This window comes from Myxocyprinus asiaticus, chromosome 13, assembly GCF_019703515.2.
Source record: "Myxocyprinus asiaticus isolate MX2 ecotype Aquarium Trade chromosome 13, UBuf_Myxa_2, whole genome shotgun sequence".
Lineage (NCBI taxonomy): Eukaryota > Metazoa > Chordata > Actinopteri > Cypriniformes > Catostomidae > Myxocyprinus > Myxocyprinus asiaticus.
The window spans coordinates 32,150,863-33,304,295 of NC_059356.1; the positions used below are offsets into that span (position 1 = coordinate 32,150,863).

Sequence of the window (1,153,433 nt, forward strand, 5' to 3'; positions counted from 1 at the left end):
AAGTGTGGTGTACAGTGTGTGTTAAAAATCAGTTCACGTATTGCAGGTTTTTTCTTGTTTTATTGGATGTGCCTCCTGGCTGCTCAGAACGTAAATCACTATCGCCAAGGCTAATATCGGTGTTGACACTGCTAATTGATTGATCCCTTTGTGAGCTGCACCTAAAGCAGGGGTGATGGGTTGGCCATCATCAAACCCTATCCAGAAATCAAGTGACTGACAGGCAGGAGAAAGCTGCCCTCTGGCCTCTTAGCTCCCATCACTCCTGTGACCTTCTAATCGCTATCATCATCTACTGCATTACACTGACGCAGTCAACCATGACAAAGCTGCTGTGGGTAGTGGATCATGGGTTTTAAAGCCATAAGAGGGGTGATTTCTCTAAAGAACACATTGCCAGAACTTGGGCCAAGATGCACACAAGTAAACCTGGTCCTGACCTGCTTTCATTCGGGTTTCTCAAAGGTGTGATTGGGTTGTTTGTTCGCATTTTAAATGGAGCATGTTTGTCTGTTGTGTGCTTATTGAACAGACACCGTAGCTTTTTGTTCTCACGTGGGGTTTCTTCACGAAATGTAATGTTATTGCTGTGACTTTGCTGTTGTAGAACAGTTTTCAAATCTTTTCAATCAAGAGTTTCAGAACAAATTTTTATTTTTAAGGAATGTTCCATGTTCAATACAAGTTTGTAGCCTAATGTTGATTACCCCAAAAAATATTTCCGATTTTTTTCCAGATTACAGGGCTTTACCTGTGTTACGTCTTCATGGCAACGAAGTGGTAATATTACACATATCTTTACACAGATAAGGTTAGTAAGCAATTTTATCACACTAATATCACGTGAACATGTATAATTGTTTACGTCTTGTGACAATGGCTGAGTTCGGAATGGCATACTACCCATATTACTCTTACTACTTCTGCCATATCTGTTCATGGCAGAAATAATAAGAGTAGTTTTGTTCTTCTGAACTCTGCATATACTTTTGAAACAGTGTGTATTTTAATGTTTATGGACTGGCCCAATTCACTTACCTATTTACTGCAATCATGATTATTATTTTTTCATAAGCAAAGGAGAAGTCGAACATTGCTGATTTAGATATAAGGGACAACACATTTGTTAAATCTTAGATTTTATTTCATAATACTAAATTACTTTGAAATGGATAAACTTGTAGACAAAGTTCACAGCTAATGAACCATGTAAGGGAACAGGTTTTAATTAAAACACTTTTTTTCTGAAAATTGACATTTATTCACTTCATAATTTACATTTACTGCCATTTGTGTCAACTCCGTCAGACACACTAAAAAGAATGCTATTTTAATTTGATCCATCCAACAAAAATGTAAAGTCTTTAATTACCTAATAATGGTGTTCAGTTAAGTGAGTTAAGTTTCTGTTTTCACACTATTCACACTATCCCTACCTGACCCTGCACTCTGACCCCAGCTTAGCTGGGATATGTGAAAAAAAAAGAATTTCACTGTATATGTGCAAATGTTTAATGTGTGATAAATAAAAAATTATAATTAAAATTATAAATTATATTATAATTATAAAATTATAATTATTCTGAAAATTCTGATGTTGACAATTTAATATTTTTCCATCTTAACTATGTGTTGTACACTGGAGCTGTTTTGTTTTCTCAGTTGAAGCTGCCTCTATAACCTAAACTAAAATGCCAAAATTCTTCTACAATTCTCAACAGAAATTATCACAATGGGATAACAGTGTTGATATGTTGAAGCTGAGACCACAGAGACTTGAACTATTATTGTTTAAAAATTGATATATAATAATGATAATAATAATAATAATAATATATATATATATATATATATATATATATATATATATATATATATATATATATATATATATATATAAATTAAAGTTACCATGTGTCCTGCTGTTGCATCCACCATGAGCAGGAAGTGGGAAAGAAGTACAGAATTATAAAAAAAAAAAAGAATGTGACGGAGTTGGTGCAAAGTGAGGACACAACATTGATAGGCAGTTTTTTTTTTAATGGAAAATATCATTTAAAGTTTACTTTGTGTTGTTTGATATCTTACAGATCCCTACCTTCCGTTTGATATTTATATTTATGAATTGATTGAATTTAACTTGTATTGAGCCTGGAACATTTCTTTAATGCTGATATTAGACAGTCTTGAACTTCTTGCAATATATTGAACAGATAGTCAGGTGGCAGACCAGCTGAGTGCTGAACGTTCATGTTTTACCAACATGAAACTTCTGACGATGAATATTAATTTTGCTTTTGTAGTGAAAGGCCCTTTAAGGTTCACCACAGAGCTGATCTTCTCACATTATACCTCTGGCGAAAACATTTATAATAGGTTCTAATGATCAAAATGCAACACTCCAATACCTAAGAGGATGAAATTAGTGCTTAAAACTTAAAATTAAATTAACATTTCAGAGCAATGTATGTTTAAGTTTATGTGTCCTCTGCATAATTATTACAGCTATAATTTGTACAATATTATCCTAAACACTGAATGTTTATTGTGCTGTCTATCTCTTTGCTAAAATGGTTTCCAGCAATTAAGCAATGTAACCTGTCTAGGGTAACTGGTAACTTACAATGGCTGAATTCCAATTCTTACTCTGGGCTCCAAAACCAAAGCATGCATGACATGTGTTCAACGTCATGTACTTGTCAGACAAAATAACAAGAGTTTGTCAGCCACCCAAAGCATTAGCTTTGCTTTAAGGACATGTTGTTCTTTTGGAAATCACAATATTAATGCATTAGTATATCAGTCTACAGATGATCACATGACTATGCTAATGATTTCCAAATTAATACATAAAATAAATTGCAAATGCACAAATTAGTGTAGCCTAGTCTGATTTGAAAATGACCTTAAACTTAATCTATAAATAATTTGTGTTGTTCTGTTCTAATGCTTATGAGATATGCATTTTGAATTAGCAATACAAAATTAAACGGTAATTCACAAATGCACATAAACCTAAAAACTGGCAGGAAATACTTTACCACCACATCATGAACCAAATCAAATTCAACTTCAAAAGAATATCTTATTTTGACAAGAAAGCTACTTTTCCAAATCAATAAATCATTTCAAAAGTTATATAACTAGAGCTTTGCGGTGCATTTTTTCTCTCTTAAACTTTTCACTTGCCAAAAAGCTCCTTGCTGCCACCTGCTGTTAAAAGCCATTGTGGACACCATCGCATACCAAATATAAAGGCTGAGTGCCACTTGATTGTTAATGAACTGAATTGGATATAGCTTTATTGATGAATTGTTTGACTAGTATATATATAAAGCACATTTCTACCGCATGAAGTGTCAGCGAACAGCGAACAGCGTCGCTTGCTGATATGGTCATATGGATACATAAATATCATGCTCATAATAAATGAAAATCAAATATCAAAGCCTAAATATCAAAGCCTAACAAAAATTATGCATGAGTTACAGCACATCTTACCATTTAGGCAAAGCACCCTGCAAAGAGAGGGAGAGAAGGAGGCAAGGGGGAGGGGGGTATACTGTGGGCGAGGAATTGTACTTGAACTGGATCCACAGCACAGTCAGACAGGTTGATAGATGAGCAGGTAGCCAGGCTTGATGTAGAGCATGGAAGACATCTCTTCAGGAAAAGGGGAGTGATGTGTAGGTAAGAAATAGATGAGGTGTGTCCCTCCCGGGCCTGAATGCATAAATAAGTTTTGATGAGGAAAGGAAAAAGGAAGGCAATACCTGTCACAATCACAATCACCTTAATTCACATTAGAAAAATCAGAATAGGTTATATTCAGTCTTTCAAGATCCATTTGAAATTGACATATGAAGACAAAAAGGAATTTTTGGCGCAAACTTTTGCACCACAATCACCTTTTTGAGTGATATTTGCATCAAGGTGAAAACATAAAATGTAAATATGGAACATACACTGTAAAAATCATTTTCATAATTAGTACACTGCCTGGCCAAAAAAGAAGTTGTATACACTAATATTTCCTTGGCCCGCCTTTAGCTTTGATTATGGCACGTATTCGTCGTGGCATTGTTTCGACAACCTTATGCAATGTCACAACATTTATTTCCATCCAGAGTTACATACATTTTAGGCTGAGATCTTGTATTGATGACGGAAGAGTCGAACCACTCCGTAAAGTCTTCTCCAGCACATCCCAAAGACTTTCAATGGGGTTGAGGTCAGGACTCTTTGGTGTCCAATTCATGGGTGAAAATGATTTCTTTTTGCTCCCTGAAGCACTCTTTCACAGTTTGAGCCCGATGAATCTTGGCATTGTCGTCCTGGAATATGCCCGTGCTGTCAGGGAAGAAAAAATCCATTGATGGGATAACCTGGTCATTCAGTACATTCAGGTAGTCAGCTCATTGTCATTTTATTGCTGCATAACATTGCTGAGCCTAGACTTGACCAATTGAAGCAACCCCAGATCATAACACTGCCTCCAGAGGCTTGTACAGTGGGCACTGCATGATGGGTGCATTGCTTCATGCACTTCCCTTCTTACCCTGACGCACCCATCGCTTTGGAATAGGGTAAATCTGGACTCATCAGACCACATTACCTTTTCCATTGCTCCATAGTTCAAACTTTATGCTCCCTAGCAAACTGAAGTATTTTTTTTCCAATTAGCCTTTATAACAAGTAGTTTTCTTGCGGCCACACAGCTGTTTGGTCCCAATCCTGTAAGTTCTCGTCGCACTGTGCGTGTGGAAATGGTCTTACTTTCTTTATTAAACATAGCCGTGAGTTTTACTGTAAATTTTTTACGATGTGACTTCACCAATCGTTTTAGTATTTTTTTTCGACCACAGTTCACCACTATCCTTCCAGGTTTTAATAATGCGTTGGACAGTTCTTAACCCAGTTACAGTGATTTCAGTAATCTCCTTAGTTGTTTTCTTTGCTTGATGCAGGCCAGTAATTTGCCCCATCTGAAACACAGTAAAATCTTTTCCACGACCACGGGATACGTCTTCCATCATGGTTGTTTAAGAAATGAGAAGCTACGCACTGCATCAGTTAGGGTTCAAATAATTGTTTCCAGCCGAAACATATTAATCACTGCAATAATGATCCAATCATAGGCTCTTAAGTATCTGCTTATTTAAATTCAAACAGTGACTTTTTTTCTTGGTCAGGCAGTGTATTTTTATCTTGTTTTCCATTATGAATATTTAAGTATTGTTCAAACAAGATACATTAACTTGATAAGCAAAATAACATGACAAGAAAGAAAGAAAATACAGAAACTGAAATATGGTAGAGGCTATGAAAATACAAACATGGCATTATATACATCACCTTAATACATGCTTAGATCATTTACTACATTTTATGCATTTAAGTACTTGCTTAAATCACTCAAATCATTGTATGCATTTTTAATTAGGCTTTAAGGACATGTATACAGTTTAAACAATAACATTCTCATTACACATATTTTCACATATAACACGTATTACACTTATTCACTAAACTGTAAAACACTTTGGGCTATAAATCATTAAATACAATGTGATTAATACTAAATTTACATACCCAGTCCTTGCATGTGCACTAAAACGTGGTCAAACACCACACATGCAGTCCATATGCTTTCTTCAAAAATTATCTAAAACAAACACTCAATTTTAGCATTAGACTCTTCTGAACACATATTTAATACAATTTATAAGCATTTACCCAAAGAATTCTCAAACAATGAACAAAACCTGGAGCTCTCTTGCACAACATATGTTCTCACATCTCTAACCAACACACCTGCACAACATGTGGAGTGCCGGAAAGCAGATGTCACAAAACTCCAGATCTTAAAGGGGCCACGTCCAATTTGTCTAGAGTTAAATGTCATGAAATTTCTCCACTTGGTTACATTTAGGTAAAAAAAAAAAAAAAAAAAAAAAAAATCTTTTGGCCAATTTAAACTGAATTCACAAGAAAAACAAGTATATTTTGTTCTTATCCCAATGTTTTTGTCTTTCTTGTTTTAAGCATAATCCCCACACAATTTTGATTGATTTTTCTGAAAACAACTTAATATGTGATATATGAAAACTGACCTTTTTTCTGTGTGATGGCCTGAATATTTGAGACAAGGAAACATCCTGGTTACTTTCGTAACCTCCGTTCCCTGATGGAAGGAAGGAAATGTTGAGTTGTGTCGATGTAGTGACACTAGGGGTCGCCCTTGGGAGCCCCAAACACCTTTTTTTTTTTTTTTTGGGGATTTTTCCCCTTTTTCTACCAATTTGGAATGCCCAATTCCCGATGCGCTCTAAGTCCTCGTGGTCGCATAGTGATTCGCCTCAGTCCGGGTGGCGGAGGACGAATCCCAGTTGCCTCCGCGTCTGAGACAGTCAACCCGCGCATCTTATCACGTGGCTTGTTGAGCGCATTGCCACGGAGACATAGCGCATGTGGAGGCTTCACGCCATCCACCGCGGCAACCACGCTCAATTCACCATGCGCCCCACCGAGAACAAACCACATTATAGCGACCACGAGGAGGTTACCCCATGTGACTCTACCCTCCCTAGCAACTGGGCCAGTTTGGTTGCTTAGGAGACCTGGCTGGAGTCACTCAGCACACCCTGGGATTCGAACTAGCGAACTAGCGAACTCCAGGGGTGGTAGCCAGCGTATTTTACCACTGAGCTACCCAGGCCCCTAACACCTCTGATCTTTGAGAAAAGGCCAATGGGAATTTGCGAGTTGAATTTGCATGCCACTCCCCTGGACATATGGGTATAAAAGGAGTTGGCTTGCAACCACTCATTCAGGTTTTGTGCTGAGGAGCTGAGACGAGGTCCCGGCCATTTCAGCGGGTAGTTCAGTGTTGTGGCAGGAGGGACACAACGTCTCATTCCCTCCATCAGGGAACGGAGGTTACGAAATTAACTCACTCACTCGACGTTGTGTCGATGTAGTGACACTAGGGGTCCCTATACAAAATGCCACAACTAGCTGAACTGTGTTATGTGGTGCGAGATGGGCAGATCATTTTGTGCCTCGTAGCCAGCACACCCAGCCATCATGTACCCTCCCCAAATGCTCTCTCGAGCGTCGTACAGACCCCTGCACCTCGGGGACAAGTCAACTGCCCAAAAAATGGGGACCGGCTGCCCCAGCCGCGGCCTCTTCTCTTTCTTCTCCCCAAAAGGAAAAATCGTTCAGCTGGGGGCCATATAGCGTCCGCGTCGGGGGGTCCGAGAACCAAGTCTGGGTGGGCCAGGGTGGGTCACTCCCAAGGGAAAGAGACCGCGGAGACCACACCCTGTCCGAGGAGGAGGAAATTGTGTGGAAATACGTCACATGGTCTTACCGAGACTTGTCGGCAGTGTCTCATGTGGAGAAATCCCCGTGGTAGGTCCCACCCGGGGGGGAGGAGCTCTACAAACACGGTGACCGGAGGCAGAGGGGCCTCTGCCCAAGGAAGACACGGGTTCACCAATGGGGGAAGATACATCACACGGGGTTACATATGGGAAACCAGCGCATGTGGAGCACCTACCCCAGTACAGGGACAAGTTAGCACACGTATTGGGCCAGCAACGAGTTTCTCCGCAAACTCACCTGCCGCAGGGCTAAGGAGGAAGGACATCCAGGATCCACGACTTCATGAACACGACTGGGGGTAAAAAGCACACGTCTTTGCCTCCGGGAGGGGAAAGGCACTATACACAAGCGGTACACCTGGCCAACTGTCCCGCAACTTACCTGCTCATACCTGACAACACACGGGACAAGACTGGCTCAACCCGGAGATTGTAGAACCTTGCAAAGATATTGGGTGTTGCCCAGCCCGCTGCTCTGCAGATGTCTGCTAAAGAGGTGCCATTGGTCAGAGCCCAGGAGGCCACCACACTCCTAGTAGAGTGTGCTCGTAGCCCCAAGGGGGGAGGCACGTCCTGGGTGTGATATGCCAAAGCGATGGCGTCAATGACCCAGTGGGTGATCCTCTGTTTGGAGACAGCGCTCCCTTTCCGCTGTCCTCCAAAGAAGACAAAGAGCTGCTCAGAGCGTCTAAAGCTCTGCGTGTGATCCAAATAGATGCGCAAAGCACACACCGGACACAGCAACGACAAGGCTGGGTCTGCCTCCTCCTGGGGCAGTGCTTGCAGGTTCACCACCTGATCCTGAAACGTGGTCGTGGGAACCTTGGGCACATAGCCCGGTCAGGGTCTCAGTACCACGTGAGTATCCCGGACCGAACTCCAGGCACGTGTTGCCGAGAGAGAACGGTTCCCCTACCCTCTTGATGGAAGTGAGCGCAGTCAGGAGGGCAGTCTTCAAGGAGAGTGCTTTTAGCTCAACTGACTCCAGGGGCTCAAATGGAGCTCCCCGTAGGCCCTGAAGGACCATGGAGAGGTCCCATGAGGGGACGAGATGCGGTCTGGGAGGATTCAGCCTCCTCGCTCCTCTAAGGAACCTGATGACCAGGTCGTGCTTCCCAAGATACTTACCGTCAACTGCATCTTGGTGCGCCACTATAGCGGCCATGTACACCTTCAAGGTGGAGGGGGACAGCCACCCCTCCAGCCTCTCCTGCAGGAAGTAAAGGACCCAACTGCTCATCTCTGGGGGGTCTTTGCGTCGGGAAGAACACCACTTAGTGAACAGATGGCACTTCAAGGCATACAGGCGCCTAGTAGAGGGAGCCCTAGCCTGAGTGATCATGTCTACCACCATGGGCGGTAGGCCACTTAGGTCTTCTGCGTCCCATCCAAGGGCCAGACGTGGAGATTCCAGAGGTCTGATTGCAGGTGTCAGCTGGTCAGCCCTTGAAAGCAAACCACAGGAAGGGCCTGTGTCGAGGTAAAACCGAGATGTGGAAGTACGCGTCCTTCAGGTCTACCACTGCGAACCAATCTTGATGCCGGATGCTCACAAAAATGCATTTTTTGCATCAGCATCTTGAACAGGAGTCCGTGCAAGGTCCGGTTCAGTGCTCACAAGTCCAAGATTGGTCTTGATCCGCTCTGCGGCAGGATGTGCTGAATAGCCTCTGTCTGCTTCTTAACCATCGAGAACTGCTGGGCAAAGTCCTCGACTGTGTCGCCGAATAGGCCAACCTGGCAGATGGGGGCGTCAAGGAATCGTACTTTGTCAGCCTCCTTCATCTTGACCAGGTTGAGCCAAAGGTGGTGCTCCTGGACCACCAGGGTGGACATCGCCTGCCCGAGAGACCGCGCCATGACATCCGTCACCCGGAGTGCGAGATCGGTTGCCGAGCACAGCTCCTGCATCAATCCCAGGTCAGAACTACCCTCTTGCAGTTCTCTCAGTGCCTTGGCTTGGTGCACTTGCAGGAGAGCCATGGCATGCGGCCTGTCCAGCGGCACCTTAGGCCTTAGTCGCCAGTGATGACGTAAGCCTACAGGCCCTGGACGGGAGTCTCAGATGGTTCCTCCAGGTGGCGGTGTTTTGCGGGCACAAGTGCACCGCAACCGCCTTATCTACCTGGGCAATCGCCGCGTACCCCCTGGCAGCCCCACCGTCGAGGATAGTGAGAGCGGAGGAGCCCATAAATCGGGTCCGGGCAGTGAAAGGTGTCTGCCACGATCTCGTGAGCTCATCATGCACCTCCGGGAAGAAAGGAACCGGGGCAGGGTGGGGCGGGGCCGTGAGCAGCGCTCTGAGCCCAGGAACCAATCGTCGAGCCGCGAGGGTTCAGGGGGGAGTGGAGGGTTCCACTTCAGCCCGACGCTCGCAGCCACCCAGGCAAGCATGGCCGCCAGCTCCACGTCAGCCTGCAACTGGGCGACCGCACCCGAGGGTGGGAGCCCAGTCGAGTCCTCGGCATCAGACTGGAAGAGCCCACTCTCTGATGCTGCGATCGAGAGCTCATTCTCTTCACGAGCCCCGTATGAGAACGCGAACTCACCATGAGGCGAGCCGGCGATCTCATCCCAGAACTCAACTGGGGCACACGAGCGTACTGGGGAATGGGAGGTCCGTGGGGGGTTTCTCGGCAGAGAAGCTCCCACTGAGGTCCCCAAATCAGCCCCAGTGCTAACCGCTGTGGCCTCATACCCGTAGGTAGAAGGACCGAGGCAGGGAGCCACTGGGGTGGCTTTCCCTCTGACGAAGGAAAGCCGCGACTGCAACGTTGCCATGGTCATGTTCTTGCAATGAGGAGCACGTGAATGCAGCGCCCAAGCACATGAGACAGTGATCGTGGCCGTCAGAAGCGGAAAGATAGCGACTGCAACCAAGAATTATACACAGACAGAAAGGCATCTTTAAAAAGATGCGCTGTCTGTGCCACTTTTTTATTAGGAAAATATACTCTTTTATTAGGAAGAATATACTCTTTTAGCTGCTGAAGCACCCAGGGGCGTTCTTTGCACACCACCGGTGCAAGAGGTGGAGAAATCACTGTAATGCGCCGTAAATCCAACAGCTTTCGAGGTGAATGGATCGGCGGAGGAATTCAGTTCACTGAAACACAACCGCTCAGCTCCGAAGAAAAAATCTGAATGAGTGGTTGCAAGCCAGCTCCTTTTATACCCGTATGTCCGGGAGAGTGGCATGCAAATTCCACTCGCCAATTCCCATTGGCCTTTTCTCAAAGTTCAGAGATGTTTGGGGCTCCCAAGGGCGACCCCTAGTGTCACTACATTGACACAACGTCGAGTGAGTGACAGATAGGGAACTGTTCATTCATATGGTATCACACTCTCACTATGATATCTAATATTTATGCCTTTCTGTTGTATGGTTGCCCACAGAATGATGTGACATTGACAATGACAACACAGCAGAAACTGAGAGGCAATCGCCATGCCAAAGGTAACATCCATTCACCCACTCTAATTAAATGCCATTGTCATGTCAGCAGGGATTCAGTCTGCATCACACACATGACATGTTCAACTCTCACTGTGAAAGGCTGCAGAAAACTCTGCAGAGAAAGAAAGGAGAAAAATATGAATAATCTGCATAACCTAAAATAGACTTTCACCTATTTTGTAATTGATGATTGATAATTTTTCCTTAAAGAACAACTTTTCATCTAAGACAGAGACAAAATGTTTGGCATTTAGGCTCCAATGCATGGCTAAATAACAATCTTATTTTTTCTTTTTTGAATCAGTTCTAGATTTTACACAGTGCTCATTTCTCAATGTTTAAACAAAAAACAAAAAAAGTCACAGTCAAACAGAGGAACATTATGAAATAACTTGCGATAATTAAGCAATAATCCTGATATTCAGTACAACAGCATGATTTTGAGTGTAATATTGCTTTTATTCAGAAGTTCTATAAACAAGAAGGTAAGTAACTTATATTTTAGAATAATAAGAACAATATGGCCTGTTGTTTTCTTTAATATTGCTTTGCCAATGAAAATAGTTCCAAAAGAAGCCAAATCAGGATCAATTATTGCATGTCAAACAGTAGGGCAACACACAAAATGACAGCCTATCTAGAATGCCACGAATGAATACAATTGAAGTGAAACAAGCAGTGGAACATTGCAATGTTGTTATATGAAACATCAGTACTCTTGGAATGCCGCTTGTCCAATCAGATTAGAGGAACAGAATTAACTGTTTTATAACATGCTGTATATTGCCAGACACTATTTAGCCTGAGACAGAGCACTTGCATTAAAATAAATGGGAGAAATTGAAATGCCCAAAATGACAGATGTAGAAAAGGAAGACCCACCTTACAAGTAAAAGATCTAATCACCTATTAGATACAGACATCGCCTTCCAGTAAGTTTGGAAACGTGCATGCGCATTAGCTGGACCAGCCTAAAAAATAGCATTTTTAAAATGATTTAAGATAAAGAAACACAATTTATGAGACCATTGTTGTCAGATTGTACTGCTGATTTCAGATATGTTCTTTGATCATAATCTTGACCCACCATTCTGGAGATTTTGGTCTTTCTCCATTCAAGTACTGTAGGTAGGAGCTGTACTTTCATGCCACTAGTATCCATAGAAAATAGCTGCCTGGGAGCGTTCCCAAAACTGACTTGCCCTGAAAGTTACTTTGATATTGCTCAGCATTTAGAGGATGGCAATCAACAAGATAGGGGTGCCTTGTTAGAAAATATTAGTGTTATATATTAACAAAACGTTCTTTTAAGCTAAACATTTAATACAATTCATAATACAGATAATAAAATATTTTAATAAAACTTAACTTTGTTTTTCCCTGTAAATTTCAAGGCAAGGAGAACTTCAACAAGGGGAAAATGTTAACTAAGTGGGAGCAGTCAGTGGAAACAGTCTTATCTCATGAATTTCTGAACACTTTTGACGAGTGTGGGCGTAATGCTCCTGAAGCAGTATCACATATGCATGCCTCAAACGGCGGAGGAGGTAAGGTCTCGACCTTTATTTGAAGAGAATGCGAAAACTGTTGTGCTGCAATTAAGTTCTCAACAGGCTGTTGCTTCCCCTACTAAATGTCAATTAACCAAAGTTCAGAGGAAATCAGAGAATGCAGGGAATTTCTAGAAGGTGATAGCTGGAGGTCAAACATTTTTACTGAACAGAGCTCACTACTATATGCTGTCTTAGCGGTGATATATACACTACCGGTCAAAAGTTTTGAAACACTCATTCTTTATTATATATATATATATATATATATATATATATATATATATATATATATATATATATATATATATATATATTTATTTTTTTTTTTCTTCACATTTTAAAATAATAGTAAAGTCATCAAAACTATGGAATAACATAAATGGAACTATGGGATTTATGTTGTGACATCCAAAATCCAAAATAAATAAAAACTGTGTTATATTTTAGCATCTTCATATATACACTACCGGTCAAAAGTTTTGAAACACATGACTGAAATGTTTCTCACGATCTTAAAAATCTTTTGATCTGAAGGCGTATGCTTAAATGTTTGAAATTAGTTTTGTAGACAAAAATATAATTGTGCCACCATATTAATTTATTTCATTATAAAACTAAAATTTAATACAAAAAAAAAAAAAAGTTTTGGAAATTGATGACTTAAAGAAAAGCAGCCAATAAGTGCCCAACATAGATGGGAACTCTTTCAATACTGTTTAAAAAGTATCCCAGGGTGATACCTCAAGAAGTTGATTGAGAAAATGTGAAGAGTACATGTCTGCCAATTCTAGGCAACGGGTGACTACTTTGAAGATGCTAAAATATAACACAGTTTTGATTTATTTTGGATTTTGTTTAGTCACAACATAATTCCCATAGATCCATTTATGATATTCCATAGTTTTGATGACTTTACAATTATATATATATATATATATATATATAAAATTCTTCCAACAATTGTTTACAGACAGATTGTTTCACTCTTAACTGACTATATCACAATTCCAGTCGGTCAGAAGTTTACATACACTAAGTTAACTGTGCCTTTAAGCAGCTTGGAAAATTCCAGAAAATGATGTCAAACCTTTAGGCAATTAACCAATTAGCTTCTGGTAGGTTAATTGGCTAATTGGAGTCAATTGGAGGTGTACCTGTGGATGTATTTTAAGGCCTACCTTCAGACTCAGTGTCTCTTTGCTTGACATCATGAAAAAATCAAAGAAATCAGCCACAACCTCAGAAAAAAGAAATTGTGGACCTCCACATGTCTGAAGGTACCAAGTTTATCTGTACAAACAATAGTACGCAAGTATAAACACCATGGGACCACGCAACCATCATACCGCTCAGGAAGGAGACGCATTCTGTCGCCTAGAGATGAACGTAGTTTGGTACGAAAAGTGCAAATCAATCCCAGAACAACAGCAAAGGACCTTGTGAAGATGCTGGAGGAAACAGGTAGACAAGTATCTATATCCACAGTAAAACAAGTCCTATATCGACATAACCTGAAAGGCTTCTCAACAAGGAAGAAGCCATTGCTCCAAAACCGCCATAAAAAAGTCAGACTACAGTTTGCAAGTGCACATGGGGACAAAGATCTTACTTTTTGGAGAAATGTCCTCTGGTCTAATGAAACAAAAATTTAACTGTTTGGCCATAACGACCATCGTTGGATGGTCATGTTTAGAGGATAAAGAGTGAGGCTTGCAAGCCGAATAACACCATCCCAACCGTGAAACATGGGGGTGGCAGCATCATGTTGTGGGGGTGCTTTGCTGCAGGATGGACTGGTGCACTTCACAAAATAGATGGTATCATGAGGAAGGAAATTTATGTGGATATATTGAAGCAACATCTCAAGACATCAGCCAGGAAGTTAAAGCTTGGTCGCAAATGAGTCTTCCAAATGGACAATGTCCCCAAGCATACCTCCAAAGTTGTGGCAAAATAGCTTAAGGACAACAGGTCAAGGTATTGGAGTGGCCATCACAAAGCCCTGACCTCAATCCGATAGAAAATGTGTGGGCAGAACTGAAAAGGCATGTGTGAGCAAGGAGGTCTACAATCCTGACTCAGTTACACCAGTTCTGTCTGGGGGAATGGGCCAAAATTCCAGAAACTTATTGTGAGAAGCTTGTGGAAGGCTACCCAAAAAGTTTGACCAAAGTTAAACAATTTAAAGGCAATGTTACCAGATACTAACAAAGTGTATTCTAAACTTCTGACCCACTGGGAATGTTATGAAAGAAATAAAAGCTGAAATAAATAATTCTCTCTACTACATTTTACATTCCTTAAGTAGTGATCCTAACTGACCTAAGACAGAGAAAGTTTTCTATGATTAAATGTTAGGAATTGTGAAAAACTGAGTTTAAATGTATTTGGCTAAGGTGTATGTAAACGTATGACTTCAACTGTATATGCATTACTGTAAAATGAGGAGTTGTTTTTTGGTGGCCTTGGTATAGGGCAGTCAGCTATATAGTATTTCTGGACACAGCTATCAGGACAGGGGCATTCGGAGGATTGCACATGTCCTGGAGAATGAGCCCTAATTTCACACCAACGATTGACATTGCCAGATCAAAAGAGGCAGTAGGGTATTCATATTCTGGCTTTCCTGGAATGTTTTGTCAATACAACCTGGACACTTTCTAGTAGTTTTTAGTTCCCTTTCAAGGAAACATCGACATTGTGTAATGACGTAATTGGTCAATAGTCTCACATGGTCTGAAGCCATACAATCACACCAGTTTATTGGCTGATGGCGCTTAAGTGATGCCCATAGGGAGCCATATCACGGGTCCTATGTAGCTGAGCACTTGGCGCCATCTCGCCAGATTTTCTTATTTCAGTGCACAAATTTGTCAAAGCCCGTGTTAGTTACTAGCAACTCACGCCGAAGGGAGGACTATGTTTTCCCTTTTGAGTGACAAAACGTGATGACGTTGTTAGAAATGAGCAGTTTGTGTGTGGATTAAACAGCTTTGTTAAACAGGCCTGATGGCTCTGTCAAACCATGAAAGTCTCTGAAAGGAGCCGTATGAGCCTTGAGGATCCGGATCTTGCCATAAGAAGAAGGACTGAGGATGGGCACCAAACTTTTCCTTGTGTTTCTCTCTCCCTATGGATGGATGTACCGTTCTCGCCATCGAGACATGCCCCTTTATCTGGCGTGCGGCCTTGTTCGGCACCGTTACTCTTCACGCAGGCCGTTTTCCATTGGAAAAGGTAGGCACTTGTTTAAATATACCTAATTTCTTCTATTTTGTCACCCTAGAGAGTTTGCAGAAATGGAACGAGTCACGGGGTGTGGCCCCGGCCTCTCTTTCTTTCTCTCCCATTTTTGGAGTGCTGTTGCATGGCGGGCGAGCTCCTGCGTGATTGGTGCTCAGACTCGAGGACTTAAGAGGCTCAAAAAAGAGATGTTTTCTCTAATACAATATTGTGAACCGATGCACGTTATGCTTCGTTGGCATTACTATTCTCCCTGGGTCCCAGGAGATGGCGAGGCTGTGAAACTCAAATGGTTGTGCGGCCATCTTTTCTTTGACGGTTGAAGAGTCGCAAATGCTGTCTCTGTCCCTGTTCAATGGCAGCACGTACTTTGCACTCCTCGCTCCTTTTAAGATGTGTTAGTTCTGGACTCACTGATTTTGCAGTCTTTACATTGTTAAGGAGTTGTGTTTTGAGTTCTCCAAGGTCACATCCTTGCTTCTCCTCGTGCGAGTCCGCCGTTTGATACGTATTGGACACATTTGAGATTTGTCATGTATGGATGATTGACTAGGTCATAAGAAAGCACTGGGTCATGTTTTTCATATGGAGGCAAATTGGTATCAAAATGATGCTATGGAGGCCAATTGGTATCAAACTTTGCCTATTAAAGGTTGGTTATGGCTCAGTTTCCCCCGTGACTTACGCTGGGGAGCGAGTAAAAAAAAAAAAGAAAACCTCTCATTCTGAATCTAGCCTCTGTTAATTTCTTTCCCATATTCATATATTCTTCCCCGTTCTAATGCAAGGGAAGATGGATTATGTGGTGTTTTCTGCTTTAATTACATTCAGAGTGACCCATTCTTTATATTTGCCTGATCGAAATCGGACTCTGTCCCCATGGCCAATGGTCTCGGAACAAGCATTACGGAATTCAATATATAATAAGTACAAGTGTTCACGAATCACACTCTCATAAATGTCACATGTTGTTCCCCCCATAATAAATGCTGGGGCCATTGTGGCAAACCTACTTGCTCTCAATTCCTCCCATGTTCACAAATTTTTCCCCATTCTAATACTAGAGAAGATGGTTTGTCTGACATCCTCTGCTGTTGATACATTCAGAGTGACCCCTTGTTATACTGACCCGATCGAATTTGGCCTTATCCCCAGAACCATGGATCTCAGGACAGGCATAATGAAATTCTATGTATAATAAGCTCATGTGTTTACAAATCACACTTTCATAAATGTCACATGCTGTCCCCCCCCCCCCATAATAAGGCTGGGGCCATTGTGGCAAACCTGCTTGCTCTCAGTTCCCTCCATGTTTGAACATTCTTCCCTGTTCTATGCTAGGGAAGATGGTTCATCTGGCATACTCTGCTTTAAATACATTAAGAGGGACCTCTTTTTTTAATATTTGCCTTATTGAATTTGGCCTTTATCCCCATGACCAAGGGTTTCGATACAGGCATAACATAATTCGATGTATAGTAAGCACAAGTGCTCTTCCCCAATGTTCATACACTCTTTCCCTTTCAAAACACCAAGAAAGAGATTTTTTTCTGTAAACTTTCCTGCTGTAAGCGCACTCCAGGATGACAGTCATTATGTCTAAATATAATAAAGCAAACATTGTTAAACCCCATTCAATCAGTCACAATGATGGAGGCGCAAGGCCTTCCCACCACTATGTCACTGATTGCAGTGCAACCGCCAAGAGGTAAGCCAAGAGCACCATCTAGTGGTTACTCTTTGTGCTGCAACAGAGAATCATGCATTAATTCCTCTGTCTGCCCGTGTGACAGCTTAACAGCAGTTACAAGATGTTCTGAATTGGGAAATCTGAACAAGAGAGAATACATTTTTTTACAGCATAATGTCACAAGTGCAGCCTGGGGGACTAGTTTGTGTCAATAGATTTGAATGATGCTTATTTCCACATTTAAATTAGGCCAAGGCACAGGCTTTTCTCATGTTCACTTTTAAAGGCATAGCAAACCAATTTTGTGCCCTTATTTAAGGACGTGCGTTAGCACCTCACAAGATGCATGGATGCATCACTGATGCCCTTTTGGCCTCAGAGCGTACGCATTTTGTATTATCTCAATGATTGGTTGGTGTTAGCTCACTCAGAGAGTTTGGCTGCCCAACACTGTGATGTTGTTCTCAGTCATTTGAACAATCTAGGGCTGCAGCTTTTGTTGCAGAGGCAACAGACACGCATTCTGTTATTTTGCCTGTGTCTAGCGATGATCAGAGTGGGACACTTTCTCCCTGCAAGAACATTTCACAGGCTTTTGGGGCTTTTGGTCACGGCATCTGCTGTCATTCCCCTGGACATGTTGCATGTGAGACCTTTTCAGTGTTGGATGAACTCCGTAAAGGGACTTTTTCGTCCCATCAGAGTGACGTGTGGGTGCTACCAAGATCTGTTACCATAGAAATGGAACTGCTTTCTGTGGATGGGAGTTCCATTGGGACAGGTGTGTTGCCGCAAGGTGATAACAACAGATGCCTCCTCTATGGGTTGAGTCGCTGTGTACGAGAACCATCCTGTTCAAGGAGTATGGATGGGCCAGTGGCTGAATTGGCACATAATTTCCTCTCTTGCTCCCGGCACTGCTAGGCATCGATGCACTGGTGCATCAGTGGCCGACAGTGCATCTTTACGCATTTCCACTGATCAACCTGCTGCACTCGGTTTTGCAGAGGGTTCGGGAGGATCATGTTCAGCTTCTGTTAGTGGCGCCATATTGGCCATCTCAAGTATAGTTTTCAACTCTGGTCTCTCTCCTCAGCTCAACTCACTTTTATTGTCACTACACCATTACACAAGTGAAATGATGTGTGAAAAGCTTATGTGCTTGGTCCAGACATTGCAGCCATACATGTAAATACAATAAGTATAAGTACACTCAACAGAAAAACAATGTAGATAATATCAATATGACAATGTACAGAATAACAATATAACAATGTGCACAATAACAATATAACAGTGTACAGAATAACAATATACAGAATGACAATTAGCAATATACAGAATAACAATATAACAGTATTCAGAATAACAATATAACACTATACAGAATAACAATACACAGATGTTTACACAGTTTGCATGTTATACAATACACATTACACAATATACAAACTGAATACTTAGAGGCAATTGCACTGTATTGAATTAAGTACAGGATACATAGTATACAGAACGTGCAGTGATGTGTGGCTTATAAACTCAGCAAAAAATGAAACGTCCCTTTTTCAGGACACTGGATTTTAAAGATAATTTTGTAAAAATCCAAATAACTTTACAGATCTTTATTGTAAAGTGTTTAAACAATGTTTTCCATGCTTGTTCAATGAACCATAAACAATTAATGAACATGCACTTGTAGAACGGTCATTAAGACACTAACAGCTTACAGACGGTAGGCAATTAAGGTCACAGTTATAAAAACTTAGGACACTAAAGAGACCTTTCTACTGACTCTGAAAAACACCAAAAGAAGGATACCCAGGGTCCCTGCTCATCTGCGTGAACATGCCTTAGGCATGCTGCATGGAGGCATGAGGACTGCAGATGTGGCCAGGGCAATAAAAATGTCCGTACTGTGAGACGCCTAAGACAGCACTACAGGGAGACAGGAAGGACAGCTGATCGTCCTCACAGTGGCAGACCACGTGTAACAACACCTGCACAGGATCGGTACATCTGAATATCACATCTGCGGAACAGGTACAGGATGGCAACAACAACTGCCCGAGTTACACCAGGAACGCACAATCCCTCCATCAGTGCTCAGACTGTCCGCAATAGGCTGAGAGAGGCTGGACTGAGGGCTTGTAGGCCTGTTGTAAGGCAGGTCCTTACCAGACATCACTGGCAACAATGTCTCACCAAGTTTTGTCTCACCAGGGGTGATGGTCGGACTTGCGTTTACACCGAGGCTTGTACTCTGGAGCGGGATCGATTTGGAGGTGGAGGGTCCGTCACGGTCTGGGGCGATGTGTCACAGCATCATCGGACTGAGCTTGTTGTCATTGCAGGCAATCTCAACGCTGTGCATTGCAAGGAAGACATCCTCCTCCCTCATGTGGTACCCTTTCTGCATGCTCATCCTGATATGATCCTCCAGCATGACAGTGCCACCAGCCATACTGCACATTCTGTGCATGATTTCCTGCAAGACAGAAATGTCAATGCCATGGCCAGCAAAGAGCCTGGATCTCAATCCCATTGGGCACGTCTGGGACCTGTTGGATCGAAGGGTGAGGGCTAGGGCCATTCCCCCCAGAAATGTCCATTGTTGGAAGAGTGGGGTAACATCTCACGGCAAGAACTGGCAAATCTGGTGCAGTCCATGAGGAGGAGATGCACTGCAGTACGTAATGTAGCTGGTGGTCACACCAGATACTGACTGTTACTTTTGATTTTGACCCTCTTTTTGTTCAGGGACACATTATTCAATTTCTGTTAGTCACATGTCTGTGAAACTTGTTCAGTTTGTCTTAGAATCTTTTTATGTTCATACAAATATTTACACATGTTAAGTTTGCTGAAAATAAAAGCAGTTGAAAGTGAAAGGACGTTTCTTTTTTTGCTGAGTTTACTATTGTGTTGCCATTCATTCTTAGATGTGTGTGAAGGGGTAGATATTAATAATAATAGATGTGATATATATACATATTGAGTCCAGTGAAATCCAGTGAATTTAGCATTAAGATCCTAGGGTATGGTATTGTTAGCAGTTCAGTAGTCTGAAGGCCTGAGGGAAAAAGCTGTCCCGCAGCCTGCTGGTGCAGGCTCTGTTGCTGTGGTACCTTCTGCCAGATGGTAGCAGTGAAAGCAGTCCGTGGCTTGGATGACTGGAATCTCTGAGGATCTTCTGTGCTTTCCTTACACATCGCCTGGTATAGATGTCCTGGAGGGAGGGAAGCTCATGTCCAATGATGTGCTGGGATGTTCGTACTACCCTCTGCAGTGCTTTGCAGTTGGGAGCAGTACTGTTCCCGTACCAGAGGGTGATGCAGCCAGTCAGAATGCTCTCCACAGTGCACGTGTAGAACGATCTGAGGATGTTGTGACTCATCCCAAACTTCCTCAGTTGTCTCAGGAAGAAGAGCTGCTGGAGTGCCTTCTTCACTACAACCTCTGTGTGGACGGACCATGTAAAGTCCTCAGAGATGTGAACTCCGAGGAATTTGAAGCTGCAGACCCTCTCCACCGGTGCTACGTTGATAGTGATGGGGCTGTTTTCTTTGTCTAGTCTTGTGTAGTCCATCATAAGCTTCTTGGTCTTGTTGACGTTGAGTGAGAGGTTGTTCTCCTGGCACCAGTGTGTTAGGGAACACACTTTCTCTCTGTAGGCCGTCTCATCATCTGTGATCAGGCCTACCACTGTCGTGTCGTCTGCAAACTTGAAGATGATGTTGGAGCTGTGTGTGGCTACACAATCGTGGGTGTAGAGAGAGCCTAGGAGTAGGCTGAGAACACAGCCCTGCAGTGCTCCAGTGTTGAGAGTCAGTTGAGTAGAGATGTTGCTGCCCATTCTGACCACCTGGCATCTGCCTGACAGGAAGTCCAGGATCCAGCTGCACAGCGAGCTGTTCAAACCCAAAGCCTGGAGCTTAACGTCAAGCTTGGAGGTCAATATGGTGCTGAATGCTGAACTGTATTCCACAAACAGCATTCTCACATATGTGTTCCTTTTGTCCAGGTGGGAGAGAGCAGTATGTTGAGCAGCAATGGCATCATCAGTGGAGCGGTTGCCACGGTAAGCAAATTGTAGTGGATCCAGAGAGGCAGGCAGCAAAGAGCAAATGTGATATCTGATTAGTCTCTCAAAGCATTTGCTGATTATGGGAGTCAGAGCAACAGGACACCAGTCATTTAAGCAGGTGATTTTAGTTTGCTTTGGTACAGGCACAATGGTGGATGTTTTGAAGCATGTAGGAACTGTAGACAGGGAGAGGGAGAGGTTGAAAATGTCAGTGAAAACACCCACTAGTTGGCCCACGCATGTTCTGAGGATGCTACCCGGGATGCTGTCCAGACCCGTGGCCTTGCTAATGTTCACCCGTTTGAGAGATCTGGTTACATCTGCTACAAAGACAGTAAGTTAACAAACCTCTGCTGTGTCGGCCGCTGGAGCTCTCTCTGCGAGGGCAGTGTTGTTCACCTCAAAGCGATCATAGAAGGTGTTAAGATCATCCGGAACAGAGACGGTGGTGTTTTTTGTGAGTGTCTATCTTTTTTAAGTCTGTGATGTTATTGATTCCCTGCCACAAGCTTCTAGTGTCACTGGTGTTAAACTGTAACTGCACTTTGTCCCTGTACTGATGTTTTGCTGCTCTGATGGTTTTATGGAGGGAATAACTGGCTTGTTTTTGCTCCTCCTCGTTCCTGGAATTAAAAGCGCAGGTCCGCGCATTTAGTGCCACATAGACATCGCCGTTTATCCACAGTTTTCTGTTGCACCACATCTTCTATGCACTTCCTGATGAAACACGTTACAGAATCTACGTAGACCTCAGTGACGTCATCAGAGGCGAACTGGAACATCTCCCAGTCCACATGATCAAAACAGTACTGTAGCATAGAATCCAGTTGGTCTGACTAGCACTGGATCGTTCTGAGGGTGGGTGCTTCCTGTTTCAGTTTCTGCCTGTAAGTGGGCAGAAGCAAAATGGAAGAGTGGTCCAATTTGCCAAATGTTGGGTGGAGGAGGGATTTGTAACCATTTCGGAAGGGAGAGTAACTGTGGTCCAAAACCCATTCTCCTCGTGTGTTGCACACAGCATGCTGAAAATATCTTGGTGTTATTGTCCTTAAGTTGGCTTTGTTGAAATCCACTGCAACAATAAATGTGGTCTCAGGGTGTGCAGTTTCCTGTCTACTAATAATCCTATACAGTTCCTTGAGTGCCTGGTCTGTTTTGGCTTGTGGGGGAATGAACACAACAGTAATAATAACAGATGTGAATTCCCTCGGTAGCCAGAATGGTCAACACAGTAGCGTGAGGTATTCCATATCAGGGGAGAAAGGGCAGATAATGCAGCAGTCCCATGTCTCTCGTTGGAAAGAGATTTGTGCCCTTAGCTCGCTGCTGGAGAGAATGGCTTGGGAGATTCCTTGGGAGACTCAGGCGAGGGGCAGCATTTGGCACACCTGGCCCGAGTTATGGAAATTGTGGGTTTGGCCCTCAACGGGGCCCTCTTTTGAATGATGGTTTATCCCTGCTGTGGTTGATACCATCTTAAATGCTAGAACTCCATCAACAAGAAGGTTATATACATTTAAATGGTGTATTTTCACCTCTTGGTGCGCAGTGCAGAGTGAGGATCCAGTCATCTGTCCAGTTGGTTCAGTGCTGGATTTTTTGCAAGAGCGTTTTGGGGCCGGGGTTACCCCAGCAACGCTTAAAGATTACGTGGCTGCTATAGCAGCTGAGCATGCATGGTGAATGGAGTTTCTATTGGAAGACATTCTCTTGTCTCTCGTTTTATGCACTGAGCACGCAGGCTTAGACCTTTTCATCCCATCCGTGTCCCTTTATGAGATTTATCTGTACTTTCGGCTGCTCCATTCGTGCCTTTAACATCAGTATTTGATACATTTCTGACTCTAAAAATGGCCCTGTTATTAGTATTAGCATCGTTTAAGATGCCCTGTTGATCAATCCCTTGTGCATGTATTTTGCACTTGGTTATCTAAGGTCATGCTGAGACCTCGTTTAGGCTATTTGCCTAAAGTCATCGCTACATCTTTTCGGTCGCAGATTATTAATATGCAGTCCTTTTCTCCTCCACAATTTGAGTCGGAGGAGCATAAGAGGCTTCATATTCTATGCCCAGTACGGGCTCTGCAGGTTTATGTTGACTGTACTAACCAATGGCATAAGTCAGAGCAGTAGGTTGTGTGCTTTGGTGGCCACAAAAGGGGTGTTTCAGTGTCCAAGCAGAGACTGTCTCATTGGATCGTGGATGCAATCTAGAGTGCTTACGAGGCACGTGGTTTGCCTTTTCCTCTGGGTATTCAAGTCCATTCTACGAGGAGTATGGCATCCTCATGGGCATTGGCTAGAGTGCGTCCTTGGAAGACATTTGCATGGCGGCAGGATGGTCCTCTCTGCATACTTTTGTTAGATTTTATAATTTGGACAAGAGTTTGTCTCCTGCTTCCCAAGTTCTATCTGTTGGATCAGGAGTACGTTTTTGAGATTTCTATTTCTTTAGCTTGCTTGTGTGCCTCTGTAAGCTTGCCACACAGGCTTAGAGAGTTGGCAGTTACTGTTTGCATGGTGTGATGGAATTTTGTCCCAATTGCATCATTACGCAACGTCAGCGTTTCCTTGAAACGTTGCGTAGTTAGCCATATTGTCTAGTTGCTGCATAGGCTCGTGCCTTTTAAAGAAAATCTGGTGAGATGGTGCCAAGTGCTCGCCTACATAGAGCCTGTGACGTGGCTCCCTATGGTCGTCACTTAAGCGCCATCAGCCAGTAAATTGGCGTAATTGTATACATATGTGGCAGGGCGGAGGGCGGAGGGCGGAGGGCGGGGCCGGGTCGTGATTCCTAATCAGGCTGATTAGCCCGAGTGGGATAAAGGCCGACTGGAGACGGCAGTGCGACAGAGAGAGTTACGGACAGCTGTCTGACACCTGTGTGTTTGTGTCTTTTGGGTTCAGTTTATAATTAAACTATTATTTATATTATCAAGCCGGTTATCGCCTCCTCCTTTCCATTGATATGTTACAACATGCTTCAGACCACATGAGACCACTGACGTAGTCCTAATTGCATCATTATGCAATGTCTTGTTCCCTCTCAGGGAACCAAGGTTACGTTCGCAACCATGACGTTTTTTATATAATGTGTTTTCCAACCATTTTTTTCAAATTTTTACAGTGATAGTTCACACAAAAGGTCTGGAAATTCTGTCAGCATTTATTCACTCTCATATTGTTCCAAAACAGTATGTCTTTCCAGCATGCAACACAAAAGGAGATGTTAGGCAGAATGTTAACCCTTAGTCACCATTCACTTTCATTGCATTTTCTTTCCATACAATGAAACTGAATGGTGACTGAGGCTAACATTCTGCCTTTGTGTTCCACAGAAAGTCATATGTGTTTGGAACAACATGAAGATGAGTAAATGATGACAGAATTTTCATTTTCAATCCCTTTAACCCATAGACTACTATAATGGATATCATTGAGTATTTATCGTTAAAATTAGGAAAGTCACTTTTAAACAAAAAACAGTCAATACTTTGGGTGAAAAAAGAGCACATAAGTTCTGCTCCAAGTGTCATATGCACAAAGAATAAACCAGTTCTACATGTTATACAATATTTAGTTTTCTTTCTTCCATGGAACACAAAATGAGATCCTTTAGTCTTTGCCACCACCATCTTTTTTTTTTTTTTCATGCAATTAAAGTGAATGGTGACTGAAACTAACATTCTGCCTTAATTTTCCTTCTATGTTTTGCAGAAAAAAGGAAGTCATGAGAGTGAGTAAATGATGACAGACTTTTCATTTCAGGGTAAACTATCCCTTTAGGTCACAAATTAGGTTTTATAGGTTTAACAAAGCAAAATCAAACCGGTTTGAAAATCACTAATTTAGATGCAAGCACAATTTTTAAAGTTATAATACTGTAAAAAAAATAAAATAAAAAAATGTAACAAAGATGTCAAATTGCAAGTGTTCCTCAGTTGTCATGGTAAAATGTTCCTCTCTGTGATGAGATAAGGGCACAATTACATGTCTCAGTGAGTGATGGTGCTTCCAGCTTAAGTGCTTGGTAAACTTGTGAGCAGTTGCAAGTTCAACCCACAATGGGGTCAAGCCCTGCTACACTAGACAATTTGATGCATTCAGATAACAAGTCTCCAGTTTACTTGTTTGTTCAAGTAAAAACACAGAACCACAGAAATACTGTCTGTTGTTCCCTGCCACCAAACTAAATCCATTACCTCTTACAACAGCAGTAATAAGGCCTCTTATCAGGATTATAGCCATTAGCCCTTGACAAGGAAGGCTTTTATGGCAATTAACTTGGAAATAATTGACCATACTATAATTGGTTTCATTTTCACAAAGAAGAGGGGAAGTCCCCAGACAATGTTTTGCCATCAATGCTTTTAAGATCAAGAGTAAAAAAATGTCAATTAGCATGCGTCTACTACATACCATCATCGACTAAAACCATTTCCTTGGGCTTATTCTGCACCACCTACTCAACTGTTTCATTTAGTAGAAACATTTTGAATTGATCTGCCTTTGTTGCCAGGCAACCTCCTTGGACATTTTGTTTTAGTTATGTTCATGAGCTATTAAAGCATACGAACCAAATCTCAAAGCATGCTATTTTTAACCTGTCTTTCCACTTGAGCTTATGTGGCGTGTGATTAAGTGTATTGTTAATAACCAGCTACGGCCAAGCTCTCTATCCTCTACCCAACGTGAAGGACTGGTAAGTGAAGGGTGTGATTAGGCCAGGGGTTATTTGAATCTCACAATCCCTGGATTAAAATGTAAATTTTATTCAGAAAGTCTGCAGTGCAGATAGAGCATTTGGATATGTCAAAGGCGTTGGACCAAAGCAAACGCCACATATTCGCAAAGCAAATATTCTGTGTTTACTTTAAATACAGATTCTGTTCTGCGGCATATGTTTTTAAGGTCAGTGTGAAATAAGCACTCAATAGAATTCTTCTGTTGCTGTTTCATTACAAGCCACTGGAACAAGCATTGTGCGACTGAGGTGTTGCCGCAAATATCTAAAATGACTCTGAAATTATGAAGTAAACAAAACAGGCTTTCATCTGCAGCCCGTACAGACTGAATATTAGAAAGCCTTTAAACCACAACCAGTAACCTTGTGTGTTAGACGTCTTTGTTAATCTCAATTCCCAAGCCAAGCAGTGTGTGAAGAGGCATGAGGTATTAAAGAGTGAAATTGAATAACAGCCTCTGCATTTTTAAACAAATTTGAAATGCAGGACTGTGTTGAAAGTGCCCTCAGCATCTGCCATCCAGAACTAATTGGCAACACATTCAAGGGTCCCTTGAGGGGGATTTACCTTGCCGTTAATTGGAGAGAAGTTGGATTGATCACTAGTTCCTCTGTATAAAGGCTCTCCCATGTTGCTGTCATTCCTTATCATGTGGTAGATTGTTCAGAAGGAGATGAGTTGGACACAGGTGGGAATGTAATTGGATTTCTTCTTTGCAACTGCAGAACTTTGCAGCTGACAAGGAACCTTTTGTCTATGGCCTGCAGCTATGGTGTCAGAATCTTGAGTTTCTTATGGTGGACATTGCTCATTGTCACACTGTCCAGGCCTGTGTTCTTTGATACTCAGACTCCTCTGTTACAACTTTGCCCACACTTTGCTCTGTAAATGTACCAACCCTTGCATGGGATTCATACAGTGCACTATATTCAGAGTGCCAGAGGCATGTTGAGATGTCACTGCCTGGGCATACTTTTACATAAGTAATTAGTTACTATAATAATACTGTGAATGTTTGTCTTGTTATTTGTATCTTAATCGTGCATTTGTTTTCTTTTCAGCAAAGACATAATGTACATGTATATGCATATGTGCATGTCATGATTTGATCGTCACTAGACTTATTGTGTATCATGAATACGTTTGCAGTGTTTTTAATAGTTTTTCTATGTAAGCATGCACTAGACGAACGTATTTGACCATTGCAATGCTTCTTGTGCAGGAGTGCCACATTTGTAAGACACCATGTCAAGTTAAAATAATTTCAACTTTTAAAAAAGCATCTTGGGACTTTTGCATTCTTGTCCATTTGTTGCACTGTGTCTAGCTTTTTATAGTACAAGAATGTTCTTTCTGATCAGCCCCTAAGAACATTTTTAACCCAGTATTTTCTTATTTTTATTTTCTAATAACAAATTTGTATTGATTTATGCAGCAAATCACACAGACAGAAGAGAAAATCCAACCTCAAACCACATGAAATCAAAACGTTTTTTTTTTCCTCCCCGAGCAATAATCCCTCCACCCCACCCGACACAAACAAGCACTCTAGTGATTGGGAGTCAACTGACAAAGACACACAATATACAATAAAACAGGAAATATTTAGACATAGAAATAAAACATTTTTTTTTTAAATTAAAAAATAATAATTAAAAAAAAACTCTAATCCCTCTCCACTTCCCCTCCCCAAGAACCCTCCAAAAAGGCTAGATAACCGCCCCACTTCCAAAATATCCATGTTATCTAGCCTTCTGTACACCATCTCTTCAAATGCCGCCACCCTACCCAGCTCAACGCACCACTCCGCTACATCCCCTCAAAACACACAATCTGGGGCAAAACGAAAACCGTGTGTTGACCACTTTGCATACGAACCTCTGTACTTTCAACCAAAACTCTTGTATCCTAACACATCCCCAGAAAACATGGGATGTGTCCCCATCTTCCAATTGACATCTCCAGCTAGTGGGTGTGTCTTTAAGACCAAGCCTATACATTCTAGAAAGGGTCCAATAAAATCAATGCAAAATCTTAAATTGTACAAGGCACACCCTTGCATCTCTAGATGCAGACTTGATGTTTTTTAAAATCCCAGCCCACACCCCATCCTCCAACACCAAATTAAAATCTTTCTCCCATAATCTCTTAATAGAAGTTAAAGCTCCATCCCCCAAACTCTGAATTAGCAAAGTGTAATACACTGATGCATCATGTCCTTTACCAAAAGCAGCAAGCACCTCTCCCAAAGTATCTGCCGCTCTAGGGGGGTGTACGCTACTCCCAAAAATAGTACTGAGAAGGTGGCGCAACTGTAAATACTTAAAAAACTGAGATCTGGGAATCCCAAAATGTTGAGTCAAATTATCAAAGGATCTCAACACTCCGTTCTCATATAGATCACCGAGTGTAGCAACCCCCCTGACAATCCACTCTGAGCAGCAGAAGGGGGACTTATCAATACATAATTTTGGGTTCAACCATATGCTCGAAGCAGCATTCAAATAAATGTCAGAATTAAACACTCTGGACACTTTTGTCCATACCGAGTTCAAATGCGAGATGACTGGGTGTAACTTAATTTCACCGGTTAATTTGATAGACAGGCCCTGCAATGGCGAAATAGGGGCAAGAACATCTTGTTCAATACAAAACCAAGGAGGGGCCCTTTCATGTGGAAGCAACCAATGAGCCAAATGTCAGAGACCGAAAGCATAATAATAAAACAAAATCTTGGGTAGGCCTAGTCCACCTTTGTCAATCGGCCTATGTAATTTGTTGAAGTGCAATCTGGGACGCTTACCATTCCAAATGATGGACTTCACTATACTTTCAAATTGCTTAAAATAAGAGAGGGGGACATCTATAGGGAGTGACTGTAGCAGGTAGTTGAATTTTGGAATACAATTCATTTTAATTACATTTACCTTCCCAATCATCGATAACTGTAGTGAAGCCCACCTGTCCACATCGCTTGAAAATCTTTTTATTAGAGGGTCAAAATTAACTCTAACTAAGTCAGACAAATTTGGTGGAAATAAAATACCTAAATATTTAATGCCCTGTTTGGGCCACTGGAAAATGCCCGACTGGAAAGCCACTACTGGATAGTATGCTTCGGATTTAGACCAATTGACTTTGTATCCTGAGAACTTGGAGAAGGAATTAATAATTCTGTGGAGACAAGGCATGGATCTAGAAGGGTCGGAGACAAATAATAAAATATCATCTGCATAAAGCAAAAGCTTATGCGCCACACCTCCCACAATCACCCCTGGAAAATCATCCTCTTTTCTTATCATGGCTAATAATGGTTCCAGGGCAAGACAGAACAATAATGGGGAAAGAGGGCAACCCTGCCTGGTGCCCCTATTCAGAGTAAAATAATCTGAAATTAATCTGTTTGTTTGTACTGCTGTTACAGGGTGTCTATAAAGTAACTTAATCCAACCAATAAATGTACTCCCGAACCCATACATTTCCAAAATCTTAAAAAGATAATCCATTCAACCATAACAAATGCCTTTTCAGCGTTGAGTGAGATGGCAGCGACCGGAGTCTGATCATTCACCACTGACCACATGATATTGATGAAACGCCTAATATTATCAGAAGAGCTACGGCCCCGAATAAACCCCACCTGATCTATATGTATAAGAGATGTCATAACTTTACTTAATCGGTTAGCCAGAATTTTTGACTAAATTTTTACATCTAACTGGATCAGGGAAATTGGGCAGTAACTTTTACACTCACTTGGATCTTTGTATTTTTTAAGAATCAGACTGATCCAGGCTTGTGTCATGGTTGGGGGAAGCTTTCCATTCTTTAATGCTTCTGTATAAACTTCTAGCAAAAGTGGAGCCAATTCTGTTGCACAAGATCTAAAAAATTCAGCGGCAAATCCATCTGGCCCCGGGCTTTGCCTGTAGGCAGGGACTTAATTACCTCGTCAAGCTCCTTCAAGGTTTTCTCAGAATCAAGAGAGTTTTTTTGCTTTGTCGTCAGTTTAGGGAGTTCTAATGGATCCACAAATTTTCCAATATCTTCATCAGTAGATGAAGACATGGAACTATAGAGATCAAAATAGAACTCCCTAAAATCATTATTAATATCACTGGTCGAGGTAAATATTTCACCGGCAGAAGATTTTATTGATATCTAGCTAAAAGCTTCCCTGCTTTGTCCCCCGACTCAAAGTATGACTGTCTTGCCCTGAACAACCAAAACTCCACTTTCCGTGACAAAATAGCATTATATCTGTATTTCAATCGGGTCAATTCTCTGAGGCCATCAGACGACATACGACATTTCAGCTCTGCTTCTGCCCTTTTAATATTCCCTTCCAATTCCACAAGTTCTTGTGCTTTGGATTTTATGAGGAATGAGGTATACTGTATGATCCGACCCCTAAGAACTGCCTTAAGTGCCTCCAAAGCCACGCCCATAGAGGATACTGAGGACCAGTTGGTCTCCATATAAACATTGATTTCAGCTTTTAACATTTGTTGGAAATCAGGATTTTGCAAAAGGGATACATTAAAGCGCCAACTATATGATTTCTTTTTCTCCGTATGTGGCAACATCTCTAAACTCACCAGGGCATGATCCGAGACTAAGATGTTTCCAATTGAATAATCGACTACAGATGAAATGAGGGACTTAGATATATAAAAAAAATCTATTCTAGAATAGATTTTATGAACTGATGAAAAAAATGTATAATCCCTACCAGATGGATTCAAAAGTCGGCAGATATCTGCAAGACCAAGATTTTTACACATCCTGTGAAGTGTCACTGTTGCTCTAGGGGGCTTACACACTTTTGCTTCACTATGATCAAGAACTGAGTCCAGCAAAAGATTAAAGTCTCCTCCCAATATTATATCTTAAGGGGTGCCAACAGTTTGCAACATCCCTTCAAGATCTATAAAAAAAAGCCCTGGTCATCAGCATTAGGTGCATAAATATTAGCCAAAATCAGCCTTTGTCCCTGATTTTCAACTAAAACAATAATGACTCTTCCTAATTTATCCTTAATCTGTTTGAGATATTTGAATTGTAGATGTTTATTTATCAATATAATAACTCCCTTGCTCTTACTTGAGCCAGCACTAAAACAAAACATATCCACCCCATATCTTCCCAAATTTTTCAGCTTCCTGTGGGGAAAGATGTGTTTCTTGAAGAAACACTATATCATATTTCTTACGCTTAAGAAAAGTAATAACCTTTCCTCTTTTTATGGGGTGCCCCAACCCATTCACATTCCATGTGGAGAGAGATAATCCATTCATATTAACGACTGACATCTTGATATAATAGAAAGAAAAAAAATGTGTGTCAAAAACAAGATTATACAGACCACAATCCCCATTAGTGCAACATTCAAACACGGACCTCCCCCCGAACCAAACCAAAAAAAAAAAAAAAGAAGAAAACGTGCGCATTAACCCCGCGCACGAAAGCGCCAACCGGCGTCAATCCCTCCAAACTAAAAAGGTCCATGCACGCCTGCAAGAGCCCCCGCGACAACTTTGCCATCAGATCGCTCAATTTTGCCTCACAAATTTGTAAGGCAAAATTACATAACAGAAAATACTTTGTAAAACAAACCTCTGCCAATAGGCATCATAAACACACGTAACGTATAGATTCATTCACAAAACTGACTCAAAGATGTGTTCTTCCACAGAACAAAATTCCAGCCACTATAAACCGTTCAGTATCCTTGAACAGTCAAACAGATGAACGGTGAACCGGTTGCTTATGAATGCAACAGATAATGTCCCGCAGAAAAACTCCACAAATCAAACCCCAGCCAACAGGAGGCATAAGAACAAAGAACATGCAGGTTCATCCACAAAACTGTCCCAAAGTTTGTGTTACTCCACAAAGCAAACTCCAGTCGCTAGGCGGAACCATCATAAACAGCAGCAAAACAGGAATCCTCGGGATCCTCGGGTTCCTCGGGTGATCAAGAGTCAAGTTCACTCAGAGGGCACATGAAAAGAATACACCATGACTTACTCAGACCACCAACTGTAAAACAGACATCCTTTGTGTGGGCATGTAAACATTTTGCGGTCATACATAGTGTCTAATCTCAATCTGGCCGGGAACTTCAGTGCAGAAGCGATCTTCCATCAATGCAAAAGATTCTTTAAGGAAAAGTGTTATTCCACCAAACAGACTCCAGCCACCAGGCAGAGTCAACGCAAAAAGAAACAAAAATGACACCCAACTTCCTCCAACAGTAGAGTCAAAGAACAGCGAGTCGATCTACTTACATGAGAAAAACACCAATGGTTTACTCACTCATAGATTGTATAAAAGACAGTGATTGTTTCGGACACGTGAATACTTTGCGACCGTCCTTTGTCTCTATTCTCAGTCTCTTAAACATCAGTGCAAAAACGATATTTCTTTGATGCAAGAGTTTCTTACACTCCTTGAATAGCTCGCGTTTCTCTCTTGTCGAATTCGCAAAGTCCGGGAACAAGAAAATACTGTGATTCTTCCCTGTTCCTCGCCTAGCGCAACGCAAGATCTTTATCGGATGATCTCAGAAATTTGACCAAAATCGATCGGTAAATCTACCCGCTGGAACTCTGTGAGCTCGCTCGATTTCCAGCCCACGGCCCGTTATGTCGAGCAGACTCGGGAAGAGTTCATCCAAGAATTTCACTATATCTCTGCCCTCCTCATGCTCAGGAATTCCAACAATTCTGACGTTATTTCTGTGATTTCGACTCTCAAGATCTTCATTTTTTCCAAGAACACGTTCCAAATCAACTTTGGTCATGGGTGGATTAGTGGGTAATTCCCTCTCCAAATACTCAAGACAGTCGATTCGTCTCTCAACATCCGTCAATCTTGTGACTTACTCAGAGAATTTTGTTTCCATCGCCGTAATTGATCGACGTATAACAGCGAGATCCTCCAAGTCAGCAAGAATCCTCGTCACCATCACCAACATGTTGGACAGTTGAAGCTGGATCTCCTCTCTCGTCGCACCAACCAATCGAGTCCCCGGTCTGTAGGCCTGACGGGGCTTTCATCCTGAGCACGTAAGTGTCTTTTAATGTCTCCAGAGCCCGAGGATTTTGACTTCTTTGCCATATTTTACCTCAAAGAGCAAATGTGTAACTGACTGTATCGAATTTCACCAGGTTATCACATAAAAATAATTAAAAATTTAGCAAAGTGCACAGAGCTCGTTGCTCACACGTCTGCTCCCTGCATGGCATCACGTGACCTCCTATTTTTATTTTTATTAAATGAGGTCTTATATGAATATTTGTAGTAAAATTTTCTTTTAAAGTAACTTTTTGTTTGTGTGATATTGGGCTTACAGTGGTGTGGATGCAGCATCATTCAAAATCAATAGTTTTCAGTTACAGATGCCATTGTAGATATTCACTATTCACAGTCAGCCATGATTAATTTAACCCAAGAGTGAAAATGTCCAATAACAAGAGACTAAGCGAGTAGTATTCAGCTGTTCATGTGACTCTAAAATGGCAGCCCCCATGAGGGTGCCGCTCCCCCATGTAGAATAAAACAGCTTTTATAAGGTTACTGATATGACTAGAGTCCTCATCTCATGTGAGTGATAGAGATTTTATACATATGTTTCAAAATTACAATTCATTTTTTTATGAGTAAAACATTTTTACTTTTTTAATGGGGAAACAATTACTGAGTGCACCTAATAAGGCATGTTACAAGATTTTACACATAGGGCTGTAACCATACATTGAGAGTGTTCTCCCTAATTTTTAGATGAGTGGTCAATCAATATACATTTTTCAGTGGCAGATTCTAAAACCCTGTGATGGACAGCCCACCTGTCAAGGGTGTGTCCTTGTCTTTCGCCCAAGACAGCTGGACTAGGCTCCAGCACTCCCCACGACCCTGCATACGACAAGAGGTTATAGAAGATAGATGGATGGATGGAGATTCTTAAAATCTTAATATTGAATATGTGGTTACATCCTTGTTTACACACCAGAATAAAATACATACAATGAACATTTGTACACTTTCCAAAGCATATCCAACCCACAAATGAGGGAAATTGTGTTTAATAATTTATATATATATATATTACTTTTATATAGTGCTGTTTTAGGCACTCAAAAAAGTAATAACACCTCCTCCAGCAGCAACCATAGTTTCCCCAGGCTCAACCCTGCTAAGCTACAGTGGGTAACCAGGCGAGAGCTACAGGGCGATATAGCCTACTATGTTTGTGTAAGTGATCAGACCTTTGTTTGACACATAGATGTCATTAATTTTTCACATTTTGAAGTCAAATCAAATGGGACATGATAACATTTCAGTGATACCCCACTGATCTTTGTTGAGGATAAACCCAAATATGACATCACTGTGGACTTCATAGACATTGCCTAGGTTAGGATGAGATCCCAAAGAGGCACTATACAATTTCAGAAGTGCTGCTCAGAATCCAGACTTAGTAGCAGTTAGCCTTGCTTGGTTGATTCATATAAAAAGCCTGTAGTCTGGTACATCATAGAGATGCTATTGTATTCAGACAGAGATTCAATATATTTTCAAAAAAGAGTCAATTTTACCCTGCTTCATCCATCCACCTCAGACTTTCTGAAGTGTATCTCAATACAATGATCCCACTAGACATAAGAGACGGTACTTAATTTATTGCCAATTTAATATTCACAGTAATTTACTGATATGTTTAATTTATTTTTCCAAATGTCAAGTCAAGATAAGCCTTTCTAGGATGAAAACAAATTTGGATGTGGATTGACTCTCAGTCTCAGACAATAGCTTCTTATGCCAGTAGACAGGAAAGACAATTAATATCACAGGCTCAGTTTGATACCTTCCATGCTAAATCTGGTAGGGAAAAAAGGCTGTATATCCCTGTCAGACATTTTAAGCATTCATCAGATATTGTACTTGAATTGTAAAAAATCATAAATTACTTAAAATTGAAGTGTGTAAAAAACTGAATTAAGAAAAATAATGACTGTTTTCAAACAGGTTTTCCAAACAGTTCCCCATCTGTCATTGGTTGGATAAATAGATAGTCCCACCACAAACTCATGCCATTGGTTGGGGCAATGTTGCTGTGGAGTTGCTGATTGGAATGCTGTAATGGATTTTGTTTTTAAATTGAGCTGATGGTTAAATGTGCACTCAGTAAGTTTTTGCTAATTAAAAAAAAATGTTCCTCATAAAGACATGAAAAGCAATTTTTAAAAGTATGCAGAAAATGATGCACACTCATATTAGATGAAGACTCCAGTCATGTCAGTACCTCAATAAAAGCTGTTTAATTTTACATGAAGCGGGATGCCCCCTCATGGTCGCTGCCATGTTGACAACACATGACAAAACCTGTGTCATACGACTGACCAAGATACTACCACTAATAATGACAATAAATTTGACAATATGTTTACTTTATACAGAGAAACGGCACGACATCAAGTGCGAGCACACAGCGGTCACAGCCGCCAGAGAGCTCACAAGTTGTGGCTAACCTGTCACAGTCCAGTTCACAACAAAGCATGGAAATTTGTTTGGATTGAATCTAAGATTGAAAAACACAAACTAAAAGTAACAAAACAGAAGATTAACAAACATCTTCAGTGTGAAGCGGCAGCAGTTAGTACACAAATTTTGTGCATCCATAACTATAGGTGTCAGTAGAGAGTCCAAAGTAACTGGTACTATTGGGATGAGTAGGAGCCAGCTAAAAACTTTAAATGCTGTTGGGTTCTTAGAGTACGTGGCATTGCAGGTAAGCAAGTAACTAGAAGGATACAGATTTTACAATTCCAGTCTACCATTGGTGCTCCAGGGAGGTCTATACCTGCAATTGTCCTACTGTAAATCAATTTGGATACAAGTGACAGCTAAATGACAGATTTCACAATAGACCTTTTTCACACTCAAGGTTTTGGAACACGGAAGTAAATGATTGCAGGGTAAACTTCAACATCGGTGAATGTGAGAGAATGGGAGACCACAGCAAATATTATTTTCACTTTCCCATTTGCTCCAAGAGCAAAATAAAAAGTCCATTATTACATTTGAATGACTATCCAGAAAAAAAAAAAAAAAATAAATAGAGAGTTGTGGATTAAGACAGTCAGATGGGAGAAGATGCCAAATTTACTGTCACTCTCTCAGCAACTGTCATCGAAACCCCCTCGCAGCTGTGGTAATTCAGTTTTTAAAACTAATTCCAGGGTAATATAACACAAAGCATAATGTTATAAACTTACATTCAATATTTAAAAAAAAATATCATATAAAAAGGTTTGCTAGATTTACGCTGCTACACAAGGCAGAAACTTATCATCACAGTCTGTGAAAAAGGTCTATTGCTTACTTATCATCTCAAAACTACCCTACCTAACCAAGATACCATATTTAACACTTCGAATTACACAGTTTAAAATGTTACTGCATATTACAACTGTGATTTGGAAGTGTGAGTTTCACAACACACCAACGCAATATTGGCAGGAGCATAAAAAGTCAGCTTTCTAATCTATGTGTACTCGCGGGCTCTGTTAGCACGCTAAACGTCTCCCCAGGGCCCATCACCTTTTAGGTCTGCACATGCAGGATGGCAGAGCTTATTTATGAGAGCCAGTGTCTCCAAACATAATCACTGGAGGGCTGCTCCTGCTATTGGACGACAGAGGTAAAGAGGCCATTCCCATGCATGCTCTTGTGCATCCTAGCAGCCAGTTGATTGATGACTATAGATTTAATTTTCCTCACCGGATGTATCTGGAACATTTCAATTCTGTCTGAAACTGCCGGAGAGTTCCTAAATTTCAAGTCGATATCTTGAAGTAAAGCAATTTAGAATAGTGGTCACCTCTTGTTCAGCTCTTTAAAGTCAATGAGAATAACTCAACTGCAATGGCCAACTGAATGTTTTCTGACAGGTTGTTGATAGTTTAGTAAGATAAACACACACACACACACACACACACACACACACACACACAAAAAGAAAAAAAAGAAAAAAAAAAGGGCTGTCGATAATTTAAAAACAGGTCTTAAGAGGGGTTTGAAATGAAGTGTCCACAAAATGAACATGTGTGGTGGTGTTGTTTGGTCAGGTTTTTTTTATTGTTTTAATGCTCAAACGTTAAGACCTGGTTGCTAGAAATACCTTAAATTAAGAAAATCCTTAGTACATTGTTAGGGAATTATTACTAGAGATGGACCGGCGTATAGGCCAAACATCGATTAAAACACATAAAATCAGAATTTCATCAAAACATACAGTAAGACACCGTTTCCACCTGGTATTAAGATGCGTCTCGGGTGATCCGATCACATGACACATCACTGTTTACACCTGGCCACTTAGATGCGTATCCTGTGACCACTTTTGATCAGATTTGGAGGGGAAGGACTGTTTCATGACGACATCAATCACTATGTCAGTGCGTTACTGCATGATAATAAACCGCAACAAAGTCAGAAAAGACAAAGAAAGTGCGAAAACAAAACAGTGCGCTATTTCTCCTAGACGCAACTGATATTTAATCTAAGCACAAAATCAACATTTCGAGCAGAATTGTCAATTATTTTAGCCTATATTAACCTGAGCTGCAGATGTTTGTGCTTGTGTCCCTGCATGTTGATATCAGACACACTGAAGAAGATACGTGAAGTTTTCATGCTTGTTGTGTATATATCCCTCTTTTTTTTTTTTTCGAACAGATGGTTATTTCCTTTTAAAACTGCTCGTAATCGGCAAAGTTTAAACTCTTGTTTCAGTGCAGCGGTTGATTGACAGTTGAGGGGTGGTGCTACACTGCTGCTGGGACTCATACAGGATGGATTAACATTTACACCTCAAATGTGATGTGTTCTCATGTGTTTTTGACCACATTTGTATGTGTTTTTTGTGATCCGATCACAAAACATTTTAGACCCCGTTTAGACCTGTATTTAGCGCTGACCACATGTGATCCAATCCATTTGTATCTTAATACCAGGTGAAAACGGGGTCTAAGTAATCCAAAAATAATCAGATTAGATTACCTAAAAAGTGTAATCTAAAAGATTATGTTACTGATTACAATTTTAGTTGTGTAATTTGTAATCAGTACCATATTACATTGCACAAGTAGCCTAATCTATCCAACACTGGGCATGTAAAAGAGTGGTCTTTTTCATCTATAAAACTGGGTAGTTCTCACTTTCATCTTCATCCTCATTCTTTTTCTCTTTTTTCTTTTCTCTTCTTCTTCAGGTAATTAAGGATTCAGCTACAATACTGTTAGACACTGGCAAGCCCTTGCATGGGTGAATGGTACCATTTGTGGCATTTATTTTAAATGTCTTTATTTTTGGTTTCATTTATTTTTAAAATCATTTTATTAATTTAGATTTTTTTTTTTTTTTTTTTTTTTGGGGGGGGGGGGGGAATCTGTCATAGGACGTTGTATGAGTGCATATGTTTCAATTAGGCTGCAGTCTTGTGGATTAGTCAGATGGTTCTTCCTCCTGTGTTTGGAAAAAGCTTTTCACCCTTGTGTAACGTTAAATCTGTAGGAAATTAGAAATATGCATAACTGTAGTGAATAAAAAAAGAGGCAAGAGAAGGGATTAAGATCCTGTTTATTTGTCTGCGGGTTATGGTGCTGGTTTTGAGGTTACCTAAACACATTTTCATAGTTCAAACCTGTCTGACTCTGTTGTGTTGTATTATCCAGTGTTTGGCTTCTGAGTGAAGCCCTTTCATTCCACATAAACTGTTGTGATTTGTCTTTGGTTCTCATTGCAGCCTGCTGTTTATAGTGCACACTTACTGAGTAGGAGTCAAGCCGAATGATGCAAAGGATTTTAGAAGGTTTATTTTTAAAACACTACTACTGAGTCAAGAGAGTCTTCCTGAGTTCTGACACATACATGCTGGTCATCCTTTAACCGACAATAGAAATGTCTCTTTATCATTAACTGCTTTTGAAACCTTTGAATCCTCTGGCAATGTGTTTAAGTGGAAATGTTTTTGTACAGAGTGAACTAGAAAATCTCACTTTGAAGCATCAGGTTAATGCTTCATCCTTTCAGGTGAATGGCTTTATTCTTTGCAGACCTATGATTACACAGTTGGGTTTAAGTCAAGGTAAAAGGTCCAGTGATTTTCAGGTTTTGATAGAAAGATGAACTTAAAAACTCTCTCTCTCTCTCTCTCACTCTCTCTCTGTGTGTGTGTGTGTGTGTGTGTGTGTGTGTGCATGCGTGCTTGCATATTCAAGCTATAAGCACTGTTGTGGAAGACAAGAGGAATATTTCAATGAATAGTTCACCCAGAAATTAAAATTGTGTCATAATTTTTTTTTTCAACATCATGTCTTTCGAAACCTGTCACTTTTGTGGAACGCAGTGTTATTAGCAGAATGTCTAAGATGCTTTTATCCATACAAGTGGATGTTGACCATAGCAGACAAGCAACATTTTCAGTGAATAGCAAACTTCATTTAAGTCTGTTCCTCACACATACAGTATCTATCATCTGGTTCAAAAAATTTTGAATATAGCAAATGGGTTGTATGGACTACTTTTGTGATTATTATATGGTGCTTTAATATCCTTTTTGGAGCTTCACAGTCCCTGGGCCACATTCAATGTTTGGAAGAGAGCAGCTTGGACAGTCTAGTAAACTTCTTCGTTGGTGTTCTACAGAAGAGAGAAAGTCATATGATTTTTGGAATGAGTAAATAAGGACAGAGTTGTCCTTTTTGGGTGAACTATTCATTTAACGTACCGCTCTGAGTACTCATAAAGCTGTGCAAGTCTCTAGAGAGGACATGAGCTACAGGAAAGAAAAGGATGTTTTGGTCCTGTCAACAGATATTTACAAGCGAAAAAGCAGTGCGACTACTTGGCCCAAAGATGGCCTTATGTCAGGCAAAGGTCTGCTGCTGGCTGCTGACAAGATGTAGGTCAGGCCAGTTCAAAATAGCTGTTAGGCCAGAGCCAGGGGAATGGCAATGACCTCATAAATGGAAACTCCATGTGGCAGTGTATCTCTTTCTTGTTTTTCTCTCTAAGATCCTCCTTTAACCTCTCCTTGGGCTCAGACAACTCGTTCAGGTCTTTTTGCCATGATCCCATCCCAGTCATTAATGCGATTCCCTTTGACACTCTTACGAGATGTGACACTGGTACTGTAGGACTAAGGGCTGAGGGGAGAAAGGGACTGTTTCAGATTCAGTGTGAATTCCCAAGACAAACCACCAATAGGTTAGCTCGCCTCCTGTGGTTTGTGTAATGCCACACAGATGGACTTGTAGGCAAGCAAGTTTAAAGTTCAGCAAGGCACTTCAGTGAGCAGATGGATTGATTAAGCGTCTTGTACCGGAAATCGGCTCAAAGTTATTCAGTTCTGTCTGTAGGAGGAAATGTTATCGGTGTGTATTTATTTGATATATTTATTTATTTTTAATTGTTGCAAAAAGCAGCATTGTTCATATATGGACTTAAAGGAATAGTTCACCCAAAATTAAAAATTCTGTTATAATTTACTCACCCAAAAGGAAAAATGTGGGCCTCAGTCACCATTCACTCTCAGTGCATATTTTTTATATATAATGAAAGTGAATGGTGACCAAGAAACTGTTCACACTGAACATGCATTTGCATCCATTTGTGCTGTTATTCAATTATTTTTCTATGTAAACACAGACTTGATGTCTCTGACTGTTGTGTTGCATCTCTTGCAGGAGTGTTCAGTTTTTTTGGATGCCAAGTTAAAAAGAACTTAATTTTTTAAAACATGCCTCTCAAGACACCTTTTTTCATTCTGTTCGTTGCACCTAGCTTTTTTTTAATCTCCTTTTGTGTTCTATGGAAAAATGAAAGTCATGCTATACCTAAGCACAATGGTAAATTATGACTATGTATTGGGGAAGGAAACATTGTGTATTATTGATTGGTCATTTTAAGTGAAAACATTTAGCATTGACAGTTGCATGTTCTGCATAGCAATGTCTCCTTGAATTTGAATTCAGAATAAATTAGAAAGGGGAATTGCACAGAATCCATGATGTTGCTTTCCATTTGCATCTGAAGTGCAATCCTCTCTGTGTTATGCAGATAGACAATCTTTGCAATCTACATAATGGGTTTTTTGCACGGTCATTGAAGGACCACACAAAAGAAACATTTCTGTCATGAATAAGATGCCCTCTTTCTCTCGTAGCTAGACTGACGGCTGAATGTTTGTCAGTGTTGAGTCAGACGCCTGTAGTCACAAACCGGAATTTGGATGTTGAGAGACATATGCAATCACCTAACCAGTGACCTGATCAGCCTACAATACTATTATGGGTAGTTGCTGAGCAGTTTGAACCACACACAGGCAAGCAGCAGTCCAGCAGCATTTTACATTTCCTCTGCACAAAGAAAATTGGGTTACATTAAGTGCTACAGTGCAGTAAGTCAAAATTGACTGTAGAACAATCCGTATGCCTTTCATTGAACAGATACTGCCATCCAGTGGAAACGGGCTGAATTCTTGTATAGCCTTTAGTCATTTAATGTACATTTCATTCAAGGTGTGTGCACAACATCTCTATGCTGTCCTTTTATTTCTGTCTGAAACAGGCTCTACCTCCATTAAATACAATGGAACTGAGCTTTGAGCCGTAGAAACATCTAATGTTGGAAGAGCACAAACACATCTATGCCCAGAGCTCCACATCTCTATCTTCCATCCTATCTCATCCCAAACTGCACAAGACACCAATGTCTAGGCCTCGGCTGCTTGAAGTGATGGAAACACTTCAGGTTTCCCACAGATATTCCAGTAGATATTTATAATCCTCACCTCTCTTCTCGCAAATGAGTTCCCTCTCTGTACTACATCTGCATTAGGCCTCTACACTCAATAGAAAATAGATTTTAAAAAAAAGCCTCAAGCCTCACATAATGTATTGCAGTGGCTCCAAATAGTATTTGGACACTTTTGGACACTTAAGTTGTAATTAAAATTTAATTGTGTCAGATTCAAAATATCAAACCAATGGGCTTTAAAGAGGGCTGTAGGGTTTATGGTGGTACGTTGTCATGGCAACAAAGTTGTAAAATTGGTTATAACTGTACACAGAAAAGGTTAGTGAGTGATTTTATAACACTAAAATCATGTTATTAAATTATATATGTTATTAAAAATCATGTTATTGTAGCTATAAATGATGCAAGAACTTTCTCAGAACTTTACTTTCCTTAGTCATTTTTCCAATTACCTTTAACCAGCTGATCCAAAGGCCATTTTTAGTGGATGTATCAGTTCCCTTCAAGTTCATTCAGATGTGCTGGCAGAGTCACCACAGTTCATCACATTAACTCTGTACTATTTGTCTTAATTTGAGCAGTATGTCTATTGTTTTATCATTTGAAGCCTGACTAACTTCCTTTTGTTATATTAAATACTTGTTAGTGCTGTATTTCTTTTTAATTAAACACCACTTGATTTGATAATTTGATCTATAATGCACATTAGACATTTGTACATTTTTAAGTTTGGCTTAAGTGTCCAAAGATTTTTTAAACTATTTATTGTTTACATAAGGGGTTTATAGATCATGATTTGTTTAAGTGGTCTCACTTTATTTTCTCGTGGGAGAGACACATTGGCATAGTTGCATGGGAACAATGAATAGGGTTTATAAAACAAGGTTAGATATGAAATCTAGTGATATTACTTTGTTTACTAGCAGACAAGTAATTGCATATTTGGGGGTTGAAAATGCACAAACAAATTCTGGAATAATGTGGCCTTGCCAGGGCCATTAAGATGGCAGCATTGTTAGCTTTCGCAGTGAAATATAGATGTGTAGACGAGCGCCTGGGGGAGAAAGTAGTACAGGATCTGGAGAACACATTTTCACTTTGCCTGCTGGATTGAATGCTATTAATTTCATGCCTTGGATGGCTGAGCTGAGGTCCTTTTTTGGTAAAAAACAAAAACAAAAAAAAACGTATGTAATATTCTTGTTTTTATTGGCTTTTCTTCATCTTTGATATGGTTAAAATGTCATGATCTATTTTTTTTTGCCTTATTGTCATCTTTTGTCTGAATGCCACATTCAGATACCAATACAAGGCAGATGTGATTGTTACAGTGAGTGTTTTCTTTGGAATGTAAATAGACCTTTGAAATTATGCAGCGTTACTCTGTTTCCCATATTATGTTATTACATTTACATTACATTTATGCATTTGGCAGACGCTTTTATCCAAAGCGACTTACAGTGCCCTTATTACAGGGACAATCCCCCTGGAGCAACCTGGAGTTAAGTGCCTTGCTCAAGGACACAATGGTGGTGGCTGTGGGGATCGAATCAACAACCTTCTGCTTTACCAGTTCAGTGCTTTAGTCCACTACACCACCACCACTCCTATTGTTAAACATAATCTGTAACATATTGGGATTTTCTCGGTTGTTTGTATCCTTGGAAAACTGTTAAAAGGCCTCTTTCGCAATTGTGTTCTCAGCCATTAGTGAATGTCAGTGCGACAAAAGGCGCAACCTCCAGAGATTTATTTTACTTGGTTTTGTGTGGTGTGAGAGGTGGGCAGCAGGAGATGGACTGAGCCAGAAGGCAAAGCTGGCGTCAGGTTCCTGCTGTCTTTTCCAGCTGCCTGCAAAAGCCTCATCAGCGACATCACTTTTCCAGAGCTACCGCACCAGCTCAATCATGCTCTCATCAGTATTCTGCCCATAAGAGGATTTCTCTCTTTCTCTCTTCTTTCTTCTCTCTCTCTCGACAAAGATCCATTTCCTGCTCGAGTCATCTAAACTCAACCCCTTCCACTCACTCCAATCTGACTGCCGTTTGCCTTTGATGCCAATAATTTGTTTTATATGGTCAAAAAGTGTCATGTTTGTGAAAATTGACAAAGGATGTGAGCGAGAGTGTGATAAAGACTTGTTCTACTGAGGATGAATGGAGTGTGCCTCCACTATGCCACATGATACTTTATTATTCTTATCGGGGTCCCACAGGCACACCTGATAAGTCTGACGCTCTAAAGGGCAGAGGGATCTTCTGGGGCCCACTAGCTTGTACCTTTGTGGTTAATTGTGTCCATCGAGGACCAATGTCCAATCTGTCCATTGCAATTTAAGTATTTACTGAGTCCAAGTCAGCAAGGCAATTTGGTCTCTCGAGTTGCATTGGCCATGGTAGTCGGGGGTCATTGCGTATCAGTTGCATGTTGGACAGAGAGTGTGGTTTTGTGGCAATGGCTTGGTAATGCAGAATGAATAGAGGAGAGTGACCTTGATCATGGTGAATAAGAGCACGTTGACTTCAGGAGAAAGAAACAAATAAACATGCTGGTGTAAACGTCTTGCGACAAAAGAGGTCACTCACCTTATTGATCATGCCCCTGGAGGAGTAAATGTATGCAAGTTGTTTTTTCATGGTCAAAGCATTTTGAGAAATTTACAGTAGCAAAATACTCAGGGTGTATGTTCCATGACAGCACACCACGGGTATGCTTGTTAAATGTAGGAAAAGTATACATGATGTGTTCTGAATATATCCTGCACTGGGAACTTGAAGGAGCTTCTGAAATTTTAGATTTTGAGATGTTGAGCGCATTTACGTGTATGATCTTTCATTGATTATTTCTAATAAACAGACAATTTGTAAGGTCACGTAAACACTTTAAAAAGGAATATTCCGCATTCAGTCCAATTTATCTCAATCAACAGCATTTGTGGCATAATGTTGATTACCTGGGAGTAATCAACATTATTTTTTATCAGGGAAAAGTCATAAACACTTTAAGCAAAAACCAGTCGGCACATGTATATTTTTGTGCCCATTAACCCGATTTCGCATTGCATGAAAAAAAACCTTTACTGTCGTTCTGGTGCCTTATCCAATGTGAACAAGTGTTGTGTGCATGTATGTGATTTCAAATATCATTTAAATATGTTTTATTTATGTTGTCGGTAGTTTTTCAGCGTATTGGTATGCATGTAAATGCACTCATTAATTTTACTGTGCAAAGGCAAAATACATTATCTACACATTTGTCAAAACTGATATATGAAAAATCTCTTAGGATTTATGACAGGTCTCATAGACTATGATCTGTCTTGTGAAAGACAGTTTTTGCTTAACTATGCACAGATTTCTCTGTTTCAGTGTTTCAGTGTTTTGCTTTTTTTTAGGGCTGCATTGATTAGAGGTTTTGTGGTAAGATAATATTTATTATACTGTGCAGAATACAAAATGGGGGAAACAAACCATAAAATAAGTCTTAAATTATGTCTTTTACTTGGTGCAATTTTCCTCTATTACTGTCATCTTTAAGGATAAACGTATGATAATATGAGCTCTTTTGAAAAGTTAATGCAAGGAAGCATAGCATACAAAATATGCATTGCATTTATTTCACTTTGTCTTTCAGGCTCCTTGGGACTCATCTTGCTCAATTGCCAATCAAGAGCAGTTGTCTGTCATCTTGTCTGGAGAGAAAAGCTGATCCCCGCTCGTGGAATTGTTCTGTCACTGGATGGATTGACTCATTCTTCAATGTGCAGGGACCACTAACAACTACTTGTCTCCCTTTGATTATATCTTAGCCTACAGATTATTGAGTTACAGACTCCAGGTACTGACCTTGGCCAAGTATTATTGTTGCTGTGCCTCTTTCTGCTGGTATTCCAAGACATACCCTACAGTACATAAAGATTTTGCTTGATTTCTAAATGTGACAGGCATGTTTACTTGAGCTTACCTGAGTGGAATGGAATGCAGGTAGTGATGTCAAAGGTACTGGTACTTCGGTACCAAGTCGATACTAAAATCCAAAAGAAGTCACGGCACCAGTGTTTCTGCAGTACCTGAAGTGCCGAGAACTGACTTATTTGGAGCAGTGTCTGACACGACTGCTTTCAAATGCTCACACGCTTATTTGAGCGTGTGCTCTTGCCTACTCCTTTTACACTGAAATGGGCAATTAATCAAATTCAAATTGTGATATGTTCTAGTGTGATTATTAAACTGCTAAAGGCTGCAATCTTAGTCTGTATGAGCTGCGTGTTTACATGAATGTGGGTGAATGTGCTTTTATAAAATGACCTCAACAGCACTGACATCCATTAAAGCCAGCAATGGTCAATAAAAAGTTACATTTTTTATTAATAATTACCAGAATAAAAGATTATTCAGCCAAGCAATAAAGTTCATTATCCTAACTGTAGACTGTTTGCAGTTGCCAAGCAATATAGAAAGACATTAATATAGAACAGTAGCGGATCCTGGCATATAGGCGATATAGGCAGCCGTCTAGGGCAGCAACTCTCTGTGGGGTGGCACAACAAGGTACCTGATCGGCCGCCCCCACACAGATCTCGCAAGATCGCGATGGGAGAAAGATGCCTCGAGTTGTTCCTGATAGGCTACTCAGCCTTAAAGGCTCTATATGGTTAAGATTATGGATGATTATAATGCATTCTTACATTCCCTTTTTACTCTAAATCTCCACTTTCACTTTCAGATGTAAAAGTTAAACTAAGCAGGCATAAAATGTAACTATCCCTTTAATATATTTTGTGTGTTAAAGCATAGCTCTGTATTAAAAAGTTGTCAGCATCATAAAAGCCATAAATTTGATGTTTGTTTGTTTTTTTGGAGGGGGGAGGAGTGCATTAAGGGGGGCTCCACGTTGGATCTCGCCTAAGGCACCAAGTAAGCCAGTGATATAGAATGTGCGGCCATAGGTGTGCATTTAAAATCCTTTTATACAACAGCCTCGAACACAGCTCATCCAATCAATGTATAATCAGACCTATCCATTTCATAATAAATTATAAAATCTAATGTGATGTTCCATAATAGCAGTCCAGCAAGGACACACACACACACACACACACACTCACACACACAAAACATATTCACTTCACTCCTGCTATGAAATTTGACATATTTTTTTTTTTGTGTGTTTTCTATATATTTGTGCACTGAAAACCTCCTGCATTAGTCACTCTTCTCACAGATTTCTGTGAACTAACTGGCAGATGGTAGCTTTGTGACAGGGGTATTGTCTCTGACATTATGTTAAGGGGGTTGCTCTTGATCGAGTAAACTAGTCGAAGGCTTGCGGAAGAGCTCAGCTGTGCGCACTGAAGGATTCATTTTGTCTGGGTGAAAAATCTGAGTTTATCTCGTATTTTTTGGTCAGCATATCTAGACCCCAGCCAATGGCATTGTGCTTGTCACATGACTGACATACCCGGTGTGACAGCCTGGAGCTAGGTGAAGGCACACTATTTCTACTCTCAATTCATACTGGCATTCTCCATTTTCTCAGCATAAAAGCCAGACAACGCAGGTGGATATTCATTTGATGTGTCCCTGGTGGAGAAAAGAGAAAGATACGCTCTTGTATGTGAATGTCTAATGCTGTCATTGAGCTTGGGGAGAACTAAAATGGATTTTGAGTAGCTCACAGTGATGGGAAATGCACTGTACTGCAGTGGGGTTGCATCTTCCCTTCTTTGGAATTGCATCAGTTAAGTCTGAACCCTTGCGGAATGAATGTGCTCAGGTCATGCTCTTGGTCATAGTCTTCACATGTAAATGTGTCAGAGCACAATCCAACAGGCTGCGTGACTGACTCTTGTCTGAAATTACTTTCACCTGCTGCTCTTTCTGAATGAGAAATCCATTACAAAAGAAGAAATATGTTTGCAAAACTCCAAAGGCTATGCAAATAAAAATACAGTTAGTCTCCTAGGCGACTAAGCAAAGTTTTCACCATCTTAAAGACGTAAGCCTTTGACTTTCAAGGGATTTCCTTTTTCAGTGCAAAGCATCTTCTTCACCCAGTCTTATTTTGGCCGAATGATTCAGCCAATAATATTTTTAGTTTATTGCCTGTTTTGTTGTTGTTGTTTATAGTTGCTTTTTAAATTGTGTCAGTAACCATGGAAACGTGCAATTAAATGAGGGTAGGAAACAACAGCCAGGCCTGTATACACTGTGAGCCAGTGTAGCCTGCATGTGTGTTCAGTGGATGGAATCCTTTCACGCTCCATCTCACCCAGTAATGCGCTTTATGAATTTTGAAGCAAACATTTAGCACCACATTTTTTCCCCTTTTCTATTTGCCCTTCTTTTTCACTGCAAACGTACAGCACAGCATGTTTCTGATGACAAAGGTTATTATGTGGCTGCCTTGGCACTATTAAAGAGAAAAGTCATATAAATGAGAGTGGATCAGAGGGGAGCCCGTTAAATATTTCATAAAGGTTGTTTATCATGGTGTATGTATTACAGACTATTCATAATTTAAGAAAGTAATATTGTGTCCTCCTACTTTGCTATTACTAACTCTCCTATTTTTAATGGCATGAGGGCGGGGCGACTGTGTGCCAAATTACTATGCCGTGCATTTGACATGGTTCCACATGTCTCTGGTCTCCTCCTGATTTCCTGTCTCTCTAGCCCCTAATCTACCCTCAGGGTTCTGGTTGAACTTAGGTGACTAGGGATGTGTGCCCACCACACAAAAAATGGTTCTGGGCCGGAAAACAAATCAACTTTACACCCTAAAACTCACTGGACTCTAAGAAGGTACATGTTAAATTATATACAGATATCATATTTTTGAACTGATTGCTTTGAATTTTATTCATTATATACTTCTGACTGTTGTGTAACGGGCTCTTAGGTCCCGCCTAGTAGGGGATACTACAACGTTACCCTGGAAGACCTAGAAGTGACAGGATCTTAGTCCCCACCCCCGGTGCTTTGAGTCTCAGTATACACAGTAAGTGTGTATATGTTTTAGATTACCTATTGTATAATATACTACAGGAATAAGAAGTGTGGGCTTCAGGCAAATAAGTGTCAACACGGTGGCTTCCTGAAGAATAAAAGTGATGCAAAGTAATAACTTAAGCTCACGTTCCCACCCCCCTAAACCTAATAGTGTAAGTGAGACGCACCTACTCCAAGGTAAGTTCCACAAATAATTATCAACTGTATTACTTTTAACAATTAATAATTTATTTTCTCTTTTTTAGGAAACTGGGAATTCTTCTGAAAAGGTTTTTTTTTACAATTAAATGAAATAATGAAATAAAATAATAAAACAAATAACAGGTTCTCTGAATTTGTCTTACAACCTTTATGAGCCTTCAAGGCTTAACAGTTTCAAACACTTTATATAACACTATTCAGATATACATTCTTTAAAATGAATTTCAATATCTGGACATGTAAATTAACTCACTAGTAACACTGGATGTTATTAAACAAACTCTGAATCAAATCAAAGACTCAAGTAGTACAATTCAAATGATTCACTTCAAATAACTCTGATGACTCTTAACTTCATTCAAATGACTCTTTTGAATCAACTTTATGATTCAGTTTCCATTTGACTCAGATTCACATCAAATAGTTCAAAATCACAGTTCAGGTTCACAATTCAGATAATAACTCAGTTCAGTTCATTCTAACTCAGTAAAATGTTCATATAGGTGTGTGTAAAGAACATTTGTACCAGATTGCAGCAACGATGACTTTGATACGTCGACTTTGCGATGACTTGTGACGACTTGCGATGACTTGCGATGACTTATGATTTATGATGACTTGTAACTTGTGGTGACTTGTAACAGTGAAATAAAACATCTGAGACAGCACAATGAGGAGATGTCGTCTGGTTGACAGGGTAATAAACACAAAAAAAAAAACACCAGAGAATCTTCAGCGTGTCTCGGGAAAAATCTGGAACTTTCTGGAACAAAATGGCGCGGCTCAGTCACAGCACGCACGCAGCCCACTTGAATAGGGTCGATCCACAAAAACAAGAAAAACAATTGTCAGACTCTTCTGAATGCCAAAAATACTCAGAAAAAGGGAAAAAATCACTCCGTGCAAAACTAACTCTTGTTCTAGCTTACTTACAAGTGCACTAAAGCAATTCGCGGGAAAACAACGTATCACAATCTATGACACGGTTCATAGATGACTCCAAAAACGTAGTATGATTCTACAAAAATTTAAATTCAGTATTACGCCAGAAACAACCATGTTCTGAATGAAACTCACAGCTTTAGCAACTCCCTTTTGTGCTCTCGGCCTGACTCTAACACCGTTCTCCGTTCAGTGGCGCAATCAACCGAACTTCTGCTTCAACTACGTCTTCAGTTTCACACGATCACGTCGATGTACACTGAACTCACAAAACTTAAACTGACTGTGTGCCTCTGTCATCCTTTACATTTTCAGCAGAGAAAATGTCTACTTCTTACACAGCGATCATGGTGTGTCTCTCTTCTCGCACAGCGAGCGCAGCGTGACAGTCTTCTCCAATGTCCAAGGCGCGACTGACTTCTACTTCTTCTCTCTTGTGCACAATGTAGACAGCACCACCCACCAAAATAAAAGTCCCTTAGAGAAAAATATATCACCGTTACAGTTGCATCAAAGCAACTTGTTTTATCATAAAATGTTTAAATATGTTCACAAAAATCGTAAGACTCATAAATAAATTCAGTGGAAACGCTGGCTAGTTCTGATAGAGTTTCGCAGTTCCCCCAACTAAGGACGGATTAAGAACTGAGAGGCCCATGGGCCGGTACACCATGGAGGCCCCCCATGACATGTCATGTGACTACGTTCACTTTTATGTGCTACAGGACGCTTGCCAGATTTGGTTGGATTTTTCAAATTGGCAAAAGAAAAGTTTGGAGCAATGTTTTACACGGCCAGTTATATGTACTTTTTAATTATGAACCGATCCAAAATCATGTGTTATTAATAGGGATGTGCATGGTATTCAAATACCAAAATCACTATTCAGTTATTCTGCACATGTTTAGAGGACTTCAACCTGATCTGAGTCCGATGGTACCTGAAAAACCAACAGGTTTTGGGCCAGGTTCTGGACAGTTTTTCCAAGTAGGCTATAGGGCGAGTTATAGGCTGTTCACACGTGCATCGAGGCCATGTAAACACACACTAGACGGATGTCTTTGATCATTGTGCCACAACTCACTGTTAAGTTTAAAATAACTTTAATATTTATAAACACATCTCAAGACACCTGCGTTCTGTTTTACAATTCGTTGTGCAGGACCGTCACATTTTTTTAGACACTGCTAACTTAAAAATAATTTCAATATTTATTAACACATCTCGAGACACCTGTGTTCTTTTTCACCATTTGTTGCGCTGCATCAAACTTTTTAAGCGCAGGTGTCACAAATCAACATTCTGATGAAGTTCAGGTTGCAAAGAGGACTTCATGTGACTGTTACACATGATTCCAGATTGTTTTTCACCCGGTAAAGTTTCAGTGCTTGATAAACAGTGATCCAATGTTTTTTCCCCCTTTTACTCTGGTGTGCAGACAATAATTACACAAGTTACATGCTGAATCATTTTAAAATCAAAGCATCCCGAAGAAGTCCTATAATCTGTAGTGTTCGCTGCCTCATGGAAAGTGAAACAGCCCGGGCAGACTTACACATTTTCCACTGATTAAAAATAGGTCTACTACGTTGCAGGCAGTGACAGAGATAATTTTTTTTCATTTTATCATTTAAAGATCTATGTATTGTGCTATTTAGGTTCATAACTCACCGTGCACTTTATTCCCTGCTATCCGAGATTGTGTTTGACGCATCCATGGCAATAAACTTTCTTTATTCCCGAGTCCTGACAAATAACAGAATAACTGTTCGTGAACTCTTGCGGTTAACCAAATATTACAAACGGTTGCCGTGCACGTAGTTAGGGTATTAAGGCACCTTTCTCTTTATCATTAAACATTAAATGCATGCACGCCTTAAACATTTTAAAGTCATCTATACTGTTGCATGAATTCTGTCGCTTATATGTATTTAAACCATCAGCTTTGTACGCAGCCAGGGTAAACTGCACCTTACCTTTGTGTTTGGAAACGTTCGAGTACGCGCTCAGGGAATCGTCTCACAGGTGCAGCGCATTTATTTGAAGGACTACAGAGAACAGCGTCTGATTTACAAAATGTTTCCAAACACAAAGGTGCAGTTTACCCTGGCTGTGTACAAAGCTGATGGTTTAAATACATATAAGCGACAAAATTCGTCTATGCTTGTGCTGCTGTAGTCCAGCACACATTCGGCCGAACAAATGGTATTTCACATAAGGCTGACATTTACATGGATTTATAATAGGTATCTCAGAATAAATAAATAATTGATTTAGAGCTCGGGCCCTTTGCGTTTAGAGGCCCCTGGGCAACGGCCCAATGGGCCCAGTAGTTAATCCATCGCTGCCCCTAACCAAGCCAGACTATCGCACTGTGAATTCGGCAACAGTAGGTTGAAAGCTCTGCTGCTGAAATCGGTCTTTGCTTACCAAAATTCAAATTAATGCCCCTCAGTGGCCTAAGCAAGAAGTGTTTTTGAACGTGTGGGCATGGGGAGCTTCAGATTCCAGGTGAAATGTCCACAGAGTGGCACCAAAAGCCAGTTATATATTTTAGTTGTAAATTATGTAATACAGTAAATAGGAATGCATAATTTATTAAAACTACCATCTAGCCCAAATCACAACCCTCTGGCTCCAGCATCATTTTGGTGGAATAGGGGTATCTAAGGCACAGTTCACAGTCGGGGTCTGTCAGTAATTCAGCAGTATGCACTTGATTTCAGGGTACATTAACTTTCGGAAGCTACATGTCGATTTCCTGTGTGATCAAGTTGGCTCCGGCTCCAGCATCAGCATCAATTTGGTGAAATAGGGGTATCTAAGGCACAGTTCACAGTTTCAATTGACTTTCCTTCCCAAAACAAGTTATCCGAGCTGGGCACAGCCATTCTATTAAATATAATAAACTATATGGAATGAAAATGGGTGGATGAAAATGAATCTTCAGGGCAGACCGGATGACATGATGAGGACAGTGCTGCAATTGTTGTGCTTTTGCAGGAGCCTGCAGTACTTCTAAATTATTTGCTGCCAACCAGGGCCATGGGAAGATGATCTGAAAAGTGGATGAGGGACACAATTATAAAACTTACCAGCTTGGTTCATGAATATTAATCAGGCAGCATCATGTATTTAATATTCAAACGGCCCTCAAGTCCTACCTGATTTGCTGAGATGAGATGATGGTAAAGTGACACTAGCTATAGTAGGATTGCCGACATCATTTGTGTGCTGCCAACACAACCCTTTAAATTGTTGTTTTATGTGGCCAACTACAATTTATTTTCCTTCAGATATGGCTTCTTGGTTTGGCATTGTAATAAGGCAATGAGAAAGGTCACCTGTGACTGAAACGTTCACCATTCTCCAGCAAAAGCACACATTTCTCGCATATAGTGGTTGATGTGTTTTTTTTTTCCTCAATAATAATGTGCAGGCTTTATATTTTCTCTATTTTTCTTTCATACTGCCACCAAGCAAAATAACACTCTAAAAATATAATTACTACAAACTTGGAATGTTAGAACAGTAAGAATAGTTGCTATGTCCCTGTTACCAACACATCATCTTTCTCTTTTTCTCCTGCTCTTGTATTCTTGGCTGCTGCTTGTACAGACCTTAAGACAGTCATTCGCTTGCATTGAAGACAGACACAAAGACCATTCTCTTTATCAGCCTCCATTCCTGTATTGCAGGAGATTCTTCTGCATGCTCTAACGAGCCCCCAGCACCTACAACATGGCAGCTTAGAGGTCAATGAGTCTTTCATACATCAATATTATTTTGAACATTCCGTCCTGATGCCCAAGGCATTTTATTCACAAATGGAAGAAATATGAATGCTGCTAGAGATAATCAGTGTGAAACTCAAGATTGTGAAGGAGATGGCTGGAATTGTTTTATTGATTTGGCTGTAAAGGTATGAGCAGTACTGGACTGGGTGTTGGCACGTTGATGGATGATGCTCCGTGGCTCCACTCTGGAATAAAGAACATTTTGCTGTTTCACAGAAATGTGGTGGAAGGCAGAACCAAATTGGAATGACAGATCTAAGTGTGTCTGACAGTGTTCTTTGCACAGGCATTGTCCTAAAAAGACAAACCACTGATCAGCAAATCCATCGAATACCCACCTAGTGCAAGGGGAAAGCCCACATGCATTCCAATCATAAAATGCAGCATCAAAGCACTGGCCACATTCATTTTGCCTGGTAAGACAAATTCAACAAATTTTGTTGGTCCTGGAGCTAAATTCCTGTCAAAGAAACAGCCCTATCCATATCCTTTCCTTTAACCCTTCCTTTAACCATAATCTAGCCTTTGCCCTAAATTTACCGGGGATAGTTCACCTAAAAACGAAAATTTTGTTAGCATTTGCTTACATTTTGTTCCAGACCCATATGACTTTCTTTCTTCTGTGGAACACAAAAGGACATGTGAGGCTGTAAATCTGAATGGCTGATAGTAATATTGTTCCAGGTCCAACAAGGATGTTGATCCTGGAACACATGCTACCCAGCAGAATCCCTGAAGTACTCCTGTTTTCAGTATTGCCAATCTGTGTAATAACAAAATGACATGGCTGCGAACGCAGCGGCTACAAAGTGACTATGCCATGCCTCTGTCACGCCACTTCTCACCTCATTAATTTAAATCATAAAGTATCAGTTCAATTACATAAGCATTCATCTGCCACAGACTGCAATCCTAATTCATGCCAGAGCTCGGCTGAACCAGGATCTGTTGATGAGTCATACAGTTTTGAACTTGTTAGTTTATCATGGATTAGTTGCAAGATGGAATTTCACTCTCACAGGCAGAGAAGTCAATTCCGTTACCCATCTCCCTCAATTAGGTGCTGAGGTAGGGTGCAGTTCTGGGTGATGAGGCCCTGACCATCTCTCCTGGGCAAAGCAACTGTTAAATGCTTTAAAATTTTTCTAAGTAAATAAGTTGATGAAACGGCACTGGCAGAATTGAGGAGGACAGCGGAGTAATAAATGAAAGTAATAAACAGAATCTGATGAGATTATCCTAAGATAATAGTCTAGAAGGCTGTCACAATTGAATTGCTGTTCATATTTGAATATATATTGAGTTTCTACATGCATGCTAATCTCTCTATCGACTTTTTCGTTGCTCAGTAGAAAGCCACATCCCCTGAACTTTTCCGACAAACACGTTATAGTCACCATCAGGCTATTTGGCGATCAAGCAGTGTCTCTTATTTAAAGAGGGAGGAGGTAATTATGAGAATGCCGGTTAAATAATTTGTGCAGATTTAAACAGGCGCTCAGACAATGAAGAGATGAGGCAGGCCCCCTGCCAGGAGCTGTGGAGAGAGAAAAATCCTCTTAGCTCATTCTTGGATATACTGTATGTGACCAACGATCACCTTGAATGCTTTGCCTTGTCATCGTTCAACACGTCAACACTACAATTATTACTTAAATGATTTGGAGGCCCACGCACAAAGGTAAAGCTGTTACGTGTAATAGGAGCAAATTAAACAGATGAAATGAAATCGAAATGTCTCGTTTCAGTTCTCCCTGGCATTGTGCACTCCCCTCGTTTAATCCGGCCTTATCGCGAAAGCATGAAGAACAGCATATTCAATAATGGCAATTTATAGAGACTGCCGCTGCCTCTGCTACCTATGGCCCAGATTTTATCAGCTTATCGTTAGAGTTGTCCTTGATGCATTCCTGGGCTCTTACAGTATGTTTGCAGCCAAATTGCCTGCGTTTCATCCATGAAATACTAAACATATAATAACCATGTGCTAGAATCTTGGGACAGAAAAAACCAGAGAAAAAACTAGAGCACTTGAAAAGGAACTAAAGGAATGAATCTATACCACACATATGACTCCAACACTATTTGTGTTCATAAAAATGGGAACTGAATAATCCCATTAGTGATCAGGTTGGAAAAAAAGAGGCGCTGTGAAAACAAATGGCATGGTGCCAATTTTAATTTGAGTAAAAGTATAGGGGTGCAGGGGGGGAGACCTGAATGAATGGTAACCTATTACCGTTATTGTGTTGGAGTCTCATAAATAACCATAAATGTTGCCAGGGAGGAATGTCTAATCCACTGTACAGAAGCGCTTGGCTTGTCTGTCCATCTCCCTGATGCTCTCTTTAGCCTCTGTCCTCCTCCTGTCCCCTTGCTCACATTTGCACCTAAAGTGGGATGTTGGATGTCAACAAGGTGGCCCTACAAGGTGGCCTATTTTGTAATGTCTTGGGTATTTAATGCATGAGGTAATAGCATCACGGCTTGAGGAACGGCACCAAAAAAAAAAAAAAAAAAAAGTGGGGCCCTGAGGTGTACAGCCTTGTACTGTAGATAGAAGGATATGAAAATCCCATTCGCAACCCATTTTACTACAGTAATATGACATGTTTCCAGTGAAACAGGATATTTGAAGAGAAAAACAATGTAGGACGGGACTTGATTGTATCCACCGAGAAATGATTGGATTGTGAAAAGTGGGCATTCCAAATCAGAATGGTGAGTTTACTGAATAGCTATTTAGCTACTGGTTAACAATAGCCTAAGTGACGTTTCAGAGGAAGAGCAAGTTATTACAGTGTAATAAGTGCAATTTACAGTGTAAAAATAGAGATTTGCAATTTTCACAGTAAATTGGTAATTACTGTATGTCCTAAGAACCAGTGAGTGTCCAAAAACACAGAAGTAAAAGATGGCAATAGGTGTTTTCCAGTTTTTATCTGGAATAATACGACCAGGAACATGTATTAGGAAAATAAATATGGTGAATTTTAATTTCATGTTGACAAGTTTGCCATTAATTTTAATTTCAGTGAAGAACCATTTCACTGGAGGTATAAAAAGTGATCATGCACCATTTTAAGAAATGCAAATGCTAAATGGTCAAATTCCCCAAATGTGATGTGTTTTGCTTGAAGGATGACTATCAGGCAATAAACATCCCAAAGCTATTAGTTTATCATTTTGCAGTTACGTGGGGGAACATTTTCAAATTACACTGGCGAATTAGGAATGATACAAAATGATAAAAATGACAACCTTAATTTGCACGGCATGCATTAAAACACCCTAATAAACATTGTGTGCCGCTAAGAAATTGGAATGTCAGGGCAGGATGGAATACATATTAAACATCATGTCTCACGGCACTTGAGAGCAGCGGGGATGTAGTTACACAGAGGTCACCGATGACAAGTCCTTTAGTCTCCCTGCCTGATGCAGCTCTGTGGGGGCTGCTGCTAACCCAATTTATGTAGACTGTCACCGAGATTTTGCAGCGTTGACTCCTATCACACTGATCTACACTAGCCTCCCACTGCTCGTGAGAAAAAAGGGAGATATTTCCTTGTCATAGGTTTGTCAGGTGTCACAGTTGTCAAGGACCTTGCAGTTGACTAATACCTTTCGAGATCTCGACCTCATGCCAGGGATGGGGTAAGTCCATGAGAGGCCTCATGTTAAACTTATCAGCAGTGACTGCTAAGAGGCATGAGATGGACTACTGTGATTGCATTTCAGATCAAAGGCAGGACACAGTTAGAGTGTTAAATACAACAGGGTTAAGGATGGAATAATTAATGTGCTATTCAATGGCAATATCTGTCAGATTTATAAGAGCATAAAGATGATAGAAAAAACCAAAATATGCCTGTATAGGTGGATTTTATTATTATTATTATTCTATTGATTACTGTTTTGCACAAAATACTGTAAAATATTATAATGAAGACATTATAAATACAGTATGGATCTTTTGAGAGAAAAATTGGATGAATATTGAGAATTATTTAGGTTTTCATTTCATGCATGACCCTTAATACAAATAGGTGGCTATGCCATAAAATAACTTTAAGACTGAACACATTCCTCGACATGTGCCACTTACTAGACATACTTTCGGTTCACAGAAGCACCAGGATTCAAAAATGTTCCCGTGCATCACTTTCGAGTTGTTTACACCAAACCCCGGAGCCAAAGTCAGGCTCAATGGTGTGAACTTGAGAAGAATCACAAGGATGAGTGCGGCACAGGATCTGGACAGGCGCGTGGAGTGACAGATGCAGTCATTTACATGGCACCACGTGGATACGGTCCACTGACTAGCACTCGCGCGGTCTCCGTTGCCCGTTCTGACTCTCTCTCCGTGCGCGCAATCGGTTTACCTCCACCAAGAAAACAGGAGGCACTTTTCCTTCGCTTTTTCGCTGCCCCGACCACAATGAAATCTTGGCAGCTAATTGCAGTCGTCGGAGATGCCCTTCAGGTAAGACACATGAGCGGTGGGTAGAAAGGAAAATGAGCGCGTGTTTAACGCGAGGAGGAATTTGAACGCGAATTCGTGGGATGTTTTCCGTGCGCCGCCGTTAAATCTTCAGCCCGACACGTTTTTTCTTCTCTTTCGACTCTCGCTTGAGCCTTATTGCAACATCAAAGGTTAGTGGTGACATCTCAACAGCTTGGCTTGTATTTGCATATTGATGCACGCCTGAGGTTTGTGGCGTTGAGGGATATTTCTCAGGGACTTAAGAGAGAGAGACAGGTGCTTTCTGCATGGCATGTGTTTGGGTATAGGCATGCTCTGAGATCGCCTGAGTGAAGGAATGGTCCATATCTCATGCAGTCTCTTTAATACTAAAATGACGATACACTGACAGATTTCAAGCTAAATAAATCACCTTCGTGATGATTATTAATCACAAAGTTATGCGCGCATGAATTTACCTGGATGATTAAGCAATTAAGCTGCTGATGCTTAGATCAATGTGGTTTATCAAAACTATAAATGTAACAGCAGCGACTTTGATCTTGATCATTTAGTTGCTGGCACATCTGCAGCTGGAAAGTTGGTCTCAGTTTATTGTGCATTTTCTCACACTGAGATCAATAAAGGCAGCTGTCTCTGACAGTGAGATTCAGATTGCTGTGCTTTGTCTGATATAATATCACCTTTGTAAAGAAGACAGTGCATTGAAGGACACACACACACACACACACACACACACACACACACACACACACACACACACAAAGATATTTCGTAAAAATAAACAACAATACGGCAAACAAAGAATAGCACCTTTCAGTCTCAGGTTTTCATTTGGAGATGGACTGGTGGCTGCTTTGTCAGTGCCTTATGGTTTGGGTCTGTGTGAATAGAGTGTTCTTTCATAGATGTGGGACAAGGCGCTTAGTCACAAACTGACTGCTTTTGCCACTGTAGCTACTTTAATAAATATATACTTCATTTCGAGAATTTGAAGTTATGGAGAGTGTGTTGTATATGTAATGTGTGTCAGTGTAATAGGTTTGTGCGTACCGAATATGGGTGTTTGGTTCAATTTGTTTTACTTTTTTTATTTTGTATAATATAGAGTGAATACAGGAAAAGTGGGACACTTAGGTGTAACTATACAGTATATCATTGTCTGTATTAAAGGAATAGTTCAACTGTTCACCCAAACATAAAAAAAAAAAATAAAAAAAAATATCTCTTCATCATTTACTCACCATCATGGCATCCCAGATGTGTATGACTTTCTTTCTACTGCTGAATACAAACTATGATTTTTAGAAGAATATCTCAGCTCTGTAGGTCCATACAGTACAAGAGAATGGGTACTAACATTTTGAAGCTCCAAAAGCAAATAAAGGCAGCATAAAATATTCCATACAAATCCAGTTGTAAAATCCATGTCTTCAGAAGCGATATGATGAGTGTGGGTGAGAAACAGATAAATATTTAAGCCCTTTTTTACTATAAATCTCCACGTTCACTTTCACATTCTTTGTGCATATCACCACCTACTGGGTAGGGAGGAGAATTTATATAAAAAAAGGACTTATATATTGTCCTTTCTCACAAACACCTATCGTATCGCTTCTGAAGACAGATTTAACCACTGGAGTCGTGTAGCTTTTATGCTGCCTTTTTATGCTTCAAAATTTTGGTCACCGTTCATTTGCATTGTGAGGACCTACAGAGCTGAGATATGTTTAAAAAAATCATGATTTGTATACTGCAGAAGCTAGTCACACATCTGGGATGGTATGAGGGTTAGAAATGAAGAGAGAATTTTGTATTTTATGTGAACTATTCCTTTAAGTCCAGCATTAAGTTAATCTATAACTATAATGAAATGACACTGTAATTTACCTGTATTACTACCCACCCTAGACGTGACCAGCAGGGCTGGATATAGGGGGGTGCTGGGGTGGGCTTTGCCCATTCAGTAACAGTGAATGCCATTTCTACCCTCCCCCAAAAGTGCAAGTGAAGCACTTGCCGTCATGGGGCTAACCATAAACATAACGCAAGTGCGCTGAAGACACTCCTCTATCGTAGGTTATTGCCCCCCTAATGTTACGTTTCTAGAGCCGGGCCTGGTGCCCAGTAAGACTATACTGATAGTATGTCAGTTTTGCCATCATTAAAGTTATTTCAGCTGTAGCTTCTTTTAGGGATTGTTCACCCAAAAATGAAAATACTGTCATTGTTTTTTCCACCCTCATGTTGTTCCAAACTTGTATTACTTTCTTTCTTTCATGGAACACAAAACATCTGCTTTTGTGTTCCATGAGAGAAAGTAAATCATACAGTTTGGAACAATTTGACATTAAATAAATGATTAGACAGAATTTTTTAGTTTCAGGGTGAACTATCCCTTTAACTCAGTAGAATAAGTTATGATGGAGTGTGTGATCTACACAGGTATTTGTAGAAATATAGACCCTGTGTTCTGTTTTATGAGAGAGATTGTAACTTCCGATTTAATCAGGCTCTGGTTTATTTGACAGACTGGAGAAGGGGTCTTAACCTTATGTTAACAGACAAGAACACTTGTAATACGTCACCTGAGTGGAGTACCCAGGTCTCCTAATGGAAGGCACCTAATACCACTGTCACAAAACCATGGTTAATGGGCTATCCCATTTATAACTTATTACACATGGGTCTACTGTATATTGGTCATCTGTTTTGGCACCCACATGGCAGTAAGAGTGAATGCCATTTTATATATCCAGAATTCTCCGTGGTTTATTCAAAACAGCTACCTTTGACTGTTAACACAAAACCCTGTTATAGATGGCTATTTCCAGTTCTTAAATCAATAAACAGCATTTATTGTGACAGAGGGGCATTTCATGCTTAACTAACAATAGTGTAATAAGGTAATTAAGAATCTGCTATTTTCATATTGTTAGCAATATAGGCACAAGAGCACCAGAACCTACAATTCTGACTAGTAATTATAATGCTTGATGGCCAACTGCAATAAAGCATTGCTCCCTGCACCCTGCTTAGTATATGGCAGAAGACCAATTTTCATCCCGAAGTTAATAGTTAAAAATGTGGTTTCTCACTGAGGAATATAATGTACAAACTAAACAATAACAGCTGAGCCTGTAGATGGTCCTACACAGTGCCGATGGGGTTTTTTTACAACAAATGGAGACTGAATCACTATGGCTATGACACAGTGCCAACAAATGGAAGAAAATGTGCCAAGATCCATGGCACTACAATATGTCAAAACGCTCTGTATAGTTTCTCCATGCCTCAGATGATTTATGGTGTTATTTTCTACACCAGATGAATTTGGCACTAATAGATGAACTTCTAAATGCTTTCATGAGAAACGTCTGAAGCTAACACACAATGTTTTGAAAGAAAAAAAAAAGGTACTGATAGGAGGACAGTATTGCTGAAACAATTAGTCGACTTTATCGACAACGTCGACAATAAAAAATTGTCGCCAAATTTTTTGTTGTCGAGTAGTCGTTTGATCTCATTTAACATAACATGAGATCACATTAAGCTGTAAGGATGATGCGCGAGAGCAGCACTGCAAATCGCACCTGACTGGGGAGAGGAAGAAAACACAGCTCACAGTCCAGATGCACTCTAAACTTTCACAGCTTCAGATGATGTAGATTGCAAAGTATGAGGGAATTATACAAAAATAAAGTAAATACAGAAGCACTCTTGTTGTGGAATAAGCGGAGTTGGAGCTCTTTAAAGGAAACACCCTGGCAATACATCTTTAATGCAGTTATATTTACTGCATTATAGCTTTATTAAAGTAAAAATAATATGGAAGCAGATCACGTAAATAACTACAAAACTGGCATTTCTCTGTGTGGTCAGCGCCTCTTCTATAAGTTGCGTGAAGTGTCCCGATCTAAGGGGTAGAGATTGAAACTGCAACCGACTGAGGCACGCTCTGTCACGGGGACGCTCATCCCTCGAGTGCGTGCTTAATGCAGCTAGATTATAACGTGATGGCTCGTGACTTACTGTATCATAATATATGTCACTGTGCATTTCTTATTGTGAAGAAAATTGGCAATACGCAGCTTTATTAATAAGAGAGAGTTTGTTTTTTTTGTGAGTTAAAGATGGACTGAAGTGAACAGAAAGGTGAGATAGGGTAGTCTTTGCCCCATTATACACTGCAGCAAAATACATTTTTGATTTGTTTTGGCTTGTTTTCCAATATAAATATCCAAAACTCCTTTAAAACAGTGTGCATTCTCTTTAGCAGTTAGGCTATACTGTAGAAGAAAAAAATTGTTATCTGAGAATGTTGAATATAATATTAAAAATACAAATATATTAAAATATCTAAAAATCCTTTAAAAAAAGATGCATTCACCTGAGAAGCAGCATATAAGATATTTAGACTTGCTTTTAGAGAATAGATCTTGAATATAAGTATATTTTGTCTTTACTGCACTCGCAGAAGTATAACCAAGTGAAAAATACACTTATATACAAAATACACTTATATTTAAGATACATTCTCTTAAAGTAAGTCTAAATATCTTATATGTTGCTTCTCAAGTAAATGTATCTTGTTTTAAAGATTTTTAAAAAAACACTTGATAACAATAGGATTTTTTGCAGGGAATTTCTTTACTGAATTAAACTGAATTAAAAAGTATTTTCCGTTTAATTCAGTGAATGACATTTAGAGGTATTTTTAAAAAATGGTTTTGTCCTCCTTATTGTTAGTAAGCACATTTAATACAACCTTGTAAGTTGGGGCACAAGCTGAATAATCAGTTAAGAGCTAATGATTAATCGTTGCAATAATCGCCGTATAGTCGAATAATCGCTCTAATAATTGTTAGATTAATCTATTATCAAAATAATCGTTAGTTGCAGCCCTAGACGACAGGTATTCCTAGCTCAATGTTTTATGTGATTTTGATTATTTAAAAAAAAAAAAATAATTATAATATAAAAGAATAAATGATGGATAACTCAATGCTAAATTAAAATGAACTCTAAGTGCTTTGTTATTTATGAAGCAATGCCAAAATATTTGATTAGACTTTTAGAAAGATAGACTCTACCTAATAATTTCAGAAAGTTTTCAAATAGCTCTGCAGCCAAAAGAACACATCTAGAGGAAGAACATTTCAGAGTGGGGCAAATTATAAAGCATGATTAACTGCTGTCAGTCAAATGCTCATTTTGCTGGCCAATCAGGACCCTTGCCACTTTTGGCCTTGACGGTATGAAATCATGATGGAGTTCATGACTGCTGTTTAGGAGACTGTGCATTTCTGAAATGGAGTATGACTCTGTTTTATTCCTAAAGCTTCATTTTACTCTGCTATCTGACCTGACTCTTTACCTGGCAATTGTTACTTGCATATTTCAATTTCTCCTTTCACTTTTTATACTTTTACCAGGTAGTTATATTATAGGGTATAATCCTGCAGTATAGCAACAGCAATTCTTTAGATGGCATATACGTGTTTGGTAATATTATGAATGTAGATCAAAGTAATAAGCCACGAGAGGCCATACATTTTAGTGGGTTTACAACAGGTAAGAGTGTTGGACAATGTGAAGAGGAGCAGAGAGCCCCTTGTAAATTTACCATAATGTATGGAATCAAGTGGGTTAGTGGGTTATTGCTTAAAATGTAAGCAAAATTTGGTGTATTTTATCATATTGTTAAATGATGGCACCAACAATATGACAAAATACACCAATGTTCACAACATTTATTTTTAACAAAAATTAGAATAAACAATGCTTCTGTCAGGTAATCAAGTTCATTTTTCTAACTCTAGGCTGTTTCATGCGAATTTATTAATAGTGAGTAACAGTGCCCACTCACTTTTTCAGCCATCTTGGTTCTTGTGAAGTATTTTTCCCATTCATTTTTTTCCATACAGATTTCATTTTAAACCTCAAAATGTTAATTGTTTACTTCTCAAAGATTCGTTTGGTTATGATTTCTATTAACCATTTAAGGAAATACATACAGGTACAATGGGGATCAAGCTTAACTATCCCACTTTACCCATCTTCATCCTATATTATAAAATTTGAAACATTTACAATCTACCTTAATTAAACATGAAAATGCCACTAGATAGAGGTAACACAAGACTGCCCTGAAAAATGTAATGACATTAGACAAAACGATACCAGTGAATGCTTTAGCAGCCATAAAATACTAAAAACTAAAATAAAAACTAACTAATCTGAAACAAGAAATCACTTGAGAAAACAAACTAAACAAAAACTAATAGACGAAGTGTGAAAACTAATGAAAACTAAACTAAATTGAAATAAGTTGAATATCAAATATATATATAAATAAAAAATCCAGAACTATAATAGTCCTGAGTCAGTCAAATTTGATGCAGATTACCCATTAATGTTACGTAATTCTGTGCGTAAGTGGGTAATGGTGCTCATTTAAATCATTGACTCAATGTTTGGAACACTAGTCATTTGAATTTATAGGTTGTGTCATGGTGTTAAAATGAAATGGGCCATGGAGATATAGGTGTAACATTGTTGTCTAGGAGTGGAAGAGGAAGAGAAGAGACGCAGGAGTGGAATCTTTAAATCCTTTAGTTATAAATCGCTGGAGTAGAACAAACGCTAAACATTACAAACTAGCTAAACAACGTAACACTTCAAGGACTGACAAATGACTGAACAAAACTAGAGGGTATTTATACACAAAACTAATGAGGGAATGGAAGGCAGGTGAGGATGACAATGAACAGATGGAAGTGATTAGGGCAGTGAATTCTGGGAAACATAGTGCAGGGGAAAACTTCAAAATAAGAGTCCTTGAAGAAAATGAGGGAGACAGACTGTGACATCCCCCCCGGCCACAGGGCAGGGAATGGGTCAGGAGGCCTGGGAGGTGGCCACAGGGCAGGGAATGGGTCAGGAGGCGGAACCGCTGGAGGAGGAGACTCTGGGGAAGCGAGCAGAGCCACGGAAGAGTCTGAGGTTGGAGCTGAGGAAGGCAGAGCTGTGGAAGGCTCTGGGGGCGGAGACATGGAAGGCTCGAGGGACAGAGCCATGGAATGCGGCGTTATGAGAGGATCGAGGGAAGAGTCCGCATAAGGCTCGGGGCTGAGAGCCGCGGAAGAGAATACAGGCAGAGATTGGGGGTCGACCTCCATGGACGCGAGCATGGGCAGAGACTGGGGAACGACCTCTGTGGTCGCGAGCATGGGAGGAGGAGTCCTTTTCCGTCTCTTCCGGCCAGCAGGAGCATGGTTACAGGGACGGTCAAGGCTACAGGCACTGGCTCGTTAATCGTGGCAGGCATGGGCACTGGCTCGTTAACCATGGCAGGCATGGGCACTGGCTCGTTAACCGTGGCAGGCATGGGCACAGGTTGTGGCCTAGGGTTCCCACCATAATTCACAGCATATGGGGGAAATGCAACTTCGGAGGTCACTACCGCTGACCGCGGCAGGGAAACGACCACCGGAACCCGGAGAGGATGAGCCCCTCCCCCCCAAAAAAAATTATTTAGGGGAATTGAATGGAGAGGAGTTAATGGAGAAGTCAACTCCTGTATTAAACGTGATGTGAGTGAAGGGTTATGTATATTCAGGGTGGTTAGGATGTAATTCGCCAAGGGAAGATCTTCAGCCTCCGGAAGTGCTGTGGGTCTGTGGAAGTTTAATCCCATCCCATTCCATAAATGGGCTTGAGATATATGTCCGGAATTGATGTCAAAGCAGCGAGGTGAAGGAACTTGGTTGTGTATTCCAAGAGGGGAAGATCCTGCTTGAACAGCTCCAAGAATAAAATACTGTTGGCTCCATGCTCAGTGATGTGTACATTGAGGTGAGGCTTTGTAGGAGAGGAGGATTAGTGGGATTGCTGGAGTAGAGGAAGACGTTAGGAGGAACAGGTAAGTATCTGTATTTTTTGTTGGTCAGTCCTTCTGTAACGTTGTTGTCTAGGAGTGGAAGAGAAAGAGGAAACGCAGGAGTGGAATCTTTAAATCCTTTAATTATAGTCGCTGGAGTGGAACAAACACTAAACATTACAAACTAGCTAAATAACTTAACCCTTCATAAACTCAACATTTCATAAACTCTGCACAATACTTCATAAACTCATTGTAACACTTCAAGGACTGACAAATGACTGAACAAAACTAGAGGGTATTTATACACAGAAAACTAATGAGGAAATGTAAAGCAGGTGAGGATGACGATGAACAGATGGAAGTGATTGGGGCAGTGAAATCTGGGAAACGTAGTGCAGGGGAAAACTTCAAAATAAGAGTCCTTGAAGAAAATGAGGGCGACAGACTGTGACATTAGGCAATATTATATGAAACAATAACAGGTTATAAAGGGGAAAGGACAGGGGTTAATCTGTCAGAGGGCTGAACTCATACATGAAAATTATTAATTTTTTATTGATCACATTGTAATTTTTATATAATTTTGTTTCATTTTTATTCTTTAAAGTTCCATTTATTTCCAGAGAGACCATGGCTGATACAATAAGTTTTACATTGTCAATGATGATTGTCATTGACTTCTACAGAAAATTGTTGAACCTTCTCTGTTCAACCTTAAAAAAAGGCTGTCTCAGAAAGCAGTCCATGTTCACAGAATCTGGTCATTTTCAGCTGTATATGATGATGGTTTAAAAGCACAGATGTGATGAATTTCATTAATGTGTTGTACCAACCAAGAGGCCTAGTGCTAGGTGATAAGCAAGTGATTTATTGTGTAATCCCAGGGGGCTAACTGTAAGTGCTCTGTAAGTTTGTTGTCCAGTGTAATCAATACCGCTGCTTGTAGATGGTCTCTGAATGAAGAAGACTGGCAGAATAACTTTTTAAAAGCCACAGAGAGGGAATTGCTGATTGGATAGGGATGGGTGTAGTCATGAAGATCTACTTGTTGTCCAACAGCATAGGATATATATATATTTGTAGTATTTTTATTCATCCCATTTAAAGCAATGTTGTTACATCCATACACATTCACACAGACGTCTTTGGCCGTTACTCACATCCCTCACACTGTTTTTTGAGTGTCGTATCATGAGCGTTGCATTTTTAAGATGTGTTTTTTTATGCAAGAATGTGTCATATGAAACACCTCCTAAAAACACTTTGATTTGAGTCAGGTGAACAAAATAAAACAGTCGATTAGCTGACTAGTTGTTCGGGCTACCCACTGACTAGTTGAATTTGAAAATATGCAGTTTTGTACATCCCTAGCACAGTTTATTAGAATGTATTGGCATGTGTGAAGGCCCTCATGACAACGGATTTCAGGATAATCTAATTTTAATCCCAACTCTGTTTGCATTGATAAACACACGTTCACAAATCTTAATTGGCCGTGGATTGTGGCGCTAAGCCATTAGTGTTTAGCACCTGCATCATCCTCTTTAGAAAGCACCCCTAGCACATTGTATCTCAGTTTTAGATATCACACTGGCACGGTTATTTGGGTTGACATTTTTAACGCAATTGCAACTACATTTACAGAGGGCAATGGTGTTCTGCCAAACCTTTAAGAGAGGATATGGGGATGAAAATGTGGTGACACCTTTCAAAGGTGCTTGTTTTAATTAGTGTTAAACGAAATCCTAGATCGCCAATCAAAACAATTATTTAATTAGAGCAGTACCTAACAGGGCTTCAGACTGTGACTAAAATGGTTGCAAATGCAACCAAAAATAATTGATTGCGACAATAATTTAAAATCTAGTCGCCACTGGCAGTGGTCGGGTTGTGTGCGTTCATATGCGGTTTCGTCAGATATCATCTTTTGAGTTAATGAATATATTTTAGAACACACAGAACCAGTGTGTCTCGTGCCACTTTTCACCCATTCTGTTTCTGACAAGCTCGCTGCACCACACGCAACAACAAACCCAGCGCCAGAGAGTCATGAACAAATGACTCTTTTGAACCGGATCTTTTTCATGAATCACTGAAAACAACTGAGGGTTTGAACTCAGGAGCTCAGGTTAGCAGTTTGAATCAGATTCACTTTCTCAGCGAATCATCCATCAGTGAGCTCACAACTGGGAGTGCAGACATTTCAAAATAAGAGTCTCATGTGTATTTTGGGCTTCTTTATAATTAAAAGTCCCATATTGTGTACCACTTTTTTTCTTCTGGTAATAATTGATTGGGATTGGAGTAGCACAATAAACTGCATCTGGGATTTTATTCAGTTTGCACTCTTGTAGTCTCTGTGTCTGGGCCATCCAGTAACACTAAAGAAAGACTAAGGCAATATTTCAAAACAATTAAAATTATATATATATATATATATATATATATATATATATATATATATATATATATATATATATATATATATAAAATCAAGCTTTTTTAGGACAATTGAGGAACTTGTACACAGCTATTACACAAGGTGCAAACATTCATTGATGCTCAAGAAGACACACTACTAATGTAATTATTTGTAATGTAGATTCTGAAGAGCAGTACTAAATAAAAAAAAAAATATATGTATAAATATGAAAAGGGTGTGAACATTTATGAGACAAAACGGAATGCAAACTTATCTTCTCAACTATATATACTGTTTATTAAACCTTTGATGAATGGGTTATCCTCTGACTTCCTTTTCTTTGGCTTTCTATCTTGTTTCTGAACAGCAATCTAAATTGAGCAATTCTGTGATTTAGCTACTAAAAACAGCCATTTGACTCATTAATGTTTCAGTTTAGGAGCCAAAGGCCAAAGTCTGGAGCCCTGCCTAAGTGAAGTACACCCGGAATGAGTCATCAATAATGCTTTCATCACTGGTACAATGAAAGGGTTTGTAAATATGTTTGACGTGTCACAGTGTATAGATCAGAATTGTGGTTTTATAGGTCAATAGCTCTGAAGTGCTTAAGTGAAGAATAACATGCTGTCACATTGACCTTCAGTTTGCTACATGTACGTCATTAGCTGACGGGCATTCGTGGCATGCCTAACATCGTCTTTAATTTGTGTTTGTTTGTTTGTTTGTATATGATTTAATTGGCCACATGCGTCCATTTAGGATTTTGTATTTGAGAGAGGGATACTATGTCAGTCTTTGTGGACATCAAGAGCTCATATACTGTAGCTGAATGTTGGTGTATGTCCTCAGGTGTTCTGGGGTGGGGGCCTGCTGGTGATGATAACAGCGATAATTCAAAGTGATTTCGCACAGCATGGTTTTGTCAGACCAGTCACCCACACCCTGTGGCTCTGCTACACGCTCATGTGTCTTAAATCCGCCAGAGGCTTTACCGTGGTGTGGTACACCAGGCTTTACTCATAGGTCAGATGAGTCATTGTTTTTTTATTTTTTTATTCCCTTTTCTCCTCAGTTTGTCATGTCCAATTCCCACTGCTTACTAGGTCCTTGTGGTGGCGCGGTTACTCACCTCAATCCATGTGGCGGAGGACAAGTCTCAGTTGCCTCTGTTACTGAGATAGTCAGCCTGCACATTTTGTCACGTGGTTCGCTGTGTATGACACCGCGGAGACTCATAGCATGTGGAGGCTTATGCTATTCTCCACGATCCATGCACAACTTACCACGTGCCCCATTGAGAGCAAGAACCACTAATCGCGACCAAGAGGAGGTTACCCCATGTGACTCTACCCTCCCTAGCAACCGGGCCAATTTGGTTGCTTAGGACACCTGGCTGGAATCACATGTCATTGTTTTTACATTATTTTTGTTTACACAGTAACTGGATCTGAGAGGTTTTTTTATGGATGATAACTAATGCTACTCTATATTTTTAGCATTTTGAGCATATTCAATAAATATATCAATGTTTATGTATTTTATCTGAAATGTCTTAAAAGGGTGATTTATTTTTTCAATCAGAGAAGCCATCATTTAAACTGAACAGCCATTGTTGCTCAACTGATTAAAGTGTTTAATATAAGAACTAGAACACAACATCTGTGAACATTTCACTCCGAAAATTCACTTCACTCTGAATTTGTAATACTTCCATATGTATCTCTATATTGATTTATTAGTGTCTAACATTTAAATTAGACATTGTTTGGAATAACTGAACACATTCTAAAATTTTAGGCTATTAATAGGGATGCACTGAAACTTTTTCTATAACAACACATTTCAGTATAAAATAAAGTAGACAGACAAGAATTACATAAAAAAAATGTGTAGACTATTAAAAAACCTTTATTGTTAACTACACTACTGTATAATGCAGAAGCAAAATTTACAGTAATTTCATTCTTTTGGCACTTTTTTTTTTTTTACATTGTATGTGGACCTGGAATGAGGAATGTATTCTTTAGTGGATTTCTTTTGTATTCAATAAAATAATTATATAATTACAATAATACAATTTCAGTCGTAATTTCAGAACTTTAAAAACCTCTGGCTTTTATTTTGGTGCTTTTAAATCTTCTGGTTTTATTTTAGCGAAACACTCCAGGAAGCAGTGCATCATCATGAGCACATCACGAGCCACGTGTGCTATGTATGTGTGTGTGTGTGTGTGTGTGTGTCAACAACAGAGCAGCGCCATTCACTGAAGTGCACTGCACATGCAGACTGTATATTTACTTATTAAACACATTTTTTGTGATTTACAAACCTATTGTTTTGCTTTTATGCTTCTTTAATGTCATATTGGAGCTTGACAGTAATGACCATGACACACAATAATACATTATCAGAGCACTGGAAAACACTCTTTATTAATGTGCTAATGATCAAGAGAGCAATCACTTCACTTCTCAGGATGTGAACTTTAATGTGCAACATAAACAATGCTTTTTCTCCATATGAGCGTTTTTAAGTAACGGTTTCTGTTCAATTTTTCAGCTAAGATTTTCTGCCTTTTTTCTTTTTCGGAAGAAAACCGAAAATAGCATTTTCTGCAATTTTCAGGCAAACATTTTTGGTGGCTGAAATTTCGGTGCATCCCTACTATCTACAGGATCTATCTGTCTGTCTGTCCATCCTTTCTGAGTAATTACGCTAACATATCATTTAATTAGAAATTTGAATTGATTAATTACAGAAATAAATAGAATCTGTTGCCTTTTGGAATATTATCTGCTTTTTAATTAAAACATCTCTGTCTTAATGCTCTCATGCTTGTACATTGTGAGGCAAGAAAGGATTGCAAGAAAGGAAACATTAGTCTTCCCCAGTAATACGTTATTAAATGTGGGCTGTTTAATCTTGTAAAAGTGGCACTATCTTCTCAGGATTTCCACATGTTTGTGTCTTTTTGCCCATAATGTCTTCATTCCAATGCAGGGGTGGGGATTGGAGGTTGGGAGGTGACAGAAAAAAAAATGCCTGTTTTCTTCAGTCGTTTAGCAGACTAGCACAAGAAATAAGTCAAGTTTATTTTCTAATATAGATTCTGTGTAAAGCTGCATTTTCCAGAGTGCAAAACAAACAAATTAATATTGGAATGAGAGCTTGAATATATAGTTGGCCTATGAATCCAAATCGTGCCTTTGGTTTTTCTCCGCTTGCAGCTTCATAAATGGTCGTAAAACATAGACATGCCTTTGTTTGCTATGTCAAAATAGAGATGAAAATGTTCCTTCACATTAAAACAAAATCAAACAATTGCTTTCACATATTCTCTTAATGACATTAGTTTCTTATCAGCATGCATTGTGCAATACGTCATTTGAAATCACATTTCCCCTGCGAGTTGGGATTTGGCACTGCACCAAATGAGGGATTGGCCATGCTGGTAAACGGTGTTAAGATTCTGTCCTGACCTTTGATTAAACCTCTCCTGCGGACTCTGCCGATGTTGCTGTCAGGCAGACGTTCGCAGGATTCACAGGATTATGAGATATTATGCAAATGCTATTCCTTAAGACAACATATATTTTCTGTTTAAAAAAACACTATAGAGACCGGAATAGGTTGACATTGTTGCTGCCGTGATTGACATTGTCTAGGGAGGAGACATTGTCTTGAGATCTTGGTGAAGACTTTGTTTCTCATTGCAATTGGTTCATCATATGGGATTTTCACAGTTGACATTGTTAACATAGGGCCAGTCTTGACCCTGGGTAAATATAATCCTGGGTTGTCTTGTTCCATGTTTCGCACTGTGGGTTAGTAAGTAATCCTGGGTAGTCAGGTTTCGAGATTCCACACTCTGAGTGTTCCACTCTCGGACACTAAACAGCATGAACGTTTATGTTAAAGGAATATTCCGAGTTCAATACAAGTTAAGCTCAGTTGACAGCATTTGTGGCATAATATTGAGTACCACCAAAAGTTATTTTGACTTACCCCTCCTTTTCCTTACAAAAAGCAAAAATCGAGGTTACAGTGAGGCACTTACAATGGAAGTGAATGGGGAAAATATTTTAACATTAAAATACTCACTGTTTCAAAAGTATAGCCACAAGACGTAAACAATATGTGTGTAAACATGATTTTAGTGTGATAACATCACTTACTAACCTTTTCTGTGTAAAGTTATAGCCAATTTTACAACTTCCTTGCCATGACGATGCAATGTCAACAAAGCCTAAAACGACTGTAAAAATGACAAACAACTTTATAGCTGAAATAATACACAATTTTTTACAGAAGAACTAATGCAAGTGCTTTTATAAAATTATAAGCCTCACATTTCTGCCTTTAAACCCTCCAAAAATTGGCCGCATTCACTTCCATTTTAATTGCCTCACTGTAACCTCAATTTTTGCTTTTTGCTCAATTTTTGCCTAGAAAAGGATGGACAAGTCGAAATTACTTTTTGTGGTAATACACATAATGCCACAAATTCGATTGAGCTTAACTTGTATTGAACCCAAAATATTACTTTAATGTACAAAGCACACAAATATTTAATGGGGCAAGCACTGAGGCAGTTAATGATTGGTTGTCAGTTGCTAAACATCTCATTGCCACATTCACCTCATTATTTAGAAACTTTTATTGTTATTTTTCTGTTTCATAAATTTGACAACACAATTTGGGGTTGATCCCGCAAAAGCGGTTCTAACCCTGCAAACCCTTGTGTTGACCCCCTTTTAAAATGACTGTACGAGTGTGAAACATTGCTTAACATAGGGTTAAAAGTGAGCTGTTCTGGGATTTAAAAATATGTCAACCCAGGGTTAAGCATAGTGTGAAAAGTCTTAAAGGTATAGTTTCTGTCATTCACTCATGTTGTTCCAAACTCACATGACTTTCTTCTTCCATGGAACACAGAAAGACACGTCAGACAGATTGTTAGCTTTAGTCAACATTTACTCGTTAATTAATTTTTCCTCATACAATGAAAGTGAATGGTGACTGAGACTAACATTCTGCCTAACATCTCTAAAGACCCTAACGGACAACCACAGCAGTTCAGATATCTGGGAGCACTTTGAGAAGTAGCTGTTGATGTTCCCAGTGTTATCCATCAAAGTTAGAGCTTTTCAGCTGTGTTGGTACTTGCAGATCACAAATGATAACAGGATGATATTAACTCTAATGTCTAAAATGTGCTCAGCCATTTCTCCATGAAGCCTTACATCTCAGGTCCCACTAGACATCATCCCATCTGTTGAAAATGTGCTCTCTGGATTATTATCATGCGGTTTGACATGAATCAGGTTTTCCTCTGGTGCTTCTGCTCTCTCATCAGTCACATGTTCACTGCAAAAAGTAGCCTAATTTTCTAGATCAGTATTTTGTCGTGTTTACAGGTAAAACATATAAACAAAATTAGATAAATTTACCTGACAAGCAAAATTGCATAAGATATTAAGACTTGTTTTCAGAGAATATATATTTGAATTAAGCTTATTTTTCTTATCCCTTTGGCAAATAGCTTTTTTTAAAAAAAAAATGAATGAGAAGTTGTAATATTACATGAAAAGTTCAGTTTTGATGTTATGTGTGAACAGAGTCATAAGATTAATGGTCTGAGCACATACGAGGTCAGGATGCAACGCAAAACAGAGATGATTCAGTTACTCTGGAGTCCAAAAACTTCATTAAATTGGACAGATAGTGAAATTATTCCATCTAGTCAAGTGATATAAAAAATGGGTGGTGCGGACAGTTTTCGCTGTTGTGCACTGTCTCGTTTATATCCGCATCTCCCGCTGAACGCATTTAGATGCTCTCTACAAAATGAAGCCTCCCTCCAGTCCGGCCAGGCCCAGGACAGAAGGTTCAGTTGTTGCCCCTTATCAGCGGCCCTGGGTGCGCAGCCAATGGAAATAAAATCTGGACCATGAAGAAATAAAGATGACGAACAAGCGCTCAAAGTGAAGAAAACATTTAATTCCACTCACCTCCAACTCATGTCACAGTCTTCATCTTTCTACTGAAGACTGCCCAAAGGCACTTAACCTGTTTCTTTTCAGACTCGAAACAGAGTAGCAGCAACATCAATGGCAGTGATCCACTACATCCATGTTTGTTTACATCTGTCATTAGGGCTGGGTATTGATACAGATTTCTCGATTCAATTAAATTCTGATTCACAAAATGTGATTACAATTTCAAATCGTTGCCAGTTCATATGGGTATATTTCAGATATAATGTCCCTTTTGCTTATATATGAAATAAATTACCTCCCAGCTAATGCTGTTAATTATACAGGGTACCTTCTGTCTAGGTACATTATGAAAATATACAGTTTGCTAATTATATTTTATTAGTTTTTCATCATTTTGATCACATTTTGGCTTTTTAAAAATGATCAGATCTATGATATCAATCATTAAATGAGATATTATATTACATGTATTATTTTTGTGACATTTTTATTGTTTAATTGCATAAGTTTTACTATTTACAAGTATTTACATTGATTTGTCGAACACTTGCTAAAACCGGTACTGTCTCTTTAAGAAAACCAGCATTTCTGTAAAGCGCATCTGTAAATGAGCACGTATTAACAAGAGTGGACTTGAATGGCTTTACATAATCTCTGCTATGTGTGATTAGAATTAAATGTTTATTTTGTTTTGTTTTTGATGAACAACTGACTGTAGAGAACAGAAAGGGTATTAAAAGAGACAGTATTCAATGACAAATGGGCCACCTAGTTCTCATCTTTGGACTCACATTAGTACATGAGTGAAATCTAAACATTTACCAGCCAGTTGCCAAAAATATACATTTTAGTCACATAGCGCAAATATTGGTTGCAAATGCGAGAGATTTCCTCTCATTGCAGTGGAGGGTTGCACATTGAGTAAAATGCAACTAAATGGGTTTCCATCCAGACATTTTTTAAATGCATTTCTAAATATTTGACTAAAGAAAATGCGAATCGTTGCGTGTTTCCATCCACTACATTATTTTATGCATGTCGTAGCAGGTGAATGACCTCCTTGCTTCGGGGAGAGTTGTATTTGCGGTGTTGAACAGAGGCGGTTCTAGGGTCAGTAAATATTTGGGGCATAGCCTAGACCACTGTGGATATGTGTGGCCATCCTTTTATGAAATATCAAAAAAGTAATACACTTTATAATAAAAGCTTAAATGTTACATCGGTGAGGTGTCATTTATATAATAAATCTTTAAATATTACTGAAACTGAAAATGTCCTACCAACTTTTGCCTCATATAAGCTGCTCAAATATCAGAAATTGCGTGATTTTAAAATTATTTACTTTTAAAACACGAAAAACAAAACAAAACAAAAAACATGTCCCATTCACCTTTCGGTATTTAAATGCACGTTGTGTACAGTTGTGCAAATCAAGTGTTTCCATTCAGGTTTTCTTAAGTGCATTTAAAATTTGCATAAAAATAGTTGGATGGAAATCTAGCAAGTGACCTCAGTCATTATTCACTTTCATTGTATGGAAAATATGCAATATGCACCATTGAATTGTGACTGGGGCTAACATTCCGCCTAACATTGTCTTTTGTGTTCCATGGAATAAATACAGTCATATGGAACATCATGAGGGTGAGTAAATTAGATAATAATTTTAATTTTGTTAATTCAAGATATGTTCTCTAAAAACAAGTCTTACTATCTAACAACTTATGCTTTCCAATTAAGGATGATTAGATATTTTATTGGAAAACAAGACAAAAATACTGATGAAGAAAAATGACTTTTTGTAGTATTCTGTAATATTTTTTTCATTAAGATTTGTTCTTCTCCTTGACATTGTGCCTGAAATCTTACGTGTACCTCAAACCCTGTGTGTCTCAGTGGCTGGATGGCAAACATTTGAGATGAGATTCTTTTTCATCAGAGGTTTTCTGATGTATTCTAAATCTGCTTTTTTGGCTTCATCCTCGTTCACTTCGAGCTGTGGAGGTTGCTCCTAATTCTCTTTCGGTTTAGCGTGCATAGTGAGGTTTTGATGTTTATTTTGCTATGGGCGACAAGAGCCTATGCCAGGTGGAATTGGCAGTGTATCAGCCAGAATGAATGTTATGCAACCTGTGACAACTCAGAGGACTGTGTTGGTGTGAAATATCAATATGCACAATACAATAGCACATAAAACACCACATGGCAATGTAAACAGAAGCAAACTGTGTCTGGGAGATAGTGAAGATAATCCCAACATAGGATCTATGGATGAAAATAGGATTCACCAAAGTGACAGTGAAAAACAGCATGGCCATCTCTTCAGATCAAAAGAGCCCATGTGACACACAAAGCTAGACCTGTCTGTTTATGTCAAACTGGTGGTACTGGCTGTTCTTTTGGCACCAGGATGGCTATATTTCAGGTTTTATGGTATATTTGAGCCACTTGGCCTCGGTTTATGCTATATGGTCTTTTCTGGAACAGTATATGAGGAAAAATCCTTAGGAAAAGAATTTGATGTGGATTATTAAGGAATAATTCACCCAAAAATGTAAATTGTCATCATTTACTTACTAATACTTTATTTATGTCTTGCGAAACCTGTATGACTTTCTTACTTAAGTAAAACAAAAAAATTAGTGGTTTCCAATTTATTTATTTATTTTTACAGTACATTCAGTATACTTACAGTGTACTTACCCAAGAAAGTACAGTAATATTAGGTAACTATGCATTTAATATGGGTTAAGGTCTGGGTTGGGGTTAAGTTTAGTACCTAGTGATTACTGTAGTTGTTGTAATTATATAGTACATAAATGTAGAACAGTACTGTAAAATATAGTGCTACCAAATAGTGCTATTTATAGAAGAATGTCCAAGCTGCTCTTTTCCATACAATGAAAGTGAATGTCAACCAAGTCTATCAAGCAAGATTTTCAGTCAGTAACACAAAAGCTATCATGTGGATTACTTTTATATAGGCTTGCCAGCCCTTGGTCCCCATTTTCTTTCACTGAATGGAAGAGAGCAGCTCAGACTTTTTGCTAAACTTTTACTTTGGTGTTCCACAGAAGAAAGAAAGTCATATGGGTTTGGAATGACATGAGGGTGAGTAAATAATGACATCATTTTCATATTTGGGTGAACTATCCTTTTAATGCCCCAATGATTGCATTTTTTATTATGTTACTGAATATCATAACAAGAGACTTCTAATCCTCACCGAAATCATTCCTGCCCTTTTCAGAGTGAAGTTTCAGATGAAACTTTATATCTCTAACATACAGCACATGAGGCTTCATAACAGCCCGCCGAGACACAGGCACTCATTTTCTCTCAGGTGAGCCTTTAATTGCATCTTTCTTACTTGTTGACATCTTTCCTATCATGGTGCGCTGTTCTCCTATGTGACTAGGCTCGCACTTACTCAATAAGTGGAACAGTGGCAGCTGTCATTGCATGCCTTATTATTACTGAAAAAATACTTTCTAGTCCTTAAAGATCCACAAACTATCGATCGCGCTTCGATTTAGCAAACATCACAGCTGCTAGACATTCTCTTCCAGCCATATTGACAGACCATTGGCCCCAGCTTTGGGAATCCACTTCCAGGGGCAGAAAACAGCTCTTAATTACCCTCCATAAACTGTCTGGCTGCTGCAAAGCAAAAATCAATTCTTGCTCCAGGATGATTTTGGGTATAATGGCGACCATCATCAACAGACTTCTGTCACGTTGATGTGTTACAGGGGAAGCTCAGGCTGTATGTACCCTAATCCGGGAACAACCCGCTGGGAGGAGCTCTGCTACTGTATTGGTTCCTCTTGTCGCAGCATCCACCAAGTTCCTAAATTGAGATTAATAATATCATCTACGGCTCCAGTTTACAGACAGCTATTTCCGCCCCTCCCAACCTTCAAAGTCCAGCACACTTCCATTCGAAGTGTGGCACAGGGAATATTAATATTCTTTACAGACGGCATGCATACACAAGAATCATCAGTTTTACAGACTTGTTTGAATACATTGACTCTTTGACATTCAAACCCGAGATATCCTCCCCCACCAGCTCGGAATGAGCGGACAGCATGTGTGCGAGAGTGTGCGTGGGCAAAGTGTCATGGCTGCGTGCTGCCAAGAACAGCTCCCCACATTGTTAACAGTGTTTTGTGTCTGCAGACGTCTGCCTGGCTGTGGATTACATTAAGCTCAGGGCACAGCCATGAAGGACAGTGGTAGAACTTCCATAAAATACAACAACAAATTCATTAGGATTGTCTATTTAGAAAAACTTTTCTGGCATTTTTTGTCTTTTTGTAAAGAAAAGTAGTCTTTTACTGTTTTACAGTGTACAGTGCAGAATAGCACATACATTAAAGGAATGGTTTAGTAAAAAGGAAAATTCTGTCATAAATGGAACACAAAAGGTAGCTATTTTCCATGTGACAGTTCATGGTGAACATTGGCTGTTAAGCTCTAAAAAGCACCATTAAACCATCATAAAAGTTGTTCATATGACTAATAGATCCTGAATAAAATATAATATAATATAACATAATAAGGCTGGGTATTGATACAGATTTCCCGATTCAATTCAATTCTGATTCACAAGTTCTCAATTTGATTTCAATTAGATTCAGTATCGATTCATATGGGTTTATTTCAGTTGAAATGTCCCTTTTGCTTACATATAAAAGAAATTATCTCCCAGCTAATGCTGTTAATTATACAGGGGACTTTTTATTGAACTACACAATTACTGGTGAGTGAAATGTAAACATTTACCAGCCAGTTGCCAGATATATTCTCTTTAGTTGCATAGCGAAATTTGGTTGCAAATGTGAGTGATCTCATTGTGGTAGAGCAGAAGGTTGCGCATTAAGTGAAAGATCAAACTTGGGATTTAAGATTCGATATCGAGATTGTTCAAATGAAGAACAATATTTTTAACCACCCCTGTAATCAGCCTGTTCTCATTCCCTAAGCATCAAATTTTGACACTTGTGCAGAAGCCATCCGCTTCTGCATGATGATGCCAAAGGTGCCCCCTGGCGTCCCCTCATTGACACGTTGAGAAACCCCATTGTTTTCAGCAAGAAAACTTTGTTGTCGGTTATCAATTTTGAATATTATTTTGTGTGCTTAACATCAATGTTTTATAACACTTATAAATATATTAGTGTGATATCACATTACACAATCATATATAATATTTAGATCCCCTAACCCAACCCCATTTCTAAACCTAACCGATAATCAACAGTATAAAACATGAAAGAAACACTTTGATATTCATAATTTAATATACATTACATTATTTATAGATATTTCTAAACACCCAGCCACACATTTATGCGTAAACCTAACCAGTTCTCAACAATAGAAAAGACGTAACAAGCAGATCACGATCATTTATTTAAAAAAAAAATGCACTATAATAATATTCCAAACCATATGATAGCATTGTGTGAGTAGCAGAGTGAAACTGAAGGTTTTAATTGGTAAAAATATTCCCCCTCCATGAAGGCATCCTGATCCTGTGTCATCCTGATTCTACCGGCCAGTCTCATTCAAAAATACATGTACAGTACATCCGAACTGGAAGTCATTGTAATCGGTCACAGGACACGTGAGAGCCAATGGCATAATCGCTGAGTCTCAAACCTGTGTCATTATGCTTGAGGTGGCAATTTTTTAATGTGTTAGAATGAAACTTGTGCAAGATGTGTTACAGTGGACTTCGGGTGACCGTGATCGATGACTAAAAACGTACATTTAGGTTTGTTCTTCACATAAAGTGATTGTAAGACTCGGAATACACCCGGAATGAAACGGGTCACTTCAGAAGTGTAGGATCTGTACAGACAGATTAAATAGAAAGATAAACAACAGATTAAATATTAACCATTGTGAATGTTGCTGATTTCAAATGAAATTAAAATCATACCCCCAGCATATATCACGATGACAAAATTGTACCCCAACGTATAATTAAACAATGCTAAAATTGTAATGCCCATCGCGTCAGTCAGCTGACGTCAAAGGTTTATCACTGAATAGAACGCACTTGCCGGATGCATCGGAAACTGATGCCAGAGGGCGCTTTTGGCATCTGTAGATCGACGTGCTGGGCTCTTGCACAAGTGTCAGTCTTTGACACCTTGGGAGTGAGAACGTGTTGCAATAATATAATATAATATAATATAATATAATATAATATAATATAATATAATAGTTCAGGTTGGCAGGGTTCCAAATATAACAGTATGGGCTAAATCTAAATTGGACTGAGACTAAAGTTCACCAAAAAGAGACATATCTGAGGTATTTAGAAATATTTTGATATTTGAAATATAATTTTTAATATCTTTCATACATTTTTAAAGCCTTGAAAATATCATATATCCCTATTTCATTATATGATTCCAATTTACATATGAATAAATGACTCCTTAAGGTGAATGAAGCACACATACACCTTAACAACAAATATCACAATTTGTATGACAATTAATCCTGAAAGACCTACACTATATGGCCAAAAGTTTGTGGACACCATATGTGCTTGATGAACATTTGATTTCAAAACCTTAGGCATCAATTTCCCCCTTTGCTGTAATAACAGCTTCTACTCTTTGGGAAGGCTTTCCACTATACTGTATGTAGTAACATGGCTGCAGTGATTTGCTCTCATTCAGACACAAGGCTATCAGTGAGGTCAGGAACTGATGTTGGTCGATGGGCCCTGACTTACAGTTGCTGTTCCAGTTCACCCCAAAAGTGATCAGTGGGGTTCAGGTCTGGGCTTTGTGCAGGCCAGTCAGTTTCTTCCACACCAGACGCAGTAAACCATTTCTTTATGGACCTCACTTTGTTCACAGGGGCATTGTCATGCTGGAACAGAAAAGGGCTATCCCCAAACAGTTGCCACAAATTTGGAAGCACACAAAGTCCAAGCCATTACATAAAGAAACATTACGATTTTTCTTTACTGGATTTAATGGAGTAACCAAATTTGTTAATTAGAAGAGGGTGTCCACAAACTTTTGGCCATATAGTGTATAACAGACAATCATCATAATCACAATTATTTGTTTGACAGTTAATTGTCAGCTAAATTACATGTCTAAATATTAGAGCTGTGGAATGGAAAAAATAACAGCATACAGGTTTAGAATGACACGAGGGTAAGTAAATAATGACTGAATTTTTAATAACATTCTCATGAATTTTTAATGACTGTTCCTTTAATAACAACCTGAGCCAATCCGAAGCATTCTCTCAATTTCTGGTCTAGATTTTGGGCTGATCATGAGCCAGATTCAGTGCTGCAGCTCAGTTTCACTGTTCATTTTTTAAAGGCTCCTTTTCAGTCTGCTCATTGAAATATATCAACACAGGAGTCTCAAACACAGGAGTCTTACTTTCATAGAGCCATTCGTCAGCGTGGCATTTAACAGTGGAAGTCAAATCAGCTTCATAGACAGAAAAATCCTTAAAATTCTTGGAACATGAGAAACAATTAAATCTTGAGATTTGTGGAGAATAAAAGCTTTGCTCAACACCGCATCAGTGGCTTGGCCTATTTCATCCGTGATTCATTCTGCCTCTTTTTCATTTGTTTAACTTCCAAGGACTTTTGAAATAACATTGCCAGTTTGAATAGCACAGTTTTTCCAGATAATTATAATCCAAATTAGCCTCTACACAATGTGGCAGTAGTTTCCTAAAAAATTGGTGGCTGTGCTAAATCTAGTTTGCCACAATTAAAGGTAAAAAATGACAGGCATTAATGAATATATTAAGCTTCTCTATTCTGGTGACTTATTTCATTGTTTAGTTACACTAAGTAATTCAGCACACTATGTCAGAGTAGGCCAAATGTGATGGATTTATAAATCAGGATACTACACTAAGCACAAGAGACCAAAACAGAACAGCCAGTTTTGATTTGTATTAGTTTAATATATATATATATATATATATATATATATATATATATATATATATATATATATATATATATATATATATTTATTTTTTTTTTTTTTAAGATTGAATGTTGATTTTACTGTATGTATTCAGTTACTCTAAAGGGATAATTTGACAAAAAAAAAAAAAAAATAATAATAATAATAAAAAAAATAATCATCATTTACTCACCCTAATGTCATTCCAAACCTGTATGTCTTTCTTTCCTCTATGTAACATAAAAGGCTAATTTTTAAGAATATCCTGTCCACTCTTATCCATGTAATAAAAGTCAATGAGGAGAAGCACACCATGAAAGGGGTCCATATGACTAAAAGTTCAAGTCTTGTGAAGTCATAAGATAGCTTTGTATGAGGAACTGACCAAACAGTCTTCATCCACTTTTATATACAAAAGAGAGACCAGGATATCAACTTTTGTGTTCTACAGAAGAGAGAAAGTCATATGGGTTTGAAAAGGCATGAGGACAGAAAATTCATTTTAAGGTGAACTATCCCTTTAAGCTCACATGTACTCATTTAAATTCTAGCTCTATACAAGTTTTTAAAAGAAACCATTTGCTGCTGACTGGCTTGCTGATGGCGATAGCAGCAGTGGTGTATCTGTTGACTAATTGGAGAGGCTGTCCTCACAGTATTCTCTGCAGAGCCTGTTGTTTTGCTCCTTTGGTGTGACAAATAGTGAGGAGGATGCAAGGCCTGGATGCTGTTCTGACCTATGACATCTCATTTGTTTCTGATAAATGGCCATTTTCTGGAGGTGCATGGTTCACTTGAGAGGCAATTGCCAGGTATGAGTCGCCTTCTTCAGCGACATAAAAAAAAAAAAAGACTTGGCCAGAAATTGTTGCATTGCTGGTTGCTCTTGCAACGCTATGTCATGCAGCTCTTGGTGTAATAATTAGATCTAGTCATTATTGCAGCAACATTGATATATGTTATGCACAGTTAGTTTTAAAGAAAAGCCTGCGAAATATTGTTAACAGAGTAACTAGTTTCATCATCATTAGCTTTCATATGTTTAAAGGGATATTCCGGGTTCAATACAAGTTAAGCTCAATTGACAGCATTTGTGGCATAATGTTGATTACCACAAAAATAAATGTAGACTCATCTTTAAATGATGAGGCACTTACATTGAAAGTGAATGTGGCCAATTTTTGGAGGGTTTAAAAGCAGAAATGTGAAGCTTATAATTTTATAAAAGCACATACAATAATTCTTTTGTTAAAACTTGTGTATTATTTGAGCTGTATAGTTGTTTAAATAGTTTTTTTTTTTACAGTCATTTTGGGTTTTAGGGTTTGTTGACATTACATCATCTTGGCAATGAAGTTGGCTTCCATTGGCTTCCACTTCCATTGTAAGTGCCTCACTGTAACCCAGATTTTTTTTTTTTTTTTTTTAAGAAAAGGAGGGGCAAGTCAAATTATTATTATATATATATATATATATATATATATATATATATATATATATATATATATATATATATATATATATATTTTTTTTGTTTTTTTTTTTTTTTTTGTGGTAATAAATATTATGCAACAAATGCTGTCGACCGAGCTTAACTTATACTGAACCTGGAATGTTCCTTTAAAGGAGTTTTTTCCTGACCTACTTATGTTAATCATCAATACCAAATTTTAATTGTATTTATTTATTTATTTATTTTGGTGCAAATCATTCATAAAGCAAATCTTACGTAAACTGTCGCATTATCATAGTGGTTTTTGCAAGCAGTTTAGACAGAAAGAGGTTGTTCTCATGTTTTCAAAATCATTTTGACACATATTCACAATTATTTTTTTAAGCTATTCACAGCCTTAATATTTTAAGTATTTGGCATGGATTTTGTTGTTACTGCATTCTCACACGCCATTTTCACACGATTTTGTTCATAACCAAATTTGTGTAGTTATTACATTTTGCCTTTGCATTGCAGTAGCGGTTTGTATTTCATAGGTTTAACAAAGCAAAATCGAAAGACATAGTCAACTGTTGTCTCTATTTTATGCCACTGTGAATATTAAGTCTTCAGACTTACAGATGTCTCATGGTACAGAGCTGGAATTGCATGCAAATAATGAGGCAAATAACTCTTGGATCATGTTTAAAAAACAAGATTGTATTAAAATCTACATTTGCCTCCTTAAACATGGCAGAGGCATTGGTGCTGTTTATGTAAATGTTGTTGCTCATATAAAGGAGGCCATCCGTTCTGTGCTGTGTTGTGGGGCTGAGTATGTATCTGTGCAGATAAGGGTGCTTTGGGACGATTGAGGGAGAGAAACTGCTTGTTGGAAGATAAACAGGGCTAATTAGAATATGCATTTGTTCAGTAATTCTGTCCATAATTTAGATATTTTAATCTTTGAACATGCCAGCTATTTAGAAAGTCAGCTGTTGCTTCGTGTGTTGATCTGAAACATACTGTTTAAATGCGGCTTTTCAGACATGCTGGCAACATACCAACACTTTTTTTGGATCAGCACACTTCTCCACTGACAACAACAACCACCACCACTCAGCATTTGCAGCTAATTATATTGGGTGTATGTACACTACCGTTCAAAAGTTTAGGGTCACTTACTCATTCTTTCTTTTTTTATTATTTATTTTTTTCACATTTTAGAATAATAGTAAAGTCATCAAAACTATGGAATAATAGAAATGGGAATATGGGAATTATGATGTGACTATAAAAACTCCAAAATAAATCAAAACTATGTTATATTTTAGCATCTTCAAAGTGGCCACACTTTGCCTAGATTTTGCAGAAATATACTCTTGACATTTTCTCAACTAACTTCTTGTGGTTTCACCCTGGGATGCTTTTTAAACAGTATTGAAGGAGTTCCCATCTATATGCTGGGCACTTAGTGGTTGCTTTTCTTAATTATTCGGTCCAAGTCATCCATTTAAAAAAAAATATATATATATTTTTATAAAATGTTAGTTTTGTAATTAAATAAATTAATATGGTGGCACAATTATATTTTTATCTACAAAACTAATTTCAAACATTTAAGCATATGCCTTCAGATCAAAATATTTTTAAGATCATGTGAAACATTTCAGGCAAGTGACCCCAAACTTTTGAACGGTAGTGTACATTTGGTCACTTCATGCATTTTTACTGATCGCATAGCTATTCAGTCATAAAAAGATCAAGTGTAAGTGCCCTCCAAGATGTGGTTTAAGATGCATACATGATATAAATGTATATCAGGTGGTTCAGGCCACATACGTAAACCGTACTCAACGAGCTGCACAATTAATTGCAGTTGCAATAAAATTGTGATTTGAGCATGTACAATTTCTAAACCGCAGCAAGCTTCAATTTTATTATTATAATTTTTTTTTAATTCAGTAAACAGTGTCAGCATATGGAAGTTTAGGACCCCACAATCCACATGTGAGCAAACAATCATGGATGAGACACATACACTAGATGGAGTAACCACAAAACTCAAACATTAATTGCCCAGTGGCGATTTCTCAGGGCCAGCAAAGCCTTCTCTGCTGGCCTAACTGCCAAATAAATAAATATTTTTCATCCTTTCATTCTCAATCACCTTTTTGCCTATGTATTTTTAATCGCTTTCCACTCTTAATTAATCTATAAACATACAGAGAAAAACAAAAATTTATCCAGTCAGAATTTATTCCTTGATGCTTACAAGCGAAGTGTGACAATTGTTTCACAAATCAAATGCCCGAAGCAGCGCGTGAGTCTGAGCTCCACCCCGTCAGGCCTTCAAAATTTCCTCAGAATCCCTCAACAGTGCAAATGAATGAGCAACTAAAGTCAGATTGTCAGATTCATCAGCCAATCAGATTGATTTATTTGTTCTTGGTGGGTGTGATCTTTAAGATATGTCCCAGTGGAGGCCTTCTAGCTGGCCTTGAGTGACGCAATCACGCTTTAAGTGATGTATGTAATTCAAGAGCGAAAAGTGTGAGATACTGCTGAGGAATAGGCTGTCATCACTGCCTCATCACCACTGAGAAAGAGATCCTTATGGATTTAAAAACGCGAGATGTTCTGCATGACCGTGTGATTGATTAATTAAACAGGAAAGGAGGACTGATTTTCACTTCAAGTAAACTGGTAAGTGCTTTTTGCATTGTTATAGTAACATCAGGAGTTTTCTAAGTGTAAATTAGGTTGCTTGAGCATTCACTGTCAGATCAAGTTTTGAAAAGTAGTGCTGCGTTCCATTCAACTCGGAAAGTCGGATTTTATAACTTCCTACAAGGAAAAGTGCAATGGAATGCACCTTGAAGTCAGAATTACAACTTGTAGGCTCGTGCAGAAATTCTCAACTCCGATTTCGCCGAGATGCAGGGGCATGATGTCACACAAACATGTCGACACTCAGGGAGATATACAAAGTAAGTGATAAACATTCACTTTATTAAGTAATATCGATAAATGAGTTAATTTCCACGTTACATGATATTAAAGCTTGTTTAACAAACGCTTGCAGAAACAGGTGTATAAAACATTATAATCTCTTTTGATAATCGTACACCTGAAGCAAAAATGCTAGCACTGCAGCATTGTTTATTAGTTGGGTTGCTAGGACCCAACCCATTAGCTTAGCAGGAGTTTGACTCTCATTAGAGCAACATCAGTTGCTTGCAATTCAAATAAATGGCATTCCATTCCCCGATATTCTGAAGATGACGTTTAAGGAAACAAAACTGCAACGCTCCCATTAGCTTAGCAGGGGTTTGACTCTCCTTAAACGTCATCTTCAGAATATCGGGGAATGGAATGCCATTTATGGTCGGAGATATCAAGTAGGAATATCCCACATCCAACTTGCATGGAACGCTGCATAACCGTGTACCCTGACAAAACTAAATTTATTGCAAGCAACATTTAAATCGCAAATATTATTAGATAGATTTATCAGGTATTATAGACCTCCTTGGTAGATTCATATGAAAAATTATGCTTTTTGAATGTCTGTTCAGGAGATGTTCATTTCACAAAACAGTCATGCTGCGGTTAAAATTAGGCTTGCTTGAGCATTAAGTGTCTTTCAAGTTCTGGCTTTCGTGCGTGGACATGTTTTTAAAATGTCAATTAGTATTACTAGTTAGCTGCAGCATAATGTATGATGCCCAAAGGTGTCTTATTCATTGTGAAACTGTTTTCTTAATGGCATGAATCACACTGAAGGCCTAGACTTTAAATGCATGGCCCGCCACTGTAATTGCCATATGGGGCATTAGACAGAACCTCAACTGCAAAATTTCGCTGACTAATATTAGCGTCACAGAATTGTACTCTGTTAAATGTGCATATAGTGCGAAAATAATTTAAATGGCCATGTGTAAATGGAAAGTGCATACCCATTTGGAAAGCAATTCAATTGATCAAGACGCATGAAGTAACTAAATGTAAATGGGCCTTAGAAACAAGCACCCATTGTCCAATAATTGGAGGCAATCCACTTTGTTTGAGGGGTCTTGTTCTATGCCATGTTTAGCTATGATTGCATGGCAATAAATTCAAGCAGGCGTTATATCGCAGGAATACAGCGGCTCCCTGGTGCTATCATTCCCCTAATCTAGAGAACAAACTCCTGCTCGACTCTTTAAGTCGACAGCACTTCAGGCAAACTCCTGAATAGCACTTCCGCTTCGCTGAGAGATAAAGGCACTGATAGGAGACATGCAGTACAGTGCAGCCATTGTGTTAGATCAAGATGTGCCTTCTAAGCTGATGGGTGCTGTGAATTCTGATTCCACCTCTCTGCTGTCTCAGGACGAGATATTTAGATGGCCTACAGAGAGACAGCAGTGACTAAATTAATATGAAAATGAGCTCAGGGAAAGACAGCTCAGCTGTCTTTTAAGTGTCTAGTGGTGAATGGGGCTGTAACTGCCTAGTTTTTAACCATGAGAAGAACATGAAGCAATAAGTTTTACATTAACAATATTGAGGGGTTAGTTTACCCAAAAATAACAATTCTGTCAGTTATGCTCCCTAGAGTTGTTCTAAACCTGTATTTTTGTTTTCTTCTGTGGATCACAAAAAGGCAGAACTTTAGGGACTGACATTCCATCATTGTATGGAAAACATATGCAATGAAAGTGAATGGTGACTGAAGTGGTCAGTCTGTTTGACTGTCTGTCTGTCTGTCCAATGAAAGATGGAGGGAAACATTAGGGAAACCTGTTTGAAAATGATAATTATTTTTGCAGTTATGTTTGGTGAGGCACGTGGCAAAGAAATTAAACACTGCTTTTAAAGGAATGTTCCAGGTTTAATACAAGTTAAGCACAATAAACAGCATTTGTGGCATAATGTTGATTACCACAAAAAAATAAGTTTGTCATTAATATATAATAATTTCATAAATATAAATTTTGGTGAATAAATGATGAACTATCTCTTTAAGCATGCTTTATTTTAAAATGTACTAGAACATTATTCTGTACTGAATTAACCATACTGTTCACATCTCTATGCTAGTTGAAAATCTAGGCAACTCTCTTAATAATGGCATTGCTCTTATTTAATGTAAATTATATGCAAATACAGATACAGCAAATCTATTTTAAGGTTTTGTTTCTATACCCATCACATATCTTTTAACATATGACTCTCCATGCATGTGAAGGAGACATCAGAGAAGAGCCCCCATCCTTTCCATTTGCTCTTCTTAATGCAATAAGTGTTAGGCATCGTATTGAGTTTTTGGCATGTACAGCTTACTCTGGTTATCCACTGTAATAGCAAGGGTTTGTGGCAGGCTAAGCACTCTAGATGCTTTTCATAAATATGCTGCTTGCTGTTTAAACTGCAGCTCTGGGTTGCTTTGCCTCTCATTACTGCTAACGTTTTAAATGGGGTTTAGGAGGAAATTCTGTCTGCTTAACCCCAACAAAATTATGAACACTTTAAGACGTCAGGGAGAAAAAATGGTCCTTGGGAAATGGCAAGCAATTAAAAGTATATTAGCCGTTCAAGGCCAAAAATAATTAAAGCTCTCACACCATTGTGTTTTAGAAAATAGCTGAGGGCAGCAATCACAAGAGGTGCAAACAGTCAAAAATCACAGCATAACATGAAATGTTCTGCAGTGCCCCTACTACAGTACAGCTGAAAATAAGCAGCCATCAAAGCTTCCTTTTGATTTGATTCTTCTCATTTTCTGCGTAATGACATTTTTTCCACTGCGCTTCACGCAAGCGTATCACATTACAGAATTTAGAAATGAGATTGGATCTGCGTATTTAATCACACCAATGCAATTAGTTGGTAGGAACAGAACGAACGGAATTGGAACACGTCAAAATGCTCCCCCCGTTGCTGGATATATGAATCCAGGCGCTCAAAAGCATTAAGAGTCCCAGGAAACAAAATTTGGGCTGTAATATTGCAGGCTGTTGTAGGGCAGAGCGATATTGTTGAAAATTATACCCTACGTTTTTTGTTAGCCTTTTGATGATATTTTATATATGTCTCGATATTCATATATTTGCTCTGAAATGGCTTCAATGAGTGATTTCAAATCAAAGTTTAACCTGTTAACCAGCACGTCACCTTTTGAGAAAAATAAAAAATAAAAAATAAAAGAAATGACAAACCATTACTACAGTGGTTGCAGTTAATGAAGCCTTTGGACTACAGTGATAATTGTTGTCCATTTTGAGAGGAGGAGTTTATTGTCTAATATTCAGTATTAAATTAAGTCATAAAGAAGACAAATAGTTAGAAAAGTAAAACAACTAAAACAGTAAAGAATCAGTTTTAAATAACCAATGTTTTCCACTCTGTTTTGAACACAGAATGATATTTAATTATTTTCATTTAAATGCACCAGTATAACAATAAATGGTAATAAACAGCAATATTTACATACATATATTTATGATTTTTTTAGTAGGCTTGTGTTAGTGGAGAGAAGACAGGAAATGACAGGGGAGAAGAGTGGGAATGGGATTGGAAATGACCTCACAAGCCAGGACTTGAACTGGGGTCACCCGTGATGCATTAGCACCACATGTCATGAGTGCAGCCCACTAGGCTATGGCTATGAATGTATATTTGACTATTTTAATACATTAAAGTACATGACTGTATTTTAATGTATTAACATACATATTGTATGTAACAATATACAATTTTAATACATTAAAAATGCAATGCAAGGGCTTCCGCAAGCATTTTTAAGTGATTGACTGCATGATTCATTTGCACCGAGTTTTGAATTGATTCACTTAAACGGACAATTTGAACTGATGGAAATGAATCATACTTACAAACTCTTATGCTGTTAAAGTTGAAATCAGAGACTCTATTAGAACATCTTTGTCTTAATGCCCACTTGCTAGACAAGTAAGGATTGCAAATGTTAATGGTTAATTGTATATTGGCAACAAAATGATCACAAATATATTGTGAATTTTCAATATATCACCCAGCCCCAGTGGAATGAACCTAAAAAGGACGTCTATCCAAAGGACAAAATATCAACAAGAACAATAAGACATAATAGTAAAATTAACGTGTCTTTCTGGCTATTGTACAGTCGAATAAATATGATCTGATAAATAGCGGTACTGATGGTTTGATTGCAGGAATGTGCTGCAGTGCTCTACTGTACACAGGTTTAAACCCTGTAAACACACACACATATACATCACCGTGCTAGACAAATCTCTTTGGGCTTGATATGCTCAAAGGCAGTTCTTTCCACTTTAACAGGATTTGCATAGATGAGACGAGTGCCCACCAAGCACCACAGAAACATTATATGCCCCCCCCCCCCCCCAAACCCTAAATGAACAAATGAACAATTGTATTTTCATAAATTAGCATAAACCAAGATTAATAAAGAGTTAAGTTCATTATAAGTTAGGCTCAAGTCTCTGTCCTGCTTTGTGTGGTTTTCAAATGACTGGTGTTGAGAACATGATAAAAGAGTGATATTTTCCAATGTGGCTTGTGGTATAAGCTTTTAATTGATATAAACAGATACAGAGCAGGTTTATCAGTCTCTAATGTCTGAACCTTTTCAAACCACAATGCTTTAATAAGCATTTGTCCATGAAGTACAGTGTCAGTTGCTCATGGGCAAACGAGTACCAAATTGTGTTCAATTACACTCTTAATCCTAAAAGTGGGGTCTCTGAATTTTTGATTATAATTATAATTTTTCATGGAATGATAAATGACAGAATTACGAATCTTTGAAAGTTTGATAAATGTGGCTGATTGCACCGATTAGCTCAATCACAACTTAGCCATTTTTCAAACATATGTAGCGGTTTGCAGGTGCCGTGCAAACACAAAGCACTAGTAGGATGAGTTCCAGATTATTTTTTTGATATGATACTAAAATTAGGCCCCACTGAGCCCAATTTTCTTTCTCTTTTTCTCTCTGTAATCATCAAAGTTTCATGCTGGCAGAGTAAAAAAGAATTAAGCTTCTTGTATAACATTCTGATGAACTTGAAGATGATTTTAATATTAGAGGATTTTTCAATGTTCAGAGGAATAGAATTGATTCATTAATGAGGTATTATTTAAATGTTTCTATTTTAAGCAACACAAAGCAAGTGTTTAGTATCCAGACAATCAGGGACATTCAAATGTGATTGAGGTTTCTCCACTGTGCAGGATCAGAAAGATGAGTAGCTCAAAAGATGTAAATATATGCACAAAATGAGAGCAGTGGTCATTTAGAGGATTCCCGATGCACCCTGCATTTTCCAGCTAACTTTACCACTGCAGACTCAACTTAAATAACCCTGAATGAAAGGACACAGCGCATGCTTTTGCCCCAGAGCGGAACACTTCACGTGGGTAGGATGTCTCGCTTGGCCCAAGAACACAGAAATTACAATGGCTGCAACTTTCAACAACAATGTGAGGGGAAAGAATTTTCACATTTGTATTATAGCCAAAATACAGAGTATGTAATCTGAACAATAGTTTAATGGAACAATTTGCTGTCATTTCATAAAGTTGGGGAGACATGCATCAATATTTTTTGACTTACGGTTTATCTGTGGTGGTCTTGGCTTACTTGGCACATGAGATAAAATATGATCAAAGAATTGTTTAAGATCATAATCTGTATATACATTTTAGAATTCAGTACATAAGAGTTCTGTTGACCTGTTTCAGTGACGTCACTTTTTCTGCGCCGCTGCCATATTTGTGACCTGCAGCGGGAGGAAGTAATGGCGGTTGATGAAAAACACCCATGAAACGACATCAAGAAAGACATCAGAACTTGCTTTTGATCCATGCCAGTCCCAGGAAAAGTGTAAATGTCATGTTTTAAAAAAAAATGTTTTATTATTAAATGTGTTACATACAGCCTGATCTTATGAAATTTACATGAACATGACCAGATTTTTGCTATTCAAAATGTACGTGCTGTATAACACGTTTGGCTGCAGTTTTCCAGTGAAATGTCCAGCTGGGGTCGCCAAAAGCGAGTAAAATGGTGTTGTATTCAGACAAGGTTTTAAGGTGAATTTTAGATGGATGTTTTTAAAACATACCTCCCTAACCTAAAACTTTTGCCTGAACCTAACCAATAGTGTTTCAAAATATAAATGAGATGTTTAAAAAAGACATCCTTACCAAATCAATGCCTAAACTTAACCATTAGTGTTTTAAAATATAAATGAGATGTTAAAAAGACATCCTTACCTAATCAATGCCTAAATAGTGTTTTAAAATGCAGAAGCGAAATGAAAAAGCACCGCGCAAGTTGTTCATGTTGGAATAAATGTACATATGTAGAAGGGTCCGTAATACAAGCATTAAAATGTATCGTTTTTCAAAAGATGCATTAGAGTAAAAGTGTGTCGATATCATAAAATAGGTTCTGAGTAACAGAGCGAAAAATACGTAGTTCTAAAGTCATAATCAGCCATTTAAGTCATGATTTGAGTGAAAGTGATTAAAACACACAGTTGTTGTAGCACCTTTAGTGTTCATTTCTCCTGGAAACTGCAGGGAATTGTACCTGGAGACAGGTATAACAAGTTTAGCAAAAATGTATATGAGTCACGTTTTAACTATGAGACCAGGTTGGCTACATAACATGACATACATTTATACAGTCTGGGTGAACATATAAATTTAACATTGTCCTTTGTGCATATCCTGTTTAATTGTATCCAACTCAATTATATTGTTAATATAACTGGCACGTTTACTGATACTGTAACTGACCTGTCTGAATAAATAAGCAAAAAGGTTTTTTTTTGTTTTTTTTTTCTGCTCTCTCCCTTCATTGCTGCTTGACTGGTAAAATGAAGTCATGTCACTTGAAAGATATAACTTTAATGGGAAAAAAATTAATTTTGGCTCTGGTAAGTAAATAACAATATCATTGTATGCATACTGTACTTTTTCAAGATTTCTTAATAGAATAAAAAAATTGGCCGGCTTTTGTTGCATCCCCGAATTTTCAGCACACTGAAAGTTTTGTTGAGTTTTGGTCACAAATATGGCGGCGTGGTCATACAGTGACGTCACATGAAACAGGCCAATATTAGAATTATTATGTTGTGTTAGCTCAGTGGTATAATTTTTGTTTAGGGTGCAAGTGGACCTAGGTTCAAATCTCGAGGGGGATTTCGAATAACAGTTTTAAGTGAATCCTTTGGGTGAGATGAGTTATTTTGGATAGAGCATTTTAGACAAACAGTTGTTAAAAATGTAAATCATAATACTTGCAACTTAATTTTCTTAAACAAATAGTTCACCCAAAAAAGAAAATTCTGTCCTCATTTACTTACCCTTATGTTTTTCCAAACCTGTATGACTTAAGGAACACACAAGGGGATGTTTTGTAGAATGTTATCCTCAGTCACCATTCACTTTCTTTGTGTAAAAAAGATGCATATAAAGTGAATGGTGACTGAGGCTAACAATATCTCCATTTGTCTTCCATGGAGGAAAGAAATTCATAGGTTTGAAACAACATGAGTGGGAGTTACTATCCGTTTAATTATTATGATGAAACAAATGATTATTTAGTTTTTGGGAAGTTTCACTCAAAATCCACTTGGCTCAAAAAATTCCTTTTCTGTCATGTATGGTGTTTATGATGAAGTGTATAGGCACTGTGCGAGATTCCCAGTCCATCTCTGAGGCTGTTAGCCATGCTGTCTCCACAGGAGTGTGATGACTATGCTAGGGAAAGGCTAACCTTTGCAAGTTCATTGCTGCTCTGTAGAGAAGTCAAAGAACTGACAACTTGCATAGAGGGAGGGTGTGTTAATGTATGCTTGTGTATGCGAGTGTATGTTTTTGAAAGGGGCGTTTTCACATTTTCTTTAATCCAATAATTTTGGGCACACATTGACAGCACACTGATTCCAACCAATACATTATTCAATTAAGCCACAAATGGTAAAGTAGGTCAGACGAGGAAAACAAACAGCCACAAAGCAAAAAAATGATGCTGAGTAGATTCCAATTGAGATTTCAGATATGTGGGGGCAAATAAATTTGTTTTTCTAATTTATTATGATTTTTATTATGAATTATATTATCATCATTTGTTTCTCATAATTATTTTATTAATAACTTGAGTGAAACATTGAATTGAGAAATGTACATGAATTAAAGATTTGTTTTAGTATTTGTTATGTCCCCCTTTTTTGTTTTAAAGAAAACATGCATTTATACTGCACGGCATGGACTGCACCAGTTTGTACAAAACTGATGATCAATGTTATCCCAGTATAATTTGACAATGTTCCAAAGAGCATCTTATGTACTTTGATAGAAGCATGGAAATCTGACCTTTGGTGCACTTGAGTTAACATGGCCAATGTCACAAATGTACTCATTGAATAAGTATCCAAGAAAAAGTGCAGAATCTTAAATATACATTAATTGTATTAGTACGTCATAATGCATCTTTGTTAAAATTTTTACAAATCAATAAACCTCCGGGCCCTATTTTAAGAGCACTAGCGTTAAACACAGCGCTATGCCATAAGTCATAAGCGTAAAGTCAGCTGGCATGGCCATGACATTTTGGTATTTTCGTGCAAGCATGCGCTAAGTCTAGGCACATGTAGGTTTGGTGAAATCATATCCGCAAATGGGTTGGATTAAGTGCAATTTAATTCTGAGTTTTTTTCCAGTTATTATTCCACCGTCTGCATCCTATAATATAGTTCATTCCCTCAAGCATCAGCGATATAAACCAAGACAGCACATTCATAAGAAGTTGATAGTATAAATGGACTGTATGCAGTGAATTAGAAGAATTGAAAATGATGCTCTTTTGTGCATTAACTACGTCCTTGATGATTGTCAGGCATATTTCTATGACAGTGACACGCTCCTTTTATACTCATGGAAAATGTGATTCTCCTCAGAATTTGGATTTAGGCTCCATTAAATTACAGAGAATGTACTGTAAGTATTATTAATCATTATCTACAAACACACAAATCATGGCTAGTATTAACAGTGATTGTATCGGCACACACTTCACTTCTACCGGTCGATTTTGATAAATTAATTTATTGAAACATGATAAAAATAAACCAAAAATATTTCTAAATTGAAATTACAATTCAAACGAAATGAAAATATAATCAAAATAACGAAGTGGTCAAACAATCATAGCCTACAATTCCAAACATTTTACTCTCTCCAACTTCTTCCACTGGTCCATTTTGCAGTGACTTAAAAATCACTCTACGACAACAGGTGGAAAAATACCTTTTAGACAAATTAGACCATAAATACAATTGTAAATTTAAACATAATAATAATAATTGAAAATAAACCATGACCGATAGATAGTTTAACACAAATCTCATACATGCTTTTTTTTTTTTTCATAAAAGACTAATATAAAACTCTGAAAATATAGTGGAACATCAAATTATGTCCCTGACAATCAGAGTTTGGACATGAACTTTATTACCACCTGCTGGTGGAATCTCCAAACTGCAATTGCAGGAACTGAGTTTAAACTTTGCGCTAAGTTAAGACGTGGTTTTCAACATATTAGCGCAACAACCTATTTCTCAGGAAAAAAGTAAATTGCGCTTTGCGCCATTTATTTCCCATACAATACACCCACAATTTGTGTGCATACACCCACAATAGCGCTAACACTCCCACCCACGCCCACTTGCACTTTGCACTGGCACGAATTGTGATTAGAATTAGCAGTCTCATGGAAATTGGATAAGATCGTTGTGAGTAGCACTACGCTTTGCGAACTCACGAAAACAGAGACCTCCATGTTTAAATGAGATTTTGAATCCCAGATTTTAAATGTGAACTTTTGGATCCATATTACATACATTAAGGCTACATTAACTTTTATGCATTAATGAACCTTTTTTAACCACGATGGACACATTTTTTCCAGAATATGAGACATTAGTCAGAGACAGGGCATTGTGAGGCATGTATTAGTGTGACACTGTGAGTTCTTTCAGAGGATCTTTATGGTAATTCACTGCTTTTGTGGAAGCCTTTTGTGTGTGTCAGTGAGTCCTCTGTGCTCTCCGTGCCCACTGCACGACTACAGGTTGCTTCTGTGTTTCCAGAAACACAGAAGGTAGGTACCTGAACCACAGCCAGCTTTGACTCCTCTGCCGGCTCATCAGACATCTCCACCATCTGCTGAAGGGGATGTACAAATTGGACGTTGGCAGAAACATAAAGGGGTAACCAACCTGACCCAAAGATCAATCTGAAATACTTTTTTGAATTTTGGCTTATGCAGCCCTAGCCACTGCACTGAGGGCTGGATGGTGCCACAATAACAACAGCTTCACTAATATTTTAAATTTGTATTACTCTGCAATTGCCATTCAATTTATTCTTCAAACACTGAGAATAATTGTCACCAATGCTTTCAATATCCATGGATTCTTATTCAAAAACAGTTCCATTAAAGAAATAAAAAAATATATAATAATAAAAAATACCTGAACCAAAAGATTTTCTTGACTTTTGGTTCGTTAATCAGCTTGGATGCCTGTATTTTTCAATGAGAATTGGCGAGTGGAATTTGCATGCCACTCCCCCAGACATACGGGTATAAAAGGAGCTGGGATGCAACCACTCATTCAGATTTTCTCTTCGGAGCCAAGCTGTTCAACAGACCACTCCATCCCCCGGTTGAGGGCCGGGAGGAGAATATTTTGTCGCCGCATGCTCAGGAGGCTGCAGCACCCAAAAGCCTAACAAAATAATGGTTCCCTCATCTCCTGGGTCACATATCCGGTGCGCACAGCCGTCGTCACGACCACCGTCCACCATCCCATTTTGGCAGGTATGGCACTCCAGTGGCAGACCCCCCGCCCCGTGCGCCCAACTGTGGCACAAACACGCCCACACGGGATTGGTTCCAGTGGACTACGGGGATGAGATTCCTCCTCGGCCAATCTTATGGTGGATGGCAGGAGCCAGGTAAGTGCTTTGATGTCCCTGGACTCAGCACGGCAACAGGGCTTGAGTCCACTTGACGTGGCACCTCGAGCTCCGTCCCGCCGCGAGGCCCCACCCGCCAGTACGTCCGACGTGATCATTCCCTTGGTCCCCCTCTCCTGGAGTTTGGGCACATGGCTCGCGCTTTCCAACCCGTCGCGATGGCTGACCTGGACCGTCCGACTCGGCTACACGATTCAGTTCACCAGGCGCCCACCCAGGTTCAGCGGCGTCCGCTTCACCTCGGTGAAGGGCGAGAACGCCGCTACCTTGCATGCAGAAATCGCTACCCTTCTGCGCAAGGGCACGATAGAGCCTGTCCCTCCAGCTGAGATGAAGAAAGGGTTCTACAGCCCTTACTTCATCGTACCAAAGAAGGCGGTGGGTTGCGACCAATCCTGGACCTGCGAGTACTGAACTGGGCTTTGCACAGACTCCCGTCCAAGATGCTGACGCAAAAACGCACTCTAACGAGCATTCGGCATCAAGATTGGTTCACGGCGGTAGACCTGAAGGACACATACTGCCACGTCTTGGTCTTACCTCGACACAGACCCTTCCTGTGGTTTGCCTTGGAAGGCCAGGTGTACCAGTACAAGGTCCTCCCTTTCAGCCTGTCCTTGTCCCCTCGCGTCTTCACGAAGGTTGCAGAGGCAGCCCTTGCCCCGCTAAGGGAAGTGGACGTCCACATCCTCAACTATCTCGACGACAGGCTAATCCTAGCTCACTCTCGAGAGTTGATGTGTGCACACAGGGACCTCGTGCTCCGGCACCTCAGCCGACTGGGGCTTCAGATCAACTGGGAAAAGAGCAAGCTCTCCCCAGTTCAGAGCATCTCTTTTCTCGGTTTAGAGTTGGATTCAGTCTCGATGACAGCGCGCCTCACGAACGAGAGCGCGCAGTCGGTGCTGAATTGTCTGAAGGCGTTCAGACGGAGGACAGCGGTTCCACTGAAACTTTTTCAGAGGCTCCTGGGGCATATGGCATCCTCAGCAGCAGCCACACCGCTCGGGTTGATGCATATGAGACCGCTTCAGCATTTGCTTCAGATTTGAGCCCCTCGTTGGGCATGGCACCGTGGGACACATCGCGTGACCATCACGCCGATCTGTCGCCGCCTCTTCAGCCCTTGGACTGACCTTGCATTTCTAGGGGCAGGGGTTCCCCTAGAGCAGGTCTCCAGGTGCGTCATGGTTACAACAGACGCCTCCAAGATGGGCTGGGGCACCAGATGCAATGGTCACACAGCCGCCGGCTCCTGGACTGCCCCGCGGCTGCATTGGAACAACTCAGACTGGCCCAGTATGTGCGCTAATGAGCCCCTGTACTGAGGTAGGTGCTCCACATGTGCTGGTTCCCCGAAGGCGACCCCATGTGATATTTTCTGCAAAATCGTTTTCCTGTCGGCAAACTGCGTCTTCCTTGGGCAGAGGCCCCTCTGCCCCCGGTTGCCATACTCTGTAGAAACTCCTCCCCCTTCGAGTAGGACCTATCATGGGACCTCTCCACATGACATTCTTCTGACAAGACTCGGTAAGACCATGTGATGTATTCCACTCAAAATACCCCCCCCCCCCTTTTTGGGCGGGGTGTGGTCTCCACGGTGTCTTTCCCGGTGACACCCCCCGACGCAGACACTTATGGCTCCCAGTCAGTTAACAAATTCCACTCTTTTTGGGGAGAAAAGAGAGGGAAAGAGGCCTTGGCTGGGTTAGCCTGTCCCTATAGTTGGGCAATCGACTTGTTCCTGATGGACTGTTCGATGCTCATAAGTTGGGGGAGGTTACGTGATGGCCTGTTGTGCTGGCTACGAGGCACACAGCGGTCTGCCCGTCACACACCACCAGTTCACATAACACAGTTCAGATAGTTGTGGCGTTTGTATAGGGACCCCTAGTGTCACTACATCGACACAACGTCGAGTGAGTGACAGATAGAGAACATCCTGGTTACTTTCATAACCTCCGTTCCCTGATGGAGAGAACGAGACATTGTGTCCCTCTTGCCACAACGCTGAACTACCCGCTGAAATGGCCGGGACCTGGTCTCGGCTCCTCAGCACAAAACCTGAATGAGTGGATGCATACCAGCTCCTTTTATACCCGCATGTCCGGGGGAGTGGCAAATACCACTCGCCAATTCTCATTGGCCTTTTTTCAAAAAAGCAAAGGTGTTTGGGGCTCCCAAGAGTGACCCCTAGTGTCACTACATCGACACAACGTCTCGTTCCCTCCATCAGGGAATGGAGGTTATGAAAGTAACCAGGACGTTTTCTTTAGAATCAAAGCACATACTTATCATGTACAACTAAAAACAGAGAAGACTCATTTTTTGGGCAACAGGAAGTGGTGTTATTCTGAAAATGTACTGTGATAAACCATTTAGACTGGTTTCATGAAAAAAAAAAAAAATTCAGAAGGAAATGAACTGGTAATTAATCGGTTACCAACATTAAAAAATAACGTTTTCACTCCGGAACAATTAAAAGGGACTTCATTCCCCATTCCGGTTACATTCTGCAAAAACATTCATTCGTTTTCGGCTTTTATTTTCATTCCTTGGAATGTTTTCAGTCCCTGCTTTCTATTGTATTGACCTTGTGGGTTGCATACAAAAAAAAAAAAAAAAAAACTTGTGTATCTAGTTTTGCAAACAAGGTACTATTTTAAGCCGCTTCTTATTCATGTATCAGTCAAAATGAATCAAATGACTCATTTGCTCACTGAATCAGTTGGGGTTGTTCTTGATGTACTCACTGAACCGCATTGTGCTTCCTTAAAAGCACTCAAAGAATTGGTCATGGAATGTTAGGAGGTGTTAGGTAGAATTTTCAGGCTCAGTAGCTGTTTCCATCGTTCCACGTATTTTATGGGCATTTTGGGATATTGCATAAAAACTGCTGAATGGAAACACCAAGATGCGAATAAAATCTCCAAAATGCACATAAAAAAATTTATACGCTTGCTTGAGGTGGATAATTTTTTTATTTGATAAGAAGAAATGCGCATAAACTACGATGGAAACACATTTACTGAATAAACTCCTATTGAATTTATTAGGAATAAAAATGCGCATCAAAAAATTTATGTGACTGAATAACTCATTCATAACTGGACTAACCAGCAGACCAATCATCGCATCTGAAATGTTGCTCTGGTCATCCTGAAATAACGGTGTCCTGAAAATCCAAAGCCTGTAAAGAGTTTGCAGAGCAAATAAGTCAAATACAAACTTGAACTGAGCCAAAGAACAAGTTTATTGACACTTTTGATAAATATCTTATTAAATATAATATAGATCCGCACGGTAAAGTCAAAAGGATGGATAAACGCACACACATAGTGCTCCCAGAACTGTGTGACCTGCTGTCACTCCCAAACATGAAACAAGATATTCACAGTGTTTTGTCTGTGTGCTCTAAACCACAAGTATTTTATTAATAAAACACTCACAGTGGCTACAATTTCTCCGGAAGTGACGATTTCGTTCTTTTGAACACCTATGGATGGAAATACGCCATTATTCGCCCATTGTTTTTGCGATAATATTGTTTTTCGCATAAATTAAATTCACAATTTGGATGGAAATATAGCTAGTATTTGCTTGCATTGTATGAAAAAATAACATGCAATTAAAGTGAATGGTGACTGAGGTTAATATTCTGCTGAATTTCTCCTTTAGTATTTCACACTAAAGGAATGGTGGTGGTGTAGTGGACTAAAGCACTGAACTAGTAAGCAGAAGGTTGTTGGTTCAATCCCCACAGCCACCACCATTGTGTCCTTGAGCAAGGCACTTAACTCCAGGTTGTTCTAGGGGGATTGTCCCTGTAATAAGGCCACTGTAAGTTGCTTTGGATAAAAGCAAATGCATAAATGTAAATGAAGTCATACAGGTTTGGAATATCATGAGGGTCAGTAAATGATGGCACAATTTTAGTTTTTTGGTAACTATCCTGAGGAACAAGGAACCATTAAATTCCCTACACTTCCAGTAACTAATCCTGAAATAATTTTGTAGGCATTAGTATAGTAGACAGAAGAATGCTGATGTTCTTACTATTACTATGACTGTTGCTTCCACCATTTACCATTGTTTAATAGTCATTAGAGCTCCCGCTTGTCTTCTGCTTGTCCCGTTTCTGTGACTTTTATTTGTTCTGCCTTGGTTATCTTTTTTAATCTCCCCTGTCACTTTTATCCCTGTGGAGAAGTGAGCAGGTTTCTAGATAAAGGCATGTTTCGTTTTTCAGACGAAGAGGGCGAAAATAACCCGTCTGCATTGTGATGCATATCACAGATGCATTTGAGGCGTGATTTGTGTTCAAATGCAGTCGTGTGCTTATTGCTTGTGGCTCAAAATGCATTATTTAGTTCTTCAAAACTCACGCCGTCTGGGTGTTCATGTTCAAACCGACATTTAAAACCTTCCTCAGAGTTTGTAGCCGTTGGTTGCTTTACAAAGCGAACTTAAAGTGATGCTATATTGATTAGTTTAAGGAAAATATAAAAATGATTGAGGATTAGGTGCGTTATGTCAAATTTGAATTGTTGTTGAATTCCAGATTCTGATGGTTTGACAATACAGTATATTCAAAGGTGTTGATTAAACCACTGATGCATGGTGTCCACTACAGATTTTTAAAAGCTATTTTTAAAGGGATAGTTCACCCAAAAGTTCTGTAGTAATTTACTCACCCTCATGTTGTTCTAAACCTGTATGACTTTCTTTCTTCCATGGAACACAATATATTTTAATGAAGATCTCCCTCAATTCAGTTAACAATTCAGGGTGTGATGTTACATTTAAACCACCATGGGAAATGTATTTATGAATAACAAATGAACAAAAATTAAACATGGCGACGAAAGTTTTAAAGTACTGAGAAAATCTGGAATGTTTACTTCTGTCCTCTATTGTACTGAAAAGAGAGGAATGATTATATTCTTGTTCTGAAGCAAAAAGAAGCATGAAGATTGAAGATATTATATTTTTTCTCTTTGTTTGAATAATCCTTGTATAAGAGGGTTCATTTTCTATAACTGCATGGGTATGAAATAGTTTTCTAGGCCACATTTAAAGTATATATAATTTTGCCAAATTATTTCAAAGAGCCATGCAGCCTATTACTGCCTAGACTAATACTATAGCAAAGAAAAAGACAGCCACAAACAATTTCTGCAGTATTTATTCTGAAATAATAATAATTCCTTACATTTATATAGTGCTTTTCTAGGCACTCAAAGTGCTTACATAGTATAGGGGGAATCTCCTCAACCACCACCAGTGTGCAGCATCCACCTGGATGATGCAACAGCAGCCATAGCGTGCCAGAACGCCCACCACACACTAGCTATTGGTGGAGAAGAGAGTAGAGTGATGTAGCCAGTTCAGGGATGGAGATTGGGGCCATGATAGATAAGGGCCAATGGGGGGAATTTGGTCAGGACACTGGGGTTATACCCCTACTCTTTACAAGAAGTGCCCTGGGATGAATTGAAAATTATTTGTAATATCTATGGAAAGCAAGAATTTAAAGGAATGCAGTTAGGTGTTGCCATGATTTCTCGCAAAATTTAGATATTAAGCAAAATAACTGTCTATGATATTCCCTTAACTGGCTCCCACCCCCTGTCATCAAACACACCGTTCTGCTAGTCTTGACCATAACCTGACATTCTTGAAAACAAAAACCGGCAGCTTGCTTCTCATTCATCCTGTCCTTCTCCCTGATGAACTACAGTCTTCTTTGTTAATGACAGCAGTGCACTCTGGGTTGGAGACTTTAATGTGTCATTTTGATGATAAAGGTGGTTAAACAATCATCTGTTATTTCATTTGATGGAAAGCCGATGAGCAAACACTGGGCGTTTTCTCATTATGTGATATGAATTGACTGAGAGCCGAGAGGAGGTGTGGATCAGCCGAGGGGAGTGAGTGCTTACTTTGTTATCACTGCCATCTCCTGGTCCATAGTGATCACTTTTAGACTGAGCTCTCTTCTTTGTCCTCTGTAAGACTGAGCAGGAGAGAAAGAAAGCAAAGAAGGTATGAGTAGTGATATTCAACATATCCTTGAAAGCAGTAAAAATGTAGAACTGCCTGTTAAAGCGGATGTGTGTTTTTTATTAGCCTTACAATTCTTTCTTGTATTCCAGCTTAATGTGCATAAGTCAACCATTAGTAAGACATTTGTAGGTTGATTTTATCTAAGTGTAAATTTGTGGCCCTGTGGTGGTGCTACGTAAAACATTCCTCTGTTTGTTTGAATGGCCTGTCCAGCCCGACCCATTAACATTGACTCGACCAGTGTCTTAAGTTTGGGCCGGTAGTATCTGTTAGTACAACCAATGAAAGACAGGTGTTTCTTTTGGAATCTGTTTGAAAACCGTGATTGTTGTTGTAATTCTGTTTGGTGATGCTAGTGGCACAGATTTTACACACTTTTAAATAGCTTTTAAATAGTCTTTGAGTAATTTGAGTAAATTTGAGTAATTCAGTGTTCAGGGTTACACTATCGGATAATGAGGCTGCACTGTCAAAAAAAAGTACCATGTTATTGCCTTTGTCATTATTATTATTATTATTATTTTATTTTTATTTTTTTACCATGGGTAATACTGTAATTTTATTGGACTTATAATATAGTAATACTGTGGTGTTCTTTGAAGTACCTTGTAAACATAACATGTAAATACCATGGTACATGATTATGGTAATCATTCAGTATCAAAGTATCACAATATTACAATCTGGTACCATCATTGTACCATGCTACCACCACAGCACTTTTTGTGAAGGTGATTTAATGATATACATTACATACTTGACCTTTGACATTTGTCATTTTCTGAGTGGGCCTTGATTAATGATAGTATGTTCAGACAATCAGTTAACCCAAACATTTACATTTTCACTGAAAACAATAAAATAAAAATGATTTATTAGGTCAATTCTACATTTGTACTCAAAAAAATTTATGCTCTAACTTGTAAGTAAATAGTATTTATGATTGTTATCTTTATGATGCGTTATCATGTATCAGTTCTAAAGTGGAAAACCTTGTCATATTTATTCGCTAATTTGAGTAAATTTCACAGGTAAATAAAATAAGTACATTTTACTTGAGTTTTCAAAGCTGGTGTTCCCAGCATGCACCGGCTTCCATGGTTTCACCATTTGTTGACATCATTTTTATTATTGATTGGTTTTGTTTCATTGAGTAACTTCTTGTTTTGTGAAGTCTGAAGTTCATTTTCTACTCAAAATTACTTTTAAAAAATAAAATAAAATCTGTTGTTACCATCACCGTGTTTTGTGCACCACGTGTTGAGGTCTGCATGCGCAGCTCTGAATCATGTTTCAACTGCATGTAATGAAAGCAAGGTGATGTGTTCTAATAGACTTAATAGTGTTCAGTAGGCTTCACTGTGGAAGACTTCCATGTACCATGTGGCACATGACTAAGTAGATTGAAAAAGCATTGAAACATTTAAGATAAGCACATCTTAATTCAGTGCTACATTACTGCTTGAGTAAGATTTACTTCAAGCAGAGTACTGCAAAGTAAACTTTTATTGAGAATTATAAATTAAGCCACCAAGAATTGTGTGTAGCCTTTACTTGAAAATATGGTCTGTTAAATTTACTTGCAGTACCTGCATGGAAATTGTTTCTAATGTTTTTTTTAAGTAAACCCCACTCAGACACTTTTATCCTAAGCTACAGGAAAACAGCACTGACAGGTTCATATTTAAAGCAAAATCTGCATAGATGCAAAGAAGTTTTTCTTTGCTGCACAGAGTTCCATAATCCAATTATTTGGGCTGGAATTGTGTGGAGAGATTTGTGGTCCAATGAGTGTTAGCTGAGCACAAACAAAACAGCTCTGTTGTAGTCATCAGCGCTGTATCTTTAAAACACTTCACTCCATCTGTTGTCAACAAGTTGATTAATTAAAAGGAAAACATTCTGTTTTATGAAATTAGTCAACAATTCATTCCCATGTTATCCATATGCATTTTAGCCTCTGTTGCGAAACCCACCCCGGCTAAGGAGTTATTGACACTCACCATTTGGGCGCACAATGTCAGCTCTCCTCCAACCACATGTTTGATTTCAATGTTGGAATTGTGGGAATGAAGAGCATCAAAGCTGTCCTCTCCTGTATTTGCATAGTGTTTAAGCTGGTTCGAATTGCAAAGACAGCAGTAAATCGCAGTGAAATTACTGCTTGCTGACTTGAAGTGGAAAGAATGTCAGGATGTTAATGCCGTGGTTTGTAATGCAGCGACAGTTGATATTCCAGCACGCTCAAGTAGGTTACACACGTTAACAGCCAAGCTCTTTGTGCCTGAGCTGTTTGCAATAACATTGCTAACAAACATGTGCTCATTAGTAGTGTTTGGGTCAGAGAGGACCACATTGGATTTCAGCACAAGGGGAAAAAAAGAAAAAAGTTTCTAAAAATCTCTTCTGCTGCAAAAGCTGGGTGTGGGGATTGATCACGATGGTTGACTAGTCATCCAAGAACTGACCAGTCGATTAGTAACATTCTCTTTCATATAATGCTTTTTTAATTTTTATCCAAATATACAACACGTTCTCACTTCCAAGGCATCAAAGACTGACGCTTGTGCAAGAGCCCAGCGTGTCAATCTACAGACGCCAAAAGCACCCTCTGGCGTCAGTTTCTGACGCATCCGGCAAGTGCGTTCTTTTCAGCGTGAAACCTTTGACATCAACTGACTGACGCGATGGGCATTACAATTTTAGCATCGTTTAATGATACACTGGGGTACAATTTTGTCATCGTGATATATGCTGGGGGTATGATTTTAATTTCATTTGAAATCAGCAACATTTATTCACAATGGTTAATATTTCATCTGTTGTTTATCTTTCTATTTAATCTGTCTGTACACATCCTGCACTTCTGAAGTGACCCGTTTCATACCGGGTGTATTCCGAGTCTTACAATCACTTTATGTGAAGAACAAACCTAAATGTACGTTTTTAGTCATTGATCACGGTCCACCGTAACACATCTTGCACAAGTTTTGTTATAACACATTAAAAAGTTGCCGCCTCAAGTGTAATGACATCGGTTTGAGACTCAGCGATTATGCCATTGGCTCTTGCATGTCTTGAGACCCATTGTGACAAGCTCAAGTTTTTACCATTGGCTCTCACGTGTCTTGAGACCCATTGTGATGTGCTCAAGTTTTTACCATTGGCTCTCATGTGTCTTGTGACCTTTTGTTGTATACATTTTTTTGAATGAGATGTACCGGTAGAATCAGGATGACAGTTCCTTCACGAAGGGGGTATATTTTCACCGATTAAAACCTTCAGTTTCACTCTGCTATGCACACAATGCCATCGTATTTGGAATATCATTATAGTGCATTTTTTAAAATAAATGATCGTGACTAATTTTTCTGCTTGTTACGTCTTTTCTATTGTTGAGAACTGGTTAGGTTTAGGCATAAATATTTGGTTGGGCACTTAAAAATATCTAGAAATAGTGTAATGTATATCAAAGTGTCTCTTTCATGTTTTATATTGTTGATTATCGGTTAGGTTTAGAAATGGGGTTGGGTTAGGGGATCTAAATATTATATATGATTGTGTAATGTAATATCACACTTTTATATTTATAAGTATTATAAAACATTGAGGTTAAGCACACAAAATAATATTAAAAGTCTGATAACTGACAACAAAGTTTTCTCATTGAAAACAATGGGGTTTCTCCCCATATATCCTAAATATATCCTTTGTGTTCCATGAAAGAAAGTAAGTCATACAGGTTGGGAACAAAATGAGGGTGAGTAAATTATGACAGAATTGCCATTTTTAGGTAAAAAAACACATTCAGACATACATCTTTAACAATTTTGTTATAGGGACTGGCACTGTTTTTGGAGCAACCACTCCCACTGCATTTTTTTAGACAATGTGTTATGTTAAAAGTAGTTCAAGTCTCTGCCTCTGTATTCTGTTCCATTCTGTTGCGCTCAGTCTAGCTGTTTTCAATGCAAGAATGGCTGTTATATAAACAAGTTCTAATAAATGCGTCCAATCAGGATCAGGTGAACCCAAAACCAACCTAATTACACAGGGCTTTCTTAAGATCAGTTTGTCGACTAGCCGTTGTCTAGCCAATTTTGAAAATGTGTAATTTTGCACATCCCTACTAAGGAATTATAAATCATTCATGTGTTTTCTTAATTTATCTGTTTATTGGTGTGCTTAAAAATGCCACCAGAAACTCTGTAGGAAAAAAACAAAAAACACGCCAGCCTTTCGCCAGCGTGAGACAGATATTCCGTTTCACTAATGCCCACCTGCCTCTTTTTCAGGAACCAAAAGCTCAGCGTAGCAGCTGCTTAAATAAGGACGTCAGCACAGTGAGTAAAAGATGGATGCTGTACCTTTGTGTGTTCATTTCCTTTAATCTCTGCAGCTTGCCGTTGTGGATTAAACACCAGGAGGACTGGAAGTGCTTGATAGACTGTAGACCTCCCAAAGCCTGACAGGGAAGAGTGTTTGGCAGAACATTTTGAAATCTTGCCCAAAGCGCAACTGTAGCTGGGAAATAGATTTTGTTGTTGTTGTTGTTGTTGTTGTATAAGAATGGAAATAATGTCTGTCAGGCATTACATCTCATGTTTTAACAACAACAGAATTGCTTTCAAGCCACCTTTTAATATAGCCAGATCCAGACTGAATTCTACATTCTATATTTGTGTTATAAATAAAAAATTCTGTAAAATTTTACAGTAAAAACTGGCAGCTAGAAAAGAAAGAAAAATTGCAGTTGCAACCTTTTTAGCATTCCTGGAAGACATTTTAGTCAACTATATTTTAAGTTTTTTAACCTTAAAAGGATAGTTATCCAAAAAAAAAAAAAAAAAAAAAGGTTTTCATTTACCTACTGTACCTTCATGTTGTTCCAAAACTGATTTTCTGTCTTTCATAGAACACAAAAGGTTATTGTCCATACAATGAAAGTGAATGGTGACTGAAGCTGTCAGTCCCTATCACTCTGCCAAACATCTCCTTTTGTGTTCAGAAGAATTTTTTACAGTATGTTACACTAACATTACATGTTTGGTCTCGTTAAATCTAATATATATTTTCACACTAATGGCAAATTACAGATAACCAATTAACTAGTTTTTATTGTAGCATTTTTACTGTCTTTTTCTGTTAAAATTGCTAGATTTTTTCTGTGAACCTCTGCTATGGATTTTCATTTTTGGTGGTGGTGGTGTTAAATTGCGTTACTATCTCCAAGGCAATAAAGCAGTGAGCGCTCTTGAATCTTGACAGGATTTGCTTGGAAGGGATGAGGGGATGTAAATTGAGAGGTCGTTTCTGGTGCAGAAAATCTTTTGCTCAGCCAAGATGGAGTAAAAATGTGATGGAGAGCTGCAAGTCTCCAAGCTCAGCTCCAGTTCAAAAGTGATGTGAAGACATGCCAATATTGACTGAATGTTGACTATTTAACATTTTAGTCCACTGAGGTTTAAGTTAAGCTGATAACAAAACTGATCGAAGGAGTGAAAAATTGAAAAGTGTGTTGTTATGCTGCATTCTCTTTTATTTACTCCTAGTCAGTGGCCATCTGTGACTGACTTTGGACTATGGAGGAACCAGACTATCAGGGCAAGAAAAATTCCTGATCGTGAATGAACATTGATGGATCAGGCATACGTACATATTGCTTATGCTTAAAGGGATAGTTCACCCAAAAATTGTCATCATTTACTCACCCTAATGACCAAAGTATACTTCGGTTAAATATGAACACTAGGAGACTGCATACAGGATAAGTGCCACAAGGTGGCAACACTCAGTGTTGAGCCGATGCTTTAACGAAGAAGCGCTAGATAACATGTAATCGGCATTAAACATCAAGAGATGAAGGTAGAAATAACAACAGTGAATGCTGCACATTGAGAGCGCATGTGTGAGGAGGTCAGGAGATATACCAGCATTTGTATAATTAGGAAAATAAAGACATCTTTATGGGTCTAAACTAAAGAGAAATAGTCCAGTATCTCATAGAATTCGTAGTGCACATACGCCAACCGCTTGTGTGTTTGCGCATAGTCAAATGAAGTATAATTTAAAAGGCTAGCGTTCGACTGTATGCAGATGCTAGATGTCCGTGTCAAAACCAAAGTATACTCTGGGCTTAATGCCGTTCAAAACCTGTATGACTTCTGTGGAACACAAAAGAAGTTATTTAGCAGAATGTCTTCCATACAATGAAAGTAAATGGTGACCGTGGCTTTAAAGAAGGCAAGATTTGTAATGAATAACGATGAAAATTTAGTTATATTCCTCACACAAGGCTGTCATATAGCTTCAGAAGGCTTGGAAAATAGTGCACAAGTTGTATGGACTACTTTTATGGTGTCTCTTTGTCTTTTTTTGAGCTTGACAGCTACATTCCCCATCTATTTTCATTGCAATGAAAACTGCAGCTTGGACATTCTGACATCTCCTTTTATATTCCATAGAAGAAAGCAAATTATATGGGTTTCTAACAACATGAGAGTGAGAAAATGCTCATAGCAATTTCATTTTTGGGTGAACTGTCCCTTTAAACATCAGTGTCCTTGCGTATGCGTATTCCAGTGTCAAGGACAAACAGATTCCTCTTCTAAGCGACATGAATGTCGGCAGTTGCATTGACAGTGCTTGTCAGATATAGTCTCTTTGTGCCATTGTTTCCGAGGTCCTTCCCAACATGGTTTTATAAATGTTGAGACATTTAGGTGGCCTTTGTAATTAATTAACGATGCAATTAATGCTCATACAAAGGTAATTAAATGAGAAAGGCTAATTTTGACACTCAGGTTATGCTTTATGTTACTAAAGATAAGCTCCATTTTTTTGTGTCTATATTGAGGGGACGTTGCCAGCAATGCGATTCAATCCCTCAATAGCACCCTCAAAGTGAGCATTTCTACAACCATAGATGTTTTTACATACATACAAACACAAAATATAAAATGTTCCAAACTGCATAGCTTTAAAGACCCGAGGCATGTTGGCATTATGGGAGCACACCTCGCCTCTGACAGATTCATCCTGTTGCTGGTTGAGAGGCACCAGGGGGAACTGCATGAAAAGTGATTATGCTGATGTGGCTTGGAGCTTCATATTTCATATCCTGCAGATCAATAAGACACGAGGCAATATGTTTCTCTGAAAATGTGGCCTTGGAGCCCGCATGGGGGCTGCTGACCATACTGACCTACAAACACAGCTGGATCAGAACACGAGGACCTGAGTGAATGTGATATGCCTGATACCACTGAGCAATTTGTGCCATTTGTAATTTTTAGTTTCATACTTGGTATTATTTTCCTTTTTTGTGTTTGGACACCCTTTTAAAATACTTTCATGTAGTTCAGGTTTAAAAGGATTTAGTTGTTGACCTCCAACACTGGTATTCATTACAGTAATCAATAGCGAGAGGATAAGCAAGTCACTTACACTTGGTGTTGAATGCTGGCGGAATATCACTTACAAGGTTTAGGGTTTCAAAACACCGCCGTCTCCTCTGTTGTAGCAGTTTGTGATCTTTACATAGAGTGGGTTGCACTAAAGGGTGTCATTGCTACTGTGCCATGCACTTGACTTGCATGGTTTGTTCTGGAAAAACCTAATGGAGATTTCTGTTATATCCTATGGTGTTTTTTTATTTTTTTTTTATTTTTTTACTGCAAAATAAAAGAGATAGATAGTAGGTAGGTAGGAAGATAGACAGACAGACGGTAGACAGACAGACAGACAGACAGATAGATGGTAGGTAGAAAGATATATAGACAGACAGACAGACAGACAGATAGTCTTTAAACAAGCCTTTGCAAGCACCACAAACTTTAAAAAATTATGTTACCTCTGATGGGGTTGCACGCAGCTCTTAAACAGCCATTACAGACATACTCACTCGGTGAGAAGGCAGATAGGCAAATAATGTTCGGAAGTTCTTCACAACAGGTGGATTAAGTGCTTCAGAAGGAGATGAAAGAGGCACATTTGAAGTGTCAGCTAGACATCAGAGCAGACCTGGAGAATTGTTAAACTGCCTTTATTTTACCAAGAGCCCCTCTCTCTCTTTTTCTTTCTCACTCTGTGGGGGGGAAAAGGAGAGAGGGAGAATCTATCAGGAGAAGCAGTTGATCAGCAGAGTGTGTTAGAGAGCAGAGGAAGTGTTGGAAGAAAGAGAGGGAGAGCGACGCTGTTGTCTTTGAAGTCGAGAGCTCGACTTCAAGGTGGTACGCAGTGAATCCTGATGGTGTCAGTGCCACTCTGGGTGAAGGAAATCAGGGCAGCCCAGTTATTTATTTACAGTCTTTTTTGCATTTCTATAGCTGCTTCTCTACAGATGCCAAAAGGGATTATGCTAATGGAGCAGTCCATTAGAATAGAGGAAGTCCTGGTAGTTATATGAGAAAAAATAGTAAGAGAGAGGCATTTTTTTAACAGCCTGCACATCAGCAGAGTTCAGCTTGACTATCAGCATGTCTCTTCATAGCTCCATACACCATCAGATGGCACTATAGGATACATTTGAAAGCAGCTCCTGCAGTTCTCTGCGTAAGGACTGAGAGAGAGTCAGCACGCTAGAAAAACCATCAAGAACCGATGAATGATAAAACCCATAAACGCTCTGCAAAACAGAAAAATATGTTCACTCTATTCATGTGCTTTTTGATCCAGCGAGGTCTTGCCTCGTGGATTACAGTCTCTCTTTAGGAAACACCTGTATTTTCCCCCTTTAAGAATCACTGGTATGGTTGCAGATACAGGATGAAACAGTTTTTATCTTGTCAATTTAATTTATTTTATGATCTGTTTTAATATTTTATTTAATATATATATATATATATATATATATATATATATATATATATATATATATATATATATATAAAGAGGGATTGTAAAAATGGCATTTTATTATTTAGCCGTTTAAATTATAAATATCTTGCAGATTCTTCAAGGGCGTTGCAAACACAGTATATATATTAACTTGAACTATGCTTCGGCACAAGAGTGTGATTGCAAGTATGATAATGCTTTTATACAACAGTTCTGTGAACACAAAGTTAATATCTAGTAACTTAAACTTTAGACACAATATGGCCAGTGATTTTGAAAAAAAATTTCTCTGCTAAAGATTAGAGGACCAGAACTATCTTTTGTACAATTAGCAATCATCACCTGTTAATTAAAGGCTATATATCGCAGTTACAGCTAATTGGCTTAGAATAAAATATGTTCAGAGAGATATTATCTCAATAATATTATGTAGAGGGTTGCGTGACTTTTTATGAGACCCTGTCAGGCTGAACATGCCCTCGCTTAAATAAAACACACTTTTGTTTTAAAGAGAATTGCCCTACTCTGTTGTTGCTTTTAGCCTGCACTATCCTTCCTTTACACCCACAAATACACATTTAGGCCATAAATCCACTCCCTGTATACATAATGCAGGAGCCGCAACTCTGCACAAGAGGCCTGTGAGAGGAGCTCTCATCTAAGGCAGGTCCAATCCCAACAGCAGACATGCACACTCTTCAATTCACTCTCCCCTAAAAGTGAGACGTAATCTGGAGGTAGAGAGACAAATTCACATCACATACAAACCTCTGGAATGATCATACCTTTCACACCAGTTATTTCTTGGAAATGAAAATCTTCCAGAGTGTGTCTGTGGTAGTTTTGTCCTTTCCTTCACCGAGTATCAGTTCTTTGCTATTTAGTAGTTTTACTAAAATCAGGGGTGCCCCACCACTTTTTAGACATTTCTAGGACATTGATTATTACATGTTGAGAGCTTTATTTTGCTTGCACAAGTGAAAAATTGTAGCTGGCCATTTTGCCAACCACAGTTGCATTGGCCGTCAACAGTGTTGGTTGAGCTAGTAATCCATTACAAATTACTTTTTGAATTACTTGTCTAAAACTGTAATTGGATTACTGACTTTACTGATTACTTCATAGAAAAAGTAACCACATAACTAATTTCTTTTAAGTTAATTTCTAAAAACACTTTTAACTGGAAAGTTGTTTTTTTTCTCTGAACATATTCAAAATAATGTCTATATTTTATCTATGTTCATTGTCCCACGCAAGTCATACATTCAGCACCACACATTCTTCCCTCACAATGACTCATAAGGGGGCACACACCTTCCGGCTATCACAGAAACCCAAACAGACTTACATATGAACATAATACATGTTTTACATGTATTATACATAATATTATTTTAGAAATATGTGTAAGCCAAGTAATGTACTTCAAATTAACTTAATTGATCACAACTTTTATTTGTATAACACTACTTTTTGCAGTAAAAATTAATTTGATTACAGTCATTACTTTGTAATTAGATTACACCCAACACTGGCCGTCGATGCATTGATCAAATGTGCAATTGGTAAGCAGTAACCCTAATTTGTCTATCACCCGCTTAACTGCTTTTTGGCAAATCACCTACTTAATATTCATGAACCAGGCTGATAAGGTTTATAATGTGCGCTCCTTACTTTTTACGTTGTTTCTACGCCCCTGCTCAAAATGATTCATGATTTACAGTAAGTGTTTAATGATTTTGAAAACATTAACGATTTGTCATGCTCTATTAGGTCCTTTTGTTGTAGAAAGCTGAATGAATTTAAATGCAGAATATTGATGCCACCATTCATAATACGTAAATTGGTCCGCTAATATTTCCATTACGTTTATTGCTGAGATCCCCTGCGTAATTAGAACCCATTATTCTGCCAAGCTGTTTAGTTGCTGTTTTGTTCCTCACAATGCACATTTAATTCAGGACCTCTTTGTGAATTTGTGTGTTTTGCCATGAATCCTTCAGATTAATATTGCATGGTGAGCTGCACTGCCATCTCCAGGCTACATTCATTATGAACCACACCAAAATGTTTCACTCAACCCCAAATTATTCATTTCAAAGATAATAAACCTAATCTCATCGCATTCTGTCTGTGAAATTATGTATTGATTTACTTTAAACGCCTGCATTCAGCCCTAGTCTGTAAAATTCGCTCATTTTCCATGCATGTTGACTGGGGCCAGTACTAGATGATCCGAGCCAGACCCTGTGCTAATAGAGGAATCAAACAGAATACAGCCATATTTGATAAGGTTTTATGCAAACACAAGTCCTGGTTGTACTTGTACAAAGCAAAGGGGAAAAGGAAGCACGTACAACAACCCTTTCCTCCTTTGTTCTCTCTTCTGTTTTCATTTGGGTAATAAGAGAAGAGAAATGGTGGTAAAATGTCAGAAATATCATGAGGAATAGAAGATCTGAAGCATTGCTTAATGAAAACCTTTGGCCAGTGGCGTGTGAGGCAGCAAGAGCTGCTGGTTTGGTCGGGCTCCAAGCGGTAATTTCTCACCAGGCACACTAGGCATTCCATTACGCCCGGTCACCACACGGCACACACACTGCAATACTGTAGGAGAGTGAAAATAAAGATAGTGAAGCACCCATAACAACACTCTCCTTACTGTCTATTGTTGTCTGGAGGCACAAAGAACATAAAGATTAATGTGTGGGATCTACGTGGCTGAGATAGTCAGGAGCAAAAGGACCCCCTGAGCCGAGCAGGGACCATCAATAGAGATCAAGATCATTGGAATGACCACTAGGAACAGGGAGCCAATTAACCTTGGCCTCAGCACCACCTCATAGAGCTTGTTCATGTTTTCCTTTGAACCACCTCAAACCCCTTTTGAAAATGCCTGAAATGTGGCAATTCCCCATGATAGCATAATTCCATTAAGGGTTTGAATTAATCGATTTGTCACAGGCCTCCAATTTCATTAACACGACACAATGCCTACATTTCTGGTCTTGGCAGTATACAATCCTTTTAGTGCTCTGCTTGTTACCTAGCTTAATACTGAGGGTTAGGGTTCACACGTGGCCAACAATCACTCCAGCTCTGGTAGTTGTGCTGTCATTTAAGTGCCACCACACGTTTCTTCTTAAAGTAACCACTTTTTCAATTACTCTGCCATCAGCTAGCTGTGTTGCAGATAATGGCGGGGTCTATAGCCTAGGCTACCAACTAAATGTCACCTAAACAGAGCTGGTGTGTTATCTGCAGTTAAACTACCCTGCCAAAACACAGACACTCCTGAAATACAATGTAGCTTGGGACGATAGTGGAGATTTTTTTCCTTCCCCTGGGTTTTGCACCGTGAAGTTGGTCTGCAAATGTGGAGTGTGACTCTAAGCATCAGTGATTACAGTCATTTATAAAACATGCAATCACTGTTTTCATTTTAGCAATGATACTGCTGATACAACGCATGCAGAGGGCTGCTTATTGTGGCAGCCCTCAAAAGTGCAAATGATGCAATCCATTTAGCTTCTTTTCAGGTGGAAAAATCCCCAAGGATACGACTGCCAAACCGAGCATTCATCCTCACTCACTCCATGAAGGAGTTGTTTTGTTGCGTGAACACGTGTGGAGTAAATGCTCAGTTTGTTGTTTATAAACAGAAAACAGCTTCTTCAACAAAACGAAAAAAAAAAACCAAACAAAAAAAAAAATCTTTGTTAAGAGATAAAGATAAAACAATCTTGAAATTGTTTAAAAAAAAATCATCTTAAATAACAAAACAAAAAACAGTAAGTAAATGCTCAATTTGTTTAAAAAAAAAAACATTCAACAACATAAAAAAACTGTAGGCAAATGCTTAGTTTGTGGTAAAAATAAATTAATCTAAAAATAAAAATAAAAAAGTAATTAAATGCTTAGTTTGGAATTTAGAAAAAAATTCAACAAAACAAAAAACAGTACGTAGATGTTGTTTAAAAAAGAAAACATCTTTAAAAAAAATGTAAATGCTGTTGTTTTAAAAAAAGAAAACATTCAACAACAAAACAAAACACAGAGTGTTTACTTTTACTTAAAGACAACATTAACAAAAACATCAAGCAAAGAAAAAAGGCAACAACAACAAAAACTTTTATTGTCTTACACTCTTCTGCAATGCAAGCCTGGGGAAAAGGTCTTTCGTTTTTTGCTTACTGCTTACCAACATTTCCCTCGGGATATTAGTGAACTTCACATAATTACTTCTTACATGCATGCACTTGATACACTAAATCAAAATTCGCACAACTTCCATCTCAATGCGTGCCGTTAAATCTTTATAAAAAGGGTAATCTCCAAATAATGTCAGCCACAAGTCCATGTATAAATGATATGCAACATCACTCTCCATTGCATCAGCAAGAATGCAGTGTTGTGATGAACAGCTTAATCCATGCTGCTGTGGCCTGTTTCTTCACACCCATTATTTTATTCCTCTGCAAATGAGCATGGACAGGAAGGTAATGAATTCTCCCCTCCAGTGAAATGGAAGGATTTTCTATTTGCCAGACACTTCCTTCCCCTTTAACTCTTTCATCTGACAGAGAGTGGACTTTCGGCGGTGGGTGGAGGGGGCGAGCGGCTGACTGATGGTGGGCCACAGCAGACAATCAGCAAAGAGCGAGAACCATCTGTCTTGACCGAGATGAGACAGCCCGCCAGCTGCAGTGTAAAACATAGCCCATATAAGCAGTGGTCCAAGCCCTAAAATTGGAATCGAGGTGCACTTTTGAAAACTGTATTGCATTGCATCAGGCAATAAGCCAAAATCAATATACCCCCAGTGCTGGAATTGGGCTCAAGCGACAATCACCAGGGCCACTGTCGGAGAGACATTTTCAGACAATGCTTTTTTCACGATTTGCAATCAGTTCAGCGAGAATGGCAATGGGTGGTCAAAACCGAGCTGGTACTCAAAGCATTTTTCAATCTTGTTTGGCATTCAGCTTCAGTCAACGACCAACAAGCCCCATCTGAACGGCTACAAGTTGACTTACAACTCAACCCCATTTATAGTCTACGGCTCCAAACCGAGTCCCTACCTTCCGTCTCAAGGTGCTACTTGTGGAGGACTGTATACAGTATATGGGCTATACAATAGTAATTAAGATCATGCGATGGCGGAATTGCTGTCAGTATAAAGGAATGGGCCTTATGTACATTGGGGGTGATGCTGTGCACCTAAGCTCCATCAGTGGCATAGATGAGAATGGAGCATTAGTTTTCCAGCAGTATAGCGGCTCCGGGGCCCCTCAGTGGGTTTCTCCGCCTCTGCTTTTATTCCGCCTGGCAACTCATTCCACTACCTGCAGTCTCATGGGAAGTCAGCCAGCAGTGGGGTCCACCTGGGATTTTGATGCGCATTATTTTTTATTCCTTCTGCAATTCTTCCCATATAAATACGGTTTAAAACAATTTGTTTTTATGAATCATTCCTCTGTGTGTATGCATGTAGCCTGGCTGAGGCTAAACCAAATAAATTAGATATTTTTACTGAGAATATAGTAAATGGTAAAAGAATGTGTGATTGCCTGGTGGATACAGTGAGAGGCTGGACCCTCTTCAGGGAGCCAGTTGAGATAAGTAAAGGATGTATCTGTGCATGCAGTAGAAACAGGATGGATAAAACATGTTTCTGGTAACTTGTGGATTCACCAATTCATGGGGCTGACCAGAGGTTTATTTACCTAAGCACTTTTTAGGATTGTGCAAAAATTTTAAATGTATATACTGTGTGTGTGTGTGTGTGTGTGTGTGTGTGTGTGTGTGTATATATATATATATATATATATATATATATACATATACAAATATATACATATTTATTTTTTGACAGTGACACATTGGGCTTTGGTGCTCATGTAAAGGATGCAAGTTCAAGTTTGACTCGTTTCCAGATCGTGTAACCCCTGTTCTATTCCTCTCACTCTCAAATGCCTCTTTATAATAGATGTAATAACCACTTATATATATATATATATATATATATATATATATATATATATATATATATATATATAAGAGGTTATTACAAGTATCAGGTACTTTATATATTTAGTACAATTTAATGATAAGACTTTCACAGAAAAAAAAAATAAACAAAAAAACAAACAAAAAAAAAACCCACTAATTTTACACAGATTTTACTTTTTACTTTAATTTTACACAGATTTTACCCTTGACCAATAAGAGTTTTTAATGGCCGATACCAATACCTGGAGAGCAGGGTGTCTGATGGCTGATATAATGCTGAAAAAAAATAAATACCTAATGCAAATTAATGATAACAAAATCTCGCTCAAAATTCACAAAACAAAATATTTTTAACCATTGTCAGGCTGTTGGCAGATTTTGGAATTGACATATGGGGAAACCAGCACTTCAGTTTATCTGTCATGCGGACATCTCAAAATGGTCACATAGCAGCCAATGAATCAGTCTGTACTTGTTAGCACAACATTGAGGGTTCAATTAAAAATGCTGTTATTATTTGACAGATGCACACAGGATGACTTTTTTTGAATAGTAGGCCAATATAATGTGTTGTACTGCTAAAGTTTAATCTGTCTCCCTCCATGCATGATCTTGCATTGAATGACCAAATATCTCCTTTATTCCGCTGCTGCATAGTGTGACATGTCCATCAGTATCGCTCTGGTTGTGTGTCTGTGTTTGTTAGTTTGACAGGGTTTCAGAAACTTGAAATTGCTCAACCTCATACCCCCACGGTACATAGTTCCCCTTCTGTCACTTACTCGATGTTGTGTTGATGTAGTGACACTAGGGGTCGCTCTTGAGAGCCCCGAGCACCTCAGATCTTTGAGAAAAGGCCAATGAGAATTGGCGAGTGGAATTTGCATGCCACTCTCCCGGACATATGGGTATAAAAGGAGCTGGCTCGCAACCACTCATTCAGATTTTTCTTCGGAGCCGAGCGGTTGTACTATCAGCGAGCTGAATACTACTGCTGTTCCATTCACCTCTTAAGAAGCGTATGCTGTTGAATATATACGGCACATTTCCAGCGGCTTTCTCTCATTCTGCATGACGAGTGCAGATTTCGCCCCTGGGCGCTTCGACAGCACTAAAAGAGTGTATATTCCTGTTAAAAAGTATATTTTCTCTATTAGAGCACACACATTGACGTTGAACGTCTTTTTAAAGATGTGTCTTTATAAAGATGCCTTTCCGTCTTTGTGTGATTTCTGGATGCGGTCGCTATCTCTCCGCTTCCAACTGCCACGGGCGCTACCTCACGTGTCCGGGCAGCGATCACACTGAGGCAGCGTTCGTGGATGGTTCATATTCTCATTGCGAGAATATGATCATGGCAACGTTGCAGTCGCGGCTTTCCTTCTTCCGGGGGAAAGAAACTCTAGCCGCCCCCCGCACCTCGCCTTTTACCACCAGGTACGAGGCCGGCCCGGCTGGTGCTGGAGGCGATTTGAGGGCTTCAGTGGGTGCGGCTCCGCCGGGTAAATCCCCGCGGACCTCCCATTCCCCAGCATGCTCTTTTGCCCCCGGCGAGTTCCGAGAGGAGACCAGCTTGCCCCAGGGCCAGCTTATTGTCCCTTTCGGAGCTCTGGAGCGGGATGAGTGCTCGATTGCTGCATCGGAGAGCATACTGGTGATGTCAGACGCCGAGGACTCAACTGGGCTGCCACCTTTGGGTCGGCCCGCCCAGTCTGAGTCTGACAGCGAGATGACCGCCATGCTTGCCCGGGCCGCTGCGTGTGTACGGTTGGAGTGGAACCTTCCACCCTCCCCTGAGCCCTCGCGGCTAGATGATTGGTTCCTGGGTTCGGGGCGTTGCTCGCAGCCACGCCCCCCCGGTCCCTTTCTTCCTGGAAGTGCACGACGAGCTGACGAGGTTGTGGAAGGCACCTTTTTCTGCCCGAAACCGACCTCCCAGCTCGTCCGCTCTCACTACCCTCGATGGTGGGGCGGCCCATGGGTATACGGAGGTCCCTCAGGTGGATAAGGCAGTTGTGGTGCACCTGTGCCCGCAAAGCGCAGCCACCTGGCGGGATCACCGGCACTCCATTCCAAGGCCTGTAGGACAACGTCGTCTCTGATGGCCAAAGCCTACAGCGCCGCTGGTCAGGCCGCCTCTGCCCTGCATGCCATGGCCCTCCTGCAAGTACACCAGGCCAAGGCACTAAAGAAACTGCACGTGGGTAGTCCTGATCCCGATGTGATGCAGGAGCTGCGCTCGGCGACCGACCTCGCCCTCCGGGCGACAAAGGTCACGGCATGAGCACTCGGACAGGCGATGTCCACCCTCGTGGTCAAGGAACGGCAACGTTGGCTGAATCTGGTCGAGATGAGGGACGCGAACAAGGTTCGCTTTCTCAACGCCCCCATCTCCCAGATCGGCCTATTCAGCGATACCGTCGAGGACTTCGCCCAGCAGTTCTCGGTGGTGAGGAAGCAGATGGAGGCTATACAACACATCTTTCCCCAACGCGGCTCAAGATCCCGTATCCCGTCTGCTCGCCGAGGGCATCCCCCTGCGACGGCGAAAGCCCAGGCGGCTCCGCCTCAGCCCGAGCCCAGTTCTCGGCCCCAGCATAGAGCCCCCCGCAGGAAGCTGACACCCCCTGGCTCACGGGCCGGCACGAGGACACGGAAGGCTCCTAAGCACCCCTGAGACGGACGACCCAGGGAGCAAGATGTCTGCTGCAAACCCAGAGCTAGTATCCAGACCACTCCATCCCCTGGTGGAGGGCCGAGAGGTAAATCCTTGGTTTCCTTTTTTTTTATGTTTGCCGAACCCTGAACGGGCTGCGGTATCCACATTCTCAGAAGAGCAGTTTCCTCACTCCCTGGGTCACATAGCCAGTGGTATGACCTAAGTGGCCTACCACCAGCAGTGGTAGACACGATCACTCAGGCCAGAGCTCCCTCCATGAGGCAGCTTTATACCCTGAAGTGGCGTTGGTTTGCGAATTGGTGTTCTTCCCGAGCTGAAGACCCTCAGAGATGCGCAGTCGGGTCAGTGCTTTCCTTTCTGCAGGAGAGGCTGGTGGACGGCTGTCCCCCTCCACCTTGAAGGTGTATGTGGTCGCCATAGTGGCACACCACGATACAGTGGACGGTAAGTCCTTAGGGAAGTACGACCTGATCATCAGGTTCCTGAGAGGCGCTGAATCCTCCTAGGCCACACTTGTTCCCCTCATGGGATCTCTCTGTGGTCCTCCTGGGCCTTCGTGGAGCCCTCTTTGAGCCGCTAGAGTCAGTCGAGTTGAAAGCCCTCTCCTTGAAGACGGCCCTCCTGATTGCGCTCACCTCCATCAAGAGGGTCAGGGACCTGCAAGCGTCCTGTGTCAGCGATACCTGCCTGGAGTTCGGTCCGGGTGACTTTCAGGTAATCCTGAGACCCCGGCCCGGCTATGTGCCCAAGGTTCCCACAACCCCCTTCAGGGATCAGGTGGTGAACCTGCAAGCGCTGCCTCAGGAGGAGGCAGACCCAGCCCTGTCGTTGCTGTGTCCGGTGCGTACTTTGCGCATCTACTTGGATCGCACGAAGAGCTTTAGATGCTCTGAGCAGCTCTTTGTCTGCTTTGGCAATGATCTAACAATGAACAATACTTTTTAAGAATGTATTAATCATTGTTAATGGTAATTTTTACATACTAATACATTTGTAACATTTTATGCTAACATTAATGCATTATAAACTAACAATAAACAATTGTAGGCTGCATGTATAAATTAACATTAACCAGATTATTAAATGCTGTAAAAAGTATTGTTCCTTGTTACTTCATGATACCTAATGCATTTACTAATATTAATATATATAGTATCAAGTACTTGATCTCATCCATGTGTATAGTACATTGGCCCTCTTGTTGAGCCCTCTGTGCTCTGTGAACAGTTAACATACATTGTAATTTTGCTTGCAGTCAGATGTACTCAGATGTCAGATGACTTTAAAGGGATAGTTTACCCAAAAATAAAAATTCTGCCAATATTTACTCTTGTTGTAAAGAGCACTCATGTTGTTCCAATCTCATATGACTTTCTTCTGTGGAACACAAAAGAGATGTTTAGTAGAATTTTAGCCTCAGTCACCATTCACTTTCATTGCATCTTTTCTAAGAGGGAGTGCTAGCAAAACTGTGCAGGCTGTGTTGAATGAAGGAAACAGCAGTAAAGAGGAATTACAAAGTGTGTAGGCATATGTGACCCATTTCACTTCAATTGTTTGAGTGCTTTGGGCCATGAGGGGGCAGCAGGGAGCTGTGCTGACTGTCTCCTCCTGAACGTGATGTCGTTAATTAGTTTTTTCTCCTTTATTTCTGCTCTTAGACTGGTCATTTGGGAATGCCATTTTCTTCATCACAGTATCATGAAGATCAGCAATTATGCTGAAGCATTGAAATCTTTTTTTGGGCAACTTTTTTTTTCTTCTTACTCTTGTTAATTTTTTATAAAAGCTTATTCCCCTTGAAGTGAACTTGTTATAGATGCTCCAGTTGCTGTGGTAAGACAGCAGATTATTAAAAGATGCATTATTGAAGAATACCAGCATTTCTAGTGTGCAAGCATCTTTTTAAATTTTCATTTTTAAGGGCAATGCGTTTAACCATAGTCTCTTTTCCTGTCTGTACAGTTTTTAGGATGATTGGAGCTTTCAAGCTTGTTTTACACTGTATTATGGTTGTACAAAATATTTTTACCTTTACAGTTCCATCTGCATATTTCCGTCACCCCAGCCCTGGATCGCAGCCAACTGAATACATTATTGATTTATTATTAATAAATTTGGGTTGATGTATTGATTGCAACTTTGGATGCCAGCCAGATTAACAATATGTTTTACAACCCGGGTAGCAACAGAAATTAGATCATACTGGCATGATTAATGAAGTAAATTCGCTTAAGGATACAGCGTAAAACAGGTTGGATTTCTGTTTGAATGCCGCATTCAATGATTCTGTTTAAATATGCACAGATTCCACACCAAAGGGAGTTCTACTTATTGTTGTCCATTTGCATAATTTTGGTACATCTCTTATATAGTTGGATGAACATTCCTTTTTGTTTATTAGTGCAAAGTGAAGCAGTTTTATGAGGTGGGTTTGTTTGAGAGTGTTTGTCCTGGTGTGCTTTGGTGGAGATTACAGCTGTTGTATATTTACCGCTAAATGACTCTATGCAAATCAAATATGAGTTTTAAAAAAGACACTTTAAACTACAAGCCAAACCATTTATGGATTTTAGGGACACCATTTGCAAATGAATATTGCAACCTACTGGTTTACAAGCCTTTGTGAATAGAGGGGGCTGTTTTTTTGGTGTATTTGAAGTACATACACTGCAAAGCCAGATTTACACTGAGCCTGTAGGAAAACAACTGTGAAAGAATAAATGTGGAAAACACAAGTGAAATCAAATCAAATTTGCACAACATTAATGCACCCTATAGACTGTGGCTTGTTCCTCTGTTAACAAAATATTACATCATGTTCCATATCAGAGTTTTAAAATGACTTGCCTTTGACCTCCAGAGTTCCTCAGAAACACTAAGATTAAATCAGTGTGCACTGAAACTGGCTGGAGGTAGAACTGATGTCCTCAACATATACTTCAAGCAAAACTGCTGCATACAGTTTTTTGGACAGCGAGAGAAGGAGCCATTGGGAATGAAAGGAGTAAATTTAGAGCCGGCTGTTGAATTTTCCCACTAGAAAAAATTCAAAAAATGTAAATAAGCAATCTATTTTTTGCTATCTTAGCAGCCTTTGTTGAGTCTGGTGATGTTAGGTTAAGGCAGACATACTGAGAATTCTCAGGAGGAAAAGCACAGATGTCATTAAGCGTAGCAAAAGCAATTTATTAATAATTAGCCTCTCATGTCTAATATTCGTGTTTATGTCCACAGCTGCCGAGTGAATAAGCTTGTGTATAGCTGTTTTGGCTATTTCTTATCAGTAGTGGCATACCTTCCAACATTGGATTGTGAAAAATAGGGAGAGGGGAATAGTGTGCTGTATTTTTTTCATTTACTTTATTTTAATTATTTATTTATTTTTCCTTCACCTGTAGGCTACTTCTTCTCTTTATGACTCAGTGGTTGCATTCATACATTGTTGGATCTGTGTAATTTTGCACATCTTATTGACCATTTACGTTGAACCTTCTGTTGTCAATAAAAAACTTTTTTTAGCACAATGTGCACAGTTTTAGCACAATGTGTGGACTTTTCAAATGGTCCCTTACCACATCCTCCACACAGTATTAGCACAAGGTGTTGACTTTTTAGATGACTCACCATATGAAAAATTTCCAACTTGTATCAATGTTACATTAACGATCTGGAACGACTTTGACTTGACGCCATCTGACCAGACTACAGGACAAATCGCGTCCCGTAGGCTATTGATTTGATTTGGGACGCATCATTTCATAACCTATTTAAAAATGAGACAATCCCGTATATTATGGGATAGGTGGCAACGCTACCTGGACGTCTAATACATTCTCATAAACAAAGTGTGGATGCAGAAAAAGAGTTTATCGGGAGAAATTGTAGATTGGGTGTACAGCGGGAGAAGGGGTGGATAAATGGAAAAACTTGGGAGTGTTGGCAGGTATGTAGTGGTCGAAGGCAAAGGGTTTCTAATCCTACACAATATTTACTTAAGGAGGTGAAATAAAAGCATGCACACTGCTGTAGCTTTCCGTAACAAAATATTTACTCACAATTAACGAAAAAAAAAATACTTGAAAACCAAAAATATGCATTATCCATTATGACTGTCAATAGATTTTGAAATTAAAGGAATGTTCCGGGTTCAATAAAGTTCAATTGACAGCATTTGTGGCATAATGTTGATTACCACAAAAAATAATTTTGATTTATCCCTTCTTTAAAAAAAAATAAAAAAAATATCTGGGTTACAGTGAGGCTCTAACAATGGAAGTGAATGGGGCCAATCTGCGAATGTAAAAATCCTGTTATAAAAGTATAGCCACAAGATGTAAACAATGTGTGTTAACATGATTTTAGTGTGATAAAAATTCTAACCTTTTCTGTTTAAAGTTATAATGAAATTTACAACCTCCTTGCCATGATGACAAAACCAGTTGTTAAATTTGGATTTTGGAGGTGGGGGACATTTAAATGAGGCAATGTTGCATAAATAATATATTTTTTTAAATAATAAAATTTTAATAAAATACAAGGGTGTCTAAATATGAATTTATTAAAAGGCCTGTATGGTATTTAATTCATAGAAGAAGATTTTTCTTTCAGATTAAAATATTTTACTGGGATTCTGTTTTACTAATATAATGATTTGTCTGTCATCATTTATGTATGTCATTATTCAACTATACATTTTATAAAAATCAGATGACAGCTGGAACAAGTTACCTTCTTCTTGCCCTAGATTGGGGGTCATTTTATAGAACATGCTAAACTTATCTAATTATGTTACAATTTAAAAGTAAATGCACATCTTTCTTAACGGGGGAAACAAACACCTTATACACAACAACTTTTTACTCAAATTGTTATTCTGATAATATAATTTGTAAATGAAAACATTTGCTTTAAATTATAGCCTGAAAGAGTTTAAAATGGCGTGAAGAAGCATTTTCACTACTGAATCCCACATTGCTAATTTTTTATAAAAAAAAATTCCAAAGGAAAAAACACACAACATTAAAATAAATGCTGAATCAACCAAAATGGAGTTCACATAAATATACAAATAACAGTGAAACTGCATATATAAGATCTCAGAAATGTTTGAGCAGTTGATTCCATATTATGCGATTTCTATGAACCAGAGCTCGGAACAAAGTGCAATACTGAAGTGGAATGTGTGTCTGTATGTGGGAGCACGCGGTCTTGGGGCGCTCTAATATATGCTGCCTCTACTAGCGTCCGCAACTGACTGGAGTGAAACATAATGAACGCAATGAAATATTTTTGAACAGTACACTTGCTAAATTGAGACGGAATTTGTCAAATGGATCCAACAAAAACCGCATTGGAGAACAATGAAAGGAATGGATTGACAAACAAGCCCAGTTTAACCCCTGGACGTAATGTCGTAAACCCTAAAACGACCAATAAAATGATGATGTCAAAAACTTAGCTCAAAATAATGAACAAGTTTTAGCAGAAAAAAAATTAAAGTGCTTTTATAAAATTATAAGCTTCACATATCTGCCTTTAAATCCTCAACAAAATTGGCCCCATTCACTTCCATTGTAAGTGCCTCACTGTAATCAAATTTTTTAAATTTTTTTTAAGAAAATGAGGGTCGAGTCGAAATACTTTTTTAGAGGTAATCAACTTTATGCCACAGATGATGTTGACTGAACTTAACCCAGAATATAGCTTTAACATGAGGAGGAACTTCTGTTTCTTGGGCAAGCAGAGACAGTTATCAGTGAAAACAGTAATGTCAAAATGGCCAAATATTGGGTCTGACCGATACATCGAGATACAGTATGTTACTTTGGAGCAGATACGACTCTTATGATGCTATTTTTAATATTCACCTTTATACATATTAATTTAAGAGACAAAGGGTTGTATTTTCAGCTGAAGCATATTTAATTACTTTAATTTTTGTTTTGACTACCAGTGTTTTATCGATCCAACTCATCAGCAAAAAAAATATCTTAGGGTTCGATATTGATGTTTTCACAGTGGAAGAAGAATTATACACAATATTATCATTCACCGATAATGAATGCGTCATTAGTTTTTTCTCTTCCCATAACATTTGCTTCCTTTGAAGATTAGACTGGTAATTATTCTATCATCATGACAAATGAAAAATATCCTCCAATCTTCCTTCAATTCAGTTAATCTGTGCTTTATTTTCTTGCCTGGGTATTTGTAAGCATGAGCAGTACCCAACCATGCAGTAAATTCATTGATGTTCTTCTCTAGTGTACGACTGAACATTATGTACTGTAAATGTTCATTTTTTAATAATTCAAGCTGGGAGTCATTTGCATAGAGGAACTGGATAGGAGGCCATTTTTTGAGGGAGGCAGGTGGAGGGGTTGAGGGATATGTCACCTAAATGCGTGACCTTTGCAGTTCAACCTGAATTCCTTGCTGCTCTTGGGGTTTGGGGGTCCATGTAGAGAGTATCACAAATCAAACAAGATCTCGTTCTACAGTCTGGACAAACACGGTCTAGTTCGCCGGTAGAAAGCTAGTGGTCCGTTTTGGCAACAGAGCTAAATGTTGCTAATTTCCCGTTTTGGACAGGAGACATTGTTTTTACAAGGTGTTTTCAGTTGTTGTAATGAGAGAGTTTTGTTTTAAAATGCTGAGCATATAGCTTTAATTTAGACCAAATTTGGCAGAATAAAAGAGCAAAGACTGCCTTTTTCACTTTTCCTTGAATGTCATACAAAGGCATTTGTCAACTACTTTTATCTTTAGAAGAAAAATTCGATCACCCCATTCAACAACATTAAATTTAAACTCACCGTTATCAAACCTAATAAATGGGAATTTACTGAGAAGGTAAATTCAGTTAGATGTCCTCCGGCATGACCCAGGGCTCTGACAGGTAAGGCCAGTGTTAATGTGAGCTATTTTAAAGGAATAGTTAACCCAACACTACAAACTCTGTCATTATTTACTTTTCTCATTCTCAATGTTGATTCCAACCTGTATGCAGTAAACTTTTTCAGCTTGAGCTTATGAAAATTACGTGACCATGGCATCAGTTTTGCAAAATGAAATTACACGTTTCTTTGCAGTTTTCCAGTGAAATGTCCAGCGAGGGGCGCCAAAAGCGAGTGGTGTTATAATTGGACGAGGTTTCTAAGGTAAATGTTAGACTGAGGTTTTATGAGTAAAATGTACCTCCCTAACCTAAAACTTTAATCTAAATCTAACCAATAGTGTCCTAAAAGCAAATGAGAGGTGAACAAAACAGACATCTTTACCCTAAACCAACACATAAACCAGACCAATAGTGCTCTAAAAGCAAATGCAACATGAAAAGCAAATTTTCTGAAGCAACCATGTCATTTCGTGATACTTCTGTGACACTTTTGTCTTACATCAACTTGCATGCTTGGCTTTCAAATGATGCTTTATAGCAAAAGTGTTTCGATATCATAACATAGCAGTATGTGAGTAATAGAGCGAAAAATAATTGTTTATAAAGTCATAAATCAGCCACTGTAGTAGTGATTTGTGTGAAATTAATAAAACGCACAACTGTTGTAGCGCCTCTGGTGTTAATTTCACCAGCAAATTGTGGCAAAACGTAGAATGCGGCACTCAGTTTGCAAAACTGTAGCTATATTAACGTTCATTCTATGAGACTACATTTTTTATTTTTTTTGTGTTGCCTTTTTGAATCTCAACACTCAGGATTATAACTGTCATTGTTTGGAAACTAAATGCATGAAGATTAGTCAAAAATTCTGCTGTTCTGTTCCCTAGAACAAAATAACAGCATACTGGTTTGGAACAACTTGGGGCTGAGCAAAAAATAAATAAATAAATAAATAAAATAAAAATGTTCCACAGTGAAGCTAATTTTTATATTCTGATATAATGTTAGCAACTACAAGAGCAACAATATTTCTAGTATAAGCTTTACATAAACAATTAGCAAATAACATCACTTTTTTCCAAAATAGTTTCGACTGATGTTTTCTGAGACTGGTCTCACCTGTTTAAAATTTGGTATTAAGACAAATATATTGCCCTTCAATATTTAGCACAAACTCTCATTTAAACGTACAAATTGCTGCAGAGGAATCCAATTGATTGCAGTCTTGACAAAATTGCCCTCCCTCTTGACTGTCACTGATTGTCATTGTGTCACATTATGAAGCAGGAAGGCTATTAGTAACCCTATAGCAACTGTCATTAGAGCCAAGTATTATCTTCCTTGTTATTGCAAACATGCACCTTAATTTCGCAGTTAAGTTGCCATACAATCACAAAGCTAGTTTAGTTTCTTTTCAAATTTTGAATCATGGTACTCCAATTAATTATTTATTATACTTTGGGACACACTATAGCAGGCAAAAATGTGACATGCATACAAAAAGTAAATTAATAAATAACGAACACAAAAAGCTACAAGCTGCATTACAGTGATTTTACCTCGGGTAGGGGGTGTTCTTAGGCACAATGCAAAGCTTTTATAAAATGTTAGCAACAGCAATATGATAAAAGACATCAGTGTTCAATAAACAGTTACATTTAATATTAGTAATAATAAGAAATCAGAACAATGTTTCCGCCAAGGAATCTAGTTCGTCAACCTATAGTGGCAGTGCACACCAAACACGTTTTTACGATTATCTGCACTGGTTTTCTGTGTAAACATTCGCTAGACAATCGCAAAATGTCTTGCTGTTTTTCACCTTCTCACGCAGGAGCACCTAGTTAAAAAGAACTTTTAAAACAATGCCTCGAGACACCAGCATTCTGTTCTATACATCATAACCCGGGGGCGTGGTTTAGCGTGGGGGAAAGCGAAGCCTTGTTTTCCATATTTACTCATACATTCCTATGAGGAAAAAGGGAAGAAATATCGCACTTCAAACAATGGCAAAAAACCCGAAACTGATTTTTTATTGCCCGCCAACTGACAGAATTGAAGCCTAAAGAAGAGCACTGTGGCTGCAGTCGACCATATGCTGGATATGTGCTTTAATGTATTTGGGAAACATCTGAGTGGATTCAAGACTAAATAGATTATCATATCATAACAACAGCGGTTCCAGCAGAGACATAATGATGAGTTAACACTAGAAAACAAGACAAGATACATGAGAAAATTTGACATGAGTGGAGCTGGAGCACTGCTTATTGGTTTTCATGCTTTAATCAATCAAACATTTCTAAGGGGATGTATTTCTGTTCTGTTCTTAGTTCTGTTTGGCGAAGTGGTCAGTAAATGGGGTTTCTGGTAAAGTTGCTGTGAAATGTGAAATTTTAGCTATTTTATGTGTACAGTCATTTTATTAATCATCAATCATATTACGCGGTATAATTTTTTTTTTTTAAGTAGAGCCCGACTGATATGGGATTTTTGAGACCGATACCGATTTTAGAGGGGGAAATTTCACCGATTACCGATATGGTGGCCGATATAGTTAATTTTTGAGCTGGAATGAAAACAGACCTATTCTATGTGGATTGTTCACCGATTTTGCACCAATATGACTATGCAAAGGTACTCAGAAGGCTGCTTTCTTAAATATTTTTATCAAAGAATATTTGACATTATTATTATACATTGTCAACAAATTCTAGAAATGAACACTGAGAAAATAAAGAATAAATACAAATACAATAAAAAGCTTAAAAAACATCAGTACTGTATGTTCAGTATCAGTCAGTTGCTGAACATTTAAATAAAGAATAAACGAAAATATAATAAATAGCTTAAAAAACATCAGTACTGTATGTTCAGTATCAGTCAATTGCTGACCATTTAAATAAATAATAAATAAAAATACAATAAATAGCTAAATAAACATCAGTACTGTTTAGTATGTCAATTGCTGACAATTTAAAGAAAAAAATACAATAAATATCTAAATAGAAATCAGTACTGTATGTTCAGTATCAGTCAGTTGCTGACCATTTAAATAAAGAATAAATAAAAACACAATAAATAGCTTAAAAAACATCAGTACTGTATATCCAGTATCAGTCAATTGCTGACCATTTAAATAAATAATAAATAAAAAATACAATAAATAGTTAAATAAACATCAGTACTGTTTAGTATAAGTCAGTTGCTGACCATTTAAATAAAGAATAAATAAAAATACAATAAATAGCTAAATAAAAATCAGTACTGTATTTTTAGTATCAGTCAACTGCTGACCATTAAAATAAAGAATAAATCCAAATAAAATAAATAGCTAAATAAACATCAGTACTGTATGTTTAGTATCAGTCAAATGCTGACCATTAAAATAAAGAATAAATAAAAATAAATAGCAAAATTAACATCAGTACTGTTTAATGTCAGTCAAATGCTGACTATTTTAATACTGCCAGTCAATAAGGGTCAGGTTGTAAAAGAAGCATTTACACCTGCCGAGACAAGAGAAAAACAGCGGCAACAGTGTTACACCATATTCTGCTATACAAGTTCAGGGGAAACTTTTAAATATTACATTTTGTAAATGCAACGACTGGAATTGTTTGGTTGAAAGGGGTACCAAACTGTGAATCCTAAACAAAACAGTTTAGTGAATACATGTTTACACATTAGCTTCCACTCATCTGACAAGCACTGAAAGTAGCTACGTGGTTAGCTAGTTAGTTATAAGCTCATTGTCACGGAGAGTAAAAGATGGATGTTGTTTATTTACTTTGCAGCATTGCGTCTCTCCAACTAGGTAATGACGTAATGTGAAATCAACACTCAGTAGACACAATCCACCACCGCACTGTTGTCTGCCGAGCTGCAAAAAGATTCTCTGATGTTTACCTTTCAGTCTGCTACATTACTGACTGCACTGACAAACTATAGCTGGCTAACACAGTAAACAGATGTGATAAACAGGAGTGACATGGTTGTCAGGGACAGGGTTAATGTTATATTAGTTATATTGAAAAGGGAAAATGATGGGGTCATTGTTTATTAATTTTCCAGTTTGTATTTAACAAACTAGTTAGCAACTTACAGAGAAGACACCTCTTAACACCGCATCGCTTAACTCCGCCCTGTCTGCAGAGCCACCGTCAGCTCAGCTCTGTAAACAATGGAGTCAGAGCGTGCTCTGCTGGACAAACTACGTTATGACACCAATTCTAAAGCATTGTTTTCTACATTATATGTTCTGAAAAAAAGTTTTCATATCTGCACATATCGGTAAACATATACGCCGATACCGATATATCGGTGAAAGGCTAATATCGGTCGGGCACTTGAATGACAAATTGAATGCCAATTGAATGACAAAATATTAACGTAACAGTCATAAACGTAAACTTCGGTCTTGGGGTGGCCTGGTGCTGCTAAGAAACTACTTTATGGCTCAACAGCTTGCAGCCACAGTGCTCTTCTTTAGGCTTCTATTTCTGTCATTTGGCAGGCAATAAAAAAAAATCAGTTTTGTTTTTTTTTGGCATTGTTAGAAGTGCAAAAATAATCTCCAGATACACATGTAACCTTGGTTCTCTGAGATGAATGGAATGAGACATTGCTGTATGCACTATGGGAAGTGTCGTTCACACAACCTTATTGAAATGCGATGGCTTCAAGATGGCGCCGAGTATGGCTGCTGCACTGCAAGCTCCGACCCAATATTGCAGTTTTTTGTTTGTTTTGTCTACAATTCTTGTGTTTTTCGTCTTGGATGTCGTCTGCCTTATTGTCTAAGACAAACACTTTTGGACATTGGTTCTTCAATAGCACACCAAAAACTGGACTTTAAATTCCTCAATTCCGACCCACTGTTTTAAAACATGACAGCGGAGCCCTTTGTCTGGGCTGCCCGGCCGCGAAAGCATAGCCGGAAAAGGGGAATGAGAGCCGGCGTTCTCGTCAGACTAAGACGTCATGCAAACAAGCCAGTTATGCCCTCCGCAAAACTATCAGAGCAGCCAAACGCCAGTACAGGGACAAGATTGAAGGACAGTTCAGCACCGACTCTAGAAGCATGTGGCGGGGAATCAATATCATCACGGACTTCAAAGGGAATAAAAACTCCGCCGTGAACACCGCTGCCTCTCTCCAATAATTTTGATGCTTGTTTCGAGGGAAATAACACCGCCCTCGTGGAGAGAGCTCTCACGGCTGAAGCTACAGAGGTTAGTTCACTCTCCGTCTCTTTAGCGGACGTAACCCGATCCTTCTGACGGGTGAATATCCGTAAAGCCACAGAACCAGACGGCATTCCGGGCTGCGTCATCAGAGCATGCACGAACCAACTGGCTGGTGTTTTTACAGACATTTTCAACCTTTCCCCTCTCCTTGTCTGTGCTCCCCACATGCTTTAAAACGTCTGCCAATGTGCCTGTACCAAAGCAACTCAAAATCACTTGCTTAAATGACTGGCGTCCTGTTGCTCTGACCCTCATCATCAGCAAATGCTTTGAGAGGCTAATCAGAGATTACATCTGCTCTGTGCTGCCTGCCTCACTGGACTCACTGCAGTTTGCTTACCGCAACAACCGCTCCACTGATGATACCATTGCATCTACACTACACACTGCTCTCTCCCACCTGGAAAAAAGGAACACATATGTGAGAATGCTGTTTGTAGACTACAGCTCAGCATTCAACACCATAGTGCCCTACAAGCTTGATGTGAAATTCCTGGCTTAAACAGCTCGCTGTGCAGCTGGATCCTGGACTTCCTGTCAGTCAGACGCCAGGTGGTTAGAATGGGCAGCAACCTGTCCTCATCACTGACTGTGTGGCAACACATAGGTCCAATGCCATCATTAAGTTTTCTGATGATACGATGGTAGGTGGTAGGTCTGATCACTGACAATGATGAAACTCTGACACGCACAACCTCTCCCTCAACGTCAGTAAGACCAAGGAGCTTGTGGTGGACTTCAGGAGAAAAGAGAGAGAACAGCCCCATCACCATCAATGGAGCAACAGTGGAGAGAGTAAGCAGCTTCAAGTTCCTCGGTGTCCACATCACTGAGGAACTCACATGGTCCGTCCACACTGAGGCCGTTGTGAAGAAGGCTCACCAGCACCTCTTCTCCCTGAGACGGCTGAGGAAGTTTGGAATGAACCACCACATCCTCACACGGTTCTACACCAGCACTGTAGAGAGCATCCTGACTGGCTGCATCACTGCCTGGTATGGAAACCTCAACCCCAAAGCCCTGCAAAGTGTGGTGCGAACTGCCAGACACATCATCGGAGGTGAGCTTCCCTCCCTCCAGGAAATCTATACCAGGCGGTGTGTGAAAAAAGCTCGGAGGATCATCAGAGACTCCAGCCACCTGAGCCATGGGCTGCTCTCACTGCTACCATCAGGCAGGTGGTATTGCAGCATCAGGACCCACACCAGCCAACTTCATGACAGCTTCTTCCCCCAAGCAATCAGACCTTTGAACTCTTGATCGTTCATGATACATATAACAGCACTGCAATTTATTAGCCTCAGACTGGACTCACATTTTATGCTTCTCTTAATAACACACTGGCAGCTGACTATCAACCGACAGCTGAATGTCAACACAACACTTCATATTTATTTCCACTGATTATGGGGGGGGGGGGGTACTGTGTATTTTTATTGTATACAGTCTTCTTATTTTGTGTAAACTGTATATTATATATTATTAGGTGTATATTGTGTTGTGTAACGAGATGTGTAAACTGTGTTATGTGTAAATCATATGTATATTATAATTGTCATACTGCTATGTTGCTATGTGCGGCCAGCTTTCGTAATGTCTCGTTCCCTTCATCTCAGGGAACCGAGGTTACATGTGTAACAGGAGACATTCCCTTTCTATTCAGTTCACTTGACATTGCTGTAAGCACCATGGGGAACGATATCCCATCGCGCCACACTATGTGACATTACACTCCCAGAGTTATAACTCTAAATAGATATATTCATAAGGAGTCACATGCCACAGGCCAACGAGTTATAAGTAATATTAAAGTGTATATGAATAGTCCCACGTGGCGGATGCCAGATGGAAACTAATGTAGTCTGGAATCTATATGAACCATATAGATATACACAGTATGGATTATTAACCCTCTCACAAAAAGGTTGGGAAAGTGGTTTTATTTCTTATGGGAGTGCTTATGATTTCAAAAGAAGCAGTTCAACAGCATATAATTAGGTGGTTGTGTTGATTATAGTCGGTAGCTCACCCGTAATAGGTTTAATGTTGGCTTAGACAGATCTGGACCAAAGTCCAGGCATGAGCTGTCAGTCGACAGCGCCTGCATGTCACGCACCTGTTTAAATGAGGCCAAAGCCTATAGGAGTGAAGTCTTTAAGGAAAGCACCCGCAGCTCAAAAGATTCCAGTTGCTCGAACAGGGAGTCTGTGAGTGCCTTCAGCACCAGATTCAAGTCCCAAGTTGGCACCATAGTAGGGTGAAGGGGGTTCAAATGCCTCACTCCCCTAAGGAACTTTATGACTAGATTATGTTTGCCTGTCGAAAAGCCAGCCTCCAGGGTGTGGTATGCTGAGATAGTCGCTACATAAATCTTGAGCATTGCCAGGGTAAGACCAGCGTCCATCCGCTCTTGAAGGAATGTCAAAATCTCAGCTATGCGGCAATTCACTGGGTCTTTACCACGTGAAGAGCACCAGTTTGCAAACACGCGCCATTTACAGTAAGTGCAAAGAGGCGTCTCGTGGATGGTGCTGTAGTCTGTAAAATGGTACTCATCACCGACATAGCCAATTCTGGCTCATCCAATGTGCTCCATTCAGGGGCCACATGTAGGTCCCATAGCTCTGGGGATGCCAAATTGTGCCTTGTGCTTGAGAGAGAAGGTCTCTCCTCAGCGGTATTTCCCATGGAGGGCAGTCTAGTATTTCTTCCATCTCCGGAAACCAAGACTGATTGGGCCATTACGGCGCAATTAACAGGACTGTTTCCATGTCCTCTCTGACTTTGCTGATGACAGAATGAAGGAGGCACACCAGGGGAAAGGCATTTGTGAGCCAGCACGTCCTCGTCCAACGGGGCTTGGGACATGGAGTACCAGAGGAGACAGTGGGCGTTCTCCATGGAGGTGAATAGGTCGACTTCTGCTTTGCCGAATATTTCTCAAATCCTCATTGCTGTCTGAAGATGAAGTCTCCATTCCCCTGGTAATAACAGGTCCGCTCCAAAATTCAGATGGCCCAGGACATGTGTCACACACAATGAGAAGAGATGACGACCGCTACATTGGAGGAAGCGTTGTGTCATGCTCATTAATTGTGGTGATCGGAGTCCACCCTGGTGATTTATGTACACCACTACTGTTGTGTTGTCCAAACAAATCAGAACGTGGTGATTCACAATGTCCGAATGAAAAGCTCACAAAGCTAGAAAGACAGCCAATAGTTCTAAGCGGTTGATGTGCCATGCCCGTTTCAGTAGGGAGTCGCCACGATGCGCATGTGCCTGAGGTTCCAGGCACGATGTGGAATGTGCCGCTTGAGCCAGTACTGGAGAGGTCTCATGTGTAACAGACCTAATGGTTTGACGGCGGATGCCATTGCCATAAAACCCAGCATTCTCTGAAATGACTTCCGTGGCAATGTTTTTCCCAGTTTGAACTGAGACAGACACAGAAGAATGGTCCGTACACACTCGTTTGTGAGGTGCGCGTGCATGCTCAAGGAGTCAAGACGAACCCCTAAAAAGGAGATTTGCTGACTGGGGAAAAGTGTGCTTATCAACCAGGTGACATTCAGACCCAGATTTTTCAGATGGCAGACGTAGCATCTCTGACCTGAGTATGCGAAAAGTAGGGTGCACACCAGGTCTTTGTGAGTTCCGCATGGACCTCAGGGAAGAATGGTGTGCTCCTCCGGACCGCGGTCTGTTGATGACGGCCGATTTGCAAAAACCATTCATCCAGTTGAGACTTTTCTGGCTCTTCTGGAGGGGACCACTCAAGACCAAGCTCTTCAACCACCCTTGTGAGGATGCGAAGAAGCTTCTTGTCCATTGTGTGTGCACGTTCTTCACCCTCGCTGGGGGAAGGAGTGGCAAAACCCTCCGTGAACCACTCGCCTGAAGCTGCGAGTGATGCAGCATCATCCCCATCATCAGAGCCGCAAAACGTAATGAGGGTGCGTGCTCCAATAGAGGGACAGAGCTCATCACGCACATATTGCATAGGCGAGGACGTTGGATCAGAAGTTCGGGGGACTCGCAGGGCTTGCACCAGCACAAGAGCCTCTTCTAATTCTTCCAGCTCAACCTCACTGCCCTGCCATGCCTCTTCATGTGGTCCCTCGAGACATAAAAGACACAGAGGAGGCGGGTGGGAGGGCACAATAGGCCAGATCTTTCCTCAGAATGAGGTTGATCCTAGAACGCAATGTCCGGAGATTCATGCTCTTGCAGTGAGGGCAGTCTGTCTCTATGAGAGCTGCTTGTGTGTGGGCACATCCCAGGCAGTGAACACAGCTCTCATGCTCATCAGGCGGCAGGATGTGCCGTTCACATAGGAAACACTTTAAAAAGACACGTATCATGCAAGCGGCTCTTTAGTTAACATATATATAAGGAAACAGCCTCTCGGCGCAGGCGCTGAGCACAGGCAACGAGTCATCCTGTTCGTGTCTTGCTGAAAAGTTCCATCAACTGTAAGTGTATATAGACGGCGAAGCAGAAGGGTTCCAAGACGAAGATGAAGTTCGCAGTCTTGAAGGAAGAAAATTCTGAAGAAATGGTGACTGAGCACCCGCTTATATAGGCCTACGGTGCGCCTAAAGGGGCGGGGCTTAGACATACTCAGAAGATTGCCGTGATTGTATAAGTGTTTCAACAAGGTCATGTGAAGGACACTCTGCATGTTGCTTACCGCAATTTCGAGTGAACTGAATCGAAAGGGGTCAACACAACAGCTTTTGATGTTTTTCATTGTTAAAATTACAATGTTTGAGTAACTATTTTAACAGCGCTTTGCTTTCCCCTCGAGTGGGCAGGGTCTCCTTGCCGACTGTATCTATCAGTTACTGTAGTGACTAGCTTTTTTGTGAACGGCTCGTAACTGTAGTCCATTTGCGGTTGCCAATCAACATAGCAACTTGATGCATAAATATTGAATGTGCGGTCACAGGTGTGTGTTTATTGGAATTTTACAACGGCTTTTAATGTGACACATCCAATTGGAAGTTAGAGTTGGTGAAGTCTGTTTTATAATAAGAACATGAACACACACCACAGTAAAATATTGCACAGTGCCACAACTGTACAATAATGCAACAGTTTTTTATTCTTAGATGCCCGGATTTGGATTTTATTCAGGGGTAGGGTAAAATATCAGCTATTAGCACAAATGTGCAAAATCTTTACACATCATTTTCCCACTTGTTTTGATGCACCAGATGGCACTCAATAAACACTGAAGCATTTCTTGTAGACTTGCTTCATTGTACCGCACTCAACTCATTGGGCATAACCGACAGCCTCAGATGAGAAAATGACTACATGCTTGTTGTGTTTTTGCCTTTTCTCTCTCCTCAGCACATATAGCAAGCAATAGAAGTGTGTAGCGCCTTCACTATTTAATCCAACTCCTCACTGAGAACATTACCTTTTTATGTCCCAGTGTTAAACTGTATAAAGTACCCCTCAGGCTACATCCGATCACACTCAACATGATAAGAGCTAACGGAGTGTATCAATTGCTCATGAGTTCCCATTCTCCACAAAATAAGGAGAGGCAGTGGGATGTGGATTCTGAAGCCAGCAGCACTTTCACAAATGAAGGCTCAGTCCCCGCGCCTCTAATCAATTACCTGATATTTTCTCCTCTTTACGGTATCTCGCTCGCCATTTAGCTCGCTAACAGACAGGTTTGCAGCAAAGCCTATTGTGGTGGAGGATTCTATAACTCTCTCCTCAGTGTGCTAATGGAGGAGAAGGAAGAGGCAGGTGGCTAGGACAGAGGGTAGCATGCTGACCAAGCAATGCCACTGCTGCCCGGGTGCTGCCTGCCATGAATTGCAATTATGCGTTAGTTGGTGATAGTAAGCGTGTGCTTCATAAAATGTGAGTTTTCTTTTTTTCTTTTTATAAAAACAGAGAGAGATTTTCTTATGGCCATAAATGGCCACATTAATATTGACAGAAATTGCGTAATTATTTAAAGTCTAATTAATCATTAGACTACAATGTGGGGAAAAAAAATCATTATGAATATTTTAATAGTAATTATTATTACTATTATTATTATTATTATTATTATTATTATTATTATTATTTACAATAGCTTAAGGTGCTAGCATACTGTATCCTACAAGTATGAATGACTGAATGACTGTTAAATAAAAAGTTGAATAATTTATGCAAACAACACATTAAAATGTTAAGTTAAATTACCCATTGCTTTCTAAAGAATGCACAGTGGTGTAATGGTGTTATTGGTTGGTATTCTTACATGATCACACAGGAAATTCATGTGTTAGTTCTGAATGTTTTTTCACTTAAATTCAAACCTAATATGTCAAATTCTAGACTAGTGAAATTACGCTGTTTTGGTCTCTGTACTGGTATGGTTAGGGTAATGTTTAGGGTCTGGGTTTGGATTAGGTATATTAAGTATATTAATGTAATTATAACTCAGGTTTCCGAAAATCAGTAGCGCTGTGCCTGACACATCACGACCATTCAAAGTATGAGTTGTAAGACATTTAAAAAAGCATTGACTGATTTTAGCTGAAAAAAACATTCAACCTCCTGTTGCCGTCTGGCTATTCTTCAAAAACCAACCAAATGGTGCCATTTACATTAAAGAACCAATAATGAATCAAGCAGAAAAGTGTGAATATTGGAAAAAGATATTGCTCAAACCAATTATTGGCTTATCTTTAATCTTTCTCTCTCTTTCCATTTTCTATCTCTCTTACTCATTCTTAAACTCACTTTTTTGGCACTATATCTTAAAAAGCATCATTATGATTCTAGCCCTAACCGTGCTTTTATCTAAACTGAATGCTTATATATTTGTGTCATATCAACGGTGCTTCTCACATGTTATTTGGCACCAAAGTCGAACCATAAATTGGCCACTAATCCAGCAAAAGGACTGGCGGGAACAGTTTGGTCAGCCAGATGACCCTCTCAGCCAGGGATGTCGCTCTCATCAGTCGTGAAATTGTACCTACATCCTGCTCTGTTAATGGGAATTGATCGGTGTTTGCCTGGAAAAGATCGAGAGCTAGCCTCACCTGTTCTCTGATCTTATCGGCCATAAAATGAAAAAATCCACTCATCCCAGAATTAAATGCAGCATCACTTTTTTTTTTCCTGCCTTGTCCTCTGAAATTAAACTCAAGAATTTGCGCTCTGAAGTTCTTTTTAAGTTATCTGAACTTAGAAGGCAACGACAAAATGAGGAATGTCTTTTGTAAATTGCAAATCTGTGAAAGGAGAATGTTTAACATTTTTGAGAAAACAGTATTTCATTTAAACACTTTAAAAAAAACAAATAATATTGTGTTGTTCCTCTAAAGGATTTATTTCCTTCTATGCCATTTTCTGGGTTACTATAGGTTCTTCAAAGGGATACGGTTCAGCTTAAAGGGATAGTTCAACCAAAAATGAAAATTCTCTAATTTACTGGTCCCTATTTTTTTTCAAATACGCATGACTTCTTCTGTGAAACACAAAATCATGTGTAAGGTAGCCTCAGTAACCATTCACTTTTATTGTATGGAAAAAGATGCAGTTAAAGTGAATGGTTACTGAAGTGACTGACTTTTTGTTTGAACTATACCTATTATATGCAGAGACAACAAGAAGTAGACCATTTTTAGGTTAATTTCCCTGTTAAGTGTAAACACGGTTTTTCCTGCCATCCTGATTCCTTAAACCAATACCGCAAGTTTGGGGCAGGGCTTTCTGTCTGTCAGACCAATGGCATACAGAGACAGTGTTTGGGAAACCTGTTTGAAAGCGGTCGTTACTTTTGCTATTCAGTTTGGTGACACTATTGGTGCAGAAATTTCACACTTTTACACAGCTATAAATGGCCTTCTTTTGGGCTACAAATATGCCTTTAGGAGGGTGGCCTAGTAGGTTTATCTCTCCAGAAGCTCTTGCATTAAGAAGGTTCAGTCATGCTTGCTTGCTGTTCTGCACTTTTCCCCCTGGAAATGCCCACTCTCTTCCTCTCAACATTTGTTACTGAGCTGACCACATTCTCTTTGCTTCATCCACTGCTATAAACCAGTGGTGTAGTCAGAAAAGAAGTCTTTGGGTGTGCCAAGAGAAAACTGGGTGTGCAAGAACTAAAGCACTATTAAGTGAAATATAATAAAATGACCATTAACAACCATTGCTTCAATTTTTTTTTTTTGGATATAATTGTTTTTAAGCTCTGAGTAGTTTAAATGACTGAAAAAAAAAATCAAAAAAAAAAATCAATGGAGTAAGTTGCCCTGTTAATACTGTATATATATATATAAAAATATGAGGCTTAATAATGTAAAAAAAAATAATAATAATAATTAAAAAAAAAGCTTTTGAAATATTCATCATTATTTTCCAAAATATGTGAAAGACACAAATATTAATTAAGGTACAATTTGCACAGTACAGAAAAAATAATAATAATAATAATAAAAAAAAATTATATATATATATATATATATATATATATATATATATATATATATAAAAATACACCTGGTTTTATTTACATTAATTTGTTTAAAAATGTAATTGTCGAACAGAAATAAATCAGTAATGCATTGTGTTGAACAAAAGAATGCAAAACTGTAACTTTTTAAACATTCTTTGTATTTATGGAGTACAGTGAGGTTTGGTTCATAATAATAAGAAAAAATAATGCTGTTGTTACTTTAATTATTAAGCAAATATAAATAAAGGATAATACCATGTCTGTCATGAGGCAAACAGTAAAGCGTGAAAACACCCTGCCATTTCATTTAGGTGTGCATGCTTACATTTTGGGTGGCCGTTGCACACCCTGGCACACCCATGGCTACTCCATTGCTATAAACTAGGCTTTTGGAGAAAATAGAAGACATATTAGTATGTATGAAGTGTGTAAATGAAGACATGGTGGCGCGTGCATATTGCAGACGTAAGGGAGTTTTGAGGGATTTCTCCATGCTCCAGTCCACTTCAGCCGCATATTTGTAGCCTCATCAATAAATTATATATTAATGCTTCCTCCTATGCTTATCTGGGGCCAGAAGCCACACGCTCAATCCAGAGGTGCTAGAAAGCACTCTGGAGGTTGGACATGCATGAAAACAAGCGAAAATTGAATCTCCAAGTTTTACAAGCTTTGATTCTTTCCCTCAAGTGATGTCACAATCATGCTGTTGTGTTTATCAGGGAAGCGAATAACATAACAATGGCTAGATATGATTACATGTTCTGTTTGTTTGAAGTGGAAAGACTGAAATAAGTATATTAATAGTTTGAAATGCTTTACAAGTTTAATGCTTTATTCCTTTCCACTTTCTTGTCTTAAAGGAATAGTCCACCCAAAAATGAACATTCTGTCAGAATTTACAGCTGATATTCAGTACAGCGCAATTTTTTTTTTGAAGTGTTGAAATTTTTTCAGGTTCAGGTTATTAGGTTTTGTGTTTCTCAGCAAAACTTAACTTATGACGCATGAGTCGCATTAACTACTTTTATGATACAATACTTTTGGTTCCTTTTTTCAACTTTAAAGTCCATATAAACTGCCATTGTATTGAAAAGACCAAACCGATTATTCATTAAATATTTTCCATTTGTGTTCCATAAAAAAAAGATAGTCATATTGGTTTGGAATGACATGACAGGGTGTAAATTTTAACATTTTAAATTTAAATTTTGGGTAAAATGTCTGTTTAATCTGTTTGGACAAGCGGCATTCCAAGAAGTACAACACTGGGGCGCTTCAATGTTTATATCTCTCTCTGCTTGTGTGTTCGTTGCATTCCAGACAGGCTGTCAGTCTGTGTTGTTTGGCAACATGCAGTAGCTGATCCTGCTTTGGCTTTGTTTGAAACTATATTCATTAGTGGAGCAAAAATAGACAAAATAACTGTACATATTGTATTTAAAGTGCTAGTTATTTGATGTTCACTGCTTGTTTATAGAACTGTTATTTGAAAACAATACTATACTCACAATCATGCAGTTGTACTGAGCCATTGCTGTCTGATAATCAGTATTCATTGATTGATGTTTTGAAGTGAAATTCTGATATTCATTTTCTGTTTCATAACACCCAAAAAATGAAAATTCTCTCATCATGTACTCACTCTCATGCCAGCCAGATGTGTGTGTGAATTTATTTCTTCTGCTGAACACAAACAAAGATTTTTAGAAGAATATTTCAGCTCTGTAGGTCCATACAATGCAAGTGAATGGGTGCCAAAATTTTGAAGCTCCAAAATCCACGTAAGGGCAACATAAAAGTACTCCAGACGAACTTTGGTGGTTAAATCCATATCTTCTGAAATTATATGATAGGTGTGGGTGAGAAACAGATCCATTTTTAAGTAAATTTTCCTTCACTTTCACATCCTCCTTCTTCTGTTTTTGGTGATTCACATTCTTCATGCATATCACCCCCTACTGGGCAGGGAAAATAATTTATGACAAAAAAATTAAAAGTACATGGATTTAACCACTGGAGTCTTATGGATTACTTTTATGCTGCTTTTATATGGATTTTGGAGCTTCAGAATTTTTGTACCCATTCACTTGCATTGAATGGACCTACAGAGCCGAAATATTCTTCTAAAAATCTTCATGTGTTCACAGAAGAAAGAAAATCATACACATCTGGGATGCGAGGAGGGTGAGTAAATCATGAGAAAATTTTCATTTTTGGGTGAACTATCCCTTTAAAGGGGCATTCAGTAGTTCTCTAGTAAGCATTAGCATTACTCTGCTTCGTGTACTTTAAGTACTGATGTTACAGTGGTGTCAGATGCTGTACTGCCATCTTTCGACGTGGATAAGCATGATGTCAATGCTGCCTCTGCCAGCTTTGGAATATCATTTGCATCTGGAAAATGTCGGTGTTTGAGGTAATTTCTTAAGTTATTTATTACTACTACTATAATATAATATAATTGCTTTGCCTAAAAACAAACATCAGAAATCAAGTGAACATGCTTCTAGTGTAAGGATAGATTATTATTGTCCCTTATATCAGTAATCTTTGGAGACTGTCAACATTTCATGTTATTTCTAAAGACAGTATTACCTTTATTGGACAACTGCTTAGCGTAAAATAAACCTCAATTATCTAGCGATACAGAATGTTATGGTAAAGGAAAGATTAGAATTGTTTTTGATGACCAAATTTTGCATGTCCATGAATACTGTATTTGAAGAACTCGTTTTATTTCCAAGCAACCAATGTCATGGTTTACACAAAATCCACAACAATCGCTGGACCAAGCTACTTTGCACTAAACTAATGAAGACATAGATGCCTTACCATTACTGATGTTTACTCTAAACATGTTTTTCTCTGACAATGTTTTTTTTTTTGCCTTTGCTGGTCTTTCTGTCTTCTTGCTTGAAGCAAGTTGCTTCAGACCTTTTTTGCTTCTCCGACAGTACAGCTACTGGATCTCCCGTTGTCTCCGCTGCTAAAGCACGATAAATAAGTATGTTCCATTGTGTTCTGTCACCATGACAAATTCCTTGTGTGTGTAAGCATACTTGCCAATAAAGCTCATTCTGATTCTTTTCGCTCTTCGTGTCACCAAACAACAATGTTCTAAGCAAAACCAAGTGTACTGTATCTATCTACACAGGCGGTAGCCAATGAACACGAGGATTCTCTTCTTCGACGTTTAGTGAAACACCGTGGGTCATGTGATTTCAACATGGTGAAACACATTGAAGGAGGTGACCTGCACCATGTAGAATACAACACGTTTTATAGAAAACTATTATGAGTACAGTCTTCCTCTCATGTGAGTGTACACCATTCAGATCACTCTTCACAAAAACAAAATTCATTCGTTAATGTGTAAAACTTTTTAAATTGGCTCCAAACTACTGAATACACCTTTAATTAGGCTATTCTAGATCACATTACATTATCATTCTGACCATATAAAGAAATTATCTGTCATATACAATTTCAACAATCTTTTAGTTTTAGAAGGAAATTAAATTGATAAAAACAAGCAAGGTGTTGATGTTTATATGCAAGCAGCTTTAACCTTATCAGAAATATCCATATTTAAAGACATTCTATCCAAAGGGCTTTCACATTTAAGTATACAATCTTTGGTATATGTAACTGAAAGATATATTAATGTGGCAGTTTAATTAGGCAGACCCACAGAGATATTGATTATTCACTAGCCTGGGGTAAAGTTTTCCTTCTCTTCGTAGTCATTTATCGATTTCTCTGTGGGGGAAGATTGACAGTCACTGTGCCTGAATATCAAGTGCCCCGCCATACTGAAGGCTGACAGTTTTAGATTCTCCACAGGCTGACAAGCACTCTCTCCATCACCAACCCAAAATATTTCTTTATATCTCCCTTCCCCTGCGTGTAATTGATAAACTCACAGTGCAGCTTTGTTCTCCTTATTGAAATAATGTATTGCATGTAGTAAAATGTATTCATGGATGTAATACTTAAGAATGGAGGTTAAGGTAATTTCAAAAGGACCAGGAATGTACAGTAGATCCAGACTTTACAAAAGGGTTTTGTTCCCCTGGGATCTGAGATTGTTTGTTTTTGCTTTGAAATTGAAAATAGCATATTCATGCCTTTATTTGTTTTGTTCTAAAAAGTAATGATGGTTTTGCCTCAAATGCATAGACACGCGTTCCAAATCTGCATGCCAGGGATAAGAAAAAGATTTCTGTGATAAGGATTATAGATTTTGACATGCAAACAAACTGTTCTCATGAATATGGAAAATTGAAGGCACGCCACCTCCACCTCAAGCAACACATTCATGCCAAGCTTAAATATCAATGCTTTGTGTTTTGCTCCAAGTTGTTAAGGCGGAAAAAAAGAAAGAAAAGGGGGGAAAAGAAATTGATGAATGATTTTAATGCTACTGCATGAGGTGCAAATTATAGCGAAGCTATGCCTCAAAAAGCATATCAGAGACTCATTATGTTTCTGCGATTCTGTATATGCAGGGCTTCTAATTTATTTTTCATTTTAAAACAACCACACAGCCTCAGCGGTTGCCATTAGGCTATTAGCTTCATCTCATTAGTTGTGTAAAAGTTGGGCATTTTCTTTCATTTCTGCTGCTCCTCAACAGCTTTTTAAAATGCATTGGTTTCTGAGGTTGGATCGCAGTTTATGCTAAGACTGTCACTGTGAAACCTAACACCACTAAAAAATATTGTTTGAATGCGTCCAGCAGATGCAAAAGAGCCATGAAAGATTTTTAAAAATTGCTTCAATGCAGTTGTTACATTTTTTTCATTTATGTTTTATACATTTGATTTGGCACATTTTGACATTTTCATCCAAAGCGACTCAGTGCATTCAAGGTGTACATTTTATCAGTACATACTGTATATTCCCTGGGAATCAAACCCATGACCTTGCCTTTGCTAGTGCTGTATAATTAAAGGAACACCATAGTTTTTTTTTATACAAATCCATTCATTCTTACCTGACACTATGAAGATACTGTAGAGATCAAGAGAAGAGCTCATTTGCATTGCAAAAACATCTGTATAACTGCTCAGCTATAGGTATAACAAAAATGCAAGCATTTCTTCCTAATATTTAAATTGCAAGTATCTTCCTCTGAAAGATATACAATTAAAGTTTACAAATTAAGTATTTGTTGTAGATGTTGAGAGGAATGTCCAAGCTGCTCTTTTCCACGGAAGACGTAGAGACCACCAAACTCTATAAAAAGAAAAACTCGTGCTCTTTATTCCAAATCTTCTGAAGCCATTTGATAGTGTTGTGTGATGAACAGACCTACATTTTGTTAGTTCACTGAAATCTTCTCTGCCGTAGCTCTACTAATAAGCAAAACTAATAAAACTCCAACGTTTGAACTGAAATTTTAGTTATTTTATATAGTGAAACGTAATATTTGAGTAGGCTTTCTGAATAAGTATGTAGTTATATTTGAAGCTTGACAACTTATAAATCAGCTAAACTAATAAAACATTGTGAGTAATGAAAAATATTCTAGCTACTATGGGATCTGTTAAATTCTGTGTAATTCAGACTTAATAAAATGCCCTATAATGTCTAGAAGGCCTTGTATAACATAATATAATGTTTTAACACATTTTATGCACTGTGTCAGAGTAGCGTTGGTTAAAATGAATAGTTTACTTATCCTGGCTTTTGTCCCAGTTGCTCTTCAAGAAATCAGGAACACTTTCTTTAGTGCTGTACTGTCTTAGGTTTCATTGTGTATTTCATAACAACATGGCCAGGGGCGCAGGCAGTGACTGGGGAACGGTCTCCGGGGGCACGGGCAGCGACTGGGGAACAGACGACAGATGAGGCTTCAGGCGCTGGCTCTAGCTCGTTGACCATGGCAGGCGTGGGCTCGTTGACCGTGGCAGGCATGGGCGCTGACAGCGGCATGGGATTACTGCCATACCCCACAGTGGAAGGGAATAATGTGAGCCACAACGCATAGTCCATGAACTCAAAGAAAAATCACATCTGCCTCCTGGCAGACATCATTTCACTGGCTCATCAAGTCTGAACCAGTAGCAGTGCTTGAGTTCAACATCTCCCCAATAGAGAGTGGTGGTGGCATAGTGGACTAAAGCACTAAACAGGTACGCAGAAGGTTGTTGGTTCAGTCCCCCCAGCCACCACCATTGTGTCCTTGAGTAAGGCACTTAACTCCAGGTTGCTCCAGGGGGATTGTCCCTGTAATAAGGGCACTGTAAGTTGCTTTGGATAAAAGTGTCTGCCAAATGCATAAATGTAAATGTAGAGAACTTGGGCAAGACTGCAGAACTGCTTGTATATTGCTTGATGGTCCCCTCTCCATGTTTGAGATCAAACAGTCAAAAAAACCCTGGATCCATAATGTCAGTCAGTTGTTCTGTAACATTTGCAGGTACAAGGTGAGAGAAGGAGGATCTATGTGCAGGCTTTTAATAAAGAACTCAGAGAAATAAACATAAAAAAAAAAAATAATTAAAACCCACTCAATAATGTGACAAACCATTACATCCATGAAGGAAAACAACTGACAAAGACAGAGAACACAAGGGCAATATATAGACAAGAACTAACAAGGATAACAAGACACAGCTGGGATCAATCAAGGGGAACACAGAGAACAGAAACACAACAAAAACCAAAACCAATATTCAAACCAAAAGTCTTAATTAGGGATAATGTCCCAAGTGTTACAGCACCATTGTCCACATTAGAACTTTTGTGATCTTGACTTTACAGGCTGTGACAAGAAAAAAATAATGTTTTGGTACAAGTTAAGTTTTTTCTAACTTCTTTTCCAACTTCCCGTTGAGGTACAACGGGGCCAGAGGCCCCCTAGGGTAAGACACCATTTTTATTTTATTTTATTCCAAAATACTAAATGGCAACAAACACCACAGCAGCACTTTCATTTGTCGCTATGCAATGCAAAATTTTCTGGATCCATAATGTCATCACATGCAATAAAAAAAGGTTGATTTTGAAGTAATTTAATTTAACATAAGTTTCATTTCAATGTTATAGATTTATGTAGCTAATGAGAGTCCCCAAAATTATCATATGAAACAAAAGACTTGTTTTATTGTTTTGTTTACAGCTGTAGATATATAGCTTAAAATACAGTTGAACGGTTGTAACATTGTTGCTCCAAAGTTTACAATGCTTGGATAATAAAAGCAGAAAAAGGGAGAATTTGTTTTAGTATACATGAGATGTTATGAAATGCCAACAATTATTGATATTATCTCAATAATTCAATGTTACTTAAATGTTAGAAAGAAGTAGGCCTATTTGCATCCGGAGAGAAATGTTGCCCTATCACTATTGCCCCTGTTTGTACACTGTATAGACCTTTATTTGAATCACTTTTAATCAAACCAACTTTTTAAATAATTTATTTTTGCACAAGTTGTGTTGACCATTCAATATTTGGATATATCTAAACATTTCCACCTTGCACTTTTCAACAAACTAAATTTTCAGATTCTTACAAATAGCAATATTTTGATTATTGATTATTCTATGACTGATTCACATGGTTTGTCAATTAACTATTAATTCTGTGGAGGATCTCATTCCATCCTTGCCTGTTTTCTATGTCTTTGACACGTGTCTGAATGCCAGTGGCCTCTAAAATTAAACAATTCCCCCTTTTTTACATTGATATAATAACCAGTGTTAGGTATTATTCATTGGGACCAACAACAACTTCAGTTTTATACCTCCACCTTCTCACATATGCATTTACTATGACATCTTGCAATTTTCTCATTTTCCATTTCATCCTCTGAAAATCAATAATATAGTTGGTGTCAACAAGGTTAACACCCTGAAATCACTCCCATTAAAATGTCTGCTGATAATTCAACACTTTATGTTCACATTTTACCTCTGTGACATTGATGCTAAGGGATTCATAAATATTTTATACTGTACATAAATCAGTCAAATGTTATAGGTTTCTTGTGCACATATTTCCAATGCTAACTGGTGTTTTGAACCTACTTTTATAGTGTTTACCCTGAGGTCTCTTAATATCAGACTGAAGGGTTAGTTGAACTAAAACACAATTTTCTCTTTTGTGCTGTAAAACATTAATGACACCGTTTTATACGGCAAAAACTTCAACAACTAAGATCATTTTTTTAAAATATGAATATAAAGAAACGGATGCTGAATTGTATGCCTTTGAGCAACATTCATCTGGAAAGGGGAAGGTCAGAGAAACATAACTTCAGTCTTTGACACAAGTATTAAAGGCTTTATGGTTTCTTTTGATGGCTTGCTCGATTTCCGTGACTGCTAGCTCTTTAGTCGTAAACGGATCCGAAAGGTCAAGCTAACAAGCGTGAAATGTAAAGTCAGATTCGGGGGAGGAGTTGATGTTACAAACTACTTATTTTCAAAAACTAATAGCTGGTGGGTTTCCTCAGTGACTAGTTGCGTCTTATAGGGATAGTTCTCCTAAAAATGAAAATTCTGTCTAAAGCTAATTAAAACAAAAATATCAAATCTTTTTTTTTTTTTTTTTTTTTATCTAGATAAACTACTTAACCTTACTAATTGACTAATTTGCTGTTGGATGACTAGTCGTCTAGTTGACTGTAGTAACCCATCCCTAGTCTCAACTCGAGTCCAGCATCAGACAAATGGCGATGACTGATGTATCAAATCAGATGTAATGTTTCTGTAGCTGCCCTGTTTCAGCACACTCCAAACATGCCTCAGACTGCTTTTCCGGCCAAGCTTCGGCAGTGTCCCATGCCATTCTGATCCTGTAGAGTCTGTGCCACATGGTTAGTGGCTTGCACTCTTAGCCTCGGGCTGTGCTGTAATTGGCAGCTGTCTGCCATGTCAGTGTGTCCAGTGGTTTAGTAATGGAGCTACTGATGGACACTTTGAGTAAAGATCAAAGGTGAATCACGCTGTCACTGGGCAGTCAGCTCGTTCACTGGAGGTCTGGTGCCCTGCCAGCACTGCGGCTTTGTATTAAGCTTGATTACGCAAACCCAGAGTTTTCAGCTTTAGAATATTTCATGAGGTCTACATCAGTGTTTCTCAAATGGTGGGTCAGTGCAAAATGGTTGGTAAGTCTGTTAAGGTTGTGTAGCAAACAGCAGGTAAATAGCAAATTAATTAGGGTCATCAATTTCTAAAAGGTTCTACCATGTCTTTTTCTACTACTGGACATGTACAATGATAGTACCATGGTATTCTTAGAAGTACCTTGTAGTACCATGTTAATACCATGATACATGAATTTCAGTACCATGGTAGAGTACATATTAAATTACCATAGCATTACAATCTGATACCATCACTACACCATATTACTGCCCAGTGTTGGGTAATAATGGATACAATTTTATTTGGATTATGTAATAAGATTGTAATTTATGTAATCATTTTTACTTTTTATGGATTACATATGGGGTGTTGATACTAATGTTTAATGAAAGGAGTGCAAATTGGCACTTAATGCACTTAATGCACTGGAATATTCCAGATTCAATACAAGTTGACAACTGACACCATTTGTGGCATAATGGTGATTACCACAACAAAATAATTTAGATTCATCCATCCTTTTCTAAAAAAAAAAAAAAGCAAGGTTAGAATGAGGTGCTTACAATGGAAGTGAATGGGGACGATTTTTGGAGGGATTAAAGGCGGAAATATGCAGCTTATATTTTTAAAAAAGCACATTAATTTCATGTGGGGGACCGATGTGTTTTGTCGTCATGGCAACAAAGTTGTAAAATCGGATATAACTTTGAACAGAAAAGGTTAGTGAGCGATTTTATTACACTAAATCAGCAGTCGGCAACCTGTCGGCGACCTGTCATGCGCATGTATGTGATTTTCCGAAGTTTGAGTCCACTTGTGAAAATGTTTCTATTTTGCATTTTTCTATTTTAATATTTTATTTTTCATTACAGATGATATTATCAGTATAACAAACATTTTTGCAAAACCCACATGTGAAAAATCTTGCATGCAAATTTTCACAGAGCATCTCGTGACAGTGCTTTAATGAAAGAAAACCTGTCCTTTTGTACAAAATGAGTTAAACAGTTAATGTCACAAATTTGCTTATTTGACTACTAATCACGAAATTGTGTGGAATCTTAAATTTTTCTCATACTTTGTCATACATTTTTCAAAATCACACAGAGGGGTAATCACTAGTATACAAGCAACAGCGAGAGAGGAGCAGTCTATTTTATTTATATGAAGTTTTTCACACCTGCATTCCAATCTACATCTTGATGTAATCCTTCCTCCTGATCACGCAGCGTGTTTTCATCAGCAGAATGGGAGGCTAAACACTATTAAAGTGTGACGAGACTCACGCTGTGTGTGCAAGCAATTCACGCATCATAAGTCGATCAACTATTTAGCCCTTTTCGGTAAATCGCACCTGCAAAATCCTAAAACTTTATTTCCAGGTTTAATTTATATTTTGAAAAGACTATTTTTGAACCTCACAATGTGAGTTTGTTTTCTCTTTTAATCATTTAATTGTGTGACCATGATTTAAAGAGGGTGTACCTGTATGCTGGGTTGGAAATCTCAAAGATTAATAGTGGTGTTTTCCTTATTACATGATGTGTTGTTCTGAAAGCAAAAAGAAACAAATTTAGGCTGTCATCCGCGCAGCCTGGCCAAAGCAAAGCGGGCGTGTTTTCTCGTGTGATTAACCGAAAGTGAAGCGCTGTCGGCTTGTGATGCGCAAATGGCTTGCACGCGCTGCACGAGTCTGTTAGGTATACTGCAGACTCGGCACATTTTAACATTCAGCTCATGAAAACACGCTGCGTGATCATGAGGAAGGATTACATCAAGATGTAGATTGGAATGCAGGTGCGGAATTTCATATGAATAAAATAGTCTACTCCTCTCTCGCCCTTGCTGGCGTTCCAGTGATTACGCCTCCATGTGCCAATGCTGGCACGTGCCATAGGTTGCTGACCCCTGCACTAAATCATGTTAAAACACATATTGTGTACATCTTGTGGCTATAATTTTGAAACATTGAGTAATATAACGTTCACGGATGGGCCCCATTTACTTCCATTGTCAGTGTCTCACTGTAACCCAGAATGTAGCTTTTTTTTTTTTTTGGGAAAAAAAAAAGAAAAAGAAAAAACAGGAGGGACAAGTCAATTAATTATTATTATTATTATTATTTTTTTATATATATATTTATTTGGTAATCAACATTATGCCACAAATGCTGTCCATAGAGTTTAACTTGTACTGAGCCTGGAAGACTCCTTTTAAATTGGATTAAAAAGATAAAAATTAAAAAATAAAATAAACATGCAGTAACTAATTCAAAAGTAATCAGATTAGATTAGATGACCTAATAAGTGTATTACTTTAGTTACTCAAAGCAATTCTTACTTATTATAATTTTAGTTGTTTAACTACAGTACCAGATTACATTTCAGAAGTAACTCACCCAACACTGATACCACCAAAGTACTTTTTTGTAAGGGTAAATTCATCTGTTACTTGATAATATGGCTAATACTTAGCCAGTATTTAGCCCAGTGTTTGTTCCTTGTGTTAGACTGGTAAATCACACCTATGCTGTTGTTTTGTATTTAGATTGCAGTTCATATGGGCCTACGCAGGTCAAGATGATCTTTATAAATTTCAATACTAGCACTGTGTTGGGTTGCCTCCTGATGTCCAGTGTAAAATCTGGCTACTGAAACAAAACCAGTTGAGAGCCGCTGGTCTACATCTACAGCATATTATCAAGCCTGTTCTCCATTCGGGCTCCCCAACCCCAGAAATTACATCAGTGCTCTGCATAAGTCACATTCAGGAGTTACACCACAGTGCTTGCCTAACTTTATAAGCTGCATTCCAGCGTAATGAATCGAGTATTTTCTTTTTTCCACAGTTCCATTTGACCGCTCCAACTAGTAATGGCATCCTGCCTTGGACTGTCATAACCAGCCACTTTTGATGTATTCTGGTACCATCTAAGCATGACAAACACTCAACATGAGCTTAAGGACGGCACAGTGACCTTTGCAAACCAGCCAATGTCTCCACCATTGTAATTACTCAAGAAAAAGCGAATATGTTCATATCGATTCTGCCCATCTCGGTGCAAATGCTTCTTCTTTTTTTTTTTTTTTTGCTGCATGCTTGGATTATCCAGCAGAATGTTATTATAATGTCTATTATCTATCCCATATAACCATCATCACTGCCATTATAGAAAAAAAAAAGAACAAGGGAATGGGAAACACACACACACACACACACATTAAGCTTCCTTCAATTCCACACACTCGGCTGCAGTTATTTAGTCATTTCCTTGGCAGAATTTACATTACGTTAGAGTGCACAGCAGTCAGCTGAACTGTCAAGCCTGCCATGGAATCTCATGTTGTCACTCTGTCATTGTCAGAGCAGGCAGGATTTTCTCCCAGTGGATAGGCAAGTCTCTGTCTAAACCCTTACAATGCACTCTTACAGGCAGCTCACCGGCTCCCATCTGCATCTCTCTACATAATAGATGTTGGCCACCTGTACTGCTAGTTTCAATTTCTTCGGTCTGAAGAGCCAGAGATATTCCAAAATAAGCCAACACAAAGTCTATCCCGGCGGCCATTATTGTATATACAGCATTGCCGCATGTATTGCCTGAGAGCTGGTTTTGACAGACTGTCAGTCTTTGTGCCTTAAGATTCCTAGAAAAGTTTTGTGTTTGTGGGCTGTGCTGACTTTCTGAAGTGAAATCAGTTCAAGTCCCTCTCAGTCGGAGACATGGCCGTGCGGGATCGGATACCGGCTTGGGTCATTTCCTGACCCACACACCCCCTTGCTTCTTGCTATTGTTTCCTGTGTCATCTTCGGCTCTCCTGTCCATTAAATCAGCAGTTCTCAATTGTTTTTGCTTCAGGACCATGATTTAATGTTGGGCATCAACTGGCAACCCAACAATACCACATTATTAATATTAAATTTTTTGAAGATAAGTGCATGTCACACAACCTCTCCATGTTAGCATCTGCCTACTTTGGCTGTCTTCTTCCAAGTGACAGATCAATATGTGTCAAAATACTGTTCAATTGGTTGCACAGCCTTTGACATCAACAAAAAAAGATGTTGGATTTGTTTTCACTTCTTTTTTTACAAGTTGATAGACCTATTTATTTTACTATCCTATTCATGATTGTATAGTTGGTTAAATTTTATTATTTGAATTTAGCATTGTCTTTCCCTGTTCATCAGACCTGCGACTTGTGACCCACCAGTTGAGATCCGCTGTGAGCAAATATTTGGCCTGCTGCATTGCAATTCTGTAGAGGGTTATACTTTATTGTTTACATAATTTCCCCATCAGAAGAAACAGATTGAAATATTTGCTGAGTATGTGTCTTAAAAATTTGGAAAACTTTCAACTCTGTTGCAGAGTCAAGGATTTCCTTCACAGTGTTTCAGATGTTCCTCACTGTCTGAGGGAGCCACTTAGCAGCTGAGCCATGTGCCGAGACTCCATTTTACTTTTCAAGTCTTTGAAAGTCAAAGTGAAGAGACAACTGCTCACTGTTTGAAGGTGTGGGATGCGAACGGGCTCTGGCTGCCTCCCCACACTTCTGATCAAGCCACTCGGACTGTATGAGCTATTTCCACACACATCTGTTTGGGAGAAACAGTTTCTCGCACAAACAAAACATCTCGAGCACAATTCTCCATTGTTTTAGTGGAGTAGCCTACCTCTGTTACTTCAGCTTCAGATATTTGTGCTTGTCACCTTGATTGTCCTTACATGTTGATATTAGACAGACACACTGAGGAAGAGCCGTGAAGTTCTTGTCCTTGGGTATGTAATTGCTTTTTCAAGTTGTCCGATCGGACGGTAATTTCCTTTTAAGTCTGCACGTAAGTTTAAACTTTTGTTCGGCTGGCCGCAGGTGATTGACAGGTGAGAGGTGGTGCTTCACTGCCATCCGGGACGCATCAGGACAGCACTTAAATGTGATGTGGCCACATGCTTTTTTGACTACCTCTGTATGTGTTTTTTGTGATCCAATCAAAAAACTTTTTGCACCCTGTTTACAATTATAGTGCTGACCATTTGCAATCACACTTAAAGGGATAGTTCACCCAAAAATGAAAATAATCTTATCATTTACTCATGCCATTCCAGATGTGTATGACTTTCTTTACAGTTCTTCTCTTTAGGAAAAAAAAACAGACCAAAAATATTTATTATTCATCTTGCACTCCACAGATAATTTAATTCTTTTAAATTAAATGCTGTCTAGAATGAGTAGGTGTTTTGCATTAATATCACTTGCAACGGACGAGCAAGTAGAAAATTGTCTCGGTTATGTTCATAACGTTGGTTCCCTGAGAGGAGCAAGACGCTGCGTATTATTGCTATGGGACACCATACGAGTGTCACATGGTCTGAAGCCCATATACAATCACGCCAATCTATTGGCTGATGGCGCTTAAGTGACGCCCCCTAGGGAGCTACGTCACGGGCTCCATAAAAGCACTCGCTTTCACGCCATCGAGTCAGATTTTCTGCAAAAGTCAAAAGAGTATGGCCAGCTACGCAGCGTCTCATTCCCCTCAGGGAACCAAGCTTACATAAGTAAACAGAGATGTTCCCTTTCATGGATCTCGAGCTGCATATGAACGCTAATGGAAAGAAATACATTCACGCCATGCGAACAGTAGCTGCCAATTGTCTAAGCCCATGTGGCAAGCATACAGCGGTGCACAAACAGTCAGAACCTGGGAAGCCCTCGTCCAGATAATAAAATCTAACAAATGACCCTGCCACCTTACAAATGTCCTCCAAGGACGCACTTCTAGTCAAAGCCCATGAGAATGCCATGTTCCTCGTAGAATGGGCTTGAATACCCGAAGGCGAAGGTAAACTGTATGCTTCGTAAGCACTTGAAATTGCATCAATAAGCCAGTAACTACGTTTCCATCCAGGGAGTTTTTGCGAGTCAAAATAAAGCTGATGGAAATGAAAATTATCGCTAAAATTTCACAAGTGTCGACATAATATTTTGCCATTTAACTCTAGTGCATAAACTCTATGTCGATACTACAGATGTCGCGAAAATCTGGTTTGGAAACACTTTTTGTCGAGAAAATTGGCATTAACGCAAAAATGTAGTGTCACATGACAGAATTTGCCCCAAGCCTGTGTTAATCATGATGACAGTATACATCCTTGAAAGCCAATTTATTGTACATGATTATGGATTGATCTTAACGACATACCTGCACAGATCCAATGCTGCAAACATGACATTTCCAGGAGTGCCAACACAAATATCTCGTATCATGCACATGGACAAGTGCATGGAGAACAAATTAATGGCCATTGTTTGTGATTAATTTAATCACATCCGTTTATTAATTAAAGTTGCTTTTCCACACCATTCAAAATAATAGATGGCAGTCATGGAATTAGACCAAAATACAAAATAGCATATCATTTCTGAGCACAAAGATGTTTTAAATTAAAAATAAATACACAATACTAGGAGAAACGCTTCAGTACCAATTAACAGCCCAATTCTATTAAATTATTGCTTCGTTTACTTTTGAAAAAATGCCAGCACATTTCCCTGTATTAAATTAAATAAATTACCAAGCGAAAAAAACATAAAAAAAAAAAAAAATTAATTACCAAACGAATAGACCTATATACAGTGCATCTGGAAAGTATTCAACATGCATCATTTTTTCCACATTTTGTTATGTTGCAGCCTTATTCCAAAATGGATTAAATTCATTATTTTCCTCAAAATTCTACAAACAATATCCCATAATGACAACGTGAAAAAAGTTTGTTTGAAATCTTTGCAAATTTATTAAAAATAAAAACGAAAAAAAAAAAAAAATCACATGTACATAAGTATTCACAGCCTTTGCTCAATACTTTGTTGAAGCACCTTTGGCACCAATTACAGCCTCAAGTCTTTTTGAGTATGATGCTACAAGCTTGGCACACCTATTTTTGGGCAGTTTCTCCCATTCTTCTTTGCAGGACCTCTCAAGCTCCATCAGGTTGGATAGGGAGCGTCGGTGCACATCCATTTTCAGATCTCTCCAGAGATGTTCAATCGGGTTCAAGTCTGGGCTCTGGCCGGGCCACTCAAGGACATTCACATAGTTGTCCCGGAGCCACTCCTTTGTTTTCTTGGCTGTGTGCTTAGGGTCGTTGTCCTGTTGGAAAATGAACCTTCACCCCAGTCTGAGGTCCAGAGCGCTGTGAAGCAGGTTTTCATCAAGGATGTCTCTGTACATTGCTGCATTCATCTTTCCCTCGATCCTGACTAGTCTCCCAGTTCCTGCCGCTGAAAAACATCCCCACAGCATGATGCTGCCACCACCATGCTTCACTGTAGGGATGGTATTGGCCAGGTGATGAGTTGTGCCTGGTTTCCTCCAGACATGACGCTTGCCATTCAGGCCAAAGAGTTCAATCTTTGTTTCTCATGGTCTGAGAGTCCTTCAGGTGCCTTTTGGCAAACTCCAGGCGGGCTGTCATGTGCCTTTTACTGAGGAGTGGCTTCTGTCTGGCCACTCTACCTTACAGGCCTGATTGGTGGAGTGCTGCAGAGATGGTTGTTCTTCTGGAAGTTTCTCCTCTCTCCACAGAGAAATGCTGGAGCTCTGTCAGAGTGACCATCGGGTTCTTGGTCACCTCCCTGACTATGGCTCTTCTCCCCCGATCGCTCAGTTTGGCTAGGCGGCCAGCTCTAGGAAGAGTCCTGGTGGTTCCAAATTTCTTCCATTTATGGATGATGGAGGCCACTGTGCTCATTGGGACCTTCAATGCTGCAGAAATTTTTCTGTATCCTTCCCCAGATCTGTGCCTCGATACAGTCCTGTCTCGGAGGTCTACAGACAATTCCTTGGACTTCATGGCTTGGTTTGTGCTCTGACATGCACTGTTAACTGTGGGACCTTATATAGACAGGTGTGTGCCTTTCCAAATCATGTCCAACCAACTGAATTTACCACAGGTGGACTCCAATCAAGTTGTAGAAACATCTCAAGGATGATCAGTGGTAACAGGATGCACCTGAGCTCAATTTTGAGTGTCATGGCAAAGACTGTGAATACTTATGAACATTTGATTTTTTTCGTTTTTTTTTTTTTTAATAAATTTGCAAAGATTTCAAACAAACTTCTTTCACGTTGTCATTATGGGGTATTGTTTGTAGAATTTTGAGGAAAATAATGAATTTAATCCATTTTGGAATAAGGCTGTAACATAACAAAATGTGGAAAAAGTGAAGCGCTGTGAATACTTTCCAGATGCACAGTACTTACGTTTTCTTTACACAAACTTAAATTAACCTTACCCTGTTCCGTAAGCGAAAAAAGTCGGCTGAATGACATTTTCAGAATGTTCTACACTTTTTTTCCAAGACTATAAACTATCAGAACTTGTCCAATGAGTTCACTTTCAGAAAACGAGCTTTTGAACATTTTAAAACATTTAAATATTTTAAATCTGACCCTCATTGCCTTGGATCGCATTTGCTGAGCTTCTTCAGAAAATGTAAATTGCATTATGACATTAAATTAATTTTAGATGACAATCAAGTTCAGTTGGTCGTTAAAAGTTGCTGGACAAATATGCGGGACATAATGCAGTTGTGATGGCAATGCTTTAGATTAGATGATTGTTCAAAATAGCCTAGTGAATATCAGGAAAGTATCATAAACACTGATGTTACACTGCATCAATTTTTCTTTAATAGCTGTGCACACAGCATATACACATTGATGGATGGTCCTTATACTAAGACTGAAAGTTCCCCCACTACTTGTTGCAGGTTGCCAGCTTGAACAGGGCCATGACGATTCGCATCAGGATCAATATTAGAGTCCTATCAGAAGGGCAACTGTTCCCTTTTGATTGCAATTCCTCATCTTCTGATTGCTTTTATTTGTGAAAATAAAATGACAGCAAACTGGCTAATTTCAATTAATTATCTCAATACTCTCCCCATTTTACCAAAACATCGGAGGAAAAAAATTAGGGACATCTGGGAGGCGAATTAGCGATAAACACACATTTCTGAATGGAAACGGCTTCAGGGCAGATTTCTTTTGCGCTAAACCAAAACTTATGCAACAAAGTGTTTTTTTTTAGGCATGACGTCATCAGGCACACCATTATTATCGATAAAAGGCCATTTGAATGGAAACAGGCAGAAGACGGCAAATTTTGCAAAAACATTTTTACGCATTTTCACTTTGTCGATAACAAAATAGCGTGAAAAGTGGATGGAAGCTAGGCTAATGAGAGTTTTTGCTTGGACACCGAAACACCTCTGTTGCAGCCACCAAATCACAAAACAACTGTTCTGACTTATGCCACTGGCTAGTACGGTCAACATAAACTCGCAGCACCCAAACTGGGCAAAGCATATGTAACCTTTCATGCTCCTCCAACTCAAATGGGGGAGGAGAGAAAGCCTGAAAATTAATGGTCTGTGAGTGAAATGACGTAGAAATAACCTTGGGCAAATAGCCCAAACGAGGTCTGTGGCAGGGCGGAGGGCTAATTAGGCTGATTAAGCCCAAGATGGATAAAGGCGACTGGAGACGGCAGTGCGAGAGAGAGAGAGTTACGAGCAGCTGCCCAACACCTGTGTGTGTGTCTTTTGTTTCAGTTCTTGATTAAACTATTATCTATATTATCAAGCCGGTTCTTGCCTCCTCCTTTTCCATTGAACTGTGTTACACTGGTGCCGAAATCCAGGAAGGAGGAGGGATGCGCCGTAGAGTCCTCGCCACTACCATCCACCCCAATGGAGCAGCCGCGGCCATCCGCCGGGGGACGGAGGAGCCCAGCCGCCTGAGAGCGGAGGAACGGCCGCCGACCACGAGGGGAGGAGGGGCTCCTAACCGACCACCTGGAGCGGTCAGGGCTGCTGCCAGGGGTGGAGGAGACCCCTACCAGCCACTGAAATGTGTGATATAACCATGCTCTATCATTCGAATTACCCATTTCTAAATGTTTTGCAACTGCTGCCAAACCGCTAGACAGGCAGACAGAGGAATTAATGCATGGCTCTCTCCTGTAGTGCAAAGTGTAACCACTCGATGGCTCTTGGCTTACTTTTGCTGACTGTTCTACAATCAGCGGCACAGCGGAAGGAGACCCCTGTGCCTTCCATACTGCGGCCAATTGAATGAGAGTAAATAATAATTTGCCTGTATTATATCCAGACATGTATAAAAAAGCCCTGAAGTGTCAAAAGGCAGGGATGCTCTATGAAATAAAACAGCTTCCCTGGCATGTTGAACAGGGAAGAATGTAGGAAGAATTCCCTATATTATATCTAGGCATGCATAAAAATCGCTCTGAAGTGTGTACACAGCATGGACGCTCATGGAATAAAACATCTTCCCTGGCATTTTGAGTGGGGAAGAGTGTGTGAACATGGGGGATATTGGGAACAATCGAGAGAAAGTACAAGCGGAGGCCGTAGAACTGGAATAAGTGGGTATAAAGCCTCGTGGTTAGACATTGTGAGCCTCGACGAAGCACCGTTGTCCTCGTCGGTCACTTGTAAAGTTTGGAAAAAAACACTGAAATTATTCTGAAATTTGCGCTCTGTCAATGATGTCCTTACGTGTTTGCCACTTAAAAGGGAGAAAAATAATCCTGGCTTCGACGTGAGTCACTAGAAACAAACACGGGCTTAGACAATTAGTGCACTGAAGAACAGAAAGACTCAATGGCACAAAAACAAGTGCCTTTATGGAGTCCGTGACGTAGCTCCCTAGGGGGCGTCGCTTAAGCTCCATCAGCCAATAAATTGGCATGTTTGTATAAGGGCTTCAGACCACGTGACAATCAGACGGTGTCACATAGCGATCATGTGCAGCTCGAGTTCCACGAAAGGGAAAATGTGAATGGTTGTGACATAACAAGCCTATTGGCTTTTTTATTTTTTATTTTTTTTTAAAGGGACGAGCCCTTTGGTATGCTCAGCCCAAACTTCTTTGGAAACATTCTGGAAATACGTCAACACATAAAAGAAAACAGCACTCGTCAAGTGATTTCACTGGGTCTTTAAAGACAAAGTTTGAACAAGTATAACAAGTATAAAGGTTTAACAGGGATAAAAAATATAGACCTAGTTTTTTCTTCTCTGAAAGACACAAGGTGAATCAACTTCAGTTCACTTTGATTTCCTATTGTTCTTTCAGCATACATCCAGGGAGAGAAAGCAAGATATGAGATTACCTTGATCCTGACCATGATGGATCATGAAATATGTATTTATTTATTTATTTATTTTCCGTGCATTAGGATGCAACTTCTGCGTATGACAGCTTTGAGGCCCTCGATGATCAGACTCCAGCTCTTAACAGGGTGGAGTTTCCTTCCCTCAAATATAAAACAGACTCAATCCCCAACATGCCCAACTCCTGATAGGATTAAACATGTCAAAGATCTGCCAATAAACCTGTCAAAGAACAAAGGGAGAGGTCTGCAACATTCTCCTCCGCCTCAATGAAATAAAAGGTGCTGACGTTACCTTCTTAAATTGAGACAAAGTTTTTTCAGCATATGCATCGTAATGGGTGTGGAAAGGCAGCCAAATCCAATTCTAAGAGGGGCAAGCTAATTAGAAATCCTAGTCTAATTATGTTTCCTTTTATAGGTAGAGGTTTTGAAATAACACCACCATTAAAATGCAAGGAATATAATAAAGTAGATGGAAAAGATGATGGAAAGGAAGGACAAAAAACAGGTTTAGAAGAAACAGATTTTTTGGGTTGATTCTTTCAGTCTTTCCTTTTAATCTAGTATTAATTACAAGAAATCTCAAAAGTATAATATCCTCTTTTGTTTTTATTATATACAGTAAAGTACACCCCTCCACCCAAAGGAACAGTACAATAAACCAATCCAAAACAGCTATAATTTAAAACTTAATTGTAATGATAATTTTATTAGTACTTTAAATTAAAAAATAGTTTATATATATTTTAGTCAATTCTGAAGAGTTTCAGACACATTGAAAATGAAGTAGGAGTTTTAGTTGACAGTGTTAAAAAGCTTGTATAAAAGAATATGGGCAATTTCCATGTTTGGTGATAAAATATGAAATGTCTCAAAAACTCTACCCACAAAAACACATACAAATTAGTACAATGGACTAGGATAAAATGAAAGTTATCAGAGTTCTGTGATAAACTTGTAAAATGACAACCTTATGTACTCTATGTTGCCGTATGACACTATAATTTCTATATTACCCTATGCAGCTGTTGTTCACACAAGTTTTCACATATAACACGTATTATACTTTTTCACTAAACTGGAAAACATTTTGGGCAACAAATCATTAAATAAGATTATGATTAATAATAAATTTAAATACCCAGTCTTTGCATGTATGCCAAAATGTGGTCAAACTCCACACATGCAATCCATATGCATCCTTCAATAAAAATCCCCAACAAACACTCAAATTTAGCTAATGACTCTTGTGAACACATATTTAATGCAATTTATGAGCATTTTGTATGAAATTTGATATTTACCCAAAGAATTATCAACCGATGAACAAAACCGGGAGCTCTCTTGAACAATGTCTGTTCTCACGTTTCTAACAGGAGAGAAAGCCGGAAAGCAGGTGTTGCAAAACTCCGGTCTTAAAGGGGCCACGTCCAATTTATGACTAGAGTTAAATTACATGAAATTTCTCCACTTGGCTACACATGCATGCTTGAAAAAACACTGCACAGCATGTTTTCAGAGCTAGGGAAGAGGCGCATAGATTTAAGATCACTGTTACTTTAAACTTTAAAAGAAAAGCTTATCTTTAGTATTTCACTTTTAGAATAGTGTCTCTGGCTTGCTTAAAAGTAATTCTACTTATACAAATGTATTCTTGCAATTTCTGTGTAGTGTGCGGTTAGACAGTGATGATTACATAAACAGTCTCATTAATAATGCAAGATACCCACTAGCAGAGAGGAAATATCTACAGAAATCTGCATTTGAAACGGTATTGTTCCACGAGATTAATATTGCCTGAGTGTTTTCAGAATTTATTTGGCATAATCAGATTGAAGTTGCAAGAAGTGCACACCACGCACATATTTCCGAGTATCGCTAATGATGAATGATGTATCCAAATGGATTCAAACGGAATTTTCATCTTTCTTGGAATGTTAATGTTCACACATTCTGGCAGTTAATCTTCTTTTACATGGTTTTTAATCATTTAAAGACATATATTGAAATCTGTAATTTGATTATATATTATTGCACAGAGTGAATTGGTTCTATGCTATGACATTAAAGAACTGCAATATCTCCTTATGCCTGTGTTAATGAAACAATGAACACAGAACAATAGCTCTGCTTTAACGCCCTCTAGATTGTAATACATCAAATATAGTGAATAAAAGCCTGTGGCACTGAAAACAAGAGACCCTTACCTTATTATCCATATCACAGAACGAAGACCTTCTACCTATATAGAAATATCTATTTACGCCTCTTGTCGATAACATGCTGAGAAATCATATCATTCTGGCTATAATAATTCATCCCATACTTAAGCGGAATTCTGACAGTTATGCAGAGGGTCTTTGATGTTTGACATCATAATATATTTGTCGTCATTTCGTATGTTTCCCCTGTGTGAATTGATGAATGTAAGGAACCGGATGCAGTGTACGGTAATCCCTCATGCGGTGCAGGAAGCATGCAAGCTTGTGGTCTTTTCTCTAATGTTTGAAGCTTCAGAACTGCAGTGGGCCTCTATCTCCGGCCCCGTTCTAATTTTTAAGCATCTCTGTGATCCATCTGTCTCTGTCTGTTACCACACGTACCTATTCGTCTCTGGGGTTTTGTATCCTCCATGCTTAGAATAAACAGAATCTCCCTCTGAAACCCATTAGATTATCCTCCTCTCTACCTTTATTTAGGTTTATATTAATTAACACACTCTCTGTCAGGGTTGTGGACTAACCTGCTTTTCCTATGTAGCACGACTTCTCCATAGGCCGATGCCTTTGAAGAGCTACTTCCCGATCAGACCAAACTCCCAAAGTAAATCGAACTAATAGAGAGTGTAAAGCAGACACTTATTTCTGCATTCTGTCATGGAGTGGGACTTTAAGCAGGAAGGCTAAACTGCAGGAGAGTTGCAATCCAATTATGGCCACCAGCATGTATTCTAAGGGACAGGCTTCTCTTTTTCATTAACTGAACGCAGACAACAGCTACATCATGTATCCGGATGCTGGGGGAATGGCTTCGAATTGCCATGAATAGGAAACATTTCAAAAGTAAGTTGATGCCTTGAGAGTTATCATGATTTTTTTATCTAGTGTTATTTATATCATAAAAACCCTTTTAGGGTTTTGTAATTAAATGTAATATACTGTATAACTCAGTGGTGCATTTTAAGTCTAGGCCTTCTGTGCGATTTATGCCATTAAGAAAACACCATTTCACAATGAATAAGACACCCTATGGACATCATATATTACGTCGCAGCCAACTAATATCACCAATTGTCATTTTAAAAACACATCCATGCACGAAAGCCAAAAGCTCAAACGATGCTGAATGCTCAAGCCAGCCTAATTTTAACTGCAGCATGATTGTTTTGTGAAATACATTATTAAAGAAGAGTTGGATATGTCTCCCGAACTGACATTTAAAAACTATAATTATAATTTTAATCTACCAAGGAGTTATGTAATACCTGGAAAAAGCTATCTAATAATATTTGTGATTTAAATGTACAAATTCTGATGTTTCTATATCAATGCAAAAAGCACTTACCATTTACTTGAAGTGAAAAGCAGCCCTCCTTTCTTGTTTAATAAATTAAACAATCACACAATCATGCAGAACATCTCAGGTTTTTAAAACAATAAGGATCTCTTTCTCAACGGCGATAGCGGCAATAATAACAGCCAACCAGAGTATGTGAGCAGAGTGGAGCGGTAACAATTTCCCCTCAAAACATTCTTTAATCACTCCACTCCAGCTCCACTCCGGGTTGTCCATTTCCCACTCCTCGCTCGCTCCACGCTCCTGGATTAGAGACACCCCACTCTGTGTTCACTCCATGGCAAAATTAGTGCCCTACCTCTACCTCTGCACTGTAAAGTTATTTCAGTATGCTTTTAAATATCACATCACCCTCCATGCAGAAGATGTATTAAATGAAAATAAATACACAATACTAGGAGAAAAGCTACTGTGTTCTTTATTGGAACACTAACATAAAATTATTTTTATAGTTTACTTTTGAAACATGTCTACAACATTCTCTGGATTTAATAAATTAAATAAATTACTAGATGAAAAAAACATTAAATGAAAAATATAAATTACCCCCCCCCCCCCCCAAAAAAAGACCAGAACGAAACCAAAAAAAAAAAAGAAAATTAAAAAAAAAAAAAAATGTATTATTGCCTAATTATTGCCTATTATTTTATATTATTGCACTTCTTTTAATTAACCTTGTCCTATAATTTTGTGAACTAAAAAATTACATTCTCAGAATGTTCTACACTTTTTTGTAATCAAAACTAGATAAGACTTTCAAAACTATATGTCTAATGCAGAGTTCACTTTTAGAACTACTAGTTTTGGATTTTTTCAAGATTTTAAACCTACCTCTCTCTGTTTGTGTTTGCTGGGCTTCTTCATTTGCAAATGTATAATGTATAAATTAGCCTACAGCACTAAAATAAATTTAGATGGCAATTGATCAAAGTCAAACTACACAATATTAACATATTGATTAGTTCAGTTGGTGTTTTAGGTTGTTAAAAGTTCTGTTTAATGCGGGACGTAATAGCCTTCAGTTACAGTGCATCCGGAATGTATTCACAGCGCTTCACTTTTTCCACATTTTGTTATGTTACAGCCTTATTCCAAAATGGATTAAATTAATTATTTTCCTCAAAATTCTACAAACAATACCCCATAATGACAACGTGAAAGAAGTTTGTTTGAAATCTTTGCGAATTTATTAAAAATAAAAAACGGAAAAAAAAAAAATCACATGTTCATAAGTATTCACAGCCTTTGCTCAATACTTTGTTGAAGCACCTTTGGCACCAATTACAGCCTCAAGTCTTTTTGAGTATGATGCTACAAGCTTGGCACACCTATTTTTGGGCAGTTTCTCCCATTCTTCTTTGCAGAACCTCTCAAGCTCCATCAGGTTGGATGGGGAGTGTCAGTGCACAGCCATTTTCAGATCTCTCAATTGGGTTCAAGTCTGGGCTCTGGTTGGGCTACTCAAGGACATTCACAGAGTTGTCCCGGAGCCACTCCTTTTTATCTTGGCTGTGTGCTTAGGGTCGTTGTCCTGTTGGAAGATGAACCTTCGCCCCAGTCTGAGGTCCAGAGCGCTCTGGAGCAGGTTCAAATCAAAATCAAATCAAATCACTTTTATTGTTTTCATCAAGGTTTTCATCAAGGATGTCTCTGTACATTGTTGCATTCATTTTCCCTCAATCCTGACTAGTCTCCCAGTTACTGCTGCTGAAAAACATCCCCACAGCATGATGCTGCCACCACCATGCTTCACTGTAGGGATGGTATTGGCCAGGTGATGAGCGGTGCCTGGTGTCCTCCAGACATGATGCTTGCCATTCAGACCAAAGAGTTCAATCTTTGTTTCTCATGGTCTGAAAGTCCTTCAGTGCCTTTTGGCAAACTCCAGGCAGGATGTCATGTGCCTTTTACTGAGGAGTGGCTTCAGTCTGGCCACTCTAACATACAGGCCTGATTGGTGGAGTGCTGCAGAGATGGTTGTTCTTCTGGAAGGTTCTCCTCTCTCAACAGAGAAATGCTGGAGCTCTGTCAGAGTGACCATCGGGTTCTTGGTCACCTCCCTGACTAAGGCTCTTCTCCCCCGATCGCTCAGTTTGGCCGGGCGGCCAGCTCTAGGAAGAGTCCTAGTGGTTCCAAACTTCTTCCATTTATGGATGATGGAGGCCACTGTGCTCATTGGGACCTTCAATGCTGCAGAAATTTTTCTGTATCCTTCCCCAGATCTGTGCCTCGATACAATCCTGTCTCGGAGGTCTACAGACAATTCCTTGGACTTCATGGCTTGGTTTGTGCTCTGACATGCACTGTTAACTGTGGGACCTTATATAGACAGGTGTGTGCCTTTCCAATCATGTCCAATCAACTGAATTTACCACAGGTGGACTCCAATCAAGTTGTAGAAACATCTCAAGGATGATCAGTGGAAGCAGGATGCACCTGAGCTCAAATTTGAGTGTCATGGCAAAGGCTGTGACTACTTATGTACATGATTTTTTTTTTTCTTCGTTTTTTATTTTTAATAAATTTGCAAAGATTTCAAACAAACTTCTTTCACGTTGTCATTGTGTGGTATTGTTTGTAGAATTTTGAGGAAAATAATGAATTTAATCCATTTTGGAATAAGGCTGTAACATAACAAAATGTGGAAAAAGTGAAGCGCTGTGAATACTTTCCGGATGCACTGTAAGATTGTGATGCATTAGAATAGAATGATTATATGATTATTCAAAATATATAATAGGGGAGAGAGAGATATATATGTATTACTGACCTTTAGATTTTCTCAACACATGTGAACGGATTATCGTTGTGCTTTCTGGACACATTTTTTAGGATTTCACAATGAAACTTTGATCGTGGCAATCACCTCCCCACTCGTGTTCTCCATCGCCATCCTGTCATTAATTTTCACTATACACCAGCTGATGTAGGAATAAAGAGATGAGACATGAGCATTTAGTTAACTCAAGCTTTACCCCAAGCTTACCTCAATAATATGGAGCGTGAACAGAATACAGAGAGTGAAAGCGAAAGTAACGTTTGTGTGGGAAATTGAATATTAACAAGTGCCACTAGATTTTAAATTTGTATTTATTTTTTTATCACATTCTTTATGGTTATATCTGAAATTCCATCTTTCCTTCATGCCAGTAGTGTTTAACACTGCATAACATGTGGTGAATTATTGCATTAAGGGCCATTAACAGGTGTTGTGCTCATGATGGAGCATTAGTGGAGCACTCTTGAAGTGAGAGAAAACAACGATGCTCCGATTTTTTAAAAACCCGCTCCTCGCTCCATGCAAAATCATGCCGCTCCGCTTCTACTCCGCTCTGCTCACATACTCTGCAGTCGACTCTGTCAGCTTGATCTTGCGCTCTTTGTTTTCGAATTACATACATCACTCAGTGCTTGGTTGCGTCAGTCAAGGCCAGTTAGAAGGGACATATCCTATGCGATGTGAAACAGGCGTCACGCTTTGCTTGTAAGCATCGAGGAATAAATTATGATTGGATAAACTTTTTGTTTTTTGCTATTCATTTGTAGATGAATTAGGATTGGAAAGTGATTAAAAACAAATATGCTAGTAGGTGAAAGAGAATGAAAGGATGAAACATATTTTTTATTAGGCATGTTAGGCCAGCAGAGAAGGCTTTGCTGGCCCTGAGAATTCACCGCTGGTATAACCAGGGGCGTAGATTCCAGGGGGGATGGGAGGGAGGTAACCCCCCAAAAATCAAAACAAGCAAGTACAACTCCACCCCCCCCCCCCCACCACACACACACACACACACACACACAATGTTCAAGCCAAATCTACACCCTTGGTTATAACTATATTTTTCTGACAGACAGATTAATGGATGGATGCATAGATGGAAAGATTGGTTTAGCTGTCATTTTAAGGTGGTTTAACAAACATTACTAAACTCTCCAATTTATGATATCCGAGTTGCAGCTCAAAAAATTTAGAAAAGCACTATATAAATGGTCATAAAAATATTCCATACTATTAGTGTGTATTCTGAATCTTCTGATGCCATGTAATTGCTTTGTGTGAGGAACAGATCCAATTTTAAGTGTTTTAGCAACAATCAGCACCCCCAAACTTCTTATAGGGATGCACCGATACTGACGTTTTTAAACGGATCAGGTATCGGTCCGACAAGCCGATCCAAATCCGATACTGTGTGTTAGTCATGTTTGTTACTTTCAAGCTCAGAAATTGACATAAAAGAACCATTAAAACACAATTAAAGTAGTTCATATGACTCATGCATTTTATTCAAAGCCACTTGAAGACGTGCGATAGCTCTGTGAATCACAAAAGGCTGTGTTTTATAAGTAAATATATAAAATGCACACACAGCTCCAGCGTGTTATTGAATGCCGCTGCTCTGTTTACACACACCTGCACGCCTATTTTTAGCCTTCACAGCGGTGCGCAACATTTGAGCGCTACTCAAGAACAGCATCTCAGATGTAGATGCTCAATAGTTCGGTTCACTTATAATAAGCATTTAGAATGGCACCGGAGGTGCATTTTTACCAGAATTTGAATAAGAAGTGAATTAAACTACTGTGAACTTTCCTACAAACAGACACATACAGGACTTCCTGGAGAGTTCAGAATGTCAAAATAAAAGCATGAGGGTTTAAAAGTTAAAGGTGTCATGGAGGCAGAGATATGAACTCAGTAGCAGGGTTTATTTAACAGATGATTGAAACAGTGATGTAAACATTGTGAGTAAATCCAGTTGAGCAGAGTGGCAAACAGCAGGTGAGTAATATCCAGACAGAGTATAGACACGATGAGCAAATAACTCACAACATTCTTATGATACTTGCAGGCAATAATGAAGACACAGGTATATTTGACATAGTAGAAAGGTCTGGAGTCTCAGAGATACTATCGATGAGAAACGTCATGGTTACTTGTGTAACCTCCGTTCCCTGATGGAAGGAATGAGATGTTGTGTCGATGTAGTGACACTAGGGGTCACTCTTGGAGCCCGAGACACCTTTGGTCTTTTATAAAAGGCCAATGAAAATTGCCGAGTGGTATTTGCATGCCACTCCCCCAGACATACGGGTATAAAAGGAGCTGGTATGCAACCACTCATTCAGGTTTTATGCTGAGGAGCTGAGACAAGGTCCGGCCATTTCAGCGGTTAGTTCAGCGTTGTGGCAGGAGGGACACAAAGTCTCGTTCCCTCCGTCAGGGAATGGAGGTTACACAAGTAACCATGACGTTCCCTATCACTCACTCACTCGATGTTGTGTCGATGTAGTGACACTAGGGGTCCCTATACAAAACGCCACAACTTGCTGAACTGTGTTACGTGAACTGGCGGTGTGTGGCGGGCAGACCACTGTGTGCCTTGTAGCCAGCACACCAGGTCGACACGTAACCTCCCCCAACATTCTCGTTCTCTGCAGTGCACCAGTGCAGAGGAGGGAGAAGCCGCTGAAATGCGCCATCAGATCCAGCAGAGGTGAATGAACAGTAGAAATTCAGCTCAGTGAGCATGACCGTTCAGCTCCGAAGAGAAAATCTGAATGAGTGGTTGCATACCAGCTCCTTTTATACCCGTATATCTGGGGGAGTGGCATGCAAATACCACTCGCCAATTTTCATTGGCCTTTTATCAAAGACCAGAAGTGTCTCGGGCTCCCAAGAGTGACCCCTAGTGTCACTACATCAACACAACGTTGAGTGAGTGACAGATAGGGAACAGACAAAGGGTTTGTGTGAAAGCGGGTATATATGCAGTCCTTGATTAGCCACTAATGATATGCAGGTGCGTGTAATTAGAAGTGAGTAATTAGAGAGTGAGTGCTGTGACGGCAGTGAGGAAGAAAGAGAGAGAGAGACCGGTGGATCCATGACAAAAGGTGCACGATTGAGATATATTACTATATATTACTGTTATAATATATTATTATTATTATCATTTGTTTACAAATTATAATAATATTTAAGTTGAATGGGATCCAAAAAATAACTGTGAATGAAAAGTGAGCTGATATCTTACATCTAAATTTAACAAAAAAGAGATCTGAATCCTTTAAAGTCCAGACACAAGTTGAAATTTTTTGCAAAAAAATCTTTTATACTTATACTGGAATTACTGTTAATTTTGCTGCTACATTATCCAGTATACTAGTTAACAATAAATTTTTTCTTATTAAGCTATACATTTATTTTGAAATAATGTGTAGTTAGAGGTTTGTGTTTCTTTACATATTAAAGAGTACTCCCAATTATTTCCACACAATAATCTAAAGATATTCTAAACTTATTATGCAAAAAAACAACACTGGTATCGGATCGGTATCGGCCAATACTGAGATTTCCAATATCGGATCGGAAGAGATATCAGTGCATCCCTAACTTCTTAACTGTCACATCCAGGTCTGCGGCACATTTAAACATTAAAAATGTACATTGGCGGCCAAAAGTTTGGAATAATGTACAGATTTTGCTGTTTCGGAAGGAAAATGGTACTTTAATTCACCAAAGTGGCATTCAACTGATCACAAAGTATAGTCAGGACATTACTGATGTAAAAAACAGCACGATCACTGTCTTTCGTGTCTGGGCACTGCTCATGCAGAGACAGCGTTCGTGGATGGTTATGTTCTCATTGCGAGGACATGTCCATGGCAATGATGCGGTCACAGCTCGCCTCCGTAAGAAAGCAAGCCACCCCAGAGGCTTCCCGCCTCGGTCCTTTTACCCTCGGGTATGAGGCCATGGCGGCTAGCACTTGGGACGATTTGGGGACCCCAATGGGACCGCCTCTGCCGGGTTTCCCCCCGCGGACCTCCCATTCCCCAGCATGCTCGTCTGCCCCGATCGGGCTTCCGGATGAGTCCGCTGGCTCGTCTCACAGCGAGTTCGACCTCTTATTCGGAGGCAGCGAAAGTGATGAGCTCTCGAGCGCAGCATCGGAGAGCGGACTCGTCCAGTCGGAAGCCTCAGCTGGGCTCCTTCCTTCGGGGACGATTGCCCAGTCACAGGCTGACGCGGAGATGACGACATGCTTTCCCGGGCAGCCACGAGCGTCGGCTAGAGTGGAACCCTCTGCTCTTCCCTGAACCCTCGTGGCTCGATGATTGGTTCCTGGGCTTGCGGCGCTGCTCAAAGCCACGCCACGCCCCCGTTCCTTTTTTCCCAGAAGTGCATGAAGAGCTGACAATGTCGTGGGAGGCATTTTTTACTGCCCGGTCCTCACTACCCTCGATGGTGGGGCAGCCAAGGGCTATTCGGAAATCCCCCGGTGGATAAAGGCGCTCGCGGTGCACCTATGCCCGCAGAGCGCCGCCACCTGGCGTGGGTGCCCAAAGCCCCCGTCCAAGGCCTGTAGGTTTATGTCGTCTCTGACGGCCAAGGCCTACGGTGCCGCTGGAAAAGCCGCCTCCGCCCTGCACACCATGGCTCTCCTGCAAGTCCGCCAAGGCGCTAAAGGAACTGCCCGAGGGTAGTTCCGCCCCGGGATTGATGCAGGAATTGCGTTCGTCGACCGACCTCGCTCTCTGAGCGACGGAGGTCACGGCGCGGTCTCTTGGGCGGACGATGGCCACACTAGTGGTCCAGGAGCGCCACCTTTGTCTCAACCTGGTTGAGATGGGCGAGGCCGACAAGACACGGTTCCTTGCTGCCTCCATTTCCCAGGCGGGCCTATTCGGCAACACCGTCGAGGACTTTGCCCTGCAGTTCTTGGCGGTGAAGCAGCAGACGGAGGCAATCCGGCACATCCTGCCCTGGCGCGGCTCAAGATCCCGCACCCCGTCTGCTCGTCGCCAAGGGCGTCCCCCTGCGGTGACTGCACCGGCTCTGCCGCAGCCCTCCCCTTCAGCCCGGCCCCAGCGTGGAGCCCATCGCAGGAAGCAGACACCACCCGTGAACCCGTGAAAGGCTTCAAAGCGCCCTTGAGACAGGCGACCCAGGGACGACAAAACCAGCTGCTCTGGAGCTGGTAAGCAGATCTCTCTATCTTTTTGTTACCTTCTGCATTTAATTGCGCTGCATGCCCAAGTGGCTGCAGTACTCAAGAGTTCAGCAAGAGCGGTTTCCTTGTTCCCTGGGTCACGTATCCGGTGTGCACGGCCGTCATCACAACCATGGTCCACCACTCTATTTGGCAGGTTTGGCGCTCCAGCGGCGGTCTCCCGCACCTGAGCGCTCAGCTGTGGCACAAATCCACCCCCGATGTGACAGTCTCCACGGGTCACGAGGATAGGCCTCTTCCTCCCCCGTCCCAGGCTGTTCCGGGGGTGGTCACAAGGAGCCAGGTAAGTGCTTCGATGTCCTTAGACTCAGCACGGCCACAACATGGTGTGGCACCTCGAGCTCCTCCCCGCCGCGAGGCCCCACCTGCCGGTATGTCCGATGATGTTGTCCCTTTGGTCCCCCTTGCGTGGAACTTGGACGCGTGGCTTGCGTTTCCAATCCGTTGCGATGGCTGGTCCGGAATGTCTGACTCAGCTACACGATTCACTTCGCCAGGCGTCCACCCAGGTTCAGCAAGGTCCACTTCACCTTGGTGAAGGACAAAAACGCTGCTACCTTGCGCATGGAGATCACTACCCTCCTACGGAAGGGCGTGATAGAACCTGTCCCTCCAGCTGAGATGAAGAAGGGGTTTTACAGCCCTTACTTCATCATACCGAAAAAAGGCGGTGGGTTGCGGCCAATCTTGGACTTGTGAGTACTGAACTAGGCTTTACACAGACTCCCTTTCAAGATGCTGACACAAAAACGCATTCTGGCGATCGTCCGGCATCAAGATTGGTTTGCGGCGGTAGACCTGAAGGATGCATACTTCCACATCTCAGTCCTTCCTCGACACAGACCCTTCCTGTGGTTTGCGTTCGAGAGTCAGGTGTATCAGTACAAAGTCCTCCCTTTCGACCTGTCCCTGTCTCCTCGCGTCTTTACGAAGGTCACAGAGGCTGCCCTTGCCCCGTTAAGGGAGGTGGGCATTCGCATTCTCAACTATCTCGACGACTGGCTAATCCTAGCTCATTCTTGAGACATGTTGTGCGCACACAGGGACCTGGTGCTCTCATACCTCAGCCGACTAGGGCTTCGGGTCAACTGGGAAAAGAGCAAGCTCCTCCCGGTTCAGAGCATCTCTTTTCTCTGTTTGGAGTTGGACTCAGTCTCCTTGACGGCGCGCCTTACGAACGAGTGTGCCTGTTTGAAGGCGTTCAAACAGAAAACAGCGGTTCCACTGAAACTTTTTCAGAGGTTCCTGGGGCATATGGCATCCTCGGCGGTGGCCACCCCACTCGGGTTGATGCATATGAGGCCGCTTCAGCACTGGCTCCAGACTCGAGTCCCGAGATGGGCATGGCGCCACGGGACACATCGCGTGGTCATCACGCCGGTCTATCACCATCTTTTCAGCCCTTGGACCGACCACTCGTTTCTACGGGCAGGCGTTCCTCTAGAACTGGTCTCCAGGCACGTCGTGGTCACAACAGACACCTCCAAAATGGGCTGGGGCGCTTTTTGCAATGGGCACGCAGCCGCCAGCCTCTGGATGGGTCCGCGACAGCATTGGCACATCAACTGCCTCGAGTTGTTGGCAATTCTGCTCGCCCTGCGGAGGTTTCGGCCGTTGATCCAGGGCAAGCACATGTTGGTTCAGACAGACAACACGACAATGGTAGCATATGTCATCCGCCAAGGCAGTCTGCACTCTCGTTGTATGTCACAACTCGCCCGCCGTCTCCTCCTCTGGAGTCAGCAGCACTTCAAGTCGCTGCAAGCCACTCACATCCCGGGCAACATCAACACTACAGCGGACGCGCTGTCATGACAGGTTACCCTTAGGGGAGAGTGGAGACTCCACCCTCAGGTGGTCCAGCTGATTTGGAGTCGATTCGACAGGCACAGGTGCGCCTGTTCCCCACTGCCCGCTCTGGTTACTCTCATGTGATCCTGAGACCCCGACCGGGCTATGTGCCCAAGGTTCCCACCACCCCTTTTTAGGGACCAGGTGGTGAACCTGCAAGCATTTCCCCAGGAGGAGGCAGACCCAGCCCTGTCGTCGCTGTGTCCGGTGTGTGCTTTACGCATCTATTTGGATCGCACGCAGAGCTTTAGGATCTCTGAGCAGCTCTTTGTCTGCTTTGGTGCACAGCAGAAAGGAAGCACTGTCTCCAAGCAGAGGATCGCCCACTGGCTCATTGACGCCATAACTATGGCATATCTCGCCCAGGACATGCTGCCCCCCGTAGGGCTACGAGCCCATTCTACCAGGGGTGTAGCGGCTCCCTGGGCCCTGGACAGGGGTGCCTCTCTAATAGACATTTGCAGAGCAGCGGGCTGAGCAACAACCAACACCTGTGCAAGGTTCTACAACCTCCGGGTGGAACCGGTTTTGTCCCAGGTAGTGGCACGCAACACAAGCGGATAAGCCTGGGATAGCCGGCCGGGTGTATCGCTTGTAACAATTAAAAAATATAGATCCCCTTTCATAGAATACATATGCAGATGCAATACATGTTTACAAGACTAGTTACCCATTATTTGGAATTGGTTTATAAGCTTACGTTGTGTTAGTGCTTCTGCTTTCTAAGCGCATCTGTAACATTTTGAAAGACTAAGGCAATGATGTATTTGCAAAATAATAAAACCCACAGAAAGTCAAATTTACTATTACATTAATATATTACCTACAAATGTGACCTGGTCCATCATTTTGGGTCATTTTGACCCCAAAATGCATTTTGAATGAACGAGAAAAGTCTCAATAACAGATTAAGAAAAAAATATATAATTCACATATACAAATTAATGCACAAATGTAATATTATATTTAACATGTTGGCAATATACTCCTCTCGAATTTATTGTTCTAGTCAAATAATGAACTACAGGCATTAGATGAGGTAAATGTCACGCATTAGATGACAAGCCGACTCCCCGTGGTTGAAACACAGATTTGCCATGCAGATTAAACATTTTAGTAATGTATACTGTATCTTTTAAAATCTCTGATATTTTCCATTTTGTGCTACTTGTAATAATGTACATACAATGATACACCCATGGGCCGCGAGTGTTGCTCATTGATGCTACTCGAACTTGAGGCAAAAACAGTGATTGGTGGTCATGGCAAAGACTGTCAAAATAACATTTATTTTGTGAATTTCAAGATTTAAAAAAAAATTAAAATAAAATTAAAATCTCATTTTGTTGGAGCAGTTCACAAATGTATCTTGTTTGGCTCAATTTGATTTCATAAATTTTTTAAATTACATACATTCATTACACTGCAAAAAATATTTTTATCAAGATATATTACTTGATTTCATTTACACAATATATTTACACAGTATAATATAATGTTGTGTTTTCAGAGTAATTTATCAAAATTCTACAAGGTTTATGCTTAAAACAACACTCCCGCCTCAGCACAGATAACATAAATATGCTTACTTTTTTGCATCACAACCTACCCTGACTTGATATAGAGTATGAACCTGATTTGACATATATTTTACATTTTTCAGTTATATTAAAAACTGTTTTGATTTATTGCAAAAAAAAAAAAAAAAAAAAAAAAAAATATATATATATATATATATATATTTTTTTTTTTTTTTTTTTTACTTTTTTAAACTTGTTTTATGATTATCTTATGTTTATGTTTCATGTGATTAAGAAAGTGTTCTAAAGAAACAAAAAAATAAAGTTAAGGAACTTGTTATAACTAAAAAACAATTCTGTGTGTTTATCAGACATGAACCAAACCTAAAATTAAAGGTTTAGAAGATAAGCACCATAATACCGTGATACAGAGGTATTTTTTGTGATGGTTTTCATACTGTGAAAATTTCATACTGTTACATCTCTAGTGTAGGGGTAGGGTTAGGTGTAAAAAAAAAAAAAAAAAAAATCACATCCAGATATGACAAATATAAAGTCGAATTCAATTAAATACTTTATTGCCATACCAACGTAGTTGTCTGGAATTTTTCTTGGTGAGCTCATAATGAAGATAATAGGGTATATATAATTATAGACAGACATTATATCAGCAACATTGATAACAACAATACTGTAGCTGCAAGAGCATCAGCATAAGTGCAACATAAGGACCAGCATCAGCATAAAGGATCAAGATACTAAGAAGTACTACTCAATACAGCACAAAATCTTACGGTCCATCATTGTAAATTGTTAGATGCGAATGTATGAGGAATTAAGTATGTGAATAACATTACAGTTAGTACTATCAAGGAAATGTGGAATGGATCAAGAACATAAAAAACCTTTGCAGAAACAACTCTGTGTGAGTTTTGTACATTTGTGTGCATGTTTTATTAGTTTGTTTGTTTTTGACTTACTATTGACTTACTACTGTCACGTGTTCAAATCTCATTCACTTTCACACATTCAAAAACTATAGTGACAATACATGCAAGAACCAATTTTTTTATCTGCCTTTTCTCTTTAAGCCTTCTTTAAACTTTCACGTGGCACCGCAGCTCGTCCTGCGCTCAGCTCTTAACTTTTTGAGGCGTTGTCTTTTTGGCTCTCAACCTTTTGAGGTGGATTTCCATTTACAGGTATAAATCATTGCAATTATCAGTTTTATTAAAAATACAGTAACTATCCAGTGTAAAAATGTCTCAGTTGAGATATAAAACCTTCTAAAATTGAAATGCAGATGAATGGAGGATTCAGTTTGGAGGATGCAAATTTTTTCCTATTTTTTTTTAAATGAGAGTATGACCAAACAAATTTTGAGAAACACTGGGATAGGGGATCAAAAATATGACTATGATAGTATAATGTAACTTAACTTATAAGTATAATGAAACATATTGCCATTAAACGCACGATAAATCCAAAGATTTTCTGTGATGGAATCCTTCAAACTGAGGAGAGAATGGCATGACAATGACGTTTTGATGATGCAGCCAAAAAGTCGCTACAGTGATGTCTCGGTCATGAGACTGCCCTGCTCAACAATAAGGATTTTTTTTCCTGCTGATTATGGCTTAATTCACAACAACAATGTTCAATGAATTAAGTAAATCTCTTTTTCTTTTATGTTTGCATAGTAACAACGCAACACTGGCCCGATAGGGAAAATGGCAGTTCTGTCAACTGGCCCAAAACTTTTTCACACCGGCATCCTTATTGCTAAACCCTGAATTAAACAATTGTGTTTTTTGAGGGGCCTGGGTAGCTCAGTGGTAAAAGACGCTGGCTACCACCCCTGGAGTTCGCTAGATCGCTAGTTCGAATCCCAGGGCGTGCTGAGTGACTCCAGCCAGGCTTCCTAAGCAACCAAATTGGCCCGGTTGCTAGGGAGGGTAGAGTCACATGGGGTAACCTCCTCATGGTTGCTATTATGTGGTTCATTCTCGGTGGGGCGCATGGTGAGTTGAGTGTGGATGCTGCGGTGGATGGCGTGAAGCCTCCACATGCGCTATGTCTCCGTGGCAACGCGCTCAACAAGCCACATGATAAGATGTGTGGGTTGGTGGTCTCAGACGTGGAGGCAACTGGGATTTGTCCTCCGCCACCCGGATTGAGGTGAATCATTACGCGATTATGAGGACTTAAAAGCACATTGGGAATTGGGCATTTCAAATTAGGGAGAAAAAACAAAAAATGTGTTTTTTGAGCAAATTTCCTGAATTAATTTACTCCAAAACTGAACTCTCATCAATTACTGTCATATCCTCTGTCTATTGTGAAATCATCAGGATTTATTTGTGTGGCTGCAAGTGCTGGAATATTCTCATGTGGTCCCTTTCAGACAGAATGGACGTAAAATCATTATATTTTGTTTTCTGCACCTTACTAGTGGTAATTCACTATAGGTCAGATTTAACAACCGTTTTGGGCACTGTAAAATGCTTAAATGCCAACCTCACACAAGCTGTTATTTTTGTTGTCAAGAATATATCATTTGGGATCTTTGAGTGCCCCCAAGAAAGCAGATGTACATGCACAAAAATATGGTTATACTCCAAAATCTGTTGTTACCATGATTCGTACATATTTATTTCTGTCAATCTGACAGAAACATCAATAGCAAAGTCTTGTCCTGACTTCACAGTTTATGTTTAGCCTTGGAAGTTTTATTAAACTTAGAGAAAGACCAGCTTAAAGAGATTTTATGAGCAAGACATTTGATAAAATTGATTCAGTATTTTTTCCCCTCATTAAATAAGTTTTACCCTTTTTTTAATTAAATGATGACTCCAGTCATATCAGTAGCCTAACATAGCCTGTTTTATTTTACATCGAGTGATTTGTTGCCTCATGGGTGCGAACATCACATGACCAGTCGAATACGACTCACTTATTTGTTAAGCATTTTTTTTCCCCCTTCATATTAATTTAGTAAATGTAATCTACACCCCAATTACCTGTTGCAGTTTCATTGAAAAGCTGCTGTATCTGAAGAAAACTTTGGATTTCCAGAAGCCTCCACAGAATAAATTTGGAGTTGGAGAAGGTCAATCTCTTTTTCTTCCAGACATTTCCACCCACTTTAGCCAAACTCACAATTACCTGTAACCTTGCTATAGAGAGGCGTATAATGTGGTTTGGACAGAGGGGAGAGCCTCTTTTGGGTGGCCGTGGGGAGGAGGTGAAATTTGTGCACCTCGATGGCCTCTGGATGGAAAGGGCAGAGAGAATGATGTCATTAGGCAGCTCTGCTGGTCACCATTCGCCGAAAAGGGGTGACTGATCAAGGTGTCATTCCCTTTTCATTTAACATTAAAGCCATTTACATTTTATAAGGGAGAAGTTTCTCTGGCCATTAAAAATTAATCACAAGGAAGTTGTGTGGGAATATTGATCTACCGCTCTTCTAAGAGAATGTGCAATCGCTGCAGACACCTCTCAAAAATATTACCCTCAATTCTTCATACCTGCATGTTTCAGTGGCTGGAGTTTCTGGGGTTTGTACTGGCTGTTCGCTGGAATGGGGGAAGGTGCTACAACAAGCATAAAACCCTGAAGAAGTGTGTATTTGATTCTGACTTTAATCCATAGGAATCAGTCATTGCCATTATTATTGCTCTCTGTTAAGGGATGTTCACAAACCATGAGTGCTTACGTCTGTTGGCAACATATGTCATTTGTGACCATTTGTGGGACCATTTGTAACACATCTCTGTTTTTTTTTTGTTTGTTTTTTTTTTCAACATATTATGCCATGATCGCCACACTTTTGATATGCCTCTCGAGACCTAGCTGTTTTTGAATACAAGAACTGTCCTGTGTCAGCTTCTTGAAAAGAGCTTATTCCTGAAACACTTAATATAAATAATCATTATAGTATGTTTCATATTTATTTAAAAAAAACATCATAACATTTCAATTGAGTTTAAAGTACATCATGCAGATAAATTAAACATAGACACTATATCCTTCTTGTTTGACTTTGTGGGGTGGGGATTATTTTTTATTAGTGCAATTCTTCAGCTGCATATCAGGAATGCTTGAACTGATTTTTTTTATTTTCATTAATGTCATGCAGACCTATTGATTTACTGATTTTTTTGCATCTATTCCTCCAGACAAATGCAAGTTAAGGGTCTTTTTTCCCACTGTAGTAAACCATGGCGTAATCCCAGTTGATCAAGACACAATGCCTCCAGCCCCAATACATCTGCTCTGGCCCTTTCCAAATCTAATGCTGCTAAGTGTAAATCCCATTTGTGATGAATCATTTGAACCAGAGAAGAAGCACCTTGTGGCAAACAAAACTTTTTCACATTTATTAATGCTCTGCAAACCAAGGTTATTATAGTTTAGGATTTTTTGTTTGAAGCCTTTATATATATACTGTATATACTGTACAGTATATAAATTTTATATATATATATATATATATATATATATATATATATATATATATATATATATATATATATAAAAGCCACAGTGTCTCGCACCCACTGAGAAATTTGGTGGAGGATCGGTGATGATCTGGGCGTCTAAAATTGGGCAGATTCGTCTTTGTGAAGGATGAATGAATCAAGCCACGTACAAGGTTATCCTGGAAGAAAACTTTCTTCTGACAGTGTTCCCCAACTCTGAGGATTGTTTTTCAAGACCCTGTCATGGCCAGCCCAATCTCCAGACCTGAACCCCATTGAAAACCTCTGGAATGTGATCAAGAGGAAGATGGATGGCCACAAGCCATCAAACAAATCCGAGCTTCTTGAATTTTTGTGACAGGAGTGGCATAAATTCACCCAACAGCAATATGAAAGACTGGTAGAGATCATGCCAAGATGTATGAAAGCTGTGATTGAAAATGAGGGTTATTCCACCAAATATTGATTTCTGAACTCTTCCTAAGTTAAAACATTAGTATTGTGTTGTTTTAAAATTAATATGAACAGCTGTCATTTTCTGCAAATAAATGCTCTAAATGACAATATTTCTATTTGGAATTTGGGAGAAATGTTGACAGTACTTTATAGAATGAAACAAAAATGTTCATTTGGTCAAACACATACCTATAAATAGTAAGTCCAGAGAAACTGATCATTTTGAAGTGGTCTCTTAATTTTTCCAGAGTTCTCTCTCTCTCTCTCTCTCTCTCTCTCTCTCTCTCTCTCTCTCTCTCTCTATATATATATATATATTTAGACAATATATACAGTATATATTATTATTATTATTATTTTTGTGAGAACACATTCTATTTTCATGACAGAGCAAAGAGCAAGAGGGCGTGGGTGGGAGCGTTAGTTCTACCTGTGTTTGTATGCACGCAAACTGTGGGTGAACTTTGTTAATGAAGTGCTGCAAAGCGCAATTTGCTATTTTACTTAGAAATAGGTCGTTGTGTTCTTTGATACAGGTCTTTTTTTAGTGCAAAGTCCAAAATTGGTATTTGCATTTGGTGGATAATAAAGTTCTTGTCCAAACTCTGAAAATATTATGGAACATCAAATTACAGACAATCACTGTCATAGCCGTACAACAAATATTTATGAGATTTGTGTTAAACTATCTAGTAGTCATGATTTATTTTTATTTTTTTCATTATTTTTATTACGTTTAGATTTACAATCATATTTAGGATTGTAGAGCCGAGGAGGGTGGGGGCCGGGCTGGAATGACGCACGCCCCATCAGGCTGATTGGGGACCGGGCGTGCGTCATTCCAGCCCGGCCCCGCCCTCCTCAGCTCTACAAGGATCTAATGTGTTTTGGTATTTTTCCACCTGCTGTTGTAGTGATTTTTATAGTCAATGCCAGGGGCGCAGTAACCCACTGGGGTCTGAGGGTGTTTTGGGCCCTGGAGAAGTTTTGACATGCCTTGACATTTGTGCTTTTGTCAGTTGTTTAAAAACATATTAATGGCTAAAGTCTGATAACACTGTATTCAGCACAAACGGGGCTACAATAATACGTGAACAACATGTATGTACATGTTTGTATTTTTGAGAAAATAACGTTTATGCGTGGTTTTTGAAAAAACTAAAATTGTAAGTCACTGAAATAAGGCCATATATCACATACTAAACATTTGTTCACAAGACTTTTGAGAACTAGATCTTGTAGCCTAGAGTTTTTGCTACAAAATGATCACTCATTCATACAAAACAATATAGTCATTTAACTTTTGTAAGACACTTTTAGTGTTAGAAAAGCCATATGCGTGGAGGCATGGATGATCATGAATACTGATGTGATTCATACCTGAGGAGACAAAGACCCCTCCCCTGAGAGAGAATGAATGTGAGGAGAATTAATGATTGAATGTATTATCTGAATATACATTTTCTTTACATAAAGACTTTACTTAAAAACTTTAGACCTACACTACGATTTAAAAGTGTATAGATCTGTAAGATTTTCTAATGTTTTTAAAAGAAGTCTCTTCTGCTCACCAAGGCTGCATTTATTTGATCTAAATACAGCAAAAACAGTGATATTGTGAAATATTTTTACAATTTAAAATAACTGTTTTCTATTTGAATATATTGTCAAATACAATTTATTCCTGTGATCAAAGCTGAATTTTCAGCATCATTACTTCTGTCTTCAGTTTCACATGATCCTTCAGAAATCATTCTAATATGCTGATTTTCTAATATGGGCATATTTACAGCACATTTTACACATTTACACCTGAACAGATATTTGCAAGCACAAGCTTCGTTGATGATAATGAGGCAGCATAAACACTAGTTAAAATATAATCTAAACATTCATATTATTTTTATATCATATTACATATCATATTTATATCATACAGCATACAATGTAAATACCTGCTTTAGCCGAAACAGCATTTAAATGTAACTAAAACTTGCCTATTGGGACATATTTCAAATGTCAATACTCTGAATACTGGCTGGCAAGTCTGGAAATAGTCCGGCTAGTAAAATATTTCCATGTTTATATAAAATAGCATGTCAACTAATGTAACTAAAACTAAATGACTTACTCATCCGGAATTGTATCCTCGGCTGGATCAAATCACTCTTCAAAATGTAAACATTTATCGTCGGATTCCCACTTTTCTTCTGAGGAAAATGTGAACTCTTCCTCACTATCCAGGACCATCTGTAGAGCTTCCTCACCTGTGTTGCGTGCCATCTTCCAAACACGCAGGAAAGAGAATGAATCTGATGATGAACGATGTTTTTTAAGGCACTGTTGGGGGCGTTTACCGTTTGCATTGATCGCCTCAGCACATTACTGTATGAATAGCGCGCTCTGTTGGTGGGTGTGATCACATTAGCGATAATGAGCTGAGCCAGGAGAAACTGTACATCACTTTGTTTCATACAGATTACACTGCAGGAGAATAATTGTTTTAGATTTGAATTGTTTTATTTAAAAATAGACATTTTAAGCTTTCTTTAGACATATGTTTCATGTTTGTGTGATAAGTATTCGCGGAGTTTCACTTCATTTTTGTGACGTGTTTCAGAAAGATGCTCGCAGAGACAGAGACGGCTGAAAGCGCACCCTGTTTATTTTCTTTATTTTACAAAATTACAAGCATTTGTTGTTATTGTGAGTGTACACAAATAAAAGTAGATCCTTTATAGTTTCTAATGATGCCTTACACTTATCTGTATGCCCAAAAATGACGGAGTATTTTAAGTTGTTTCCGCTGTAACACACGGGCTTACACGGGCTGAAGCCCACAACTCCCATGGGGTCCAGGAAGTGGTGTCCGCCATCCCATTTTCCAGCCCATTAGCGCGCTGAACACAAGAATTCTCCAAACCCACCTGCGCCTAGACTTAGCAGATGCTTGCACAAAAATACCAAAACTTCATGGCTATGCCCATTGACTTTGATTTAGGGCATTGACTTTGATTTAGGGCATAGTGCTGCGCTTAGCGCTCTTAAAACTGGACCCATTATTATTTGTGCAATTTGTCCTTTCAATATAGGTTCATTTTTATTAGTTTTAGCTCTGTGATTGTTATTTTTAGTGAAGTTTTATTTTTTCAGTGTTCTTTAGATTGTTTAGTTTTAGTTTTCAGTATATTTGGTTTTATTTTGCTTTTGTTGTAGGACTTTAATGCTGTCAAATTCAGTGTATTACCTGATAGTAAACTGTGTTTGACACCATTACATTTTGTTTATTAAAAAATAAAGTTTAATTTGTGGTCATTTTGAAAATCTATTTTAATTTAGTTTCAGTTTTTTTCAATGATAGTTTTTATTTCAGTTAAAGAAATTGTTTTCATCGAGTTTAGTTTTAGTTTCTATTAACATTAACAACACTGCTGCAAACTAGAACGTCACGAATCAGACGTTCTTATGCATCATTTTTAGTCCAAAATATTTTGACAAGGTAATTGCTAGGTTGTAGCAGATGGAGGTGGAGGGTGGCTTGGCTGGGGGATTGATTGCATGTCACAGGCTCCTGATTTAAACTTTAATGGTGTATCAATTCAGCCCAGTATTTCTGCATATGTTCCATACAGTTATAGAGCTGTCCTGCCCACAATGCTCATGCTGAGCCTAACTGACAAACCCTTTAGCCTACGCAAGGCTAAGAGTGGGTCTGAGCATGTGCATTATTATCTGATAATGAGCTCCTCTTGCTTTAGAAGGCTTATTCATTTCCTCTAAAACAGATTTTTACCTTGTCTTCTAAGTATGGCTAGGTGATACTATGGCTAAAACAATTATATCTCCATATTATTTCTTAGCCTTATGACGATATTTGATTTATATCTTAGTATATACAATATGTACTTGCTCTTATATGGCTTGATTTTTTTTCAGTCAGAGAAATAATTTCTCCCAAACAACCTTGGTTGCAAAGTAATGATTAAAGCAGGCAAAAAAAAAAAAAAAAAAAAAGTGTCTTGTTGAAAATAATCAAGCTATTTTTTCCACACAAGGAAGAATGCTATTTAATAATTTTTATTTATTTGCACCAATATAACAACTACATATAGCAATAAATAGCAATATTCACCTACTTATATTTTTACTAGCACATTTTAATACATTAAAAATGCCACATAAGATGTGATGGCGCAAACAAATCATTGAATCAGAGTTTTGAATCAGTTATTGAAAACTGATTAAACCTTAACATAATTAGCATTTTTGCTACTGGAGTTTATATCAGAGATGCTATTAAAACATCTGTCTTATTGCACTTATATTTACAAGGCCATATCTTCTATATTGAGATTCAGTATGTTGACCAACCCTAGTACGTTTAAGTCATAACACCCGCTTGTTTTTGTTCTTCTGGCAAGTAAGATGAAGAACAAACTATTATCTTGTTTTATTTTTTTGCTTATAAACTTCTTTGAAACTCACTGAAACGTCATCAACCGATTATCACTAACAAGATAATACTCTCCGAAATGCATTGTCCACCCAAGCAAATGAGTTTTATGATTGACATATTCTCTCTCTCCAAATTAATTATCCATCCCACATGGTGCACTTTTGAACCAGCTAGCAAAAAGAAGTGGGGAATTTTTGCCTGTGAGCTCGCCTCTATTAGCCAAGCAAAGCATTGCTTTATGAGGCCATTAAACGAGTGCACGCAATCCAAAATACTCATTAGAACTTAACCTTCTAAGTCCTGAAGTAGCATTTTTATTATCCACACCAAGAAAATAGTTCCCAGTCAGCAGTCCACCCTTTTCCAATTCCTACCCCCTCACCCACTCCAATCTCTTTTATGAGCTCATACAGTCAATAAAGAATTGAAAAAGAGGGCCTAATCCTGCGGTGAACATAATTTGTGTCAGAAATGTCTACTGTCATACAATGGCATATTGACTTCTTAAATAAAAAACAGGATGGAATATATTGGGAGGGAGCAGGGGTGACAGCAAATCACAAGGCACTCTTTTTATGGAATATTAAGTTCAGTATTATTGAGCATGCACAAGCATCAATAGGGCGGCAATTTCCGATTCTTAATTAGGGTCACACGCACATGCAATCTACCATCATGTTAGCTTTATGCCGCTTCAGGAGTTCTCGTACTCTGCAGGAATTTTATGATGGAAACATTAAAGAAAGCAAGGTGTGGAGATGAAATTGTCATTACAAAAATGAGGATGGATGGATGGATGGATGTGGCGAGGCGGGTTTTTATGGAGACACTCTTTATAGGTGACTGAACACTGTTGAATGATAGGACTACAGCGAATGGGCCACACAACAACCGGCCCTGCCCATGGTGCATGATGAAGAGTACACTGTAAAACATTTCTGTAATTTTAATGGTAAAAGGCTGTAAAATGCTACAGAAAAATAGTTCTTTGATTAACGAATATTAACTGTAAAATATACAGAAGTTTTTTACAATAAAATTTTGTAAAAATTATATATATTTTTTTAGATATAAAAAGTATGATTTTCCTGTATAATTAATGGTAAAAATTCACATTGTATAACAAGAGAGTACATGTACTTTTTACAGTAAATTATTGTTAAAATTACAGTAAAAAACAATAATCAGGCATTCCCACAATTCCCTGCATGACCCATCATATATCATTATATTTTATGGGAATAGTTATGTTTCATCTTATTTTTAATATCAGTTACGTACATTGGGGTGTTCTGTTTTATATTTAATGAAATTGAGTTAATGTTTACTGCATTATTTAAATTTCACATGTGTTACCCTGATGGTGTTTAGTGTTTGTGTGAGTCCAACTGTTTATTGGTCATTGCTCCTGGAAGAGCCACTATTGGTGAACTTCATGTCATCTTGTGCTTTTCTGTAATTTTTGCAATGATTAACAATACCTTATAAAGTAATAAGCCGATTTTTACAGTATCAGAAGGTTAATATCAAATGTATGCATTTTTTTACTGTAAATGTAACAGATTTTTTATTTTATTTTATTTTTCAGTGCCAGAGTGGTCATGTAAATTACAACAGAGTTGTTCTGTAAACTTGTTGACATTTTTACTGTTTTTTACATAATTATTCTGGCAACCAAAATACATCAAGATATTTTTCAGCCTTTTCACAATATTCAATATTAATTTCGATTTGTATACACTTTGAAATGGCTGAAAAGGGTGATTTGTTTTAATTAAGACAGCCATCATTTCAACTAAAGAGCCATTTTAGCCAGAAATGTATGTAAAAATGTTTAATGTAGGGCGTGCAGTCAACCCCTTCAAACCCTTCACAGAAGGGGAGACATAAACTCAGACGGAAACTTTATTCAAATTATGAAATGTTCTTCCCCCCTTTTATTTAACAATGTTTGTGCTTAAAATAAATAAATGCATTAAAAATATAAATATTAAACTTCGAAAACAACTTAAATGCAATGTAGGCTATAAATATCTTTGCAGTTTTCCTGTTTGACGGAGTGTATGCGGTCCGTGACAGCCAATCAAAACTGCTCATTATTGCGCTGCAACTCTACCTTACTGTGTCCCCCCTCACAGGAGATTTTGAAGGTTTCTGTATTTCATTTGTATTAGCTGACTGACAGAAAATCTGACCAAAATGTTTTATTATTTTAACCTTGGGGGATGGGCGAAAGCAATCTACACCTTCAGAGCTCAGAGGAGAAGGTGTTACGCTTTGAACGCAAGTCAGGAAGTTTTCCCATCCTGCAGCCGTTTTTCCGTCGCGACCTGCGGCTACGATGAACAGTGAGACATGTCTAGCTACAGGCAGAGCACACAGTCTTAAATTTGTGGTTGATTTACAGCAAAGAATCCAATGACATTATTTTCTTCAAATGAACAGACTAATTGACAACTTTCCTGCGCTGTGTGCAATTGTAATTTATTGCCATGTCAAAAGAAACTTTGTTCTCATTATTCATCCGTTGAGTGCAGCTTCCAAAAAGAAAGTGTGACTGAAAATTGGCCTATGTTCAGGGCAATTTTCAGTCATACTTTCTTTACGAACAGCCTGTCTACACCAGATGCATGCGGTGATTTACTTCGCGTCAAAAGCAAAAAGATCCTGTTGCAATCAATGTTGCTGTCAACACTGAAGGGTCTGTTGTGGCATCATGACGACTGTAAATAGATGCTCCATTTTGCACTGCACGCTCTGGCGCTATTCCTGACAACAATACAAATAAACAGTTTAGAATGTTCGCTTTCACAAGAACATTATAGACAGCAGCATGCCGTGCGGCGCGTCGGGGACTGTGGTGTAATAATACGGGGTTTATTTGTGTGTGTGGAGGGGGGGGGGGGGATTGATAAGGATTGAAAGGGTACCCAGTTTATGCACTGCACACTACTGATTATATTATATATATATATATATATATATATATATATATTACATTATATAAAACAATATATACTGTATATACACTGGCGGACAAAAGTTTGGAATAATGTGGAGATTTAGCTGTTTCGGAAGGAAATTGGTACTTTAATTCACCAAAGTGGCATTCAGCTGATCACAAAGTATAGTCAGGACATTACTGATGTAAAAAACAGCACCATCACTATTTGAAAAAAGTCATTTTTGATCAAATCTAGACAGGCCCCATTTCCAGCAGCCATCACTCCAACACCTTATCCTTGAGTATTCATGCTAAATTGCTTATTTGGTACTAGAAAATCACTTGCCATTATATCAAACACTGCTGAAAGCTATTTGGTTTGTTAAATGAAGCCTAACATTGTCTTTGTGTTTGTTTTTGAGTTGCCACAGTATGCAGTAGACTGTCTTAAGGTCAATATTAGGTCAAAAATGTCAAAAAAGAAACAGCTTGCTCTAGAAACCTGTCAGTCAGTCATTGTTTTGAGGAATGAAGGCTATACAATGCTTGAAATTGTCAAAAAACTGAAGATTTCATACAAAGGTGTACACTACAGTCTTCAAAGACAAAGGACAACTGGCTCTAACAAGGACAGAAAGAGATGTGGAAGGCCAGATGTACAACTAAACAAGAGGATAAGTACATCAGAGTCTATAATTTGAGAAATAGACGCCTCACATGACCTCAGCTGACAGCTTCATTGAATTCTACCCACTCAACACCAGTTTAATGTACAACAGTAAAGAGAAGACTCAGGGTGCAGGCCTTATGGGAAGAATTGCAAAGAAAAAGCCACTTTTGAAACAGAAAAACAAAAATAAAAGGTTAAAGTGGACAAAGAAACACAGACATTGGACAACAGATAATTGGAAAAGAGTGTTATGGATCTTAACCCCATTGAGCTTTTGTGGGATCAGCTAGAATGTAAGGTGCATGAGAAGTGCCCCACAAGACAGCCACATCTATGGCTAGTGCTACAGGAAGCGTGGGGTGAAATGTCACCTTAGTATCTGGACAGCAGTAATGCCAAGGATCTGCAAAGCTGTCATTGCTGCGCATGGAGGATTTTTTGATGAGAACTCTGAAGTAGTTTAAGAAGTTCTGAATTGTTTTTTTTCAAATTGTAATAGTAATTTTTCATGTTATTAATGTCCTGACTATACATTGTGATCAGTTGAATGCCACTTTGGTGAATAAAAGTACCAATTTCTTTCCATAAGAGCAAAATCTGTACATTATTCCAAACTTTTGGCCAGCAGTGTATACTGTATATACACCAATCAGCCACAACATTAAAACCACCTGCCTAATATCATGTAGGTCCCCCTCGTGCCACCAAAATAGTATCAACCCGCATCATGCTATTCTTCTCACCACAATTTTACAGAGTGGTTATCTGAGTTACTGTAGACTTTGTCATTTCAAACCAGTCTGGCCATTCTCTGTTGAAGGCATTTCCATCCGCAGCTTACTGGATGTTCTTTATTTTTGGCACCATTCTGAGTAAGTTCTAGAGACTATTGTGTGTGAAAATCCCAGGAGATCAGCAGTTACAGAAATACTCAAACCAGCTTGATTTCTTGATTTCTGCGATTATCTAATCAGCCAATAGTGTGGCAGCAGTACAGTACATAAAATCATGCATATACGGGTCAGGAGCTTCAGTTAATGTTCACATCAACCATCAGAATGTGGAAAAAAATGTGATCTCAGTGATTTGGACCGTGGCATGATTGTTGCTGCCAGATGGGCTGGTTTGAGTATTTCTGTAACTGCTGATCTCCTGGGATTTTCACGCACAACAGTCTCTAGAATTTACTCAGAATGGTGCCAAAAACATCCAGTGAGTGGCAGTTCTATCAGGAAGACTCGCAGACTTGAGTACAATTTAAGATTACATTTCTCTGATGAATATAAAAAAACAGAATGTAATGTCTCTCTTTGGCGTAAGCCCCATCTGGCGGTCCGAAGAAGTTGTACATGGAACCGTCATATCCTGCTGGAGATAGGAGGTAGGGGATGAGGAGCCTACCCCAAAAGAGAGAAAATAAAATACTACCCCCAAAAGAGAAGATCCAATCAGGTACAAACCAGGTCTCATGTTTGGAGTTCATTCTAGAGAAGAGAAAAAAGAAAATGTGAACACTAGAATTGACAGTTGTATAAAATACGCAATATCCCTGGCATGGTTGTGCTATACCTTTGCAATAGGATAAGTGTGCTTGCAATGACTTATGGCTTTTATGATAGAGGGGGCATTTTTTGTTTTTTCCTTGTCAAGTTTGATTTTTCCCTTGTCCTTGAGTTCGATTTTGGGCAGTCCGTCGAGGAGCCCGTGGTTGTACAGAATCTTTGCCAAAGATGAACAATGTGATATGATGCCCTACGGTAGGCCAGCGTTGTTGTGCAGTATTTTTTTTTAAAGATAAATATCATTTGAATGCATTGTTTAGAATATCTTTGCCGAAAGATGAACAATGTAGCGTAGAGCCATACGATAATGGCAACATTGCGTGCAATACCCTTCGTTGAAAGAAAACAACATTTGATTATGAACACTCTGACAAGGGCTGGCGTTGTTTGAAATATCTTTGCCGAAAGATGAACAACGTAGCGTAGAGCCATACAATAATGTCGACATTGCATGCAATACCCTTCATTGAAAGACAACAAAATTTGATTGTGAACCCTCCGAAGAGGGCGGACATTGTTTGATGGTCATCTTTGCTGAAAGATGAACAACGTAGTGTAAAGTCATACAATAATGGCGACGCTGAATGCAATACCCTTTGTTGAAAGATATCCCATGAGGCTCGAGCCCTCAAACGAGGGCGGCCGTTGTTTGATGGTTATCTTTGCCAAAAGGTGAACAACATGCATAAAGCCATACGATAATGGCGACGTTGTCGTGCAATACCCTTTGTTGAAAGATATCCCATGTTGATTATGAGCCCTCTGACAAGGGCGAGCTAGGCTTGTGCAGTACCTATGCAAAGGAAAACCATGCTTGGGATTGTGGAAGCCCTGGTGAGGAGGGTGGATATGGTTATGCGGTGTCCTTGCAGGACAATAGACTTGCTTGAATTTGATAATAGTGTAGGAAAAGATGTGGATGAGCAGTGAGAGTCCCTGACCACCACCAGATAGGTATGAAAACTTATGGCTGATGGAGAGTTGAGCATGTGTGATGATATGAGGGTTGGGTCGAATATATTTATGGTAGGAAGAAGAAGACCAGCGGCCGAGCATCTGATTGTGGGTTCTGATAGTCCTTGATGAGCAGCCGTTGTGGCTGCACCAATTCTGAATGAGTGCCCCGAGACTAGCGGAGGGGATCTCAATATTTTAGGGGTCAGATGCGGATTGTGAACTTGTTTGCAGATATATGCAGTGGAGGTGTCGAGGCAGGAGGAGCTGGAGATTATAGATATTGTTATGCTACAACCGTACCCCTCGTGGTCTGTTTTGGAGTGTTTGAGAAAAAAGGGTGAAATGAGCGTGGACTGGGCGAGTCCTTTCTGCGTGAGTTTTAGTGGAATCTAAAGGGGAGAAGTGCATGGCTTAGTCCGGTAGAGGTTAGAAAGGTGTGGGCAGCGGACGAGAAGTATGCTGGTGGAGGGACATAGTAGATGGAACTCCTGAAATGAGAATTGAAGTTACAAAAAACAGGAATGTGCTCAGCTGAGAGAATGGGGTTCTGTTAGTGCTCTGCCATGTCAAATATCTCAATAGGGGCGAAGGGCCTGGAGGAGGACATGTCTTTGATGATCACGATCGCAGTGGTGGTGTCGCAAAAAACAATTATATGTTTGCGTGCCCAGGGGGGACCCCATAATATGCTGGCGACAAATATGGGGTGAAATTCGAAGATGCGGATGAAGGGGAGTTGGCGCGAGTGAAAAATTTGTCTCATTTCCCTGCGAATCATGTTCCTATACAGTAGCCTCAAGACCTTCAGGGGGTGCGTGTCCAAGAAAAAGGACATGCTGTCTGAGGTTTCGAGGTTTTGTTATGGAAAAGGGAAAATCAGTTCTGGTGATTAGCAACAGGGACCAAATTGAGGTCTGATCGGCAGTGGTCATCAATAGGTACGTTGTCAGAGTGTTATCGATGAAATGGCTAGTGTGAGGAGGCGAGAGATGGAGCAGCCTAGATGAATGATGCACATGGTGAAATGAGGTGACCCAAAGGGACAGGAGATTGAATATAGAAACCGAAACTGCACGGGAGGGAGGAAATGTGAACTAATAATCTGTCTAATTAATAGAGGCGGGGAAGCTTGCATCTGGGGGAAATAGAGCATGATGCCGGAAATTGAGAAACATAGAAGGGCTATGGTTTTTCCACTGGAGAGGGAATGCCCAGGGAATGCCCAGTTTGTGAGAAAATTTTTTAAACATCCAGGTGGAGCTGAGAGTGGCACGGGAATAGTGGAGCAGAGAATAGGAGTGGGTGCGTATGGGCGGGAGCTTAAAATATTGGAATGATCCAGCATTCAGACAGAGATTTAAATGTGCAGACTACTACTACAGTCATTTGTGAGCCAGACAGTGAAGTACAATTTGGTACATGATGCCAAAATGAGCAGCGGGGTAAATGGGTATGACTATTGTAAGTGTCTTGATGTTTGATTTGGAGAGGAGGGCACCGGGCCCAGCCTTGAATGGGGTTGAAGTATGTGGATGCAAAAGATGTGATGATTGAAGCTTAAGCTCCTGATAAAGCCCATAAAACCAGCAGCACGACACATGGTCCATGACATGAAAAGCTTCAGTCGACTGAATATTCAGTATCTGCTTCGCAAGAATGCTAATCCGGCACGGTTTTATCCAAGTCTGAATGAATCTTACTTACCTGCTGCCAAATGTAAGCTGCCCTGACCGCAAATATATTTACAATGAATGGAGCGAAAAGCAAAAACATTGGTAAATTTAAAAATCAATAAATGCGTTTAGGCAATCATGGTTGTAGGAATAAAGTAGAAAGCATTAATAGGGAGCTTATGACTTACCAGCAGGAACAGAAAACTAACAGTAGTGAATAAGAAAATTAGCTTTTGAAATTTCAGCAAAATGCATTATGCTGGTAATGAAATTATCTGATGAAATAAGGAATATAATGGCGGAACTTACCGCTAGGTTTCAGAGGTGCACAACAACAGTAGTGCTTCCTTATCTGAATGGAGTGATGAGACCCCATACAATGAGCACTGTGCATCATGACATGCATGAATAATAGATCTTGATTCCCCGATAGGGGTACAGTCCAGCATGCAACACGGTGAATGAATATGCATTGTGAACCTTAACTGAGTTACCGTCATAGCGTGATCGACTGCCGTTAACTATGAGAGCCGAATGCTCTATTGAAATGAAATATTGACTCTTGATTTTGATATTGATGCAGATGAGGGTTATGATGAACAGACATCATAGGCAACAGAAAGCCTAGACCCATAAACCATCCTCTGAATGCATTTGATGGATATGATTGAGAACTTATTTCTGATGGGAATCAGCTGCTGCCTTGAGGTGATTATTTTGACGGACTTGGCAAGGAGCCCGCTCTTTCCGCACTGGGTCGTGCATTACGATTGCGGTAGATGCAGTGGCTCGACTGAGGAAGGTCTCCTACGTGACTGAGATATGAATGGAGATCCGGTTTTGCTGATCGTTTACACCACGTAGGTTTGATGCGGGGCAGAAAGTTGAGATGAAGCGGCTGCATCATTGGGGAGGGAAGGTGGGCTTCCCGAGATGTTATGTGAACTGGTTCACCTGTGGCCTGGAGAGATTGGAGTTGACGGAGATGCCGTTAACATGTCTATTATCATTCCAAGAGGGCCGCGATCCCACTGACAATCCGTAAATTGCAGATGCATGTTGCGGCGAGGAGCTGCTGATCCTGGATAAAAGGTAAGGAGCAGTGACTAATACATGTCCTGAGCTGGATGTTAACCGTCGGGGAGCGAATCGGACTCAGCGTCAGATGTATAGAATGATGTTGCCGTGTTGGCACAGTGAAACAGCAATGGATTGTGAGCAGGCTTATAAAGCGATGGCTGACGCATGATTGGCTAGGAGTAACCTAGCTAATGGTGCGATGATGTATAGCTGTGAGTCTTCCCACTAGAACTACTCTGTGCTTACATTTCTGTGGATGGAAATGCCTTGTTGATGAGATGCAGGTTGGCGCTGTTTTGGCGGCACGAGGGGGACTTACACATTATTAGGCAGGTGGTTTTAATGTTGTGGCTGATCGGTGTATATGTAACAATAATTTGGATTCACAAAAATCAATCATATCCACTGGTATGCTGATTTTACTACTGAAGTTTACGTGAGATAAATTACAACATTAAAACATCTTTCTCTTAACATTATCATCACTTTAATGCACATTACAATTTACAATATTGCTTTTTATATAATTGTATGTCGGCAGCAAAATAATCTCACATGTCTAGCATATTGGTTACTGTATAGCCTATCCCACAACCCTAGTGTGAACCCAGCAGGTTTTTTTCTGGCGTACAAGCCAGGAGAGGTCTATAGCAGTTAAAACTGCAAACAACATACTGTGTGATCTGCTAAGCCTTCACTCTTGCTTGTCAGTGGCAAGGTAAATTGCAAGTGTAGAGATCAGTGCTGATGTTGCCGACAGTGACCCCTGACTTTTTAACTCCTGTACTGTGGGTGTAAGGAAGATTCTGGGAGCTATTCAGTATATATCAGCACTCTAACAACAATGCCAGGCATGGAGTGAGAGTTTTGCATGGCCTTCCAAATTCAAGCTTTTGTGTGTGTCTCTCGCGTCCAGATAAAGACTTTTGCAGCCTTGTCAGAAAGTGCTTTTTTAATACTCACTACAACCCACTACAACCCACAACACTTGTTCTTTATGACATCATCTGCCAGCACCACACATGTTCTTTGTGACATCATCTGCCAGCTCAAATGTAGTGGAAACTAAACCGATCCTCCTCAGAAAGTACACAGTGTCAGCAGATATTCCTGTAATTAACTGCAGTCCTTTTGTAATGCATTTTATGACACAAAAAAAGTGAAACCCATATCGATGATTTGACTATGCATGGCAAGCTTTTGCGCTATTCACTCACTGCTCTGCCAGATTTAATTGTCATTATCAGTACTTTTGTCTTTTTTTTTTTTTCAGTTAAAATGTCAAAACATGCTTAAAATGCTATTGTACATTTACTTGAAAAGCAACTTTTCAAGATAAGAAAACCTGTTTTCAGAGAAAATGTCTCGAATTATAGGAATAGTTCACCCAATAATGCAATTTTATCATATCATATTGTTCCAAACCAGTATAACTTTCCTTCTGTACAACACAAAAGATGTTAGGTAGAATGTTAGCCTCAGTCACCATTCATTTTCATTGTACGGAGGCTGTCATACCTCTGAACTTCTTATTTTGTGTTCCACAGAAGAAAAAAAGCCATATGGGTTTAGAACAACATGAGGGTGATTAAATGATGACATAATTTTTATTTTAGGGTGAACTATCCCTTAAGTTTACTTGTCAGCTTTACTTAATCCATTTGTGTTGGTACAACATTAATTATTTTTGTTTTTGGTTAATTGAAACTGGGCAGAGGTTTATAGTTCCCAGCATGCTTTGCATGGGAGTTGACAGGAAAAGTAAATGTTAAAATTAATAGTGTTATTTATGGGTTGTTCAAGATAAATATAAAGGGGGAGTCTTAATAATGTTTTATTATGTTGAGATTTAAAATAATTTCTGTTTTGTTGTAGTTTTTGGGGTTACCATAATGGTGAAGAGTGCCTTGGTTGAAGAACAATACATTTTGAATATTCTATTTTTGCTTTATCCATTGAACAATTGCTTTGCTAACCAGAGCATATTTTTAGCCTGCTAACATTTCCTGTCACTAACTAGCATATCACTAAAAGCTTCACTTGAGGTATTTTGATATGTTAAATTTTGCTGGGTTTACTTGATTCAGTTGTCACGTCCCTCTACTATAATTTTTAAAGCAGGAATTACATGGCAATTTTAATTTAGGAAAACTCATTTCAAACATGTAAAACCACTGTCAATGATCAAATCAAGTTCAGCGAAAGTGTTATTTTTTTAGTGTATTTCTTCATCTGAATAAGATTCCAAAATGCGATCAATACAATCAATATTAATCTCTAATTTTAAATAGGCAATACGAGCCTCCAGTTCTGCATTAGACAGCAGGCATGTTTTACAAGAATTCTCTCAGTACAGCCCTCATGGATTTGAATGTGTAATAGTGTGCATTGCGTGGTATCTTGAGGTGCATGCGTGGGTCCTGAACGCTGCAGCAGCTGAAATGCCTGCCCAGGGTGGAGAGATTAAAGAGCCCACATTCCTGCTCTGGCAGCTTTGCTGCGGGAAGCAGAAGTGCGACTATTGTTCTGCAGTTAATTGAGCCCCTACGGCCCGGGGAAGAGCTGCAGCCCCCACTGCAGGAGACAAGCTCTGGTTGGTCGGCCAAATGGCAGCATGGACGATCCGGACACTTAAGAGCAGTGTGGGGTGGTGAGAGGTGGAGACAATGTTGCTCTAGAGGGAGGATGTCTTCACTATGAATTTCGGTTTCATCCGCAGTTGCGGCAAATGCTGGCATGAAGCTAAAGGTGGTGGCGTAATCCTCACTTTAGTGCTGCTCACACTGCTTACTGTGTGTGAGAAGACTACAGGCCTGCAGTTTTGCATGGGATACAGTGTGGTTCAAAAGTCCACATTGGAAATTTGGGATTTAAAGTATATTTTAAATCAGGAAATAAAGAAATTTTTAGAATTTTGAAACATTTTATACAAAAAAGTATTTAAGATTCTGCACAATTTCTAGGTCACTAATCAAATGTAAGCAAATTTGTGACATTAACATGTTAACTCCTTAAATCTGACAGGTCAGATTTTCTTGCTTCCACTGAGGCTCACAAGATGCTCTTTAGAACATATTTAAAATCATGCTGGAATAACATGGATAATCATGTTTAGCACAAACTTGTGGAATCCATGCCAGCTTGAATGCATGCTGTCATTAAAGCAAAAGGAAGGCATAACAAATTTAAATTCTGAAATTCATTTAAAATATTTGCTCAAAGTGTGATGCTGAGAGTATTTCTTGTAATGACAAACACTGTATTAAATTAGAAAAATGGAGAATAGAAGCATTTTCACAACAACTGAACTGTTGAATCCAACTTTATAGTTGTGAATTGTGTCAACTGTTTGACTGAAATTGCTCCTTGGGCCTTCATCCATGCCACTGAATAAATAATGCTGCTTTTTACATAAGGTGAATTTGTATTTTTCTATTTGCTTCTCTGATATAGAACTCTGGTGGAAGACAATTGTAACACTTGGGACATTCTCCCTAGTGGCCACTAGAGGTCGCTAGAAGAATAAAGACTTTTAGTTTGAAGGTTGGTTTTGGTTTTTGTTGTGTTTCTGTTCTCTGTGTTCCCCTTAAATGATCCCAGTTGTGTCTTGTTAACCTAGTTAGTTCTTCTGTTTATATTGCCCTCATGTTCTCTCTGTCTTTGTCAGTTGTTTACCTTTCATGGATGTAACGGTTTGTTCTGTTGTTGTGTTTTGAGTTCTTTTTTGTTTATTTCTCTGAGTTTAAATTAAAAAGCCTGCACATAGATCCTCCTTCTCTTGCCTCTTTCTTGCAAAGGTTACAGAACAACTGACCAGACTATGGATCTAGCGGCTTGGCAATTGTTGTCTCTCAGACAAGGAGGTGATACCATCAAGCAATATACAGAGCAGTTCTGCTATATAGTTCTGCAAAGACTGCTATTGGTTCAGACTTAATGAGCTTCTGAAATCCTGTCTGCCAAGTGGCAGATGTGAACTTGCCTTGGTCTTATTCACTGACTATGCTTTGAGGCTCACATTCTCCCCTTACACTGTGGAGTATGGCAGAAATCCTGTGCCGCTGCCAGTGCCCACGCCTGCCACGGTCAGTGAGCCAGCACCCATGCCTGCCATGGTCAACGAGCCAGTACGCGCATGAAGCCTCAACCATCCCAGAGCTAGAGCTAGCGCCTGAAGCCTCGGCTGTCCTAGTGCCAGCGACCTTGGCCATGGAGACCTTCTCACAGCAGTGCTCACGGCCATCCAGAAAAGGAGGAGGAAAAGGGCCCCTGCTCTCTAGTCGCAGCCTGCACTTACGGCCATGTAGGCCGTTCCCCTGTCGCAGCTTGCACTCATGGCCACAGAGGCCATTCCCCTGTCACTGCCAGTGCTCATGGCCACGGAGGCTGTTCCCCTGTCACTGCCAGTGCCCATGGCCATGGAGGTCGCTTCCCTGTCGCTGCCTCTGCTCCTGGCCATGGAGGCTGTTCCCCAGTCACTGCCAGTGCTCCTGGCCATGGAGGCTGTTCCCCAGTCACTGCCAGCACTCCCAGCCATGGAGACCGTTCCCCAGTCGCTGCCAGCTCTCCTGGCCATAGAGGCCATTCCGCAGTGGCTGCCAGCCCTCCCGGCCAAGGAGGCCATTCACCAGTCGCTACCAGTGCTCCCGACCACTGAGTCTGTCGACAAGCCTGTTCTGTTCCCCGATCCTGTCCGGTTCCCCAAACCTGTCTGATTTCCTGAGCCTGTCCGTTACCCTGAGGCTGTCCACGAGCCTGTCCAGTTCCCTGAGGCTGTCCATGAGCCTATCCAGTTCCCCGAGGCTGTCCACGAGCCTGTCCAGTTCCCTGTACTCATTGAGCCTTTCCATTTCCCAGAGGCAGTCGACGAGTTCGTCCTGTCCCCGGTGACTTTCAAGCCTGTTCGGTCCCCTGTGACCATTGACGATCCTGTCCAGTCCCCAGCACCCGTCGACCAGTCTGTTGCTCAATCCAGTGGTCAGCACCTGTCAGACACAAGCAACCAGTATGATCCCTGTCCAGCGGCCGTTCCCCAGTCGCTGCCATCTCTCCCGGCCACAGAGGCCGTTCCCCAGTCGTTGCCAGCTCTCCCGGCCACAGAGGCCATTCCCCAGTCGCTGCCAGCTCTCCCGGCCACAGAGGCCATTCCTCAGTCACTGCCAGCCCTCACGGCCACGGAGGCCATTTCCGAATTGCTGCCAGTGCTCTTGACCACTGAGTCTGTCGACGAGCCTGTTCTGTTCCCTGTGGTTGTCAACGAGCCTTTTCAGTTCCCCGAAGCTGTCGACGAGCCTTTCCAGTTCCCCGAAGCTGTCGACGAGCCTGTCCAATTCCCAGAGGCTGTTGACAAACCTGTCCAGTTCCCAACAGCCATCGGCCAGTCTGTTGCTCAATCCAGTGGTCAGTACCTGTAAGACACAAGCTACCAGTCTGTTCAGTGTCCAGCGGCCACCCACTTCCAGTATGATCCCTGTCCAGTGGCCGTCGTCCAATCAGCTGACCCCTGTCCAGCGACCGCCGCCAGTCTGCTGATCTCTGACCAGCGACTCCGCCCTCTGAGTTTCCACCTCCTGCAGCTGTGCCTCCTGCTGCTCTGCCTCCTGCAGCTCCACCCTCTGAGTCTCCGCCCCTGAGCTTCTCCCTCCTGCAGCTCCTCCACGTAAACCCTTGCCTCCTGTGGCTCCATCTCTGGAGCCTCCGCCTCCTGTGACACCGCTCCCTGAGCCCTTACCTCCTGTAGCTCCATCTCTGGAGCCTCTGCCTCCTGCGGCTCCACGCCTTGAGTCCCCGTTTAATTTTATATGTTATGGAGCGTCAGGAGCCGCTCCTTAGATGGGGGATTCTGTAACACTTGGGATATTATCCCTAGCGGCCACTAGAGTTCGCTAGAAGAATAAAGACTTTTAGTTTGAAGGTTGGTTTCGGTTTTTGTTGTGTCTTTGTTCTCTGTGTTCCCCTTGATTGATCCCAGCTGTGTCTTGTTAACCTTGTTAGTTCTTGTATATATATTGCCCTTGTGTTCTCTCTATCTTTGTCAGTTGTTAACCTCTCTTGGATGTAATAGTTTGCTCTGTTGTTATGTTTCGAGTTCTTTTATGTTTATTTCTCTGAGTTTTAATTAAAAAACTGCACATAGATCCTCCTCTTGCCTCTTTCCTGAAAACGTTACAACAATATGATAATTATGTTTTCTGACATAAGATTCCATTGAGAACGGTTAATGTCAGCAGCATGCAAACTAGTAGCAATCATTTTATGTGCAAAGGAGCTCCCGTACCAAATTAGTAATATTATCTATTTGGATGGACTCTGAGGGCTTTGAAGGCCACTTAATTAGTCTTCTTAATAGTGACTGGATATTTGACCTTTAAGAGTAAATTGAGTCTTTTACGGTGGTTTCTCTTAAGTGGGATTTTTAGGAGTAAAAAAGACGAGAGGGGCAGATGGAGAACCAAATGTGTCTCGATTTTCCTCTTGAAGCATGACAGTGGGCTTCAATGGCTGGATTTGAGACTCTGCAAAGTTCCTTCCATTGAAGATGAGGCTTAGCCATGTAACCTGACAACCAAGGCATGCATCAACCACATTGCTTATCACAGTGTGTACATATGAGTGTGTATGCTTGTGCTCAGTAAACTCATGGAAGGAAATGCATCACAAAATGTTAATGTTCTTTTTCTCCAATCCATTCCAATGCTGTGCAAATTGCTCCATAAGTCACGGCCTGTGCTCAATGGCTGGGATTGAAATGGAGGCACCAATCTCCGAAGCTTGCCTGTCCTTATGTTTGACTGTGGCTCACAGTAACTCGGCAGAATTACTGAGTGACGCTGATGCCATGTGACTGCCAGTGCAATTCATTGCTTAGCCTAAAAAGCTTTGGATGCACTTAAGAGGTTCCTATGGACATAATGAATAAATGAGTGCTATGAAATTACTCCTTCCGGGAAAGCACTTACTTTCTGTGTTGGTAAGTGATCACATATATGGGTGCTTTGGACACCTCTGTAAACATATATTTCTCCCAGCTTTGACCAAACCCCCAACTAATCATTATTTCTATTTCCTCTCTTAATCAAGAGTGCTTCTCCAGAATGATCCCTCGCCATCTTATATACATAAATAAATGGAGAAGGAGAGCATAGGAGTGGTTAGAATTTCTTAGATAGCACACTCAAATCCAGTGCTTGTTTACTACCATAACTCTATTAGAAATGATCTTCGAAAGTCAGAAAATTATACATAGCCTCCAAATGCATCTTAAAGGAATAGTTCACCCAAAAATAACAATTCTGTAATTATTTACTTACACCCATGTTGTTCCAAACCTGTATGAATATCTTTCAATTATGGAACACAAAGGAGTATATACCGAAATACACCAATGTGCTGAAATCTAAGTTGTTCACTGAAAGTCTTGATATCTATCTTAGCTCTCCATGGCACATTCATCAGAGAATGGTCTTTTGTGTTTGGTGCTTTTCTGTCCCTTTTAAACCTTGAAAGTTCTAGTCCCCACTCGTTGTAATTGAAGGGACTTGATCAACTGGTACTTTCTTTTTGTTCCACTAAAGAAAGAATACAGGTTGGATTGATATGAGTTTGAGTAAATAATGGCAGAATTAAATTTTTTGGGTGAACTTTTCCTTAGTTCAAATTCTCTCATCTCTCACCCTCATGCCATTCCAGATGTGTATGACTTTCTTTATTCTGCAGAACAAAAATTAAGATTTTTAAAATAATATTTCAGCTCTGTAGGTCCATAGAATGCAAGTGAATGGTGACCAAAATTTTGAAGCTCCAAAAAGGACATGAAGGCAGCATAAAAGTAATTCATACTCCAGCAGTTAAATCTATATCTTCAGAAGCAATATGATAAGTGTGGGTGAGAAACAGATCAGTTTTTAAATATTTGTATCCAATAAATGCTCCTCCCTTCCCAGTAGGTGGATGCACAAAGAATGTGAATTGCCAAAAACAAAAGAAGAAGGATGGAAAAGTGAAAGTGGAGATTTATAGTAAAAAAAAGGACTTAAATACAGATCTGTTTCTCACACACACCTGTCATATCGATTCTGAAGTTATGGATTAAAAACCTGGAGTCATATGGACTAATTTTATGCTGCCTTTATGTGCTTTTTTAACTTCAAAGTTCTGGCCACCATTCACTTGCATTGTGAGGACCAACAGAGCTGAGATATTCTTCTAAAAACCTTTGTTTGTGTTCAACAGAAGAAAGTCATACACATCTGGTAAGGGGCAGACTGGGAAGAGAAACCGGCCCGGGGGGGTGGGGGTGGGGGTATCGATATCTGCATATCATGCCGCTGTTTTGCGGCCCTCTTCAGCCAGTCACGGCACATTCAGCATAAAGCGGCAGCCGTTTCAGCTTATCACTGCCCATTCGGCCCCGTTTCGCGGCCGGCCCACCAGGAAAAGTCCCGGTTCTCCCTATGGCCAGTCCACCCCTGCATCTGGAATGGCATGAGGATGAGTAAATAATGAAATAATTTTCATTTTTGGGTGAACTACCCCTTTAAGCCATGATAGAAGAAAATATTTAATTCAAAAAAATTTCTAGAAGCTAGAATTATGCATTTATTATGTAAAAGGTAAAAAATCTCTTTAAAACACGGCTTTCCTGAATTTCTGTTTTTGTCTCTACCCTGCGATATCCATACAGTCTACAGTATACAGTATACATGAGGGTGTAGGAAGGAATTGAAAAGTAATGTCGAAATTTCTAAGTTAGTTGTGTTGATATGTCTCTGCATATATAGTTTTATTTTTCATTTTATTGTCAAGTAAATTTGATTTGTATAGCGCTTTTCACAACACACATTGTTTCAAAGCAGCTTTACAGAAAATTATGCAGTATGTGATGTCTTAAAACCTTCATATTGTGTGGTTTAAATGAAAGATGTGATTGAAAATCATGCCTTAAAAATTATTGTCTTTAGGCCCCCAGTGAGCAAGCCACAGGGGACTATATATTGTATATAATGAAGGTTCCACTAAAGATGTGATTTAAAGGAAATGCAGATATTCGCCTGTGTGTTTTCTCCCCAGCTATAGCCACGTCATCTAGCTGCAGACCCCTCTTCGTTGCTGTGTGCTGTAAACTTCTTTCTGATATCCCTGAAAGTGCAGCCTGTACCGTAGACCTAAAGGTGTGAAGGCCCCGCCAGTCTAGATATTGTAATATTGATGAGAAGTCTTAAAAGGCTTAGATCTGGCTGCCTCTTCCCCTCCACTCTCTCTGATAAGCTTAGTGTTGTGAAAGTACCAGATTCAGTAGGGTTACTGCAGCATTGGGAATTTCTGCTGGGTCAGCTCTCCATTCCTTCTCCCTCCCTTTTTTCTTATTATTCCTCAGAGCAGCGCATATATTAACGGTACCCCCCCCCCCCTCTCTTTCTTTTTCACTCAAACATTTTAGATATGTATATGTCGATGCTTAGCATTACATTGCATTTTTTTAGCATTACCTTTGATCTAACATCAAGGGCACTGATTGAAATAAAGTGCTGTTTTTTCATTGTAAAGAGAACTGCAGGCCACTTTTTTTGGTTCTTTTCTTTATTATAGCATCTGTGGATCTCTGTACTGTATGTTGTTATTAACGTTTAATCCCTTACTGCGGGAAGTCATGATTCTATCACTCAAGCGGTTCCTGCTAAGTGTTAACACTAGGGATACACTGATCATGATTTTTCATGGCCGACTCCGATTGCCGATTTTTTACAAGCAAATGGGCCAATTCCGTTACCGATTGCCGATTTTTTTCTTTGTTTAAGCAACAGACAAGAAAGGATGAAAGATGTTTATTTGCTCTTTTACTGGCCAGACTGGCCTTAGATGTAAAAAAATGTCTGTAGCTATGTGAAATTAGAGGCAATAACTGCATATTAAGCACTAGTGGTGCACCGATCAGGAAGTTTGAGGCCGATACGATCTCCTATTTTTTTAACACTAAGATCGGCCGATACCTATTTTTTAAAAAGTGCCCTTTGCCACACTTTTGCAAGTTATATGCTGCAGTTATGTTTATGCCCCACACAGTAAAATTACAGTAACACTTTACAAAAAGTTTCAATTTGTTAACATTAACAACTGTAGTTAACATGAACTAATGAACTTAATGTTAGTTACAACATATACTAATACATTTTTAAAATCAAAATTTTTATTTATTACATTAATGCACTATGAACTAACATGAACTAACAATGAACAACTGTATTTTATTAACTAACATTGATTAATAAATGATGTAAAAATATATTGTTCATTGTTTGTTCATGATACCTAATGCATTAACTATTGTTAAATAAATTAAACCTTTTTATTAAGTTTTACCAAAATTACATTAAAATTACATTAATTGTGAATTGCTAACATTTATTTGTATTGATGTTGTCAATATCAAATGATCATTTTACTGGCAACTAGTAAAAACCATGAGAGCATCACACACTGCAGAGATACATTCAAAAATAAGAAAAATAGATCAATTACAAGCTCTAAAACTGCTCCAGTGAGAAATTATTCATATCTATGATATATTTACTGTCTTTGGCGTCTTGTTGTAACACAAATCACGAATTAAGTAAATACGTGAAGACGCAGTGCCTTTATTGAAGTTTAAACAGTTACATCTGTGATTAGTGGTATTGTGACTAATATTAATCTGATTTAAATTGGGATCCTCACAGAATAGCACTGAGATGAGTGACTGATGATGAGATATTGAGAGCACCTGGAGAGTGCGCATGTTTGATTGACACGAGAGTGCTCATGTTGAAGAGAGTGAAGCTATAAGTGATCGTGATCGCTCAAACAGTCTCTATAGCTCAACACAATGTCTGATTGTCATGACTCACGTCACGTATCATGTATTTGCATGTTTATTTGTTGTTTAGTTCGTTTTTAGACCAATTAGCAGCCTCTTTATCCTCTTCCTGCTCACTGTGCAGCAAATATTAATATTCATACATGTGTAATTCTTACACATTTTTAAAACCAAACCGGCATATTCATCTGAATTACAGCATGTCTGAAAGTTTAAATTCATGAATGTTTAGAATTGCCAACAACTCACCCTCCAAAGGCCACTCTGTCATGCATCAAGGGCTGAGCAAGCGCTCATTCAGTAGAGGAGCAGTGTATGTGTGATTCCCTGCGCTGCAGAAAAGATTGGCCCTAAATCTAGGCACAATCGGCCGATCGCCGATCATAGATTTAAGACGAATATCGGCCAATTCCGATTGGTGGCCGATCGATCAGTGCACTCCTAGTTAACACTTTCTACTCTGAAAAAAAATATCCTTAAAAGTGTACTTCATGTGGTAACTTCTAAATTAACATGTTTTATTCAAGTCGACAATATTATTATTTAGCATTACTGAATCAACCTGAATACATTACACCAATAAAAGTAATTTTAAGTGTTAGACCATGTAGAAAGAGCTAAAAGTGACAATTCCAGGTTACCACTTTTTACAGTGCATGAAGTCAGTATATATAACACATTTTAAAGCTGTTCTTTAATGCATTGCATTCATAATGCCTCATAATAAACCTTATAATATTTTTTTATGATATTGTCAATAATGGTAAACAACCGTTTTAATACATTTTATGTAATACATTGTATATAATGTATGTACACCAACCAATGCATTGTTTTAACGTTATATAGTATAAGTAAAGATTTTGTGTAGTCAGTCAGTCATTAACGCAATATGAACCCCACCAGGGTGATCAGGACATGTCTTGTTTTATCCTGAAGGGGTTTATTTTGCAATAATGACCAGCTGACAGAACACTATCCTGCTTATTACATTGCTACTTATAATTTTTTTTTTTACTTTAAATATTTATTTGAGTTTAAATATTTGTTTTATCTCTGCAAAGGTATATGAGAGACATGAAACGTCATGGTTACTGGTGTAACCTCCGTTCCCTGATGGAGGGAACGAGACGTTGGTGTCGATGTAGTGACACTAGGGGTCACTCTTGGGAGCCCGAGACACCTCTGGTCTTTGATAAAAGGCCAATGAAAATTGGCGAGTGGTATTTGCATGCCACTCCCCCGAACATACGGGTATAAAAGGAGCTGGTATGCAACCACTCATTCAGGTTTTACGCTGAGGAGCCGATATAAGGTCCGGCCATTTCAGCGGGTAGTTCAGCGTTGTGGCAGGAGGGACCAACGTCTCGTTCCCTCCATCAGGGAACGGAGGTTACACCAGTAACCATGACGTTCCCTATCTGTCACTCACTCGACGTTGGTGTCGATGTAGTGACACTAGGGGTCCCTATACAAAACGCCACAAGGCTGAACTGTGTTACGTGAACTGGCGGTGTGTGGTGGGCAGACTTGCTGTGTGCCTCATAGCCAGCACACCAGGTCGACACGTAACCTCCCCCAACACAGTTATGAGTGTCGAACGGCCCTTTTTGGGGACAAGTCGACTACCCAGAGATAGAGACAGGCTTAACCCAGTCATGGCCTCTTTCCCCTTCTCTTTTTCCACTCCCTAAAAAAAAAAGGGGGATTATCCGACTGGGCCGCCAGGTCTAGTCGGGGGGTGTCCCTCCCAAGGGGAGGACACCGCGGAGACCACACCTCGCCCCAAGAGAGGGGGGATATTTAAGTGGAAGAATACATCACATGGTCTTTCCAACCATGTGGAGAGCCTTCAAGGTAGATCCTACCCAATGGGGGAGGAGTTACTACAACATGGAGACTGAGGGGCTCTGCCCAAGGAAGACGCAGTTTGCCAGTAGGGAAACGAACTAGCGGAAGATATAGATCGCATGGGGTTAGCCTTACAGGGAACCGCCACATGCGGAGCACCTACCCCAGAACCGGGCTCTTAGTTAGCGCGTGTACTGGGCCGGCAGCGAGTCTCTCCGAAAACTCGACTGCCACAGGGCTCGGAGGAAGTCAACCAGGGAACAACCTTTGTGAACACTACTGGGAATTAACAGCGCACGTCTTCAGCTCAAAGGAGGTGGAAGGCGCTATGTGCAAGCGATACACCCAGCCGGCTATCCCGGGCTTATCCGCTTGTGTTGCGTGCCACTACCTGGGACGAAACCGGTTCCACCCGGAGGTTGTAGAACCTTGCAAAGGTGTTGGGTGTTGCCCAGCCCGCTGCTCTGCAATGTCTGTTAGAGAGGCACCTCTGGCCAGGGCCCAAGAAGCCGCTACACCACGAGTAGAATGGGCTCGTAGCCCTACCGGGGCGGCATGTTTTGGGCGAGACATGCCATAGTTATGGCGTCAATGAGCCAGTGGGCGATCCTCTGCTTGGAGACAGCGCTTCCTTTCCGCTGTGCACCGAAGCAGACAAAGAGCTGCTCAGAGAGTCTAAAGCTCTGCGTGCGATCCAAATAGATGCGCAAAGCGCGCACCGGACACAGCAACGCCAGGGCTGGGTCTGCCTCCTCCTGGAGCAGCGCTTGCAGGTTCACCACCTGGTCTCTAAAAGGAGTGGTGGGAACCTTGGGCACATAGCCCGGTCGGGGGTCTCAGGATCACATGAGAATAGCCCGGACCGAACTCCAGGCACGTTTCGCTGACAGAGAACGCTTGCAGGTCACCTACCCTCTTGATGGAAGTGAGCGCAGTCAGGAGGGCAGTCTTCAAGGAGAGTGCCTTAAGCCCGGCTGACTGCAAAACTCAAAGGGGGCTCTCTGTAGACCCTGAAAAACTACAGAGATCCGATGAGGGAACAAGGCGTGGCCTGGAGGGATTCAGCCTCCTGGCGCCTCTTAGGAACCTGATGATCAGATTATGCTTCCCTAAGGACTCACCGTCGACTGCGTCATGGTGTGCTGCTATGGCAGCAATGTACACCTTCAAGGTGGAAGGGGACAGCCTCCCTTCCAACCTCTCTTGCAGGAAGGAAAGCACTGATCTGACTGCGCACCTCTGGGGGTCTTCCTGATGGGAAGAACACCACTTAGCGAACAGACACCACTTAAAGGCATACAGGCGCCTCGTAGAGGGAGCCCTAGCCTGAGTGAATGTGTCTACCACCGCAGGTGGAAGACAGCTTAGGTCTTCCGCGTCCCGTCCAGGGGCCAGACATGGAGATTCCAGAGGTCTGGGCGCGGGTGCCGGATGGTGCCCCTTCCCTGAGAAAGAAGGGCCTTTCTCAGGGGAATTTGCCCGGGGGAAGCTGTCACGAGGAGCGTGAGGTCCGAGCACCACGTCTGGGCGGGCCAGTGGGGTGCTTACCAGGACGACCTTCTCCTCGTCCTCCCTGACCTTGCACAGGGTCTGTGCGAGCAGGCTCACTGGGGAAAAACGCATATTTGCGAATGCCAGGGGACCAGCTGTGCCAGCGCGTCTATGCCGAGGAAGGCCTCGGTGAGGGCGTACCAGAGCAGGCAGTGGGAGGATTCTTGGGAGGCGAACAGGTGCACCTGTGCCTGACTGAATCGACTCCAAATCAGCTGGACCACCTGAAGGTGGAGTCTCCACTCTCCCTTGAGGGTAACCTGTTGTTACGGCGCGTCCGCCGAAGTGTTGAGGTTGCCCGGGATGTGAGTGGCTTGCAGCGACTTGGTGCTGCTAACTCCGTTGGAGGAGACGGCGGGCGAGTTATGACATACAGTAGCATATGTCAACCGCCAAGGCGGTCTGCGCTCCCGCTGCCGTGCTGTCTGTCCGAACTAGCACGTGCTTGCCCTGGATCAACGGCCGGAACCTCCGCAGGGCGAGCAGAATTGCCAGTAACTCGAGGCAGTTGATGTGCCAACGCAGCTGCGGACCCGTCTAGAGGCCGGCAGCTGCGTGCCCGTTGCCAACAGCGCCCCAGCCCATTTTGGAGGCGTCTGTCGTGACCACGACGCGCCTGGAGACCAGTTCTAGCGGAACACCTGCTCGTGGAAACGAGAGGTCGGTCCAAGGGCTGAAAAGACGGTGACAGACCGACGTAATGGCCACGCGGTGTGTCCCGTGGCGCCATGCCCGTCTCGGGACTCGAGTCTGGAGCCAGTGCTGAAGCGGCCTCATATGCATCAACCCGAGCGGGGTGGCCACCGCCGAGGACGCCATATGCCCCAGGAGCCTCTGAAAATGTTTCAGTGGAACCGCTGTTTTCTGTTTGAACGCCTTCAAACAGGCCAGCACCGACTGGGCGCGCTCGTTCATAAGGTGCGCCGTCAAGGAGACTGAGTCCAACTCCAAACCGAGAAAAGAGATGCTCTGAACCGGGAGGAGCTTGCTCTTCTCCCAGCTGACCCGAAGCCCTAGTCGGCTGAGGTGTGAGAGCACCAGCTCCTTGTGACCACCCCCGGAACAGCCTGGGACGGGGGAGGAAGAGGCCTGTCCTCATGACCCGTGGAGACTGTCACATCGGGGGCGGATTTGTGCCACAGCTGGGCGCTCAGGGCGGGAGACCGCCGCTGGAGCGCCAACCTGCCAAATGGAGTGGTGGACGGTGGTCGTGATGCCAGCCGTACACACCGAATATGTGACCCAGGGAACAAGGAAACCACTCTTGCGGAGCTCTTGAGTACTGCAGCCACTTGGGCATGCAGCGCAATTAAATGCAAAAGGTAACAAAAAGAAGATCTGCTTACCAGCTCCAGAGCAGCGGGTTTCGTTGTCCCTGGGTCGCCCGTCTCAGGGGTGCTTCGAAGACCTCCGTGGGTTCTTCGGTGCCGGCTGTGAGACGGGTGGCGTCGGCTTCCTGCGGTGGGCTCCACGCCGGGGCCGGGCCGGAGGGGCGGGCTGCGGCGGAGCCGGTGCAGTCACCGCAGGGGGACGCCCTCGGCGATGAGTAGATGGGGGGATCTTGAGCCACGCCGGGGCAGGACAAGCCGGCTAACATCCATCTACTGCTCTACCATCGAGAACTGCTGGGCAAAGTCCTCGACAGTGTCGCCGAATAGGCCCGCCTGGAAAATGGGGGCAGCAAGGAATCGTGTCCTGTCGGCCTCACCCATCTCGACCAGGTTGAGCCAAAGGTGGCGCTCCTGGACCACTAGTGTGGCCATCGTCCGCCCGGGAGACCGCGCCGTGACCTCCGTCGCTCGGAGAGCGAGGTCGGTCGCCGAGCGCAGTTCCTGCATCAATCCCGGGGCGGAACTACCCTCGTGCAGTTCCTTTAGCGCCTTGGCGGACTTGCAGGAGAGCCATGGCGTGCAGGGCTGAGGCGGCTTGTCCAGCAGCGCCGTAGGCTTTGACCGTCAGAGACGACGTAAACCTACAGGCCTTGGACGGGGGCTTTGGGCACCCACGCCAGGTGGCGGCGTTCTGCGGGCATAGGTGCACCGCGAGCGCCTTTATCCACCGGGGGATTGCCGAATAACCCTTGGCCGCCCCACCATCGAGGGTAGTGAGAGCGGGGAAGCTGAAAAGATCGGGACCGGGCAGTAAAAGGTGCCTCCCGCGATCTTGTCAGCTCTTCATGCACTTCCGGGAAGAAAGGAACGGGGCGGGGCGTGGCTTTGAGCGGCGCCGCGAGCCCAGGAACCAATCACAGAGCCGCGAGGGTTCAGGGAAGAGCGGTGAAATCCGCTCTAACCGACGCTCGCGGCTGTCCGGGAAAGCATGTCGTCATCTCCGCGTCAGCCTGTGACTGGGCGATCGACCCCGAAGGGAGGAGCCCAGCCGAGGCTTCCGACTGGACGAGCCCGCTCTCCGATGCTGCGCTCGAGAGCTCATCACTTTCGCGGGCTCCAAATAAGAGGTCGAACTCGCCGTGAGACGAGCCGGCGGACTCACCCGGAAGCCCGATCGGGGCAGACGAGCGTGCTGGGGAATGGGAGGTCCGCGGGGGGATACCCGGCGGAGGCGGTCCCATTGGGGTCCCCAAATCGCCCCCAGTGCTAGCCGCGTTGGCCTCAAACCCGTGGGTAAAAGGACCGAGGCGGGAGCCTCTGGGGTGGCTCGCTTCCTTACGAAGGCGAGCCGCGACCGCAACGTTGCCATGGACACATTCTCGCAATGAGAATGTGACCATCCACGAACGCTGTCTCCGCGTGAGCAGTGCCCAGACACGAAAGACAGTGATCGTGACCGTTAGAAGGCGAGAGATAACGAGCACAACCAGGAATAACACACAATCGGAAAAGCATCTTTAAAAAGACGCGTCTTTAAAAAGACGTTCCGTGTGTGCGCTCTTTTAGAGAAATATATACTCTTTTAGAGGGGAAAAATGCTCTTTCAGAAAATATACTCTCTAGTTTTTCTGCCGAAGCGCCCAGGGGCGTTCTCTGCAGTGCACCAGTGCAGAGGAGGGAGAAGCCGCTGAAATGCGCCGTCAGATCCAGCAGGTGAATGAACAGTAGTATTCAGCTCAATGAGCATGACCGTTCGGCTCCGAAGAGAAAATCTGAATGAGTGGTTGCATACCAGCTCCTTTTATACCCGTATGTTCGGGGGAGTGGCATGCAAATACCACTCGCCAATTTTCATTGGCCTTTTATCAAAGACCAGAGGTGTCTCGGGCTCCCAAGAGTGACCCCTAGTGTCACTACATCGACACCAACGTCGAGTGAGTGACAGATAGGGAACTAGAACAGCTATATACTGTAGTAAATCGTTTGAACAGGTACTAGTAAGTGGTAATAATACCACAAAATACTACAATTGATCAATCAGAATCAAGTAGTAACACTTTACACATTTGCTTTGAACATTTTTATTGTAATAGTTAGAAATTAAAATATTAAATAGAATCAACAAAACCACATAACATTATTTCAGATGTAAAAGAGTTATCAGCTAAAACCTGTTTACATTAAAATGAACATTGATCATAGAGAAAACATTCAAAAATGAACAAAGTAACAGCTCTTCTAAAGGCAAGGCACTGGCACTGAAAATTATTAACCATTACGCACCATCTCTGTGTTTTCATGTGCGTCTTCCCGAGAACGTTGATGGGGGAGAATACCCCACCCCCCGGGAGTTCGGGGGCACCCCCGCTGCATGGCGTTATTATGGCCCTGGTCTTCTGTGTCAGCTTAATAAAGTAATTCTGCTTGGCCGTGTTCTGCCACTTGTACTCTGCCGAGCGCTACTTATTGACATTTTTTCATTCTGATTTTTTTTCCCTGCATGGCTAAGACCAGTAGAGCTCATTGAGGGACTGAGTAAGCCCTGCTCTGCCTCACTCTTTCTTTCCTTACCTCTCCATCTCGCAATGCTGTGCCACAACAACTCAGTATTACTCTCCATCTCTGTCTATCTCTCTCAAGCCCTCGACGTAAGTCAACAAGCAAGCGAGAGAGAGACAGAGAGAGACAGAGAAAGAGAGAGAGAGAGAGAGAGAGAGAGAGAGAGAGAGAGAGAGAATAGTATATTCCTAGTGAAAATAGGGGAAGCAGACCATTAGAGGTAAAGGATAAGCAAGCCCTTCGAGAGCCCTTTGTCCTTTCATACAGAAGTGGGCTGTTTGTGCTGCTATTGTTAGTTTTCCCCTTGATTTCATCTGGAAAGTATCATTATCGAACAAGAGCCTCTTCAGTGCTGTTTAAGGCCATCTCCATGCAGTATTCTTTGGCTTTGGTGGAATTGTGTGTGCCTGAGAAGCTTTGAAAAGGGAACTTGGAACAATTTACACCCTGCTTGCCATCAGGCTCTATTCAACACATAAGCTCTGTTCCTGCCTCATTGCTTACTGCCTTTGTAGGCAGCTGCCTTATTAGGGAACACCTTTACTGTCATGGAGCCACATAAGTGACTGAGTGTGAATGTTTTACTAGGCTGCTGACCCAGTTGGACTACTCGCTCAGATTTTTTGTAGCCCTGCCAACATTTTCACTGGCCCAAACACATTTATTTTTTTTGAAATATTTAGTATTTTTTTATGTTTGCAAAATAAATAAATAAATAAATAAATAAAATAGTAATTTTGCTTTTAAACTGTTAAGTTCTCTTTTACAACCAACAATAATTATGTTCTTTTTGCTGGAAAATTATGGCATATGATACATTAATGTTTGGTTTAAAGTAAAGTTCCAACCCATTTTAACTGATGCTACTAAGACTATCACAAGTTATCCTTGCAATTTTAACAAAATCTAGATTATGTTATCTTGGTGACAAGTTAAAAAACTGCATTTTTCATGCACAACAATACAATGAAGACCAACAATGTAAGAAATCCATGTTGACATTGGATTTTAAATCAGTGGATTATTCCCTGCTTTTAATGCCAAAATGTAACCAGTCATGAGCACAAAACTTTTGCCCATTGGATAAGCTGGTAAGAACACCAGTAAAGGTGTTACATGCATAGCGAAATCAGGGTAATGAGCAAAAATCTATGTGTGCTGATCAGTTTATGCTTAAACCAGTTAAGACCATTTCACAACAAAAGAGAAACAATTAAGGCATTTACATGATCTTCCATGTCATCGGATTATTAAGCATAGTTAGTTTAAGAATTTGCATGTAAACGCTTTCAGTGCTTAAAACATTACAGAAAACCTAATGTTTATGTTCAATGTACAAATGTACAAATCAGCAAATGTAAGATTTATGTCTCTTTTGACAATGTAGCACTGGCCAACAGGGCAAGTGACAGTTCTGTCTCTTACACTGGTTATCCTTATTGTTAAAAAAAAATAATAATTCACAAAGCTCATCGCAATGCATTCAGGGATTGCCTACTCCGCAAAGGATGCATGCAGTGTTGCCTTAGAGTCTGGCTGAAACAGCGTAATGAAGATGCATACCCTTTGGAACATGATGCCTTAAACTGTACCTCAATAGGCAACTTATTAGGTTTTGGAACAATGCAATAGAATTTAGTTTGTATAATAATATATGACATTATAACATAAAAAAAAGCAAAAAACAATGTTCAGCACTTGTCAATCCATGTTAAAAATAACAGGAGAAAAAGATGGTTTGAATTTCAGATTTCAGCACAGGAACCTTGTATAAAAATGTATGCCAGCGGTCTGAATCTAGAAGCATGCAGTGTGCTGTCTGCCCCTGAGCTATTGAGAAGCTTCTCCTAATGACCTGCTAGAGGCAGTTGGCTGAAAGGAAAGGGCTACCAAAACAAGTGAGCCATCATTAAGGTCAGTGTCGCTAAAGAATACAATTCCTGCCTTACAAGATGGTTCATCGGTGCCCTGTTTTATTTTATTTTATTTTATTTTTTCATTGGAGAAAGACATTTATTTGCCTAAAACTTTCTCATGACCATAATTTGAACACGTAATAAAAAAATAAAAAAAATTCTGGTGCAGCTGTTGTCCCTAGATTTTCTTTTACAATTGATAAAAAACAAAAACAAATATGAAATATGAACTTCCTCCTAAAAGGCAAACCATTTTCCGATCATGAGTGTTTTCCTACAAATCAGCGAATGGATGTTACCGCAAGTCTTACTACTCATTTGATACGAAAATATTTCAATGTGACAAAGTTAATGCATCCATTTTTTTCCCTCTTATCATATCAAATCAAAGCCATTTCCCTGGCCTTTTTTCCCTCTATCTGCAGGTCATAATTCTCTTTAGGGTTTTTCTGCAGCCATGTCCAGTTACTAAATGATGAAAATCATATTGGGCCTCACTCAGTGGCCTGACTAATGGGAGATGTGCACTTTTAAAAACAGCTAAATGGTTTAGGTTGTGAGGAGAGTGAAACTGTTAATATCATTACATTTGAAGAGAGTGTTTGTAACACAGATTCTGTTTCTTAAATGAACACTCGACCAGTGCATTATGGACGTATCGACGGCAGGAATTCATGAGGGAAAGATTAGTGGTATATCCAGGAAACCTCTCAGTGTAACCAGACCCTAATCTCTTAATTGTGTAGTTCTCTTTCATACACTCAACAAGCATTAACAAAATTAGAAATGTGTTTTTTCCCCACAATTTTATTTATTTATTTATTTATTTTTTTTTTGTCGGCCGAGTAAACTGTGCATCAAGGCATGTAGAAATGCTCTCCTCAATTCAATTCAACCTCTATACCATTCTCATTATTTGTCAAAAAAGGAAAAATATTGTTGTCTCCTGTTTCTAGCATGGAAACGATATCTTGCCTGTCTTTATTCCCTGCTCTCACCACATTTTGCATGGTTCCATGTTGCAAACCTCAAATTTGACAGATCTCATTTTGTCGCCCCTCAGCCTGCTCTAGATGATTGACTTGTAATTACAGAAGGGAGGTGCTACATTTGGTGTGTAATGTGTTACTCTAATTTGTATGTCTCTGTTGACAGATTCCAGGACAACCAATGAGTTGTGAAACAGACCAGCTCAGGGTAAGTGATGCCTCTGTGTCTTTGGCTCTGTATGTGTCTGTGTGTGTGTATCTGTTTTTGTGCAGTTGTTAATGTGAGTTCACATGTTTTAACAGTGTATTGTGATATCGCACACTCAATTAACCAGTCCACAGAGCACACTGTAATCAAGCTGAGAGATTCAGTCATGTAAAGACTAATTATTTTGTCACAATGATTTTAGTTGTTTTTTTTTTTTTTTTTTTTGTGAAAATGTCATGTTCACTTAAGCATTCTCAGACAGAGATGAGGGTGATGTTAAATCAATGGGCAAAAAGTAAAGTAAAAATTTCAATTTTACTCTCATACAAAAAACAGTTATTCTCTCATACTCTGCTGTGTCCATATTAAAAATACAACAAAGCTTACCTTGCTTTCTCATTAAACTTTAATAGCGGCTCTCAAAACCTCCTGCTCACTCACTGTCCTGAAAAGCCAGGCAAGCAAAGGTGTCAGCTTCACTTCATGATGAAAACCCTCCCAAAGATCTTCATCTTCTTCAAACACATGATATCTGTGCGTAGATGAACATGTGTCCTGATGCCTCTACCTTGAGCTGTTTATACAACACACAGAGTGTATATACAGCAATGTAGAATAGAGATCGACCGATATTGGTTTTTAATGACAGATACAATACTGATTATTTTTTAGTTTAAATGTCCAAAAACCGATCTGCATAACTGATTTTTAATTGTAGAACAACTTAATCATTTATCACTAAAACTACCGGTAATTTTATACACAAAGTAATATTGTGTCTATAAAGAATGAATTGAACTATTTTAAGTTGCAATATACACTTTTGCAAAGCCCCTTACTTAATTAATATTTAAGATTTAAAGTCTTTGTGTCTTACTTTATCAGTACTAAAGAACCAAAAACCGATTAAGTGGAAAAGTGAAAATATTGGTTAAAAATATCGGTCAAACCGATTATCGGTCTCTCTCTCTACTGTATCATGGGCAAGTGTAGTCTATGCAGGAATGAAGTTGCAGTCCCCGCTCAGTGCTTTAATTTATCATGGTTTGTTGAGGGATTTTAAGTCTGATAGGGCTTATATGATTAATGCACAGATGTTCATGCTCATACACAGCCATTACTCTAATTTTGGTGGCAAATCTTTGTTTGTTTATTTGTTTCTTTAATGATCTGAATTCTTCTGAATTCCATTCAAATTAGAGCAGGGAGAAAATGGGGACAAAACGGATTATGATCAAAAATATAATTTTCTTTGAGTTTCCAGAGGGCAGTGCTAATTTGATCTTAGAAATCTGAAAACCACTTTCTTGTTTTTGTTACCATCTCATTTCCTCTTGTTAGTGACTCACTCATCAGTCTGAGGACAGCTGTTTCCTAAGTGCTTTTGGGAAGCTTGCCCTTCATTTATATTTATTTGAGATGAGCGAGGATGATGTACTGTATATCCGGTTTTGTCAATTAGCATTTCCTGCAGAAGAACTGGGATTTTTAGTATTGAGTATTAAATATTCTTAAAAAGAGGGTTCTAGCCCTGACAAAGGAATTGGTGCACTATTCTTTAAAGGGATATTTCACCCAAAAATAAAAATTCTGTCATTATTAACCCATATGACTGTCTGTCTTCCGTGAAACACAAAAGATACATTTGTAAAATAATAATAATTATTATTATTTACATTTATATAGCACTTTTCTAGGCACTCAAAGTGCTTTTACTTAGTATGGGGGATTCTCCTCAACCACCACCAGTGTGCAGCATCCACATGGATGATGCGACGGCAGCCATAGTGCGCCAGTACGCTCACCACACGCCAGCTATTAGTGGAGAGGAGAGAGTAGAGTGTTACAGCCAATTAATGGATGGGGATTATTAGGAGGCAATGATTGAGAAGGGCCTATGGGGGAAATTTGGCCAGGACACCTGGGTTACACCCCTAGTCTTTACGAGAAGTGTCCTGGGATTTTTAATGACCACAGACAGTCAGGACCTCTGTTTAACGTCTCATCCGAAAGACGATGCTTTTTTACAGTATAGTGTCCCCATCACTATACTGGGGCATTAGGACCCACACAGACCACAAGGTGAGCACCCCCTGCTGGCCTCCCTAATACATAAAAAAAAGCCTTCACAAGGTTTATCCGCCATAATGAAAGTGAATATTGACTTGAAAAAGGACAAAAACACCAAAACATCACAGTAAAAGTAATCGATAAAACTCTATTTTACAAATGTTTTGAAGCGATACAATCAATTTGTGCAATGAACAGAATGAAATTTAAGTCATTATTCACTCTCAGATTAAACATATTTATAAAGTAAATTGCATCAAATATGGCAGTTATGTCAATAACATCAAACCTCATTGGTTCACATTGTTTCTAGTGAACAAATGTCATGCGCATCATTAGTATTATTTTTATTTTTTTATTAATGTTTTTTTTTGGGGGGGGGGGGGGGTGTGAATAACAGATTTTAAAATGGTTTTTAAAATTAATTTTTTATGTTCCACGGAAGAAAGAAAGTCATAGAGGTTTGGAGCGACATTAAGGTGAGTAAATATTTTTTCAGTGAATTAATCCTTAAAAGACAGTGGTGGGTAACTCCATGGCAGATAACTCTGTCACTCTTTCTGGCCACTTTGGCGGATGCCGTTTTTTTCAGGGTTTTTCCTGCATTGAAAATTCTGTGAATGTCGGGCGACTCGGAACTGCTGCCTATATATATATTAATGCAGTGACACTAACTGGTAACTTGCCTTGATTAATAATAAATCTGTTAGGGTGAATCTATTAGATTTTAATTTTATTACAACTGTGAAAGTTGTAGTAAAATGTTTCTAAATGTGTTTAGGCTATTAGCTTTTTCATAACAAATACAACTACTTTTTTTTTTTTTTTTTTACACTAACATTAACCTAACCAGGTTCTTTCATAATGGCCTTGTCATTGCAAATGTCACTGTTAAACAATGGTAGAACAATGGTAAACTTTCATAGACATTTTCAATTTGATGGGGTTGAAACTTCCGTGAACTATGGAAAAATGATTGACAAATTTTCCTCCTGTTCTATCCTACTCTTGTTCTAACTGGCATTTGCCTTTTGATATTTTATAGGTTACTTAAACCATTAAGCATGTGTCCTGCTGAACTCACATAATTCTTGTTTAAATAAAATGTCCAAACAAATGCATGCATTTACAGTTACAGTTACCTTTATCACTCTTTGTGAGGTGGGAGATTTTGGCTAGTGAAAATGTTGAGTGGCTAGTGACCTTGGAAAAGTACTAGCCACAGTGCCTGGTGAGCCAAAAAGTTAATTTCAAACCCTGGTCCTATTGCAACAGGAATTTTGTGCTCATCCCATTGTTTTTATGTAGCCAATATCTTTAGCAGTAGCCTTTAGTTTGACATGTTAGTCAAAAGTAGGTAGTATTAGTGTGATTGACATTTTCGTTCTAAAGATCATTTGATTGGACAAAATGCTTGAGTGCACTATGAGCGGTCAGTATTTTGGTCTGTTTTTCCCAGAAGAGAAAAATTGTTAAAGATTTTAAAATCTGCTAAAAGTGAATAATGTCAGAGTTTAGGACTACACTCGCATATAGATGGCTTCAAAGCTAACAGACATGGAATTAAAGCCTCAAAAGTCCAAGTTTTGATTTCACTGGGTTTGTTTTAGCTACTATTTTAGACTTTTTAATTAGGTTAAAGGGTGCATTCAGACTGTGGAGACAGCAGCAGTATTGGACTGCTCCATGTAAATGGTCATGTCTGTAAGCAGCACTCAGTTTCATTGACCATTAGACCTTTCTTGCCCTGAAGTAAAAACATTTAACCAAATTGTAGGTTGAAGTATGTTTCTTTCGCAAGAGTCTTCACAAACAATGGACACAACATTATGCCATTTATCCTTGTTTAATAATATTGCACCATGTCAAAAATAATTTAGTGTATTGCACATAGTATTGATTGGATGTCTTTGTACTAAGCCTTTCATTCTGAATTGGGAAGACTCCCTTTTTACATTTTGCAAGTAAAGGCCTTTTCACACCAAATGCGAAACTTCGACCTGATTTCTCGCCGCGATTAATTTTTTTATGGAAACAATGGATTCCTAATGAGCTCTTCACACCTGGAATGAATGTTCCTGCTGAATTGTGTGCCGACAAAGAAAAGCTTTTTTTACAGTGAGTGTGTCGAATATTTTTTTCTTCGCCCGACCAATAAAATTTGAGCTGTGAATCATGTGTCAGGAGCTGCTGCAGTTCCCAAAACCAGCAGAACAGGTGGAGCTAAAGCACAGAAAGCTGTTTTGACCACCGACATTAAATGCTGAAGCAGTGAAGACGTGTGTTTCATTTGCATCAAATGCCTTAAAAATGGAAACCGTTTTTTTCTCTTAAGGGTTCTGTTAATGTAACGGTGGCCAGCTGGTACGTGCTTTGCAGTGTGTGTAAACCTCACTCCCCTGGCCTCGTTAGTGCCTGCCTCCCATGCCAGAGACGCCGGTTTGAATCCTGCTCAGAGCGGGTCGAGCAGGACCGGTAACAGTGGTGCCGTGACCCGGACGGGAGTGAGGTTTAGGGGGGTGAGTGTAATGGTGGCCAGCTGGTACGTGCTGTGCAGTGTGTGTAAACCTCACTCCCCTGGCCTCAAGAGGTGCACTAGCGACTGACGCTAGAGGCTGTAACCTTTTAGCCTCCTCGTTAGCGCCCACCTCCCATGCCGGAGACACTGATTAGAATCCCGATCAGAGCAGTTTGAGCTGGACCGGTAACATTAACATGTAAATGTTATTGCTGCATCTCTGCCTTGCATACTCTTTAAAAAGCTCTCTGATCTTACATGGATTGTCTTCATATATTGCTGTATTTTTTCCTTTGCATTTAATCTCTAATATAACATATATCACAGCATATTTGCCTTTGTATCAACATTTTAAATAAACAACTGTACAGATCTTAAGTGTTTTTATTTGCCAAATATTAACAAATTTAATGCTGTGACTTGCAGTGCAAAATGCCTTTGTATACCAAAACGTGGTATTGTCTCCTCAAAATCATTAATTCTGTGCAATTGTTAATAGTCGTTAACAGCTGTATTTGGCAATTATTTGTATCTAATAATGGGTCAGACTGAAGATGTTTTGAGTGAGGTGTTGTATTTCTTGCATTGTATAGATTCTTTGGCCATTTTACTACAGTCATGTTTAATTAGTAAAATGTTCTGAGCAAATTTAGATACACATGCAATAACATACAATCAATATAGCTCAAATTGATAACATCTTTTACACAGGGGCGGGTTTACGATTTCTGAGGCCCCAAGAATCCGACCAAGCTGGGGCCCCATTTCGAAAATGTTTGCTTAAAAAAATCATAATTTAAAATTCATCCCATCAACCATTTTAGCCAAGTACATTCAAAATGTTTAATGAAATAAAAATCTTGTTAAAGATAATTAATGCATGTTTTCCCGTTTTTCCACAATACAGTGATAAAAAAAATAAACAAATATTTACCTACATACAGGTGCATCTCAATAAATTAGAATGTCGTGGAAAAGTTCATTTATTTCAGAAATTCAACTCAAATTGTGAAACTCGTGTATTAAATAAATTCAATGCACACAGACTGAAGTAGTTTAAGTCTTTGGTTCTTTTAATTGTGATGATTTTGGCTCACATTTAACAAAAACCCACCAATTCACTATCTCAAAAAATTAGAATATGATGACATGCCAATCAGCTAATCAACTCAAAACACCTGCAGTGGTTTCCTGAGCCTTCAAAATGGTCTCTCAGTTTGGTTCAATAGGCTACACAATCATGGGGAAGACTGCTGATCTGACAGTTGTCCAGAAGACAATCATTGACACCCTTCACAAGGAGGGTAAGCCACAAACATTCATTGCCAAAGAAGCTGGCTGTTCACAGAGTGTTGTATCCAAGCATGTTAACAGAAAGTTGAGTGGAAGGAAAAAGTGTGGAAGAAAAAGATGCACAACCAACCGAGAGAACCACAGCCTTATGAGAATTGTCAAGCAAAATCGATTCAAGAATTTGGGTGAACTTCACAAGGAATGGACTGAGGCTGGGGTCAAGGCATCAAGAGCCACCACACACAGACGTGTCAAGGAATTTGGCTACAGTTGTTGTATTCCTCTTGTTAAGCCACTCCTGAACCACAGACAATGTCAGAGGTGTCTTACCTGGGCTAAGGAGAAGAAGAACTGGACTGTTGCCCAGTGGTCCAAAGTCCTCTTTTCAGATGAGAGCAAGTTTTGTATTTCATTTGGAAACCAAGGTCCTAGAGTCTGGAGGAAGGGTGGAGAAACTCATAGCCCAAGTTGCTTGAAGTCCAGTGTTAAGTTTCCACAGTCTGTGATGATTTGGGGTGCAATGTCATCTGCTGGTGTTGGTCCATTGTGTTTTTTGAAAACCAAAGTCACTGCACCCGTTTACCAAGAAATTTTGGAGCACTTCATGCTTCCTTCTGCTGACCAGCTTTTTAAAGATGCTGATTTCATTTTCCAGCAGGATTTGGCACCTGCCCACACTGCCAAAAGCACCAAAAGTTGGTTAAATGACCATGGTGTTGGTGTGCTTGACTGGCCAGCAAACTCACCAGACCTGAACCCCATAGAGAATCTATGGGGTATTGTCAAGAGGAAAATGAGAAACAAGAGACCAAAAAATGCAGATGAGCTGAAGGCCACTGTCAAAGAAACCTGGGCTTCCATACCACCTCAGCAGTGCCACAAACTGATCACCTCCATGCCACGCCGAATTGAGGCAGTAATTAAAGCAAAAGGAGCCCCTACCAAGTATTGAGTACATATACAGTAAATGAACATACTTTCCAGAAGGCCAACAATTCACTAAAAATGTTTTTTTTATTGGTCTTTTGATGTATTCTAATTTTTTGAGAGAGTGAATTGGTGGGTTTTTGTTAAATGTGAGCCAAAATCATCACAATTAAAAGAACCAAAGACTTAAACTACTTCAGTCTGTGTGCACTGAATTTATTTAATACACGAGTTTCACAATTTGAGTTAAATTACTGAAATAAATGAACTTTTCCACGACATTCTAATTTATTGAGATGCACCTGTATATTTTTACAAAATTATTATTATTTGTGTGTGTGTGTGTGTGTGTGTGTGCAACACCTACTACTTCACCCAGTAACATTTTGGAATTCAGTTGTTATTTATTAATATTATAACCCAAAATTATTTATTGTTGTCCAGTTTGTCATTATAATATGATACAGTATTATTATTACTTTGAGGATTTGTTGTACACAATAGTAATATATTCCTGTCTTATTTACTTTACATTCACCTGGATTTTATATTCTGATGCTTAGGCTGTATTTTATGTAAGCATCGTAGGCAACATTCGTATTGTAACAATAAACATACAAGGCACGGCAGCCCCTCAGCACACTAGAGCAGAAGGGGAAAAAAAACATTGCCTTTTATCAAGCGCTGAAACTTTGCTTGTTGCAGAACAATCTGGAATAATGTTAAACATTGTAACAGTACCCTCTTTGCAACCTGAACTTGTTCAGAACGTTAAATCTTTGTGACACCTGCGCTAAAACAGTGCAACAACTGATACAGAACGCAGGTGTCCCGGGATGCATTGTTGAAACCTGATGCTCTTATTAACTTGACACAGTGTCTAAAAATGTTCCAGTCCTCCGTGAGACACTGAAGAAACAGCGAGACGCGGTGCAGCATGTATGAACGTTCATCCAGTGCGTGTTTACACAGGAAAACAATGGAAAAACAGAGCAGACGCAGGCAAAAACTCGTTCGGTGTGAACGGCCCCTAACTCATCCGTTCACGCGTATCTGTGAGTGAGAGCGTGTGCTCGAAACAAGTTCTGATGGCCTATATATATTCCCCAGCGGCTTCTAACGTGAACCACTCTAAGAGTGCTGACAACAGCGTATTTGTGCATGTACCCAGAACATCATGTCACCCCTCAAGCATTTTTTTGCAGAACTTTCCTATGTTTTGGGCCCCACGCAATTGCGTGGTGTGCATGGTGGTTAAAACCGCTACTGCTGTTACAACAGTCATTATATGTGTGCATTACGCAGCGAATAAAATTTTTTTACTTAACATTGGCAGTGGCATATAATCACACTTATTTCAAATAATAACATTTTAACCATTAATATGATTTTTTACACTAGATTTTTTTGTAATCACCCCTCAGACTGTGTACACTTGATAATACTACCAGTCAACTCGTTGAGCAACTCCACAACAAACTCTTCATTACTTCTGCAGCTTGTAGAGAAATCAGTTTTCTTTTATGTATCTGCTTGTCAAGTACCTTTTCTTGAAAAGGCTTTAAGAGCACAAGCAGAGGCAAATTCCTCTTTATAAAATGCATAGTTCCAACTTTAAATTCTGATTGGAGCCACATTCTAAGCCGTTATAAAATGCCAATAAATGCACACCTGAGATTGCGTATTCTGTTTTAATGTGCCAAGTTGATACATAGATTGGCTACTGTAAACAGCTTGCAGTTAATGATCCATATCACTAATGAACTTTAATGAACCATACTACTTGGCAGAAGAATTGTTTATTCCAAGTATAATTGTTAATACGTTTAACTATTTATGGAACATTGGTGTCTTTTATCATATTGCAGTTTCCACCATTTTTTTAAAGCAATATGCCACTCAAGGCTGTACTTTTCAGTGATTTTACCACGGTAAAGGGGATTTTAGACACTACGCCTAAAGAACACCCCTCAACCATTGTAAAATTGCTGTTACGCACAGGCTCTCGGCTTTTTGCTTTAATAAGATGCTATAAGTGCTTTTGTACATGTTATATGTGTGCTATATGTGTGACTGGGTCTGTGCCCATCCTTTGGCTCAATAATTTTTTTTTTTTTATGTGATTCAAATCCACTTCTTGAGGGCAATTTAATATTAAAATTTCCCTCCGAATTTAATTTCCCTCATACATATACTGGCAAATATCATTACGTTTGTACCTCAGACACATAAAAAAAGTTCTATTTTGCCTGCTGTTGATCTGAAATATCCTTTTACAATATGTTATTTTCTCTGTTACTCTCAAGTTTCTCTGATACCTGTGTTTGATTAAAAATCTCTTCCCCCATCTGAACAGTAGTAATGAGTTTTAGTATCATATGTGCTCATTGAGTTATGACTGTGGTTTAGCTGCAGCAGGCAGGGCTGCTTGTCTTGCTGCATCTCTGAATGTCTCTCCATAGCAGTAGCGTGGTAGAGTCAGCAGATGGCTGTATAAATTGCTGTAAGAAGGCAGCCAGTGCGTCAGAGCCAGAGCAACCCGAGCGGGAAGGCCTTGGCCCCAGTGCACGCTGCTTTTATTTCCAACACATTCACTTCGGATAAGGAGGAGGAGAAGAGGGGAAAAAAGCACCCATGCTGCAGAGTCAGGTGCAAGCTCCACGTTTAGAAGAGGATTGTGCTTTCTACCTCCTTTTCATCCTGTTGTGCCATTTTTAATCTTAGTTTGCTAAGTTTGCTGATTTTTTTTATTTTTCTCCTTTTTCTACCTTTTTTTATTTACTTGGATCTCACTCAGCTGAGGTTGCTGTATTTTCTGGGAGGAAGTTGAAGCTTTCCGGTTAGATGTGTGCCCTCTTACCTTCCCTCAGGACGAAAGATAAGTCTTTTGATGTCCCACTGATGTCTTCCCCTACGTGTCAACTTCTAGAGGACCGTGTCTGAGGATTTGAGCTGCATTTTGTAGAATAAAAAGTCCTTTTTTGGGCCAGTTCTGCTTTGGATCGTCCTACCATCTGTCCATGTTGCAGTGTGCATTAACGTAAAGCATACCTTTCTTGAGAAGTGTGCGAGCGTGTTCTCGTGAAACCTACACCATTACCCCACCACTTCCTCTCTCTCTCTCTCTCTATTACTCTCTCCATCTCTCTCTCTCTTTTTTCTCTGGCACTTTGAGTGCACAGTTTATACTGGACTTTCTTGGTGCACGGATCTTCTCATTAAATAGATACATCAGGAATTGGTGCCTAAGCAGGGGTTGTCAGTGAAAGGGTGAGGAGGACCAAGTGGAGAAAGGAAAGAAAGAGCAAAAAAAAAAAAAAAAAGGAGAAACGACCAAGAACAAGACTGCTAGAAGCATTTCAAATCTTGTGAAGTAGCTTCTTTTTCCACCAAGTGTCAGTTTTAATAAGCTCTATTATAGTGACATAATAAATTATACAAAAGAACTGTGAGCCTGAGAGAGACGAAACAAGAAGGATTCAGCCTGGTTTCCATAGCTGAGCTCAAGAAGTTAAAAGAAGCTAACTAAGGAAGCGTTTTCTCACTATCGGAGAGCCCCTGACTCCTCGCTCAAGATGATGATGTATTTGTGGGTACGTAACAACCATCTCAGCTGATTGTGGTGCACTCGTTGGTGTTCATGTGCTTCCATGTGTGCATATGTACTGTACAAAACTGCTGTAATTACATGTGTTTGTCATTATTGATGTTTATGTGTTTTCCCGTTTGATTTGTCTAAGCTTGTCTGTGTCATTCCTCGCTTGTACAGTAGCAGGTTTCAGGAGAGTTTTTAGGATTTGTGAAGGATCTGTGATGCACACATCTAGTGGACAGAATTTGTCTTTTTCAATTAAAATAACAAGATGGATGGATTCTGGCCACAAGATGACTGATTCTGGCCACAAGTAATCAATCATTTTTAATCAGTCCAAAGGAGAGATGTAAAAAAAAAAAAAGAAAAATAACATGTCCTAACCGATTGCCTTCTACATTGGTTTACATGCCACCAACCAAACATTTGTTTAGAGCTAAAGCAAAGGTACAGTTGTGTTTGTGTATGGGTTCGTAATCAGTCTTTTAAAGCTTTATCCCTCACTTTTCTCATCTTTGGCGAGACTACTCTTTCTTTGGAGTGTCAGAAGCGGTGCATGACACGTTGATTCATAACTGCAGGGTTAAAGCACTGGAAGTAATATTAGAGAGCTGTAAGCGAGTGTGTCTTGGCCTGCTCATTATCTGTCTCTTCACCTGCCATTATCACTCAAAATCAGTCTTTGCTGAGGAGATTTTGCTGCACTTAATTGCCCATGGAATACATTTAAAGCACCCTGATGGCTTCTTCACTGTAAGGGTTTATCAGGAAATTAATCTCATTTTAACCAATCTTAATCTGATGGGCAGTTCAAGTGAAAATAGAAATAAGGAACCAGATTTATCCTTTACATAATGTGTCAGATGAAAGGTCCTTTCTTTTTCACTAAAGATAAAGGCTATCAAGATTTTTTTTTTCATATGCTATTCTTGTTAACAGGTGCACCCGAAGTACAAAGAACCTAAAATAACGGAGGCAAGGCAATAATAATGATAATAATAATAATAATAATAATAATAATGCTTTCAGCAACCATATAGATTCACATTCACAGGAGAACAATACTTTGCAAGCTGTGGAAGGAATTTCGTTATTTTTTCATAAGGACAGAGGTAACCCTGTATTATTACTAATTAATAGTTTACTTATGCTTACAGTAGAAACATGTTTTTAAACTTTGATCAGAAGTCAAAAGAACTCAAATTCAAAAGACTTACTAATCACACTAAACAATCTCCAGTTACTTACTTATGCAGCTACACAGCAAACTAAAATTCTATATTAAGAAAATGAATATTGAATGTTTAATTGGAACATGGATGGTCTTGAAGGAATATGCTTCGACTGAAAAATTCAAGGATGAAATTTCCCAGGAGATGCAGAAATTACTGTGTAGTATGAAAGTGTACAGTTCTTGCTAAATATTTAATTTGCATAATTTAAGGTGCCTTATGACTTGAAATTCACTTCTCTGCTGGTTTATTTGAGGAATCAAGATCTTCTGAAACAAACAACTTATCTAACATTGTCATATTTAAATCAATGAATGCATACACTTCTACATCAGAGACTCAGTAATACACAAAGTTCTCTTTTAATTTACATACATCTCTAAAAAGACTTTCAGAAGAGGACAAAATAATATTAACAAAATAATGTCCAGAGGCCTAATATTACAATAAATGGATATTACACATAATGCATTCTGGGTAAAGCTATGAGCGTGATGTTTTGTTCTTTTAAGATGCCTCTGGTAACCAAACAGACTGTGCCATGTGAGAGTCCAGTTCAGGCTCTGTATGTCTGCCCATTCAGTATTACTTTAGTCATAGATCTTATGGATGTAAAAATGGAATTAATTGTGTGGGTACTTCTTCTGCCACAGGGTTTTCATCTTAACACCGTTTAATGGAGCAGCTGAACATTGTGCCACGTCCATGTACTTGGTTATACATACATGTACTTAGATTATAATAGCTTTGTTTTTTTGTTTTTGTTTTGTCTCTTTAATTACTTTTCCCTAATTTTTAATGCATTAACCAGAATTTCACTATATATTTCAGTATACTGGGCTTGTCCCCAGCCTAAACATTTAAACTTGGCCTAAATAATTCAAAAGTGGGGAAGATCAGGGAAATTTTAAAGATGTGTTCTGCATTTTCTAAAGATTTGAAATATAATCAAACGTGGCTCTAATGGAAGAATTGCTCATAAATAGGTCACGTCAAATGAATTTAAAAATAATAATAATAATAATAATAATAAAAATAATAGAAAGGAAAAAATGGTTCACTGTTATATTCTACTACCAATTAAAGCCCATAGAGATGGGCTGTAGTCTAGATGAGCATTGAATCACAGAGCTGCAGTGCTGTCCAGGCTGATGTTATTGCCTTTCTTACTATTTACTCCCACTGCTGCTGGAAAAACTGCTGTGGAGGCACTTCTAGCCCCTTGTCAGTGTTGTCTTTCAATAGATGCTATGAAAGCAGTTTATTTAATTGATTGATAAAGGCTGCACTCCATGATAACCAATAGGGGAGCCATAGGGCTATGTGGTGTGTATGAGGGACGATTGCGTAGATTTGGCTTGAACATTGGGGGGGTTGCAGTGTGAAGCATTTACATGTTTCCATTGATCATGGTATAAATATTGGGGGGGGGGGGGGGGTTGTACTTGCTTGTTTTGATTGGAATCTATGCCCCTGACGAGGGACATTTAGCGAGTTAACTTTGTGACAACAATACACAGCAAAGTCATCTAGCAAGTCAGTCCACTGTCAGACATCTTTGTAATGGCTATTTCCAGTCATGCCAGTGCTGCTCCTATCTTCTTGAATGGGGGAACACCGAAATCTCAAAAACAGTTGGTCAAGATTACGATCAAAGAACATATTTCAAATCAGCAATAAAATTTGATAATACTGGAATCATAAATTGTCCTTCTTTACCTTATATTTCTCTAAAACGCTCAATTTTCCCGACTTGTATAGCTAATGCACATTATCGAGTTGATTAACAGGCAATGTCTGTATCTAAAAGGTGATTGGCTCTTTTACCTGTAAGGTGGGACTTCCTTTCTAAATCTGTTGACCATTGGGTTCTAGAGCTTCTTGGTTGGGCGTTCCAATTTCTCCTGTTCATTTAAATGGAAGTGGCCCATCTCTGCTAAATATTCTCTGTACACGATCACCACACAAACTTGTCACTAGTGAGTCCAGAATCTCAACTAAATATGTTCTAAGTTCTCTTGTCATTTGTGTAAAAAATGTGTCACACATTAACAATTCAAACGGTCGTATTCACTGTATTCGATATCATCGAATATCATCGAGGGTGCATTAACTGTAATGCTTAGCGTGAATGTTGTGATTGAAAGCTTAAGCCTACATTGTGTAGAATAACAGCCTACAGCAAACATTTATTAACAATTTATTTTCATAATTGCTATTTTCAAAATTCATATTTTCATAACAGTTTTTGTTAATTTTGTTAATTATTGTGTAGGTCCCCCTCGTGCCAGGAAAAACAGTGCCAACCCACATCTCAGAATAGCACTCTGAGATGCTCTTCTTCTCACCACAATTGTACAGGGTGGTTATCTGAGTTACCTTAGACTTTGTCAGTGCAAACCAGTCTGGCCATTCTCTGTTGACCTCTCTCATCAACAAGGCATTTCCATCCACAGAACGGCCGCTCACTGGATGTTTTCTGTTTTTGGCACCATTCGGAGTAAATTCTAGAGACTGTTGTGAGTGAAAATCCTAGGAGATCAGCAGTTACAGAAATACTCAAACCAGCCCATCTGGCACCAACTATCATGCCACAGTCTAAATCACTGAGATCACATTTTTTCCCCATTCTGATGGTTGATGTGAACAATAACTGAAGCTCCTGACCCGTATCTGCATGATTTTATGCACTGCACTGCTGCCACATGGTTGGCTGATTAGATAATCGCATGGATGATTGTTGGTGCCAGATGGGCTGGTTTGAGTATTTCTGTAACTGCTGATCTCCTGGGATTTTCACACACAACAGTTTCTAGAATTTACTCTGAATGGTGCCATAAACTAAAAACATCCAGTGAGTGGCAGTTCTATGGACGGAAATGCCTTGTTGATGAGAGAGGTCAACAGAATAGCATCTCAGAATAGCATTCTGAGATGTGGGTTGGCGCTGTTTTGGCGGCACGAGGGGGACCTACACAATATTAGGCAGGTGGTTTTAATGTTGTGGCTGATCGGTGTGTGTGTGTGTATATATATATATATATATATATATATATATATATATATATATATTTTTTTTTTTTTTTTTTTTTTTACATAAAAGCAATACAAATATTTTTTTGTATTTCATTGTAATATAATGGTTTTGGCATTTGGAATGCCGTTCCATGAGCATATATACTGGTATATATCGTAAACTGTATATATATTAACCAGATACTCTCAGGAATTCATTAATCTAATGTCAGTGTAACATATTTATATATATATATGCTGGCATTAGTTGAATTAATTGCTGAGAGTATCTGGGTAACAGATAAAAATGAGGATTAAGAACATTTCATGTATTCGCAGAGAATATAATTTACATTAATGCAAGGCAATTCAGCATACACCATATGGTATTTATACACCTTCTAATTGCCTCTTTCTCCCTGACAGTAATGATGGGACCTGTGTAAGAACGCTCCACTGTCAGTTACTATCAAATATGCTCTTATTTAATTAGCTGTCTTGCAGTAGAGCGCAGCTTATATATCATAATTTTTATCTAATATACTCAATCCTGTATTATTTTATTTCATTGACTGTGCTGAAGTGCTTAACGTGTCTCTGGTTTCAGAGGGCCTGGCCATGTTGCTTTGAAAATGGAGAGCAATTGAACAGTATTAATGCTAATGCCATGGCCATTGCTGCAAAGATTTTAAAATTGTCTTTCTTTACAATGTATGACAAATCAATGCATAGCATTTTCATAATGAATGGCTTTGGCATTTAGAATGCCATTTCATGACCAGGCTTGGTTGCTGACCTGTGACAAGAAGTGGTGTTATATTTAATTATATTCTACTGAGCTACAGTACATTCACTGTAATGCCCCTGTTTGTGTGTGAGGGCATGGCAGCCCTGACTGGCCTTCCACTGTCCCTGCATGCACTAGGGAAGTGAACAGTGTCACAATAAGGCAACCTCATTCCAAACTCATTGTGTGCCTGAGGATATTGCCTTGAACACCAATGGCCATCTCTGAGGTTTACTTGGCATTGTTTGGTATTAAATTACAGGGACACGAGGATAGATTCAAATGACCTGCCGTGTCATTACCTGTTTATTCAGGACCACTGAAAGCACAGTTGTGTTGGTCATTATCTGCTGTCAGGTAATGACAGTTTGTGGCTCTTTTCATCGGTCTGTTTTGATGATTGATGGAGACAGGTGGCTGTTCTTTACAGATGGCAACATATCAAAGTGGCATCATTGTAATGACAGAGCAGACTATGACAGATATCAAACCAGGGACAGAATGCTTTAATGTTAGACAACTCAAAATCCAGAAGTTTTCTATTCCCAGTTGGTCATTGAAATCTTTCATCTGATTGCTCAATGCCAATGCTTTTTTTTTTCTCTCTCTCTCTCTGCTTTGTGATATGGGCATGACAGTTTTAATCTGATTCACAAAATTGAATATATACACAGTGCTTTTCAAAAGTCTGCATTGGACATCTGGGATTAAAAATCTTATTAAAACCTGGAAGGTTTTAGGATTTTGAAAAAAAGAATGCAACATGCTTAAAAAATATATTTAAGAGTCTGCACTTTTTTTTCTTTGATTTCTTTGCTTCCATTGAAGCTCACAAGATGCTCTGTGAAACATTGTCAAATCATGCTTAACATGGACATCAGGTTATGCAACTTGTGAAGTCCATGACAGCTTGAGTCCATGCTGCCAATAAAGCAAAAGGGGGATATATACCAAATACTTAGAAACTGTGAAATTTATGTTCATTTTTCAATGAATCTTTTCACTCAAATTGTTACGCTGATAATATAATTTGTTATGAGATACTGTTAATTTAGAAAAAAAGCAAAATTTTCACAAGTGGACTTTGGAATGACACTGTATATAAACCTCACCAGGATGAGACCATAAATGCAAAGAAAGAATAATACCAAATATAAAGATCACTTTTCCCGGTTCAATGACAATTTGAAAGATTTTCTGTTTTGTTAGATATACTGAAATCATTACCTTTCGAATGAAATTTCCTGCAAGAGAAAACAAAAAGCGGAAGCGCTTTCATAAACAGCCTTTATTACATAAGTATAAAAAGCATTGGGCCCATACACATATGGTCTAGAGCTTTGCAGTAGATTTTTATTGGAGGCCATAAAATACAATACACCATTGGAACATACCACAGAGAGAAAGAAAATCACTTTTGCGACTTACACTTTTTCACGCTCTCGGATAAAATGGCCAGGCCAGGAAAACACCTTTGTGATAACAATGGCGGCCGGGCAGCCTAATGCACTTTGAAGCCCCAGTAAAGGCCCGGATGAAACTGGAGATTATTGCCATTTTGATAGAGATCAATGAAACCTTTCTAATAATTCATTGTAGGAGAACCTCTGGGGATGTGGTATTTATCTACAAATATCAGCTCTGGCCAGACCAATTGCGGCATTCTGGTGCCCACACTAGTTCAGTTGACCTAGTTGATATCGAATGTTTCCTTCTTACTTGGAGCAGGGGAAAAAAGGAAGGAAGGAAGGAAGAAGTAAAGAAAGAAAAACCTGATTGAGCTAATGAGTGTTTGAACAACTGGGGACATGCGATTGCACTTAACGTTAAAACATTGATGTTAATAAAAAATTATGAAGATTTTCATTGGATAAATATGCATTTAACCAAATGAATTTTTTTAAATTATTATTATTATTTATTTCAACATGGCTTAAAGGAATAGTTCACCCCAAAATGAAAATTCTCTCCTCATTTATTCACCCTCATGCCATCCCAGTTGTGTATGACTTTCTTTCATCTGCTGAACTCAAATGAAGATTTTTAGATTAATTTCTCGGCTCTGTAGGTCCATACAATGCAAGTGAAAGGGTGCCAAAATTTGGAAGCTCCAAAAATCACATAAATCAGCATAAAAGTAATCCATAAGACTCCAGTGGTTAAATCAATATCTTCAGAAGCTATATGAAAGGTGTGGATGAGAAACAGATCAATTTCACATTCTTCTTCTTGTGTTTTTGGTTTTTCACATTCTTCATGCATATCGCCCCCTACTGGGTAGGGAGAAGAATTTCAAGCAAGAAAGGACTTAAATATTGATCTGTTTCTCACCCACACCTATCATATCACTTCTGAAAATATGGATGGAGTCATATGGATTACTTTTATGATGCCTATATGTGATTTTTGGAGCATCAAAATTTTGGCACCCATTCACTTGTATTGTATGGACAAACAGAGCTGAAATATTCTTCCAAAATTCATAAATTGTTTTCTACAGAAGAAAGAAAGTCATACACATCTGGAATGGCATGAGAGTGAGTAAATGATGAGAGAATTTTCATTTTTGGGTGAACTACCCCTTTAATGCCAATTTATACAACATTTATTTATTTTCCTGTGCAATATCTGATTGAATGAGCAGCTTTTCAAGAGTGCTGATAACCACATAGGATGCTTCACTGTTTGTATAACTTCGCTCACACGATTGATCCTGCTTTGGCTTCATTTAGAACTACTTTCATCAGCAGGGCAAAAATAAACTAAATATCTGGTCATATTGTGTCTAAAAGACTTTCTTATTTAAAACAAAAGCCTCAGTCACCATTCACTGTATCTTTTTGTCATGCAATCAATTAACATTTTGCCCACCATTCCCTTGTTTTACAGAAGAAAAGAAAGTAATTTGGGTTTGGAGCAACATGGGGGTGAGTGAATGTTGACATAATTTTCATTTTTGGGTGAACTGTCCCTTTAAGTATCTCATGAGCGCTGTCATGGGTTTGTGTTTTAATGGGTGTGCTCCTATATGACGAGGAGCTACATTGGCAATAAAGAGACAATTAAGGCAACAACTTGAAAAAATTAGTGTGTGTCTTTCATGATTTTTTCCCCCATCTTGAAGCGCACACTTTGTAGTTGTTAATTTAATTGCTGATATTCCCTGAATCCCTGAAGAATATAAAGGATTAATCATCCAGTTCATTTCGATGAGAGATATGGCCTTAAGTGAATTGCAGTTTTACCAATTTAACCCTGTCTGCCCCTGAATGTGACAAGATTAACATTTTCAATTAGCAATGCATAATTGCGGTGCACATTCAGTGGCCTGCCCACATCCTCAAAGGTAGAGGGGCCATTTCAATGGGCCACGCTTATAGATCTAACCCACCCCTGTCTCTTTAACTGCATCCTCAGCATTCTATCATCAGTGACGGCCAGGAGGTGTGTAATTTCAGAGTTTCACTCTGTAGCTGATTAGACTACGTTCACACAGTGACACTTGAATTGACCTGTTCATACAAAAGCGACTCAAATACTGTCTGTATGAATGTGAAACTGAAGCCCCTTTTCTGTCCTTGCGATAGCCGTGAATAACTGCTATATCCACAGTAACAATGATAACTAAAGTAACAATTTTCACAACATTACACAATTGACACTATCTTTTATATTAAACAAGTCCAATTAAGGTGTGAGTGCATTTTACTCTTATAAATATCAGTTGAACTCAGAGGTTTACATACACCTTAGCCAAATACATTTAAACTCAGTTTTTCACAATTTCTGACATTTAATCTCAGAAAACACTCCCAGTTTTAGGTCAGTTAGGATCACTACTTTATTTTAAGAATGTGAAATTTACATACACTTTGTTAGTATTTGGTAGCATTGCCTTTAAATTGTTTAACTTGGGTCAAATGTTTTGGGTAGCCTTCCACAAGCCTCTCACAATAAGTTGCTGGACTTTTGGCCCATTTCTCCAGACAGAACTGGTGTAATTGAGTCAGGTTTGTAGGCCTCCTTGCTCACACATGCATTTTCAGTTCTGCCCACAAATTTTCTATCGGATTGAGGTCAGGGCTTTGTGATGACCACTCCAATACCCTGACTTTGTTGTCCTTAAGCCATTTTGCCACAAATTTGGAGGTATGCTTGGGGTCATTGTCCATTTGGAAGACCCATTTGTGACCAAGCTTTAACTTCCTGGCTGATGTCATGAGATGTTGCTTCAATATATCCACATAATTTTCCTTCCTCATGATGCCTTCTATTCTGTGAATTGCACCAGTCCCTCCTGCAGAAAAGCACCCCCACAACATGATGCAGCCACCCCCATGCTTCACAGTTGGGATGGTGTTGTTCATCTTGCAAGCCTCACCCTTTTTTCCTCCAAACATAACGATGGTCATTATGGCCAAACATTTCAGTTTTTGTTTCATTAGACCAGAAGACATTTCTCCAGAAAGTAAGATCTTTGTCCCCATGTGTACTTGCAAACTGTAGTCTGGCTTTTTTATGGTGGTTTTGGAGCAGTGGTTCTTCCTTGCTGAGCAGCCTTTCAGGTTATGTTGATATATGACTTGTTTTACTGTGGATATAGATACTTGTCTACCTGTTTCCTCCAGCATATTCACAAGGTCCTTTGCTGTTGTTCTGGGATTGATTTGCACTTTTCGCACCAAACGACATTCATCTCTAGGAGACAGAATGCGTCTCCTTCCTGAGCAGTATGATGGCTGCATGGTCCCATGGTGTTTATACTTGCGTACTATTGTTTGTACAGATGAACGTGGTACCTTCGGGCATTTGGAAATTGCTCACAGGATGAACCAGACTTGTGGTGGTCCATAATGTTTTTCAGAGGTCTTGGCTGATTTCTTTTGATTTTCCCATCATGTCAAGCAAAGAGGCACTGAGTTTGAAGGTAGGCCTTAAAATACATCCACAGGTACACCTCCTATTCAGTACACCTCCTATCAGAAGCTAATTGGCTAATTGTCTAAAGGCTTGACATCATTTTATGGAATTTTCCAAGCTGCTTAAAGGCAAAGTTAACTTCTGACCCACTGGAATTGTGATTTAGTCAATTAAAGTGAAACAATCTGTCTGTAAACAGTTGTTGGAAAAATGACTCATGTCATGCACAAAGTAGATGTCCTAAATGATTTGCCAAAACTATAGTTTGCTAATATAAAATCTGTGGAGTTTTAATGACTTCAGTGTATGTAATCTTCTGACTTCAACTGTATCTTATACTCATATATACTGTAATCTTATATTAAAATTGTATTAATTAAAAAATTTAAGGGAGTCACTTTGGTCCCATTTGTGTGCAAACTTAACTGCATTTAGCATATTAGCAACAAACCTTAAAGGGATAGTTCACCCAAAAATGAAAATTATCTCATTGTTTAATCACCCTTATGTCATCCCAGATGTGTATGACTTTCTTTTTTCTGCAGAACACAAATTATAATTTTTAGAAGAATATTTCAGCTCTGTAGGTTTATACAATACAAGTGAATGGGTACCAAATTTTTGATGCTCAAAGAAGCACATATAGCCATCATAAAAGTAATCCATACAACTCCAATGTTTTAATCCAGATTTTTAGAAGTGAAATGATAGTTGTTGGTGAGAAACAGATCAATATTTAAGTCCTTTTTTGTTAGAAATTCTTCTCCCTGCCCAGTAGGGGTCAATATGCATTAAGACTGCGAATCACCAAAAACACAAGAAGAAGAATGTGAAAGTTAAAGTGGAGATTGACTGAGCAGGGATGAGAATTTATAGTAAAAAAAAAAAGACTTAAATATTGATCTTTTTCTTACCCATACCTATCATATCGCTTCATAAGACATTGATTTAACCACTGGAGACTTATGGATTACTTTTATGCAGATTTATGTAATTTTTGGAGCTTCAAACGTTTGGCACCCATTCACTTGCATTGAATGGTCCAAAAGAGCCAAGAAATTCCTCAAAAATCTTAATTTGAATTCAGCAGATTAAAGAAAGTCATACACATCTGTGATGACATATGGGTAAGTAAATGAAGAGAGAGTGTTCATTTTTGGGTGAACTATTCTTTTAAGATTTCTAGCATTCTTCAGTTAATAGAACTGGATTTAGAATGTTGGGAAACATAACAGCCTTAACGCACTGATCCAACAAAACCCAACAACCAGGGCTTAATTTGTTCCACAAAAAAAAAAAAAAAAAAAAAAAAAGAAGCTGAATCTAGATCTGGCACCTCCGGAATTGGATCTGGCAACTATTTTAGTGAATCATACACCTCTGAAAGAAATTTAAGCAATGACCTGTACATACAGTGGTGGCCAAAAATATTGGCACCCTTGGTAAATATGAGCAAAGAAGGTTGTGAAAAATATGTCTTTATTGTTTATCCTTTTGATTTTTCATTCAAAATATTCACAAACATCTATCATCTAATGGATATCAAACAATTGCAAACACAACACAAGTTTTATCAAAAAAACAAATATTTTTTCAAAGATATGTGTGGCACAATTATTGGTACCCCTAGAAATTCTTGTGAGTAAAATATATCTGAAGTATATTCCCATTCATATTTTAAATTTTGTAGTGCAGCTGGATGACTAGGAACATGAAATTGTTCAGCCATGGCTTCCTGTTTCAGAGGGGTATAAATATGAAGTAACACACAAGCCAAATTCCCTTAGTCATCTATCACAATGGGCAAGACCAAAGGATAAAGTAATGATGTGTGGCAAAAGGTTGTTGAGCTTCACAAAATGGAAATTGGCTATAAGAAAATAGCTAAAGCATTGAAAATACCCATTTTCAACATCCGGACAATAATTAAGAAGTTCCAATCAACTGGATATGTTAAGAATTGACCTAGAAGAGGACGCATGTCTATATTGTCTCCAAGCACGGTGAGGAGGATGGTTCGAGTGGCCAAAAATTCTCCAAGGATCACAGCTGGATAATTGCAAAAATTAGTTGAGTCTTGGGGTCAGAAAGTCTCCAAAACTACAATCAGACATCACCTACATCACAACAAGTTGTTTAAGAGAGTTTCAAGAAAAAAGCCTCTGCTCTCATCCAACAACAAATTCATGCATCTTCAGTTTGCCGGGTTCTATGGTCAGATAAAACAAAAATAGAACTTTTTTGGCAGCAAACACCAGAGATGGGTTTGGCACACACAGAGAGGTAGCCATATGGAAAAGTACCTCTTGGCCATGGTTAAATATGGTGGTGGATCTTTAACATTTTGGGGCTGTTTTTATACCAAAGGTCCTGGACATCTTGTTCAGATACATGGCATCAAGGTCTTATCAAATACCAACAGATAAAAAATCAAAACCTGACTGCCTCAGCCAGAAAGCTTAAAATGGGCCCTGGTTGGATCTTCCAGCAAGACAATGATCCAAAACACACATGAATATCAACACAAAAATGGTTCACTGACCACAAAATCAAGGTTCTGCCATGGCCATCCCAGTCTCCTGACCTGAACCCCATAGAAAACCTGTGGGGTGAACTGAAGAGGAGAGTCCACCATGTGGATCTCAGAATTTGAAGGATCTGGAGAGATTCTGTATGGAGGAATGGTCTCAGATCCCTTGCCATGTGTTCTCCAACCTCATTGTGCATTATAGGAGAAGACACAGAGCTGTTATCTTGGCAAAGGGAGGTTGCACAAAGTATTGAATAAAAGGGTGCCAGTAATTGTGCCACACATATATTTGACAAAAATATTAGTTTTTTGATAAAACTTGTGTTATGTTTGCAATTGTTTGACATCCATTAGATTATAGATTTTTGTGAATATTTTGAATGAAAGATCAAAAGGATAAACAATAAAGACATATTTTTCACAGCCTTCTTTGCTCATATTTACCAAGGGTGCCAATGTTTTTGGCCACCACTGTATATTTAAAAAAAATAAAATATACATTGCAAAAAAAAATAAATAATAATTAATTAAATAAATAAATAATAATAATAATAAAAATAATAATTACTGAGTACTTTTATCTTGTTTTCCAGTAAAAACATCTAAACATTCTTTAAACAAGATAATTTACCCGAGAAGCAGAAATTGTTTTCAGAAAAATCCAACAAAATTGTTTAACGTTTATGCTAATAAAAAGAAAAAACGACTGGCCAAAGGCAAATTAACATGTGATTAGCAAATAGCTTTTTCTTGTTTTTAAGCGTAAACCCCACCAAATTTTGTTAGATTTCTCTAAAAACAATATCTTCTATCTATATACTGTATATCTTATGCCATTCTGCTTTTCGAATAATTTTTTTCTTGTTTTAAGGATGTTTCAATGTTTTTACTGTAAAATAAGATAAAAATACAGATTTTTTTTTTTTTTTTTTGCAGTGTAGAAATTATATTGTTGTCAGTAAAAAATATTGAAACGAAAGAGATGTTTTGTTAATCGTGTGTAGTCTGTCACATCTTATCACTTATGCACACACGCAAGGTTGAGCTCCTCCTAGATGTGTATGACTTTCTTTCATCTGCTGAACACAAACAAAGCTTTTTAGAATAATTTCTCAGCTGTTTTGGTCCATAAAATGCAAGTGAATGGGTGCCAAAGTTTTAAAGCTCCAAAAATCACATAAGTCAGCATAAAAGTAATCCATAAGACTCCAGTGGTTACATTAATGTCTTCAGAAGCCATATGATAGGTATTGGTGAGAAACAGTTCAATATTTAAGTCTTTTTTTTTACTATAAATTCTCCTCCCTGTTCAGTCAAACTCCACTTTAACTTTAATTTTCACATTTTTCTTCTTGTGTTTTTGGTGATTCACATTCTTCGAGCATATTGCCCCCTACTGGGCAGGGAGAAAAATTTATGATTTAAAAAAAAAAACTTAAATATTGATCTGTTTCTCACCCAAACCTATCATATCATGTTTGAACACGTGGATTTAACCACTGGAATCATATGGATTACTTTTATGCTACCTTTATATGGATTTTAGAACTTTAGAAATTTTGGCACCCATTCACTTGCATTGTATGGACCTATAGAGCTGATATATTCTTCTAAAAATCATAATTTGTGTTCTGCAGAAGAAAGAAAGTCAAACACATCTGGATGCCAAGAGGGTGAGTAAATGATGAGAGAATTTTCATTTTTGGGCGAACTATCCCTTTAAGAATCTATCTGACCGATTTTTTAAAAATCGAAGTAATCTTTCTTGCATCACTTGCTTGCAGTGCCGATTGTATATTAAACACATGTCAATGTCCCAGATCCATCACCTGTCCTTGATCCAACACCTCAAAATTTACAAATATCCCACTTCCAACAACCTTTGGAAGGTGTGTGTTAGTGTTTGTTAGGGCAGTATGAGCTAGCTTTAAAACAGAACTTACAACAGTATTTGTATTAAACGTAGCCATATTGCTGAAAGCATAAATCCCTGCATCTTTGTGGGAGAAGAAATCTGTGGATTTGTGGATAAAGAAGAAAAAAACATGATCACTGTGAGCATGATGTAAAAATTATGGTTTCTCCTTTCTTTCTTAGGGGCGTTTGTGTTGATAAGACAGAGCAGGATCAACAGTCTCTCCTCTGTCTGGTTTTATGCTTTATGCAGTTATTATGCTTTTCTGCTGATACAAAACGGAACTCTTCAGACATCACCAGTAACATGGAAAAGTTGTTGACAGCATGGATGTTTCGGAGACTATCCATGCCTTCTGCTTTCAAATCCAGAGTTTGGCAGCATTTTGGCTTGTCCAGGGTTTCTTCATTAAAGTAATTATTATATTAATCTTGCCGTTGGTGCTTTACATACACTCAGTATGCGCTGCGAGCCATCACAGTCCCACTAGCGCGAGGGAAACGCTCTGCTGCATTCGCCAAAATAATGTGTAAATAATGTTAGAATGGTGTTAGATATTATGAAATAAACAGGCCTTGTTTGCTTCAGATATTCATAAAGATTCCTTAAATTATTAAGAGCCTGATGAAAGGAAAACAACATCTGTTTTGGAGTTGAAAACAAAAATTTTAAGGTGTTAATTAAGTAAAATAAAATATGGTGTTAATTAAGTTTAGTAAGATTTTATATAGCACCTTAAAGTAAACAAATGTCTGTGAAGAAACATATATTAATTTAATCACACCAGATTGTTGCGGGAGAAATAACTTGAGCGTTGAGGTCATAAATACTGCAGATGGACTCATGTGAGCCTTTAAGCAAAACCTTTTCTGGGCCCCACTGATGGAGGGGCCCCTGTGAATAAAGAGGCAGGGGAAGGCAGCGAGTTTTTATTTTAGAGATAGGTGACTGATTTCACACCTTGAGATTTCTGCCGTGTCCTGCACATGCTTGGATCTAGGCAGATAGCAGGGCAGCCACATATCAAACCCAGATTCACCACTTTCCTTCAAGGTGCTTACTATCTGATCGACTTGATAATAGAAATGCAGCTTTTTAAAGCTGACACTGTATTCATGGCTTGCCATCTGTGGGGCATTGGATGCCTGCACAGACAGATGCATTCTGGGTCTAATGTTTGAGATACTGTGGAAATTGAGAATACTTTGAATTAACATTTGTTTGCAGCCATGACAGGTGGTAAAAAAGTGCAGAAGTTGCCTACTCATATGTCAATTTGAAGTCTTATCGAATGAATTCATAAATGTTTAAAATAAAAGCCTAAAAGCAGCTCTGCAATCTATATGATACAATATACTGGGTGTCATTCACTCATAACTGCATGCAAGTGTTCTTACTTAAAGAAGCTGGCATGAGGAATAAAATTTTCCTTAATCTTTTGACATATAAGAAGTCATTGTACTATAAAAATATACTGTAAGTTTCAGAGCTCAAAACTTCCTCCTCACTGCAAAAAGAGCATTTGTTCTGCTAACACATATGGGAAGTGTACTTCTACATGACCTAGTTGAAACCTCTCTATAATAACGGCAATTTTATAATATTGACTATGGTCTTTGAACCCCACCCTTTTAGGCACAAAGCTGTCCACTATAAAAGCAGGCGCGCAAACACCATTCCTCAGAATTACGTGTTCGCGTCTTTTTACAGATGTCGTTCTGTAAGTGTTTTCTTATGCGAGGGACACATCCCGCCGTCAGATCAGCATGAGAACTGCATTCACTGTCTGGGCCATGGCCATGCAGAGACAGCTCTCATAGAGACAGACTGCCCTCACTGTGCGGGCATGAGTCTCAAGACGCTACACTCGTGAATCGCCCTCGTTCTGAGGGACGATTCAGCCTCAAGCGCCCTACAACCCACCTCTTCTGTGACACCTGAGGGATCACAGGAGGAGGCACGGTGGGGCCACGAGGTTGAGCAGGATGAATTTGAGGTGGACCTCGTGCCGGCACACATCCCGTGAGCCCCTCAGTCTCCATGTACTGCGTCTATGCTGATACAGTATGTACGTGATGAGCTTCGGCCCTCTGTAGGAGCACGCCGCCTCTTCACGTTCAGAGGTTCTGACATTGGGGATGATGATGTTATGTCTCTTGCTGCATCTGGTGAGTGGTCAGTGGATGATGCTGCTGCCCCTTCCCCCAACGAGGGCGAGGAGCGTGTACTGAGAAGGAGATGCTTTGCGTCCTTTCAAGGGCGGTCGAAGAGCTTGATCTCAAGTAATCTCCAGAGAAACCTGAAAAATCTCACCTTGATGAATGGTTTGTGCAGTCTGGACCCCGTCAAGCAACTACATTCCACAGATCTGCCCCACTCTTCCCGGAAGTTCATAACAAACTGACAAAATTCTGGCGCACGTCCTATTCAGCTCGCTCACACAGCGACTCTACTCTCCTCACTAAAATTGGACCACAGGGAAGACAAATTAATGCCCAACTACCCCTCTGAAAGAGGCAGTAGTGGCACATCTCTGCCCGGTGAGTAGCAGGGTGTGGAAATTAGTCATCATGTCGACTAATGTCCGTACTGGCTGGAAAGGCATACTCAGCGGCAGGCCAAACTGGTTCAGCACTCCACGCGATGACGGTGCTCCAAATTTTCCAAGCTAAGCTCCTCAAACAAATGGATGAGCAAGGCTATGATCCAGAGACGTTCAAAGAGCTCCGCACCGCTATGGACTTAGCGCTGTGAGCCACAAAATTCATGGCACAGGCCATTGGCAAGTCAATGAGCAACCTGGTGGTTTTGGATCGTCACATCTGGCTGACCCTCATGGAAATGCATGACTCGGGAAAAGCTGTTCTATTTAATGCTCCGTTGTCTCCAGCCGGCCTTTTTGGAGGCTCTGTGGATAGATTTGCTGAGCACTACATCACATCTCAGCAACACTCACAGGCTATGAGACATTGTATGCCAAAATGGAGCAGTACTTCATCACATCCAGCTTGCTCCCACTCTGTCTCAGGCCAGCGCCTGGCTAAAACCCCCATGCCTGCTGCCTTTGTGCTACCAAATATCGCCGCCGAGCCGCTGGTAAAGCCACGCAAGCCGTGACCCAAACAAAGGCAGCCGCCTCAGCGCAAGCCCCGTGCTGATTGGAAAACCCCCCCGTGCAGCAAAAGCGCTCCTGACACACAATACTGTTCCCCTCTTTGGGCCATTCTAGTTCAGAGATGCTTGAATCCCGTGCTCGCAACACACCCATTTAAAATGTTAACTCAGAAACAGATCTTATCGCACCTCCATCCTCAGGACTAATTTGCGTCAATAGATCTGACGGACGCACACTTCATGTACCAATTGCACCACATTACAGGCAGCTTTTTAGATTCGCGTTCGAGGGAACTGCGTATCAATTTAAAGTCTTTCAGTTCAGTCTGTCTCTGGCTCCCCGCACGTTCATGAAATGTACTGAAGCAGCACTCGCCCCATTGAAAATGAACAGTGTGCGTGTTTTGAATTACCTCAGCGATTGGTTATGACTAGCCAATCAGAGGCACTACTGAGCGAACACAGAGACTTGCTGCTTTGCCATATGGAAAATCTGGTCTAATGTCAACTGGGCAAAAGCACACTTTTCCCCAGCCAGTAAATCTCCTTTTTAGGTGTTCATGCGTGCACACCTCATGAATAAGCGTGTACAGACCATTTTTTGTTTCAGAACTGTTTCAGTTCCAACTGAAAAAACATTACCACTTAAGCAATTTCATTTTCATATGCATCACGGTGACTCGCCACTGTCTGGCTGCTTTAGCACCATGGACAGTGCCAGCCTTCTACCAACAGGGTGTTATGCTGGGTCAAGTTTTCAGAAGGAAAGTGCTGACCACAAATACATCCAACACAGGTTGGGGCGCGGTGTGTAATGGACGCCCGACTTTTGACAGTTGGACAGGTGCGAAAAGGCTGTGATATGTCAACCACCTAGAGCTACTGGCTGTCGTTCTAGCTTTGAGAGCTTTTAATTCTAATATTGTGAATCACCACATTCTGATATGTTCAGATAACACAACATTAGCACTGTATATATGTCACCATGACGCGCTGTCCCACGTATGGCTGGCGAAACGCAAGAATGCATTTCCCCCTGTGTGCCTCCTTCATTCTGTCATCAGCAAAGTCCGAGTAGACATGGAAACATTTCTGTTAATTGCGCCGAAATGGCCCAATCAGTCCTGGTTTCTGGAGAGGGAAGAAATACTGGACAGGCCTCCATCATAAATACCACTGAAGAAAGATCTTCTCTCTCAAACACAAGGCACGGTTTGGCATCCTCTGTCAGAGCTGCGAAGCTTACACGTGTGGCCTTTGAACGGAGCACAGCGGACGAGCCAGAATTGGCTCGGTCGGTTATGAACACCATATTACAGTCTAGAGCGCCATCCACGAGATGCCTTTACACACTGAAATGGAATATGTTCACTAATTGGTGCTTTTCACACGGCAAAGACCCAGTGAACTGTCCCATACCTGAAAGTTTTACATTTCTTAACAGCGATCGGATGCAGGGCTCACTCCGTCAATGCTGAAAGTTCTTGTGGCGATTATATCTGCATATCACGCACCTGAAACCGGCACCTCTATAGAAAAACATGATTTAATCATAATTCTTTGGGGGCGGGGCAGCTAAATACCTCTCCCCCGGCTACAGCACTGACTTGGAACCTAACTTGGTCCTAAAAGTGCTCGTGGGGCCTCCCTTCGAGCCTCTGGACTATGTTGAATTGTGTGTGCTTTCTCTTAAGACCACATCACTGCTGCCGTTGGCCTCAGTAATACGGGTTGGTGATTTGCAAGCACTGTCAGTTGACAGTTCATGTCTGGAGTTTGGTCCAGGCCTTTCAAAACCACTGTCAAACCCAGAAATGGCTATGTGCATAAAGTTATAGCCACACCCTTCAGAGCGCAGGTTATTCACCTTCAATACTTTTTCCCTCTATTTAATTCAGATGAGGAACAGTCCTTGCATTTGTTATGCCCTTTGCGAGTGCTACACACATACGTTGAGCACATACGCTAGTTCAGTCTGTCTGACCAACTCTTTGTGTGCTATGGACGACGCATGAAAGGAATGCCCGTCTCCAAGCAAAGACTTTCTCACTGGATCGTTGATACGGTCACCCTGACTTACGAGTCACAGGGTGCAAATTGCCCAATTGGTGTTAAAGTACACTCAACTAGAGGCGTGGCTTCTTCATGGGCATGGACGAACAGTGTGTCCTTACAAGACATATGTTTTGCAGTAGGATGGTCTTCTCAAAACACATTCACAAGGTTTTACAACCTATACATAACGTCTCTCAAAAACAAGTCCTCTCTGTCTAGAGCGCTTGCTATTTTATTGGTGAAATATACTGTATACTTATGCGTTTCTTTTTAAGTACGGGCTCCCTGTCACTTTACACAACCATCTGCATTTGGACCGTTGTTCTCCCAGAGTTACAGGCACTTCATTATAAATAAACTTCCTTTCTGACTGGGTTCGTGAAGGGGTTAATCCATACTATATGACCATAGTTCATATATATAATCTGAGTGTTCCCCTCCTGGCTGACCATGAGGGTCATTCACTTGCAGCATACACATGTTGGACACCATCACGCGAGACTGCGGCATCATGTTTCCTCTATGGGAAGGTTATGTCATCTAGTGTGGCGTGATGGGACTCTGTTCCCCATATGCGTTAGCAGAACGCAATGTCAAGTGTTCTGAGTCATAAGGGAACGTCTCGGTTACGTACGTAACCTCGGTTCCCTGAGACAAAGGGAACGAGACATTGCGAATGCTGGCCACACTACAAGACTCTTTACAATTTCTTTGAGGTGCAAGCAATGCGCTCTTTGTCCCTCAGTCACAAAATTCTGAGGATTGGTGTTTGCGTGCCTGCTTTTATAGCGGACAGCTTCGCGCCTAAAAGGGTGGGGCTCAAACATCATAGCCAATATTAGAATATTGGCATCATTGTAGAGAGGTTTCAACTAGGTCATGTAGAAGGACACTCCCCATATGCATTAGCAGAACGCAATGTCTCGTTCCCTTCGTCTCAGAGAACCGAGTTTAGGTACGTAAACAAGACGCTCTTTACTTCCTCCGCATTGTGAAGTCACACTGTGGTAGACATTTACATCTGACTGCCTCCACAACAACACATCAACGCCTACTTTACCTTATCACTCCTGTAGTCCTTCCCAGTCTTGGTGAGCAGTGAGATGACAAGAAGGGAGCAGGTCAGTCAAGAGCAGAGAGCCAATCAGAAGAGGGGCTTTTACTGTCAAGTCTTAAAGGAGAAGCAGCTCCAAAACTGAGCAATTCTGACAGGAGGTCAGAATGAGGGTGGAAAATCATCATGTTTTACAAATATTTGACTTTTTTTTTTTTTTTTAAAACATTACTAATATTATAAGTGAAACTCAAGGAACATATTAAAATAATAAAAAAATGCATGTAATTACCTCTTTAAGTACACCGAAGGTTCCCAAGCTAATTCCTGCTGGATTTACAAAAGGTGTATGCACATTCATCTGTTTTTACGTGTGTTGTAATGTTGATAAATCTGGAACATTCTAAATGAGGAAGTGTTTGCCAACAGTTTATAATTAGCATAATAACACCCAATTCATCTCCATATAAGGCCTTTCTGTACAACCTCACCAGAATAGCCATCTATCTCTCTCGGCAAACATATTCTTACACTCTTTAAAGATGTGCAGATTGAAATTCAGTTTGAAATAAATTGCATTATTGTGGCAGATGAGTAAAACATTGATTAGACAAAACAAAAAGTGTCTTAAGTAAACTCAATAAATATATATATTTTTTATTCTCATTTCATTGAAAAAGCCAACAGTTGACAGCAGTCTGTTTTGCATTGAGTTCCTCAATGTGTCCAGTTCTCACAGTACACATTCTTTCATTCTGTCTGCGCTATTTTTAATTGTTGCTCTATGTACATGTGCTTGCCTCAGATGGACATGTTTGGAGCATCTCACTGGTATTCAGCGTCATAAATGGTGCATTTTTTGGACGCTGTGTCAAATTAAAAGTAGTGGAAACTTTGAAAATTGCATCTTAACATTCTTGTATTCTGTTGGGCTTTGTCCACCTGTTGTGCTTCCTCCTAACTAAGCGAGAGATTCTCATCCTGTGGCTGCACTGCTATTGAGGTTTGTTGAGACGCAGTGCCACGGAATTTACGTATGCATCAGGGGCATGATTAATTGCATTAATTTTGTTTTAAACACATTATTTTTTATATACTTAACTGCACTAAATTAACACGTTAAATCGACAGCCTTAATATATACACATTGTATACCCACACAAGCACACACACACACACACACACACACACACACACACATGTTGGTGCAGCTATCATTATGAGGACTCTCCATAGACATAATGATTTTTATACTGTACAAACTATAGATTCTATCCCCTAACCCTAACCCTACCCCTAAACCTAACCCTCACAAAAAACTTTCTGCATTTTTACATTTTCAATAAAACATCATTTAGTATGTTTTTTAAGCGATTTGATTTATGGGGACACTAGAAATGTCCTCATAAACCACATTTATAGCATAATACCCTTGTAATTACCAGTTTGTAACCTAAAAAAAGTCCTCGTAAACCACTTAAACCTGCCCACACACACACACACACACACACACACACAAACACATCAGATAAGGGAGACACCCTAATTTTTTTGTGCTGCAGAGCATTAGGACCAGGATTGCCAACCACTGGCTTAGAAACCTGAAATAACCCATATTTTCCTTCAGACTGGGCACAAATAACAAACCTTTTTGTAAATCCAAGCTCCCATTTATCCTCATTATTTCTATTATCTAATTCAGACTTCTCCACATTGTAGAGCAAGGATTTGTCCAGCTGTAACAGAACAACATGAAACCAGGGATATCCTAAAAGAACTGAGACAAGAAAGGCAGTTTTGAGGTGATTCAGATTGGCTCTCCTTTCATGTGCATCCAAATTGGAGACAGTGTTTGCAGGGAGGGAAAAGAGGGAGCTCGCAGTGCTCATTAGGCCTTTCTGTCTCCTCAAGTTGACCATTCTCCAGCTCTGTAATGAGCTGGACATTATGCACGGTAGAAGGGGTGGGGGTGAGGGGGTTGCAGGTTAGTCGGTTGTGTGTCAGAGAAACATCACATCCAAATGCTTCATAATGAGAGCCAAATCCTGGCCCACGATGGCCTATCTGACAGCACAATATCAGTGAATGATGCCTTAATTATATGAATTGACTCATCTTAGTGTTTTTGTCGAGGTTCAAGAGACTATTTTTCGCTGCCCCATCCCCCTCCCTGTCAACCAGACATAATTTGCAAGTCATAACGTCTGCTAGCATCGTTCACGCAACTGCTGGGTGGCCCTGTGCAGTATGTCAGTGAGATGTAGTTTTAACCAAGCCATCAATTGCCTAAAGGATTAAATAGCTACAGGTTAAGGGTTGCACTGACTGGTCATTTAGTTCTGCCACTTATCAACAAGATGAGTTTGTGTTGCCTAGTTGTGGATCACAGTGGTAGGAAAATTCCTCTGTCCGCAAACTGCATTCCAGAGTAGCTGCATGAAGGTTTTGTATAGTAACCTGCAAAAAAAGGCAAACACATTTTGAATTATGCAAAAGTGACAGTAAAGTGAACCAGGAGTGCTTTGAGTTCACTTGTTGGAAGCAAACCGATCGGCGGCCTTCTAAGATGGTATGAGTTCCTTGGAGAGTTCAATTATAAGCCAAAATTCTTGCAAACTGCCCTGAATGAATCCAAATGTAAGTGATTGTAACATGGCTGTTTTTTACACAATTTATGAAAATACAAGCCACATGAATCTGGTAACTGCTGATGCTGCATGTCTCATGGGTGGTCATTATAAAAGGTAAACATTGACCTGCCAACTAGTCAATTAGTTTATGGAAGACTAGTCAACTAGTGAAAAAAATAGTAATCATTTAAGTTTGTCAACACAACCGCTGATTGTACACTGTGTATGGTGAATCATTTACCCAGGCTAAACATTGACCCGGCAACTAATCGAGTACTTTTCTGGACAGCTAGTCAACTAGTGAAAATTATTAGTTGTTCAAGTCTGTCAACACAACAGCTGATTGTGCAAGGGTTTTCTGGAAGGCTAATCGACTACTGAAAATGATTAGTCTTCCAAGTTCATCAACACAACCACTGATTGTGCATGGAGTATGGTGAGTCATTTCCATAAGGTAAACATTGACCCAACAACTAGTCGATTATTTTTCTGAACGGCTAGTCAACTAGTGAAAATTAGTAGTCTTTAAAGTCTGTCAACACAACTGCTGATTGTACACTGTGTATGGTGAGTCATTTACCTAGGGTAAATGTTGACCCGGCAACTAATCGAGTACTTTTCTGGACAACCTGTCAACTAGTGAAAATTATTAGTTGTTCAAGTCTGTCAACACAACCGCTGATTGTGCAAGGGTTTCCTGGGAGACTAATGGACTATTGAAAATTGTTTGTCATCCAAGTTTGTCAACACAACCACCAATTGTGGGTGGTGTATGGTGAGTCATTTACATAAGGTAAACATTGACCCAATAACTAGTCGACTATTTTTCTGGACGGCTAGCCGACTAGTGAAAATTAGTAGTCATTAAAGTCTGTCAACACAACCGCTGATTGTACACTGTGGATGGTGAGTCATTTACCTAGGGTAAACGTTGACTCAGCAACTAATCGAGTACTTTTCTGGACAACCTGTCAACTAGTGAAAATTATTAGTTGCTCAAGTCTGTCCTGCTGATTGTGCAAGGGTTTTCTGGAAGATTAATCGACTATTGAAAATTATTAGTCCAAGTTCGTTAACACAACCACTGATTGTGCATGGTGTATTATGAGTCATTAAACATTAAACATTGAGCCACCAACTAGTTAACTGTTTTCCTGGAAGACTAATCTACTAGTGAAAATTAGTAGTTGTTCAAGTTCTTTAACTCATCGCTGGTGCTGCACGGCTTGAGGTGAGTCATTAACATAATGTAAACATTGACTGGCAACTAGTCGACTTCTTTTCTGGACGACTAGTCAACTAGTGAAAATTGTTACTTATCCAAGTCATCCAGCCACTGTTTGTGTATGATTTATGGTGAGTAATTCACATAAGGTAAACACTGAATCGCCGATTAGTTGACTACTTTTCTGGACAACTAGTCGACTAGTAAAAATTATTAGTTGTTCAAGTCTGTCAACACTACCGCTGATTATGCATGATGTACAGGTGCATCTCAATAAATTAGAATGTCGTGGAAAAGTTCATTTATTTCAGTAATTCAACTCAAATTGTGAAACTCGTGTATTAAATAAATTCAGTGCACACAGACTGAAGTAGTTTAAGTCTTTGGTTCTTTTAATTGTGATGATTTTGGCTCACATTTAACAAAAACCCACCAATTCACTATCTCAAAAAATTAGAATACATCATAAGACCAATAAAAAAAAACATTTTTAATGAATTGTTGGCCTTCAGGAAAGTATGTTCATTTACTGTATATGTACTCAATACTTGGTAGGGGCTCCTATTGCTTTAATTACTGCCTCAATTCAGCGTGGCATGGAGGTGATCAGTTTGTGGCACTGCTGAGGTGGTATGGAAGCCCAGGTTTCTTTGACAGTGGCCTTCAGCTCATCTGCATTTTTTGGTCTCTTGTTTCTCATTTTCCTCTTGACAATACCCCATAGATTCTCTATGGGGTTCAGGTCTGGTGAGTTTGCTGGCCAGTCAAGCACACCAACGCCATGGTTATTTAACCAACTTTTGGTGCTTTTGGCAGTGTGGGCAGGTGCCAAATCCTGCTGGAAAATGAAATCAGCATCTTTAAAAAGCTGGTCAGCAGAAGGAAGCATGAAGTGCTCCAAAATTTCTTGGTAAACGGGTGCAGTGACTTTGGTTTTCAAAAAACACAATGGACCAACACCAGCAGATGACATTGCACCCCAAATCATCACAGACTGTGGAAACTTAACACTGGACTTCAAGCAACTTGGGCTATGAGCTTCTCCACCCTTCCTCTAGACTCTAGGACCTTGGTTTCGAAATGAAATACAAAACTTGCTCTCATCTGAAAAGAGGACTTTGGAACACTGGGCAACAGTCCAGTTCTTCTTCTCCTTAGCCCAGGTAAGACGCCACTGACGTTGTCTGTGGTTCAGGAGTGGCTTAACAAGAGGAATACGACAACTGTAGCCAAATTCCTTGACACGTCTGTGTGTGGTGGCTCTTGATGCCTTGACCCCAGCCTCAGTCCATTCCTTGTGAAGTTCACCCAAATTCTTGAATCGATTTTGCTTGACAATCCTCATAAGGCTGCGGTTCTCTCGGTTGGTTGTGCATCTTTTTCTTCCACACTTTTTCCTTCCACTCAACTTTCTGTTAACATGCTTGGATACAGCACTCTGTGAACAGCCAGCTTCTTTGGCAATGAATGTTTGTGGCTTACCCTCCTTGTGAAGGGTGTCAATGATTGTCTTCTGGACAACTGTCAGATCAGCAGTCTTCCCCATGATTGTGTAGCCTAGTGAACCAAACTGAGAGACCATTTTGAAGGCTCAGGAAACCTTTGCAGGTGTTTTGAGCTGATTAGCTGATTGGCATGTCACCATATTCTAATTTTTTGAGATAGTGAATTGGTGGGTTTTTGTTAAATGTGAGCCAAAATCATCACAATTAAAAGAACCAAAGACTTAAACTACTTCAGTCTGTGTGCACTGAACTTATTTAATACACGAGTTTCACAATTTGAGTTGAATTACTGAAATAAATGAACTTTTCCACGACATTCTAATTTATTGAGATGCACCTGTATAAGATAAACATTGAACCCCAAACTAGTTAACTACTTCCCTTTGCTAGACTATTTAAAGCTACACTATGTAAGATTTTTTTGTTAGAAATGAAAAAATAATTCATTAATGAACAGTACACCAACACTCCAAACCATGTATTTGCCTTACCCCGATTCACTACAGTAAGCCTATAATAATGATTTATATTTTATAGCTGTTGGGACAGATTTGGCAGGAAATTGCATACTTTCGTCATTCATTCATGCGTGTTTACGTCACTTCCGTAAATAAAGAAAAGAAGGTCAAGCTAGCTACTACAGCGTGTGTATATGTGCAGTGATAGGCGTGGTGGTAGTTTGAAGCTGACAGCTTGTAGCCACAACACATGAGCAACATTGACTATGGATCATTAAAAAAGGCAACCCTCTGGGGAATCACGTTTTCAAAATAAAGAAACCTCAAGAAAAAAGGGAAAAGAACCGAGCCCGTCATAAAACATGAATCAATATCGGCTTGGATTTTTCATAGGTGGTTACAAATCCGAGAAAGGATTTAAAACTGACCCAGAGATGGAGTTTTTCTCGCTCGACAGGTAAGATATTTTTTTTGACTGATAAAATTAAGAGAGAGGTTTGGACCATTTTATTGGACCGTCTCTTAGCGCGGTAGTTCGTTAGACTGTGTTAGTATTCAAATGGGGCATTTTATTATGGATTGTGGTACTGCAGTGCTTTCAGTTTCAATTTTTGAGGAAAGACAATGGGAATGTTTTTTACTTTATGCTGGTAACAATGGCAATCTTTAAACCAGTTACTACCTTGGTCTGTTTGCCTGCTAGCTAAGTTATAATTTCCACCGTTTGCACCATTTCCACAGTTTGACTTCATCTGATATGACTATTGTTATGTCTAATGTCATCGTTGCCTAACTTTTGTAAAGCTATTTATTTTAAAACCATTGTTTTCAACAAGTCAAAACAACAGCGGAAGATTTGCTACTTATATGCTTTTAAGACATATTTTTCGGATATCCGTTTCTTCCTTGTGTTATTTTTTTTTATTTTTTTTTTAAGGTAGGTTGCAAGTTTTGTTGTTGTTAGTGACATTCACTCTGATAGGTCGATCACCTGTAACCATGGTTACACCGGTGGCATTTGAACTATCAGATTCATCCGCGCAGAAGAGCAGAGCCTGTCAGCACAACCACTAATTGAACATGATTTATGGTGAGTCCTTTTAAAATGTAATCACTGACATGCCTAGTCAACAAATTTTCTGGACGACTAATTGACTGTTGAAAATGAGTAGTTGTACATTTACATCAACACAAAAACTGATTGTGCATAGTGTATGATGAGTCATAAGGTAAACATTAAGCCACCAACTAGTTAAATACTTTCCTGTATGACTAGTTGTCTAGTGAAAATCAGTAGTCTTCAAGTTCATCAAGACCCAATAGCTGGTGCTGCACGGCTTGAGGTGAATCATTTACAGAAGGTAAACATTGACCAGCTGACTAGTCAACTACTTTTCTGGATTATTAGTCAACAAGTAAAAATTAGCAGTTATACAAGCACAGGGGACTGTTTAGATAACAAGATTTAGCTAATATTGCTAATAGAATCCTTTAGAAATAGTTTAATATACTGCCTGGCTTTAAGTTGGACTAAACCGCCATTTCATCCAAGTTATGATACCCCCCACCACCTCCCCATGAGAAGAGTTTAGCTTGTGATCAATCAGGTAATGGCCAGGAGGTATATCCTTAAGTGAGGCAAGTACTGCGTGGATTAGAGTATGGATCACAGTCTGGTTGAGTTTCAGTGTAACACAGTTTTCATGATCACCACTGAGCCATGTTGAGATATGCTGATTGATTCTGATTGATGAAGACTTGTGTCTCTGGGACTGTGTGAAGCTGAAAGTGTGTTGTGGACAGGGTTGGGGAGTAACGAAATACATGTAATGGGATTATGTATTTAAAATACAAAATATAAGTAACTGTATTCCACTACAGTTACAATTTAAATAATTGGTATTTAGAATATAGTTACATTAAAAAAATATTTTGATTACTGAAGAGATTACTTTGCATTTTATTGTCATTTGTTTCATTTAATATTTAGTCCTTTCAGATGGAAAAATGTATACATATAAATGATGCGATCCAAAGTGCATTTGAACAGCGGTGAAACACTTTCTTATGATGTGTTACATTCATACGAGCAGACAGAGAAGTAAGTTTGAAGTAAGTTTGGAGCAGAAGAAATAGAAATAAACCTTTTGTAAATTGTCAGCTTTACACTAAGCTAAAATGTTATTTCTAGCCATTTTATATGCACGTTACCAGGCACGATCATATTTTTTTTTATCAAGAAAATTATGTTGGATCATAATTTATTAAGTAAGACCTTTGATATTAGGGCAAAAATCGTATTCTTGATAATAATTTTTGTATTGTTTTCCTGTAAAAATATCTAAAAATCCTTAAAACAAGATCAGTTTGATTTATCTTGTTTTAGAAACAACACTGCATAAGATATTTAGGTTTTTCAGAGAATGTATTTTTAACGTGTATTTTGTCTTACTGCACTGGCAGAGTTTTTATAGTCAAAACAAGTGAAAACATCTACCAGTGCTGAAGAAGTAATCCAAAGTATTTAGAATATGTTACTGACCTTGAGTAATCTAACGGAATATGTTACAAATTACATTCTGTAATCTGTAGTGAAATACATTTCAAAAGTAACCCTCCCAACCCTGGTTGTGGATGCATTAGCCTTTGCAGACACACTAATCATACACAATTAATAAATCATTGCTAGTTCAGTTAGTAATTAGAGAGGGTAGGGCTATGAAGGACTTGGAGCCATGAAGTAATTAATGGGCAAGAATTTTAATGAAGAAAAGGTATTCTATGAAATACACCAGCACTCACAGGTTAATTTGTGCCATTTAGTTATTAATACAATAAAAAAAATAATAAAATTAAATAAAAAAATAAAAAAAAAACAGCAGAAAAAAACCTAGTCAGTAGGGGTGGGAATCAGCAGGGACCTGGCGATACAGTTTTATATAGATATCTTTGTTGCAATTCAATAATATTGGATTTTTTTTTTATATTTTAAACTGCCATATATTGCAATCTTTTTTTTCATTTGCCATTCATCTTCATTGTACTTACAGTAGGTGCTTTGCACAGCAACTTCCTATTTTACTTGAACGTAGAGATATAGAAGTAGCTAAGAGCTACATACTTTGGGGTTTTCAAACTTTTTGATGCCACTGACCCCCAAATATAATGATCCCTTTTAAGAAAAGTAACAATATTATAAAGACAAAAACACTCTAATCTGAGATTGCTGCTGGTGCCTAGCTTGAGTCTGTGTTTGTAGCCTGCTAGCTTTTGTAGCATTGCTTATCTATCTGTTTTCAGCTTTTAATCTTTAATCTCTGCCATTTTGCAACACAAATAGTTTTTTTTTTCTGCATTATTCTCTTATCGTGATTAAACTGCGTGCATTTTATCGTGCACACCCGTTTTCTCCTCTGTGTTACACGGATTATTGCATCGATCTCTAAGCACTGCTTCTCAAGAACAACCATAACAACAAACAATTGTGTGAGGGATTCACATCGATCTCAAAACCTTGCTACTCGAGAACAACCAACAACAGTTGCGGTAATTCATGGCATCCGCTCATGTTATTGCTTCCTGCGTTACATGCCACATGTTTACAATAGCTTCTTCTGTCAGCATGTGATAAATGTAAGGAATTAGTCAGGGTGACAAAGAAGATTAATGAGTTAGAGACACATATCCGAACGCTAGTGGAGGTCAGTGAGAAAGAGAAGCCGGTAGGTACTGTTTTGGATGTGGGTAATACAGCGAGCAACACACACACTTTGGTTCCGGCTGTAGATCCCCTGCAGCAGGGCATTTGGGTGACGTCTCGGCGGCATACTTCCTCAGCAAAGCGACACCACTCTCCCGTTCCTTTTAGGATTTCCAATCAATTCTCCCCACTCAGTGATGCACCCACTGAGAATCATGTTGAAAGAGCCCTGGTTATAGGAGATTCTATTGTAAGAAACATGGAAATAGAGACTCCAGCCACTTTTGTTAAATGCATTTCGTGGGCTCGGGCGTCTGACATCAGATTAAATTTACAAGTGCTGGCTAATGCTAAACGTAGATTTTCTAAAATTGTTATTCATGTTGGCACTAACGATGTCTGGCTTCGCCAGTTGGAGATCACTAGAGATAATGTTAAAGAGGTGTGAACTTGCAAAATCGATGTCAGACACTGTAATATGCTCTGGCCCCCTCCCTTGCTTGTCGTGGTGACGAGGTTTATAGTAGATTAGTGTCACTGAATGTCTGGATGTCTGAGTTTTTGGGGTAGACCTGATGCGCTAAAGAGAGACCATCCCTCCAGGGAAGGTGCCGCTCCCCTCTCTAGTAATTTGGCTCATAAACTTAATAGTGATATTATTTGACTAACTGGGACCCAGGTCAGGAAGCAGACAGAATGGCTTAACCATCCGTTTGCAAGCTGCCTTGAGACATCACACAGGTCACATAAACTACAACACATATAACACAACATCATATAGTGACTGTGTCTGTTCCCCGAACTACCAAACACAAAACTCTCACTAAATTATTTAGAAAAAAATTTGATTGGTAAAACTTGAACAAAATTAATAAATTGAAGATAAACATCATATAAAGCTAGGGCTACTAAACATTAGATCTTTTTCAAACAAAGCACTGATTGTAAATGAAATTATTACAGATCATAGTTTGAATATGCTCTGTTTGACTGAAACCTGGATTAATGAATATATTAGTTTAAATTAATCTACTCCCCCATGTTATTGCTATAAACATGAACCTCGTCTGAAGGGTCAAGGAGGAGGTGTTGCTACAATTTACAGTGAAGTTTTTGGTGTTACACAGAGGACAGGATATAAGTTTATGTCTTTTGAACTAATAATGTTTAATGTGACACCATCAGATACTAATAAAAAATTGTCGTCTTTTGCCCTTGCTACAGTATATAGATCACCCTGGCCATATTCCAATTTCCTTGGTGAATTTGCACATTTTCTATCATATCTAGTATTTACTGTGGATAGAGCTTTAATTGTTGGTGACTTCAACATTCACATAGATAATGAAAATGACACATTGGGATTAGCATTTATCAATATTCTCAAATCTCTTAGAGTCAGACAAAATGTGACAGGACCAACTCATCGCCATAATCATATGCTAGATTTAATTCTGTCATATGGAGCTGATGTTGATACTATAGAAATCCTGCTGCAGAGCAATGATATCTCAGATCATTACCTCATCTCTTGTATGATGCGATCAGCTAATGTTACTCAATCTACACCATGCTATCGTTCAGGTAGAACTATTCTTTCGACCACTGAAAATAGCTTCTCTAATAATCTTCCAGATCTATATCATATACTCAGTAAGCTACAATGTATAGAAGAACTTGATGTAATAATAGAAAATTTAAATACAGTCTTCTCTAGCACTCTTGATAGTGTTTCCCACCTTTGATTAAAGCAAATTAAAGAAAAAAGCCCTGCACCATGGTAAAATGATCACACTCATGCTCTCAAGAGAGCAGCTCGGAAAATGAAGCACAAAATTAGAGGTATTTCGCAGTGCATGGAAGGATAGTAGCTACAGAAGGGCACTAAAAGATGCCAGGTCAACATATTTCTGCAAATTCATAGAAAATAATCACAACAATCCTAGGTGTTTATTCAGTACTGTGGCTAAATTGGTTAGGAAAAAAGCCTCAACTGAATAGCACAATAGTGATGACTTCATGAATTTCTTTACTGATAAAATTGAAATAATCAGAAATAAAATTGGAATTATGCAATCGTCTGTCACTGTACCTCAGTATCTCATAATTTTCCTCACAAGCAGCTTCAATCCTTCGCTGTCATAGGTCATGAAGAGCTAACAAAACTTATCGAAACCACAACATGTATGTTAGATCCAATACCAACTAAGCTCTTAAAAGAAGTATTCCCTGTCATCTCAGAACCTCTTCTTAATATTATTAACTCCTCACACTGCTCGGGATGCAGACACACTCACTGAGTTTAAGTCTAGACTGAAGACTCAACTATTTAGCCAGGCATACACCTAATTTATCCATCAACTCACAATTAGGTTGCTTTAGTTAGGTCTGCCGGAACCAGAAACATTTATCATGATCTATATCTCTGCAAAAAAACTGAATAGCATTTGCGCTGATATTATTCTATTTGCATCTGTAGTGCTTTACTGGTTGTTTAGATCAGTGTTACTATCAGAAATAATGAATTATTTCTTTAGTTATTAATTAATATTTAAATTAATTAATTGAATCTAACTCATTAAAACCTCATATGGGGCTCCAGTAAATGTAGTGTGCTACGTTTAGGAGCGGGTTTGGTTATTAGCAATAATTAATAATTATCGAAGATAATTATTAATTATTAAAATCAATAGAACATGGATGAGAATCAATGTTAGCTTTTTTAATCCTTTAAATCAACAATTATCAAAGATAATCGTTAATTGTTAACATCGACGAAACATTAATTAAAATTAACACTAGCTTATTGATCATTCAAATTCAACAGTCATCAAAGATAATTATCAATTATCAAAAATCAATAGAGTATTAATAAGGATTAACATTGACGGGGCACCACCCTGGAATCAGGGATTAATAACCAGATAGTGAAACAGTCTCAATATTAGATTGTTTTCTTAGGAAAATCGACATCCGAAGAATATCGATTTTCGGGAAAAAAACAATGAAGGAAGGTTTGAATGCAAGCACTGACATCCCGTCAGCATGACACAGTCATATGCAAAACAAAACAAAACACTTCTCTTTGTAATATAAACAAAGTTTATTTATGCAGTAATATCAATTAATAATTAATACAATACAGTCAATAAACTTCCGACTTACAACTACAAACTAAACAGTGATATGATTAGATATGGAAACTAAAATAATCCTATAACACATAAGGTGTGTGTGTGTAAGGAGGGACGCGCACAAAATGGCGGACGTGACTCTCGTGGAGAGTATGTCACGTGAGACTTCCGGTCAGGGAATATGACCGCGAATGGGGGCGGAGAGAAACCAGTCAATGGCATCTACCAGTTACCGCTTGTATTCGCTTGTACAATAGCTTAGGGACAAAGCTGGGCTTTAGCATTAAGCTATCTAGGAGCCAAAAATGTGTGCCAGAATGTTTGTGAGGGGTCGCGTGCGTGTGTGTGCTTAGTACGAGAGAGAGAGAAGTGACGGCCCTAAAGCCGATTTCGCGATCGTGGGAGAGAAAGCAGCTGTTAGTTCATCTCTCAGAGACGCAGTGGACGACTCATAAACAGTCCCGCGTTCTTTGACTCTTTAATGGATGAACTCAGTTTACCTGTCTCACCCGCGATGGTGAAATTGCACAACAGTCCAATTTGGTTGGACCACAATACAGCAAAAACAAATTTGTGATAATTAATACCCTGAGTATTAATAATGAGCAGACATGGCGGTCCATAAACTGTACAAGGAAAAACCTTGAAACACAAGAATTACACACTATAATATTCTATCTCTGCCCAGACGTAAACCTCTTACTTGAATCGCATGAGGACACAGGTAGAATGTGTTTTCCTCCGTTCTTTAACTCAGACCCGGATCGTTGAGGCTCAGGTGATGACGGGAGGCCGTTTCCTTGCTCTGTCGGCAGGCGGTACGGCTGTTGATTCTCGGCGGGCTGGCGGAGAACTCATAAATGTCGACTTGATTGAAGATGGAAGAGAAATCTTTAATCTCTTCACTTCTGCAGGCAAACGGATGAAAATGCGGATTGCTCAGCGGACTCCTTCAGATCCGTTAGAGTGTCCGGTTGAACACAGAGTAATCTCAACTCGTCCAGCGAGATGGAGATTGTATGGCCACAGTTTCAAGTCGGATGTTACTTCCTTGTGCCACGAGGTTGCACATAAGAGCAGCGATGAGCTGCGTCTACACACTGCAAAAAAGTTGCTGGAAGCAAATCCAGGAAGCATTTCAGAGGTATTTCAACTCCTGATGATGTCATGGTTTGAGGGACGTCTGTTGTGTGCCTCATCCAATAGGAGTTGAGAGTTCGATCCTTTAGTGAGCAAGGCTTCATGGGATTTGTAGTCTGTTTTGGACTCCCTTTGTTTGATTTTGGCACGATTTTTATCAGTAAGATTTATGACTTGGTGTGTGGGGGCTTGAGTTAGGTTTTTATGACTGTGTTAGGCCTGCCTTTGTCTTCTATCTGAATACATGAGGCCCAACACATCCCTGTCTCAACCTCAGAATTCCTATTCTGAGTTCACCAGAACCGGGCAGATCCAGCTACATTCCTGCTTGGTGTCGGACTCCACTGTTACTTATCTCTGAGTGATGATGACTAAATGCAGCCGGTGCCAGCCAGACATCACTTCAGTCTATTACGATGACTTCAGTGGATGAACTGATGCCAACTCTAACCATAAGACATGGGATACTTCATATGCCACTGTTTGAATCTTGGACTTAGGATAGACCTCACCAAAATGACCGGCCGGTTGAACTACGATGCACCTCACTCATCTCTACCTTGGTCTAATGATGGACTACACTCCTGAAATGGAATGCATAGACTAACAATGAATTGCCAACAAAAGCCTTCATCAGCCAACTAACAAAGGACAGTTCATCGATTTCAAAGACTTTAGTCATTAATATTACAGCTCATACAAAATCTTTGTTCAAACACTGGCCCTTAACACTTATTTAGTTTATTAATTTTAAACCATGACTTGCACTGCACATAAATAATTAATATTGGCATTATATTTATGCTGTTAGCCAGAGGGGAACTGGCCCCCACTGTGAGCCTGGTTTCTCCCAATTTTATTTTTCTCCATTAACCAAAATCTTATGGAGTTTTGTGTTCCTTGCCACACTCGCCTTCGGCTTGCTCACTGGGGTTTTAAATACAATTATTATTTAATCATTTATTTTTATACAAAATTTACAATCATATTTAATCAAACTACACAATGATGACTGTAAAACTATATAGATATTACAGTTTCATTTTTTGTTAATGCATGATTTTCTGTAAAGCTGCTTTGTAACGATGTGTGTTGTGAAGCGCTATACTATGTAAAATAAAAATGACTACTTGACCCAATTTTTTTTTGTGCAAATTTAAATCATTGACATTCATATTGTCATTGTCCTAAAGCCAAAATAAATGATTCAATATTATCTAGAAACATTTATTTAAGTTGATTGTGTATCTTTTTTCAACCCAGTATTCGACTAATGTCAGATAAACCTGAAGAAAAACATATTTAACTCAATTAAAATGTATTTGTATAGCACTTTTCACAATAAATATTGTTCAAAAGCATCTTTTCAGGGAATAATACCTTACATACCCCCTCGTGAGTTGTAAAGAGGATCTGTATGGACTTTCTTACAAATAAAACAAGTTATAGTTATAGTTAATTTTGAGGTTGCATTTTGGTTGAATAAAAGTGTTTGTTGAGGTAATGCTTGCTCACTGGGGTTCTAAATACAATTATTATTTAATTATTTATTTTTATACAAAATGTACAATCATATTTAATCAGACTACACAATGATGACTCTAATACTATATAAATATTACAGTTTCATTTTTTGGTAATGCATGATTTTCTGTAAAGCTGCTTTGAAACTATGTGTGTTGTGAAAAGAGCTATACAAATAAAAATGACTACATGACAAAATATATATATATATATATATATATATATATATATATATATATATATATATATATATATATATATATATATATATCTTTTTTTTTTTTTTTTGCAAATGTAAATAATTGACATTCATATTGCCTTGTCCTAAAGCCAAAATAATTGATTCAGTATTATCTAGAAACATTTATTTAAGTTGATTGTGTATCTTTTTTCAACCCAGTATTCGACTAATGTTAGATAAACCTGAAGAAATACAATTTAACTCAATAAAAATGTATTTGTATAGCACAACTCAACTAAAGAGGATCTGTACGGACTTTCTTACAAATAAAACAAGTTATAGTTATAGTTAATTTTGAGGTTGCATTGTGTTTGTTGAGGTAATGCTGCAGTACATTTTGACTGACTGGTGGCCAGTTTCTTTTTTGCCCAAAATATGAATGTGATCTATCAGCAATCTAATGTCAATTCTTGGCATTAGAATATCAATACAGTATAATGAGTTAAAATATTGCATTCCCCCATAGGCTTAAAGTTTCCAGACACTCCGACTGTTGCATGCACACACACAGACAGACATACACACATGCCATTTGCTAGGAAACCTTTGAAACAAAAGGGAGCATCATTAGCTCACTTGAAAGCCCAGCACAGATTAAATAGGCGAGCAGAAAGGGTGTTGTGTCAAATAGTCAAAATGGAAAAGGCAATACCCACGGGAAGTGTTGCTCCACCTCTCAGTCTATTGACGTGCAGAAAAAAGGGGTGGCACTAGGGAACAACAGAGAAAAGGCCGTATCTCAGTGCAGCCCTCTGCTAGGAGCCCGTTACATTACCAGTCCATTTATCTTAACAAAACACTATTCAAATGACTAGTCCTGATGGATTTGTGTGACTGAATATTCATCATAATGTCATCTGATCTTTTTTCATTCACACAAGTATTTTTTCACCACTAATTGCACCACCAATGGAGGACAAAAACATCATTTATATCTGCCTTATATCACTAAATACGTGCCTTTTCTGCAATTTAGTGGACATAAGTAGCCCGACTCTGGACTCTAGAATCTGCACACTTTTTTCACACATTTTATGTATAGATTGTGAGGGAAAATGTGGAATGCAGAATGGATTTAAATACAGAACATTTAACATTCTGCACTATTTCTGGGTCACTAATCAAATAAGCAAATTTGTGACTTTGACTGTTAAATAGAAGTGGCCCATCTCTGCTAAATAGTCTCTGGTATTAGTCTCTTATTGGTTGCTGAGAACATTTTCAAATTAGCCAAAATGTCTAAAAATAAAACAATAAAAATAAAACTGTAAGAAGCGGGGAAAATGTAAAACTTTCCGGTTGATGGGCATTCAAATTTGGTGGAATTCTGAGGGTGCAGATTCAGTTAATCAATAGATTTATGAATTTATGAAAATATTTTGATTGTCAAGACTTAGCAGCAGTTCCCTATCTGTCACTCACTCGACATTATGTCTATATAGTGACACTAGGGGTCACTCTTGGAAGCCCCAAACGTCTCTGCTTTTTGAAAAAAGGCCAATGGGAATTGGCGAGTGGAATTTGCATGCCGCTCCCCCGGACATACAGGTATAAAAGGAGCTGGTATGCAACCACTCATTCAGATTTTCTCTTCGGAGCCGAGCGGTTGTGTTCAGCGAGCTGAATTACTCGGCCGATCCATTCATCTCAAAAAGCTATTGGATTTATGGCGCATTACAGCGGCTTCTCCCCCTCTTGCACTGGTGAAGTGCAGAGAATGCCCCTGGACGCTTCAGCAGCTAAAAGATTATATTCTTCCTACTAAAAGAGTATATTTTCCCTTCTTAAAAGAGTGGCATTAACGGAGAGCATCTTTTTAAAGATGCCTCTCCGTTTGTGTGTATTTCCTGGTTGCGGTCGATACCTCTCCGCTTCCGATGGCCACGATCGCAGTCTTTGTGCTTGGCGCTGCCCACGTGGAGACAGCATTCGTGGACGGGTCATGTTCTCACTGCAAGAGCGTGACCATGGCAACGTTGCGGTCACGGTTTTTCCTTCATTAGAGGGAAAGATCACCCCAGCGGGTCCCCACCTCGGTCCTTCTACCTATGGGTCCCCAATGGGAGCCACTCCGCCGGGTAACTCCCCACGGACCTCCCATTCCCCAGTACGCTCATTTGTCCCATTGGGATGAGACCGCCGGCTCATCTCAGGGCGAGTTCGCGATCTCGTTTCAGCGCTCGCAAAGTGGATGAGCTCTCGATTGCAGCATCAGAGAGTGGGCTGTCCAGTCTGACGCTGAGGACTCGACTGGACTCCCACCTTCGGGTGTGGTCGCCCAGTCACAGCCTGACGTGCAGCTGGCAGCCATGCTTGCTGGGGCGGCTGCGTGTGTTGGGCTGGAGTGGAACCCTCCACCCCCCCTGAACCCTCCCAGCCTGACAATTGTTTCTTGGGCCCGGAGCGCCGCTCACGGCCACGCCCCGCCCCAGTCCCTTTCTTCCCGGAGGTGCATGAGGAGCTCACAAGATCATGGCGGGCACCTTTCACTGCCTGGACCCGGTCTCTGAGCTCCTCCGCTCTCACTACCCTTGATGGTGGGGCTGCCAGGGGGTACTCGGCGATTCCCCAGGTGGATAAGGTGGTTGTGGTGCACCTGTGCCCGCAAAGCGCCGCCACCTAGTGGGGCCACCTGAGACCCCCATCCAGCACCTGTAGGGTTATGTTGTCTCTGGCGACTGAGGCCTGCAGTGCTGCTGGACAAGCCGCCTCCACCCTGCATGCCATGGCTTTCCTGCAAGTGCACCAAGCCAAGGCGCTAAGAGAACTGCACGAGGGTAGTTCTGACCCGGGATTGATGCAGGAGCTGCGCTTGTCAACCCTGGTGGTCCAGGAGAAACACCTATGACTCAACCTGGTTGAGATGAGAGAGGCTGACTAGGCACGGTTCCTTGATGCCCCCATTTCCCAGATCAGCCTGTTCGGCGACACCGTCGAGGACTTTGCCCAGCAGTTCTTGGTGGTGAAGAAGCAGACGGAGGCTATACAGCACATCCTGCCCCGGCGTGGCTCAAGACCCCGCACCCTGTCTGCTCGTTGCCAAGGGCGTCCTCCTGCAGCAACAGCACCGGCTCTGCCACAGCCCGCCCCCGTGGCCTGGCCCCGGCGTGGAGCCCACCACAGGAAGCAGACACCACCTGTCTCATGGCCAGCCGCCAAGAACCCAAGGAAGGCTTTGAAGCGCCCCTGAGACAGGTGACCCAGGGACGAGGAGACCCGCTTCTATGGAGCTGGTGGACAGACCACTCCATCCCCCGGTGGAGGGCCAGGAGGAGAATCTTTTGTTTCATTTTTCGCCGCATGCCCAAGAGGCTACCCAAAACTTCAACAAAAGAGTGGTTTTCTTGTTACCTGGGTCACATGTCAGGTGCGCACAGCTGTCGTCACGACCACCGTCCACTGTCCCATTTTGGCAGGTTTCCAGCGGCAGACCCCCCACCCCTGTGCACCCAGCTTTGGCACAAACATGCCCACAATGGGTTGGTTCCGACGGACTGCAGGGACGATATTCCTCCTCCCCCCTCCTCGACCAATCTTATTGTGGGCGACAGGAGCCAGGTAAGTGCTTCGATGTCTCTGGACTCAGCACGGCCATGGGGTTCGAGCCCCCTCGACATGGTGCCTCAGGCTCCACCCCGCCGCGAGGCCCCACCCGCTGGTACGTCCGACGTGATTGTCCCCTTGGTCCCTCTCACCCGGAGTTTGGACGCGTGGTTCACGCTTTCCAACACATCGCGATGGCTGACCCAGACTGTCCGACTCGGCTATGCGATTCAGTTCGCCAGGCGCCCGCCCAGGTTCAGCGGCGTCCGCTTCATCTCGGTGAAGGGTGAGAACGCCACTACCTTGCGTGCGGAGATAGCTATCCTTCTACGGAAGGGTGCGATAGAGCCTGTCCCTCCAGCCGAGATGAAGAAGGGGTTTTACAGCCCCTACTTCATTGTACTGAAGAAAGGCGGTGGGTTGCGGCCAATTTTGGACCTGGGAGTACTGAATCGGGCATTGCACAGACTCCCGTTCAAGATGCTGATGCAAAAACGCATTTTAGCGAGAGTCTGGCATCAAGATTGGTTCACGGCGGTAGATCTGAAGAACGCGTACTTCTACGATTCGGTCTTACCTCGACACAGACCCTTTCTGCAGTTTGCTTTCGAGGGCCGGGCGAACCAGTACAAGGTCCTCCCCTTCAGCCTGTCCTTGTCCCCTCGCGTCTTCACGAAGATCGCAGAGGCAGCCCTTGCCCCGCTGGCGTCCGCATCCTCAATTATCTCGATGACTGGCTAATCCTAGCTCACTCTCGGGATGTGTTGTGCGCACACAGGGACCTGGTGCTCACGCACCTCAGCCGACTGGGGCTTCGGGTCAACTGGGAAAAGAGCAAGCTCTCCCCAGTTCAGAGCATCTCTTTTCTCGGCTTGGAGTTGGATTCAGTCTCGATGACAGCGCGCCTCACGAACGAGCGCACACAGTTGGTGCTGAACTGTCTGAAGGCATTCAGACAGAAGACAGCGGTTCCACTGAAACATTTTCAGAGGCTCCTGGGGCAAATGGCATCCTCAGTGGTGGCCACACCGTTCGGGTTGATGCATATGAGACCGCCTCAGCACTGGCTTCAGATTCGAGTCCTGAGATGGGCATGCGCCACGGGACACATCGCGTGGTCGTCACGCCGATCTGTCACCGCCTCTTCAGCTCTTGGACCGACCTTGCATTTCTATGGGCAGGGGTTCTGCTAGAGCAGGTCTCCAGGTGCATCGTGGTTACGATGGATGCCTCGGGCTGGGGTGCCGTATGCAATGGGCACACTGCCGCTGGATCCTGGACTCGACCACGGCTGCATTGGCACATCAAATGCCTTGAGTTGTTGGCAGTACTGCTCGCCCTGCGGAGGTTCCGGCCATTGATCCAGGGCAAGAACGTGTTGGTCCGGATGGACAACATGGCAACGGTAGTGTACATCAACAATCAAGGTGGTCTACGCTCCCGTTGCATGTCACAACTCGCCCGCCGTCTACTCCTCTGTACCACTTGCGCATAGCGCCTTTTCCCTCCCTTGGGGTGAAGACGAGCGCTTTTGACTCCCAGTCGTGTTCACAAGCTGTGATCCCTGGATGACTTTCCTCCTTAGCCCTGTGGCAGACGAGTTTGCAGAGAAACTCGCTGCTGGCCCAGTACGTGTGCTAATTAGGCCCTGTACTGGGGTAGGTGCTCCACATGTGCTGGTTCCCCGTAGGTGACCCCATGTGATATCTTCCGCTAAATCATTTCCCTGTTGGTAAACTGCATCTTCCTTGGGCAGAGGCCCCTCTGCCCCCGGTCACCATGTTTGTAGAAACTCCTCCCCCCTCGGCTAGGACCTACCATGCGACTTCTCCACATGACATACTTCCGACAAGACTCGGTAAGACCATGTGATGTATTTCCACTCAAAATACCCCCCCCCCCCTTCTCTGGGCGGGGTGTGGTCTCCGCGGTGTCTTCCCTTTGGGAGTGACACCCCCCCGACGTAGACATTTATGGCCCCCAGTCGGTCAACAAATTCCACTCTTTTTGGGGAGAAAAAAAGAGGAAAAGAGGCCACGGATGGGCTAGCCTGTCCCTATTTGTTGGGCAGTCGACTTGTTCCCAAAGTACCGTTTGACACTCATAAGAGCGTTGGGGGGGGGGAGAGTTACGTGACGTTGTCCCAGCTCCTCAGCACAAAACCTGAATGAGTGGTTGCATACTAGCTCCTTTTATACCCGTATGTCCGGGGGAGTGGCATGCAAATTCCACTCGCCAATTCCCATTGGCCTTTTTTCAAAAAGCAGAGGAGTTTGGGGCTCCCAAGAGTGACCCCTAGTGTCACTACATCGACACAACTTCTCATTCCCTCCATCAGGGAATGGAGGTTACGAAAGTAACCAGGACGTTTGGATCCAAAACGAACCATTCTTCCATCCCATTGATTGGTATTTTCTTAATTGTGAGTGTTTCTTGGAAGCTAATGATCTTTGGTTGTGTCCACACCGATGCTAGCAGTGGCATATGGGCAGGGTTGGGAGGGTTACTTTTGAAATGTATTCCACTACAGATTACAGAATACATGCTGTAAAATGTATTTTGTAACGTATTCCGTTAGATCACTTAAGGTCAGTAACGTATTCTAAATACTTTGGATTACTTTTAGATTTTTTCACTTGTTTTAACTATAATAACTCTGCCAGTACAGTAAGTAAAAATACATTCTCTGAAAAACCTAAATATCTAATGCAGTGTTGTTTCTAAAACAAGATCAATCAAATTTATTTTTTATATTTTTACAGGAAAACAATACAAAAATTATTATCAAGAATAAGATTTTTGCCCTAATATCAAAGGTCTTACTAGAAAAAAAAAAAAAATTATGATCCAATGTGAATTTTCTTCATAAAAAAAATAAAAAATATGATCGTGCCTGGTAACATGTGCATGTAAAATGGCTAGAAATAGCATTTTAGCTTAGCGTAAAGCTGACAATTTTATTTATATTTCTTCTGCTCCAAACTTACTTCTCTGTCTACTCGTATGAATGTAACATATCGTAAGAAAGTGTTTCACACCTGTTCAAATGCACTTTGGATCGCATCATTTATATGTATAAATGTTTTCCATCTGAAAGGACTAAATATTAAATGAAACAAATGACAATAAAATGCAAAGTAATCTCTTCAGTAATCAAAATACTTTTTGAATGTAACAGTATTCTAATTACCAATTATATAAATTGTAACTGTAGTGGAATACAGTTACTTATATTTTGTATTTTAAATTCGTAATCCTGTTACATGTATTCCGTTTCTCACCAACCCTTCATATGGGTGTGACGTGCAAAGCAGAAGAGCAGGAGGGGCACGCACACAGATAAGCAGCAGCTCTGCATTGTTATAGTGGGACCTAAAGAAACAGAATAACAAATACATAATGTGTGTTGTGCTGTAAATAATTTAGTAGGAAGCTGACAGCCGTCTTTAATAATACTTTTTTTTTTACTGACCCTAGAATATATAAAGTATAGCTTTAGCGAAGACCTGGACATTAAAGGGATCTGAAGAATAAAAGTTCACTTTGTGCAGCTGTATATGTGTTCAGTCATAACTTAAAAATCAAATGCACTGCAGCTTAAACTTTGATGCCAACATCTCTTTGGTTTTGACATTTTGGCACTCTTTGATCAATGAGTTTAGGAATAAACCAGTACTTGGAGTTTACAGTAAAACAAAGACTCTAATGGGCCTGTCCAATGCTGAAAGCATTGCATGTGTTAGGACCTTTGTCTTTTAAAAAGCAAATTTGTCGACTTTGAAAAAAATGACCAAAAATCACCAATAAGACTGTGTGACTATGAATATATAATCCATAGGAAATGGACAGGGGTATTAATCAGAATAATGGGAACAGTTGATAGACATAGAATATAACTTTGATCCATAAAGACGAGGTGACATTTTTACTCACCAGACTCGTAATTTATTAAAGAAATTTTAAATTGACATAATCCAGTCCATAATATGAATAACACTAAGTAAGTTATTATATCTAATGTCTAACCTTATATCATTTTCATTGCCACATATAATACATGAATTATTACTCAAAGGACAAAATATTACTTTGGAGTCACAGTGAGTCCTTAAGATGCATTTTGAATATTTCTATTCCTCTCCGTGGCTGATGGAAAACTCAGGAGAACAAGGTCATTTGACAGTTTTGCAAGGTCTTTCATCTGAATTGAGTGAACCTTTAAGCTAACTTGCAAACGGAACTTGTAAAATAAATATAACTCAACAAAATGTAAGGCACACAGTTTTGCTCGAAAATAATTTTTGTCAGCAATAAATACTGCATTTGGAGGCTTGCATGAGCAGATTCCAAACAAAAAGGGTGACAGATAAAGGCAATGGTAGTGTGCTGTTTAGTGGTGACATTATAGACCTGACTCAACAGTTGCAGACCATGCCAGTCACTTACAGTGCCTAAATAAACTTATGCGTTTGCTTTTGATTTTTATTTATTTATTTATTTATTTTCAGTTTAGGTTTTATCAGAATGTAAACCCAACATATAAAATAAACACAAAATTGAATATATATATCTATATCTATATCTATATCTATATATATATCATATATATATATATATATATATATATGTATGTATATACACTGTATATATAGTGCATTTCAGGAATGCCCTCTAACAAAGCTATATATTTAGACTTTGCATAAAATAAAATGGTTTTGAAAACCTGTAATAAAAAGCAAATTTCTTATTTCTAAACTTCATTCAGACTCTAACAGTATCCATGTTGTGTCATAATCTTGTTTTTTTTTTGTTTTTTTTTGTAGGCATGTTCTCATAATTAAAAACATTTCTGTTATATTTGCAATTATGAAACGTTTTAGTCATTGAAATAGACCCAGTCTCTTATTTTGAATGTCTGTGTAAATGCACAAAGGTATGTGTGGGCACAATTAAGATAAGGGTATTGCAAACTATGTCTATTTACTTGTTACCAGTTTCTTTTTGGAACTGAGGCAGTAGGTGAAGGCCAAAAGGAGAAAGAGAGGAAGTGATGGACGTGACAATATCTGTTAATTGCACTATGAATTACAGCAGTCCTCTTTTTAAGTTATAGGTCACCATGTGCACTTCTGATCTTGTCAGACACAGATACTCATTTCCATTAAGTGTGGCCCGCACACAAGACTGCGGTGAACAAAGGTTTAAATCCATTTAACTTCTCAGCGCTATTTTAGAAACAGCAATTTCAGCTCTGTCACAAGCCAAGCAGAATGACAGAAAACACTGCCTGTCTGAATTAAAGATAATGAAAGATCATTCTGCGGCTAAAAGCAAAAGACTGTGATGATCTCCATCATTCTGTTTTTTTTTTTTTTTAGGTCGTGAGAGAACATTGTGTTATTTGTAATTCCTCCATGTAGAATAGAACAATTAATGAATGAGGGTGGGGTGTTGGGGGTCTCAACTAAGACATGTTCTGCTACCTTTGGGCATTTATTTCCAAAGTTTGTGTTTAATCACACAATCTCAACCATGATGCTTGTGACAGGTAATTTCCGTAATGCTTCTGACAAAGATGGATTACACTGCGGCCTATTTGATCCTATGCTTTTGTGTGCAGGTGATAAGACCAGGTAAGGGATATCTTAGTATGAGGCTAGCTACCTAATAAGTCCCAGGATAATACAGTGTGCACATTGAGGGAGCAGTTGTGTGACGACAAGGGCAGTAGCCTCTCCTGCAAAATCAAAAAGAAAGAATGAAAAAAAAAAGATAGAAAGAAAACAATGAACAAGCAAGGGTCACGTTTATCGGTTAGAACAACTCTGGCATGATGCAGTGGCTGTGTGTGAAACCTTAAAAGTAGCTGCCTTTGCAGGCAGTATATGGAGGTAGTAAGGCATCAAGACACAGCCAAATCCAATGTTTGCGTAACATCTTGTCTACTAAGATGCTTAAATGTCTGGTCTTCATGTTGAGTTTTTGAAGGTAGCGGATGTGTCCTTTGCTGCCTATGGGATCCAGTGCATGTGATTCGGCAGATGGGCGCAAGAATAAAAATAGTTTTGGGGGTGTTTGAAAGAAGTAATTCATTTAAAAATGTTAATTTCCCCCTTTTTTTTTTTGTTTTTTTGTACGACTTATGGTTCCATTCAGGGATGGATTATGACTTGCAAAGGCCCCGGGGCCAATTATCTCCAAGGGCCCAAGGGCATATTTTTTAAATTTTTCTACACCGTTTTCATTGCTGATGGGATTTCGAGTGGGGGTATCGCCAAACTGGATCGTGCAACCTTAAAGCCCAGGGACCCCCGGGCAGTCAAGGGCCCCTGGGCACTGGCCCCATTGGCCCGGTCGGTATTCCATCCCTGGTTCCATTTCTAATGAGAAACAATCATTTGTAGTTTGTGGGTTGTCAAAACAATTAGTCGTCTAAAAGCTTAAGTTTGCAATTTCTAATTACTATGCAGAATTGCACAAATATTTATTGTTTGCATAAAGGTTTTTTGAAAAACTCCCCACATCTAACATTGGTTGGTCAAAAAGATACTGTAGTCCCACCACAAGCTCACGCCGTTGGCTGACATTTTTGCTATGTCAGGCTGGTTGAGTCGCTCGACAAACAGAGCAATGCTTTGAAAGCACCACAGTGTTTCTACAATCTACATATTTATAGTATAGTTATCTCTGCATATTAAGCTGGGATAGGAGAAAGTATTTTAATATGAAAAATTGCACACATCAGCTCTAAATATATACTTAGTTATGTCTAAAGCCCACTTGAATTTGTTCTGTATCATTAGGCATGACGTTATGGTGCCTTGGAAGCCAGTCTGAAACCAGTTTCTTTCGAAGGTACCTTCATACAGAAACGCTGTCTGTTGTCACTGACTAACTGGGCAGCATAGCAGCTGCCTTTGGTTTGGGACAATGTGTGACTATTTCCTCATATCTCAAACTCTAACAGGAAGTGCATGTGGTAGAAAAAGTGCAATTAATAAATTACAGGTGTAGTAACTACATTAGGATGCTGTTGGATGGCCAGCAGAATAGCCTTTAGAGCCATCTGATGGACTGGAATGATGTTTAGGTATTCGCTTTTCTAATTGGAATCAGCGATGGAACAGTTGAAATATTTATGATTTTCTGAGTCGTTTAACATTTATGGAGCTAAGGCAAAGCAATATGAGTCCCATTGTGGACCTCTTGTAGTGTTCTATCATCACTGTGGTGCATTTAATAATTGGTACTCATTTTCATTCCTGCCACCCTAGTAGTTCAGCAGCTGGGTAATTACTAAAAGCCAGCTTTAAGACTATGCATGTCAGAGCATCGTGTGTGAGTGTGTACATGTGTGCGTGTTCCTCAGCATGTTTGCCAAATAGTTTTACCCATTACTTCCCATTTATCTTTTCCCATTTTTCTCAAAACTACATTGCACAATTCACTTCTGTGTAACACACAACATTGTGTTACATCACATGAATACAGGAATTGCATCCCTCAAGAAAATACTGGCACTCAAGAAGTGAATTTGCGACAGAGGGCTGAAATCTGTGGTCAAGGACTGTCATAATAAGACAGTGACATGATGTCCAGATGTAATCTGCGGGCTACTAGTTAAACCTTTGCTCATTGTGCAAGGCTTTAAGGAAGCTCTTCTCCGAGTCAGACTTAAACTTATTTTAATGCAGCATGGGAAAAGGGGATGTTTTTTTTACATTGACATAATTAATCAGGAAGCAGCATGCTCCGTCAATTAACACCACAGGGAAAAGTAGAATTGGCCTCTTTTTGTGCGTTGTGGCAGATTTAAGGACCTTTGCAGAGAGTAAACAAATGGAGGGGCCTTTAATGAGCAGTGAGAGTTGGAAGAAAAAGCTGGAAAATATACATTTAGTAAACATACAGTACTGTATACAGTATATAAATATATGCAGTACAAACAGCAGTTATTTTAACTACAGTAGCAAGGTAATTGATGATCAGATTTCAGTAGTCGGTACCAATACCAGTGAAATTTCACAGTTTTCGATACCAATTTCGATACCACAGCAAAAATATGCTAATATGATAATGTGCTATTGAACACACATTAGTTTAGTTATTTTTAATTATTTAATAATTATTTTAATAATTATTATTTTCCAGAACTTAATGTTTTAAAATTTTATATAATTTTATCATCAAAATAGTGTCTTAATTCTTAAAATGTTTAACAATTGGAAATAGAACTTTTCAACATGTCATTGCATTTATTTTGCCAAACCTTTATTTAACATCAGTCTTGCTTGTGATATATTGCTTTATTATTATTATTATTATTACAGTGAATATTACATTTTACTATGTCGGACATCTAGCTTTTATTATAAATCCTACTTTTATTATGATGTGGGTTTTTTGCCGGAAGCCTCACTTTGCCGGATAAACAGTTCGCAACATGGCCCAGTCTGTAGGATTGGAACACACCTTGTGATCATTGAAGACTTTTAAGTCACGTCTGAAATCTCATCTCTTTACGCTGGCCTTTGAGTCTGACAAATGAAATGTAGGACACAGTTTTGGAGTGTTTGTATTTTAGATTACTGGTGTTTGTGTATGTGGTAATTTTGAAATGTTATGTTTTACATTTTATTACTTTGAAGCACTTTGGTCAACTTTGTTGTTTTAATTGTTAATAAATAAAGTTGAGTTGAGATTAAAGCGCAAATGCTGTGATTTAATTATATAAATATATAGTCTACATGTAATACGCATTTTACAGTCGGATTTATACACTACACAGCACATCCACGCTAAGAATGCAGCCTTTAGCAGTTTAATAAATCACACAATGACATGTCACAATTTTAATTTGATTAATTGTCCATTTCAGTGTAAAAGTTGTAACTAATAATGCCTGTGAGCATTTTAAAGCTGTTGTGTGTCAGTCATACTGCGCGCTGGTACCGGATAGAGTCGGTGCTCGGCACTACCGGTACTGCAGAAACACTGGTAAAGTTGCATATTTTTTATTTTAGTATCAACTTGGTACTGGAGTACCAGAACTTTTGACAACACTAATCGTACTGTAGAGTGTTGCGAATAGAAGTCAATAAGTGTTCTATAGGCTGTTTGGGTCGCCTTTCTTTTTGCTTTTTCTGCTATTGATTTTATATGTCTTTTAAGTAAGTATCACTATGCAAACATGCTTGGCATAAGACAAAATCAAGCAGAAATATATTTCAAACTAGATTGCTTCAGCCAGTGTATGATGTCTGTAATGCTTTGCATCAAAATTTCATTCTGTCAAATCTCATAAAACATCATGAAGCCATATTTTGCTGGTTTGTTTGCCTATACACGTGAAAAGTAACAGAGGAAACCGTACCATCTGCCCTCCTTTTACTAAGACTGACTGGCTTAGGAGTTCAGCGCAAACGTCAGACATTTCAATATAATTTGCCAGCTGCTGGGTTAGCTGCCGTTTGAATTACAGGTGCCATGGCGGCTTGGTTTGATCTGAGGGTGTATGAATGAGCAGGGCGTGTCTCCAAGCAGCAGCTGATGATTACAGGGAGTGGTCTCGGGAGACGAGTACTGCTGCGATTGTTCCCTACCTCATGCAGCCTCTTAAATGAAGGCGAGTCCCACCGGAGGGCCTTTGCTCTTTTACAATCTTCATAAGGAAGTGAAAGCTAATTAGTGATATGCTATTGACTTTTTTTTTTTTTTTTTTTTATATATTTATGCACACGGACCGGCATTGTTTTACATTGTGGAAAGAGATGCCATTGACTACATAACTAAATCACTTCAAAACAGTTCTCTTGTTTTTAAGGCTATACCCTTTAAAAAAAAAAAAAAAAAAAAAAAAAAAACGCAAATAAGAAAAAAGCAGAAGCTTTTGTTTATTTTGATCGAGTTTGTATTAAAGGTCTTTTTCTGTTTAAAAAATAATGAATGGTAATCATAAAATAATGAATAATAATCATGCAGTTTCACATGAAGTGAAGACTAGCCATATCAGAAGGCTTTATTTTACATAGAGCGAGTCGCCTCATGGTGGCCGTCATGTTGAGATCACATGACCAGCCAAATACTACTTGAAGGGGAGGTATTATCGGATGCATTTGCTTGCAGACTGGCATTGGTAACTAAAAATTACTGCTTTATTAGAGTGATGCTGCATCGACTGACAGAACAAAAAAATTACTGAATGCACCTTTAAAACTGCAGATTTTTTTATTTTTTAAATCCACTCACTAATAATTGAATGTCCACTTTAATGTACAAGCATGCAGATCCATGCAGCAACCCTTTTACATAATTTATCTTGTGGTTGGAAAGGTTTTTCATTACTGGTGTGAATCTTCCTTTATGCTGAGTTTCTTTAATAGGATTTTTTTGTGGTTTGCTCAGATCAAGACAGCGGCACGGGAATTTCTGAGTTCCACATATTAAGCTGTTAATTAATGGACTCCTGTCCACGCATCTCAGCCGGATCCCTGGTGGAGACGCTTGCACGTCAGCTCTGATGAATCGTGGATCCGTCAGCTCTGAGGCTTTTCCTGTTGGTCGGTGCTGAACCATTACTGCATGTGACAGCCCCTGGTCCTGTCAGAACGAATCGCCCCCCTCCTCACGGGCTCTGCAGCAAAGGAAAGTGACACGTTAATGGAAGCTAAAGCACTCTAATGGCAGTGCCTGGTGAAAGCATGGGAAAGTCATCCACAGCGTTTGCCCCAGATCTCTAAGACGTCGCTCCGAATCGCTGTCTGGGCATAAAGAGTGCCCACCCTCGCCCAGCCCTGTCCACAACCCTTCCCCTGTCCCTCTTTGTACAAATATCCTTGTCATCCACAGCTTTTCCACAATGTTTATTCCACTCTCTGTCATTCTCATTTTTTTTATTTAGACAGTACTGTATATCTGCTCTGGACCTTCGGGGTTTTGATTATGAGGCGAAGATCTAATTGGTAGAAAAACACTTCAGCATTACTTATGATTATAGCACCCACAAACATCTAATTAGCACTCTACCACTGGCCTCCATCTTTTCTGAGTGTTTGTCTTCTATTTAAAGGATATTCTGTTTCCATGGTTTTCATATATGGGAATGGTGGAAAAAAAGGAAGAAACTAGAAAAAAGAAGCAAAGGAACTGGTTATTTTTCATTGCGTTTCCACAGAGGTGATTAACGGTGAGATGGGATTATTTTTGTTGCCATTTAAAAAGACAGCAAAGTCTAAATGCGTTGAAATGAGCACAGATCAGCAGCTGCTGTCAAGCCAGAGCCAGGGATGGACAGCTAGCGTCTCTGCATCTTCTGCTCTAGGTAACCAGCTGTGTGGAGGTGCTAAGGATCGCTTGCCTCGTCCCACCCAGTAATCGACTGGCATGCCCCTAGCACAGACTGCAGTGGGGTAACAAATGACTTGCATTTCTGTTGCATCCAGACGTGCACACTCAAGTGCTATAATGAAAGGCAGTCTCAGCTGCCATGCAATCTGTCTGCACTCCTCATTGCCCCTGAAGTCCCCGATGAATTGGGCCCATTGTCTCTGCACTACTGTATTTTTGCCAGAGCCCTATCTGTTTCCATAATTACAGTCATGTAAACTGACTTTTCCAAATTGTGCAATGTGCAAAGTAAAAGAGTGTCAAGGAATCTCTGATTAGCCTCCAGGTGCTGATCATCATCGATGCAGCTGTCTGCATTTGGAAAAGTGTCACATATCGGGTGATAGTTTGAATTCCTGTGCAGACTGTGACTATGCAGACATGTCAGTCTGTCTTCTGCCACAGAGCCAGCGTGCCGTGGCTTTGTGCCCAGCCACAGTCCTGCTGGCTGCTATTTCCAGCCACAAATCTTGAAAATCTATCACTCCGATTCAGTTATGGCACTTTTTTATTTTATTTACCCATTGGAAATGATTGGGGAAGTTGCCTGTATTCTCCTGCACCTGGAAGAAACAAGCAATACTATTTACAATGAGTCTCACCCATCATAGTCCGAATGTCTGGCTGATCAGTCCCACTCAGCCCTGCAACATAATGGCTGATATTCTGTACAAAACCCATCACACTGTGGCTGAGGATGTTAGCCATCAAACTGACTTAGGATTTACATTATCCAAGCCAGGATGGTAATGAAAAATAACACTAACAATGACCAAACTGGCTCCCTGCAATCCACCTCCGTGTGACTTCATCAATCTTCCCTCCACGTTCGGCACCTGCTGCAGTCCTGTCAACTTCCTGACACGGGGTGGAGGCAGCCAGTCCTTCCTTATTAGGCTGTCAGCGATGGTGATGTTCACATCGGGTGCTCCGGCTGAAATACAGCCCGGGCCTGTAGCTCAGCACCCTGCAACTGAAATACTCTCAACCTGATCCTAAATGACAATGTGGCAAGCACTGCACAGCTCATTTACTCAGACACGTAGAGGGATCTAAACATGCCAAAAGTTGCGTTGCACCTCACGATGCTGCTGTTGTTTGCCGCAAACATCTGAAGGATGTATTTTTCATGTCATATTTGTGCATTCTATTCTAAACTCTCAACGGTTTATCTTCATTTTTTGTGTTTTGCCCTCCAAAAGGGACAACAAAAATGCAGGACAAACGTGCTAGCTCATTGTTTAGCAAGACACATCTCCATCTTTGACTTTGTTTCCCTGTTGTTGTGTGTTTGAGAGCTTGCTGTGTCATTAATAATTAAAATAACATAATGGAAACAACCAACCATGTTCCCCTTTAACAGCAGAGTCAATTTGTTGTGGTGGGAAGCGTTCTTGTTTTAGAAACAGAATTCATGGGGAGTGATTTGCATTGTTGTTTGTCATATCTAACTGATAACGCCACAACAGAATACTGAGCCTGTATCGCAAAGAGCAAAAAAAGTCAAACGAATTAGCCATTGACAACAACATTTTTTTCTTTTTTGTTTAATCCAGGTGCATATGTAGGCCTTTCTCATTAGCGCTGACATGTTCTGTGGCACACAATAACAGTTATTACACATAGCTCACTTCTTCTGTCAGTTACTGGAGCTATAAAAATGCCCATGAAATTAAATCTAAACAGTGAAGGCTTGAAATAACCGTGAACTATATTTTCAAGCTCTGAGTCTGAGATTAAATTTTCTTCTCACCTTAAATGCTTTCTTCCTTATTCTGGGGTTATTTCTATTATTGTTACACTATTATATAAAAAACATAGAAAGTGTAAAACATTCAACAGTGCTAATAATCTATGTTTAGCTCTAAGTAGAACAGGTCCAAATATTTATTTTCAAATGATTTTAAAGACAATATGAAATCAAAGTTGACCCTATTTACTTTTTTTTTTTTTTTAAATGTCTCTGGTCTTATTGTTCATGATTTATCCGTGTATGTTATTCTAAGGAAAATAACAACTGTTTTCATAATCTTTCATTCTCAACCTTTAAAATTACTTTTCTTTTTTGCTGATGTAATCCAGGCTGCGTAGGTGAAGAGAAATAATATCAGCCAATAATATGATAGCCCACTCTACGCAATTCAAACAAATCCCAATGGATAGAATCAAGTCCCGCTAATTATGCTGTTTCACTAGGAAATATGGCACATTACGGAAGTTGTTTATACAGTTTCATGTTGTTGTTGTTGTTGTTTTATGTCAAAAACAGTATCCCTAGACCAGAGGTAGAACAAACTGTTATCTAAGTCAGGGGTTTTCAAACTTTTTGATCCCAAGGACCCCTAAATATGATTATCATCTTGGGAGGGACGTCTTTCTCATAAAGGCAGCTATTTATTTTCTTAAAGACCCATTTTTACTGTGTAAGAAAAGTAACAAGTGTTATATGATAAAGACAAACAATGTTGTTTTCCAAAATTAAATAATTTACATTTATTTTGTCATTGCACTATATCTAAAACAAATTCTAAAAATATTATTGTTACAATTAAGCAGGTAAGGAGGAAGCTGGGACCGGCTTGACAAACACATAGACATTTAATGACACTTTTCAGTGTACAAAGAAACAAAAACACACACTGCTTTTCAGCCAGCTGCGTTAAATCATAAAAACACTCAGACACGTGGACAAGCTTCGTACATCTCTCTCCCGTCTGCCGCTGTCTCTTCTCCTTAAATACACTCGCCTCCCCTCGTTGGAACGCGAGGCCGGTGTGGCGCGCAGGTGGAAATCATTCCTTGCTTATCTTCCCAGCCTCGCTCTGCCCAGATGCCGCTCGACTCCGCCCTGCCCACCACAATTATGTTGAAAATATTTACTTTTTATTGTAAGTTGACTATGTATCATTGTTGTACACAGTATTAGAGAAATGCTACATGTATAAACCAAAAATATTTTAAACTCAACTCAAATTAAAGTATATAGCTATTTTCACAGAAACAACAACAACAAAAAAAACATTGTTCCAAAACAGCTTTACATGAAGTATATTTACAGACAACATTGATGAGGAGAAACTAACTCAGTTTCATAATTGCCAATATTTAGAAAGCAGAATGAAACAGTAATAATGTCAAATTCAATACGTTAACATGTTTACTTTTTTTCTGAAATTTTCCACTTTATCCCCTAACACTTCCTTGTGCCCCCCTTGGGGTCCCTGGACCCCAGTTTAAAAAATACCACTGATCTAAGAAACCGTGCAGTCTTTCAGCATGGCAAAGATCAGGGCTTTTGTTTATATTATTAATACTAATTTAATAGAATCAGAATGTTTGTTATGCTTTGAATTAATTTGACATTTGGCTGTACTCCAGTGTATCCAGTTGTGTTAGCCTATATCACATATATGTGGACATTATATTGACAGTCAGTCACTGAAGTAAAGCTTTAAAACCGTGTTGTTCCCTCCGCCCTCTCCGCACCCTCTCTCTCCTCCTCTCAGTCCATCACAGACAGACCAATAACACAATGTACACAAGAAATCTGAGAGTGAGGCATCACTGACAAACAAAGAGATAAACGAGGTTTCTCTCTCTCAATATGCAGTCCCTGCTTATTTATTCAGTAAAGCCGAAGACAACAGACACACTGCAAAGGGCAGCCATGCCTCATCACATGTCAAAGGCACAGTGACACACAGAGAAATAAACACTACTATCTATGATGAAACGCTGGGCGAATGCTCTTTTATTTCTTTATAAGCACCAAAAAGAGTGGGGAAAAAAAGGTGGACTGGTGCACGGTCCAGTTAATATTTTGTACTTGGAAACATCAAGATGAAGAAAAAAAACATAGGAATGCAGCAAGGAAAGGCCGAAGAGATGGAGAAGACACGTCTATGGGTGGGGAACAGTCTTGCCTTGAGGCTATGAGTGGGGTGGAGAAGTGAAGGGTAAAATGGAGCAAAGCAGTCTGCTGCCCTCTCCATAATACATGTATCCCTGCTCCAAAGAAGCCCGTTTTAATTACGGACCTTCATGCAACATAGAAAAGCATTGATTTTTATGACTCCGCTCTTCTAAAGTAACAAGGATATGAAATCTTGCAATGCATGTACGAGTCACCATGAGTTGTAATGCACTGGAAAGAGGGAGGAGAAAAAAGAAAGGTGAGATTAAAGAGAAAGAACATGAATAATTAAAATCCACCCCCCCCCCCCCCCCCACTGTATCTTTGCAGTTTGTGCTCAGACCATGGTCGGCTTGTCTGTTAAATTTCAGTTATATTTCACAGCTGTTAATGATTCCACAATAAATACCTTGCTGCTGACTGGGAGGTAAGGCCACGAGTGATTATAAGAGAAGCTCGATGAACAATAAAAGCAAACATTTGTGTGTGGTTTAGTAAATTATTTAGTGCCTGGCATTTGCCCTATACACGTAAATGTTCTTTTATGAGTCAGATAAGACAGAATTGCATGTGTCTCGTGCCCTTTCATGTCCCTCTTTCAGTGTTTTTTTTTTTTTTTTTTACCTTGGAGTGAGGCTTCCTCTTCACCATTAGTCACAAATATGGCTTATCCAAAATAATTCATCTCATTTTTGTTGCTATTTTAAAGGTGGTGTATATTTCTTTAGCCTCTAACAATACAACTAAATGCCGTATTGTTTGAGTGCTAAGAAACAGCACTTTAAATTAACTTTAAATGTTTTAATGTTTAATAGTGGTGTGGTAAATGTGTTATACATTTTGTAAAGGAATTATGTTGGAAAGGTTGTCCTTACAGCGCAATGCATTACGGCGTGATGCCATATGAAATAATTTTAATGCCACACAGAGGAGGTGGCAGTTTGTTTACATGCTGAGATGTATCTTCAATGTAATTTCTGTGCGCACGCGGATCCCATAATAATAAATTATCAGGACAATTCAGTTTCACGCAAGAGAAAAAATGCAGAGATCACCGACCCCCCCACCCAGTTAAAAAAGAATGTGTGATTTAGGCTTGGCCCCCGCCCCGCATCTCTTACCCCCTAGGAGATTCATACGCTGCTCAATGAAACAGACGGTGCGCGCGGACGCGTCTGACATCGAATGGAAAAACAGACCCGCGCGGCGCTCAACTTGAGTACGACCAGTCACCAACTCTCTTACCTCTGTCCCGCGGCTCCGTTTATTTAGAAGACCAGAGAGCGAGAGCACGAGCTGACTAGAGTTTCGTGTGTGTTTACAAGGGCTTCGCTCAAATTCTGACAGAAAAAAACAGACGCGCGTTGGTGTGTACATTCTCTTTACCCGGTTCTCCAGCCGCGTTTGCACACACTCCGCGGGGTGCTTCGAGGCATCATAACTGCAACCGGTCCGGCTAAAGCAGGGGAACACGCGGACGAAGCAAACACGATGCAGCATCCCTTGACGGGCGGAACGTGCGTCGCCCTGCCGAACGTCGTGGACATGTGTCCGCAGCTCTCCTGTGCCTTGACTTTCATGTACTTACAGCAGGTGAGTGAGTGCGCCACCGTCCCATTCTGAACCCGCGGAATCCATGGGCGAAATGTGTGTGTGTGTGTGTGTGTGTGTGTGTGTGTGTGTGTGCGTGTGCATGTTTATAGGATAGTAAAACCTGAGATCGCCTACATTGTTGGGACCAGCCAGTGCTATAGCCACGAGGGAAATGGCTTATTAAACATACTAAACGATGTTTTTTTGAAAATGTAAAAATGCAAAAAGGTTTCTGTGAAGGTTAGGTTTAGGGGTAAGGTTAGGGTAAGGGGACAGAAATTATCGTTAGATCTGTATACAATCCATAAAAGTCTATGGAAAGTGTGTGCGTGTGTGTGTGTGTGTGTGTGTGTGTGTGTGTGTGTGTGTGTGTGTGTGTGTGTGTTAGGGTGGTGTACCAGGACATTTCTTTTTAGGTTACAAACTGGTAATTACAAGGGTATTATGCTATAAATGTGGTTTATGGGGACATTTCTAGTGTCCCTATAATTGAAATCACTTAAAAAAACGTACTAAACGATGTTTTTTTGAAAATGTAAAAATGCAGAATGTTTTTTGTGAGGGTTAGGTTAGGTAGGGGTAGGGTTAGGGGATAGAATCTATAGTTCGTATATTATAAAAATCATGTCTATGGAGAGTCCTCATAAGGATAGCCGCACTGATATGTGTTTGTGTGTGTGTGTGTGTGTGTGTGTGTGTGTGTGTGTGTTGTGGGTGGGTGTGTGTTTGCTTGCATGGGTGTACGCCCGAGTGTAAGTGGAACACATGAAAGTAGACAGGTAAGAGAGGGATTTGTTTACTAGTGAGTGGCTGTTGTTGTGCAACCTTTGCGAATCATCTGTGATTATTTAAAATCAATTGAATTAAATAATCTGCCAATGTCATCTTTATCTTTTTTTTTTTTTTTTTAAGACTTAAAAGTAGTTTATTATAACCTCACATCCAAAGATTGTTTTAAAGAGTGTGAGCCGATTTTCCACTTTTCAGGAGACGTAAAATACTGCGTTTCACGTGCTTTCGCTGGGTGATAAATATTTCTGCTGACTCTTAGAACTTTGCTATATGATATTCTGGTGTGCTCAGCATATTGTGTGTGCATGTTGTCTACATGCTTGTTTATAATTGCAGTACACTTATTAAATCAAATAATCACTTATTAGATCATATTTAAATAACTTTTACAATTAACCTGGATCAAACTCCAAAATGTAAAAAAAAAAAGAGAGAAAAAAGAAGACTCATTAAATTGCTACTCTAAGGGGAAAAACATTAATAAAGAGTCATTAATGTTCTAGTTTAAAAAAATAAATAAAACATTAATTAAGAGCCATTAATGTGTTGGTCTGTACTCCTGGGCATCGTTTCAGCCCCTGATTATCTGATACACAATTGTCAACAGTGCTTTTCCAAACGGTGAATCAGCTCCTAGAGTGATGACAATTCAAGGGGATTTATCAAATCAAAAGTTAATCTATGGTATCGATCAGTTATCAGGTCCTATGTGCCAGTGCATGTCTCTCTCCAGACTCAACGTGACAGAGATCAGTGATCTCATTTAACTTTCATCTGTCGCACCGAGCCACCATTAACCTTCAGTGACACCTCTAACCTTTGTCTTATCCAATAGAAATTGCATTCCTTGTCACTTAAATTGCAAATACATCTAAGTGATAAATTTTTTTTTTCTAAAAAAGAGAAAGCTTTCATTGCTCTAATTAAGGCAGAATGTGCCAATCCTTCATTACTATATACAGCAAATACTACTATAAATTTATGATACTCAAGTAGTCACATTGCATAGCAAATGAGGATTTCTGTATTATTATTATTATTATTATTATTATTATCATTATCATTTTTTTATATATATTTTTGTGATGATTAATGTTGTTTATATATATATATATATATATATATATATATATATATATATATATATATAATGATTAATTTCATACAGGGGAAAAAATAATTTCAATTTTTTTCTCTATTTTCTTTCTTTACATCTGGATAACCCATTTTCTGCTTCATGAAAGAAAGTCATAAGGGTTTAAAACAACAATAGAGTGAGTAAATAACGACTGAATTCCATTATTGGGTGAACTATCCCTTTATCAATTGGCTGCATTATTTTCATCAATGTAAACTAATTACTCATATTTTATTAGACCATATCTTGGAGACAAATGACAGCTTAATGTGGAACTTGGTCATTTAATTATTTGCTTTTATTAGAAGTCTTTGCAATGGCTGCATATATAGTATACATTATCCCTTTGTAAATGCCTTACTTTACCAGCACATTTTAGCAATACTATATGTGTGTTTGTGTGTACCCTTAGGACTGGGGTGTTTTGTGCAGTACTTGTGTCAGTAGCAGGGCAGGTTTAAGCAGCTGCCAGTTAGACCTTACCTGACCCTTTAATTCTGGGGGCGTCTTGCACCTGCTCCTACCTCCCTCCTGCAACAGGACCCTGGCCTGACCTGGAGTGGGTGGTGTGGGAGGTGTGGTCACCTGGTCTTCACGGCTAAAATCAATCCGCTCTCTCCCTGGCCCAATGTCACATGGCTGTAGCTTTCTTTCAGCAGATATGTACATCCCCCATCTATCTATCTATCTCCTCCTCCTCCTCTCTCTCTCTCTCTCTCTCTCTCTCTCTCTCTCTCTCTCTCTCTCTCTCTCTCTCTCTCTCTCTCTCTGCTTCTCCCATCAGTGCTGACTATGTGTAACTGCTCCTCTCTCCTTCCTTTCCATTACATCTGCTCAGTGCTGTACATTTATTTAAGTACCCAGCGAACCCATACACCATCACGCCTCCTGGACACTTCTGCTTTTTGCCAGTTCTTTCTCAAAAGGCTTGTTCATCAAAGTAATAAAAATAAAAAGGGTGATACAGCATTGGTGATATTGTGTAGAAGGGTATTTTTGCATTGTACAATGCAACATTAAATTCACTCAATTTTAAGGTTGGTCTGTCCATTTGTATGATTTTGTAATTTATATTTTTATTGCATCATAGCATAATTTGAATTTATTTTACTATATGCCTCTAAAAAAGTTGACATGCTGTACTCCATCTAAAACTATTTTAAACAGCCTTTTCTAATTCTTTTCTAATTATACATGCAGTTTTTTAAATCTCATAATAACTGATAGACAACATGGAATACTGTATATGTTCTTAAAAAAACACATTGTCACAAAAAAATATAATTTGTTACAATAAATGACCATTTAAAAAGTAAAGGCACAAAAGGTGATGAAACATGGTGAAAAACATGAAATTGTGACCAGTTACAGGATAAGATACACTTTCCCTTATAGATTCAAATAAACTTTAATCTAAAATCATGATGTTGCTTTAAAAAAGTTAATGAAAACATGTGTCAGCTACTGTACCTGTTTAAAAGCAAAGCTTTTGTCAATCAAAAGAATGTTTCTTTTTTATGGGTTTTCTGGCCTTCATGTTGGTTAGATCCCCCCCCCCCCCAAAAAAAAGAGTAGTGTTCTGTTTTAAAAATTATATCTAGACATTCTGCCCAAATCAAATTATAGATTCTATAAATGACCATATATATTATACACTATACTGTGTTACAAAAAATATATATTTTTATCATTTAAAATCAATTGCAATTCCTTTCCCAGGTTAGCATGACTCCTTAAAGAGATCAATGCTGAATTTCAAAAGTAGCTTAAGTGTTTAAGGGCTCAGGTTTGAGAGTGAACTGTCCTCTAAACAGAGGAATATCTCTATTAGGGCAAATATACAGACAACGAGTTATGCATGTTCAAACAAAGACAGTGACTTTAATACTTATCCTTCATTTGAAAAGTGCCCACTGTAGACATGTAGAATCTGTTGTGTTTTAAATGCTTAAATCAAGATGCTTTAAAAGATACCAGAAAGTTTCATTTGTATTGTTCTCATGGCATTGAAATCTATATCCTTGGTTCTTTTGTGTAGTGCTTCATTTATTCTCTCCCGTTCCCATCTCGCAGCCCTCTGAAGTCGCTGAAATGAGAAATTTTTCATGTCATCAGGTCCTGATGAGTTTTCAAACCCTTCAGTAAGCATTGACAGGCAGGTAAAGGCCAGCACTATTGCGCTTGTCATGGGCTATAACTCGAAATGATCACATCCTTTTGTCTGCTCTGTTTGCATGCTCTTAGTGGAAGTTGGTTATTGCTTGAATGCAAACAAGAGGGTAGTGGATGTCCTAGGTCATGTGTGCGTGTGTGCACTGGTGCATGGCCCTCTGGGAGAGCTAGATAGAGTGAACGGGAGAGAAAGAATGGTAGAGAGAAAGAGAGAGAGAGAGAGATTGGCGAGGGATAGAGAGAGAAAAAGAGAGAGAGGTGATGTGTGTATGGAAATGGGGGCGGAGACCATCTGCCGGGCCTTGCTGGGCACATGTGCTCATGTTTGTGTGTTGAACAGTGATTAGGCTAGCACATTGATAATAATGTCTATTTGCTTTTGCAGCTGTTTAGCAATCCCCCTTTTTGCATGTCTGCATTGCAAAGGCAGCCATTGTTCTCTGTGAACATTTTACAGTTCACTCTAAGCATCTTTATAGTGGCTGTGGGTTTGTTTTATTTCAGAGGGACTACTTCATGTGATCGTGTTTTCAGGGGGTCATAATTACTGTAGTGCATTTGGCATTAGGGTTGAGCAATATGACTGTATATGCAAGATAGATAGATAGATAGACAGAGAGACAGACAGACAGACAGACAGACAAACAGGTAGGTAGGTAGGTAGATAGATAGATAGATAGATAGACAGATAGAAATTTTGCACTTTATTTTATACAGTGGTATATCTGGGGTGCAATTTATATATTCCATATACAAACAGTGCCGCAGATGGGCGATTTTGCTTCGACGCTTCACACTGCTCATTTTCTGTTCTAGACATGTTGTAACTGTAGGTTGTTGTAACGTGGTGTATTAATATAGAATTCAACAGATGTTCGGTAACACCATCACAGGTGTGCGTATATCAGCTATTTTACAATGGCTTCAAATGTGGCTTATCTGATCATATTTATAATTTATTATGATTTTGAGTCTTGTTTTTGTATCATATATAAACAGCTGTTTTTTTGTTTTGTTTTTTTACTGATGACAGATGTATCATTCATTTGTTATGAATATGAATTTTGTTGTAAATTTATAGTAACCACAAAATTAACCATGGTTCCTATATTACAACCATATTACTGTAGTAACACCATTGTTAAATGGATTAAAAGTATGGTTTCTGCCACAAAACATGGTTACTACAATATTACTATATTAATACAATGATGAAATCCACACACAAGTGATGCCGAGCCACGGGAACGAGTGCGATCGATAGATCCCGTTTCCGGATCAAACGCTTCTCTGCACTCCATGACATTCACTATGACCAAATCACTGTGATGAAATCAAGATTTATGTTCGTTTTTTTATCTATTATTTTAAGCAGTATCAAAAGGAACTATTAAGAGTGGAAACAGGAGATCGGATCGGAAAAAGAGTGGGACAAAAGGCAGAATCAAACCGAGGTCGCTAGGACAACAGTACACATTCACACATCATCTTAACACCCCACGCCACTGCAACGACACCTATTGTCTAGTTTGTCGTATATTCCTGTGGATTCACCAGACTATTGGGTTGAAAATAGCTGCACTGTGTGGCAGATGCTATTTACACCAGAGTGCAAATAGTCCCTCCATATTAAATTACTTATACTGTGGTATACAGTAAGATTTTGGTCAAATTCCCCCCCCTATTCACCATAAAACTGTTTGTGGCCAGCTCAACGGTGGTCATAACCGCATGAGGTCACTGTTTGGTGCTCATGCCACATTTAGAAGCTTCTATTTTCGATATCTGGAAATATCGACACACAATAACAGCCGCACCTGCATGTAAGACTGCAGACAGAAATGTGGAGAGAGACAGAAGAAAGAAAGAGAGACAGATGAAAGCGAGAGAGTAAAAGCATTGAGCACAGAAGCAGACGGAGGAGGGATTGAGCCAAAGCCCCGTAATGTGCTCGCGTTTCGTGTTTATCTTCTGGCTGCCTGAAAGTAATTATCCAGCTGCTGAGCGGCCGGGCTCGAACGATGTTTTATGAGCTTCTGTGTTTAACACATCCAAATGAACAAATGTCAGCTCCCATCGTGCTAGTTAACTTCGTCCAGCAGGGCCTTCACTCAGCTGTGACAGGCCTTGCTTAATGTGAGCGCTCACTGCTTATGGTCAGTCAACAGAGAGACCAGAGCCCGATGCGGGGAGGAGGTGGAGTTGGCATGTTGAGGGCTTGCAGTAGATTACGGCCACTGTAATTGCTCTGAAATAGAACTGCATCCCAGCCAGCAGGCAGCTCATTAGAAACAAACCCCAACATATCAAGTAAACCTCAAGGAGCCATGGAGGGGGAAAAAAAGGAAAAAAGGCAAAGAAAAGCAAGGAAAAAGACTGCCTTACCAGCCTCCACATCTTCAGCTGTGTCTGTTCAGGTCCTAATACAGTTGTTCAATTATTTGGATCGGCAGGAATAACTGGGGCAGTTGTTTTGGCGGGGATGGAGAGGGGTTGGTGGCGACCTTCTCGTTAATGTTAATCAATATTTAATCAGATGCACAAATGTGACGCAAAAAAACAATATCATGTGAATCAGTATTTTGCCACAAAAATTAGCTTTAGCATCACTTTCTTCAGCTGTTTAAGCAATCGCTGTGTCTAAGACTGTAAGGCAGTTACTGTACCTTGCTTCCTCGCTGCCCAGACAGTCAAAAGCTAAATAGGCAGCATTTTTGTATGATGGTACCTCCTAAGGAAACTAGTTTCAGACAGGCTTCTAAGGCACCATATAGTCATGTCTGATAATGTAAAACTAAGTCATGGGAGCTTTAGAGGTGACCTAGTGAATATTTAGTTACTACAATGCTTATTTCTCATTCATAAGTTGAAAAAGATGAAAAATAGACCTTATTTAGAATAGCACCATGTTTCATTTTTGATGGGAAGGAAAATGAGGCTTTGACTGGTAGAAGTACAGTCTGTTCAATAGGTTGCAGTGTTGTTTAAACTGATGTTGTCTGATGAAACTAAAAAAAAAAAAAAAAAAAACATTTCCAAAAAAAAAAAAAAAAGATAGAGCTTTATAAAGTGCATACCACTGAAGAGACTGTAAGTCAATCCCTCATAGAAATTAAATAGGGCGCTACTCTGATTAAGGTCTTTAGACAATAATGAAGTTATTTACTTATTTCAAAATTGTTCTATTCTTTCAACTAACTGCCAACATGCCTTTTTTACCTCCATATACTACTTGCTAAGACAGCATTTCAGCTTAATTTTACACTTGCTTATGTGCTGTTGTACTGAATATCAGCATGACTGTGATTCACCAGTAGAGCCCGACCGATATGGGATTTTTGAGACTATACAGATTTTAGAGGGGGAAAATTCACCGATATGGTGGCCAATATAGTTAATTTTTGAGCTGGAATCAAAACAGACCTTTTCTATATGGATTGTGCACTGATTTCGCACCAATATCACTATGCAAAGGTACTCAGAAGGCTGCTTTCTTAAATATTTTTATCAAAGAATATTTGACATTATACATTGTCAACCAATTCTAGAAATGAACACTGAGAAAATAAAGAATAAATCAAAATACAATAAATAGCTAAATAAACATCAGTACTGTATGTTCAGTATCAGTCAGTTGCTGACCATTTAAATAAATAATAAATACAAATAAAATAAATAGCTAAATAAAGATCAGTACTGTTTAGTATCAGTCAATTACTGACCATTTAAATAAAGAATAAATAAAAATAAAATAAATAGCTAAATAAACATCAGTAGTACTGTTTAGTTTCAGTCAAATGCTGACTATTTTAATACTGCCAGTCAGTTAGAGGCAGGTTGTAAAAAAAGAAGCATTTACATCTGCCGATTCAAGAGATAAACAGCAGCAGCGGTCTTACACCATATTCTGGTATACAAGTTCAGGGAAACTTTTAAATATTACATTTTGTAAATGCAATGACTGGAATTGTTTGGTTGAAGGGGGTACCAAACTGCGAATGTACAGTGTAAATATTCAGGACAGCAGAACAATTGTGAGTGTGATATTGCTTTTAAACAGTTTTATGAACAAGAACATTGCCAGTATTTTATTTTATTTATTTATTTATTTTCATAATTTACTCACCCAGCCACGTTGTTTCAAACCTGTATGATTTCTTTCATCTGTGGAGCGCAACCGGAGATGTTAAGCAGAATACTGTATTAGGATCTGATAGCCTCAGTCATCATTCACTTTCAGTTTATGGAAAAAAGGTGGAATGAAAGTGAATAGGGACCGAGGCTGTCAGTACCTAACATTTTGCCTTTTGTGTTTCACGGATGAAAGAAAGTCATACAGATATGGAACAATATGAGGGTGAGTGATGACTGGGTAAATTAATTTAAATTTTCGATTATTTTTATCGTGTGCCCAAGTGAGTCTCCAGAGGAATGCTGTCAGTGAAGGGCTCTCCTCTCACTCACTCACATCTGACTGAATGAACCCCCAAGCGGTGGGCTCACGCCGGCCTCCTCAGGCCCCTCCCTGGCAAAGGGCGCAAAGACAGCCTGTTCTGCTCATGCAGTAATTAGAGAGGGAGAAATTGCACCACTGCAGTGCTGCCCAAACTCAAGCACGCTGTACCGGCCCCCAGCTGAGCTGAGATCTCACAGTGTTTTGATCTCGCTTGCCTCTTGTGTTTGCATATTTCATTAATATCTGCAGGAAAACTGCTGATAAGATTTGGTTTTATTGAGGCTGCCTTTCTTGTTTGGATTTTATTTCATAAACCCCAGTCACGTGAGACACTCGAAGCCTGTGATGTGTTTTATTTGAGGTGACGGGAACGAGTGCAGAAGTTAATGTAAATGGAATAGATGGGGAGGAAAAGATAGTGTGTGGATATTAGTAATTTGAGCAGGGAGGTTGTAACATGGCAGCTTGGATTAATTAATGTCCTGCTTGAGGGGAGGGAGAAGTCAGGGAGGCAAGCACAGGCGAAACAGCTTTGAATTCTCTCCACTTACCTTAACGCTGCAGAGAAATATCAAGTACAAAATGAACAGGATGCTTAGCCTTTTTGTTGCATCTGTGCTGTGAAAAACGGCAATGGAAATATGTTTTTAAAGCACTCATAAAAGGAAAATGACTTTTTCATGTCATCATTCTAATGTTGTAACAAACCGGAATGAAATTTTGTCTTGAATGAAACATGAGAGAAGATATTAGGCAGAATATTAGCCTCAGTCACCATTCACTTACTTTGGATCTTTTTTCCATACAATGAAAGTGATTGGTGACTAAGGTTAACATGTTGCCTCTTTTGTGTTCCACGGCAGAAAGTAAGTAAAATGGGTTGGGAACGACATGAGGGTGAATAAATGATGACAGAATTCATTACTGGGTGAACTGCCCCTTTAAATTCATGTTACATGATATTTAACTGTAGGGTTTTGTACAATATTGTATTACAATGTCATATTGATGAAGAATTGTCTTTTATGCCGGTTTATTGGTGAGTTTGTCTTTTAATTTATATTACAGTAAATTTAGTTGGCCCTTTAGAGGTTTTGTGTTTTCACTATGAGCTTGCCTTAGTGCTGTTTTTTATTTTTATTTTTATTTTATTTTTTTCAGCTCTGTCAATTCATATGTAAACATTAGTATTCCATTTAAGAAGCACTTCTGGGATTGTTCAAGAGCAGAATGAGAGAAACACTGCAAAGTCGTTCATAGCATTGCATTGTTTTAGTAGAGTAAATAGTAATATTACAACTTTAAAGACCCCATGAAATGTCTTGACAAGTGATGCTTTCTTCCATGTTTTCTGTCCTGATGTGTTTCCTATTTAAACTGAAAGTTGGGGCAGGGCATTTTGAAGGACTTGTCACGTTTTTTTTATAAATCGCCAGTAGCTTTTAGTTAACGTTAAAGCCATTAGTTATGATTTACTGCATTTGGTATTAGGGGCAGGGTCATTCTCATTTTAAAGAACATTTGATTGGACAAAAATCTGTGTAGTGCAAGATTAGACTTCAATATTTTTGGTCCGGAAGAGAAAGACTGTAAATATTAAATTAAAATATCTGGTAAAATATCTGGTAGGTGTGTACATGGTATACATGATAAGCTGGTAGAAACTTGGACACCGGTACACATTTTGGATTATCATCTGTATCATGAAAAGAAATATGCACCTCATTCTCTTCTCGTCACATGTACGTGATACACATTCTTTTGGAGAAATGGAGAAGGAAGATGGAGCGGCTTCAGTTGAGACTAAGAGATTTGAAGAAACAGGGTTTTTCAGGTAGGATACTGACAATTTTTCAGCGGCCGCCCAAGCAAAAATTCGGGCTGCAGAAACAAATTTAATGACATTCATTTCGCGTTTAATTAAATGAGCTTCTCATCTGACACACGCAGCTGTGTTTTACGCGAGTCCTGGACGTTTGTGCTTTACAGACAGGAGAGCACGCTACTCAATCCAGTTTCTCTCTATCGTGGCACAAAGTTCAAAACTTGCGTGACCCGTTTAATTTTTTTTTTTTAAAGAGTTTTGAGTTTTTTACCTTAAATCGCTATGGAGGAAGTTAAACATCTCATCTTGGAAATTCTAACCAGTACTGATGAGGAAAACAACAAATGTGTCATGCGCCAATAATTATATCATCTGTTATGCAGTTATGAGTTTTTAAACTATGCATCATTATCAATAAAATTCAGTTCGAATGATGTTAGATATTAGGAAACAAACCGGACATGTTTGCTTTCAGATATTCAAATATTCTCTACAGTGATAACCAAATGAAGTGTGTGTGTGTGTGTGTGTGTGTGTGTGTGTGTGTGTGTATATATATATATATATATATATATATATATATATATATATATATATATATATATTATATATATATATCAGAAGAAGACAAGAAGATTAAGAAGATGACAAGTTTCAGAAGATAAGTTTCTTGAGGAAAGTTTATAATAAAAATAATAATGCTACATCAGACTGAAATGTGTCACAATGTGAAATTTAGCATTATGGTAAGGTTGATTTAAAACCAATTTGTTTGTTTTTTTGTTTGTTTTTTTACTCTGACTTTGTCAAGTTCCAAATAAAGAGATAATTATTTAAGAGGAAGTCGTTTTCATTTATAAAGTACTTAATTAAATAACTAGATTATTCAAAAATAGGTATTAAAATACAGTTATTTAATATATAAACCAATTTTTATTCATTATTATTTTTAAATTAACTATATTGTGATCTATATCGTTATCGTGATGTAAAATGATTCATATCGTGATATAAGATTTTGGTCATATCGCCCGCCCCTATGCTAAAGTTACAACATTTACGAGAACACTATCACATAGATGGCCAAAGCTAAATGACATGGACTAAAACCCACAAAAACTTTTATATCTTGGGATGTTTAAGTGGGAAATTAAGACAACACCTTTCACTCATAGTTCCTGTACTGTGACAGTCCATGGCCAGCGACAGCTAAATGCCAATGCAGGCATTTAAACAGTGCTGACAGTTGTGTCGTCAATCAAACGGCGCTCATGACAGTCATTTCACCAGGTGTCCATGGCAACTCATTTCCCTGTCTGTTATGGGATGAGTGGCCCGGCTTTAGGCAGTGGACAGGTTCATCCTCCACAAGGCCCACCCACAGAGCCCACCAATCAATATCAGCAGACATCATCGCAACAATAGTGAGGCCTTATCAACGTCCCCAGCAAGGGCCCTCAATTGGCTTCTCCATTTTGAACTTTTGGGCCTTTGATATTCAAACATAGTGTACTGAATAATTGAAGAATTGCCATCATTACGAGACTACTAAGCCTTTCCCCCTTGAGTACAGGAAGTGCTAGTCCATGCAGGGTATTGGTCACAATTGTTAGACTAATTCCACATAAAGTGACAGAGAATCAAGGACTAAGTCCACCCTATTAAGGGCAGAAAAACACAATTAGTTTCTCCTTTTGTGATCTTTCTGAAGATCTTTTGGTGACCTAATTATTTTATTTTGCATCTCTGTGGTGCACAACAGAAAACCTACTCAAAAAAGAGGGAAGGGAAGAGCAAAGGGAAAAAAAAGCGAGCGAGCACGCTCCCTCTATTCAACCTCATTATGTCTACTGGCATTTTAACTCCTTTTAATGATTAAGTGAGAAGAGAGGCAATGGGCTGCGTGTTGTCTTCTCACTTCTGACACATTGTCTCTGCACTCTGCTTTCCCCTTTGTTTCTTTACAAAATGTGCTTTGGTTGAGAAGGAGAGAACTCTTTAATGTTGGATTCCCAAATGCACTAAATCCTTTATTTTATCTGGGTCAAAACCGCCTCAAGAGCCTCATCAAAGGCTGAAAGGGTACGGAGGTTCTGCCTGAGACAAAGCCGAGGTGGAAGGCTTTAAATAATTTTGCCTTCCCATGTATTTTGTTTTATCCCTCTGCCTGAAATAGAAGCTGCAGTGTTCACGTTTTTGTTATTTGGGTGCGCCTCTGGACACTATTTCCTTCTTTCTTTCATCCTCCTATCATCCTCACACCGTGTAGTTGTGTGAGGCCAGCTAAATGAGGACAGTAGAGTCCATCTCAAGCTGGCGTGCTGTGAAACGTAGGGAGATCTAAAGAAACGGCCACCGCAGGAATCCTTGTTGCACTAGTCAAGCTTAATGTAGGGGCCAGGTGCATTCCAGATGATGCCAGGGCCCCTATAACCATACAGAGAAGACAAGGTCAGGTGACTCTGATGAAAAAAAAAAGGTGTGCGTTTGTGTCCGTGTCCCAAAGCTGCGTGAATAGGGCATTGTGCATGGCTATATCCACAAGATGTAGCGCTAGATGACAACAGCTGTGCCATTGTGTCCCCTGTTTGCACATAAGCCAGTGCAGTATAGGATTATATACGCTGCAGTAACTAAGGGGAAGGAGAATAATAGGCAGCCATGAAAGGATCCCTCATGGCTAACCACAGCAGCTGGACAGTAGGCTGGCAGCAACCTGGAAACAAGCATATGCATTTGATAAGTGGGCATGTTGACGTTTTTCCAGAGGATATACCAGTGGACGGCTTGGTAAATATTTAGTGGGATGACATTATTCTCAGCTTTTCACTGCATGCTCCAACAAGGAGGCACAGACCGTTTTTATTATCGACCATTGTGTCATGAAGTTGAAGGTTTTAAGCTTCAGTCTAAGTACGAGCCACATTTTTCTGCTCCATACAGAATATGTAGACTTTTTTTTCACTGCATTGTCTCCTCTGATTGTGAGGGGAAATCTGTAGAATTATGTGAAATGGATTTTAAAGGGGCTGTAAGCGATTTTTTTATTTTTATGGATTGGTTGGCAGAAACTGTTCCTTCTCCCTAAAAAAGATATCACTGAAATAAGTTTCCTGAGATATCTTACTGGTCTCTGTGGCAGCACTAGACAAAATGTGTCTGACCGTGGGCAGACTGTTTAGCCAATCAGAAGACTTTGAAATGCTCTCTGCCTGTTAACAATTTTGCGCATTCTCATAGTGTAAAAGTGAAAGTGGATAACTCAGGTTTAATGGCATATTCAGATTTATAATTCATATTCAGTTGCCAGTTGAGGGCACTATTTTGTTACTGGAGTTTTTGACAACCGTGAGAAGACGCACTGCTGCTCTTCTGCTCGGTGACTGTCTCAACGGTACAATGGTATCTTTGGAGGGTGTAGTTTTGGAAAGAGAGGGTGTGTCTAGATCTATGGCTCAGTCTGACGGAAGTTCCAGAACGGTTAACAACACTTACATCCCCTTTAAATGGGAAAATATGTTATATAGAGCAGAGAGCACTACACTTTTATTGGTAGCTGGCAGGGATGCATCACAATTGTCGACTAGGCAACTGCTCATCCAACAGTGAGGTTGACTAGTTTTAAAAATGTTTAATTCATATTATTTTGGAAACTTTTAGTGGCTGTGCTTTCATTAGCATACTAACAGAAAGCCTCAGCAAAGTTGTCTTAAAATGTCTCCTCTTTGAAACACAACCGCTACAGCCATACATCTTCAAACAGACGTCTTTGGTTGTTTCGCCATATCTGCCATTGTTTTTTGACCGTCTCACCACGATATGCAAAATGGTGTGCAAGTTAAAAATAATCCAACTTTTAATAACGCGTCTCGGGTCACCTGCATTCTGTTCCATTACAGTGCACTCCATTGCACTCCATTTGATCGCTAAAAATGCATTTTATGTAAACACCCTCTAAGAAGCACGTCAAATTGGGGTCAGGCGAAAGATGAAACTGACTTAATTATACAAGGAGTAACACCGTCTATACCTTAACACCATTTAATCGACTAGTCAATTAAAGTTTAGACAAGCGACCGATTTAGAAAATATGTAGTTGTGCACATATACTTAGTACCTGAAAACATAATCAAAATAGCCAAAATATTAACGAGCATGCAAGGGGCTTTGTGAACGTTAGGAGTTTTGTACGGTGAGACGTTTACTGCTTTGCTCACATTACGTAATCTTCTCAAGGACACAGTAACGGCTCTCCAGCCAAGATGTCAACACAATGCCACCTGGACCGCTCCTGCTGTTGTTCCCAGCTGCCTCCTGCAGCCATTGGACTGATCACTCCTGTAAACACTCTGCTACTGTAAATTGATCCCAGCGTGGGCTTATCAGAGGTAGCTAGCCGGCAGGTCCGCGATTTCGAAAAGCAGAAAACCGTATTAACATTTAACACATTCTCCCTGTCCGCCAGCAGATAGCAACAGCATGTCAAAACCCATCTTCCCGACATCATTGTGGTGAGGCCAGGGCAATGATCTGAGAATTGTTCGCTAACGTGGGGTCTGAATGATTCGCTGTCTCGTAAAATGTTTTGGGAGGGAGGAAAAAACCTTGTTGATGCTCATGAAATCTGGGAGGTGAATGTCAGGGAAAAGTAGTGGTGAAGAGGGGCAGTTAGAAAAAGGTTCACGGCTTTGTGTGGCCAAGAAGAAACAGGTGCAGGCAAGGGTGGGTGTCTAAAGCCCTGGATCACAATGTGGCATGCGCTACGCAATTCATATCCTTGGCTAAGAGCTAGGGCATCTGTATAAAGGCAGAAGGACAAGCTAAAAAATAAATAAACAAGAAGAGGAGCACTGCAGTCCCCTTAGATAGACTAATTTCCTATGAAAATAATGAATGCCTTGTATACAGTATGTGTAGAGAATGAAATTTTGATGAGAACCCAGTTAGGAAAGAGGTCATTAATCTGTTACATTTCCTTGTTTATCTATTTAGAGATACAGAGAAGGAGAATAAAGTGCCTCTCCTCGGGTTAGGTCATTTAACAAAGACTATTACATTCATCATTGGAAATAATAATTATCTGGCATTTACCCTCATGAAATTACTTGCATGGCGAGAAGAGAAAAGACGCAAGTTGCGAGCATGAGGCTCAGTTAAACTGAATACGTTTAAATGCTGGATCTGATAACAGTAAACAAATTGATTTTGGCTCAGTGGCTACTCATAGGGAACTTATCTGATGTGCATAATCCAAGCGTGAGTCTTAATTCGGCTCGCCTCTTTATGACAAGGGAGGGAACAAAATGTCTTGACAAGCGAGCCTTTTCACCTCCGTCAAAGTATGCAGATACTTTATGACGTTCGCTTGAGAAAGATTCATGACGACCTTGGGAGCGATTGCCATCAGCTCCTATACATGCAGGAAGTGAGTTTTAAAAGTTGATATTCCGCCATGAATTTGCATGATGAATCCTGGGTCATTAATATTCACATTTGATGAAGTGCCGGACTTAGTCGGGGAGACTTTTTAAAGATGCCAAAACATAACCCAGGAGAACCTTGTGTGGCTGGGGCTAAAAGAGCCAGCAGTGCTGCATACCAAGGCTGTAAATTATTTGTATCTCCTGAATGCAACACTGCACCTTCACCTCCATCCCTGTAGCCCCTCGGGCCATGCAGTGTGTGTGTGTGTGTGTGTGTCTGTATGAATAATTGTATAGGCTCTTGTGAAAGGAGGACTCTGTGATGGGCTTATGAATAGCTGTTACGAATCTTTGGTTATGAGAGTTATTAGGTTATTTGTTTACTTGCTCAATGCATGACCTTTTAAATGGGGATTCATGCAGTTGGTAATATACTAAAAGCAAATCTGTTCTGAGGGCTCTGAGGAGCCATGTAGCTTGTTGCTGTTACAAGGATGCAATTGATCTACAAATGCTCACTCAACAACACAGAACTTTATACTGTATGTCATTTATGAAAACAAAGGGTTCTCAAATAGGATTAAACTGTAGGCAATTGTAACTTTTTTACATTTTAACTCCCAGGTTAATACAAAGGTGCATGCCATCTTTTGATAAAAGAAACATATGAATGTACCAACATTAATAGTAGGCCTACTGTCAAAATATTTAATTTGAGAACAACTTTATCATAATATTTTAGGCAATCATTTTAGACAAGAAGTTACAATGTTCCTGGTTATGTTGTCAATAATGTATGTTTAAATCAAAAGTCATAGTGATACGTACTTTATAATTATTTGAAATCTTGGTAACACTTTACAATAAGGTTCAATTTGTTAACATTAGTAAATGCATTAGGTATTATGAACAAACAATTAACAATATATTTTTATAGCATTTATTAGTTCACCCAAAAATGGAAATTCTCTCATAGTTTTCTCACCCTCATGCCATCCCAGATGTGTATGACTTTCTTTCTTCTGCAGAACACAAACAAAGATTTTTAGAGGAATATTTCAGCTCTGTAGGTCCATACAATGCAAGTGAATAGGTGTCAAAATTTTGACGCTCCAAAAAGCACATAAAGGCAGCATAAATGTAATCCATACAACTCTAGTATTTTAGTCCATATTTTCAGAAGTGTTGATGATAGGTGTGGGTGAGAAACAGATAAATATTTATGTCCTTTTTTGCTTGAAATTTTTCTCCCTACCCAGTAGGGGGCAGTATGCATGAAGAATGTGAATCACCGAAACGTATGCGACTGACTTATGTGATTTTCAGAGCTTCAAAATTTTGTCACCCATTCACTTGCATTGTATGGACCAAAAGAGCTGAGAAATTCTTCTAAAAATCTTCATACACAAAGTCATACACATCTGGAATGGCATGAGGGTGAGTAAATGATGAGAGAATTTTCATTTTTGGGTGAAATTCCCTTTAATGTAGTTAATAAAAACACAATTGTTCATTGTTAGTTCTTGTTAGTTAATAGTGCATTAACTAATGTATATGAATACAACTTTTGTTTTAAAAAAAATGTGTTTGTATATGTTGAAATTAACATTAACTAAGGTTAATAAATGCTGTAAAAGTATTGTTCATTGTTAGTTAATGTTAACTAATGTTGTTAACTAATGTTAATTATTGTAACCTTATTGTAAAGTGTTACCAAATTTTTTTTTACTACATTTATGCATTTGGCAGACACTTTTATCCAAAGCAACTTACAGTGCCCTGATTACAGGGACAATCCCCCTGGAGCAACTTGGAGTTAAGTGCCTTGCTCAAGGACACAATGGTGGTGGCTGGGGGGATTGAACCAACAACCTTCCACTTACCAGTTCAGTGCTTTAGTCCTCTACACCACTGATATTACTAATATTGATCAGCTGGAAAGTCACAAACAGCCTATATATTTTACAGAATGTATATAGACATTTTACAGAATGTTTCATTTCTAACTTTCTAAATATTCTTTTAAAAGATTGAATCTTGTAATTCAGTCACATTTTTATGACTAGTGTTGCAATTGCAATGTGTCACAATTGAATGGCAGCTTCCAGCAACTAAGCCTAGCTTTTAACCAGTAAACTAGAGATAAAATAGAAGTTTAAATTAAAAGGCACTGAAACTTTAAATAAAAATACTGGAGATCCAAAAATCACAGTTAGAATAAAAAATAAAATAAAAATAATAATAATAATTTTTGAAAATCTGTGAAAGTTAAATGATTACACTTATTTTTTATGAGGCACAGAGAGAACTTTATTGAGCATATGTTGAATAAGTGTCACCACTCAAACTTGTATGGGATTGAAGAAATTTAGTGCATTGCAATTGCTCCCTGTTACAATTGCCTCCCCTGTTTTATGCATTGTGACAAAAATGACACACAGGAATATTAAAAAAGGAATGGCTTCGCTCTAAGCAAGCCACTGAATCTTTCTTGAAATATCGTAAGAGATTTTATAAATACTCAAAATTTTCCCACAGAAAGCCGAATGTTATGTCAACAGACTGCAGCCATCTTCCTGCAGTGTGGCGGTCCGTTTTAATGGTCATTGTTTGGTTGTGTGTGGAGCGGGCTGTTCTCTGTGCACTTGATTCATTAGTTAGTCTCTGGAGTGGGCTGACGGCAGGCAGGGGTGCTCCTCTGTCACCCTAATGGGATGGAAATTCACTTACATGTACAGATGGCTGCTGTGCCTGTGCACAGACATGTGAAGGCGCCAAAGGGAGGTTTTCAGCCTGCCCTGATCTGATTTGCTTTGATTGGAATTGCTTAAGGACAAACGTCATTGTGTGCACCTCTTGTTTACAGGCGCCGAAGATACGTGAACGTTATGCCTTTGAAATGTTTATGTAGGTGTAAGTGTATGGCCGTTATAGGCAAATTTAATGACCTCAGCAGTACAAACAGTGGAAGAGGTGATAAGTCAAGGTTATCACTCTTAGTATCTCTCAGATAATTTTAAAAGTGCAGTATGCTAGTAGGTACTGCAACTACTATGCTGTTAAAAAAGCTAGGAATCAACAACAAATGCACTGATATAGAAACATCAGCTGACACTTTTTAGCTCTGTTAATGCCAGTGTTAGGAGTAATGCAATTATAAAGTAATCTGTTACTGTAATCTAATTATTTATTCAAAAAAGTAATGTAATAGATTATGTTTTGAATTCTTGTAATGTGGAATGCATTTAAAATACGAATGAGAAGTTAGTCCAAAATCAGTTGAGAATTTTTATTACAAATAACGTCTTGGTTACTGTCGTAACCTCCGTTCCCTGATGGAGAGAACGAGATGTTGTGTCGATGTAGTGACACTAGGGGTCGATCTTGAGAGCCCGAGACACCTTCAGATCTTTGAGAAAAGGCCAATGAGAATTGGCGAGTAGAATTTGCATGCCACTCCCCCCGACATACGGGTATAAAAGGGAGGCTGGAATGTGGATTCATTCAGGTTTTTACACTGAGGAGCCGAGACAAGGTCCCGGCCAATACAGCGGTGTAGTTCAGCCTGTGGCAAGAGGGACACAACGTCTCGTTCCCTCCATCAGAGAACGGAGGTTACGACAGTAATCGAGACATTCCCCTCCTGTCACTCACTCGACGTTGTGTCGATGTAGTGACATTAGAGGTCCCTATATGAAACGCCACAATGGCTGAACTGTGTTAGGTGAACTGCCGATGCAGGTGTAGGCAAGTTACTGTGAGCATAGGAACAGATGCACTCGGACTGCACGTAGCCTCCCCAGACGCCCCAAAACGTCATGCAATTCCCAACAACCCTGAGGTGGGGAAGGAGATGTATCTATTATGAGAGCAGGCCACGCCAGCCGCAGCCTTTTCTCTCTAAGTTTTTCTCTCCACAGAAAATTAGATTCAGCTGGGGCCTTTAAATGCTCATAAAATGCGCCGTGGAAGGCGTTCTTTTGCGTTCCTATTCTTTCAGGGGGAAAAGACCCCATAGAGGCCACACCCTGCCCTGAAGGGGAGGGTAAAAAAGTGGTGAATATGTCATATGGGCCTAAGGCCACACATGGAAGAGGCGCGGCAGTAGGTCCTGCCCTTCGTAGGGGAGGAGCTCTACAAATGCAGCAACCGGGGCAGAGAGGGCTCTGCCAAGGGAGACGCGGGTCTACCGAAAAAGGGAGACTGTACCGCGGAAGATACATCACAGGAGGTTACTGGGGTAACCGAGACCTGTGGAGCACTTACCCCAGTACAGGGCACGTTAGCACACGTACTGGGTCCGACTACGAATTCCTCCACTGAATTCGTGAGACAGAGGGCTAGGAGGAAGCATCCAGGGTTCACAAGTCGTGAACACGCATGGGAGAGAAGAGCGCTATACACAAGCAGTACACCTGGCCAGCTGCCCCGTGTAACGAAACGTACCTGTACATACCTGAAAGAACATGGGACGAAACCGGCTCAACCCGGAGATTGTAAAATCTCGCGAAGGTATTGGGTGTTGCCCAGCCCGCTGCTCTACAGATATCTGCTAGAGAGGTGCCATTGGCCAGTGCCCACGAGGATGCCACCCTCCTTGTGGAGTGTGCTCGAACCCACAAGGGGGGCAGGCACGGACTGAGTATGGTAGGCCAAAGCGATGGCGTCCACGATCCAGTGGGCAAGCCTCTGTTTGGAGACAGCGTTCCCTTTCCGCTGTCCGCCGAAGCAGACAAAGAGCTGCTCAGAGCATCTAAAGATCTGCGTGCGATCCAAGTAGATGCTCAAGGCACGCACCGGACACAGCAACGATAAAGCTGGGTCTGCCTCCTCCGGGGGCAGCGCTTGCAGGCTCACCACCTGATCCCTAAAAGGGGTCGTGGGAACCTTAGGCACATAGCCAGTCGGGGTCTCAGGATCACGTGAGAGTCTTCCGGACCGAACTCTAGGCACTCTTCGCTGACAGAGAACGCTTGCAGGTCCCCGACCCTCTTAATGGAAGTGAGAGCGGTCAGGACGGTGGTCTTCAATGAGACAGCCTTTAACTCGACTGACTCTAGGGGCTCGAACGGGGCTCTCCGAAGGCCTAAAAGGACCATGGAGAGGTCCCATGAGGGAAAGAGGCATGGCCTAGGAGGGTTCAACCTCCTGGCGCCTCTCAGGAACCTGATGATCAGGTTGTGCTTACCGAGAGACTTAACTTCAACAGCGTCGTGGTGTGCTGCTATAGCAGCTACATAGACCTTGAGAATGGAGGGGGACAGCTGCCTGTCCAACTTCTCTTGCAGGAAGGAAAGCACTGACACGACTGCGCACCTCTGGGGGTCTTCGCTACGGGAAGAACACCACTTAGTGAAGATACGCCACTTCAGGGAATACAGCTGCCTTGTAGAAGGAGCTCTGGCCTGAGTGATTGTGTTAACCACTGCGGGCGGTAGACCAGTTAGGTCTTCCATGTCCCGTCCAGGGACCAGACATGGAAATTCCAGAGGTCTGGGCATGGGTGCCAGAGGGTGCCCCTTCCCTGAGAAAGAAGGTCCTTTGCCAGGGAGGTGCTGTCACGAGGGGTGTGAGGTCCGAGAACCAGGTCTTGGTGGGCCAATATAGAGCCACGAGAATGACCTGCTCCTTGTCCTCCCTGACCTTGCACAGAAGCTGTGCAAGTAGGCTCAATGGGGGAACGAGTATTTGCGCAGCCCCCGGGGGCCAGCTGTGTGCCAGCGCATCTGTACTCAGGGGAGCTCCCGTCAGGGCATACCAGAGCGGGCAGTGGGAGGATTCCCGGGAGGCGAACAGGTCTACCTGTGCCTTACCGAATTGACTCCAAATCAGCTGGACCACCTGGGGGTGGAGTGTCCACTCTCCCCTGAGCGTCACCTGCCATGACAGAGCATCTGCTGTGGCGTTGAGGTTGCCAGGGATATGAGTGGCCCGCAGCAACCTGAGTTGCCGCTGACTCCAGAGGAGGAGGAGACAGGCGAGTTGTGACATGCGAGGAGAGCGTAAACTGCCTTGGTGGTTTATATAAGCCACTGTTGTCGTGTTGTTCGTCCGGAGCAACACGTGCTTGCCCTGGATCAATGGCAATAGCCTCCGCAGGGCGAGATGTACTGCCAGCAACTCGAGGCAGTTGATGTGTCAACGCAGGCAAGGTCCTGTCCAGGAGCTAGCGGCTGCGTGCCCGTTGCACACGGCACCCCAGCCTGTCTTGGAGGCGTCCATCGTAACCACGATGCACCTGGACACTTGTTGTATGGGGACTCCAGCCCGCAGGAATGCAAGGTCTGTCCAAGGGCTGAAAAGGTGGTGGCAGGCGGGCGTGAGAGCCATGCGATGTGTGCCGCGGCGCCATGCGTACCTCGGGACTCGGGTCTGGAGCCAGTGCTGTAGCAGCCTCATATGCATCAACCCGAGCGGCGTGACCGCCGCTGAGGATGCCATATGCCCCAGGAGCCTCTGTAAGTACTTCAGTGGGACCGACATTTCCCGCCTGGATAAGTTCAGGCAGTTCAGCACCGACTGCGCGCACTCGCATGTGAGGCGCGCTATCATTGACACCGAGTCTAACTCCATGCTGAGAAAAGAAATGCTCTGAACCAGGGAGGGCTTGCTCTTTTCCCAGTTGACCCGAAGCCCTAAACGGCTGAGGTATGTGAGCACCAGGTCCCTGTGTGCACACAGTAACTCTCAAGAGTGCGCTATAATCAGCCAGTCATCGAGGTAATGGAGTATGCGAACGCCCACTTCCCTTAATGGGGCAAGGGCTGCCTCTGCGACCTTCATGAAGATGCAAGGGGACAGGGACAAGCCGAAGGGGAGGACCTTGTATTGATATGCCCGACCGTCGAACGCGAACCGTAGGAAGGGTCTGTGTTGAGGTAAAATCGAGACGTGAAAGTACGCGTCCTTCAGGTCTACCGCCGCGAACCAATCTTAATGCCGGATGCACGTCAAAATGTGCTTTTGCGTCAGCATCTTGAACGGGAGTCTGTGTAAGGCCCGGTTCAGAACTCGCAGGTCCAAGATTGGCCGTAACCCACCGCCCTTCTTGGGAACGATGAAGTAAGGGCTGTAAAACCCCTGTCTCACCTCGGCTGGAGGGACAGGCTCTATCGCACCCTTCTATAGGAGGACCGCGATCTCCGCCCGCAGGACGGCGGTGCTCTCGTTCTTCACTGACATGAGAAGAACGCCACGGAACTGGGGTGGGCGCCTGGTGAATTAAATTGCATAGCCGAGTCGGATGGTTCTGGCCAGCCAGCGTGATGGGTTGGAAAGCGATAGCCACGTGTCCAAACTCCGGGCAAGGGGCACTAACAGAAGGATCGCATCCAATGTTCCTGGTGGGGGGGAGGAGGGAGTGCCGCGTCGGGGAGCGGTGCTCTGACCCGAGACAGCCGCGCTGAGGGGACCCTCGAAGCACTTACCTTGCTCCACGTGCCCGGCATAAGGCGGGCCAGCGACTGAGGAGGAGGGGCTCTTGGGCCATCCTCGAGACTCGTCACCGCCGGCCGGCGCGTTCATGAGGACCAGGCTGCAGGCGCTCAGTGTCCGGTAGCTGTGGGGATGGCAACCGTGAGCTCTGGTGGTGTGACCCGAGGAGAGAGGAAACTGCTCTTTCACCCATACGGGGTGCGGTGAACAGAAAAGAAAAAGGGAACAAAACATTTTCCTCCCGGCCCTCCACCGGGGGATGGAGTGGTCTGGCTACCAGCTCCAGAGTTCCCGCATACGTCCCGATCCTTGGGTGTTCCATCTCAGGGGCACTTGGGAGCCCTCCTGGGGGTCTTCGCAGCCGGCCGAGAAGTGGGGGGTGTCCCTTTCCTGCAGGAGGCTCTACGCCAGGGCCGAGGGCTGGGCTCGGGCTGGGGTGGAGCCGGTTGAGCTTTTGTCATTGCAGGGGGATGCCCTTGGTGAAAAGACGGGGTGCACACTCTTGAGCCACGTCGGGGCAAGATGTGCTGAATGGACTTCATCTGTTGCTTCATCGCCAAGAACTGCTGGGCAAAGTCCTTGACAGTATCACCGAAGAGGCCAACCTGGGAGATGGGCGCGTTAAGGAACCGCACCTTGTCCGCGTCCCTCATCTCGACCAGGTTCAGCCACAGGTGACGCTCCTGGACCACAAGCGTGGACATCGTCTGCCCGAGTGCACACGCTTTGACCTTAGTCACACGGAGGGCGAGATCGGTCGCCGAGCGCAGCTCTTGTAGCACACCGGGATCAGAAGTACCCTCATGTAGCTCTTTCAAAGCCTTGGCCCGATGGACCTGTAAGAGTGCCAATGGCATGCAGGGTGGAGGCGGCCTGACCGGCAGCGCTCTAGGCTTTAGTTGCCAGAGACGACGTTGTCCTACAGGCTCGGGAAGGGAGTGCCGGGCGACTCCGCCAGGTGGTGGCGCTCAGCGGGCACTGGTGTGCCACGATCGCCTTATCCACCTGGGGTATCGCGGCATAACCCTCGGCAGCCCCACCGTCAAGGGTAGTGAGAGCGGATGAACTGAAGGATCAGGTTCGGGCAGCGAAAGGTGCCCTCCACGATTGCGTCAGCTCATCGTGCACTTCCGGGAAGAAGGGGACTGGAGGGGGGCGTGGCCACGAGTGCTCAGGGGTGGGTGGAGGGTTCTACTCAAGCCCAACACTCGCAGTGGCACAGGCAAGCATGGCGGTCAACTCCGTGTCGGCCTCAGACTGGGCTGCCACACCCGAAGGCGGCAGCCCGGTCGAGTCCTCGGCATCCGACATCACCAAGGCGCTCTCCGATGCAGCAATCGACATCTCATCCGGCTCACAAGCTCCGAAAGAGACATTAGGCTGGCACTGAGGCGAGCTGCCTGTCTCATCCCAGAACTGAACGGGCACAAACGAGCGTACCGGGGAGTGGGCGGTCCGTGGGGGTTTACCTGGCAGAACCGTACCCATTGAAGCCCCTGAATCGCCTTCAGCGTCAACCAGGGCGGCCACGTACCCGTAGGTAGAAGGACCAGTGGGGGGACAGCTGAAGTGGCTTTCCCTCGAAAAAGGAAAGCCGCGACCGCAACGTTGCCATGGTCATGTTCTCGCAATGAGAACATGAACCATCCACGAATGCTTCCTCAACGTGATTTTGGCCCAGGCACGTGAGGCAGTGATCGTGATGGAGAGGTAACGACCGCATCCAGGAATTGCACAGAGACGGAAGAACGCATAAAAAGACGCATCTTTAAAAAGACGTTCAACGTCACTGTGCCTGCTCTAATAGAGGAAATATACTCTTTAGAGAAAATAAACTCTTTTAAAGCGCTGTCGAAGCTCCCAGGGGCATAGTCTGCAGTGGAGTGCAGAGTGGAGAGAAAGCCGCTGGAATGCGCCGTATATCCAACAGCACACGCTTCTGAAGAGGTGAATGGATCAGTAGTAGTATTCAGCTCGCTGAAATACAACCGCTCGGTTCCGAAGCAAAAATCCGAAGGAATCCACATTCCAACCTCCCTGGCATGCAGATTCTACTTGCCAAATCTCATTGGCCTTTTCTCAAAGATCTGAAGGTGTCTCGGGCCCTCAAGATTGACCCCTAGTGTCACTACATCGACACAGCGTCAAGTGAGTGACAGAAGGGGAATCTTAAACAATTTATATAAAGATTTTTAGTTTTTTTGTTTTTTTTGTAATTTAACCTGGATTTTTTTGGCACGGCGTATAAAAAAAAAAAAAAAAAAAAAACAATAACAAAAACAAAAAACTACAAAATACTCATTCATATATATATTTGCAATTCTTTGATAACTTACAAATCATTGTAAGGGAGAAATACAGTATGTGGTGTTGAGTGTAAAACGTACATGTAGCCTACATGTACATCAATAGATGAGGAGGAAATGTAGAATTTTTTTATTTGTTAAGCAGAAAAACTAAAACTTTGCTGTGGAAAGTGTTTTCCATGAAAAATATGATTACAATTTTAGAGAAGTAATTAGTCATCTGCAGTGGATCCATTATTTTGAGCAACTTACCCAACACTAGTTAAAGCAAAATCAAATTTGCCAAATTATTTAATAAACGAGCATGCAAGGGATAGGGCATGTTTAGAACTTTGCGAATGACACACTTTCCAATACTGCAGAAATTTGCACTTTCAGCTGACTTCTGCAGCCCCAGATTCAGTATGGGGTTACTGGTAAAACAGCTAAAATTGGCCAATACCAATAAAGTCAGATATACAGTGTAGTGCATCTCAATTATCAGCTAATTTCATGTTTACTTCTGTGGTAGCCACACACAGAACGTTTCAAACATAAAGCTTTTTTCTTTGGGTTATAATACACCATCTCTGCAGTTGTGGATTGCTACTTTAAATGCTTACAAAAATTTTGTTTTTGGCAAGATCTTTGGCCATCGTTCTGTGGTTAGACTAATTACAGGTCTTGCAGTGGAAGCCCTCGCAGTGCTCTGAAAGTGTAACTGAGTGGAATCATTGCCATATTTGTATCCTCACTGCAGAGCCTCATTCTGTCAGAGGTGCTCCCACACATTTGGACATGCTACAGTAAGCTGGATATCTAAGGCAAAGAGGCCTGATACTGGAATCAAGTGACAAACACAAATGATTTCTGTATCTCCAGTTGCTCTATTGGCTGGTTTGATAACAAAGAGATGTGTATAACTGGCTCTCTCAAAGAGGATGAGATTATCAAAGGCCACTGTGGCTTCTCTCCTTTGTTTTGTGAATTAAACATGCTGACTTTGACAGACTCACTGGAAGAATATTACACTGGATTTGTTTCTGCCATGTAGTTTATGTTAATTTACCTGTTTGAAAGCATAATATAATTTCATAATGAGCTCAGATGTGAGCAGAAGAAAAAAAATCTTTTTCCTGTACAAAAAAAGTCCATTGGTCCTATGGAGCATTGAAATCATACTCTTTATAAGCCCTTTAATCCAATTACTATGACTGTCTTGCTCTAACACAAGCTGAAACCAGAGGTTGCAGCTCCCCAAAGGCATCTGATCTTAAATGTGAAGGCATGATAGGATATGGGCAGTATGCCTGCTAATTAGTGGGGACTTCCATCATTTGAACCCTCACAATATGCCACATGTCCAACCTCTGCCTTGGAGTTAAGAGTCAAATGCCTCTCGGATGAATTATTCTACATTTGCTATTTGCATTTTTAGGTTTGGGGTTTGATTCGCCATACTGTGAGCACTGAGTATCCCAGTTTCTATCTCACGAAAACATGCACACAGTAAAGTTCAACTTGTGAAGAGAATTGGGGAAAAATATCTGCTGGCAAAACTGTAAACAAGATTATTTTTATTTTGCCAACATTTTGGTAAATGAACAACAGGGATTAGAACAAACAAATGTAAGCATAAAAACAAATTACTAATGGTGGCTAGTTCTTGCCAGGAAAGTTAGAATCACGTGATGAGAAGAAGGGTGAGGGGAAGTCTTTCTTTTCTGAATAGGGCAGCTTAGACGAGCTTGAATGTCCATGTTGGTCTATGCTGGTTAGTGCTGGCCTAGCTTGAGGACTAGCATAGCCATGCTATTCACCAGTAAAACTTGATCAACCAAGGAAGTCTTGCTGGTTAAGCTAGCTAAAGGGATAGTTCACCCCAACTTTCCTTATTCTGTTGTTTAAAACCCATATGACTTTCTTTCTCCTGTGGAACACAAAATGAGATGTTAAAGGGGTCATGAATTGAGAAATCAAATTTTCCTTGAACTTTTGACATATAAGAGGTCGTAGTACTATAAAAACATACTGTAAATTTCAGAACTCAAAACGTATTCGTTAGTCCAAAAAAAGGCTTTATTGAAACCAATATTCCAAAACGACTTGTTTTCTACTTCCTCGTCTGTATTACGTAATATATTTGAATACATCAGCACAAGTCTGCCTCTGCATAAACAGGTCAACGCCTACTTCTTCATCATTGCCTCTTTGGCCCACCCACAGGTTCGCAGTTAGAGCAGTGATGAGACAAGAGTTGGCACGGAAGGAATAAACACAGGGATTATTGGAGCAACAAGAGGTTTGAGATGCCTGCAAAGTTTACAAAACATTGTGCAGTGCCAGATTGTGGAAAAACAGACTCTTTGCATTTGATTCCTAATGATCTTAACATAAGAAAAGAGTGGCTGACCTTTATATTTAATGAAGTCCTGGATCGTGTTAGTAAGTCAGTGTTTGTTTGTTTGCTTCATTTTACTGTGGATTCTTTTTCAAACAAGACACGGTTCGATGCAGACTTTGCAGAGAGACTTAAATTAAAAGATGATGCAGTGCCAACTATATTGGACCTGACAGTAATGTCGCAACAGACAAGTGTGAGTATCCGTGTTAATTGTATTGCTACATATGTTGCAGACTGTTAGATATGTATAGAGTATTTGAATGTTTTAACCAAAATTTCCAAGCTTAATATTAGAACTGTTCATGAGAAACTATTCGCTGGATTTATGTTTTTTAGTTTTCTTTTGATTTGATCCTAGTGATTTCAGTCGAACATGTGTATTAGTTTTAATGCATGCTTTGTGTATCTTGTCGCATCCAGCTTCCAATAATAATTCCGTAGCATGTTGTCATAGTTTTACTTGAATATTGCTTTAAGAGTGCCACAGATGCACCTATAGAGTATTGATTCATTGTAATGAACAACATATGCATTTGTCACTGAACTGAATATATGATGAACGATGAATATATGATGAATGACAGTGCAAGTTTTATCCTGTGTACATTTACATGTTGCACCATAAGTATATCTTTGACAGTTATACATGTGCTAGCAACAAGTATTTAAACTTTAGTTGGCACTGTCATGCGTTACAAAGCATTTGTAAAACACGGAAATGTTTCACCATTGGAAAATGCCCCAACTATGTAACAAGATAAACACCATTATGTCGCGTCTTTGTTTAAACGAGAATAAAAAGTAATACCTATTACACAAATAGACAAGGAATAAATATAAATTAGAGTAATTACTTACTTGGTGTTTATGGAGGGGGTTCATTTTCTTCAAATTCAGGATCAGACTCTGGCTCAAACATGTGTGGCTGAATTCCTCTGGTTGCCATTTTTAACCATCCAAACATTTTAAAATAATTCCACATGTGTAAAGGCGGGGGCATTGACACTTATTTCATATGCAAAGATGTCACCCAGTCATAGCAATGGGCATTTACATTGAAGTCTTAAAGGAGACACAACTCGAAAATGGAGCATTTTAATCAGAGGGCCAAAAACAGGATAGAAAATGGATAATTATTTCTAAATTATGACTATTTTTGATGAAAAAAAAAAAAAAAACTTACTAACATTATAAGTGGACCTCAGTGAACATTATAAAATAAAATAAAAATTAAATGCATGATACCTTGAAGTAGAATGTTAGCCTCGGTCACTATTCACTTTCATTGCATCCTTTTTTCCATACAACGAAAGTGAATGTTGACTGTGACAGACATTCTGCATACAATCTCCTTTTGTGTTCCATGAAAAAAGAAAGTTGGGTTTGAATCAACGTGAGGTGAGAAAAAGATGACGGAATTTGTATTTTTTGGTGAAATATCATTTTAAAAAGCCTCACGGGTACACCAGCACAACAGTATCCAAAACAAAAGATATACTGGTGACCAGCTATACCATTTTTCATCAGTGTTTTCCTATTTAAATGGTCCACAAATGTCACTCCATTACCATGGAAGAGCCTCAATACAATTTTGAAACTTGAGGTGATGCTGCTGACTCTATCGTTTCTTACCACGTGTACTCAAATAGCTGACGGCATCACAACACAATCGATTGCACTGCCATTGATCCCTGCATTTTTTACCAATCCTCATATGGCTTCCACTAAAATATATGTATAAAGACTGGGGCATTACAGAAGGAAGACAATCTAAAAGCATCCCGTTCTCTCACAAAGTCTTTTCTCTTCCCCCATGAGGCCTTTTTTATTGCACCGTTCACCCCCACCCCCCTTTCATTTCCTTTCTTTCTTTCACAACATAAGATGTGTGCATATAACGGCGGGGCTGTTCTCCAACAAGCAACTCAGCACCACTGCACTTAGAGCAATAATTGGAATTTTTATGGTTGAGAAAGCAAACACTTTTAATACAGGCAAAAGCCCTCATGCAGTCCAAGTGGAAGACAGTGGGAAATCAAAAAGATGGATCACCCTAATCTGTGTATTGACATCTCTCATGGCAGAACAAATGGTGCAGTTGAGCTATATTCGCCTGTATTGATCCTGGGGCTGCTTAACATTCATGCCCTTGCTCCTGGAGGTTGACCACAGGGCAGAGGGATTTGTACTCCAGTTCAGACTTTCCAGGGACTCACCAGTGCCACCACACCCCCACCTCATCCATAGCAGACTCGTCTCAAACAAGCTCACACATGCCAGTGGAGTAACTTATCATCAGGTAGTCTGAATTAAGACTCTATATATTACCAGTGTCCCTCTTGAAAATGCCATCCTAAACCAGCCTAAGATGGTCTGTTGGTCTTAGCTGGTTTAAAATTGTCATTCAGTCTGACCAGCTGAAAGTGCCCTAAATGCCTCTAAACCAGCCAACAGACATGAGAGACCAGCTAAGACCAGCAAACCTGCCTAGGCTGTTTTAAGCTGTTTTTTCAGAAGGGGTTCCAGCCAAGCTAACTCATTGTTTATTAAAGACTGACAAAGTGTAGACTTGGATAAAAAAAATCAATTAGAGAGGCAAGAACTATTTTAAAATGTCAAGGATTTTGTTAGAATGTTACTATTCATGAGTATAATCCTTTTGAAAATGGAAGCCTTGAGGTGGGCCTGCTTGCCAAATATAATCCGCCTCTTTCATTGTTAGAGCATCGTGAATATGTAACATTCAATCAGTATTGTACTCCTATGTCTCATCTTACATGATAATATGAGTAACAATGAGTAAGTCACACAGATGTATGAGGCAGAATGGTCTGGCTGGAAGCTATTGTAAACATAGTGACATTCTACAGCATGGATGCCCGGAGCTCTTAGACCTGATGAGTGCTTGCCTTGTTTCGTTCTTGTGGTCCCTTGTAAGGTCTCATAGGCAATTACTAATGACCATCCATCCTGCTGATGGGACAAAATGCAAATGCACTTTCCAAGGCTACCACCATGAACCCCTCTTATTATGAATTCCTGGATGTAGTATGTAGACTTGGAAATCAAGCCATGAGCTGTTTAGTAGTAAATGAAATAGCAGGGAGCCCATGTGATTGGCCGGATAATGGATCGCCTTGTTCAATGGAATGATCAGTCAAACCGGATCAATTGGAGTGCATTTGTTTACTTAATCACATGTTGGATTATAAACAAAAATACTATTTTGGTAATATTTTTAAAGTACTGTCTCGGAATCCTTTGTGAGTCATTTTGACCAATTCAACTCAAAAGAATGGGCTTTAAAGAGTTATTTGTTAGTGAATCAGATTGCACTGGTCTCACTGAGATTCAAGAATCGTTAATGGAACCGAACATCATGAAAATCATTGGGTTCACGAATAAGAACCAAATCTCGATTCCCAACCCTAGTGTCAAGTGGTCTAAAAACCTCTCTTTCTTGATTCAAAGAGTCTTGTGATAGGTTAACACTGCATTTTTGAGTCTCATATAGGCACGTGGTCATTTGTAGTACCGTGGCAGGGCTGTTTGATCTGCATTTGGCATGCCGCTGCACAAAGTTCTGCTAATCTGAGAAGTGGGTCATACAGCATACACCGCATTAATCAGGCTCCTGTTGTTGTTGACCTGAATGAGAAAATGCTTGGATCACCAAAAAGATTGTTATGGATTCGGCTGATCCTAATGAGTCTTTATTACCTCCGCTGTTAATGCCATGACTGTGTATTTCACCAATGCGACGTTATTCGTTTCCATCCCGAGGTTTCCTTCTCCTAGTTTTTTCCTGGAAACGGCATCTTTTTAATAAAGAATTTGTAGCGAATTTGTGTTCGGCCAGAGGCACTGATGGTTTCCACGGTTTTGTTTTTATGCTACTTTGAAGTGTAAGGTCAAACAGGGGTTCAGGCATCTCCAAAAGCTACTGTCCAATAAATAATTATAGCCAAATGGCACCTAGCATGCTATGTTAATAGTGGCTGAAATTGTTTTGGAAGGTCCTCATAAGTCCCCCTTATAGATTAAGTGCCTGCATTGGAAAAATAAAAGTACCCAGAAGAAAATGGGTGAAAGTAATCAGGTTTAATGGACTCAGAAGCTCACTAAGAATTAAATAACCATTGATTTGTTGGAATGTTCCGGTTATTACCAAACGCCACTACACACAGATCAGTGAGGCTGATGATATTGATGTTAGGTCCTTTTTTATTTGGTCTTTATTGTATTAACCCCCAGTGAATCTGATAGTTCTCAGAGCTCTCTCTTCAATGTATCAGTCCTACAGATTAGAGTTGGGCAGCTCCTTAACCTTTGCTAACTTTAAAGAAAAGCTTCCAATACTAAATAAGAATTATGGTAATGTCAAATTGGCATTGACTCCCATCCCCCAAAGTGCAAGCACATATTTATGGTAGCCAGCACTGCATATCTTATGGAGGTCATCAAGAAGTTCCTCTGAGGGAAAGCTTTATTTATTGAGGCCCCATGAAGCCTATGACCATGAAATAGCTTCTGCCGAAGGAAATTCTAGCAATGAGATTATAGATCAAGAGCACATAAACACTCCCTATGAACTAATTATATCAACAACCGAGACTTCATATTGGTGGTAATATCAACAAAACATGATCCCTTTAATCCATTTTTAAACCCTGGATCTCTCTGCATATTGAGGAGACAGCACTGGTGTGCCAGCAAAACAAATGCCTGAGTGCTTATCCTCCATATGCAAGAGCTAAACAATCACCTAAAGCAACAATGGAAGAACATTCAGAAATGTTTCAACACTTTGCTGTCAGATGTTTTTTTTTTTTTTTTTTTTTTTTGCTTCTTTTGTTTGAATGAGACTCACCAGCCCTCTGAAGTGTGAAGGTGTTGTACTCTTTGTGTTCTTTGCCGTTTTACCTCTGTAATGAACTATTTGCAAGCTTGTTATCCAAATTCAGACTGTTGCATTTAAGTCAATAGCAGACACTGAATCACAAAATCTTAGTTGAAGCAGGTGTGCAGTGGGGTTCAAAAGTCTGAGAAAACACTGAAAATTTGGGATTTAAACTAATTTAAACCTGGAAATAAACAAAGTTTTAGGATCTAGAAAAACAAAACAAAGAAATATTTAAGATTCTGCACTATTGGGGGCCTGGGTAGCTCAGCGAGTAAAGATGATGACTACCACCCCTGGAGTCGCGAGTTCAAATCCAAGGTGTGCTGAGTGACTCCAGCCAGGTCTCCTAAGCAACCAATTGGCTCAGTTGCTAGGGAGGGTAGAGTCACATGGGGTAACCTCCTCGAGGTCACTATAATGTGGTTTTCGCTCTACGTGGGGCACGTGGCGAGTTGTACATAGATGCCACAGAGAATAGTGTGAAGCCTCCACACACGCTACATCTCCGCGGTAATGCACTCAACAAGCCACGTGATAAGATGCACGGATTGACGGTCTCAGACGTGGAGGCAACTGAGATTTGTCCTCTGCCACCCAGATTGAGGCGAGTCACTATGCCACCACAGGGACTTAGAGTGCATTGGGAATTGGGCATTCCATATTGGGGAGCAAAAAAAAAAAAGATTCTGCACTATTTCTTGGTCACTCTTGAAATTTGTGACATTGGCAGTGTTAACATAATGCTCTACAAAAGGTCAGTTTTCCTTGCTTTCAGTGAAGTACACAAGATGTTCTTTGGAACATTCTCAATTCATGCTTGAATAACATGGATTGTCAGGTTTTGCACAAACTTGTGGAGTCCACGCTAGCTACTGTAGAGTGAATGCTGTCATTAAAGCAAAGGGGACATACCAAATGCTGTACTTAGAAATTCTGAAATTCATAGATATTTTTTTCATTCAATATTTCATTCAAATTGGTTTGCTGATAATATTATTTGGAATGAAAAAGAAAATTACTAAATTAGAAAAATGCAACATAGAAGCATTTTCACTGGTGATCTAGTGGACTAGACTTTTGGACCGCACTGTATGTCTAAAGTTTAAAGGCTTGCATGCACTACCCATTCTTAGCTTCTTAGCACTGCTCCGTTTAAGCTTAGTGAGAAAAGTTCTGTTACATCAACTAAGTCAGTTGATCTTGATCACTTTGACATATGTAGTGGCTAAACCACAGCATGTTAGCAATCTAACAGAGCTTTATTTTTATTGTATTTTTTTTAAAGAATCTGCACCACTCCTTTAACTCTCCAAAGGCAAAAAAGTGCATTACTGCTGAATACCCATATTTCCCTGCTATGTAGTTTGCCCAAAAACAGTATGGCAGTGAATTAATATGTCCGAATCCTCAGTATTTGTAAAACAAACATACTGATGACCTACTATTTCCGGCTAAATTTTGAAGTGTGCACCTACAAGACATTTCACCATCCCATAATCCCACTGGAGCTGAGGAGATATCAAGTTCAAACGCTGGATTGAAAAAAGGCAGAAACCACAATTCGGCTGTGAGAGAAAAATGTACCTAGAAAGTTGTTCCTTAAATTATGTTTGTTTAACAAAACCAGAATAAATTATTTTTGCGTTTTTTGTTGTTATGCCATATATTTGGGTCGGGGGGCAATGCCCATGTTCCCGGATGCAGTATGTCCGGAATCTGTTCATACTACTCACATGCATACTTAAAGAACGTACTGTTTTACCAGCAGAGGAGTGCATATGCAGCATGCAGTGCATACTCTGACAGCATGCGATTTCGGACACAGGGCTTGACGCTGTCCACACTTCCCTCAACTAAGAAATATACAACTCCCATCAAACAGAATGAAACATGCTTTAATCTCCAGCAACAGCTCATGCCAGCTATGCCACAAGCTATATTTAGCTTTCGAGGGGTTGTCTCCATGCCACTGTTGAAAAAGATCTCTTACCATAAGCAAATGTGTGATGTTTGTGCTTTGATATGACATCAGTGCTATGATATTTCTCCTCCGAGTGAACCCTTGGATGAAAATGAGGATGGATCCCTCAGATGAAATAGATGGAAAGCGAGGAACTAGATAGTGATCCCAGCCGTGATCCAAGAAGTTACTTTTCAGTGAGTGTGAGGCTCAAATCTTTGAGATCTCACATCATGTAAGGTGGACATGAACTCTCATCTACTGCTGCTAAGTCTAAAAGAGCTAAGAGCCTTGCAGCCCTTTACTGAGCATGGCAGAAAATCTTGTAGAAATCATATTTGAGGTCATGCGAATGAATTCAAATGAATACATCAACAAAAAATAATACGAAAATGAAAACTAGCAATGAAAAAATGTATTTCATATCATTTTGAATAATAGAATAAATTAATAAAAAGTGTGTGTTTACAAAATTTTAACTTAAAACTGAAGTGTGTAACTTTTTCTGTTTTAAAATACTTTCTCCTATTCCAAATTATACAGAGACAACTATAAGTAAGCCATTCGTAGGTAATATTTTTTTTTGAAAACTGTAAACACTGTGTTTCTTAAGCCCTATAAAATGTTCTCTGATAGTTTTGAGTGACTCTTCCAGCCTGGCACAATAACAGTGACTCATCCAATGGTGTGAGTTGGGGGCGTGACTGTCTGTAAGCTTGAGCAGCGGCAGACGTCAATATTTGTTTGAAAATATGGTTTATTTTTTCATTCCTTTCGGTGGCACCAGTGCTGCAGAAATTACATACTTCAGCCTTAAATGTGCACTGCAGTACAAATTAAACTAAATAGAATTACAGAAAAAAAATAAATAAATACTTACATTGTCATATTATCAATCAATGCTGGATCATCTTATTCACTGGATGACACCACAATGATTTTAAAATGGACTTTTCCAGGCCTAGACAAGTTAAGAAAATGAATTAACTATAATTTAATTTAAAAAAAAAAAAATTAAAAAAAAATAATATATATATATATATATATATATATATATATATATATATATATTTTTTTTTTTATTAAAAAATTAAATTATAGTTAATTCATATTCTTAACTTGTCTAGGCCTGGAAAAGTCCATTTTAAAATCATTGTGGTGTCATCCAGTGAATAAGATGATATATATATATATATATATATATATATATATATATATATATATATATATATATATATATATATATATATATATATAAAATTATTATTATTATTATTATTATTATTTTATTTTTATGAATACTTAGTTCTAAATGTGTTTTTGGAAAACTAACCCTGGTGGTCGGTGATTAGAGATTTTGTAGATGTGTTTGTTGTTGTGTAGTGAGAGCTATTTGTCTCTGTGTAGTTGACTCAGATTAGCAAAACTGGACCTGTGAGCTGGCCAGTGTTTGGCCACAGAGAGTAGGAGCAGGCGGTCAGGCAGTGTCAGGGACAGGGGGTAGTGGGGGCGGATGGGGACGTAAGCCCGGCAGGTCGGCACAGATGATAGGTCCAGATGGAGAGGTACTGGGCAGTGCCAGGGGCGGAGGAACCACGAGGAGGTACCGCTGCTCCACAGGCAGCACAGGGCCGCTCTTTCCGTTCACGCCAGCTTGCGCATTACCAGGCCCTTTGCTCTGAACTCAATTCAGCACCCGTATCACACATGGTCTTTACCAGATCTGTGAAGGACATACAACTAAGGACATTCGCTGAATGATAAAGAGTTGCATGCTCATAGGGGTACAACACAGGGAAATAAGTTTGCCAAGCCCTGAAAATAGACCTGTTTATATATAAAACATCTACTAATTACTGCTAATGGACCAATAATCGGGATCGAGCTTATTTTAGACTTACTTTAGACTACTGCATAATACACATTTGGTTTCTGCATTTTGGCTTTGTAGGGTATGGCTTTGTACTACTGTACTAAGGCATAACTCAGTAACTGCACTTTGTGAAACTAGAATTATGACTGAAATCAGGTCTCTTAGACTGTGATCTGTCCAGTGACAAATTATTTTGGCACATTTATGCTCAGATTCAGAGAAAATTGAGTTTGAAAATTGCAGTACTCGAAAATCAAGTCACTTTGAAGCCATTTTTCTTAGTTTGCAGTGTTGCCTTTTGCATTTGTGGGGCAGCATACATGTGTTACATACTGTATAAAGGCCAATGTTTATGAATAAGCAACTTTAGCTAAATAAATTCACAATGCTGTCAGTAATCAGAGACTCTTTGTTGATGTCTTTCAAAACAACAAGAAAGACATGATATCTATGACAGCAAGCATGTCTCTGCAGTCTTCAGGGAGAGGGTAGTTCTTTACCTGTGTTGTACAGTAGAGATCTCCACACCCCCCCCCCCCCCCCCCACCTCTCTTCAGGCAACTGTTCTTCCAGTGGTCCCTCTGTGGGCCGAACAGTTCTGGAGGGGATTCAAAGTTAGACAGATGGTTCCTCACAAACACCTCCTCCAGCACTTTCATCCCTCATCAAACTATTAATTCATCTGTGCGGATGAGTACATTCACATGGCGCCATCCGGATGAATATTAATGACATTTTTGATAAGTTCCAACATTCGCTTTCCCAGTAACTCGTTACATGGTTAGAGCTGATTAAAATGAATCATTTACATAATTAACATATGGTTCTAGCATTTGCTTTAATATGCTGATTATCCCAATACTTTTTTTGTATGAAGTCAGTGGAATTGAGACCATGGCAATTGTTTGAAGTGAAAATTGCGAACTCTACAGAGGACTCCAACTTACTAGCCCAAGGGCCTTAAATAAATGTCCTAGAACATGTATTGAATGCAGCAAAATATCGCACACAAAGCCTTTATTGTGGTCTGGTGCAATGCAGTATCTCCACAGAGTTTGGCTTGTCAATATAAATGAGAAACACTGATGAGAGCGCTGCCTCACCAAGACTTTGTCATTGTTGTTGACAGTAATTGCTATGCATGCTAGCACAGTTGCTGGTTTGAGAACTTGGTACTGTCTCGGCTGTAATCATCTCCAACTCCATGTGGAGTGCGATCCATAAGTGTCCTTTCAACTGTGACTTTGTTACTAGTATCGTCAGATTATCTTTATGCCAGTTTGTAGGGCAATACCTTGCTCCACTGTCAACGTAATTAAGAAGCGCAGTGGCAGAGATATTGCAAGCCTTTAGGTTCTAAGCAGAAGCTCGGTACTCTGCAAGAGTCTGACAAACATTTGCACAATGAAGGCAAGGCCAAACTTTTCACACTTGTGGAGTAATTGGGGAACACTTCACACCACATTCACAGACAGTGACAGCACTTCACACTGCACTGGAGAGCGTCTGCTGGGATTTCTTGCGGCAGGTCTTACAGATATCCCTCCCCTGCTGAAACTCTCAAACAGCCAAAGACCATTCTTACTCCTTCCCACAAGCCCTCACTGAAACATGCTGGTGTCATCGACCACACCGACTCCATGACATGCAGCTTCCTGAGACCATATCCCATGCTATGCACCACAGTGATTATTGAATGATTGTCATGAAGAGACATGGACATTTTGGTGTGGCATGCATGATGTATGATGCAGAAAAGCTGTGGATTCAAAGTGTATATTGTTTTGGCCTTTTTGCCACTTTTATTCATATGGACAATAGACCTTATATGTGCAAGCGCCATCTTTGGATGACACTGAATGACAATGAGACTGTGAGGGATAGACTATCAGTCTCTACAATGGGCTGTACTGCAGATTAAAGCGTTTTTGGATCGTTCCGTGGACATAACATTGATAAAATATCTGTCCAAGAACATTCAGTAGACAAAGAACTCCAGACAACTTGAGTTGTGGAAAATCAGATTTGATCTAGGAGATTTATACAGCTTTATACCGTTCATGCCATTGAAGAGATGGAAAGTCTATCCCTCACAGCTTCATTTTCATTCCAATTAAAAATCAAAGATGTTGGTAACGTGAATAAGGTCTATGGAGAAAGGACAGGAAATGATACATCAGCACAGTGTCACAAGGGAAATGTCACAAAAATAAAGGTTCTTCAATGGCTCTTGTGTCCAGCAAAGAACCTTCTTATCAAAAAAACATTTTTGGCTGTATATGGTTCTTCAGTTGCCTTTTTATGGTTATAAATGGAATCTTTATTTTTAAACGGATAGATTGTAAAAAAAGAAAAAAGAAAATTCTGTCATCATTTACACACCCTCATGTCATTACAAAACTGTATGACTTTCTTTCTCCCATCGAACACAAAACCTTGAAGATTGTTGTTGACATTTTCACAAGGAAAGGTTGTCAGTGTCTAACATTCTGCATCACTTCTCCTTTTGTGTTCCGTGGAAGAAAGAAAGTCACACAGGTTTGGAACGATATGAAGGTGGGTATATAATGTATTTAATGGTTTTTGGATGAACTATCCCTTTAAGATTGGAGGATAAATGTTGGTAATGTTTGTCTTCATTGTGTCTCCCAAGCTCTGATCAAAGTGAAGCTGCAATTTTCACTCCCTTTCCTCTTGACTTGTAGTCTTTAGGTGGTAAAATATGAAAGCAAAATTCTATTTTTCTCAACTAAAACTTTGGAAGACTTTGCATTTCCTGCCAAACGCAGAGGGATAAAATGACTACGACCCAGTTAGGAGTTAAGTGTTGCACAAACGTGTCTCCTCCATTAATCCTGCAGGCACTGCACTCTGCATCCTCTGCTCTGAGTTGTGAGCGATCTCGAGATACGACTGTGTACCTGTTGTCCTGTTCAATATGCAGCACAATGTTCCTCTACATTCTCCAGCAGGAGGTACTGAAAGAGCCATTTCTGTAAGGGAGCCAAAGTATCTATGTTTCACCATCTATTTTTCTTTTGACAGGCATTATTGCCTATAAAAACAGGATGATTATAATCAAATGCAGGGTGCAGCATTTTTATTGTTAGTGCATTATGCAACTGTTCTCTACAGATACGTCTAATGAGAGTCTATTGACCTTTTCTAGCTTTCAGTAAAAGTAGGCTAGCTAAGTACAAATATTGAGATTTAGGCACAGTACGGATAAAAGGGTTGGCACAGAAATGTCATTTTCACTCATTCTTTTTTCACCAGAGGACCAGCATCTTTCCATGCAGAATGAGTGCATTGCCAGTTAAAGTAGTTTATTCTTGGATCTTTTGTTTTTGAGTGATCAGGAATGCTCACAATGGATTAGCCCTGTTTGGAGCTGTTTTCTGGGGCAAGCCGCATATCTCCCTATGCACTATATTTTACAGACACTTTGATGAGAGAAGAAAAAAGGAAAGAGAGAGAGGAAGAGGAACAGAGTTGGCATAGATGAATACAGATCCTTACACAAGAAATATTATAGTGTGAGTGGGTAGGTTAATCCATTGAAAGGAAAGCGGGAGTTATAGTTGGTGAGGTGATACATAGCAATAAACATGAATTGATTTTTCTGGTCACCAGGACTGTTCTGTTATTCTATACTTACCCATGTCTTACCAAACCCATTTGACTGACTTTCTTCCCTTAGACATCAAAATACATAAAAATACATGTCTATACATTTTGTGATTTTAAATATTCTTCTGAAGCCATACAATAGCTTTGTATGTGGAACTGACCGAAATACATATAAAAAAAAATTAAAAAAAATTGGGGGGTAAACTATTCCTTTAAAACAGATTATTTCATCATAAATAGGCACTGAAGCATCACAAACGTCTGGTTTCTTTAAACAAGTCAATTAAGTATTTTATTTGAAAGTTTAGTGTTTCTTCTTCTAAACTGTAATCCCAAAACAAATGCAATTATTTGGCGTTGAACATTACCAGCAACGTTTTCTCAAAAGAAATATATGTTTCCTTTTCTTTTCTTTTTTTCTTTTTCTTTTTTTTTTTTGTGTGCCTAACCAATTGAAATCTCAGATGAACCATTTTAATTGAGTAAACATTTGTTTGTTGCCAAAGTGATGGATTGTTCTTGATACTCTCCCTCTTTTATATGCTTTCAAATTAGGCATGTTAACAGATGTTTGCTTGGCTTACACCTTGCCGTAGTTCAGCCTCAAAATTAGCATTTGTTTATCCAACCTTGATTAGGGCGGCTGCGCTCGCTGTTTTCCTGATTTCTGTGAATTGCTTGAGGAAGCGCACTTAAATATTGGCTAATATGAGATAATTTAATAACATAGAGGAGCTGTGTGAAAAACAAATTACCAGGCTACTAGTAGTTAAGCAGGGGAACATGTCCTGAATTTGTAAGGTGTCCTAATTTGCTGCATACATTTGGAGTTCTGTTGCACCGTGTATCATTAATCATGTTTAACTGGATGGAGAGTCCCGCAGACTAATCTGGAAAACTTGCAGCCTTCAAACCCCTGCGTACTGATGAAAGACTGTTAAAAAGAAACAATCAATATGGCTCGTCTCAGAAACTGAAAAGTTCATTATGGCCATTTCAGTGGCCCTATGCACCGCATGTCACTCCAGGTCAGTCTTAGAGGAAGTCTCAGCAACCCTCTACCTGAGCATGAGCTGATGTGGCCCGAGAAATATTTCTTGCCTTGAATGCAAGCGGTCATGGTTTTGAATCTTGCTGAACTGAGATTTTTTTTTTTTTTAAATAAACAAAATTGCATCTGTTAGTTTCACATTTAGTTACACTATATTTTGTGACCTCACAGGAATGGTTCTGCTGAAGAAATAAAGTCATACAGGTTTTAAACAACATGAGGGTCAGAAAATAATGGTGGAATTTTCACTTTTGGGTGAATTATCCCTTTGAGGGTGCTGGCAACTAACTTAATCATAGATTTTAGGGGAGCTGAGCTGGTGGCCCCCCTAAATGTGGTCTAGCAGTGCTTAAGTGTCACCCACTGAATATTCAACTTACAGTCGGTGCTCTCATTGTCTTGAACACATGGACACATCCGCCCTTCCCCCTGCTTCATTTTGTCACATCAATCTAACGCAATCTGTCCTCTGGGTCATGTCAGTCTTCATGTTCTCGTCCATATCAGCGAACGAGAGAGAGAGATGGAGGGCTGAACACCTCGGGATAGGCCTCCAGTGTTATGGCACATTGAGGGGAGACAGGCCCCAGCTGTCAGGTCTCAGTGGGCTTTTTGCATGGCCTGGTTAAGAGCCGGCTGCTCAGGAGAGAGAGAGAGGAGATGACTGCACAGCCCCACTGGTCCCAGGTGCAGGATGGAGGAAGAGAAGGAGGAGGAGAGAAAGAGAGAGAGAAAGAGGGCACACTGTAGAGTACAGATTTCTGTTGTACAGGTCTTTAGATCAACCCATCTCATCCTACCTCTTTGACTTGCAGGGTTCATGTCTCAACACCTCTCTCTCTCTCTCTCTCTCTCTCTCTCTCTCTCTCTCTCTCTCTCTCTTATGTACTCAGAGTGGAGGCTTGTATCTGTGAGTAGCTCTGCTCCTGCTGGGGCCTGGTGTAATTGTCCTGACAGGGTTATTGGAAATTGCACCATGTCAAGCAATGCCGGTACACATAGTGACATCTGCTCTATTGCTGACCAGAAATATCTGCTATTGCACAACATGCTTTTCACTGTTGCTTAGGTTTATAGTATATTTCTGTTTATGGGTGACTGTCTATTGAGGGTTTAAATATTTGCTCTGAAAATGGTTTGATTAGATTACCATTTTTTCTTATACGATGCATCATGAAATCTGAAATTTGGTCACAATGTGATTTGGTCATTTTGGTACAGTTTAAGATTACAAAAACATGCTGATGACAAAAACATCACCAGAAGGACTTTGAACTTGTCTACGCTGGAAGTAGATTGGGAATCTGGATTTGTGATTTTGTGTATTTTTACAACTGAATATAGGTTGAGAACTGACCTAAATTAAAATTGTTGAATGATTCAATTCCATTATCAGTACATCTAATTTTCATTATCAGATTATGATGCATCAATGCATTTTAAATAAGGCTGATGATATTGTAGTGTGATTAATTATACAGTATAAGAAAAAACACTTTTAAAATATAAACAATTAATCATGCAACCTTACCATATGTAAATTCCATAATAATGATTTTTCCAACCACCGGAGCAATTCAAGCAATTAACACCTCCACTTTTTTGTGACTCACAGTCAGCAGGGGGCAGTCAGCACTACTCCAGCTGTACATGCAAAGAATTGACAGCTTTTCAAAAGCAGAGTGCAGGGGTCTTGAGACACGGTTTTTGAAGTTTCAGACTACAATTAACTTGACACAGTGTTGTAAAAAATGTGCCATTTATGGCCAGAGAAGCTGAAAATCAGTGAAACACAATGCAACCACAGTGAGATGCTCAAAACATCCAACTGTACTTCCATCATGTACAGTACAGATTGACAAATTCAACTGCAAAATTTACTGCTGTGGACCTTATGAGTATGTTAAATATTATGGATATATATCTGTTTTTTATTGCCCCTGGCCCGCATTCATAGAGCTCTCTTCTAAATGTTCGATAATGCATGGGCCAGCTCAGTGACATGACAGAGCAGCAGTAAGTAATTCAGAGAATCAGGAGAGGAGCGCAAAGGAACATAGGAGAGAAGAGGGCAAGGGAGGTAGGAGGAGAATAGAGGAAGAAAAGAAGAGACACCTTGGGGTAATTGTGATGCTGTTGAAGATAAGGCACTTTACTGATTCTGAGAGCTCACAGAGAGATGAAAAGCCTCTTCAGGCCAAAAGTTGCTGTGAGAAAGTGGAGGTTTAACCTCTCTCCCTCTCCCTTTCACACTCCAAACAGTGACACAGAGTAGCAGAATCATCTGCTCAGCATTCCCCTTTTGTTAAAGACATTAATTGTGTACGATAGTGGCAACCGAGAGGGGTTTCCTCCTTCTTAACCTGTTGATACATCTCCCTTTTTGACCACAAACCATGAAAATGACATACCCAAACTTAAATGGTTGTCTTTTCTGAACCCTTTGGAGGATGGGCACAGTTGTGGTATCATTTGAAAGAAGATATTAATTCTGAAGATATTCAGAATTAATATAAGTTTAGAAAACAAAAAGTTAGAGAAGCTGAAGTATATAGCAATGGAAATGTTTTGTGCAGATTTTTTTTTTTACCATAAAAAAATAAGAAAATATATAAAAAAAGTTCCAGAGCAACCCAGAAATACAATGTACTCAAAGCCTTAAGTCTTAAGAAGGTATGTTTCATATTTGAGGATGATCTAACAAAAAAAGGGGGTTCCTGTGAGCTTTTTTCACTGACTAGGGACAAAACCTAACGGCCACTTGGAGTTTCCAAAGGGCCACTTGGTAACAAAATGATCTGAGGGCTAGAGAAAGCTATTATAGTTACTTTTACTTATACCACATCTAATAAATCATTCTTTTTTTTTCATTTTGATATATGATGCAATTTCATGATGTTAAAATCAGCAATCAGCCTCCTAAAAACGTCATGGTTACTGATGTAACCTCCATTCCCTGATGGAGGGAGCGAGACGTTGTGTCGATGTAGTGACACTAGGGGTCACTCTTGGGAGCCTGAGACATCTCTGGTCTTTGATAAAAGGCCAATGAAAATTGGCGAGTGGTATTTGCATGCCACTACCCTAGACATACGGGTATAAAAGAAGCTGGTATGCAACCACTCATTCAGGTTTTATGCTGAGGAGCCGATATAAGGTCCGGCCATTTCAGCGGGTAGTTCAGCGTTGTGGCAGGAGGGACACAACGTCTCGTTCCCTCCATCAGGGAACGGAGGTCACACCAGTAACCATGACGTTCCCTGTCTGTCACTCACTCGACGTTGTGTTGATGTAGTGACACTAGGGGTCCCTATATGAAACGACACAACTGGCTGAACTGTGTTATGTGAACTGGTGGTGTGTGGTGGGCTGACTGCTGTGTGCCTCATAGCCAGCACACCAGGTCGACACGTAACCTCCCCCAACATAGTTATGAGTGTCGAACGGCCCTTTTTGGGGACAAGTCAACTACCCAAAGATAGAGACAGGCTTAACCCAGTCGTGGCCACTTTTCCCCTTCTCTTTTTCCACTCCCTAAAAAAGAAGGGGGATTATCCAACTGGGCCGCCAGGTCTAGTCGGGGGGTGTCCCTCCCAAGGGGAAGACACCGCAGAGACCACACCTCGCCCAAAGGGAGTGGGGATATTTAAGTGGAAGAATACGTCACATGGTCTTTCCAACCATGTGGAGAGCCTTCAAGGTAGATCCTGCCCAATGGGGGGGGGTTACTACAAACATGGAGACTGGGGCAGAGGGGTTCTGCCCAAGGAAGATGCAGTTTGCCAGCAGGGAAACGAACTAGCGGAAGATATATATCGCATGGGGTTAGCCTTACAGGGAACCGCCACATGCGGAGCACCTACCCCAGAACAGGGCTCTTAGTTAGCGCGTGTACTGGGCCGGCAGCGAGTCTCTCCGAAAACTCGGCTGCCACAGGGCTCAGAGGAAGTCAACTAGGGAAAAAAGTTTGTGAACACTACTGGGAATTAATGGCGCACGTCTTCAGCTCCAAGGGAGGTGGAAGGCGCTATGTGCAAGCGATACACCCAGCCAGCTATCCCGGGCTTATCCGCTTGTGTTGCGTGCCACTACCTGGGACGAAACCGGTTCCGCCCGGAGGTTGTAGAACCTTGCACAGGTGTTGGGTGTTGCCCAGCCCGCTGCTCTGCAAATGTCTGTTAGAGAGGCACCCCTGGCCAGGGCCCAGGGAGCCACTACACCCCTGGTAGAATGGGATGGTAGCCCTACCGGGGGCAGCATGTCCTAGGCGACATATGCCATAGTTATGGCGTCAATGAGCCAGTGGATCCTCTGCTTGGAGACAGCGCTTCCTTTCCGCTGTGCACCAAAGCAGACAAAGAGCTCCTCAGAGATTCTAAAGCTCTGCGTGCGATCCAAATAGATGCGTAAAAAGCGCGCACCGGACACAGCGATGACAGGGCTGGGTCTGCCTCCTCCTGGAGCAGCGCTTGCAGGTTCACCACCTGGTCCCTAAAAGGAGTGGTGGGAACCTTGGGCACATAGCCCGGTCGGGGTCTCAGGATCACGTAAGAGTAACCTGGACCGAACTCCAGGCACATTTCGCTGACAGAGAACGCTTGCAGGTCACCTACCCTCTTGATGGAAGTGAGCGCAGTCAGGAGGGCAGTCTTCAAGGAGAGTGCCTTAAGCTCGGCTGAGTGCAAAGGCTCAATGGGGGCTCTCTGTAGACCCTGAAGAACTACAGAGGTCCGATGAGGGAACGAGGCGTGGTCTAGAGGGATTCAGCCTCCTGGCGCCTCTTAGAAACCTGATGATCAGGTCGTGCTTCCCTAAGGACTTACTGTCGACTGCGTCGTGGTGTGCTGCTATGGCGGCAACGTACACCTTCAAGGTGGAAGGGGACAGCCTCCCTTCCAACCTCTCTTGCAGGAAGGAAAGCACTGATCCGACTGCACATTTCTGGGGGTCTTCCCGTTGGGAAGAACACCACTTAGCGAACAGACGCCACTTAAAGGCATACAGGCGTCTTGTAGAGGGGGCCCTAGCCTGAGTGATCTTAGGTATTCCACGTCCCATCCAGGGGCCAGACATGGAGATTCCAGATGGTGCCCCATCCCTGAGAAAGAAGGTCCTTCCTCAGGGGATTCGCCAGGGGGGAGCTGTCACGAGGAGCGTGAGGTCTGAGCACCACGTCTGGGTGGGCCAGTAGGGTGCTACCAGGACGACCTGCTCCTTGTCTTCCCTGACCTTGCACAGGGTCTGTGCAAGCAGGCTCACTGGGGGAAACGCATATTTGCGCATGCCAGGGGGCCAGCTGTGTGCCAGCGCGTCTATGCCGAGGGGGGCCTCGGTCAGGGCGTACCAGAGCGGGCAGTGGGGAGGATTCTTGGGAGGCGAACAGGTGCATCTGTGCCTGTCGAATCGACTCCAAATCAGTTGGACCACCTGAGGATGGAGTCTCCACTCTCCCCTGACGGTAACCTGTCGTGACAGCGCGTCCGCTGTAGTGTTGAGGTTTACCGGGATGTGAGTGGCTTGCAGCGACTTGAAGTGCTGCTGACTCCAGAGGAGGAGACAGCGGGCGAGTTGTGACATACAACGAGAGCGCAAACCATCTTGGCGGTTGACATATGCTACCGTTGTCGTGTTGTCTGTATGAACTAACACGTGCTTGCCCTGGATCAACGGCCGAAACCTCCGCAGGGCGAGCAGAATTGCCAACAACTCGAGGCAGTTGATGTGCCAATGCAATCGCAGACCCGTCCAGAGGCTGGCGGCTGCGTGCCTGTTGCAAACAGCGCCCCAGCCTGTTTTGGAGGCGTCTGTCGTGACCACGACATGCCTGGAGACCAGTTCTAGAGGAACACCTGCCCGTAGAAACGAGAGGTCGATCCAAGGGCTGAAAAGACGGTGAGAGACCGGCGTGATGACCACGCGACGTGTCCCGTGGCACCATGCCCATCTCGGGACTCGAGTCTGGAGCCAGTGCTGAAGCGGCCTCATATGCATCAACCCGAGTGGGGTGGCCACCGCCGAGGATGCCATATGCCCCAGGAGCCTCTGAAAAAGTTTCAGTGGAACCGCTGTTTTCTGTTTGAATGCCTTCAAACAGGCCAGCACCAACTGGGCGCGCTCGTTCGTAAGGCGCGCCGTCAAGGAGACTGAGTCCAACTCCAAACCAAGAAAAGAGATGCTCTGAACCGGGAGGAGCTTGCTCTTTTCCTAGTTGACCCGAAGCCCTAGTCGGCTGAGGTGTGAGAGCACCAGGTCCCTGTGTGCACACAACATGTCTCGAGAATGAGCTAGGATTAGCCAGTTAGTTGAGAACGCGAATGCCCACCTCCCTTAACGGGGCAAGGGCAGCCTCTGCGACCTTCGTAAAGACGCGAGGAGACAGGGACAGGCCGAAAGGGAGGACTTTGTACTGATACGCCTGACTCTTGGACACAAACCACAGGAAGGGTCTGTTTTGAGGAAGGATCGAGATGTAGAAGTACGCATCCTTCAGGTCTACCGCCGCGAACCAATCTTGATGCCAGATGCTCACCAGAATGCGTTTTTGCATCAGCATCTTGAACGGGAGTCTGTGTAAAGCCTAGTTCAGAACTCACAGGTCCAAGATTGGCTGCAACCCACCGCCTTTTTTTGGTACGACAAAGTAGGGGTTGAAAAACCCCTTCTTCATCTCGGCTGGAGGAACAGGTTCTATCACGCCCTTCCGTAGGAGGGTAGCAATCTCCGCACAAGGTAGCAGCGTTTTCGTCCTTCACCAAGGTGAAGTGGACACCACTGAACCTGGGCGGACGCCCGGCGAAGTGAATCGTGCAGCCGAGTCGGACGGTCCGGACCAGCCCTCGTGACGGACTGGAAAGCGCAAGGCATGCATCCAAGTTCCACGCAAGGGGGACCAAAGGGACAATGTCATCGGACTTACCAGCAGGTAGGGCCTCGTGGCGGGGCGAAGCTCGAGTTGCCACACCACGTCGTGGCCGTGCTGAGTCTAAGGACATTAAAGCACTTACCTGGCTCCTTGTGACCACCCCCGGAACAGCCTGGGATGGGGGAGGAAGAGGCTTGTCCTCATGACCCGTGGAGACTGTCACATCTGGGCGCTCAGGGGCGGGAGACCGCCGCTGGAGCGCCAAACCTGCCAAATAGTGTGGTGGACGGTGGTCGTGATGATGGCCTCGCACCGGATACGTGACCCAGGGAACAAGGAAACCGCTCTTGCTGAGCTCTTGAGTACTGCAGCCACTTGGGCATGCAGCGCAATTAAATGCAAAAGGTAACAAAAAGATGGAGATCTGCTTACCAGCTCCAGAGCAGCGGGTTTCGTTGTCCTTGGGTCGCCCATCTCAAGGGCGCTTTGAAGGCTTTCACGGGTTCTGGGCGGCCGTTAGATGGGTGGCGTCTGCTTCCTGCGGTGGGTTCCACGCCGGGGCCGGGCCGAAGGGGCGGGGTGCGGCGGAGCCAGTGCAGTCACCGCAGGGGGACGCCCTTGGCGACGAGTAGATGGGTTGCGGGATCTTGAGCCGCACCGGGGCAGGATATGCTGGCTAGCATCCATCTACTGCTCTACCATTGAAAACTGCTGGGCAAAGTCCTCGACGGTGTCGCTGAATAGGCCCGCCTGTGAAATGGGGGCAGCAAGGAATCGTGTCTTGTCGGCCTCACCCATCTCGACCAGGTTGAGCCAAAGGTGGCGCTCCTGGACCACTAGTGTGGCCATCGTCCACCCGAGAGACCGCGCCGTGACCTCCGTCGCTCGGAGAGCGAGGTCGGTCGCCGAGCGCAGTTCCTGCATCAATCCCGGGGCAGAATTACCCTCGTGCAGTTCCTTTAGCGCCTTGGTGGACTTGCAGGAGAGCCATGGCGTGCAGGGCGGAGGTGGCTTGTCCAGCGGCACCGTAGGCCTTGGCCATCAGAGACGACATAAACCTACAGGCCTTGGACGGGGGCTTTGGGCACCCGCGCCAGGTGGCGGCACTCTGCGGGCATAGGTGCACTGCGACCGCCTTTATCCACCGGGGGATTGCCGAATAGCCCTTGGCCGCCCCACCATCGAGGGTAGAGAGGGCGGGGAAGCTGAAAAGATCTGGACCGGGCAGTAAAAAGTGCCTCCCATGACCTTGTCAGCTCTTCATGCACTTCCGGGAAGAAAGGAACGGGGGCGGGGCGTGGCTTTGAGCGGCGCCACGAGCCTAGGAACCAATCACCGAGGGAAGAGCAGTGAGTTCCACTCTAGCCGATGCTCGCGGCTGCCCGGGAAAGCATGTCGTCATCTCCGCATCAGCCTGTAACTGGGCAATCGACCCCGAAGGGAGGAGCCCAGCTTAGGCTTCCGACTGGACGAACCCGCTCTCCGATGCTGAGCTCGGGAGCTTATCACTTCCACGGGCTCCGAATAAGAGGTCGAACTCGCCGTAGACGAGCCGGCGAACTCATCGGGAAGACCAATCGGGGCAGGCGAGCGTGCTGGGGAATGGGAGGTCTGCGGGTGGATACCCAGCGGAGGCGGTCCCATTGGGGTCCCCAAATCGCCCCCAGTGCTAGCTGCGCTGGCCTCATACCCATGGGTAAAAGGACCGAGGCGGGAGCCTCTGGGGTGGCTTGCTTTCTTATGAAGGCGAGCCGCGACCGCAACGTTGCCATGGACATATTCTCGCAATGAGAACATGACCATCCACGAATGCTGTCTCCGCGTGAGCAGTGCCCAGACACGAAAGACAGTGATTGTGACCGTCAGAAGGCGAGATATAACGAGCGCAAGCAGGAATAACACACAATCGGAAAAGCATCTTTAAAAAGACGCGTCTTTAAAAAGACGTTCCGTGTGTGCCGCTCTTTTAGAGAAATATAGTCTTTTAGAGAAATATACTCTTTTATTTTTGCAGAAGCGCACAGGGGCATTCTCTGCAGTGCACTAGTGCAGAGGGGGGAGAAGCCGCTGAAATGCGCCATCAGATCCAGCAGAGGTGAATGAACAGTAGTATTCAGCTCAGTGAGCATGAGCGTTCGGCTCCAAAGAGAAAATCTGAATGAGTGGTTGCATACCAGCTCCTTTTATACCCGTATGTCCAGGGGAGTGGCATGCAAATACCACTCGCCAATTTTCATTGTCCTTTTATCAAAGACCAGAGGTGTCTCGGGCTCCCAAGAGTGACCCCTAGTGTCACTACATCAACACAACGTCGAGTGAGTGACAGATAGGGAACAATCTTTTGTCTCCATGCATACACAGACATTACACTGATGGCCGGTCATACAGACAGAAATCAGCCTCCAAAAACAATCTTTTGTCTCCATGCATACACTGACATTACACTGATGGCAGGCCAAACAGATTATGTCGATAGCATACTGTATTGCTGGTATCTTACAATGTTACTTATAATAGTTGTAAGTACTTATAATATAACAATACTATACTTTATTATAATATATACATATATATATACTATAATACTATACATTTTAGCATATAACATACAGTACTATCACATAGTTTTGTATTTTTCACTGTTGTAAACAAGAAAAAAATGAAACGTGTAGAAACCGAGTAAGAATTGACTCTTCAACGTCTACTGAATCAACACTCAATTCACTCTGTGAGGCATTCTCCACCTAACTGCTTCGAGTGAGCTCCTCTAGAACATCCTCAGAAAAAAACAGAAAAAGAAAACAACTTTTTTGGCCTATGAGGATCCATACAGAACAACAAATACAGCAACACTGCGGGATGCAGAAGCAACTTCCGCATTGAAAGACAGGTGCGTCACAAAATGCGTCACAGGATAGCTCGCTGGTAAATGGCGAAACCCCCATTGCAGAATAGAAATAAACTCAAGCCTACCAACGCAATATTTACATCATGCACATCGTTGGAATTGTCTTCTCATTGGCTAAACTTTCTGTCCATCAACAATTACCACAAGGCCAGTGGCTGGTGGTGTACAGAGAAAATGATAGGTTGCACCTTTCATGACATCACAAAATCCAACTGCACTGTTTGGCTATTATGAGTAAACAACCGCCCCATTTTTAAAAATAGATTTTGGAGCCAGGCTCATTATGTTTGTGAGACTCTAATGTATAAGATTATATACAGTTTTACAACATAAATGCTGCTCAGATTGCATAATCTTTTGGAGAACGATAACAAAGGGTAATTCTTTCAGGCGAAATCTCATGTAAACAATGGAGAATATATCAATATTTCTCGGATTTATCACTTTTATGGACAAAAACTTCTATTGGATGTTTTTCACTGGAGACTTGTCATGGATTATTTACCCAAGTATGCGGATTGGATTCATCTAGCGATCGCTTTTTCATAATAAAGGTTTGATTTTGCATGTTTTGATTTGTACTCCTGACACAAATAACTATAGTGCTGTTGTTGGAGCATTTCTATTGTGAAACAGAGACCAGATATCGATGTTGAACCCTTAGACCTGTCAAAACATGTATAATTTGTCAACATTAATAACATTTATGGATGGTAAATTGTATTGTAAATGTAAGCTGAGTGACGTCAAGCCCGTGGGAGGGTACAATGCGTATCAATGATTGGTGTTATAGATACTGAAATATTATTGTTGCACTGAGTGGCAGAGTAAGTGTTCAAGTGAGTGGAGTTATTTTCAACCTTATGAGTCATACTCATCTCACCAGAGATTGTCTCCCAGAGTGGGATTTCGGAATGAAAAATCTGAAAATAAGCGTTCGGCTCTATTGTGATACAAATGGTGTTCCACAGTCTCTGGGTCTATTGTAATCTAATAAGGGGCCACTGGCCCTATAGCACAACCGGCAGCCAAGCCATGATTTTGCTGGCCAAATTTGACCATATTTGTTGATCAGGCTCCTTAAACTATAAAAACAGCAAATGTGTTGTGTAAGCCACTGAGAAAGAGCAAAGGAAATGAGCTGTGTTGTTAAAAAGCAGTGCTTCCTAAAGCTAGGCAAGCTAATAGAGAGCCATGCTAATATGTTTCGCCACAAGTCCCCCTTGGCACTCTGGCAAGTAACAGCTTGAAAGGGGGGAGAGCCAATTAAATTCCCCTTCTATGAATATTGACCAGCTTGTTATCTGCGCTGAAACCCTGGAGTCAGAATTGCTAACCTCGGCAGCTTTCACAAAATGCTTTTCAACTGCCCAGAATTATGTGTGGAAAAATGCTGAGGATGGCAGGATCAAATGTGCGGTTTTAGTTATCAAGCTTAATACCTCCATTTATTCTGGAGACTGTGTGAGCTACGGTAGGTTTTTTTTTTCCCAGGTCAGTAAAATGGCCTGTGGACAACTGGTCACTCATTCAGTGAGGATCTGCCCTGCAAGGTGCTGTCACTCAGACAGTGTGAGATGCATTTTCCAGTGAGAGTCACACAGTTTGACATACAGTCTCCCATAAGGCCCTGTACTCGTCCCATAAAGCATTGCTCTCCACTAAGTAGAGAGCATATTCTTTTCCAAAATGGAAGCATGCCATAATCATGTGATGCAAGGCAACCGATGGTTGGAGATCACCCATTATTGTTTTTGTTTTTTTATGACCAAAACTGATACTGATTATTTTAATGTTGAAGTCTCCAATAACCAAAATGCATAACCATTTTTGTGCTTTTTGCTTTTTGACACAGTACTGAATTATTCATCATCAGCTTTTGAAGGTAAACAGTCGGCTTTTCGAGATTGTACATGTGGTATTTGGGGAGGTGGTTATATAAGATTTTTTAAAGCAAAAATATTCACCGACCCTTGGCAGGGAGGTTGACGATGTAATCCTATATTGCAATATTTTCTAAGCCAATTATCGATAAAATAGTTTTTACATATCGCCCAGCCCTAATATACACTTGTTAAAGGCTGTTCACTTAATACTATATATTATATTAAAAGTTGATGTGTAAATATCGGTTAAAAAATAAACTAATTATCAGTTTATCTTTAATTGATATGTAGTAGTTACTTAAAATGAACAATTGAAAAGCTTAAATTTTGAAACACTCGTTTTAGCGATACACCTTAAATGAGAACATTACATTTGCTATGGATATTGGTGTGAGACGAAGGTGTTTTGATGGTTTCAGTATGCCAAACAAGGCTGGGATGGTTTAGCGGATGTTGTTCCGATGTGCTGTTTTTCAGAAAGAAATATCTCAGCGGCTGGCAGCTGGTGTAAGTGCTTATACAGGCTTTAATTTAATTAAAGTGCTTCATAATTTAGGCAGAACAGAATGGACAGAAGGCTACATCTCAGAAAAGCTGAGGCACATCCCTTTTCAGTTTCCTAATGTCACCATTTTCCAAATAATGCAGTTATACTGTAGTTTGGATGAGAGCAAAATCAATGCTTTTTAAAATGAAAACGTATTAATGTGTACATGGCCTATGCACATTCTATATCTATAGTATGCAACCATGTTGCTATGTTTAAACAATCAACACTAATTGCATTTACTATTTAATAATTAGTTAATATACATAATAATAATAATAATAATAATAATAATAATAATAATAATACTCTCCTTGTCTCTCTTTTTCTTCTACGCTAGCTTCTATACCATCTGTATAATATATTATTCAGGCTTTAAGCAAAGTGTTACCAAGACCTCTGTAAGGTTAAAACACCTCAGTGTTTGTGAATGGTTGACCTGGTGTTCACATTTTCTGTCTAATTTCAGTCAAAGCAGCTTAAATGTGAATTTTCAGGCTTTTAAGCGTCAGAGGGTAATTTCTCTTCCATTCAGATTTAGTGTATTCTTAAAACAAGGTCCCACTCTCGCATGCTTCATTGAGTGAAAAGCTATTTGTAGAATTGCCGGAATGATTGAAGCTCTCCAAGCGTTTCTACAGCGCAAGCTGCAGAGAAGTGGATTTAAATGACTTCTTTCTGCATCCATCATCATCTTTTTTTTATTTTTTATTTAATGTACAATCTATGGCCAATTTCACCACCCGTCACTCGTCTTCAGATGCCTCTGTGTCCCGACTCTTATGGGCCGACCACGAAATGGAGCTGGGTTCAGCTGCCTTTTAATGTGTTAGATGAGATGGGTGAGATGTAAATGACTCCGGTGGGAATATGCTTGTTTATTTCACTCAAATAGGAGAACATGCTGAAGTAAATGAAACATGGCTGAGGGACATCAATCAGAGGAAAGGGCTGTTTATACAGTAATTACATACATGGATTAATGAAAGAATCTCTCTCTTTCTCTCTCTCTCTCTCTCTCTCTCTCTGTCTCTCTCTCTCTCTCTCTCTCTCTCTCTCTCTCTCTCTCTCTCTCTCTCTCTCTCTCTCTCTCTATCTCACTCTCTGTCTCTCACTTTTTTTGCCAGTGTAGTAAGTGTCAGGGTGTTTGATAAATAATATGTCCCTGCTAGTTGTGGTGCCTTGCTTAATTTTATTATTTTGATTATTTTTAAGAGCTTACCTATAATTATTGGTCTTCAATATGGAGAATTATTAAGCTACAGCCAACTGAATGTGTTAAAAAAAAAAAAAAAAAAAAGCTCAGACTGCCACAATGAAACTATTTATTTCACATTGTGCCACAATATGTGGTAAAATAGTGAGTCCACTTGTCAAAATGCATCTATTTTGCATTTTTATTTTATTATAAATTGTATTACCTGCATAACAATTTGAGTGAAATTTGTGTTGAAAGGAAATGTGACCTTTCGTACAAATAAATCAATATGGTCAACATTACAAATGTGCTTGTTTGATTAGTTACTTTGTAAATAGTGTGGAATCTGAAACATTGGTTTTATTTTGAATTAACACTTCTTTTCTTTTTCTTTTCTCCAAAATGCTAAAACTTCTAGGTTTACTTAAAGGTTTAAATTCAATTTTGAATCCCAAATTTTCAATGTGGACTCAGACATTGAACACCACAGTGTGACCCAGAATATAGGCAATACAGGCGACCGCCTGGGGCCCCGTCATGTCTGATGGGGCCCCGTGAACACGTGCAAAGCATATGAACAAGTCATAGAATTTAAAACGATGACTTTTAATTTGAAACTCTCTGCAGTCCAATGGTTTCCAGAGCGCTTACACACTGGATAACGTGCAACACGCATGGACCTGATTATTTAACATACAAATCACAATGATGGTGAAAACTAAAAACATCATATTATGTATCACAAAAAGACAAATAACTGAAAGTGACAACAAATAAATTAACAGCAGTGTATCTAAAATCGGCAAGAAGTAAAGCTAATCTTTGCTGGGAACTAGAGCGTTCACAGTATTATTAGGCAGGAAGGAATTCAGACACTGCCGATATAAAGATGCAAAAAAACTCACATAGAGTGAAAATATGAGCAATTAATCTGGAAAATAACCAAACCATCCTATCTGCAAAGATGTATATGCTTTTTCTTTACATTTGTTTACAAATATATATTTTGAGGTGTTGTGTTAATAGGCCCTATTTAAAATGTGTCATTTTATTTATAAATAATTATACATTGCTTTAGTTATTTTATTAATAAATACATTTTATTAATGTTTGCACACATTCTGGCCAACTTTTATTTTTTATTTATTTTTTTTATTTTTTTGCTCTAAATAAACATTTCAAGCATTTTCATCTGAATTTCAAGCATTATCAGCAATGTCCTATACAATTAAAACTGTCTAAAACTATTGTAACTTCAATGGGTAACACTTATGGCTGTATTTGTTAAAATTAGTTAACTACATTTGTTAACATGAACTAACAATGAACAATACTTAATTATCTTATTTAATGTTAATTTCTACATATACTAGTCCATTTTTAACATTAGTTAGTACAAGATGAACTAACATGAACAAACAATAAACAATTGTATGTTATAAACATAACGTCCTTGACATTAGCCAAAATAAATGCTGGAACATTGTATTATACGTTGTTAATGATACCTAATGCAAACTTTATTGTAAAATGTTTCCCAGTAATTATCATACTTGCAGTTTCCATGACCTCATTTTAATTGAGACACTAGTTTATTTGTACTTCTAGAAAAAATTGTTGAAAATAAGGCGATAAAATAGTGACTTGTCAAAGCACCTAAAATAAACATATTCCTATATGCATGCATGTTCATTTTAACCTAACACCTTCATGTTGGGAAAAAAGCTATTGGAACACATTATTTGTCATCTACCGCACTATATACAATATAGTGCTTCTTTTTAACTGGTTTCTATTAAAAAAAATCTGCTCATCACATTTGCAGTGGTTCTATGGATGTTTTAAAGTTCTGACAATTTTTACACGGGGTGGCCAGCCCTGCCCGGAACGAGTTTTGTCTCATAGTTTCTAGGCTAAGTTATCATTAGGCCATTCAGGCACAGTTTAAAAAATGAAGGGAGGAATTTGTGTGGAATTGTAATATAGTAAGTGGGCCTTTTGAAAAGTTGTTTGGTGCATATTCACAAGGAGAACAGAAAATGATATGAAAATGTATGCCGTACCCCACTATTACATCACTAAGTGGAAAAATGACAATCAGTATTCAGCTTACAAACCAGAGGAATGTCTCAGTCATCAGGAACATTAGAGCTCTTATTACAATCATAAACCAACAACGAAGGAAAATGTAAAAGAATGGCACAGGAGAGATGTTCCAGGGAAAAGGTAGCATCCCAAAAGAAGAAAACAAATGGCACCCTTCACTCCAGAGAAGGAATGGCTCTAGTTAAGATTGATTGCTTTAGTGTCTCAGCAGTGAGGTAAAGAAAAAAAATAAAAATACAGAGAGAGAGAGAGCGTGTTGGGAGGAGAACTGACCCTGTAAAGCTGCTGATTTCAGCAGTCTTGTTCAGGGGGCTGAAGTCTCATATATTGCCTTGGCTGGCTGTGATTTGTCTGGAACCCACTGTCGATTTGTGAGGACTGGCATGGGACATGCCACCTCTGAAAAATACCCAAAACAAAGAGCATTTCTTCATGACTGGCTAATTCTCACTGTTATTTCCCATGCTGCAGCACAAATGGCTGACTTTTTGCCTGGGAAACCCCAAGGCCTGCTTATGTCAGGGAACCGTTCCTTTAATGGTAGAGCAATGCTGACATATGAATGGTCCACGAGGACACATTTTAAAAGTGTGTCCTGAATGAGCCTTCTTTGAGTGGCACCACACTACATTTGTGGAGAGAAAATTGAGGCTGGAGTCACTCCTAGAAGCATTGATGTTGTTTTAGCAGAGCTCCTCTGAGACCCTCATGTTCTGTTGAGATTGACTTTATGGTTTGGGGCCCCGATGATAGTAAATTTGAAATTAACTTTTAGTTTCCCCTTTTTTAATTTATTTTAATATTTCCTTCTAACCTGATCAAAACTGATATACTGTACTATTGAAGACATATCCCTCTGTTTTACCGCAAAACAGGCATGCACTTTTTAGAAATGTGACTGGTATCCAATCTAGTAATACTGCTTCTGTTTGGCTTTAATATGACCCCAGCAAAAACACACTGTACACAATTACAGTGAAATAAATAAAGGGATAGTTCACCTAAAAATTAAAAAACCCCTTATGTTGTTCCAAACCTTATGGCTTTGTTTTTTTGTGATGAGCAGAATGACAGCCTCAGTCACCCTTCACCTTCATTGTAAGGGAAAAATATGCAAATAAAGTAAATGGTGAATGAGCCTAACATTCTGCCTAACGTCCTCTTTCTGTGTTTCACTGAAGAAAGAAAGTCATATAGGTTTGTAAAAACTTGAGGATGAGTGAATAATAACACAATTTTATTTTTGGGTGAACTGTCCCTTTAAAATAAACAACTGGCGCGACTGTATATTACCTCTACATTGTGTATTCTTGTCAGAGACTTAATGTTTTACATCTGGGGTCTCTGAAAGGCAAACATAATGTAAATGTTTTAATAAAGAATGGTTGAAGCATGTTATCAAGTTTCAAGTTTCATTTATAATCAGTTCTCATAAGATTAGGAAAAGTTGGGAAGCATGAACGACGATATAATACTTAAATGTTATTGTTAAAATCGTCTTGGTTACTGTCGTAACCTCCGTTCCCTGATGGAGGGAACGAGACGTTGTTTCGATATAGTGACACTAGGGTCACTCTTGGGAGCCCCAAACACCTCTGATCTTTGAGAATAGGCCAGTGAGAATTGGCGAGTGGAATTTGCATGCCACTCCCCCGGACATACGGGTATAAAAGGAGCTGGCTCGCAACACTCATTCAGATTTTGAGAAGGAAGAGACGCAACTAGTATGGGAGCAGGCCGCACCAGTCGCGGTCTTTTCTCTCTTTGTTTTTTCACTCCACAGAGTATTTAGATTCGTCTGGGGCCATCTAATGCTATTATTCGCACTGGGGAAGGAGTTCTTTTCCCTTCCTATTCTTTCAGGGGGAAAAGACACAGCGGAGACCACATCCTGCCTGAAGGGGAGGTTAATGTGGCAAATACGTCATGTGGGCTCACCAGCCGCACACGGAAGAGGCACGGTGGTAGATGGTAGGCACCGCAACTGCCTTGTCCACCTGAGGAATCTCCATATATCCCTCGGCCACCCCGCCATCGAGGGTAGTGAGAGCGGATGAACTGGGAAGTCGGGTTCGGACAGAAAAAGGTGCCCCCCACGACCTCATCAGTTCGTCATGCACCTCCGGGAAGAGGCCTTGAGTAGTGCCCCGAATCCAGGAACCAATCATCAAGCCGCGAGGGCTCAGGGATGGGTGGAGGGTTCCACTCAAGCCCGACACTTGCGGCAGCCCGGGCAAGCGTGGCGGTCAGCTACATGTCGGCCTCAGACTGGGCGGGCACACCCAAAGGTGGGAGCCCAGTCGAGTCCTCGGCATATGACATCACCAACGTGCTCCCCGATGCTGCTATCGAAACCTCATCCATCTCGTGAGCTCCAAAAGAGACATTAGGCTGGCACTGAGGCGAGCTGCCTGTCTCATCCCAGAACTGGACCAGTGCAAAGGAGCATGCTGGGGAATGGGCGGTCTGCGGGGGATTACCAGGCGGAGCCGTACCCATTGGAGCCCCCAAATCGCCTCCAGCGTCAACTGACCCAGCCTCGTACCCGTAGGTAGAAGGCCCGGTGCGGTGGGCGGCTGGAGTGGCTTTCCCCTGGAAGAAGGAAAGCCGCGACCGCAACGTTGCCATGGTCATGTTCTCGCAATGAGAACATGAACCATTCGCGAATGCTGCATCAACGTGATTATGGCCCAGGCACGTGAGGCAGCGATTGTGGCCGTCAGAGGTGGAGAGATATCGGCCGCACCCAGAAATTACACAAAGACGGAAAGGCATCTTTAAAAAGATGCTGTCCGTCAATGCGTGCTCTTTTAGAGGAAAATATACTCTTATTTCTCAGAATATATACTCTTTTAGAGGCTGTCGAAGCGCCCAGGGGTGTACTCTGCACTGATCGTGCAGAGGGAGAGAAAGCCGCTGAAATGCACCATATATCCAACAGCATACGCTTCTAAAGAGGTGAATGGACCAGCAGTGAAGTTCAGCTGTGTGAAAATCAACCGCTCGGCTTCGAAGAAAAAATCTGAATGAGTGGTTGTGAGCCAGCTCCTTTTATACCCGTATGTCCGGGGGAGAGGTATTCAAATTCCACTTGCCAATTCTCATTGGCCTTTTCTCAAAGATCAGAGGTGTTTGGGGCACCCAAGAGTGACCACTAGTGTCACTACATCGACACAACGTCGAGTGAGTGACAGATAGGGAAATAATTGTTAAGCTATTAATAGGTTAAAAACATTTAATAAAATTGGCGCTTCTCAGACCCTAAACGGAACAGAACATAATGGTTAAACCTGTTAATGACACTTCAAGCTCAATTTTGGAATCAACTTTGAAAGCACCAATTTTAGCATACTCTCCTGTTCTTTGTGCATTGAAAATCAACAGCATTATTGAATTGAGAACCTCTTACCTGTGGTTCTTCGGGCTCACCCTCTCTCCCGGCATGCCTCAGTCACACCACAGGACTGCAGTTGTGAATCAATACGATTCCTTAACCTGTCACACTCACAGCATTGTCACAATACCAGTTTTATGAGGGTGATTTAGGTGTGGGCATAGTCAATCAATCATGGCGAGGGGGCCGAGCTAAATGATAATTTGATGTGGTGAAGAATGGTGATGCAGGGAGATTGCCATGCCTGCTTCATACCTCAGCAGAAAGAAAGAGAACAAGAGAAAGAAAACAAGCTCAATTGAGACAAAGGTCAATTGTGCAGGGTCCTGTCGGTCCCTGACTTCATTCATTGGCCCACAGTAAAACAGGGATGTGCAAAACAACATATTTTCAAAATTCAAAATAGTTAGTAGGTTGCCAATCTTAAAGGGATAGTTCACCCAAAAATTTGAATTCTCTGATTATTTACTCACCCTCATGATATCCCAGGTGTGTATGAATTATTTTCTTCACATTTGAATGTCTTCTAAAGTGACACGATTGCTTCTGGTACGAAAAAGCTAAATATTTAAGTACTTTTTTAACTCTAAATCATGCTTCCGGTAAGGAGTGGTACATGCGTGTGAAGTAATCGCATTGACAGTTGACACGTGAGAACTGACACATGTGCTTCACAGCCGGAAGAGCAGCACTGTTTACAAGTGAGAAGGAGGAACGCTGCACAGTCTCTTGGTTGGTTTTGGTTTAGATCTGTTATTATCTGTTTCTTTACTCACAATAGTGCGTTTGTTTGCTTATCCTGGATGTCTCAACCAAGTGGAGAACGTGAGATTATGTCCGTATCATGGCAATGCAAATACATCACATGAGAGACTGCTTGGATTACACCCTCTCATGAAGCTTACCGGAAGCATTTGATCATAGTTCAAAAGTACTAAAATATTTATATTTTTTTGCACCAAAAGTGATCGTATCACTTTAGATTCAAATATTCATATCGCTTCTGAAGATATGCATTTAACCACTGGAGTCTTATGGATTACTTTTATGCCGCCTTCTTGTCTGTCTGTGACATGCCGACTGTCTGTGACATGAAGGCAGTTTGCTATTTTCCTGAGAAATAGGTCATTAAGACATTTGAGAACCACGTTTAATCTTGGCGCTAAGTCTAAAATCAGTTCCTGCATTTGCGGTTTGGGGATTCCACCGACAGACAATATCAAAAAGCTATCAATCACTTTTAATACTAGCCATGATTTCTGTGTCAATAGATCAATATGGTTAATAATAATAATAATAATAATAATATAATTATTTTGTATAGCACCATTCAAAGTCCCATGGTCTTAAAAGCGCAACGCTCATTGTGAGATGCTCAAAAAACAGCACAAGACCTGACATAATGGCCAAAAAATGTCCGTCTGTGTATGGCTTTAGTGGAGGTGCTATTATTGGTATAAATTGAAAGATGCAATTTTTCTGAGAGGGTTTTACTGAGTAAACTGTCTAAAGCACAGCAAAAAAAATTTTTTTACATGCAAAGAAAAACCTGTTATAGTCTAGTTGACCGTACTTAACGACTAGGCGGTTGTTCGACAATGACCCATCCCGACTTTAAAATCCAAACCCTTTGAAAGGGGCTGGTTTCTCCATGTCTGTTCTACAATGTAATAGATGTGGTGAGGAGCTTGAAGATTATCGGATTGTAAATACTCCTCAAAGCGGCAGGGTGGAGAAAGGCGGGTGTAGGCGCTCCCCGCTGCCTCAGCCCAGACAATGCAGTCAATTAAAATGAGATTGTGTGTGTGAGCGGAACGCACTGCAGCGAGTGAGTATGTTAGTAATGCAGTGGGGGAGAGTGTGTGAGCATTACGTGCGTAGCTCAGATCAGTAATGTGATATTTGGGGGATTCTTCATCATGGCAGGCAGGCCAACAGGTGAATGGCTTTAGCAGTTGGAGCAGGCTAAATTAAAGTGTCAGTTGGAAGAATTGTATTTTATTTTCTAATATATTTGGCTGTTAGCTGTGGAAATGTTTTTTAAGGGCGGATGCATACAAAAGGGATTGAAACCGTCGTCTCCGGTCTTATCGTTTAAAACAGTATTTCTCAAATTTATGGCAGAGAGCGTCCGTGCTGTCCCCATGACGCTTTAAGGGTTGCCAATGATTAATTAGGGGGAATCGGAGAGGCCATGCTTTTATTGAAGGTTTTAAAAACGTAACACTGTAATAAGAGGCATGAATGATTTTTATTTCCGCCATTTCCATTATGCAGGCAAGCTAGCACAGGAACCGTTCAGTTTTTTTCTTGCACAGCAGTCTCACACATTAAATGAAAAATTGCTTTCATCCTGCAGATATCAATAATATGATACCAGGTGTACTATAAAAGCTATTAGATTACATTAGTGGAAATTGTAGTACAAAAGCCATTCTAACCATTACACTTTAAAGACGGGGGAAACTCTTCCGCATTTCAGCTCGCATTAATACTTAAAGCAATTCCTTTATTGCCTATTTACCTTCAATTGCTGTTGACAGGAAGGGGGAAAAAAGAGAGAGACGGAGCTGAAAGAGAGGTGGAGAGATGGCACATGAGGGTCGTTAAGTACTGTATCATTTGCAAATAACATTAAATCCAGGGCTGACAGAGTTTTTCCATTTCTGTAATGGAGGGTATGAGAGCGCTGTATTGTTTTTATGCTGACCATGGCCAATTGTTTGGTAATGTTGAGCTGTCAGCCACGCTTCTTGACACCTTGACATCATCCGTGCGCTTTTAGCTGGGAAATGAGTCAGTGTGAAGTACGCAGGGGGGCTGGGCAAATGAGGGTGGGCACTCACTTAAAAAACAAGCCCATCATCTGCAAATTGGGAACCTACCGGGCACCAATCCAGTCATCCCATCCAGTCCCTCTTTCTTTGCTCCATCCACCCTGCCTGCCCACCCCCTGGTGCACCAACCCTCAAAAAAAAAAAAAAAAAAAAAAAAAACTCCGAGTGTCTTGCTCTGATAAGTAGGTTAAGCTCCTATCTGTTAATTAGGCTATTCCAGATGTGACAAATTTACCAGCCATGGGCATACAATATGCTAAACACCAGGGAATAAATGCGATGGAGAGGGACGCTTCCCATGTGCTTTCTGTCTGATAGGACAAGTCATTTCAAAGCTCCGAAACCAACACAAGTTGCTATTTTAATCATTGCTCTCCCTATCTGTTCCTACATAATAGTGCCTGCTCAAAATTAAAACATTAAAGGAAACTGAGATAATTGTCATTATCTGTAAAGTCGAAATCCTTGCCAGTTGCCCAAGCTGTCTGAATATGCAAATTAGATTATTATTCAATTATCACACTGTGAAGATGAGATGCATGCGCTTTGGTGTGCATGTGGGGTTGGGTGTCCTGCTGGAACATGCTGCCTCGTGGCAAGCGGAGTGGGTCCGTGTTCTGTGCATGTGTCAGTGTGTGTGTAATTTTTTCAGGCCCCAGTAGATGCTGCCAAAGTGCATAATTTGTAGAGCAGGGGATGGACTAAGCATATGCCAGTGTTCTTCACTCATTCATGATCTTTTCTTTCTTTCCCTCTTTTTAATGTGAATAGATTATCATTTAGAACCATCAGCTAAACACATTTTTAATTTCACTAGTAATACATTGTGGTGCATGTAACAGTGTGGAACAGAGCTATTCTTGTCCCCATATGTGATGTGAAAGATCACATATTATCAAAATCGACAGGTTGGTGGGTAATAATAAGGTTGGTTTCAGGTTCACCTGACCCTGAATGGACACCTTTTTTGGATGGCTTTTTCATACGTTCTTGCATTCAAAAATAGCTACACAGAGCACAGAATACAGTGGCCTTCAGACTGTTTTTGAAAAGTTGGACAATAGTCTTATAAAAGTAAACAACGCTTGGTAAACAACACAGCCCCTCTCCTCTGTTGTTGCATGCAATGGAACGCAACAGCCAAAAACTTGAAAGTGTTGGTATGATGCTTTAAAGGGAATTAATTTAAAGATGCAACTTTTCCAAGAGGGCCTGGCTGTGCTGTTTTTCAATTGTGTTTCTATGTAAACATGTGCTAGATGAACATCTTTGACCATTACGTCTTGTTGTTTTTTCCGGGCTTCATGCAGGAACGCATCTTTAGATGCTGTGTCATTAAAAATAAATTCAACTTTTAAAATAGTGTCTCGAGACACCTGCATTAGGTTTTATTCGTTGTGCTGCATCTAGATTGTTCTAGTGCAAAAAAACCTGTTTGGACTGAACAGCCCTTTAGTCTGTAAACTGTCTTACTGCTAAAGCATAGCACACTAATTAAAGCAGGGCTTTAAATAAAAACATTTAAAAAAATTTTTTAATCTAGTCAACATCATTAAATGACTAATATTTGGACGACTTCACGATTAATCAACCATTGTGAAGCACCCTAGTCCATGTTATTTTGTACATAATCTGCATTCCGCACAATGCTTCTTCCTGGAAAGAACTTTACATGCCCCCAGCCTGATGTAATGCTCCCAAGGGCCATCTCTCTCCCTGATACTTATGAATGAGGCGTCTTAATTGCAGATTTCACGTCTGTGTTGTTCATCAGCACACAGCAGGCTAGTATGCTGCAGAAGCATTACCATGTTGCCTGGCACATACGAAATGTCCTACAGCGTTAAATCTTGACTCCTTTCATTGGAAGCTCCACTGTGGACTGATAGAAGTGGGTTAACATGATTCCTTTGGTCATATTGCAGTTGCTTGAAAGAAGAAAGTCCCAGAGTGCCTCATATAATCTGTTTTCCCCCTCTCTCTGTCTCAATCATAAATCTCTTGCATCCTTTTCTTAATTAATGCATCACAGAAATACATGAATAAGCAAACCCCTTGTAATACGTATTCCCCTGCACAGTGCAGGTCTCGTTTAGTAGTGCTTTCCTTTTAGAAGGCAGTTGTTCAGAGGAACTGTACTGATCTTGGCTGTTAGAAGGTCTGGCCTATTATGGAGATGTGTGAATGGCCAGCAGGCATATCTTACTGCAATCCCAAAGTGTGTAATTTGCATTAGTCTCAGAACTTTGATATGAGACTTGCTAAGCAATGGCCCGAATGAATTTGAGTGAAATTGATAAGATTCAATTTATATATTTGAAATATTCTGGATTTTTTGGAGCATATTTTCAAAAGAGTTGTAGAGTGTAATGTAGGACAGCTGAAAATAATGATTAAAAACACATAAAACACAGTCATGGCACAGCTGTAGCGAATTTGCAGACATTTAAGCTGTGTTGCTATTTGGGGACACAGGCTCGAGACTAGCCTGCCCTGATCTCATTCTCTGTTGGTCTCACCAATAATCTTGTCTCTCTGTTCTGTAATATTTTACTAGAATTTGAAAATGAATTGGAAAAAAAATTTTGTTTAAGAAAATGTAAGTGGTGCATGCCCATGCAAAACCCACCACAATGCTATATAGAATGTTGTGGATGGTTCTCTGGGTTAAGGGTGTAGGTTTTGTGTGAAAGTTGGTAGGGACATATTACAAGGATAATATTCAAAATGTTGGTATTAAGAAAATGCGAGGAAGTCAGTCTGGTAATATAGGCAAAATAAAATTACTAGCCTACCTCACATAACAAGCCTCATTTCTTATATCTCTGCCCCACTGTATTAAAGATTAGCCTTTTTTTAATTTCTAAAGAATATACCAAATTAAAAAACTGACCAATAGGTCTGCACGGTTTGAAGGTAAAATGCGATAAACTTGGATAATGTGACAGCGATATGCAATGCACCCAAAATTAATGGGTCAAAGTCTAATTTTATCTCTTTCAAGAAGTTTTCAAGAAAATTATAACCAAAGGAATGAAGTGTGATCTGTAAAATGTATTATCCAGCATTAAACAAATGGAAATCTAAACAAAGGGCGGGGTAATTAACATTTTACATGTGCAAAATGACATCACAAAATTAACAAATTATGGGGACAATTGAGCATTGACATTTTTCCACACTTTCTGCTTTCCAATTCCCCTCACTTCCACATAATATTTTTTTCATATTGCTTATTTATATGTTCTTACATTTTTATCTGAAAAAGTAGGCCTCCTGAGCAAAGTAGGCTTTAGGCTTAGCCTACAACTGATGAATTTTTTTTAATCACAGATGCCTTATTTTATTGACAAAACATTCTTTTTCAAACTATCCCGATGTTCTTCTTCGGTGTGGAAAATAAAATATTTCTTGCGAGTTATACTAGCATCTTTAAATCCTGCAAATCCTCGTTCAAATTGAAGGTGTCTTCCTCAAGAGGGCACCGAAAAAGCAGAATCCTCCATTGGTCTGCTTGCAAAACTCAGGAAATTTTTGACTTTCTAGGATCAGCCGTATGATACCAATGGAAATCCGCTCGTGTAATATCCAGAAAATATTTGTAAAAAAATCTTACAAACAACTGTTTGGTGCATCCTGAACAGCACTGAGAAAAGTCACAGGTGCCATGTTACAAAACCATATTTGCACTGCTTCAGAAGAGGTAGAGTTGTTAAAATGAAAATAAAAACAAAGTATAAAATTAAAGTATTTTCTGTGTGGTAAAATTGCCCAAATGTTGGTCGGAACTTTTCTGATATTCTGAATTTCACTATCATCCCTACCTAAATTTACGCCTATGGCCTGGGCATTGCTATTTGGTTGCTAAGGTGTTATGAGTGGGTTTTTAGCATGTTGCTATGCAGTTGCCAGAGTGTTCAGAATGGTTGCTAGGTGGTTGTTTACAGGCCATAGTCTCCTTCAATGTAATTCTATAGCATTTAGTAAGTCTGGTCGCTTAGAAAAGTGACTGTACACCTCTCCTCAATAAGTTGCTCAATTTGTGGTATTATTCAAGTTGGTAGCGCAAACGGAAGTTTAGTACTTAAGAGTGGGGGGTTGTTCAATTCATAACCCTAAGTATAAGTGACAGTAATAGTGATGCTAGCAAGTACTGATAATAAAAAAAAAATATCATGATTAACTTATTTGAACACTTCATTATCATGGTTGATTGCATCGTTGTGAATTAGTTCACAAATAAACTAATGAATGCATACCTGTATAACACTGACACGCTTTAAGGGTAAAATATGAAAAGCTTTAGAGGACACAGCACAAAGGCAAAACTGTAACTCTATATACTCAATATTTGTTGAACTTTCATTTTGTTGGTAGGTTTGTTGGGATCAGCGGTGGAGCAGTCGGGTCAAGTGAATCTGTGAGTCACAGGGACTTGGCGAGTTTATTAATGTCTCTAGGCACAACCTCCTGACCCTGTCAAATCAAATCTTCTGTGTGCTGATCCACATCCTCAGAAAGAACAGCCTCAGATGATAGATTTTGAGTGAACGGCAACCCCTTCAAAATGACATGTACCAAAGTGCTCTCATTGCTCAAAAGCCAGTTAACCCCCATCGCCTCTTTGACACAAAAGTGAGAGACATGGAGTGCCATTGTATTTTTGTACACTTTCCACTATATAAAAACCATTTGTTTATAAAACACCATTAGCCCACATTCTCACGCTGTATCCTGGGGCAAAACAGCCCATGTCTTTTATTTCCATGTATCAGGTCCCTCAGAATTCAGCTCTTTTGGCCCCTGCATGGCTTTGAAGATAGTGGTTTGCTTTGTATTCAGCTGGGCTGTTTTTTTTTCTCTGCCTGTGATGAACCCTACTCAACAGTGTGTTAACTGAAATGGGAAGTGACAGATTCACTAAGGGGTAATCTTTCTTCCAAAGAAACAGATACTATCCCTTGCTTGCACATTACTGTATGGCCTGGCAGGTAAACCATGAGACCCCCAATAATATTTGACCAAAATAGGGTTCTATTTTATTAAGTAGTGAAGGTCAGTTGAGAATGTCTGTTGTGTGTGTTTTTGTAGGATTTTGCTGTGGGGAATGCCTGTGTACCCCTACAAATTTGTGCATTACTACAGATTGCATTACGGTCCTGCTGAGATGGATTGCTGCTCAAGTTGTTTTTATTCTGCAGCCTGAAATTACTACTCACTAGGGCTCGGCGACATATTGAATTTTTGTTATGTATCCACAATTTTTTTGCTAGCAATGTAAAATTAAGCAACATTGTGAATTTTGCATTGATTTTAATGCACTTTTTATTTGGCTAATAAAGGGTCAGTTCACCCAAAATTGTCTCACGATTTACTCACCTTTAAGCCATCCCAGATGTGTATGACTTTCCTTCTTCAGCAGAAGAAGGGCCCATTTCTGCTCTGTTTTGTCCATACAATGCAAGTAAACTGGTGCCATCAGGCTGTTGGCTATCTGACAGTCCAAAAGGCATATTTAGGCAGTATAAAAGTAATCCACACGACTCCAGTCGATCAGTTAATGTATTCTGAACCGATTCAATACATTTGTGTAAAAAATAGACAATTAAAATTTTAGAACTTTCCAAAATCGCTTCCTGCCAGCAATCGACTTATCACGGTACAGTTGCTTGTCATAAGCACAATGGCACATTCAAGCAAGAAGTCAGAAGCATGCGCTTTGTTTACAACAGAGGAATGAACGTCACGCGAGAGTTAGTTAATTTCAAACAACAATCCAGCACTGGCCGGAAGCAGCGATTTAAAGTTAAAAACTTTTGAATTATCAATTGTTTTCTTACACAAACCTATTGATTTGCTTCAGAAGACATTAATTGTTCAACTGGAGTCATGTGGATTACTTTTATGCGGCCTAAATATGCCTTTTGGACCGTCAAACAGTCAGCAGCCTGATGGCACCAGTTTACTTGCATTACATGGATAAACAGAGCTGAAATGGGCTTATAATATTCTTCACTTCGGTTCTGCTGAAGATGGACAGTCGTACACACCTGGGATGGCTTAAAGGTAAGTAAATCATGAGAGAATTTAAATGTTTTGGTGAACTGACCCTTAATGTTTCCTAAAGACTGCGTCATCAAATTAGTTTTGCGATCCTTCCTTCTTTCGCGATTACAGTAAGAGTGCGAGAGCGTTAAGATATATGTGTTCATGGCATCTCTGATTTAAACTTCAGTAGCATAATTGTCTTCAGAGTTGATAAGTTCAATTAATTTTCTTGAATTAGCTTAAAAATCGATTCAGAAGTGGGTCACCACTCTAAAATGTTCACGAAGCCCCTGTGTGGCATTATTCGTGCATTAAAATGTTTTAAAATGTTGGAACATATATTTAAATATACATATTTAGTTAAATATAATGTTATCATGGAAAATATAAATGAAAATATTTAAATATTTTCCATTGTGTTAATGTAGTGAAAATCAGTGTGGATTACATTTAATTATTTTTACTGGAGTTTTACTTTGTTTTACGTTGCACTAGTTCTGGATCTAATTGATAACAGTTGATGTTTATTTGGAGTTGTGGTTCTTCTGATTTAAAAAGAAAATCACCCATTTGAACTATTTAAAGGCAAATACATAAATATCAAGATATATATTGAATATTGTTACAAGGCTGAAAAATACAGAGATTTGTTTAGATATAATAGATGTTTTATTATATTATACAGTAGATGTTTTCTCTACTGTTAGATATATATATTTTCTCTGCCAAGAGATAATGGCCTTTAATCTGCCTGATGATTCTAAAGGCAATGCGAACAGGAAGTAAAAATTGAAACGTGTTATTTTAGTCTAAGGTGGTGTGAGAGGGTTATTTTGATGATGTAGGACTATATTGAGGTGTATTGTCTTCATCAGAGAGCATGTGTGCTGTGAGGTGTTAGGAGTCGGGGTGGGCGTAATGAAGAGGGGGAGGGGCCAGGCCATTAAATAAAGTGTTCATTGCTGGCTTTAATTAAATGGTTACTGTGATCTGAGTGGAGCAGGAGATTGGATTGTATGACATATCTCTAGCCTCCGCTGAGAGCTCGCATCAGCTGTGTCAAAGATATCAGGGACGGAGCATAAAGTCAATTACAGCTCCAACAGTGAACAGATAGTACAGGGGAAAAACACTCCCAAGTGCTGTCATTTGAGAGCATTTCACACACATTTATGACAAACTACCGCAGAGGGGGTTGGGAAGGAAGGCAGGTGGACGTGGCTCAGTTTGGACTCAGGTCTACAGTAGAGGTCGGGTGGGAGAAATAGATATTTCAAAGTATTACGGTATGTTACCTCATGATACTGTATACATTTTCAACACTTAGAATCTATATTGGTAGTTACCGTTTTCCACATTCATATTTTTGAGGAAAAAATAGACCAACCACCATTTAGAGCAAGTGTATTTTTTTGGGGGGGGGGGTGCAAAGCACTGATGTCCAATGAAGAGAAACAAGTGAGCAAAAGATCACAATATATCACAAAATAATATTGTGATATAGATATCATTATAATATTGTTTCACCATGTTGCAGGGTTGGCCTCAATGTGTTGAAAGGTGCCGCTCAGGAAACCCTTGTGATAGGGAGTGGAGATTAATCCTGGGAGGCAGATATTGTTTTCTTAGTGCTCGCCACTGTAGATTGAAAGGGTACTTCAGGTGCTTGAGGTCACAACTTCACCCTCAAATTATTTCAAAGAGGACTTTAGGAGCCCTTCACCATGGTGGATGCTGCTCCCGAGGCCCTCTCAAGTCTGAACTTGATGAGGCAGCGGGGAATTCACAATATGCTTGTTTAATCAGTGCAATTAAAATGGGTATGCTTTGGCATGGGATAGCGCTTAAGCTAAAGACCATGTCCTTTGAGAGTGGAGGAAATCCTGTTTGTGTGTGTCTGCCATTTTGTCTGAGTAAAATCAGGAGTCTGTTCAGACCAGTGGTCTGTTGAATTTTGCCTCACGGAGAATAATGTTAGATGTCGATTTCCTCTGGGAAAGCACTTAAAATGTATGAGCCGAGCTCTGGCTGTTGTTTATTTTGTTTGTCACTGAATTACTTGATATGGTTGTCACAAATATGAATGTCACAGAACCGGATAAACAGCTTTTCAAGATCAGATCGAAAATTGTGATTAAACTTCAAAAAGAAACCATATTTGATTACATTTTTTTCCAGATATTTTTCACCATAGATGAAAAATCGCAGGTCATACATCTATGTTTTGACAATATAATTGATTTTCTATTGATGTAGTACCCAGCTGGTCTTATCCTTAATTCTATCTCGGAATTTAATGACAGAAAATAAAAGCAACAGGATCTCCGTAAGCCCCCTGAGATGAAAAAGAGCCAATACGCCGAGAAGTGAAACCTCAGCCATCAACCAGAGCTGTCCATATTAAACAACATTTATGGATGCTCTCAAAGGTATAGTTCAGCCAAGAATGAGAATTCAGTCATTTTTTACTCATCCCCATGTTGTTCCATACCCTTATGAATTTTCTTTATTCCTTGGAACACAAAGAAGATATTAGGCATAAAAGCTTCAGTCACCATTCACTTTCATTAAAAAAATAATAATAATAATAATAAATAAATAAATGCAATGAAAATAAATGGTGACTGAGGCTGTCCTTTTGTGTTCCATGAAAGAAAAAACATCATGTGGGTTTGGAACAAAATGAGGGTGAGTAAATGATGGCAGTGGAAGTGGAAAAATATTGATTGGATTCGGGATCTGGACATGCTTGTACAGTAGCATTGTTTTCCAGAAGAAGCTAATTCCCAAGTCCCTGTCTGGCTTTTGCTTGTTATCAGGATATGCAGTGTACATAAAGGTGTATTTAACCTGCAGCCACTCCAGAGCTGAGCATTTGTAATATGATAGAAAGTTTTGGATGAGCTTCAAGCCAGGTTTGGATAAAGGCCTCTGTGTGTACCGCAGCTGAATGAGTCAATCATTTTCAATGGGCTCCCATTGCTTGCTTTTCTCTTTCGCACCCCCTTCCCCACGCAGAGCAGCGAGGATTCAGTGGAATGAATGTTTGTTGATTTCCCTCTGAAATCAAGAGGTAGATTAGTTTGAATTGGTGTGGAATGAGGTGAGGAGGCTAGGTGGCTAGCCTAAGCCCATTTCATATTTCCTGTGTGTGCGCACTGGAGGTGCGAGAGAGAGGCCAATGGTAATTGCCGTCTGTTTCTCTGGTGCAGTTATGCTACTGATACACATCCATGCTCCCATTATCCCACAGATCAGCCAAGCAGTTTGTGTTTGCATTCGGAGAGTATCAGATTCCAGATCTGGCTTAAGATGTTTGATGATAATGAATGTTATAACAAAGGGAATTGTGTCAGTGTTTGCAGGCCTGACTGAGTTGCTTAATTAGCTGATTCTAACGAGCCAGGATTGGCCTTTTGAATCAGAGATTTCACATGACTGTCCAATTGCCATGCCGAACTGACTGTTCAGAGCCCCCCTGCGGTGGCCGATTTGCACTTTTTCTGTGGAAGCTTTTGCCAGAATTTGAAATTACTGTGGCAAATTCAGCCATTAAAATGAGCAGCCCCGGTTTGGATTGAAAACCAATAGCACGCATCTTAAATTTCATCCCATTTAATGCACCTCTGCTACAGCAATACACATGCAGATGGACTTGGCCGTCTTTAAATGGTCTTTTGAATGTCATGAACCATGAGCATTGGGTTTTTATGACAGCATGTCAAGTTTTTGAGATTCCTGTGTTCTATTCCATTCAGTTGTGCACTGTGTGAATGCTCAATAAGAAATGCATCAGGGATTCAGATGAACCCAAAACCAGCTTCATTATTTAGGTATTCCTTAAGATTAGCGGAGTTGTTTTTCAGGCAACCCATGCCTAGTCGTTTTTGAAAAGCATTAGTTTTGCACATCCCTAAAATAATGACAACTTCAGAGTAAAAACCAACCTAATAATTAGTTGTTCAGGCAACCAGATGACTAGTCGTTTATGAAAATATGTAGTTTTGGCAACCTGGTCTCATAGTGAAAACGTGACTGTATATACATTTTTGCAAAACTTGTTACACGTGTCTCCAGGTACAATTTCCTGCAGTTTCCAGGTGAAATGAACACTAGAGGCGCTACAACAACTGTGTGTTTTATTCCCTTTCACTCAAATCATGACTTCAGTGGCTGATTATGACTTAATAAATACTTATTTTTCTCTCTATTACTCAGACCCTGCTATGTTATGATATTGATACTCTTTTATAATGCATCTTTTGAAAATGATTCTGCATTTTAAAACCCTATTGGTTAGGTTCAGGCATTGTTAAGGTAAGGATGTATTTTTTTTTACATCTCATTTATATTTTAAAACACTACTGGTTAGGTTCAGGCTAAAGTTTTAGGTTAGGAAGGTACGTTTTAATCATTAAAACATCAATCTAAAATTCACCTTAAAACCTTGTCTGAATACGACCCCCTTTCAATGGCTTTTGATGCCCCCTGCTGGACATTTCACTGGAAACCTTCAGCCAAACGTGTAATACAGCACGTAAATTTTGAATTGCAAAAATTTTGTCATGGTCACATAAATTTCATGTGACCAAGCTGAGATTTGGACATCCCTAAAATAAGGAGAACTTCAGAGTGATATTCATGAAGCACATGTCTCCAAAACATCCATCAATGTCTTCAAGCAAATTCCAAAATATGGCTGAATTTTAATCCACAGACATGACAGCCTTGACAGAGACCACATGGTGTGCGAGGGAGAGCAATAAGCCTTTCCCCTGCATCAGCTCTTCGCTCGCACCGACTGTAACACAAAACTACATTTAAAGCATCAGATTTTGTGCGGCCTATGTGTGGCTTCAATAATTGATGAGCTTGGCTGAGTGTGGAGGTTTGGAAACTCGCGCCGCTTTACTGCAACGCCAGAGAAAAAAAGAGAGGTGAAAGTGTTAGATATTCTCTCACACAGTGTAGGTTGTTATGCTGTACCACCCACACTTTAGAGCAAGTGAGCTGTGAAATGTATTCATTGTAACATGGAAAATGGAGGCAAGGAATTGCCTGTAATGTCTGACAGCAAGGGCAACCAGCCAACATCACCTGCATTATTTCACTTTTTTTTTCTTTTTTTTCTTGTTTTTTACTTTTTTTTTAAGTTGTTATTATAGGTTTGGAAAATAGGCAGCAATTTCATTATGACATAATTTGGGAAGAAATTGCCCACCACTGAGTGACCCCACCGCAGAGCATCAAATGGGAAGTCACCTCAAATAAACTTAATAGTGCATTAACTCAAAGCAGCATCACTGAGCCCCTGAGCGCTGCTCCTCATCCAGCGGTTTGCGTACTATGCCTGCCCTCCCCGCTACCCTCCTTTCCTCCCTCTTTTAGCTCCTCATTTGTCTTTTATCCTCTCTTCTCTCTCATGAAACTGTGAGACAGCTACTGTATATTTGTGCCTCAAGGCAAAGCGGCAAAAAAAAAAAAAAAAAAAGAGAAAAAGTCGATTGGCTCCAATGTATAGGAATGAGCCATGCGAACCAATGGAGTGTGCCGCTGGCCCCTCCCATCTGCATATCTCCACTTCTCCGCAGTTTGTGAGAAAGCAGCGTGATGAATAACACAGAGGGGACTTGTCTCTTTTATTAATTTCTCATCTCTCTCTCTCTCTCTCTCTCTCTCTCTCTCTCTCTCTTTCTTTCTCTCCCCTCCCCTCCTTTCCATTCCCTCGTTCTTCCACTGTGTGCATACTCCTTGTGCGTGGCTTTTTGTTTCTTGCCTTGCTGTTTGAAATGCTCCTTTGCTTTCAGTGTGAGAGTGCATGAGTGTTGCTTCATGGAGCTGTGCAGCCACTGTTAACACTGCCTGGTAGCTATTCTTCCACACAAGAGCTCTTGCATCACAAGGGGGTGAGTTGGTATCTATTAAAATCAATATAGTGCCATGGGACCCAGGGCTAAGCAGTGGATAGGGGTCTTTATAATGAAATGTTCATTCTGAGTATGCCTGCAACTAAGGCTGACCTACAAAGGAAAGGGAATTTCTGCCATGGACTCCAGTTGAGTGCGCCGGTGTGCGATATGTGTGTGTCTCTGTATTTGTGTGTGTGTGTGTGTGTGTGTGTGTGTTAATGCCAGAGAACGCCTGGGTCTTATAGTGCGATCAGTCAGCTACCAGAGCAGAGAGTTGCTTTGTTGCTAAACACCAGGCGTCCTTTTATCACAGCTAATGGGGATGTGTGAGAGAGACCTTGATTTTGCTGGGTGGAGTGGTGATGGCATGGAAATGCAAGCTAATGATGGGTAATTGAAATAGCAGGGAATTAGAGTTTGTTTTTGTTGCTATTTTCTCACTCTATCCCTCTCCAAACCTTTGTTTAGAATATTGATGACTCTCTCAGGCTGCTAAAATGATAATGATTGTAATGACAGTGTGCATTGGAAAGTACTTATGAGAGCAATAACAACAAACAGTTGGACTTAAAGCTGCACTATGTAAGATTTTTTTGGGTTAAAAATGAACAAATTGCCATTATTGATTAAGTACATAAACAATCAGTGTTCAAAACAATGTCCTTACCTTACTCTGATTCATTAGGGTAAGCCTATAAAAATAATATGTATTTTGAGCTGTCGGATCGGAGTTGTTGCGAAATCGCTGGCTTATGCCGTTCCTCTTTGCGTCATGATGTCATGTACGTAAACACAGGAAAGAAGTACCGGCTGGTACAGGACGCTGTTCAGTTCAGTCAGTCGCAATCATGCAGTTCAGGATGGCATCACTGCAGTCTGGATGGATGTTTATCTGTGATCCGTTTGGCAAAGTTGTTTTCCTGCTATAATGTTTGGAATTGCATACAGTATGAATTGAACATTACCAGTGTGTTTACCGATCGCGATCCGTTGTCAGGGGAAGTTACTGTGCATGCTTACTAATATGTATGACTTCTGAAATTGACTTCTTGAAGGCTACATATTATTTTCATGTTTAAAGCTACACTATGTAACTTGTTTTTGTTAAAAAATAACTAAATGTTATTAATGAGAGAGTACAACAAAAATCCATCTTCCAAACCATGTATTTACTTTGCCCAAATACACTTTGATAAACCTATAATAATGATATTATATTATAAATATTTTAGAGCTGTCGAGACAGATTTCGCTGGAAATTGCATACATACTTCATTTGCCTGTGCATGTTGACGTCATATCCATACACAGAGAAAATAAGATCCGGCTACATGTAGCATGTGTATGGTGTGGAAGTAGCTAAAGCTGAAAGTTTGTTGTCACAACGAATGAGAAAAATGTACTATGGATCATTCAAAACAGCAATCCTCCGGGGAATCACTTTGTAAAAACAAAGTAACCCTGAACAGAGTAGAGTCTACAAGCAAAAAGGGAAAGCGACAGAGTTCGTAATAAAACCCGAATCAACATCGGCTTGGCTTTTCAGAGGTGGCGACAACTCCGAGATCTGAAAGGATTTAAAAATGACCCAGAAATGGCTTTTTTCTTACTCATCAGGTAAGATATTTTATTGATATGGTTTATGTATAGTTGTGTAATCACACACACACGTCTGTGTGTGTGTAGTGAAATACAATAATTATACAGTAATCGGTGCAGAACTTTTCACTTGCTAGCACACATGTGTATTTTTATTTATAACGGCAATAATTTATATAAATATATCCTTTAGTCCTAGGCTTGCCAAGGACATGTGAGTCTTGAAATGATGTTGACCACTGGTTGGTAACAATGACAATCTATAAATTAGTTACTACCATGGTCTGTTTGGCCAGAATATCCTGCAGTTATAAAAACTTTACAACGTTTGACCTAATCAGACAAGCAATTGTTATGTCTAATGTTAACGAACATTGCCTAACTTTTGTAACGTAATTTATTCAAAACATCAATGTTTCCAATAAGTCAAAACAAAAGCATAAGATATGGCATTTGCCTGCTCAGATGACATGTTTTCAGATATCCGTCTTTTCCTTTCTTTCGTTATTTATTTGTCCATTCACTCTGATAGGATGTCCTGTATCCATCTGCACACTGGTGCCTTGAACCACATTCATCCACGCAGAGGAGCAAAGCCAAAGAACAACCAAAATAATGTCCTTCCGCAAGATGCATGCAGTTTTATTTTTTAACCACTAGAGGGCCAAAAGTTACATAGTGTAGCTTTAATAAAGTATATTTTATCCTCATTATTGCTCGTTTAATGTTTTTAGTTTACCGTGTTATTAGGCCTACAGATTCACTTACACTTAATCAGCTGCCATGTTCATTTTTTCATTTTCATTCAGTTTTAGTCTTTTGACGAAAATGTCCTTTAAAAATACTCATGTCATATTAATTAATTTTAGTCAGTTTTACTCTGACAAAAATGACAAATTTTAAGTCAACAAAAGTAATATCTTTTACTTGATGATGATGATGATGTGCAAAATGGATAAAAATTGTCACAGTCTGTAACAGGTCAAACTTTTATCAAATATTCAAATATAAAAAATAAAACAATTGTAGAAACATTTTCTAATGTAAACGTATCAAACATACAGTATAAATGTACATAGGCCTACTGTCCTTGTTGTGAAAAACTTGAGCTTTTGAAATAATAACATATTGACGGAAGTATTAAGCTACTTTTTAGAAGTTAGCCTGTATTCTGAATTCTTCATGCTTTTCATTTTCTGTGAAAGGATACATTGCATGTAGCGTGTTTCTTATGGAAACTGCTTATTCACAACACAAGTTACGCAATGAAAATTTTGTGCAGATGTAAGTTGTTCCATAAATGTTGTGGATATATTGATGAATCTCATGTATAAATAGAACGCGTTTGAATGAGGTATTTACCCGTTTTAAAGCGGTTCATTTTGCCCGTGTTAGCGTGTTCATCTCATGCAGTTTAAGCGGAGAAATGCCCAACACACTGGATTAATGGATTAGATGTGATTTTGTTGACGAGATTAATAATGTAAAAATTATTTAGTCTTACACTGAACTCAAATCAGCAGTATCACAAGTTTCACTTATTCACAAGTTTCTTAAATTGATAAGTATAATACAATACAAACATTAATAGTCGATAAAACACTTGAATAAACATATTAAAATATACTGGTAACAGGTGGTGATTGAGGATTGAGTCCCCTGTTCTCTGTGAAAAGTGCTTTGAGTGTAGTGTCAGAAAATTAATTCATTCAAAATATGTAAATAAGAGTGTTGTTTATCTTCATCAAAGCAAGTAATATTTCATTTTTAAATGTTTCATCATATAACATAATAATATCAACATGAAAATAGCAGGTTATGACTCCGGATCTTGATTTCTCCCAGTCATGATCACACAGGCGATGTCCAGGTAACCTCAAATCATGAGATTCATCCACCAGAGAAGTAGTGTCGAAACATGACAGACGTAAAGTGTTCTTCCGCAATTGCTTGCAATTTTACATTTCAAACACAGATTGCTTGGGAGACTGCTATAAAGGGGATACTTTTGAATTGCTGTTCACTACATTTTATTTAGCATGAGGAAACACATTTTGTATGAGCAGATAAAACTAACAATGACTACCACATGACTGAATTTTCATGTGAAACATCATGTGTGGGAGGGGTTTAGAGTGCACTGTGTTTAAGTAAATAAAAACAGGTTTTATATACATTTTTGGAACATTATTTAACAAAAGCACAGCACTGAAAAACACATTTAGAAAAAAAAAAGAATTATGAAAACCTGTAATTTTGATCCAAACTGCTCCAAACTGCATTTTGTGTGTGGTTTAATCTCCCACTTTGTAGTGTACATTGTATTCCCCCTATTGTCATAAACAAAGTTTGATCCTCTACATAAGCTGTCATGCTTTTTTTTTTTTTACCCTCATTACATTGTTTTCAGTTGCTTTGTTCAGTTGAAAACAATTTTGGAAGTGTTAACAATTGCAGGATAAAATGAAAGTGCGAGCAAGGGAGGTAGAGAGGGAGAGAGAGAATACCCCACATTTTTGTTTATGTAATTTAGTGAGTCATAACGTGGGTGCATGAGGCATTATGCAAGTTCTGCTTGAGCTTTGAAAAATTGGTTATCTCCACAGCACCTACAAGGCATACAGATGGATGCGCCTTGGTTGAGACGCGTCCTCAGCCCCGGCAGTGCGGGGAAAAGCCAGGGCGTCTCAAAGCGGGGAGCCCTTCTGGAGGAGGACAGGCATCTTTTTTCTCGAGCCATCAGAGCTTTGGATTGGTAAATCTTGTGGGCTTGACCGGATTGAGGAAGTGCAGAGTTACATGAGGGTGAATAATCACAGTGTGCAGGAGAGGGGATTTCACAGGCCCTGCATATGTCCCTGTGCCTACTGTTCACCCTGCCACTCATTAAATGCTGAATACATCATGCAGATTTCTGCCCATCCTCTCATTTCAAATGCAGCTCCTCTTGACAGAAATTAGAAAAGAGAATATATAATCAAAGTAATGCTGTTGTGGTTGTGTGGGTGTGTATGTGTCTTTCTGTTTCTAGTATTTATTTATTTTTTCATGTGATTAAAGCCACATTACAACCACAATATTATGATCAAATAAAAGGAACAGTTTAAATTTAAGAACAACATGAAATCATTGCAAGTTTTGGTAACACTTTCTATGAAGCCCATATTTATAATGCATTGTAAAGGCATTACACATGCATTATACTGCATTCATAATGTCTCATAATACACCTTATAATAAGTTATAACTTCTCATAAATAATTATAACTAGTTATAATACATTATAAGACTTCCCCTGTTCATAGTTATACTTAAGAGTATAATGCATTATAACACAAGCAACATCCAATTTTAACGCAGCAGAAGCTAATAAAGTTAATCTTATGAGTGCTGTCATGCAAAATCAGCATAGTTTAAACAGTCAAAAGGCTCTATGACATTTGACAGACTTTGCCTGCTTTAAGTAAAGTTTCAAAAGCAAAATCTGGGGGTGGGGCTCCAGTGTGAAGAATTTACATGTTTACAATGATCATGGTATAAATAAAGCAACCATAACATAAACAATATAATACATTACAAGTCAAACGTATACAATGGAAGTTATTTATAAAATAAGTCTCCAAATAATATTCACAAACATTAAAGTTTGTTGAATAGAGTCCAGTATAGAATCAGGTAGATGTTTTTTTTTTTTTTTGGGTGTGTTTACTCCCAAGAAGATTGGCTACGTGTGTGATCAACATACATATGAAAGAGAGTTTCTGATATATTTAGGGCCCAAGCACTGAAAGTGCAGAGGCCCTATTGTTTTTCTAAAGATTATTGTCATGATTCAGTGTTGTTTGCCGTGTGTTTCTCCCCTGTCATCTGTTCCTCTCGGACTACATTTCCCATAATTCCCTGCCCTCATCACTGCCAGCTGTCCTTGATTGTCCTCACCTGTGTTTCATTAACTCATTAGTCTTTGTGTATATAATGCCCTGATTTCTGTTCAGTCTTTGTCATTTGTTATGTGTTTTGACCTCTTGTGTATGACCAGTGCCCATCGTGTATGTTTTCTCTGTTCCTGTGTTTTCCCATCATGGATGTTTCTTTTGTTCCTGTGTTAACCCCATTATTCTGTACTTTGTTTATTTTATTAAATACTGTTTCGCCGCACCTAGATCCAGCTCTTGTGACTTCCTTCCAGACGTTACAGAACAACTGACCACAAAATGGATCTAGCGGCACCTTTCATTCAGCTGACCCGAGCGAAATTACCTGTCCCGGAATATTCCCGTCTGTTTAGTGTCCTTGCTAAATACACTGACTTTTCTGATTCAACCCTGAAGTCCATGTATAAAATCGGTCACATTGCTCACCAGTGGAAGGAGTTGCCAGTGACCGGAGATTACACATGGGAGGAATTTTATGTTACGCTGGTATTAGAGACATTCGCTTCAGCGGATCCTCCTCAATCAATCCCGATCCCGGCTTCTGAGGCAGCCACGCCTGAATCCTCTCCACGCTACATCACAGCCACGCCTGAGTCTGCTTCATGCCACATCACAGCCACGCCTGAGTCTGCTCCATGCCATGACACAGCCATGCCTGAGTCTGCTCCATGCCATTTCACAGCCACGCCTGAGTCTGCTCCATGCCATGTCACAGCCACGCCTAACCTGCTCCATGCCATGTCACAGCAACACCTCAGCCTGCTCCACTCCATGTCCCAGTCAAATTTGAGTCTGCTTCACGCTATGTTCCAGTCAAGTCTGAGTCTGTTCCACGTCATGTCCCAGTCAAGTCTGAGTTGGTTCCACACCATGTCATAACCTTGCCTTCCCTGCTTGAAGCCCTTCTCGGCCCTTGTCTCCAAGTTGAATTATCAACCACTGATGTCGGTGCGTAGGGTCACAAAGACCCTTCCTCACAGCTTGTCAGTACTCCTGCCTGCCACGGCCAACGAGCCCACGCCTGCCACGGCCAGCGAGCCAACACCCACGCCTGCCACGGCCAGCAAGCCAACGTCCACACCTGCCACAGCCAACGAGCCAATGCCCATGCCTGCCACGGCCAACAAGTCAACGGCCACGCCTGCCACGGCCAATGAGCTAGAGGCTTCGTCCATCCCAGAGCCAGCGTTGCCAGCCTCATATGTCCCAGAGCCAGCATTGCCAGCCTCATTCGTCCCAGAGCCCACGTTGCCTACGTCGGCCTCCCGGAGGAGGAGAAAGGCTTCTGTTTCCAAGTCTCTGCCCATGTACATGACCACAGAGGTCGTCTCCGAGTCTCTGCCCATGTTCACGACAACAGAGGTTGTCTCCGAGTCTCTGCCCATGTTCACGACAACAGAGGTTGTCTCCGAGTCTCTGCCCATGTACACAACCACAGAGGTTGTCTCCGAGTCTCTGGCCATGTACACGACCACGGAGTTCGTTTCCAAGTCTCTGCCCACGTACATGACCACGGAGGTCGTTTCTAAGTCTCTGCCCATGTACACGGCCACAGAGGTCGTTTCCGAGTCTCTGTCTACGTCCACGACCACAGAGGTCGTTCCCGAGTCTCAGTCCATGCCCACGACCACAGAGGTCGTACCTGAGTCTCTGTCTACACCCACGACCACAGAGGTCGTTCCCGAGTCTCTGTCCATGCCCACGACCACAGAGGTTGCTCCCGAGACTCTGCTCATGTTCACGACCACTGAGGTCATTTCCCAGTCATCCTGGACTCTTAGCCTCGAGCCTGCCATGGCTCCGCCTTCTACAGCTTCACCCCTCGAGCCTCCCATGGCTCTGCCTTCCATGGCTTCACCCCTCGAGCCTGCCACGGCTTCGCTCTCAGAGTCTTCCATGGTTCCAGTCTCTAGTCTGTGGCTGCCTCCCAGGCCTCCTGACCCTATCTCGACCCTGTGGTTGCCACCCAGACCTCCTGACCCTGTTTCAGCCCTGTGGTCACCAACCAGGCCTCCTGATCAATTCCATACCTTGAGGTGGTCTTCTGGGTCTCATGGCCGTCCACCTGATCTGCTCTGGTATCCTTGGTCTCCCGGCCATCCCCCTGATATACTCTGGTCTTCTGGGTCTCCTGGCTGTCTACCTGATATACTCTGGTCTCCTGGGTCTTCTGGCCATCCACCTGATCTGCTCTGGTCTTCTGAGTCTCCTGGCTGTCCACCTGATCTGCTCTTGTCTCCTTGGTCTCCTGGCTGTCCACCTGATCTGCTCTGGTCTCCTTGGTCTCCTGGCTGTCCGCCTGATCTGCTCTGGTCTTCTGGGTCTCCTGAGCCTTCCTTGGGCTTCAGGAGCTGCCCATTGGGGAAGTGGGGTTCTGTCATGATTCACTGTTGTTTGCCTTGTGTTTCTCCCGTCATCTGTTCCTCCTGGACTACATTACCCATAATTCCCTGCCCTCATCACTGCCAGCTGTCCTTGATTGTCCTCACCTGTGTTTCATTAACTCATGCTGTGGGTGGTGGGGTGGGCGTGCAGGGGGCCTCTGTAGCGCTACATTTTGACAAAAGTGGTGGGGTCAGTTTCTTCTGTGGTCACCAATCTTGCAACATATATTGATCTCATCAAGCCAGACGACTTTCAAAATTACTGTCAATAGCTCCGCCCAACAGGAAGTCAGCCAGTTTGGATTTAATTTTTTTTTAGTTGCAGGCCCTGAACTTTTGAATACTCCTCCTAGGGGATTCACGTGACTGGCACCAAACTTAGGCAATATTATGCCAAGACATTGAAGATGCTAAATTGCGAACGGATTTTTGATATTTTGAATGGTGTTGCCATTGCGAAGCAATACATTTATGCAGAAAAATGTGAAACAGAATGTGCCTTATTTTTTCTGTTTGCATTGTGTGATTTTGATGAAAATTCAGCTGTATGTTTGGTAATTGGGGCTCATCACATGGATGTGGCTATTATGGGTCACGGTCATAGTGCCACCAACTGGCAGCAGGAAGTATGGCACTTTAAACAGACTTTGAAATAGCCCTCTTATGTTTACATGAATTACTTCAAAATTCTTCAGAATAATGTCAAGACACTGTTGATGTAAAATTATCAAGGGACATTTGATATCTTAAATAGTGTTGCTATGGCAACTCATTAATTGTTATTATTCCTTTCTTCCTATATTTGGGTGTTTTTGAGGCACTCAGCATGCTTACAATTTCATGAAATTTTGCACACACATCAGAGATGTTGGCCATTAGGGCTGGGCAAAATTTCACGCATTGGCATGAAGGGGGGGCTCTGTAGCACCCCTTTAAAATGGGCATGTAAGACGGCCTCTGTAGCACCCCCATTTTCACCTACAGCCACCAAACTTGGTACATATATAGTTCTCATCTAGCCGGACAACTTTCATAATTTAGTTATTAGCTCCACCCAACATGAAGTCGAACATTTTAGATTATTTTAATATTGCAGTCTCTGAACTTTTAAATACTCCTAGGGGATTCATAGGTAAATTTAGACAACATTATGCCAATACATAGAAAATGCTAAATTGTGAACAGATTTTTCATGGCGAGGCATTAAATTAATGGCGAAAAACGGGTAACAGGAAGTGTCTCATATCTTCTGTGTGCAATGTGTGATTAGATCAAAATTGAATTGTATGTTTGGTCTTGGGGCTAATCACATGGATGTGATGATTTTGGGTCATAGTGCCACCACCTGGCAGCAGGAAGTGTGGCTCCTACAACAGACTTTAAAATAGTCCTTTTGTATTATCCCAAAATTGTATAGAATAATGTCAAATGTCAAATGCATGTGTCCACCTTGCATTGTTTTCCGAAAACCACCAAGTGGAAATGGACCCATTGTGCTTGGGCCTGTCATCGTTGCTTGCAGCTATATTTTAACCATGTAGCTTTACAAGCATTTTTTGTAATACCTCAAAATTTACAATGAATTGGTGTTGCTTTGTATTTTGTGCATGTGTAATGTATATAATTTCCTGCATGAGTTGTAATTATAACCACTTAAAAATATCTTATGAACGTTTATAAGAAGACATTGGTATTGTCACTTTACTTAAAGCATACCTATTACTGTATATATATCTGCAGATAAAACTAGATGTTGCTGGTGTTATAATGCATTACACTCTAACTATGAATAGGTAAGTATTATATCTGTGGTTACAATTATTTATGAGAAGTTATTACATAGTATAAGGTATATTATGAGACATTATTAATGCATTATAAATACGGGCTTCATAGAAAGGTTTACCCATGTTTCTTGTTTAATTCTGAATGATTCATCCTTGCACGTCATTCCAAATTAAAAATGTTTTGCTTGGTAATGTTTTTAACTCTGAAACGACTTTTTATTTTTTTCTACTGACTACACTTAGGCCTTGTGGGCTACTGGATAATGTTAACCAATAGACAAATAGGTACAGTATTTAGGGATTGAGTGCATTTACATGCACAATATTACACTGATTATGCCTAATAAGCTGACAACATGTAAGGTCATAAACAGCTTAAGCAAAAAAACGATTGGCACATGTAGATTTTTGCCCAATTACCTTGAATTAGCAATGCATGTAAACACCTTTATTGACATTCTTATCGACTTACTGTATTCAGTGTGCACAAGTGTTGAGCGCAAAAGCAGAGAATAACTAGATGATAATAACTAGTCTCATGTTTAACATGTATTTCTTGCATTTATCAGATTTGTGGAATAACCTGATTTGAATTAGTTCATTAGCCAACCATATGGATAAAATTATATTCCACCCAACATTTTTTCTTTTTGAAAGCATTGATTCACTCAGAAATACATCACATTACAGGAGTAAAATAGTTTGTGAACGGGGATTCACGTTGACTTTAATTCGACAGTAATTCATGAATGCGAATCCAAAAGCAACACCCTTTTTAAAGCAACAGAAGCTCCACAAAGCTGCTATAAATAAATAAAAAACATCCCTTGTTTTATATCTGATTATTACCCATGACTTAACAAAGATCCAGACTGTGCAAACTCTGTGTCTATCCACTGTTAAATATCCCTGGGCCACAGTGATTATATGTTTCATCGTTTGGAAAATGCATGGCCCTTAAGTGTGTGAATGAAGTATAGTGTTAGATTGTTCCCTCTTTTATTTCCCTGGGAAGCTGGCAAGGGGTTGTGCCGTACTCTGTTATCATCTGTGGGAGTTAAGTGCTGTGTGTTGAGCACAATTGAAACATGTTTACTGCGGTGTAACTGGTTATAGTCTTTGCTTGTCTTGTTTTGCCAGGGCCACACAGCACACATTACGCTAGTTGCTTATGTGATTGCTTGCGTTTCACTTGCAGGAGTGCAAGAAGGGTGTCAGGGAAACATCACACCGGGCAGATGTCGTTTTGTATCGGTTGTGGAATGGAAATAGAAACGTAGCATTCCACCGTGCGCCGGTGTGTCATACTTGTATTGAAATGATAATGGAGCATATGCCGATGTAACGGGGGCTCCGCTCTCAACCCCACAGGGAGTTGAAGGAGAATACCACGGTCGATAGTTCTGCGCCGACTAACAAAACAAAATAAAACAAAAAAAGACTCTTCTCTCCTGGCAATACATATAAATGCAACATCCTTAATACTGAGGGCTTTAAAAGAACCCATGGCCAGGCAAGGGAGTCATTACAGAAAACAGCCTCTGTTATGAAGTGAATGACTGTAAGTGAAGCATGCTGAGGGTGATAAAATTATCATTTTAATACACTGAACTATTGCTTTAGCTGAATGAGGCAAGTATTGCTTTGTAAATATTTCCATATCAATAGTATGGTGCAGCAACATAAGATAAACCCCAGATTGAACAAGGAGATAAAGCGACTGTTTCACAAGATTAAATAAAAAGTGATGCCAGCTTGGCAGCCACACTGTGTGTTGCATGGATTATTTATAATGGGTGCAAAAAAAAAAAAAAAAAAAAAAAAAATGCAAATCATACAATTACAAGCCGTAAAGCCAAGTATTAAAATAAGAGAGCAGAATTGAGGCCTTCAGCAGATGTGATGAAATTAAATAAATTCAAATCTAAAATTTGCATATTGACATAAAAAGGCCAGACCCAGTAGACTACACTATAATAAGAATACAATATTTTATTTCTAACCATCTTTTTTTGTATGTTTGTTTGTTTGTGTACTGTGTATTTAAAGGGTATCTGGGTTTGTATTCTGTGTTCTTAAAGCACAAGGAATTCATACCTGCATTGAATATTTGTTATCTACAGAGCCAGCTTTTATAATTTCTCATAGGGAGGAAATTACCTCATAAAGAGTCCTGGAATTTCTCTGGCATGGAACTGTGTGTTGTTTTTAGATCTCTGTGTTGTACAGAAGGCCTGCATAATCCATTTACTTCGAATTTGAAAGCACACAAATGACACCCAGCGCAGATGTCATGAACCCAGCATTTATACAAGAGAAATCTTTTAATAACTTGAATATCTAATCTTTTTAAAATGAGAAAGCATGTCTGTGCCTTGGTTTTATAGTGCAAAAGGACAAAACAGAAGGAAGCATTTAACAAATGCATTATTTTTGCACATAAACTAATTTCACTGCCCCAAGTGAAAATAAATAGAAATGCATAAATTGATGTATTTTTTGCTAATTTAACACTTGTTTATTAATTAAGCATAAATTAAAAAATGTCAAATGTCAAATGCACAAAATGTCAAATTTGACATTAGGGATATCAAACGATTAAAATATTCAATCGTGATTAATCGCATAATTTTTTTTTTGTCATTAATCACGATTAATCGCAATATCTTTATAAACATGAGTGGACAAAATATGCTTCATCCAGATGTATTTTTCAGTCATCCACACAAAACCTACCCCACAAACAGAGTTGAACAACAGTGAAAATGAACACAACTCCATTCAAATTATGTAAAAAATATGGTAGTTGTAAGTGTATTATGACAGGATTTATTCACTTCTTTTTATGGAGTTTTGACTGACATAATCTTTACAGGACCACAGTGGAATTAAATAGCTCTGGTCATGTGACTATTTGCACCACTCATACAAAAAATCTGCACTGTCATTTACAATTAACAACTCAAATTGTAAATGCAAAATACATCAAAAACTCCTTTTAGACCCTGGTCACAATTATAACCAGTGGGATTAAATGGGTTAATGACAGTGTAGATTACCTGCAGGGTTCCAGCAATGTCTCCAACTTCTGCATTGGCTAGTGCACTATCAAACAGAGACACTGTGACAGAACCTTGGAGACAGCAGCAAGGTTTCTGTTAGCCGGTAATCAGTACCGCCGCTTCCTATACGCATGTTACACAGTCTGCGTAGGGCACCAACTCTCTAGGGGGGCACCAGAACCTCCACCGGCTGCCTCACACTTTCACTTTGCGCTCGTACCACGCCTCACTACTTTCGCCTCACGCTCGCACCACGCCTCGCATTGCAAGGCTGGTGTTCAAATGGCAGCTGTCTTGCCGCTGCAGTCATGTTACAAATTTCTGAGCTCTATCTGTGCTTTGCGGGCATGTTCTACTGCTGTGCTACATTGATAAAATGCTTGGCGAAAGGTATCAGCATAATGTCTCCCACCATCTGATTTCCCGACGGTCAATGCATGTGGCATTAACGGCGTTTGCACGAAGTGACTCACTTCTCATGAACTACGATTTATTTAAAGGGTTATATTACGCGTTAACGGCGTAACATTTTTTTGTGGTGTTAAACAAATTTTACGTTAACGCGTTAACTTCGGCAGCACTAATGTATATATCTAATGTATACACACACATACATACATATAGTCATATGTACATTGAACAATGTTTTGTCCTTGCTGGGTTTACTTACTGTGCTAGAGTTTATTCCAGAGGATAGAAGTCTGTGGCTAATCCGCTGGTTTTGTACATACTGTCAGCTTTGATAGGGAAAAAAATTAAGATGCCGTGTGGGTGTGCAAGATTAGGCTTATCTTCAATTGCATTGTATATAGGGATATCCGCAGTGACATTGACAGAATGGGATGCTTCTCCCTTTAAAGCAAGACAAAGGAATTAGCAGGTTGAAACAGTGGTGGAGGTGCCCGGGCTGCAGTTTGTTTGTGGTGGCGTGCTTATGCATGATAGCCCCAGCTCAGGACAACAGTGGGATGAATAACAAGCTCAGATTGTTCACAGTCATTGTCCCGGCATTGTTGCGCTTTGTCCTGAAGATACCTTTGCTTAGCTCTGCGCGACATGCTCTTAGCATACCACCGCAACCACTCAGTCCTTTAGGAGTTATCTGCAAGAGCATCTAATGGCCCCTGCCAAGATGCCTCCCAAAGACAACATCATTTTGTTGTGTAACATAGATTTAAACAACATTAAAGGAGTATTTTACCCAAAATTGAACATTTTGTCATCATCTTCTCACTAATGTTGTTCCAAACCTGTTTTACTTTCTGGCTTCTGTAGAACACAATGTTGATGAAGAATGTTGCTGTTGCTCTTTTAACCATACAGTCAAAATAGATGGAGACTGAGGCAGTCAGTCCCTAGCATTCTGCCTGACAACCACTTTTGTGTTCCATGGCACAAAGTCATATGGCTGCGGAACAACATGAGGGTGGGTAAATGATGACAGAATTATTTTATTTTTTTTGCTGAACTACCCCTTTAAAGGCCCCATGAAATTGCTTGATTTTCTGTCCTGTGTTGATGTATTTCCTTTTGAAAAAATTCATATGGGCAGGATATATTGAAGGTTTTGTTTTTTTAATAGCCAAAATGCTTGAGGTATGTCACAGCCATATGAACTATGATTTGCTGTTTGCTAGTCAGCTTCAGGTGGTTTCGGAGAGCATTTAATTGGACAAAAATCTGTGGAGTGCAGAACGAGTCATTCATATATTTGGTTCGTTTTCCCAAAAGACTGCAAATTTTAAATGTGTATATCTGCTCAAAGTTAACTGTTAAGGTTACTTTAGCATGTAGATGGCTCTAAACTAAAAGCCACAAAATTCTCATTTTGATTTAATTGCATCTTTTACAGCTTAAACTGTCAGGAGAATACAGGAATAGTAAACAAGGAGATGATGAACCTTTTTTTTTTTTTTTTTTTTTTTTTACAGTCCAAGAAGGTTCCCATAAAAGCATCCAGAATTCACCACAAAAGCCCCTGTGTCAATCATTACAGATATTTTTCTCAGTGACTGAGCTGACTCACTCTACCTCCAGCTCACACTTTGATTGATGTTGGATGGGGTTACAGGAAAACGAGTGCTGTGTTCTTTGACCGACAGTGGTCTCCTGCCCTCTTTCTATCTCAGCCCCCCTCTCTCTCTTTATCTCTCCCTCGCATCCCCCAGCTGTCTTCTCATTCAGGAGAGACCTGCTTCAAGACTGCCACAATCTTTCAGCTCCAGCCCTGAGCATCTCTTCCCTCAGACTATGCCCAGCTGCTGTGGACCACAGCCACACTAATTGGCCCTGATTTAGTCTTTAAGTGCACTTTCCTGTGTGGGGCTCCTATGTCAGTCCACTCTCTTCCCACTGGCTCTTTAGGCCATTACCTAAATGAAGTGCTGGCCCATGCTAATGCTGAGGTATTGATTTGTGGCTTATTTAAAGTGATGATATCTCTGTCTTAAATCCAGTGAGAAGAAAATCTAGCTCTGGAGAATGTTTTTATCATATGCTTTGGTGATTCACAAATTAATTATACATTTAGTGATAATATGGTTTGCTTTCATAAGGTTCACTTGAGGGCTAAACTCTAAATAAGCTGAAGCATGAATATTCATGGATAGCCGTGAGCCTGTTTTGGTTTTGTTGTTTTTTAATTTGGTTCTCATTGTGTGATGGACAAACGTGCTCGGCTGAAGCCAAGTAGTTTACTGCATAGAGATTCAGAGATGCCAAGGCTTAAATCAATTTAACTTCACAGCTTGCAGGGCACCCATGGAAATGTGGACATGCATGCAGATATGCCCTGCCAGTCCTCAGAATTAAAACCATTAATCCATAAACAGGTGAACGTTTTAGTACACTAGTGTGGCAGATTCAGTGGGGAATGAGGCATATATGCCTTAAAGGGATAGTTCACCCAAGAAATGGAAATTCTTTCTCTCACGACTTTATCTCTTGCACAGACAACAAAAGTAGTTATCTAGCAGAATATCCAAACTGCTTCTGCCCATACAATAAAAGTGGATGGGGACAGTTGTGGTCACCATTCACTTTCATTGTATGGAAAAGAGGAGTTTGGGCATTCATTTTGTGTCCCATGAAGAAATAAAGTTTTCTGGGTTTTGAACGACATGAGAGTGAGTACTGTAAATTATGACAGAATTTCCATTTTGGGGTTTTCAGCCCATTTAAAGAAAATCACTTCAGCATCTGTGTTGAACCAAATTACGTTTCCCCTCGTAAATCCTGTTAACAGATGACACGGAACCATTAGCACCTCAGGTTTCTCAGATCTAATTCACATCTAGTGTGCACTACATTTTCTCAATGTGCACTCGGCCATACGCAGCCTCAGCAGAACAGCCCTCACGGCTCAGAGTGCATTTGGTCTGGCGATAGTCCTGCAGCCATTCGCCAGTCCAAAGCTATTCAGAGTGGTGAAATGACTTAGGTTTGCAAAGCATATTATTGTGTATTTGACAGTTCTTGACAGTTCAATTTTAGCCCTGTGTTCGGCTGACATTATTCTATCAGGGCCCTCCATAATCTGAGGCTGTAATATGCCGGATGTGGCAAATGCTTATTTCCAAGACCTCTGCGGCAGGGGCCGGCCTGCGCCATCACTCATATCTCAATTACCTAATCTAATGCATCTCAGTGGGCTGCTGCCAGAGCTTCATTTACTGTAAGTGCTAGAAGCTCTGCGATTGTTATGTGTGCCAGCACCAACCTGCTCTGTCTGGGGGGAGAGTGAGCTCAATCAGAGAGGGGCAAGGAAATACAAGAGGAGGAGGGGGGGGGAGACTCAGGGAGATAAAAAGAGTTGGTGGGGAAAAAAGACAAAGAGAGAACAGTGAACAGGGCTCTGTAAGAGGGTGTTAGACATCGGCGGGTGGAGCAGGAGAGTGGTGTAGAATAGACAAGTATTAGCAGCTACGTTCATGCTGTGATGGGAACAGGAAGTGGATCTAATCTCCACAGGCGCAATTGCCTCCTTTTGCAAGGAATCTCCAGTTCTGCAGCTTCATGATGACCAGTATGTTCACCAAGGTGGAAATTGTATTTCTGATACAAAATCTTGCTGCTTTCTAAGGCAACATCCTAACCGTCATGGAACTCTCAACATAGACAACTTCACTTGCCACACGAATAGTGAGACTCGACTCACAATTGATTTCAGTAGAGTTTGACATTAACATGTAGCTAAACTAATACATAAGCAGCATCTCTGTATGCCAAATAGATTGCCAGACTCAACTCAAAATAGATCTTACTCAGCTGTGACGTCAAGTAGGCAAAACTGGAAGACGAATTTGCCATGGGTCCCCTCTGGAATTTCCTATGGGTTTTTAAAATTGTTTTTTTAATTCACAGTATGATATCTTAGAAGGCAGTATAATTAATCACGTACTGTAACAGTATTATTCCTTAAAAAACTGCCTCCTTGGGCATCTCACTAGGTTTTGCAACAGAGCAATTATGTATGTACTCTGGCTTGTGAAAACAAATGGCCTTAGTGTCCACATGGTTTTGCTAACGTGTGAACAATGGATGAGAACAGCAGCAATGTGGAGATATATCACCTAAACTAGCCTCTCCGGCAAGACCACAGGCAAAGAAGACTTCCCCTCCCCAATCCGTCCATGACAGCTGGAAGAGGAGTTCATCCACAGACTGATTTACTGTAGTGAGGATGAGATTAACATACTAAGCCAGCTTTTAAATAATTTTTAAAACTGTCAAGTGGAATGCTTTCCAGTAACACTGGTGAGCTAATATATTAGTGTTGCCGTGGAAACGGAGGGAAAATTTTTTTTATGTATCCTCAGAGGGTTTAAACGAGAGTAGGATGGTATGTGTCGAAAGTTGCTTGCCACTTGTTTTCACATTCCATTCCAGTTAATTGTCTTGGATGGCTAGTAATTAATCAATGCGTTTTTGTCAGGTTGCCGTGCACGCTCCGTGGATCTGCCAATAAGTCATGTCAGACTTATCAAATATATTAGTGACACACTAGAATCACCACGACAATTAAAACCACAATTAGCGGAGGCTCGGCGGTCCCACGGAAGCACACATAGGCGTGTTTGTGCAGCGAGCACACGTGTGTATGCAGATCATCAACAAGTTTTAAGTGCAGAGGTGTGCACGGAGAACTCCAACGCTAATATGTTTTGTCAGAGGCAAGCGTGGGTGATAGAGCGACCATGTTTACGTCTGTATTCCCCCTTGATGGAGCGCGGTTCCCATTTCCCCGTCTGTCTATTACAAAGTGCAAAGGTTGGCCTGTCAGCTCCATCTGTCACCCCCACTCTGCATCAGGAAAACGTGCCAAGGGCCAAGTCTCTCACACACATGCTCACACTTCGCTCAAGTTTGCCCAGTGACCTGTGTTTTTCCTGGTGTTTTACAGAGCCCATGCAGTGCTGGGATAAGCTGACACAAAGCTCCTAAAGCCACGGCTTCCCTGCTCAACCACTGCAGAGCAAATCCACAGATATACCTGAGCTCTTATGATGCACAGTTCTTGCTTATGAACAGGACACCCTTAAAGGGATAGTTCACCCTAAATTTAAAATTATGTTATCATTTGCAAATTCTCATGTTGATCCTAACCTGTATTTCTTTCAGAATAAGAATCAGAATGAGCTTTATAGCCAACTATGCTCACACACAAGGAATTTGTCATGGTGACAGAAGCATCCAGTACACAGATAGTACAAAACACACACACACACACACACACACACACACACGCACACATACATATATATATATATATATATATATATATATATATATATATATATATATATATATATATATATATACACCAATCAGCCACAACATTAAAACCACCTGCCTAATATTGTGTAGGTCCCCCTCGTGCTGCCAAAACAGCACCAACCCTCATCTCTGAATAGCATTCTGAGATGCTATTCTTCTCACTACAATTGTACAGAGCAGTTATCTGAGTTACCATAGACTTTGTCAGTTCGAACCAGTCTGGCCATTCTCTGTTGACCTCTATCATCAACATGGTGTTTCCGTTTGCAGAATATCCGTTTTTTGTTTTTGGCACCATTTGGAGTAAATTCTAGAGACTGTTGTGTGTGAAAATCCCAGGAAATCAGCAGTTACAGAAATACTCAAACCAGCCCATCTGGCACCAACAATCATTCATGCGATTATTTAATCAGCCAATCATGTTGCAGCAGTGCAGTACATAAAATCATGCAGATACGGGTCAGGAACTTCAGTTAATGTTCACATCAACCATCAGAATGGGTAAAAAATGTGATCTCAGTGATTTGGAGCGTGGCATGATTGTTGGTGCCAGATGGGCTGGTTTGAGTATTTCTGTAACTGCTGATCTCCTGGGATTATCACGCACAACAGTCTCTAGAATTTACTCCGAATGGTGCCAAAAACAAAAACATCCAGTGAGCTGATATTCTGTGGACGGAAATGCCTTGAGGTCAGAGGTCAATGGAGAATGGCCAGATTGGTTCAAACTGACAAAGTCTACGGTAACTCAGATAACCACTCTGTACAATTGTGGTGAGAAGAATAGCATTTCTGAGATGTGGGTTGGTGCTCTTTTGGCTGCACGAGTAGATACAAATATATAAAGAAGTACATAATAGGAGAATAACATATGTACAAATGTGCTATATACAGATATACAGTCATGTGCAAATGAATGTTATGTAATGTGCAGAAGAGGCAGGATATGTCAAATAAATATTAATATAAATATGAATTAATGAAATGTATATTGCAGATTATTATATTGGCACAATGGAGAGTTTGGGGTGCAATTTTAACTGTTCATAAGGTGGAAAAACAATGTTCTTGTGTCTGACTGTTCTGGTGCTCAGTGCTCTGTAGTGCCGGCCAGAGGGCAACAGTTCAAAGGGTTAATGGGCTGGGTGAGTGGGGTCCAGACTAGTGATTTTCTTAGCCCTCTTTCTCACTCTGGATGCATACAGTTCTTGGAGGGTGGGCAGGGGAGCACCAATAATCCTCTCAGCAGTCTGAACTGTCCTTTGAAGTCTTCTGATGTCCGATTTGGTATCCGAGCCAAACCAGAAAGTTATTGAGGTGCAGAGGGCAGACTCAATGACTGCTGAGTAGAACTGGATTAGCAGCGCCTGTGGCAGGTTGAACTTTCTCAACTGGTGAAGGAAGTACAACATCTGATTTCTTTCATGGAACAGTAAAAGAAGAAGTTTAGCACAATGTTCAAGCTGGTCTCTTTAAAGTGAATGAGGACAAGGGGCTTTCAAGCTCCAAAAAGGACAAAAATGCACCATAAAAGCATCATTATATAGCACATACTCATGCACTATATGTCTTCTGAAGTCATTTGCTAGCTTTATTTGAAGAACAAGTCATTATTGAAACCCTATATATTTGTGAAACCCTATTCACAACCAATTATACTGTATAATTGTACATATTTCCAAGTGTAACAGGACAACAAGAAAAAAATGAATGGCGGGACATGATTTCCAGCGGGATTGGATATGGATTAATTCCATACCAGAATTAAGTCAAACCTGAATGCAAGTTTGCTGTTAGCACTGCCTAAAAAGCTATTTGGCTATTGGTTAACATAATCCAACAACCCATGCAGCCTAACTGAAGTCAGCAGAAAAGAAAAGTTGTTTCAGAGGAAGGGCAAGGTATTATATTTTCATGAGTGATTCCGAAGATGATTTTATATTTGCAATAACATGCACTGATAAATCACTCCCAATAAGAGCAGTGACATACATTGAAAAAATTTATATTGTCAATTTTGAATTTATGTTGACTTTAAGAATCATAGTTACACTGAAGACTACATTTTCCAGCAGCCTTAAGCCCGGGGGAGGGCGGGTGGGGGGGTAGTGTCTTCCTGGGCTCAGAATAGATTTGCAGAAACATCTGATATCTGGAGCGATCATATATTGACTTTAGAGAGAGAGAAAGAGAACACCAACACATCTTTTGTATTCTGGTAAAGCAGACGGCCCTGGGGGCTTTGCAGGGAGCCACAGAGAGCCTGGAAATGGGCCCGGCAGTTTATGACACTTCACAGGAACTGTCGGATGTGTGATAGGAAATGCTGATGGGTGGAAGGCCACGATAACTCCTGTGTAAACCTTTGGGCTTCCACCAGTCATACCTTTAATTTACAGTGATTTCCACCACACCTTACAACCTCCCATTCCCACAGTGATGTGCTACTTTTACACAGCAATAGCAGCACAGTGAGGAAAGACCTGAAATGCATGTATGGTCTATTTTAAACGTATAGTTCACACAAACATTAAAGTTATTTCATCATTTACTTACCCTCATATCTTTCAAAACCCATATGCTATTACTTTGATTCTGTGGAACACAAAAGGGGATTTTATGCAGCTCTTACCATACAACAACAGTTCACAGTGACAATGTAAGTGATGCCCCAAAAATGCTAAATAAAAAAATAAAAAAATTAAAAAAAATAATAAATGCTCAATGATGTTTTATAATTCTAAATGCAAATGCTGACAAGATGTCAGTTTCGGTGAAGGGCAAGATTATCACTGAATAATGATTTAAAATTCAGCCTGTTTCTTAATCAAACCTATCGTATGGGTTTAGAAGACTTGGAATATAACATATGAGTCATATAAACTACCTTTATTGCGTTTTGACTGGGTTTATTTTTTAGACCTTGAAAGACCCTGGTTAATATGAACTGTCATTATATGGCAAGAGCTTCAAGCAAAAAAGAACAGCATACCGATTTGAAATGTCCTGGGGGGGGTGGGGGTACGACCTTTTGTCTTTGAGTGCCTGGCGTTTGTGCTGAAAACGATGATGAAAATAATTTGATGGAACCATATTTGTAAAGTAATTTGGGTCATTTGAAGCCATAACAGATGGGCCATATTCAGAGATGTTGCATCTTCGGCTAAAATGATTAGCACAACTTTTTCAGCGGCTGACACTAATGTTTTTATGCTGGCTTTTGGAGTATTTTATGCCACTAGTCGAAACTAATAGCTTGGGTTACTACACAGTGTAAACATTTATAATGGCAATTTTAAAACATCTGGCAATGGGATGTATCTTGTTAGACAGTGAGGCCTGTCAACACACTGAACATAATTATGACAGATGCCAGTCCTCCAAGCTCACTCATGAAGAGACATGTGAGCACGCACATGTGATACTTACCCTCAATTCTGCAGTCGCATAGAAAATGACTGGGCTGCCTAACAAGCCATTAAATTAATTGTTTGGTACTAGTGTAAATATTTTCAAACAAAACCATGAAATTGGTCAATATAGTGAAAACGAGATGTAATTAATCCACAGCTCCCATAATACAGATAAGTGCAGATACTGTAAATCCTGCCACATGCAACGTCTCGCAGTTAAATTGTGCTGATTCCACTGCATGGTGACTCACTTTTATCTGAGCGTATTGCACCGTGAGAGTTATGTTTTAAGATGTCCATTCCGTAACAACTCCATCCAACTGTTTTTGAATGGAGGAACATTTGCTATGTGAACACCCCCTGAAGAAACACATCTGATCAGGGTCAGGTAAACCTGAAACTGTTATTAAGGGCTTCTTTAAGACCGGATATATGTAGTTTTGTACCTATACAGACTCTCTTACTTATCTATTTTCGCTCATCATCATGGCACACACGATGTTTAGGTCATCATTGACATGTCACTGCTGTAATCTCAGGATCCAACTGCATGTGCCTTAATGGTCGTGATTAAAGAATCTGATTGGATACAGAGCTTGATTGCTGGCCTTCCCTGAGGGCCATGAGTTTGGCGCTGGCAGAGACATCTGTGTGTCCTGGCCTGCTCCTGCAGATCTCTGTGTGTGTCCATCTGTGTCTGATTAGTTCTGCTCTTAGTGTACCTGTGCGCTCACTCCAGAAATCATTAGGCCTGGTCGTACCTCTCACAGCTACGACATCTGTCATGACACAGTCATCAGAGACCCTGCAACATCTGCCAGAATCTTAGCCTTTGTTTCTTCACACACATACAGAGAAACACACTTTTTTCTCTGGTTCTCCTTGTTAACACTGTTGCTGTCATTTTCTTCTTCTCCTTCTTTGTCTTTTTTCTTCACACAAACCAAAAATAGCACAGCTCTTTGATCAAATAGTATGAATGTTTTAACCCCCTTACCCCGCCATTGATCTGCAGAAAATATACGGCTCCAGCAATCTGTAGGAAAGATTGATTTAACTGGTCTAAAATTTAATGGAAAAGTTGGGGGATGGGGGCATGTATACATATGCAATTATAGTGAAATGTTTTAATGAATATTTTTTTGAATTAAACAAGAATTTCAGGATTTCTTCATTTTTGGTGTGTTTGGTTTTGCTTTTGATGACGGTATGCACTCGAGCTGGCATGGACTCCTCAAGTTTGGGCAAAACCTGATAATAATCCATGTTATCCCAGTATGATTTGAGAATGTTCCAAAGGGCATCTTGTGTGCTTCAGTGAAAGCAAGGAAATCTGTCCTTTCATACAAGGACACTTTCAGTGTCTCAAATTTGCCTATTGGATTTGTGCAGAATCTTAAATATTTCTTATTCATTTACATCATAACATTTCTTTGTTTAAAAATTATTTCCAGGTTTATATTAGATTTTGAATCCCAGACTTTCAATGTGGACTCTTTGAACACCTTTGTACTGTATTATGCTAGCTGTGCAGTTCATATACAGTAATACAGTGCAGACAGCAATGCTAAGAGAAAATGACATAATTCCAAGGTTAAACATGATGCGTGATTAATGTTCTTACTGCATGTTCCTTTCACCCAGAAAGGGAGGAGGATACAGAGTAGAAAGAGACAGAGGGAGAATAGAAGGCAGTGAGGTAGGTGGGTTGGATGGAGGAGAGAAAGACGAGTAAGGCAAGGAAATGAGCTTTCTCCAGCCAGTATGAGTGTGTGGCTGCCTGACAGCCTGGTTTAGTGCCACCTCGCCACTTTGTTTCAGCTGTGTAAATAATGGCTATAATTAAAATCACCTGTACCTGACAAGCATCAGAGTGTCTGCAGGATATGCACTTGCCTGATGAGCACTTTGTGTCTGTGCTGTTGTTGCATTCACGCCTGTGACAGCTGACATATTGCATGTGTGACTATGAATCTGTACTTCATGCTCTGCAATGCAAATTAGAACCGAACCGAGTTTAGATGCACATACACGTATCTAAATGGGAACATACCATAGACTTCTATTGTTTTTATATGAAGCTACAATATAAGTACTATAGACTAACCATTGGTAACACTTTACAATAAGATTGTACTGTATATGTTAACTTTAGTTAACCTTTTCACACCTGAGTTTCTCCTGTACTGACAGATCTCCCAGCATGTGTTCTTTAATGTGCACTGTAATTAAAATAAATTTTACCTTACACTTCACAGCAGGTGCACTAAAGGTCAGATTATATATTATCAAACATATATATATAGATGTTTATAATGATTGATTATGATAGATACGATGCGATAGCGAATGCACTTGCCGGCTATGAGCGCTGCCATATTTCCATTGCAATGCAAGCATGAATGCAGATCACACCTGTTTGATCATACGCGTCTGAGCCCAGCCTAATGTAATCACACTGGTTTGATAGTTCATGCGAAAGGATTCAAGGATATTTAAGATGCACTAACAATAAAGTAACCTACCAAAGGGAAGTTTAGTCATATTTAGTTCGCATTTGTCCCTAAACTGCTGCAAAGTATGTATGCACACATACTAGCAATGGCAAGATCATGGGATCATGAACATATTCAGGCACACTCAGAAACATGACCCACGTCCAATGTCACGTATTTTAAGTGAGAACAGATATGCTGCAGTACTCCTGTTTCACTGAGATTTTCTTTTATTAGCCATGTGTCTGTGTGCTTGCGGTGTTGTGCTACTGTTTCCTCAAGTTTATGTCTCATTATCATCAGAGGGCGATGACTCAGACCCGATCCCAGACTGAAGCTAACATGCGTTAGCCGCGAGCTCCTACCGTTAGTTCGCCTTCACCACCCACAGAAACAAAATCATCCCTCAGCACAACGTCACTAAGTAAATAAGTCTTTGATCCTGTGCTGATTTACAGTGGATGAAAAGTAAAAGTAATGAGGAATTGAAAAAAAGACAATATGTGATACTTTCAAAGGCAACACTAGCCATCTGTGCAAGATCTCCTAAAATAAATATCCTCATGCAGTTAAAGCATAGCAGTGGCACTAGCCTAACTAGTAATTAAGACTTCTGTGGCTTGCTTAGATAACCCCCGGAGTCAGCCTGCTGCTGCAGTGGCATTCGTTTTGTTGTACGCTACTTTTAGCTCATTTATATTTGACTGTTACAAATATAAGTTTCTGCTAGCTATATTTAGCACAGACTTGCTGGACAGATTTTAGCAAATTGTGTACAAGACTGATGTCTGATGCAGCTTAGTCACATACTTTTTAACTTCTGTGGGGCATACATTTGTGTCACATTTAGGGTTGCCACTTTTGAAGTTTTAAAATAAGGGACACTTAAATGGGGCCCCTAACCACATCCTCCACAGTTTTAGCAATTAATATGCAACTTTCCTGACCCATGACTTGTAAAAGAAAACAATGTTTATTTTTTTCCTTCACCTGGACTTGTCTTTATGATTGTATTCATACATTGTTTGATCTTATTGAACATTTATATTTATATAGAAAAATCTCCACAGTTTTACCACCATTTGTGGACTTTTCAGACAAGACCTTTACCACACCCTCCACATTACTAGCACGTTTTAGCACAATGTGTGGACTTTTCAGACAGTCCCTTACCCACCGTAGGCAAATTTTCCAACTTATATCAATGTTAAATTGGCGATCTGGAAAGATTTCACCGTGACGCCATCTGACCAGCTTAAATACGGGACAAATCGCATCAAGTATTGATTCAATATGGGACACATTATTTTATCTTTAAATACGGGACAATCACGTATTTTACGGGATGGGTGGCAACCCTAGTCTCCTTTTGCATATGTAAATCTATGACGTGTAAGTGAAGTCTTTAGAGAAATGTGTCCTGTGGGCTTTTAAATCAACGTGAATCCACATGTCAAAGTGACAGGATATAAAACAACAAAAGGCGGGACAAGATTTTATACATCAGGAATTGGCGTTCTATACCTAAATAGAAGCAGACCTGAATGCTGACTTACTAAAACAATGCCTAAAATAGCTGTTTGGTTTTTAGCATTATGTACAAGGCTTAATTTATATGAAGCATTTTACCAATCACAAATTAGCATAAATAATTCTGGTTCAAAGTAATGGCCAGCTTCATCCAATCAATCCCAACCATGTTAAAATAAAATTTAGCATTATAAATTCTGAATCTATGTACTGACTACCATTGTACCATCTCTGCCAACCATGTTGAGTGGTCCAAACACCATATGCAGCCTGAAACTGAACTTTTGGTTGGATGTCAGGAGTGAATGCACTTAGCTGCATAGGAATGCTATAGGATGCTCCCTTGCACCCGTGCTTCGTATTTAGTGAATTACTTAACCTCCAGTGTGCTGTCTGTCTGCACTGGTCTCAGAACAGTTCGAAATGCACATTATTTTCATTCTAACTCCATATAAAGCCTCTGAAAGCAAAATTTTTCAGCTTTTGGATGGCCCAATGATTCTCAATGTGATAATGAACATAATTATAGGATTTCAAATAGGGAAAAAGGCCTATACTCATCATAAGTAGTCATTGTGTTTAACAGCATGCCATTTCGAGATAAATCACTCAAATTTTCGAAATGGCACATTGGATGAAACAAGACACTAGTCTTTTTTCATTTTTAATATGTTTTCTTACCAGATTTAGTTTTGTTGGTGTTTCTCCCAAAGACAAACTCTGCTGTGATCGGTGCCATAGTGTTATGTCACATGACTCGGTGCGTCAAAATTTTAACCCTTTACTGACAGCCCAGAGTGTTCTGAACTGAAATCAGTCTGTTTAAATGAAATGAAATTATGCAGTGTATAGCGAAGACAAAACACAATGTTCGTGGAGGAGGATGCGATGTCGCACAAGGTTAGGAAAGTAAATAGTGTCCATTTTAATTGAATGTTTACTTCAATTCTGCTGTGCATCCTGTGTCTGGTAACGGCTGCTACACACTATGGAGTATATATCTCGCTTAATAAGACCCCTCAAAAATATCCGAGATGGAGGAAGTAAAAGACAAGGAGTAGTACTGAAAAGATAGTTAAGGAGTGATTCACATCCCCATCCGTGTTCAGCCTGTGGAGCTGTGTTTATTCCATATGAACCTGCTTTCCTGAGTCCCAGAGGATAACATCTATTAAGTGAGCCTGACAGTTTCCAGGCTGTCTCCATATGGCCGAGACCCTGCTGCTGAGTGTCTTTGCCTGCCACGCGCTCCCTTTTCACCCACATGACATCCAACACATATAATTACAGCACATGGGAGCCCAAGCGTTTGTGTGTGTGTCGGTGGAGGAAGTGGTACAACTTCTCAGCACAAGGAGGGTTTTGGGTGGTGACCCTGACTCTCTGATTAGAAAATTAGCCCAAAACATGGCACACTAACGACCTAGGCTTATTAGCAACAATGCCAATGTTTAGTGGCCGTGCTGGGCAGAGCTGTGAGTGGCAACAATGGTGGGGAGTGGCAGCAATGGCGGGGAGTGCTGGCGGTCTCTGGAGAAGCAGAAAGATCCACATTTTTCTTTTTATTCAAACACAGAAAATCAAAACATAAATATACAGAATCTAACACCCACTACCACCCCCTCCCCCTCCCCATCACCAAACCCACCCTGACCCTCAACAAACACCCCTGTGGTCATACATGAGCACATACACAAAAAAACTAAAACAAAACAACTAATAATAATAAAAAAATATATATAAAAATCACACATATTAATAACTACCCCTCTCTCTCCACTGATCCACCCTGAAACCCTCCAAGAACACCAAATATCTACCCCATTTCCCAACAAACAAATCCAAATTCCCCAGTCTTCTATATGACCCCTCTTCTACATCTGCATCTGTGAGCACCACTCCTGAAATGGGGGCACTCCAGCCGACTTCCAACCTCTCAAAATCACCTGTCTGGTGACCATAACACTGGATAGGACCCAATCCTCCACATGTTTATTCCCCACATTGATGACTGCCCCATCTCCCAAAATTCGGAGTCTTGGGCAGAACGAAACCCTAGTGCCCAAGACATCACATACAAAACTCTGAACCCTCAACCAAAACCCTTGAATCTTAACACACACCCAAAAAACATGGGTTGTGTCTCTGTCCTCCGATTGGCTTCGCCAGCAGGTGGGTGTGTCTTTAAGACCAAGCCTATATAATCTAGAGGGGGTCCAATAGAATCTATGTAACATCTTGAATTGCATAAGGCGAACCCTTGCATCTCTTGATACAGACTTGATATTTTTTAGAATCCTAGCCCACACTCCCTCCTCCAATACCAAGTTTAAATCTTTCTCCCGTAATCTCTTGATAGAAGTTAGAGCTCAATCCCCCAGACTCTGAATTAACAGGGAGTAAAACACTGATGCCTCATGACCTTTTCTAAAAGCAGTAATCACCTCTCCCAGAGTATCTACTGCCAAAAACAATACAGAGCAGGTGGCACAGCTGTAAATACCTATAGAACTGAGATATGGGAATCCCAAAATGTTGAACCAAATTTTCAAAAGATCTCAACACTCCACTCTCATATAAGGTCACTGAGTGTAGTAACCCCCCTCACAATCCACTCTGACAAGCAGAAAGGGAACTTATCAATACATAATTTTGGGTTCATCCATATGCTTGAGGCAGCATTAAAAAAATGACACTCTGGACACTTTAGTCCATACCGAGTGCAAATGTGAGATAACGGGGTGTGACTTAACTTCTCCAATTAGTTTAATAGAAAGGCTTTGCAATGGCGAAATAGGGGCAAGAACTTCCTATTCAGTACAAAACCAGGGAGGGGCTCTCTCAGGTGGAAGCGACCAATAAGCCAAATGTCTGAGACCGAATGCATAATAATAAAACAAAATCTTGGGTAGGCCTAGCCCACCTTTGTCAATCGGCCTGTGTAACTTATTGAAATGTAATCTAGGATGCTTACCATCCCAAATGAAGGTCTTCGCTATGCTATCAAATTGCTTGAAATAAAAGAGGTGGACATCAATAGGGAGAGATTGTAGAAGGTAGTTAAATTTTGGAATACAATTCATTATAATAACATTAACCTTCCCAATCATAGATAAATGTAATTAAGCCCACCTGCCCATATCACTCGAAAACCTTTTTATTAAGTGATCAAAATGAACTCTAACTAAATCATACAAATTTGCTGGGAATAAAATGCCCAAATACTTAATGCCCTGTTTGGGCCACTGGAAGGTGCCCGGCTGGAAAGCCGTTACTGGGCAGTACGCTATCAGAGCCAAAGCTTCGGATTTAGACCAATTAACTCTGTATCCTGAGAATTTAGAAAGGAATTAATAATTCTGTGGAGAAAAGGCATAGATCTAGTGGGGTCAGAGACAAATAATACAATATAATCTGTGTAAAGCAGAAGTTTATGCACCACACCTCCCGCCACCAAAATCATCGTCCCTTCTTATCGGGCTGGTAATGGTTCAAGGGCAAGACAGAACAATAATGGGGAAAGAGGGCAACCCTGCCGGGTGCCCCTATCCAGAGTAAAATAATCTGAAATTAATCCATTTGTTTGTACCGCCGCTACCGGTTATCTATGAAGTAACTTAATCCATCCAATAAAAGTATTCTCGAACCCGTATATTTCCAAAATCTTTAAAAAATAATCCCATTCTACCATATCAAATGCCTTTTCAGCGTCAAGTGAAATGGCCGCGACCAGCGTCTGATCATTTGCCACTGACCACATGATATTGATGAGACACCTAATGTTGTCAGAAGAGCTGCGGCCCCAAATAAACCCTAGGTGATCTATATGTATAAGAGATGTCATAACTTTACTTAATTGGTTAGCCAAAATGTTTGACAATATTTTAATGTCTTTAAAGTCTGATTCGGGCTTGTGTCATGGTTGGCGGAAGCTTTCCATTCTTTAATGATTCTGTATAAACTTCTAACAAACATGGAGCCAGTTCTGTAGCATAAGATCTAAAAAACTCAGCGGCAAAGCCATCTGGCCCCGGGGCCTTGCCTGTAGTCAAGGCCTTAATTACCTCGCCAAGCTCCTCCAAGGTTAACTCAGAATCAAGATAATTTTTTTGCTCAGTCGTCAGTTTAGGAAGTTGTAAAGGTTCCACAAAATTTCTTATATCCTCATCAGTGGACAAAGACGTGGAACTATAGAGATCAAGATAGAATTCTTTAAAAGCATTATTAATATCAATGGCCGAGGTAAAAATTTTACCCCCAGCAGATTTCACTGAGGTTATGGTAGAAAAAGACTCTCTCTGCTTTATATATCTAGCCAAAAGCTTCCCTAATTTGTCCCCGACTCAAAGTATGACTGTCTTGCCCTGAATAACCAAAAATCCACCTTCTATGACAAAATAGTATTATATCTGTATTTCAATCAGGTCAATTCTCTGAGGCCGTCAGATGACATACGGCGCTTCAGAGCCTCGCCACTTTTAATATTCCCTTCCAACTCCACGAGTTATCGTGCTTTGGATATTTTGATGAATGAGGCATACTGTATGATCCGACCCCTAAGAACTGCCTTAAGTGCCTCCCAAGCCACGCCCACAGAGGATATTGAGGACCAGGTGGTTTCCATATAAACATTGATTTCAGCCTTTAACATCTGTTGGAAATCATGATTTTGCAAAAGGGATACATTAAAATGCCAACTATATGATTTCTTTTTCTCTATATGTGGCGACACCTCTAAACTCACCAGGGCATGATCTGAGACTAAGATGTTTCCAACTGAACAATCAACAACAGATGAAATTAGGAACTTAGATATAAAAAAAAAATCTATTCTAAAATAAATCTTATGGACTGATGAAAAAATGTATAGTCCCTCCCAGATGGGTTTAAAAGTCTCCAAATATCTGTAAGACCAAGATTTTTACACATCCTATGAAGCGTCAATGTTGCTCTAGGGGCTTACACACTTTTGCTTCACTATGATCAAGGACTGAATCATAGATTAAAGTCTCAACCCAGTATTATATCATGAGGGGTGCCAACGGCTTGCAAAATCCCTTCAAGATCTATAAAAAAGCCCTGAGGATCAGCGTTAGGTGCATAAATATTAGCCAAAATCAACTTTTGCCCCTGAATGTCTGCTAAAACAATAATGACTCTTCCTAATTTATCTTTAATCTGTCTGAGACATTTGAATTGTAGATGTTTACTTATCAATATAATGACTCCCCTGCTCTTACATGAGCCAGCACTAACGAAAACATGTCCACCCCATATCTTCCCAAATTTTTCAGCTTCTTGAAGAAACACAATATCATATTTCTTACGTTTAAGAAAATAAATAACCTTCCTTCTTTTTATGGGGTGCCCCAACCCGTTCACATTCCACGTGGAGAGAGACAATCCACTCATATTAACATTTGACATTTTGACATATTAGAAAAAATTGATTGTGTGTCAAAAATACAATTATAAAGATTACATTCCAACATTAGTGCAACTCGGACGGTCAAGTGAATGTTCAGTGAGCCAAACTCACTTGGGGGCAACGTGAGAAACACACCATGACTTCTTTTCGGGAAGAGCTTTTCTAGGAATTTTACCATATCTCGGCCTTCCTCATGCTCAGGAATTACAAAAATTCAGACGTTGTTTCGCCGATTACAATTCTCAAGGTCTTCCAACTTTTCCCAAACGCATTCCAAATCTACTTTGGTCACTAGCGGATTAGCAGCTAACTCCTTCTCCGATGATTCCAGATAATCGATCCGTTTCTCGACATCCCCAATTCTTGTAACCAACTCAGAGAATTTCGCCTCCATGGAAGTGATCGATCGACATATTACTGCAAGATCCTAAAAGTCCGCTATGACCTTCACCAGCATTACAGACACGCTGGACAGCTGACGTTGAATTTCACCCGCCGCACCGTCCAAACTGAGTCCCTGGTCTGCGGCCCTGTCTGGGGTATCAGCTTGAGCACGTAAGTGTCTTTTAATGTCAGAGCCAGAGGATTTTGAATTCTACAACAGTTATGTAGCAGGGTGTATCGAATGTCACCGGTTAAAGACAAAAAAAGAATTAAAAACTAGCAAAGTGCTCAGAGCTCGCTGTTCACACGTCTGACCCCCGCATGGCGCCATGTGACTCTCCCAGAAAAATCCACATTCTTGCTCTGTAACCTAGTATGGAGGCAGCATTTTAAGACATTTCTTGCATTGCGATAACATCAAACTTTATTGAAATCAATACACACAGGAAGTTGGCATGTTGCTATTGAATGTTACAGTACCCTGACATTGGCCCCAAAGTATGTTTAGGTTCTCTTGTTGAGTGTCTGATAGTGCTTTGGGTCAGCAGTATCCAGACTTGTGTTCTTGTTCTCCCATGTCGATACCAGGAAGATATCACGTTTGCATAATCTGTGATAAGTGCGATTCTGAGGTTCCATTACATTTTTCTTCTCTGACGATTAGGTTTTGGGTTGGGGTTTTTGTTTAGGTGTAAAGTTAAAAAATATGCATCCCTCTTCACTGTGTTACATAATTTAAAGCTAAAAACAGCTTGCTTTTGGTGCCCCTCTGTGGCCATTTTACCCAGAAACTGGAGCTAACATGTGCCTTTATGTTCAAAAGCTCTTCTGAACACTGACCGAGTTTAGCTTAAGAAATGTCAACATACTTTTGCCGAATTCACAGTGAGATCTCTGCATGTGAAGTGCTATTTACATGCTGCCTATATAGGCTAAAGTGTTCCAAATATGTCACTTATGAGGTTCCATGATGGTTAGAAGCTGGTTTATGTTTATTAGTACTGTCCTAGTTGATGGAACAACATTGCCAAGTTCTTCACCAGCAAAAATGCTGATCAACAAGCATGGTCTTTTTTAAATTGTCCTCATGTTGAGGACCAGCATCCAAAACACAACATATGCTGGTGAACAGCAATGCTGGTCTTTTCAACAGGGTAGTCAGTAGGCGGCGAGCCAGTCAACTAGATTTTTGGAGCAGAGCTTTTGTGTTTGGGGGGGGGGGAAGAGAGAGAGCGAGAGATAGAGAGAAAGGGAGAGCAAGAGAGCTATGCTGACACAGGCGGCTGAATCCCTCCAAGTTCAACCCTACTAGAACATGAGATTTGCAGCACAGAATAGAAAGCAGATTTGTTCCAGTGGAGTTGTGGAGGGAAGGAGATGGGTTTGTGATCTGGAAATGTATATGCGCTCCTCATCTGAAGCAGGGGCCAAGCTGGAACATGCTGGCCAAGACTGATGTGTATCAGAGGGAAGCTGGCAGGCAGAGAACAGCTGCAGGGGACACTGCTCCAACTGCATACCTGCAATCTGATTCTACACAGCCTCTCTTGCTCTTTATTTCTTTCTCGCTCTTGTAGTCTCAATCTGTATTCGGTGAGAAAGGTCATTTGCATTTATACTCTTTTTATGTATGCCAACTGTTATTCCCAGCCATTTTTACCAAAGACTTTTATGTAATATTGGGGGATAAAAAATCCACACCGCAAAAAAAAAACAAAAAAAAACAATTGGTAAGAAAGTGTTTTCCCTTTGAATTTAGTTAATTTTTTCATACCCTACTGGCCAATAGTTTTTCTTGTTTAAAGCAAAAACCTTTAGTCATTAAATTGTGTTAGATTTCTCTGAAAACAAGTCTTAATATCAAGTAAACCTGTCTTGGTTTTAGCATGTTTAAATATTTTTCTGGAAAACAATATAAAAATACTGAGGAAGAAAATCATTTTATGTAGTGCACTGCAGTTGTATATAATAACAACTGTAATCTTTAACCTATGCATCAAACTATAAAAACTGAAAGTCATTGCATGGTATCATTCTCATTTCACCTGGTTATTATTATGATAATGATAATGATGGACCAGGAGGCAAAGTACCAAACCAGCATGCTGGTCGTTATCTGTGGTTGCCTAGGCAGTGCTCCTCATCCAAAATTCAGAGAAGCATCAGACATGGATCCATTTTTACTCCCTCTTCATACACCACACGCTATAAACTCAAAACGGCTTGTGATATGCAAGCCAAAAGAGTTCATATTTTCTCTCCCGAGTTCAACAGGGAAAAGGAACTGGGTTATGATTGCATGGCTTTGTGTTCAAAATACGCCCACTTCAGGCTCTCATGCAAGCCAGCTCTCGAGATCTTATTATTGCATCTCACTGACTATAAAAACATCATCCAATACCATTAGACCGAGGCAAAGACTAAGTCTGTCAGTGAAACCATGCCTCAAATTGGTATTCTTTACTCACAAAATGGTTGCTTGTGGTTTCAAGCTGTGTGTGGTTGGGTAGACATGCTAGCCAAAGCATTCACAGTTCCAGAACAAATGACTGAATTCATCAGAGAGCCAACAAGAAAATTGTATGTTAAAGTCTAAAAAAGGTAAACATAATTTTTACAGTAAAAATCTTCTCAGGGTGTCAGTCATACTTTAAAGTTTTCCCCAAGCCCAGATTTGACATAGTAGACCTGTTTAACATTACATGAATGATTAGCTGTCAAAATAGTCATTATGTACCATTAGTCAAATTTTCCAGTGTTAAAATACTTAGTCCTAATATGCAGAGACAACTACAGTGTAAGTAAGCCATTAGTACGTTTGTTTCCCAGAAAAGTATAAAAACTAGGGCTCTCTGGCGCTGTCAAAACATTGCTCTGTTTGTTTGAGAATCCCAATCAGCCCGACACAACAACTCCGGCTCAACCATTGGATGAGTTTGGGGTGGGACTATCTGTTTTACTGACAAATAGGATGCTGGGGGAGTGTTATTGTTTTTGCAGTTCCATCTGGTGACACTAGGGGTGCATAAATTAAACACTTCACCTTTTAGAAATAACGTATGAAGCACAGGCTGTTTAAAGAATGTTTCATAAAAGGCTTTTGAAATTATTGAAATGTTTGCTTCACCATTGACATAATGAGTGATGGTCAGGTGCTCACTGTGTGAGTATCCACTAGAGATATCCAAGTATCCAATAGAAATACTGTGCTGATGACGAAAATGGAGTGTTGAGCACTGTGCTTGAAACATACCAGCACATCAAAAACCAAAAGTATACTTTGGCCTTAAGAACTAAGGCCTCACAGATCGAATGGAGTTGTTCGATGACTAGTCATCCATCTCTAGCTGAGATTGCGAGCGAGAAAGATGGTGAGCTAGTAAACAAGTGAATAAGTGAACTAGCTCTTCACACATAAGCAGGCCTGTGGGACAACATGCTTTGCGGCCAGAGAGGTGCACTGTAGCCCTAAGTTAATGTGTGAGCAGACCATATGAGCAGAGTGGGAGCTAACCTTGCCTTGTTTCCCATTATCATATTAGCTGGTATTAGTGCGGGAGCTCTTGTCTGCCGCTCTGCCCCATGCCTGCGTTAGTGCGCCATGCAAATGAAGATGTAAAGAGGAATCAGTTCATCAATCACACTCACAAGGGGATAGTTTGTGCAGGAAGAGGATTAGCCACATAGTCCCTGGACCCCACACAGGTCTCCCTCCTGTCACGCAGTGTCTTTAATTATACATCTTAAAGCACTCGCCAATAGCACTTACTGCATAGTGTGGCCGCACTTGCCGTTTGTCACATGGCAAATATCTCTGTGCTCCTCTGAATGTCATGCAGCTCTGTGTGTCGACAGAGCAAGACAAACTCCTTTAGTAATCCTCCTCCAGTAACATCTCCATCTGTGCCACCTTAATAAGCTAAATCATCACCTGAAGGGACATGAGATGTTATGACAGTGGCAGCTCTTAAAACACCCTGATTAGGTCTTTTGAGAGGCAAACAATGCCCTTTACATGTATCGGACAGCGATTAAGGATGGGAATCATAAGGAATTTAAAGGACTAGTTCACTCAAAATGAAGTCACTTTTGGGTAAACTATCCCTTTGATGGAAAATACCAGATTCATTACAAGTTAAAGGGTTAGTTCACACAAAAATGAAAATTCTCTCATCATTTACTCACCCTCATGCCATCCCAGATGTGTATGATTTTTAGAAGAATATCTCAGCTCTGTTGGTCCATACAATGCAAATGAATGGGTGCCAATTGATGATAAAAAATGACTTAAATATTGATCGGTTTCTCACCCACAGCTATCATATCATGTCTGAACACATGGATTTACCAACTGGAGTCATTTGGATTACTTTTATGCTCCCTTTATGTTGATTTTGGAGCTTCAGAATTTTGGCACCCATTCACTTTCATTGTATGGACTTACAGAGCTGAGATATTTCTCTAAAAATCTTCATTTGTGTTCTGCAGGAGATAGAAAGTCATACACATCTGGGATGCCAGGAGGGTGAGTAAATCATGAGAGAGTTTTACATTTTCTGTGAACTATCCCTTTAAGCTCAATCGACAGCATTTGTGGCATAATGTTGATAATAAAAAAAAAATAATAATAATAATTTTGAATCATCACACCTTTTCTTTAAAAAAAGCAAAAATCAAGGTTACAGTGAGGCACTTACAATGGAAGTGAATGGCCAATTTTTGGAAGGTTTAAAGGCAGAAATGTGAAGCTTATAATTTTATAAAAACCCTGAAATGAATTCTTCTGTTACAGCTTTGAGCTGTGTGTATTATTTGAGCTGTAAACTTTTTTAAATGCCGTTCTTACTGTCATTTTATGGTTTTAAGGTTTACAGCATTACGTCATCATGGCAATGAAGTAATAAAATTCGAAATAACTTTACACAGCAAAGTTTAGTAAGTGATTTTATCACACTAAAAGCATGTTATCAAACTCATTGTTTAAGTCTTGTGGCTATACTTTTGAAACAGTGATTATTTTAACATTTACGGATTGGCCCCATTTACCTTCATTGTACTGTAAATGCCTCACTGTTACCTCCAATTTTGCATTTTTTAAAGGAAAGAGGGACAAGTCAAAAAAAAATTTTTGTGGTTAACATAATGACAGAAATGCTGTCGATTAAGCTTACCTTGTATTGAACCCAGAATATTCCTTACAGGCCAGTCGACTAGTCATTCACGCACAAATTGATTTAGAAATAATGTCGTTTTGCACATCCTCTTACCTTATAACCTCGGAAACTTTCTGCTAGTGGAGTGAATCAGTTGCACAATTTTATGTTCGCTGGGCCCCGCTTCCTTTGGAGTTTGCATTTTTAAAAGGTAGCCCCCCCTGCTGGGAAATGGGTTACTTTCAAAATAGTTCACACCCATGCTCTACAAAACCTCCTGCATTATTAATGTGTTTACTCTGAGACAGCGAGTTCGATTTGATGTCTGGCTTCCGAGTGATCACGCAATCACCAAATGGTGAAACTGCCCCAGAAGTGTTGGGTAATGCTCACTGGGTGCAAACAACAAACTGTTATATATGAAAGCTGGGTGTGAAGCACAGAGGAGAACGGAGCACTTGTTTGGGGGTGACTGGGAGGCCTGGTGGCTGAGATAATGAAAGAATGAGGGGGTCCTCGGGTCCTACCCCGCACTGTGGGCATATGTCACTGCAGGCCTTTCGGGGAATGGTTTGTCCTCTAAGCTGAGAGCACGTCCAGCTGAATGGAAGCCAGCTGACTGTCTGGAGAACAGGGCCAGCACGCTGGTCCTTAAACACCCGAATGCATACTCACACACACATTCACACACTCAAGGAGCGCCTGTGGAGAGAATCCGGCATCGAGCAAAAGGAGAAAACAAAGGTGAAGGTCGATTGAATGTCCAATATATAGGAAAGAAAGGGTGGACCCAGCAGGGGCCCAAGAAGACCTTGCCTCAGCCTTTTTCTCTTTTTATCAGAGATAGTGTTGGCTCTGGATTTTGCTGTGCAAGTCAATGTGCATTTGAAAGAGCAAGGGCAGTAGATCTTGATCCTGTTTTCCTCTCAGCCTCGCCCGACTCAAAGCCACAAGAGTGATGCACTCAGTGATGGATGACGAAGATTAGCAGAGAGTAATGTATCCTAGAATGAACCAACACTAAAAAGAACTTATAGACATTCTTAACCTTTAAAGCACCAGATATATAATTAACCTTTTCATGAGTAGGGCTAAATTCCTCTGCAGTGCCCCCTGGAGTGAATTATTTTTGCACATGACACTGCACAGCCGGTAGAGGGGAGCAGAGTGTAGACAAGTATTTTTTATTATTATTTTATTTTATTTTAATTTTTGATTTCTTGTCATAAAAAATACTGTAAATAATATAGTAAACGTGAACGTGGGTTATGTCTGCTGTACTGTTTTTTGTTTTATATATTTCATTTTTATAGCTGTAAAAATTGGCACAGTAAAGGCTTCTTTCTGGCAACTCGACCATGCAGCTCATTTTTGTTCAAGTATCGTCGTATTGTGCTCCTTGAAACAACCACACCATCTTTTTCCAGAGCAGCCTGTATTTCTCTTGAGGTTACCTGTGGGTTTTTCTTTGTATCCCGAACAATTCTTCTGGCAGTTGTGGCTGAAATCTTTCTTGGTCTACCTGACCTTGGCTTGGTATCAAGAGATCCCCGAATTTTCCACTTCTTAATAAGTGATTGAACAGTACTGACTGACATTTTCAAGGCTTTGGATATCTTTTTATATCCTTTTCCATCTTTATAAAGTTCCATTACCTTGTTACGCAGGTCTTTTGACAGTTGTTTTCTGCTCCCCATGGCTCAGTATCTAGCCTGCTCAGTGCATCCACGTGAGAGCTAACAAATTCATTGACTATTTATACACAGACACTAATTGCAATTTAAAAAGCCACAGATGTGGGAAATTAACCTTTAATTGCCATTTAAACCTGTGTGTGTCACCTTGTGTGTCTGTAACAAGGCCAAACATTCAAGGGTATGTAAACTTTTGATCAGGGCCATTTGGGTGATTTCTGTTATCATTATGATTTAAAAAGGAGCCAAACAACTATGTGATAATAAATGGCTTCATATGATCACTATCCTTTAATCAAAATCAATGCCAACATTTCACAATTTCTGCCAGGGTATGCAAACTTCTGAGCACAACTGTGTACAGTACAAGCTGTGAACTGTTATCGTGGTACTTTGGTGACAATTTGGCTGTATATTACATAAAATAAACATATTATATGCTTGAAAAGACTCTTTGAACAGCTTTTTGTTTGACGAATGACAACCACTATTAATGTAAACAAACATGGCAGCATGCATCGGAGGAAGATCGCGTATGATGTATTGACTGTGCTTATAAGAGCTGTAAACTTTTTATCGTGGTACTTTGGTGATGAGCTGGATGTATGTATATAAAATAAACTTATTCTGTGGTTTAAAAGACTGTATGAGTAACTGTTTGAGCAAATATAAATGACAGACGCTTGACCAGCGCAGCCTGTGTCGCCGCGAAAGCCAACACAGAATCCGGCAGCTTGTAATGTAACTGGCTGTTGCAGAAACACATGTGTGACGCTACTCTGCGGGGCCCAGATATTAACCGTCACAAATGTGTGGCAGTACGTATGAGAGGGTTAAAGAAATATTATGACAAAAAATGAGTGTGTCAGATACAGTGGGGCCAAAAGTCTGAGACCACATTGGAAATCTGGGATTCAGCGTGTAATATAAACCTGAAAAATAAAAAAAATTTAGGATTTTGAAACAATTATGAAGTAAAATGAATGAAAAATATATATGATTTTGTACTATTCCTAGGTCACTAATCAAGCAAATGTTTGACATTGACCATGTTAACTGCTATGTACATAAGGTGTTTCCATTGAAGCGCACAAGATGCTCTATGGAACCTTTTCAAATCATGCTGAGATAACTTGGATCATCAGCTTTTGCACAAACTTGTGGAGTCCAGCTCAAACGTATGATGTTATTAAAACAAAACGGGGACAAACCAAATACTTAGAAATTCTGATAATCATGTTAATTTTCAATTTAACATTTCACTCAAAATGTGATGCTGATACTATCATTTGTATTGAAAATTATGTACTAAAACTTGAGCCTGAATGTTCACAGAAAGTGAGCAGTCTCTGCTTTCACATCACTTTACAATCTATATCACAACTCTAAATTAAATTGCCTCTTCATGCATATAGTCAGAATCCCTATCACTTCAGAGGGGTCACCATTAGTTTTGAACACAGTGAGAGAGAGAGAGAGAGAGAGAGAGAGAGAGAGAGAGAGAGAGAGAGAGTGAGAGAAATTTTGGAGCATAGCATTCACTCGCATTAGCTCCCTCCTCCATCTCCACCCCTCCCTTCCCTCCCACTCACATACTCACACACACACTCTCGCTACACACAGTGATGAACACACGCCTTCATCCATAATTGATGCTTGCTTTAGGCAGATGCTACAGGGACTGGGACTAAGGCAGCTGCTTAGTTTATGGAGGAAAAAGGGAGCAAGATGGTGGAACAGGTATTTTTTCCCCTGTTATTCTGCTTACCAAGCACGTTACTGCATTCCTTTTTCTCCTGCCTGTCTTCTTTTAGTGCTGTGGCTGCACAGTAGAGTGGGTAGGTTGTGTGTGACAGTATTCGAGTGTGTGTAAGTGTATGTTTGTGTGAGAGAGCTTGCTCTTTGAAGAAAGAGGGAGCCCCCTTCAGCAACTCTTTTTCAGGCTGCCTTATCAGCAGCTGTTTTGCTTTCAATCTCTCTTTTCACACATTGTGCTCTCTCTCTTCTCTCTCCAGTCCATTTGCCGGCTACATTTCAGGTTGGTGGCTAAACTTAAATTTGGCAGCTGAGCCGGAATACGGTCATCCACCCTGCTTTAACCTGCAAGACTAAGAAAGAGAGAGTTGATGCGCTGCTATTCAAATGGTTTATTTGACTGCATGATACTCAAACGCTTCCATACAGAACATTCCAACATGTTTTGTACTGGTTTAACAATATTGTGCTCCACCTGGCTTTCTTGTTTTAAAAGCATTAGCATGTGGTTGAACTCGTAACTGTAAGCTTAGTCTTTTAACGCATGTGTCCTGCATGCCCCCGTGTGCAAAATATAGCACAACTTTTACTCGCCCACGAAGTGAGGAAGGAGCAGCTTTGTTTTTGTGTGTGAAATTATACTTTCAAAGTGTCGTAAAAAGCAAACAATGCCATTTGTATAGCCGTGTCTGTTTTGTAAGCATTCGCCTGGAAGCCAAGCACAGTCAAGTGATGAATTCAGCGCGCTGCCACGTAAAACATATTTCAGTCCACCAAATGTGGTTCTCATTAGGGTGGAGGCCAAAGTGTTTAGCTAAGCCTGACTGTCTGCCATCTTCTTTTTTCTCCCAGTGTTTGCCAACAGTTATTTTACAAGGGCCTCCAAAATCTTGCAATGACTCCAGGACTATAATGACTGCAAAAATAGAGCTCCCGGCAGACTTCCACCATCAGGGGCTTCCCAAACCGCACGCCCCTCCGCCACTAACTTTCCTTCCCCCCCTTCCTTTAGTGTCTTTGACACTTGCGCATAAAGAGTTTAGCACTCCTGATCAAATGATAGACTAATTATGGCATGGTGTGCCTGCTCTTGAATATCAATGTGCTACGCGAAGTGCTGATGGTGTTAATGGGAAACAGCGTGATGTGTGTAACATCTGCTTAAGGAACAGCAGGTATTTTTTACACAGCCCCATTTACAGAGTAGCAAGTTGTCGCTTTCCTCCTGGCTCTCCACTCTCATTTGACTTAATGACAGATTGAGCCATGAATGTGTTACTATGGGTTTGTCTGCATGCTTTGAATGTAGGGGTTGTTTCTGTGTAGTGTGGCATTGTGGTGAGAGGGGTGATTAGGGTGGGAGAGTGTATGTAGTTGTGAAGGTAAAAGAGAATAGCCTGTGCAGTTGGCCTGTGTCACAGTGTGTTCTCGTGAGGTCAGAAAGCCTTTATCTAACTTTGGTTTTTGGCATAGGATGGAGAGTGAGGTGTGTATGACTGTGTAACAAAGTGTTTCCCCTGTATGGAAGGAAAGTTACAAATGAGATCTCTTTAATATCTCATCAAAGCCAGCACTAGGATGTGATCTTAGGTGGAGCACTTGTATGTAACATAGATTGTTTTCCCGTTAGTCCTGGGGAAGAAGGAGTGTCCCTTGATCATTTCGTTGTCAGTCAGGCCAGGGGCATCAGAAGTTTCTGGGGGGTTTGAAGCAAATCTAGGGGGACAATGCCCTCTAGCACCCCCCCCACACACACACACACTTAGACCCAGACATTTATCTCAGTCAGCAATAAGATTAAAAAGAGAGTAAATGAACACCCTTGCTTAAAGCTGAAGTTTAAAATTTCTGCCCTACTAGCATCACTAAATGGAATTGCACAAAAAAGACACACAAAACTCACAAAAACTCCCCCATCTTCTAATTTTCCAAGATAACAAAGTCTGCAATCAAAAGTCAGTGATTTTGATATCAGCTCAAACCTTTCTCATCAAAAACCTTCAAGACCAAATAATCTGAACTATGCTGTCCATTGAAAAAAAAAAAATATGTTAATAACTTTTTTATTATACTTTTACTGAATCTCAATTGTCAAACCTCTGAGCAATGAAATTTATAATACATCATCAAGGCCACGTCCACACTTTTCCAAACAAAGTGTTCTTGTTGGAAAATACATTGATTTTGCTCCCTTTTCCGCCTCCTAACCACAATGGAACTGCTTTCGAAGACTTTTAAAAATGCTGTCCATATCTGCATATTTTGGAGAACAATGAGATATATAAGAAACTTAAAACAGTGTTTTCAACTGAAAACTGATTAGTGCGGACATGGCCTAATTTGCACAGAATTCTAACAAGGTGTAACAACCACGATGCTTTAAATGGACAGTCTTTACATCAAATCCTGTAAGCCTACAGCGATTCAGGTTTTGACTGTTTAGCTCAAAGTTTTTTGTTTTTTTTGTTGTAAACTTCTCCATTATCTAAGCTGCTTTTCATCACGTAACCCAAGCTTGTTATGTGTGTTTGCATTCTGCTAATCTGTCATTGTTTATTGATAGCAAGTGCTAATTTATCCGGCTTTTCGGTCTCTCGGGCACGGCATGCAAATTGGCGGTTTAGCGTTGATTTGGTGTGCGCCCTCGTTGTGGTGTAGGCAGGGTGGAGACACTTCTCCGTGCATAAGTGGATAATCTAGGTGCTGTGAGGTGGATGAATTAATTCTGATCAAATAAGAAAGCTCTTCCTGAGATAAAGGTCTAATGTGTGTTGTGTACGGAATGTATTTGTCCGTGGGTGTGCTTGTTCATTTGTTGTCGGTCCAGTGCATGCTAACACTGTCATTAAATTGGCCCAGCTGTCTTAGTGAACTTGAGTTTCAAGCTAAGTGTTCACTTCACTAATGGCCTAACAGAGGGCATGAATGATGCGGGCTGTACCATCTTGTGCGTGTGGAGCTCCACTTCCTTTAGGACAGTGCTTCTAAACTGTTGCGTTGCAACCCAAAAATGGGTCACAGGCCTGTTCTGATTGGGTTGTGGGCAGCAGTATTAAAACAATGCTAAATGCATATAATAAAACTTAGCTCATGATATAATCGAGCATAGTTAGAATAGCAACACAAATAGTCTTGTCAGCTTTAAAAGGGGATGAGAAAGCATTTCCTTTATCTTCTGATATATTCAATAAAGACTGTGCGCCCAATCAAACACTAGAGTATCTTGGCGCAAATTCATTTGTCACTTGGTAGAAGCTAGGCAAATTAGAAAGATGCAAACATTGACAAGGTGACATGCCTTCATCCTTGAAAACCATGAACATATCTATGCAAGGTAAAAGGAAAATGTGACCCAGACAACATTAATTACAGATTCTCTTATAGCAAGTATAGGCTTGGTTACTGCCAGCCAAAATGTGTTTTATGCTGGGAATTATTCGATGACTACTGTACGATCAAATTTTGGCACTGTGTTGGGTCGCCACATGTACAAAGTAAAATCTGGATCCTGAAGCAAAACCAGTTGAGAACCATGGCACTAACATGTTGTTATTTTTCAGGGTAATCAGGACGCCCCAGCACCCCCAGAAACAATGGCCCAGCCTTACCCATCGGCCCAGTTTGCACCCCCTCAGAATGGCATTCCTGCTGAGTACACGCCGTCCCACCCCCATCAGGCTCCAGACTACCCGGGCCAGGCCCCCGTGGCTGAGCACACGCTGAACATGTACCCCCCTGCGCAGACGCACAGTGAGCCCAGCGGGCCAGACACCAGCATACAGGCAGTCTCTGGCACAGCCACAGTAAGCACTGCTCTCTGTTGTTCTGTTCTGAAAAAGTGAGCTGCCTAAAGAGACAGCATTTTAAAGGGATAATTTACCTAATCATCTAATAAATCACCTAAAAAATTCTGACATCCTTTACTCAGCCTTATTTTGTATCAACCATGGAACTAGGGCTGGGCGATAAGGCTAAGGATAATAAAATCTAAAAAAAAATCTAACTCATGGATGATTCACGATTAGATATTTCAACTTATAAATGTACTCAAGTAAAGAGTAACTCCAACTTGATTCAAGTAACAAGTTCTTTATTAGAATGCAAGGCAACCTGGTTAGTGAAATCAATGTACTTTTCATTATAGGAAACATAGGTGTGCAAGAAAAATGCACAAAAAAGTGCACCACACAGGAAGTTGTCAACACAGTGTAAATGTAAAATAAATTAAAATCTAATAATTTCAGAAATAACAGAATGTGAATGGCAAAATATTTCTCAGCCAATTTAGGTATTCATTTTTTATCTAAACCAAGACAATCTTGAAAGTTATTATTGAGAAATGATAAAGCTGATCTAGAAAGTACTCATTGTATATCAAATAATTTGTGTGTACTGTGTAATCATAAACCACTGCTGATAGAGCACGCTGAGCAGATTACCAATATGAAATTATTTATCATTACAATTCAGCTCAAGCTTCCCAAATGTTGGCTATAAATGCAGTACACTTGAAACATGGTAAAAGTGGCAGCTGATGTTTGACTCTCCCATATATAGTCTCTCCATATAATTTGATATGAAGCACCCGTGACTGTCATGTAACTAACAGTTTTTATGGGTAAAAAGAAAAGAAAGGAGACTGTTCATCATCATCGTAGAATGTGATTAAGCCAGTGTTTACAGTCATGATGGACGAAGCTGAGTTATAGTCACACTGTACAATTGTACTGGAAATATTATAGGTGTCTTTTATATCAGTCTCCGTGTTGTTAACCTGTTACGTTCATCTGGAGCACACACACGTGCAGCTGATCAGATTTGGAGCGGGATTAAAAAAATAATAATCGTCCTTATTCAGCCTTTGATGGATTGACAACTCATCTAACTAAAGCATTTGCTAATATTTTCCTTGATTCCTCGATTAAATTTTATTTATTTTTTAAAATCATGTCAAAACGTAAATTTAAATTAATCATAAAAAATGAAAAATCGCCCAGCCCAATGTTGAACACATAATGAGATGTTTTTGCCACTTTGATTGCATTCACTTTGATTGCATAATTTTTCCATACAATGAAAGTGAATCATGACTGAGGCTAAAATTCTGCCTAACATCTTGTCTTGTGTTCCACCGAAGAAAGAAAGTCATACAGGTTTGTAACAACATGAGGGTAAGTAAATGATGACAGAATTTTCATTTTGGATCCAAAAAATATTGCGCCATTAGCTCAGCAACATGCTTACTTGAAACTCAGTTGAAATCAATTCTGAGTCTGGTCTCCAAATCGAAATCAGTCACTTACGATGTTCCATGACAGTTAGGCAGTAGATGGCGAGCAGCTCACTAGGTTTTAAAACAGAGCTTATTTTTCTCTCTTTATCTTTCTCTCTTACTCTTCTTGATAGCATTGCTCGTCACGGTTCAGGATTTTTGAAATGTGCTGTGGATTGAGGTGCCCCCTGTGATCTGCCCTCAAAGGACATCAGTGCCATAGCCCGCCTTAATATTTAATATGTTTTAGGGCATGAATAATTGACCATCTTTGTGTTATTTCACCATCTTAGAGTACAAAGTGCTCTTGCTGATTTTAGGCTGGTGAGGTTGGTTGGTCTGTTGTGGTTTCTAAAATAATTTCAAGAGGATATCTTAACGATGAGATTCAGCATAGTTCTGCATAGTATCAAGAAGTCGCTGTAGAATCTCGTTTATTAAAGGAATAGTTCACCACTCCATTGAGGGATAAACTCCCTTAATGCCCTATAATTAGACAATTTGTTGAACAGACAGAAATGTTAATATTGTGGCTGTGATTTTATTTTGAGGGAAAATGTAAGCTTTCTTGCAGACAGTGGGCAGATTTTCATTGCCTATACAAATTTATTTTTTAGTGCCAGAGCAAAAGAAGGGAGCAAAGCCACATCTGGAAAAGCCCAACACCCCCCCCCCCCTCCTCCTTCTCCCTCTGTCTCTCTCTCTGTCTCTCCCTCTATCACTTTCTAAAACTAGTGTTATGGAGAAAAAGCAAAACTTTACAGACGTCCAAAGCTATGGCCTCATCTGGCTGGAGCTGTTTTTAGAACAAAGTAATTTCACACAAGTGATCCTTTATCTGCAAACAAGAGAGTCCTAAACTCTGATTCCAACTTTGTGCAGATCTTCTCTTTGGGAGGAATCCAATAATAATGAAGTGCGCTCGCTGACAGCATTATTTATTTGCACTCGCCGTCTCTGTTGTTTTAGCATCTTGATTCAGCAAAGGAATTATACAAATCAGGTAACAGCGAAAAATCTGTGCTGAACGCCACTTGCAAAGTGTAATTCCCAATTTGCGGATTGGTTCAGTGCACTAGGATGCCTTAGACTATCACCATCATACATACTTCGGTGGGATTGTACAGCATCAATTCACCACTGTGATCAAGGCACCTGAATTGACTCTTTAAAATCACAAAGGTGCACTCAAATTCACTGTACATCTGGATATATGCACAGTTATAATGCTCTTCTCTATTATTTTATGAAATACTGCTGCCTTGATCAATAGAAAATGTACATTATACATTTTGCCTGTTTTTTTTATGAGTAGTAATAACACAATGTTAATTATGATTTTTGAGAATAAAATGCATCTATAATAAGACTGATTTACACAGAAAGGTGATGTGTTTCCACTAAAAAGAATGACAATGACTACATTTAAGCATGCATAGCACTTTACTATACCCTCACAGATAGTGCCTGGTTAAAATGGATTGTGGGCGGTTAGTGAATAAGACGCGGGTTTATTTATTTATTTATTTATTTATTTACTTTTGAAATTCATTCCTTTGTATGCTTTGTGTGGATGAAAAACAATCAGCCTTTAGAAGCACATTTTCAACAGCAATAGAAGATTCTCTTCACTGTTCGGTTATAGTGCCAAGAATTACCACCTTATTCTCAGTGGCCAGCGTCTGTGTGAGAGCTCATCTCTTCTCTGAAACTGTTTGACTAATCTGTGTAGATGTCAGCTCAGTGTGTCGGCTTGCTGCTCTGACTACTGTCTCGCTTCATTGGCCCTCTTCCCCCAAGTGCTCCTAAGAGACATAGCTCTGACATACCCATCCTCACCCGGGGAGTGCGAGAGATGCCTTTCCTTAAGGGAGGGCTAATGCCTGCATATGTGGAATGGGCCGTCTCGATAGCATACCCTCAAGAGGGCAGATGTCACACCGAATGGCCAAGGAGGTCTATAATACCTGGAGAAAGCTATCTGTTAGCATTCCCTTACATGTCAGTGGTAGTTGCTTGTCTGGTGCAAGACCCCCAATAAAGTACATGATTTGAAATCTTTGCTCATGGGAACCACAGATGAGCCAATTGCCTGATCTGTATATGCCATGTGACTAATTACTCTAGAGCAGCAGGAAAATTACATCATGACTACAAAATATTGGCTGATGGCACCACAACAATGTGCAAAGTCCCAAGACTTTCACTAGTGACTATCCTGAGTTCTGACATCTAAGGCAGCAAACAGGGGAAAATAAAAGTCAACCTGATTCCATGAGATGTCATAATTATAGTATGAGATTGCGAAATTGTATGAAATTGTGAAAAATTGGCTCGTATAAAAAAAGTGTGACTTTTACTCCCACAGAGACAAAGTTGCTTTGGAAGCCTGGACTTGAACTCATGACTCCAGGGGTGGTAGTCAGCATCTTTGCTTGCTGAGCTACCCAGGCCCCAAGAAACAGCATATTCTGTTAGAATACTTGAAAAAAAAATTTTGTAAATATTTTTTAAATTAAATTGATGTCAATGGAGAAAGTGCAGTTACGATACCTACCAGCAGGGGCAAAATGGGCCATGCTAACAAGCCAAACCCTGATGGAACAGCCCCCTCTCACCCCCTCTGATGCAGCTTTAGAGGTCTGCAGATAAAAGTAGACTCATGGATGATAGTTGAGGTTGACTCAGGCAGCTACTGTGTTTCATCCTTGTAATGTTGCTATGCTGAAAATAGTGCATCTTAAAAACAGCATCATCGTTGATGTACGTTATCAGATTGCTGAGCTGTCATAGCGACTGCTTTTCACCTCCATGGTTCACTAAGTGCAGGAAAGCCTCTCTCCTGTACCTCTAAGCTTTTGTGCAGTTGTGCGATTCATTTGTGTGTGTACAGTGTCTTAACAAATGAGCACTGTTCCTCCTCAGCAAACGTGTTTATCCTCCACAAATACTTGATTTTTGTTTTTCTGCTCATGTAAAGTCAACAATGCAGCGAAATATGTGTCTGTTTTAATGAACGACTGTTAATGAATCTTTTGATACCAAAAAAGATTAACTGGAAGCCTTTTTTTTTTTTTTTTTGCATTTGTTATTGTTTTTTCTCCATGTTTGAGTCCTCTGCCAGTGAGAAGAATACGGCACAGATGGCACACTATGTAAACTGTCAGCCGTATGCATGCTATACGCACACACACACACACACACACACACACACACACACACACAGTATGTATATTTACCTGGCATGGAGCCCAGAATTGTTTGAGAAAGGAATGAAAAATATTCCTCTCCTTTTAGCTAGGTTAAGTATGTAGCTTGGTTTGCGATCTTGGCATTATTCCGGTGTTTTTTTATTTGCAATATCAAATGTTCTGAGAGTATATTTAGTAGGCAAGTGCATCTTTCTCTGTTCTCAAACATATAATTAAACAAAACATCCCCTATGGATGCAGTTATTCCACATACCCCCGTACTGAAAAATTCCTCGGAAAGGAAAATATTTTACTGGCACTTTACACTTCAAGTCCTTGCAGTGATTTGTGAGGTTATCTTTTTCTGTCCACTTCTGCCATTTGTGTGTCCGTGTGGGCTCTTACACTCTTGCGTCTGTGCCTGTGTGTGTTTGTGTGTGTATGTGTGTTTGTGTTCAGAGCACACACCGGCAGCCCTGTCACTGTTTGCCGTTTAGCACTCAGTGTGAGATCAATGAATGGTAAACACTCACAACTCTGCGAGTCCCCAGTCAGTAACTGAGTAGGTCTCCCAGGCTGATCTGCTGTCCTCCCTCACAGCCTTGTCCTTATCTCTCCATATTTCCCTCACCTTTCCTCCCTACAGGAAGTCTCTCGCTCCCTTTTCTTTCCATCCCTTTCACTCCCTTTTTAAGAAATGGCAGCCAAGAACTTGTTTTTTTGGAGGCTGCCTTGGAATCTTTCACAGTTTGTCATGATTAGAAGCAGGGTTACCAGGGTCACGCTATCAAAATTTAAGTAGTCGATACCAATAACAGTCAATATAGTTTCAGAATTCTCAAAGAAAGAAAGAAATGCTGTTGAAGTCACTCCTTTAAAAAGATATATATATATATATATATATATATATATATATATATATATATATATATCAGTGGCGATTTCTCAGGGCCAGCAAAGCCTTCTCTGCTGGTGTAACATGCCTAATAAATAAATATTTTTTCATCCTTTTGTTCTCATTGACCTTTTTGCCAAATAATCAAATGATGTATTTTCTATCACTTTCCACTCCTAATTCATCTACAAACGAATAGCAAAATACAAAATGTTTATCCAATCAGAATTTATTTCTCAATGCTTACAAGCAAAGTGTGACAACTGTTTCACAAATCGCATGACATGCTGAAGCAGCACGTGAGTCTGAGCTCCACCCCGTCAAGCCTTCAGAATTTCCACAGAATCCCCCAACAGTGTATGTGAATAGGCATCTAAAGTCAGATTAATCAGCCAATTAGATTGATTTATTTGTTCTTGGTGGGTGTGATCTTTAGGATATGTCCCAGTCCAGGCCTTGAAGTGATGTACGTAATTTAAAAGCGAAGAGCACGAGATCTTGCTGACGAGTCGGCTGTCATCACTGCTGTTATTCCTGTTGAGAAAGAGATCATTATTGATTTAAAAACCTGATGTTCTGCATGATCATGCAATGGATTAATTAAACAGGAAATGAGGGCTGATTTTCTCTTCAAGCAAATTGGTAAGTGCTTTTTGCATTGTTATAGCAACATCAGGAGTTTTCTAAGTGTAAATTAGGCTGCTTGAGCATTCAATGTAGGATCAGGTTTTGAAAAGTAACCGTGTACCCTGACAAAACAAAATTTATTGCAAGCAATATTTAAATCGCAAATATTATTAGATAGCTTTTTCTTGGTATTAGACCTCCTTGGTTCTGACTTTCGTGCTTGGACGTGTTTTTAAAATGTCAGTTGGTATTATTAGTTGACTGCTATGTAATGTATGACGGTGTCTTATTCATTGTGAAACTGTATTTTCTTAATGGCTTGAATCGCACTGAAGGCCTAGACTTAAAATGCATGGGCCGCCACTGATATATACAGGTGCATCTCAATAAATTAGAATGTCGTGGAAAAGTTCATTTATTTCAGTAATTCAATTCAAATTGTGAAATTCGTGTATTAAATAAATTCAATGCACACAGACTGAAGTAGTTTAAGCCTTTGGTTCTTTTAATTGTGATGATTTTGGTTCACATTTTACAAAAACCCACCAATTCACTATCTCAAAAAATTAGAATATGGTGACATGCCAATCAGCTAATCAACTCAAAACACCTGCAAAGGTTTCCTGAGCCTTCAAAATGGTCTCTCAGTTTGGTTCACTAGGCTACACAATCATGGGGAAGACTGCTGATCTGACAGTTGTCCAGAAGACAATCATTGACACCCTTCACAAGGAGGGTAAGCCACAAACATTCATTGCCAAAGAAGCTGGCTGTTCACAGAGTGCTGTATCCAAGCATGTTAACAGAAAGTTGAGTGGAAGGAAAAAGTGTGGAAGAAAAAGATGCACAACCAACCGAGAGAACCACAGCCTTATGAGGATTGTCAAGCAAAATCGATTCAAGAATTTGGGTGAACTTCACAAGGAATGGACTGAGGCTGGGGTCAAGGCATCAAGAGCCACCACACACAGACGTGTCAAGGAATTTGGCTACCGTTGTTGTATTCCTCTTGTTAAGCCACTCCTGAACCACAGACAACGTCAGAGGTGTCTTACCTGGACTAAGGAGAAGAAGAACTGGACTGTTGCCCAGTGGTCCAAAGTCCTCTTTTCAGATGAGAGCAAGTTTTGTATTTTGTTTGGAAACCAAGGTCCTAGAGTCTGGAGGAAGGGTGGAGAAGCTCATAGCCTAAGTTGCTTGAAGTCCAGTGTTAAGTTTCCACAGTCTGTGATGATTTGGGATGCAATGTCATCTGCTGGTGTTGGTCCATTGTGTTTTTTGAAAACCAAAGTCACTGCACCCGTTTACCAAGAAATTTTGGAGCACTTCATGCTTCCTTCTGCTGACCAGCATTTTAAAGATGATTTCATTTTCCAGCAGGATTTGGCACCTGCCCACACTGCCAAAAGCACCAAAAGTTGGTAAAATGACCATGGTGTTGGTGTGCTTGACTGGCCAGCAAACTCACCAGACCTGAACCCCATAGAGAATCTATGGGGTATTGTCAAGAGGAAAATGAGAAACAAGAGACCAAAAAATGCAGATGAACTGAAGGCCACTGTCAAAGAAACCTGGCCTTCCATACCACCTCAGCAGTGCCACAAACTGATCACCTCCATGCCACGCCGAATTGAGGCAGTAATTAAAGCAAAAGGAGCCCCTACCAAGTATTGAGTACATATACAGTAAATGAACATACTTTCCAGAAGGCCAACAATTCACTAAAAATGTTTTTTTTATTGGTGTTATGATGTATTCTAATTTTTTGAGATAGTGAATTGGTGGGTTTTTGTTAAATGTGAGCCAAAATCATCACAATCAAAAGAACCAAAGACTTAAACTACTTCAGTCTGTGTGCATTGAATTTATTTAATACACGAGTTTCACAATTTGAGTTGAATTACTGAAATAAATGAACTTTTCCACAACATTCTAATTTATTGAGATGCACCTGTATGTGTATATATATATATATATATATATATATATATATTAGGGGTGTAACGGTTCAAATTTCTCACGGTTCGGTTTGTATCACGGTTTTAGTGTCACAGTTTGGATATGGTTCGGTATTTGCAATGTACAGAATTAAAAAAAAAAAATATATATATATATATATATATATATATATATATATATATATATATATATATATATTACTGCCAAATCCAAAATAAGAATGCTCTGTTTGGTAACAAACACTTCTACAGGTTTGGCCTGAATAAAAATAATTGTTGTACAGTAACAAGACATTAACTATTGTATTTGTAGTAAAAACATACTAACCACAAAATCAACATGGTTACTGTCATGTTTACAATATATAGCATAATCATGGTTACTATATGGAAACTACAGTATTATTGTTTTTAAACCATGGTCATTGTATCAAAACCATGATTTCTGCAAAGAAAACAATGGTGACAGCAGTCATGGTTACTACAATATTACTATAGTAAAACCATGGTTAATTTTTGCTGGGTCTTTAACTAAAAAACCCTTTTCTCTAGTTAATATATCAACAGTTTAACTTAATGCCTGTACTATTACGCTACATGCATCGACATAAAATGCATTTCAAACTCTACTGCACATATATTCAAAAGCTGTACATCACTATAGAAGGAACTTTGCTGATAAAATGGATACAAGGGATGTTGTGACACGGCTTGAGTGTTTTAATCATATGCGGAAATCACACATCTTCGTCAGCGGATAGGGAAACACATTGTTGGCAGTGAACACCCCAATCACTTTAGTTATTGTTTTATGCCTGTCCGAATCAGCACTGAGTGCCTGCTTAAAAACGAAAGGGAGTGTGTGCAGTTTCGGCTCATCTACAGCTCTCTGCTCCCAGGTGATTTCGGTGTAAATGATCATATGTTGATGTATTGCCAGTATACGGCATACAGTGCCTGATTTGTAAAAAAATGTTTGACCATTGCTGTTGTAATTGACTACAAAAAGAAAATGTTTCCAGACAGGAGACCTGAAAAGCGCATGGGGCTTCTCTATCAGCAGCTCGTTTTCTCACTTTTTCACGTTTTTCACTTGACATTTTCAACTACACACAACGCTTGCAGAACATTGATGTCATCAAGTTGACCCACATGAAACATAGGTGGAGCGTATACATTTACAGATCCATTCAGGTGCATTAGCAGAGGTTGTAACTGTGCGTGTCTATTTTACACTTTATTTTCTTCACAAAACCTTGTGCTCCAGATGCGTCATTAAACTTGAGGTGAACCGACCACAGTGCCAATGCTTCCCGAATCATGGGTGGCAAACCGTACGGTTTGTTTTTTTACCGAGAACTGTTACACCCCTAATATATATATATATATATATATATATATATATATATATATATATATATATATATATATATACATACATACACTGTACTTTTCTCTCTTTTTGTCAGTATTGTTGTTTGACAATTTTAACAACATATTAGACAGCAGCAGGTCTTATGGACTTTTTTTTTATTTCGGAATGTGGAAGAAAAGTATTGCAGGGTAAACTAGTGGTGAATTAGAGACCACTGCAATTATCATTTTTGTGTTCCCATTTGCACCAACAGAAAAAGAAAATTCACTGCTACATTTCTGAGACTTTCCATAACAGGAAACAAATAGAGAGCAGTGATTTACTATAGTCATAAAAGAGAAAGATGCTAAATCACTTCCTAAATCACTTTGTTAACTAGATTTTTAAAATTAATGCCAGAGTAATATAATACAAAGTATAGTCTCACAAATGTACACTGAAAGTTTGCTAGATTTACGCTGCAAAAGAAGGCAGAAAAACATCCTCATAGTCTATGAAAAGGGTCCATAGGCTACATTACACTGCAAGGCCTAATGCACAGATGCAATCAGATTTTTTTGTCCCACCTGTTTACGTTTTCCAACTGACTGTGTTTACATTAATATCTTGCCAGGTGGCCATTTTTATCAAGAAGTGCGTTTGACCATTCATGTACAACTGCAAGGCACGGACGCTTTTTACAGAACATGTGCAGAAATACTCATTCAAGTGTTCGAAAGCAGCTGATAACTGCATTGAGTCTGTACTTTGCACTACTGATATTTGATAAGACATCTTTTTTATCTTTGTATCGACTTGACATCCCTAATTAGCGTCATATTGCGCGTCACACATTTTCAGCTATCAGAATTATGAAGAACTCAATCTTAATGCAAATTTTTCTCAGCAAGAAATGTTTGCAAAAGCAACGGTTAATGGTGTAAATTTCAGCATTGACTGTAAGAAGTGCTCCCAAGCATGAGGAATGTGTTGGGATGTGAGTTTTATTTTCGCTGTTGGCCCAGCAGGACACTAGTGGACCCTATTTTAGTCCTATAGATTTATTCCTGTTCCGTGTCTCATCCCATCACCCTGAGATAAGTCTCTGTGGCCCCCCTGCCCCCACGGCAACTAGACAGGATGAATCGATTAATTGATTTCGGAATCAATTAATTGAGCTATTAAGGCAACCATATGCACAGAGCATGAAATGAGATCTTTAAGATGGCACATATGGTCGCTGACTGCATCGTGTCTCAACCTAAAGATCGGCTGCATTCCATCCCAATCTTTTATTGAAAGCGCAGTAAATGGAAAAGCATATTTCTAATTATAACGCCCCAGTTGTCTCTACTGCAGGGGCTGCTTGCATCTCAACGCCATTAAACCAAGCATCTCGCAATAGGGAAAGTGCAATTTTGTTAAAGCAATAAAGATGGCACACATCTTGTCAGTTTTACATTGGATGGTTTACTACACTGCTTTAGCATTTTATCTTCAGTTCCTCTTTTTTCACTGCCTTGAAGAGTGGGTGTTCTTTTGTTTATGACTTGTAATAACACAAGACAGATTTTTTCCCCTTCCACTTCTGCAGCTTTTCATGTATTGAAAGACCATCATTTTTCAAACGTTCTCTCATGTTTTTCTTCATTGCAGGCGGTTGGGTATATCGTGCCGCCTGTACAAACATTATGATGACACAATATTCATATTTACATTCCCCAGCAAGCCGTTCTTTATTCTTCATTTGAGCTTTAATTTTGGAATTTTTCTGTTGCTGTTTTTGTCAGTCGCCCTGAGCAATGCCTGATTTAAATAACAATGCCACACACACAGGCATACGGTCCATTCCATCGGTTGTAATTCCAATGAAGCTCGCTTTAACAGTCCTGAGCATCTGTAATGTCAGAGAAGGAGTTGTTACACTGGGATTCAGTCATTCTTTTGTTCCAGACAATATGATTTCCAGAGCAGTTGAAACATGACAGGACAGCTGCAGTAAGCAGAAGTAAAAAAAAAAAATGTCAAAAAACTCTCTGGGCATAACTGTAGGCTCATGGCAGAAACGCACTCACCTATCTGAAGCTGTATGAAGGAAAATAAATGCACATAATGTGCAGGCTAGCCACTGGGGTGGAATCACAATATAATAGTTTTTGCTTGGAACTCAACCCAAAATGTTTTACATAATACACAGCCATATGACTTAATACTTTTAAAAACACTTCCTTTTTTAACTTAAAGGATGCAACTAAAAAGATTAGCATAAATTCTGATTTCTGAAAGTTTGAAAGAACTGTTTGAATGCACCACTTGTAATACGCCCTTGTAATATATATGTAAAAAAACATGTTCATATTCATATTCATATGTGTTTGTAGAATACAAGTAGCAGTAAAAAAGTAGCAATACAAGTTGTCATTACATATATGTGTTCTAAGGATATAAAGTCATGTATGCACCTAGGGATAAATTAATAGTAACAAAGAAATGATTCAGTAAGTGTGGCATTGGTACAAAAGCAGCTTCACAATATGTAACACTTTTTTTTTTTTTTTTTGTATCTCATCACAAATATACCATGGTGTAAACAGTATAGCAGAATCTCTACTTCGACCATCACATAGTATATAACGTCGTACCGCCCAGCCCTAGTGCCATCGTGATAACATACACACACACAGACACACAAACTTACACAGTGGAGAAAAATAGAAAGTCTCCCACCACAATACAGTCATACAAGTCATACAAATACAGTCAGACAGAAAGAGCCACACACACACACACACACACACACACACACACACACAGAGGGCTAGGCCTTCTCGTCTCCCAGGCAGCAGTCCAGAATGAGAGGCATGTAGACACAGGGAGCAGCCAGCAGTCATCCGTGGCCAGAGAGAGCAAGAGAAAGCATGATAAAGTAAGGCAGCCATGTCACATTTCACCCACAGCCCCTCCACAAGGCCCCCCACATGCACCACATTACAAACTCGGCCTCAGATTTGTGCTTGCGTGCACGTTACATATGTTTTTCATATCTGCCTGAGAAAGGGAGGCTAGAACAGGTGGTGAAAGATTTCACCAGATATATTGTTAAAACGAGGCTGTCTGGTCTGGCTCCATGGGAGCGCCCAAAGGTACTGGCACAGGAGATTTGACTGCACATCTGTGATGGACCCAATCAAAAAGCCCCTTGGTCCAGCTACTATGATCATGAAAAACCTGGAAATATCAGTGAATTTTAAAATGGTGTTTTTCAGGTCTGGAAAACCACTTAGAAGAAACAGACCTGTTTATTGAACTTCAGGCACTTTTAGCACTGTGGACTTGTAGAAAGTAAAGTCTTGTTAAAACATTTTTTTTTACACTCTCATTAGTTTATTTAATCTGTCTTCTAACAGTGTCCAACAATGTACAGGTATGTACATGCACCACAGGGGATTTATGTCATTTTTGTCATTTCTTCTAAAATTGATGAAAATTCCCACCACAGTGTCATTTCCATCACATCTCAAATTCTGTATTGTGTTTAACTGAATTCCGTGGTGGAAATGACTGTGATGGAAATGGCGTTTTTTAATACAATGGATACTGGATACAGGACTCCTGTGCCTTGATAAGGCTAATATAATAGCAAACATTTTATGTATATGATGTACAGTTAACTAATATTTGTTACATTTTTGCAAATTTGGTGACATTACTGCTTGATTGAAAATGATGCCCAATAAAAAATATGATATTTACCTTGAGTTTTATATGTGTTCTTCAAACATCACTTGTCTCATATATCATCTCAGACATGCTCTTCACAGATACTTTTGTTGACTTGGTTAACTAGATCACCAATTAAAAAAAACTGGCAAAATGGTTTGGTGTGGTGGAAATGATGATTTAAAAAACAAATTTGATAGAAAACATTTTCGCACAATTAATATTGAACAGGTTTATGTTCATTTCTCTCCTCATTTAGATTATCATAGTTTTAAAGATGTAATAAATTGTATTTTCATTATGGATTTTCATATTTAAGTATATAAAGTCTTTGGCACTTCAAATGTACCAAAAATAAATGATGAAGGCATGGTAAAAAGTTTCTAAGCCAGTCTTAATATGATCTTCATATAACAAAAAGTTGAAATGTGTATGTTTAAATAAAAATCAAATACTGGGATATTAAATTGCCCGAAGTTGAAGAAACACCCAGTTATTCTCAACTCTAAAATGTTTCATCAGCAAGATATTGCTGTTGTGGAGAGCAAAACTTGATCGCAAGCCGTTTTGATTTTGAAGTTGAGAGCAAATAATTATTTTGAGTTAACGGTGTAACCAGTTCACAAATCCGTCTGAATGATTCGTTAGCAAATCAGTCTGAATGAACATAATTTTAAAAAGAAATCCTTAACCAGTAATCACAAAAGACTGGAAAGGACATCGAAAAGTCACGAAAACTCATTGGTCAAAAAAATGTGGCAACCCTGAAAAGCACATCACTGCCGCAAACAACCTGTGCACAAAGACAGCTGTTTTTGTCTGCATCTGAAAAACACAGTCCTATCTTTTTTTTCTTTTTTTTTTGACCTCATGTTTACAGATGGCACATCAAAATGTACCAGTTCTACAAACTGAAATTCTCAGCTTTTGCTCTCTCCTCCCCTTTTTTTCTACAGCAGACAGACGATTCAGCACAGACAGACAGCCAACAGCAAACACAGTCATCTGAAATCACAGAAATCAAAACACAGCCCAAGAGGCTCCACGTCTCCAACATCCCCTTCAGGTTCAGAGATCCAGACCTCAGGCAAATGTTTGGCGTAAGTACCTGCTCTCTCCTCTCTCTCTCTCTCTCTCTCTCTCTCTCTCTCTCCTTCCAAACACACAGTAGACAGTGGCCACGCCAGCACAGCTGAAGCTAGGGTCTGAGACGTGCTAGTGTGCTGTCTGACTGCTTGTCGGATGGTATTTGAGTTTGGATACTGTCTTTGATCTGGCTCTAGCACAGTGTCTAGATTTTGTTTTTTTAGTTCAGCATGCAGAGTCCCCCGTGGTCATGAAAAACTTGGAACATTTAAATTGTGTTTTTTCAAGTATGGAAAAGTCATGAAAATTTACAAAATCTTAAAAAGTCATAGAAAATCAAGTAATTTTTATGAGTGGTCATGGTCTGTGGTCATTAAAAATCCCAAGGCACTTCTCGTAAAGAGTAGTGTCCTGGCCAAATTCCCCCCATTGGCCCTTCTCAATCATGGCCTCCTTATAATCCCCATCCATTAATTGGCTCTATAACTCTACTCTCTCCTCTCCACCAATAGCTGGTGTGTGGTGAGCGTACTGGTGCATATGGCTGCCATTGCATCATCCAGGTGGATGCTGCACACTGGTGGTTGTTGAGGAGAATACCCTGTTCACTGTGTAAAGCACTTTGAGTAGTGTCAGAAAAGCACTATATAAATGTAACGTTCATTCATTCATTCATTAAGACCTGAATCAATACGTACTGTAAATGAGTTAATGTTAAGTAGTTAACTTTAATTTACCTTGGAGCAAATGTAGGTTTCCTCGCTGATGTTATACATGCTCATTTGGGAATGGTGAATAACACACTTTAATTCATAGCATGCTCTTCTCAATATTTATTTAAAGATTTATTTTTATTTTTTTTAGAAAGAAAGAAAAAACACTGTGTATATCCTCTCTATGTACCTCGTATCACTATTACAAATGACCCAGTAAATTATTATTATTTTTTAAATATTTTTTGGATCATTTCGATAAAATCACACTTAAAACTACTCAAACACACATTACTCCTGTAGGCTCTCATTGTAAAAAGGCAAATGCTTGTCAGAGAAATTGACGCGAAGCAACAGTTGCTAAGGCAGGATTGGTCAGAAACTCTTTTAAGGCGGGGCTTAGCGAAGGGTCAAATCAGTTCACAAATCGGTCTGAAAGATTCATTTGCAAATTGGTCTGAATCCAAATGATTAAAAAAAAATCCTTATCTAGGAATCACAAACAACTGAAAAAAAGGTCATGAAAATTAATTGGTCCAAGTGTCATAAACCTAAATATTTGAAGTTTTCACAGTGTTTATAGCAAGTGTATTAATTGTTTCTAACCATGTAATTACACGTGAATAATGTCTAAACCTAAAGTAAATGTCTAAAAAAGATTGAAAATACATGTAAAATAAAATCTTTTGCGCAATATAGCTGATCTTTGTGTCTGTTCTCTTTCCAGCAATTTGGTAAAATCTTAGATGTTGAAATCATATTTAATGAGCGAGGATCAAAGGTATGTGTGTGACTTACTTCCTTTGCATGCACTCATTTTTGACCAGTGATAAATGTGCAGTGGATAGCTATGACTTAAATTAACAGAATGTTTATTAAAAAAGGGAAATACAGATTTTCAGTGATAAGTTACTATTGCACTAACCTGTAATGTACATAATAAATCCTTGTTGTAGTCATGTTCACGTATGTAATGCAATCTCATATCAGCTGCTGTGCTACAGTTATTAGTGCTCTGTTAAATGGAGTGTGTGGAAATGTGTTTGGCACTTGTCATTGTTCTCTTATGGTGTCAAATGAAAAACATTCTCTGCTGAGCTCCGTAATTGACACTGTTATTCAGTGTTATGACACTTAGCATCATTCCTGTGCACAAACAATTTTCTTTATTGAACTATGAATTATGTTCTTCTGTTCCAGCTGGGGGAGATAATGATGCATGTTAACAAGTTCTGTAGCTCACAATCCTTTATCATTTGTCTTATGAGGTGTTTTTCTTTGTTATATAATGTTTTGTTATATGATGTTAAATGTCAGCACTTCTTTCCGATAGATTTTATTTCCTCTGTAAAGACTTATTTCTTCCCTTTCTTGAATTTAGTTTTGAGTGACTTTACTTTTCTTAGACATACCGTTTCATTTCATGTCTCCTTAGAGGTTCTAACAGAACCCGTAAATTATGGTTAATGGTTGCACATCTCGCTGCTTTGCATGGTGCAGGAGAAAAGACGAGAAGAAAGAGAGAGGGGTTAATGCAGCAGCAGCTGTTTTTGTGTGTGAGAATGGCAGAGGTAGAGCCACAGTGGATTTTCTTGGGTGTATGACTGAATTAATAATATGCATGTTGTTCTCCCCCCTCCCCTCTCCCACCTGCATGCAGGGTTTTGGTTTCGTAACTTTCGAAAGTAGTGCTGATGCGGACAGGGCCAGAGAGAAATTACACGGCACGGTGGTAGAAGGTCGTAAAATAGAGGTGCATGTAACATATATTTCCTTTCTCAAAATTTCTGTTATTTCTATATTTTTAAGTTACGTTTTTCTGTTGTCGCTCTTGTTGTTGTTGACTCTTGATTCTGTTTTCAGTGTCAATGTGTGCCTCACTCTCATCTCACTATTTTAGATGCATCAGTCATCTTCTCCTGTGTGTGTGCTCCTCTCTTTCTCCGTCTTTCCTTCCTTCCCTGCCTCCTCCCCTCCCCACGCTGCATTCCTAATACGTTTCAGTTATTCTAAGATATCAAATGAGATACAATACGGTCCTCTCTGTTATCTAATTGGTTTGCTTTAGTTGGCATTCACTTGTGTTTATTCAGTTCTTTTCTGTTCTGTTCTATTCTGTTCAGTTTTTTCCTTGTTTGAAGCATATTTTGGCTTAATAAGCAAATGGGTGCAATAAGTCATCAGGCAGAGTGCAAACAGCATTTGTGTGATGATAGCCAGAGGTCTTATTGCAGAGTTGATGAGGGATATGCAGTTAAAGCAGCTGTAAGCCAACAGCGCTGTTAATTGGCCCCGAAGACGCTGCATAGAGTATACAGAGCTGCTCTTAAAACACAAACCTTAAAATCCACACAGAACACTGCAAAGTATCAATATATGAATCAGTATTTTTTTCTTGTAAAAATATCTTTGCATCCTTTAAACAAAATACATTTACTTGATAAGCAAAACTGCATACGATGATGAGACTTTTTAAGAGAATATATCTTGAATTATGTTGAATTAAGTGTGTATTTTTCTTACCCTGTTAGCAAATTGTTCTTTTGCTATTTTAAGCCAAAAAAAAGTATATATACATTGCTTTCATCAAGGTACGCTGCCATGGCAGCTTTCGCTGTTACACATCTCCCGCTGAGTGCGTTTAGATGCGCTTTACAATATGGAACCTCCCTCCAGTCCGGAGGGGATATATATATATATATATATATATATACTGTATATATTATTGTTAGGTTTATCCTTAAAGAAATTAAGGTTACAAAAATACTTAATTCAAGATATATTCTCTGAAAACAAGTCTCATTATCTTACTGTATGTAAATTTGCTTCTCAAGCAATTGTATCTTGTTTAAAGGATTTTTAGATATTTTACTGAAAGACAAGACAGAAATTCTGATTAAGAAAAAGGAAAGATGTGAGCAAAACAGCAAACTAAAGCAGGTTTAAGCAACTGTGGGTGTCATTAATACTGATGCCCATCAACAGTGTCTTCAAGTGTTACAGTTTGTTTTTTGCAGCTTTTTTTGGTTTGTTTTTAATTATAACAGTGATTCCGATATAACGTGGTGCCGCCATTCAGTAAGATGTTGCCTATTTTGCCTTCTCATTTTCCCCCCTTTTCCAACGGTAGCTGATAGGCCCCTCACCAAACTCAGTAGCCATGGTAACATTACATACACACACGGGCGATGGCAGCGACTGGTAAGTGGAGAGAGCCATCTGCCATTTCACGAACTCCGTGCTGATACCTCGTGACTGTTTTTTGACTTGATGTTGAGTTTCTTGATGCTGTTTTCTCTTGGTACGCGTGTCACTTGAGTGAACATTTAGTTTTCTGAGAGGCTCTGATTGGACTGAACTGAATCGTGCACATCCTACTCAGATTCTGAACTCATGATTATGTTAAATAATGCACCCTCTTTTATATCTTTTGTTAGCTGTCCTTTAAGCTTGAATGATTTTTTTGTTTTTGTTTTTTACTTTCTTTAATTTCCTTTCTGATTATTATTCTTGTGATGAAGCACAAGGCTTTTGGAGTGTTGAATGCTAAATGTTGCTTCTTATTTTTCCAATTGTACCTCAACTTAGAAGGTTTAGTGTGTGTTGCGCAATGCCAAACTTTTTTTTTTATTATTTCTACATTTTCTTTTTTCCTCTAAACCTAGTCGTTCCCTCTCCACTGCATGCTCTGTCATAGATGATGCCTTTTGTTTGTTGAGTGCATTTTGTGTGTTTCTGTTTCCTCAACGTTCTTCAACTTGATCACCATCTGACAAGGCATGCTGAAAAATCTTTTTATGATGAGACTTTTGCATTTGTTTTCTTTGCTTTGTGTTTTTTTGTTTGTTTGTTTCTTTAACTGTTTGTTATGATCTGTAATAATGTTGACTGTGTTGAAAATAATAACTGTAATGCATGCAATATTTGTTACAAATATTTTCAGTATTTCCAGCGTTAGCTTCAGTATGATTCTTGCTCACATGTGCCTCTTTGTGATCAGGTTAACAATGCAACAGCACGGGTTATGACGAATAAAAAGACCGTCAACCCATATGCAAACGGTAAGTTAGAGTTCCATTTGATGATGTCAAACATGATATTGCTTTTTTAGATTCAAATAAGTATTGAAAGACCAAAATATATTGTCCAGGCTTATTAATTAGCCAATATTTTGGCATTTTGAGAGGATCTGCATCAGCTGCTTATTTTGCCCATTAACTGAAGTGGTAGTTTCCCCTTGTGTCAGTTTAAAAATCTATCGACATCATTGTCAGTTGACATTTGCACAATGCACATTTTCCATTTTCAAATATTTTCATGTAAATATTGTGTAACATAAATGTTTAGGTTCAGCAATTTTGTGTTCATCTCATTTGCGATCATTTGCGATTTCTTATTCATGAAAAACTAGCGTATTTACTTTCTGTGCAAATCGTTCATAAATCCATTTATACATACATTGGGTCTCATTCATGAAAATTTTGTAAATATATGAAAAAATTGGGAGTATTTTACATGTAAAATTGAGTTTCCCAAAAACTTTCCGCCGGATTCACGAACGCTTCATATTCCCCAGATATGTTAGCAAAACGTGTGTATGTTAGTGAATTCGAAACGTCCTTCAATAGAGCGCACATGCACATTCATTCAATTATAATAATATATGCCTATGAAAACACCATTTAAGGAAGGCTTCAGACTCTGAATAGGAATCTATTTAACGTCTATGTGAACAGTAATTAAATGTTTTTGTTTTTTTTATGGAGTGCATTCACATTGTAAATTATTGATTCAGCAAACACTTGCATGTTCATTCTAAAAAGAAAGTGAGGAACTCACTTTTGATGTTATCAAAGGTTCTTCTGTGAATTAAACAGTCCAAGAGGTAAATAAAAAATTGTTTGACATGAAGCTTAGTGTAAAAAATGTTCAGCTCACGCCAGCTAGGTTGTCTACCACCTGGTGGACATGGTGACCACCATTAACTTCTCTGGTTCAGTTGAGCGCATCGCCAGCGTCATTGGAGAAACTTCGAGTAAATCCAAGACTGTAACAGTGATATACCTTTGCAACAGGAAAAATCTTAAAAGAAATTGATAGAAAGCCTGAAAAAGGTCTTTGACCGAAATGCTGACAGTGTGTGGGCTTTTTCTTTTTTTCCCCCCATTTTTTATTATGTTATTTTTTTTAAGTTAATTTCACTCATTTAATTATTAGTAAAATTTTTCATCACTTATTTAATTTTACTTCAATCAAAATTAAGTCATGGCAGTTTGTTTGAAAGAACATGACACATTTTCGTTTGTAAATTTTATTCTTACCGACTAACATTTTGAAAATAAGAAAGCTTTCATGAATCCGAGAATTTACGTCAGATTTACACAAATTTGTTCTGTTCGTGTTTCATGAATGAGGCCCATTGTCCCATTGAATTGAATTTGAAAATTTTAGTAAGAATGATTTTGCGAACTATTTAATTAGTTCTGCTCGTTTTTCATGAATAAGGCCCATTAAATTGTATTTCATATATCAGCATCATATTGGCCACCCTTCATATCTTTAGATATCGGCATCGACCATTGACAAAACCATATCAGTTGACTACACAAGTAAGTTATTTTACAGACAAGCAATAATGGCAATTTATTGATAATTTGGTGTACAAGATGATTAGTAGGATAGACTTAACCTCTGGCACCTTTTAACCTTAAACATTTTAACCTCAAGCATGAAAATTTTAACCTCAAGCATGCACCTTCACATACAGGCAACTTTACTGTCTTATTCACAGCCTGAAAAAAGCCAACCAAATACCATTCTGATTCCACATGAGAAACATACTACATAAGAGTTCTTGTAATTGTCAATTTTCTTAAAAAAAAAACAAAAAAACTATTATGTTTCTCACAGCAGTTCTATAAGGAAGACTCACAGACTTGAGTAAAATGTATGACATTTATTTGATTAATATAAAAAACAGAAATGTAATGTCTCACTTTGGCGTAAGCCCCGTCTGGCAGTCCAAAGAAGTTGTACTCGGAACCGTCATATTCTGCCGGAGATAGGAGGCATGGGGCGAGGAGCCTACCCCAAAAGAGAAGATCCAGTCAGGTACAAACCAGGTCTCATATTTGGTGTTCATTCTGGAGAAGAGAACAAGGGAAATGTGAACACCTAGAATTGACACTTGCATGAAATATGTAATATCCCTGGCATGGTTGTGCAATACCTTTACAATAGGATAAGCTGTGCTTGCATTGACTTATGGCTTTTATGATAGAGGGGGCATTTTTTTTGTATTTTTTATTTTTTATTTTTTTGGAGTTTGATTTTCGTTTTTTCCTTTTTGAGTTTTCGATTTTGTACCCTCCGTCGAGGAGCCCGTGGTTCTGCAGAATCTTTTCCAAAGATTAACAACGTGATATGAGGCCCTATGGTAGGCCAGCGTTGTTGGGCAGTATCTTTGTTGAAAGATAAACAACATTTAATTATGAACACTCCAACGAGGGCAGGCATTGTTTGAAATATCTTTGACGAAAAATGAACAACGTAGCGTAGAGCTATATGATAATGGCAACGTTGCGTACAGTACCCTTCGTTGGAAGAAAACAACATTTGATTATGAACCCTCCGAAGAGGGCAGACATTGTTTGATGGTTATCTTTGCCGAAAGATGAACAACGTAGCGTAAAGCCATACGATAATGGCGATGTTGTGTGCCATACCCTTCGTTGAAAGATATCCCATGAGGCTCGAGCCCTCAAATGAGTTCGGCTTGTTGTTTGATGGTTATCTTTGCCAAAAGTTTAACAACATGCATAAAGCCATAGGATAATGGCAACATTGTCATGCAATACCCTTTGTTGAAAGATATCCCATTTTGATTATGAGCCCTCCGATGAGGGCGAGCTGGGCTTGTACAGTACCTATGCAAAGGAAAACCATGCTTGGGATTGTGGAAGCCCTGGTGAGGAGGGTGGATATGGTTATATGGTGTTCTTGCAGGACAATAGACGTGCTTGAATTTGATAATAGTGTGGGAAAAGATGTGGATGAGCAGTGAGAGCCCCCGACTGCCACCAGATGATATGAGGGTTGGGTTGAATATATTTCTGGTAGGATGAAGACCAGCTGCCAAGCATCTGATTGTGGGTTCTGATAGTCCTTGATGAGCCGCCGTTGTGGCCGCACCAATTCTGAATAAGTGCCCTTATTGATTAGCAACGGGGACCAAATTTGAGGTCCGATCGGCAGCGATCATCTATAGATACATTGTTGGAGTGTTATCGACAAAATGGCTAGCGTGAGGAGGCAAGAGATGGAGCGGCCTTTATGAATGATGCACATGGCGAAATGAGGTGACCCAAAGGGACCAGAGATTGAATATAGAAACTAGTGCCTGACCGATTTATCGGATGCAGAAAACAATGCTTGGGGTGATTTAGAATTGGTGTCATAACATAGTTTGTCCAGCAGAGCGTGCTCCGACTCCATTGTTTACAGAACTGAGCTGATGGTGGTTCTGCAGACAGTGTGGAGTTAAGTGGTGGAGTTAAGCGGTGTCTTCACGGTATGTTGCTAACTAGTTTGTGAAATACATACTGGAATAGTGAATAAACAATGACCCCCATCATTTTCCCTTTTCAGTATGACTAATATAACGTTAACCCTGTCCCTGACAACCATGTCACTCATGTTTATCACATCTGTTTGCTATGTTAGCCTATAGTTTGTCAGTGCAGTCAGTAACGTAACAGATTGAAAGGTAAACATCAGAGCATCGTTTGCAGCTCAGCATACAACGGTGCGGTGGTGGATTGTGTCTGTTGAGGGTTGATTTCACGCTACTTTGTTACCTAGTTGGTGAGATTCAATGCTGGAAAGTAAATAAACAATGTCCATCTTTTACTCTCCGTGACAACGAGCTTATAGCTAACTAGCTAACCACGTAGCTACTTTCATACATTGACAGCTGAGTGGAAGCTAATGTGTAAACATGTATTCACCAAACTGTTTTGTTCAGTATTCGCAGTTTGGTACCCCTTGAACCGAACAATTCCAGTCATTGCATTTACAAAATATAATTTTTAAAAGTCTGGTTTTCCACCATTGAAAGTTTCCCCTGAACTTGTATAGCAGAATGAGGTGTTACACCGCTGTGGCTGTTTATCTCTTGACTCGGCAGGTGTAAATGCTGAGAAGCTGTGCTTCTTGTTTTACAACCTGCCCCTAATTGACTGCCAGTATTAAAATAGTCAGCATTTGACTGATACTAAACAGTACTACTGATGTTTATGTAGCTATTTATTTTATTTGAATTTATTCTTCATTTAAATGGTCAGCAACTGACTGATACTGAACATACAGTACTGATGTTTATTTAGCTATTTATTGTATTTGTATTTATTCTTTATATTCTCAGTGTCCATTTCTAAAATTTGTTGACAATGTATAATGTCAAATATTCTTTGATACAAATATTTGTTTAAGAAAGCAGCTTTATGAGTACCTTTGCATAGTCATATCAGTGCAAAATCAGTGCACAATCCACATAGAAAAGGTCTGTTTTCATTGCAGCTCAAAACTTAACTATATTGGCCACCCTATCGGTAATCTGTGAATTTTCCCCCTCTAAAATCGGTATCGGTCTCAAAAACCCCATATTAGTGGGGCTCCAGTAGAAACAGAAACTGTGCAAATGGGAGGAAATGTGAACTATTGATCTGTCCAATTAATAGAGAAGCGGGGAAGCTTGCATCTGTGGGAAATAGAGCACGATGCCGGAAATTGAGAAATGTAGAAGAGCTATGGTTTTTCCAATATAAAGGGTATGCCCAGTTTGTGAGAACATTTGTTTAAACATCCAGGTGGATTTGAGAGTGGCACGGGAATAGAGGATGGGAGCAGAAGCTTAAAATAATGGAATGATCCGGCATGAGCCTTCAGACGGAGATTTAAATGTGCAGACTACTACTACAGTCATTTGTGAGCTGGACAGTGAAGTACAATTTGCTACATGATACCAAAATGATGTGTGGTGTGTGTGAATGGCTTTTGAGTATGACTTTTGGAAGCATCTTGATGTTTGCTTTGGAGAGGAGGGCGCCGTGCCCAGCCTTGAATGGGGTTGAAGTATGTAGATGCAAAAGATGTAATGATTGAAACTTAAGCTCCTGATAAAGCCCGTAAAACCAGCAGCACGACGCATGGTCCATGACATGTAAAGCTTCAGTCGACTGAACATTCGGTATCTGCTTCACAAGAACGCTAATCCGGCACGGTTTTATCCAAGAGTGAACGAATCTTACTTACCTGCTGCTAAATGTAAGCTGCTCTGACCGCAAATATATTTACAGTGAACAGAGCAAAAAGCATTAACATTTAAAAATCAATAAATGCATTTAGGCAAACATGGTTGTAGAAATAACGTAGAAAGCATTAAGCTTTCTACGGGAGGTCTCCTACGTGACTGAGATATGGATGAAGATCCGAGTTTGCTGATCATTTATGCCACGTAGGTTTGATGTGTGGCAGAAAGTTGTGATGTAGCAGCGGCGCTGTTGGGGAGGGAAGGCGGGCTTCCTGAGTTGGTATGTGAACTGGTTCACCTGTGGCCTGGAGAGGTCGGAGTTGATGGATATGCCGTTAACATGTCTTATTATCATTCCAAGAGGGACGCGATCCCACTGACAATCGGAAAATTGTAGATGCGTGCTGCGGCGAGGAGCTGATGATCCTAGATAAAAGGTAAGGAGCAGTGACTAATACATGTCCTGAGCTGGATGTTAGTTCGTCGGGGAGCAAATCGGACTCAACGTCAGATGTAGTGAGCTATAGAATGATGCTGCCATGTTGGCACACTGAAACAGCAATGTGATAGATTGTGAGCAGGCTTAAAAAGCAACGGTTGACGCACGATTGGCTAGGATTAACCTAGCTAATGGTGCGATGATGTACATCTGTGAGTCTTCCTGCTAGAACTACGCTGTGCTTACATTTCTCTTTTCGTTTTATCTGAAAAAGTTTAAATGGAAGTTGAAAACTGAGACAAACTTTCAGATCACAGCTGTTATCATTGAGATCTTTTTTTGTACTTATGACAGGCCAATTGTAGAAGTTAGAACCTGAGAGAAATCTGTCAGGCTACTCACTGCCCTATCCCTGCTCTGGATGACAGCAGCGCTTCACTGTGGTCAGCCCTCCACTGACATCATTAAGATACAAGCCCTGAAGCTTCTAGTTAGCCATGAATCCAACTCTTTGTCTTGTGAAGAATCAGATATAGATTCTTAGACACACCAATATAGCTAACATCAGATATCTTTCTCTGTCTGTGTCTAGGCTGGAAATTGAATCCAGTCATGGGTGCAGTCTACAGCCCAGAATTCTATGCAGGTGAGTGGATCTTCACTTAAAAACAATTGGCCCTGTAGTGCATTATATTCATAATTAAAAGATTGGCTCACGTCTTGGTCCTTCATTTATGAATGCTTCCTTAACAGGATTTATGAAATGCAAAATTGCTGTCAGATACTAGATATTGCAATTTCAAAAAAGTTTTAAAGCTCAATATTTATCCTTTATGTTATTTTGTTTTCATATATTGGACTTACAGTGTCCCAAAAAACTATTTGGACACTGGTGCCACACTTAAAAATGAATGGATGTCATTGCTGTGTCATTTATTTTAAAGAAAAATAGCACATGCACACTTTTTAAGCAAAAAGTAAAACAATAAAAAAATAAATAAAAGGGCTAGGATTTCCATGATAAAACAATAGATATATTGTTCCAAATGAAGACAAGAAGTGTAAATCTTGTTGGAACATGTCCATAGTTAATGTGACAAACCTTACTTCTGGTAATTCTGCTTGGATATCTGTGGGAACTGATTTAATTAATCCACTTAAACCACCTTGATACCAACTGGTTAAGAGTCATTGCAAAACTGTCCATGACTTTGTAATTGCCTCTTTGTTTGAGATTTTGTAACAAATGCAATTAAGTTTAGACAAATTTAAGCATGACTTAGGTGTCCAAATACTTTTAGGACAACTGTATATTCAGAACAGGGCTTGGATGGAAATCGTAACCGTAAAATAAAAAAATTAAAAAATTGGTGATTAACTTCATTATTTGATGGAAACATACAAGATTACCATTTATGGGCTTGGTGCTGGAGGTGTGTAAAAGGGGTGACCTTAATCTACGGGTTCTGGCATCGCCTGAAAGCGCTGGTAGGGAGAAAGAAGTGATTATTTTAATCACCCAAAGGGCCTGTTTCACAATGTTTGTCTCTGTGCTCTGGCCTATTGGCAAGAGGCTCCTAGACTCCATTGTCACTACTGCAAACACAGAACACATCTTTGAAAACATAATCCAGTGAGCTTCCAAAACCCCCAGGGCTTCATTTCATTTTATGGGCCTTTGAAACAGAGTTGATCTCCGTGGTAGAAAGACACGCTGGACTCTTTTTTTCACGTTTATTCACGTTTCCTCAACCTTGGCCATCTCAGCCTCTGACCTTCCCTGAACATCATTACCTCCCCCATTATATGTGGAAAATATTAAGATTTTATGATAATAAGAAGAAACGGGCTGAAAAATATAGAGGTGATGGAGAATATAATTATCTGTCTACGCAAGGACATCAAAAGGGCTTAAATATATTTTATAAATTAAAATCAATATTTTCAATTTTTCCAGACAGTCGTTTTCCTAATTCAGTGAACATTCTGTTAATTACAAAATGGCTCATTATTGATTTGCTTTCGTCTCACCTTTCAAGTGTCCAACCAGCCCACATACCATGAAGGTGCGAATGTTTTGTACTTTCGAACTCTCTGCATTTTTATTTTATTTTTTTATATCTCTGTCTTAATTATAATTAAAGCATCATTAATATGCCCGAATTGTGCTGAAATCAGAAAGCTCTTCAAATCAATTTTTTTTGCTTAACAGCAGAAAATAGCCATTGGCACACTGCTGATTAGATTACAGATGGAAAGATTGTACAGAAGTGGTTAAGCATGCCCTAGAGTTTGAATGGTGACTAAGCTGTTACTTCTTTGTTGTTGGTAGCGATAGCTTTCCCATGTCTCCTTGAGCAGAAATGGAAGGTATGGTTCATCCAAAAATGAAAATACTGTCATTATTTACTCACCCCCATGTTCAAAATCCAAATGACTTTCTCTCTTCTTTTTAACACAAAAGGTGAATTTTTAAAGAATGCCCTGGCCACTCATTTCCATGTAATGAAATTGAATTAGGACCAGGGTTGTTGACCTCCAATATGAAAAAAGTAACATAAAAGTATCCTAAGATTGGTCCATGCAACTGATTCCAAGTCTTCTGAAGCCTTATGATAGGTTTGAATGAGGAATAGACAGAAATGTAAGTCAGTGCATTCATGAGAGTTCCTGAGAAAAGCAGCAATGTCCGATTTGTGAACAAATCCTAATTTTGAGTCTTTTCAATGAATCTATTGATCCAGTTCACAATAATGGTCTGAATGATTCGTTCACGTTCACAATTTCAAAATTTTGGAGCTTGACACCCCCTGTCCCCATTCACTTTCATTATATGAAAAACAGTGGCGAGGATGTTCTTAAAACATTCTGTGAGTATGACAGAATTTTTATTCATTCCTTTAAGCATAGAAATGATTATACTGAAGTACTAGACTTCTTCAAGTCTGCGATGGAAAAGGAGCATCTTTGATTCATGAGGTGAGCAGACTTGTGACGTGAGGTCTGTTACTGAACAAGCCTCAGCAGTCACCACTTGAACTGGCTCTCACCTGCGGCAGGCTGTTGATTTAAGATAGCTTTGATGTTCATTAACAGCCCTCCAACTGAGGAGAATGAAAGCTATCGGGGAAGGCTGAGGGACGGCCAACGCGCCAGACCTCACTTGTCTGCCAGTTTGATCTCTGATTAAGTGTTACGCCTGACGGAGATTGGGCGGATGTTTGAAAATTAGACTTTCAGCAATTTATGCCCAGAGATTATGCAGATGCAGACCACCTCTGACCGCAGGAAATCTAAGGCTCTTCACTCTAGGTGCGCACATGCACACCCTCTTTCTTTCCCTCTTGCTTGCTTTCTTTTAGCAAATGCGTTTGCACATGCACAAGGTCAAATTCTAGCAATTATTTTTTTAAAGTCATACATGCTGTCTGATAACACGTACAGTGGGGTTCAAAAGTCTGAAGAAATATGAAAATGCTCCTATTTTGCATTTTTCTAATTTAAAGCAGCTTTGCTATTAATAAATAGAATGACCAACATTTTTAACTGATATTTACACTTTTCAACTTAATCTTTCATATCTTTAGGATCTTTAATATCGAGTTTACCAATAAGTTAGACACAAAATATTACATTTTAAAAATGAATTAATTGAGAGTCTTTGAACAAGGGTATTGCAGCGAAAACATCCTGGTTACTTTCATAACCTCCGTTCCCTAATGGAGGGAATGAGACGTTGTGTCGATGTAGTGACACTAGGGGTCATTCTTGGGAGCCCCAAACACCTCTGCTTTTTTTTAAAAAGGCCAATGAGAATTGGCGAGTGGAATTTGCATGCCACTCCCCCAGACATACGGGTATAAAAGGAGCTGGTATGCAACCACTCATTCAGGTTTTGTACTGAGGAGCCGAGACCAGGTCCCGGCCATTTCAGCAGGTAGTTCAGCATTGTGGCAAGAGGGACACAACGTCTCATTCCCTCCATCAGGGAACGGAGGTTACGAAAGTAACCAGGATGTTCCCTATCTGTCACTCACTCAATGTTGTGTCGATGTAGTGACACTAGGGTTCCATATACAAAACGCCACAACTAGCTGAACTGTGTTACGTGAACTGGTGGTGTGTGATGGGCAGACTGCTGTGTGCCTCATAGCCAGTGCACCAGGCCGTCACGTAACCTCCCCCAAAGCTCTTATGAGCATCGTACGGTCCATCAGGAACAAGTCAGCTGCCCAACTATTGGGACAGGCTAGCCAATCCGAGGCATCTTTTCCCTCTCATTTCTTGCCAAAAAGAGTGTAATTTGTTAAATGACTGGGAGCCATAAGTGTCTGCATCGGGGAGTGTCCCTCCCAAGGGGAAGACACTGCGGAGACCACACCCTGCCCAAAAAGGGGGGGGGGTATTTTGAGTAGAAATACGTCACATGGTCTTACCGAGTCTTGTCGGAAGTATATCATGTGGAGAGGTCCCATGGTAGGTCCTACCTGAAGGGGGAGGAGTTTCTACAGAGCATGGCGACCTCTGCCCAAGGAAGACACAGTTTGCCATCAGGGAAACAATTTTTGCAGAAGATATCACATGGGGTCGCCTTCAGGGAACCAGCACATGTGGAGCATCTACCTCAGTACAGGGGCTCATTAGCACATGTACTGCGCCGGTCAGAACGTTTCTCTGCAAACTCAGCTGCCAGAGGGCTAAGGAGGAAAGTCATCCAGAGATCACAGTCTGTGAACACGACTGGGAGTCAAGAGCGCACGTCTTCCCCCTCAAGGGGAGACAGCGCTTCCTTTCCGCTGTCCACCAAAGCAGACAAAGAGCTGCTCAGAGACTCTAAAGCTCTGTGTGCAATCCAAATAGATGCGTAAAGCATGCACCGGACACAGCAACATCAGGGCTGGGTCTGCCTCCTCCTGGGGCAGCACTTGCAGGTTCACCACCTGATCCCTAAAAGGAGTTGTGGGAACCTTGGGCACATAGCCCGGTTGGGGTCTCAGGATCACATGAGAGTAACCAGGACCAAACTCCAGGCATGATTCGCTGACAGAGAACGTCTGCAGGTCCCCTACCCTTTCGATGGAAGTGAGCGCAGTCAGGAGGGCAGTCTTCAAAGAGAGTGCCTTAAGCTCAGCTGACTCCAAGGGCACAAAGGGAGCTCCCTGTAGACCCTGAAGGACTATGGAGAGGTCCCATGAGGGGACGAGGCATGGTCTGGAGGGATTCAACCTCCTAGCGCCTCTCAGGAACCTGATAATCAAAGTATTTCCCCAAATACTTACCATCTACTGCATCGTGATGAGCTGAAATAGCAGCTACATACAACTTCAGAGTGGAGGGGGACAGCCGCCCCTCCAGCCTCTCCTGCAGGAAGGAAAGCACTGATCCGACTGCGCATCTCTGGGGGTCTTCGCGTTGGGAAGAACACCACTTAGCGAACAGACGCCACTTCAAAGCATACAGGTGCCTTGTAGAGGGAGCCCTAGCCTGAGTGATCGTGTCTACCACCGCGGGTGGTAGGCCACTTAGGTCTTATGCGTCCTGTCCAAGGGCCAGACGTGGAGATTCCAGAGGTCTGGTCGCAGGAGGTCCTTCCTCAGGGGAATTCACCGGGGAGGGGGGGGCTGTCATAGGAGTGTGAGATCCGAGAACCACGTCTGGGTGGGCCAGTAGGGTGCTACTAGGATGATCTGCTCCTCGTCCTCCCTGACCTTGCACAGGGTCTGTGCAAGTAGGCTCACTGGGGGAAATGCATATTTGCGTAGTCCAGGGGGCCAGCTGTGTGCCAGTGCATCTATACTGAGGGGTGCCTCGGTCAGGGCATACCAAAGCGGGCAGTGGGAGGATTCCCGGGAAGCAAACAGGTCTACCTGTGCTCGACCGAATGGACTCCAAATCAGCTGGACCACCTGAGGGTGGAGTCTCCACTCTCCCTTGAGGGTAACCTGATGTGACAGCACATCCACTGTGGTGTTGAGGTCGCCCGGGATGTGAGTGGCTCATAGTGACTTGAGGCACTGCTGACTCAATGGGAGCGTAGACCATCTTGACGGTTGATGTATGCTACCATCGCTGTGTTGTCTGTCCGGACCAACATGTGCTTGCCCTGGATCAACGACCGAAACCTCCACAGGGCGAGCAGTACTGCCAACAACTCTAGGCAGTTGATGTGCCAACGCAGCTGTGGGCCAGTCCAGGAGCCGGTGGCTGTGTGCCCCTTGCATATGGCCCCAGCCCATCTTTGAGGCATCTGTTGTAACCACAACGTGCCTGGAGACCTGCTCTAGGGGAACCCCTGCCCATAGAAATGCAAGGTCGGTCCAAGGGCTGAAGAGGCAGTGACAGATTGGCATGATGGCCACGCAATTTGTCCAGCGGCGCCATGCCCATCTCAGGACTCGAGTCTGAAGCCAGTGCAGAAGCAGTCTCATATGCATCAACCCGAGTGGTGTGGCCCCCGCTGAGGATGCCATATGCCCCAGGAGCCTCTAAAAAACTTTCAGTGGAACTGCTGTTCTCCATCTGAATGCCTTTAGACAGTTCAGCACCGACTGTGCGCGCTCGTTTGTGAGGCGCGCTGTCATCAAGACTGAGTCCAACTCCAAACCGAGAAAAGAGATGCTCTGAACCGGGGAGAGCTTGCTCTTTTCCGTGTTTGCTGGGCACACAGGGGCGGGGGGTCCACAGCTGGAGCGCCATACCTGCCAAAATGGGATGGTGGATGGTGGTCGTGATGACGGCCATGCGCACCGGATATGTGACCCAGGAGATGAAGGAACCATTCTTTTGTCAGGCTTTTGGGTGCCGCAGCCTCCTGGGCATGTGGCGACAAAAGATTCTCCTCCCGGCCCCCCACTGGGGGATGGAGTGGTCTGTCAACCAGCCCCAGAGAAGTGGGTCTCCTCGCCCCTGGATCGCCGTCTTGGGGGCACTTTGAAGCCTTCTTCGGGTTCTTAGCGGCCGGCCACGTGACGGGTGGCGACTGCTTCCTGCGAGGGCTCCGCAGCCGTTGCTGCAGGAGGACGCCCTTGGCAACAAGCAGACAGGGTGCGGGGTCTTAAACTGTGCCGGGGCAGGATATGTTGTAAAACCTCTGTCTGCTTCTTCACCGCCGAGAACTGCTGGGCAAATCCTCAACGGCGTCACCAAACAGGCCAACCTGGGAAATGGGGGTGTCAAGGAACCGTGCCTTGTCCGCCTCTCCCATCTCGACCAAGTTGAGCCAAAGGTGGCACTCCTGGACCACCAGGGTGGACATCACCTACACGAGAGACCGCGCCGTGACCTTCGTCACCCGGAGAGCGAGATCGGTCACCAAGCGCAGTTCCTGCATCAATCCCAGGTCAGAACTACCCTCGTGCAGTTCTTTTAGCACCTTGGCTTGGTGTACTTGCAGGAGAGCCATGGCGTGCAGGGCGGAGGCGGCTTGTCCAGCGGCACTGTAGGCTCTAGCCGTCAGGGACGACGTAAACCTACAGGCCCTGGACGGGAGTCTCGGGTGCCCACGCCAGGTGGCGGTGCTCTGCGGACACAAGTGCACCGTGAGCGCCTTATCCACCTGGGGGATCACCGAATACCCCCTGGCCGCTCCGCCATCGAGGGTAGCAAGAGCGGGGGAGCTGAAAGACCGGCAGCAAAAGGTGCCTCCCATGATCTTGTCAGCTCCTCGTGCACTTCCGGGAAGAAAGGAACGGGGCGGGGCGTGGCCGTGGGCGGCGCCCCGTGCCCAGGAACCGATCGTCGAGCCGCGAGGGTTCAGGGGAGAGTGGAGGGTTCAGGGGAGAGTGGAGGGTTCCACTCTAGCCTGACGCTCGCGGCCGCCCAGGAAAGCATGTCCGTCATTTCCGCGTTGGCGTGAGACTGGGCGATCATTCCCAAAGGAGGAAGCTGACTGATCTGCGGGGCAAGCGAGTGTGCTAGGGAATGGGAGGTCCGTGGGGGGATACCCAGCAGAGGTGGTCCCATTGAAGTCCCCAAATTGCCCCCAGTGCTAACTGACATGGCCTCAAACCCATAGGTAGAAAGACCGGTGTGGGGAGCCGCTGGGGTGGCTTTATTTCTTACGAAAGCAAGCCGTGACCGCAACGTTGCCATGGTCATGTTCTCGCAATGAGGACATGACTCATCCACGAACGATGTCTCCACGTGGGCAGTGCCCAGACACGTAAGACAGCGATCGTGGCCCTCAGAAGCGGAGAGATATCAACCGCAACCAGCAATAACACACAAACGGAAAGGCATCTTTAAAAAGACATTCCGTGTGAGCTGCTCTTTTAGAAAGAAAATATACTCTTTTTAGAATATACTCTTTTAGTTATTTCTGCCGAAGCGCCCAGGGGCGTTCTCTGCACTCCACGGGTGCAGAGGGGGAGAAGCTGCTGAAATGCGCCGTAGAATCCAGCAGATGAGGTGAATGAACTTCGTGGATGAATTCAGCTTCAATGAATAGAACCGCTCGGCTCTGAACAGAAAATCTGAATGAGTGGCTGCATACCAGCTCCTTTTATACCCGTATGTCCGGGGTAGTGGCATGCAAGTTCACCAGAGGTAAAAAGAAATAAAACAAGAATTAAAAATCGGTTATGCATATCGTTATCAGACTTCTAAATAAAAATAATCAGTATCGTTTCAGTTATTAAAACAGACTGATCTCAAGTGAAAATGGAGACAGTAGGTTGACTCTTCTTTAGCTAAAATCGGTCTGTGCTTACCAAAATGTGAAACACTGCCCCCAGTGGCCAAAGCGGTAAATGTTGTTGGGTGTATAGGCACATGTGAGCTCCATTTTCCAGGTGTATTGTCCACGGAGGTGTACCATAAGCTGTACAGGCTGTAATACAGTGAAGAGGAATGCATATTTTATAAAATATTTTTACAAACCCAACCCCCAAACCTAAACCTAACCATCAGTGGAGAAAAAAAAATGTATGTTAGAGGGAAAAATACAACCTCTGAATCACGCTTTTCACTGATTATGCAAATGCAATTACTTTCGGATTTCAACGCGGAATCTGAATCCATGTCACGCTGCTGACACAACACGCTTCCGGACGCACCACAGGGGAAGGTAAACACACTGGAGCCGATGCAAAAATGTCTGATGTGGCCGATTCTAGGGAACCAGAACTCTTGGAAACAACATGCCAACTTGCTGTGTGATGCTGTTGATTAAAAATCAGTATCGGTCAATCTCTATATTAGGGCTGCACAATTAATTGAAAAACTAATTACAATTACGGCTGCCACGATTATGCAGTCGTGAAAACAGACGATTACAGCGTTCAATTTAAGTCAGCTCCTGTTGCGTCAATGGTTTCTATTTACAACGTGTTTTTGCAGCGGTTGATTATTCTAACCAATCACTAACGGGTCCGCTGAGCAATGAAATGGCAATAGCCAATCAGAGCCGCTTAAATTAGTCCTCCGTCCCATCAGTGATGGCAACTGTCTGAGTGCCTAGATGCTTGCTTTATGTCCCACCTCTGTTCGCGGTGGCACACGAAAATTAATACTGAAGAAACATCACCTGCCACTCAAAAAGAAGCTGTAGAACAAGAGCGAAAAGCGCTTTGGAATTATTTTGGATTCATTGTGTATTGCACCGCTCGCTTTGAACGTAGATGTTAAATACACTGCAAATGAGCAACACGACAAAACTAAAACACTCTCGTTCTAATCAAGGCAGAGACGTGGTGTAAATAACTGATTTATTATGCTGATTAGACAGCTTAGTTTTTAATGAGAGCATTCGCGAGAGTACAGAACATTGTGCGGAGCGTCACTGAGCTTGCATCGAAATGCAGGTCTCAAACAATGTAAACCCGCAGTGAGTAACAGCAGTCATTGTAATGGGAGAGTTTGCCGTGTTGCTCGATTTCTGTGTACAGTTTATTAAAAATGTAACAACAGTTTTGTTTTGTCATGTTAATAAGTAGGCAAATGTGAATTTGATTAGTACAAAATAGCAATAAAGTAATTCAGCTGAACTGTTCCAAGTTTGTTTTGGAGGTGTAGCCAACAAAGAATATGGCATGAATAGCATATTTAAGGAATCACCTTCATTGTTATCGCGTCTGCTCTAATAAGACCCATTTGCCACGCAGCTGGTATTAGTAGATTTAACATTTAAATAATTATTAAATTAATAATCGTGATTACAATCAAGGGCAATAATCGACAATTATGATTTTAGCTATAATCGTGCAGCCCTGCTCTATATTATTGGCACTGATGTAACCACATATTCAAGATTGGGGGGACCAAATGTAAAAGTTTAAGAATTTGTTGCTGAAAAAAATTGAAAAATTAACACCAACATTTTTTTTATTAATTTGTTTTTATTTGATATGTATCCTTTTTTTTGGTGAAATGACAGCATGCACTCGAGCTGGCATGGACTCCACAAGTTTGTGCAAAACCTGATGATCCATGTTGTCCTAGCAAGATTTGAGAATGTTCCAAAGAGCATCTTGTGTGCTTCAATGGAAAGTAAGGAAGACTTCAAGGAAGTGTGACCTTTCGTATAAAGGAGCTAACATGGTCAATGTAACAAATTTGATTAGCAATGTAGAAATCTTCCGTTAACATTATATTTTGTTTTTACACCATAATGTTTCAAAATCCTAAAGCAGTTTACTCTCGAATCAAAATGCACACATAAACACTCACACTGTATTGAATTCAGTGCTCATTGGCAAAGAAATAACTAATCACAAATTGGCAAACTCATTTCCTTATGTGAGAGGAGAGGAAGGGGCAACTTCTCTGTGCCCAACACCCCAAGATTATTGAATTTTCAGCACTTGGAAGAAACACACTCATATCTGCTGAGTGAGTATGAACCATATGAACTGAAATGGAATATGTTCGGCCGTAAATTATTTAGAGGGTCATTTGTATTGACTGACAGTTTTGCAGCACTAATGTTTTAGTGTTTTAGTATGACATCACTGTCCATGCTCTCTCTGTGATTAAGTCCTGACTGAACGAGAAAGAGAGAGAGCAGGCTCCACCAGCGCTTTCAACATTTCTGGGCTTTTTGAACTTCCAAATACCAAATGATAAGTTTGAAAATTGACGCGCAATTAGCAGAGCACAGGAAAGGATTTTGAGAATTTTCAAAAAGGTACCGGCAAAATGTAATTAATGTATGCCGATAGGATATCGCAGAAGACAACAAGAGGCTGAAGCATGGAGCGTTATAAAGAGGTATAAAAAGTGCTTTGGTGGCCGCTTCAGTGTTGTGCAGTAATGTTTGAGATTGCATTGTGTGGAGAAACAATGCGAAATGACCCTGACATTTGTACAGAGGTGATTAAAAATGTATATTCATTAAGAGTCTTTCAGTAAACGTATTTCAAAAGAGTGCTTAATATGAGATTAAATACATTTGGATTACAAAGGCACTAGTTGAGATAGCTGGTAGAGAACAGTGTGTTTGAATAGTGCATGTACCTACACCATGTTTAAAGCTTTTTAAAGAAAGAACTGCAAATGTACTGTGGCCTTCAAGTGGAGTCGGAAATATCGGAATTACGAGTTACATGCACATGAATGACCAAGAAAAGTCATATTTACCAGTGGGAAATTATATGTGTCCATATAATGGTTGTGAAAGGTTTGTGAAGTTTTTCATAATATCCATGCTGAAGAAAACAAAATGCCTAAATGAGCCTAAGCTGATTTGCTGGTCTCAGTTGGTTACCCAGGTTGTTTTTTTATTGGATTTGGGGACTTTTAAGCGGGTCAATATGGGAGACACATTTAAGCCAGCTAAAACCTCCTTGGTCAAGCTGGGAGACCAGCTTAAACAAGCCTGGCCAATATGGTCCTAGCTAGTTTAAACTGATGTCCCAGCCTGACCAACTGAAAACTGCTAAAAAAATCAGCCAACAAAATCAGTCAACAGATCAGTTTTAATCAAATTAGACCACCTTGGCTAGGCTGGAAGACCATCTTAAACAAGCTAAGGCCTGTGTCCTGAATACTCCTGAGCATTTTGCAGATTAATTATTTGTTAGATGCCATGCATAAATAAGTCATATAGATTAGGTTGTGTAAAAGTGATGCAGGTGTATTCATTTCATGCTTATACAGTGGTGCAATAAAAGAGCTTTTGCCATTGTTAATTGTTTATTTGTTTTGGTTTGACTCCTACAGTATGGTATTTTATGTCAAACTTGAATGAAAGACAAGTCGAAATAACAACTGCCCAACTCGAAAGTAGGAGCATCGCAGGTGCTCTTGAAGGCAGCATGTGTCTCATCTAAAAAATAATAAATATAAATACAGTATACTGTATGTACTACATAGCAAAGGAGTTCCCTATCTGTCACTCACTCGACGTTGTGTCGATGTAGTGACACTAGAGGTCACTCTTGGGAGCCCCAAACACCTCTGCTTTTTTAAAAAAGGCCAATGGGAATTGGCGAGTGGAATTTGCATGTCACTCCCCCGGACATACGGGTATAAAAGGAGCTGGTTTGCAACCTCTCATTCAGATTTTCTCTTCGGAGCCGAGCGGTTGTGTTCAGCGAGCTGAATTACTCTGCCGATACATTCACCTCAAAAAGCTGTTGGATTTACAGCGCATTACAGTGGCTTCTCCCACTCTTGCACTGGTGAAGTGCAGAGAATGCCCCTGGGCGCTTCAGCAGCTAAAAGTGTATATTCTTCCTACTGAAAGAAGTATATTTTCCCTTCAAAAAAAGAGTGGCATTAACAGAGAGCGTCTTTTTAAAGATGCCTCTCCGTTTGTATTTCTTGGTTGTGGTCGTTACCTCTCCGTCTCCTCCTCTGGAGTCAGCAGCACCTCAAGTCGCTGTGAGCAACTCACATCCCGGGCAACCTCAATACCGTGGCGGACACACTGTCACGACAGGCTTTGCTCAGGGGAGAGTGGAGACTCCACCCCCAGGTGGTCCAGCTGATTTGGAGTCGATTCGGTCGAGCACAGGTAGACCTGTTTGCTTCCCGGGAATCCTCCCACTGCCCTCTTTGGTACGCCCTGACCGAGGCACCCCTCGGTATAGACACGCTGGCACACAGCTGGCCCATGTGATTACACAAATTTGCGTTTCCCCCAGTGAGCCTGAGTCAGGGAGGATCAGGAGCAGGTCATCTTAGTAGCACCCTACTGGCCCACCCAGACGTGGTTCTCAGACCTCACGTTTCCCCTGAGGAAGGACCTTCTTTCTCGGAGCAGCTCTTTGTCTGCTTTGGTGGACAGAGGAAAGGAAGCGCTGTCTCCAAACAGAGGATCGCCCACTGAGTCATTGACGCCATCGTGATGGCATATCACACTCAGGATGTGCCGCCACCCGTGGGGTTACGAGCCCACTCTACTAGGAGTGTAGTGGCCTCTTGGGCCCTGAACAGTGGTGCCTCTTTTGCAGACATCTGCAGAGCAGCGGGCTGGGCAACACCCAACACCTTTGCGAGGCTCTACAATCTACGGGTTAAGCCAGTTTCGTCCCATGTATTGTCAGGTATGAGCAGGTAAGTTCCGGGACAGCTGGCTGGGTGTACCGCTTGCGCATAGTGCCTTTCCCCTCCCTTGAGGTGAAGACATGCGCTTTTGACTCCCAGTCGTGTTCACAAGCTGTGATCCCTGGCTGACTTTCCTCCTTAGCCCTGTGGCAGACGGGTTTGCGGAGAAACTCGCTGCTGGCCCAGTACGTGTGCTGATTAGGCCCTGTACTGGGGTAGGTGCTCCACATGTGCTGGTTCCCCGTAGGTGACCCCATGTGATATCTTCCGCTAAATCATTTCCCTGTTGATAAACTACATCTTCCTTGGGCAGAGGCCCCTCTGCCCCCCGGTCACCATGTTTGTAGAAACTCCTCCCCCCTCAGGTAGGACCTACCATGCGACTTCTCCACATGACATACTTCAGACAAGTATCGGTAAGACCATGTCACGTATTTCCACTCAAAATACCCCCCCCCCTTTTCTGGGTGGGGTGTGGTCTCCGCGGTGTCTCCATGAGTGACACCCCACCCCACCCCCGTCGTAGACATTTATGGCATCAGTCGGTTAACAAATTCCACTCTTTTTGGGGAGAAAAAAGAGGAAAAGAGGCCACGGCTGGGCTAGCCTGTCCCTATTTGTTGGGCAGTCGCCTTGTTCCCGAAGGACCGTTCGACGCTCATAAGAGCATTGGGGGAGGTTATGTGAAGGCCTGGTGCGCTGGCTACGAGGCACACAGTGGTCTGCCCGTCTTGCATCGCCAATCCACTTAACACAGTTCAGTTAGTTGTGACGTTTTGTATAGGGACCCCTAGTGTCACTAAATCGACACAACATTGAATGAGTGACAGATAGGTAACGTCCTGGTAATTGTGTGAGTTTTATTGTGCAGCTTGTGATACACAGTAAAAAACGTGCTGGTTACTTTCGTAACCTCCATTCCCTGATGGAGGGAAATAGACGTTGTGTCCCTCTTGCCACAACACTGAACTACCCACTGAAATGGCCGGGACCTTGTCTCGGCTCCTCAGCACAAAACCTGAATGAGAGGTTGCATACCAGCTCCTTTTATACCCGTATGTCTGGGGGAGTGGCATGCAAATTCCACTCGCCAATTCCCATTGGCCTTTTTTCAAAAAGCAGAGGTGTTTGGGGCTCCCAAGAGTGACCCCTAGTGTCACTACATCGACACAACGTCTCGTTCCCTCCATCAGGGAATGGAGGTTACGAAAGTGCCCAGCACGTTTTTTACTGTGTATCACAAGCTGCACAATAAAACTCACACAATTCACAATACATTTTACATTTTCTGAAAGCTCAGAGATTTCTAGAATCTCAAAGCAGGTCTTGTTTATATATGCATTCTTTAAAGCAGGGATCGGCAACCTATGGAGGGGTAATCACTGGCACGCCAGCAACGGCAAGAGAGGAGTAGACTATTTTATCTATATCAATTTGCATCTGCATTCCAATCTACATCTTGATGTTATCCTTCCTCATGATCACGCAGCATGTTTTCATGAGCTGAATGGGAAACTAAACAAAAGGTTAAAATGTGGTGAGTCTGCAGTATACCCAACAGACTCATGCAGCGCGTGCAAGCCATTCGCACACCACGAGCCGGCAAAGCTTTAATTCCGGTTAATCGCACGAGTAAACGTGCCCGCTTTGCTTCGGTCAGGCTGCGTGGATAACAGCTGACATTCTGTGTTTCATTTGTTTCTTTTTGCTTTCAGAACAACACTTGATGTAATAAGGAAAACCCACTATTAATCTTTGAGATTTCCGACCCAGCATACAAGTACACCCTCTTTAAACCATGGTCACACTCAAAATTACATTAAACGATAAAAGAGAAAACATAAACCCACATCGTGGGGTTCAAAAATCTGAGTCTATTCAAAATATAAATTAAACCTGGAAATTTTGCAGGTGCGATTCACCAAAAAGGGATAAATAATTGTTCGGCTTGTGATACGCGAATGGCTTGCAGGTGCAGCGCGAGTCTCGTCACATTTTAATACTGTTTAGCCTCCCATTCAGCTGATGAAAACACAGTGTGATCATGAGGAAGGATTACATCAAGATATAGATTGGAATGCAGGTGCGAAAACTTAATATAAATAAATAGCCTGCTCCTCTCTCGCTGTTGGCACAGCCATTGACCAGAAAAATAAAAAATGGCACTCCATGTCAAAAAAGTTGCCGACCCCTGCTTTAAAGTGTTTCCACCATTTGCTGCAATGTGTAAGGTTGCATAGCGAGATACACAGGGCAACCAAACCACCCGCAATATTTATGAAACATGGGCTCTGCCCACCCGTCACCCCTCCCAAAACACTTCCCACACAAAAGCCAATGAGAGAAATTATTGTGCTACAAAGCTTTTGTACACTTTTATGGCTTTGATGCAGAAGCAACCTCCCGTTGGCCAGAGCATCTGCTTCACTGTAATCGCTCTCAAAGCAATAAAATGGACTTGCTTTCCTGTGCATCCCCCCCGGAGCTCTCCTGCTGCATGCTCTCATTTCTTACTGAGCCGCATTTACTGCAGCTCGCTCGCTCTCTCACCGTTTTCATCAAGCCCTCCACCTTTCATCGTTTTAAATGAAACTGCATAGTCTATGTTGTTTATCCTGTAAATATTCAGGCTAAATACATCTCATAATTATTTTCCTCGGGACACATTCTACACATCAAAGTGACGCTATTGCAAATATGCAAACATGTACACAGAATATTTCAAACATGGCTGTCAGATTGGCTGTCTGGAATCAGATGAAGGAAGGAATGTACTGTATGTGACTAATGATTCTTCACTGGCATTCTATTTAAATGCTGCATTAATGTCCCAATGTAATGATTTCCAAGACATTTCCTAAACTGTACAAGTTTCATGTCAGATCTGATCTTCGTTGTTCATTCTACTACTGAACCACAAACATTTGAAAAGTGCATTTCATTTAAAAACATTTAAAATTAAAATAGAGTGGTTAAATATTATGTAGTAAATTTTGTATTGTTAATCCAAAATAATAACTTTTGTAATAAAATCTGTAGTATGTAATTTCTGGTGCACTAATGTCACCAAACAGAATTAATCAAAATAAACAATAATAAACAAAAAGAATCTTTTTTTATTATTATTATAATTTTTTTTTTAACAAGTTTCCCAAACATATGCTTCCATTGGCCAGACAAAAAAAAAAAAAAAAACATAACCCCGCCCCAGACTTAACACTATTGGCTGAGCAAATATTGCTGTGTGGGGCTGGTCAGGTTGCTAAAAAAAAAAACAGAGAAATGTTTTAATACCGACACAGAGCCAAAGTGTTTATACCTTTTAGGGAAATCAGCTTACAAATATAGTTTGGTTCACTTTAGTTGTCTCTGCATATTAAGCTGGAATAAGAGTAAAATAATAACATTGAAAAATTACACATCACCTTTAATGTTTAAATCTTCTCATATGCTGTTGTGGTAGGTACTAATATTTAATAAAACACTGTTTATAGAGCCAAAACTTTAGGTTTTGTCTTCTTTCATATACATTACAAATATTGGAGTGTAGAATCTAGTGTTGAATTTGATTTATCTGGATTTCCCTCTGTTATACAGAAAGACTAAATAACATCTGTTATATATCATTGCCCGAGAGCTAGACATATCCAAGGTGACAAAGAGTCAAACTGAACAATCCTTTTCACCTTTCTACATCACGTGATCCCCTTCTTTAAATCTTTAAATAAAGACATTCTATTCTGCCATTCTATCTCATTTAGAGAAACTGTAATGTTAAAGAATGATCTTCTCTCTCTGAACCATTTCAAATTAAGCCTCTTAAAAGTCATTTTCACCACCGACGCCCTATTAAACTTAATGATCATTTAACAACAATACAAAGCTTTCTGTTTTCACCAAGCCTCAGAGGTCTGTACGCCTTCCATAGTTTGGATATTGCTCATTGTTACAGATTTTGGCTAATTGCAGATGTAGATGGAGGTGGGGCACTATTCTTCACAGCTCCAGACTGGTGCAATTACAGTTAATATGGCAGTATATTGGTGTTTGAAGAGGTCCTATACAATTTTGTAGCATTTTATTTTTGTAATCAAGTTTTCTTACTTTAAATATTCATAATTTACTTTTACAGTGCATGACCATTTTCCACCCTCTCTTTGACACTTAGAAGTAAACAAGCTGTTTTTGCTGTTGTATTATTGTATTATGTAATATTAAAGGGACAGTTCACTCGAAAATAAAAATTATGTTATCGTTTACACACCCTCATGTTGTTTCAAACCTTCATGACTTTCTCTCTTGTATGGAACACAAAGGGATAACTTTTTGAAGAATATTAGGGACTGAAAATCTCAGTCACCATTCATTTCCATTGAATGAATAAGATTCAATGAAAGTGAATGGTGACTGAGTCTGTAATTCCTTAACATTTTTCCTTTTGTGTTTCATGGAGGAAAGAATGTCACATGGGTTTGAAACAACATATGGCCGGGTGTAGGGAGTCTGGGGTGTAGGGGTGACCAATCACCAAGGGGGAACAACATGAAGCGGAACCATTCCTTTAAAACTTCTATATGTAAATTACCTCTGTTATGATTGGCTAATCTTTGCATACCAGCATTTAGTCATTCATAAGGATGGGCCAAGCTGCTTAATACTGTACATGTGAGTTGTCACATGTTAATGTGCTTATGATTGTGACATCACCGTATTTCAAACTCTTTTATTTCAAAAGAACATTGAAAATCCAGTTTTTCTGGGATATTGCCCTTTGTCAATATCAACTGAATAATATTAAACAGATACAATTAAGCAATTACACTTGCATCCATTCACATTTACTTGGTGGTGGTTCCTCATGCATATTGTATATGTTTTCCCACAGTGCCAGGCTTCCCATACCCAGCAGCCACGGCGGCGGCAGCGTACAGAGGCGCACACTTACGAGGAAGAGGGCGTACCGTCTACAATACATTCCGGGCAGCCGCGCCTCCCCCACACATCCCAGCCTATGGAGGGTGAGTACGAACACTCCCCCTCCCCACACATTCACACACAGATCCACACAAGTTCACCTTTAGTCCTTTCTTCTGACAATCACCCCCCGCCCCCCTCACCAGGCTGCCGTAACATGCATGGATCTCTACCTCACTACACAAAGCAATGCACCATGCAGCCTGTGCCTGGAAAGGTGCATCCTGCAAGTAATGATGACAGTGAACTGTCATGCTGTTCTGTCATGGTCGATGGCCTTAAGCATTTCTTTTTTTGTAATGTAACATTATGTAAATCCTCTCAAACAACTGAATGCAGAAGGATTTGTTCAACTCTGAGCAGTCAAATGATAATTCTGATTATTTACAGTAGGTCCTAATTTCATGTGTGTAACTGTGAGCAGATGATACTGAAGGAGGCTGGATGGAGTTTTTATTTTTATTTTTAATGTTTAGATATCTTGGAGATATCAGGGGCCACATACTAGTTCAGACTGTCTAGTATCATGTGTAAATTGGCAAAAGGAAAGATTCATAGCAAGTACACTAAAACATGACAATTAAACTGTGTTATGTACATAAAATTAGATATTGGATCTCATTCCCATACAGTGTGTATACACGTATTTGTGCATATGTGTGAATGTTTTCATGATTAATTTATACATTTGCATTAAATTGTTTTCTAAATGTATAGTAAAATGTATAAATTAAATTTTTATAAAATTAAATAAAATTTAGTAAACAAACTGTATGCAAAAATTATAGACATCTGGTGACCCTAGAGCTATGTGGGGAACGTCTGGCCTCAGGGCCATATAAGACCCGCTAGGCTATTCAAGAAATAATTTGAAAAGCCAAAAAATGGCCTTGATTCTATAAGTGTCAAAAAAAATAAAAATAATAATAATTAATGATTTAAAATAATTTTAAATAATAACAATGCAAAATATTGTATAATTGTATAATTTTTTTCTTACTGAACATATAGAATTTGTATGTTAATTTCAACCCACAATCAGAAATTGTATGGCCCGCAAATAATGTTGTAAATACTCGAATTGCCTTTAATAGGAAAAAGGTTCCCCACCACTGCCTTAGAGACATGGAATGTAGCCAAACATTATAAATATGTATAAATATACTATATATATATATATATATATATATATATATATATATATATATATATATATATTTGTTTATTGTGTTTTGTCTTTTGTTCAGACCATTTTTTTTATTAATAAAAAAGATCACAAATAAATATATATGTGCATTATACCATGATCTGTGATTTTGCACACAAATTAAGTCAGAATATGCTTTATGTGCTTTGTTGTGTCCTCTTTTTCCATCAACCTTCACATCTTTGTGTTTTAGTGAATTAATACATCTAAACTTTATTATTAGAGAATCTGTGATTGTTTTTTTTTTTTTTTTTTTTTTTTTTTACAGATAACAATTCTCTTTCCTGTCATTCTTGCTCTAACTTGCTAATGACTAAATATTGATATAAGGAAGTTTCAAGAATTCTTCAGCCCTCTGTGGCCCCTGTCACTCCACAGTCTCCTTCTAAAGTGCTTTTGAAGTGATGAGTGCTTGTAGAGACCCTTTGTCACTATTATTCATTGTGTGTGTATCTCTTATTCTGTTCCACTAACCCTGGCTAGATATGGGGTTGGTATTGCTTGCATGGGAACATGTACTAATATTGATGTTTTTTGTTTGTTTTGTGTGTCTGTGTGTGGGTATGTGTGTGTGTGCGTGTGCGTTTGCATCTTTCCAGTGTTGTTTACCAGGACGGATTTTATAGTGCAGATATTTATGTAAGTATTTGCATGCCATCCTTGAATGTTCGTGAACATGCCCCCCACCCCATTCATTCCTCCGACGTTAAACCAACCTGCTGATTCATTGTTATTTTTATTGTTAGCATTATTGAATACTATCTTAATTAATTATTACACATGAATCAAAAACATTGTTCCTTGAGCACAAGAGTGAGCCAGCAGCAGGGTTGTCATGATATCATAATCATATCTTATGATACTATACCAGCTAAAGTATCACAATACCAAGTAGGATCACGATACCACACGATAGTGTGTTAATTCTTAATACAGTTTGTCATAGCAAAGGTGGTTGTTAGAAATTCCACTTGTTGCTCTGGAAGTGGTGAAAATAACTGATGGATGAACAGGGAGAAGACTCAAATGGACTAACTTGTTACCTAATACATTCTTAGTTTGATGTAAAAAAAAATATTTCACCGCATCAAAACAGCCAGTTCAAACGGCAACATCTTTAAACTTTTATTCCATTATTTCTGTGATTATTTGAATGTTGGTAACATAAAAATAAAGATATTGTAATGTTGAAAAGACTGTTTTGAGCAGCTGTTTCATTATTATAACCGCTTCAGACCAGGTCTCCTGGTAAACAGCAGCGTGAATGCAGATTGCGCACACACCGTTTTGATCGCACGGCTCAGGGACATGATCTAATCATAAGTGCGAACTTAGCGAAGTTACTGCCACCATGCATTTGTAATTGAAAAAAACATTAAACGAGTGCGACATTAGATTTTTCAGAGAAACGGTAAATCTGTATATGTTAAGATAAAGCATTTAGGGTAAATGAAGTGGCACTTACCCATGTGTGTTCTGCAGAAGCAGTGGGATGTGTCTGAAAGTGTTTAATAAGGTTGCTGGTGTATCCCCTTTTGACTTGAAATCTCTGTAGGCATTCACAGCACATGGGTTTTCATCATGGGTCTCATCAGCCAAAACCCAAAATATTCCAAATCTCGCTATGTGAATTGCGTTGTGTAAAAAGCTTCTCACTCTCTGAAGTTTTACTTAAATCCATATAATCCATTAGGAGACATGACCGCTATATTAACACGCTTGGATTCAGACGTGTGTGTTTGAAGCATAGGAAAACCACTCATTGGAAAATAAACAATACAATATAAGGGGCAAATTCTAAACAGCATTTTGCGCTCTTAAAGGGCACTGCGTGATGGAATGCCTCTCGAAAAGACTAAATTCTTAATGTTATTGCAGACATAGGTCTGATTTAAATGAAGGTTTTAGTGAAAATAATATTTAGTACCGCACATACAACATTACTCACAATACTACCGTATTAACAGTACTACCGTTTAAAAAATACTGTGGCACAGGCAATATTTTGAAGCTTTAGTATCACGATACTACCGTAGCACTGGTCTACCATGCAACCCTAGTACACGAGTATCAGTGACAGAGAAGTGGCCATTGTTGATTGATTGTAAGCTGGGGTGAGAAATGACCCAACCTGGTCTCATATAAACATGTTGTTATACTTATATTTTTGCAGAATGATTTTTAAGTGGCTCGTTGTACATATCACAGCAGTTTCAGGTGAAATGAACTTTATTCACTAATATAACAATGACTTTTATTCCCTTTCACACAAATCACAGCAGATTATCAGTTCATAAACTCTTACTTTTCACCCTGTTCCTCGCGCTATGCTGTCTTATGATATCTACACATTTTTACTATAGTACATGGCTTTTAACATACATGTACTTTATACATTTTAATGTTTACACTACATAAACAACTACATTTAGAAGCTTGTTTGAGGGTAATCTAATTGATAATGCCTTGAATTTGCGATGCAAAGGACAGGAGTACGAATCCTGAAAATGTTGACACAATAGCGGAAAGTGTCATAGAAGCATTGCAAAATGACATGGTTGCGTCAGCATTTGCATTTTTCATGTCACATTTGCTTTTTATGACACTATAAGTTGTGTTTACGTTTAAGGTTTAGGGTAGGGAGGTATGTTTTGCTGATTTAAAAACATTAAAGAATTAATGTTTTATTAGCATTATTTTTTCATTAGAATTTAAACTCGATATAGCATGAATTTTAAAAACCTAATCTGTTTGGGAGAAAATTTGACTCGCTTTTAGCGCCACTCAGTGGACATTTTACCTCAGAAATGGCACAATACTGGTAATGAACCACGTAAAATTAATTAGCAAAAATGTTGCTGCAGTCACATAATTATCATGAGATCAAAAGAGCTAGAGAAGAGCATTATGAGAAACAGGGTGATTAACATTCATGTACCTAGACCTACACTGAATCTGCACATTATTTTAAATTTTTTTTGTCATTGTAAAGGCAAATCTCTGAATTCTGCAGAATAGATTTCTTTTTGATCATTTTTTTAAATGAAGCTGAGAATAAGCTGAGAATGCTAAACTCTTATTGCTAACTTCAATTTGTAATCACATTTTACAGTTAATATGGCAGTATATTTTGTAGCTTATTTTTACAGAAATTGTAATTTAGTTTGATTTGACATTTACCACGCTTTTTCTAACCTTTCAAATAAAAAGACTGTTTGTTTGTTTGTTTGTTTGTTTGTTTTTATTGTTACTGTACCTTTAAGACTTGTTTAGTACCATAAGACTTATTTAATGACTGTCCAATTTCCGTATACCACTGTAATTTGTACTGCTATTCATCAGGACGGGCCAACCTAATGAATATTACACTCTTATTGGTAAATTCGAAATCAAATGTAACCTCTTAAATTCTTGGAACAACATTTATTTAAAACTCCTGCAATTACAATGAGGAAAATAAATAAATTAAACATGCAAGAGGCAGTGGGTGTGTATAGTTTTGGGGTCCAATGACTGACGGCCGTTCGTATTCTTCAGAAATCTTGTTTGCAGTGTGCAGGCAAAGATTTGGTCTGGGCCTTTACAGTATGTACCCATGATCAGAATGCAGTCAGGATTGAATGTACAGGCTTCTGCATTTAGCCGCAGTATCACACTTTGAGTTTAGCAGATGCCTCTGGAACTGAAATGATCTAGCTCACAGGGACCTAGGGCTTGTTCTCCTCAAGGCCATGTCTCATTGAGCCTGACACTGCCTGATGCATCTCCCCCAATTCTCCCTCCTCTGGGATGAAACAAATTGTACAGGAGACAAATGTGTATGGAAATGGCGGGAAGGCTGCTCTAATGCTTCCTCTGTACCCTCATCATTAGCCAAGTGCCACAGTGGCTGCGATTGATTGTTCTGCCGCAATAAGATTATCTAATATTCATTAGAAACAATCCAAGAACTGTATTTGTTTATTACAAATCTTAATTTGTTGAGTGCTCTGGTAAATTTACTAAATGTTGGATAAGGTCTGGAAAATGATGCTATGCTAGTGAATAAAAGACAAATGTGCACCATGACGCTAAGATGAATGCGTTAAACAAAGAGAAATGGAGTATGTACTGCATGCAGGGGCGCAATAAGGCAGGAAGATCTGTCTAATATAAACGGCAACGACCCAGGGTGTATAATATCTCTCCAGTTAATCTGTAATATGAAGTGCTTTACACTTGCCTCATATGACTGACTTTTCATTTCTAGAAAAGCCAGAAACGGCCATTGCTGATGCCACACCATAACAAATAAATCCATCCAACACCAATGATGGTTGGAAACCTTTATATTAAAAACTTTCGATTCAAAGCCAGAGCTAAATTTAAAGGGACAGTTCACCCAAAAATAAACATTTTGTTATCATTTACTCACATGTGACTTACTTTCATGAAACACAAAAGGAGATTTTAGGCAGAATGTTAGCCTCAATCACCATTGCATTGCATCTTTTTTTCCTTACAATGAAAGTGAATAGTGACTGAAGCAGCATACACACATGCAGCGACTTCCAGCGACAAAGCGATCTCATCTCATTCATTGTCAGTGATAGCTGGCGACTTCCGGTGACACGAGCGACAGTGACATCTGGTGACTAGATGTGGGTGTGGCGAGCGACACAACAAAGTTGAGAAAAGTTTAACTTGATGCAAATGAGGAGCGACTTTCGGGAGTGACAACCAATAGGAGTGAAGACTGTGTCAGTGAAGCTTACATCATCCGTCTCCTTTGAGATAACAGAGTCAAGTGCAGACAAGACAGAGAAGTTTCTGTGAGCGATTTCACTGTTCTATATGATTTGTCTGTAACCACATACATGGATATAATAAAAAAATGATGTGTAGAAAATAAATTGTTGGCAGTCTAAGTGAGTTTGATTCATACATTGATAGTTCGTTCGTCTTATTAATGTTATGATGCATTGAGCACTGCTGCAGTTCATATAAAAACAAGAATTGTTTTCTTGTTAGGGACAAGAATTATAATATTGTAAAATTATAATGAAATCGTAGTTTTACTAGCAAAATGCCTCATCTGTGGCCATATTTTCAAAAGATATGGCCAGACGTGCAGTCCACCAATAACGTTAGAGCAACAGTAGTAGGAACGACCACTAGCGACTTCACAGTACAGAGACTAGCGACATCAAGCGATAAAGTCTCTGCATGTGTGTATGGGGTTTGAGGCTAACATAATGCTTAATATCCATGTTCCACGGAAGAACGAAAGTCATACAGGTTTGGAACAACCTTAGGTATTACCATATACCATTAAATGTTCATTTTTTTAGGTCAAAGAATCCTATAATAAAAAAGGTACATTTCTTACTCTGCTAACAGTAAATGACTGTTGACTCATATTGAAAATAACTTGTTAAATCTACATATAAAGCACCTAAGGGTTGCATTGAGGCCCTCATTTTGCATTATATCCCTCACTGGAATTCTTTCAAGTAGCCCAGGCCATCAAGTGGTTGTGGCAGGCAAACACACACTCTAGCAAAAGTACAAGAGACACACCATGTGCATCAATAACCATGATAGGCTCTGTATGTCCACGCAAACTACAGACAGATAGGAGCAGTCAGGAGTCAGTGGAGCCCTATCTATCCCTCTTCATGAGTCATAATGATAAATTGAGGCCCCTTGATGTCCCAGACATGCATCTCCACGTTAAAGTCCTGACCACTGCTCTCGCCACACCTGCACACCCTGTCAGTTTCCCCAGGGTTAGTTGACCAAACCTAATGGAGTTTCAGAGACATGTAGATGCCTGCGGCCCCCAGTCTGTCAGAGATGACAGCACTGGTGACTAAGGGGCCCCATTTGATCCTACAGCTCTGTGGCTCGTCACACTGGCGTTAAATATGGCCCCCGATGTATCACAGCCACATGTCAGATGAATTCCTCCCCCCCCCCCCCCCCACACACACACACTCACTGTTGTGCAAGTAAATGAAATGGATTGTTAAAGGCCCGGCCACGCGACTGGAGCATTGAATTACTCAGTGAGTCATTATGGAGGGAGTGAAAGGACAGAGGTGGGCGGAGAGGCAGTAGGAGGGTGGAGAGACATGATAAAAGTTGTGGGAAGCAAATGCAATTATGTGTGTGATATGGATAGGTGGATCGATCTTGAAATATTGTTTATTGTTTAATATTAATACGATTATTATTTATTTTGCATTCAAATGAATGCGTATGGAAAACTTTGAAGCGAAAGACTTTGAATAATTTTTTTCCACAAATAGTTGTGTAGGAAAAAAAGCATCATTGTGATATTTATAATAGGCTAATGGCATTGAAATATCACTTCAATCTAGAGAATTTGTTAAATGATTGATCATGTTCAGGGCTCGAGTTGAGGGGGTATGTGAGGGGATGCCATCTCCCTTGTTGCAAGAAATACCAAAAACCATCCCCCTTGTAAAACCACCATCCCCCCTTACAGATTAAGTAATCTCCTTTAGATGAATAGTGTTAAGTATTACTTAGAACTAATCATGCAAGTAAAATATTTAATTCTCTATGTTTGATAAATAAGAGACTTTAAATAATGGCGATTAGCCGATCATAATTAGATTAGTTTGGGGTTGCCAGATTTCAAGAAGTGAAATCCCCCAATCAGATCTTCACACAGTTTGGAATTATTCTGCCAGTGTGCCGATTTAGTTGTGCAGTCTGGCAACCATGAGCAAGTGGGATCTCTGTCTACCGCAAAAAGGCACCGGTTTTCTGAAAGCACCAGCAAACAGGTGTGTCGAAGTTTAGCAATGGGTTGAGTTCAAAAGTTTTCAAAAGTTTTGCAGACTTTCAAAAATGGCCAATTTTTGGGAAATATTTTCTCTTTTTTTAAAAAGAAGAGAACAGAAGTTAAGATATTGCTATGGCAAGTGTACAGTTACAACATGTACATGTTTTTAACTTGAACAATTTTAAGGATTTCACCAATAAATCACTTTTGTGTGTAGAACGTTTTGCACCACTGTTTAGGCATTATTTTAGATTTCAATTATTGGAGTAGAAAAAATGCATGTGTGTGACAGTGAGTGAACAATCGAGAGAGCAAAACCACAATGTGGATTCTTCTCACAAAATGTATAATAAAAATACAATAACAGAGGGGAACAGGTGCATATCATGGCCATGTGTAAAGAGTCAGTGACGTGATGCTCATTGTCCAGATCTATTAAATTAAAAATACATAAAAAATGCAATTCACACAAAACGTTTACTTGAATACACCCTTTATAGGATGAGCATATTTTCAGTTTCTGAGTTTGAAGTCATATTAATATTTTTCCTGGAATTTTAAGTAAAAAATTTGGTGTCCAGAAACAGTAAAAAAAAAAATAATAATAATAATTCTAAAAGCTGAAATTCTTGAAAAAAGAAATGTTGGAATAATCTTTTATTTTTGTTTCTTAGAAGAAATTTTTTTTTTATTTTATTTTTTTTTTCAAAATATGATTCATTTTTAAAATGCTTTTGTCCATCAAATCAAAGTCATATGGTGTAACAAACATGTAGGTAGCTATTTTGTTGTGTAAGCTGACCATAAAAAAAAAAAAAAACAGCAGACACCTTAATGACCTTGAGACTGCGTGTGAAGTTAAAAAGAAAAACAACCTCATTTGTTTTGAAATTTTTATGAAAAGGCAGATTTATTTCAGGTCATGTTGTTTAACCATGAGCCAACTTCTTGATGTTTTTGACTCAAAAATATACTGTATAAACAAATATTTTTAACCTAGACATTTTTTTTTATAACTTTTTTTTTTAAATTAATGATGAAGTTTATACTCTCATGTATTCAAAGTGCAAAGAAAGTATTATACTTTTTATTTTATGGTCACACAACATGACATTTGTAAAGTTTTATATATATATATATATATATATATATATATATATATATATATATATATATATATATTAGATGCTATAAAGGTTTTTCAAGTGTTTTAATCTAGATTTTTTAAAGATTTCTTATTTTTAACACCTTGGACACCCCAAAAGTTAAAGGTGGTTAAACATCTGTTTGATATGCTATTTTGTTTATTATTTTTATTTAGCAAGTGTTACCTGGAGTGCTTTCTTGATTGATAACATTTTGCAAGACCATATTGAGGGAAATTAATAAATTAATGTAGCAATTAAATAATATGTCATTGTTACATCCCCTAGGGGTAGGACGCAACAAAGTATAAGGAGATGTGCTCCCCACACAACCGTCAGACCAAAAACCCAAGACAACAAGATCATAGTTCCAATATTTGTTTTTATTGGAAGTAGATAAAGTATTAAAGATGTAATGCAGCAGGTATTTGGGCTTCAGGGTGACCCCTGGCCCAAAATAATAAACAAAACAACCTATAAAGAAAAAGGAGAAAATAACTAACCTTAAAGAAGGAAATAAAATTACAATTAAACTAACCTGACTTCACTAACAGAAACAGACTAAACAATATCAAATAAAGGGCAGATCACCCCTACAAACCTAACTGCTATAGCTCAGAAAACACTCCAATTCTGAAGAGCAACAATGTAACAAACTCAAGAACATGAGGGATTGGTGTGGTGGCTAGTGGGAAGCATAGAGGAGTGGGACCGGCCCAAATTCACATCATCTCGCATCTGAAAGGTAGCACAGGGATTTTATAGGCACACAATCAGAAACGGTCAATCTGCAAATCAACGGCACCTGCAGACACTCAGAGTAGAAGACACACCCACAAACACAGACAGAGAGTAAGAACATGGACAGCACAGCAAAAACTGCAGACATTACGGAACGTAACGATCATCAACAATAAAGCCATAAATGGATCCATTTTGCCATAATGAGCATTGCCATTGAAACTAATATTTAATCAGCCCGAGGACGTGAGCAGCTCTCGTAATTACAGTAACAGTACAGAAATCTGGTAATTACAGTAATTCCAAAAGGATGTGAATGCAGCATCAATATCAGCATTCTTGGAATGTTGACTGTCCAATTAGATTAGAGGTCCTTAACCCTCATGTTGTGTTCCGGTCATTTTGACCAGAAGAAGATTTTCTTTTGCCTGAAAATGGTAGTTAATGTTATCCTGTTGATCTAAAACTTTGCTCACAATGTCCCAAAAATAAATTTGATAAAAATGGCCGACCTATAAAAATTGCTTATAAATCTCTCATGATGCTATAGTATCATCAAATATTGGATTAGATCTTTTTGCCAACTTCTTTTCTATCAATTAGCAATGGTTTTGTATTTCTTTTTGGAACTTATTGATCGTAGGCCTCAATGACCTGAGCTTATGCACCTCAGTTTTTGAGTGACATAAGCATTATTTGTGGATAATTTTATTAAATAAAATATGAGAACATTCTATACTATTTATCACACTAGAGAGCTTTAATGTTTAACCAGGAAGTTTGTTTTGAAATGCTTTTATTTTGTACAAAATGGCACAAAGTCACATTTGTGGTGTTCCTGGTCAAAAATGACCGGCCATTGAAAATTAATGGAGGAGATCAAAAATAAGAGACAAATTTAGTGTTCAGGAGCATGTTCATGTTCACATATGTGCATGTGTGATTGCAAACATAAAGGCCTCAGACCTGTGCGTGTGCACATACACATACACATATGCACTAAAACACTCACACATGCGAACCCACACACAAACACACACATGCGCATGTACACATACAAACTCTTTTGAGTATTTCACGCTTTCTTTTTCCACAGAGATTAACATTATCTTACCCTGAACAGCATCCAACATCCATTCATCCATCCAACATTACCAAACACACACACATGCGCACTAACACACGCACACACAAATATGGGCGGCTCCAGGGCTGGGTTACCGGGGCTAAAGCCACGAATGTTTTCCGTAAAGCCCCGAATGTTTTGATCATCTTTTTGTAGTGACATCATAAGTACCAGTGCTTGGGTATCAAGTTGATATGAAAACATATTACATTTTATTATTTTAACATTACATTTTAAAGTTAGGGTAATATACTGTATATAAATGAATGGTTCCTGTAATATATACAAATGTATTCGAGGAATTTGCTAGCTTTAAAGTCAAGAGCCAGGACATTTGCGTGTTTAGCAAAACTCTTTATTAAGACACGATGCAAACTTTAGGCAATCTAGCTATTATTTTTCATCTCTAGTACCAATTTAGCTTGTTTACAACCTGCTTTCTTATAAATTAACTTAAGCACCTGACGAATCATTGAAAACTGTATACAGCTGTACACAATGTGTGTCAAACTACAGAAAGCCAAAAGGGACAAAAAAGTGTTGTTTTTTTAAATCGCGTTCAAAAGTATAGATGTTAAAAGCATGCAATTTCTGATCTTCGAGTGTATCTAAGACAAAAGATAGGGAGACTATTTTAGTTTACTATATAAATGACACATCATAGATGTATTCAGGTTTTTATTATAAAGTGTATTGTATTCTGATATTTCATCAAAGGATGGCCCTATATCCACAGAGGTCTGGGCTAAGCCCCGAATGTCCACTGACCGTAGTACCGCCCCTGCACACAAACACACACATGCTCACATACATGCACAAACTCTTTGAGTATTACATGCTTTCTTAGATGTTCGTGTTCACATATGTACATGTGTGTTTGCAAACATTAAGGCCTCGGATATATGCAAGCACACCTACACACACACACACACACACGTGCACACGAACACACGCATACTCACGTACACACACAAACACTTTGAGTATGACATGCTTTCTTAGATGTTCGTGTTCACATTTGTGCATGTGTGCTTGCAAACATAAAGGCCTCAGATCTGTGCACACGCACATACACACACACATGCACACTAACACACACACACACACATGCATGCACACATGAACACACACATACTCACATACACGCACAAACTCTGAGTATTACATGCTTTCTTACATGTTCATGTTCTCATATGTGCATGTGTGCTTGCAAACATAAAGGCCTCAGATCTGTGCACGTGCCCATACACACACATGTGCGCACACACACACACACACACACATACCAGAACTGTCTTTGCCCCACAGTGACCCCTCTCCAATAGAATCTTTCTTTGATGATCTTTCTTTCATCAAGCATTGTGTGTTTCAAATGCAGAGCACACATTTGCAAGGCACATGCAAAATGCCATTGTCTGTCATGTGCACGAGGACATAAAACCATCAGGTGTTCGTTGATTTGGTTTGTTGTTGATTAGAAAAATATAACAGAAATAAGAACAGTGATGGTATTTTTGTTCCATGAAATGTTCTTTATACGAAAGTGTTAATGTGTAAATAGGCTTAGCCCAGTTTTCTTTGTCACAATTGTCAGATTTGACAGGGAACACAACAAGTGTTACTTTGTGCCCCTTTTCAGAAAATAAAAGCATTTCAAAATGTGTGTGCTCGTGTGTGTGCGCGCGCGTATGTGTACAGGTTTATACTACATTGTGGGGACACAGTGTCCCCACAAGGATAGTAAAACCTGAGATCACCTACCTTGTGGGGCCCAGCCAGCAGTCCCCACAAGGCAAATGGCTTATTAAACATACTAAACAATGTTTTTTAGAAAATGTAAAAATGCAAAAAGGTTTCTGTGAAGGTTAGGTTTAGGGGTAGGGTTAGGGTTAGGGGATAGAAATTATTGTTATATCTGTATAAATTCCATAAAATGCATGGAAGTCTATGGAGAGTCCCTACAATGATATAAACACAAGTTTGTGTGTGTGTGTGCGCGCGCGTGCGTGCGTGTATGTGTGTTTGTGTGTGTGTGGTAATGTTGGATGGAAGAATGGATGTTGTATGCAGTTCAAGGTAGGATCAATTTCATCTCTGTGAAAAAGAAAGCATGTAATACTCAAAAGAGTTTGTGTGTGTACGTGAGCATGTATGTGTGTGTTAGTGCACATGTGTGTGTATGTGCACATGCACAGGTCCGAGGCCTTTATGTTTGCAGTCACACATGCACATATGTGAACATGCTCCTGAACACTCAATTTTTCTCTTATTTTTGATCTCCCCCATTAATTTTCAGTGGCTGGTCATTTTTGATCAGGAACACCACAAGTGTGACTTTGTGCCATTTTGTACAAAATAAAAGCATTTCAAAACAAACCTCCTGGTTAAACATTAAAGCACACTACTGTGATAAATAGTACAGATTGTTTTCATATTTTATTTAATATTGCAAAAATTATCCACAAATAATGCTTTTTTTCACTCAAAAATGTAGGTGCATAAGCTCAGTTCGATGAGGCCTACAATCAACAAGCTCCAAAAAAAAAATACAAAACCTGTGCTAATTTAAAAAAATAAAAAAAATAAAAAATTGACAAAAAGATCTAATCCAATATTTGGTGATAATATAGTATAACGAGAGATTTATAAGCAATTTTAAATAGGCCTGTAATTTTTGACTGGGAGCATCAAATTCAACACAGCACAAGGGATAACTAACTAACTATCTAACAGTATAATTGCTGTTTGTTAATGGAGAACAAACAAGGAGTCTGATAATGTGCATATTATGCCTATTTAATGTTGATAAGGGGTTTTTAAAGTTAAATGGCTATAATTCCTAATTTTATCCACAGAAATCACAAATAATTTCCATTGAATATAGGTATCGGTATTGGCATTGATATTGGCAATATTGGCATAAATAGTGCTTGGTATCGGATTGGAAAGGAAATGAGTGGTATTACCCATCCCTAGTGTATGTGAGTGTGGAGAGGGTGAGGTTGGGTAATTACTCCAGCCTGAAGGTCTGATTTGGAGACCAACAGGGTCAGGAGACTAAGCCACCCCTAGAGAAAGAGAGAGAGCAATAGAGACAAGAAAGAAAAAGCAGAGGTTGGCAAATGGCTTTATCATTAAGCATTCACGGCTAAGTACTAAGATGCATTTGGGAATATTTTAGGTAGACAGCTACCTCTCGCACTGTGGTTCATTGAACATGGAACCCCACCACCCTCCCAGTTTGCAAATCAACACATTGCAGCATATGCGCTTTTGACTAGATGTGTTTGTTTGGGCTGTATGCCTAACTGAACATCTGATGTTATAGCATTCCACATGTTGAAATGAGCTCTTTTTTCGTTGTTGGCAGAAAGAAGTAGCGTAGTATGACAGCGATACATAATTAATCCTCAGATGGATGCATGAGAGGAATAAGAAAGTAGGTTGAGTCACACAATGCACCCACATAAGGCTGCTGCTTTGTAATTAGATTATGCATATTTAATAACTATGATTATGACATGTGTTTTTCTTCTTTTGGAGCATGCTATGAGAGCGCTGGTCGCTCTGTGAATCAGCTAGCATTGATACCGTGAACTCAGCACGAATGAATGCAGTGAAGAGGGACAGTTGTTGCATCTCATCGCGTGCTGCCGACTCTCTCTTCAAAAACACTCCATGCCTCATCATCTCCATGAAATTTCAGCTGTGTAGTCTTTATCAATGTTCCCTCTAAGCTACGTGCATGTGCAGACACACACTTGTAATGTTGCTTCCTTTCAGATGGAAAAAAAAAACTTTTTTCAAGAAAACAAGATCTCTAGATAAGGTTGTTTATTATTAATTCTACAGTATATTATGATTATAATAAAAGATGATGATGATTGTTATTATATATAATTTAATTATAAATCATTATAACTATAAAAAAATCAATGATTTATAATCCACATTAATTTGTAATTATATAATATGATTCTTATAATGTGTCCACCTAATAAAAAAATTGAGGGAACATTGATCTCTATCACTTCACAGCACATAAAACTAAACCATAACACCCTCCTCCCCTCGCAGTTTTATTTCTCACAAACATCTAAAAGTCCAAACAGCTGTTGTTGAACAGTTGATGTGAGCATGAAGCAGCCTATGTGAGCGAGTGTGTGTGTGTGTTATGTTTCTAGGGTGGTTATGCTGCCTACCGATATGCTCAGCCTGCTACTGCTACCGCTGCTGCATACAGTGACAGGTAAGACACACTCCACTGCCTGCACACTACTGATAACACCACATTACCAGGCCCTCCAGCGGGGCCCTTAAAGGAATACTTCACCCAAAAATAATTTACTCACCCTCATGTAGTTCCAAACCCATGTGACTTTTTTCTTCCAAAGAACACTAAAGGACTGAAGCTTCAAAAAAATGGCAAAAGCACCATTGAAGTGTCATAAAAATAGACCAATTGCATTAGCCCCTTTCCCACATACAGTCCCGGTACTTTTCCCTTAGTAACTTTCTAGATGAGAATTCTTAAGAGGAATTGCACACCCAAGAATACTTTTTTCTCTTGCATTCACACACTTAAAAATAACCTCAGTATTGACGTCATCTAGTGTTGACCATTTTTCAATCGATGTTGTTTGCATGTGCGATTCAATTGCAACAAAATCAACAACAGTGATATAAGAGGCCAGGATCGGAGCTACACTTTTGTTCAGCCTGTTTTACACAAACTGTGTTTTCAGGTTACAGTCTTTACACTGTGTGTGCGGTGCTGCATCCCTGAAGCTGCGGTGAGAGGAGAGATGAGGCACTCAGCTTATTTTAACTAGCAGAAAATATGTTGAAAATGCACTATAATCCTATTTATCAACACAATCTTTTACAATAAAGGCTTTTATGACTCTGCATAAAATACTATACTGAACTACTCACCCACTGACATCTTGATGCAAATTAACCACGCTGTAACAGGCACACATTCCTCATTTAAGTTTTAGTTCCCTTTCGTGGAACTCGAGCTGCGTATGATCGCTATGGGACACCATCCGTGTCACAGGGTCTGAAGCCCTTATACCAGTGGTTCCCAACCCTGTTCCTGGAGGCCCCCCAACACTATACATTTTGGATATCTCCCTAATCAAACAAACCTGATTCAACTCATCAACTCATTATTGGAGACTCCTGAATTGGGTGAGTCAGAAAAGGGAGATATACAAAATGTGCAGTGTTGGGGGGCCTCCAGGAACAGGGTTGGGAACCACTGGCTTATACAATCACAGCAATTTATTGGCTGATTGCGCTTAAGCGACGCCCCCTATGGAGCTACGTCAGGGGCTCCATAAAGGTGCTCGCTTTCACGCCATTGAGTCAGATTTTCTGTTCTTAAGTGTACGAATTGTCTAAGCCCGTGTTTGTCTTTATCGTTCTGGGAGGATGCTCATGAATAAGGCAATGGAGGAGCGGTCTCGGCCTCTCACTCTCCCCCCTCTCTGTTCGAAGCACTGCTTGCGGTGGAAGGGATCACGAATGGATGGGTGAGCCCGGCCGCAGAACAAGGGGGCTGGAATAAGAGAATATTCCCCAACAGAGTGATGGCGAACCAACACGCGGAGTGCTTCGTCTGTGCCATTATTCTCTCGGGATTCTATCAGGAGATGCAAGGTTTTTTAACTCATTTTTTTCACCCGTTCCGTGGATCACATGGGTATTCTGGTGAGAGAAGAGATGCGCACTGCTATCTCTGCTTGATTTTTCGATGGCGGCATGGATGTTGCTCTTTTCAGACAGCTGTTGGATCTACACACAATGGTTTTGCAGTCCAACCAAGCGTATTGCATTAAGGAAGGCCTGTTTGGAAGGCTCCATTTGGACTTTTCCCTTGAATATTTTCAGCTTGAGTTTTGCCTCTGCTTCCATGACCAAGGGTCCCAGGGCACACGTATTATAACTCAATGTACAATAAAAATAGGTCTGCACACGAGCCTGATGGGCTTGCTGTGTAATGAAGGGTGAGACCCCATTCATTGATCAAAATTGGACTGTATAAACATATCCTTTTCTCCCCTGTTTGACCTTCGGTCATCAGGATGAGTTCACTGTTGCACATGCCTCGAACACCCAACAACCAGAATATGGTTCCCCCCCACCCAAAAAACGCTTCCTGAATTCAGCCTCTGTCTCCATGACCAAGGGTCTCAAAACATGCATAACAGAATTCGATGTTCATCAAGCACGTGTACACAAAACACACAGTGAACGTAAGCACGCTGGGGCCATTGTGGCGAACCAGTTTTCTCAAATATACATTCCACCCAATGTTCACACACTCTTCCCCATTCAAAATACCAGGGAATTATTCTGTCTGCGTCCCTGCTGTAAATACATTTCAGGGCGCACATCATTTATGCATGAATACAATAAACATTATTAAATTCCATTCAACCAGCCACAGTAGTAGAGGTGCAAAAGCCCCCCTTCGCTGTGCTGCTGGTTGTGGTGTAGTCGTCAAAAGTAAGCCAAACACACCATCTAGTGTTTAAATGTCGCGTTACAGGCTAGAGTCATGCATTAATTCCTCTGTCTGCCCATCTAGCGGCTTGGCAGCAGTTGCAGGGCATTTTGAACTGGGTACTTCGAAGGATAGAGCATGGTTATGTCATTCAATTCAGGTGGGCTCTGCCAATATTCAGTGGGGTTGTTCTGACAGACATCTCTGTTCAGGAAGCCCTGTTTTTTGATTCGGAAAATGCACTCTCTCTTAGAAAAAGGGGCAATAACAGAGATTCCCCCTTCTCAGAGAGAATGGGGCATTTACAGCCATTATTTTCTGGTCCTGAAAAGAGATGGCGGCTTGTGTCCCATTCTGGATTTGAGACGTTTGAATTTCACCCTAATGAAATGTCAATTCAGAATGCTAATGCAGAAACAAATAATGTCACAAGTACAGATCTGTAGGACACTTATTTCCATATTCAGATTGCACTGAAAAAATACAGGCGTTTTCTCAGATTCACTTTTGGGGGCAAAGCATACCAATTTTGCATCCTTCTGTTCGGACTTGCACTGGAATCACGCACTTTCACAAAATGCATGATTCCACTGATCAGCCTGCTGCACGCAGGTCTGCAGAGGGTTCAGGAGGATCAGGTTCAGCTTCTGTTGGCCATCTCAAGTATGGTTTTCGACTCTGGTCTGTCTCCTGGAAAAGACGCTTTGGGAGATTCCAGTCAGAGCAAACATGTTGTCTCAAGTATGGGGCAGAATTTGGCACCCCCCTGCCGGACTTGTGGAAGTTATGGGTGTGGCCCCTTAATGAGGTGCTCTTTTGAATGATGGGTTATCCCCCACTGTGGTTAATACCGTTCTAAATGCTAGAGCTCCATCACCGAGGAGGCTATATATGTTTAAGTGGCGTATTTTTGCTTCTTGGTGTACAGCGCAAGTGAAAATCCAGTTCACTGCCCTGTCGGTACAGTGCTGGAATTTTTGCTTTTAGGTTATTTCTGTCATTTCACTCACAGACCATTATTTTTCAGGCTTTCTCTCCTCCCACATTTGAGTTGGAGGAGCATGAAAGGTTACATAAACTTTGCCCAGTTCGCCTTCGGGTATTCGAGCCCATTCTACGATAAGCATGGCATCCTCATGGGCTTTGGCTAGAGGTGCATCCTTGGAGGACATTTGTATGGCGGCAGGGTAGTCCTCTCCATATACATTTGTTAGATTTTATGAACTGGAAAAGGGTTTGACTCCTGCTTCCCAGGTTCTCTCTGTCGGAACAGGAGTAAATTCATTATTCCTCTTATTCAGATGCTTTAGCTCGCTTGTTTGCCGCTATATGCTTGCCACATGGGCTTAGACAGTTGGCAGCTACTGTTCACATGGCGTGAATGTATTTCATTCCCATAGCGATCATATGCAACTCGAGTTCCACGAAAGGAAACGTCCCTCTAAAGTTCCTCTAAACGGCTAAGAGGAGCTATAGTTCCACATTTGTGAAAGCTACAACAAGTAGTAGTTCCAAAAAGTACTTAAAACAGGCTGTATTTCCTGCATTTGGAAAATATTTTATTCATACCTATTATATATACAGTATGTCTGTATATGTGTCTATATCTGTATGTGAGGAACAGATAGAAATTCTTCATTATTATTGTTCATCAAGTCATTATTCAACGAAAATGTTTTTTTGTTTTTTTTCCCTTTTCTCCCCAATTTGGAATGCCCAATTCCCACTACTTAGTAGGTCCTTGTGGTGGCACGGTTACTCACCTCAATCCGGGTGGCAGAGGACAAGTCTCAGTTGTCTCCGCTTCTGAGACAGTCAATCCGCGCATCTTTTCATGCGGCTCATTGTGTATGACACCGCGGAGACTCGAGTATGTGGAGGCTCATGCTACTCTCCGTGATCCACGCACAATTTACCACGCGCCCCATTGAGAGCGAGACCCTCTAATCACGACCATAAGGAGGTTACCCCATGTAACTCTACCCTCCCTAGCAACTGGGCCAATTTGGTTGCTTAGGAGACCTGGCTGGAGTCACTAACCACACCCTGGATTCGAACTCACGACACCAGGGGTGGTACTCAGCGTCAATACTCGCTGAGCTACCCAGGCCCCCATTCAATGAAAATCTTGATATCTGTCCTAGCTCTACTTGGTGAAAGTTTGTGAACAAATTGTTCTCAATTTCAAATTTTAGAGTCAGATCTTTTCAGTGAATCATTTGATATGGTTTACAAAACCAGTCTGAATGATTTATTCATGAATCTGCCTGATCCGGTTCTCCAGTTCAACTCACTGACAAAATGATTTGGTCGCAGTGGTTAACTGCTCTGTGCAGGGGAGAATTATCAGTGAATAAAAACTTAAATTTTGTTCTGTTCCTCCCATAGAGCTATTGTATGGCTTCAGAAGACTTCACACAAGTCGAATGGTTTACATTTTAATGGTGCTTTTACACCCTTTTTGAAACTCAAAAGCTCCAGTTCCGATTCTTTGTAACTACATGGTGAAACTCAATCAGTTCATTCGTCAAAATGTTTGTGTTTCGTGGTAGAAAGAAAGTTGTATGGCTTTGGAACGACATGAGGGTGTGTAACTGTTGACATAATTGTAATTTTTTGGGTGGACTATACCTTTAACGCCCACCTCCCCCACCGAGGCGGCCTTGTTCTCTCTCACCCTTACTCCTCTGAGGTCAAACTCTCTCCCTTTCTCATGAGCAGAGGCAGCATGCAAAAAAGGCCAGCCTGATTTATTAGCCTAATTCCCCTCTTCAGTGGTGATGGGGAATATCATGGTGCCCAGTGCAGTAATTGGCAAATTAAATCAAATGAGATGTCATTGCAAATGTAATGGTGAAGCGCATCTATGGTGGAGCAACTACTGGTGTACGAAACACCCCCGCAGCCCCCCCCCCACAGTGTTATCAGCCAATTATATTTTGGTTAAATTTGCCTGTATAGAGTGGTTTTTACTCTGCATAGAAGCTGCTACAAAGTGGTAAATAAACTGTGTTTACACAGACTTTTTAAAGCCACGCAGAGTCAGTACTGTTGTATTTACACAAATAGTACAATTGCGGGGGAAATATAAGGCCTATCACATGCTTAAATGTCCATTATTGATTTGCACGCACAGCAGACTGAATTTTCAAGATGCACAATGATTGACATGGTGCAGCAACAGTGTAAAGACACTGTAGGAAGCTTTGCCAGTCCAATTGCTTTCCTGTGATGAAGGAACGTTTTGAAAAACATTCTAGAATTTGTTAAAAATGTTTAATCTCCAGCTGTAGACTTGCGGCAGCTCACCAGATTTAGATTTAGATTTAGACACTTTCTAGATTACAGAAATCTAGAAAAATGCACAGAAAATACACAACGACAGATGCCATTCCAGATGTGTATTACTTTCTTTCATCTGCTGAACTCAAATGAAGATTTTTAGAAGAATTTCTCAGCTGTTTTGGTCCATACAATGCAAGTGAATGGGTGCCAAAAACGTCAACAGAAAAGTAATCCAAACGACTCCACTGGTTATATCAGTGTCTTTAGAAGCAATATGATAGGTGTGGGTGAGAAACAGATCAATATTTAAGTCCTTTTTTACTATAAATTCTCCTCCTTGCTCAGTCAGTCTCCACTTTAACTTTCACTTTCACAGTCATGTGTTTTTGGTGATTCACATTCTTCATGCATATCACCCATTACAAAAATTTTTTTAAAAAAATATTGAACTGTTTCTTATCCACACTTATCATATTGCTTCAGAAGATATGGATTTAAACACTGGAGTCATATGGATTACTTTTATGCTGCCTTTATGTGCGTTTTGGAGTGTCAAAATGTTGGCACCCATTCATTTGCATTGTATGGACTTACAGAGCTGATATATTCTTCTAAAAATCATAATTTGTGTTCTGCAGAAGAAAGGAAGTCATACACATCTGGGATGGCATGAGGGTGAGTAAATGATAAGAGAATTTTTATTTTTGAGGGAACTATTCCTTTAAAGGCATAGTTCACTAAAAAACTTCATCATGTACTCACCCTCATAATGTTCCAAAAAATGCGCAAGATTTGCCATACGCCACTGAAGCAACTGTTACTGCAGAATAAACTGGGATAGACCTGACAGTTCCTCAGAGATGAGACAAAAGTCTGTTTGGCAGAGCGACCAGAGGAAATTGTCTTGGCTGATTTAGTTTCCTTTTCCTTTTTTCCCCCTCTCTTGTCAATTGTGAGTGTAAGCTTATTGCAGATGGCACGCAATCAAGAATAAAGCAAATTCTCAGCCTTGATACGATTGTAAAACCTTCTTGTAAAACCTATCTGCTCATGACTGTTAATGGCAAATAATGATCGTAATGCTGTCATCCAACATGTAACAACCGATTTTGTGCAGCCCAAACTAGATGAAGCAACACTTGATTATCATGTCATCTTAGCAGCCCTGTCATGATCTGTCAACAGTATCTCTGCATGCCTCTTGATAAGTCGTGTGCTGTGTAACACACCCAACCGGTTGTGAGTGGTGATCATCATCATTACTACATGTTGATGTAATCAGAGTGTGTGTGCATCTGTAGATGTAAGTTCCACAGTAAAGACAGATCATTAGCCATGAATGTGGATGATTCGCATCAAGGTCTTGTTCTAGAAGTACACTTTCTGACGTCTACAAACTGTGAGCTACCTATTTTAGAGTGACTAGTTGTCAGACTTTAGATCACTGCAGTTTTATGATCAGTTCAATAACCGTACATGTCCTCCTTACATGCAGGGACCTCTCTGGATAAAAACAGTATGCTGTACTTTGAGATTTAGAGTCAGACACTCTCACAAAACTGTGTTATTGATTCCAAGGACCCTTGTTCATGTTGTGTGGGTTTTGTTATGATAAATCTTTTACGGTATCTGGAAATAGCGTAATATGATTTTCTGTTGGTTCGATTACTTTCCCATTAACCAGTCATGTAAAGATCTTGTGCTCTAGCTTGTCCAAGCTAAACATTAAAAGATTGTTTATTTATTTATGTATAAGCCAAAGGGGAATAGACTCCATGTTAAATAAAAACAGGAGAGATGTAGATATGGTCTGGAACATTTTAAGATAGTACAGCCTCTTAATTTCTACCAAGTACCAAAAAAAAGTTTATTAAGCAAATTAAATTTAGTGAATTGCATAAAAGTATTAAGTGAATTAAATTTAGAAAGGCAACAGAAAAGTTCATAAGAAAATAGACATGCCTGTTTATTTATTGAGATACCACGTTCTTCAAATGCTAGTTGTGTTTCGGCACATCCACTTTATAAGTCAATTGGGGAAGAAAATAAAATGCATCCAAAACTACAAGCACACAAGCTGACAAAGATATTACAGCTAATGTTTCCACAAGAACTGTTTTTTTTTTTTTTTACTTATACAGACCTTAGTTTCTCCTTTATTATGTTCTGTAAACCCCTTAAAATTGCCTTTGGTTTAGTCTGAATTAAACTTAGACATGGTCATTGCTTTGCCAGTGGGCAGAGCTAATGCCAATGCTCTAACAAATTAAATTCTGAAAGTTTACTTAATGTTGTTTGGGTTTCTGCAAAAACCTGCTGATTGATTATGTAAATGAACAGGCCTCTCAATAACATTTGAATTAATTTGTTTACCATTAGACACATTTAGAGAATAATAGTAGCTTTGGGATATTGAAACCACAACCAAACATACAAATTAGGACCCCAGTGCAAATTACGGCAAAATTACTTGCCTTAGACTAATCTTTTCTAATTGAGATTATAAATGATAGTTATTGAGAAGTCATATTTTTTGGGATTTGAAAAATTTAAATATTCATTTGTAATGTAAATGACTTAAAATCTCTCTTCACTTATAAAAATTAATTATTCATTTCTCAATTAGTTACATTTTTAGACTGTTGGAGTTTAATCGTTTATTCTGCCTCCATTAAAATAACCTCTCAGTGTTGTTAGATGTTATCATTTCACATGAACGATATCGCATCTGATCTCCAGTAATCCTGAAGCGTTTTGACTTCAGTTCATCTCTTTCATGGTGGCGGTTATCAATACACCAAAGCTTGCCCCACTCTGACACCCTGCTTTCCTAGAGCTGTCAGAGAGGAAAATGATCTTGTAATTGGCACACCTAGTCTGCGATTAGTTTTTTAAAGGCTTATTTACATTGCCCCTACAAATTCCAACAAACACCTACTTCCAACAGTTGTTGGGTTTTGTTGGATCAGTGTGTTAAAGGTGCTGTAACGAGAGCCAGCTGGTACGTGATAGCTGTGCGGTATGTGTAAACCTCACTCCCCTGGCCACAAGAGGCGCAGTAGCGACTGATGCTAGAGGCTGTAGCCTTTAGCCTACTTTTTAGCATGCCCGCCCCAATGCCGGATGACACCAGTTCGAATCCGCTGGAGCAGGTCGAGCAGGACCGGTTACAGTGGTGGTGTGACCCAGATGGGAGTGAGGTTTAGGGGGGTGAGTGTAACGGGAGCCAGCTGGTACGTGATAGCTGTGCGGTATGTGTAAACCTCACTCCCCTGGCCTCAAAAGGTGCAGTAGCAACTGACACTAGAGGCTATAGGCTGTAGCCTCCTCTTTAGCGTCCCCGCCTTCCATGCCAGCTGACGCTGGTTCGAATCCCTCTCGGAGCAGGACCAGTTACAGCGATTGTAGCCATTCTGGAACTTCCACAAGACTGAGCCGATTAATTAGCCACACCCACTCTTTTCAAAACCCCGCCCTCCAAAGACACTGTTGTACCATTGAGACCATCACCAAGCAGAAGAGCAGCAGTGTGCTTCCTACGGTTGTCAAACACAACAGTTGCAAACCAGCATCCTCAACTGACAGGTGTTATGAATCTGAATTATAGCATTAAACCTGAATAATTCGCTACAGCTTCTACACTCTGAGAACGTGTGTAATGATTGGCAGATAGAAAGCATTGAAGTCATCTGATTGGCTGGGCCAAGCTCACATTTTGGTGTGCTGTTTACAGTCGTCGGTTGATAGCACTATTTTGCTACTGTTGTATTTGACAACCCTGAGAGGATGCACTGCTACTCGGTGACAGCCTCAATGGTACAACCGTATCTTTGAAGGGCAGGGTTTTGGAAAGAGGTTGCATGTCTAATTCAATGACTCAATCTCATGGAAGTTCCAGAACATTTAAAATCACTTACAGCACATTTAACCATGTTGGACAGTTTATGACAGTTATCTTTAAATAAATAACATTCTAAATCCAGTAGCCAACTTTAGAATGTTTGAAATGTTGGGCTTTGTTTGTCTTCATTGGGGCAGTGTGTGAACAAGCCTTACACCCTGTCTACACCAGATGTGTCCATTGACGTGCCACAACATGCCACAATGGCTTGTGGCAATCTAGCGCATGTTTACATAGAAAAACTATTCTAAAACAAAGAAACGTGTCCTGTGTGAATGGCCCCTTATAGTGCGCAGCAATGCGACAGAAAACAAGAAACTGTGAGTCTTGAAATGTGCACAGAGAGACAAGCTTTAGTCCTTTAGTGTGCGCTTGGCATTAGAGGAAGGGGTGGCCCTGACTGCTCTCTCTCAGAGCTTCACTCGTTCTTGGTCAGAGATGCCCAGGGTCAGCCTCACATCTGGAGGTGCCACTGGGAGATAGATTCAGGGTCAGGGCTCCTTCAATCTGAAGCTCTGACAGTCCCATCTGAACAGCTGCGGATTGGGGCCAGATGGGTCAAGAGAACACAGTAGCCTCCCTTCCTACAACCCTCCAACTCTGTCTGTATACTAGCACCAGCTGACCTCTGTCCCCTTGAAGCTCGTTCAGGGAAGGCTGAGGTGGGCCATGTACGTGTGGCGTCATGCATGTTTCTGGTGCTCCCTGGACCGAGTAGAAGACCCCAGGGCTGAGGGTAGCAGCTGTGCAGGAAGATAAGGCAACTTTAAAGACCTCATGAAATCAAAATTTTAGTTGTGTGGATTTGAGTACATGTATGTTAGCTTTGTGTCCACTTATACAGTATGCAAAACCTTGACAAAATGTACTTTTATCACATATGCTATTTAAAATTTAAAGTCTTTCTCTTCTGGGAAAAAGAAACAAAAATATTTATGACTTACACAGCACATATTTTTGCCCAATTAAATGATCTCTAGAATGAGAATGTCCATCCCCCTTATACCACCTACCACCAATTAGCAAGTAGCAAATTATTGCAAAGTTTAAATAGCGGACTACCATACTACTCTTGCTATGTATGCTGCATCTGTTAGCTATATATTAATACTAATAGGTGAACCCCTCAACCACCTCAATATGTCCCACCCAGACTTTCTGTTTCAAAAGTAAATACATCAACACAAGAAAGAAAACTGCTCTCGCTAAGTGATTTTATAGGGACTTAAAGTTGTATTGAGAGCCATCTATTCAGTATATGAGCAAATCATGCTGCTAATATATACTGTAGATATGCTGACCAGGTGTCTGCACTTTGCCTGGAAGTGCCATCTGACCACTGATCACTGATATGAGGAGAAGAAACTCAATTAAATTAATAAGCCACATAAGTTTATTGTTGAATAATAAATAAATCAGGAGATACAGTATATAGAAATGGGAGTTTGAACACAATGTTACAGAGTAACAAAATGTTATGTTTTATGTATAACAGTTTAGTACTGCTCATATGAGTGTTCTGAAGTGCTTTTAGCATTTTCATGAAGTGCATGTTTCTGTTTATTTTGTTTTCGTTTTAACAAGTCTGCAATGTGTATGAATGTTCATGTCCAAAGTCAACACATATCTTAGTTTGTTATTTTGTAAGGCACTGTGATTTATTGTGAGTGCACCATTTAATGCATGTTTTCTAATGCATGTCTGCATTTTGAGCTTTACTTCCAGAAGTTGTATGTTTGTGCAAATTGAGCTTTGTGTGTGTGTGCGCGCACATTGGGATGGTCAATACTATCATGCTGAATAGAACATTGTATTCAAAACAAGCCCCCTAACATGATCAAGAGGGCCGATTCAATCCAAAAGCTTAACGGGAATGAATGATTCATTTAGTTATTAAATATAGCTCCAAGCAGCAATTAAAAGGGGCCTGGCAATATGGCGGCCAACCTATGTCTCTAATTAGATGTTAGATCAGGCCGTGACACATCATTTGTCACACCTGTGCAGTGACTCATGAAGCCTGTGTAATGCAACCAATGACACGGCTCACGCTAGTCATGTTTATTTACACAAAATTTAACATTTACCCTACATTACCCATTTATCCTGGTAAAAGTCCTTGATTTGGGGGTTATTTTGACATTTTTTTGACAGAGTCCAAAATGTTTCTATTTTTATTCTTATTTATACAGTTTTTATATTACAAATTGTAATATCAGCATAACAATGAGTGAAAAGTTACATTGAAAATTGACATGAATTTATTAGTGTATGGTAAGTCAGCTTCTTGCTTTAATAACAGTGTGCACTCGAGCTGGCATTGACTGGCAAAACCTGATGATCCATGTTATCCAGCAAGATTTGAGAATGTTCCAAAGAGGATCTTGTGTGCTTCAGTGAAAGCAAGGAAAACTGACTGTTTATACTAATGAGTTCATTATTCATTTTATTCAAATAATTCTTATTCGTTTGACATCATATCATTTCTTTTTTAACTTTCAAAATCCTGAAACATTCTGGTTATTTCCAGATTTAAATTAGATTTTGAATAAAAAAAAATGTATGTGGTCTCAGACCCCATTATACACAGTTTAGAATTGATGATAAAGGGTTATTTTAATATTTAAAAAAGTATATTTGTAAAACAGATCCCAAATATTTTTTTTTCTCTAACACACAATGTATTTACTTTTTTTCTCAGTCAGCAGACCCGTTTATGATGTCTGACATCAGCAATTTGATGTATAATATTATCTGCTTTGATTTCCAATATCATCCCTGTATAATGGCCACAGTCTCAGGTGTTACAATGGGCTCAACAGTCTTCTTTTATGTGACCGATCAAGGCCATCCAGCGCTATTCAGTAATGCTGTGAATGCAATTCCCTGACTTTTGCAGAACAATAGTGATGGAGGAAGTGGGTTTACAGAGGAGAGGGCATTTAGAGTGGCTAAATCAAAGCATCTCACACACAGCTATAGTTTCTATTGAATCGGCCCCAGTCTGAGACTGAAGCCCCCCGGCTTTACCCCGTGTGCTGTGCGGTCCTCAAGTTATGATTTAGTCTCATCTCTGATGTACTGTATATGTCTTTTTCTTTGTTCCCTTGTGCACATTTGCATCTTCAATCCCCCATCGTGCTTTCCCCTCAATGTCGATGCTGTTCTATCTCTCCCGTGTGTGAGAGACTGCACATAGAGCACTGGTTCTTTTGCTTGTGATCTAAAACCCATTTATGCCAAGCACCCTCACCATCCCTACCCCCTTAACCTCTTCTCCAATCCCTAACATCCCCCCCACCCCACCCCACCCCACCCCCCGCATCTCGTCCATCCAGCCAGTCAGCAGGCGGTATTGTAAATTGTATCTTCTCTTGCAGAAATCATTTCGTCTTCGTTGCAGCAGATGAAATTTCTTGTAACACCTCCTCAGGTAAAATAAATAAATATAAATGAATAACAAATCACCCTCACTTTCTCGATGCACCCACGAGGGAGCGAGCAAACCCCTTTTATTATATGCACCCCAACAGTGAGAGCTTCTATTGCCCGGCAATTTCCTTATTTCTGCCCCCCTTTGATTAGTAGATGTTACGTTTCTTTTCTCAATACGTTCTCTTGAATGCTCTTTTTTGGACCGAGTGGAGTAGTTTTGGAGTACTGCATGTCGATAGCTGGAAGGCATTGCATTCATAGCTCTCATCCTCTTGTTTCTATCTCCCATGGCACTGCTTGGAAGAGGCATGTGTTCCTTGAAGAGTGAAATGAACACGCTTGTCACCAGCTTGGAATCTGTTTGATTTTTCTGTCTCAATCTTTCCTGTGTTCCATCGTTCATTTCTGTTCTCCACTGTCGCTCTCCCTTGCTGCCTCCCTTTCAAAGCATCTCCATTAGATTTGTATGTGTGAGAGTTTGTGATTGTTTTACAGGCGTGTGGTGGTGCTGGTGATGTTGTCATTGTCATATCAAGGTTCCTTATGTAGTATATGGTGTCTTGCACATTGGCTGTAGTTGGCTAGATCCTGGGAATGACACTAGTGTGATTGTTACTGGTTTCAGCCACGGTATACTAAAAGGAAAATGGACCTGTCCATCCACACATTGATTTTGTGACAGCCTTTTTTTCTTTCGTTCTTTCTTTCCTTCTTTCTTTTTGTTTCTTTTTTCTAACCAGGGAAAATGAATATGCTAACAAGGCTGTAATTTAGCAGAAGGCACTTTCTTGAAGACATCAGCTGTTTTCTGTAAAACACAATTGGAATCTGTAATTTGGAGTCTGAAAAACTTGCAAATTATGGTCTAATTGTCCTACTTCAATAATTGCTGATAACCCCAAAGGTCGCATGTCTTACTTTCGCAGGGAATGTAATGAGTAAGTAAGAAAAGGAGAGTGTTTATGGATGGAGAAACTAGCATTAGCACTAAAGTACAGCCTCACATTGTTTAAGAAAGCATAGAGCTGTCCATGCAGTCTTCTGGTGGGAAAAGTCAATACATTTAGAGGAATAGCTCTGCTGGAGAACGCATTTTCCAAAATAATGAGAATGTAGTCAATAATGCAGATATATCCCAGCCATCTGAGATTGATAAACCTGTATATCAGGGCCCAGATCTAATTTAGCCATATGTTAGAGTCACTGGTGTTCATTAACAAACATAGAGCTTACCGGTCTCATAAATCAAGTTTTTTTTTTGTTTTTTTTTTACCTTCAGTCTGTCTCAATAGGAGGCAAGAAGATTTGTCTAGTGTAACAGAACAGATCACAGAAAGGAGCAAACCAATAGTCGCAAGGACAGATTTAAGCTTAATTTTCGTCCTACGCACCCACAAATTTTAAAATGCACTTCCACCCAGGAATGCTATAAAAAGAGACCTACTAAAACAGCTAGAACACTATTTCAGTGTCCTTCAAACAGCAATTAAAAAACCCAGTTCTAGCATTTCAGGCAACTCATCCAATCAAAAAAAATTCTTTACTTAACACTTTAGGAATAATTCACCAGGTGCAATATCCTGAGGGTCACCTTTTCATTCTTAGCTCCAGACGAGTGGAGGCAGCCCTGGTTTGATCACTGCCTGCATACTCATTAAATCTAACCCCAGTAAACACTGATAATGCAGGTCAAACAAAATACTTGGCCACGCATTAAAATATGAAGAAACACACAACTGTGTGGTGAATAAAAATGTCTAATAGTAATTTGCAATGGATTAACTTACTTAATCGTCAGGAGTGGAAGAATATGTAAATTGCCTAGATTCTAAGCTCTTCCCTGCCCTCTGATTGGCTCTTATCTGGACCAAAAACACCATGCATGCTTAACAAGACTCAAAGGAGCATATATTCCAGGTTATTTTCACATGTCGTGCTCTAAAGTCCGCAATCTTAAAGTCTTTGATGGAGAATAGGGTGAGATCAGAGGATAAAAGACAGATAGAAGCTAGTGTAAATTAGAAGCTTTATATACCTCAATGTCATGTGCTGCAACAATGACATTTTCATAATGAACAGATGTTTTGTTTTATTTTTCCTGCAGGTTCAGTAAAACATTGATATCTTTTTTTTTTATTTTTTTTATTTTATTTTTTATTTTTTGTGATGTATTTTTGCTTATTTTGTCAATATGTCTAAATTAAACTACAAAAAAAATTGAAGGTATTTTTTGTGCAAGTGTATTGGAAAATAAACAATTAAATTCCTCTTCTTAAAACTGATGTGAACACAAAATTAAACTTAAAAAAAAAAGTTATTTTTCTGCTGGAAATTACTATCAATTACTGTTAGAACAAGCAATGCCCTTTTTTGCTGCAGAGCATGTAGAAATGTCTTGCACAAGCAGCCCTTCAACTTTCAAACAGTGATGTCTTCCTCTGCCCTGTGCAGCATGACAGCAAGAGCCGTGTGATATTCACCTCTCTGACTTCACTTGTCATTTTCGAAACACTCCGTAATCATTACCATACGTAGTTGTTTCAGTTTGTGGTGTTGTATATGACTGTATGACATTTGTGTTTGCATAGCAAAGGAGATCTAAGCGATTCTAAACTTGGTGTGTTTAATCTGATTCGCTCTGTGTTTCCACAGTTACGGACGATTTTATGCTGCCGACCCCTTTAACCACGCACTTGCTCCAGCAGCCACATACAGCGTTGGTGCCATGGTGAGCTATCAAACTATTTCCATCTCCACCTCTCTGCCTAACTTTTCCTCCACACTTCCTCTCTTTTTCTCAATACCACTTCCATGCCCAATAAGAATCAACAGGATCTTCCTCAAGAGGGGCGTTTACCGGCCTGAGAAGCTGAACACTCCATTGGCCCGCTTTCAAATTTTGAGACATTTTTATTTGTCTTACTGGGGCCATTTGTACACAAAAAAGTTTGCTTGTTTAAATCTATTAATTCCAAAGATTGGTACCTGAGATACCAATGGACCGCCAGCCCTGCATTTTTAGAAAATGATTACATAAAATGCCCTATCCTGTAATCGCAAATGATTGTGACTGGTTCATCTTTGACACCTTCTAAGAAAAGTAACATGTACCATGTGACCACCAGTTTTGGAAAAGTTACTAAAAAGTAATCCACTACAAATTACGAATTACTTCTCTAAAATTGTAAACAGAATTGCAAACCCTTTAGCTGTCACAGAATATAAATAATATTATTTTAGAGATACTTTGTGTTACCCGTGTAATGTAATTAAATGTTATTAACTTAATTGAAGTCAGTACCTGTAATCTGATTGCAAGAATTTTAAATGTAATGCATTACACTACTTTTTAGAACTGGGTAAAAGCTTTCGATTCGATTTGATTCCGATTCGATATCAATTCATATGGGTATATTTTGGGTTACAATGTCCATTTTGTTTACAAATAAAATAAATAATTTCTCAACTAATGCTGTTAATTATAAAGGGATCTTCTAACCTTCTAGGTAACCCTTATAGGTATAATTCTAAAATATGAATTCTACAAAATTATTAGTTTTTCATCATTTTAGCTTTTGAAAATTTGAAAATTCATTGTATTCCATCAATTAATGTCTTAAATTTGCATATATTATATTGCTTATATATTTTTTGTAACATGTTTATTGTTTACATGCATAATTTGTACTATTTACAAGCATTTACATTGATATGTAGAACATGTGCTAAAGGTACTGTTCCTTTAAGACTACCAGCCAGTGAACATGTGAGAGAGGATGCATCTCTTTATCGCATCCATTCTATGTATGATTAGAATTCAAATTTTTTGTTGTTGTTGTTGTTGTTGTTGTTGTTGTTGTTGGTGGTGGTGGTGGTGGTTTTAATCAACAACTGACTGTAAATAATAGAAATGGTATTAAATTTAAAGAGACATTATTCAATTACATATGGATATCGTAGATTTCATATTTGGAAACAAAGAAAACAAGTCAAACAAAACTTTTACTACTCAAATACGCAGTGAAAGGATGTCACTGATGTACTTGTTCACCACTATACTACTCAAACACTGGTGAGTTAGAATCTGAAATTTACAAGCCAGTGTCTAATCACAGACATTTTTGACTCACATAGTACAAAATTTGGTCACATATGCAAGTGATTTACTCTTTACTCCTTACTTTGTAGAGTGTTGCCACATAGAGTAAAAGATCGATCTTGGTATTATTATATTTTTACCCAGTCCTACCACTTTTTTACTTTAAAAGGAATTACATTACAGTAATTACTTTGTAATCATTGGATTACACCCAACTCTGGTGATCACACGCTCATACATGTTCATTTCAGCAGTGGTCTGGATAACAACTAAATGCACCGCAAGTTTAATAGGCATTAAATTATACTATGTAACACAATTTTTGTTTCTGGGTAGTAAGTGTTATTTCCTATTTGCTTATGCCTCAAAAGTATAGAAAATGGCTGTTATTCCCCACAAACTTTGCTTTTGTGACCAGGACAGCGATATTTTGAAATGTACCTATTTCCAATGAGAAAACGGGCGAATTTGTGTCTTTTCGTTCACATAAAGTCAGAAAAAAACAACATATGAATCCAAATTAACGTATTTATACGAAATTGTTTTTAAATACATTTTGCTCCAACGAGTATGCTCCCATGTTCTCCTTGAATTTATCAAGATGAGCATTAAGGATATGGACTTTGAGGGACATCCAACAGCCCATTGTGCCGTAGTTCTTCACCAGAGTCTCAACCAGCTCCACATAGTTTTTGGCCTTGTGATTGCCCAGGAAGCTCCGAACCACTGCGACAAAGCTGTTCCAAGCCTCTTTCTCTTTACTAGTGAGCTTCTTGGGTAATTCATTGCACTCCAGGATCTTCTTTATCTGTGGTCTGACGAAGACACTGGCTTTGACCTTTGCCTCAGACAGCTTAGGGAAGAAGTCTTGAAGGTACTTGAAGTCTGCCGACTCCTTATCTAGAGCTCTGACAAATTGTTTCATAAGGCCCAATTTGATGTGCAGTGGTGGCATCAGCACCTTCCGGGGGTCCACCAGTGGCTCCCACTTGACGTTGTTCCTCCCCACAGAGAACTCGGTCCACTGTGACCAGTCCCAAAGGCAAAGATAGCAGGGAAACTTGGTAAAACTGCCTTGGAGACCCATCAAGAATGCCACCATTTTTAAGTCTTCTATGACCTCCCAGCTGTACTCATCATACTTCAAGGCATCCAGCAAGGTTTTGATGCTGTTGTAATCCTCTTTGAGGTGCACCGAGTGAGCCAGGGGAAGAGACGGGTATTTGTTACCATTATGGAGCAGCACGGCTTTAAGGCTCCTGGATGAGCTGTCAATGAAGAGGCGCCACTCATTCTGGTTACAGGCGATTCCGATTGCCTCGAACAGACTGGTCACATTGTGGCAGAAGCAGAGCCCATCTTGACAGGTGAAGAAGCTGGAAAAAGGTTGGTGACACTTCCTCTGATCTGCGACTTGCACACTTTCATCCAACAAGTTCCACTGCTTAAGCCTAGACGTCAAAAGCTCGGCATTGGACTTGGTGAGGCCAAGATCTCTAATCAAGACGTTGAGGTCTTTTTGGTTGGGGTAGTATGGGTTTCACTTCTCAGCTCCACCTCTGAAATCCGTCAAAGTCCATATCCTTGATGCTTATTTTGATAAATTCATGGAGAACATGGGATCATACACGGAGGAGCAAGGCGAGCGCTTCCATCAGGATGTACTGGACTTTGAACGTCGCTACCAAGGACAGTATAATGAGAACATGATGGGAGACTACATTTGGGGGCTGATTCGTGAAAGTGATTTACAGTATAATTTTTGTATTACTTTAGTATAAATACATGTTAATTTGGATTCATATGTTGTTTTTTTCTGACTTTATGTGAACGAAAAGACACAAATCCACCCGTTTTCTCATTGGAAATAGGTACATTTCAAAATATCACTGTCCTGGTCACAAAAGCAAAGTTTGTGGGGAATAATAGCTATCTTCTATACTTTTGAGGCATAAGCAATTAGGAAATAACACTTACTACCCAGGAACCAAAAAAAATAAGTAATTGTTACACAGTGTTATCAATACATATATAAAACAAAATAATATAATATGCTAGTTTAGACCACTGATGTTACAGCAAAGTATGCGTCATCATAACTGTCCAATCAGAACAATTCTCCAGGCCGTTGCAGCAGACTCCAATGTTTAATGTGAACTGCCATGGTTTTCTGTTTTTCTTATTTATCCCTTTCCAACTCTTTCCTCTGTGCATGCTCATCATTTAGCCTCATTCTTTTTCCTTTTCTTTCCACCATTTCCCCCTGCATGGATTTTAGCACTGCTGACATCTCCTCACTTAAACTTAATTGAATTTGTCTCTTGTGCTAACGGCAGCTGAAATGCCACATTAATCCTCCCAGTAAACGTGATAAATGTCTTAATTTCTTGGCAGTGTAGTGCATGTTAGTTATTATATTTCTAATTTTGTGAATATCACCTAGCCGAGCGCTCCCCTTAATGGAATAATTAGTCATTTTGATAATTAAATCCATCACCTAAGTGGTGCTGCAGTAACAGCTAAAAGAGCGAGAGAGGCAGAGGAGAGAGAGTGATGAAAGAGTACGATGAAGACCAACGAGCAGCATGTGTCTGGGTGCCCACCGTATTTGTACGTGAACCGTTTTTGATCGCAAACACCCATGTTGCATACAAAATACATGCTTTTTTTTTTTTTAAGTGCTCTGTTAACTCATGTGTTTTCTTTCACCCTTTTCATGTTTTTAAGTAGCTAAATGCATCTCTTCTGGCATGTGGTGTGTTGGTGTGCTTGCTGCATGAAGGAACGTGGTTGGTTTTCGTCCGGGGGTATGTACTGCAAGTAACCTGAATGCGAACGGAGGTCTCCTCTGAGCAATGTCCATTAAACATGTCCAAACCCATGGCTTCTCTTGCAGAATCCTTTTGCTCCCTTGACTGATGCCAAGACCAGGAGCCACGCCGATGATGTGGGTCTCGTTCTTTCTTCTTTGCAGGCTAGTATATACCGAGGAGGATACAGTCGTTTCGCACCATACTAAAAACCTATCAAAACCTATTGAGAATCTTCCTGTGGGGGTAAAGGAGGAGTAATTCAGAGGCCTGGGTATTGCAATACATGCAGTAGTGCATCATTTTAGCATCTCTTAAGAGAGAGAAGACAAAAACGGATATTTTTCATCTTATACCTCAGATATTTTGTGCTGTGTATTTTAATATTGTGGGTTTTTAATTTCTAAAGATTACATAGATTGTCGGCTGTAGAGGTTTCTGTGGTGATCTAGAGAGCTGCTAGATTTTAAAAAGATTTAAAAAAAAAAAAGAGATACAAATTGTTAGGGCTTTATCATGTAAATGAGTTATGTATGATACATTTTCAAGTCACCTTTGGGTTATCATATTTTGTAATGAGAGTGTAAGTGACTAGAGTCATCCAGTGTTTTCTGCTTTTGTTGACATCGCCTTTTGTCTTTCCTTGGTTCCTTTCATTTCTGGGTTCTGTGCCGTAGAGGAGGAGAAAGGGGGGTTGTGGGTAGGAATAGATAGGCAGACATCTCTGTGGTGGGTGAAAGACTGGGCTGGCAGTAGACACAGAGCTGGCTCGAGAGACCACTGAGGTATTGATTATTTAAGCTGTCTTATATCAGTCATTACTCAAAGCCAAAGGTTATGTTCCTGGGGTGTTCAATGTGTATATTCCGATTATACATAGCAGCTCATAGAAACTCCCCAAAAATTCACCATGACAGTATTTTACTGTTTAACCATTATCTAGTCCTTAAGTCAGACCCTTACTAGTTTAGGCCTAACACAAGATGTTCTTTTTATATAACAGTACTTCCAGTACACTGATTGATATAAATGCTGACTTTTATAATATGGGAGAGATAATACATGAAAAAAAAGACGGCGACAGTAGTGCCAATTATATTTTTTGTTTTTGTTTTCCTTTTGTTTTTCAGAAGTAAAGAAACTCTGATTATTTGTACAAGATGAGAGTGGAAAAAAATAAACTAACAGTGTATTAAATTTGATCTGTGCAGTGGAAATGTTCTCTTATACGAAAAACACAACTGTATAATGTTTTAGATTTAGTGTGGTAGACCAACTGTTAGAGAAAGGTGTCTCATTTTTTATGGAATCATACACAGATTTATATCAACACTTTAAAAGTAATGCAATCATTATGTAGATATAATCATAGTATTTTTGTCAACTGTACAATTTTGCACACACAACCTGCAATTTTTTCATCTCTCCACACTTGTGGAACGTTCCGTTGTCTGTTTCATTTGGTTTCCTGCTTCTTCTTTCGAGTGTTTCATTTTGATATCATTTTTAATGTGACATCCTTTGTACTATTATTTTCTAGAACACAGCCTTTACACTTTGAAACTGTTTGATTATCAAGAAACTGAGAAATATATGACTTGTGAAAAAGATATCTATATGTAAATAGGAACAATGATGATAACTATGTCATTTACAAGTGCTACACAAACAAGCTGTCAAGGTGTTCTTGAAGAGTCACAGCTTGACTGTGCATACGCGAAGACTTCCCTTCATGTTGTTTACAAGTATACCTAATTAGAGGTGTTTGTCACATATCTCATTTTTCTTTATTTTGTATTTATAAAAGTTTAATTGCGTAAAATACAAACAAAAGAGCAGCTTTAGTTTAGCTAGCTGCAAATATCCTCGTGTACTTTGTGCGCGTCACATCACACAAACTTGGCAAAAATATCGTACCCACTGCTGTGATTCTGCTCTTTCTGCTTTAAGTACGTGTTGTGGACAAGCTTTCTCCTTGTCATTGTATGTGCATGCACTATGATCTGCATAACAATAACCATCAATAAAGTTTCTCAAGATAAGGGGAATTTGTGTTTCGTTTTTTACGCCTCTAACGCGGGAAATGACGCCAGGGTGGATCTTATGCCCCGATGACGGAGTGCATTTTTCCACTGATGTGATTTCATTGAGTAAAATTACATTTAAAAGGCCAAGGCGAAAGGGGAAATGATCATCTCCAAAGAGGTTAAGTGCAACTTATGCTTCCAGGTCTGAGGTGGTCATCTGTATGGCTTTAAGAAGACTCTCTCTGTCTTAAGGGTGGAGCGAGATCTGATTTGTGAGGTCTGATTAGGTTATCTTCCTCACTTTCAGCTCGCAAGTGTTATGAAACATCTCAGCTCTGAAATATTCAGAGAGAGAGAGAGAGAGAGGCATTTCCCACAAAAACAACACCAGCAATTGATATGTATAGAACATTATCAGCTTATTTTGTGGAAGAAACTGTTTCAGTTTTGAGAAAATAGAGCAAAGCCATGAATAGGTGCAGATTTATAGAATTCCATAAAAGTTTAGGTTCATTCCTCTGACGAAAATAATTTGCATAAATGCTCCACAAATGACAATATTCAGAACATAGAATGATTAACATTACTTTGGAGAACGATGGGGCCCTCTCATCAAAAATGAACCTGTCTGCCCTCCATAACTGTAAGTAGGAGATATTCATTATCATTCTCTCATTTCGTCAAGGTATGACGGAATTTCATAAATTATGTATACTACAGATAGTTCTAATTGAAGAAAAGAAGAATTACCCCACATTCTCTATTTGATCAGAATAATTGGAAAAACTTAGCCAGAGGTTCCTGGGAAAGATAAGCAATATAAATGTTTAAATGTGATGGAGTCGCCGCATTATGCTAGGTAATTACAACACCTCTTCACAGAAATGGGTGATCAATAATTAACGTATCTTGGGTCACAAGTCAGGGGACATAATTTAAAATTGGTTATTAATTCTATTATGAAAAATTTACATTCTCTTCCGATTCTGTTGCCCGAGTCCACAGGGAGAGCTAAAGGAGGCCTGTTGGGTTTAATTCAGTCCTCTCCCCCTCTCATGTCTCTGTCTGTATATCTCCTTGGATAAAATAGTCACTGGCCAGTCTCTCTTCCCACTGGCTCTATGAGACCAGTCAGTAATGTGATGATTTATGTTTCTGAATTAAATCACATATTAAATGAAGTAATTTGGGTCTTTTTGCTCAGTTTGATTTGCTGAATGAGACTGGATTGATTATGCAGATTACTGGCAGAAGAGAGTGGACGCTTGCTTTCTCAGGACTGGTCATCCATTGCTCTCTCTCAGAACACTGCAGACTAACAAACAGTAGCGGTTTTAACCACCACGCAAACCACGCAATTGCGTGGGGCCCCGGATGTCGGGGGTGCCCCCGCCCCGGTAGGAAAGCTCTGCAAAAAAATGCTTGAGGGGTGACATGATGTTCTTGGTACATGCGCGAATAAGCTGTTGTCAGCGCTCTTAGAGCAGTTCACGTTAGAAGCCGCCGGGGTCGGGACAGGTGAGTTTTTTAAGTAGGGTTTGGGTTTGTAATTTATGAAAAAAAAATATATAGGCCTATATAGGCTGTCCGAACTTGTTTCGCGCATGCGCTTTCACTCACAGATACACATGAACGGATGAGTTAGGGGCCGTTCACACCGAACGTGTTTTTGCCTGCGTCTGCTCTCTTTTTTCATTGTTTTCCTGTGTAAACACGCTGGACGAACGTCCATACCTGTTGCACAGCGTCTCACTGTTTCTTCAGTGTCTCATGGAGGACTGGCACATTTTTAGACGCTGTGTCTAAAGTTAATAAGAGCTTCAGATTTTAAAAATGCATGCCGAGACACCTGCGTTCTGTATCAGTCGTTGCACTGTGTCTAGATTGTTTTTTTGGGTTTTTTTGGTGTCACAAAGATTTAACGTTCTGAGCAGGTTCAGGTTGCAAAGAGGGGACTGTTACAATGTTTAACATTATTCCAGATTGTTCTGCAACAAGCAAAGTTTCAGCGCTTGATAAACGGCAATGTTTTTTTCCCTTCTTCTCTAGTGTGCTGAGGGGCTGTCGTGCCTTGTATGTTTATCGTTACAATACAAACATTGCCTACGATGCGTACATAAAATACAGCCTCAGCATCAGAATATAAACAAATCCTCAAAGTAATAATAATACTGTATCATATTATAATGACAAACTGGACAACAATAAATAATTATTGTGAAAAAACATCATGGTTACTTTCGTAACCTCCATTCCCTGATGGAGGGAACGAGACGTTGTGTCGATGTAGTGACACTAGGGGTCACTCTTTGGAGCCCGAAACACCTCTGATCTTTTGAATAAAGGCCAATGAGAATTGCATGCCACTCCCCCGGACATATGGGTATAAAAGGAGCTGGTGTGCAACCACTCATTCAGGTTGTGTGCTGAGGAGCTGAGACAAGGTCCCGGCCATTTCAGCGGGTAGTTCAGCATTGTGGCAAGAGGGACACAATGTCTCGTTCCCTCCATCAGGGAACGGAGGTTACGAAAGTAACCATGACGTTCCCTATCGTTGTGTCGATGTAGTGACACTAGGGGTCCCTATACAAAATGCCACAACTAGCTGAACTGTGGACTAGCAGTGTGAGACGGGCAGACTTTTGTGTGCCTCGTAGCCAGAGCATCAGGCTGTCATGTAACCTCCCCCAATGCTGCTATGAGCGTCGAACGGTCCTTCAGGAACAAGTCGACTGCTCAACAAATAGGGACAGGCTAGCCCAGCCAAGGCCTCTTTTCCCTCTTTTTCTCCCCAAAAAGAGTGGAATTTTGTTAACGGACTGGGATCCACGAGTGTCCACGTCGGGGGGTGTCACTCCCAAGGGGAAGGCACCGCGGAGACCACACCCTACCCAGAGAAGGGGGGGGTACTTCAAGTGGAAATACATCACATGGTCTTACCGAGTCTTGTCGGAAGTATATCATGTGGAGAGTCGAATGGTAGGTCCTACCCAAGGGGGGAGGAGTTTCTACAAGCATGGCGACCGGAGCAGAGGGCCCTCTGCTCAAGGAAGATGTAGTTTACCGACAGGGAAACGATTTTACAGAAGATAAAACACATGGGGTTACCTATGGGGAACCACCGCATGTGGAGCACCTACCTCAGTACAGGGCCTTACCAGCGCATTTACTGAGCCTGCAGTGAGTTTCTCCGCAAACTCGACTGCCACAGGGCTAAGGAGGAAGTCATCCAGGGATCACAGTCTGTGAACACTACTGGGAGTCAAGAGCGCATGTCTTCCCCTCAAGGGAGGGGAAAGGCGCTATGCACAAGCGGTACACCCGGCCAGCTGTCCCGGAACTTACCTGCTTGTGCCTGCCACTACACGGGACGAAACCGACTCAACATGGAGATTGTAGGACATCGCAAAAGTGTTGGGTGTTGCCCAGCCCGCTGCTCTGCAGATGTCTGCCAAAGAGGTGCCACTGGCCAGGGCCCAGGAGGCCGCCACACTCCTGGTAGAGTGGGCTCGCAACCCCGTGACCAGGTGGCACGTCCTGAGCTTGATATGCCATAGCGATGGCGTCAATGACCCAGTGGGCGACCTCTGTTTGGCGCTTCCTTTCCGCTGTCCGCCAAAGCAGACAAAGAGCTGCTCGGAGCTTCTAAAGCTCTGCGTGCGATCCAAATAGATGCGTAAAGCTCGCACCGGACACAGCAACGCCAAGGCTGGTTCTACCTCCTCCTGGGGCAGCGCTTGCAGGTTCACAACCTGATCCCTAAAAGGGGTCGTGGGAACCTTGGGCACATAGCCCGGTCGGGGTCTCAGGATCACGTGAGAGTAACCCAGACCGAACTCCAGGCACGATTCGCTGACAGAGAACGCTTGCAGGTCCCCTACCCTCTTGATGGAAGTGAGCGCAGTCAGGAGGGCAGTCTTGAAAGAGAGTGCCTTAAGCTCAGCTGACTCCAAGGGCTCAAAGGGAGCTCCCTGTAGACCCTGAAGGACTACAGAGAGGTCCCACGGGGGAATGAGGCACGGTCTAGAGGGGTTCAACCTCCTAGCGCCTCTCAGGAACTTGATGATCAAGTCATGCTTCCCCAAGTACTTAACATCTATTGCATCGTTATGAGCCGAAATAGCGGCTATATACACCTTCAAGGTGGAGGGGGACAGCCGCCCCTCCAACCTCTCCTGCAGGAAGGAAATCACCGATCCGATTGCGCATCTCTGGGGGTCTTCCCGTTGGGAAGAACACCACTTAGTGAACAGACGCCACTTCAAGGCATACAGGCGCCTCGTAGAGGGAGCCCTAGCCTGAGTGATCGTGTCTACCACCGTGGGCGGTAGGCCACTTAAGTCCTCCACATCCCGTCCAAGGGCCAGACGTGGAGATTCCAGAGGTCTGGTCATGGGTGCCAGATGGTGCCCCGACCCTGAGAAAGAAGGTCCTTCCTCAGGGGAACTCACCAGGGGAGGCTGTCATGAGGAGTGTGAGATCTGAGAACCATGTCTGGGTGGGCCAGTAGGGTGCTACTAGGATGACCTGCTCCCTGTCCTCCCTGACCTTGCACAGGGTCTGTGCGAGTAGGCTCACTAGGGGAAACGCATACTTGCGTAGTCCAGGGGGCCAGTTATGTGCCAATGTGTCTATACCGAGGGGTGCCTCGGTCAGGGCATACCAAAGCGGGCAGTGGGAGGATTCCTGGGAAGCAAACAGGTCTACCTGTGCTTGACTGAATCGACTCCAAATCAGCTGGACCACCGGAGGGTGGAGTCTCCACTCTCCCCTGAGGGTAACCTGACGTGACAGCGTGTCCGCTGTGGTGTTGAGGTCGCCCAGGATGTGAGTGGCTCGTAGCGACTTGAGGCGCTGCTGACTCCAGAGGAGGAGACGGCGGGCGAGTTGTGATGTGATGGGAGCGTAGACCGCCTTGGTGGTTGATGTAAGCTACCATCACTGTGTTGTCCGTCCGGACCAACACGTGCTTGCCTTGGATCAACGGCCAAAACCTCCGCAAGGCAAGCAGTACTGCCAACAACTATAGGCAGTTGGTGTGCCAACGCTGCCGCGGGCCAGTCCAAGAACCGGCGGCTGTGTGCCCGTTGCATACGGTGCCCCAACCTGTCTTGGAGGCGTCTGTTGTAACCACGACGCGTCTGGAGACCTGCTCTAGGGGAACCCCTGCCTGTAGAAATGCGAGGCCGATCCAAGGGCTGAAGAGGCGGCGACAAATCAGCGTGATGACCATGCGATGTGTCCCGCGGCGCCATGCCCATCTCGGGACTCGAGTCTGAAGCCAGTGCTGAAGCGGTCTCATATGCATCAACCCAAGCGGTGTGGCTGTCGCTGAGGATGCCATATGCCCCAGGAGCCTCTGAAAAAGTTTCAGTGGAACCGCTGTCCTCCGTCTGAACGCCTTCAGACAGTTCAGCACCGACTGAGCACTTTCATTTGTGAGACGCGCAGTCATCAAGACCGAGTCCAACTCCAGACAGAGAAAAGAGAGCTTGCTCTTTTCCCAGTTGACCCGAAGCCCCAGTCGGCTGAGGTGTCTAAGCATGAGGTCCCTGTGTGTGCATAGCAACTCTCGAGAGTGAGCTAAGATCAGCCATTCATCGAGATAGTTGAGAATGCGGATGCCCACTTCCCTTAGTGGGACAAGGGCAGCCTCTGCGACCTTCGTGAAGACACGAGGGGACAAGGACAGGCCGAAGGGGAGGACCTTGTACTGGTACGCCTGGCCCTCGAAGGCAAACCGCAGGAAGGGTCTGTGTCGAGGTAGGACCGAGACATGGAAGTACACATCCTTCAGGTCTACCGCCGCGAACCAATATAGATGTCGGACGCTCACTAGAATGTGTTTTTACATAACATCTTGAATGGGAGTCTGTGCAAGGCCCGGTTCAGTACTCGCAGGTCCAAGATTAGTCGCAACCCACTGCCTTTCTTTGGTACAATGAAGTAAGGGCTGTAGAACCCTTTCCTCATCTCAGCTGGAGGGACAGGCTCTATCGCCCCCTTGCTCAGGAGGGTCGCGATCTCCATATGCAAGGTAGCGGCGTTCTCACCCTTCACCGAGGTGAAGCGGACACCGCTGAACCTGGGTGGGTGCCTGTGAACTGAATCGCGTAGCCGAGTCGGACGGTCCGGGTCAGTCATCGCAACGGGTTGGAAAGCGCGAGCCACGCATCCAAACTCCGGGTGAGGGGGACCAAGGGGATAATCTTGTCGGACGTACCGGTGGGTGTGGCCTCACGGCGGGGCGGAGCTCGAGGTGCCACATTGAGGGGACTCGAGCCCCGTGGCCGTGCTGAGTTGAGGGACATTGAAGCACTTACCTGGCTCCTGCCGCCCACCATGAGATTGGCCGAGGAGGGGGGAGGAGGAGTCTCGTCCCCGAGGTCCTTCAGCACTAATCCTGTGTGGGACGGTGCCCAGGGTCAGGGGGTCCGCCGTTGGAGCGCCAAGCCTGCCAAAAAGGAGCGGTGGACGGCATCATGACGACGGTTGTGCACACCGGACATGTGACCCAGGAAACAAGGAAACTGCTCTTTTGCTGAATCTTTGGGTACCGCAGCCTCTGGGGCATGCGGTGAAAAAGGAAACAAAGGATTCTCCTCCCGGCCCTCCATCGGGGGATGGAGTGGTCTGTGCACCAGCTCCAGAGAGATGGGTCTCCTTGCCCCTGGGTCGCCCGTCTCAGGGGCGCTTTGAAGCCTTCCTCGGGTTCTTGGCAGCCGACCGTGAGACAGGGGCGTCTGCTTCCTGTGATGGGCTGCACGCCAGGGCCGGGCCACGGGGGCGGGCTGCGGCGGAGCCGGAGATGTTGCTGCAGGGAGACGCCCTTGGCGATGAGCAGATGGGGTGCGGGATCTTGAGCCGCGCCGGGGCAGGATGTGCTTTATAGCCTCTGTCTGCTTCTTCACCGTCGAGAACTGCTGGGCAGAGTCCTCGATGGTGTCGCCAAACAGGCCAATCTGGGAGATGGGAGCGTCAAGGAACCGTGCTTGTCAACCTCTCACATCTCTACCAAGTTGAGCCAGAGGTGGCGCTCCTGGACCACGAGAGTGGACATCGCCTGCCCGAGAGACTGCACTGTGACCTTCGTCGCCCGGAGAGCGAGGTCAGTCACCCGGAGAGCGAGGTTAGTCGCCGAGCGCAGTTCCTGTATCAATCCCAGGTCAGAACTACCCTCGTGCAGTTCTTTTAGCGCCTTGGCTTGGTGTACTTGCAGGAGAGCCATGGCATACAGGGCGGAGGTGGCTTGTCCAGTGACACTGTAGGCTCTAGCCATCAGGGACGACGTAAACCAACAGGCCCTGGATGGGAGCTTCGGTCGCCCATGCCAGGTGGCGGCGCTCTGCGGACACAAGTGCGCCGCGAGCGCCTTGTCCACCTGGGGGATCACCGAATACCCCCTGGCCGCTCCACCATCGAGGGTAGCGAGAACGGGGGAGCTGAAAGATCGGGACTGGGCAGTAAAAGGTGCCTCCCACGACCTTGTCAGCTCCTCATGCACTTCTGGGAAGAAAGAAACGGGGGCCAGGAACCAATCGTCGAGCCGCGAGGTTTCAGGGGAGAGCGGAGGGTTCCACTCTAGCCAACGCACGCGGCTGCCCGGGAAAGCTTGTCCGTCATTTCCGCGTCGGCCTAAGACTGGGCGACCGTTCCCCAAAGGAGGAAGCCCAGCCGAAGCCTCAGCATCAGACCAGATGAGCCCGCTCTCCAATGCTGCGCTCGATAACTCACCATCCTCCGGGGCGCCGGACGAGATGTCGAACCCGCCCTGAGAAGGGCCAGCGATCTCGTCCAAGCACGCGATCAGGGCAAGCGAGCGTGCTGGGGTATGGGAGGTCCATGGGGGGATACCCAGCAGAGGTGGTCCCATTGAGGTCCCCAAATCGCCCCCAGGGCTAACCGGCATGTCCTTATACCCGTAGGTAGAAGGACCGAGGCGGGGAGCCGCTGGGGTGGCTTACTTTCTTACGAATGCAAGCCGCGACCGCAACGTAGCCATGGTCATGTTCTCGCAATGAGGACATGATCCATCCACGAACGATGTCTCCGCGTGGGAAGCGCCCAGACATGTAAGACAGCAATCGTGGCCATCGGAAGCGGAGAGATAGTGACCGCAACCAGGAATAACACACAAACGGAAAGGCATCTTTCCGTGTGTGCCGCTCTTTTATGAATGGAAAATATACTCTTTTCAGAATATACTCTTTTTTTTGCTCTGCCGAAGCACCCAGGGGCATTCTCTGCACTGCACAGGCACAGAGGGGGAGAAGCCGCTGAAATGCGGCGTCAAATCCAGCAGTCTTTAGCGAGGTGAGTTTTTTTTTTTTTTTTTTTGAGGAATTGTGTTCAGTGCACTGAATGCAACCGCTCGGCTCTGAAGAGAAAATCTGAATGAGTGGTTGCATACCAGCTCCTTTTATACCCGTATGTCCGGGGGAATGGCATGCAAATTTCACTCGCCAATTCTCATTGGCCTTTTTTCAAAAGATCAGAGGTGTTTTGGGCTCCCAAGAGTGACCCCTAGTGTCACTACATCGACACAACGTCGAGTGAATGACAGATAGGGAACTGGAAAACATGCATTCATCGTATTTAACTAGATTTTTATTTCATTAAACATTTTGAATGTACTTGGCTACAATGGTTGATAGGATGAAATTAAAATTATTATTTAAAATACATTGTATGTAATTTGTTTAAGCAAACATTTTCGAAATGGGGCCCCGGCTTGGTCGGTTGCTTGAGGCCTCAGAAATCGTAAACCCACCCCTGCTAACAAATCAGAGTTGTCACCAGCACTCACGTTTGCTTTTGATTTTCTATGGGGTTGTTAAAGAATTCAGATCTCTTGCATGAACCGAGAAAGTTTGAGAGACTTTTTTTTATGGATTTTTGTAAATGTTGTGCAATCATAGACATTTAAATGTACCTTGCACAGTTGCAGTCATGAGAGACAGCCGGATTGAGCTGCCGGAGGAAAAAGCAATACGTCATGAAACTATAATGGCATAAAACTGTCATTCTATTGCAGTATTGCAACAGCACATTTATCTGTGTGTCTGTGTCTTGGGGGGTCAGGATTTTTACTATCACTGTTAAAATTTCTATAAAACCTGAAATCACCACACTACATGAGGAAAACTGTTAAATAAACATACCCCAAGGGTAAGGTTTAGGGTTTGGCTATAGAAATTGTCAATAGTTTAGTACAAAACCAGTAGAAGTCAATGGAAAGTCCCTACTATGATAGAAAAACAAACATCCCTGATAGCACACGTACATCACACAGATATCTATTAGATGTGTGTGCTTACATTATTTGCTTATTTGCAATACGTCAATAAGACATATTTCAATGTCTTGTATTTCAATAAGACATTCAACAAATTATGATTCAGAATGTTTGTAAATCTGATCTTTTTAAGACATTTAGCAGTTGTAATTCAATTGTGATACTTTCCAGATGAAAATATCTAAAACGGACATCTCAGAGATGTACATTTGCTATCTGGGGTGTAGGTTGTGTACACACTTGGATTTTAAAACGTCTCCATAGCCATTCGTCATGAACATGACACGCATGAGTTACTGTCATATCTAAGATTTCTGCAGTGCACCTAGCAACCCCTTGCCTGTGTGAGTTTTATAAGGCCCCTGCACTTAAATTGTCACCAGTCGGCTGGATTTCATGCAAACTTTCTCGGCGCTCGTGACACGGGCTTATCCAGGAGGTGCACATTATGAATGAATGACTGAGTGAGCTAGAGGGAAGCAGGAGGCAGCAGGGCAGAAGCTAACTGCCTCTCCATCATATCTGTTCTGCTCCACTTTCTCAAGCAGAGTCTCTGATAATAGATATTTCATCAGAGATTAGGCACCAGGCCTCAAAACACTGCTCCAGGGGAGCACTCGCGTCACTGCCAGCACTACGACTGTGCACCATGGATGGAAAGCTCTCGCGCCCTCCAACTCCTCTTCCTCCTCCCGCAGCCCTGTCTTTTTCCGAAGTATCCGAATGACTCATCAGATCCATAATGCAAATGAGCGCTATGTTGAGATGCAGTTGTCTTGTTTTGATTAGACTCCCCACAAATTATTTGAGCCCCACGGAATTCACCAACACTGTGACATGGAGTGCCGCTTTCGATTTCAAAAGGCCAAATATGCGATCATACCAACTAAAATCAGTTTTAATGTCTCCAGATTGTGGCACATACAATGTTTTGCAAAAGTTAGATTTGTCAACATTCTAGACATTCTAGAGATGACGTTACGGTGCAGCGCTAGAATGTGTGTATGTAAACATTATAGGAATTCTCCAGGTTCAATACAAGTTAAAGGGATAGTTCACCCAAAAATGAAAATTATCTCATCCTTTGCTCACTCTAATGCCATCCTAGATGTGTATGACTTTTTTTCTTCTGTTAAATACAGAAACATTTTTAGAAGAATATTTCAGCTCTGTAGGTCCACACAATGCAAGTGAATGGTGATCAGAACATTGAAGCTCAAAAAGCACATAAAGGCAGCATAAAGTAATCTATGGTTAAATGATTAAGTTAAGGTTAAATCCATGTCTTCGGAAGTTAAATGATAGGTGTAGGTGAGAAACAGATAAATATTGAAGTCCTATTTTTACTATAAATGTCCACTTTCACTTTCACTTCCATATTCTTCTTCTTTTGTTTTTGGTGATTAGCAATCTTTGTGCATATTGCCACCTCCTGGGCAGGGAGGAGAATTTAACATAAAAAAGGACTTAAATATTGATCTGTTTTTCACCTACAACTATCATATCTTTTCTGAAGACATGAATTTAACCACTGGAGTCATATGGATTACTTTTATGTGCTTTTTGGAGTTTCAAAGTTCAATGAAGCTTCAATGTTGATTACCACAAAAGTTAATTTCAACTTGTCCCTCCTTTAAAAAAAAGCACAAATCTGGGTTACAGGCATTTACAGTGGACATGAGTGGGGCCAGTCTGTAAATGTTAAAGTGCTCACTGTTTCAAAAGAATAGTAACAACAAGAACAGTAAACAATATGTGTGTTAAAATGATTTTAGTGTGATAAAAATCACTTGCCTTTTCTGTGTAATGTAATATCTAAATTTACAACTTTGTTGCCATGAGAACATAAAGCCATGAACCCTGTAATCCTGCAAAAACAACATTTAAACAACATTAAAGGTCAAATTATACACAAGTTTTCATAGAAAATTAATATGTGGTTTTATTAAATAATAAGCTCAAAATTTCTGCCTTTAAACCCTCCAAAAACCAGCCCCATTCACTTCCACTGTATTCCATATTAAAAAATGTTAAATTTGCATTAGCGCAGTGGTGTAGTAGTGTCTGAAGATGTGGGCATACTGTGCATTTATGAAAGACCCATTAAAAAAATGACTGTTGTAATTATAGTCCCACATAAACTTACAAAATGTATATCAGGGTAAGTTTCTTGCTGGCATGGTGTAGAGTACACTACTAAGAAACATGGTATGGTAACTTAATGTTAAATATGTATTTAAATTAATAGGTGTCATTAATGTTCCTTTTATTAGGCTACTATGAAAATTGTTAATACTTTATTATTACTCTAACTAATAAAGTAATTCATAATACGCAATAAAATGTTAAGCATTGTAGCTAATATGAGTGTAGCAATGTTCACGTTAACATGTTATCTTGTATTACCATATACAGTATAGCCTACATAACAAATTAATGGTTATTTGTTTTATTTGTGTACTATAATGTGCTTTTCTGTGTAGAGTGAAATTGTTTTCCTATTTAGAAATATACATTTAAATGATTTGATATCACAAGTAAAAGGCACCACCGACAGCAGTAAAAGGCAAAAAAAAAGAGCATCAACAACTAGCAGGGGTGCAATAAAATGCAATATTTTCACAAAGTTTAATTGCATAAGTGAAATTTAAATGTATACATATATATTTATTGTAACCAATATATATATACACTATATTGCCAAAAGTATTCGCTCACCCATCCAAATAATTGAATTCAGGTGTTCCAATCACTTCCATGGCCACAGGTGTATAAAATGAAGCACCTAGGCATGCAGACTGCTTCTACAAACATTTGTGAAAGAATGGGCCGCTCTCAGGAGCTCAGTGAATTCCAGCGTGGTACTGTGATAGGATACCACCTGTGCAACAAGTCCAGTTGTGAAATTTCCTCGCTACTAAATATTCCACAGTCAACTGTCAGTGGTATTATAACAAAGTGGAAGCGATTGGGAATGACAGCAACTCAGCCACGAAGTGGTAGGCCACGTAAAATGACAGAGCAGGGTCAGCGGATGCTGAGGCGCATAGTGCGCAGATGTCGCCAACTTTCTGCAGAGTCAATCGCTACAGACCTCCAAAGTTCCTGTGGCCTTCAGATTAGCTCAAGAACAGTGCGTAGAGAGCTTCATGGAATGGGTTTCCATGGCCGAGCAGCTGCATCCAAGCCATACATCACCAAATGCAATGCAAGGCGTCGGATGCAGTGGTGTAAAGCACGCCGCCACTGGACTCTAGAGCAGTGGAGACGCGTTCTCTGGAGTGACGAATCACGCTTCTCCATCTGGCAATCTGATGGACGAGTCTGGGTTTGGCGGTTGCCAGGAGAACGGTACTTGTCTGACTGCATTGTGCCAACTGTGAAGTTTGGTGGAGGAGGGATTATGGTGTGGGGTTGTTTTTCAGGAGCTGGGCTTGGCCCCTTAGTTCCAGTGAAAGGAACTCTGAATGCTTCAGCATACCAAGAGATTTTGGACAATTCCATGCTCCCAACTTTGTGGGAACAGTTTGGGGATGGCCCCTTCCTGTTCCAACATGACTGCGCACCAGTGCGTAAAGCAAGGTCCATAAAGACATGGATGAACGAGTTTGGTGTGGAAGAACTTGACTGGCCTGCACAGAGTCCTGACCTCAACCCGACAGAGCACCTTTGGGATGAATTTGAGCGAAGACTGTGAGCCAGGCCTTCTCGTCCAACATCAGTGTCTGACCTCACAAATGCGCTTCTGGAAGAATGGTCAAAAATTCCCATAAACACACTCCTAAACCTTGTGGAAAGCCTTCCCAGAATAGTTGAAGCTGTTATAGCTGCAAAGGGTGGGCTGATGTCATATTAAACCCTATGGGTTAAGAATGGGATGTCACTTAAGTTCATATGCGTCTAAAGGCAGGTGAGCGAATACTTTTGGCAATATAGTGTATATATATATATATATATATATATATATATATAAAACGCGCTGCACGTTTTCATGATACAAGCGTTTAATTGTTATACGTATAATTCTCCTTAATTTTTTAGGGTTTCAACTTTTTAATAATTTGTGTTAAAATGTCTAGTTGACATGAAATTCAAACAGGACAGCTCGTATGTCTGTTTTACAAGTTAAACATTAAAGGAAATTATTTGCACTTTTTAAAATTAATTTTTCACCCCAAATTTTAGAAGGCTTAAATGTGATTAAAATAGTTGTAAACATAAAACATACACTTTTATATATGTGTGTGTGGATAATATAGTAGCACCTCTTCCCCCGTTGGGGTGTAATACTCAAAACATCTACTCACCTTAACAATGACGTGATGAGAATGACAAGAGAAGATGGTCAGAGGGTGTTTTTACGGATATATTTTTAATGACTTTGTGTTGTCTCTTGGAGTTTCATGAGCACAGAGGCACATCAGTATGTCCACAGCGTGAAGGTAGGATCTTGTGTATTTATGCACGAAACTTGTTTTAAAGTTTACCCCCTCACTTCGCTAGCTAATTACACTTACACATCAACACCACAGAAATCTATATAGAATACATTAGACCGGAAGATCAAAGACACAATTTTCAAAATGGCTGCACGCTAGTTTCTCTGGCACATAAGGTGGCCTCTGATTGTGAGAATGTTTCTCTATGTTGTGAGTGCATAGAGGTAAATATTCTCATCTCAAATCCCTCTGTGAACTATCACCATACTGTGTGGTTATGCAACTCAGTGCCTTTCGAGCTGATAAAAGTTAAGTTTCTAATATAACCAGTAACGTCTTCCATTATTGATGGTGTTATTATAATGGAATTACATTAATGATATGATATTAAACCTTAATTCTGTATATCTAGCTGCCACTCTTCCACACACCTTCAATTATTCTTGTCAAAAGAAAAGACCTGAACAGATGAAAAGTGGTAAATGTTGTAATTATGGACTTTATTCATCCAGATATATGCTCCACTATGAAGTTCAAATCTATTAAATATAGACTGTGGGATTATTGGGATCCAGTAAAGTCTAGAATGTGCTTTTGAATACAGAATCTGCTACTCATTGCTAAATCTAAAAATATGATTTGGGTATAAATATATAAATAAATTCATTGTTTTATTCCTACCATTACTCATTTTTTGCAGAGTTCAAGAACATCTGTTCACAATTTCCAAGGGTATGAAGTTTGGTTTAAAACCTTTGTAAGAAGGAATAGATTTTAGCAACTGTTTTCAATTATGCATCGACAAACAAAGTTACGAGTCCATTTAATAGCAGGCTACTTTGATAGCTTGGAACACAAACCTCAAGATCCTAGTGAAATCTACAGCTGTGCACCTTGCGATGTGCTGTTGTTTATTTGTTTGGGCACATTTAGTCACAAATCATGGTCCTCACATATCTAATAAAATCTCATGCATGAGATTTACATCTGATTTGTGCAGTGCACAATGTGAGCAATGATTCCATTGGGAAATGCATGGAATACATGAGCATGGAAAATCGGATTATCATGGTCTGATAATATGCAGACATTCAAGAAAAGAGGAGTCTTATTGAGTAATATTTTCCCTCCATCCTTCTTCCTCTTTGATTTACTAAAACTTTGTTTTCCCTTAATTCATTTCTTTATGGAAGCAAGAAATTTCCATTACATCATGACATTTTCTTTGTCTCTCAAAAGCACAGCTTTAGTTCGGTGCATCTTTCAAGCCCGAAGCATAAACATGCTTTTACCAACACAATAAAACATCATTCATATGAATTTAGAGGAGCATACTGTATGTTATACACAATTCAGTGGCTAACTCTTCCATAAATGCCCTCTTGTGAAATATCACCACTTGTGAGATGAAAATGCTGATGTATTGGTTTATTATCAATAGTATGGTGGTGCTGATAGGGGAGGATGGTTGGAATGGAGGAGTTTATAACCAATATTATAATTCATTTTGGTTTTACCAGGTCTTTCCCCTCTACCCGTCCCTCTTGATCTACGCTGTCGCTGGCTGAGGGTTTGCCGATGCTGGTTTAATTGCTGATTCTCGGTCGTCTACCGCCACCTGCTGGTCATACTGAGAATTACAGCCTCGTCATTACCTGTGTGAAAATAGCGACATCTGCCGGAAGCTCAAAAAGAGAAGGCCAGCATTGAGAATTTGATCTCGCCATATATAAATAAAAAAAATTAAAAAAAAGACAAAAGAAAAAGAAAGAAAGACCATATTTTTTGTGTCTCAGCATCAATAATATTCAAAAATATTCTTTCAAAATGTCATTGAGATGCAAGAATGTTACAATTTATTTGGGATTGGACGGATCAAATGTAGTAATTTACGAATTAACCATTGAAAAACATCAGTTGACCACTAAATTTGGATATTGGTTATGTTGGTCTATGTTGATTATGGCTCCAACTGAATGTAGTGAATGTTTCAGGTTCAATACAAGGTGCTCCGTTCACACCGCCAGCGACTTTGTCGCTGGGTGTCGCTAGTCTCTGTAGGGGAGAGCGGGGCACAAACTAACACTTTTTGATTTTCTTAAGTTTGCGTAAATGCACTTGGGGTTCAAAGTATTTAACTTTTTTTACCATCTACTTGGAAAAAAGGAAAGTGATATGTTAGGTGGGGCACGTTGTAACAGCTTATGCCTCCTACACACTACACGACTTTCAAAGACGTCAGCTTGTGGTACCGTTCATATTACACAACTGTCTGTCTTGTCATGGAATTCGTAGCGTTTTCAGATTACACAAGGAATCGGCGACAGTGGTGAACACATTACAAAACATTTCACTATTGACGAATCCCCGACGACTCTGCCTGGACTCCAAATGACGTTTCACAACAGAGTACAGAGAAGTGATATGAGATATGAAAACAACCCGGTTGTGGTACAGTTCAGAGGAAACATCAAATAGGCATTGGTGCTCCTGCCAATGTTCCACAAATTTTTCTTCCATTTCTTCAGTCCAATGAGACTTTCTTGATACCGCAGCCATGCTAGTTGATATTCTGTTGCAGGTACATCAGGACTCCTCCCACTGAAACTTCCCGTGCCCCATTTCTTGCTCTCTCATTGGCTGTAGGTCAACGCTGCAGTTGTTTTCAGTCAAAACACATTTCACATTGCGCGATTTGGAATCGCAGACAGGTCCAGATATTTAACATGCTAGATATCACGCTGACATCGGCGACTCGATGGCGTTTTTCTCAGATTGCGTCTTTGATAATTCATACATTGCGTTTGTTGCTCAAGGGAGCGAGCTCTGATTTGCCTATTATTTCGGGCTTTTGTCGGCGATCTCCACAAAACTGTGGATGAGTGAAAATCGGGCCTAAAATCGTGTAGTGTAAACTCGGCATTAGGGGCGCATTGTAACTTGACCATTATGACAGCTTAAAACCCCCTTTTAACAACTATATCTGATATAATTAAAATAAATAGAAGATCAACTAAAATATTATGTCAATAAGCCATTTATTAACTGTGGCATATATATATTATAGCAATAATTTTGACACGACAACAAAACAGCATTGGCGAAATAATGCATGGATTGATCTCTCTCTTTCTCACACACACACACACACACTAAGGGCAGTTATGTAAAATTCATGTCTGACTGAAATGCATATAGGTTGTGAGGCACGTTGTAACGCAGTGTTAAAGTGCCCGGTCAGCGCAACTGGTTTTTAACCTGGCTCATCATTTTAGCTACAAATTAAAAGACTATGTAAGATGTTAGCTAACAGATTGGAGATTAGAATGACACCAAGTTTGCCTCATTTTATATAAACACTAAAAACAGAGATTAAAATTAACTTTTTTATGAATTTTTACTTTTGCTACTTAAAAATAAACTTTTGCCGATATCTTCCAAAGTTGTTTTTTTAATTTTTGCTGCAATTTTTTTCTCTACACAGTGTTATTATGCAACAAGTAAACAAATGAAGTTTTGTCTTACCAGTGTGTGTGGAAACGTTTAAACCATGTGTGTTACAACTAGCTCCAGGTTAGTTTGTTCCCCACTCTCCCCTACTATGAAGTTGCTAGTGGGCGTTCCAGTATGGAGTTATATATGTGCCATAATTCTGTGAGCCCAAAATTGTATTTTGAGCGCGCAAGATTTTATTTTGAGCACACGTAAATGTTCTGCGCACACAAGATGATATTTTGAGTAAATTAAAAGGTATTTTGTATGCGCGAAAACTCGGTTTTGTAAAACAATGTATCTTCATGCAAAGATGAATTCATTTTGAGCAAACAAGATTCAATTTTGTGCTTGAATAAAGTTTCGTTGAATGTGAATTTGCACAGATTTCTGAAATTTATGTAACTACTGTTTTTTGCATGTGCAAGATCTCACTTGTTCTCTCCTACTACCCACTCTGCGTGCGCTCATAGCTTTGACCGCTTGCTTGCTCAACAAATTTACAGCATTATAATGTGCCAGAATTTCAGCTAATCAGAGATGAGGTGGTAAATTTTGATTGGCTGGCTAGATCACAGATCAAACTGCTAATCAAAACAGGAGGGAGAGTAGAAGGGGACAGTTCGTTTTCAAGAAAGGAAATGTGTAACACACTATGACCACATGAAAGCTTAACTGTTGACTTAACTGTTTTAACAGTAAATATATATTTAACCTTAATGAAATATATATATTTAGTCTGTACACTGTCAATAGGCTTACTAGCTAGATAACTATCTGTCTAGCTCTCTTAGTTTGGCCTATATTAGTATTTGGTTCTCTTGGCCAGTATTTGGTTATCTAGGATACCAAGTTACACTTATGTAGCTACTAGCTGGGCCATGTTAGCTACCACTTTTATCTGAAATTATAAATATAATCTCTCCCATGTGTAAAACTACATTGTAAAAAACGTAATAGTGTAGTGTTGGTGGGACTTAATTTGACTTCTGTCTATCCCAAAGGATATTCTGAGAGATCAGTTTATTAAAATAAATGTGACCAGATTATAGTCTACCATGGATCTGCAACAGCTGAATCTTCTTCTTTTTGTTATTATGACATGAAATATTATTTTCTTGAATAAACATGTTATTTTGTCCACCTTCTTTAGTGTGTCCTCTCCCATTGTTTCGTCAGCCTTGTGAATTATAAATATTATGAATATTATAAATATTGCCTAAATTAACATGTTCTATTCTTGATAATAAATTAGAAAAGCTGTTTATGTTTGCATTTAAAAGCTGTGGGGTATCTTGAAATGTTCAGTATTCTGTTTTTATTAAGTTTATGCATTCTACCACAACCCTTATGGCAAAAATGATTAATGAGAAGAAACGGAAGAAAAGGAAAAGAGGCTAATTATGTCTCCTGTCATAGTTTGGGGTAAATTAAATGTACAGTATATTGAACATCAATTGTTTGAGACAGCAAAAAGTAAAAAAAAAAAAAAAAAATAGAAAGAACTCCTTAGCATTCCATGATCCCAGGCTACTATATTTTGAAAAACTTACATTACAGTAAATTAAGCCTTACACTATTCCTGGTATGTCTATAATCCACAGGGTAAATATCTTTTGTAATGGTAACAGCATACATTATAAAATTGTGTACTGAACTTGGAGCACTGTGCCTGTTGGCTCTTCTGCAATATTTACACTGAGATGTTCATGGTTGCTGTAGCTACCTCAACTGTCCAATCACAGAGCGCTTGTAAGCAGCTCCTAATAGCCAGTCCTGATGTAAGAGGTGGGACTTGTCGGAATACGGGTGTAAAAGCAAGCGAGCAGTCAAAAGTTCCAAGCGCACGCAGAGCGCATACGAGGAGAGAGAGCGAGTTCTTGCACACACAAAAAAATATGTATTTATCTTTGCAAGAAGATACATTGCTTTACAAAACTATTCAAGCGCATGCAAAATAACTTTTTGTGCACTCAAAATATCATTTTGCGCACGCAGAACTATTTTGTGCACTCAAAATGTCATCTTCCACATTAAAAATATCAACTTGCATTGTATTTGTACGCTAAAAATAAAATTTTGGCATACACATAACTACATAACACATACATAATAAAATTTGATCACAGATGAGATGTACTGCCGATTTCATTCTAATTTGACAAAGAATCGGTTCTCTAGCCTCTAAAAATACACATTCTGCAGAGGAGAGTGTTTCATATAAACTGCAGCAGTGCTCATTGCATCATATTATTAACAAGGTGAATGATCTATCAATGTATGACTCACACAGAATGCCGACAATTTCTGACACATCATTTGAATTTCATAATTACTCAGTTTTCTTGCCCCTAAATGAACATTCTGCAAGGGAGAGTGTTTTTATATAACCTGTAGCAGTGCTCCGATGCCTTCTCTTCTATTGGTAGTCCCTCCCAAATATTGCTCATACTTTGCATAAAGTTAAGCTATTCGTGTAGCTCGCTACCCCACATCTTGTCATTAATGGTCTCTGTTGCTCATGTCGCCGGAAGTAGCTCTACTCTCATTGGAAATTAATGAGATCATGTTGCTTTGTTGCTGTGTGTCGCTGGCGGTGTCAATGGGGCTTCAAGCTCAATTGATTGCATTTGTGGCATAAAGCTAGTAACCACAAAAATGTATTTCAAGATGTCCCTCCTTTTCTTAAAAAATAAAATACAATCTGGAAGGCAGTGAGGGTGAATGGGGCCAATCTGTAAACGTTATAATATTAACTTTTCAAAAATATAGCCACAAGATGTAAACACTATGCGTGTTAACATGATTTTTGTGTGATATAATCACTTATTACACAGCTCTCTGAAATACTCAATTCTGGTTGGTCAGTGGTGCCATCTAGCGGTCTGATATTTCTCAGTAACAACTGCAGTTCTATGGATCAGACCGCTCATCTGGGAATTGTGAACCATTTTTCCTGCTTCTAGGATCACTGTGTGATCTCCACAATATAGCTAATAAAATAATTTCAACACAAAACAATGTTTCATGTGCATTTATTTATTTATTTGCCAATTAGTCTTGTAATAAAATGCATAATGAGTAATCAGACGTTCAATAATTACAAAATATACACCAACAGAACTTCAACGCAAACTGGAGATGAATTTCAGCTGTTCAGCGATTTATTTCTTCTCACATAATTACATAATTTCAACTCAAATCAATGTTTCATGTCCATTTATTTGTTATTTTGGCAAGTAGTCTTGAAACAGGCTGGATAATGCTGTGTAAGAAGTGGGATAATGTACAGTCAGCTGGTTGTTATCACAAAATAAACCCTTCAAACTGATGCAAGACCCCTCCTCTTCATGTCGGGGTCCCGATCACACTGTCACATTATCCCTTACTTACTAACCTTTTCTGTGTAGATTTATATCCAATTTTACAACTTCGTTGCCTTATGTAACACTGTAAACCCTAAAACCCTAAAAGGACTGTAAAAATGACAATTAAACCAACTTTACAGCTCAAATGATACACAAGTTTAACAAAAGAATTAATGTAAGTGCTTTTATAAAATTATAAGCTTCACATTTCTGCCAAATATTAACCCCATTCACTTCCATTGTTACTTCCTGACTCTAACCTCGATTTTTGTTTCTTTTTTTTTTTCTTTTTTTTAAGAAAAAGAGGGATGAGTCAAAACAATTTTTTTTGTAGTAATCAACATTATGCCACAAATGCTGTTGATTAAACAACTTATATTGAAAGGAAATATTCTTAAAAAAAAAAAAAAAAAAATTTAAAAATTGGTTATAGGAAGGCACATACAATAGAAGTTAAGAAATTGTTTACTAACCTTATCTGTGAAAGTTATATCCAATGCTGTGGTTTTAGGGTTTCATTGACATGACAAATAAGTTGTAATATTAGATATTACTTTACCCTGATTTTATCAGTAAAATTGTGTTAGCAGGTATTTTGTTTACATCTTGTGGCTATACTTTTGCAACAGTGCCTCCAACAGTATAACCATGATTTTAGATTTTTTTTATATAAATTCGAAATTATTATTATTATTATCATGTTTCTTAACATGTATTGAATCCGGAGAATTCCTTTAACAAGCAGGGTCTCTGTAGTGTTGGCCTCATAAAAGATGGCTTATAATGACAATAGAAGAGGAGAAGGAGGGCTGCTCCTCCCTTCCCCCTTCCCCCTGCTCCCTAGCCTCAATCACATCCGTTCCAGCTCCCTCACACACATCTCTGGCCAAACACACAGTACTTCACAAGCCCTATCTTCATACAGCTGACATCTAGGTCGACTCTGGTGTGACATGGCAAGTGATCTATCCTCGTTGTCCTCCTCCTCCTCCTCCTCCTCCTCCTCCTCTCTCTCTTCTCTCTCTCTCTGTCTCATTAACTCCCTCATATACACTCACTCATTCTCTCCATCTCTCTCACACCAACTCCTTCCTCATTCTCCCTCCCTCACTGTCTCTCTATGTCTCTCTTTATCTGTCTCACACCCACTCCTTTCTCATTCTGTCTCTCCCTCTATCTCTCTCTCCTCTTTTCCTACCTTGCTCTTGGTCTGCTCACACTCAGCACCTCCATATGCTACTCTTAAATATTTGATCATCTCCATCTTGTCTGCAGCACCAGTGACTTCACAGGATAAATAACGTCTGCCTGCATCTCATTGCCTCTCTCCTTGCATCTGCAGTGCGTAATTACGCACAGAATTTATGAGAGGCAGCAGCTTTGTTTATTTGCAAACTGCTCCTAGTAATTGATGCCAGTGTGAAGTGTGGCTGCTTCTGGCTCTCGCACACAGACCCTGTTCACTTTTACATTTATACGACGGAGCAGCTTGGCCGCTGGAAGATGTGGCCTCGCAGCATGGTAAATATTAATATCTCTCAAAGCGCTGGTGTTTAGACAGGTTTAAAAACATCCTCCTCCAAAGCATCCGCAATGAGAATTTTATTGTGAGGTGAGGGGCCTGCCGTAGTGAGAGAAGACAACAGAGAAATGCTGAGGAAGCTTCCATGATGTCACTGCTGATGTTGTGTGCAGTAGTGGGGTGGTTCCATATCATCTTGATCCGACACCAGTGTGTGTGAGTGTGTGTGTGTGGAGTTACGATTTCTCATAAGGAAATCAGAAATAAATGTATTTGTTAGTTTTCAAATTGTACTTGTTTTAGCACTCTTGTTCCTGGAGGAAGGATATTACAGATTTGTATTAGTTTGGTTCAAAATGTTAGTTGCGCCTACTTGTTAAATGAATCGTTTACCCCAAAAATGTAACATTTATTTTGTACTCACCCCCATGCTTTTCCAACCCAGTGTTATTTTCTTTCCTTCATTAACCTCATAAACACAAAAGGATGTCTTATGCAGAATGTCTGAGCAGCTCTTTTCTAAACAACAAAGTGAATTTAAATGCCAAGCTACAAAGTCTATTCTTTTCTCACATTCCCTCACAACTTAATAGCCTGATCTCATTAAAATTGCGTGACTGTAGCGGCATTTTTGCAAAATGACATATATGGTTCATTACACACACTTGAACGATGAAATGTCCAGAGTGTGGCACTAAAAGTGAGTTAAATGTTTTCCCATACAGATAAGGTTTTTAAGGTTAATGCTCTATCGAGATTTAAATCAGCAAAACCTACCTACCTCCCTACCCTAAACCTAATCAATAGTGTCATAAAAGCATATGTGAGATAAAAAAAGAAAAACGCAATTACTGAAGCACCCATGTGATTTTATGTTGATTTTATGACACTTTCAGCCAGCATGTCTTCTCACATGCTCTTCTGGGCTTGTATCCCGGTCCTGCATGTTGCAAGAGCAGCACCAGGAAGGGGCTTCCATATCATCTGCATCATCATTGGAGAATACATTGAGCTCTATGGAGTAAAGCATCAACTACAGCATCACCCCCGACGCTGCATTGCGCTTTACACATCAAGTGTTGTAATGCACTGCTCAAAGTTCAAATAATTTCAACTTTGTCCCCGTTAACGCTGACCTTTTGAAGCGCAATTACCAGGTAACAAGCAATATATTTTAAAACTGTCCAACTTTATGAAGAGATGTTGAATGTTTCTGTTACACCCACAGCGCCTGCCATCTCCCCCGAATGCCACCAGAGGTCGCCATCACCTGAGTTTTAACATTTCATGAACTACATTTCTCATAATCCTCCAATCAGACTGACTACATTTCCACCTGTATCACATTTAACCCTGTCTATTTCAGTTTCCACGCATTCAACGCAAAGACTTATTTGCCTAGTCTACAATTCTTAGCGTTATTATTATCACTGATTACCATGTGTTTGACTCCTGCCTGTTTTCTGAACTCCCCAGCCTTCTTGTGAGTGTTTTGGATTTACTGCCTGTTTATTGGATTACCCCTCTGCCTATTGGACTTACTTTGTTTGCCTTTCTGGACTGCCTATCTGTGTACCGATCCCTTGCCTGCCTTTGTTTTTGCTCTGTTTTGTTACTTTGTTTTTACTATTTATTTGCCTTATTAATCTGCACATGGATCTTAACACTACTGACCCAGCGTCTTCGCTACAGAAGACTTCGCCAAACCTAGATCCAGCAGCTTTCCAACAGTTACACGAGCTTGTTTCAGTGCAAGCAGCCATGCTGACTAGTCACCATCAGCAGCTGTGCAAGCTCACATCCATCACGGAAGAACTTTTCAAATTTGTGTAACACAACCCATGTGTATCTCCGAAGGGGGTTTCCACTAGCAGTTCCACCTGCAGCCCAACACCCTCCATGGCTGTAGTTAATCCTCGACGAAGTTTGACGGATCACCCAGTAAGTGTCGAGGATTTCTGTTACAGTGTGAACTTTTTCTGTTGCAACTACCTCACATGTATCCCAACGATGAAGCTTGTGTTTCCTTCATTATATCACTGCTGTCAGGCAAAGCTCTAGACTGGGTTACGGCAGTTTGGAGTCAAGAAAACATCTTAAAGTGTTCTTTGTCTCACTTCCTAACTCGCTTGTGGGAAGTTTCTGAGCACTTCGAGGGTGGTAAGGACCCTGGAGTACTTCTGTTGTGTCTAAAGCAGAATGATAAGTCAGCCACTGAATTTGCTTTATCATTCCGCACTCTAGCAGCACAAACCGTGTGGGTGAAGGATACGTTGAAACTGTTGTTCCGTAAAGGACTAAACCCTGACCTTCAAACGGAACTTGCATGTCGTGATGAGGGAAGATCTCTTGATGAATTCATCAAACTCGCCATTCGCCTGGACAATCTGGTCAAAGCCCGTCGTCCAGTCAGCTCTCTACAATCACTTCCTTCTGACATCGCTGCTACTAGCCTTCATGAGCCCATGAAAGTGGGTCGTTCCTCCCTCACCACCGAAGATCGACAACGCCGTCTCAGAGAGAGACTTTGTATCTACTGCAGACAGTCGGGACATTTACTGGCTGCCTGCCCTACTAGGAAGGGGGGCGCGACAGTGAGTTTTGAATTCTCTAATTTGATTCATATTGATCAGTTTCAATTGTTTGTCATATTGCATGTTCAGAATAGTGAACAGCAGATTTCAGCCATCTTAGATTCTGGGGCTGCTGGTAATTTCATTGACCTGGCCCTCGCCACGAATCTAAGATTGTCTTTTGTCCCTTGTGTCCCTCCATTACATGTCGCAGCGCTAGACGTACGACCCCTGGGCTCCGACAAGATTCAGCAGATAACTCCACCCATTCATCTCCAAGTTGGACTCTTTCATCATGAGGAAATTTAGTTCCTGGTCACTCACTCTCCAAAAAACCCGACTGTTCTTGGCTTACCATGGCTGAGACTTCACAACCCTGAGATTTCCTGGAGAGATGGACAAATTACTCGTTGGAGTTTCCAGTCTTGCCTCAACCTCCCTGAACCCATCTCTCTCCCTCCGGTATGTACCACGACTATCCTCCCAGAAAAGGAGATGTCGACCCTGCCACAATGTTATTCGGATCTCCGGGAGGCATTCAGTAAAGCTAAAGCTACCCAACTTCCTCCTCACTGTTCCTGTGACTGTGCTATTGACCTTTTGCCAGGCTCCTCTCCTCCACGCGGACGAATTTACCCCTTATCTGAGCCAGAGACTAAAGCTATGGAAGAATACATAGCAGAATCCCTAGAAAGGGGTTTCATTCAACCCTCCACCTCTCCAGTTTCGGCGGCTTTCTTTATCGTAGGAAAGAAGGACGGAGGTCTTCGTTCCAGACTATCGAGGTCTGAACTCTGTCACCATCAAGTATCGCTACCCACTTCCTCTGGTACCACCTGCGCTAGAGCTGTTAAGAAACGCCAAAATCTACACTAAGCTGGATCTTCGTAATGCCTACAATTTGATCCGCATCCGGGAGGGGGATGAATGGAACACGACCTTCTCTATACACACTGGCCACTATGAATATCAGGTGATGCCTTTCAGACTTTTCAATAATCCTTCTATCTTCCAAGCCTCCGTGAATGACATTTTCCTTGACATTATTGGCAAGTGGGTTCTAGTCTACATCTATGACATACTTATATTCTCATCTTCTCTCAGTGAACACATTCAACATGTCAGAGTGGTACTCAACCATCTTATTCAACATCAGCTTTACGCCAAGATGGAGAAATGTGAGTTCCACCAGTCCACCATCTCCTTTCTGGGGTATATCATCTCCCCTGAGGGGGTTGCCATGGACTCTTCCAAAGTACATGTGGTACTGCAGTGGCCCTTACCGGTGTCTATTAAGGAAATACAACGCTTCCTCAACTTTGCCGACTTCTACCGACGTTTCATTTGAGGTTTCAGCTCCGTAGCTGCCCCACTCATCTCTCTGCTCTGTGGTAAAGCCCAAAAATTAAACTGGACACCTTCCGCCCATCAAGCCTTTGATGATCTCAAGTGTAGCTTCACTACTGCCCCTATTCTCCTTCATCCTGATCCCTCTTGACCCTTCGTGCTAGAAGTAGATGCTTCTGACTCTGGAGTAGGTGCGGTACTCTCCCAGCAACAAGGATCTCCCGCTAAACTCCATCCCTGTGCATTCTACTCATGCAAGTTATCTTCGGCCAAGAGAAACTACGATGTCGGCAATCAAGAACTCTTGGCCATGAAAACGGCTTTAGAGGAGCAGAGACACTGGCTAGAGGGAGCTCACCATCCATTTACGGATCATCATAACCTAGAATATATTCAATTGGCCAAGCGCCTAAATCCTCGCCAAGACCGATGGTCTCTCTTCTTCTCCAGATTCAATTTCACCATCACCTTTCGACCTGGGTCTAAGAACACCAAGGCCGACGCTCTGTCCTGCATTTATGATTCCTCCAGTGACAACAACCCTGTGACTTCCATCATCCCACCTACTCTCATTGTTGCTCGCATACAGTGGGATATCATGGCTGATATTACCCAAGCTCAGAACCAAGAACCCACTCCCACTGGCTGCCCTCCTGACAAAGTCTTTGTCCCCAGTTCCTAACGGAACAGGGTTCTTCAGTGAGTTCATGACTCGGCCTGCTCAGGACATCCAGGTGCTCAAGCTACATGCAGGTTAGTGCAAAACCGGTTTTGGTGGGAAAACCTAGCCACTGAAGTAGCTGACTATGTTAAAAACTGCAATGTGTGTGCCACCCCTAAATCTCTTTGACAGCTCCTGTCTGGTCTCCTTCAGTCTCTTCCTGCCCCTTGACATCCTTGGTCCCATATCGCAGTGGACTTCGTCACGGATCTACCCAAATCACAGGGTTTCACTACCATCCTAATCATGGTGGACTGATTTGCTAAAGCCTGTAGGTTCATCCCTCTGCCCAAACTTCCTTCATCCATGGAATGTGCAGAGTGCAGAGTTTCATTACGTCTTCCGCCTTTATGGCCTTCCTGAGGACATTGTCTCCAACCGTGGTCCCCAGTTCACCTCCCGAGTCTGGTACACATTCTTCAAATTACTCAACATCAACGTGAGTCTAACTTCTGGTTATCACCCTCAATCTAATGGTCAAGTCGAACGGCTAAACCAGGACCTGGGTAAATTCCTCCGAGCCTACTGTCAAGTCAACCAACATGACTGGAACCGTTTCCTACCCTGGGCTGAATATGCTCAGAACTCTCTGTTCAAACCTGCCACCGGAATCACACCATTCAAATGCATCTTAGTGTTTCAACCACTACTCTTTCCCTGGTCCGGGGAACCTTCCAATGTTCCCGCTGTCGACGACTGGTTGCAATGTAGCGAGGCTATCAGGGACCAAGCTCATGTCCACCTACTACATGCCATTCGTCGACAAAGTGAACAAGCCAATCTCTATCACCACCCAGATCCCAACTATGCTCCTGGACAATGGGTCTGGCTATCAACCCGAGATCTTCATCTACGGCTCCCGTGCAAGAAACTAAGTCCCTGGTATGTTGGCCCTTTCAAAATTCTCCGTCAAATTAACCCTGTATCATTTAAACTTCAGCACCCTGCTAACTACCGTATTTCCCCTGCATTTCACGTGTCCCTGCTCAAACCTGCGGCACTTCCGAGAGAGGAAGTTTCTCAAGACCGTCAGAGACCCCTTCCATTCCTCACTGACGTAGAAGAAGCCTTTCGGGTACACAAGCTCCTGGACTCTCAACGCTGGGGTCGGACACTTCAATATTTGGTGGACTGGGAAGGCTACAGTCCCGAGGAACATTCCTGGACTAATTCTGAGGACATTCTGGACCCTAATCTCATCACTGAGTTTCACCGCAATTTCCCTCATCGACCCGCTCCCAGAGGTCGAGGTAGACCCCGACGTAGACAACCTCCTCACGTCAGGAGCCGTTCGCGGGGGGGGGGCTCTGTTACACCCGCAGCACTTGCCATCTCCCCCGAACGCCACCAGAGGTCGCCATCACCTGAGTTTAAACATTTCACGAATTGCATTTCCCATAATCCTCCAGTCAGACTGATTACTCTTCCACCTGTATCACATTTAACCCTGTCTATTTAAGTTCCCAGTTTCCACACATTCAACGCGAAGTCTTGTTTGCATAGTCTACAATTCTGAGCATTATTACTATCATTGATTACCCTGTGTTTGACTCCTGCCTGTTCTCCGAATTCTCCAGCCTTCTTGTAAGTGTTTTGGATTTACTGCCTGTTTATTGATTTTTCAAAAAAGGTGGTGATGGAGCCTTTTACCCCACACCTGGTTATACTGATATAGTGCACATACCGGGACAATATTTATAGGGCACAATTTGTCAACTTATGCAAATAATTTTGAGACAGCCGATGCTTTTCTGAGTAACAAATTAAGATAATGCTTATTCAAAATAACCAGTTAATAAGAGGGGGCATAATTTCTTGTTAATTTCAATCACTTTGACATTTCATTACATCTCGAGTATTCTATAAACAAATTAATCTCCATTGTGATTGGATCAGTCAATGTGAGCCCACTTTGAACATTTTTCAGAACAAATCTATTCACCCTACTTGCATAAAAAAACAAAAAAACATGCACACAAAAAAAGACTATGTGTAGCCCCTGCAACAGGGGATCTTTTTACCCCAAATGCTATCCATTCACTCACAAAAACGTTTTTTTATTTTTTATTTTTTATATATATAAATATATAATCACCTTGAACAAAATTGAAAATGACCAATAAGTATTTTGTTTCAAAATAAATATGATCATTTCCAGGATATTCATAAGCAACATAAATTTACAACAATTAAAACAATTATAAATATTAGATCAAATTGTCTCAAAATCAACCTTTAGAAATTACACTCAATGATCTCATGGAAGAAGAACATTTTGCAGTTCATGGTGACAAACAGGTGTTTAGGAAAGTACTGTGGTAGTTTTTGATACTATTTAGTGTTTTGGGAGAAAAATAAAAATCAAAGGAGCCTATTACCCCGGGGAGCCTTTAGCCCCGTTGTACCCTACATGTTTCCAATGTTTACTGTGCACAACTCCAGTTTCCTGACCAACAAACTCGAAAAACTGACCCTCCGTGGCTCTTTCTGCACCCCTTGTCATATGGAACCCTCTTATCAGTTAAACTAGCACGCAACTTGATCACGCTGGAATAATCTTGTAAATGTAATTCATTATGAAATACAAACGTTGTGCATTGCCTTACAAGTTGTGCTCTATAGTAAAAATTAAGATAGCATTGTGTGCGGAACAGGGTAAAGTGTTTATGAATTGCTAATCTGCTGTTTTACTTGTGATTTGAGAGAAAGTGAATAAAAGTCATTAGCCACTTTTCCATTATCAGGTCATCCTGGGTCAATAGCCTAGGACGGCGAGCCGTGAGACTAAAAACGCTCTGCATTCCCATCATTGGGCCAAAAGACCAAGTAGGTATAGCTGCAAGAATCTCCTAAAGAGGGCAGTTACTCCAAAAGGGGGCAGGGTTACTCCAAAAGGGGGTTGCGCCATCTCCAAAAGGGGGCGTCACTTCCACTCATGGTTATGGTTAGGGAAAGGGTTAGATAAGGGGCACCCTATATCCTTTATGGTGGTTTGGAGCGACCTCCCCTTTTTGGAGCAATGCCTGCAGCTATACCCTTCTCCAAAAGACTGGCAGCATTGCCCTAAAACCTGCCTTTAATACGCCGCCCTGATGCAAATGTCACACACCCCACCAATTTCACAAGCCAAAACAAACACGCATGTTATCTAGTTATCTAGAATATCAAGTTTTTTATTGTATGGAAACATTAGCTAGCTAACAAGATAATTTAATGTTGACAACTCACCATCTGTAACTGCCATGGTGTCCCAAGTAGTCTCTCCACTAACAGCAGGATGATGTCCCAGCCCACCGTCCATGATCTCAAACCATGGAAAGTACTTCCTTTGGCCACCACTTTGTCCATTGTGCATCTTAACGGATTTGTAATTGTTGTTGTTGCACCTCTAGCATTTAGTGCACCTGGAAACTGACACAATACTTACAATAAGCTGGGCAAAAATCAATATGCAAAAATGTAGATATAGTAAGTATAGAGCTGTTGAAATGAATGTGATAAAGCATGTGATTACTTAAAAATGTTTAATGCATTAACAAAAAATGCAATTAATGCATTTACCTATTTTGACCTTAGATTCTGACATTTTATTTAGGTCCGTATGAGTTCTAAACACTGGTTAGAATAGGGCGGAACCTTTGCGATGGGACATTTCACTGACTTACACACCACAAAAATATAGACCTTATTCAAGCAGCGCTATCTTTGGTTTTTGACAGGAATAACAATCAGGCTTTGAGGGATAGCTATCTGTTAGTGCATGCACGCAAACTGCGGGTGTATTATATGTTAATGAAGTGGCACAAAGAGCAATTTGCTATTTTCCTCTAAAATAGGTCATTGCGCTAAAACACCTGAGAAGCACATCTAATCTCTGCGCAAAGTCTAAAGTCAGTTCCTGCATTGCAGTTTGGGGATTCCACCAGCAGATGATATCAAAAAGCTATCGATCACTTTTAATACTAGCCATGATTTGTGTGTCAGTAGATCAACATAAATAATAATAATAATAATAATTATAATAATTATAGTAATGATACATTTATTTTGTAGGATTTTTTAGGAGCAGCACAGGCCACAATACAGTCACAGAGAAGGGAATGCATTGCACACTGCCCATTTGTACTACCAAGTTCTTATGATTGAGATGTTTTCATTTATATTGACTTTGCTTGACAAGGAATGGACTAAATGATAGGACACTGGCAGTGCAATAACAGGATAAACACTCAGAATTAAATTGCACTTGACCCAGCTCATAAGCACTTTGCGCGCACAATTTCACCAACCCACTTGAGCCTAAACTCAGTGCATGCTTGCACGAAAATATAAAAACTTCGTGGCCATGCTCACTGACTTTGCGCGTATGATGTATCACATTGCGCTGTGCTTAAAGGGATAGAGTTCACCCAAAAATTTAAATTCTCTCATCATTTACTCACCTGGTTTCTTAGAAGAATTTTTCAGCTCTGTAGGTCCATTCAATGCAAGTGAAGCTCAAAATTACACATAAAGGGAGCATAAAAGTAATCCATATTATTCTAGTGGTTAAATCCATGTGTTCAGAAACGATATGATAGGTGTAGGTGAGAAACAGTTCAAGTAATTTTTTATCATAAATTCACCTCCCTGTCCAGTAGGTGGCAATATGCACGAAGAATGTGAATCACCAAAAACACAAGAAGAAGAATGTGAAAGTGAAAGTGAAGTGGAGGTTGGCTGAGCAGGGAGGAGAATTTATAGTAAAAAAAAAAAAAGAAAACGTATATATTGATCTGTTTCTCACCCACATGTATCATATTGCTTCTGAAGATATGGATTTAACCACCAGAGTTGTCTTGAGTACTTTTAAGTTGCCCTTAAGTGGATTTTGGAGCTTAAAAATTTTGGCACCCATTCACTTGCATTGTATGGACCTACAGAGTTGAGAAAATCTAAAAATCTTTGTTTGTGTTCAGCAGATGAAAGACAGTCATACACATCTTGGATGCCACGAGGGTGAGTAAATCATGGAGAATTTTCATTTTTGGATGAACTTACCCTTTAAGGCATAGCGCTCTTAAAAAAGGGCCCTCCATGACAACAACCAAGTAATGGAAAAAGGACCTCTTACAAAACAAACCCAGAGGGACTTTTGATAAAATAAAGTACTTTGCATCCTTTGTAAGATGTAATTTAATACCACAAAAGCGCGTCATCTTAACTGCCTCAGCTAAAAGCCAATCACACGATACATGGCACTAATGAGGGGACCGCTGTGGCCGGTAAGCTTGTTTGAGTTCTCCCATGGAAGGTCTGTCAACACGCTGATTACATTTCTAACAATTTCAACTTTGTCCCTCATCTTTAAAATCGTCAGCTAAATAAATAATACTATTTCAGAAATAGTACTTAAAATAATTAACTTAATTGAAAGTCAGTAACTGTAATCTGGTTACTAGAATTTAAAATATAATGTTTACACTACTTTAATGACTAAAAGTAACTAGATTACAGTAACTAATTCTTTGTAATCAGATTACCAGTGATGGGCAGTAGCTTCACTACACATAGCGAAGCTATTAGCTTAACTACATTTCTGAGTAGCGAGACGGTGGCTTTGCTAGTTTTTAAATCAAGTAGCTTTTCAGTAGCGAAGCTACATTTGACAAGGTAGCAGCGTAGCATTGCGCTGCTGAATCATTTGGTGCATGCTCTCACTTGTCAACAAGCTCATGGAATATTTTATAACATGGAAAATAAAGATAACACTGGTTGCAGTGGATCTACGATCAATCAGTGGAAGCCAGACCTGCAAATACATCCTATCATTTGCCAGTGATGCAGAAAGTCGTTATTAATTCAATACGTGTGCAGCTTGTGAACGAATTCTGCAGGTAAAGAAATTTTCCAACTAAAAGAGCAAAACACTTATTAGCCTACACGAAAACACTTAAAAAAAGTACCATGACATTACCATATTTTTTGGACATGTACCATTTCCTGGGAGCACCATGTTAATACGGTGGTATATGAATGTGGTAATATAGGGAAGTACCATGGTATTTTTTTAATTACCTTGAAGAACCATGTAAATACAATAGTATATGAAAATGGTAATCATATATCAAATTACCATGGTAGTAACATGGTGTTATTTGAAGTACTTTGAAGCACCATGCAACTAAAGAACTGTGCATAAATAGTTGTATATTAAAGTACCATGGTATTACCATCTGATACCATCAGAAATCACATTGTTATTGCCCAGATGTGCTCACACACACACACACACACACACACAAGAAATTTGGCCTCTTATCAAAAGCTTCTCTTACATACAAATACAACAGCTAGACACAGAATTACAGGATAAGATGAATAGTATACTGTATGTACACAGAGTTTTTATACAGAAATGTGCAAATGAAATTATGTTTAAATGGGTATGGGTTTGAAGAGGTAGTATGTCTAAATTTACATGTTTGTTTTTTTACGTGCACATATGAATTGCACCTATTTGTATACTGTATTGCACAAAACTGTAATATACTGTACCATGGCTTTGATAAATGTCATGTGAATACATCTTTTTGATGCTTTGTCTATGACAGTATGCTCTGTGCATCTGCGGTTGAAAAAAAAAATGAAGTAGCTTAAATGTAGCAAGCTACTTTTGGCATGTAGCTTGTAGTGTAACTTGCTACTTTCTCTGAAGTGTAACTTTTAGCTTAGCTTAACTAATTTTTCTGTTGAGTAGTTGGTAGTTTAGCTAGCTATATTTTTTGAGTAGCTTGCCCAACACTGCAGATTACACCCAACAGTGGTGGTGTCCCACAAGCATAAATAAAAAATGTGGCATACTTAGAGATTTACTTCAAGACTTCCCTCGACCAGCAGAGGGAGACAAAGATCATGGTTTGATTAAGAAGCAAAGGCCTCAGAAAAAGAAAAAGGATGAGCATTTCATCAGGTTTAAATATACAATCAGTGCCAATTTCAGACAATTTTGTTATCAAGGTTGGAGAATGGATGTGATTCTATTTCCATGGGAAAAGAGACAAGTTCATGGTCAACCTCTAAAGCAATACCTTATAAATATTTATAAGGTAGCTAGCTTCTACTTGAAGTGGCTATAGTATAGTAATGTGGTTCATGCTCGACCTGACATTTCTGCTCATTACACTGTGGGCAAAACAGTGCATGAGATGACATTTTTGCCATTAGATGTGCTTGTATTCAGATCCATTTTTTGTTTAGTTATTTTCTTTGGCATTTCCTGCCATGAAAATCTTAAAAGTCAAGATCAGAGCTAAAGATACACCACTTAGCAAGCCTGAGGGATGAGGGATTCAATTTTACTACTGAATGTCATCAACCAAACACATTAGATAAATGTTTTTTTAATCTTCTCAATGTTTTAATGTTAATAAATACCACTAAATGTAAAGTAACACATAGCAATGCACAAATTTATGTATACTATATAAAGTAGTCTATAACAATATATTAAATTTTTGAAAAGATACAAATGGTTATTGTTCCATATTTCCATCAATTCCTAGTAGTAGGAACATTTTATTGTTTCTGCGGTAAAGTTGGTTCGGATTTCTTTTGACAATAGTGTTCTAATAATGGATGCAATACGATCAGTTTTTGTAAATTATAATAACTGGCATGTATGACAATCAGCTACAACTAATTTAATCAAACAAAATACGCTCATCGATTTTATGTCATATTTTCTCAGAATCTCCACCTGTGTGTCGGAGAAGTTAGGGCCGTCTATAAAGTGTGCAAATTTGTTTGCGACCAGCATGAGATGAAACCACCTTAATTTGATTGTGAACGCTGATCAGCATGCGTTATTATTTCTTTGTCTGCTTTAGAAATATAAACCTTTATTGATTTTCGATTTTATTACATAAAAAGTGAGTAGCTTCTCCATTGTTGTACAGGTTAATTGGTTAAAACAGGTTAATAGCTACTAATACTAATATTTAAAAACAATTCACCTCATTATACTCCTCAAACTGTTTGTATATTTAACAAACTTGAGTATAATTATAATTTCAATACTTTTTAAGTTGTTGGACAGTGTTGAAAAAGACTGAACACATTATGAAACACCCTTTAAAGGACACCGTAAACCTTTTGTCAACTGTGTCTGTTAAGATATGATGACATTTTGAAAATGTTACTAGAGAACGGTCAATACACTTTGAATGATAGAAAAGAATGACAAATTATTAATGTTTCCTTCAGAGCATAGGTTACTAGAACTTTTATTTTGCACCAGTCACCCCAAATTTCAATACCTTTTTAATGGTTGGACACAGTTCTTTAAAACAAGTTGAACCATTTTAAGGACCCTCTACAGGATATACACTACACAGTTTAGTTTGGTAATTGCAAAGTCTACTTGGCGTCGCAGAGTTTTCTAAGGGTGCACTAATAAGAGTTTAATACTTTCTAAATGGTTCAACCGAATACTCTAAAACAAGCTGGAAAACCTTCTGGGTAGCCTAAAGGACATGCTACATCTCTTCAGTTCACAATATTTGGTTCAAATCTTCAATGTTTGGAAGCACTGTGTAGTGCTGGCTTGTTTAATGGCACAAGATACAGTTCAATAGATGTAGAAAGGAGGGTTAGACTGTTCTAAAACAAGTTGGAACCCCTTATATTTACCCCAAGGGTAATACTACAGCTCAGGGTTATTCAAATTTTACTATCAGTTGAGTTTAAAACAAAACTGAAAACGTTTCAGTAATTCAGCAGTAATTATAGTGCTCTCAATTCTAAAGTTCAACATTTTTAAAATGGTGCAAGGGACAATTCTAAAAGAACTTTAACATTATTAAGCACCCTCTAAAGCAGTGGTTCTCAGCCCTATTCCTGGAGGCCCCCCAACACTGCACATCATGTATATCTCCCTTTTCTGAACACCCAATTCAGGTCTTGGAGTCTCCACTAACGAGCTGATGAGTTGAATCAGGTATGTTTGATTTGGGAGATTTCCAAAATGTGTAGTGTTGGGGGGCCTCCATGAACAGGGTTGAGAACCAATGCTAATCATACTACACATCATAGTTTGTCAATTGTAACATCTGCTATAGTCCTTTAACCTTTTAATAGATACAGGCAAGATACTGCTATCAAGAAATTGTTGGTTGTTTGTGCTATTGCCATGAACCCACAGGTGTACACCTATATTTCTCCTCTTTATAGTTGTTTGCTTTCACATATGATAATATGTATACATTGGATGCAATTTATGTCATTTTCGATAAAAAGGACTGTATTTTTATAAAAATAAAAAAAAATAAAAAAAAAGAAGAAGAAAAAAAGCATCACAAGCATTTATAATGACATTCATCATTTAAATACAGCTAATGCAAAGTCTGCAATAAGTTTTAATTAATTAATTAATTAATTACCAACATTTTAGGACATGATATATTATTAATTTTAATTAAATTTATTGCGTTCAGAATCTGTATACACCTTTGCATTAGCGGGTCAGTTTTGACTCGGTAAGGAGTTTAAGATTAGAAATCATTCATAACCCGATGTTTTTCATCTAAAACCATATTGTAAGTCATTAACAACTTAACTGTTCATACATGTAAAAAAAAAAAAATATATATATATATATATATTTTTTTTTTTATTATTATTATTATTTATTTTTTTGGGGGCATTTTGACTGACAAATGTAAAATTTTTATTTAAAAGCTGTGTTCTTGTAGCTCAACTGGTAGAGTGTAGTACTAGCAACACCAGGGTCATGCGTTCAATTCCCAGGGAACACATTACCTGATTTTTAAAAAAAATCTGTACCTTGAATTGGCAAGTTGTTTTGTATAAAAGTGTCTGCCAAATGTAAATGTAGAATTATGTAAAATGCAGTTTTTTTAAATTATAAAAATATCCATAAACTACAGCCAAACCAGTGTGATACATGTGAAGACATATTTTTTTATCAACATTAAATGACATTTTATTGAAAATAGCATTGTAGCAAATCTCTTACTTCCAAGAAATGAGGAAGCGGGAGACGGCGTACTCCATTCAAATTAGTCAGTCTTTATTTACAAAAAGATCCTCGCTTTTCAGCGAAACACTCCAAACACACACAAACACAGGCAGTTGAAGAGCAACTCTCTCCCACTTCTGTTGCCGTCTCCTCCCCTTTTATCTCTGCCACATCTCACTGAAAACACAAACATCTGTTAGCACAGGTGTAAATCCTTAACCACTCAGCTTTCCCAGCCTCATTCTCCACAGATCGGCGCTCGACCATACCCAAAGGTCCGTCCGGCCTGTCACCGACTTCCCCCGGCCTGTCACCGACTTCCCCCATTCCAAGAGAGAAAATCGGCCACAGCCATCTGCGCCCCCGGCCTGTGGACCACCTCAAACTTAAAGGGCTGAAGTGGGAGCCTGGGTAACTCAGCGAGTAAAGACGCTGACTACCACCCCTGGAGTCATGATTTCTAATCCAGGATGTGCTGAGTGACTCCAGCCAGGTCTCCTAAGCAACCAAATTGGCCCAGTTGCTAGGGAGGGTAGAGTCACATGGGGTAACCTCCTCGTGGTCGCAATAATGTGGTTCTCGCTCTTGGTGGGGCGTGTGGTGAGTTGTGCTTGGATGCCGCGGGGCCTCCACATGCGCTAGGTCTCCGCGGTAATGCACTCAACAAGCTTATCACTCAACGTGATAAGATGCGCAAATTGACGGTCTCAGATGCGGAGGCAATTCATCCTCCACCACCCGGATTGAGGCGAGTAACTACACCACCACAAGGACTTAGAGCGCATTGGGAATTCCAAATTGGGGGGGAATTGGGCATTCCAAATTGGGGGGGGAATAGACTATCAAAATGCATTTAAACTCACTTTTTCACATATCTTGACATTTAATTGTAGAAAACCTAACCTGTCTTAGGTCAGTTAGGATCACAGCTTTATGTTAAGAATGTGAAATGTCAGAATAATAGTAGAAAGAATTATTTATTTCAGCTTTTATTTCTTTTATCACATTCCCAGTGGGTCAGAAGTTTACATATATTTTGTTAGTAATTGGTAGCATTGCCTTTAAATTGTTTAACTTGGGTCAAACACTGAGCAGCCTTTCAGGTTATGTTGATATAGGACTCGTTTTATTGTGGATATAGATACTTGTCTACCTATTTCCTCCAGCATCTTCACAAGGTCCTTTGCTGTTGTTCTGGCATTGATTTGCACTTTTTGCTACATTCATCTCTAGGAGACAGAATGCATCTCCTTCCTGAGCGGTATGATGGCTGCATGGTCCCATGGTGTTTATACTTGTGTACTATTGTTTGCACAGATGAACATGGTACCTTCAGGCATTTGAAAATTGCTCCCAAGGATGAACCAGACTTGTGGAGGTCCACAATTTTTGTTCTGAGGTCTTGGATGATTTCTTTAGATTTTCCCATGATGTCAAGCAAAGAGGCACTGAGTTTGAAGGTAGGCCTTAAAATACATCCACAGGTACACCTCCAATTCAGCGCACCTCCTATCAGAAGCTAATTGGCTAATTGTCTAAAGGCTTGACATCATTTTCTGGAATTTTCCAAGCTGCTTAAAGGTACAGTTAGGTTAGTGTATGTAAACTTCTGACCAACTGGAACTGTGATATTGTCAATTAAAAGTGAAACAATCTGACTGTACACAATTGTTGGAAAAATTACTTTTGTCATGCACAAAGTAGATGTCCTAAACAACTTGCCTAAACTATAGTTTGCTAATATGAAATCTGTGGAGTGGTTAATAAATGTTTTAATGACTTCAGTGGCGATTTCTCAGGGCCAGCAAAGCCTTCTCTGCTGGCATAACATGCCTAATAAATATTGTTTCATCCTTTCATTCTCATTGACCTTTGATGTATTTTCAATCGCTTTCCACTCCTAATTAATCTACAAATGAATAGCAAAAAAAAAAAAAAAAAATGTATCCAATCAGAATTTATTCCTCTATGCTTTCAAGCAAAATGTGACAACTGTTTCACAAATCGCATGCCCGAAGCCGAAGCAGTGCATAAGTCTGAGCTCCACCCCGTCAGGCCTTCATAATTTCCACAGAATCCCCCAACAGTGTCAGTGAATAGGCATCTAAAGTTAGATTGTCAGATTCATCAACCAATCAGATTGATTTATTTGTTCTTGTGGGTGTGGTCTTTAGGATATGTCCCAGTCCAGGCCTTCTTGCTGGCCTTGAGTGATGCAATCATGCTTTAAGTGATGTACATAATTTGAAAGCGAAGAGCATGAGATCTTGCTGATGAGTCGGCTGTCATCACTGCTGTTATTTCCGTTGAGAAAGAGATCCTTATGGATTTAAAAACCTGAGATGTTCTGCATGATTGATTAATTAAACAGGAAAGGAGGACTGATTTTCACTTCAAGCAAATTGGTAAGTGCTTTTTGCATTGTTATAGCAACATCAGGAGTTTTCTAAGTGTAAATTAGGCTCCTTGAGCATTCAGGGTCGGATCAAGTTTTGAAAAGTAACCATATACCCTGACAAAACAACATTTATTGCAAGCAAAATTTAAATCGCAAATATTATTAGAGAGCTTTTTCTTGGTATTAGACCTCCTTGGTTCGGGCTTTCGTGCGTGGATGTTTTTTTAAAATGTCAATTGGTATTATTAGTTGACTGCCACATAATGTATGCTGGGCATACAGCATCTTATTCATTGTGAAACTGTGTTTTCTTTATGCCATGAATCGCACCGAAGGCCTATACTTAAAAAAAACAACAAAAAAAAAATATATATATATATATATATATATATATATATATATATATATATATATATATATATATATATATATATATATATACACACTGGTGGCCAAAAGTTTGGAATAATGTATAGATATTGCTGTTTCGGAAGGAAATTGGTACATTAATTCACCAAAGTGGCATTCAACTGATCACAAAGTGTAGTCAGGACATTACTGATGTAAAAAACAGCACCATCATTATTTGAAAAAAGTCATTTTTGATCAAATCTAGACAGGCCCCATTTCCAGCAGCCATCACTACAACACCTTATCCTTGAGTAATCATGATATATTGCTAAATTGGTAATAGAAAATCACTTGCCATTATATCAAACACTGCTGAAAGCTATTTGGTTCATTAAATGAAACTTAATATTGTTTTTGAGTTGCTACAGTATGCAATAGAATGGCATGTCTTAAGATCAATATTAGGTCAAAAATGGCAAAAAAGAAACAGCTTTCTCTAGAAACTCATCAGTCAGTCATCGTTTTGAGGAAATTGGCAAAAAAAAAAAGAAAAAAAAAGGTATACAAAGGTGTACACTACAGTCTTCAAAGACAAAGTACAACTGGCTCTATCAAGGACAGAAAGAGATGTGGAAGGCCAGATATACAACTAAACAAGAGGATAAGTACATCAGAGTCTCTAGTTTGAGAAATAGACGCCTCACATGTCCTCAGCTGACAGCTTCATTGAATTCTACCTGCTCAACACCAGTTTCATGTACAACAGTAAAGAGAAGACTCAGGGGTGCAGGCCTTATGGGAAGAATTGCAAAGAAAAAGCCACTTTTTAAACAGAAAATAAAAAGAAGAGGTTAGAGTGGGCAAAAAAATACAGACATTGGACAACAGATAATTGGAAAAGAATGTTATGGATCTTAACCCAGTTGAGCTTTTGTGGGATCAGCTAGACTGTAAGGTGTGTGAGAAGTGCCCGACAAGACGTGAAGTGCTACAGGAAACGTGGGGTGAAATGTCTGAAGAGTATCTGGACAAACTGACAGCTAGAATGACAAAGATCTGCAAAGCTGTCATTGCTGCTCGTGGGGGATTTTTTAATGAGAACTCTTTTGAAGTAGTTTTTTTTTTTGTTTTTTTGTTTTCAAATTGTAATACAAATTTTTCATGTTATTGATGTCCTGAATATACATTGTGATCAGTTAAATGCCACTTTGGCGAATTAAAAGTACCAATTTCTTTCCATAATAGCAAAATCTGTACATTACTCCAAAATTTTGGTCACCAGAATATATATATACACTGGCGGCCAAAATTACATATATATATATATATATATATATATATATATATATACACTGTATATAATATGTATTTTGATAGTTTTGACAAAGTCACAAAGTTTGGTTTCCATTTTTGTTTCTCAAGGAACAGTTTTTTGGCATTCTTTACTACATTTGAGTAAATGGCCTCATTCAATCATGTCCCATTATGACTTCTAATAACCAAGACTGCAGCTGTTTTTAGGACTTTAGGTTCTGTTCTACTGACAAATTATTACAAAGCTCATTGGTCATTTTCCAGCATGTCATATCATTAAATAACATTTCCGTTGTCTCCTTGTTTTAGGATTGTAACAGAAACAAACAGAAGGGGAATTATACATTCATTCAGTGCATCATCAGCTATTTGTGTTAAACATTTACACAAGAGATTTAGCTTCAAGCTGATTCTTTTTATTCTTCATCTTTAGTTTGTTTTATTTTTGTATAATTTCCAATCCATCTCACACATGTCCACAATCAGTACTTTCCACCTGTAACGAGTCAGAGGCAGACACCGAGTGAAGATCCATGTGCAGAGTTTAGTGCAATCGTAGTTAAACAGGCAGAGGTCAAAACCAGGTAAGCAATCCAAACAAAGTAACAAATCAAAGACGGTAAACAAAGGGGTAATCCAAGGGACAGGCAATAATCAACGCAGGCAGTAGATAAAGATAACACTCAGAAATACAAGACAATGGGTGAATTGGCAAGACTTCGCAATGAAGTGAAGTTTGAGTGGGGATTATATACTCAGTAAGTTGATGAATGAATGGCAATCAGGTGTGAGGGTCAATGGCGGGAAGAGGGTTCTGGGAAATGTAGTCTGGTATGGGTTAATACTCAGGGGAAGGAGATCTTGCGTGAACAGTTTGGGAAGATGTGACAGTACTCCCCCTATGAGGACCCCCTTTAGATCGTCCGGGAGGTCTGCCCCGGGGCCTGGGGCAGGGTGGTGAGGATGCGCTAGGTGAAATTCTGAGATGAGGGAAGGGTCCAGAATGTCTTACGATGAGACCCAAGACTGTTCCTCAGGTCCATAGCCCTCCCAGTCTACCAGATATTGTAGGACTCTGCCCCGGTGTCTAGAGTCAAGGAGAGTGTTGACTTGGTAGGCAATCACCCCGTCGAGGTCAAGAGGAGGAGGGGGAAGGTTGTCAGTGGGGGTACTGGCAGACTCGGCCACAGTTTTGAGGAGAGACACATGGAAAGTAGGAGAGATGCGGTAGTGAGGAGGCAGTTGAAGTTTGTAACTTACAGGATTAACTTGTTTGATGATCTTGAATGGGCCAACATACCTTGGGGAGAGTTTTTTGCAGGGTAGCTGCAGGCAGAGGTCTCAGGTGGACAGACACACTCGTTGGCCTGGACGGAGAGTGCGGAAGGGGCAATTGGGTGGGGGTTGTTCCGTCAACGTGGCTTGTTCGATGTCCTTCATGATGTCCCACTGGACAGGAGCAGCGATAACTGATTCAAGCAGGATGGTCAGAGGGGATTCAGGAGATTCAGGTGACGATATGTCACCGAGAAGTTGAATCTGGTGAAGAACAGAGCCCAACGAGCTTATCTAGGGTTGAGTCGCTTGGCAGAGCGTAAATACTCCAGATTGCAATGATCAGTGAGGATGGTGAACAGGTGTTGGGAACCCTCTAACCAATGGCGCCATTATTTAAGCGCATCCTTCATGGCCAGAAGCTCACAGTTCCCCACGTCATAGTTCTGTTCTGCTGAGTTGAGTTTGCGAGAGAAGAAAGCAACGGGATACATCTTGGCTGGGTTACCATGTCATTGGGAGAGAATCGCTCCAATCCCAATGTTAGAGGCGTCCACCTCCACTGTGAAAGGCTTGGAAGGATCAGGATGATGGAGTACAGGTGCAGTGGTGAATATTACTTTAAGATCCTGGAAGACCCTTATATCCGAAGAAGTCCACTAAAGAGTTTTAGGTTTTAATTTGAGGAGAGAGGGGAGAGGGTCTGCTATGGTGCTAAAGTTGCGAATGAATCGCCTGTAGAAGTTAGCAAAGCCCAGGAAACATTGGAGTTCTTTGGTTGAACCCGGTCCAGGTCAGTTCTTGATGCCATCAACTTTGAGATTGTCCATGTGGGCCCCCTTGGGGCTGATCATGTAACCATAAAAGAAGTGGTGGAGACAAGGAACTCACACTTCTCAGCTTTTATGAAGAGGTGATTATCTTGGAGGCGTTGGAGATCTTGGAGTCTGTGCCGAATGTGATCTTCAAGGGAAGGGGAGGAAATCAAGATGTCGTCGACGTAAGCTACAACTCTTCGGTGCAGAAGTTCCCGAAAGATCTAATTCATGAAGGATTGGAAGATGGAAGGCAAGTTGGCAAGGCCATAAGGCATGACCCGGTATTCATAGTGCCCCGAATAAGTGATGAAGGCAGTCTTCCACTCATCCCCCTCCTTGATACGAATGAGGTTGTAAGCATGACGCAAATCAAGTTTGGTAAAGACCTTGGCATCCCATAGATGTTCAAGTGCCGCAGGCACTAGCGGAAGAGGATAGGGAAATTTGATGGTGATGGCGTTTAAGCCTCTATAGTCTATACAGGGACGGAGTCCGCCATCTTTCTTAGCCACAAAAAAGAAGCCAGCTGCCACAGGTGAAGTAGAGGGTTGGGTGAAACCCATCTGAAGTGCTTCTTCAATGTAATCCTCCATGGCCTGTGTCTCAGGGACTGACAGGAGATAGATGCTGCTCTTAGGGGGTTGTGTGCCTGGAAGGAGGTCGATAGCGCAATCAGTAGAGTGGTGAGGAGGTAACTGAGTGACCTTAGCTTTACTAAACACGAGCAGGAAGTCTTGGTAGGCTGTCGGGATGGTGGGTTGCACAGAGGACTCGGCAGCGTTGATGTGAGTGGTCTGAAGGGAAACGGGTTCCACCGAACGTAGGCAGGATTTAAAACAAGAGGTCCCCCACTGGATGATCTCTCCGTCAGTCCAAGAAATGTGAGGATTGTTTTTAGCGAGCCAGGGGTACCCAAGGATGAGAGGGTTCTTGGGAGTGTTGGTGACGAGTAGTTGTAGCGTTTCATGATGAAGAGCTCCCACTTGCACAGAGACGGGTTGTGTGACGTGAAGCTCTGTGCCAGCATGAAGAAGGCGACCATCTAGTGCCATAACAGAGAGAGAGAGAAGGCACACAAGGGGCAGTATCCAGAGATAACAGATTGCAGAGATCAGAGTCAATAAAATTGCCTGCAGCCCCGGAGTTGATAAGAGCATTGACAGAAATGAAATTCTGAATGGAACAGAGTTTTACCTCAACTAGTAAATTTCTATTCTCCAACAAATAAGACTCGTCGGTACTCACCGAAGTATTAGTGGGTAGGGAGGAATGTGAGGGACAGGAGGAGAGGAAATGGCCGGGTTCTCCACAGTACAGGCACAGTTTGCATTGGATGCGTCTTTGACGTTCCTCTCTTGACAGACGAGAGCGACCCAACTGCATAGGCTCGTGTTGAAGCATTGTTATGGCAGGTATTAGAAGAGGTGAAGACAGCGTAGTTGGAGTGTGGCTCCACTTCAAATTGTCCAGTTTAATGAAAAGGGTAATAAACTGGTCGAGAGAGAGGTTTTCGTCTCAGTTGGCCATCTCTACCTGAAGTTGATGCGTGAGTTAGTTGCGGTAGATGGTTTTGAGTTTTGCATCAGCCCATTCAGTTTGTGCTGCAAGAGTACGGAATGCGAGTGCGTAGTCAGCTGCCTTTGAACTCCCTTGTGTAAAGCGAATGATGCAATCACACACACGTCTTCGCCACCCACTGGATTCTGGAAAGCACTATTGAAATGGGAAAAGAAAGCTTCAAGAGAGTTACGTATCTCGTTACTCCAATTCCATACTGCCATAGCCCAGACCAGTGCTCGGCCTGTGAGCAAGAAGGTCACCTTGGACTCCTCAGTGGGGAAACAGGAGGAAGCTTGAGCGATATAGATGCTACTTTGTAGCAAAAAACCACTACACTGACCTGGCGTGCTGTTGAATCTGTCCGGGAGAGCGAGATGAGTTGCTTGGAGATTGGTGTGAAGAGGCTTCCGAGGGAGTGGTCAACAATGGTGTGAGGGCTGGATTTGTAGTTGGTGCTAGAGACCTGGCTGGGGAAGTGGTGTGCAAATAACTTAACACCGCTTCCATGGCATAGGAAAGCTTTCCCATTTGACAGTGGTGAGCTGCCAGCTGTTCATCTTGAAACGTGAATGAGGCTTGAAGAGAGGGAAACTCTGCTGGATCTGACACTGGCAAAGTCTTCTGTAATGAGTCAGAGGCAGACACCGAGTGAAGACCCATGTGCAGAGTTTAATGCAATCGTAGTTAAACAGGCAGAAGTCAAAACCAGGTAAGCAATCCAAACAAAGTAACAAATCAAAGATGGTAAACAAAGGGGTAATCCAAGGGACTGGCAATAATCAACACAGGAAGGCAGTCAGAAATGCAAGACAACGAGTGAATTGGCAAGACTTTGCAATGAAGTGAAGTTTGAAGCTTGTGTGAACAGATTGGGAAGATGTGACACCACCCCTCAAATCATTGAGATCAAAATGATCTTTGATATGAAAACTCCTTAGCATTTCAAGCAACCTCCTGCCCTAACAGTACTGTACCTATTGAAACAATGAAATATCTCTTAGTTTAAGTCTCATAGTTTAGCAAGTCTGACAGAAATCAGTCACCATTCAGAGAGAGAGAACAAGGCCTTGAGCTTTGCAAAATTGCTGTGTAATTTCAGAAATAATGCCATGCTTTATTAGAAACCAATGCATCTGTTGTCCATTTGCAGAAAGATTTTATAATAAGCTATTTGTGAGGGACAGTTCCAGCCATCTGGAGTGGGTGAAACATCTGCTTTCATTTGTGCAATAGTCATAATTTAATTCAGTAATGATCTTGTTTGCTGCTTCCTGGTCTGAAGAGAGTCAAATGTTTTTCTTAGGAAGACTTTCGGATAAAATCGAAAAATGGCAATTACATTTTTAGCTCGAAGATAGGTCAGACTGTTGTTTAGGAAAATTGATTAAAAAAAAAGATTCAAGGTATTTTGCAATACAGTAGTGTCTGAGGTCTAGTGTGCATTGTCAGCTATTTTGGAAATCAATATGTATGTGGTACAGTATATAAAAATCATAAAGAACTAAATGAACTATCAAAAAAGGGCTCTGTATGAACTCTGAACTATTTATTGGTTATTGCATACATTTATCCAAAGCGACTTACAAAATGAGGAAGGATATAACAAAAGCAATTCATCTTAAGGAGAGAGTAACATGAAAAGTGCTGCATTAAAAAGTTTCAAATGTCTCAGAAAAGTACTAGCCAAGACAAGATTAGAGGGCAACAATAAATTTGTATTATTATTATTATTATGCGTGTAGGGTAAAATGCTCACGAAAAAGTGTCTTTAGCCATTTTTTGAAGACAGAGAGGGAGTCTCCTGCTTCACGGATGGAGTTGGGAAGGTTGTTCCACCATTGAGGTACAGTGAAGCCAAAGGTCCGGGAAAGTGATTTAGTTTGGATTGCGCATGCAAGAAGGCCAGCTAAAAGATCATTACAGTAATCCAATCTAGATATGACAAGAGACTGAACAAGGAGATGTGTGGCATGTTCAGAGAGGAAGGTTCTTATCTTCCTAATGTTGTAGAGTGCAAATCTATATGAGCGGGCTGTTTTCGAGATGTGGTCGGTGAAGTTGAGTCAGTTGTTGATGGTTACTTCTGACACAAATTGAGAAATTACTGTCACTGTAACATTTCTGTTAAAACAATTCTTGTAAAACGTTTAAAAGTTGTTAAATATCGAAGCTGGAATCTGAGGGCGTTTTTACACCTGGCTCATTTGGAGCATTTGTTTCGGAACCTGGTAAGTTTTCTTCCTTAGTTCAGTTCATTTAGGCATATATGAACATGGCAATCACACTCAGATCCGCATCAAAACAATCGGTGCGAGACCTCCTGAATGAGGTGGTCTCGGACCAATTGCAAACGAACCCTGGAGCGGTTTGCTTGTGATGAGAATGCAATCTGGCCCAACAGACCAATGAACCAAACAATATACCTATTAAAACCATGAACATACCTGATGGATCTTTGGAGAAGAAATCTGTAGGTCAGCTTGTCACTATAATTCATCATCAAAACATGGATATAGCCTTTTGGTGAATAGATTAGATATAATTGCGTGTTTTAAATAGGAGCTGTTTTATATTCCTGAGGTAAAATTATTAGGGGAGAGCAGGGCACAAACTAGCAAGGGGCTAACACACATGGTTATACGTTTCCACACACACTGGTAAGACTAACTTCAGTTGTTTATTTGTTTCCAAATCAACACTGTAGATAAAATTTGTGGCAAAATTCAAAGAACTTTGGAAGATTTCGCCAAAAGTTCATTTTTAAGTAGCAGAAGTAAAAATTCACACAAACGTTAATTTTCTTCTCTTTTTAGTGTTTATTTTTAATCTTCAATCTGTTAGCTAGCATCTTACATAGTCTTTTTTTGGGGGGACAGGGGATTTCTCCCCTTTTCTCCCCAATTTGGAATGCCCAATTCCCAATGCGCTCTAAGTCCTCCTGGTGGCATAGTGACTCGCCTCAATCTGGGTGGCGGAGGATGAATCTCAGTTGCCTCCACGTCTGAGACCATCAATCCATGTATCTTATCACGTGTCTTGCTAAGCGTGTTACCACGGAGACTTAGCATGTGTGGAGGCTCACGCTATTCTCCGCGGCATCCACGCACAACTCACCACACACCCCACCGAGAGCGAGAACCACATTATAGCGACATCGAGGAGGTTAACCCAATGAAACTCTACCCACCCTAGTAACCGGGCCAATTGGTTGCTTGGAAGCCTGACTGGAGTCACTCAGCACACCCTGGATGCAAACTTGTGACTCCAGGTGTGGTAGTCAGCGTCTTTACTTGCTGAGCTACCCAGGCCCCCTTACATAGTCTTTTAATGCTTAGCCAGCCAGCAGAAGTGACCAGCCAGGTTTAAATCCCAGTTGTGCTGACGGGGCACGTTGTAACGCTGTGTTAGAATGTGCCACAATTAGAACAAACTATATGCAATTCTGCAGTCAGATATGTAATTTACATAATTAACCTTAATATGTGTGTGTGTGTGTGTGTGTATGTGTGTGTGTGTGTGTGTGTGTGTGTGTGTGTGTGTGTGTGTGTGTGTGTGTGTGTGTGGGTTGGTGGGTTTGGGTGGTTTACGAGGAAATTTTTTTAGGTTACAAACTGGTAATTACAAAGGTATTATGTTATAAATGTGATTTATGAGGACAGTTCTAATGTCCCCATATTTCAAATCACATAAAACACATACTGAACGATGTTTATTTGAAAATGTAGAAAGTTTTTTGTGAGGGTTAGGTTTAGAGGTAGGGTTAGGGTAAGGGGATAGAACCTATAGTTTGTGCATTATAAAAATCATTATGTCTATGGAGAGTCCTCATAAGGATAGCCGCACTAACATGTGTGTGTGTTTGTGTGTGTGTGTGTGTGTGTATACGAGATATAGAGAGGGTGAGCTCTGTGACCGTGAGAATAGGCACTAAACTATACAGGCAATAGGCACTTTTTCAATGCAGAAATAATGCAAAAGCATTTCATTTTAAAGGGTACATAAATGGATACGCCAAATCCCGGAATGGGAACATTGTGACCAATAAGGGGGCAGTCTGCTGACATGTGACTTTTATTAACACAGTTTTGGTTCATTTTGAAATGTTGCCTTGTGAAAGCGAATCGAAAGAAAATGCAACATTGTAACAATTTTAGCCCCTGTTTTGGAAAAAATCAAATGAGCTACAGGTCTGAAAATGCCCTTAGACCTTTCTAATGATATCTATATTTTGTCAAGATTAAATTTGAATTATTAATGTAATAGTGGACAGTGAATGTAATCAGCAACAATCACGGCACTGTCTGCAATCTTTCCATCTAAACAGGTTAATTGTTTGGAAATAATCAGACAGAAGGGATTCAAATAAAATGAAAGATAAAGTAAACTGATCTTTTATTGTGATTTGAGGAATTAAGAAATCTTAAAATAAATAAATAAATAATAACCAATTTATGTATCAACTCATGGATGCTAATCTCTGAGAGACGCAGAGGAGTAAATGTACAGGTAAAGGAGTAAAGACAATAAGCAAATGCATTGTTATAAAATCAGTTGAAATAGTTCTTAGCAAATGTTGTTCAAGGATCAGGGATAAATCAGGAATTCACAAACTTTTTTGTTAGCTGAACCACTATGACCTGAATGAATTACTTAATACTGTAAAAGGAATATTCCAGGTTCAATACAAATTAAGCTCAATCGACAGCATTAACAAAAATTAATTTAGACTTGTTCCTCCTTTTTTTTTTCAAAAAAGCAAAAACCTTGGTTACAATGAGGCACTTACAAAGGAAGTGAAACATTAATATACTGTTTCAAAAGTAAAGTCCGAAGACGCGAACAATATGCAAGTTAACATAATTTCAGTGTGATAAAATCACTTACTAACCTTATCTGTGATTTACAACTTCATTGCCATGGCCACGTAACACCGTTAACCCTGTAATCCAGGAAATGGAAGCATAAGCGGTTGTTCTTTCAGGAAACGTGCAGTGGCTTACGTCATTCAATTATCAGGTATCTCATCCAATTATATCCCTTCCTCTGCCTTATATGTTCCGCACAGCTGTCTCATCGCTCATTATGCTGCTGTTTGCTTTCACCCTCCATCACCCCATCACCACCAGTTTAGATCCCGTCCTGCTGAGGGGTAAGCTCCTCTGCCCTGCCGGCATCGTCTTGTGGCAGGATATGACAGTTCCAGCAAGAATCTGAGCACTGAACTGTGGGACGGGGCTTACGCCAAGGGTAACTATTCTATCACTATATTCACGTAATTTCTTATTACTGTGAGTCTTTCTGGAAGAAATTTAGTAGTCTTCCGCAAAAACGACAATTTTAAACAACTTTACACCTCAAATAATTCACAATGTTTAATAGAAGAATTATCATGTGTCTGCTTTTAATCACTCCAAAAAATGGTCCCATTCACTTCCATTGTAAGTGCCTCACTGTAACCTCAATTTGAAATTTTTTAAAGAAAGCGAGGGATGAGTTAAAAAAAAAATTTTGTGTGTGTGGTAATCAACATTATGCCACAAGTACTGTTGAATTAGCTTAACTTGTATTGAATCCAGAATATTCATTTAAAGCCATTCTATAGATAATCTCAAAAGAGACTGACTTTATGAACCTTAGTCAGGGTTGACACCATTTTTAATTTAACGCAAATGAAAACAAGGCTGTTTGGGATAAAATTCACATCTAAATTGCACAACCCATTTTTTGTAAATACATATATTCAACATTTTGTCAACTGAATGATCTTCACCAAGGTGCACAATCGTACAACCCATTGAATGGACTGTTCTTCTGTCACTAACAGCATCGTTTTTATTTGCATTACCTGAATAAGGTCCATTATAGCCCCACTAATTGAAAATGACTGTGATAGTAACAGTTCAGTATCAAAAAATAGTATGAAAATGATTAATCTAGCCTACTAGTCATGATGTTTTAATTTTCCTTTAAAAATCTTAAAGCTGAAGTATGTAATATCTGCGCCACAAGCGCCACCAAATGGAACTGAGAGAATAAACATTGTTTTCATACAGCTTTCTTGAATACTCCCTCTATCTGCCTTTGATCTAACAAACAGATAGTCCCACACTCACACTATTGGTTAAGTCAATTTTGCTGTGTCGGGCAGTTGTGACAAACAAACAAACAGAGCAATATTTTTCTAGCGCCACAGAGACATAATGTTTACAGTTTTTGAAGAAATCATCCCAAGAATTGCTTAATTATGGTTGTCTCTGCATATTATGCTGGGATAGGAGAATTTTAACAGAAAAAGTTCACTTTTGATATATAAACACCAATTTAAAGCTTCATATAGATTTCATCCTCTCCTCCTGGCTTCAGAACAGTCAATATTCAGGTCATGTTGTGTCAGATAATTGTGTTTATTCATCTTCCTCTTGACTGGTCAGCTGGCTCACACTTGCTGAGGCTAGCAGGAACGCGACAGCTGTACAAAGCTCTCCAACAAAAGAAACAGAGGCCAGGACCAGAGACCAGCCAAAGTAAATGTCGATGTCCTTCAGGGTTTTGTGGCCAGAGATGTCCACAGCCTCTTTAAAGCCAGCAGCAGAGTAGGCCATGTAAACACAGATTCCAGCCAGTGAGAGCACAGCTATAAAGAACAGAGCAGCAAGTTTATTATAGTTAACTGAAAACTGAAACGAAATTCCAAAAAAGAATCTTGAAAAATGAAATAAAAATGAAAACTAGAATTTCCATTAATAATAAAACTACACTGAAACTGTCCTGCATTGCTTCAAAACTAAAATGAAATACAAATTATTATAAAATATTTTCAGTTTTCATTTTTAATACCTTGACTTGTTCCACAAGAGAAGTTGTCCGCACACTGAACAAAAAACAGGCTAGAAAACGTCTATCAAAAATAAAAAATATATATTTTAGACTTGCAAGTTCGCCATTTGTTGCATCACAAACACGCCATCTACAGGTCATGATTTTCTAGCAGGAAAAACCTCATGGTTGGAAGGAGAGGTACCAGCTGTGTTTGGGGCTTCTTTGAATATCGTGCACTGGCTGATAAAGAAAAATGCCTTGTTGTTACTAAAAATAACATATGTGGCATGGATCTAAAAGGGAAAATCCCAACTAACTTTAAAGTGCACCTGCAAAGCATGCACAATGAGGTTCTCATAGACATGGAAGACTACAGGGCTCAGCAAATCAGAGAGCGTACCAGTAGCTATATTTCCATCCAAAATACTAATGTAATTTATGCAAAAAACAAAACAAAAAATGAATACTGCAAAAACAGTTGGCTAATAAAGCAGTGTTCTCACCCAAATCTATCATATAGCTTCTGAAGATTTAGATTTAACCACTGGAGACATATGGATTACTTTTGTTGATCACCTTATGTCTGATCACCATTTACTAATTTAGGGAGGGCAAGTTTATCATAATAATGGCTTAAGCTTCTGAATAATGATTTAATCTTCAGTCTGTTCCTCACACAAAGCTACAGTATGGCTTCAGAAATCATATGGACTACTTTATTAGTGCTTATATGTTGTTTTTAACAGCTCCTGCTCACTATGAACTGCGACTCAAGCGCCTCACGCCGAAGCAAGGACTATGTTCTCTCTTTTGAGTGACAACATGTGAGGATGTTGTTGGAAATGAGCAGTTCATGTGTGGATTCAACCGCACTGTGAAACAGGCCCGATGGCGCTTCATCGAGGCTCTGTCAAACCATGCGGTCTCTGAAGTTAGCCATGTGAGCCTTGAGGCTCCGGCTCTTGTCCTAAAAAGAAGGATTGAGAACAGGCACCGGACTTTTCTTGTGTTTTTCTCTTCCTCTGGACGAGTTCGGCGCCGTTACGCACCACGTAAGCCGCTTCCATCGGGAAACGCTGGTTTGGAGGTTTTTCATTGCGGGAACAATGGAAAAGGTAGGTACTTGTTTAAAAATGCCTATTTCTTCTATTTTGTCATCCTAGAGAGTGGCCCCGGCCTCTCTTTCTTTCTCTCCTGTTTTTGGAGTGCTGTTGCATGGCGGGCGGGCTCCCGCTCAATAAAAAAATGCTCAAAAAAGAGCATTTTTCTCCAAAACAGTGATTGTGAACCGACGCACGGGGTGCTTCATCGGCGTTACTGTTCTCCCTGGGTCCCATGGCGAGGCTGTGAAACTCAAATGGTTGCGCAGCCATATTTTCTTTGGCGGGAGAAGAGACGCAAATGCTATCTCTGTCCCTGTTCAATGGCGGCACGGACCTCGCACTCCTTGCACCTTTTAAGATGTGTTAGTTTTGCTCTCACTGATTTTGCAGTCTTTCCGTTGTTAAGGAGTTGTGCTTTGAGTTCTCCGTCGGTCACGCTCTTACTTACTGATTCAAATTGGACACTCGAGATTTAGTGTGTACGGATGATCGGGTAGGTCATGGTTTGTGTATGGAGGACCAAACATGTAATAATTTATGTATGAGTGGATTATAGTTTCTGCTTAAGAAACCATTGGGTCGTAATATGTATATGGAGGCCAATTGGTATCAAAATTCACCTATTACATTAAATATAGATTAAGGCTCAGTTTTCCACCGCGGCTTGCGTTGGGGAGCGAGCATTTAAAAAAAGAATCTCTCATTCTGAATCCAGCCTCTGTTAATTTCTTCCTCATGTTCACACATTCTTCCCCATTATAATGCTAGGGAAGATGGTTTATCTGGCATCCTCTGCTGTAAATACATTCAGAGTGACAACTTTTTATACTTGCCCGATCGAATTCAACCTCTGTCCCCATGGCTAAGGGTCTTGGGGCAGGCATAACAGAATTCGATGTGCAATAAGTGCAAGTGTTCACAAATCACACTTTCATAAATTTCCCCCAATGTTCATACACTCTTTGCCGTTCAAAACACCAGGAAAGGGGTGCCTGGGTAGCTCAGCGAGTATTGATGCTGACTACCTCCCCTGGAGTCGCGAGTTCGAATCCAGGGTGTGCTGAGTGACTCCAGCCAGGTCTTCTAAGCAACCAAATTGGCCCAGTTGCAAGGGAGGGTAGAGTCAAATGGGGTAACCTCCTCGTGGTCACGATTAGTGGTTCTCGCTCTCAGTGGGGTGCGTGGTAAGTTGTACATGGATCGCAGAGAATAGCATGAGCCTCCACATGCAGAGTCTCCGCGGTGTCATGCACAACGAGCCACATGATAAGATCTGCAGATTGACTTTCTCAGAAGCGGAGGCAACTGAGACTTGTCCTCCGCCACCCGGACTGAGGTGAGTAACCGCGCCACCACGAGGACCTACTAAGTAGTGGGAATTGGGCTTTCCAAATTGGGAGAAAAGGGGAAAAAAGGGGATAAAAAGGGGATAAAAAACACCAGGAAAGAGCTTTTTTTTCTATAAATGTTGCTGCTGTAAGTACACTTCAGGATGACAGTTATTATGCCTAAATACAATAAAGGCAATCATTGTTAAACCCCATTCAATCAGCCACAATGATGGAGAGGCAAGGGCTTCCCTCCACTGTGCCGCTGATTGCTAGGCTGCCACCAAAAGTAAGCTAAGAGCGCAATCTAGTGGTTAATCGTTGCGCTGCAATAGAGAATCATGAATTAATTCCTCTGTCTGCCCATCTGACGGCTTGGCAGCAGTTACAAGGCATTCCAAATTGGGTAATCCAAACGAGAGAGAATGCGGTTTTTACAGCGTAATGTCACAAGTGCTGCCGGGGGACTGGTTTATGACAGTAGATTTGAAGGATGCTTATTTCCACATTTAAATTTCGTCAAGGCACATGCATTTTCTCAGGGGGCAAAGCATACCAATTTTGCGTCCTTCTTTTCGGACCTGCGTTAGAAATTCGTACATTCACAAAATGCTTGGATGCAGCACTGATGCCCTTGAGTCTGCAGGGCATCCACATTTTGAATTATCTTGACGATTGGTTAGTGTTAGTTCACTCAGAGAGTTTGGCCTGCCCAACATCGAGAGGTCGGTCTCAGTCACTTAAGCAGTCTACGGCTTCTAGTAAACCTAGACAAGAGCATCTTGTTGTCGAGGCAACAGACTCTGTTTCTAGGGATGGAGCTAGACTCGTGAACAATGCAGGCAAGCCTGTCTCCAGCTCTCTGTCATTACGGCAGTGTCTAGCAATGTTCAAGTGGGACATGTTCTCCTTGTGAGAACATTACACATGATGTTGGGGACAGCGTGTCTTTACACATTTCCACCGATCAACCAACTGCACTCGGTTCTGCAGAGTGTTCGGGAGGATCGTGAGGATAGTGATTCCGTATTGGCCATCTCAAGTGTGGTTTTCGACTCTGGTCTCTCTCCTGGAGAGAATGCCTTGGGAAATTCCAGTTGAATGGACATGTTGTCTCAGGATCAAGGCAGCATTTGGCACCCCCAGCCCGAGTTATGAAATTGTGGGTTTGGCCCCTCAACTGGGCCCTCTTTTGAATGATGGCTTATCCCTGCTCTGGTTGATACCATCTTAAATGTTAGAGCTCCATCAGTGGGAAGGTTATGTACATTTAAATGGCATATTTTCACCTCTTGGTGCCAGTGCAGCTTGAGGATGTGGCTGAGCATGCACTGGTGAATGGAGTTTCTATTGAAAGACATTCTCTTGTCTCTTGTTTTATGTGCGGAGCTCGCAGGCTTAGGCCTTTTTTTAAATTATTTTTACATTTACATTTTTATGCATTTGTCAGATGCTTTTATCCAAAGCGACTTACAGTGCCTCTTATTACAGGGACAATCCCCCTGGAGCAACCTGGAGTTAAGTCCCTTGCTCAAGGACACAATGGTGGTGGCTGTGGGGATTGAACCAACAACCTTCTGCTTACCAGTTCAGTGCTTTAGTCCACTATGCCACCACCACCCCTTTTCGTCTGCGTCCCTTTATGGTATTTATCTATGGTGTTAGAGTTGCTCTCTGCTGCTCTGTTCGAGCCTTTAACATCAGTATCTCATAAATTTCAGACTCTTAAAATGGCCCTGTTTTTAGCATTGGCATCGTTTAAGAGGATTGGTGATTTGCATGCCCTGTTGATCAATCCCTTGTGTATGGTTTTTGCACCAGGGTTATGTAAGGTTGTGCTGAGAATTTGTTTGGCCTATTTTAAGTCATCACTACTTCCTTTCACTTGCAGATTGTTAATTTGCAGTCCTTTTCTCCTCTACCATTTGAGTCAGAGGAGCATAAGAGACTATATATGCTGTGCTCTGTATGGGCTCTGCAGGTTTATGTTGACCGTACTGGCCAATGGCATAAGTTAGAGCAGTTGTTTGTGTGTTTTTGTGGCCGCAACAGGGGTGTTTTCTGTGTCCAAGCAAGACTGTCTCATTTGGTTTGTGGATGCAATTTCGAGTGCTTATGAGGTGCGTGGTTTGCCTTCACCTTTAGGGTATTCGGCATACTCATTGGCTAGAGGTGCGTCCTTGGAAGACGGCGGCAGGGTTGTCCTCTCTGCATACTTTTGTTAGATTTTATCATTGGGATGAGAATTTGACTCCTGCTTCCCAAGTTCTCTCTGTTGGATCAGAAGTAGTTTCTTGGTTTTTTTTTTTTTTTTTTTTTTTTAGCTCGTTTGTGCACCGCTGTAAGCTTGCCACATGGGCTTATAGAGTTGGCAGCTAGTTCGCATGCGAGATGGTATCTCGTCCCAATTGCATCATTAAGCAACGTCGATGTTTCTTCGAAAGGGAACATCTCTGTTACGAACGCAACCTTGGTTGAGAGGGAACGAGACGTTGCATAGCTGGCCATACTCTAGTTGCTGCATAGGTTCCTGCCTTTTGCAGAAAATCTGGCAAGATGGCGCCAAGTGTCCGCCTATATGGATTCCGTGACGCGGCTCCCTATAGCCGTGGCTTAAGTGCCATCAGCCAGTAAATTGGTGTGATTGTAAACAGGCTTCAGACCACATAATCCACTGACATAGTTCCAGTTGCGTCATTACGCAACTTCTCATTCCCTCTCAGGGAACCAAGGTTACATTCGTAACTGAGACGTTATTGTACTTGAAAGTAAATTCGTTTCGTCCAGGTGAACTTTTCACTTTGCAAAGCCCAAAACTTCTGAGAACCCCTATCATCATCAGAACCCATCAGATTATGCTGGTACATTAAAAGAAGAGGCTTATGAATAATCACCATGACATTCTGTAATTTCCTAGCTGTGATCTGTAATCTGGTGACATTTATTGGCATGGCTGCTTTGCAATGATTGCATGTTTTAAAATCAATCTGATTAGGTTCAGAGGGTCCATCTAGGGTTTAGTTGTTGCCATGGTGTCTGATACAGTGCAACTGAAAATGCCTTTTTTTCTGTTATAGGTACACAGCGAGTCTTGAAAGAGAAAAGCACTTGTCCTTAAGGGAATTTCAAGTGAACTGGTATTTTCTCATGAATGGTGTTTTTCGAACTATATATAATTTTACATACTGTAGTTCTTAATGTTCTGTTCTAACCCTAGTTATCACATAAATCATAATTTAATGTTGATTTAATTTTATGGGTAGTAATGGGAGGTAATACATTTTCAAGCTAATCTGAGACTTATGTTAATGAATTGATTAAATTAAAGTGTTTGTATAAAAGGATGACATATATATATATTTATATATATATATTTTTTTTTTTTTTTTTTTTTTTAAAGGTCCCTGGAAATCAAATCCAGAGGGCAAATATTGCCCTTTGATGTAAAAGTTAATTTCTTATACTGGTCATTATATAACTTTTTCTTTCTCTCAGGCTTCCTTGTCTAAATCTGAATCATGTTTCAGGTATCCCACAGAAATGCTGCTGCAAAGTAATTATTTGAGTCATTGTGGCAGCAGCATGAATGAATATTTTATAGAAATACACATAGAATACAAATTGAGTAGTTAACATGAAATGTTAGTTTCAGCTTTCTGATGTGTGGCATGCTGTAATTCATCTAAAACAATTTTAAACTATTATTTCCAATTTTTCAATAATTGTTATATACATCCATTGTTTATGGCCTCATATTAATTAAGATACTACATGGAACATTTGTACTTTTAAAAATTTGTTTGTCACACCGAAGAACCATAAATGAACTAGTGAAGGTTAAAAAAAGTTATTTAAAATGGTAACCAGTTACAGGATGTAAGGTATACACTTTTACTTACACATTTCTTGAATTTAACCTAGAATCTTTGTGTTGAATGGAAAAAACAAGTTTGTGAACATGTTAAATGTCAACTATTCAAATACAACAAAAACAACAACAACAAAAAACAAAACACTGTAGATTAGAAAGGATTTTCTTTTTGTATGTAATATCTCAACTCTCAAGTTTGCTATTGACACACATCAACAGCTTTTTCTCACTTCGTGAATCTTATTCAGTAATATCTTATCTTATTCATAAAACCATCTGGAGAGCCAGATGTTCTATCAAGCATGACAGAAACTATTCTATATCAAGCATGATAGAACATGCGCACACTCGTGAGGGTCAGTCAGGGATGGAAGTAAGTGTGATGCTCACCGCCGAACAGAAGCAGCACTCCGGTCAGGAGCAGCAGCAGGTAGGCTCGTGCTAACATACTGATGAAGCCCAGCATCCCTCCAACAAACATCACAATAACGCTGAGAGGCAGCAGGACAATGAACGTTCCTTGCATGTCTGGAGAGAGACAAGGTTTGCAAGTGTCAGTAGGGGGCACTCACAGTCATGACCCAACGATGAAATTAGTGGCATATTTAATTTTTGATGGGAATGAAAATTAGGTTTTAAGGCACTTACAGGCTCTTCAATGGCATGCACTGAATAAAGGTCCTAGATTATAGTTTCACAATTTATGTTTTCTATAGATTTCGTTTTTTTTTAAATGTTTTGTTAGCTGAACAATCAACATCAATTTAAACAATGTTCAGTCTATTGAAGAGACTACAGCTCTATTTTCCTGACCGTGCAATGCACAAAGAAGTCTTATCCAATTTTCATGAGAGTGCTAATTCTAAGCTCAATTTGTCATGCCAGCACAAACCGCAAGCAGGTGTGGTGAAACATATAACACATAAATCCTCTAACAAATATACGTTACAAAATAATTTACAGTGGGAGAAGCCAAGCAAATGTCCCGTAACATGGTCAAGACTGCTGGTGAGACAGGCCGATAAAGAACACATACAGTATATCATGGTCTGGAGGCAGGAGGAAACACAAACATCCTCTGTAGTATCCGCTGAGTACAGTGCATCCGGAAAGTATTCACAGCGCTTCACTTTTTCCACATTTTGTTATGTTACAGCCTTATTCCAAAATGGATTAAATTCATTATTTTCCTCAAAATTCTACAAACAATACCCCTTAATGACAACATGAAAGTAGTTTGTTTGAAATCTTTGCAAATTTATTAAAAATAAAAAACGAAAAAAAAAATCACATACATAAGTATTCACAGGCTTTGCTCAATACTTTGTTGAAGCACCTTTGGCACCAATTACAGCCTCAAGTCTTTTTGAGTATGATGCTACAAGCTTGGCACACCAATTTTTGGGCAGTTTCTCCCATACTTCTTTGCAGGACCTCTCAGCTCCATCAGGTTGGATGGGGAGCATCTGTGCACAGCCATTTTCAGATCTCTCCAGAGATGTTCAATCGGGTTCAAGTCTCTGCTCTGGCTGGGCCACTCAAGGACATTCACAGAGTTGTCCCGTAGCCACTCCTTTGTTATCTTGGCTGTGTGCTTAGGGTCGTTGTCCTGTTGGAAGATGAACCTTCGCCCCAGTCTGAGGTCCATAGTGCTCTGGAGCAGGTTTTCATCAAGGATGTCTCTGTACATTGCTGCATTCATCTTTCCCTCGATCCTGATTAGTCTCCCAGTTCCTGCCGCTGAAAAACATCCCCACAGCATGATGCTGCCACCACCATGCTTCACAGGGATGGTATTGGCCAGGTGATAAGTGGTGCCTGGTTTCCTCCAGACATGCCATTCAGGACAAAGAGTTCAATCTTTGTTTCTCATGGTCTGAGAGTCCTTCAGGTGCCTTTTGGCAAACTCCAGGTGGGCTGTCATGTGCCTTTTACTGAGGAGTGGCTTCTGTCTGGCCACTCTACCATACAGGCCTGATTGGTGGAGTGCTGCAGAGATGGTTGTTCTTCTGGAAGGTTCTCCTCTCTCCACAGAGAAATGCTGGAGCTCTGTCAGAGTGACCATCGGGTTCTTGGTCACCTTCCTGACTAAGACCCTTCTCCCCTGATCGCTCAGTTTGGCCGGGCGGCCAGCTCTAGGAAGAGTCCTGGTGGTTCCAAACTTCTTCCATTTATGAATGATGGAGGCCACTGTGCTCATTGGGACCTTCAATGCTGCAGAAATTTTTCTGTACCCTTCCCCAGATCTGTGCCTCGATACAATCCTGTCTCGGAGGTCTACAGACAATTCCTTGGACTTCATGGCTTGGTTTGTGCTCTGACATGCACTGTTAACTGTGGGACCTTATATAGACAGGTGTGTGCCTTTCCAAATCATTTCCAATCAACTGAATTTACCACAGGTGGACTCCAATCAAGTTGTAGAAACATCTCAAGGATGATCAGTGGAAACAGGAAACTTGAGCTCAATTTTGAGTGTCATGGCAAAGGCTGTGAATACTTATGTACGTGATTTTTTTTTTCGTTTTTTATTTTTAATAAATTTGCAAAGATTTCAAACAAACTTCTTTCACATTGTCATTATGGGGTATTGTTTGTAGAATTTTGAGGAAAATAATTAATTTAATCAATTTTGGAATAAGGCTGTAACATAACAAAATGTGGAAAAAGTGAAGGGCTGTGAATACTTTCCGGATGCACGGTAATTTCACTGCTAATCACCACATGGAATGATGACAGACAAAACAGAGAAAGAGTTCACAGCAAGGATGCAGTAATTGCACAAAGAAACGTAAGACACAAAGGTCCATATTTCTATTCTTCTATGTATTGCTTACAGCCCATTTATACCCCCAAATGCTGTCTGCATTTATATTGACTTGACAGGGAATGGAATATATAATAGGATGCAGATGGTGCGAAAACCTCAGATTTAAATTGCACTTGACCTAGCTCATTAGCACTTTGCAGGCGTTTTCGCCAGCCCACTTGCGCCTAGACTTAGTGCATGCTTGCACGAAAATATCAAAACTTCACAGTCATGCCCACTGACTTTTCGCGTATGACGTGTCATAGTGCTGCGCTTAAGGCATAGTGTTCTTAAAATAGGGCCCCATAAGTCTATCCCTCTTGTTTTCATTCCTGAAAAAGGTCTATTATCCAGTATGTTGCTTTTTGTGGATGTGACGTATTTTACTAATTAAGGGGATAGTTCACACAAACATTAAAATTCTGGCATAATTTACTCACTTTTGGTTCATTCCAAACCTGTACAGCTTTCTTTCTTAATTCCGTAATACAAAAGGACAATTTCCAATCTACTTTCTTCCATAAAATGAAAGTGGTTGTGGACCAGGGGTTGTATAATAGCTTAATGTGAGGAACAGACTGAAATTTAAGTTGTTATTCACTGAAAATCTTGCCTTGCTTGACAACTGTGGTTCAGAACATTCACTTGCATTAACTGGAAAAGAGCTGCTCGGACATTCTGCTATAAATAACTCTTTTCTTTCCCAAGAAAGAAATGAGGTTATACAGTACGGGTTTGAAATGAAGGTAAATGCTGTCAAAATTGTATTTTGGGTGAACTATTCCCCAATTTCCTTACTGTTGGGTTCTTCTGTGAAACCTTGGGATGTATAGTTGTATGTTGTTATAATGTATGTTGAAAATGTGTCGTTTATTCCATTGCATTGAAAAGAAAATAATAAAGCTAACCAGCATCATTCCAATTGGTTAAATGTAGCAAAGAGCTTCATGTAGTGATGTTTGTTTCCCATTGTGTTGACCATGATGACAGATATTGTATAAAATAGCAATTTGTGCATTCAGCCGCTGGCACATTTGACAGACAGAAATAGTTTGACAGTTTGGATATTTAAACTGTGAGGTCATATTTGAATGGATTTATGCCATAATGTACCATAGGCTTTCTAACCACTAGAGTCATAATGTCCTATTCCAACAGTATGTTCTTTGAGCGGTCTGGCCCTGGTAATAACAATTAGCCTATCATTATTAAAGGACACAGCTGCAAGCCAGTCGGGGCGACCCAGGTGATTGAATGTGAAAAGCTATTTTGGCTTTCTTTGTGTAGGTTGTGGTGGTTAAAGCTCTTGAGACTTTCTAAGTGCTGCACTATTCCCTTCGTTAGGTTCCGGGGAGTTCGACAGGATGAACAAGAATCTACAGTACCTCTTGTAAGCATTGAGACACAAGAAATGCCTGGGGTGCATACTTTAACTGGTGCATGACATTAACTGTACCTGTCATATATTAGGGAGACTGTGGCTAGTTGTCTCATTTTTTACTCTAGTGAAATTTTCTCAGGGTGAGTGTAGTTTTGAAGGTCAACTTCTGTATACAGTAAATACAGTATATTAAAGTCTTGGCTACAAATAAGCAATGAACATTTAAACTGTTATTGCCCAGGAATAAAGATACAGTTCATTGAACACAGTGGGTCATGTTGTCACTCTACAGTATTTGGGTTAATATGTCACAGTGGGAACCTGCCATTAAATAGCCTAATACACATTTTCCTATCATACATTTGCATACTGTATTGTAAAATTTAAACAGTAACACAATTAAAAAGCACAAAACAATTAAAGAATGTTTTATCAAAAATGTTCACAATAACATACAAAAATTACAAACCATTGTTTTTAACCAACAAATATTGTAATTAATCAATTAATACAAAAACATTACACTTAAAACACATGTGATGTCTTGGCCCAACCTGAAATTTTTGAAAATTACTCCTGTACTGAGAACACAGTTTGACTTTTTGGTTCAAATCTACCTTCATTATGTAGTTGAACCTTGCCTTAATGTATCCCAGTGTGGTTTTATTGTGTTCCGTTGTTAACCCAACAGCTTTTACAAAAATATGATTATATTGGAATTTAAGTTGATTGCACATTTGACTCAAAACACTCTAGATTCTGAGACAGCCCTTGAGACAACGTGTGACAACTATTCTCCATCCCCCCATTATAAAAGCACCTCATTCAATTTACAAGCCCACAGACAACAATTAACCTTTATTCCTTTATGTCAGATACTTCCTTGCTGTGTAAGAAGCTCCACACTTCGAATAGTTGTAGTTTCATGAAAACATACAACTTAATTGGTGTTTTGAAAAGTCTGAACTGGATCCCAGAGACTACAAATCATTACAAAAAGTGGTGCAATGTGGACAATTAACACCTGGTTGGTGTTAAAGAAGTGTGGAATACCAAGCTGATATGCTACATCCTATCTTGTGTATTTTTATAGCAGGACACACATGAGGCTGTATTGATTTGAGGGTTTTAATGGAAAGAGGGATAGTCTTTGTGCATCTGTAAAGCACTGAGATTACAGCGTGTTCAAGGTGATGAATTTTCTTTAATGGATTTGATATAGACTATAAAATGTTGCAAATGATATCAATTAAAATGGAAACCAGACCCAAATACACTGAAAATACCTTGATGGTATCCTAATATAAATTTTCATACACTGAAAACATCATTTTAAAAGAAAAATAATAATGTTCTTAAATAGTATTTTATCTTGTTTTCCAGTAAAAATATCCTTAAAACAAGATAAATTAACTTAAGCAAAACTCAAAAAACATATTAAGACTTGCTTTCAGAGAATACATCTTAAAGGGTCATGAAACACTAAACTACATTTTCTGAAATGTTAACAGATATGCATCTGTTGCACATGATAGAAGATAATGTCAGTATCCCTTAATTTAGGAGGAAAACAGTTAACTTGGGGATTCTTTGGGTTGTTTTCATCTTCCAGTTTTAAAATCAAAACTGTAGTTAATAGTTAATTTATATGCTAAAACTATAAATTTATGTCCTTAAACAGGGGGGTTTCATGACCTTTTAGATTAAGGGGTTTTTACCCCAACCGACAAATAATTGCTCTCATTTTGAGCATAAACAAAATGCTCAAACAACATTTAGTAAGTTTTATGCTTAAAACAAGAAAAAAAGCGCTTAATTCAAAATATATTATCTGAAAAACCAGTCTTTATCTTTTATCTAACACAGTATTGCTTCTTCAAGTATATTGTCTTGTTTTGAGGATGTTTGGATATTTGTACTGTAAAGCAGAACAAAAATACTGAATAACAAAATGACAACAAGACTGGTGCTTTTCACTTTTATTAAAAATGTTTAAACAGTTTCTATTTGGCATGTCCTCAATTCAAAGATAGCCCATTTCTTGCCACACCAGTTTACTGGAAATGAAAGTTTTTGAGATCCTTATTGACATGTTCGGAGACACAACAGGCAGTACAGACGAGTTGTCATCCACAATCACGTCAAATATCAAACTGTCATTTTACAATCAGTCCAACTATTACTTGCATGTCTGTGCTTGAGATTATTGCATTGGACAGGTGCTTTTCAGTCACAATTCACCTGTATTTCTGCCACTATTCTGCTCTATTTATGTTACAATCTTTCAAGAATAGCAAGAACAGATACAAACGTTTTGAACATCTAACATAAAAATGCTGGTGCAGAAGTTTGTGATATTATTCTACACATATAAGGTATTTCTGTTCATGTTTATCCAGGTATTATATTTAACACAAACAATCCACCACAAATGCAGGGGAATGACATATTGAACTATCTTCAGGGGGGAACTGACCTAATCTCTGTGCGGAGAATGCTATCTAATCAAAGCAACACAGAGGCAATCCAGACTTATTGAGTTTATTGTTCAAAGGAGATCAGAAACTAAATCCAGTTTGAGCCACCTGAGGCATTTTGAATCTGAGATAACATAGGTTTTACAACCTTGTTACAGTCTCTTGATGCCGTGCTCTCCAGCAGGTATGGAAGACATTTTAGGTATAGACAGAGCAAGTTAAAATCACACAAAACAGTGAGCATTAATGTGTCTTTTCATAAAAATATTTTTCATATAGTGTCTGATTTAGTTTTTTTTTTTTTTTTTTTTTTTGGTAGGAGACATATCTGTATTAAACCAAATTAGGTTTTTCTTATCTTCCTAATACTGTAAACAGTAATTTTGTCATTACTGGAAAAAAAATCAAGCTGTCTTAAAGAAATATTCCAGGTTCACTACAAGTTAAGCTCATTTGACAACATTTGTGGCATAATGCTGATTACCACAAAAATTTTATTTGACTCGTCCCTCCTTTTCTTTAAAAAAAGCAAAAATGATGTTGCTCTTTCTGTAGGCAAGCTGGGCTTACTGTTTTATTGGTGGAACACATGCCATAGTTCACCATGGAGCACTTGTTACAGCTGTTTCCTCCCTCTGATTGAAGGGTGTTTCCATGAGAATCCAAAGATAATAGGGCAATCTGAGGGTATTATGTTAAGTTTCTTAACATAGGCATTGACATGATGGTAGTCCAGCCTTGAAAAGCCTGTTATTCTGGCCATGTATGAATATATGTAAATTACAGTTTGAATGTATTATTGAATTGGCCAACCAGGTCTCTGTGCCTCTGGCTGTTTAATGTAAATCTACATGGTACTTGTAGGAAGCAATCACCATAAACATGTTCATAATAACTTATGAAACATTTGATGTCAGATTTGATGTAGAAAAGAAATGAGAGAAATAAAATTGTTGAAACTTTTATGTAAATTCCTGGAGAGTTTTTTTTTTTTTTTTTTTTTCCTGCTGATTGTCAAAGTAACTTTAATAATCTGTCTTACTCTAAAGAGAGATGGTTGTATTAGGATTCACTGTGTTAGCACCTCAGCCATTCCAATTTTCTTGCTTGGAAAGAATAGTTAATCTGTTAAATGTTTAAATAGAACACATAATATATACATTTAAGAAAAAGCATCAAGAATATACTGTATGTTTTTGCCTTTTTGATTATTTAATAGGCTTTCTGATTTCAGTTTCAGATTGAGAGTCTTTGCAATGTAACTACAATCACATTAACAAAATATTGGTAAATAAGACCAAACATTGTATTTTCTGTGAGATTCTTAATCTGCCTTTTCCTAAATATATTCTCACAATCCCTTAAATAAGTATGTAAAGAAAATTTGAGTGAACATTGAGCATGCAATAAAACTAAGGTTTTCCTTAAGAAATAGACTGAAATATGTATCAACAAGATTGTGCATCCCTCATTTTACTAAATATTTAAGACATGAATCATTAATGAAAATGATTTTAAGAATTGGGTTACATTTGCTGAGTGGAGCACATCTAAAACAAAAACAAGATCAAGGACTATGAGGATGATACGAGAATGATATGACATACTGTATAGATCTTACTTAGTATCAGCCTTTGTGAATCTGATAAGTTTGTTGCTGCTCCAAAAGGATTCATAAATGGCCTGCACTGGTTATGAACTGTAAGAGAAAATAACTTCATACATCCACATGAATATCTCATGCACCAAAAACAATAAATGCAAAGTGCATGGCATATAAACAACATGTAAAGTGACTCACAGTTACAAGTCCTCCAGAGTCCAGAATGTGAGCTCAGAGACACAGATGAACTGTTTTCCCTCTTAGAAGTGTCAATGATGTACCAAAAATCAGTTCCGATTGCCAAAACCAGACCTACAAAGCTAAGGACACCAAATGAGGCCACAAAACTGGCCAAACCAGTGAAAGTGACTTTCATCTTGTCTGCCTGAAAAATCCTACAGGTTTCTACAGTGATACTCCTTTCTCAGTGCCTTGAACGTGCTCCTTTCACTCAGCTCTGCCCATCTGGAAGCCCTTGGCTGGATGCTGTGCCGTTTATTCATTAACAGATGCAGGACGATTTTACCAAAAGAGGGCAGTATGGTCCACTTTCAGATGCTCTCACTCTCTCAATGTGATTGTCTGTGAACTGTGGCACAGATAAATACCACTGGTGATTAAAAACCATACAACATGATTAGATATAGTCAACATTGCTACAGATGCTATAATTACCCCACCTTCATTAGTATGCAAACTGTTGTTTGTTTGTATCAAATTACTGCCAGAGGGATGTCTGAATTAATTTGATTAGTAAACAGCAATGCATCTTTCAGCTCTCCCCTCCAGTCAGTTGTCAGGCAGTTTTTTGTTTCTGTACGTTTGAGTTGACTTCTCAGCTCAAATATCAGTAAACCGGGTAACTGAAAAATGTGGTTTGAATATAAATTTTTTCTAAAAAAAAAATAAATGAAAAAAAACAATAAAAAAAATAGCCAGTCCTGTACTGATTACTTGCAGTAATCCAGGGAGGAAAAAAACAGTTGTAAGAACTTGATGGTCAGATTTGTATATATTATATATTTACACACTTCCGTTCAAAAGTTTAGGGTCACTTACTCATTCTTTATTTATTTATTTATTTATTTATTCACATTTTAGAATAATAGTAAAGTCATCACAACTATGGAATAATAGAAATGGAAATATGAGAATTATGTTGTGACTAACAAAATCCAAAATAAATAAAAAACTATGTTATATTTTAGCATCTTCAAAGTGGCCACACTTTGCCTAGATTTTGCAGATCTTGCAGATCAGCAGTTACAGAAATACTCAAACCAGCCCATCTGGCACCAGCAATCATGCCACGGTCCATCTCACTAAGATCAATTTTTTTCCCCATTCTGATGGTTGATGTGAACATTAACTGAAGCTTTCGACCCGTATCTGCATGATTTTATGTACTGCACTACTGCCACACAATTGGCTGATTAGATAATTGAATGAATGATTGTTGGTGCCAGACGAGCTGGTTTGAGTATTTTTTTAACTGCTGATCTCCTGGGATTTTCTCACACAACGGTCTCTAGAATTTACTCCGAATGGTGCCAAAAACAAAAAACATCCAGTGAGCAGCAGTTCTGTGGATGGAAATGCCTTGTTGATAAGAGAGGGAAACAGAGAATGGCCAGACTGGTTTGAACTGACAAAGTCTATGGTAACTCATATAACCCTCTGTACAATTGTGGTGAGAAGAATAACATCTCATTATGGTATTCTGAGATGCGGGTTGGTGCTGTTTTGGTGGTAGGAGGGGGACCTTCAATATTAGGCATGTGGTTTTAATGTTGTGGCTGATCAGTGTATATATATAAACATATCTATACACCTATGTCTACATGCAGAATTTAAACATTTTATCTACATATATAATAAAATATGCAAACACAAACATACAAACTAGCTTACCTTAAAGGGATAGTTCACCCACAAATGAAAATTCTCTCATCATTTACTCACCCTCATACCACTCAAGATGCATATATGACTTTCTTTCTTCTACAGAACACAAACAAAGATTTTTAGAATAATATCTCAGCTCTGGCGGTCCTCACAATGCAAGTGAATGGTGGCCAGAACTCTGAAGGTCCAAAGATCACATAAAGCCATCATAAAAGTAATCAATTAGACTCCAGTGGTTTAATCAACGTCTTCTGAAGCGATCCAATCAGTTTTGGGTGAGAACTGAGCAAAATGTAATTCCTTTTTTTTTACTATAAATCTTGACAGCAGTCTCCTTGGCATTCGTGATTTCAAGCTCGAATACACTTCATATAGCGCCATCTAGTGCTCTGCACATGTCAGGCACTAGGAAGTGTAATCGAGCTTGAAATCATGAACGTGCCAAGAGACTGTAATGGCAATATGTGCAGTGAAAAATTAGTTATATTTTGGTTTGTTCACACCCAAAATCAATTGGATCGCTTCAGAAGACATTGATTAAACCACGAGTCATATGGATTATTTTTATGATGCCTTTATGTGATGTTTGGACCTTCAGGGTTCTGGCCACCAATCACTTGCATTGTGAGGACCAATAGAGCTGAGATATTCTTCTAAAAAATCTTAATTTGTGTTCTGCTGAAGAAAGTCATACACATCTGGGATGGCAAGAGGGTGAGTAAATAATGAGAGAATTTTAATTTTTGGGTGAACTATTCCTTTAAATATACCAAACACTCTTCTTGCACATTTATATACATTGCTTGGAAAGAATAGTTAATCTGTTAAATGTTTAAATAGAACACATAATATATACATTTAAGAAAAAGCATCAAGAATATACTGTATGTTTTTGCCTTTTTGATTATTTAATAGGCTTTCTGATTTCAGTTTCAGATTGAGAGTCTTTGCAATGTAACTACAATCACATTAACAAAATATTGGCAAATAAGCCCAAACATTGTATTTTCTGTGAGATTCTTAATCTGCCTTTTCCTAAATATATTCTCACAATCTCTTAAAAAGTATGTAAAGAAAATTTGAGTGAACATTGAGCATGCAATAAAACTAAGGTTTTCCTTAAGAAATAGACTGAAATATGTATCAACAAGATTGTGCATCCCTCATTTTACTAAATATTTAAGACACAAATCATTAATGAAAATGATTTTAAGAATTGGGTTACATTTGCTGAGTGGAGCTCATCTAAAACAAAAACAAGATCAAGGACTATGAGGATGATACGAGAATGATATGACATACTGTATAGATCTTACTTAGTATCAGCCTTTGTGAATCTGATAAGTTTGTTGCTGCTCCAAAAGGATTCATAAATGGCCTGAACTGGTTATGAACTGTAAGAGAAAATAACTTCATACATCCACATGAATATCTCATGCACCAAAAACAATAAATGCAAAGTGCATGGCATATAAACAACATGTAAAGTGACTCACAGTTACAAGTCCTCCAGAGTCCAGAATGTGAGCTCAGAGAAACAGATGAACTGTTTTCCCTCTTAGAAGTGTCAGTGATGTCAATGACATTCCTTTAAATATACCAAACACTCTTCTGGCACATTTATATACATTGAGGACTAAAATCTTTATTACATTTAAAGCCTTTTCTAAATTTAGAACCTTTATTACATTTAGGACCAAACTGTTACATTTAGAGCCTTTATTTGTGCCCTCATGTACCCCGTTCCTATATGATTTTTTGACAAAGCTTGTTTGCAATTACTTTTCCATTAATCGATAAATAATAAAAGCCAAATATATTATATAATAATATATTATTATTATTATTATTAAGTAGTATAGCGCCTACTAACTAAACTATTAATAATAATAATAATAATAATAATAATAATAATAATAATAATAATAATAATAATACAAATTGACACATGGACCCATAACCTGTAACTCGTTTTGTATTCATATCACATAATGAAAAACGAGAGCGCACTGCTGTGGAACTGATAACATAGCGACGTTATACACGGTCCGCTTTAAATGTTACACTGATGTAAAGTCTCGAAAGCTTCAGAAACTTTTATCTACGGTACCTCGTTGTTTCGCTCATATATATATATATATATATATATATATATATATATATATATATATATATATATATATATATATATATATATATATATATATATATAAGACGCCCTTTTATGTTGTCTACTTAGGCTCACTATGTTTTAAGAGGCGTAGAAACAATTACCTTTATATATTTATGTTATGCAATCTATTCTCTACTTGCATCAAATGGAATATGCTCTCTGTTTGTCGGCCTAGTTAGCCAGGAACGCTTATGAAACATGATCAGAAAGAGAATGTCATTCTCAGTACAGTCCCTACATGTTAGAGAGAGAATATGACAATGTTGTCATGCCCACATTGTTGTTTCTCCTAAGACAAGCATACAGTGGCTCACAATTGAGCCACTGATCAATACCAAAACAACAACAGCTCTGCCAAGGTCTCATTTATAAAGTCTCAGTTGGTCTAAATCTTTCCTCCAAGTATTTCTCTCCAGAATATTCATTTCCTTCCATTTTTTATCATTGTGGAATGGCAGGTTTTTCCTAAACTCTCCTCATGCATGTAGACTTTCACGTTGCATGTGGCATATGGTGAGGTTAAGTGAAATTATCTGTTCCCCAGAGCTGCGTCATTGATAGAGTGCCATGCAGGGATGGTCATGGACCAGGTCACCTTTAGAAGTGACACTGTGCTGTCTGAATGTGCACCTGCTGCTACCAAACGCTTGCCATCTCATGAAAAGACTCAACGGTGTAGGACAACCAGGTAAGGAGGGCTCCTGTATGTTAGAAAGCAACATTAACTTACTGCTCATTGAATACAGCACATTGTGTACTACTGCCTACTATTTTTTAAGATACCAAGTGAAACAGTAGGCATTATTCAGCAATAAACATCTCATACAGCAGTATGCTCGTTGTAACATGAGCTTGTCATGATGCATCATCTTGGAAGTCTATATGGTTACATTGCATTTTCTTTATCTCTATGTACTTAAGTCATTTGATTTGAGTATTCCATACAAACAGATAATCTGCATAATATTAATTTAATAATTTTATTTATTTATCACACATTATACATTTGCACATATACAGTGAAATTCTTTTTTTTCACATATCCCAGCTAAGCTGGGGTCAGAGTGCAGGGTCAGCCATGTTACAGCACCCCTGGAGCAGATAGGGTCAAGGGCCCAACAGTGGCATCTCAGCAGTGCTGGGGCTTGAACTCCCAACCTTCTGATCAGTAACCCAGAACCTTAACTGCTGAGCCACCACTGCCCAAATATGCCCACATTGCCATGTATACATACTATATACTGCATAAATAGTAGGAGTGGTATATTAGTATAAGATAATAAGTAAAAGATAATTGGCATTATCTTTCAAGTCTGATGCAGTTTCTTTCTTGCTTTTTCATCACCTGACAATTAATATTATAGAGCACAACAGTGCACGTCTACTTTTTAAAGGGATAGTTCACCCAAAAATGAAAAATCTCTCATCATTACTCACCCTCATGACATCCCAATGTACGACTTTCTTTCATCTGTTCAAATGAAGATTATTAGAGGAATTTCTCTGCTCTTTTGGTCCATACAATGCAAGTGAATGGGTGCCAACATTTTGAAGCTCCAAAAATCACATAAGTCCATATTAAAGTAATCCATAAGAGTCCAGTGGTTAAATGTCTTTTGAAGCTATATAATAATTGGGGATTAGAAACAGATCAATATTTAAGTCTTTTTTTTTTACTATAAATTCTCCTCGCTGCTCAGTCTTTAACTTTCACTCTCACATCCTTCTTCTGTTTTTTGTGATTCACATTCTTCATGCACATGCCCTACAGAAGTTCTAGCAAAAAAGGACTTAAATATTGATCTGTTTCTCACCTGCACCTATCATATTGCTTCTGAGGATATGAATTAAAATACTGGAGTTGTATGGATTACTTTTATGCTGCCTTTATTTACTTTTTGGAATGTCAAAATTTTAGCACCCATTCACTTGCATTGTGAGCCCCTACAGAGCTGAAAGATTCTTCTAAAATCATAATTTGTGTTCTGCAGAAGAAAGAAAGTCATACACATCTGGAATGGCATGAGGGTCAGTAAATTATGAGAGAATTGGCATTTTTGGATGAACTATCCCTTTAAGTTGACTGGGTTCTGAAATAATTTTTAAAGCCTGCTGCATAACACAAGCTCACAGCTGTCTTTAGTAAGACAGTCTAATTCACATTGCATTGTGGGAAAGTAAGACACTGAAGACTTAAACACACACACACACAGACAGTGGGTGCACACAGTTTTCCTTCACTGAAAATATTTGCTTATTAGAATGCAATGCTTCATTGATTCTAATGAAAAACCTTAGTGATTTTAACCCAAATAATAAAAGCAGAAGACAGTTTGTTACTATCGTAGAAGTCAAAGTCTTCTACAAAGTTTCAACTCAAGTGCCTTTCAGCCCTAAACTGAAGCCCCCATCCGCTCAGCTGATAGTTTTTTTTCCATGGCAACATAGAATGTAAACAAAATTTAGCCTAGGCGTACACTGTCTTGCATTTTAATCTTTAATGAGACTAAGTTTTTATGCAACTGACTGAAATAGTTAAGACCAAAATTTTAGACAATTAACTTGTAAGACTAGTCTAAAACAGTTTTATGCTACTGGCCAATGGCACACAACATGTATCACCACAAGGCTCTGTTTTTTCCAAGGTCCGAATACACAGTAAGCAATGCCTGGTGGACAATTCTTGCCTTTAAACACCTGATGTGTCCATGATTGGAGTTGCATAGACTAAGATTTATTATCCTCACCAGAGCATAAAGGCTCAAATAGAGCTGAAATTATACCACACACGACCTATCACTATTTTTAGAAGAACAAAAGGAGCCAGATTGGAACCCTGTAGATGTGGTGACCTTTACAATGCTAGACTGGAGCTGATGCTTCTGCTTTTGAGTAATAAGATGCTTGCTGGGCAGAATCCATCAGCTGGAAATCAAATTTTTTAACTTTTGCTGCAAAGTCATGTTCATATACTGTATTTTTTCTAGACATCTACTTTTAAAGTGTTATGCAGCATTAATTATTCAAATTGATCAATATATGTATTTAAGGAAGAAGTGTGTGATTTCTGTACCACTAGCCACACAAAACGGAATTACAAATGGCAAAATGGCTTGTTTTCAGACTGTTTTCAAACACTCCCACAACTTGGTCGGACCAGGCTTTGCACAAGGTCCTGGAAGTGCTTACAGTATTTGAATTTAGCTATTAGAAATTTAAGTACTGGAATTCCTGGAAAATCAGCTTGTTTTGTTGAATACTGCTTAAATTGCTTGAAACTGAACATTAGTTTCATTAGTTAGTATGTCAGAGAAACAAATATTACTTTTCCACAAATATTTGATGATATTCATGCAACCCCCTTCCCTTCTTCTGTTGAACACAAAGGAAGAGGTTTTCAAGGATATATGATGTGTTTATATCATACAATCAGGGTTTAAAATGAACTTTTTGGCTCATCAGCCACTGTGGCTAGTAGTGTTCCAAGGTCACTAGCCACTCTGCATTTTCACTAGCCAAAACTGATAGAGGTAACTGGAGACTGTAACTCAAGTCAAGTCATTTTTATTCGTATAGCGCATTTCACAACACACATTGATTCAAAGCAGCTGTACAGAAGATCAGGCACAGAAGATAAAACTGTAATATCTATAATGTCTGCACGCATTTGTTTGGACATTTTGTTTAAGCAAGAATTATATTAGTTTGGCAGGACACAAGCTTAATAATTTAACTTTCACCTTTTGAATATCTGAAGGCAACATGGCCAACATGAACAGGAGTACGGTAGAACAGGAAGATAAGCTTGTCAATTATTTGTCCATAATTTTGGAATTTTCAACCCCTTCATCCTAAAATGTTCTTGCCAGTATGAAAGATTACCATTGTTTTACAGTGGCATTTATTAATGATCAGGCCAGTACCACAGGCAAGATAATGGAGGGCTCCTCATACCGTGGTTAAGTTAATGTAGATAGTTTTTCTAAAAAAAAAAAAGAAAAGAAAAGAAAAATATAGATTTTGTCATGAAAAAACTAATAGCCTAAGCACATTTGAACCTTTCATTTTCACAGTTGTAATAAAAACAAAGTCGAATAGATTCACCATACTAGATATAAAAAGAATATACAATATACCTTTTACCAGTTAGTGTTACTGCAGTTAAAAAAATTGTTTTTTAAAAATTGTCTGCTCTTTACCTCGTCAGTGCTGTTTATAATGTCAGGGCTGTCTAGCAGTTTGAGAGGTTTGACTTCCTCCATATAGTGCTTTATACTATAACGTTCTCTGTAGTTAAGGAGTTACCCACCATTGCCTGTGACATCATTAAGATTGGTCAGTTTTTCTTTGAGCTGTATGTGATTTCATGGATGTGTTCTGTGTTGTTTTCACTTAACATCTCTTTAATGTGTTTTAAACAGAGCACACCATGGCGACGCCTCTGGAAGATGTGGGGAAGCAGGTGAGGAGATTGGTGGTGGGATAATTATTCATTACGTCCACTCCAGTGTTGGGGATTAACTAACTAATAGTAGTGACATATGTTTCAGTAGCATGACCGTGGCTCGGCTGTTTTTTAAAATACTCTATCTTTTCCATTAACAAGGTTATTTTTTCAAACAAGTTGCTAAATAAGCACTGCAACGGTTTTCCGTTTCATCAGGCACGTACACTCACATGCTTGTGGTAGTTGTAGTCCTTATTTAGCAACTTGTTCACAAAAAAAAAAAAAGAAGAATGGCGGCTTCAAAATTCACATTTGAGGTATGACTGTGTGTAATATATGTTCTAAAACAATATGTCCAAGTAATGTTTTCAAGTAATGTTTACCACAGATCTTATTTTACTCATAAACCTGCCATACTGCCATTATAAAAACCCATAGTAAAATCCTGAGGGAACCCATGGCAAATTAGCTTTCAGGGTTTGCAAATTAACTTCATGGCTGAACAGCTCATATTCTTATTGCAGAGTCATCACTCAATCTACCCACATTTATAGTTCTTTTTTGTTGTGAAATAAATATTTATTTAAATAGTTGGGGTATTAAAAAATATCATATTGTATTGTATCATACGATATGACGCTCACTATACAATACCATATGTATCGTACGACACAAACACATTATAGTGTAATTAAAACCAAGCAGCGCAATATTGAGAGCTGCGGAATAGTCTCCTTCCGTGAGAGGCGGCACTGAGTGCTCACAGGACAACAGAGCAGTATGTATAGTTTCACAATGCTTAATGTTCTTCTGGGTTAGCAGTGGTTTTTGCCTTGCCACTCTTCCATTGATGGCATTTTTGCCCAGTGTATTTTTGATAGTGGAGTCATGAACAGTAACTTTTATTGATGTGAGAGAGGCCTGCAGTTCCTTGGATGTTGTCCTTGGCTTTTTTGTGACTTCCTGGATGAATCGTCGCTGTGCTCTTGGAGGAATTTTAGAAGGTCGGCTACTTCTGGAAAGTTCACTACTGTGCCAAGTTTTCTTCATTTGGAGATAATGGCTCTCACTGTGGTTCTTTGGAGTCCCAGAGCCTTTGAAGTAGCTTTTTAACCCTTCCCAGACTGATGTATTTCAATCACCTTTTTCCCTCATCATTTCTGGAATTTCTTTCGACCTTGGCATAGTGTGCTGCTGGGTGAGACCTTTTAGCCAACTTCATGCTGCTGAAAAACTTCTATTTAGGTGTTGATTTAATTGAACAGGGCTGGCAGTAATCAGTCCCGGGTGTGTCTAGTCCAGCTGAACCCCATTATGAATGCAGTTTCATAGATTTGGGGATTTAGTAACTAAGGGGCCAAATACTTTTCCATACAGGCCCAGTTGGTATTGGATAACTTTTTTGCTTCAGTAAATAACATTATCTTGTGTATTTTGTGTTTACTCAGATTGCCTTTGTTTTATGTTAGATTTTGTTTGAATTTTTGAAACAATAGTATGAGATATACACAAAAACAACAGAATTCAGGATGGGGCAAATACATTTCCACAGCACTGTACATGCAAGGCAGATACAAGGAAAACATTATTAGACGTAAACAGTATATTTTTCAGTTGTTTCCAAACTTGTTAGAAAGGATTAATACAGATTTAATGCCGTTGGGTTTTTAGTGAGAAGCAGATATGTATTTAAAATTAGACTTAACTGTCAATTAACTGTATTGTTGTTATAATTTCTATGCTGATAAATCCACCACATAGGAAAAAAATTAATTGCTTATTTTTGGTGAGGCAAGTGGCTTATTTTGGGCGTGTATTTCCAAACCAGGTTGCTTGTTTCTCTTGTGAGATCTGGCAACACTGCAACTGGTATTTCAATATTTTTAGTGGCTTGTGCAAAAACCGATCGGCAAACATAATTTTTTTTTGCCCTCCGCTGTTATTATCGGCTTATAACACGTGCGCAAGTGTTGTTCTCAAAGCTGTTTACATTTTGAAGTCAAACGTCTCATGTAATCGTAGGTTTCTTATGTTGTGGTTTTTTGAATAAGCTGTTTTTTGATAGTGTAGCCGTGGTCGAGCACCCATCTGGGGAGAGAGAAAGCGGTAAGGACATCCACCTGAGATGAATTGTGACTAATTATCATTTCCATGTTCACAGTGAGAGTTGGGGGTGATAAAAGATGGCCCAGTCCACCCAAAGAGGGAGAGAGAGAGAGCCCAGCTGAGAAGCTGCATGTGTGTTGGCAGCTGAGAAGCTGCATGTGTGTTGGTCGCTGCCGTTGATCTTTTATATGGTAGAGTTTGTGTGCGTGTGAAGCTGTACCGTTGCACTGTAAAGCGAATGAGATTTAAGTTGATTAAAAGACATTCCTGTTTTGGATTCACTGTCTCGCTCTTCCTCCTTTTGATCCAGATACAAACATCTGTTACACTGTCACACGCCGAAAACCGGGATAAGGAGGAAGGTACGCTGCAATGGAGTAATCTTTGCCACTTTAGTAAGTGTTCCGATCCCTCGCCAGCATCTGCCAGGCTCAACACCAGCCCTCGTGGATCTGTGGGCGGAACAGCAACAGCGCTTCGAGGTGCTCCTTCGAGGCCAAGAAGAGGATGGACAGGCGTTGCAGAGCTTGGGGGGGATGGGGTGCATGCCGAACACCCATGTGATGCTGGCAAAGATCTGGAGGCCTTTCTGGAGCTCTTCAAGCACACAGCCCAAGCTCTGGAATGGCCGCGGGCACAATGGGCAGTCCACCTCCTACCACTGCTGACTGGGGATGCCCAACTCGTGGCCCAACAATTCCTGGTCGACAACCTCGTGAGGTAACCTGAGCTGAAGAAAGCCATCCTGCAGCGGGTCGGCCGCAGTCCCGAAGAGCATCGCCAGTGGTTCCGATCCCTGACGCTGAGCAAAGTTGGCCACCCGTTTGCCTTCGCTCAATGGCTCCAAGACGCCTGCCGGTGGTGGGTGCTGGCTGAGGAGCCCAGCAACGTCGGGAGTGTCATCGATCTTGTGGTACTGGAACAGTTCGTCTCCCAACTACCGAAAGGAACTGCAGAGTGGGTCCAGTGCCACCAACCGGCGTTGCTGGATGAAGCAATGCAGTTGGAGGAGGACAATTTAGCAGCGTATCTGGGGGCCGGTGTGCCCCGTTCTCTCTCTCTCTCTCTGTGGTCCCTCCTCCCTGCCCCCTCCCCTCCTTTTTTCTGACCTATCCCATTCCCCCAGAAATGGTGGAACAATAATGTACTAACACTCCTGTCTCTCTCTCCCCCGGCTCTACCCTTTCTTCCTCTCTGGTGGGGGAAGCTGCCACCACTGGAGTGGGCATGAGGTTTGGAACAATCTGTTGGAGTTGCGGGGAGTTGGGACATGTCTATGTCAGCTCCGCGTCTGGATGACGTAAGGGAGGGGGAAGCCTTATTTCCTTCTGGAGCAGAGACTCTTAAGCACACGTTTGACCAAGTGTAAGTCATTGATGATCAACGCCTTCAGCCGTGCATTGCACTCACATATCCGTATTTTCCAATTATATCGAGTGACGCAGGATGCTAAGTTAAAAGAAGATTCAACCCAGTTGTTGGTACCAAGAATCCATCGGGATATGTTGTTCCAGGCGGCTCATCATAGTCCGATGGCAGGTCACTTGGGACAGGGGAAAACACTAAGCTGTCTCATGGCCCATTTCTATTGGCCGGGCATTCTCGGGGGTGTTAGCCGGTGGTGTGTGACATGCCGAGAATGTCAGCTGGTGAATCCGCCAGCCACTCCAAAAGCACCATTGCACCCTCTTCCGTTGATCGAGGTTCCCTTTGACAGAGTTGGCATGGACCTCGTCGGACCATTAGAACGGTCAGCACGTGGGAAACGCATTGTGTTGGTTCTGGTGGAATACGCAACTTGATAACCGGAAGCAGTGCTTCTTCGCAATATCTCAGCACATAGTGTTGCGGAGGCACTCTTCAGAATAATCTCCCGAGTGGGGATTCCTAAAGAAATCCTCACTGTTCAGGGCACTACTTTCATGTCATGAACACCATGCAAGCTGTATGAATTATTGTGTATTAAATCGATTTGGACCATCCACAAACAGATGGCTTGGTCAAACAATTTAATAAGACCTTAAACAATATGTGTGAGAGGTTTAGGTTCATGGGCAATGGAGGAGTCAGGAGGCAACGAACTGTCAGCATGAGTATTTTATTACTCTTAAGCGTCACATAAAAGCTTTAACAAAAAGGGCACTTAGTGGCCAAATATACACACAAACGAGTCTTTGATAATCTGGCGGGCACATGAAGCCACAACTCTCTCTGCTGTCTCTGTCTCCCACACTGATGCTCTGGCGGGCCTTATCAGGTCTTCCTCCGCCATCACTATAATGAGAGACAGGTGTTAATCACAATCCAGGTGATTGTGATTACTCTATCCCACATTATGATTCGTAAGTTTGTGCATGAAGATGCTCGGAAGTGACTCAAACCTCTGTTATTTGCAGTGCGAGAGGTCCCACAAGCCTCCACGGGGTTTTCCCCATTTGAATTGTTATATGGGCATAAGGTCTGTGGCGTCTTAGACGTCATGAAGGAAAATCAGGAGGAGGGACCTTCAGAAAGCAAAAATTTAATTCAATACGTTCTTGACCTGAGAGCAAAACTCCACACACTGGGGCGACTATCACAGGAGAATTTGCTACAGGTGCAAGAACGTCAGTCCCGGCTGTATAACAGGGGAGCTCGACTACGGGAGTTTGCACAGGGAGATAAAGTACTTGTATTACTACCCACATCGAGCTCTAAATTACATGCAAAGTGGCAAGGGCCCTTTAAGGTCACACGGCGAGTTGGGGAAGTCAATTGTGAGGTAGTGCATACGGATAGAGGCGGGGCTCGTCAAATTTACCACCTCAACCTACTAAAACCATGGAGAGAGGCAGTCCCTGTATCTTTGGCGATGGTAGTCCCGGAGAGGGAGGAGCTCGGACTGGAGATTAATCTAAAAGCCAATCCCTTGCGGAGACCATCTCTCGCCATCACAACATATGGAGGTTGTTAGGTTGCAAAATAATTTCTCTGACGTGACGTTCTCACCTCTCCTCCGTAGCACTAATCTCATAAAACACCACATCAAGACAACCCCAGGGGTAGTGGTATGTAGCCATCCCTACCACTTACCCAAACACAAGAAACAAGTAATAAGGGAAGAATTAAAGGCCATGCTCAATATGGGCATAATAGAAGAATCCCACAGCGATTGGGCCAGCCCGGTGGTTCTGGTGCCTAAAAGCGATGGCTTGGTCCGGTTCTGTGTGGATTATAGAAAGGTCAACACAGTGTCGAAATTTGATGCTTATCCAATGCCTCATATTGACGAACTACTCGATCAGCTAGGCTCGGCTCGCTTTTATTCGACACTGGATTTGACAAAGGGATATTGGCAGATCCCCTTGGCGCTGATGTCCCATGAGAAAACGGCCTTCTCCACACCTTTTGGCTTACACCAGTTTGTGACCCTTCCGTTCGGTTTGTTTGGGGCCCAGGCTACGTTTCAGCATCTTATGGACTGAGTCCTCAGACCGCACGCTGTGTATGCCGCTGCTTATTTGGATGATATCATTATTTACAATAATGATTGGCAACAGCATATGCAGCATCTGAGGGTGGTTCTCGGTACGCTGTGACGAGTGGGGCTCAGAGCAAACCCGAAGAAGTGTGCAATTGGACGGGTGGAGGTACAGTATCTGGGGTTCCACTTGGGTCAGGTGCGACCTCAAATTGATAAAACTGCAGCAATCGCGACCTGCCCGAGACCCAAGACCAAAAAGCAGGTGAGACAGTTCCTGGGGCTGACCGGCTACTATCAAAGGTTTGTGCTTAATTTTTCTGACGTCACCAGCCCGCTGACTGATCTCATTAAAAAGGGAGCCCCAGACCCGGTCCAGTGGACGGTGTCCTGCCAACAAGCTTTCACGCAGGTAAAAGCTGCACTTTGTGGCGGGCCGCTTCTGCATTCCCCTGATTTCTCTCTCCCTTTTGTTTTAGAGACGGACGCATCAGACAGGGGCTGGGTGCTGTTCTATCCCAAGTGGTGGAGGGGGATGAGCACCCTGTGCTGTACATTAGTCAAAAGCTCTTTAAGAGAGAGATAAAGTACAGCACCATAGGGAGGGAGTGTTTGGCCATCAAGTGGGTGGTCCTCACTCTCCACTACTATTTGTTGGGCGAGCATTCACCCTCTGTTCGGACCATGCCCTGGCTCCACTGCATGAAGGATGCCAATGCCCGGATCAGCCGTTGGTATCTGGCACTCCAGCCATTTAAGTTCGAGGTGGTCCACAGACCGAGGGCACAGATGGCTGTCGCGGTCTTCCTCTCCAGAAAAGTGGGGGGAGTGGGCAGTCCAGATGGTACCCCCAGCCTGAGTCGGGCGGTGGGGGTATATGGAGGTGAGGGCATGGTCGAGTGCCAGTCTGGGGAGAGAGAAAGCGGTAAGGACATCCACCTTAGATGAATTGTGACTAATTACAGTTTCCATGTTCTCAGTGAGAGTCGGGGGAGATAAAAGACGGCCCAGTCCACCAAAAGAGTGAGAGCCCAGCTGAAAAGCTGCATGTGTGTTGGCCACTGCCGTTGATCTTTTATATTGTAGAGCCTTGAGTTTGTGTGAAGCTGTACTGTTGCGCTGTAAATCAAACGAGTTTTGAGTTGATTAAAATACATTCCTCTGTTGGAATCGCCATCTCCTGCTTCCTACTTTTGATACAAATATGAACATCTGTTACAGATAGTTATGAATCATAACTTATGAGTGTCTTGCTGTGCATGTCACACTCAGTGTCGGCTGGGAGAGGTGGCTGTTAAACTTACTGCTTCAGTTTTTGCCTCAAAAATCCAACGATTTGCACAGTGATGTTGGCATAAATAAAACATATTTTTGATGTACTGTAGCACCAGAACGTGACACCATTGTTTGGCAAATTCGACAAGCTGTACTGCTACAATACAATCTACTTGCCATTTGCCATCGATGTTCTCGCCTATGGTGGAATTTTGGCCCACTCTTTTTTGCAAATTGGGTTCAAGTCAGGACTTTGAATAGGCCACTCCAAAACTTGAATTTTGCTTCTTTTGAGCCATTCAGAGGTGGACTTACTCCTATCCTTTGGATCATTGTCTTGCTGCATAATCCAGTTGTGCTTGAGCTTCAACTCACAGACAGATGACCGGATGTTCTTCTTTAGGATTTTCTGGTAGAGAGCAGAATTCATGTTTCCCTCAATTATTGCAAGTCGCCCTGGCCCTGGAGTAGCAAAGTATCCCCACACCATCACACTACCACCACCATGCTTGACCATAGGTATGATGTTCTTTTTGTGGAATTCTGTGTTTGATTTATTCCAGATGTAACGGGACCCCTGTCTTCCAAACAGTTTCACTTTTGACTCATCAGTCTACAGAACATTCTCCCCAAAGGTTTGAGGATCATCAAGGTGTTTTGACAAAATTCAGACTAGCCTTAATGACACGAAAATAAAAAGTTACTGAGTGCACCTTTAATAGCTTAAATGCAGTCAGCTACTTTTTGGTAGTAACTTGTAGTGTAGTTTGCTACTTTTTCAAAAGGGTAGCATGACTGTAGTTCCCTTAAAATTATGAGCAGGCCCAGATGGTGTCTGTGTGCAGAAAAGCTTCACAAATTTCAGAGAAATTGCAACTTTGCCAAAACCACTTACATATTTGTTTATTAAATATTTTGCCTAATTTGATAATTCTTCTACTTATAAGAGTATAGGACTCTGATTTATAGTGTAGTTCAGCTCCATTTAACACATTTTACTATGTATAAATCCCTTTCACAGAATCCCACAGATTTTCCCCCCAAAATTGCAGAAAATGTGACAGTCTGCAGATTCTGTCTGATTATTAGTAGCTTGTAGCTTGGCAAGCAACACTATTAAAGTAGATTCTCTCACACTAGTCCACTCTGCTGCACTGTTTGAAGTTATTGTTTTTAATTGCAAATCTGGTGTGGTGCTTTTCTATTGGCCGATTTTATCCTGGCACATTCAAGCATGTTCAGTGGAACCACTGTCCTTGACCGTGGAGCAGGAACTGGGCTGACCAGCATTGTCATGGCAATGGTGGCCAAAATGATTTACTGCACAGGTGGTGATATAATTGGGATGATTAAGTAATTTAGAGTTAATAGGTGCCTATGAATCATTTTAAAACAGGCGAAAGTAGAAAGTATTACATCAGAGATTATGTACATCAGTTATTCCCAACCATGGGTTACTTTGAAAGATTTCAAGATTGCTTTGTTAAACATATAAGACATTATAAAGAAAAAATCCTGCACCCTATCATAGCTTGCTAAAACAATCAGTAATTATTGCAGAATTTCAGCCCACGACCTTTATCTGGCATTTAAAAACACAGAATGTATTGCCAACAATTGTAAATAAAATACATCATGACCAATCAAAGAAGCTGACAGTAATGTGGCCAAAAACAATAGGATAGATAATGACATTCAAAACAAATATCAGGCTTGAATTAGAAGACCACTAAAAAGTGAAAATTCCTCCTGGTGGAATTATGTTAAAACAAAGGCCTGAATAAACACCTGTTTCACTTATTTTTTTTATTATTATTATTTAACATATAATACAGCAATTACGACTTAAAATATATTGTGGCTGTTTTAAAAGTTTAAGATAATTAATCTCAACATTTTTGTCATTAACAGCTTAATTTATAATGTACTGTATATACAGTACATATGCAATATATATACACACACACACCGATCAGCCACAACATAAAACCACCTGCCTAATATTGTGTAGGTCCCCCTTGTGCCACCAAAACAGCGCCAACCCGCATCTCTGAATAGCATTCTGAGATGCTATTCTTCTCACCACAATTGTACAGAGTGTTTATCTGAGTTACCATAGACTTTGTCAGTTCGAACCAGTCTGGCCATTCTCTGTTGACCTCTCTCATCAACAAGGCATTTCCGTCCACAGAACTGCCTTTCACTGGATGTATTTTGTTTTTGGCACCATTCTGAGTAAATTCTAGTGACTGTTGTGTGTGAAAATCCCAGGAGATCAGCAGTTACAGAAATACTCAAACCAGCCCATCTGGTACTAACAATCATGCCACGGTCCAAATCACTGAGATACATTTTTTCCCCATTCTGATGGTTGATGTAAACAATAACTGAAGCTCCTGACCCGTATCTGCAAGATTTTATGCACTGCACTGCTGCCACATGATTGGCTGATTAGATAATTGCATGGATGATTGTTGCGGGTTGGCGCTGTTTTAGCGGCACGAGGGGGACCTACACAATATTAGGCAGGTGGTTTTAATGTTGTGGCTGATCAGTGTCATATATATATATATATATATATATATATATATATATATATATATATATATATATATATATATTTATATATATATACAGTTGCAATCAAAATTATTCAACCCCCCTGACAAGCAATACATTCTGGTGATGTGAATTAAAACACATCAACTAAAACCTCAGTAAACAGTCAAAGTAAGTTTTTAATACACATTTGAGTGATTTTGAGAACAAAGAGTTCAGTTTACCTAAATTTTAAAATAAAAAATAACCAATTCTCTCCACAAATGTCATGTCAAAAATATTCAACCCCCAAAATCAATCATTTGTGGAGCATCCTTTATCCTTGATAACAGCAAATAAATGTTTCAGGGAAGTGTTCTCAGGCTTCAGACACCTCTCTATTCGAATTTTTACACATTTCTCATGAGCAAAAGCTTCCAGCTCATTGACATTCTTTGGTTTCTGTGCTGCCACTGCTTCCTTGAAATCCCAACAAAGGTTTGCAATGGGATTTTAATGATGGACTGAAAGGGCCATTTAAGGACATTCCACGACCTATCCCTGAACCAGATTTTGGACAGCTTGGTTGTATCCTTGGTGTTTTTGTCTTGCTGGAAATTCCAGTGATCACCTGAGCTTCAATTTACACACTGAAGGCATCACATTTTTCATGCCAAAATGGCCTGATACTTGAAAGAATCCATGGTGTCAGTCACATAGTCAGGATAGCCATTTCCTGCAGCCGCAAAACACCCCCATAACAGGACAGACCCACCTCCATGCTTGACTGTGGGGATGGTGTCGTTCTTGTCATCACCTTGTCATCTTACTCCAGACATACTGCTGCCCCATGGGTCTAAAACTCATTTTCAGTTTGGTGTCATATGTCTATAAAACCTTCTTCCAGGACTCCACAGGTCTTTCCTACTTCTTTCCTATTACTTTTTGAATATTCAAGTCAACATTTTCCTTGGTGAATTTTTGCTTTCTTCCACACCCCAAGAATGTTGTTGTTGTACCATATTTAAAAAATGTATGAATGGTGCTGCCAACTTTGTCTATTGGAAATTGAAGTGCCTTGGAAATGTACTTTTAGTCATGACCTTTCTTGTGTAATGAAATAATCTCCTCTCTTAGCTTTTGAGACAGCTTATTTTTAATTGCATTTTTTGTTTGCTTACAACGCTAAACTTAAATTTTAAAACTTAAATAAGTGCCATTGCGGACTGATGACTTAATTTTGTTTTAAAACAATTACTTGTGTAGCCTTACATATTTAAAAAACAGCTACATGCAATAGGGGTTGAATAATTATGACATGGCTGTATTTTTAAAAAATCCTGCTATTTACAAATATTAGGTTATATATTCACACTATGACTTTGAATGTGTCACTCAACTGATATAGATGAAAAGTTTAAAAATTCTGGGTCATCAGAAAAGCTTACTTTGTAAATCCTTACTGTCTTGGGGGGGGGGGGGGGTTGAATAATTTAGATTGAACTGGTTGTTTTCTCCACAACTGTACAATTTAAATAATATTAATGACACTGCCAAATGATATCCAGTACAGAATAATATGAAAAAGAACACATTTCTGGTTTGGTGTCGATTAAAGGCTATTTGAGCTTTACTGATGGGGCTGTGAGGGTAAATGGTAAAAATCTGTTTATTCTATGTTGCCACATCTGTGCATATTACATACTTTTTAATAGTGTTTCTTATAATATACAGCTGAAATTCCAAGAATTGAATTCAGAATCCAGAAAAGCCTCCAAAAGCCTTTTGATCAATGTCTGTAAGTCCTGATTGCTATGGATTTGTTTCCTTGAGGATTGCTGCCATTTCATCCATTTCATTTTCCCTGTACATGTGACATAATCTTCAAGTTTCTTTGTAAAGGCATTCACTTATTAGAGTCATGTCGACTGATGTTCTCAGACCAATGGGAGGAGAGAGGGCCATCATTTTAAAGAGAGAGTATCTTGGAAAGGGGGTTGCTTGGTGTAGACAATCACCTCCAGCATTATCTTCAAAGTGTTTCCTCCTTACAGTCCTGTACAGACTGTACAACATCAAATGCACAGGCATATATGTCACATTAGGAGAATACACAGTATATATATATATATATATATATACATACATACACACACACAGTATGTATATATTCTGTGTTTCAGCATATTAGACCCATACATTATTTTCAACATGATTTTGTATTACTGTATTACATGTTAGCAGACAGTACACTTAAGGGATAGGGCACTGTGGCAGCGGGGGCGTGGTCAAGCATCTCTCCGGAGAGAGAAAAAGCGGTAAGGGCGCTTACACCTGAGCTAAATTATGTATAACACCTGTCTCTAATTTCAGTGAGCACGGGGAGAGCGGCATAAATGGGGACACACCGCAAATAGGAGGGAGAGAGCCTGGGCACGACAGACCCGAGCAAGAAGCAAGGAGTTTTTTATTACAAATGATGAGAGTTTATTTTTGTGAAGCGGTGTGTAATTGTTGATTAACTTTGTGCATAACGCAAAGACTGGGAGACTGTAATTGGTGCTGCAGAGAGAGAGAAAATAAACCCTGACCTGAACCAGGAAAACTGCTTCTCGCCTCCTCTTTACACTGGTGCCGAAACCCGGGAACTGAAGTTTTGGGTCGAAGATGGATGGAGGTCGTCCCGTAGAGTCCTCCCAGTTGGCGGAGATCCTCCAAGCCCTCGCCAGCCTACATCGGAACCACCAACAAACGCTGCTTGAGCTCCGGCAAGATCAAGACCGCCGGTTTGTCGAGCTCATGCATGCTCAAGCCGAGGACCGGCAGGTGATCCGGAGCCTCCTCAGCCAGGGGGCATCCTCAGCCGCGACCCCGGACACAACCACGCCGAGATCTGGGGCTGGCCGCTCGGTCAATGGGCAGCCCGACTGATCCCACTACTGTCCGGGGAAGCCCAGCTCGCGGCTCAACAACTGCCAGCGTCGAGCCTCCTGGCCTACGGAGATCTAAAAAAAGCCATCTTGCAACGGGTTGGTCGCACTCCAGAGGAAAGTCGTCAACTCTTCCGGAGCTTGAAGTTGGAAAGCTCTGACCGCCCGTTTGCCTTTGCCCAGCGGCTCCGTGACGCCTGCCGAAGATGGCTGTTAGCGGGGGATCGCGACGTCCAGGGAATTATCGACCAGGTGGTACTGGAACAGTTCACAGTTCGACTGCCAAAAGGAACGGCGGAGTGGGTCCAGTGCCACCGCCCGGCGTCGTTGGAGGAAGCTATCCGACTTGCGGAGGACCACATGGCGGCGATCCCGAGGACAGAAGATCCCTCCTACCTTCTCTCTCCTCCCTCTGTTTCTTCCCCCTCCCCTCTCTCTCTCTCGTCTGCTCTCTCTCCAGGTCCCGTTCCTGCCCCACGCAGACGAGGAGGAACCCAGCCCCTGAGACCAGTTCCCCAGGTGTGGGAGGCGACACCTTCCCCTACTCCAGTGCCCCGCCGCTCTCCCCCTCAGGGGGGGCGCCCGCCGACGCAAGTGCGGGCGTGGCGCCTGGGCCGGCCTGCTGGAGGTGCGGAGACCCGAGCCACTTCCGAGATCAGTGCCCTCTGATGGAGCTGGGGACGGTGGTGCGGGTCTCTGACCTCCCACAGGCTGCCCCCGACCGGGCCGGAGCGTACCGGATACCGGTAAGTGTCAAGGGGGGTACTCACCAAGCATTGGTGGATACCGGGTGTAACCAAACCACTATCCACCAACGCCTGGTTCAACCCGAGGCATTGGTCACATCCAAAACGGTGAAGGTGAAGTGTGTACACGGGGATATTCACAAGTATCTAGTGGTGACCCTGACAATTAAATTTCGGGGGAAAAAGCATAGAGTGGAGGCTGCGGTTAGTTCCCGCCTCACCCATCCGCTGATTTTGGGGACTGATTGGCCTGATTTTAAAGCTTTATTAAAGGGAATTTGTGCGGATGGGTCCTGTGTGAGAATAGGGAGATGTGTGATGTGCGATGCGCTGGCAGGGGAGGCGGAGCCGGGGCCGTCCTCGACAGCTCCAAGTCATGATGACGAGAGAGGGGGAGAGGCCGCGGCCCCTCCCCTTCTCAGGGAATTCCCTGAGGGGGATTTCCCTTTGGAGCAGTCGCGAGACGAAACCCTCAAACACGCCTTTGACCAAGTGAGAGTTATCGATGGTCAACGACTCCAGCCTGACATCGCACTTTCATATCCCTATTTTGCAATTATAAATGAGCGGTTGTATCGAGTGACACAGGACACTCGAACCAAAGAGGATACAACCCAACTTTTGATTCCAAGGAGCCGTCGGGAAATGGTATTCCAGACGGCTCATTATAATCCTATGGCAGGTCACCTAGGAGAAAGGAAAACACTGAACCGTCTAATAGCCCATTTCTATTGGCCGGGCATTGGCGGCGATGTCCGCAGTTGGTGTGCGGCATGCCGCGAATGCCAGCTGGTTAACCCACCGGCCACCCCAAAAGCGCCATTGCGCCCTCTCCCTTTGATCGAGGTCCCCTTTGAGAGAATTGGAATGGACCTCGTCGGGCCATTAGAATGGTCAGCACGCGGACATCGCTTTGTATTGGTCCTAGTGGACTATGCAACGCGATATCCGGAAGCAGTGCCTCTTCGCAACATCTCAGCATGCAGTTTTGCGGAGGCACTCTTCAAAATAATCTCCCGGGTGGGGATTCCGAAAGAAATCCTCACCGATCAAGGCACAACGTTTATGTCACGGACACTACACGAACTGTACGAGTTATTATATATTAAATCGATTCGCACCAGTGTATACCATCCTCAAACGGATGGCCTGGTGGAACGATTTAATAAAACCCTCAAAAACATGATTCGTAAGTTCGTGCACGACGATGCTAGAAATTGGGATAAATGGCTCGACCCCCTGTTATTTGCAGTACGAGAGGTCCCGCAAGCCTCCACTGGCTTCTCCCCATTCGAGCTACTGTATGGGCGACGCCCACGCGGTGTGCTTGATGTATTGCGAGAAGCCTGGGAGGAGGGACCTTCGAACAGTAAAAATGAAATTCAGTACGTTCTTGATCTTAGAGCAAAACTCCACACCTTGGGGCAACTAACACAGGAGAATTTGCTCCAAGCTCAAGAACGACAGCGCCGACTGTATGACAGGGGAACTCAGCTAAGGGAATTTGCACCGGGAGATAAAGTGCTTGTATTGCTTCCCACATCGAGCTCTAAATTACTCGCCAAGTGGCAAGGACCCTTTGAGGTCACACGACGAGTGGGAGATCTCGATTATGAGGTTAAACGATCCGATAGAGGGGACGCACGTCAAATATACCACCTCAATCTCCTAAAATTGTGGAGAGAGGCGGTCCCCGTGACGTTGGCTACGGTGGTTCCTGAGAAGGCAGAGCTCGGACCGGAGGTGAGCTCAAAACATAAACAGTTCACCCCGGTCACTTGCGGAGACCACCTCTCACCGAGCCAACTCGCGGAGGTTGCCAGGTTGCAACAGGAGTTTGCAGATGTGTTTTCCCCTCTACCGGGACGTACAAACCTCATCCATCACCACATCGAGACCGAGCCGGGGGTGGTGGTACGTAGCCGCCCCTATCGACTACCCGAACACAAAAAGAAAATTGTTCGGGAGGAATTGGATGCGATGCTTGATATGGGGGTAATAGAAGAATCCCACAGTGATTGGTCCAGCCCAGTTGTTCTAGTGCCTAAGAGCGACGGGTCTGTGCGATTCTGTGTGGATTATAGAAAAGTCAACGCGGTGTCTAAATTTGATGCATATCCAATGCCTCGCGTTGATGAGTTGCTCGATCGGTTGGGCACTGCTCGTTTTTATTCGACATTGGGTTTGACGAAGGGTTATTGGCAGATCCCCTTGACACCAATTTCCCGTGAGAAAACCGCCTTCTCCACACCGTTTGGATTACACCAATTTGTGACACTTCCGTTCGGTTTGTTTGGGGCCCCGGCTACGTTTCAGCGTCTCATGGACCGAATCCTCAGGCCGCATTCAGCTTACGCCGCTGCCTATTTAGATGACATCATCATTTATAGCAATGATTGGCAGCGGCATATGCAACACCTGAGGGCGGTTCTGAGATCGCTGCGCCGAGCGGGGCTCACAGCGAACCCGAAGAAGTGTGCGATTGGGCGGGTGGAGGTACGGTATCTGGGGTTCCACTTGGGCCATGGGCAGGTGCGGCCCCAAATTGACAAGACGGCGGCGATTGCGACCTGCCCGAGACCCAAGACCAAAAAGGGGGTGAGGCAGTTCCTGGGGCTGGCCGGCTACTATAGGAGGTTTGTGCCTAACTATTCGGACGTCACCAGCCCGCTGACTGATCTCACTAAAAAGGGAGCTCCAGACCCGGTCCAGTGGACGGAGCAGTGTCAACAGGCGTTCACGCAAGTTAAAGCCGCACTTTGCGGGGGGCCGCTGTTACATTCACCTGACTTCTCTCTCCCTTTTGTTTTACAGACAGATGCTTCAGACAGGGGGCTGGGGGCCGTGCTCTCGCAGGTGGTGGGGGGAGGAGCGCCCGGTGCTGTACATTAGCCGTAAGCTCTCGTTAAGGGAAACTAAGTACAGCACCGTGGAGAAGGAGTGTCTCGCCATCAAGTGGGCGGTCCTCACTCTCCGATACTACCTGTTGGGGCGGGCCTTCACCTTCTGCTCGGATCACGCCCCACTCCAGTGGCGCCACCGCATGAAAGATACTAACGCCCGAATCACCCGTTGGTATCTGGCTCTTCAGCCGTTTAAGTTCAAGGTGGTCCACAGACCGGGGGTGCAGATGGCTGTCGCCGACTTCCTTTCCAGGAATGGGGGGGGAGTGGTAGGCAGGCCGGATGTCGCCCCGGCCTGAGTCGGGAGGTGGGGATATGTGGCAGCGGGGGCGTGGTCAAGCATCTCTCCGGAGAGAGAAAAAGCAGTAAGGGCGCTTACACCTGAGCTAAATTATGTATAACACCTGTCTCTAATTTCAGTGAGCACGGGGAGAGCGGCATAAATGGGGACACACCGCAAATAGGAGGGAGAGAGCCTGGGCACGACAGACCCGAGCAAGAAGCAAGGAGTTTTTTATTACAAATGATGAGAGTTTATTTTTGTGAAGCGGTGTGTAATTGTTGATTAACTTTGTGCATAACGCAAAGACTGGGAGACTGTAATTGGTGCTGCAGAGAGAGAGAAAATAAACCCTGACCTGAACCAGGAAAACTGCTTCTCGCCTCCTCTTTACAGGCACCTAAAATTATGGAATTTATGACAGCCTCAGTCACCATTCACTTTCATTGTATGAAAAAAGTGATGCTGTGAAAGTGAATAGCGACTGAGGCAGGATTATTGTGGCTTCTTGGTAAAGAACTAGAAGGGACTTTAATACATTTTCACCAGTTAATGACTGGCAGCAATCATAAGTCATAATCAATAATCTCTTTTTTTTTTTTTACTTCAGTTTCAGAAGTGCAACAGTATGCTATTTGGAGACAAGGCTCACTTTTGTTTTAATTAGTATCAAATGATTTCAATGGCTTCATTCAGGGTTCCAATGTCAACAAAACCCTGGATATATCAGGACATTTTTAAATTGAGATTTTCAGGCCTGAAAAATTTATTGCATGTTTAAAAATCTTATAAAGTCATAGAAATTTTGGTTAATAACAAAACGGTCACATTTGTTAATGCATTAGATATGCATTAGATATCACGAACTAACAATGGGCAATACGTTTTTACAGCATTTATTATTCTCAGTTAATCTTTATTTATAAAAACGCAATTGTTCATTGTTAGTTCATGTTAAAATTTTCATCTTTTAATTTTAAACATGATTATTAAATATATTAAGAAATGTACATTGACAAAGATTAATACTGTAAGTGCTGTAGAAGTATTGCTAATTTTTATTTCATGTTAACTTATTTAGTTAACGAATACAACCTTATTTGTAAAGTATTATCTGACATTTAATGCTTTAGTTTTGCCAAGCTCTACAACATTTCACCAGCTAGAAATTGCTCTTTATGAGTGCAATCTCTAGAAAAGTGTTTTTAACATTCTAAACCTGGTAATAAAAAGAAATGGTAATTTATTGGTTAAAAATTGTGGGAACCTTGTTCTTAGTCGACAAGCTCATTGCACACTAAATGCATAAATTATGTGTATAATTAATTCATTTCTTTATTAATTCAGTCTTCAAGGTCTGCTCAGACATAGGAGATCAATAGAGTTAAGTCACTTTCACACAAAAGCAAGTCTGTTAACAGCATAAAAACAGAGGTCTTATCAAAGTTTCTGACTTTACCATTTACATTAAATAATGGTGGGTCTGGTTGCCCATCTCAACACATTGCCAGAGGAATTCAATTTCATTAAACCGTCTCTTTGATTTTGCTCTTATAAGGCCTACTTTAACACATTAAAAGTTAGTGATGTATAAGCAAAATTACGTAAAAAGAGACAAAAAATGTTGGCCCTTTTTCAGTTTGCCTCATTTTGTGTAATTATTTTTAGTAGTCTTTTAAACAGCAATAATGGATGAATTATCCGCAGTCAATTTCAAAACATTTCAGCTTTGAGATTAGCTTCCAAAGATAAAGGGCTTGTTTGTGTGTAAGCAGTTTTTTTCCCCGAATAAATGAAAACCTTTTTGTGTTTTGCAGATGTTGGTGAAGACCTTCTTAGCATGTGTCAGAGAAATGTGACTTTGAACAAGCAGCACTTTGAACCCCAAGGTAAACATTAATGGCACATCAGGATTTCCAGTTGTATTCTCTCATTGATGACAGCTTTTTAGGCCTTTTCATGTTGTTCATTTGTGTCATAAGCAGCATTTCCTTTTGGCATAATTAGCATCACACACCTGACCCTCACTGTACTCCTACCTGTGCAGAAATCACCCGCCATCCAGTCTAGTTGCCTCACCCTTATTTCACTCTCTGTTGGAAATATGGAAGGGAATTCAAGATGAAAGAGAGCAAAATATCATGTGCTAGATTAGCACTTGAATGCTAGAGTAGTGCTTGCCTATGTAAAACTCATTTACAGTATGGGCATAATGCCAGGGTGTTGCTTTGTGGTTGCTAAGGTGTTCTGAGTGGTTTTTAGTGCATTGTTATGCAGTTGCTAGGGTGTTCTGGGTGGTTGCTTGATAGTCCAAGTTAAAAGAGCCCACTCCTAAGTCTCTAAAATATTTTGGTCTCTAGATATATCTCAGGTCCCTACTTTAATATAAGTCTATGGGATTTTTTTCACCTGTTTCACCATTTGCTAGGTGAAAATCGTATATCTGATCGCTAAGAAAAGTAATAGAGACACCTCTCGTCAACAAGATACATGATTTGAGGTATCATTTGTTTCTCTAGCACAACTTGTGGGGGATGAGCCATGCACCGAAGTTAAATATAAACAGTACAGGTTACGGATTTGTTCAAATTGGTCATTTTGTTCAAATTACTGGATAATGATTTTTTGATTCAGACCGATTTGCTAATGAAATTGGACTAATTTGTGAACTGTTTCGACCAATTCATTCAAATTCGCTCACAAATCGGACATCAATATGGTTTGTAATCAAGTTAACTTTATACAAGAGCAATATCTAGCCAATAAATATTTTAAAGCTGAGTTGAAGTAGACAAATGTATTCTATAGAATGTTTACTCTAGAAGTAACTTTTCTATGACTTTTTAGATTTTATTAATTTACATGACTTTCCAGACATGGAAAACATGAATGTGGGAACCCTAAATTGTAATAATAATGCTTGCCTGAGCAAACACCACTTATAATATGTTAATAATAAAAGTCTTTTTGCTTTTCCGAACAAAATCAACAAATTCAAAATAATGCCTATATTTCCTCCTTGTTCATTGTCACAGTCCAGTCTTTTACTAAGCACTACATTTCTTCCTTACAGTGACTTGTTAGTGAATCTTTAGCTGTCACAGAAATGCAACAGTCGTACCTATAAAAATCATGTTTTATATATATTCTACATAAATTATATAATTTTAGAAATATGTGTAACCAATGTACTTAAAAGTACTTAACTTTAAAGTCAGTAACTAATCTGATTACAAGAATTTAAAAAATGTAATGCATTACACACTCCTTTTTTTTATTTATATTAAAAAGTCATTATAATACAGTAACTAATTACAGTGCTTTGTAAGCAGATTACATCCAACACAGCTTATTACCAACACAGCACTGTGTTACTCCTACAGTAATAAACGAATACCCAGGCACTCATTTTAAACCAACCCTGAGAAAATACTCATAAATAAGTACATTTGTGTGGCAGCTTATGACAATATTAACTGAAAAATGGTACATTTCAAATGTGCTTTTTCTGGCGAACTGGTTTGTTTTGTGTTATGGAGACACACAAAACTGAGGAGCACATACCACAGGCGCTCTGGATCAGAGCCAGGAACTGAGGTCATTTAGCTGCCAGCTATATCTCTTAGATCTGCACAGTCTCCTCACCTCACCATTTCTAAGTGCCAAGGGAGAGTCCATATGAAAGCAGTTGAAGCAATATATTATTACATAATTGTACCTCACACTCATAATGCACATGATGCTGGGAATGTCTGTAGCTTGGAGCTGTGAAATAGGACCTATGAAAGTCAACATGTGGTTGTCTTCTCATTTCTCCTCATATTTCAAATCTCCCCAGATGCTGATTTGGAGTTCTGCTGGACTGAAGCAGAAGTGGTGGACCTGCATGATAATACCACTTTTGTGATCACGGCAGATGGTAAATTTGTGGAAGGTGCTTCCATAATTATGCCTTCAATTCATTGCCTAAAAACAGCTGCTGGCTGGAGGGAGTATTAACATAATGTATTAATAAGGCACACTTAGTGTTCATGATGAAAGTGAAGGTTGAACGATTTTAATTTGTTATTGTTAAGTGTTTTTAATATGTTTTTGTGCTTCTCATTCAGTGTGTTATGATGATGATCTTACGGACACCCTGTTCAGAAGCTATACAGAATCACTGGCAACTTGCGCCATCCCAGCACAACCTATATCTCCATAGAAAAGAGGTAGGAAGGGACTATTACACATAACCAGCCTGACCAGTACATTCGAATAGTCACAGTTATGTTTTCTTGTGGCTCATTTTTGGAATGGAAAAGATAGGGGGAAAGATACTGTATTTTACTGTACTTTACTATTTTGTATAAATACTGTAATTGGGAACAATTGGGAGCTCATCCGGATGTCCAGTGATTTTTTACATGGAACTGAGAATTGTGTGTAAAAGCACAGCATTGATTGATTTGCAAGATAAGGTACCTGAACATACAGAAGCCCACAGAATTAATGCATTATTATTTTTCTGTCTTGTTTTTGTGATATTGAGAAAAAAAATTCTATTTATTTATTTATTTTCCAAGAGAACAAGAAAGAAAAATAACAGTAAGGTATGGCCTTTAGATTCATAACCATTATTTATTAATTATATATTATTATTTATGTATTATTTATAATAACATATAATTTAATCATATATTTTTATTTATACAATAAATGTACAATCTTTAATTTATATTTTATTAATTTAATTTTGTAATTTTGATTAATAATCAGGTGGCTAAAAGTCTGCACAGTAGGTTTTGCTCAGCACGCACAAAACAATAGTGGGAACATTGCATCCCAGCATGACGGTTTGTGTCATTTGTTTCTACAGATTGAACTTCACACTGCGACACATGGATGTGTCTTGTGAAGCTTATGATCACTTCTGCCACTGTCTAGATGAGTTACAGCTGATGACTGATGGAAAGATGAATTTTACTGTTGAGCCAGTAAAGAGATCGTTTCCCCAGTTCTTTCAGAACAGCTGGTGAGGAGCACTTGTCTATAATTATCTACTCAAATAATATTTATTTATATACTGTTTTATATATATATATATATATATATATATATATATATATATATATATATATATATATATTATATATATTATCATGTAGTAATATACAGTAATTTTACAGTAGTATGCTCCTGTTACTGCCTTTAGTGGGAGCTGTTCATGCTTGTACAAAATTGTGTGTTTTCTCAGTCCCTCGTGCATTTATTATCCACGATAAAAGATTACTTTATCACGTATTTTTCCCTGTGAACTTCTTTGCAGGAACTTTGGAAGGTCACTGCTGAAAGACTTTAATATATAACACCATAACTTTTAAAGGTATCTCTCAACACGAAGACACTGATTTAACATGTTGCCAGAATTAATCTTTTTTGTTGTTGTTGTTTCTAATTTAATCTAATAATGTGAAACTCAAGGTCTGATATACTTTCAGTTCTTAAAATAATTTATTAAAAGCTATAATAGAGAAAGAATGCCATTTCAGATGTGAATTCTGGTGCTTATGCACAGTTTACTGTCATCAGCTTGAAATGTTTCGTAATAATAAGCTTCAATTATTTGATATTAGTTTGTGGCAGGTTTTTTAGTGCATTGGGTGAATAGTGTTCTATTTTATGATGGCATTTTTGATGAAATAATGAAGAGAGACTACATTTATTTTCATTGAGGTAATACAATTTTATCTATACCAAAATTGTCTCAGCTAATGTTGAGTTAAAAGCCTCTGTGCAAATGGCTTTCGTATTTTTATGACCTAAAATATCAGTTTTATTGACTTATTAATTTGCATACAACGTATTGAATAAATTGTGCATGAAATGTTGGTAATCTATCTTTTATAAAGCTTTAAAGTTTTGTATATGCATATCTGAAGACACATACAGCAGTGAACTGCTAGTAGCTCATTGTACGTAGGGGCCACGGTTTGTTCCTGGAAGGCAGCAGATACCCTAACTAAGCCCCCACCCTAATCATAACCATATGGAGCCTGTAAGGTAGAGTAGCCTGGCAGGCACAACGGATGGCACCTTTCTCTCATTGCGCAAATTGAGTAAGGATGCTGAGAGTTATTGTTATTATTCTCTCTGAACACTAGAGGATGCAAGTATTGGGAAGTGAGCATGCTCAACTCATGCAGATTAGCCTACTATAAATTATTATTATCTTTTTTTTTTCTTTTTTTTTTTTGTTAATAATCTGAATCAGGTCTGACTAGTATTTCTCGATTTGCTTGTTTATGCAGCCATTCAATATATGAATCAACTCAACTTGTGTTGTTTGTTTTGGGATTTTGAAGGGTACAGTTGTAAGGTATGGGAGACTGAATACAACACTTTAAAATGTAATTAAAGTTATTGTCGCTGGTGAAATGATTTTATTGTGAAATTATTAAGTGTGCAAATTATTTACCTTTGCATTAATTTCCCACACCCAAATATGCAAAAGTGTTTTCATAAAGTACACGCAACGGACTAGTTTCTCCACTCTGACTGGCGCATTGGTTACAATGTGACAAATATGAATTGTTGACGCACACAGCTGTGCTCCACTGTATTTCCGGTCGCTTTACGTGTCTCTCTCTATTGGCTGGAGTCGGCGGATCCCACAGTAAAACCCTCCTTTTTGGAAAAAGACCAGACTTCAAATGATGTTTTAAAGTCCGCCTGCATTCCTCACTCTTGCGCGTTTCTCGTGCTCTCTCGCCCTTACACCAGAAACCTGAGAGATTCAACCTCCTGTTCAGCGAAAAGCCACAAAGGTGAGTCTTTTCATGTCTTTGAATGTTATTATAGCAGCGGCTAGCGTCTAACGGAAGAGACGCTGCAGAGCATCAACCTCAGAGAATGAGCGTGCGATGCGCCTGTTTTGGTAATTAATTACCATAAGTTTATAATGCACTAAATATATAGGGACACTGCTGCAGGAATGTCTTGGTGTGAATTATTGCATCAGCAATCGTGTTTTGTAACGGACGCGGTTCTTATGAAACACTGCAGCAGTGCGAGTCGAGTAGAAATGGCCTGCTACATCAGTTCGATTCGCTCCATACGACTCGTTCAGAACCGTTTGACAGGTTAGGTCCAGTCGGAACCGGATACTTGTCTCGGTCCAACCAGCTGCTTTGTGTACATCAAGTTTTCATCTGTTATTGCCTCTGCTCCAAGACCGATACTGATAAAAGCAACATTTGTCATCTGTCCTTTAAATGCATTCATTTTATGACATCGTAATGGAGTAATCCTTTGCTTTTTATTTTTTTATTTTTTTTTTTTTTTTGGCGGAGTGGAACCTCAGTCCATGACCTGAGGTTGTCAGCCCCCTGGCGTTTTGCTTCTCAACTTGTACGACTTTTTACAACCTTGAGTTGAATCACTGATTAAACAGTTTTATTGCTGCAAATGCAAACTATAATACATTGTAATGGGATCTCCTTTAAGTTTAAGAAGCGTTTTGTTTCACTGTGTTTTTTGACAGTGGTTGCTTATACCCCAGTTTTACTGTAGTAACTATTGTAAACATTGTGTTTTAATGGAAACTGGTACATTTTGCCAGGGTACGCTTGCATTTGACTGCACACAAGTGTATGGTGAGAAGACTTCAGTAAAACTGTAGGGTAGTTAAAAAGATTACTGAGATGACTTTTATTTTTCTTTCTGATTGAGCATTTTTTTTTTTTTTTTAATTTAACCCTCAAAAAATAAAAAAATAAAATTAAAAAAAAAATCACCCAGTTCATGAGTTCTTTCTTAATCCAGAAGGGAGGATGCTGTATGAACTAATAGAACTTAAATGAAAAAATGGTCATACAATACTGTTGCACCCAATATGACTGCTATTTCAGCAGGTGTGCTTCTGTACTGCAGTGCCATATATTCCCCTATAATAAGTGAAACTTTATGAAATGTTCCTGTCATTTTTAAAGATGTATTTTGAATACAGTAGTTATATTACATTGCATTTGTAAGAAACAGAGTAAGAATTATCTGAATATTTTTGCATTACAGCTATGAATTAGGCTATGCCTTTTTGTTTATTTACTTTTTGAATATATGCATTATTATTATGATGATGATGATGTATTATGTAGATAATTATATTGATATTGACAAAAAGGAGGTGCACAGCCCGGTTTCCGCATTATTGTAAAGTTGTGATTTCTTCTTCCACATTGTTTAAATTTTGTTTCATAATGGTACAATGTTGCCCTGTGACAAAAAAAAAAAAAAGAAAAAAAAAATCTTCACAATTAAAAATAAATAGAAAACTTATATTGATTAAGTTTAAGTGTTCCAATTTAACCAAAGGGGGTTAATATATATAATTACATATATATATATATATATATTACATTATTGAACATAAATGATATATCTATAGAGGGTTTATTTTTAAAATATTATAAACTATATATCTTGTTTTATATAGTTTAGATTTTTATTTATTTTCCTGAGTTTCTTAATTGCAATGGTCACTGTTCTTTTTTTATGTAATGTACAAATAAAATACGAAGATTACTAAGGAAGTTTTGGTACCGGTGAAACATTTTGTGTAATAATTGCAGCCTGTTGACAATTTCAATTAGATGCTTTCACTCCAGTTTCATCATCTACTTATACAACTGAACCCAATGACATCTCAGAAATCAGTGAACTAATTTTCTGTGAAACTCTCAAGGCCAATACGTTTCAGTAAGCTTATTTTAAACTCATTTAACCATTTGTTGGTCATCATATGCAGGGCCGTAGCTATAGGGTTGAAAGGTGGAAATGATTCTAGGGGCCCTCAGGTCCAGAAGGGTCCCACAACAAATTCTAAACTGTATTTTTTAATAGGAAAGGGGCCCAGAGCAATATACAGTCAGGGGGCTCAGAATACTTTGCTACGGCCCTCATCATATGTTTACACTTGTCACACTATGCTACACATTGGTCTTGAATTTCTGCTTTTGAGTTTGTTTTGTTTGCTAAACATCCATGTGAAATATAGTTCACCTTCTCCGCTGCACTTGATTTATGCTCTGTCATCCTATAGCAGGCTAGAGGTAATCTTAGACTTGTTTGCTCTCATGCAATAATGACCTTGATGTGCACATTCAATAGAGCTAAAGGAAGATTAATCCTACTTTTATTGTGCAAAGTGGATATTGAATATACATTTGACTATGGAGGATGGTTTTTTTTTTTTTTTGGAATACTCAGTGTTTGTTGGAGGGACATTCAGAATGACACATCTTTTGCCATGCAAGATTTTGATTTGTCTGTACTTTTCATGCATTGGTTGTTCATATAGAATTTTTGCTCAATTTTCTTGATTTGTTTGTGTATAAAGGGATAGTTCACCCAAAAAATTAAAATTCTGTCATCATTTACTCATCATAATATTGCTTCAGATCACTATGACATTCTTTCTTCCATGAAAGACAAAAGGAGATGTTATGCAGAATGACAGTCTCAGTCACCATTTGCTTCCATTGACAGTGAATGGTGAATGAGGCTAACTTTTGTGTTCCACAGAAGAAAAAAAGTCATTCAGCTTTAAAACAAGATGGTGAGTAAATGATGATAAAATTTTCATTTTGGGGTGAACTGTCCCCATAATACGTAAGAATATTTGTGCATGCATGCTTTGCAAAATATAGAATCTAAATGCCCGTTCAGCCATGCATTTCTTGAGGTGTCTATTGACTTCATTAAAAAGTCGCCAGTTGCTTTGTAGCTAAGATTAATCCTTTTAATACCACCACTCTTTCCCTACAGTGATTGATCTATCATCCAGGCAGAAAAGACAGCCAGTAGTACAATTGTGTTTCTTCGTTGATTCCCTTGGCAACAGTCTGGTAGTATTTATCAGTTTGGAGAGGTTTTACCTCTTCTCTCCCTCTGAATGTGTGTTCTGTCCTCTTTTTCCTTTTCCGTTGCCACGGAGACTGATTAAAAGCCCTCAATGCCAATGCTCAACCCCTCAGATTTTGACTGACTTAAATTGTCAACATCTGATATAATATTGATCTCTCCATTTAGTGTTCTTGTTCTTTCATATACAGTGTAGAGTTAGGCATTCAACTTTGAGTCTCCTAGATTATCTTTTTTACTGAAACAGAATAGTGGAACGCAAAAGTCTTTTGGGTTAATAGTTGTTTGAACCTTCCATGGTATTTGTCTGAGCTAGTGCAGCAAATATTCTTCACTTCTGCATGACCTAATAGGCTTTTTAAATCATGCAAAGGGAATTGATGTAATGAAGTTTACCAATAGGCTCTCAGTGGCTTGAACAGGATTCATGGATGAGCATTATGCACAATGAACTGTGCACATACAGGATACCCTTCACTGCTGATATCTGATTGCATGTAATCTGATAATGGTATTTTTATGATTAAGATTTTCAAAAAGTATTACCCAAAATTTACCTCAAAATCTTAAAGGGATAAATATAACCTAAAAAGGAAAATTATGTCATCATTTACTCACCCTCATTTCGTTCTAAACCCATATGACTTTCTTTCTACTCTGCCTAACACCTCCTTTTGTGTTCCACACAAGAAAGAAGATCAATTAAAGTTAAATGATGCATTCAGAATACAGTACACACGTTGGTCATTTCTATGGAGTTTGCAAATGTGCTTGTTCATACAGAGTATTGTGTAGACTCTATCATGTATTGTAGCATACTTATTTTGATGTTATCCAGCTCCTTTATGGAGAGAGGCTGCTCCCAGGGCTATGTTCCATAACACTGACTGGAATTGGCTTTCGCTGTGGGAGAATGCAGTTGGTACTGTTGCTTATTGCTCTCGTGGACTGCTGGCTTTAGTTCACACTCTGAGCTGTGAGGAAGAGGAGTATAAAGCTTGGTGGATGATCTGTGTTGTGTAATCCAGCACAGGCTGCTATTGTTGGCTTTGAAACGGACCCCCAGTACACTGACCATGCAGAGACACCTGATGAATATTGATTAGCTGCGCTGGAGTTTGGTAACAGCGGGAGTTGTGAGAGAAAGAGATGTGGTGGTGGAATGTGTGAGGAAAGCGTGTCTGTAGGTTTTGATGCTAAAAATTAGTATACATTACATTAGTGATCAATTGATATGGGCTTTTAAACACCTAGAGAGCAGTGTGACAGTATTTTGCTGATAAGTAGGGTACAACAAGGCTAAAAGCCCCCCAGGGTAAAAGGCACTTTTGATTATATTCTCCTAGAACACTAAACATCAGCAAAAACTACCACCTAAAAACCTGTTTGTCACTATGCACTGCAAAATATTCCTGATCCATAATATAATTCCAAAGTAATTTGATCTAATATTTAATCATTTTTAAAACGTTGCAAATTTATGTAACTAATGAGAATCCCTGAAAATTATCACATTTAATTTGAGACAAAATACTTCAGTTTTGTTCAAGGTAATTCAATCAAACGTATTTCAATAACTGTCCAATAAGTGAAAGGATAATATTTGGGGTAAAAAGCCCCCCTGTTGCAGGGGCTAAATGCCCCCATAAAACACATTGTTGTTGTTTTTTAGTGGAGGGAATAGATTTGTTATGAAGTGGGCTCACATTGACTGATCCAATCACAATGGAGATTCATTTGTTTACAGAGTACTTGAGATGTAATGAAATGTCAAATATGATTGAAATTAACAGGAAATGGTACACCCATTTCTGAAGTAGTTATTTTGAATAAGCATTATCATAATTTGTTACTCAAAAAAGCATCTTGCTGTCTCAAAAGTATTATAACTATTGTTCTTATATTTACACAATTTCACCATAACCCTCCTGGAGGCTCCCTTCCCACCTTGTCAAAACAACCTTCTGTTATTATTATCATTATTATTATTATTATTTTCAAACAAATTATGTAGCTCCATCAATATTCAATAAATAGAAATGTGTTTTTTCCATCTGGATACACTTTGTGACCTTAAAGGTGTGCCTTTAGCCCCGTTGTACCCTACATAATATAGTGATAGCAAACAATAAAGCAAAAAATGCTGAAATTTGACTTTTTAAAACAATACTTCAAAAACACTTAAAATTAAATGAAAAGATATTCAAAATTAGGTTTGGGAATTGTAAGGAATTTAACGATTCCAGTTCTGATTCCCATTCCTCTTAACATTTCGAGTTGGACATGACGAAGTTAGCTTGAGCGTCAGTAAGAATAAATGATCAGTAACCACTCTGACTCCAACCACTGTATACTGTACATGTTTTTGATTCACTAAAAAGAGGCATCTCGTAAGCGTCGTATGTTCAGAAACCACACTTCAGTGGTAACTCTGTATGATTTTATTTAACTAAAAAGAACCTGCTCGTAAGAGTCATTCGTTTGGGAATCAGACACTGTTCGTGCCATGTGTTTTACGCTGTCGGTTCAGAAGTGGGGCAGCGATACAGCTGAATTGTGCTGCAGGAAAATAAAATCTTTTTACACTTGGTTATGAAGCTGTCACATATTGCTTCGACAATAAATCATTTAAAAGATTTATCCACATTTTTCCTCCAATGTTCACGAAATAGAATTAGCCCCTTCCACAAGAGAATGAAAATTCAGCTCCATCTGTCAAGTTGTTGCCCCCCAGCCTTTAAACTAGTTTAACCCATTTTGCTAGCAACATCCTCACAGGCACATGACAACGGGCTTGTGTAACATATATTTTGCCAGAACCAGTTCTATCCAGTCGATGAAGGGGAGGCGTCTGGATGGGGAGCTTCTGAGAGACAGCAGCGTCCGGACTTTTCTTGCCTGTGCCACCTCGATTGCATAAGCATTCTCAGATCCAGAGCAGAAGAGAGATGCATTTTATATTTCTCCACTCTTGTGCACAAATAAAGATGCTGTGGGTTCTCTCCACCATCCAGCGAACGGCCAGTTCTCCCATCTAAATTGATTCCTTTCGACAAGCAAACACACACAACTTACTCCCTTTCAAATAGAGCAGGAATACTGATTATCAGAACAGCACAGGTTTCCACTGTCCAGACTGTGATGAAAATGTACGCCCAGGGTACAAAGTGAACTTTATACCACACTTGTCAACAGTGGGTGAATTGAAAAATTTGACCAACTATAAATATTTATTACTGGCCATGAAATTTTATTTTGCATTGTTTTTATTCAAGATAATTTTGGTTTCTATGATAATGGAATTATTTAGCTGTTTTTGTTTTCTTTGCATATTTGCGAGAAACCGTATCTGTCACAAAAACGCATACACATTGTTCCTCATATTTTTGTTTTGGTGGCTTAATGCGAGGAATATTCATGTTCCTGATTCCATTCGTTTTTGAGAAAATAAACTTAAACATTCTAGATGAAATTCTGCCACTTAGAAAAAAGTTGATTGAAGATGTGTGAGTCGTGACCGATATTTTCTCTAAAATAAGATGTAGATTTGAATTGTTCAAGCAACATATATCAGCCTGGGTCAGATTTTCATTCTTGCAGTTCGATTTAAGTAGACTATATCATTTTGCTGTCCCTTATAAAGTTACCGGCCAACTGGCGAATTACTCTGTTTAATGTACTCGAGGAACAATAATACTGCAACAAAAAAAAAATAACTATATAGCCTCACCGTGCTGTTCCATCCTTAAGCAAATGCTCATGCTTTATATTAGCTGAAGATGTGTCAAGACTCCCTTGGGCACAAGTCTTTCCCTTAGGCAAGACTATTCGTCCCAATTAATCTTGGCGCCAAAGTGTTTCTCTGTGTGCTCGGATCCCTGAACCATGTGCCAAGTGGGAAGGTTTTCGCAGTTCTTAAAGTAACAGCGTTAGTTACTCGTCTGCTGCCCCCAGCTGTGTCCTCACAAGACTCTTCGTCCGTAGTCTGGGTGTCCCAAGAAACGCATGTCATGGTTCCACAGTAAAAAAGAAAAAATCAGAGAGCTGATAAGTGTCTAAGCCATGTTGTAATTAACACTATTTACCTGTGTTTTAATTATCTGGTGTGAGGGCCAACTGTCAAGGCTACTGGAGTGGGACAGAATTGATGTGCATGGCTGAACCTGCTGCTCAGGCACAAGGGAACTGTCTGTGGCACTGAAGCCAGCTCCAAGACCTGTCATATTACAGCCTGTACGATTTGCTCCCTCCTCTTGTCCGATCAAATTTTATTGTATTTTTTCTTATAGAGGCTTTAAAAAGCCATATACTGCATTTTGTTTTTCTTTCCCACAAGAAGTCCACTTCTAAGTTTAAAAATTCTTGCACCAGAAACTGTTGTAATTTCCATTTTCCAACCTCTTATGATACTTGGGCTACATTTTAGAAAAGACTGTTTCTTCTACTGTACATTTAAGACTTTTAGGCCAAGTAAATTACTTAACTTATGATTGGCTAACCTCAGAGAACCAACATAGTTAACTCTGTTCATCATTAGGGGGTTCCATGTTGCGGTGAAGTTGGTCATGCTTTAACTGGCCAAGAACCCACTTAGACAGGAAGAGCCATCTGACTGACATGCAAAGTGATCAATCACAGTTGATTTTATCATTACGTGCACTTTGGGGACAGGGTTATCTGAGATATACCATACCATAATAAAAGACTGGTGTTGAAAAAAGTTATAAAAAAGTAGACAATCCAAGTACTGTACAGCACAAAAACATAAATACAGACTATTTCATAGACATAACAAAGAAAACAAAGAAGATTTTTTGTTTTTTAAAGGTTTGATGTCACTAACCTGGCAAACTGTGGCAAATCTAGTAATAATTTCATACCCAAAAGCACAAGTTTTATAGTGTGCAACAGTGCCCGCCCACTTTTTCAACCATCTTGGTTCTAGAAGTATTTTTCCCATTCGTTTCTTCTTTAGGGATTTCATAAAAATCCTTCATAAGTGTATGTGAAGTGGGTGCGTTTTGACTAAACGTCACTGTAAAAGATGAGGCGAGAAGCAGTTTTCCTTCTTAAGGTGAGGCTTTATTTTTCCTCTTCACCACACCACTTTCCAGTTTTCCTTTTAAGCACTAAGCTAAATCCTATCACACACTGATTTCACAAATAAACTTTCACTAACAATCCTTGCTCTGGCTCGGCTCTGTCGTGTCCAGTCTCTCTCTCGTCTACTTGCGGTGTGGCTCTATTTATGCCGCTCTCCCCGTGCTCACTGAAATTAGAGACAGGTGTTAGACATAATTTAGCTCAGGTGTAAGCGCCCTTACCGCTTTCTCTCTCCGGAGAGATGCTTGACCACGCCCCCGCTGCCACAGTCACCTTATGGAGGCCAAATTATTTGGGTTTTAAACCTTGGACCCACAGAGAGCGCATGCGCAGACCGTGTTCTTCTGGAGGTAATAAAGTCCTAATGAACTTAATGGTCCTTAAATAACCAACATTGGGGTTAAACAGAAGGAGCACACACTTATTGTTCTTGGATCTTTAGCTGTAATAAGCCATATGAAACCAAACATTATCACAAAGTAAGGCCTAGATAAAAAAAATAAACTGTATTGGTAATTTAATTTTAATTACAGATCTGCTTTTCAACCAAAACCTGTCAGCATCAAATCAGTATTATTGTAATACAGTATATCTGACAATAATGTAGTGAAGACTTGGAAACAACTGAGAAATGTACTTTTTACCTCTTATATTTTTCCTTGTACTGTATCTGGATTAACCATGCATGTGTACTTAGTCACTTTATATAGTTGTTAAAAAGGTCTTCAGAATGACATGCAATGCTACATCGACAATGTGCAATTCATTTTAAAGGAGCAAGGAAAATTCTACTTTCCATGATATTTCCTCTTTAATAAATGTAAGATTGTGAATATCAGTTCCCCTCAGACCTTCAAATGTAAATCGTATTAACCTCCAGAACCTTGAAGGACTTTGACCTTTCCATAATCTGTTTTTGCTCCCCCTGCAATCATTTCTCTTTCTTTGACTTTCCTCAGGTAAAGTGAAAGGCGGTGTTGTGTGCTGTCTATCTCTCTCTTCCTCTGTCTACTACACATGGCTTCCACACTCTTGACTCGCCAGCTGGCCGTCTCCCTTCAGCAGAATCTGCGTCTTGCCACTCCAGGTAAAATACTACACAGAGAGGTCAAGGACTATAATACCCCCTTGTCGTAAAAGAGTAGTTCACCCAGAAATGTAAGTTCTGTCACCATTTACTCACCCTAATGATTTCTTTGCGACAACTACAACTCTTTTTGAGGGTCTATGGAAGTTTACATTACATTACAATTCTGTGTGTTCTTTCTGACAGGGAAGTTATACAGGCTTTTAAAGGAAGGTTCAACCAGAAATTTAAATTCTGTCATTATATCCTCAGATATAGAACATTTTTTCTTCCATTGAACACTATTTTTGAGGAATATCCTGGCCACTCTTTTCCATATAATGAAAGTAAATGAGGACTGGTTCTTTTAAGTTCCAAAATGACAAAAAAGCGACTTGTGGCCTATATTCAGCTATATTCAATAGCTTAGTACAAGGAACAGACTGGAATTTAAGTCGTTATTCACTGATAATCTTCCACTCCAGTGAGCTCTTTACCACTGCAAGCAGTTAATTGAGTCAGTGAGTTGAACATGAGAAATGGAACAGTCTGATTCATAAATGAATCTGGGTTTATGTACTGAATCAGCCAGTTCATTAAAAAAAAGAACCTTAAAACAGCAATTTATTCACATATCGGACATTGCTACTTCTCTCATGAACATGCCAAGGAAAGCTAAGGTGAATGTTTTCAGTGAAAAAAAAAAATTCAATATCGGTCCGTTCTTCACACAAAGCTATTGTATGCCTTCCAAAGACATGGAATGTAGCACACAAGTCATATGGACCACATTTATGCTAAATTTATGGTGAATATTTCTAGCATCAGTCATTAATCACGTTCATTTTATGGCAAAGAGTGGTCAGAGAGGGGATTAGGAATGACATGAGGGTGTGTAGATGATGACTGAATTTTTTGCATTTTTTTTAAAAGACTGTAATTTCCTGCCGTATAGAGGACAGAGAGAATTTCAATGCTTTCAAACTTCGAGTTACACTCAAAAAGTGTAAGAGTCGTAGGTGTCACAGAGAATTTATCAAAGTGATTCAATTCCACTCACAGTTTAGGAAGTGAAGCACTTTCTTTTGAGAGATAACAATGTGTGTATTGAGATGAATGTTGAGAGGGCCACAGTTCAAAGTTGCTTAACCATGTGATTGAGCTACTGGGATCTGGTTCTGTCTGGTTGTGGCTTGAATTGTGCATTCGTTAAAAAGTGTGTGTGGCCAGTCACACTGACTCTGCCATCCTGCTTCATTAATCAGTAGCTGAGTAATGTGAAATAATGTTCCCTGTTTGTAACCGTGTAGTCTCTAACAGCCTGATGTACACGAGGGTACTACTATTCCAACATGGCTTAAAGGGATAGTTCACCCAAAAATGAAAATTCTCTCATCATGTACTCACCCTCATGCCATCCCAGATGTGTATGACTTTCTTTCTTCTGCTGAACACAAATGAAGATTTTTAGAAGAATATTTCAGCTCTGTAGGTCCATACAATGCAAGTCAACTGGGTCCAAAACTTTTAAGCTCCAAAAAGTACATAAAGACAGCATAAAGGTAATCCATAAAACTCCAGTGGTTACTTCTATATCTTCAGAAGCGATATGATAGGTGTGGGTGAGAAACAGATCAATATTTAAGTCTTTTTTTTTTTTTTTTTTACTTATGTTCACTGAAATATTCTTCTTTGTGTTCAGCATAAGAAAGAAAGCCAGACACATCTGGGATGGCATGAGGGAGATTAAATGATGAGGGAATTTTCATTTTTGGGTGAACTATCCCTTTAAAGGCATACCATGGTGGGTTACAAAATTGTTTTTCGCATTTAACAAGGTTTCTTGCACTTAAAACAGTTGTAATTTAGTTTTAAGTCTTCCACCCTCTCTGGCCCTTAGCATTAAACTTAGCATTAAAATGTTGAATGTTAAAGGTTAACAAGGTATTTTGTTTGCTGCTTTTCAAATATGAAAAACTGCAGCTCATATGGTTAATTTCTTTTAGGTGTAAAATATACAGCAAACTGATGAATGAAGAAAACTAATGAAGGGATGTAAAATGTATTATCTTGTCTACATATTTGCTTTTATTCTGTTTTTGTTTTATTAGGTTGCAGATATGTCAGCAAAACTGCCACAAAGACTGTGTCAGAGTTTGAATATGACGCCCCTTCCATGAAGACTCCCATGCCAGGTCCAAAGTCCCAGGTTCTGTTTCAACATTTTGCTCTTTTTACCATCAGATTTATCATCAGATTTTCTTCTGATACGTCTAGCTCTGTAGGGAAAATGGCCTTTTCAAGAGAGGATTGAAACTGTTAAATGTCATGTTTTGCATTATTGGTTTCAATTGGTCTACTTTAGGCAGATTTGATCAATTCTGTGCCCATGACTGTGGTGGATTTGACAGAAAAAACTTTTGAAAACACTTCCAAGCAGAATGACTAATAGAATTTTTTTTTTTCTCATTTTAACAGGAGCTGACGAGACAACTCGGAGAGATTCAGGTAAGATAAACAGGGAATGAACTTTGGCCTTCTCTCAATCACCCATGCATTGCTCTGTTTACTGTGCCTGAAAACTGCGCAAATAGCTGTAGCTTAACTTGTGTTATGTAATCAGAGGTTTTGAAAGACTCTGTACAGTCTCTCTCAGGCAATTATTTGGCAGCTAGTGCCGATCACATGAGGTTCAGTTCTCTTGGTTTGCGATTCCATAATGATTTTAATATATAAAATATAATGAGTCACTTTTACTCAAGAACCAATGGCATGCAAAGCTTATAACTATGTGAGAGTCAACGTGAAACAATAAAGTCTCTTCCATGCAAATCTACAAGTGATGAGTGACCGGACATTTTGGTGGCTGTTTGATTTCTGTTTTAGCAAAATCAAATTTGTCCAAAATCCCTCTCCACATAACTTTATTAAACATCAAACATGTTATGATTGGCTGTGATTGTATCACATCAAGCAGCATTTTTGCTTTCAGTGTGGATGAATGAATAATTTGTCTTTGGAAACTTGTCAATTGCTTCTGGTTAGGACACCGTTTGAGAGAGTTTTGTGCTGTCAGCGAAAAGTCCTTTTAGAGCTGGAGCAAAGGTCATTTACTTTAATTATTGAAGTCTTAAATGTACTGTTACAAAAATGGCCTGTTTAATTCTCAGCACCAGAAAGAGAGTGGACTATGTAAAAACTAAATAAGGACTAATGTTGGTGCAAGAAACCTTGACTAACATTAAAAGTGAACTTCAGGGGGGAAAATATTAAAACTCAAAAAAAAAAAAAAACTTGTAGAATATGACCACTTTAATGCATTAAACTATCAATTTAGACTGTGATCACTACAAAATGTTTGTAAGGATGTAAGCATTATATTGTTGCAATCGTTAAATTAATAAATGTAAGGAATTACATTTTTATTACAAAGACAAACATTTATTTATTTATTTGGAATAATGTCCACCGATGAATTGTGTAGAGTAACACCAAGAACATGCGTTATGAAAGTAAGTTTTGTCAGTGTTGACTTTAAAGCCAGGAAGGCTAAAAACTGTGACTGCCCTAGATCAACAGCGCCACTTCTGATGTGACGTCGAGCCATATTTCAGCCTGCCTGGATGTCTTCAGTTTATTGAGTGATTAATGCATTTCGGGCAGTGATTTATTTGCTGTCTGGACTGGTGTCTTGAGAGCGGTCACAGTCATTCACTAGTTGCTTTGCTTTGGATGAGCACATAGATGGGAGCTGACAGGCATCGATGGAGCTAATATAACGGATTCGCTTCACTACGGCTCCTGTGCGTGTGACGCTTGGCCACTGTCTGTCTCCGGCGTATGAGAGCAGACATAAGACGAGTCATAATTTGTTAATCAGATGGGCTAAAAATAGATGCTGCATCAGGTTCAGAAAATACCATGGAAAAGCAAGTTTCATTAGATAAAGAATCATTGCTTCCAAACATTTTATAGTGATCACAGTGTAACTCAGGACATTTTTGCTTTACCTGATTTACAGTAGAGGTTTTAACATACTAAAGGATTCATAGGGTCTGTTTCAAAACCTAGTTAGCTGCCTCGCTGTCACATGAAGCAAAGGCTTAAAAATATCTGCACAATAACGTCTGCATAGTTAGGATGAAGTACATTGTATTTCAGTAGCTGATCCCACAGGCCATATTCTGCTTGATTGCATTCTGTCTGCCCTTTTTAAATTGTTCATCAAGTAGTCACATGTTATTCCAAACCTGTTTGACTCTCCTACGGAGAAGTTTTGAAAATAAATTTTGAAGAATGTCTTAGTACCTTTTTTCAATATATTGATAGTGGAAGTGACTTTACTCTCTACAGTGACATTATTGAGAAAAGCTTGAGAAAAGCTTGACGCTGACCCGCACTTGCACCTTGCGCATTCACACGAGGACTATTGCAAGCTTTTTGAAACTTGAAAGTGAGGTCACCATCCACTGCCATTTTATTGAAAAGAGGAACAGGGACATTTCTTCTAAATTTCTTTTTTTGTGTTCCGTGGAACAAAGAATCTCATATATGGTTAGAGCAATTGTGAGGGTAAGTAAATTAATTTTGAGAATTTTCATTGTTGGTTGAAATGTTCCTTTTTAGGCTTTGAAAAATGCATCTCAGGACCCCTGCATTCTGTTCCATTGCACTGCACTCCTTTAGCTGTTTTTCAAAAAAGAATCATCCTCTTTGAATGGCTCTTTACTCCATCAGTTATCATTAATACTGCTGCGGTATTAGAGCGTAATTGCTTAATAAACTTCAAAACCTTGATCTTCAAAAGACTTGTGATGTCAACCAGTCTTCTCCAACAAAGAAACTGAGATGTTAACTGAATACATTTTTAAGATGATCATGACCTCACTATGCTAATAACTGGATGTGAGAACTTGAGAATTCCCCTATAGCCATTCACTAATCTAAAGCTCTGCCAGAAAATCAAGGTGTGCTGATGGCACATTTTTCCTGGATCACAAATCACCTTAATCACTGTAGGTAACACTAAACACTTTTCTCTCTCTCTCTCTCTCTCTCTCTCTGTGCAGAATGTTGGAGCGATTCATTTCTTCTGTAACTATGAGGAGAGCAGGGGGAACTACCTGGTGGATGTGGACGGCAATCGAATGCTGGATGTTTACACACAAATCTCCTCTATCCCCATCGGTGAGCTTTGTCATTCATCAGATATCTGATAGGCTACAACACATGCATCTCTCTGCAGACCTGTTGCATGAGACACTGATACAGTCAGATTAGACAGGAAATCAGACATATTTGAAAGAGTTTCTCTATAGTTAATGGTTATTGTTTACTAGATACACTCACCAAGCAATTAATTAGAAGCACCTGTACACCTTATTCTTGCAATTATCTAATCAGCCAATCATGTGGCAGCAGTGCAGTTCATAAAATCATCAGATACGGGTTAGGATCAACCATCAGAATGGGGAAAAATGTGATCTCAGTGATTTAGACTGTGTCATGATTGTTGGTGCCAGCTGGGCTGGTTTGAGTATTTCTGTAACTGCTGATCTCCTTGGATTTCCATGCACAAAAGTCTCTAGAATTTACTCAGAATGGTGCGAAAAAGAAAAAAACATCCAGTGAGCAAGGAAGGATCTTAGAATACACCATACTGTACCGTGATGTGTGGCCTCAAATGAAGACTTCACTGTGGCCAGTCTGTTTTGTTATGAACAGCCTCCTATGGGTTTGCATTAGGGGATGGTTGGTTTGGTTGGTTAAATGTGAGGGACAGGAACATTTAATCAGTCTCAACAAATTGAGTCGAGCCGCTGTCTCCCACTCTCAGAAATGCCTTCAGGTGGTGACTCACATGTAATGAGTTGTGATTTGCCTTTCACTCGCTGCTCCTGTATCATTTGGAAAAAATGCATTATGGGATCTGGTTGTAACATACTGTACAACCCCCTCTCACCACTACATTCACAATGACAGTTGAAGTCTGAAGTTTACGTACACCTTAGCCAAATACATTTAAACTCAGTTTTTCACAATTCCTGACATATAACTGTAGAAAACATTCCCTGTCTTAGATCAGTTAGGATCATTACTTTATTTTAAGAATGTGAAATGTTAGAATAATGGTAGAGAGAATTATTTATTTCAGCTTTTATTTCTTTCATCACATTCCCAGTGGGTCAGAAGTTTACATACACTTTGTTAGTATTTGGTAGCATTGCCTTTGAATTGTTTAACTTAGGTCAAACATTTTGGGTAGTCTTCCACAAGCTTCTCACAATAAGTTGCTGGAATTTTGCCAATTCCTCCAGACAGAACTGGTGTAACTGAGTCAGGTTTGTAGGCCTCCTTGCTCACACACGCTTTTTCAGTTCTGCCCACAAATTTTCTATCGGATTGAGGTCAGGGCTTTGTGATGGCCACTCCAATACCTTGACTTTGTTGTCCTTAAGCCATTTTGCCACAACTTTGGAGGTATGCTTGGGGTCATTGTCCATTTGGAAGACCCATTTGCGACCGAACTTTAACTTCCTGGCTGATGTCTTGAGATGTTGCTTCAATATATCCACATAATTTTCCTTCCTCATGATGCCATCTATTTTGTGAAGTGCACCAGTCCCTCCTGCAGCAAAGCATCCCAACAACATGATACTGCCACCCCCATTCTTCACGGTTAGGATGGTGTTCTTCGGCTTGCAAGCCTCACCCTTTTTCCTCCAAACATAATGATGGTCATTATGGCAAAACAGTTAAATTTTTGTTTCATCAGACCAGAGGAAATTTCTCTAAAAAGTAAGATCTTTGTCCCCATGTGCACTTGCAAACTGTAGTCTGGCTTTTTTTACACCACCAGGTGACTCCTTTGCAGCAGGAAGTGTAGGGGGACTGCCAATTATAGTTTGATATCAAAATAATTTGTAAAAACATGGAAATATGCGTTAAACCAGTGTTTCCCAACCACTGTGCCGCAGCACACTAGTGTGCCATGGCAGAAAAAAGGTTGGGATACACTGCGTTAAACAACAATACAACATTTAAAGTTCTCTTCATCCAAAGCTGCTAAATGTTTTGTTGTCATTAAAATGTATCAAGTAAAATTCATATATGGCTCATATACAGTACAGTATATATGCATACACCGAACAGCCACAACATTAAAACCACCTGCCTAATATCGTGAAGGTCCCCCTCGTGCTGCCAGCTCTGACCCGTTGAGGCATGGACTTCACAAGACCTCTGAAGGTGTCCTGTGGTATCTGGCACCAAGATGTTAGCAGCAGATCCTTTAAGTCCTGTAAGTTGTGAGGTGGGGCCTCCATGGATCAGACTTGTTGGTCCAGCACATCCTATAGATGCTCAATCAGAATGAACTCTTTGTCAGAATGAAGTCTGCAGCCAACAGACAAGAGGCTGTGCTTTTGCTATGCATACAGACTGAACATCATGACATGATGCATGTATCAGTTGAGTTGAGGTGACTTTTGGACTTTGTTGCACCAAAAAAGTGTTATGCCATATTCTGTGATTCATTTTCTGTGTTTTGTCATCATTTTACTGTCATAATTTTACTGCGAGAAAGCTCTCTGCTGGTGGTAGCTGGGATTGCGATGCAGACCTTTATGTAATATCAGATTTTTTTGTTAAAAGAGAGAGAGAGAATTGTTTATGCTTCAGTCATCAGTGAACAGGACATACATGTTCACGTGAACCTTGCCATTTATTTTTGATATGTCAGGGCAAGTGTACTTGTGTAGAGATAACAGATCAGTTCAGGTCTGTAGAGCCGAGGAGGGCGGGGCCGGGCTGGAATGAGACACACCCGGTCCCCAATCAGCCTGATGGGGCGCGCGAGGGTTAAAGGCGGCCGGGGACGACAGTTCGAGAGAGAGAGAATTGCAGGCAGCTGTACTGTGTGGTTTTGGTTGTGTGTTTAAGTTGTTCATTAAATTATTATTTAAGTTGTCAAGCCGGTTCTCGCCTCCTCCTTTCCACTGAACTCCCTTTACACTGGTGCCCAAACCCGGGAAGGAGGAGGGATTCCCGTCGCAGAGTCCTCGACACTGCCGTCCACCCAGGGGAGCGCCGCTGCCGTCCGACGGGGGACGGAGTAGCCCGACTACCCGGAGGCGGGGAACGGCCGCCGTCCGCGAGGCGAGTGGGGACGGGACTCCCCGACCGCTGCCGGGGGCGGAGGAGTGCCCTGCCGTCCCCCGGGAACACGGAGGTGTCGAGAGAAGACCGCCGTCCGTGGGGGGGGGAAGCGACTCCCCGACCACCTGGAGTGGTAGGGCCACTGCCAGGGGCGGAGGAGTGTCCCCACGGGACGCCGGGAATGCGGAGGGGCGTTCTGTCCGCTGGGGTCGGAGGTTTGACTCCGGTCCGCCCGGGGAGGAGCGGCTGCAATCCGCCTGAGAGGGTGGAGTAGTGATCGAGGACCACGCGACGGCGCATCAGAGAACCGGTGAGTTTCTTTTTTCTCTCTCTCCTCTCTCTCTCTCTGTTGCTCCATGTTGGCCTTTCCCTCGCCATTTTGTTTTGTTGTTTTTCCCCTCCTGTCTCCTCCCAGGTCGAGGAAGGCGGCGATGACCCACCGGCAGTCGGGGCATAAGGCACGCCGACCCCCCCCCGGAGAGGAAGGGTGGGGGATGTACGTCATGCCGGGGGCTCCCCGGCCTGAGGCAACGCCAGGAGGAGTGTAGAGCCGAGGAGGGCGGGGCCGGGCTGGAATGAGACACACCCGGTCCCCAATCAGCCTGATGGGGCGCGCGAGGGTTAAAGGCGGTCGGGGACGACAGTTCGAGAAAGAGAGAATTGCAGGCAGCTGTACTGTGTGGTTTTGGTTGTGTGTTTGTTTAAGTTGTTCATTAAATTATTTAAGTTGTCAAGCCGGTTCTCGCCTCCTCCTTTCCACTGAACTCCCTTTACAAGGTCAAATTCCTCTTTTTCTGTTTTTGGGTAGAATGTCCATCCTTATATCTTATGTTACAAGTGCAATTGTATATTATTATTTATTAGAATTGTACTGTATATTGTCTATATATATATATATATATATATATATATATATATATATATATATATATACTGTACTTTTTGTAATGTAATTTACATATTACCCAGTATGGACTCACACTTCACAGACTCACTCAGCTATACTGTAACTGCTTGTTTATTCAAGAATCAAACTAGAGAGCAACAAATTATTTTATAATCATTATTTAATGCAAATAATTATTCATCTATAAAATTTTCATTATGATCAACTGATTTATCCTAAGGCCTCTTAGTAGTAGGCATCCTTCCATCTTTGGGAGATGATAGTGTAGCTTCCAGTTGGGTGATGTTCTATCTGCATTTTTGCGAGTGGCTGACTAGTCAGACTCTTGAATGACAGTATCTGCCGCATCTGCTGGATGCTTCATGTCTTTCTTGCAGATGTCTTTGTAGTGCAGAAGTGGGCGTCCAGTCGGCCTTGAGCCCTCTACTAGCTCGCTGTATAGTAGGTCCTTGGGAATACAGCCTTTTTCTATTCTCTTGATGTGGCCAAGCCATCTAAGGACTTTCACTGAGAGTGGTGAACAAGTTGTTCATGCCGGCACATTCTAGAACCTCTGAGTTGGGTACTTTCTCCTGTCACTGAATGCGCAGAATGCGCCGCAGGCACCTCAGGTGGAAGCTGTTGAGTTTCCTCTCATGTCTCGCGTAAGTGGTCCATGTCTCGCTGCTGTAGAGGAGCGTTCTGAGCATGCAGGCCTGGTAGATGAGCAGTTTGGTCTTTTCTGTGAGAATTGGGTTGTTCCAGACCCTCTGTTTTAGTCTGGCCATGGCTGCTGCTGCCTTGGCGATCCTGCCGTTCACCTCTGTATCGATGGAGAGCGAACTGGATATAGTGGACCCGAGGTAGGTAAAGTTCTCAACAACTTCCAGGTTGTACTCATCAATGATGATGTTATGGGGGGAGTCTGCATCCTGGGCCATAACGTTGGTCTTCTTCAGACTGATGATTAGTCCAAACTCCTTGCAGGCGTGGGAGAGGCGGTTGACAAGCTGACAAATAATTATAAATTTTTAACGTTTTCATTATGATCAATTGATTTATCCTAAGGTCTCTTAGTACTGCATGATAATAGTAGTATCAGATCCCTGCTCACTGCTGCTGTCATTATCAGCATGTGACTCACTACATACCGTACAGTACATCAGTTACCCAACTCCACTAATATGCAAATGTTTTTATAGCCTTCAGTGACAAAGTCAGTGCAACTGTTTGTTTTGGTTTGTTTGTGTTTATACTGTTTTTTGGAATATTTTGAATACTGCAAGTTTTCTATTTTTTTTTTCTAGGTTACAATCATCCAGCTTTAATAAAAGTGATGACCAATCCAAACAATGTGGTAAGACTTGATCAGACTGTGAAATCAGTGTGTGTGTATGCATAGAATGTAGAATGGAAATTAGATTTAGCAGTGATCTGTCAGGCAGAGCAGCATGAGTGTGATGAGATTTTAAAAGGTGTAGTGTACTAGGATGCAAATGACTTTTATATTTCAGTGCCTCTAAATGTCTCCATGCCTCAATTTCGCCATATATCTGAAAATTCCCAGCTTCTTTTTATTGGCTTTTGAAACATCAGTATGAGGAAATAATGAAATTCTAATGAGCACTGTGTACTTTAGTGGATAATTTTTGCCTCAGCAGGAATTGTTTTGTTTACACAGAGTGCATTTGTCAACCGGCCTGCGCTTGGAATTTTGCCGCCCGAGAACTTTCCGGACAAACTGATCGAGAGCCTTCTGTCGGTGAGTGCATGTTTGAAGACTGTAGCTCTGTTCCAAAACCTAATGAGCTTCATAGGTAGCATCCTAATAGTCATGGAACATCATAAATGCCTGATTTGGAGCACTCTGTATAGGCAGCTATTCAGTGCCTCACAAATAGTGCTCCTTACATGAAGTGAACGGGAAACTCGACTCAATAGAACGCAATAGTGCCCTTTTTAATTCCAGAATTGACTGTTGCGCTCTATTGATTTCAATAAAGGCGCATGAGAGGAATGCAGCAATGCTCTAATAAGCATAAAAATACATGGCTTAGTAATTTTCTAAATTATTTTTTAAAATAATTGTCAATTTATAATTTTTAGCAATACATTTTCATTATTGAAGGAATTCTAAGTACATTTTTAATCGACATTTCTCTCGCTTCTTCCGCCATCTTGGATTTTGATTTTTCACTGTGCATGGGGTTGCCTTCTCAGCAAAGGATAATTGTGATGCTGCCTTATGATTTGTCCAAAATAAGGTATCTTAGAAAGCAGCATAATTAAGTTGCCTACTGTACCTTTTGGAACAGCCTTCCAAAATGCTACGGCCATAGGCAGCTCACTTTAGGCAGCATGGCTTTTGGAACAGATCATCAGGTGAAGTGTCTTTTATAAGATGTGCTTGTGTTCATGCTCCAAATCATCTACAAGAGCTGATAACAATTGTTACAGTTGTTTTTGTAAATTATTGGGGATATCGTTGGAACACTTATCAAGTAGTAAATAAGAAAAGCCTTTTTGTGCAAGAACTGTAAATTGCAGTCACTTCATCTGAATTGCCCTAAGAATGAGGCAATAGTTTCTTTAACTTGAAGAACAAAATTTGTTCAAGGGTTATAACACAGCCCTTTGGGATTCTGTTTATCTTGATAATGCCGTTGCAGATGTCATGGATACCCTGTTAATTAACTGCACTCTTTTCGTATTGGCCAGAAGTTACTTAATGTTTATTGTAGTGGTGCCAGTGTGGAATGCTGTAAATGACACTTTCTTCAACATCAGATTGCCCCCAGTGGGATGACCCGAGTACAGACCATGGCCTGTGGCTCCTGCTCGAATGAGAATGCTTTCAAGGCCATGTTTATCTGGTACAGAGTGAGTGGACTTTCTTCTATTTGATCTTACACACAAACTCTACTGGATGTGTCATGACCACCCACACACAGCTCTGTTGTAAATGCTTTAGGTCAGTGTTTCTTAACGGGACAGTCCCGACCCAAAAATAGGTTGCAAGTCTGTTCAGATTGGGTCGCAGACAACAAGGAATTAACAATGCCAGGGTTCTTCCTCCGTTTAAATTCTTCTGTGGCCCAAGCAAAATTTCGGGCTGCCTATGCAAATGATAATGTTGATGATATTTATCTCATGTTAGGTGCTTTTTACACACTAAATATGCTTCTCATATGAAGACGTGATGTGATTTAAGCTTGTGCGAGCCATCGCCGAACCACTCATGCATACAATCTGCTCTGTTCTAACCTACTGTATATCTGGAGCGCATGCATGTCAACCAGGCTTCCTCGATGTTGCGGCGCAGACCACAACACTGATGTGACCCACTGAAAGTCTTATGAGAATTTTCTAGTTTAAAGTGCTATGGTGAACGTCAAACCTCTCAAACAGCTTGACAGCCCTGACATCTGTATCTTTTGTTGTTGACATCAACAACAAAAATGTCACTTGTTACATGCCCTTTTACTTGAAATCCATTAACTAAACTATGCAAGAGAAAAGAAAATGCGACCAATACTACATTAAATACAGGTTATGTTTGGACGCCACTTGATGTCCAATGTAAAGTCTGAGTCTTGAAGCAAAACCAGTTGAGAACTACTGCTTTAGGTGTAATATTGGTCATATTATGATTATAACAAGACCAAGGGAGGAGTGATTCTGAAAGAAAGGAGTAGAAGTTGAAAGCTTGATAATTTAACCAAAACTGTACTGTACATCAAGATTGGTGTTTTTATACATGAGAAAAGTCTTACTCAATAAAATCTATTTAAAGCTGAAGTATGTAATTTCTGCACCACTAGCGTCACCAAATGGAATTGCAAAAATACTGATTGGTGTCAAACAGGTTTCCCATACACTCCCACCATCTTCCATTGCTCAAACAAACAAAGCAATGTTTTGATAGTGCCACAGAGACAAAGTTTACACTTTTCTGAGAAGTAAACCTACAAATAGCTTTTAGTTGTTTCTGCATATTAAGCCAGGATAAGAGAAATTTTTTTTCATTGAAAAATGTACACACTTCGGCTTCGGCTTTTAATATGTCAAATATGTTCGCAGATACTGATTTAATTCATATTACTTTATACACATGAATAACTTATATCATCTAAAATCTTCTTTTTAATATTTTCCAGAATAAAGAGAGAGGACACAGCAACCCCTCTGAGGAGGACATTGGTACCTGCATGATCAACCAGGTAAGACATGAAAAACTGAAAAGTGAAAGACACTGTGCATATGAAAAAGTTTGGTGCCATTTTGCATTTTCTTTCCTCTCTCTCAGAGCCCAGGATGCCCAGATTTAAGCATCTTGTCTTTTATGGGAGGTTTTCACGGGAGAACTTTGGGTAAGGTCTAATAAAATTGTTTGATATGTTATAAACATTTTATTAAAAGGTGTGTTGGAGCAACATGTTGCAACCATGGCTCACCGATTGGTACAGTTTCAAACCTGTATTGCAAAATGTGCCGATACCATTCTTTGTGTGGTATTGGATTTCAGGTTGCTTGGCCACAACACATTCCAAAGTCATTCACAAGCTTGACATTCCGTCCTTCGACTGGCCCATCGCACCCTTCCCTAAACTGCAGTATCCTCTGGAGGAGTTTGTAAGGGAGAATGAGCAGGAAGAGGCCCGCTGCCTAGAGGAGGTCAGAGATCTCAGCCGTCTACTGTACTGTATATTACACTCAGAAACTTGCTCAGTTATCATGTTCACACACACAAAAAAACATCCTCTTACTAATTAATAACTAATTTTTGACCCTAGAACCTTTCAGTTACCAACCTAGATCTTCAGCCACCAGGCAACACCACTACATTACCCATTAACTCACCATTTTGGCAACCATTTACTATAAACAGAACCAGACTGCAGAATAAAATAAAAAATTTTTTTTAAAAATGACAATGCACTTACTGTTAATTGTCTTCAGTTTGAAAAGTAATCTATAAAACTTGAAGTGCTTATTCTGTACACATTACCTGCCCCATGACATATTAAGTAACATATATTGAGGCATTGTATGTGGTTTATGTATGGGCAATAATTATGTCTCTCTGTTTCAGGTGGAGGATCTCATTGTGAAGTGGAGGCAGAAGGGCAAACCAGTGGCAGGCATTGTGATAGAGCCCATCCAGGCAGAGGGAGGAGACAACCACGCCTCCCCTGACTTCTTCATCAAACTCCGCAATATCGCACGCAAGGTGAAACGCTGTTTACTCCTTATTTGTTGTCAATGTATCATTTTTTTTTTAAGGCTGACTGTTCAATAATGCTTCATAATCCTCAATAGAAAACAACAGTGACCACCCACTTAATCAGTGGCCTTGGTTGCGGAAGCATTTTCTCCATTCATTTTCTCCATTCATTTTCTCCATTGAGATGTAGGAAAAAAAAAAAAAAAAAACTTTAATTAAGAGGTCTAAGCCAAGAACCAAACTAACTAGTTTAACAAACTTTGATTTTAAGCAACAACAAAAAAAAACGTTATAAATAAATAAAAATAGGGCTGTCAATCAATATTTTTTTTTATTGAAATAATTACATGATGTTGAATTAATTGAATTAATTGCATAAATATTTGCTTAGAAAACCCCTTAAATAACAATAATTCAAAATATAATGATTAAATCATTATAAAGTTATTTAAATAATTATAATGTGAATATAATAATTATGTTGGCAGACAAGTAAAGATTTATTTTAAGAGCTAAGTACGCATCAGTGTACACCAGCATCAGACTGACACTTTTGGAGTGTGTCACTGTGGCAGCGGGGGCGGGGGCGTGGTCAAGCATCTCTCCGGAGAGAGAAAGCGGTAAGGGCGCTGACACCTGAGCTAAATTATGTCTAACACCTGTCTCTAATTTCAGTGAGCACGGGGAGAGCCATTTATCCCAATTTCTAGAATCATCGTGCACGAACTTACGAATCATGTTTTTGAGGGTTTTATTAAATCGTTCCACCAGGCCATCCGTTTGAGGATGGTATACACTGGTGCGAATCGATTTAATATTTAATAATTCGTACAGTTCGCGAAGTGTTCGTGACATAAATGTTGTGCCCTGATCAGCGAGGATTTCTTTCGGAATCCCCACCCGGGAGATTATTTTGAAGAGTGCCTCCGCAACACTGCGTGCTGAGATGTTGCGAAGAGGCACGGCTTCCGGATATCGCGTTGCATAGTCCACTAGGACCAATACAAAGCGATGTCCGCGTGCTGACCGTTCTAATGGCCCGACGAGGTCCATTCCAATTCTCTCAAAGGGGACCTCGATCAGAGGGAGAGGGCGCAATGGTGCTTTTGGGGTGGCCGGTGGGTTAACCAGCTGGCATTCGCGGCATGCCGCACACCACCTGCGGACATCGCCGCCAATGCCCGGCCAATAGAAACGGGCTATTAGACGGTTCAGTGTTTTCCTTTCTCCTAGATGACCTGCCATGGGATTATAATGAGCCGCCTGGAATACCATTTCCCGACGGCTCCTTGGAATCAAAAGTTGGGTTGTATCCTCTTTGGTCCGAGTGTCCTGTGTCACTCGATACAACCGCTCATTTATAATTGCAAAATAGGGGTATGAAAGTGCGATGTCGGGTTGGAGTCGTTGACCATCGATGACTCTCACTTGGTCAAAGGCGTGTTTGAGGGTTTCGTCTCGCGACTGCTCCAAAGGGAAATCCCCCTCAGGGAATTCCCTGAGAAGGGGAGGGGCTGCAGCCTCTCCCCCTCTCTCGTCATCATGACGTGGGGCTGTCGAGGACGGCCCCGGCTCCACCTCCCCTGCCAGAGCATCGCACATCACACATCTCCCCATTTTCACACAGGACCCAGCCGCGCAAATTCCCTTTAATAAAACTCTAAAATCAGGCCAATCAGTCCCCAAAATCAGCAGATGGGTGAGGCGGGAACTAACCGCAGCCTCCACTCTATGCTTTTTCCCCCGAAATGTAATTGTCAGGGTCACCACCGGATACTTGTGAATATCCCCGTGTACACACTTCACCTTCACTGTTTTAGTTGTGACCAATGCCTCGGGTTGAACCAGGCATTGGTGGATAGTGGTTTGATTACACCCGGTATCCACCAATGCTTGATGAGTACCCCCCTTGACACTTACCGGTATCCGGTACGCTCCGGCCCGGTCGGGGGCAGCCTGTGGGAGGTCAGAGACCCGCACCACCGTCCCCAGCTCCATCAGAGGGCACTGATCTCGGAAGTGGCTCGGGTCTCCGCACCTCCAGCGGGCTGGCCCAGGCGCTACGCCCGCACTTGCGTCGGCGGGCGCCCCCCCCTGAGGGGGAGAGCGGCGGGGCATTGGAGTAGGGGAAGGTGTCGCCTCCCACACCCGGGGAACTGGTCTCAGGGGCTGAGTTCCTCCTCGTCTGCGTGGGGCAGGAACGGGACCTGGAGAGAGAGCAGACGAGAGAGAGAATGGGGAGGGGGAAGAAACAGAGGGAGGAAAGAAAACGTAGGAGGGATCTTCCGCCCTCGGGATCGCCGCCATGTGGTCCTCCGCAAGTCGGATGGCTTCCTCCAACGACGCCGGGCGGTGGCACTGGACCCATTCCGCCATCCCTTTTGGCAGTCGAACTATAAACTGTTCCAGTACCACCTGGTCGATAATTCCCTGGACGTCGCGATCCCCCGCTAACAGCCATCTTTGGCAGGCGTCACGGAGCCGCTGAGCAAAGGCAAACGGGCGGTCGGAGCTTTCCAACTTCAAGCTCCAGAAGTGTTGATGACTTTCCTCCAGAGTGCGACCAACCCGTTGCAAGATGGCTCTTTTTAGATCTCCGTAGGCCAGGAGGCTCGACGCTGGCAGTTGTTGAGCCGTGAGCTGGGCTTCCCCAGACAATAGTGGGATCAATCGAGCTGCCCATTGGCCGAGCGGCCAGCCCCAGATCTCGGCGGTCCGCTCAAACAAATCCAGGAAGGCCTCGGGGTCGTCCGTTGCCCCCATTTTCTGTAATGCTGGTGGGGGTAACGGCGTTGGTGTGTCCGGGGTCGCGGCTGAGGATGCCCCCTGGCCGAGGAGGCTCCGGATCGCCTGCCGGTCCTCGGCTTGAGCATGCATGAGCTTGACAAACCGGCGGTCTTGATCTTGTCGGAGCTCAAGCAGCGTTTGTTGGTGGTTCTGATGTAGGCTGGCGAGGGCTTGGAGGATCTCCGCCAACTGGGAGGACTCTACGGGACGACCTCCATCCATCTTCGACCCAGACTTCAATCCCGGGTTTCGGCACCAGTGTAAAAGATGAAGCGAGGAGCAGTTTTTCCTTCTTCAGGTCAGGCTTTATTTTCCCCTCTTGGCGACACCAATTTACAGTTTACCTTCACACACTAACCTAACACACACAGCTTTCATAAACAAACTTTTACTACTAGAAAAAACTTTGCTCGGCTCTGTCGTATCCAGTCTCTCTCTCAACTGAGTGTTGTGTTGCTCTATTTATGCCGCTCTCCCCGTGCTCACTGAAATTAGAGACAGGTGTTAGACATAATTTAGCTCAGGTGTAAGCGCCCTTACCGCTTTCTCTCTCCGGAGAGATGCTTGACCACGCCCCCGCTGCCACAGTCACTTTGGTTGACGCATCATAAACAGCGTTTTTAGCTCACTTAGGAAAACATGTCTCGACACCCCTGCATTCAGAATTGGTCTTTTTTTGTTTTTTTTGAATGCAAGAATGCATCCTTATTTGCACTGTTGCTAGTGTCAAGCAAGCCTGAGTGTGGTATGTCATCTATACCGCAGGAGTTTCGCTTACTGCCCCCTGCTAAAAACAGGTGGTACTTCAAACTTGAATTGCTCCGATGGAAGGAATATTTTATAATACGGTTTCGAGGACATGACTAATTGTGCTACTTTTTTTAACTTGTTATTTTTTATATAATTAATCGCACTAAATTAACTAATTAAATTGACAGCCCTAGATAGATGGACAGGCGGAGCAATTCAGATAGATAGATAGAAACCACACTGTGTTGTGGCTTCTCCTAAATCATGTGTCATCGCTTACCAACATCTTTGCTCAAGATAGGTCTGTCTTGAAAGGTTTATACAATATTCTTAAAAATCAATTTCTCTATGGAGAAAATTAATAGGATTTTTACTTCCGTAACTGATGTTTCTTGCTGGATGCTTTGAAGTAGTTGCAGAGAGACACTTCAGTTATAAATAGCTGAAATTAGACTCTCTGTAGTGTCCATTAATAAAAGAAAACAGCACCCAAAGATAATTACTTTGCAGGCAGTTCTTCTGATCCACTCTAATTTGCATCCTTCTGAATGAGATAAGGCAGAAGACAAAAGGGAATAATTTCATAAGGTTGCATTATGCCCAGAAAAGAGGCTTCTTAAAGGTGAATTGTATAATTATTTATTTTAAAATACACTATATTGCCAAAAGTATTCGCTCATCTGCCTTTAGACGCATATGAACTTAAGTGACATCCCATTCTTAATCCATAGGGTTTAATATGACATCGGCCCACCCTTTGCAGCTATAACAGCTTCAACTCTTCTGGGAAGGCTTTCCACAAGGTTTAGGAGTGTGTTTATGGGAATTTTTGACCATTCTTCCAGAAGCGCATTTGTGAGGTCAGACACTGAAGTTGGACGAGAAGGCCTGGCTCGCAGTCTTCGCTCTAATTCATCCCAAAGGTGCTCTATCGGGTTGAGGTCAGGACTCTGTGCAGGCCAGTCAAGTTATTCCACACCAAACTCGCTCATCCATGTCTTTATGGACCTTGCTTTGTGCACTGGTGCGCAGTCATGTTGGAACAGGAAAGGGCCATCCCCAAACTGTTCCCACAAAGTTGGGAGCTTGGAATTGTCCAAAATCTCTTGGTATGCTGAAGCATTCAGAGTTCCTTTCACTGGAACTAAGGGGCCAAGCCCAGCTCCTGAAAAACAACCCCACACCATAATCCCCCCTCCACCAAACTTCACAGTTGGCACAATGCAGTCAGACAAGTACCGTTCTCCTGGCAACCGCCAAACCCAGACTCGTCCATCAGATTGCCAGATGGAGAAGCGTGATTCATCACTCCAGAGAACGCATCTCCACTGCTCTAGAGTCCAGTGGCGGCATGCTTTACACCACTGCATCTGACACTTTGCATTGCACTTGGTGATGTATGGCTTGGATGCAGCTGCTCAGCCATGGAAACCCATTCCATGAAGCTCTCTACGCACTGTTCTTGAGCTAATCTGAAGGCCACATGAACTTTGGAGGTCTGTAGCGATTGACTCTGCAGAAAGTTGGCGACCTCTGCGCACTATGCGCCTCAGCATCCGCTGACCCCGCTCTGTCATTTTACGTGGCCTACCACTTCGTGGCTGAGTTGCTGTCATTCCCAATCATTTCCACTTTGTTATAATACCACTGACAGTTGACTGTGGAATATTTAGTAGCGAGGAAATTTCACGACTGGACTTGTTGCACAGGTGGCATCCTATCACAGTACCACGCTGGAATTCACTGAGTTCCTGAGAGCAGCCCATTCTTTCACAAATGTTTGTAGAAGCAGTCTGCATGCCTAGGTGCTTAATTTTATACACCTGTGGCCATGGAAGTGATTGGAACACCTGAATTCAATTATTTGGATGGGTGAGCGAATACTTTTGGCAATATAGTGTATGTTTCAAATACACTCTCGTATCCCTGTTTAATATGCAGAGACAACTATAAGTAAGCCGTCAGTGAAAAAGTGTAAACACTGTGTCTCTATAGTGCTTTCAAAACATTGCTCTGTTTGTTTGAGTGTCCCAACCAGCCGCAACACTGGCTCAACCGATGGCGTGAGTTTGGGGCAAGACTATCTGTTTCTCTGGCCAATGAAAGAAAGCAGGAGTGTTCAGGGAAAATGTATGGAAACAGTCATTGTTTTTGCAATTCTGTTGACACTAGTGTCACAGAAATAACACACTTCACCTTTAAGAAATTGCGAGAACAACTAGGGTGTATCGAAGTGCAACGGCTGTCTACAACTGGTATTGTATGCAGCGATACCAGCTGACAGGACTGGCTTTTACAGTGAGTGAGCTGACAGATGTTTATCTGTGTCTGGCTCTTTCAGCATGGCTGTGGTTTCCATGTGGATGAGGTGCAGACTGGTGGAGGAGCTACAGGCAAATTATGGGCCCATGAGCATTGGGGTCTGGATGACCCTGCAGATGTGGTCTCCTTCAGCAAGAAGCTGCTCACAGGAGGATACTTCCATAGAGATGAACTGCTACCAGACAAGGTAAAAAAAAAAAAAAAAAAATACTTTTTCCTCTCTAATTCCCCTCATACCGAATCATCAACACTCATTCTTGGTAATTGTTCCCAAATGTCTGCTCTATCCTCATCAATAATGAATCATCGTTGATAAACGACAGTGTAATGTGTTTGTGCACTAGGCGCCAAATGATTTTTCTGGCAGTTTTGCAATCCTTGTTACTCTGAAAGATTGCATGTCCTTAGACAAGGTTCATAGATGTACGGCATTGCTCCAAACATGAGCAACCATGCCCTCTGCTGGTGAAAACATGCCTTTTCATGTTAAGTAACCTTCTGTGGTGCAGTATTACCTAAGCAAGCACAAAAAAGGCCTTTGTCCATTAGACTAGTTATAACCGCTGATTAGATTGACTAGGTTTACAATATTGTATGCTCCCGACTGTTGACAATCAGTTTATTCTGTATAATATATGAAGTATATTATGTATAGTTTGTATTAGCTTCAGATGGCACGCTTACTGTCCAATCACTGACCTTCTGATGCATGTTACACACAAAACCGGAAAATATTGTGAAAATTGCAAGCTCCAATCAGATTGCAGTTGACATTATTGTATGCACCTCAGCCCTACAGAATCTTCAACACATGGATGGGAGACCCCTCAAAGAATCTGTTCTTAGCCGAGGTGCTCAATGTGATCAGAAGAGAGAACCTTCTGGAAGAGGTCACTCGCTCGGGAAAGGCTCTTTTGCAGGGTCTTTATGCACTGCAGGTATGGCCATCTTCTTTTATCTCCTCACATGATCCTTCATTCACACAGGCCACTACTCAACCTGAGAGGCTTTAAAACCATTAATGGTTCTATTATGTGGATGCTCATTCTTCGCCTGAGGGCCAGCTTCACAAATCCTGCCGCGGGAGAAACAGACTACCAGTGATCGATTATGTTTGCATTATAACTATGGGTTTTGAGGCCATTGTTGTAGATTGATATTAGCTCACAAGAGTCTGAGCAGAACATTTGTTTAGTGTCTTTCTTTCATCCTTTAGACCCAGTACCCTAATATCCTGAGCAGGGCCCGTGGCCAGGGTACCTTCTGTGCCATAGATGCCTGTGATGATGCCACCCGTAACACTATCATGCTTAAGGCCAGGGACAAGGGTAAGCCCTTAAAGGAATAGTTCACCCAACAAATTAAAATTCTGTCATAATTTACTCACCCTCATGTTATTCCAAACCTGCATGAGTTCCTTTCTTCCATGGAAAAGAAAAAGGATATTTTAGGTGAAAGGTTAGCCTCAGTCACCATTCACTTTTATTGTATGGAAAAAGATGCAATGAAAGTGAAGGGTGCCTGATGCAAAAATTCTTCGAAAGGAAGTCATATAGGTTTGGAACAACATGAGGGTGTGTGATGTCAGAATTGTCATTTTTGGGTGAGCTAACCCTTTAAATATAATTTAAAAGACACGTTGTTATGGGATACTGTGCACTTTGAACTGACCAGCAATGTGTCTTCTTCACCAGGCGTTCTCCTGGGTTCCTGTGGAGAAAGGTCCATCCGTTTCCGCCCCGCTCTAGTCTTCAAGGAGTATCATGTTCATCAGCTCTTGAACATCCTGAATGACGTCCTGGCTGAGCAGAAACAGAGACCTGGCTGCCAGGTCAGCCACCAGTAAGAAGCATAGAGGTCCAAACCCATAGTGGGTTTATACCAGCCTGTCACAAATAATTTGTCTCTCTTTCTCTCAGCCGCTCTCCTCTTACTATTTTTCTTTTTTTTTTTTTAAAGATAGAAATATGCTTTCTTTCTTTATTAATTAGTCAGACACAGATGTCAACTTTGTGCCATATTCTCTTCTTTTACCAAAAGTGGCCAGATTGAAGAATAATGAGTAAACAGTTAGGAATTATCCTGGTTATAACACCCCCCAAATCTATGGTCACTCCAATTGTGTATTGATAAAAAAAAAAAAAAAAAAAAAAAAAGCCTAAACAGTCTTTTGCACATCTCTCATATGTTGCAATTTTGTCTGTAAACTGCAGAAAGAAGTTACTCAGGACCAGAGAAACAGTTACAGTATGAGCTCACAGAGACAGGACAGGATTTCTAATTGCAATATTTCTGCTAACCTCTATTTTTTACCAGCAGAGGCTGTCCAGGTCTTAATGTTTGGAAGTTAACATGAAAGAAGTGGTCCCACAGTATGTAAACACTCAAAATTCTTGCAGAAGTTCTTGCCAGCATGGAAAGAAAGCTGCAGTCATAAAACATGACATTTACAGAGATGAAAACACGTCCGTAAAATAGATACTAGTTTAGTATCTATAGTGAAATAGCTGCACTGGAAATGTTTATAGTGTGATTTTGCATGATGACAGATTCGAATTTATAGAGAACCTGAATATGATGGTCCTCTCTGAATTAGAAGCATGTGTGAGAGTCTTAAAATCATTATGGAAAAGATGGTTGACTGATTGCATCCTGAGAGCCAATGGAAATCTGGAAGTGATAAAGGAGGTACAGAGAACTGTGGAGCCTCTATTCCTGTTTTAATTCAAAAACCTCATATAACCACAACCAATCAGCAAGTCCCTTTATCAAAGGAGAATGCCTAATCGTATTATTCTTTTAAGGAAAAGTTAAACCAAAAATGAAAATTGTCAATTTATTCACCCTCCTGTTGTTTCAAACCTGTAGGACTTTTTTTTCTATGTCAGGCGGTATGTTAGTCTCAGTCACCATTCACTTTCATTGCTTTTTTTTTTCTCCAAACAATGAAAGTGAATGATGACTAAGGCTGCCATTCTGCCTAACATCTCCTTGACGTGGAATTAAGATAGTCATACAGGTTTGGAATGACATAATTAAATAACATAATTTTCATTTTTGGTTGAACTGTCCCTTTAAAACAGAGATTAGCAAAATGTAATCATAAAGATCCATTGTCTTTACTGTGAAGAGAGGCCAAAACATTTAAAGCACAAGCTTGTGAAACTGTGGATTACGTGAGAGCCAATTCTGTCTACAGGTATGCCAAAATCCGATAACAGGGTTTCACAGTTTACCATGACAGGCCATAAATCTGGATCCACCAACAGTACCAATCTGTTAAAAGCACATATAACTCTGAGACAAGCTTGGGGCGGCTTGGTTTAGTGTCCATCCAATTCTCAGGTGAACATGATCGCCTCATAATTCATTGTTTATTGTCGTTTTCTCATTATGAGCCACATGTACGAAGCAGAATGATATACGTAGTTCCACTGGAACCATCACGCACAAGATATTGTTCATTGCCACTTAATGGTTTTCTCTCAGACAGCTCGATGCCTGTAAATGTTTATGATCTTTGTGGTGATTATCCTGCTCTAGCTTCTCCAAGCTGAAAGGGCTAATAGATGTCCCTTCTGCTTGGTTTGTGGGATTCTGAGCTTTAACCGTCCTTTTGTTTCAAAGCACTTAAACCCCAATGCGTACTTACTGTAGTTAGATTATGCAAGGCTCATGGTACAAGCATTCTTAGTGAAGATTGACCTTTTTTTTCCAGCTTTGTTTACGGCACCATCTTTTAGGGGTCTCAGAATAAAGTTCTTTATTTAAACTGATATTAAAGGGATAGTTCAGACAAAAATGAAAATGCTCTCCTCATTTACCCACCCTCATGCCATCCCAGATGTGTATGACTTTCTTTTTACTGCCGAACACAAACAAAGATTGTTCCAAAAACATATGACTTTCTTCCGTGGAACACAAAAGTATGGGCAGAATGACAGCCTCAGTCACCATTCACTTTCATTGTATCTTTTGTCCATGCAATGAAAATGAATGGTGACAGAGCATTTTGCCTAACATGGTGAGGAAATTACATTTTCATTTTTGGGTGCACTCTCTTGTTAAATAAGGAACTTTGCCTCATTAATGTAATTCAATATCTCAGCAGAAATGAATATGTACAAAATCACACCCTCTCTAATACTGAACATTATTCTTTTGTGATATTGCGTCCCATGTCAGTGTAATGTAGAAATGTGGTTAATGTTGTTTTGAATGCTTTTTAAATGTTTGTTTAATGTTGTGGACAGGTTGAGTGCACAGGCTCCTAAGAGACCCTTAGAAAGCTGTGCCTGTGTGTATTTGGCAAAGTCAGTGTTTAATAGACAAACGTGTATTATTGATAACTAACAATAATACAAATTGCTAATGTTTGTTTACACCGTTTGTGTAGTAAAATTAGAACAATTATTGATGTAATGTTTTCTAAATAAACCTAAATATTATTGTCAGAGGTAATAAAATAAATCTCTTCAAACAAATATTACATTTTGATTAATCTTCTTCTTGCTTGTCTTTGAATTAAAAACAAGTCATGCATAATGATCCAAATGATATATTTTCACAATATGTTGACAATACACAAAGAGAAAAAAATTTAGTAAATACAAAATATATGGAGAACTATGTATTTTAGCTATTAGATATATGAGTTAAGGCGTTCTGTTAAGAGTGTGTGGTCCGTTTTCTTAAAGGGATAGTTCACCCAAAAATTATTGTTCTCTCATCATTTACTCACACTCTTGTTGTTTCAAACTCAAATCTATTTTGTGTTAAAAAATAAGTTTAGGTAGAATGTTAGGTAGGATAGCCAGTCACCATTCACTTTCATTGCATGTTTGTTTTGTTTCTCCATACAATGAAAGTGAATAAGGCTGTCAGTCCCTAACAGTTCCTTTCGAGTGCCACAGAAGACAGTAAGTCATGCAGGTCTGAAACAACAGGGTGAGTAAATAATGACCACATTTTAATTTTTGGGTGAACTATCCCTTGAAGCGTATCCCATATTCTCAAGACAACGATCATTCAAAGATACTGAAGTCACAGATGGTTAGTTTAAGCATTTTTGTTGGCTGCTGTTCATGCCACATAATTAAACAAAACCACTAATACAGATTACTTCAAAACAAACCCCCTCCCCCAGGCCCCCCAAAAAGAAAGAAAAATAACAGAAGCAAGACTTTGATATTTCTCATCTAAAGGCATTCATTCAGCCCTGCTCTCATCCCCCAAACCTCCAAAAAAAGGAACAGAAACCCATTTCAAAATCACCATCACACAGCCTGACAGTTCAGAAGAAAGCAAGCTATTCTTATCGCGGGTCCTCAGGATTCAACCACCGCTCCTGACCAGGTCTCATGCTTTGTGCCTGGTGCTAAATGAGTGATGGTCACCTCCACAGCCTGGATCTTCTCATGTTTGGGTGGAATAGAGCAGATCTTATAGCTGACTTCATCTCCCTCCACAGGCACGTATTCACCCTCAATGCTGTAGGAAGAAAAATCAGTATCATCAGTAAAGCATTCTCAACCCAGTAAGAAAACATACTCCCCAAAAGCATATCATCTAGAAGGTGGTGTGTTCTAATTATTGTGTTCAAGCATCCGATAAACAATTTAAAAAGAGCACAAATCATAAACAGTGTGAAAACATCTGCTGAATGTTATTTTAACATCCGTAAAATAAGTAAGGGATAATATACACACAATAAACCCCACAAAAAACCCCAAAGGGTGATCAAGACAATGGTGAGAAGTGGACTGCAGAATTATTCGATAGACATGCGTCTGGCACATTTATGTTTGTTTTTTTGACACCATGTCAGCTTCTATGGCTATTTTCATGGCAAAATCAGGTTAAAAATGTACTAAAGCAAAATATTTAAAAACAACTTAAAACCTATGGAAGATATTTTAAGATTCATGTCTAATAAAAACTCTATAACTGATTCTGGGCTGACTTTGTTTAAAAAAAGTAAAATAAAATAAAATAAAAAAATATATATATTTCAAGACTGTCAGCAGAATAAAACATTTTGCTCAGAGAGTTAGAAATACCACATGCCAATAAAATGTGTTACACAGACAGGTGAAAGCACAGTAATACAGGAAATCGATTGCCTACAGAATACAAACAAATATATTTAGAAGAATATCTCAGCTCTGTAGGTCCATCCAATGTAAATGTGACCAGAACTTTGAAGGTCCAAAAAGGACATTAAGGCAGCATAAAAGTGATCCACATGACTGCAGTGGATACACTTTCACTTTAACATTCATCCACCTACTGGTCAAAGATGGAGACTTCTAATAAAAAAGGACTTAAATATTGATATGTTTCTCACCCACAGTTATATTGCTACTGAAGATATGGATTTAACCCTGGAGTCGTATGGGTTACTTTTATGATGCCTTTATGTCCTTTTTGGACCTTATGAGTTCTGGTCACCATTCATTTGCATTGTCAGGACCTACAGAGCTGAGATATTATTTAAAAAGATCTTTGTTTGTGTAGAAGAAAGTCATTCACATCTGGGATGGCATGAGGGCGAGTAAATGAGAGATTTTTCATTTTGGGGTGAACTACTACTTTGAAAAAATATGCAAGTAACTTTAATAACTTTTGCCCATCTGCCCATAAAATAATATAATGGGGTGGGTGTTTGAACAGCAGGCAGCTGCTTCAGGGTCACCTGGCCAGTCTATAATTTTCCCACTGCTCAAACACACTGGAGCTGTGCTCTGAAAGAAACCAGTATAACACTCTTATCTCTGATACACTCCAGTGCTAATCAGAGCCCTGACCCCAAAACCGTTCACAAACTCCACAAGTTTCTATTTCTAGAACATCCCCCTTCATGGTCAACTCAAACACATCTACAAATAGACTATGAACACTTACTTACATGCTCTCTGATTAAGGGGCCATAGTAGTCATGCTTACATATGCTTCAAAAGCATCCATAGTCAGGGTGCTGATGTCGTCGTGTTGATCATTTATATGCATACTGGGTTATTTGGAATTGTTGTAGAATGTGTGTTGGCTTTAACGTAGAAGGTGTGAAATCTTGTTTAAGGCTTGAGATGCGTTCTAGTTAACTCACTCAGATATGTGCACAAAGATGTCATTGCCTCTGTCCGATGGTGTGATGAAGCCATGGCCTTTGGACCGTGAAAAGCACTTGCAAACCCCAGTGAAAACTGGCCCCTCTGCTGCACGTGCTGCTCTGAAAGTGGTAGAATGAAAAGTATATACAGTATTAAATATTATACAATCTATATATGGGTATATCTATTCTATAATGACATAAGAACATGTCTAGGTCACCTTTTACCACAAAAAAAAAAAAAAAAAAAAAAAAAAAAAGAAAAAATTCAATTTACATTTTCATGACAATTAACCACCCAATCCCAAAATCTTAGTGACAATTTGTTTTTGTAATGCTTATTATTCCCAATTGTGCCTCATTGCATTTTAATTTAAACAAAATGATTTAAGTAAAAATATATTACAGTAATTTTATTATTATAGTAATTTCATTATAGTAATTAGAATGTGAGGGGGAAATGTGCTTAAATAAAAAAAAATTAAAAAAGCTTCATTTTCTTTCAGCAAAATATACATTTTCCTATTTTATTTATTTATTTTGATATTGCTGTGAAAAATGACGCAGACAAGTTCTTGACATGTTTTGTGAGATTCACCCATATGGGTGAAATCGGGGGAAAAGTCATTTAAATTAACATACTGTAATTTCACAAGAATGCAACTAAAAGCAGTAAATGATATTTTGGATATTGTGCTGCTGTACTCACGCTGAGCAGGTCCGGTTGCGGCGGGTGGGCAGGGGGCTGGGAATCAGGTAGCCCCCTCTCATGGGGGAGGGTGATCGGTCTCTGTGGCGGCAGGCGGGCAGGCGCAGAGAGTTAGGAGACACTGGAGAGACAGGAGACAGCGGGGACAAAGGAGGGGTGGTGGACTTTACAGGAGACGACGCCTCTGAGGACATGTTGAAAGTTGGACTGCTTATGCTCTCAGGAAACTCAAAGGATCCTTGAAAAAGAGAGATGGGGAGGACCTTTAGTTTAGCACACTGAACCTTCTCTTGCAGCTTGTACCTGTATTTTGCAGAACATAACTGAATATTTTCTTTTTCAAAAGAAGTGGTTCTTGTGCTCGAGGAACTGCGCACTGCTCTCAAAACCAGACTTGAGAACCAAACAATGACATAGCGGTGGGCGATATCAGCAAAATCTCATATCACAATAGGAGTAATTTTATAATCACAATAATGATATATATCATGAAAAAAAAATTGTGAATATGAAATAAAAATGTTGTAATGCCTATTTTAACTAATCTAGTCAGTGAATTAAATACTTCCAAATACTTTCTCTTATATAGAAAGAGAACTGGACAATAGTCCAAGTAAAAAAAAAAAAAAAAGTTTTAAATCATTCTTATTATAATGCTAAATTTCACATTATGCCATATTTCGGTCTATGTTGCTGATCAATATTATTCTTATTATTATAAACTTTTCTCAAGAAACTCAAGATCTTCCCAAAGCAATTCAACAAAGAAAATAATGCATTAGTAAAAAACAAAAACAAAAACAAAAATACACACTTCTTACAGAAAATATCCTAAGTTATGTAAACACTTCTTGCAGAAAATAAATATTAAATAAATATAAACACTTCTTGAAAAAAAATTATGATGAATTAATGGAGCTCATGTTTTCAAAATATTCTTTTGTGTGCTTAATTTTGAGGAGGTAAAACAAATAGCTTGTATTACGAGTGATTATCGTGGTGTGACAGTTTACAGATGACATTTTTCTGCTCTGTTGGTTTTTGTGAACCAATAAAAAGCTCCTCTTCATTTTCTTGATTTATTTGAGAGTCATCCTGTTCTGTGGAGATGTTTTTTCAGGGATTTGTCTGTGTCAAAAATGATTAAGTAGCACGTGTGATCCCACTCTGCACTCTCCTGTAAATATCAGGAAGCCTGTTGGACTCACACACACTTGCGTGCTCCAGAGACGTGACACTCACATGAAACACTGAGCGTGTCAGATGAGAAGCACAGGAAGCTCTTACAAAGTACCGAATGCGAGACGAATATCATTGAATTTGTTTAGGCAGCCGAAAACATTACAATGCCATAAAAACCATGTTTCTTAAAATTCTCTCAGTCTCACATGAAGCCCTACCCACTGATAGATAAGCCCATGCTGGACACAGTTATTGACATATCGCGATATGCACGATATAGCAAAATCTCTGTCAAATGACACTTTATATTGTCACCACCATATATATCCTCATATCGCTCAGGCCTACGATGACGTAACTGATTACGTTACCACATAACCTGCCCGAGTTGTGCATGTTTTGAGAACATGTTTAAACATCCAAAGTAATTTAATTCAGCATATTTCTGACATCACAAGCTGCTTTTGATGCAACGGTCAGAAGTTAGAGAGTAAAATCATAGCAATCAAATCACAAGTATGATATCTGTAAATAACATCTTTATTTTAAATGGGCATAGAAATAGGAATTTTGAGAAAATATCTTGACATCGCAAGTCATTTTCTCCAGTGTCTTTACAGCACCACGAGCTGCATTTGATGCAACAGAAATCCATTCACACATTCAAGCGGTGGAACATATGTGGAATATTCCTCACATTAAGCAACCATTAAGAAAATGTGACCGGTGCAGTTTCACTGAGAGATGAAGACTCACTTGTAAAAAAAAAAATATTATAAAATAAAAAAACAATAGTTTAATGGCCAGTAAGAAATATTTATTTATACCCAGTAAATTCTCTCGTAATTGTCAGGTGTAGCAAAAAAATTGGACCCTGTCTGTGACATTGTCACATAAAATTTGTTTTCAAAAAAGCAGAGAGAGAGAGAGACAGAGCGCAGTGTTTCCCATGAATTACCTAGACTGTGGCGGTCTATATTTTTACACTTCTCATAATAACATAAAAGATCTCTAACGTTGTGTTTTGTGCCGTTGCTTCGGCAAAGCATCTCACTCCCAGTCAGTCAGCAACCCCCCCCCCCCAACCCTGCTGTACGCGCACATGCACAAACACACACACGCACTAGAACCACTAATTCCGCTAATTATCTAACGTTAATGTTATTACCAGTTGCTCTAACAACGTAACTATTTTCAGCATCTGAGGAGCAAGTTGGCTCATCATGTAACGTTAGGCTATTGGTAATATTAACTGATCGTGTTTAAGTAATGCTACTAACTTAAGCTTAATATTTGTACCCTTGATTTCAGATCATGAGCATTTTTAAATATTGCAAGAGAGGGCAAAATCCACCACCAGATGAGGAAGAAACCGCTACAGAGGTAGCTAGCTAGGATAGCTAGCATAGTTAGATGGCAAGTCAATAGCCAAACTGACTATTCATAGGCTTTTGTCAAGAATTAAACCGGAGTAACAGTGGAATTTTAACGTTACTTGTTTCTTTGTAGCAGAAGAGACAGCCTCAGCTGACTCTCATATAGGGACAGACATTCAGAGAGGAGCAGCAGTAGTGCAGGTACTTCTCACAGGGGCAGCAGGGGAGACAGCCTCCCCTAGGGAGGGACAGCAGGTGATTTTGGCAGCAGAGAAAGGGGTAGTAGGTCAGAGTAGTTTCAGTTCCGTTTTTGAACTGCGTTAAACTTCATCTCGTTTACCATGCTTTGTGGGTTTGACTTTATTGCTGTGTCATCCCCATTCATATCTATACAACCAATGTGTTTATAATTAAATTACTACTAGAGCACAAAATTGTTTACAAGAGCACAAAGATCTTCATAGATCTAGCCTCTTAATTTTGCTCTCAAAGTTCACCAGATTGATGCATTTAACTTTAAAATGTACAAAATTTTCTAATGGGGGAGCATGCCCCCAGACACCCCTAGAGGGTCCGAGGTCCACCCACCACAGTCTCACAAAATCCTGTGGAAAACACTGGAGAGAGAGGGACCAAGTAACTCAATATCACTAGTGTACACATCAGTGGCTGAAACAGTCTTCGAAAGCCACTGTGAAACCTAACACTTGATGACTCGGAACAGCAATCAGTGAGAAAAATAAATGCCAGTATTTTGTTTTTCGCATAATTATCGAAACCTCACACAGTATTCTGCACCCAAACTCCACTCCTAGTAAATACACTTTAAATGCAGGGAATTATGTGCATAAATTATAGATATGGTTTTAGCATAGCCTATTATTCACCATTCATAATGTCACCTGTGTTTTATGCCCTTTGACTTTGTCTTTCAGCATCCCTGTTATAAGTACCAGAACCAAATCCCCTCTGGTGGCCTCAGGCTGTAGCTCCCATTTCCGACAGTACTGTAATCTTTCACTGTTGATCATTCATGCCACATTCAGCCATTGTTAGCTCTATCTGACAGATCACCCCATCCAGTATGATATTACAAACCTGTTCCTCTGGCAGAGCATTTGCTAAAGCCACCAGAGTTTTTATCCTATCAGTCGTGCAGACCGAAACCCTGCTCAAAGCTGACGACCCCTTCTGAGCAGGTCTCTCTTGGTTGTGAGATCTGTTAACAGCACTCTAACTAATTCACCAGTCCCCCATTATGAGCACTGGAGTGCTGCGTCAACACGTATGGGCCATGATAGTTCAAGCATCCCTAGTAATACTCACAGCACCCAAGCACCCCCCTCTACTCCTCTGGGCCATTACAACCCACACAACTAGGGATGTCAAAAGTACCGGTACTTTGGTAGTAGTCAATATCAACAACAAAAAAAATGTAACTATATCAGTTAGTTATTGTCTTTAATATTAAGCAACAATATTGACAAGAACATAAAAATAAAATAAAAAATCATTATAGTTACTCAATTTACTCCTAATAATAAGGATGAATTTCCTTAATAAGAAAAGTGCTATATCACACAAAGTTCCAAATTGCTCAGAGAAACACAAGTAGAAAAGAAGGGGAGAGAAAGTGGTGAAAGAATTAATTGAGAATATTTTTTTTTTTCCACTGATGTGGGTCTTGACAACTGAAATTGTGGTATCATGACAACCCTACAAACAACAACAGTCGGCAGGAGACCAGGGTGACCAAGAAAGATGTCTGAGGAAAAAAACCATGACATATTAAATAATAATGTAATTATTTCAACTGCATCAGGAAGTGACAAAACGGTTTTCTGGACACTCCTGGGTGGCTCTGCCATGGCAACACAGTGCAAACAACTCTTGAGAGAGATGCAAGATGAGAATGGGCCCTTTTGTACCTGCAAATGGATTATATCAGCGCAATTATATCTCTCTGCTGTCAGGCTTAGCATGCCCTATTAACAGAAATGAAGCCAGTGAGTCTTTGAAAGCCAGGGCCAATTATACAGCAAAGATTGTGTGCTGAGGTACTGATGCATGGGGGAACATGCTCTTTTCTTGTTCTCATTCGTTCCACATATACATCATCGGAACAGGCACACAGTCTGGTACAGAGAGATACTTCCATTGTAGAGTTTCCAGTAATATAATCCAGGCTATAGAGCTAAAACCTGCATTATTCTATGCTAACCTGGCACTTTGTCATATCTATTAAAAACAACACATAGAAAGATCCGACTACTAGGAAACAGAGTGCACTAGTAGAGTTCTGGAAAAAATAAAAATGCAGTTCATTTTCTACATGGAAAAGTAGGTATTTAACGATAACATAACACTTTCAAGACAGACCTATCATGAACTGAGGTTGTTTAGCAATGTAGAAGCCACAAGTTTGTGTGATAGGGAAACTTCACTGAAAAAATAAAACAAAGTGCTTAGAGGCTGCACTACAAATAATCATTATCCGTTCAGACTGATCTCACAGTGAAATCGGATATAGTATTTTACCTTTTCTTTAGCTAAAATTGGTCTGTGCTTACCGAAATGCAAAACACCTGGTCATACCGGTAAGTGTTGTTGGGCATATGAACACATGTGAGCTCCATTTTACCGGATAAAATGTCCACGGAGGGGCACCAAAAGCAAGCTGTTTTCAGCAGCACAGGCTGTAATACAGTGACGATGAATGCATATTTTATAAACAGTACCCCCCCCCCCAACCAAAACCCCAAACCTAAATCGAACCATCAGTGGAGTAAATATGTAATGTAAGGAAGAAAAATGCAACCTAAGAATAGCGCTTGTTACTGATAATGTTAACACGATAACTTCTTGGTTCCAACCCAAACCCGGGGCTCCCACGCTGTTGATGCAAGGCACTTCTGGTCACACCACAGGGAAAACCACAGGTAAACATGCTGGAGCCGATCCAAAATGTCTGATAGGAGATTGCGCTTGTTGCTGAGTTTGCAAAATGTGGCCAATCCTATGGTACTGAAACTCATGGAAACAACATGCCGACTTCCCAGTATGATCATGTTGATCCGTCACTTTAACACTTGGTATTTTTAAATTTCCATAGATATCGCAAGAACTTGTGTGGCAAGGGTACTTTTAGTCGAACCAAGCACTGTGTTGCAGGATGTTTATTTTTTCTGCTCTCGTAATTCACCAGACACTGTGGTAAAAGCACTCTGCAGTGCAAATAATAAATGCAAATAACTACACTGTCAAACAACTCATATTTTTGTATATGTATTTTTGCAGTAAACTTAAAATATATTGTATTTTATACTTACAATATAAAACTATTGACTTACAGTCACAGATTATATCACAGTCTATGACAGTCATAGATTATATATGTTTTGATTTTATTATGTCACTCGCAATGCTTCATGGGTTGAGAGCTGGTTGGTTTGGTTCATGGTTTAAAATTCTTGATTGATTTTTTAAAATCCCTTTGGAGAAAATGAATGGGAAATTTATATTCCTGGAACCAAAGCCATTAAAAAAAGTGGGCTGAAAATTCACTCCATTTTCCTTCCTAAAGAGGTCCAAAAAGCACTTAGGAGTATATTAGAGGTCCGAAGCACTTTTAAGTAGAGCCCGACCGATATGGGATTTTTGAGACCGATACCGATTTAAGAGGGGGTAAATTCACTGATTACCGATATGGTGACCAATATAGCTCATTTTTGAGCTGGAATGAAAACGGACCTTTTCTATGTGGAATATGCACCGATATGTCTATGCAAAGGTACCCAGAAGGCTGCTTTCTTAAACAAATATTTTTATCAAAGAATATTTGACATTATTATTATACATTGTCAACAAATTCTAGAAATGAACACTGAGAAAATAAAGAATAAATAAAAATACAATAAATAGCTAAATAAACATAAGTACTGTTTAGTATCAGTCAATTGCTGACCATTAAAGAATAAATTCAAATAAAATAAATATCTAAATAAACATCAGGGGCCGGTTGCACCAGCTATATGTACATTACAACTTAGCCTAGTTGTGGCGTAAATGGGCACTAAGTCACAATTTACGCTCTACTAAATATTTGAGCGTTGCACCATTAAATTTATGTAGGACGTAACCCTATTTATAAACAAAATACTATGTACATTTAATGACATCAATGAGCTCATATTTTGGTTGACAGGCATCAGTCCTTTCAACATATATGATGACATTTACACTCATTTACATTTACGAGCGAAAAAAAACGTACTTTTAAGCGGCTCTTCAGCATGAAACCGATTTAACGGTGCCGTTTTTAGGGTGAGTCGCACGGTGTCAAGTTTCAACACATTCAATATATATATATATATATATATATGATATTAAAATGAATAAATGTCTATTTCCAGCCTGTTGTATTAGTATTTATCACCCCCTCATTTATTTTAGATACAGTTCCTATATATTATTATTTACATAGGGCAAACATACTATTTATTAAATCTACTTTTATTACTTATCCTATTTTAAATGTCTGGAAAACCAGACTTTTAAATATAAAATTTTATAAATGCAATGACTGGAATTGTTCGGTTGAAGGGGGTACCAAACTGTGAATCCTGAACAAAACAGTTTGGTGAATACATGTTTACATGCTGACAAGCAATGAAAGTAGCTACGTGGTTAGCTAGTTAGCTGTAAGCTCGTTGCCATGGAGAGTAAAAGATGGACTTTATTTACTTTCCAGCATTGTCTCTCACCAACTAGGTAACAGCGAAGCGTAAAATCAACACTCACCAAGCACAATCCACCACCACACTGTTGTCTGCTGAGCTGCAAAAAGATGCTCTGATGTTTACCTTTCAATCTGCTACATTACTGACTGCACTGACAAACTATAGCTGACCAACAGCAAACAGACGAGTGACATTGTTGTCAGGGACAGGGTTGACGTTATATAAAATTATGGGGTCATTTTTTATTAACTTTCCAGTATGTATTTCACAAAGTAGTTAGCAATTTAACGAGAAGAGACCGCTCAAATCCGCACCGTTTAACTCCGTCAGCTCTGTAAACAATGGAGTCGGAGCGCGCTCTGCTGGACAAACTACGCTATGACACCAATTCTAAAGCATTGTTTTCTGCATTATATGTTCTGAAATATATACGCCGATACCGACCAATATTTTTAAGTTAGGCAGGTCACATCTCTTTATTAGCCAAAAGTCAACAGAGGCAGGAAAGACATCTACACTAAGGTCAGCTATGGAATTTGCAGGAAATTTCCATTACCTCCACCTCTTACCAGAGTTTGCTGCTGAAAACTCTGCATGCGTAAGCAAATAACTCAGTCAGCCCTAACAGACCACAATAAAAGCAGTAAGCCATACTGTGAGCAGAGGTCCTAAACTAAAACAAGGTATGCCATGCAAAGTATGTCTTTATAGACAAAATGCGATTTAAACTTACTCAAATCTTGACGGTTGCAAGTCAAGAATCTGTAGTACTACCCACAAACACAGTACACCCATAAATGAAGGGAAAAACACGTACGGTATATAGGTCAGCACTATGTAAAATTGCATTTAAGCTAACAGGAAATTTATGTCATGTTTTCCATGAAAGTTTTGCAACCCTCTTACAACAGATTAGTCTAGCTGTGTTGCATTTAATTTTTAACAACCACAAAATGATGATACTAATAAATTCCAGTTTAACACGGTATTCTTGGGCTCGTTAAAAAATGCTAAACAAGTCACTTCTGCATGCTGATGTCACACATTCTTCAGTGTTTGATAACACCAAGTCAACTGTCTAGCATGCTAACTTTGTATAAAGTAATTTTATGTATTAGTTACAAAGTAGTTCTGTGTACAAGTTTTACATAGTAAACAAAGTGTATAAACATTACACCACTTCTGCATGTTAATGTCACACTTTTTTGGGTGTTCAATAATAGCAAGTCAAATGATTAGCATACTTTTTAAACAGTATTCAGATTGCACAAAGACAACGTGTACTGTAAGAAGCTCCATAAATGTATACAAATGCTGGCTCTACAGAGACAAAACCTCAGTTTACAGCATATGAGAGGCTTCAACAATATTCCCTAAAGGCTTCATGGGTGGAATAAACAACCTCCACAAGCAGATTACAGCAGGACGTCAACAGCAGGCAGTTATGCATGGTATGTAACTGGTGATTTACAAATCTGCACCTAATCTAGCAACTAACAAGCAGCTCTGATATCAATGTCATCTCTGCCCTTGAGGTGGACTACTCACCAGCAACAGTGTGCTCAGGTACATACGCTACCTATTCTTCCTGAACGAGGAAGCATGACCTTGCTTGCACAAACCGCTTCCCTCTAGCTTACTCCATCTGGAGCTTGTGTTGATGGGTTAGGCTTCCCAAAGAACCTTAGAGGAAGGTTGCAGGGAACGTTAAGGTTGTGATTATAAACATGGCAGTGATGGAGTGATAAAAGGAACTAAAATGCTATCCATCTGGATGGTGTGCTGCCAGGCTACAAAACAGCTGTGGCTACAGCATGCCCAAGAGGGGGACGGTCTATGAAACAAGGTGGATGAACACAGCAACTGAAGACATGACAAGGACGGAGGTGGGAAATGTTGTGTGGGAGACAATTTGCCTTTTGTTTGCGCTCAAGGACTCAGTGGCACCTGAAGAGGCCCAGTTTCAAAAGAACCCAGGAAGTGAGCAATATAGCAAGACAACTGTCTAGACTGTGGCGGTCTATATTTCTACTCTTCAATAAAACAATCATTCTTTTATTTTCAATCATACTTTGAACAAGCTAATGAATAAACCAACAACCAAATCTGAGAAAAGCCTGGTGCACACTACGATTTTGGCCAAGATTCTGCTGTCTAAGACAAATTTTGGAAATCATAATAAATGTATTGGTAACACTTTAAAATAAAGTTATATTTATAACAATAGTTCACAACATTAGTTAACATGAACTAACAATGAACAATACTTTTACAGCCCTTATTAATCTTGGTTAATGTTAAATTCAACATATACTAACACATTTTTAAAATCAAAAGTTGTATATGTTAACAAATTAATGCACTATGAACAATTTTAATTGTATTAACATTAACAAAAATTAATAAACTCTGTAAAAAAAAAAAAAAAATGAATTTTGTTAGTACATGATACCTAATGCATTTACTAATGTTAAAAGATGTAACCTTATTTTAATGTACAACTGATTTATTTTGTTGTAGGGCTAAAATCAGTAGTCTTTAATGGTTTAGTGTGACATGCTCACCAACAAGCACAGTAAACAGCTCAGCCTTTCATACTCTTTTGACCGCAACCCTATATGGATGCGTTCGACGCATGTGCATTACGACTGCTTTGTGATAGAGTTTTTGCACAGTCAACGGTAGGAAAAACTGGTAGGCTGGACAAACTGTAATGATGATGAAATTTGCATCATGCGAACGGTGTGCAAGATGAACTGGCATGCAGGAAAACCAAAGAATACCTTGGACTTTAGGCCACATCCACACTAATACGCTGTCATTTGAAAAACTCAATTTCCTAATGTCATCGTTTTATGAAAATTATGAGGTAGTACTAGAGAGCATTTTTGAAAGTCTGTTTTCGGTGGAGGAAAATGTCATTCTAGTGTAGATGAAAGATGTAAACATAGCTAAATAATGCATTTTCAGCCAAAAACATATTAGCATGGACGTGGCCTTATGATGCGTTCACACTTAGTGATGGGAAGATCGGATCATTTTACTGACTTGAATCTTTGAGTCTCGTTCAGCAAAATGAACGAATCTTTCTTCAAGTCATTTAGTTCATTTCGTTCATTTGAGCAGAATTAAATTAAAATGTTAAATTTTCAATAGCCAAACCCCCCCCCCCCCAACACGTCTACTTACGCAAACTTTGATTATAGTCCCAATAAGGAAAAATTGATAATGCAACCAAGGACAAATTATGAGAAACAGAAAGATTAGTTCACCTCTGGAATCTTCTTGTCGGAGTCGTTCGTTCTTTTGTCACTGCATAGCGCATCTTGTAATTACGAATTCTACGAAGACGTGAATGCTTTTTACAAGTCAGAATCTCGGAAATAGAGTAATTCTGACATGACGTGAACGCACAATTAGCCTCTGACAAATTTCTGACAGTGTCTGAAATTCTGGGTTATAGCCCTGCAGTGTGACAGATAATTTTGTGTCTCAATAAAGAAGTCAGAACTTCACACAATTCATCATCCAATCAACACTGTTAATCATGACCAGTATGAAATAAAACAACTTATCCATCCCACAATCTGCCTTCACTTTTACTCATGATCTCACCGGGGTCATATCATACAATCTGACAAGAGAGAATGATATTGGACAGGGGTGGGGAACATCAGGCCAGTATAAGGCGCATGAGACCATTTTACAGCTGCGAGGCTATTCGAGAAATAATTTAAAAAGCAAAACAATGCCCATGATTCCATTAACAATAATAAAAATATGTAGTTAGAATAATGATTAAAAATAACTGAAAATAATAATGCAATTTTTTTTTATAACAGACAGACCTTTTTAGTTTTATTCTTGGTGTGTGAGCCTGTAACGGAATGCATTCTTTAATTTCAACACACAATCAGAAATTGCAAGCAATTGTAGCAAATGTTCCCCACCCCTGATATAGGACAAGGGACACTGTGTACACCTGCACCTGAAACATTGTGTACAACTGCATTTTGAGATACACATTTTACAAAACCACACTACCATAATTGTTATTTATTCAGTTATCCCACCAGCAGTCAAAGCAGCATGCCCACCTTAGCTTCATTTATAGAATTACATGCCTGCCCCTGTATTACATAATGAGAACATTCTCAATTGATATAAACTGATGAATATAATAGAGTGCACACACGTCACAGTCTGCAGCAAAAGCTCAGGGGAATAATGCAGCCTGGTGATAAAACCTATACAAGGTCCACACACCTAGAGTACTTTCTCTCCTCTAGGTCTTTCTTCGCTCAATGACAGCACAATATTGAATCCAGCCCACGGTATGAGTGTGCAAGGACAGCTCTGACTCAGGCCCCTGCTGTTACATTTTACAAGTGCACTGAAAAGAAAGGTGCATTATTGCAGCAGGTAATGTTTTATACCTGTTGGATGCCCTTGGGAATGTATTCCAAATACATGCAACTTTCTCCAACTGTATATTCAACTTAAAGGGAAAGTTCACCCATCATTTCCTTCATTTACTAAACCTCATTACAAACTTCTTTTTTTTCATCCGTGGAAAACAAAATGAAACATGAGGCAGTTTGTTACACTGATTTACAATTCACTTCTATTTTTCCACACAATGACATCTCCTTTCCATGGAAGAAAGAAAACCTAGAAATTGTAGAAACAAAATTCTGGGGTGATCTATTCCTTTAAAAAGGTATTTTACAGTTAAAGAGAGATTCAAAACGCACCTACCCCACAACAACAACGGCTTACTGAGAGAATGCCAGTGCTAAACCTGCGCACACATTTGTTGTAAAGATACTCAGGCCAAACTACCAACGTAAACCAGCAAGTTGATGCATGTTTTTAAATATTTTGATTATTTTTCAGAAATGCTCAACACTTAAGAACATGGATTGAAAGTACTGCTTAATAGAGTTCAGAAGGGTGGAGAATGTGTTTGAAATGTCAAAGTATTACTGGAATAGTTAGATAACCATTCAAATTTCCACATGGCCTTGAGACAAAGGATGGGTTGAAGAAGAAATGGGGAGGCAGTGACCTCCTGTTCAAAGTATTAAACCAGGAAACAGCTAATCAAAACTGGTATGTTAACTTCCTCTTCTGAGGAATACGATAAACAGCATATTCTGTGCATTCCTCCTATATTGTGAGAGTCCAACCTAAAACCACTGCTAGAAACCACTGCAATTTTTTGTCATGGTTCTAATCAACTGTTATTGTTTTCTTGGAATAGGGCCAATTCAGCAACAAATTCATTTTTACAATGCTATAGGATTCAAGTATGTATGCTAAACTCTGTCATTATTGACATTTTGTGACATTAAAGAGATTCAGGGTAACCTGGAAGTGATCCTTGGATATGTGAAGTGGCACAGTAAGGAACAGAATTTCAAGGACAACTATTCGATTTCTGCTGTTTCTAGCACTAAACAGCTGCGGAATTACTAATCCTTGTGCACCGGTTAATTTGGTTGGTACCTCTTCTGAAAGTTTCTCTGATTAAAAAAAAAAAGTGAAAAAAAAAAAAAAAAAAAAAAAAAAAATGGACAAAGTGAAAAACAAAATGGACAAAAAAAAAACAAAAAAAACTAGGGCTTTGAATCACTACTTTTTAAAAAAACTAATTAATCGCCCCGTTTCCTGTGATTAATCGCGATTAATCATGGTACATTAAACAAACAGTAATCATAAATATAATCATAGTAATTAATCAGAAACAATAAGAAATATATTAGCTTCATACTTTCTCAAAGAACTTGCAAGAAATTGGTTATTTAATTATTTTGTTAATTATTGAATTAATTAAATATGTACATGTTAAAATGTTCAGTTTTTTTGCAGATAGAGTTAATTAGACACATTTTCACAGGTATAATTCTTTGATACAAGTGTATGTATGCATGCCATAAAATCAGTGGACATGCTGTAATTAAAAGTCGGGCTCTATCTTCTAGCATTTTCCAATTGAATTTTTTAATAATAGGATCAAATGGGCAGGTACAGTTTCTATCCAGCTTTATAGGCAAGAGAAACTTAAGTGTACTTTGCCAATGCGTTATAAGACACTATATAAAACAAACTGAATGCTCAATTTTTATTTGCTGAAGGTTAAAATCTTAAAACTATTATTTCCTCTGGCTGACACGGTTTTTGCTTTTTATACTGGTTCAGATGACAGTGAGTGAGCATTTTCGGGTGATGTGAAGAGATATAGTAGCATGCCATATCTCTCCCACACCTGGTTCACCACTTGTGAGTGAAGTCTCTATTCTCTGAACAGTAAATTCGCTACCCTGTTTATTATGTCAGAGATATGCATCACGTGTAATGAAAAATCATGCACTGCTTATTACAATCATTTTCTGTGCAAGGATGTGCAGTCAAGTCAAGCGTGTACCTCCTGGAAATGTATATATGCCAATTTTAGCCAAAGGAAGTGGGGAAAAAACATGTGTAACATAAGTTTCAGAAAGTAAAAAAAAGTAAAAAATATGGATTCTACATTAATTACGTTCATTTTATTTTACATTACTCACAGAAATAAAAGCATTAAATTTCCCATCTAAAAAAATAAATAAATAAAAAATATATTTTTAAATAAAAAATAATAAAAAAAACAGCAAGATAGCTGGACTCCTCCAGCAATAAGCCTCAGCCCACTTAGTCCTGCTAGGCTGAATTGTGGAATTGCACAATATAAAGAGGTATGAAAAGCATAGTTCACAAACAACAAAAAGCCTGGATTTAAAGTTGCACTTGGTATTTTCTTTTCTCATTTAAAAGGTTTTACTTCTAAAAGAAAAGAAAAGTAATACTGAAACAAAATGCATGAAATCATGATCACTCATGTGAGATGAAGAGTTCAGTCACATCAGTAACCTTATAAAAGTTGTTTTATTCTACGTAGAGAGGGTCCCCTCATGGGAGCACATGACCAGCTGAATACTACTCAATCTCAGTTATTGCCCTGTTATTGGACACTTTCATTCATGGATCAAATTAATCATGGCTTACTGTGCATAGCGAATTTCCACAATGGCGTTGGTAACTGAAAACTACTGTATTTGAAAGATGCAGCATCCACACCATTAGGTGTCACTGTAAGCCAATATAAGTCATCCTTAAATTACTGAGCGCACCTTTAAGCAGGAACCTGCAAAATGTGATATTCGTAAGAACTGTAATGTGTGCAATGTACACTGGATGACTTGGTAAAGCCAGGCTGCCTTTAAATTCGCAACCATTTACAGTACATCTCAATGCTATTTTCTAAAAGACCAAAACTTCAAGGAGTTTTCTCTATAAACAATACCATATTTTATCATTTCATTATCTTAGCAACTGTGAACTTTGTTTTGAGTTTGTACTGAAACAGATTGTGCTGGTCTGTGTAAACAGATGTTCAGACAGATGTTTCAGCATGCATAACTGACTTTAACTGCCATAAAACATTATGTTCATCCAAACCCGTATATACTCACTCAGTTTTTAATGACTCTTTTCTACCTTAAGGCTATCAGGCTCTCCATTTACTCAAAAACAAGAATGAACAATGAGATAAACCCTTCAAATCAATATGTCTTAATGCCAGGTCACAAAAAATGGCTGCAAAGACAGAAAACACAGTTAACAAAGACTCTATCCAGATAACCTTTTGCCTTGTGATTGTCTAGAGAGGAAACAGAGCGCTCTACAGTACAAACATTAAAGTATTTCTTTACTTCTAGCCACTTTTACAAATTCAGTTCACCATGACCTCTAGTCAGCAGTATTAACTAGAGAGCAAACAGTAAGACAACTGAAAGCAAGGCTAGATCACTTACAACATATACAAAACACACCTCCTTTGCATAACATTGGTGTTGAAGGATTGGTCTACACAGAAAACTTGAGTAAACAGAACAATGTGGTCTTAGGGTGAAGAGAAAAAAGTTAAGACAGCAAATAAACTCTGCTCTGAGGCTAAAACCACAAGATTATGATGCAATAATTTCTCTGTTTTTCAAGTCAATGCAATAAATTAATATAAAATAATAAAATGAATACACAAATCAGCCCTCAGAAAACTCAAAAGCATTTAGTCTGGGTGGCACCCCAGTTCACTGTGATTCTGTAGGCTGTGCATTTAGTTTTGGAAAAATGTGGACAGTAGCCAAGAAATGGTAACTTCCTATTTGTAATTAGCCTTTTTTCCTGTCCTTGTAGTTTACCACAAGTCATTCATTTTAAACCACTAATTAAGAATAATAATCTAAGCAGTGAAAAATGACATCACTTCAAACAATCACTGATCCTGAATTCAATTATTTTCAGTGATTTATCATGCAACAGCCAAATCATGTGACCTGTGAACTTTGAAGCTCAAAAAGCACAAAAATGCAGCATAAAAGTAATCCATATGACTCCAGTTGTTAAATCCATGTTTTCAGAAGCGATATGATAAGTGTGGGTGAGAAACAGATCAACATTTAAGTCCTTTTTTACTATAAATTCTCCTCCCTGCCAGTATGTGGTGATATGCACGAAGAATGTGAATCACCAAAAACAAAAGAATTTGGAAAGTGAAGATTTATAGTAAAAATAAATAAAAAGGACTTAAATATTGTTTAAATATAAATTCTGTTTCTCACCCACACCTTTCTTTTCAGTTCTGAAGACATGGATTAACCACTGGAATCATATGGATTTCTTTTATGCTGCCTTCATGTGCTTTTTGAGCTTCAAAGTTTTGGTCACATTCACTTGCATTGTATGGACCTACAGAGCTGAAAGATTCTTCTAAAAATCTTCATTTTTGTTCAGCAGAAGAAAGTCATACACATCTGGGGTGGCAGGAGGAGTAAATGATGAGCATTGTCATTATTTGGTGAACTATTACTTTAAATCAGGGACTAAAACATTAATGTTTTTAATTTTGTTTCATTCTGAGCAAAAACAGTGTTTTTTTTATTCTGGTTCAAAAGTTCCACAGCCTCCTTTCCAAAAGGTTACCAGTTAGAACAAAATAAAATAACGGTTTATAACATTCTTTTTTAAATGACATTACTCTGAGCTAAGGAGTGGGTGAAATACAAATTGCAGTGTTGCCAGATCTCGCAAGAGAATCAAGCAACATGGTCTGGAAAAACAAGCCCAAAATAAGCCACTTGCCTCACCAAAATAAGTGAAAATTAGCAATTAAATTTTTTCCTGTGTGGTGGATTTATCAGCAAAGAAATCATAACTCAGCAGCATCAAATCTGTATTAATGCATCATATCTAACAATAATTCAGTGAAGACTTGGAAAACACTGAGAAAAGTCATTTTTACCTCTAATAATGTTTTCCTTGTATCTGGATTAGCTGTGCATGTATAGTATTTATACATAGATGATAAAAAGGTCTTCATTCACATAATTCGTCATCCACAACAGGCAGTTAGGCAAAAAAATGTGTGATGCAGCAGTTTCCTTCAGGATCAAAAAATATGTTTCATTTTTTCAGGCAACATGAAGTGGTGTAGTTCCAAAAATGTAATGTGATAAACCCCTTTGGCTTCTTGAAAAAAATTATCGGGAAAAAAATTTAACCGCTTATAACCAGTTACCAACATTTAAAAACAACGTTTTCACTCCGGAACAACTGAAAATCACTAAGTTCTAGTTTCCAGTTACATTCTGGCAAAAAATAAAATGTTCGTTTTCATTCCTTGAACCTGCTTTGAATGTTAAAATCATTCTTAACAATACAGTAAGTTTGTCATATTTGATATTTCAAAGTTGCATAATGGTGGGGAGTAATACAAATAATTTAATTTTTTCAGTGATTTATCATATGCAGCTCCATATGTGCACAAACATTAAATCATACAATAGTTAACAAAGCCTAATGCTTTAACCAAAACAATTTAATAAACTGAATTATACCAAAACAACTGCAATATTAGTATATTATTATTAATAGAATATGTTCTTCAATTTGATTGTATCTAAAAAAAAAAGAGCTGATCTTAAGTCATCACTACAGATCAGAGCGTTATATCCAAAACAAAGAACACAAAAAGTTTTTCTTGGTAAAGCACAACTGAAAATCCGATCACATCGGTTGTCATCTGATGTTAACAAGACTTCTGCAGCATTGTGTCAACAATGCAAGCAGTAGGGGTAAAATCTTTCCGTAGCAGGGAAAGCCGCCACGGAGAACTGCCACCGCCACAGGCAGCTCCCTCTCGACGCGCCACCGTTCGTTGCATCTCCCTCTCGACACGTCACAGTTCTTTACGTCTCCACATTCCATCGCCGTTCGTTGCGTCTCCCTCTGGATCCCTCACCGTTCTTTACGTCTCCTCGATCCGTCACAGTTATTTGCGTCTCCCTCTCGATGCGTCACCATTCTTTGTGTCTCCCTCTCGATGCGTCACCGTTAGTTGCGTCTCCCTCTGGATCCCTCACCGTTCTTTACGTCTCCTCAATCCGTCAGTTATTTGCGTCTCCCTCTCGATGCGTCACCATTCTTTGCGTCTCCCTCTCGAATGCGTCAGTTGCGTCTCCCTCTCGATGCGTCAGTTAGTTGCGTCTCCCTCTCGATGCGTCAGTTAGTTGCGTCTCCCTCTCGATGCGTCAGTTAGTTGCGTCTCCCTCTCGATGCGTCACCGTTCTTTACGTCTCCCTCTCGATGCGTCATTAGTTGCGTCTCCCTCTCGATGCGTCATTAGTTGCGTCTCCCTCTCGATGCGTCATTAGTTGCGTCTCCCTCTCTTCCGTCACCGTTCTTTGCATCTCCCTCTCAACCAGTCACAGTTATTTGCATCTCCCTCTCGATCAGTCACAGTTATTTGCGTCTCCCTCTTGATGAGTCACCATTCTTTGCGTCTCCCTCCTGATCCGGACCCACAGCTTTTTTGCTGGAATGGGTGGGGTTTAAGTGTAAAAAATTAGGCTTTACTCTCTACCCCCTTAATATTTTACTCTTCAGCAGCCTCAGTTTGAATCTTTAGGTTCAAGTGCAAGTCGTTTTATTCTTATGCAGTCCCACCAGGATTTCACTGCACTTTTTCCTGGTTTTGAGGCCCAAAATTAAAATTTGCTGTGGCTTTTCTAAACTTTTGCGATGCAATTTGTGGCATTTTTTTGGGTTGTTTTGCAGTAAAAACTCACAAATAATTATTATATACCTCTGTAATTGTCTTAATTATATTGTAAATGCAATCACATGTAAATATTTTAGTGCACAATAACTGAATATGCATTTTAAAAAATTAAAAATAATAATAATTACACACAAAAATATGCTACCATACGTTTAGGTGAAACCTGTGGGTATTGGAAGACCCTTAATTATTTTTGTATTAAAATGTTCTGCCTCAGACAATGCAAGAAAATTTCTCCAAGTTTAAAATAGATGTGCAATAAATCTGTAAACTAAAAACACAAATGAGGATTCATTAGGCCTGTTGCAATTATTATTGTCTGATATTGAAATCTGATATATGGCCAATACAAACAAATACAATTAGAGTTCACATATTTGAGCATTTACACTGACTGCCAAAAGTTTGGAATAATATACAGATTTTGCTGTTTCGGAAGGAAATTGGTACTTAGGGTGATGTAAAAAAAAAAAAAAAAAACCAGCACCATCACTATTTGAAAAAAGTCATTTATCAAATCTAGACAAGCCCCATTTCCAACAGCCATCACTCCAACATCTTTTCCTTGAGTAATCATGCTAAATTGCTAATTTGGTAATACAAAATCATTTGCCATTATATCAAACACAGCTGAAAGCTATTTGGTTCATTAAATGAAGCTTAACATTGTCTTTGTGTTTGTTTTTGAGTTGCCACAGTGTGCAATAGACTGGCATGTTTTACAGTCAATATTGGGTCAAAAATGGCAAAAAAGAAACAGCTTTCTCTAGAAACTCGTCAGTCAATCATTGTTTTGATGAATGAAGGCTATACAATGCTTGAAATTGCCAAAAAACTGAAGATTTCATACAAAGGTGCACACTACAGTCTTCAAAGACAAAGGACAACTGGCTCTAACAAGGACAGAAAGAGATGTGGAAGTCCAGATATACAACTAAACAAGAGGATAAGTACATCAGAGTCTCTAGTTTGAGAAATAGACGCCTCACATGTCCTCAGCTGACAGCTTCATTTAATTCTACCTGCTCAATACCAGTTTCATGTACAACAGTAAAGAGAAGACTCAGGGGTGCAGGCCTTACGGGAAGAACTGCAAAGAAAAAGCCACTTTTGAAACAGAAAAACAAGAAGAAAAAAGTTAGTGGACAAAGAATCACAGACATTGGACAACAGATGATTGGAAAAGAGTGTTATGGATCTTAACCCCATTGAGCTTTTGTGGGATCAGCTAGACTGTAAGGTGTGTGACAAGTGCCCAACAAGACAGCCACATAGGGCAAGTGCTACAGGAAGTGTGGGGTGAAATGTTACCAGAGTATCTGGACAAACTGACAGCTAGAATGCCAAGGATCTGCAAAGTTGTCATTGCTGCACATGGAGGATTTTTTGATGAGAACTCTTTGTAGTCTAAATTGTATTAGTAATTTTTCACGTTATTAATGTCCTGACTATACATTGTGATCAGTTGAATGCCACTTTGGTGAATAAAATTACCAATTTCTTTCCATAAGAGCAAAATCTGTACATTATTCTAAACTTTTGGCCGCCAGTGTATGTAAAAAAAGTTTGTTTCAAAAAAAAAAATGTTACATATATGAAAATGGCAATTTTTGTCATATTTTGAAATATATGTTGCATATACTGCATGTATATGTGTGACCTTTTATATATATCAGTAAAGAACATTTATGAACATTTATTTTCAGCATAAGTGTTCTGCACATATTGCTTTTTTCAGATTCATATACTACTGTATTAAGCCCTTCAAATTCTAACTAGTCAAATAAGGTTTGTAGACAAACTTTGAGGTTGGGTTGAAAAAGCCTGTTCTGAAAGTTTAAAAAAATAAAAAAAAAAAATTTAAAAGCTTAATTAGTTAGTTAGTTAGTTCCAACAGACAGACAGACAGACATAGAGAGAGATAGAAAAGACTGATAGACAGATACAGATATAGATATTTTTAGCACTTAGCATGGTGTATCATGTTGCTAGCATGTTTTAGCACTTAGATACGCAAGTTACCAGGGTGATACTCAAAAGGCTCCTTGCTATCTTGAGTCAAATGAGCCAACCCGGAAGTCTCTACGATGTTCTGGTGCAGAGATATGTGCTTTGCTACTCGGTTGCTAGGGTGAGATCGGATTACCTCAGATTTACGTTTTTTACGTAAATGACATACATGACCATTAGACCCATATTTTAGTACAAATAACAATAGAACTCTTCACAGAAAAACAATAAATACAATCAATAAATACAGAAAATGTACTAATTAACAGTAAACTTGACATATGGAAAAGTGGTACCCCCATCTTATTCTTGTTAGTACTGTTGTGCAAGTTGCACATCTGCAAATATTGCAGTAATGCAGGCTTTACATTGTGAGGTTTCAGCAAGTTATCTTGTGCAAAAGACAGGCAGAATGCATATGGATTGTAGAGGCAAGAGAAGTGCATATATATACACATGTATTAAGTAGTAGTGTATAGACAGTATACACATGCGCATTTGGAAATATTATGAAATTGTGTATATATACTGTGTGTGTGAGAATGTTACAAAATGTTTATTCTCTGCTCTTAAAGGCAAAAACTGAACTGAATGGAAAAGTTTAACATGTTCAAAGTTGGAATGTCAACATTTTTTGAAAAAGACCCAATTGTGAATGTTCTCAATTTTAGAGACCTGTAAAAGGTCATTTCTAATAAGCGGTGAAAATGAAAGCACATTTCCTCCAAGCAATCTGAACCATGAAAATGAAGCCTATTTACATTTATCAATTTGATGACGCACCAGTCACACAAGGCTCAAATTAAGATGCTATTTTTCACACCTTCAGGAGACCTGCAGAATGGTACAAGATGTTTTTTTGTTTTTTTTTTCACCCAATTTAGAATTCTCAATGCGCTTTTAAGTCCTCGTGGTCGCGTAGCAATTCGCCTCAATCCGGGTGGCGGAGGACGAATCCCAGCTGCCTCCGCATCTGAGACCACCAACCCGCATCTTATCACGTAGCTTGTTGAGCGCGTCGCCACGGAGACATAGCGCATGTGGAGGCTTCACGCCACCCACCGCGGCATCCATGCTCAACTCACCACGCACCCCACAGAGAACGAGCCACATTATAGCGACCACGAGGAGGTTACCCCATGTGACTCTACCCTCCCTAGCAACCGGGCCAATTTGGTTGCTTAGGAGACCTCAGCATGCCCTGGGATTCGAACTAGCGAACTCAAGGGGTGGTAGCCAGCGTCTTTTACCACTGAGCTACCCAGGCCCCCAATTCAAACAAGTATAAAAATGAATTAACATTTCTTGCAAGGTACCTGCCACACTATCTATACCCTCAATATGAAGCATATATACGGTGGAAATTGGAAGACGCTTCCAATTTTAACAAAAGGCGCAGATGTAAAATGCAGAGATCTGTGGAAATGTGAATTAAATTAAGTAGAAAAAAAATGAATGACCACTTCTTGCAAGGGACCTCCCACACCATCTAAACCTTCAATATGAACCATATGTACTGTGGCAATTTGTAGTAAAATGTGTCCAAAATCTCCACAAGGCACAAAGACATTGTGATTTTCCTCAACTTCAGAGACCTGTGGAAAGGTAAAATCAAATAAGTAGAAGAAATGACTGCCCATTTCTTGCAAGGGACCTCCCACACTATCTACACCCTCAATATGAAGCACATTTACTGTGGCAATGTGTAGTAAAATGCATCCAAATTCACCACAAGGCACAAAGACGTTGGGATTTTTCTCAAATGAAGAAACCTGTGGAAATGTGAAATCAAATAAATAGAAAAATGAATTCCAATTTCTTGCAAGGGACCCCCCCCCACCCACACTAAAACCTCAATATGAAACTTATTCACTGTGGCATTTGGTAGTAGGATGCATCTACAATTACTATGAGGCACAAAGACACTGTGATTTTCCTCAATCAAAGAGCTATGCAAGCTGAATTCAAATTAGAATAAATACTATTTCTTGCAAGGGACATCCCATACTACCAGCCCACTTTGAATGAAAAAAAAAAAAAAAAAAAGCAAAAGAATGAGGAAGGGCAGAAGAACCGTTATCCTGCTGATGCACTGTTTTTCTGTTTGACCATAGTATGACAATAACGGAAGCTGTGTAACAACTCCAGCCAAGTCTCAAGTCTTTACAGTTTTGTGTACAATTCAAACCCTTATACAAGAAAACCACAGTAACTGTAATATGCTTTACACTATTACATTAACCTGCAGGGTTTTTTATTTCACTGACAGTAGGTGAGTCACGTACTGAACTGTGTTCTACATGTTCTTCACATTTTTACTGCTTTGTGTAAATTGATGTCACTGCACAGTCCACTGTTCACATGCAACTAGAATTATTATCGCTTTATTTGCAGTAAATGGTCATGTACACTTCAACAAAGTATCATTCCTGCGTGATCAGTACATGATAACAATAATAATAATAATGTATAATTATAATCATAATAACATTAACAATTATTATTCACATTATTTGTATAAACATCATAACTTAAAAACTTGTTTAATAATATTAATAGCATATGTAGGGGATTTTTATTTTATTTGGAAACATTGAAGTCAGAGTCTTATCATATTGAATGGTCAAGTATTTCACATAGAAGTGTTTAAAGTGCATGCATGCATATTTAAAAGTAAATGCATACAGTCAAGAAAAAACACTTCAGATGGTCTTACAACAGTTTCTGTTCACACATAATAATGTAAAAATGCATAATTTATTAATTGTAAGGTGGCAGTGACATAAGAAGTAACACAAAATTCCAAAATTGCTCATTCCAGGTACTTTGTTGTCTATTGTCTTTTGCTTTACTCTTTGGTGTGTCAGTGAACATGAGACATGTCAGAGTATTACAACATTTGGTTGGCTTCAATTGAGCCTTTTCTAGAACTGTCAGGCTTGATTGAGACCATGCTGAAAGGGGACAATAAATATGAGCTTTCTTTGCTAAATTCATCATATATAATACAGTATATTGTATAATTGGTGAATGTAACCTTTACACAAAAAAACAGGCAAATTAAATATCTCTGAGTATTTACTTAAAGGCACACTCAGTGAATTTGTCTTCATTACAGTTTCACTCATAAAAACTTAATTGCGCTTCTAAAAAAATATTATGTACAAATTCATGTACCCGTACACACACATAACATGAAGAATCTAGTAATATCACTAGCGTAGCAAAAGTGGTTTTACTTTGCATTGTGCTGGGCTGCCTCTTGGGGGACGTTGTGTTCATTCATCATTACTCACTTATTACTTTCATTTAAATTCCAACCTTCTTGTGCCATGTGGTAATTTTGGACGCATTTTATTAAAAATTGCTACAGCAAATATACTTCATATTGAGGGTTTAGATAGTATTAGAGGTCTCTTGCAAGAAAAGGGCATTTCTTTTTTGTACTTATTTGAATTCACCTTTCCACAGGTCTCTGTATTTGAGAAAAATCCCAACGTCTTTGTGCCTTGCGGTGAATCTGGACACATTTTACTACAAATTGACACAGTAAATATGCTTCATATTGAGGGTATAGATCAGGGGTTCTGAACGGGGGCAGTACCGCCCCCCCAGGGGGCATTCAAACGATGCCAGGGGGCGCTGAGAGCAAATTAGTAGAGTGGGGGGCGTTAGGTTACAAATGGGGGGCGTTTATCACGCATAATAATCAAATCTATGGTCAAGTTCCTCTGTGCATTAAAACGTTTATCTAGACTTGGATTATATCAGTTGGTTCTCAATTATACAGGTTAGTATGCATTTGTACCACAGTTCATCTGATTTTGAAGTCTAGTGACGCATCTGAAATATCAGGTTTAGCAGCGTCAAATACACAGGCAGAGACACAACCTTGGCTAATGCACCTGTATGGATCTGTAGATGGATACGTCTGGATGGACAGAGCAGCGCGAGTGCAAAGCTCTTAAAGCTCGAGCTCTTAAACTCCTAGCTTTGTGAGAATCAGTGAGAAGGCGTGAGAAGTGGAAACCATTTGAATTTGGCACAGAATTCTACATCACCACCCTTGAATTTTCTATAGTAACACTAACTGTACTTTAGGCAGAACTATATTAATAATAAATATTATCATATCATTATTCAGCTCTATTAAATTTGTCATAGGCTACATTAGGAGAGTGAGGAATATAATTATTTTTTGTTACAACTTAAATATACATTTTGTATTTATTGTTTTTACTTGTGTTTAGAGTTGGTCTACTGTTTATAATTACAAAAATTCCAGTTTGTTTTATAGAAACCATGTTACATCTAACCATGGTAGTGAAGATCCATGCTTCCATATGTTTACTATGGTCTTGTTACAAATACCACTGTTAAAACTATAAATATCAATAATAAATTAAAATTTTCAAAAAGGCAAATGTAAAATATATTTACAATATCACTTATTAGTTTCTGTCTTCGCTGGGGTAAGGGAATGAAGTAGGGGGGCGTTCATCAAAAAAAGGTTGAAAACCACTGGTATAGATAGTGTGGGAGATCCCTTGCAAGAAATGGGCATTCATTCTTTCTGCTTATTTGATTTCACCTTTCCACCGATCCCTGAAGTTGAGACAAATCACATCTTCGTGCCTTGTGGTGACTTTGGATGCATTTTAATTTTAAAAAATTACACCGTAAATATGTTTCATATAGAGAGTGTTGTAAGTGTGGGAGGTCCCTTGCAAGAAATGGGAATTCATTTTTCTACTTATTTGAATTCACCTTTCCTCAGGTCTCTGAATTTGAGAAACATTTTAATAAATGTTTAGCCTTTTGTTAACATTGGATGCATCCTACTCCACATTTCCAGAGTAAATAGGCTTCATGTTCAGGGCTTAGATGGTGTGGGATGTCCCTCACAAGAAATGGGAATTTATTTTTATACTTGTATCCACCTTTCCACAAGCCTTCAAGTTAGAAAAATCTAAATCCTCAGCCTCGTGGGGATTTGACACATCCTACTCCAAGTTTCTACAGAAAAAGGCTTCTTCCTCTGAACTTTGACCTTGTAAATGCTTTTTTACAACTTTTTGTACTTTCAAATTACAAGTTTTTAACATTGATAACACCAATGATATGAAATCAAGGAACAAACTTTCTTTTGAAAATAATTTAAATGATGAATTACAATTTATATTATGAATTACTTATTTTGTTTTGCTTTTTTGCACACTTGTTAGAACTTACACTAATGTTTGACCGGAGAATTGGCAAATTCAAATATATTTACCCCAAAAAAAAAAAAAAAAAAAAAGGCAAACAATAGAGTCAAACCATTTTGTTTTATTTAATAGAAGGTTAGGTTGTAGAGTGATGCCTTTTCAATTTTATTTAAAAAAAAAAAAAAATATATATATATATATATATATATATATATATATATATATATATATTGGTTTTTGTTTTTTTTTACTATTTGAAATCTTTTTCATGACTGAAAAATCAAGAGACAATATTTTGAAAATAAATCAATTTCTTTATTCTGGCTATAGCACCACCCATGAATGGTGCTCTGCAATAATTAATTTGTTTTTCTTTGAAATAAAGATTTTTTTTCTCAAATATTATACAGTTCAGTGAGTTAATATAAAGAAATGAAATTAATGACACATACAATGAGAGATCCTTGATAAAAATGCTTAATTGATTATATTATCTGATGTTAATGCAATAAACTAAGTATAATGCATATCCTATTCAAAAAGATAGAAGACTTCAAATAAAGTATTCACCTTTCACATACATCTTTACATTACATAAAGTACAGAAAATACGAAGTGTAAACATAATTAAACACCAACACCTCACAAACATATAAAACATGTTGTCCTGTTATTGTGTTAAGATTCGCTAATTCAGTGGAATTAGAGTCAGAAAGCACGTCTTTCTGTTCCGCCCGCAAGTTACCGTAATTCTACTAATAGGCGCTCTTTTACATTTTAGTTCCTGCTGGCTTGACTGTGGCTGCGTCCTCCGGAGGTCGCATTTGTCGGACGCATACGTCATCGAGGCTGTCTCGTTTCAGAAAAGCGAGTAGGACACTAAGAATGCAGCCTTCGAATGCGACCTACTTTCACGGGAATTCGGAGATGCATGAGGTGTATCCTTCGTGGGAACTCACGACCCACAATTCTTTGCGTCAACCGAAATGTCTAAAAAAAAATAAATAAATAACGCCAATTTGCCCGTAAATATGATGTTCACATGCAAGCAATGTTAATTCCCAAATTGAAGTACCTCAGTAGATGGGTGCAGAGTATATAATATGTATAATTATATTAATATATAATTAAAATAAAGTATTAGACTAAAGGTACACCTGTAAAATCCATTTTCTTTTCTCCTTACATCATTATAACTCTCCTAAAATTTACCTCATACATTCCCTTCCAAAGGAACTTTGTTCCCTTCTCACTCAAAGCGCTCGCGCTTGTTAGAGTGGCGTGCTGTCAGAGCAACCATGTTACGTTCCGTTTCCGTTTGTCCTACAGAGGCCCTCTCGTTTAAACGAGGACGCTCGGTATACTGCAGCCTTCAAAGGACGTATCCTACCTAGCATGTAGCCTTCGAAACGAGACACAGCTTGTGAAATTCCAAACCGCAGCTGCCTTGACCGCAGTCAATGGACTAAGTTGTCACCTAATACAATCTTAGTTTGATGTAAAAAAATAAATAAAAAATAATAATAACTTCACTGTATCAAAACAGCCAGTTCAAACGGCAACGGCTATAAACATTTATTCCATTTTTTCTGTGATTATTTGAATGTTGGTAACATAAAAATACAGATATTGTAATGTTGAAAAGACTGTTTTGAGAAACTGTTTCATTATTACAGCCGCTTCAGCCCCGGACTCTTGGTAAACAGCAGCGCGAATGCAGATTGTGTTCATTACACACACCAGTTTGATCGCACGCCTCAGGGACGTGATAAAACCGTTCTGGGCTGCACTTCCCAAAAGCATTGCAAGCTTAAGTTGATCAAAGAGACCATTAGTGCCAGTGGTTTCTACGATCTGTTTAGGATTACTATGCTTTTGGGAAACGTAGCTCTGATCAAAAGTGCAAAGTTACCGCCACCATACATTTGTAACTGGAAAAAATAAACAAGTGCAACGTTCGTTTTTTCAGAGAAATCGTAAATCTGTAAATGATAAGATAAAACATTTAAGGTAAATTAAGTGCCACTAACCCGTGTGTATTCTTAAGCAGCAGTGGGACGTGTCCGAAGGTGTTTAATACGGTTGCCATTGTTTCCCCCTTTGGCTTAAAATCTTTGTAGGCATTCACGGCAGATGGGTTTACCTGGTGTTATACCTAAATTTGACTCTCCACCAAATTCTGATTTCCCGCTACCTGATTGGCTCTTATCCCTACACCCACCCCTAACCATCATTGTTCCTTACCGCTAAAGCCCATTCCTACACCTACCTCTAAACATATGGATATAGGGAGTCAACATTCAGCACGACACCAGTCTCATCAGGCAAACCCCAAACTAATTCCAAATCTCGTTACGTGAATTGTCACTCACCAAAGTTTTTATTTTAATCCATTTTATCCATTAGGTGTTTGAAGCATAGGAAAACCACACATTGAAAAATCGAGGTCGAGCAAGAGCTGCCTGTGGCGGGTCGAGAGAGAGCTGCCTGTGGCGGGTCGAGCGAGAGCTGCCTGTGGCGGTGGCGGGTCGAGCGAGAGCTGCCCGAGAGCTGCCTATGGCGGTGACGGGTCGAGCGAGAGCTGCCTGTGACGGTGACAGGTCGAGCGAGAGCTGCCTGTGACGAGAGCTGCCTGTGGCGGTGGCGGGTCGAGCGAGAGCTGCCTGTGGTGGTGGCGGGTCGAGCGAGAGCTGCCGGTGGCAGTGGCAGGTCTCCGTGGCAGAAAGATTTTACCCCCTCTCAATGTGAGTCAGCAATAGACTTTCATGGCAAATTAATCCGGATCATATTTACACCCCACTATCAAAACACCTTTGTTACACGTTAACACCTCTTTCCTGTACATTTCCTAGAACTGTGGCAAATATTTACTGGTATTGTCACTTTGCTGAGCTTTGACCCCTCCCTTGACAAGCTCAATTTACTCTTTATGCCTCAAACCATTTCATTAACACCCATTTGCAGAGTTTCTTTAATGTCTCATTTAAAACACATCCATATGTTCATTTTCAAAACTTTTAAAGTTACACATTCAAAATGTTATAGCAGTAGAGAGAAGGACCCCGCCTACGATCGAGCAAAGATGCACAGATTAACACTTTAAAAGATAATGATCTATTAGAGTTCCAGATAATCCAGATGAATTCGATTCATCGATCTTTTGAATAGTTCATGAACATGTTGAATACGCTTTTCTTTCACTTTCATAAAAAACGGAGTCACTTCGTTTGAGTGCAAGTTTTTAAAAACAACCAAAAACCATGACTTACCGTTTGTAAATGTGCAGCAACTAAAAGACAAAAAAACGTAGATACAAAGAACTATTGTTTTGAGACAGAGAACATTCAAAATCAGCCACTGTTGCAGAGTAGTTCTTCGGCGTTCTCTGGTCCTCTCTCCTCTCTCTGTGAATGATGGTCCTAAGAGGCGTGACTAAACCGAAGCCAGCCAAACTACGTCATTAAATGACAATTACCGTAAAACCTCCAATATTGTGTAGGAACATTTGAAAACTGAGATACAAATTGAACACAATACTATGCAAAGAAATTATTTCTTAATCTTGGTTTATTTTTTATTCCTTTCTTCCCTATAGGTCATCTCACAATGCTTTTTAAGCATATATGGACGAATGAATAATAATCCATTTATAAATAATTGACAGACAAATGCATGGATGCAAAGAGATAAACTATCAAAGCTTAATACATTACACCAAATAAAATTAGTGTACAACAAAAAACATCACCTCTGGTTTTGCATTCTCTCATTGAACACTAGAGGGTGCCACTGCACTATTGGGAACTTGTGACAGTGGTGAAACGTCCTTGTTGCTTTCAGTATCTCTAGACATATTTTCGTGGGTTAGGAAGTATATCTACACATTTGGAAAATTAAAAGGAAAAGAAGGGTTTTCATTATAAGAGCAAAAAATCTGAACTGCTTTCCCTCTATTTAAATCCTTACAATCAACCCAATAAAAACTTGACATGTAAAACATTTCAATGCACCAATTCTCAAAACAATGTAACCTATTTAAAAGGTATTGCAGAATAATTATGGAGAACTTACACACAGTCTCACACTACAGAGGTGATATTGGCTCCATTACTTACATCAGTAACTTGTTTAAAATGATTACTCATACATGTGTATCATGGCAAATAAAAAAATAAAAAAAAGTCTTTTGAAAACTTTTGAAAAGGAAGAAACATGTTTCATATCCAAGAAACACAAATATATATGACAGCACAAAAAAAGACAACAGATCCCTCTATGTAATCAACAGAAAATATGTCTTTCACCATCAGACTCATGTGCCTTTGTCTTGTCAATGATATCACGAAAGGACAGTCACAAACCGAACAGAAATATACTCAGACTTAACATTGCAGAACCTTGGTCATCTTTGATACAGCAAAGTTGCATAATGCAGTAGCTGGTTTCTCAAATAATTTTATTTTGTATTTAAATCCCTGATTCACATCAACATAACTACAGGTGCATCTCAATAAATTAGAATGTCGTGGAAAAGTTCATTTATTTCAGTAATTCAACTCAAATTGTGAAACTCGTGTATTAAATAAATTCAATGCACACAGACTGAAGTAGTTTAAGTCTTTGGTTCTTTTAATTGTGATGATATTGGCTCACATTTAACAAAAACCCACCAATTCACTATCTCAAAAAATTAGAATATGGTGACATGCCAATCAGCTAATCAACTCAAAACACCTGCAAAGGTTTCCTGAGCCTTCAAAATGGTCTCTCAGTTTGGTTCACTAGGCTACACAATCATGGGGAAGACTGCTGATCTGACAGTTTTCCAGAAGACAATCATTGACACCCTTCACAAGGAGGGTAAGCCACAAACATTCATTGCCAAAGAAGCTGGCTGTTCACAGAGTGCTGTATCCAAGCATGTTAACAGAAAGTTGAGTGGAAGGAAAAAGTGTGGCAGAAAAAGATACACAACCAACCGAGAGAATCGCAGCCTTATGAGGATTGTCAAGCAAAATCAATTCAAGAATTTGGGTGAACTTCACAAGGAATGGACTGAGGTTGGTGTCAAGGCATCAAGAGCAAGGAATTTGGCTACAGTTGTCGTATTCCTCTTGTTAAGCCACTCCTGAACCACAGACAACGTCAGAGGTGTCTTACCTGGGCTAAGGAGAAGAAGAACTGGACTGTGGCCCAGTGGTCCAAAGTCCTCTTTTCAGATGAGAGCAAGTTTTGTATTTCATTTGGAAACCAAGGTCCTAGAATCTGGAGGAAGGATGGAGAAGCTCATAGCCCAAGTTGCTTGAAGTCCAGTGTTAAGTTTCCACAGTCTGTGATGATTTGGGGTGCAATGTCATCTGCTGGTGTTGGTCCATTGTGTTTTTTGAAAACCAAAGTCACTGCACCCGTTTACCAAGAAATTTTGGAGCACTTCATGCTTCCTTCTGCTGACCAGCTTTTTAAAGATGCTGATTTCATTTTCCAGCAGGATTTGGCACCTGCCCACACTGCCAAAAGCACCAAAAGTTGGTTAAATGACCATGGTGTTGGTGTGCTTGACTGGCCAGCAAACTCACCAGACCTGAACCCCATAGAGAATCTATGGGGTATTTCAAGAGGAAAATGAGAAACAAGAGACCAAAAAATGCAGATGAGCTGAAGGCCACTGTCAAAGAAACCTGGGCTTCCATACCACCTCGGCAGTGCCACAAACTGATCACCTCCATGCCACGCCAAATTGAGGCAGTAATTAAAGCAAAAGGAGCCCCTACCAAGTATTGAGTACATATACAGTAAATGAACATACTTTCCAGAAGGCCAACAATTCACTAAAAAAATTTTTTTATTGGTCTTATGATGTATTCTAATTTTTTGAGATAGTGAATTGGTGGGTTTTTGTTAAATGTGAGCCAAAATCATCACAATTAAAAGAACCAAAGACTTAAACTACTTCAGTCTGTGTGCATTGAATTTATTTAATACACGAGTTTCACAATTTGAGTTGAATTACTGAAATAAATGAACTTTTCCACGACATTCTAATTTATTGAGATGCACCTGTATATTCAAACACTTCCCTCCAATACATTCACCTATTTGCACTTCAAAAGAAAAAAAGTATACTGCTTGGAGTGACAGGATGTAGTGCTCTAGCTAATAAAACATTTCCAAATTTAAAAGGACTGTTCACGTTTAAATTTGACATGAACAATACACATTTAGTGAGGTGGAGCGTTTTATAAAATGCTAGCCTTTTTCCCTTCATTGCAACACTACATTCATTGCCTCGATTAAAACAATCACTTTAAACATTGCATACTTAAAACTGGGGGGTTGTAAATACTGTATATGCTGTGCGTCAATGTGTTAATGCACAAACAAAACACTAGAGCACATTCATGAAAGTGACTAGATCAAAAAGTGTGCATCTTGAAGGAGATACTTCTACCATCTTTAACCCAATAATCCTCTGAACAGAACAGGCACACATTAAAAAAAATCTATTTATATTAAAAAACATATTTCTACACAGCTGCAGAATTACAAGCATGAAGTGGAGAGTTTAAAATAAGAGGGCAATCTACTAATGACAATGCATATATTAAAGTATATATATTGTACAAATATAATACACTGCTCGAGACCAGAGAGATCCATTGTCAGTCTTCACAATCCAAGCTTGATAAGTGACGGTGTGACACAGACAAATCATTCTCTTCCACCTGATAAATAAGAAAACATAAGACCATAAAAATGAAAACATTTCACGGTGGAAAGTGGTGATCTCTAGACACAGAGGTTTATTATGAAAAGCCACGAGAGATGGATGAGTCAGGCTTACCCTGCGCTGTTAGGCCTGATGATCCTCACATGGTTCTGCTGTACTCAATGCCACTCTTGGAAGAGATGCTTGACCATGGCAGAAAGCTGCGCAGGAGATTCTGTGCTTGCCGGTAAATTCTCTGAGGAATAGAGCATGGGCTCAGACTGGCCAGTGCCGAACCTATATGATGAATATAATCAGTGCTGAGCAAGTCAAGGAACACATACGGTACAGTAACAGGTATGGTACAAGTTCAAAACCACAATTATAAAAATTATAACAGGGTAACTTTGTTGTACCAACATCCCCTTAAAAGTGGGTCCACACAGCTCCCATCTGTCAGCATAGTAGGCAAGTGCAGCTCCTAGTTAATTTAATGGAGAAAGACCTAAATCCCCCAAACTGCTTTTTAACATTACATTTTCAATAACATATTTCATAACACATTTCAGGCTGGTCAATCTAATGCACATTCTAGAGGTAAAAACAAATGATGTCTCTTTCAAAAAGGCAATTCTATTCTTACAATAATTCACTGTAATCACTAAATGTTTGCTTGCTCACCTGAATTTGTTCTAGATAATAAGTCAAGACATTATGGTGCCTTAGAAGCCTGTCTTAAACCCGTTTACATAAGAGGTACATTTATACACAAACACTCCCTGTGAAGTCATTGACTGACTAGGCGGCCTTAGGTTTCGGACACAGCCTGTATTAATGCACCATGTTGCTACGTTGCTTGGCAATCTTAAATAACCTAGAATTAGGCTATTAAGCTATATTACTTGGCTTTGATCCAAACCTGCATGACTTCCTTTCTTCCTTGGAACACAAAAGATGTTTTTTTTCCATACGATGAGAGTGAATGGTGACTGAGGATAACATTCTGCCTAATATCTCCTTTCGTCCTTGGAACAACATGAGTATGAGTAAATGATGACATACAAATTGACACAAGAACGTGAGATTAACAAAAGGATATAAGATAGTCCATGGTGGATGTCCTCCATTGAGGTAGAGGACATATGTGAACCCATCCTTCAGCACTCCTCGTATAGAGTAATAATACGGTAAATAGTGGTGTTGTTTAAAGTCTCTGTTCTCATAGAAGTGAATTGCAGTGTTATTGGTGGTGAGCACATGCAGGTAGATGGCTTTACAATGGTCCTGTGCCGTGGTGGAGATGTGCTCCTTTAAACTGTCTAACAACAGAGAGCCTGAATAGAGAGAGAGAGATGGGTGACCTTCCAAACTGTTTGAATAATACAGTTCAGGCTTTTATGAAGGGAAGCATCTGCTACGGCAGAATTATTTCCCAAACGTTACCCAACTTCACACAAACTTCACCTCTCACCTATTCCATGTTTACGAAACTCCTTCACGACTCCTAAACTCAGGATGTACGCAACTTGAGTGTCAACAGGAAAGCTGGAGGCCAAGATGTCTCCATCCTGGTGGAGAGAAATGCACGCTGAGGTAGCATTATAGACAGTGGTTATCTGAAATAACATGCTATACTTCTACTTAAAGGGATCGTTCACCCAAAAATTAATTTTAGTTCACCCATTTTCTCACTCACCCCTCACAAACCCATATGACAAGATCCTTCACAGAATGTCACCATTCACTTTCATTGCATCTTTTTCCATACTATGAAAGTAAATCGTGACTGAGGCTAACATTCTGCCTAACATCACCATTGTTTGTTTTCATGAATAAAAGAAAGTCATATAGGTTTGGAACAACATAAGGGTTGGTAAATGATGACTTGGTGAACCATCCTTCTAAAAACAAAATAATTATAATTAACATAATTTCTATTTCAACATACTGAGCATGTAAAAATGCACTGACCTGACAATAAAAATTAAATGCATTGATTATGGATTTTGTTCTATTATAAATGTATTCAATAATACACTGATATATAACTTCTATAATTCCCAATGTATTATGTGTTCATTTCTCATCCAAAATACAATTTGTGAGCCTATAAAGGTAATGTAAACCTTGTTTATTGTCAATATTTTACAATAGACCTAATTCACATGAATGAAAAGAGGCTGTAAGGGATACACTTACAGTCATGCACAGAATAAAGCTCCTGGATCACTTCTCATTTTCCACAGCACATTGATTCTCAAGTTTTTCGTCAACCACTTTAAGCAACAGTACACCCCACTGAAGAGACAGTACTTCCACTGAAGTTAGTCTATTCCTCACAGCCTTATTGTCATTCCCGTCAAAATGTAAGATGGTGCTGGTGTGAATAAGGTCAAAGTACAGTCCTTCCTTATTCATGTGTGCATTAAGCATATTAAAATATATAAACTCAGCAAAAAAGAAACGTCCCTTTTTCAGGACACTGTATTTTAAAGATAATTTTGTAAAAATCCAAATAACTTTACAGATCTTTATTGTAAAGGGTTTAAACAATGTTTCCCATGCTTGTTCAATGAACCATAAACAATTAATGAACATGCACCTGTGGAACGGTCGTTAAGACACTAACAGCTTACAGACGGTAGGCAATTAAGGTCACAGTTATAAAAACTTAGGACACTAAAGAGACCTTTCTACTGACTCTGAAGAACACCAAAAGAAAGATGCCCAGGGTCCCTGCTCATCTGCGTGAATGTGCCTTAGGCATGCTGCATGGAGGCATGAGGACTGCAGATGTGGCCAGGGCAATAAATTGCAATGTCCGTACTGTGAGACGCCTAAGACAGCGCTACAGGGAGACAGAAAGGACAGCTGATCGTCCTTGCAGTGGCAGACCACGTGTAACAACACCTGCACAGGATCGGTACATCCGAATATCACACCTGCGGGACAGGTACAGGATGGCAACAGCAACTGCCCGAGTTACACCAGGAATGTACAATCCCTCCATCAGTGCTCAGACTGTCCGCAATAGGCTGAGAGAGGCTGGACTGAGGATTTGTAGGCCTGTTGTAAGGCAGGTCCTTACCCGACAACACCAGCAACAACTTCGCCTATGGGCACAAACCCACCTTCGCTGGACCAGACAGGACTGGCAAAAAGTGCTCTTCACTGACGAGTCACAGTTTTGTCTCACAAGGGTGATAGTCGGACTCGCGTTTATCGCCGAAGGAATGAGCGTTACACCAAGGCCTGTACTCTAGAGCAGGATCGATTTAAAGATGGAGGGTCCGTCATGGTCTGGGGCGGTGTGTCACAGCATCATCGGACTGAGCTTGTTGTCATTGCAGGCAATCTCAATGCTGTGCGTTACAGGGAAGACATCCTCCTCCCTCATGTGGTACCCTGACATGACCCTCCAGCATGACAATGCCACCTTGCCATACTGTTCTTTCAGTGCGTGATTTCCTGCAAGACAGGAATGTCAGTGTTCTGCTATGGCCAGGGAGAGCCCGGATCTCAATCCTATTGAGCACGTCTAGGACCTGTTGGATCGAAGTGTGAGGGCTAGGGCCATTCCCCCCAGAAATGTCCGGGAGCTTGCAAGTGCCTTGGTGGAACAGTGGGGTAACATCTCACAGTAAGAACTGGCAAATCTGGTGCAGTCCATGAGGAGGAGATGCACTTCAGTACTTAATGCAGCTGGTGGCCACACCAGATACTGACTGTTACTTTTGATTTTGACCCCTTTGTTCAGGGATACATTATTCAATTTCTCTTAGTCACATGTCTGTGAAACTTGTTCAGTTTATGTCTTAGTTGTTGAATCTTTTTATGTTCATAAAAATATTTACACATGTTAAGTTTTCTGAAAATAAAAGCAGTTGAAAGTGAGAGGACCTTTCTTTTTTTGCTGAGTTTATATACACAGTTGAAGTCAGAAGTTTACAAACACCTTAGCCAAATACATTTAAACAAATTTTTTCACAGTTCCTGACATTTAATCATAGAAAATCTTCCCTGTCCTAGGTCAGTTAGGATCACTACTTTAATTTAAGAATGTGAAATGTCAGAATAATAGTAAAGAGAATTACTTTTTTCAGCTTTTATTTCTTTCATCACATTCCCAGTGGGTCAGAAGTTTACACTGTGGCAGGGTGAGCAAGAGACAGACACAGTGGGTGTGGCGTCAAGCCTCGGAGAGGCATTTATTGGAAACAATAATAAACTTTAAAATGTCCAAAAGGGGTAATAAAGTGTCCAAGGGGGAATAGTGTTCATAATAAAGGGGGAAATCTGGCATCCTCGTGATGAACGGGGCTCCATGAAGGGGCGGGGTAGTGTCCATAGGATGGCCCTGGCACGGGCTGGGTCAGTCGGTCGCTCGCGCTCCCCTCCAAGGTCCACGGCGCGAGGGGCGGCGGTATCACTGGCGGCCTGTCTTCCCAGGCCCGTGGCAAGCGTGAGGGGAAGGCAACCCGGCATCTAGCCCGTCAGTGGCAACGTGAGCTGTTCACCCCCGGCGACTCATTAACACATCCGGGGTTCCGAAGAACGGGTCCGGCAGCGCGTCCAGCGCCGAACTCTCCCAGCTCTGGTCCTGGGCGTGCGAGGATGCCAGTGTGTGCACACATGGAGATTTGAAGCTGGCTCCCTGAGAAGAGGTGTGCTCTGCGTTTTAAAGACAGCGGTGATGAAGCATTATCCCCATCAGGTGTGCTTCATTCACCACTGACTAAACGAGGCTTATTAATTATGCACCTCTTCTCGCTCTCCCGCTCAACTCCTGTCGTGAGCCTGGCTGAAGGTTGGCCTTAAGAGGAGGGCGACGATGACAAGCCGGAGGGGCGGATCATTCCGCCACAACATACACTTTGTTAGTATTTGGTAGCATTGCCTTTAAATTGTTTAACTTGGGTCAAACGTTTTGGGTAGCCTTCCACAAACTTCTCACAATAAGTTGCTTGAATTTTGGCCTATTCTTCCAGACAGAACTGGTGTAACTGAGTCAGGTCTGTAGGCCTCCTTGCTCGCACACGCTTTTTCAGTTCTGCCCACAAATTTTCTATCGGATTGAGGTCAGGGCTTTGTGATGGCCACTCCAATACCTTCATTTTGTTGTCCTTAAGCCATTTTGCCACTAATTTGGAGGTACGCTCGGGGTCATTGTCCATTTGGAAGACCCATTTGCTACCAAGCTTTAACTTCCTGGCTGATGTCTTGAGATGTTGCTTCAATAAATCAACAAAATTTTCCTTCCTCATGATGCCATCTATTTTGTGAAGTGCACTAGTCCCTCCAGCAGCAAAGCACCCCCACAACATGATGCTGCCACCCCCATGCTTTACGGTTGGGATGGTGTTCTACAGTTTACAAACCTCACCCTTTTTCTCCAAACATAATGATGGTCATTATGGCCAAACGGTTAAATTTTTGTTTCATCAGACCAGAGGAAATTTCTCCAAAAAGTACGATCTTTGTCCCCATGTGCACTTGCAATCTATAGTCTGGCTTTAAAATGGCGGTTTTGGAGCAGTGGCTTCTTCAATCGAATCAAATCAAAATCAAATCCCTTTATTGTCACTCAGCCATATATACAAGTGCAACAGTGGGTGAAAGTCTTGGATGTGGTTCCAAACAACATAGCAGTATGACAATTACAATAAACATCTGATTTACACATAACACAGTTTACACATCTTGTTACACAACACAATATACAACTAATAATATACAATATACAGTATACACAAAATAAGAAGACTGTATACAAAACAATTACATACAATATACATTATACAGAGTTCTTCCTTGCAGAGCAGCCTTTCAGGTTATGTTGATATAGGACTTGTTTTACTGTGGATATTGATACTTGTCTACTTGTTTCCTCCAGCATCTTCACAAGGTCCTTTGCTGTTGTTCTGGGATTGATTTGCACTTTTCGCACCAAACTATGTTCATCTCTAGGAGACAGAATGCGTCTTTTTCCTGAGCAGTATGATGGCTGCGTGGTCCCATGGTGTTTACACTTACGTACTATTGTTGGTACAGATGAACGTGGTACCTTCAGGCGTTTGGAAATTGCTCCCAAGGATGAACCAGACTTGTGGAGGTCCACAATTTTTTTTCAGAGGTCTTGACTGATTTCTTTTGATTTTCCCATGATGTCAAGCATAGAGGCACTGAGTTTGAAGGTAGGCTTTAAAATACATCCACAGGTACTCCAATTAGCCTATCAGAAGCTTGACATAATCTGGAATTTTCCAAGCTGCTTAAAGGCACAGTTAACTTAGTGCATTTAAACTTCTGACCCACAGGAATTGTGATGTAGTCAATTAAAAGTAAAGCATCTGTCTGTAAACAGTTGTTGGAAAAATTACTCATGTCATGCACAAAGTAGATGACCTAAATGACTTGCCAAAACTATAGTTTATTAATTTGAAATCTGTGGGGTGGTTAAAAAAATGTATGTAAACTTCTGACTTCAACTGTAGTTTTCATTAAAAGGGATTACAGTATATCACAATCATTATTTTTGCTTGAAATTCAATAAAACATTGTTTGTTTTAAAAAAAATCTATATGGCAGTGACTATTACTGGATAATACAGTAAATTAAATGCTTTGCCAATGTAATGTACTTCAATGTAAAAGTGCCTTCAAAGACAGATACGGAGGTGAGAGATTCTGCAAGGACCGTCCTAAATCATTATGACATTCTGTCCACTAAGAGGCCCTCATCTGGTTGGTTTTTGGATTTGTGCTTGGTCATCTTTCAAGCTCACTTGAATTTGTTCTAGATCATCAGATGTGACTTTATGGTGCCTTGGAAGTCTGTCTGAAACCAGTTTCCCTAAGAGGTATCTTCATACACAAACGCTGCCTGTGAAGTCACAGACATTTTTACTAAAAAGAAGTTTAATGAACATTTGTGTCTTTAATAACAAAACAAGTGTTTTGTCCTAAACAGTCACAACCACGACAAACGACACCACATTATGTCAGTAATTTGGTTTTAAATCTTTCGTCTCTGTAGCCTCACTCAATGTGAGCATTCAATGGTCCAAAATTCTGCACCTCATAATTGTACATGGAAAAATCAAATAAGTTCTGACTGGCTGTGATTGTGCCATGTCGTGCAGCAGTTTAACATTCAGTGTTGAAAGACAAATTGCTTGTGGATGGAATCTTATTGCATTACATCTGATAAGGACATGGTGTTAAACGGACTGCTGGATGGAGAGCACATCTTTTGGCTCTCAAATACCTCTTAGCAAGCTTTATCTTTAGATTGCAGAATACATTTTGAAGAGTTTTCTGCTCTGTCACACATGTTTTGTTTTAATCCACAGAATTTGACAAAAGTCACACTAATTTGAATAACAAGTTATTCCACTTTGACTTGTTTATGGTGACCTGCTCTATATAATTTATTTTTCTTTGCCAAGTTTCACATGTATTAAAGTAAAGCAGTCCTGCCCACTGACAGCAACATGGATTTAGCTACAGTGTTACAAATGGTATAAAAAACGATTGACAATATTCTACCATTGCACAACTATCTACCGTCTGACCAACCAGCCCTATACGTATATTGAGGACTTCCGTAAAATTTGGTGATCATACAAGGTATTGTGCCAATTTAGAATTATATAGCAAGTATTCTTTAATTCTCGAATATAAGTTTTCTTGTTGTGCCATTCTCTCATTATACAGTATATTTATATTTAATATCTTTCTTCAGCTCAAGGTAATACAAAGAGACACACATAGGCAATGCAAATCATTTATCACAAGGTGTTTATTTAAAGGAATAGTTCACCCAAAAATTAAAATTCTCACATCATTTACTAACCCTCATGCCATCCCAGATGTGTATGACTTTCTTTCTTCTGCAGAACACAAGCGAAAATTTTAAGTATATTTCAGCTCTGTTGGTCATACAATGCAAGTCCAAAAAGCACAGACAGTCATAGTTAAAGCAATCCATACGACGGATAAATTAATGTCTTCTAAAGCGATACGATTGCTTTTGGTGAGAACAGATCAATATTTAAGTCCTTTTCACTATAATTGTTTAAATAATTGTCTTTAGATAATTGTTTACTTGCGCGTTCATGAGAGAACAGAGTACACGCAGCCTCTCGCATGACACAGACACTCTGGCGTGTTCACGTGAGTTTATCTACAACAGAGCGCTGTTCACAAGTTTCATTGGTTTTGCTTTCATTTGAAAATGCCAGCACGCTTACATCATGCAAGTGGCTGCATGTATTCGGTCTTTTCATAAACGCGCAATGTAGAGCAACCGGAAGCAAACAATTAAAGTGAAAAGGACGATTGTATCACTTTAGCAGACAGTAATTTAACCACTGGAGTCATATGGATTACTTTTATGCTGTCTGTCTGTGCTTTTAGGAGCTTTAAAGGTCTGATCACCATTCACTTGCATTGTATGGACCTACAGAGCTGAGATATTCTTGTAAAAATCTTTGTTTGTGTTCTGCAGAATAAAGAAAGTCAAACACATCTGGGATGACATGAGGGTGAGTAAATGATGAGAGAATTTCCATTTTTGGGTGAACTATTCCTTTAAGAGATAGCTCACCCAAAAAGAAAAATTCTGTTATCACTTACTCACCCTCATGTCATTTCAAACCCGTATGACTTTCTTTTTAATCTCCTTTTGTGTTCCACGGAAGACAGTAAGTCATAGCGGTTTGGAACAACATGAAGGTGAGTAAATGATTACAGAACTTTTATTTTTGGTGAACTATCCCTTTAAGTTATAGACAAAAGGGTCTCATACCTCTTTGTGCACTTTCGTTCTGCTTTTTATTTCTGCCACAATCATCCCCACAATTCCACCTCTAAAGGTGGCAGCAAGAGAGAAGAACTTCTTGTTTGATGTGATGTCATGATACCATGAGTCTGGATACCTATGACAAACCAATAACTGTGTGTAAAAGCCAAGCCGCTATAGAACTGTCATTTACAGGATCTATTTAAAAGGACTGAACACTCACTCAATGGGGAACCACTCTCCACAGAGCACCTTTATTCTTTCTATGTCATCTTGGCAGAGCAGGCGGAGCTTTATTTCACTAAAGGCGGTGGTAGGCACCACGTCGGTCATTCACACCTGAAAGATCGAATCAGGATTTAGAATTTAATGCTTAAAAAAGAACTATATGCATCTTGGTTAGAAAACCAGTACTTTGTTGTATTGATAAGTTAGATTTCCATGTCTTCAAAAGCACTGCAGGTGAAGGCCATAGTGGTCAGTATGGGTAATGCCTGCTCCCACTATTGCTTTTAGCAATCTTACTTTCGGTTTGCTATTGTCAACTGAACACTCATTTGTAAAGAGAAAAGAGTAGTATATGTCTAAAAAGAACACGGCTTTTGCCATATTATTTAGCAAATGACAACGCTATACTGTACTAATATCTGTCACAGTTAAGTTTGCACTATGTCAGTAACACATAAGAGGCGCTTTAATAACGTCAATGAAGTCTACGTAAATTTCAAGAACAAACCATTCAAAACACTGTTGAGAAATTTCATATACCCGCAAAAAGTAAAAACGGAACAACAACAAAATCTCTTGAATTAAGTAAACTCTCAAAGCTATGAGATAGTTTAACACATCCTTGCTGTGACAATAAACAAGACAGATTTTGTTTGAGCCAACTAAAATAATATTTTGAAGAATGACAATTAAAAAAGGTCTATAGCAGCATGACCTGGGAATACGGTGCAATAATACAATCGAAAAAGCTGTCAGTCACATTTCCTTTGATTTGTTTACAAGCTAGCATGCAGGCAACATTAGGCGAGACGCTAAATAATTCCTCACCTGCCTTATTTCAGCGCCTGGATAAACAGAAGGATATGCGACCGTATCTTTTATTGCCGTGGAGAATGTTTAATGCTGACGATAATGTGTAAATCTGTGTCCGGGATGAAGATGACACATTCAGCCAGACACTCAAATTGCGCTCTGTATTGCATTAGCATAGCCGCTAGCACTTCGACAAACTCCAGACAGCCACTTCCGGTCGGTTTCTGTCCGGAATGAGCCGAACATAGCCGAAGTTAACAAAAATGGGTACATAAGTAAATATTTACTATTTTTACCGAGTTTTAAAATATATGTGCAATACTCTCACGTGAAAACAGCTTATTATTATTTTTAATTTTAAATAAAAACATAATCCTTGTGCAAGAGGCACAATCAACACTGTTCATTAGCCTACACAGACTGGCACTGCATATTAAAATGTTGTATTTAGTACAAAGAAGTTAAGTTAATTTCGTATGCAAGGCATGGATTTCACACGTGTATTCGAAATTGCACACACACGTAGCGCCCCCTGTTGCACCGAAGTTGGATCACTGTGCTGAACGTGCTCCTAGTAAATACACTATATTGCCAAAAGTATTCGCTCATCTGCCTTTAGACGCATATGAACTTAAGTGACATCCCATTCTTAACCCATAGGGTTTAATACGACGTCGGCCCACCCTTTGCAGCTATAACAGCTTCAACTCTTCTGGGAAGGCTTTCCACAAGGTTTAGGAGTGTGTTTATGGGAATTTTTGACCATTCTTCCAGAAGCGCATTTGTGAGGTCAGACACTGATGTTGGACGAGAAGGCCTGGCTCGCAGTCTTCGCTCAAATTCATCCCAAAGGTGCTCTATCGGGTTGAGGTCAGGACTCTGTGCAGGCCAGTCAAGTTCTTCCACACCAAACTCGCTCATACATGTCTTTATGGACCTTGCTTTGTGCACTGGTGCGCAGTCATGTTGGAACAGGAAGGGGCCATCCCCAAACTGTTCCCAAAAAGTTGGGAGCTTGGAATTGTCCAAAATCTCTTGGTATGCTGAAGCATTCAGAGTTCCTTTCACTGGAACTAAGGGGCCAAGCCCAGCTCCTGAAAAACAACCCCACACCATAATCACATAATCACCTCCACCAAACTTCACAGTTGGCACAATGCAGTCAGACAAGTACCGTTCTCCTGGCAACCGCCAAACCCAGACTCGTCCATCAGATTGCCAGATGGAGAAGCGTGATTCGTCACTCCAGAGAACGCGTCTCCACTGCTCTAGAGTCCAGTGGCGGCGTGCTTTACACCACTGCATCCGACGCTTTGCATTGCACTTGGTGATGTATGGCTTGGATGCAGCTGCTCGGCCATGGAAACCCATTCCATGAAGCTCTCTACGCACTAATCTGAAGGCCACATGAACTTTGGAGGTCTGTAGCGATTGACTCTGCAGAAAGTTGGCGACCTCTGCGCACTATGTGCCTCAGCATCCGCTGACCCCGCTCTGTCATTTTACGTGGCCTACCACTTCGTGGCGGAGTTGCTGTCATTCCCAATCATTTCCACTTTGTTATAATACCACTGACAGTTGACTGTGGAATATTTAGTACCGAGGACATTTCACGACTGGACTTGTTGCACAGGTGGCATCCTATCACAGTACCACGCTGGAATTCACTGAGCTCCTGAGAGCGGCCCATTCTTTCACAAATGTTTGTAGAAGCAGTCTGCATTCCTAGGTGCTTCATTTTATACACCTGTGGCCATGGAAGTGATTGGAACACCTGAATTCATTTATTTGGATGGGTGAGCAAATACTTTTGGCAATATAGTGTATGTGCATGTCATTAATGGGATATGTTTCATCATGGTCAGTATTTTGGACATCATTATCCTTCCCTGCACTAATCCCAGCGCCCCAACAACCTTGCTTCAAAACATATAAAGCACTTTATTATACGCATTGCATTAGAAGACCTGAGCCTCCTCACAGGGTAAAGTAGACACTGTAATACATTTTAAAAGATAAACAGATGAGCTTCAAAGTGGTTTTCTACACAAAATCTTTAGACGACAAAGACATAAAACTGGAATGTATGTTGGACTGTAGGGCTATATCTTATAGGCTGTAACAATTATGGTGTATATATCATATCTTATGTATCTTATGTGAACGTTAGGCCCTGTATATCGATGCCTGTTCAAGCTCATATGGTGCAGAATGGTGGAGTTTATAATACTACAAGAGATCAACATCTTCAGTCTGCTAGATTTTCTTGATACATCTCTGGACTTCAGCATGCAAAAACAAAACCTGCTTCTATATTGAGCTGCAATAGCAAGCTACAAAAATATTCTTTAAATACTTATGTCAGACCAAACACCTGGTTAATGTTAGATTAGCTACTTAGTTATCACACACATGCATCTGTTAAATTCCCATGCAGAGGAAAACTGAGAGAGAGAGAGAGAGAGAGAGAGAGAAAGAGAGAGAGAGAGAGAGAGAGAGGTCTTTGCTTAGTACTTGTAACTAAAAACTCACCAGAAAATGTGAGACCATGGTATCCCTTGAGAAAGGGACTTCTTGAGTGGGCACTTGTTTAGGTACAAAGGTTTCTCAGTGGTGCAAAAAGGCATTCTCCCAATTCACACGGCACAAGCAAAGGCAGAACACAACAGCAGGTAGAGCTACCTTTTATTGCATAGGACAATTCTTAAAATACAGTGCTACCTAATGCATACTTATATTGGCGTAACATTAACAACTGCAATTATTAAATGGAATTTCTGCAATTGCATTTAACCAGTGCTGATATTTCTCTTAGGATATGATTCACAGCTGGCCTTAATGTTTGAATAATCCATGTTTTAATATTTCATATATATATATATATATATATATATATATATATATATATATATATATATATATTGTATTTAGAATGAGGATTATTGCTGCAATTGGTTTACTCCTGATATGTGTGCATACTGGAAACTCCTTGCTGATCGGAGCATTTAACATCAAATCCTTCGGGGACACAAAAGCATCAAATGCAACTTTGCTTGGCATCATTACCAAAGTGAGTGACTCTTATAAGCTGCATATCACAATTTCACACTCTCCTCTGTTAACCATAGCATTGTGTTCGTTAGGTCGTGCAACGATATGACATTGTGCTCATCCAAGAGGTGAGGGACAGCGATCTCACTGCAGTTAATAAACTGATGCAGAGTGTGAATGGGTAAGTTAAATACTGACTGCATTTACATGCACAATAATATTCTAATGTTAATCAGAATTTGAACATAATCTGATTATGAAATCATCATGCAAACACATTAACCTCATTGCCGTAACCAGATTAAGGTAATATTCTGGTTTCTTGAAATCTGAATCAAACACCTGACATCTGTACATGCATGATTTAGTCAGAATTTTGGGACATGTACTGTAAATACCCTAATCAGAACATCAATAACTGAACATTTAATTATGTCAAAATAAAGACAATTCTGGGAGATATTTGATACAGACAGTTGTGAAAAGTCAATATTAAAGAAACATATTTTTGGAACAAGGAGGAGACTACATCTTTTGCTAACATTTTACAAACATTGAAAAAATGACCTACCTTTTGCAATTCATCGCACGCTTGTGTATTATTGTGAAAGACATGAGTGAGAACTACGGAGTTAAACTGATTAAATTACCAAAGTGCATCATAACAAATGGCAAGAGCATTTCCAATATTTCCAGAATGGCAGGAAAAGAACATGCATGTCTTTATTTTTCAGATTATGCTGATTATAATATCACAATAGCTTTGAAGCATGTAAATCTTTTTTTTTTTTTTTTTAAGTCTTAATCATAATATGGACATAATCGGACAATGATGTGCATGTAAACTTGGTCAATTAGATATGGCTGTTCAGTATTTATTTCTTTGAAAATGAAAAACACACAAACATCTGTGATACCATAAGCCTCATATTAAGAGTGCAAATGAAAAATGTAAATATGTAAGGTTCATGTTTATTCCTGTTTTTATCATCAGAGGTTCCTCTCCATATGGGTACATAGTGAGTGAGCCCCTGGGTAGGAGTACTTACAAAGAGCAATATCTCTTTATTTACAGGTAACATGTACTGTAGGTCACATGTCATGTAAAGCAGTATAAGTACTAGATGTATCCTCTTGACTCATATCAAAATAATAATTACACTTCTTTGCTTTTAAGGCATCAGACTGTATCAGTGGCAAACCACTTCCAATATGATGATGGATGTGAATCCTGTGGGACTGATGCATTCAACAGAGAACCCTTTGTTGTGATGTTCTCCTCTAATACAGGTGAAGGTCACAAACCATTGTGAGAATGGTAGCAGTAATACAGTTAGTAACTCGCCATTCAGCAATTTACGTCCGAGACTAAATTCAATGAGATGATATTCAATAGATATTCAATTCTAATTTCCCTGAGATTAACAGCTCCTACACATGCACTATTTACCCAACAGAAATCGAAAGTTTCCCCCCTCATCAAGACCAACGGGTGCCAAAAATCACTCATGTAAAAAACTATTGGTGGAAATCACAGCATTGTTCAAATATAAAGTGAAAATGTTTATTTTTTTATATACTGTGCAGTAAAGCCTCTACTGTACTCTTTTCAACAGCTGTCCAGAACTTTGCCCTCATTCCCCAGCATACATCCCCAGAAGTCGCTGTGCAGGAAATTGATGCTCTGCATGATGTCGTCTTGGATACCAGACAACGTTGGAACACAAACGTAACTTTACACCGAGGCATACTCTCCTGAATGATCTAGTCTATTGCCATCAACTCACGCACAGCTGTTCAGAATTCACATAAGTTTGAACATAACTGAGATTGTTTAAATAAGGTGCAAACAGTATGATTTAGGGAATTTGTGGTATTTCATTTTATTTCAGAACATCATGCTTATGGGTGACTTTAATGCTGGCTGTAGCTATGTTTCGAATGCGAACTGGTCCAAAATACGACTCCGTACTGACCAAAGTTACAGCTGGCTCATCCCTGACAGTGCAGACACAACTGTCACAAACACCAACTGCCCTTATGATAGGTGAGTGGGACATCACAAAATGAATGCCTGATTTAGAGCACATCCTGTCTACTAAGTTTGCTATTTTGTTGGAAAAAGGAAACCTACATTAACTAATGACTCATATTCTTGATAAAAGGATTGTGGCCACCTCAGACATGATGAGAGGAGTGTCCCCTGGATCTGCACAGGTCTTTGACTTCATGAAAGCCCAGGGATTGAGTAACAGCTGGGTAAGGACAGTCTTTGCTTCATTGGTGGTATTATTCTAAACATTAAACTTCGAAAACTCCAAGGAAAACGGAGTAATTGTGTAGCGTTTCATCAGTCTGAAACATGTTTCTTTCCTAGGCCCTGGCAGTGAGTGATCACTTTCCAGTTGAAGTCAAGCTTCTGTGAAAGATCAAGGTTGTTTCCTCACAGCAGATACACCAATTAAATGATTGGACACTCTTGACTGAATTACTTTGATTTTAAAAGTCTTTTGATCTTAATACTTTAAAACGCTTAAAATTAGTTATGCAGAGAACTATAAATGGTGGTCCTTTGTATAAATGTCTTTATAAAACTAAAATGTAATACAAAATGTTTACTAAATAGTATAGGTAAAGCAGCACAAAAGTGCCCAGCATGTAAGGGAAGTCCTTCAATACTGTTCTTTGTCACTACACAATTCGCACACTTTCATTTGTGTTACGTTATAGTTTTGATGACTTAACTATTATTTTAAAATGTGGATTGTAAAAACGATGATGATGATAATTAAGAATGAGTAGGTGCATCCACACTTTTGACTGGTATTGTATATCCTAGTATGCTAGCACTTGTCAACATTAGGCAAAATGTGACACTGTCCTACTTTTGGTGAGAAATTAAAAGCAACTTACTTGCTTGAACGTCATGCTGTTGCTATAAGAAATGTTCACATTATCCCATTATTAGGTTAAAAGTTTATTTACAAACACTGCAGTTATCCTGATAACCTCTTTTAATACAAGAGAGACCACAATGAGATGTACAATGACACACATTCGGCAACTTCAACTCATTCAGTTTCTCAAGACCTCCTCTTCTTCAGCATCTCCAAGTACATGCCAATAGATTTCTGGATGGAGTCTTTGGTGATAAAACTGACAAAGTTCCTGGTATCGGCTTCTCTGTTTGCAAGAAGTTTGTCTATTGTGGGTTTTCTCATCATGGACTTACTTATCTGACGGGCATGATCTGTGGGCAAAAAAAATCATTGTACATTTCCCTCATGTACAAAAAATATAAAACAACAGGCAGTACTTTAAACTAATTGGGAAAAGTCATATTTTGGAGTAGGTTTTTACTACTAGTTCTTACCTGGGATGGCCAACCATTTGGTCATGGTCTCAATAGCAGTGCTGAGAACTTTCTCCTCAGAAACGAGCTGATCCACCAGGCCAATTTTCAGGGCTTCGGGAGCACTGTACAACATACCGAGCTGAAGACCCCTCTCGGTTTCTCTATGTCCCACAGTGTTTGTCATGGTGTCCTTAAACCTGGTGCATAAAACTCTGTTCAGAATCATCCTACCATACATAATTTTCTTTATTTATCACACATTATACATTTTGCACATATACAGTGAAATTCTTCTTTTTTTTCACATATCCCAGCCAGGCTGGGGTCAGAGTGCAGGGTCAGCCATGGTACAGCACCCCTGGAGCAGATAGGGTCAAGGGCCTTGCTCAAGGGCCCAACAGTGGCATCTTGGTGGTGCTGGGGCTTGAACCCCCGACCTTCTGATCAGTAACCCAGAGCCTTAACCACTGAGCTACCACTGCCCTAAAGCTACCATACAGCTGTTCCAAATACAGGAACATCTGCATTACTCACCAAAATGGTGCTACAATACCAAGCTGCGTTTCATTGAGGCCGATGCTATAACGAGGGTTATCGGCCATTATCCTGTAGTCGCAACACATGGCCAACAAACAGCCACCTGCAGGACTGGAGCCCTAAAAGCACAACAATTACATCATTCATTGATTCATTTTACCTTTAAATAGGGTCGTAACCACCACACATGTGATGATTAGTGGTCGACCAGTATGGGATTTTTCAATGGCAATTTCTTAAAGTTTTATATTTGGTCTCCACTAATCTTGAACATTATTATTATTATAAAATAGAATCTGCAGTTACACTCACATTGATAGCAGCAATGGTGACCTTGTTGGATCCATAAAGTTTTAGCCACATTTCTTGTACAGCCTTCCAGAATTCTGCACAGTGCTCTGGGCTCTTCTGATACATTTCCAGAATATCTAGACCAGCAGAGAACACCTTTGGCTGGGCCTAACACATAAAAAGTACAGTCAATAAAATGTTAGATACTTACTAAACTGGACATATTTAACCACCTTAATGCATGTTTCATGCTTCATATGTTTCTGGCCACTTACAGAAGTTATGATCACACCCCTGCAGCTTCTGTCCAGCTCAAGTTTTTCTAAACTAATGGCAAACTCAGTCAGAAAGTCCAGACTGAGACTGTTGACTGGAGGGCTCTGGAAGTGCATTACAGCAGCACCTTAGAAAAAAATTTGACACACCATTAGTTTAGCAGGAAAATTATTTTTGAGTAATGAACAATACAAGTAACATTCAATGCGATAAAACCATCATTCAATGCACATGATATATTCTTACCATTACTACTGTCCAGGTCCACTTTAATTAGTGAAGATGACGAAAATCTATTTTTAGACACAAAGAATGGCAAAGCAAAGGTTCTCCCATGGTTGCAGTTTCCAGACAACAGCGATAAGAATCCTGAAAGAGAAATGGCTATTATTTAAAATAATAATAATAAATAAATAACTTTAAGCCAAGATACTAGTGCAGTGCATTTATTTGCCCAGTGGATTACACACCTATTTAACCATGTACTACACTACATCACATTCAGTGTTATATTTCCTTGGGTGAAAACTCTGCCCTCATCGAAGGACATGGTGCTAACATTTTACTTCCACTACCTGTAAGAGGTGTAGAGGACAAATTGTGAGAATCTGCCAACTGTAAAGTAATACTGATTGATTTAAGAAGATTCAAGAATGAGTCTACAGGACTACAGGAAACCTTTCACTACTTCGTCCGCTGACCTCTGTTCTAATTCCTTTATGGATACTAATACATACCACTGCAAAGTACAAAAGCAGTCGAAAACGTGTTTTCGATGTTACATTTCTGATACGGCAAGTCACACCTACCAGAGGAAGTGAATTTAGTAGCGTGCCTTAATACAGAACACATTTTGCCAACTGGAGCGGTAATGCTATATTGCTATATGTAAACTTCACTTCACCTCTTTTGCGTGCAGTGACATCGTGTGGTTAATGAGTACGTCAATCATTCCGAGAGCCAATCATCAAAGCGTACGTATTGGCGTTCATTGTGATTGGGCACGTTTCGTTCGTCAGCGTCAAGTTGTGCGAAACTTATTTTCATCATGGAAAGCAATAACCATGCTGTTGTTGTTGTTGTTTTCAGTGTAACTATTTCGATAATATATTAGAACAAATTTGTCGATTCTTTAGCCAGAAAAACAAAAGTGTTTTTTTTATTTTTTTTTATTGAAAGTCTCACATTAGTCTGATAAGTATAATCGCTTAAATTTATACTCTGATTATAATTTATTTTAACTAGGTTGAAATTCTAAATATTATTTATATTTGTTAAAGCCTATATATATATATATATATATATATATATATATATATATATATATATATATATATATATAAATTACATAGCTGTATTTATTTTTTACCACACTATGGTCAAGTCTTTTTTTGTTGTTGTTTGATTCTTTCCCCTGTACACTCACTGAGCACTTTATTAGGTATACCTGTACACCTACTTATTCATGTGATTATCTAATCAGCCAATCTTGTGGAAGCAGTGTGGTGCATAAAATCATTCAGATACGGGTCAGGAGCTTCAGTTAATGTTCACATCAACCATCAGAATGGGGAAAAATGTGATCTCAGTGATTTGGACTGTGGCATGATTGTTGGTGCCAGATGGGCTGGTTTGAGTATTTCTGTAACTGCTGATCTCCTGGGATTTTCACGCACAACATCAATTAACTCAGTATGGTGCCAAAGAAAAAAACAAAAAAACATCTTCTTGATGACAGAGGTCAATGGAGAATGGCCAGACTGGTTCAAACTGACAAAGTCTACGGTTACTCAGATAACCGCTCTGTACAATTGAATATCATCTTAGAATGCACATGTCGAACCTTGAGGTGGATGGGCTAAAACCGCCAAAGACCACGTCGGCATCTTATTAGGACCATAGTGTTCCTAATAAATTGCTCATGAGTGTATATTGCAGTTCTTATGAAGTTCTCCAGAAAAGAAAAATAATAATAATTAAGTGATAAAACATGCATGTGTGTAGTCTATTTTATACAAATATGGTTTATCATCTGTTAGTAAAACAGCTAATAAATAAATTTGTCCCTTTTCCCTGTTACCTAATTTAATTTCAATTTCCTTTGGAGCTTGCAGAAATAGCATTTATTTTCCAGCCATTACTGTTAGGCTACGTATGTTGTATTATTGTGCATAAAACTTTGAGTGTACTTGATGTAAATTTTGCATACACAAGTTAATTACTCTGGATCATGAACAAAAAATTGAAACAAAATATACAAATAACGACAGGCCAATCTTTATTAAAAATACAGGATGAAAAGGTTAGACAATTCAGAAGCTATAGAATCTACTGAAGTAAATTATTTATTCAGCTGAGAAAATGCCCTGACAAAATTAATCACTCCTGCTTACTGTAGCACCCCTTACATCACAATGAACTCCCTAATTAACATCTTTAAAAATGTAGCATCATGCAATACACAGACTGATGTCTACTCAAATAACAACATCTAATTATGATGACACTTGCATTATCAGTCACAATATGAATAGGAGAAAAATATACATCATGTGGGAATATTTTAAAATATGATTAACGATTCATTTGAATAAGATCCAATACATCTTATCCTTTGACTGTGGAGTCACACTTATCAAAAATTGATAACTCACAAACAAGCACTTAGCTACATTTATGTGTGCTCTCTCTTTTACTTATTCATATTGCTAAAAAGCTCACAGTTTACATTGATTTATCATTTGTCTCCCTCATAAAGCATTACATACCAATGCACATGCAAATTATACAATTCCTGTAGCATTTTATCCACTTTCTTAAAGGAATGTTATTCTGTAGAAACATCCATTAATTTCCACAGATGAATATTCAGAATATTCTATACTACCTATTTTAATATTTCTATATAGATCATATTCTGAATATGGTAGCACAGTAATAAAGTAATTCAAGAGAAATTAAAATATGCATGAAATTGTCAGATAACAGTATGAGCAAGCATATAAACAATAAAATGTATTTATTTTGGAATTTAGAATGTCAGAGAAAATCAAATATCAAAGCTAAAAGGAAGGCACAGTTACAGAAACCTGGACAGAGATGAACAGAGATCTTAAAGTTCAGTGTATGAGGAGGTGTTTGACTATGGGCTCCACTGATGATTTGTAATGCTTAGGAATACAAGCAACACTTAGTACAAACCACTTCCACATATCTGCATTAACAGCAGGCTGATTAATTCATCAATACATTAAATTAGCCATTGCAGACACAATGGCTTAACAATCGAGCATGCACTGGTCTTGGGCTGTGTAAAGAACTTTAGATGCATTGCAAGAATACAGACATTGTAATATTTACATTTACAGTGTACACTAACCTGAGAGTACAGGCATGAGGAATTTCATCTGTTAGTTATACAGTTGTTACATACAAGGTACTAAGACACTTCTAAAACCCTGCCAGTCACTGTGTCCTCACCATTGACTGATATGCCTAAACTGTAAGAAAATCTTCAGCATTTTTTAATTTTTTATTTGATTAAATATTAATTAATCAATTGCAAAGCCAACTCCGGTCACAATCTAGCCTAAGTCTCCTGTCATAAATGTATGAGTATGTTGCTATGTATCTGGGAGAGGGAGAAAGAGGAAGAGCCTCTTTACTCTGTACTGTCCCAGTCTTTCTTAATATGCAGGTTCCACTCCCAGGACAGGTGGTCTGTCTTGTCATCATCTGTGAAGTAGGATTTGATGTGGTAGCTTCCCCGGACGATCATGCCCTTCGGGGCCTCCTCCACTGGAGTCATGAACTCATGCTCCTCAGCTCTCGGACCATAGCTGCCCACCATGTAAACGGCCTTGTCCACTGCAGACAAAGAGACAACGAAACACGTTACATCAGCTGGGTTTTCTCGAGTCCATGTGTGTGTAAAGATTTTGCTTAATGCATGAAATATGAATGAACATGACTGCAAGCTACTGAGGGTGCACACTACTGTACAACATGCTAGAACTGATACATAAAACATACATTTGCCCGATACTACTACAAACATGGATTTGAAAATGTTGATTTAGATCAGTGTTTCCAACTGGTTTTGCTTTTGAATGCAGATTTTATATTAAAAACCAATTGCCGACCCAACATAGCACCAAAATTGTTTAACATACAAAAGTAAAAAAAAAAGAAATCCTTAAAATCAAATACTAAAATGTATTTATATTACCATGAACTGCATACTGTAGGCCCACAATATGCAATTAATCTGTCATAGGTTTGTCTTCATAGTTTGAGAGTTTGGTTTCTAAAAGTCCCTTAAATTTGGATGGTTTCATGCACTCGTCAGCCAATATTTCATCACATAAAACAAAGTGTGGTCGACACACCATGTTTATCCTTGTTGCAAGTGAACCTGTATTTAAAGTGTTCTGGGTCATGCTTTCTTTTACCTTGTATAGTTTTGCTCATGATTTTCGAGGATGAGGGCATGTCATGCAACTTGTCCATGTTGTCATTTGCCTATTTGTCTGGCTTCTACCAAGTGGCAATACATTTGCACCAAAATAACGTAGTTTGAATGAATGCACAGCCTTTCATGTCAGCTGTTTGTTCTCCCCTTTAAACAATGATAAGCCTATTTATTTTGCTATTATAACTATGCAGTTGGTTAGTCGGATTTTATTATTTGCATTTGGCATCACAATGCTATCAGAACAGACCAGCGACTCATGTTTGAGTCACGACCTGTTGAGAACCTCTGATTTTTAGATCGCACACATAATAATAATAATTAATTAATTAATTTAATAAATAAATAAATTAATTAATTAATAATTTTCTTTATTTATCACACATTATACATTTGCACATATACAGTGAAATTCTAATTTTCACATATCCCAGCTAGGCTGGGGTCAGAGTGCAGGGTCAGCCATGATACAGCGCCCCTGGAGCAGATAGGGTCAAGGGCCTTGCTCAAGGGCCCAACAGTGGCATCTCAGCAGTGCTGGGGCTTGAACCCCCCACCTTCTGATCAGTAACCCAGAGCCTTAACCGCTGAGCTACCACTGCCCAAAAATTTATTTTCCATTAAAGCTGTGAATAAAGATATCCATAAACCCTTGACTCTGGCAATCCAGCACCAGGGCCAACATTTAAATTCCAGACAACTATGCACTTACCTCTCAGTCCTTTCCTGTAGGTCAGATGCACATACTTCAGTCCAGACACAATGTCTCTGTTAACCTAATGGAAACAGATGGGATGAATTTGAATAAATATTATTAATTTAATATGTCATTTTAATTCTCAGGCATTTCAACCTGTTATAGCATAGAATCACCACCAGAGGTCCTGTTTGATCCCTTTAGCAATGCACTTCACACCAGAGTCCCCTTTACAGAATTTCCATAAGGCTCCACAGAAGTCATTCTCTACATTATTTTAGTACTTTAGGCATTAACTACATTAGCGTTTGGAGATGATCTCTGTTCTGGATTTTAATACAGCTGTTTGCAGGTATATGATCTGGTCATGCCTGATTGACAATTAAATAGAGTGGTTGTAGTTGTTACATTTAAATAAAGGCAAAATTAAATGTTACGTGCTCCATCATTTTGAGTCACTTTGACCCAGAAACACATTTATAGTTATCTGCACTAAAATAAAAATAAAAAGATTCAGTCTACATTATATATCACTAACAGTTTAGAGTACAAACATAATAATTATATCATTTCACATAAAGGAATAGTTCACCGAAAAATGAAAATTCTGTCATCATTTACTCACCCTCATGCCATCCCAGATGTGTATGACTTACTTTCTTCTGCTGAACGCAAATTAAGATTTTTAGAAGTAAATTTCTGCTCTGTTTGTTCATTCAATGCAAGTGTACTAAAACTTTGAAGCTCCAAAATGCACACAAAGGCAGCATCCATTCAACTCCAGTGGATAAATCTATATGTTCAGAAGCGATATGATAGGTGTGAGATAGGTAATAGGGAGATTTATGGTAAAAAAAAAAAAGGGACTTAAATATTGATCTGTTTCTCACACACACCTATTATATCGCTACTGAAGACAGGGATTTAACCACTGGAGTCATATGGATTACTTTCATGCTGCCTTTATGAACATTTTGGAAATTCAAAATTTTGGCCACCATTCACTTGCATTAAGAGGACCAACATATCTGAAATATTCTTCTAAAATCTTCATTTGTGTTCAGCAGAAGAAAGAAAGTAACATCTGGAATGGCATGAGGGTGAGTAAATTATGAGAGAAATTTCATTTTTGGGTGAACTATCCCTTTAAGTGGATAAAACTCCAAGAGCCCTATTTTAAGAGCGCAGTGCTATGCTTTAAATCATACGCGCAAAGTCAATGGGCATGGCCATGAAGTTTTGGTATTTTTGTCCAAGCATGCGCTCAGTCTAGGCGCAAGTGTGTTTGGCGAAATTGCTTGCACAACGTGCAAATGGGCTGGGTCAAGTGCATTTTAATCCGGAGGCTCTTCTCTGGTTATTGCACCGTCTGTGTCCTATACTGTATACTGTATGTAGTTTATTCCTTCAAGCACCAGTAATATAAACAAATACAGCTCATTAATAAGAAGCTGGTAGTGCAAATGGGCTGAATATGAATTAGAAGAATAGAAATATGGACTTATGTTCTTTTTGTGCATTAACTGCATGACTGTGTCTTTGTTGAATATTAGGCATATCCTTACACGCATGGAAAATATGGTTCTCATCAGGATTTGGATGGAAGCTCAGTTAAATTATAGAGAATGGACACAAATCATGGCTAGTATTAACAGTGATTGTATTGGAACGCACTTCACCTCTATTGGTCGATTTTGATTTTGAAAAAATTCATTCATGTATTCAAACAAAAAAAACTAAATTCAAATTACACTTTAAACTAAATGAAAATAAAATCAATGTAATGAAGTGGTCAAATAATCATACCAAATCTGAACATTTTACCTTCAACTTTTCCCACCAGTCCCTTTTGCAGTGATTTAAAAATCACAACGACAACAGTTATAAAATACCAATATAAATTAGATCATAAATACAACTGTAAACAGCATAAACATAATAATAACAATTGGAAAAAAACCTCTAGAAAGTTAAACCCAAATCTAAAAAAAAAAGAGAAAAAAAATCATAAAACGACTTTTAATAATTTGATGTTCTGCTATATTTTCAGAGTTTGGACATGAACTTAAAACCACCTGCTGGTGGAATCTCCAAACTGCAAATGCAAAAACTGAGTTTTGACTTTGCGCATGCTTTCGACTAGACGTGCTTCTAAAACATCTTTCTCAGGAATATAGTAAATTGTGCTTTGCGCCAATTCATTTACATACAATAGACCCACAGTTTGCACGCATACACACACAGGTAGTGCAAACACTCCCACCCATGCCCACTAGCACTTTGTACTGGCACAAAAATTGTGCTGAGAATTCAGAGGTGGAAAGTAACGAATTACAACTACTCTCATTACAGTACTTGAGTACATTTTTCTACTTTTTCAAGTATAAATAAATAATAGTACTTTTACATGAGTTGATTAAAAGTGAAGTATTCAACTTCGCTACAGTTATTTTTCACCACAATTACAAAGTACAAAAAAATGCATAATATTTCTTAATTTTTGGGATGAAGAAATCGGCAAGTTATAAGAGCTAAATCTGTTTATAAGCTAAAACACGCTGTGCGCGACAGGACGGAAGCCCGCAGGGCACAGCGTCATGAGCACAGCAGCTTGCATAAACTGCCACCGGTGTCCTCTCTTCTCAAGCTTCTCAAAGACGTTCTGCCCTGTCACTATACAAGAACTGTAATACAGTGATTTTCTGCATATTTCATTTTATTCTGGAACGGAGCAGTTCATTCAGGTAAGAGGGAACCGTATGAACATGTTTAACCACTGATCAAACTTCACTTGTTTTTAAGGTAGGCAATGTTTTAACTGTGTCAAACATTAACACAATTTAGTTTGATATATATGTGGGTATATCTTGTTTACTTGCTACTATATGTCTAAAACAAACTTTTTAAAAACCTTAGAAAGATACAATGCAATAGTATCGGAAATTAACGGGGACTAGGGGCAAAAATGCCACTGAAATTAACAAAAATATCCCCGAATTTCAAAATATGGGGGCAAAAAATGCCCACGCAATGAGTTCCTGTGTTTTATTAATAATATTTGATATAGTTACAATAACATACACTGCGATCTTCTTTTGACTTTTCACTGAACATTATTTTTTTCCCCACCATCCGGTTCCTCACACCATCGCACGCACAGACGGGCTCTCAGCTTCTATCAATCCGCATCAGTTCGGCATTGTACTCCCGCATTAAACCATTCGCCCCTCTTGTTTAAAATAAACTGTCCTAGCGGGTAAAACTCTCGCTCACAGTAACTAGAGGCCAAAAGTGCGCAAGGGTTGAATGTTATACAAAGAAGGTATGAGAAATCAAAAAACATAATGTAACCAAATGCTACAATTTACTTAATAATAATATCTCAATATGTTAAATAACTAAAATGTTAATTAAGACTTTATTATTACAACTGTAATACAATAATACATATACAGAAGAACCACTTTTAGTGTTTGAATCAATCATATCTCTCACTAAACACTGTGTGAAATGTTTATTTTTACTTATTTTATTCAGCTGGCATGTAGGAGTTGATAACAGTTTGCTTAATAATCTCATTCCATATCTGGATAATTGCTGCAATATCATAGAGGATACATTTCCTCATCTATGATATTGCATTATACTAGTTTTATACAGTATGTTAACTTAATAGCCAAAATACTTGGACATACGTGAATGAGAATAAACCTGAAATAGGAATGTGTTTTAGTCACTATGCACATTATGTAGTTTATAGACGATTTAGGGACATTTAGAATGTTACAAATGGCTATTTATATTCAAACAAATGTTGTATTCTTAAAATGTTCTGTTTGTCCAAGAATCCTCTTGCAGCGATGCAAGTCTTTGGCATTTAGAAGAAGTAGTTTAGGACCTGTGAGGAGTCTGTTTTTCAAACTAGAGACTGTGATTTACTTGTCTTTTTGTTGTGCATCTGGCCGTCCACTTCCCTCTCTATCCTGGTTGGAGATAATTTTTTCGAAACAGTAATGCGGAACAGCCTTCATCTCTCTAAAACAATAGACTTTAGGAGAAAATAGTATTTCAGGAGAAATGTGTTTCTTTTTTACTATTTTTAAAACCAAAATTTGACTTGCAAGTGTAAAGCAACTTGTAAGAACTCAGTACCTCAGCAAATGGGGACAAAATTACTGTATTGTGATTTATGCATGTTAGCACAACCATTTTCAATTTTTCTAATAATAAGAACATTTTCTTGAGTACCAAATTAGCACATTAGAATGCTTTTGTAAGGAATAGGTGACACAGTACATGTTTTCCATCACAGGTAAAGAAAAATTTAATAAATACCACTTAAAACAATTACTTCAAAAGTAATAATAATTTGCAATTAATGATTTTGGCAGTATTTTTGATCAATTTAATGCATCCTTGGTGAAAGGAAGCATCAATTTCTTTCAAGAACAAAAATGTCTTTGTGTTCTAAAAATGGAAGCGTATACTGTATACTATATACGTATAATATAATTTTCATAAAGTAACTTGTAACTTATTACTTGAGTAGTTTTTTGGCAAAAACTTCTTACTTGAGTCATTATATTTCTCAGTACTTCTACTTGTACTCAAGTGAATTATTTCTTCAGTAGCAGTACTTTTACTTGAGTAAAAAAAATCAGAACTCTTTCCACCACTGTTAGAATTAGCACTATCACAAAAATGAGATAAGACATTGCGCACAGTCTTTGCGTGTTGCGTTGCGCCTAGCTCACTCATGAAAAAGAGTCCCAAATGTGTTTCTGGGTTAAAGTGATTTAAAGGTCATAAATGTTCAAAAATATCAATACCAACCATTTTTTTGGAACAGTGAAAATATACACAAACCCATTTTCTGCTTGTTTTTTGTACCAGAAATTGTTTACACATATTGTAAGTATGTTATTTTTAGAAAAATTTTGCCTGGGAAAGAATGTCTCTGTGTATTTCTACATGTTCTTTATAGAGTTACTGACCCATGGGAACTAAGAGTCTTGACAGGAAATAAACATTCAATCCACTTTTACCCATTGATTTTATAGTATCTAACAACAGCAGCTATGAGGCTTGGAATCAGAAGTGTGCCCCATCAGATTTTTGAGCCAAGTGGATTTTCAATGCAACTCTCAACGAAAAGTATTTATCTTTGATAATTAAGTTGCATAATAATTATGCAAAAAAAAAAAAAAAAAATTCTGTGGCTGAATCACCATTCACATATCTAAATTTGGTCATTCAAATCCAGTTGCAGTTGATCTTGTGCTTAAAACTTGAAAATTCATCATCTATCCACCCTCAAATTGCTCCAAACTTGTTTGACTTTTTCTCCGTGGAACACAAAAAGAGTTATTTTCAAAAATGTAAAATAAAAGTAATTAGGTCAGGACTTGAACACAGGTCCCCTTGCATTCGATATGAAAACCGTACCACTAGATTTCTACATCTTATACTTATATAAACATTTTTCCTGCTTTGCCAAGTCTTAAATGCCAGGACTGCCACTTGCGCCCCCTCAAAATGGATAGATAAATAAATAAATAAATAGGTGCATGATGCCCCTGTGTGGGATCTCAGGTGATTCAAGTGCATTGAAATGTTATTGTTAAAAAAGAAAAAAAATGTCTTTATACTCACAATATGACAGAATCTAAAATAAACCCCTGAACAAAACACCATTCTTCGACCTCAAAATAAAATAGAATAACCATGATCACCACCTGTTTTATTCCAACTTGATAGGTGTCTGAAATCTTATTTTTACCTTGAAGTGTATTTTCACCCTGTAGTCCACACCCTCCTTCATGGTGAAATTCTTCTTCTTCAAAGCCTCAAGGTCACCTGTGTAAAAATATGAATGTCAATTTTTATCCATGGCAACCAAATTGACATTAATTGTAATTTCGCATCTTCACACTCAATATGTGGAGCAAGTCATTTTCTTCTTTTGTTTGTAGTTCAACTGAGTTCATTGCAAAAAAGCTTCCTTACAAGAGCTGCAACAGCTGCATTTTTAATTTATCTTTTGAATCTACCCTAAGTGCTTTGTAATGGACACCGAGTGAGACATGGGAGGAAAAAGAAATAGGAGATTGATACAATGAACATAATCTTTGACGATATGTGTCCTGTTCACGTGATAACAGATACCAGACTGTGTTCATTAGTTCCTTTGCTCCAAATCTTAACAGTGGTACAATTTTTAGAGGATGTACAGTAGGCTTTCTCATCATATAAAACACAAGACCTCAGATATACTAGATTCTCCATATTTAAAGGGATAGTTCACCCAAAAATGAAAATTCTGTCATCATTTACTCACTGTCATGTTGTTCCAAACCAATATGATATTCTTTCTTACCTGCAACACAAAAGGAAATCTTAGGCAGGATGACAGCCTCAATTACCATTTACTTTCACTGTAAATCAAAAAGATGTAATGAAAGTGAATGGTGACTGAGGCTAACATTCTGCCTAACATCACCTTTTGGTGTTCCATAAAATAAATAAAATAAATTTGGGTAGCGTAGCTATATATATAACTACAGAATAAACACCCAGACCCCCCAAAACCTTTAGTTTTAGCTAATTAGCTAAATCAAGCTCTGATAACCACTGTGATAACATTATCTTGATTAATATAGCAAGAAATGTATCATGGAGTTTGCAATCTTCTTATGACATGCTGATTAGCAGCACTAACATGTAAACTTGTAAACACAAGGCCAGCTTGAAAGGCTAAAGTCAGTGTCACACTACCAGACTCCAAACAACTCGATTTTGGCTTAGGGTGTCACACTTGCAGACTGTTTTGCTGAGATCTCGCTCTCTTCAGTCGGAGGTATGGCACACTTGCGGATTAAGAATTGTGGAGTGGTGACAAACATACCGACTCACCGCAACTCTCTCTCTCTGATTCGGAGTCATGTGGAGCTCGCCGAAAAAGCAACAGGATGATGTACAGGAGTACCGCTTGAGCACAAACAATTGTGATAGAGTGATTGAGGATGAGATTCATGGAGTAACTTGACTTTATGAAAGTGTGATTGCGTATTTATTCCCTCAAGGCTTGCCGTAGAACGCATATGTCCATAAAGCAGCTTTCAGTGAGTAAAGAAATTACGTTCAGTAAAAACAGACTCTGCTTTCTGATGTCATTTTATTGAAGAACGCTTGGTGAAAGAATCACAATGGATAACAACCAGCGTTTTTGACGATATGCAGCTGAGTGCAATGAAAACGTTCAGATAAGCTTGACGTCTTGTCAGTTCTTCAGTAAAAGAAGAAGCTCATTGGTCACTTGAAGAGAACACAAGTGACCGCCTCGGCGACAGAACTATTTTTTTCTGTCATGTTTGATACTTTTTTCTGTTGCTTGAACCATTAACTCAGCAGGGAGTCCCGACAGTCAAGTCTTTAATGACCTCCCACTGACAGACGCTAACGCGTGCTCCGTCTCTCACCTACTGGCCAGCGATTATGTTAATGAAACTCACACCTGAAAATCACTGGAAAAATCGGTTTGTGTGACGCCGCTTCAGTCACCATCATTTCCGTTAGGAATTTCCAATGGGTTTGTAGGATGCATCAGAAAAACAGAACATTTGTTAATATAACACTGATCACACTGGGAATTTGGTGACAGTAGGTCGAAGGTTTTGCTGCTGCAATCGGTCTGTGCTTACAGAAATTTGAATCATATTGTAGTCTTTATATAGCAGCCTTCCTTTCCTTCTTTCTTTCTTTCTCACTCTCTCTCATTTAAGATTCATAGATGTTGTCTGGTTATGAACAAAGTTAGCTAAAGTTGTAGTTGACTCCCACACAGCAGTGAGATAGCAGTGATGGAGATGGATAGCAAGGCAGATCCCAGTGGAGGCTCCAGCAGTCTGGAGAAGCTGCAATCTGGAAAAGGTGAGAATGAGAGCACCCTCACTCCCACTAATACAGGGTTCAACACGGCCACCCCTCATTCTCACATCACCATCAAAATAACTCACTGAATCTAACTTTCCCTTTAAAGATCTGTCTCCTGCTGACACATTGGCTATGTTTACATGTAGCCTACACCAATACTCTGATTACTGCATAATCGCAATAAAACAATCGCAATGTTCTGTTTACATAAGCAACAGTTTAATCACAGTATTGCCTTAATCACATTGTAATCACATTATGAGGGTGCATGTAAACGTAGCCATTGCTGGATATGGATGTTTATTGATAAGTGATCCTTGGCAAAGGCAAATGTTGTTAAAATGTAATTATGCACAGTCACTTGTAGTTAAAGACCCCATGAAATTGGATTTTTCTGGCTTATAGTCCATGTCTGATAGCTTTGAAGTCATATGTATGCTAGTGTGCTCTTAAGAGTTGACTAAACTAATATGTAGCAGATAAACACATTTAAGGGGCTTTCACACTGGGCACGTTTGCTGCGGTCCGATTCCGAGTGCGATTGTTCCCGGTGCCCCCCGCAGCTTTGGTCTGGTTTCACACTCACTTGATTCTATTAAACCCCGGTCCATTTGCGTTCATCTTACGTCATCACAAACAGGCATGGAGAACACAACGCGACTCATCATACTTTTTGTTTTTTGTTATTTTGGTGCCATTATGCACAGCAGAGTGAACGACAACAGTGTATATGTGCGCTTCATGGTGTAACTCAACAGATGTCCAGGGGAAGGCGGCTTGCTGCTGCTCGCAAACTGCGTTTTTTGAGGAGACATAATTGCAAGGAATTCATTTGCATCTTTGTTTACACTGTATGCTAACTCACGCTCATGTCCAAGATGAAGTTATCGCCACTGTCATCTCCTATTATACCCTATATTTATAACCTATAATAATATTTATATATAGTATTTATAAGGTGTATAGATAGATAGATAGATGTCGTCATCGGCTAAAACGCATGCACAGGTTACTTTACTTCCTGAACGAGTGTGCTCCAGAGTCCGTGTTGCTTTCAAATTCACGCAAATCGCACTACAGTTCCATTGCAACTGAACTCAGACCACCTCCTACAGGTAGTCTCGGGTTCGGTACCGCGGTGCGCTCCCCGAGCCGCATGACAGCTTTCACTTTACCAATTTTTCATGCGAACCGTGCTGTGTTTCGAACTAAACTGCCAGTGTGAAAGCACCCTAAAAATACTATTCCGGGTACAATACCAGTTAAGCTCAATCAACAGCATTTGTGGCATAATGTTGATTACCACAAAAATGTATTTCGAATTGTCCGTCGTTTTCTTTAAAAAAGCAAAAATCGAGGTTACAGTGAGGCACTTACAATAGAATTGAATGGAGACAATGAAAATGAATGGGGCCAATTTTTGGAGAGTTTAAATACAGAAATGTGAAGCTTATAATTTTATAAAAGCACTTACATTAATTCTTCTGTTAAAACTTGTGTATTATTTGAGCTGTAAAGTTAATTAAATTGTCATTTTTACAGTCGTTTTAGAGTTTGTTGACTTTACATCGTCATGGCAACAAAGTTGTAAAATTGGCTATAACTTTACACAGAAAAGGTTAGTAAGTGATTTTATCACACATAAATGCTGTTTACAGACATATTGTTCACGTCTTGTGGCTATACTTTTGAAACAGTGAGTATTTTAATGTTCAAAAAATAAATTTTTGTGGTAATCAATATTGTTCAGAAATGCAGAAATGCTGCCGATTGAGCTTAACTTGTATTTAACCCAGAATATTCCTTTAAAATGTACATTATTTCTCTTCTGAATGAACCAAAAATAATGATGATTCATGTTAGTTAGTTAGCTATTTTCTCTTTTGAAGCGGTTTTGTTTATTATTTTGGGCCAGGGGTCACCCTGAAGCAAAATACCTGCTGCTCATTTTACATCTTTAAAATCTCTACTTCCAATTAGATTTATGGGGTTTTTGGTCTAATCATTGTGTGGGGAGCACATCTCCCATTTCTTTATTGCGTCCTGCCCCAGGGAACACAATACACTTCTAGGCAAATCAAAATAGTTGTCCAATAAAGTGCTTTCTATAATGAGAATGTCCCTCCCTCTAATATCACCTGCCACCAACTAGTAATAGCAAGTTGCAAATCATGGTTCATGGATGTGATGTAACTAAATGCAAATAGCTATTTAAAATCAGGGAAGGGTCCTTCAATATCCAGTTTCCTGTTTCAATAGGAAATATGTCAATACAGATACAAAAACTGTGCCCCTCCTGTCATTTCATGGGGTCTTTAAAGGTGAACTGTGTCATTTTTCGATTGTACAATACTTCCTCATACAGTATCCCAGTTTAATGTATAGAGACGGATTTAAGTAAGCCATTCGTAGGTTGACTTTCAAAACAGTTCTCTGTTTGACTGAGTCTGACATGTCAACGTCTGGCTCAACTAATGGCATGAGTTTTGGGTGGGACTACATTTTTGTTTGAACAATGGAATACCAGGACGGGCGGAAGAGGTGGTTGCAGTGTTTAAGAAAACATTTGAAAACTATTATTATTTTTGCAATTCCGTTTGATGCTGATTGTGGTGTAGAAATTAAACACTTCACATAATACCAACTATTTATAAACTACATTTTCATCTTCTATTTATAGAAAATCAATAGTTTAATCAGTTTAGATTGCTGGGAACAGTAATTTCTGTATTCCCTCTACATTTGATGGTAAGTTGACTTGTAAATTGTTATTATATGTTGACTGCAAATCTAATAACCTCAGCAGGAATTCAAACAGTGGAAGATATGGGAGGTCACAGTTATCCCTCTTAGTATCTCTCAGCTAATCTTAAAGGTGCAGTTTGCTAGTAGGTGCCGCAACTACTATGATGTTTAAAAAAAAGCTAGGCATTAACAAGGAATGCACTGATAAAGAAACATTGGTGTAACTGCTAAAAAAAACTGCTGTAGGGGCCGTTCACACCAAATGAGACTTGATAAGAAAGAGGATGCTTTCTGTGGGAACTAGGATTAGGATTGCTCAGGCCAGCTCATAATAAGGCAAAGAGCCAACCAAAGTCAACCAGGTTAAGAGTGCATCCTCAGTGCTTTATTCTCAGGCTCTGAGAGGGGATGCAGCAAACCCAGCAAAACATTCAACTGCTCAGATGTGGATTCAGTTAAGAGCGCAGTGATAAGGTCTGGCTTCCAGCAGCTCTGATCTGAACATCAGCAGAGCAGAACTTCTGCTGTCATGGTGAGTGGTTTTCAAGCCTGGAGTGCAGTCAGGTTCCACTGCCCACCTTCAACTGTCACAGTCTTTTTCCTCCAGTGCCTGTCGGCCCAGCTGCATCCATCAAAAGCTCAGTCTGGTTAGCATGTTCCGTCCCAGCGGCTCTCCCACTGCAAGGTGCCAGCTTCAGCTATCACATAATGCAGGATGGCACATCTGTGTTCCTACATCACAGACCTCTAATGCACTCCTGCCCACAGTTAAATCAGTTACACAGTCTATAGAGATCCTTGTATGATATTTTATGCTGTTTGTCTAAAAGTTCTTGTACAGCGGAAAGTGTTTACCAAATACATATGGTTGTAAACATTTTGGGTCTTGTTTACTAATGTATTTGTGTGTAAAATGTGTGTGGATTTTCATAGAGAAATATATATCTTCAATATTTAAAGATAGTGAAGGTGTGTGTTACGCTAATTTCTAACTGCAGGTATGCACTCCCTCATTAAGAATAACCCAGATTCATCAACATAAGAGGGTAAGAACCAATTTATGTGCGTAACGAAAGGTAAGAACCTTTTCTGTGCACATGCAGTAAGAAGCACCACTTGTACACAATTTTTAATGATTGATAGTCTCTATATTTAAAAAATGGTTAAAGGTGCACTGAGTGACCACGTTTACATGCACTTAAGAAATGTTTTATTCCAGGGTTTTTGCAGAAAGCGGCATTCTAAAACGTCACGTAAACTAGAACGCCGATTTCCTTATGCCGTTTAAGGGAATAAGAGAAAGTGGTTTAACACTCAGGTTTCTCTTGGAGAACGCGGCTTAATGTGGCCAAGTAAACGCATAAGCAGCGTTCTGATGGGTGTTTGAAGAGTGCACGTGCATGGAACAGCCCGGGATAACAAACGTCATAGGATGGAGCCCAACAGCACATCAACACAGTGGAAAGAATTCAACATTTCTAGGAGTACAGAGGGAAAAATCACATACACAATAAACTATATCCATTTATACACACTAATGTAAAATATTGACTGTCCCTTACGTTTGCATATGCGCTCCTTCATTGGGAGAATACCAGTGTTTTATGTAAGAGGAAAACCCCACTACTGCATCGCAATTAAGCTGTAGGTCGCAACAACTCTGGAATATCTAGAAATACATCAAATCAACAGAAAATTTTCCTGGGATGCCAAGTTCGTTATTTACACAAACATTGCTGGGAAATTACGTTGCTGTGGAGAAAGCTGCTTACTGACCAAGCCCCATGTATACAGAAGTAAAGAGAACGGCACTTATACAGTTCATGTAAACGGGAGCAATAACTTGCTTTCTCACAATAAGCCTCTTTCTGGTGTCCATGTAAATGTAGTCGTAATCTTTGTGTTTATGTCATCTTTGACTTACACTGACACCTGTGTAGATGCAGCATCATTCAAAATCAGTAGTTTTCAGTAACGGATGCTATTGTAGAAATTCATTCATTTAATTTATCAGTGAAAGTGTCCAATAACTGGACGGTTACTGAGTTTAGGAGAATAGTATTCGGCCGGTCATGTGATCCTAACATGGCAGCCCCCATGAGGGAACCCTCTCCATGTAGAATAAAACAGCTTTTATAAGGTTAATGATATGACTACAGTTTCTCATCTCATGTGAATGGTCATGATTTTATATATATGTTTCAAAATTACAACTGATTTCTTTAGGAGTAAAACTTTTTTAATGAGGAAAAAATTATTGAGTGCACCTTTAAGGAAAAAAAGTTTTATTGTTATTGTTAGGGTCAGGGCAATGGTTAGTTGGTTTTGAAGCCAAAATGAAAATCAAACCAGCCATTGGGATGTTAGGAACCAATCAGGAAATAAAACTGTATCTTTGTTCCTCTTGTTTCAGCAAAGAGTTAATTTAAGACTTAAAATTGTGCAAGAACATGAGTTGAGATAAACAGGAAGTACACACACTTAAATGCAACAATGTACTCTGTTAAGAGGGTAACGTCTTCCTGTACACACACGACCAACAGAAACCACAGAGTCATTTCTGTTTTTGTTCTAGAAGAGGAAATGTGCTGGAACCTTTAGGTTGGTACATGTGCCCTTTTTTACACTGAGAAGGACGTTACAGTTTTTACGCCAGAAAAGGTCTTCTTTTTTTAAAAAACAGCCCTGAATCATTATGTTGCCTAGCAGCCAGGTGACCTTTTGCTTTGTTCTCACTTTTAAAAAGAAAAATACACCGTTTGAACCAGCTGAGGGCAAAGGAGGGTGGCAGACACCTGATCTGCAAATAAAACGACCTGACAGTCCTATCTTCTCCAGTCTATCAAGGGCGGGTACATTTTTACATGTGTGGTTGACGCATAAAAAGTCAATGAACATTTATTTTTCATCCATATTAAGATTTCAGGTTAAAAATTATGCATGTATAAAGGAAAGTCTATATCTTAGACCCTGTAACTGGTCACCGTTTCACCATTTTTCATCACCTTTTCACCTTTTCTAGTTCATTATAAATAATCCTGCCGTGTGACAAGTGAATTGATTTGAAATGAATATTCAATGTAGTATCTTGACTAATACGGTCATAAAACTGCATGCATAATACTAATAAAATAATTAGCAAATGCTGTTTAAAGTAGTTTTAGATGGTGTATAAAGTGACACACTGCTTTCATATTAATTTGCCACATACAGCAGTGTACAATTGATTTGTGTTGCAGGTTTCCATCTCCAGCATTGGCTGGCCTCAGAGACAATGACATCATCCCTCTGTAGGCAATGGAGGTAAAGCATTAGAATGCAGTGCAGAGCCACTGAGCCTCTGTCAGTACTGTCCAGTAAGCAAATGCCCTTCCTGCTCTTGACCAGCAGCCTTTGTGTGGACAATAGGGGCCACATATTCAACCCACTTACCTCAACCCATATAACTATTATCCCATGTACACTTGTTATTAAATTTAAATTTATAAATTTACATTTATAAAAGTTGGACTGCCTTAATTGTATTTATTGTATGCCAAATGTTAAATAGCTTTGCCATGAGACTTACCTGTCAGGTCCATGGTGATGGGTCCAGGAGCCTGATCGCACATTAGAGTCAGTCGGGTCACCTGAACATTAGGAATGGTGGGATCTACAATGCAAATAATAATAAAATGTATTAGAAACAGAAATCCATTCATACATTCAATATCTACACTAGGTTAACCCCACTTATCCATCAAAGTAGTCTTTTCCACTGCTTTGTAAATTCAAATTCAAATATGCAGAACTGTGGGAGCATAAATTTATTGAGTTTAATATTCCAATCATGCAGTAAAGCTGCATCTCTTGCTTAGCAGTGATTTTGCAGGTTAAATCACAGTACTAGATTTTTAAAATTTTGCCCAAGAAAATTTGAGGCGCTTGCCTGTGCAATATTTACAACCACACTAGGGTGTTGTAAGTGGTTGCTTGAGTGTTGCTATGTGGTTGCTAAGGTGTTCTGAGCGGTTTTCAGCGCATTGCTATGTGGTCGCTAGGTTGTTGTGGGTGGTTGCTAGGGGACTGCATTCTGGTCCAAGTCAAAGGAGCCCAACCTCATTTCTCTATTATAATCTGGTCTCTAGATATGGCTTGGGTCCCATCTTTTATCATCCACCAAGTGCAAAATCGCAAATCTGATCTGCTAGAAAAGTAATACTGCACCTCTCCTCAAGAAGACGCATGATTTGAGAAATCATCCATTTCCATAGCACAAATGGTGTGGGACAAGTTAGGCATTGAAATTTAATATAGTTTAATTTCAATAATTTAATTTTCGAGTTTTGAACAATTCCCTAACCTACGAGCAATGATAACAGTGATGCTAATGCAGGCCTGGCTCTAGCTCTAAGATGTAAGGTGGGCCATAGGACCCTCCGGGTGGGCCGAACAGTTAGAGGGGTGGGTGTAGGTGTAGTTCTCAAGGTGGGCCAAGTTCATGATTGGGTGGGCCTGCCCCCCTGTGGAGCCGGGCCTGTGCTAATGACTCTTCTTATTTCATATTGGCTATAATTTACTACCACTGTACCATGTTGATCTGGGTCTGGCACTGAAAAGCAGCAGAATGTGTCCACTCATGCATATACTGTCTATCCAAAGGCATTACTGGCCAAGTCAATCCTCCAAGCTGACTTTTCTACACATTCATCATGTGTATAAGACCAGAAGGAAGACACTTAGACTGGACCAAATAGAGTGTGAATGAGAAGGGGTAAATAAGGCTTTCATGTGCACCTGCAATGCACTAACAAGTCAGAGTGTAAATAAGACACATTCATCATCTCACATTTGTGCAGCTGAATACCATCAATTCATGTTTGTGGGCAGACGGGTCTACCCCTTTCTCTCCTTCCATACAATTCACACTCACTTCCTTTGTTTTGTCCATCTTTGATATATAGTGTCTTTTACAAACGTGATCACTTTCATTACGCGATAAAGAGGCATTTGAAGACGTATCAGTTAGTGTTCCTAATGGGCTGCCATGAATTCCTTTCAGCCTTCCTAGTTTCCATAAGAGCTCTTGCCATTAAAGGAGAAGATGGGGTAATTCACTAAGAATGAATCGCACCTGCTGATAGTGTTGTTCATTTGTGGTCTGCGTTGTTTAAACACCCGAATAACTAAAGGAAATAACAAATCAGGTAACAGCACAAACACTGCCAAAAAACTCTTTGCTCAATGCAATTTGCAATGGCAAAATTTAGCAGGCCAATTCTGCAAGGTTGTGTAAAGGATCCAGCAGACTACCGCAGTCTGACATACATTACTGGGACTGTACAGCTTTGGCTCTTTAAAATTCCCGAAAGTGCTCCTCTCTACATCACATGCCTGGGCATATGCATGGTTATAGATGAAAATACTGTGATGTCACTCAGCAGGCAACTGCGCTTCTGGGTAATTTTGAGCAGTAGCTTTTAATTGGTGGATATGAGCAGCGCTGCCGTTTTAATAATAATTAATAATAAAGCATTAAATAATGGAATAATGTTTGTTATTGTTAATAAAAGTTATTAAAAAGGGATATCTATGGTTTATTGTGAAGAAATAAATGTATCTATAGGCCTGTATGATTATGTCAGACTTGAAACATGTTGAGGAATACACATCCTCATACGTTTATCATACTTCTAAAGCCTAAGAGATGTGAAAACTACTATGAGACATGCAATATGCATGTTTACTGCTCAAATTATTGGTCCACATACAGTAAATAATATTTGAAGTCAATCCTACCATATTCAATATTCAAACTTAATACCAACCAGTTTCAATTGAACAAGTTATTTACTACATTTGGAATAAATTCAAAGACATCATTTTAGAAGTATTAAATTATTTTGATTTGCATATCCTTTCATAAAGAGTACAGCTATACGCTAGGGTGGTGGAGATGGGGTCCAGTTTGTACCGTTCAATCTAACATTGTGGTAAAAGATTATCGTTGGAAAATATTTGGTCTCATATATGTCACAGCAATTGCACTTGGGAAATTAAAAACAGCTGTTTGATATTAGAGTTTGTGCAACTGATCCATGAAAAGTTCAAATCTACCAACAGCAGCTGCAGGACATTTGGGTCTTATTTGAGCAGATACTATATCAACGATGGCGATTCGTTGTTGTTAATATGTTGTGTGAATGTTTATGTTTTATTATTTATCTTTTAACCTTTCTATTTTGGAAAGCACTTTGGTCAGCTGCTGCTGTTTTAAATGTGCTATAGAAATAAAATTGTATTGTATTGTAAAATACCATAATTTACATAAAATCCTGAGTTTTTCCTGATCCAATGATCCTGATGGAGTTTTACAGGAGCCCAAATCTCCAATAATCTGTAGTAAATGAAGTGTTTCAACCCCACAAACAGCACTTTTTGGGCATTTACATCTCAATTTGAATGAAGTGCCCATAGAAAAGCAGTTCTATGCAGTGCCAAAAGAACCCAGAAGTGCCAGGGCAAACTGTTACTTCATCTATAACACTCTTCTCCATCATTTGATATTACTACTGACTAGAAAATGTACACAAACATCTTTTTAATGAATTCCATTTAACATCTGCTTTCTGTGGGCAGTTATAGTGTAACATTAAAGGGACAGTTCACCCAAAAATTCTCTCATATTATACTCACCCCCATGCCATCCCAGATGTGTATGACTTTCTTTTTTTCTGCTGAACACAAATGAAGATTTTTAGAAGAATATCTCAGCTCTGTAGGTCCATAAAATGCAAGTGAATGGTGGCCAGAACTCAGAAGGTCCAAAAAGCAGATCAAGTCAGCATAAACAATCCATCAAACTCCAGTGGTTTAATCAATGTCTTCTGAAGTGATCCAGTTGGTTTTGGATGAGAACAGACCAAAATGTAAGTCCTTTTTCACTGTACATCTTGACAGCAGTATCATTGGCGATCATGATTTCAAGCTCTATTACACTTCCTATAGAGCCATCTAGCGCTCTGCGCATGCGTGAAGCACTAGGATGTGTCATCGATCTTGAAATTATGATTGTGCATTGAATGGACCTACAGAGCTGAGATATTCTTCTAAAAATCTGGGATGGCATGAGGGTGAGTAAATGAGAGAATTTTCACTTTTGGGTGAACTATCCCTTTCAATCTATAATTCAACATAACAACCTATTTTAAAATAACAACAATGACTAAATTTAAATGTGCGCTCATATAGCACTTGGTTAAACTGGATTGTAGGTGGTTAGTGAATAAGCACAGAACAACCAGTTTTTGCATAGAACTGGTGCAAATGTTTCGTGAATTTATCCAAGATCTTTTCTGTGTGGGTTTAGGTGGACACGGAGCTGCTTGGAGGCTAGTGACCTAAGCATGCAGTCACAGCACATTTCGACAGAGCGATAGAGCTCTCTGATAGCTGCTACTGCCAAACCCCTTTAACAACAGCACACATCCAAACCAATAGCATTGTATCTATGGAGATTCCAATATGAACTTCCATTCAGTCTGTCTTGTGAATCATGCAGGGTAGGTGAGTAGCTTTAATTAGGTGCTTATCAACTCTATTGTCCTGCTGAATGATTGTTACTGCATCGGCAAGTGGAAGCTTGTGGTGTAAAACCGCATATAACAAATGGTTGGAACAGTCTCACTGATGCAGTGTTATTGATGCAGCTTGGGCTGTTTTTTAAATTGGGAACTGCAGTTAATCATCTGCTGATGCTACAAGTGCTACCACCCACCGCAGGCATGTTCACGTACAAAACGGCACACCGGGGACCACACGCACCAAATATGATTGATCACCCTGGCTAAATTCCACTATTATATCTGAGAAAATATTATGACAAATGAATGGACATCAAAGAAAACCCTGTTTTGGTTTCCACGGTTTCCATTCCCACTGAAGATATGTCAATGCTGTCATATCTGAGAATCTCGTAAAAATTCAAAGCATTACCATACACAAGAGTCCTTATAAGTGTGTAATTTTTGTGCCTTTAGTGTCAGCAAATGGAATTGCAGAAATAATAATGGTTTTCAAACAGGTTTCCCAAACACTCCCTCTGAGCAATATAAGGAAGGGTGTGTTTCATAGGCCAGTTCTTAGAGACACAAGAAGATCCACTTTGGTACCGACTACATGGGTGCTTTGCTCTTATTGGCTGATATAATAATAGCAGCTCTGTAAGCAGATCTTTTAGTCAAGACCGAAACACAAAACGCGATAAAATACCAGCACAGAATGAAGGCTATTATTAACCTGGCCATAACCAGCAATACAAAGATGAATCATTTATGAATCAGGGAAGTCAGGAGGTAAATCCTCTTGGCAGTTGCATTTGAAGGAAAAAAAAGAACATACTCCAGCTGATTAATTCTCAACAGAAAATTATAGTGTCTAAAATCAAACTTCTAAATCCCTGTGAGTCAATAAAAAAATTAATCTGCTTTTAACGCCTTAGGGCGCAGTGTATCAGCAAGCTTTCTTTTTTCCAGTTCACACTTAAAGGATTTTAAAGTGTATATTGGATTTTGCCTCTGGAAAAATATATTAGGATTGCATGGCTTTGATCATAATACTCGGACGCAATTCATCAGGGAGAAAAAAGGAAAGAAACACAGATTTCTCAATTTGCACTCACATTATTTTACTCGATAAATCAGAGTCAGAAATACAATAAGTGATCGTATAATTAATGCATTGTGCAGTGTAACAGAATATTAAATGCAAATTATCCAGCATTATGCATAGAGTGGAATCGTAATTCAGGTTTCATGTTTTTCTAAACAACAAAGCCATTCAACGCCATGCTTTTATGACTGCTAAAGTGAAGTGATAGCCACCTTTTCATTCCTTTCTCTAAATTAAGAGGATATTGTTTTGGGGCTTTGATCCAAGACTGACATACCACGGGGATGTGAGTCAGTCCAGACAGCAGGGGGAAGAAGGGAGAACAGTCCTTTGAGGGTCGAGCTACAGCTTTGTTTTAAATGTTAAAGTACTTTCTCCTATCCAAGTTTAACATGTAGAGACAAAAATAAGTAAGCCATTAGATGGTTGATTCCCCCGGAAAGTGTATACACTGTGTTTCTGCGACTCTTTCAAAACATTGCTGTTTGTTTGAGCATCCTGACTAGCCCAACATAGCAATATTGGCTCAACCAATGCTGTGAGTTTGGGGTGGGACAATCTGTTTGTTCGATCAATGATGGAGGGAGTGTTCAGAAAGCCTGTTTGAAAACATTTATTATTTCTGTAATTTCACTTGGTGATACTAGTGGTTCAGAAATTACAATCTTCAACAATGAAGGCAATACAATCTTCAGAGGACATTGCATTACTCATGTTAAGCTATGCAGTAAATGTGGATCAAATGCATGTTGCCAAGCAAACACAGAGGTTGTTCTGACAGAATACATTGTTCACTTTTGGGCTATAACCATAGGTAGATGCATATTATTTTTATGCTGTCTGAGAAAATTGTAAGTTGTCAAGGAATACCTGCAGAAAGTCAATTACTCAATGGGCTGCCATGCTAACTAATATTTCTCCACTATGGTCATTTTATGTTATAAAATCATTGGCAACTTTATTTAGCCAAAACCCAGGGTTGAAATGAAGACCTCCAAATATCCAACATCAAACACTGAGCAGTTTCAGCCTCAAATACAGCAAAACATCATCTATGGATGCAGCACATGCATAGATATGTATGTAGGTGTGTTTTAAAGGTATTTTTAACAGATTTCCGCACTAACCTGCCACCACAGGTCCAGAGCCCAGGAGCGTCTGCTTGTACTTGTTCAAGCTCTCATCATCCTTGTCCAGTTCCTGGATCTCCTGTAGGCTCTTTTGAGCTGGAGGCTGGTAGTTCAGATCTGGTTCATCTTCATCCTCAACCACTGGCATTTCTTTGTCTTTATCAGCCATGATGCCTGAGGAAAAAAGAGGAATGAGGGGTTTTATCATGTCAACAAATCAAAAGTACAGTAAAGACGGCAACAATGAAACTGAGAGCGATGGCTTCAAAGTTTTTGGATTGTCCAGCCAAATGTGGATTATAAAATTCTGTTTTCTCTGAATCTGAGCATACTTGAGCCAAACCTATCTGTCATAGAATAGATCATATTTTCAATCCAGACCCAATTTCGGTCTTGACAAAGTACGTAGTTACTGTGTCTTGCCTTTGCAGGGCAGTATAAATCTTCTTCTGCTACGTTAAGACTATTTTGATTGTTTGACAGAAATGTTGTTTCAGGACCAACAAAAGATGTTAATCCAGGAGAATTTGGCAAAATCCTAGTCACCCAGATATCAACCAGATATTTCACATCCATACTGATAACACATCTGTGTAGAAAAATGAAATGAGCAACATTTCTCTGATTCTCATGACTTGGACTCAAATACCGAACATCAGTTTTTCATATGACTTGTTATAGTTTTTGATTGACCACATTCCTACACTTGTTTTTAAAGTCTTTAGATGACCAGTCACGACCAAGCAGGGAACTCTATTGGAAGGTGAATAAAATGGCAACACCTGTTAAAATCTAATGTGAAATTTGTGCTCTGTTAAACTATATAGTGTGTTCAACAGATTACTTTTTTACTGCTCTACAGACTTGATAAACGGGAGACTGATGGTATTTTCTTATTGCTAGATCTTGTCACCTCGCAGTAATATCCAGACTTGAAACATCACCTAATTCAGATTCACTAACCCTTATAGAGACAACACATGTATCTCTTTTAATATTCAGTCATTTGTTCTAATCCTCACATAGTGGGGAAGTGCACCCCTCCCTGACACTGATGATAACAGAGATTAATTTCTATTTAGCTCATTTGAAAGACGGTCCCTAACCAAATCGTCATAGTCAGACATTAATATCTACAAGAGCAACTTGGAAATTCATATAGCTGTCCCTGTTTAAATATAATAAACTGGCCTGCTTTAAGCAGATTTATTAAGAAACCTCATTGGACTTTATTAATTCACCCAGTATTCTGACACAGAAAAACATGTTTTCGATGTCAAAACCAACACACAGCGTTTCAGTGTAACAGCTAAAAATAACAGGGGACTATCACAACTCGCCATGCAGACAGCTGAGGCATTGCTCCCCAGAGGAACATAAAGACCCAGAAAACTGCTCCCATGCAGGAGGCCAAGAACAGAAACAACCATTTGTCATATGAATTAAGAGAGCCGAATCGTTACATCCATATAACTCCCCCAGAGAAGAAGCCTAGTGTGAATACTCCATAGAAATTAACCGCTGAAAGCTTGCACCTGGGTAAGAACAAATGAAGCTCTTTGGAGAATGAATGCACCTGAACACAGCTATAGGGATCAAGGAGAGAGGTAGAGCCTGCAGAGAGGAGATATTTTTCTAAAAAATCTTTATTTGTGTTCTGCAGATGAAAGAAAGTCATACACATCTGGAATGGCATGAAGGTGAGTAAATGATGAGATTCATTTATGGGTGAACAATCCCCTTAACAGCGATCATTCACGTGGCTTTTTATGTGAAAGGGCCATTTGACTCTCATAATCACGTCGCCTTTGGTGTGCAAAGGTCTTTAGACTGGAAAAATCACACTTCTGCTCTTGTTTATGCATTTCAAACATTGTGGATTTACCTATTCAGCCTCTGTTTCTATGTTTGATTTTACGGACATTTAGGTTGACATTGTGCACCAAGCACCATAAACAATTATGGTACTCTGATGAGTCACACTTGATGTCTAATGTAAATCTTGGGCCAGTTCAGAACTAATGTTTTAGAGTGTGTCAATCTCTAGCTCAGCAACCATGGACAGTCTTCTCTCCAAATGATTTTCAAGAGTGATGATGAACCTTCTTTACATTATGAGGGGAGGACCAAAACACTGAGTGCTGTAATGCAAAGGCAAATGCAATAATGGAAGGACACTGTATATAAAATCTGATTTGATGGAATCAATAGTGTTTTTCAGGGTCACTTTTTAAAATGCCATTCGTTTTAAATGCCCTATTTTCACTTGTATATGCAATAAAATATATCACCATCTCCTTTTGCATTTAGACAGCACTAGCTCAAGGACTATGACACAAATGCTGCCATATAAAATAGCCATCAAATTTCCACCGCTAAAAAATGTAAGAAAATGTGGGAATTAATTTTGTATCTCTACATAAATTGAAGCTGTGAAAAAAAAAAAAAAACACTCTATCGAGGAAGACATTTTGAGGAAGGAAAATCGGATTATGGATTATGGGGATATAGAATGATTTGCGTGATTTCCAGGAACAAAATGCTGTCAAACATATGGCAATACTCCAGCAGCAGAAAAGGAAGTATAAGCCAATTAACCTACAAATTAGAGAGAAATATACAATCTGAATGTGGTAATGAAGTGTGAGAGGAGATATTTGGCTATGCATAAATATGTATTAATCAACTGCTGACTTGTGTGAAAAGAAATTGCTTAAATTGACTGCAGCGCTATGACATTTTACTAAAGTGAGGCCACATATTGCCAATGGTGTCCTTTGGACCAATATTAGCTGCATAATGAGGCAATTTAGTTAATTATCCATGTGCAATTACAGCTGAAATATTTCTAAAAAAAATGCACACTAATTAAATATCTTGCACACAGAACATACAAATCAAATCCCATGAGTTGAGATTCACAACAGGGAAGCCTGGTCACACTGCATAAACGACTGGAATAATTGGGAAATTGAAACCATATCCAAGAGGCAAACCCTGCATACTCACAAAGCTAATGGGAATTTATGCTTTAAAGCAGCAAATTACAAGCAATATGACCTATGTGAGGGATTGTTGGTAATGTTGTTGGGGATGGTTTTAGATACAGTTCCATTGGCAATTCAGAGTATGTTTTCTTCATAATCAAGATGGACAGACAGATAGATAGATACTTGTACATATTTATTGGTGAATGAGACTTATTGTCCACAAGCTAAAGGCTAATCACTATTCATTTCATTAATGTCAGTCAAACATAAGGACCACCTCCTAAAGAATCTCTAAAGAACATTAGTGATGGCCAATGTACCCAATTCTCTCTGTGGCCATTAGTGAGAGAGGTCATCTTTATTAGCAAACAAGAGAAATGACAGCAACTACCCAGATTCAGACGCATTTAATATCAATGCTAATACATCTCAGCTCTGAAAAGCTTTTTTAATTGGCTTTCCCCACCCTGCCTCTGAATAATTTCTGAGTTAAATATGTGAAACGCAGAATTTTTAACTTCAAAGGCAACGTGCTTTGGCCAGCTTTGATCAGCAGAAGCAGTTTAATGTCTGGCTACATTGTGATGAATAGCATGCTGGTTTTCTTCTGATGCCATACTGCAAGTTTCAGTGCACAGCTAATGAGGAGGAGAATAAACGAGCAAAGACCATTGACAAACTGCAGTCCCAAATATTCTATGGACCTTTTGCAGATGAATGGAAACAAAAGGGTTTATTATTAATATAGGCCTACAATAAGTTCGGTTTCTTAAAGAAATATTCCAGATTCAAAACAAGTTTAGCTCAACTGACAGCATAATGTTGATTACCACAAAAAATAATTGCGACTCATCCCTCCTTTTCTTAAAAAAAAAAAAAAGCAAAAAACAAGGTTACAGTGAGGCACTTACAATGGACGTGAATGGGGCCAATTTTTGGAGGGTTTAAATCAGAAATGTGAAGCTTATAATTTTATAAAAGCACTAACATTACTTCTTCTGTTAAAACTTGTGTATTATTTGAGCTGTAAAGTTGTTTAAATAGTCTTTTTTACAGTCATTTTAGGGTATGTTGACATTACATTGTCATGGCAATGAAGTTGTAAAATTGGCTATAACTTTACACAAAATATTGTTTCTGTCTTGTGGCTATATTTTTGAAACAGTGAGTATTTTAACGTTCAAAAATTGGCCCCCATTCACTTCCACTGTAAGTGCCACATTGTAACTCAAATTTTCTGCTTTTTTAAAGAAAAGGTGGGTCAAAATAAATGTTTTTGGCAATCAATATTATGCCACAAATGTTGCTGATTGAGCTTAACTTCTAATGAACCCGTAAAATTCCTTAAAGATAACTCAAACTGCACTATTCTTTTAATAACAGAATATTAGGACCCTTCTGATGAAATAACATTTTGGCAAACAACATATACATCACAAATATTTAATTGCATTGTAATATTATTGTGACGAGGAGGAGGGCGTGGCCGGGCAGTGAGGGTGCATGGCCGGCACTGATTCAACTAATCAGCGAGAGAGAGAGAGATAAAGGGGAGCCGGAGACGCCAGTTCGAGAGAGAGAGAGAGAGAGAGAGAGAGAGAGAGAGAGAGACACGTGGTGTGTGTTTGTTTATGTTTGTTTAATGTTGTTTTAACTTCATTTCTGTCATTAAAGTTTACGTTGACTGTTCTGCCGGTTCCCGCCTCCTCCTTGCCCACCTTACCCCGTTATAATTATATATGCATATATTGTTATATGTGTAATTCCAGGGGGTCCTGCACCAGCCTAGCAACTGCCATTGAGATGAATGGAAATGCTAACATATTGCTTTCTCCAGGTATTATAGACCTTCTTGAGTGCATCTTTTAATTGAAAGTCCATGTTGGTGTATCTTAATTCTCCCTATATTTTGACACTTTGTAATTGCTCTGCAACACAATGATGTACACCCTCACATCTTCCACTCTCTCAGTTACTTTGACAATGTGTTTCTCTGCTAAACAAACTGAGAGCATAGTCAAGAGTGATCCAAAATCTCATACCATTAAACTGTGATACTGTAACTCGGAAACAAACACAAACCACATCAGGGCATAAATCTGCAAGACTCTACACTTTTACATACAGAACACTGCAAGCCAGTCGACACCTTCACAGAAGATTATGCCTGTAATAATCCAACAAGAATACATTCTAATAAATAATATAGAAGAAACACAAATTAATGCACATATGTTGATGGCAAAACAAAGTGAGAGGAAATTAAATAAAGAGGTAGAAGGCAGCCAGACACATTTCAATTTGTAGGTTGATTACACCTAAAACACACTGTGGTACTATCAAAACATTCCTCTGTTTGTTTGAGCGGTCCCCCAGCCCGACACAGCAAACTTTCTGGCTTGACCAATGGTTTGAGTTGGAGAGGGGCTATCTGTTTGTACATCCAAAGAAAGATGAAGGGGGTTTTCTGGAATCTGTTTGAAAACAGCAATTATTTCTGCAGTTCCATTTGATACCTCTAGAGGTGCAGAAATTACACACTTCAGCTTTTATCAGACAGCAGCTGCAATGAAACCAGACCAGCATGTACTGCAAGGCAGAGCAATGATGCATGTGATCCTACTCATTCATATGGCCTTTCCCGACATGGTGCACAAACACGCCAGCTTTTTGAAGTCTCTGTTTCTTCAACATGCAATCTAACTGATTTACTCCCTTAAACATGTGTCAGGTCTCTGACGTGCAGCCATCCATCACATCCCAGCAGCTGCTGAGGCTCAGTGAGTCGTGATGCAGCTCTGCCGGGCCACAGGGGGTCTTAGTGTGTCAGAACCTGCAGTCCGTCAGAGAGAGAGCTGAGTCAAACCCACAGAACCCGATTCTGTCCATCTCAACATCATTGCAGTATTCACAGGATCTCCCTGCCTCAACCTACTATAAGTGTTCTCTTCAGCAATGAATCATAGGTGCCAAGAATCTAAGATACAGACCGCCCAGAGTCTGTTCACTGACCATCTGATGAATACTGACACTTTCTCAATTAGTCAAGCTCTTATATGATTTGCTAACTTTACACAACTTCAGGTAGAATGTTCATAGAGACTATTGCGCAATTATTTAAATAAATTTTTCCCACAGTGGACTTTTATGGTGGTAGAATCTATTTCATATAACCCCGCCCCTAAACGACACCTAAAAATAAATAAAAAACTGTGGTTGGTCATTTTACATGTAGGTCCAATTTTTTATTCTTATTAAATGTATGGTTTTCGACCAGAATAAGTTGCAAAAGACCAGACTTTTTGCAATTTAGTCAAAGTTCTGGCAATGTGAGATGAGTGTCATTGCTATCCACCACACACACAAATATGCACACATGCACCCTTTCCTACCCATTTTACATATGCATGCAGATGTTTATTTTCCACATATCATTACTTCCTACACAACATACAGTTTTTCATGTTCCTGCAGATGTCCAAGTTAAACTGAGATGATAAGAGAGTGTGAGAGAGAGAGATAAAGAGGTAAAGTAAGAGTGAGAAAGACTGGAAGAGTGCTGAACACTGGATTGGTGTCAGGAAGCAGAAGATCTGCAAAGTGAAGCCCTGAAAAAACAAGTTCTGTGACATGTAATTACAAGCAACATCATGATCACAAACACAAGCAACATTGTGAGAGTCACTATGGACTGATCGATCCAAACTGATCAGACCACCTTTGCTCATTTTAATTGCATCTTATGCCAATCATAAAAATGTCTACATCCCCAAAGGAAGTCACCATACAGAATAATAATCTTTTTGACTTTGTAATGAGTTTAGAAAATATGTTTTACATTACAGTAGGTTTCATTATACATATTCTGCATCAAAGTTCTTTAGCAACAAGCTTTAAGGCGGGGGCTTCAGAATGGTGGACCATTTGAGGTTTAAAAGGATAGTTCACCCAAAAAGGAAATTCTGTTATAATTTACACACCCTCATATTGTTTCAAACCAGTATGATTTTCTTTCCTTTGAGGAAAACAAAAGGAGATGTTACACAGAATGTTAAGGACTGACACCCTCAGTCACCATTGACTTTCACTGTATGAAAAAAAAAAGATCCTTAGTGACTGAGAATAACATTCTGCCTAACATCTCCTTTTGTGTTCCACAGAAGAGAGAAAGTCATATGGGTTTGGAACGACATGATGTGAGTAAACGATGATAGAATTTTCAATTTTGGGTGAACTATCCCTTTAAGGAGCATTTAAAATACATACACTGAAGTTGCAATAGATCATTTATTTTAAGTAATTCAACAAAGCATTATTTTTAACTTTTGCACATTTTAATCTCAGAAAAGACTAAATAAATGCAGTCCTCACCTCTGTAGCAAACTGTTAACCAGAGCAGTTCAAGAAACTGTCCTCCAAATTCACAAACATCCAAGCCCAACATTGTGAATAAGCTCTTTCCACAAGCTTTCCAAATGAATTTAGAAAAAATACAAAAATACAAAATCAAGCAAGAGCCACTCCCAAGGTACAGAAAAGTGGCTGTCTGCAAGATATGTGCCTAAAACACATAAAAAAGAAAAAGAAAAAAAGATTCAGAACAGCATCTCTCCTATTGCCACAAAACCGAGACAGAATCACTGGGTGTGGGCGAGAGAGAGAGAGAGAGAGAGAGAGAGAGAGAGAGAGGGAGAGCAAGTGGATGTGATAAAGGGAGATGGAAGGGAGAGAGTGCAGCAGAGAAAGAGTGAGAGAGAGAGAGAGAGAGAGAGAGTGAGGGAGAAAAAGAAAACAAATGCACAAATGATCTGTGCGTAATCCACGCTGGACAACCGGCTGCTAAAGTGTTGGCAATGAGAGGCAGTAATGTGGGAATGTTATTCTTGTCTGCAGACGCTATTGATTCTCCGGCGGGAGAAGCGAACCATCCACCTCAGTTTAGCACGCCTTCCAACCCCATCACTCATTAGACAGGAGACTGCGATGATCTCATCCTCTTCCTCACACATACGCAAACACACACCCTTTCCCCTCCTTTCTTTTTATTCCCTCTTCTATTTCTCTTGTCTTCACATTTCTGTTCTCTAGAGACACTTATTATTCTACCCATCCCCCATTTTATATCAACTATCATACTGTTTCCCCTTTCATCTCTCTGTCTTTCTCTCAGGGGCAACATGCAGTGTGAACAGGTTTTTTTTTCTCTCTGGTTGAAGATGTCTTTCTATCTGTGACACCTTCCATCTCTCAGCGATTTTCAACCTGTCAGAGCGACCTGCCAGAGGGCAGGTCGTGGGCATGGGCGTGGCCCCTGCATTTGATGCTCAGCTATTGGTAGCCCTTTGCTGAGGGGCACTGCATTGCTGAGCCCGTTTTCAAGAAGGACATCAGATTATGTGCGTTGACCCTATACGGCATCTCACTGCAAGAGTGCTGCAAAGCTGAGTGCTTCCAGGATTGTCTTTGTGTGGTACTACCCTCAGTCACTAGAAATGCTAACAACACATTTAATTCCTGTTCATACCAAAAATCTTGTGTGAACAAGGTAAAGACAAGCTGAGACCATGGGCAGCCACTTGTGCAGTTGAGCATTTCAATGACATTTTCCAACATGACTACACACGAAATCGGCATGCTGTTTTCAAAAGTTCATGTATCCTGAAATTGACTCAATTCTTAGGAATTACTGATAAGCGCCATCAATTTTTGCATCAATTTTAATGGTTTACACATCTCTGTGGCACTACTGATAGCATGTCGCATTCTCTTAGAAATTGGTTATGGTCCCATGGAAACCAGGAAGTAATCACGTTCACTCTGAAACATGGGTTTGGGTCCTGTGTAAACCATGAATTAATCACTTTAAGATGATGGTTCACCCAAAAATGAAAATTCTCTCATCAATTACTCACCCTCACGCCATCCCAGGTGTATGGCTTTCTTTCTTCACCAGAACACATTTGAAGAAAAATAGGAAAATATCTTAGCTCAACAGTTCCTTAAAATGCAAGTGAATGGTGATTTCTCTTTTGAAGGTCCAAAAATCACAGTCAGCATAAACGTCATCCATATGACTCCAGCGGTTAAATTAATGTCTTCTAAAGCAACACAATCGCTTTTGTTGCGAAAAAGATTCATATTCAAGTCATTTGTAACTAGAAAGCATTGCTTCCAATTAGCAGCGGTACGCGCATGTGACGTAATCACTTTGGCATGTTTACATGAGAACTGACGCAAGTGCGACACTCGAAGAGCAGCGCTGTTTAAAACGGAGTAGGAGGAATGCTGTACAGAAGCTTCATTGGTTTTGGTTTAGATTCGTATTTGTATGTTTGTGTACTCACAATGGTGCATTTGTGTGCTTATCCTGGATCTCAACCGAGAGAAGAACATGAAATTATGTCCGTAACAAGCCAACGTGAATACGTCACACAAGGGCCACGTGAATTCATAGTCATATGGATGACGTTTATGCTAACTGTCTGTGATTTTTGGAGCTTCAAAAAGGACCTACTGAGCCAAGATATTTTTCTATTTTTCTTCTGCTGAAGAAAGTCATACACACCTGGGATGGCATGAGGGTGAGTAAATGATGAGAATTTTAATTTTTGGGTGAACTATCCCTTTAACATAAACAATGGTGAGCACAATTCAGGGGATGCATTTTTGCTCTTAAATGACATTTTTACTCCACTAATGGTTAGGTTTAGGGTTGGTGTTTGGGTTAGAAGGTCGGTTTAATAAAATATGCATTCCTGTTGACTCTACACCATTTACAACTAAACCTACAACTTGATTGTGGTGCCCCTATGTGGACATTTCACCCGGAATCTAGTCAACAACACGTCCAGCTTCGGCCACTGGGGGCAGTGGTTAAAATTTCGATAAGCACAGACCGATTTCAGCAGCAGAACTTTCAACCTCCTGTTGCCAAATTCACAACTTCAAACAAACAGCAGAAATGTTCAAAGGTAAGATGTACAAGACTTAATGGAGTTCTCAGTTATGTTACACATATCAGCTTTGTCTTAGGTGTTTCTCTTAAAATTGCATAGGAGAAATAGAAGTAGACACAAATGAGACAATTGTTGACATACAGTCACATTTTGTCCTATACAGACACAACGCAATAAAGATACAAGAAATAAAAGCGCATTTTTATCCTAACCAGCCATGACTGTGCTAAGCAACAGGAAATCATTTTAAAATATTCTGATTGGCTGAGATTGTATCACGTCTCACAGCAGTTTCGTGTTCAGTATGAACATCCAAATTGCTTTTTGGTGGAAACTTGCCTGGATAGCATAGTCAAGCTAATTTAGAAGAATTTAATCATACATTTTTTAGTTCATATTAAAATCTAAATTTTGATTGCAGACTTTGGTATCTTGGTAAATCTGAGCACAAAATGTGACTTTGTTGAGATCTCCTCAGAAATTGTATATATGTCGATCAGCCACAATATTAAAACCACTTAATAAACCTGCTTAATATCGTGTAGGTCCCCCTTGTGCCGCCAAAACAGCTCTGACCCGTCAAGACATGGACTTCACAAGACCTCTGAAGGTGTCCTGTGGTATCTGGCACCAAGACGTTAGCAGCAGATCCTTTAAGTGCTTTAAGTTGCAAGGTGGGGCCTCCATGGATAAGGGAATACTGTTGCCGTGAAGGGGTGTACGTGGTCTGCAACAATCTTTAGGTAGGTGGTACATGTCAAAGTAACATCCACATGAATGCCAGGACCCAAGGTTTCCCAGCAGAAAGTGGCCTAGAGCATCACACTGCCTCCGCCGGCCTGCCTTCTTTCCATAGTGCATCCTGCTGCCATCTCTTCCCTAGGTAAACCACGCACATGCACCGGGCCGTCAACATGATCTAAAACAAAACGTGATTTATCAGATCAGGCCACATTCTGACGCTCACATGTCCATTGTAGGCACTTTCGGCGGTGGACAGGGGTCAGCATGGGCACTCTGACCGGTCTGCGGCTACGCAGCCCCATACGCAGCAAGCTGTGATGCACTGTGTGTTCTGACACCTTTCTATCAGCCAGCATTACGTTTTTTAGCAATTTGTGATACAGTAGCTCTTCTGTGGGATCGGACCAGATGGGCTAGCCTTCGCTCCACACAGGCATCAATGCACCTTGGGCACCCATGACCCTGTCGCCGGATCACCAGTTGTCCTTCCTTGGACCACTTTTGGTAGGTACTAACCACTGCATACTGGGAACACCCCACAAGACCTGTCGTTTTGGAGATGATGTGACCCAGTCGTCTAGCCATCACAATTTGGCCCTGGTCAAAGTCACTCAGATCCTTATGCTTGCCCATTTTTCATGCTTCCAACCCATGAAATTCAAGAACTGATTTTCACTTGCTGCCTAATAGGTCCCACCCCTTGACAGGTGCCATTGTAAAGAGATAATCAATGTTATTCACTTTACCTGTCAGTGGATTTAATGTTGTGGCTGATCAGTGAATATATATATATATATATATAGTGAGCACACACTCAATAAAAAAAATCAAAAAAGAACTGCAACACTGGAAACTGTTGCACAAAAAGGAAGCAAGATGAGTAGACTTCTCATTTCAACCACAGAACTTGGTGTAGAGCAGTTTCATACTATCAGCAAAATGGAGCTAGTCACCTCTGGTTGCAGTGTACTCACAAATTGGAGCTCAAAAATGTAAATAAGAAACACAGCAATAGCACCGAATCGCTCCTCTCGAGTTAACTGCGAAGCAGAACAAACCTCTTCCAACAAGAAAAACAAAAACGGGGGTTCAGACAGAACTAAACAGCATGTCACTAAAAAATACCTGTGTAACAAGGCTGACATGGGAAAGGAGGAGGCGAGAACCGGCTGAACCGTCAAAATAATAGTTTAATGAAAACTTTAACAAAAAGACACAAAACATAAACGCACACACTGCAGCTGCGTGTGGCTCTCTCTCTCTCAAACTGCTGCGTCCCGCTGCACTTATCCCTCTCCTCGGCTGATTAGCCCGATTGGGGGCCGTCCATGCATAGTCACGGCCCGGCCCCACCCTCCTCCTCGTCACAACCTGCAAATCATTTCCAAGGCAGCTTTTATTGGCTATTTATCATGCACCATGACATAGGTCATCATCTGCACTCATCAATAGGAGGCTAAAAGGCATCGAAATAATTTTCCTAAGATTTTACAGCTGCCTAAACCATGTCAATGCAAAATTAGCTCTCAGAAAACAGCTCACGTTTCAAATTCTTCTGAGGCTGCCATAAAACAGCAGTAGACCCTCATGGACTGATGAAAGTATGCCAGTTTTGCTATTAAGATGATCAACAACATCATCATATATGTGGTTTTGTGTCAAAGTGCAATGTCTAGTGGTGGAAAGAGTACTGATTTTTAGTAGTAGTACTGCTACTGAAGAAATAATTCTTGGTGCCAGATGTGCTGGTTTGAGTATTTTTGTAACTGCTGATCTCCTGGGATTTCCACACACAACAGTCTCTAGAATTTACTCAGAATTTTCAGAAACATCCAGTGAGCGGCAGTTCTGCGGATGGAAATGCCTTGTTGATAAGAGAGATCAACAGAGAATGGCCAGTCTAAGGTAACTCAGATAAACGCTCTGTACAATTGTGGTGAGAAGAATAGCATCTCAGAATGAGATGCGAGTTGGCACTGTTTTGGTGGCACAATGGGGACCTACACAATATTAGGCAGGTGGTTTTAATGTTGTGGTGGATCGGTGTATACACTTCCATTTTTAGAACACAAAGACATTTTTGTTCTTGAAAGAAATTGATGCTTCCTTTCACCGAGGATGCATTAAATTGATCAAAAATACTGCCAAAATCATTAATTGCAAATTATTATTACATATGAAGCAATTGTTTTAAGTGGTATTTATTAAAATTGTCTTTACCTGTGATGGCAAACATATACTGTGTCACCTGTTCCTTACAAAAGCATTCTAAAGTGCTAATTTGGTACTCAAGAAAATGTTCTTATTATTAGAACAATTGAAAATGGTTGTGCTAACATGCATAAATCACAATACAGTAATTTTGTCCCCATTTGCTGAGGTACTGAGTTCTTACAAGTTGCTTTACACTTGCAAGTCAAATTTTGGTTTTAAAAATAGTAAAAAAGAAACACATTTCTCCTGAAATACTATTTTCTCCTAAAATCTATTGTTTTAGAGATATGAAGGCTATTCCATGCATTACTGTTAGGATAGAGAGGGAAGTGGACGGCCAGATGCACAACAAAAAGACAAATAAATCACAGTCTCTAGTTTTATAAACAGACTCCTCACTGGTCCTAAACTACTTCTTCTAAATGCCAAAGACCTGCATCGCTGCAAGAAGATTCTTGGACAAACAGAAAATTTTAAGAATACAACATTTGTTTAAATATAAATAGCCATTTGTAATGTTCTAAATGTCCCTAAATCGTCTCTAAACTACATAATGTGCATAGTGACTGAAACACGTTCCTATTTCAGGTTTATTCTCATTCACGTATGTCCAAGTATTTTGGCTATTAAGTTAACATACTGTATAAAACTAGTATCATGCAATATCATAGAGGAAGAAATGTATCCTCTATGATATTGCAACAATTATCCAGATATGGAATGAGATTATTAAGCAAACTGTTATCAACTCCTACATGCCAACTTAATAAAATAAGTACAAAATAAACATTTCACACAGTGTTTAGAGAGAAATATGATTGATTCAAACACTAAAAGTGGTTCTTCTGTGTATGTATTATTGTATTACAGCTGCAATAATAAAGTCTTAATTAACATTAAGGTTATTTTAATATATCGAGGTATTTTTATTACGTAAATTGTAGAATTTGTTAACATTATGTTTTGTGATTTCTCATACCTTCTTTATATAACATTCATCCCTTGCACGCTTTTGGCCTCTAGTGAGTGAGGCTTTTCAGACAGATAAACAGCAGCACAGGGCAGGGAAGCACAGCACCGTGAGCGAGAGTGTTACCCGCTAGGACAGTTTATTTTGAACAAGAGGGGTGAATGGTTAAGGAATTTAAAGCGGGAGTACAATGCTGAACTGATGCGGATTGATAGAATCTGAGAGACCATCTGTGTGTGCGATGGTGCGAGTAACCGGATGGCAGGGAAAAAATTATGTTCAGTGAAAAGTCAAAAGAAGATCGCAATGTAATTGTAACTATATCAGATTTTTGTTTTTTTTTATCCCCTTTTCTCCCCAATTTTGGAATGACCGATTCCCACTACTTACTAGGTCCTCGTGATGGCGCAGTTACTCAACAATTCTCAGTTGCCTCCGCTTCTGAGACTGTCAATCCACACATCTTATCACGTGGCTTGCTGTGCATGAAACCACGTAGACTCACAGCATGTGGAGGCTCATACTATTCTCCGCAATCCACGCACAACTTACCACGCGCCCCATTGAGAGCAAGAAGCCATAATCACGACCACGAGGAGGTTACCCCATGTGACTCTACCCTCCCTAGCAACCGGGCCAATTTGGTTGCTTAGGAGACCTGGCTGGAGTCACTCAGCACACCCTGGATTCAAACTCGCGACTCCAGGGGTGGAAATCAGCGTCAATACTCGCTGAGCTACCCAGGACCCCCTATATCAGATATTATTAATAATACACTGGAACTCGTTGCGTGGGCATTTTTTGCCCCCATATTTTCAATTTCGGGGATATTTTTGTTAATTTCAGTGGCATTTTTGCAACGAGCCCCCGTTAATTTCCGATACTATTGGCACAGTATCTTTCTAAGGTTTTTAAAAAGTTTGTTTTAGACATATAGTAGCAAGTAAACAAGATATACCCACATATATATCAAACTAAATTGTGTTAATGTTTGACACAGTTAAAACATTGCCTACCTTAAAAACAAGTGAAGTTTGATCAGTGGTTAAACATGTTCATACGGTTCCCTCGTACCTGAATGAACTGCTCCTTTCCAGAATAAAATGAAATATGCAGAAAATCACCATATTACAGTTGACAGGGGAGAACGTCTTTGAGAAGCTAGAGAAGGGAGGACACCGGTGGCAGTTTATGCAAGCTGCTGTGCTCATGACGCTGTGCCCTGCGGGCTTCTGTCGTGCCACGCACAGCACGTTTTATTTTATAAACAGATTTTGCTCTTTTATCTTGCCGATTTCTTCTTCCCAAAAATTCAGAAATATTATGCATTTTTTTGTACTTTGTAATTGTAGTGAAAAATAACTGTAGCGAAAAATAACTGTAGCAACTGTAGTTGTAATTCATTACTTTCTACCACTGGCAATGTCCGAGTAAAACAGCCTGAGCTAGGAGAGCATAAACAATGAAAAGACATTCATCAGAATTTTAAATCAGACTTCTCATCCATGCACAAATAAAAATCATCCCATGGTGTCATACCCAAAATCCACAAAGATAATGGATAACAATGACAATTTATTTACCCCCTTTTCAAGTCGTTTGCACTTTTGCAAACAAAACAAATGTGTAATGTATTTATATAGTGATAAAGAAGTAGAGAGGTGTCTGTGGTGTCTAAAAGAGGACACAGGAGCCATTCAGAAGAGGATCTCTTCTGACTTTTTTTTTTTTTTTTGTCTGTAAGGAAGGATGTGGCTGCGTACGACTTTACCAAAAAAGTACATTGAAAGTTACAGGATGGCGCGTAGTACTGCTGTCTTTTGTGCAGTGAACTTATTAATGCACCAAAGTATTATAAAACTTCCCAATAATCAGATATTAATATCACACAATAGCATATATTCTTGTAAAATGATGCAGAATCGCATAATTTTAACATTAATAAAAACTTAAAAAAGGTTTAAATCTGCAAGTTACTTCAACTTCCTGCAGTACTAGACATGCAAGTGTTTCCAAGCAAATAGATCTTTGAATCTCACTCAGAAAAAGAGAGTATATGTCATCATACATAGGCTAGATCATATACAGGCTAATGCTTAAATCCTAAAGTAACAAACTTTGCCTGCATTAAATGCATCGTTTGCATCTTTGCAGACTTACTACATCTACCGCAAAACAAAGCATTTCTAACACTGCGAACAAAGTTTAAGAGAGTACGTGAAGAAGAACGCAAAAGTGTCTTACCGCCTGGTCTCGTCTTTCAGAGATGTAGATGCGGATGTGAACGAACAGTGTTCAGATCATGTGTACCAGGAAACAACGTTTGCCAATCACAACTCGCGACTTAAAGACAGCTGCCTGCCAAGAATGTCACTTCAAGCGAGTGTAGCTTAGCCTACTACCGTACTTTACGGTTTTGTAAAATAGCGTAATATAGTTTGTTACTACTTGCAAATGTACATCACCTTATTAAAAATATGTCAATTATGTCAAAGTACCACTGAATGTACCACTGTCTAAAATTAGCAAGTGTGCTGCAAACTACAATTGCAATGTTAGTAGTAGGCTATATTTTAGCCTATACCTAAAGCACATTTATAAATCTATGCAAACGATCTCCATGTCGCATAACGCGCATCAGTATATTAAAACATATCTAGCTCCAAGGAAATGCCTCATAGCTGCATTTCTAATCAAATGAACGACAGAACAGGACTGAACAGTTACTCCAGTATGTTGGAATCTGTATCACAAACTGAGAACTTCTAAATATGGCTTGTTCTCAAAGTCATTGCTTACACAGCACTAATCATTGTCTTGACATGTCTGCAAATTCCACAACTGGCTTTTCAGCATTATGTAAAACAAAGCCTGCTGCGATCAGAATATTTCTCCAAACATGCATGTATTACAGTTCTGTTGACAATGTTTGTAGCATTCACCCGTATTCATGCCAAGAAGCTCTATGTAGATTTAGCTTGCAGTCTTTGCATGTTAGGCAGCTAAACCTCAGCACAGTTCTTTCATTAAAATGAGCATGGTCACCATACTTTGTGCCAACAAAAATATCATAGACCCAACAGTTATTGTTACTACATTTACATCAATTGAGGAAACACGCATGTGGTTGATCACTGGTTTTGCCTCTTCTGCAAATTAATATGCTATTCTTCAAACATTATAAGAGGCTGTCGGATGAAGTCTGTCATTTTGTTAAGGCTAATTTCTTTAGACAGTGGTGGCCCAAATTACTAATGTTATGCTTGCGGAAAGTAGATGCAATAATACATTGTCACAGGATGTAATATGTCTGTGGCCTGGTTTTGAGGAACTGTGACTCCTGTTTGTGTCCACAGATGGATTGCATTTCTAAAGTGCTTTGGGTTGATAGTCTGTGCCTGTGAGTGACCCTAAATCTTAACCCTCAGATAGTCTACTCCGAGGGAGTATCTCCAGAGTAGATGAGGGACAAGAAGAGAGTAACAGAGGAATGCTGAAGCAACTAGTAGTTTAACCCCAGGCCACATCTCTTTTCACTCAGTCATAACTTTTTTCTCTCCAGAGGACAATACCATACCAAGTTTCAGCAGCATTGTAGAAGTTCCTTACCGCCCCTTTCTGTTTGAAAACGGAATTATATTTTCTCAGAATTAGACATTTTATTTGACTGTATGTTGTTTTTGCTTTTTTATTTATTTATTTATTTATTTATTATTATTATTATTACCGTAACTTGGCACCTTATTCTAATTCTGTTTTGTTGTTGTTGTTGTTTTTTGTGTCTGCTCTATTATTTGTTCAGTGTTTTCTAGTCATTGCTCGGTAATGAGAAACACAAAGATGCGCAGTTCACGATATGTCTATACAGTGATAATGTTCAGTTCTATTTGTATACATATATATCATGTATTTATTTAAAAAAGTTGAAGGCTTATTTTATTTAGAAACTGAACGCCGAAACAGCTCGAGCAGCTCTGGGCAATGACGTCTGGGAACATTATTCGGACCAGAGATCTTTTTATACAGCTCCCACAACCTCCGCGTTTTTACCATAGGAGAGAGCGTAACGGTCAACTGGCGTGTTACGACAGTAAGTCACCGTTTGCGGATAACGAACAAAAGAATGGGGGAAGCCGTAAACTGGCAACTACCGCAAAATTGCCCGTGTCTTCTCTTATAAAACAGCAATTTTTTTATTGTAGTAAACCCCACACAAAAGAATATTTAGTGTTAAACAAATTGAATATTACAGGACAGGCGGTCAGTTCATTAAGTGATGAGCTGTTTCCTCACAAAAGCCGTTTATTCAGCACACTGAAGCATCTCCTCATTGACTTCCATTAAAAAACGGCTTCATGTCTCCTTGCCATTGAATATCTATAGGACCGCCGCGTTATGCACTTTGTTGCTAACGTTTTTGTCAGTATTTGTAGAAGGGCTCTGATTTGGACATGGGCGGCGTTTATAGAGGAGCTTTTTAAAATGTGACGCGCGCTCTACTATCAACAAACAGCAAAAATGGCCGCGGTGAAAGAAGTGCAGTTTCGGAAGCATCTGGCAGTTGCACTGGTCTATGCAATTGCAAAGAAAAAAAAGAACAAGCGACGGAGGTGGTATGTGCATCCACTAAATAAAACCAGAAGACAAGATGGCGAGTTTGCCCTTTTTGTTCACCATATGCGGAACACAGACGAGGAGATGCATTTCTCGTATTTCAGAATGTGCGCCGCGCGGTTTGACGACCTCCTGAAAAGGGTATCGCCGTTTATCAAACACGCCAACACGCACAGAACACCCATTTCCACTGCCGAGAGGCTGGCCCTGACCCTCCGTGTACTAGCATGTGGAGCTACGCAACAAAGCGTGGCCGAAACATTTAAGATGGGACCGAGCACGGCCCGCAGGATAGTCACGGAGATGTGTGAGGCCATTTGGGTTGCCCTCAAAGAAGAGTTTGTTTCTGTACCCAAACGTGCGCAATGGGAGACCATCGCGCAGGACTTTTGGAGCCGTTGGAATTTTCCGAACTGCATCGGAGCCATCGGAGGTAAACAAGTCTTGCTGAGAGCGCCATCACGCTGTGGCAGCTTGCACTTTAAAGAGACGCATTCTGTTGCGCTTCTTGCTGTGTGCGATGCGCAATTTAAGTTCACTATGGTGGACATTGGAGCCTACAGCCAAGAAAATGATGGAGGTGTCTTGCAGGTGAGTCCTTTTGGGGAGGCCTTTTTGCAGGGACAGCTGGATTTGGCCGCACCAAAGGCCCTACCTGGGACAACGACTGTGTGCCCTCATGTCATCATTGGAGATGCAACCTTCCCCTTGAACATGAACCTGATGCGGCCCTATTCAGGTATTATAACTATAGTCGTATTATCTTACACTTACTTATAACTGCAATACTTGTTATGCATTAAAGGGATAGTTCACCCAAAAATGAAAATTCTCTCATCATTTACTCACCCACATGCCATCCCAGATGTGTATGACTTTCTTTCTTCTGTAGAACACAAATGGTTTTTAGAAGAATATTTCAGCTCTGTAGGTCCATACAATGCAAGTGAATGGTGACCAGAAATTGGGTCCAAAAAGCACATAAACCAGTATAAACGTAATCCATACGACTCCAGTGGTTAAATCCATGTCTTCAGAAGTGATATGATAGGTGTGAGTGAGAAACAGATCAATATTCAACTCCCTTTTTACTATAAATCTCCACTTTCACATTCTTTTGCTTTTCTTCATGCATATCACCACATACTGGGCACAGTGGGCAGTGAGGCTAATTTATTGTAAAAAGGACTTAAATATTGATCTGTTTCTCACCCACATCTATCATATCGCTTCAGAAGATCTTTAACCACTGGAGTCGTATGGATTATTTTTATGCAGCCTTTGTGTTTTTTGGAGCTTCTGAGTCCTGCCGTCATTCACTTTGATTGTGTGGACCTACATAACTGAGATATTCTTCTTAAAATCTGTGTGCTCTGCAGAAGAATTTAAGTCATTCACATCTGGGATGGCATGAGGGTGAGTAAACAATGTATTTTCATTTTTGGGTGAACTAATCTTTTAAAACTGAAGTGTGTCAGTAGATGCACTTTACAGTCTGATCCAGCATAACTTTTGTTTTGTTTTTGACAGGGGAAAATCTCACAACTGCCCAAAGAGTGTACAACTACAGACACTGTTGGGCACAACAGACAATAGAGAATGCCTTTAGCATCATGTCATCCCAGTTCCAGATTTTTGGCCGCCCAATTGAGAGTTCGGCCGAAAAGGCAGTGTGTATTGTGCAGGCTTGCGTGGCTCTGCACAACTACCTCATATCAACTGATGCTGCATCTGCGGAAAAGGCTAAATACATCACACCAAACCTAGCAGACGACACCACACCAGCTGGAGATGTACGACCTGGAGAGTGGAGGGGACTGACAGAGCCAGGCAGCAGCCTAGTTCCCCTCGGCAGGCCGACTCATCCTCGGAGAACACAAGCTGATACTGCGACCAGAAAAGTCTTGAAGGACTTTTTTCAGACACCAGAGGGTTCTGTTCCCTGGCAAGACCGTGTTATTACATGTGGACTGAATGATGCCCATTAAGAGCAACTGACTTTACATATAAATTGAACTGAATACATGTAAAACAATGCCTCATCTATGAATAGAATCCATGTGAGATCAGTAAAAGAAATCTAAAAGCTTTCTGTTAAAATATGACCATTGCCTTTTTGAATGCCGTAAGGTTTTATTGTGTTCTCTTATCTACCCAAGAACTGTAACAAATATATGTTGATAGTGAAAATTTACATTAGAGAATAGAATGCACAAAAATGATTCTAATTTAAGAGGTTTTTAAACTAGGTGTATGTAGCCAACATACAAATCCTCTGCTAGAGAAAACACACATTTACAATTAGACTTTTGATTCCAAATATTAACGTTACTGAGATACAGCCTTTGTGAAAAGTAGCCTGTATGACAACTAGCCCTGGTCTTCCCCTTGCTGTGTAGGGTAAGTGGTCAATTCAGCATTTATAGCACTAATGCTAGAAGACGTTTCTTTTATGTAAGCTAGCCATTATATGCACCTGTTACCCTCTGTTGTTATATTTTATGATGCATTTTGTGAAAAGAATACCCATCATGATTTTATTTTATTTTTTTATAGAAAGAGAATATAACAATTTTAATTTGTTAACATTAGTTAATATGAACTAACAAAGAACAACACTTACACACTTATTAATGATTAAATTGTTAACTTCAACATATACTAATACATTTTTAAATGACAAGTTGTTTGTTAAAGGGTTAGTTCACACAAAAATGCAAATTCTCTCATCATTTACTCACCCTCTTGCCATCCCTGATGTGTATGATTTAACCACTGGAGTCATATGGACTACTTTAATGCTGCCTTTATGTGATTTTTGAGCTTCAAAGTTATGACCACCATTCACTTGAATCGTGAGGAACTAAAAAGCAGAAATGTTCTAAAAATCTTTGTCTGTGTTCTGCAGAAGAAAGTCATACACGTCTGGGATGGGATGAGGGTGAGTAAATGATGAGAGAATTTAATTTTTAGTGTGTAAATTCTGTACAAATATATTGTTCTTTGTTAGCTCATGATACCTAATGAACTTACTAATGTTAACAAATAGAACTTTGTAGGAAAGACAGATTTAAGTGTTACCAGACATTTGATACCACTGCAAAGATGGGTTTATCTAAAGGTGGCAAACAGGAAAGGGAGACAGGTGTCAATGGTCAGAATAAAGACAACAGAATAATGAATAGTGGCATTTCAGATTCAAGTAGCTTTTTGGCTTTACAAAAGAAACTTGACATTGCCTTAAGTCTCACTTTGGGCAGAAATATGAATGGCTTCCAGGCTGCTGAAAAAGACATGAATGGAGCAGCATAGGATAAAAAAAAAAGAATGAAAAGGAGGCACTTTAGTATTTGAGTAGATTTGGTTCCTTGTGTAGATTTATTATAAAACATCTCATGGCATGGTCTTAGAAAATGTTTGAATTTTTCTTTGACTTTTATTTTTATGCACTTTCATAAGTTAAGGCTTTAGTTGGCAGTCATTTATTGTCTCTGTTTTTGGCTAACTTTTTGTCCGTGTCTTCTTGGACTTACAGTGACACCTAGTGGTGCGGATGCAGCATCATTCAAAATCAATAGTTTTCAGTTACAGATGCCATTGTAGAGATTCACTATTCACAATGAGCCATGATTCATTTAATCCAAGAGTGAAAGTGTCCAATAACAAGACATTTACTGAGATTAAGCGAGTAGTATTCAGGGTAGGGTTGCACCAGCTGTCCGTAAGGTCTCACTTATGTTGAGAAGTTCACACTACGGGCTTAGTAACTACTAGTTGGTTTGTAAGTCAGTGCTTATTTTGGTTGCACCACCTGTTCTTAATGCAAGACTTAACTAGTAGGTCGTAAGCTCTCCGTAAAGTAATGCGTAGTCGCATACCTGTATCTATCCAATAAGCAGCCTTCAAATTTGTACATAGAAGTGTTAAAAAGCCGCGAACTTCAATTTGATCTTGTTACGGTTGATGTTCAAACCTTGTTTACTCACGTAACTGTCAGCTGTAATAAATTATATCCCCACTGAAATACGATACGTAATAAAAGTAGATTTGATAAATAGTATATTTGCCCTATAGTAAATAAAAATATTTAATAAGTGTTTCTAAAATAAATGAGGGGTGATAAATAAATACTAATACAACAGGCTGGAAAAATAGACATTTATTCATTTTAATATCCAATATATATTTTAAATGTGTTGAAACTTGACACTGGGTGATGCTCCCTGAAAACTGCACCGTTAGATCGGTTTCATGCTGAAGAGCTGCTTAAAAGTAAGTTTTATTCTCTTTCTCATAAATGTAAACTAGTGTAAATATCATACATTGGACTGTATGTCGAAATGATTGATGCCTGTCACGAGCTCATTGATGTCATAAAATATCAGTCTGCTTTTTTTTTATTCCAACTGTTACTCCTGGAGTCTTCCGTAAATATTTAGTTTATACGTAGGTTTACGTTCTACCTAAGTTTAATTGTGCAACGCTCAAATATTTAGCAGTGCGTAAATTGTGACTTAGTGCCCATTTATGCCACAACTAGGCTAAGCTGTAACTTACATATAGCTGGTGCAACCGGCCCCAGGTGGTCATGTGAATCTAAAATGGCAGCCTCCATGAAGGTGCCCCTGCCCCATGTAGAATAAAACATCATTCATAAGGTTACTGATATGACTAGAGTCCTCATCTCCAGCGAGTGCTCATGATTTTGTTTCAAAATTACAAATAGTTTCTTTAGGAGTAAAACTTTTTAATGGGGAAAAATTACTGAGCGCACCTTTAATTTTTAGTTATTGTATGATTTGTTTATTTAGAGTATTTAACTTCAGATAAGCTTATTTACATATTTACAACAACAGATTGTCACAACAAGGAGCTTGTTTAAAAAGACAAAGTACAGAAAGGCTGAAAAAATAGAACATTTTAGTCTGAGAAACAACACATAAAATGAACAGTCACTACTGTGTCGTTTTAATGCCCTGTTCTTCCAGCACCTGCATCTCAATGTCGAACATCACGTCCTGTAGACGTTTTTTAAAGACGGCACAGTGCCTTGGTGGCAGTTTGCGCATAAAATCAGCAACAATCTGAGCGTGCCTATCAAAACTGTCAGATTTATCCTTCTCCAGGAAAGCGAGTACTTGCTTAATGTCTGTTTCGTCTGCGTTGTCCCTTTTCCTTTTCCTTCTGTTGGGTGGTTCAGGGGTTGAGGACAGTGTTGACATAATTTCGTAACTTCTAGCAGCTTTGCGTGCTGTGCTTGATCTCTCCAGTACCTCTCCAAAGCCATCCAAAAACATACTTGAGCGCTGCTCCTCTGTATCACTGTCACTGGTTGCACCAGAGGATGGACAGGCTGATGGGGCTGTGCATGAAGATAATACATCACCCACCATTTCTTTTGAAGGCGTATCAGTTTGAACCTACAGCATATAGAACAACAAAGAGTTAGTGAATGGAAATACGAGAACATAAACACTTCATATTAGCTAGCAAACGTCAAAGTTAGCTAAGAACTTTAAGCAAAGGTCTCTTACAAACATTTAGATAGCTATGAATGTTTACACAAACAAACGTTACAAATATGACGAAAGCTATCTGTATCTTCATAAAGCTGGCTAGTTAGCTAACGTAATATTACAGAATGCATAAAGTTAGCTTACCTTTTTATCAGATGCCATGCTGGACACAGTTTGTCGATGCCGAACGTAAGGTTTGAGCCAGGACATCTCCAAGAACAGCCTGGGAACTTTCGTGCTCGACGCCTCATCTGCATTCTTGCACTTCATCCTTTTCATTGCTTTACCAAATTTGTCTCGGATGTTTTTCCATGTTGCTCTGCATAATTTCGGGTCATCAACGCCGAGCTTCACTGCAATTTCCTTCCATGAGTTCCAGCTCATCCCTGAATCCCTAAAGTCTCTACGCGAACGATCGTACAGGTGCGGATATGTTTGCACCAGCTCAGCAACTCTGGTCTCCAATGTGTTCATGTTGTTACCTGTTTATTACCTCCTCGGGTGCGTCTCTCTCCAAGTGTCTCTCAATAGACCCTTTTCACACTCCGATATTTAGAACGCGGAAGTAAACGATTGCAGGGTATACTTCGACAGAGGTGAATGGGAGATCACAGTAAATATTATTTTCACTTACCCATTTGTTCCAAGACCAAAAGAAAAACACAATGCTACGTTTGAATGACTTCCCAGAAGAAGAAAAAAATAAATAAATAGAAAGCGGTGGATTAAGACAGTAAAATTGGAGAAGATGCCAAATTTACTGTCACTCACTCAGCAGCTGTCATAGAAACCCTCTCGCAGCTGTGGTAATTCATTTTTTTTAAACTAATTCCAGGGTAATATAACAATAAGCATAATGTTATAAATTTACACTCAATATTTTAAAAAATGTATAATATAAAAAAATTGCGAGATTTACGCTGATAAATAAGGCGGAAACGCGTCATCGCAGTCTGTGAAAAAGGCCTATCAGTGGCACTGGCCAGTCGGTCAGGAATCTTCTTCTTTAACATTTCTTGGCGGTTAGCGAACCAGCTTATGATGCATTTCCGCCAACTACTGGAAAGGAGTGTGCCATTCCCAAATTGGTTCCAGTACACATTCCCTGATAAATGGAGGCTGTTTTTTTGTCTCCCCCCCCCCCTCCCCCTCCCCCTCCCCCTGTTAATTTCATCTGTAAATCAGACATACAGCATATATATCACATTGAATAGTGAAGAGTCAAACATAGTTCATATAAGTGCAACAAAACTATATACATAAGGGGTATACAGGACATATTCAAATAAAAGTGTCAAAGCTTCACATATCTTCAGAGTCTTCATTGCTTTGTGATTCTTCAAGTTTTTTTTTTTTTAAAGCTTTTAAATAAAGTCTAATTTCTGTCTTAAAGAGTGCAAAATTGGGTTTTTCTTTTGCCCATTTACATTTGTGTATATAATATTTTCCATAAATAATAAGTAAATTCATAAGATACATTTCTTTGAAACTTGTTTTGATCAAAAATTAAATAAATATCTTTACTACATAGATAAACTATTCTGTCTGTTAATATGTAAAAGAAATACTCCAATTCTATCCAAAATATTTTTTGTATAAATACATTCATTAAACAAATGACATATAGTTTCTTCTGACATATTATAAAACACATGCTTTCCATCAATATCAACCTTACATTTTAGTAGCACCTGGCTTACATGATCTATGAGATGAATTATTTGAAAAGAAACTTCCCTTACTTTATTGGTAATACAATACTTTCGGCTGACACTCCATACCGCTTTCTAATCAATATGGTCATATCTAGAATTCCCCCCAAAAAATTGCAGCAGGGACGGAAATATCTGTGCACAAACTCCTAATATAACGGTTATTACAACGTTTGTCTTTAATGCTACAACCATGTAATTTAGTTTCAAACTCAAACTTCTCTTTTATACCATAGACACCATTTCCTTGTATTACACTCATGAGACCACCTGGAATTGCATCAAAAACTATTGCATAGTCTTTAACTGTCACTGGAATGCCATATGTTTGAAGGAATTCTGAATAGGAGAACATTTGACCATCATCCTTAAATAGTTGTGTTACCAGGATTAAACCATTTTCAAACCATATATATATATATATATATACACATGTACATACATACACTATATTGCCAAAAGTATTCGCTCATCTGCCTTTAGACGCATATGAACTTAAGTGACATCCCATTCTTAATCCATAGGGTTTAATATGATGTCAGCCCACCCTTTGCAGCCATAACAGCTTCAACTCTTCTGGGAAGGCTTTCCACAAGGTTTAGGAGTGTGTTTATGGGAATTTTTGACCATTCTTCCAGAAGCGCATTTGTGAGGTCAGACACTGAAGTTGGACGAGAAGGCCTGGCTCGCATTCTTCGCTCTAATTCATCCCAAAGGTGCTCTATCGGGTTGAGGTCAGGACTCTGTGCAGGCCAGTCAAGTTCTTCCACACCAAACTCGCTCATCCATGTCTTTATGGACCTTGCTTTGTGCACTGGTGCGCAGTCATGTTGGAACAGGAAGGGGCCATCCCCAAACTGTTCCCACAAAGTTGGGAGCATGGAATTGTCCAAAATCTCTTGGTATGCTGAAGCATTCAGTGTTCCTTTCACTGGAACTAAGGGGCCAAGCCCAGCTCCTGAAAAACAACCCCACACCATAATCCCCCTCCACCAAACTTCACAGTTGGCACAATGCAGTCAGACAAGTACCGTTCTCCTGGTAACTGCCAAACCCAGACTCGTCCATCAGATTGCCAGATGAAGAAGCGTGATTCGTCACTCCAGAGAACGCGTCTCCACTGCTCTAGAGTCCAGTGGCGGCGTGCTTTACACCACTGCATCCGACGCTTTGCATTGCACTTGGTGATGTATGGCTTGGATGCAGCTGCTTGGCCATGGAAACCCATTCCATGAAGCTCTCTACGCACTGTTCTTGAGCTAATCTGAAGGACACATGAACTTTGGAGGTCTGTAGCGATTGACTCTGCAGAAAGTTGGCGACCTCTGCGCACTATGCGCCTCAGCATCCGCTGACCCTGCTCTGTCATTTTACGTAGCCTACCACTTCGTGGCTGAGTTGCTGTCATTCCAAATCGCTTCCACTTTGTTATAATACCACTGACAGTTGACTGTGGAATATTTAGTAGCGAGGAAATTTCATGACTGGACTTGTTGCACAGGTGGCATCCTATCACAGTACCACGCTGGAATTCACTGAGTTCCTGAGAGCAGCCCATTCTTTCACAAATGTTTGTAGAAGCAGTCTGCATGCCTAGGTGCTTCATTTTATACACCTGTGGCCATGGAAGTGATTGGAACACCTGAATTCAATTATTTGGATGGGTGAGCGAATACTTTTGGCAATATAGTGTATATATATATACATATATACAAAGATTTATTGTTGTATTTGATCTCTAATGTTCCAAATGAGGCATCGATGGGGAGAAAAATTATGTTTATAAATAAGTAGCCAAGATAATATGGCTTATCTATGAAAATGTGCTAATTTAACTGGGATAAATGGAGACTGTTCTCACTGTGGACTGTAGCGCGATGACGTAGTTGATTTAATCCATCACGTAGTCGATTTCCGTGACGTACTGGATGTTTCTAATGTACGCGCACAGCTACATATTATATTACATTCTCTTTACACTATTATATTATTTAATATAGTCATTATGGCATATATGCAATTTTGTTTGACAGGTTATATTAGTGGCTAACTAAAAGCTAGTTTAAGTACTGCCGATAGACATCGGTGTCTGTATAAGCTTTAATGTTTAAATTAATCCATATAACAAGTGTTCGTTTCGAACTTCAGAGTTCCGTGCTTATTTGAAATACAGGATATGCACTGTATTGTATTTTATCTCCACGAAACTGCTCTGCTTGTGCCGTATTATAATCGACCATTGCAGAATACATAAAGATAGGCTAAACGTTTCTTCTTGTCGGCTAAATTAAGTCATATTTTATAACAATAGATGCATTGTCCATAATTCAAATATTTTAGAGCAATATGTCTTGTACTACGTCTGTCACGTATTACAGAGAGACAGAGAAATATATAGCCTTTATATATTCATTCATTCATTCGTTCATTCATTCAGTAAGGTCTAGACCACCATACTAATCTTACTATTTCTGGCATAGACACAGTGACCCTGATAGCATACTTACATTACCAAGACGTCAATCTGATCTGTGTTTACATCTGGAAGACATATTTTTAACATTGTTTGATCATCTGCAATACGTCTAGAGGACGAATGTCAATAAGTATGTCTCGATATCAATAAGACATTCAGCAGATGTCTTTGAGAGGTTTATGATTTAGAATGTTTGTAAATCTGATCTTTTTAAGATGTTTAGCAGGTGTTAATTTGATTGTGATGTTTTCTCCAGTTTGTTCACAAGCTAACCGATTAGCCTATTAGCTTAGCATACTAGCTTCTTCTCCTCTTAATTTTAATCACATTTCTATGGAAGCCCTGAACTGCACTGAGAGAAAAATAAATAAATAAATAAATAAATTATTCACTAGATATTTTTTTTTTTTTTTTAGGTGTCTTGTGCCTTCCTGTAGGATGGCGTTTTAGTGCCATGAGGAAAATAAATTAATTACTTTACTGCAGTCCCTGCTTGTTAACCTGTTTGATTTCTCTCCCTATTTTAGTGTCCTCATGTGTGCTGTCCAGTGCCAGTTCTTGTTCGTTGGTCTTGTTCCTCAGTCTTGTTCCTGTCGGTCCTATTCCCTGTCCAGTCGGTCCTGTGTGTTTTTTCCCTTTTTGCTCCAGCCAGCCTGTGCTTGTGTTCACCATCCATGCACTTCATTTTTTCCCTACGGGGTAGTTTGTGTTTTTGCCTTTTTTTGGGGGGGGGGGGTTGAATACATTTCTTTGGTTTTACTCTATAAATACAATATGCCTTGTTGATGCCTTTTCATAATAATAGCCTGATAATAATATCAATAATAGTAATAATTATTATTATACTATTATTATTTTATTAAATAATTATTTGATTTGTTTTGTTTTTTCCATACCAGATGTAGCTGCATATGTAGGCTTCATTAAACATATGTTTACTGTGGTATTTCTGAAATTAATATCTGCTGAAACATAATTTATGTTTATATCTGTGCATGCACAGTACAGGTGCATCTCAATAAATTAGAATGTTGTGGAAAAGTTCATTTATTTCAGTAATTCAACTCAAATTGTGAAACTCGTGTATTAAATAAATTCAGTGCACACAGACTGAAGTAGTTTAAGTCTTTGGTTCTTTTAATTGTGATGATTTTGGCTCACATTTAACAAAAACCCATCAATTCACTATCTCAAAAAATTAGAATACATCATAAGACCAATAAAAAAAACATTTTTAGTGAATTGTTGGCCTTCTGGAAAGTATGTTCATTTACTGTATATGTACTCAATACTTGGTAGGGGCTCCTTTTGCTTTAATTACTGCCTCAATTCGGCGTGGCATGGAGGTGATCAGTTTGTGGCACTGCTGAGGTGGTATGGAAGCCCAGGTTTCTTTGACAGTGGCCTTCAGCTCATCTGCATTTTTTGGTCTCTTGTTTCTCATTTTCCTCTTGACAATACCCCATAGATTCTCTATGGGGTTCAGGTCTGGTGAGTTTGCTGGCCAGTCAAGCACACCAACACCATGGTCATTTAACCAACTTTTGGTGCTTTTGGCAGTGTGGGCAGGTGCCAAATCCTGCTGGAAAATGAAATCAGCATCTTTAAAAAGCTGGTCAGCAGAAGGAAGCATGAAGTGCTCCAAATTTTCTTGGTAAACGGGTGCAGTGACTTTGGTTTTCAAAAAACACAATGGACCAACACCAGCAGATGACACTGCACCCCAAATCATCACAGACTGTGGAAACTTAACACTGGACTTCAAGCAACTTGGGCTATGAGCTTCTCCACCCATCCTCCAGACTCTAGGACCTTGGTTTCCAAATGAAATACAAAACTTGCTCTCATCTGAAAAGAGGACTTTGGACCACTGGGCAGCAGTCCAGTTCTTCTTCTCCTTAGCCCAGGTAAGATGCCTCTGACGTTGTCTGTGGTTCAGGAGTGGCTTAACAAGAGGAATACGACAACTGTAGCCAAATTCCGTGACACGTCTGTGTGTGGTGGCCCTTGATGCCTTGACCCCAGCCTCAGTCCATTCCTTGTGAAGTTTACCCAAATTCTTGAATTGATTTTGCTTGACAATCTTCATAAGGCTGCGGTTCTCTCGGTTGGTTGTGCATCTTTTTCTTCCACACTTTTTCCTTCCACTCAACTTTCTGTTAACATGCTTGGATACAACACTCTGTGAACAGCCAGCTTCTTTGGCAATGAATGTTTGTGGCTTACCCTCCTTGTGAAGGGTGTCAATGATTGTCTTCTGGACAACTGTCAGATCAGCAGTCTTCCCCATGATTGTGTAGCCTAGTGAACCAAACTGAGAGACCATTTTGAAGGCTCAGGAAATCTTTGCAGGTGTTTTGAGTTGATTAGCTGATTGGCATGTCACCATATTCTAATTTTTTGAGATAGTGAATTGGTGGGTTTTTGTAAAATGTGAGCCAAAATCGATACAATTAAAAGAACCAAAGACTTAAACTACTTCAGTCTGTGTGCATTGAATTTATTTAATACACAAGTTTCACAATTTGAGTTGAATTACTGAAATAAATGAACTTTTCCACGACATTCTAATTTATTGAGATGCACCTGTATAACAATGTTATTCTGGCAATTGTAAAATGTCAAGCACACATTTCAATCCATTCCAGTGGGTCAGAGGATTACATATACGAAGTTAACTGTGCCTTTAAGAAGCTTGGAAAATTCCAGAAAATGATGTCAAGCCTTTAGACAATTAGCCAATTAGTTTCTGATAGGAGGTATGCTGAATTGGAGGTATACCTGTGGGTGTAATTTAAGGCCTACCTTCAAACTCAGTGCCTCTTTGCTTGACATCATGGGAAAAATCAAAAGAAATCAGCCAAGACCTCGGAAAAAAATGTAGACCTCCATAAGTCTGGTTCATCCTTGGGAGCAATTTCCAAACACCTGAAGGTACCACGTTCATCTGTATAAACAATAGTACACAAGTATAAACACCATGGGACCACGCAGCCATCATACCGCTCAGGAACGAGACGCATTCTGTCTCCTAGAGATGAACGTAGTTTGGTGAGAAAAGTGCAAATCAATCCCAGAACAACAGCAAAAGGACCTTGTGAAGATGCTGCAGGAAACAGGTAGACAAGTATCTTTATCCACAGTAAAACGAGTCCTACATCGACATTACCTGAAAGGCTGTTCAGAAAGGAAGAAACCAATGCTCCAAAACTGCCATGAAAAAGACTACAGTTTGCAATTGCAAATGGGGACAAAGATCTTACTTTTTGAAAAAATGTCCTCTGGTCTGATGAAACAAAAAAGGAACTTTTTGGCCATAGTGACCCTCATTATGTTTGGAGGAAAAAGGATAAGGCTTGCAAGCTGAAGAACACCATCCCAACTGTGAAGCATGGGGGAGGCAGCATCATGTTGTGGAGGTGCTTTGCTGCAGGAGGTACTGGTGCACTTCACAAAATAGATGGCATTATGAGGAAGGAAAATTATGTGGATATATTGAAGCAACATCTCAAGACATCAGCCATGAAGTTAAAGCTTGGTCGCAAATGGGTCTTCCAAATGGACAATGACCTCAAGCATACCTCCAAAGCTGTGGCAAAATGGGTTAAGGGCAACAAAGTCAAGGTATTGGAGTGGCCATCACAAAGCCCTGAACTCAATCTGATAGAACATTTGTGGGCAGAACTGAAAAAGTGTGTGCGAGCAAGGAGGCCTACAAACCCGACTCAGTTACACCAGTTCTGTCTGGAGGAATGGGCCAAAATTCCAGTAACTTATTGTGAGAAGCTGGTGGAAGGCTTCCCAAAATGTTTGACCCAAGTTAAACCATTTAAAGGCAATGCTACCAAATACTAACAAATTATATGTAAACTTCTGACCCACTGGGAATGTGATGAAAGAAATAAAACCCGAAATAAATCATTCTCTCTACTAATATTCTGACATTTCACATTCTTAAAATAATGATCCTAACTGACCTAAGACAGGGAATGATTTCTACGATTAAATGTCAGGAATTGTGAGAAACTGAGTTTAAATGTATTTGGCCAAGGTGTATGTAACTTCTGACTTCAACTATACGCTCTATGGAGCATTTAAACCTTTATGCTGCATTTTAACAATTTCCTGTTAATCACAACAAATAATTACAAAAGACTATCTCTTGTATATCACTATATCATGGTGACTAAGACTCTGGATCAACATGGCCACAATGATGTGATCTACATTAGCAAATTTAACCAGAATTTAAATTATTATGGGTATGATGGTCTTGGATCAACATGGTGACATTGATGGTCCAGGTCCACATTTGCAAATCTATCCAGGATTGAAATGTTTATGATGGTCCAGGATCAACATCAGCAAATTTACCAACGACTGAAATATTTATGATGGTCCAGAAACAACATGGTGACAATGATGGTCCAGGATCAACATTAGAAAATCTACCCAGAACTGAAATGAATATTTTGGTCCAGGATCAACATCAGCTAATTAAACAAAGATTGAAATATTTATGATGGTCCTGGATCAACATGGTGACAATGATGGTCCAGAAACAACATGGTGACAATGATGGTCCAGGATCAACATTAGAAAATCTACCCAGAACTGAAATTAATATTTTGGTCCAGGATCAACATCAGCTAATTTAACAAAGATTCCTGGATCAACATGGTGACAATGATGGTCCAGGAACAACATCAGCAAATGCACCCAGAATTTAAATGATTACAATGGCCCACAAACAACATGGTGACAATGATGGTCCTGGATCAACATCAGCAAATCTACCCAGAATTTAAATGTTTATGATGGTCCAGGATCATCATGGTGACAATGATGGTCCAGGATCAACATCAGCAAATGCACCCAGAATTTAAATGATTACGATGGCTCACAAACAACATGGTGACAATGATGGTCCAGAATCAACATCAGCAAATTCACCAAAGATTGAAATGTTTATGATGTTCCAGGATCAACAACAGTAAATCTACCCAGAATTTAAATGATTATGATGGTCCAGGATCAACATGGTGACAATGATTGTCCTGGATTGTCACTAAGATGGTGACAATCAGTGCTTCTCAGTCAGAAGGCAGCATTCTAGTTAGGTTGGATATCTCGGCTGCCACGTCATTAAGCACCATCGTAGGCCATCTCAATTGTGAGGACACTTAAAAAGCAGCCTCGTTTCGCAGCTTCATTCACCACATTTTGAAAGGATGCATCAGGTGCATCCTTCAAGGCCTTCAAACACCTTCAATCCTTTGCACAATCCAGATTTTTTTTTGTTTGTTTTTTTGTTTTTAAAGAAGAAAATATTGTAGAACAAATCAAACAGATGTGCACCCTCCTGGTGGCTTCCTCTGTTTATACAAAGTAGTTGTAGTCGTTCACAAATAATTTATTTTCGATAATTTTCATGGCGTGACTACGGAGGCAGAAACATTTATGACGTAGCCATGCAGACTTACTAGACCGTCTCATTCATAGCACTGAATGCTGAGGAAGAGCCTAGCCTACAGCCTCAGAAGGACTAGTCTAGGAAGGACACAGCCTAACCACACTACAGCCTTTCGTTTGAGAAGCACTCAATGACAGTCCTGGATCAAAATGAGAAAATCTACCCAGGACTGAAATGATTATTCTGGTACAGGATCAACATGGAGACAATGATTCAAGTTCAATAAAGCACTTATGGTCCTGGATCAACATCAGCAAATCTACCCAGGACTGAAATGTGTATGATGGTCCAGGATCAACATTGTGGCAATGATGGTCCAGGATCAGCATGGCGTTGATGTTTCTGGATAAACATTAGCAAATGTATCCTGAATCACTGAAATGATCATTCTGGATCTGGAACACATCCTACTTGGCAAAATCACATTGACCATGATGTACCCAAGATTGTGTTCAACATTTTATGTTAGATTACATACATTATTAATAATATACATGATGGATTAATGAAAAATTTAGTTGAAATAATCTTTAAATTCCTCTCACGTAAGGATGGTTGACAGTTACCAAAAGCCACAGCATGATTTGATACCAGACAGCTATATTGTGGTACCTTTTGATTTGAAAGGATTGAGAGAATGAGATTTATAGTAGCTGGATTAGGACACACTAATATGAACTCTGAATCTACAGGCACCGTTCTACTCCACCCTGTTTTTTTTTTATTTTTTTTATTGCAGTTGATGCATTACTTTGTGTTAATTGAGCGATAAAACCTGCCGGCAGGTCTTCCCCGCCTTCTCGGACCTGGCAGGGAGACAAGGGGAGGGAAAAACAAAAAAAAATTAGAGGGAAAGGCCAACACGGAGCGACAGCGGGAGAGAGAGAGAGAAAAAAAAACTCCAGGCGGTCAGCAGTGAGCCCCTCCATGCTCGCAGATGGCAGTCTTATCTTTGACCCCGCTGCATTTTAGCAGCCGGTAGGGGTCTCCTCCGCTCCTGGCAGTGGCCCGACCACTACAGGCAGTCGGTAAGGAGCCCCTCCTCCCTTCGCAGTCGGTGGTCGTTCCTCCACTTTCAGGCCCCGTGCTCCTGTCCCCCGGCGGATGGCAGCGGCGAGGACTCTACTACGGTGCATCCCTCCTCCTTCCCGGACTTCGGCACCAATTTAACAGGTTAAAAGGGAAAGGAAGAGGTGAGAACCGGCTTGACAATATAAATAATAATTTAATGATTAACTTAAAACAAAAGACATACAACACAAACGCATATAGGGCACACATACAGGACAGCTGTCTGTTGCTCTCTCTCTATCTCGAACTGCCGTCTCCGGCCACCTTTATCCCTCTTGTGGGCTTGATTAGCCTGATTTGGGGCCAGGTGTGCATCATCACGGCCCAGCGCCGCCCTCCTCCTTGCCACAGAGTGATACACTCCTTACAGGCTAATTTTTCATTAAGGGCATCACTGTGTGAGTAAATCATGTTTGATCTCAATCATATACTGTTTGTGACAGCTAACATTGTAATGAACAGGGAGGATCAACATGGGATTCAGACTTGAAAGCATCAGTGAAATCCTTTAACAATACTCATAAAATTCAATTTTACACATGTCCACACCTTACTTAAGTATGCACCAAAGTGTTGAAAAATAACAGCAGTCATGTATTTTACCGTCTAACCAAATTTAAACCGACAATCTTCAACAGCTTTATTAGTTCAAAAAGTTGTTCAAATCGATATAAAATTCATAATTTTTTAAACTTGAAATCAACAACTGTAAAAAGTAAAGATCAGCAGTGAGGAAGATTAGGCTATTGATAAAAACAAAAATGTTGGCTTTGAATGACAAAGACTAATCAGGATGAATGCCATGTTTATACACGTTCATCTTATGTTAGGTTAAAGATTCTTGCAATCAGTGTGTCTTCAATTTTTTATAGCATGATCATGTCACTGTGCAATACTGTGATTTACATATTCAATTTAAAGTACAGATATTCACAGAAAACAAATGCAGTTCAAGGCAGGAAATTCACATTCTGTAAAGACATTCTCTGAGAAACTCAGGAAACTTACTATATAAAAACAGGAGCTAGTTTTAAACTCGTACCAAACTTTTCCAAAAGCTAAAGCCAGCAAGTGCAGCAAGCCAGCATGGTAAAACAGGATTTGTTATTTAATCTTAGGGTCTGACCTACCCTAACATGTTTGATACCAATTAAATTAATAAATGAACAGAAAACAAAAGCAAATTTAAAATGCCTAAACAATGAACCATATTTGCATATTTGTAACAAAAAACAAGTTTATACTATAGTAGTCTTTATTAAGTGCACATAAAGGTGTCAGCAATAGGTTTCTTAATGCTGGACTGAGTGAAAAAAGTGTCTGGGATACATTTTATTTTCCACATCAGAAAACTTGATTGATTTTTTCATTATGAATAGCTTCCTTTGATCTAACAGTACTTTACTCAACTTATTTTTTTTTTTTTTTAAGCATAAAAGGGATAGAGTTCACCCAAAAATGAAAATTCTCTCATGATTTACTCACCCTCCTGGCATTCCAGATGTGCATGACTTTCTTACTTCTGCAGAACACAAATTAAGATTTTCAGAAGAATATTTCAACTCTGTAGGTCCTCATAATGAAAACTGAATGGGAGCCAAAATTTTGAAGCTCCAAAATCCACATAAAGGGAGCATAAAAGTAATCCATATGACTCCAGTGGTTAAATCCATGTGTTCAGACACGATATGATAGGTGTGGGTGAGAAACAGATCAATATTTAAGTCATTTTTATCATAAATTCTCCTCTCTGCCCAGTAGGGGGGCGATATGCATTAAGATTGTGAATAACCAAAAACACAAAAAGAAGAATGGGAAAGTGAATCTCTGGCTGTGTCTCGTTTGGAAGGATGCGACCTCCGGAGGTCGCATTTGTCAGCCGCATACGTCATCGAGGCTGTCTCGTTTAAAAAAAGAGAGGAGGACACTTCGAATGCAGCTTTCGAATGCGACCTTCTTTCAAGGGAATTCAGAAGATGCATGAGGTGTATCCTTCGTGGGCACTCACAACCCACAATTCTTTGCTTCAATGGAAATGTCTAAAAAAATGTACGCCAATTTGCCCATAAATATGATGTTCAAATGCAAGTAAAGTTAATTCCCAAGTTGAAGTACCTCAGTAGATTGGTGCAGAGTATATAATATGTATAATTATATTAATATATAATTAAAATAAAGTACTAGACTAAAAGTACACCTTTAAAATCTATTTTCTTTTCTCTTTACATCATTATAACTCTCCTAAAATTTACCTCATACATTCCCTTCCAGAGGGACTTTGTTCCCTTCTCACTCAAAGCGCTCCTGCTTGTTAAAGAGTGGTGTGCTGTCATAGCAACCATGTTACGTTACGTTTCCGTTTGTCCTACGAAGGCCATCTCGTTTAAATGAGACTTGTTTAAAGGAGGACGCTCAGTATACTGCAGCCTTCAAAGGACACGTCCTACCTAGCACGCAGCCTTCCAAACGAGACACAGCCTAAAGTGGAGATTGACTGAGCAGGGAGGAGAATTTATAGTATTTAAAAGGACTTAAATATTGATCTGTTTCTCACCCACACCTATCATATCACTTCAGAAGACATTGATTTAACCACTTTTATGTTGCCCTTATGCGGATTTTAGAGCTTCAAAATTTTGGCACCCATTCACTTGCATTGTATGAACCTACAGATCTGAGAAATTCTTCTAAAAATCTTCATTTGTGTTCAGCAGATGAAAAAGTCATACACATCTGGGTGAGTAAATGATGAGAGTATTTTCATTTTTGGGTGAACTACCAATAATTTATATTGTGCAGGAATTTTTGTCAACAAAAATCGCACAATCCTGTTTGTATCACTGCAGTGCAGACTCTATAATGACAATGAATAAAGACACACTGTTACATCAATATACATTGTCATCAGTAAAACAATACATATTGGCATGAATCTTGCATAATAACTAGCCATTATAAACACGAGAGGTCACAAAGAAAGATGCTTTTGGAGAGACAAGCAAAGTGAGGGCTCCCAAACAACTCATCTGCTCCAAAATACAATAAATAAAGACACATAGTGCAAAACGAATCATATAACTTGATGTGCTATTCTGCTCTACTTATACATGCAAAAATAAATGCAGGCTGCATGAAAAGGGAGCAAAAATGTATTTTTCAAAGAACCGAGCCCTTAAAATACTGAATGTGAAAACAAATGTTGTGTAGGTTGCAGGTTTGTCATCTTTGACACAAGACAGACTCTGACCAACCCCTGAGTTATTAAGGTCCAAAGCTGGTGGTCAGAAGGCAGCATACAAGCTGCACATGATGATCAGTTACGTCTGAGCCAGTTGAAGCTCCTCCAGACCGTGTTTACCCAGGTGATAGCGTGCAAGATCCTTCCTGGTCACCAGACCCACAACCTTCACACATTGAGAACAGAGGGAATTATAAATAGGGATGTGCCGATACAATACCTGGAATGGTACAGGCTCCAATACTGACATTTTTAGACTGATCGTGTCATCTGACAAGCCTGGCCCAAATCCAAATAATAAGTCATGGTCGTTACTGTCAAGCTCCAAAAATAACATAAAACCCCCCCACAAAAGCAGTCCATTTGACACGTGCATTTTATTCAAAATCACTTAAAGACATATGATAGATTTGTAAATCACAAATGGTTGCATTTAATAAGCAGATATAGTATACATGCGCAGTGCATTTCAGTGAACGCATGCTGCTCTGTTTTCTGTCTCTCTTACACACACATAGCACGCACATGGCACGTTATGCCCTGATGTTTTTAGCTCTCAGAGTGGCACACAATACACATGAACTACCTAAATCTGAGATGTAGATGCTTGATAGTTCGGTTCACTTTTAACATGCATTGAGAACGTCACCGGAGACGCTTTTAATCAGATTTTGAATGAGGAGCGAATTAAACTACTGTGAACTATCCTACATACAGACAATTTATGGGTCTTCCTGGAGTGTTCCGACTGGCAAAATAAAAGAAGACTTTCACCGGAACTGCTGTTAATTTTGCTGCTGCAGCATCTAGTATACTAGTTATCAAAAAGTTTTTCTTAATAAGCTAGACATTTATTTTAAAATAATGTGTAGATAGAGGTTTGTGTTTCTTTACATATAAATGAGTACCACCAGTCGTTCCACACAGTGAGGTGTTGATATTCTAAACTGATTAAGAAAAAAACAACACTGGGATCGGGATCGGCTGACACAGAGAGTTCAGGTATCGAAATCGGATCTTGAGAAAAAGTGTTTTTGGTGCATCCTTAATTATAAACAGCTTAAGTTAGCTGCCAAACAGGCAACATTTAAAGTCAACCAATTTTGATTTTTAACATGTATATATATATACACACACTGGCGGCCAAAAGTTTGGAATAATGTACAGATTTTGTTGTTTCAGAAGGAAATTGGTACTTTAATTCACCAAAGTGGCATTCAACTGATCAGAGAGTATAGTCAGGACATTACTGATGTAAAAAACAGCACCATCACTATTTGAAAAAAGTAATTTTTGATCAAATCTAGACAGGCCCCATTTCCAGCAGCCATCACTCCAACACCTTATCCTTGAGTAATCATGCTAAATTGCTAATTCGGTACTAGAACATCACTTGCCATTATATCAAACACTGCTGAAAGCTATTTAGTTTGTTAAATGAAGCTTAACACTGTCTTTGTGTTTGTTTTTGAGTTGCCACAGTATGCAATAGACTGGCATGTCTTAAGGTCAATATTAGCTTAAAAATGGCAAAAAAGAAACAGCTTTCTCTAGAAACCCGTCAGTCAATCATTGTTTTGATGAATGAAGGCTATACAATGCTTGAAATTGCCCAAAAACTGAAGATTTCATACAAAAAGGTGTACACTACAGTCTTCAGAGACAAAGGCTGTGTCTCGTTTGAAAGGCTGCATGCTAGGTAGGATGCGTCCTTTGAAGGCTGCAGTATACCGAGCGTCCTCCTTTAAACAAGCCTCATTTAAATGAGACGGCCTTCGTAGGACAAATGGAAATGGAACGTAACATGGTTGCTATGACAGCACGCCACTCTTTAACAAGCGCAAGCGCTTTGAGTGAGAAGGGAACAAAGTCCCTCTAGAAGGGAATGCATGAGGTACATTTTAGGAGAGTTATAATGATGTAAGGAGAAAAGAAAATGGATTTTACAGGTGTACCTTTAGTCTAATACTTTATTTTAATTATATATTAATATAATTATACATATTATATACTCTGCACCCATCTACTGAGGTACTTCAACTTGGGAATTAACATTACTTGCATGTGAACCTCATATTTACGGCAAATTTTTACACATTTTCATTTTTTTAAACATTTCCGTTGAAGCAAAGAATTGTGGGTTGTGAGTGCCCACGAAGGATACACCTCATGCATCTTCCGAATTCCCGTGAAAGTAGGTCGCATTCGAAGGCTGCATTCGAAGTGTCTTACTCGCTTTTCTGAAACGAGACAGCCTCGATGACGTATGCGGCCGACAAATGCGACCTCCGGAGGACGCAGCCTTCCAAATGAGACACAGCCAAAAGACAACTGGCTCTAACAAGGACAGAAAGAGATGTGGAAGGCCAGATGTACAACTAAAAAGGAGTATAAGTACATCAAAGTCTCTAGTTTGAGAAATAGACACCTCACATGTCCTCAGCTGACAGCTTCATTGAATTCTACCCACTCAACACCAGTTTCATGTATAACAGTAAAGAGAAGACTCAGGAGTGCAGGCCTTATGGGAAGAATTGCAAAGAAAAAGCCACTTTTGAAACAGAAAAACAAAAAGCAAATGTTAGAGAGGGCAAAGAAACACAGACATTGGACATTGGAAAAAAGTGTTATGGATCTTAACCCCATTGAGCTTTTGTGGAATCAGCAAGACTGTAAGGTGCATGAGAAGTGCCTGACAAGACAGCCACATCTATGGCAAGTGCTACAGGAAGCATGGGGTGAAATGTCACCTGAGTATCTGGACAAACTGACAGCTAGAATGCCAAGGATCTGCAAAGCTGTCATTGCTGCACGTAGAGGATTTTTTGATGAGAACTCTTTGAAGTAGTTTAAGAAGTTCTGAAAATTCTTTTCAAATTGTAATAGTAATTTTTCATGTTATTAATGTCCTGACTATACATTGTGATCAGTTGAATGCCACTTTGGTGAATAAAAGTACCAATTTCTTTCCATAAGAGCAAAATCTGGGGGGCCTAGGTAGCTCAGCGAGTATTGACGCTGACTACCACCCCTGGAGGCGCAAGTTCGAATCCAGGGTGTGCTAAGTGACTCCAGCCAGGTCTCCTATGCAACCAAATTGGCCCGGTTGCTAGGGAAGTTAGAGTCACATGAGGTAACCTCCTCGTGGTTGCGATTAGTGGTTCTCACTTTCAATAGGGCGTGTGGTAAGTTGTGCGTGGATCGTGGAGAGTTGCAAGAGTCTCCACATGCAGAGTCTCCGCGGTGTCATGCACAAGCCATGTGAGCCATGTGATAAGATGCATGGATTGACGCTCTCAGAAGCGGAGGCAATTAGACTTGTCCTCCGCCACCCGGATTGAGGTGAGTAACCGCGCCACCATGAGGACCTACTAAGTAGTGGGAATTGGCCATTCCAAATTTGGAGAAAATGGGATAAAATAAAATAAAAAAAAAGAGCAAAATCTGTACATTATTCCAAACTTCTGGCCGCAAGTGTATATATATGAGGGAGAGAGGGAGAGACAATGCAGCACTTCCAATATCCATGCAGTGCACCGAAAAGCAGAAAGCGAATCCATTTACTTGTGCGACGCACAGAAAAAGGGGCACATTTCCATTTGGGCAGTGCACAGCAGCAATGCCTGGCAGGGAATTATTGTAAACACAGTCATTACGTGTTAAATGATTAAAAGTAGACAAAAGAAAAAAAGAAAAAAGGGAGGTTCAAAATATTGGACCTGTACATTAAGCATTGCAGTGTAAATGCAGCCTTTATCATAGAAAGTATGGATAAAATTAATGACTGAACCACAACATGGAAGTATGTGGAAAAGACCCCAAGACCCTCAAGCAGAGAAACACTCACCCTGTTCTCATTATCAACCACCACTAGATGCCTCAGTCCCAACGCCCGAAACAACTTAAACACTCGAGGGAGTGAAGTCTCCTGAAATTAAATATGAAAAACATGACAATGAATACTGCAAATGTTTAAACAAACCACATAGTTTTGAAAGCTGAAATAATCTTCCTTGTGCTGTAATTCATCTGTCTTGAAAGAGTTATGTGTGACTGCAAATGGGAGTGGCGAAAGAATTTTGGTAAAAACTCGAGGCACTGCATAGTTTGCCAATTCGATTCCAGGAATGGGCAAGCAGTGATTTCAGCATCCCTAACTCACCATTGTGCTCTAAAAGACATCACTATAATACCACCTACCTCTGAAATCAAGGTTCACTGCTGTCACATAAACTAAAGATGATACCTTCCTGTTTCAATAGGAAATATGTCAACACAGGAAAGAAAAACTGCATTTGACAAGCCATTTTATGGGGTCTTAAATCAAAGCACTAACTCTGAAATCAAAGAATTGCAAGTTACTTTGGAAATAAAGTGCTAATTGTCAAGGCACTGACCTGAGGCACAGTGTAAGGGGTTGGGTTCATGAACTCTGTCAGATCCATCATGCACTCTCTCTCGTCCTGAGAGACGTGGATGGACTGGATGGGGGGAAAGCGTGGATATGCATCTCTGAAGTCCTTCAGCGCTAGTTTTCTCTGGCTGAGACGTGAAGATGCCCTCTCTACAAACACCTGAGACACAGACAGACATGATGCAGTACATCAGAGTCCTTATTACTAATAGGATGTTGTCTCAGTAACTGTACTGCCTGTAAGTGCATTGCTATACAGAAATGGAAGTCCAACCAAAATCATGAGGATTAAGATTTTCATACCTTATGCTTGAGAAGAACAATGAGCTGAGAGCGGAGAATAAGGCCACAGATTTTGCCTGGCTGTAGAAAAATAATCTTTAATCTCAACAGAAACTGAGCAAAGGCCTGTTCACACCAAATCTGTTTTTGTTTTTCGGTGCGATTGTTAGTTCCAAACAAGCTTTTGAACGGGAACTATGAATTCTTATGCCGCTACTCACATAGGGTCCGACAAATCATCCGCCAACAATCCGAAGGTTAATTTTTTACGGAGTGGTCCATTTCTTTTTCTTCGGACTGAAATGAAAACTGATTGACCAATGAGAAGAGCTTTTTGATATTTTCGCTGTTGCTGCAGCTGTTCAATTCAGCTCATGGTGGCACTAATCAACTGGCAAACACCAGCAATGGATGTGAAGCTGATACACACCCCCAAAAATTATAAACTTAAAACTAAATAGTTGCAGTTCATGAACACTTAGTACTGCAAACACAACATGATGTGTTTTTGTAACAAAATTGTCTGTTTTTTGAAGGTCTGCTTATGCTATGTGCATGTATTTTTAAATGTTCATAAACATAAGACTCATGAGCGTATTCCTGTGCTCTTTTACTCTTCTCATGCACAAAAACACTAAATTGAAAGCAAATATGCAGCAAATAAATAATATAGAGGCTGTAAACACCATCATTCTTTTTAGAATATTTATTTAATGTGTTGATACCTCAAATTTTATATTATATCTGGTGTTGTCTTAATGTACATTGTTCAATATGTATATCACTGTGCCTGTTATATTATCCTGGCATTAAAACTGGCAGTGATTTTTGCCAATATGTTTGCACTAAGCTCATAGTAATACCCCATAAAAAGAAATACATGCAATATTTTGTGTAGACAAACTAATTACTGAAACTCACTGCTAATTTTATTGCAAGGATATTATAACAAAGTATTCCTGTAACGGTACTCATTTCTTAAGACGTTGAACCTGTGTTTTCTTTTATATAATTTTTTATATTATCCATCATATTTTATACTATACCTGTTATTCTTAATGTGCATTATTCCATGTGCATTTACAGGTGCATCTCAATAAATTAGAATGTCGTGGAAAAGTTCATTTATTTCAGTAATTCAACTCAAATTGTGAAACTCGTGTATTAAATAAATTCAATGCACACAGACTGAAGTAGTTTAAGTCTTTGGTTCTTTTAATTGTGATGATTTTGGCTCACATTTAACAAAAACCCACCAATTCACTATCTCAAAAAATTAGAATATGGTGACATGCCAATCAGCTAATCAACTCAAAACACCTGCAAAGGTTTCCTGAGCCTTCAAAATGGTCTCTCAGTTTGGTTCACTAGGCTACACAATCATGGGGAAGACTGCTGATCTGACAGTTGTCCAGAAGACAATCATTGACACCCTTCATAAAGAGGGTAAGCCACAAACATTCATTGCCAAAGAAGCTGGCTGTTCACAGAGTGCTGTATCCAGGCATGTTAACAGAAAGTTGAGTGGAAGGAAAAAGTGTGGAAGAAAAAGATGCACAACCAACCGAGAGAACCGCAGCCTTATGAGGATTGTCAAGCAAAATCGATTCAAGAATTTGGGTGAACTTCACAAGGAATGGACTGAGGCTGGGGTCAAGGCATCAAGAGCCACCACACACAGACGTGTCAAGGAATTTGGCTACAGTTGTCGTATTCCTCTTGTTAAGCCACTCCTGAACCACAGACAACGTCAGAGGCGTCTTACCTGGGCTAAGGAGAAGAAGAACTGGACTGTTGCCCAGTGGTCCAAAGTCCTCTTTTCAGATGAGAGCAAGTTTTGTATTTCATTTGGAAACCAAGGTCCTAGAGTCTGGAGGAAGGGTGGAGAAGCTCATAGCCCAAGTTGCTTGAAGTCCAGTGTTAAGTTTCCACAGTCTGTGATGATTTGGGGTGCAATGTCATCTGCTGGTGTTGGTCCATTGTGAAAACCAAAGTCACTGCACCCGTTTACCAAGAAATTTTGGAGCACTTCATGCTTCCTTCTACTGACCAGCTTTTGAAAGATGCTGATTTCATTTTCCAGCAGGATTTGGCACCTGCCCACACTGCCAAAAGCACCAAAAGTTGGTTAAATGACCATGGTGTTGGTGGGCTTGACTGGCCAGCAAAGTCACCAGACCTGAACCCCATAGAGAATCTATGGGGTATTGTCAAGAGGAAAATGAGAAACAAGAGACCAAAAAATGCAGATGAGCTGAAGGCCACTGTCAAAGAAACCTGGGCTTCCATACCACCTCAGCAGTGCCACAAACTGATCACCTCCATGCCACACCGAATTGAGGCAGTAATTAAAGCAAAACGAGCCCCTACCAAGTATTGAGTACATATACAGTAAATGAACATACTTTCCAGAAGGCCAACAATTCACTAAAAATGTTTTTTTTTATTGGTCTTATGATGTATTCTAATTTTTTAAGATAGTGAGTTGGTGGGTTTTTGTTAAATGTGAGCCAAAATCATCACAATTAAAAGAACCAAAGACTTAAACTACTTCAGTCTGTGTGCACTGAATTTATTTAATACACGAGTTTCACAATTTGAGTTGAATTACTGAAATAAATGAACTTTTCCACGACATTCTAATTTATTGAGATGCACCTGTATATCATTGTATCTTGTGTTATAATCCAGGCAATATATAAACTTTAAACGCTTTAACAGCGTTCAATATTTTAATCTCTAGCACTGACAGCTGAATGCTGAAGGGTCCAGGCAGAAGATTGGTATAAATGTTTGTAGAGCAGCAACAGCGCCACCTACTGTACAAGGGTGAAATAATTTTTCGTTTAATTAATTATGGTCTCTGTGTGAACAGACCTTTTTCGGAAGTTTGTCCCGTAAAATCGTCACGAATTTGGTGTGAACAGGCCTTTATACATCTTATGTGGAATACAGTAGGTATAACAGATATCATGGGTATGTCACCTCATCTTGGACCTCAACTGTATGGACAACCACTGGGAAGCCATTGTGACTGGTGTTGCTAAGAACATCCACTATGGTGCCAACCTTCTCCACTCTGTTGAAGCAGGTGACTGGAGAGCTCATGACCTCTCTGTGGTGAACACATACACCGATCAGCCACAACATTAAAACCACCTGCCTAATATTGTGTAGGTCCTCCCCTGCCACCAAAACAGTGCCAACCTTCATTTCAGAATGCTATTCTTCTCACCACAACTGTACAGAGCGTTTATCTGAGTTACCATAGACTCTGTCAGTTTGAACCAGTCTGGCCATTCTTTGTTGATCTCTGTTATCAACAAGGTATTTCTGTCCGCAGAACTGCCGCTCACTGGATGTTTTTTGTTTGTAGCACCATTCTGAGTAAATTCTAGAGACTGCTGTGTGTGAAAATCCCAGGAGATCAGCAGTTACAGAAATACTCAAACCAACCCATCTGGCACCAACAATCATGCCATAGTCCAAATCACTGAGATCACATTTTTTACCCATTCTGATGGTTGATGTGAACATTAACTGAAGCTCCTGACCCATATCTGCATGATTTTATGCACTGCATTGCTGCCACATGATTGGCTGATTAGAAAGTTGCATGGATAATTGTTGATGCCAGATGGGCTGGTTTGAGTATTTCTGTAACTGCTGATCTCCTGGGATTTTCACACACAATAGTTTCTAGAGTTTACTCTGAATGGTGCCATAAACTAAAAACATCCAGTGAGGGGCAGTTCTGCGGACGGAAACACCTTGTTGATGAGAGAGGTCAACAGAGAATGGCCAGACTGGTTCGAACTGACAAAGTCTATTAAAACTCATATAACTGCTCTTCACAATTGTGGTGAGAAGAATATCATATCAGAATGCTATTCTGAGATGCGGGTTGGCGCTGTTTTGGTGGCACGAGGGGGACCTATACAATATTAGGGAGGTGGTTTTAATGTTGTGGCTGATCAGTGTAAATGAGAATGCACATAAAGAACATCAGCAGCGTTTAACTCAGCTCTGGTATATTCAACATTCAGCATAGATCCTTATGAAATGGCAACTGATACAGGACAGGCCACTGTGACAGTCTACTTGTCACAATATTCAATTGATTCACTTAAGCCGAGTGTCCTAACTAGATATAACATGATAAAGAAACAAGCAATAAAAGCTTTATCTTTCATGTTAATCAAAGTTTTTGTCCTAACCAGCCTCAACCACAACAAGGCATTTTGTCGATCACTTGGCTCCTTTGTATTTGCTCCTGGTAGCCCAATTCACTGCAAAATGTAATTGGCCCAAAATCCTGCTCCTCGTTACTGTTCATTAAACATCAAATATCTTCTAATTGGCTTGAATTTTGTCATGTAGCAGTTTTACAATCAGTGTGGCCAGAAAATTGCTTGTTGCTGGAAGCCATTACATCTCACCTGGTTATGACACAATGGTATGCCAAATATAGGAAAAAAATGAATTGCCTAGAATCCTAGACAGTATATCAGAAGAAAATAAATCATATGATATACAGTATAATGCCAAAGAGTGTCCTTACCTGGCAGTCAGCCAATGAGAAGTAGGAGGAGCCTCCCAATGAAGGAAAGGAACACTTTGCAGCTTAATATGGATATCATACAGGCCCTGTAAACAACGAAAACCTGACAAACAAGCAAACATGCATGCACACACCTGCTAAACACAAAACACTAATGACATGCATGCATGGCTAATACCGTATGACAACCTTAAACCACAGACAAAAAAACTATTAAAAGATAAATCACCTGTTCACATGAGACAAAAATGACTCACCTCTACAAAGTAATCCCCAACAATCTTGGCAGTAATCAGCACAAGCATGATGGGGAAGCCATAGGTCACGTTACCGGTGGCTTCTACAAGGATTACGGTGAGACTGAGGGTCATTCGAACAATGCCACCTGTCAGAAAAAACCCAACAAAACATTCATCACACCTCAAACACACTCAAACACTCTTCACCAAAAAATGCAGTCAGGAGGACTGAAATGATCACAAGACAACATTCCTGCAGCATTTCCTTAAAGAATAATGTTGACATTAATGTGAGGCTAATAAAACAATAACTCACCGAGCTGGGCCGCAGCACCTATGAGAGCATACTTTCCAGGATCTGCCCAAATCTATAAAGAGATTAGAAAACATGTCAACAGTTCAATAGAGCTAATCCTGAAGTCATTTAGTTGCCTTCTCCTGAATTAGGGTTATTTTTTATTTTTTTTGTTTTTGGAATTATGAGACCCAAGATGTTCGTTGGGGATAAAGAGGGATTAAAGACCCAATGATATTGCTTGACGAATGCAGTTTTCTTTCCTGTGTTGATGTACTGCAACAGGAAGTTGGGCCAGGACATATCAAAAGGCTCACTCCTTTTTGTAAATACCTAATGGACTTCCGTTAACCATGATTTGCTACTTTGCTACTAGTCGGTTGCAGGCGGTATTAGCAGGGTTCCCACTCGATTCAAGGTACAATTTTCCAGGACATTTCCAGGACATTTGATGTGCCACACAGTTGTAATATTTAAACAAAAACACACTGGAGGTCATTAAAATAGTTGTTATTGGAGGTTTCTTTTTTCAAACCTCTGTATTCGCAGTTTAATTAAATTTCATCATCAAAATGGTGTCTAACCAAATTAATTTAAAACTTCATTCAAATGAAAATATAATTATTTTAATTAATAACATTTTTCAACATAACATTGCATTGTTTTTACAAAATTAAATGCTTTTCAACAAAATCCTTACAGCACAATCCGAAACAACACTGGAGATAGTTTTGTCAAATGACGTGCAGAACATCACAGATGTTAAATATTGCTTTAATACATTATTATTATTATTTAATTGCATTAAACAAGATCTTTTTTTCTTTTTTTTTTTTTTTTACCATTTCACGTGTCCATTTGTATTAAGCTTTTATTTTGTTGTTGTATGTGTGTTTTTGACTGTACGTACTCGACTCCGGATAAGAAATTTGCTACATGGCCCTGCATAAAGTTATGATTTCATTCAAATAAATATACATCGTTTGTATGTGCTGCACGCTTCAGAGTGCTCTGCTCACTGTCATCTACTACACACACCCAGAGCACGCATGATGCTCATGATAAGGTGTTTTCAGTGTACGAGCTGCCTGCTTCACACATTCATTTTGAAGCACGCAGCACATACATATTATATATTTATTTAATTAAATCACAGCCTTTTGTGATTTGATACTCACACTTGGACATATCGAGATTTTAATTAGATTAATTATGGATTCAAACATTCATTTTCATCCCAAATATGACAAATTCCGTATTTTGAAGCTAATGCAATTTTTATGACTGGATTCAGTGATTCCATCCGTGTTTTCCACATCGGCAAAATCACATGGCCCTACATGTGGTAATGCTGGTATAAGCAGATGCCAATCATTGAATTATTGAAAATTAATTTACATACCGAGGAGCAAAGGCTGCATCGCCACGTTACCACCTCGGGGTGTAAATTCATTTCCCAAAAACTTTTTAAATCTGCGGTGCGACTGTTATCATTGTCTAAAATTTACAACTAAAAAGGTTTTATAGTTAACGCTACAGCAGTGTTGGAACGAGAGAAAAAAATTGCACTATATCAGTACTTGTATATGTTACAAAAACCTTGTCAGTGACACAATCAAACAGTTTTATTATACTAAAATATTTTCCAAGACAAGTAATTACTTTCCAGGATATTTAGGAATTTTCCTCATTTTCCATGATTAGAAAACTGCACTGCAAAATTCCAGCATTATCAGGACACGTGAGAACCCCGAGTAGGGGGAGGGACATTATCTTTCTAGAGAGCACCTGTAGTGGACAAAAATCTGTTAATTGCAAGATGAGTCATCAATATTTGTGGTTCAATTTCCCAGAAGAGAAAGACTGTAAATTTTAAATGTGTATATCTGCTATAAAAAGATTTTTTAGTCAACTTAGGAGTATACTAAAATAAAGATGGCATCAAAACTAACAGAAATGGACTAAAAGCCAAGAAACTCAAATTTTGATTTCATTTAAGATTGAATATAATACTGTATTGAGGGTGTGAAGCTGATAGTGTTGAGAAAAGAATAGTGGCTGAGAAGGCGATACTCACTGATTGGCTGGAAGTAATGCTGGACAGGAAGATTCCGGAGAGTCGACCCCAGGCTGCTCCAATCAGCAAAGAGGGAATGAACACTCCTGCTGACACAGTCAGGCCATACGTCCAGACAGCCAGGAAGAAATAGACCAGAGTGAAGAGACCCAGGGTCTGGGGGTTGTAAGAACCTGAGTGATAGACGTTCTAAGTCAAACAGCAGTAAAATACAATCAAGAAATTGTATCACTATTAAGTTTATTTTATTACAATTAATCAACACTTGTTTGCATTTGTACATGAATGTTTTTGTTCCTGTAGTTTTTACTGGTAGTATGGTGCTAGCAACAGTAATGTAACTGGTTTCATTACCAGGGAACTCCCATACTGATATATGTCTCCCATGAATGCACAGCAGGTTTAATAAAAGTGTCTGCCAAAGGCATTTATATATTATAGAGAATATAACATATACTGCACATTTACATTTCAATGTACATTAAGCACTTCTTTTACTTGCATGCTTCTCATCAGATCACAACAATCTCAAATGTGAAGCTAAAGCACTTTTTCTGGATAAGAAAGGGGGCAGGGTGATAAATATTTTAATTATCAGTATGTTACATTTATTATTATGATTTGTTTTATCAATTAATATTAAGTCATGTTTACATTCATTTTATCCCTTGCTGCATATTCAACCCAAAAATATTTAATATATTACATAACTATGTAGTAATGCATATTTGGGGATAATCAAGTGAACTAAATACTTTACAAAGTAAAAGTACTTTCTCATTAAATCGTTTTCTTTTTACTTGGAACTTCATGGAAGCAAACCAAAACATAAGATTAATCATAACAAATGCATGGTAAGTCGAGCATCACTGCAAAAACAGCTGCATCACATTATATAACACTTCAGTTAAAAACAAAAATAACTAAAAGGCTGCACCCGAAAATGTAGGCAGCTCACTTGCTGCCCAATCAGATTATGGCTTAAAGGGATAGTTCACCCAAAAATGAAAATTCTCTCATCATTTACTCACCCTCATGCCATCTAAGATGTGTATGACTGATTTTCTTCTGCAGAACACAATTTATTTTTTTTAGAAGAATATTTCAGCTCTGTAGGTCCATACAATGCAAGTGAATGGTGGCCAGAACTCAGAAGCTCCAATGAGCAGATAAAAGTAATCCATAAGACTACAGTGGTTTAATCAATGTCAACTGAAGCGATCCAATCAGTTTTGGGTGAGAATAGACCAAAATATAACTCCTTTTTCACTATAAATCTTGACAGCAGTTTCCATGGCGATCATGATTTCAACTTATATTTTGTTTTTTTCTCACCCAAAATCGACTGGATCACTTCAGAAGACATTGATTAAACTACTGGAGTCAAATGGATTACTTTAATGTTGCCTTTATGTGCTTTTTGGAGCTTCAAAGGTTTGGCCACCATTCACTTGCATTGTATGGACCTACAGAGCAGAGATATTCTTCTAAAAATCTTTCATTGTGTTCTACAGAAAAAAGAAAGTCATACACATCTGTGATGGCATGATGGAATTTTTGGGTGTACTATCCCTTTAAAACAACAGCGTTTTTTTAAATGAATAGAACTCTTATGGAAACTGGTCTCGGAACAGTTTGAAAAGCACCTTATTTTCGTCCTACCTCCGTATAGCAGCCTCCGAAGGCAGCATTTTCCAGTTTTCAGATGCAGCCAAAACAGTTATTCATTACCAATTCTAACTGGATGGGCCAAGTTCGAAGCCATATTTAAATAGTAAATCTGATCAAACATCAGTTGAATTCCATATGAATGCGGCAAGTTGCAGCATTGCTTGGCATAAACAACCTACAGTTACACTGTGTCTATCCCGGACATGAGTGGTACGTTGCATCAAAACAAAATCACTCGCATTATAACCAAAGAAGCTGATTACACAGGCAGCTGTCATCTGTGACACAGTATGCAGTTAAATCATGCCATGGGCAGAGCAGATTACAAAAGCTGTCACATATCTATTGTCAGAAGGTATATACCATAATAATGCCCAGCTCTAATCTGCTGTCATACTTAGATACCAAAGGTGGTCTTTATAAACCTTGATTGTTGGTTCCTTTGGTGACAGCTGCTTGTATTAAAACCAGTGCATATGGTAGTCATGCACTCACTCACAATGCTCTGGTGAAGCAATAAGAAAGCAATAAGAGTTCTCTCCTGAGTGCAGGAATGTTTTAACCACCTGTTAGCTGGCCTTCTTCTGGCTTATACCTCTAAATCTGCTTAAAGCCATGGCAAGCCAGACACATACAAAGATCACTCTCTCACAAACACACACACGACATGCCACATAATTCATGAAAGAGTTGACATCTTGAATGCGTTGCTGCAACCATCAGACAGAGTTACAAGTCTTCCATGTGAGTGTGATAACAAGACCACATACCAAAACCTGTCCATACCCAACCACACCTGAATAGGGACACACCTGGAGGATTATGAAACAGACTCCTCACACTCCGCTCAGGTGTGTTGAAGAAAGCTGTTGCCATGGTGTTATATTCACCATCAGCACAGAAGAGCTGTAAAATAAATAATATAACAATGACAATCTGTTCCTCTTCAACACATCACACTACATTCTGATCTAGAATCAGACTGACCAAAAATGTTTTCATTTTAATTCCACAGTAAGCATATCTACACCTGTAGAGTATATTCCTCAGTGTGGTCCTCTCCTAACGGCTGACAGTCATTGGAGAAATAGATCATGGCAAAAGAAACCGTGGCGGTCACCGCAGCGACCAGCATGGCCTCCATCACTTGCAGACATGGCCGGTGGATGTACCTGTGACATAACACATCCTGTTAAAATCGCACTTATGGTGTCAAATTATGCCTCCCAGGAAAGGGGGGGAAATCATAAATGAGAAAGCTATTATTGGTGTTCTCATTCTTTGAAATCCTTAGAACTTAATGTCTCTTCCTTTACTATTCCTTTACTAACCATATAAATAGCCTACATTTAAGAGGTGAGATATTATATGGGTGAAATGAATTTAATGGACGACCCTTAACTATTTTTGTATTACGTTTTTCTGCCTCAACGAATAATGCAAGTAAACATTGGTAAGATAAAAATAGCATGCTACAATACAACTGTAAATAAAACAAAGAATAAGGATTCAGTAATGATGGAGATTAGAGGTGTAACAGTATGAGATTTTCACAGTATAATAACGTCACAACAAATTCCACAATATTACGTTATCATGGCATTAATGATAATATTTAGTTATTGTTACGCCCTCTAGGCGTATGTTTCTGTGTTTTTCTTTTCTCTGCGTGTGTGTTTTGCTCTCCAGGTCTCTTCATTCCATTGGTTCAATCAAATGCAGTTGCTTCAACCAATCACTGCCAAGCCATTTCCTATCCAGCCAATCAGCCGTGGGAACCTGAGGGATGGGAGCCTATATAAATACACACAAGATGGCTGACCAAGAGAGACCCACACCTGCATGCCTGTTGCATGTGTTTGTTATACAATTTTTTTTTTACCTGACCTTTTTGATGTTTTCTTTCTGAATTGGGAACAGGTCAGGGGCCCTGCGCATTTTTGCAACACAAATTTAGAAGCAATAGTTAAGGAGGGTTTGCCACTACTTGTATGTTTTTGCTTTAGTCAGAGTAGGCAGATTTCTTTTGATGTATTTTGGTTTTGTTAGATAAGTACTGCTTTCATGAGTTAGTCTGCTTAAGGTTTTCTTTGGTTCTTTGATTTGGCAACTCACTTGTTCCCCTTTCCCCCTTTCTTGATTTGAATCATGTTCATTGGAAATATATAAACTGCTTTAAGTAAAGATCTGTATTTTTTTTTGTTTTTTTGACTCAAGCCTTTGCTCTGTTTGAGATCATTTGCTATAAATAGTTTTTGTTAACATTGCTCTGGTTTATGTTTACGTTTCATAGCTCCTACCGAGGGACGTAACAGTTATACCTGAATTTAGACTAGAAAAAAAGTTACCTACTGCAGTTTAATCATATGCCATTCTATCAAACAATTTTTTAATTATTATAAGATTCTAACCCATTGTTGTGTGAGTGTGTGTGAAGGACATGACCACTTTACATGACCTCAGCATCTTGAAATCAGCTTTTCTTACTCTGGTTTGTGCACTAGTTGTTGCTTAAAAGGACTTAAAATGGCCAATACAGGAAATAAATGCAGATATATCAGCCTTAAAGGGATAGTTCTCCCAAAAATGAAAATTCTCTCATGATTTACTCACCCTCCTGGCATCTTGGATATGTATGACTTACTTTCTTCTGCAGAACACAAATGAAGATTTATAGAAGAATATTTCAGCTCTGCAGGTCCTCATAATGCAAATGAATGGGTGCCAACATTTTGAAGCACCATAAAAGCAAGCATAAAAGTAATCCAGTGGTTAAATACATGTGTTCAGACAGGATATGATAGGTATGGGTGAGAAACAGAAAAATATTTAAGTCATTTTTTATCATAAATTCTCCTCCCTGCCCAGTAGGGGGCGATATGCACTAGGGATGTGCGGAACGACTAATTTCACTGACGTTTAAATGAAAATTTTGAAGTTGACTAGTCTAAAAAGAAACCAACCTTAAGAAAACAGTAAAAATGTTTTTATGCAACCCCTTTAAAATACTTAATCTATTCCAAATCCGACACTAAATTCTGCTGAAAAGGGGCAATTATCTGTGACGTGCTCGCCTTGCATTATTGTCATTGTACATTAAATATAGAACATGACACGCATTCACTTTTAGCAAGTACAGGTTTATTTACTGAAAACAATTGAATGAATAGTGCAGGACCAATAGTGCAACCTTGATAGCCTGTTCTAAACAGAATTCACCAAGTAAAAGTTACTAAACTTATTAAAACAGTCAGGACATTGTTGAAAATAATTAACAGGTAGGCTAAGCCAAATCTACAATAGAAAACAAAAATCTGCTGAAAAGTTGTGCATATTTCACATCTTGCAGTCGTCATGCATTAGCCATTGATCTAATATGACAGCTGTTCTGTAAAGAACATTAACCAATAAGTCATGATGTCAAATAAAATAGCTATAGGACAGAAAAAAAATAGGCCTGAGATGGAGCCTACAATAAACCTAATGTATTCTAATCATGACGTGCAAACAGAATAAAAGGTCTTTTGGATGAGATGTTAAACCGAGTTCCTGACTCTCTGTGGTCATTAAAAACTCTCTTGGCCAGATTCCCCCCATTGGCCCTTATCTATCATGGCCCCCTAATAATCTCCATCCCTGAATTGGCAACATCACTCTACTCACTTCTCTCCACCAATAGCTAGTGTGTAGTTGTCGTTCTGGTGCACTATGGCTGCCGTCGCATCATCCAGGTGGATGCTGCACACTGGTGGTAGTTGAGGAGATTCCTTCTATACTATGTAAGCACTTTGAGTGCCTAGAAAAGTGCTATATAAATGTAAGGAATTAATAATTATTATAAACAATTGGCACCTCGTTGAAAATAGCCTTCTTAATCAGCAGATTTAAAAAATGGCATTCCTATCCTAAAACAATCATTTTCTAGGCTACTTACTCAAAAGCATAAATTTTTTGATGAGCAAAATTAACACGTCGACATGGTCCAGTGAAAGACGGCGACTTGACTCACCTGAGGCAGCTATCTTGCGCTTGAAAAAGCCAGTTCGGTGGAAAAAATAACGTACAAGCACGCACAGATTTAAAGAAGCCTCAATTGTGAAAACATCCGACTTTCAAGCCAACATTACGGAAATCCACTTCCCGCACCACCACCGAAATGATTTCACTGCAACTTTGCGGAGTTTGCTTGTCTAGCAAGAGGACATTTTCTAGCGCGCCGCGAGTGAGAGAGGGATGCATGCGCAGCCTGTGGTGAAAAGAAACTTTTTCTCTGCTCCAGATATCCTCTTTTTTAAATAATATTTGTATTATTAATTATATTTAAAATGTATAACATTAATATGACAGTAATTAAAGTACAGCCTCTGTAAAAATATAAAACCAAACATAACTGTAAAAATATTGAACAGATTAATGGGGAAAAGTATTAACCGACTAGTAATTCCACCGTCGACTAGCATTTAGCTTAGCCCGTTTAGTCGACTAGTTTCGCACATCCCTAATATGCACAAAGAATGTGAATCACCAAAAACCGAAAGAAAAAGTGAAAGTGAAGGAAAAAGGAGTTAAATATTGATCTGTTTCTCACCCACATCTATCATATCGCTTCTGAAGATATGGATTTAACCACCACAGCCATCTGGAGTACTTTTATGTTGCCCTTATGTGGATTTTGGAGCTTCAAAATTTTGGCACCCATTCACTTGCTCTGTATGGACTAGACTTGCCACGGTATAATAATTTTCACAGCGGTGCTGTGATAAAGTTCAAAAAGACTAACACCGCATTACCACTGGTTGGATGCTAGATGGTACTATGGGGTAATTTTCGTTAAGCAATAGCTTACACAATAATGCAAGGCAGCTTGATTTCAAACTTTGAACTTTATTTTTTATTTATTTTGACTAAAATTTCAAATGAAACTGAAAAAACTGAAGTGCAATTAAAACGTGTTGTTCAACCTTTTTGAAAGATGGATTTTCAACAGTTGTGAAGGGCAACATCTCTTTGGCAATGAGCCAACTTCATCTGTGCATTCTCTCCAACATGGGCTACCGGTCGGGTATTTCGTTGTCCGGGCAAATACATCACTTATTGTAAATTGTTGCGGGTTTAATGTTGGTGTTTTATTACCTTTCATCCCAGGACCAGTTTAGCTGCTTCGGAAGAGTAATGACTTTGAATGTGTGAATAAATTCCTTTTGTTCCCTCCTAGGGCTGGGAGATATGCAAGAAATATGTTCACTATATTTTTATTCCAAAAAATATATACATCATAATTTCCAATTACATCTTCAACCCCCCGGCTATGAGATCAGTAAATATTCTTGCTTTAATGATTTTGCAATGAAAATTAAATTAATTTATTTAAAAAATGGAAAACTTAAACCAAAGACACTTCTAAATTCAAACTGCACTTCAAACTAAACTAAATAGCAATTAAAATAACGAAGTGGTAATAACCACCTTTCCATTTACCGTCAGGCAAGTATCCATCTATGACAATGGTGGAAAATTACCAATACAAATTAAGATCTAAAAACAATTCTAAAAGTAAACATAATAATTATAATGTTGACAATAATCACTGAAATATAAATCATGGTTTGAGGTGAACGTGTTTTTGTATTATTTTATGATTCAATCACAGATGTATAGACTATATATAAAGTGACCCTGCAGAGTTGCGCTCACAATGAACTGCTCTGTGGAAATAGTGAACTGAACTTGGAGCACCTCCTGAGCTGAAATGTCTGAGGTCATTTACAACATTCTTATAGGCAATACAATTCTTGCAAAAAATTTCAGAAGACTGAAACAAAGAAAGAGTGAGAACCTTTTACATATACGTGTGTTCCACAAGACTGCACGCCTCCGAACAAACAGCACGTCAGACATGCGCAAAGACGGCTTTTCTGTCATCTGTTCTTAAAAATATTATAAAATGTGTTTCTTCAAGCGTGTCTGTGTGTCTAACAGCATTTCTTGTGTCATTCCGAATCTGAGACGTCTTACAGTTACCCACCATGCACATTAAATTCACTACCTGCAATTAAACGTCTTCTGTCAGTGCACGTACTTTGCTGTCTGTGTAATTTGATATGTTGGTAAAGAACATCTGGCTTTCAATGTGTTATTTAGTCATTAGGCAACTATTCTTTATTTAAGGCTATTCTATTCATTAGGCTATTGCATTCATATTGGAAGTTCTATTCATAATGTTTCCACCGGTATAAAATTTCATACCGATGTTGTCCCTTGTACCGAGTAAAACCGGTAACACTGTACACCGTGGCAACCCTAGTATGGACCTACAGAGCTAAAATATTCTTCTAAAAATCTTCATTTGTGTTCAGCAGATGAAAGAAAGTCATACACATCTGGGATGGCATGAAGGTGAGTAAATGATGAGAGAATTTTCACTTTTGGGTGAACTATGCCTTTAACAATCAACCACACTTCCCACTAAACAACCATCAATATTTAACCAAATCAAAGAAACAGTATGAAGTATGTCAGTCTATTACTATCTTCACTACCAAACCCTTTCTTGAAATGTGACACCAATAATAGCTTTTTCAATTACATAAGTTTTAATTTAAACATTTTGGCCCTAAATTAATGCCATACATATTAGCCAGGAGATAAACTACAGTTATGACCCTACCTAATTCTGAAAATCGTTAGCCAATAATTGAGGAGATTAAACAGTGCTCCAAGCAAACCTCCTGGAAAAAGACCAAAAGGAAAATAGTTATAATGCTAAAAATTAATACTACTAATCAATTCTAATGCATGCTGAAAGATAGTGACGTCCCCCATACCTAAAGCTCCCATGATAATGAAGAGAGGAATTTCATATAAATTATACTCCACGCACTATAAGAGAAAGCACAAACACAACACCAGATTAAGTTAAAGCACAATGTGGTGTCATGTTTTCAACTAAAAATTCAGGTCTTGACATAAGCTTAGCAGTATAGTGGTATTTTGGAAAGCATTTACGGCAAGTTCCCTCAAAAAACAAAAACAAATTATATATATATATATTTGTAACTGCTGTATATAAGAGTTTGGCAGCTAAAAAAAGGAAAGAGACAATGTCAAGAGAAACTGAAAGAGAGAGACAGAGCTTACGTCGCTGTCAAAGCGGCCAAAGTTAATGAGACCTGGGTTGGAGAGGTCTCCAGGCTTCTCATGGTAAATGCTCAGGAAAAAGTTCAGTGTGAATGTGGAGATCATCGAGGCAAAGAACTAGATCAGAAACAAAGGAGGACGAGGGGTTTGACCTCTTGTTCAGACTAAAATAAAGAACACTACTTAAATGAGGGGCCAATCTTAAATGGACAGTTCACCCAAAATTGAAAACTCTCTTATCATTTACTCACCCGTATGCCATCCCAGATGTGTATGACTTTCTTTCTTCAGCAGAACACAAACGAAGATTTTCAGAAAAATATCTCAGCCCTGTAGGTCCATATAGTGCATGTGAATGGTGATCAGACCTTTGTAGCTCCAAAAATCACATAAAGGAAACATAGATGTAATTCATAGGACTCCAGTGGTTATATCCATATCTTTAGAACCAATATAATAGGTATGGGTAAGAAACAGAACAATATTTAAGTCCTTTTTTACTCTAAATCTCAACTTTTACTTTCACTTTCAGATGTGAAAGTGAAGATTTAGGGTAAAAAGGACTTAAATATTGCTCTGTTTCTCACCCACAACTATTATATCGCTTCTGAAGATATGGATTTAAACACTGGAGTCTTATGGATTACTTTTAAAAGGTCTGATCACCATTCACTTGCACTATATGGACCTACAGAGCTGAGTGTTCTGCTGAAGAAAGTAAGTCACATCTGGATGGCATGAGTGTGAGTAAATGATGAGAGAATTTTCAGTTTTTGGATGAACTATACCTTTAATACACATCACTCACAATTCTCCAGGTCAGCATCTGGTTCCAGAATGAAGCTCCTTCCTCTAAACTGAACAGAACCCCACCTGTGCCAAACAATAACAACATATCAAATGAAAGCTTTTGCATTAGTCGATCCTGAACAAATACCTAAGGTGCAGTTTAGTAGTTAAGCTTATCCAAGAAGTTTAACCTTCAGTTCATGGCTGCCTTTGAGCTTTTATCTAGAAGAACACATGATGGACTTTCAATAAGCATCACAGAGACACAATTCACAGTGCTCCAAGCTAATTTTTTCTTCACAGTGAATCAACATGTGAATCAACATGACTTTTCCAGTCATGCATGATTTCTGGATAAGGATTTTTTTCAGTCATTTTATAGGCACTGTTAGGGTGGACTTTCTTTTAAATGTACAGTATAGAACCAATTCTTGGATTTAAAGAAATATACTATACTGTAAAAATGTCGCAAATAAGACAAAAAAACGTCCTGAGAGGTTAATGCAACACCCTGAGGAAGACTACTTTGTCAATTACAAAATCCAATGAGTGAAAAATGGTGTTTACCATCAATGGACAGACTTCAAAAATTCAAAGCAGAGTATAGCTACAAAAATGTATAATCACTACAGAAATTTCCATTACTTCCTTTACTTTAAAATTCCCTGATATTTAAGGTTTTCCATGACAGTGGGAACCCGGTTGTTCTAATTATCTGCATGTCTCACCAACAGGGGCTCCAAAGGCAGCAGAGACTCCAGCCGCTGCTCCAGCTGAGACAAAGTCTCTCTTCTCCGTGTCTCTACGGAAATACTCAAAAATCTGCAGGCAGAAAAGTTTACAGTCAAGCTCCATTTCCACTGTTTGATTTAAGTATGCAGGTGCATAAAGTATAGAAGAGCAACCTTAAAGTCTTTCTTCAATGAAGTGCTTCGGCCCTGAGACACTCCCGCGGCCACCACTGCTCCAGAGTGAATCATGGGCCCTTCCTGTGAGGGGACAAGGTATGTTAGAGGCCTGATGATGCATATTTAACATCCAAAAATCCCATAAACCTTGATTGTTCTGTACCTTTCCTACGGCGAGACCTCCTGCAACTGAGCAGATCACACCACAGACCTTAACTACCAGAGTCTGTGGACAGGAAGTACAAAACTGTTAACCACGTTGGAAAAAATAAAAATCCTAAAACCAGTCTAAGATGATTGGCTGTTCCTAGCTGGTCTCCCAACCTGGCTGGTTTTAGAAGGGTTTCAAGCAATTTTTATCTAGTCAGTCTGAGAGACCATCTCTCAGCTAATCCAGCTGAGCACCAGGTTGGCCATGCTGAGAGACCAGCTTGAACCAGCTAAGACCAATTTAAAAGAATAGTTCACCCAAAAATGAAAATTCTCTCATCATTTAATCACCAGTGCTGACACATGCGCAGAGCGCTTGATGGCGCTCGGAAGCGTAATTGAGCTTTAACTCATGAGTGCCAAGGACACTGCTGATGTCAATATTTAAAGTAAGAAATGGCATTCAATTTTGGTCTGTTCTCACCCAAAACCGATTGGATCGCTTCAGAAGACATCGATTATACCACTGGAGTCTTATGGAATAATTTTATGCGGCTTTTAAGTGCTTTTTGGAGCTTTACAATTTTAGTCACCATACACCCTAGTATGGACCTACAGAGCGAAAATATTCTTCTGAAAATCTTCATTTGTGTTCAGCAGAAGAAAGAAAGTCATACACATCTGGGAAGGCATGAGGGTGAGTAAATGATGAGAGAATTTTCATGTTTGGGTGAACTATTTCTTTTAATATATTTTTTTCAGCATTGATATCCCTTATAAAAATCCATTAGAGAACATTTCGATTTTTGTATCGACTCAAGTTCCTTTGTTGTCTCACTATTGTCATTTCTGCAAGACTAGTGGCACTAAACAGAACTGTAAAAATAATGACTGTATTCATTCAAGTTTTAAACACCTTCCGTCTTCTATCAATCAACAGATAGTCCCACCCAAAACTAGTCTTAAACACTCCTGTCTCCATTGCTCAGCAAACAGATCATCCCGCCCCAAATTCACTGCATTTTTGAGGCAATGTTGTTATATCCAGCCAACTGGGCAACTCAAACAAACAGGGTTCAATTCTTTTTGGTGCTGCAAGAGCCATTAAGACCATTACCTTGAGCCGAACAACACGAGGGATTTTCACTCCATTTAGGTAGCATTTTATCTGAGGGATTCCACTACCGGCAGCGATGGGCTGTGAGAGAACAAACCGAGTTTTAGAGAGATAGTGTTCTCTGCTTGAGCACACTGTATCGAAAGTGTTGAGTGATTTCTCTGAAATTACACTAAAGCACAGAAGGGAAGCAGAAGCCACGTGAATTTCATTCTGACAGGAAGAAAACACTTACCTCAATAAAAGCAACAATGATGCCACCGACCATCACGAAAGCGGAGTTTAGTACTGCCCAAAGTATCAAAGAGATGGACAGGCCTCCCAGCTCTGTGAATTTCTCTATGTCTGAAGATCTGGTCAAAGAAAACTGAGGCCACACAGAACCACAAGATGCTCACTGCAGTCCACATGTAAAAGATCTCCAGATGTAGAGTAGACTTGAGCAGCACTACATAAAAAAACTAAGCATATTACAAACTTGTAAAATAAACATATCTATTGTTTAAGAAGGATACTCTGTTTGACCACAAAGTACTTAACCCCAGCAAGGTTCTCAACAGCAATGTCTATGAAGCACGCGATGAGACCAGTGAGGAATCCAATAAGACCACAGATCAGCCATCTCGTGATCTCCAGACAACTAAAGCTCTACGGTGAGGACAATTACACAACATTACATTTGTATACAAACTGTATATATGACTATGAACTTAAAACTTATGTGACTACTATTGGTGATGCAAAAACAAACTCTTATTTAAAAGCGCTTTCAGTAATTCTCTCTTTAATCGAATTTCAGGATGAGACAAAGTCCTGAAATTCTTTGAGTTTCTCAAATATTAAAAATCTGTCAAATTAAAAGGATCCAAAAGTGATTCTACAAACCATTTGACTCATCCGTCTTTCTTCCTCCAAAAACAACTGATTTTCACTGTTATCATAATCGAGACTCTGAAACACAGGCAGAACTAAATGTAAATCTTTACAACACATCACAGCAGACATCAATAGTAACGTAAAGTGTGTGTGCATTGCATTATGTGAGAAGACTTTAAGCAACTAAAGATCAAAGACCCCATAAAATCAAAATTGGAGTTCAGTTTTGTGGTTTTTAGTCCATGTCTGCTGGCTCTGGGCCATCTGTATGTTACTAAATGTATTTCTAAACATTGAGAAAACTCACTTTTAGCAGATATAAGCATATGACAGTCTCACCATCGCAGCACTTTTTCTTGTGTTGTTTCGCAGTGAAAAGTCACAAAAAAAATCAAAGTAATTTAAAAGTGCAATTACCTGTAAATATTTTAGTGCATAGTAGCTGATTATGTAGTTAACAAGGAAAAAATGATAAATACACACAAAATACCATACATTTAAGAGGTGAAACACTTGATACGGCTAATATGAGTTCAATGGAAGACCCTTATTTTTTTATATTAAAATGTTCTGGCTCAGACACTCCAAGTAAACTTTAGCATGCTAAAAATAGCAGACCTACAATAAAACTGTAAACTAAAAACACAGATATATTAATAATTAGAGCTGTTGCGAATATTACAATTAAGTGAATATATGACACGAACGCCATGTTTTTTTTGTCTCATTTTCCAGTGCAACAGTGCATTATGTGAGCACTCCAAATAAACTGACCGCACTCGCATTCATGTGAAGATTAAATGCTAGCTGTGATGTACGTGCACCATCTGTAGTCCCACAAAATAGACAAGGCTTTTGATAGTGAATGTAATAGGATCCCCCTCAAGTATCTAGGCTCTCTACTTAGAAGCACACGTAACTTAACCTGTCCTCAGCAACAGGTCACAATGTTAAACTGACAAACAAAGTGTTTAAAAATGCAACAAATTCATAAATGTAAATATCAAATGAAAGGTAGGGATCTGTAAGATACCAAACAACACATAAAAGTAAACTTTAAATGATATTTTTCATAGAAAAACTAAAACTAGGTTTTTTTTTTTTTTTTTATAAAAATTGAATACCCCCATTCCACTTCCTGATCATGGTGGATGCAACAGTAGCAGGGTTGTGCACCACTCAGAATTGAATGAAGAATGCCAATTAAATTCCTGAATTTGGAGTGAATTTGAATTGAGGTAGCAAAAAGGATGGAGAATTGCAATCAGAATTGGAATTTAAGTCCAATTAAAGTGGAAAGAAATTTACATGACTGTTTTTAAGTTTATTGTTTAATAATACATTTTATTTTTCAGTATAACATGAAACATTTTCTCATATTATCAAATGCATAACAAATGGGGTATTTCCAGAAATATTATACTGTAAAAAAAAAATTCTTAGACCAAATAAACAATGCTGAAAAAACACGGAGAGATTTACTTGATTATTTTAGTTTTTTGGGCTTAGCAGCCTTAAGGAACACAAGCAATGCATCTCAATGCAGATTTTCTATTACAACATGCCAACAAGCACTGCAGCGAATTGGTACAATGCATTTATTTCTATTGGCCTATACAAAATGTTTGTGGTTCAGTCTCATTTGCATGGTTTCATTTACATCGTTGTTACTGATTTTGTTTTCATGGTAGGTAACTTGTTGTTTTGCGATTTCAGAATGAGTTTGTTTCTCTAATTAAATTATATATTTGTTGATTGTTAACCTTGTTGTGTTTTATGTACCAAGTGTTGATTTCTGTGCGTACCATTTTAAAACAGTTCTGTTCATATGATAAAAATGTGATATTGGTTTAAGACAGCAAGCACATTGCTCTCCATGAAACATGTATATAGAAATGTGTATGAGATGCTAAGAATATTAAACCATTTAAAATCATGAAAATGAGGGAAGCAATTGTCATAGGACTAGGTTGACGGAGTTTAAGAGATCTTCTTAAAGTTAACTTAAATATGTAATAGTTAAATATGTAAAATTAATATGTAATATGTACAGCTAATCTGTAAAAGTCATACATGTTGACATTTTAAGTTCAGCTAATTTACTTAAAATGAAGTTGATTTATTCAACTTAAAAAGCAATGCAACAACTTTTCACATTTACATTTTTATTTTTTTAACTTTTAATTAATAATCAATAATAACATTTGATTTTACTTATTTTAAAAAGAGAAATGTTATACATAATATATTAATGTTACGCATTTTTTTTTTGTCTAAGCAAAAAAAAAAATGTAATTCTACATATTAAGGAATAAATAGTCATGCTATAAAAACAATAAGGTAATTATTTGCATAAAAAGTGTCATGGACTAATAAAATTGTGTAGTGTGACTGTTACATTTATTTTAATAGCAATTAAGCAAATTCCACTTCCTCTCATTCCAATTCCAATTTAACTTCCTGTGGGGCGTGGCCAATTCAGCGTGCAGTCTTTTTTAATAGTTGTCTATGAGGCCCCAAATTCTTGCAGGTGGTATAGCTGCCCATTCGTCTTGGCAAAATGCCTCTAGGTCATGCAAAGTCTTTGGTCATCTTGCATGAACCGCACGTTTGAGACTGTGATGGCCACTCCAGAACCTTCACCTTTTTCTGCTGTAACCACTGGAGGGTCAACTTGGCCTTGTGCTTAGTGTCATTGTCGTGCTGGAAAGTCCAAGAGCGTCCCATGTGCAGCTTTCATGCAGAAGAATGCAAATTGTCTGCCAGTATTTTCTGATAACATGTTGCATTCACCTTGCCATTAATTTTCACAAGATTCCCCGTGCCTTCAGAGCTCACACACCCCCAAAACATCAGTGAGCCACCACCATGCTTCACAGTGGGGATGGTATTCTTTTCACTATAGGCCTTTTTGACCCCTCTCCAAACATAGCACTTATGGTTGTGACCATAAAGCTCTATTTTGGTCTCATCACTCCAAATTACAGTGTGCCAGAAGCTGTGAGGCATGTCAAGGTGTTGTCGGGCATATTGTAACTGGGCTTTTTTGTGGCACTGGTGCAGTAAAGGCTTCTTTCTGGCAACTCGACCATGCAGCTCATTTTTGTTCAAGTATCGTTGTATTGTGCTCCTTGAAACAACCACACCGTCTTTTTCCAGAGCAGCCTGTATTTCTCCTGAGGTTACCTGTGGGTTTTTCTTTGTATCCCGAACAATTCTTCTGGCAGTTGTGGCTGAAATCTTTCTTGGTCTGTCTGACCTTGGCTTGGTATCAAGAGATCCCCGAATTTTCCACTTCTTAATAAGTGATTGAACAGTACTGACTGACATTTTCAAGGCTTTGGATATCTTTTTATATCCTTTTCCATCTTTATAAAGTTCCATTACCTTGTTACGCAGGTCTTTTGACAGTTCTTTTCTGCTCCCCATGGCTCAGTATCTAGCCTACTCAGTGCATCCATGTGAGAGCTAACAAACTCATTGACTATTTATACACAGACACTAATTGCAATTTAAAAAGCCACAGGTGTGGGAAATTAACCTTTAATTGCCATTTAAACCTGTGTGTGTCACCTTGTGTGTCTGTAACAAGGCCAAACATTCAAGGGTATGTAAACTTTTGATCAGGGCCATTTGGGTGATTTCTGTTATCATTATGATTTAAAAAGGAGCCAAACAACTATGTGATAATAAATGGCTTCATATGATCACTATCCTTAAATAAAAGACAGTGTTTTTGCATGATCAGTCATATTTTCAAAATCAATGCCAAAATTTCACAATTTCTGCCAGGGTATGCAAACTTTTGAGCACAACTGTATTATTGTCATCATTAGTATTTGTTTACAATTGATAACAATATTTAAGTTGAATGAGTTCCAAAAAATAACTGTGTGAATGAAAAGTGGACTGATGTCTTACAACTAAATTGAACAAAAAAGAGATCTGAATCCTTTAAAGTCCAGATGCATGTTGAAACATTTTGTAAAAAAAAACAAAAAAAACAAAAAAAAACACTGGTTTCTTTTCTACGGAAGACTTGAAGACTGGAATTACTGTTAATTTTGCTGCTATATTATCCAGTATACTAGTTAATAATAAAATGTTTCTTAATAAGCTATACATTTATATTGAAATAATGTATAGTTAGAGGTTTGTGTTTCTTTACATATTAAAGAGTACTCCCAATTAGTTCCACACAATAATGTAAAGATATTCAACTGATTATGCAAAAAACAACACTGGTATCGGCTTGGGATCGATATCGGCCCATGCTGAAATTTCCGATATCGGAATCGGATCGGAAGAGAAAAAGTGGTATCGGTGCATCCCTAATAATTTCTGTTAAGAATTGTGGAATAGTTTTGGCATTTGAGGCAGCTTTAACTGAGGATAAAAACAACACATAGTTAAGATGGAAAAATGTTGTGTAGTGTGAAAACAAAATTTACAGACTTAATTTATCACTCCTTTACTGAACAACATTATTTGATAAGACTTTACAGTCTTGTTGGATGGGTCAAATTAAAAAAGCATGCTTTCTAGTGTGCCTGACGGAGTTGACACAAATTACTGTAAGATGTAAGTTATGAAGTGAATAAATGTCAATTGAAAAAAAGTTTATAAAAACCAGGGGCCTGATTTTTATGACATTCGTAAAATGATCTTAAATGTGAATGTACAACAATTTCCTAAATGTTCCTACGAACGATTTATAAAACGTCCGTACGCACGAAGAAATGTTCCTAAATGCATCCCACTTTATAAATCACAATACATCTTAAAAACATGCGTATGTGAACGAGCGCACAGACTCCACCTACAGAACACCAACAAATATCCTAATATGGTGAGACAGAATACAATAAAAGTGTATGCACAAGTTATTAATTCATTAATTTATTGTAGAATATTCTTGTGCGGTTGGCAAGGTTTTCTAAAATAGTGAGTGCAGCTATCAGTGTCTGCTCATATAATATAGCCTTTTAAACAACTCATCATCAGTTATTCATTTTCATTATCAATAATAAATCCATTCACTGACCGTGTTTACTGTAAATCCACACTATTCTTCAACCAATGTCCATATTCTTGCTAAACATTAATCCCAAAGGGGTTTACATGCTGTTTTATAATGAAATTTTCATAGTCCACATTATAATCGTGTTCTGTATAAACTACATGCGCGTTCTTTTCCCACAATTATCTTCTGTTCGCTCTTGCCATTGATTAAACTGTATTTTAGTCAAATCATTCGTTTTTATTTATGTCCTCAACAACAGCAGATAAGAGGCTGAGGGATGAATTGATAAAAAAATATAGGCGAGTTTTAATATGAGACTGTTGCGGTGCTTTTTAACCATATGAATATGTTTGGCTGTGTTTAACTATAAACTCTCCTCCTCGCTCCAAAAATGTGCTTGACACAGTACATACCGTATATTACACCTGCCTGTTATCTCGTATGTCTCAAAATTAATTTATTAAGGAAAAGTACCAGATAGGGCTAAATAAATAGTCTGTTACAGCTGATATCCAAAATAAAACATTACGCATAATCGAAATAAGACCACATTCTAACTAATATCAGAATATTCTTGTATACATAAACGTGCTCACTCACTTGTTAATAAATTAAGTTAGTCACTGACTCATATTTGCATCACAAAAAAACAAAACAAATTTAGTCAGCTTGCACTGGCACCAGAGCATTAGCACATAAAACAGTGGTATGCATGCTTTTCAGATATCGTTCGCATTAGAACATTTTCACGTCAGTTTCTGCCATTATAAATCACCGATTTGTCCCTCATTTTTGACATAGGATCAAATCCATGGAATTTAGGATTAAATCTGATCGTAAGTATGTTTTATAAATGAGGCCCCTGTTCCCTTACATTGTTTGTTAGCTGAAACATTTGTCTACAAATATATATATTTCAAATTAATTCAGTATTAATTTCTTTTATTTATTAATTTTTTTCCCTTAACTGCATATTCAGTTATTATGCAATAAATATTTAAAACATGTTTTGTCCTCTTATCTCAAGAATCAGCACTAAGACAGTTGGCAACCCTATGGAGAGATGACAGAATGGCAACTGTGCTGTTGTAGATGTCTTGACAGCATAACATTTTTCAAGCATTTGTTTTGCCACTGTCAAACATAGAGAAAATGTATCACGGGAATTATACAACATTGCGAGCTACCACAAATAAAGCGGAGAGTGATTGAATTTGCATTCATTCTTGCTTTCGCAAAGTTGCAAAATCCTGGAGGGACAGGTATAGACCAAAAATACTAATGACACATTCTGGATTTGTCCAATCAAATGCTCTCTGGAAGGAGGATGTCCCTTTCCCTAATATCACCTACTTCTGACTAACAATAGCAAATAGCAAAACAAGTCCATGGCTGTGATGTAAATTAAAGGCTATTGAATACATATATATATATATATATATATATATATATATATATATATATATATATTATTATTATTATTATTTTTTTTTTTTAAAGGGATGAACCCTTCAATATGTCCCACCCTAACTTCCTGTTTCAACAGGAAATATGTAACACAGGAAAAAAAGCTGCACTGCGATTTCACGGGGACTTCAAAAAGACTTAAAACATCCAAAGAGACACTAAATTCAGATGGGAGAGTGCTTCTAAAGGTCAGATATTCTTGATTCAATTACCTCATATTTGAGGGACAGCAGCTTTTCATTGTGAGGGATTTCCTTCGGCCGACTCCTTGCAATGTCCTGTGTTTATAGGCAAAGACAGACTCAGACATGGCCGACACGTCATTGACATTCATCAAGAGCATACACAGTCATTCTATGCTCATGCAATCAGAATAGCACAACACTAATTGGCATCCACCTGACTACATGCCAGCACATTGGAAACATTTGCACATTCTAAGCATTTTCCAAAAACTTTATATTTTTTTCCAGAATGCAGGCAGATTTAGCCGATGAGTCAGGCTTTTTCCGGCTGGATCTGCTGCCAGGAATGGCTAATTTTAAGAGAGAGAGAATTAGACAGGCCAACATGCAAAACCGCAAACGCCTTGCAATAAAAACTGAAACTACAACTCTGTGTCAAAATAGTGAAGCTACAATCCTGGACTAAATGTCTGCTATTATCTTCATAGATGTAATCTATGGCATGCTTTGAAAACCCCTACTATGATAAAAGTAAAGGATTAAAATGATGGATGTGAAATAGATTTTACCTCTTCGGTTGTGATCTCCTCGTCAAGATCCACAGTGCTCAGCCTGCCTATATAAAATTTACTGCCTCCGGATAACTATGAACCAAACATATTATACTTATCAAACTACACACTTACATCTATACCTACAGACTATACTTAAGTCAATTTTTTTTATACTTATATATGCTTTCAATACTAACTAATTGTGGCATTTAAAGAAATGGGAAGTTAGAAATCCCAGAAATCCAGTATTACAAAACACACTTAAACTAGCTCTGACACTAAGGGTTTACGAGGATTTGCCTTTGAAAAACTTTTTCAATCATGCACTGATTTAAAAAAAAAAAAGTTGCTAGTGCATACTTTCTGTTTCTGCAAGTCCCATCACTAGCTTGTAGCTGCTGCATTGCATTACATGCATGCTTTATTTAATCAGCAGAGCAGGTCATTCAGCAGTCTAAACATTACAGTCTAATTATTAAGCTTCACAGATGTGAACCTTGATAGTCTAGTCACTAGACTATATTAGATCAGTATGGCTTGTGTGGTACCTGTTTTGTGTATTTAACGTCCTCGGCTCCGTTTAACAGTGGAGTTCTCTCTCCGCGATCGTCGCCTCGGCTCGACCATGACACTTTCTTCGCAATGTTGGCCATGTCCGCGGCAGGTAGTGTCCAGTTTCAAAATGTAACACTGGTAACTAGAAAGCTACTGCGGACACTTCTTTCCCATGACTACCAATCAGAAGCAAACTCGTGACGAGTGTATGGAAAGCACAAAGGTCCAAAGAAGACAATTTTTCACGGGAACTCTGGGAAATGGAGTTCACAGAAATGTGACGACGGTACTGAGTGGTTTTGGGCTCAGGAGCAAGCCGCCTCTGAAATCTGGTACTGCCAGAGTATGTACTGTATTTGATGAAGAAGAACGAAAAAAGTACGTTGTTTAGGTATGAAGGTAAGATATTTCCAGACATACTTCATCAGGGAACGTGGGCATTGTCCTGTAACCTGAATATACAACGTAGTAACAACAACCGCAAAAAATAATCTACTCTGGTTTAGTTAAACAAGCGCCATTTCAAAACAGCAGTAAAATCTGACAGCAATGGTATCATAAATTGTGCTTCTTCAGCCCAGACCACACTAAAAACCGCAGTTTCTCAGGCTGGTCCAGCTAATGTATATACACATTCTCGAGTCACCTGACTGGCTCTTTTACTTTTAAGTCGGGACTTCCTTTTTTACACCTGCCATATTGGGCGTTTCTGATTTCTCCCATTCGTTGTAATAAAAGTGGTCCATCTTGGACTAAATAGTCTCTGCCTGGAGACAATGATGGGCGGCTGGTTTGGGAACCGTTCAGACACAACTTGCGCTAAAATAAGAGTCTAGAGTAACTAGTGCAACTATAACAGAATGCAAGTGTCTCGAGAAGTGCTTTTAAAACTTGCCTTTTTTCTTTTTCTTTTTTTTTTTTTTTACCTGACACAGTGTCTAAAAAATGCTTATGCGTGAAATGCTGAAAAAACAGGGAGAAATGACGCAATGGCCAAAGACGTTCATCTATGGCATGTTCACGCAGAAAAACAACTGAAAAAAAGCGCAGACAGACAAAAAGTCATCAGTGTTAGGCCCCTTGTAGTGGTTTAAATGAAAAAATGCTCATATCTTAACACTTATCTCATAATACTGTGTATCATATTTCAGAGGAGTCTTGGTCATATTAAAGGGATAGTGCACCCAAAAATGAAAATTCTCTCATCATTTACTCACCCTCATGCCATCCCAGATGTGTATGACTTTCTTTCATTTGCAGAACACAAATGAAGATTTTTAGAAGAATTTCTCAGCTCTGTAGGTCCATACAATGCAAGTGAATGGGTGCCAAACTTTTAAAGCTCCAAAATCCACAAAAGGGCAACATTAAAGTACTCCATATGACTCCAGTGGTTTATTCCATATCTTAAAAAGCTATGTGATAGGTGTGGAAGAGAAGCTTCAAAATGTTGGCACCCATTCACTTCCATTGTGAGGGCCAACAGAGCTGAAATATTCTTTTAAAAATCTTAATTTGTGTTCTGCAGAAGAAAGAAAGTCAAACACATGTGGGATGCCAGGAGGGTGAGTGAATGATGAGAGAATTTACATTTTTGGGTGAGCTATTCCTTTAAAGCTGCTGTAAGCGATTTCTGCGCCACTAGTGGCACTAAATGGAATCGCAAAAATAATGTCTGTTTCCACACAGAACCCCTCCTCTTCCATTCTTGGGAAAACCGTTAGTCCCACCCCAAACTCAAGCCATTAACAGAGAACCACCTCCAAGTTTTCTGATTGGCTAACATGCGAGGGCCACTGTCAGATACATGTTTGGTCTTTACACAGCTTTGGGCTGTCACAAAGACAAGTGTTTTTTTTCTCAGCACACCTATTTCAGTGATACCTGTTGGGTAGTAGGGACATTTTATGTGTGGTATTAAAAAAAAAAAAGATGTATCTTTACAATCATGCAAATAATACTGTTCATTAAAATAAATACAATACACTTTTTTTCTGTTAGTCCCTGGGAGAAGTTTTATATCACAAAGTGAAATATGCAGTTGTGTTGTTGTCTGACAAAATGTGTGTATGTAAAAGTATCTGTTTATTTCAGACAAAGTTTTAGTTGAAATCAAAAGTCAAGAAATCAAATATGATCCATGACTTAATATTTTCTTTAGGGAAAAAATAAATAAATACAAATACAATGTATAATACAGGCTTGTTAATGTTTAATGTTTTATTCAGTATTGCTGACTTATTCTACACTTTACAGTTGTTTTTTTAAAGGTTTGTCCCACATGCAGTGTTCCAGTAAATCATAGGTTAGATTTTGCACAGAGCCAAACAGCTGGTCTACATCAACCAGGTTGAGCACTGCTCCTCGTGGCACCCCTCTGCCAGTGGCCAGGCCTGACACCTCCCCAGGGCTCAGGGTCCGAGTCCACATTGCAAATCCAGCCGGTCTGCCAATAAATGTTTAAGCTTTGTCAAAACCCCCTCCAAGAGAGTTCTGCTCCTGCCCCAGGACCGCAGAACCCCCTGGAGGAATCTCATAACCCTTCTGGAACTGGGATCCAGTAGAGTTGGTGGTCTGAATAATATCAAAACTTGCCTTCAATTGAGGACCAACAGAGGATATTTTCTACAAACTGTTTCACAATCTGCTGGATCTCCAATCACAAAGTCCATAGTGCCTAGTATTCGTGAATTCTGGCCATAGATAACTAGCATATTGTCATTGTTCTCTGTGGTATAGTAAAGAATTGTACCAACATACTTTGCATCTACTTTCAGCCAAGCGCAGATAGAAAGTTCATGAATCCCAGTTAGGAAACTCCTCTGGAAGGTGACATAGTTTTCAGTGGAAACAGATGGGAACAGCAGCATCAAGCCCACATTGCATACTTGAAGAATGAGATATAATCATTATTAGACATTTTATGACATAAAGCCTTGAATTTTGTAGTCTGACTTTTGTCTTTTCACTTAAATTGTAACTTTAGGTCTGACAGATACAAATGCCTAGTGAGCAAAATTTTATATGAGTAACTGTTTTATTAGTCTACTACTATGATGTTTTGTTTTGTTTTTGTTTTTCAAACTGTTGATGAGGGTACAATTTAATTTAAATTTCATTTTCAGATAGTTTTAATTCTATTTTCACACATGGAAAAAACGTTTCTCCATTCTCAACAACTTGCATTGGTTGGGCAACCAGATAGTCCTGCCCTAACTCATACTACTTAGCCAGTGTTGCTATGTTAGATGCAACGCGATCTCATGAGAAGTCGTACATATTTTATAAGTTGGCTAAATGGTATGATGTTGTACGGTGTTGTTTGTATGAATTGGTCACGTGCAAATGCCCGGATGTGTAATGCGGTATCAAGGACATGCTTATTAATATTATGCCCTTACCCAAACTCCTCACCTAAACCTAACCAATCAGTAGAGTGTGTAAACATGATATAATAGCTGTTGTGTGTGACAGTAGTAAGAAACAGTAGAGTATTAGATGGAAACGATGTCGTGCGATGTGATTGGCGTAGTGAAAGTCAGATGAATTCATACAAGGTAAATCGTACGATAACACATGAATTAGCCAAATTTAGAGAAATCATACGAATCCTTATGATTTCGCCGTGAGAGTGTGTTGGTCAGACTAGTCAGGACGCTCAAAGAAACAGAGCAATGTTTGATAACGCTACATAGCGACAGTGTGCACACCTTTGTGAGTTTAGAGGTTCTTATAGTCATGGATCATATTTAAATTCTTGACTTTTGATTTCAACTACTTTGGAGTCATGGAGTCAATTTTCAGATAATCTGAGATATTCACATACAGTATGCCATCACGTATACCAACTTGAACCTGATGCCTCAGAGATTTCAAAGAGCCAGTGTGACGTTGTTGTTTCTGTATCTCATGGATCAGGTCGGACAACACTTTTCTCTGCTTTTAGATTTTTCTGTGGTTGAGATTATGTAGATTTGTTTTTATCCAGGATTTTTAGGGAATTCAGGTTGCGCTCTGTTGTATACGGTGGCCCAGGGGTGCACAACACAACAAAATTAGCAAAGCAAATAAAATCTGAAAACACAAGGGATAAAAAAAAGGGCACAATGATATTAAGCCACAACACAATGGAAATAAGCCACAACACAACAGAGAAGCAACAACACAATGGAAATAAACCACAACACATCAAAATTAAGCTACAGCACAATGAAATTAAGCCACAACACAATGGAAAAAAGCCACAACACAACAGAAAAGTCAGAACACAATGAAAATAGCTTATTTACATTGTGTTGTGGCCTTTCTGTTATGTTGTGGCTTAATTTAGTTGTGCTGTAGTTTATTTCCATTGTGTTTTTAACTTTTTTTGCTTTGCTAATTTTGTTGTGTTGTGCACCCGTAGGCCACCGTAGTTGTCGATATGAAGAAGCGGAGCTTCCTGTAAATTCTCTCAAAGTACTGGCTCAAAACTTGGAATCAAGTGTCTAAACTGTTGTAAATGTTGTAGTTTTCAGCAGTGATCTGGAGATGTTTGTGGATCATCTATTGAAATATCTTGAACTAGGATTGCAACAATCAGACATTACAGATAAAGGGAAACTTAAAGCATAACATGTTGATTAACTTTTTTTATCAACATAAAAATGTTAGGATAACATTTATATTAATGTATAAGGGAAAGTACTGTATATCCTCTTACATTTGTAAAAAAAAAAAAAAAAAAAAAAAACTTCTTGATTTTACGATCTCTTGAGAAATGAATTTTTATAAGTACAAATATTCTCTATTAATATGGTCATAAAAACAGCAATAATTGTAAAATAATGATCAAAATGCTTTTTAAAATAGTTTTAGAATGATGGAGTTTAGGATGTCAACTTCCCAAAAGTAAAGTCAACTAACCAAATCTGAAATCATGAAACTAACATTATACTAACTAAATCAGTAGAGAGTATTCTAAAATCGATTTTTAAAGTGCTAAAAGTAAAGATGAAACGTTCAAACATATAACAAACCTGCTGATTCAACCTCCTAAGTCTTTGGAATATAGGTTTTTGTGGTCCTGCATCCTGGACAAGCAATTATAAATATTTGCCAATTTACTGGCAAAGGCAAATGTTACTTCGCACCCTCAACTTGTTATCTTCAATAATGAAATTAAGTGAAAAGTTTAATTGGAAAAAAAAATGTTTTGCATGAATTGAATGATCTTAACCTGGCATGGACTCCACAATTTTGTGGAAAACCTGATGATCCATGTTATACTAGCATGACCTGAGAATGTTTTGAAAAGCATCTTGTGTGTTTCAATGGAAAACTGACTTTTTGTACAAAAACATGGTCACAAAATTGATTAGCCACTTAGAAATGGTGCAGAATCTTAAATATTAATTTATTATTTTTTTTATTATTATTTCTCGAAACCCTAAAATTTTTTGTTTATTTCCAGGTTTAAATATATATCCTAGGTTTTTTTAAATATGGTCTCAGACTTTTGGACCCCACTGTATGTGCCAAAAGTATAGGTTCAACTCCCCCTACAGTTAATAGGTGGTACACTTGCTTAGCAATGGGCGATTTGCACTTTACACCACAGTTATGCAGTCATGGATCATGTTTCAGGTTTTGATTATGCAGTCTTTGTTCAACCAACACCCACAACAGTCTGGGAACATTACCTATTCGCACTGGTTATTATTGCTTAGGCACTAAATTTGAAGTTGACACATAGTTGAAGATCATAATTTAGCACCAGGATCTATTTAATCTCAGATATTCACATACAGATTTGAAATCAATTCTTTAAATTCAGCTCAGTTAATAATTATAAATGAGAAATTTGCTTCTATGTCAGGGTACTGGAACTATCTGGAATAGCAACATGTTGACGTCCTGTGTGATCATGTTGATATTGTAACATGAGATAATAAACAAAAGTAATACTATACCATGAAACACATGTAATACTAAAGGTCAGACGAATGGACAGAATGGTTATCTATTTAAACTGTGGTTATTAAAAGTTAAATCCTCCCTTTTGTTGGTGGTGTTTGAAAGTGGTTGTATTGTCAATGTTTTTTTTTTTTTTGTTTTGTTTTTTTTTTGTTAAGAAGAAAAGGCAAATATTTGAAAGAAGAGAATTGGAATTGGGGCATGTGTGGTTTCCTTTTCCAGCTCAGGATTCTTCTGTGTGGTTTTGTTTAAAATTTTCATTCTTATTATTATTTACAATAAGGAAAGTACAGTTACCCATTTAACATGAGAAAATGTTTGTGATCACAGGGACAGTCCTCTTGAACAATCTGGAGTAGCTTTGTCCATGACCTGGTGGAGGGGGGGGTGCGGTTAATGGATTGTGTAATGCTTGCATACTTCAGTCTGTTCTATTTGTTCTTCTTTCCTTAAGACTTGTTTCTTAGTTTCAACCCTCCCTACAGGGCAACTTCTTCTTATGTGGTTTAAACATCTTCATGCCTGATGACTCCCAAATTCTGTACAAGCAATTCCCTGTATCTCCTGAATCCTTGGGAAGTGATCTATTCCTTAAAGAAGTCATTTTTACCATTCATCAGATGCAGAAAGCTTTTTGAGTTTCCTAATTTTCTGTCCTCATTCTGTCTAGTTTCTTAAAATATTTTTACGAAGGCTTGATTAATAATATCTTGAAAATCCAGTTTGGTGTGCAATGACTTGCTGACTTTCCTTGATAATGCAAAACAATGATTTATTGTCTGCTAAAGTATGTTAACTTAGCGATTTCAAATCATCCCTTCTTGAGTTACTACAGCAATAGTTCTGTGTAATGACTGACAGTTACTATAGCTAACACATACTACACCTGAGTATCTGGCAAATTCCACCACTAGCATAGCCGGTTTAGCTAGTTTTTATTTTTGAATAATGCATTTATAGAAGTTTTAAAAAGCAAATGAATCCATACTGCCTATAAAATAAACTTTAAACATGATTTTCTCAGGTGACCTCAGACTTTCTCACTGTACATTAAAAAAAAAGCTCAGTTTCATGGTGACATGTACAAATAACCAGACATCTCGACCTTCCAGGAGACATCCAACTGAAAGAGTTCCAAGCAGAATATCAACGGTATCACAGATTACTGTTAAGGCCAGCCTTATAATCGAAAGAAAGTTTGCAACCTTTACATGGAATGTAGAACAGAAAAAATGTAGTGACAGCAGGTGGAATGTTGCAGGACGAGCTGGACCGCAATGTCAAAGGAATGTCACACAAAGAGACACAGCTGAGATGCCGAGCCTACTCTCATGATATCAGCAACACAGACTCCTTCACACCCTGCCACACCCACAGAGCGAATGAACCCTTCTGAAGTCACAAACCCAGCCCAAACCCTCCAAAATGGCTCACATCCCTCACCCATTAACCTTAACCAGTTCATAGCTCTAAGCCTTTGTTTGAAAGATAGAGACCTGTGTGTAAGAGAGTTTGCTGATGTGATGATGGCATACATGATTCCTTCTATACTCCCTGACAGACTCTATTGCAACAAAGATATAGGCCTAAGGTTAGACCTAGAGCTTAATCTAAAAGATCTGAAAGAGTTCCTGTAATTTGAAAAATTTCAAACAAACAAACAAACAAACAAACAAACAAAAAGCTTGCTGGAAGCTAGAAAGGAAGATACAATGGGGTCCAAATTTTTAAAACCACATTTAACATTTAAAATAAACGGAACCTGCACTGAACAGAAAGTTCTAAGATTCACACAAGATGTTTTTTGGAACATTCTCAAATTATGTTGGGCTAACATGCATCATCAAGTCTCAACAAACTTGTAGAGTCCATGTCAGCTCGAATGCAGGCTGTCATTAAAGCAAAAGATGAACATACTAAAAAAAACTAAGAACTTTTGAAATTCATGTCAATTCAACTTTTTACTCAAACTGTTATGCTAATAATATGATTTGTAATGAAAAACAAATAATACATTGGAAAAATGCTCAGAAGTATTTTCACCTACTTTAAATGATCTTTAAAGGAATATTCCGTGATCAATACAAGTTAAGCTCAATCGACAGCATTTGTGGCATAATGTTAATTACTACAAAAATACATTTTGACTTGTCCCTACTTTTCTTAAAAATAAATCAATCAATCAAAAATTACAGTGAAGCACTTACAATGGAAGTGAATGGGGCCTAGATTTCTAGATGGTTTAAAAGCAGAAATGTGAAGCTTATAATTTAATAAAAGCATTTACATTAATACTTTTGTTAAAACTTGTGTTATTTGAGCTGTAAAGTTGTTTAAACTGTCATTTTTGTAGGATAACAGGGTATACAGTGTTACATCATGCATGGCAACAAAGTTGTAAAACTGGATATAACTTATAGTAAGCGATTATATCAAACTGAATTCAGGTTGATATGCATATTGTTTACATCTTGTGGCTATACTTTTGAAACAATGAGTATTTTATCGTTCAAAAATTGGCCCCATTCACTTCCATTGTAAGTGCCACACTGTAACCCAGATTTTTGCTTTTGTTTTTAAGAAAAGGATACATTTTTGTGGTAATCAATATTATGCCACAAATGCTGGCAATTGAGCTTAACTTATGTTGAACCCAGAATATTCCTTCAAGGCAAAGTAATAAAATACTTTGATTTAGTTCTGATTACAGTTTTTCTATCTGCTCTGTGCAATTTCACATTATAGCTCAGCAGGGGTGTTGCTAGACTTCAGTGACATCTGGAGCTTAGCCCACAGGGCATATTAAAATATAAAAATAAGAAGAATTCTTCCTTCCATGACTTAAAAAATGACCAACTTACCTTTTAAATAACAATTACTGCTTATATTAAACGCACAACACTGACACCTGTTCAGAACTTTATATGAGCAAACGTTAGGCACACAATAAATGTATCAAACATGTTTTTAATTTAAATTGCCGATCAAAGTGAAAATTACAACTTGTCGGCTCATTTCCTCATTGCGCAGAAACTAATGCTAACAATAAAATCTAAGTAACTGAACAATTTAAATATGCAATTGTTTATCATAATATTTTGAGAATAAAAATTACGAGAAGAAAGTCAAAGCATTATGAGATTAAAGTCGTAATATTTTGAGAATAAATCGAAAGGAAAGTATTATGGTGGACAACTGCAAAGTGGAGCATCTGGGTCTTTACATACAACACCACTAATCAGGGAGATAACTTGGCTATGCAACCAAGATGAATTTGTGGGAAAAATTTGGTGAGCTCTCTGTTCATAAATGAGGTGTGCATTAGTACAGGAATTTTCAACATGTGGGCACCTGTCAAGGGAGGTGCGAGATATAGGCTCGCACTCAACTGAAGCGAAAAATAATTGGAACTGTTGTGAATTATATAAAGTCCATATCAAGATATTGTATGTGGTAACATCCCCTCAGTTACAGTATTGTTTAGAGAGGAAAACCCAACAGCAATGGCGAGCGGGACTGGTCGAATCTGTCTGGTTCTTTCTCCTGAATAAATTACATTTCCTACATAATTGCTGCAGAGTCCGGATACTAATAACTCTGTGCTGATGAGCCAGAAGACCAAGAATTTCTTTATTGCTAAACTAAAGTAGGCTTATGATTTAACCACATCCTCCATATCAATCTCTTGCATTAATGAAGCTGCTGGCTCGGCATCCGTTCTATCATCCTGATGATGATGCTCTGTTTAGCCTAATATTGAGATTTTTCTTCCGTTAATATACTACTTGATTCTCACAATGCTACAACTTCATTCTAATCATTTTTACTTCTCAAAATATTATGACTCTAATCTCAAAATGCTATGACTTTTTTCTAATAACTTTGACTTTATTCACATACGATATGTAATATCATAATGCTACTATTTTATTGTCAAACTATTACAACTTTAATCTCATAATGCTTTATTATCAAAATCTTTTTTTTTCTTTTTTTTTTTTTACGTGGCAAAAAAACGCCATCATAGGATCACAGATTAAAGTTAAAAACAACTTAAAACGCATCTCGAAACACCTGCGTTGGGTTTCACGTTTCCAGGTTGTTTTTAACAAAGCAAAGTTTCAAGGCTTGATAAACAGTAAGTTGTTTTCCCCTTTGCTTTGGTGTGCAGACTTAAGTACAATAATTAGACAAGTTCAATGCCATTTGATTTTAAACCATTTAAAAACCAAGGCACTACAAAGAGGCTATTTAAATGCAGCAGTGTAACTCCTCGCACATGACATGGAAATGTGAACCAGCACGGGCAGAGCACATATACAGGCAGTGACAGTTTGATCATTATTTGTTTGAATTTAATGTGTGATTTGTAATTTTTTTATACCAGGGGTCCGTTGAATGCTTGATTTTGATTGGTTCACGGACGTTCTAAGGTGTGCAATTATTTTTCAAGTAAACACATGGCTATAAAGTAGTTCCAGGTCTTGGCCGCATAACGGTTCCAAATCACTTCGCCAAATTATTTCAGTTATTTCAAAGAGCCCTACAGGCTACCAAAACAAAATAACCATATAAACAAACTCATTGGTTAAAGTAAATCGGTTAAGAACGTCAAACAATGTCTAAAATATCCTACATATATTTCAATTTCGGTTAAAAAGAGCCCTCGCGCTCCCTCGTCTCCCCTGCACTTATACACGCTTGCGCGCGCATACGACAAATAGAGCTGCACCCCCGCGACTTGATCAATACAACAATTTCTACTGTCCGATATACATTTTAATGTTTTGATATATTTCACCCTAATCAGCCTCACATAGCTGTAGTGGAAAACACCTTGCTACCCCCCCGCCCCGCTTACACACATACACACATACACACACACACACACACACACACACACACACAGAGAAAAGCAGTGCAAGCCTCCGTTGCTAGTTCTAAAGTGACGTTTTCTAATTGTCAACGAAGGCTCTGACTGTATCAAAGCAAGACGCTGAATATGTGGCGGAAGAAAGTAGTTCCACTCACAAGAGTGTTTTACAGACGAAAACCAGAAAATGTCTTGAGATAAAACCCTGAATGATGTCTTAAGGTGTGGTAACCGTGGTATAAGCGGAATAATTGACTCCGGCCTGTTGAATTGTTTAAAAATAATGCACACCCGAGGTGCAAGATTACGAGGGACACCATGGGTGAGCATTATTTTTAAACAATTCAATGGGCCGGAGTCAATTATTCCTTACAAAAACTTTGTATTGTGCTATTTAGGCTTATAGCTCACTGTTCTGCTAGTTTGAGTTGCATTTGAGGTAATTCCATTGCAATAAACATTCTTTATTCCAGCGTAGCCTACTGACTCCCGACTAAACCTGAATAACCGAACAAGATGACTGGTGCATGCATTAAAATCTACTTGGTGTGTGGATTGTTAAAATCAAATGAAGATTAGAAAGGAGGCTTATAGATTATGTGTTTAGAAATATGGCTTGCGTAATAAAACCTCAGTGTCTCTGATACAGAAAAGCTGGACCCCTATGAGAGAAAATAGAAAGCTCCTACTCCAGGTGTTCGTAACACGTCTGATGAACTTGAGCACGAACAGCAGGTAAAAGTCAAAGTGTGAACTGTCAATTAATGCAAGTTGGGCTCACTGATCGGAATTAATTTACATTTGAAGCCAGAATTGCAGCCTGCCTTGTTGCTTTTGTACCCTGATGTAATGAACATTAAGCCTTACCCTTTTTTTTTCTCATCACAATAAAACATTCGGGGCTATTAACAAAACAAAAGATCCGGGGCTTCAGCCCTATCAGCCAGAGTCTAGCTACGCTGCTGTATCTCAGTAAATCACTGGATTTTCATCAGTTGGAAATACTAGGTGTGAAAACAAAACCTGATACTACAGTAAAACTGGATGATTTTTCAGTGCATTCAGAAGTATGTTTGCAAACATGAACCACAGCCTCAATACCTGCATCAAAACTGGTTAGAGTCATTTCAGTGAAAGAGATGTGAATAAAGCCTTCTTCCTCTTTCTGTCACAAGGACATTCATACCAGATGAGAGAATATGTTAATGCATTCTTAGGGGTGGAGTAGCACAGTGACTATGAAAAGTTTGGAAACTCTCTACAAACTGATTCAGCCAAACCAACAGCAACAGCCACAATAGGACAGGTATGATTGCTCTCTTTACAACAAACTATCTGTGGAGTTTTTAAGTGCTTCTGGATTTAGATGCATCATTTAGCTAAATGATAATAGAAGTAGGTAGAAGTAGAAGAAGATAATAGAAGAAGTAGATTTGGGTTATTTAATGAGAAAACTGAACATGGTTTTTTTTAAATACTGATGGGTGAAATCAGTGTTTAGATCATAAGTGTAAGTGAGGGTTGTGCAGTCATTGTGATGTGTTGTGGTCCTTGTGCAGGCAGATTGCAGCATTACTGTACTCTTTGGGTAATCAGAAAAAGTTCTGTTCCGATACAGATTAAGATGCTTTATTTTGTGTCTAAATATTACGCTTTGCGATGGTTAAATGGCAAGAGTGATAATGCATCATTTAATGAATAAAAAAGGAAAATAGCAGGACAGCGAATGTTTTTAACAAAATGAATGGACTAACCTTTCGACTCTCTGTGCTTTGCCTCAATTATAAAGTAAAATAGCTGCTGTATTTGGACTGTTTGAGGTTTTCAGGTCACACCCCAAAAAACATACTCCAAATACCCCAATAATGTATTTACACTATACAAATCAGTGGCATTATTGTCATTATGTTCTTATACACAGATAAGGGTTTTATTTTTTAGCTTCCAAAATACTTTTGGATTGTAATATACAAATGCTATACTCCATCTAAATCTATATTAAACAGCATTTTGCCAATTCTATTCTGAGTATTATCCAATATAATGTAGTTTTTGAAAACTTTATAAATTGAGAGACTACTTGGAATATTTTTACTTTTAAAAATGCATGCAAAAAAGTCACAATGCAATTCAAAACTGTGAAAAAGTAAGTGAAATTATAACCAGTCACATCACCTAAGATATACACTTTCCTTTATTCATATTAATTCTAACCTAAAAGCTTGATGTTGATGAAAAGAAAAAAAGTTTATGGAAATGTTATGCATCAACTACCCATTTATTGTAAATGTGTGTGTTGATCTGATATATTTGGATAGAGAGGTTCAGGGTAAACTAGTGAAATCCAAAAATCTTGTTTAGATATGCAGACAATCTAACTCATAAGAAGATGTTACCTCAGAGTAAAGCTCTGGCACAATTATTAACCATAAATAACAATTTTGGACAAGGCTATGCCCAAGTGAGTAAGTTTCTTTGTTTACACTCTTTACACATGTAGACAAAGATTTATGATATAGCTGTAAAACAGTCACTTTAAAGGAATAGTTTACTCAAATAAATAAATAATAATAATAAAAAAAGAAAATACAATGAAAGTGTTTGGTGATTGAGGCGAACACTCTGCCTAACATCTCCTTTTGTGTTCAACCAAAGAAAAAAAATGCATACAGGTTTGGGACAACATGAGTGAATGATAATAGAGTGTACAGTATACGTCAAACATGTTGCAGAGCAACATTCCTCTTCTGTATTTTGGGTTGATGTCTGTATCAGTCAGTAACTGGGCTTGAAAATGTTTTGCTTTTGTGTTATATAAGGCTGTGCTGTATCGGCATGGGAATGCATGTCGCATGATATGATTGTGTTTTATATGTTCTTTAGCAAAACAAGTCTGGAAAAGGTAGTTACAGGCTGTTGCTTATCCAGTATTAAGAAAAAAACAAGTGTTCAGGGTATTTTCTTTGAGAAAGATTAGAAAAGGTGCATGAGTCTTCTGCCCTCAGGCTCAAAGGCATTGCTTATCAGGTGAATCTGCTCTGCCCATTTCAGCATCTTCACTGAGAAAACCAGATGGTGTTCTGATGTTCTTACTTTTGTTTTACAATACAGACAAAACATGAATAGTTCACCCGAAATTGATAATTGACTCACCCTTACGTTGTTCCAAACCCGTATGTATTTCTGTCTTCCATGAAACACAAAAGAAGATGTCACGCAGAATGTTAGCCTCTTTCACCAATTACTTTCACTGCATGGAAAAAAGATGCCATCACAATTAATTTTCGTTGAATCTTTTTTCCATGTGTTCCACAGAAGAAAGTCATAAAGGTTTGAAACAACATGAGGATGAGTAAATGATGACAGAAATTTCTGTAGCACTTTATAATAAGGTTACAGTTGTTAACATTAGTAAATGCATTAGGTATCTTGAACTTACAATGAACAATATATATATTATAATGTTAACAAATGGAACCTTATTTTAAAGTGCTGCCAAAATGTCCTTTTGGGTGAACTATCCCTTTACTACATAATTAAACTTATTATATCTTGTATATTCTAATTATTCACACTCAACATGTAACTTCACATTCCATTTGTCATTTTATCACTATAAAAAAAATTCCAGCCCAAGATGATGGTTTTTTCTTGAAGCACTTCATTAAGACACTCAAATGATGTAAACAGTCTGTAAAGTGGCATTAGGTGGTAATAAAAATGTCTAAAGGAGGTAAATGGTGGACAGAGCAAAGACATTGTCTAATTATTTTACTTTTCCCACCAGTTTAAACCCAGCCAAAGAGAATGAGTTCTGACAGAACCAGAAACCCACCTCCCTATATCATACCAAGTAAGTCGCTGACTCATCCGTTGAGTATGGATGACTCATACAAAGTGATTAAGACTAAAGAATTCCAAAACATCAGTGTGCATGATTGACGCAAATGTGTAATCTTAAAATAAGTATGAGGACCAATATTTATTTTGTATCTGTTTCTTTTGTCTTGGAATCAACAGTAGAGAACAAGGGTGACAACGTCAAGGTCTACCATGTGCACACACCGTTCACCCCACAAAGCTCCACCATCGGTAATACGCAAATGGAATCAGCCAGACCTGGTGAGTTTGTTACCAGCCAAATATCTGGGGGAAATTGTTGGTTGTAAAGTGCTTTAAAATGTTTTTTAAAGACCTCATGAAATTGATGAACACAATTTTCATTCGTGTTGATGTAGTTCCTATTGAAACAGGGAGTTTGGAAGGGAAAAATCTCGAAGAATTTGTCAATTTTTTAATTTGATTGGACAAAAATTGGTGTAGTGCAGGATGAGTCATCAATATTTTTTTGTCTGTTTTCCAGGAAGATAAAGACTGTACATTTTAAATGCATATAAAGGCTTTTATCAACTTTTAGGAGTATAAAAGCATATAGGGCTTCAAATATAAAATACACAGACTAAAAGTCACAAAACTCAAATTTAGATTTTATGGGGTGTTTAAGAACGTCTTGTACTGTATTCAGGGTTGGGGAGTAACGAAATACATGTAACAGGATTACGTATTTAAAATACAAAATATAAGTAACTGTATTCCACTACAGTTACAATTTAAATCATTGTTATTTAGAATACAGCTACATTCAAAAAGTATTTTGATTACTAAAGAGATTACTTTGCATTTTATTGTCATTTGTTTCATTTAATATTTAGTCCTTTCAGATGGAAAACATGTATACATATAAATGATGCGATCCAAAGTGCATTTGAACAGCGGTGAAACACTTTCTTATGATGTGTTACATTCATATGAGCAGACAGAGAAGTTTGAAGTAAGTTTGGAGCAGAAGAAATCGAAATAAACCTTGTGTAAATTGTCAGCTCTAGGCTAAGCTAAAATGCTATTTCTAGCCATTTTACATGCACATGTTACCAGGCACGATCATATTTTTTTTTTATCAAGAAAATTCACATTGGATCATAATTTCTTTTTTCTAGTAAGACCTTTGATATTAGGGCAAAAATCATATTCTTGATAATAATTTTTGTATAGTTTTCCTGTAAAAATATAAAAAAATTTTTTAAAACAAGATCAATTTGATTTATCTTGTTTTAGAAACAACACTGCATAAGATATTTAGGTTTTTCAGATGATGTATTTTTTACATGTGTATTTCGTCTTACTGTACTGGCAGAGTTTTTATAGATCAAAACAAGTGAAAAAATCTAACAATGCTGAAGAAGTAATCCAAAGTATTTAGAATACGTTACTGACTTTGAGTAATCTAACGGAATACGTTACAAATTACATTTTACAGCATGTATTCTGTAATCTGTAGTGGAATACATTTCAAAAGTAACCCTCTCAACCCTGACTGTATTTGAACATTGCTGCCTTGCTGGCGTGGTATTGGCCTAATTTGCAAGATGATTTTAAATCTCAACAGGATTTCATTGTTTAATAAATACTTCATTCATTAATAATAAATCATATAAAAAATAAACCTTTGATTGATCCTGACATACTTTTTTTATTCTTGTAGTTCAAGTCCCGTCAACTGATGCCAAGAACAAATATGTCGGCTATGATTCATACGAGCTGGGTCGCAGTCCGGGAATGGCCACCTGCACTGCCTGCCAACAGCAAGTCTTAACCAATGTCACCTACAAAGTGGGATATTACGCTTGGTTGATGTGCTTACTTTTCATCCTGTGCGGGTAAGAGTCCATTTGAATTTGCACACAAAAAATCAAACCATGTGTTTACAAGCCAAATCAATGTGAATTTCTTCCCTTTTCCAGGTTTGTTTTATTCTGCTGTCTGATTCCATTCTTTGTCAAGTTTTTCAAAGACGTCTACCACACATGCCCAAAATGCAATAAGATCATCCATATTGAAAAGAAGCGATGTTGCTCATGATTCCAACCCTACTTCACTCTCTCACGGATTTGTGTGGCTGAGGGGGTCACATTGTTTACCTACTGACCTGGTGGAGCAGCACACAATATGAAGGACACTTTCAGATCATAAGGGATGTCATCTAGTAAAAACTTTTGCAACCTTTGTAATTGAAAACCATTTAGCTGTGCAACTGATTTAGTTTCTTTCTGTAACCCATTTTACATTCACGAAATGAATATGAATACTCAGGGTTTTGATTGTTTCTAGATTTTTTCTATTTATTGGTAAAGGCCTCAGGGTTAGGGGTTAAGAGTGGTTAAGGTGTCCGTCCACCTTTGTGACAATAACAAAAACAAGAAACTTTGCTTGCACAAGACAGTGTCTTTGATAATTACCACATCCACTGGAATAAAATTTCATGTCCTGAGATGTCCCATTAGACATATTGGCCTATATCAGGACTGGCCATTGATAATTCTGCATAACGTTTTTTTTTTTCGTCATTGAAAACGATGTTGACGAGGTCAAACAGACATACAGTCCATTCAATTGGATATTCAATCTAAATGTCAAAAGTCATGTCTAATTATCACAACCAGTGTTTTCTGGAGTTTTTCATCTACCAAAATATTTTTAGTATGGTGTATTTTTGGTTTTGTCAGCTGAACATTCGACAAGGTATTTAAAAGTACAACCCATTGCACAGACAGAACTTCTGTCTCTCACATCCTCGTTTTCAATCACCAAAAAATAATTATGGTGTCTACCCTAAACCTTAAAGGGGTCATGACATGCCTTTTATTATTTTAATATGTTCCTTGAAGTTCACTTATAACATTAGAAAAGTTTTTTGCCTAAAAAAAGTATATATATTTGTAAAACATGATTATTTTCCACCTTCATTTTGACCCTCTGTCAGAAGTTCTCTGTTTTGGTGCTGTTTCTCCATTAAGACTTGAAAGTAAACGCCCACTGTTATGATTGGCTCTCTGTTCTTGACTGACCTGCTCTCTCCTTGCCATCTCACTGCTAAACACTACTGGCGGGGTTACGGAAGTGAGAAGGGGTGCATTCAGATACCTAGTTCAGTAGTCAGGGCACTGATCAGGAAGTCAGCCATTTTTAGGGCTGTCTTGATCGCAAAATCATTCCAGTGCCCTGAAACATGAACACCCTTCCCAGTACCCAAATTCGTGTCACAATATACCAATTCACGACACAGGGAGCTAGGGAGCTGATTGAGACAAAGGGAAGGTAAAGTAGGCCTTGATGTGTTGTGGTGGAGGCGGTCAAATGCAAATGGCTACCACAGTGTGACATCACAATGTGAATATGTAGAGTCGTCGTCGTTTTGACAGCTTGGTTTCAACAAATGCTGTTTATGCAGGGAGGAAGTTTTTAATTCTGAAACTTACAGTATAGTTTTATAGTACAATGACCTCTTAAATGTCAAAAGATTAAGGAAAATTTGATTCCTCGTGTCATGACCCCTTTACAGGTGCACTCACTAATTCTTTTTGTTAATATTGCGCTGGTTATCATAACATGGACTTACACTGATATCTAGTGGTGTATATGTAGCACAAGTTTTCAATTACCCATGGCTTTGTACAAATGCTCTATTTGCAGGCAGCCATGATTCATGTAGTCCGTGAACTAGTGTTCAATAACATAGGGGTTAATGAAATAAAGCGAATAATATCCGGCTGGTCATTTGACAAATCTGCCCCCATGTGGCGACCCACTCCATGTAATTTAAAACAGGCTATATTGGTCTACAGATACGACTTGAGTCATCTCACGTGGGTATACATAATCTTAAAAAATTTTCAGAAGTACTTATGTAAAATTTTTCTAATGTGGGGGGGGGAGACATCTCAGAGAGCACCTTTACGTTAAATAACAGTGGAAATCACATTGTCAAAGCTTACCTTCCATACTGCTCAATATATTTGCCAACATAAAGTATTACTCAATTCTTCACTTCTGTAACAATTCTCTCTGAATCTTTTATCAGCAATGTGCATAACATTCATTTAAATAGAGCTGTTGTAATAATAAAAAGACTGTGCAATACCTAAATGAGAGCCCAGTAGTGTTTGTATACATATTACAATGTACTGTAAGCCGTAGTTTACCCAAAAATGAAAATTCCTTCAGTTATTTATATGCATTACTTTCTTCTGTGGAAACGGCTTACAGCCTGTCACCTTTCACTTTTATTGCCATCTTCCACCCTCCTGTAGTATTATGGCTTTGGAAAAACATTGAGTAATAGGGTGAACTACTTCAATTGATATGACTCAAGATCAGCGTTACAATTTCAGAGCCTTCTCATTTGAGTCTTGTAGGCCACAATTCTCCATAGACCATGGCTGTAGCTTTTATAGAAAATTTTATTCAACATACATTTTCCAGCAAAAAGGCAATATACAGGAAGAGTTGTCGTACACTGCTGCTACACGGAGGAATTAGGACTGGGGAAAAAAAAATCAAAAAGAAAGACGTGATCTGCAGGTCATCTTTGTACTGCACTTAAACCAGACAAACTGTTGCAATTAGTTAAGGAAAAAAAAAAATAAAGACCAAATGAAACTGCCAGGATCCAAAATAAAACTACACACAATGAATATGAACATCTGAACTGATCTGTACCCAACAAATCTGTGTTTTCCATTTTACATGTTCATTTGTTAAATATACAATTTAAATGGTTTTTACAAAGCCAACTATGCACTAGAGCATTCCTTCTGTGCTTAAACAAAAAAACGTTGGTATTGGTTCATTAATGCTGGTTTCTCTCTGTCCTGAACCAGTCTACTATGTCTGCAGCCTCATGCCAACAAACATTACAATGAATCTGGAGCCGTCAGTACACGACCCCTCCCTCCCTATCAGAACAATCCCACAGCAACTGACAGAGGAGCTGAAGCAGGGACTAAAAATTCATAGGGAAAAAAAAAACAAAAAAGAGGGAGAAACCCAAAGGGATATGCAAATCAAACTCCAACCAAAGATTACATTTAACAGTGCCGAGAAATGTGAAACCTCTGATATTAAGTGCCAACGTGCAAGATGAAGTACAGACAATTTAATTTTCATTTATTTTTAAAACGGATGCTGTGGCTCTTTATTTTATTATACAGGATTTTCCAGAAAAGACAAACTGAATTTCTCCAACCAAACTAAGTGAGAAAGAATCGTGTAAACATGACAATTGACTAGTTGCACTAAGGGACCAGAAAATGAGACAATCGTGTCAGGGCAACTAGCAAAAGCCTCAGCCATATGCAGCGATTTTTGCTGAAGGATGGAGATATCCTTTTCATCTTCTGCAAAAATTACAAAACTCCTCTGTCCCCATCTCTTCCACCTCACAATGCAGCAGCTATCTTGCCGTAACGATTCTTTTAAAAACGAAATTAAAAAGGAAAAAAACTAAAAAAATCAAAACAAAAAAGCCTAGGACATACTGTTTCCCCCTTGTTAAAATTCAATTCATTCTTCCAGACAAATAGGCAGTCAATAGTAACAGAAGCCAAATCGAACAGCCTCAAAAAGGAAAATGGGAGCATCAGCAGTCACTCCATTTGCTGAAGACTTCATACATAGTGCCTGTGTACCCAGACAGCAGGTGTTAAAAGTGGTGCACACAAGAGGTTTGGTTAAAGTCTTTAGTATGGTCAGTTAGAGCAGGGCTCGTCAGTTGTGAATCTTGATAGCTTTTTCCAGGTACGTGTAGCGACCTCTCTTTGGAGCTTTGTTGAAGTGGTCGAGCCCTAACCAAGGCCTCGGGTGAGACATGTTTCCTGAGGGGCGAGTAAAAAAAGGTGTTAATGCTAGCCCAAAGATGACTTCTCATCTTACCAAATATCTCCCCTGCTTTTATGTTAAAGGGAGAGATTTAAGATGCAAAAAGAGGGGTAAAATACCTGGCTGTGGCTCAAAGTCTTTCAGATTCACCTCGTAGTCTTCCTCGTTGATATATTGATGCCGGCCCATCATTACTATTGCAAACTTGAACTACAGGGAAAAACGTGAATCAACATGAACCAACAGACAGTGGGTCTCATAAATGTTACTACACATTTTGAAAAATGACTTCCCATGACCTTACCAGTTGGTTTGGGAGTACTGGATAAGGATTTTTTTTTTAAACTTAAGATTTAAATGAATTCAATAACTAATCATTCAGACCATTCTGACAGACTCAAAAGAATGATTTGCCCACAGTTATAGCTTTCAAGTTTTGGTATACTCAAGCAAAATCTCAAGATTACGTATTTTAGGAGCAGAGAGTAACACATTCAGTAAAGAAATTTCCTTGACCTTTTATGAAATTATTTTCAAATGACTTTTCCAGGCCTGAAATTTTTTTTTTTAATTTCCTGATATTTCTAGGTTTCCATTACTGTGGGAACCCAGTCTCATTCACTAACTGTGTGTTTGTATATATATTTGTGTGTGAAACCTGTCTGAATGTTGTCAATAAGAGTACACATTTTTATACATCTAGGATAAAAATGAAAACCAATTCAAGTCACATGTACGCAAAAATAAATATATAATTATTAGTGATGCACTGAAATGAAAACTTCTGGACACACTGGGCCGAAAACCAAAACAGAGAAAGACTATTTAAAATTAGCCTTAGTTTAGAATAATTGAACAAATTCTAAATGTTATTATTTGAGATGCACTGAAACCACTTTTTCTTTAACTCCACATTTACATATAGAGTAGACAGAGAAGAAATACATAATAGGTGTGAAGCCTCTTAAGAAAAGCAAGTATTGACGCTGACTACCACCCCTGGAGATGCGAGTTCGAATCCAGGGTGGGCTGAGTGACTCCAGCCAGGTCTCCTTAGCAACCAAATAGACCCTGGTTGCTAGGGAGGGTAGAGTCACATGGGGTAACCTCCTCGTGGTCGCGATTAGTGGTTCTCGCTCTCAATGGGGCGCGTGGTAAGTTGTGCGTGGATCGCGGAGAGTAGCATGAGCCTCCACATGCAGAGTCTCCGTGGCGTCATGCACAACGAGCCACGTGATAAGATGCACGGTGTGGTGGTCTCAGAAGCAACTAAGACTTGTCCTCTGCCACCCGGATTGAGGTAACCACGCCACCACGAGGACGTACTAAGTAGTGGGAATTGGGCATTCCAAATTGAGAGAAAAGGCGATTAAATTTTTTAAAAACACTGTATTAACCACGAACATTTTCAATTACACGATCGTTTGGAGTGAAACTGGAGCACTTTGCATTCACTATCGAACTTTATACTTGTTCGTTTATATTTTCATTGGAGTTTGGTATCAGAGCTCTTGAGAAATGCTTCACGCACTCTTCCGGACAGGAGCTGGTTGACCACTGCAGTGTGGCTCAGTGATGCTCGGACTCAGAGTTCAACTGAATGACACACAAAAGCGCCGTTCATGGCATTTATACAGTATATTCCCTTCATATTCCTATATTTTGGGCATTAAAATGTGATTGGAATTTGAATGCTCAATAAATTGCGGTTATCGTAAATAACCACGGTTAGATCAAACAACCACAGTCAGATGTTTATTTAATAATAGCAACAGGCCTAACCATGACAGACAATAACACAATAATTGCATCCCTAATAAAGTCTTATTTCAGAGAAATACAAGTTATGTGAGCTCTGGGATGGTTTTCCATTAATCACGTGTAGATTCAGCTGATCACGTGTAATCTACACCTATATAAAAGGTTGTGTTTCAACTGGTTTTAAGGTGGCACACTTGGCTTTACTCTAAGCTCTTGCTGTGCATGCCATCAGATGAGATCACATCTTTAGAGAGCATAAGGAAATATTTGCAGTGTGACAAATGGCTGTACAGGTGAGGTTGAGAAAAGCCCTAAAATTGGAGACAGTAATTAACATAATATACACCCAAACTAACTGCAAGCGCTGGATTGCTCATTTAGAATATGGATTTATCAAGATTAGAACAAGGCTAAGCACCTGTTTTCGCACCTATTGTGAATGCAGCAGATATTTCACACAACAAGAACATTCGTACACAACTATTATTGAAGATCCACTGTGTGATTTCAAATTCATCTTACCTTCTCAAACTCTTTCTCCTGAATGTCAAGCATGCTCTGAATTCTCTTCATCACTTCTCTGAAAGGTTCCCCCTGCCACAACAAAAGCACACACACACACATTACAAGACACACTCATATCAAACCAATGACAGCCATCCATTTACACGTACTCAAACTAATGCAAACCTGACGAATCTTGAGCAAAAAGGGAATTCCGAATGTCCCGAAGACTTCCTTGTGGAAATGTGCAACTGGAATCAGCATTTCATTCTCCTTGTCCAAGTCCACCTGATCGAGAGGGATTTCCTGCCATGGAAGACATTGAACTCTTTTTATGCAAACGGCATTCACAAAAGGAGGCACATCATGGATCCTAAATCATTTTAAGAGACTTTACTCAGGAATGGATCCATTGTGAATGGGGCTTTGAGGGTGACTGGCACAAATCAGTTCTCTCTTACCTCTATTCTGAATGTTCGACTGGCTGCCGGAGATAAACATTCTAGCAGTTCATCTTCTTGGTGAACCCCAATAATTTTGTAGCTGACAATTTCTAACAGCCTATGGCGAGGGCAGAGGAAGAGAAAATGAAAGGCTGATATCTACAAACAGTGAAAGGAGTGCCAAACATCATCAGGGTGTCAGTAGTGTCAGTTAGTTGTTAACGCAAGATTGACTGATATAACATTTTCTCTGGAAATCCACCTTCAGTTAGTCTTTAAGACAATTCTCAGCCAGTAGAAATACAATACAATTCTCATGGCTGCCTTTGAGCACGTATAAGGAAACAATATAGGCTTTCCATTATTCAGGACTTAAGTTAAGAAAACACACCTCAGCTTCTCTGAGCCTTTGTCAGAAAGCTCCACTGCCTTTTTACATTCTTCCAAAAGGTCTCGAACACAGCCATGCTTGTCAGGGTATAGTGTGATTTCCTGATGAGGGAGGGAAAGAGGAGGTTTTCAGGACAGTAGACAAGGCTAATGAAAGTGCAGATCATGGTTGAAACATATTGTGTAAATTAAAATATATATAAATAGGTAGCTTAAAGGTAATCCATAAGACTCCAGTGGTTTTATCCATGTCTTCTGAAACGATTCAATTGATTTGGGTGAGAACAGACTAGTGCTGGGCGATATATCGAATATTATTGATATAATCAACAATTTTGCTGACGATGTAAAATTGACCAATATCGTGAATATCGCGATGATTTTAAATGTGCTTTCATTTGGCCATTAAGTTTCATAAAGAGCACATCAGTAGACTAATTTCACGATCCTTCAAGGCTGCATAATTATTAAAAATATCGAGTTGGTCATATGTGATTATTAATCCACAAAAGGCTGGGATTTAAAGACAGATAAACATGGTCTGTGTGTGATTCTAAACAAACCGATGACACGCTGATCTGTGTGCACGCGCATGGCACCGATCTCAGATCAGTTCACGTGCATTGTAAAAACAAAGTAATGCAGTTTCAAGCATTCGCGCAATTCCAAACATTAGTAACCGTTACAAGTTATTATACAAATTTACAAACATGGCACCGTATAACAGAAAAGGAGGAGATTACAGCATTTCAGGAAATGTGGAACATTGTAAACTGTCAAATACACATTGCCTTTTCGGTGTTGAAATAAAAGCTCTGTGTGAAGTTGAAGTAAATACGACAGCACTTTTGGTGTCAAAATAAAAGCCCCAGGTGAAGGTAAAGTAAACAGGACAGAAATATATTACTTGTATATTGCAAATCTAGTAATCAGAATAATTATGATAATTCAGCATTACATTATAATTATAAACCTGACGTGTTTCTATTACAGTGGTGTCAGTGAGCTTCATTGATGGAATCATGAACTCTGAAATGTACTGAGAAATTATTGATGCAAACTTGCAGAAATCAGTGAAGAAATTAGTTAAGACACAGAAATGGCTCTTTCAACAAGATAACGATCCAAAGCATACCAGCCGCCTACTGAAAGAATACTAAGAAAATTAAGGTCCTGGAATGGCCCTCCCAGAGCCCTGACCAAAACCTATAGAGCACCTATGGAATGCAATTGAGAAAATGTCAGATTTTCGAAGTTCTATTGTGGATGAACAGAAAGCTTTGGTGGCTGAAACCTGGATGAAGGAATTTTCATCACAGCTTTTACAGAAACTTGTTGATTCTATGCCCAGATGTTGTCAAGAAGTTCTACGGACAAATGGATTGCAAACTAAAACACTTGAACTTGTAATCTTTAATGAAGCCATTATCAAGTGTCCAAATAACTTTGTCTTTATTTTAAACCATATATCTGTTGTTTTTTTAATTTAAAACATAAGCTTCTTTTTGTTAAATGTTCTGCTTGAAGTATGCTTGTTATCTTTTTTTTTTATACAACAAATGCAACTTGGTTTGATGTTTTGTTTTCAAAAGCAAAGGAATCTGTGCATTTTTACATTCAGCTTAAGTGTCCAAATACTTTTTGGGGCCACCGTGTATATAACAAAAAAAAAAAAAACACACACACACACACACACACACACACACACACACACACACACATATATATATATATATAAACTAAAAAAAAAAAAAAAAGTCCTCACTTTAAACTGCTTTTATTTTCAGGAAACTTAACGTGTAAATATTTGGTTCAAAATTAAAAGTAACAGTCAGTATCTGGTGTGGCCACCAGCTGCATTAAGTACTGCAGTGCATCTCCTCCTCATGGACTGCACCAGATTTGCCAGTTCTTGCTGTGAGATGTTACCCCACTGTTCCACCAAGGCATTTGCAAGTTCCCGGACATTTCTGGGGGGAATGACCCTATCCCTCACCCTCCGATCCAACAGGTCCCAGCTCAATGGGATTGAGATCCGGGCTCTTCACTGGCCATGGCAGAACACTGACATTCCTGTCTTGCAGGAAATCATGCACAGAACAAGCAGTATGTCATGCTGGAGGGTCATATCAGGATGAGCCTGCAGGAAGGGTACCACATGAGGGAGGATGTCTCCCTGTAACACGCAGCGTTGAGATTGCCTGCAATGACAACGAGCTCAGTCCGATGATGGTGTGACACACTGCCCCAAACCATGACGGACCCTCCACCTCCAAATCGATCCCACTCCAGAGTACAGGCCTTGGTGTAACGCTCATTCCTTTGACGATAAACGCGAGTCCGACCATCACCCCTGGCGAGACAAAACCGCAACTTGTCAGTGAAGAGCACTTTTTGCCAGTCCTGTCTGGTCCAGCAAAGGTGGGTTTGTGCCCCTAGGCAACGTTGTTGCCGGTGATGTCTGGTAAGGACCTGCCTTACAACAGGCCTACTAGCCCTCAGTCCAGCCTCTCTCAGCCTACTGCAGACAGTCTGAGCACTGATGGAGGGACTGTGCATTCCTGGTGTAACTCGGGCAGCTGTTGTTGCCATCCTGTACCTGTCCCACAGGTGTGACATTCGGGTGTACCGATCCTGTGCAGGTGTTGTTACACGTGGTCTGCCACTGCGAGGACGATCAGCTGTCCTTCCTGTCTCCAAGTAACACTGTCTTAGGCGTCTCACAGTATGGACATTGCAATTTATTGCCCTGGCCACATCTGCAGTCCTCATGCCTCCATGCAGCATGCCTAATGCATAACTGTTACCTTAATTGCCTACCGTCTGTAAGCTGTTAGTGTCTTAATGACCGTTCCAGGTGCATGTTCATTAATTGTTTATGGTTCATTGAACAAGCATGGAAAACATTGTTTAAACCCTTTACAATAAAGATCTGTAAAGTTATTTGTATTTTAAAAAAAGTATCTTTAAAATAGTGTCCTAAAAAAGGAGACTGAGTTTACACACACACACACACACACACACACTTGAAGTCAGAAGTTTACATACACTTAGGCTGAAGTCATTAAAACTCATTTTTTTAACCACTCCACAGATATATTATTAGCAAACTATAGTTTTGGCAAGTCGTTTAGGACATCTACTTTGTGCATGACACAAGTTTTTCCAACAATTGTTTACAGACAGATTATTTGACTTTTAATTGACTATCACAATTCCAGTGGGTCAGAAGTTTACATGCACCAAGTTAACTGTGCCTTTAAGCAGCTTAGAAAATTCCAGAAAATGATGTCAAGCCTTTAGAAAATTAGCTTCTGATAAGGCCTACCTTCAAACTCAGTGCCTCTTTGCTTGACATCATGGGAAAATCAAAGTAATCAGCCAAGACCTCAGAAAAACAATTGTGGACCTCCACAAGTGTGGTTCATCCTTGGGAGCAAATTCCAAACACCTGAAGGTACCACGTTCATCTGTACAAACAATAGTACACAAGTATAAACACCATGGGACCACGCAGCCATCATATCGCTCAGGAAGGAGACGCATTCTGTCTCCTAGAGATTAACGTAGTTTGGGGCGAAGTGCTAATCAATCCCAGAACAACAGCAAAGGATCTTGTGAAGATGCTGGAGGAAACAGGTTGACAAGTATCTATATCCACAGTAAAGCGAGTCATATATCGACATAACCTGAAAGGCTGCTCAGCAAGGAAGAAGCCACTGCTCCAAAAACGCCATAAAAAAGTCAGACTACAGTTTGCAAGTGCACATGGGGACAAAGATCTTACTTTTTGGAGAAATGTCAAACAAACATTTAACTGTTTGGCCATAATGACAATTGTTATGTTTGGAGGAAAAAGGGTGAGGTTTGCAAACTGAAGAACACATCCCAACAGTGAAGCATGGGGTTGGCAGCATTATATTGTGGGGGTGCTTTGCTACAGGAGGGACTGATGCACTTCACAAAATAGATGGCATCAATAAAGGAAAATTATGTGGATATATTGACGCAACATCTCAAGACATCAGCCAGGATGTTAAAGCTCAGTCGCAAATGGGTCTTCCAAATGGACAATGACCCCAAGCATACCTCCAAAGTTGTGGCAAAATGGCTTAAGGACAACAAAGTCAAGGTACTGGAGTGGCCATCACAAAACCCTGACCTCAATCCGACAGAAATGAAAAAGCATGTGCGAACAAAGAGGCCTACAAACCTGACTCACTTCTGTCTGGAGGAATGGGCCAAAATTCCAGCAACCTGTTGCGAGAATAAATTCCAGCAACTTAGTGATTTTCTCCCTTTTTCTCCCCAATTTGGAATGCCCAATTCCCAATGCACTCAAAGTCCTCGTGGTGGCGTAGTGACTCGCCTCAATCCAGGTGGCGGAGGACAAATCTCAGTTGCCTCCGTGTCCGAGACTGTCAATCCGCACATCTTATCACGTGGCTTGTTGAGCGCGTTACCACGGAGATGTAGCACGTGTGGAGGCTTCACGCTATTCTCAGCGGCATCCACGCACAACTCACCCCACCGAGACCGAACCACATTATAGTGACCACGAGGAGGACTCAATGTGACTCAACCCTCCCTAGCAACCAGGCCAATTTGGTTGCTTAGGAGACCAGGCTAGGATCACTCAGCATGCTCTAGATTCGAACTCGTGACTCCAGGGGTGGTAGTCGGCGTCTTTACTCGCTGAGCTACCCAGGCTCCCGACATTTCACATTCTTAAAATAGTGATCCTAACTGACCTAAGACAGGGAATGCTTTCTACGATTAAATGTCAGGAAGTGTGAAAAATTTACGAGTTTAAATGTATTTGGCTAAGGTGTATGTAAACTTCTGACTTCAACTGTATATACATATATCACATAAATCAACAACAAAAAAAAAATGTATCTGCTGCCGCACAATGTTCTTACCTCCTCTCGAAACATACTGTTGAGCCATATGGCTTTGAAACTCCTCCTGTTCTCAAAGTCTGTGATCTTCATCTTGAGCTGTTGGGAGCAAAATCAAGAATAAATTTATGTGCCAAAAGCTTCAGATTCGAAGGGCTCATTATAGGAATAATTTGCCCTTTATAGGAATGTCGAGTGGAAGGTTAGACCTCTCACCTGCTGGTAGTAGAGCTTCTTAGGCTGCCGGGGCTTGAAAAACTGAAGCAGGTCTCTGAGAGTCCCTTCATAGTTGTGCCTGAGTGGGTTGCCTGGACCATCTCTGTACCTGATAAGGAGGAGGGATGTGCAAAGCTAGTCAACTAAACAGTACTGATGCTGCAAGTCAACACTGGAATTACTCGGTCAATATTTTTCCCCCATTAAACTGTTCAACACTTTTACATATTTCCATTTGTCATATATATATATATATTTCTTTACAAAGGCTGCACTAAAATTACTGTCATGTTGATGTTACATTTTAATCAAATTTAAAAACAATATATATATTTTGGTGACTGTATTATAAGTCAAGTTTTTTTCATCATCTGAAAGGTCCTGCGATAATTTATACGTTACTGATGTCGGCCAGTCATACACAGTGCACACCAAAACACAAGCTTACACACAAACATCAGTCACAGAGACAGTAGAATAGCGTTTTAAAGTTCCCTATTATTTTGCCTTTACAAATTATTTTATGCAGCCAGTTTCAATATGCTGTCCCATCATAACATTATTGTTCAACAAACTAAACCGCTGTCAGACACAACTCCTCACATGCCCACAAAATGACGTTTCTTCACACTCTGAGTAAAAACATTAAGTCAGTGAACAGGATAATTAATACATAGCAAACAGGGTTTCAAATATCAGAAATATTCACACAGTCACTAAAATTAATAAATGGATAGAATAAAACAGGCATATTGCTTTATGATGTGCACAAATAAACAGCTTTTAGTCTGAGTAGTTACAACAGATGTGGATTATAGTGCCCGACCGATATATCGGTCGACCGATATTAGCCTTTCACCGATACATCGGTATTGCAGTGTATTTTACCGATATGAAAACTTTGTCAGAACATATAATGCAGAAAACAATGCTTTAGAATTGCTGTCATAGCGTAGTTTGTCCAGCAGAGCGTGCTCTGACTCCGTTGTTTACAGCGCTGACTCTGAGCTGACGGTGGCTCTGCAGACATGGCGGAGTTGAGCAGTGTCTCGGTAAGTTAGCTAGTTTGTGAAATACATACTGGAAACTTAAACAATGACCCCATCATTTTCCCTTTTCAATATAACTAATATAACATTAACCTTGTCCCTGACAACCATGTCACTCATGTCTGTTTGCTGTTAGCCAGCTATAGTTCGTCAGTGCAGTCAGTAACGTAGCAGAATGAAAGGTAAACATCAGAGCATCTTTTTGCAGCTCAGCAGACAATGGTGCGGTGGTGGATTGTGTCTGATGAGTGTTGATTTCATGCTATGTTATTACCTAGTTGGTGAGAGACAATGCTGGAAATTAAAATAAACAACGTCTGTCTTTTACTCTCTGTGACGAGCTTAAAGCTAACTAGCTAATCACGTAGCTACTTTCATTGTTGTCAGCTGAGTTGGAATAAACATGTATTCACCAAACTGTTTTTTTGTTTTTTTCCACAGTTTGGTACCCCCTTCAATCGAACAATTCCAGTACTGTAATTTATCAAATGTAATATTTAGAAGTCTGGTTTTCCACCGTTGAAAGTTTCCCCTGAACTTGTATAGCAGAATATGGTAACACCGCTGCTGCTGTTTATCTCGTCTTTGCAGTATTAATATAGTCAGCATTTGACTGATACTAAACAGTACTGATGTTTATTTAGCTGTTTATTTATTTATTTTTATTCTTTATTTAAATGATCAGCAACTGACTTATACTAAACATACAGTACTGATGTTTGTCATTTATTGTATTTTTATTTATTCTTTATTTTCTCAGTGTTCATTTCTAGAATTTGTTTACAATCTATAATGTCAAATATTCTTTGATAAAAATATTTAAAGCAGCCTTCCGAGTACCTTCGCATAGTCATATCAGCGCAAAATCGGTGAAAAATCCACATAGAAAAGGTCTGTTTTCATTCCAGCTGTAAAATTAAATATATCGGCCACCATATCGGTAATCGGTGAATTTTCCCTCTCTAAAATCAGTATCGGTCAGGCTCTAGTGGATTATATGTCGTATATTTTTCTTGAAACACAAATATGTGAAAAAACTGTTACAGACGATTACTTAAAGCAGATTCTCTGGATTAAAATAAGCCTGAAAACACCATGATACATGCATAAATCCTGAGGGAATCTCCACAGAGGGAATGCTGACATGCTGCTGAATGGAGGTCGGGAGGCTGCTCAATTTGTATGCAACCTCTGTCAGTGCGACTTGTATACAGATTCGACTTTATTTACAGAAAAAAAAAAAAAGGGGATATCTGGAACAGATGTACACAAAGTTTAATTTCACCTCAAGCTGCATGTGATTCTTCCCCCTCTCACTTGCAATGAGCAAACTAGCTATGGAAATCACTTCTGTGGTGGTGCGGGAATCTGATTTCCAAAACATTGGTTTGCAAGACACTATGGAAGTTTCCACATCTGCATCTGTTTGTTATTTTCCCGCCAAGCTGACTTTTTCAAGTGCAGGATGATTGCCTCAGTTGAGTCAGGTCCCATCTTTCACCGGACTATGTTGACATGTTAATTTTGCTCATCAAAAATGTATGCTCTTGTGTAAGTAGACTAGAAAATGACTTTTAGGCTAGGCTTGTCAAATTTCTTATTTTTTTATTATTATTTTTACCCTGCTGATTAAGAAGGCTACTTTAAATGTGCCGACTGCTTAACTGGTTAAACTATCTTTTATTTTGTGTGCACGTCATGTTCAGAACTGTTCATTGGGTTTATAGCAAATTTTTCACAGGCCTATTTCTTCTATCCTAGCCTTTAATACATAAATACTTTATTACTCTTATATCTCACACCGGACTGTCATAAATTATATTCTCTCTTAACAACACACTGGCAACTATCAACCGACAGCCTGAATGTCAATACAGTACAATACAACCTACTGTATATATATACTATATATATTGTATAATGTGTATTCTATATTGTGTGTATTGTATACTGTACATTGTATGTTATTATTTGTATATTGTGTTGTGTAATTGTATATTAGATTTTAAATTGTGTTGTGTAAATCTGATGTTTATTGTAAATTGGTATATGTCTCATCACTGTCACGACTACTATGTTGCTCGGAACTGCACCCAATAATTTCACACACTATTGCACTTGTGTATATGGTTGTGACAATAAAAGTGATTTGATTTATTTTTTTGCGCCTTAACTGCTATTGGTTAAAGTTCTTTATGCAACTTTTCAGCACATTTTGTTTCTCTCTCGTAGATTTGGCATACCTGTTAATTATTTTCAACAATGTCCTGACTGTTTTAATATGTTAAGTAACTTCCTTGGTGAATTCCTTTTAGAACAGGCTATTAGGGTTGCTCTATTGGTCCTGCACTATTCATTCAATTGTTTTCAATAAATATGCCTGTTTTGGGTAATGTTGATTTAATGAATGCATGTTATGTAATGCAAGGCCAGCACGTCACAGATCATTTTCAGAGGAATTTAGTGTCGTATTTGGCTGTTGGAATAGATCAAGTATTTTAAATGGGTCGCAAAAACAATGTTTTTTGACTGTCTTCTGAGGGTTTCTTTCATTTTAGACTAGTCGACCCAAAATTTTTGCTTAAACATTAAAAATTAGTCATTCCGCACATCCCAAGTTCATCGATGCAAACACAGGAGGTGAAAAGGACTCACATTTAACCGAAGACAGATTTTTTTTAATCAATGAATATCTATGACTTTTCCGTGACCCTTCTTGTCATTATTTTATAGAGATTACTGGGGCAGATTTCAATTTGTCTTGTACCGATACATAGATTTAAATTATTCCACTTAAAGAAATAGTTCACCCAAAAATGAAAATTCTCTCAGTCACTTACCCTGATGCCATCCCAGATGTGTATGACTGTCTTTCTTCAGCAAAACACAAATTAAGATTTTTAGAAAGGCTCTGTAGGTCATTATAATGTAAGTAAATGGGTGCCATCAGGCTGCTGGCTGTTTGATGATCCAAAAGGCATATTTAGGCAGCATAAAAGTATAAAAAAAGCATAAAGATTATGCTGCCTAAATATACATTTTGGACCGTCAAATAACCAGCAGCCTGATGGCACCAGTTTACTTCCAGTATAGGAACCTCCTAAAGGTATCAAATTGAAGCTCTCTGAGCTTCAATTTTTCTAAAAATCTTAATTTGTGTTCTGCTGAAGAAAGACATACACATCTGGGATGGCATCAGGGTAAGTTAATGAGAACTTTCATTTTTGGGTGAACTATCCCTTTAGTAGTATACAAATGTCTCCAAAGAGATCCTCAACAGACAGACTGATGTTATCATTCTGGCCTACAGGCAAGTTTTACTCTGGCTACACAGCCTGGAAATCACAGTTTTTTTAAGATACCCTAATGTTATCAGGTTGTCTATGACTGTGGGAACTGTGTGAAGATCAGAAGACCTACCCCTGTGACTTGAAGAACTGTAGGAGCATGGGGTCAGTGTTTAACCTTTGTGCAACAGTCTTTGCCACCTGCAAATACAAGAAATATGCTGACTGTATTTCCCAGAGGTTCAGCTTAGAGGGACTATGTTACAAAGACTGGCATATTCTCATCTCAAAAACCAACCTGGAAGTAGTTCATTCGGTTTGACAGCGTCACAACAAAGCCTGGGTCGTTGTGGATGGTCTTGTCACAGAAGATGACATCCACACGGTGGTACAAGTCTCTAAAGTAGTCTTTTGCAGTCGGCAGCTCACTGGTGTCATTTTCAGGATCGTCCCTGACATAGGCACAACAAAAGAACAATCAATTTTATAGCTGTTAACCTGGGAAAATGACTGCAGATATAAGATGGTGAATACTTACTTCTGAAAAACAATTATGTCTCCATCCATCAGCTCATCCAGAGCTTTGTCCAGGGAGACATCATAGTCTTGTATTCTCTCTGTTAAATTCGGTTTAACTTCCTGTAGTACAGAACACAAAGTTAGCTTTAGGCTCCTATTTGGGCTGATTCCTTATTTCTCTAATTTTTTTATGCATTGTCTCTCTCTCATTTGAAATGGGCATATTAGTTAGTATATTTAGCTTTTCCTGATCAGTTGAACCAAATATTTGCTACATATCACTTTGCAACTAAAATTAAATGTGAAGTGTGTAAATTCTGCAGCACTTATAGCACCAAACTCTCATCATTGGTTGAGCCAATGTGGCTGTGTTGGGCTGGTCGGGCTGTTCAAACTAACAGCGATATTTGATAAATGTTTTTGATAAATGGTTGATTTCTCTGAAAAAGTATAAACACTGCAGCTCCATGAATGGCTTACTTATAGTTGTTTATCCAAATTAAGCTGGGAAAAAATAATTTTAACATTGAAAACATTACACACTTCACCTTTCATGAGAGAAAAAAACCCCCATGTTGTCCATGTTCTTATTAGGAATACACTGAAATGTCTTACCTCATAGAGGATAAGGCTAGTTCCCTGCTGAAACCCTGCTCTTTCACACATAACGGGCAGCAAGTCTCCTGTTTGGGTGAGTTTGAGAGGATTATGAAGAGTAAGCTTAAAGAAGGATTGACTTCTGCTCAATTAGATCTTTGAAAATAAATCTTAATGAGAACAATCCTATACACTGCTCCGATTACTTACGTATTTTACAGGATATAGGTGTGTAGATATGTCCACAATAATTTAAGCTTCTGGTTTTTGGATCATACATCTTCAAGAACAACATAACATCATCTGAAAGCCAGAACAAACATGATATGGACACTATCAGAACCAGAGACAACTTTTTGTATTCATTAGTCACTCTCTTCCCAGCAAGTAAGATTATCAAACTAGATTTAACAAATCTACAGCCTCAGATGGTTAGACCCTGTTTCCACCAGGTATTAAGATGCATTTTTGGTGATCTGATCACGTGGTCAGTGCTAAATACAGGTCTAAAACATTGTGATCGGACCACAAAAACTACATACAAATGTGGTCAAAAACGCATGTGACTGCATCACATTTGAGGTGTAAATGCCAATCCGTCCTGTATGCATCCCGGCAGCGGCGAAGCACCACCCGTCACCTGTCAATCAACCGCTGCACAAAAACAAGAGTTTAAACTTTGCCGGTAACGAGTGGTTTAAAAGGAAATAACTGTACTATCGGAAAATTTAAAAAAGCGGATATAAACACAAACCCGAGAACTTCACTGATTTTCTTCAGTGTCTCTGATATCAACATGGGACACTTATGAGAAGCACAAACATCTGCAGCTCAGATTAATACAAGTAATACACTAAAATGAACCAATTCTGCTCGAAATGTTGATTTTGTGCTTGCATTAAATTTCAACTGCATCAGGGAGAAATAGCGCGCCATATATTTTATTTAGCGCTTTCTTTGTCTTTTCTGACTTTGTTGCGGTTTATTATCATGCAGGAACAGGCTGACATAGTGATTGATGTCGTCATGAAAGAGTCCTTCTCCTCCAAATCAGATCACAAGTGGACACAGGAGACGCATTTAAGTGACCAGGGGTAAACGGCGATGTGTCTCACCTGACCACATGTGATTGGATCACGCAGGACGCATCTTAATGCCAGTGTCTTAGACACAGATGTTGAAACTCACGGTCTTTGTCGAACTTGGGTAACGTTGCGCCGCTGGCGGCCATTTCTGGATCTACTGTTTCCAGAAATATTGTCCATGGGTTCTCGTTATCGCTCAAGTCGATCATCTGCATTGGACATTGAGATGAACAGCTTAATCCTGATGTGCAGATCAATATTCAAAACAAGAATGACTCTACAGTATGAACTGTTATAGAATCAGCACGCAGACTTACAGACTTGTTGCAATCGGCTTCATAATCCAACATGGCTGGCCGTTTAGTGCCGTTGCTTCTGGCCTGCATTGGCCACAGTCTCATCTGGTCCTGTGGGAATCCCTGCAGGAAAAAAAAATAAAAAAAAACATCTTAAGACACTACAGAAAAAAACAAAATACAACAAATCTCAATGTCTACTTGTGGATATTTGAACAAATACTTTACAGGTATATCAACAGAAATCTTGATAGGGTTAAACACAGAATTAAGTTGTAAAATCTATAAATACACAAACCAAAGTATGCCATAGAAAACTGAAGTGGATTATGAAGAAATTACAGCATGCAGGGGATCAGAGGGAGAGAGATGTAATCTTAAGGAAATCTTACCATAGTCTGTGAGAGGTTCTGAACAAATTCAGCCAGAGTGGAACTTTTCAGAACTTTGAACACTGTGTATTTTACTTTCTCCTCATCATACATGTCATTGCCCTGGTGTCCACAGAACTGGTCTTCTGTCACCATCTACATGAAGACAAAGACATTGAATCATTTGAGAAATAGAAGTACAAGAATAATACATGCAATTTAAGGGGCTGGTGTCTTAAAACAGGTTTCTTTTTAACTTGACACAGCATCTAAAATTATGCAGCACTCCATGCGCAAGACACAGGAAAAAAAACAGTGAGATGTGGCACAAAGGTCAAAAATATATTTTTAGCCCATGTTTACATTTAAAAAAAAAAAAAATATATATATATATATATATATATATATATATATATATATATATATATATATATATATTAAAAAGCGCAGAAGGGCGCATAAATGCTTTCCGTGTCAACAGCGCCCAACTCTAAACTTAATGTGGGTTCAGCAAACAAGACCTGAAATTACCCATTTTATCTAGCAGAAAAAAAATGGACCAAAGAGATTCTTCCATGGAGTGGACTCATAGGCATGACTGAGCAATTGTATGTGTCTTTTGCATGCCTGAGTGTGATTGGGTGAGCAGGGAGACATGAAGCAGCTCCATACCTGAACTTGCATGTAAAGGTGAGCTTCCTGCCTCTCCTTTCTTTTCTGCGCCTCCACCCTCTTCTCCTCCTGCAACCGCTCCACCAGCTGCTGAGGGATGTCCAAGTCTGTGACCGGCTGCAGGACCTCACCTGGCCACGAGAACAGCACATATGAAAACAAGTACAGGTCACAAAACCCACAACAGTGAATAGTGTGGTTTTGAGTTAGAAGGGCTGATAGATTGATGTAGCACGTTGCTAAAGGTATCAGCTGATACAGGTATCTGTTGCACATTTCACATGCTCCTCTTACATGCCAGCCACTTGTGCAGTCCCAGCTAGAATGAAATTACTACATGGTAAAATGCTAACGCTACCGCAAATTAACCTCATGGCAGTTGCAATAAAAATATATGGAAGTAACTCACTGAGCTTGGATTCTCTGATGTACACCAACATGTATGCATTGGTACAGTGACGCACTGACAAGTCGTCATCATGACCACCGTAATTGTGTTCGATGGCCTCTTCTTTAGTGCACCGCGAAACAACGTCATCGTCGAATTTACACCACTGATATACGAAAAACAAGCAAACATTTAATATGTTTTTTTTTTGTTTTTTTTCAAGTATACAAAAAAATATACACTGCATTTCATAAAACACTCCACAGGAGATCAGTCACACGAAATGACAAACTAAAACAAACTAGTTAAAACAGAACTTGCCACTAAACTAAAAAGCAAATAAAACAGATAAACACGCAATATAGTGCAATACTTCGCAGACTTAAAAAGGCTAGACGCAGTAACTAAGCCAACACAAACTGAGAAAAACGGCTTAAAATTCTTTTGACTATCCAGCCAAATGTACATGAACCTTAGCAACCTGTCTGTCACTGATCATAGTCTAAAGCCACATACACACTATCCATTTTTTGTTTGGAAAACTCTTGTTTTCAGCTTCCTAATGTCATAGTTTTCCAAAGTATGCGCTAATGAAGTGCGTTTTAAAACACCCCATGTTCGGAGAAGGTTAACGCCGTTTTAGTGTGGATGAGAGACATAAACAGCGCAATTAATACACTTTCAAACTAAAACGTATTAGCTTGTCTGAAGAGTACAGATTTCAGTCATAACTCAATTGGGACAAAATGTTTAGTTACTGCGTTTTGCCTTACTAGTGGTTAATTTCTCCCCCTGAAATTCACAAAACATCTCATGCAACAAGAAACCACCCATAGAGCCAACCCATTAGACAAAACAAATATTAGGGACCCCTGAAATGAAAGGTTCTCACTATTGGTGCGGTGACACTCACTTTGCCGTCTCCTTTTGGATTAAGGTAGACGACGTAGTGGCCCCCGTGGTTGTCTCCGCTGTGCACCAACACGGCGTGGAGAATGTAGTTGGCCGGGTCTTTCACGTCTGGCTTCTGCAGAAACTCATCCAGAGGTAACTGCTCTGGGAATTCAAACCTATAAGGCAAAACATCAAGCATCAGGCTCCATTTCTTTAGCTTCATAAAGAGAGTGAAAGCAGAGATTATATGAGAGAGAGAAAGAAAGGAGAGAGACTCTGTCCCTTAAAGTGCACCCTCAAGTCCCCATCCAAGTTAGTACTCCATCAACAAGTACATCATTTAGATGAGTCACTCGCAGAAGGATATTTTAAGAGCATAATCTCCCTCTCTGCAGGACGCACATTTATCCAGACCACCCCATAATTCATGATGTTTAATTCATCCATACATTATGGAAATGGTTTAAGTATAGTATGTCACTCATTCTGTCAGACACTCACAAATGGCACATTTCAAATCTCAGAACAATCAACAAAAAACACTGATCAGCACATGCATTAAAGGTATAGTTCACCCAAAAAAAGAACATTCTGGCAGTACATTAGTCTCAATCACCATTCACTTTGATTGCACCATTTCTTCCATGCAAGGCAAGTTTATTTATATAGCACATTTCATACACAATGGCAACTCAAAGTGCTTTAAATAAAAATTATAGAAAATTCAAGATATATAAAATTAATTAATTTTAAAACCAGTTAAGAACAAGAATAAAAATAACACTATTTTAAAAAAGTAAAAATTTCAAATTAATAAATACAGAAATAAAACGATACAGTACAGTCAGTAAGTGTAGCAAAGTGTTCAGTCAGTAAATGCACAGTTAGACCAATAAGCATTAACCTATTAGAACAATAGCTTTATTACCTTTCTCGTTTTCCATTTCAATTAACATTATTTAGAAATATAACTGCAAGGCTTTTTCTGCTATGTGGATATGCATCGTCCATACCAAGCATACACCCTCCACCGAGAACTAACTTTCAAATTCTCTTGAGAACTTTCAAGTTCCGCTTTACTGATACCTATATAAAACTATAGCAAATAATGACAGCAGTGGTTTGCACCCTTTCCTCAGCTATGACCTGTCCTGCATGCGCCCATTTCAAATCAACTGGGATAATAATCCCCGGATCATGCAATGAAAGTGCACGGTGACTGAGGCTGTCATTCTGCTTAACATCTTTCATGTTTCACGGAAGACAAAAGGCATTCAGGTTTGGAACAACGAGGCAGAGTATGACAGAATTTATACCTTTAACACACCGAATTTTGCATTATTGACATTGCATTTAATCATTTGGTAGATGCATTTATCCAAAACAACAGGGTTTTCAAGGAATACATTTATTTATTTAGTTGATTTTCTCCCCTTTTCTCCCCAATTTGGAATGCCTAATTCCCAATGCCCTCCAAGTCCTCATGGTGGCGTAGTGACTCGCCTCAATCCGGGTGGCGGAGGACGAATCTCAGTTGCCTCCGTGTCTGAGACAGTCAATCCGTGCATCTTATCACGTGGCTTGTTGAGCATGTTACCACGGAGACATGGCGCATGTGGAGGCCCACGCTATTCTCTGCGGCATCCACGCACAACTCACCACGCGCCCCACCAAAAGCGAGAACCACACACATATTTTATATATAAGCAACCACAAGGAGGTTACCCCATGTGACTCTACCTTCCCTAGCAACCGGGCCAATTTGGTTGCTTAGGAGACCTGGCTGGAGTCACTCAGAACGCCCTGGATTCGAACTCACAAACTAGCACCACATTCTACCAGATGAGGAAACTGGAAAACCCACTTCGCATCTTAAAAAGTATACTAATTTGTTTGGAAGTAAAATGCTCTTACCTGTCGTTTATCTTGATATTTTGGTCAGTCTGAGGGTCGTACATGAACCTCATGAGCTGTAGGTGCAGTATAGGAGGGAAGGTCAGGAACTTCACACCCTTCTCTGCTTCCTAGAAGACAAATGAACAGAGCCCAGTAAGTCTGGAGAAGAGGTGTGTGCATTTGTGTGACCAGGTGTTGAAGTATGTGAAATTCTTACCTGTAGACCATGCTCCCCTGCATCGTATTTATTATCCCCATCCAACTGTTCCACAGCAACATAATCTTTGAATGACTCAAAGACTGCAGAACAGGAAAACGTGCATTAGTACCACACTCACACCTCTGTTACAAAACATTGCCCTATTTATATCAACCAAAACTAATATTTTTCTCTGTTTTGTATATTTGATCCACTCGGCTAAACATTCCTTTAGAGTAATAGTTTACCCAAAATGTCTCTCATTATTTATTCACCCTCATGATATCCCAGGTGTGTATGACTTTTCAACAGAACACATTTGAAGAAAATTTGAAAAATATCTTAGCTTAGTAGGTCCTTTAAATGTAAGTGGATGGTGATAAAAATTTTTAAGCTCCATAAACCAGAGACAGTCAGCATAAACGTCACCCATACGACTCCAGCTGTTTAATGAATGTCTTCTAAAGCAACACGATCGATTTTGGTGTGAAAAAGATAAATATTTATTCATGTTTCCGTTCAGCAGCGGTAAGCATGCAACGTAATTGCATTAGTATTTGAACCATGCAAGAACTGACGCATGTGCATCACAGCTGGTAGAGCAGCGCTGTTTACAAGTGAGGAGGAGGAACGCTGTACAGTAGCTAGGTTGGTTTTGGTTTAGATCTGTTATTATCCGTTTCTTTACTCACAATGTAAATTTTTTGTACTTTTTGTAAATTTGTGTACTTATCCTGGATGTCTCAAATGAGTGGAAAACATGAGATTACCTCTGTATCATGGCAACGGATTACGTCACATGAGAGACCGCCTGAACTCTGCCCTCTCCTGCAGCTTAACGGAAGCAATGATTTAGAGTTAAAAAGTACTTAAATAACGATCCGTTTTCACACCAAAAGCGATCGTATCGCTTTATGCCTCCTACACACTACACGACTTTCAAAGACGTCAGCTTGTGGTACCGTTCATATTACACAACTGTCTGTCTTGTCATGGAAGTCGTAGGGTTTTCAAATTACACAAGGAATCGGCAACAGGGGTGAACACATTACAAAAAATTTCACTATTGACGAATCCCCGACGACTCTGCCTGGACTCCAAATTACGTTTCACAACAGAGTACAGAAACTTACACAAGATCACGCGTGAGTAGGCGTTCTCGTGCTTGTCCGGGCGGGATTTTGAAAATGGCGGACTGCAAGAATCTTGCGATACACTTTGTACGCTGATTTACAGCAAAAAGTCAAAAAAGACGATGACTATGGAGGAGGGAATAGTTGGGAAGACGTGGGCAGCAAGGATTGTCTGTTCTGCAGAGACACTTTGAGGTAAATAAGAAATGTTGCAGTGAACGCCAGTAACTGCCTGCTGGAGTTTGTTTTTCCCGTGCCCCGTTTCTTGCAATCTCATTGGCTGTAGGTCAACACTGCAATTGTATTCAGTCAAAACACATTTCACATTGCGCGATTTGAAATCGCAGACAGGTCCAGATATTTAACATGCTAGATATCTTGCTGACATCGGCGACACATCGGCGCTTCTTTCAAATCGCGTCTTTGATCATTCATTCATTGCGTTTGTAGCTCACGGGAGCGAGCTCTGATTTGCCTATGATTTTGGGCTTTTGTTGGCGATCTCCACAAAACTGTCAATGAGTGAAAATCTAGCCTAAAATCATGTAGTGTAAACTCAGCATTAGAAGCCATTAATTTAACTGCTGAGTCGTAATGATGACGTTTATGCAGACAGTCTGTAATTTTTTGAGCTACAAAAATCGGATCACCATCCGCTTGCATTTTAAGGACCTACTTCATACACTTACATTTTCTTCATACACACCAGGGATATCATGAGGTTGAGTGAATAATGAGAATTTTCTTTTGTGGGTGAACTATCCCTTTAACTCTGTAACAAGATTCGTGAAAATTCATGCGTTTAGAATGAGTGGACATTTCCTAAAAATTAATGGAGGACAGCAAGGAAAAGAATCTCTCGACAAAGTGAAGGCCACACTTACTGTTTTTCTTTCCTTTTATGCTGAGCTGGATGTCGTAGTAATCCTCTATTCTTTCTGACCGATAATCCACATGCTTACACTGGATGTAGGACTGGAAACAGAGAACATCCAAGTGTGGTAAGGCTCAATCAACGATTCAGAGATAGACAGAAATCACAGTCCAGCTGACTTACCACCATCTTTCCTCGGAAGAGTTTTGGGATCGTGCCCTCCACGCAAGTTCCTTTCATCTTGTTCTCCACGTTATCCAAAAGCTGAAAATTGCGAAAGAGCACTACTGTTGGACCCAAGTCTCATTCATCTGATAAGACATGACTAATCCCTCAAATGCTCAAAGTTCAAAAATTAAGTAATCATATGGATCCATTGAGGTCAGGGAACTCACCACTCTGCACAGTTCCTGTACATCATGCTGCATGAAACTGTCAAGAGTCTCCCACCTAAGAAACAGCCACAACATTTTTCAAAACAAGATACAAATGGTACTTCAAAGTGGACATGAAAATGTACTCTATTATGGGTTAATCTGTTTGCACAAACAACTGAAGATAGGAAAGTTTTCTGGAAACCATTTGAAAACAGTGATTATTTTTGCAATTCCATTTGGTGACGCTAGTGTTGCAGAAATGACTTTCTTCAGCTTTAATCGCCAAATAGCTATTTATGCACTGTTTGAGTGAGTATACTCGCATTCAGTCCGGCTCCATTCTGGTATGTTATCCCCACTACTCTTGCCATGATGTCATAATTTTCACACCGGTACCATGAGTAAACAAACTTGTAACTACTAGCCTGCTATGTAGAGGACTGCGCTAATTTTCCAATTCCCTTAACAGAAATAAAATAAAACCAACAAAGTATCCAAAGAGTATCGCTTGCTTCACATGTGTTTGTGAGTGGTGAGAAGAGCTGCTCCGTGACTTTAACGGGAGACACTGAGTTTAACGCATCTGTACTGTGACTAAACAGAAAATAAGTGATTTCTGGATTACTATATTGTTTTTCCCCCTGAGATTACAGACATAAATAATAAGATGTTTATCGAGAGTAGGTATATTAAATCAATTATAAACTTCCCAGTCATGAAGTCTAATTTACATGAGGAAAGTGTTGCGTGCCTCTTACTGCGTGGTTAACTTGCATCAAGATGTCTTTAAGTCAATGAGTGAGTCATAAAAGCCTTTATTATAAAAGATTGTGTTGACAAATAGGTTTAAAGTGCATTTTCAACATGAGTTCAGCATGTGCTGCGTGGTTAAAACAGACTGCGCGCCTCGTCTCTCCTCTCACTCCGGCTTCAGGACGCAGCATGCACAGCTCGCATGCCCAGTTTAAACAGTAACTTGAAGACACCAGCTGTGAAAAAGTCCTAAAGTGTAGCTCTGATCCTGGTGTCCACCGTCGGTATTGTTGGCCATGTGTGACAATTGGAAAATGCTGCCTTCTGAGGCTGTATAATGAAGAATGCAAATATGGTGCTTTTCATACTGTTCTGATACCAGTTACTTTAAAAGTTTCATTCATTCAAAAAAGCTATCATTTAAGCCATTAACTGATTAGACTCCAAGGCAGCTGCCTACATTTGCAGATTCTCCCACAATTATTGTAAAACAGCCCTAAAAATTAAATACAAAAAAATAAAATGTGTAGCTCCGATCCCAGCATCCTCTGTCGGTGTTGTTGTTGCTGCAGCTATTGTATTGCACATGCAAACAACGGAAGAAGAAAACGGTCGACACTAGATGATGTCACTAAGGTGGTTACTTTTGCACGTGCAATTGCAAGAGGGACAAGTCTCTTCGGGTTTGCCGTTCCTCTTAATCGTTCTTATCTACAAATGTTATTAAGGGAAAAGTGCCGGGACGGTGTGTAGGAAAGCAGCTATTGTGTCAGCTTACTGTTATTAGGGACTACTGTGGTAGACCTAGCTCCCTCTGAGATTAAACGTGACGTCTTCTGTCAGTGCGCATGCTATGCAGCCCGTGTAATTTTGATATGTCGGTAAAGAATACCTGGCTTTCAATGCGTTCATTCATGAGTCGCAAACTCTTCATTATGCAACTATACATTATTTAAGGCTATTCTACCCATTAATATATTGATAAAGTAATTGTTGTTATTAAGAAAGTTTCATTTATATTGTTTCCTGCTTTGACCAGACATAAAATTTTGCACCGAAACAATCTCTTGCACGGAGTATAACCAGTAACACTGTAAATTGTGGTAAGCTTAATGCCTGACATTCAATCAATTCCTGATGGATAAAATCAAGTCCTGCCCTACATTCCTTCTAATTAAATATACTGTTTTATTCAGAAATGTCACATTATCCAAGTGAATGAACAAGAACACCAACTTCTCAGAGTAAAAAATATTAAAGGACAAGCTATAAGTAAAGAGATGAAACATCTCAATTCCCATCAGCTCTTCAAAATGTCAACAGACATGTCATGTGTCAGTGTCTGATTCATAGTGCTTGTAAACTGAACATTCAAAACAAGCCCTACCCAAAAGACTTAGTCAGTTTCTTCGTCCCAACGGGCTTATCGCTGTGCTGGAGCTCGTAGAAAACCCTCTGCAGGGCAAGGGGAACACTTTTTGAGGAATCATCTCCCTCGGTGGGCATCATATAAACCGCCTACAAAGAAAACAAAGCAAGTTCTCTGGCAGATGTACAGCACTGGGGACATCAGAAAAAAGCAATTCTACTTATGTGGTACACACTGCAATCAGTAGGATTCACTGCAAAAAACATAAAAGGCAGATGTCTTACCCGCCGAAGCTGGTTTGTGAAGAAGAGTGTCTGCAGTAAGCTGTTCATGTAACAAGTGGCTCCTTGATTCTTCAAGCCCACATAGCCAGTGTGTTTCTTTGAATCCCAACTGAGAACACATGCAAAATGGAGATCAGCTTTGTCCTATTTAAAACAAAAGCTCATCAACACTGAATATGTCACATAAGGGATGACTTACGCCACACCGTGAGGTGCATCGGCTTGAACGTAGACCTCAAAAGTGACCTTATCATCCTCGACAAAGCCACGCTCTGGATCAGTCACATCCTGAAATCAAACCAAGATATCATCTTAACTACAGCTAATTAGCTCTGGTCACCTGTGATAACACCACAGAAAATGTGTCAACTTACACTCCATGACATGAAGTTGGAAAAGCCCCAGTCATTTTCCTTGTGGAAGAAAAGGTGACTAATGCGGCGACTAAAGGATTTCTCATCGTCTTTGTAGTTGATGATTTTGAGCATGGCTTGAGCATGACATGACCAGGACCTACAAATGAGGAATCATCAGTTCCATTTAAATTAGTTCTACTTCTAAGATTAAAGAAAAAGACATTCAACAAGCATCGAGGTGTTGTTGCTAAGGGTGATGGCAAAATATTCCCAAAAGAAAATTTATGAAATCTTTCATATGGCAAAGGACAAAAAATTAATTCATAGCACAGAGACAAGAACCACTGAAGGGATAGTTCTCCCAAAAATGAAAATTCTGTCATCATTTACTCACCTGTGTGAACTACCAAACCCATATGACTTTCTTTTCAGTGGAACACAAAAGATGTTAGGTAGAATGACAGGAAATCTAAGCCTCAGTCCCTATTCACTTTCATTGTATGGAGGAAGAAGAAAAATGACCCATTCTTCAGAATTTCTCCTCGTGTTCCATGGAAGAAAGTCATTTAGGTTTGGAATGCCATTAAGGTTTTTAGATGAACTAACCCAAGGCCACCCATACAAAACTCACCTGCTTCAGAGCAATAAAAGACTAGGGGTGGGTAAAAATATTGTTTTTCGATTAATCATAATCTTTTTTAATGATTTCAATATCGATTCTTAAATACCAAGATCAATATTTCACTCAACGCGCAACCCTCTACTACAATGAGAGGAAATCACTCGCATTTGCAAGCAAATTTCATGCTATGAAACTAAAGTGAATATATCTGGCAACTGACTGGTAAATGTTTACATTACACTCACCAGTAATTATGTAGTTTATTCGTGAAGAATTCAGCAGCCAGATCCTTTCACAGCGTGTTGAGTGTAACAGTTGTTCTGTGTAATGTGTGTCAAAGACAAGATCCACGCAACCCATTTGTCATTGAATACTGTCTATTTTAATACCCTTTCTGTTCTTTACAGTCAGATGTTGATCAAAAACAACTACAAATTCTAATCATGCATCGCACAGATGAGGTAAAGCCATTCGAGTCCTCTCTAGTTAACATGCAGTCATTTAAAGGCGCCGTTTCAAGAAAAGACGTTTTTTGTTAGAGACAGAAACGGTTTTAGCATGTGTTAAACAAATCAATGTATATAATTGTAAATAGTACAAATTATGCAATATAACAATAAATATGTAACAAAAATAATATATGATATATAATATCTTCTTTATTGATTGAATACATTTATTTGTTCATTTTTAAAAAGACAAAATGTGACAAATGATGAAAAATAAAATTAGTACAATTTATATTTTCCTAATGTACCTAGTTAAAAGGTCCCCTGTATAATTAACAGCATTAGCTGGGATATAATTTATTTTATTAGTAAGCAAAAGGGACATAATAACTGAAATAAACCCATATGAATTGAAATCGAATCGAGAGCTTGTGAATCGGAATCGAATCGGGAAATCTGTACCAATACCCAGCCCTATAAAAGACACCATATCCTCTATGTTCAGTCAGTAACTTTACATGCACTTCAAAAGGTCCATTTCAGGCCGACGAAAGCAGTAATTTACCTTTTTAAAATGTCATATAAATGCTTTAATCTGACTGATACAGCACCAGTCCGATTTCTGCAAGGTCGGACTAACATACCTAGATAATGGGACTGTAGCAAGGCTTGTCCAGCATGTATACACATTAATCAAACCACAATTGGCCACGGCGTTGTGCGCATACTTCGAAATTCAGGTCACACGAGACTAGGCCTGTCATGATAATTATGTTATCGACTTATATGATCTATGGACATGCCATTCCAGCCAGAAAGTTTGGAAGAATAAGTCCAAATAGACTTGGTTTCAAAGCCGCATTCCACAGCTCCGGTGTGGAAACATTTTAGCTTTAAGACGAATGAGAGAGGAGAGCCTATTAACGTGAACAAGCCAGTATGTCGACTTTGTTTAAAAACAGTGGCAGTGAAAAGTGGCAATACAACTAACCTAAAAGTTCATCTAAAACATAACCATCCCATCCAGTTTTCCAAGCTGGGAACAAAAACTGCAGTTGGAGGTGGAGAGGGGCCTTCCCGACTTTATTTTTTTTTTTACAATGCAATTCCAATGTCTGAATATTAAGAATTACAAGTTCATTGCTCTTAGAAAGGGTGTACTTGCATTATTATGCTATTATATTATCAATATATCAGCGGCATAAAATGGTCTTAAAATTACAATATTATCGTTTATCGCAATTATTTCTGGGACAAAATCGCAGGGCTCCAGACTGCGACTAAAATGGTCGCAAATGCGACCAAAAATAATTGATTGGGACAACAATTTAAAATCTAGTCACCATTGGCAACAGTTGGGTAGTGTGCGTTCATATGCAGTTTCGTCAGATAGTATCTTGCGAGTTAATGAATACATCTTTATAATGCGCACCAGTGTGTCTCGCGCCGCTTTTCACCTGTTCTGATGACCAGCACGCTGCACCGCATGCAACAACAAACCCAGGGATTTAATTCAATTTTTGTAGTCTCTGTGTCTGGGCCATCCAGTAACAGTAAAGAAAGACTAAGGCAATATTTTAAAACAATTTAAATTATATATATACACACATATATGAGATCAAGCTTTTGACACTTAGGACAACTGAGGAACTTGTACACAATTATTACACAAGGTGCAAACATTCATTGATGCTCATGAAGACAACACACTATACTTTATGTAATTATCTGTAATGTAGATTTTAAGAGCAGTACTAAAATATTTTATCTCTTAAATTTGTATAAATGATGAAAGGGGTGTGAACATTTGAAACAAAAGAGAATGCAAACCTATCTTAACTATATATACGGTTTATTAAACCTGAGATTAATGGGTTATCAGCTGTCTTTTCTTTGGCTTTCAATCTAGTTTCTGAACAGCAATCTAAATTGAGCAATTCTGAATCAAAACCCCACTGTAGCTCGATTATAACTGTGCATGTAAATGTACTGACTGTAAACCTGTTGTGCCATTTTATTCAGAAGACAATAATGCAAAACTATAAAAGGCAGTCATTACTTACGTAGAGTCAGACTCCGCATTGCACTGAAGGAAGAAGCCAACACTCTTCTGGTGAGGTCTATCTGGGTAAAAGCGGGGCATCACCATAATCTTCCAGGGCAGATTTCTCACGAAACAGGGTGGGCTGAGCACAGACTCACTCAGCCTGCTGAAGCGCTCCACCACAAAGTGGAAGGTGGCTTCAGAGCGCCAGCTTGTGTCTGTTAGGATATGTTGTAACAAACAACATGTTTCCATAAATGTTCTTCCATACATTTAATCATATTACTTCTCGAATCCCTCACTTCAAATTGTTGACATGCCTTTTTTATTTTAATATGTTCCTTGAGGTTCATTTATATTAGTTTTTTTTGTGTGTGCTAAAAACAAAAAAGTAACATTTGTAAAACATTATCATTTTCCACCCCTGTCAGAAATGCTCTGTATTGGTGCTGCTTCTGCTTTAAGACTTGACAGTGAACACCCACTGATATGGTTGGCTCTCCACTCTTGACTGACCTGCTTTCTCCTTGCCATCTCACTGCTAAACACTACTAGACAGGCTATGGAAGTGATTAGGCAAAGTAGGCTTTGATGTGTTGTGGAGGTGGTCAGATGCAAATGTCCACCACCGTGTGATATCACAATGTAGAGTCATTTTGGCAGCTTGGTTTCAACAAATTCTCTTTTTGCAGTGAGGAGCAGGTTTCGAGTTCTGAAACTTACATTAAGTTTTTATAGTTCAATGACCTGTTATACGTCAAACTATCAGTGAAAATTTGATTCCTCATGTCATGACCCCTTTTAAAAATCATGTGTTAACATGCTAATGCCATGTTTCATTTAGTGCGTAATTTTCCATACCATCCTCCATGTCCTCCTCCGTGTTGTTGTGTCCATCTGCCATGGCCACACTCCCATTGATGACTGGATTCTGGGGAATTCTTGGAGGTTCATCTGGGTCCCCAGCTGAAAAAACAATAAGAAATTCCTGTCAACTGTACAGCTATAATTAAAACCATAACTTGGTTAAGAGGGGGGAACAAAGCTCTACTACCTACAACATCTGGTAAACTCATGTTAGTGTGCTGTGATTTGACGGCTGCACAGTATGCTCAAATTCACTGTGCAACAGGTAAAAACATGCATCCACAAGCACCTTAACCATGCTTTTAACACAAAAATAACACTAATTTAGAATGCCCAGATCTAAACACTGCAATTGCTTTTTTGTTTCAAGTATGATCGTATATACTGAAGCAAGATGATCATCAAAAACATGCCTCAGTGACAAAGCAGGTTTTGCCCTTTTATCCATTTAAGATGTTGAAAGCATATTTTTAATAATCGAATGCTTGCACCAACGTAGTCAAAACAGGCCAACCTGCATGCTTAATAGAAACGTGGTACTTTACTTTTTATTAGTGCATTCTCAGGACAGTAAACTGTAACGGTGTGTGCGGATATGCATGTATCTCGTGAGGTCTCGGTGCAGGCCTCTGGACACAGCAGCATCAGAAACGCCCCCACACGTGTACTGCAGAACTTGGACGAAATGCAGCTCAAATATCAAACATCTGAAACGATGCGAGTCAAAATCGCCGCGACCGCGGCAGGGTACGAGCCAAAAACAGAAAAGAAAGCCGTAATCATTAAAAATGGCGAGCGGTACCACAGCATGACTCGTTATACTATGAATCAGAAAATCCCCGCACGCAGTCGGCGGATCCTCAGGCGCTGGCCTTGGTGCGCACTCATTACGAGTTGCACCGTCTGCCAAACACATCAGATCTATATTTGAAGCTAACAGCACACGTACTCGCTCCATACTAATAACGGCGCAGGTGTCAATACGTATGGATACTCCATTACCGATTCATTTCTGAGTTGATCCGCTCGTCTACCCCCTCCCCCTCCACACAGTTAGCTGCTAACTTTTCCATTTACAAAAAAATCTCTTGCAAACCGTGTCAACCAAACCTATCGGATGAAACCGTGACACAGAGCAAATAAATTACATGTATCGCGGATCCTTTGGTGAGCCATCACGTGCAGCGGGCCGCGCTTTCTTCCTGATATAAACAAACACATGCGCAAGCAGGCCTCGCAGAAACAGATCTGTGCAAAATACAGTCCACCATCTTGGAATAAAACTGCCATCCACTCCCCCCTGGTCGAGCTGCACAACTTCCAATGCGGATCAAATCCAAAACCAATAATAACAGCAGCAACACAATTGTTTTGCGTTTCGTATATAGTTCAGGGACACAAGTAGCGTACATGTTAAAAGTCAAAATAGGACGGTTTTTAGCAAACATGCTCTGAAGCCGATCATTTGACTTTATTGGCTCTTACATGGGGATTTGCTGACTGGGGTGAACCCTATTCAATGAGGAAGCAACCTGTTTTCTGAAACGTATAAAACGATTCGCTATGATAAATCACACTAAAATGCACCAACAGACTGTGTGCATTTAATGCGTAAAAGATTATGCCTTAATTTTAATTGATGGGTCAACGTCGATTATTGGCCCGGTTTAATACTCAGGCCAAACCTCTTGCTAATTCATCCCAGTACGCAAATGTACGTTTAAAATCAGCACGATCAACCCATTAGCGATTACTGCTACCTGCTGTCACAATTTTGTACCACTAAGGACACGTTTTGTTTACTTACATTCATCCATTCCGCATTAGCGGAATAACGTTCCGTCCATTTAAATTACTAGCCTGCTTCAAACGGCTTCTTCATCTGAGAGCATTTACCCGTTGATGCTCTTCAAAAGTCGCCCACATGATCTACAGGTGTAGCCGAGGGGCTCCTTACATAATCAGATGAAACCCTGACACAGTTCGGTGGACAGAGAAGCTTAAAGATGGGCTGCGCCACGTTAATGCACGCAGCAGCTGGTTAGACCGCTAAAACAACAAAATGAAGTCGCTGTCACACAAACATAATCATTTACACATACGCCGCAACAGGTTCTTGAATAACAACATCTCAGTGTAATGCGACTCCTATCAGAGAGTAAATAAAATATGATGATGAAAGAGCGGACTTTTTGCTGACTGGTTTAACTCCTCATGCAGCGAGGTAACAGTTAGCTGCTGGCTAACAAGCTATTGGGGTCAAAACATGCGACAAAGTGGCCTGCTAATAAACACCTAGCCAGCTAAAGATACCAATCATAACATCTGCTGTGATGATATCATGCGTTTTCAAACGGTTGGAAAAATAACGCGAGTTTCATTTGGCAAGAGGCCTTAGCATACCCTCCATCTCCATGTCCTCGGGCTCGCTGAGCTGCTGCTCGCCGGCTTTCTGCTGCTGCTGGGTGTGATGGTGGTTCATGTTGGCGGCTGTTAGGTCGGGATGGTGTCTGGGCTCTTTGCCTCCCTCGGGCCGGTCTGACGGCGGTGCCTCGGGGAGTGTGGGCCGGGGTGGCTGGTGGGGAGTCGGAGGTGGAGCAAACAGGTCGAGCCTTTGCGACTGGGCCTGTACTAATACGACCTCGGCCTTGTCTGCTGTCAGCGCCGGGGATGGATGGAGGGAGGCCGGTGGGGGAGCAGGCAGAGAAACGCGGACGTATTTGCTCGCTATTCGCCCAATCTCGACGCCTGGATGAAGGGATGCTAACGTTAATGATAGTCGGTGGCCTCGGGCTTCTGATTCGAGAAGGCCCAGTGAAATCCACCCCGGCTTCCCCCCCCAGTGGAAGTGCAGGCCAAATTCAACTCACAACAACCTGCAACCAGGGAAACAGATACTCTGTTTGTTGCTAGCTACTGCTAGATAGCTGAAGCTAGCAAAAGTGATAAAACGAGAAACACTGCGACTCATGCGTCTCCAAGAGACTTATTTTTAAATATAACTTCCCCTGCAGTGTATCCAGTCCGTGTGCTCCTCCGATTGTCCCTCTTCTGGGGGGGAGCGGAGAAAAAGCCTATCCATTCAAACCAGACTCCAGTGTGAAATAGCACTCATTTAGAAGTTTAAAGTCACAAAGATGCGCGCGATTTGCCTCGCCGTTATCACACGCAAAACTAACCTGAACACCTAACGCTTAATTGCACCCCGAAGCTGCATCCCAAACGTCTACTCAAAGGCGAAAAGGTATTTTTGCCCGGTCACGGCCAGAGGCTCTCTCACCCGCACCCGTGGTTTATGATGTTCAGTTGAGGTAAAACTCAAAATGGCGGTCGCGCTCCTCTCTGAAATGTCACATCCGCATGGAGATCCAAACAGTGGCGCACACCGAACGCCTGAGCGGTGATCGCCATTCGAAAAAATGCAGCCGCACATTATAGTTTATTGAAACTTATTGTATTGAACAACAATTATGTTTTATATTTGTCTTACTGATAGCAACATTTTTATAGTTTATACAGTCCGTAGGTGTTCTTAAAATGAATTAATTGTTCTGTTAATTATATATCTTATTTAGCAAAACATTATTCATGCGAAATTGATTGCTTACTGATAGGCCTATTATGAGAAGGGTCTTGATGAGATATAAAAAAAATAATCATTCACCTGCCTTAAAGGGATAGTTCACCCAAAAATGAACATTCTCTCATTATTTACTCACCCTCATGACATCCCAGATGTGTATGAGTTTCTTTCATCTGCTGAACACAAACGAAGATTTTGTTATTTATTTATTTTTATTTTTTTTGAAGAATATTTCAACTCTGTAATTGAATGGGTGGAAAAAATTTGAAGCTCCAAAGTCCACATAAGGGCAACATAAAATTACTCCAGACCAGTGATGTGCACAGACCTTAGCAGGGACAGGGGCGGAAGGATAAAAAAGGAAGGATGATTATTTAATTTTTTTATTATTATTTTTGAATGAGTAATAATTATAAATACTTAACTCATTTCTTTGCTTTTTGAGTATTTAACCATTTTCTTGTACACACACACACACACACACATATATATATATATATATATATATATATATACACACACACACATTGGTGTCCAAAAGTTTGGAATAATGTACAGATTTTGCTGTTTCGGAAGGAAATTGGTACTTTAATTCACCAAAGTAGCATTCAACTGATCACAAAGTATAGTCAGGACATTACTGATGTAAAAAACAGCACCATCACTATTTGAAAAAAGTCATTTTTGATCAAATCTAGACAGGCCCCATTTCCAGCAGCCATCACTCCAACACCTTATCCTTGAGTATTCATGCTAAATTGCTAATTTGGTACTAGAAAATCACTTGCCATTATATCAAACACAGTTGAAAGCTATTTGGTTTGTTAAATGAAGCTTAACATTGTCTTTGTGTTTGTTTTTGAGTTGCCACAATATGCAATAGACTGGCATGTCTTAAGGTCAATATTCAGTCAGAAATGGCAAAAAAGAAACAGCTTTCTCTAGAAACTCATCAGTTAATCATTGTTTTGAGGAATGAATGCTATACAATCCTTGAAATTGCCAAAAAAAACTGAAGATTTCATACAAAGGTGTACACTACAGTCTTCAAAGACAAAGGACAACTGGCTCTAACAAGGACAGAAAGAGATGTGGAAGGCCAGATGTACAACTAAACAAGAGGATATGTACATCAGAGTCTCTAGTTTGAGAAATAGACGACTCACATGACCTCAGCTGACAGCTTCATTGAATTCTACGCGCTCAACACCAGTTTCATGTACAACAGTAAAGAGAAGTCTCAGGGGTGCAGGCCTTATGGGAAGAATTGCAAAGAAAAAGCCACTTTTGAAACAGAAAAACAGAAAGAAAAGGTTAGAGTGGGCAAAGCAACACAGATATCGGACAACAGATAACTGGAAAAGAATGTTATGGATCTTAACCCCAATAAGCTTTTGTGGGATCAGCTAGACTGTAAGGTGCATGAGAAGTGCCCGACAAGACAGCCACATCTATGGCAAGTGCTACAGGAAGTGTGGGGTGAAATGTCACCTGAGTACCTGGACAAACTGACACCTAGAATGCCAAGGACCTGCAAAGCTGTCATTGCTGCACATGGAGGAATTTTTGAACTAGACAGCTGAACTAGACAGCTCCTTCAGTTTATGTCAATATTCTCTTTTGAGAATTGAATTGAATTTATATCACTGAAAGTGACGCGACTACTCTTATTATAATTAATAAATCTGTCTACACTAGTGGTACGCAATGTCGGAAATGCGGTAGTAATCGAGTATTTTTCTTTTGATGAACTTACAGCACAATACATGGAGTGGAAGTAACGTCTGAAGTAACGGCACTTCGATGTTCCGGGACGAATCCCAAACTGCATTTACTGCTTCCTTGAAGGGCACTGCTGCAGGAGGGGACACCACTCGAATGCTCGTTCAAAATGAAAGTGAGAAAATGAATCTTTTCTCGGAGGGCCCTTCCACAAGACTGTTAGCGAAGGGTACATTCATACAGTAATGCCATGTTTTCATCAGAGTATCCACTTCAAGGGCTCTGCACTTCAGAGTGAGTATAGGGCATAGGGAGGATCACTTGTGATTGGAATCCGCCCTGGATCTGCTGTAGCGCTCTTAAAGGCACTTCCACTTAATTTTCTTTAAAATGCCCGCGATTTAAAAAGAAATCTCATAATAACAAATTATTACTGTTATTGTGAGATTATGACAAGATTTTAATTTTGTTTTATTGAACTATTTTAATTTAATTATTAAAATTTCTCCCCTTTTTCTGGACAACCAAAAGGGCACCTTCAGATTTGTGAACGAAAGGGGCTCGCGTCCCTGCTGCCCCCGTTCTGTGCACGTCACAGCTCCAGATGACTCTGGTGGTTAAATCCATGTCTTCTGAAGCAATATGATAGGTGTAGGTGAGAAACTGATCAATATTTAAAGGTATTGTAAACGATTTTTTTCATGGAAAAGTATTAAAAAAATGTTTCTACTCCTATGAAATAAGTGTCCTGAGATATCTCACCAGTCTCTGTGAAAGCTGTAGACTTTGTAAACAGCAAACAAAAATGTGTACCCAGACCACAGACATTGATGCTTTTCACCTGTCAATCATTTTGCTTGTTCTTGTAGTGTTGTTTTTGAAGCAGATCATTGATGCTATGATTCATAATGTTTGTCAGTTGAGGGCGCTATTGTGCCACTGTTGAATTTGACAGCCACAGGAACAAACAGTGGCTGCGTCTCGTTTGGAAGGCTGCGTCCTCCAGAGGTCGCATTTGTCGGCCGCATACGTCATCGAGGCAGTCTCGTTTCATTTGTTATTTTTATTTATTTTTTATTGGGAATGCAATAAAGGTTAACAATTGTATGAGTGTAAGTGCATATCCATAAAATCATTGACAATAGATAAAAAATAAGAAAAAGACAGCCTCGATGATATATGCGGCCGACAAATGTGACCTCCGGAGGACGCAGCCTTTCAAACGAGACACAGCCAGTGCTGCCCTTTTGCTTGGTTTTGGTCTCAAAATTGTCTTTGGAGGGCCGGGTTTTGGAAGGAGGCAGTATGGCTAATTCAACGGCTCAGTCACAATTGCTTACAGCACCTTTAAGTCCTTTTTCATTCACTTTCTCCTTCTGTTTTTCACATTTACATTTACATTTATTCATTTGGCAGACGCTTTTATCCAAAGCGACTTACAAAAGAGGAAAACATAAGCGAATCATCTCAAGGAGACAGGTGTACGAAAAGTGCTGTATTACAAAGTTTCACTAGCATCATAATAGTATTCAAAACATAATAAAGTGCAACAGGAAATCTTTTTTTTTTTTTTTTTTTTTTTTAATGACTGGTTAAGTGCTTATGGAAAAGATATGTTTTTAGTCGTTTTTTGAAGACAGAGAGTGAGTCAGCTTCATGGATGCAGTTGGAAAGGTCGTTCCACCAACGTGGTACGATGAAGCTGAAAGTCCGGGAAAGTGTTTTGGTGCCTCTTTGTGTTGCTTTTGGTGGTTCCCAAATATATCAATCCACTACCGCCCGGAAAACCTCAACCTCAAAACTGGAATCAATTCGCGCACCGCTTTAAACCCTCCAAAAATTGGCCACATTCACTTCCATTGCAAGTGCCTCACCGTACCCTCAATTTTTGCCTTTTTTTAATTTTTTTTAAAAGAAAAGTAGGGATGAGTCTGTATTGATCCCGGAATATTCCTTTAACAGAAAACTGTATTCAAGAAAAAAATAGCACATAAAAATATGCTGTTCTGGAGACGTCCATTTATTAATTATTATTTAATTGGCATATTTTATTGAGAATTATTATTATTATTATTATTTTTATAGTAGTTGTAGTTTATTTCTGATTCTTGCAGACTGAGAAGTGTCTACTAAAATCAGGAAACCAATATGGGAGGTAGTTTGAGGGGACTTAATTATTGCCCCAAAATATATTGGCAGGGAGGAAGAGCAGCTGGGTCCTGTCTGCAAGGTAATAAGTAGTCATTCGTGTTTTGAAAATACTTGGCCACATAATTAAACTGAATTTCTTCTTGCAACAAAAATTGAACTCTCTGTAGTATTCTGTAATGATTGTCATGGTTTATAAATTAACAAGAACAAAATGTTGGTGTTCTTTTTCAAACAAACATTTCATTCTCAGCCAAATACCCAAAATGGCCTCCTTTTGACACTTTAAGTAAGGCCTTTTATTCTTAGCCAAAACCACTTCAAATGCACCATCTCATCATGATTCTTTGATACATTTTTTCCTATGAGGCATAGCTGCTTTTGTTTGAAAAAAGGAAACAATGATTTCATTTTACAGTGAAAGCTCACAGAATCATTTGCAAGAGCTGACTGTGCATAACCACTGCAGTAGTTTTACACTTGTTTGGGTGCACTAGTGTTTAAGTGACCTTGAGTACACTGTAAAAAAAATATTTTTAAAAATCCTGTTGTTTAAAAAAAACAACAAAAAAAAAACTGGCAGCTGTGGTTGCCAGAATAATTATGTAAAAAATACAGTAAAAATGTAAACAACTTTACAGAACCTGTAAATTGTACAATTTAAAACTGTTCATTAATCAATTAACGTTTTATTTCTGTAGCATTTTTACAGTCTTTCACCATAAAAATTACAGACATTTTTTTACAGTAATAATAAATTTTCTTTATCAATGCAATATCATTAAAGAATTGACAAGTTGCATTTGGTATTGCAGTGTGATCGCACATTCATCTGTTTTATCAGTGGTTCACGGTATGACCATCACAATATCACAGTATCACAATGTTTACATTTATTGAGTATTCACTCAATACTTTATTAGTCAATCTTTGATTGTTGGCTGTGATAATTAGCCAATCATTACAGATCCTCTTAATCATCTTTAAATGACTTTATGATGTTTCCCTTATATACCTTAGCACTACGGTTACTAAATACACTCACTAATATCACTCAGATCATCAAGCTGCAACTTGATATAGTGGGTACCTAATACACATCTGAAAAGTGGGGAGTCAGCCTTTAGTCACTATTGTCCAGCTGTGGAACTCTCACCCTGATAACCGAGAAACTGACTCAGTTACCACTTTTAAAAAGTATCTCAAAGCATACTTATTCACTAGGGCCTTTCCTCAAGTTTAAAAAAAATAAATAATAATTTTCTTAAATTTTTTTTTTTTTTTTTTGTATATCACTTTTATTCTGTATTTTACTCTGTCCATGTAATGCACTTGGTAAACATTGTTTTAGCTTTACTTAATATTAGGTTGCATCCTTTGTATGCAGCAGATGAATTTTGAACTTGACAGCTGTCTCTGTGTTGTATTATGGTTAATATATATTAGTGAACCTCATTTGTACACTGTGAGTCAGTACATTAGGAATTTGGACAACCCTGCAAAATGTACCGCAAATAGCGTAGTAGCAGTTAATAGGATGGAATTTACTTTAATCGTTTACCTCAGCTTTCACCCTTTTATGTGAACATTGTAATGAAAAAGGTTATAGAAAAACTCAACAATTCTGTGTACAGCCATCAAAACTTTTTAGATATTGTACAAGTTCTTTTAAACAGATTTTCAATGGAAAATTTACTTACAATTACACTAAGACTGTTCATTAAACCTACATTTTGTTAAATCCCACATTGTCTCAAAACTACCTACAGGGCTGAAGTGGTTTACTCGTAAATGATAACACACTACTTGATCAGCAATGTCTCACTCTATCTCAAGTTTATGTTACATCTCAGTATGTGGGAAATACTGTCTAATTAGGCTACTAGCAAATTGTAATAAGCATTTACACTAAAAATGTTACTTCCTTTTTTTTTTTTTTTACTAAAATATGGCAAGAAAATATAAAATATATGTATTTTTTTCTCATTGGCATATGAAAAGTAAGCCTGAAAACACCTAAAAGAATAAAAATACAAATGTTATTATTGTAAATAAATGTGTAATATATTTTTTAATGATTTATAATTAGTATATATCAGTATGTAAATAAATATGACAATTTGCAGGATATCAGACACATACTATTATATCATAGTACTATACACTCAAAAAATATTTTAGTCTATTTTTTATTTATTTACACATTTCAATTTCATAACAAAATTCCATCAAATTGAATTGTGTAATGTTGAACAATATTACATCAATACAAATTATTAAAAAAAAATATTTATTATATAAAAATATTTATTTTTTATTTCATTTTATTAAAGATTACTCAATTCAATTTGATGGAATTTTGTTATGAAATTGAAATGCGTAAATCTTGCAATTATTATTATTATTTTTTTTTTTTACTATCACGTTTGTTCTGTTTCTATGATCAGAGATCACAAAGCATTGTTGCTCCAGGCATGCGCAAAGCAAAGGGGCGTGTTTAAATAGGAACCGCCCACACGAAGGAACGCGTCAAACTGCGCAGGGCAAAAGCAATCCTCTAACCGGAGTAGAGTAGACAGCTACTGTCTTGGGTAAGCAGAAGTCGGCGTCGCAAAATATAAAATGTTTCACTTTATTTACTTTTAATTCTGAATGATAAATACACAGCTGATGATATTAACCGATACTGCTCAGGTGCTGTATGGTTTCAAGACCGAAAACTAACCCATAAGAGCAAAACAAAATCACTCGAACAACGACCAGAAGTTCACCGAAGTGTCTCAGTATTCATCATGGAGGAGAAGAAGCAGGAAAGCGAAGCGGAGATCCACGAACACGGACCCGAACATTGGTTCTCCAAATGGGAGCGCCAGTGCCTGGCAGAGGCCGAACGAGAAGAACCGAACGAGGAGGACGTGGACCAGAACCAAGACAAACTCTGGCATCTCTTCCAGAATTCTGCTACCGCGGTGGCGCAACTTTATAAAGGTCTGTGAGCAGATATTGAGACACCATCAGCGGCCCACCGGCTCGGCTAAAGAAACCGGCCGCTTCTAGAAAAATAAAGCATAAAACCGCTGTTTCTAGACCGAACAGCATACAACCGAGCCTGTGGAGCGAATACCGGTCCCATTTGACCACTAAAGTGATCGGAATCCGGGTTTTGCGCTTGATTTTGGTCATGTTAACTGTAATTAGCTTTAGCCGCACCGGTCTGGCTGTGTGTTTGACAGTTTGCTCGTTGTTATCATGTTGGCTAACCGGCTAGTTACTGTAGCTCTGTGATGTGAGAGATTTTAGGCCGGTCATTGTTCTTTTCATCTAAACTATCCATATAGGAGAGGCTCGTTTTTTAGTTCCAGACGAAAACTTTCAAGAAAATGTGCTGGTCATGTTTAACGACACATTAATTAAATTTTGCATAAAGAAAAAGAAGCCTACACTTAGGACCTTTAAGATATTTTTGCATTGTGACATTATTTTATCATGTCACGATGCATGATTACAATACATACCATTAAGCATATTTTACCACCCAATTCTCATTACCCTAACGCTGGATGTTGTACTTTTGCCATTGTATTCAGTGCTAATTTTGATGACAATCATAATGTAACAAATTCCTTTTTTTACTGTATTGCAAATATATGTATTTTTTTTTAACGATAAAACAAAAATGAAAGGTAGCACCAAGAGAGTATTACTGCGATATATAAACATTTTACAATTTAATATCTAGTTTTCTTCACATTGCGTTAAGAGAATATTATAAAGACCATCTTTTTTTATTTTTTATTTTATTTTATTTTATTTTTTTGCTGTAATGAAAATTGGAGTGTAAAATGTGTTACTTTTTAAAAATGTCACAATGCAAAAACTCAAAAGCTTAATTTTCTGTGTGCAAAATATAATTTCACTCTTGTTTCTTTAGATTTTTGGAATAAAATAGGACCGGGACATATTGTTATCAGGTTTATTCAGAATCACTCACGCATGTGTTGTAGGCTACAATGGGGCTAAAGATATGTCTTCAGGAAAATTAGCTTTTTTTGCTTTTTTGTGGTCACAAAGTGTATCAAGGTTTATAAAATATATTTATTGAATATTGATGGAGCAAAATAATTTGTGTCAAAAGAAATAATAATGGAAGTTTCTTTTTGATTAAAATTCGTTTAAAAAAAAAAAAAAAGGGTGGCAAGGGGGCCTGTTACCTCCTATTTGGGGTAAAAGGCCCCACTGGAATTTATGGTGATATCGTGTAGATATATAAAGGCAATAGTTATAGGGCACAATTTGACAACTAACGCAAATACTTTTGAGACAGCAAGATGCTTTTTTGAGTAACAAATTATGATAATGCTTATTCAAAATAACTACTTCAGAAATGGTTGCAACATTTCCTGTTAATTTCAATCATATTTGACATTTCATTACATCTCAAGTATTCTATAAACAAATGAATCTCCATTGTGATTGGATCAGTCAATGTGAGCCCATTTCATAACAAATCTTTTCCCCCCCACTTAAGAAAAACAATGTGTTTTATTGGGGCCTTTAGCCCCTGCAACAGGGGGGCTTTTTACCCCATATACTATCCTTTCACGTATTGGACAGTATCCCTTCAGTGCTCCTTCAGAAGCTCTGCCCCCCCAAATTCATGCATGTGCATTGCAATGGCACTAACAGCTGTGTGAAATAAAATAATAATATAAAATGTTAATAAATGAATGACAAGCAAGCACAAAAACACAGCATACAAAACACAACAGAGTATAAACTAGCGAGAGTTAGTTGTTTATTTTGATTTAACAATAACACATAAAAAACTACAGTGACCAAAGGGGACATTAGATTTATAGCTAAGCTAACAAAGAAGCTAACATTACCTAGCATAACATTTTGATTTATGCATCAATCCAAATAATCCCACTGTGCTAACAAACTTGTGTTTTTAGGCCGTCTGGACTATAAAAACCTCTGTAAACTTTGTACAGACAAATACTATGATATAGAGCGACACAGCAAGTAATGTAAATAATGTTAGCTAGGTAGTTGGTTAGCAAACTGTTGCAAAGATAAAATGCAGAGAGGACGAGGCACTTTCCTTGAGCCAGAACACCAGCTCCAGATAGCAACACTCACAACTCTCCTGCTACTGTAGCAACAACAGCATATCTTGGTTCTGTGAAACATAGCAAAACTAATGTTACCCACCTATCAAGCAGAAACAGAGCAACCTCCTCATCCGTCTTCAGGCCTTTCAGCTGTCGTAAGTCTGTCCACCGTTGGAAAGCCTCTCTGATGTTTACGTGGCTCCTAGCCCTTGTCTGATCATACCCCTTCTTTTTCATTTTATATTCACATGACCTTTTTGTCGTGGGCTGTTTCTCGGCCATCTCTCCTGCTTGGAGTTCAGCAAGTTGGCATTAGCTAGATTTACTGTCCCTCTTCTTCTTCGAATGAATTTTCCTCTTGCTCACTGCCCGTTTCCCCCATCTCCCCTCCCCTTCTCCCCCATCCTGTGCACGAGCACGAACTGCCCCCTGTTGCTGGTTGGCTGGAATGGTGTTGTGTGGATCGGTCCGATCCACTTTGTTTATTTTCTCATTTACAGGGCCAGGGCTGTGTATAAACACCAGAGTTTTTTTCAGCACACACACAGAATGGACAGCTAGCGGACTGTGAAGAGATATTCGTGGAATTTGACAAAAAGTGTGTTGGATTAAAATGACTCACTCCACCTTTAATCACCTTTAAAAAAACTGAAAATTACAAAGAAGTATTTTGTCTAAAAAATTTAACATTTCAGGAATTTTCATTAGCTATATACATTTGCAACATTTTAAAAATGATTAAATATCAGAACAAATTACCTCAAATAAACTTTTAGAGATTACACACAATGATCTCATGGACCAGGAACATTTTGCAGTGTATAGTGACAAACAGGTGTTTAGGAAAGTACTGTGGTAGTTTTTGTTGATATTTAGTGCTTTGGGAGAAAATAAAATAAAATGTGCCTTTTACACTTTGGGGGGGGGTCTTTAGCCCCGTTGTACTCTATGGTTTTATAAAAATCCTAAAGTTTAATGTAAACCCTTGCAGGTTAGTCAGTTACTAAGCTAGCTTCTGTCTCATGAATTATGGCTGTGTTTCAAAACCTAGGTGGTCTGATGTCACATTTGGCATCAAAGGCAAAGTTGAATGAACTATGATGCCCAACTATTTTGTCCAGGAAGGCAGCTCACTTGGTTTTGAAACACCACCATTGTCTGGCTAGGATTAGGATTAGCTGAACTCTGTCAATGGCTGTTTTTGCTTGCAGTGGTTCTTGTGAGCAAACTTGTGCTGAACAAATGTAGAAAATGGCAAGGGGGACTGCATTTTATTTTAGCAATAAATTAGCTGTTTTATGGTTGAGCAGTAAATGCTCTAGAAATGGCACTGTTTAATGAACATTGTTTAATCCATTGTAAAACCAGCTGAATTTGACATGTCCACTTGGTTAGAAAAGTGTTTTTTCATGCTTTTCCCAGTCTTCAATTAAGTGGTTGACAGTAGTAAGTCTATCATAATGATTTTCTGAAACGTTTTTATTTTGGTAATCTCTGTAGTCCGTAATGCCATAGGAGCACACCTGATTTTATTCCTGTCTTGCAGATCGAGTCTGCCATCAGCAAGGACTGTCATTGTGGTCTGCATTTCAGAATGCTGCAACAGCAGTGACTAATCTTTACAAAGGTAACTCATCGGTGCCCATTTGCACATAACTAGAACACCACACTGCTGAACGATGTATAACTTGCTTGTATAATCTGATCTGGAATGTGATCTCTTCAACAGAGAGTGTTGAAGCACACAAGAGGAGCTATGACTTAGGAATTCAGATTGGTCATCAGCGGCGTAATAAGGAGGTTTTGGCCTGGGTCAAAAAGCGAAGGAGAACTATACGAAGGGAAGATTTGATAAGTTTCCTATGTGGCAAAGCAATACCGCCAAGGACTTCTAAATCTGCTCCCAAACTGACAGTGATGTCACCTAACCGATCACCTTCATCAGACACAGTGTCATCTGTAGAGACTGATTTACAGCCCTTCTGTGAGGCCATAGCACTACATGGTAAATATCACTGCCCACTCATAGCTGATAAGAAACGACTGCACGTGATTGTGTCTGCGCATTTCTCTGTCACCAACATTTGGTGACTGCACTTTTTAGTTTACATATGGTGGTCATTATTCTAGCATACTGTCAAATGGATTGTACTGTTCCCTCTTAAAAATCCCAAAGATGCTCTTGTTTGAAAGTTTAGAGTTATTTAGGGTCTTTGGGTTATGGGCCTTGTATGTGTACATGCCTAACAACTTAAAGGTGAAGTGTGTAACTTTTTTTTTTATGTCAAAATACATTCTACTTTCCCAGTTTATTGTTCATTGACAACTATAAGTAAGCCAATCATGGGTTTACCTCATCCAAAAGTATAAAAACTGAGCCTCTTAGACACAGTCAAAACATTGATGTTTATATTTTAAGCGGCCCACTCAGCTCCACCCATCCAGTTCTAGCTCAGTCTATAGCGTGAGTTTGGGGAGTGGCTACTTGGTTCAGCCAGGGGAATATGAACAGCAATGGCAGACATGTACAGAGGAAAATAAATTAAGCTTCGCCAGAGACTTGCTAAAAGACATAGAGAACGGAGTAAAACCAGAGTGAACATTGGCATCCTATTTACAAGATGGAGGGCACACACACGCCACCATTACAAATGACAAGATCGTTCTGGCAAACGAGAGCGGCAATAACAAGATCGCTGCGCAAGTTCCTAATACACCGCCGCCTCCACCCGTCAACAACAGCGATCTGCCCAGGATGCCAAAATGGTCAGAAACGGTCCAATTCAAAATACTTGCATACCCATGATTTGTTTCCAACTGTCTGTGCTATCCGTGGTTTTCTTGGCTACAACTTCCACAGTTGTAATGAAACATTCGTCAAGATGTTTCACATGGTTGAACTTCTCCATGGTACTTTAAAATGGCAAATTCTCATGTAAAATTCAAATGGGTCACATGCGCAACGATATCGATGGAAGCCGCGCAGGTGAGCTGCTCTGCGTTTGTCACGAGAGCTCGCATTTTATGGAGTGCCCGGTTGATGCGCTTGCACGGATCCTGTCAGTGGAGCTCGCATTTCGCGTGAAGCTCGGTTGATGCATGCGCATGGATAGCAGAGCACAATATGGCTTCAAAGACCTCGCGCACATCCGTGTCCCACATGAAAAGCGTATTTAGCGCTCATAAAGTCAAATTAATTTAATAAGGTTGCTTAATCACCTGACGGAAATACGTACGGACGTGGCTGACATGAAAGTATTTTTTATTTTCATTTTTTAAATATAAATCTCCCCAATTTGGAATGCCCAATTTCCAATGCGCTGTAAGTCCTTGTGGTGGCGTAGTGACTCGCCTCAATCCGGGTGGCAGAGGATGAATCTCAGTTGCTTCCGTGTCTGAGACCGTCAATCCGCGCATCTTATCACGTGGCTTGTTGATCGCGTTACCGCGGAGACAAAGCATGTGTGGAGGCCCACGCTATTCTCCGTGGCATCCACGCACAACTCACCACGCGCCCCACCGAGAGCAAGAACCACATTATAGTGACCACAAGGAGGTTACCACATGTGACTCTACCCTCCCTAGCAACCGGGCCAATTTGGTTGCTTAGGAGACCTGGCTGGATTCACTCAGCACGCCCTGGATTCGAACTCGTGACTCCAGGGGTGGTAGTCAGCGTCAATACTTGCTGAGCTTCCCAGGCCCCCTGACATGAGAGAGTATTAAAATAAAGGTACATCTTAAAAATAAAAAAAATAAAAAGTCTATATCGATATTTACACATTGTATCAATAAAATTGGATCGTTGGTCATTGGATCGATGGATTGTTACACCCCTACTAGATCCCCCTACACCAGCTGCCGTTCAATTTGGCGACGTTGTCGGATGAGCCGATTCCTCTGCCATGCTTTCTGTCCGGTGTGTTAATGTTATAGTGGTCTTGTTCATTACGACGTTAAACGTTTGTCACCTTTTATTTAGTATGGCCTGTTTGTTCATAGGGAATCAGAGAGTGCGAAAGGGCATGATGAGTCTAAGGGGTGCTGGCTAATGTTGTTTGAAAACATATTTTTGTAATTCCATTTGGTGCTACTAGTAGCGCAGAAATTACACACTTCACCTTTAATCAATATAAACAACATTAAATGTGAACAGATTTTTACATATTGTTTGTTGATAAAAGATGAAGTAAAAGATATGAAGCTTTTTTTTTTTTTTATGTGAAGTGTCATGTCTGCACAACTACCATTACCAAATAGAACTACAAAAATAATAGCCGTTTTCTGAACACTTTGTTGAGCCAATGTTGTTGTTTTGGGCTGGTCAGGATTCTTAAACAAACAGCAATGTTTTGATAGTGCCACAATGTTTACACTTTTTTGGGGGGTGAAATCACATCACAATTGGCTTCTAGTTGACTGAAATTATTTTAGCTTTCTTTTAGTTTAAAGTACAGACTCCACCTTTAAGAGTTTTTTAATATCTGATTTGATAGGATCTTAAAGGAATAGTTCTCCTATTGCTTATATGAATAGTCATAATTGACTCACCTTCAGGTCATTCCAAACCTGTATGACTTTCTTTCTTAAGCCCAAAGTATACTTTGGTTTTGACGCGAGCGCTTGGTGTTTGCGCACAGCCGATTGCTAGCCTTTCAAGGTATACTTCATTTGACCGTTCGCACATTCACAGGTGGATGACGCATAAGTGCTACAACTGCTATGAGATACTGGACTATTTCTTTTCGGGAGTTTAGACACATAAAAATGTCTTTATAGTCCTTCAGACTTGAGTTATACAAATGCAGGTAACTCATGACCTCCTCACACGCATTCGACATTCTCCATCCACCTTCATCTCCTGATTTTTACTGGCGAATACATCTTCTAGTGCTTCTTTGTGATGGCAAAGACTCAATTGTGAGTGTTGCCACCTTGTGGACCCACTGATTACTGCAAATAATTCCAGGCCCATGTGCATTCTGCTTGTTCAGAGTACTGTATGTGTGGTTAGAAAAATTGTGCTGCACATGTTCAGTGCTCAAGCAATCTGCTGATGTCAAAATGTGTGTCACGCATCCTGTACACAGATGCCTAGCGTTCACATCTGACCAAAGTGTACTTCAAACACTAAAGGATAATTTTTTATTAGATTATTTTTAATGCATTGGCAGTTGATAGAGACTCACTTGAAGCTTAAAGTACCCAAAAGTATTATAAAACTAGTTAATGTGGATCATGTGTCATATTCCAAGTCTTCTGAAGGCATGTGATAGGTTTTGGTGAGAAACAACCCAAAATGCAAGTAGTTTTTGTGTGAAAATTTTGATGTCCGTTGCATGGTCATGAGTGCATTGAAAATAAACATTAAATTATGCATAAAACCATCTTACCAAGCCCACCACGAGCTTGTTTAAAATTTTTCATTATTGATGGCCAGCAAATGTGGGGTTGACAGAAAAGAGTGCAATGTATTGGTGAGCCAGTTAATTATCTCATGTTTCATTTGTAGGTCTAAGTGGAGCGATGGCAAGCATCAGCGTCCGCTCTAGCACTCCTGGCTCACCTACTCATGTCAGCGGCAGCGCAAACGCTGGTCGTAGAAGGAACGGACTGCACGATGTAGACTTGAACACTTTCATATCGGAGGAGATGGCCATCCACCTTGGCGCCGCAGGCACCAGGAAGCGGACCTCATCCCAGTGCGCTGATGCCATCACAGACTCCCCAACCCATAAACGCAACCGAATGATCTGAGCTCAATTATTGTTCTGTATGCTCTGTGCTGCTTGAAATAAAAGCCACTTAATCCTCAACTCTTGCGTTCCCCTTAAAAGGAAACGAGAGCCATTCAACACCATACACGTATATTCAGTACAGTATGCTATATGGTGGAAACTAGTTCATAGCTCTCTATTGATTTGTTTCTTTTACTCTCACCACAAAATATCTTTCGGTCAATTGACAGCATTATTGTTTGAGTTGTACAAAGCCATCTGTACCCAATGTATTGGAAATGCATTAACTACAAGATTGCAATGTCCAGATAGGCTGTTTTTTAGCTCACAACTTCTCCCTAGTTGCGCTTTAGTAGTGTTGCCAAGCAAATAACTGGGTGTTTGTTTGATAGATAATGGTGTCAGCATCAGCTTATTTCTCATCAGTGTGTTTTCATTTTTCCTTTGCACTCATTTAATGGCAGTTTGGTTGTGATCATTTTAGAAATGTGCAACGTTAATAGTCTTAAAACTGCTGCTAATTTAAATGTTTGTGTATTGAGATGATTGCAATAATGATTTTGCACTAATGCATTCAGTCAGATCTATGTTTATTTTATTAATTGTAAGGACTTCAAAAGAGGAAAAAGAACTGTGAAGGAGGCTTATTGTATAATGGTGCAATTGTTGACATTTAAAATTTCAAGGCTGTTGCGACTTGGTTTAAGGGTTAGGTGAATCTTAGTAGGAATGGCGTTCTGCAGAGCTGTCTCTCAGGAGAGCTACCTAATTAGAAAAAAACTCGTCGTCTTGAAATTGAAGTGTCCTTTAAGTGATTTTCAAATCCATGCCAGAGATTTGGAAAGCTGCACATTTAAGGTCCAGCTTTGTACTGATGCATAGAAGTCAAACTGGACCCAGAACAATTCATGCTTCTTGGGTAATTTAAGTGTGTACTACTTTGTGTTGGCAAGGTTGGAGCTGGGAACACTGATATACCACACAACTGATATAGATTTTATTTTTCTCCCTGTTAGAATTTCTTGATATAAGATGCTTAAGATATAATTAATTAGTTGATATGATCCTCATGGTACACATCTAGAATAATTACTGTTTGGCACTTTCAGTTAAGGAGTTTTCTAGTTTTGGTGGTGGGGAATCATATGATGTGATCTTGATCTTGAAAGTTTTGTCAAAGCATTTTTGCCCCAAACAAACTGTTTTATGCAGACGTTTTGTTGGAAATGTTTGAATTTTTGTCACTGATTTTATTTTTTTGCAAAGCGAAGGCAATATAAATGTAGGCTATTTGGTTAATTTAATTGATTTCAGAAATGCTTCCATAAATCGAACGTGGGTCTTAAGATTGATTGCTCTGAAAATAATGTGTTTATCATTAATATTGAAATGTAATGCATTTTGTAAATGTAAAGGTTAGGAAGTAAAGCTAACATTCTGCCATAGGCCCATTGTCAAAGTAAAGTTTGGAAAGTAAAACAGTCTGTATTATCCAGAACATTACAATGAAAACACAGTTGCCATTTAAAAAAAAAAAAAAAAAACCTGCATAAGTTATAAGCTAAGTTATTAAAGAGTTACATTTGTATATTCACATCAAGTGTGTATGTTTTGTTTACAGTATTTTAAAGGGGTCATAACATGAGGAATCACATTTTCCTTGATCTTTTAACATATAAGAGGTCATTGTACTATAAAAACATGCTGTTTCAGAACTTCCTCATTGCAAAAAGAGCATTTATAGAAACCAGGCTGCCAAAACGACTCGTTCTCTACTTCCTTCACATTGTGATGTCACACTGAAGTGGAACTTTACAGGTGTGTTCGACTTAATTACAACTTCTAATATGTCAGTCTGTGGTAGAAATAATAGTATGGTAGTATGCCATTACCAAGGTGTTTATTCTGACACCAGTTCCACAAAAACTCTCACAAATCCGTGTTCTTATAACAGTACATCATGTTTATATCACTTTATATGATGTTTTTCATAGTAATATGTTTATTCATAAACATTAAAAATGATTAAAAATACTGACTCCTTTATTGGTATAAAAAAAAAAAAAAGGCTTTTATTGGACTTTTCTTGTACACATAGCAGGCATAATTTATAATTTAATCTGTTTAATACAGATTAAACAGAACATAACCTTTTCAAAAGAATAATGTTTCTGGTTATATGTAAAATTCAAACATCTGTCTATCTGAATTCTACAATGGACTGCAATAAAGAAAACAAACATCACGTGATCTGCCATGACTGATGTAGGTTCAGCTTATGATGGGAAGCACAAAAGTGTCTGGCTTGTTGGCTCTCTTTTGAACTCCACTCCCCGACTACAACCGCAAATCTAGCAGATCTATAAATCCAGTGGAAAGTCCAACACACTTATTTGCATCTGACCGCCTCCACAACAACACATCAATGCCTACTTTACCTTATCACCTCTGTAGCCCTGCCCATTAGCGGTGAGATGGCAAGGAGAGAGCATGTCAGTCAAGAACAGAGAGTCAATCATAACAGTGGACATTTACGGTCAAGTCTTAAAGGAGAAGCAGCACCAAAACCGAGCGTTTCTGACAGCGGGTCATAATGAGGGTGGAAAATAATCATGTTTAACAAATATATGACTGTTATTTTGCACAAAAAACCTTTACTAATATGATAAGTGAACCTCATGGAACTTATAAAATAATAAATAAATAAATAAAATAAAAAGCCCTTTAACAGACAGAATTTGTCATCATAGTATCAGCTGAGATTAACAGCAACAACTTATATTTTCATAAATAAAAATGATTAGTTGTTCAGTTATTAAATTAATTTTCTTATACGTACCGTCTCAGTGCGAAAAAGTGATTTTGTAATGCGTAGTTTTGAGTCATGCACACCTTTGAAAAAGGAGAGGTAGCTATGATTGCAAAAACTTTCTGACACAATCAACATCCTTGCAGGATGTACACCTATTATCTAAAGCAGGAGAGGATGTTTCAAACCACTGAGATTCTTGATTTGCCACAGGTATGAGGTATTGTTTGTGAAGGCTTGGAAAAAATAGGTACCTGAAAAAGATAATAATAATAATAAAAATAAAAATAAATCAATACCTGATGCACAACTGCCCTCGTGTGGCAATTAATATACTTGCAACGGATAAAGTCTGAAAAAATGACGAGTTTGGTAAAATGTAGGAAATATTTATGATAATTAATTATGTCGTCATGGAGCACCCTTGAGGATGGTAACAGACAATATAAAATGTCATAACTTCATTAATCTACACACAATTAAAATAAACACTATTTTGACATGTTTAAACAGCTGTTGCTCTTTAAAGCAACAATAACAGAACTCCATGAATACTTAATGAAGAAAAAATGATACAATTATGATCAGTGACATCTATAACATCAGGTCACAAACAGAATTTAATTATGTAATGTTTAATTTGACCTCTGTCTATGAGGTTAACAACCCTAGAGGTCTTAACATTTTAAAAGAAATGGAAAGGAGGAGGCCTAATTATTTTAAGAATGTAATACAATCATAATGCTGCATGGTTTTGAGTGGCTGCTTAGAACATGTTCTTCATTAGACATCCGAGTGACCTGATCGAGCCATGCATGCTGAACTGGTTTCAGATGGTTTGGGTGAAGATTATATCACTATAGAAACTATCTTTCATTCTGTCCCAGCTGCATGGATGCTTGTTTACAGCATGTTTTTCTGAGGGGACGCTGTTTATGACGTCATCCTTCTGCACAGAGTTGATGGAAGTTAGAAAACTAGACACTGGATGGCGCTGTTACCACAGCCATGTAAGCATGTGCATGTTCTTTCTTTGTCATTACCCACATTGCCTTTTAAATTGTGTACAGTACATCTTTCTTATCAAAGCTGGAGGAAGAAAAAACAAAACAAAAAAACAAACAAACAAAAACAAAAAAAAAAGAATTCATCAATGGAACCAACAGCAGCTTTTTAGATAAACTGCTGAAGATGACAAATGTTATGTTAATTGTCATTTTGCTGAATGTTTTTATTTTTATTTTTATTTTTTTATCTCATGTGTCTCACAGTACACTAATTGCAGAGACCATCACTCTTTTAAGAGCAGTCTTGGGTTAAGTACATTAGCTCAAAGGAACAAGGATGATAGTTCATTGACTGTTGAAATTGTAACTCACCAGTTTCTGGGTCACCCCAACAAGGTACAGTTCTACTTATAAGTTTACACACCCCTTGTAGAAACAACATTTATCATTTTTATGTTGGCTTGTCAAAGGCTCTTATCGTACAAAATCAAAGAAGAGGCTTATTACACATCTCAGAAGAGGATCGCCTTAACACAGCTCAATAAGGACAAAAATATGGCGTGTGGGGTCTGTAGTGATCCGGACTATTGTTTCCACTTCTTTTTTCTTCTTCATCTCTCTCTTCACTATATTAACAATAAGTAAACACAAACCACATCTTGATGCAAATGGCAATCTAAAATCGTTAATGGTTGGATCGTCAGTAAAATGTAGACACACACTCTTCCCTACTCTACTGCATTCCATAATTACAAAGAGACTCTGCTCAAACACTTCAATCCCTTCCAAGCACCCACCCACCCGCACACGCACACGCACAATTTTATACAATCTTTCCCCCTTTTATTTATCCATGAGCAAGCCATGCACTTATTCAAGCTATGTATATTTAACCCTTGTGTCAATTAAAAAAAAAAGTTACTCAGAGGTCCTTATAAGAGGACAAAAATGTCCGCATCAAAAAACTGCCATAATAATATTATATAGGCCTATTAATATTATTTTCCACTTACAATGAGTGATTTTTTTTTAACCAACATCAGTCCTGATCATAACTACCAAATATTCATTCATTTTCAGGATTTTAACCCTTAAATGCCAGTTTGTTTATATAATGCCACTGTTGTTTTTTTTATGAAAACAAAAAAACAAAAAAACAAAAACAAAAAATGAATTATTTTCCATATACTAAATGCTAAGGGGAATTTTTTTTTTTTTTTTTTTTTTTCACAGTCTGGGATATGTCAGTGATTAGCAACAACGCTGATTTTGATGCATTATTAATTTTTGTGCAGTGTCAGATAAAAAAAAAACAAAAAAAAACTCACACTTAGGACCTTAGAGGACAAAAATGCCAGGGCTCCGGAATGAAAGCATAATATCATAGAATTCATGATTTTATGCTTTAATGGCACTGGGATCAAATATTGCAGTTTTAATGGGTTTTGATGGGGACATTTATGTCCTTAAGGTCCTGAGTGTAACTATTTTGTGTACACAGTGTATTATAGATGTATTATAGCAACTGAGGTTGAAATATCAAAATTACCCCCAAAAATACACACCACTGGGAAAATTTATGCCGTTGGCATTAACACAAAACAAAAATAAAAAAGACAAAAATGTCCGAAGTTCGCACAAGGGTTAAACCAGCTTCTTGTACCTTGTTTGTGGCCCCCACTGTGTTCATATTATATGTATTATTGTTAAATGCAAAACAACAACATCATACAAAAAAAAAAAAAAAAAAAAAACAACTTAAATATGTAAAAGCCTTACATATCCTTCAAACTTCAAATGTGTTCAATAAGGCCAACTTCAAAACTTATATAAGTATGCTATATATATACATATATATATATATATATATATATATATATATATATATATATATATATATATCTTATGCTAGATTTGCCAATAACGCTTTATTAAGACAACATTCAAACTGTTCTTTTCAAGTAAAAAAAAAAAAAAAAAACTCTTTTGAAGAAGAAATCAAGAGTAAAAATGCATATTGTTTTTTATTTAGCCTACTGCCCTGAGGAAGCTATGACATAACAGATTTTTATGTATATTCCACAAGACAAAATAATTGAAATTGCATACATTATACTATTGCTCAAAGGATTACATAACCTTTGTTCTTAATTTCGTTTGTTGCCGACTTAAGCATCATATTCTTGCAGTCTTTTGCAATACTCAAGAAGGCACAATATTAAGAACCAAGGGTATTAATACTTATGAACATGATAATTATTGTAATTTCAGTTATTATTTTGTCTTGTGGAATATACAGTATGTGAATATCTGTTATGTCAAAAAGCTTCCTCAAGGCAGTTCTAAATAAAAACAAAATGCATTATGATCATTCTATTTTTTCTACAAGCAGTATGTAAACTTATGAAAAGAACCACTTAAAGGTGCACTCAGTAATTTTTTCCTCATTAAAAAAGTTTTAATCTTAAAGAAATTATTAGTAATTTTAAAACATATGTTTAAGTTCATGCCCTCACATGATGAAGACTCAATTCAGTAGCCTTATAAAAGCTGTTTTCTTCTACATGGAGCGGGTCCCCTCATTGGAGCTGCCATCTCAGGATCACATGACCAGCCGAATGCTAATCACTTTATCTCAGTAATTGCCCTGTTTATGGACATTTTTCCCTCTTGGATTAATCATGGCTAACTGTGAACAATGAATTTCTACAATGGCATTGGTAACTGAAAACTATGGCAGAACTTTTGCACCTAGTGCAAATAATATTAGATGCTATTTGCACCCCAGCATACTTGTGTAAATACTAAAGCTGCCTTTTCACTATCTCTGACGTTAACATACGACTGTCGTATTTCTCCCCTTAGTGGCAGTCATGATGAATGTCTTGGCTATGTACATAACCTCGGTTCCCTGAGACGAAGGTTTCAACTAGGTCATGTAAGAAGGCACTCCCTATATGCGTTTGTGACGCTCCTGTTCTACCTGCTCCATATGGGACTCAAACCGGCGTCGCTGGCCTGGGAGGCGGGTGTGCTAACAAGGAGCCTAAAGGCTACAGCCCCTAGCTAGGAGAGTGAGTTTTATACACATTGCACAGCTATCTATCAACTGGCCACTGTTAAATGTTACTATGCATTGTTGAGTGTACTGAGTCGTAAGGGAACTGTCATTTTTCTTGCAGTGCATTTTATTCATTAAAGGGTTAATTCACCCAAAAATGAAAATTTTCTCATTATTTACTCACCCTTATGCCATCCCAGATGTGTATGACTTTCCTCTGCAGAGCACAAACAAAGATTTTTAAAAGAATATTTCAGTTGGTTCTCACAGTGCAAGTGAATAGTGACCAGAACTCTGAAGGCCCAAAAGGCAGTATAAAAGTAATCAGTAAACATGGTTAAATTCACATTTTCTGAAGCGATATGATAGGTGTGGGTAAGAAACAGATCAATATTTAAGTCCTTTTTTAACTGTAAATTTACACTTTCACTTTCACATTCAGCCACCTACTGGTTGGGGCAGGTCAAAGGTGGAGATTGATAGTAAAAAAGGACTTAAATATTAATCTGTTTCTCACCCACACCTATCATATCGCTTCTGAAGATACGGATTTAACCACTGGAGCCATATGGATTACTTTATGCCTACTGAATGTTGTTTTTGGATCTTCTGAGTTCTGGTCACCATTCAATTGCATCATGAGGACCAACAGAACTGAAATATTCTTCTAAAATTGTTCATTTGTGTTCTGCAGAAGAAAGAAAGTCATACACATCTGGGATGGAATGCAGGTGAGTAAATGAGAAGAATTAAAAAAAATGTATGAACTATGAATAAATGAATTAACGTTACATTTATATAGCGCTTTTCTGACATTACACTCAAAGCGCTTTACACAGTAAACAGGGGACTCTCCTCAACCACCACCAGCGTACCTGTGTCCTATCCCTTTAAGGGAGAAGTTACTAAAGGTTTACTACAGAATGATATTACTTTGTGTGATTTTGTTAAGCAGATGAATGAATTCTATAATATGTATGATTAATATTCACTCAGTATTTATTAGTAGTAGTATTGTTGATCATTATTGCTGTTTTTATAGTTAATATTATGATAATTAACAGCAACAACAACCATAATTCAGCATATAGGAAGCAGAAATTCATAGATATGATTTCAAATATAAATAAATGTCACATGTACACATTTAATCACACATTTACTGTAATAAAAAGCTTTTTGTGATATTTTTGCAACATAACAATCATTTCTGATTTCTACATTCATAATTGTCCAAAAATACAGAAGTTGCAGGTGTTTAGTATAAAGTTTAGGTCAAAATTCATTGATATTTTGTTGGAAACAGTAAAAAGGCAGCTTAACTCTGGAAAACAACTGTGTTTGAATGATGCTGTGTCCACGCCACTAGGTGTCAGTGTAAGTTAAAGACGACATATTCAAAAAATTACATATTTCTAACACCCTGAAACTTAGGTGGTGGCCTTTTGACCTCTTTATTGATCGTTATCAGACCCTTTGTCCATTATCACCCACCATTTAATTGTTTTAAAGGATAGTTCACCCAAAAGTGAAAATTATGTCATCATTTACTCACCCTGTTGTTCCAAACTCAAATGACGTTCTTTCACCCATGGAACACAAAAGGAGATGTTACACAGAATGACACCCTCAGTCACCATTCACTTTCATTGTATGTAAAAAAGATGCAATGAAAGTGAGTGGTGACTGAAACTAACATACTGCCTAACATCTCCCTAATGTGCTCCATGGAAGAAAGAAAAAGTCATACAGGTTTGAAAAACACAAGGGTGAGTAAATGATAACAGAATTGTAATTTTTGGGTGAACTATCCTTTATTAAACCTTTGGTCTGTTGGGAACAGACCTTTGCAAAACCAGCCATTTTCTTACAACCATCTGTGCCGGTGCAAATGAAATAACATCACATTGTGCAGTGAATCACACTGGCTTTCTCCTGTTCTATAGCAGTGATGTAGGAGCGTCTTCTGTATGTATCAGGCAACGACCATGAACAATTTATGAAGCCCATAAAATGAGCCTGACAAGAAATACAGTACGATGAAACGGGCAACAAAAGACATTTAACTTACTCATTTCTGAGCTCCTATAGATCCCGATTGTGACAGTGACCTGCGGTTGTGTTATGAGGTCAGATATATCAAGTCCCGTGCACAAGACATTTACGAGATTTTCATGAACCTGTATTTTTTGCAAAGTCTTACTATGAAGCTGTGCAAAAGACAGTGAGAAAAATCAAGAATGATGTGTGTGTGGTTAGGAGTTACTAACAAGCACCATCTCTAATCAGACATTTTTGTATCAATTCCAATGTTTACCTTTTCCTGTGGTGTTACTGAAAGCACATTGCGCAAATAGCCTCAGAGACATTTTCTGGTTCCATGGAAACCAGAAAGTAATGTGATTTACACAATCAATGACACGCTAGATTCAGAGGTTGCATTTCTCCCTCTAAGATCACTTTTTACTCCAGATTAGGGTTAGGTTTAGGGTTTGGGTGTCTTGTTAATTACATATGTGTAGCCGGTGGGTTGAAAATAATCACCACAAGACATAAATCTATTTGGGGGGGGGTGGTTGTATCATGGCTGTAAAAAAAAAAAAAAAAAACAGTGGTCGATGGGGCTGTATATATTAAAAAAGAAAAATTACTAAAAGTGAAATACAAAACTGAAATTTCATTCAACGAAATATGGTAGAGGCTAATGTCAAAAGAAAATACAAACAAGGCATTAGACTACCCATATGCTTCAGAATACATCACCTTAATACATGCTTATATCATACACAGCATTTTATACATTCAAGTACTTGCCTAAATCACTCAAAGCATTTTATGCATTTAGCACATGCTTAAATCCCTCAAAGCTTTTTACGCATTTCTAACCAGACTTTAAGGCAATGTATAACAGTTTAAAACAATAGAATTCTCATTACACATGTTCTCATTACACATATTTTCACATATAACACGTATTACACTTATTCGGAAAACACTCTGGGCTATAAATCATTAAATGGAGTCCTTTACAAAAGTTCACGAGGAGCATGTGTCCAACCAATCAACACTGGAGTAAGCGTATATAAGCCGCTGCTTACCTGTGTACTGCGACAGTTCTTCCGGCATCCCTCCACCACCCCAACTCCACCTTCATGGCTAGTTACCACTAAATCAGACAAGGAAGTCCAGGGGGGTACCTCGGGCTCAAGCCCTCCATTATGGACAGCGAGCCACATATGCTTCCCTTCTCTTCATTTCAAAGATTACATGAACATGTGAACTCATGAAATAAGATATAATTTATACTAAATTTACATACCCAGTTCTTGTATGTGTGCACAAACTTGGTCAAACTCCACACATATGCATCCTTCAAAAATTATCCATAACAAGGGCTCCATTTTAACATACGACTCTTCTGAACACATATTTAATGCAATTTAAAAGCATTTTGTGTAAAATCGGATATTTACACAAAGAACTCTCAAACGATAAACAAAACCGGGAGCTCTCTTGCACAACATTTGTTTTCACATCTCTAACATGAGAGAGTATCGGGAAGCGGGTGTTGCAAAACTCTTAAAGGGGCCACGTCCAATTTATTGAGTTTATTGAGTTAAATTACATGACATTTCTCCACTTGGCTACATATGCATTCCTTTTCACTGTATTCCATCATTTCCAACAAGAAAACAACTCACTTTACAACTTGCTTTTGGCGCTACTCTGTGGACATTTCACCCAGAAACTGGATCTTACACATGCCCACATGTTCAACAACACTTTCAAATTTGGTCACTGGGGAAAAGTTTTAAATTTAATTTAGCACAGAATGATTTTAGTTGAAGAACTTTCAACCTACTGTTGCTGAATTCACAATGAGATATATCTGGTCTCTGGAATCTGCAGACTTTTTTATTTTTAATTATTTTTTTTTTTTTAACTTTTTTTTTAACTTTTTATGGGGGGAAATCTGAGGAATTCTAAGGAACAAATTTAAACATGGTAAAATGTGTTAAATGTTTCTGAGAGTAATACAGTCTTATTAAAAAAAGCCAACTGCCATGGAGATGAATGGGAATTCTAACAGGTAGTTCTTCCCAGTTACTGTATATTAGACCACTTTGGTTAACAAAACAAAAATCTGTTTTGTCATAAATGTTTGTAAAAAAAAAAAAAACTCAGACACAAATAAACACAACCTGATGCAAAGCTGGCATTCTGCCAGGTGTGAATATATTCCTAATTCCATCTGAATCATTTATCATGTGTATGGCTCAACAGCAGTGCAGAGAGAGAGAAGGGTACAATCACAGAAGCAGAGTAACCCACGAGGTAGAGCGCTGGCAGAGCAGCACAACGCTGAGGGCACAAGCTGCTCAGAGTACATATTTTCAGCATTATTTTCGATTTCCAGACATTGGGCTTTGACAAGGCATTTATTTTCCTTCACTGTCTCTCTGTATTTAATGAAAAATGCAGCGCCACTTTCCCATCCTGAACTTCCATGGCCGTAGACCCTAAATTATAGATGTTGCCTTCAGAGCTGATCTATGAGTGCAAAGTGATGTGCAGGGTTTGAAATATTGGAGCACTTTTTTTATTTGTGGGTCTGTGCAGCAGAGATCAGTAGTTCCTTCTCTGCCATGCTATGACTCCTTGTCGATGTTGATGTAAAGGTCCCTGTAGATGACGGACTGTAATGGGACACTCAAAATGGGGTACAGGACACCTTGTTCAGTCGCACAGAAAGCTCTTAGTGTACATGTTATTATTCAGTTACAGTGTCATGATCATACCTTTTGGTTCATTTTCCCTGGTATCATTGGAGTATAGCACTGTCGCCTCACAGCAAGAAGATCCAGGGATCAAGTCCCGGCTCAACTGGGCCTTTCTGTGTGGAGTTTGCATGTTCTCCCCATGTTTGCGTAGGTTTCCTCCGGGTGCTCCAGTTTCCCCCACTAGTCCAAAAACATGCAGGTTAATTGAACTGGAGACTCTAAATTGCCCCGTAGGTGTGAGTGAGAGTCCCCCAGCCACTGGGGGTTGCGTCAGCAAGGGAATCTGGTGTAAAACTTGTGCCAAGTCAAATATGCGGATCATGGATGGTCCGCTGTGGCGACCCCTAACAGGAGCAGCCGAAAGAAGAAGATTTGCTTGTTGTTGTGTGTTTGCTTAGTTAATAAACATGTCTGTGTATTTTTTATTTTATTTGATTTTTATTTAGATTTTATATAAAGTACTCAATGTTTCAAAAGTATAGCCACAAGACGTAAACAATATGTGTGTTAACATGATTTTAGTGTGAAAAAAATGCTTACTAACCTTTACTAAAAAGTTGTTTTAAACGTTACAACTTAGATACATAACATCGTAAAACCTGTAATCTCAGTAAACAATGATTTAAACAACTTTACAGCTGAGATAATACACAAGTTTTAACAGAAGAATTAATGTAAGTGCTTTTATAATATTATAAGCTTCACATTTCTGCCTTTAAACCCTAAAAAAATTGGCCCGTTTGACTTCCATTATAAGTGACTCACTGTAACCTTTAAAGAAAAGTTTTTTTTTTTGTTTTTTTTTTTGTGGTAATCAACATTATGTCACAAATGCTGTCAACTGAGCTTAAATTGTATTGAACCTGGAATATTCCTTATATGAGCTCATTAAAGCTGCATGCATAAAAATGATAATAGGATTAGCAAAATTCTGTTTAAATAGTTTTGGAAGGGATTTAGTACTTGTAAGTTGTTTTTTACAGAAGCATACAATATTTTATGTAGTCTTAATTAATTTGAGGTCAGATACATGCATAATAATTATAAAAGAAATAGCAACTACCCCTATTACACTTTATATCTACATTCTAAAGCCAGCATACTGTATAATAGCTACAGCTTGCAGTTGGTCATTTTGAAAAGCTGCTGTCACTCCAGAGTTCAGTGCATGTTCTGCGCCCTCTCTAATGCCCGTCCAAACCAGAGAGAGTGGTTGTTTGCCTTCTGAAATGTCTAAATTATTGATTCACCAGGTTGTAGTTCTAATCTAATGGTTTAAAAATTAAACTAAAGCATTACCTCCCATGGTAAGGGATTAAAGAAAATTGGGATTTTATTATTAAAAAGCATTAATTGAAGGGAAGTTGTGGGCTTTATCAGTTTATTTTACTGTTTCAGAGGCATTTTATAAGAGCTATGAGCACAATAGAATAATGCATTACAATTCTGAGCCTACCTGAGCATTTTTTTTGGCATTCTAGTTCATATTAGAGTCAGCTGGAGTTCCATAATACGAACCCAAAAAAGTGTAAATACTGTGGCACTATTAAAACTGATTGTTTGAGCATCTTGACCAGCCTGATAGCGAAATTGGCTCAACATGTGGCAAAAGTGTAGAGTATTTGGAAACGGTTTGAAAACATTTGTAATTGCTTTTAGTGATGCTAGTGCTGCAGAAATGGCACACTTCACTTTTAAGCAGGGGTGGTATGATGCGATCTTTGAAGGGACATTTGCATGGGTGCTTCCTTGATTGTTTCATCATCAAACTGGAACTGAGGGGCACACGGAAAGTCTTGGGGGGCATGCTTTTAAGCTGTATAAATATGCAGCTCTGTATGGCACCAGCATTGAAAGTGGCCTGTTATTGTTTGAAATGAAAACCCCTGGGTAACACTGCAGCAGAAAGTTAGTTTCAATGTGGTTAATTAGAGCATTCACTGGTACTGGTTATTCAGTTTTAAATGATGTACTTGTTTTAATGTCAGTGAGACAAGAAAAATTAAGAGTGTGAGACAGATGAACTGATACAGATGTAGTGAAAAACCTTAAAATAATGTACAAACTTTGTTCCCTCTTTCAGTGAGGCTGACCATTGCATTCGTCAGGTGTACTATTCAGTCTCCATTTTATTATGGTGTCAGACCACTCGATCCCTTAGGATGTCTTATATATAACCACACAACTTCTAAATTGGACTAAATTGGACCCTCATTTGTTTTTCTCAACTTCTAAATTGGACAGACAGAGTTGCTTTCATTTAAAATGAATGATGTCCAAAGTGAGTCCACCTCAAGAGGCAAGCAGAGAGCACTGGATTGGTCAGCCCAAGTGAACTGTTAATATTGTATGTATCCATTAGTCAGCAGAAATTACCCAAGCGAGACGACATTTTGCATGCCAGCGAGACTGTTGTGAAAACCAATTATTTGAGGGGGTAATTAATGGAGAAGTGGCCATCACTTGCAGAAGACTAGCAAAGCTTGAATGCTCAGAGGAGTGTTCTGATAACAACACAGCGAGAGAGACTTTGCCATGACAAGTCATTTTCATATTCACAACTGAAAATTTTGTTGGATAACAAGATCCCAGAATTTAAGTAGGAGGGTTATTAAGATGCAGGAATCGTGTCTTGGGTGCACTTTGTGAGTGAGGGAATGACTTCCCTTGGTAATTCTAGTCCTAATGAAATGTGTTTTAAACAAAAGCAAAGTGGGTCAAAGAGCCCTCAGTTCTTTTTGAGCCATACTTTGACGTGAATTACAAAAGCTTGAAACTTTGACCTGTAATTTGTTTTTGGTTCTCATTCCCCAGAGGTCAAATACAGCTCATCTTCCTACAATGGATGCTTTGTATTCAAGGACAACACAAGCAGTCAATTTTTGTCTCCAAAGCACAACTTAATTTTTTGGTTTCATAAGCCACTTTTTCCACCATCGGGCTGAATAGTTCTCGTTGCGAAATGGTTAACTTTTATTAACTTCACCCACATACAGTATTAGCAAACTTGGCCGGCTACCTAGAATCAACTGGGTCAGGAAACATTTATTTTCTGTCCATTCATATACATATATTCTAGATATATATATATATATATATATATATATATATATATATATATATATATATATATATATATATATATATATATATATGCCTCTATCGCAGTAAAGTTTTTGAGTCAAATTACAAAAATGTACGTTTAATCTAACAGTAGATTTGTATGTTGGTTTCAACCTAATGTAACACCTAATGGAAAACTAGAATAATTTAGTAGTTTTTAATTAGAATAGTTATTATTATAATTTTTTTGTGTGTGAATTATTTCCTCCAAACTAAAATTCCAATATCATCATATATTTGCTATAGCTGTTATGTAGGTAGATTTTTACTGAAAGTTAAGTATTCTCAGGATAGGGGTATTTTTCATATATTTTAGGCTGGGGCAAGCTGCCATATTTTTATTGGGGCATGTTGTCAAGTAAAAAAAATAAAAATAAAAAAAGTGATAAATTCATACAATGTATTAAATACAACATTTGGCCAAAACTGTGGTTTGATATTTTTGAATCTTTCCTTTTAATTTTTGCTGCTTCATGAATCATTTTCTGCTTTATCGTTATTTTACTGTATCAATGTGGTCTTGAAAAAACCTACACTTTGAGTTTGATTCTGAAAGTGGTCAAGCCAGCTCTTAATATGTGAATTTTCATTTCTCAAAGGCCATAGCAGGGACAAAATTGTACCCATTGGAACATTTTTAAGTCCCCTGAAATGAAATAAGCAAACATACAAATTCTAAATTAAATCTGCCCAAGGCATCTGTAACTGAGGGCTGACTTTTATCTTTATGCATCTTGAAAGGGCCAGCACTGAATGTTTTTTACATAATATATTTACATTTTTCTCGAGCACAGTTTAAAGTTTTGAAAAAACATTTAAATATGCTCCTCATGTTTACTGAAATAAAATATATTTAAAATTAAAAATGTGTGTCTCTTGAACTCTATCATACCTAAGAAGCTAAAATTGCTGTCCAGTAAACTAAACCTGCATATCTTGCAAAATGCAATTACCTTGTAATTCATTTTCCTATAATATCTATATGATTCCTTGCTCTCTCTCATGATTATTAATGTCAGAGTCTGTTGTCACTGTAATTGTATTTCCTGTTATATCACTTTTATATTAATTAGGTACTCTCAACTCTTTTTCACGCAGCTGGAGCTTACATTTTGCAAACATTTGTGCTGTTTGATTACTGTGCATACATACTGATAACATTATGTTACTGATTGTTCTGCGTTGACTTTTAAATGTTGGATGTATGCCAAAATTGTGGTGCACGTTTGTTTGTTTACAGCTAACACATTTGAAAGTCTGCCGTGCTTTTATTGGCATTTAACACATGATGATAAACCAAACATGTCATTACAAACAGTGATTCATTATAAGAATAATGAAACTTAAGTCATCACTATAAAACACATTGCACTGAACATGTTTATGGGAAAAGGATTAACACTTGAGACTATATTAGCTGCATACGTCTGTCCCACATCAAACATTATAGGATACAATAAAGCCTTCTTATTTCCCTGGAGAGGTAAAAAGCGGAAATATATTTGTTCTCATAGTGTGTTAAAAGAAAAGGAAATCTTCTCAAAGCAATTTTCATACACAACACTCCACTGTCTCAGCATTTCCTGCATTATTATGTATGATTACAATACTTGAGGGCCTATCAGTGTAAAATGAAGGCCAGCAATTGTCTCCCCAGACACTGATTATCATTAACAGACTCACAAGAGAGTTGCTTCGATCAAAGAAGAGGTGCTTTCTGCAGTCAATCAGACACCAGTTGTTTGTTTGTAATGAATGGGCTTGTCTTTTCTTTGGACAAAGATTAGTGCAAGTAAGACCAGAGGAGGGTATTTACGTAAGAAGTTGGCTATATTTCCTAAAATGCTTTCCCCCATCTGACATTTTGGTTGTGTTCTCATAGATCCTCAGAGCATTGGTTGGTTTTATTTGTTACTTTGTAAATATTCTGTATAGTCTGGCTCACTTCATTGGGAAACTGCCTGCTTGCTTTTACACTTTTAAGACACCTCCCAAAAATCTGGCACTGGTGAAACATTTACATAACATATTTAAATATTTAACCCTAAAAAGGGCAAGACCATAAAGAAAAATCTGAAAAATTATATATTGCTATTTTCTGACACATTAGGGCTCAAATAACACAATTAATTATTTTTTTTATTATAATTTTCTTTCTTTAAATATTGATAATATTTTTGATTTTAATATTTGTATCCCCCAGGATACACTGCCCCTTTAGGGTATAAAAAGAGTTGTGTTTGGCTGTGCTTCATACCATCCAAAATTATTTTTAAGGGGCCTATGTATCTCAGCAAGTAAAGACGCTGACTACCACACCTGGAGTCACAAATTCGAATCCAGGGCGTGCTGAGTGACTCCAGTCAGGCTTCCTAAGCAACCAATTGGCCCAGTTGCTAGGGTTGGTAGAGTCACGTTGGGTCAACCTCCTCACTATAATGTGGTTCTTGCTCTCGGTGGGGCACGTGGTGAGTTGTGCATGGATGCTGCGGAGAATAGCATGAGCCTCCACAGTGGAAGTGAATGGGGGCCAATTTTTTTATGTTAAAATGCTCACTGTTTCAAAAGTATAGCCACAAGACATAAAGGATATGTGTGCAAACATGAGTTTAGTCTGATAAAATCACTTATTAACCTTTTCTGTGTAAAGCTATAGCCAATGTTACAACTTCCATGATGATGTAATGCCAATAAACCCTAAAATGACTGTAAAAATGGCAATTTAAACAACTTTACCATTCAAATAATACATGAGTTTTAACAGAAGAATTAATGTAAGTGCTTTTATAAAATTATAAGCTTCACATTTCTTCCTTTAAAACTCTCCAAAAATGTGCCTGTCATGTATTCCCTGTTTTTGTCTAGACTTTTATGTTGAAATTCTTGTTTAGTTCCCTGTTCCTGTTTCCTGTGTTAGTTTTGTAGTCCTTTGTAGTTTTATTTCATGATTGGTTCTCTCTGATTGTTTCCCCAGGTGTTCCTCATTCCCTGACTGTTTCCCCAGGTGTTCCTTGTTTTCCCTTGTGTATTTAAGGCCTTGTTTCCCCTGGTTAGTTTGTCAGTCTTTGCATGTATTGTTTGATACTCTGTGCTTGGTTCCCAGTGTTTTGTTTTCTTATATTCTGAGTTACATTGTTTGTCTTTGCTTTATTAAAGCTGCATTTAGATTCTCATTCCTCGCTTGCCTCGTCACAGAAAGACTGACCAAAGATGGATCTAGCGGCTGTCAGAATTCTGCTCCTTAAACAAGGAGTCCGTCCAGTTGAGGATCACGTCCGTGAGTTTTTAGAGCTAGCGAATTTAGTGCACTATCCAGACCACTCTCTGGTGGTTTTCTTCCGGACCGGTCTGAATAGTGCAATGAAGGAACTAATGCCTCCGGCTGATCCTTACTGGACACTCTATGAAGATGTGGAGAAAGCTCTGGAACTTTGCGGTTCCCTTTACACAGTGGATTATGGTGGGAACCCCGGGCCAAAACCTGCATCTTCGGCTCCCTTGCTCCAAGCCTTCCACGGCTCCCTTGCTCCAAGCCAGTGCCCACGCCTGCCATGGCCAATGAGCCCACGCCTGAGTCTGTTCCACACCATGTCACAGCCAAGTCTTTCTCGACTCCTTGCTCCTAGCCTCCTGTGGTCCCTATCTCCAAGTTGAATGATCTGCCACTGATGTTGGTGCGTAGAGCCATAAAAGACCCTACCTCACAAAGCGCCAATGAGCCAGCGCCCATGGCCAACGAACCAGCGCCCACGGCCAACGAGCCAGTGCCCACGCCTGCCACGGCCAACGATCCGGAAGCCTCGTTCGTCCCAGAGCCTGCGTTGCCAGCCTCGGTCATCCGGAGGAGAAGAAAGGCTTCTGGTCCCAAGTCTCTGCTCACGACCACAGAGGTCATTCCTGAGGCTCTTCCCATGTTCGTGACCACAGAGGTCGTTTCCCAGTCTTCCACAGCTCTGCCTGCTCCCCCAGAGACTATTCCTCCAGTGGCTCTGCCGCCTGACCCAATCCTTGTCCTGCAGCCCCCTCCCAGGCCTCCTGACCCTGTCTTGGCCCTGCGGCCACCTACCAGGACTCCTGACCCAGTCCCCACTTTGAGGTCATCTCCTTGGTCTCCTGGCCGTCCACCTGATCTGGTCTCCTTGGTCTCCTGGCCGTCCACCTGATCTGGTCTCCTTGGTCACCTGGCCATCCACCTGCTCTGGTCTCCTTGGTCCTCACTCCCACTGGCTCAGCCTCGATCTTCCGAGCCCCCAGCTCCACCTCAGCCCTCTGAACCTCTGGCTTCAGCTTAGTCCTCTGAGCCTGCAGCGTCGACCTGGCTCTCCATTAGTAAACATTAGTCATTCAGTCACCTATTTTATATCTGAAATATGCATGTACATCCCTACAACACAAACGTTCTACATGTGTAACTATTTATTACAAATTTCTTGAAAGTGTTATATATAAGAGAGGGAGACACGCAAAACAAATCTGGTTAATATTAAATAAGTGTTTGTGTGACACAGCGTGAAAAGTGCGGGTAAGATGGTGCCCCCCCCAGGAAGTTGGTGCCCTATGCAGACTGGGTAATATGCAGATAGGGAGTGCTGTTACTGTATATATCAGTGACTTACACTATGCACTCTCCATTTAGTGTATGCATTTCCAAAGTGTAGTAGTATTTCAAATGGAACACTAACTTATTTTTTTTTACTACACAGAAACATTTGCTGTTTTTCAGCTGATGGAAGTGACGTTTCAAACACACACAATATGTTGCTGCAAACTTTAGCATGTTAGCCAACCTCAGTCCAACACTTTTCCAACAAAATTGTACTAACACAATGTGGGGTGTTGGGAAAGCATTCAATTCACATTTGCAAGATGCTGTCTTCAAAGTTTCGCTAGTTGCCACAAAATGAACTGCTTCTGGATATCACGTTGCATAATCCACCAGGACTAATGCAAAGCGATACCCGCGTGCTGTCCGTTCTGATGGCCCGATGAGGTCCATGCTAATTCATTCGAAGGGGACCTCAATCAATGGGAGGGAGCACAGTAGCACTTTTGGAGCGGCTGGCAGATTCACCAGCTGACTATCACGGCATGCTGCACACCACCGGCGAACATCCCCGTGAATGCCCGGCCAATAGAAATGGGCCATGAGATGGCTCAGTGTTTTCTCCTGTCCCAAGTGACCTGCCATCGGATTATAATGAGCTGCCTGGAATAAATTTCCCAACGGCTCTTTGGTACCAACAACTGGGTTGTATTTTTGTTTGTCCGAGCATCCTGTGTCACCCTATACAACCAATCTTTTATAATTGAAAAATATGGATATGTGAGGCCGATGTCCAGCTGAAGACACTGACCAACAATCACTATCACTTGGACAAATGCGTGCTTCAGTGTTTCATCTCGTGACTGCTCTAAAGGGAAATCCTCTATCGAGAATTCCCTAAGGGCGGGGGAGGATGACACCTCCCCTTCCCCGGCATCAGCCTGACACAGAGCAGATGCATATGCAGATGGCCCAGGCCACGCCTCCCCAGCCAGCACTTCGCCCATCTCACACCGACTCACCTTCTTACAGGACCCATCCACACATAACCCCTTGAATAATAATTGAAAAGCCAGCCAATTAGTTCCCAAAATTAGTAGATGGATGAGGCGAGGACTAACCACCGCCTCAACATTATGCTTTTGTCCCCAGAACATTATCGTGACTATGGGATAATCCTGAATATCCCTGTGCACACACCTCACCCGATTATTTGCATCCAATGCCCCGTTTTGAACCAAGCATTGATGAATGGAGGTTTGATTACAACCTGAATTCACCAAGGCTTGGTATGTACCCCCCTTGACACTCACCGGTATCTGGGATGTCCCTGCTTGATCGGGGGTGGTCTGTGGGGTGTTGGGGACCCGGATCAAGACCCCCAACTCCATTACTGGGCACAGATCTTGGATGTGACCTGGCTCCTCGCAACTCCAGCAGACCGGCCCAAGCCTCCCGCCCACACCTGTGGCAGCGGGTTCCCTCACCTGGGATGAAAAGAGGGGAGAGATGGGGTTTGGTGGTACTGGGAACCCCCAAGACTGGGGAGCCGGTTTCGGGGGAATGTTCCCCCGTTTCTGGGGGAACGGAACAGGGCGGAAGGGAAAAGGGGGGGGGGGAGCTGGGGATGAGATAACATGGGGGAAAGGGCGTGGGGCTTATGCCCCAGGATACGCCACCAGATGGTCTTCCGCTAGCTGGACCGTTTTGTCCAGTGACGCCGGCCGGTGGCACTGGACTCACTCAGCCATCCCCTTCGGCAGCCGAGAGATGAACTGCTCCAGCACCACCAAATTGATCACACTGTCGGTGTCGCTGATCTCCCTAGCCAGCACCCATTGCCGGCAGGTGTCATGGAGCTGCTGAGCAAAGTCAAATGGGCAGCCGACCTCACTCAGCATTAAGGAGTTCTTCTGGGCTGTGGCCGACCTGTTGCAGGATGGACTTCTTCAACAACTCATAGTCCAGGATGTCGGCGACCAGAAGTTGTTGTGCCTCAGTCTGGGCTTCCCCAGTCAACAGTGGCAGAAGATATATTGCCCATTGCTCCTGCGCCCATCTCAGGGCTTTGGTCGTGTGCTCAAAGAGTTTGAGGTAGCCTCCGGATCATCTTGAGGGCCCATCTTTGTGAGCAACACGTGATGGCTCACTGCTGCCAGGGAAAGGGCAGCAGCCACTCCCTCCTGGGTTACGAGGCTCTGCAGCACCCGCCGGTCATCCACCTGGGCCTGAAGGAGCACCTCAAAATGCTGCTGCTGCTCCTTGCGTAGGTCCAGGAGGCCCTGGTGCTGGGCCTGGTGGATGCTGGCCAGGGACCTGAAGACACTCTCCAGCGGCGACGACTCCATGGCAGCGTATCCTCTTCCTCGTTTTCCCGGCTTTCACCAGTGTAACAAGATCAAAGGAATGAGGAAATGGGAGATGGCGATTCCAACTCAGGAATGTCACTTTTATTGAAAAAATAATATGTTTGCTTCAAAGCACAATGATATAGCTCCTTATAACTTAAATCTTCAAAAACGGCATCAGCCAACACATACAAACAGCTTGTCAGCTGGGCTCTCTCTCTCTCTCACACACTCTGAGGACTGGCCCTTTTATTTCCCCCGTTTCTCACTGTGAACACAGAAACAAGCAATTACCAGCAATTAATCTCAGGTGAGAACCCTTACCGCTTACTCTCTTTCAAGACGAATGCTTGACCATGCCCTCTGCTCCACAGACACATTTGCATCTCATGAAATTTTAATAATTATTTTAGGGGCAGGTGTTTTTGTGGCTCTTTGCCAGCCACTCTCACAATCACAGAGAGATTCCTTAAAATTGGCCAAACTGAAAGCTGAATACTGGCTTTGCACTCACCAATTTTGAAGCAAGTCAGGTTGTTTTGCAGGTTGCAGCTTGACAGCATACTTGATGGGATGAAATGAGATGTGACATCATGTCAGAGGTGAAAACATCCATGTGGTCACTCAGCTGACAAAGGGACCAAAAAGAAAGGTGATGGCATTTATCCATGGCTTTTATCCATGCTCTGTTTATCACATGCACGGGTGAGCATTTTTCAGCACTCTCATATTAAATCACCTTACTATAAAAACTAAATATAAACATTAATCTTGGCGAATATGCAGATTTTAAGGGGCCGTTCACACATCTGCCTTGTTTTTTTATTCATCTTTGTATGTAAACATGCACTAGACATGCATCTGTGATGTTGCGCCACATCTCACTGTTTTAGCCAGGGCCATAACCACAATATACTTTAAGTTGTTGCAGGAATAACACAACGGTTTAAAAAAGTTTCATTTTTACCACGCTCAGTAGTCTAACACCGCTTGTCAATGTCATATGAGATAACCAATCAAATCGATGAAGGCGGGACTCAAGTTTAAGACGCTAAACGGGAACCTCGTGGATTATTCCAGCGCCACGTATCAGCAAGCAGTTCAAGTTAAGAGTGTTTTTGTCATGTGAGATGCAAGTATCTAACTAAACATGCAATATTTGACCACTGTTTTATGATTGAAATGTTGTACCTACCGACATTAATTTCCAAGGGTGCAAACTATTCACCATATGGCGAAATTCGCCGTTTTGAATTTAAAATATGTCACGAACAGTACGTGATTTGTATGCCATTCATAATTGTGAATGTGAAAACATTAATGGAGCAGTTTTCAGTGAATCAAGCTTAAAAAATATTTGCGTATATTGTAAAGGAATTTAATGAATGTGGTAATCTGGCAGGCTTTTTAAGTAGCTTTTTAGAAAATTATCTTGTCTAAGAAAATTATCTATATTAAATATCACAAAGTAGAATGTTATCACCCTCAAATTAGAACTAGAACATGGTAAGACCTGTGACTTGTGACTTCTGTTGTGCTTTTAGGTGTTGGCAAGGACAGTGTTCAATATTCTTAATGCAAATATTATTAGGTAATAATTTAAAATCAATTTAAGATTTTCTAAATAATTTCTTTATGTCTTTAATTAATTCAGAATTTTGTACAGCATCTCCTAAGAGTCAACTTTTAAAAGAGACCATTTTATTTTGAGTATGTCTTGTCATCATAACAGTAGTCCATATGACAAGTGCACTATATTTCAAGCTCTCTGGGTCCATACAACAGCTATGTGTTGTATGGACTACTTTTATGGTATTTTTATAATGATTTTTTTCTCTCTTTGGACCTTGACAGCAGTGGCCAGTATGAACTGTTTTTGTATGGAAAAGAGCAGCATTCAGATTCTTGAAGAAAAGATTGTGTTTAGATTCTACTGGGAGGAAAAAGAATGAGGGACAATTTGAGGGCAGTAAATAATTTTGTGTATTTTATTTTTGCTAGCCAGCTGACACAGTCATGTCATTTTACAGATACATCAATGATTAAAAGAAATTAAAATTATATTAATCTTTTTTTGAGACAGCACAAAAAAGAAAGAAAAGATGACTGAAACAGGCAAATTGCTAGCAATGCAGACACAGTGTTTGTTTTGTACTGTGTGAACTTTAAAAATACTTGTATCTTTTAAAACCAGAAATTATAAAATGTTGGGCCTTTATCGCATTTCAAGCATTTATTCAGAAAATTATTGCATTCAGCGCCTTTACTATATTAAAGGACCTAAGAGGACCATTATATCTGTGACCTCAACACATGTCACCATAGTCATGGTACCAATCTTTCATCTTAACACCTTTTTAGGGGGTAATCAGGACTTGAGTTGAGTCTCGAGCTCCGAGCCCTCCAGTATACGGACAGCAAACCAAATACGTTTACTGCTTCAACACAAGATTACATTAACATATGAACTACTAAACCCAAAAACAGATTAAGAACTGAGAGGTCCATACACCAGTACACCATGGAGGCCCCCCATGTCCTATGAAAATAATAATAATAATAATACTGCATGACACTAGTTATGTGACTCACCTTTATATGCTACAGGATGCTTGGCAGATTTGGCTGGATTTTTCAAATAGACTGAAGAAAAGTTTGGAGCAATGTGTTACACAGCCAGTTATATGTACTTTTAATTATGAACCAATCCAAAATCATGTGTTATTAATAAGGATGTGCACAGCGCCTGTATTCAAATACCAAAATCACTATTCCATTATTCTGTACGTGCAAGGTCTTCAACTCAATCTGAGTCCGACGGTACCTCACAAACCTTCGGTTTTGGGCCAGGTTCGGGTCAGTTTTTCAAGTAACTATTCACACGTAAGTCTGCACTGTTTCTATGTAAATGCGCTGGATGGATGTCTTTGGTCGTTGCGCCACATCTCACTTTTTTCAGCATACCATGCAGGACCATCGCATTTTTTTTAGACATTGTGTTAAGTTTAAAAGAACTTTAATATTTATAAATGCATCTTGAGACACCTGTGTTCTGCTTGACCATTTTTTTGCTCTGCATCAAGCAAGTACAGGTGTCACAAATCGACATGCTGATGAAGTTCAGGTTGCAAAGAGGACTTAATATGACTGTTACACATAATTCCAGATTGTTTTTCATCTGGCAAAGCTTCAGCACTTGATAAATGGTGAGCCAATGTTTTTTCCCCTTTTGCTCTGGTGTGCAGACAATAATTACACCAGTCAAATGCTAAATCATTTATAAACAAAGCATCCCGAAGAGGTTTATAAATTGTAGCGTTCGCTGCCTCATGGAAAGTGAACCTGTCCAGACAGAAGCTTGGCTGATCTCAGAGCTCAAGCCCAGTACTGTGCTTGAGCCCCAACGCTATGGACAGCACACCAAATATACATTTACTTTAATGCGCTCCAGGACTATATGTACCAGCAAACTCGCGAAACATCTATTTTCAGGTTAATTTCTCATTTACTCAAATTCAGAATTCAAAATTAGGAGTATTTAATGTATAATATACATATATATATATATATATATATATATATATATATATATATATATATATATATATATATATAGCTCTGGAAAAAATTCAGAGAACATTCCAAATTTTTCTTAAATCAGCATTTCAACATGTATGGCAGCCATTCCAGTGTCTGTTGAATTCCAACACAAGCACACCTCATTCTGCTTAATGAGGTACTGATTAGGTGATCACCTGAACCATATTTTATTTAACAAGAAAAAGTGTAAAAACCACTGCTGTGGTCATCACTATCCTCTTGCAATAGGACCAGCTGAATGGCAAAAACTGTGCTAGTAGTACCTCAAAAGTAATTGGAATAAAACAATAACTATTGACCATGCCAAAAGAGTTGAAAAGAAACGTTTTCAGTGAGGAAAAGAAGGGTTCAATTCTGGATTTACAGGTAGAGAGATACAGTGAGCGTCAGGTTGCTTTCAAAGATGGCTGTTCATAAGAACAAGTTCAAGCAGCAGACATTGGGGACAACAAAACCACAGACCGGCAGTTTGCAAAAACGATTCTCCACTGACCGAGATGACCGCCAACTCATTCGAATGTCACTCAACAACCGTAGGATGACATCAAGTGACCTACAAAAAGAATGGCAAACGGCAGCTGGGGTGAAGTGTACAGCGAGGACGGTTTGAAACAGGCTCCTAGGGGCAGGGCTGAAATTGTGCAAAGCTAGAAAAAAGCACTTCATCAATGAGAAACAAAGAAGAGCAGGCTGAGGTTTGCAAAAGACCATAAGGATTGGACAGTAGAGGACTGGAGTAAGTTCACCTCTGATGAGTCCAATTTTCAGCTTTGCCCAACAGCTGGTCATCTAATGGTTAGACTGTGAAATTTGGTGGAGGATTGGTGATGATTTGGGGGTACTTCAGCAAAGCTGGAATTGGGAGATTCGTCTTTGTGACGGACGCATGAATCAAGCCACATACAAGGTTATCCTGGAAGAAAACTTGCTTCCTTCTGCTCTGACAATGTTCCCCAATTCTGAGGATTGGTTTTTCCAGCAGTACAATGCTCCATGCCACACAGCCAGGTCAATCAAGGTGTGGATGGAGGAGCACCAGATCAAGACCCTGTCATGGCCAGCCCAATCTCCAGACTTGAACCCCATTGAAAACCTCTGGAATGTGATCAAATCAAATCTGAAAGATGGATGGGTACAAGCCATCAAACAAGCTGAGCTGCTTGAATTTGTGCACCTGGAGTGGCATAAAGTCACCCAACAGCAATGTGAAAGAATGGTGGAGAGCATGCCAAGGCGCTGTGATTGGAAATCAGGGTTATTCCACCAATTATTGATTTCAAATCAGATCAAATCAAAATCAAATCACTTTATTGTCACACAGCCATATACACAAGTGCAATGGTGTGTGAAATTCTTGGGTGCAGTTCCGATCAGCATAGCAGTCGTGACAGTGATGAGACATATACCAATTTACAATAACATCAAATTAACACAGCACAATTTAAACATCTGATATACACATAATTACACACAACAATATACAAATATTGCACAATATAGATACACATTATTCAATAAAAATAAAAAATATATAAAAAAGTATATAGAGTAGTATAAATAGAACGTACAGTAGGTTGTATTGTACTGTATTGACATTCAGGCTGTCGGTTGATAGTGAGTTGTTAAGAGAGAATCTAATATATAATAATATAATTTATGACAGTCCGGTGTGAGATATAAGAGTAGAGTAATAAAGCGCAGTGCTGATGTATTTTGATCATGGGAGATCAAAAGTTCAAAAGTCTGATTGCTTGGGGGAAGAAGCTGTCATGGAGTTGGCTGGTGCGGGTCCTGATGCTGCGATATCGCCTGCCTGATGGTAGCAGTGAGAACAGCCCATGGCTCGGGTGACTGGAGTCTCTGATGATCCTCCGAGCTTTTTTCACACACCGCCTGGTATATATTTCCTGGAGGGAGGGAAGCTCACCTCCGATGATGTGTCTGGCAGTTCGCACCACCCTTTGCAGTGCTTTGCAGTTGTGGGCGGTGCTATTGCCGTACCAGGCGGAGATGCAGCCAGTCAGGATGCTCTCTACAGTGCAGGTGTAGAACCATGCGAGGATGTGGCGGTTCATTCCAAACTTCCTCAGCCATCTCAGGAAGAAGAGGCGCTGATGAGCCTTCTTCACAACGACTTCAGTATGGATGGACCATGTGAGTTCCTCAGTGATGTGGACACCCAGGAACTTGAAGCTGCTGACACTCTCCACTGGCGCTCCATTGATGGTAATGGAACTGTGTTCTCTGTCTTTTCTTCTGAAGTCCACCACAAGCTCCTTTGTCTTACTGATGTTGAGGGAGATGTTGTGCTCCTGACACCAGTGTGTCAGAGTGTGCACCTCCTCTCTATAGGCTGTTTCATCATTGTCAGTGATCAGACCTACCACCGTCGTGTCATCAGCATACTTAATGATGGCATTGGCGCTATGTGTTGCCACACAGTCATGTGTGTACAGGGAATACAGTAGTGGGCTGAGAACACAGCCCTGTGGGGCTCCAGTGTTGAGGGTCAATGATGAGGAGATGTTGCTGCCTATTCTAACCACCTGGCATCTGCTTGACAGGAAGTCCAGGATCCAGCTGCACAGCGAGCTGTTTAAGCCCAGAGCCCGGAGTTTCTCATCTAGCTTGGAGGGCACTATGGTGTTGAATGCTGAGCTGTAGTCTACAAACAGCATTCTCACATAAGTGTTCTTTTTTTTCAGGTGGGAGAGAGCAGTGTGTATTGTAGATGCAATGGCATCATCAGTGGAGCGGTTGTTGCGGTAAGCAAACTGCAGTGGGTCAAGAGAGAGAGGCAGCACAGAGCAATCTCTGATTAGTCTCTCAAAGCATTTGCTGATGATGGGGGTCAGAGCAACAGGACGCCAGTCATTTAAGCAAGTTATTTTTGATTGCTTTGGAACAGGCACAATGGTGGATGTTTTAAAGCATGTAGGGACTACAGACAAAGAGAGGGAAAGGTTGAAAATGTCCGTAAAAACACCAGCCAGCTGGTTCGCGCACGCTCTGATGACACGGCCCGGAATGCCGTCTGGGCCCGCGGCTTTTCCAGCGGATGTAACCTGTTGGAAGGATCGGGTTACATCCGCTACAGAGATGGAGAGTGAACTAACCTCTGTAGCTTCAGCAGTGAGAGCTCTGTCCGCGATGACAGTGTTATTTCCCTCAAAACGAGCATAAAAAGTATTTAGCTCATCCGGGAGAGAGGCAGTGGTGTTCATGGTGGAGTTTTTATTCCCTTTAAAGTCCGTGATGATGTTAATTCCCTGCCACATGCTTCTAGAGTTGGTGGTGTTAAACTGTCCTTCAATCCTGCTCCTGTACAGGCATTTTGCTGTTCTGATAGTTTTTTGGAGGGCATAACTGGCTTGTTTATGCTCCTCCGCGTTCCTGGAATTAAAATCGGAGGTCCGCACATTAAGTGCCACGCGAACATCGCTATTTATCCATGGTTTCTGGTTCGGATAGATCCGTGTTGTTCTGGTCGGAACCACGTCCTCCACGCATTTTTTGATGAAACACATTACGCTACCAGTGTAAAGCTTGATGTCGTCATCAGAGGCGGACCGGAACATCTCCCAGTCCATGTGATCAAAACAGTCCTGTAGCGTAGAGTCTGATTGGTCTGACCAGCACTGGATCGTTCTGAGGGTGGGTGCTTCCTGTTTCAGTTTCTGCCTGTAAGCGGGCAGAAGCAGAATGGAAGAGTGATCCGATTTGCCAAATGGTGGGCGGGGGAGGGATTTGTAGCCATCCCGGAAGGGAGAGTAGCAATGGTCCAAAACCCGATCCCCTCGTGTGTTGAAACTGATGTGTTGGTGGTATTTTGGTGCGACTGATTTGAAACTGGCTTTATTAAAGTCCCTAGTCACAATGAACGTGGCCTCAGGGTGCGCGGTTTCCTGCTCACTTATAATCCCATACAGTTCCTTGAGTGCCCGGTCTGTGTCGGCTTGTGGCAGGATGTACACAACAGTGATAATGACAGTTGTGAATTCCCTCGGTAGCCAGAATGGTCGACACAGAAGCATGAGAAATTCCAGATCAGGAGAGCAGAAAGACTTGATAGAATGTATGTTCCTCTGATCACACCAGGATTTGATGATCATAAAACATACAACACCACCTCTGCTTTTACCTGAGAGGTCTTTCGCTCTGTCCGCTCGGTGCACGGAGAACCCCGCGGGTTCAATGGCTGAGTCTGGATTCTCCACAGACATCCAAGTTTCCGTAAGGCAGATAATGCAGCAGTCCCTCGTCTCTCGTTTGAAAGAGATCCACGCTTTCAGCTCGCAGAGCTTGTTATCCAGAGACTGAACATTTGCCAGTAGAATAGTGGGTAGTGGGGGTCGATTTGCACGGCCTTTTACTCTGATGAGAATGCTGGCTCTGTTTCCCCTTTTCCTTTTGCGTTTCCGCGGCCGGGCAGCCCAGACAAAGGGCTCCGCTTGCGTGTTTGTAAACAGCGGGTCGGCATTGAGGAATTTGAAGTCCGGTTTACAGTGTGAAATTGCTGAACCAATGTCCAAAAATGTTTGTCTGTCATAGACAATAAGGCAGACAACATCCAAGACAAAAAAAACAAACAAAAAAAAACATAAGAATTGTGAACAAAACAAACAAAACACTACTATGTTGTGTTGGAGCTCGCAACGCAGCAGCCATACTCGGCGCCACAATGATTTCTGAACTCTTCCTAAGTTAAAATGAATTAAAATGAATTTGAACTTGTTTTCTTTGAATTATTCGAGGTCTGAAAACACTGCATCTTTTTGATATTTTTACCAGTTGTCATTTTCTGCAAATAAATGCTCTAAATGACAATATTTTTATTTGGAATTTGGGGGAAATGTTTTCAGTAGTTTTAGAATAAAACAAAAATGTCAATTTTACTCAAACACATACCTATAAATAGTAAATCCAGAGAAATGTCCTGGTTGCTTTCGTAACCTCCGTTCCCTAATGGAGGGAACGAGACGTTGTGTTGATGTAGTGACACTAGGGGTCACTCTTAGGAGCCCCAATCACCTCTGCTATTTGAAAAAAGGCCAATGGGAATTGGCGAGTGGAATTTGCATGCCACTCTCCCGGACATACGGATATAAAAGGAGCTGATATGCAACCACTCATTCAGGTTTTGTGCTGAGGAGCCGAGACAAGGTCCCGGCCATTTCAGCAGGTAGTTCAGTGTTGTGGCAATAGGGACACAATGTCTCGTTCCCTCCATCAGGAAACGGAGGTTACGAAAGTAACTAGGATGTTCCCTATTTGTCACTCACTCGACGTTGTGTCGATTTAGTGACACTAGGGGTCCCTATACAAAACGCCACAACTAGCTGAACTGTGTTACATGGACTGGCAGTGCGAGACGGGCAGACCGCTGTGTGCCTTGTAGCCAGGCACCAGGCCGTCATGTAACCTCCCCCAACACTCTTATGAGTGTCGAACGGTCCTTCGGGAACAAGTCGACTGCCCAAAAAATAGGGACAGGCTAACCCAGCCGTGGCCTCTTTCCTCTTTTTTTCTCCCCAAAAAGAGTGGAATCTGTAAACCGATTAGGGGCCATAAATGTCTACGTCGGGGGGGGTGTCACTCCCAAGGGGAAGACATCGCCGAGACCATACCCCGCCCAGAGAAAAGGCGGGGGGGGGGGGCATATATATATATATTATATATATATGTTTTAAATGTATGTTGTGCCAAAGATCAAATAGTAAATAAAAATAATTTGACATTCCAAACGTCACTCTATGAATAATAGAATTAAAAAAAAACAAACAAACAAAAAAAACAGTGGTGTCCACCAAGCCATTTTTCTGCAAAACTTTTTTGCTGCCTTTTCATAACACTTTTTTTTTTTTTTTTGGTGAAATAAAGACTTATTCTGCCATGATGCATCAGCAAATGGAGTTCAAATATTGATAGCTGAATACTTCTCCCTTTTCTTCACTAAAAATATTGTAGTTGTATTAAGGTTTAGATGAAATATGCATGAAGTATATGTCTGTTCACCACAGAACATTGCATGTGTCATCTTACAATTAAGCACTGGATATTCAACTGTAGCCCTATAATATATCCAGTAACTGTCAGTACAAAATGATATCACCATATTGACCCACATAACATAAAACATAAAATATTGGAACCACTGGAAGTGTTGGCTACACTTTTCTATCAAAGTCTATTAAAGTTCTCCAGTGAATGAGTCCATATACTAAGTTGAAGAGGATCATAAGTTAAATAGCCAGTGAAGTGTTGACTTCTTCAAGGGCTTAACAAGCAGCCAAAGTTTACTCTGAGGTACACTTTATGCTGAGCCATGAAATTAGATAACTGGAAGGTAAATCTCATTTGAGCTGCAGCCTTACTGCTTTAATGAGAACTCATCACTGTTTGTTTGTGTGGCATGGTGAGTGAGTTCTCCGTATGCTATTTATAAGAAACACAGATGTGGGTTATATTCTATGGTTTTCTTGGATGGTTGGAGAAATGGTGAGTGTGAAACTGTGTGCAGGCAATCGGCATTTAGAACCAGAGAAACACACTCTTTTAATCACATTCTGCTGTGTCTTATTATAAAGTGATTCACCAGCACAGTGCCGAACATCTACTTTAAATCAATGCTGCCTTGCTTCAGCTTGTGTGCCACTAATTATGGAGTGAAGTGAACTCTTTATCACTGCAGTCATAGCCCATCTAAAGCAGGTAATGAGATGAATCGTTCCCTCTCTCAATCTTCCTCACTGAAAAATATCTTGTGAACCTCCCCTTTTAATTAATATTTTATTGGAGATTTAACAGGCGTGACATAATACCCTCGTTCAAACCTCTCAGACCAATGAAATGGCCCATCGGCTTTCAGCATCTCAATCAATAAAACAAATCGCTAAGAAAGTTTCCTGCCCTTGTTCCTGCCTTCATCTTTATCTTTTTGAAAAAATCAGCAAAAGTATAATTAAGAGGGGAACTGAACTGGGGCTCATCTCCCTCTCATGGGTGGAAATAAGGCTTTAATAAGGCCCAAAGGGAGTGAGTCAGCCTTGTTGGCTGTTATAAAAAGCTGTGCGCTCTGTAGGTGGCAGTGCTGCACTTTCATGTACAAACACACAAACCACAAACATACATTTCTTAGCTAAGGCTTAACACTAGAAAGAAAGAAAAAGATCTCTTTAGCCAAACTGTTTATGAGGTGGGGTAATGTATAGTACCAACGGAGCTTTGGATCCAAAGCACAGAGTTGTTGACTAAATTAATTGTATTATTATAAAAGGCATGCAAGAGAAAGCATGAAAGGTATAAAATGAAATAGATTTTTTTCTCCGAAACAGGATTTGCATATGTAGCACATCAGAAGCCAGCAACAAATAAAAACGTCTTGGTTACTGATGTAACCTCTGTTCCCTGATGGAGGGAACGAGACGTTGTGTCGATGTAGTGACACTAGGGGTTCGCTCTTGAGAGCCCCAATCACCTTTGCTTAATTCAGAAAAGGCCAATGAAAATTGGCGAGTGGAATTTGCATGCCACTCTCTGCCCCAGACATACGGGTATAAAAGGAGATGGCGTGCACCACTCATTCAGAGTTGTACTGAGAAGCTGAGAGAGAGTCCCGGCCATGTCAGCGGTCAGTTCAGCGCTGCGGCAGGAGGGACACAATGTCTCGTTCCCTCCATCAGGGAACAGAGACATTCCCTGTCTGTCACTCACTCGATGTTGTGTCGATATAGTGATACTAGGGGTTCCTATACAAAACGCTGCAGGTGCTGAACCGTGTCGTGAGGTATGGAGGAGCGGACACAGGCAGGCTGCTGCATGCCTAGCAGCGAGCGCTCGACCATGTCATGACCTTCCAGTGAGTTAGGTAAGGCGTCTCCCGGGTCCCAATAAGGGTGGGAGGAGGACTTACCCGAGGAAGCTACTGGCGATGGCCTTTCCTGATTTTTGTATTAAGCAATTTCCCGCCAAGCACCTGCTAGAATAGTCCTGGGGAGGTGCTCTTCCCTCTCCAGGAGGGAGAGCACTATGGAGACCACATCCTACCGGAGGGAGGTTAACATGTGGAGAATACCTCACATGGACTTACCGACGGGGAAGTTCACATATGGAATGATACCACTGGGAAGACCCTATCTATGGAGAGGGTACACAGCCACAGTGGCCGAGGCAGAGCGGAGCTCTGACGAGGGGAAACACAGGGTTCACCTGAGGGGAAACCGAACAGTGGAAATGCATCATCTGGGATTACCGATGGGGGAAACACCACGTATGGAGCACTGAGCCCAGTACATGGTCTCACCTGAAAAGGGGCATACCAGAAGTACTGGGCCTAGTGGCGTTACTCCTCCACCAAGTTTGCCACTGAATAGTGCTTAAGGAATTAAAGAAGCGTCCAGTGTTCTCCAGTTACGGGGAACTGTTGTGGACAAGATAGCGTATTATCACATCAAAAGGGGAAAGGCGCATTGCAAGTGATACACCCGACCGGCCGCCAGGCCTACCTGTTGTTACCCCGTAACACTCAGGTCGAAACAGGTTCTATGCTCAAGTTGTAGAACCTCGCAAAGGTATTGGGTGTAGCCCAACCCGCTGCTCTGCATATGTCTGCTAGAGAGGCGCCCCTTGCCAGTGCCCAGGAGGACGTAACGATCTGGTGGAGTGCGCCCGGACTCCCAAAGGGCACGGCAGATCTTGTGATTGGTAAGCCAGAGAAATGGCATCCACAATCCAATGGGACAACCTCTGTTTGGAGACAGCTTTCCCCTTCTGCTGCTCTCCAAAGCAAAGAGCTGCTCCGAGCATCTAAAGCTCTGCGTGCGGTCCAGATAGATGCGCAGGGTGGGAACTGGACACAACAACGACAAGGCCGGGTCTTCCTCCTCTGAATCAAAATCAGAATCATCTTTATTGCCAAGTATGCTTACACATACAAGGATTTTGTCTTGGTGACAGGAGCTTCCAGTGTACAACAATACAAAAACAATACAAAAACAGCAGCAAGACATAGATAATAATAAAAAATACAAAATAATTATACACATACGTACATACACACACAGACACACACATACATATATACATACACACATACACATACGTAGTGCAAATGTAATACAAATCTTATCTGTTATCTGTTATGTACAGTGCAAAATACAAATCTGTTATGTACAGTGCAAATGTTTTTCTTTTTTCTTTTTTTTTCAGAGGAATGAATTGGCAGAAGAGGTTGGATGTGTTGGATAAATATAAAAAAGACTAAACTGTGTATTGCACATAGTTATTGCTCAATGGGGCAATTTAACTGTTCATGAGATGGATAGCCTGAGGGAAAAAACTGTTCCTGTGCCTGACGGTTCTGGTGCTCAGAGCTCTGAAGTGTCGGCCAGAAGGCACAGTTCAAAAAGGTAATGGGCAGGGTGAGTGGGGTCCAGTGTGATTTTTTCCATCCCTTTTCCTCACTCTGGAAGTGTATAGTTCTTGAAGGGGGTGGGCAGGGGGCAACCAATAATCCTTTCAGCAGTCCGAACAGTCCTTTGTAGTTGTCTTCTTATTTGTAGAACTCCAGACAGTTATTGAAGTGCAGAGGACAGACTCAATGACTGCTGAGTAGAACTTAATCAGCAGCGCTTGTGGCAGGTTGAACTTCCTCAGCTGGCGAAGGAAGTACAACCTCTGCTGGACCTTTTTCACAATGGAGTCAATGTGTGTCTCCCACTTCAGGTCCTGTGAGATGGTAGTGCCCAGGAACCTGAATGACTCCACTGCTGCCACAGTGCTGTTTAGAATGGTGAGGGGGGTCAGTGTTGGGGTGTTCCTCCTAAAGCCCACAATCATCTCCACCATTTTGAGCGTGTTCAGTTCAAGGTTGTTTTGAATGCGCCAGACAGCCAGCTGTTCAACCTCCCTTCTGTATGCAGACTCATCGTCATCTCAGATGAGGCCGATGACAGTGGTGTCATCTGCAAACTTCAGGAGCTTGACAGAGGGGTCCTTGGTGATGCAGTCATTGGTGAAGAGGGAGAAGAGTAGTAGGGAGAGCACACATCCCTGGGGGGCACCAGTGCTGATTGTATAGGTGCTGGAAGTGAGTTTCCCCTGTCTCACAAGCTGCTGCCTGTCCGTCAGAAAGCTAGTAATCCACTGACAGATAGACATGGGAAAAGAGAGTTGGTGTAATTTATTCTGGAGTATAGCTGGGATGATGGTGTTGAAAGCCGAACTGAAGTCCACAAAAAGGATCCCTGCATATGTCCCTGGTCTGTCCAGATGTTGCAGGATATGATGCAATCCCATGTTGACTGCATCATCCACAGATCTGTTTGCTCGATAAGCAAATTGAAGGGGATCTAGAAAGGGTCCAGTGATGTTCTTCAGGTGGGCCAACACCAGTCTCTCAAATTATTTCATGACCACAGACATCAGGGCGACAGGTCTGTAGTCATTAAGTCCTGTGATTTTTGGTTTCTTTGGGACAGGAATAATGATTGAGCATTTGAGGCAGCATGGGACTTCACACTGCTCCAGTAATCTATTGAAGATCTGTGTGAAGATGGGGGCCAGCTGGTTAGCACAGGATCGAAGACATGCTGGTGAGACGCCATCTGGGCCTGAAGCTTTCCTTGTCTTTTGTTTCCGAAAGACTGGCTCACATCATCTTCACAGATCTTAAGTGCAGGTTGAGTAGCAGGAGGGGGGAGGAGGGTGATTGCAGGAGGTGTTGGTGTTTGTGTGAAGTGAAGTGAAGGTCAGAGTGGGTGTGGGGTGTGAGATTGGGCCTTTCAAATCTGCAGTAGAACACATTCAGGTCATCAGCCAATTGTTGGTCCACCACAGTTGTGAGTTGTTTCATGCCACTCCACACTGATGCAGGGTCGTTAGCTGAAAACTTGTTTTTCAGCTTCTCAGAGTATCTTCTTTTAGCCACTCTGATTTCCTTGTTCAGTGTGTTCCTGGCCTGATTGTACAAGACTTTATCCCCACCCCTGTAAGCATCCTCTTTGGCCTGACAAAGCTGCCTGAGCTCTGCTGTAAACCACGGTTTGTCGTTGTTGAACTTAGTCCTAGTAGGAATGCACATATCCTCACAGAAACTGATATATGATGTAACAGTATCTGTGAGCTCGTCCAGGTCTGTGGCTACAGCCTCAAAAACACTCCAATCCGTGCAATCGAAGCAGGCTTGTAGCCTGCTTGTAGTCATCTCTTTACAGTCCTTACTACTGGCTTGGTTGATTTTAATTTCTACCTGTAGGTTGGAAGAAGATGAACCAGACAGTGATCAGAGTGTCCCAAAACTGTTCTAGGGACAGAGCGATATGCATCCTTTATTGTTGTGTAACAATGATCCAGTATGTTCCTGTCTCTGGTGGGGAACACCAATTCACAAAGAGACGCCACTTCAGAGCATACAGCCTCCTCATGGAGGGAGCTCTGGCCTGAGTGATCATGTCTACCACTGCCAGCGGAAGGCCTGCTAGGTCCTCCGTGTCCCATCCAGGAGCCAGACATGGAGATTCCAGAGGTCTGGCCGCAGGTGCTGGAGCGTGCCCTGCCCCTGAGTGAGAAGGTCCTGCCTCAGGGGAATGTGCCAGGGAGGGGCTACTGCCAGGAGCATCAGGTCTGAAAACCAAGTCCAGTTGGGCCAGTATGAACGTACCCTGCCCTGGTGGTTTATGTACACTACAGTCGCTGTGTTGTCCATCCGGACCAACACATGCTTGCCCTGAATCAACGATCGACCGCAATGTTCTCATGGGCATGTTCTCGCAATGAGAACATAATCCCTCCACGAAAGCTGCCTCGGCGTGCTGGCGACCCAAGCACTTGAGACAGATCTCATGGCCATCCGGTGGGTAGAGATAATGGCCGCACCCAGTAGCATAAAGGCAAAAGGACATCTTTAAAAAGACGGAAATTGTTTGTGCAAGCTCTTTTAGAAAAAATATACTCTTTTGGAATATGGACTCAGCCGCCGAAGCGCCCAGGGGAAGCACAACACTCGACCGTGCGAGGGTGACCGCTGATATGCGCCGTAAATTCCAGCAGCAGAAGATAAGGTGACGGGACGAACACACACACACATGTGCTCGGCTCCGAAGAACAAGTCTGAATGAGTGGTGCACGCCATCTCCTTTTATATCCGTATGTCCGGGCAGAGAGTGGCATGCAAATTCCACTCGCCAATTTTCATTGGCCTTTTCTGAATAAAGCAAAGGTGATTGGGGCTCTCAAGAGTGAACCCCTAGTGTCACTACATCGACACAATGTCGAGTGAGTGACGGACAGGGAAGGACAGACAGACAGCAGACTCCATATACTCCATTTCTTAAGTTTGTGATTTGTGTTGCTTTGTGGAAATAACCTCAAAATGACCAGTCTACAAAGCTTGAGCATAATTGGCTATATAACATCATTAATTTAAAAATTCTTAAAAGAAGGAAGAATCACTTCATAGAACAGTTTTAGTTCTTAATGGTCATTAGTGTGTATACTATCTGAACAGAGGCAAAGTGCTTTGAAGAATGGGGACACTCATTTACCCCTCATGTCTTTCAAGTCTAATCTCTTATATTCTTAAATACTGTGAAAATGACAAGAGTCAAAACGCTCTTTAGAGATAAGCATTATTTTCACTTTCAATTATTTAAAATCTAATTTGACTACAGAGCTTTAATTTAACTGTGAAGTGCACACATATAGAACAAACAATGAGTTTTCACAACGTGTTAAAAATAATTTGAATTAGCCTTTTGGTAGTATCACTGTTTAGATAACGTTAATTATTTGCGAAAAGTGTGGATTGTAATTATTTTTTATTTTTTTCTTTTTCACCCAATTTGGAATGCTCAATTCCCAGTGCACTTTTAAGTCCTCGTGGTCGTGTAGTGATTCACCTCAATTCGGGTGGCGGAGGATGAATCCCAGTTGCCTCCACGTCTGAGACCATCAACCTGCGCATCTTATCAAGTGGCTTGTTGAGCGCATTGCCACGGAGACATAGCATGTGTGGAGGCTTCACGCCATCCACCGTGGCATCCGCGCTCAACTCACCACGCGTCCCACCGAGAACGAACCACATTATAGTGACCACGAGGAGGTTACCCCATGTGACTCTACCCTCCCTAGCAACTGGGCCAATTTGGTTGCTCAGGAGACCTGGCTGGAGTCACTCAGCATGCCCTGTGATTCGAACTAGCGAACTAGCGAACTCCAGGGGTGGTAGCCAGTGTTGGATTGTCATTTTTGAAAAACTAAACCCCTGTTTTAGTCTGTTCCTCTTTTCTTACTTTTGGTTTATTTTTTAATCTTGATTGGCTCGAGCCTCGAGGGTTTTCTGAAAGTCAAAGTGCACCTTCACTCTCCTATGCATAATTAATTGTTTAATGAGCACCTATTATGGTTTTTCAAATATTACCTTTCATTTAGTGTGTCATATAGCTGTTTGTGAATGTAAAAAAGTCTGCAAAGTTTCAAAAATCAAAGCGCACAAAATATGGAGTTATTGACACCCAAAAGAAAGAACCGATTCTGAACACCTGAAACGAGTCGTTAGTAATTCCAGACTTACTTCCTGTACTAACCTACGTAATTTGGTAACAAAAAACCTGCCTCTGGTCTGTTTACATGTACAGCCAGTGCAGGCTGTTAGCCTGTTAGCTGTTAGCCTCTGCTAACCGGCTAACTCACGTTATTGTCAAACTACATATAAACTTACCACTGAGAAACATCCTGTTCTCGTCGTGCTTGCGATGGTGGTTTGGGTTGATCTTCCGATGTATCACTATCGGACTCGGGCTCAAATTGGTAAGATAAAACAGAAAGTTTTTCAGACGGAGCTGAAACTCGGATATGGTAGTGGGCATTTCCTTTCCAACACACGCTGTAAGCGTTAGACCAATCACAACAGACTGGGACATCTGACCAATCAGTGCAGAGTAGGCTCTCTGAAAGGAGGAGTGTAGAATGAATCCTTTAGAACAGATCATTGAACGAGTCATTTGAGACACTGGGAAAAAAGTTAATGCTGCAATTTAAATTATGAGCAAATTAATGTGTTTTTTGACCTTGGATGCATGTAAATCTATTGTAAGAGACCTTTAAAACAGAATTATGCACGTTTAAAAACCAGAATAGGTGCACTTTAATATCAAATTAGAAATGCATATCAGTTATGCTGCCATATTACATTTACCATGGATGTGGTAGGAAAGGGGAAACAAACTGTCCTCTATATGTCCTAGACAAGCCTGGTCTCTAGGGACAATCAAAGACATGGTTGTCTTCCGATCATTAATCTGTTATCAGATAGTCCCGACTTTTTGACTTGAAACAAGTAGTCTGGTCCTCATTACAGCTTATTCTGGCTAACATCCGCCCACTTAGACAGGAGACCTTTCATTTAGCTTTCATGTGGCATTTAGGGGCAGGGTTATCTAAAAAGATTATACCACAATTAGTGATGTCAAAAGTACTGGTACTTCAATACCAAGTGTGGCAGAACGACCCGCCCCTCCATCTCGTCATCATTACCCCGCCTCTGAGAGCCATCCTTCAGCCAGGCTCACGTCGGGAGTTGGGCAGGAGAAAAGAAGAGGCGCTTAATTAATAAGCCTCATGTGGGCAGTGAGGGAATGTGGCACACCTGATTATGTGTTTAGCCTCATCGCTACCAAATAAACAGAGCACGCCTTTTCTTGGGGAGCTGGCTTCTATTCTCCATGTGTGCACACACTGGCATCCTAACAGGCCCAGGAGCAGAATGGAGAGGGTTTGGCCAAGTTAGATGTGTCACTGGACCCACTCCTCGGACCCCCAGTGCGAGTTAGATGCATCGCCAGGGAAGACAGCATGCGTTGCGGCCGATGGGCTAGAAGGCTGGGCCACCTTCCCCTCATACCTGCCAAAGGCCTAGGAAGACAGGCTGCCAAAGACGCCACCGGCCCACATGCCACAGACCCAGGAGGGAAGCGTGTGTGGCATTCGGACCCCGCTCATGCCTGGGCCATACCATGGTCACTCCCACGATCTACACAGAGCCCCATTTCACCACGAGGATGCCAGATCCCCCTTAGACACTTTATGTTCATATTATGAACATTATATGTTTATTATTATTTTCAATAAATGCCTCTCCGAGGCTTGACATCACACCCATTGTGTCTGTCTCTTGCTCACCCCGCCACACAAGTCAATACTAAAATAAAAAAATGTCACGATACTTGTGTTTCTGCAGTACCGGTATACCGATCCCAGCGCGGTGTCTGACTGACACATGGCTGCTTTCAAAAGCTCACACGCTTATGAGCACTTGCTCGGTTACTCTTCTACACTGAAATGCACAATTAATCAAGTTATGTCCTAGTGTTATTTTTAAACTGCTAAAGGCTACAATCTTAGTGGCCACATTCAGACAGCAGCAGAATACGGTTGTCAGTCCTGTTTTGAGCACTTAATATGGTTAAATTCACACACAGTTTGGTTATTTACGAGAGTGACAACCGCATTCTGTGACTGAACAGACACCCACAAACTTTCAGACTCACAACCGCATTCTCGGCAAACCTGTGCTGTGTGAATGGGACTGTACTGGATAGCTAGTTGTCTGTCACGTCATTTAATGTGAGTGAGCCATGCTGCACTGTACACGCATGTGTCTCTTGTGTTTCATGTGGGGTTTTCTTAACTCACGGAGATGGAGATATTAGCTGCTTGTCATCTGAAAATTTAGCCGCTGTTTTCCACCGACTGCTCATGGGCATGAGCCATGGAACACAAAAGCTGTGCTCTGCATGTGGTTAAAAAGCAAATGTCACTATGGTTACAGCTGTTAGAATACGTTTGTGACTTTGGTTGTTCGTTTATATAGACAGCCCTAACAAAAATTGAGAGTTCACTGCAAATTTGCCGGCAATTCTCCACAGATCATTTTCACACGCAAATGAGCTTTGTGGCAAACTTGTGGCAAATTGCACATTGTTGCCAAAGGTTTGGTGGAGGTTCACCATGTAGGAAACAGTATGTGTGAGATAGGAATTAATTTAAACTGTCCTTATTCTACATCATTATGTAAGGAAATTTATAATTGAATTAGTCGCGTTCGACAACCATTATAAACAAGATAGATGGCAAATAAATTGATTATTTGTCTGAATAAAATTCTCCACCATGTAAAATCATAATACAACGTCTCCTTGCATCCGCTCACAATTTCTATTGTAGGTAATTAGCTTTAATAAGGGAATTATGATAAATTCACTTATTTGAGTAATATTATTCTCATGGCTTATTGAAAATAATATCACACATATTGAGGTATAGCTTTGAAGTGAAATCTTTTAAAAACAGGGATGAGATTATTTATCAAAATATACCACAGTCAGATGATCTTTGAATACAGACAAATTTTATTGCTATTCTAAAAATAAACTAATCTAACACACACAACATGAAACAGGTTGGTGAGTAAAGTGACAGAATGTGAAATGATCAATACAGAGAAAATGAACTTTATGGAGTCTGTTGACAATGCCTTAAGAACCATTTATCCTTTGAGTCTAAATCGATCTTGAAAACTGTGCAAGAGACATGACATTTTTTGTCATCAACATTCTCTACGTAATCAAGCAAGCATTTACATACTAAATATGACATTCTTTCATGAATAGTATACGTGTAAGTAACAAAACATGAAAATCCCTGATTACAAATCATACTGGTTATTTAATTGGTTTTACAACATGGATAATACATTACACGTTATGAGAAACCAGATTGTCGGGGTATATTATCAGGTTAAGCCTTGAATAGCTACTATTCTTAGTAGAATGAGATGAATAATACAAGATTAAAGATTATAATCATTGATTTGTCAGTTATAAGTAATTACAAATCACTACACATTTTTTAAAATGTACATCAGGCTATAATCATTAATTTGTCAGTTATAAAAGTAATCACAGGTCAAAGTAATTTTCAGAATTATCTAGCAAGGCTAGGTATGGTGTATATTTTGGGTACAAATGCATCTTGTATATTTTATAGGGTTAACTCAGCAAAGTACTGTGAGTTTGTGTGAAATGTTCCTGGATTAAAATGAAATGTCCTAGTATTACAATCATGCAAACCTGAGGGTCTTTACAAGGAAACCTTTCAATGAAAACCTGCTTTAGCTCTGTGTGAAAGTTCAGAAGGTCATGCTGTGGGGCCTCTCTGACCAATGACCTGTTTTGCTTTAAATCATGCCGTTTCAGTCTCTGACCATTTTATTGTGCAAAGGCAGGCCTCCACTAGGCTTCTTGGTGCCTAGTCCTTTAATTTATGATGTTGAGGAATTCCAGGTTTAAAAGGTTGGGTTTTTCTAGATTCAAGTCATATTGCTAGCAATTGTTAGCTTCTTCTGCATCTAATATCCTACAACCACTACCGGTGAGGAGCTGCAAAATTCTGGCCAAAATTTGCGGCGAATCACAAGCTCATTTGCATGTGAAAATAACGAGCTGCAAATTTGTGGCTAGTTTATATTTTTTGTAAAGGAGTATTCGAGCTACTACTATAAGCTGTTGTATGAACAGGACATTTCAAGACTCACACCTGTAAGTATACAGTTGTTAATCCCAAACAATGACTGTGTGAACATAGCCAGTCTCTATGAGCTGCGTACTTTAAATGAATTTGTGAAGCTGACCGCTCATACACTGGAAACTCCATAGACAATGTGAGAATAATTTGCATTGAATGAGATGACAGAGCAGAGCACTAATCCACTGAGAAGCATGGAGCACATGTAGGATATATATTCATATAATTAATCACAGCATTTGAGCTTTAATGATTGCACTGAGCCATGCAGCGAAGCTTTCATCAAAACACACGTCAAAATAAAAGCTTGATTCAAAATAGAAGCTAGATGCCTGAAATTGAAGAAATTGTAACAGAAATATGTTAAAACTGTATAGTAAAATTTTATATTCACAATAATGGTTCAAAAATAATAATAACAAAATTAAGAAATATATCACAAGAATGAGTGCTGTTTTACTGAATAAATGTTTAAGAAAATGCAATGGTATGATGAAAAGTAATTGTTCCATTTTAACTTGTTAAAAGTTTTAAGAATTAATTTGATTAGACACTTTAATTTTGTTTAATTTAAATTAAACTTTAAAAGATAGAATAAAAATAAAGAAAAAATTAATCAGGATTTGGGAAAAATAAAAACAGATTTCAGTAGGGCCCTACTTAAAAACACTTAAGCAATACATACTTAATTGAGAAACACTGAAGGAAATATGCATTTCTTTTTATTGTTGGCTAAAGGGGTGTGTTCAATGTCACATTACCATGTTAGCATATTTTTGCTGTGGTATCGAAATTGGTATCGAGAACTGTGAAATTTCACAGTTATCGGTACTGACTACTGAAATTGTGGTATCATGACAATGGTAACCACAATAATAGATCTGCATGTAAAATTTAAATCAAATCAAATCCCTTTATTGTCACTCAACAATATACACAAGTGCAACAGTGGGTGAATGTCTTGGGTGCAGTTCCAAGCAACATAGCAGTATGACAATTAAAATAAACATCTGATTTACACATAACACAATTTACACATCTTGTTACACAACACAATATAAAATATAAACCTAATAATATACAGTATACAGTATACACAATAAGACTGTATACAATAAAAATAATATACAATATACAGTATACACAAAATACGAAGACTGTATACAATAAAAATGACAATACACTGTACCCCCTCGCCCACATGTAATCAGTAGAAATAAATAAAATGTGAGTCCAGTCTGAGGCTAATAAAGTGCAGTGCTGATATATGTATCGTGAACGATCAAGAGTTCAAAAGTCTGATTGCTTGGGGGAAGAAGCTGTCATGAAGTCGGCTGGTGCAGGTCCTGATGCTGCAATACTGCCTGCCTGATGGTAGCAGTGAGAGCAGCCCATGGCTCGGGTGGCTGGAGTCTCTGATGATCCTCCGAGCTTCTTTCACACACCGCCTGGTATAGATGTGGGGACGCTCACCTCCGATGATGTGTCTGGCAGTTCACACCACACTTTGCAGGGCTTTGCAGTTGAGGGCAGTGCTGTTGCCATACCAGGCAGTGATGCAGCCAGTCAGGATGCTCTCTACAGTGCTGGTGTAGAACCATGTGAGGATGTGGTGGTTCATTCCAAACTTCCACAGCCATCTCAGGAAGAGCTGGTGAGCCTTCTTCACAATGGCCTCAGTGTGGACGGACCATGTGAGTTCCTCAGTGATGTGAACACCGAGGAACTTGAAGCTGCTGACTCTCTCCACGGGTGCTCCATTGATGGTGATGGGGCTGTGTTCTCTGTCTTTTCTCCTGAAGTCCACCACAAGCTCCTTGGTCTTACTGACGTTGAGGGAGAGGTTGTGCTCCTGACAACAGCATGTCAGAGTGTTCATCATTGATGAGTTTCATCATTGTCAGTGATCAGACCTATTCAACCTACCACCATTGAATCATCAGCAAACTTAATGATGGCACTGGAGCTATGTGTTTCCACACAGTCATGTGTGTACAGGGAACACAGGAGTGGGCTGAGAACACAGCCCTGCGGGGCTCCAGTGTTGAGGGTCAGTGATGAGGAAATGTTGCTGTCCATTCTAACCACCTGGCATCTGCTTGACAGGAAGTCCAGGATCCAGCTGCACAGCGAGCTGTTTAAGCCCAGAGCCTGGAGTTTCACATCAAGCTTGGAGGGCACTATGGTGTTGAATGCTGAGCTGTAGTCTACAAACAGCATTCTCACATATGTGTTCCTTTTTTCCAGGTGGGAGAGAGCAGTATGTAGTGTAGATGCAATGGCATCATTAGTGGAGTGGTTGTTGCTGTAAGCAAACTGCAGTGAGTCATGTGAGGCAGGCAGCACAGAGCAGATGTAATCTCTGATTAGCATCTCAAAGCATTTGCTGATGATGGGGGTCAGAGCAACAGGACTCCAGTCATTTAAGCAAGTGATTTTAGATTGCTTTGGTACAGGCACAATGGTGGACATGTTAAAGCATGTGGAGACCACAGACAAGGAGAGAGAAAGGTTAAAAATGTCCTTAAAAACACCAGTCAGTTGGTTCTCGCACGCTGTGAAGACGCAGTCCAGAATGCCGTCTGGACCCGTGGTTCACAGATATTCACTCGTCAGAAGGATCGGGTTACATCCGCTACAGAGATGGAGAGTGAACTATCCTCTGTACCTTCTGCTGCGGGAGCTCTCTCCGTGAGGGCGGTGTTGTTTCCCTCGAAACGAGCATAAAATTTATTAAGCTCATCCGGGAGAGAGGCAGCGGTGTTCACAGCAGAGTTTTTTTTCCTTTGAAGTCCGTGATGATATAAATTCCCTGCCACATGCTTCTAGAGTCGGTGGTGTTGAACTGTCCTTCAATCTTGTCCCTGTACTTGTGTTTGGCTTCTCTGATAGTTTTGCAGAGGGCATAACTGTCTTGTTTATGCGCCTCTGCATTCCCGGAATTAAAAGCAGAGGTCCACGCATTAAGTGCCGTACGAACATCGCTATTAATCCATGGTTTATGGTTAGGGTAGATCCGTATTGTTTTGGTCAGCACTACATCATCTATGCACTTCCTGATGAAACACCTTACGGTATCAGCGTAGACCTAGATGTCGTCATCAGAGCGGACTGGAACATCTCCCAGTCCACGTGATCAAAACAGTCCTGAAGCATAGAATCTGAATTGTCCAAACAGCACTGGATTGTTCTGAAGGCGGATGCTTCCGGTTTCAGTTTCTGCCTGTAAGAGGGCAGAAGGAGATTGGAAGAGTGGTTCGATTTGCCAAATGGTGGGCGGGGGAGGGATTTGTAGCCATCCCAGAAGGGAGAGTAGCAATGGTCCAAAACCCAGTCCCCTTATGTGTTGCAACTGATGTGTTGGTAGTATTTCAGTGCTACTGACTTGAAGTTGGCTTTGCTAAAGTCCCCGGTCACAATGAACACAGCCTCAGGGTGCGCGGTTTCCTGCTTGTACTCTCATACAGTTCCTTGAGTGCCCGGTCTGTGTCGGCTTGTGGGGGGGATGTACACAGCTATGATAATGACCACTGTGAATTCCCTCGGTAGTCAGAATGGTTGAGTCTGGAATCTCTGAAGTTTCTGTAAGGTAGATAATGCAGCAGTCCCTCGTCTCTCAATGGAAAGAGATCCGCATTCTCAGCTCGCAGAACTTGTTGTCCAGAGACTGAAAATTTGCCAGTAGAATGCTGGGTAGTGGGTGTCGATTTGCGTGACATCTTAGTCTGATGAGAACGCTGGCTCTCCTTACCCTTTTCTGTCTACCTTTCTGCGGCTGGGCTGCCCAGACAAAGGGCTCCGCTGTCATGTTTGAAAACAGCGGGTAGGCACTGAGGTATTTAAAGTCCAGTTTTCAGTGTGCTATTGAAGAACCAATGTCCAAAAGTGTTTGTCTGTCGTAGACAATAAGGTAGACCACACCCAAGACAAAACAATAAAAAAACTGCAATATTGGTTCGGAGCACGCAGCGCAGCAGCCATACTCGGCACCATCTTGAATACAAAATGAGTCCAGTTATTTATTCAAATAATGACATTATTTATTCAAATAATGTATTGATGAAAGGTTGTATAGAAAACAACAAATGTTAAATAGTGGAAATAGTGTATAGTCTTAGTTAAGTTATAAGTTCTGATTATTTCACAGAAATTACCAGATGCACAAAACAAAACAAGCCTGGTTTTTTTTCCTGCTTGTAGCCCAGGTTGAGTGATTTTAGAGGCAGTTATAAAGCATTTCTTCCAAACAATGCTACATCTGAGAGACAACATGGAAGGCCTAGCCTTTTCCTGGTATCAGTGTCCATCCTTGCCACTGCTGCTGCAGAAATCTCACAAATTTTTCGCGGCCACATCAGGTGATGGTAGAGTATAAAATGGTAACACCAAACCTTGAATTTGCCTGGGAGGTGGCAATTGTATAACTTATCCAGGCCCTCTTTCAGTTGCTTCAGGACCAACTCTGCCATGTGTTTGTCTGAAAGATCTGCTGTGTATTCTCTCCCTAAACTTCGAAAAGGCTGCTCTGCCATGACCGGTATTCTTTCCCCCTCCACCTCAAACGAAATCTGATCGTCCCTCACCCCCTTTCTAATAGAAAGACTATGTGATTTTGTTGGCTTAATCTTCATTCTGGCCTATGCCAATAGCTCTTCCAGCCTTTCCAAGAGCTGGTTTGTACATGCAGCAGTCTGGCGGATGCTTGTGGCATCATCCATATAACTGCGCAGAGCTTGAAATCTCACCCCAGATTGTGCAGTGATTCCTCGGACCATTTATCTTGCACCAATTAGGATGATCTTGAATGCAGCCGTGAACAGGATGAAAGAGATTGAACATCCCATCGCTATTCCTTTTCCAGTTGCTGCCATCGTGTTGTGTAGTCCTGTGTTACATGACATATTTTCAAGTCCACATAGTAGCTGTCTACCAAGCTCCTAATGCACTCCAGTGCATAGCTAACAAGCTGGTGTGGAACTGATCCATAGGCATTTGCCAAGTCCAGCCAGAATATGTGGATGTATTTCTTATCTCTCTTAGCAGACTGGATCTGCTCCAATATTAACTACGCATGTTCCATGCACCCAGGAAATCCTGGTATGCCTGCCTCTGGCAGCTTGTGTCTATGTATCCATTCATCAGGAGGTAGTCAGACATCCTCCTTGCTGCCACCAAAAAGAAAAGCTTTCCCTCCACGTTAATTAGAGCAATGCTTCTAAACTGAATAATGTTGGTGGATCCCTACTCTTGGGGTATGAAGATGGCCACTGCCCTTCACCACTCCACAGGTATGCACTGCTTCTTCCAGGCAACCCTCACCAGTCTCCACAACATTTAAAGAACCATGGGGCACTTCTTATACAGCTTGTATGGTATCCCATTCGGGCCTGGGGCTGAAGTTGCCCTGGCTTTTTCTACCACCTTCCTCACCTCACTCAGTTTAGGTGGATCTACGTCAAATTCCACTACTGGCTCTACTGGCCTTGGGACATATCCAGGGGAGCCAAGCAGGTTGTCTTTGTAGGGGTCACCAAGTTGCTGTTCCTTGTGTTCTTCTAGTTCCTCTTTTGCCATCATCAGCTTCCCACTCCTCTTTTCTTCCAGCAGGTGTCTGGCAAACTTAAAAGGATCCTTGATGAATTTCGCCCTTTCATGCTCCTTCTTTTTTCTCCACTGTTGGATTCTCTGTACCTCCCTCAAAACTCGCAACTAATCTAGCCCTTATGCCATCCCACATACCTTTAAGCCCTTGTTCTCCTCTCCTCTGCCTCCGCTCTTTCAAAAGCTGAAGTATCTCCTTCTCTCTCCGACCACTCTTCCTTACTACTGTTTCACCAAATCTACACAATATCATACACAATATCACTAAACATATTAAGCTTGGCCTCCACCCAGTAAGGGCATTCTCCAAGGTGGAGAATATTTGAAAGCACTACAACTACACATTATATGATGTTTTTCCTTGTGAATTTCCTTGATTTTTGAAAACGTATAGTAATTTCAAATCAGATGTTGCACGCTCCACACTCCAAAAAAGTTGAGAGAGGGGCAATTTAAGACTAATAACAATTTGACAAGTTGAAATAACAAGGCGATGTGAAACAGGAGATGTTAAACAGGTAAGGCAATCATGTCATAGTATATAGGGAGCCTCCAAAATCAGCCTAGTCCTTCAAGAGCAAGGATCATTCAAGACTTGTCAATTTGCCAACAGGTGTTTCAGCAAATAATCCAGCACTTTGAGAACAATGTTCCCCAAAGACAAATTGGAAGGATTTTGGCTATTTCACCCTCTACAGTGACAATAGAGTTAAAAGATTCAAGGAATCTGGTCAAATCTCGGTGCGTAAAGGGCAAGACGAAAAAATTTTCTGAATGCGCATGATCTCTGATCCCTCAGGCATCACTGTCTTAAAAAACGGCATTCATCTGTAATGTATATCATGAACATGTGCTTGGGATAACTTTAGTAAACCTTTGTTTGTCAACACCACTCGCCGCTGCATACACAGATCGAAGTTTAGGCTTTACTATGCAAAGCAGAAGCCCTACATCAACACTTTCCAAAGTGCTGCTGACTTCTCTGGACTCTGTCTCATCTTAGATGGAAAGTAGAACAGTGGAACTGTGTTTTTTGGCCTGAAGAGTCCACATTTCAAAAAATGTCTTGCTATCTAGACCAAAGAGGAAAAGGGCCATCCAAGCTGTTATTAGCGTCAGGTCCAAAAGCCAGTGTCTGTATGGGCAATGTAAATTCACATATTACAACATCATATTATGTGTAGTTGTAGTGTTTTCAATATAGCAAAGGGTGAATATAATTTACAAATCACTCCTTTTTGTTTTTATTAGCATTTTTCATACTGTCCCAACTTTTTCGGAATTGGGGTTTTAACGTAAAGCATTTAAAACTATTTTAAACTTTCAGACAAGGTTTTGTCAGACCAACATTATAGTTTGTCTCGACAAACTTTACGTATCTAGTTTAATCAGTTTTAGTCAGAAAATTATATTTTTTAAACCTTTTTTCTATAAAATAATGAAATTCTTAGCACATGTTGCTTGAACTCAATAAATACTAATGAAATATCAATAATTTGAAATATCAGTAACAATATAAACGTTGTTGTTCATTTTACTTTATCCAAATCAGCAAAGATTTCACATAAAATATTTGAGTGCATCAAAATATGGAGGTAGCTATTTTGGAAATTATATTACAAGGTCTTCTACTTCTAGAAGAGAATGGAAACTTTCACAAGGAGACTGTAGACATCTCATACACATCGTAATGATGTAGAGGCTTTAGAAAGTCATGTATCAAATATGAGACTTCGATATGTTCAAATATGATACCTGCGGCATTATACTGCCTGTTTTCCAGTTTTCCAAAATACAGTGATTAAATATATATATATATATATATATATATATATATATATATATATATATATATATATATATATATATATATTTTTTTTTTTTTTTTTTAATGAACAGGGTGTATAATACCTATTACACTCGCTAACATTTTGGAATTTAGTTTTTATTTATTATTAATATAACCCAACACCAGTTTGTCATAATAATTTGATACAGTATTATTATTATTATTACTTTGAGGATTTGTTGTATACAATAGTAATATATTTCTGTCTTATTTAATTTACTTTCACCTGGAGCTTACAGTATATTCTGATGCTGCAGTCTATTGTTCACCATGTTGCAAAATGCAGTATTTTATGTTAGCATCGTAAGCAACATTCGTTACAGTAAAGTAACAGTAGACATACAAGGCACGGCAGCCCCTCAGCACACTAGAACAGAAGGAAAAAATAAACATTGTCATTAACCAAGTGCTGAAACTTTGCTTGGTGCAGAACAATCTGGAATAATGTTAAACATTGTAACAGTCACCTCTTTGCAACCTGAACTTGTTCAGAATGTTAAATCTTTGTGACACATGTGCTAAAAACAATCTAGATGCAGCGCAATGAATGAAACAGAATGCAGGTGTCTCAACGTGCGTTTTTGAGACCTGAAGTTCTTTTTAACTTGACACTGTGTCTAAAAATGTGCCGGTCCTGTGAGACACTGAAGAAACAGCAAGACGTGGTGTAGCAGGTATGGACATGAATACTAAGTGTAGTACATGTGTAGTTAATAATGATGTGCCCCTCTAAGTAAAGTCATGACATGATGTTGCATAAAGAAATGGTTCATGATAAGTATATGAGTTCATGATAAGTATATGAGTAGTTAATAAAAGTTAATAATGATGTGACAAGTAACAAGTATGTACATATTTTCCCATCTCAAAAAATAAATAAAAAATAAAAGTAGAATTTTCTTTTAAACACCAATTACTTATTAAATTATGATTTTATATCAAACACAAAAAGGCAAAAATTAAATATTGTGTGTAGATTCATGAATTAAATCAAATCTATTTTTAAAGAAATATGAAATGCAAGTAAACTGTATTGAATCAAATCTAATTTTAAACATACAGACTCTAAGAAAACCCCAATCTTTCCTGTAAAGACATATAAGACACTATTAAATGATTTATATTGTGTGTTTCTTCTCTCCCCATCTCACTGGATGGCAATGCTAATATGCTAATGTTAGTACATACATTCAAATAACACAATACATTTAAATACTGCACATAACATAATGTGTGTGACCCTGACTAACAAAACAACCAATATTTTTGGATTAAAAATGCCAGCGTTACAGAGAAGCACGACAAACACTTACACCAACAGTACAGTGCACCACTTATATCTGCCCCACCAGAAACAACATTTCCACATGTAGTTCTGGGCAGAGATTTAACGAACTGTTTGCACCACTGATATACATACATATATATATATATATATATATATATATATATATATATATATATATATATATATATATATATATATATATATAACTGAATCGCTGCCAGCAGGAAGTGAAGCTACTGGAAGTGTTCGAGCGCCCATCTTGATATGCACAAACTGTCATAGAGCATCAATGACTGACAGGCGAAAAAGCCCCATTTCACTGTCTCTGATCTCCAGATACATTTCGCCCTCTAGTGACAATCATGTGTACTCTTTAATTTGTTCGTTCTGGATAATATTCATTACAAGTGAGAAGATATACGCAGATTGCGATGTCAGAGCATTCTATCAGTGCAGCACAACGATCACCAAAGGTAGGTAAAGCTGTAATATCTTCTTGTTTTAGGGTGACAGTACCTCCTACCCTTTAAAAAAGTCAGACTGGGATTTCTAAGTCACCTTAAATGCCCGGGATTTGCTTAATGAAGTGCTCTCTGTAGTCATACATGGACACATATCATAAATACGTGTTCATTTGCCATTTAAACCTAGCGTATCAGTTTAATTTTAACCACCTTTGCTTTGCGTGTCTCCCTCTCCTATTTAAGCCCAGTGTGCGTTCACCCTTTGCAAAGTCTTGTTTGCCTTGGCTACATTTGTGAGCATTATTATTTACTGTGTTGTTCTGCCCGTGTTTGACTCTGCTTTGGATTAACTCTGTACAATTCTTTGCTGCCTGCCTACCACTGTGTTTGCCTGGACTACCTCTATTGCTGTTTGCTGCCTGCCCCGATCCTCTGCCTGTTTTACCACGTTTACTGCCCTGTCGCTGATATTGTTGGTTGCCCTGGTTATTCGACCCATGCCTGTCTGTACTCTGAACTTGTTGTGTGTTAATAAACTGCACATGGATCCCACTCACCCTGAGTCTGTTACAGTATCTTACCTCAGTTTCAGTGAACTTGTTTACAGTCAACTGATCCGTTTGCCACTAATGTTTGTTAGTGGTGGATACTGTTTGATATAGATATACATAACTCGCTCTGGCTTTCAAGGAACAGGAAAAATTCCAGACTTTAAATAAATAAATAAATAATTACATGTGTAGGACGTTTGCATTGCAGGAAATGCAGATTTCAGATATAAAATCTCTTCAAGTGATTGAATGACTAATGTTTACTCGCTGAAATGAGATGATTTCCTATTAAGTCAATAGGGACATTGAAATGTTTGGACATAGCAATACGGCAGCGCTGTGGCTTCACTTTTTTGGCGTCATGAGCAATCCAGTTCTATACTATATATCAGTGGTTTGCACTCACTTTGGATAAGGTTGAACACAATTTACATTCATAAATGTCAACATCATCATTATCATTAACAACAACATTTTACATTTTGATGAAACTTAACATAATCATGAAAAATAATGACACACAATAAAACAAAATATTGATCCAGCAACACAAGGGCACTCTTTCTAATATGGTCTGGATGAGTGAACTAAGTGGTAAATATGGTAAATATGAAATAATAGAAATATGAAGTGAGAATCAGGGAGAATCACGCAAAATGGGTTGAGATCAAATTAGCGGCAATTATAAATATGTTTTTCTATGTTTGATAAGGATGATCTATGTAAATAATGGATCAATAAAATAATAGTCCTGTGCCATCTAATGATGTTTGTGGCAAAACTGCAGACAGCAAAGATTTGTATAAAATTATGACAATATAAAATTATGCATGTTTAATTCAAGGTTGAAGTACTTCATATTCTTTCTTATAAAGCCTGTTTGATTTAACATGTAATGTAACAAACATTTGATGTATCATTTTGGGGGCTTACTGCCAAATGTTAATTAATACATTAACTATTAAAAACGTACTAACATGTAATTAAGGTGGCTGTTATTCATGCATGTACGACTTCAGTCGTAGTTAAGGTTAGCTCTTCAGTAGTTCTTGATTAGTCAATGCCTTAACTCATCATTAATTCATGCTTAAGTTAGTATTACTTCAGGTATTCATTCATGATTATTAATGTACCCTTATTGTAAAGTGTTACCAAGTTACTTCCTAAGACAACAGCTCCAATTTGTCAAGCATGCAAATTCACATCCTTGTAGTAGTTGTAGTCCTATTTTCTCCCCAATTTGGAATGCCCAATTCCCAATGCGCTCTAAATCCTCGTGGTGACATAGTGACTCGCCTCAATTAGGGTGGTGGAGGACGAATCTCAGTTGCCTCCGCGTCTGAGACCATTAATCCATGCATCTTATCACGTGGCTTGTTGAGCGTGTTACCGCAGAGACATAGCGTGTGTGGAGGCTTCACGCTATTCTCCGCGGCATCCATGCACAACTCACCATGCGCCCCACCGAGACCGAACCACATTTTAGCAACCACGAGGAGGTTACCCTATGTGACCCTTCCCTCCCTAGCAACCAGGCCAGTTTGGTTGCTTAGGAGACCTGACTGGAGTCACAGCAGAACACATATTAAAAAAATTCATGTTTTGAGGTGGGACTCTGTTTAATTTATGCTGTAAATCAAAACATTAAAGTCTCGTCAAGTAATGTTAAACAAAGACTTATAATTGTACTCATAAATTGAAAATCTTTATTCTAAAAACCTATTTCAAATTCCTAAGGGAACCCATGGCTCGAAAATGCTAACTGAACTAACTGAAGAACTCTATGACAAACTCTGGAAAGACTGAGGAGTTTGTTTAAGATGAAACACAAACACAGTTCTAGAATGTATAATGTGCATACAATTATTTACTAGTCCAGGGCCATTAGGAAACATTATTTCAGACTGGTCTTTTATGTGCACTAACAACCCTGTTGTTCTCAGGTGTATCAAGTATATTATGCCACATGTTCTTACACTTCATTCGAAATAAGTTTTTATATTATTTTATCAGTTTTGCAATGATTACTGTATGATGAACTGACAAAACTGGCCTAAATGCACATAGGAGGAGATGGCTCAGAAACCTAAAATCGGTTCCTCTAGAAACAGCATTTCCATGGATCGGTCAGCAGTATTTAACAACTTCAAAATTCATTACCCCTTTAAAATAGTTTCATTAACAGCCTTTGGAATTTTGCTTTGAAAACATTTTTAAAAATTAACATTTGAAGACTTGCATGAATGAGAGCCACCATTCATTCAAACATTTTAAATCTACCATAATAATAATAATAAAAAAAAAAAAACATTACAAATTTATTGGCTTTGCTAATAAAGTATGCATTTGTGCGACAGCACTTTGTATTGTTAATAATTATTGCTATTCTTTATCAGTTTAATGGAAACTGCACATTTTGTGATAGCAGTTAGTTCAGAAACAGAGCTGAATTTTATTTGATAGCAGACACAAATTATTTCTCACCCCATGTTGTTCCAAGCTCATATGATTTTCTTTCTTTCATAGAACACAAAAGGAGATTTAAGACAGAACGTTAGCCTCAGTCACTATTCACTTTAATTGCATCTTTGTCCATACAATAAAGGTGAATTGAGACTGAGGCTGTCAGTCCCTAACATTCTGCCTACTGTGATTCTGCCTTTGTGTTCCATGGAAGAAAGGAGGTCTTACGGGTTTTGAACAACATGATGTGAGTAAATTATGACAGAATTTTCATTTTGGGATGAACTATCCTTTTAAATAACTGTACTAGCTGTGAAGGATAAAATTAAACCACATATTTTAAAATTGCTGTATATAAGCTCTGTTCCATTTCTACCTCTCTTAGTATTCACAGGAACATTAAAACCTCTGCACATTAAAAAAACAAAAACATCTAGAGCCGCTGGCACTTGGAACGGAGATAAACTCACTACAGACATTTAACTGAGTTGTGGCCCACACATTACTCTTCATTTATTTGCTTTGATATTCAAAAAACTCAGGAGTCCAGTTGCTACAGCAGGGGTTAAGACCTTATTTGTCATCTCAGGGAGTGATATGAATTGCCTGATTGGGTCTCAGTAGCACCTTTGGCACAAAGTTTTCTCATTATTTCTACCTGCCTTCTCATTATGGGGGATACCAGGGCTCCCTCCCCTATCTCTGCCTGATTTAGAGGCTTGCAGATAGGGTAATCACAGCCAGCAGTGCCAGGAATATGGTTCTCTCTCCCAAGTGTGGACATGTCAGTCAGGATATTGATCCTAGGCTGTGCCTTCTAAAGCAGAATCAGATAATCTCATCCAGCCAAAGAAGACATCAAACTGTATGGAAATAAAGGCCTAGGCTTGGACATATTTAAGCTTCACTCAACCATTTCATGGTTTTGGAATTTCTGTCCATTACTGTAGCTCCATGTAGATACTGTATGCTGTATGGGCTAGATGTCACACAAGTTGTCACAAAGGCTATATCTCAGTAAAAAAAAAAAAAAAAATATATATATATATATATATATATATATATTTGGATAGAGAAGTCCAATTGAGCAAATGTTTGTTTTCTCATGTTTTATATGTTGGTTTCAAACAACTAGTTCAAAATCTTCTTAGATTGTTTTTTTTTTTTTTTTTTTTTTTTTTAACATCCAAAGTTAATTTTCACTATCATCATATTTTTGTAATAGCTCTTGGTTAAACAAACAAACATAATTAAACCTCACTGGCATATATTAATGCAAGGGTCAACTATATGATGAAAGAAGATTTTTACAGAAAGGTTCAAATGTGTTCTTAGGACAAAGGTATTTTTCTTGAAAGTCAGGTCAGGGCATTTTGTTACATTTTTATCAGGACAGGTTGTAACATGTGTTTTAAATGTCATACGTTTATACAATTTATGAATTCGATTATTTGTTGGCCAAAACTACAGTATTTTCCATTATGTTTCCCAGTCACCCTGTAATATTCACATTAAACCTACGCTACTGCTTTAGTGGCAAATTCCATTGTGACAACTTGCCCAAATATTGTGACAAATTGCCCCACTACTGTCACATGTTGTCACAAAAGGTCAACATGTGTTCAGTGAACTGTAACTTTTTTTCTTGGGCAAGAATGTTGAAAATGTTCAAAGCTTTTTTGAAAGACTTCAAGGTATGTAGCTGCAGAAATTGATTTTCAAATATAAAACAACTCTGAGAAATAATCACTGAAATAAAAAGTATAACAACAAGCCCCTGTCTGCCCTATATACCAAACTGGAAAAATTTAGATAGCTTCACAGATAGATTTGTTTCAGCAGAAAACTAAAAGATTACCATCACTGACAGGTGAGTCGGGTCACTCAGCGTTGTATTGCCTACGTGACATGCATTCAATGTCTTCATTTAATCCACTGTATATCCTGCTTACCTATTTCCTGACACTAAACCAGGGCTAAAGACTCACCCAGTTAAATTGTTTTGCCTTGTGAAATGAACCACTACAATCAGCCTCATTCTTCTTAAATTGGTAAAGTTGTTTCAGTCTGTAAATAGATGATGGAACTGCAAATATGAAGGCCATTTCAAAAGTGAACAACTTCACCACCCACACACTCCAATGCTTTGCAGTTTACTTGGGTGGTCTTATCTGCACACAACAGGGAAATACAGTTTGTATTGGAGAGAGAACGAGAGCTACAGAGCGTTTGGAGATGGAGGGGAGGGCACATATCACAGAGCAGAAACTCTGGAAAGTCTAAGAGATTCAGTCCACCGCCTCCATGTGAGTGAGTCCAGCTCATACCAACCACTGTTTGGAAAGCAAGGTACCCCTCATCAGAACAGCTATCCTGCCATTAAAGATGGAGTCACATTCACAATAGAGAATTTGGTCCGTAATCTTTTAAAGAGACTGGACTTACATGGCATTTAAGGAGCCAACAGCACATTTTGGGAAGTGTGATGGCATAGTTATGGCATGTTAATTAAATATTGTTAGGGATAAATAACTGTCAATGACTGTGTTGGCTGACGTTGCTTTGTAGTACTTTTCCATTATATCATTTATACATCTCATGTTTCATTTAGAGACCAATAAGGGGTGGCTACTTGAAAGAACTTTTATTATAATTTTGATGGTGCTTCTGTTTTATATAAACTGACATGTGGAAAATTTTAAACTAATTAGAGTATGTATAGATTGGATTTTTCTTTTAAACTAATTACCTCTTACAAGTAAAGCATTGTATAGCTTGAAACTTTTGATGTTTGGAAGGGCTGGAGATAAATGTTTTAAAAGATTGGAGACATAAGTGGGATTAAAGAACCAGTTTTCTTGAAAAGATAACTAGAGAATGTAAAAAGAGAGATGAGTAATCATTACCAGAACAACATGTGTCTTTCATTCCTTTAAAAATGGTGGATTGGAGGAAGAGAGAATACAAGAGACAAGCAAGAGAATGGGATGTGTGCCCATTTAAAAGCCTGATTAAAATGAAAAAGTGTTTTTGGTGTTGAGGTCATCATGACAACTAGAGGACCATTCAAATACAAGTACAAGGGCAAGAGCAAACAACATTGTATCCCTTAGGCTATGCTACAACACCCTTGACTCCACGAAATACCTCTGTGCTGCAAGTTCAAAGATAAACTTCTTGTGTAAGACTGTATAAAAAGCCCCAAAATCAACGTTCAAAAGTTAAAGCTGAAGTGTTTGGCCTGTAATATAAAAATAATTTTCAATCCAAGGTGAATGTGCAGAGACAATTATAAGGGTACATTCAGACTGAATGTGTTCTTGCACGAAAAAGCTAGACAAAGCACAAAGTACACCTGTTCTGAGATGCTCTTTTAAAAGTTAATGCTATTTTTTACTTGAAATACATCTAAAAAATGTGGCACTCCTGCGCGAGATGCTGCAAAACAAAAAACAAAAACAAAAACAAAAAAAAACAACGCTGGATGTGGCACAACGGTCAAAGATGTCCGTCTAGCCTTTTCTTAGAAAAACAATGGATAAAGAGTTTGGGATGGGACTATCTGCTTGACTGATCAATGGTAGATGGGTGGGAGTGTTAGGGACACCTGTCACAAAACAGTCATTATTTTTGTTTTTCCTTTTAGTGGCACAGAAATTGTACACTTTAGCTTTAAACACACTAAGAAAAATGGCAAATTGTCAGTGATTTATATCTCCTTTTAATTCCTATGAAACTTGATAATCCAGTTGTTTTATTCAGTTTGTTTACACTGATTGTCATCCTACGGTTCTCACAGTGAAATTAAGTTTCCAAAGTAATCTTTTGAGTGCATGGTACATAGTTGTAAATGATGATTCAGGAACTTTTAGGTGCAGTGCTGTGGTTAACAGACCTCTCAGGGCTAATATAGCTTCTACCTTTCCTTTCAACTTATTATGTGACTGAAGAAAGTGTGTAGCTATTAAAGAATGGCTCAGTCCATCAATTCAAAAAAAGCTGAAGATGCAGAAAAAGGTTCTGTGAGAACACAGAATGAATTTAAACCACCTGGTCTCACAGACATCAAATAATAAATATTCTGTCAGTTACTCTACCAAGGTTGATTTCTCATGCATTTGTTTAAAGGGTGTATAATATGTGACATTAGAAACTTGACACTCACTATGTGTCAAGAGAATCATCTCTCTTTCCTCTGTGCCATCATTTTTTGACTTTGGCACTGACAGTCAATGCAATAGTTTGTATATAACCCTGCTGAAAAGACCAGCTTAGACCAGCATGGTCCAAGCTGCATTATGCTGGTTTAGTCTTATTCAGGGCAATGTACATTGCTACTGTATGTAGCCTAGAAAATGGAGGCAGAGTTTAGATGTCACCAGAGGTTTATAGGGTAGTGGGTTACCCTGTCATCAGTGTTCAGCCAAATGGCACCCTTTACTTATCCATACTCTATGGCCTTTGATTAATTAAACATTCCAATAATGTCAAACAGAATTAGTCATACAAAGATCATCTGGATAAGGTTTAGAGGGAAGAGAGCTATGTACTTAGTAATCATATGTCATGCTACATGTTTTCATGAGCTGAGCTTGATTTAAATGTTGTGTACTATGAAGGCTCAAGATGTAGACTTATAGCGCTGTTGCTCTCTACAGAGCTAACTCACTGACCAAAGAGAGTATACATCTTAATATGAGCCATGATGCTTCCCTTTAGAGCCTGTGCATAGACCTCACCATAAGTGATAGGATTGGGTGGTGTTGCAAAGTAGATCTGGGCTGGAAACCAAAATGTTGCAACATAATGTACAAACCCCAGGTTGTTGTTTTATGGCAGCATCATGTAAACCGGCTTGGTTATGTGCTGATAAATAAAGATACTAATCTATTTTGCGATTCGGCCTACAGGCCAACTGTGTTTTTGAATGTTTATTTGAAGCACCCCCAAAAATACAACAACAACCCCAGCACAGAGCTATGCTTGTGTATGTCTCTCTAGATGACCTGACATGACTGTTGCTGTTCTTCTAACACATGTTGCTCCATATCTCTGCTATTTCAACAAGCAGATTTGTACAGACCAGTGTTTTTGTTGACATTTAATTGACATTTGTGGGCTTGAGGTGTTCCCTACTTTCTTTCATTTTTCCTTTTTTGATTTCATATATCTTTATGCCCCCTTTGTTTGATTTATCTGCTGATTTTTTCAGTGTTTGAAGGCAATGTGGTAGTGGCATTGGGTTCAAGGCTGTGAATACTGAGGAAAACAGACAACATGTGAATAATCTTACATTTTCAATCATTCTATTACATATACAATACATTCACATCTTTGACATTTGGCAGCAGATACAGAGTCATTCAGTTTGTCATGATCACCTGCACTATTTACCTTCTAGCCGCAGTGATATGTAAATCTGTGGAACTTTTCCTCAAACAGCTGAGAAACTGACTGGATCACATGAGGGCATCTAACCTATTTACCACTCAGAGACCCTGTATTCACACTGCTGAGCTGGATTGTTAGGAATAATTAGCTTGACTGATTTGATTATTGGTTTTGAAGGGCAGCTCATAGAAATGATCCAGTCATGTCATGATAGTGCTATTTCAGCACACAGCCAGTAACACACTAAGATTAATTCAACATTAAGAAAACAGAACACGTCAAAACAGAATATACAGTAAAATACACTGTATTTTTTTGTTATCTAATCTAAACTGACAATCTAATAATAATAAAAAAAAAAAAAAAGCCTCATAACTAAATTATGTGGTTTGAATCAAGTCAGAAATATTATTTAACGTCACTGAATCAACCTGATTATATTGAGTAACACCAACAAAACTTATTTTAAAGGTTAGATCAGGCAGAGTTTTTTAAGGTAGCAATTGATGGTTACCACTTTTGAGTTGTAAGTTGACTTCCTTGAAGATCTTTGGTGGATTGAAAAACGTGCTCTGTTTGAGCAGTCCAATATTTCAACTTCTGGCTCAACTAATGGGTTAAGTTTGGGGCAGTACTGTCTGTAAAAAACTATTTAAAGGGGGATTGACTTGATTGTCGAAACATGGGGCTTAAGGGGTGGCAGGAGTGTTTGGGAAACCTGTTTGGAAACAATCATTATTTTTGCAATTCTATTTGGTGCTGTTGGCACAGAAATTACACACTTTTGCTTTAAATTATCTTTTTGACAACTAGATAATCTTCACATGCATTGATTTAACATTATATTTCCTTTCTATTTGATGTCTGATGATGGCAGTTTTCCCCCTTTTTGCACCTCCTATAGCTAGAAGAGCTGGTAAAGGACTGAGCGGACATTAACCCCATATAATATGTTAGATAGCATGAGCTCTCAGCTGTAGATCAGTTCATTTTTCCTCTATCATGAGCATATTGCTGCTTCAAAGGACAAGTGATTCTTCTTTCTGAAACGAATCCACCCTACCCAGATCATTTTCCGGGCTGAACCTGATAAGATGTTGACTAACCGTCCCTCTATGTTACTCACTGTCACAGTCAGCACAAACACGAGAGACATTCGACATGCATGGAAAAGAAAAAAGAAAACAACTAGCAGCTTGTCGAAGCTCATGAAGGAACACGCCTAATCTGGTTTCAGTGCTGCTGTCATTTACATGCCTTTCATCTTGAAGCCCCACAGTCTCCAGGGATAAATATCTAACTTGGAAGACACAGTTCAATAATTCATATTTGTAAAATGTACAAATTCCATATAGCCTATTCTATCCATATGATGTCATATTGCACGTGTAATAATGATGACTTTTCAGTGCTTGAAATTTCTTGTCAGCTACACATTTTTACACAAAATTTGTAACATCGAAACTTAAAAGTTAAAATACAATTCCACAACCCTACATATAAGTGCTTGTACTATTTTTTTATTTTTTTTATTTTTAAATACAGCTGTATGAATATGACCTGCAATCACTTATTTAACACTGTGGCCATGGGAAAATTAACATTTACAGTGACAGCAAAACATTTCAGTTCCATTTTCACATGTTGTGCAAAGAAATAGATCGGCTTCTTTCAGATTGTTGAAAATGTATTTTCATTTGGGCATTTCTAATTTGCGTTGGATGATGACAGAGAGCAGCAGAGAGCACTAAGTGCGTGAGTCGTTGTCATGGTAAAACAGATAGATTCTGAGGGGATTGCTGCAGATTGAAAGTATGAAAGTATTGCAATAAAATATCTTCCTTCCCTGACACCAAGAAGGACATTGATGATATTTAATAAAAAATAAATACAAATAAATAAATACAAATATAAAAAAACAGCTGAAACCAGGACATTATTAAATTTTTTAGAGAAAGGACGGGACACCGGAACACACCTCGTAAAACCAGGACCGATTGCTGATCACCCTAGTTTTCTACCTGCTTTGCTTCTTTCCATGATGTACTGTTGTGATTCCCTCCCACTCTGTCTTTGTTAATGTAATCAGTGTTGCCAACTATTTCTCATGGGAAGTCGCCAAAGGCTCACTGAAATGTCGCTAAAAGTAGCTCAATCACGTGATGACGTCATTTATTACTTAAGATGTCAAATTTACATATGTAAATGAATTGGCGGAAAGAGCTATGGCAATTTTTTAAAGGTGTAGAGCCATGTTTTTATTTTATTTATTTTTTCATTGAACTAATGATTTAACAATTTGTATTTTACAACTAATCATTTAGCTAACACAAATTGAACTGGTAAAACAGACAAGTGGGGGATTTCTATTTATTTGTTTTGTTTTGTTATTAAACTGCATTATTGAAAAATGTCAAAGTCCAAAATTATACTAGCAATAGCAACCACTGTTAGGCAGCGGTGTAGTGTTGGGGAAGTTTTTATTTATTTATTTATTTTTAAACATGGATCAATATGCCTTTTAATGCCTCACCTGGAGCTGTTTTGGAGATAATATGTAATATATCTTATTTTTTTTAATATATCTGTTGTGTGATGCTGAACCATCAGTGTTTATTACTTGTGCCACTGTTACTTTGTCACAATGTATTTTTGACAGTGACACCTCATCTGTTCATATCACTTATCTCTACACTTTATTATAGATCAGGGGTTCATATCCATTCCATTCTCTCTCACTTTCTCTCTCTCGCCCTGCTAGATAATTTCTCAATTCTCTTCTATCACTTTAGGCTGACTTTTCTTTTCTAAACAGAGAGCATGCATGTGAATTGAGGTTGAGATTGTTGCAACAAATTCCAACAACACGTAAGCTCATCAGTCATTTGATTTATAGAACATCCTATGCACTTAAATTGAACTCCTAATGGTACGCAGGTCAGTCATATTACTTGAAACACAAGGGGGAGCTAGAACACAGAAAAAAATTAGAGCTGATGTTTTTTATGTCGCCAGATGTGGAAGAATGATGCTAATGCAAACTACAAAAGTTGCTAAAATTGTCGCTAGTCGCTAGATGGCTCTTTTACTCGCTAAGGGGGCCAAAAAGCCGCTAATTCGAGCGACAAAGTCACTAAGTTGGCAACACTGAATGTACTGAGGGCAATAGACCATCTGCTAATGCTATCGCCGCCTAGTGGTATCTTCATGTTAAGGTCATAGTGAGTTTAAAGGTTTAAAAACCTATCGCAACAAAAACGAAAACTAAATACATTTTATATGATTTTTATTTTAGTTTTTTCAGAACCATGAAAGTGTATTTTAGTTTAGTTTCAGTTTTTCTAATTATGTTGATTTTTATTTTTATTTCAGTTTACGAAAATGTTTTTTTTACATTTAGTTTTCATTTTGGTTTATGATAATAACCTTGGTTCACACACAGTTCGGTTGCTTATGAGAGTGACAACTGTATTCTATAACTGAACCGGCAAATTTTCAAGACCCACAATCGCATTTTCTGCAAACCTATGCTGTGTGAATAGAACCGTACTGGACAACTGTTATCAGTAGCATCAAATGTGAAAGCCACAGTGCACTGTACACATGCGTGTCTAGTGTTTTTTATGTGGTGTTTAATTAATTCACAAAGACAGAGAAATAAGCTGTGTGTCATCCAAAGATCCAAGTCTTCCACCGGAGCTCATCAGTTCCCTATCTGTCACTCATTCGACGTTGCGTCGATGTAGTGACACTAGAGGTCACTCTTGGGAGCCCCAAACACCTCTGATCTTTTTTAAAAGGCCAATGAGAATTGGCGAGTGGAATTTGCATGCCACTCCCCCGGACATATGGGTACAAAAGGAGCTGGTATGCAACCACTCATTCAGATTTTCTCTTCGGAGCCGAGCGGTTCTATTCATTGAGCTGAATTCATCCGCCGAGTTCATTCACCTCTCTCTGCTGGATCTTACGGAGCATTTCAGCGGCTTCTCCCCCTCTGCATCTGTGGTTTGCAGAGAACGCCCCTGGGCGCTTCAGCAGAACATTTAAAAGAGTTTATTCTAATAGAGTATATTTTCTTTCTGAAAGAGCGGCACACATAGAACGTCTTTTTAAAGATGCCTTTCTGTTTGTGTGTTATTCCTGGTTGCGAGGCGACCAGTACAAGGTCCTCCCCTTCGGCCTGTCCCCGTCCCCTCGTGACATGGTTCTCGGATCTCATGCTCCTCGCAACAGCCCCCCCCCCCCCCGGCGAATTCCCCAGAGGAAGGACCTTCTTTCTCAGGGATGGGGCACCATCTGGCACCCGCGACCAGACCTCTGGAATCTCCACGTCTGGCCCTTGGACGGGATGCGGCGGACTTAAGTGGCCTACCACCCACAGTGGTAGACACGATCACTCAGGCTAGGGCTCCCTCTACGAGGCGCCTGTATGCCTTGAAGTGGCGTCTGTTCGCTAAGTGGTGTTCTTCCCGACGCGAAGACCCCAGAGACATGCAGTCGGATCGGTGCTTTCCTTCCTGCAGGAGAGGTTGGAGGGGCGGCTGTCCTCCTCCACCATGAAGGTGTATGTAGCCGCTATTTCAGCTCATCACGATGCGGTAGATGGTAAGTACTTGGGGAAGCACGACTTGATCATCAGGTTCCTGAGAGGTGCTAGAAGGTTGAACCCCTCTAGACCACGCCTCGTCCCCCTGTGGGACCTCTCTGAAGTCCTTCAGGGTCTACAGGGAGCTCCCTTTGAGCTCTTGGAGTCAGCTGAGCTTAAGGAACTCTCTTTCAAGACTGCCCTCCTGACTGCGCTCACTTCCATCATGAGGATAGGGGACCTGCAGGCGTTCTCTGTCAGCGAATCATGCCTGGAGTTCGGTCCAGGTTACTCTCACGTGATCCTGAGACCCCGACCGGGCTATGTGCCCAAGGTTCCCACGACCCCTTTTAGGGATCAGGTGGTGAACCTGCAAGCACCACCCCAGGAGGAGGCAGACCCAGCCATGGCGTTGCTGTGTCCGGTGCGAGCTTTACGTGTGACAGTTGAGTTTGTGGAGAAACTCGCTGCCGACTCAGTAAGTGCGCTAATGAGGCCCTGTACTGAGGTAGGTGCTTCGCATGTGCTGGTTCCCCCGAAGGCAACCCCATGTGATATTTTCCGCAAAATTGTTTCCCTGTCGGTAAACTGCATTTTCCTTGGGCAGGGGCCCCTACATCGACACAACGCTGAGTGAGTGACAGATAGGAAACGTCATGGTTACTTTCGTAACCTCCGTTCCCTGATGGAGGGAACGAGACGTTGTGTCCCTCTTGCCACAATGCTGAACTACCTGCTGAAATAGCCGGGACCTTATCTCGGCTCCTCAGCACAAAACCTGAATGAGTGGATACATATCAGCTCCTTTTATACCCGTATGTCCGGGGGAGTGGCATGCAAATTCCACTCGCCAATTCTCATTGGCCTTTTAAAAAAAGATCAGAGGTGTTTGGGGCTCCCAAGAGTGACCCCTAGTGTCACTACATCGACACAACGTCTCGTTCCCTCCATCAGGGAACGGAGGTTACGAAAGTAACCATGACGTTTTATGGTATGGGCGCGAGCCGCGCAACTCAAATGCTGTGCTCTATACTCACTTAAAAATAATTCAAAGCTGCTGTCGGTTAATTGTGATGTGACACATGAACTCATGCATTGATTAGACTTGTTTATTTAATAATGCATTGTCAAATGTGATAAGACTTGCTGGTGGTATTGACACCACCATCTTTGATATTTACTTTAGTCACTTTCACTTTAGTTACAGCTGTTAGAACACGTGCTTGACTTTGGTTGTTCGTTCATACAGACAGTATTTGAGCTGCTACTGTAAGCTGTTGTAAGTACAGGGCATTTCGAGACTCACGCCTGTAAGTAAATACATTCCATTTAAATTCCATTTAAAGTCAGATGTGGAAATTTCCTACTTCATATCTCCGATCTCCAACCATAAAGACATTCCACTGCCAGATGCTTGGAAGATGACGTGTAAGGTAACAAAATTGCAATGCTCCTGTTAGCTTAGCAGGGGTTCAACAGTCACCAGAGACATCTCCTAGCATTCCAATTGATAAACAGTGCTGCAACGCTAGCATTTGTGCTACAGGTGTACGATTATCAAAAGAGTTTTGAACACATGTCTCTGCATACATTTGTTAAACAAGCTTTTATAAACTTGACTCATTAATGGATATTATTTAATAAAAGTGAATGTTTATCATTGACTCAGTAAATCTCCCTGGTGCTGACATGTTTGTATGACTTATCACACCTGCATCTCAGCGAAATCGTAGTTAAAGGTCTAGCAACATACCATTTTTTATTTTTTTTTAAACAGTGGCTTCAAGATTTACGTTCCAAGTATCTGCAAGAAATGTTACCACAGACCTTATTTTACTCAGAAATCCAAAACTGTCCTTAAAAAAATAAAAAATTAATAAAAAGGAAAATCCTGAGGGAACCCATGGCTCAAAAATGGCAATTCTCTTCTGGGTTTTTGGACTACAACCTGAACAGCTCCATTCCTGCACCATTCAACATCCAGAAAACTCTAGATAATTTAAGTTACATCTGGGAGGTTATTCAGAGGGCATCTGAGAAACATTATAGTTTATACAGTGTTGGTGTAATCATGCATGTGGTAAGTTTAATGTTCTGTAGTCGAGCTTCAAAATGACTGTACTTTGGGATGACTTCTGAATCAGAAGTCATCTTCCTGTACCGAATACAATGAATTTTAATAACAAAATTAGAATGTAATTAATACATTTTTTAATGTTGTGTCTTCCTCACATTAAACGTCACCCCAATATTCAGAACAGTGGTTGACCAACATGAGTTTTTCCATTTTTGATTTTCAAACTTTTACATTTGGTCCCGGCAATCTTGAATATTTACAGTACCTGCTTGGAATAACATGGAAATTCTTATAAACGGAGCTCAGTATGTTCTGGAAATATTACATTTATTCTTTAGTTCTGGACCCCCTGAGAATAATGAAGATAATCAGAGTGGTACAGTCAGAAGAAGAGGATTTGAAATACAGTGCTGCATGTATTAGTATGAAATGCATATAAATGAGATTATTTTTGTTCTAACTCTAACCGGATTTTGTATTGTTAATTTTCCACTCCAGTAAATAGTGGAGCTGATGAAAAATGCATTAGGATTACACCTTTGTGATCCAGTTTTCTTTGTACTTAGTGAAAAAGAAAATAAAAGATTGCCTCAAGGCCTATTAAGGGTGCAGCTGTGACGCAGACTGCAGTGTTTTCTAATTTAGTCCTGTCCACTGGTGTTAAGACAGCTTTCTAAAACAATTTAGGCTGATGTTTAGCTGATGTCAATCAGGGCAGATGTGGAAGAGGACAGGGAGCACATTTTTAGCCTCAGGTGCCAACAGTGTGTCAATGAGGGTGCAATCAACCTTCATTGAGAATTCCATCCATTCTTTCTAATTGTGATTGTTTTTTTCACTGTGCAAGAGGACAAAGTCAGCATATTGGTGGGCATATGGATGGAAGGTTCTGACCTCAAATCCTCAATTTAAGTCCTGGTTTCATGTTCTTTGCCTAGGGCTAAGTGTAAATGTGCTTGTGACCATCATATATCCATGACAAATATAGTGCCATGCTCTACCAGTTGAGTCACATGGACACAGTTACTTGAATAATCATTATAATCACATTATTCCCTGAATAAATCTATAACCTGTAGTTTGCTGAATCTTGTATCATTCATCATACATAGGGTGACCAGACATCCCGTTTTTCCCGGGACAGTCCCGTATTCAAGCACTTTTTCTAGTGTCCCCGCTTATTCTGAAACAAAATTGTGTTTTGTCCCGTATTTCCCCTCTCCTAAAATTTCTCTATCGCCTAAACAGCTTTCTCAGTCATGTAAGTATTCTAATCAAAGGCAGCCAAGGATACAGCTTGTAAAACCAATAAAATCACACTGTGTTATTTGAAATACATGATTGGATTAATCCTAACCGACCGGAGTGTTCAAATTTGGGAACAATTATTCCCTTGGTTCCTGTCTCAGTATCTTCGCCAACCAATCACCGATTTTATTTCTGAAAACTGCCAGATACTCATGACAATATAAGCTAAAAGCACATATGATTGATTAAGGGGTTACTGGGCGTGAATAATAAATGTATCGTCATCAGTGTCATCCTCCATTTGCCTGAGCGGAGCAAGAGAGAATATCCCGGGAGATTATCTCCAGTGTTGGATTTACTGCTTCAAATTGAAAACTGAGGCGATCTTTCGAGGTAAGACAAGTTATTTAAAATGTGTTGTCAATATTGTCTATTGAAAGTCAAAACGTTTTAGTTACGAAATATTTATTTGTAGGAGTAACGCTAGTTATTTCTGGAAAAAATGGCATGACCGTTGGCATTCATCGGACAGGCAGCTAGTCTCTATTTTTAAGCAAATTTCTGTGAAACTTGCTAAATAAACATTAGCTAGCAATACTATGTAAATTTTTTAGCAAAATATCAATAACTGTTTTAGCCAATTTTGTCGCTTGTGAAAAATCCGCCTGAAGTAATGTGAGGCAGAGAGCAGATGCTGTTCAGACCTTTTTTTTTTTTTTTTTGACGCTGTTCAGACCTGCCTGGAAACTGGTTAGATACGTTATCTAGCTTGTTGATTTTCCAGTGGTAGATATCTTTCTATAATTTAGCAGATAGCCTTACCCATCCATCACACAGACATGATTTTAGGTTGTGTGTAGCTTCCTGTTCACAAGGAAAGTATGAGAGGGCTGTCTGCAGTTGGACATTCTGGTTAGTCTGCAAACCTTTGGTGATTATTCAGTGTATGGATTTGTGAAGAACACACTGCTGGCTACCAACTGTGTACTTTTTTCTGTTGTAGAGATGGATAGAGACTATGGCTCCCTGCTCAGCACCCTCAAGAGGAGGCGGCAGCTGGCTGCTGATGAGCATAGGTTCATAGCAGAGGAGGACGTGGCTCATGAGGGCATGAGCACACAGGAGGAAGATCTGCTGGACCAGGAACTACTGCAGGAAGACCCGGACCACAAGGAGATGGGGGATGAGATGGAACCTGATCCCCAGCCAAGACCATCAACTGGGTATATTTGAATGTGTATGTATTGTTTGTTTCTATTTCTCATATGACTGATACTCACAGTAACACTAACACTGTTACTCTTAATAATTTGGGTATGGCTAGCCATTCTCGCACAGGTCCCAAGTCAGCTGGAAAGCGTAAACGCTTCCCTGACTCTGTTTCTTATCCCTCGTACTCTGACATCAATTCACTGGCACCAAAACCTCTCCCATTTAAGCCTAGCCTTCCAGCCCACTGTCATCAGTGATTATAACAAAAACATTGGCGGTGTTGATAGGTCAGACCAAATGATAAAATCTTACGACGTCCTACAAAAAACTCAGAAGTGGTGGAAGACTCTTTTTTTTTTTTTTCTTCCCAGTTTCATATTGTTTAAGGAATGGCAACACATTCATGCGGCACCAGGGGATGAGCGTAGACCGGTGAACTTAACCCAGATAGATTTCAGAGAAAACCTGGCTCGTCAGCTGGGAGGTATCGATATTCACGCAAGTTTCCCTTTGCATACACTAAAGCCTGTAGTCCCTCCTCCATCACTCCACACAGCCCATGTCTCTAAATTTGAAGAGTCCTCTAAGAGATGTTGGCTATGCTATTGGAAAAGTAGGACTGAAAATAAAACTAAAGTAGCTTGTTGCGAGCCGGAATGTAATGGCAAAAGACTTTGCTTGGTTCACGATAGAAACTGTTTTCAGTCTTGTCACTCAGCTGAGCGTGACCAGTTTCGCGAAGAGGCCTAGGTTGGGCTGTGTTTACTGGTGTTGTCGTTCTCCCCCTCCTCTCTTTTCTCCCTCTCTTCTCTCCACAGGTATTGCAGTTGTTGAGTATTTATGAATTTATATATATTCTGTTCCTGCACTCTTTATTAAAAATGTATTTACTGTAGATAGTTCGAAAGATTGATTTTGTATGTTTTGCTGTATAATTCGTGTGTAATTCTAATGTTCAAATTAAATAAAGTGTGTGTTTTATTGAACACATAAAATGTATATTTCAGTGTTTGTGTCCTTCAATTTCAGATGCAATCTCAATTTATTATTACAGGTGCTCAAAAGGAGTATTTGAGGAGTGGTCATGTGAAATGTATCTTAACATTCTAAATGTTTGTTTTATTCCATTTTCCCACTTATCACTAGAATGGTCATAACTTTTAAACAATAGATAATATTTCTAATCTGTCTGCTATTCTACATTGCCCACAAAATTATGTATATTTCATACACTCTAAGTTTCCCTCTAGCTAATTAAAATGGTTGAAAATGCAGTTGTCTGAAGTATGGTGGCCGGAGAAGATTTTTGTAAAAATTGCTGTGTGAAATCTTATTGGCCTTAAATAAGTGTGGTGGCATAGTGGGCTAAAGCACATAACTGGTAATCAGAAGGTTGCTGGTTCAATCCCCACAGCCGCCACCACCATTGCATCCTTAAGCAAGGCACTTAACTCCAGGTTGCTCCAGGGGGATGTCCCTGAAATTAGTGCACTGTAAGTCACTTTGGATTAAAGCATCTGCCAAATGATCATACATATATTTATATCATTTGAAAGCCCTAGTTCTTCTCTTCAATATGGTATATACAGTTCAGGTGTGTGATATTAAATGAATATAATATGAATTTAGATATGAATATCATATTCTGGCACAGAATGGAATTTTCGGAATTTTGGGCTCAGGCTTTAAAGGGTTAAACTATCCATTCGCAATCCCCTATCAATAGACGTCCAGTTAGTGTACTGATTGAAGTGTCAGTTTGAAAGAGCATACAGATGAAATTGCGGCTGGAAAAATGTCAAGCAAGCGTGCATGCACATTTAATGTGGATCTTCAAAAAGAGTTTACATTTCAAAAAGAGTCACAGACAGAGCCTAGTAAAGTGAGGTGTAACATTTGTGGAGATCACTTTTCCATCGCCCATGGAGGCCGCACCGACATCACGCAGCATGTTCATATAAAAAAGCATGTGGATGCTGCTAAAAGTAAGTGTGCTACACCAAGTGTTAGCGATTTTTCTTTTTTTTTTTTTTTTTTTTTTTTTTTTGGATGAAGCAAAGTTCAGAATCTGACAAGGTGTATGCAAGTGAAGGACTTTTTGCTTATTCTGTTGTGCACGGCCATAGCTTTACACATTCATGACCTGAGAAAAGTCTTGCAGGCCAGGCTGGAGGAATCATTCATACTCTCTGACATTAAAAAGCAGTTGGATAACCTGGTTGAAGCCGGTGACATGCGAAATGATTTCTTTTGTGCAGTCAGAAACTTTAATTCAGTATCGGTGGATTACCTACAAAATTGGAGCTGCTCATTGGAGGACACAGAAAAACTTGAGTGGGCCCTACTGAGAGACATCACAGAGTGGAAAGACATTGACAGCAGCCTCGAACACTTCTACTCCAGAATCCCCACTCTCAGTTTGATTGACGAAACCACACTCTTTGATGAGTGGGCTTGCGTGAAAAACATTGTCACTCATCGCATCACTAAGTGGAACATGAACAAGATGGCCATGTCTGAGAGATGGACAGATATTTTTCATGAGCTGTAGAGCAAGACCATCATCTTCGGAATCTTAGCCAAGGTCGTGGAGTTTGTTTTATGCCTGCCTGGGACATATGCATCTGTGGAGTGTGTGTTCTCATTAATGAACGCAGCACGGACACTAGATAAATCTTGACTTAGTGCATGAAGGTAATGCTTTTCATACATCTTCATTTTGGACTGGACTGCTCTGCATGTTACAATAAACTCTTGAAAGACAAGCGCACACTGAGAAAAAGTTGCTGCCAGCGAAAAGTACAAGGTGACAACAGTTACAGATGCAGAGGCACCCTCTACTTTGTATTGATCTGCGCCTAGTTAAGGATACGTCAATTTCATTTTTGCTTGGCTGTCCCGTTTTCCACAAGCAGGAATGTGGTCACCCTAATCATACAGCATATACAAGAAGCCAAGCACTCATACTTCTGTCCCTCTGTGTTAACTGCATGAAAAAGCAATGCTTTCTGGTGTAGAGCAAAATCCCAGGAACTTAATTGACTCCAAATATTTTTCAGGAGAACTAGAAGACTTGCTGATGAGGCTTCAAATGTGATGTTTGTTTTCGCAGCTCTCATTATCTCCAGGGTGGTGGTGGATTTTATGTGGCCCATCCAATTATAGAGAAAACTCACAAAGATCAGAGTCACACTGGGAGAATTTCCCTGTTAGAGGGCCTTTAATGATTCACTTCAAAAATGTGATCTCAAAATTATGTATGACTTATTTTGCACAAATAAGTCTGTGTTGGCTGCAGCGTTTTCATTATGAATAAATTTCTTGAGTTATTAGCTGTTGGTAGCTGTATGGTAGTGAATATGGCTCTGAAACTCTCAATTAGAAAAGTAGGTGTTAGTCTAATAGACTGCCATGCAAATTAGTGCAATGAGGCATAGATACATGATCTTTAAAATATTATTAACTGGAAGCAGTTTTACCATACTATAATTTACAGCACTATATCTGGTGACCTGAAGGATGTCTGCAGAGGTTATGCTTTTCTAAGTAATTTATCTTATATAGTGATGTTCTTTACCTGCTTGATTAGATCTGATGTGAGATAAGAAAAATAAGCTGTACTCTAATGAAGCAATAAAACTAATTTTGTTAATGAGTTAACCTACTTTACATAGTAAACAGCTATGGCATCAGTGATGCAAAACTACAGTATTCATTATTTCCATTTTTGTTGAAAGACAGTTAACTAACTTCTAAGAAGCATTAGAAAGTTTATGAAAACTCCTTTATTTTATTAATTTCATTCTAAAAATGTTTAATGGTCACAAAATTACAACTGGAAAAACAGTGCTTTTAGCTTAATGTCTGATGTGTCTATAGATTATTTGGACACAAAACATAAAACCAAGGGGCATTTATTGTAAAGAAATATAGCACAAACACACTTCAGCAAAACATTTCACAAAAAGATGTTTGTTATGCTTAAAATGATAAAACAAAGCTAAATAGTTTAAAATTAAGACTAAACCCAGATAGAGCACTCAACTCCAAGATGTCTGTTTTAGAGTGTTTAATCTGGAAAGCATCACATTATAATTTTTGTGTAAAAACATCTGATAAAAATCGTAACCCTATAAAGCCTGATATTTGAAATAATAGTTGGAAAATTCTGTGATTTTTAAAAAAAATTTTTTATCATACCTGATACATTAGGTTTTAAAGGTCATTATCCTCCTGAGATCCAGCAATTAATTTTTGTATAGGACTTTTGTTATTTAAGTTTCTCTTAGTCCATACATGCCACAGAAGTAAGACTCCTTGGCCTTTTAAGAGATATCAAATGTTTCAGAATTTGGCCATGACAACTTCCTCTCATTGGTCTATAGCAGAGGTGTCCCTATAGCAGAGGTCGGCAACCCGTGGCTCGAGAGCAGCATGTTTTTCTTTGACTCCTCCATAGTAGTTCCCCAGGCTTTCACAGCAAATTAATAAAATTATTATAATTATTTACATTTCGTAATTTGTAATATGTAGTAATTTCTCAGTCATATAATCATGTATGTTCAACCAAATAAAACAAAAATGCGAAAATATTTTGCCAACTAAAATGTACATTAGTCATTGCTAGGATACATGGCCAATTGGCACATGTTTTAAATTGTTGAATTTGGCGGAAACTGACAGCTAGTGCAGTGTGCTTAACTATGGCTTCAAAGATAAGAAAAGTAGCGGATGAAAACTGAGGATTTAATCCTGCATGGACAGATTTATATGCTTTCACAGTCAGCACTGCTGGCTTGCCAGTATGCTTGAACTTCGCTGAAAAATTGTCAAACAACAAAAAATGCAACGTCAAAAGACATTTTCAGAGCAGACACTCCACATTTGCTGACATCTATCTGACCAGGGATGACAGGAAAAGAGCATTTGCAGAGTAGAGGTACCTTTTCTAAATGGATGCAATCCACAAATACAACTACTGCTTCAAGTTTCGTTGCAGCTCAGGAGATAATAAGGCATGGAAAGCAGTTCACGGATGGGGAGTATATGAAAGATTCATTCATGAAAGAATCAGAGCAGATGTTTGCAGACTTTAAAAATAAAAATGAAATAATTTTGAAAATTAAAGATATGCCTCTCTCAGCAAAAAGTGTCAAAAACAGGGCCACAAAAATGGCATCAAACATTGGCACTCAACAAACCAGTGATATCAATTCAGCTCCAGCATATTCCATCACTTGAGTCATGTGACATGGATGATATTGAGCAGATAGCACTGTGTAAGGTGGGGTTTTTTCAACAGTGCTTCAAGCTGTAGGAATGCCGAGGAGACTGAAGAAATGTTAACAGCAAGATGGAATTAAACTGTGCATTTCTTGTCTATTACCATCTTCTGCTTCTTATACCAACGACGGAAATAAGCACAGTTAAAATAGCTAATAATGTGGGAGAACATTGTTTAGAACCATACTATGACCATATTATTATACATTATGGAGTACTTGAAAGTATATAGTTTACACAGTGCTAGAAATTAGACATAGATTAAGTTGAACATGTTTAATAACAGTAAAGTCTTACAAGGTTACATCAGATGGTTACAATTTAGATAAAATAGTTACAAATTGGATGTATGAAATATGTATACGAAACCAGTATGCATACTACCTGAGTGACAGAGAGTGAAGGATAGAAGAGAGGGAGAGAGAGATGCCATTGAGAGCTGGCCTTATGGCCTGAAACTCAATCTCCCAAGAGCAAAGCCCAGAGAGAAGAGAAAAAGCTCTGAGCATAAGTTAAACTTTTATACTTCCCTTGACCATGTGACCACACACAGACCTGATACATTTAAACTGACCAATCAGCAGACCACCTTTAACCCCCACTGTATTCTAATTGTGACCATTTGCAGAGTCCCAATAACAAACACCTCAGCCAACAGGCTGATGAATCACTATCAGCACCCTTTGTATATCTTGGAATGCAAGAGGTGGTCTGTTTTCACAAAGGAATAATAGTTGTAATACAGGAATGAATTTCTTTGTTAATTTTCATTTCTACAGCTGTTATGCAGATACGTAAACTCCTATGGGCCACAGGAAGAACTCCTTGAACTGATACAGCTGAAAGGCCAAACTCGAGGGGAGGACATTTGTGAAGCTGTTTTGAACTGTTTGAAAGCCAGAGGCATAGAAACAAGCAACATGGTGTCAGTGGCAACAGACAGGGCACCTAGTATGAGAAGTACACAAAAAGGGTTTGTGACTTTATTGTAGAAGTCATTGGAACAAAGGCTGCTGATGTTTCACTGCATCTTGCATTAAGAGGCATTGTGCATGCAAACATTCCTTTCTGACTGTGTGCAATGAACAAAACATTATTTGCAACGTGCAATTATAGGAATACAGACAGCGTTTGGCAAATGATTCTTTGAGTTTCGGAAGGAGAAGGCAACATTGTTCTTTCCTTTCACACCCCTGGACATTGACCCATCTTTGTTGAACATCTCCGCATTCATGGAAATTAGTCATCCAGACCTTGAGGTGGAGCTGGCCGATATAGCCGATAAAGATATAGGGTGTCCAAGTTCAAAAGCCTGTAAAACAAACTTGAAGTTCCTGTCGCCAGAAGGCATCTCTCGCACAAATCACAAATGGAGCAACATCGACAAGCTACCAAAACCTGATCGACTTGTCTTGTCACATGGAACACTATTCCCGACAACTATGGCAACATGAAGAAGTTTGCTTTGGAGTCCTGTCCATCTTTGGATCAACGTATTTGTGTGAGCAAGTGTTCTCAAGCATGAACTACATAAAATTGAAACATCACTCCTGCCTCACGGACAAGAGTCTGCAGTCCTGTGTAAAGATAAAGGTTACCTCTTAAAGCCCTGACAATGAAAAAAATAGTCGGTGAGGTCCAGAAACAGAAATCGCATTGATGAAAAGTATAGTTTAAAATATATACATAATACGTAAGCCCTGTTGAGCGGGCAAATGTAATGTGTATAAAACTTTAACTGCAAAAAATTATTTTTTGTTTTCCCTTTGAAGTAAGTTTATTTTGCTTACCCCATTGGCAGATTTTTCTTCTTGTTTTAAGTCTAAAGTTCACAAATTTTGTCAGATTTATCTTAAAACAAGACTTAATATCTTATCCCATTTTGCTTGACAAGTAAATATATCACATTTTAAGAATGTTTAGATAATTTTACAGGAAAACAACACAAAAATACTTGTCTTGAAAATCATTTTTTTGCAGTGTAGCACTTGCAATAAATGTTCTGTCAGTGTGTATATTTAGCATAATATAAAACGCTTTAAAATATTTTTCTTTCTCTCAACTGAATTAATTGTGTTGTTTGTTGTTGATCCAGATTTTACAGTTTACAATGGTAAATAACATCCGTTAATAAAGATGTTTTGCGGCTCCTGACAACGTCTTTATTTTTATTTTTTGCTCAAAGTGGCTCTTCCAATGAAAAAGGTTGCCGACCTCTGGTCTATAGGATTGTATGACATTCCATTCTGCATATCAAATCAGTGAGTAAAATCTATATAATTTATATAAAAATTCAATTATAATCATGTTTTTTTATGCAGCAAACACTATACTGACATTTAAAAAGGGTCTTTTTCTGGGTCTCGAGAGGTTATAGTTAGGTGACATCATAATAGCTATTACTTTATCAAAACCAGCAAAGATTTCTCAGCAAAAAAGACATATGCATTACAATATGGAGGCTGACATTTTGGAAATTAGCCTATATTACAAGGTCTTCTACTTCCAGAAGAGCATGGAAACTTTCAGGAGGCAGTAGAGGGCTGTCAAATTAAAATATGAAATTTGAACATTAGTTGAATTTAATATAAAAAGTCACATTCGAATGGTGAGAGGAGCATTCAATCTTATCGAATGAGTGCAAAGCACTGATGATGACTTAAATTCTTGGGCCAAAACAGACGCAGTGCAACGAATAAAACTGAATGCAGGTGTCACAAGATGTGTTTTGAAGGTTAAATTTCCTTTTAACCTTCATGCAGCAATAATGCATTTTTGTTAGACGTAGCGTCTATTTAAAATGCATTACTGGGAGAGCCACGTGACGCCATGTGAAGGGCAGATGTGTGAGAGACAGCTCTGTGCACTTTGCTCATTTATTTTATTATTTTCATGATATAATCCAGTGAAATTCGATACACCCAGTTCCACATTTGCTGTTTGAGGTAAACATGGCAAAGAAGTCAAAATCCTCAGGCTCTGGAGACATTAAAAGACACTTAGAATGTCTTTTATTGAAACAGTGGGTGAGTAACCATTGGGTGTTTTTCTTGTGAGTGGATTGACTCACTGTACATACTCTGGCTTTTGGAGGAAGCTGGGCGCCATTTTTGTTTCTTTTTGCATTGGCTCCGCCGAGCGGCTGTTGTTTGTTTTGTTTTGTGGATTAACACTTTTCCTTAAAGAAACTTTTGCATTGATGGAAGATCACTTTAACAATGAAGTTCCCGGGCAGATTAGACACTACGGATGACCGCAAAATATCTACATGCCCACACAAAGGATGTCTTTTATAAAGTTGGCGGACTGCGTAAATCATGGGATATACTTTTATGCGGCCTCCGAGTGAATTGACTCTTGACCATCCGAGGAACCGGGATGCGTGTTTCGTTTCCTTTTGTGCTGGTTCCGCCTAGTGGTTGGAGCTTGTTTTGTTAAATAACACTACTTCGGGACAGTTATGGATGAATCTGTCAGTTCCTTGTGCTTATGCCTCCTGTTGGCTGGAGTATGATTTGTGGAGTAATTTCGTGGGACATTGGAATGATTACGTCATCTGCTGCACTCATCAGCTGGCTCAATGAAGATTCGTTTGTCTGTCCGAGGAAAATGAATGGCTTTATATCGGCTGGAATTTGTTTTGTGAAGGAAAACGCCTTCGAGACAGTTCTGTGAATGAGTCTACACGTTCTTTGTGTTTATTCTGCCTATTGGCTGGGGTTTGTTTTACAAAATATTTGATGTTATGTAATTTTGCCTTACAAATTTGTGAGGCAAAATTGAGCAATCCGATGGTAAAGTTGTTGCGGGGGCTCTCGTAGGCGTACATGGACTCTTTGAGTCTAGAGGGATTGACACTGGTTGGTGCTTTCGTGCGTGGGGTTAATGCGCACGTTTTTCTTTTTTCTGTTTGTTTTGTTCGGGGGGAAGTTTGAGGTTTTATTAATGTTGAAATGTGGTCTTCATAATTTTGTTTTAGGCACACAATTTATTTGTTCTTTTATATCAAAATGTCAAATGTTAATATGAGTGTACTATCTCTCTCCACATGGAATGTGAATGGGTTGGGGCACCCCATAAAAAGAAGGAAGGTCATTTCTTTTCTTAAGCATAAGAAATATGGTACAGTGTTTCTTCAAGGGCAAAGTCTGATTTTGGCTAATATTTACGCACCTAACACTGATGATCAGGGCTTTTTTATAGATCTTGAAGGGATGTTGCAAACCGCTGGCACCCCTCATGTTATAATTTTGGGAGGAGACTTTAATCTTTTGATGGACTCAGTCCTTGATCATAGTGAAGCAAAAGTGTGTAATCCCCCTACAGCAACATTGATGCTTCACAGGATGTGTAAAAATCTTGGTCTTACAGATATTTGGAGACTTTTGAACCCATCTGGTAGAGACTATAAATTTTTTTCATCAGTCCATAAGATTAATTCTAGAATATATATATATTTTTTATATCCAAATCCCTCATTTCATCTGTTGTTGATTGCTCAATTGGAAACATTTTAGTCTCGGATCACGCCCTGGTGAGTTTAGAGGTGTTGCCACATATAGAGAAAAATAAATCATATAGTTGGCACCTTAACATATCCCTTTTGCAAAATCCTAATTTCCAACAAATGTTAAAGACTGAAATCAGTGTGTATATGGAGACCAACTGGTCCTCGGTATCCTCTGTGGGTGTGGCTTGCGAGGCACTTAAGGCGGTTCTTAGGGGTCGGATCATACAGTATGCCTCATTCATCAAAAAATCCAAGCACCAGAACTCGTGGAGTTGGAAGGAAATATTAAAAGTGCAGAGGCAGAGCTGAAGCGCTGTATGTCATATGATGGCCTCAGAGAATTGAACCGATTGAAATATAGATATAATACTATTTTGTCGCAGTAAGTGGAGTTTTGGTTATTCAGGGCAAGACAGTCGGGGGAAAAAGCAGGGAAGCTTTTGGCTAGATATATAAAACAGGGAGAGTCTCTTTCTATCATTCCCTCAGTGAAATCTGCTGGTGGTGAAATTTTTACCTCAGCCATTGATATTAATAATGCCTTTAAAGAGTTCTATCTTGATCTTTATAGTTCCATGTCTTCGTCTACTGATGAAGATATTAGAAACTTTGTGGAACCATTAGATCTTCCTAAACTGAAGACTGAGCAAAAAAAAAAAACCCTCTTGATTCTGAGATAACCTTGGAGGAGCTTGACGAGGTAATTAAGTCCCTACCTACTGGCAAGTCTCCGGGGCCAGATGGTTTTGTCGCAGAATTTTTTAGATCCTATGCTACAGAACTGGCTCCACTTTTGTTAGAAATTTATACTGAATCATTGAAGAATGGAAAGCTTCCTCCAACCATGACACAAGCCCGGATCAGTCTGATTCTTAAAATGGACAAAGATCCAAGCGAGTGTAAAATTACCGTCCAATCTCCCTGATCCAACTAGATGTACAAATTTTGGCTAACTGATTAAGTAAGGTTATGACACCTCTTATACATATAGATCAGGTGGGGTTTATTCGGGGCCACAGCTCTTCTGGTAACATCAGGCGTCTCATTAATATCATGTGGTCAGTAGCGAATGATCAGTCCCCGGTTGCTGCCATCTCACTTGACGTCGAAAAGGCATTTGATATGGTAGAATGGGATTATCTTTTTAAGATTTGGAAATGTATGGGTTCGGGAGTACATTTATTGGTTGGATTAAGTTACTTTATAGACACCCTGTAGCAGCAGTACAAACAAATTATTATTTTACTCTGGATAGGGGCACTCGGCAGGGTTGCCCTCTTTCCCCATTATTGTTCTGTCTTGCCCTGGAACCATTAGTAGCCATGATAAGAAAGGAGGATGATTTTCCAGGGGTGGTTGCGGGAGGTGTGGCGCATATGCTTTTGCTTTACGCAGATGATATTTTATTATTTGTATTTGAACCTACTAGATTTATGCCTTGCCTCCACAGAATTATTAATTCCTTTTCCAAGTTCTCAGGATACAAAGTCAATTGGTCTAAATCCGAAGCTTTGGCTATGACAGCATACTGTTCAGTAACAGCTTTCCAGCCAGGCGCCTTCCAGTGGCCCAAACAGGGCATTAAGTATTTGGGGATTTTATTCCCAACAAATTTGTCTGATTTAGTTAGTGTTAATTTTGACCCTTTAATAAAAAAGTTTGAGCGATATAGGCAGGTGGGCTTCATTACATTTATCTATGATTGGGAAGGTTAATGTTATTAAAATGAATTGTATTCCAAAATTTAACTACCTGCTAGAATCTCTCCCTGTAGATGTCCCCCTCTCTTATTTCAAGCAATTTGATAGCATAGCGAAATCCTTCATTTGGAATGGTAAACGTCCCAGATTGCATTTTAATAAGTCACATAGGCCGATTGACAAAGGTGGGCTAGGCCTACTTAAATGTTGATTTTATATGTTTTGCATTTCATTGTTATTGTATGATTTAATAAAAAATGTTAATGACACACAAAAAAATGCATTATTGTTGCACGAGACGCTAAAAAACAAAACAAAACAAAAAAAACAGCGAGACATGGCACAACAGTCAAAGATGTCCGTCAAGTGCATGCTTACATAGAAAAAGACAGACGTGCTCAGAGTGAACGCCCCAAAAGGTGGAGAACTTTGACGGTTATGTCTTGACTATGCCTTTATTTCTTATCAGCGTGTCAGTGCATTAGCATTAGGTACGTACATACAACTGTTTTTAAATAAAAACACTGTGGTACCGCCGTTTTTATGAAGCTTGAGTCCATGTTAGTACTGTAGCACCAGTATAGGCTACTGTGCAACACTAAGTTAACATAGAACCATCTATTGATGCGTTTTTTTTTTCTCATTTTACTTTTTACTTAATTTTGAGAATATGAACTGACTATCATTTTACACACATTTGTTAAAGGGATAGTTCACCCAAAAATGAAAATTCTCTCATTATTTACTCACTCTCATGATATCCCAGGTGTGTATAACTTTCTTTCTTCACCAGAACACATCTGAAGAAAAATAGTAAAACATCTTAGCTCAGTAGGTCCTTAAAATGCAAGTGAATGGAGATTTCTCTTTTGAAGCTCCAAAAATCATAGACAGTCAGCATAAACGCCATCCATACAACACCAGCTGTTTAATTAATGTCTTCTAAAGTGACATGATCACTTTTGCTGGGAAAAATACAAATATTTAAGGCTTTAGAAAATCATGTATCATATTGTCACATCTGCATCAGACTCTCCCTCGCATTTCACTCTCCGATCTCAGTCACCGGACTTTTAATCACACACACCTGACATTCATTTTTCCCCACTCATTACAGACTGCATATATACTCACCTCACACATTCATCCTTATCTAGTCTCCGTTAAGGATTATCCGGACCTCGCTGCCTTTCTGCAGTGTTTTGTTATCTCTCTATTCGTGTTGTGGATTATTCTCCATTTGCATTATCCAGCATCTTCAGTATGCTGCTTTAAAGATCATCAGTTACCAGTTATTGCAACAGCTCTTCTCTGTTTTGTTTATTTATCCTGTGGTTGAATAAAGATCCCTGCTTATTGGATTGAATCTCACCTCTGTGTCTGCACTTCGATAACACATATATGATAATCACAGCTTTATGGGGTTAAAAAGAGCAGATTTAAATACTGTACATTCTAAATCATAAATGTCTCAAAGACATCTGTGGAATGTTCTTTTGTCATACAAGAGGAAAAACCTAATAGACGTTGCAGACAAGCATTCTAAAAATACGTCTTCCAGATAAAAACATATTCTACACTTGAAATAGAACAGTTTGGAAGCAGTTTGTCAAAGGAATGTTCCGGGTTCAATATAAGTTAAGCTCAATCGACAGCACTTGTGGCATAATGTTGATAATTTTGACTCGTTCCTCCTTTTCTATAAAAAAAGCAAAAATCGAGGTTACAGTGAGGCACTTACAATGGAAGTGAATGTGGCCAATGACAATTTTTGGAGGGTTTAAAGGCAGAAATCTGAAGCTTATACAACCCGAATTCCAAAAAAGTTGTAAATTATATTCACCTTTTGCTATATTGAAAGCAATACAGCTACACATTATATGATGCTTTACCTTGCGAATTTCATTGTTTTTTTGAAAATGTACAGTAATTTCATATCGGATGAATGCAACATGCTCCAAAACAGTTAAGACAAGGACAATTTAAGACTAATAACAATTCGACGAATTGAAATAACAAGGCCATGTGAAACAGGAGATGTTAAACAGGTTATGCAATCATGTCATAGTATATAAGGAGCCTCCCAAAACACCCAAGACCTTCAAGAGCAAGGATCGGTCGAGACCTGTCAATTTGCCAACAGATGCTTCAGCAAATAATCCAGCACTTTGAGCAATGTTTCCCAAAGACAAATTGGAAGGATTTTGGGTATTTCACCCTCTACAGTGCACAATATAGTTAAAAGATTCAAGGAATCTAGTCAAATTTTGGTGCTTAAAGGGCAAGATGAAAACCACATCTGAATGCACGTGATCTCTGATCCCTCAGACATCACTGTCTTAAAAAACATAATTCATTTGTAATGGATATCATGAACATGGGATTGGGATTACTTTAGTAAACCTTTGTTAGTCAACACCATTCACGCTTAAATTAGTAAAGTTAAGACTTTATTATGCAAAGCAGAAGCCATACATCAACACTGTCCAGAAGTGCTGCTGACTTCCCTGGGCTCGGTCTCATCTTAGATGGAGAGTAGAACAGTGGAACTGTGTTTCTTGGTCCGACAAGTCCACATTTCAAGTAGTTTTTTTAAAAACACAGTCATCGTGTTCTCGGGCCAAAGAGGAAATGGATCATCCAAGCTCTTACCAGCGTCAGGTCCAAAAGTCAGTGCCTGTATGGGCCAGGGGTGTGTCATGGCATGGGTAACTCACAAATCTGAGGGCACCGTTAATGCAGACAGATATGTAAAAATGTTGGAGCAACATATACTGTCATCCAACACCGTCTTTTCCAGGAATGTCCCTGCATTTTCCAGCAGGACAACTTCAAACCATATACTGACTGGATTACAAGTAACATGGCTGTGTAAGCAGAGAGTGTGGGTGCTAGATTGGCCTGCCTGCAGTCATGACCTGTCTCAAATTGAGAATGTGTGGCGCATTATGAAGCACACCATACGACAACGAAGACCCCATACAATTATGCAGCTAAAGACCTGCATAATGGATGAATGGGGGGAAATTCCACTTTCTAAACTTAACAAACTTGTGTCTTCAGTGCCCAAATGCTTAATAAGTGTTATTAGAAGAAATGGTGATGTTTCACAGTGGTAAACACTCAACTGTTACAACCTTTTTTGGAGCGTGTTGCAATCATCTGACTTGAAATTACTGTACATTTTCAAATAACAATGAAATTCACAAGGTAAAACATCGTATTATGTGTAGTTGTAGTGCTTTCATTACAGCAAAGGGTGAATATAATTTACAAATCACTCATTTTTGTTTTTATTGTCATTTTGCATACTGTCCCAACTTTTTCGGAATTGGGGTTGCAATTTTGTAAAAGCACTTACATTAATTCTTCTGTTAAAACTCATGTATTATTTGAGATGTAAAATTATTTAAATGGTCATTTTACAGTAATTTTAGGGTTTTAGGTTGACATTACATCGTCATAGCAACGAAGTTGTAAAATTGGCTATAACTTTACACAGAAAAGGTTAGTAAGTAATTTTTTCACATTAAAATCATGTTTACACACATAACGTTTACGTCTTATGGCTATAATATTGAAAAAATTTGTATTTTAACATTGGCTCCCATTCACTTCCATTGTAAGTGCCTCACTGTAAACAAGATTTTTGCTTTTTTTTTTTTAAAGAAAAGGAGGGGCAAGTCAAAATGTATTTTTTGTGGTAATCAGTATTATTCCACAAATGCTGTTGATTGAGCTTAACTTTTATTGAATCCGGAACATTCCTTTAAAAGTAATTGCAAAAATGGTTCAGAAAAGTTCTGTTAGTTCTGAGAAAATGTCTAGCTTAATTTAACATTTATGTATTTGGCAGATGCTTTTATCCAAAGCAACTTACAGTGCACTTATTACAGGGACAATTCCCCTGGAGCAACCTGGAGTTAAGAGCTTTGCTCAAGAACACAATGGTGGTAGCTGTGGGGACCGAACCTTCTGCTTACCAGTTATGTGCTTTAGCCCACTACGCCACATGGAGTTGCATGTATAGATGACACATTTAAATTCATACATTTTAAGATTGGTCTTACAATAAGGGTGCAAAAGTGTCCATAAGTATTTGGAGACTCTAAATGACATAAAACCAGGAATTCAATTATGTTTCCCAAGAACTGCTAGCTTGTACATAAAAAGCCTCTATCGGATGGCTGAAAATACAATCACTTACGTAACAATGAGAGTCTGGCACATTTTTGTGAACTAACTTTAGACACTGGGGCAAAGTGAAGACTTTAAAATACAGCCCATGCCCTCTGCTTTCAGAAACAACTCTGTACTGTACTGTTAGAAATATCAGGGGAGACAGCAGTCTTTAAGATCACATAGGCATACAGGAAAAGGAACATCAATAATATTATTTTGCATTCCAGTGATCAAGCAAGGCCCTGACTCCTAATCTTAATGTGTTTACTAATCTTAATATGTTTACACATTAAACCATGAGTCTGGAGTGTTTCATAAAGTATCATAAAAGAATGTTACACATTCAATTGCTTGCTGTGGGAATCAAACTCCTGTTATGAGCTCGATAGAAAGATCAGACACATTAAATTAATCAAAAGCTGTAAAGCCTCACATCTGACACGAAACAAAATGAAAGCTAAATGACGTGCTAGACAGGCTCATGAACGTCAGTCGATTCCAGCATGCTGCCAGACAATAAAACATCTGTTGTTGGATCCCAGCTTCAGGAATAGCAAATCAGATTAGCTTCAATTCAGTCTTATTCTTCAGGGTCTAAGCAGCGGAAAGCTTTCGAAATGAGACCACAGCTGTGAGCGAACTGCAGCAAAGATTCTGTGTCTAGCACAATAATACAAAGGGAGTGAGTACGGGGAAAACACAATGAAATTTGCTGAGCTGAGCAAAACAGAGATTGCACAGTGCAATGCTAATTACAACATCTGCCAGCTTTAATTCAGTGCACCTTCATGCGTTTCTCTTCTCCCCTAGAATCACATTACAGTTAAAAACTGACATCATCTCACCTTACGTATATCTGTCTGTGCTGAAACACAGTAGCCTACTGTTATTACATGTGTGTTGCTGTCAGAGGCCAGACACTTATGTTGATTGCGTTTTGTTGTCTTTGTGGCCGGACTCTGACACTCTTGTTTAGTGTCTTGTCTAGTCTATGTGAGAGTGCATGGCTCGTCCTTTTGGTGCTGTTATGCATTCTCTTGTCTTGTTGTTTATTGGCACAAGTGCATTGCTCTTATGTCATTCTTGCAGCATACACTCTTGTCAATTGTTTTGTGTTTGTCTCTCAAGACCTCAGGTGTGCTTCGCGTTGCGCTCAATTACGCTGCACATCCGGGTCGCGATTCGTTGTCATGTTGTGCTGGGGTTTGGCCGCTTCAGTCTTGGTGCCTGTTTATTTGTGGCCGAGCCCTCGCACAAATGTTTCCGTCTTGTCTGTCATTTGGCATGGACGCATGTTGCCTTTGTCTCTGGCGATATGCGCTCTTGTCATTGGGGTGTTGTGTCTGTGAGAGCACGTGGCTTTGTTAAGTTTCCGTATTGCCACGTGTCTCTCAGTCTTGCGTCACACCCCACCTCCTTTTCTCCTCATTATTATTTCATTGGTTTCACCTGTCCCTTGTTAACCTGTTCTCCTGTTTTCTCCACTGTGAGAGATTTGTTATGTTTTTTTTTTTCCTTTTTATATTAAATAAATGCTCATTGATGCTATCTGTGCTTGGATCCTTCCTTTAAACACCCCATTTCATGACAGTTGTATGATCTTAGATAGCATATCAAAGTAGGAGAGGCCGATAGCAAGATGATGACAACAAATTTTTGGCAAAAATGCTCATGTTGCCTTATGTAACAAGATGAAATAAATTTTGCATTGATCGCTTGTTTTTGCTGCTGCCGGCATGTTGCTGTTTTATCAGTTAGTCAGAGATTCTAAAAACACAGTTTTACTCATGCATTGATACACCATGCATAAGCAAGTCTAAATCATGATCAATTAATTATAAAATACCTTCAATTAAAAAAAACACATAGTTCTGGTCCTGGATGCTAATTGGTTAATATGACATTCCAGCTGTGCTAAAATTAACTATATAGTAACAGCTATAGTGCCAGATATCTGCTTACCATTACATACTAACTGAAAGATTGCCACTTTATAGGACCATTCTACCAAATTAGCTCAAATTGCTGTCACACAATAAAAAAAATAAAAACAAATATTAAAAAACAATTAAGTATTCAGATATTGGATATTTAATTAGAATATGTTATAATCTATTTAAACACAAGGCACTGAGATATAAACTAAATATATACAAAATCATAATTTATAGTGAACTTTTAATGAAGAAGTTGCTGTCCCAAACCCTAACCCCTAAATTTCAACTTATAAAGTTGTACATAATTGTTTTTATTTCAGTGTTGTTTTTTAATATATATATATATATATATTTATTTTAAAGTGAAAGGAAAAATTTAGATTATATTGTGTTTAAGTGTTTAATAATTAAACTTTATTTTAAAACACTGTCCCAAATTTTCATGTCACTACCGTAACACAAAATGTGTCCATAGCCTGAGCCTGATTTAGCCACACCCCTGTATTTCTGACCAGGAAGTGAGACTGCATCTCTGTCCATAAAGGGTGTATGGTGAGTAGTTAGATCCCATCATTTTGAAGTAATGTGCTCAAAAGTCTGAAAATCAGTGTGTAACTAAGAATTGTCACTACCAAACACATATTATCTGCAATTAAATCAACTTAATCAACTTATGGGGTTTAATCTAAAATATAATTGTATTTAGGTAGGCTACAACTGTTCATAGCTGTGTTTGCCAGCCATGTGCTGGCTACCATTTTTGAGTTAAGCTCAAAATTAGCTACAATTGTCACTACAAAAGTTATACCGATAGTTTCTGTAGTGACGTGATTGTTTTGATAGTGACAAAATATTATGCTCAACCATTAATTTAAGGAATTAATCATAAGCTTTAAACAGTTGTACATACATACAGTATACATTCATAAATGTATATAGTCATGGCTTTTGAGTGATCTCTCTAATCTCAAACATACTGTGTCAGTGATATACAAATGGATCATTTCTATTTAATGGCTCCACCTATGAGCTGTGATATGTGAGATTAAAGCGGACACATGAACTTCTACATGCAGCGGTATGGTTTGCACTTGGCAAACATCTCTGCCTGTGTGTTGGACATAGCATGGGAATGTAATGCATGATTCATGCAGTTAGTCTGCATGCATACTAAAAATTCGAAGACCCAAATTCCAGCCCAGCTGTTGTTCTTGCAGGCCATGCAGGATGTTGAAAAAACAATGTATACCTTTTGCAACATGTAATGGCCATTCTTGGAAATTAAAGACCCCATGAAATCAAAACGGGGATTTTGGGGCTTTTAGTCCATGTGTATTACCTCTAAATACATATATATGCTAGTGTACTCTTGAAAGTTGACTTAATTAACCTTTAGGAGATATACACATTTAAAGTTTACAGGCTTTTTTTTTCTGGGAAAATGAACCAGAAATATTGATGACACATCTTGCACTAAACAGATTTTTGTCCAGTCAAATGGTCTCTAGAAGGAGAATGTCCCCTCTACTAATACCACATGCAACCATGTAGCAAGTACAAAATCATGGTTCATGGCTTTAATGTAACTAAAGCCTACTGGCTATTTAAAAATGTCTTTTGATAAGTCCTATCCAAACTTCTGGTTTTAATAAAAACATATATCTACATACAATATATATATATATATATATATATATATATATATATATATATATATATATATATATATTTAAGCAATATCACACGCACAAGAGTGCAGTATGGCCCTACATCAGCACTGCTGTGATTCGGCCGGAGGTAACGATTTCGAGTGTGATGTTGCTTATATACAACAGTTCAATGAACAAGTAAATTTAAAAAAATTAGGAAAAACTGAGTACGGTCATAAAAACGCATTTGTGCTTGGAACTACTTTCTTACGTGGTGGATCAGAATCTGCCGTTGCTGGTTCAAACCAAATGATGCGTTCAAGCCTTTGTTAGTAATTCAAAAATGTCACTTCATATATAGTATCAGGGCTTATGCTGTTTCTAACAAGTTATTGGATAAACAAGAGTGGATGTGTGTGTGTGTGTGTGTGTGTGTGTATGTGTGTGAGAGAGAGAGAGTGAGAGTGACGGAGCATGTGCGATCTTCTGTTGCCACACCCAAGCAGAGATGCTGTCAGCTTTCTGAAGATCAGCTTTCTCAGTGGTAAAATAACCGTTCAAGTGGGGTATTCCTATCTATTTTGCGGTAGCTGGTGCGCAAGCGTCATTCACTATAGAAACCGCAATGTCCTCCGCCATTTTGAACAATATTTTCTCTTCAATGTGGAAACTCCGGTAAGAGGTAAGCGCCTTGAGTTCTGTAATCAATCAGTCTGTTGTGTCTCTCAGCTGTGGTGAGCCGTAATGATGAAGTTGTTTGTTTAAAGCCGTTTAAAGCTATTTCCTAGCTTTAGTAGTGTAGCAGCGATCACGGAGCGATGTTGTATGTAAACAGTGGCTGACGCGGATTCACTTCACGTCACCAACTGGCTCATTTTACACACAAAAATTATCTTTTGCCACCACCTGCTGGCTAACATATGTAATGCAAAAAAAAAAAAAAAAAAAAAATAGATGTAAAAAGAGACACATATAGTAGCTCTTAACACATATGCACTACTCTTACAGTTTAGTTTAGAATGGTGTCAGACCATCAGTGCTCATGGAACATCTCTCATCCAATCAGATTCGAGGACCGGAACTAACTGTTGTATATACAGGTGCATCTCAATAAATTAGAATGTCGTGGAAAAGTTCATTTATTTCAGTAATTCAACTCAAATTGTGAAACTCGTGTATTAAATAAATTCAATGCACACAGACTGAAGTAGTTTAAGTCTTTGGTTCTTTTAATTGTGATGATTTTGGCTCACATTTAACAAAAACCCACCAATTCACTGTCTCAAAAAATTAGAATATGGTGACATGCCAATCAGCTAATCAACTCACAACACCTGCAAAGGTTTCCTGAGCCTTCAAAATGGTCTCTCAGTTTGGTTCACTAGGCTACACAATCATGGGGAAGACTGCTGATCTGACAGTTGTCCAGAAGACAATCATTTACACCCTTCACAAGGAGGGTAAGCCACAAACATTCATTGCCAAAGAAGCTGGCTGTTCACAGAGTGCTGTATCCAAGCATGTTAACAGAAAGTTGAGTGGAAGGAAAAAGTGTGGAAGAAAAAGATGCACAACCAACCAAGAGAACCGCAGCCTTATGATTGTCAAGCAAAATTGATTCAAGAATTTGGGTGAACTTCACAAGGAATGGACTGAGGCTGGGGTCAAGGCATCAAGAGCCACCACACACAGACACCACAGTTGTCGTATTCCTTTTGTTAAGCCACTCCTGAACCACAGACAACGTCAGAGGCGTCTTACCTGGGCTAAGGAGAAGAAGAACTGGACTGTTGCCCAGTGGTCCAAAGTCCTCTTTTCAGATGAGAGCAAGTTTTGTATTTCATTTGGAAACCAAGGTCCTAGAGTCTGGAGGAAGGATGGAGAAGCTCATAGCCCAAGTTGCTTGAAGTCCACTGTTAAGTTTCCACAGTCTGTGATGATTTGAGGTGCAATGTCATCTGCTGGTGTTGGTCCATTGTGTTTTTTGAAAACCAAAGTCACTGCACCCGTTTACCAAGTAATTTTGGAGCACTTCATGCTTCCTTCTGCTGACCAGCTTTTTAAAGATGCTGATTTCATTTTCCAGCAGGATTTGGCACCTGCCACACTGCCAAAGCACCAAAAGTTGGTTAAATGACCATGGTGTTGGTGTGCTTGACTGGCCAGCAAACTCACCAGACCTGAACCCCATAGAGAATCTATGGGGTATTGTCAAGAAGAAAATGAGAAACAAGAGACCAAAAAATGCAGATGAGCTGAAGGCCACTGTCAAAGAAACCTGGGCTTCCATACCACCTCAGCAGTGCCACAAACTGATCACCTCCATGCCACGCCGAATTGAGGCAGTAATTAAAGCAAAAGGAGCCCCTACCAAGTATTGAGTACATATACAGTAAATGAACATACTTTCCAGAAGGCCAACAATTCACTAAAAATGTTTTTTTTATTGGTCTTATGATGTATTCTAATTTTTTGAGATAGTGAATTGGTGGGTTTTTGTTAAATGTGAGCCAAAATCATCACAATTAAAAGAACCAAAGACTTAAACTACTTCAGTCTGTGTGCATTGAATTTATTTAATACACGAGTTTCACAATTTGAGTTGAATTACTGAAATAAATGAACTTTTCCACGACATTCTAATGTATTGAGATGCACCTGTATATATATATATATATATATATATAAAGAACTACGCTTGTCAAATGATTTCATGGGGTCTGTAATTATTTGTCAGAGATGTATTGTATTGAAATAATCTTTCTGATTAATTTTTGAATGAGTAGCTTCTAAGACACTTGTGTTTTGTTGCACACCAGGCAAAATAAATAAATGTCTTAGCCATCATTCTGCTCTCTCAGGGCTACTTTGAAGTCAAATCTTCCATCCTGTATTGTAATCTGCAGAACATAGTGACAGTGGTCAGCTGTGTTCTGCGGAGCGAGTCGGGCAATGTCAGTACGTTGAATTAGAGGCAGGAGATAAATGACTGAAATGGGACTATTGGGATGTATTGAATGTGAATGATGAACATAATAGTGAATAATGGTGACTGTGGACTTAATATCCATAAAATAAATGAAAATCGGATGATAGGGCCATCACATGACTTGCATTAAGGTTTGCCGGCTATGACATTATTAAATAATTCATGATTTAGCAGAAATATAAGGTTCTATATGGGACTTTCTTGCTGTTGCAATTTCAAATCTTAACCACTGTCCCACCAGGGAACTCTTTCTTAACAGTTCATTGAAAGCCAGGTTACCTTTAACTCCATGATTAATGCTGTAACCTGCAACAGCAGATCACCTGCATGAAAACATGGCAATCAGAGTTGAAAATGAGGGTACGTTTACTCGACAACGATGTACTAAAAACAGAAAAGTTTTTCCTTTGCATTTTTGAAAAGTTTCGCGTACAGACGACAACGATGTCAAAACGATCCCCGTTCATACGGATCCACGAAAATGACTAAAAATGCTGTATTATGCATGCCAGGCCAGTAGTTGGCGATGTCACTTTGTAAAAAAACACTACGCGCCTGCGCACATAAGCATTCTTCCACAGAGCGGTCGTAGTAGTGATGCAGTATATCTACAATTTGCTGGAGAAGCGTCAATAAACTCAAAATCTTGAGCAGTGTAGGGCTTTACTGGTTGTTTAGATCAGTGTTACTATCAGAAATAATTAATAATTATTTCTGTAGTTATTAATCAATATTTAAATTAATTAATTGGATCTAACTCATTAAAACCTCATATAGGACTCCAGTAAATGTAGTGTGCTACGTTTAGGAGCAAGTATGGTTATTAGCAATAATTAATAATTATCAAAGATAATTACTAATTATTAAAATCAATAGAACATTGATGAGAATCAATGTTAGCTTTTTTTTTAATCCTTTAAAATCAACACTTATCAATTGTTAACATCGATGAAACATTAAAATTAACACTAGCTTATTGATCATTCTAATTCAATCAAAGATAATTATCAATTATCAAAAATCAATAGAATATTAATAAGGATTAACATTGACGGGGCACCACCCTGAAATTAGGGACTAATAACCGAATATTAAAACAGTCTCAATATTAGATTGTTTTCTTAGGAAAATCGACATCCGAAGAATATCGATTTTCGGGAAAAAAAACAATGAATGAAGGTTTGAATCCGAGCACTGACATCCCGTCAGCACGACACAGGTGTATGCAAAACAAACCAAAACACTTCTCTTTGTAATATAAACAAAGTTTATTTATGCAGTAATATGAATTAATAATTAATACAATGCAGTCAATAAACTTCCGACTTACAACTACAAACTAAACAGTGATATGATTAGATATGGAAATAAAAATAATCCTATAACACAAGGTGTGTGTGTGACAGTGTGTGTGTGTGTGTGTCAGTGTGGTTAGTGAGAGAGAGAGAGAGAGAGAGAGAGAGAGAGAGAGAGAGAGAGAGATTATTCAGTGACAGCCCGAAAGCTGATTTCGCTATAGCTGGAGATGAAGCAGCCGTGTTCATCACTCAGAGACGCGGTTTTACGAGCGGGGCTCATAAAAGTCCCTTGTTATTTGACTCTTTAATGGATGAACTCAGTTGCTGTCTCACCCGCGATGGCGAAAATGCACAACAGTCCAATTTGGTTGGACTACAATACAGCAAAACAAATTCGTGATAATTAATACCCTGAGTATTAATAATTAGCGGACATGGCGGTCCGTAAACTGTACAAGCAAAAACCTTGAAACACAAGAATAACACGCTATAATATTCTATCTCTGCCCAGACGTAAACCTCTTACTTGAATCGCATGAGGACACAGGTAGAATGTGTTTTCCTCCGTCCTTTAACTTTGACCCGGTTTCTTGAGGCTCGTGTGATGAATAGAGTCGTTTCCTCGCGCTGTCGGCGGCCGGTACGGCTGTTGATTCTCAGAGGGCGGTACGGCTGTTGATTCTCGGCGGGCTGGCGGAGAACTCAGAAATGTCGACTTGATTGAAGATGGAAGAGAAATCTTTAATCTCTTCACTTCTGTAGGCCAACGGATGAAGATGCGAATTGCTCGGCGGTCTCCTTCGGATCCGTTAGAGTGTTTGGTTGAACACAGAGTAATCTCAACTCGTCCAGCGAGATGGAGATTGTATGGCTACAGTTTCAAGTCGGACATTACTTCCTTATGCCACGAGGTTACACCGGAGAGCAGCAAAAAGCTACGTCCGTATTCGGTGAACGAAGTAGCCGGAAGCCACTTTGGAAGCATTTCAGAATTATTTGAAGTCCTGATGATGTCATGTTTGAGGGACGTTCTGTTGTGTGCCTCATCCAATAGGAGTTGAGAGCTCGATCCTTTAGAGGGCAAGGCTTCATGGATCTGTAGTCTGTTTTGGACTCCCTTTGTTTGATTTTGGCGCGATTTTTATCAGTAAGATTTACGACTTAGAAGGAGGGGGCTTGAGGAATGTTTTTTTATGACTGTTAGGCCTGCCTTTGTCTTCTATCTGAATACATGAGGCCCAACAGCAGCACAAACACAGTCCTGTAGTCCGCCATTGTAGTTTTGAATGTCTTGCACATTGTTTTGAAGTACTCGCACGCATGCCTATAGACTGAACACGTAATACGAGTTTTTAACTTTTTACAGGCCAATATGGATAGAGAGACGTAGCAGGGACCCACTGTTTAATATTGTATCAAATTTACTGATGTTGGTTTTTGCTATTAATAACGTGTATGGTACCATATTAATGCATGTACATACTTTATTATGTTTACATTGCAAAGCTATTAAAATAATAATTATGTACAGCAGGTGTCTGCAACCTTTTTACATGAGGTGCTGTTCGTTGTTTTAAATTGAATTCGCTTGATATTATAAGGGCATTTCTAAGGACACATCTATGTACATTTTGTTAGCATTGTCTCATAAACAGAATTTTTTGGGTGCTGTGTCAAGTTAAACATAATTTGAAACTTTAAAAAAACGGTAACACTTTACAATAAGGTTTAATTTGTTAACAGTTAACACTAATTAACGTTAACAATGAACAATAATTATTAAGCATTTTTTAATCTTAATGTTAATTTCAACATTTACTAATACATTTTTAAATCAGAAGTTGTATTAGTTAATATTAGTTAATGCACTATGAACTAACAATGAACAATTGTATTTTTATTAACTAACATTAACAAATATTAATAAATGCTGTAACAAATATATTGTTAATAGTTTATTCATGATAACTAATGCATTTAATAAACTAAACAAATGTAACCTTATTGTAAAGTGTTACCTAAACCACATTTTGAAACCCCTGCATTCAAGACTGACTTCACAATGAAATTGGAAACAATAGGTTGATATTTATTCCGTCTGCGCTTACTGAAATGCGCTGCCCCCAGTGGCCAAAGCGGTAAGTGTTGTTGGGCATATGGGCACATGCCAGCTCCATTTTCCAGGTGAACTGTCCACGTAGGGGTGCCAAAAGCGAGTTGCAAAGCAAGTTTTTAGCTGTACACGCTTAAAACAGTGAAGGGGAAAGCATATTTTATAAACTAACCCCCCCAAACCCAAAACCTAAACCTAACCATCAGTGAAGTAAAAACTCTAATGTTAAAAGGAAAAAATGCAACCTTCCAATCGCACTCTTCTGTGATTATGTGAAAGCAATCTCATCCTGGTTTCAACACAAGATCAGAACCCAGGTTTCACTGCTAATGCAACAAGCTTACGGTCGCGCCACAAGTGAAGGTAAACTCGCTTGAGCCGATGCAAAAATGTTTGATGGTAGATGCCGCTTGTGAGTGTGTAAGCATAATGTGGCCAATCCTAGGTTACTGGAACTCTCAGAAACAAAATGCTGACTTCCCGTGTAAACATGTTGCACATAGAAGATGGCGCTGTGAATGGCCACCTCGGTATGGAGCTCTCCAGTTCTTTTGCTGTTTTTGTTTGTTTGTCCTGTGTTTAGTAATTTATTTCCAATCAGTTTTACCAGAGGCGAGCTGCTGAATATTTGGCAGCACATGGCAGACAATCTTTTACTGGTTTTTGATTACTCAGACGTTCTGTTGGACATTTTAGTCAGAGGAGCAGCGGTGATGAACAAGCGCCACGCACTGGTCAAGCTCAGGCAGCGTGGCTTTCGAACCACATTGCCAAGCATCCATCTAGCGAATCTCCACTCATTTCTTAACTAAACAGTTTAATTACTTCTCACCCGCAGAAATTCAGCTGCATTTTGCTTCATGGAAACCTGGCTGAGTGAAGCCATTCTGGACAACACATTACATCTACTGGGCTTCCAGCTGTTCAGAGCAGATTGCATCATGGCGTTAACGGGGAAAACGAGAGGCGGTGGAACGTGTTTTTACATCAACGAATGTTGGTGTACAGATGTAACAATGCTGAAGAAGATGTGCTGTCCTAATTTAGAGGTGCTCTTCATAAACTGCAAACCTTTCTACTTGCCGTGGGAGTTTTCCTCGTGTATTCTTGTGAGTGTTTATATTCCTCCACAAGTGTTTGTGAGTGTAGCGCTGCAACAGCTGGCTTATCAGATCACAGACATGGAGTAACAACACCCGGACTCTCTTATTATTATTATTATTTTAGCAAGGCACGTCTCACACGTGAACTGCCCAAATACAGACAGCACATTACATGCCCCACCAGAGACAGCAATACACTGGATCACTGCTACACAACAATAAAGGATGCATATTGCTCTTTCCCTCGAGCATCTTTGGGACTCTCTGATCACTGTCTGGTTCATCTTCTTCTGACCTACAGGCAGACACTAATATAAGCTAAACCTGTAGTAAAGACTGTAAAAATGAAGCAGAGCTGTAACTACAAGCCTGTTTTGACTGCACTGATTGGAGTGTTTTTGAGGCTGCAGCCACAGACCTGGATCAGACATCATACATCAATTTCTGTGAGGTTATGTGCATTCCTACAAGGAATTATTTAACATACAACAAGGACAAACCATGGTTTACATAAGGACTCAGGCAGCTTTGTCAGGCCAAAGAGGATGCTTACAGAAGTGGGGATAAAATCTTGTACAATCAGGCCAAAACAGACTGACAAAGGAGATTAGAGTGGGCAAAAGAAGCTATTCTGAAAAGCTGAAAAACAAGTTCTCAGCTAACAACCCTGCATCAGTGTGGAGAGTCCTGAAGGACATTACCAACTACAAGACACCATTCCCCAACAACTGAATGATTCTAAGGAATCAACAACTGGCTGACGATCTGAATGTATTTTACTGTAGATTTGAAAAGCCCAGTCTCACAACCGACACCCGCTCCGACCTTCATATAACTCAAACATTTACACTTCCTGCAACCCCCCTCCACCCCTCTCCTGCTACTCAACCTGCACTTAGGATCTGTGAAGAGGATGTGTTCCGTGTCTTCCGGAAGACAAGGAAAGCACAGGGCCCAGATGGTGTTTCACCCACTTGTCTAAAATCCTGTGCTGACCAGCTGGCCCCCATCTTCACACAGATCTTCAACAGATCACTGGAGCAGTGTGAAGTTCCCTGCTGCTTTTTTTTATTTTTTATTTTTATTTTATCCCCTTTTCTCCCCAGTTTGGCATGCCCAATTCCCATTACTTACAAGGTTCTCATGGTGGTGTGGTTACTCACCTCAATCCGGGTGGCAGAGGACAAGTCTCAGTTGCCTCCGCTTCTGAGACAGTCAATCTGCACATCTTATCACGTGGCTCACTGTGCATGACACCGCCGAGACTCACAGCATGTGGAGGCTCATGCTATTGTCTGCGATCCACACACAACTTACCATGCGCCCCACTGAGAGAGAGAACCACTAATCATGACCACGAGGAGGTTACCCCATGTGACTCTACCCTCCCTAGCAATGGGGCCAATTTGATTACATAGGAGACCTGGCTGGAGTCACTCAGCACACCCTGGATTTGAACTCGTGACTCCAGGGGTGGTAGTAAGCGTCAATACTCACTGAGCTACCCAGGCCCCCAAGTTCCCTGCTGCTTTAAACGCTCCACCATCATCCCCTTCCAAAGAAACCCAAAATCGCAGGACTTAATGACTACAGACAATACCTGTTGCTCTGACATCTGTGGTCAAGAAGTCATTTTAGAGACTGGTGTTAGCACACCTGAGGGACATCAATGGACCCTTTCTGGATCCCCTGCAGTTTACTTATTGAGATAACAGGTCTGTGGATGATGCAGTCAATATGGGACAGCATTACATACTTCAGCATCTAGACAGACCAGGGACATATGCAAGGATCCTTTTTGTGGACCTCAGTTCAGCTTTTAACACCATCAACCCTGCTCTCCTATGGATTAAATTAACCCAGCTCTCTGTTCCCACCTCTATCTGTCAGTGGATCACCAGCTTTCTGACAGACAGGCAGCAGCTAGTGAGAATGGGAAAATTCACCTCCAGCACATGAACAATCAGCACTTGTGACCCCCAGGGATGTGTACTCTCCCCACTACTCTTCTCACTCCACACAAACGACTGCACTGCCAAGGACCCCTCTGTTAAGCTCCTGAAGTTCGCAGATGACGCTACTGTCATTGGCCTGATCCAAGATGATGATGAGTCTGCATACAGAACGGAGGTTGAACAGCTGGCCGTCTGGTGCAGTCTTGGAGCTGAACATGCTCAAAACAGTGGATATGATTGTGGAATTTAGAACACCCCAGCATTAACCCCGCTCACCATTCTAAACAGCACTGTGGCTGAAGTGGAGTCATTAAGGTTCCTGGGCACTACCATCTTACAGGAACTGAAGTGGGAGACCCACATAGACTCAATTTTGAAAAAGGCCCAGCAGAGGTTGTACTTCCTTCACCAGCTGAGGAAGTTCAACCTGACACAGGCGCTGCTGATACAGTTCTACTCAGCAGTCATTGAGTCTGTCCTCTGCACTTCTATAACTGTCTGGTTTAGTTCAGCTACTAAGACAGACATCAAAAGACTTCAAAGGATAGTTCGGACTGCTGAGAGGATTATTGGCACTCCCCTACCAAACCTGCTAGAACTGCACACATCCAGAGTAACAAAAAGAGCTGGTAAAATCACTCTTGACCCCATTCACCCAGCACACTTCCTTTTCGAACATTTGCCCTCTGGCCGGTGCTACAGAGCACTGAACACCAGAACAGCCAGGCACAGGAACAGTTTTTTTCCCTCAGGCCATCCACCTCATGAACAGTTAAAACTGCCCCCAAATACTTTCCTTTTTGTCAACACAACAATGTGCAATATTCAGTCCATCCATTCCTACTTATATCTACACTGGGGGCCAAAAGTTTGGAATAATGTACAGATTTTGCTCTTATGGAATGAAATTGGTACTTGTATTCACCAAAGTGGCATTCAACTGATCACAATGTATAGTCAGGACATTAATAATGTGAAAAATTACTATTACAATTTAAATAATAAAAAAAAATAATAAAATAAAAAAAAAATTCAGAACTAATTCAAAGAGTTCTCATCAAAAAATCCTCCACATGCAGCAGTGACAGCTTTGCAGATCCTTGGCATTCTAGCTGTCAGTTTGTCCAGATACTCTGACATTTCACCCCATGCTTCCTGTAGCACTTGCCATAGATGACTTGCATGATGTCTTGTCAGGCACTTCTCATGCACCTTACAGTCTAGCTGATCCCACAAATGCTCAATGGGGTTAAGATCCATAACACTCTTTTCCAATTATCTGTTGTCCAATGCCTGTGTTTCTTTGCCCACTCTAACCTTTTCTTTTTTCTTTTTTTTTTTTCCGTTTCAAAAGTGGGCTTTTTCTTTGCAATTCTTCCCATAAGGCCTGCACCCCTGAGTCTTCTCTTTAATGTTGTACATGAAACTGGTGTTGAGCGGGTAGAATTCAATGAAGCTGTCAGCTGAGAACATTTGAGGCATCTATTTCTCAAACTAGAGACACTGATGTACTTATCCTCTTGTTTAATTGTACATCTGGCCTTCCACATCTCTTTCTGTCCTTGTTAGAGCCAGTTGTCCTTTGTCTTTGAAGACTGTAGTGTGCACCTTTGTATGAAATCTTCATTTTTTGGGGTAATTTCAAGCGTTCATTCCTCAAAACAATGATTGACTGATGAGTTTCTAGAGAAAGCTGTTACTTTTTTGCCATTTTTGAGCTAATATTGATCTTAAGACATGCCAATCTATTACATACTGTGGCAACTCAAAAACAAACACAAAGACAATGTTAAGCTTCATTTAATGTACCAAATATCTTTCAACTGTTTTTGATATAATGGAAAGTGATTTTCTAGTACCAAATTAGCAATTTAGCTTGATTACTCAAGGATAAGGTGTTGGAGTGATGGCTGCTGGAAATGGGGCCTGTCTAGATTTGATCAAAAATGACTTTTTTCAAATAGTGATGGTGCTGTTTTTTACATCAGTAATGTCCTGACTTTGTGATCAGTTAAATGCAACTTTGGTGAATTAAAGTACCAATTTCCTTCAGAAACAACAAAATCTGTACATTATTCCAAACTTTTGGCCGCCAGTGTATATTTCATTATATATTTTTTTAACATATCCTACCTCTTCTTCAATACATCACATGCACATAACTGTATATCTGTATATAAAATATTCGAACAACATTATTGCTCTATTGTATATTTCTCTTTTTATTTATCTGTTATATTTTATTTTTTATTTTTATGTCACTATATGTATATATGATTAAATGTATATGTTTGTATGTATGTATATATGGTTGCATTCTCTTTGCACTGAAAGGTTCTGTCACCATGACACCTTGTGTAAGCATACTTGGCAATAAAGCTCATTCTGATTCTTTTTCTGACATTCAGTGTTTCGCTTCATCCTGCTGTGTTTAAACACTGTTGCCTATACAGCTTCAGTTGCACTTACCGCCCGCAGCTGACTGAGAATTGTAACATGTCGGTTGTAGAGTACTTCAAGCTTGAATTGCTCTGATAGTAGGAAAATCCCTTATTACCATCTGGGGGCATGAGTAATTTGCGAATTTGTTTTAAAATATAATTCATCATTTTAATGTTTATGTAATTTATTAAATTAATCACACTGAATTAATGTGTTAAATCGATAGCCCTAATAAATATACCTGTTTAATACTTTAACCCATTATTAGATAAATAAATACTGTTCTGATGTCAGAATTAAATAATATCTTTATAATTATTTATAATATAATTTTGATATAAAAAAATATAACATATATTTTAAAAAATGTGGTCTCCATGAATAGCTTCGGTGCAGCTACATACATTTCCTAAAGGATTCTGATTGTAGTTTAACTAAATTGTGAGTAGCCAGTTTTAAAATAGCTTCACCAACACAGGTTAATATTGGGGAAATAACATAGTATTTTGATTAATACTACAGGTATGTATCCCACTTGTATTTGAATCTGTTATTGTGAAATGTCAAGGTCAGAATCAAATAATATTAGGAGTCAACTGGCTGCTGCATTGGTGCAAAGGAAACATTGCAATATCCTTTACAAAGAAATATAGAGCTGGTTGAGTCTTGGCACACTGTCAGGTTTGAGTTAGCTAGGTGTAAAGGCAAAAGGCTGTCACAGGCACACCTTATCAGCAGTGACAGTCTCAGATATTTGCTGAGTAATACTGTATAAACGGATTAAAGCAAAAACAGAAGTTTCAACTTATCCATTAAATTGACTATATTTTCTGACTAAGCACTGTTCTACTTACCTTTTATTGCACTACATTTATTTATTTATTTATTTATTTATTATTATTATTATTATATTTTTTTTCCTCCCCTTTTCTCCCCAGTTTGGAATGCCCAATTCCCACTACTTAGTAGGTCCTCGTGGTGGCGTGGTTACTTACCTCAATCCGGGTGGCGGAGGACAGTTGCCTCCCCTTCTGAGACAGTCAATCCGCACATCTTATCACGTGGCTCATGTGCATGACACCGCGGAGACCCCCAGCATGTGGAGGCTCATGCTACTCTCCGCAATCCATGCACAACTTACCATGCACCCCCTTGAGAGCAAGAACCACTAATCGTGACCACGAGGAGGTTACCTCATGTGACTCTACCCTCCCTAGCAACGGGGCCAATTTGGTTGCTTAGGAGACCTGGCTGGAGTCACTCAGCACACCCTGGATTCGAACTCATCAGTACTCGCTGAGCTACCCAGGCCCCTGCACTACATTTATTTATTTCAATGTACATACTTTCATTATTCATTTCCTCATTATTTGTTTAAATCCATTTTGAAATTCAACTGATTTCCTATTTTACTTTTACTTAATTTCTTGTATTTCCTTTTCTTTCATTATTAATTTGTGTGTTCTTAGATTACTTAAAATAGACATAAAATCGAGTTTACTTTTTTCATTATTATGCTTATGTAAAGCACTTCTAACATGAAATGTGCTACATAAATAAACTTCCCTTGCCTACTTAAAGAAATTAAGATCAAACTCCATTTGAAGTCATGTAGGACGGTGGTTGGTTTGACTTTTTCTCTCTTTTAAGTTGTATTTATATTTTATCCGTTCATCATGTCATTTATTTTTTGTTAACTTTTCCATTTACCATATTAATCCAATGATATGCTATAAGAAAAAAATGGATGTCTACCTGAAAATAACCTCAGCTTCATAGTAGTTATTCAATTATTTCAATCCAGAATAAAGGCAGATGGAAAGTACTTAAGCAGATAGATGTACTTGATTTCAACTCAATTTTACTATTAATTAGCCGAGGGCATGTGCTAATTGCTTACTGTGAAATAGTAGTACCACATGTGGACACTCGGAGGCAGTCAGTGTGTGTCCTTTTTTCACAAGCTAAGCTTGAAAATTGAGGGTCGTAAATTGTTGCCACAGTTATTAAAATTAGCTCATAGCCTTTCCCTAGCAAATGAGGGCCAATCCTTCACCTGAAATCCCTGATGACTGTTTCAAGTGACAGTGGGGGAGCAGAGGAATTTTAATAAAAAGACTTGCATTTTAATAGCCTATACAGAGCTATGTAAGCACAAACCTCAAATTTGCTGTAGCTGACTGCCACAATTACAATCAACACAACTCTAAACCTTTTGGCCTTTCACATACTATATGCATGCTGCAGTAATCCATTGCTGTAACATGCTAATTTGGTTATGGGAAGATTTTGCTAATGTAAAACATGCTTTAAAAATTAGGGTTTATCACACTGAGAATAATACTGAAGCCTATGGACACATTGAAACCCAAAACAGAAGGGAACAGTGTGACCAGCAAAAAGCATCTCTGTCTTTCCTCTGATTGGATCATGACCTGTGCCATGTATGTGGAAGCAGCCAATATTTCATTTCCAACTTTTTCATCCAGCCCCCGCTATTTCCTACATGTGCAGGTAATCAAATCACATCAACATCTCACTCACACAGGCAGTGTACCATGCAGGAATGGATGACATTCCGTGGCAGATTATTCACAGACATGCATTTGGAAACTCCAGGGTCTATCACCCTCATTCCCTCCTGAATTTAACATAAAGACATGGTATTTTGTAGTTTATTATTATTTACTATAAATACGGTTCCCTTTGGCGATATATGTCTGTTAATAATCTCAGATCCATTAACGGTGCAATTATAAAAGAGCAACCTCTTCTTTAAAAGTGTAAACGAAGCGTTTTAAAGTGCTGTCTCTGGTTCACTCTCATTTCAATTACTCCACCTTTAATTAAGGCATCTCATCTCTAGCTTTCATTACCGGTTCAGGCAGGGCAGCACTACATTTTTGCTATGCTTGGTTGCTATTAATGTACTGTTTTTCTCTTGGCATAATAGGACTCGTAAACTAAAGGGAAGGCTAATGTGACTGAACTCTTCAAGTAAACTTCTTTCAAATCAGCTGTAGAAGCATTTTCATATCCCAGAAAAGAGGTATAATTGACCCTTTTACTAAGACCTACAGTAATGTGTGTGTGTGTGTGTGTGTGTGTGTGTGTGTGTGGGGTGGAGTGGGGCGGGTGGGGGGGTAGGGGGTTGTGGTTTCGCTGTCAACTTCTGCGTATCACGGCACCATTTTGTGGCTCCCTTCAGCTTATCATCATGGTTCTACCAATGGCCAGTCCGCCCTGTCAGGAAGCACACGGTTTAAAATGCTGCACTTTCCAAATGCTATTGCTACATGTGCACATTGCTATCATTGCTTAAAGGGATAGTTCAAGAAAGTCAAGTTATTTAATTGTGTGTAATCTCTGTGCCACTAGCATCACCAAACCGAATAGCAAAAATATCAGTTACTTCCACCGTCTACCATTGGTTGCCCAAATAGATAGTCCCACCCCAAACTCAAAACATTGGTCGAGTCAAAGTTGCATTGTTGGGATGGACGAGCCGCTCAAAAAAACAAAGGAATATTTGATAGCACCACAGGGCCACAGTTTTACACTTTTACGTGAAATTAACCTACATATAACTTACAATTGACTATGCATATTAAGCTGGGATATGAGAAGGAATTTTAAAGGGGTCCTGACAAATTATTTTAATATGTTCCTTGAGGGTAACTTATAATATCAGTAAAGTTTTTTGCACAATATTTGTGAAACATTATCATTTTCCACCCTCATTCTGGCCCTCTGTCAGAAACACTCGGTTTTAATGCTGCTTCTCCTTTAAGACTTCACAGTAAACGCCCACTGTTATGATTGGCTCTCTGCTCTTGACTGACCTTCTCTCTTCTTGGCATCTGGGTGGGCTACTGAAGTGATAATGTAAAGTAAGCATTGATGTAAGCATAGTGTTTTTCTATTTTTGTCATTGTAATGACACACTCAAGCAGCGGCTACTGCAAATCAGACAGTCTGAGATGTCACGCGAGCGAGAACGGTAATAAGAGATATTTTTGTGCAATGCATAGGTTTTTAGTGCCCATAAAGAAGCCTGGTGGTGTCTCTAGCAGTGACCACATGACCGCTCTTAATGTGTACCACAGGCTCTCTCTTATCAAATATCTCCATCTCCCTCCACATCAGCTCCCCAAATTCACACTGCGGGTGTTCGTGAAATACTGGACCTGAATTATAAAGCAGAGATCTGCATGGGATGGATTTTTCAGACCCGCTCCCATGAGATCCTGTCCCGTTCCGCAAAAAATATGTCATATTATGTCCCGATCCCACTCGCAACTTTCATGTTTTGTCTGCAACAGCCCGCAGGTAGAGGTCTGCGCATATTTTTCAGTCCTGCTCCCGTACAATTCTATCCGCTCTGTTACCATAAGGTTTTTTTTTTTTTTTTTTTACATTTCGCAAAAAAAAAGAAGAAAAAAAAAACGGAAATAGAGAAAAAAAGACGTTTTGTTAAAATTCTAACAATGCCAAATATCTGATTGACCTTTGGTTGGTTTCAAAGTTTTGTTTATACCTTTCTTTAATAAAGCGTTATCCATAGCAGGTACTTTCCGCAGCATGCAGCACAGAATTATTATGAATTAGCCACCAAACCTGTGCCTGTAAATCTTTTTTTATCCTTTTTTTGTTTTGTTTTTTTGCTCTTGCAAAATAAACAAATAACACAAAAACACTCTGTACCTTAAACACATAAAATACATTTGAGGAACATCTATTTTATTTTTTAGATATTTATATTTTGCGGGAGTCCCGCGAGTCATTTCTTTCTCCCACTCCCACGCACACATCATCCCGCCAGCACCAGCACTCAGCACTCAGCAATCAGCAATCAAAACTTGTCCTGAGCCGCACTCTGTTGCGCCAGGTCTCGCGGATTCAGCTGACAGTATTAGCTGATGGTACCATTCGTGACCATGGCTGGATACAGTGTTTTGCGGGACGTGTGCATCTATTTCCCCTGTTGTTAGTTCGGTGTCACTAAAAGATGCTGTCTGTCTCCTCCTTATATACATCTTTTTACAGTGCTGTGATAGTTTGTTGTTTATTGTTTGTCATTTCTTTTTAAACCAATCTGTTTATGAAAATAAACTTTGGTGCTTACATGGCATTACTTTCCATCCATCCGTCCGTCCATCCGTCTAAATTCCTCTATATTTCCTTAAATGACATTACACATGTTTAGATTCACTGGTAAAAATATCAATGCCCTTTACTCTACTGAGGCCAAACTCATTAACTAACAATGAAACTAAAAATAAAATAAAAAATGGCTCACATTATTTTGATGTGGATTTTGTAGTTACTGCATTTCCACACAATGGTTTCTCTGAATTTCAGCATATGAGACAAAATCTTCTGTCACATGACAGTTCATCACCTGTTTCAGTCAACTAAATTTTGCTTTTTTGCCTTTGCAGGGCATATCATTGCTTATTACATTTCTGTCAAACAGAAAAGTTAAACAGAAAGAATAGTCATCTTTTAATATTATATATATATACTTCAGCATTCCCATCTGTCATATTTTAGGTTCTTAATCTTATGTTATTGATCTCTCCATCTAATATATTTCCTTTTACTCCATCATTATTTTCCTCCTTGACATTACAGGTGCATCTCAATAAATTAGAATGTTGTGGAAAAGTTCATTTATTTCAGTAATTCAACTCAAATTGTGAAACTCGTGTATTAAATAAATTCAATGCACACAGACTGAAGTAGTTTAAGTCTTTGGTTCTTTTAATTGTGATGATTTTGGCTCACAATTTAACAAAAACCCACCAATTCACTATCTCAAAAAATTAGAATATGGTGACATGCCAATCAGCTAATCAACTCAAAACACCTGCAAAGGTTTCCTGAGCCTTCAAAATGGTCTCTCAGTTTGGTTCACTAGGCTACACAATCATGGGGAAGACTGCTGATCTGACAGTTGTCCAGAAGACAATCATTGACACCCTTCACAAGGAGGGTAAGCCACAAACATTCATTGCCAAAGAAGCTGGCTGTTCACAGAGTGCTGTATCCAAGCATGTTAACAGAAAGTTGAGTGGAAGGAAAAAGTGTTGAAGAAAAAGATGCACAACCAACCGAGAGAACCGCAGCCTTATGAGGATTGTCAAGCAAAATCGATTCAAGAATTTGGGTAAACTTCACAAGGAATGGACTGAGGCTGGGGTCAAGGCATCAAGAGCCACCACACACAGACGTGTCCAAATAAAATAATTCCAAAATAAGGAATTTGGCTACAGTTGTCGTATTCCTCTTGTTAAGCCACTCCTGAACCACAGACAACGTCAGAGGCGTCTTACCTGGGCTAAGGAGAAGAAGAACTGGACTGTTGCCCAGTGGTCCAAAGTCCTCTTTTCAGATGAGAGCAAGTTTTGTATTTCATTTGGAAACCAAGGTCCTAGAGTCTGGAGGAAGGGTGGAGAAGCTCATAGCCCAAGTTGCTTGAAGTCCAGTGTTAAGTTTCCACAGTCTGTGATGATTTGGGGTGCAATGTCATCTGCTGGTGTTGGTCCATTGTGTTTTTTGAAAACCAAAGTCACTGCACCCGTTTACCAAGAAATTTTGGAGCACTTCATGCTTCCTTCTGCTGACCAGCTTTTTAAAGATGCTGATTTCATTTTCCAGCAGGATTTGGCACCTGCCCACACTGCCAAAAGCACCAAAAGTTGGTTAAATGACCATGGTGTTGGTGTGCTTGACTGGCCAGCAAACTCACCAGACCTGAACCCCATAGAGAATCTATGGGGTATTGTCAAGAGGAAAATGAGAAACAAGAGACCAAAAAATTCAGATGAGCTGAAGGCCACTGTCAAAGAAACCTGGGCTTCCATACCACCTCAGCAGTGCCACAAACCGATCACCTCCATGCCACGCTGAATTGAGGCAGTAATTAAAGCAAATGGAGCCCCTACCAAGTATTGAGTACATATACAGTAAATGAACATATTTTCCAGAAGGCCAACAATTCACTAAAAATGTTTTTTTTATTGGTCTTATGATGTATTCTAATTTTTTGAGATAGTGAATTGGTGGGTTTTTGTTAAATGTGAGCCAAAATCATCACAATTAAAAGAACCAAAGACTTAAACTACTTCAGTCTGTGTGCACTGAATTTATTTAATACACGAGTTTCACAATTTGAGTTGAATTACTGAAATGAACTTTTCCACGACATTCTAATTTATTGAGATGCACCTGTATTTCTCTCCACTCCATCGTGGGGAATCTGATTTTTGTCTTTGCAATTTGCTTTAAGGCTGTAATTTTAATTACTCTGAAACTGAATTGCTTTTTTTTTTATTTCATAGTAATGGAGGAAGTATACCAAGAATAAGGTTGTCATGGCCCATTTCAATCTTATGATTATATACAATGTTTATCAGTTTATTTATTTCAATATATATATATTTTTTATATGGGTAATACATGTTAAATATAGTTATATTGGGTCTTATGATCTTAACAATTACGCCATGTTATGCCAATTAAAGACATTAAATTGACCCTTTGCTAAGCTCCGCCCCCCTTAGTTAAGGTTGCTAGCTCTGACAAGCTCTGCAGAACTCCCCATTGGAATGAATGGGAGGTTGCCATGAACGACACATTTTTTGGCAAAATATTCTCAGAAACGGAATAGATAATATTTTTCCATGGGCGGAAGAGTGACATTGTAAGTGACATTTATCTCAAGTTTTTTGTAAAATAAATGGTTAAATGCATGAACATAGTGGACATTTAAAAAAAAATAAAAAATAATAATAAAAAACCGGACTAAAACACTCTTTATTTTGGAATTGAAGCAGGCCCAGCTCCTGCCAGCTATGCTAGGGTGGTATGGGAGATATCATAGGTGGGCATTTGGGGGGGTTGGGGTTACTCAGACTACTAATTGACCCTTTGCTAAGCACCGCCTTAAAAGCGCTTCTGACCAATCCTGTCTTAGCAAATGTTGCCCTGCCGCCATTACTCTGACATGCGTTTGCTAGTTTCCAATGACAGCCTATGAAAGTAATGTGTGTTTGAATACTTTTAAGCAGGATATTATAAAAATAATCAAAAACACTGTCAAAAACAATTGTTCACATTGTTGTTGGGTCATTTGTAATAGTTACACAGAGAGCATACCCGCAGTGTATTTCTTTCTTTTTTTAAATAATCTTTAAAAAGCATGTTATGGATTAAACTGTGTCAGCCCTCATTCCCAAATGAACATATAACATCTGCAACGACACCTACATCTGCTCCAAGATAAATTATAGCTAATAAATGAACGTTAATTAATTTATGTATTGACTGAAGTCACAGTTAAAGCTATGGTAAATAAACAGTTCACAACATCAGAATTATTGTGTTATGAGACGTTATAAACAGCTCTGTTCACTTATGCTAATGTTATTAGATGTGTAATCGCTATTAAATGAAGATTTTTTTCTTTTCAAGTGACTGTAATAATCTTTTGCCTCGATTCTGATTCACTGTCTCCACAGCTGTTAATCAAATTACTGTGTAATTTAAAATGCAACAGCCTTTATTTTCCCCCCAACAGTGTAGCTTCAAATCAAATCAAACTGAACTGGAATAGTGGCATTAAAGGGAATTATGTGTATACTGTTGAATCCTAGGCTATTTTGGACTGACATTCCGTCTGATATAATATTTGTTAACACAACTAACCTATTTTGAGGACATTCATTTTTAATAAACATTTTAGTCATCAAGCAGAGGGCACATGGAAAAAATTAAATGTTTCATTCCCTTCTTTTTGAGCTTTTTAGCTTTCTGCATGCATTGATTAAATGTGTATCATTCTCCAGCATGTATTCTGCTTCCCATATATTCCAATCATTCTGTTGACAGAGGCAGAAGATTTGAATTGAATTTGACATGATTTTTAATCTCTAAACAGCCAGCTTTCAACATGTGTGTCCTTATGATCTCAAATGCAGCCAAGCAGGACTTTTAAAGCAAACATCAATGCACATGTGAAATTTGGCCCTAACAGTTGCTCTTCAGTGTGTTTTTAAAAAACATGACTGTTTTACTCATGATGATATACATATCTTTAGAGTGCCCCAGGAATGGTCCAAACCTATGCTGAGGGTACTTTATTCTGACATGGCAATTCAGTCACAAATAAGGTTCATTATAAATGATGAAAACAAACTATTGAAGATTTGCTGGCCCAGTTTCCCTGTGGGTGTAAGCCCAATGTGCAGAGCCCACAGGAACATTTTAATATTTTAGTAGCAGTACTAGGTACTGTACTATTCTTAGCTACTAGTAACAATGAGGGAAAATCCAAGTTATGTTGCCTCAGCTTAACCACATAATCACAGTTTGGTCTGCAAGTATTTAAAGTCAACATGAATTTATAATTGATGCTATTAACGTTTTAAAAGAAGCACATTCCTCATCACAATTCATCTGTGCACGTAATTATGTAATATAATATATACATATTAGGGCTGTCAATTTAATGTTATGTAATGAATATCTTCTCAATACAATGGAAGTTGGTAGCAACTCATTTTAAAGCTTAAAAAAGCACCCAAATGTATCATAAAAGTAGTCCATTTGGCTTGTGCATCATATTGCAATTCTTCGGAAGCTGTGCCTTTGGTGAGAAACAACCTGAAATTTAAGTGACTATCAACTGGGATATTTATATTGTTCCCCCTATTGTGTTCCCTAATTTACATTATTGGATTAATTATACCTTTAATAAACCCCCATAGTGTTGTTTCCCTAAACTTCATGCAGTGAAATTTGCTCAGTTTCTGTAAATCAAAATACATTCTTGTAAAATGTGTTAATTTTTTCCCCCTTACACAGATCCCTCCTGTGGCTTAGCCTATTTGCAGAAGTCCCTTATCTCCCAGTGAAGACTTTCACTGATATGATTCCAAACAGGACCCATCGGAAGCAGGCAACATATCTCATGCCATCCCATTATTTCCAAATGAATGATTGCTGCTCAGTGGCCATAATGCACTGCACACTCCTGCTCTCTGATTTTAGTGGAAGGCATTTTGATATGTCAGACAGAGAACATGCTTTGGTAGGAAGTTATGTTTGTAAGGTCAGAGGTGTGTTGGATGCATCCTGTTTGATGGCTGGGGCTTTGACAGCGTGAAGGAAATGTGCAGATAATCCATCAGCATTAGGCCGGTCTGTGAAACAGGTGGAGTCTTTCCTTGATGGCCACAGTGCCATGCCAGAGGCCTCCTTCCCTCTCCAAATCACACCACCAACCGATGTGCACTCTACAGCTCCACCTGATTATCCTCTTTCCAGATTTCCCATTAGTAAATGCTAATATAGAGGTAACATTTTGGTCATTAACTTAATTTGAATCAGCACTATGCAGCTTTGCTGAATCCAATTTAGCCAGAAGTGTTGCACATCAGCAAAATAATTTAGAGAGTTGCAGAAATGTACCTCTGTCGTGTCTTTATATAGGCTATGTGCACATATTCCTATGTGCACATATGAAGACAATTCTGACTTCATTTCATCACCCCCATGTTGTTCTCCTTTCTTCAGTGGAACACAAAAGGAGATGTTAGGCAGAATGTTAGGGAATGGCAAATGATACAATGAAAGTGAATGTTGACAGATTTTCAGTCCCTAACATTCTGCCTAACTCATTTTGTGTTCCACGGAAGACAGAAAGTCATGCAGATTTGGAACAACATAAGGGTGAGTAAATTATGACAAAATGTGTCATTTTCCCTTTAAGAAAGCAAAAAAAAAAAAAATTTAAAAAATAAATAAATAATAATAATAAAATAAAATAAAAAAATAAATAAAATACAAATACAAAGCTCTAGATAGTACAAATACAATGCAGATGTGTGCCTTTTTAACTCTTTGCTGATGTGGGTATTAGATTGCAGTTTCATCAGCTGAACACTAGATGAGGCTGATCCTGTTTTTTTAGGAGTTTAAATTTTATGAAGAGTCACAGCATCTCCTCTTAGTCTTCTAATCTAATACATTGCATTTAGCAGAGCTATGTTTAAATTGAACTTTTTGGAGCATGACTGCAAAAATGTGGTACAGATCAGTTAAATCAGTAGCAGTTTGCTACATCCTTTTTCTTCCAAACTTTCCAAACACACAGACAGAAAGTCCATTTGATATCAGTTTATATAAATGAGACATCAACACTGTGGATGACAGCGGTGTGATTGATGGTTCTGAGAAGAACAATGCTCTCTTCTCTGATGTTAGTGTAGCCACATAACAGTACGCAACAGTCACAAAAAGTGCATGTTGGTTACAGAGCCAGAAGTTTAATTGTGCTTAACTGCATTATTAAAGTACGCTTGAGTACAGCATCATGTTCTGAAAACAGTTTTGTCCCATTACTGAGCTCTTGGACTGAAATCTCAGAGTTCACAGTTAGAACATCTCAAAAACTGGCCTCATTTATGGATTTCATAGTGGATTGACCAATCACTCATACACTCAAACATGATGACTTAGCAGTTCATATTTGAAGGGGTGCCAACAGGGGCGGGTTTACGATTTCTGAGGCCCCAAGCAACCGATCAACCCGGGGCTCCATTTTGAAAATTTGCGCTTAAAAAAATTACATAAAATTGATTTTAAATCATAATTTTAAATTCATCCTATCAATCAATCTAATCAATCAATCTTCTTTATTTATCACACATTATACATATACAGTGAAATTCTTCTTTTTCACATATCCCAGCTAGGCTGGGGTCAGAGTGCAGGGTCATTCAGCCATTGTAGCCAAGTACATTCAAAATGTTTACTGAAACATAAAAATCTAGTTAAACTTAATTAATGCATGTTTTCCAGTTTTCCACAATACAGTGAAAAAAAAAAAAAAAAAAAGAAATATATATATATATACATACATATTTGTATTTACCTACATATATTTTCACCAATTTTTCTTTTTCTTTTTTATTTTTTTTTTATTTTTATGAACAGGGTATGTAAAACTTACTACAGTTTTTATTTATTATTATTATAAGTCAACAATTATTTATTGTTGTCCAGTTTGTCATTATAATTTGATACAGTATTATTATTATTACTTTGAGGATTTGTTGTATACAATAGTAATATATTTCTGTTTTATTTAATTTACTTTCACCAGGAGCTTATATTTTGGCACTGCAGTGTATTGTTCACCATGTTGCAAAATGCTGTATTTTATGTAAGCATCGCTACCAACATTCATAACAGTATTGTAACAGTAAACATACAAGGCACGGCGGCCCATCAGCACACTAGAGCAGAAGAAAAAAAACATTGCTGAAAGTGCTGAAACTTTGCTTGGTGCAGAACAATCTGGAATAATCTGGACAGCGAATAAATCGCTTGTGAACACAGAGACTGTGCTGTTGGCTGCTAGCAGATGTTCCTACTTGACCGCCGTATTCTGTCTCCTGACCCGTTGATAGTTGGTGTTACGGTTGTGGCTCATTTGCATAAAGTTGTGCCCTCATGCCATCTCAAACTTGTATGACTTTCTTTCTTATGCAGAACACAAACAAAGATATTGTGAAGAATATACATGACATTTTGTCCAAAAATGCCCTGGGCATTTATGCACATGCATGCGGCAAGCTTGAGGAAGTATAATCGAGCTTCTCGTGAACGTGCAAAGGAGACTGCAGATGTCAAGATTTTAAAAGGTTTTTGGGAATTTTTTGGTCTGTTTCTCACCCAAAACCGATCGTATCGCTTCAGAAGACATGGATTAAACCACTCCAGTATTGATTACTTTTATGTTGCCTTGACTTCTTTTTTGGAGCTTGAAAGTTCTGGACCCAATTGACATCATATATCCTTCAAAATATCTTTGTTTGTGTTCCGCAGAGGACAGAAAGTCATTTGAGGTGTAGATGGCATAAGGGTGAGTAAATGATGAGAGAATTGTAATTACTATGTGAACTATTCCTTTAAGTTTTGCTTTTGTGTGCTTTGCACTTTTTGATTCAAATGAAATTAAAAGCTGCACTTGGGTTCTAAACAATTACTTTTTTAAGCCTTTTGTTACAACTGTTAAGAAAGTGGGTCATTGCAAGGATGGCAGATGTACAGGTCACTAGTCAATAGCATCCTCAGAGAATTTTAGAACATTAATAAATCAAATACATAAAAAAAATAAAATAAAATAAAAATAAAAATAAAAGCTACTTTGTATGTATGGCCAAAGCTGCATGCTTAAATCAGTTTTTCATCAATTAGGTCATGCTACAGTTAGCGCCTGCATTCAGTAGAATTTCATGCAGTATGGAGGGACTATTTTTACCAGTCTGTCCCAACACCATAAAAGAAAGCCTGGTATTTCAGGTCACTGTGACCTCATAGGTCTGAAATAAATGGGCATGAATCTGTGGGCACTACTGCATCAAAATCTCTCTGTCACCTTGTGAAATGCACTACTTTCTGTTGTGAAATCATATGAGAGGGTTGTAGTTTCACTCCGGGGCATTATTTTTGCACTAGATGCCCCTGCAAAGTGCCAGCCCCAGTGATGTCAGCCAATCCTGATTACCAACCTGAAAGCTGAAATCTGTGCTCTCAAGTTGTGACTTAATGCATGAATGCTTGTAGCTTGAGTGATGGAAATTGTGACGTAGATCTGGGCAATTAAGCTCTCCTGGTGCTAGCAGGGCTGCAGCAGAATAGCCTGAAGGTTGGTGATTTCAATTTTTGATCAATTAGTAAACAGTTGACAGTTACATATATAACAAAGAGGCGACAAATGGCAAAGATTCTAAAATGGAGCTCCATTCTAAAATGTATATACTTAGCAGAACAGGAAAGCAGTTGACTTGGAGAACACTACTAATCCCCCAAGATACAGTGCTTGAAGTGGAAGAAAAAAAGTGCAGATACTCTCCTTGTAAGTATTAAACTTGACTTTTGTTTTGTTTTTGGTAAATAAATGATACTAAGAGACATATGTTTATTTAAAAATGAATAAATAAACTTGGTGTTTTATACTGCATGGAAGGGCTCTTCAACTACTTTCTTGCAGGGGCCAGATTATCCAGATGAACACTCAACTGGGACCAAAGTTTTTTTCCCGTATTTATCTTACCTAACACTTTTATAATAACTAACATGTTAACATGAAAAACAAAACTGTTAATAATATGCATTTATTTACTTTAAAATTGTATGTAATTACATTAACAGAGATAGTTAATTAACATTTTTAAGGTCTGGCACTGAATTCCTTCTTAAGATCTGGCTGAAGATCAAACATGACCTCACACCCTCAAATAACAAATAGGATTTGATTAACTGTACTTTGAAAATAAAAACATACAATGCAGAGTTATTGTTTATGAAAACTGAGGAAGAACATTTAGATCTGGTAAAGTCTGTATCTTTGACAATATCATCCCACATAAGAGAACAATGGCAATCTAATGTAGATCTGTCTTTTTACACAAAATAATGTATCCTAAAACTGAAAAAGAGCATTTTGTCTGTTTTTCCTTTTTCTTTATTATCCTCCCATTCAGTAAGGGGACAATCAGCCTTTTCTTGTCCTGCACACATTAATTTGCACACAGGAGCCAGATACTTGTGCAGATAATAAATAATCATAACAAACGATGAACAAACTGATTCGATTATGTTCAGGATTGTGAACGCTGACACATATCTGTATGTAGAACTAAACACTGTTAGGATTTATGCATTGGCAAGTTCAGTGATACTTCACATAATCTTTACGAGCACTACAGAAAATAATTGAGAATAAAAGCAAATTTTTCTGTGTATTTTCTTTGAAGCTTCGGTTTTAATCATCGATTTATCTTTTCTGAAAAGGGTTGTGCATATGAGCTGACATCACCTCTGGCAATTCTTTTTAAGTCTGTAGATTTGACTGCACCCAGCAGCTAAACAATTTGCATAAATACATTTGATTGAATAAGACACGATAAAATGCACTCACATAAAAGTTGCGGGTTCATGTTTTGGAGAAGAGTGTAACTGAACTATCCCCTGCCCCAGACAAACTTAAACATGCACACTCCTCCGGAGCTGAACCACGGATCGCTTGACTACCGCCGATGCTGTAGTTGCACGTGGTGAGTGTTGTAAACTCACCTCTGATTTTTGCACAGAGAGGGCTCGGGTCAGTGTTTACTGCCATGATTTTATCAAAGTCATTTGGAAGGTCAGATAAAAGTGACTGGCTGGCCTCTTCGAATCACTGAGTTACATTAAATAAAGACATTACATCATACCAGTAGACTCTGAGAAGTGGTGGTATATGCAAGAAAAACTGTTGGTACTCTGTAGACTAAATTAGAGAAGTGCAGGAACTGCGTACTGGTAGGCAAATCTAACCGACATTTCATCAGCATATAATGCTGAGAGGGGACCCCCCTACTACAGGAACGGCCTATTCACACCCAGCCCAAATTTTTTGTTGTGAATGTTCGTTGTGAACGAGCTTTTGAAGAAACAATGGATATCAGTGTTTGAATTGAGTGGTAACACTTTATTTTGATGGTCCCCCTATAGATATATTCTGTTAACTATAAGGAACTTTTCAACTACATATCAACTTATTCTCATTAGGGTGGCATGTTTACATTGTCTATAAAATGTTCTGTATCAATTCTACATACTTTCACTTTACCATCAACAAAATGTCATTACTATGACTGAAACATTCAACATTGCAAGGAATTTTGAACAATTTAAAAACAACTTACAACCCTTCAACACACCTTCATATGTCATAATTTGCATGTCCTTAGTCCTAGTCAACAAACTTGTCAGTAACATGGAAAAACCTATAAACTATTCTTTCAGTATATTGTAACCAATCACAATCTATTTAAATTGAAGTTGTTCAACAGTCTATTAGTAGCTTGTATTCAAGACATCAACAAATTCTCAATAAGTTCTCACTATTTTTATATTGCAATGTTAGAGTTTCTCAACAAACATTCTGTAGCTTTTTAGTGGTCTGCATGTAGCTATTAAAAATGTTTCAATAGACTTTCAGTAGACTATCAGCTGTCTGTTAGTAGCAAAACAAGAGCATTTTACATTACATTAAGCATATAATGGATTACTTCTGCCTTTCGTTTCCCAAGGATATTGTTAGAAGTGTTTTTCCTAGTGTTTCATGTACAATTTATAAACTTCCTATCAGTACAGAATCACTTTGAGGTAATATCAACTATTTATCTGTTGCCACATTAGGCCCATCAAAATAAAGTGAAAGTCTAATGACTACTGTTTATTGACTGTTACATCAAAGACAACATAGCAACAAAAGTCAGTAGATTTTCAGCAGGCTATCAATACAAAGTAGCGACAAGTATTAGGTGTTTAAAAAAGTACCACAGTACCAGTACAAAGGGGAAAAAATACCAAAGTCACTGGTTTGTCCAACCAAATGGCTTTTAATGAATAGCTGTCAAAAATTAACACTGTATGGCTGAACAACATGGAATGAACAGGCCACAGATTTTATTAAAATTTCTCTCTCTCTCTCTCTCTCTCTCTCACTCAGAGTAATAGAATCAAAAAATCCAAAGAAAACACAAGTATGATAAATTGTGTTTTTTACATTTTAGACAACCGTTAAGCCTAGTAATAAAAAAAACATGCTTTTGGTATATTACAAAAATGTCGCAGAACTATAAATTAAGAAAGGATAAGTTTAGGCAACCACATTATCTGAACAACTGTTACACAAAACAATAAACTACCATTGAACATGGTATAAAATAACATTCTCAAATAATGACCGAAATCACTTATTTAGGCCAAAAGGCAAAAGTGAACCTTTCTTTTTCATTGCTAAGACTTTACTTTGAACATTCCCTACAATGTGTTCTCTACACTTGTGCAAACTCCACTAACTTCCCTGGGGTGAAGCTGATGGCCTTAAATTGAGCCTGTCAGCAAAGAATAGCTCCACAATTGGTGCAAGCTGGGCCACTGCATTCCGCAAGACACTTTTCTTTTGGAAAGCTTTAGTCATGGTTGCTCCCCTTCTTGTCAGCTTCAGAAGCCTTCTATAGCGTCGTATGACATCATGAACATTGTTAGACGTGCTCAATGGGATTGAGATCCAGGCCCTTCGCTGGCCATGGCAGAACACTGACATTCCTGTCTTGCAGGAAATAACGCACAGAACGAGCAGTATGGCTGGTGGCATTGTCATGCTAGAGGGTCATGTCAGGATGAGCCTGCAGGAAGTGTACCATATGGAGGATGTTTTCCCTGTAACGCACAGCGTTGAGACTGCCTGCAGTGACAACAAGCTCAGTCAGATGATGCTGTAAACACACCGCCCCAGACCATGACAGACTCCCACCTCCAAATCGATCCCACTCCAGAGTACAGGCCTCGGTGTAACGCTCATTCCTTCGATGATAAACGCGAGTCCGACCATCACCCCGGTGAGACAAAACCGCAACTCGTCAGTGAAGAGCACTTTTTGCCAGTCCTGTATGGTCCAGTGATGGGGGGTTTGTGCCCAAGGCGACGTTGTTGCCGGTGATGTCTGGTAAGGACCTGCCTTACAACAGGCCTACAAACCCTCAGTCCAGCCTCTCTCAGCCTATTGCAGACAGTCTGGTCACTGATGGAGGCATTGTGCATTCCTGGTGTAACCTGGTGCTAAATCGAGCAGTTGTTGTTACCATCCTGTACCTGTCCCACAGGTGTGTTATTTGGATGTACCGATCCTGTGCAGGTGTTGTTACAAGTGATCTGCCACTGCGAGGATCCGCCCTGTCTCCCTGTAGCACTGTCTTAGGTGTCACAGTACGGATATTCCAATTTATTGCTCTGGCCACATCTGCAGTCCTCATGCCTCCATGCAGCATGCCTAAGGCACATTCACGCAGATGAGCAGGGACCCTGGGCATCTTTCTTTTTGTGTGTTTCAGAGTCAGAAGAAAGGTCTCTTTAATGTCCTAAGTTTTTATAACTGTGACCTTAAATGCCTACTGTCTGTAAGCTGTTAGTGTCTTAACAACTGTTCCAGAGGTGCATGTTCGTTAATTGTTTATGGTTCATTGAACAAGCATGGAAAACATTGTTTAAACCCTTTACAATAAAGATCTGAAAAATTATTTGGATTTTTACAAAATTATCTTTAAAATACAGTGTCCTGAAAAAGGGACGTTTCTTTTTTGCGGAGTTTATTTTTGAATGCAGTTATCTTGTAATGCACAGCATGAGTAAGTGTTTTTTTCCTTTTGTATTTAATGTATTGTGATTCAAAACGCTAAAATATGGTTATTTTTTACTCACTCGTTTTTCAATGGCTACAGCCTCTTCATAAGCAAATACCGCGATGTGCTCGTTCGTTTATGTTGTCAGTTTGATCATCAACATGTTGAGATCGCTGCTTAATTTCACCGATAAAAGGCTCTGACTCGAGCAGCAGTGTCCACTGCAAACTCGCATTCAGATCTGCCTCCGTTCCACAATGCAACGGCCATAATTTCACAATCCAATCAACAACCAATGGAGAAACTCCAATCTCCGCCCTACATTTTTTTCTTGTTCGATAAGCTGTCACTCGGAAATGCGTCACAATACGGAAGTCGGTCACAACTTCCGTTTCATACCAACTTTAAAGGGATAGTTCACTCTCATTATTCACTCACCCTCATGATATCCCAGGTGTGTATGACTTTCTTTCTTTAGCAGAACACATTTGAAGAAGAATAGAAAAATATCTTAGCTCAGTAGGTCCTTAAAATGCAAGTGAATGTCGATTTCTCTTTTGAAGGTCCAAAAATCACTGACAGTCAGCATAAACGTCATCCATACAACACCAGCTGTTAAATTAATGTCTTCTAAAGTGACATGATCGCTTTTGGTGTGAAAAAAGATAAACATTTAAATATTTTTAAACTATAATCCAACGCTTCATGAGAGGGTGGAGTTCAAGTGGTCTCTCCTGTGACGTATTCGCGTTTCCATGGATACAGAGGTAATCTTATGTTTCCACTCAGTTGAGACATCCAGGATAAGCACACAAACGCACCATTGTAAGTAAAGAAACAGATAAACACAGATCTAAACCAAAATCAACCACACTACTTCTCACTTGTAAACAGCGCTGCATTCCGGCTGTGTCGCCTGTGCGTCAGTTCTCGCATGTTTCAAAAACCAGTGGGACTACATCACACGTGCATACCACTGCTGAACGACAGCATGATTTAGAGTAAAAAAAAAGTATCTAAATATTTAATCTTTTTTGCACTAAAATCGATCGTGTCACTTTAGAAGACATTATTTTAACAGCTAGTGTTGTATGGGTGACACTTATTCTGACGATCAGTGATTTTTGGAGCTTCAAAAGAGTGAAAGAACAGGAATAAATGAATCATAAAAATATGATATCGCTACTTCTCTCATGAACTCTCATGAATGTGCCAAGGAGAGCTAGAGTGGATGATTTTCAGTGAATGACTTAAATGTTGTTCTGTTTCTCACACAAATCTATCATGACTAATCTATATGCCAGGATTCTGTCACCTTTGTCAGTTATGTTTATTGGTTGGTGATAGGATCCTGACATCCATGATCTGTGTTTATGTTGAGCACATGGTTCAGGGTTTATTTCCTGTCCATGTGCTTTGTCTGTCTAAGTTTGTGTTTCTGTGTGAGCGCACAGCTTGGGGTTGTATTTCCTTGCTGTGCACACTTCTGTCCATTTTATGTTTCACGTTCAGAGCATGGTGTCTTGATCATGACTTCTGTCTAGTTCGGTTTCGGTTCTGGTGTCGGGATCTGGACACTCATGCTCCATGTCTTGTCTTTGTGAACTTCAGATTCTGTTCTGTTGCCATGCGCTCTTCTGTCTGTCTTTTGTGCTGTTTTTTGTTTGAGCACATGGTGTATGATTGTGTTCATTTGCTGTGTGCTCTTCTGTTTTGTCAGTTGTGTTTTGTGTGAGCACATGGCTTCCGTCAGGATTGTTTGCCATGTGCTCTCCTGTCTCAAGTCTAGGCCCCGTCCCCTTGTTACCTTATTATTATTTCATTAGCCTCACCTGCCTTCCCTCGTTACTCTCCTCTCCTGTTAAGTCCTATGCCAGATTGTTTTGTGGATTTGTGTGTCTTACCAGTCGGTTGGTGCTAGTCTGTCACTTCGATCGGTTACATTATTGTTTTGATTTGTAGAGTTTTTAGTTTATCATTCTGTTTTCTGTTTTTCACCCTCATGGGTGTCTTGGTTTGTATTTTTGTTCTTTTTTCAATAAAGCCCTTTAAACTAGCCTCTGCATTTAGGTCCTGCCTCAACAAACTGTGACACTATATGACTTTAGAAGACCTGGAATATAAGTTATATGGAACAATTTGTTGTTTTTGTATCCTTTTTTAAACTTAAAAGTTTCAGTGCGTAGTCATTAAAATTACATGGAAGTTAACAACCAGCACAGGGTTTAAAATGTATCCTTTTTTGTTTCACAAGGAAGAAAGTTATGCCAGTTTGGAATAAGGTTAATTTAAGTTTCAGTTTTCATCAGCAGAATTTTCATTTTTTGGGTGGACTATTCCTTGAATTAAAACCACTATATTATAAAACTTTGTGATGTGAACTGTTAGATGTGCAATGATATGGAAATGCTATAATCCAGTGACCACACCTCTGCCTAAATGCCTCTTCCTGTCCACCATTGAGGGTAGTGAAAGCGGAGGAGCTCAGAGACCGGGTCCAGGCAGTGAAAGGTGCCCACCAAGACCTCGTGAGCTCCTCATGCACCTCCGGGAAGAAAGGGACCAGGGCGGGGCGTGGCCGTGAATGGCGCTCTGGGCCCAGGAACCAATCATCAGGCTGCAAGGTTTCGGGGGGGGTGGAGGGTTCCACTCCAGCCCGATACATGCAGCCGCCCGGGCAAGCACGGCTGCCAGCTGCACGTCAGGCTGCGACTGGGCGACCACACCCGAAGGTGGGAGCCCAGTCGAGTCCTCAGCATCAGACTGGACAGCCCGCTCTCCGATGCTGCAATCGAGAGCTCATCCACTTCGCGAGCGCCGAAACGAGATCGCAAACTCACCCTGAGACGAGCTGGCGGTCTCATCCCAGAGGGGCAAACGAGCTTACTGGGGAATGGGAGGTCTGTGGGGAGTTACCCAGTGAAGCTGCTCCCATTGGGGTCCCCAAATCGCCCCCAGTGCTAACCGACGCGGCCTCAAACCCGTAGGTAGAAGGACCGAGGCAGGGAGCCGCTGGGGTTGTCTTTCCCTCTAACAAAGGAAAAACCGCGACCTCAACATTGCCATGGTCACGCTCTCGCAGTGAGAACATGACCCGTCCGTGAGCGCTGTCTCCGCGTGGCCATCGGAAGCGGAGAGGTAACGACAGCAACCAGGAAATATACACAAACGGAGAGGCATCTTTAAAAAGACGCTCTCTGTTAATGCCACTCTTTTAAGAAGGGAAAATATACTCTTTTAGTAGGAGGAATATACTCTTTTAGCTGCTGAAGCGCCCTGGGGCGTTCTCTGCACATCACCAGTGCAAGAGGGGGAGAGGCCGCTGTAATGTGCCATAAATCCAACAGCTTTTCGAGGTGAATGGATCGGCAGAGTAATTCAGCTCGCTGAACACAACCGCTCGGCTCCGAAGAGAAAATCTGAATGAGTGGTATACCAGCTCCTTTTATACCCGTATGTCCGGGGGAGTGGCATGCAAATTCCACTCGCCAATTCCCATTGGCCTTTTTTCAAAAAGCAGAGGTGTTTGGGGCTCCCAAGAATAACCCCTAGTGTCACTACATCGACACAATGTCAAGTGAGTGACAGATAGGGAACTGTCTAATTTTTTAAATCAGTAGTGATCACCTGCAATATTTATATAGATTCAAAATAGAAAGACTGACAAAATGTGGACTGTAGAGTGTAAGAAAATTCTATACTTCTGTATTTGTTAAATAATTAGTATTATTCAATGGGCTTACCTTCATGTTGATCCTCTACAGCAGCGCTATATGCGTCCCTCGAGCGATCTTTTGCGGCATGCGTTATCATCATCAGACATACAGTAAGCCTATATTTATCAGCAGCCTATCAAATCTTGTATGAATTGTAAGATTTCCATTTTCATGAGGATTTACGCTAGTTCTCTACATTGCTGAATCATGTTAAAGAGGGAATTCAACTGCAAGAGGATGTTACAAATACATAAAATATATATATATATATATATATATATATATATATATATATATATATATATATATATTATCTGAGAATGGCTGATGTCATGAGAGCGGCGGTCAGTCTGCACGCATTCATACAGTACTGTACATGTACACTGTAAAAATGAATATTCAAAATCATGATATCATCTTGTTGAAAGCTATTGATATTTTGAAACATATATTTTAAAGTTTATAGTTAGTGTTCATGATGTTTCTGACCAACTCCTCTGTTCTTTATCATCTCACATCAGCCTTCACTCATCTGTCTAATGAGAAGTCAATTTTATATATATATATATATATATATAAATCATCTTTTGAAGTAATGTACATATTACATGTAAAATGTTTTACATGGATTGCAGGATTGCACAGTATATTTGTTTTTATGAAAAAACAAAACAAAAAACCTGTACACAGTAAAATAACTTTATAGCTGTAACATGGTGGTTGTGATCTTTTAGACCTTCTAAAAGATCTTTTACCTTCAAGAAGGTAATACAATAAACATGGTTGAATACAAACGAACTAAATGTATACATAAACGCTACAGCTTAACATCCGAACAAGAACTAACAATCAGTGAAGGAAACAAGAGGGTATATATACACACAGATGAATGAGGGAACAGGGAACAGCTGTGGAAGATGGAGGGCAGGTGAGTGTAATCAAAAGGTGCATGCTGGGAAATGTAGTCCATGATTAAAGGGGAAACTAAACAGTCACTGAACTGAACTGAAGGTGAGGGAAAAAACAAGTCAGTTGGTAACAGACCCCTCACCCCCCACCAAAGGGGCAACTCATGGCGCCCAATGATGGATGGGAAGGCAGGCAGGGGCAAGCTGACAAGGAAGGATCCAGAGGATGATCAAGATGCCAAGGAGGAGTTGGCGGACGATCAGGAGGCCTGGGAGGCAGACAGTTACTGGGGAGTAGGAGCCCTTCTTCTCCTCTTCCGCTTTCAGACGGCCGTGAGCACAGCTGTGGGAGACTCAGAAGGCGGAGCCATGGGAGGCTCGATGAAGGAAGGCTCCAGGGCCACCGAGGCTGGTGAGAAAGTGGTCTCTGTTGATGGGAGCTCGGAGATCACTGGAACCATTGTGGTTTCATACATATTTGTATGACTGATTATCTAAAAAGCACAAGGATAAAGAAACATTTTAAATAAACATATCCAATATTACAATGAATTTATGAGCCTGTGCAGCCAATATTTCTAAAGTGTAAGATGAATGAAATGCGCACGTTGTGATTTCAGATCGGATGAGTGCGGTCCCGGTTAATTGTGTGTGTCTGGAACTTGTCAAGTGTAACATTAACTAAGATATGGCATCATGTACACTTTCCACTTCTTGAAATGTTTATGTTAATGTATCACACGATTATAGCCTAAACCTGAGTGCAATGTTAAATTCCTGACCTGAAGTGATGATTTGACATGGGAGCTTGTCTACATGTATCTGTCTCTTAAAGTTAACAACATTTATATCCACATTAGTGATTAATGTTATTAACTGGTTAAGACTTTATTCCAAAAAAGTTAAAATGTTCCATAAATGTTTAAATGCTCCATAGAGTATTCATCTATTCGGAATATTCCTGCTTATGTAAAATGAAGAAACTGAAACATGCTCTGTCTTTTTTTCATCTTCTTCTTTAAACTGTGCTAAATTTGAAAATGTTAAGTGTTCTTGAACTCTGGTAAGGTGCTATATAAATTTAACATTATTATTATTATTTAACTAAATAATGGTGTCCTGTTATAAAAATTCCTGATACACTTACGGAACTTCCACCTGTTTGCAGGCTATATTGATTTTATTTTAATTTATTTGATTGTTTGAATTTGTATTTATTATTCACTGCAAAATGTGTGCTTGACATTTCACATTTTTCTTAACACCTCCTGCCTCCAGATTAATGTTAATGTTCAGCTTCATCTGGTAAGAAAAAAAAAGAATAACATAATATATTTTTTAAATAATAATTGTATAATAATAATGATAATGATAATAATAATAATGATAATTATTATTATACAATTATTAATAATAATTATTACAAAAATAATAATAATAATAATTATTATTATTATTATTAGGCTATTATTATGAAAAGGCATATACAAGGCATATTTTATTAATAGAAACTACGAATGTAGTTTTGTTGATAGTTTTGACGCACTTCCAGTTTAAGCCCCGCCCACACCTAGTTCTATCCGAATACAGAGACAGACACAGACAATTCCAGATATTTGGGAATTGACTCAGATTCCCATTCCTGGTTTTGGAATCATTGGAATCGATTCCAAGAGTCGATTCCAGAATAATTTTTTCGATTATTTTTAGATTGCTTAAAAAAATAAATAAATAAATAAAAAAAAACCCGGGAGGTAAAGTTAAATCTCATAATAAACAGCACACTACAAAGTGCTATTTGCACTATTTAATAGCACGAATGGCATTTACTATTAATAGGTACAATCTAAAATGAAATCAGGGCCTATATGCACATACCAAAGCACGATGCTTCAATCCCATGAGATAAATTTGAGGGACATTTGAGGTGATGCGCCTGTATTTTTTACCACAAATAATCATAAAAGCATCATTTAACCTACATTGAAATTGTCTGTTACCACTCATGAGTTCTTGTTTAGAAAGATATTAGAATGCACAGTAATTGTCCACTACCATTAGTACACTGAATAAAATGTCCAAAACATTACATTTTTTAAATTATTTTATGAAATTTCAAATACACGTTTAAAATGTGTGTGTATATATATATATACACTATATTGCCAAAAGTATTCGCTCATCTGCCTTTAGACGCATATGAACTTAAGTGACATCCCATTCTTAATCCATAGGGTTTAATATGATGTCGGCCCACCCTTTGCAGCTATAACAGCTTCAACTCTTCTGGGAAGGCTTTCCACAAGGTTTAGGAGTGTGTTTATGGGAATTTTTGACCATTCTTCCAGAAGCGCATTTGTGAGGTCAGACACTAATGTTGGACGAGAAGGCCTGGCTCGCAGTCTTCGCTCTAATTCATCCCAAAGGTGCTCTATCGGGTTGAGGTCAGGACTCTGTGCAGGCCAGTCAAGTTCTTCCACACCAAACTCGCTCATCCATGTCTTTATGGACCTTGCTTCGTGCACTGGTGCGCAGTCATGTTGGAACAGGAAGGGGCCATCCCCAAACTGTTCCCACAAAGTTGGGAGCAAGGAATTGTCCAAAATCTCTTGGTATGCTGAAGCATTCAGAGTTCCTTCCACTGGAACTAAGGGGCCAAGCCCAGCTCCTGAAAAACAACCCCACACCATAATCCCCCCTCCACCAAACTTCACAGTTGGCACAATGCAGTCAGACAAGTACCGTTCTCCTGGCAACCGCCAAACCCAGACTCATCCATCAGATTGCCAGATGGAGAAGTGTGATTCGTCACTCCAGAGAACGTGTCTGCACTGCTCTAGAGTCCAGTGGCGGCATGCTTTACACCACTGCATCCGACACATTGCATTGCACTTGGTGATGTATGGCTTGGATGCAGCTGCTCGGCCATGGAAACCCATTCCATGAAGCTCCCTACGCACTGTTCTTGAGCTAATCTGAAGGCCACATGAACTTTGGAGGTCTGTAGCGATTGACTCTGCAGAAAGTTGGCGACCTCCGCGCACTATGCGCCTCAGCATTCGCTGACCCCGCTCTGTCATTTTACGTGGCCTACCACTTCGTGGCTGAGTTGCTGTCATTCCCAATCGCTTCCACTTTGTTATAATACCACTGACAGTTGACTGTGGAATATTTAGTAGTGAGGAAATTTCATGACTGGACTTGTTGCACAGGTGGCATCCTATCACAGTACCATGCTGGAATTCACTGAGCTCCTGAGAGCGGCCCATTCTTTCACAAATGTTTGTAGAAGCAGTCTGCATGCCTAGGTCTCTCTATATATATATATATCTATATCTATATCTATATCTATATCTATATCTATATATATATATATATATATATATATATATTAAACATGTATTTGAAATTTTTGTTTTTGAATTTGATTTCATAAAATTATTTTTATGTAAAATTTTGTAAAATGTAGGCTAATTAATATATAGGCATATGCAAAAGCTTTTAAAACACTGTAAAAATTTAGAGAACGAGCAGAGAAGCATTAGATTCTTGCTTTTATAAGTGCAGCACACTGATCATTTAAAATTTAACATACCGATTCATTGATGTGATCTGGGAAGCTGACTCAACTCTGCCATCTCCTTGTTGTAGACTTGTGTTGTAACATCAGGGTGTCTGTCGACGGCGAAGAGCAGGCTGATCAAGATGAGATGATCCGTCGTAGTCAAGACGAGACGATATCGGTCTTTAAGGAATAAATTCTGAAGAAATTATGTTTGAGCGCCCGCTTATATAGGGCAAATGCGCGCCTAAAGGGGCAGAGCTCAAACATCATTGCCAATCACAAGATTGGCGTTATGATACAAGGGCTTCAACTAGGTCATGGAAAAGGGATTTTCCCCATAGTGTTCAAATGCAATGTCGAGTCAACTGAATCGATAGGGAACTGAATCACGTTGCTGGTACATCAAGCTAAAAATCCAAGGTATTCACATGAGGTAGGCCTAATATTAATAAGGCCGGTTTTTATAAATTGTGGCTAGAAGTGCCTAAATCATGTAGGCCTACAACAATTATTTTACTTAATTCCCATTAAGTTGTAAACACATTTACTGTCCATAAGATATATTTGATTGTGCAATGGTTGAACGCATACAGTGAAGGTAACATCTTGTCTGTATTCAGATCATATAGCCCAGATGTTAAAGGGAGACAACTGCATAATAGGCTGGGTTTCCCAAAAACATTGCAACTAAAGGTTTCACGATTATCTTAAATAACATCGCTCGTTATTTTACAATGGAGTACTGCCTGTTTCCCAAACAAGCACGTAGATCGCTGTTATGAAGTAGAAATTAAGTGCTTCGTTATGGGAGCTGTCCAGTCCAAATTGGTGCTGATCACTTGGCCAATATATGTCCAGGAGTTTGTCTTCTCAAAATAAAAATAATGTGGAAATACTGACAAACATGGAAGTTGTTTGTAACCTTGTCGAGGCAACAAACTTTTACAGAATTTAGTTAAAGAAATAATGAGTAAGATGGAGTTTCCATGTATTGATGCTCAATCATAGAGATTAATGAAAGTGACTCAATAAATGCATGTAACATGAATGTACATGATGTGAATCATAAGGGGCTCTCATGTAGCCTAAAGTTTTGTTACTTTGGCTGGAAACCGAACAAATCCACACATAACAGGATTAAAATGATGCGCATCAGTATTGAACTACTCATAGAGCAGTCTAAATATTAATAAATCATCTGGTTAGATTTCAATGTGTATTTGTTGCCTTACTGCCATTACGCAACATGCAATTCATTACTGCCTTGTAAAAAGACTAGGCAAGCTGATTTGAACCAGCCATTGGAGGAAGAAGAGGAGGATGAAGAGAGAGAGGGAATCTCTCATTGCACACTCTCACTCTAATCTCCTTTGTTAACCATATTTTAGTTACTTATTTAGGTATATTTATTTTAGTTTTAAACTGTATGGTCACATTACTCTCATATGTCTTCTTAAATAATCTGTTTAATAAGAACATATCATCTTTCTATTGCCATTACAATTATGCTTATCAAAGAAGGCTAATATAACGTCATGCTGTATTATGTGTCTTCTAAATTAAGATCTATCTCAGATTTTTGCATGTGCAAACTGCGGAGACTGCCTATTGATTTCATAGCGATTTTTTCAACACATTTTTATCCTCTGAAATAGTTTACAATGGCTTTCCAATGATCAAAATATATTAATACAATTTATTAAATGTCCATTGTCTTTGGTAAACTTTGAAAGATGCCAGAAAGTTACATTTAATTGCACATAATGGACTTAATATGGCTTCAAAGCTCTTGTTAATTTACGAAAGTTTCTTGAAACTACTTGCTTTTGGGAAACACGATTTAGAGATTAAGTAGCCTAGTAATTAAGTGCTTTGGGAAACCCAGCCTGTATCTGCTTTTTCTATTCATCAGTGTTAAAACCAATAAAGATTAAACCAAATTTTTCGTTTAAAAAAATAAATAAAAAAAGAATGGACCCAAAGTACACAGACCATGTAATGGTTTATTGGAAGCATTACATGGATAAAAAAACTAGGGAACACAAATGTGTGGTTTATAAGAGTACGGACTGCAAAATTGTGGGCATGGATTAGCGGTTCTCTTTTTCCCTCACGTGTCCCCTGCAGGGCTCCGGACCTTTCAGTTCGCCTTGATGGACTAATTCCATTTTTGACATCAAGAATGTATTTCTGTGAGTGATGACGTAATTTTTTATATCAAGAATTAGCATTTTAACTAGTGAAATTGAATTGTTGATATCAACAATTCATATCCTACGTGATTAAATGTCAAAAGGGTGCCAAAACCATGTAAAGATAATTACAGATATCAAAAATTAGTTTCTTACTAGTTGAAATTCCAAGTCCACATATCAGCTATGTACTTCTTACTAGTAACAATATAATTTTTGATATCAATAATTACATTGTTACAGTGTTTCCCATTAATTACCTAGACTGTGGCTGGAGAGGCTCAGGACCCAAGCGCAGAGATTAAAAAAACAAGGAATTTATTTAAATACAAAAAAAAAAAGAATAAAAAAAAAAAACAAACCAAAACTCCCACAAGGGGTAAAACAAACATAAACAACCCTGTAGGGGAAAACGAATAATCCAGGGCTGGGGCAGAGGGTAACGGGGAATTGGGCCGACCGGACTGAACAGGACTGGGACTGGAAGCAAGACTGATTGGAAACAAGACAAACTGGCCCTGGACAGCAAACACGAGGAGACTAAAATAGAGAGAGAAAACAAACGGGTTAATGCAGGGCAGGTGTAACAAATGTACTAATAATGGGTAAACAAGGAGGTGGGGTATGACATAAGACAGAGAGGCACGCGGCGATACAGAAACAAAACAAAGCCACGTGCTCTCACAAGACAACGAAACACCCGAATGGCATGAGCGCACATCACCAAGGCAATAAGGCAATATACGCCCATGCCAACCGACAAACAAGATGAGAGAATGTGTAGCAACACCAAACAAAGCGATGCCACGCATTCTCACACTAAACGAAGCCTGAGCGTACATTGCAAGGCAAACGCCACACGATGCATGCAACAGGCTGCAAAAACAAGACAGGACACTTGTGCAAGAGTTTGGCCACACACACACCCGACACCTCAGACCGAAGTTACCGAACCTCAGCACAACATGAAGACAGCTTGTGACCTGGGCGCGCAGCGCAAAGCAAGCACAATGTGCGTCCGCAGCCGTGAGAGACAGACATAGATTATTGACACAAGTGCATGCCACCAAGATGACAAGTGCAATGCACTCAAGCCAATACAGGACAACACATGGAACATGAGTGTCTGGATCACGACACCAAAACCGAAACCAAACAACATAGATGGGTCAGGGTCCAGACACCATGCTCCAGACATAAAACAAGACTGGTCAAAAACACAAGACAGACATGGGACGATAATGCCATGGTCCCGTCAGGGAAAAAAACAGACTGACAGAGTGACAGGAATGTGACAGTACCCCCCTCGTGGCATCCCAAAACGGAAACTTCAAACAATACACAAGACAGACAAAACGAGCACTAACAGAAAACAGAAAACAGAAAACACAACAGGAAGGGAGGGAAAACAAGGAGGGAACTTAAGGAAAGGGGTGGGGTCTGGCAGCCTGGGGGGAGGCCTCAGGGCAGAGGCAGGGTCTGGCGGAGCTGTGGAAGGCTCGGGCACTGGCCGCAACAGGGGAATGGCCTCCATGGCCGTGAACACCAGCAGAGACTGGGGAACGGTCTCCTTGGTCGTGAGCACTGGCAGTGACAGGGGAATGACCTCCTTGGTGATGAGCACTGGCAGGGACAGGGGAACAGTCTCAGTGGCTGTGAGCACAGGCAGTGACAGTGGAATGGCCTCCATGGCCGGGGGGGACATCAGAAGGTCGTTCCCCTGTCACTGCCTGTGTTCACAGCCACGAAGGCTGTTCCCCTGTCACTGCCAGTGTCCCTGGCCACAGAGGCCAGGAGCGTGCTGGCAACGACTGGGGAACTGCCTCTATTGCCGAGGACGCTGGCTCTGGGATGGATGAGGCTTCGGGTACTGGCTCTGGTCATAATAATGGTCCATCATTAATAGGTAATAATGCAGTAAGTAATGCAGGACAAATGAGTAGTACTACATTAAGACTTAAGTTACTACTATTAACTAATATGGAAACACAATTAACTAATCAGTAAGTAATAGCGAACTGATGACTGAGGTAGTTCACTGTTAGTTAATCGGTAATTACTGGATTTGATTTGCTTAACTATCTATGGCTAATTTAAAATAACTAATAATTAATTACTAATCAAAACATTAACATGTCTCTAAAATGTGAATGATTATGTTTTTATTGTGAACAAGATCATGAAATGTGCCTTCAGAGAAGCATGCGCCTCACGTGCTTTCTTTGTGGAAATTAATTTATGAACTTAACAGCTCTTTAAATCAAGGCTACAGTGTCTGGTAGAGTATCATAGTCAGCTTACCTTACAGAAATATAGGGATGTATGTGCCCAACCTGTGTTTTCCTTGGTATATCTCTTCTGTTCATTACAAATTATTAACTTTGGCATGTTAGATATTGCTGGAGGTCTTTTTTAATAATTTTGGTAACTCATAAGTAACGAGCCTGTAACGTTGCTGGCAATGACAGGCAGACGAAGACGATGATGATGTAGGAACCCAGGTGCAGTTTATTCAAACGTGAGTATATTCCACAATGTGAAACCAAAACAAAACTTAAACATGAACATGGATTTGACTTGAACATACACCAAACAATACCTGACTATGGACCATGGAAAACATGAAGGTTAAATACATGACATGGGAGAACACATGACAAAGATAACCAATAAACACAAAGAACTCTAAACAAGATAATAAGACACATGAACATGGAGGGAAACATGAAATCACATGACAAGGGAACCACATGACATGAAACAGGAACTAGAAATTTCAAAATAAAAGAAATGAAAAACATGAATCAACAAAATACACATGACAGAGTCAAGTGTTACCACATAAACATGAATGAATTACTAATGATCCGGACCATTATTTTAAAGTGAGGGTCATGGTAACGCATTATTAATTAATAAAAAATACTAATATACACAACTTTTTTTTTTTAACAAAATATTTTTACAATGAATTTTTTAGTCATAGATATTGTAGGGTAATCCTACAAGAAGTGTTTAATTTTATGTGATGTGCATTTTTACAAAAAAAAATTCTGAGTAACTTAATGGATCCAGTGAAAAAAAAAAAAGTATGTGTGTCATACATCAAGCTTCTCATCCAATCAAGGTTCACTATAATCGATGCTCGCACTGAAACTGAAAGAAGATCGAGTGATCAAGAAGAACTGAATGAAGACCGTCGCTCCACCTGCACACGGTAAACTTTAACATACGTTCTGTTCTGTTCTGTTCAGACCTCAAAGGAGGAAACATGTAAAATTAATTTTATAAAAACTGTACGTGTTTACCAAGTGGACTATCTAGGGCGGAGGTACACAGATAGGTGGAATCGGCCTCATAGCTGTACGATGGCTTTCCCTGGTTTTCTGTTGGAAACTTGTGGAGATCAACGCACTTGTACTTTAAACACATAATTTTAATATTTATCTTGATTTATTATTTTACTTTGTTGTAACACATTTCAATGGAAAGGAGGAGGCGAGAACCGGCTTAACAATATAAATAAAGGTTTAATGAGAAACTTAAACCAAAAAGACACAAACACACACAGGTGTCGGACAGCTGTCCGTAACTCTCTCTCTGTCGCACTTCTGTCTCCGGTCGGCCTTATCCCTCTCGGCCTTAATCAGCCTAATTCGAGGCCGGGTGTGCAGAATCACGACCCGGCCCCGTCCTCTGCCCTGCCACATTCCTCCCTCATTCTCTCTGGCCGGCATGACGTTGTGCCTTCCGCCCTGTCTGCCGGCAGGTCATCCCCATCTACCTGGATCAGGAAGGGGACAAGGGGAGGGAAACAATAATAACAAAAAAATGCGGTACCAAAAAAAGTAAAACAATAATAATATTTAAAAGAGAGGGAAAGGCCAATGCGGAGCGGCAGCGGGAGAGAGAGAGAGAGAGAGAGAGAGAAAAAAAACAACTTACTTGCCGGTTCTCTGATATGCTGTAGCCTGGTCCTTGGCCACTCCTCCACCCTCTGGTGAATGACAGCCGCGCCTCCCCGGGCGGATCGGAGGCAGTTCTCCAGCCCCTGGTGGATGGAACGCCCTGCCGCGTTTTCAGTGCCTGGTAGGGGTCTCCTCCCCACCCCTGGCAGTGGCCCTGACTGCTCCAGGTGTTTGGTTAGGAGCCCCTCCTCCCCTCACGGTCGGCAGCTGTTCCTCCACTCTCAGGCGGCTGGGCTCCTCCATCCCCCGGCGGACAGAACGCCCCGCTGTGTTTTTGGTGGATGGAAGGGGTCTCCCCCTCCCCTGGCAGCGGTCCTCCCGCTCCAGGCTGTCGGCCTTATCCCTCTTGGGCTTAATCAGCCTAATTCGGGGCTGGGTGTGCGGAATCACGACCCGGGCCCGCCCTCCGCCCTCCGCCCTGCCACATTTATGTTGAGAGAGCTGTTACATTCATAAATTAATTCCCACAAAGAAGTGAGGCGCATGTTTCTCTGAAGGCGCCTCAGTCACCTCATCAGTTCACTATTACTTACTGATTATTTAATCATGTTTCCATATTAGTTAATATTAGTAAAAGTGTTAATGTAGTACTACACATTTGACCTGCATTAATCCAGAATAATTACCTATTAATGACGGGCCATTATTATAAAGTGTTACTGTAATGTTAACTAATCAAGTTGAAGTAACACCACTGTTTTAAATCTGTCTCGTTTACCATGCTTTGTGGGTATTAATTTTTTGCCGTGTCATCACTATTCATATCTATACAACCAATGTGTTTTATGATTAAATTACTACTAGAGCACAAAATTGTTTACAAGAGCACAAAGTTCTTCATAGATCTAGCCACTTAATATTGCTCTCAAAGTGTACCAGACTGATAATAGTGAATAATAGTAAATAATAATAAATAATAGTGATAGTATTTGACTAACTGGGGCCCAGGTCAGGAAGCAGACAAACTGGTTAATCTGAACATCTGCTAGCTGCCTTGAGACATCACATAAACTACAACACATCGAGACTGAATCACCTAGATATCACATAGAGACTGTGCCTGTTTCCTGAATTACCAAAAACAAACCCTTAACTAAATAATTGAGAAAACATTTGATTAAGGTCAAACTTAAAAAAAATAAAAATAAAAAATGAAGATAAACATCACATAAAGGCAGGGCTACTAAACATTACATCTCTTTCGACCAAGGCACTAATTGTAAATGAAATTATTATAGATTGTAGTTTGGATGTGCTCTGTTTGACTGAAGCTTGGCTTAAACCGGATGAATATATTAGTTTAAATGAATATACTCCCCCAGATTATTGTTATAAACATGAGCCTCTCAATTTTATATCAGATCTTGTAGTTACTGTAGATAGAGCTTTAACTGTAGGTGACTTCAACATTCACATAGACAATGAAAATGACACATTGGGATTAGCATTTATTGATATTCTCAACTCTCTTGGAGTTAGACAAAATGTGACAGGACCAACTCATCGCCATAATCATACGCTAGATTTAATTCTGTCATATGGTGTTAATGTTGTTCAGGTAGAACTATTCTTTCAACCACTAAAGATAGCTTCACTAATAATCTTCCAGAATTGTCTCACATACTCAGTAAGCTAAAAATTCTAAAAGAACTTGATGTAATAACAAAAAATATAAATACTGTCTTCTCAAGCACTCTTGATAGTGTCACCCTCCTTCGATCAAAGAAAATTTAAGAAAAAAGCCTTGCACAATTGTACAATGATCACACTCATGCTCTCAAGAGAGCAGCTCAGAAAATGGAGCGCAAGTGGAAAAATACAAAATTAGAGGTACAGTTGTGCTCAAAAGTTTGCATACCCTTGGAGAATTGGTAATATATGTACCATCTTTAAAGAAAACGTGAGTGAGCAGGCAAAACGCATTTATTTTATTTCTTATGGGATACATATTCAACTGTAGGTTATAACAGAATGGCACAATCATAAAACAAAACATGGCAACAATGAAAAAAATGAAATGACCCCTGTTCAAAAGCCTGCATACCCTTAGTTCTTAATACTGTGTATTGCCCCCTATAGCATCAATGACGGCGTGCAGTCTTTTGTAATAGTTGTCTATGAGGCCCCAAATTCTTGCAGGTAGTATAGCTGCCCATTCATCTTGGCAAAATGCCTCCAGGTCAAGCAAAGTCTTTGGTCGTCTTGCATGAACCACACGTTTGAGATCTCCCCAGAGTGGCTAGATGATATTAAGGTCAGGAGACTGTGATGGCCACTCCAGAACCTTCAGCTTTTTCTGCTGTAACCGCTGGAGGGCCAACTTGGCCTTGTGCTTAGGGTCATTGTTGTGCTGCAAAAGTCCAAGAGCGTCCCATGCGCAGCTTTCGTGCAGAAGAATGCAAATTGTCTGCCAGTATTTTCTGATAACATGCTGCATTCATCTTGCCATCAATTTCCACAAGATTCCCCATGCCTTTAGAACTCACACACCCCCAAAACATCAGTGAGCCACCACCATGCTTCACAGTGGGGATGGCATTCTTTTCACTATAGGCCTTGTTGACCCCTCTCCAAACATAGCGCTTATGGTTGTGACCATAAAGCTCTATTTAGTCTCATCACTCCAAATTACAGTGTGCCAGAAGCTGTGAGGCGTGTCAAGGTGTTGTCGGGCATATTGTAACCGGGCTTTTTTGTGGCATTGGTGCAGTAAAGGCTTCTTTCTGGCAACTCGACCATGTTGCTCATTTTTGTTCAAGTATCATCGTATTGTGCTCCTTGAAACAACCACACCGTCTTTTTCCAGAGCAGCCTGTATTTCTCCTGAGGTTATCTGTGGGTTTTTCTTTGTATCCCGAACAATTCTTCTGGCAGTTGTGGCTGAAATCTTTCTTGGTCTACCTGACCTTGGCTTGGTATCAAGAGATCCCCAAATTTTCCACTTCTTAATAAGTGATTGAACAGTACTGACTGGCATTTTCAAGGCTTTGGATATCTTTTTATATCCTTTTCCATCTTTATAAAGTTCCATTACCTTGTTACGCAGGTCTTTTGACAGTTCTTTTCTGCTCCCCATGGCTCAGTATCTAGCCTGCTCAGTGCATCCACGTGAGAGCTAACAAACTCATTGACTATTTATACACAGGCACTAATTGCATTTTAAAAAGCCACAGGTGTGGGAAATTAACCTTTAATTGCCATTTAAACCTATGTGTGTCACCTTGTGTGTCACCTTGTGTGTCTGTAACAAGGCCAAACATTCAAGGCTATGTAAACTTTTGATCAGGGCCATTTTGGTGATTTCTGTTATCATTATGATTTAAAAAGGAGCCAAACAACTATGTGATGATAAATGGCTTCATATGATCACTATCATTTGCATGATCAGTCGTATTTTCAAAATTAATGCCAAAATGTCACAATTTTTGCCAGGGTATGCAAACTTTTGAGCACAACTGTATTTTGCTGTGCATGGAAGGATAGTGTCTGTAGCTACAGACAGGCACTAAAAGCTGCCAGGTCAGCATATTTGAGCAAACTCAGAGAAAATAACCACAACAATCCTAGGTGTTTATTCAGTACTGTGGCTAAATTGGTTAGGAATAAAGCATCAACTGAACCAGATATTTCGTCGCAGCACAATAATAATAACTTCATGATATAAAATATAATTTAAATATAATTGGATCAGTTCTAGGGCCTCTGCTTTTCTCCTTACATATGCTTCTCCTGGGAGATATTATCAGGAATCATGGTGTAGCATCTGGACCAATCAGACACACAATTATTCATTATTTAATGAATAATCCAACAGACGTCTCAAGACCGTAACAAGCAAAGGTCCAAGTAGGCCCAAGCAGACTCCGAGATGTCTGCTCTCCCACTAATCATTATCTGCTCTTACTCCCCCTTTGCTGACACTGGTCCAGCAACTAGTGGACCTCAGAGACATTCCAGGTGGGAGAAGGTAGCCACATGAAAAAGCAAAGGAATGTGGGGAAAGTTACTCACTCCATTCCCCCATAGTAAAGACACATAAAGCCCATAAAACAGACTTTTCTTAATTAATTTATAGACAAACTGTTCTATAAATGAACATGCATATCCTCAGGACATTGTGTGTATGATTATTACCGTCTCGTATAGTGTCTTTTGTACTGTTTACCGTTTTGTGCATGTTTTATGACAGAGCCACTAGATAATGTAGAATTATTGGTATCATGCTTCCTATCAAATTAGTCCTTGTGTGATGCCCTAAACATTGGAGTATAGCACCCCCTTATAGCATGCATTGTATGCTTGTTATATTAATCAGAGCATAAAGGGGCACAAACTGCTAGCTTATTCCAATCATGCAAATGAGTCAGCTTCCAAACAAAGGAACTTTTCCCACTGGAAAATTGCACCTTTCTCATTGGTCAAGCCAAACTCGAGAGGAGTGACCTCCCTCTCTCTTCCCTCTTCTCTTTCTCCCTTCTGCTCATGGTTGCTGCTCATGTGGGACCGGAAACACCCGGTTTTAACACATCAAGCCATGTGTAATTTCCTCGACCATAATGGAGTCAAACTAACACCGCATGTTCATCATCATTTCTTCATTCAACACGGAAGAAACTGGAACCTCAAGGAACTCAAGGAACCATCAAGACTTTCTCCTGAGACTGCATTCGGGCTCTCTCTCAACAGCCAAGGCATTGCAAGTATTGTACAAATAACTAACTAAACAGAGGTTTAGTATAAGCTGTGAAACCCTTTGTTAACAAAGGTGCTTTGAAGTAAGAAACTGATGGTTCTTTCAGATGGTTAAATGACTCTTGTCATAGCTGCTTTCCCCTGTTCTGTTCCGGTTTCATTCACTTTCACTTTTCCATTTCCAATGTATGCGTGATTTGTGTGTATGTGTTTGTTTAGATTAGTTATGTGTTCGTGATTTAGTTAAATAAAGCTTTTGTGTACATTCTTGAGTTTATTCTGGTCTGCTTGTAAATCAACGTCAATTTAACGATTTGATCACAGCTACATGCTAAGAAAGAGTTATTTTTCTGTGGCCACAAAAATTATCCTTTCTTAGAGTTGATAGACGATCAATATTGAGTGTTCGCTGGACGAACAGATTAATTGATTGTAATGTTAATTCAGCTACATCAAGTTAATTCTATTAACTGATCCAAATATTTATAATTAATTATAACGAGTTATGAGTCATTATTCATATTTCCCTTTTAAAGATAATTTGACGGTGGTATATTTTGATAAATAATCTCATCCCTGTTTTTAAAAGATTTCGCTTCAAAACTGTACCTAAATATGTGTAATATTATTTTCAATAAGCCATGAGAATAATATTACTCCAATAAGAGAATTAATCATAATTCCCTTATTAAAACTAATTCCTTACAATAGAAATTGTGAGAGGATACAACGAGACGTTGTATTACGATGTTAATGGTGGAGAATTTTATTCTCTATATCTAATTTATAATGGTTGTCGAATGCGACTAATTCCATTATAAATTTCCTTACATAATAATGTAGAATAAGGACATTTTAATTTAATTTCTAGCTCACACATACTGTTTCCCTACATATAACAGTGGAGGTACGCAGGCACTTTAACCCATCCCGTGTACATTTATACTACCAAATTCGATACAATGGAATACGTTTCCGATGATACCCAACTTTATATTTCTTCTAAACCCAACGAAAATTCACAACTCTTCAAATTAGCAGAGTGTATCAATGAAATCAAAGATTGGATGGCCAGAAATTTCCTTCTACTCAATTCCGTCAAAAGAGAGGTACTAATTGGACCAAAAACCTCTAAAAATAAGCAGCTAAAATATAATTTGACTCTCGATGGACATACTGTTACGTCATCTTCTAGGTGTTATATTTTATACCAATCTGTCCTTTGAAAATCACATTTCCAATGTTTGTAGAACAGCATTCTTCCACCTCAGAAATATTGCTAAGTTACGACACATGCTCTCTGTTGCTGATGCCGAAAATCTAACTCATGAGTTCCTGACCTCAAGACTAGATTATTGTAATGCATTACTGGAAGAATGTCCAGCAAGTTCAATAAATAAACTTCAATTGGTTCAAAATTCAGCTGCCAGAGTGCTGAGTAGAACCAAGAAATATGATCATATTAGCCTCATTTTATCGTTGTTACATTGGCTACCTGTTAAATTTCGTATTAATTAAAAAATTCTGTTAACTACATACAAAGTTTTGAATGGTCTAGCTCCACAGTACTTAAGTGACCTTCTGACATGCAATATTCCATCACATGCATTATGATCACAAAACTCTGGCTTGTTAATAGTTCCTAGAATATCAAAATCCACCAAAGGAGGTAGATCCTTTTCCTAATTGTCTCCTAAACTATGGAATAGTCTCCCTAACACTGTTCGGGATGCAGACACAGTCTCTCAGTTTAAGTCTAGACTAAAGACTCATCTATTTAGCCAGGCATACACCTAATTTATCCATCAACTCACAATTAGGCTGCTTTAGTTAGGTCTGCTGGAAACAGAAACAGAAACATGATCTATAACTCTGCGTAAAATTGAATGGCATCTACGCTAATATTATTCTATTTGTTTCCATGCCTCATGATTCATATCCCGAGGTTACCAGAGCCGGCCAGATCCAGCTCCATTCCTGCTTGGTGTCGGAATCCACTGCTACATGTCGCTGAGTGATGACGACAAACTACAGCCAATGCTAGCCAGACATCACTTCAATCTTTTATGATAGACTTCAGAGGATGAAATGATGCCAACTCCAACTGTAAGACATCGGATACTTTATATGCCACTGCCTGAACCATGGACTTAGGATGGACCCCACCGAACCTCACCGAAATGATCTGCTGGTTGAACTGCGATACACCTCACTGATCTCTGCCTGCATCACCTTGGTCTAATGATGGACTACACTCTTAAAATGGAATAAATAGACTTAATTTGCCAACAAAAGCCTTCATCAGCCAACTAACATAGGACAATGCATCTATGTGAACTTCTGCAGTTAATCCAGGATGGACTTCAAAGACATTAGTTATTATTTTTTAAACACTGACCTTAACACTTACTTAGTTTACAAATTTTAAACCATGACTTGCACCACACACAAATAAATAATATTGGCATTATATTCATGTCGTTTAGCCAGAGGGGAACTGGCCCCCACAGTGAGCCTGGTTTCTCCCAAGGTTATTTTTCTCCATTAACCAACATCTTATGGAGTTTTGTGTTCCTTGCCACAGTCACCTTCAGCTTGCTCACAGGGGTTCTAAATACAATTATTATTTAATTATTTAATTAATTAATTTAGTTAATTTTTATACACAATTTACAATCATATTTAATCAAACTACAAGTAGGAAGTAGGAAGTTGGAAATTCAGACTCTCCGAGTTGAATGGAATGCAGCAGTAATCATCACCGCAACAACCTCCTACACTCAACACTCTGGAGAAGCGCACACACCAGGTGATTTCTTCCTTTCAAACAACTAAATGGAGAGCAGTTAAATTAAACATAATGCAGGGTCTTCAAAACAATTTTCAACTTAACAGAGCGTTTTTAAAAATGCGATGGTTATGGCATTTCCAGTGAAGCCAACCACGGTTTGCAAATACACAGTCCAGCCAGCCATGAAACAGTGGTGCACACTTATTAAGATAATTAAGGTAACTTTTTAGAAGAGCAGAGAGATTTGTGATCTAAGCATTCTTACATTGAGCTGGCTAGTGAGTCTTCACAGTTTTGTCTCCAGCACTCAAGGGAACAAAATTACCAAAATACCCATCCCTAAAATGCATACACTGTTATCAGAGATGGAGCAAGAGTGCATGGCAAGAGGACCGAAACCGAACATGAAGCCATGTGATCACAAATACAAGACATAGAGCATGAGTGTCTGGATCCCAACTCAGAAACAAGACCAAACCTGACTGAAGATCCAGACACCACACTCTGAACATGGAACACAGACTAGACAGAAGAGCACACAGCAAGAAAAACAACCAATGCCGAGACACAGAGACACAGAACATAAGTGTCAGGATCCTGTCACCACAATAAACATGACTGACATAGGTGAAAGGATCCTGACACAAGGTGCCTTTAACAGCGTGCACGATAGCAGATCGTGGGCGGATTTCAGTCGCAAGTCATCCTCCCTATGCCCTCATTGTACCATGGTTCTGCCACATTATTTCTGTAAGGTCCTAAATATTAATGACAGAATACAATAAAACAACATTATATTTATGTGAAAAGAAATGAAGAGAAAATAATATAGGAGGTATCTTTGCATAGATATGGTGATGAGGTCAGAGTGGAAGCAGCAGAGATGAAATGATAAAGTGAAGGAGCAGAGATCAGAAAAGTGAAAAGAGTGCTGAGACAAGAAAAAGAGTAAAGCCCTATAACAAAAAAGACATGTACTGTGCCATTAACTTACCAGGGTAATAACAAGGTACTGAATGATTATAGTCATATTTCATGATACTGTCATGATAATCCAAGGTACTTAAAATACCATGGTTTTACTATGACACATAGTGTGGGGGGGGGGGGGGGGGGGGAGTACAAGTGTATTACCATGGTGCTTTTTGTGAGAAATATAACAGAATAGGCTATTATTTGTGATAAAGGAAATAATGGAAAATTATATATATATATATAGAAATACAAAGAAATGCTTAAATATTCAAAAAGCAAAGAAATTAATTTAGCATGTATAAGTGCTACACATTAAAATAAATACATAAATAAATAAGTAAATAGATAAAATGATCCTTTTATCCTTCCGCCCCGTCCCTGCTGAGGTCTGTGCACGCCACTGTAGCCCGAGAAAAAATCATCATAGTCTTGGTGAGAATAAACATTAGCAGTTCATCTTGCAAAATTGTCTAGTATTTGGTGTGAATAGGCCTTTACTCATTTCTAAAATTTAACTGAACAGTTTAAAATGACATCGCATTACAATTCTATATAACAAAGTATTTATCATTTGAATGCAGTATAAGAATACCATAGTACACCACCTCTGGCTGGCCTCAAGCCCAGTGGGCCCTCCACTTGCTGCCACTGCTTTCCGGGGAGGCCTAACTCGCGGCCCAACAACTGCCAGCTGTGGACCGCCTGGACTATGCAAAACTGAAGACCGCTGTCTTGCAATGGGTGGGCCGCACCCCTGAACAACATCGCCAGTGGTTCTGCTCCATTATGCTGAGTGAAGTCGGCCGCCCGTTTGCATTCGCCCAGCAGCTCTGGGATGCCTGCCGAAAATGGGTGCTAGCCGGGGAAGGGCGCACCGTATAGGACATAATAGAGCTGATGGTGCTGGAGCAGCTGACCGTTCATCTGCACAAGAAGACTGCAGAATGGGTCCAGTGCCATCGCCCCACATCGGTGGATGACGCCGTCCAGCTGGCCAAAGCCCACATGACGGCCTACCCCGAAGCCGGCAAGTAGTCCAAGTCTCTCTCTCTCTCTCTCTCTCTCTCTCTCCCTCTCTCTTCTACTCCCCCTTCAGCCCCTCCCTCTCCTCCCTCTCAACCTGTTCCTCTACCCCTCTCTGTCGTCCTTCCCAGGGTGATGTCTCCACCACCACGGGTGCAGCCGGGGAGCCTGGGCCAGTCTGTTGGAGTTGCGGGGAGCCGGGACACGTCTAGGACCGGTGTCTGGTAATGGAAGTGGGGACGTGGATCCGGGTCTCCGACACACCACAGGCCGCCCCGATCGAGCTGGGACATATCGAATACCGGTAAGGATTAAGGGGCGTACATACCAAGACCTGGTGGATTTGGGTTGTAATCAAACCTTGATCCACCACGGCTTGGTTCATGATGGGGCTTTGGGTACAAATCACAAGGTGTTGGTGAGGTGTGCACGGGGATGTTTACGAATACCCGGTAGTGACCACCATTATTCAATTTCGGTGGAGTACGCAGTTAATTCCAGCCTCACCCATCCGCTGATTTTGGGAACAAATTGGCCGGGGTTTAAAAGATTATTGAAAGCAATGTGTGCGGATGGGTCCTGCAAACCGAAAACACGATGTGTGATGTGTGACGCGATGGCTGGGGAGGCGGAGCCGGGGCCATCCACATCTGCTCAGCGTCAGAATGACACAGGAGGGGAATCCTCCGGTATTCCTGCCCTCAGGGAATTCCTGGAGGGGGACTTCCCTCTAGAGCAGTCTCATGACGAAACCCTTAGGCATGCCTTTGACCAAGTGAGAGTAATCGATGGCCAGCAGCTCCAGCTGGACGTCACCCTCACATACCCATACTTTTCAATTATTAGGGACCGGTTGTATCGAGTGATGCAGGACACTCAAACCCATTAAAATATAACCCAGCTATTAGTCCTGAGGAGCCGTCGGGAAACACTTTTCCAGGTGGCTCACCACAATCCTATGGCAGGTCACTTAGGACCAGAGAGAACACTACACCTTTTAATGGCCTGCTTTTATTGGCCGGGCATTCGCGGGGATGTAAGCAGATGGTGTGCAGCATGCCGTGAATGTCAGTTGGTGAATCCACCGGCCACCCCAAGAGTGCCATTGCGCCCATTACTGTTAGTCGAAGCCCCCTTCGAAAGAATTGGAATGGACCTTGTCGGGCCATTAGAACGGTCAGCACACGGATACCGTTTTGTATTAGTCCTGGTGGAATATGCAACATGATATCTGGAAGCAGTGCCTCTATGCAACATCTCAGCATGCGGGTTGCGGAGGCACTCTTCAAAATTATCTCCCGGGTGGGGATTCTGAAAGAAATCCTCACCAATCAAGGCACAAGCTTTATGTCATGAACACTACACGAGCCTTACGAATTATTGGGCATTAAATCAATCTGCACCAGCATCTATCATCCACAAACATGGCCTGGTGGAGCGATTTAATAAAACCCTTAAAAATATGATTCGTAAGTTCGTACATGAGGATGCTAGAAATTGGGACAATCCCAGGCTCGATCCCCTGTTATTCGCAGAACGAGAGGTCCCGCAAGCCTCCACGGGGTTTTCCCCATTCGAGCTACTATACAGGCGGCGCCCGCGTGGCATGCTTGTTTTTATGCGTGAAGCTTGGGAGGAGGGACCTTCAACCAGTAAGAATGAAATTCAGTACGTTCTTGATCTTAGAGCAAAACTACACACTTTGGGGCAACAAACACAGGAGAATTTGCTCCAAGCTTAAGAACGTCAGCGCTGACTGTATGACAGGGAACTCAGCTGCGGGAATTTGCACCGGGAGATAAGGTACTTGTATTACTTCCCACATCGAGCTCCAAATTACTTGCCAAGTGGCAAGGACCATTTGAGGTCACACGACGAGTGGGGGATCTCGATTATGAGGTAAAGCGAACTGATAGAGGGGGCGCACGTCAAATATACCACCTCAACCTCCTGAAATTGTAGAGCGAGGTGGTCCCTGTGACGTTGGCTATGGTAGTCCTGGAGAGGGCGGAGCTCGGGCCAGAGGTGAATACAAAACACAATCAGTTCACCCCAGTCACTTGCAGAGACCACCTCTCACCATATCAACTCGCAGAGGTTGCCAAGTTGCAGAAGGAGTTTGCAGACGTGTTTTCCCCTCTGCCGAGTCGTACGAACCTCATACAGCACCACATCGAGACCGAGCCAGGGGTGGTGGTACGTAGCCATCCCTACTGATTGCCTGAGCACAAAAAGAAAATAATCTTGGAAGAATTGGATGCTATGCTTGATATGGGGTAATAGAGGAATCCCACAGCGACTGGTCCAGCCCAGTTGTTCTAGTTCCTAAGAGCAACGGGTCTGTACGATTCTGTGTGGATTATAGAAAAGTCAACACGGTGTCTAAATTTGACGCATACCCAATGCCTCGTGTTGATGAGTTGCTTGATCGGTTGGGCACTGCTCGATTTTATTCGACACTGGATTTGACCAAGGGTTATTGGCAGATCCCCTTAACACCAATTTCCCGTGAAAAAACAGCTTTCTCCACACCGTTTGGATTACACCAATTTGCGACGCTTCCGTTTGGTTTGTTTGGAGCCCCGGCTACATTTCAGCATCTCGTGGACCGAATCCTCAGACTGCATTTGGCTTACACATGCAACATCTGAGGGTGGTTCTGAGATCGCTGCGACGGGCCGGACTCACAGCAAACCCCAAGAAGTGCACGATTGGGCGGGTGGAGGTACGGTATCTGGGGTTCCACTTGGGCCACGGGCAGGTGTGTCCCCAAATTGACAAGACTGTGGCAATTGCAGCCTGCCTGAGGCCCAAGACCAAAAAGGGGGTGAGACAGTTCCTGGGGCTGGCTGGCTATTATAGGAGATTCATGCCTAATTATTCTGACGTCACCAGCCCGCTGACTGATCTCACTAAAAAGGGAGCTCCAGACCCGGTCCAGTGGATGGAGCAGTGTCAACAGGCGTTTATGCAAGTGAAAGTCGCACTTTGCGGTGGGACGCTTTTACATTCACCTGATTTCTCTCTCCCTTTTGTCTTGCAGACGGACGCTTCAGACAGAGGGCTGGGGGCTGTACCCTTGCAGGTGGTGGAGGGGGAGGGGAGCCCGGTGCTGTACATTAGTCGTAAGCTCTCGTTGAGGGAGACTAAGTACAGCACCGTGGAAAAGGAGTGTCTCGCCATCAAGTGGGCGGTCCTCACTCTCCGGTACTACCTGTTGGGGCGGGCCTTCACCCTCTGCTCGGATCACGCCCCACTCCAGTGGCTCCACCGCATGAAAGAACGAGTGCGCGGATCACTCGTTGGTATCTGGCTCTTCAGCCATTTAAGTTCAATGTCCGGAACAGACCGGAAGTGCATATGGCTGTCGCTGACTTCCTCTCCAGAAATGGGGGGAGGGGGGAGTGGTAGGCAGGCCGGATGCCTCCCCGGCCTGAGTCGGGTGGTTGGGATATGTGGCAGCGGGGGCGTGGTCAAGCGTCCATCCGGAGAGAGAGAAAGTGGTAAGGGTACTTGCATCTGAGCTAGATTATGTTTAACACCTGTCTCTAATTCCAGTAAGCATGGGGAGAGCAGCATATAAACAGCCACGCCACCAGCAGCAGGGAGAGAGAGTCTGGCACAAGGAAGGCCACGGTGCTACAGAAGCTGTTGTGCTTAATCTATTGTGTTTGTGAAGCTGATGTGTTTAAGTAACTACGTGCCTGTGAAACTGATGAGTTTGTGAAATTGTAAAGCACTGAGGTGGCCGATTAAAACTCGTACTTGAACCTGGAAACCCCGCTTCCCTGTGTTCTCCTTCCCTTCTGCCTGTGAAACAGTGTCACAGCCCCGAAGTGAAGAACTGCTCAATCGGTTGGGTGCGGCTCAATTTTATTAGACAATGGATTTAACTAAGGGATATTGGCAGATCCCCTTAACTCCATTGTCCCTAGAAAAAACAGCCTTTTCCACACCGTTCGGATTACACCAATTCGTCACTCTTCCGTTCAGTTTGTTCAGGGCTCCTGCCACGTTCCAGCGCCTCATGGATAAGATCCTCCAGCAACAAGCTGCGTATGCCGCTGCCTACTTAGATGATATCATTATATACAGTAATGATTGGCAGAGGCATATGCAACATCTGAGAGCCGTCCTGAGGTCACTGAGGCGGGTAGGGCTCACGGCAAACCCGAAAAAGTGTGCAATTGGCTGGGTGGAAGTACGGTATCTGGGCTTCCACTTGGGTCATGGGCAGGTAGGTCCCCAGAATGATAAGACCGCAGCGATAGCGGCCTGCCCACATCCCAAGTCCAAAAAGGAGGTGAGACAGTTCATGGGGCTGGCTGGCTATTACAGAAGGTTTGTTCCTAATTTTTATGAAGTCACCAGCCCCTTGACTGATCTCACTAAAAAGGGGGCACCAGATCCGGTCCAGTGGACAGAGGCGTGCCAACAGGCTTTCACGAGAGTGATATCTGCACTCTGTGGCGGGCCGCTTTTACATGCTCCTAACTTCTCTCTCCCCTTTATTTTACAGATGGATGCATCAGAGAAGGGGTTGGGGGCCGTGCTCTCGCAGGAGGTGGAGGGGGTGGAGCGCTCCGTGCTGTACATTAGTCGTAAACTCTGTACATTATTCGTCAGCACCATCGGGAAAGAGTGTTTTGCCATCAAGCGGGCGGTACTAACCCTCCGCTACTACCTGCTGGGGCGGGCCTTCATCCTCCACTCAGATCATGCCCCGCTTCAGTGGCTCCACCGCATGAAGGATACCGATGCGCGGATCACCCATTGGTACTTGGCACTTCATTCCTTCAAATTTAAGGTGGTCCACAGGCCAGGGCCACAGATGGTTGTGGCTGATTTCCTCTCCAGGAATGGGGGGAGTTGGCAGACCGGACGTTGCCCAGGACTGAGTCGGGCGGTGGGGGTATGTGGAGCGGGACATGGTCCTGTGTCTGTCACTGGTGAGAGAGGAAGCGGTAAGGACCAACACCTGGTGATTAATGATGTTTAACACCTGTTTCTCGTTAAAATGACGACGGAGATGGGCTTGAAAAGGCCGCCGAAAACGCGAGTGAGGCAGAGAGAGTTGCGTGAAGCTGAAAAGCCACGTCTGTATCTGAAAGCCTGTTTAGTGTTGCGTGAAGCTGAAAAGCCTGCACTTTGTTTATGAAGCTGAAAAGCCTGCTCTTTGTTTATGAAGCTGAAAAGCCTATACTTTGTCTGTGAAGCTGAACGCTTGAATAAAAGCTGATTTACCTGGACTGCCAACCTGCTTTCCACTTCCTTCCTGTTAGAACCTTTTCAATGATATTATGAATCACACATAAAATAAAAAACTAACTTTTAAGGGCCACATGGAAACAAAATTGGAGTTTTGTAGATTGTAGTCCATGTATCTTAGCTTTAAGGCCATCTGTATGCTAATGTTCTCCTAAAAGTTGACAAACTTAACTTTTAGCACATGTACACATTTAAAATGTAAAGTCTTTCTCTACCTGGAAAAAGGACCAACAATCCCAAAAACGTCCATTAAAATGCTCTATTGAATGAGAATAAGGACATTTTATGTGTGAATTGCTCACAGCACCTTTAATAAACCACAACACAAGCCAAAAAGTTATCTGATTAAATAAGCACTGAAATAATAAAGACAGAGAGGTGAAAATTAAATTATAGGACCAAACTCATCTTCTCTCAATCTTCTCAATTGAGATTAAATTTATTGTAGGTAAGGCTCTCTAACTGTTTTGGAAGAAAGTTCGGCTGGTTAGTCAGAGGCACTCTAATCTCCCTATTCAAATAAACATAGTCAGAAATGACATTAGAAAACCAGATTTGCATTTCCTGAAGGAAATACCAGTGCTTGCAAGGCAGCAAAGAATAATGTAAAAGTTTCATAAAAACTTGGGTTTTAGGCTTTTGGTTCTGTGTAAAAGAAATGCCACCTAAGACAAGTTTTGCCATTGTCATGGGAATGCGCATGTGTTTTTTTTCAATCGGCTGCACACAAGAATAAACATACAGTAGTCACTGTGCAGTGTTAAGGCATGTGTAAATGGCTAAATATATACAGTACAAGGTGGACAAGACCAATCAAAATTCAGTATGCATCAACCTGACTACTTTAGGTTTCACTAAAGAAAGTCATTTTTTATTAGTTAGATCAAGTAAAAATAGATCCTCAAGTTAACTACTGCAGGTTACCACTTTTTACAGTGTATCAGTTCTATCTATGTAAATCAATTGGGAGTTTTCTTGATACAGTTCATGTCTTTAAAAGCAAAGTTTACAAATAACAAAACAGATAGCACACCCAAGGCGGAAATTTTTATTATCACTATCATCAATATTATGTAGAGCAAACCCCTAACTAGAACATTGGAGGAATACATACAGTGCTGCCTTGCAAGCACTGTAACAAGCTTACACTGATCAGCCACAACATTAAAACCACCTGCCTAATATTGTGTAGGTCCCCCTCATGTCGCCAAAACAGCGCCAACCTGCATATCAGAATAGCATTCTGAGATGCTATTCTTCTCACCACAATTGTACAGAACATGAGTTACCATAGACTTTGTCAGTTCAAACCAGTCTGGCCATTCTCTGTTGACCTCTCTCATCAACAAGGCATTTCCATTAGCAGAACTGCTGCTCACTGGATGTTTTTTGTTTTTGGCACCATTCTAAGTAAATTCTAGAGACTGTTGTGTGTGAAAATCCCAGGATATCAGCAGTTACAGAAATACTCAAACCAGCCCGTCTGGCACCAACAATCATCCATGCGATTATCTAATCAGCCAATCGTGTGGCAGCACTACAGTGCATAAAATCATGCAGATATGGGTCAGGAGCTTCAGTTAAAGTTCACATCAACCATCAGAATGGGGATAAATTTGATCTTAGTGATTTGGAGCGTGGCATGATTGTTGGTGCCAGATGGGCTGGTTTGAGTATTTCTCTAACTGCTGATCTCCTGGGATTTTCACGCACAACAGTCTCTAGAATTTACTTAGAATGGTGCCACAAACAAAAAACATCCAGTGAGCAGCAGTTCTGCTAAACTGAAATGCCTTGTTGATGAGAGAGGTCAACAGAGAATGGCCAGACTGTTTCGAACTGACAAAGTCTACATAAAAAAATTGTATGCTTATCCTACCTATCCTTTATGGCATTTCCAAGGCTCTTCGAGGAGCTTTGTGCATTGCTTTGATAGACATACTCATCCCAAACATCTTCTATCACATGGATCACAGCTGAACAGCTGAAGTAACTGATAGAGTTCATTTAGTGTGCAAATGGATGGTGCAACAATCGCTCATATATTGCGGGCCAGCTTGAGGCTGTTATGCTGCTGCCCTGCTTTTAATATCACTACTTTCTCGTCAGTCAGAGTGGATGGTATAATGTTACAAATGAAGCCGCATATAAAATCCAGGCAGAGAAGATGAGAGGTGGTATGATTTAGAGTGAGCTCCCCATCACTTGCAGCAGGTGTTGGCGACTCAGGTGACAGATGAGGGGAAGACCCCACTCTATTGTCCTGGAGCAGCTCCAACATACACACACACACACATACACACACACACACACACACACACACACACACAGCCGGTGGAAGGGGCTGCAGTGTCCAATGTGACAACTGCCTCCAAGCAATGCCCTGCAAAGCTGGCAGGCAAAAATGACATACTGCCTGCCCCTGCCATGACAGTCATTTGCAGAAATTGTCTGTCTCCTCTTGCCAGTGGCAGTATTAGAATGGAAAGGTACGAGTTCAGTTATTTGCCATGGGACTGGGCCAAAGGCATTTGTCTCCATCTCTCTCATGTGATACAGCAGGTGGATGTGTAAGCAAAATTTGCTCATGAAGTGCCTCTGTCTTAAAATTTTCTTGTGGGCACTTTCAAAGAAAATTTGAATACATCATGTAAATTGGAAAAAGAGATGAATGAAAATAGAAAAGGATGTATTCAGGTCTTGGCAGACACCAGAGGATCAGTGACTTATTCAACAATTCTTGTTTAGACACACATAACAGGCGGAACATAGAACCATAACTTTTTGCTTATAGGTGCAGCTCATTCAAAAACTAAAATTCTTTAATTATTTACTCACCCTCATGTTGTTCCAAACCCATATGACTTCCTTTCTTCTGTGGAAAGCAAAAGGAAATGTTGGACAGAATGTTAGCTCCAGTCTTCATTCACTTTAATTACAGTATTTGGAAAAGAATGGCCATGATATAAAAATAATAATATTTGTGACCCAATGAAGAAAGAAAGTCATCAAGCTGTGACATCAAGTAAATGATGACAAAATCCTTACAAATCCTTTAAAGGTCTTCAACTGAAAGTGACATCTAATTCTAGTTAAACTGTACTCAGCAGGCAGATATTTCATGGTTGATAAAATATAGAAAAGATAAACAGTGCAAGAGTTTATGAGTCATTCATTGAATGTCATTTTATTTTCATACTTTTACTGTATAAAAACTCTTCATGCTTGTACAACGCTCACAATATCACACTGAGCACAAAACTGTAGGCCTATTTGATAATTTACTTAAACAATAGAAACTGCACTTTGTGAGTCATGCCATATTGTCTAAGCAAATTCAATATTATATGGATTTTCATTGAATATTCATGACTGGCAATGAACTGTCACTCTAATGCATAATACAAGTATTTTGAACTAGCTTTTAAAGTTGAACTGAACATTACTACATACTGAACATTACTGATTGTCTGAAGAGATGATGCACCCAAAATCAGAATTAAAGGGATAGTTCATTAAACAGTTAGTTCACCCAAAAATGAAAATTCTGTTGTTCCAAACCTGTATGATTTTCTTTCCTCTTTGGAACACAAAAGGAGATGTTAGAGAGGATGTTAGCCTCAGCCAGAATTCACTTTCATTGTATGATAAAGATGAAATGAATGTGAATGGTGACCGAGTCATTTACATCTCACATATGCCTAACATCTCCTTTTGTGTTCCACGGACAAAATAAAATCATATGGTTTAGTTACAAGTTACAACGTGGTGGTAAGTAAATTATGAAACAATTTTAAACTTTAAATTAATAAGCTCACTGAACATTACCGCGGTGCTCACTACAAGGATGCGGTTAACACAGATGGCATAACACTATGCGATTTAAATAGGCCCAATTTCTCGGCCTCACTGGTCAGTTGGCTGGTTGATGTAAACAATGAGTGAAATCTGAAGCTGATGACCTGATCTGAAAATATCTGACCTACTCTGAAAATATCTCTGTATTGACCTGCAGTACAGGTATGGCAGAAAGCCCGCTGACCTCTTACAGCCTAAACAAACATCCTTAATTCATTTGCTTTCTCTGTTACAGAGTACACAGTAGGGAAAGATAGCATGAGGTGGATATTTCTTATTTTAGCTGAGATACTTTTACCGCAGGAGTGCCCACGCAAACAACATCTGAATGTTGCTAGTGTCAGTGTTTTGGTCTTGTTGTTCCTCATGTTATACACTAGATGTCCCCATTGTGTTCTCCCGGTTTTTCCCTCGCTTGTTTGTCATAATTCATTTCACCTGTGCCTCGTTTTCTGAGATGTATTTAAGTTGCTGTTTTTTGTTCATTTCATGTTTTCTGTGTCTCTGGATTACTGCCTCTCTTGCTGAATACGTTCTGGTTTTTGGATTTACTTTTGGAATTACCTTTTGTTGTTTTAGATTTGTTTTTTGGAAAACCTTTTGGATTTAACACAGCCGATGAACTTTGTTTCTAACTTGGATTTACTTTTGGAGTTGCGTTTGAACAATAATTTGGATTTATTAAAGACTTGTTTTGTTTTATCCCTGACTTCCTGTGTTCTTTGCAACTGGATCCATAAATCCCATTCCTCCCTAGCTCAGTTCCCTCGACCTTGTGTTACCCCTGAGCCTGATAGCTTGTGTCATTTCTCAGGCAATGCAGGCTGCTCCACATATGAACAATTCTCACTTTATAGGAAATAAAATTATATAGTTTGCCTTATATAGTCCATGCAAGTCAGACATTTCCTGAAGTTACTTATTTTAGTCTGTAAAATCACAAAAAGCAACAAGTATCATTCACAGCAATAAGACAGTGTAAATTAATTTACATGAAAATCACCAATTAGGTAGAAAAAATTTGTGAGAAATAATGTACAGAGTTGTTTTCACAAAATAATTACCAACAAGGTAATCAGGATCCTTATGCAAATAAAAAAAAAAAAATGATGGATTCATAAAACTAGGGGATTTGTTGCCAGGGGCAATGGACAAATGTTAAGTTTAGTGGTCATTATACAAAGATATTTGAATGTCGTGATGAACTAATCAGAATAAAGTATTTCAGAGAGCTGTGTAATAATTTGAAGGAAAAAAAACAATTCAACATTTATAAATGTCTTAACTGCAGGGTTCAGTTTGTTAAAGTGACTTAAATGATTAAGGAGAATTTATTTTTATTTTGATCAAGATTTTATTATCTTATAGGCAGGGATGGACAGTATTTCAGATACATGTATTTGAAATACAAAATACTATTTAAATACATTTAAGATTGGTATTTGTGTATTTTCAAAATACATAAAATATTTTGTGCCAGTCAACCTCTTTATTAGGCTGATGATTTCCTGTATCAACTAGTTAAGGCATGCCCCCCAACCCCAACTTTCATGCACGTGAGCTGCAGATATCAGAGAGAATGGTTCCATCTAACATTGGGTGAACAAATTTTCTGCATTCCTGCAAGGAAATATGGAGTAAGATAAGGTGAGGATGTGATGGTTGATTCTGCTTGATGCAAAAAACATAATAATTGCTGATAACTGTTATTTAATTTCCCTTAAAATATTAAGGTAGCCATGATACTTCTCAACAGCCGCTGCAATGCGTGTCAACAGTAAGGAAATCAAAACTAGTCAGCAGCCAGCTAGCGAGCTAGTCTAACTATCATTAGCGAGTTCACTATCTATCATTAGTGCGATCGCTAGCAAGCAAGCTAAAATGGAATGTCATTCAGATTTGCCATTAGTTAACATGAAGGAATAAAAGAAAACTGGGAAGGGGAAAATAGTGTTAGCACTAGCACGGGACATTAGCCCTAGCTAGTCGGTCATGCTAGCTAATTGGTTGTTGGTGTTAGCAAATGCTTGTGTATTTATTAGCTAGCTAGTCAAGTGTGTAAAGCATTACTCCTTGCTAGATAGCAAGAAAAGTACCCACTGTTTTACACATGATTTATTTAATAGGGTTCGCCACAAGTATAATAGCAGGCCGCAGTGTAACCTGGACAGAAATAAGGACAGAAATGGCTGTGTTGAAATGTGTTAAAGGGAATGTTTGGGTCCTGCATGAAAGCTGCGAGACGTGAAATGTGCAATGCTTTGGCAGGGGAGGTGGAGCCAGGGGCGTCTTCATCAACTCCACGTCAGGGTGACGTAAGATGGGGAAAGGCTGCGGCCCCTCCCATCCTCAGGGGGTTTCCCGAAGGGGATTTCCCTCTGGAGCAGTCGAGAGATGAAACCCTCAGGCATGCCTTTGACCAAGTGAAAGTTATTGATGGTCAACAACTCCAGCCGAATATCGCGCTTTCATATCCGTATTTTGCAATAATAAAGGAGCGGTTGTATAGAGTGACGCAGGACGCTCAAACAAAGGAAGATACAACCCAGCTCTTAATACCGCGTAGCTGCCGGAAAATGTTGTTCCAGGCGGCTCATTATAATCCGATGGCAGGTCACAATGCAGGAAAACATTGAACCGACTAATAGCCCATTTTTATTGGCCAGGCATTGCGGCGATGTTCGCAGGTGGTGTGCGTCATGCCACGAATGTCAGCTGGTGAATCCGCCGGCCACCCCAAAAATACCATTGCGCCCCCTTCTGCTGATCGAGGTCCCCTTCGAGAGAATTGGCATGGGCCATTAGAGTGGTCAGCATGCGGATATCGCTTTGTATTAGTCCTGGTGGACTATGCAACACGATATCTGGAAGCAGTGCCTCTACGCGACATCTCAGCACACAGTGTTGCAGAGGCACTCTTCAAAATAATCTCCCAGGTGGGGATTCTGAAAAAAATCCTTACTCATCAAGGCACAACATTTATGTCACGGACATTCCGCGAGCTTTATGAATTGTTGGTTATCAAGTCGATTTGCACCAGTGTTTACCATCCACAAACAGATGGCCTGGTGGAGTGATTCAACAAAACTTTTAAAAACATGATGCGTAAATTTGTGCACGAGGATGCTAGAAATTGGGACAAATGGCTCAATCCCCTGTTATTCGCAGTATGAGAGGTCCTGCAAGCCTCCACTGGGTTTTCCCCATTCGAGCTGCTGTATGGGCGGCACCCACACAGCATGCTTGATATCATACGTGAAGCTTGGGAGGAGGGACCTTCAACCAGTAAGAATGAAATTAAATACGTTCTTGATCTTAGAGCAAAACTACACACTTTGGGGCAACTAACACAGGAGAATTTGCTCCAAGCTCAGGAATGTCAAAGCCGACTGTATAACAGTGGAACTTGGCTGTGGGAATTTGCACCGGGAGACAAAGTGCTCGTATTACTCCCCACATCGGGCTCCAAATTACTCGCCAAGTGGCAAGGACCATTTGAGATCACACGACGAGTGGGGGATCTCGATTATGAGGTAAAGCGAACCGATAGAGGGGGCGCACGTCAAATATATCACCTCAACCTCCTGAAATTATGGAGGGAGGCTGTCCCTGTGATGTTGGATACGGTAGTTCTGGAGAGGTGGAGCTCGGGCCGGAGGTGAATACAAAACCCAATCATATCACCCCGGTCACTTGCGGAGACCACCTCTCATCGTGTCAAGTCGCAGAGGTTGCCAAGTTGCAACAGGAGTTTGCAGACATGTTTTCTCCTCTGCCAGGTCGTACAAACCTCATCCAGCACCACATCGAGACTGAGCCGGGGGTGGTGGTACGTAGCCATCCCTACCGATTGCCCGAGCACAAAAAGAAAATTGTTTGGGAAAAATTGGATGCAATGCTCGATATGGGGATAATAGAGGATTCCCATAGCGATTGGTCCAGCCCAGTTGTTCTACTTCCTAAGAGCGATGGGTCTGTACGGTTCTGTGTGGATTATAGAAAAGTCAACCCGGTGTCTAAATTTGATGCCTACCCAATGCCTCGCGTTGATGAGTTGCTTGATCGGTTGGGCACTGCTCGATTTTATTCGACATTGGATTTGACAAAGGGTTATTTGCAGATCCCCTTGACACCAATTTCCCGTGAATTTCCAGCCTTCTCCACACCATTTGCATTACACAAATTTGCGACGCTTTTGTTCAGTTTGTTTGGGGCCCTGGCTACGTTTCAGTGTCTCATGGACTGAATCCTCAGACCGCATTTGGCTTACACCGCTGCCTATTTAGATGACATCATCATTTACAGCAATGATTGACAGCGGCACATGCAGCATCTGAGGGTGGTTCTGAGGTCGCTGTGATGTGCGGGACTCACAGCAAACCCCAAGAACTGCGCGACTGGACGGGTGGAGGTATGGTATCTGGGTTCCACTTGGGGCACTTTGACATCAACACCATAGATATCTATAAAGAACCACAACAAGTTGTGACAAAATTTTCAAGATGGCTATGTGCTAGTTTCTCTGGCGCATAAGGTGAATAGATTGAGTAAATGTCAAAATCTGGCCAATTTTACATGTATTTTGTGTATTTTATTTTGATTCATTTTTTCCACATGGTATTTGCCTATGGGCAGGGTTGGGCTGTAATGGAAAATATGTAACAGTTCTATGTATTCAGAATACAAAAATGAAGTAACTGTATTCCAGGGGTGGCGCCAGAGAATTTTGATTGCTGGTGCTGAAGAGGTGCTAAATCATTGACAGGGGGAGCTGAGCTTTGGTCACTAAATATGTGCAAAACCCAGAATGGCCAAGCGATATTATTAATATCAGTTTGCACATGGTGAAAACAGAAGTGAAATGTAGCCTCAATATAACAGGCAACACACTTTTAGGGGTATTTTCAGATTTTTACAGTACTGTCTGAAGCACAGATACATCAAAACAGTGTACCCTTATTGGGGGTCTGGGGACATGCTCCCCCAGGATAAACTTTTTGCAAAAACGGCACTAAAGCGTTTAATTCTGATGACTTTAGTAGCAACATTTCTACCTTTTCACAAGTACTGTAAATATGTATTCTAAAAGTATTCTTGTATTCTAAATATGTTACTTTTTATTTGATGTATTTGGAATACTTTACTAAATACATTTAAGAGAGAGTATTCAGTATTCAGCCCAGAATATTTTCTTAAAGTAATCTGCCAAACCCTGCCTATGGGCTAATAGCGAGTTAAATAATTCTGTCAGATTCGGTCAGAGAATGAGATACAATTATGTAATCTAAAACGGGTTACTTTATTGTCAATGATGACTAATTTGTACTGCTTTGTTATAGCCATATACTGTATACCATAAGAATGATTTTATAAACATTTAGCAAATCTTTGTTTTGTACCATGTTGAGATGAATTGTGATATCTGTGTTATCCAAAGAACATCTTAGTATATGGTGCATGTTATTCATGTATTACACTCAAGATAGTGTCTGGTTTCAGAAGCTAATTGGCTAATTGTCTAAAAGCTTGACACCATTTTCTGGAATTTTCCAAGCTGATTAAAGGCACAGTTAGCTTAGTGTATGTAAACTTCTGACCCGCAGGAATTGTTATATAGTCAATTAAATGTGAAACAATCTGTCTATAAACAACTGTTGGAAAAATTACTTGTATCATGCACAAAGTAGATGTCCTAAACAACTTGCCAAAACTATAGTTTGCTAATATTAAATCTGTGGAGTGGTTAAAAAATAAGTTTTAATGACTTCAACCTAAGTGTATGTAAACTTCTGACTTCAACTGTAGTTACATCACAGCCAGCCTTGATTTGCCACTTGTTTGTCTTTTGCCAGTGGTATAAGGGGGAGGGGCATTTAACTGGATAAAAATCTGTGAAGTGCAACATGAGTCATCAATATTTCTAGTCCCTTTTTCACTTTTTGCATCTGCTAAAAGTGAATTTTGTCAACATTTAGGAGTACAATAGCATATACTGTAGATGTCAAGTCTCTGATCTGATCTTGGGGATTTTCTGTTCTCTTCCTGTCTTGTCCATGTGACTTTGTGTTTCCCTTGTGTGTCTGTTTGTTTTTGTTCTACAGGTGCCATGTGCTTTTGCAGACACAGGGTTTCCCAGCAAGGGCTCGTTTGGTACACAACTCATTAGTATGATCAGCAGAACCTGTTCCTTGTTTCCATAGGCCTATTTATTCCCTCTCTGTTTGCTATCCTGTGCCAGATTACCTTGTGCCTCAGTCTTGTGCAGTCAAGTCACTTATCTCTTGTTGGTGTTGTTTTACTGTTTGTCAGTCTAGTCTAGTGTACAGGTTCTCTTCCTGATTCACCCAGACAACCTTTTCTGCCTCAGTCCCTCCTGGTTTTGTTCACCCCTGTTATCCTGCCTTCCTTGTTTTGATCTTTGCTTGGTTTATGCTCCTTCGCTATTTGGCTAGCCCCTTTTGGATGTGTTTATTTGGATTACCCTGTTACCTCGCTGCCTGATCTCTCCAGTGCTCAGTACTTCAGTGCTCCTCACTGGTCTCATTCTTGTTTCCCTGTTTATTGACTTTTCTTCAATAAAGAACTGTGATACTCTCATCTGCATTTGAGTCTTTACAGAAACGTGACATTACAATCTGGCCTCGATGGCTTCACTGAACTCAGCAGTTGAATGACAGGGTGCTTGGTTGAGATGTCACAAAGAGGAGCTTGCCACTGCTAAGCAAGCAGTCGACGCTTTAGTGACTCAAGTCACAGACCTTACGGGACAGCTTCATCAGCTCCGGGCTGACCAAGAAGCAGCTCTGCCTGCTGCCACTGCCGTCGCTGCTATCTCCGCCTCCTCTGCTTCACCACCTGAGCCCCAAGTTAACTCCCCACCATGCTTTGTTGGTGAGCCCACCACGTCACTCGCTCTGTAGTTTTCTCCTTGCAGCCTGCCATTTATGCTGAGGAGAGCACCAAGGTTGCTTACATTATCACTCTGCTCACTGGATGCGCTCGAGAGTGGGGAGCCACCATGTGGGAAGCTAAGGCTCCCTGCTGTGCCTCGTTCGAGAATTTTAAACAGGAAATGATCAAGGTGTTTGATCGCTCTGTACACGGCCGAGAGGCATCTCATCAGTTACCAGCATTGCGCCAGGGTGAGTGGTCCGTGGCAGACTTTTCTGTAGAGTTCTGCACTCTGGAGGCCACCAGTGAGTGGAATACAGTGGCCTTGTCTTCCATCTCCTTGCATGGGCTCACAGAGGACATTAAGGATGAGCTCTACTCCCACAACCTCCCCTCTGAGTTCCACGCCATTCAGGTGGATAAATGTCTAGCCCTTAGTTGCTGAGCTTGGGATTCATCTGCTTCTTGGATGCAGAGGGAGTTGACTGTTACATCTTCTGCTTATCCAACTTCTGATTCTTCACCCAATGTTGAATCCATGCAGGTGGGCAGAACCCATCTTGCCCCAGAGGAGTGAGAGCATCGGATCCTTAAGGGGCTCTGCTAATGTGGAAAGTAAGGACACTTTGCCACCTCCTGTCCTTTAAAAGCCGTAGCTCGCCAGTAGTTAGGGAGATACTGGTGAGTGGGACCCCTCTTTCCTATGCCTCTGGAGCCCGCACTATCCTCTCAGCCATCTTGTGGTCTAGTCTTCGGTCCCATCAGTGCTCCGTCCTCATCGAATCTGGGGCAGAGGGTAATTTTATCGATGCCTCTCTGGCCGCCAGATGGGGTCGTGAGGTAAAAAAACTCTCCTCACCCCTGACTGCCAGCACCCTCAATGGTCAATCTATCTTCAAGGTTTATGTGGTAACTTCCCTGATGAGTCTTCTCATCTCATATAACCACCGGGAGGATTTTGTATTCTATCTGCTGGACTCTCCCTATGCTCTTGTGGTACTTGGTCATCCCTGGCTGTCCCTTAATAACCATCACCTGAATTGGGCGGAGAACAGTGTGTTATCCTGTAACTCATTCTGTCATGCTTATTGCCTTAAGTCTGCCATGTCTTCTGCCACTTGTTTTTCTGTCTTGCAGGAGGAATTGGTGGATCTGACTAGGTTGCATCAAAATACCATGATCTGCGGGCAGTCTTCAGTCGGTCCTGGGCTGCATGTCTTCCCCTACATGGCTCAATGATTGTGTCATCGATCACCTCCCAGGCACTTCTCTGCCACAAGGTCATCTGTATGCCTTGTCTGCTCCCGAGCGGGAGATTAAAGATAAGTATCTCACTGATTCTCTAGCAGCTAGCCTCATCCATCTCTCCTCATCCCTGGCAGGTGCAGGGTTCTTCGTGGGGAAGAAGGACGACTCCTTGCGTCCCTGCATTGATTATTGTGGGCTAAATTACATCACCATTTAGAATCGCAATGCTTAGCTTGTTTGGGTGAGGGAGAGGTACGAGTGGAAGATGGCCTTTAACACACCCACTGGGAACTTTGAGTACTTGGTCATGCACTTTGGGTTGACCAACACTCCAGCCGTCTTCCAGGCACTGGTCAATGACATGCTTAGGGACATGATCAACAACTTTGTCTTTGTGTACCTGGATTACATTTAAAGTTTTCCCATTCTCTCCAGGTGGACAACTGGTGTAGAATATTTTTATAAAGTTGAGTATAAATTAATCAAGTATAATCAATGTTAATATAGCCATTTTATTCTACAATTGTTTCTGGTGGTCAAACATGTGACTTGCTGTGTCTGTGGAATGTGGGGCCCCTTGAATATTGTAAACTGAGTCTCCTGTGTTAATGCTAAAGAAAATATGGTGAAGTCTCTCCACAGTGGTATCCAGTGACACATATGGAATATATTAGCCATGCCTTGGGAGATCATAAGTATAAAGGGGGACAAACCCATTTTGCGGGAGTTGCTCTGCAGACTGATTCGGCTTTGCTATCTCTGATAATAAAGTCTATTTTCTGGCATCAAAACCCCAAGACTTTGAGAGTGATTCTTCACAAAGGCAGCAGAAGCCACAACACTGGCATGTCTGGCGAGTATTGCAATGACTGCTGGAGAATCAGCTGTTTGTCAAGAAGAGCTCATTCCATACCAGGTCACTTCTGTTCCTGGGGTTCATCATCTCGGTGGAGGGGGGATCCGCATGGACTTTGCAAGGTGAGGGCTGTCTCTGACTGGCCAGTTCCCGAATCCCACAAAACTCTCCAGCAATTTCTGTGATTTGCTTATTTCCACCTTAGATTCATACATATTTACAGTCAGGTAGCTTCCCCACTCACAGCACTCACTCACCTCTGCAAGGACTCCCTTCTGGTGGTCCCCCATGGCACAGGCTAATTAAAACAACCTGAAGAAACATTTTACTTCACCCCTTGTCTTGGGATCATGGGAGACAGTTCATCATGGAGGTGGATGCTTCTGTGGTGGGGGTCAGGGTGGTCCTCTACCAACAATCCTCGAAATATGAGAAGGTACACCCTTGTGCCTTCTCCCACCATCTGTCCCTGGCTAAATGGAACTACGACATTGGCAATAGGGAGTTGCTGGCTGTTAAGTTGACCCATGGATCAGTGGTACCACTGGTTGGAAGGAGCGGTTCATCAACTTTACCCTGTCATACCATTAAGGGTCCAAAAATGTTCAGCCAGACATCCTGTCCTATCAGTTTGCAGCTCCACATGACAGTCCTCCCCCTGATACCATCTTGCCTACTGGCTGCATGGTGGGGGCTGTCACCTGGGGCATTGAGAGACGGGTCAGGAAGGCTCTTGCCTCAGTCATAGTGCCGGCCTGTTGTTCGTTCCTGAGTTAGTCTGGGGTGCCGTCCTTAGGTGGGGTCATTCGTCCAGGCTGGCCTGTCATCCACGGGTGAGGAGGATGCTGGCTGCCATTCACCAGCAATTTTTTTCTGGCGGTCCATGGCATGGGATATCGGACAGTTTGTAGCTGCCTGCTCGATCTGTGCTCAAAATAAGTCTTATAATTCTCTTTCAATAGGTCTCCTTCAACCCCTTTCCACCCCCTCCTGCCCCTGGTCACATGTTGGACTTTGTTACGGGTCTTCATCCATCCAGTGGCAATGCTGTGATCCTTTACGTGGTGAAATGCTTTTCCAAGGCAATTCACTTCATTCCTCATCCTAAGCTCTCTTCAGCAAGGGAGACGACACTGGTGGTGGTGGACCACGTCTTCTGGATCCAATGTCTTCTGGTTGATGTGATCTCTGACAGGGGAGACAAGGACCTGGAATGTATGCTCTGCTGTTTGGCAAATTTAAGGGATAAAAGGCTGTTTAAAGAAAGTGCTTTAGCACACATTGTTTCTGTCATAGAACATGGATTATGTGTCCATGTTAACGAATAAGGGCCTTTTTTCTGTATGTTTTTGAAGAGTGTGCATGTGCATATGTGCTCAAGTGCACTGGGGGAACCCTGAAGTCTAATGTGGAGGGAAACCCCACTATTGCAGCACAATGTATTTATCATATTACACAGTGCACGCCGCTTTCGTGTCTTCAGCTTCTTTTGCGCATTAAACAGCTTTCTGGAGTATGTGTAAATGAGCTATAATAATTTGATATCTGCAGATGTTACTTCTCCACCCCCTGGGTAATGTCATTAATGACAGCTTTATATTGTTGAACCAACGTGGTTCGACCAATGGATGTGCAACATAGTTACTATGGTTTTGGGAAACACTCGTAACTAACTACTTAATTTCTCCAATGATGCATCGTAGTATGGTGGAAAAGCAGTGAGTTATGTCATTGTATGGGAAACACACCCCAGCTGGTTGGGATGCTAAAACAAACAGAGCAATATTTTGATTGCACACAGAGCCGAAGTGTTTACACTTTTTGGGGTGATCAACCTATTAATGGCTTACTTACAGTTGTGTCTATATTAAGCTGGGATAGAAGGACAGTATTTTAACATGAAAATATTACATGCATCAACTTTATTCTTTTATTCTGGGAAAAAGCTGGAGAGAGAAATAACAGATTTTTTGGTCTATTTGTGGAATAAAAAACAATTACCGAAAGATATTTGGGGACTCTGCATTAGCATCATAATCCATGAGACTATTATTAGGCATTGTGCCTCCACAGGAAATTCATGCAATATTGGTACGAGATTAAAATGTTATTACAGGCAAATGCAGCACCTACAATAGCAACTCCAAATCAACACTGGGGAAAGAATAGCACAGTAAACACAATCCAGCATCAGGGCCTGATTCCAGTGCCAGTAGACGATGCAGACAATTGGAAAAAGCTCAAGGCGGAAGGTGGGGGTGAGGGACGCTTGAATGCTGCAGTCCACTGCAGCCAGTGGCAGTGTCACATGGGATAGCTTCAGTCTAAGGAATAGTGGAGATTTGAGCTGAAGTATTCTTTTGTGCATGATTCTTTACAGCTTATCTGCATGTTAAGATTAAGCATGGAACTGTTGCTGTATATGTGTGCTTGGCATCATGTAACAGTTAATCTGCTTTGGCTTTGCTTGGAACTATTATCTTGTGGTGCAAAAACTGACAAAATAACAGGACATACTGAGTCTAAAATGTAAACTACATGATATTAATCACTTGTTTACAGTACTGTTGAATACAATATTACACCTGCTATCACACCCATCCTGATATTCAGTACTACTGCTCCTTGCTCATGTGATATTGCTTAAATGAATCAAAGGGCATAAATCAGCACTGTGTTTTCCCACCATATCAAATGTGCAACAGTTTCTGATATGCCCTTCTATGCTGGGGTGGGCTCTTAACACGATGTTGACAGCTAAATAAGGCAGTTGAACCATCATATAAGATAAATGTCAGGTTCCATTGCTGTCCTGACCCAAAGCGATGTAGAAATGTCATTCAGGCAAGTTTTTGTCAGCAGCCTTTGAGAAGCACGACAATAGCTTGAAGGCAGTTAGAGTAATGTTAGAACTAGGATATTTAATGAGAGGGTATTGTCATAAAGAATATCACACAGGTGAAGTAATTTACATTTTAAATAGCACTAAACATCAATAATGTTTTAGTTGTGGTCTTTAAGACCAAGCCAACAACACATCCGCAAGTTTAAAGTGCTCTGTTGTAGGTTTAAAAATTTTAGACTAAGTAGATTATATAGAGTAAAATATATTTGGTGCACCTAATGTATTGAATTGAGAAGCCTTATTTGGTAAGTGTGGTTCTCCACTGTGTATGATTGTTCACTTAATTGTGTATTGTAGTAAAATATAGATGACATAGTAATGATTGTTTCTAATATAATCAACATGATCACACGGAAAATTTACATATTGCTTCAGAATCTTCATCACCCTGAAATCAAACCCATACTACTTAATTACTGACAAGCACCATCACCCATCAGACATTTTTGCATCATTTCAGCCATTATCCTCTATCCCTCTAGCACTACTGAGACACAGGCTCTGGTCTTGTAGTAACCAGAGAGTTACTACAAGGTTAGGTGGTTAGGGATAAAACAGGCATTACTGTAGACTGTATAACATCATTTACCATTAAAAATAGAACTTATTATACAACAATATTGTTTCAAATAAATTAAGCGGGGGGTCTAGTATCATCTTGAAGGGGTTTATTTTAAGACAGTGACCGGCTGACTGTACATTATTCTAGTTATTACGTGGCTTCTTTCTTACCAAATAAGTAAATAAAATATTGATTTGAGTTGAATTTGTTCTATTATGTTAAAAGAAAGGATTGCAGAGAGAAACAGGAGACATGAAACTACACAGCTTTGTAGGAATTTGGTTGGCTAGGATAATGATCAATACAGTTTAGTTGGCATTACACACAAATATTTGACCACAGAGTAATGTTTTGGCCATTCAGAATCAAGTATTCCAGAGAGCTGTGAAATAAACTATTATTTTAAGAAATGTTGTTTTGTCTGTTTGTTCCATTAAACTACAATTCTTTTCTTCATGCTAGAGGCACAGCCTACAGTTTTTAACCATGACGCAAAGGTTACAAACATTTTGGTTGACTCTGAAAACTTCTTAAGCTGAATTCCATGCACATCAGTGAAGCTGGACAAAATGTGTCGCAGACAAATTATTTTTTTATTTTTTTTCAGGTGAGTGCAGTCAAAACGTTTGCTAATGAATACATTAACATTACATTACTGAACAGTTCAACTTTCTGCCATTTTCATAGCCAGTCCATTCCAATAGCTTGGCACACTGGAACACATCCAAGACTTCAGCACCTTTTTGCTGGTTAGGCAGAAATCAGTCAGTTCGAAATAAATTTCGCATGCAAGATGCGGCTCTTTCCCTGGCTCCAAATCTCTTGCCCTGAAAGGTGTCAGACACTGGAATACATTACAGTGAGATGCCATACCTTTTATTGAAGGCCTGAGGCTAACAATCAGGCTGGCCAGATGCTAAAGCGTATTGTCTCTACAATATCTGCCAGCCTCTGGGGAGATCAGCCTCTGGTGAACATACAAGACAGACTGTGTTACTTTGCCACATATGGACTTGAGTTCAGATGATGCAAGAACAGAGCCTGCACATTCAAAACAGACGATGGTCCAAGATACTCACAAGGGAGTTGAGTGTTATTCTCATGTTCAACTACCATACTGACTATTGACGTTAACAATCCCAATGCAATGTGCCCATTTTGATGGAATGTCATGGAATCGAAACAAATCAGGCAGCCTGTTCTTCAATTCATGCAGATTACAATGAAATGGAGAGAATGATTGCCACTCTTAATAATAACCAATGACATTTATTCGTTTTAAAGAGAATCGCGGATTATGCTCTTTTGTCCTATGTCCAGCAACAGAGATATATTAGATAAGAGACAAAACAGCATCTATCATTTCTGCAGAAAGGTGTGACAGCTCTCAGGATCCAGAGACACTCCAAAAAGAAAATGAATTTTGGGAATGAAGATTGCAGCTTCTCGTCGAAGATCTCGCACCAAATCTGATGTAACTTTAATTGAACTCTAGGGGAAATCTAACCCCATCAAATAAAGGTGCACATTTCCATAAGCCTGTATGCTCTTGGGAAATGATGGGAGACATCAGTGTAAGTGCAGATATAGGTGATGGTGCTGCACTGTCTGGTTGCATCTCATAACTGAATGCTTCTGCCTGTTCCCTTTCTTGAGAAATGGATGACACATGTACAGAGGTAAAGATTTATTTTCAAATCCCTTAATACTATTGATCAACTTTCAGATCTGTAAACCGCAATGGTTCAAAACTTAACTGGGACCATCAGTCATGTGTTTAAATAAAACATTCTTAATAATCTGAAAGGTATCCTAAAAGTCCAGGGTTGTAAACTTTGGGAATAAAAGGAAAGCTGTAAAATCATACTGCATTTTTCAAGGAGGCACGTGTGTGATAGACAGAATGATCATGAAATCTTGATGGACAGTTTCACACTTTTAAAAATGTTTGAACATTTCTTACTACTTACTTTATTAATGAAGATTCCCTTCATAAGGCAATGTATAATTGTTTTATTGTACTGATATTCCACCGGGATCATCTAAAAGGACTCTTACTTCAAGCACATTTCACATGTACAGTATGTACTGTGTGTTACATATGCTGTAATGTACTTTATATAGCTTTCTGCGACTGCCACTCTAATGGAACTGTTCAAGTCCTTGTATATTTTATACATGGTTACTGACTTTGTACATTGATTATCCCAATGTGTATTTTGTGATAATCTAGAGTGCGTTTCCCATAAGCACTGTTAGCCAACTATGGTTGTATATTCCGTCTTTACCAGTATAGTTCATGATATTGTTGCTCCATCAATATTCAATAAAATGTTTAATTGTCATACATTTTGGGACCTTTGGCACCTTTAGCCCTTTTCACCCTACAATGCAGTGCATTATATATAGTTTATTCTATAGCAGAGTCAAGACTTTGACATCCATTCGACCTCTGTAGAAGTCCACCCCAGGGCTGGACTGGAACAAAAAATCAGTCCTGTAAATATTCAACCCATCAGGCCCACGCGTTCCCCCAAGATCATGTTAATTCAATTAATTATTGAATTAACATTTCCATTAAATTCATTAAAAGAGAACATATTTATAGAGGAAAACTAATAGCTTTTTCCTAAATTCTTAGGGGTCCAAGATCTTGTTAAATCCAAACAATCATGCCACAGTCCAAATCACTGAGATTCAATTTTTTCCCTATTCTGATGGTTGATGTGAACATTACTGAAGCTCCTGACCCGTATCTGCATGATTTTATGCACTGCACTGCTGCAACACGATTGGCTGATTAGATAATCGCATGGATGATTGTTGGTGCCAGACTGGCTGGTTTGAGTATTTTTTTAACTGCTGATCTCCTGGGATTTTCATGCACACCAGTCTTTAGAATTTACTCCGAATGGTGCCAAAAACAAAAAAAACATCCAGTGAGTGGCAGTTCTGTGGATGGAAATGCCTTGTTGATGTGAGAAGTCAACAGAGAAAGGCCAGACTGGTTCGAACTGACAAAGTCTACGGTAACTCAGATAACCACTCTGTAAAATTGTCGTTGGCGCTGTTTTGGCGGCACAAGGGGGACCTACACAATATTAGGCAAGTGGTTTTAATGTTTTGGCTGATCGGTGTATGCCCCACAGCTTATTCAAGGCCCCCTCAACAGGGCCCCCAACCCTCTTATAGGACCCTTTTGCCTTCCTGTTACTAATTACATTTTTGAGCCACTCTTTAACCCCATAACGCCAAACATATTATATTTGATACATGACTTCTAAAGCCTCTATATCATCATCACTATGTGTATGAGATGTCTACTGTCTCCTGGTGAAAGTTTCCATGCTCTTCTGCAAGTAGAAGACCTTGTAATATAATTTTCAAAATAGCTACCTTCATATTTTGATGCACTCATCTTTTTTTTATGAAATCTTTGCTGATTTTGATAAAGTAAAATTAACAATAGTGTTTAAATTGTTACTGATATTTCTAAATTTATTAAATTCAAGCAAGACGTGCTTAAAATTTCATTATTTTAAAGAAAAAAGGTTTAAACAGGTTTTTTTTTCTTTCTTTCTTTCTCCCCAATTTGGAATGCCCAATTCCCAATGTCCTCTAAATCCTCGTGGTGGCGTAGTGACTTGCCTCAATCAGGGTGGCGGAGGACGAATCTCAGTTGCTTCCACATCTGAGACCGTCAACCTGTGCATCTTATCACGTGGCTTGTTGAGCCCGTTACCGTGGACACATAGCACATGTGGAGGCTTCATGCTATTCTCCGCGGCATCCACGCACAACTCGCCATGTGCCCCACCGAGAGCGAACCACATTATAGCGACCACAAGGAGTTTACCCCATGTGACTATACCCTCCCCAGCAACTGGGCCAATTTGGTTGCTTAGGAGACCTGGCTGGAATCACTCAGTATACTTCCTTGCTCCAGTAGGAGCATTTACCTCCTTGCTCCAGTAAAGCGGGCCACTTCCAGGAGATATCGAAAGGCCCATGCCCGGACGGCACTGCTGCTCATGGGAAGTGAACGAGAGGGTGAGTTGGAATCAGACAGTCTTAACATTTACTCTGATCTCTTCCAGCAGGTGACCGCAGGGGGATCCTTCGGCCGCGAGCAAAGCGAGGATGACCGGCTCAAGCACTGCTGGACACAGTTCAGGGTAATTGAAGGAGAAGAACATCAACCGTCTCCTCACAATTCTCCCCACTTTGTGGTTCAGAACGGCTGGTTGTACTGCATGGTGACCAGGTGGGGAGAGGAAAATAAGCTCCTGGTAGTTCCCCGAACCAAAACAGAGGCAGTACTCGTATTAGCTCATGCGCATCCCGTGGCAGGACACCTGGGAGCATAGAACACTTTACAACGTCTGCGTGACCAGTTTCACTGAGAGCTGAGAACAGCATGTGTTTCTGTGACAGATACAGAACTCACTGTTTATTTTTAGACTGCATCTGGAGTGTGGAAATTTTAGTATTTCTGTACAGCAGACTAGAATGAGACAGTTGTTTTATTCTGAAACAGGTAAAGTGTAAATTTTTTCAGGTTTTTCCTCTTTTTTACATCATATATATATCTATATATCTATATCTATATATCTATATATATATACACACACAGTATATATGTAGTCAAGTGGAGAAATTTAATGTAATTTAACTCTAGTCATAAATTGGACTTAGCCCCTTTAAGATCTGGAGTTTTGCGACACCTGCTTTTCGGCACTCTCTCATGTTAGAGACATGAGAACATACGTTGTGCAAGAGAGCTCCTGGTTTTGTTCATAGTTTGAGAATTCTTGGGTAAATGTCAAACTGAAGGTTTGTTATGGATCATTTTTGAATGATACATATGGATTGCATGTGTGGAGTCTGACCATGTTTTGTGCACATGCGAGGACTGGGTATGCCAATTTGTTATTATTCATATCATTTAAAGATTTATAGCCCAGAGTGTTTTCCAATTAAGTGAACATTTGTAATGATAATTTTATTGTTTTAAACTGTTATACATGTCCTTAAAGCCTGGTTTAAAATGCATAAAATGCTTTGAGTAATTGAAGAATGTGTTAAATGCAAAAAATGCTTTCAGTGGTGAAAAGAGTACTGACTTTTTTTGCTTAAGTAAAAGAACTGCTACACAAGAAATAATTCACTTGAGTACTAAGAAATATTATGACTCGAGTAAATAAGTAGCTTGCTGAAAAACTACTCAAGTAATTATGTTATAAGTTACTTTATGATGTTTGTTTGTTTGTTTGTTTTTAACGGCATGCCAGCTTCTATGGCTATTTCCATGGCGAGAAATGTGTAAGGAATTCTATAAAAAAAAATTTAAATCTATTTTTCCTAAAAACTCTAAAATTGCATTTGGTTTGACTTTGTCAAAAATGTCTTCCAGAGTGCTGACTGTGCAAAATTTGCCCTGAGTCCAAGACAGTTCCATTGGATAAAAATATTTTCCATTCTCACGTTGGAAAAATAGGAATATTTCCCCTGATTTTTCCTTTTTGGGGATGGACTTCTACTCCGACTATCCCTTTCTTTCATTTCAACATCTTTGGTTTGTTTTGTCTTTGCTATATCATCTTTTGCTTGCGAACAGCTCGATCTTCTTGTATTTCTATTTGTAGTTTGATTTTCTATTGAGTTCTGATTAGACTGAATATTGATTGAGGTAGATTCACTTTGGGTTCCTGTATTCTTGGTCCTTGGGAGAGATTTATTGCCGTTTACATTTTGAGGTTTATCTTTGTGCATCCAGATGAAGTCTGTCTTGTATTCTGTGGTCTTCGCAGATTTCTTGACAACAGAAGCATATGTTTTACTCAGTGTAAAAGAAGGGACAGCATCTACCATTTTCCTTGCCTTGGGGTAGCTTATCTTCTTTGTGCATCTGATTCTCTGTATTTCCTTCTCCTTTATCCATGTAGGGCATTCTTTTGATGCAGCCAAATGGTCTCCTGAACAATTACAGCATTTTGGTGATTTTTGACAGCTCTCCAAAGCATCTGTTGTCTTCTTCACCACACTTTCAACAGATGCTTTTATTTTTACAACTGTTCGACTCATGTCCATATTTTTGACAATTAAAACATCATAATGGATTGGGCAGGAATAAATCCACTGTGACACTCAGATATCCAATTTGAATTATTTCTGGGGGAAGAGGCTTATTAAAAGTGAGGATGTATGTACCAGTTTTGATAGCTCGGTCCTCTCTTTTTATTATTATTATTTTCACATTTACTACTCCTTGGGGTTTGAGTTCACAGGTAATTTCATCTTCATCTACATCATCCAATTCTTTGGTGCGATTCAATCCTTTGCTGTAGTTTAATGTTGGATGAGGTGATGCCTTTATTTGAACTACAGCGAGTAGTGTGGCTTGTAGTAAATTCTCTGCATTTGCCTTTATACAGCATTCCACTAGAATTTGTCCAGATTGTAACCTTTTCACTTCTTTCACTGTTCCTGCTATTCCTGTGATACCCTTGTGTATAGCAAATGGAGAAAGTTTAGTGATTGGCAAATCTGGTGATGCTGCTTCGAGGATTATAAACCTTGTCCACTCTTCACTATTTGGCATGAGTAAACATTTACTCTCTGAAATACAGTCTGTTTCCAAGTCTAAAAACCGCTTTTTGGAAGTGTGTTTTGAAGCCATATTTTAAGTTTCATCATTCTTATTCCCCACCCACCTTGTAGCCCAACAACAAAAAAAGGATGCACAGCACTGTGGAATTCCAGCAGAATATGCATCAGGGCTATAAGAATGATATACTCGAACAGGTAGAACAGTAAACTGCTCTATCCACTCGACTGACCCTTAGCCAACGCTTACTGGGGATTCTGGAAAGTTAGCAGTTGTTGAGCTATCACAGAATTCTCAGAGCATTTCTTGACCAGCCGACTGATTGGAGTGAGTCATTCCAACCTCCTGTCTAGGTGAAGCATGAGCCAAAGTACAGTGTTGAAATAGTGGCAGCCACAGCAAACCGTATTTCTCAGGCACCAGGATCTCTTCCTCCACTGACACGGGTCGCAACTTATGGCAAACAAGTCGCCCCTTTTTATCGCTCCTTGCGAACAGCATTGGGGTACTGAGGATCTATTTTACTCTGGACCCTTACAGAGAGATGAAGGATGGTATTAGCACATCTAGATGGAGAAGGCGTGTGCAAAAGGTATAATCAAGAAAGATGTAACCCTCATGAGGGGGGTTCAAGGGTTGTTCTCTCTTGCCCAAGGAGAAGACCCTAGCACTACCGAGGGAAGGAGCATGCCACTGATCCTTTCACAAGCTACCACCAAGAAGATGGGTCTCATGCCGTACCAGGAAGTTACTTTATAAAATTAAATTATATATAGGATATATGCTTCCATTTTTATAACACAAAGACATTTTTTCTTGAAAGAAACTTATGTTTTCTTTCACCAAGGATGCATTAAATTGATCAAAAGTACTGTCAAAATCATTAATTGCCAATTATTATTATGGTTTGAAATAACTGTTTTAAGTGATATTTATTCAATTTTTTCTTTACCTGTGATGGAAAACATGTACTGTGTCACCTATTCCTTACAAAAGCATTCTAAAGTGCTAATTTGGCACTCAAGAAAATTTTTGTATTATTAGAACAAATGATTGATGGTTGCGCTACCATGCGGAAGTCACAATACAGTGGGGTTTTTCCCCATTTGCTGAGGTATTGAGTTCTTACAAGTTGCTTTACACTTGTTTTATAAATAGGCAAAAAGAAACACATTTCTCCTGAAATTCTATTTTCTCCTCAAGTCTATTGTTTTAGAGAGATGAAGGCTATTACATGCATTACTGTTTTGTAAAAACCCGTACACGTACATCACCTAGACGTCTTTTTGATGTGTGCGTTTACATCTGGAAGATGTATTTTTTGGTTGTTTGCTCATCTGCAATACGTCTAAAAGACGTTTTCTCTCGGATGTCAATAAGACATTCAGCAGATGTCTTTGAGACATTTATGATTAAGAATGTTTGTAAATCTGATCTTTTAAAGATGTTTAGCAGATGTTAATTAGATTGTGATTCTTTCCAGATGAAAAGATCTAAAACAGACATCTCAGAGACGTACATGTGCTATCTGGGAAGAATCTCTAACCAGGATAGAGAGGGAAGTGGATGGCCAGATGCACAACAAAAAGACAAGTAAATCACAGTCTCTAGTTTGAGAAACAGACTCCTCACAGGTCCTAAACTAGCTGCATCTAAATGCCAAAGACCTGCATTGCTGCAAGAGGATTCTTGGACAAACAGGAAATTTTAAGAATACAACATTTGTTTAAATAGAAATAGCCATTTGTAACATGCTAAATGTTTCTAAATCAACTCTAAACTACATAATGTGCATAGTGACTAAAACACATTCCTATTTGAGGTTTATTCTCATTCAAGTATGTCCAAGTATTTTGGCTATTAAGTTCACATACTATACAAAACTAATATAATGCAATATCATTGATGAGGAAATGTATCCTCTATGATATTGCAGCAATTATCCAGAAATGGAATGAGAGTATTAAGCAAACTGTTATCAACTCCTACATGCCCACTGAATAAGGCAAAATTAAACATTTCACACAGTGTTTAGTGAGAGATATAATTGATTCAAACACTAAAAGTGGTTCTTCTGTATATGTATTATTGTATTACAGTTGTAATAATAAAGTCTTAATTAAAATTATGGTTATTTAACATATTGTGATATTATTATTATGTAAATTGTAGCATTTGGTTACATTATGTTTTGTGATTTCTCATACCTTCTTTATATAACATCCATCCCTTGTGCACTTTTGGCCTCTAGCGAGCGAGGCTTTTCAGACAGAAAAACAGCTGCACAGGGCAGGAAAGTACAGTACAGCACCGTGTTTTACCAACAAGGACAGTTTATTTTGAACAAGAGGTGTAAACGGTTACGGAATTTAACACGGGAGTACAGTACTGAACTGATACGGATTGATAGAAGGGAGAGCCCCATCTGTGCATGCGATGGTGTGAGGAACTGGACGGCGAGAAAAAAATTTTTTTCAGTGAAAAGTCAAAAGAAGATTGCAATTTATGTTATTGTAACTATTTCAGATACTATTAATAAACCACAGGAACTTGTTGCGTGGGCATTTTTTGCCCCCATATTTTGAATTTCAGGGATATTTTTGTCAATTTCTATAGCATTAATTTCCCCGTTAATTTCTGACACTATTGGCTCTTTATCTTTCTAAGGTATATAAAAAGTTTGTTTTAGACATGTAGTAGCAAGTAAACAAGATATACCCACATATACCTATGTCAAACTACATTGTTAATGTTCGAAACAGTTAAAAACAAGTGAAGTTTGATCAGTGGTTAAATATGTTCAGACGGTTCCATTGTTCCTAAATGAATGGCTCCTTTCCAGAATAAAATGAAATATGCAAAAAATTGTCCTGGTTACTTGCGTAACCTCCGTTCCCTGATGGAGGGAACGAGATATTGTGTCGATGTAGTGACACTAGGGGTCACTCTTGGTTGGGAGCCCGAGACACCTCTGGTCTTTGATAAAAAGCCAATGAAAATTGGCGAGTGATATTTGCATACCACTCCCCCGGACATACGGGTATAAAAGGAGCTATGCAACCACTCATTCAGGTTTTGTGCTGAGGAGCTGAGACAAGGTCCCGGCCATTTCAGCGGGTAGTTCAGCGTTGTGGCAGGAGGGACACAATGTCTTGTTCCCTCCATCAGGGAACGGAGGTTATGCAAGTAACCAGGACGTTCCCTATCTGTCACTCACTCTACGTTGTGTTGATGTAGTGACACTAGGGGTCCCTATACGAAATGCCGCAACTGGCTGAACTGTGTTACGTGAACTGGCGGTGTGTGACAGACAGACCACTGTGTGCCTCGTAGCCAGTGCACCAGGCCGACACGTAACCTCCTTGTAACGTAACACTGTTATGAGTGTCGAACGGCCCTTCGGGGACAAGTCGACTGCCCAAAAGATAGAGACAGGCTAGCCCAGTCGTGGCCTCTTATCCTCTTTTTTTCCTCTCCCCAAAAAAAGGAATTAACCGACTGGGGCCACCAGGTCTACGTCGGGGGGGGGGGTGTCCCCAAGGGGAAGACACCACGGAGACCACACCCTGAGAGGGGGGGAGGGGGTATTTAAGTGGAAATACATCACATGGTCTTGCCGAGCTTTGTCGGAAGTATATCATGTGGAGAAGTTCCATGGTAGGTCCTACCCTACAGTCTGAGAACCACATCTGGGTGGGCCAGTAGGGTGCTACCAGGACAGCCTGCTCCTCATCCTCCCTGACCCTGCACAGGGTCTGTGCAAGTAGGCTTACTGGTGGAAATGCATATTTGCAAAGTCCAGGGGGCCAGCTGTGTGCCAGCGTGTCTATACCGAGTGGTGCCTCGGTCAGGGCGTACCAGAACGGGCAGTGGGAGGATTCTTGGGAGGCGAACAGGTCTACCTGTGCCTGCCTGAATCGACTCCAGATCAGCTGGACCACCTGAGGGTGGAGTCTCCACTGTCCTCTGAGGGTAACCTGCCATGACAGCACGTCCGCTGCAGTGTTGAGGTCGCCCAGGATGTGAGTGGCTTGCAGCGACTTGAGGTGCTGCTGACTCCAGAGGAGGAGACGGCGGGCGAGTTGTGACATACAATGGGAGCACAGACCGCCTTGACGGTTGACATATGCTACTGTTGCCGTGTTGTCTGTCCGAACTAACACATGCTTGTCCTGGATCAATGGCCGAAACCTCCGCAGGGCGAGCAGAATTGCCAGCAACTCGAGGCAGTTTATGTACCAACGCAGCCGCGGGCCCGTCCATGAGCCAGCAGCTGCATGCCCGTTGCATACAGTGCCCCAGCCCATTTTGGAGGCGTCTGTCATAACCACGATGCACCTGGAGACCTGCTCTAGGGGAATGCCTGCCCGTAGAAACGTGAGGTCGGTCCAAGGGTTGAAGAGGCGGTGACAGATCGGTGTGATGGCCACACGATGTGTCCCGCAGTGCCATGCCCATCTCAGGACTCGAGTCTGAAGCCAGTGCTGAAGCGGTCTCATATGCATCAACCTGAGAGGAGTGGCCACCGCTGAGAATGCCATATGCCCCAGGAGCCTCTGAAACAGTTTCAGTGGAACTGCTGTCTTCTGTCTGAACACCTTCAAACAGGTCAGCACCGACTGTGCGTGCTCGCTCGTGAGACGTGCTGTTAACGAGACTGGGTCCAACTCCAAGCCGAGAAAAGAGATGTTCTGAACCGGGAGGAGCTTGCTCTTTTCCCAGTTGACCCGAAGCCCTAGTCGGCTGAGGTGTGAGAGCACCAGGTCCCTGTGTGCACACAACACATCCTGGGAGTGAGCTAGGATTAGCCAATCATCGAGATAGTTGAGGATGCGAATGCCCACTTCCCTTAGTGGGGCAAGGGCTTCAGTTCAGTACTTGCAGGTCCAAGATTGGCCGCAACCCACTGCCTTTTTTTCGGTACAATGAAGTAGGGGCTGTAAAACCCCTTCTTCATCTCAGCCGGAGGGACAGGCTCTATCGCATCCTTCCGTAGGAGGGTAGCGATCTCCACGCGCAAGGTAGCAGCGTTCTCGCCCTTCACCGAGGTGAAGTGGATGCTGCTGGACCTGGGTGGACGCCTGGTGAAATGAATCGCGTAGCCGAGTCGGACGGTCCAGACCAACCATTGTGATGGGTTGGAAAGCGCAAGCCACGCGTCCAAGCTCCGGGCGAGGGGGACTAAGGGGACAATCTCGTCGGATGTACCGGCGGGTGGGGCTTCGCGGCAGGGCAGAGCCTGAGGTGCCACACCGTGTTGTGGCCATGCTGAGTTCAGGGACATCAAAGTACTTACCTGGCTCCTTGTGACCACCCTCGGAACAGCCTGGGATGGGGGAGAAAGAGGCCTGTCCTCGTGACCCGTGGAGACTATCACATTGGGGGCAGATTCGTGCCACAGCTGGGCGCTCAGGGGTGGGGAGACGGTGTCACTGGACTGGCCAACCTGGGAAATGGGGCGCCAAGGAACCGTGCCTTGTCAGGCTCTCCCATCTTGACCAGGTTGAGCCAAAGTTTGCGCTCCTGGACCACCAAGGTAGACATCGCCCGCACGAGAGACCGCGCCGTGACCTTCATCACCCGGAGAGCGAGGTCGGTCGCCGAGTGCAGCTCCTGCATCAATCCCGGGGCGGAACTACCCACGTGCAGTTCCTTTAACTCCTTGGCTTGGTGGACTTGCAGGAGAGCCATGGCGTGCAGGGCGGAGGTGGCTTGTCCAGCGGCACTGTACGTAAACGTAAACCTACAGGCCTTGGACGGGAGCTTTGGGTGCCCGCGCAAGGTGGCGGCGCTCTGCGGGCATAGATGCTGCCTGGGAAAGCATGTCCATCATCTCCGCGTCAGCCTGTGACTGGGCAACTGCAACCGAAGGGAGGAGCCCAGCTGAGGCTTCCGTGTCCGACTGGACGAGCCCGCTTCGAGCTCCGAATAAGAGGTCGAATTCGCCGTGAGACGAGCCGGCGGACACATCCGGAAGCCCGATCGGGGCAGACGAGCGTGCTGGGGAATGGGAGGTCTGTGGGGGGATACCTGGTGGAGGTGGTCCCATTGGGGTCCCCAAATTGCCCCCAGTGCTAGCCGCGCTGGCCCCATACCCATGGGTAGAAGGACCAAGGCGGGGAGCCTCTGTGGTGGCTTGCTTTCTTAAGAAGGTAAGCCACGACCGCATCGTTGCCATGAACATGTTCTCGCAATGAGTACATGATCCATCCACGAATGCTGTCGTGGCCGTCAGAGGGTGAGAGATAACGAGCGCAACCAGGAATAACACCCAAACAGAAAGGCATCTTTAAAAAGACGCGTCTTTAAAAAGACGTTCCGTGTGTGCCGCTCTTTTAGAGAAATATACTCTTTTAGAGAAATATACTCTTTTATTTCTGCCGAAGTGCCCGGGGGCGTTCTCTGCAGTACACCAGTGCAGAGGGGGGAGAAGCCGCTGAAATGCGCCATCAGATCCAGCAGAGGTGAATGAACAGCCGTGGGAATTCAGCTCAATGAGCATCGACCGTTCAGCTCCGAAGAGAAAATCTGAATGAGTGGTTGCATACCAGCTCCTTTTATACCCCTATGTCCGGGGGAGTGGTATGCAAATACCACTTGCCAGTTTTCATTGGCCTTTTAACAAAGACCAGAGGTGTCTCGGGCTCCCAAGAGTGACACCTAGTGTCACTACATCGACACAACGTCGAGTGAGTGACAGGTAGGGAACACTGTATTACAGTTCTTGTATAGTGACAGGGCAGGAAGTCTTCGAGAAGCTAGAGAAGAGAGTACACCGGCGGCAGTTTATGCAAGCTGCTGTGCTCATGATGCTGTGCCCTGCAGGCTTCCATTGTGCCGCGCACAGCATGTTTTAGTGTATAAACAGATTTAGTGCTTGTAACTTTCCTCTTCCCAAAAATTCAGAAATATTATGTATTTTTTTGTACTTTGTATCTGTGGTGAAATATAATTGTAGCGAAGTTGAATACTTCACTTTTAATCAACTCAAGTAAAAGCAGTGTTATTTATTTACAGAGTTGGGGAGTAACGGAATACATGTAATGGGATTACATATTTAAAATACAAAATATAAGTAATTTTATTCCACTAGTTACAATTTAAATAATTGGTAATTAAATACAGTTACATTCAAAAAGTATTTTGATTTGTATTTTATTGTCACTTTGTTTCATTTAACATTTAGTCCTTTCAGATGGAAAACATTTATACATATAAATTATGTGATCCAAAGTGCATTTGAATAGTGGTGAAACACTTTCTGATGTGTTACATTCATACAAGCAGACAGAGAAGTAAGTTTGGAGCAGAAGAAATAGAAATATACCTTGTGTAAATTGTCAGCTTTACGCCAAGCTAAAATGCTATTTCTAGCAATTTTACATGCATGTTACCAGGCATGATCATATTTTTTTATCAAGAAAATTCATGTTGGATCATAATTTCTTTTTTTTCTAGTTAGACCTTTGATATTAGGGCAAAAATCATATTCTTGATTATTTTTGTATTGTTTTCCTGTAAAAATATCTAAAAATCCTTAAAACAAGATCAATTTGATTTCTCTTGTTTTAGAAACAACACTGCATAAGTTATTTAGGTTTTTCAGAGAATGCATTTTTAACATGTGTATTTTGTCTTACTGTACTGGCAGAGTCCTTCAAAATAAGAGTCCTTGAAGAACATGGAGAGAGACTGTGACATTACCTACCTACTTAACCAAGAGAAAATCTTGTCTATTTAAGTCAGACTAGTAACTGAGCTGACATTTCTGCAATAGTCTTATGGGTCTTTTTATAATGCATTCTTTAGACTGGGCAGCACACAACATCTAAAACTGTCTGGCTGATTGTGAGCGATGGAGAGCAGCCACAGAGCACTATAACCCACTCCACAACTAAAAATAGAGCATCACAAGCTTCAGAGACAATGCAATTAGCTTGATGCAGGATTGAGAAATATAGCCACAGAGTTTGGATTCCACAAAATATGGATTAATCAAGTTTGGATTGTTTTGTTTAAAAGAGACATGCTCTGCAGACAAATATATAAAATATACAGTAAGTGACAACTCTCGCCCTTTCCTTTATTTATAATTTGGATGGAATCAGATTTTGAATTTAAATGTAAATTTAATACAATTTATTTTTCAAAAATCTCATTTGCAATAAATGCCAGAAGACTTTGAAAATTCTATGCTTTGTTCATACAAGTTCTGTAACTGCCCCTTTGTGTCTGATTGCTACACAATAACACATTACCTTTCTTTTAGCTGACAGAACATAAGATGTCTCAGAGCTGGTGAGAGGGATGGGTGAAGAGAATTAGAACTGATGTGGCATTAAGTGCTTAGTGAAAAGCTGTGAGCTCTGAGTGCTGCCCAGCTTACTAAAACATTTGCACTAGCCTTTAATTTACAGCAGCACCCACTTATGTGAGAAACCCAGTTATGATTGGTGATGTAACTGGGATAAGACACAAAGATTGCTTGTTCTTTGGTAAACTGGAAAAGGGAGGGCTACAGCTAATATTATTAGGATGCATGTTTGACAAGTTTGCTTTTCAAGAGATACATTGTTTTGATTAGATACATAGTGTAGTACATAATGCATAACTACTAATGCACAAAGACTGTCTAGAACAGGGGCTTTCAATATTTACACTGGGAATTTAAAATGAATGTGAATTGAGGTAGCAAACATCATGCAGAGTTGTAATTTGAATTGGAATTTAAGGATGTAGAATTAAAATGGACTGAAATTCATATAACTGCTGTAAGTGTAGTTTTGTTTCAGTAAAATTAATATAAAATTCATATAACTGCTGTAGGTGTAGTTTTGTTTTGCCAGTAAACATGTCACACACAACATGATCACTATTTAAAAATAAATTATTGAAATGTCCATTTCTATTAAATTAATTATATTTGATATATATATATATATATATATATATATATATATATATATATATATATATATATATATATATATATATAAATATAACGTAACATAAAATGTTAGGAAGTCTTGTGGCTTAGAACAGATATTAATTATTATATGGGGATTCGGGGGATTTAGCCTACCCTAGATATTTTTGCAAAATTTTTTATCAGAATGGACATTTTAAGCATATAATGGACCAGTTTTTGTATTTATTTTGCTACCACAATTTGCTGGCATGTCTTTGAATTGATAAAATGACAGAAATGGGTATTGCCGCTATGTCTCACTATGGTTTACTGTCAATACAAAAAATAAATGTCTCTGATCATGTCAATGCATCGCAACTCTACTCTTATTAAAGATTAAAGCATGGAAGAGGTGACTCTGCAGCGATTGCGAGGTAAGAGAGAAAAAGCATGAAGGATTCAGGTTCTGAGGTAGAAAAAAATTATTCTGAGCCATCAATGTTTCCCTAAGTTATGACAAAAATGTCATAGCAATAAATTCACACATATGATATTTGGAAATAACTATTTTATTTTAGTTGTACAGGAATAAAAGAGGCTGGAGTTTTGAGAGCATATTTTTTCATCCAATATAATTTATTTCAGAGTAGCTTGATTATGCGGTCACAAGCTGCTTTAAATGCAATGAAAGTTATAATAAATAAAATGCAATGCATAATCAGTTCATTCATATGATATTTGTAATTAACATTATTTTATCTTAAAAAAGTGGATGGAGTTTAGAGTTTTAGGAGTTTTAAGAGCATTTTAACATCCAAAGTTATTTAATTCAGCATCTTATGTAAACTCAGTCTGGTTTTGATGAACAGGTTAGAAATTATTTAAATATACTGTATAGTCTAATTAATACAATTTATTGCAATCAGTTAACATATATGACATTTTTTGCAAATATTTTATTAGAAGGGGAAAATAAAGTGATAATTTTGTTTTTTGAACAGCTGTTGTTTTGAAAGCTTTTGAAAGCAGCCTCTGACGTTAGCGGTTCGTGGCTGCTAGTGGGAGCTTTTTGCTGTTGGTGAGGGCACAAGACAATGATTTGGTGGGCCTGAATGTCAGTGGATGGCACTGGCCATCCCAGGCCCACCTGTGCCTATGCCAATGGTTAGAATGTCTTGAAAATGTACGCTGTGTAAAGATCTTCTCCACGGTCCCCCTGGTTGAAAACCCTGGACCAAGAACAACATGACCGAATCAACAGTGGTTCATGAAATATTATGGAAAGTTTAAATGTATGTTGCACTTAAAACCTCAAAAGATATGTTTCACTTGAATGACTGTATAAAATAAAACTTATCATGAAGAAAGTACATAGTTGATTATTGCTTCTGATGCTCAATTATGGCTTGCAGAGTTCTGGGCTCATTGAAAAATATCTTATAGTTTATGAAAAACTTGTCAGTCAGACAGATGAGATATCACGTCACTAGATGAGATAAACAAATTACATGAGTAGGTTTATTTACAGTATGTCTGTATGCATAGTTTGATGAGGCTGCCAAGATTAATTCCTAAATAAATACAGGTCTGATTAAACTTTCATCATGGTGAATGATATTTTTAGCTCAACTGAAGGGATCCGGCTGAGAAGATTAATCATCTCAAGGTTTTACTAGCCCCTGACATTATTATTAATAATGAAGTCTTCACTAAGGTGAATTCGTCACTACATTCTCAAAGCTATGGACTACAAAGTTACTAACAAAGAGCTTCTATGCAACAGCTAGCAATATAAATGCTATTTACCAAGTTGGTAAAGTCATCTGACATTTAAGAATCAGCCAGCCATGGAGATGGTGCAGACAGCAAGGCCTTTAAGGCATTCATGAGGGACAAGCTAATTATTTTCCATCACAAACAGATAGCTGAGTTTGAATGCGGCTCATTTAGGCCAGCAAATTAGCGAGCTAACGAGAACTCACAATTCAAATCCGCCGACATTTTAATGTGGCAATCACCAGTCTGCCAGGTAGCACATGCTTTGTTTGCGCTAGGGGTTAGGTACGTTTGAAAGTGAATGAATTAATGGTTGCCAATTTATCTCTGTAAGTGAGAGAACATTAGGTATCTGCCACTCTCTCACAGAGCCTTTCAAAATACTTTATTCAGTTTATAGATAAACTCATGGAAATACCTCTTCACTGCATCTGAGCACAGCACAGAACTCTACCGCAATAATGTCATAGACAATAGAGCCCATTTCCACTGAACTCAACATTACTTTTATTTGGCAAGTTTAGCCCTCTTTTAGAGTGGAGTCGGTGGAAGGGATTGCGGGTTACACTGCAGTGAGGGAGTCAGCAGCGCTGGAATTACTGCCCTGTCAGATCACATCAGCAACAGAGACATGGGGGTGGGGTGGGGGGTTTCATGAGAGCTGGAAGCCGACCAGCACTGGCTTACTCTTCTCTCCCTATTTCAGTCTACTGCACACTCATTCACTTATTAAATCTCTCACAAAGAAACTCTCATTTTATCTTTTTCTATCTCCTCTCTCTCTTCTTGTTTTTTCACACATTCATTAACTCCCTCTTTCCCTATCAAGTCTCACTGTCTCTCCTTCTCACACTCTGTTCATCGCAAATCTGTACATAATGAATTGATGCTGGCATTGATGTCTTTGACCACGGTGCATTATGGGTCACAGTCACTTGCAATTTACAGTATATAGACTATGTAAAGTAATGGAGCCTTTTCACATTTCCGGATTTAGAAGTTAACCATAGCAGGGTAAACTTCTACAGCAGTGAATGAGGGAACATAGCACATATAATTTTTGCGTTCCCATTTGCTCTAACAGCAAACGAAAAAATCTAATATGTTTCCACGACTTTCCAAAAGAGGAAAAAACAAATATAGAGAAAGTGAGAAGAGAGTCAGAAGAGAAAAAGATGCCAAATTTACTGTCATTCCTCATACTGATTCTGGAAATCCCAAGATCGATATTAGATCGATCATCGCATATGCAACCAAATTTTGTGCTATATGACTAAAAATTACATACAGCCATACATTTTAAAATGTCACTAAACGGTGATCTAAAATGTTCAGCACCAAGATCCTTTCACTGTGTGTTGCGAGTAAAAGTTTGGTTTGACCTGTTCCGTGTAATACGTGTTCGAAGATGAAAATTTGTCTTTGAACAATGTCTCTTTTAATACCCTTTCTGTTCTTTACAGTCAGTTGTTGATAAAAAAACAAAATAAAAATTGAAACATTTCATTTTAAGGCAGATTCTATTTGCACCATGGTGCAAATAATGGTCCATGATACACCCCAGTGCAAATAGTGTCAGATACTATTTGCACCCATATTTAAATACTAACATGCAGTATGGGCATCACTGCCATGCGTTTGTGTTTATTTCAACTCCCACAGACACACTACATTAACCCCTACCCTTAAACCTAAAATAAACCTTACCTTAGAAAAACGTCCTGGTTACTTGTGTAACCTCCGTTCCCTGATGGAGGGAACGAGACGTTGTGTTGTTGTAGTGACACTAGGGATCACTCTTGGGAGCCCGAAACACCTCTGGTCTTTGATAAAAGGCGAATGAAAATTGGTGAGTGGTATTTGCATGCCACTCCCCTGGACATACGGGTATAAAAGGAGCTGGTATGCAACCACTCATTCAGGTTTTATGCTGAGGAGCCGAGACAAGGTCCGGCCATTTCAGCGGGTAGTTCAGCGTTGTGGCAGGAGGGACACAATGTCTCGTTCCCTCCATCAGGGAATGGAGGTTACACAAGTAACCAGGACGTTCCCTATCTGTCACTCACTCGACGTTGAGTCGATGTAGTGACACTAGGGGTCCCTATTCGAAACGCTGCAACTGGCTAAACTGTGTTACGTGAACTGGCGGTGTGTGGCGGGCAGACCACTGTGTGCCTCGTAGCCAGCACACCAGGCCAACACGTAACCTCCCCCAACATAGTTATGAGTGTTGAACGGCCTTTTGGGGACAAGTCAACTTCCCAAAAGATAGAGACAGGCTGACCCAGTCATGGCCTCTTTTCCCCTTTTTTTCCACTCCCTAAAAAAGAAGGGGGATTATCCCTCCCAAGGGGAGGACACCGCGGAGACCACACCTCACCCAAAGAGAGGGGGGGATATTTAAGTGGAAAAATACATCACATGGTCTTGCCGACCATGTGGATAGTCTCATGGTAGATCCTACCCAACGGGGGAGGAGTTGCTACAAACATGGAGACTGTGGCAGAGGGGGCTCTGCCCAAGGAAGATGCAGTTTGCCAACAGGGAAACAAATTAGCAGAAGATATACATCGCATGGGGTTACCTTACAGGGAACCGCCACATGCGGAGCACATACCCCAGGACAGGGCTCTTAATTAGCATGTGTACTGGGCCGGCAGTGAGTCTCTCCGAAAACTCGACTGCCACAGGGCTCGGAGGAAGTCAACCAGGGAACATAGTTTGTGAACACTACTAGGAATTAATGGCGCACGTCTTCAGCTCAGAGGAGGTGAAAGGTGCTATGTGCAAGCAATACACCCGGCCAGCTATCCCAAGCTTATCCGCTTGTATTGCGTGCCACTACCTGGGATGAAACCGGTTCCATCCAGAGGTTGTAGAATCTTGCAAAGGTGTTGGGTGTTGCCCGGCCCGCTGCTCTGCAAATTTCTGTTAGAGAGGCACCCCTGGCCAGGGCCCAGGAGGCCGCTACACCCCTAGTAAAATGGGCTCGTAGCCCTACCGGGAGCGGCACGTCCTGGGCGAGATATGCCATAGCTATGGCGACAATGAGCCAGTGGGTGATCCTCTGCTTGGAGACAGCGCTTCCTTTCCGCTGTGCACCAAAGCAGACAAAGAGCTGCTCATTGATCCTAAAGCTCTGCGTGCGATCCAAATAGATGCGTAAAGCTTGCACCAGACACAGGAATGACAGGGATTGGTCTGCCTCCTCCTGGGGCAGCACTCGCAGGTTCACCACCTTGTCCCTAAAAGGGGTTGTGGGAACCTTGGGCACATAGCCCGGTCAGGGTCTCAGGATCACATGAGAGTAGCCCGGACCGAACTCCAGGCACATTTTGCTGACAGAGAACACTTGCAGGTCTCCTACCCTCTTGATGGAAGTGAGCGCAGTCAGGAGGGCAGTCTTCAAGGAGAGTGCCTTAAGCTCAGCTGATTGCAAAGGCTCGAAGGGGGCTCTCTGTAGACCCAGAAGAACTACAGAGAGGTCCCATGAGGGAACGAGGAGGGGGGCTGTCACGAGGAGCGTGAGGTCCGAGAACCACGTCCGGGTGGGCCAGTAGGGTGCTACCAGGACAACCTGCTCCTCGTCCTCCCTGACCTTGCACAGAGTCTGTGCAAGTAGGCTCACTGGGGGAAACGCATATTTGCGTAGGCCAGGAGGCCAGCTGTGTGCCAGCGCGTCTATGTCAAGGGTTGCCTTGGTCAGGGTGTACCAGAGCGGGCAGTGGGAGGATTCTTGGGAGGCGAACAGGTCTACCTGTGCCTGTCCGAATTGACTCCAAATCAGCTGGACCACCTGAGGGTGGAGTCTCCACTCTACCCTGAGGGTAGCCTGCCGTGAGATTGCCGGGGATGTGAGCGGCTTGCAGCAACTTGAAGTGCTGCTGACTCCAGAGGAGCGCAACGAGAGCGCAGACCGTCTTGGCAGTTGACATATGCTACCGTTGCCATGTTGTCTGTCCGAACTAATGCATACTTGTCCAGGATCAACAGCCGAAACCTCCACAGGGTGAGCAGAATTGCAAACAACTCGAGGCAGTTGATGTGTCTATGCAGTCGCGGGCTCGTCCACAAGCCGGTGGCTGCATGCCCATTGCAAACAGTGCCCCAGCCCATTTTGGAGGCATCTGTCATGACCACGATGCATCTGGAGACCTGTTCAAGGGGAACTCCTGCCCGTAGAAACGAGAGGTTGTTCCAAGGGCTGAAAAGACAGTGACAGACCGGTGTGATGACCACACCATGTGTCCCGCGGCACCATGCCCATCTCGGGACTCGAGTCTGAAGCCAATGCTGAAGCGGTCTCATATGCATCAACCCGAGCAGGGTGGCCACCGCTGAGGATGCCATATGCCCCAAGAGCCTCTGAAAGAGTTTCAGTGGAACTGCTGTTTTCTGTTTGAACGCCTTCAAACAAGCCAGCACTGACTGTATGCGCTCGTTCATGAGGTGCGCTGTCAAAGACACTGAGTCCAACTCCAAACCGAGGAAAGAGATGCTCTGAACCGGGAGGAGCTTGCTCTTTTCCCAGTTGACCCGAAGCCCTAGTCGGCTGAGGTGTGAGAGCACCAAATCCCTGTGTGCACACAACATATCCTGAAAGTGAGCTAGGATTAGCCAATCGTCGAGATAGTTGAGAATGAGAATGCCCACTTCCCTTAATGGGGCAAGGGCTGCCTCTGTGACCTTAGTGAAGATGTGAGGGGACAAGGACAGGCCAAAAGGGAGGACCTTGTACTGATACGCCTGACCCTCGAATGCAAACCACAGGAAGGGTCTGTGTCGAGGTAGAATCGAGACGTGGAAGTACGCGTCCTTCAGGTCTACTGCCACGAACCAATCTTGATGCCGGATGCTCGCCAGAATGCATTTTTGCATCAGCATCTTGAACGGGAGTCTGTGTAAAGCCCGGTTCAGTACTCACAGGTCCAAGATTGGCCGCAATCCACCGCCTTTTTTCGGTACGATGAAGTAGGGGCTGTAAAACCCCTTCTTCATCTCGGCCAGAGGGACAGGTTCTATCGCACCCTTCTGTAGGAGGGTAGTGATCTCCGCGTGCAAGGTAGCAGCATTTTTGTCCTTCACCAAGGTGAAGTGGATACCGCTGAACCTGGGTGGACACCTGGCGAACTGAATTATGTAGCCGAGTCGGACGGTCTGGACCAGCCATCGCAACGGATTGGAAAGCGCAAGCCACGCATCCAAGTTCCGCGCAAGGGGGACCAAAGGGACAACATCGTCGGACATACCGGCAGGTGGGGCCTCGCAGCGGGGCGGAGCTCGAGGTGCCACACCATGTTGTGGCTGTGCTGAGTCTAAGGACATTGAAGCACTTACCTGGCTCCTTGCGACCACCCCCGGAACATCCTGGGACGGGGGAGGAAGTGGCCTGTCCTCGCAACCTGTGGAGACTGTCACATCGGGGGCGGATGTGTGCCACAGCTGGGCACGCAGGGGTGGGCAGACCGCCGCTGGAGTGCCAATCCTGCAAGGAAAAACCTGTGGACGGTGGTCGTGATGATGACCGTGCACACTGGGTATGTGACCCAGGGAAGGAGGAAACCGCTCTTTTGCTGAACTGTTGGGTACCGCAGCCACTTGGGCATGAGGCGAAATTAATCAAAAAAGCAAAAAAAGATTCTCCACCCGGCCCTCCACCGGGGGATGGAGTGGTCTTACTACCAGCTGCAGTTGAGTGAGTTTCGTCGACCTTGGGTCGCCCGTCTCAGGGGCGCTTTGACGACCTTCGTGGGTTCTTAGCGGCCGACTGTTAGACGGGTGGCGTCTGCTTCCTGTGGTGGGCTCCACGCTGGGGCCGGGCCAAAGGGGCAGGCTCAGGCGAAGCCGGTGCAGTCACCGCAGGGGGACGCCCTTGGCGACGAGCAGATGGGGTGCAGGATCTTGAGCTGCACCGGGGCAGGATATGCTGGATAGACTCCGTCTGCTGCTTCACCATCGAGAACTGCTGGGCAAAGTCCTCAACAGTGTCGCCGAATAGGCCAGCCTGGGAGATGGGGGCAGCAAGGAACCGTGTCTTGTCGGCCTCAACCATCTCGTCCAGGTTGAGCCAAAGGTGGCACTCCTGGACCACTAATGTGGACATCATCTGCCCGAGAGACCGCGCCATGACCTTCGTCGCTCGGAGAGCGAGGTCGGTCGCCGAGCACAGTTCCTGCATCAGATCTGGGGCAGAACTACCCTCGTGCAGTTCTTTTAGCGCCTTGGCTTGGTGGACCTGCAGGAGAGCCATGGCGTGCAGGGCAGAGGCGGCTTGTCCAGCAGCGCTGTAGGCTTTAGCCACCAGGGACGACGTGAACCTACAGGGCTTGGATGGGTGCTTTGGGTGTCTACGCCAGGTGGCGGCACTCTGCAGGCATAGGTGCACCGCGAGCTCCTTATCCACTGGAGGAATCGCCTTATAGCCCCTGGCTGCCCCGCCATCGAGGGTAGTGAGGGTAGGGGGAACTGAGGAATCGGAACCAGGCAGTAAAAGGTGCCTCCCACAATTTCGTCAGCTCCTCGTGCACTTCCAGGAAGGAAGGCACTGGAGCGGGGCGTGGCTGCTTTGAGCGGCGCCGCGAGCCCAGGAACCAATCATCGAGCCATGAGGTTTCAGGGGAGAGCGGAGGGTTCCACTCTAGCCCGATGCTCACGGCCGCCCGGGAAAGCATGTCTGTCATCTCTGCATCAGCCTGTGACTGGGCAATCGACCCTAAAGGGGGGAGCCCAGCTGAGGCTTCTGCGTCCGACTGGACAAGCCTGCTCTCCGATGCTGTGCTCAAGAGATCATCAGCTTCGCAGGCTCCGAACAAGAGGCCAAACTCGCTGTGAGACGAGCCGGCGGACTCATCCGGAAGCCCGATCAGGGCAGACGAGCGTGCTGGGGAATGGGAGGTCTGCGGGGGGATACCCGGCGGAGGCGATCCCATTGGAGTCCCCAAATTTGCCCCCAGTGCTAGCCGCACTGTCCTCAAACCTGTAGGTAGAAGGCCCGAGGTGGGGAGCCGCTGCAACGTTGCCTTGCAACACTGCCTCCATGTGGGTCGCGCCCAGACATGAAAGACAGCGATCATGACCGTCTGAAGTTGAGAGGTAACAACCACAACCAGGAATAACACACAATCGGAAAGCCATCTTTAAAAAGACACGTCTTTAAAAAGACGTTCCGTGTGTGCCACTCTTTTAGAGAAATATACTCTTTCAGAAAATATACTCTCTTTTTTCTGCCGAAGCGCCCAGGGGCGTTCTCTGCAGTGCACCAGTGCAGAGGAGGGAGAAACTGCTGAAATGCGCCATCAGATCCAGCAGAGGTGAATGAACAGTCGTGAGAATTCTGCTCAATGAGCATGACTGTTTGGCTCCGAAGACAAAATCTGAATGAGTGGTTGCATACCAGCTCCTTTTATACCCGTATGTCCGGGGGAATGGCATGCAAATACCACTTGCCAATTTTCATTGGCCTTTTATCAAAGACCAGGGGTGTTTCGGGCTCCCAAGAGTGACCCCTAGTGTCACTACATCAACACAACGTCGAGTGAGTGACAGATAGGGAACTTACTTTGGTTATTTATATTAGTAATATTAGTAATACAGTGATGCGATCTTCACACAAGCGATGCCAAGCCGTGGGAACAACTGCAATCGACAGTCCTTTTTTTCACAAAATAAACACCAACAGAACTCTGACGCAAACCTGAGGTTTATTTCAGCTGTTCTTTCTTCTCAAACGACATAATTTCAATGCAAATCAATATTTTATGTCCATGTATTCATTTATTTGGTTAGTAGCCGTGTAATAAGTGGGATAATGTACAGTCAGCCGGTTGTTGTCACAAAATATCATAGGGTTTACTGTGCGATAGCAACCTGCGGACTGTACATTATCCCTTACTTATTTGTCTTTTCAAATAATCAATACAATTGCACTCTGCTGCCTTCACCAGCTCTGGATTATCTATTGAGTTTATGCGATGTCACTGTAGTTTATGTGTTTATTGCAAACTAGGTTGAATTGCAAAACATGGCTGATCACCTCAACATGGTAGCCACCATGAGGAAACAACCTATTTTATTAATAAAACAGCTTTTTTTAGACCATTGATCTGACTAGAGTCTTCATCTTATGTGAGAGTCCTTTATTTTAAATATATTTACCTAAAGGGCATTTCTTAGTAGGGCTGTGCAATTAATTGCAATCGCATGAGCATGTGCAATTTCTAAAGCACAGCAAACTACAATTATTTTAAAATTATTTTTACACCAATGTTTATTCGCCAATCTGATTGGTTCACATCATTTGCACACTGACGAGATATCACTAATCAGAATGCAGTGTGTGAAATTGGTACCAGTGGGCGAACAGAACAGAAAAAAATCAGGAAGGTGAATAAAGAATATAGAAAAACAAAAAGGCATAAAGAAATAACTGACATCATCTATCACTAATACAAAGACATTTTTTTCCTTTGAACATTTCATGAATAAGGAAAAACATTTGCCAAAATCACAATTAAAATTCCAATCACAATATCTATCAAATATATATATATATATATATATATATATATATATATATATATATATATATATATATATATATATATGTTTTTTTTTTTTTGTTTTTTTTTGGCCATATTGCTCAGCCCAATTTCTTAGTTGTTTCTTAGGTATTAAAAATGTCCATACTATAGTCACTGAAATAGGTTTCCTACAAAATCACACTTGTCTCTGACAGCTCAAAAAAGAGTCATGGGAGTGACCTGCATTGCTTCAGCCAATCAGAAATACTCTGGCTAAATCATTTACAGCAACTTTCAGTGGGGGAAAAAAAAAATACTTGGTGCACTTTTAAATACTGACAAACCATTTTGTCCCAGCAGTCACTAAGATAAAACTAAATTTTGTCTAAAATTTTACAGCTCTAGAGAAGACACGGAAGCATCTTAAACAAGTTCATGCATAAAAGGCACACAATATTAAATTCATGAATGCTTTGTTTCCTGCTTTAACCTCTCTCTCCTCATACAGCACTTGCTGTTCTCGTATTATGAGCTTTAAATGGCTCATGGCAAACAGGGCACAGGCCTCGCTATAACCTTTACACCATGAAGCAACGTGTTTTCATGAGTACGGGACTGTGAGTGACAGTAATGTTGGATGCTGAAGGTGCTAATGTGAATTTTACATTTTTCTCTAGAGAGATGGTGAGAAGTCCATAATCAGTATACAACTGTATATACATAATGAATACAAAGCAATCTGTTGATAACACTGGAAAACAACTCTCCATGAATTGTCAAAAGTCAAGGTGTACTAAGATGTGTTGGAAATCAAGTGTTGGCTGCACAGCATGATGTTTGATGAAGGAGGGTTTGATGAAATCTTCAGGTTTCTAATGGCCTGTTATAGAACCTGTGAGCTCCCAGCCTGTTTGAGGTCCTTGCAGACTACTGTCCTTGACACAGATGCATCATTGTTAAGGGACCAATTACAGCACTGGCACTCACAGCCAAAGACCACCTTATTGACTGAAGTTTGTTTGTTGGCTAGGACAAAAACTTTATATCAATGATTCTCCACAGGTGGATCGTACCTCAAACATTTGTCACAGGTCTGTACTTTTAGGGTTGAGGACAACAGGATAAAAAACAATGGTAAATGTGAATAACAAAATGCAACTACCCATATTATGTCAAAGGCTGTATATTCCAACCCGATCTCATGAAAATTTGTACATATTTTACGATTTGTCTATTTCGTATGATTTCATATGATTTAGTTCATATGAATTCGTACGATTTCATCACGTGCAAATGCCCAGATGTGTTATGCAGAAGTAAGCATGAGTTCCGTGTGCGAGGTGTCAAGGACATTCTTATTAATATTATGCCCTTACCCCAAACCCTTATCTAAACGTAACTGATCAGTAGAGTGTGTAAACATGATAGGAAGCTGTTGTGTGTGACAGAAGCAAGTAATTGTCGTGTATTAGATGAAAATGATGTCCAACGACGTCACTGGCTGTAGTGAAGTTCGTGCGAATTCATATGAGTGCAGTTGTACAATATCATACAAATTAGCCAGATTTAGAAATTTAGTATGAATCCTTATGATTTCGCTGTGAGAGTGTGTTGTATTTACAATCAAATTCTACAATATAAATGTGCAAATCCATCTGTCACTTACTAATATGGTAATATGGTAAGTAACACAATCCTTACTATAAATCTGTTATGCATCTACAAAATGATAAATGTCACAATTTTGTGTATTGTTGGGCTATTACAGTTCACGTTAATATTAATAAATTTCAATGTTTGATTTTAAGGACATTTATGTTTTGATTTTAAGGACATTTATTTTGAAATTTTTTAAGAGAATCAATTTTGTTACTTTGTTGGGTCGCCTCTTGATGTCCAGTGTAAAATCTGGGTCCTGAAGCAAAACCAGTGGAGAACCACTGCTCTAAATACAGTAATACAGTTCTTTATTGAGTGTCTGGTACAGTATCAAAATATACACAATCCCTCCCTTCCATGTCTCCTATAGGGGAAGAATATGCCTTGAATGCGTTAATATACACTGTGCTGTGGATTTGCATTGAGACTTGGTGCACGGCTTCTCTTCATGTGAAGTATTTAACAAAAGATCCATAAATTCCCTATAATCAATATTGCCATCTAGCCTTTGCGAGATTTCCGAGAATCTTGTGCAAAATGTCTTTTTTCCCCTCTTTGATGACCCAATGAGAAGAATGTATCATCTGTCTCATCTCAGCACAAAGATGTCTGGGATGCCACAAGCATGTTGATCTGTTCCTCTCAAGATTTTAACATTGCATCCTTGTGCTACTCTGATGGGTAAGAATTAGGTTCCATAATTAGTGAACACACCGAGAGCCATGTGATAAAAACAAGCTCTTATCTGTATCTTAAGATCTGAGACTGCAATTATGGAGTTTAATGTGAGTCAGAGCATGGTTGCATTAGCAGCAGGGTTTACGCTGGTTATCAGCAGCAGCCAGTATGCTGTATGTGAAGCAGATAAAGGGGTCAGGGATCAAGTTATTCATATGTGGACTGACAGTAGCATTTACCAAATACACAAACTGCTGCAGTTCCGGTGGAAGTTTTCTAATAATGGGTTTTGCCAATTTGTTAGTAGACCCTTTTTTTTTATCTAAAGTGACTTATATTACATGTACAGCCACTCCAAAGCAATCTGTTAAGTCCCTTACTCAAGGATATAATAGTGACAAGATAACAGCAAATATCCTGTTAATGGAACACTACTTCTTAGGTTTAAACTGACTGTAGGGCCTTTATCCTTAAAGGGATAGTTCAGCCAAAAGTGAAAATTCTGTCAAACTTTAATCACCCTCATGTTGTTCTGAAGCAATGACTTTCTAATGTGTGAGACAAAGAGAGATTTTTAAATGAATTTCAAAGGCTATCTTTTCAATACAATATCAGTGGATAGTATCTAATTTTAAAGCTTAAACAAAGACCCAAAAGTATCATAAAAGTAGTTCATGTGGCTCCTGCATCATATTTTAAGGCATATGATAGGTTTAGGACTATCCGCTGCCATTGCATTGAAAAGACAGAAAATTCATGAAAACATCTCCTTTTGTGGTCCGCATAAGAAAGAAAATCATACAGGTTTTGAACAACATCAGGGTGAGTAAATAGTGACATAAATTCTATTTTTTTTTTTTTTTTTTTTTTGTGAACTAGCTCTTTAACCACCAGGGGTCACTTTTGCTACCTGTAAGACACCTAATCAAGCATCTAATCTTGTCAAGGTAACAAGGACTTGGATTGGTCTGCTGTGGAGATAAGCATGGAAGGGCTGAAGCTTTAATCCAGCATTTATTTGTAGTGAATGGAGCAATTTCAGGAGCTCTACTCCAGCCATAATAGCTTGAAATTCCACTGACCTATAAGTAATTCCCTTTTGCCTCTGAATTTGCCTTTGAGAATAAGACCCTATTCTGAATGCCAGGGTAAACTGAGCTTGCAGGCCCAGTCACCTCTCTATGACAGCCTCCCCCAGGGGCACTCTGTCACAATGACTTTCCAAATGAGCAAACTCTTGACACGGACGTTCAACCAGGCTTCACTCTCATAAAAGGGATAGTTAACTTAAAATGAAAATTCTGCCATCATTTACTCACACTGATGTTTTAAACTTGTCTGGCTTTCTTCGTTTTGGGGAACATCAAAGTAGAAGTTGAGCAGAATGTCCAAGCTGCTCTCTTCCATACACTGAAAGTGAAAGGGGACCAGTGGCTGGTAAGCTCTAAAAGAACAACACCTTAGCAGCTAGGCTGATGTATGTGTGCTCTGCTGTTTAAAAGAATGCATACCTAGGCTGCATACATTTTCCCAGTTCCCCTTTTCCCATCTCTTAATGTGTTAATTTCTAATCCTGGACCATCTTAATATGCAAAGGGCAGAATGGCCTGTGTCAGTGTAACAATTCCCCTTCGGACCTGCTTTTTACTATTTTAAATCACAGCTGACTGCACCAGGTGGGTAGGATGACAGAAAAAAAAAAAATCACCATTACCGTCTGTGCATTTCAGAGGGCAAACGCCCTCTGAATCCCTAGGGAAATGCATGTAATCGAACCCTTGAAACAGTGTAAAGATAGTTTTTCTTTTTTCCCTTCAACTCTAATCTGTCCTTTGTACTTTAAAAGCAATCAGAGCTGAGGTACAGCAATGACACGTGATGTGAACAATTCTTAAGATGCTGCCTTTAGTTTTTACTGTCTGTGACAATAAAAATGGTCATATTGACTTCTCTTTATAATATGCAATTATGATGAAGCCAGTCTCTCCTGATTTCATTGTGCTCTATATTTATAATTGTAACCATGCTGCCATTACATACAGTAGTTAACCTTCTTTCAGACAGCTGTTGTCACTGTGGTATTGTTCAAAGCACGATGGGGCTCCTGTTCTCAAATTCAGAGATCAAGAAATAAAATTAATCCCACTAAAGTCTACAACATTTCACCCATTTTATCACCACTCCAGAGCAAAAACAGAGAAAATGAAAGGTTGTAAGTTCCGTCATTATACATAATAACACCACTCACTCATTACTTGAACTAAATTATTATGATAGCAGATACATAACCAGCACTGAGGTCTCAGTGGTGGTTCTAATCTCGGACATATTTTCATCAATTATGCATTAAATTGTGTGTAATAATTCATTAGGAAGAGCTATTCAAAGGTTTAAGAATCTGAGGCATGTGACTGACATAGTGAATATCTCAGTAGTTTGCTATATGAGGAAAGAATGAGTGGAAATGAGCAACACACTCACAGCGAAATTGTTTAGATAAGGGGTTTGGGTAAGTGCATAATATTAATAAGTATGTCCTTAACGCCTCGCATGTGGAACTTGCGCTTACTTCCGAATTAGACATCCGGGAATTTGCACGTGATAAAGTTGTACGAGTTTATGCGAACAACATCATGCGAGACCATACGAAATAGCCCACTTGTAAATTATGTACAACTTTTCATGAGATCGGGTTGGAAATTAGTGAATTTGGACACAATTACACACTATGACATTACATACTGTATGTGTTACATTATGAATGACGAAGAAACTAAACTTTTCACTGTTCAGATAACAAAAAATGATAGATTTGACTCAGATATGCTGAAGAAAATAAAAATAAATAATGTTTTTTGCTACCTGACTTAAAGCTATAAGACAAACACAGCTTGAAAAGTTCTCAAAAGCATATTTTACCATGTCAGCACACACAAAAGGAATGGGCAAATCTTTAGTTACATTCCTTCAGCAATGTGTATGCACAGAGCAGAAAGCAGGCTGGCATTAAAAAAACCTTCACTGCTGACTGCAGGCTGTCCTCCAAAACAAGCAAAGATGTTTTTTTATGGTTCCTGTTGTGCCCTTGCCATCCCTACCACTGCTAAAATTAGAGGGTAAACTTCCTCTGGCCCTTATAGGACCCTTTCCATTTTACTTAACTAACCCTCAGGTATGATTAGCAGGAAATCTAAAGGCCGCAGACTTTGGCAGCTTTACAGATACAAGCTTCGAGTTGATTCTTTGAGTTGCTATTTGATGAGAATACACTGGTGGCAGAGACTCAACTTGCTTCAGTGCAGAGCCAGTTGATTATTCATGACCTCTGCAAATATCACCCAAATGCCAGAGAGCATCAGTGGAGGGCACAGCCATGTCATACAATGTAATTTTAGTGAGACAATTAAAAATGTAACTAAATAATAGAACTGTGTCTTGCAGTCTCCTTTTTATAAAATGGTATAATAATATCTATTTTATAACAGGCATGGCACTGAAAATAAAAGCATGCATAAGAACGGAAAATAGGACATTCTTAAAAGGTTTTAATTTTTTTTAGGAGGTTATTAAAAGAAGGATCTTTAAGCACTGTTTAGCCTTTTGCATTAGAATACATAATTTACACATGAAGAATATGTATTTATCCTTACATTGATTACATTAAAATAATTTAGAATCAGGGACTAAAACCGATTTTGTTTTCTTTCATTTTGGTTCAGAAGTTCCGCAGCCTCGTTTCCAAATGAACAAAATAAAATAATGGTTAATAACATTCTTTTTAAAATGACAGTACTCTGCGCTAAGGGGTGGGTGAAATACCAGTTGCAGTGTTGCCAGATCTCTCAAGAGAAACAAGTGACCTGGTCTGGAAAAACAAGCCCAAAATAAGCCAATTGCCTCCAAAATTAGTGAAAATTAGCTGTTTTTTCCCTTTGTGTGATGGATTTATCAGCATAGAAATCATAACAGCATACAGTTAATTAACAGTTAAGTATAATTTTAATTACAGATCTGCTTCTCAGTCAAAACCCAGCAGCATCAAATCTGTATTAATGCATCGTATCTACATGTAACAATAATTCAGTTAAGAATTGGAAACAACTGAGAAAAGTACTTTTTACCTCTAATAATGTTTTCCTTGTGTCTGGATTAGCCATGAATTTATATGTAGTATTTATACATAGTTGTCTTTATGCACAGAAAGCGACATCCACAATGGATAATTAGGCAAAGAAATGTATGATGCAGCAGTTTCCTTCAGGATCAAAGGACATGCTTAATGTTTTCGGGCAACATGAATTGGTGTCGTTCCAAAAATGTAATGTGATAAACCCCTTTGCCTTTAGTTTCATGAAAACATTATCGTAATGAAATGAACTGGTTATATCCGGTTGCCAGCATTTACAAATAACATTTTCACCTCGGAACAATTGAAAATCACTTTGATCTGGTTTTTAATTACGTTCTGTGAAAAATTTCATCCGTTTTCGGTTTTCATTTTTATTCCTTGAATCGTTTTTGTCTCTGTTAATTCTCAATTAAGTTCTTGACATTAAACAAAAGCAGTGTCTGCTTTCTCCCTATGCAAGCACCTGAATAACCAAATATAATGTAAACTGCATCAGTGACAGGTTTAGGTTTCATAAGCAGAGTTTACAAATTCCACAAAACCGGGGGCCTGGGTGGCTCAGCAAGTAAAGACACTGACTACCTACCACACCTGGAGTCACAAGTTCAAATCCAGGGCATGCTGAGTGACTCCATTCAGGCTTCCTAAGCAACCAATTGGCCCAGCTGCAAGGGTGGGTAGAGTCACGTTGGGTTAACCTCCTCGTGGTCGCTATAATGTGGTTCTCACTCTCGGTGGGGCGTATGGTGAGTTGTGCGTGGATGCCGCGGAGAATAGCGTGAAGCCTCCACACGCGCTAGGTTTCCGCGGTAATGTGCTCAACGAGCCACGTGATAAGATGCACGGACTGACGGTAACTGAGATTCTGAGGCGAGTCACTGCGCCACCACGAGGACTTAGAGTGCATTGGGAATTGGGCATTCCAAATTAAAAAAAAAAAAAAAAAAAAAAAAACAATTCTACAAAACCATAATGCAATAATCAAAATCCACAACAGTTCCAATCAGCAACCAACACAAGTGTGAATAATCCAAAAGCACAGTGCAAAACAGGATATGTAAACCTAAATCAGGGCAACAATGTCATGCAAGTTCTTTTGATGGATGGTGGGTGGCCTGTGCAGTCTGGCATGTGCTGCTTACCATGTTCATTCATTGCATCTTATCCAATTGATTACTGCAGGCCATTTACACCGAACATGTTTTTGAATCCATCTGCACTGTTTTTTAAATTGTTTGTCTAAGTAAACATGCGCTTGACAGACATCTTTGACCACTGCACGCATCTCGCAGAGGACTATTTCATTGTTTAAAAGCTGTGTTAGAAACAACTTCAAATTTTGAAAGATGCGTCTCGAGACATGCTTTCTGTTCTATTTGTTTAGCTTTTAGGGACTGTTTGTTTAGCATTCTGTTTTCTATCAGACTGATCTTGCTGTGAATTCGGAAAGTGTGTATTTATATTTCTTGAACTAAATTCAGTCTGTGCTTACTGAAATTCGAAACACTGCCCTCAGTGGCCGAAATGTGAAATGTTTTTAAACATAGGGGCTCATGTGGTCTCCAGTTTTAGTGTGAAATGCCCACAGAGGGGCGCCAAAAGCAAGTTGTATTTAGCTGTAAATTATGCAATAGTTTAATATGTGTATATTAAAATACGACTTCCTGTGTGATCATGTTGGTTCTATTGTGCATGCGCAGCTTTTACTTGCTACTTCCTGACGTTGTTCTGGAACCGTCTACTTTGCTGTAGTCAATACTATGTGACAGATTAGCGAAGTAAATGTTATGTTTTACAAAAGATGACGTGAAGTGAGCACAGTAAAAAGCCTAAACAACCTCTTCAAAACTCATATGTTAAATTTGTGGTATTACTTATGGTTGTTCAGAATAGCCTTTTAATTATAATAAAAATGTATAATATTACTAATAATATCTAGGTTTTTAGACGTATTCACATTGCACAAGAGTACAAACTCTTCTTCTGACAGTAGGTTTATCATTTAACACTAAAAGCAACCCTTCGCTTGCTGTTTTAAATGACATTTTTTTTTCATACTTGAATGAATGATTGCTCTGTTCCAGCGTCCACTATGTAGTTGCTTAGTGATTTTTGCATGTCTTGGCTATGGTGGTTGATCAGTTTACTTCTGGTCGCCATACCTGTCCTGTCTGCAGTTGTGTCCTAAAGGTCCTTTTTTTAACGCAAGAAAATGTTCGGTCTCAATGACTCAATTTGCCCAGTGAAAAAGGGACCCATTATTTGTTGTGTGCACAGATATTTCCCTTCGGCTTTCCAGGCTCAGTGCAGAGATAACTAAAGCCTCTGTCTTCCTAAATATCCTGAACAAATATCCATACTGAAGGACAACAATCTTTCAGGGCTTCAGCGAACAGCTATACATTTTGCAAAACAAAATGAGATGCAGAGTAATCTTAAAATTATTTTGAAGATTACTTGAACAAAACCATATACAAACACACAGACATCGCCTAAGCACAATTTGCTTAGAGAGTAACAGGGGGTTTTATAGATCTAATACATTTAGCCATTATGCGTTTTGTTCCTCTAAAATTGATCCTTGTGTATGACTTGTTTCTTCCCCCCTCTCTCTGTAGGGAGTGAGCTGGCTCCTCTCTGAGCAATTTTGGCAGCCGGTTGTCTAATTACTCCATTCTTAATGCATGTACTCTACAAAAACACAAGATTTACAAGCTAGACACCTGTAATTGAAACTGAGCTTCATCAGGGATTTATACACCCATTTGTTTGATGTAGTCTCTGAGGAGATTTTCTGCTTGGGCCTTGTTCAGTTCTGCCCACCTCCACAAAGCAGTTCTAACCTTGGAAAGTTATCTGCCGTTGCAGTAAACACATAATTTGAGTGCAGTTACCTTATGCCACCAGGGAGCTTCTTTCTAAATACAAACAAATATTCAACTGACTGTAAAGAATCCAGAGAAATCAAATCTGTTGTAGCTCTGCTGTTAACAACTGGACCAATAGAGTAAATCATATTATTGAACAAATCCCTCAAATCCCTTTTTGGGGTTTTATTCTGATGACTGTTTAAATAAAAAAATAAAAATAATAAAAATAAAAAAAAACTGTGGTATATATATATATATATATATATATATATATATATATATATATATATATATATATATATAAAAAGAAAAAAGAAAATACAGAAACTGAAATACGGTAGAGGCTAATGACAAAAAAATCACAAACTGGGCATTAGCCTACCCACATGCCTCAACTCATACCTAATACATGTTTATATCATTCACAGCATTTTATGCACTTAAGTACATGCACAAACCACTCAAAGCATTTTATGCATTTAACACATGCTTAAATCACTCACAGTATTTTTACTTATTTTTAACCAGGCTTTAAGGACATATATTGTAGTTTAAAACAATAGAATTCCCATTACACATGTTCACTTAATTGGAAAACTGTCTGGGCTATAAATCAGTAAATAAGATATGATTAATTTTAAATTTACATACGCAGTTTTCACATGTGCACAAATGTGGTCAAACATGTAATCCATATGCATCCTTTAAAAATGATCCATTACAAACACTCAATTTTAAAGGTTCAATATGTAAAATTTTTCATGAAATATTCACCTTTTTTTTTTGCCAATGTGTAAACGGCTTGTAACACAACTTAAAAAATGAGCCCATCCCGGACTTCCTAGGCTGCCTATTAAAGCCTGTAGACTGATTTTCATATGAAGGGAGCGGGTCGCTTTTGCCGGGAAAATCCAAAGGATGTGATGTTTTGCGCGCTCCCGAGAGCCTTGCCTCAGTGCTTCTCTTCCGCTATTTAACGATGTCAACAGACAATCTGCAACACTATGTAACGTTATCTTAGAGATGGAATCCAGCAAACGGCCGGCTCCAAACACAACACCGACTCCTACACAAACTCAGAATTAGCCAAGAAAACAAACAAACAAACAAACAAACAAAAAAACATTTACTGAATCCCGTCTGGCTAAGCGAGAACGTGATCGTGGTTGAGCGAAAACTAGAGTGAACATCGGCTGGGCATTTGATTCCTGGAGGGACCTTCGTTTGGTTTTGGGGATCAAAACCGACCCTGAATTGGCATTCTTCTTATTGGACAGGTAAGCTTACATAACTGCAAAGCATGTGAAATATAGAGCCATAAGGACTGATCTATGTAATTTTAGCTAATTTGACCTTGCCTGCTAACGCTGATGAATTGCAAGCTACCTTGCTTCGTAACTTTCAAATAATTTCAACGATCTTCTCTTTATACTAAAAGTCAGGTATGCTGATTCACAGTAACTGACATAATGTTAATCTGTAATTATTCAGCAAGGTAAACTACAATAACACATGAAATGAATGCTAGACAATGTTCAAGATAATGCAAAAAGACCCATTCATTAGTGTAACGTAACTTGGTTATACAGAAAATATATACAATCTATTATTATAAAACAACAGAATCACATCAATACTGAATTGTGTCAACATATTTATAACATACTGTCTATTTTATAAACAGCTATTGTCATCATCCACCAAATTTAGCTAACAGCTATTGATAGAGCTGGCTAGCTAGCTAACGCTGACATAGGCTATCGTATAAATGCAGTCAATGTATCATGCACAGAAAAGTGATTACTTCAAACTACAGTCTCGCATAGTCAGACCTGTATCCACACTTTGTTTTAGCCCTGTTCCAGCACTGGAGAGTCAAATATAATATACAGTCTCAAAGTTTGTAGTAAAACAATCATAACTGTGTAATTTTAATTATGCTACCTCATCTGTCATCATGATGCCAGTGAATCACGTTCAGTCTCTTTGTTTTGGTCGATGCTCGCTTGCGTCCCTATGGAGTGTGTGCGCGTGATCACGAGCAACATGCTGCAGTTAACTTAACGGCCACAGGTGTCATTACATACTGCACCTTTAACATACAACTCTTGTGGATGCATATCTAATGCAATTTAGAAGCATTTTGTGTAAAATTTGAAATTTACCCAAGTAATTCTAAAACGATGAACAAAACCGGGAGCTCTCCACTATAGCGTGTGTTGCAAAACTCCGGATTCGCAAAACTCTGGTCTTAAAGAGGCCATGTCCAATTTATGACTAGAGTTAATTTACATTAAATTTCTCCACATAGCTGCATACAGTATATTGGATATTTGAAAATATGCAAATTCAAAAATATATAACTGGATATTTTCATGTTCCCACAACCAAAATGTAACCTTTGGAAAATGTTTTAAGAATATACTATAAATATGATAGCTGGGTAGCAGGATGCTTTTGCCAAGACAACTGTTTTTCTGTAACGTGAAGAGTTTAGAAAACAGCTCCATTATAGGTTTTATGCTGCAAAATCACTTTAATTGCATTTATATGATTATCAAATGTTTACTAATCTAATCTCTAGCACCGGCTGTAGACAAGTTCTCCAAATTCACACTTTCTAAATGACAGAAATCTACTCAGAAATCGAAATTAATTGCAAGTATCAATATTTGCAGAGAAAGGACTACAAATTAAAATAATTCAATATATAATGATTAAATAGTATAAAATAATTATATATATATATATATATATATATATATATATATATATATATATATATATATATATATATATAGACCATTTCAGGGACTGTTCGTTGGTGACATCAAGTGTTCTGTGTTCATTGTACATTGTTCCATGAACATTTCTTGCTTGTCAAAACAGAGGTTATTTTGCAGAGACGGGTCACTTCTATTAAACTAAATGGGAGAAATTGGAATGCCCAACAGCATCCAATGGTCAACGGATGCAAAAAGGAAGTCCCGCCTAACAAGTAAAATAGCCAATCACATTTTAGATAGAGAAACTGCCTGTCAATCAACTCTAGGACGAGCATGCGCATTAGCTATACAAGACTGTAAAATCAGAGATACTCTTATATAGGGAGATAACAACCTCTGCGGTTCTAACATAGGAGAGAGCATAATGGTCAACTAGCTGTGTTACAACAGTAAGTCACCGCTTGCAGATGCCATAGAAATGAGTGGGGAAAGCCGTAAAGTGACACCTACCTGTCGAAAAATCATCCATGCTCTTGTAAAACAGCAGTTTATCGTAGTTAACTCCACACAAAAGGATTTTTTTAGTGTTAAACATGCTGAAGATTAGAGCACAGGCAGTCAATTCATTAAGTGATGAGCTGTTTCCTCACAAAAGTAGTGATGGGAAGTCCGATTCTTTTCCACGAACCGGTTCTTTTGGACGGTTCGTTTCAATGAACTGGTTCAAAAAAACAATTCACCAGTTCATTTACGTCATCACGTAATGACTTCACTATATATAATGCTAATATGCCAGTATCGTAGAATACATGTACAAACACATTCGATAAAGCCATATGTAAGGGCATATTGCTGATTATAACATTTTTATTTAATTAAGTTATAATAATAAGGGTGTTTATTGTCATCAGTTTTTCATTCAGTGATCTTACAATACATCCTACATTAAATTTTGCACCTAAAGCACCCAGTACTGACACTGATATACAAACGTGGATGTTCTAAACGTTTAAAGCATAAAAAGTTATTAAACTAGTCTTAATCAACTCTAATTTAATCAAATTTTTACAGAAACCATGATCCAGCTCATCACAACTTCAGATATAATCTGCATGCACAATACTCAATAGTAAAATTTGTTTACATCTCTCGACTGAAACATTTCGACCCCTCATTCAAGTCTTCGGTTCACGCATGCTCATCAGCTGCTCGCTGATCAGCAGTTCTCAGTATTATGTCCGAAACAGGCGATTCTCAGTTCAGTGAACTGGTGACTTGCAAACTGCTGTGATCGACTCAATGCACTGTTGACTCAAGAGCTTCTGTCCTCAGATCAGTGTACTGTTGACTCGAGAACTCCTGTCCTCGTATCAGTGTTTTGTTGACTTGAGAACTGCTGTGATCGACTCAATATACTGTTGACTCAAGAGCTGCTGTTCTCGGATCAGTGTACTGATGACTTGAGAGCTGTAGACTGGATCATCTTCATACGTTGATAAAACGGTAATACAGTCAAGTCATAAACATATTTCCAGTATGTTTTATTTGTTACACTCTGTTGTTCAGCAAAATACACCTGAAACATACATTTCACCCCTTAATCACACACATGCTCAATGTCAGCAGCTCACCATTTCTCAGGATGTCAGACACCTCCGAAAGAGGTGATTCTCAGTTCAGCGTACTGTTGACTCAAGAACTGTTATGAGTAATTCATTGTACAGTTGACTTGAGAGCTGTTGCGACCCGAGCATTCAGTCCGATTTGTGAACTAGTTGGAGCAGTTCATTGCAAAGAAGAGTTGGCAAAAGCAGATATCACCAGTTCTAGGATCATATTACTCCATTTGATTCGGAGTGTCAGGCACATCCTAGAGACAGGTTAAGAGTAACGTGTGGATCAGTGTTGACTCGAACTGCTTCAAACAATTCAGTCCGATTTGGTGAACTAGTTCAACTCGTTCACTAAAAAGAACCGGTTCAAAAGAATGATTCGTTCACATACTGGACATCACTTCACAAAAGCAGTTTATTCAGCACAATATATTGTTTATTTCCATGTAACTGAACATAAGCCTATCATTGGCCCACAGTCCACAGCAATCCATTTTGTTACTGAATTTGTCAATCTGTCAGAGGTAGACTTAGCATAAAGGCTTTTGTAAGGATGCATCAAGGTACATGTGTCATACATAGACAGCGTTTTTAGGACACTGTGTCAAGTTAAATGCAGTTTGAAACTTAGAAAAAAACACAGCTTGTGACACCTGTATTTGGAGTTGTGCTCCATTCAGCTATGTTTGAATGCAACAACGCATCATCATCTTGAGCTGTCTGCTGTCACTAAGTGTGGTTTGCTGCCTTTACGGTGGCCAAGAAGTGCACAACACAACCAAATAAGCAAAGTAAATAAAAGCTGAAAATACAAGGTGTTGTGCCACAAAACATCCTGGTTACTTTCGTAACCTCCGTTCCCTGTGTCGATGTAGTGACACTAGGGGTCACTCTTGGGAGCCCGAAACACCTCTGATCTTTGAAAAAAGGCCAATGAGAATTGGCGAGTGAAATTTGCATGCCACTCCCCTGGACATACGGGTATAAAAGGAGCTGGTATGCAACCACTCATTCAAGTTTTGTGCTGAGGAGCTGAGACCAGGTCCCGGCCATTTCAGCGGGTAGTTCAGCGTTGTGGCAAATGGGACACAATGTTTCGTTCCCTCCATCAGGGAACGGAGGTTACGAAAGTAACCAGGACATTCCCTATCTGTCACTCACTAGACGTTGTGTCGATGTAGTGACACTAGGGGTCCCTATACAAAACGCCACAACTAGCTGAACTGTGTTACGTGAAGTGACAGTGTGTGACGGTCAGACTGCTTTGTGCCTCGTAGCCAGCGCACCAGGCCGTCATGTAACCTCCCCCAATGCTCTTTATGAGCGTCGAACAGTCCTTCAGGAACAAGTCGACTGCTCAACAAATAGGGACAGGCTGGCCCAGCTGAGGCCTCTTTTCCTTCTCTTTTTTCCCCAAAAAGAGTGGAATTTGTTAACTGACTGGGAGCCCTAAGTGTCTACGTCAGGGGGGTGTCACTCCCAAGGGGAAGACACCGCGGAGACCACACCCCACCCGAAAAAAGGGGGTGGGGGTACTTCAAGTGGAAATACATCACATGGTCTTACCGAGACTTGTCAGAAGTATGTCATGTGGAAAGTCTCATGGTAGGTCCTACCCAAGGGGGGAGGAGTTTCTTCAAGCATGGCGACTGGAGCAGAGGGCCCTCTACTCAAGGAAGACATAGTTTACCAAGAGGGAAATGATTTTACGGAAGATATAACATATGGGGTTACCTATGGGGAACCACCGCATGCGGAGCACCTACCTCAGTACAGGGCCTTACCTACACACTTACTGAGCCGACTTACTGAAACTGACTCAACCCGTAGATTGTAGAACCTCGCAAAGGTGTTGCCCAGCCCGCTGCTCTGCAGATGTTTACCAAAGAGGCGCCACTGGCCAGGACCCAGGAGGCCGCCACACTCCTGGTAGAGTGGACTCATAACCCTGCAGGGGGTGGCACGTCCTGAGCTTGATATCCCCTAGTGATGGCGTCAATGACCCAGTGGGCAATCCTCTGTTTGGAGACAACGCTTTCTTTCCGCTGTCCACCAAAGCAGACAAAGAGCTGCTCGGAGCTTCTAAAGCTCTGTGTGTGATCCAAATAGATGTGTAAAGCTCGCACTGGACACAGCAACACTCCTCCTGGGGCAGCGCTTGCAGGTTCACCACCTGATCCTTAAAAGGGGTCGTGGGAACCTTGGGCACATAGCCCGGTCAGGGTCTCAGGATCACATGAGTGTAACCCGGACCGAACTCCAGGCATGATTCGCTGACAGAGAATGCTTGCAGGTCCCCCTACACTCTTGCTGGAAGTGAGCGCAGTCAGGAGGGAAGTCTTGAAAGAGAGTGCCTTAAGCTCAGCTGACTCCAAGGGCTCAAAGGGAGCTCCCTGTAGACCCTGAAGGACCACAGAGAGGTCTCACGGGGGAACGAGGTGCAGTCTAGAGGGGTTCAACCTCCTAGTGCCTCTCAGGAACCTGATGATAAAGTTGTGCTTCCCCAAGTACTTACCATCTACTGCATTGTGATGTGACGAAATAGTGGCTACATACACCTTCAAGGTGGAGGGGGACAGCTGCCCTTACAACCTCTCATGCAGGAAGGAAAGCACCGATCTGACTGTGCATCTCTGGAGGTCTTCCCATCGGGAAGAACACCACTTAGTGAACAGACGCCACTTCAAGGCATTCAGGCGCCTCGTAGAGGGAGCCCTAGCCTGAGTGATCATGTCTATCACCACGGGTGGTAGGCCACTTTAGTCCTCCGCGTCCCGTCCAAGGGCCAGACATGGAGATTCTTGCCGGGGGGGCTGTCATGAGGAGCGCCATTGCTGAGGATGCCATATGCCCCAGGAGCCTCTGAAAAAGTTGCAGTGGAACAGCTGTCTTCCGTTTGAACACCTTCAGACAGTTCAGCACTGACTGAATGCGTTCGTTCATGAGACGCACTGTCATCGAGACTGAGTCCAACTCCAGACCGAGAAAAGAGATGCTCTGCACCAGGGAGAGCTTGCTCTTTTCCCAGTTAACCCGAAGCCCCAGTCGGCTGAGGTGTCGAAGCATGAGGTCCCTGTGTGCGCATAGCAACTCTCGAGAGTGAGCTAAGATCAGCTAGTCATGGAGATAGTTGAGAATGCGGATGCCCACTTCCCTTAACGGCGCAAGGGCTGCCTCTGCGACCTTCGTGAAGACGCGAGGGGACAAGGACAGGCCAAAGGGGAGGACCTTGTACTGATACGCCTGGCCCTCGAAGGCAAACTGCAGGAAGGGTTTGTGTCGAGGTAGGACCGAGACATGGAAGTATGCGTCCTTCAGGTCTACTGCGGCGAACCAATCTAGATGTCAGATGCTCGCTAGAATGCGTTTTTGCGTCAGCATCTTGAACGGGAGTCTAGTACTCGCAGGTCCAAGATAGGTCTCAACCCACCGCCTTTCTTTGGTACGATGAAGTAAGGGCTGTAGACCCTTTCCTCATCTCGGCTGGAGGGACAGATAGAGTCGCAAAGAAGAGTCTTGGTCAGAAGAGTCGCGATCTCCGCACGCAAGGTAGTGGCGTTCCCGCTCTTCTCCGCGTCGGCCTGAGACTGGGCGACCGTTCCCGAAGGAGGAAGCCCAGCCGAAGCCTCAGCATCAGACGGGACGAGCCTGCTCTCCGATGCTGCACTCGATAACTCATCATCTTCTGGGGCGCCAAACGAGATGTCGAACCCGCCCTGAGACGAGCCGGCGATCTCGTCCAAGCACGCGATCGGGGCGAGTGAGAGTGCTGGGGAACGGGAGGTCCGTGGGGGGATACCCGGCATAGTTGGTCCCACTGAGGTCCCCAAATTGCCCCCAGTGCTAACTGGCACGGCCTCATACCCATAGGTAGAAGGACCGAGGTGGGGAGCCGCTGGGGTGGTTTGCTTTCTTACGAATGCAAGCCGTGACAACAACGTTGCCATGGTCATGTTCTCGCAATGAGGACATGATCCATCCATGAACGATGTCTCCGTGTGGGCAGCGCCCAAACACGTAAGACAGCGATCGTGGCCATCGGAAGCAGAGAGATAGCGAATAACACACAAACAGAAAGGCATCTTTAAAAAGACGTTCCGTGTGTGCTGCTCTTTTATGAATGGAAAATATACTCTTTTCAGAATATACTCTTTTTTTTCTCTGTCGAAGCGCCCAGGGGCACTGCACTGCACAGGCACAGAGGGGGAGAAGCCGCTGAAATGCGCCGTCAAATCCAGCAGTCTTTAGCGAGGTGAGTTTTTCTAGAGGTATTGTATTTAGTGCACTGAATGCAACCGCTCAGCTTCGAAGAGAAAATCTGAATGAGTGGTTGCATACCAGCTCCTTTTATAACCGTATGTCCGGGGGAGTGGCAATCAAATTCCACTCACCAATTCTCACTGGCCTTTTTTCAAAGATCAGGGGTGTTTCGGGCTCCCAAGAGTGACCCCTAGTGTCACTACATTGACACAACTTCGAGTGAGTGACAGATAGGGAACAACAAAATACTGTAAAGCCACAACATAACAAAATAAAGCCACAACACAACAAAATGAAGCCACAACAGAACCAAAAATTGGGTGACTAATTCAGCTGACGTGAGCTGGCAAAAGATGCAGACGAAGGAGGATGCGAGCTTATTGTGTGCCTTGTTTTTGTTTTGCCTTCCTCCCTGCACCTTAAAGGGATAGTTTACCCAAAAATGAAAATTGTCTCATCATTTACTCACCCCCATGCCATTCAATGTTTTTTTTTTTTTTTTTTTTTTACTTCTGCAGAACACAAATGAAGATTTTTAGAAGAATATTTCAGCTCTGTAGGTCCGTACAATGCCAGTGAATGGGTGGCAAAATTTTGAAGCTCCAAAATCCACATAAAGGAAACATAAAAGTAATCCATATGACTCCAGTGGTTAAATCCATGTGTTCAGACACTATATGATAGGTGTGGGTGAGAAACGTATCAATATTCAAAGTCTGCATGAAATCAAAATTGACCCTATTTATTTTATTAATGTTACCGGTCTTATAATGATTCACCCATGCATATTGGCTATTTCATTTTTTTTTATTTTTTTTTTACCTTGTAATCTTTAATCAAAATATCATGACTTTTTAACTCTGCCCCTTCAAGAGTATCAACAAACTTGCAGTCAAAGCAGCTAATACAGAGATGAAAAGGTGTATTTTCAGCTGTTTTCCTACAAAACTCCCGTTCCTTACCCCAAACTTCCTTGGTTACGGGCCAGCAGGCTTGAATTTGCATTTCAAATGAGGAGGAATAATGGCAAATTAGCGGATGTGTTCGAGATACTGTATTTCATGACTGAATTGCTGAGGTGATCACTACTGAATACAATGCTTCAGATGCCTCTGGAGTTTATTCATAATTTTTAATGCAGGTATCTTAGGATGAACAGCACGAGTAAGTGTTTCTTTCCCTTTATATTTAGTAAACTGTGATTCAAAACATTAAAATATTGTTATCGTTTACTCACTGGTTTTTCAACTGCTACAGCCTCATCGTAATCAAAGACTGTGATGTGCTTGTGCATTTATGTTTTCAGTTTGAACATCAGTATGTTGAGATTGCTGCTCAATTTCACCGATAACCGGCTCCATGTTCGCATTCAGATCTGCCTCCACTCTGATTTGCAATGCCCACTTTTCACAATCCAGTCAACAACTGATGGATAAAATCAAGTCTCTGCCCTACATTTTTTTTCGTGTTCGACAAGCCATTCCACTCGGAAATACGTCACAATACAAAGTTGGTCGCAACTTCCGTTTCATGCTGACTTGAAGTAATTTTTTATCATAAATTTTCCTCCCTGCCCAGTAGTAGGCGATATGCATGTAGAATGTGTATCATCATAAACAGAGGGAGAAAGTGAAAGTGAAGCAAAAAGGACTTAAATAGTGACCTGTTTCACACCCACACCTATCATATCACATCAGAAGATATGGATTTAAACACCAGAGTCGTCCAAGTAGTTTTATGTTTCCTTTATGTGGATATTGGAGCCTCAAAATTTTGGCACTCATTCACTTGCATAGTATGGACCTACAGAGCTAAAATATTCTTCTAAAATTCTTCATTTGTGTTCAGCAGATGAAAAAAAAGTCTCACACATCTGGGATAGCATGGGGGTGAGTAAATGATGAGAGTTTTCATTTTTGGGTGAACTAAACCTTTAAGTTTGATTTTAGATTTTAATTCAGTAATAATAATAAAACCCCCTTTGTTGTGAGCCTTTACGCTGCCTTTCTTTGTGTTATTGCCGTGGCTGTAACAGGGGGCTACAGCCTGCATACAGCCTATTTTCATAGGAGTAGAACACCTTTTAAGAGCTGACAGTACGCAAGAATAGCTGCATTTACTGTGATGTCATTTTCACATCATTGCCTGGATTCGAGCAAATGATGATGAAGTTATGTGCATTAGGAGTGTTGGTTGAAGAATCAGGTATTGGCCAGAGCACTTACGGACAAATAAGTAGAGTGTTTTATATTTTGGATAATTTTGTTGAGTTGTGTCTTAATTTCATTCTGTTATAGCTTATTTCCATTTTGCTGCAGCTTTTCCATTGTGTTGTGGCTTAATTACGTTGTGCTGTTGTTTTTCCGTTGTGTTGTGGCTTATTTCCATTGTGTTATCAGCTTTTATTTGCATATTTGGTTGTGTTGTGCACCTCTCGGCCACCGTACTTTGCAGCCATGCATTGACTGTCCAGCTTGAATTGTGCTTACTGCTCCCTGTTGACTGGGACTAGCAAAAACATGAAGAAGGTACATCAAGCTTGAATTGCTATAATGGCATGAATATTCCTTATCACGGTCCAGGAGCATGATAAATTTCATAATGTTTTTAAAAAAATTATTTGTAATATAATTAATCACACTGAATTAATGTGTTAAATCTACAGCCCTAGTATTCTCTTCATATCTCATGGATAGGCAATACTATAGCTCTATGCACAATTACAAATCCCCCACTGTTCTACTTAAACAAGGTGTTCCTCAGGGCTCAGTTCTTGGTCTATTACTATTCGTTATCTACATTATGCCTCTTGGACAAATTATTCGACGTCATGGTTTTAACTATCACTGCTATGCCGATGATATACAAATATATACAGCTTGCCAGCCAGATTCTATTCACCAGACTGCCTTGTTATCCTCTTGTGTCAATGAATTGAAGGGCTGGCTTAACTCCAACCTTCTCAAATTAAACTTGAGTAAAACTGAAATCATAATTATTGGACCAACAACACTAACAAAAAATCGAATTAATGTCCCTAGCAGTGATATTGATGATACTCTAATTTTCCCATCTGCCACAGTCAAAAACGTAGGTATCATTCTTGACCCTTCACTGACCCTAGATGCCTATATTAACAAACTCTCTAAAGCAGCATTTTTCCAACTACGTCGTATCGCACAAATTCGTCCCTTCATTAGACCGAAAGATGCTGAATCATTAGTCCATGCATTTACTTCACTTCACTTCACTTTTATTGTCACACAACCATATACACAAGTGCAATAGTGGGTGAAAGTCTTGGGTGCAGTTCCAAGCAACATAGCAGTTGTGACAGTGATGAGACATAGATGAGACATATACCAATTACAATAAACAGATTTACACATCACAATTTACATATCTAATATATACATAATTACTACACAATATACAAATAATAATATACAATATACAGTATACAATACACACAATATGGAATATTGTACAGTATACAATATACATAATATAGAATACACATACACACAATATAGAATACACATTATACAATAAAAAAAGGATATATAGTATATATAAAATATACAGTAGGTTGTATTGTACTGTATTGACATTCAGGCTGTCGGTTGATAGTCAGTTGCCAGTGTGTTGTTAAGAGAGAATATAATTTAAGACAGTCCAGTGTGAGATAATAAGATTAATAAAGTGCAGTGCTGATGTATATTGATCGTGAGAGATCAAGAGTTCAGAAGTCTGATTGCTTGGGGGAAGAAGCTGTCATGAAGTTGGCTGGTGCGGGTCCTGATGCTGCGATACCGCCTGCCTGATGGTAGCAGTGAGAGCAGCCCATGGCTCGGGTGGCTGGAGTCTCTGATGATCCTCCAAGCTTTTTTCACACACCAACTTGTATATATGTCCTGGAGAGAGGGAAGCTCACCTCCGATAATGTGTCTGGCAGTTCGCACCACCCGTTGCAGGGCTTTGTGGTTGTGGGCAGTGCTATTGCCATACCAGGCAGTGATGCAGCCAGTCAGGATGCTCTCTACAGTGCTGGTGTAGAACCGTGTGAGGATGTGGCGGTTCATTCCAAACTTCCTCAGCCATCTCAGAAAGAAGAGGCGTTGATGAGCCTTCTTCACAATGGCCTCAGTGTGGACGGACCATGTGAGTTCCTCAGTGATGTGGACACCGAGGAACTTGAAGCTGCTGACTCTCTCCACCGGTGCTCCATTGATGGTGATGGGACTGTGTTCTCTGTCTTTTCTCCTGAAGTCCACCACAAGCTCCTTTGTCTTGCTGACATTGAGGGAGAGGTTGTGCTCCTGACACCAGCGTGTCAGAGTGAGCACCTCCTCTCTGTAGGCCGTTTCATCATTGTCAGTGATCAGACCTACCACCGCCGTATCATCAGCAAACTTAATGATGGCATTGGAGCTATCTCACACCCCACACCCACTCTGACCTTCACTTCACACAAACACCAACACCTCCTGCAACCCCCCTCCTCCCCCCTCCTGCTACTCAAACTGCAATTAAGATCTGTGAAGATGATGTGAGCTGCGTCTTTCGAAAACAAAGGATAAGGAAAGCACAGGGCCCAGATGGTGTTTCACCTGCATGTCTTAGTTCCTGTGCTAACCAGCTGGCCCCCATCTTCACACAGATCTTCAATAGATCACTAGAGCAGTGTGAAGTCCCATGCTGCTTCAAATGTTCCACTATCATCCCCATCCCAAAGAAACCAAAAATCACAGGACTTCATTACTACAGACCTGTCGCCCTGACGTCTGTGGTCATGAAATAATTTGAGAGACTGGTGTTGGCCCACCTGAAGAACATCACTGGACCCTTTCTAGATCCCTTTCAATTTGCTTATCAAGCAAACAGGTCTGTGGATGATGCAGTCAACATGGGATTGCATCATATCCTGCAACATCTGGACAGACCAGGGACATATGCAAGGATCCTTTTTGTGAACTTCAGTTTGGCTTCAACACCATCATCCCAGCTATACTCCAGAATAAATTACACCAACTCTCTGTTCCCTTGTCTATCTGTCAGTGCATTACCAGCTTTCTGACAGACAGGCAGCAGCTAGTGAGACAGGGGAAACTCACTTCCAGCACCTGTACAATCAGCACTGGTGCCCCCCCAGGGATGTGTGCTCTCCCCACTACTCTTCTCCATTTACACCAATGACTGCATCGCCAAGGACCCCTCTGTCAAGCTCCTGAAATTTGCAGATGACACCACTGTCATCGGCCTCATCCGAGATGACGATGAGTCTGCATACAGAAAGGAGGTTAAACAGCTGGCTGTCTGGTACAGTCAAAACAACATGGAGCTGAACACGCTCAAAATGGTGGAGATGATTGTGGACTTTAGGAGGAACACCCCAACACTGTCCCCCCTCACCATTCTAAACAGCACTGTGGCAGCAGTGGAGTCATTTAGGTTCCTGAGCACTACCATCTCACAGGACCTGAAGTTGTACTTCCTTCGCCAGCTGAGGAAATTCAACCTGCCACAGGTGCTGCTGATACAGTTCTACTCAGCAGTCATTGAGTCTGTCCTCTGCACTTCAATAACTGTCTGGTTTGGTTCAGCAATGAAATCAGACATCAGAAGACTACAGAGGACAGTTCGGACTGCTGAGAGGATTATTGGTTGCCCCCTGCCCCCCTTCAAGAACTATACACTTCCAGAGTGAGGAAAAAGGCTGGAAAAATCACTCTGGACCCCACTCACCCTGCCAACTACCTTTTTGAACTGTTGCCTTCTGGCCGACACTTCAGAGCTCTGAGCACCAGAACCATCAGGCACAGGAACAGTTTCTTCCCTCAGGCTATCCATCTCATGAACAGTTCAATTGCCCCATTGAGCAATAACTATGTGCAATACACAATTTAGTCTTTCTTATATTTATCCAACACATCCAACCTCTTCTGCCATTTCATTCCTCTGAAAAAAAAAACAAAAAAAACATTTGCATTGTACATAACAGATTTGTATTTGCACTGTACATAACAGATTGAATTAGATTTGCACTACCCATGTGTATGTGTATATGTATGTATGTGTGTGTCTGTACGTATGTGTATAATTAGTTTTTATTTTTTATTTTTTATTATTATCTATGTCTTGCTGCTGTTTTTGTATAGTTTTTGTATGGTTGTACACTGGAAGCTCCTGTCACCAAGACAAATTCCTTGTATGTGTAAGCATACTTGGCAATAAAGCTAATTCTGATTCTGATTCTGATTCTGATTGCCACACAGTCATGTGTGTACAGGGAATACAGGAGTGGGCTGAGAACACACCCCTGCGGGGCTCCAGTGTTGAGGGTCAGTGATGAGGAGATGTTGCTGCCCATTCTAACCACCTGGCATCTGCTTTACAGGAAGTCCAGGATCCAGCTGCACAGCGAGCTGTTCAAGCCCAGAGCCCAGAGTTTCACATAAAGCTTGGAGTGCACTATGGTGTTGAATGCTGAGCTGTAGTCTACAAACAGCATTCTCACATAAGCGTTCCTTTTTTCCAGGTGGGAGAGAGCAGTGTGTATTGTAGATGCAATGGCATCATCAGTGGAGCGCTTGTTGCGGTAAGCAAACTGCAATGGGTCCAGTGATGGAGGCAGCACAGAGCAGATGTAATCTCTGATTAGTCTCTCAAAGCATTTGCTGATGATGGGGGTCAGAGCAACAGGACGCCAGTCATTTAAGCAAGTGATTTCGGATTGCTTTGGTACAGGCACAATGGTGGGCATTTTAAAGCACGTGGGGACCACAGACAAGGAGAGGGAAAGGTTGAAAATGTCAGTAAAAACACCGGCCAGTTGGTTCGCGCACGCTCTGATGATGCGGCCCGGAATGCCATCTGGACAAGCGGCTTTATGGATATTGTTGGTGGTATTTTGATGCGATTGATTTGAGATTGGCTTTGTTAAAGTCCGCAGTCACAATGAATGCAGCCTCAGGGTGTGCGGTTTCCTGCTTGTTTATAATCCCATGCAGTTCCTTGAGTGCCCGGTCTGTGTTGGCTTGTGGGGGGATGTACACAGCTGTGATAATGACCGCTGTGAATTCCCTCGGTAGCCAGAATGGTTGACACAGAAGCATGAGAAATTCCAGATCAGGAGAGCAGAAAGACTTGGTAGAATGTACGTTCCTCTGATCACACCAGAATTTGTTGACCATAAAACATACACCACCACCTCTGCTTTTACCTGAGAGGTCTTTCGCTCTGTCCGCTCGGTGCACGGAGAACCCTGCGGGTTCGATGGCTGAGTCTGGAATCTCTGCAGACATCCAAGTTTCCGTAAGGCAGATAATGCAGCAGTCCCTCATCTCTAGTTGGAAAGAGATCTGTGCTCTCAGCTCACAGAGCTTGTTGTCCAGAGACTGAACATTTGCCAGTAGAATACTGGGTAGCAGGGGTTGATTTGCACGATGTCTTACTCTGATGAGAACGGCGGCTCTATTTCCCCTTTTTCTTCTGCGTTTCCGCAGCCAGGCTGCCCAGACAAAGGGCTCCGCTGGCGTGTTTGTAAACAGCGGGTCGGCATTGAGGAATTTAAGTCCGGTTTTCGGTGTGCTATTGCGGATCCAATGTCCAAAAGTGTTTGTCTGTCGTAGACAATAAGGCAGACAACATCCAAGACAAAAAAAAAACATAAAATTGTGAACAAAACAAACAAAAAAACTGCAGTGTTGTGTCGGAGCTCGCAACGCAGCAGCCATACTCGGCGGCATCTTGAGGTGTAAACTTAATTTATTACATCTCGCCTTGACTACTGTAACACCCTTTTTTCTGGACGACCGGCACACTCTATCTCCCACTTGCAATATATAAAAAATTCTGCTGCAAGTGTACTAACTTACATTAAACGATCTGCACATATTATTCCCATCCTATTTAAACGTCACTGGCTACCTGTCGCATCCCGTATTGCATACAAAATTTTACTGCTTACATTTAAGTCACTCCACGGTCTAGCTCCTTCTTACCTAACTTTCTCCCTATACTCCTATTCACTCTCTCCGATCTTCTGGGTGCAATCTTCTTCTTGTTCCTAGATTCCGTCTTTCGTCAATGGGCAACAGGTCTTTTTCTGTTGTGGCACCTAAGATATGGAACTCAATTCCCCTGGCACTCCGAACTACTACCTCCATCTCTGAATTCAAAACTCAGCTCAAAACCTATTTGTTCTCTCAATATTATCAGTTATAATGTGTATATGCATCATGTACTGCTCATTGTATGTGTATGCTTACTTGTACTGGATTGAAATGTCTAATTGTTTGTATGATCTGTTATTTGCTATATGCAACTGCATTTGCCTTCTGTTCCGGACTGGGCAACTGTCCACTGTCCATATGATTGTCTATATATTTGATATGTTACTGTTCTTTATTGTGAAGAATCCTTGAGCTCTGGAAAGGTGCTATATAAATTAAATATATTATTATTAATACAACAAAGCCCCAGTAAATCATTTACAACTGATTCAGCCTAGCTTCAGAGGATCACCAGGCCCCATCACTTCATGCCACTCTTTAAGTCACCCTTATGTAATCCCCTGACCTGAGATCACAGCTTTACTGTTGAAGCCCACTGAAGGGCTAACAAGATGCAGGCCAGGCAGGACTCACTGGATTCATCTAATCTCACATAATGCTATCACAGAATACAGCTGCAGCAGATCAAAGATCTATTGATTTTAATTACTGGCTTTGAAATGAATGAGTTAGCAGGGTTTGAAAGCCAAGTGACTGAATTCAGACTTATAAAAAGGAAACGTAAAGACAAACAAACAAAACAAAAAAATAATAATAATATGTTTATTATATTACCGAACTATGTGCCAATTACCAATAATAATTCATATTTTGTCCAGCTGAAATGCTCATTCGACAGTAAGGCATTGATTTTCAGTTGGGATGCAGATGTAAATTTTCTGATATTAACAACAGGAAGGTTATCTATAACATCTGTAAAATGTAAAAAGTTAACACCTTATTTATATTGGGGTAAATTATTCTGACAAATTTAAATGCTAAGCCAAATTTAAATGGTTTCAGCGACTCACAATGTGCTTTTCACTGGTTCTCGTGGCACTGTAATGATCTGCACTCTGCGAGTAAACATACCTGCTATTCTCTGTCCATTGATCCGTGCTAGTAATTGGTCCCATTTTGTGCCAAAATCTGACTGCCCATCATATTCTGACTCCCCGCTACCTGATTGACCCTTGTCCCGAAAGTCCACCCCTACACCCACCCCTAAACATAAGGATACTAGGGAGTCAAAATTTGGCACTACACCGGGTAGCAGATAGCACTGTTCCATTTCACTTTTGATGCTTTTTGCAGTTTGATGTTGCTTAAACGGAGAAAGACAGAGTTGGCCAACACTGCAGTCATACCAGTGCAATTTATAGCTAAATTTAGTTGCACTGATGGGAAAAATGGTCGCATTTAGTCGCAGTGTGGAGCCCTGTTTCATCTAAGATTTAAAGACCCCATTTACACCTGGTATTAAGATGCATCTTGGGTGGTCCGATCACATGTGGTCTGGGGAGACACATCACTGTTCCTCAAATGTGTCTCCTCCTGTGACTACTTGTGATCAGATTTGGAGGGGAGGGACTCTGTTTCATGATGACATACATCAATCACTGTGTCAGTGTGTTCCTGCATGATAATAAATCACAACAAAGTCAAAACAGACAAAGAACGACACGCTATTTCTCCCAGAAACAGCTGAAATTTTATCTAAGCGGATCGGAGCATCTTAATACCAGGTGTAAATGGGGTCAAAGTGAAAGTAAAAATCCTTCTTATTTTAATGTTATCCTACACTAATACGATGTTAAATACTATCCTATCCTAGCTTAATACTTAAACAGTCACTATAAGAAATACTAAAGGATTTTTTTAAAACATCTTCTAATGAGTAAAAAAAAAAAAAAAAAAAAAAATTAGTGTGCTTTTTTCATTCTGACCATTAATGAAAAAACAAACTTGAACAATCAGTTGAAATGTATTGTTTTCTATGTAAAATTGAGAAGTGGATGGCAGAATGTTTGAGAAACCTGTTTGAAGAAAACAAACTTCACCTATAAGAAAGCTTTTCCTACACCTTATTTTTCTCTACCTGATGCGACTGGTTTTGTCTGATGCAGCTGGTTTTATCAGAACATTTTACCTTCAACAAAACCGATGTAAATCCAGCTGTGTCCCTCACCATAAGTACTCAGGTCAGTGATGGGGACATCATCAAAATGTCATAAAGAATGAACATGCTTGCACCTCTGTCCCTCCGTTTTAGAGTACATGGGGCAAAGACACCTGCTTAGAAGTCTTACGTTAATTATGTAAGCCTCCAAAGAGATGATAATGAGCATTATGTTCAAAGCCATTGCCAACCTGTTTGCGTGGCTAACACAAATATGCTCTAATGATAATTGTGACAATCACAGTCTTCCCTTTTGGAGACGTCATGGTGTGTGTTAAGATGAAACGTTACAGTTCTCACACACTTGGCTCATTGGTTGCTGTCACACTTCTGAATAGATACTCAGGAGAAGAAGGATATGTGCTGGGCAAGATAAGGTTCAGATATGAAAATTTCAGCCGAAAGACCAAGTTCAATTGACATAGAATCATTTGATCATTACTCTCAATTACTAAGTTGGTCACATTTTACATTACAGTGTTAATTTTATTGTGCTCATATTAATGTAAGTACTGTATTAATAATAAGCTGCACATACTTCAGGTAAGATTATTTTGTGGCGCTCCTTCTAACTACACACTGCTATTGTTATAACTACAGTAATAACAATGTAATAATATAGTAAAAGTATGTAACATGGAGACTAGCTATGTTTCCATCCAAATTGCAAATTTAATTTATGCGAAAAAATATAATATCGCACAAACAACGTCAGAATAAAGCTGCGTTTCCATCCGATATGTTCAAAAGAACAAAATTGTCATTTCCAGAGAAATTGTAGCCACTGTGACTCCTATTTTTAAAATACTCGTGATTGAGAACACGCAGACAAAACACTGTAAATAACTTTGTCTCATGTAAGGTCTGGGAGCACTATGTGTGTGCATTCCTCCATCCTTGGAGGAATTGGATTTTCTAGACCCCGTTATTTCAGTAAGACCAGAGCAGCATTTCAGATGTGATGATTGGTCGGCTGGTTAGTCCGGTTATGAACAAATTATTAAGTCCCATTACTTTTTTGATGTGCATCTTGTATTTCTGATCAATTAAACAGGAGTTTATTCAGGAAATATGTTTCCATCGTAGTTTATGCACATTTATTCTCATCGAATAAAAAATGTATCCACCTCAAGCGAGTGTATAATTATCTTATGGCACTTTTCCACTGCACGTTATGGTTCGACTAGACTCGACTCTGCTCGCTTTACTTTTCTGAGCTTGTTTTTCCACTGCAGTTTAGTGCCACCTCAGCGTGGGTCTACTGCCGTGACATCATCTTAAACGTGACACAAACATTACTGACCATAAACAATAACACCACTGCTATCTGTTAGCTACTAGCTCATTGTGCTGCATAAAGGAGTTGTTGCATGATGATTTTACACAAGTGTAACAGTTAAATTGGCCTGGTTGTTTTAGAAGCAAGCTTTCCAGTGGCTGGTCAACTAAATAAAGTGAAGCTTTCAAGCAGAATATAGAGTTAATGTAACAAAACGTACCATCCTCCATCGTGGACTCCAACAATGCCGAGTCCAGGGCACTCTCCCCCCCACTGCTCGCCGGTCTATTGCCATAGATAGCGTCCATTTGGTAGAACCACTTCCACTTTGTTCTGTTTGAACCACTCCGGCTGTTGTGGTCCTTAATGGTTCTGTAGTCACTTTTAAATTTTTTTAACTTTTCCCTACACTGTTGGTAGGTCCGGTGGTAGCTGTGTGTGGCCAACAACTGAGACACTTCCTGAAAGACTTTTTCGTTTCGCGTCGCCCCATCCAGCTCTCGTTGGATCCTCTCCTCGGCTACTAACGAGAGGAACGTCTGCAACTCATTTATTGACCACTGTGTGGTTTTGCACACAGCCATTTCTTTTCACAATTCAAAAGTCGCGTGAACAAATGATACTGCTATCGCTGTTGCTAACTTTAAAACTGGAGGGTTGATGTCCCGTGTCGCAAATCCAGTGACGCAGGTAGTGATGATTCTCTCTGACCAATCAGTGATCTGCAGGGTTTTGACATCACATTTAGTATCGGCTCGGATCGCTTGGAACCTCGACCAAGATGGTACTAAAAAAAGTATCAGGTACCAGGTACTATCCACAGTGGAAAACCCCCAAAAAGCGAGCAGAGTCGAGTCGAGCTGAACCGTGCAGTGGAAAAGCCCCATTAGTGTTTTCATCCAGCAGTTTTTATGCGATATCCCAAAATGCTCATAAAAAAATGTGGATGGAAACCCAGCTACTGAAATGCACTGTAAAGTTTAATCCTAAAAACTAACCAATAAGCACATCTTAAATAGGTTTTGCGGAATTGGCCAAAAAGTGTACTTATTGAGCCTCCATGGGCTGGACTGCTCTACAGTGACACTGCAACACTGATCAGTAATATGGCAGAGAGAAGTTTCAAGTGGCAAACTCAACAATTACTTAATATAATGTGCAACCAGCACTCAGTGTGTTTTAAAGAGACTTGATGTGCATGAAATAAGAGTCATTCATCCACTGGTATAGGGATACTCTGATACAGGGTGGCATCCAATACTGTGGGATATATCAAGAAAGAAAAAAACAGAGCAGAAACTAGCGAGATACAGTACTTTCACAAGGCACTATCTCCCTTCACATTCAAAGCATTTGGCTGATTTATCTTTACATTTTATTACACTGAAGTTTCTCCGATGCAGTCTAACCAGAGGCCATTTATTATATTCCCATTACCTCTTAAGCTAAAACAAAAACAAGCTACAGTACAGAGATTACTGCAGTATGAATACAGATCTAAGAGCTAAGCTGAAATGCTATTTCCAGTCTAAGGATGACATCAGTGGAACTTAAAATATTCAGTATAGAGAAATAATAAAGTTTTAGCAGTTACTGTATATTAAAGCAATAATAATGTGCATTGCAGTGATCATACCACATTCACAGGATGTTGTTAGGCACAACGGAGGGCCTTACCCCTTAACCATGGCAAAGGCATTATGACACACTACCTCGAGTGGGTAATTGCTTTTATAAAGCGGCAGCAACAGTATTATAATAAAAGACACCAATGTTCAATAGTTAAATATATTATTAATAATATTCACAATAAACAATTATTGCTACAAGTAATATAGTTCATTAGCCTGTAGGGTGTTTACAGTTGCCAAGCAACGTAGTGACAGAAGGAGAACAATCACAGGTGTGGATTACAGTACACTGGCTTATCTAATCAGATTTCAGAGCTGGAATTACACATTGTATAACAGAGAATATTCATATTCTCTATATGACATTATAGGAATTGTTTAATATGCAATGGTGCCTGTGTGTAAATATTTATTACATACAGTTACATTACATAAGATGCACTATATGCTTTCTGTAATATAGTAATTTCCAAAGAATTATAATTTATTCAGTTACATACATTGTGAAAAAATCACACATTTGTTAGTTAAGGAACTGACACAATCTACAAATTGCAGCAACCATAAAGGGAAAACACTAATATCCCAGATACAACATCAGTTATTTTGAGTTGCATTTATGTAAATCAAGCTGACATAAATGCAAATGTGAATGTCAAAACAGACCATATTAACACCACCCACCCCAATTCTATATGCTCTCCCTTTCTCCATCACTCCCCTCCTATGTTGTGGGTGCTGTTCTCCTATTTGCAGTCATAACATTATTCACTGTCCACCCAGTCCACTACTACTCAGCATCTGGCCCTTCACCAAACCAGTCAGAGAGCACTCCGTCCACCCACCCTTGATGTGGGCTGCTTATAAATGAAATTAAAACGAAAGACTCTTCACCTCCAGACCTTACGGTCTGTACAGGACTTTCGAAACCCATCACAAGTTCATGCTCACATCTGCCCATGTATGTAAAAGTTATGTGAAAACAAAGACCAATAAATGAAAATTTGGTCATTTTACTCATCTTCATGTCTTTTAAAACATTTATGAGCACACAAAGCTATCATATAACTTCAAAAGACTTGGAATATAGTGCATGAGTTGTATGAACTACTTTTATAATGCTTTAATGGTGCTTTTTTTTTTTTTTTTTTTGGTCCCAATCCACTTTCATTGTATGGAAGAGATCATTGTGAATGTTCTTCAGAACATTTCCTTATGTTTTGCATGGAAGAGAGAAAATCATATGGGTTTGGAACAAGAAAACACGACAAACAACAAAATGATTTACGTATCAGTAAATCATGACAAAGTTTTAATTTTGAGGTGAATCCCTTTAATGCTACCATAGAGAATGTGGAGAGCGTTCCTGTCCCCGTCGGTAGTATTCACAGGCTGCAGCCGCGATAACGATCTCCCCGTCAGTAGCGATCTCCAGGGGGACTGCACCAGTTGCACCGGGGGATGGGGACGGTAGAACCGATTGTCACGGGGACCCCCAAAGCACAGGGTCTGGTGTGACTGCAACGGTTGCACCACCCTATGGACGGCCCTGCATGTGCACTCATAAATACGATAATTCAGACAAGACTTCAGGCAGCAATACATCCTTCCTTTCCATCTTCCAGTTCAGACACATTTCCTCTTTCCCCTATTCTGTGCTTAGCTTGTCTTTTCTTATGTCTTACAGATGCAAATCAGCAATTCCCAATAGCTTGTGGTTAAGGCTGTGTTCACATTTGATGTGCTTGAATCACAGTGGCTATGATCTAAAAACTCATTCAAAAGGGTCCGTGACATAAAACCACTCTTTACCGGTCATCATCAAAAAATGATCTTTTCATGGGAAGGATTTAGGACAAAATGCCTGCATTTTGAGGTTCTCCAGAGAACATCCTTAAAATATCTTCTTATTTGATTATGTGACCATGAGTCTAGGGGCTTGCTGCTCGTGATTAAAAAGACGAATGTGGAAGGAGTGTTTCGTAGTGTCCTACTTAGTCAGTGATGCAGTAATGCCACATGCATTCTGCTGGAGCCGTAGCAGAGGGGAACATGAGCTGACATCGCTTGATGGCACGAGTGACAAGTTAATATGTTATTAAAGGGATCTCTTCTTTCAACTATTCTAATCATATTTTCATTCATTCCATATCCTATTACCAGGATTTATCACAGGTCTTAGGGAGACAGGCCTTCCTGACTGAAATGAAGAAAATGTGTGTATAATTTATTGTGTTGGCCATACCTAACGTGATACGCTAATGCACACTATTCTTTTCCCAATGTTGAGTAATACAGCAAATGAAAACAATGTGATATGTCTGGGACTTTTTGAGGGAGGCCATTATTTTATTATATATGTTGCTTCACAAAAGCATTAAAGGGATAGTTCATCCAAAAATGAAAATTCTGCCATAATTTACTAACCCTCATGTTGTTTCAAAGCCATATGACTTTGCATGACAGAATTTTCATTCAACAATCCCTTTAAGAACTTTAACCAATTCTCTCCTTTTACAAATTGTGTATGGAATTTATTATCCACAATATTCCTGAGTCCCATGATGCTTTGCGGGCAATGTGGGCAGAACTTCTGGTTTAGCGCAAACAATTGTTATGTTATGCAGCATTAAAATGCAGCATTAAAAATTACCAAACAAATGATTACAGAATCATAGGCGATATTGTTCTTCCTCACCTATCTGTTAATGATTATGGGTTTGAGGATGATGGCCAAATATCGCAAATATAAGCATTTTAGTCTTTATCCATTGATGGAAGAACCTGAGCAGACTAACCTGAAAAGCTATGTAGCCTATTAGCGCCTTCACAGCTGTAAAGTTGGACATGTTTTGAGAACTGTAGATAATTATGTTTATTTTAAAGAATATACTGAGTCTAGTCAGAACCTGAAGAGTTTTTTTACTGAGATGTACTTACTGCAGATACAGGGGAGGTCCAGACAGCAGGATGCTCATGTATTACAGGACTCAGGCGATGATACTGTCATGCTGCTGTTTTTTGGAGAAAAAAAAATTATTATTTTGTGGGAGATGAATGTGTAGTAAGCTCAATCTAGCTTTATATTTGTTAGTTTACATATATAATATCCGTATCTAAATGCTATATCCTACATTAATTGTTTTAGTGTTGACTGAACAACTGATCCTGTTGATAGAATTTAATTTATTGTTCTTGTGTAGGAAATAACAATGTATTAGAAGCCACACAATAAACTGTACCATACAAAAAAAAAAAAAAAAAAAAACAACAACAAAAAAATAAATAAATACATGCAATACAAATAAACATATTTATTTGGACATATATTATAAACATTGTACACAAAAGTTCAATGTTTCCTATCTGTCACTCACTCGACATTGTGTCGATGTAGTGACACTAGGGGTCACTCTTGGGAGCCCGAGACACCTCTGGTCTTTGATAAAAGGCCAATGAAAATTGGCGAGTGGTATTTGCATACCACTCCCCCGGACATACGGGTATAAAAGGAGCTGGTATGCAACCACTCATTCAGATTTTCTCTTCGGAGCTGAACGGTCGATGCTCACTGAGCTGAATTCCCACGGCTGTTCATTCAACTCTGCTGGATCTGACGGTGCATTTCAGCGGCTTTTCCCCACTCTGCACTGGTGCACTGCAGAGACCTGAAGGACACGTACTTCCACGTCTCGATTCTACCTCAACACAGACCCTTCCTGCGGTTTGCATTCAAGGGTCAGGCATATCAGTACAAGGTCCTCCCTTTCAGTCTGTCCTTGTCCCCTCGTATCTTCATGAAGGTCGCAGAGGCAGCCCTTGCCCCGCTAAGGGAAGTGGGCATTCGCATCCTCAACTATCTCGATGATTGGCTAATCCTAGCTCACTCTCGGGATGTGTTGTGTGCACACAGGGACCTGGTGCTCTCGCACCTCAGCCGACTAGGGCTTCAGGCCAACTGGGAAAAGAGCAAGCTCTTCCCGGTTCAGAGCATCTCTTTTCTCGGTTTGGCGTTGGACTCAGTCTTGTTGACGGCGTGCCACATGAACGAGTGCGCACAGTTGGTGCTGGCCTGTTTGAAGGTGTTCAGACAGAAAAGAGTGTTTCCACTGAAACTCTTTCAGAGGCTCCTGGGGCATATGGTATCCTCAGCGGTGGCCACTCTACTCGGGTTGATATATATGAGACCGCTTCAGCACTGGCTTCAGACTCGAGTCCCAAGATGGGCATGGCACTGCGGGACACATCGTGTGGCCATCACACCGATCTGTCACCACCTCTTCAGCCCTTGGACCGACCTCACATTTCTACGGGCAGATGTTCCCCTAGAGCAGGTCTCCAGATGTGTCGTGGTTACAACAGATGCCTCCAATACGGGCTGGGGAGCTTTATGCAATGGACACGCAGCCGCCGGCTTATGGATGGGCCTCCGGCTGCGTTGGCACATCAACTGCCTCAAGTTGCTGGCAATTCTGCTTGCCCTGCAGAGGTTCCGGCCTGTTGATCCAGGCCAAGCACGTGTTAGTTTGGACAGACAACACGACAATGGTAGCATATGTCAACCGTCATGGCGGTCTGCACTCCCGTTGTATGTCACAACTCGCCCGCCGTCTCCTCCTCTGGAGTCAGCAGCACCTCAAGTCGCTGTGAGCCACTCATGTCCTGGGCGACCTCGACACTGCAGCGGACGCACTGTCACGGCAGGTTACCCTCAGGGGAGAGTGGAGACTCCACCCTCAGGTGGTCCAGCTGATCTGGAGTCGATTCGGGCAGGCACAGGCAGACCTGTTCGCCTCCCAAGAATCCTCCCACTGCCCGCTCTGGTATGCCCTGACCGAAGCACCTCTCGGTATAGATGCGCTGGCACACAGCTGGCCCCCTGGACTTCACAAATATGCATTTCTCCCAGTGAGCCTAGTTGCACAGACTTGCATCGCCCACTGGCTCATTGACGCCATAACAATGGCATATCACACCCAGGACGTGCCGCCCCGGGTAGGGCTACGGGCCCATTCTACCAGGGGTGTAGCGGCTACACCAGTAGCATACATTTGTAGAGCAGCGGGCTGGGCAACACCCAACACCTTTGCGAGGTTCTACAATCTCCGGGTGGAACCGGTTTCATCCCGTGTAGTGGCACACACAAGCAGGTAAGTCCGGGACAGCCGGCCGGGTGTATTGCTTGTGCATAGTGCCTTTCACCTCCCCTGAGCTGAAGACGTGCGCCGTTGACTCCCAGTAGTGTTCACAAACTGTGTTCCCTGGTTGATTTCCTCCGAGCCCTGTGGCAGACGAGTTTGCGGAGAAACTCGCTGCCGGCTCAGTACACGTGCTAACTAAACCCTGTACTGAGGTAGGTGCTCTGCATGTGGTGTTTCTCCATAGGTAACCCCATGCAACGTATATCTTCCGATAATTCGTTTCCCTGTTGGTAAACTGCTTCTTCCTTGGGCAGAGGCCCCTCTGCCCCAGTCACCATGCTTGTAGTAACTCCTCCCCCATAGGGTAGGACTTACCATGGGACTTCTCCACATGGTATACTTCCGATAAATCTCGGCAAGACCATGTGACGTATTTCCACTTAAAATCCCCCCCGACTAGACCTGGTGGCCCCAGTCGGTTAATTCCCTTTTTTTGGGGAGGGGGAGGGAAAAAAAGGGGATAAGAGGCCATGACTGGGCTAGCCCATCTCTATCTTTTGGGTAGTCGACTTGTCCCCAAAGGGCCGTTCGACACTCATAACAGTGTTGGGGGAGGTTACGTGTCGGCCTGGTGCGCTGGCTACGAGGCACACAGTGGTCTGCCCATCACACACCGCCAGTTAACGTAACAGTTCAGCCAGTTGCGGTGTTTTGTATTGGGACCCCTAGTGTCACTACATCGACACAACGTCGAGTGAGTGACAGATAGGGAACATCCTGGTTACTTGCGTAACCTCCGTTCCCTGATGGAGGGAACGAGACATTGTGTCCCTCCTGCTACAACGCTGAACTACCGGCTGAAATGGCCGTGACCTTGTCTCGGCTCCTCAGCACAAAACCTGAATGAGTGGTTGCATACCAGCTCCTTTTATACCCGTATGTCCGGGGGAGTGGTATGCAAATACCACTCGCCAATTTTCATTGGCCTTTTATCAAAGACCAGAGGTGTCTCGGGCTCCCAAGAGTGACCCCTAGTGTCACTACATCGACACAACATCTCGTTCCCTCCATCAGGGAATGGAGGTTACGCAAGTAACCAGGACGTTCTCTGTAAAGCAACTATAAAACAGTATGTATTATTAAAATCACTAGCTGTACAAATAACATTTTATTTATACTGAATTAATGTCCACAGTGTTTTCCAAATCACCTCTTCCCCTTAAGGGAAGATGAGCACATTCTGTAAAGACACTCAAAAGAAAGTGAATTGCAGGCAGGAAAAATGCAGGGCAGATGAAAATCAGAACACAGTTCATTTCAAATGTGATAAAACATCTCACTTCTGTACATGTTTCGTCTAATAATTAAGGTCTTTCACAGTAGGATTTATCCATTTAGTTGAAAACATTGTCACTACTCACACAGTTCAGGAATAACAGTTCCTTTCTATACTTTTCTAATGAACTTGCAGCACATACACACACCTGTTAGCACAATAATGCTATCGTTTATATGTAAATCATTGCATTCCGTTTCTGGACATCTATCATAGCCGAGCTATAACAGTGGATAATATAAATAATCCCCGCTGTTGATTTATTGCCAATAAAGTAAAAAGTGCACACAAACAAATTATTCCAATGCTTTTTCAAACAGATGTTCCTAAATCAATCCTTTGTAAGACAGCCGATGGAAGAAGCAGAATCTGGGACTGGAGCGCTTTGCTTTGCGAGTTCTGATCATAACATTGCTGTTTTAGATAAAAATTTAGTTTTGCTTGATTATTAGTAGAACCATTAACTGCACACATTGTCCGGAAAATTTTTAAGACATCTTACAACATTTAAAAAGCAAGAATTTAACCACAAGACATGCAAGCAAGCAGTGACCGGCTACACACAAAATGCCAACCAATCGCACTTCCGCTAGCCAACCAGAAATTCCGCCCACCTAGCGAAATGCAGTGGACTCGCTGAGAATATTGTGGATAGATTCATATAATTGCATTGCTATTTATGGGCCTTGAACATATAAATCATGGGAAATAGGAAAGTGGGGGAATCAAGTGTACCAGAGAGCCATGTAATACATCTATGCATTGTTGTATTGTCTTAAAGTATTTTTTAATAAAGTGTAGAAAAACAAGATTTAAACCACACATTATGCTGTTTCTTGAAATTGCAGAGTAATATAACATTAGCGGCAGAGTCGTGGGTCATTTTCCTGAATGATATGGGAGTCAGAGCTCCTGAACGAGCCTGTTTCTGCTGCTAATATTTGATGAATTGCTATTCTGAAATAATCTAGGCACCTCATCATTTCCTTAAAAGCCATCATTTTTCATATACATTGGAAACACCTTACAAAAAGCAATGCCAAGAAAAAAGCCTGAGCTAACTGTTATTCCTCCTAAAATGTGCATCTAGTACATCACAAAACAAATTATGGGATATTTGTTCGTGAAGCATCACACCATTTCACAAAATCAGCTTCCACCTACAGTAACTTTTGTGTATTTATTCCTGCAATGTTTTAAATCACTGTAATTACTTTCGCCCAGTGTGAGGGATCAGTGAGGGATATTTTGATGATCTGACAGCACTGCACATCTGCAGAGAAACATTGAACAAAAATGGCCAATGAGTCACTGTGAGGTTCACAAAGGGTTGCACTGACTCTTGTGTGAAGGCTTTAGGTGATGAGTCAAATAGATGAGGATCATCCCACAGGCTGCCATTGTTCAATTTTAGGCTTTTCTCTCCAAAACCACAGCAGGTTGCAACAGTCCTTGCCTTATGCCTTTTAGATAAACCATCATCTTCATCTGATTCAGAATCAGATTTAATTAGCCTAGCTTTAATGCAAGCTTTACACTGCTTCATACACATATACACTCTACTACAAAAAAATCGAAAGAGTAGTTTATCTGTCACTATTTCTTCACTCCATAAATGTTTCTAGACATTCTGTTGCCAGAGTTTAAGTTGTTTTGAGGTTGTTGGTTCCTACCCACTGTATGACTTCACAATTCTTTATAACACTCACCCTCTCCTCAACCCTGCATGCAGTGCACAGCAAAGACTTCTCCCAGAGTTAAGGAGTAAAGTCACGTGAGCGAGCGAGAGAGAGAGAGAGGAATAGAGAGAGGGAAGCATCGATGAAAGGACAGAAAGTGAGATGGAAGACTTCCGAGCAGCAGCACCAATCTTTGCCCACAGTAGTGCAGCTTCATGATCTGGTGTTTGTTCCCATAGCGGTTGGCCTACAATGTTTAATGTATTCCTTCTCGGCAGCTTAGATGATCTCATTGTGTCAAAGTCAGGGCTTTGTGTAGTCACTCTAAAACCAACACCAAATGCAGTGTGGCACTATTTTGCCTCTGTACTCTCTCTCTCTATCTCTGTGGTTTTGTTCCAAAACCTAGTGAGCTGCTTCGCTGCCTACTGCTACATAGGCAGCTGCTTTCTAAGGCAGCATCCTAGCCATCATGGAACCTCATACGTGACCTAATTAGAAAGCTAACCAGGACATTCCCTATCTGTCACTCACTTGACGTTGTGTCGATGTATTGACACTAGGGTTCCCTATACGAAACACCACAACTAGCTGAACTGTGTTACATGGATTGGTGGTGCGAGATGGGCAGACCACTGTGTGCCTCGTAGCCAGCACACCTGACCATCATGTAACCTCCCCCAAAGCTCCTACGAGCGTCGTACAGTCCCCTGCACCTCGGGGACAAGTCGACTGCCCAATAAAATGGGGATAGGCTACCCCAGCTGTGGCCTCTTCTCTTCTTTTTTCTCCCCAAAATAGAATGGAAATCGATCGATTGGGGGCCATAAGTGTCTGCGTCGGGGGGGTGTCACTCCCAAGGGGAAGACACTGCGGAGACCACACCCTGCCCAAAGGGGAGGCAATGTGTGGAAATATGTCACATGGTCTTACCGAGTTTTATCGGCAGTGTTGCATGTAGAGAAGTCCCCGTGGTAGGTCCTACCCAGAGGGGACGGAGCTCTACAGACATGGCGACTGGGGCAGAGGGGACTCTGCCCACAGAAGATACATTACACGGGGTTACAGACAGGTAACCAGCACATGTGGAGCACCTACCCCAGTACAGGGCCTACTAGCACACGTACTAGGCCGGGATTGAGTTTCTCCGCGAACTCACCTGCCACAGGGCTAAGGAGGAAGGACATCCAGGGTCCATGGTCTCGTGAACATGGCTGGGGGGTAAAAGTGCACATCTCCCCCTCCAGGAGGGGAAAAGCGCTATGCGCAAGCGGTACCCCCGGTTCACCACCTGATCCCGAAACGGGGTCGTGGGAACCTTGGGCACATAGCCCGGTCAGGAAATGGGGTCGTGGGAACCTTGGGCACATAGCCCAGTCGGGGTCTCAGGACCACATGAGAGTATACCGGACCAAACTCCAGGCACGTGTCACTGACAGAGAACGCCTGCAGGTCCCCTACTCTCTTGATGGATGTGAGCACAGTCAGAGGGCAGTCTTCAAAGGTCTGGGAGGATTCAACCTCCTTGCACCTCTAAGGAACCTGATGATCAGGTCGTGCTTCCCTAAATACTTACCGCCAACTTACACCCTCAAGGTGGGGGGGGACAGCTGCCCCACCAGCCTCTCCTGCAGGAAGGAAAGCACCGACCGACTGCGCATCTCTGAGGGTCTTCGCGTCGGGAAGAACACCACTTAGCGAACAGACACCACTGTAAGGCATATAGGCGCCTCGTAGAGGGAGCCCTAGCCTGAGTGATCGTGTCTACCACCGTGGGTCTTCCGTGTCCCGTCCAAGGGCTGGGTAGTAGGGTGCCACTAGGATGACCTGCTCCTCGTCCTCCCTGACCTTGCACAGGGTCTGAGCAAGTAGGCTCACTAAGGGGAACGCATATTAGCGCCACGTCTGCCGTGCTGTCGAGGTCACGTGGGATGTGAGTAGCTCGCAACGACTTGAGTCGCTGCTGACTCCAGAGGAGGAGGCGGTGGGCGAGTTGCGACATGCGATGCGAGCACAAGCCACCTTGGCGGCTACTGTACGCTACCACCGCCGTGTTGTCCGTCCGCTTCTACTATAAATCATAATTTGATAAACGATACATTTTAATGTTGTTTTACATTTATACACTTATTTTTATGTGATTAGCTTCTGTGGTAGCGCACGCAAGCTGACGTATGCAATGAAAGTTTCTTAGAAGCAAAAAAAAATTATGTGGTTGCTTCAGAAAATGTGCTGTTCATGTCGCATTTTGTTTTTGGACACTATCGTCACTTGTCTGATTGACATTAAACCTTGTTTGTTTATGACACCATTTCACTCGCTTTTGCCGCCTGCTAATAAAAACAAAAAGGAGTGATTTGTAAATTATATCCACCCTTTGCTATATTGAAAGCACCACAACTACACAACTAACAAAGTGATGTTTTACCTTTTTTTTTATTGTTTTTTGGAAAATGTACAGTAATTTCAAATCAGATGATGGCAACACGCTCCAAAAAAGTTGAGACGGGCAATTTAAGACTAAAAACAAGTTGACAAGTTGAAATAAGGCGATGTAAAATAGGAGATGTTAAAGAGGTGAGTCAATCAGTCATAGTATATAAGGAGCCTCCAAAAACAGCCTAGTCCTTCAAGAGCAAGGATCGTTCAAGACTTGTCAATTTGCCAACAGATGCTTCAGCAAATAGTCCAGGACTTTGAGAACAATGTTCCCCAAAGACAAATTGGAAGGATTTTGGGCATTTCACCCTCAACAGTGCACAATATATTTAAAAGATTCAAGGACTCTGGTCAAATCTCGATGCGTAAAGGGCAAGACGAAAACCACTTCTGAATGCGCGTGATCTCTGATCCCTCAGACATCACTGTTTTAAAAAATGGCATTCATCTGTAATGGATATCATGAACATGGGCTTGGGACAAATTTAGTAAACCTTTGTTAGTCAATACCATTCACCACTGCATCAACAGATGCAAATTAAGACTTTACTATGCAAAGCAGAAGACCTACATCAACTATGTCCAGAAGCGCTGCTGACTTCTCTGGGCTCGGTCTCATATTAGATGGAAAGTAGAACAGTGGAACTGTGTTTTTTGGTCTAAAGAGTCCACATTTCAAAAAGTTTTTGAAAAACACAGCAGTTGTGTTATCAGGGCCAAAGAGGAAAAGGACCATCCAAGTTGTTATTAGATTTAAGTCCAAAAGTCACAGTGGTAAACACTCGACTGTCCCAACTTTTTTGGAGCATGTTGCTATCATCTAATTTGAAATTACTGTACATTTAAAAAAAAAAAAAAAAATGTTTTAAAACAACTATGAAATTCACAAGGTAAAACATCATATAATGTGTAGTTGTAGTGCTTTCAATATAGCAACAGGTGATTATAATTTACATATCACTCATTTTTGTTGTTATTAGCATTTTTCTTACTGTCCCAACTTTTTCAGAATTGGGGTTGTACAGTGAGACATGTACAAATGATTTTGAAAAATGTTGGTATAGTAATGTGATTCCATAAGACCAGGTTGCAAATAGTGCTCTCTGCAGGAGTCTAAAGTCAGTTTATTTCAATAGAGTTTGATGTTGATGGCACAATGCTTTAATTAGCATTAAAACCACTGATATATATATAGAACTGGATTGCTGATGCAACGTTAAACTGCCAGCAGGAGGTGAAGACTAAAAACCTCTAAAAACAAGCCTTTAAAATATAATTTGACTCTCGATGAATGTACTGTTACATCATCTTCAACAGCGAAGAACATAAGTGTTATATTTGAAACCAATTTGTCCTTTGAAAATCAAATTACCAATGTTTGTAGAGCAGCATTCTTCCACCTAAGAAATATTGCTAAATTACGACACATGCTCTCTGTTGCTGATGCCGAAAAATGAATTCATGCATTCATGACCTCAAGACTAGATTATTGTAATGCATTACTGGGAGGATGTCCAGCAAGATCAGTAAATAAACTTCAGTCGGTTAAAAATGCAGCAGCCAGAGTGCTGACTTGAACCAAGAAATATGATCATATTAGCCCCAATTTATCGTCGTTACATTGACTACCTGTAAAATTTCGTATTAATTTTAAAATTCTGTTGACTACGTACAAAGCTTTGAACGGTCTAGCTCTGCAGTACTTAAGTGACCTTCTACCACGCTATATTACATCACGTTCATTACGATCACAAAATTCTGGCCCGTTAATAGTTCCTAGAATATCAAAATCCATAAAAGGAGGTAGATCCTTTTCATATTTGGCTCCTAAACTATGGAATAGTCTCCCTAACACTGTTAGAGATGCAGACACACTCACTGAGTTTAAGTCTAGACTAAAGACTCATCTATTTATCCAGGCATACACCTAATTTATCCTTCAACTCACTATTAGGCTGCTTTAGTTAGGTCTGCCAGAACCAGAAACCAGAAACATTGATCATGATCTATAACTCTGCAATAAATTTTATGTCATCTATGCTAATATTCTTCTATTTGTTTCCCTGTCTCAACCTCGGGACTCCTATCCTGAGGTCACCAGAACCGGCTGGATCCAGCTCCATTTCTGCTTCGTGTTGGACTCCACTGCTACATGTCTCTGAGTGATGACGACTAATAGCAGCCCGTGCCAGCCAAACATCACTTCGGTCTATTACGATGGACTTCAGAGGATGAACTGATGCCAACTCCAACCATAAGACATGGGAAACTTCATATGCCATTGCCTGAACCATGGACTTAGGATAGAAATCACCGAAATTACCGGCCGGTTGAACTGCGATGCACTTAACTGATCTCTGCCTGCATCACCTCGGTCTAATGATGGACTACACTCTTGAAATGGAATACATAGACTATCAATTAATTGCCAACAAAACCCTTCATTAGCCAACTAACAAGGACAATTGCATCTATGTGAACTTCTGCAGTTAATCCAGGATGGACTTCAAAGTCATTAGTCATTAATCTTACAGTTCATACAAAATCTTTGTTTAAACACTGACTCTTAACACTTACTTAGTTTAATCATTTTAAACCATGACTTGCACTATACGTAAGTAATATTGGCATTATATTCATGATGTTAGCCAGAGGGGAACTGGCCCCCACAGTGAGCCTGGTTTCTCCCAAGGTTATTTTTCTCCATTAACCAATATCTTATGGAGTTTTGTGATCCTTGCCACAGTCGCCTTCGGCTTGCTCACAGGGGTTCTAAATACTATTATTATTTAATTTCTTATTTTTAAACACAATTCACATTCGTATTTTATCAAACAACACAATGATTACTCTAAGACATTATAGATATTACAGTTTCATTTTCTGTTAATGCATGATTTTCTGTAAAGCTGCTTTGAAACAATGTGTGTTGTGAAAGGCGCTTTACAAATAAAAATGACTTGACTTCAGCTGATCTGTTTGCTGATTAAGTTTGTTAGAAGTGGATACTGTTTGATATACAGTAGATATACATAACTTGCTCAGGTTTAGCAATATTTAAATAAATAAATAATTTCATGTGTAGGATGTTTGCATTGTAGGAATGTACATGCAGATTTCAGATATAAAATCTCAAGTGATTGAATGACTAATGTTTACTCACTGAAATGAGATATTTTCCTATTAAGTCAGTAGGGACATTGAAACATTTGGGCATAGCAATATGGTGGTGCAGTGGCTTCACTAAAATGCCGTCATGAGCAATCCAGTTCTAAATATATCAGCACACACAATATAAGGTAAATACATTTTAAATTACATTGAACTATATTTATCGATACCTTTCAGTATTGAATAAAATATACTGTATGTATGTTTAAAATTGACATTTTACTCACTTCGTTCATAATTTGGCATTTATTTGCCATCTTTTAATTCTGCCTCTGTAGACTGCTCAGTAGGTTTTGGAACAGACTTTGCATGCATATTTGCCTCTCTCTCTCTCAGTCTGATTACCCTTTTTCTCCTCTCCCCAATAACTTCCTTTCATGCAAACCACTACTAGACAAAAATTAAGCTAGTTTTTATTCTATGGAGGTCTGGGCCATTTGAAAAAACAAAAACAAACAAACAAACAAAAAAATAAACAGCACTTTATGAATCTTATGAGGTGTGTGTTCATGTCCTGCAAAGGAAAATTCGAGCCTGCTTTTTTCCTGAATTACTTTGCCGATGCAAGGCAACTCAGTGGCGGCAATCTGAAAGAGTGCATGCATACCTGGCATGGAGAATTAATGGAGGGGGCCTGGACTAATGCATTGGCTTCTCACTTGGCAACCAGTGCTGGACGGGAGTCAAGAATGGGATGCAGAAGGCGCAGGCCGATATGATTGATGTCACAGATCATTGCAGCATTATACTGCAGTGTGCCTGGATGGCCAAGGAACTGCGGGACTCACTCAGGGAGAACCGGCGATTAAGATAAGGGAGCGAAGCAGGATTAACAGGATCAAACCAGAATTCATTAGAGACAGTTATATTGGTGAAAACAGTGATTATAATTCAGATTTGTCCCTTTTCTTGAATCTTTTAATGTTACCTTTTGTTTTTATTTGAGAACAAGGTATCTGCTTGTAGAGGCAATGCATGCTTGTTAAAAATATGTAGATTAGGCTATATTTGAATTTTATTTCTTACTAATCTGTTTTTAGAAGGTTAACATGAATTACATTTGTATGTCATATGTACAATTTGTGAATTAGATACAGTTAATATTATTATTATTATTATTATTATTATAAACTGTTTTAGGTGGAGAGGCTGAAGAGACAGTTCCCAGAGTAAAATCTAGAGGGCAGCACCTCACACCGTTCTACAGGTGCAGTTGAGAATGGAGGACCACACTGCAGCACAATGCAGCAGCAGCAAGTGAAGCAGCTCCCTCCCTCACCAAATCTCTGTTCAACAGCTCCCTTTTCCCTCTGTTTTTCTCTACCTCCCTTCCTTTTCCCTTTTTCTCTCTTCATCCAATTTTCCTTTGTTTCTTCCTGGCATACTTTGTTTCTTCCCCTTCCATTCTGTCTCTTCCTCTCGCCTCTTTCCTCTCACTCTTGCATTCTCTCACTCTCTTCTTTGCTTGTCTGCCTTGCGCACACTTCCTCTTTCTCTTCCTCTCTTCAGATACTGTATGTACTGTATTTGTGTGACCTGAACATGTACAGTAACACATGCTGTGTGTGATGATGTCATGCCCAAAATAACCAAATCAAGTGCAGAATTCACTTTTAACAAAATGTTTTGCACACACATAGGTTAATGCATATAATTAAGGTAAAATAAATAAATAAATACTCTTGTTGAAAGATAAGAGGTTGTAACATCATTTCTAGTGGTTTACAGTATTAATGATGTGTAATTTTTTGTCTATATCTTTAAAAGAAAATGCTATTACTTAAAATAATATTTGGCCTCTCAAATTATGCCTCTCTTTCTGACGTTACAATATTAATATGTATTACTTGTAATGTTAATGATTATGGCTGGGTATTGTTTCAGATTTCCCTATTCAATTCAATTCCTATTCACAAGCTCTCGATTTGATCCATTTTCCGATTCACTTGGGTATATTTCAGTTATAATATCCATTTTGCTTACATATGAAAGAAATTTTCTCTCAGTTAATGCTGTTAATTATACAGGTGACCTTCTAACTTGGTACATTATGAAAATATTAATTTAGCAAATTTAATTTTATAGTAAGTTTCATAATTTTGGTCACATTTTAGTTTATTAAAATTGTTTACATGCATAATTTTCAAGTATTTAGATTGATATGTAGAACAAGTGCCACAACAGTACTGTTTTTATAAAGAACAGCTGCAGTTCAGCAAGCATCTTAAAGAAGTGTTTTGGTTTAGCACTTAAAAAGAGTGGAGAACAGAAAGAACATTATGGATATTAAAAGACACATTATTCAGTGAAAACTGAATTGCATGGATCTCATCTTTTGACACATTCCATGGAACGAGTCAAACCAAACTCTTACTCTCAACACGGAATAAAAGGATCTCGGTGCTGAACATCTTCATTACTATACAACTTAATCACTGGCGAGTAAAATCTAAAAAAAAATTATCAACCAGTGGCTAATAAGAGACATTTTTAGTCATATTGTATGAAATTTAGTTGCATATGTGAGTGAGTCAGGACACATATTCTGAGGTTACCAGAGCCTGCCAGATCCAGCTCTGGTCCTGCTTGATGTTCGACTCCCACTGGTACGTGTTGCTGAGTGATGACGATTAACTGCAGCCTGTGCCAACCAGATATCACTTCAGTCTACTATGGACTTCACAGAGGATGAACTGATGCCATCTCCAATCGTAAGACATGGGATACTTTGTGTGCCACTGCTTGAATCTTGGACTTAGGATGAACCTCACTGAAATGACCTGCTAGTTGAACTGCGATGCACTTCACTGATCTCTGCCTGCATCCCCTTGGTCTAATGATGGACTACACTCTTACAATGGAATACATAGACTATCAATTAATTGCCAACAAATGCCTTTATCAATCAATTAACAAAGGACAGTGCATCTATGTGAACTTCCGCAGTTAATCCAGGATGAACTTCAAATACATTAGTCACTAAACTTACAGATCATACAAAATCTTTTTGTTTAAACACTGGCCCTTAACACTTACTTAGTTTACTCATTTTAAACCATGACTTGTTCTACACATACTATATTAAATAGCTAATACTGGCATTATATTCATGCTATTTGTCTTGGTGATAGAAGCTTCCAGTGCACAAACAATACAACAAGACAGAGATAAAAAAAATATAGAATAAAAATAAAAGTGAACAGAAAATATAAGTATATAGAAATATACAATAAGACAACGTTATATATATATATATATATATATATATATATATATATATATATATATATATATATATATATATATATGTATATATATACGTATGTACAAATACTAATGTTATATACAGTTAGTGCAAGGGAATGTAATGCAGAAGAGGTAGGACATGTTTGATAAATATAAATAGACTAACTGTGTATTGCATATAATTATTGCTCAATGGGGAATTTTAACTGTTCATGAGATGGATGGCCTGAGAGAAAAAACTGTTCTTGTGCCTGATGGTTCTGGTGCTCAGTGCTCTGTAGTGAGGTGGTGGGCTGGGTGAGTGGGGTCCAGAGTGATTTTTCCAGCCCTTTTCCTTACTCTGGAAGTGTACAGTTCTTGGAGGGAGGGCAGGGGGCAACCAATAATTTGCTCAGCAGTCCGAACAGACCTTTGTTATCTTCTGATGTCCGATTTCATAGCTGAACTAAACCAGACAGTTACTGAAGTGCAGAGGACAGACTCAATGACTACTGAGTAGAACTGAGTCAGCAGAGGCTGTGGCAGGTTGAACTTCCTCGACTGGCGAAGGAACTACAACCTCTGCTGGGCCTTTTTCACAATGGAGTCAATGTGAGTCTCCCACTTCAGGTCCTGTGAGATGGTAGAGCCCAGGAACCTGAATGACTCCACTGCTGTCACAGTGCTGTTCAGAATGGTGAGCGTGGTCAATGTTGGGTGTTCCTCCTGAAGTCCACAATCATCTCCAGTGTTTTGATTGTGTTCAGCTCCATGTTGTTTTGACTGCAGCAGACAGCCAGCTGTTCAACCTCCCTTCTCTATGCAGACTCATCGTCATCCTGGATGAGGATGATGACAGTAGTGTCATCTGCAAACTTCAAATCAAATCAATCAAATCAAATCACTTTATTGTCACACAGCCATATACACAAGTGCAATGGTGTGTGAAATTCTTGGGTGCAGTTCTGATCAACATAGCAGTCGTGACAGTGATGAGACATATACCAATTTACAATAACATCAAATTAACACAACACAATTTAAACATCTGTTATACACATAATTACACTCAACAGTATACAAATAATAACATACACTGTACAGTATACAATATGCACTATATAGATACACATTATTCAATAAAAATAAAAAATATATAAAAAAGTATATATATATAGAATGTACAGTATTGTACCGTATTGACATTCAGGCTGTCGGTTGATAGTCAGTTGTTAAGAGAGAAGATAATATAATAATAATAATATAATTTATCACAGTCCGGTGTGAGATATAAGAGTAAGGGTAATAAAGTGCAGTGCTGATGTATTTTGATCGTGGGAGATCAAGAGTTCAAAAGTCTGATTGTTTGGGGGAAGAAGCTATCATGGAGTCGGCTGGTGCGGGTCCTGATGCTGCCATACCGCCTACCTGATGGTAGCAGTGAGAACAGCCCATGGCTCGGGTGGCTGGAGTCTCTGATGATCCTCCGAGCTTATTTCACACACCGCCTTGTACATATTTCCTGGAGGGAGGGAAGCTCACCTCCGATGATGTGTCTGGCAGTTCGCACCACCCTTTGCAGTGCTTTGCGGTTGTGCTATTGCCGTACCAGGCGGAGATACAGCCAGTCAGGATGCTCTCCACAGTGCAGGTGTAGAACCGTGTGAGGATGTGGCGGTTCATTCCAAACTTCCTCAGCCGTCTCAGGAAGAAGAGGCGCTGATGAGCCTTCTTCACAAGACTTCAGTGTGGATGGACCATGTGAGATCCTCAGTGATGTGGACACCCAGGAACTTGAAGCTGCTGACTCTCTCCACTGGTGCTCCATTGATGGTGATGGGACTGAGTTCTCTGTCTTTTCTTCTGAAGTCCACCACAAGCTCCTTTGTCTTACTGACGTTGAGGGAGATGTTGTGCTCCTGACACCAGTGTGTCAGAGTGTGTACCTCCTCTCTGTAGGCTGTTTCATCATTGTCAGTGATCAGACCTACCACCGTCGTGTCATCAGCAAACTTAATGATGGCATTGGAGCTATGTGTTGCCACACAGTCATGTGTGTACAAGGAATACAGTAGTGGGCTGAGAACACAGCCCTGTGGGGCTCCAGTGTTGAGGGTCAGTGATGAGGAGATGTTGCTGCCTGTTCTAACCACCTGGCGTCTGCTTGACAGGAAGTCCAGGATCCAGCTGCACTGCGAGCTGTTTAAGCCCAGAGCCCGGAGTTTCTCATCTAGCTTGGAGGGCACTATGGTGTTGAATGCTGAGCTGTAGTCTACAAACAGCATTCTCACATAAGTGTTCTTTTTTTCCAGGTGGGAGAGAGCAGTGTGTATTGTAGATGCAATGGCATCATCAGTGGAGCGGTTGTTGCGGTAAGCAAACTGCAGCGGGTCAAGAGAGAGTGGCAATACAGAGCAGATGTAATCTCTGATTAGTCTCTCAAAGCATTTGCTGATGATGGGGGTCAGAGCAACAGGACGCCAGTCATTTAAACAAGTTATTTTTGATTGTTTTGGAACAGGCACAGTGGTGGATGTTTTAAAGCATGTGGGGACTACAGACAAAGAGAGGGAAAGGTTGAAAATGTCCGTAAAAACACCAACCAGCTGGTTCGTGCACGCTCTGATGACGCGGCCCGGAATGCCGTCTGGGCCAGCGGCTTTGCGGATATTCACCCGTCGGAAGGATCGGGTTACATCCGCTACAGAGATGGAGAGTGAACTAACTTCTGTAGCTTCAGCTGCGAGAGCTCTCTCCGCGAGGGCGGTGTTATTTCCCTCGAAACGAGCATAAAAAGTATTTAGCTCATCCGGTAGAGAGGCAGAGTTTTTATTCCCTTTAAAGTCCGTGATGATATTAATTCCCTGCCACATGCTTCTAGAGTTGGTGGTGTTAAACTGTCCTTCGGTCTTACTCCTGTACTGGCGTTTTGCGGTTCTGATAGTTTTTCGGAGGGCATAACTGGCTTGTTTATGCTCCTCCACGTTCCCGGAATTAAAAGCGGAGGTCTGCACATTAAGTGCCGCGCGAACATCGCTATTGATCCAAGGTTTCTGATTCAGATAGATTCATACAGTTCTGGTCGGAACGACGTCCTCTACACACGTTCTGATGAAACATATTACACTATCAGCGTAAAGCTCGATGTCGTCATCAGAGGTGGACCGGAACATCTCCCAGTCCATGTGATCAAATAGCATAGAATCTGATTGGTCCGACCAGCACTGGATCGTTCTGAGGGTGGGTGCTTCCTGTTTCAATTTCTGCCTGTAAGCGGGCAGAAGCAGAATGGAAGAGTGGTCCGATTTGCCGAATGGTGGGCGGGATCTGTAGCCATCCCGGAATGGAAAGTAGCAATGGTCCAAAACCCGGTCTCCTCGTGTGTTGAAACTAATGTGCTGGTGATATTTTGGTGCGACTGATTTTAAACTGGCTTTATTAAAGTCCCCGGTCACAATGAACATGGCCTCAGGGTGCGCGGTTTCCTGCTCACTTATACTCCCATACAGTTCTTTGAGTGCCCAGTCTGTGTCAGCTTGTGGGGGGATGTACACAGCAGTGATAATGACCGCTGTGAATTCCCTCGGTAGCCAGAATGGTCGACACAGAAGCATAAGAAATTCCAGATCAGGAGAGCAGAAAGACTTGATAGAATGTACGTTCCTCTGATCACACCAGGATTTGTTGATCATAAAACATACTCCACCACCTCTGCTTTTACCTGAGAGGTCTTTCGCTCTGTCCGCTCGGTGCACGGAGAACCCCGTGGGTTCAATGGCTGAGTCTGGAATCTCCGCAGACATCCAAGTTTCTGTTAGGCAGATAATGCAGCAGTCCCTGGTATCTCGTTGGAAAGAGATCCGTGCTTTCAGCTCGCAGAGCTTGTTATCCAGAGACTGAACATTTGCCAGTAGAATAGTGGGTAGCGGGGGTCGATTTGCGCGGCGTCTTACTCTGATGAGAATGCCGGCTCTGTTTCCCCTTTTCCTCCTGCGTTTCCGCGGCCATGCTGCCCAGACAAAGGGCTCCGCTTGCGTGTTTGTAAACAGCGGGTCGGCATTGAGGAATGTGAAGTCCGGTTTACGGTGTGAGATTGCTGAACCAATGTCCAAAAGTGTTTGTCTGTCGTAGACAATAAGGCAGACAACATCCAAGACAAAAAACATAAGAATTGTGAACAAAACAAACAAAACATTACTATGTTGTGTCGGAGCTCGCAACGCAGCAGCCATACTCGGCGCCATCTTGAGTCCTATCAGGAGATTGACAGAGGAGTACTTGGTGGTGCAGTCATTTGTGTACAGGGAAAAGAGTAGTGGCGAGAGCACAAATCAATGGGGGGCACCTGTGTTGATTGTACAGGTGCCAGAAGTGAATTTCCTCAGTCTCACTAGCTGCTGCTTGTCTGTCAGAAAGCGAGCTTATGGAGTTTTGTGTTTCTTGCCGAAGTCGCCTTTGGCTTGCTCAGTGGGGTTCTAAATACAATTATTATTTACTTATTTAATTATTTATTTCCTGACACAATTCTCTTGACTCTAAGAAACTACAGATATTACAGCTTCATTTTCTGTAAAGCTGCTTTGAAACAGTTTGTGTTGTGAAATGCGCTATACAAATAAAAATGACTTGACTTAAAAATATACCGTAAGTTTCAAAACTCGAAACTTCCTCCTCACTGCAAAAGAGTGTTTGTTGAATCCAAGCTGCCAAAATGACTTGTTCTCTACTTCCTCCTCATTGTGATGACACACTGTGGTAGACATTTGTATCTGACTGCCTCCACAACTCAACAATGTTACTACACCGTAAAATATACAGTAAAAAACAACAGTTTTAATAATAATTGTTTTTTACAGTGTAAGTGAACCTCAAGGAAAATATTAATGTAATAAAAAACATGTCATGACCTGTTTAAGAATCAATATCGGGATCATTCAAATGAAGACAACTACTTATCAGAAAATCTATATTTTTACACAGATTTAAGATATTCAGTGAACAATGGGTAACTTGGGGTCTTGGGGACAGCAAAACATATTCACATTTGAATGAAATGCACAGAAAGCTTGGTGATGTTCTGATGTTGTACTACAATGGATGAAAATGTGTCCATTAGTCATCAGTGCTGTACAGAGTCCTCCCACCCAATTTCTATGACTAAAGATTCCAACAGAGGCATCAAAGAATCACATTTGAAGTGTGAGATGCAGGGGCGGATCTACCGGGTTGGCAAACAGTGGCAAATGCCATCATAAGAAAAGGCATTGCCACCCCATCTGCTACCCCAGTATAAGTATTCAAATGTAAATTATAAATATTAAAATATAAATGTAAGATGTTGACATTGTATAGCGGTTTATTTATGTCGAACTGGCTCAACTCTCACCGGACACACAAATGACTACACAGACTGATCGTGTGATAGGTTACAGCAACAGCCAATGGCGTGATGGGTTACAGCAGGAGCCAATCACATACTTGCTGCTGCAGCGCATGCACAGTGTTTGGGTACTCACAGGCTTAGTTATTTTTTTTAGCTTATTTCCTCAACCACAACAACAATATGACAATATGGACAAATACATGGAGAAAAAAAGAGGTAAGATATTAATTTCTCAGTTTTTCAGGTCTTCACTGAATGATTAATCAATATATTTCTATCAGTTGAGACATGTCCTCAGCACTTTCTGAAATAGCTTTCGTCAGGAATGTGTATAATCCAGATGAAACATCTCCAGTTCTTGAGTAGGAGTTTCTATTTCATCTGATCTGTATATGTTTTGATTGGCGATCCGGCACTGGAATGTATTATTTAGAATTTTATGATAAATGTTCATTGTGGCTGTTATCAGTGTCGTTTAGTGTCAGCAGTTTTTTCTGCAGCTCACTCTTTTTTTCCGGGAAATAGAAAAGCGAAATATGTTGTACATTGTGATGGCCTTCTCGGCCGTAATGTTTGTGTGTATGTAGTGCGTGTGTTTTGTCTTTAACTCCCTCTCTCTTTATTGCTCTCATGTGTGCTGTAATCAGGTGAGTTGAATGTTAATGGGGAGCACCAGCACGCAGTGTGTTTCCTTCCTATATAAACTGAGTATTCACTGGTTGGACTGTGCGTTGGGAGACAGGTGTTCATGAGCTGTGCCATCTCACGCAGATTCCCGCTGCTGGAGCGGAGAGTTTGTGGCTGTCGCTGTCTGAACTTTGGAGTTAGCAGTTTTATAAATATGTCTCAGATGTTTCCACTACTCTCGTCTCCCCGCACCTTTTATTGCATTTTATTTTTTAAAGTGTAACACCCATCCACTGACATACAGATGCAATCTTCGTTATTACAATAAAAAGTTATATTTGGGTGAATTAGAAACCAGAACCTCTAAAAACTAGACGCAAAAATTAACCACTAGACCAATCAGTCATGTTCTTAATTAAATTGCTGATCTATGTGTTCATCTACTGACTAACAAAATCCCAAGACTGATGGTGGCAGATCTTGAGGTGAAATTACCATATTATGTGAAATATCTATTTAAGTGCTTGAATCGGTCATTAAGAATGACTGTTTAGCAAAATAGGTGATTGTGCATAAAACAAATAATATTAATGAGTTTCGCAACACTGCCACCCAAAGTACAGTTTTCCTAGAGTTTATTTTTATTTAGAACTAACTTTGTGTTAATGTTCCCTATCAAATGCCTTATTCAGCTGTTACAAAGTTGATAGGCCTACAGGATTTTATTAGCAGAATAACATTGGGTATGCATGCACTCTCCATCCATGGGTAAACTTAACACAATAAAACAATCTGGCCTGCATAACGTGGTGAAGTTTATTCCAGATCGCCAGTTTTATGTCAAGCTAAGGAACATTTAAAATTTGTTGACTGAAGAGATTTTTTTTTTTTTTCTTTTTTTATGTTAGCAAATCAGTAGCAAAATGATTACTATGTGGTTCCTATGGAAATGCAGTTGTATCGCAAATTCATGGATATTTATAATTTGATAGTGACTCCAGTTAATGAACTAGTACTTGTTGCAATGAAGATTGGTACCTTAATCCATAAGAACTACGCATGGGCACTTGCTTTGGTGTTGCCACCCCAGATAGAATGCATGCCACCCCATGAAAAAATTTATAGATCTGCCCCTGGTGAGATGTCTATCGAAAACGCTGCTAATTACTCATTCAGGACTGTCACACCTAATCAAAACTTCTTTAAGACTGTCAGAGTGCCATTCATATTGCTGGCTGTGCAGACACCACAGGTTTCCATAAACACTGCATTACATTTACATTTCATTTAATTGTGTCCTGAACTGTCAGCCAAACACAAGAGTGTGATTTACTTAAATGGGATATAAGGACTGCTAAAGCACAGGTGTGCCTCACGTAAACACTAAATGCATTTGAGGAAAGTTCTCTGTGAATATAAATATGGAAGCATACAGCAGTACCGCATTTCTGGAAATGCTTAAGAGTTTGCAAGACAAAATAATAGTCTCAGTTGATGCTGCTGAGTCACACAAAGTTATCAACGTTTCACAAGTACACCCATGTTCACATATGTCATCTGCAATCAATTACTGTAGATGAACAAGCTCTTCAGAAACTTTTATTTAAAGCTTGTCTTTTATAAGTTTGTGTGTAAATGAGAAAGGGAGTTTTATACTACTGGTAAAATAAATATGGAAAATGCATTTATCATTAGGCCTACAATAAACAGGGTTCATACAGATGCTTCAAAGTTAAATTCAAGGACTTTCAAGGACTTTTCAAGCACATTTTTTTTTCAAGGACTATGCTCGAGATGTCATTAAAACAAATCATTTTTTGTTAATTTTAAATAAAAATATTTTAACCATTCAGTTAATTTATTTTTTTTTATAAAACACCACATATTACAAGTACAACAATGAGCATCTTTAACTACATATTCTCACAGTAACAATTCTTGGTTCATTCATGACGAAATTGATGTGCAATTGTAGTGTTCTCCCTTAAAACGCACTTCGCTTTCCAACAAAAGTGAATAACTGGGTCAGTAAACAGTAGTCCATATGACTCATGTGCTGTGTTCCATGTTTTCTAAAGTCACACAACAGATTTATGTGAGGAACTGACCGAAATTGCAAATGGGTCATTCTCAAAAAAAATTTGACTTTCCAACTTACAAAATATTGAAATTTTCCATTTAGTTCAGTTTTTGCCTATAAATGCTGAGGGTAAACATTTTGTAACATGTTGACCTTAATTTGTATTCATAAAGGACAACTTGGCTGTTCTTTCTTTTATTATTTAATTTTGTTTCACGAACGAAGCAAGTTAACACTAAGTTAACACTAACAAGGGTTAAATGGGTTACAACATCACATTTTGAGGGTTCAGTGGGGTACAACACCAAATATTTTTGTGTGAAAATATTAGATAAAATGTGAATAACTTTTTAACATGCTGGAAAAAATCACTATATACATATATACTGAACTTAAACCTTAAAATTATTTCCTACAACTTTTTGTATTTAAAAAAATGTTAAAACATAAAAAAATGTTTTAACATTGATAAATCCAATAACATGAAATCAAGGGACAAACATTATTTTTAAATTATTAAAATTATTTATTTTTTGCACACTTGTTCTTGCACTAATGCTTTTATTAGAAATAAGTACAAAATAAATACACAAATAATTTTACATGTCATAGAAGTGGTGTACCAGATGAAGGGATCAAGGATTTTTTTCAGGCAATTAACAATTTCAAATATATTTTCTAAAACATTTGCAAAACAGAGTCAAGCCATTTCATATCATTAAAGGTTAGGTTATAATAAAATTATATATAAAAAAAAAAAAAAAAAAAAAAAAAAAAAATATATATATATACTGTATATATAAAATTGAATTTGGAAGCTTTTTCATGACTAAAAAGTCAAGGGACATGTATGTCAACATATTTTGATACTGAACCAAATGTTGTCAGAAATAACCTGTTTCGTGAGACACAAAGCTTTCTTTACAGATGGGGGCACTAGACGGCTCACAAAACTGAATCCTCCATTGATCTGCATTCAAATCATTCAAAACGTTTTACATCTCATATAATTTTTTTTAACTCTGGAGAGTAAATTGTAATTAAAACTGATAGTTCCGCAGCAGTATCTATAAAATATATAGGCTATTTTTTTAAATCCTCCAGTAACACTTGATTGTGATTGGCCCATTCTGAACAACGCTTCCAATAGTAACAGGTGCCGTCTATGCGCTGCCTGCTTCAGCAGTGGTCTAGTGGTCTGTCGTCGTGTTTTTCCGAAAATAAATAAATACATTTCATTTTTTAAACGATTTAAGCAACGTATTTTAAGCAACGTATTTTCTATCACTCAAGAACTCTTTCTTGCTCTGCAGTATTTTGTTTTCTGAGAAACACGATTTCTGCAGCTGTTTGGTTTTACATTGTGGTGAAGTGAAGTGTAAGGCAAGAATGTAACTAAATATTCAAGATTGGAGGGACTAAAAGTGATTTTTTTCCCCCCAAGAGCAGTCTTTGAAAAACCCATTGATCAATTACTAATTTTATCTGTACTCAATTTCTACAGTATGATCATTAGGGTCCTGTTATAGGGGCACCAATACTAGACTTTTCAATGCATTCTGAGACGCAACTGTGAATCCATTTATTTAATTGGGGATGGTGTGTCACAAGCAACATGACCACATGGGAACTGGATATGTTGTTATCGAATGTTCCGGTACACTGACAATCAAACCCATTCTGCAAAGTTAGTGACAAGCGCCATCTCCCATCAGACATCTTTGCATCAGTTAAAATGTGTGTGAGCAGCCTTCGAGACAGGTTCTCTTTCATCATCTCGTGTTCAAGATCCACCTATGGGAAGGGCATACGCACCTGACTTCTGAAGAAGCATCCAATTGCACCAATCTGGCTGGACAGACAGCATGTGTCCAATGCCGCTGTAAGGCCCCACCCTTTCCTGAGGGCATAAAAGGACCTGTACGCACTACTTTCCTCAGTTGACATTCGCTTCTCGCTACCTCTATGCGGAATACTCACAGCTTGACTGGTTTTCACATTTGGCTCTCACTCAACAGTCTGTAGAAGGACACAATTTGGATCTGCCTTTGTCAGGTGTGACTGCCAAAGGAGTTCTGGTCAGTTTGCTGTTTTATTCAGCCTGCAAGCCACCCACACTCGCTAGCCTTCGTGTTTCTTTACGGCTGCCCGCTTTTCCTCGTTGCCATTTTCCTTGCATCTCGGGCTAACCGCCTGTTATTCAGTGGATTATTACTCAAGAGTTTTTCTGTAACATGGCTCATCCCAAACCCTCATCACCTGCTTGCGCTGATATCCAGCAGTTGCGAGCATGCCCTGCCACCTGCGGAGTGCTTATAGCAGCAAGAGATTCCCATCCCTTCTGCGTTGTGTGCATGGAATTCAAACACGTGGAGGAGGCTCTCAATTGTAGCCATTGTATGCCCTTCAAAATGCCGCCGATCAGGAGAGGGATGTTTATGATGGAAAACTGTTGGGCCGCCGCCCAGCCTGAGAAAACAGCTCATGCCTGTCCTTCCTGCATGCGCTAAGCACATGAAGCACTACTGGAAAGACCCGCTTGACCTTAAGCACCGGTCTCTTGGGTTTGGAGGTGAAGGATATGGCCGCGCTCAGTATGGGTGACCCCCTCACCATCGAACTGTCAATAGCCAGATGCCTTAACCCCTCGCAAGAAGGTTTGCTTGCCCCCCCTAAGCCCAACCTTCCTAAAAAAATTGACTGCTTCTCCAACTCCATTTTTCAAGGCTTGTACAGAGCCTCAGCACCCACCGTTCGAGCTCCAAATGTTTCCTCCCTTCTTTCAGCCTACCAGGCTGAACTCATGGAATATATGGGTAACATTTAGAGAAGGGCTCTCCTTTGCACACATTGTGGAAGGAAATTATCACAGTCAATGACCGCATTCTTCGAAATGCCCATCAGGCTGTCCAAGCCTCCAGCTGTGCTATGGCTCTATCTGTCACGGGTGAACACGCACTGTGGCTGAATCTCTCCGGTCTGCCCGACAGTAAGAAAAGGTGCATTGCGGGAGCACCAGTGAAATCTGGGCAAGCTCTATTTGGTCTGGCTGTCACCCTCATGCAGCAGTGCTGCAACGACAAAAAGGAGAAGGAAGCTTTTAAATTGTGCCTTCCTAGAAAGTCCGCACCCCACCAGGCTCTGACTGTATGACCTGCCCAGGCCCCGACTTATGGATGTTTTACCAAAATGCTGCACAACCTAAACCCCGCAACAAGCAGCCTAGTCAGCAGGCCAAGCCATAGGGTAAAATGTCCTTTGCTGCTGCTTATGAAATTGAAATTTTTCATGAAATGGATTTGTCTCTTCATCTCAGCTCCCTACGTGATCTCGGTCGAAATGTTACAGTGACCCGCACTTGCACATCAGCATGGCGCCACTTGATGAGCACAGTTTTATGCACAAGGGATGTCTCTAGGGAACATCATGTTACAAAAAATCATATCTACAGATGCATCCCTGACCGGGTGGGGTACCACCCAGGAGGGCAGGACAGTGAATGGGACGTGGCCGACCAAACTACGCTCAGCTCACATAAATGATCTAGAGCTCCTCACTGTTTGGAAGGCTCTAAGACACTTTCTGCCCCACCTTCAGGGGCATCATGTCCTGGTGCGTTGTGACAATACTACAGCCATGGTGCGCATCTATCACCGAGGAGGGATGCGCTCCCCTCAGCTTCACTGCCTAGCCCACAACATTTTGGTATAGAGCAGTCAGCACTTCCTTTCGTTACGTGCAACTCATGTCCCGGATGTTTTAAACTTGGGTGTGGATCTCCTTTCAAGGCGGAACCCTCTCTACAGAGAGTGGCAACTCCACCCTAAAATAGTGCGCATGATATGGGAGAGGTTCATTTGGGCTTCCGTCGTCTCTTCGCCTCCCGCAAACACACCCATTGTCCTGCGTTCTTCTCGCTAAAGGACAAGGACGCTCCCCAAGGTGTAAACGCACTGGCATACCCATGGCTGCTTATGCCTTTCCTCCACTCAGCTTGATTTTTCCCACTTTAGCCAGAGTGAGGGGGCAGAGCTTGACACTAATTCTCATTGCACCCAGATGGCCCAAAATACCGTGGCTGGCGGAGACAATTCCTCTCCTTTATCCCCAGCTATGCCCATTCCCGTTGCACACTGAACTCTTCTCTCAGGCAAACTGAGAAATTTACCACCCTCACCCAGACAGGGTGGAACTATGGGCCTGGCCCATGAGAGGTCCAACCTGAACACATTGGGACTTCCCCCCGGGGTGGTCACCACCATACAAAATGCCAGGGCCTCATCCACAAAGTATTTGTATGACTGTAAGTGGCAAGTGTTTGAGAAATGGTGTAATACACATAATTTGGAGTCATTTCAGTGTCAGTCACTGACATGCTATGCTTTCTACAAAACCTTCTGGACAAGGGTAAATCCTTTTCTACCATCAAGGTTTACCTGGCAGCCATTTCTGCTTGCCACATTGGCTTTAGTGATGCAACAGTGGGACAGCACCCTCTCATTCGTAGATACATGAAGGGTGCTGGAAGCTCTGTCACAGCAGCCTTTCGAGCCCTTGGAGAATATTTCTTTAAAGTTGCTGTCTTATAAAACAGCTTTACTCTTGGTACTGGCATCAGCCAGGCGTGTCAGTGACCTGCATGCCTTATCTGTTCATTCTTCTTGTACAAGATTTTCCCCGGGCATGGAGAAATTTTCTCTAAGACCCAATCCAGCCTTTATGCATAAGAGCTTCCCTTAATTCACAGGGGAGGTCCTTTCACCTCCTTTCACCTCTGTGCTGAACGCTTTGTGTCCAGTGCGTGCACTCCACTTGTATTTGCGTAGGACTGAGAATATCAGAAAGAGTGACCATCTCTTTGTCTCATGGGCTTCCCCCCATATGGGTAAACCTATATCAAAACAACGCCTTTCCCATTGGCTTGTGGAAACAATATATATGGCATATAGCTCTAAGGGTCTCCAGCCCCCCTTAGGCCTTAGGGCCCACTCCACGAGAGGCATGGCTGCTTCCTGGGCCCTGTTTCAGGGAGTCTCTCTTCAAGACATTTGTTCAGCTGCATGTTGGGCTTCCCCCCTGCAATTTTGTCAGGTACTACCGACTTGATGTCACCAGAACCCCAGTAGCACATATGGTTTTGGGTGTGGGTTCTTCATAATGGGTTCACCCATAACCCTTTCCCCCTCTCACTGTGTACATGTCACCCTATAGGTTTTACTTCAAGCAAAGCCTCTTCTCCCTTCTTTGTAATGTGTGTGGGTTATAGAGCCTGCTAATATTACATAGGATGTGTCAGGCACCGCCTTTAATTAGGAGACCATCCTTTTTGTCTGACAGCATCTCCCTGTAAGTGTATAGGGCAATCGGGGAGTTGTCCATATCTTCCCATAGGTGGATCTCGAACACGAGATGATGAAAAAAAGGTGTATGGTTAGTAAAATATGCATTCCTGATGACTGTACTGCATCATTCAAACAAAAACAACTTGCTTAATTACTCTCTTTTGGCACCACTCTAGACATTTAACCTGGAAACTGGAGCTCAAACGTGTCCATAGATTCAACAACACTTCCAGGTAGAGGTCTTCATAGGTCCACCGTAACCCGAGGATCCGAGACCCGACCCGGGACCTGTTCGGGTTCAGATCCATGTTTTATATGGTCAGCCGGGACCGGGTCGGTTCCCATTCTATTACTGAGGGTCCCGGGTTTGTTTAAAATATGTGTAATACCCGGGTCGATCCGAGAAGACCTGGCCATGATCAGACAGCGCTGCTGATGATGATGGTGCTGTTGTAACTTAAAACATTGTAAAATTAGAATGAGAAAGTGTGGGCGGGAAATGAGGTGTAAAATGGAGCGGAGCCACAACGAGCTGAGTGACGTCAGAGGCAGAGTGGAGTTAAGGCACACGATAGCAAATTAGCAATGCTAACGGTAACAGCCATAGCAATGAACGAGCAGTCGTTATTATAGTTCAAAAGGGCAAACAGTGGAAGTTATCTTATTATGCGAGATAAAAAAAAACTGCAAAGCTGATGCTAAACAAGTTCCATTTGTCATCTGTCACCGTGACAGCAAGTGGACTTTTGAAGCTGAAATAATGAGTGGATTAGCTATGCTGTTTCAATCAGCAAGAGAGGAATCACAGAAAACCTAGATGTATTTTACCAACTTTCTTCCAAGGAAGATGGATTTTATGTGTCATGGCCAGGCAGAGGGGAGAAGGCTACTAACGTTACATTAGTTAAGACACAAATTTTTGTTTTCACAACTTGTAAATTAACTTGTTAATAGCAATCAGCTGTGAAATCGGTGTCGATCGGGTCTGTGTCTCCCGGCCGGGTCCGGGTCCCAGCTTTCAAATAATAGACGGGTCTGGTTCAGGTCCGGGATTTCTCAGTTCTGCATGGGTATGGGTCCAAGCTTTCAAATAATAGATGGGTCCGGTTCGGGTCCGGGTAGTTCATTTCCGGGTCTCTTTGGGTTTGGGCATGAATCTTGGATCAAAATGGAGTGGTTTGTAAATTCTGTTCACCCTGTGCTATATTAAAGGACTACAACATATTATTTGATGTTTTAACTTGTGAAAGTATTTTTTATTCTTTAAATATACGCTCTTTTCAAATCAGATAATTCTGACAGTTGAGTTTACCTCTGTGTAACATCACCATTTCTTCTAAAAACACACTAAAGACATCACTTGCTGTTCCTTGATGTCACTTCCTGTTACTGTTGCTGATGACATGCTGCACGAGTGTTTGTAGCTTGCTAGCCTGCTTAGCATCGCTTATTCTTATTCTTATACATTCATCGTACATTTATCCTTTGCAATCTTACCGCATGCTTTTTCATCTGTCTACTGTTTCACCCGTTTCTCTAATTTTTATTCCTTCTTTTTTCTGCTTGTCTGCATCACGCGTCTTGACTGCATGCATTCGTTTTCCCCACTGTGTTTTACACAGAGTATTGCATAAATCTCAAACATCTGCTGATTAAGAACCACATCGATGTCAAACCCTCAATGCTCAAGAAGAACCACAACATCAACAACAAATAATTGTGGTAAGTCATGGCATCCAGTTATTGCTTCCTGCATTACATGCTACATGTTTACTATAGCTTCTTCCGTCAGCAGTGAGAGGTTTACCTGTGATAAATGTAAGGAATAATCAAGCTGACGGAGAAGATTAATGAGTTAGAGACACGCATCCAAACACTAGTGGAGGTCAGTGAGAAAGAGAAGCCGGTAGATACTGTTTGAGATGCGGATAGTACAGCGAGCAACACACACACTATGGTTCTGGCTGAAGAGTCCTTGCAGCAGGGCGATTGGGTGTCGTCTTGGTGGCATACTCGCTCAGCAAAGCGACATCACTCTCCCATTCCTGTTAGGGTTTCCAATCGATTCTCCCCACTCAGTAATGCACCCACTGAGAATCACGTTGAAAGAGCCCTAATAATTGCTGATAATAATGTAAGGAACATGGAAATAGAGACTCCAGCCACTATTGTTAAATGCATTTTGGGTGCCAGAGCGTCTGACATCAGATCAAATTTACAAGTGCTGGCTAATGCTAAATGTAGATTTTCTAAAATTGTTATTCATGTTGGCACTAACGATGTCCAGCTTCACCAGTCAGAGATCACTAGAGATAATGTTAAAGAGGTGTGTGAACTTGCCAAAACAATGTCAGACACAGTAATATGCTCTGGTCCCTTCCCTGCTCATCATGGTGATGAGGTTTATAGTAGATTAGTGTCACTGAATGGCTGGATGTCTGAGTGGTGTCTGGAGAATAGCATAGGATTCATAGACAATTGGAAGTGTTTTTGGGGTAGATCTGACCTGCTAAAGAGATACAGACTCCATCCCTCCAGGGAAGGTGCCACTCTCCTCTCTAATAATTTGGCTCCTAGTCTAAATAATGATATTATTGGACTAACTGGGGCCCTGGTCAGGAAGCAGACAAACTGGTTAATCCAAACTTTGACTGTGTCTGCTCCCCGAACTACCAAACACATAATTCTCACTAAATCATTTAGAAAAACATCATGGTTACTGGTGTAACCTCCGTTCCCTGATGGAGGGAACGAGACATTGGTGTCGATGTAGTGACACTAGGGGTCACTCTTGGGAGCCCGAGACACCTCAGGTCTTTGATAAAAGGCCAATGAAAATTGGCGAGTGGTATTTACATGCCACTCCCCCAGACATACAGGTATAAAAGGAGCTGGTATGCAACCACTCATTCAGGTTTTACACTGAGGAGCCGATATAAGGTCCGGCCATTTCAGCGGGTAGTTCAGCGTTGTGGCAGGTGGGACCAACATCTCGTTCCCTCCATCAGGGAACGGAGGTTACACCAGAAACCATGACGTTCCCTATCTGTCACTCACTCGACGTTGGTGTCGATGTAGTGACACTAGGGATCCCTATACAAAATGCCACAAGGCTGAACTGTGTTACGTGAACTGGCGGTGTGTGGTGGGCAGACTTGCTGTGTGCCTCATAGCCAGCACACCAGGTCGACACGTAACCTCCCCAACACAGTTATGAGTGTCGAACGGCCCTTTTTGGGGACAAGTCGACTACCCAAAGATAGAGACAGGCTTAACCCAGTCGTGGCCTCTTTTCCCCTTCTCTTTTTCCACTCCCTAAAAAAGAAGGGGGATTATCTGACTGGGCCGCAAGGTCTAGTCGGGGGGTGTCCCTCCCAAGGGGAAGACACCGCAGAGACCACACCTCACCCCAAGAGAGGGGGGGGGGTATTTAAGTGAAAGAATACGTCACATGGTCTTTCCAACCATGTGGGGAGCCTTCAAGGTAGATCCTGCCCAATGGGGGAGGAGTTACTACAAACATGGAGACTGGGGCAGAGGGGCTCTGCCCAAGGAAGACGCAGTTTGCCAGCAGGGAAACAAACTAGCGGAGGATATAGATCGCATGGGGTTTAGCCTTACAGGGAACCACCACATGCGGAGCACCTACCCCAGAACAGGGCTCTTAGTTAGCGCGTGTACTGGGCCGGCAGTGAGTCTCTCCGAAAACTCGACTGCCACAGGGCTCACGGAGGAAGTCAACCAGGGAACAAATTTTGTGAACACTACTGGGAATTAACGGCGTACATCTTCAGCTCAAAAGGAGGTGGAAGGCGCTATGTGCAAGCGATACACCCGGCCGGCTATCCCGGGCTTATCTGCTTGTGTTGCGTGCCACTACCTGGGATGAAACCGGTTCCACCCAGAGGTTGTAGAACCTTGCAAATGTGTTGGGTGTTGCCCAGCCCGCTGCTCTGCAAATGTCTGTTAGAGAGGCACCTCTGGCAAGGGCCCAAGAAGCCGCTACACCACAGGTAGAATGGGCTCGTAGCCCTACCGGGGGCGGTATGTTTTGGGCGAGATATGCCATAGTTATGGCATCAACGAGCCAGTGGGCGATCCTCTGCTTGGAGACAGTGCTTCCTTTCCGCTGTGCACCAAAGCAGACAAAGAGCTGCTCAGAGACTCTAAAGCTCTGCGTGCAATCCAAATAGATGCGTAAAGTGCGCACTGGACACAGCAACGACAGGGCTGGGTCTGCCTCCTCCTGGGGCAGTGCTTGTAAGTTCACCACCTGGTCCCTAAAAGGGGTGGTGGGAACCTTGGGCACATAGCCCGGTCGGGGTCTCAGGATCACGTGAGAATAACCCGGACCAAACTCCAGGCACGTTTTGCTGACAGAGAACGCTTGCAGGTCACCTACCCTCTTGATGGAAGTGAGCGCAGTCAGGAGGGCAGTCTTCAAGGAGAGTGCCTTAAGCTCGGCTGACTGCAAAGGCTCAAAGGGGGCTCTCTGTAGACCCTGAAGAACTATGGAGAGATCCCATGAGGGAACGAGGCGCGGTCTGGAGGGATTCAGCCTCCTGGTGCCTCTTAGGAACCTGATGATCAGGTCGTGCTTCCCTAAGGACTTACCGTCAACTGCATCGTGGTGTGCTGCTATGGCAGCAACGTAAACCTTCAAGGTGGAAGGGGAGAGCCTCCCTTCCAGCCTCTCCTGCAGGAAGGAAAGCACTGATCCGACTACGCATCTCTGGGGGTCTTCATGTCGGGAAGAACACCACTTAGTGAATAGACGCCACTTAAAGGCATACAGGCACCTCGTAGAGGGGGCCCTAGCCTGAGTGATCGTGTCTACCACCACGGGTGGTAGACCACTTAGGTCTTCCGCGTCCCGTCCAGGGACCAGACATGGAGATTCCAGAGGTCTGGGCGCGGGTGCCAGAGGGTGCCCCATCCCTGAGAAAGAAGGTCCTTCTTCAGGGGAATTTGCCAGGGGGGAGGAGTCTCCACTCTCCCCTGAGGGAAACCTGCTGTGACAGCGTGACAGCGCGCAAGTGTTGAGGTTGCCTGGGATGTGAGTGGCTCGCAGCGACTTGAGGTGCTGCCGACTCCGGAGGAGGAGACGGCGGGCGAATTGTGACATACAGCGAGAGCACAGACCGCCTTGGCTGTTGACATATGCTACCGCTGCCGTGCTGTCCGTCTGAACTAACACGTGCTTGCCCTTGATCAGTGGCCGGAACGTCCGCAGGGCGAGCAGAATTGCCAGTAACTCGAGGCAGTTGATGTGCCAATGCAGTCATGGACCCATCTAGAGCCCATTTTGGAGGCGTCTGTCGTGACCACGACGCGCCCGGAGACCAATTCTAGGGGAACACCTGCTCGTAGAGGTCGGTCCAAGGGCTGAAAAGATGGTGATAGACCAACGTAATGGCCACACGGTGTGTCCCGTGGCACCATGCCCGTCTTGGGACTCGAGTCTGGAGCCAGTGCTGAAGCAGCCTCATATGCATCAACCCGAGTGGGGTGGCCACTGCTATATGCCCCAGGAGCCTCTGAAAAAGTTTCAGTGGAACCACTGTTCCCTGCTTGAATGCCTTCAAACAGGCCAGCACCAACTGGGCACGCTCGTTTGTAAGGCGCGCCGTCAAGGAGACTGAGTCCAACTCCAAACCGAGAAAAGAGATGCTCTGAACTGGAAGGAGCTTGCTCTTTTCCCAGTTGACCCGAAGCCCTAGTCGGCTGATGTGTGAGAGCACCAGGTCCCTGTGTGTGCATAACACGTCTCGAGAGTGAGCTAGGATTAGCCAGTCGTCGAGATAGTTGAGAATGCGAATGCCCACCTCCCTTAACGGGGCAAGGGCAGCCTCTGCGATCTTCGTAAAGACATGAGGAGACAGGGACAGGCCGAAAGGGAGGACTTTGTACTGATACGCTTGACCCTCGAACGCGAACCGCAGGAAGGGTCTGTTGCCGGACGCTTGCCAGAATGCGTCTTTGCGTCAGCATCTTGAACGGGAGTCTGTGTAAAGCCCGGTTCAGTACTCGCAGGTCCAAGATTGGCCGCAACCCACCGCCTTTTTTTGGTACGATGAAGTAGGGGCTATAAAACCCTTTCTTCATCTCGGCTGGAGGGACAGGTTCTATCGCGTCCTTCCATAGGAGGGTAGCGATCTCCGCGCACAGGGTGACAGCGTTTTCGCTCTTGACCAAGGTGAAGTGAATACCGCTGAACCTGGGCGGGCGCCTGGCAAACTGAATCGCATAGCCGAGTCAGACGGTCCGGACCAGCCACTGCGACGGATTGGAAAGCGCAAGCCACGCGTCCAAATTCTGCGCGAGGGGGACCAAGGGGACAATGTCGTCGGATGTACCGGCAGGTGGGGCCTCGCGGCGGGGTGGAGCGCGAGGTGCCACTGCACCTCATGGCCGTGCTGAGTCTAGGGACATCAAAGCACTTACCTGGCTCCTGTGACCACCCCCGGAACAGCCTGGGATGGGGGAGGAAGAGGCCTGTCCTCATAACCCATGGAGGCTGCCATATCGGGGGCGGCTGTGTGCCACAGCTGGGCGCTCAGGGGCGAAAAGGACACTGCTGGAGCACCAATCCTGCAAGAAGAAGCCCATGGACGGTAGTCGTGGTGACGACCGTACACACCGGGTATGTGACCCAGGGAGGAAGGAAGCCACTCTTTTGCTGAACTGTTGGGTGGCTGCGGTGAAATCAAACAAAAAGGCAACAAAAGATTTTCCACCCGCCCCTCCTCCGGGGGATGGAGTGGTCTTCCTACCAGCTCCACGTAAGTGGGTTCCCTCGTCCCTGGGTTGCCCATCTCAGGGGCACTTCGAGAATCTCTGTGGGTTCTTCGGCGCTGGCTGTGAGACAGGTGGCGCCGGCTTCCTGCGGTCGAAGGGGCGGGCTGCGGCGGAGCCGGTGCAGTCTCCGCAGAGGGATGCCCTTGGCGACGAGCAGATGGGGTGCGGGATCTTGAGCCGTGCCGGGGCAGGATGTGCTGGATTGCTTCAGTCTGCTGCTTCACCGTCAAGAACTGCTGGGCAAAGTCCTCAACTGTGTTGCCGAATAGGCCAACCTGCGAAATGGGGGCAGCAAGGAACCATGTCTTGTCGGCCTCGCCCATCTCGACCAGGTAGAGCCACAGGTGGCGCTCCTGGACCACTAGCGTGGCCATCGTCCGCCCGAGAGACTGCGCCGTGACCTTCGTCGCCCAGCGGGCGAGGTCGGTCGCCGAGCACAGTTCCTGCATCAAATCTTGGGTGGAACTACCCTCATGCAGTTCTTTCAGCACCTTGGCTTGGTGGACCTGCAGGAGAGCCATGGCGTGCAGGGCAGAGGCGGCTTGTCCAGCAACACTGTAGGCTTTAGCTGTCAGGGACGACATGAACCTACAGGGCTTGGATGGGAGCTTAGGGCGCCCACGGCAGGTGGCGGCGCTCTGCGGGCATAAGTGCACCGCGAGCGCCTTATCCACCGTGGGAATCGCCGTATAGCCCCTGGCCGCCCCGCCATCGAGGGTAATGAGAGCGAAAGGTGCCTCCCACGACTTCGTCAGCTCCTCATGCACATCCGGGAAGAATGGCACTGGAGCGGGGCGCGGCTGTTTTGAACGGCGCCGCGAGACCAGAAACCAATCATCAAGCCGCAAGGGTTCAGGGGAGAGCAGAGGGTTTCACTCTAGCCCAACGCTCACGGCCGCCCGGGAAAGCATGTCCGTCATTTCGGCATCGGCCTGTGACTGGGCGCTCGTCCCCGAAGGGGGAAGCCCAGCTGAGGCTTCTGCGTCCGACTGGACAAGCCCGCTCTCCGATGCTGCGCTTCCAAACAAGAAGCCAGACTCGCCATGCGACGAGCCGTCAAACTTATCTGGAAGCCCGATTGGGGCAGACGAGCGTGCTGGGGAATGGGAGGTCCACGGGGGGATCCCATTGAGGTCCCCAAATCACCCCCAGTGCTAGCTGCGCTGACCTCATACCCGTAGGTAGAAGGACCGAGGCGGGGAGCCGCTGGGGTGGCTTGCTTTCTTACGAAAGCAAGCCACGACCGCAACGTTGCCATGGTCATGCTCTCGCAGTAAGAACATGAACCATTCACAAACGCTGTCTCCGTGTGCGTCGCGCCCAGACACAAAAGACAGCGATCATGACCATCCAAAGTTGAGAGAAAATGACCGCAACCAGGAATAACAAACAATCGGAAAGGCATCTTTAGAAAGACACGTCTTTAAAAAGACGTTCCGTGTGTGTGCTCTTTTAGAGAAATATACTCTTTTAGAGGGGAAAAATGCTCTTTCAGAAAATATACTCTCTAGTTTTTCTGCCAAAGCGCCCAGGGGCGTTCTCTGCAGTGCACCAGTGCAGAGGAGGGAGAAGCCGCTGAATTGCGCCGTCAGATCCAGCAGAGGTGAATGAACAGTGCTATTCAGCTCAATGAGCATGACCGTTCGGCTCCGAAGAGAAAATCTGAATGAGTGGTTGCATACCAGCTCCTTTTATACCCGTATGTCTGGGGGAGTGGCATGCAAATACCACTCGCCAATTTTCATTGGCCTTTTATCAAAGACCAGAGGTGTCTCGGGCTCCCAAGAGTGACCCCTAGTGTCACTACATCGACACCAACGTCAAGTGAGTGACATATAGGGAAATATGATTATGGTCAAACTTGAAAAAAAAGGTAAACATCATATAAAGGTAGGGCTACTAAACATTAGATCTCTTTCTACCAAAGCACTAATTGTAAATTAAATGATTACAGATCATAGTTTGGATACGCTCTGTTTGACTGAAATCTGGTTTAAACCAGATGAATACATTATTTTAAAACAATTTACACCCCCAGGTTATTATTATAAACATGAGCCTCGTCTGAAGGGTTGAGGAGGAGGTGTTGCTACAATTTACAGTGAAGTTTTTGGTGTTACTCAGAGGACAGGATATAAGTTCAAGTCTTTTGTACTAATAATGCTTAATATGACACCGTCAGATATAAATAAAATAAAAATCTCTGTCGTCTTTTGCCCTTGCTACAGTATATAGATCACCCAGGCCTTACTCTGGTTTCCTTGGTGAATTTGCAAATTTTCTATCAGATCTAGTAGTTAATGTAGATAGAGCTTTAATTGTTGGTGACTTCAACATTCACATAGATAATGAAAATGGCACACTGGGATTAGCATTTATCAATATTCTCAACTCTCTTGGAGTCAGACAAAATGTGACAGGACCAACTCATCGTCACAATCATACGCTAGATTTAATTCTGTCATATGGAGTGGATGTTGATACTACAGAAATTCTACCTCAGAGTGATGACATCTCAGATCATTACCTCGTCTCTTGTTTGTTGCGATCAGCTTATGTCACTCAATCTACACCACGTTATCATTCAGGTAGAACTATTCTTTCGACTACTAAAGATAGTTTCACTATAAATCTTCCAGAATTGTCTCACATACTCAGTAAGCCAAAAAGTTTAGAAGAACTTGATGTAATAACAAAAAGTATAAATACTGTTCCCTATCTGTCACTCACTTGACGTTGTGTCGATGTAGTGACACTAGGGGTCACTTTTGGGAGCCCCAAACACCTCTGCTTTTTTGAAAAAAGGCAAATGAGAATTGGTAAGTGGAATTTGCATGCCACTCCCCCGGACATACAGTATAAAAGGAGCTGGTATGCAACCACTCATTCAGATTTTCTCTTCGGAGCCGAGCGGTTCTATTCATTGAAGCTGAATTCATCCGCGAGTTCATTCACCTCATCTGCTGGATTTGACGGCACATTTCAGCGGCTTCTCCCCCTCTGCACCCGTGGAGTGCAGAGAATGCTCCTGGGCGCTTCGGCAGAACAACAAAAGAGTATATTCTAAAAAAAAAAAAAGAGTATATTTTCATTCTAAAAGAGCAGCACACACAGAATGTCTTTTTAATGATGCCATTCTGTTTGTGTGTTATTCTTGGTTGCGGTCATTATCTCTCCACTTCATACAACACATCCTGCCCCAGCACGGCTCAAGACCCCGCACCACATCTGCTCGTCGCCAAGAGCGTCCTCCTGCAGCAACAACACCAGCTCTCCCACAGCCTGCCCCCATGGCCCAGCCCCGGCGTGGAGCCCAATGCAGGAAGCAGACGCCACCCATCTCATGGCTGGCTGCTAAGAACCCGAGGAAGGCTTCAAAGCACCCCTGAGACGTGTGACCCAGGGGCGAGGAGACCTGCTTCTCTGGAGCTGGTGAGCAGACCACTCCATACCCGGGTGGAGGGCTGGGAGGGGAATCCTTTGTTTCATTTTCTGCCGCATGCCCAAGAGGCTGCGGTACCCAAAAGTTCAACAAAAGAGTGGTTTTCTCATTTCCTTGGTCACATGTCCGGTGCACACGGCCGTCGTCACGACCACCATCCACCGTCCCATTTTTGCAGATATGGCGCTCCAGCGGCAGACCCCCCCGCCCCTGTGTGCCCAGCTGTGGCACAAACACGCCCACACGGGATTGGTTCTGGTGGACTACGGGGACGAGATTCCTCCTTCCCCCTCCTCGGCCAATTTTATGGTGGGCGGCAGGAGCCAGGTAAGTGCTTCGATGTCCCCGGACTCAGCACGGCCACGGGGCTCGAATACCCTCAAAGTGGCACCTCGAGCTCTGCCCTGCCACAAGGCCCCACCCGCAGGTACATCCGACGTGATCATTCCCTTGGTCCCCCTCGCCCGGAGTTTGGGCACCTGGCTCGCGCTTTCCAACCCGTCGCGATGGCTGACCCAGACCGTCCAACTCGGCTACGCGAATCAGTTCTTGATGGGGGCGTCAATGAACTCCAGACCGCACCTCGTCCCCTCGTGGGACCTCTCTGTTGTCCTTCGGGGTCTACAGGGAGCTCCCTTTGAGCCCTTGGAGTCAGCTGAGCTTAAGGATGGGTCATTGATGCCATCGCGATGGCATATCATGCTCAGGACATGCCACACCCTGCGGGGTTAAGAGCCCACTCTACCAAAGGTGTGGTGGCCTCCTGGGCCCTGGCCAGTGGTGCCACTTTGGCAGACATCTGCAGAGCAGTGGGCTGGGCAGCACCCAACACCTTTGCGAGGTTCTACAATCTCCGGGTTGAACTGGTCTTATCCCATGTATTGGCAGGCACAAGCAGGTAAGTTCCGGGACAGCTGGCCAGGTGTACCGCTTGCGCATAGCGCCTTTCCCCTCCCTTGAGGTGAAGACGTGCGCTCTTGACTCCCAGTCATGTTCACAGACTGTGATCCCTGGATGACTTTCCTCCTTAGCCCTCTGACAGTTGAGTTTGCGGAGAAACTCGCTGTCGGCTAATGAGACCCTGTACCGAGGTAGGTGCTCCACATGTGCTGGTTCCCTGAAGGCGACCCCATGTGATATCTTCTGCAAAATTGTTTCCCTGTCAGTAAACTGCCCCCAGTCGGCATGCTTTGTAGAAACTCCTCCCCCTTCAGGTAGGACCTACCATGGGACCTCTCCACATGACATACTTCCGACAAGACTCGGTAAGACCATGTTACATATTCCACTCAAAATAACCCCCCCCCCCCCCCCCCGTCTTTTTGGGCTGGGTGTGGTCTCCATGGTGTCTTCCCCTTGGGAGGGACACCCCCCGACAGACACTTATGGCTCCCAGTCGGTTAACAAATTCCACTCTTTTTGGGGAGAAAAGAGAGGAAAAGAGGCCTCGGCTGGGCTAGCCTGTCCCTATCATTGGGCAGTCGACTTGTTCCTGAAGGACCGTTCGAGCGTTGGGGGAGGTTACGTGACAGCCTGGTGCGTTGGCTACGAGGCATACAGTGGTCTGCCCGTCACACACCACCAGTTCACGTAACACAGTTCAAATAGTTGTGGCGTTTTGTATAGGGACCCCTAGTGTCACTATATCGACACAGAGTCAAGTGAGTGACAGATAGGGAATGTCCTGATTACTTTCGTAACCTCTGTTCCCTGATGGAGGGAACAAGATGTTGTGTCCCTCTTTCCAGTTCCTTTTATACCCGTATGTCCGGATGAGTGGCATGCAAATTCCACTCGCCAATTCTCATTGGCCTTTTTAAAAAAAGCAGAGGTGTTTGGGGCTCCCAAGAGTGACCCCTAGTGTCGCTACATCGACACAACGTCTCGTTCCCTCCATCAGGGAATGGAGGTTACGAAAGTAACCATGACGTCTTCTCTAGCACTCTTGATAGTGCTGGCCCTCTTCAATTAAAGAAAATTATAGAAAAAAGCCTTGCACAGTGGTACAATGATCCCATTCATGCTCTCAAGGGAGCTGCTCGGAAAATGGAGTGCAAGTGGAAGAATAAAAAATTTGAGGTATTTCACGGTGCATGGAAGGATAGTGTCTGTAGCGACAGACAGGCACTAAAAGCTGCCAGGTCAGTATATTTTAACAAACTCATAGAAAAGAACCACAACAATCCTAGGTATTTATTCAGTACTGTGGCTAAATTGATTAGGAATAAAGCATCGACTGAACCAGATATTCCTTTGCAGCACAATAGTAATGACTTCATGAATTTCTTTACTGATAAAATTGAAATAATCAGAAATAAAATTGGAACTATGCAAGCAACTGTCACAGCACCTCAGAAAACAGTGTCTCATAATTTTGCTCATGAGCAACTTCAATCCTTCACTGTCATAGTTCATGAAGAGCAAACAATTTTTTTTTTTATCAAAAGCGACAACATGTATGTTAGATCCAATACCAACTAAGCTCTTAAATGAGGTATTTCCAGTAATCTCAGAACCTCTTCTTAATATTATTAACTCCTGCTATCCTTAGGACATTCCCAAGAAACTTTAAAATGGCAGTTATCAAACCGCTTATTAAGAAGCCACAGCTTGATCCTAGAGAATTGGCTAATTACTGACCGATTTCAAATCTACCATTTATGACAAAAACACTTGAAAAGATAGTGTCCTCCCAACTATGTTAATTTCTACAGAGAAATGGAATATATGAAGAATTTCAGTCAGGATTTAAGCCCCATAACAGTACAGAGACTGCACTTATCAGAGTTACAAATGACTTGCTCTTATCATCTGATCGTAGCTGCATTTCACTTCTAGTGCTTTTAGATCTTAGTGCTGCCTTCGGCACGATAGATCACGACATTCTCTTGAATAGGCTGGAGAATTATGTTGGCATTAGTGGACTTGCATTAGCATGGTTTAGGTCCTATTTATCAGACCGCTACCACTTTGTATGTGTAAACGAGGAATTGTCAAATCAAACAAAAGTATGGAGTGCCACAGAGATTAGTTTTAGGAACTTTTCTCCTTATACATGCTTCCCCTGGGAGATATTATCAGGAATAATGGAATAGGTTTCCACTGTTATGCTGACGATACCCAACTTTATATTTCTTATATAAACCCAACGAAAATTCACAATTCTCCAAATTAGCAGAGTGTATCAATGAAATCAAAGTCTGGATGGCCAGAAATTTACTTCTACTCAATTCCAACAAAACAGAGGTACAAATGATTGGACCAAAAAAAAATAAGCAGCTTAAATATAATTTGACTCTCAATGGATGTACTGTTATGTCATCTTCTACAGCAAAGAACTAAGGTGTTATATTTGATACCAATCTATCCTTTGAAAGTCAATTTTCCAATGTTTCTAGAACAGCATCCTTCCACCTGAGAAATATTGCTAAATTACGACATGTGCTCTCTGTTGCCAATGCCAAAAAACTAATTCATGCGTTCATAACCTCAAGACTAGATTATTGTAATTATTCTGGCTTGTTTATAATTCCAAGAATATCAAAATCCACAAAAGGAGGTAGATCCTTTTCATACTTGGCTCCTAAACTATGGAATATTCTCCCTAACACTGTCACGGGATGCAGACACACTCACTCAGTTTAAGTCTAAACTAAAGACTCATCTATTTAGCCAGGCATACACCTAATTTATCTTTCAAATCACAATTAGGCTGCTTTAACTCTGCATAAAATTGAATGGCATCTATGCTAATATTAATTTTTTTGTTTCCATGTCTCTACCTTGGGATTCATATCCAGAGGTTACCAGAGGTTACCAGAGCCAGACAGATCCAGCTCCGCTCCTGCTTGGCGTCAGACTCCACTGCTACGTATCACTGAAAGATGATGACAAACTACAGCCGGAGCCAGCCAGACATCACTTCAGTCTTTTGACTTCACAGGATGAACTGATGCCAACTCCAACTGTAAGACATGGGATACTTCATGTGCCACTGCCTGAACTTTGGACTTAGGATGGACCCCACCGAAATGACCTGCAGGTTGAACTGTGATGCATCTCATTAATCTCTGCCTGCATCACCTTTGTCTATTGATGGACTACATTCTTGAAATGGAATACATAGACTATCATTTAATTGCCAGCAAAAGCCTTCATCAGCCAACTAACAAAGGAAAATGCATCAATGTGAACTTCTGCAGTTAATCCAGAATGGACTTCAAAGACATTAGTCATTAATCTTAAAGTTAAACAAAAATGTAGTTTCTTTATATATATATATATATATATATATATATACAGGTGCATCTCAATAAATTAGAATGTCATGGAAAAGTTCATTTATTTCAGTAATTCAACTCAAATTGTGAAACTCGTGTATTAAATAAATTCAATGCACACAGACTGAAGTAGTTTAAGTCTTTGGTTCTTTTAATTGTGATGATTTTGGCTCACATTTAACAAAAACCCACCAATTCACTATCTCAAAAAATTAGAATATGGTGACATGCCAATCAGCTAATCAACTCAAAACACCTGCAAAGGTTTCCTGAGCCTTCAAAATGGTCTCTCAGTTTGGTTCACTAGGCTACACAATCTGCTGATCTGACAGTTGTCCAGAAGACAATCATTGACACCCTTCACAACGAGGGTAAGCCACAAACATTCATTGCCAAAGAAGCTGGCTGTTCACAGAGTGCTGTATCCAAGCATGTTAACAGAAAGTTGAGTGGAAGGGAAAAGTGTGGAAGAAAAAGATGCACACCAACCGAGAGAACCGCAGCCTTATGAGGATTGTCAAGCAAAATCGATTCAAGAATTTGGGTGAACTTCACAAGGAATGGACTGAGGCTGGGGTCAAGGCATCAAGAGCCACCACACACAGACGTGTCAAGGAATTTGGCTACAGTTGTCATATTCCTCTTGTTAAGCCACTCCTGAACCACAGACAATGTCAGAGGCATCTTACCTGGGCTAAGGAGAAGAAGAACTGGACTGTTGCCCAGTGGTCCAAAGTCCTCTTTTCAGATGAGAGCAAGTTTTGTATTTCATTTGGAAACCAAGGTCCTAGAGTCTGGAGGAAGGGTGGAGAAGCTCATAGCCCAAGTTGCTTGAAGTCCAGTGTTAAGTTTCCACAGTCTGTGATGATTTGGGGTGCAATGTCATCTGCTGGTGTTGGTCCATTGTGTTTTTTGAAAACCAAAGTCACTGCACCCGTTTACCAAGCATTTTGGAGCACTTCATGCTTCCTTCTGCTGACCAGCTTTTTAAAGATGCTGATTTCATTTTCCAGCAGGATTTGGCACCTGCCCACACTGCCAAAAGCACCAAAAGTTGGTTAAATGACCATGGTGTTGGTGTGCTTGACTGGCCAGCAAACTCACCAGACCTGAACCCCATAGAGAATCTATGGGGTATTGTCAAGAGGAAAATGAGAAACAAGAGACCAAAAAATGCAGATGAGCTGAAGGCCACTGTCAAAGAAACCTGGGCTTCCAAACCACCTCAGCAGTGCCACAAACTGATCACCTCCATGCCATGCCGAATTGAGGCAGTAATTAAAGCAAAAGGAGCCCCTACCAAGTATTGAGTACATATACAGTAAATGAACATACTTTCCAGAAGGCCAAGAATTCACTAAAAATGTTTTTTTTTATTGGTCTTATGATGTATTCTAATTTTTTGAGATAGTGAATTGGTGGGTTTTTGTTAAATGTGAGCCAAAATCATCACAATTAAAAGAACCAAAGACTTAAACTACTTCAGTCTGTGTGCATTGAATTTATTTAATACACGAGTTTCACAATTTTAGTTGAATTACTGAAATAAATGAACTTTTCCACGACATTCTAATTTATTGAGATGCACCTGTATATATATATATATATATATATATATATATATATATATATATATATATATATATAAAACAATGGACCTTAATGCTTACTTAATTTACATATTAAAAACCATACAAATTATGTGCACTGCACATAAATAACTAATATTGGCATTTATTTATGTTGTTTAGCCAGAGGGGAACTGGCCCCCACAGTGAGCCTGGTTTCTCCCAAGGTTATTTTTCTCCATTAACCAACATCTTATGGCGTTCTTGCTCACAGGGGTTCTAAATACAATTATTATTTAATTATTTAATTTCTATACACAATTTACAATCATATTTAATCAAACTACACAATGATCATTCTAAGAATTTATAGATATTGCAGTTTATTTTTTTTAATGCATGATTTCCTGTAAAGCTGCTTTGAAATGATGTGTGTTGTGAAAAGTGCTATACAAATAAAAATGACTTGACTTGACACAAGTTTTAGCAAGCAGAATTTGTGTGTAGGTGCCACCCTAGTGCAAATTCTGTGAATAGAAAACTTCAGAGAATAGAAAACATCTGTAGTGTCTGAGAGTATACTTTTTAACATTTATGATTTTAAATTGATCAGCAGAAGGGAGTCTTGATGATGCAATATTTATTACATGCACAATCTATCCTAATAAAAGGGCTCAACTACATAGCTTAGTTCCATGTTTTGATCCTAATTCTGAATTGAATCAAATCCTGACTTGCTTGAGAGCCAATAAACATTCACTGCTGCTTGGATAGGCAGCATTTCTGACATTTTATGTGTTAATTGATATAAATATCCAGCAAAGATGGCAGATTTCTGTATAGCTATGTTCCTCTGTGTGCTGTTCTCTGTTGTAAAAGAAAAAAAAGAAGAAGAAGAAAAAAGGCATTATACCAAATGACCCAGAAGAAAATCTCGATTTACAATTCATAAAAATAATGAGCCGCCTGAGGAATGCACCTCTACACGGAACAACAGAAAGACGAGACCCTTTCTCTGTATATGTGGAACATTTTCCTTGCGTATTATGAGGACAAAAACACTAATAGCAATCACAGTGAGGCAATAGGAACAGAGAGGAAAAAAAAGGAAAAAAGATCACATGTTTTTTGGTATAAACCAATAAAAACTCATGCTTTTATACTTTAATTAATGCCTGGTCACTGATCAGTCCCTGTTCAACCAATCAAAATGAAAACATGACCCCTAACTTAATCTGAGAGAGCTTCAGGAATCACATTAGACAGACATGGCTTACCGACTAGACAGGGGGAGCACCTTTTTTACCTATTAAAAACTAATTTATGTTCATGGTAGCTTCATAAACTTGCACCTGTTATAATCTTAATTATATCAAAAGATACTATTCAAAGTTAATTTGAAGATCTTTGCAGAACACATCATTTTTGTAAAGGGTAATGTCCATCCCAGTGGACATCAGGTATCAGCAGGAACCTCATGACTTAGTACCAGTGTGCCAGGTGGTGAAATTTGTGCAAGCATTTCAGAGCAATAAATATGCTACAATTTGACAAATAATGGTTTTTATAATGTCTAAAAATATATCCAATGCATAATTTGTGATAATATATAGAAATTAAGTTTGTTTTAACATTGGCTTATGGAGATCAGCCATTGCAAGGAGCACTGAAGCATCTATTGGACATAGCTGTCATTTCACGTAATTGTTATTTTTATTCCAGCAGACCCCCAATGCATGAGATATTTTGATGTTTTGACACTCTTTCAGTTTTTTTATTGAAGTGAAGATAACATAAAATGTGCTTATTTTATATGAAAATTAATGGTGTAATTTAGTAATTTAGAGCCAAATAAGTTCTAAATACCATGAAATCCTCCAAAATTTCTCCCAAAAATGCACAACTTTAGTGTTTCTTTTTTTTTTTTTTTTACTTTATTGAAGTTGGTGTGATTACATTTCTTTCATAAAAATAAAAAAATTACTTGTTTATTGTTTTGGGGTCAAATTTGACCAAAGAGTATTAGTACAAGTATGATTCTAATACGAAGAGCACACAGTGCCATGCAAAGTGGTACACTTTTTACTTTATTGAAGTTGGTGTTATTACATTTCTTTCATAAAATAAAAAATTACTTGTTTATTGTTTTGGGGTCAAATTTGACCAAAGAGTATTAATACAAGTATGATTCTAATACGAAGAGCACACAGTGCCATGCAAAGTGGTACACTGTGTTTCAAAACAGCTAGTACAGGAGAAATCAGAACCCAAGTTGGTCTCCACCTGGCTACATGAGCGATTAAATTGCCAAGAGTGTCCATGTACTGGGAAGCGGGAATGGATATTGGCATTTTTAGAAACACCATGTCGTGTGGCAGATTCTTCCAACTCCAGTCGCACTTGCATTTGGTCAACAGTTTGGAGAAGCTACTACAATGCACACAAGCATATATTTATCAAATCAACCACAAGTACACATAAACACACCCACAAACGCACACAGACATATACAAACATACACAGACTTACTGCATGCAAGGAACAAAAATAATCAAGCAAGTTTTTTGAGACTTCATCTTGCCATACAACAACCTTTTTTTCTACATTCTTATTGCATTATTTATTGCTACAGTATGTTCTTTTCAAACTCTTTAAGACTAGTTCATATACTGTATAGGTTTAAACTATAGTTCACATGTATGGTTACACTAAAAATATGAGGAACCCTATCAAAAGTTTCTTGAAATGTTGTGTTGCTTAAGTCATGGTGTCCATTGTAGGGGACATGAAAACAATTGAATAAAAACATGTGTTGGCACTTTTTATTTTTTAGACTAATTTCTATACTGGACAAGAGTAAATAACAACAACATTTTTGCTCAGTGGAAAAAAATGTCCTGGTAAGGAGCACACCCCAAATGCTCTGTGACTGTGGTGAGCAGTGTGATGACATGGGCAGCCTGTAAGCCTTTAGGTTAATATTTATTCATTATTTTTTTTTTCATGCATTGTTAAGCTGAATCTTCTTTCAATGTTTTTCTTTTCTATTCTATCCTTTTTTCCTCAGAATTATCATTTGCCTTCAGGTTTGCTGCAGATGGTATGTTTTCTTACTCTTCAGTGAATTTGAATGGGGAAATGGAGGAATTTATTTATTTTTTTTTCTGAGCATGCAGGTGTCTGATGGCTTGGATTGAACTTTGCAATCCAAAAATATGAAAATATCTTTTTCCCTTATTATAAAATTTGTGGTCAAGTAGAGTTTACGGGTCAAACACTGTTAATTTTTACAAACATGATTCCATCCTTCTCCAAAGCTAAAGTGTTTTTGTTTTTTTAATGGTAGAATACTTTCTCCTGTCCCATATAAATAAGCAGAGACAATGTTACATGCCTACCATTGGATGGCAATGTCACAGTGAAGTTTGTCTGAACAACAGGAATGAAGAGACAGAGAATGTTGTGCTGTTGTTAATCAGTGGAGCCGCTCTTGTAATGGCGATCAGTCCAATGTGGCTATTATTTATTAACTCCAAAGTCACTAAACAGCTCACTGTCTACTGAGGGAATCGCATATTATCAGTCCACAATAAATTAAAGATTTGCAAGAAAACCATAACACAAAAAGAAAACAGAATTATCATAATATGCCCCCAAAACATACATATTTGTGACCATACATTCAGGGTGCCACACTCTCCCTGACAAAAAAAAAAAAAATGGCTCCGGACATCACTGTCCCCTCTAAATTAAAAACAATTTTCAAACTAATACAAATACTCTTAAGGCCCCCAAAAATCTCTCATTGTGTAAGTGATAAATGTCATGCTCACTGTTCAGTCTCTACACTTGTGTCTATGTGTCTGACTTGATTCTCATATACACCAATGTGTACTAACTCTTCAATACCCAACAATAGTAGTGTAATAATAATATTTATACATTTATTTTATATAGCACCTTTCTACAAACTCAAGGTCGCTTTTCAAGTAGCAAGCAAATAATATATATATATATATATAAATAATATATATATATATAAAGAGTTAGAATGACATTGGGCAAAGAGATATGTTTTGAGGTGGGTTTTTAAATCATGTAACACAGACTGAAGTAGTTTAAGTCTTTGGTTCTTTTAATTGTGATAATTTTGGCTCACTTTTAACAAAAACCCACCAATTCACTATCTCAAAAAATTAGAATACATCATAAGACCAATAAAAAAAACATTTTTAGTGAATTGTTGGCCTTCTGGAAAGTATGTTAATTTACTGTATATGTACTCAATACTTGGTAGGGGCTCCTTTTGCTTTAATTACTGCCTCAATTCGGCGTGGCATGGAGGTGATCAGTTTGTGGCACTGCTGTGGTGGTATGGAAGCCCAGGTTTCTTTGACAGTGGCCTTCAGCTCATCTGCATTTTTTGGTCTCGTTTCTCATTTTCCTCTTGACAATACCCCATAGATTCTCTATGGGGTTCAGGTCTGGTGAGTTTGCTGGCCAGTCAAGCACACCAACACCATGGTCATTTAACCAACTTTTGGTGCTTTTGGCAGTGTGGGCAAGTGCCAAATCCTGCTGGAAAATGAAATCAGCATCTTTAAAAAGCTGGTCAGCAGAAGGAAGCATGAAGTGCTCCAAAATTTCTTGGTAAACGGGTGCAGTGACTTTGGTTTTCAAAAAACACAATGGACCAACACCAGCAGATGACATTGCACCCCAAATCATCACAGACTGTGGAAACTTAACACTGGACTTCAAGCAACTTGGGCTATGAGCTTCTCCACCCTTCCTCCAGACTCTAGGACCTTGGTTTCCAAATGAAATACAAAACTTGCTCTCATCTGAAAAGAGGACTTTGGACCACTGGGCAACAGTCCAGTTCTTCTTCTCCTTAGCCCAGGTAAGATGCCTCTGACATTGTCTGTGGTTCAGGAGTGGCTTAACAAGAGGAATATGACAACTGTAGCCAAATTCCTTGACACATCTGTGTGTGGTGGCTCTTGCCTCAGTCCATTCCTTGTGAAGTTCACCCAAATTCTTGAATCGATTTTGCTTGACAATCCTCATAAGGCTGCGGTTCTCTCGGTTGGTTGTGCATCTTTTTCTTCCACACTTTTTCCTTCCACTCAACTTTCTGTTAACATGCTTGGATACAGCACACTGTGAACAGCCAGCTTCTTTGGCAATGAATGTTTGTGGCTTACCCTCCTTGTGAAGGGTGTCAATGATTGTCTTCTGGAAAACTGTCAGATCAGCAGTCTTCCCCATGATTGTGTAGCCTAGTGAACCAAACTGAGAGACCATTTTGAAGGCTCAGGAAACCTTTGCAGGTGTTTTGAGTTGATTAGCTGATTGGCATGTCACCATATTCTAATTTGTTGAGATAGTGAATTGGTGGGTTTTTGTTAAATGTGAGCCAAAATCATCAAAATTAAAAGAACCAAAGACTTAAACTACTTCAGTCTGTGTGCATTGAATTTATTTAATACACGAATTTCACAATTTGAGTTGAATTACTGAAATAAATTAACTTTTCCATGACATTCTAATTTACTGAGATGCACCTGTACTTGTTAAACTGGACCATCACCCACTCTTTCTTCTACCACCGTCTTCTCCCAGTATGATCTTAATTTGCCAGGTTCACCTCTTTCACTCAGGTTTCAAATCAGTACTCGATCTCCTGGCTGTAGGGCAACACCTCACAGATGTCGATCATAGTACTTTTTGCCTCGGGCTCTGGCTTGCTTGCTGTTGTTAGATGCAAGTTTATAATCATCAGCCATTTTGCCCACTTTTCTGCATAACCCCGGGAGAATTTCATTGTCCTCTGACCGCAGACCAAACAACAGGTCAACTGGCAGGTGAGGGTGACATCCATAAAGAAGGAAGAATGGGGAGAATCCAGTAGCCTCATGTTTTGTGCAATTGCACATGTGCACGACCTGCGGGAGGTGCTACTCCCACCTGTCCTTTTCTTTCTCCTCCAACGTTCTCAGCATCTGTAACAAAGTCTGATTAAATTGCTCTGCAGGATTTTCCTGAAGGTGATAATGTGTGGTTCTCGAATTGCCAACACCTGTCAACTATTGTAACGTTGCAAAGAGCTGGTTCTCAAACTCGTGCACTTGGTTGTGATGAAATTTGAAAGAACAACCAAACCTGGGGATGTAATCATTAAATATCCTCTCAGCTGCCGTTTTTCTTGATTTGTCTTTCATCAGATACGCCTGTGTGAATCTGGTAAAGTGACCCACCAGAACCAGAATATATTAATATCTGCCGTGACTTCGCTCCAGGTGAAGGTAGTCAATTGACACAATGTCGAAAGGGCAACTTGAGTTGATACTACCCATTGGAGCTCTGACCTGCACTGCTGGCTTCTTTTGATTGATGCAGCGACATTATTGTATTATATAATGCTCGATCTCTTTTTTCATGAAGGGCCAAAAGAACCTGTTCCTAGTGAGATCCAGGACTTGTTCCGTCCCCAAGTGACCCATGTCATTGTGTAAGTGTCTAAGAGCCAGTTGTTTGAACTTTGGGGGGAGGACCAGTTGGCATCTGTGATTTGTCTTTCTATAGTGCAATCCATCTTGGAGGTGCATTTACTCATACATTAGTCTTTTTACGCCACCTTTGGCTGCTTTCCTCATTTCAGGTTTTAATTCTCGACCACTCTCCTTCAGTTCTATCAGCTCACTAATGACAGGATCCTCCCTCTGAGCCGTTCTCAACTCAGTGTGGTCAAGCGTCACTAGATTTTCTCCAGACTGGTTTTCTGTGCTCTCCTGGTGTGCATTAAGTGCTGCTACACGGGCAGCATCGTTTTCTCATGTGGCCTGACTCCCTTCCCATGTGGCTCGGACCACCTCCTCTGACAGCTCTTCTGTACATGCAGTCACGTACCTGTTGATATCCAGGGGCCAATGAGAGAGCACATCCGTATCTGTGTTTGCCTTGCCTGGTCTGTAGCGAATGCCGAACTTGTAATCTGCCAGTTTAGCAACCCACCTGTGACCGACAGCATTAAGCTTAGCCATGCTTAAGACATACGTCAAGGGGTTGTTATCAGTGAATATGGTGAAGTGAGGAGCGTAGAACAGGTAATCGTGGAATTTATAACAAACCGCCCACTTGAATGCAAAGAACTCAAGCTTTCCTGTGTGAAACCTGTAATTTCTTTCGGCTTGTGTCAACATTCTAGCACCATAGCCGATAACTTTGAGCTTGCTGTTTTGCTGCTGGTACAGCACAGCCCCAAGCCCTTGCTCTGATGCATCTGTGTGAAGTACAAATGGGAGTTCATAATTTGGGTAGGCCAACACAGTGGGACTTGTCAGGGCATCAATTAGCCTTTCCAAAACACCTTAATGCACTCATGTCCATTCCACTCTGGCATGGGATGAGAGTTGTGTTCCTTTTTTCCAAGCTTTACCAGACTTTTTTTGTTCAACAGGGGCTTCTGAACCCCGAGACTGAAGGAGCTCGTACAGTGGCTTAGCGTTTCTTGAAAAGTCCTGAATGGATGTACGGTAGTAGCTGAGGAACTCCAGTAACTGCCTTACATCTCCAACAGTGCTGTAATTCTTCTCTGTCAGAGAGACAACTGCTTCCAGATCTTTTGGGTCAATGTGAAGACCCTCTTCAGAGACCAATCTCCCCATGTTTCTGACTTCTCTCTTGAAAAGTTTGCATTTGGCTGGCCTCGGCTTTACTCCGTGGTTCTTAAGTGTCCTGAGGACTCTCCTCAGTCCCTGTACATGGTCAATGAATGTCTTGCCATAGCAGAGAATGTCATCAAGATAAGGGATGCAAACCTTATCTTGGAGTGAGTCGAGCATCTCCTCCATACTCCTCTGAAATGCAGCTGGTGCATTAGCTAATCCAAAGGGTATACGAACACACTCATACAGTCCCCATGGTGTGTGGGAGGGAGTGGATGCTTATCTGGAACTATCTTCTGATTTAAGAGTCTATAATCAATTCACAGTCTCAGGGTGCCATCCTTCCTCCGGACACACGGGTGCTGCATAAGGAGACTTTGACTTGATTACCCATCCAATGCTAGCAGATCCTGGATATACTCTTTCATCTTTTTACCCTTTTTCCAACAAGGAAATATACTTGAATGGCTAAGCTGGGATTGCCATTTCCGGGCAGGTTCACTGTCAAATCTACCCATCCATCAAATGGAAGTGGATCATCATTAACAGCTGAAACATTGAAGTCACCTCCTCTGACTATCTCAGATAGTGGTCATAAGGCTTGGTCAGGGAAGTATCTGCTCTTCCAATTGTTGTCAATGATATTAACTTGCTCTCCCATGTCAAACAGAGCATTAGCTGAGTAACCATTAATATGGCACTTGAGAACAGCCTTCTTTCTGATTAGCTGTGCTACTCGTCACATGGGAGTTGTCTTTGGTTCGGCTGTGAGAAGAAGCCTGACAGACCGAGGTACTTTCTCTTTGAGCTGAGACTGTGGTTGCTCAGTCACTGATTGTCCCACTTCAGTGACCACGGGTCGTTTCCCGACAACTTGTCTCTTTTTAGACAGCCTACAGCATGATGCTCTTCCTCACTATACCCAAACCAGTGATTACAGGTTATTATACCTTTACTTTTGCACATAGGACAGACCTGTATTTGCATTCGCTGCAGCTGGAACTCACTGACTTTGCACTCACATTCACATTCAGTAGCTTTTGCCTTTATGATTGATTCAACAGTCTTTGTGAGAGTCTCGAGCACTCAGCTGGTGAATGGTCTTAGTTTGGTCGTTCTGACCAATAAGGTCTGACCCCTTAGCTTGACTGGACTCACATTGAGCATAGAGGGCATCTGGGATTTTCTGACATGAGCTGTGTCCTAACCGATGTTGTCTCACTCTCATCACTAGCTATCTGATTTACCTAATGCAAGAGTGCTTCATCTGTAACCAACCAATTAGTAAGTAGTGGCTTCAGTTTAGTACGGAGCTGGTTGAACTTTGCACCTATGCCCTGGTAAATGATTCTCAGAAACACATTCTGAATTGTCTGTTCATCATATTGAAGGTCTGTTGAAGCTTGTTTGGACATTAAGATTAGTTTATCTTTCAGTTCATTCAATCTGTATAGGAACTGTTGGGGTGTTTCACTGTCATTCTGTTTACCACACATCAACTCCTGAAAGAGCTCAGAGCTGCTTCTTTAGATGTGATTGGAGGAAAATCTTTAGTTTGAGTATTGTCAGCCCATCTTTGTTCACCAGCATATCCTTAAAGTTTCCTGGCTTAATGACCCTCAACACTCCTCTAATTATGTTATTTTCACTGTGGTTTGCTGCTAGTCCTTCGTCTATCTGCTTTGTCATGCTCATGCAGCTTATGTCTGATGCACTATCACTGATTTGTCCCCCCTGAATCTTGAATTCTCTATGCTGTAGTGGGAGTAGCTGGAGATCACCAAGAGAGATCATACTTCCCCCATCACTAGTTGGCTGTTTAGTTGGACTAATGCGCAGGCTACAACAGTTTTTGGAAGACCCTGACCTGTTTGGAATAGCAGTGACTTTGTACAGTGCTAATTTGCGACCTAGCTCCTCATAATGGTCTAACATCTGTTGGAACTCAGCCCATTATGTGTTAGTGTCAGTGCTGGGTGGGTGTTGTGTCAGTGTTTGCTGTGGTGGAGGTAAATCATGTATTGTACAAGACAGGTTCTACATTACATTTTTCAATTATTTCATCAATTTCATCTTTCAAGAGTAACAATCATGAAAAAAAAACACCATCTTCTAGTTCAAGAAAAGAATCACTTGTCATGTAATCAACAATATACTCAAAGCAACACTCTTCATCTATCACATCCAACCTGTGTTTTCCCAGTTCGAGTGTTGGCTCAAGGCTGTCCTCCAGCCTGAAGAGTTCATCAAGTGTCAGTTTATGAAGACTTTTCTTGATTGACTTATCTTCTTATTGCCAGTAGGTGGTGCCGATCCCGGATGAGCCCCCACAATCTGTTACATGCCTTCTGTCAGATGGCAATGTCACAGTGAAATTTGTCTAAAAGACAGGAATGAAGAGATGGAGAAAGTTGCATTGTTTTTATTCAGTGGAGCCGCTCTTGTAATGGCGATCAGTCCAATGCGGCTCGTTATTAACTCCAAATTCACTAAATAGCACACCATCGCCCCCTACTGTCCACTGAGGGAATCACGTATTATCAGTCCATAGTAAATTAAAGATTTGCAAGAAAACCATAACACAAAAAGAATGATCATAATATGCCCCCCAAAACATACATATTTGTGACCATACATTCAGGATGTCACAACAACTATAAGTAAGTCAGCTGTATGTTGATTTCCCCAGAAAATTGTCAACACTGTGATTCTGTGATCAAAACATTGCTCTGTATGAGCATCCAGTTCAGTTTGGGGTCAGTTTAGGTTGGACTACCTGTTTGTCATGTAATGACCTGCAGATCTCTCAGTGCCTCCATGGTGTTAAATTTGCATTCTGGGACTGCCATACATTGAAATGAACTCACTCGCTTCTTCTCTCCTTAACCTATGTTCTAGTGCTTGCCTGCAGAAGTATCTGCACACAAGAATCCTAACAAGTGGTTTTGTTTTCTTCCAGTGCCCTCTCTAAGTTCATCTCTTTTCTTACAAAGAAGACTCAAAAGTAAGAGGCTTTCCATCTCCCCTTGTGGCCTGACAAGAATAAGAGGACAAGGACATACATTTGTGGCAATGTCTATCACTCCTTTAGCATTATAAGTCCAGCTTGTCTCCTTTCCAATGAGAGACAGCTAGACAGTGTGTTTTGATGTAAAATTTTTGAAGGTTTGATATAATCTCAACATATAATATATTAACAATATTCAAATTCGGGTTTTAATATAAAAAAAAAAATCTGGTTTTATGATGACTGGTCCTTAACGACTTTTAAAAATATTTTGTGCATTGAGTAATTTTTTTTTTTTTTTTTTTTTTTTTAGGAAGTTCAGTGTTTTAAGACAATCTTGAGTTCTGAGAGGCACTTTAGTGTTTAAAGGTGTTTATAGATTCTTTATCAAGGTGATATTTTGTGATGTATTGATTGAAGTTCAGCATGTTTAATGTATTGAATTGCCACTTTGCTTTGAGCTGTTGTACATTTTTACAGTCACTCCTATTAAAACCATGGTTAGGTTTAGGTTCTGGGTAAGGGTTAGACTTATAAGTTAGGTTTGGGCTAATCTTAGGAAAAATCATTATTTGGTTCATTTATTTTTCTCTAGGGGAGTAAAAGTCATAGAGAGTACGTGCCAACTCTATTTCTTACAATTTTGTCATCTCATTCTATTATTACGACTTGTCATGAGACCGGGTTGGTCGAACCACTTTAAATATGAAGAATATTAAATGATAAATTATTAAACTCATTGCATTTCCTCTAATCTGTTTTGGTCTCCGCAATAGCTGGTTAAAATGTTTTCAGAAGTATTTCTAAAGTAGTCACCTGCCCAACTGCATTATGCATTATGAAAAGCAAAATAAATTAATTTGATGATAAGAAGATTCAAGAATGAAGTTAATCTCTGCAGCTGATAAACAAATTCAAGCAAGTAAAGCACTGATGATTAAGCATGAACAAAGAGTTCAGTTGAGTCTAAACACAAATAAACAGGGACAAAATCATTTACACTTTTCATAAACAGTGTAAAAATAACATTTCAAATATAAAAGGGGGTGCGCCATGCAATTGTTCAAATAGATACTGAAATCCTCCAAAATATCACCTCCTAAAAGCAGTGTTGTAGTCAAGACCACCTAAACCGAGACCAAGTCGAGACCAAGACCAGAGTGTATCGAGACCGAGACAAGACCAAGACTTTGAGGGGTTGAGACCAAGTCAAGACCAAGACCAAGGCAGAGCACAGAGTCAAGACCAAGACCAGACCAGTGCGAGTCCCACACTGCATGACACACTTACAATAAAATGAGGAACATGCAAACCATAGGCACTCCTCAAACAGATCTGAAAGATCCACATTCCCATAAAAAACACCCACAGAAAACAAATGAAGATTCCTCTTCATTCACCTCTTATTGCCATATATATATATATATATATATATATATATATATATATATATATACAGTGTCTTGCAAAAGTATTCAGACCCCTGACCAATTATCTCATATTACTGAATTACAAATGGTGCACTGAAATTTCAAACTGTATGTTTTTTTGTTTTTTTCACTGGAACTCAAAATCAATTATTGTTAGGTGACATTGGTTTTATGTTGGGAAATATATATATATATATATATATATATATATATATATATATATATATATATATATATATAAACAACTGAAATATCTTGCTTGCACAAGTGTTCAACCCCTGTGCTGTGGAAGCTGCCAGGTTACACAGATGAAAGAAATTGCCCTAACGAGGACACAATTACTTTACTATTGGCATCCACCTGTGAATCTTTAAAGTTGCAATCACATTTTCTGGATAGAAAACCCTATGTTGAAGGATCATTGGTCAAGCTGTGAATCTGAAGGAAAATGAAGACCAAAGAGCATTCCACAGAAGTTAGAGATAAAGTAATAAAAATGCATAGATTAGGGAAAGGGTACAAAATAATATCCAAATGTTTGGATATCCCAGTGAGCACAGTTGGATCAATAATCAGGAAGTGGAAGCTGCACCACACCACCCAGGAACTGCCAAGAAAAGGCTGTCCCTCAAAACTCAATGCTCTAACAAAAAGGAAACTTGTGAGAGAAGCCACGGAGAGGCCAACAATCACTTTGAAAGAGCTACAGAGTTCAGTGGCTGGGAGTGGAGTAATGGTGCACCAGTCAACCATATCAAGAGCACTGCATAACGCTGGCCTGTATGGGAGGGTGGCAAGAAAGAAGACATTACTCAAAAAGTACCATCTGAAAGCACATGTGGAGTTTGCCAGAAAGCATGTGAGTGACCCAGCTGTGATGTAGGAGAAAGTTTTGTGGTCAGATGAGACCAAGATAGAGCTTTTTGGCCAAAACTCAAAGCGTTATGTGTGGCGCAAACCTAACACTTCCTATGCCTCAAGACACACCATCCCTACAGTAAAGTATGGTGGTGGCAGCATCATGCTGTGGGGATGCTTCTCATCAGCAGGGACTGGGCATCTTGTTAGAATTGAAGGAAGAATGGATGGAGCAAAATATAGGGAAATACTGCAAGAGAACCTGCTTCAGTCCACTAAAATACTGAAGCTTGGGAGGAAATTCACCTTTCAGCAGCAAAATGATCCCAAGCACAAGGCCAAAGCAACACTGGAGTGGCCCAAGAACAAAAAAGATAAATGTCCTACAGTGGCCCAGTCAAAGTCCTGATCTCAATCCTATTGAGAATCTTTGGCACTATTTGAATATTGCAGTACACAAGCATCACCCAACCAACCTGAACAACCTGGAGAAAATCTGCCAAGAAGAATGGGCCATAATCACTTTGTCACTGTGTGCAAAGCTGGTACATATGTACCCCAAAAGACTTAAAGCAGTTATTGCAGCAAAAGGTAGCTCGAACAAATATTAATGTGTGGGGGTTGAATACTTATGCAAGATATTTCAGTTTTTTATTTTTCATAAAAATATTTTCCAACAAAAAAACAATGTCACATTACAATAAGTGATTCAGTGTTTTAAAATAAAATATCAATCAGAATGAAATTTCAGTGTACCATTTGTAATTCGGTAAAATGAGAGAATTGGTCAGGGGTCTGAATACTTTTGCAAGGCACTGTATATGTGTGTGTATGTGTGTGTGTGTGTGTGTGTGTATCAGTGTACCATGAGAAATGTCTTGATAAAATAATCAAAGGTGAATTTTATGTGTGTGAATTTTCCTTTGTTTTCTATGAGTAAACAAATACAAACAAACACTAAGAAGCAGAACGTCATGGTTACTGGTGTAACCTCCATTCCCTGATGGAGGGAACGAGATGTTGGTGTCGTTGTAGTGACACTAGGGGTCACTCTTGGGAGCCAAAGACACCTCTGGTCTTTGATAAAAGGCCAATGAAAATTGGCGAGTGGTATTTGCATGCCACTCCCCCGAACATAGGGGTATAAAAGGAGCTGGTATGCAACCACTCATTCAGGTTTTATGCTGAGGAGCCGATATAAGGTCCGGCCATTTCAGCGGGTAGTTCAGCATTGTGGCAGGAGGGACCAATGTCTCGTTCCCTCCATCAGGGAACGGAGATTACACCAGTAACCATGACGTTCCCTATCTGTCACTCACTCGACGTTGGTGTCGATGTAGTGACACTAGGGGTCCCTATACAAAACGCCACAAGGCTGAACTGTGTTACGTGAACTGGCGGTGTGTGGTGGGCAGACATGCTGTGTGCCTCATAGCCAGCACACCAGGTCGACACGTAACCTCCCCCAACACAGTTATGAGTGTTGAACGGCCTTTTTGGGGACAAGTCGACTACCCAGAGATAGAGACAGGCTTAACCCAGTCGTGGCCTCTTTCCCCTTCTCTTTTTCCACTCCCTAAAAAAGAAGGGGGATTATCCGACTGGGCCGCCAGGTCTAGTCGGGGGGTGTCCCTCCCAAGGGGAGGACACTGTGGAGACCACACCTCGCCCCAAGAGAGGGGGGGATATTTAAGTGGAAGAATACATCACATGGTCTTTCCAACCATGTGGAGAGCCTTCAAGGTAGATCCTGCCCAATGGGGGAGGAGTTACTATAACATGGAGACTGGGGCAGAGGGGCTCTGCCCAAGGAAGACGCAGTTTGCCAGCAGGGAAATGAATTAGCGGAAGATATAGACCGCATGGGGTTAGCCTTACAGGGAACCGCCACATGCGGAGCACCTACCCCAGAACCGGGCTCTTAGTTAGCGCGTGTACTGGGCCAGCAGCGAGTCTCTCCGAAAACTCGACTGCCACAGGGCTCGGAGGAAGTCAACCAGGGAACAACTTTTGTGAACACTACTGGGAATTAACAGCGCACGTCTTCAGCTCAAAAGGAGGTGGAAGGTGCTATGTGCAAGCGATACACCCAGCCGGCTATCCCAGGCTTATCCGCTTGTGTTGCGTGCCACTACCTGGGATGAAACCGGTTCCACCCGGAGGTTGTAGAACCTTGCAAAGGTGTTGGGTGTTGCCCAGCCCGCTGCTCTGCAAATGTCTGTTAGAGAGGCACCTCTGGCCAGGGCCCAAGAAGCCGCTACACCACGGGTAGAATGGGCTCGTAGCCCTACCGGGGGCGGCATGTTTTGGGTGAGATATGCCATAGTTATGGCATCAATGAGCCAGTGGGCGATCCTCTGCTTGGAGACAGTGCTTCCTTTCCGCTGTGCACCAAAGCAGACAAAGAGCTGCTCAGAGACTCTAAAGTTCTCCGTGCGATCCAAATAGATGCGTAAAGCGTGCACCAGACACAGCAATGACAGGGCTGGGTCTGCCTCCTCCTGGAGCAGCACTTGCAGGTTCACCACCTGGTCCCTAAAAGGAGTGGTGGGAACCTTGGGCACATAGCCCGGTCGGGGTCTCAGGATCACGTGAGAATAGCCCGGACCGAACTCCAGGCACGTTTCGCTGACAGAGAACGCTTGCAGGTCACCTACCCTCTTGATGGAAGTGAGCGCAGTCAGGAGGGCAATCTTCAAGGAGAGTGCCTTAAGCTCGGCTGACTGCAAAGCTCAAAGGGGACTCTCTGTAGACCCTGAAAAACTACAGAGGTCCGATGAGGGAACGAGGCACAGCCTGGAGGGATTCAGCCTCCTGGCACCTCTTAGGAACCTGATGATCAGATCATACTTCCCTAAGGACTTACCGTCGACTGCGTTGTGGTGTGCTGCTATGGCAGCAACGTACACCTTCAAGATGGAAGAGGACAGCCTCCCTTCCAACCTCTCTTGCAGGAAGGAAAGCACTGATCTGACTGCGCATCTCTGGGGGTCTTCCCGACGGGAAGAACACCACTTAGCGAACAGACGCCACTTCGTAGAGGGAGCCCTAGCCTGAGTGAACGTGTCTACCATCGCAGGTGGGAGACAGCTTGGGTCTTCCGTGTCCCGTCCAGGGGCCAGACATGGAGATTCCAGAGGTCTGGCCGCGGGTGCCGGATGGTGCCCCTTCCCTGAGAAAGAAGGTCCTTCCTCAGGGGAATTTGCCCGGGGGGAGCTGTCGCGAGGAGCGTGAGGTCCGAGCACCACGTCTGGGCAGGCCATTAGGGTGCTTACCAGGACGACCTTCTCCTCGTCCTCCCTGACCTTGCACAGGGTCTGTGCAAGCAGGCTCACTGGGGGAAAACGCATATTTGCGAATGCAAGGGGACCAGCTGTGTGCCAGCACGTCTATGCTGAGGATGGCCTAGGGCGTACCAGAGCGGGCAGTGGGGAGGATTCTTGGTAGGCGAACAGGTGCACTTGTGCCTGTTGAATCGACTCCAAATCAGCTGGACCACCTGAAGGTGGAGTCTCCACTCTCCCTTGAGGGTAACCTGTTGTGACGGCGCGTCCGCCGAAGTGTTGAGGTTGCCCAGGATCTGAGTGGCTTGCAGTGACTTGAGGTGCTGCTGACTCCGTTGGAGGAGACGGCGGGCGAGTTGTGACATACAGCGGGAGTGCAGACCGCCTTGGCGGTTGACATATGCTACCGCTGCCATGTTGTCTGTCCGAACTAGCACGTGCTTGCCCTGGACCAACGGCCGGAACCTCCGCAGGGTGAGCAGAATTGCCAGTAACTCGAGGCAGTTGATGTGCCAACGCAGCCGCGGACCCGTCCAGAGGCCGGCGGCTGCGTGCCCATTGCCAACAGCGCCCCAGCCCGTTTTGGAGGCATCTGTCGTGACCACGACGCACCTAGAGACCAGTTCTAGGGGAACACCTGCTCGTAGAAACGAGAGGTCGGTCCAAGGGCTGAAAAGACGGTGACAGACCGACGTAATGGCCACGCGGTGTGTCCCGTGGCGCCATGCCCATCTCGGGACTTGAGTCTGGAGCCAGTGCTGAAGCGGCCTCATATGCATCAACCCGAGTGGGGTGGCCACCGCCGAGGATGCCATATGCCCCAGGAGCCTCTGAAAAAGTTTCAGTGGAACCGCTGTTTTCTGTCTGAATGCCTTCAAACAGGCCAGCACCGACTGGGCGCGCTCGCTTGTAAGGTGCGCCGTCAAGGAGACTAAGTCCAACTCCAAACCGAGAAAAGAGATGCTCTGAACCGGGAGGAGCTTGCTCTTTTCCCAGTTGACCCGAAGCCCTAGTCGGCTGAGGTGTGAGAGCACCAGGTCCCTGTGTGCGCATAACACGTCTCGAGAGTGAGCTAAGATTAGCCAGTCGTCGAGATAGTCGAGAATACGAATGCCCACCTCCCTTAACGGGGCAAGGACAGACGCGAGGAGACAGGGACAGGCCGAAAGGGAGGACTTGTACTGATACGCCTGACCCTCGAACGCAAACCGCAGGAAGGGTCTGTGTTGAGGAAGGATCGAGACGTGAAATTACGCATCCTTTGGGTCTACCGCCGCGAACCAATCTTGATGCCGGACACTCACTAGAATGCGTCTTTGTGTCAGCATCTTGAACGGGAGTCTGTGTAAAACCCGGTTCAGTACTCGCAGGTCCAAGATTGGCCGCAACCCACCGCCTTTTTTCGGTACAATGAAGTAGGTGCTGTAAAACCCTTTCTTCATCTCGGCTGGAGGGACAGGTTCTCTCGCGTCCTTCCGTAGGAGGGTAGCGATCTCCGTGCAAGGTAGCAGCGTTTTCGTCTTTCAACAAAGTGAAGTGGACACCGCTGAACCTGGGCGGATGCCCGGCAAAGTGAATCGCGCAGCCGATTCGGACGGTCCGGACCAGCCCTCGTGATGGACTGGAAGGCGCAAGCCATGCGTCCAAGTTCCGCGCAAGGGGGACCAAAGGGACAACATCATCGTATGTACCGGCAGGTGGGGCCTCGCGGCGGGGCGGAGCTCGAGGTGCCACACCACGTTGTGGCCATGCTGAGTCCGAGGACATCGAAGCACTTACCTGGCTCCTTGTGACCACCCCCGGAACAGCCTGGGACGGGGGAGGTAGAGGCCTCTCCTCGTGACCTGTGGAGACTGTCACATCGGGGGTGGATTTGTGCCACAGCTGGGCACTCAGGGCGGGAGACCGCCGCTGGAATGCCAACCTGCCAAATGGAGTGGTGGACGGTGGTAGTGATGCCAGCCGTACACACCGGATACGTGACACAGGGAACAAGGAAACCACTCTTGCTGAGCTCTTGAGTACTGCAGCCACTTGGGCATGCAGCGCAATTAAATGCAAAAGGTAACAAAAAGATGAAGATCTGCTTACCAGCTCCAGAGCAGCGGGTTTCGTTGTCCCTGGGTTGCCCATCTTAAGGGCGCTTTGAAGCCTTTCACGGGTTCTGGGCAGCCGCGAGACGGGTGGCATCTGCTTCCTGCGGTGGGCACCACGCCGGGGCCAGGCCGAAGGGGCGGGCAGCGGCGAAGCTGGTGCAGTAACCACAGGGGGATGCCCTTGGCGATGAGTAGATGGGGTGCGGGATCTTGAGCTGCGCCGGGGCAGGATATGCCGGCTAGCATCCATCTACTGCTCTACCATTGAGAACTGCTGGGCAAAGTCCTCGATGGTGTCGCCGAATAGGCCCGCCTGGGAAATGGGGGCAGCAAGGAATCGTGTCTTGTCGGCGTCACCCATCTCGACCAGGTTGAGCCAAAGGTGGCGCTCCTGGACCACTAGTGTGGCCATCATCCGCCCGAGAGACCGCGCCGTGACCTCTGTCACTCGGAGAGCGAGGTCGGTCGCCGAGCGCAGTTCCTGCATCAATCCCGGGGCAGAACTACCCTCGTGCAGTTCCTTTAGTGCCTTGGCGGACTTGCAGGAGAGCCATGGCGTGCAGGGCGGAGGCGGCTTGTCCAGCAGCACCGTAGGCCTTGACCATCAGAGACGACGTAAACCTACAGGCCTTGGATGGGGGCTTTGGCCATGGCGTTCAGAAGGAGAACGGCGGTTCCACTGAAACACTTTCAGAGGCTCCTGGGGCATATGGCATCCTGAGCGGCGGCCACACCACACGGGTTGATGCATATGAGACCACTTCAGCACTAGCTTCGGACTCGAGGCCCAAGATGGGCATGCGCCGCCTCTTCAGCCCTTGGACCGACCTGGCATTTCTACAGTCAGGGGTTCCCCTAGAGCAGGTCTCCAGGTGCGTCGTGGTTACAACAGATGCCTCCAAGATGGGCTGGGGCACCGTATGCAACAGGCACACAGCCGCCGGCTCCTGGACTGGCCCGTGGCTGCGTTGGCACATCAACTGCCTAGAGTTGTTGGCAGTACTGCTCGCCCTGTGGAGGTTTCAGCCGTTGATCCAGGGCAAGCACATGTTGGTCCGGACGGACAACACAGCGACGGTAGCATACATCAACCACCAAGGTGGTCTACGCTCCCATTGCATGTCACAACTCACCCGCCGTCTCCTCCTCTGGAGTCAGCAGCGCCTCAAGTCGCTACGAGCCACTCACATACTGGGTGACCTCAACACCGCAGCGGCATGCTGTCACATCAGGTTCCCCTCAGGGGAGAGTGGAGACTCCACCCTCAGGTGGTCCAGCTGATTTGGAGTCGATTCAGTAGACCTGTTTGCTTCCTGGGAATCCTCCCACTGCCCGCTTTAGTACGCCCTGACCGAGGCACTTCTCGCTATAGACGCGTTGGCACACTGCTGGCCCCCTAGACTACGCAAGTATGCGTTTCCCCCAGTGAACCTACTTGCACAGACCCTGTACAAGGTCAGGGAGGATGGGGAGCAAGTCATCCTAGTAGCACCCTACTGGCCCACCCAAACATGGTTCTCAGACCTCACGCTCTTTGAGACAGCCCCCCAAGGCGAATTCCCCTGAGGAAGGACCTTCTTTTTCAGGGATGGGGCACCATCTGGCACCCGCGACCAGACCTCTGGAATCTCCACATATGGCCCTTGGACGGGACGTGGAGGACTTAAGTGGCCTACCGCCCGTGGTGGTAGACATGATCACTCAGGCTAGGGCTCCCTCTACGAGGCACCTGTATGCCTTGAAGTGGCATCTGTTCGCTAAGTGGTGTTCTTCCCGACGCGAAGACCCCCAGAGATGCGCAGTCGGATTGGTGCTTTCCTTCCTTAATGCAGTGTCTAAAAAATGCGACGGTCCTGAGTTGTGACGTGACGCAATGATCAAAGACATCCGTCCAGTGCGTATTTACATAGAAAAACCATTTAAAAACAGCGCAGACATACGTAACTCGCCCTATAGCCTACTTTGGAAAAACTGACCCGAACCTGGCCCAAAACCTGTAGGTTTGTTGGGTACTGAGACCAAGACCAAGCTCGAGTACTACAACACTGCGTAAAGATAAAATGTTTTAATTGGCTTTGTGAAATGCATTTTACATGGCTTGAGAGGATGAAATGTGGCTAGCTTGCAAATAGTGCCATGTTTTCCAGGACAGCAAAGGTCACGAGTAGTTGGCTCCTTTTTCATTTTGTTTATTCATGAGGCTGTCAGCTTGAGATGTTTGCTCTCCCTAGATGGGCTATTCATAAGTAATTTGGGTGTCTGACTCCCAAATAAAGGTGCAATGAGATTTTGCATGAATTACCTTTGTGTCACTCTTACACAATTCTAGGACAATTTCAGGTCCATCTCACTGCATTACAGTATAATCACTCAAATCTGCATCTAAAACATATTTAATTTAATCCATCATTGCTACATGTAAAGCTCCTCAGCTGCTCCCCATGTCCAAAGGAACTGCTGTTATGGTGAAGGGCACTCAAGGTGGGTCATAACTAGAGATGTGCAGTGAAGCCATTATCTGAATCTGTATTTTTTAGGAGACAAAACTATTTGTATTCATATCTGTATATTTATTTATTTATTTATTTATATATATATATATTTTTATTAACACATTTGCCTTTTGCAATTCCTAAATGATAAAATATTTGAAAAATCTTGTATGGTAATTTTCAACAATAGTAGGCCACTTAGTAGTTAGTTGTAGTAGCACTGATTCTGCATAACAGATGTACTCAATTATTTTTAAAGAGATAGTTCACCCAAAAAATAAAATTTCTGTCATTTACTCACCCTTATGTTGTTCAAAGGTAAAATGTTAGCCTCAGTCACCAATCACTTTCAGTGTATAGAAAAAATGATGCACTGAAAGCAAATAGTGACTGAGGCTAACATTCTGCCATTCCTTGTATGACCCCATGTACACAAGGCATAAACGTTGTATTTTGGCCTCGCTATATGCAACGCATAATTTAAATTAATTTAATCTGACTGATCTCAGTTCAGAAGATTCTGTGTTGTCAGTAAAGGGTTAAATTTTCGAAGTACAGAGTCTTGTGACAAAACAACATGGTGCCAATCACAGTTGTCTTTGGGAGAAACAACAACAAAGCTACATCTGGTAAGAAAACTAATTAAGTTTTTACTTAGAAATCTGTTTGAGTCAAAAGACTAGAGTCTCTAGTTTCATCCGATATGCTTTAAAATTTGATTGATTTATCGTGAAACGTCATGCTGCTAAGCACAATGAACACTAATGTGTACATTAGAACTATTTTTCCTTAGAAAACCTATATTTACTGTGCAAATTCACATTAAGAAACAAAGGGTTCATCCAAAAGCTGAAAATGTTGCTTGCAGAGGCTTTATATGGACTTATATGGAATAAGGTGAATTTCTAAATATTCTGAGACCAGTGCCAACAGACAGCACACTGGAGGTTAAGTCATTCAATAAATAGGGAGCAATAGAGCAGTGTTTCCCAAACTTTTTTCTGCCACTGCACACTTTTTATGACTAAAAAATATTTTCCTTTTCAAGAACTTGTCCATGTTTTCTGTCCATCTTAGTAGCGTGTTTACTTGTAATGTTTAAAATTCGGCTATGCAAAAAAAAAAAAAAAAAGAAAAAAATTACATAGGTAGGCTACGCTGTGTGAGGTCACAGGTGGCAAGAGCGCTAAATGGGTAATGAAAAAACAACAAATTTGCTTCTTTTCTAATTTGTAGATTTGTTCTTGCAATGCCACAACAAATTACAGGGATGCAAACTCATGAGGGGCGAAAAAGGTAAGACAATCACTGGTCCACGAACATTTTTTCTGGGGATATTTGTTTTAAAGAATAAGCTAAAAGCACCAATTCCAGCTATTATAGTGATTCAATTTTATTCAAGTTTACAATTGTGCAGAATTAGCTGCAAAATAAAGAGTATTTTGGTGAGGCTTGCTTCTGTTTCATAAATTTGTTCAATTTTATTAACTGATTAGTTCAGTGACCCCTTCTGGAAATGTCACTATGTGGTAACAAATGAGCATCTTATGTGCTATGAGTGAGTCAGTGAATCATTTTGTGTCGTTCATGACCGAAATCTACCAAGAGACTTTATAGTGTTTAAGCATTATAACAAAGCAGATTTATAGTCTTCCTTCAGTTTGAGCATTATTATTAATATTATTATTAAAACTTGCATGGCTACAAATCTACTGACTTCAGTTTAAGAATTATAAACACAAAGCAGATCTACGATATCATTTTCCTACAGTAGCCTATTTAAACTGCTGAGCATGGCTTTTATCAGAAAAGACCAAAATAATAGACAAATAATAATAATATATGAGTTTCAATAATGTTCTTTCATCATTGTAAAGCACATTTCACATGAGTTGAGTTGAGGCGTCAACGCTCCGTTCAACTCCAGCATCAAACGCCGCATTGCCCTCCACATGACAAGAGTTGAAGAAAGCGTCACAGAGGGGTGATTTTACGAGTTTGCCACGTAAAAAAGCGGGAGGTGTGCACAATAAACATTGAAAACATGTATTTGGAAGAGAGAAAAAAGCTTGCAGTTGCTTTGATAGCAGAAAGTAATAAAAGGACTTGTTTATGTTTAGGTCTAAGCGTTTTCTTGGTGAATTTAAATTAGTTCAATAACTGGGGTCTCTGATATTCGTAAATGATAAGGTAATATTTAATTAAAAGAAATTATGAGATATTCAATATCTCTTCACAAATTTGGACAGTTTTTAAATATTTCTTGTTGCTTAGTACTCTCAAAGACATTATTGGTGAAGCAAAAACGTGTGTGTGAAAAACACTTTGGTGTTCATAAACTTCAATGTATTCTGCAGCGCTGACGCGAGTCATGTGGAAGACCCATAACACATATAAATATCAGTCTCTTCTGCACATTAATCATTGCTCTTCACAACCACAAAAGTGACCGATTATGGTTTCAAAATGGCGAATTTCTCCGAAAGGTGAGGAGTTTGGATCCCTGAAATTATTATTATTATTTTTTTTTCATGCATTTACTTATTTTGTGGAATTTGATAATTTTCCATGGCACACCTGACAATCTTTCACGGCACACTAGTGTGCCATGGCACAGTGGTTGGGAAACATCCTGGTTACTTGCATAACCTCTGTTCCCTGATGGAACATTGTGTAGATGTAGTGACACTAGGGGTCACTCTTGGGAGCCTGAGACACCTCTGGTCTTTGATAAAAGGCCAATGAAAATTGGCGAGTGTATTTGCATACCACTCCCCCGGACATACGGGTATGAAAGGAGCTGGTATGCAACCACTCATTTAGGTTTTATGCTGAGGAGCCGAGACAAGGTCCTGGCCATTTCAGCAGGTAGTTCAGCGTTGTGGCAGGAGGGACACAACGTCTTGTTCCCTCCATCAGGAAATGGAGGTTATGCAAGTAATCAGGATGTTTCCTATCTGTCACTCACTCAACATTGTGTCAATGTAGTGACACTAGGGGTCCCTATACAAAAACGCCACAACTGGCTGAACTGTGTTACATGAACTGGCGGTGTGTGATGGGCAGACCACTGTGTGCCTTGTAGCCAGCGCACCAGGCCGACACGTAACCTCCCCCAACACAGTTATGAGTGTCGAACGACCCTTTGGGGACAAGTCGACTACCCAAAAGAGAGAGATTGGCTAGCCCACCAAGTCTAGTTGGGGGGGGTGTCCCTCCCAAGGGGAAGACACCGCGGAGACCACACCCTACCCAGAGGGGGGGTATTTAAGTGGAAATGCGTCACATGGTCTTGCCGAGCTATGTCGGAAGTATGCCATGTGGGGGAGTCCCAAGGTAAGTCCTGCCCTACGGGGGAGGAGTTACTACAAGCATGGTGACTAGGGCAGAGGGGCCTCTGCCCAAGGAAGACGCAGTTTGCCAACAGAGAAATTAATTAGCGGAAGATGTATGTCGCATGGGGTTACCTACGTGGAACCACCACATGCGGAGCACCTACCCCAGTACAGGGCTTAGTTAGCACGTGTACTGAGCCGGCAGCGAGTCTCTCCGCAAACTCATCTGCCACAGGGCTCGGAGGAAATCAACCAGGGAACACAGTCTGTGAACACTACTGGGAGTTAACGGTGCATGTCTTCAGCTCAGGGGAGGTGAAAGGCGCTATGCACAAGCGATACACCCGGCCGGCTTTCCTGCTTGTGCGTGCCACTACACGGGATGAAACCGGTTCCACCCGGAGATTGTAGAACCTCACAAAGGTGCTGGGTGTTGCCCGCTCTCCAAATGTCTGTTAGAGAGGCGCCCCTGGTCAAGGCCCAGGAGGCCGCTACACCCCTGGTTGAATGGGCCCGTAGCCCTACCGGGGGCGGCACGTCCTGGGCGTGATATGCCTTAGTTATGGCGTCAATGAGCCAGTGGGCGATCCTCTGCTTGGAGACAGTGCTTCCTTTCTGCTGTCCACCAAAGCAGACAAAGAGCTGCTCAGAGACCCTAAAACTCTGCGTGCGATCCAAATAGATGCGTAAAGCGTGCACTGGACACAGCAACGTCAGGGCTGGGTCTGCCTCCTCCTGGGGCAGAGCTTTCAGGTTCACCACCTGGTCCCTAAAAGGGGTCGTGGGAACTTTGGGCACATAGCCCGGTCGGGGTCTCAGGATCACGTGAGAGTAGCCCGGACCAAACTCCAGGCACGTTTCGCTGACAGAGAACGCTCGCAGGTCTCCTACCATCTTGATGGAAGTGAGCGCAGTCAGGAGGGCAATCTTCAAGGAGAATGCCTTAAGCTCAGCTGAATGCAAAGGCTTAAAGGGGGCTCTCTGTAGACCCTGAAGAACTACAGAGAGGTCACATGAGGGAACGAGGCACGGTCTGAAGGGATTCAACCTCCTGGCGCCTCTCAGAAACCTGATGATCAGGTCCTGCTTCCCTAAGGACTTACCGTCCACTGTGTTGTGGTTGGCCGCTATAGCGGCTACATACACCTTCAAGGTGGAAGGGGACAGCCGCCCTTCCAACCTCTCCTGCAGGAAGGAAAGCACCGAACCAACTGCACATCTCTGGGGGTCTTCGCACTGGGAAGAACACCACTTAGCGAACAGACACCACTTAAAGGCATACAGGCACCTCATAGAGGGGGCCCTAGCCTAAGTGATCGTGTCTACCACTGTGGGAGGTAGACCGTTTAGGTCTTCCGTGTCCCATCCAGGGGCCAGACATGGAGATTCCAGAGGTATGGTCGTGGGTGCCAGATGGTGTCCCATTCCTGAGAAAGAAGGTCCTTCCTCAGGGGAATTTGCCGGGGGGGGGGCTGTCGTGAGGAGCGTGGGGTCCGAGAACCATGTATGAGTGGGCCAGTAGGGTGCTACCAGGACGACCTGCTCCTCATCCTACCTGACCTTGCACAGGGTCTGTGCAAGTAGGCTCGCTGGGGGAAACGCAAATTTGCGAAGTCCAGGGGGCCAGCTGTGTGCCAGCGCGTCTATACCAAGAGGTGCCCTGGTCAGGGTGTACCAGAGCAGGCAGTGGGAGGATTCTTGGGAGGCGAACAGGTCTTCCTGTGCCTGTCCGAATCGACTCCAGATCAGCTGGACCACCTAAGGGTGGAGTCTCCACTCTCCCTTGAGGGTATCCTGCCGTGACAGCTCGTCCGCTGCAGTGTTGAGGTCGACCGGGATACGCATCCAAGCTCCGAGCGAGGGGGACCAAGGGGACAATCTCATCGGACGTACCGGCAGGTGGGGCCTCGCGGCGAGGTGGAGCTCGAGGTGCCACGCCATGTTGTGGCCGTGCTGATTTCAGGGACATCGAAGCACTTACCTGGCTCCTTGTGAGACTGTCACATCGGGGTGGATTTGTGCCACAGCTGAGCGTACAGGGGCGGGGAGACCGCCGCTGGAGCGCCAAACCTGCAAGGATGGAAAGGTGGACGGTGGTCATGATGACGGCCATGGACACCGGGTACGTAACCCAGGGAACGAGGAAACTGCTCTTTTGCTGAACTGTTGGTACCGCAGCCACTTGGGCATGTGGCGAAATTAAATGAAAAAGCAACAAAAGATTCTCCTCCCGGCCCTCCACCGGGGGATGGAGTGGTCTGCTTACCAGCTCCAAGGTGGGTTTCGTTGTCCCTGGGTCGCCCATCTCAGGGGTGCTTCGAAGCCTTCCGAGGGTTCTTGGCGGCTGGCCATGAGACAGGTGGCATCTGCTTCCTGCGGTGGGCTCCACGCCGGGCCGAGGGACGGACTGCGGCGGAGCCGGTGCAGTCACCGCAGGGGGATGCCCTTGGCAACGAGCAGGCGGGGTGCGGGATCTTGAGCCGCACCGGGGCAGGATGTGCCAGATAGCCTCCATCTGCTGCTTCACCATCGAGAACTGCTGGGCAAAGTCCTCGACGGTGTCGCCGAATAGGCCAACCTGGGAAATGGGGGAAGCAAGGAACCGTGCCTTGTCGCCCTCACCCATCTCGACCAGGTTGAGCCAAAGTTGGTGCTCCTGGACCACTAATGTGGACATCGCCTGCCCGAGAGACCACGCCGTGACCTTCGTCACCTGAAGAGCGAGGTCAGTCGCCGAGCGCAGCTCCTGCATAAAATCTGGGGCGGAACTACCCTTGTGCAGTTCCTTTAGCGCCTTGGCTTGGTGGACTTGCAGGAGAGCCATGGCATGCAGGGTGGAGGCGGCTTGTCCAGCAGCAATGTAGGCTTTGGCCATCGGGGATGACGTGAACCTACAGGCCCTGGACAGGAGCTTTGGGTGTCCGCGCCAGGTGGCGGCGCTCTGTGGGAATAGGTGCACCGTGAGCGCCTTATCCACCGGGGGAATGGCGTAATAGCCCCTGGCCACCCGCCATCGAGGGTAGTGAGGGCGGGGGAGCTGAAAGATCGGGACCGGGCAGTAAAAGGTGCCTCCCAAGATCTTGTCAGCTCCTCATGCACTTACGGGAAGAAAGGGACTGGAGCAGAGTGTGGCTGCTTTGAGCGGCGCCACAAGCCCAGGAACCAATCATCGAGCAGCAAGGATTCAGGGAAGAGCGGAGGGTTCCACTCTAGCCCGACGCTCGCGGCTGCCCTGAAACGCATGTCCATTATTTCCGCATCAGCCTGTGACTGGGCAACCGCACCCGAGGGGGGGAGCCCAGCTGAGGCTTCTGCATCCGACTGGACGAGCCCGCTCTCCGATGCCACGCTCGAGAGCTCATCAACTTCGCGGGCTCCGAACATGAGGTCGAACTCGCAGTGAGACGAGCCGGCGGACTCATCCGGAAGCCCGATCGGGGCAGACGAGCATTCTGGGGAATGGGAGGTCCGTGGGGTGATACCCGGCGGAGGTGGTCCCATCGGGGTCCCCAAATCGCCCCCAGTGCTAGCCGCGCTGGCCTCATACCCGTAGGTAGAAGGACCGAGGCGGGGAGCACAACGTTGCCGTGGTCATGTTCTCGCAGTGTGTACATGATCCATCCACGAACGCTGTCTCCGCATGGGTCTCGCCCAGACACAAAAGACAGCGATCATGACCATCAGAAATTGAGAGGTAACAACCGCAACCAGGAATAACACACAATTGGAAAGGCATCTTTAAAAAGATGTGTCTTTAAAAAGATGTTCCGTGTGTGCTGCTCTTTTAGAGAAATATACTCTTTTAGAAAAATATACTCTCTTTTTTCTGCTGAAATGCCCAGGGGGGTTTTCTGCAGTGCACCAGTGCAGAGGAGGGAGAAGCCGCTGAAATGCGCCATCAGATCCAGCAGAGGTGAATGAACAGTCAGCTCAGTAAACATCGACCATTCGGCTCCGAAGAGAAAATCTGAATGGGTGGTTGTATACCAGCTCCTTTTATACCCGTATGTCCGTCGAGTGAGTGACAGATAGGGAACACTGCAATAGAGCATCCTATAGTTTTCTATGCAGAGAAGTGCATTCACTCCTAAAATCCGACCAAAAGTTCAGTTTTAGGCTGTAGATAATGTTTGAAACCACTCAACATGTTTGGCAGACATGGTAATCAGTACTTAGATTCAGAATTTATAATGTTTATTTTTATTTTAACATGGTTGGCAGTGATTGGATGATGCTGGCCATTACTTTGAATCAGAATTATTTATGCAAATTTCTGATTGGTAAAATTATTCAGCACTGGCTATCACTTGTTTGTTTTACAGTGCAAAGAGAGAACATTGAGATTTTGTTGCCAAAGTAGAAAAAAACATTGTAACATAAAAGTCAAATCAAGTCAAATAATTTTTATTTGTATAGTTTTTTATTTATGCTTTTCCCAATACACATTGTTCCAAAGCAATTTTTCAGAAATTCAGCTGTAATATCTTTAACGTCTCAAAAACATGGAAAACCAACACTCCTGGAAACATAATAAACAATTTGATTTTTTAAAAAAAGTATTGGTATTATTACAAATTTCACAACTTAGTTGCATGGACATTAATTTTTATGACAACTATTTGCTCTAGAATTTTTATTTTTTGCATGTTTATTAGGTGCTACTAATTACAAACCAAAAAGGCAATTGGAAAATGCACACAGCAGTCATGCTCGGGCCTCAGGAGGTTATCTTGTGTGTTCCAAAGAAGAGGAAAGAAAGGCATATGGGGAGAAGTCCAGGCTTTGGATCATATTGTGTCAATGACTGTAAGAATGCTTTTGTGAACTATTTACAAACAAATTTGTTCTGCTCATGCTCATTTAGCATTTCGGAATAAGGCATTTAGCTTTGAGCACACTTCTAGTCATAACATGTTTATCCACAGAGATTCTTGCTCAGGGACTTGTCTGCAGGGCCGTATTCATGCACGGGCTTACCAGGACTTAAGCTCTGGGGCCCGCGGCTGCAGGGGAGCCCCGAACTCCCAGGAGAGGGGGCCTGGTTGCAGCATCTGCCACCGAATTCTCCCCAGTCTACGCTAAACGCATTCAGCGGGAGACACTGATGTGAACACAGAGACGGTGCGCAACAGCTAAACCCATCCGTGTAGTGCATGGCCATGACAACGTTCCGCCTTTTATGACACTATTGTAAAATTTAGGTTTAAGGTTTAGGGTAGGGAGGTAGGTTTTGTTGATTTAAAATTCGACAGAGCATTAACCTTATAAACCTTATATTTTTGGAAGAAAATTGAACTATGTTTTACCACCACTCAGTGCACATTTTACCTCGGATCTGACTTGATACATGTCAAGAGCCACATTTATAATTTTCCCAAAATTTTAATGAGATCAGGCTGGGTTAATCACATACCCCTTAAGTATCACCAATGGTACCAACTTTTAACACAAAACCTGCAACCAAGAGCACCCTGGTCATTTTCCATTGGGTCAAGAGAGAGTTAAAGGACATATATACTGTATGTTGGCCTGGTTTATTGCTGAGCTGTCTCTTCTAGGTCATGCTGTCAGGCTATAGAGGGGAGACTGGAGCATAGGCCTGTCCTGTCATGTTGCTCAGCCTGTCTTCATGCTTCATTAGCAGGGCCTGTCAGATGACACTCGTGGGTCTTGGCTAATCACTGTAATGGCTGTTAGAGGCCTGACATTCACTGTCTGACCACCACCTAGTGCTTTACCTAGAACATTCTCTCCAACTGCCTGCCTGACAAACGCTTGGGTCTCATGATCATAGAGGAATAGGACTATCATCACTTTTGACAATGTTCTTCATGCTCTATGGATTTATACATATTCGCAACATCCTTTAGTTAATAGGATAGTTCACCCAAAGTTAAAATTCTGTCATCATTTACTCACGTAATGTCTTTCAAAACCTGCATGACTTTCTTTCTTCTAAGTAATACAAAAGGAGTTATTTGAAGCAGAATTTACAAGCTGTTGTTTTCTATACAATAAAACTGAATGGTTACCATGGCTATCAAGCATGATTTTCAAGTTTATTCCTCACACAAAGCTTCAAAAGATATATAGTGCATGGGCTATATGGACTAGAGGTAGACAGAAATATTGTTTTATCAATTAATCGGTGCCGATAGTTGCTCTTTGGAACTATGGGTTATCGGTAGGGCTGTCACGATTATTACATTTGTCTGACAATTAACTGTCAAACAAATAATTGCGATTATGACGATTATCTGTTTTTTATTTATTTATTTATTTTTTTCCCCTTTTCTCCCAATTTGGAATGCTCAATACTCACTACTTTAGTAGGTCCTCGTGGTGGCGCGGTTACTCACCTCCGTTGCCTCCGCTTCTGAGACCGTCAATCCGCGCATCTTATCATGTGGCTCATTGTGCGTGACACCGCGGAGACTCCGCATTTGGAGGCTCATGCTACTCTCCACGATCTACGCACAACTTACCATGCACCCCAATGAGAGCGAGAACCACTAATTGCAACCACGAGGAGGTTACCCCATGTGACTCTACCCTCCCACGGGTCAATTTGGTTGCTTAGGAGACCTGGCTGGAGTCACTCAGCACACCCTGGATTCGAACTCGTGACTCCAGGGGTGGTAGTCAGCGTCAATACTCGCTGAGCTACCCAGGCCCCTTAATTGTCTGTTTTATGGCTATGACGATTAATTGTCATATAAATTGTTTTATTTTTTAAGATGTGCTTTTTTCTGCATGTGTGCTTCATACACCTTAAGAAGTTATTTTTTATTGACTTGAAATATATAAATCAAATAATAAAATAGGTATATATTATTTCTTTTTAAGGCTTTAAAAATTTATGAATGACATGAAAAATAATGTTTTAAATATCAAAATATTTCTAAATACTTAAAATATGTCTCACATTAATTTTGGTCAATTTTACATTTACACTGTTGTTTTTTATAAAAAAATAAAATATAAGTTTTACAGATATTTTATTATATTTATCTAATATTTATTATATTATGAAATAGTAAAATATTTCTGTCCTAATTTCTTCACTTTTGCACACTATTTTAATGCTCTGTTTAAACCCATGAGCCCTTATTTGTCATGAAGCAAAACTTTTGAGATTTCGTTTGATCATTTCATCACTCCACAGAAATAGAGTAAGCGTGCATCTCCTCTTCTGTCACTGTGTGTCGTTAACACTGTGTGTATGAACCAGGAACATTTGCCATTACACGATCATTTAAAGTGAAACTAAAGCACTTTGCATTCACTATCACAGTTTATACTTGTTCGTTTATACTTTTGTGGGAGTTTTGCGTGAGCCTCTGCTGACAGCACGTGCATCAGAGCATTACACGCACTCCTCCAGACAGGAGCTGGTTGATGTCCGTGGTACGGCTCAGTGATGCTTGGATTTGGAGTTCAACTGAATGACACACAAACGTTCCATGCATGGCAGTTATACAGTATATTCACTTAAATTCCTCTTTTGGGCATTAAAATGTGATTGGAATTAGAATGTCCAATAATCGCAGTTATCTCAAATAATCGCGGATTGATCAAATAACCGTGATCAGATGGTTGTTTAATATTCACGACAGGCCTAGTTATCAGCAAAATCAGAAAAGTTGCAGATGCCAAAAATTGCAGATAGTATCACTTTTTAATTCCTCTATGTTCCTCTGTAGCCGGCGCTGGATGATTCTAAAGTTAGAATGGTTTGGTTCTACAGTGTAACAGCAGCAGTCTCAACAATTTCAAAATAAGAGTCTCTTGTGTGTTTTGGGCTTCTTCATAGTTAAAAGTCTGGTATTTTATTCATTTTGTACTCTTGAAGCCTTTATGTCTGTGCCCGTCATCGTAAGGAAAGACTAAGAACATTTTGTAACATTCTATAAATCCATTTTTAAAACAACTGGCTGATTAATTTGTTATCAGCTTTTTCCACCACCTTAGTTATCAGTATCTGCAAAATCCACTATCGATTGACCTCTGATACGGACTATTTATATGACACTTTTATGGTGCTTTTTTTTTTTTTTTTTTTTGGAGCTTGATAGTTGCTGGTCCTCTTCCAATTTCTTTATATGGAAGAGAGCAGCATGAACATTCTTCAAAAAATCTCTTTTTGTGTTCCACAGAAGAAAGAAAGTCATACATGTTTGGAACAACATGAGGGCGAGTAAATGATGACAGATGTTTCATTTTTACACATACTATTCCTTTAAATGAATGACTGTTAACCACCACTCAAAGTTCAAGTCAGCTCTTTAACCGTTTAATAAAATTGATCACTGATATAATGATTTGGGCTGGGTTCAGTCGATTAGTAATTTTTTTGGTAAAAATGCCAATTTTCCCAGAAGACCTTGCTGCTGACAGAGACAGAGATTAAAAGTACCAGAGACTAGTTACTCTGCTGTCTCAGCACCTAGCAGCCAAGCCAGGGTCTGCCAGAGACAGCTCCCTCTATATTTTATCGAACACAATATAATGACCAAAAGCAGCAGCAGTATTCGCTTAATGAATGCTTGCTCTCTTCTCCCAAAAGGCTTGTTATCTGTAAAATGCTCTTCTCCACTGTGGATGCAGTCCAGGTTTCGTGCTCTAATTTCCGGGTGGCACAGCAAGCTGGCCCCCACCGGACTGACCTGATAAATAATTGCCGCACTGAGCCATAGTCTATTCTTAGAGTGTTTGTGTGTGGTAGTGGAGGATAATTCTTTGGTATTAAGACCAAATACGCTAGAATTTGAGAGACAGGATATGGGGAAGGAAGTAAATTAACACAGGTTTGTGTGATCCATTAGCCACTATGAGGAAACAAATGTTATCACAACACCAAAAATTAAGACCAAGTAGGAGAGACAGTGTTGAGCATGATGGGTTCAAACCACATAAAATGGAATGATCTGATACTATTTGTCTTGGACCTTAAAATATTGCTGGGCATTCTGCTTTGCCTGCCTCAAGTAGATCCCTGGAGGTTTACTGCCCCATAAAAAGTCACTGTGGGGCTTTGCAATCTATTAAATTACCGGACCATCAACAGTGGCTCTGTGCTTAGTGTTCAGAATGAGGGATCATTCTTCGAATGGACAGAGTGCTCCTCATATCTGAGGAGGGTTGATATTTCAGCCTTCAAACATTTGAAAAACTACATGAAATGACATCTTTCACCTGAGGTAAAAAATTCTATCTGACTGTAAAACCTGGGCTGCCAGGGAAGCAAATCATCACCTCCCTCAAACCTGCTGATTCTAGCAAATTTCCAACTAAAAGACTACGGATAATGTCAGCACTTATGTTGAAAGGCATTGTCATTCAGTTTGTATCTTGAATTGATGGAGCATTGGGAGCAAACCAAAGGCAATTCTAAGATTCCATCCAGATACTGTGTCGTAAGCAAGTTTCCAGTGACAAGTGATTGCCTTTCCACACTGTATGCTAAACAGATGCATGATGTTACACAATCAAAGCCAATCAGAATCTTACTCAATAATTTTGGGGCCTGAGATGAAGGACAAAGGGCCTAGAATTGGCTATGGAGCAAACACAAAGCCATTTGCTACAAGCACATTAGTACAGATAGTGAGTGTGTGCATTGCAGTCTCAAATTAAGACTGTTGTAGCTTTTAGAAGGCTTTAACTACAGGCCAGATACACAGATTAATGTGTCGCTGTCCTTTTCTGCATTTTGCGGCCCTCTTCAGCCAGTCGCGGCCCGTTCGGCATAACACGGTGGCAGGTTTAAGCTTATCGCCACCCATTCGGCCACGTTTCGCGGCTGGCCCACAGGGAAAAGTCCCAGTTCTCCCTATGACCAGTCTGCCCCTGATCACAATAATTGCAAAGCTTTCATGCAGTTCCAATTAATCTAGTTATTTTAAACAGTATTTATCGGCTTAAAACAGGGAGAGGAAGTGAGAATATGTCTCGCAAAATGGGTATATAACAATACTACCATAGACAAGTTATGAAGTGCAACTATTGTGCCATGATAGGGCTTTTCACACTGCGCTTAACCCCGGGTTATCTTCATTCTAATCTGAACCCCGCTTTTAACCCCGGTTAAAGCAAAGTTTCACGTGTAATTTTGAAAGGGGGTTAGCACTGCTTTTTACCCGGGGTTATGAAACCTTGCTCTGGAGCAGGGTTAGCACCGCATTTGCGGGTTTAACCCACTGCAGTAAAGTTGTTTTTATAATGTAACTTTATAAAAAAAAAAAAAAAAATACAATCCATATAACTTCCTGGTCATGCGACCTAGTGATGTCAGACCACCTGTAATGCATTCACACACACACCTGACACACATCTTACATGACTTGGAATTTGGAAATATGATTTTGTGTATTTTTTATGCATTTTTTTAAATATTCAAATCCATATACGTACCTTCCTGGTCATATGACCTGATGATGTCACACCACCTGTAATATATTTACAAACACCTATAACACATCTTACATGACTTGGATTTTGGAAATATAATTTTGTGTATTTTTATGGATTTTTGACATTTTCAAATCCATATAACTTCCTGGTCATGTGACCTGATGATGTCACAGCACATCTAATGCTTTCACAAACACATCATACCCATAATAATAATAATAATAATAATTAAAAAACAAATCATTCCCATCTTTGTTTTTTAAATATCCTCCTGAACATTTGGACTTGTGCATGACATTTTGTACTTTTACTTGGATACATCATGCTTATTAGGCCCTTATATTAATTTAAGAAGTTGCACTTACAACACACAATGTGTTAGGAGCTATAGAAAAACAGCCTATTACAGTAACAACATGTTTTTACTTCATATAACTCATTACTTACTTATCTATGTACTTACACACTAATATAAAATCCTAACAGTTGAATTGTTACAGTTGTAATTGCAGTGTACTCAAATGCCATAGAAAAGAGGGAAAGGAAATCGTCTCGGTTTCGCATGTAACCTCGGTTCCCCGAGATGAAGGGAACGAGACACTGCGTCACTGACACTATGAGAAATTCCTTTCTCAACGACCTAGTTGAAGCCCTTTGTATGATAAAGGTAATTCTAAAATTGGCAATGGTGTTTCAACCCCGCAGCTGGGTGCGAAACCACCATTTCCTCAGAATTTTTCGAGTGAGGAACAAGGAGCGCAATGCTCGCATCTCAAAGCTCTGTGTCAGTAGTGCGGCCCGTATAAGTACTTCACAGCCAGGGTTGGAAAAGAAGAGGTTAATAAGAGGTGCTCTTAATTTTGACAGCGGCCTACATACCGATGGCTGTATCAAAATGATAGCTGATAGCCTGCTCGTATAAATGAGCCTGGGATCATTTGCTGAGTGTTGGTACAATTAGCTCTCTTAGACATTGTGGACCTGTGAAGAGAGAGAGGCCACATCTAGGTTATAAAACCTGACAAATGTGCTTTGTGAAGAACAACCTGTTACTAAACATATGTCCTGCAAGGACACAGCATTTAACCATACCCATGAAGAGGCCAGGCCTCTGGTCAATGCGCTTTCACACCGATGGGACATTTTACACCCTGTGACACATAGGCGAGGGCGATCTCATCAACAATCCAATGAGAGAGTCTTTGTTTGGAGACAGACATGCCTTTTGTGCATCCTCCAAAGCAAACAAAGAGCTGATCCAGCAGTCTGAACTGACAGGTACGATCCACAGAAATATGTAATATCCACACTTGGCATAACAAGTGCAGCGTCTGCTCCTCATCCGAATAAAGTGGCAAGGAGGAAGAAAGCTTGAAGGCAGATGAACTGGGCCCTGAGGGGCATGGATAAACCTTAGGCATGTAGCCTTTTCTGGGTTTGAGAGTGGCCTTCGAAAGACCCGGCCTGAACTCCAGACATGAGCTGCCTACCGACAGTGCTTGCATATCACCCACACGTTTAACTGAGGCTAGAGCCAGCAGGAGTGCAGTCTTTAGAGAGAGCACACGTAACTCTGATTCCAAAGGCCCGAACTGGGGACTCTTCAGCGCCTTCAGCACCAGGTTCAGGTCCCAGGTTGGAACTGTAGCAGGGTGAGGGTGGTTTAGGCGCCTTGCTCCCTTGAGGAACTTTATAATTACATCATGTCTGCCTACAGAGGAGCCAGCTTCTGGGGCGTGGTATGTAGAGATAGTCGCTACATAGACCTTAAGTTTTGATGGGGTGAGACCTGCATCCATCCACTTTTGGAGGAACATGAGGATCTCAGCTATGGAGCAATTCACTATGTCTTTGCCATGTGAAGAGTACCAATTTGCAAACACATGGTATTTTAGCATGTAGAGGCATTTGTGGATGGTGCTCTAGCCTGCTGGATGGTGTTCATAACCAATCAAGCTAATCCTGGCACGTTTGGCAGGCTCCTTTCAGGGGCCAAACATGCAGGTTCCAGAGCTCCAGCTGGGGAGTTCAGATCATGCCCTGTGCTTGAAAGAGGAGATCCCTCCTCAGTGGTATTTCCCAATGGGGGCCGACCAGTAGCTCCACCATCTCCAGAAACTATGACTGATTGGGCCATTTCGGTGCAACCGGTAGAACAGCTTCCCTGTCCTCTCAACTTTTGCTGATGACAGAATGGAGGAGACGAACAGAAGGAAATGTATAGTTGCCATTTGTCAGCCATGGCATCCACCCCTAGCAGGGCTTGGGACATGGAGTACCAGAGAGAACACTGGGTTGTCTCCACAGAGGCAAACAGGTCCACTTCTGCATTGCAGAATATGTCAGAAATCCCCAGGACCATCTGAGAAGGAAGCCTCCATTCCCAGGGCATAGCTCCCTGGCGGGACATCAGATCCACCCCACAGTCCAGGTGGCCTGGGACGTTTGTCGCACATAAGGAAAGGAGATGGCACTCACTCCAAAGGATGAGGTGCCATGCCAGGCTCAACTTTGGTAACGTTCGGATTCCGCCCTGGCAATTTATGTAAGATACTACTGTTATGTTGTTCAATCGAACAACATGAAACAAGCAGCCCCACCGACCTGAGTGTGAACAGAGTAGGGCATGCAACACGTCTTTGTGAGCTCTGCATGGACCTCAGGGAAGAATGGCATTATTCTTTGGGACGCAGTCTTTTGACGGCGACTGGACTGTGGGAACCATTCATACAGATGAGATCTTTCCGGCTTGACTGGAAGTGGACAACTGTAAGGCGAGTTTCTAGACCGCCCATGAGGGGACACAAAGCAGCTCAGTATCAGTGGCATGTGTACACTTTTCACTCTCACCGGAGGGAGGAGCGGCAACGGCATCCGTCGGGCCTGATCACTCGCCCATAGATGCTGCAATGGACATGGCATCATCCCATCATCAGATGCGCAAAATGTAATGAGACCATGTGCTCTGATGGAGGGCTGGAGATCCTCATGAGCATACTGCAGTGGTGAGGATGCTGCGTTGGGAGGCCGAGGGGTTTGTGGGGTTTGTGCTGGCACAAGATCCTACCCGAAGTCTTCCAGCTCAACCTCACGGCCTCGCCATGCCTCCTTGCATGTGTGGTCCCTCGAGAGTCACAGAGGAGGCAGGTAAGGGGTTAAGGGAAGTTTAATTGTCCCTCAGAATGAGGGCGAGTCTAGAATGGAGCATCCTGAGATTTATGCCCTTACAGTGATGGCAATCTGTCTCCATGGGAGCCACTTCAGCATGGTTAGCGGCCCAGGCAGTGGATGTATATCTCATCTCATGCCAAAGGGAAGTGTCTCTCGCATAGAAAACACTTGTGGAACGACATCTTTACAAAGACACGCTACACACACGACTCTTTTAGATATACAAATGTGTGTGTACTGTACACAGTCTATCATAGCAATAATAAAGGATACAAATGTCTCTGCCAGAACACTGCAGGGGAGCAGGTTAGTCGTCTCACTGCAGATGATGTGCTGTCAAGGCAACCAGTCATCTTGCTTGCGTCTAAAGGCAAAGAACCCATCTGCTGGTGGAGTGTTTCTAGACGGCGAAACTGTCATGTCTGAGATGAGAGGGCTTGTCAAGACGAGAGATGAACTTGCTGTCTTAAAGGAGAAGAATTCTAAGGAAATGGTGGTTTCACACCTGCTTATATAGGCCAACTGCGTGCCTAAAGGGGCAGGGCTCAAACACCATTGCCAATTTTCGAATTGCTGTTATTTTACAAAGGGCTTCAACTAGGTTGTTGAGAAAGGAATTTCCCATAGCTTCAGCGATGAAAATGCAAAATAGAAGCACTTTCACTTGTGGTCTCAGACTTTTGGGCTCTACTGTATCATTTATATTAATGTGATAGTCATAAGTCACATGCTCTCTAACAGCCATGAGAGGTCAAAATAAGGGATGCACCGTTCTGATACCAAAATCCGATACTGTGTGTTAGTCATGTTCGTTACTGTCAAGCTCCAAAAATGACATAAAAGAACCATAAAAACACCATTAAAGTAGTTCATATGACTAATTTCCATTTTATTCAAAGCCACTTGAAGACGTGTGAATCACAAAAGGCTGTGTTTAATAAGAAAATATATAGTATGCACAGCGTCAGCGTGTTAGTGAATGGCGCTGCTCTGTTGACACACACACACACACACACACACACACACACACACACACAAGCGCACAAACCGCTAGCACTCGCAGCTATTTTTAGCCTTCACAGTGTGCAATATTTAAGCGCTACTCACGAACAACATCTCAGATGTAGATGCTCAATAGTTCGGTTCACATATAATATGCATTTAGAATGGCACCGGAGGTGCATTTTACCAGAATTTGAATAAGAAGCGAATTAAACTACTGTGAACTTGTCTACAAACAGACACATACAGGACTTCCTGGAGAGTTCAGAATGTCAAATTAAAAGATTTTAAAGATAAAGGTGCACGGTTGAGATATATTACTATATATTACTATTATAATATATTATTATTATTATAATTTGTTTACAAATTATAGCAATATTTAAGTTGAATGGGTTCCAAAAAATAACTGGTTCCAAAAAAGTGAACTGATATCTTACAACTAAATTGAAATCTGAATCCTTTAAAGTCCAGATACAAGTTGAAAATTGATGAAAAACAAGTTGAAAAACAAACGGCTTCTTTTCTACTGATGATTTATACTGGAATTACTGTTCATTTTGCTGCTACATTATCCAGTATACTAGTTAACAATAAAGTTTTTCTCAATAAGCAATACATTTATATTTAAATAATGTGTAGTTAGAGGTTTGTGTTTCTTTACATATTAAAGAGCACACCCAGTTAGTTCCACACAGTAATGAAAAGATATTCTAAACTGATTATGCAAAAAAAACAACACTGGTATCGGATTGGGATCGGTATCGGCCGATACTGAGATTTCCGGAATCGGAAGAGAAAAAGTTGAATCGGTGCATCCCTAGTAAAAATGTTCCATATTCAACTAGTATCTTTAAAACATGACCCTACCCATACCATATTCCGGATCTCAAAGTGATTCGGCCACACCTCATAATGACAGCGCAGTGTTTGACCTTCACCAGCCAACCCACAAGGCCCATTACGGGGCTGAAGTGTGACTGCAGGACATTGAGAATAGGCAACCACATCTCCGCTCCCGGGTGTATGTCACACTTAATAATTCCCTCCGCACATTATATGCTGCTCTCCTTTCAATGCTGACCTCTAGTAATCCCAATCACCACGAAGCTGCCTCTAAATTCACAATGTACTTTCATCATCTTATGTGACTCGGTTTCTCCTCACCAAGAACATGTCTGCCGATTGCTGGACTCAACAGTGTTGGAGTCGAGGCCACACTCCCAGTTCACCTGCTCTCATGTAATCATCCTGACACTAGCATACAAGTGAGATGAAATGAGGAAAGGGGGAAAATGTATTAGGATTTAATTAAAAAAGATATAAGGGAACACAATAGCAACAGATAATTCTTTATAAGAATGTCTCTTGCTCAGAAACGCTCTTTTTGTGCAATAAATAACAACAGCACTACATGACTTCAGGGGCGTCATGCACCTAAGTTTTTAGGGAGCAACTGCAGCAGTCACTTGGTGCCCTATGTGAGATAAGTAATACTTAAAATACTAAAAAATAAGTAAATTTATTTATTTATTTTTTTTTTTTCTAAATTACTTTTTTAACAAATTAGTAATTCAAAATGCAAATGAAAGGTGAAACAAGTCTAGTAGTGTAGTTTTTGTTTGGCATGCAAGAACTGGAATAAAATCTTGACATCAATATTTAAATAAATATTTAATAAATGTAAATTAATAAAATTCCATCAAATTAAATAGATTAAAATAAATATTTTAAGTTTTATTAATTAGATTTTGTAAAACAAATTACACAATTCAATTTGATAGAATCTTGTTATGAAATTAAAATGTGTAAATCTTAAAAAAAATAAATAAATAAAAATAAAAAAAAGAGAGAGGCTAAAATATTTTTTTGAGTGTAGGTTGGGTAGATTTTCCTAGTGAAAATTTTCAGTGCAATGAATGATCTGCGATTTGACTGAACCAACCAAACCTAGACATGTGAATGGGTGATTTCTGTCACAGCATTTTAGAAAAACACTTTTTTAACCTACAATTATAATGCAACTGTAAAGGTATTAGAGGGAAAGGAGGAGGCGAGAACCGGCTTGATAATATAAATATGTTTAATAATAAACTGAACCAAAAAGACAAACACACACAGGTGTTGGGCAGCTGCCCGTAACTTTCTCTCTGTCGCACTGCCGTCTCCGGTCGCCTTTATCCCTCTCGGGCTTAATCAGCCTAATTAGGGGCCGGGTGTGCGTAATTACGGCCCGGCCCCGCCCTCCGCCCTGCCACAGCAAATTAATTATTACAAATATTTTTGTTGTTGTTGGACAGTGCATTCAAAATTAACTTGGTTCAAAAATCTGAAAAAATAAAACCCATTCTCTGTGTATGTATATACTGCAGGCTTTTAGGAGACAGCACAAATTAAAAGGCTGATTAAGTATGGGGTGTATTCCTAAGTGGAGGAGAATTCTGTATTGCTTTTATTAATAGCATACATGCCACAGCGGGTGGCACGCACCAAAGCAACTGTTATCAATGCACTTGGCTTGTTTCTTGACGCGCCCTTAATGGAGGCTCAGTAATAGTTCTTCTGCTCTTAATTAACGTAAAAAACGTTCAGTAAAGCACCAGTTCAGTAAGCACAATAGGGAAGTTTTCTGTAACAGGATGGATTACTTTGATTATTCAAAGTAATCAAATTTAGCTGACAAGAGCTTTTGCTGTCAGCCTCTGTGTAATCTAGAATCATGGACTAAAGGACTAAAGCAAACTCTCAGTGCTCTAATTGAGGAATTCAAAACGGGCGGGGCCAGAATGTAATTCTGTGTAATTTTCACGGGTCTGCCACCCTAAAAATTAGCTTTGCCACCCCACTTGCCACCCCAACTTGGACCTCCTGACTACCACGATGCATACACTCACCTACGAACACACTCTTCACAGAAAATTCCTCACAGATTTGCTCACTGTGCGGCCACGGCAAGCACGCATCAACGAACACCTATCTCCTGCTTACTCCACCGGCACCAGGTTCACCACTTTTCGCCAGCCCAGTTGAAGTTGCAATTTATTGTTAATAAATCCTTTGAACTGTTCCTCAGCTCTTGGGTCTCTTTGTCTCGCTTTCTGACACTACGGCAGACAAATAGGAGGATTAGTCAATGGACAAAAGAATAGTAATTAGAGGCACATCAGTGTGTCACAGGTTCAGAATAAACGTTATGTTTGAGCCCCACACTTTTCATCCCTCCAAGCTTTCACAGTGGATGGTAAAGTCTGTGAAGGGAATAGGGCAAAGGGATGATCACTTCTGAATCAAACACACCCATGTTGTTGTTGTTGCACTTCTTCTCTGCTTTGTGTTGAGTTTGACTTCCGGGTTAAATACACATCACATGGCACCTGTAACACATTCTGGACTTTAGTTTTGTATGGAATCTTATTTTGAAATCATGTTTTAGTTCCTGGTCTTGTCTCTGGTACTTGTTCCCCTCTGATTGTTCTCCAGGTGTTTCTTGTTAACCATGTTAGTCCCTGTGTATATATTGCCCTCCTGTCTTTGTCTGTTAGTGTCCTTAGTAGGCTGTAGTGGTTTGTTTAGTTTTCTTGTCATTCTAGTTTCTTGGCTCCTGTGTTTTGAATGTTTGTTTTATGTATTCTTTAAAAAAAGCTGCACTTACTGTTGATCCGGGTCTCTTGGCTTTCATCCCTCTACAAACATTACAGCACCTCTGTTTTTCGGAGCATGCACATCACACCGAGGCCTATTACAGATCAATTAAAGTCTATGGTACGATTTCGGTTGGACTCGTGCATTTACATGACATTTAAAAAAATAAATCAGACTGAAATCAGACTTTTAAAGTGCATGTAAATGCACTCATTGATTGTATGTTTGGGTGTCTATATGAGAGATGGAAATTACTCTAATATATGGCTCTCTAGAATACTAGAATAATTCCGATTGGACAATCGTGGCATTCTGCAGCAAAATATTTTTGCATATTGACCACTAACTGTATAATTGGTTGTTGTTAAAGGCAACTAATTTACTACATCCAGCTATATTCTAATATACTCATATATCTTGCATCACTTCAACAGTCTCTTTCTTATTCACATAATAAAATAATTTTAACTAACTTAATTTATTAAGCAAGTAGCTGTTTATTAAGCTATATTATGATGCAGTCAGCTGGTCATTATGTCAAAATAAACCTCTTTAGGATGATGAAATACTGTATATTAACCCTTATATACTGTATTACTGGTTATTATCAGTGCAGTACAAAGTAATCAGCAATAATACACAATATATGAATAATAAAGACATTTACAAATAACTGAAAAAACAAAAACAAATTATTGAGCAGTATGTGTCAATCACAGATCTGATCGTAGGTTGAACTGTTATCACTTAAATGACAACCTGTGCTATTCATCTGCAATCATTGACACAAACATTACATCTATAAAACTGACCCCTAAACTTTAGGCTAGTTAGCAACACAAAAAGTTCTGCCAGTGGAAAATACCATAATCATAAAAAGTTAAAGCAGTAAGTGGTTGCAACAGTCGATAGAACATGACAATGTAATATTTCAGGAACGGAATGTACATGAAGGTAAGATTTTACACATACAGTACTGTAGATTACACTTTGCTGGATAAGATTTCATGCTTGAAGTTCAAGATTAATTTTATGTGTGAAAAATGTCACCAATGTTGTAATTTTGATGCTTTAAATGTTTCTGGAACTCTTGCCAACTAACCTTAGAGGAACTGCATTCATCCTTGTCTGCAATCTGAATCCCATCAAGCTGTCTGGATGAGACTCATTGGGCTTTCATTGGACTCAAATCCTCACTACTTTAACCTCTGACCCTCATTTTCGGCAGTCTCCATGTTTCATCAATAGTGTATCAAGGCCACAAATTACACACATGAGAGATCTCCACCTGAGCTCCCTGAAGCCTTGCTCTTGCCACTGCTCTGCCCTTCTATGCAAGTGTGAGCGAGCTTTCTGCCCCAGGCTCTAAAATCACATTTCACTAGGCTGCACAAGACTGTATCCATGCTTCTGGTCTCTCCCTTTTCTGTTGCTGTTTCTCATAGAGTCATCAACAGGGGAAGACTCCTTGCTATAACACAGCAGTGGTTCATTTATGGACTGCTGTAAAAAAAGGCCTGCTGTAATTTGATTATTAACATTGCAGAATGGTTACATGCACTCTAAAATATTGCAATTTCTTACAAAAAAGTACTGTAGTTTTATTGTCAAATCAATGCATTATAGGATATGTTCTGTCCAATCACAACAAATTACCCAAATACATTTTTTAAAATAGCACTGCATTTGAAGTCACCATTATGGTGATTAGTGTTCCCTTTGGCTGGGAACCGTATTTACTTTTAATAAATTTCCTCCAGCCGATGTAATATGTTGCAAAACACATCTGGTTGCACTGTGTTGCATGGAGAAAATAAGATAAGCATAGTGATTGACTCCTAAGTCTGATCATAACTTGCAGACTACAATGCATTTACTTTGTGGTGAGCTGAGAAATAGAAAATGATTCAATGTAAGACTTAAATTGCATCATATACTGTATGTTACATATGTAACAGTGGTGAACTTCATATTTTAATTATTTTAAATTCAGGAAAGTGATATATCTCATATCATAAACCAGATTATGTGATCAGAAGCTAATGTGCATGTGCGTTCTGTGTTGTCTTTATCTAAAAGGTGATTGGCTCTTTTACCTGTAAGGTGGGACTTCCTTTTCTACATCCGTTGGTCTTTCCAATTTCTCTTTTAAAACAGACTCTTCCACACTTACGTTAGAAATATAAAACAGAGAATAACATTAATATGTTATCCTAACTTCACTTGAACACATAATCCATGCTTTCTCCTTATGAATTAACGTCTCTATGACTTTGTAAAAGTCACCAGCCTGTCTAGGTTCTGATGGACTTTCTTTCTAGTTTGAAATCAAGGACCAGCGATGACAACCATGAAGGACTTTCATTTTTGAGTGCACTGATGTTTTAAAAACCGTTTTATGCTTTAAAATGTGGGCATTTAATCCATTTTAGCAACAGCAGGTCATGAGGGCCTTCCAGACCAAACACGCTCTTGTGCAATTCGACCTAATTCGAATGAACGTACAGAGTTGAGGGTCAAGGCTGAACAAGGCTGAATGTCAAATGCTTTCTTCATCAAAACAGAATTTAAGACTTTTAGGATTTCATTTCAGGCCTCCTCCTCTAAACAATGCAAGTGAATGTACTCCATTTTTTGACGGTCCAAAATGCATATTTAGGGTGCATCTAAATAATCCACACGACTCCAGTCGACAAATAAAGTTCTTCTGAACGCAAACGATTGATTATTTTGAGAAACAAAACAATACTTATATACTTCTTAACTACAAATGTTCACTTCCGTACATCTCTGTGACGCACGCTCATGAGAGGGATGACGTAAGCTTGTTGGTAAGGTCACGCATCACATGGAGGAGGAGGCAGGAAGCACGTTATTGTTTACATTGTTTTTTATTATTATTATTTGGAAATCATTTTTTATTTTATTTTATATTGTATTATATTGAAATTGTTTTGGACTGTTTTGGTTTGTTAACGGTGCTTGGTCTGTGCTCTGTGCAAGTTTCTCTTGTAAACAATGACGTGCTTCTTGACTCCTCCTCCATGTCAAATTCCTTGACTGGAGTCCTGTGGATTATTTTGACGCACCCTAAATATGCATTTTGGACCGTCAAAAAATGGAGGACATTCACATGCATTGTTTGGAGGAGGAGGCCTGAAATGAAATCCTAAAAGTCTTAAATTCTGTTTTGATGAAGAAAAAAACTCAGATACATCTTGGATGGCCTGAGAGTGAGTAAATTATCAGAAAATTTTCATTTTTGGGTGAACTATTCCTTTAAATAGAACTCACACCCATGCAAAGGTGACAATCATCAAAATTGATTTTTAAATAATATAAAAATAACTCTGAACATTATAATACAAGTAACTAAAAGTGACAAAAACAACAACAGCAAAATAAACCAGCAAACGCAACCACTGAATTTATTAATGCACGCTGGAAACATAAGCACCATATGGAACTGTGAACATTATACTATTACAATTCATCTAAATATACAAGACATTACTGTAATCCAGACACAGCTAATCAGAGATTATACAGAACAATCTTGCTATAACACAGCAATTTCCTGTTCCCTTTCAAGTCACAGTACAGTTGTCTTTTAATTGTAGTAAAACAGTTACTGCAAAAAAATAAATAAATAAAAAATAAAAATAAAAAAAAGTGAAAGTGCGACAACTAGTACCAAGGAATATATAGCAAATTAGATTTTTTACAATGTATTAACTAATAACTTTTAGTACATTGTCCAAGTTACTGTATCACTTTTGAAATTTCAGTCGCAGCACCATGGATTTGATTTAATCTCAATAAATAAACGCTCTATATTCAGCCCTTTAGAAAGTCAACTTTATCCCAAAATGTCATCTTGGGAGATGATGAGTAAAGGTTAATTGATAAGGTCACCTTGCAACAATGACACATGTCAATCACAAATATCAAGGAGAATGGAAGCTGTTGGTAAAGGTGCATTTTAACTAGAGCATTACATATTGAATATTTACTACACTATGTGGGCCCTTTTCATAAGAATATGTTACAACAGGACAATTTATTCTGCACCACATGAACTTAAATGTGAGGTTTACCTGATTTATTTGGGGGAAAATATTAATGATTTACATGTCAACAAAAACAATCATTCAGTTGGTCTAAATGTCAACATATATTTTCCTGATTGCCTTAGACTATAAATCCTGCCTGAGCTGTGTATGTCAGAAAGCAATCTGTGCAGCACAGTGAAATATAGACACCAAATATTTTCTATATTTAATGAGAATAGAAAGTCAAAAGAGAGTCAAAGATCAAATCTGTCTCTCCTGAGCTATAGATAAATTTATAAATATGTACGATGGGATTTTTTTTTTTTTTTCATTTTTAATACTTATTGAATATATATATATATACTGTATCAAATTATATGATCAGGATAATAATTAACATTAACAAAAAAAAAAAAAATTACATTTTACAAATTAGGATTTCTACTGTCCCCCTTTAATGTTTGTGTGTGTGTGTGTGTGTGTGTGTGTGTGTGTGTGTGTGTGTGTGTGCAGTATATATGTATTATGAAATCTGTTTATTCCAGATTTAAATTATCTTTTGAGTGACATATTTTCAATGTGGATTCAGAGTTTTGAACCAACTATTGAGAGAGGGGGAGAGACTCCAGCAAGATAAGGCTGTTTGTTGTTGTTTTAGTGTAATTTCTTGCCTCTGAACTTGCTTTGATCTGCACTCGAACTGATTAATATTTTAGCTAAGACTGTATGCTCTATTTTCTTAGATGGGATGGCTCTATCTGTTTGCCAATGTTGTTTAGGTAGTCCATTTGCAATGCTCAACTTTTGTCTTCTATTTTGTGTTGCAAAACACTGCACTTAGATAAACCACAGTAATGATTTAAAATGCTCCATCATTCAAAATCTCAGTGATGTCTCGAATGCAAACATTATCTAAATATGTGTAACTGAATTAGAAAAAACAAAAAACATTGTTCTACCAACAGAACTATTCTGTTGGTAGAACTGTTATGTTCTCTGTCTGGATGTGTGTTTAGGAGAGTTAGGATACTAAGGGAAAATGTGTACTCTCCCGCTGTGTTGAGCTTTTATTGATCAGTGAGTTTGGCATTTGCTGAAGGGGCCATGGTGCCTCTAGGATGAGAACCCTGTGGAGTCATCGGTTACAAATATAGAGGGCATGACAGTAAACAGGACAGAGTGAGCACCCAAACACAGCCCTCTGGAGGTCAGTGCCTCGACTTGTCTGAAAGGCCCCTGGAGAGAGATGGAGAATTGCTTGGAAACCTGAATGTTCCTCTTCTTTGATGTGAGTAAAGAGTCCACCCTCTTTACATGCACAAATCGAAGAGGAAAGGTAAAGCATTTGATTAACCCATTTAGTAGCTGACTTTAAATTGAACCATGCAAAAATGTTTATTATCAAACACTCCACCATCAACCACATTGTCATTTCAAGGAGGAAATGATCTCAGACATGTCTCATACAATATAGAATGCCATGGGACATATGGTACACTGTTATAAATTGATGCTGATGCCTACATCTCTCCATCTGTCTCAGGATGGACTTCAGTTTTTTTAGGATGGATTCCAAAGATTACAATTTAATTATCTTTACAACAAAATCATTATCTTACTAATACATTAAAGAACTAATTTATTATGTTGCATTGTCATTTTTTCTCATTAAAAAATGTACCGCCAAAGAATAAGTAGTTATTCTGAAAAAATCAAATAAAAAAATAACAATAATAAAGTACACTCACATGAGATGAAGACTCAATCATGTCAGTAGCCTAATGAAATCTGTTTAATTTTACATGGAGCAGGTCGCCTTAAACTATAACTATAAAGTATATGACTTTCTAAGGCCCTAACCTGTTGAGTACGATCTACTACACGTCTACTGTTTTGACTTATAAATTGATGCAACAGTTTAATCTATAATAACAGAGAAGATAAATCCTCAAAACAAAATAGAAAAAAAAAGAGCTTTTTTCACAATAAATTGCATGAATGTGTGCAGTTGGGCTGATGGATGCTTGGGTGTTGTCCCTTACCAGACAATGCACAACACATGCACTCACAAACCAGACATCAAGTGCAAGTATGTGCCGCATTGTTTTTCGACTCTCCTCAATGTTCCATGTTTGATGAGCTGTCTCAGTAGCACTAGTGATTTCTGAGTCCCTAGCTTGACCCAGTCTCACAAGATTACAGTCACCAACTTTAGCCAAAGCCTTTCACTCAACTTCTGTTGGCTGATTTTAATCCTCATAGCAGGACATAAATAGCTTGAAGAAACATGGCTCTATAGTGCCAATACTTCGCGGAGTCGAGATTACGTTTTTTTTTTTTTTTTACCGTACCTGTGTGTAGATGTCGTGAAGTGATGGTCCGAGGTTAGTTGATATCATTAACTACTTTGAGTTGTTATGACAGCCAACAACTGCACAAGACAAGCCTGAAATTCATTTTTACTTCTTCTCTTTCTTGGTAAAAATTAAGCACAGCATTTGACAAAATATAGGGAAAATAAGATCTGCCATTTGTGGTAAAAATGGTTACTATTGTTAAAGTATCTTCATATATTTGTAGACATGCAAATTCCATTTGTGTGGCTTTGTCCTGCTATTAAAGACTGATTGCAGCGTGAGCCAATAGTATTAGAGAAGGAGCTGTGAAGGAGCGTATCATTGATTGGACCCACTGAATGAATACACCCCTCACTGAACCAGTAGGTCATGTCGTTCATGAATGAACTGAATGTACTGGTAAACTCGTTCGCAAATTTTGTTGAATGTAATTACTTAAAATGCAGTCATTTGGCATCATCTACAGGCGCAAAGACGCAATTTGATGAAACGGTCAATGAGTGAATCAGTGAACGAATCTGAATGAATCTTTTTGGTGAACTGAATCAAAAGAATCGAGTCACTGAAATGAATAAAAATCACCATCACTACTGCTCGCTGGTTTGACTAGGAGTGTTGCCTGTACAGCTGGAGCGCTGGCTGCCCCCTACTGCATCAAGGTGGTACATCAAGCTTGAATTGCTGTAATAGTAGGAACATTCCTCATTACGGAATTTAGGTACAGGTTGTGGGCATGATTAATTGCGTTAATTTTTATAATGCATTATTTTTCATATAATTAATTGCAATAAATGAACGCAATACATTGACTTACTCAGTCATGATACATTGAACCAATAATGTTTCATTCAGCAAAGGACTAGATTTTCAGTGAATAGCAACTTGGTTTGTTTTTGGTTAATTCCCACAAAGTTATCTTATGACTTCACAAGACTTGTAAAATAACACACAAATCACAAAGACTACACTTTAATGATAATTTTATGGGGCTTTTTTGTCACTTTGGAACTTGAAAACCACAGTCACAATCAGATGGAAAAGAACGGCCAGGGTAATGTAAAAAAAACAAAAAAAAAACAACACATTTTCTGTTCCCCAGAAAAAAAATGGAACTCATAAAGGTTTGGAACAACATGAGGGTGAGTAAATGAGGAAAGAATTTTCATTTTGGTGTGAACTATCCCTTTAAGCTGGTTATTGTTGCAGGTAGATACACTTAACCAGTGTAGGCATACTATTGTGGTCAGTTCAGCTGGTCACCAGCTGAATGATTCTTTTTTCTTTTTTTTTTTTTCTTTTTTTGCAGGTTATCTCTGTGCTGTGACAGCCTGGGGACTGAAGCACACAAGACAATCATCCTAAGCAGAACTGAGCCACTGCTCTTGGTCTGACAGTCTCAGAAAAGCATGAGCCTGCACAAAACAGAGAGGAATAACAATTAAGCAATTACCAGAGAAAATCTGTCTCTGGCACCACAGTGCAGTTTGTTTGGAAGTGAGCTGTTTGTACCTGTGCAGTGATGTGGGCAATTACCTGCTTTGTTTTCCCTTGTTATAATGTTTTCTATCTCTAGCCAAATGTCCCTGTGTGCATCATGGCAGAGTGCAAAAGTGGCGATTAGGAGCATGAAGGCTGGGCACAGTGCAAGGTCAGCACATCAACAGGAGAAACAAGCTGCTGTAATAATCAGGAAACAGACATATTAAATAAATGTAGTCTTCATTTAAGCGCTGTGGAAGCAGAGAAGCTTTTACACATTGTGAAATGGCACATTTGCCACATGGTGCTGGAATTTTTATGACTGTATTTTAATATTTCCTTGCCCCATCTGCATTTGTCAAAAGAAAGAAAGGCAAGACAAATTTATTTATATAGCACATATCACGCACAATAGCATTTCAAAATGCTTTACATATAAATGATAAAGAAAATACAAGATAAAATTAATTTTAAAACCAATTAAGAACAAGAAATGAGAATAAAAAGTAATACAATGAATTTAAAAAATAAGTAAAAATTATTAAAGTGAATAAAAAAGAAAAATAATACAGAAATATTATTTTTCAGAAAGAAAGAAAGAAAGAAAGAAAACAGGAAGTGGTCAAACTGTTATTGTATTAACATCCTGTTATGACAGGGGCTTTGTGGTTCTACACCTTGAGCATGACACCAGATCTTGAGTCTCAAAATTTGTATTTTATGCAAGATTGCAAGAGTAAAGGCTGAAACTGAAAATGGATTTATCAACATTTAATTTGTGGAGAAATGTCACAGGAAAAGGATTTGAGAATAATTCAGTGTCCACAACAGGGTCCTTTTAAATCACATGGTTGGAAGCTGGAACATAATGTCCACTCCACAGTACACTCTAAATCTAAAACACAGTGAAGTACTCTCACATGTTTGAGTCAAGGCTGATCAGATCTTTAAGGAAGACAGTCTATTTTTTTCATCTGAAAAACAAACATGCAATCCATTATGACTTCATTTTGTTCGTAAATTAAAACTATTTTACTCATTTTTCCACAGGTACTGTCATCTGAATATTACCAAAATAGGCTGTTCCAAATATTTCAAATAGGCATGGAAAGCAAATGTTATATTAGATCAAAACAATATAACAGACAAGTCAGCAGCGCTCATTGAACAGACTACAGAAATAAATACATAAATAAATAAGGGAAATTGAAGACTAATGCTGAAAAGCCAGGCAAATACACAGCACTGAACAAAAGACATTAGGTTTTCTTCAAATAACCAATATTGCACAAGCAAGAGTAGTGCAGTTCTGAAAATCAGCACTTGTATGATTTGTCTGTGCATGGCACGATGCCGCAGACTCAACAGTTCAACAAACAAACAAGTAAATAATATCGAGTCACTTATGTTTCAGATTGAAATTGGCATGGTAGTTCATGTGTTTCTTCTGCGAAAATAGTTCCTAAAGAAGCTTAAGCATCAACTCACTGAACTAATGGTGTTTCGTTCTTAAACAAACAATTTCGTTTCAAACAAATCTTGTAACTGAACGAATCATTCTCGCTGACTTCTATTTTTTGGTCGTGAACAACTTTGGGTACGTTCCATTCGGAAGTGATCATCCTTATGCTCTATAACCTTCAAAGACTTCACCATTCACTGTTAGAGCTTTGAGGGCTAAAAGGTGTGTAAGTCAAAAATAAGGGTCATTAGGATATCAATTTTTAAGTAATTTTTATTGGAAATTCAGTTTGAAGCGATCTTACAGCATGAATATCATGATTGTTCTTCCTTCAAAGTGTCCTTCGGAGGGTGATTTATCCAGTTATGCAGGGTCAGTGTTTGTTTGGTTTTTTTTTTGTTTTTTTAGTGAATCGGTTCATTCAATGATTAAGTGACTCACTCATAACATAAAAGAAGCTTATGTATCACCATCTACTGACAAAAAATATATTTTGCAGAAACGATCTATTTAAATTTAAATTAAAGTACTTTATTGGCATGATTATATTTACATGCAATATTGCCAAAGCATCATGATCACTGAACGAATCAGACGTGAACCAATATGAACAAACTTGATGGTGAACGGATTTAAAAGACTCTAATCACTGGGATGAATTAATATCTCCACCTGCTTGGCCAATCAAATTCAGTGAACAAACTGTTTTATAATAGATTTTTTGGATGAACTAAAACTGCTGGACATAACATAACATAAACTTATTGGTTTTAATCAGTGTTGGGTAAGTTTATAAAAAAAAAAAAAAAAAAAAAAGGTATTTCACTTCAAATTAGTAATTACAACTCTAAAATTGTAATCAGATTACTGACTTTACTGATAGCTTAATCTAAAATTTAGTCAAATATTACTTTAAATTTACTTTCTAAAACATTAAGAACAACTTTGTTTTTTTCCGCTCAGCAAATTCAAAATAATGTCTATTTTCCTCTTTGGTCATTGACTTGTTAGGGGGCACATGCCTTTCAGGTGTCAAAAAATGCAAATACTGTATTAAAGCAATTCTTAAAAAAATAAATAAATAAAATAATGTATTCTACATATATAATGTTATTTTTTAAATATTTGTAACCCAAGGAAAGTATTTTAAAGTAATTAACAGATTTGAAAATCAGTAACTGTAATCTGTTTACAAAAATGTAAATGTAATGCGCTTCACTGGTTTTTGTACTAAAAAGTAATTTGATTACAGTAATTAATTACTTTGTAATTAGATTACACCCAACACTGGTTTTATAAGCAGCACAAGCCAGATTGTTAGCATGAACTTGATTATTCACTGTTCAAAAATATTTTTTCAATCAATATTTTTGTAAAGTATATTGTTTTCCAGTAAAATATCTAAACATCTTTAAAACACGATAATAATTCTTTAAATAGAATATAAGTTTAACTTTATTTTTCTTACCCCATCGGCTTGCTTTCTTCTTCTTCTTCTTCTTCTTCTTCTTCTTCTTCTTCTTTAAGCACATTAAACTTAAATACATATTGTAGATTTAGCCTATGCTTAAAACAAGCAAAGGCTGTTTGCTAATAGGGTACAGAAACTGAATTCAAGATACATTTTCTTGAAATATGTGATAATATCTTATGCATTTTAACATCTCAAGTAAATGTATCATGTTTAAGGATCATTAGATATTTATGTTGGAAAGCAAGATGAAAATACTGATTAAGAAAATGATTTTTGCAGTTTATAAATGCAGTGCACTGACATGTGACATAAGTGTAAAGCAGGACACACTCAGCAAAATATACACAGACACAACTTGAGTGTTGTATAAAATGTATAAAAATAGCACTCCAGAGTGCAGAGAAGTTCTTTATTCCCTCCCAAAATAATTTGCACAATGAATCATCTGCGAAGCTCTTGGTGATGTCGTGTGACATGCAGCGAGGCGTACTCTTTCATGCAGAGAGACAGAAAGTGGGAGAGAAGGAGAGATAGAGAGATAAAGAATTAGACAGAGTGGGAAGAAGAGTGATCTGAAAAAGCTTCTGCCTGACTGGTTGCACATCCGTGCAGTCCGCCTGCCTCCCTGTGTAAATGTAATGTAAAAACTACTTGAGTAAGAGTAAGAAAGTATCCAATTAAAAGAATACTCAAGTAGCGAGTAACTAGTTACTTCCACATAAAACATAATGGACGATTACGCCCCAATATTCCAATACATACTACATATTTAACATGTATTACAGAATAATAATAATTATACTACTACTACTAATAATAATAATAATTATTATTATTATTAATGGAAATTGTCATCATACACCCTCATGTTATTTCAAATCATATTACTTTCTTCTATGC

At 40.1% G+C, this 1,153,433-nt stretch overlaps 14 protein-coding genes and 2 pseudogenes across 41 annotated transcripts; 7 read left to right on the forward strand and 9 right to left on the reverse strand.

Moving 5' to 3' along the window:
• The first annotated feature begins 57,577 nt into the window (after window positions 1-57,577).
• Window positions 57,578-483,787, forward strand: rbfox1 (RNA binding fox-1 homolog 1). 14 transcript variants are annotated; one of them, XM_051713878.1, is made up of 15 exons: window positions 58,263-58,421; window positions 108,549-108,596; window positions 217,180-217,221; window positions 403,230-403,472; window positions 417,643-417,786; window positions 419,213-419,266; window positions 420,146-420,238; window positions 422,486-422,546; window positions 428,827-428,880; window positions 446,605-446,737; window positions 448,500-448,539; window positions 461,890-461,954; window positions 474,783-474,835; window positions 477,490-477,565; window positions 481,833-483,787. In XM_051713878.1, coding segments are annotated over exons 1-15 (1,152 nt in total). In that variant the 5' UTR covers window positions 58,263-58,376; the 3' UTR covers window positions 481,834-483,787. The 14 variants fall into 14 exon arrangements, with proteins under 14 accessions (XP_051569842.1, XP_051569838.1, XP_051569847.1 ...); XM_051713874.1 differs by lacking the exon at window positions 474,783-474,835 and having other exon boundaries at window positions 58,264-58,421; window positions 417,646-417,786; XM_051713873.1 differs by lacking the exon at window positions 474,783-474,835 and having other exon boundaries at window positions 58,268-58,421.
• LOC127450113 (N-alpha-acetyltransferase 60) lies at window positions 223,912-660,879 on the reverse strand. Of its 3 annotated transcripts, XR_007898912.1 has the most exons (8): window positions 660,667-660,878; window positions 659,834-659,949; window positions 659,617-659,746; window positions 652,280-652,376; window positions 651,908-652,142; window positions 650,944-651,125; window positions 649,823-650,824; window positions 223,912-223,993 (listed from the first exon to the last, which is right to left on the reverse strand). XR_007898912.1 is itself a non-coding variant. In XM_051713913.1 (7 exons), the coding sequence occupies exons 2-6, from the start codon at window positions 659,941-659,943 to the stop codon at window positions 650,969-650,971; spliced, it is 729 nt and encodes a 242-aa protein (XP_051569873.1). In that variant the 5' UTR covers window positions 659,944-659,949; window positions 660,671-660,879; the 3' UTR covers window positions 648,740-650,824; window positions 650,944-650,968. The 3 variants fall into 3 exon arrangements, 2 of the variants coding, with proteins under 2 accessions (XP_051569873.1, XP_051569872.1); XM_051713913.1 differs by lacking the exon at window positions 223,912-223,993 and having other exon boundaries at window positions 648,740-650,824; window positions 660,671-660,879; XM_051713912.1 differs by lacking the exon at window positions 223,912-223,993 and having other exon boundaries at window positions 648,740-650,824.
• LOC127450116 (transmembrane protein 114) lies at window positions 534,562-550,031 on the reverse strand. Its single transcript, XM_051713919.1, has 4 exons — window positions 549,854-550,031; window positions 549,674-549,751; window positions 541,776-541,913; window positions 534,562-534,898 (listed from the first exon to the last, which is right to left on the reverse strand). The coding sequence occupies exons 1-4, from the start codon at window positions 550,029-550,031 to the stop codon at window positions 534,669-534,671; spliced, it is 624 nt and encodes a 207-aa protein (XP_051569879.1). The 3' UTR covers window positions 534,562-534,668.
• Window positions 554,315-580,106, forward strand: LOC127450970 (methyltransferase-like protein 22; annotated as a pseudogene).
• Window positions 581,046-613,881, forward strand: LOC127450097 (4-aminobutyrate aminotransferase, mitochondrial-like). The gene is made up of 16 exons (XM_051713867.1): window positions 581,046-581,224; window positions 590,381-590,508; window positions 592,599-592,696; window positions 592,966-592,995; window positions 595,557-595,674; window positions 600,838-600,887; window positions 601,212-601,292; window positions 602,318-602,410; window positions 603,688-603,750; window positions 603,837-603,900; window positions 604,056-604,204; window positions 604,623-604,760; window positions 610,633-610,800; window positions 611,405-611,551; window positions 611,830-611,941; window positions 612,308-613,881. The coding sequence occupies exons 2-16, from the start codon at window positions 590,439-590,441 to the stop codon at window positions 612,457-612,459; spliced, it is 1,533 nt and encodes a 510-aa protein (XP_051569827.1). The 5' UTR covers window positions 581,046-581,224; window positions 590,381-590,438; the 3' UTR covers window positions 612,460-613,881.
• Window positions 615,156-647,516, reverse strand: LOC127450118 (calcium-regulated heat stable protein 1-like). Its single transcript, XM_051713921.1, has 4 exons — window positions 647,372-647,516; window positions 618,431-618,668; window positions 617,719-617,841; window positions 615,156-616,103 (listed from the first exon to the last, which is right to left on the reverse strand). Exons 2-4 carry the CDS (start codon window positions 618,622-618,624, stop codon window positions 615,941-615,943), a joined length of 480 nt encoding a protein of 159 aa, XP_051569881.1. The 5' UTR covers window positions 618,625-618,668; window positions 647,372-647,516; the 3' UTR covers window positions 615,156-615,940.
• A 2,253-nt stretch (window positions 660,880-663,132) lies between the features above and the next one.
• dnase1 (deoxyribonuclease I) lies at window positions 663,133-666,185 on the forward strand. 2 transcript variants are annotated; one of them, XR_007898911.1, is made up of 10 exons: window positions 663,133-663,323; window positions 663,583-663,721; window positions 663,795-663,883; window positions 664,697-664,777; window positions 664,880-664,992; window positions 665,160-665,212; window positions 665,319-665,431; window positions 665,595-665,749; window positions 665,868-665,961; window positions 666,080-666,185. XR_007898911.1 is itself a non-coding variant. In XM_051713907.1 (9 exons), exons 2-9 carry the CDS (start codon window positions 663,584-663,586, stop codon window positions 666,125-666,127), a joined length of 831 nt encoding a protein of 276 aa, XP_051569867.1. In that variant the 5' UTR covers window positions 663,141-663,323; window position 663,583; the 3' UTR covers window positions 666,128-666,185. The 2 variants fall into 2 exon arrangements, 1 of the variants encoding a protein (XP_051569867.1); XM_051713907.1 differs by lacking the exon at window positions 665,160-665,212 and having other exon boundaries at window positions 663,141-663,323.
• A 461-nt stretch (window positions 666,186-666,646) lies between these two features.
• On the reverse strand, window positions 666,647-669,085 carry LOC127450105 (enoyl-CoA delta isomerase 1, mitochondrial-like). Of its 2 annotated transcripts, none has more exons than XM_051713898.1 (7): window positions 668,899-669,031; window positions 668,408-668,530; window positions 668,161-668,288; window positions 667,907-668,053; window positions 667,592-667,713; window positions 667,076-667,254; window positions 666,647-666,952 (listed from the first exon to the last, which is right to left on the reverse strand). In XM_051713898.1, the coding sequence occupies exons 1-7, from the start codon at window positions 669,011-669,013 to the stop codon at window positions 666,786-666,788; spliced, it is 981 nt and encodes a 326-aa protein (XP_051569858.1). In that variant the 5' UTR covers window positions 669,014-669,031; the 3' UTR covers window positions 666,647-666,785. The 2 variants fall into 2 exon arrangements, with proteins under 2 accessions (XP_051569858.1, XP_051569859.1); XM_051713899.1 differs by having other exon boundaries at window positions 666,648-666,952; window positions 668,971-669,085.
• Window positions 669,086-670,416: 1,331 nt separating this feature from the next.
• Window positions 670,417-710,067, reverse strand: arhgdig (Rho GDP dissociation inhibitor (GDI) gamma). 3 transcript variants are annotated; one of them, XM_051713915.1, is made up of 6 exons: window positions 709,904-710,067; window positions 693,783-693,959; window positions 687,575-687,658; window positions 679,109-679,185; window positions 673,345-673,408; window positions 670,417-672,028 (listed from the first exon to the last, which is right to left on the reverse strand). In XM_051713915.1, the coding sequence occupies exons 2-6, from the start codon at window positions 693,952-693,954 to the stop codon at window positions 671,823-671,825; spliced, it is 603 nt and encodes a 200-aa protein (XP_051569875.1). In that variant the 5' UTR covers window positions 693,955-693,959; window positions 709,904-710,067; the 3' UTR covers window positions 670,417-671,822. The 3 variants fall into 3 exon arrangements, with proteins under 3 accessions (XP_051569875.1, XP_051569876.1, XP_051569874.1); XM_051713916.1 differs by lacking the exon at window positions 709,904-710,067 and adding an exon at window positions 708,676-708,699; XM_051713914.1 differs by lacking the exon at window positions 709,904-710,067 and adding an exon at window positions 701,147-701,234.
• A 2,019-nt stretch (window positions 710,068-712,086) lies between these two features.
• Window positions 712,087-715,562, forward strand: LOC127450100 (uncharacterized). The gene is made up of 2 exons (XM_051713872.1): window positions 712,087-713,012; window positions 713,804-715,562. Exons 1-2 carry the CDS (start codon window positions 712,178-712,180, stop codon window positions 714,259-714,261), a joined length of 1,293 nt encoding a protein of 430 aa, XP_051569832.1. The 5' UTR covers window positions 712,087-712,177; the 3' UTR covers window positions 714,262-715,562.
• A 70-nt stretch (window positions 715,563-715,632) lies between these two features.
• Window positions 715,633-718,909, reverse strand: LOC127450112 (transcription factor Adf-1-like). The gene is made up of 2 exons (XM_051713911.1): window positions 717,934-718,909; window positions 715,633-717,693 (listed from the first exon to the last, which is right to left on the reverse strand). The coding sequence occupies exons 1-2, from the start codon at window positions 718,261-718,263 to the stop codon at window positions 717,229-717,231; spliced, it is 795 nt and encodes a 264-aa protein (XP_051569871.1). The 5' UTR covers window positions 718,264-718,909; the 3' UTR covers window positions 715,633-717,228.
• Window positions 718,910-727,529: 8,620 nt separating this feature from the next.
• Window positions 727,530-764,240, reverse strand: LOC127450093 (H(+)/Cl(-) exchange transporter 7-like). 2 transcript variants are annotated; one of them, XR_007898907.1, is made up of 26 exons: window positions 764,053-764,240; window positions 763,520-763,594; window positions 762,978-763,043; window positions 756,285-756,350; window positions 755,915-756,047; window positions 755,635-755,744; window positions 755,400-755,480; window positions 754,296-754,358; window positions 754,130-754,213; window positions 753,953-754,046; window positions 753,244-753,308; window positions 752,436-752,552; window positions 752,123-752,177; window positions 751,966-752,026; window positions 746,329-746,470; window positions 746,111-746,204; window positions 743,628-743,800; window positions 741,572-741,623; window positions 741,274-741,401; window positions 741,017-741,102; window positions 739,441-739,570; window positions 736,477-736,536; window positions 736,157-736,333; window positions 735,607-735,687; window positions 730,007-731,925; window positions 727,530-728,915 (listed from the first exon to the last, which is right to left on the reverse strand). XR_007898907.1 is itself a non-coding variant. In XM_051713850.1 (25 exons), exons 1-25 carry the CDS (start codon window positions 764,155-764,157, stop codon window positions 731,839-731,841), a joined length of 2,385 nt encoding a protein of 794 aa, XP_051569810.1. In that variant the 5' UTR covers window positions 764,158-764,240; the 3' UTR covers window positions 729,932-731,838. The 2 variants fall into 2 exon arrangements, 1 of the variants encoding a protein (XP_051569810.1); XM_051713850.1 differs by lacking the exon at window positions 727,530-728,915 and having other exon boundaries at window positions 729,932-731,925.
• Window positions 764,241-766,309: 2,069 nt separating this feature from the next.
• On the reverse strand, window positions 766,310-768,604 carry LOC127450971 (pentraxin-4-like; annotated as a pseudogene).
• Window positions 768,605-776,082: 7,478 nt separating this feature from the next.
• si:ch211-157c3.4 (Lipopolysaccharide-induced tumor necrosis factor-alpha factor homolog-like) lies at window positions 776,083-782,870 on the forward strand. The gene is made up of 5 exons (XM_051713922.1): window positions 776,083-776,193; window positions 778,675-778,740; window positions 778,908-779,009; window positions 780,430-780,604; window positions 780,689-782,870. The coding sequence occupies exons 2-5, from the start codon at window positions 778,695-778,697 to the stop codon at window positions 780,804-780,806; spliced, it is 441 nt and encodes a 146-aa protein (XP_051569882.1). The 5' UTR covers window positions 776,083-776,193; window positions 778,675-778,694; the 3' UTR covers window positions 780,807-782,870.
• Window positions 782,871-783,166: 296 nt separating this feature from the next.
• On the reverse strand, window positions 783,167-816,512 carry usp7 (ubiquitin specific peptidase 7 (herpes virus-associated)). 7 transcript variants are annotated; one of them, XM_051713829.1, is made up of 31 exons: window positions 816,377-816,512; window positions 813,192-813,296; window positions 812,350-812,548; window positions 809,234-809,372; window positions 809,059-809,147; window positions 808,860-808,968; window positions 808,594-808,724; window positions 806,472-806,526; window positions 806,260-806,340; window positions 806,087-806,177; window positions 804,088-804,170; window positions 803,889-803,998; window positions 801,973-802,150; window positions 801,102-801,246; window positions 800,693-800,823; window positions 800,042-800,176; window positions 799,671-799,772; window positions 799,457-799,562; window positions 798,479-798,571; window positions 798,287-798,354; window positions 797,691-797,791; window positions 797,451-797,604; window positions 797,286-797,353; window positions 792,817-792,925; window positions 792,622-792,699; window positions 787,701-787,801; window positions 787,328-787,427; window positions 787,053-787,172; window positions 786,885-786,956; window positions 784,721-784,811; window positions 783,167-784,597 (listed from the first exon to the last, which is right to left on the reverse strand). In XM_051713829.1, exons 2-31 carry the CDS (start codon window positions 813,232-813,234, stop codon window positions 784,491-784,493), a joined length of 3,189 nt encoding a protein of 1,062 aa, XP_051569789.1. In that variant the 5' UTR covers window positions 813,235-813,296; window positions 816,377-816,512; the 3' UTR covers window positions 783,167-784,490. The 7 variants fall into 7 exon arrangements, with proteins under 7 accessions (XP_051569789.1, XP_051569791.1, XP_051569787.1 ...); XM_051713831.1 differs by lacking the exon at window positions 816,377-816,512 and adding an exon at window positions 815,601-816,052; XM_051713827.1 differs by lacking the exon at window positions 816,377-816,512 and adding an exon at window positions 815,601-815,813 and having other exon boundaries at window positions 801,994-802,150.
• Window positions 816,513-823,177: 6,665 nt separating this feature from the next.
• Window positions 823,178-833,536, forward strand: hapstr1a (HUWE1 associated protein modifying stress responses a). Of its 2 annotated transcripts, XM_051713910.1 has the most exons (5): window positions 823,178-823,241; window positions 823,345-823,638; window positions 827,311-827,391; window positions 827,494-827,769; window positions 831,277-833,536. In XM_051713910.1, exons 2-5 carry the CDS (start codon window positions 823,443-823,445, stop codon window positions 831,519-831,521), a joined length of 798 nt encoding a protein of 265 aa, XP_051569870.1. In that variant the 5' UTR covers window positions 823,178-823,241; window positions 823,345-823,442; the 3' UTR covers window positions 831,522-833,536. The 2 variants fall into 2 exon arrangements, with proteins under 2 accessions (XP_051569870.1, XP_051569869.1); XM_051713909.1 differs by having other exon boundaries at window positions 823,200-823,638.
• Window positions 833,537-1,153,433: the final 319,897 nt, after the last annotated feature.

Bases quoted from the DNA above. Each gene is read 5' to 3' on its own strand.
- LOC127450093 (XM_051713850.1), bottom strand. From the start codon at position 764,157: ATGGCCAACATTGCGAAGAAAGTGTCATGGTCGAGCCGAGGCGACGAT. The intron at 763,044-763,519 runs GTAAAATCTATT...CTATAAACACAG, and splicing joins AGGAGATCACAACCGAAGAG to GACATTGCAAGGAGTCGGCC. The intron at 756,048-756,284 runs GTTTGTAGAATC...TCCTCACCGTAG, and splicing joins AAAGACGGATGAGTCAAATG to AGCTTTAGTTGTCTGGAGAT.
- LOC127450113 (XM_051713913.1), bottom strand. From the start codon at position 659,943: ATGACCGACGTGGTGCCTACCACCGCCTTTAGTGAAATAAAGCTCCGC. The intron at 652,377-659,616 runs GTATGAGACCCT...TCTCTCCACCAG, and splicing joins GAACGAAAGTGCACAAAGAG to GATGGAGACATCTTGGCCTC. The intron at 652,143-652,279 runs GTGAGAGGTGAA...CTCTCTATTCAG, and splicing joins GTTTCGTAAACATGGAATAG to GCTCTCTGTTGTTAGACAGT.
- usp7 (XM_051713831.1), bottom strand. From the start codon at position 815,679: ATGAACCACCATCACACCCAGCAGCAGCAGAAAGCCGGCGAGCAGCAG. The intron at 809,373-812,349 runs GTAAGTAATGAC...CCTCATTTGTAG, and splicing joins AATGCGGAGTCTGACTCTAC to GTCCTGGTCATGTCATGCTC. The intron at 787,428-787,700 runs GTGTGTTTTCTT...CCCTCGCCATAG, and splicing joins AAAGGCTCAGAGAAGCTGAG to GCTGTTAGAAATTGTCAGCT.
- arhgdig (XM_051713914.1), bottom strand. From the start codon at position 701,219: ATGTTGGGCTTGGATGTTTGTGAATTTGGAGGACAGTTTCTTGAACTG. The intron at 687,659-693,782 runs GTTAGTGCGGAA...TTTGCATTGTAG, and splicing joins CTCTGGACCTGTGGTGGCAG to ATCCCACCATTCCTAATGTT. The intron at 672,029-673,344 runs GTAAGTGCATAG...CTTTGTCTGCAG, and splicing joins CTACAGGAAAGGACTGAGAG to TGGACAAGGCCGTTTACATG.
- LOC127450112 (XM_051713911.1), bottom strand. From the start codon at position 718,263: ATGAACACATTGGAGACCAGAGTTGCTGAGCTGGTGCAAACATATCCG. The intron at 717,694-717,933 runs GTAAGCTAACTT...TATATGCTGTAG, and splicing joins GCATGGCATCTGATAAAAAG to GTTCAAACTGATACGCCTTC.
- dnase1 (XM_051713907.1), top strand. From the start codon at position 663,584: ATGAGGATTATTGCTGCAATTGGTTTACTCCTGATATGTGTGCATACT. The intron at 663,722-663,794 runs GTGAGTGACTCT...TGTGTTCGTTAG, and splicing joins TGCTTGGCATCATTACCAAA to GTCGTGCAACGATATGACAT. The intron at 663,884-664,696 runs GTAAGTTAAATA...TTTTATCATCAG, and splicing joins CTGATGCAGAGTGTGAATGG to AGGTTCCTCTCCATATGGGT.
- hapstr1a (XM_051713910.1), top strand. From the start codon at position 823,443: ATGGAGGAGAAGAAGCAGGAAAGCGAAGCGGAGATCCACGAACACGGA. The intron at 827,392-827,493 runs GTAACTCATCGG...TCTCTTCAACAG, and splicing joins AGTGACTAATCTTTACAAAG to AGAGTGTTGAAGCACACAAG. The intron at 827,770-831,276 runs GTAAATATCACT...TTTCATTTGTAG, and splicing joins TGAGGCCATAGCACTACATG to GTCTAAGTGGAGCGATGGCA.
- LOC127450100 (XM_051713872.1), top strand. From the start codon at position 712,178: ATGGCCGCGGTGAAAGAAGTGCAGTTTCGGAAGCATCTGGCAGTTGCA. The intron at 713,013-713,803 runs GTATTATAACTA...TGTTTTTGACAG, and splicing joins CCTGATGCGGCCCTATTCAG to GGGAAAATCTCACAACTGCC.
- si:ch211-157c3.4 (XM_051713922.1), top strand. From the start codon at position 778,695: ATGAGTTCTGACAGAACCAGAAACCCACCTCCCTATATCATACCAA. The intron at 778,741-778,907 runs GTAAGTCGCTGA...TGGAATCAACAG, and splicing joins ACCTCCCTATATCATACCAA to TAGAGAACAAGGGTGACAAC. The intron at 780,605-780,688 runs GTAAGAGTCCAT...TCCCTTTTCCAG, and splicing joins TTACTTTTCATCCTGTGCGG to GTTTGTTTTATTCTGCTGTC.
- LOC127450105 (XM_051713898.1), bottom strand. From the start codon at position 669,013: ATGTGTTCTGTATTAAGGCACGCTACTAAATTCACTTCCTCTGGTAGG. The intron at 668,054-668,160 runs GTAAGTGGCCAG...TTTATGTGTTAG, and splicing joins GGGGTGTGATCATAACTTCT to GCCCAGCCAAAGGTGTTCTC. The intron at 667,255-667,591 runs GTGAGTAATGCA...TTTATGCACCAG, and splicing joins GGTATTGTAGCACCATTTTG to GTTTAAGGACACCATGACAA.
- LOC127450116 (XM_051713919.1), bottom strand. From the start codon at position 550,031: ATGAAAGTCACTTTCACTGGTTTGGCCAGTTTTGTGGCCTCATTTGGT. The intron at 549,752-549,853 runs GTGAGTCACTTT...TTTCTCTTACAG, and splicing joins ACTCTGGAGGACTTGTAACT to TTCATAACCAGTGCAGGCCA. The intron at 534,899-541,775 runs GTGAGCATCACA...TGTTCTTTATAG, and splicing joins AGTGCTGCTTCTGTTCGGCG to CTGTGCTCTCACTGGCTGGA.
- LOC127450118 (XM_051713921.1), bottom strand. From the start codon at position 618,624: ATGTCCTCAGAGGCGTCGTCTCCTGTAAAGTCCACCACCCCTCCTTTG. The intron at 617,842-618,430 runs GTGAGTACAGCA...TACCACTTTCAG, and splicing joins CGCAACCGGACCTGCTCAGC to AGCAGCACGTGCAGCAGAGG. The intron at 616,104-617,718 runs GTGAGTTAACTA...TTCTTCCTACAG, and splicing joins ATCTTTGTGCACATATCTGA to CATTGAGGGTGAATACGTGC.
- LOC127450097 (XM_051713867.1), top strand. From the start codon at position 590,439: ATGGCTTCCACACTCTTGACTCGCCAGCTGGCCGTCTCCCTTCAGCAG. The intron at 592,996-595,556 runs GTAAGATAAACA...CTCTCTGTGCAG, and splicing joins GACAACTCGGAGAGATTCAG to AATGTTGGAGCGATTCATTT. The intron at 602,411-603,687 runs GTGAGTGGACTT...AATATTTTCCAG, and splicing joins CCATGTTTATCTGGTACAGA to AATAAAGAGAGAGGACACAG.
- rbfox1 (XM_051713873.1), top strand. From the start codon at position 58,377: ATGAAATCTTGGCAGCTAATTGCAGTCGTCGGAGATGCCCTTCAG. The intron at 108,597-217,179 runs GTGAGTAAAAGA...CTCTGTTGACAG, and splicing joins TAAATAAGGACGTCAGCACA to ATTCCAGGACAACCAATGAG. The intron at 422,547-428,826 runs GTAAGTTAGAGT...GTCTGTGTCTAG, and splicing joins CGTCAACCCATATGCAAACG to GCTGGAAATTGAATCCAGTC.